This window comes from Homo sapiens, chromosome 2 (genome assembly GCF_000001405.40).
Source record: "Homo sapiens chromosome 2, GRCh38.p14 Primary Assembly".
Classification (NCBI taxonomy): Eukaryota; Metazoa; Chordata; class Mammalia; order Primates; family Hominidae; genus Homo; species Homo sapiens.
In genome coordinates, this window is record NC_000002.12 from 187,969,983 (window position 1) to 189,031,386 (window position 1,061,404).

General features: G+C 35.5%; 2 protein-coding genes, 6 long non-coding RNA genes, 4 other non-coding genes and 2 pseudogenes across 80 annotated transcripts, besides 16 other annotated features; 7 read left to right on the forward strand and 7 right to left on the reverse strand.

Annotated features, from left to right (window-relative positions):
- Nucleotides 63,144-64,121: an enhancer, noted in NCBI's record as "OCT4-NANOG-H3K27ac-H3K4me1 hESC enhancer chr2:188897853-188898830 (GRCh37/hg19 assembly coordinates)". NCBI's record gives its function as "activates a minimal SCP1, AML or CMV promoter by ChIP-STARR-seq in naive and primed H9 embryonic stem cells {active_cell/tissue: H9 hESC(naive and primed)}" and the evidence as "EXISTENCE:reporter gene assay evidence [ECO:0000049][PMID:30033119]".
- LINC01090 (long intergenic non-protein coding RNA 1090) lies at nt 65,614-317,709 on the reverse strand. The gene is made up of 3 exons (NR_126396.1): nt 317,485-317,709; nt 195,772-195,926; nt 65,614-65,729 (listed from the first exon to the last, which is right to left on the reverse strand). It is a non-coding gene; the product is annotated as a long intergenic non-protein coding RNA 1090 (long non-coding RNA).
- Nucleotides 153,767-154,356: an enhancer, noted in NCBI's record as "OCT4-NANOG-H3K27ac-H3K4me1 hESC enhancer chr2:188988476-188989065 (GRCh37/hg19 assembly coordinates)". NCBI's record gives its function as "activates a minimal SCP1, AML or CMV promoter by ChIP-STARR-seq in naive and primed H9 embryonic stem cells {active_cell/tissue: H9 hESC(naive and primed)}" and the evidence as "EXISTENCE:reporter gene assay evidence [ECO:0000049][PMID:30033119]".
- Nucleotides 204,236-204,892: an enhancer, noted in NCBI's record as "OCT4-NANOG hESC enhancer chr2:189038945-189039601 (GRCh37/hg19 assembly coordinates)". NCBI's record gives its function as "activates a minimal SCP1, AML or CMV promoter by ChIP-STARR-seq in naive H9 embryonic stem cells {active_cell/tissue: H9 hESC(naive)}" and the evidence as "EXISTENCE:reporter gene assay evidence [ECO:0000049][PMID:30033119]".
- LOC124907927 (uncharacterized) lies at nt 216,920-219,146 on the reverse strand. Its single transcript, XR_007087580.1, has 2 exons — nt 219,088-219,146; nt 216,920-217,071 (listed from the first exon to the last, which is right to left on the reverse strand). It is a non-coding gene; the product is annotated as an uncharacterized LOC124907927 (long non-coding RNA).
- LOC729141 (arkadia (RNF111) N-terminal like PKA signaling regulator 2N pseudogene) lies at nt 257,135-258,580 on the forward strand (annotated as a pseudogene).
- Nucleotides 263,967-264,167: a silencer, noted in NCBI's record as "peak3993 fragment used in MPRA reporter construct". NCBI's record gives its function as "represses an SCP1 promoter by STARR-seq MPRAs in K562 erythroleukemia cells {active_cell/tissue: K562}" and the evidence as "EXISTENCE:reporter gene assay evidence [ECO:0000049][PMID:32103011]".
- Nucleotides 265,303-265,392: an enhancer, noted in NCBI's record as "active region_16845". NCBI's record gives its function as "activates an Ori minimal core promoter by ATAC-STARR-seq in GM12878 lymphoblastoid cells {active_cell/tissue: GM12878}" and the evidence as "EXISTENCE:reporter gene assay evidence [ECO:0000049][PMID:35858748]".
- Nucleotides 273,427-273,627: a silencer, noted in NCBI's record as "peak3994 fragment used in MPRA reporter construct". NCBI's record gives its function as "represses an SCP1 promoter by STARR-seq MPRAs in K562 erythroleukemia cells {active_cell/tissue: K562}" and the evidence as "EXISTENCE:reporter gene assay evidence [ECO:0000049][PMID:32103011]".
- Nucleotides 306,360-306,654: a silencer, noted in NCBI's record as "tiled region #8723; HepG2 Repressive non-DNase unmatched - State 21:Repr, and K562 Repressive non-DNase unmatched - State 15:Elon". NCBI's record gives its function as "represses a minimal TATA promoter and a strong SV40 promoter by Sharpr-MPRA in HepG2 and K562 cells {active_cell/tissue: HepG2 | K562}" and the evidence as "EXISTENCE:reporter gene assay evidence [ECO:0000049][PMID:27701403]".
- Nucleotides 306,750-306,862, reverse strand: RNA5SP114 (RNA, 5S ribosomal pseudogene 114; annotated as a pseudogene).
- Nucleotides 308,942-309,636: an enhancer, noted in NCBI's record as "OCT4-NANOG-H3K27ac hESC enhancer chr2:189143651-189144345 (GRCh37/hg19 assembly coordinates)". NCBI's record gives its function as "activates a minimal SCP1, AML or CMV promoter by ChIP-STARR-seq in primed H9 embryonic stem cells {active_cell/tissue: H9 hESC(primed)}" and the evidence as "EXISTENCE:reporter gene assay evidence [ECO:0000049][PMID:30033119]".
- A 4,182-nt stretch (nt 317,710-321,891) lies between the features above and the next one.
- On the forward strand, nt 321,892-625,944 carry GULP1 (GULP PTB domain containing engulfment adaptor 1). Of its 69 annotated transcripts, none has more exons than NM_001375941.1 (16): nt 321,892-322,237; nt 413,781-413,907; nt 496,493-496,586; nt 507,677-507,748; nt 513,449-513,510; nt 552,774-552,845; nt 559,115-559,213; nt 571,199-571,336; nt 599,257-599,373; nt 599,638-599,661; nt 600,046-600,138; nt 612,359-612,583; nt 614,283-614,421; nt 617,873-617,967; nt 619,758-619,768; nt 623,958-625,944. In NM_001375941.1, exons 4-16 carry the CDS (start codon nt 507,721-507,723, stop codon nt 623,977-623,979), a joined length of 1,125 nt encoding a protein of 374 aa, NP_001362870.1. In that variant the 5' UTR covers nt 321,892-322,237; nt 413,781-413,907; nt 496,493-496,586; nt 507,677-507,720; the 3' UTR covers nt 623,980-625,944. The 69 variants fall into 69 exon arrangements, 67 of the variants coding, with proteins under 67 accessions (NP_001362870.1, NP_001362880.1, NP_001362863.1 ...); NM_001375951.1 differs by lacking the exon at nt 496,493-496,586 and adding an exon at nt 529,577-529,687 and having other exon boundaries at nt 321,892-322,184; NM_001375942.1 differs by lacking the exon at nt 321,892-322,237 and adding an exon at nt 322,846-323,130.
- Nucleotides 323,744-324,627: an enhancer, noted in NCBI's record as "H3K27ac hESC enhancer chr2:189158453-189159336 (GRCh37/hg19 assembly coordinates)". NCBI's record gives its function as "activates a minimal SCP1, AML or CMV promoter by ChIP-STARR-seq in primed H9 embryonic stem cells {active_cell/tissue: H9 hESC(primed)}" and the evidence as "EXISTENCE:reporter gene assay evidence [ECO:0000049][PMID:30033119]".
- MIR561 (microRNA 561) lies at nt 327,510-327,606 on the forward strand. The gene has a single exon (NR_030287.1). It is a non-coding gene; the product is annotated as a microRNA 561 (primary transcript).
- Nucleotides 328,630-329,829: an enhancer, noted in NCBI's record as "P300/CBP strongly-dependent group 1 enhancer chr2:189163339-189164538 (GRCh37/hg19 assembly coordinates)". NCBI's record gives its function as "activates an origin of replication core promoter dependent on BRD2, BRD4, P300/CBP, MED14 and CDK7 cofactors, with strong dependence on P300/CBP, by STARR-seq in HCT116 cells {active_cell/tissue: HCT116}" and the evidence as "EXISTENCE:reporter gene assay evidence [ECO:0000049][PMID:35650434]".
- Nucleotides 328,960-329,254: an enhancer, noted in NCBI's record as "tiled region #8257; HepG2 Activating non-DNase unmatched - State 24:Quies, and K562 Activating non-DNase unmatched - State 9:DNaseU". NCBI's record gives its function as "activates a minimal TATA promoter and a strong SV40 promoter by Sharpr-MPRA in HepG2 cells, with weaker activation in K562 cells {active_cell/tissue: HepG2 | K562}" and the evidence as "EXISTENCE:reporter gene assay evidence [ECO:0000049][PMID:27701403]".
- Nucleotides 333,228-334,145: an enhancer, noted in NCBI's record as "OCT4-NANOG-H3K27ac hESC enhancer chr2:189167937-189168854 (GRCh37/hg19 assembly coordinates)". NCBI's record gives its function as "activates a minimal SCP1, AML or CMV promoter by ChIP-STARR-seq in naive H9 embryonic stem cells {active_cell/tissue: H9 hESC(naive)}" and the evidence as "EXISTENCE:reporter gene assay evidence [ECO:0000049][PMID:30033119]".
- Nucleotides 334,146-335,063: an enhancer, noted in NCBI's record as "OCT4-NANOG-H3K27ac-H3K4me1 hESC enhancer chr2:189168855-189169772 (GRCh37/hg19 assembly coordinates)". NCBI's record gives its function as "activates a minimal SCP1, AML or CMV promoter by ChIP-STARR-seq in naive H9 embryonic stem cells {active_cell/tissue: H9 hESC(naive)}" and the evidence as "EXISTENCE:reporter gene assay evidence [ECO:0000049][PMID:30033119]".
- Nucleotides 425,476-425,975: an enhancer, noted in NCBI's record as "H3K27ac hESC enhancer chr2:189260185-189260684 (GRCh37/hg19 assembly coordinates)". NCBI's record gives its function as "activates a minimal SCP1, AML or CMV promoter by ChIP-STARR-seq in naive H9 embryonic stem cells {active_cell/tissue: H9 hESC(naive)}" and the evidence as "EXISTENCE:reporter gene assay evidence [ECO:0000049][PMID:30033119]".
- Nucleotides 625,945-627,714: 1,770 nt separating the features above from the next.
- Nucleotides 627,715-636,056, reverse strand: LOC124906107 (uncharacterized). Its single transcript, XR_007087590.1, has 2 exons — nt 629,318-636,056; nt 627,715-628,875 (listed from the first exon to the last, which is right to left on the reverse strand). It is a non-coding gene; the product is annotated as an uncharacterized LOC124906107 (long non-coding RNA).
- A 49,149-nt stretch (nt 636,057-685,205) lies between these two features.
- On the forward strand, nt 685,206-789,915 carry LOC105373790 (uncharacterized). The gene is made up of 4 exons (XR_923685.3): nt 685,206-685,253; nt 696,732-696,794; nt 768,610-768,691; nt 780,550-789,915. It is a non-coding gene; the product is annotated as an uncharacterized LOC105373790 (long non-coding RNA).
- Nucleotides 704,129-704,629: an enhancer, noted in NCBI's record as "H3K27ac hESC enhancer chr2:189538838-189539338 (GRCh37/hg19 assembly coordinates)". NCBI's record gives its function as "activates a minimal SCP1, AML or CMV promoter by ChIP-STARR-seq in primed H9 embryonic stem cells {active_cell/tissue: H9 hESC(primed)}" and the evidence as "EXISTENCE:reporter gene assay evidence [ECO:0000049][PMID:30033119]".
- DIRC1 (disrupted in renal carcinoma 1) lies at nt 763,756-820,141 on the reverse strand. Its single transcript, NR_161166.1, has 2 exons — nt 819,881-820,141; nt 763,756-764,967 (listed from the first exon to the last, which is right to left on the reverse strand). It is a non-coding gene; the product is annotated as a disrupted in renal carcinoma 1 (long non-coding RNA).
- LOC105373791 (uncharacterized) lies at nt 996,476-1,014,837 on the reverse strand. The gene is made up of 3 exons (XR_007087614.1): nt 1,014,729-1,014,837; nt 1,000,365-1,000,497; nt 996,476-996,684 (listed from the first exon to the last, which is right to left on the reverse strand). It is a non-coding gene; the product is annotated as an uncharacterized LOC105373791 (long non-coding RNA).
- COL3A1 (collagen type III alpha 1 chain) lies at nt 1,004,391-1,042,764 on the forward strand. Its single transcript, NM_000090.4, has 51 exons — nt 1,004,391-1,004,586; nt 1,014,778-1,014,980; nt 1,015,215-1,015,265; nt 1,015,683-1,015,796; nt 1,017,077-1,017,157; nt 1,018,099-1,018,152; nt 1,018,608-1,018,661; nt 1,019,414-1,019,467; nt 1,020,114-1,020,167; nt 1,020,325-1,020,378; nt 1,021,022-1,021,075; nt 1,021,505-1,021,549; nt 1,021,687-1,021,740; nt 1,022,202-1,022,246; nt 1,022,905-1,022,958; nt 1,023,379-1,023,477; nt 1,024,056-1,024,100; nt 1,024,252-1,024,350; nt 1,024,559-1,024,612; nt 1,024,742-1,024,849; nt 1,025,064-1,025,117; nt 1,025,710-1,025,808; nt 1,026,143-1,026,196; nt 1,026,416-1,026,514; nt 1,027,183-1,027,236; nt 1,027,354-1,027,407; nt 1,027,718-1,027,771; nt 1,028,284-1,028,337; nt 1,028,692-1,028,736; nt 1,029,303-1,029,401; nt 1,029,488-1,029,595; nt 1,029,860-1,029,913; nt 1,031,415-1,031,468; nt 1,031,554-1,031,607; nt 1,032,316-1,032,369; nt 1,032,973-1,033,080; nt 1,033,429-1,033,482; nt 1,033,752-1,033,805; nt 1,034,000-1,034,161; nt 1,034,275-1,034,382; nt 1,035,368-1,035,475; nt 1,036,224-1,036,277; nt 1,036,363-1,036,470; nt 1,036,955-1,037,008; nt 1,037,518-1,037,625; nt 1,037,903-1,037,956; nt 1,038,053-1,038,160; nt 1,038,942-1,039,239; nt 1,040,196-1,040,383; nt 1,040,666-1,040,908; nt 1,041,646-1,042,764. Exons 1-51 carry the CDS (start codon nt 1,004,508-1,004,510, stop codon nt 1,041,790-1,041,792), a joined length of 4,401 nt encoding a protein of 1,466 aa, NP_000081.2. The 5' UTR covers nt 1,004,391-1,004,507; the 3' UTR covers nt 1,041,793-1,042,764.
- Nucleotides 1,008,110-1,008,179, forward strand: MIR1245A (microRNA 1245a). The gene has a single exon (NR_031647.1). It is a non-coding gene; the product is annotated as a microRNA 1245a (primary transcript).
- MIR1245B (microRNA 1245b) lies at nt 1,008,111-1,008,179 on the reverse strand. Its single transcript, NR_039947.1, has one exon. It is a non-coding gene; the product is annotated as a microRNA 1245b (primary transcript).
- MIR3606 (microRNA 3606) lies at nt 1,025,648-1,025,710 on the forward strand. Its single transcript, NR_037401.1, has one exon. It is a non-coding gene; the product is annotated as a microRNA 3606 (primary transcript).
- Nucleotides 1,031,502-1,032,701: an enhancer, noted in NCBI's record as "P300/CBP strongly-dependent group 1 enhancer chr2:189866210-189867409 (GRCh37/hg19 assembly coordinates)". NCBI's record gives its function as "activates an origin of replication core promoter dependent on BRD2, BRD4, P300/CBP, MED14 and CDK7 cofactors, with strong dependence on P300/CBP, by STARR-seq in HCT116 cells {active_cell/tissue: HCT116}" and the evidence as "EXISTENCE:reporter gene assay evidence [ECO:0000049][PMID:35650434]".

The window sequence follows — 1,061,404 nt, forward strand, 5'->3', positions numbered from 1 at the left end:
TTTTATACTAATTTGAGAACTTAGATGAAATGAATATTTTTAACAGCTATAACGTTAAATTTGATACAATATTAAAGAACATAGTCTTATATTTAATTTGATTTATCAAAAACATTTACATGAAGAAATCTCCAGACCTAGGTTATTTTATTGTTGAATGCCATAAGATATTTAATAAATAAATATTAATTTCACACAAACTCTTCCACAAAAGAAACAAAAGCAAGCACTTTCCACAACATCTTATAAGGCCAGTAAAGCTCATAAGAAAACCTGACAATACCATTTCAAAAAATAAAATTATAGGCCAAAATCCCTCTTGAACGTAGATGCAAAAATGATAATATGTTTACCAGGCAAGATCAGGCAATATATTACAAAGGTAATACATCACGAATGTGTTAGTCTGTTTTTGCATTGCTATGAAGGAATACCTGAGACTGGGTAACTAATAAAGAAGAAAGGTTTAATTGGCTCTCTGCAAATTGTACAGGAATTGTGGTGTTGGCATCTGCTTCTTGTGAGGGCCTCAGGAAGCTTACAATCGTGGCAGAAGGTGAAGGGGGAGGAGAGGGGAAGCAAGAAAGAGAGAGGAGGAGTAAGACAGAGAGAGGGAGAGTTGTTATGCTCTTTTATTTATTCATTTCTTTATTTTTTTATTTCTTAACTTTTATTTTAGATTTATTATGATCAGGAGAGATGGCTCATGCCTGTAATCCCAGCGTTTTGGGAGGCTGAGGCAGGTGGATCCCTTGAGGTCAGGAGTTCAAGATCAGCCTGGCCAACATGGTAAAACCCTGTCTACTAAAAATACAAAAATTAGCAGGGCATGCTGGCGGGTGCCTGTAATCCCAGCAACTTGGGAGGCTAAGGCACAAGAATCGCTTGAACCCAGAGAGCAGAGCTTGCAGTGAGCAGAGATGGCACCACTGCACTCCAGCCTGGGTGACACAGTGAGACTGAGTCTCAAAAAAAAAAAAAAAAAAGTTTATTACATAGTTCAACTCGTGTCATGCAGGTTTGTTGTACAGATTATTTCATCACTCAGATATAAAATCCAGTACCAAATAGTTATCTTTTCTGCTCCTCTCCCTTCTCCCACCCTTCACCATCAAGTAGGCCCCACTGTCTGTTGTTCGTCTCTTTGTGTCCATGAGTTCTCATCATTTAGCTCCCATTTGTAGGTGAGAACATGTGGTATTTGGTTTTCTCTGTTCGTCTGTTATTTTACTAAGGATATTGGCCTCCAGCTCCATCCATGCTCCTGCAAAAGACCTGATCTCGTTCTTTTTTATGACAGTAGAGTATTTTCCATGTTATATATGTACCACATTTTCTTTATCCAATCTGTCATCTATAGATATTTTGGTTGATTTTGGTTGATTCCGTGTCTTTGCTATCGTGAATAGTGCTCAATGAACACTCACATGTATGTGTCTTTATGGTAGAATAATTTCTATTTCTCTGGCTATATTCCCAATTATGGAATTGCTGGGTCAAATGGTAGTCCTGCTTGCTCTTAGCTCTTTCAGGAATTGCCATACTACTTTCCATAATGGTTGAACTAATTTATACTCCCACCAACAGTGTATAAGTGTTCCCTTTTCTCTACAACCTTGCCAGCATCTTATTTTTTTACTTTTACATAATAGCCTTTCTGATTGGTAAAGATTTCATGACAAGTATACCAAAAGTAATAGCAACAAAAGCAAAAATTGAAAAGTGGGATCTAATTAAACTTAAGAGCTTCTGCTCAGCAAAATAAATTATTAACAGAGTAAACAAATAACCTACAGAATGGGAGAAAATGTTTGCAAACTATGCATCTGACAAAGGTCTAATATCCAGCATCTGTAAGAAACTTCAACAAACTTACAAGACAAAAACAAACAACCCCATTAAAAAACAGGCAAAGGATATGAACAGATACTTTTCAAAAGAAGACAAGCATGTGGCCAACAAGCATATGAAAAAAAGCTAAATATCACTGGTCAGTACAGAAATACAAATCAAAACCAAATGAGATACCATCTCACAACTCTTTTAAACAGATTTTAAACCAGATCTCATGTGAACTCAGAGTGAGAACTAACTCATTACCACAAGGGGTCACCAATCCATTCTTAAGGGACCCACCTCCATGACCCAAACACCTCCCACCGGGTCCTACCTCCAATATTGGTGATTACATTTCAACATGAGATTAAGAGGGGACAAATATCCAAACTATATCAATGAACAAATAGAGTTCATCTCAGTAATACAAGGTTGGTTTCACCATTGAAAGTCAACCATGAGAATTCATCAATTTTAGAGTATAATAGAGAAAAGCCAGGTGACTATTTCAATAGATAAGAAAAAAATCACAAAATCAATTTTTCATAATATTCTCACAGTACAGTAGTGGGAAGAAACTTTCTCATTCTGATAAAGAACTTCTACCAAAACAAAACCAAGCCTACAGCTAATATCGTATTTGACGTCAAAATACTGAATACTTTCCCAAAGATTGGGACCAAGTTAAAAGTGCACAAAAGAGCCAATGGGGATGAAATGGGCTAGCTATTGACCTCAAGACCTTTTATAAAGACACTCATGCCATTCATGGGGGAACCCACATGTCCTGTTCACCTCCACCCTCATAGTCTCTAGGTGCTATCGCCCTATATGCAGTTATGATTGAATAGAGGCCCAGTTAAGGCAATAAACGCCTCAAGAATGAACAAGAATTACTTTTACACATGCACTGTTGGGTATAAAATGACATATATTTGATGCTAAGTAAGATTAGTCATTAAACATTTAAAAAACACAATTTAAAGTAAGAAAGGAGTAAATTTGGAAAATCAATCAACATAAACCTAGCTGGCAGTACTAAAATGCATCTAATATTTAATATTAACTTTATAAATAATCATATTTTACTACACATTTCAGGTGCAAATGCAATGTTTGTACTGTATTTATGATTGAACACTTTTCTGTTTCTCCCTCAGTTGAGTAAAATATTCTGGTCTCAATATAAATACATCATGTAAAATGTAGCATAGTGTCAAAACATGATATTCATATATAATTGTAAAAGCTAACACACAAATTACTCTTTTGACTTAAATATAATGAACCATAAGAAATTATATGTGGCTTACTTTTATTTAAATCAAAATCAAGGAATATATCATAATTTCTCTCTTAATGCTTCAGCTTTCTCTGCTATTTCCCAAAGACACCAACTTTACTAAGCTGCCTTTTGTGTTATTAATGTTAATAATGAAATATATTGGTCTCTTTTATAGGAAATTGAATAACCATGATGCTTTAGTTTTTCGTAAGGTAAACTGATGTTACAACAGAATTACTTTACCACTAATTGTAATGTTCTCAATGAGTCTGAATGTTATTCCTTTATATGTTTTAACTGAGTAATTTTTGAAAAGCAAATTTAAGGTTAAATTAGGGTGAACACGGCCAGGCGCGGTGGCTCACGCCTGTAATCCCAGCACTTTGGGAGGCTGAAGCGGGTGGATCAGGAGGTCAGGAGATCCAGACCATCCTGACCAACACGGTGAAACCCCCGTCTGTACTAAAAATACAAAAAATCAGCCAGGCGTGGTGGCAGGCGCCTGTAGTCCCAGCTACTCGGGAGGCTGAGGCAGGAGAATGGCGTGAACCTGGGAGGCAGAGCTTGCAGTGCGCCGAGATCGCACCACTGCACTCCAGCCTGGGTGAGAGAGCGAGACTCCGCCTCAAAAAAAAAAAAAAAAGGAAAAAAGAAAAAAGAAAAAATTACGGTGAACACTTGTGCTAGTTTAGTCCTGGTGTGTGCCCATTTTCCCAGTGTCCTGTCTGTTTAGTGCCTCCGCTCACTGTAAATGTGTTCTCGTTTGGATAATAAATTATCTTCACCCCAGGTAAAATACTAAGGAAATTAAATCCTTCTAAGAGGTACCAAGAGACGTGTATGGACTTATGAATAAGTAAATGGGAGTCTTTTCTAAGAATGACCTGCATCTTTCCTCTTGTTCCTGCCTCAAATATGTATGTTACCAAGTCACTTCACGGTCACAATCACAATAGGCTAGCTCTCTGGCAAAAGAAGAGGCAGGAAACTTCCAGGGAAACTGACATAAGGAGAGAAATGAAAGCTCTGAATGAGAACCCAAGGAAGAGACAAAGATAGCAGAAGAGAAACAGAAGCAAAAACCGCTATGTGCATTAAAAAAAGGTACAAAATAAATGCTACCAAGCAGTGAGGTCATGAATAAACACACCAGGCAATATGTTCTTTCTTCATCTAGAAGAGGGTGGGAATCCTTTTATCCTCTTGCAATCAGAGACCAGTTTCTTGTTAAGAAAGTATTTTGGTTATTGTACTATTTGAAACAATAAAGTTGTCTACATAATAACCATTTGCCTTCCATGCAAATGCGGGTGGTCCCTGTCTTATGACGGTTGAACTTAAACTTTTTTGACTTTATGATATGCATTCAGTAGAAATTCCACTTCAAATTTTGTATTTTTATCTTTTCCAGCAATATGCCTCTGACACTCTCTCAAGATTCTGGGTAGTGATGGTGATCCCAGCTCCCAGTCAACCACAGGGTCATGAGGTTAAACGACCAATACTTTACAATGAACTGTGATGTCCAATGAATTTGCCCACTGTAGGCTAATGTAAGTAAGTGTTCTGAGCACATTTAAGGTAGGCTAAACTGAGCTATGACGTTTACTACGCTATATGTATTAAATGCATTTCCCACTATGATATTTTCAACTTACAATGGGTATATCGGTGCATAACCCCATAGTAAATTGAGGAGGATGTGTAGTATTTTTACCCTAACATTACAAATAAGAGCTCACTCCTAAAATATAATTGTACTACACATAATAGAATTATACTTAACATGCAAATGTTTTTAGAATATATCATATACATAATTACTGAATACAGACAAACTGAAGCCAGGTGTAAAAATGAGATTTATATTTACCCACCATGTTTAACTGAGTAGATTTTCTAACCATTCTAGAGAAAAAGAAATTATATTTGAAAAGGTATTTGAGTTACTAACATCTGTAATTAATATCTTTCAACACGTATATGTTACAATGAATCTAACAGGCTCCTAAATATTTAATTACCATTATTCTAAATATTATCTAATTATATATATATGACAAAGATGCATTATATATATATAATACATTCTATAACAGGTCTAGTTACAAAAGTATCTCTACTTTCAAAATGAGTGAAATATACTTTATAAATGATATTCTGACGAGTATGTGTATCTTTTCTGAGGTGTCGCCCATCTATGTCAGCTGTGAGCCAACAACATGCAGGGTATATATTTCTGCCTTGCTCCACTATTAAGCTTAATTTTGGTAATTATTTTTGTTCTTTTTCCTTCAAACTTGTCTCTTTATACATTTTGAAAGAACATTAGCATAATCAGAGCATTCTGTAAGAAATTTATGAATATTAATCATCCCCCACTCCTAGCTCAGATAGATTAGTATTCAGACCAAGAAATCCATTTTCAAAATGACCAGTCAAAAAATTACTAATTCATATTGTGATTTGTTCATTTCTCACCTTTCCTCTAAAAGTCTATGGGGTTATGCTACATTAAATTCTCCTTACAGTTTATGATTTTATTATTTTTAGAAAGTAAAAAATATAAATATAGGACTGAAGATTTTGTTTGCATGTGTTTTTCTTCATAGTAATTTTCACACTAATATCAAGGTCAGGTGTTGTGCTTACATCATCTCATTTAGTTCTCACCACAGTACTGATTAGCATTCTCTCCATGCTTTCAAATAAAAAATTGAGCTTTCAAAGGATAATAACTCACCAAAAATCACATGTCTAGGGAACGCCAGAACTGGAATTCAAACTAGTTCTTACTTTTACATCAGTATTTTCCTGGTGGTATTTTCTGGGGGAGTGAAGTGGTGGTGGGGAAACTGGAAACAATTTAAATGCCTATAGGACATTTGCTAAGCAAATTACTGTCTGATATTAATAATGGGCTATCCAGTTAATAAAATGAAAGATTGACAAAAAATATTGACAAAATAAATATAACCCCTGAAGCTGATAACATTATTTCTTGGAAGGGGATTGGGTCAACCTGGAAATGGCAAGAAAAGAGGATCTTCTATTCTTTACTGTGTGTATATTTTTATGTGATGTGTTTTTTAAATGATATATGTGTATATTTATTATTTATTATAATACGTATTATTTATTTATATGTCATCTTTATGTTTTAGTATTAAAAAGGGAAAGAAAAATCCTATATATTCGAATCTGCTGGCTCCACAACCTTTCCTCTTTCTGTTAAAATATGATGCAGCTAAATGCTGTTCTCCTTCTTGATATGCTATAAACAGTTCATACAAGGAAAGAAAAATGACTTTACTAATTTAGTCTGACAACTGGCTCTAAGTATGACAGCAGTCAGGCTGGCTGGTGGACTTTGCTGACAACACATTAGCAAGGGGAAATTGGTTCTTTTGCAGTACAGGTGACTCATTCCTTCATCTTAGCCATAATGTCACTTGTGATTGAACTACCCTAATAAAAGGAACATACGTTTTCTTCTCTCTTGATGTTAGAAACTCCACATAATTAAAAATGGTGAAGTTAAAAATTGGTCATTATGATTTCTATGATATTCTTGTCTATCTGTTAGTTGATGTGGTTATAATAAACAGCCCCTTATCTCCAATGAGAAAGATTTAAACTTCATAGGATATTTGCATCACTTTTGACTCTACAGTTAAATTACTGAAAGCAGACTCTATTGTATCCTGTTTCCAATTCCAAGTAAATGCTTAGTGCTGTGACATGGTAATTGTCTCAGCATTCCACTTGCTTTGGAGTTAATCTGGTATTTGGTTCAGAGAAGGTCAATTCAGGCACAAACTGAAGAAATCTTTCTAGTCACAGAAGAAACAAACCAAATTACATCAGAAAGAAAGTTAAATCTAAAAAAAAATTAGACCTCTTAGGTAATCGCATAGTATTGCTGGTAATTTTCCAAAGTGGCCTTGTTCTAATTATAGAAAGTCATACATACAGGTATAATTTAGATCTCGGACATTAGTATTCAAGATACCTTCTTACAAATTGCATTGTGCTAGTTGTGATCCGACCAGGAATTAGGCTTCCTGCTGGTCTCCTACCTATATTACATCCACTTACAGCCAATCTGCCTAAAATCTCTGAGGAGAGGGCAGAAAAAATATCCCAGAAATGTTCTTTTCCTAGGGCTTCTGCTCTGAATCACATATCTGTTCTCCTACCTGAGTGGGTGTTGGATTACATTAGAACATAAAGAACACCTTTTCTCACTAATCCTTTTTAGCATGGCAGCTCCAAGAAAGTTTGCAGTTTCTTTCCCCCTGCCTCAGTGCAGAAGTACAAGTGCATATCACACCACTGCAAGCACTAGAGGAAAAAGAGTACAAGACAGATAAAGAGAATTTTAAAATTTTATTATTTCTCTAATAACTTTAGTTAATAATCCCAATTCATTTAAGAGAAACATGAATATTTTATTTGAACAGTGATTGTTACCGAAGGTGCTCTATTGAACCACTTTTCTCTGGGCCGTGGCAGGTGGTGGGGAGTAGCGTCCTCTGGTTCTTTTAATAATCCTAACCAATTCTAAAACTTTACAGTCGCATGCTGTAGAAAAATAGCCTCTATTCAATTAACTATTAGTCCTATTCCTTTTAAAGTGCAGTCTCATACAATTAAAGAGTCTTCTACTACGCAAAGAAAACTAGACTATTGACTATGGTCTATGAGGTAGAGGTAAGGAGAGCTGCGGTCTGTTCTCCTGCTTTTAACTTCCCTGTACTTGTCCCCTGGTGTTGCAGGAGGAGGAAGGGAAAGGAAAATACATTTTAGTTTTCATCATGGCCTATGGCAAAGCTTCAGTCTCTTTTCTTTCAGTTACCACTACTGCTAATGTTGCTTGTCCGTAGGCTCAGGGTAGGCAGACATGCACATCAACAGGCAGTAAAGACAGACTGTCCTTCTTAACTAGCCATGGTGAACTCTGGTGGTACTCAGTTACCTGATGACTCCTAGCTTTGAATCCCAGCCTATTTCCTTGGATATTTAGACTTCCCTTCTAAAACTATGAACATCTTCAGCTGGCTTACATTCCTCAATGAGATCTGTTATTGTGGTTCCCAGATCTAGTCACTATAGATGCAGAAAAAAGCCTATTCTTCGAGATAGTCCTTGCACAGTGGATCTTGTGATTCCAAACACACTACCCTCTCTAAGGCTCTTTGGCCTTCTGATAGAATGGGAGCAAATTAGTCCGGTCAACAAGTCTTTGGTTAAGCTGTTATTATTCTGGTATTGTGAGGTCTTTGATGGCAGGGTCAATGCATATCATTGTATTCCCACAGATATGCACAATTCCTGGCACAAAACAGGCATGCAGTAATTGTTTACATTTTGCAATGTAAACTCAGATATAATTAATGGTGATAGGTGTCTCAATGTCAGCAATAAAAAGCAGTCTTTCCCTTCTTATCAACACATCCAACCTTCTTGAGTAATTCTCTTGGCATCACCTTCTCCTGTCTTTAGGAGGAAAAACTAGTGGAGATAACATCTTTTTCATAAACAATGCATGCTCTAAGAAAGTCAACCACCTTCTCGTCTCAATTCTTTCCAATCACTGTAAGGCCGTCAAAGGAGTCCTGCGTATTTTTCTTTTACAACTTTAGGCAAAACCGTTAAACACTTTCTATTTCTGTGTGTTTTATTTTAAAATTAAAAAGTCATTATAATTTAATATTGAGGAGTATGTAAATAGAAATATAAGGCTTTTTGAGTATGGAATTTTGTCTCATTGAAAACCAGAGAAATAACTTTCTGATAGTTAAGAGTTTTCTGCACTGTAAAGTTGGAGACTAAATGATTTGTATTCTCTCTCAATGAGCCTGTGAGATGATGGATTCCCTAAATACTGAGAGATCCAGATGACCACTCTTTGTTCCTTTAGCATTCAATAGGTACAAGTTTACCCTGAGCATAAGCTATATTTGAAAGATAAACAATCATCTTTAGACATTGATTTGCTTCAGGTACTAATTTGAGAACCAATACAGTCAAATTTGCTCAGTTCTGTGAAAGGTGAAAAATAGAAATTGCTGTTAATATTTAAGTCATGGTTATACAAACTAACTTTAATTGTAAGTCATGTAAGTGGATTAAACTCTCTTAATAAATCACTTTTTCATTTTACTTGATGCCTCCATTCCTCATTGCATAATGGAGTAAACGTTTAGATGGTCCCTTTGTTGTAAATTGCTATGGCAGTGTGAGGTCTTTGATAGCAGAGGCAATGTCTATCATTTCATTCCCACAGATGAGCACAATTTTTGGTACAAAACAGTCATGTAGTAAGTGATTTTTAAGTTTAAAATTTTGAGTGTAAACTCAAATAAATTTATGGTAATCGAGTTTCAAAGCATGACTAAATACATGACACAAGAAAATATTTAGTCTTGGTATTAGATTTAAATATTTTTATGATTGTTAAATTGCAATTAATTATAACTTTAGGATAATAGCATCAACATTAACAACCTTATTGATAACAAAATTAATCTAAGCACCCTTTTAACACTAACTCTACATCAGTGAGTAAACTGAGCATTACCTAATTATTTATTCCTCAACAAAATACATAAAATAGGAAATATTTATTAGTTTTTTACAACTAAAGTGTTTAAATTACTATGACAAGATTGCAAAGCTAAGGCTGAGTGCTACAGTTGGAAATAAATTCAGGCATCTCTCTCTACAAACCCCCACTTTTAACCACAAGACTCCATGGTCTGGATAAAGCTTAAACTATGATTAAGCAGTCTAAAAGAATCTTACAAGATGAAATATATAATTTTGGAATGGAATTATAATCGAAAATTACACTCGGTATTATGATCAATATTTGAAGATTTAAGAAATAGGAATAATTTCTATCTCAATTTCATGGAGATGATAAAGAATAGGAAATGAAAAAATTAGGAACATGTCGTATTTCACTAGTTTTGGATCACTTTTTTTTTTTTGAGATGGAGTTTTGTTTTTGTTGCCCAGGCTAAAGCACAATGGCGTGATCTCGGCTCACTGCAACCTCTACCTCCCGGGTTCAAGCGATTCTCCTCAGCCTCCTGAGTAGCTGGGATTACAGGCATGTACCATCACGCCTGGCTAATTTTGTATTTTTAGTAGAGACAGGGTTTCTCCATTTTGGTCAGTCTGGTCTCAAACTCATGACCTCAGGTGATCTGCTCCCTCAGCCTCCCAAAGTGCTGGGATTATAGGCGTGAGCCACTGCGCCCGGCCTTGGATCACGTTGTTAAAAAATAAGCATTTTAGTGACCTGATTTGAAACAAGTAAATATTTTCTTTTCATCTCAAGCATACTATTAAGAACCTATTCCACAGTGATTTTTAAACTTAACTTTAGAGATCAAAGTTGTCTATAACTATCATCCAATTTACATTTTCAAGTGAAAATAATTTGGAAAATTCTGACTTGGAGTTAGAGATCAATAGTCCCCACTCCTTACAAAATGTTTATCATAAGTAAATCTTCCAAAGAATCAAGATAGAAGGTAATTTCAAATCTTTTTACTCAACATTAATATATAATCTTCATGCTATGAGTCATAAATTAAGACAGCTTATTATAGATGAATTTATGTAAATGTGTAGTGAAAGAGGGTCATGTTAATAATATTCCCAAACTATTATTATACGCCAAGCATAGCTTGTTATGGATTCATTCTATCATTTACTTCTGAGTGACAGTAGTTTATAGATTTCTTTAAAGAAAAATCAGTTGTAAATCCTTGAAAAAAAGTTAAAATTCAGAAAGTGCTATTCCTCATTGAGAAACTTCATATATGATGTTGCATTGAAGTGTCTTTAATATTATGTTTACTTAAAAGTTCTTTTTATAGGCTTCTAATCTCTAAAATAACAAAAATGACCAATATTATGACTTTCAGGGATTGAAATGCTAAATTTGAAGTCTTTGAATACACTGGAAATTTTAAAATTCTAAAACTCACAACAATATAAGAATTATGGTTTTATACTTGATATTGTTTTGGTTTAATATGACAATCCCTTGTTTTTGTGATTTAAGAATAGGTTTCTCATAACAAAGAAAGAAAGCTGAAAGTTGTTAACATTATTATAATATATTGTATTGAATTATGTTAGGTTAGGTTATGCTACAAATTCACATATTTGGCTCAAATTAGCTAAGACACCAAAAATTATCTAATAGAATACAAATATTCATTTTAAAATCAAGTTTACTAAGATGAAACTATTTATTTCATATGGCTAATTATTATTATTGTTCAATATTATCCTTAATGATTCTCACAAGTATTAATGGAGAGTTTCTTGCTAAATACTTTAATCTTTTATGTTAGTGTCAGGAACCTTTCTAAACTCCCTCTTGTGTGTTTTTGTTTTTTCTAAGCTTTATCGGGCATGATTCACAAAAAAACTTGCATATCTTTAAGGTATACAATGTGATGTTTTGATATACATATACATAGTAAAATGATTACTACAATCAAGCTAATTAACATATCCAACTTAAAACATAAATATGCATTGTTCATTTTTTAGTTTTTTCTTTTTCAGTACTTACAATTACTTTTCAAAAGGATTTTACATCATTATTAGATAAAAGAATAAGTTATAAATGAACATGTAAAGGAACACGGTTAGTTGTCAATAAGAAATTGTTACATCCTTATCACTTCTATAAATGAGTTATGTTGTTTCCAAAGCTGAACAATAACTTCAATAAATAAAAATATTTTTCGACAGCTAAACAGATTAATATTTTATAGCATTTTAGGAAGAGGTACCCTAGTTAGGAACACTATTTAATTGGTACTAATGAATATGTATCATTTGTGCTCCTATTGTTTTGACTTCTTGGCTGGGAAAAGCAAGCTATTATTTTGAGCAAGGTGAGATACGTATTTCTGTTAAGCCATTGCTTCATAGATTAACATTAGCAAGAAATCCTTGCAAAAGAAAGGCAATTGGAACACAGTTATTGAGACTTATTGCTCACTTTTCATTTACCCTTCTAAGGATCAACTTAACTAATCAATTTATCAACTAGCGACATATATTTAAACCTTTACTTAGAACTTTATTGTTCTTTCTGTTTTTGGTACACTTCAGAAATATAAAGAGAATGTTCATTGATAATTTCGTCTATTTTTAAAACCACATATAACACATATTTCAAAAGAACTTTACCTAAGGCAAAATTCTATTGTATGTTATTGAATATGAATGGTGAAAATATAAAATTTTCTAATGAAAACTGACTGGATTCAATGTTTCAGAGTGAAAATTTATCTTTCTTTTTTTAAATATATTATTAATATCAGAAATATCTTCCCTATGAGTGAACTCCATGCAAACAAAATATCTTCTGCGTTAGGTTTTGGAAGATAGCAGACTGAATACAGTTTTTGCCTAGCAAATGTTCTATGAATACTCTTTTTAATAGTTTGTCTATTGACATCAAAGAAATAAATCTTTTTTTAAAGTCTATTTAAAATTAACAATTATACAGCCAATCCTCATTCACAGATTTTATATTTTTGAATTTGCCTACTTACTAAAATGTATTTATAATCTTTAATCAATACTTGCAGGGCTTTGGCAGTCATTCAGGGACATGTGCAGAGGCCAGGATACACATGTCCCCAGCTAAGGTCACACAAGGCAAAGTTCTGCTTTCTTTTTTTAGCTCTCATACTATAAATAAGTGTCCCTTTTGCAATCTCTTTAGCATCACTGTTTTACATTTTTGTGGGTTTTGTGGGTGATTTTGGTATTTAAAATGTCTCTTGAGTGTAGTGCTGAAGTACTGTCTGGTGTTTCTAAGCACAAAACGGCTATGATGTGCCTTACAGAGGAAGTGTGTGTGTTGGATAAGCTTTGTTCAGGACTGAATTGTTGCACCTGAGTTCAATGTTAATGATAATATATATTAAATAAGATGTCTTCAAACAGAAACACATATAAAACAAGGTTATTAATTGATCGGTTGAGAAAAAATATCATGATCAGAAGCTCACAGAAATCTAGCCCTGTATTTTCTGTAAGCACCATGGTTCAGCATTGACAAATTCCATGTTCACAGCAATTTTATACAATGTAACTACTGCAAATAATGAGAATTAGCTGTATAACTAAGTAAATCAAATCCTGCTGAATAAATTAAACATCTGTTAATTTTTATATCTTTTTTTGTCGGTAAGGTATCTTCAACTTGATTATTATTCTTTATGCAAAAGGGTTAAAGTATGCTCTGAGCAATTGTAAAGAAATCTATTGGTATATGGTGATATGCTGTTTCAGAAATGCAAGTCAAATCATGTTTTCTCTCAGCTAAAAGGTGTTCTATGACCTTCCAAGGCTTAAAAGATGAAGCGCAGTTTCCTCATCATGGCATAAAAAGTTCAATCACAAGCCTAATACTTTCCTACCTCTCAAGCACTTGTCCTGATCATTCTCCCTTTTGCAGCTTCTGCACTGAAGTTCACATGCTATCCCCACTCCCTGTAAATGTTCTACTTGATCCTTGCCTAATTGTTGAACTTCTAAAACTCATCAAAATTCTCACTCCCAATGTTACTTTCTCTGTGACCATTTCTCTAAATTGCCAATGCAGAGATCATAACTTCCTTTTTTGTAATCCCATAGCATTTTGTAGTTTTCTTTTTTGTGCCTGTCTTTCTCATTGCATTGAGAGTTGCTGCACTTTGGTAGTTGCATGTTGGATGTATGGAATTACTCAGAGCACAATGTAATTGTTACATTTAAACCAATTTTCAAATTTAATCCTCATAAAACACCAGCAACAAAATCTATGCATTTCTATCAAGATTACAGCACCTTAGCATTCAACAGAATGGAGTAATCTTTTGAGGAGACATTAAGCAGGTGTTGGCCACTCCGTATGTAACCTACACTTTCTAAGAGTTCTATGGTGTCCTCATGGGGGATTATTCTCCCACCACTGTGCATGGGGCTTGGCAGGAGGGGCATTACCACTATGCCGCCTTTTACCACTGACATGCGTTTGAAATATAATTTGAAATTAATCTTATGCATCAAGGAAATTAGGACAAAATTTGGTAATTGCAGAAGCAACAGTGTCCATGTTAAGGCAGCGTTAGCAGGAGCAGTAGGAGCAGCCTCTGTTGTGCTAGCTAGAGGGATGGATAATGATGTTAGGCTCAGATGGCCAAGATAAATTCTGCAGTATTCAATATGCATGTAAACAATAACTGAGAAATTGGTACTTATAATGTGACTGTAGTCATTAGCATAATTTGATGGTTAAAAACCCTTGCGACCTAGGTAGTTTTGGCCATTTATTAATAATAAAAGCTAAGACTTTTTAAAAAATTGAAAGAGATAGATAAGAGACATATGGTCCTATCCATTCTTTGAAAATATAGGATTCTGAATAAGGCAGTGATACAGTTTGCCCAAAGTCACATAGTCATTGGCAAAGCTAGGCTAAAAGCCAGGCTTTTGAGGTTTAATTTGGTACTATATTTTATGATGCCATCATGCTTGCCAGATTACTTCTTACTCATTTTTATTTTTAGCATAATTTGAGAGTCTTTACTTTTTAACTTCTCTACTTAAAAAGAAGCCCTTATCATGTGTCATCACTTTTTAGAATAGATATTGAGTTTTGTAGATGTCATATATGAATATCATCATTAAAGATAATAAAATTCTTGTTTTAATATGTAAATAAGAATTGTAGAATGTAGAATCATATACAATGATATTGAAATTAGACTACAGTTCCAGCTATGATTTGAAAATTTCAATAATATTACCCTGCATACTGCCTTTATATGTTAACTCATTTTATGGATTTTTTACAAATATTTCTATTTTATGTACATTGGGAATTTTTAAAAGAAACATTTGGTTAGGTTATAACAGTCATATCAGATCAACTTGATGGGCAACAACTCTAAATAAAACCTAATTCATGATATTTATTTGAGGCCAAAATTTTTAAATAAGTTATGCAAGTTCAAAATTCATGAGGCAGTGAAATTTGCAGCCTTTTAAAAAAAATCCAGTCCAGATTTGGTGGCAACCATGTCTTCATCTCTATATATTTTCCAGTACTTTGGATCCATTAAAAGGATTCAGACAGGGCTTTGGTTTTTTTACTGCCATAACCACCATCAGAAAGGGAAATTAAAATTTCCCACAGTGGTGTCAATCTCTGCTTCTCAGTCCATTCTATTCCAGTCAGTCCATGCTCAAGTCCGTTCCAGACTTGGACTTAGAACAGCAGCACAGTTCGAGCAAGAAGCCACTACACAGCTTACCAAATTGCCTTCCTATGAAATATTTGTTTCCAGAGTTTGAGTATGCAATTTGCTTTATTAAACTCTCTGTTTTTTCCTATTTACAATAAAGTTTGAAGTATTTTACAACATAAAAATTTACAAGAGTGAAACATTCAGTTATAGAGAAATAGGCCAAAATGTTTAATTCTTTTCATTGGTCTAATGATTATCTAAAAGACAAAGGACAGTTTGATTTCAGAGGAGGTTATAAATACATGAATATGTAGTTCTTTAACCAAACTGTTACTTAAAATTACAGATGCCACTGCATAAATCTTTGCTGAGTGCAAAGAAATGTTTAAACTGTGTTTGATAATAAATTTCTGTAGGAAAAATTAAAGTCAACTCAGTAATTATGAAATTAGTAAATGTGAAACTAAATGCCATGGACTATTATCAAAATAGAAGTCTACAAAAGAGAAACATGTAGAGATAAAATATTTAAAATTATCAGAGCTAGATTTAAGTATATTCTTCCACAAAACCTACACATAATAAGCAATGATACCATGGACCCAAATAATTTACAGTATCATGCATTTTACATATTGTAGGATCGTTTCAAAAGCACATCTACTTGTCTCTGAAAACAAACCAAAGGTTTTTGTCCTAGATAAAAGAGTACCAAAGAAAATATTTGGCAAAGCGTGAGTCAGCAGTTTCCTAGATATAGCCTTTTCTCTTGGTTAGCATTTTGCCCTGTTTACTATCTTTTTTGTTCCTAAATAGCTGCAGATAAAGGAGGCGTTTACCTTTTGTATAAGCTAGGATGCTTTTAGCTACAGAAATGGAAACTCTAAAAAGAGCAGTTTAAACAGTACATAAATCGCTTGTCTTTTTTAACAACAACAAAACCAGAAGAAGTGGCTTCAGAGATGGTTAGCAGGTTAATGCTGTCATCAAATAATCATGTGTCTGTTTTTCTAGGGTCAGTGCGACATTCTAGCAAGCCTGGAATTGGTCTGGGTTATTACTGAAATGAGAATTGCACCTTCAGACACTGTAATCAATGTATGAAACACACTGTTGAATACTGTAACCTTGTAACCATGAAGTTGGAGTTTCATGCAGCATGTACCGGCTTGTTTGCATTGCTCAGAGATAGCAGTGAGATTGATGCTATCTATGCACCTGGTCTCAGGATTGATGATGTGCCCAGAGACTCCCAGAGGACACTCCAATTGGGCTGGTTATGTAGCAACGATACGTTTAGGCCATCAGCAGAGAAGAAATCCCAGCTGAGACTCTATTTTGGGCACCCTAGTTTTGAGGGGCTTTACTACACGTCAGGTGGTTTCTGATCCAAGATAGCATGTCAGGAAGACCTTTACAGAGGAAGAATTGGATTTTGAACCTGGTGTCTGGTGACTCCTTGCTGTGAGAGAAAGCCTTCAGCAGTGATTCATATCCTTACTTTAACACTGTTATGCTATTGTAGCTTGTTCCTGAAATAAAGGGTAGATTTGTAAGCACTGTCATTTGAGTCTTGTGGGTCAGGGCCTGGACTAGGGTGATGCAAGTACAGAGTAAGTATCTCCTAAAATTTTCTGGTCTCAGCTTTGTTGTGGGTCTTCAGTGTCAATCAAACTCGTTGTCACCATTAATCAAGTCGACTTCATCCTCAAGCTAGTTTACTACTGTCACAACATACCTACCAGTGGCAGTGGAAGATCCATACTTTCTCCTTCATACACAGCAAGAGACAAAACTTTGACTCCAGCAATGAACTATCAATTTTTCTTTTAATTCCCTTAATCTGGGATATTTCACCTCAATCACTAGGAGAATGCCAGGTCTTTGTTAGTTTACTAATCAGGATGGCTCTATAGAGCTGGTGTTAGTGTGAGTAGCTGGAAAGAAAAAATATTAACACAGAATTCTGTTAAGGAGGAGAAAAGAGGGAGGTCTGTGTTCACTTGTGCAGGCAACAGTGTCCACTTTGCCTTCTTACTGGCAGAAACATTAACTTAAAAGGGAATACACGCAGCTTATGAGTAAAATGCCAAATACTTCTAATTAAAATTAATGTTCTCCCACTTTTTATTTTCATGAGTTAACTTATGGGCTTAACTAAAAGTTTTCCTAAGAAAACCTTTCTATATTAATGCCTAATATACACCATTCACATAATAAAAGATCAATATCAAAATGTAGTAGCAAATAACATAGCTAAGGCAGAGAATTTAAATTAATGGCACTGGTGCTCACTCAGGTGTCAGGTGTTACCGTTTTTCTTTTATTGATTTCCATAAAACAGAGTAAATCAGATATTTGAATATTACTAATTTCTTGCCATAGGCATGGTATTTTACATGATTTAAAAATATATTTTAAAAGTGCATCTAAGGTCTTATTAATGCAATTATTCTGCATTAAAATCTTATTCATTTGATTTGAAACTATTTAAAATTCAAATAATGCATGGTAATAATACTATTAAATGTTTTATAAGATTTTGCAGCATGAAATCCTTCACCAGCAACTACTCATTTCAATGATTATAATACAGGAGTTATTAAGAAATAATTTTTAGGTAGCTAGAAAGGGTGAAAGTTCATGGTGAAATTCTCCTTTAATGAAAAGCAACCACCTAGGCCAGGCACGGTGGCTCACCCTGTAATCCCTGCACTTTGGGAGGCCGAAGCAGGTGGATCACCCGAGGTCAAGAGTTCGAGACCAACCTGGCCAACATGATGAAACCCTGTCTCTACTAAAAATACAAGAAATTAGCTAGGTGTGGTGGCAGGCACCTGTAATCCCAGCTACTCAGGAGGCTGAGGCAGGAGAATTGCTTGAACCTGGGAGGCGGAGGTTGTAGTGAGCCAAGATTGTGCCACTGCACTCCAGCCTGGGCAACAAGAGTAAAACTGCGTCTCAAAAAAAAAAAAAAAAAAAAAGGAAAAAGCAACCCCCAAACCATTTCCTTTCTAACCGAAAGAAGTTTGAAAAACCGGAGCAGCAAGCATTGATATGCAAATGCCAGTGGCTAGAAACCAGGTCCACCCAATATGTCCGTTCCCATCCTCTTCTCCTTGTACCACCTGTGCCAGGTGTCATGGCCACCTCCAGATAACACCACGTGTGCAGGACATCATGGCAACCCACATTTGCATATTAAAAGACTAGGGTGGGAGGGCCAGTTTTTTCCACTGGCTACGTGAATGACACACCTGGTCAAACCAAAACCCTGGGCTCTATGCAAATCAGGCACTGCCTCCTCCAGCCTCCCAATATAACCTACTGCTTTCTACTACACGTGGGGCTTCTCTGTTCAGAGCCCCCCTACCTCTGTATGGGGCAGCTATTTTCTTCTTGCCTATTAAACTTTCTACTCCTTAAAACCACTCCACCTGCGTCCATGTTGCTAATTTTATTGATATGAGACAAAGGACCCTGATGTTTCTCTAGTCATCAGAGCCATATCAATTATTCATTTTATATTGCATTGTATACTTCAAGGATTATAAAAATGCCACTTGTAGTTTGTAAAATCATATATAAGTAAATAAGAATATGTTACAAATTAACTATGTTACAAATAAATAAAACTATGGTTCATACAATATGGTAAGGAAATGAAAACACATACAAATAAACTTGAGAGAGAATGAGTACCAAAATCAAAAAGTCTAGGAAAGAAGCCATCTATATAACTTGGAAATCCTTGTTAAAAATCTTCAAATTAATGTTTTGAATGTTTTATTATCAGAGTGAATTCATGTACATAATGACCAATCAAATAGCATAGAAGAGCTTAGGCTAAAGAACAGATAACCCTGTCTTTCATCAACCCTGTTTTCGCTTTCAAAAGACTTTTTCTTGTAGCCATTTGTCAATATTTTTGGTAGTTCTATCTAAAACTATAAGTAACATACATATCATTCTATTTTGTCTCTACATTGTCAGTCATTTTACATGCATTATCTATTTCATAGATTCTCTCACTTTTCCCAGGGGTCTGCTGCTCTTGTCTGGACAGGTCACTGCCCAAGCCCTCTGCACAGCTATCAGCCTAGGCTGCCCTTTACTGCCAGCCCTCTTTGAGCTACTGTTTCCTGGAGCCCAATGGATACTCAAGATAGTCACAGAAAGAGCATGTGGAAGATTTATGTGCTAAATCACTACATGCCTCAAATTATTTTTATTCTGCCTTTATGCTTCATTGAGATTGATTGGAAAAAATTTCTAAGTTCTAATTTGATTTTCCTCAGAAATATAAATTTATTGCTCTATTGTCCACCATCCAGTCTTAAAGAAATGCCTACAGCCATTTTCATTTTTGTTCTATTGAAATTAATATTTTATTTTTTCCTCTTTGGAAGCTTATACGTTCTTATGTTTGTCCTTGGAATTCTGAAGTTTCAAGATAATGTCCTCAAATGGAGGTAATTTTTTTATTCATTGATCTGGATATTCAAGAGGTCCTTTCAGTGCAAAGACTTACAATTTCTTCACATATGAGAAATTATTTTATATTTTCTCATGATCATTTCCTACCCTCTATTACCTTAGTCCTCTTTTTCTATGACTGGCCATTGTCTTTTGTGCTACTGGTCTGCACTATACCCAGGTATTCTTGATGGTATGTTTTAAATTACGGAAGGAAGCAGTGGGTGGGTTTCTTCTGCTGTTGTGTTGTGGTTTTTTTTTTTTTTTCCACATCAAATCTCTCTCTGAGGAGGAGGTTTTACCACTATATCTCTGCAGTGAGGAATAGAAAAGGCAAGGGGGTGATTATAGGCACTCTAGCAAAGAGCCCATTTGATTCAACTCCTTTTTAGAAGAGTCCCCAGTTACTGCTTCCATCCCAAGTGCTAATTATCAGAGTGCTGGTGCTCTGAGTTAACAATGGGTAGGTGTACTAACTAACAAAATAGAGCTTTACACAGACCTCCAGGTAATCCTCCTATTTATAGCCACATGTGCCACTCCCTCTTACTCACTAGCTCTGAGATCAGAGCCCCTGGGAACTGCAGAGGAGATGTGAATGACAGCCGCTCTCCACTGCAGGTTCTTCATGAAGTATTTTGAGCTGCAGCTTCTAGGCCCAAACATTTAGTCTTTCAATGTGTCCCACCAACATTCTCTCTTCCATAATTTTTCTGCAATCTCTCATTGTTTGCTGATCATCTGCTTTGATCTTTTTGCTAAGTGTGTTATGTTTTGTCCTTTTCCTCTTTTATTCCAAGATAGAAGGCAAAAAAAAAAAAAAAAAATGGCAGGCATTTTGACTTTCAATGCCTACATTATGTTATTAAATACCTGTTTTCCTTTAAATTATTTTTTAAACTTTTAAGTTCAGGGGTATCAAATTATTTCTGAAAGTAATTTATTATATGGAACAAATTTATACTGAAACCAGCCTAGAGAGATTTACTAAAGGAGATTAATTTATTTTAAATTATGATTTTATAATGTGCTTATTCTATTCCTGTTGTGGGGAAAATCACTTTCTCCTTTTCAGGATGGTAAAATCAGTCCCTATCTCAAAATAAGCAGAAAATCTATCCTGTCCCTACATCTGCCAAAGATATAAAATAAATGTCTCTAATTATTTCACCAAAATGGAAAGGATATAATAGACAAAGTTATAAAGTTCAGAAAACCGAGCAGCGGTTGCTAGAAAGACTTTAAAAAGCAAGAAGAGATGTTTTTCTGAAATTACCGGAGAACATGTTATGATGTTCTCTGATTAAAAAAAGAGAAAAATATCATACACTATGTCTATGTAGGAAGCTGCAAGATTGGTCTACAAAGCCATGAGAATAAAAATTGCAGTTTAATGAAATCTTGGAGAGTTGGAACCAAATTAAACTGATACAAAGCCCTGAAGCTTGAGAAAAATAGAGCCATTTCCTTATTTAGATATACCAAATCCATATAGTCGATAAACATGATATAATTTCAACAGTTACCATTTTGTTAGTTACTTTCCATGAGACACAGCTTTAAGCACTGTGCTGATAGCACAACTCTTTGAAGTAGGTATTATTATTACAATTTAGCAGATGAGATAGTTAAAACAATACACATTAACTAATGTGTGCAGGTGACATAAGTAGTAAGTAGCATATTAAAAACCCTGCATATGTGAATCATCAACAATCTGGAAGCCATTATCCTAAATGAATTATTGCAGGAGCAGAAAACCAAATACCACATGTTCTGACTTATAAGACGGAGCCAAACATTGAATACACATGGACACACAGATGGAAACAACAGACACTGAGACTACTAAGGGGCAGACAAGGAAGGGGGCAAGTGTTGAAAAACTACATATTGGGTACTATGTTCACTACCTGGGTGATAGGATCACTTGTACCCCAAACCTCAGTGTCATGCAATGTACCCATATAACAAACATGCTCATGTATCCCTGGAATCCAAAATAAAAGCTGAAAATAAAAATACTCATAATCATCTAATTGTTCTCTACCCAGGCTGCACTTTAGAATTCTGCCTGAGAAGCTTTAAAAGAAAGAACAGAGATGGGAGGCATAGAGGGAGGGAGGGAGGGAGGAAGAAGAGAGGGAGGGAGAGAGGGAGGGAGGGAGGGAGGGAGGGAGAGAGGGAGAGAGGGAGGGAGGGAGGCAGGAAGGGAGGAAGGGAGGAAGGAAGGAGAGAAGGAAGGAGGGAAGGCGGGAAGGCAGGCAGGCAGGCAGGCAGGCAGGCAGGCATAGGGCCTATCATTTTCTAAGATTATGCTTTAGATGGTTTGGAAAATGTCCAGGCTTTGGTGTTAATTTTAGAGAGATATTTAGGGCATTCTAATATACAGCCAGTGATGAGAACCACTGTCCTAAATCAATAATTCTCAAGCTTAATGTGCATATGAATCCCAGGGGAAAGTTATTAAGATGCAGGTTCTAAGTCAGGAAATGTTGTTGAAGCTGACTGAAAACTAAAATTCCCTGGGCCATAAGCAAAGTCACCTGTAAGTTACCTTGTATAACAAGCTTCTTTGAGGAATGTCATTGAAAGAAGGTCTTTTGTTACTAAGAAAAAGACTTAGGATAAATAGCAAAAAGGTTTTCATTCAATTACAGAGAAAGTATGTATCATTTAAAAGTATCCCTCAAGTAACACTTCAAGTAGAGAACCACGAAATTTATGTGCAGACAGGAAAGAGCTGGGAGAGGAAAAATTGAGAGTCTTCAAGTAAGAAATGGGTCAGGAGAAGTGATACTGTGAGCACAAAAGGAAGTGTTAACATCGAACAGAAAGAAAGTCACTGTTCCCCTGAAATTGGAAGAATAACAGGTGCCAGTCAAAACACGTTGCTTCAGGGTAGGCAGAATACTGATGGAGTTTTCCTCTGTTCATCCTTGTTGGTTCTGTGAAATAAGAGTAATGTTTTACTGAGAAGAATATTTGTAGAATTGGGATCTTGAGGAAAAGATAGAAGATTAGGATAATTGCCAAGAGATTAAGAGAATGATCTGACTAGAAACAACTTCAAGGATTGCCAGGTAGAAATGTGGACAGAGCTCTGGCTGGGCTGGAAATCATGAATTTGTGAAGGCACCACACAATTTTAATGTCTCCTTTAAACAGCACTTCACAGCACTAAGCTGATGGATGGATTCAATCAAAGATGGGGCTTTGTATTAGAAAATAAGTGTTAGAATATAATTGTTGTTATTGCATATTAAATATTTAAATTATATTTCCCAAAGATCTCTTTGGAAAGGTAAAAGAAACAAGCCATATAAAAACCCTGTAGTTAATAGTATTGATAGGCCTTAGTATTTATTGGAATCTCAGAAAATTTTAAATAAATCAATAGCAAATAATTAGGAAAACCCCATAAGATTAATTTAAAAAGATAAGTCTCGGTAGTTAAAATCTGACGTACTGTCTGTTAAAAATTAAAACATGTATTAAAGTCTCTACAGAAGGAAGCCAGTATTTACTTCCAAAGGCACAATGAGAGAGTTTGCAGGCTGCTTTAGAAACAATGGTCATATGCAGTGACTTCATGAGTGACAGTCCCAGAACTGACAAATGTATCCACACAAATAATTTTTAATATGCACTTTTCAAAAAAGAAAAATCTAATTAGTGTGAAATACTTATAAATGTCTTCCTGCCACCCACCCCGACCCACACACACACACCGCCCCTGCTGTCCCAAAGACAGCAGATCCGAAGCATTGTTAGCATTCCTCTCCCACTTGCAGAAACAAAATAGTGTGTAGAGATTCATGCTGTGAACTTTTTCCCATGAAGCAGTATGGGAACTTAACAGGAAAACTGTACAAAACCGCAGACCCTTTAAAAGAAACAGCAGGCTGCAGCCTACATTGTGAGCCAGGCAGAAAACTGTGAGTCCCCAGAGTATGAGCAGGGAGAGACTGTGTCTGGGATACACACCCCCACTGGGGAACCTGGCAATCCAAGCCACAGGGGAAAGCCTTAACCCTACCCAGCACTGGAACTAATTTACTGAAAAGTGGGAGTGTATGAGAAGGAGTGGCATTGGGATGTACTTTGCATGCACTCCCAGCCTCTCCAGGAACAGTGAGAAGCCATTCCTGATCCTGCCTCACACGGTACCTCCCAGAAGTCGGCTAGCTCACTGAGGCAAGACTTGGTGAGAAGCCAAGTGCAGTGGCTCACACCTGTAATCCCAGCACTTTGGGAGGCCCAGGTGGGCTGATGCTTGAATTCAGGAGTTCAGCCTTGGCAATGCGGCAAAACCCTGTCTCTACCAAAAAAAAAAAAAAAAAATACAAAAATTATCTGGGTGTTCTAGTAAGTGCCTGTAGTCCCAACTACTTGGGAGGCTGAGGTGGGAGGATCACTTGAACTTGGAGGCAGAGGTTGCAGTGAACTCTGTCTCAAAAAAAAAAAAGTTAGTGAGAGAAGCTCCCAACTGAGATTCATGATATAATCTTGAATGGGGGCTAACCCCCTTAGCCAAAACCAAGGAGCAAGTGTGAAGTGTGCAATATATAGCCACAGTGAGGGATCTGGGCACCGTGCTTCAGGGGCATAAGGGAAGTGGTGTGGCCCAAGAGCCATGATTTCTGTTTCAATGAGGAAGCCTCGTGGCCTGGGGCAGCTTGGGGTTCTAAGCACAGGCTGCCTGGACCCCAGCTAGCTGCTGCTAGTGGATCACTGTGGGTTCCATTAGCACTATGCACTCACCAAGTGCATAGGAGCTGGGTGGAGCTTACTGCTGCCTGCTACCCTCCATTCCACATGAGGATTCTTTTGTGCAGCAGAGGCAGCGGCGCTCCTCCTTGGAACATTATCTCAGTAGCCAGAGAACTGCCCTCTGATGCCACTGGGGCCTCTGCTTGCTCCTGCATGTGTGAAGCCAGAATATGAACTTGCCTAACCCAACCCCCACCTGGCTTTGCCCCTCCACTCATCACAGTAGCTTAACACAAAGGACAGGGACTTTTTGAAGCTCTATGGCCCCACCCATTGCCTGAGACACCAGAGTACCTCCCGTGTGTAACATAGGGCAAGCACAAATCCTAATGCTACTACCACAGCTGGTGCTCTTTTGCAAGTGCCATCTCCTGGCTGGAAGCCAACCAGCACAGTTCATTATAGCATCTGCAGGCAGAATGACACAGTACCAAGAAGGGAGGAAGCTTTTGCATGACCTCAGCTATCAACACTGCCTGCATCACCCTGGCTAATCAGGAAGTCTTGAGTCTGTCCATACAACCAGCTCATTACTACTACAACTAGCATTTGAGAAAGCCAATATACTAAGGCTATTTATAACCAAGGAAATTTCACAGAGTCTGTGTCACTCACCTGCCACCCTCATCAGAGCTGGCGCTGGTACTCAGTGCTGGGAGATTAGAGAACAAGTCACATCACTGGATTCCTTGCAGAAATTCCCAGCCTAAAGTGTGGCAGCTTCACTGGGTAGCAAGACCCAGAGGAGCAGCAAGATTCACAGTAGTCTGTCCCTTAGTGTGACAGGAGTTATTAAGAAATTATTTTAGGCAGATAGAGAGGAAAAGGGGTCCTTGGAAAGTTTTTGTCTCTTTTAAAGCAGCTCCAGAAATGTTTCTTGTTTAGCAGGAAAGCCCCAGATCTTAGAGCCTGGCAGCAAGCTTTGATATGCAAATGCTGGGCATTAGAAACTCGGTCCACCAAAACATGGCAATTCCCATGCTCTTCTCCCTGCCCTTGCCCCCACAAGTGCCTGGCAACATGGCCACCCTGACATATCTCTATACGTGTAGAACATCATGGTGCCCCACATTTGCATACTAGAAGGCTAGGGTGTGAGAGCGAGGTTTTTCGCGCACTACATGAGTGACATGCCTGGTCAAACCAATCCCCAGAGCCCTATGCAAATCAGATACCACCTCCTCCAGCCTACTCATATAAGCAGCCACTTTTCCGTGGCACAGGGAGTCTCCTCTCAGCCTTGGAGCCCTCCTCCTTATGTCTCTGTACAGGGGAGCTTCTTCCTTCTTTCTTCTCCCTCCCTTCTTGCCTATTAAACTCTCTACTCCTTAAAACCACTCCACGTGTGTCCGTGTGGCCTTATCTAATTCGGCATGAGACAAGAGCCCTGGTGTTCCTCCACTCATCAGAGCCGTATCATCAGATCCCCTACTCCTAAGGGAAGGGGGGGTGCACCTCATCAAAGGAGTACCTTGTGAGACAAAATAATTCAGACTGCAGACCTTGAGTTTCCTAACTTTACGCTTGTGGAAAATTTCTTTCAGCAGAGACACAGGTGTGCTGGTGGGCCTAGTGGGGAAAGTCTATGACTGTATCTCCAGTGGTCAGGCAGCCCTGGTACTCATGAAGGGTTTTGAAGAAGGGAATTTATTCTCCTCCTCACTCACCACTGCAGACACACAGAGTTTTGACATAGGTGCACCCATAGACAGACTCTCTGGAACACTTCAGGGTGACTACATCCCCACAGGAGGAGTGTACTCTAGGTTCAGGCTTGCATGAGGAGTAGAGTCACAATCTCTCTCTACACCAAACATCAGCATTCCTGCAGCTGAAAAGAGGTGCCTGTCTCATCTGAATAACCAGAACACTGGGTCAGAAGTGTGACTGTGAGGTGGAAAGCTTTCCTTCTGGTGTGGTAGGGGAGCTGAGATGGCTCCCTCTCTTCTCCCTGTAAAGACCTCAGTGTGTTTAACTGAGAACTCTCCTGGCTGTTTCTGTCAAGGCTGGGACCTCTGCCCACAATTGGGGTATTGTGTTTATCCACTTGCTTCAGCTGCAAGCAGTTTTTACCTACAGACACTTCTTACTGGGCCGAAACTTGAACTGTTCAACCCAGTGAGTAGAATACTGGAAGAATGAATGAATGAATGAATGTATGAATGAGTGAATGAATGAATGAATTTCACACCACTGGGAAATAAGATAAGCTTCATGAGACCTCTGTTATTCTGGTCCCATGGAAGACAGTGAACCTGTTTCACACACCAAGTATACTGCTACTACAACCATCACTGGAGAAAGCCATTATACATAGACTGTCTGTAACCAAAGATTTCATATGCAGTCTTCATTATTGAAAGCACTCAGAGGCAAATTATGTTACAATAAACCATAATCATTAAAGTTATATTCTCAAAGGGAAAAAAATTAAAAAATACAATTATCAAATATAAATTCAAAAATATTTGGAAGAAGTAAGAAGAAACCAGAAAAAGAATTCTGGCAATATGACAAGGCAGGGTTCTATGACATCCCCAAAAGATCACAGTAGCTCTCCAGCAATGGATCCAAACCAAGATGAGCTCTTTGCAATACTAGATAAAGAAATCAAAAGGTTGATCATTAAGTTACTCAAGGAGATACAGGAGAAAGGTAGACACCAACATAAACAAATTTTTAAAAATGATTCAGAATATGAATGAAAAAGTTTCTAAAGAGATAGATATTTTAAAGAAAAACCAACCAGAACTTCTGGCAATCAAAGAAACACTTAGGGAATCCCAGAATGCAGCGGAAAGTTTCAACAATAGACTAGATCAAGTAGAAGAAAGAATTTCAGAGCTCAAAGACAAGGCTTTCAAATTAACCCAAGCAGACCAAAATTAGGAAAAAAGAATTAAGAAAAATATTAACAAAGCCTTCAAGAAATATGAGATTATGTAAAATGGCCAAACCTAAGAATCACTGGTGCTCTTGAGGGAGAAGGAAAAGCAAAACATTTGGAGAACTTATTTGAGAAAATAATTGAGGGAAACTTTCATGGCTCAAATAAATGAAACTCAAAGAACTCCTGGCAGTTCATTGCAAAAAAGACATCACCGAGGCATACAGTTATCAGATTATTTAAAGTCAATGTGAAAGAAAGAATTCTAAGCGACATGAGACAGAAGCATCAGGTAACCAATAAAATAAAACCTATCAGACTCAGAGCAGACTTTTCAGCAGAAACCTTATAAGCTAATAGGGATTGAGGTCCTATCTTTAGTCTCCTTAAACAGAAAAATAGCCAAGAATTTTGTATCCTCCAAAATTAAGTTACATAAATGAAGGAGAAATAAACACTTTTTCAGATAAGCAAATGCTGAGGGAGTTTGTCACTACCAGATCAGCCCTACAAGCAATGCTAAAAGGAGTTCTAAATCTTGAAACAAAATATTGATATGCACCAGAATAGAAACTCTTAAAAGCATAATATTCACAGGGCTTATAAAACAATAACACAATGAAGGAAACAAAGTAACTAGGTAACAATCAACATGTTGACTGTCACAGTAACTTACTTCTCAATATTAACATTGAATGTAAATAGCCTAAATGCTCCCCTTAAAAAATACAGATTGGCAGAATGGATAAAAAAAAAAATCACAAACCAAATATCTACTGTCTTCAAAACACACATCTGACTGGTAAGAAATTTTATAGACTCAAGGTAAAGGGATGGAAAAAGAGATTCCATACAAATGGAAACCAAAGCAGGAGTAGCTATGATTACATCAGATAAAACGGACTTTAAAGCAACAACAGTAAAAAAAAAAAAAAAAAGACAAAGAAGGTAATTATCTAATGATACAAAAAGATCAATTCAACAAGAAGGTATAACAATCCTAAATATATATGCATCTAATTACGGAGCTCCCAAATTTATAAAACAATTACTACTAGACCTAAGAAAAGAGACAAAAAAGAACACAGTAACAGTGCGGGACTTCAACACTCCACTGACAGCAATAGACAGATCATTGAGGGAAAAAGTAAACAGAGACACTGGATTTAAACTATATTCTAGAGCAAATAGACCTAACAGATATTTACAAAATATTCTATCCAAGAACTGCAGAATATACCTTCTTTTCATCAGCACATAAAGCATTCTCCAAGATAGACTATATCACAGGCTACAAAAAAAGACTTAATAAATTTTTAAAATCAAAATTATGTCAAGTATCTTCTCAGACAACAACAGAATAAAACTAGAAATTAATTCCAAAAGAACCCATCAAAACTATACAAATACATAGAAATTAAGCAATATGCTCCTGAATGATTTTTGGGTTAACATGAAATCAGGATGGACATTTTAAAATTCTTTGAAATATGTGATAACAAACAGTGATACAAATTATCAAAACTTCTGGATTACAGCAAAAGCAGTGAAAAGAGGAAAGTGGTTAGTGCTAATGCCTACATCAAAAAGCCTGAAAGACAACAAATTAACAACCTAACCTCACGCCTCAAGGAACTAGAAGAACAGAACAAACTAAACCCAAATCTAGCAGAAGAAAATAATAACAAAGATCAGAGCAAAACTAAATAAAATTGAAAACAAAAAAAAATACAAAAGACCAATGAAATGAAAAGTTGGTTTTTTGAAAAGATAAACAAAATCAATAGACCACTGGATACATTAACCAAAAAAAGATTCAAATAAGCTCAATAGAAATGAAAATGGAGACATTACAACTGACACTGCAGAAATGCAAAAGCTCATTTGAGACTACTGCGAACACCTCTATGCCCAAAACTAGAAAATCTAGAGGAAATGGATAAATTCCTGGAAACATACACTCCTCCTAGCTTGAATCAGGAAGAAATAGGAATCCTGAACAGACCAGTAAAAAGCAATGATATTGAATCAATAATAAAAAACTTGCCAACAAAAACAGACTGATTCACAGCCAAATTAAACCAGACATTCAAAGAAAAATTGGTACCAATTCTACTAAAACTATTACAAAAGACTGAGAAAGGAGAGAATCCTCCCTAATTTTGTATGAAGCCAGTATCACCATGATACTAAAGCCAGAAAAGGGCATAACAAAAAAAGAAAACTACACACTAATATCCTTGACGAACATAGATACAAAAATCCTCAACAAAATACTAGCAAACTGAATCCAACAGCATATTGCAAAGATAATTCACCAAGATCAAGTCGGTGTCATCCCAGGGATGTGGGGATGGTTCAACATATGCAAGTCAATAAATGTGATTCATCACATAAGCAGAATTACAAACAAAAACCATGTGATCATCTCAATAAATGCAGAAAAAACATTCAGTAATTTCTACCATTGCTTTATGAAAAACGCACAAAAAACTAGTCATAGAAGGAATATACCTAAAATAATGAAAGCAACATATGACAGATTCACAGCCAACATCGCAATGAATGAGGAAAAGTTGAAAGTGTTACCCCTAAGAACTGGAACAACACAGGATGCCCACTTCCACCTCTTCTATTCACCACTGTACTGGAAGTCTCAGCCAGAGCAATTGGGCGAGAGAAAGAAATAAAGGGCATCCAAATTGGAAAAAAGAAAGTCAAACTATTTCTGGTTACTAATGGTAAGATTTTATAGCTACAAAACCCAAAGATTCCTTCAAAAGACTCCTGAATTTGATAAATGAATTCAGTAAAGTCTCAGGTTACAAAATCAATGTACATAAATCAGTAGCACTGACAGCTGAGAATCAAGCCAGGAACCCAATCCGTTTTACAATAACTTAAAAAAGAAGAAGAAGAAGAAGAAGAAAACTAGGAATATTACTGAACCAAAGAGGTGAAAGATTGCTATAAGCAGAACTACAAAACACTATTGAAATAAATCATAAGTGACACAAACAAATGGAAATACATCTTGTTCTTATGGATTGGAAGAGTCAATGTCATGAAAATGACCATACTGCCCAAAGCAATCTACACATTCAATGTAATTCCTATCAAAATATCAGCACTTTTTTTCACAGAACTAGAAAAAAAATCTCAAATTCATGTGGAATGAAAAAAGAGCCTGAATGGCCAAAGCAGTCTTAAGCGAAAAGAACAAATCTGGAGACACCACATTACCCGACTTTGCATGATACTACAAGCCTATCGTAACCAAAGCAGCATAGTTCTGGTATAAAAGTAGATACATAGACAAATGGAACAGAATAGAGAACCCAGAAATAAAGCCAGATACTTACAACCAACTTGTCTTTGAAGGAAGCATAGAAAAAATAAATAAACTGGGGGAAAGGCACCCTATTCAATAAATGGTGCTGGAAAAACTGGATAAACACATGTAGAAAAATGAAACTGGATCTCTATCTCTCATCATATACAAAAATCAACACCAGATGTATTAAAGACTTAAATCTAAGACCCTAAATTATAAAAATTCTAGAAAAAAATCTGAAAAACTTCTGAATATTGTCCTATTCAAAGAATGTATGACTAAGACCCCAAAACCAAATTCAATGAGAACAAAAATGAATCATGGGACCTAATTAAACTAAAAAGCTTCTGCGCAGAAAAAGAAATAATCATCAGAGTAAACAGACAACCCACAGAATCGGGGGAAATATTTGCAAACTATGTACCCTACAAAGGACTAATATCCAGAATCTACAAGAAATTCAAATAAATCAGCAAGAAAAAAAACTCACTAAAAGGTGAGCAAATGACATGAATGCATTTCTCAAAAAGAGATATACAAATGGCTAACAAACATGAAAAAAAGCTCAACATCACTAATCATCAGGAAAATGCAAATTAAAATGAGATACCAACTTACTACAGCCAGAATGACCATTATTTAAAAAACAATAAAAACAATAGATGTTGATGTGGATGTGGTGGAAAGGGAATGCTTATATACTGCTGGTGGGAATGTAAATTAGTACAACCTCTATGGAAAACAGTATGGTAATTTCTCAAAGAACTAAAAGTAGATCTACCATTCAATCCAGCAATCCCACTACCAGTTATGTATCCAAAGGAAAAGAAGTCATTATATCAAAAAGACACCTGCATGCATACGTTTATTGCAGTAGAATTCAAAACTCTAAAGATAACAATCTAAGTGCCCCTCAAGCAATGAGTGGATAAAGAAGATGTGATATATACATACATACATACATACATACATATATATATATATATATATACACACACACCATGGAGTACTGTGCAGCCATAAGAAAAGAATAAAATAATTTCTTTAGCTATAAATTGTGATGGAACTGGAGGCCATGATTTTAAGTGAAGTAACTCGGGAATAGAAAACCAAATACCAAATGTTCTAACTTATAAGCAGGAGTTAAGCTGTGTGTATGCAAAGGCATACAGAGTCATTAATGGACATTGGAGACTCAGAAGCGGGGAGATTTGGGGGAATGGGGTAAGGGATAAAATGCTACACATTGGGTACAATGTACACTATTCGGGTGATGGGTATACTAAAATTTCAGGCTTTACTGCTATAAAATTCATCCTTGTGACAAAAAGCCACTTGTCCCCTTGAAGCTATTGAAATAAAATAATAATGATAATATAAATGTCAATAAACTGATAAAAAATTGTTGTGAATCAGAATCTTGAAATAATTTGATAAAAGTCTCATTTCTAAATAAGACAAGTAGCAATTAACAAATGATAGATTAAAGGAACTATTAGTTTTCAATTGTTTTGATCTTTTAAAATATGAAAAGTATTGGCCAGGTGCAGTGGCTTACAACTGTAATCCCAGCACTTTGAGAGGCTGAGGCAGGCGGATCACCTGAGGTTGGGAGTTCGAGACCAGCCTGACCAACATAGAGAAACCCTGTCTCTACTAAAAATACAAAATTAGCTGGGCGTGGTGGCGCATGCCTGCAATCCCAGCTACTCGGGAGGCTGTGGCAGGAGAATTGCTTGAACCTGGGAGGCAGAGGTTGCAGTGAGCCCAGATTGTGCCATTGCATTCCCGCCTGAGCAACAAGAGTGAAACTCTGTCTCAAAAAATAAATAAATAAATAAATAAATAAATAAATAAATAAATAAAATATAAAAAGTATTGATAGAAATAGAAAACACAATTGTTATCAACAATATCAATAGTGTTGATTAAAACCAAAACTGTAAGTCCAAAAATCTTACATAATGAGGACTTTGTTAAGCTAATTTAAAGATTACATATGTCTTAAAGGAGAAATGAAAATTTTGCTTTCTTTAATCATAATTAAAGGTGCATCTCTGGGAATTAGGCACAAATTTTAGACACTACTGAAGTGTCAAAGGAAGTCAGGATGAAATAGACACAGTCTAAAACTGAAGCTTGAGGCATTTATATATTTCTTAGTAGAGCTCTTTGTTGGATTAATTTCCAGTATCTTTATACAACACCTGGCTTAAACAATTACCATTATTCATTCACTATCATAACTACTAAATTCGTTCCTGAAGAAGAAAGCCCATTTGTGGGACTGAGGTGAACTTCAGAATAAATAAATAAAAATTGTAAAGTAATACATGAAATTCCTGTAGGTAATATAAAATCTGTAATTACTTGGAATTTTTAACAGCCTCATTAACATATATATTTAGCTCTAATAAGATATTTTCAAATATTGGGAAGAGAATAAAATAATACTTTAGCAGGAGTAATTATCAAATAGTTTGAATAAACTGTAGATCTTGTGTCCATAAAAACAGAACTATGCACAGTAAACATCCTGATGTAATTGAGATAATTGGGCAGTTATACTTCTCTCCACAAATGTAAAAATGTCTCTACTGCGTTAGCATTACTTACTATCCATAGTTAACAACTGTCTACAGGGTGACATCACTTAACTCAGTCAAATTTTTTTCCTTAATATACATATTTTTGACAGTATGATCAGTTAATTTTGACTTTTTTCTACTCTGGGCCAAATTTGTAAATACTGTTCTTCCTGAAATTTCCCAATACAGTTGTGTGACACTATTTCTGAATTTTAAAGTTATTTTCCCATAGCTACCAAGAGATAAGAAGCAATATTTTTGTTTCCATTGTCTGTACAAGCACTCAGGCTAAGAAGAGTAAAGTTCAAATATGACATTTAAACCTGCCATTTAAACACCTTGTAAGTTGTTTGCTCCATTGCTTAAAACTTTACATTTTTATTATAGAGGCCATCAAAAAACCATGTAGTTTTTCTGATTTCCTGTTTCTTTCTCCAAAGATTATTTATCATCAGTTGAGAGGTATGTTTATCTAAACAAGCTTTCTATATACTCCACTGGACTGATAACTTCCTAGGTTTATTTTCCATGTTTGCTCATGTGTCCACTCCAGAGTTACCTGGCTCTGTTGTTCAAGGTATCAAAGTCCTCACGATGATGCCGAAGTGAAAATACACTCTAATACTAACCACAGGTTTCTAAAAATTATACTCAGGTTTGCATCTTGCCACACCTTTACTTTATGCTCTCATTCAGTGTGTTGGTCCCAGAAAATCTGGATTGTATCTATGTAAGATTCCATAACACTGGTAACCTCTGTCTCACATTTAATCCATAAATAAAGAGGAACTTGAGGCAGCACAGTTAGCTTTTTGTAACACAGCAAGGGCTACACACAATACACAACATCTCCTTTCTAAACAACCCCAAATACTTGGTGACAAAATAGTAAAGATTTCATACGACAGAAATCTGCTGTAGGTACATAAGAGAAATAAGTAGCTTCATCCACAGAGGTGATTACATCAAGAAAAGCATAAAACAATGTAAATAAAAGAATGAACACACACATACACAAAAGGTTAATATACTAATTTAGAAGACTTATTTTCCAACACAATAAAACTGATACTTGATTAGCAGGAATCCATTAGAGCATGACAAGAGCTGAACATCTTCAGATGTAGGCATTAGTCAATATGCCCCACTGGGAACTGGGATATGGATAAGTAGATATCAATTAATATTCTTTGCTATTAAAAATAATGCTGATATGGACATTCCTATACATTTTTTTCCTATTTAAATATGTCCATTTGTCTAATAGAAAATCTTTTCTGTTCTTCCTTTTCAAGAGTGTTGGCTACTCTTAAAATTTTGCTATTTTATATATATTTTAGAAACTACTTCTTAGAATAAATGAGAAACCCTGTAAATTTTTGATGATTGCATTGAATCTATATATTAATTTAAGAAGAATTCACATAATTTGTATTTTTTCACTACTAACAAATATTTTCCATTTATTTAGAACTTCCTAAATATATTTTTATCAAAATTTTTGACAGATTGTATACCTTTTGCTCGGTTTCTTCTTAAGATTAACACTTTTTGTTAATATGTTCAAAGCTATCTTTTAAAAAATTGTATAATATATTATTATTGGTATGAATATTAAATTGACTTGCTTACTTCCCCCGGGTTTCTATTTCTTTCTTTCTTTTTTTCTTTTCTTTCATTCTTTATTTTTTTGGACAGAGTCTCACTCTGTCACCCAGCCTGGTGTGCAGTGGCTCCGTCTCAAATGGCACCATCTTGCTGCCACCTCCGCCTCCCAGGTTCAAGTGATTCTCCCACCTCAGCCTCCCAAGTAGCTGGGACTGTGGGCATGTGCCACCACTGTGGGCATGCGCCACCACTGCAAGCTAATTTTTGTATTTTTAGTAGAGATGGAGTTTCAGCATGTTGGCAAGGCTGGTTTCAAACTCCTGACCTCAAGGGATCTGCCCCCCTCGACCTCCCAAAGTGCTGGGATTACAAGCATGAGCCACCATGCCTGACCTACATGCGTAATTTTTGTTTGACCTCTGTGAACTGTTTATCTTCCTGCCATTTCAATCATGTATCATATATATATATATACACACACACATATATATGTATATATAATATGAAATAAATATAAAAATAAAACTATATATTCCTTTTTATTTATGTCCAATCTTTCAGTTTTATCTTTATTATGAGGTTTGTTTAGTGTGCTTAGTCCACTGTACTACCAGAAACAGAAGGCTGTCATTAATTTGTATTTGAGCTCTTATATCCCTCCCTCAGCAAGAGTTTTAAAAGATCTTAAATATAGGCTAGACATGGTAGCTCATGCCTGTAATCCCTGCACTTTGGGAGGCTGAGACAGCAGGATAGCTTGAGCCCAGGAGTTGAAGACAAGTCTAGGCAACATACTCTCTATAAAAATTTAAAAATTAGCCAGGCGCGGTGATGTACACTGGCAGTCCAAGCTACTCAGGAGGCTGAGGTGGGAGGATTGCTTAAGCCTGGGAGTTCAAGTCTTCAATGAACCAAGACTGCACTGCTGCCCTCCATCCTGGGCAACAGGGCAAGCCTATGTCTCCAAAAAAAAATGACCTTAAAAATCTGGAATCCATAATAATATCATAATAACACTTATGAATTTTTCATTTTACGTAGCATCCTTAATTCCTTATAATTGCTTGTTACTCCTTACATCTTGATAAACAAACATATGGGCTATGGATTAATTTACCCAATAATTTGTGTGCCTTATATGCTCAAATCTACAAAAATAATTAGAAAACTCATGGAACATTTAATTTGATGTAGATGATTAGAGTTTATATATATATCATGTCACCTTTATTAGTTTTTAAACCCTAAGAACTGAATAACTATAAAATGAACATGTCAATTATAACACATTTAATGGAAAAAATGACCTTTGCAAAAACTTTTTTATTTTTTCTAAACATTCCTATCATTTTAAAAGCACATATTAATGCAGGGATCATCAATGCAAAGTCGTTGAGAATGTACCATACCCTCAGGTTTGTAACAATCTGAATCTAGTCTTTGTATTTAATCTGTCAGGATTACCACTAATTAGAGAAGCATGTTCACATGTAGATCAAATAAGGTATAAAGCAACATGTATTGTATGATATAGGCAAGTTCAATTCTCACAAAAGCCACTTCCTCTCTGAATTTGAGAAGTTACCAACCTATAACTCATATGGAAATTATAATGAACTTTTACCTCCTAAAATTTTGAGTGCTTGAAAATGAAAGACAAGCTCAATTAGAAGGCAGCACAATTTTCAGAAGATTGTAAGTCACCAATATATAAAAATCTTTATTTTTATTATCATTATTATAATCACTAGTACTACCGACCAGCAAAATAAAAATCGCCCTTAATGATTTCAAGTCTACTATCATTATCCTTATGTAACAATTGGTTATTTAAGATAAATTATTTCTTTTCTTATCCCTTTCTTTATCATAAACAGACTCATTTTCTTTCATAAAGTTTCCTCTATTACAGAACGTGACCACATTTTCCACATTTGTTAGGCTTTGTCAGGTGGCAAAGGTTACTGTGGATGATACAGATTATTTTAAAAGATGCAAGAGAAAGTAAGGGAATTAGAAACAATGGTGTTAGGGCTCAAAGAGAAGACACATAGTGTTCAAGTAGCCTGAAGGATGCATTATTGACTTTACAGGAAGTCCAGTAAGTGGATACCTCAATAAAGGCAGCCTCCCTGGCTGTCTCGATTGTACTATTCCTGCACTCCCAAATATTAGAATTTCTCTATAATTCCCTCTCTACCTTGTGACTTTTCCTTTCCTATGCCTTTTGCTTAGTCATAGCCTCTACCATTTGGCTTCTTTCTATATGTCTTCTTCCTATTAATCTTATGTCCCATTACCAAATTGAGTCCATCTTTATACCCTTCTGTCAAATGTCTTTTGTTTTCTGCATTTTTTTTTTCATTTTGTTCCTACTGTTGCTGTTTGACAGGGCTGTGACACCAGAATATCTAAAGGCTACTGGCCTGGCTATAAATTGCTTTTGCCTCTATTATACACCCACACTTGATCCAACCAGCAACTTAAAGGGGACAGACTTCTATGATACTACACACACACACACACACACACACACACACACGCTCAGAGCAGGGGTGTAGAAAGGTTGGCAGTCTGAGGACTGAGCAGTGAAATCAGTCATTTTGTTCAGTCCTAATCAGAGTGATCACTTATTTGGAAGAATCTTTTCCCTCAAATCCAGTACCTCAAAGGTATTGTGATCATTTTGTCATTGATAAATGTTCATGTCTTTTCTCTCTCTACTTCCAAGCCACATAATTCCTATATTCTGTTCTCAGATCATTTCTTTATCCCATTCCTTCTGATCTAAGAATAACTGACCCATTCTAATGTATATTTTTACACTTCTTTGATACATTGCCTTGAATAGCTATAGAATACTACCTTCTTCCATGCACATTTCTCAATCATTTCAAGCTTTTCTAAGTTATTGACCTGCTGATAGATATTACTTTGCTATATTCTTGCCTGCATCATTTGATGTGCTGAGACTGCCATCTTACCCTGACACATTTCATTAATGTACTTTCTTTAACAGTATAAAACAATAGATCAAGAGAGTTCCCTGTAGTAACTTTTCATCTTAGACAAAAAAAATGCTTTTATTCCAGAATCACTGCTTCTGTTGTTTGATAGCCCATTAATATTCTGGCATTTGTTTATTGTTACATTCGTTTACAGATTGCTCCATTGCATTTTTTAAATGTCTGCAATATCAAGAGGTGAGAGAGGAGAAACTCAAGAAAGAAACTAGCTCAATTTATTCAAATAAACACCCTTAATTCCTATCAAAATAATAATATTTAAAGTCTCTGGATGACAGTCATTGTATTCTATTTTGTTTGAGCCAAAACAACTCACTTCTTTAGGTTATTTTTCTGAGACAAGTAACAAAATCCACTCTATTATTTTGGTTTCTGACTTCAGTTTCAACTATTTTATTAATGTGTCATAGCACATATTGTGGAGAAATAATTTCAAAGAAGGGTTACCCTTTGTTATGCTGATCAGACTTTCAAAATCTATTTTTTCCTGCTACAACCAAAAATTTACACAAAAATTAATATCTGTTGCTAAAACTTAGAAAAATAAGATTTATGTACTTAGCATTAAGACTCCAAAGATTCAAAACAAGCCAGGAAATACATCTGTTATATATTCTTTTTGCTTTACTTCATTTTAAGATGAAATGCTATACAGGTACTTAAGGTAGAATGATAAACAAAAAGAAGCAGACAGAAACAACAGATATCTACCAGAATCATCATGAAAAAACTAAGTATAGAGATATTAATATGTCCATAATATGTTTTATTTTATCTTTTATGTTGTCAAGATTCCTACTTAGTCCAATTTAGTACTTTATTTGTATAATAATAACTGTATTTTAATATAAACTGTTAAGAACTGATAGACTAAGTATTGGCACATATTGGAACAAAACATAACCACCATTAAAAGTTACAAAAATCACACACAACACATGCACACACACATAAACACACACAAAGAAGTTTGTATTCCAGTGACTGACATACCGCAGGGGACTCAAAAAATATCTGTTGCAATTAATTGGTAAACAAATGATGATTCTAACTGAAAGACCTCCTCCTCTTTTGGTAACACTTTAGGGTGTTGTTTTCATAATATTCTTTTCAAAGAATCCAGTGTTTTAAGTATTTGAGGACTGTATGACACAACAATGTTACTGAGGTGTACTGTAGACTCCAGGCAGAAGCTGCTCCTGAAAGACACTCAGACCTCAAATAGACTGCATACTTGTAGTCACAAAACTATATTGTATTAGTCTGTTTTCATGCTGCTGATAAAGACATAGCTGAGACTGGGCCATTAACAAAGGAAAAAGGTTTAACAGAGAACTCACAGTTCCACGTGAGTGGAAGGGAGGCTGGCCAAGAGAGACTGTGTAGGGGAACTCCTATTTTTAAAACCGTCAGATCTCGTGAGACCCATTCACTATCACGAGAACAGCACGGGAAAGACCCACGTCATGATTCCATCATCTCCAACCAGGTCCCTCCCACAACAAGTAGGAATTATGGGAGCTACAAGATGAGATTTTGGTGGAGACACAAAGCCAAACCATATCATCTATAAAAAGGTCAGCAATAACAGTGGTGAAGTATGACATTTCAGGGTCTATTTTAGCTACAGGAAATGGGCATGGTTTTAATTTTCACTGATTTGGTTATGGTAATATGTCATAATATTCTTAAACAAGGACAATTGTACCTGGTAGTTGTCAGAGGGTTACATAAGCATAGTCTAAATCTTTCAAAGGTTTTCATGTAAAACAGTTTGGTTTCTGTTTAAATGCTGAGAATGAAATAAAACTGTTTTTCAACTTCAGCTCAGCTCTCTTGTTTCAGATGTCCATAAGCAAAATTTAGCAGTTGCTTATAAAAGTTTCAGTTGGAGATATATTGGACCATCTGTTTCATTTGCTCTCCAATACTTGAAGATAAGTAACCCCTGGCATCAGAAGCAAATACAACAGCTGTGATTTTGCTTGTAGTATGCTAGTTGTGCTATCAAGATTCCAAATCCTAGGGTATCATAATGTCTTCCAAGGCCAAATGATTTAAACCAAGGTCAGTAGATTGTTCTCTGAGGACAGGGAAAAATGATAGTTTAGGATTTGATCACTCAGGTATGGTGACAATTAGCATTAATTTGTGACTTTTAGATACTGAAATTGATTTTACCACTAAAGTAGAAAATTTCAAACTGAATAAGGTATGCGCACATCAATCTAATAAATGTGGATGATCAAAGCAAACCAGATGCTTTACAAACATCTCCTCTCATTTATGTGAGGGGTGTATAGCATTTCTTAAACTCCTTATATTATCTCTAAATCACAACATTTAGTCCATGCCACGCTCATTTGACTACTAGTAAATTCAGTTAAGATCATATTTTACGGAGTCTTCTCTTCTACTGAGTTTTAGGTAAGCTGGAATATTTGGTCTTGAGTTCATATTGAACACTGCTTGCCCAAGCCAACATGGCTTTTCTGAAGTGTTTCTTTTGTTCCTATGCCTATTCTTTTGTTCTTATACAGGAATGCTTTGCTGTGGCTCTCAATGCTTTTAGTATTCTGGTCTGCTTTCTCCCCTCTATTTGTCCACCCAATGCCCAATTCTCCTGCCATCAATTCAGAGGGCCTGTCATCTAAGACTTCATGGTGCATGTACTGCTGCTACAGGTAGACAGTTTCATCAGTGCTCACCCCTGATCCTCCATACTTCTTTCAAATCAATCAATGTGAATGGCCTTTCCTCTTGTCTTCTCACAACCTGGATGTATTTTCTAAAACAAATGTCTCGTAGAAGTTCTCTTCTGGAAGTAGTGCAAATATTTTGTTTTGCTTCCAAACTTCCTAAGTCAAAATAACTATCTTTTGGGGATGAGAAAGAGTTTGCCACTTTTTTCATTCACTTGCAGCAACATAAATCTGAAATAAACTACCTTCTCACTTGTAGGTGTACTCACGATGCAGGGGAAAAGTACAAAATATTTTACAAAACCTTCTACTTCAAAATATTTATCTTCTATTAAAATGCATTTTATGTATTAAATTCTCTTGAATAGGTTATTTATAAGTAAGGTTTAGATGATAGGTTATATGCTCATCATATTTATGAGTAACTTAAGTTCTTTTCTGTGTTACTAATTATTTGTGAAGCTATTACATTCAGAAGCAAAAGTATTTTTCATTCAACTAAGAAATAAAGCTTTGATACTATCAACCTACATTAATAGCTCAGGTGACAATGATGAATAGAGTCTTCCAAATTTTCAGATTTCAGTGGACTGATAAAGTTCAACGAATTTCACTAAACATGGCTTACCATCTTGTAGAAATGTCTTAATGGGTAAAAAGCATGATTCACATATAACTATTTTGCCCTAAATACAAGAAAATAACATATATTTTTAGAATTAATTTCTAGCCAGGGATTAGGACAGGCTTTAAAATATTATATTACCATGTAAGGTTTTAGGAAAAGTTCTTAATACTGCTGACATTTTAAAACTTGCCTGAAAAATTGGCTGTTGGCATATTCTAATCCTACTAGGAGGACTGAGTAGCAAAGCTTATCTCTCATTATTTTTTCCTCTGGGAGAAAGGACAAAGAGGTTTGATAAATAACTAGTGAATATTAAATGGCAGTGATCAGTATTAATTTAGGGTAATTGTTTTAATGTATGGCCAATTGACATAACATTATACGGACTCAAATATTTATCAATGATACAAGTTCATTTTGAGGGTGTACCATTTATTTAAAATGAATCTTCCTGTGGACAAAGTGCCAAGCATTCTGAAAATTCACAGGTCCCAGTTTCCTGGTTTATTTTGTTCACTCCTGACTTATTAACCCATTTAATTAAAAATGACATATTACTTCCTATATTTGTATTCTTTACATATAAATCTGCCAGAACAGAGAAACAAATTCATCTTCATTCTCATGACAGAGATAGAGAAAATTGCCACTTGTACAAAAAATATTCATTACATTTGTGGTCTTATAAACAGCATCCTGGAATTTCTCTCCGGTGTCACTTGGATTTATTTTAGTGTATACTATTCGAAGATAATGGCTGAAATCAAACGATGAATCCTTTAGTGAATTGAGAAGATGGTGTGGCTTCCAAAAATATGACAGCTTTTGTTTCTTCTTAAAAAGTCCATCCTCCATTGCAGGGATTTTTGGCATACCTAAATTTATGTCCATTTGTTCATTTGTCACACAAATAGAAATGCATCCTTTAAGCAACAGGCACAATATGGGATGCTGCAGGTGAGATAACAGCATGGCACATGGTTTCTGTTTAAACGTTCCTTACAAGCTAATTATGGAGATCAGACATTGCACAAATATCTAATTCAAGGTGGTGTGTGTGTGTGTGTGTGTGTGTGTGTGTGCGCGCATGTGTGCATTCCATGCAAAAGATACAAATTTGGTACTGTAGAAGCATACACAGGAGGAATCACATCATTCTGCCTAGATAAATCAGAGAAAGTAATTTAAGAGGAAAATAATATTGGCTAAATCTTGAGGCTTTGAACCTTGATTTCGAAAAATTGGTCATCAGGAGTAAGGAGCACACCTAGTCAGAAGAAACACCATGAACTCACCCAGGGCAAACACTACTGTTTTTGACTTCTGGCAATCTTTACAAATTGGCTGAAATTAAGGTAATTAAGGTCAAATCTTAATTTGATCAACACTGAGAAATTTCCTGGAATGTGGGATTTTCAGTGTTAAAACAAGGACACACATGAACAAACTGAGATGATTGCTCACCCTAGATTAAATACAAGTTTTTTCCTACCTTTATCTTCTTTCCAATGTTATTCTTATTTCTATGTCATACCTTTCCAACTTTAATCTACAAGTATTTTTACATATGAATCTAATAATCCATTAAACCCAGCAAATCAATTGAAGACTTTCCCCCTTTTGTGTGATCTGCAAGGGTTTAACCTTCATTGTCTTCAGAAAGTGGGGTGGAGAGATGATACTACATTCAGACTCCTTAGCATGGCAAAAACAACACAGAAAGGTAATGATGATAAGAATAATAATAGCTAACACAAATTGAGTTATTACTAGGGGTTGTTCTAAGCATTTCATGTATATTTATGCATTTAATACCTATAACAACCATAAGAGATGGGAATATCTGTGAAATTGTTACAGTGAGAAAACTCAGGCATTGAAATATTAAGTAACTTGTCCAAGTGCTGAAACTGGAAGTAAAAACCAAAGCAATATGACTTCAGCTTCAATCCTCTTCATTACACTACTGGATTTCCATGTAAAATCTAAACTTTATATTCTGCAGTATTTAGAATAAGATGCAAGGTCAAAAAAGGTTGGGTTTAAAAATTTTTTTTCATTCCTTTCTTTTTTTTAAGATGGGAAAGATTTAAGGGGATTTAAAGACTGAAGACAGGAAGACAGTAGAAGTCCAGAAAAGAAACGGAATGCTACTGGAAGTTATAAGAGGAAATCATCAAAGGGGAGCATTGGCCTTGAAAATTCTTCTTTCAGTGGAGGGAGGTTAATGCTGTTATTCACCAGACTTTATAGGATAAAGAAATAGATGAAATATAGAATCTAGGAAATATATAAATGAAAATGATCTCAAATTAAGTGAAATGACATTATTTTTCCATAACTATTTTTCGAAGAATTTCCTTTTTTTGCATTGAGAAAGAGGAGATTGAAAAGGGATAGATCAAGTTGATGTGTAAGGCTTACTAGGGTAAACTTCTGTCAGTCAAGCTCATTGCTCTCTCTGGAACATTTTTCACATATCCTTCTGAATAAAACTCTTCCCTTAACATCTAGTACAGTCTGTTTCTATCTCTCTAAACACATGTTCCTAATCTCATTGCTGGATCTTACTCTCCTTTTATCAAATCTGTGTGTGCCCTAAAGGTTTATTCATGTAATTTTAACATTCATTCATCCACAACTGTTTTCCTCTATCATTGTGGTAATGTCAACTCACATATTTGTTTCTCATTACATATGTTTAGTTAAATTAATAATCATAGAACAAATCTTGGATTTGTCAAAAATTTGATAAGATAAATTTTACAGTGGATTCTATTGCCACAGTTTTTACACAGAAAAATAGTAACTTCTGAAAAGTTTTCTTCTTGTTGGCAGGAATAAACAGTTCACTGTTAATTTTTTCTGTAGCTATATCTACATGATAGTTAAATATTTCAACATCTAAAATATTCTGCCATCTTAAATCTACAGTTTTATTAATAGTTTTTTTTTGCTTTTATTTTAAAATTTCAATGTTGTCATTTATACTTCTAGTAGAAAAAAAAAGCCAAAATACTTTCTACTAGACTTAACCTTGCAGCATTATCCACTTTAAAATGGAGTTGGATTGCCTGGACACAGTCTAAAAACAAAATTATGTTGCATCATCTAAGGAGAAATAAACTCATTTTCAAGGAATGAAAACTCTAGAGTTTCTAGAGTTCTCTAGCCTCTAGAGGCTAGAGAGACACTCTCTGATTATTTGTAAAAAGAAAAAAAAAAAGTCTAGACCCTGAACAGATCACTTCAAGGCAACTTAGATTTTTTTCTAACATGTACCTCGAAAACTCTTCCAGCCTCTACCCATTACCCAGTTCCAAAGCCACTTCCACATTTTTAGGTATTTGTTACAGAAGCACCCCACACTTGGTACCAAAATCTGTATTAGTTTGCTAAGTATGCCACAATGAGTACTACAGACTGGGTGGTTCAAACAACAGAAATCTATTTTCTCAAACTTCAACATCGAGTTGTCAGTAGGGTTGGTTTTATTTTGCGGCCCCTCTCCTTACCTTGTAGATGGTTGTCTTATCCCTCTGTTTTCACACAGTCATTTCTCTGTATATGCACGTGTGTGGTCTCTCTTTCTGTGTGTCCAAATTTCCTCTTCTTAAAGGACACCAGCCATATTGGGATAAAGATCACACTAAAGCCCTCATTTTAAATTAATAACTTATTTAAAGACCCAAATACAATTACATTCTGAGGTACTAGGGGTTAGGACTTCAAAATATGAATTTATTGGGAACAGAATTAACATGCACTACTTTCAAAAAGTGCTGTATAATTAACAACATTTAACATGTAGACATCTCTGTTATTTCAAAGAAACAACTGAGATCAAGCAGTTAAGAGACTCGCTTAGAGTTACATAGCTAATTAGAAGGATAACCAGGACTGGGTTTTCATATTTTTTTCCCTATTCTTCTAACTATCTTTCAGAATGCCTCTTGCATATTTCCTTTCTGATGCTATTCTCTTAATCTTTTTTTTTTCTTTTTTGAGACGGAGTCTTGCTCTGTTGCCCAGCCTGGAGTGCAGTGGTGTGATCTTGGCTCACTGCAACCTCTGCCTCCCAGGTTCCAGCATTTCTCCTGCCTCAGCCTCCAGAGTAGTTGGGATTACAGGCACCAGCCACCATGCCCGGCTAATTTTTGTATTTTTAGCAGAGACGGGGTTTCACCATGTTGGCCAGGCTAGTCTTGAACTCCTGACCTCAAGTGATCTGCCTGCCTCGGCCTCCCAAAGTATTAGGATTACAGGCATGAGCCACTGCACCCGGCCTATTCTCTTAATTTTTAAACTCTACCTTATCTTTCTTTTTCTCAAATTCTTAGGTATGGTGACAATTAGCATTAATTTGTGACTTTTAGATATCTGAAGATATTCTTTTCACTGCCATGGCTTTTAATACTATAACTATACTTCCACTCTGGATTTGAATTTCCAGCTTCATCCCAACTCTGTCACTAAGCTTTAAACCCACGTGTCTACTGACCACTGGACACCTCTACTCAGGTGTCCCCAGACTCCTCAAATCCAATCCCACTCACCCCCAAAATATCTTCCTTTTTATATTTTATGTCCTTAAACTCCTTCTCCTTTGAAATAAATCTCTGAATCAGTCAACACTTACCTTGTCTAAAGCTAGAAATCCTAATACCATTTTAAATGTTTTCCTTTACCACACCCCTCATATACAATTAATCACTATGTCTCATTTCTTCCACCTAAAAAATCTTAAATGGGCCCAATCCTTTTTTATCAGCTCTTCTTCAGTTCCCAGAATTCATTTTCTTGCCTCCTGACTTTTGTATATGTTATTCTCCTGATAGGGAAATATATAACCAACTTTACATGTCACTAATTTAATATCATTGTGCTCTGCTGTAAACTTAGAAATAACTGTTTCTAGGAAAACTTTGCTGTTCACACTGGATTCGTTCCCTCTCCCTGTGCTCTATTCCTGCTGCACTGCAGCTACCATGACACTTAGTGCTCTGGATTCTTGGGGCCTGAACAATTGTCTGAGTGCTACCCACTCCCTCAGTAGGCTGGCAATTCCTGTAGGACAGAAGCTATGAGTTCTTACCATATCTCTGTAATGCTTCTTTTTGAGAGGAGGTAATAATCACATAAACACTACTTGTGGTGAATGAATTCTGGTCTACACAATTTTAATGAAATATTTATTCTATTTTATTAGGTTGCTACATCTTTGGGTAACATTATTGAAGACTCAGGTAGACAATTTATATAAAAACAGATTTAGTTTTTGGCAGTTCATCTAGCCAAGATAACATGTAGAAAATAAGATTCAGCACATAGAGATATATCTTTATTAGTCTTGTGTCTTGGGTTTTTTTTTCTTTTTTCCTGAAAATCAGATTGAGGGATGTAACTTAGTAAAAGTGTCTCAGTTCATTTTGTCTGCCCTGGCACTTTAAAATTCATTTAAAGTTTTGAAAAATGGATGCTTAAGGAACATGAAGACGTTTAACAACATTAGTGTGCAGTGATAAAAAAAATATGAGAACGAAAGCAATAGTACCTCAAATTAAAATATAAGGACTATATAACATTTTTAAAATGTGTATACTAAATTATGATGAAATGAAAGTGACATAAATAGACAGAAAAGTGGTTACCTACTATATTTAAACTTATTAGCAATTCTGGCAGGCCGAACACAGGCAGGGAGTTTTGGACGAAGGTGTCTATTACAGAGTGATCTGCAATCTGTTCACTGAGGCAGAGCTGCAGGAAAACCTCAGAGAAAACTCAGGTCAAATCTCATTCAAGTTGTCTTAGCCATGACACCATTCAACTCAAAGAAGTAAATGCATAGGATTTAAAGTATTTCCTATATGCATATTTTCATAATGCTATATCTTAATATTTTACATTAAGGATTTTATATTTTGATCATAAATGAAAGGAATACTTCTAATAGCTGAGGCATCTGCAAAAAGCTGGGTGCAACTACAGGGAAAATGTCTGAATGTGTAATAGGGTAGAAAATTAGGTAAAAATAAGCATTACTATTTGGCCTTGTTCTTTATTTTATATTTTTTCCCAGCTGTCTTCAGTAAGGCAGCAATAAGAAAGAGGTGATAGAGACAGTGTAGAGATAGGAATTTTGACATTGATTTCCTTACCAAGGAGAAGATATGTTGTTAGTATTAAAAAATATATATCTTAAATGTTTGAATGGGTTGGAAAGAGAGGGACCTTTTTAGAGGTTGAAAAGAACTTTAACAATGTATATGTATGATAGATTCTTTACCCATATTTCCAATTTGCCTTTTAGATATATCATTTTTACATTGGTTTAGATCCCTACCAGAAATTGACTGGATGGTCCATTGGATGGTTCTCATTACCAAGATGCTGTCTAGAATGTATTAAAGGAGGTATTATTGCAAGAAAATGTACATATGCCTAAGTATTTAACCTCTCAGTGATCATCCTCCAATGCCACTTTCGGCTTCAAGTTGATTAGGATAGCCCAGGAGACCATCAAATAATCTTCATTTTTAAACAGGTTTGGCAATTCTAACTTTATCTGCCATTCTGCTATTCTATTGAAGGAGTCATTTTGGAGGCTCTTACCATGGATCCCAGCTGACCCCATGCTGGTAGCCTTAAAGTCCAACTTCTGATTCAGTGAGGTTTCTGGGCAATACTATAGAGGCAACTGTTCTTACTGTAATAATTCCTTAATCTTGTATACTAAGGCTAAATACCCTATGTGATGGGGTAATGAAATATAAATAACAATTTGTGTTTTTGGCAGTGGTGGAGTATAGAGGAAGGAGAGGCTCCTTATGACTTCTGAAAAGGTCATTAATCATAATCACTGTTGTAACAAGCTAAAGTTACATTTTCTTCACTTCAGCAATTGAAAAGTCCATTATAAGTTGATAGACCTGGGACAATGTTATATATAGTATATGTAATTCATTTATAAATATTTATAAATACTCTGTTAGCCTCTCACTTTTCTAGAAGACTAATCTCTAGAAAGACAATCTTGAATAATTTTTTAAATTGCCATTCCTGTCAGTATATGTGATATGGTTTGGCTGTATCCCCACCCAAATCTCATCTTGAATTGTGTTTCCCATAATCCCCATGTGTTGTGAGAGGGACCCGATGGGAAGTGATTGGATCATGGGGGCAGTTCCCCTCTGCTGTTCTGGTGATAGAGAGTGAGTTGTCATGAGATCTAGTGGTTTTATAAACATCTGTAACTTCCCCTGTTTGCACTTATTCTCTCCTGCCACCCTGTTAAGAGGTACCTTCTGCCATGATTGTAAGTTTCCTGAGGTCTCCCCAGTCATATGGAAACGTGAGTCAATTAAACTTCCTTTCTTTATAAATTACTCAGTCTCAGGTATTTCTTCATAGCAGTGTGAGAATGGATTAATACAATAAATTAGTATGGAGAAGTGGTGTACTGCTTTAAGCATACCCAAAAATGTGGAAGTAACTTTGGAGCTGGGTAACAGGCAGAGGTTCGAATAGTTTGGAGGGCTCAGAAGAAGGCAGGAAAATGTGGGAAAGTTTGGAACTTCCTAGAGACTTGGAGGGCTCAGAAGACAGGAAGATGTGGGAATGTTTGAAACTTCCTAGAGACTTATTGAATGACTTTGACCAAAATGCTGAGAGTGATATGTACAATGAAGTCCAGGCTGAGGTGGTCTCAGAAGGAGATGAAAAATTTGTTGGGAATTGGAGTAAAGGCCACTCTTGCTATGCTTTAGCAAAGAGACATGTGGCTTTTTGCCCCTGCCCTGGAGATTTGTGAAACTTTGAACTTGAGAGAGATGATTTAGGGTATTTGGCAGAAGAAATTTCGTTTTATTTTTTGTTTTTTGTTTTTTTTTGAGACAGAGTCTTACTCTGTCACCCAAGCTGGAGTGCAGTGGCATGATCTCAGCTCACTGCAAGCTCCACCCCCTGGGTTCATGCCATTCTCCTGCCTCAGCCTCCCGAGTAGCTGGGAATACAGGCACCCACCACTACTGCCAGCTAATTTTTTGTATATTTAGTAGAGACGGGGTTTCACCATATTAGCCAGGATGGTCTCAATCTCCTGACCTCGTGATCCACCTGCTTTGGCCTCCCAAAGTTCTGGGATTACAGGCATGAGCCACCGCGCTCAGCCTGGCAGAAGAAATTTCTAAGCTGCAAAGCATTCAAAAGGTGACAGAGCATAAGAGTTTGGAAAATTTGCAGCTTAATAATGCAGTGGAAAAGAAAAACCCATTTTCTGAGGAGAAACTCAAGCCAGCTGCAGAAATTTGCATAAGTAATGAGAAGCCAAATTGTAATCACCAAGACAATGTCTCCAGGGAATGTCAGAGACCTTTATGGCAGCCTCTTCTGTTACAGGCCTGGAGACCTAGGAGGGAGAAATGGTTTCCTGAGCTGGGTCCAGGCCCCCATGCTGTGTTCAGCCTCAGAACTTGGTGCCCTGCATCCCAGCCACTCCAGCCTTGGCTAAAAGTGGCCAAGGTACAGCTCAGGTCATTGCTTCAGAGGGTACAAGCCCCAAGCCTTGACAACCTCCATGTAGTGTTGGGCCTGCAGGTGTGCAAAAGACAAGAATTGAGGTTTGGGAACCTCCGCCTAAATTTTAAAGGATGTATGGAAACACCTGGGTATCCAGACAGAAGTCTGCAGCAGGGGTGGAGCCCTCATGAGGAACCTCTGCCAGGGCAGTGCAGAAGGGAAGTGTGGGGTTGGAGCCCACATATGGATTTCCAACTGAGGCACTGCCTAGTGGAACTGTGAGAAGAGGGCCGCTGTCCTTCAAACCCCAGAATGGTAGACTCATTGACAGCTTGCACTGCATGCCTGGAAAAGCCACAGACACTCAATGCCAGCCATGAACATAGCTGGGAGAGGGGCTGCACCCTGCGAAGTCAGAGGGGCAATGCTGCCCAAGGCCATGGGAGTCTACCTCTTGCATCAGCATAACCTGGATGTAAGACATGGAGTCAGAGGAGATCATTTTGGAACCTTAAGGTTTAATGACTGCCCTATTGGAATTCAGACTTGCATGGGGCCTGTAACCCCTTTGTTTTAGCCAATCTCTCCCATAGGAAATGTCTGTATTTATCCAATGCCTGTACCCCCATTGTATCTAGAAAGTAACTAACTTGCTTTTGATTTTACAGACTCATAGGCAGAAGGGACTTGTCTTGTCTCAGATGAGACTTAATAGTTGAGCTTTTGGGTTAATGCTTGAATGAGCTAAGAATTTGGGGAACTGCTGGAAAGGCATTATTGTGTTTTGAAATGTGAGGACATGAGATTTGGGAGGGGCCAGGTACAGAATAATGTAGTTTGGCTCTGTGTCCCCACCAAAATCTCATCTTGAATTGTAGTCACCTTAATCCCCACGTGTCATGGAAGTGACCTGGTGTGAAGTGATTGGATCATGGAGACAGTCTCCCCCATGCTGTTCTGGTGATAGTTATGAGTTCTCATGAGATCTGATGGTTTTATAAACGTCTGGAATTTTCCCTGCTTGCACTCATTCTCTCTTCTGCCACCCTGTGAAGTAGTGACTTCTGCCATGATTATAAGTTTCCTGAGACCTCTCTAGCCATGTGGAACTGTGAGTCAATTAAACCTCTTTTCTTGATAAATTACCCAGTCTCAGGTATTTCTTCATAGCAGCATGAGAACTGATTAATACAATGTGTATGTATGTGTGTGTATAAATATATATGATCTATAGTAATAGATCATAAAATGTGGCCATATGAATAATTTAAAATATGACAAAAATACATAAAGGCATTAATTAGGTCTTCTCTGGACCTCAGGGTGTTCACATTCACTGCCATCAAGTGAATTGGTAACTTTTTAGAAATTTCCAGAACCAGTATAGAAACTGGCTTGAGTAGCTAAAAGACAACCCAAACCCCAAGAAATACTCTGAGCAGAGTAAAATAATCCACATCATTAATTTTATTAATCAAGAATAGGCTAAGAAAACAAGAAATCTAAATTCTGAACAAAGGTGAACAAAAAGAATTATAGAAGCAGCATCTAAGACTACAACACTAGATTTACAAGCAGTCTGTATAATAAGCTCCTCACCATTCCTTCCAGATCCCCTTAACCCCTGGTTCCCAACAGAGTCACTACAAACACACAGGCACAGGCATAGATACATCACCTTTGCCCACTCTCTCTGCTTACTCTCTCTGAGACACTAAGGATGACCTGGGTAAATGAAGAAATTTATATCTTTAGCTTATTAGGGGAAAATAGCATACCTCTCACATAAAGGACTAAGTGTATTCAGGTTGCTTTTTGAGAGATAAATTATAAATCAACACAATAGCTCTTAGATGCCCAAGGTAGCAAGATTGAGAGTTTCAATATAACTAAGGAAAGAAAAGATCAATCATTACATGGTCACAATGGAAGTCATGAAAAAGCAACATTACCAAGGCCTTGCAAACTCCATCCACATCAATTAAACATTCTGTCTTAGGGAAGATTTATCCCCATTATGGGTATAGATGTGTTAGAATATTTGGGCATAAAGCTATTAAACATTAAAATCCTGTAATTCACTACTGTTGCTCTCATTTCAGGCTTTCCAAGCATCTGTCTGATGACTGAGGTAGCTTCCTATAGAGAGAGGTCAGGCTAGTCAGGCCTTCATGAACACTGAGCCTGGTGACAGGACATTTCTTATTTTAATGTAATACCCTAGAATCTTGATTTATACAGTTCACTATCTTAAGGTTGAATCTCCTTGAATCACTCAATTTCAGTGTACTGGCAAAATAGCATTTCTGGATCTGCTCAGCTCAGCTGAGGTTAGGTAAAGGATCAGGTAAATATCAGCATTTCTGGATCTGCCCAGCTGAGGTTAGGTAAAGGATCAGGTAAATATCACTTCACTCCATTTTATAAAATCTAGACCTTTCTGGCAAACCTCTGGCTTCACTGTCCGCCTATCTTTAAAATTTCAAAAATGCCTACTTTTTTGGTTTATGATGGGTATTAAACAGGATTATATATAAAATGACCCTGGCCTGGTGCATTTTATTTAAGGCTCATATAACATTGCTTCTCTTTCTGAACTTGAGAGCTCATAAAACAACTTTAACATTGTGGCACTCTGGTGCTCGTTCTGCCTCAACAGGAAAAACTTAATGCCCCAAACTAAAGCTGGGCAGTATGCCAGTCTATAGTGGTTTTTAAATAATATGCTTTTTCTTGATTATAAAAGCAAAAGATATATTTAATTCAGACACATAGAGAGCTATAAAAAGTGAAATAAAATCATTCATAACCAGTGGCATACTAGTAAATATTTAACAGCTGGCTCTTTGGGAAAAATGTATATGTTGATATACTTACATAAGTTTTTACAAGTTTTGGTGATATACAAATGATAATAAAATACATAATATTCTTTATTGTAAATTATATCTAACCTACGAATTTGTATACAATGCTTTCATGGATTTTTTTGCCAAATTCTGTTATCTGTAGACAAACTCTGGTTGTAATCCAAACATGATTCAACAAATGGAGTTTTATCCTACTCATCTATTACTTTTTGCAATACAGTTATTGTCATTAAATCTGAATTGTGATCTCCTCTTAAACTATTTATCACCCTTATACAAATTATACTCATTACAATGAGACCTATTTCATCTTCAGCACTAGACATGCACACATTAATCTATGCTATTAACTCTTTCTCTATTACTTTCCTAACTCTAGGCAAACAACAAAATATTGAATCAAGTCCTGATTTGAAGCATTGGCTGATTTCAAGCTACCCAAATGGCATCGCTGAATGTGGAGATAAGAAGTGATGTGCAGCAGCACACCATTATACAGTATTTCCAACATGTAGATAAAGAAAACATAAATAACCTGAAAAGTACAGATAATAACTGTATGCCTTGAATGCATTTTATTTTCTCTGAAGTACATTCTTAAGTGATTTTTTCCTATATTTTGTGGGTGACAAATTGTCTGAGTCTTGGCATATTAAAAGTTTCATTAATTTGCCTTTATATCTGGATAAGAATATAGCTGGGTATAGGAATCTAGTTTCAGATTATGTCTACCCATAAATTTAAGATTATTGCTCCACTGAGCTCTGCATTTGTACTCTTGTCACTAAGAAGTACAGTATTAGGAGTTTTTTCTCTATTGTTGGTAGCTGGGTTTTAGTCATTAAAAAAAAACTAAAGATTTTTGAAACTTTTGATTTATTAAAATTTTTGTTATAAGAACTTGCAGTCTGCATCATTTCTATTTTAATGTGTGTAGAGTCTGTTTATTATTTTCTCTTGAAACTCAGGGGTTTTTTTTGTTTGTTTTTTTGAGACGGAGTCTCGCTCTGTTGCCCAGGCTGAAGTGCAGTGGCGAGATCTCAGCTCACTGCAAGCTCTGCCTCCCGGGTTTATGCCATTCTTCTGCCTCGGCCTCCCGAGTAGCTGGAACTACAGGCGCCCGCCACCATGCCCAGCTAATTTTTTCTATTTTTTAGTAGAGACGGGGTTTCACTGTGTTAGCCAGGATGGTCTTGATCTCCTGACCTCGTGATCCGCCCACCTCGGCCTCCCAAAGTGCTGGGATTACAGGCTTGAGCCACCGTGCCCAGCCTGTTTTTTGTTTTTAGAGACAGTCTCACTGTGTTACTCAGATGGGTCTCGAACTCGTGGCCTCAAGTGATCCTCCCATCTCAGTCTCCAAATTCCTGGATTACAGGTGTGAACCACTGTGCCCAGCAGGGCTACTTTTAAATTTGGGGGAAATTATTTTTAATCATATTTTTAAAATATTTTCATTTCTTTATCTTCTCCTGATATTCCTCTGAAACAAATTCCAGAGCTATTACATCTGTCCTCTCAGATAAGTTATTAGTCAAACTAACCTTCTTTTTATATTTTTGCTCCATTTTCTGAGCTATATCCTTCATTTTATTTTTACTTTTAAGGGAGTTTAGGGGTAATCTGTATAGGAACCAATAAAAGGGGATGGCAAAGGAGCCTGGCTTCTGATGTTATCAAAGATTTCACTATAAGAATAGGTGTTATTTATATGCCTAAATTATCTTAGTTTACTCTGGATTTATTTTTATCTTACCAATGCTGTTTTTTTCCATATACTCAATTAATATTTTTAGATTGTTCACTTATTGCAATTACAACATTATTGCTCATAATATTGAACATAGGATCCTATTATTTCTCAGTGCAATATTCTCTGAATTGTTTATCTCTGAATAAAACAAATAACTTTTAAAGTAATATTTATGAAAACAAAAACCGTTTACTTCTGGGTCAGTCATTTAGTTTTCCATCTTTATCACTCATAATTTTGTGTTTCCTTGGTTTGGTAGTACTAATGTATCTATTCATGTTTATAAATGATGAGCTAGAATAATTAACAGATTATGGAGTTTTTTGAAATTGTGTATATTTATTTATCCAATTAGCTTTGATCATGAAAGGGAGGGTCCTCTGCTGGCTCTGTGAATATGATGGGGCATGCTCTTTAGTCAGCACAGTCTCATTTAGACCACACAAGAAGAAAGGAGGCAGCTGCCAAAAATATGGAGCACTGTACTCTGAAACTTGAGCTTTTTAGTTTATTTCACTACAAAGTGAAACTAATGTTCTTTTTTATTCTCCCTCTCATCGTTTGTTGTGGGGATCTGGACTTACAGGTTATGCTTTAAAGATGTTTATGTTTTTATGCAGTAAAATTTTCCAGTCTTGTGTCCATTTTTTGTCTTTCTTCTTTCTTCTTATTTCAATAGGTTTTTGGGGAATAAGTGTTGTTTGGTTACAGGAATACATTCTTTAGTGGTGATTTTTGAGATTTTGGTGTACCCAGCACTCTAGCAGTGTACACTGTACCCAATGTATAGTCTTTTATCCCTCACCCACCTCCCACCCTTACCCCCAAGGCCCCAAAGTCCATTGTAGTATTATTATTATTTTGAGACGGAGTCTTGCTCTGTTGCCCAGGCTGGAGTGCAGTGGTGCGATCTCGGCTCACTGCAAGCTCCGCCTCCTGGGTTCAGCTATTCTCCTTCCTCAGCCTCCTGAGTAGCTGGGACTACAGGTGCCCGCCATCACCCTCAGCTAATTTTTTGCATTTTTAGTAGAGATGGGGTTTCACCGTGTTAGCCAGGATTGTCTTGATCTCCTGACCTCATGATCCACCTGCCTTAGCCTCCCAAAGTGCTGGAATTACAGGCATGAGCCACTGCGCCTGGCCTCCATTGTATTATTCTTATGTCTTTGCATCCTCATAGCTCAGTTCCCACTTATGGGTGAGTACATAATGATGTTTAGTTTTCCATTCCTGAGTTACTTCACTTAGAATAATGGTCTCCAATTCCATCCAGGTTGCTGCAAATGCCGTTATTCCATTCCTTTTTATGGCTGAGGAACATTCCATGTTATATACATATATATATGTACTACATTTTATTTAACCACTCATTGAATGATGGACATTTGGACAGGTTCAATATTTTTGCAATTGCGAATTGTGCTGCCATAAATATATGTGTGCAAGTATCTTTTTTCATATAATGGCTTCGTTTCCTACAAGTAGTGAGAATGCTGGATCAAATGATAGATCTACATTTAGTTCTTGTAGGAATCACCACACTGTTTTCCATAGTGGTTGTACTAGTTTACATTCCCACGAACAGTGTAAAAAATGTTCCCTTTTCAACACATTCTCACCAACATCTATTATTTTTTGATTTTCTGATTATGGCCATTCTTGCAGGGGTGAAGTGGTATCACATTGTGGTCTTGATTTGCATTTCCCTGGTAATTAGTGGTGTTGAGCATTTTTTCATATATTTCTTGGCCATTTGTATGTCTTCTTTTGAGAATTGACTATTCATGTCCTTAGCCCACTTTTGATAAGATTGTTTGTTTTATTGTGGCTGATTTGCCTGAGTTCCTTGTAGATTCTGGATAATAGTCCTTCAGTTGGATGTATAGATTGTGAAGATTTTTTTTCCCACTCTTTGTTCCATGGCTGATGAGTAGAATGCATATTCTGTAGTTGTTGGGTAGAATGTTTTGTAAATATCTGTTAAGTCTGTTTGTTCTAGGGTGAAGCTTAAGTCCATTGTTTCTTTGTTAATTTTCTGTCTTGATGACCTGTCTAGTGCTGTCAGTGGAGGATTGAAGTCCCCAGTATTGTGTTGCTGTCTATCTCATTTCTTAGGTCTAGTGGTAATAGTTTTATAAATTTGAGAACTCCAGTGTTAGGTGCATATATATTTAGGATAGTGATATTTTTCTGTTGGACTAGTCCTTTTATCATAATATAATGTCCCTCTTTGTCTTTAACTGCAATTGCTTTAAAATTTGTTTTGTCTGATATAAGAATAGCTACTCCTGCTCACTTTTGGTGTCCATTTGCATGGAATATTCTTTTCCACCCCTTTATCTTAAGTTTATTTGAGTCCTTATGTGTCAGGTGAGTCTCTTGAAGATGGCAGATACTTGGTTGGTGAATTCTTATTCATTCTGCCATTCTGTATCTTTTAAGTGGAGCATTTAGATCATTTACATTCAATGTTAGTATTGAGATGTGAGGTACCATTCTATTCATCATGCTATTTGTTGCCTGAATATCTTGCTTTTTTTGCATTGTGTTATTGTTTTATAGGTCCTGTGAGATACATGCTTTATGGAAATCCTATTTTGGTATATTTTGGGGATTTGTTTCAAGATTTAGAGATCCTTTTAGCAGTTCTTATATCGCTGGTTTGGTAGTGGTGAATTCTCTCAGGATTTGTTTGTTCAAAAAAGACTATTCTTCATTTATGAATCTTAGTTTCACTGGATATAAAATTATTTGCTGATAATTGTATTGTTTAAGGAGGCTAAAGATAGGACCCCAATCCCTTCTAGCTTGTAGGGTTTTTGCTGAGAAATCCGCTGTTAATCTGATAGGTTTTCCTTTATAGGTTACCTGATACTTTTGCCCAACAACTCTTAAGATTCTCTCCTTTGTCTTGACTTTAGATAACCTGATTACTATGTGCCTAGGCAATGATCTTTTTGTGATGAATTTCCCAGGTGTTCTTTGAGCTTCTTGCATTTGAATGTCTAGATCTCTAGCAAGGCCAGGGAAGTTTTTCTTGATTATTTCCTCAAATATTCCAAACTTCTAGATTTCTCTTCTTTTTTGGGAACACTAATTACTGTTAGATTTGGCCTTTTAACATAATCCCAAATTTCTTGGAGGCTTTGTTCATTTTTTTATATATTTTTTGTCTTTGTCAGATTAGGTTAATTCAAATGCCTTGTCTTTGAGCTCTGAAGTTCTTTCTTCTACCTCTTCTACCTATTTGATTCTATTGCTGAGACTTTCCAGTGCATTTTCTGTTTCTCTAAGTGTGTCCTTGATTACCAGAATTCGTCATTATTTTTTATTTTTGCTATTTCACTGAAGATTTTTTCCTTTCATATCCTGTATCATTTTTTTTTATTTATTTATTTAAGTTGGACTTCATCTGTCTCTTGTGCCTCCTTGATTAGCTTAATAATCCACCTTCTGATTTGTTTTTTCTGGCAATTCAGAGATTTCATCTTGGTTTGGATCTATTGCTGGTGAGCTAGTGTGATCTTTTGGGAGTGTTTAAGATGTTTTGTCATATTACCAGAATTTGTTGTTGTTGCTGTTTTTCCTTCTCATTTGGGTAGACTATGTCAAAGAGAAGATCTGGGACTCAAGGGCTGCTGTTCAGATTCTTTTGTCCCACAGCATGCTCCCTTGATGTGGTGCTTTCCCCCTTCCCCTAGGGATAAAGCTTCCTGAGAGCCAAATCTGGTTCTAGCTACCCAGCAGAGCTACCAGGCTCTGGGCTGGTACTGGGGAGTGTCTGCAAAGAGTCCTGTGATGTGATCTGTCTTCAGGTCTCTCAGCTGTGGATACTAGCACCTGCTCTGGTGGAGGTAGCAGGGGAATGAGATGGACTATATAAGGGTCCTTGGTTGTTTTTGTTAAGTGTGCTAATCTTGTGTTGGTTGGTCTCCAGCCAGGAGATGGCACTTTCAAGAGCCTGTTAGCTGCAGTTGTATAGGGAGGATCAGACTTTAGGTGGGGTCATATATTTCCCAAGAGATTATGTCCTTTGTCTTTGGCTACCAGAGTGGGTAAGGACCATCAGGTGGGGGCAGGGTTAGGGTGTCTGAGCTCACACTCTGCTTGGGCAGGGCTTGCTATGGCTGCTGCAGGGGATAGGGGTGTAGTTCCCAGGCCAGTGGAGTTATGTTCCCAGGAGAATTATGGCTGTATCTCCTGCTTTACCTAGGTCACTAGGGAAGGGGAAGGAAGCCGGCTGTCACAGTCCTCACTCCACTCCCATGCAGCCCACAGCCTGAATGGCCAGTCTCATTCCCACCTTGTCCCCACAACAGCACTGTGTTTATTTCCAGGCAGCCAGTGAGCAGGGTTGAGAATTTGCCCCAGGCTTCAAGCCTCTCAGCTGAGAAGGCAAGCAGACTCACAGTTCCTCTGCTGTAGCATAAAGCCTGCAGCGGCAATCCACCTCCTTCAAAGGGTCTGCGGATTCTCTCGACTTTCCTGGTATGTTCCCCCAGTAGTTCTTGGAACAAAATTTCATGATATAGGTCTCCACATGCAGCTCTGTCCATCCAAGTGGGAGCTGCAAGTTAGTTCTACATCCTATCTGCCATTTTCCAGACACAAATTCAGTCTTGTGTCTATTAATTTTGGAAATTTATACAGCTTCTTGACAGGCATTCCCTACCTCAGCAATTTAGTTATTTTATAGATACATTTTTACCTTCCCACATATCCTTATATTCATTTTATTTTGGAGTAAGAAGCAAAGCATAGCTACATTATGATTTGGAGTAAGAAGCAAACAATAGCCAATTACTTGATACCATCTATGAAATTGATCCTGTTTCCCTACTGATTTGAAATGCCATTTATATTATACGCTAAATTTCAATGTGTTTGAATATATTTCTAGAGTTTATTTTTTCTATTTGTCTCTTTTTATTGTGTGATTGCTATATCTTTTAAATTACTATAACTTGAAAATTATTTTAATAGTTGAACCCATCTTTAACATATTTCTGAATTATATTTGGTATTCACCCATATGTATGCTTCTAGGCATTGAAAATACACACCACTTTAATGGCAGGGGACTTTGAGAATATTTTGAGGGGAGTGAACAGAGTTGTATGAGAACTTTCCATGTTATTTTAAATGCTTTATGTCTTTGAAGTTTTATAGTGACTGTGTCATTTTTGTAAATTTTAATATGATGAAACATAACAATTATTAATAACTTTAACTTAAAAACTTTAAACAAAGTTACATATGGGAAAATGGTGCATAAAATAAACACGTAATTCAAAAATTAAAAAAATAAAAATAGCCAATGATCAGACAAAAAATAGTTAACCACAATTATAAATAAAATAAAGTAAATGAATTTTTTGCGAAACATTGGCAAAAAGTAATAAAACTCAAAATGTCAAAGAAACCAACACGAGGATTTTTTTTATCCAGTATTGTTTATAATAACACACATTTGGAACTCCCTAGATATTAATAACTGAGATTTCACTTGACTAAGTTAAGCTACACTCAAGCAATGAATATTAAAAGTTTGAAAAGCAAGATAAATATTAACATTGATTGATGGGGAAGAGTCTTTAATTGTTAAATGAGAAAAATATGTTATAGCTTTGAATGCTGTTCATATCAAAGCATGTGCATGAATGTGAGTACCTGGCCATGTATGCAGTTTTTACATAGAAATTCTTAAAATGATGTTCCAAAGACTTTCCATAAGACAAAATGGAATTTTAAAAATGCTCAAGTAATCCACAGGAAGTCAGAAAAAAGAAAATAGAAAAATGCAAATCAGAGAGAACAAATAGAAAACAAGACTAAATTTTAAAAATGGTAAATTTAAGTTCTACCAAATTAATACCTACATTAAATAAAAATGGTTTAAATATAATAACTGAAAGACAGGAATTTGTAGATAGATTTAAAAAAACAATTACACAATTGTGTGCTGTCTATAGGAAATTCATTTTAAACATAACATGATAGGCAGCTAATAAAAAATAAAAAGAGTAAAATGTATACTGTGGAAGTACATCAGAAAAACACTAATGAAAGAAAGCATTAATGAGTATATTAATATCAGATAAAGTAGGCTTCATAACCAAAAAAAAATGGGAGAAACAGATATTGTTACCAAAACACCAGGGGTTTGGTCTAGGTCTTGCTGCTCACCATACAGAGAGCCAATCACTGAAACAATGATTATTGCCAAGGAAGAAGGCTTTAATCAGATGTTGCAGCTAAGGAGATGGGAGGTCAGTCTCAAATCCATCTCCCTGACCAACTAAAATTAGGGGTTTATATAGCAAGGAAGAAATGTAATGATGTATAATAAAACAGGAACTAGGGAGGGGAAAGGAAGCAATCATGATGAATGTAGGATCTGGCATCTCATTGTCTGGATGCAGTGATTTGGTGAGTTTCAGTTCTTTGATACTTTTCAAGAGGATTGAAGGTCTTTTTCCTAAGGAAGAAACTCAGAATAAAGCAAATGCAAGTTACAAGCTTTAAGACCAGAAGGGACAATTTTTTTTTTTTTCTTGAGACACAGTCTCACTCTTATTGCCCAGGCTGGAGTGCAGTGGCGCCATCTCCGCTCACTGCAACCTCCGCCTCTGGGGTTCAAGCAATTCTCCTGCCTCAGCCTCCTGAGTAGCTGGGATTATAGGCATGCACCACCATGCCCAGTTAATTTTTTGTATTTTTAGTAGAGACGGGGTTTGATGTTGGTCAGGCTGGTTTTGAATTCCTGATCTCGTGATCCGCCCGCCTCAGCCTCCCAGAGTTCTGGGATTACAGGCATGATCCACCTTGCCCAGCCCGACAATTTTTATATTTATTTTAAAAACTGTCTATGGAACACTGGGTCAGTATTATGTACCAATAAAAGGGTCAATACAAGTAGAAGACATAGCAACCATAAATATGTATGCACTAATCAGAGCTGCAAAATATGTTAATCAAACTGATATAAATGAAGAAAAATAGACAAATCCACAATTATGGTTGAAAACTTCAATATAGCTCTCTCAAAATTGATAAAACAACTAGTCAGAAAATCAGCAAAGATACAAAAGAAGACAACAGTATTATCAATCAATAAGTGATAATCAACACTAATAAACACCAACAGCAGAATATATATATTTTTAAGTGCCCATGAAACACCATGATAGACCACCTTCAGCCACAAAACAAATAGCAAAACATTTAAAGAATTGAAATCACACAGAATATATTCTTTATTACGATGGAATTAACTTAGATATTCATAGCAAAAATATAAAGGGGAAAATCTCCAACCACATGAAAACTAAACAAAATGCTTGTAAATAATTCATGGGTCAAAGAGGAATTCTCCAAGGAAATAAAAAATACTTTGAGCAGAATAAAATGAAAATTAAAATATAACATATTCGGTTATGTGGGAAACAGTTAAGCTCATGCTGAGAAGAAAATTGAAGCACTAAATGTGTACCTTAACAAAGAGAAAAATGTTTTCCAGAAAACTGAAGAGAACACTTACCAATCTACATTATAAAGCAAGTATTAACTTGACACCAAAACTAGATATAGTACAAAAAATGAAACTATGAACAAATATCCCTATGAATATGGATGCAAAACTACAAAATAATTCAGCTCTCTCTCTCCATACACACACAGACACACACACACACACACACACACACACGCTATAAGGATACCCGAAAACGTGGAAGCAACTTTGGAACTAAGTAACAGGTATGTTAGGGACAAACCACCCCAAAAAACTTCTTGGTACTGCCAACACTTCCCCCAAACCTCTCCGTGCTGCCTACTCCTCCCCCTTATGCTCTGCAACTCTGCCCACCCTTCCCCCCCAGCCCTTTACATTTCTAAGCACTTATCTAGGCACCGCTGTGAGGCCAGCAGACTTTACCTACCAGGCCTTGCTGCAATAAACAAACCCCAATTACAAGCCATCTAGACTGCACAGGGGAAGGTCCTGGGAAGCATAAACAAACTTTACCTATACCCTCCTATAAGTTCCTTCATCTGGCTGCTACCACAAACGTCACAAGGTGATATATGGCAAAGTTAACCAACAAATGACCCCAGGGTCTGTCTCCCCCATATAAACCCCTCAGGTTTATAAACAGCTCAGGACTGCCTGCTGTCTGTGGTGGAGCAGCCAGCAGGTTCAATAAACTTACTCATCTGACTTCGGGTCTATTCTTCCTTTCTCTCAACTGACCTTACAAGGTAGAGTTTGGGACAGGTTAGAGGGCTCATTTAGGGGAAATGTGGGAAAGTTTGGAACTTCCTAGAGACTTGGAAGGCCGAGAAGATAGGAAGATGCAGGAAAGTTTGGAACTTCCTAGAGACTTGTGGAATTGCTCTGACCAAAATGCTGAGAGTGACATAGACAATGAAGTCCAGGCTGAGGTGGTCTAAGATGGAGCTGAGGAACTTCTTGGGAACTGGAGCAAAGGTGACTCTTGCCATGCTTTAGCAAACAGACTGGCAGCATTTCCCCCCTGCCCTAGAGATCTGTGGAATTTTGAACGTGAGAGATGATTTAGGGTATCTGGTGGAAGAAATTTCTAAGCAACAAAGCATTCAAGAGGCGACAGATCATCAAAGTTTGAAAAATTTGCACTCAGATAATGATGCAGTAGAAAAGAAAAACCCATTTTCTGGGGAGAAATTCAAGCCAGCTGCAGAAATTTGCATAAGTAATGAGGAGCCAAATGCTAATCACCAAGACAATGGGGAAAATGTCTCCAGGGAATGTCAGGCACCTTCTCCACAGCCCCTCCCATCACATGCCAGGAAGCCTAGGAGGAGAAACTGGTTTCATGGGCTGGGTTCAGGGACACCCCTACTGTTTGCAACCTTGAGACTTTGTGCCTCACATCCCAGCTGCTCCAACTGTGGTTTAAAGGGGTCATGGTTGTCCAGCCTCTGAGCCCAAGCTAAACCATCATATCCCCTGTGACCTGCACATACACATCCAGATGGGCGATTCCTGCCTTAACTGATGACATTCCACCACAAAAGAAGTGAAAATGGCCTGTTCCTGCCTTAACTGATGACATTACCTTGTGAAATTCCTTCTCTTGGCTCATCCTGGCTTAAAGCTCCCCCGCTGAGCACCTTGTGACCCCCCCCCCAACCCCTGCCCGCCACAGAACAAACCCCCTTTGACTGTAATTTTCCTTTATCTACCCAAATCTTATAAAATGGCCCCACCCCTATCTCCCTTCGCTGGCTCTCTTTTCGGACTCAGCCCACCTGCCCCCAGGTGAAATAAACAGCCTTGTTGCTCGCACAAAGCCTGTTTCGTGGTCTCTTCACATGGATGCGAGTGAAATTTTGGTGCCGTGACTCGGATCGGGGGACCTCCCTTGGGAGATCAATCCCCCGTCCTGCTCTTTGCTCCGTGAGAAAGATCCACCTACGACCTCTGGTCCTCAGACCGACCAGGCCAGGGAACATCTCACCAATTTTAAATCAGGTAAGCGACCTCTTTTTACTCTCTTCTCCAACCTCTCACTATCCATCAACCTCTTTCTCCTTTCAATCTTGGCACCATCTTTCAATCTCTCCCTTCTCTTAATTTCAGTTCCTTCCCTTTTCTGGTAGAGACAACTCAGGAGATGCATTTTATCCATGAACCCAAAACTCCGGCGCCAGTCACAGACTCGGGAAGGCAGCCTTCCCTTGGTGTTTAATCACGTGGGGATACCTGCCTGATTATTCACACACATTTCAGGTGTGTCTGACCACGCGGGGACGCCTGCCTTGGTCCTTCACCCTTAGCGGCAAATGCCGCTTTTCTGGGGGACAAGAACCCCCTGACCCCTTCTCTCCGTGTCTCTACTCTCTCTTTTCTCTGGACTTGCCTCCTTCACTATGGGCAACCTTCCACCCTCCATTCCTCCCTCTACTCCCTTAGCCTGTGTTCTCAAGAACTTAAAACCTCTTCAACTCACACCTGACCTAAAACCTAAATGCCTTATTTTCTTCTACAATGCAATCTGACCACAATACAAACTCGACAGTGGTTCCAAATAGCCAGAAAAAGGCGCTTTCGATTTTTCCATCCTACAAGATCTAAATAATTCTTGTCATAAAATGGGCAAACGGTCTGAGGTGCCTGACATCCAGGCATTCTTTTACACATCAGTGCCTCCCTAGTCTCTGTTCCCAATGCGACTAGTCCCAAATCCTCCTTCTTTCCCTCCCGCCTGTCCTCTCAGTCCCAACCCTAAGGGTCGCTGAGTATTTGTAATCTTCCTTTTCTACAGACCCATCTGACTTCTCCCCTCCTCCCCAGGCTGCTCCTCGCCAGGCCAAGCCAGGTCCCAATTCTTCCTCAGCCTCTGCTCCCCCACCCTGTAACCCTTTTATCACCTCCCCTCCTCACACCCGGTCCAGCTTACAGTTTCGTTCAGCAACTAGCCCTCCCCGACCTGTCCAGCAATTTCCTCTTAAAAAAGGTGGCTGGAGCTAAAGGCATAGTCGAGGTTAATGCTCCTTTTTCTTTATCCGACCTCTCCCAAAATCAGTTAGCATTTAGGCTCTTTTTCATCAAATATGAAAAACCCAGCCCAGTTCATGGCTCATTCGGCAGCAACCCTGAGATGCTTTATAGCCCTAGACCCTAAAAGGTCAAAAGGCCATCTTATTCTCAATATACATTTTATTACCAAATCCGCTCCTGACATTAAATAAAACTCCAAAAATTAAATTCCGGCCCTCAAACCCCACAAACAAGACATAATTAACCTCGCCTTCAAGGTGTACAATAATAGAGTAGAGGAAGCCAAGTAGCAATATATTTCTGAGTTGCAATTCCTTGCCTCCACTGTGAAAGAAACCCCAGCCACATCTCCACACACAAGAACTTCCAAACGCCTGAACTGCAGCTGCCAAGGTTTACTCCGGAAATCTGGCCACTGGGCCAAGGAATGCCCACAGCCCGAGATTCCCCCTAAGCCGTGTCCTGTCTGTGCGGGACCCCACTGAAAATCGGACTCTTCAACTCACCTGGCAGCCGCTTCCAGATCCCCTGGAACTCTGGCCCAAGGCTCTCTGAGTGACTCCTTCCCAGATCTTCTCGGCTTAGCAGCTGAAGACTGACACTGCCCAATCGCCTTGGAAGCCTACAGGACAATCACAGATGCTCTGGGTAACTCTCACAGTGGAGGGTAAGTCCATCCCCTTCTTAATCAATACGGAGGCTACCCACTCCACATTACTTCTTTTCAAGGGCCTGTTTCCCTTGCCTCCATAACTGTTGTGGGTATTGACGGCCAGGCTTCTAAACCTCTTAAAACTCCCCAACTCTGGTGCCCACTTAGACAACATTCTTTTATACACTCTTTTTTAAGTTATCCCCACCTGCCCAGTTCCCTTATTAGGCCAAGACATTTTAACTAAATTATCTGTTTCCCTGACTATTCCTGGACTACAGCAACACCTCATTGCCACCCTTTTCCCCATTTCAAAGCCTCCTTCACATCCTCCTCTCGTATCCCCCCACCTTAACCCACAAGTATAGGACACCTCTACTCCCTCCTTGGTGACTGGTCATGCACCCCTTACCATCCCATTAAAACCTAATCACCCTTACCCCCCTCAATGCCAATATCCCATCCCACAGCATGCTTTAAAAGGATTAAAGCCTGTTATCACTTGCCTGTTACAGCATGGCCTTTTAAAGCCTATAAACTCTCCTTACAATTCCCCCATTTTACCTGTCCTAAAACCAGACAAGGCTTACAGGTTAGTTCAGGATCTGCGCCTTATCAACCAAATTGTTTTGCCTATCCACCCTGTGGTGCCAAACCCATATACTCTCCTAGCCTCAATGCCCCCCTCCACAACCCATTATTCTGTCTGGATTTCAAACATGCTTTCTTTACTATTCCTTTGCACCCTTCATCCCAGCCTCTCTTCGCTTTCACTTGGACTGACCCTGACACCCATCAGGCTCAGCAAATTACCTGGGCTGTGCTGCCGCAAGGCTTCACAGACGGCCCCCATTACTTCAATCAAGCCCAAATTTCTTTCAATCAAGCCCAAATTTCTTCCTCATCTGTTACTTATCTCGGCGTAATTCTCATAAAAACACACATGCTCTCCCTGCCGATTGTGTCCAACTGATCTCTCAAACCCCAACACCTTCTACAAAACAATAACTCCTTTCCTTCCTAGGCATGGTTAGATACTTTCGACTTTAGACACCTGGTTTTGCCATCCTAACAAAACCATTATATAAACTCACAAAAAGAAACCTATCTGACCCCATAGATCCTAAATCCTTTCCCCACTCCTCTTTCCGTTCCTTGAAGACAGCTTTAGAGACTTCCCCCACCCTAACTCTCCCTGACTCATCAGAACCCTTTTCATTACCCACAGCTGAAGTGCAGGACTGTGCAGTCAGAATTCTTACACAAGAACTGGGACCACACCCTGTAGCCTTTTTATCCCAACAACTTGACCTTACTGTTTTGCCTAGCCCTCAAGTCTGCGTGCGGCAGCTGCCGCTGCCCTAATACTTTTAGAGGCCCTTAAAATCACGAACTATGATCAACAGTTCTCATAACTTCCAAAATCTATTTTCTTCCTCACACCTGACACATATACTGTCTGCTCCCTGGCTTCTTCAGCTGTACTCACTCTTTGTTGAGTCTCCCACAATCACCACTGTTCCTGGCCCGGACTTCAATCCAGCCTCCCACATTATTCCAGATACCACACCTGACCCCCACGACTGTATCTCTCTGATCCACCTGACATTCACCCCATTTCCCCATATTTCCTTCTTTCTTGTTCCTCACCCTGATCACACTTAGTTTATTGATGGCAGTTCCCACCAGGCCTAATCGCCACACACCAGCAAAGGCAGGCTATGCTATAGTACAAGCCACTACCCCGCCTCTTAGAACCTCTCATTTCATTTCCATCGTGGAAATCTATCCTCAAGGAAATAACTTCTCAGTGTTCCATCTGCTATTCTACTACTCCTCAGGGATTATTCTGGCCCCCTCCCTTCCCTACACATGAAGCTCGGAGATTTGCCCCCACCCAGGACTGGCAAATTAGCTTTACTCAACATGCCCCAAGTCAGGAAACTAAAATACCTCTTGGCCTGGGTAGACATTTTCACTGGATAGGTAGAGGACTTTCCCACAGGGTCTAAGAAGGCCACCATGGTCATTTCTTCCCTTCTGTCAGACATAATTCCTCAGTTTGGGCTTCCCACCTCTTCACAGTCTGATAACAGACCAGCGTTTATTAGTCAAATCAGCCAAGCATTTTTTCAGACTCTTGGTATTCAGTGAAACCTTTACATCCCTTACCATCCTCAATCTTCAGGAAAGGTAGAATGGACTAATGGTCCTTTAGAAACACACCTCACCAATCTCAGCCACCAACTTAAAAAGGACTGTACAATACTTTTACCACTTGCCCTTCTCAGAATTCAGGCCTGTCCTCGGAATGCTACAGGTTATAGCCCATTTAAGCTCCTGTATGGATGCTCCTTTTTATTAGGCCCCAGTCTCATTCCAGATACCAGACCAACTTGGACTGTGCCCCAAAAAACTTGTCATCCCTACTATCTTCTCTCTAGTCATACTCCTATTCACTGTTCTCAACTACTCCTGCATGCCCTGCTCTTGTTTACACTGCCGGTTTACACTGTTTCTCCAAGCCATCACAGCTGATATCTCCTGGTGCTATCCCCAAACTGCCACTCTTAACTCTTAACGTAAATAAATAATCTTTGCTGGCAAGGCTATGCTGAACCTCCTTAGGCACTCTCTAATTAGATGTCCTGGGTCCTCCCAATTCTTAGTCCTTTAATACCTGTTTTTCTCCTTCTCTTATTCCATTTAGTTTTCAATTCATACAAAACCATATCCAGGCCATCACCAATAATTCTACACAACAAATGTTTCTTCTAACAACCCCACAATATCACCCCTTACCACAAAATCTTCCTTCAGCTTAATCTCTCCCACTCCAGGTTCCCATGCCGCCCCAATCCCGCTCGAAGCAGTCCTGAGAAACATCACCCATTATCTCTCCATACCACCCCCAAAAATTTTCGCCGCCCCAACACTTTACAACTATTTCGGTTTTTTTTTTTTCTTATTAATATAAGAAGACAGGAATGTCAGGCCTCTGAGCCCAAGCTAAGCCATCATATCCCCTGTGACCTGCACATACACATCCAGATGGCCAGTTCCTGCCTTAACTGATGAGATTCCACCACAAGAGAAGTGAAAATGGCCTGTTCCTGCCTTAACTGATGACATTACCTTGTGAAATTCCTTCTCCTGGCTCACCTGGCTCAAAAGCTCCCCCGCCAAGCACCTTGTGACCCCCACCCCTGACCACCAGAGAACAACCCCCCTTTGACTGTAATTTTCCTTTACCTACCCAAATCTTATAAAATGGCCCCACCCCTATCTCCCTTCGCTGACTCTCTTTTTTGGACTCAGCCCACCTGCACCTGGCTGAAATAAACAGCCTTGTTGCTCACACAAAGCCTGTTTGGTGTTCTCTTCACAGGGACGTGAGTAAAAATGGTACAGCTCAGGCCATGGATTCAGAGGGTGCAAGCCCCAAGCCTTGGCAGCTTCCATGTGGTGTTGAGCTTGCAGGTACACAGAAGTCAGGAATTGAGGTTGGGAACCTCCACCTAGATTTCAGAGGATGTATGGAAATGCCTGGACGTTCAGGCGGAAGTTTGCTGCAAAGGTGGTCCCTCATGGAGAACCTCTGCTAGGGCAGTGCAGAAGGTAAATGTGGGGTTGGAGTCCACACACAGAGTCCCAAATGGGGAACTCTCTACTGGAGCTGTGAGAGAAGGCCCACTGTCCTTCAGACCCCAAAATGGTAGGTCCACTGATCCACCTGTAAAGGCCACAGACACTCAGTGCCAGCCAGCTAAGCAGCCAGGAATGGGGCTGTACCCTTTGAAGCCACAGGGGCTGAGCTTCCCAAGGCTGTTGGAGTCCACCTCTTACATCAGTGTGACCTGGATGTGACACATGGAGCCAAAAGAGATCATTTTGCAACTGTAAGATTTGGTGATGCCCTGTTGAAGTTTGGACTTTCATGGGGCCTATAGCCCCTTTGTTTTGGCCAACTTCTCCCATTTGGAATGGGCATATTTACCCAATGCCTGTACCCCCATTTTATCTAAAAAGTAACTGACTTGCTTTCAGATTTACAGGCTCATAGGCAGAAGGGACTTGCCTTGTTTCAGATGAGACTTTTGACTTGAACTTTGGGATTAATGCTGGAATGAGCTAAGACTTTGGGGGACTGTTGAAAAGGCATGATTGTGTTTGTAAGGACATGACATTTAGGAGGGACCAGGGTTGGAATGATATGGTTTTGCTCTGTGTCCCCACTGAAATCTCATCTTGATTTGTAATTCCCATAATCCCCACATATCATGGGAGGGACCTAGTGGGAGGTAATTGAATCCTGGGAGCAGTTCCCTCATGCTGTTCATGTGATAGTGAGTGAGTTCGCACAAGAACTGATGGTTTTATAAGGGGCCTTTCCCCACTTCACTTGGCACTTCTCTTCCCTGCCACTATGGGAGGAGACCACCCCTCATATTGTCTTATGCCCAATTTCTGCCTCCAAAGAAAGAAGAAGTAAAAACTAAAAGGCAGAAATGAAATCCATAGGCAGGCAGCCCGACGCCACATCCTGGGCCTGGTAGTTAAAGATCGACCCCTGACCTAATCAGTTATGTTATCTATAGAGTACAGACATTGTATAGAAAAGCACTGTGAAAAATCCCTGTCCTTTTCTGTTCTGTTCTAATTACCAGTGCATGCAGCCCCCAGTCACGTACCCCCTGCTTGCTCAATCGATCACGACCCTCTCACGTGGACCCCCTCACGTGGACCACCTTAGAGTTGTAAGCCCTTAAAAGGGACAGGAATTGCTCACTCGGGGAGCTCAGTTTTTGGAGATGTGAGTCTGCCGATGCTCCCAGCTGAATAAAGCCCTTCTTTCTACAACTCAGTGTCTGAGGGATTTTGTCTGCGTCTTGTCCTGCTACACCACCAGGTGAAGAAGGAAGTGTTTGCTTCTTCTTCCACCATGATTGTAAGTGTGCTGAGGCCTCCCAAGGCATGTGGAATGGTGAGTCAATTAAACCTCTTTCCTTTATAAATTACTCAGTCTTGTTTATGTTCTTATAGCAGCATGAAAATGAACTAATACAGTAAATAAATAAATATATACATGCACACACACAAACACCATGACCAAATGATCAAGTCAAGTCTATTTCAGGGATAAGCGCAAGGTAATTTCAATATTCACAAATGTAAATCAATATTCACCACAACAGGTTAAAGAAGAAAAATCACATAATTATGCCAATTGATGCAGAAAAAGCATTTGAAAAAGTCAGCACCCATCCATGATAAATAGTTCTCAGAAAAACAGGAATAGAGAGAAACTTCCTCAACATGATAAAGGCATTAAAAAATCTATATCTAATTTAGCACTTTGTTGTGAACAGATGAGAAAGGAAAAAATAAAACTGTTCTTACTTGGAGATGGCATAATTATCTACATAAAAACAAAACAAAAAATCTGCAAGAAGATACCTTCTAGAGTCAATATGTAAGTTCACATAAATATATGAAAATAAATTGCATTTATGTACTAGCAACACACATGTCAAAATATCCAGTCAATAGTCTAGTCATGATATTAATATATAGTTTTACAAGATGTTACTATTGGGGAAAACTGGGTAAAGGAACAAGGGATATTTCCCTGTAATTTCTAAGAACTGCATATAAATCTACAATTACCTCAAAAGTTTAAATTAAAAAGGTGTTTAGTTTAACTGTTTACAATGGCCTGCTTCGATTTGGAGAAAATTTTACTCTTATTATTTCTTCTATTGCTTTAATTTTCTGCCTAATTATGTATTCACATTATAATCAGTAAAAAATATTTTACTTCAGAAAAAAAGCAGACAAAGTATGCAAAAACATAAAGAAAAACATCATAAAAATGCTTTATGAATAAATTATAAATTTCAGGTAGTGCTAGAAAGGGTAGTTCTTATACAGATATTTAAAGAACATGTAGATGTAACATGAATAGAATCAAAAAGGATTATCTCCATGGAGCTAAAGTAACATTTTAAGAAGAGCATACTTAAAATACATTTTAAAAAATAATTTTCTTTTAAAAAAAGAAACTTGGGAGCATTTTTAAATTTTCTTTGTACGTTAAACTGTGTGATTAATTAGAAATTTAGAAGATCTAACAGGGCAAATATCTGATTATCATATGAATATGGAAAGTGGGCAAGAAGTTACACTGAATATTCTGTTAGCTCTCAAGAGCAAGGGGAAAAACAATTCTAGAGATTCAGTCTTTGCAGTAGAAAAAACTAAACATACATTGCATCATTGTGTAGCAGAGTCTAATGTTAGAGAAGGCAAATGGAGAATCCCAACAACACCCACGTTATAGTTATAAATGAGTCTGTGCAATGGAGATTTTTGATTTTGATGTAAAATTTGGTACAGATGAATCGCTGAGGTGCAGTTTAAAGAAGGTATATAAAGTATGAATACTACAGTATCCTTTGACATTCCCTTTTTGAACATGCAGCTTCAAGCAGATATTTTCCATTCCAAATGAAGGAAACTAAATTCAAAATAGTTTAATCTAAACATGGGATGGATTGGAAGGATATAAGATAGCTGCAAAAATTAAAGGAAGAACTGCAGGAACCGGGCATCTCAGAGGCATTAGAGTATGAATCTGAGGATTTGTTCCTGTAAGACTCCTTCTGCTTCTTGTATACTTCTTGGGCTTTGTCACATGAAAAAGACTTGCTCCCTGAAGGGTTTTTTAGACTACATTTAATACTTGATATCCAAAAGAGAAGAGAGAATTCTTCCTGCTAGTTCTACTTAGAAAAACCCCACAGAACTCTGCTTTTCCTAACTTGAATCATGTGACTACTCCCATACTGGCAATTTGGCCAGATTAATGAATGCTAGCCATGACTCACCTCACTTATGTCACATATCCAACCTACAAGAAGGAGAGAGAAATGTTCTGGGCAGACTAAAATAATGTGTTCTACAGAGACAACATTATAAGCAGGATCAGAGGAAAGTGACATAAGGATAAACTGACTTGAGAAAGAAAGTGAGAAAATAGCCAGAGGGTTCTTTCCCTTGTTTTATTTTTGCCATATTTTTTCCACTGGGGCACTCAAATATTCTCTTCTTTTTTTGTTCATAAAAGACTAGCATTGAGAATTTCATTTAATTAGCCCAAATGTGTTAAATGAGAACGATTTCAAAAAATGGACTCTTTCCTTATTCTTAATTATTATAGTAAACATAAAAGCAAATCACACTTTTTCAGTATTGAAAATAAATAGTAGACACTAGATAACAGAGTACTTGGTAATAATTTGTGGGGAAATAATTACTATGGCTACGGTTTGAATGTATTTGTCCCTCCCAAAACTCATGTTGAAATTTAATCCCCAGTGCAACAATGTTGAGTGGTGAGACCTAACAGGAGATTTTTAGGTAGTGAGGTTCAATCCTCTTGAATGGATTAATGCCACAATAAAAAGGACTTGTTAAGTGGGTTCTTTCTCTTTTGCTTTTCTGCCACATGAGGATATAACATTTGTATCCATAGCAAGAAGGCCCTCACTAGACACCAGATGCCAGCACTTTAATATTTAACCTCTCAGTGGTTAAAAGGACAGTGAGAAATAAGTCTTTGTTCTTTACAAATTACCCAGTTTGTCATATATACCCAAAGGAATATAAATCATTCTATTGTAAAGACACATGCACATGTATGCTTATTGAGGCACTATTTCCAATAGCAAAAACACAGAATCAACACAAATGCCCATTAATGATAGACTGGATAAAGAAAACGTGGTACCTATACACCATGGAATACTATGCTGCCATGAAAAAAGAGAGTTCACGTCCTTTCCAGGGACACGGATGAAGCTGGAAGCCATCATCCTCAGCAAACTAACACAGGAACAGAAAACCAAACACTGCATGTTCTCACTCATAAGTGGGAGTTGACATTAAGAACACACGGACACAGAGAGGGAAACAATACACACCAGGGCCTGTTGGGGGTGAGGGGTGAGGGGAGGGAACTTAGTGGATAGGTCAATATGTGCAGCAAACCACCATGGCACTCGTATACCTATGTAACAAACCTAAACATTCTGTACATATATCCTGTTATTCTTTTTTAGAAGAAATAAAGAAAAAACATAAATTACCCAGTTTGTCATATTGTGTTATAGCAACATAAAACTAAGACAGAAGTGGGTACCAGGAGTTGGGAGTTGCTATGACAACTAAAAATGTGGAAGTGGCTTTGGAACTGGGTAATAAATAGAGGCTGAAATAATTTGAAGGAACAATATAGAAAAAACCTATATTGCCATGAACAGAGCATTAAAGGTGATTCTGGTGAGGGCTCAGAAGAGGATAGCTGTAGAGGGAGCCTAATTCTTAGAAGTTTTTCTAGGTGATTATGAACAGAATGTTCATAGAAATATGTACAGTAAAGGCCATTCTGATAAGGTCTCAGACAGAGATGAGGAACAAGACATTGGGAACTGGAGGAAAAGCCATCTGTGATGGTTAATATTGAGTGTCAACTTCATTGGACTGACGGATGCAAAGTATTGTTCCTGGGTGTGTCTGTGAGGGTGTTGCCAAAGAGATTAATATTTGAGTCAGTGGACTGGGGGAGCAGACCCACCCTCTGTCTGGGTGGGCACCATCTAATTAGCTGCCTGTGTGAGCAGGATAAAGCAGGCAGAAGAAATTGGAAAGAGCAGACTTGCTGAGCCTTCTGGCCTTCATCTTTTTCTGTGCTGGATGCTTCCTGCCCTCAAACATCAGACTCCAATTTCTTCAGCTTTTGGAGTCTTGGACTTTGTATTAGTCTGTTCTCATGCTGCTAATAAAGACATACCCAAGACTAGGAAAAAGAGGTTTAATGAACTCACAGTTCTACATGGCTGGGGGAGCCTCACAGTCATGGCAGAAGGCAAAAGAGGAAAAAGGCATGTCTTACATGGCAGCAGGCAAGAGAATGAGTGCCAGCAGAGGAAATGCCAGACACTTACAAAACCATCAGATCTCGAAAGAACTCACTATCATAAGAACAGTATGGGGAAAGCTGCCACCTGGTCCCCGCCCTTGACATCTTGGGGATTATTACAATTCAAAGTGAGATTTGGGTGGGGACACAGAACCAAACCATATCAGACTTACACCAGTGAATTGCAAGGGGCTCTTGGGCCTTCAGCTACAGACTGAAGGCTGTACTCTTGGCTTCCCTACTTTTGAGGTTTTGGGACTTGGACTGGCTTCCTTGCTCCTCAGCTTGCAGATGGCCTATTGTGGGACTTCATCTCATGATCATGTAAGTCAATACTACTGAATAAACTCCCTTTCATATATACATCTATTCTATTAGTTTTGGCCCTCTAGAGAAGCCTAACTAATACACAACTTTCATTGTAAAGTGGCAAAAACAAATAAATAAATAAATCTGGGCTGAATTTTGTCCAAGCCCAAGGGCTTTGTAGAAGGCAGAATTTAAGAGTAATGAACTGGGATATTTGGCAGAAGAAATATCTAAACAGCAAAATATTGAAGATGGTGCATGACTTCTTTTAGCTGCTTATAGTAAAATTCAAGAACTGGGAACAAAGAGGGAATTTGTAATTAAACTGGAAACAGAACACAAAAATTTTGAAAAATTTTCATCCCAGTCATGTAAAAAAAATTAAAAAGCAACTTTAGAAAAAAAAAAAAAGGCCGGGCACAGTGGCTCATGCCTCTAATCCAAGCACTTTGGGAGGCCGAGGCTGGCGGATCACCTGAAGTCAGGAGTTCGAGACCAGCCTGGCCAACATGGTGAAACCCTGTCTCTACTAAAAATACAAAAAATTAGCCAAGCGTGGTGGCGGGAGCCTGTAATCCCAGCTACTAGGGAGGCTAAGGCAGGTGAATGGCTTGAGCCCAGAGACAGAGGTGGCAGTGAGCCGAGATCGCGCCACTGCACTCCAGCTTGGGCTACAAGAGTGAGACTGTCTCAAACAAACAAACAAACAAACAAAACTAAGGGTGTGGCCAGAGATCATTTGATAAGGATATTAATATAAGTAGAAGGAATCCAGGTGCTATTCATCAAAACAATGGAGGAATGACTTTGAAGACATTTTGGAGTCTTTTGAGGCTCCAATGCCCATCACATGCCCAGAGTTACAGGGCCTTGAGGGCAGAAAGTTTTCAAGAGAAGATCCTAGGGCACATGTGTGACCTTGAGTCTCACTACCCAGAAACCACTTTAGATTGCTGCTGTCTGCATTCCAATGCAGTGCTTTTTGGCTTTTTCAGCTGTAGCTCAGGCATACCCAAGTGTGGCTCAAGCCATAGCTTCAGAGATTGGAAGTGGTAAGCCTTGGTGGTGTCTACATGCTGCTAATTCTGTAGGCACACAAAATTATAGAGAAATAGCTTCCTCTACCCAGATTTCAAAGGCCATCTCAAACAGCTTCAGGGCTGCCACAGACAGCCCTCAATAGGGTGATGTCCAGTGGAGTCGTGGGAGCAGGGTGCCCCAGAGATCCCATAATTGTGGAGCCAAATGTGTGCAACATCAGCCTGGAAGGGCCATAGTCACCTTACTTCAGCCTATGAGAGTGATACGAGCTGCACCCAGCAAAGTCACAGAAGCAGGTCTGACAGAGGCCTTGGGGCCCTAAACTTTATTTCAGTGTGTCCAGGACATAGAATCAAAGGTAATTATTCTGGATCTTTAAGATCTAACGTAGTTTGCCCTCTTGTGTTTTAGACTTACTTGGGACGTGTTGTTCCTTTCTTCTTTCCTATTTCTCCCTTTGGAATGGTAATATCCATCCTATGCTGTCTCATCATTGTATTTTGGAAGCATATAAATTCTGTTATTTCAGAAGCTCACAGCTGGAGGAAAATATGCCTCAGGATGAATCATGCCTGGAATCTCACTCATATCTGATTTAGATAAAACTCTGGATTTGGGAATTTTAAAGTCATGCTGTAACAAATTAAGACTTAGGCTACTGGAATGGAATGGATGTATTTTGTGTATAAGGATGAAATGAATTTGGGGGTGCCAAGGGCAGAATTCAATAGTTTGAATTTTTTTATTCCTTCCAAAACGAATGTTGAAACTTAATCCCCAAAGTAACAATGTTGGGAGATGGGAAGTCTTTAGGTTATGAGGGCTCAACCTTCATGAATGGATTAATTGCACTGTAGAAAGGGCTTGTGGGAGTGAGCTCTTTTTCTTTCACTCTTCTGCAATGTGAGATCACAGTGTTCATCCCTGCTTGCGCTTCTGCCTTCCACCACATAAGGAGGCAGCAAGAAGGCCCTCACCAGACACCACATGCCAGTGCCTTGACTGGGGACCTCTCAGCCTTCAGAACTGTGAGAAATAAATTTCTGTTCTTTATAAATTATCCAGTGTGCAGTATTTTGTTATAGCAGCACAAAATGGACTAAGAAAACCACCAAAGAAGTAAATTATTTTTGGAAATTCCAGGTTAAATGATGAATATGTGTTTAACTTTTTCTATCACTAATCACTTAATACAATATGAAAATTATTAACTAACAAATAGCTACAATACCACATTCACACAGAGATTTAATGTTAACCTACCAGGCTTGCAATACACCCCCACAATGCCTTACAAATTGTGGAACACAATTAATACCAAAGAGAGAAGCCAATGTTATAAGACTAATCTGAGTAATGGAAGTTGGGGATGTCTTTTGGAAACTCACGAATTTACCAGAAGTATTTTATCTGGAAAACTTTGTAACTATAAAAAGTATCATACATGTTTACTTTTTTCCCTAAGAAACACTATGTAATTTATTCACTATATTTCACTGGATTTAGAGATTTTACGTTTGGTAATTTGAAATATTTTGTTACTGGCAATAAAATTTAGAAAGGAACCTTTCTATCCCTTGCAGAGGGCTATTGGGATTTCAGTATTAGTATCTGGAAATCTATTTTCACTCCTTTTAAAAGGTGTTAAAAATAAATTTTCTAGTCAGAAAAATAGCCTCATGATTAAATGAATTAAAATATTCTCTGCATCTAGCAGATGCCATAAGTAATCCATTGTAAGTTTTTGCAACTTCGTTTCCACATACCTTATATCATCTAACACACAGCCGATTTATTACCTCACCATAGGAACTATAAGACATGAAAGACTTCAAGGTCTGTGTTAATGCCAATTCCATAATAGACTCAGCATGTTGTTAAGTGCTGGTCTATATTAACTAAGAGCTAGCAGTTTTTCTTATTTATTTTCAACATGTTAATGTGTTTTTTTTGAGATGGGAATGACTCATCTCAAATTCAGTCTATAGTGCAAAATGTAAGAAAAATTCCATAGGTAAAACTGTTATTTAACATAACAACAGAAGGAGAAAAAAAACAAAGCAAAAACCCAAAACTTGTATCAAAATTAAAAACCTATCAGATCTTTTCTTCATAATTACATAAGAATAATAAAATGTAAGAAAACTAAAATGCAAGTAATTATTGTTTTAAAAGTCATTCTGAGGGCATTATGAGTATTTATTTTAAGAGCAACAAGCAGTACAATAACTTTGTGAAAAGCAAGTGAAGATAGGTTTGGGAAAGTCCAAACTAAACCTCATCTAAGAAACATGTAGGGAGACTTATAAACAGAAATGTTTTTAGAGTTTCAAATAGCTGGGCTCTTTTACTACCCTCTTAATAGAAAAGTTATATATTATTTTGTTTGTGCTCTTTGAACATCCCTGACTCTTATATAGACACCTGAGGTAATTAGAATAGGTGATTATCACACCCAACTTAAATGTGAGAAAACTAACAAGTCTGTCACCGAAAGAATAGACTAGAACCAAATCTTTTAATTCTAAACATAATATGCTTCACAGCTCAATTTGCTCTCAAAAGTTTAGACGTAGAGACAGCTGTGTGAGACAATATTAATAACATTGAAGGAGATTAAATTTCTTCACCATGTATTAAATATTTCCCACAAAAATCTGTTTTATCCTATTCTTAATCAGTCCAAAAAGCCTCTCTCCTTTATGAATTAATTACTTGAAAATGAGTAGTACAAAAATTTGTAAAACATAAGATGTCACTAGAATGCTTTTAAATGATAGTTACTCCTTGTTTATCTCATGATTTTTTAAACATCAAGTGTCATAATTCCTATAGGTCACTATCCCATTTCTTACATTCTAATTAAATTATACAGAATTAAATTAACATAAATGTTCAAAGCAGAGGACACACCCAGATTTAGAGATTATATGAGTTCATCAGATTTCAGAATTTCTTTAAAAGATTAATTTCTTACCAACATATGAAACTCTTGTTATCTAGTGAAATGCTAATTGTTTTGATTTTTATAAAGTTCATATTCTAGTGACTCCAAGATAGGACATTTGGTTACATTAACACATATCAACCCAGATATGTGCTAAAACAAGGGTATTTCATAAAGGGTGTAATACTAGACACCTGACAGTGGTATTTGCTCAGTTCTACAAAGTTTTATAAACAGTGAAAAGATTCATTGTCAGTGTTTGCTTTATCTACAAGAGTGATTACTTTAAAAACTGATTTAACAATAACCAGTTGAAATTTTTTGTTTGTTTTTATATTTCCCCAGGTATCAAAATACTGTATGTAATTGAGGGATGGAAATAGTTGCATTTGTTGCTTACCTATTAAGTGCCAACAACTTTATTAACTTTACACATTTTTATCACATTTAAACATTCCACTGATACCAATCTTTACTCCTTAAAAGATTTCTGGACATATCACAGATCAAGTTACCACAAAGAATCAGGAATCTACGTTGGAAAATCATTTCATTCTTTAGGTAGTTACAATAATGTTATCCCACTAAAGCCCTTTGGCTGCCTCAAATCTTGAACAAAATTGCAACAATACAGAGAACGTATACAACCTTTAAAGAAATAACTAGGTAACACACACAGAGAGAAATGACCGTTAGCATATGGACAATGAACACTGATGTTTCTCATTCATTTTAATTATTCTGCCATCTAAATGCCAATTTCCACAGGTGGAGGGCTTGGTGGGTATGCAGGATTGATTATGAAGTGGTAGCTGGCTGCTCCTAACTGTTTTGTGCCAGTTAACAGTTTTCCTGGAATTGACTGCAACTAATACCCACTGCATTTATCTTCTCAAGAAAATATGGCATCCTATTCTAGATAAAATGAAAAAAACAAACAGCTACTACCCAAAATATTTCTCAAATTGAAAATACTGTGTAAAGGATAATTTTTAAAACCCAAGAAATAATACTGTAGTGATGTGACATACTAAAAAGACTTTCTGTTAGTCACAAGCAGTCATTCTTTCATTCTGAATAATCTGTATTAAACAAAAATTAAACAAATAGTGCCTGACGGGTAGGAAACATCAAATATCTTGTTATGGATTGAATGTTTGTGTACCCCCTCATGCTCATATATTGAAGACCCCCAGTGCAATTATGTTTAGAGATGAGTTCTCTAAGAAAGTAATTAAGGTAAAAGGAGGTCATGAATGGATCCTTGATCCAATAAGATTAGTGTCCTTATAAGAAGAGACACTAGAGAGCTCATGTGAGCACACAGCAAGGTGACAGCCATTTGTAAGCCAAGAAGACCCTCACTAGAAATGGAATTTGCTGTCACCTTGATATTGGATTCCTCAGCATCCAGAACTGTGAGAAAATAAATTTCTATTGTTTCAGCAATGCAGTGTGTGGTATTTTGTTATAGCAGCCTGAGAAGATTCATTATATGTCTTCTTCCCATATACTCTTTTTTTTTTTAAATAGGAGGCCAAGATTTTTAGTGTTCTCTTGAGGAACAATCAGATAAGCATATCTTGAAAGAGGAAGCTGACAGTGTTACAATTTGAATATAGACTAGAGTGAGGTAACAAAAATAACAAACAAATAAACAAAAAAGCCCCCATGTTTATTTCTCATTCAGTTAACCAATGTTTATTTAATACTGCTATGTATTGGACCTGATCTATATATAAAAATAAGCTAGATCGAAATAATATGTCAAAACTCTAACCCACAAGAATGTTGCAGTAAATGAACAAACAGCTGTAAGGCAATATGAACAGATAAAGAATGTGCCAAGGAGGCAGAAAGGAATGAGCAATTAATTCTGTTGGTGTGGGTTTTGTTAATGTTTTGCAGAAGAGGTGGTATAAGAGCTGAGTCCTTTAGGGCATTGCCAGAATAAACAAGGAGGAAAGACAATTATAGGCAATGGCCTTGGGGTTTGTAGCAACATCTTGATGAGAGGGCAGAAATGAAGAGAATTCTTAGAATAAACTGTCGCTAGAATTATCCATATAATTCACTGAGACTGATTATATTAAGGATCATCTTTCTTTCTGCAGAAGAAGGAATGCTTAAGTAGGTTCACCAGGTTTATACCACAGGAATGAAGAGGATAGTCTCTGGCTGAGATTTTCAAAAATAAACTGGCCGCCCATTTTGAGGTCCCAAATAATACATTTGAGAAGCCTGTCCACTCAGTTAACATCAGTCATCATCATCTATTTACTGATTCCCTGTGTTAATTTGTTTCACATTAACTCACAGATTGCCCTTGACAAATGATTCCTCTTTTGTATGCCAGACACATACTTACATACATACATCCACACATAGAGAATGAAGAGAAAGGAGACCCACATTCAGAGCACTGCTTTTCTTACTAATGTCATCAGATCTAAGATGGTTTGGTGTAAAATCTTCCTTTGCTTTAAGTTACCTAAATGGGGTTTTCATATGCTAAGCACCCAGAAGCATTCAAATTGAGAGGGCCGTTTTCCTCAAAGTTTAGACTATTCAACTTTATAGAGTAGGCTCCTTCTTCTCATTGATATACCTAATCACCCAAGATATCAGGTTTTATTAACATATTGAATAATCAGTTTTGCCTATTTGTTTCATTAGGGTTTACCTAAAGAATTCTAACTATATCCCTTCATGCGTGAAAAAGAAATTTGTAGTCAAATATGTTTAGGAAACACTAAACTAAGCACAGTTAAACAGGTTTTCTTACCCAACATTTCCAGAGTCCCTACTATGCCATATACTAGTATGAATTATGGATCTTTATGGGTGGATGACATATAGTGTATGGTATTTTCCACTTTTGGCAGAAAAATTGGGTGAGCTAACTTTCTGTAAGAACAGATAGTGGGGATGACTTCACTGTGGTCCTCTTAGCTTTTCTCTAGTGGCCCCAGAAAAATTATCACTAAAGCAGTCTGGTTAATCTTCACATGGCTCTTATTTGTCCTTAATTATAAATGGTAACAGTATATAAACTAGAAAACATTTGAGAAATTCTTTTCAAGTACTCTGAATAAAGGATAGAATAAACTCATTTTCTTAGATTTTATAATAAATGGGTCCTTCCTAGTAAATGATCTCTGTCCTCACACTGTTAAAGTCGCATTAGTTCAGCTGAATGAAGGTCCCTGAGGCAAAAACAATAAATGGTTACTTTCTCATTCAACTACAGCAAGTTGACCTTCAATAAAATATGATACTTAAGATTGATAGTTATTGCTGATAGAGCTAAAAAGTAGTGGCAATTTTTTTTCCTTAGGGTGCATACATGCAAAATATATTGAATATATTTATTTAAAAATATAATCAAGTAGAATAAAATGTTAATCTATGTAACTGCTGGGAAACTGAGGAAAAATCATCAAATATTCACTTTATTAATTCATAATATTCTTGATGTAATAAAATTGTATTTAATTCAGGAGAATTAAATTCTCATGAAATTTAATTACTCAATTATGCCATAAATCGAGACAACCTGAAGTATGGCTGACATTTGGAAAAAGAGAACAGCATTGAGTGAGGTCTTTTTTCTACATCTCCTTAACTGAGGATAAGCACTGGTCACTGCCATGTGGGGTGGCTAAAATTCAGATACAGCGTATGCAGTATTGCATAGGAAGTATTGGCTTGAAAAAAATAGAGGGCAAAGTTTAGGGTCCCCATAGTAATGGGAAAGGAAAGTGTTACTGAAACCCCAGGGGTTCAGTCTAGGCCCTGCTACTTGCTGCACAGAAATCCAATCACTAAAACAGTGAGTATTGCCAGGAAAGAAGGCTTTAATCTGGTGCTGCAGCCAACAAGATGGGAGATTAGTCTCAAATTCATCTCTCTGACTAACATTAATTAATAAAATGTTGTGTAACAATATGAAGAGCTCTCTTGTACATGTAATTGGAGTCCTAGATGGAGAAAATGAAGAATATAGAACGAGTATTTATTTGAAGAAATAGTAGTCAAAATTTTCCCAAAGTTGTTGAAAAATATTTACAAATTGAAGAAGCATATAAAATAAATAAAGATATATCCAAAAAGCCCACTATTGAACTACATAGTCAAACTGCCAAGGATAAAGGCAACTGAAGAAAAATGAGGTACTACGTACAGTGGAACAATTATATGAATGTACACTGATTTCACATCTAAATTATGAAAACTAAAAGACATGAGAAAACTTAAAAATGATGAGAGGGGAAAACAACCAACCATAACAACTGCATAAACAAACAAGCAAAAACCCTCAACTCATAATTTTAAATCCAGAGAAAATATATTTTAAGAATAAAAGTATAGATATTTTTAGACAAACAACACTAAGACATTTCACCGCCAGCAGATTTTCGGTACAAATGAAACTAAAGGAAACTAGGCGGGCTAAAGGAAAATTATACCAGATGGAAACTAACTCAGGACAAGATGAAGATAACCAGAAACACCTAATATGTGGATACTGTTGGCTGTAGCGTAGATTTAAAAAAACAAACACACAAAAGGAATACAAAAAAAGAGTTAATATTTTAAGACATCTATACACGGAGATAGCAGAGTTTGGGGTCCTTGGGTGGTTCTGATTTATTTTTTATGTTGATTGAATTCATCAGAAAATAATTTGACTTGGTAGTTCATGTTTATATTACCTTATATTAATTAATATTTTTGTCCCTTTCATTTTTCTCATTGTTCTACCCCATCCCCTTAAAAATTACAATAAATTTTTAAGAAGTCCACACATTGAAAAATCTGTAAGTTATATTAGACAGGAAGTTATGTAGTAATGAAGCTAAGTGAAGCTCTTTGCTCAAATTTAAATGTAACCAGATGACCTAAGTAAATATATTAATTGAATTAAAATTTAATTTGTTGTAGAGCTATCCTTTGTTTAATTCTGTATTTATAGGTTAACTAGTGCTGTAAATCTGTAAAACAAACCAAAACAGTACATAATGCCATACCTCAATCTTTACTTAACACAAACATCAACTCCAAATTAAATAAATGTTGTACTAAAACCCATTAAGTGTAGCAACGTGAGATCTATCAGGAGAAATATAAAATAAACAGTGATAAATCATTTTAGTAATAAGATGTCATTTTATATCTTACTACCGAAACACAATTCCTCTAAACTGACAAATGAATCTATTATCTTAAAAATGAAGGCAAATGTAAATTCTAATCAACTTTGAAATCTCTTTCATTTTTCCCATTATTTAAGTATTCTTGTGTTTCCAGTTAAGTCATATTTTAGAAAATAAATAAATAAGCATTTTTAGATTGAGAAATATGAATTCTACTTTATGATGGCACAGATTAGCAGAAACATGAAGAGGAAGAAAAAAGTACAGTTGATGTAACAATATGGCTCAAAGATTTTTTAAAAACCCTCTGTTTTCTCAAGTGACCACTGATTACTTGAATATATCTACCTCACAAGCTTTGAACATTAAATTTTCTCATTCAAGAAACTGGTGTTAAACGTATTTGTACTATTCACTCCACATGAGCTTTCTGAATATCGTATGAACTAATGGATAACTAAATAAAGATTAAAAAGCAAAACCTTGGTGATCTTTTAAAATGTATTCCTGTATTGTCAATTTTATGTGCACACAAATACACACATTTTTATTAATGTAAATGTTTATTGTGAATAGTTTTTATACACTATGGGTTTGATTTATTTTAGCTAATAATTCTTTGATCTGTCCTTTAGATTTCCTTTATGAGATAAAATATGAATGACTAGGTGCAAAAAGATACCTGGGCCAGGTGTGGTGGCTCACGCCTGTAATCCCAGCACTTTGAGAGGCCGAGGCAGGCGGATCACGAGGTCAAGAGATCGAGACCATCCTGGCCAACATGGTGAAACCCCATCTCTACTAAAAATACAAAAATTAGCTGGGTGTGGTGGCGTGTGCCTGTAGTCCCAGCTACTTGGGAGGCTGAAGCAGGAGAATTGCTTAAACCCAGAAGGTGGAGATTGCAGTGAGCTGAGATCACACCACTGCACTCCAGCCTGGTGACAGCAAGATTCTGTCTCAAAAAAAAAAAAAAAAAAATCTGTGCATAGATCCTAGTGTCTGGAGGGCAGAGCAGAAACCCAACTCTTGTAAAACAGATGTTCTTATCATGAAGGTCCAGAGATAGATAAAGGGGACCCAAGGACACATGGACCCAGTACATTACATACAGAAATATTTGTCTGCACCTATGTTCATTTTCTGTGATATATCACAGAAATAACAAAATTCCCAATGACATTTTAGGGACAATTTGATTAAGAACCTAAGAGAATAGATTATTATTCAATTGGTGGACACTGTTGGTTAAAAAAATGACTTTGAAAACTGTAAAGCATTATACAAAAAAACTATCAATGGCAGTGTCTTGCATTGTCTTACATAAGTAGATACTCATACATATCTATCAGGTGAATTAATATTATTTAGGAAGCAAGTATGACATATTACATACTTTCCCCATGATCTATAGTATGTAATACATAAGTAGTAGAACAAGAGACAGAGCTTTAACACATTAAGCACCAGCTTTTATCTATGTATTACAACTTGTCTTTCTATTCACAGCTAAGCTCCTGTTAACTAAAGTTAGACATTAGTTAACTGGATTATTAATGTCTTCACATCACATTTAAGACGACAGTTACCTTCTCCACTTAATAAGGTACTTGAACTGTATAAACAAGCTGTTTGCGTATTGTACCCCAGGAAGAACTAGAGTCAACCCTCTAAGCTTGCAATTATCTCATTATGTCTGTAAATATGGAAATGAATAAATTCAAGGAATAACTAGGTATACTGTAAACTTGTACTTTGCCATTCCTTTCCAGGGTGTTATACAACATGTTATTTGATGAGCAAGAGAGGAAAATTAATTGTATTTTCAGCTTCTTCTGTGTAAGGTTCTTATTCTTGGGTTTCATTCATTTGTTTGATATTGAGTAGAATACTTCACATAACTCACTGCTTCACCTCACTCATGGGTCTCAATTCCGCAGTCTCCTGAGTGAGGCAAGAACCAGAAATGGAAGTTGCAAGGCCTTGAATTACTCGCTTTATTTGCTCACCTTAATATTCTACCCTCCCTACCAGTCTGCACAATGAAATCCAATTCCACTCCTGTGCCTATCTTGGTCCGTGACCCTACTTATAATTATTTAGCTGGCCAGGCTTGAAGACACAGCCCTAACTTTCTCTTTAGCCTGCTTATTTTCAAATGTCCATGTTCAATCACTCTTCTGTCAGCATAAGTGAGAATTGGTGTCAGGAAACAGGAAAAGAAATAGTAATAAGGATCTTAGTCAAATGGTTAGAAATTTTTGGAAAATTATATAATGCTTTCAGTTAATTATCTCTAAGCACTTGGATTAGGGCTCACCTTTCTTTTACAATGATCATTTTTATTTCTAATTTGTAATGAATATTTATTTATTTTATAGGAATAATAAAAGAAAGAAAATCATTGTTCTTAATTTTTTTTTTAGACAGAATCATGTCTGTAGGGCCAGAGGTAAAACTGAGAAGCATTATTAGAGTTTTCAGATTAATCTTGGAAAAAACTTCTAAATCATCCTACTTCAAACAATTAATGCCTGGCCTACCATGGCCCAAGTAATTAGAAGTATATTTCCAATAATTAGGTTTAATTCTACTCAGGCTTTAGATGATCTATTTGGAGGCATGGATAATTGGGACTTGATTACATATAATATGTAATATATATGAAATTAAATATGATATTTAGTAAATTTATGCTAATAAATTATATATTGTTTGCATATACTATAAATTAGTATCTGTTTGTATATATACCAAAATTTTCAGCAAATATTGGCATTTAAATCTCCTTATAAAAATAATACTGTTGGTCAAAAAATAGAGTATTTTCTTATTTATAACTTCAAACAATCCTCCCAGTCCTATATAGAAGAAAGCAAGCCTTCTTAGTTCATTCATTTCTCTCAGAGTAAAGCAACCATTGTTTTTTCCTGATTTAGAGGAGTAAGGTAACTCATGAGACGTTCCATGTAATCAGCTAGTAAATAGCATTTATTCTGAATTTGTAAACAGTACTTATTTTGAATTATATCCTAGAGATTAAGTATTGGCCAGTCAATTACATTTTACTGTACTATACCCAAATTACCAGGATTGATTTGTTCGAATTTAGTCGCTAAGTAAATATTAACACTTCCCCTCAACAGATCTGCATTGCCACCAACTCCCTACTAGGTACTCTGCAAAATCATAGCCAATCCTTAATGACAACAGAAAATAGCCCTCAGCAGTGGGCCCCCAAGATTTCCACACTGTCCACAAGACAGAATTGATTGCTATTTCTTGCCTCAGCTATTCAATGAGTAAATGAAAGCAAGAGAAACAAGCTAAGAAAGAAATACTATTTCCCCATTAATACTTTTAATATATACTCTTGAACTAAATGTTAGTAGAAATACGAATGTTAAGGGTGCTTTGGGGAAAGGCTCAGAAGGAAATAAGAAAAATGTCACTGGAGAAAGAAGAAAGATGATCTTTCTTATATAGTCAGAGAAAACATGGCTTAATTGTGTCCTACAGCTAGGTAGAAAGCAGAACTTGTAAGCTGATAAGCTTAGATATTTAGCTGAGAATTCCAAACAAAGTGTTGAAGGTGTGGCCATGTTTCTTCTGTTGCTTACAGTAAAATGTAGGAAGAACAAGACAAATTGAGAGAGAAAATTTTAACCAAAAAGAAACCAGCATTTTATAACGGGAAATTTTTCAGCCTAGCCAGATTGCAAAGAACACTAAATTTAACCTCACTGTTAGGAAAGTGTGCTCTGGAGAAAAAGCAAAATGGACGGCTAGACAAGCATTTATAGGATTTATAAGATTTATAAATCCACTCAAACACCTCAGCAGAAGCCAGGAAAAGAGATGGGATAATCCAAGAAATATCTGTGGAGGACCCTCTTGGCTCATTGTGTGACTCCCCATGACATACACAGAAGACCTACAAAATTTTTGAAAATATTGTATCAGCAGAAACACTATCAGTTGGACTGACAGGGACAGAGAGAGGACAAAATGAAGAAAGTTGTCAGATTTCCAAAACTCTACAGGATGGAAACAGGTTGATATTACTATTTGGCTGCAAATATTTTCTGTTCTTCGAGAAATACCCAGATGAGTGTGCCACAGGTGCAGAGACCCACAGAGACATGGGTGCAAAGGCCTATGGAGCTACAGCACTAAGGCAGAGGCTGGAAGCATATTCATAGGTGCAGAAGTCAAAAGCAAAAACACAAAGGCAGAGACCTACTGAGCCACTAAAGGTACAGAGACAAAGGCTTACAGAAGTGCTGCTGGGGTCAGAAGCTATAGAGCTGTCTCAAATAGAGGCTTATGGAGCTGCCATGCTCCATATTTCACCTAACTAGAGAAATCATGAGCCCAGAAGGCAGAACCCCTAGCCACAGAGGATTATACCCAGGCCTTGAAATCTAACTGAAGTTGGCCTGTTGGTTTTGAACATGCCTGGAACTGGTGATCCTTTTATTCCTTAATTTTTCTCCCTTTTGAAGTGGAAATATTTAAAACTGTTATCCTATCCCTATCCTGCCATTGTATTTTTAAAAATAACTTGTTTTCTACTTTCAGAGGTCCACAGATGAAGAGAAACTTTGCCCCAGGATGAGTAATACTCAATGTCTCACCCATACCTGATTTAGATGGTGACATCTGGGACTTTTAAGCTAATGATATTTAGGTGAGATTGTGGACATAGAGTTACTGCTTTAATACGTTGAAGCTTTGTAGGATGTTGGAATGGGATAAATGTGTTTTGTGCATGAGGCAGATGTAAATTTTTAGGGCTCAGAGGGTAGACTATAGTGAACTCAATGGTGGTTCTCAAAAGATATGTCAATGTCCTTATCCCCAGAACCTGCGAATGGTACCTTACTTAGAAAAAGGATCTTTGCAGATGTAACTAAGACAAGGATCTTGAAATGAGAAGACTATGCTGCATTATCTGGCTGGGCCATAAATCCAATGGCAAGTGTCCTTATAAATGATGCACAGAGGACAGCCACAGAGGAAGAAGCAATATGGGTACAGAGACAGATATTGGAAACATATGGCCATAAGCCAAAAAATAACTGAAGCCACCAGAAGTTGGAAAAGGCAAGGAATAGATTTATCCTTGGAGCTTTTAGAGGAAGTGCAGCTTTGCCCATCCCTCAGTTTTGAACTCTGGCATCCAGAACTGTATTTATAGTGATAAATTTATATTTTTTTGAAGCCACTAAGTTTGTGGTATTTGTTACAGTCACCCTAGGAAAGTAATACAGTGCTATAGCCCTTGCTTGGGACCTTGGGGAGAGCATGCCCCATCTTCTTGGCCATGGGCTCCTACAGTAAAGCTTCTATTATGCTGAGCTGGGGAAGGAAAAGAACAGATTATGACACAGGTACTACATGCTCTTATTGTCTTACGAGATTTTGCGGATTTTCTTGAGTAAATGTTTCTTTATTTGCTGTATGCCTTTAGGACAATTTCCAGATACTTTATGTTTTTTACCCATTATTTTCACCAGTTATGGTTGTTTTATTGAGAAGCTGGTTCACCAAAGCCCTGCACACAGGCATTCCAAAAATGAATCTCCCAAAGTTTGGTTTTTATTCCTGTCTAACTCAGATGAAAACAACACAAATACGTGAAATAGAGAAGTTTAGTTAAAATAGTCGTGTCTTTGTCAGCATATGGTGACAAAGATATTAGATATTTTTGAAAAAACTAAATGCCATGCTAGTCTATTTAGAGGAAAATATATAATTTTCCTTTACAAACTCATCCAGTAAGGACATAAAAATGCAATGTGCTTAAAATGAAGCAACCTTCAGTAGCCTTATCAGATTTTTTCTCCCTAATGTTATATTCCAATAGAGGATTCTTCTTGCCCTCACACTATTCCAAGCAACATCCCTCATATTATTTCAACATACTCAAAATCGCTTTTTCAGAAAGAAAAAAAAGCTTAGCTTTGCTTTTTAATAGTATTTATAAGCATAAAAGTTGGATAATACTTCATCAGTGCTAAAATATGTCAGGCTCTTAAATTTTTGTAACTCCAACCCAAAAGCTTAACAATCTACATTTCCAGATGCTTGATTTTATCTAAATAATGCACATATCTTTTCAATCATCCACCCAGTATTCTTTCACTTTAGGTACACTCAGGAATGTTAATATTTCATTGTTTTTTTCCAAGTCCTGCAAAGAGTACTATAGAAATGATTGATATTCCAGAGAACTACATTAACAGATATGTTAGCTATTCATTCATCCAGTTTCTCAAATCAGAATTCTGCTCTCAAATCAATTCAGATCAGAAAAAGCTACAAATGTGAAATACATTTTACTCTTTCCAACACCAGGTGAATTTAAGAACTATTAATGCATAAATGCTAATAAAGTGTATGTTATTCTAATAAAAATTACACTTCTCCCATTAAAATAATTTGTTATAAATTAAACTAAATTAGAGTAACTCATAGGTATTTATTTGTTCAATACAAGACTCAAAGTACAAAGTTTGGGCATGCTTACATTTTGGGGGGTTACACAAGGGAATAGTTTATACAAAATAATAAATAAATAGTTATGAAATTATCTTTTCTAAAAAAAAAAAGCAGCAGCATAAAACCTAAAGCATTCTGACTGTAGGTAATAGTATTAACTTCAAGACAAATCTATACCAGTTTGGGAGTTCTAGAGGTAAGATATTTTAACTGTTTATCCTAGAGGTAACTTTCTGGTGTTACACTGGCAAGTTGCTGAGAAACCTCACCTCCTAAATAATTGTCCTGAATTTGATATGAAAATTTTACCTCTTACTTCCTTGGTTTCTGACATTATTAAGTTGTCAAAATTTCTGAAAGAAGGAAAAATTTAAGCCTTATTGCTTATTTGCATTACCCTGATAATGCAAATTTAGCTGATATACAAGGTTAACCTGAGCTGGGTAGAAGCCTGGGCCACTGCTGCTTTTTAAGGATCCCAATATGCAAAAAAAGAAAAATCAGATTTATACAATGTTACAATTAGTTTGCATAGACTTAAGAGTATGCAAACTAATTGAAATATTAATCTGATATACTTTATGAATATCTTCTTACTGAAGAGCAAAAACATGTCTATGAGAACCAGGAGGGAAAAAAGAAGGGCAAAGAACATACAGGATATAATCCAAACAGAATAATTAATTACTGACTTCAGTTTTTGGATATGAAAATTTTCTGTCTTCAAGGTTTTATTTTGGAAAGTCTTCCCCATCAAGTACATTTATTTAGAGCTTTTAATCAATAATAATTCATTGATAATAAGTATACATACATGCATACCTGTATGTATACATGTTTGTGTATCTGTATGGACATATATAAATAAGCTATAAAATTAGAAAATAACTTTCAGTTAATTTGTATATATAATTCATGCTTTCAAATTATGTTTATATAATAATTATTCATGAACAATTTGTATCATTGTATATGTACATGCAGACTTTATTTAGGAGAATCAAGTTCCCATGCCTGTTAGATATTCAAAAAAATTTTTTAATTAAATAAGATTATATTTTAGGAAATTTAGTCTCTGTTTTTGTGCTTAATTGGAGATTTTTCAGAGTTAATAGGCTTTCTCTGTTCAATAAATTCTATTACACTATGTTACAAACACAGGAAGACATAATTAAATGAGGAGTTATGCCCTGTTTTTATTTTGATATATTTCTCTTTTATAAAATTTGGTTTATTCTGTTAATCAAAAGCAACAAAACAAGAAATAAATTAACATTGAATCAAAAATTTGAGACACAATTCATTTTGGCCTCTTAGAATCTAATTCTGAAACTAATTCTCCAGCTAAATAATAAAAAGCTTTGGGTTCATGACTAATGACAAAGAATGAGACAGAAATGCCAATATAGGAAATAATTGAAGTGTATGCATCAGTGTATTATACATTATCAATGTTTTGTTTTCATAAATGTGTATATATATTTTCTATATATATTATTAAATAAAGCTCAAGATTATTTTTTCCTTTACTAACTAAATATTCTCAAACACTTGCTTTTTAACATCCTGTATGATAACCAACCACTGATAAACAAATACTGACAAAATGTATCTAGATATCAATAAGAATTTGGTCAAAACCTGAGTCAGTCATAATTATTAATGCAAAAGAGAAGACTTCATTTATGGAAAAAAAGCAGTTATCTGGCATATAATATGTTACATTAGATGTAAATAATTAGAAAAGACTACTGTACTATATCCATATTTACAGAGATGTCATTTTATTAAACTCACCTCAAGGCCTAGCTAATTGTTTACTTAGAGACTATACCTTTAGATTGGTTTTGAATTAATTCCAATGTGCTTTCTGAGCAATATAAATGGATCTGAAATAAAATTTTAATAATGTTTTGTAAGAGTTGGTATTACCATTGTCTCAGGAACTGAATGGATATTAAATAAAAGTTTCTTGATATAAATATCACTTATGCGTTCATTACGTACTTCTAGTAAAATGCACTCTAAAACAATAAAATTTAGTGAGAGAAGAGACATATAACTGAAAGGAAAATCACATAAGTAAGACTTTTATTTTTAATATAGAAATGGTCATCAATTGTATCTTTCTGAACACAAACAATTATCAAGCATAGAAATATGATCAAGAGTAAGATGATAATTCATTCAATTTATCAATCATTCTTTAGAGTCCACTTTCATGTGCAACAGTGTTCCAGGGATGAGGATACAAAATATAAGAGATACATTGGCAGAAGGAAGACCCACATTATCTAATAGGAATGGTAGCTATGTGGAAGATGATAAAAGGTGTTACAGATTTCCCCTGCTTCTCACTCATAGTCATATCTGTGGATCAATAGGTCAAATATATGAAAGAGAGACATCCACTAGTTATTTGAAAGAAAAAAATACAGGATCATTTTACTGTCAAGGCACTCCATTCATCTGTCCATATATTGCCTTGTGACCTATTGTTTTCCTGTTGTCCTGCACTACACAATGAGCTCCTGGAAGTTAGAGATGTTTTCAGTATATAGTGCAGTGGTCCATGTGCACATAGTAATTTCTCAGTAAATATCCACTAGAAAAAAAAATCCACTGAAAGAAAACATGCTTCCCCACTTTCTTCATTGGTTACAGGGCAGTAGACTTCTTGATTACATTTTTACACTACAAAGTGACCCACCCTAAGAAATGCCAGTGACAGCATCTGTGTTTACTGATCATCACAACCAATGTCTTGCAGTAAAATTTAAATTTGTTTGTTTTCTACAGCGATAGCAATGATTTTATTACACGGTATCTGCAAGTTATATTTTTTATTTAAATAACATTCAATGAGGGAAAATTCATGTCTTTTTAATAAATTTGTAATTATTGTGAGTTATATTAAAACTCACTGATTTTTACTCATCTTTCGTTTTTATAATATTTACCTATTACTTAATAAACTAAGATATAATATTAAGAATATCTTCATATTATTGACATGAAAATTCTTATGAGGACATACTTTGGTTATCTAATTTAAATATGTATTTTAAGTTTTTATAGGCAAAAAATTTATACACTATCTCAGAAGAAGTGGTTCTCTTTCAATTCACTACAATGGTGTTGTAACTTATTTGGGAGTGAAATTCTAAAGAAAGAAAACAATCCAATAGTGATGTATTGAAAAAATTCGTGTTTATTTGGCTATGCATAACATAATGTTTTTCAAACTTAACTTTGTGTGGACAATTGTGCATAGTAATGTTTATGCACATGAAAATTTGAGAACCATGGAAACTACGAGAGTAAAGGGGAAAGAGTTAGAGTCTCTAGGTGGGTGGGAGGGTTTTCAAACCATCCTAGCTTTAAGATAACTATTAAATTCATAGTGATTAATGGAAGTGGACTATGTACATGTGATTAAATAAGGTTTCTAGTGATTTGAATTTAACATCCAAATTTATATAGCATGCATGTGCCAAAGCTTAAAAAAAAGCTCTCACATTTCAGAGTAAATGGGAAATGGGTCCAGAATTCTAAGAGCTTAAACTTTATTAAAATATTTACTCTATGATTATGTCTTTATAATTATTCCTCTGTCATTTTCTTGAATGTTAATACATTTGTTGGAGCCACTCACTGTTTGTTGTTCCTTGAACACACTAGGTATTCTTCACCGTGTGAACTTCTGTTTCCTCCTTCTCCTATATTACCCTTCAACCATTAAGGCACATGGTTCATTTCTTATCTTCAGCTTAAATATTATTATTGGGGCACCTCACAATATATATAATACCTTTTCTTGAACATTCCTTATTTTCCCATAGCACTTATCACTATTTGACGTTTACTTCTTTATTTATAGTTTTAAATTCCATACTAGAACGTAAACTTCATGAGTTCATGAATTGGCTGCTGTTTGCTGCTCATTCCTAGACACTAGAAGAGTGCCAGGGCCACAGTAGGTTTTCCTTCAATAATTACAGAATGAATGCATATATGAATTAATTAAACATTTAATACAGAGTAAACAAGGCAGAGTAGTCAATAGTTGTATATGTGTTAGCAACTCTACTTTCATTGAGTCTCGTGTGTGTTTGTGTGCACATACATGACCCTTATTCACAGAATGAAATATTTGAATCCCTTAAGTTCTAGGGTATTTAGTCATTTTAGAGTTGAAGAACCACCATATACCACTATATTAACAGGAACACAATAGAGAAAAATCAATGAATCTAAACATTTATTTGAAAAGATTAACAAAACTGATAAACTTCTAGCCAGGCTAATGAAGGAAAAATGAGAGAGAAGACAAAAATTATCAATATCAGTACACTGGGAGGCTGAGGCAAGTGGATCACTTGAGGTAAGGAGTTCAAGACCAGACTGGCCAACATGGCGAAACCTTGTTTCTAGTAAAAATACAAAAATCAGCTGGTGTGGTGACAGGCGCCTGTAATCCCAGCTACTCGGGAGGCCGAGGCAAGAGAGTTGTTTTAACCTAGGAGGTGGAGGTTGCAGTGAGTCGAAATCACACCTCTGCACTCCAGCCTGGGTGACAGAGTGAAACCCTGCCTCAAAAAAAAAAAAAAAAAGAAAAAAACAACAATATCAGAAATGAAAGAGAGGTTATGACTACCAAATTCATGGACATTAAAAATACAATAAAAAGTCTGGGCGTGGTGGCTTACGACTGTAATCCCAGCACTTTGGGAGGCCAAGGTGGGTGGATCACGAAGCTAAGAGATAGAGACCATCCTGGCCAACATGGTGAAACCCTGTCTCTACTAAAAATAGAAAAATTAGCCAGGTGTGGTGGCACATGCCTGTATTTCCACTTACTCGGGAGGATGAGGCAGGAGAATCACTTGAGCATGGGAGGTGGAAGTTGCAGCCAGCAGAGGTCGTGCCATTGCACTCAAGCCTGGTGCAGAGCGAGACTCCGTCTCAAAAATAATAATAATAATAAAGAAATATTACAAATGACTATAACCACAAATTTGATAACTTAGATGAAAGGGACCAAAACCCTTGGAAGATATAAACTACCAAACTATATTTTGTATTGTTCTGTTTTGATCTTAAGTCCTGGTCACCTAGTCTGAGATCTGAATAAAGGAGGGACCCAAAAATATTTATTGAAGAAATAATAAAAGAAATAATAAATACCTTGGAAGGGCATGAGCTTTAAAACAAGAAGATATGGAGATTTGTTACTTCAGGAGAAAAATAGAGAACACAATTATGTCTGTTATCAGAGACTGCTGACAACTAATAAGAATAATTTATACCAGTATTTATACAAAGGCATACAGCTTCATGAACAGTACAGCCATAACTCGGACTTTAACACTGATTAGAGGCCGGGCGCTGTGGTTTACGCCTGTAATCCCAGCACTTTGGGAGGCCGAGGCGGGCGGATCTCGAGGTCAGGAGATCTAGACCATCCTAGCTAACACGGTGAAAACCCGTCTCCACTAAAAATCCAAAAAATTAGCCAGGCGTGGCAGCGGGCGCCTTGTAGTCCCAGCTACTCGGGAGGCTGAGACAGGAGAATGGCGTGAACCCGGGAGGCGAGCTCGCTGTGAGCTGAGATTGCGCCACTGCACTCCAGCCTGGGCGCTAGAGCGAGACTCCGTTTCAAAAAAAAAAAAAAAAAAAAAAAATACTGATTAGAATCCTGGAAAACTGCACAGAAATAAAAATAGATCAGAAAAGACAGTAGTTTCCAGGAAATAGAGCCATGAAAGCTTTAAGGAAGGGCAAAATAGTTCAGGGGACATTTGAAGAACTATGACAGAGTCTTCATTCTTTATTGAGGCAAAGGCAGGATCCAAGTATTTTTGACCTATCTATAAGGCAGTAATTCATTCAGATCAAGGCCAAAAGAATGAATGAGGTGGTAAAAAGGGTCAGGGTATTAAAGGTTGGGAAAGAAAAATGGAATGTTTATATATGTACATATGTATTTATTTAGTTTTAATTGACAAGTTATAATCGTGCATCAGTGAATGAATAGTTAAAGAAAATGTGGTAAATATACACAATGGAATACTATGTACCCTTACAAAAGAAGGAAATTCTGCCATTTGTGACAACATGGATGGAATTGGAGGACACTGTATTAGGAATAATATCTTGATAGATGTCTTAGACGCACATTCTGGATACTAAGTATCTGTAAGTCTTGGCATTACTTTCATAAAGAACCTGTTTTGGACTGAAGAATGATAAATCATACTCACCAGTGAAACTGATTATGAACATCACATTGGGCTGAACTGACTGACAACACAAAAAGAATTAGAACATTTCAAAAACCATACATGAAGAGTGTAGAAAAAACATTGGCTAATTCACTATAGTGTGGAGAAGTCCACAAACAGCAATTGTTAGAATTATTTTCTAATGTCTAATAATATTTTACATGTATTTCAGAGGAAGAAAAAAATAAGATATTTTATAAAATGTGCACCTTTCTGTGGAACAGCCAACAGGAACAAAACAAACATGCAAATCGAATATTTAAGTCATGCTGGAGGAAAGAAGGAATGAATAAAGTGCAAACCTGGGACTGAGAATCAGTTCTAGGGACTGAAAAAACAGAAGTATATCACAAATCTTGATGAATAAATGAGAAAATTAAAAATGAGGATCCTCTAAATGTCATCCAGTTGCCGGAATTCATACTAGGCATTTTCGCAAGTATAATCTTAATTACTCCTTTCACAAAGGGTATGGATTAAGAATTATTATCTCCATTCTGTAAATAAGATCACTCAAGCTCAAAGAATGAGTCACTAAAATCATCTAATCAGAAAGGCACAGGTTTGTGTCTGAAAGCCAGGTTCTCTGATTGCAAGTGTCATTCTGTTTTCTTCATTCGTTTCTGCCTCTGTTCTTTTATTGTGATCTACTTAAAGTCATATGTGTCCTAGGGGTACATGAGAGCTCTGAGACAGCTGATAAAAAAATGACAAAGAATTATTTCACCTGTATGTTGATTTAGCTGAGAGCAAAATCACAATTAAAAATTTCATCTGAACTCTTCTTGGAATTATTTGGTTTCTGTATATTCTAGAATTAATTTGGTGTTAGTTTCTTATTAAAACAACATTCAATTGTCACATGACAAAGGTGTCAACATTTGATAAAGATTTGAATTTATAATTTCTTTTCAGTTGTTATGAATACAGTTCCCAAAGACACTCAATATACGCTTAAGACAGAAACAATAAACTGTATAACATTGAAATAAAACTTATTTATAATTTGTTAATTTGGAGGATCTCTGAAAACTTATTACATACTCACAATATCAAAAATATCATTTTGTACTGAGGACAAGAAAAATATGAGGGGGCATTCAGCATTGCTCTTTCATAGCTGTTTTCTTCGGCACTTAGAAATGGGCCTAGATGTAAATATATCAGGGATACCCATTCATAAAATAGAATATTTAAATAATTTAATTCAGAATCACACAGGGATTGCTAAATGTTAGCCTTAAAACATTGACTGCCGTATTAGTCTGTTTTCACACTGCTATAAAGATGCTACCCGAGACTGAGTAATTTATAAACAAAAGAGGTTTAGTTGACTCATGTTTCCACATGGCTGAGGAGACCTCAGGAAACACATTCATGGCAAAAGGCAAAGGGGAAGCAGCACCTTCTTCACAAGGTGGCAGGCGAGAAAGATCACAGGGTAAACTGCTGATTTTAAACCATCGGATCTGGTGAAAACTCCCTCACTATCATGAGAACAGCATGGGGAAAACCATCTTCATGATCCAATCACTCCTACCAGGTAACCCCTCAAGAAGTGGGGATTACAATTTGATATGACATTTGGATGGGGACACACAGCCAAACTATATCAACAACAAAGAAAAATATTTAGGATCTTAAGACAAAACGTTGAAATAAGATGCTCTCTGAAGTAAAAGAAATAGTCAACATCTTTTGTATGAAAGGATATTGTATGAAAGTAAAAAGAAAAACCAGAAAGTTCAATGTTAAACCATAATGGAAAGGCAAAATAATGTTTAAAATTTGTTCTAAGGAAAAACAAATATATATATGCATACAGTATAGAAGTTTATATTATTTTAGTGAGGCTATATTTACTCTGATCTTTGTATTTATAAATAGATTTATCAAAACCATGTATTCAAAAACAGAAATTTGAGTATCTTTAAATACAGTCAGCTCAGTTTTCAAGTTATATTGTCAAGAATTTTCACATAGATTTCCACAAATTTTCAGTTACAGAAGAATTATTTATTTATGAATCAAAACATACCAGTATGTTTTACTTATTACTTACCTTTCTGCTACATAAATGCCATAATTTCAGTAAAATGGCAATAGAGCTAGTTAATAGTGGCAATTAGAATTAAAGAAATTAATTAGGCAATCAAGTCTACTTAGACAAGTAAGAACATATATGTGAAAAACTATAACAATATGTTTACAATTTACAATTTTCTTTCTGTCTTCTTATTTAGCGATTCATTTTAACTCTTTTAAAACTTGCATTGGATATATAAATTGTATAGTTACATTTTTACACATTCTTTTTAATTTTTAGAAACAAATATGTTTTGTGATGGTTCTACTTGTTTTTAGTAATCTTCATTGCACTCTTATTAGACAAATTTCTACATTAAAATTATATACAATTGCCAAAATGTATATCACCTTGGACAAATTTTGTTTTCCTTAACTAATTAATTCTCTTTTTCAAACTCTATTTTAGGTTCAAGGGGTACATGTGCAAGTTTGTTACGTGGGTAAATTGCGTGTCACTGGGGTTTGTTATACAAATGATTTCATCATCCAGGTAGTGAGCACAGTACCTGATAGGTAGTTTTGTGACCTTTATGCTCCACCTACCCTCCACCTTCAAATAGGCCCCAGTGTCTATAGTTCCCCTCTTTGTGTCCACACGTACTCAGTGTTTAGCTCCCACTTATAAGCGAAAACATGTGGTATTTGGATTTCTGTTCTCATGTTAATTCACTTAGGATAATGGCCTCCAGCTTATTCAATTTGCTGCAAAGAACATGGTCTCATTTAATTTTTATGGCTGCATAGTATTCTATGGTGCATACATACCATATTTTCTTTATTCAGTCCACCACTGTTGAGTGTTAAGGTTGATTTCATGTCTTTGCTATTGTGCATAGTGCTGTAATGAATTTATGAGTGCATATGTCTTTCAGTAGAAATATGCTAAATTCCTTTGGATGTATATTCATAGTGGGATTGCTGAATCAAATGGTAGTTTTGTTTTAAGTTCTATGAGAAATCAAACTGCTTTCCACAGTGACTAAGACTAATTTATATCCCCACCAGCAGTGTATAGGCATCCCTTTTCTCTGCAACCTTATGAGAATTTGTTATTTTTTGACATTTTAATGATAGTCAGTCTGATTGGCGTAAAATGGTATCTCATTGTGGTTTTCATTTACACATCTCTCTTGATTAGTGATGTGAAGTATTTTTTTCATATGCTTGTTCACCACATGTATGTTTTATTTTGAGAAATACCTGTTCATGTCCTTTGCCCATTTTTTAATGGTTTGATTTTTGCTCATAAATTTGTTTAAGTTTCTTACAGATCCTGAATATTAGACCTTTGTCAGATGCACAGTTTGCAAGTAGTTCCTCCCATTCACTAGGTTATTTGTTTATTCTGTTGATAGTTTCTTTTGCTGTGCAGAAGCTCTTTAGTTTAATTAGATCCAGCATTTTTGTTTTAGTTTCAATTGCTTTAGGAGAATCTGTCCGGCACTCTTTGCCAAGGCCTATATCCAGAATGTGTCCAAGGTTTTCCTCTACAGTTTTTATAGTTTTACGTTTTACATTCAAATCTTTATTCTATCTTGAGTTGATCACTGTATATAATATAAGGAAGGGATTCAGTTTCAATCTGCATATGGCTAACTAGTTATCCTAGCACCATTTATTGAATAGGGAGTCCTTTTCCCATTGCTTGTTTTTGTTGACTTTATTGAAGATCAGATGGTTGTAGATGTGCAGCTTTATTTCTGGGTTCTCTAACCTATTCCATTTGTCTATGTGTCTATTTTTTTTTTTTACCAGTACCATGCTATTTTGATTACTTGTAATATAGTTTCAAGTTGGATAGTGTGATGCTTCCAGCCTTTTTTTTCTTAGGATTGCTTTGGCTATTCAGATCTTTTGTTCTATGTGAATTTTAGAATAGTTTTCTCTAGTTCTGTGAAAAATAATGTTGGTAATTTGATAGGGCTAGCAATGAATCTATAAATTGTTTTAAACAGTCTGGCCATTTTAACAATATTGATTCTTCCTATTGTGAACCCCAAATTACTGAGAAAGGTCTCAGTCAATTTAGAAAGTTTATTTTTGCCGAGGTTAAGGATGCACACCCATGACACAGCCTCAGGAGGTCCTGACATGTGTGCAAGGTGGTCAGGGCAGAGCTTGGTTTCATGCATTTTAGGGAGACATGAGACATCAATCAATAGATGTAAGATGTACATTGGTTCGCTCCAGAAAAGCAGGACAACTCAAAGTGGGGAGGGGACTTCCAGGTCATTTGTAGATAAACACCTACAGTTATATTGCTTAACTTTCTCCCTAGCCTTTCCAAAGGAAGCAATCAGATATGCATTTATCTCAGTGAAAAGAGGAATAACTTTGAGCTCTGCCTGTGCTTTGTCTGCAAGGAATTTCCTTGTGGATAAATTGTGAGGGAGGTATGTAACTTTTTTATGTTAGCAACTATCTTGTTCAGGAATAGAACGAGAGGCAGGCTTAGTGATTTTGGATCCTGAGATTCATTTTCCTTTCACACTTTCAGTGAGCATGAAATCGTTTTCCATTTGTTTGTGTTGCCTCTGATTTCTCTCAACAGTGTCTTGTAACTCTCATTTTAGAGATTTTTCACCTACCTCGTTAGCTCTATTCCTAGTTATCTTATTATTTGTGTGGCTATTGTGAATGGGGTGGTATTATTGGTTTGGCTCTCAGCTTGGTACTTGTTGGTGTATAGAAATGCTACTAACTTTTGTACATTGATTTTGTACCCTTACATTTTACTAAAGTTGTTTATCAACTCTAATAACCTTAGGACAGAGACTATGGGGTTTTCTAGATACAGAATTACATCATCTGTAAAGAGAGATAATTTCATCTTCTCTCTTCCCATTTGGATGCCTTTTATTTCTTTCTCTTCCCTGGTTGCTCTGGCTAGGACTTCCGGTACTGTGTTAAATAGCAGTCGTAGAGTGGGCATCCTTGTCTTGTTCCAGTTCTCAGTTCCAGTTCTCATGCCTCCTGGTTTTGCCTGTTTAGTATGATGTTGACTGTGCATTTATCACAGATGGCTTTTATTATTTTGAGGTATGTTCCTTCAATACTTAGTTTGTTGAGGGCTTTTTTGAACATGAAGCGATGTTCAATTTCATTGAAAGCCTTTTCTGCATCTATTGAGATTGATATGGACAGGAGACAGGGAAATACCGGGTAGAAGAGGGCAGTTCCCCGGCAAAGACCCCACCCTCAAGACTGGAAGCCCATGGCCCTAAATGGGAACAGGCATTCTTGCTTTCGTGCTCAAATGTTGCCTTTTGGCCCACCACGTTTCCCTATCCTGTACCCATATAAACCCCAAACCCCAAGCTTTACGAGCAGACGAGCAAATGAGTGGATGAACAGAAGAGCAGAGGAGCAGAAGAGCAGTGCTGCAGAGGAGAGAAAAGAAGGAGCATTTGAACGTTGAGAGGAGTTCAGCTGGAGACGGTCTGAGAGGAGATCCGTTGCAGGATGGCCAAACTCCAGGGGAATACCATCTTCCCACTCCAACCTCTTTCTGGCTCCCCATCCATCCCACTGAGAGCCACCTTCACCACTCAATAAAACCTCTTCATTCACCATCCTTCAAGTCCGTGTGTGACCTGCTTCTTCCTGGATGCTGGAAAAGGACCCGCATACCAAGAGGGCACTGAGCTGGTTAACACTTAAGCCGTTGTGGACAGCAAACCTAAAGGAGCACTGTAACACACCCTATGGCTTCAGGAGTCACAGGAACCCACCCCGTAGATACCACCATTGGGGCCAGAGCCCAAAAATGCTTGACCCAGCTACTGCACCTGACTGCATGCTCCCCGCTCCTGTAAGGTGTTTGAGCACGCATGCAGTTGCTGAACAGGTGAGCCACACCCCTGTCACACATCCTGCGAAGGGGGTCAGGGAACTCTCCTATTTCAAGATGATCATGTGGTTTATGTTTTTACTTCTATTTGTGTGATGTATCACATTTATTGATTTGTGTATGTGGTATCAACCTTGCTTCCCAGGGATAAAGCCTACTTCATCATGGTGGATTAGCTTTTTGATGTGCTGCTGGATTTGATTTGCTGGTATTTTGTTGAGGAATTTTGCATCTATATTCATTGGGGATATTGGCCTGAAATTTTCTTTTTTCATTTTGTCTGTCAGATTTTGGTATCAGAATGATGCTGGCCTCATAGTTAGGAATCCCTCCTCCTTGATTTTTGGAGAAGTTTAAGTAGAATTGGTACCAGCTCTTCTTTATATGTCTGGTAGAATGTGGCTGTGAATCTCTGTGGTCCAGGGCTTTTTCCAGTTGGTAGAGTTTTTATTACTGATTCAATTTTGGAACTTGTTATTGTTCTGTTCAGGATTTCAGTTTCTTCCTGGTTCAATCTTGGGAGGTTGCACGTTTCCAGGAATTTACCCATTTCTTCTATGTTCGCTTATATTTAATATACTTAAGAGTGGTGGCAGGCATAGTTTCATTTCTATGTTTAGCACTCCTTTAAGGACCTCTTGTAAGGCAGGTCCAGTGGTAACAAATTCCCTTAGCATTTGCTTTCCTGAAAAGGACTTTATTTCTCTCTCAATTATGAAAATTTAATATTTAGTTTGGCTAAATATGAAATTATCAGTTGCTATTTCTATTTTTTAAGGATACTGAATATAGGCCCAGTCTCTTCTGGCTTGCAAAGTTTCTGCTAAAAGGCCACTATTAGCCTGGTGGGATAGCCTTTGTACACGACTTGCCCCTTATCTCTAGCTGGCTTTAAGTTTTTTCCTTCTCATTGACTGTAGAATCTGATGACTATGTGTCTTGGGGATGATGATCCCCAAGATGATGATCTTGTATAGATCTTGCAGGGATTCTCTGAATTTCCTGAATTTGCATGACAAACTCTCTAGCAAGGTTGGGGAAATTTTCATGGACAATAACCTCAAATATGTTTTCCAGGTTGCTTGCTCTCTCTCTCAATCTCTTTCAGGAATGCCAGTGAGTTGTAGGTTTTGTGCATTTACATAATCCCATATTTCTCAGAAGTTTTATTCATCTTTTAAAATTTATTTGTCTTAATTTTTGTCTGACTGTGTCAATTAAAATGAACAGTCTTTGAGCTCTGAGATACTTTCCTCAGCTTGCTGTATTGTTATTAATGCTTCCAGTTGTATTCTGAAATTCCTGTAGTGAAATTTTTATTTTCAGAAGTTAAATTTGGTTCTTTCTTTCTTGAAATGTCTATGTTGTCTTTCAACAGTTGGATGGTTTTATTGTTTTCCTTTGATTGAGTTCCAACCTTCTTCTGTATCTTGATGAGCTTCCTTATCTTCCAGATAACCAGACTTTGGTCCAGTTAAGAAACATTGCTGGGAGCCAGTACAGTCACCTGGATGCAAGAAGACACTCTGACTTTTAGAGTTGCCAGGGCTCTTACACTGGTTCTTTCTCATCTGTGTAGGCTGATGTTACTTTAATCTTTGAAGTTGTTGTCTTTCGGATGTGGCCTTTTTTTTTTCTTGTATATTCTTTAATGCCTTTGAGGGTTTGACTGTAGTATAAGCTGGGTTTGGTCCATTGGTTTTGTTTCTGGATACATTCAGGGGACCAGAATCTCAGCTTAGCACTCCTAGGCTATATGCTCTAACCCTGGGGGCTGGAACCAGGTCCATGGCTTTGATCTCTGGCTTGTCAAAGTTAACCTAGCAACACTCCAACAGGGGCTACTGACGAAAGCTCCTCAGCAGGGCAGTGGTGAGTCGCCATTTCCCTACTCATGTGTGCACCAGCAAGGTGGTAGTGGTCCTCACACACATGCATGTCAACAATGAGTCCCCATGTACATGTGTGCTGGAGGAGCAGTGCGACTCTCCATTCATGTATGCATGTGTGTGCCAGCAGGGCAGCAAGGGGTCTATGCACATATGCATGCTAATAAGGTGGCAGGATGAGGCTGTGGATGAGTGTGTACCAGTGGGGAAAGGCTGTAAGTGGGTGCATACTGGTTGGGGTCTCCAAAAATATGTGCAAAAGTGCTCGAATCGGTAGGTAGGTTCTCCTGGCAAAGAAGCTATAGTGGTGGCCACTGGAAAGCACTTTGGCTGGGATGCTGGGGTAGTGCTGTAAGTGGATGAGGCCAGGCAGGGACACTGGGAGAGACCAGCAGACAGAGGGTTGCTCAGATCAGACTGGCCCTATATTAGTCTGTTCTTATGCTGCTAATAAAGACATATCCAAGACTGAGTAATTTATAAAAGGAAAGTTTAATGGACTCAGAGATCTGCATGGCTAGGGAGGACTCACAATCATGGCAGAAGGTGAAGGAGGAGCAAAGGCACATTTTACGTGGTGGCAGGCAAGAGAGCATGTGCAGAGGAACTCTGCTTTATAAAACCATCAGATTTCATGACACTTATTCACTATCACAAGAACAGCATGGGAAAGACCCATCTACATAATTCAATTGTGTTCCACTGGATCCCTTTTAGAACATGTGGGGATTATGGGAACTATAATTCAAGACAAGATTTGGGTGGCAACACAGCCAAGTAATATCAGACCCCATCCCACAGGAAGCATAGCCTTGCTCTGTCCAATGCCAGCAGCTAATAAAGTCTAAAGCTGCCTAATGGAGTATGGAGAACTTTGTGGGATGGGCACCCATGGCCATGCTCCACTGCAGCTGTTCCTGTGTCAAATATTCTGGGCTTGATTAATGCAGGAGTTTTGTCTCTACCAACTCTCCAGGCAGTTTTCTCTGCCAGCTCAGATGTCCTTGGGGGTCCTGGGGTCTCCTTCAGCTAGAATCCCAGAGATCAATGGTGAGAGTGGACCACTCCAGGCCTATTTCACTCAGCCCTTCCCTAGGAGCAGCTGGGGGCCAGGAACAAGTCCTGATGCTTGGCAACCTCTTGTAGGGTTCCCAGCTCTCTTCTCTTTCAGCCTTGAGTCTGTATCCACCCTCTGTCCACTCTCAATGTCTTTTTACTGAAGATATATTTGGAGTATCCTCCTCTACTTGATGATCTGGTCTCTCTCAATGGGAAAAGCTCTTTATGGCTGTGTCTACTCAGCCATCTTAGCTCTGACTGATTATGTACTCTTAAGAGCCTTTAATTAGGACATTTTAAAAGAAGAAAATGCAGATTAAATAAACAGACATTACCTATTTTTAATAAAAATAACATTGACATGTTTTTTTCTGTCCTGTGAGCCAGTAGAATATTTTTGTGTTCCTTTTCCAGTGCCATTTATCTCAGCTGCCTGCAGCATAGATGACTAGCTCTGTTCTTTCATGTAGTAGTAAAACTGAATACAACCAAACAGAAAGTTCTCTTTGACTAGCACTATGTTCTTATCAAGCTCAATTACACTGACTCCTTGTGTCAGACAAATGTGATGACATCAACAAAGTAACCTCGCAAGAAAAGTGTTTGAACATGGATTATTTAAGATTTTACTTAATAGCAAAAGCAGAATTCACATGCATAGGGATTTGTTTCCAGCTGTCCTAAAATGTCCTCCTCCTTTATACCTACAGGCTTGTTCATGTAATCCAGCTATGAATCAATCAGGTCCTTTGCATGTATTTATTTGTCATATAGTCTCCTGTTTCAAATGTCGATAATTTAAACATTTCAAAGCACATTGAATGTTTTCATAAGGTAACCTGTTTCTCAGGGAATCATTTTAAGGCACAGAGGTAATTTGAATTTGTTAAATCAAAATTGGGTTCTAAATAAGTTGCAGTTTTAGTAATGAAATTTGAAAAGCTATGTTTAACTCATTGCCTTTTTCTGGTAACATCTTTTTGCATTCTGAAGGAGTCTTATTTCTAAAAATGAGTCATATTCTCTATATGAGTTTTTGTTGCAACCTACATGTAACCTTACAAAACTCAGGTGTAGTCAGTTCATCTTTTTCTAGTTGCCTTATGGTCTTGTCAAAGATTATCAAATATTTTTAGGAAACAGCATATACATTTCTGCTTTACTGTAATCCTTTTATCTATTTTTACTCTCATATGTCTCCAAATTAGAGAAGGATTTTTTTCTTGTTCCACAGTTGGAAATTATAATTTTATGGAAGGCCACCATTTTAATATCTTTTCCATGTCAAGCAACAATGATAGCCATCTTTTAGGCACATGCCTAATGAAGCTATTTCCTTCTATACCTATACAATCAAAAATATAATTATGTGCTTCTTCATATTTGAGGACACTAAAAATGACCAAAAACTTTCATTATGAAAGCCCTAATATGGCACGCAAGCAGATCACACACCTTTTAATCTACATGTTGTAGAAGGTAACGAGGACATTTAGCTGGCAAGATCTTTTTACTTTCTTTGATAAGGAGTTTACTGACTGAATGGAATTTGCCAACATTTTTATTTTCATCGTCTACTGAATATGTGGATATAGGAGCAAGTCTTTTCCAAAGTTTCATTAAAATATTCATACAAATTAAGAACACTATTTGAAACTTAATTTTTCAAATTAAAGTGTCTATGTACTAAAAGAAACATTTTGTTACTACTGTGATTCCATGCACCTCCCTTGACCCACTGTAGAAAACATAATCTTTGCTAAGATCTGACAGAATCAGATCTACCCCATAAGAGGCCAATGCATCTGTTATCAAAATCCCCTATTTTTTCCCCAACAGGACATTTTAGATGCAACTTCTGAATCAGGCCAAGTAATTAACACAGTTTCATACAACCATCAAGGGAATAATATGATAATGCATGTTCATTACTGGGATATGCCTAAGGTAATTCAGTGGCCACTGTTTTCAACTGACCATTGGTATTTTGGGGGAAATAAAAATAAAAACTTTTGAATGATTTAGCAGTACTTACCTGTCTTATGCTAACCTTATGTTTCCCCATCCCCTACTCCACCATTCCCAATCCCAAATTATTTTTTGCATAATCTGCAAAATAATTTGTTTTGGTTATTTATTTCCTTAATGCAGCTGTATGTGTTTTTCCATTTGCCATTAATGTAACAAAGTTATTAAGCCTTCTTTTAGGGGGATATATGGGTAATACTGGTGTTGGTATTGTAATTGCTTTTATTTTCATTATCTAGGTTCTTGGAAAATATGGTCATAAAATTTACAATGTTAAAATTAAACTGTCTTGAGGGACAATGTACAAATAGAAAAGGGTCAGACCATATAAGACAATAGAATTTTAATCCAAAAGCTCCGCAGGAATCAGCCCAGAATTGTCAAGACTTAGTCATTCACTGCCAACTTTCCTAATTTTTGCCCTGACTTCCACCTCAGCACCAATCAGAGAGAGCCAAATATACTTCCCAAACCAATTATATACTATGCCCAACTGCTAGTTAATTTACTTCCAGCTTCTTTGTGCCAATAACCTCTTATCAAGGTATAACTGAAGTCTCCCCTTTTATCCACTACAAAGCTCCCTTGTCTGCCTTTGAGTCTACCAAATGCAAGTGATGGTGGCTGACTCCCTTGCTTTATCAAGCTCTGATTAAATGGCCTCTGTTTGTTCTTATTTGGATTGTCTTTGTTTTTTTTCACAAGCAGTATCTCAATACAAAGCACAAAAGTTAATCCACGGGCAAAGCCAAAGACAGATTGTTAATGTTCGTGATTACAGTGCACTAAGGTTTCACACAAATTGTGTCACTTGGAGTGATCCAACCAAGCATGAACCATTTTGGAGAACTGCCAATCATAGCTGCAAACATTAGTGATCAGAGGTAAAAACGGCAACAACTATGAAAGACAGATAATCTATACTGGTATTCATTTGACACTAAAAACGGCTTTCTTTCAGTTACTATTTTTGGGGCTGCCTTTTCAGTATGGCACTTCCCTGCAACCTTCCTTACCTAAAAACTGAGATTTTTGCTTCCTGAAGAGGTGTTTCCCCAGAATGTGAGATTTTTAATACTAAAAATAGGACAATCAAGCCTGAAAAGTGGTCATTCTATTTTTTGTTGTTGTTGTTTACCATATTATCATTCAACATGGAATACAAGCTAGAAAAATCTGCCAGACTTCCTAGATTCCTGTTTCTCTCATCCTTCATTCATATCCAACCAGTCCCCAGAAGTGGGCTCTATTTCCTAGAGACATGTTCACCATAAGCTAACATAGTATAAACCGGAAGCCCCTTCTGTGCATGGATCTCCTTCCCAAGCTCTGAGAGAGTCCCTGCCAATGTGTTCACATGTATATATGTTTTTCTAAAACTTTCAAAAGTTAGAATCACCATCAGTTAAGATGACTGTCTCCACAGTGATTGCTGCTCCATCACACTTCCCTTCGTGTTGGGTAATGTAAGGGTGACCACAAAGCATGTTTGGAATCCAACTAAGGGGCAACTGAGTTGGAAATACTTCATTTTTGGTTTATTGGAATATGTTGTGGTTTTCAGACACTTCTAGGAATGGTTTCATAATTGCTAGCATCCCTGCTGTAGGAATGGCTTCCAGAAGTACTCCTACCACTCATTGTGCTGACCCACCCAGCAACACAGGAGGAAGGAGAATGGCCAAAAATTTACTGCTGTATGAAGGTGTCCTCTCCCATCTGTCACTGGAACTATGAGAATAAAGGAGAAATATTGTTTAAAATGTGCAGAACCAGTAGCTAATATGTGGAAAAATCTTCCAATCATTAAATATATATATACACATTATAAAAAGAATATTTGGTTTTCATAAGTGCCTAATCAAAATGAAAGTATTTCTGGTTAGAAATATGATTTATAATGCAGGATGCATAATTATAAACCTGCCATGCTCTTTTTCTTCCTTCTTTTGATGAAAAGTGCTTAAAGTTAAATTTATCAGAAATTCTGTGTTGGCAGGGAGCAACCAGTAGCAGTACTATAAGTAACAGATACAACTTGGTGTAAAACCATATTTTTTGCATCCAAACTATCAGTAAATTTTTTAACCAATCGTAGCAGAAAAAGTCTTGATTTCTTTCTGACCTCTCTATGGAAAATAGTATTATAAAATCATTTTCATATGAAGATATTAAAAAGTATATGTCCAAAACATTTTTATATGGATAATATATGGAGATTTGTCAAGAAGGTAATTCAATTACCTATTAACTATTATTGTATTATTATAGTTATTAATCTATAGCTATTCTGTTATTTTTCTGGATTATCTGAAGTTTGTAGTATTTTTTAGCCCCCCCCCTTTTTTTTTTTTTTTTTTTTGAGACGGAGTTTTGCTCTTGTTGCCCAGGCTGGAGTGCACTGGTGCGATATCGGCTCACTGTAATCTCTGCCTCCTGGGTTCAAGCAATTTTCCTGTCTCAGCCTCCCGAGTAGCTGGGATTACAGGCACCCACCACCACACCCCACTAATTTTTGTATTTTTAGTAGAGATGGGGGTTTCACCATGTTGGCCAGGCTAGTCTCGAACTCCTGACCTCATGATCTGCCTGTCTCAGCCTCACAAAGTGTTGGGATTACAGGCATGAGCCACCGCACCTGGCCCTGTTAGCCTTCTAAAGTTGGTAATGTTTTATTATTTACTTCCTCATTATAAACAAATACTTGCTTTCATACTTAATTTTGTATTTGTAATTTTGAGCACTTTTTCTTAGAGAGAGTCTCACAGAAGTGGATTAGCTCCTGCTATTCCCTAGTCATCTCTAGAATCTGTTCCTCACTTTCACCTTCTTGGGCTGGTTCAGGAATTCATTCTCTGGCTCACAGCTCTTCTTACTCCAATCAATTCCCCCTGCTGCCACGAGAGTCAATGTTCTAAAAAACAAATTCAGTTGTCATCAGGGGACACAAAACAATGTTTTTCTCTAGGTGCCAATCATATTCCATAGTCCTGTGTTTCATCCTAAGCTCCCCAACCTAGGCTGCTTGAAGCACCACTTCACATGGAACTTCCTATATTCTCTCACACATCACTTCTGAGTGTGAGGCTTCCTCTCTCTATGACGGAAGATCTGATTAGTCCTTCATGGTCAACCTCAAGTATCACCTGTTCACTGAAGATTTGTTCAACTTATCCACCATTTATATGCCTCAGAACATCTTGTTTATTTTTCACTTCAGTACTTTTCACTCTATATGACATTTTCTTATTGATATTCACGTATCTCCTGCTAACAAGCAAGTTTCTCGAAAGCAGGGTCTTTATCTTACCACTGTATCATCAGTGTAGTATGATGCTTGCTTGATGTAGGACTCATTTGCTCATTTATTAATCTTACATATCTGCTTATATTACCTATAATACGTATCAGACATTCTGCTAGGTACTAGAGATAAAGCTTGTAGTAGATTCATGACAGATATTATTGAAATGAATGAATATATTACCTTCTGATCCTATCATAAAGATAATCACATTGCACCTTTACTCCAAGTCCTATCATCTTATCATTGTCATGGAGCAGGCAGAGAATATTTCTTCTATGTTCAAATAAGCAATTGTGGTATTAAGAAAAGGCTGAACTAGAATCAGAAGTCTTGGATTTGAGTTTCTTGGCTACAATTAATGGCTAAGGATATTAAGCAAGTCATGTAAATATCTCTGGTAATGATTTTCTTTTCTTTAAAATGAAGGAAATATTTCATACCCCATTAACACACTCTAAGAATTAAATGATATAGGTGGAATTGGTTTGTTAACAATTGTTTTACACAAATGTTAAGGTGCTATTGCTTTCAGATAAAACGTGTTACTATTCCTCTGCATCTGGTAACATCTTTCATTTGCACTTTCAACAGTAATACACTGTATTTATTATTTACTGTCCACCTGGAATGAAAATCATCAAATACTACTTGTTCAATCAAACTGCAGTAACACTCATTCTCAGAGATAATGAGATTGAACTGGAACTAAATGAAAATACATTTTGCTAAATCATAGTCACAGCCTAAAAATGAAGGTCAAAATGGAACTATAACTCTGGGTAGAGTGTGCTGGAAAATGCAGAAAATTCTAACAGGCCCATTCAAACCCAATATTATCAGATAAAAGGCCATATTGTACCTCACAATTTTAGTAAGTGTAAAATATGTTTTATCGTTTCTCTCTTCTTTTTAGAGCAATCAGGGTCTGGACCCATGGCTATTATCTCCACTACAGAACAGGACCTAAGAGGTTGCAGACCCATATTGCTTGATGTTTCTATTCATCTGACGTAAGATGTATTTCCATCATCTTTTTTTCCTTGTCATCTTTAAACACAGTCCTACTCTCTATAGTTAAAAAACATAGAATCTGATTTGATAGAGGAGACTGCCCTGTGAAATTTGAAACAATTTATGAAATACTTAATTGACTTATTGTTAATTGAGAGCTAAACCAAAATTTTAGAAATAGTTTCAAGCCATTTTACCAACCACAAAAATTGTGTATCATTTTTATAAATACAGACAAAGAAAATAAATTGAACCTCATATGGTAGAATAATGTGCATCATTTTTCAAATCCTGTTAATGTTTTTCTCTGATTCTGCTGAGAAATACCCCAGGATTTTTTTTTTTTTTTAGGGAAATTATTGTGGCAGCATTCATACTCATTTCACGGTAGAATTAACCATACAACTCATGTTTTCTGACATGGGCATGTGACCCAGACAATGTTAAAAGTGTCTTTCTCTATGATATTTCAAACAAGAATTGTTTAAAAATAGAGTACTTCCTTTGTAGTGATGCACAGAAAAGATGTGAGCCTGGGAGCCACTAGTGGCCATAATTGCAGCTTAATCGAGAAAGCCACACAGAGAGATTAAAAGCAACAACCACATAGAGAAAAACAGAACAAAATACTACAAAAGCTGGGAAGTGATGAGGTAAGATACTAGAGATCAAATTCTCCTAGACAGACAGAAAGTAAATTTCAGAAAAAGCCAAAATCAGACTCTAAAAACAAGAATTGAGGATAAATCTGAAGAATAAATAAGCAAAAATAGGAGGCTCAGGGTGAAGAGATTAGATTAAGTTTTTGGACCAGAAGATAGGCTCAGAAAAATAAAGTATATTCCAGAAGAGGTATGGAGATTTTGTGTATTCTTGTTATGCAAACCACATTGAATATTCAAGGGCACTGAGGTCAACTATACTGTTCTTAGGATGAATTCACTCTATATCAACCACTTGACGATATCAAATCCCCATCTCCTGGGGCATATTCTGTGCTTTGTTCTATTCAAAAGAAAGCAATGAATAGTTTCTTCTCCCTTACTTTTATCTTCCACAGTGGTGGGAGTGCTAGCACTCTAACAATCCTTGACTTCATTACCACATGTCCCACTTATGGCCAGGAAGATCTAAGTGGACATCCCTGGGGAGATTCTGGGAAAGCTTTTTAAGATGAATAGCCTTAGCGTTATGTCCCTTTAGTTGCTTGCACTTCTTCCATTCATCCTTCTCCCATTTTCTGCCTGGACAAAGGAAACAATGATAAAATTCATGACAACCATTTTTGGACTATGAAGATGGCAGTAACATGCTAAGCATGGTGGAGTTTCAACATGAATTTTAGAGCAGACACACGTTCAAAGCATTGTAGGTCCCTCTCGTTTCATCGATAGCCATCTTCAGCATTAGCAGATGTTCCCACAAAATGCCAAGAAAAGCTATGTCCCTTCCAGGAATCATTGTCTTTCTCCTAACATTTTTAGGTGCCAGGTAGAGTTAAGAATGTTGCGTCTGGCTGTGACAAGTTTTCTCTTGTTTAGAGTGGCAAATTTGGCCTTTCTAAAATTGTGAATGTTCATGTCATCAGGTACTCAAATATTAAGGAATCAATATATGTTTTAAACAAACTGAAAATAATTCTTAAAAGTTGATTTTGGCCTTCGTTCATTATAATTGAACTAATTTCCAATATGGATAGGGTCCAAATAACATTACTTTTTTAGAAATAAATTATACTTTCTTTATAAGAAATAGTTTCTAAGTCCCTTAAGAGTTAATTATTGTTTTCATTTGTTTTTAATTTTTAAAAACTATATTCCTTAAAGAATATTTGTAATCATTTTTCCTCTATCAGATCTTATAAAAAGAAATAGCCATGTCACCTCAGAGTCATTTTGTCAGAGTGACTCTGATGTTATCTTTGAGTTACTACCTTGTCTTTCTTTAACTTTTGTTTCTCTTTTCTTTTCAATCTGTCATATTCACTAGTGAGCATGGTATTATATAGATATTACACTGATATTTAATTTTACTATCTCCATATTTCCCTCTCATGTAAACTGAAAATTGTTTTAATGGGATTCTCATCCATTTTTAAAATAAGGTACTTGACCATCTCCATAGTAAGAAAATCATATGACATTTCTCCACATGTGTGTAATGCCCTGAATTCATATAGTTCACCTTTCTCTATGACTGATCTTATCACCTGAAATACTGCTCAATAAAACCAAATCACAACATGTTTTCCCTCATTTTTCTTATTTCTTATTTTCTTCTTCTTTATATCAATTTAATTGCTTAGTTAACAAGTATATTTCTATATGGGCTTTACTGGTTATGTGAATTTGTAGATTTATTGTGTGAAAATTTGTATTTTTCCACTTTGTCCCACTTCCCAATTAGTCAATCAAATTTCTACCTAACTGTGAAACTACTCAGTTTTCACAGGGTTGTTATGCCTTCTCTTAATTGTACATATATAAAAAGATAAATTCTCATTGTTTCAATAATTTTTAAAAAAAATTTTTCATAATGAGTTTGTGTGTTTGAATTTCTGTTCCCCAATTAGACCACGATAATTCACCCCCAGTTTAGAACAGTGTCTGGTACACATAAGGTTTTCAGTAGATATATTTTATCCGAACTCGATCATAATAGACGGAGGGGCTAGAACTAAGTCTACTTCTCCTTTCTAACTGCCCGCAAGAGCTAATAGAGTACTCAGAACATATTTAGCTAATGCTGAAAAACAGAAAATGAGACTAGAACTAAAAGTCTGGCCTTAAAAATTGACTGAACATAGGATGTTTTCCTCCCCCAAAAAAGTTAGTCCCTTATTCCTTCTATGAATTACAACAAAAAATCTCAGAAAAAATAAGTAAATATCAGAGTACCTTAAAAGTCCAGAAAAGAAAGCAAACTAGCTAGAGATTTTATGACTTGAGGAATAAGGGGGAAGTGAATTGTCTGTGTTTTGTTTGTTTTTTCCTCCTATGTATCTCTGCCTGGGTACTGGAGAAACCCACAAAACATAAATGATAATGGGAGCAGATAAAACAACAACAACAAAACCGCCACAAGGATGGTACATATATATGTATGCGCATATATATGTATGCATATATATATACACCATCCTTGTGGGGGTATATATACCATCCTTGTGGGGGTTTTGTTGTTGTTGTTTTATCTGCTCCCATTATCATATATATACACACAGAAAAGGATGGCTAATGAGACATAACCCTCTTGACTATGTACTCCCTCCAAGAAAACGCTGCACCTCTCTGTTTCCCTACTGCATCCTCCAGCCCCAGACTTTGAACAATAGCTTGTCTTTCATCCCTATTTTGCACAAAGGAGGCAGTATCCCTATCTCTCCCCACTGTGCACTCTGCCAACTGTGTGTTAGAGTCCTACCAATCATCTCCACATTGCAATAGCATGAGCAGATGTGCTTTCCCTCCCATCCACAGTGAGCATTGTGACTAGGAAGACTGTGGAGTAAAAAAGCGATGTGATCATTCCAACGCTGAACTAAGCATCAGAAAAGAAGCAGCACTCTTTTTCCTTCCTGTCATGTGCTGTGGAGCTCATGAAGTAGAGCGCTGCTACTATCCTAATCTTGCACTAGCTGAGTGACAGCAAAGATGAAGCAACCAACTCCCACCTAATTAGAAAATAGAGGCTATGTATAGGAAGAAGAGGGAGCTTCAGAAAGAGATCCTGTATATGAAGTTCTGGGCAAACTCCAGAGCGGCCATGCATGAAACCAACCAGAATCACAGGGCAAAATGTATGAGAACTGAACGATGGTGCAGAATATTGCCAAGATTTCAAGTTGGTCATTAATGAAAAGCACATAAACAGAAGAGACCAGAAGAGCACTGTAAATGTTTTGAAATCTCAATTAACATTTAAACTACGGCCCACAAAAGTTGGCCAGGACATGCACTCTGAACTTTAACAGGCATATCACCTGCTTTAGCAGATATAAATAGGAAATATTATCATATACAACTTAAAATTTCCAGAATATATTAAACATCATTTACCATGTCGACCATGAAAATATCAATTTGAGCAAGAAAATCAACAGACACCAAAGCAAGATGTATCTAATTACAACATGATGTTGCAATTATCTGATGATGATTTTAAAATCTGTATCATAAAAATACTCTGATAAAAAATTAGAAATTATTTGAATCAAATGAAAATATAGAAAATCTTGACAAAGAAATATCAGATATAAAGAAAAACGAAGGTGAAAATTTAGAACTGAAAAATACAGTAAGAAAAATTGAAAACTCACAAGATTGGTTCAATAGCAAAATGAACATGACAGAGGAAAGAATTAGCCAGTTGGAAGACAAATCAATAGAAATTATCCAATTGGAATAAAAAAAAATGCACCATTCCTCAAAAAATATGAACAATCAAAATATATCAAAGATAAAAATAGATAACATGAATAATCTTTATTAACAAAATTGAGTATCTAGTTAAAAAGCTTTTAAAAAAACACTCAGCCTAAATAGATTCAATAGTAAATTCTATCAAACACATAATTAAGAAATGACCTCAATTTGACACAATTTTATCCAGTAAATAGATAACACTTGTCAATTCTTTTAGTGAGCCCAGCATTGCCTTAATACCATAGCTAGATAACATCAATACAAAAAAACAAAATTACAAACCAATAATCCCTGTGAACATACATATAAAAATCCTCAACAAAATACTAGCAAATAGAATCCAGATTATAGATAAATTAATTACATACAATGATAAAGGCAGTTTATTTCAGGAATACAAAGCTGGTTTAGTATTTGAAAACTTACCACATTAAGAGTATAAAGAAAAAAAGACAAAAAGTTATATCAGTTGATGCAGAAAAAACATTTGCCAAAATGCAATACTCACTGATATAAAATTCTCAGCAAACTGAGAACAGAATGGAACTTCTTCAATCTGATAAAGAGTATCTATCAAGAATACACAGTTACCATCAAACTTACAGATGAAAGACTAAGTACTTTCCACCCTAAATTGGGAGAAAAGCAAAGATGTTGACTATCATCATTCCTATTTAAGTAGTATTAGAAGTTCTAGCTACTGCAATAAGGCAAGAAAAAGAAATTAAAGGCATACAGATTGAGAAATTTATTGGAAAAGAAAGAAATGTTAACTGTTCCTATTTTAACAGATGGCATGATTTGTCTATATGGAAAGTCCCAAAGAATCTATTGAAAAAAAAATATCCTAGAACTAGTAAGTGAACTTAGCAAGGTCACAGAATATAAGACCATGACATAAAAATTAAGTATATTTCTATAGAGTAGTAATGAGCTATTGTTATTAACATTTTAAAGTTACTAAATAACTCTCCAAAATGGAAAACTTCAGTATAAGTCTAACAAAACTTGTACAGTACATGTATACCTTAAACTATAAAGCACTGATGAAATAATTCAACAATGACCTAAATTGATGTAGGGATACACCATGATCATTGATTGGAAGATGCAACATGATCAATAATACAATTCTCTCAAAACTAACCTATAGTATTCTATCAATTTGTATCAAAAACTTAGGATATTTTTGTAGATATATACAAAGTAATTCTGAAATTTATATAAAAAGCAAAGGAACTATAGAAGAGTTAAAACAATTTGAAAATGAATAATAAGGTTTGAGAAATCACATTACTGGATTTTAAGACTTTCTACATACTTTACAGTAAGTGTAAAAGAAGCATGAGTAGGGGGACTGACACAAATACCAGTGGAGCAAAATAGGAAGTTCAGTAATAGGCAAACCAAAGTACTCACAACTGATTTTTGACAATGATTCAAAAGCAATTCAATGTAAAAAGGATAGTTTTCTAACAAATGAAATAATTGGACATCCCTAGGCAGAAAATAAGCCTCAGTCTAAACTTACAAATTGTATAAAATATTAACTCAAAATAAATTAGAGATATAAATAACCTAACACTAAAATTTTTAGACAAAAACACAGGAGAAAATCTTTGTTACTTTGGGCTAGGTGACACATTCTTAGACATGATGCCAAATGTACAATTTACAAAAGAAAATATTTATTAATTAAACTTCACTAAAATTGAAACACTTTGTTCTGTAAAATATCCTGTTAATAGGTTGAAAAGACTAGCCACAGACTGGCAGAAAATATATTGCAAATTGCTTATGTTACAAAGGGCTTGTTTCTGGAATATGTAAGGAATATGTAAGGAACTCATATTCAATCAGAAAATGGGCAGAAGTCTTAAACAGACATTTAATCATAGAAGATACATAAAAGGCAAAAAAAATCGCATGAAAAGAAAAATACTAGCCATTAAGGAAATGCAGATTAAAGCTATGATGAAATAACACCATAAATGTATTAGAATGGCTAAATTAATAAATTCTGACACTACCAAATCCTGGTGTTAGGATACAGACCAACTGGATCTTTCACATACTCCTAATGGGAATAAGAATGGTGTGACCTCTCTGGAAAACAGTCTGAAAGTTTCTCATAAGTTTAAATATACACATATCATATAATCCTGGGTATTTATAATAGAGAAATAAAAACTCACGGTCATATTAAAAACCCATCCATGAATTTCCATAGCAGCTTTGTTTTTAATAGTGAAAAACTAGAAGCAATTTAAATGTCCTTTACCAAGTAAGTGAGGTATAAAAGAGGTGGTACATCTGTGCAAAGTAATCCTACTCAGGAATAAGAAGGAATAAACTATTGATATAAGCAAATACTTTAATGAATCTCAAGGGCCCTATGTTAAGTGAAAGAAACTGAACCAAAAATGAGTACATACTATATGATTACATTTATGCTAAGTTCTAGAAAAGTTTAAATGATAAAAGTCTAAAACAGACCCATGATTGCCAGGGGTTAGGTTTAGTGGGGAGAGTGTGAAAAGGCTGATTTGAGATTATGAAACATTTTTCTATTTTGATTGTGGTGGTAATTATATTAATCCATATCTATGATGAAATTTCATAGAATTAAACTTTTTAAAAATATGTGTAAAAATATGAAATCCAATTAAGTTTTGTAGTTTACTTGATAATACTGGTCCAATGTCAATATTTTGACTTTGATAATATACGATGGTTATGTAAAATGTCATCATTGAGGAAACTGTGTAATGCAAATTATCTGTATTTATTTTGCAAAGTTTTATGAGTCTTAAATTTTTCAAAACAATTTTTTTATAAAAAGTCATTCTCAATGGTTGCATAATTTATGATTTCATTTATTTAGCCTATTAAAATAAAAAAAATTTGTGATAGAGAAAAAAAATCAGTGGTTTCCAGGGATCAGGATTAGGAAGAGGGAGTAACTACATACAGGTAGCATGAGGGAGTTTCTCTGGAGCACCAGAACAGTTTTCTATCCTGATTTTGGTGGGGGTTATACAAATCTATACATGTGATAATATTTCATAGCATTTTGTAACAACCACCATGAAAAACCCAAAGGAAAAAGAAATAAGTAAGTACAAAAACTGGTGAAATCTGAAAAAAAAAATCAGATAGTTTGGTTTATAATATTCAATTTTCTGTTTTTAAATTACACTATATAACATTTATAAAATGTTATCATTAGGGGAACCTGAGTGAAAGGTACACAGAAACTCTCTGTACTGTTCTTACAATATTTAAATCTAAAATTGTTTCCAGACAGCAGTTTAAAAATTGACTCAATATAGAAAATAGAGTGATTTTTGGTGTGAATTCTTAACTCAGAAGTCTTTTTCCTGCTCCTACCTGATGTCATCTGTTGCCTAACAACCTTATTCCTCATTGAGAGGCATTACAAATGGGAAAACGCCACTGAATTACTTCTCACTGACTGTAAAGCAATCACATTATTACTTGGCAACCAGCCCAGGGTTATGGGCAAGAAGTTACTCAGAAAAAAAGCTCAAATTCAGTTTTTATTTGAAATTTCCCCTAAAATAGAAGGATGTTCATCAACACAGAATGGGAGCATGCACAGCTTGATCGAACATAAGACTGTATGTAATTTTACTGAACTATTATAGAAGATTTCTTGTCAAGCTTTCAAAAAGTAGTAAAACAATAATATTCTGAAACATTTGATTCATATTTAATGAACAACATATAAACAGTTCAAATTTAAGTAAACACTGTAAAATCATTTCCTAAGCAAGCTACTATTTTGTTTCAACCAGGGAACTAATAATATTCGGTAGGAGTGTGCTCTAATAATGATTAGTAAAACTCTACAGTTTATCATGGAAAATAAATCAAATAAAAGACAATAAAATACTAACTATACTAAAATAATGTTTCTTTCTACCATAAACATAAAGCAAACAGCTTGATATTCCTGCAAATACCAGATAAAACGAGATATGTTTCTGGAAAATTAACCCCTTCGAACATTTCTTTATAGCCCCAAATCTCCAAAATTTAAATTTTGACTCAGTTTTGTGAAACAAGCAGCATCTGGGAAGAAGTGATGAAAATGTATTACTGTGATGACATATATTTATGTCAGGAATGTGGAATTCACATGTAAAATATGACAATATTTAACTTTACTCAATCCCTATTTTCCCAATACACACTGATAATTAGGAAATCTGCCCCTAAATTTTTGTCTTCTAAAATTTCCCCAGCCAGGGTGGGCACAGTGCCTCACGTCTATAGTCCCAGGCACTTATGAAGCTGAGCCAGGAGGATCACTTGAGCCTGGAGAGGTGGAGGCTGCAGAGAGCCATAATTGCACCACTGCACCCCAGCCTAGGCGAAGTTTTTGAGACAAGGTCTCAAAAAAAAAACAAAAACAAAAAACAAAAAACACAACAAAACAACAACAACAACAACAACAACAAATCCAGGCTTTTGCATTCAGGAAACATCTTTCCATAAAGAACCACATTTCCCCATAAAATTCAAATAAGACTCATAGTACACTCTTTTACTGACTCCTATAAGATTTGCATATGACTTCCTTTAATATCTGGTTAGAAAAGACCAAAGAGAGACCCTCTAAATTCTTATTCTGTGTCTCAAGAGTGATTAGCTAAGATTTGAACTATTTGTCCCCTTGAAACTAGCCAGACACACAGATAAACATTTCCTGTTGAGCTAAATGACTGAGACTTCCCTTGATTGTAAAGCAGTCACAACTCTAAATCACACCACCTGAAAATTGTCTACTCCTCCCTATGAATGTCTAAGGCAAAAATCACCCTGCCAGGACACTAATCTTCAGATCTGCAGTGCTTTCCCTATGGCAATAGGCTGTACAAAATCTCTCCTTAATTATCTGGTGCACACTAATCTTTGACAAAATAAAATGCAGTAAGGGGTTTTGATTTTGCTTAATGATATACTGTTTTGTATAACAAATGATTCCAATGTAAGATTTAAATTTTAATAAATTTCTAAATTAGTAGCAATTTTTTAATGAATATACTTTAGAAAGATTGCAAGGTTGAACCTTAGCTGTATAAAAGTACCTACCACTTTCTAAAACATTTTAAAATTTATTTTTAATTGAAAAATAATAACTGTATATATTATACATTAAGGGTTAAATATGATATTTTTATACATGTTTACATTATTTAATGATTTACAAGCACTAATTAAATAAATTCTAAAACCAGCTTAAATCTCAAGAAGTCTTTCTCAGCCAATCAGAATATGTCATCAGTGAATGGGTTCATAAGTCAGTACATAAGGAGATTTCCTGCCAACTCAAAACTACACCTTTAATAAATTAGATGTAACTTCCTAATATTGAATTTGTAACTCTACAATAATTATTCCAAGTATGTTTGGGTTAAACTAGGTCCATCATATCAAGAAAAAAGAATTGAGAAGGGACCAAAAAGCTATTTCAATCTCCCTCTTCTACATGCAGTGAAGATATGAAATATTTTAATATTGCAATCTCTTTTTTGGTTTTCTGAAAAACAACATGTAAATAAAAACAAAGGGGTAGGCATTAGGATACTGAAAAGAACCAAATGTCACACTGTGCAGAAAAAAAGTAAAATATCTCATTCATCTCTGACAGGGAAAGGTAGAAGTGATAAGTTATTTGATGGAAAGACTGAGGATAGAAAAGGAACTCTGTTAAAAATGGGAAAAAAGAAAGTTTTCACTATAGTGTTTTTTTCATCTATTAAGGATGAATAGATCACATTTGATTCAAAGCTGGTGTTAATTTTGTAGACCATGATTCTTTATTCTTGTCACCAATACTTGTAGTTTCCAGTACCTCAGTTGACAATGTCCTATTAATTTAATGAAAGGTCTTAATCTCAATCAAGAAGATTTGAGTATCAAGACACTAAGAGTCTGTCCATTTCCATTGTAACTACCATCGTCCAATCCACCATTATTTCTTACTTAGACCACTGCCACACCTCCAAATTTGTCATCCCAAATCCACTACAGACTCTACTCCCAACCAAATCCCCTTTCTCCAGTTATGGCTGGAATTTTTTTTTTAATTTCAAATATGATTTTTTTCACTGTTACAACTAAATACTTTAAAAGTTATACATTGTTCCTATATTTTAAGTCTAACTTTCTGAACATGTTGTTTCTGATGTTAAAATTCTTCCCACTTCTTTCAAGGTCATTTCTAACCACTCCCATCACTGAATACAAATTAGTCATTCTGTGCTGTCTATTTCTATAACTGCCCTTCATTGTTTCTCCTCAAGGCATGTGCATTTTCCTTGCCTAAAATATTTCTTTTCCCACGTTGGCTTATTCTTATTTGACCTCAGCCCTCATTTTAATTTTATTTCTCCAGAGAAGCTTTTCCTGGCCATTCCTCACCTCCTAAATTAGATTTAGTTTACTCTCACACAGCAATCTTTACCGTCATAGGGCCATCAAATCATAAAGAAATCACTAAGTTTTCATTAGACCATGATATCAAAGCAGACTGGCAGGATAATTGCTTGAATGACAATTTTTAAGAATCCTCCTATTAGTGAAAAAGACTTGAGTATCAGGATATTAACATTAAGACCTTTCATTATATTCTTAGGAGGTTGTCAAAAGACAAGTGCTTCATGTACAGATACTAAGATTGAAGGAAATTTCCCAGTGACCATTCAAAAGTGCTCAGACCCATCCAAGGGAAATTGTTCCACATTATTAAGTAGATAAAGGAGGGTTATAGAAAACCCAAAAGGACAAATTACCCTTTGTGGAACAAAATGAAGTAGTTGTAAATATTGGCTGAGTGAGACACTCTCCTTGGCAGCATTAGAAACTAGATCAGCATTTCAGAAAAAATTCGCAATTCAGAAAGGCAATAAATTGTAGGACAAAATCAGAAACAGTAGTCAGAATGATTTTACAACCCTTCCTAAGAGCTATTCTTGACTATTCCTGAGTGTTTTAAGAGGTTTGGAAACTGTTTTGTGGTGAAAAAGTTCTTTTTTCTGTTTATTTTTTAAATTTAATTCACTTTTTGTTAGAATTTCATAAAGTACAATACTAATCAATACAAAATATTGCTAGGCAAAATAATTTTTCAGATAAAGAAAATTGATTTTTACTACTATTACGGCATGCATTCTTAGGGTTTTATCAATGTGGAAAAGTGGATAGAACTTGGATAAAATAATAAATTTTGTTGTACTTCTGAGTTGGGGAGATGGAAGTAGAGAAAACTTCCAAGAGGCAAAAAAATAGTTGAAATCTGAGCTTGGAGTAGGAAGCACAGTAGAAGTGTAGGTAAAATTCTAATATCAAGATTGCTTAAGGGAAGAGGAGGGAGTGACCAGTCTGCTAGCTTGAGCCAAGGAATCTAAAGGAGATGTCTTTAGATTTAAATTTAGGGTCTCAGATTGATGATACTGCCTGTCTCACAAAGAAGCAAAAGCAAGTTTTACTGGATGAAATAATCTTCAATTTAGGCCTCAGTTTTTACAAATGTTAAGAACAACCAATATGAGCTTTTATCAAAGATAGTCAAATTTATCAGAAAATCATTTTTTGAGAAACAGCCAGCCCAAAAAATTGCCATTAATTGTATATGTATAAAAATGTTAAAGAGATAAACAATACAATCATATATATATGAAATTTTTAAAGAAACAAGAAATGCATTGGCAAGAAACATGAAAAATAAAAAAGATAATCCAAAATTACAAGATAGATTTCAAAACAAACGAATAAGATCATTTAGAAATAAAAATTTTGAAAATATATATGTATAATTGTTGAAATAAAAAACTCAAAGATGACAAACTGATTAGACTTACCTAAAGGGAACTAGAAAATATACCTAAATTTATCAAAACTAAGTAACTAGAAGTTAGACTTGAGTCTCATTCCCAAGGTACCTCATTATGAATATGCATATATTCTAAAATCTGAAAAAAAAAGTGAAATCCAGAACACTTCTGGTCCCATGTATTTTGGATAAGAGATATTCAGCTTGTACTGAAAATAAATAATTGACAACCTAGAACTCAACATCAAGTAAAAGTAACTGATATGGTTTGACTGTGTCGCCACCCAAATCTCATCTTGAATTGTAGCTCCCATAATCCCCACATGTCATAGGAGGGACCTGGAGGGAGTTAATTGAATCATGGGGGTGGGATTTTCCCATGCTATTCTTGTGATAGTGAATAAGTTTCATGAGATCTATGGTTTTATAAAGGGCAGTCCCCTGCATACACTCTCTTGCCTGCCACCATGTAAGACATGCCTTTGCTCCTCCTCCTTCTGCCATGATTGTGAGGTCTCCCCAGACATGTGGAACTCTGAGTCTTTTAAATCTCTTTATAAATTACCCAGTCTCAGGTATTTCTTTATAGAAGTATGAAAATGGACTAATACAGTATCTTTCAAGAACAATAATAAAATAAATATTTTCAAACAAAGAAAAATTGGAAGAACTCACCAACAGATGAATGCTAAATTTACTTCTGAAGGGCATAGTTCAGAAAGATAGAAGTACATCCATCTTAAAGTGAGAAGTGCATGGTTAGTGGCTGATAAGCTGCTCAATAAGCTGTGGCAGTGGTTCTTGGGAGAGGTCTTGGCAGACTTGATAGACAACACTTGGCACTTTAGAGTTGGCTTCTCCTTTCAGTTTTACATAAGACATTCCAACTCTACATATAAGACAAGGCTCACAATGGGATGGAGCCTCACAGATTTCCTGCTGAGGGACGGTAGAGGGCAAATCTGGAAATGTAAAGATTGTAGGGATGAGAGTTCCTCCAAATTCTTCAGTACGTCACAGATATCCTATATCAGTGAGCAGAATTCTATTTCTTGCTTTGTTTCTTTGATTTAAAATAGGTTAACAGTTTCTCAGAAAAAAAAAAAGGACATTAAGCACTTTTTTCAAAATTCATCTGAAATAACTGATCTCTGAGTAAAGAATTAAGCACCTTGGGGGGAAATTTCAGCAGCTGAGTTAACTTCACAGCTAGTAGTTTTAAAAGAGTACCAAAACAGATTAATATATTGTTGCATTACAGGCATAAAATGTCTTTGGAATATTTTTAATTTGGACTACTACACTATAACATAAGCCAAAAATTCATATTTCATGTAAGTGCCATAAAACTAGAGGTGTACTTGTTAAACCTCACTGGTGCCCAATGTTCTGCTGGAAGGGAGAAAAAGATTACTTCTAGCAATATGACTTGCAAGAAGAAGTAATTTTCTCATAAATCGTTATTAGACATTTCATTGTCTCCAAAACATAATTTAAGTATCTTAGAAGGAAATGAATAAAAGGAGGAAAAAGTCTCAAAAACATCATCAGCAAAATCTTGAAAAATGTTATTAAAAATTGTTCTTATTCAAAAATTCAATTCTACTCATAAGTCAGATTGCTTCAAAGTAGCTTGATATCCTACAATATAACAATTGAAGTCAAAATATTCTACATGCACTATTTTAGGAGATTTGTTATTTGAGAATAAACATATGCTTAACTATGTAAAAAGCAGTGGAAGTTTGCAAACTAGAATGATTAAGTAAAATTATTAGGACTTGTAGCCAAAAAATGCTTTTGCAGACCACTTTCATGGGACAAGAAAGTGCAGAATTTTATTCACTAAACATGTAATGACTGTCTCTTATACTTGAAATGGTGGTACAGAAGATAAAAAGATGAACAGTGTGGATTCTCAACTTCAGGAATAAAAAATACATGTTGACAGCATTCAAAAAAATAATAATAATATAGCAAGTTCCACAAGTGAATCTGGATGGATGTGAGGGGTATTGTATTAGGAAAGGCCTTTATCAAATAATTAGCTTTTTAATATAAAACTAAATGGTGATAGCACATTACAAAAACTCAAAAAGAAAGTTAAACTGAACATAAAGAGAAAATGTATGAAGCTAGAAAAGCATACATGATGTTCTACTGTCATGCAATATTTTAATTTGGCAGAAGTTCATGTGATGAGAAGTTGTAATTAATTAGAAATATAGGCTAGAACTAGATCATTGAGTAATAAAAGAACAGATAAAGACAACACAATAAAAAATTTTTTTAATGAACCAACATATAAAGTTAGGTACTATCAAGTGTAGCAAATTATAAATAAGGCTGGATCAGAGAATTTTGTGTAAGAGATTTTTAGCATAAAGCACAGGAAGCAAAGGCCCAGGAGTTGAACATGAATCAGAGAGAGACAGGCAGAGGCCAGACAGTGTATGACACAGGAGAGACTTTGGGCGAACTGCAAAAGAAAACCATCTGAAGGTTTAGAGCAGATGATAATTTGATCTTATTGTTGTATTTAAAGGTTCTCTGGCTATCACTGTGCCACAGTAGATTACATGGTGCTGGGGATCATCAAAACTGGAAGCAAGAGTAGTACAAGGGGAAAGCTACTACAGTAATCCATGCAGCCACGGTGAGAGTGGTCAGCATGGTGAGAGGTGACTGGTTCTACGAGATATTTTGAAGATGTAGCTCATAAAACTTGTCATATAGGATATGGATATGAAGAGAAAGACAATTCAAGAATCCTTTTCAGGGGTTTTGACTTTAGTACACAGGCAGATAGTGGTGCTATTCACTGAAATACAGGAACATTGTGGTGGGAACAAGTTTGGTATGTAGAGTGTGTGGGAATTGATAATTCAGTTTAGGATGCACTAAATTTGAGATGTCTGCTAGACATCCATGTTGAGAAGTTAATAGCCATTTGGATATATGTCTAGATTTCTGGAGAACATTTATGGGTACAGATAAAATCGAGAGTTGTCAGAACTTAGCGGCAATTAGATGCCATGGAATTGAAAGTTTCATGTAGCGCATGAGAGCAGAGAAAGAAAAGAAAAGGACATCTGGGTCTAAGCTCTGGGGTACTCCGATATAAAGAGATTAAAAAAGATAATAAGGATACAGAAAATGACACAGATAAATTGTAGCCAGTGAAGAATGCAGAATATGAGGCACAGAGTTAAAACAATACAATAAATAAGCAAATCTAGTGAGAAGGGCTAGTTTCAATGAATAGCCTCAAAATAAAAATAGTTTGTTTATCATGACAATGATCTTTGCTTACTTTCATAGACAGCAATTTAATTAATACATTCTGATAGAGACTGATACTTCCACAAAACTGGAATTAAAGAATGTTCCAGATAATTTTATGAAGGAAAAATATATATGAAAATATAATGAAAAGGCCGGACAGTATTGATATTCTTATGCACACAGAGGGATAAATTAATAAGTAATCATTTCTGTGAAAACAATTTTAAAACCAACTCAAATCCAAAAATCTTAGAGACTCCCATTTTGGTTAACCAAACATTGCAAACATTCACCAATTTAATTGCATTTCTGGAAAAGTGTTCAAAGTCAGAATGAGTAATAAAACTTAAACAATTTTTTTCTTTTAGAAATTAACATCAGGGTTGGACCTATAATGGGAAAAGTAATAAGGTAAAGAATTTATATATTATAAGTTCCAAGTAAAATATTAAGTGACTAGGAGAATGAATGCAAGGAAAGCCTTTGATTAAATAAAATGAAGTGTTTGCTTCCCTTGTTGACATAAATCAGTAACAGCTTTCTAAAGAAATCAAGGAGATAATCAGTAGTGCCTGAAACTAAGTGCTCTTTATTTCTTGCTGCTTTTAGTGTCTTTTCATAGAAGAATAAAGGTGTAATTCAGAAAATGTCCATTTTTCCCCATTCACTTTCTTTTAACTCCAGAAGATTTGCACAACTACTTTCACATATTTATATTTACCAACCAGACACTGATAAACAACTCAGGCAAAAGGGGAAAGGAACCTCTTCAGCACTTCCTGACAATACTCTTTTACTCCAACCCAAATCAGGAAGTCTCGGAGCTTCCCAGTGCAAAAGATTCCCACTCTTCCATGTTGTACAGGATACTGCACATGCCCATGTGTCTTAATGAGAAATCATGGTTACCTAACAAGGGCTAGGTGCTGGCCTGACTTTTCAGAACCACACTACCTGGGATACACCCTGTGAAGTATGCAGTTTGACAGAAGGAGAGTACCAAATAGTGAAAACTTGCAGGCTCTGAGAAGTTTGAATTGTCACAACTCGTCCCACACAGAAACCAATACATAAATGGCTCATCATTCAAGTCACTTAGAATTGCATTAAAACTAGAATTGGCATATTTAGCAAATAACACAGGAATCCCAGCTAAATTTGAATCTGCGAAAAACAATGAGCAATTGTTTTGTATAAATATATCCCACGCAATATTTGGAACATATTTATACTCACAAAAATATTCATCATTTATCTGAAATTCAAATTGCACTGGAAACTCTGCATTTTATCTGGCAACACTAACTGTAATCTCAAAATTCCCAAAGAAGACATGGTCTCATGTGTATTGGCCTAATTCCATACTTTTTTCCAAAAAAATAAAATGCAGAAAATAATGCATTCATTATTTTCCTATAAATGGAAATAAATGCATCTTGAAGAGAGATTATGTACACCTAAAGTTTCACTACTTCTCTATAAAACTCTTTATAAAAATATTTCATTCTATCATACTGTATTAATATAATTATATAGCATAGTTGAACTAGAGAGATTTTGTTAGCTCTCTTAAAATAGAGCCAATAACCAATTTTATGCAACTGAAATAACTTAGAATATTATTTACGTACTAGTAAATTAAGAACCCAGCCCTATATCTAGTCAAAAATTCTCACCTTTAAAATTTAAAAATTATTTCTTGTACATTTAAGTTTCGTTGTTGTTGTTGTTGTTTGTCTCACCCTGTCTCCCACGCTGGAGTGCAGTGGCACAATCTCTGCTCACTACAAGCTCCGTCTCCCAGGTTCAAGCAATTCTCCTGCCTCAGCCTCCTGAGTAGCTGGGATTACAGGTGCCCACCACCACGCCCCACTAATTTTTATATTTTTAGTAGAGATGGGTTTCACCATGTTGGCCAGGCTGGTCTAGAACTCCTGACCTCAGGTGATCCGCCCACCTCGGCCTCCCAAAGTGTTGGGATTACAGGCGTGAGCCACGGTGCTCGGCCAGTATTTCGTATTTTTAAAAGAACACCCACGTGTTTTCATGCTCTCCATAGGCATTGCTTCAGATAACATGTGTACTTAAGGTACCAGGTGCAGTCATATTACCCCATTCCTGCGGTTGAAGTTGTGTGAATGAAAATGTTTCAGCTCTGACTGATACTTTACTTTTGTAAATTATATTGAGATGGAAAGGGCCAAGCCTGATTGTTTAAGGGGAGAACTACACTGAGATAAACTTGACAGTGGTGCTGGCAATAAGAAATTCCAAAAGGACAATTTGAGAACAGAGGAGTTGCATCATTCACCATCTCTGTACAAGAAGATTACACTTTTAGTGTCAGCCTATGAGGCCTTAGGTTTTAATTTATTAAGAAAAGCTGAAAATTTCCAAACGTGACCATTGATACGTAGCTTTCACTGAGTACATGTTGTCTCTGGGCTTACAGATATGGAAGATATACGGACCAACTGTCACATTGATCAGTTAAGAGTTATGGACAGTATTATACTTATTTTGTCTTATATTCTTTGAACATTTTCTAATCCTTGGAACACAATGATTTTTTTTCTGGTTTCTCTTAGCCTTCTTAGGTATTATTTCCCAATCAAATCTATGGTCATTTTCTTTTTCCCACTCAAAAGTATTTTTTTCTGCAAACAGTACTGAAATAAAATAGCTATGGAAAAATTATGCTGTAATTCAAACCACTGTTACCTCAGAAGAAAAGCCAATTTCAAGACAAGACTTTAAAAAATTGTTTTCTGACCCACTACTGTCATGGATGATAACATAAGCAACACGCAGGTTGTTTATAAAGACAAAAAAAAAAATCAAATTTACCAATTATACAAGGAAATAAGTTTCCTTTGTCTTATTATTTAAAAAAGAAAAGGAGTACTATTGGAAACACGACTATAAGAACAAACCACTGTCGGTATGTCCTAGTTTGATGTTAGAAATGAGACTGTACAATATGTTTAGCATTTCTGAAACTTTGAATTATTAAATAATTAATGTCAATCCATATTTTAATATAGACAGAGTCCAGAGACTTAATTTTTACCCTGGAACAAATATAGAGATTTAATTCTCAGTCAAGCAAACAAAGTTTCAAGAACTTGATATTTTCTCATCGTAGTTTATTTGTGCCTTAGCAAAATAACTTCAGGGCAAATTTTTCATCATAATACCTACAGTATTTTATTTCAGAATTGGTTGTCATTCTCCAAGTTTTTCACTTTATTTTCTTACTATTTCAATAGTACGGTCTTGTTTTAATACAAATTCCTGTATATTCATCTAAAAATGAGTTAGGTAAAAAAGTAATAAGAGGAAATATAGTGACTTTTTATTGCAATAAAGCCAGCTGAAATAAAATTTTAATTCAATCACTGTTTTAATCACTTTTCTAGAAATGACTATGCAGAATATAAACGCCAGTGCAGTCCATGTTATATCAGCAAGTTGCCAACTTTATTCTAATAACACGATCAAATTTTTTTTTATAAAGAAAGCTACACTTACATGATGACTAACTGAGAAAAAGGAAAGTTTTTATGAGTTATCAGCACTTGGGCTTTTCATGCCTGTTACGTAGTAGTGCCCTTTCTCTCTCTTGCCCAGTGATTCTGTGTATCATACAAGTATATATTTTAAGGCATTGATGACTTGAATTCAGTAATGGAAAAAATATTGATCAAACACAATTACTTTTGTGCTCTTAGTCATACAATTGTTATGACAAGTAGTTATGACTAATTTAAAGAAAAGTTTTCCAGGGATTAATCCTGTGATAAATTTTGCTTCATATTTAAAAATAATTTTAAACTTAAAAGAATCGGTACTCAATATAACAGTTAAATTTGAGAGGTGTGAAGAAAGAAGGATGATTACTATATTTAAATCATGATTTTAGTAGATTTTCACTATCAGGAAAAAAGTTATCAAATGTTTAAAAAGAGAATAAAGCTAAAATACAAATGCACAGAAACATGTCTATGGAGTGTCTCTTACATGCTAGAGCTTCGGGGATGCAGTCTCAGTTATATCTAATTTAGTGCTTTTAACTTTTCTAGGGGAATATGTCTATACCTTTATTTTGGTGCTAGGAAAGTTAGCCTACATAGAGTAATAAGTAGATGACCCAAGATTCTAAATTACCTCTTTTCACTCAAGTCTGTGCTTATTTTACTAAACCAAGTGAGGAGGCAAACAACACAAAATTAAAAGTCAATATCAAACAATATGACTAGAAGCCAGACCAAAAAAAGCACTCAATAATTTTGATATTTAGTATTTTGCATAAATATTGAATATCTGGTATGAATTCCTAAAAGTTATGATATTTCCTCATAGAAAATAAGCCCAAAAAATTAAATCAAAGTCCTATGACTTCACATTAAAAAATTAGAAAACTAGACATATAAAACCCCTCTGATTAGACGCGTAGAAGTCTATATAAATCATATATAAACTGATAATCCTTACAAAAATCTACTATGTTCATGAATCAAAATACTCAATATTAAGAAATTAATTCTTCCAAAATTGATTGATACATTCAGTGTAATCACAATAAAAATCTCAGTAGATTTTTAAAAATAAATTAAGATTCTGCTTCTAAAATTCAAATGGGAGAGAACGGGGTAAGATGGCTGACTAGGTGCAGTTGGGAGTAACATCTGCCACCAAGGGACCAGGACATTGGGCAGACTGGTGCACTCCTAGCAGATCTTCAGAGGAAAGGCATTGAGAGTGGATGAAGGGAAGACACAAATGCTGGGCTGAAGGGGGAGGATGCTGGGAACCTTGCATGGGGCTACTACACTCTGGGACTCCTTCCTAGCCCCCAAGGACTCCTGGAGAAGGGGTGAGTAGGCAAAGAGCCACCTGCTCTGGCCACAGGCCTCTGGAATTCTGGCAGCAGGAGACCCTACAACCCCCCTGGATGCTTGAGCTGGCAGGAAGAGCTGCCTTGAGAAGTTTCAGAGTCAAAACTCCAGCCTGTACAGAGCCCAGAGGATTTGGTGCCAGAGGGTCTGTAGTGGAGCACAGCCAGAGAAGCATATCTTCCAAGGCCTACTTTCGTTCTCTAATAGACTATAGCCATAGTCAAACTGTATGACCTGAACAGTGCAAGGCAGTCCTGCTGATGAGACAGGTGCAGTCCAACATGAGCACCCTTTAGTCTGCTCATCTCTCCCAGGGCCCTTGTCCTGCAGTGCAGCCTCGAATGCCCAGATGGGGTGCTTCCTGGGGGCCCACATCATAGCTCCTGCACTGGCAGTCCTTACTTGACCACTAGAGAGCTCCAGCCGAGCAGCCACCAGACATGCACACCAGCCAGTGCCCTCCCACACCAGAATCTCCACCATGCTCTTTGCCTACATGTACTCGCCGGCAGCCACCCCCTACATTGCTTTGCCGGCACATGTGTGCATGGGTGAACCTTTCTTCCCCTTACCTGCCAGCTCATGTGTGCATGTGCACCTCGCCATGCCACTGTTGCTGGCATGAGGGCACCCTACTCTCCCAGCTCCCCACTAAGCCACCATTCCCATCAGAGTGTTTGCAGGCATAGAGACTGCCAGTCCCATGCCTGCCAGCACTTTGCCCAGTGCCAACACTGCTGCCAGTACAAAACTACATGGGGGAGCACTGGACCCACTCCCACCCTGAGTGGCATCTGCCAATCACATAAACACATTCACAGATGGCACACACAGTCCCATGTCCATCAATGCCTTGCCTCCATGCTAACACCACTGCAACTGTGAACATGCACACAGATACTGCTGGGGCCCCCTGAACCCCTGCACCATGCTGACACCTGTGGCTGCTGTGAGCACCTGCACAGAGGTCAGCACTCTTGCACCTACCAGCACCCCACTGCACTGCCACTGAGCACTACCACTACTGTTGGCAGGTGAAAATGAGAATGGATCCTGTTGCCAACCTCACCGTAAAGTGCTTTGGTTAGCACTACCCATTGGAATGTTGTGACCAGTGGTCAGGGAACCTTGGCCCCTTCAGCACAGCAGGTTTCTAGGCTCTGGGGTGATAGAACCAAGCTAGGACCCAATACCCACCACCCAGAGTTAGAGCATGCAGTCCAGGAGTCCTGAACTGATCCTTTCCCCACTAAATTCCTCCAGAAATAAAGCGAGTCAACTGAACTCACCTTACACCACAATCAAACCTTCAAGGACATCAAATAGGATTTACAAAAAAAAAGCCATCCAAAGCTCAACAACCTCAAAGATTGAAGGAACATCAGCTCACGAAGATGAGAAAGAGCTAGGGCAAGAACTCTGGCATCTTGAAAAGCTAGAGTGTCGGCTTACCTCCAAATGACCATACTAGTTCCCCAGAAATAGTTCTTAACCAAGCTGAGATGGTTGGAATGACAGAAATAGAATTCAGAATATGGATAAGAAGAAAGATTATCAACATACAGGAGTAAGTCAAAATCCAATCCCAGGAATCTAAGACATAAAATAAAATGATACAGGAGCTGACAGACAAACTGGCTATTGTAAGAAAGAACCCAATCAATCTGAGAGAGCTAAAAAGCACTATATAAATTTAATAATGCAATCACAAGTATTAGCATTAGAACTAATGCTAATCAAGCTGAGGAAAGATTTGCAGATCTTGAAGACTGGCTCTCTGAAATAACTCAGTAAGAGAAAAATAAGAAAAAACAATAAAGAGGAATAAACAAAACCTCTGAGAAATATGAGATTATCTAGAGAGACCTATGTACAACTCACTGGCATGCCTGAGAGAGAGGGAAGGAAACCAAGCAACTTGGAAAACATATTTCAAGATATCATCCATGAAAATTTTCCCAACCTTGCTGGAAAGTCCAACATTCAAATTCAAGAAATGCAGAGAATCCCTGCAAAATACTACACAAGAAGACCATCCCTGAGACACAGTCATTATATTCTTCAAGGCTGTAGTGAAACCCATCAGTATGCTCTTTTTAAGAGACCCATCTTACATGCAGTGACAACCATTGGCTCAAAGTAATGGGATGGAGAAAAATCTACCAAGCAAATAGACAACAGGGAAAAGCAAGGATTGCTATTCTAATTTCAGAAAAAACAGACCTCAACAAAGATCAGAAAAGACAAAAAGGGGCATTATATAATGGTTGTATTAGACCGTTCTCATGCTGCTATGAAGAAATACCTGGAACTGGGTAATTTATAAAGAAAAGAGGTTTAATTGACTCACAGTTCTGCATGGCTGGGGAGGCCTCAGGAAACTTACAATCATGACAGAAGGCACCTCTTCACAGGGCAGCAAGAGAGAGAATGAGAGCTGAGCAGAGGGAAAAGCCCTTTATAAAACCATCACCCCCATGATCTCATTACCTCCCACCAGGTCCCGCCCATGACACATGAGGATTATGGGAACTACAATTCAAGATGCAATTTGGGCGGAGACACAGCACGGACAAACCACATCAATGGGAAAGGACTAAATTCAACAAGAAGACCTAACTATCCTAAATATAAATGCATTCAACACTGGAGCACCCAGATTTATCAAGCAAGTTCTTAGAGATGTGTGAAGAGATTTAGATAACCACACGATGATAGTGGGAGACTTTAACACCCCATTGACAGTATTAGACAGCTCATCAAGGCAGAAAACTAACAAAGATATTCGGGACCTTAACCCAACACTTGATGAAAAGGACCTAATAGACATCTACAGAACTCTCCACTTAAAAACAACAGAATTTACGTTCTTGTCATCTGCATATGGCACATACTCTAAAATCGACCACACAATTGAGCATTAAATAACTCTCAGCAAATTCAAAAAAACCTGAAATCATACCAACCACATTCTCAGACAACAGTGCAATAAAAATAGGAATCAATGTTAAGGAAATTGCTCAAAACCATACAATTAAATAAAAATTAAACAACCTTGATCCTGAATGACTTCTGAGTAAATAGTGAAATTAAGGCAGAAACCAAAAAATTCTCTGAAACTAATAAGAAAAAAGATACAACATACCAGAATCTCTAGAACATGCCAAAGCAGTGTTAAGTGCAGCATCTCTGGGACACAGCCAAAACAGTGTTAAACTCCCACATCAAAAAGTTAGAAAGATCTCAAATTAACAACTTAACATCATAACCGGAAGAACTAGAGAATTAAGAGCAAACTAATCCCAAAGCTAGCAGAAGACAAGAAATAACCAAAATCAGAGCTGAACTGAAGGAAATGAAGATGCAAAAAAACGTACAAAAGATCAACAAATCCAAGAGCTAGTTCCTTGAAAGAATTAATAAGCAACACATGTCACTAGCTAGACTAATAAATAAAGAGAAGATCCAAATAAACACAATCAGGAATAACAAAGGCGACATTACCATTCACCCCACAGAAATGCAAAAAACCCTCGAAGACTATTACAAACATCTCTATGCACAAAATCTAGAAAACCAAGAAGAAATGGATAAATTTCTGGAAACATATTAATGCAGTCTTCAGAAATTAAACCAGGAAGAGACTGAATTCCTAAACACACCAATAATAAATTTTGAAATTGAATCAGTAATAAAAAGCCTACCAATCAGAAAAAGCTCAGTACCATGTGGATTTACGGCCAAATTCTAATTTCTTATAAGGAAGAGCTGGTATCATTCCTCCTGAAACAACTCCAAAAATGGAGTAAGAGAGACTGCTTCATAACTCATACTATGAAGCCAGCATCATCCTGATTCCAAAACCTGACAGAGACACACACAAAAAAATAAGCTTCAGGCCAATATCCTTAATGAACATAGATGCAAAAATACTCAACAAAACACTAGCAAACTGAATCTAGCAGCATATCAAAAAGCTAATCAACCATGATCAAGTAGGCTTTATCCTGAGATGCAAGGTTGTTTCAACATATGGAAATCAATAAATATTATTCACCACATAAACAGAACTAAAAATAAAAACCACATGATCTTCTTAATAGGTGCAGAAAAGGTTTTCACGTTAAAAACCCTCAACAAACTAGGCACTGAAGAAACATGCTCCATAATAATAAGAGCCATCTATGAAAAATCCACAGCCAACATCATACTGAATGGGCAAAAGCTGGAAACATTCCCCTTGAAAATCAGCATAAGACAAGGATCCTCACTCTCATCACTCCTATTCAACATAGTACTGGAAGTACTAGCTAGAGCAACCAGGCAAGAGAAAGATATAAAAGGCATCCAAATAGAAAGAGAGAAAATCACTCTCTCTCTCTTCAGAGATGATATAATTTATACCTAGGAAACCCCACCATCTCTATCCAAAAGCTCTTTCATCTAATACACAACTTAAGCAAAGTTTCAGGATACAAAATCAATGTTCAAAAATTGGTAGCATTCCTATACACCAGCAACATTCAAGCTGAGAGTCAAATCAAGAACATAATCCCATTCACAATAGCCATAATTAGAATAAAATACCTAGCAATACAGCAAACCAAGGAGGTGAAAGATCTCTACAATGAGAATTATAAAACACTGCTCAAAGGAATCAGCGACATCAAGAAATAGAAAAACATTCCATGCTCATGGATAGGAAGAATCAATATTGTCAAAATGGCCACACTGCCCAAAGCAATCTACGGATTACATGCTATTTCTGTCAAACTACCAATGACATTCTTCACAGAATTAGAAAAAAATAACTATTTTAAAATTTAAATTTAATTTAAAATTCATATGAAACCAAACAAGAGCCCAAATAGCCAAGGCAATCCTAAACAGAAAGAACAAAGCTGGAGGCATTACCCTACTTCGAACTATACTACAAGACTGCAGTAACCAACACATGATGGCACTGATGTGAAAACAGACACATAAACCAATGAAAAAGAATAGAGAACACTAAAATAGTGCCACATATCTACAACCATCTGATCTTCAACAAAATTGACAAAGCAAGCAATGGGGAAAGAACTCCCTATTCAATAAATGGTGCTGGGATAATTTGCTAGCCATAGGCAGAAAACTGATGAGGACTCCTTCCTTGTGCCATGTGCAAAAATTAACTCAAGTGCACTAAAGACTTAAATATAAAACCAAAAACTTTTTTATAGGGTTTTTATCCCTGGAAGACAACCTAGGAAATACCATTCTGGACATAGGACCTGACAAAGACTGCATGACAAAGATGCCAAAAGCAATTGCAACAAAAACAAAAAATAACTACTGGGACCTAATTAAACGATAGAGCTTCTGCACAGCAAAAGAAACTATCATCAGAGTAAACAGACAACCTACAGAATGGGAGAAAATATGTTTAAGCTATGCATCTGACAAAGGTCTAATATCCAAAATCTGTAAAGAACTTAAACAAATTTAAAAGCAAACAACAAATAACCCCATTAAAAAGTGGGCAATGGACATGAACAGACACTTTTCAAAAGAAGCCATTCATGTGGCCAATGAGCATGTGAAAAAATGCTCGACATCACTCATAAATAGAGAAATGCAAATCAAAACCACAGTGAGATACTACCTCACACTAGTCAGAATAGCTATTATTAAAAAGTCAAAAAATAAAAGATGCTAGTGAGACTGTGGAGAAAAAGGAATGTTTATGCACTGCTGGTGGGAGTGTAAATTAGTTCAGCCATTGTGGAAGGCAGTTTGATGATTTCTCAAAGAATTTAAAAAAGAATTACCAATTGACCCAGCAATCCCATTATTGAGTGTATACCCGAGGGAATATAAATTTTTCTGTCTTAAAGATATACACACATATGTGCTCATTGCAGCACTAGTCACAATAGCAAAGACATGGAATCAACCTAAAAGCCTATCAATGGTGGACTGGATAAAGAGAACATGGTACATATACACCATGGAATACTGTGCAGCCATAAAAGAGCGTAAGATCATGTCCTTTGAAGCAACATGAATGGAGCTGGAGGCTATTATCCTAAGTGAAATAACACAAGAAGAGAAAACCAAATACTGTATGTTCTTACTTATAAATGGAAGCTAAATATTGAGTACATATGGACACAAAAAAGGGAACAGTCACCAGGGCCTACTTGAGGTTGGAGAGTAGGAGGAGGGTGAGGATCAAAAAACTACCATTGGCTACTATGGTTATTACTTGGGTGATGAAATCTGTACACCAAATCCCATAACATGCAACTTACCTATATAACAAACCTATTCATGTATCCCTGAACTTAAAATAAAAGTTAAAAAAATTCAAATGAAAATTCAAAACACAAAAAAAACCTTAGAAGGACCAAGATAACTTTGGGAAAAAAATGGAGAACTTAAATGGCTGATGTAGAGATATATTTTCAAGGTAGAGTAATGAAGGCATGGTGGTTTTGGTGTCAAGATAGAAAAGTGGAATAGAATTGAAAGTCCATAAAATGGACTGATAGAACAAAATGTAATCTTGGTTTTAGCAAAAATGTCTTTGTCACAACACCAAAAACATAATGCATAAAAGAAGAAAACATTGGTAAATTCAACAAAATTAAGAGCTTCTGTTTTTCCAAAAATGTTATTAATGGATTGGAAATATAAGCCACAGATTTAGAGAAAATATTTGCAAATCCAGATCTAATAAAGGCCTTATATCTACAAATATATAAGGAACTTCCAAAACTCAACGATAAGGAAATAACTTTTAATGAAGAGAGAAGCTCTAAACATACATTTCACAAAAGAAATATAAATGGTAAACAAGCACATGAAATAATCCTAAAATATCACTAGACATCAAAGAAAAAATAAAAGCTCAATGAGCCACTCACCTAATACAGTATCTCAATTTCAAAAGACTGATCATTCCTAGTATTGGCAAGGATGTGGTGCCACTGGACCTCTCATAACAGATTGGTGGGAATGTAAAATGATACCTACAACTACTTTTTCTTTTTTTCCCCCTCACATTTTATGCTTTCTCTAGTTTTAATTGAACATTCTATATGATTCAATTTTATCTTCCTTCTTGCTGTATCATTTATAATCCTTTAAAAATATTTTTAGTAGTTTCCCTAAGCTTTACAGCACACTTTAAAATAATTTGAACTCACCTTCAAAGAATACTATACCATGTCTTGTGTAGTGTGGGAATCTCATAACAGTATTCTCAGTCCTCTCTCTCGACCTGGTGACATTGCTGTCTGTCTTATCCATACTTATGTCATGTTTATCCATACACTGTAATTAGCTATATGTTGCTACTATTACAGCTTCAAACAGCTATCTTTTAGAGCAATAAAAAATAAGAAAAATACACAATTTTATTTTACCTTTATTTCTTTTGTGATACTCTCTCTTTCTATATGTAGTTCCAAGTTTCTGACCAGTATCATTTTCCTTCTGCCTGAAGAACTTTTAGCGTTTCTTTCAGGCAGCATCTGCAAGTGATGCATTTCCACAGGTTTTGCTTGTATAAGAAAGTATTTCTTCTTTGGTTTTGGAGGATACTTTCACTGGATATAATTTTCTTTTCAAGACTTTGTCTTTTACAGTGTAAATATGATTTTTTTTTTTTTTTGCTAGGTGTGATGGGTCACACTCACAATCCCAGCAGTTTGGGAGACCAAGGCAGGCAGATTGCTTGAGCCCAGGAGATTAAGACTTGGGAAACATGGAAAAAACCCATCTCTACCAAAAAACAAACAAACAAACAAACAAAAAACAAAAAACAAAACAAAACAAAATTAGCCAGGTCTGGTGGTGCACAGCTGCTCAGGAGGCTGATGTGGGAGGATCACCTGAGACCCAGGAGGTCTAGGCTGCAGTGAGCCGTGATCATGCCACCGCACTCCATCTTGGTTGACAGAGCAAGACTCTAAAAAAAAAAAAAAATCCTTAGTTGAATTTTTGTTGTTTTTTAGTTTGTTGGTTTGAAGTATTTATTCTCCTTGGGTTTTCTGAGCTTGCTAAATCTGGTTTGGTATGTGCCATTAATTGTGAAAATTTCTCACTCACTATTATTTCAAATACTATAGTCCTTTCCTCATTCAGAATTCACTTGTGCCATTTTGGGAACAGTGTTGAAAGGAAGGAGAGTCAACTAATATGTGAGGATCTGTCTATAAAAATGCGTAGTTATGTGGCTGGCTCAGGGTGACCCCTCTGCCTGCTGAAAGTACAGGTGTCCTGATTGATCCTGTCACTGGCCATTTCAAAGTGTTGCCTCTATCATGCAGTATATTCAAAATTCTTCAGGCAGGCTGCTGAGCATCCTTTATACCATCTCAGATGTTAGAAAGTCTGATGTTGGAGGTCTCTTGGATTCCCTTACTGGGCTGTTATAAACCTCCCAGAGTCTTCTCAAAATTACGGGAAACATGCCAGTGGTCCACCACTTATTACTTATCTGGCTGTGGTCAAGTGTCTTGTCCTCTCTTGCGCCTCAGTTATGGCAATAGGCATAATTTAGAACTAAAGAATGTTTCTTTATTGCTTTCAACTGTGACCTATTTCTAGAATAATCTAACATTTCCTGCTAACCCGTAGCAGAGGGCACATCAGAAAAGACGTGTATTATGAGTCCTTCACACACCACTGTTAAGGACAGAGAATATTAAAAATTGCTTTGCAGAGTTAGCTCAGCATAACATTTGGATTTTTAGTACTTCTGAGAAAGAAAAAGCATGTCAACCTCATCTACACTAGCATACGATTGAGGAGATCATTCTAGTCTGCACTAGCAGAATTTAGAGGTGAAGATCACCTGGAATTAAATCCTGTTCCACTACTTACTGTTTGTCCCTATCAAACAAGTTAAATTCTCCATGTTTCTTTTTCCCCATGTACATAGTTAGTAAAGGTAAATTAATCATAAAGTTTTAGAGATTATTTTAAAAGTAATTCATGTAAAATGATTAGAAAAATATCTGACACACAGAAAATACTAAATAATAGCTTTTTCAACATTGAAAAAATCTAAGGATATTAAATATCTTCACTAATTACAGAGAACATCTCAACAATGACCTGGTGGGCAAATTAAATACATAATTTATGAGAATCGTGGAACAACTTAAGAGTAGGCAGTGACATCTGCATGGCATTGAATTTTATACTAAAAAAGGGGCTTATTTATTTAGAATAAATAACTACTTTTTCTGGTTAAGCATTGAAAAGAACAGCTAATATTGTGAGTTACAGTACATTATGAGTTATAAATAGCTAAACAAATTACTAATTGCAGAGTTGATTATTATATATTACTAATTTGAAATTTATTCTAAGTAGTTGTTCCTGAGATTACACATCAAATACATGTGAAAATCAAGATCTAAATACACATTTGAACTTTAGAAGAACTTAACTTACATATTGTAAGATGAAAGGTTTAGTTTCTAATTAAAGCAAATTTGGTTTTGTAAGAGTAGTATGTAAAACACTGCCCTGGCCCGGTGCGGTGGCTCACGCCTGTAATTGCAACACTTTAGGAGGCCAAGGTGGGCAGATCCCTTGGGGTCAGGAGTTCGAGACAAGCCTGGCCAACATGGTGAAATTCTTTCCGTATTAAAAATACAGGCCAGGCGCGGTGGCTCACGCCTGTAATCCCAGCACTTTGGGAGGCCAAGGCGGGCGGATCACCTGAGGTCCAGAGTTCGACACCAGCCTGACCAACATGGAGAAACCCGTCTCTACTAAAAATACAAAATTAGCCGGGCATGGTGGTGCATGCCTGTAATCCCAGCTACTCCGGAGGCTGAGGCAGGAGAATGGCTTGAACCTGGGAGGCGGAGGTTGCTGTGAGCTGAGATCGCGCCATTGCACTCCAGTCTGGGCAACAAGAGTGAAACTCCGTCTCAAAAAAAAAAAAAAAAAAAAAATACAAAAATTAGCCGGACGTGGTGGTGGGCACCTGTAATCCCAGCTACTCAGGAAGCTGAGGCAGGAGAATCGCTTGAACCCGGGAGGTGGAGGTCGCAGTGAGCTGAGATGGCGCCACTGCACTCCGGCCTGGGCGATGGAGCGAGACTCCGTCTCAAAACAAAAACAAAAACAAACAAAACAAACACTGCCCTACATTAACTATGAGAATTACAGAGAAACTTAATTTTCTACAAATATTTAAAAGAAAGGAAAGGAAGAAAGGAAGGAGAAAAAAAGGAAAGAATACTGAGTAGAACATTTTTACTTAAACTCTGTCTTGATAATCTCTAAGCCAGCAGTAGAACTTATTGGCTTCAATGTATTATTACATTCACTTATTTTTACCCGTTAAATATTTATTAATCATGTCTGTGGAGTTAACATTTGGTTACCAATCCATTAGATTTAGCCCATGCTGCTCTTCATGATCCTTCACTGTTGCACATTTAAAGAAACAGCAGGCAAGATAATCTCGTCAGAGTCTATCCACAAGACAAAATCGATCAAATGCAGGCCAACTCCCCACAGTTTGTTTTCTTTTCTATTTTTTTTTTAATCCTGAAAGAGATTAATTGTGTCTAAATTTCTTTCTGGTCTCCTGATGCTGAGAAATAAGAGAAAAATAGTGGTATTTTTGTTTCATTTCGTTTTGTTTTGGCGTGAAAATATTTGAAGATATGTGAAACTCCCCATTTTCCTTTTATAACATTCAAATTTTGGATTATAAAAGCATAGCTTACCCAATATCTTCACATTAAACACATATTTGGTCAACCAATCAAGAGTATGAAATGTACCAAACTGGTTAAATATTATCTCAAATCTAAAATTGTTGACATCCTAAAAATGTTTTCTGACTAATTAAATTATGTTTAACAATGGAGCTTAAAAAAACAAGGTTCCATTTTGATTATTAGTGTTAATGAACACAATATAAATTAAAATACAAATTCAATTAAATCTAAAGAAAACTTCATCTTTAATCTCCATATAGCAATGAATTCAAGATATTTTTCTTCATGGAACATATATTATTTTCAATATATTTTACAAGTTCAAATACTTTCTAAAACAAAGACATCAGACTCCATCACACAGAATTAACCTTGTAATCCTGGCTAGGGACAACTAAGTCAATTACAGAACTGAATCAAGTAACCTAAATGAAAGAAGAAACCCTTTGTTTTAGAGAAGAAAGGTGATTTCTCCCTTTGAGTGAAGCAGCAGCTTCTCAGCTCTAAATAATTGTTGTGTGAGGCTGTAAGAATGTCAGAATATGGAATGTAGATAAATCTTCACGTTTTCATAAGAAACTGGAAACAGAGAACTTTCCTGCTTTTTAATGTTGGCAATAATTCTAAAGAATTTTAATTATGATTGAGAACAAACAAAATATCCCTGAAGGCCAAATTAAACCAGCTGGTGACCAGTTGGTGAGTCCACACCGACATTCAACATATCTTCCTGCCTCTGAAGGTGCTCATAACCTCCTCTCAGTTGAGAATACACTTTCCACTCAGATTGCCACATATGAATCTGCCCAGATAAACATCTACTGTCTGCAAGAGCTCTTTCTCATGTGTTAAAAATGGAAACAATGCCTGCTTCCTCAGAGTTTGTCCTCACTTCCCCTGTGCTTGCTACCACTCTTATCACATATCTTGAAAATAATTGTGTCTTATATCTATGCTGATTTGAAAGCCAGAAAGGTAGGAATGATTCTTATAAAATTTAATATCTACACTCATTTAGTACAATATCTTGCACATTTAAAAATAAAGGTTAAGGCATAAAGAAGGAATGAATTCTAGCATTTGTCTTTTTGAAATGAGCTAATACAGAGTGGTGAATGTCAAATAGAAACATAATAATTTCTAACTTTTTAAAGCATAATTGCATAATATAAAGGACATATTTTTAACATCACCTGAATTGGGGGGATAAGATATTGAGGTAATGGGGCATAGGTAAGCAGAGACAAATAGAAATCTAGGCTTGGTCCATTTTTAACAACTGCCAGTAACAGTTCTAAGAATAATCCAGTAACAGTTCTAAGAATAATCCTTTAAATTAATACTTTATAAATTATAATGCCTAAAATGATTTTAAAAAGCAAATTTTTCAAACTAAAATTTGAAATGATGGAAATATATTGTAATACAAATTATATGGCTTTATATAACTAGATTGTATTCAAATAGCAGTCTAAAATGGCTCATTACCTTTCTGTGAATTATTTGGTATTGAACTTCAGTTAGACAATGACACTGGTTCATTTCTTAAGCTCTGAATTATGGAAAAACCTTTATTGAAGAAGAGTCCTACCTCTAACCTTTCCCATTGTGCTATATTTTAAACCTAACACAAAGAACGAAAGTAACAAGATGCAAGAATAGGCACTAAAATCCCTTCTAAAGAGGAAATATACAGTGTGGTTTTTATTTTTTATTTATTTATTTTTATTTTCATTTTTTTGAGACGGAGTCTTGCTCTGTTGCTCAGGCTGGAGTGCAGTGGCACGATCTCGGCCAGCTGCTAGCCCCGCCTCCTGGGTTCGCGCCATTCTCCTGCCTCAGCTTCCCGAGTAGCTGGGACCACGGGCACCCGCCACCATGCCCGGCTAATTTTTTGTATTTTTAGTACAGATAGGGCTTCACCGTGTTAGCCAGGATGGTCTTGATGCTGACCTCGTGATCCGCCCGCCTCGGCCTCCCAAAGTGCTGGGATTACAAGCGTGAGCCACCGCGCCCGGCCAGTGTGGTTTTTATTAATAATTATAAATTTATTTAAAAAACTAACAGTAGCACAATACATTTAGTAACTACATGTGGAGTTCATTTATGGAAGTGAATGTCTCCAACAACTCATAGGAAATAAAACCTTGACAAGCTATATTATTAGTGCAGCAAGCTCTTAAAAAATACATTTCAAGGTAATCTTTAGACTAGACAATGGCAAAATTCTAATGTTTAGTTAGAACAACAATATTTCTTAATTTTAGATAGAATGATATAGTTTACAAAGTATTTCTCATGTATTACCTCACTTGATAAATACTATTTGGTAAGGAGAAAAGGCAAAAGCTGATATTCATTTTAGAATGGAATGAAAAAATAGATGACTTGGTGAATTTTGACTATTAGCAAGTACTGGAGACAGGGCTAGACCCCAGGTCTCCTGATAGTATCTTTCAGATTTCCATTAAACCCTTTAGCTTGTCACAGGTTTAGAGTTCAATCATAGAGTACATTAATATACCTTTGCAGCAAGAGTAGGGGTTTATCTAATTCTCTTTTTTAAATTACATACAATTTTACTAAAACTACTGAACAAAAATTAAAATTCATTTCTGCATAATAGGACCTGGTTGGAGCATTTGTTAGTATTTTGTTGGCATTGACTCTAACTCTTTCCTAAGGGTTCTAGGTTTCTTTCTATTGGAGAAGGGAAACTGAATCTTCTCAGCTCCATTTTTGGAGCAAGTTACTTGGGTTAATCCAATCAAGACTTCTTTTTCCTGTTTCCTTCTACCCTGAGTATAACTAGACAAAACTGTAGCCCTAGAAGCATTGGTCTCCACCTAAAATGAAGCCAGTATCTTTTAAGGTAAATCACAGAGATAGAAATGAGGCTTTTAGTGACATCATTGAGCCACTAGATCAGGCTTTGCATGATCTGCTTCTGTTACAAGAGCCAGTAAATTGGGCAAGTTCAAGCTGGCTTTTTAGTTATTGCCAACTGTAAACATTCTAATTGTTGATGAATTTATCAGTTCTAAGCTGAAAGTACTTCCAGTCTCTTCAGTGTTTAAAAGAAATCACTGTCAGAGATATGACCCAAATCCTCCATACTGCTGTCAGTGAACTTACTTTGCTCACTGAACTTTTTTTATGTACAGATCCCTGTTCAAGGTCTGATTTCTTGTTGAATCCTCAGTGAAGTCAACGACTGGCTATCATCTCTGTTGAAGGAATCTTTGCTTACTTTTTAATTCATACTATAGTATCAGTTCTTCCAACTCAATAATCTCAATCTTTTAGCTTTTCTCATAGGACTTATTTTTAAGACTTTTAACTTACCTCTATGGGTGACTTTGATTTCTCCTTAATGAATCCACATCATTATTAAGCGACCCCTAGAAACTGACAAAATACAAATCTTGAAATCTGTGAAATATTTTGCACAACATAAATCGGAAAAATCTATACATTTTTGAGAATATACCCTCCTTGTTATGAAACTTGTTTTTCTGATATTACACTATCTGAAAGAAAGTTTCTCTGTATTTATTTTATAGAACACTTCTCACTAGTAGCTTTTGTTTAAAATAATAATGATTGGCTCTTAAATTGCAAGAAATAATGTCTTTGAGCATTGTTTCTTATTTATTCATTTTTTAAAATCTTCCTTCCACATTTTTCATAATGTATTTCTTAATAGATACTCAATAAATACTTTTTAAATGAATCACCAAATTTTCTTAATGGTGATCACTTTCATCATTACAGAGTAAGCAAAACAATATTTTTGGTAAATAATACAGGACTGGTAAACATTTTTAATATTAATTCATGATGTGTCAATGAATACCTATCCTTTAGTGGAGCTATTAACAGCAATAATAAATATTAATGATAGCCACCACTTATTGGAAACTTATGATGAGCCAGGCACTATTCCAAATTATTTACCTGATTAATTATTCACTTAACACCTATAATTACTCTATGAGGGACACATTATCATTTTACCCATTTCACAGAGAAGGAAACAAAGTACCTTAAGTTTCTATATAAAACTATTTAAGACTCTTGAATAGGGGTTATACAACTAATAATTTGCCATGCCAAGATTCAAATCCTGGCAGTCTAGCAAAATGAGATATCCCATAGAATCTGGGAGCATACACAATTGGCATCCTATAGGAAGTACAGAAGACTGCAGAAAAAATAAAAAGAATATAAAATGCAGGCAAATAACTACCTGCAAAATTTATTCTATGCTGTACTGTTCTGCCTCCTTTTCATATCTCCAACAATTTCCTGACTCTAACAACATGTAGTTTTCTGCTACCACTCTCTGAGAAGTTGTCGATATCATCTGTGGTTTTACATGTTCCTGGCTTATAAACTATCTTTTCTATCCCCTAATGTGTGGATTTTTTTCCTCTTTATGGCTCAACTTATCTGGTAATCTGGCAGACTTGAACGTCCTGGTAGCCTGACATTCCCATCTTCCTGATTCATGACTGGCTGCTTGAGAGGGAGTTTTATAAAAGTAACACCATCAGTTATCTTAGTGGCCTCCAGAGTCCAAACTACAGGACTTTGGGTTAGCTCCAGTTTTCAGGATTCTTGATGTATGGCATTTGAAATTTACCATGTAGTTATTAATTGTCCAGAAAAGTTGCCAAGAGTGGTAATTTAAGATGGCTCTTCCTTCTCTTTCCAGAGCTAAATTGAAGTAAAGAAATAAGTCCTCAGAATAAGGAAAAGTGGAAATGAATATAGAACCAATAGTTATCAAGTGATTATTATTCGATAGAAACTAGGTATTTTTCTCGTTGAAGAGCAGAATATTCTGACCATCTTGGGGTAACCTGGTTATCAGAAGTAAGTATGGATCAGAGTTCATCGCTTTGCCCAGTTTTTCACAGGACTTCCCAGAGTTACTCCAATACTTTTAAATGAGGCTTGGAGAGGAGGGAGTTTACAACCAGGGCATAACTCAAGTCCAGGCTTAACTGGCAAACAGGTCCTAACTATAAACCAGAACTTCAAGTTGCCTCTCCTATTTGTTATCACATCAATTTGAAAGAGAATAGAAAACTTTAAGTTTATATTCTACCTATCCTAAAATTCAGTATAATTATGCTTTGTTACAACTTACCACAAATAGATTTTCACCTAATTATCTTAAGAATGTTATTACTGACTATAATTGTATGGCTCTGTTGCAATGTTATTCAGATACTTGGCTCCAAATTCTGGAATGAATGAACAGGAAAACAAATGACCTAACCGAGAACATAATTTAGTTTATTTGGCTGTTGATAAGGGGCTTATATTTTTATAGCTGTTGGAATTTCATTGTCAGTACATTTATCCAATAGCTGTGCTTTTAATATCTAGGTGGTATATGATCACAAGTGTGTCTTCAAAAGAACACTCTATTAAGAATACCACTAATGCAACTATCAACTTTTTAAATGATTGATGCTTAGCCGACCTTTCAATGCTTTATCTCAGAACTTCTAAGAATATAAAATGACTAGATTCTTAATACAAGGCTACAATCACACAGCTATTGCCATGTGGAATAACAGAGTCAATCAAATAGTGATCTATGATTGTGCTAACAATAACATGGATACTAAGATATACCCACGTAGCCAACTGGCAGGCTAGAAAGCAAAAGGAAAAAATATTAAAACAAAGTTTGGGGTTTAAAACATCAGAGAAAAAAATTCTGTTTGCTCAAATGTTTCCCTTGCATATAAATCGCCATTATTAACACAATTTTTTCTTTAAAGTCAAGAAATTTTTTCTTCCTACGTAATTTTACCCACACCTCTTTGATTATATGCTCTAAGATAAAGAGCATAGTTGCCAGTAGAGGCTTAGGGATTTTATAAACATCAATCAATGTCACAGCTAGAAGTAGATAAATCAAGATATAGCAATAAAACCTAAAGTGTCTTCATTCTGACACTAGTCAGTTATTTCATTAAGAAACATTTTAGATTAAAAGTAAAATGCACTTATCAGAGTAGTAAATCTTTGTCAGAGCAGAAAGGTTTATGTTAACTATCTGGGGTAAAATAAGAGAAAAAAGAGAAAAGATGACATTCCTTTAATATCTCATATAAAAAGGGATTTTAGTCATAACCCTAATTCCTGCTTTTTCTCCTTCAGTCTAAACGAGCACAGCTCTTGGGCTCCGGAAATTCTGGTGAGCTGAGAGAGACAACCTATAAGGAGTTAGGAGTCTCACGTGCCTGTTGATTGGAAGCAGGTGCAGCAGTGTGCTCTCTATTAACCTACTCTTAGGCCCCAGCTTCATTCCATGTGTTCTAATGCAAGGGGTGAGGTGAGGGATAGGGAGTTCTGGGTTCTTTTCTTCTGAGAGAAGGATTATTAATGCAGGAACCACAGGATATGGAAGAGTAGCTGTATTAGTTCATTCTCACACAGCTATGAATAACTACCTGAGACTGGGTAATTCATAAAGAAAATATGTTTAATTGACTCAAAGTCTGCATGGCTGGGGAGGCCTCAGGAAACTTACAATTATGGCAGAAGGTGAAGGGGAAGTGAGCACATCTTCACATGTGGGAGCAGGAGAGAGTGCAAGCGAGTGAAGGGGGAAGTGCCACACTTTTAAACCACCAAATCTCGTGAGAACTCACTATCACGAGAACAACATGGGGGAAATCTGCCCCCAGGATCCAATCACCTCCCACCAGGCCCCTCCACTGACACGTGAGGATTACAATTCAACATGAGATTTGGGTGGGGACGCAGAACCAAACAATATTAGTAGCCATATAAATTGGGGGACGCTGAAAAAAAGAGGCTCTAAAGAGGATACCCCATGAGAACAATAGTGCTTTTTAGTTATTTGTCTCCCCTACTCCAAGTTCAAAACCCCAGAACCTGGCTCAGTTGTATTTTTTTTTTTTTTTTTTTTTTTTTGAGACAGAGTCTCGCTGTCGCCCAGGCTGGAGTGCAGTGGCGTGATCTCGGCTCACTGCAGGCTCCGCCCCCTGGGGTTCACGCCATTCCCTTGCCTCAGCCTCCCGAATAGCTAGGACTACAGGCGCCCGCCACCTCGCCCGGCTAATTTTTTGTATTTTTAGTAGAGACGGGGTTTCACCGTGTTAGCCAGTATGGTCTCGATCTCCTGACCTCGTGATCCGCCGCCTCGGCCTCCCAAAGTGCTGGGATTACAGGTGTGACCCACCGTGCCCAGCCTCAGTTGTATTCTTGACTCATATCAGAAACTGAATAAGTGGAAGGATTCTGGAGCTCTCCAAAGTAGTTTAATATATTATTAAAGTTTCCTACACCTACCTCTGAGGTCCTGAGCCCAGACAGCATGTGTTTGTGGTTGAAAATCACAAACACACTGCAGTTTCTAGCAACAAAATAATACTCTCCATGGAGTTTCTAGATTCCTTAAGGGTCCCTCCATCAGTTCCTCTGCCTCTTGGAATCTATATAGCTCAGGGTTACTCCTACCATTGCCTCAAGAAGGTAAGATCCACGAAGAAAACTGAGATGTTATCTCTTAGAATGCTTTCTTAAAATTGTTTTAGTTTTAAAATTGCAATATTGATGCAAGAAAGCAAGCCAGGGTCATACTACAGGGCATTACAGGCCTACCTTGTTTTATTGTGCTTCTTGTGGGAAGACTTTGTTGAGCACATCTACCCCTACCATTTTTCCAACAGCATATGCTCATTTCGTGTCTCTAAGTGTTCACCTTGAATGGATGAAGAGTTGCTTCTTATGAATGAGCAAAGAAAGTGGTTTCTTTGGATAGCTCTACTCCCAGTGAAGATGCTGTGAACATTGTTAAAATAACAACAAGGAATTTAGTATGTTCTATAAATTTGTTTGATAAAGCAGTAGCAGGGTTTGAGAGGACTGACTCTAATTTTAAAAGAAGTTCTACTGTGGGTAAAATGCTGTCAAACAGCATCATGTACCAGAAAGAAATCTTTCATGAAAATAAGAACCTAATTGACCTGGCAAATTTCAATGTGCTATTTTAAGTTTCCACAGCCACACCAACCTTCAGCAACCAGCACCCTGATCAGTCAGCAACCATCAACATAAAAGCAAAACCCTCTGCCAGCAAAAAGAGTATGATACTGAAAGCTCAGATGATTGATAGCATTTTATAACAATAAAATATTTTTAATTAAGATATGTACTTTTGTGTTCTAGATATAATGGTATTGCATACTTTAAAAACTATAGTATAGGGTAAGCATAACTTTTTTTTTTTTTTTTTTTTTTTTTTGAGATGGAGTCTCGCTCTGTTGCCCAGGCTGGAGTGCAGTGGTGCGATCTTGGCTCACTGCAAGCTCCACCTCCCGGGTTCACGCCATTCTCCTGCCTCAGCCTCCCGAGTAGCTGGGACTACAGGCGCCCGCCACCACGCCCAGCTAATTTTTTTGTATTTTTAGTAGAGACGGGGTTTCACCGTGTTAGCCAGGATGGTCTTGATCTCCTGGCCTCGTGATCTGCCCGCCTTGGCCTCCCGAAGTGCTGGGATTACAGGCATGAGCCACCGCGCCCGGCCGGGTAAGCATAACTTTTATATGCACTGGAAAACCAAAAAATTTGTGTGGATTTCTTTATTGCAATGTTCACTTTATTGCAGTGGTCTAGAACTGAATCTGCAATATTTCTGAGGTCTGTTTGTAGCCCAGATCACTGTCTATGAACTCTTCGCTCAGTGTGAGCTTTCTGATTCCTCAGGACATTATGTGAAATATTTTAAATATAATCTTTGCCTAAAACAGAAGTTACTATGGAGACTCCACCATTTTCTTAGCTGAAATATGCTAACACCTTTATAAAACTAACAAATTCTCACATATCCTCTCTCCCCAAAAGGTGAAAAAAATTTGTTAATCCTCCAAAAGTAGCTAACTCAGAGGTATATCTGGATAATGTAGCATATTTCTGTTGCCTGGACATTGGTTTTTCATTTACCTTAGAGGAGTACACATCCTTTGGCAAATGAACTGAAGATCCCAAATTTACCTAAGTTAATGCTGAATTAGATAATTCCTTATGTCATACTTAATTCCAAATGTATCCATGTTTTCATAAGCTCCTTAAACTATCATAAAGCTTAAATATCAAGAAGAAAACATTATGAAACTGAATAAAATGATTTTAAAGTAATTTTTAAGCAATTCAAAATAATTAAAACAAATTCTAACATAATAGATTTGAAAGGGAATCTTTGGATTCTGTCTCCAGAGCAAATGTTCCATTTGGAAATTCTAACAATGAAAACTGCTGTATTAGTGAAGTATTCCCCTCAAATTTATGGTTTTTGGAAGATCTCCCTGAATTTCTTATATTTTTAGATTCCAACAACTTTATCTACTGTAAAATGCATAATCTCCTTAATCTGAAATGGCCAAATGAAGGAACTCTTACCATTATAATTTTTTCTATCTTCCTCTGAAAGACGAATTCCAGTCATCCTTAAAGTAGTCTAGCAGTTTTAAGATAGTCTCAAAATATAGTCTAATTTATTTTCATGAAAATAAACACTCATCTCCGTAGATTATACTTTTATGAGTTATCTCACCTTCATATTTATATTTAAGCTTCTTTCTTTACAGCTTATTAGAATAAATCACTCAATTTAAAATCTTTCATGAGAAGCAAGTAGATTTTAGACACAATTATGCCACCACTGTGTCTAACCTCTCTCTCATCTTATCAAGAAAATGACTAATAATAGAATAAGCTCTTTGCTGAGCTCATTGATCCTGCCTTGATTCCACAAATAGATTCTGACTGTGTTCCAGCATATACAATCTTGCTACAGATCATATGCTATTATTGTATCAACAAAGCCTGTACTATAATATTCCTCTAAGCCACAGACAAAGAAGTTTCTGGCAGATAAAATGTTTTTATTATATGGTATAGTGAATAAATTAGCTCTACCATTGGTTTTAACATATCTAAAAAATCCACAATCTATTTTAGACTAATATCCTATAATAAGTAGACAACACAAGTATTACATATTGCTGGTTTTATTTATTATCAAAAAGCAAGAATAAATATAAAAACAAATAAAACTATTGGCTAATTATTGTCAGAAAGGACAACTTCATATGAAAACTTAATATGAAAATTAAAGATGAGCGACGCAGAAGACGGGTGATTTCTGCATTACCATCTGAGGTACCGGGTTCATCTCACTAGGGAGTGCCAGACAGTGGGTGCAGGTCAGTGGGTGCGCGCACCGTGCGCGAGCCGAAGCAGGGCGAGGCATTGCCTCACTTGGGAAGCGCGAGGGGTCAGGGAGTTCCCTTTCCGAGTCAAAGAAAGGGGTGACGGACGCACCTGGAAAATCGGGTCACTCCCACCCGAATATTGCGCTTTTCAGACCGGCTTAAAAAACGGCGAACCACGAGATTATATCTCACACCTGGCTCGGAGGGTCCTACGCCCATGGAATCTCGCTGATTGCTAGCACAGCAGTCTGAGATCAAACTGCAAGGCGGCAGCGAGGCTGGGGGAGGGGCGCCCGCCATTGCCCAGGCTTGCTTAGGTAAACAAAGCAGCCAGGAAGCCCGAACTGGGTGGAGCCCACCACAGCTCAAGGAGGCCTGCCTGCCTCTGTAGGCTCCACCTCTGGGGGCAGGGCACAGACAAACAAAAAGACAGCAGTAACCTCTGCAGACTTAAGTGTCCCTGTCTGACAGCTTTGAAGAGAGCAGTGGTTCTCCCAGCACGCAGCTGGAGATCTGAGACCCGGCAGACTGCCTCCTCAAGTGGGTCCCTGACCCCTGACCCCCGAGCAGCCTAACTGGGAGGCACCCCCCAGCAGGGGCACACTGACACCTCACACGGCAGGGTATTCCAACAGACCTGCAGCTGAGGGTCCTGTCTCTTAGAAGGAAAACTAACAAACAGAAAGGACATCCACACCGAAAACCCATCTGTACATCACCATCATCAAAGACCAAAAGTAGATAAAACCACAAAGATGGGGAAAAAACAGAACAGAAAAACTGGAAACTCTAAAACGCAGAGCGCCTCTCCTCCTCCAAAGGAACGCAGTTCCTCACCAGCAACGGAACAAAGCTGGATGGAGAATGACTTTGAGGAGCTGAGAGAAGAAGGCTTCAGACGATCAAATTACTCTGAGCTATGGGAGGACATTCAAACCAAAGGCAAAGAAGCTGAAAACTTTGAAAAAAATTTAGAAGAATGTATAACTAGAATAACCAATACAGAGAAGTGCTTAAAGGAGCTGATGGAGCTGAAAACCAAGGCTCGAGAACTACGTGAAGAATGCAGAAGCCTCAGGAGCCGACGCGATCAACTGGAAGAAAGGGTATCAGCAATGGAAGATGAAATGAATGAAATGAAGCGAGAAGGGAAGGTTAGAGAAAAAAGAATAAAAAGAAATGAGCAAAGCCTCCAAGAAATATGGGACTATGTGAAAAGACCAAATCTACGTCTGATTGGTGTACCTGAAAGTGATGGGGAGAATGGAACCAAGTTGGAAAACACTCTGCAGGATATTATCCAGGAGAACTTCCCCAATCTAGCAAGGCAGGCCAACGTTCAGATTCAGGAAATACAGAGAACGCCACAAAGATACTCCTCGAGAAGAGCAACTCCAAGACACATAATTGTCAGATTCACCAAAGTTGAAATGAAGGAAAAAATGTTAAGGGCAGCCAGAGAGAAAGGTCGGGTTACACTCAAAGGGAAGCCCATCAGACTTCCAGTGGATCTCTCGGCAGAAACCCTACAAGCCAGAAGAGAGTGGGGGCCAATCTTCAACATTCTTAAAGAAAAGAATTTTCAACCCAGAATTTCATATCCAGCCAAACTAAGCTTCATAAGTGAAGGAGAAATAAAATACCTTACAGACAAGCAGATGCTGAGAGATTTTGTCACCACCAGGCCTGCCTTACAAGAGCTCCTGAAGGAAGCACTAAACATGGAAAGGAACAACCGGTACCAGCCGCTGCAAAATCATGCCAAAATGTAAAGACCATCCAGACTAGGAAGAAACTGCATCAACTAACAAGCAAAATAACCAGCTAACATCATAATGACAGGATCAAATTCATACATAACAATATTAACTTTAAATGTAAATGGACTAAATGCTCCAATTAAAAGACACAGACTGGCAAATTGGATAAAGAGTCAAGACCCATCAGTGTGCTGTATTCGGGAAACCCATCTCACGTGCAGAGACACACATAGGCTCAAAATAAAAGGATGGAGGAAGATCTACCAAGCAAATGGAAAACAAAAAAAGCAGGGGTTGCAATCCTAGTCTCTGATAAAACAGACTTTAAACCAACAAAGATCAAAAGAGACAAAGAAGGCCATTACATAATGGTAAAGGGATCAATTCAACAAGAAGAGCTAACTATCCTAAATATATATGCACCCAATACAGGAGCACCCAGATTCATAAAGCAAGTCCTGAGTGACCTACAAAGAGACTTAGACTCCCACACATTAATAATGGGAGACTTTAACACCCCACTGTCAACATTAGACAGATCAACGAGACAGAAAGTCAACAAGGATACCCAGGAATTGAACTCAGCTCTGCACCAAGTGGACCTAATAGACATCTACAGAACTCTCCACCCCAAATCAACAGAATATAAATTTTTTTCAGCACCACACCACACCTATTCCAAAATTGACCACATAGTTGGAAGTAAAGCTCTCCTCAGCAAATGTAAAAGAACAGAAATTATAACAAACTATCTCTCAGACCACAGTGCAATCAAACTAGAACTCAGGATTAAGAATCTCACTCAAAGCCGCTCAACTACATGGAAACTGAACAACCTGCTCCTGAATGACTACTGGGTACATAATGAAATGAAGGCAGAAATAAAGATGTTCTTTGAAACCAACGAGAACAAAGACACAACATACCAGAATCTCTGGGACGCATTCAAAGCAGTGTGTAGAGGGAAATTTATAGCACTAAATGCCCACAAGAGAAAGCAGGAAAGATCCAAAATTGACACCCTAACATCACAATTAAAAGAACTAGAAAAGCAAGAGCAAACACATTCAAAAGCTAGCAGAAGGCAAGAATTAACTAAAATCAGAGCAGAACTAAAGGAAATAGAGACACAAAAAACCCTTCAAAAAATTAATGAATCCAGGAGCTGGTTTTTTGAAAGGATCAACAAAATTGATAGACCGCTAGCAAGACTTATAAAGAAAAAAAGAGAGAAGAATCAAATAGACACAATAAAAAATGATAAAGGGGATATCACCACCGATCCCACAGAAATACAAACTACCATCAGAGAATACTACAAACACCTCTACGCAAATAAACTAGAAAATCTAGAAGAAATGGATAAATTCCTCGACACATACACCCTCCCAAGACTAAACCAGGAAGAAGTTGAATCTCTGAATAGACCAATAACAGGAGCTGAAATTGTGGCAATAATCAATAGCTTACCAACCAAAAAGAGTCCAGGACGGAATGGATTCACAGCTGAATTCTACCAGAGGTACAAGGAGGAACTGGTACCATTCCTTCTGAAACTATTCCAATCAATAGAAAAAGAGGGAATCCTCCCTAACTCATTTTATGAGGCCAGCATCATTCTGATACCAAAGCCGGGCAGAGACACAACCAAAAAAGACAATTTTAGACCAATATCCTTGATGAACATTGATGCAAAAATCCTCAATAAAATACTGGCAAAACGAATCCAGCAGCACATCAAAAAGCTTATCCACCATGATCAAGTGGGCTTCATCCCTGGGATGCAAGGCTGGTTCAATATACGCAAATCAATAAATGTAATCCAGCATATAAACAGAGCCAAAGACAAAAACCATATGATTATCTCAATAGATGCAGAAAAGGCCTTTGACAAAATTCAACAACCCTTCATGCTAAAAACTCTCAATAAATCAGGTATTGATGGGACATATTTCAAAATAATAAGAGCTATCTATGACAAACCCACAGCCAATATCATACTGAATGGGCAAAAACTGGAAGCATTCCCTTTGAAAACTGGCACAAGACAGGGATGCCCTCTCTCACTACTCCTATTCAACATAGTGTTGGAAGTTCTGGCCAGGGCAATCAGGCAGGAGAAGGAAATAAAGGGTATTCAATTAGGAAAAGAGGAAGTCAAATTGTCCCTGTTTGCATATGACATGATTGTATATCTAGAAAACCCCATTGTCTCAGCCCAAAATCTCCTTAAGCTGATAAGCAACTTCAGCAAAGTCTCAGGATACAAAATCAATGTACAAAAATCACAAGCATTCTTATACACCAACAACAGACAAACAGAGAGCCAAATCATGAGTGAACTCCCATTCACAATTGCTTCAAAGAGAATAAAATACCTAGGAATCCAACTTACAAGGGATGTGAAGGACCTCTTCAAGGAGAACTACAAACCACTGCTCAACGAAATAAAAGAGGATACAAACAAATGGAAGAACATTCCATGCTCATGGGTAGGAAGAATCAATATCGTGAAAATGGCCATACTGCCCAAGGTAATTTACAGATTCAATGCCATCCCCATCAAGCTACCAATGACTTTCTTCACAGAATTGGAAAAAACTACTTTAAAGTTCATAGGGAACCAACAAAGAGCCCACATCGCCAAGTCAATCCTAAGCCAAAAGAACAAAGCTGGAGGCATCACACTACCTGACTTCAAACTATACTACAAGGCTACAGTAACCAAAACAGCATGGTACTGGTACCAAAACAGAGATATAGATCAATGGAACAGAATAGAGCCCTCAGAAATAACGCCACATATCTACAACTATCTGATCTTTGACAAACCTGACAAAAACAAGCAATGGGGAAAGGATTCCCTGTTTAATAAATGGTGCTGGGAAAACTGGCTAGTCATATGTAGAAAGCTGAAACTGGATCCCTTCCTTACACCTTATACAAAAATCAATTCAAGATGGATTAAAGACTTAAATGTTAGACCTAAAACCATAAAAACCCTAGAAGAAAACCTAGGCATTACCATTCAGGACATAGGCATGGGCAAGGACTTCATGTCTAAAACACCAAAAGCAATGGCAACAAAAGCCAAAATTGACAAATGGGATCTAATTAAACTAAAGAGCTTCTGCACAGCAAAAGAAACTACCATCAGAGTGAACAGGCAACCTACAAAATTGGAGAAAATTTTTGCAACCTACTTATCTGACAAAGGGCTAATATCCAGAATCTACAATGAACTCAAACAAATTTACAAGAAAAAAACAAACAACCCCATCAAAAAGTGGGCAAAGGACATGAACAGACACTTCTCAAAAGAAGACATTTATGCAGCCAAAAGACACATGAAAAAATGCTCACCATCACTGGCCATCAGAGAACTGCAAATCAAAACCACAATGAGATACCATCTCACACCAGTTAGAATGGCAATCATTAAAAAGTCAGGAAACAACAGGTGCTGGAGAGGATGTGGAGAAATAGGAACACTTTTACACTGTTGGTGGGACTGTAAACTAGTTCAACCATTGTGGAAGTCAGTGTGGCGATTCCTCAGGGATCTAGAACTGGAAATACCATTTGACCCAGCTATCCCATTACTGGGTATATACCCAAAGGACTATAAATCATGCTGCTATAAAGACACATGCACACGTATGTTTATTGCGGCATTATTCACAATAGCAAAGACTTGGAACCAACCCAAATGTCCAACAATGATAGACTGGATTAAGAAAATGTGGCACATATACACCATGGAATACTATGCAGCCATAAAAAATGATGAGTTCATGTCCTTTGTAGGGACATGGATGAAATTGGAAATCATCATTCTCAGTAAACTGTCGCAAGGACAAAAAACCAAACACCACATATTCTCACTCATAGGTTGGAATTGAACAATGAGAACACATGGACACAGGAAGGGGAACATCACACTATGGGGACTGTTGTGGGGTGGGGGGAGGGGGGAGGGATGGCATTGGGAGATATACCTAATGCTAGATGATGAGTTAGTGGGTGCAGCACACCAGCATGGCACATGTATACATATGTAACTAACCTGCACATTGTGCACATGTACCCTAAAACTTAAAGTATAATAATAATAAATAAATAAATAAAAGAAAAGTTAAGAAAATAGTTTATTGGTGTTCCACGTCATCTACCTCCCCCATCTCAACAAATTTTCACATAGATTCCTAGAAAGAAATTCTTGATAAACTTTTCTCCTGCTGTTTTTCTCATTATAAGCACTATCCTCGAAGTCAACGAATTTCAGAATGTTAGACAACTTATCCTCCAGCTTCTAATTCAGTATCATCTCCTTTTAAAAGTTTTCCACATTTTGTTAGTTTGGGAATGTTGCCCCTTCTATGAATAATCTGTTCCTGTTTGTTAATAGTCTATACATCTTCACTAGACAGTGTATGTACTCACTGAAGATAAGAACTTAGATGTTTATCTTAGTGTTCCCAGAAACTGGCATAGTAGTAAATGTATGTTGACAAAAAAATTTGAAATTTGTTGACTTTAAGGATAGTGCTTATAACGAGAAAGACAAGAGGAGAATAGTTTGTCAAGAACTTATTTCTAGGAATCTATGAGCAAATGAGTGAATGAATAAGTTGGCATGAGAACGAAGTCAGATAAGTCTTCATAATCATTTTCTGATCCATTTTTAATGAAATTACTCTTTTATCTCAACTATAGCCATAACCTTCTATAGTGAACATCTTGCTCTTAGTTTTTCCCTTTCCAATCTGCATCCTCTGCTGTCTTTTTATACTGTATCATCTGCCAGATCACTTTATCCTTCTGTTTGAAAACTCCCAGTTGCTCCCAACGATATAACTAATGATAAGAGTTACACAGAAACATATATACTCTCAAATTCTCTCTTGTATTAATTATAAAGACACATGCTGCCTGGAATGGGATGAGCTGCTCTGTCTACTTCTCTCTCATGGTGTCTCTGGCTCCCCATTGCTCTACTGTGTTCTCTCAATTCTTTCTCTGCCAGCCAGATTCCTGAGCCTATTTTTATTTTCTGCCCATGGCCACCAGGGCCTCTTCAGATTCTTCTCTATACCATGACAATTGAGCTGCAATCTCTGCTGCTCACTGGCCTACTCTCTGTGCATTCTTTAATTCCCACTCATAAGAGGGAATCTCACTGGCTCAGCTTGAATATTTGCACAAAGCTCCAAATTACTATTCTTTGTTCACCTCCTTACCTCCCTCTCAAGGCATGAAACAGAAGCAGAGTTTAATAATTCAGAAACATTACCTGTAAAGTCCACCCCTTTAGCAGAGCTGCGGGTAGAGCAATTGATCTGAGAATGGGCTGTAGAATGAAAGGTACTGGTGCTGAAGCCAGTCTATATGACTAGCTGTTGGAGCTGTATGTTCTTGTGTAAGTTTCTTAATGTCTTGTTACCTTAATTTCTTCATTTGTATATTAAGAATACTAATAGGACCAAACTCATAGAATTGTTGTGAGCATTAAGTGACTGGACATATATATATATATATATATATACACACACACACATATATGGATGTGTATATATATATACACATATATACACATGTATGTATACACACATACATACACATGTATGTGTGTGTATCTATCTATCTATCTATCTATCTATCTATCTATCTATCTATCATCTAGCTATATCATAGAATAATACCTAGCCCATTGTAACCACTGCAAAGTGTTAAAGTGTTAATTACTATTACCTATTTCCATCAGGGTCCGGGTCAAATGAAATCTCCAATCCAAAGTCACCTACAGACCCCACTAACCACTGTCCCCTGAGCAATTAAAACATAGCTATTATTTCTTTCCCTCTGGGATTGTCCTCCTTCTATTTTACTGCAGAATCCAGGCTTTTCTCTCATCCATGTTCTTATTTGCTCCTTCTACCTGGGGATAATATCCTTAACTCTATTTAATGAACATTCCCAGCTTTGAATTATACATTTTTAGCAAATATGGTCTTTTCTCTCAATGTTCTCAGGAGATGTGTTTAATACCAAAGAATATGGTTAGATTGTGCAATATTTTTTTCCTACCTTAGAAACTGCTCATTTGAAAATGGAAATTCGACATTTCATCCAGTCATCAAGCTCTCTCTGTTAAGAGAATAAGTCCACTCCCTTACTTATTAGACAAAAAGAGAGTTAATGTCTACAACTAATAATGGCACATTCTGATATTCCAGCTCATCAGGTTCCTATTACAAATAATTATTTTATTAAAGACTTGCAGCTGTTTAAACTAAACAAATAATTGGAACAAAATGCCTAATTTACTAGTTAAAAGGATTGATTATTTGAATCTGAACATAAACAGGAGTATTATCTTGAATATAGTTGACGATTTGCAAATGCTCACTAAACTTTTATGTAATAGTAGTAAAGTCTCTTTTGTCTCAGGAAACATTTGTTTATCACAAATGGTTAGTTTTCAATGTCATTAATATTTAGAACAGTGGACATGAAATAGTTATATGATGAGGATATTATAAAGTTTTTAAAAGTTGAGCTGTACTAAAGAACAGAAAGACTTTAATACAGAACTAACTCCTTTTATGCCTAGTTGTCAATCAAAATGTTGATTCTAACTATTCTCTTTTTTAGAGAAGAACATATGTTTTTGGTACAGCTTGGAAAATAATATTGCCCCTTCCTTTGGATAACCATATATGGCAAAGGTGTTTCATTGTCCAGAGACTCACTATGCTTTTATATCTCACAGATATAGAATCCCAATGAATCTCCATATTCAGTTCAAGATCCCATTGTTTAATTTAAAATTAATTTTTATATGACAGAAAGGAGAATGAATAGGAATCTTGAGAGGCAGAATAGTAGTGGCCAATATAAGAGAAAACTCTCATCTGGCATGGGATGTTAGTTGCCCTAAATGTGAAAATATAGCAATTAATCAAATCAATGTTTTTTGATATTAAATGAAAAAAGTAAACCAAATTCTGACCTTAGTTAACCTATGCATAAATGTAGGAATGTCATAGGGAAACGAGAGAACCAGTAGGAAGGCTGGAATACAAAGCGGTGTCCAGAGCCAAACACAGATTGCATAGCACTTGGCCATTGTCCAGATGGACGCTCACAGCTATCACCACTGGGGCTGCGAATATTTGAACTTTGCCAACACAGCTGGATACTCATTGCCTGCCACCAGACTCTCCTCTCTTGCCACCACCATAAAATAAAATCCCCACTGGCCCTGCTCCAAATTATCCTCAGTTGAAACATGTTCACTACAGATTTCTACATTTCGAAGCTTGAGTTTCACCTGTTGAAGGTTAAATAAAATTTTAATACACCAAATGAATTATAAATCATTCCTATGGACTATTGTGAATTTTTAAATAAATATCACAGTTACAAATACTGTTCAGTGTGAATGTGTGTGTGTTTGCTTTTTTGGTTCTTTAAGGAATTTCCCAACTCTAGCCTGAAGACGATCTGGTAGAAAAGCGATATGTACTTGGAGTGTATGTTTCAGTAGAGAACCCAACCAAGATAATACAGTAAAGAAAGCAGTCAATAATTATGTAAGTAAAAACTTAAAAATCTTAATAATGGTCAGTGGAACTGGGAAGAAGATGGCTCTTTAAATGTGTGAATTGTCTTTAAATGTGTAAGTACATATATAATTACACGTAAATATAAAAGTAGATCACATATAAAGAGCAGTTGATATACAGAAAGACTTAAAAAGGAAACAAGTATTATTTTAGAGCAGTAATTTTGGAGTAATAAGTTATTCATATCAATAAAACATGTATTCTGTGTTATTTTTTTCAGTAATGATGAACAGTTTGGGCTAATATTTTTCTGTGTTTGTCAGTAATGTGAATGACTACTTTGCTTAATTGGGCAATAGTTTTGAATACTGGAAAAATATCCCTTCCATTTTAAATATTCTATTTACATTGTAAAATCTACAGAACTTACACATTTTTAAGTTTAGACTGCATTATTAACATTTTAACCCCATATATATATATATAAATATCTTGATGAACTTACAAACAATATATATGTAAACTATAAATGTACAGTTTACACATGCATTTTTACCTCATCTTCCACCAAATAAATTTTAAGAAAATAAATAAATATGGTGATAGTATACAGATATTATTTTATACATTTGTATACAAATGCAAAATATTGTTTTTTAATAACTAGGTGACTTACCACTTTATTAAAATTATTAAGTAGTAAAAAAGGAAAATAAGTGACTAAAATAAATATATTATTGTGAATTTTTTCTGATCAGACCCTCTTTGAGAATCTAATGAATATATAAATGTATATGCATTTTTAATTAAATATCTGGGGAATTCAATAATTTTAAAAATACACATACATGCACATATGCAGTCAATTTCTATATGATGCAAACATTCATATATTTTGCTTAAAGGCAAAGACATGCTAAGTTTCTTTTTAATATCCATAATAAATTTACCCTTCACATAAATGAAAAACACAATGTAAATAACTAATTCAATTTAAAACTTTCTATCTTTTCCCAGAAAATTAAACCAAAGTATCTAATCAGTCCAATGTGTTTAAATGTAGGAAACCTGATTTAATTACTTGCTTTCTTTCTGTTTCAAAGTGTGGACTGGTGCAAGATGTGGCTCATTAAAAGTTGTGATATACCCTGCCAATAAAATCCAGCAGATTGTACATTAGAAACATGTAATTAAGCTAATATATGATACGTAAATTTACGAGTCCTATTTTGACCTTCTAATCAATAAGACACCAAAGATAAGACAAAGATTTGAAACCAAATGACATTTTCATAGTATACACATCTTATTTTAAAATGTTTAAGAAGCTTAAATCGTTGTATTCATATCACCATTAAATGATAACTCACAATGGAAAATTTCCTCTTACACTGTGAATAGATGCATTCACAATGAAGCAATGATAACCTTAATAGCATGTCCAAAAATGCAAAATCATGCCTAAACTTGGCAAGTTATCATACAAGAGTAATAAAAATATGTTTCCTATTTCCTAGGCCACAATTTAAAACAATGACAAAAAGGTAGAAAGCTACTGTAATGTACAAATGTGTGGATTTTTAAACACCAATATTTGAACATCCTTCCAATTCAGGAGGACCCCTCCATCCATCAATCTAGAAAGATTTTGTAATCAATCTAGAAAGGTTTTCTGAAATAGGTGAAATGTTAGACACTATTTCAGGAAGGAGAAAGAGACTGAGAGAGGGAAAAAGAGACTGAGAGAGAGAGAAAGATAAAGATTCAGGGACTCTGGTTGTGTTTACAGGAACATAACCCCAGGCATATGACATTGTTTTGGTATGGGAAAAATTCAAAATGAGAGTAGAGAAAAAGTGACAATAGGTTTCCTGGAAATAGGTTCAGAAAATTGTTTGGAAATAGAAAGTAAAGGGGAAGAAATACATATCATTTGGTAGCAGGACTTTGATCTTAAAATAAGAAGCTGGAACTGAATGTATAGTGAAATGGGAAGCTAGAGATAAACTTCCAGGTGTTAGGGTGGTTGTAATATGTTAAAAATAACTCATGCTAGAATACTTTTGACAGTAGAAACGAGGGTATATTGAAGGGGCATGTTTAAAAAGAACAGTATTGAAAAACTATCTTGTGAAGTGATAGTAACAGAAATAGTTCTAGAGTAAATGACATCTAAGACAGTGCTGAGGGTGACATGGGAAGAGAATCTAGGGGGAACCATAAAAAAAGCAACAAGATTTTACCACCAAATGTGTATGCCAATCAAAGTGAGATGCATTGAAAATCACTTTCTGTCCTTCCTTGAGTTGTCAGCAAAACAACACTTTTTCATCTAATTAGTGGGATGTTCTACAAGTAGGAAAAAGATTGGAAAAATCATGAGAGGAATCTATCTTCATCATATGCGGCTGAAGTTAACATCAGACTACCCCATCACATTTGAAGGAGAGATGCTATACAAAACTGGACACAAAATGTGACTATGAAATGGAAGGGGTGAGATAAACTTTGTCCCTACATCAGCAGTCTTGAATTTTATGGATGTGATTTTATCACTCAGATTCAGGATATATCCCTCCTCTTGCTGCTGCATTAAATGTAGTCTTTCTTCTCATAAAAAAGTAAGGGAAAAATCTCAAAGTTAAAATCAGAAGAATAAGATTCATAAGTATTACTAAAACCTATTAGCTTGATCTAAAAGCCAAAGAAAGTGATTTCTTCCTTTTATTTGTAGTGATGTAATTCTGTCAAGTGCTAATGTTTTATTTTTAAACCATTAAACTTAGTACATAAAATCTCTGAAAAAAGTTCACTGGACCTCTTGACTGAATATTTTATCTTGACTTTTTTGTATACAAACGTAGCCTTGGATAGTATTCCCAGAAGCATTTACTGGTCTTGGTGATCAAAATTTCAAAAAGATTTAACAAATAGAGAAATAATTGGATTTTGTAACACTGAGAAGCCCTCACTCTGAGTTAAAATAGATAAACAGATAGTAAGGTTGGGCAACAACTTCAAAGTTTAAAGTGAATATTTAAAAGAAAATGTATAGCTTTTCATTTGTATTTTTGTGTATAATTGGAATGGAAATTTTCATTTAGCAGTGTATAGAAGAAAAAAAATCTAGAAAAATGCCAGGAATATATGGAAGGACCTAAAAAAGAAGTATTTTATAGTGATGTGTCAAGGAAACCCTTTTCTAAAATACTGAAATAAGTGTGACCTGAAGAATGAATAGGATCTTGCTAAGTAAACAGTGAGTGGGAAAAAACCACTCTGGATAAACAGAACTATATGGGTAACAAATTAAAGAAAAGAAAAAAACCTGCAGGCTACCTGAGAAGTTAGAATCTTAATGTATGCAAATTTTAGAAAATATTTAGGAGGTCAAAGTATTGTAGGATGGAATGTAGGCTGTGATAAAACAATCTGACTGTATTACAAATATATGAAAGAACCCCACTGAAAGGGGTGGAGAAAAAAGTGCTGAACTGAAAAACTTTGCATATAACTGGAATCTGTATGGCTAAAGGCAAAATAAATTGTATATATGGATAATATGTGAGCTGACAGATTTAATCTTCACGGGGGTATGTGTTAAACAATGACAGAACTATACATATATACTAAAATTGAACAATTAGTAAATAAATGGTAGATGATAGAAGCCAGGTGTTTCACTTTTAGAGCAGAAGATTACAAGTAAGCAAAGAGAAGAGGGTAGAACGATTTATGTGGTAATGGACTGGAATTGAAGACATTACTACAGACTTATTAATATGTTTAGCTTAATACACAGATGGTTTATATATATATTTATAGCTACATGTATATACACATGTATTCCTTTGTTCTGTCAGCTGAGAAAGGCTGGAGGCAACAACACTCTAGTAGCCATGAGAACCCCTCATGCCTAGAGTTTGGTTTCTAACACCATTCTCCAATAAAAGCAAAAGCAACCAGGCTCTTTGGAGAAATGGCTGGTTCTACAACAGGGGCAGAAAACTTAAAAATGAGATTATGGTACCTTATATTGCCATAAAGTAAAGAAGTGCTCAAAAATTTACAAAGAAAAAATTTAAACACGATGATGGGATTATGCCAAAGGAACACAAGAGCCAACTGAAAGAGCTGTCAATGGCTAAAGCAATTTGAGCAAGAAAATAAATGAAGTAGTATTGGATTATAACCCATAGTAGTAAATAAACACCTGAGTCCCTACTGATACAAATAAATGATTGAATAATTTTTTATTTTGGATGAATAGAAATCTCCCATACAGAAGAATTCCCAATAATTTATCTAGACATTCTGCCCTCAAGAAAATAAAGTGTAATTTTCACTTAAGTATGGGCTGTGTATAGTGACTTCTTTCCAAAAGGAACAGAATGGAAAGAGAGAAACAAAGAAAAGCTTAACAATGGACAAACTTGACAAACACTACCTCAACCAGGTGTTCAAAGTAAGTCACAATGATAGTATATACCTTTGCTACGCTATGACAAAAATGGTATTTTACCTGTGTGGTCTTCATCCCCCAAATCCACAAGCCCCAATCTAATCATAAGGAAAACATCAGCGAAATCCAAATTGAAAGACATTCTACAAAATACCTCACTTATACTCTTCAAAACTGTTAAAGCCATCAACAACAAGGAAAGTATAAGAAATTGTCACCATCGGCCAGGTGCAGTGGCTCACACCTGTAATCCCAGCACTTTGGGAGGCCAAGGCGGCAGATCACCTGAGGTCAGGAGTTTGAGACCAACATGGTGAAACCCCATCTCTGCTAAAAATATTTTTAAAATTAGCTGGGCATGGTGGTTGGTGCCTGTAACCCCAGCTACTTGGGAGGCTGAGGCAGGAGAATTGCTTGAACCTGGGAGGCAGAGGTTGCAGTGAGCTGAAATTGTGCCACTGCACTCCACTCCAGCCTGGGCAACAGAGCAAGACTCCATCTCGACAAACAAACAAAAAGAAAAAGAAAAGAAACTGTCACAGTCAAGCAGCACCTAAGGAGACAAGGAGACATGACAACTAAATGTATTGTGGTATCCCGGATATGATTCTGGAAAAAGAAAAAGGACATTAGGTTTGAAACTAAGGGAATCTGAATAAAGAGTATGGACTTTAGTCAATAAAAATGTATCAATGTCATTTCATCAATTGCAACAAAATTAAGATGCTAATATAAAATTTTAACAAGTGGGGAAACAGTGTGGGTATATGAGAATCCTACACTGTGGACTAATAGCACAACTTTTCTGTATATCAACATTTTTTCTAAAATATAAAGTTTATTTGAAAAAATACATAAAAGAGAAAATTATACTCAAAGTATAAAATTGTATTCTCAAAAATTGGGAAAAAAATATGTACTTTGGACAAGATATTGCAATTGTACACATGGCATTGAGACTGTTTGTGAGATTTAAATACAGCCTAAAGCTAATTCCTTTAGCTGCAAATTCTTTCATCCTCCAAATATATGAGATATGATCCTCTTGAAGAGATGTGTCAGCAATTTCTCCTTCTTAAATAGGTTAGTCTCAAGCACAATGAATTTCTTTAGTTTTCCTCTGCTGCTAGTTCCCCTTGCCTTTCTAATGAAGATTTTGTTATTGCTTTCACCTGTGCAATTATTTTTCAAAACAATATGTTTCTCTATTACAGATTCCAAATAATTAATCAGAAAAATACTCCCATTTCACTAAGAAAATACCACTCACAATTTATTTGCTTTGTTTCATTACTAGCATGAAGTATTTTCACTTAAAACCAAAATAATTTATTTCTTGCTTAAAAAATAATGCTACAGGCCTCACCTGTCTTAACAGATACATATGAATGATAGATTATCTTATTGATGAACAGATAGAAAAACAAATTTGTTTTGAGCTCTTAGTTTTAAAAGTATGCCCATCATGAAGGCCAAAAGATGGGGCAAATAATAAAAAGCTGTCCTTATGACTAAATCCTGTTATGTATTTTTATATACATAATTAAAAACCAAATATAATTTTTGGCAATGAGTACTTTGATAAAGGTAAGAATTCCTGAGTAATTGCTGATTATTTGAATTGCACTGATCTTCTTTTTCTCTCTTTTTCACAATGTGAAGTTCTATACTAAAGAAAATAAGATGGTGAGTAAGTGAAACTTGGTGAAAACCAACCCTCTAACATTTTGCTAAGAAAATGCAGATCAAAACATTTGGTAAACTTTGAAGTGGTATGCAAAAAGTAATGTATGATTGCATTTTTGTCCATCTGAAAATATGAGTTAGGAAGGTGGAAAACCAACAGAAGGGTAAAACTGCTAGGGACAGCAGATTTTATAACACCAGAAATGAAACGGTCAGCTTTCATAACACCAGAAATGAAATTAAATGAAAGTCCTCAAAAAAAGGATCAGAACACTTTTCCATCTTGTAGTTTCCACTTCTGGACTTTAAAGAAAAGCTCATCTTTTTCTTTTACAGTGACCTAGAAAGAATCAGCAGAGCCTTTGTAAATAACTCCTGCCTTAAACTTTTCATTCTACTACCTGAATCCTGCAGCACCTACCTCTATTTTTGACTTCCACCTCCATTGATAAGATATAATCAAATTAGATTAGATTATCATACTTACCATTTTTCATTGTTGGATGCTCTCGTGGAGGCTGTGGTTGGGGAAAGGTTTCACAGTGAAGTATTATTTGTCCAATAAAGCATTATAGGCAGCTCCAGTTTTCTTTAAAAATAGACATAACTGCATAAAATACAGAAGTAGAAGAGAAACAGACAAAGTAAAATGACACTTAACATTATTTAAGGATGACTGAATATTTCATTTTAAATAAATGTCATTAAGAATTTTTATATTATTTTCAATTTTCTTGTCCTCTCCCCAATCTTTTTTCAAAGACTAGTAATGACATTAGCAGTAAGAACAAAAATAACAGTAATACCTTACATATATGTTATTTTATAATAACTGCTTAAAATTGTATAATGCTATTAGAATTATATGATTCTAATCATATAAAAAGTCCAAACTTCTTATCCTTCCAAATCTTTCATTTTTTTAGGATTCTGTTGTATTCTGTACTTGACCTATCCCCAATTGCTTACAATTCTAGGAATATGGAAAGACTTTTTGCCTCTAATCCTTTGTGTATAGTCTTTCTCTAGTTCCCCTTTTTGTTAACTTTTATTTATCCTGCAAATCTTGGCTTTAAAACTCAACCCTTGGTGATCCCCAAGTTTGAATTTGATGATCTTCTTTTGTGCTGGCCTCAGAAAACCCATTATCAGTGTACATACAGTGTTGTGAAATTGCCTCTTATCTGTATTTATTATTATATAGAAGAACTTTGAGTGTAAGACATACACACACACACAAACACACAAATATATATAGTCTCCAATGCATACCTATTGCCTCATCCCATGCCTGGCCTGCGTCACACATGGGAAGTGATCAACATGTACATGTGAATCAATGGATGGATTGATGGAGGGATAAAATAAGCATGGTATGCTATTTTTTTCAGAGGACTCAGTTGAGCTGCTTAGGCTTCATTGTTCAATTACACAAGTGTTCTTGAATATCTATTATGTGGCAGGAATAGTTCTGAGTGCTAGCCATATATCCATGAACATAGTGCTTGTTCCCTGAGTTTACACCAAAATTTATCAGTGTTGTCACTACTGATATTTTGGGTGGGATAATTATTTGTAATGGGGAGGCTCTGTCCTGTGCATTAAAGAACACTTAGCAGCATCCCTGGTTTCTACTCATTAGATGACAATAGAATCTCAGTTTTGACTACAAAACATGTCTCCAGGCTTTACCAAATGTCCCCCAGGGTTCAAAAACATCCTTGGTTGAGAAGCATTGTGTTACAATGTATTGTGTGAAAGAGATGTTAAAGTTGTATTTATATTAAGTGTTGTGATGGAAGACGTAGAAGATGATGAAGGTATATAGAGGAATGCATACGTGAATCATTGCAAGGACATAAGAAAAGCAACTCATTAAAGTGACAGGGAACACATAAGACATTTCTTCCGTCCACAAAAAGCACACAATCTAGCAGATATAGGAAGTGGACAAATAGACCATTACAATATAGTATAATGAAAATACCCTTAGAAGTATGCAAGAATGAGACAAACACAGAAGTATCCCTAAGGAAGATTTTAGGACTCCAGAAAAAGTTACATGAATAAGTACGATGCATTACAAAAGGGCATGGATTATATTTATTAGCATTAAGTATTTATGGAGTTTGGAAGTTCAAAGAAGATGTGGAGGACATAACTTAAAAATATACAACTTGATTTCTGCTGTCAAAAAGTATAAAACAAAGTATGAAGGGCCCAATATTTATAAAACTATTAGAAAACAATAAAGTTCTAATTCTTGTGATGTAATACACAAAATTAGTACCTCCAAAAAGGAAGCAGTCAGTGTGGGCTGCAATAATAGCAGCTTCATAGAGAAGATAGGAATTGAGAGGGGTTTTAGAAAGAGAAAGGCAAATGAGGATGATAGGCCCATCAAGGCAACAGGGAAGGAAGCATAAAAGGAAATCCTCCATGATAAGAATGAGCAGGAAGGTTGGAGCTGAGTCTGTGACACTGGGGCAATAGTGACAGTATAAAATATATAAGGACAGGTTTTGAAAGCAGAGAAGCAGTTGCAGTACACAAATTTAAACCATGCTGTTTTTTTTTTTTTTTACCAGTACACTGGCAGGTAAAAGTCTACTTGAATATAACTGCATAGTTAATATATAATATTAATGAGAGAAATAAAGAAACTGGAAGAAAGTTTCAGTAATCCAGGGTGAGATGGCAAGTCTAGTGACAATAGGTTGAACAACAAAAAAAGGTGAAATCCAAATGTGTACAGTAAATATTTGCATTTTTTGTATATTAGTTATACTTTAATAAAGCTTTTGAAAAAGAATTGTAAATAATAGCACTCAGCATCCAACGAATTGTTCTCTCTCCTTTGTTTCTTTGTCCAAAACTTCTGTAAGGTTTAGCTTTAAAGGAAATAATGACTACAGGAAATAAAACAATTGGAAAAGTGAGGTGATGAAGGTAGAGGAAGATTGAATTAAAATAAAGAATCCTTGTCTGAACCAGGGATTCTCAAATCTAACTGCATTTTTGGAAGTATGGGGAGAGTCTTAAAGTTAGTGATTCTCTTGGTCAAACCCAGAGAAGCTTATATATTGACCATCCCCACTGCTGGTATGTTATAAAACTTCCTGATGACTCTAATATGCATCCAGGGCTGAGAATTACTTGTCTGGACTCACCTGAGACTGTCTTCACCTGGAGTCCCTTGACACTCAAGCTTTTGTTAGGCACACAGCTTTTCAGTAGATACTCATAAGGGGTGAGCACTGGCCCTACAACCTTTCCTCTTTTGAATTATGCACTAATTAATGATCTTCAAACCTCCTTTTTTTCATACATAAAATTAATATAACCATAAACTTCACAGTGAATTAATTCATTAGACTGGCAAAATCTACCAAGTATTTCTTGCTTCTGGTGATAGTTTTCACAATTTTAGATGATATGAAATGTTTTGGAATAAAATTACAGTTTCTTCTAAGGAACCATGTTTGTCCTTTCCTTTCTGAATAAGAAAAACAAGAGTATAAGGAGAAAGAGAAAGAGGAAGAACTATTCTTTTTTCATCTCACCCTGTTGATACATATTCAATATTAAACAAGGGTTTCTTGAAAGAAAAATTAATGATTGCATCAGGATATGTTCATGTCTATCCTTGTCCCTCTGCCTCTTCAAATAGTGCAACATATTTTCCTGATGAGTAAAACTTTCAGTGATGTTATCATATGACTGGAAAACAATACGAGAACAAGATCTCAACCAAAGCTCTGAAATTCATTATGGGAAATGTGCAAAAAACATCCTACTCAGAAATGCAGTACCAAACATAGATGGCATTGTACTTAAATTAGAAATTCTCTCATGATACTTGGAATATACTTGTAATTATGCAAATTTACAAGGACATGTTTATTCACATTTTTCTGGAATGTTAAAAGTTGAAATTCATTTTGAACCAACCAATGGTAGGAGTGATTAATACTCACTAACCAATACTCTCCTTTGTCTTAAAGTGACTGGGTTGTGTTCGATCAAATGTTTTTGGTCAAATTCTCTTTTTATCTACTCGGAAAAAAAAAAAACACACCACATTTTCAAAGACAAGGAAATGGTGTTTTTATAAAAATGCAAATATGATTAGGTCATTGCCCTGTGTAAAACCATTCTGTGGCTTTCTATTGCTCTTGCTTTAAATTAGATTTATCTTAAACTAGCCTATAAGGCCCTTCTGACCTCTCTTACTTCATCTTATGCCACTTTCCCCTTTGCTTTCTGTATTTTAGCTATGCTGCTCTTTTTTCACTTTCTCAGATGTCAAAGTCTGCTCCAGCCTCAGAACTTGAGACTGCCAGTCCCTCTCCTGGATTTCCCTGCACCCTCAGTTAACTTATCCTGTTTAGGGAAGACTTAGCTGAACTGACAGATTAGGGTAGGTACCTATATTGTCTACTGTCTGAGATCGTTCCTTAATGGTACATAAGTATGTACAATTGTATATTTTGTGTCATATTTGATTTGAGACTCTCACCCACATTTGTGTTTAAGCGTCCTGATAACAGGGATCTCATGTGCTGATTATTATAGTCCTAATATTTAGCCCAGGGTCTGATACATGGCAAGCACAGAAATAATAACTTGAGGGTTGGACAGGGTTGTAACAGTTGGGTGGGAGGTTTTTGTCTCTTAGACTCCAAATCCATAGCATAAAAGCAACATTGATTACATTTAGCATTTGTGATAGTTTGGGTATTACAAGCCTGAGGTTTCTACACATCAAGGGGGCCATGAAAGTAGTGGGGACTCTCAGGCTCCATTATTTGGAAAAGCCCAAGGGAAGGTATACTTGTCCTAAAAAACACTGCACACACACAATGATTACAATATCAAATCTTTTGGATTGTAACCAATGATAACATATCAGCACCCTTGAAGTCATGCTCATCAGAAGCCTTGATTGGCTCTGGTTTATGTCTGATTAATACCAAATGGGAAAAATGTAATCTAAGAAAAGCAGTTTAGAAGACAAAGTCCATTATAACAAGATCAACTAAGGAGAAAAACAATAGAAGTCATCTGTGGAAATAACCAGGAGGTCCTGGCAATAAGAGAGTGGTAAGGACAGTAGCTCTTAAATCTCAGCTCTACCACTCCCAGCTATATAAATTTGGACACATTTTTAAAACTAAATAAGCTCCAGTTTCTGATCTGTAAAATGGGGACTAATAATATTCACTTTATATATGTAAAGTGCCTGACACAGTGTCATGTCAGAGAGAAGGCACTATAATGTCTGGCTAATGTGGGTAACAATAGTAGAATTAATAACTATTGGATATATGCAGCCAAGAGTCTTTTTACTAAGATATCTTCAGGGATAGCTGTAAACTGCACTTTGTGTATGCATTAGTATCTCTTCTCATATGTTTAAACAGATAGCAAATATCGTTCAGTGAGGGAATTGTGACTCTTTTAATTGACTTTAGTAAGAATTAAATAATAACTGTGGATAAATTAATTTTTACCATTTTTCTTACATTCAAATTACTGTTGTCCTATGAATTTTTGTCTGTAAGGAAGCAAATCTAAGCAAATTTACATATTTCACAGACTTTTCTATTGAGCTTTTAAAATTTGATAAAGTTGTAGGTGCCATTGGTCTGTCTGTTGTCTGATATGTAGCAAAAATTTTAATTACTGCTGGAAGTTACAAAATATTTTTCAATTTTATTTCATAATTAGACAATAATGACATTTTCAAGTGAGTATATTTTCTATAACATTTTATGCATTTCAATTTATTTAGTAAGTGAAAAAAGTACAGAGATAAGTGTTAATTTATAAAAAGAAAGCTTTATTAAACTACCATCAGGAAAAGAAAAACTATTAAAATGGTTTTAGCATTCATATAAGGCAAAAATGATTCTCTTATTTCCTTGGTCAATGCACACATACATTTCTTTATGTTTGTGAAAAGAGGGCTTTCCATGTCTCACAGATCTATTAATATTCATTTAACCCTGTGTTCAATTATCAGTTGTAATAAGGATTTTATTTTCAAGTTCTCAAAAGTGATGCCACGCATTTACAATGTTCACTATGGTAGGAATTATATGTTTCTAATAGATACACCAGTATGGATCTTAAGAATGGGCTTCAGCGTGTCCATGAATTATCTGAAAACTATATTCCAATGGTTGTGCATGTTTGTATTTTTATAAAGAGAATATTAGCATTTTAAAGAGTCTCTTCCTCTGGTATTTTAAAGTAATTCTCATTTGAGACACTTGTAGCTGAGAAGACGACAAATTATTATGCACTTATGAATCTAACACCCCAGAAGAGACTGACAAAAACTATAAGTAAATGAGTATATAAGTATGGCTTGTCTCATGAAAAAGCAGCTACATCTACTTTACACTCATTTATTCATTAAACATAGTTTAAGAATACAACATAGTAGACTCATGTCTACATGCTGGAGGTAAAGTTGTGAAGAAAAAAAGGGATGAAAATGCTACTCTCATGGAGCTACCTTCTAGAAGTGGAGACAGGCAGTAAACAAAATTAATAAAGTAAATACATCATATATTAGGAATAGAGATTAGTGCTAAAGAGACAAATAAAACAGAATATCAGCCTAGAAACTGTTTGGGGTGGAAGTGAAGGGGTTACAACTTTAGACACAATGGCTAGGGAGGGTCTCACTGAGGCAAGGCTACCTGAAAAATGAATTGAAGAAAGTGCTTTAAAGCAAATTATTAGATATCTGAAGAATAAATCAGACAGAGGTAAAGAAGTCAAAGGTGGTTACATGAATATATTCAATTTCTATTGCTGCCATGACAAATTACCAGAAATTTATCAGGTTTAAAAGCGACAGATGTGTTATCTTACAGTTCTGCATTTCAGAAGTCTATCAGCAGTCTCACTTGGCTACAATGAAGGTGTCAGCAGGGCCACATTCTTTCCTGAAGGCCCTAGGGGAAAATCCATTTCTTTGCATCTTTCCCCTGATTCTCAGAGGCAGTATACATTACTTGGCTCATGGTCCTCTTCCTCCATCTTCAAATTCAGCAGTGAGTTTGCATATCTTCATGTCTTTCTTCTACTGTCACATTTCTTTGACCAGAGCCCAGAAAGGTTCTCTACTTTTAGAGACTCATGATTATGTTGCATAATCTAGGATATTCTCTTCATTTTAAGGTACTTACCTTAATCACATCTACAAAGGCCCTTTTGCCATAGCTTTCTATGAAGTAGGAGCAGAGTTCTGATTCTGACAATTTTGCCAGTATTTTTGTTTCTTTTTGAAATGGATTTATGGAGGGCTTCACTCTTCCACTCAAGGAGTCTCACCCTTGCTGCTGTCTGGAGTATGGAGTAGAAGGAGTCATTGATGGAGGGAGCCTACAATCAGGTGGCAAATGCAGTGCTCCAGTGGAGAACAGTGATGCCTTGGATCAGGTAGTTGCTAAGTTGTAAAAGGGAGAATTGCAGGGACTTGTGCTACCCTTCTCATAGACTTACTCTATACATCTTATAACACTTATTTTCTATCTCATTCAATCAAAGATATAAGAGAAAGCCATAAAATGTTTATGCTTTCACTTTACCAATATGACTAATTCGAGGGATAACAAGGTCTAAATCTTATGAATGTATCCAAATGTTAATAGCTACTTTTAACTCTCAGTTGATAAACGATAGAAACTTACTTATATTAGCAGCATGTCTGCATGTAAACCGATCCAGATGTTTATTTGGATTTCTCTTTACCTGGACATGGGTTTTCAGTTATTGTATAATACCCAGGCACTTGTTATATTCACACCTTTCTCTCCTCAGTGCAGGTGCACACACAGTGTAGACAATTATCAGCCTCTCTGTAATCCTTAGGCTTTCTGGACTAGGGAAACCCTGCTTTATGTAATCAGCTATATTTATTTTGTTCTTCATGTCCTCTAAAAATGAAACGAATTTTGACTCAGCTTGAGTCAAAGCATTACTGACAAAAACATTGTCAAATATATTTCTAAATATAGAGTGACCAACTGAGGGATTTTCCACTCTAGAAACACATTTTGGTACACATTCCTTTGGAAACATATTCTCAAACACTAATATATTATTTTTTTTAAACCAATGCCTATTCAAGTATCATGTCATCTGTTCCATTCTGTATATTGTAAACCTCAAACACTGATGACCTCACTCAATATTAGAGACTAACACAATCTAGAGAGCAGAAATAATATTAGAATTATTGTATATTTCACTACTTTTCTTCTAATTAGGGATAAAGTTGACCAATACAAGTTTTAGTGGAATTGTACATTTTTTGAATGTATGGAGAAGTCTGTTCTAAGTCAAATCTATAAATGTTCTGTATACAAATTACTGTAATAAAACCCATAAGATAATTTGAACAAAAGCTGAGTAAACAATTGTTTTCTCTTGTATGACTTTACATTTATCTCTGATCATGACTAGATTTCTTTGCATTAAACAAAATGATTTTGACCTTACAATTGAAGACTTTTCTTCAGACAATAGATGTCTTAAATGAGTTATTTGTTGTAGTATAATTTTTAAAACATGTTATAAATTTAATAACCTAACGCCAGTGTTTAGTAGTATATTCATTCCATTTTGTACTTTGGATAAAATATTTATCCAAATGTAACAGTATATTGCTATTCTGGAATGTTCACTGAGTAAGCAGTAGAAAGGTAAAAGCAGAGAGAACAGCTGACACATAGGGCCTAAAGTTCAACCAGAGCTGTGGTGGTAGAAGCCCTACCCAAGAAACTACCCCAAAGAGCCAAAACACCAAGAAGTTTTTCTTCATTTTTATACCTTGTATGTATCTATGCTCGGCCTGACCTTTGCGTCTTCCCGTCACTCATATCTCTGGTTAAGTTGGGAGTCCCATAGCTGTTGTCTCTCCAGGAAATCCATGAATGCTTCTACCTAATACTTCTAGAACTCAACAGAATCCAAGAGTAAAAAAAAAAAAAAGTCTTCCTAGTTCTCTCTACTATAAATTATGTCTAAATCTATCACTTACGATATCCAGTCACTTAAAATGAAAGGCAATTTATTTGTAAAGCAGTGGCATATAGTGTGCTTGTCCATTCACTTCTTTTCGCCTCAGAACAAAGGAAGAGTATTTCATAAATTTTTACCATAGTTTTGTGGATTATCCAATGGAGAAATCATTATTAGTATGTTGGCAGGTAACCTTTTGGGGATAAATTTGTGTGACTAAACATTACCAGGCCCTTAATCATCTTCTCAGAGAAGGCATGAAGAGCAGTAGTATGTTCTAAGCTGCTGTATCCCACATGAGCAGAAGAAAATTTTCCAATCATTTCTCATTTGCTGAATATTATGTACTAATCATCACTGGCCTGTTCTTCATTTATTCTTTGTTAGAAGATCATTACTTATGGACAGCTTGTCTCTCTTACTCTCTCAGTCTCTCTCTCTCTCTCTGTGTGTGTGTGTGTGTGTGTGTGTGTGTGTGAGCTTTCTGAAAATTTCCTTGTCCTTCCTGTTTATCTCAGTGGAGCTCTGGTACTTATTTACTCTAACACTCATAAAGTGGTTAACAGGGGGATTTTTAATTGGCTTTGTTCTTCCTTATGCATTTCCCCTGCCCCCTTGAATTTTTATAATCTTTATATAGAATAAATATTTCAAATATTTCTCCCACCACAGGACATTTTTATACATTATTACTGCTCTAAATGACCTCTGAGATACTAGAAGGTAGCTATCCAGAGGTAGCTTGGAGACAAGTTAGGCTCTTTTACAGACAAAAATACTTAAACGTGGACAATTGCAGGAACTTGCCCAAGTTTTGACAGTGTGTTAAGGGCAGAAGCAGGCATTGCCCTTACATCTACTATAAGCAATTCAGAGTTTATTAGATGCCATGTCACTCAAATAACACTTACTCCAATGCCTACTCTTTAGTTAATGTACCAATTTAAATTGTGCCAACGAACAGCAGGAAAGCATGCAAAATGTCCTCCAACTAAAGCTAGTTCCACTATGGTATGCATATGCACACTGCATGCATAAAGTGTAAATGAAATGAGAGCAGTGTCAATATAAAAGACATGATTGTCATAAAACCTATTTAACAAAGTAAGGTATTCCTAGAACTTTGACAAACTGAAAAATGAAATCAAGAATAATTGCTACCAAATGTAATAAGCCACTTACGGAAATGATTCACCCTAAAAGAACAGAGAGAAAATAGGTAAAGAGAAAACTTCCATCAGAGTAACTAAAGCAGTCTCAGTTATCACCAGCTTTAGCCTAATCATAACAAAAGAACAATGCTGTAGCTTAATCAATTCTAGAAATGGATAATGTTTATAATCAGTAGCAGTTATATTGCAACCTGTCTGAAGAAAAAAATATGTTACGATAAGAAGGTTCATCAGAACAGTACTATTATTTGTTTGTACGAAACTTTCTCATTAAAATTCATTACTTTGGCCTCATTCTTTTCCATATAGACTCTTTATGAACATATCTGCTATGTTCTTCAAGAGCACAAGATACTGGGAAGAAGGATCCAGTATTAATTAGAAAAAAGAAGCCAGAGATTGTATGATCTATTATTTTAACCTGTGTCCATAAGAAATGTAAATCTGTATATCATGAACAGAAATTTATTCTTCTAACAAAGAATAAATGAAGAACATTAAAGAAGAATCTTCTATTCTGAGGCATAAACAATATATAAAGTTTAGTTGTTGCCTGGATAAAATATACCTAATGACTGCTCACCTCTCCCTGATATTTCCATATTCACTGTATCTGTTCACCTCATTGCCAAGTTGGCCTTTCAGATGCTCTATTTTTAGGAGCACAGTGATTTGAGGGGTAGGAGGGAGCATCTAGTATTCTGGTGGCTACAAAAAAAAAGGTCCTATTGTAAGTTAATAGGTATTTTGCTTAATATATTTTGAATTTTTCTAGCATTAATAACTTTACATTAGTTTTCTTGCAACTCTGAGGTATAGCCCATGAAATATATTTATTCCACTCTGTGTATCCCCACATGTGAAATCCTACACTGTACCCTTTCAGCTCCTCATAAATGCTTCCATAAAACTGCTGTAGAGTTTTCTCAAGTCAAGAAGTTGTGAAACGGATGTGAGAATTTTTTTTTAAGTGTGGGGGAAAAAAAACAGCATAAAAAAGAAAACTGACTCTATTTATTTGTGTCTCTTAAATGCTGTCAAAACTCTTAAACTCTTTCCTTTGGCTTCCTTCTCCCTCATACAGACTTTATTAACATGATTGCCACCTTATTTGAGATGGTAAGCTCCTGAGAGATAAGAATTCAGTATTAATCTTCCTTGTTTTTCTATCATCTGAGATAATGCCTGACATATAATAGCTACAAAATAAATACTTAATGATGAGAAAATAAATGAATGAATTTAAGTTCCTGAGAGAATAAAACAATCCACTCTTACTTACAGAGTTCATTATGCTTACAGGATCTCTGAGTAATTGTTATCAATAACAAAGAACATTATTGCGTATTAAATATAATCCTGTTTATATAATGAGCAGTTATACTCTCTCTGAACTAAAACTGTCTTTTTTATTAGCAAATGTTGAAAATTGAAATAACATTTGTGGTAATTTATTAATGAAGACACTAAAGGAGGAAGATAATTATAATTATGCATAAATTTAAAAGATATGGGGAGAAGGGAGAAAATCCAGATAGTTTTCTTCTTGCATTGAATTGCTCCAGAGTTCTGATTCAAAATGCAGGAGTAATAAATTGGAAGTTTGCCTTATGTGGTTGATCAGAAATGTCTTGAAATTTTAAACAGCTTGCTTCATAATTAAGGAGTATCGACTGTCTTTACTTCTATTACTCTTGGACATTAGACACAGTATAGTCCAATGTTGATCATTTATTGCAACATCTGCATAACTGCATAAGAGGAAACAGTCATTGTTGGACATAATAGTACTACATTATGGTACATTAAAATTGCAGACTATTGAAATTTAGCAGGTGTTTTCCCAGTAGATGTTTGTGATAAGAAAAAGATAATTTCTCTCACATTCAAGTAGGCTAATGCAATAATTAAGAAGATAGTAGTTTAAAAATTTATAAAGCTCCCATTCAGTCAAACTGAGTCCTTGACTATGACTCCATAATCATGTCTTAATGGGTTCTGTTGAATGGCTGGGTATCAGCTATCTGTGGTTTTCGTAATTTATATTGTCTGACCATTAAGGACTTCCCAGTATTTTCATACTTCCTATCAGCCTGCTTCTTGTCTTTTTTCTTGTAAAGTGACTTGACTATTCTGAGTATCATGTGTCCATCCTCCCTTTACATTCTACAGAAGGTATAAATGTTCTTTAAAAGTAAACATTCAGGAAAAGTCCTGGAGGAACTGATTGCTGGATCATTTCACTTACATTGAAAAAGTTTTACTACCTCTAACAAAATAGCCATTTGGAGCTACCACATCAGTTCTCCTAGCTGCCTTTATGATGTACTTTTAAAGAATTTCACCTCCAGATTTTAGATCATTGAGGGAAAATAACACAAGTTACAATTATTATTTTCTACTCCTTCTAGTCCAGGATCAGTATTTTTACCATGACATTCTTGTATCCACCTCCCAGGTATTTTTGAAAATGTAATACAATATTTTAGTGACTTCTGACTTTAGTAATAATGATGATGATGATGATGATGATGATGATGATAATAACATAATGTCTCCAAAGCAGACATCCAAGAAAGCTCATGTTGGTATGACTGAAACTGGTTTGATTTTTAAAGCAAGTTTCCATCTGGCCTAAATCTCTACAGTATCAGATAGCTGGCAATCGTTTCCCCTACCTGTTTGGCTCAGCTTAAAAGTCCAACATTAAAGCCTCAGCTGGAACAGCAGGCGGGAAAGTACACTCTGGCATGTGTAGGTTTAGCCAGCTCCAAATGCCAATGTGAACCCAAGGCCACAGTGCTCTGTTCAGAGACATGTCACCTACCAAACTTTAAAATTCACAACACATTTTAAATTTAGTAAACCACTATACTGAGAAAGAAAATGTTAGCCCTTATTCCGACGCAAACTGAAATAGCTCAATTTAACTATTTCTGGTGGCTCTATTCAATTTCTCAAACACTTACTCTACATATACTTTGTGCAATATAATATGATAGTTATAAGAGCGGTGGAGGTGAGAGAACACAAAGCAGGAAAACAAAACAAAGCAAAGCACAAAACCTGACTTCAAGGTGCTTACAATACAGTGGTTTCCTTGATAGATACAGTAATAAAATACTTTATACAAAGTATAATTTGTATAATTTTCTTATTATTTGACTTTGTTGTTTGTTAGTTGAAGGCAAAATATACTAAACTATAATGAACATTCACGAAAACAATAAGCAATCATAAATGGTAGCTAGCTGATGGTAAGCTTTACGAATGAGGCGGAATTTTAAGAAAAGGTGGAAATCAAGAAATCGAAAGAAGGTAAAAATAACACAGAGTAAGAAGTATAAAGCAGGACCATGCAAAATATGTGAAGGGAACATCAAGGTGTCCAGATTGGCAGAAGTGCAGCATCCATGGAAAAGAATAACGAGAAATGAATCTGGAGAAGCAGGTGGAGGAATCCAGATCATTGAGTGCCTTAAATTCAGCCTGACAAGTTTGAACTGTAGTCAGTGAAGAGTTATTAGCTGTTTTCATTTTGTTTGTTTTTAGCAGGTGGGTTAAATTATCAGGGTTCTATTTTAGAAAGAATAACTTCACAGTCTTGCACAGGGTGGAATAAATGGGAACGGAAGGAAAACAGGAGGCCATTACTCTATCCTGTGCAGAAACAAGCCCTGAATTGAAATGATGGTAGTAAAAACAGGAAGGGAACTAATGTGAATAAAATTATTTCCTTTTTTCAGACCTTGAAAGAAAATCTTTTCACATTTACATGTGCAACTATTACCTTGTCATATTTTAACAACGAAACTGAGTCACTAACATTTACTGCAGTAATTTATCTTGCAATGTACTGAAAAAGTTTGCTTGCAATGTGAAATTTTACTTTCTATGTAGTCTTTTGATATGTAAAAATGTTCTGAATTTTAAAATATTGGAACTTAAGAATGTATTTGGTGGCCAAACATATTCTCAAGGTTTTATGTTTGTTATCTTTCAAATGTATTTTTAAGGATCACCTTTTTATCCCAAACTAGTAGCTGAAAGGCTACAATAACAGAAGCCATATACAAGTGGGGTAGAAAACCACTAGTAAAGAAGAAACTAAATACTAGAGGCAAAGCTAACTTAAATGATGGACTGGAGAGCTGGTGTAAATGTGTTAGGAAATTGAGGCCTAAAGATAAGGGCTAGCCATCTGAAAGTATAGAACTCAATGAGGTAGACAGGAGTGCTTCATTCATTCATTTATTCATTTATTCACTATCATCTCATGACTTTGCCATGGCCTGTGCAAGATATTTGGCACAAAGAAAAGTGACTTTAATATATTTATAATCAGATGTATTAATTCTCTAACATAAAGATTTTGAAATGTTTTAATATTAGAGTATTTGGGGGGTTTTGTTTGTTTGTTTTCTGTTTTTGGAGATGGAGTCTCACTCTGTTGCCCAGGCTGGAGTGCAGTGGTGGAATCTTGGTTCACTGCAACCTCCATCTCCCAGGTTCAAGCGATTCTCCTACCTCAGCCTTCCATGTAGCTGGGATTATAAGCATGCGCCACCACGCCCAGCTAATTTTTGTATTTTTAATAGAGACGGGGTTTCACCATGTTGGTCAGGCTGGTCTCAAACTCCTGACCTCAAATGACCCACCCCCTCAGCCTCCCAAATTGCTGGGATTAGAGGCGTGAGCCACCATGCCCAGCCTAATATTAGAGTATTTATAAAGCATAAGAAAATGCATCAATTCAAAACAATCTTCCAAATAAATATTTTCACTTATAAATCTGTATAATGAATACATAAACAATGGTATGCCTTAGAATATTCTTTAAAGTAGCAAACACTTGGGCACCATGTAAATTTCTAATTATTTTAGTTAGATACATGCTATTTTCATATTAATTACACCCCTAAAAATCATTTTATACTGATCTATTTATCAAAATCATAAAATATTTAATAATATACTATTGTTTATAACATATTGTTTATGTTATAAACAATAGTATATTATTAATTATTTAAGGCAGGGCTAAATTTTCAAGTATAATGTCTGTACACTTTGTCTCTACTGTATATATATATTTATATTTTTAAAATCTCATACATAGATATATGTATATATATAAAGTGTATATATAAAACACACATATAAAACACATATATACATGTGTATATATAAAACACATATGCATAAGACACATACATGGTGCATAAAACACATGGCATAAAACATACACTTAACATACACTATGTAAGTATTGTAAAATATATTAAGGTAATCTTTAGAATGTTTTTTTGTGTTTTTTTTTTGTGCTCTGGAATTTCTCTTTCTGTTTTTTTTTTTGTTTTTTTTTAAATTAATTATACTTTAAGTTTTAGGGTACATGTGCACATTGTGCAGGTTAGTTACATATGTATACATGTGCCATGCTGGTGAACAGCAGTTTTTTTCTGAATGAGTGGCTTAAGAGTGATTTTTCTTTACTATTTTCTAAATATAATTTTGCAACTGGAAAAATAAATACCTATTTTAACCTTGTAAGCTTAAATAACTTTCTATTTTAAGGGATATTTGAACATGTAAAATTTTTCAAATTAAATAATGTGGGCATTCCTTTAGACCAATTTAAATTTCACCAAAGAGTAAAAAGAAAGTACACAATACCTATTCTTACTCCGTTGTTTTACAGTGGGGGAAATCTGTATCACATGTATAGAACAAATACTAATGAAATGAGAACATAACCATAATACATATATGACTGTCATGAAATCCATTTCTATCAAAGTACCTGGGGGCAAGTGAGGTACCTAAAACTTTAACAGGATAAAGAATGAAATCTATTATAATAACAATCAAACATAATAAACTACCTGTGGAGATCACCCACTTTAAGGAGCAATGGATAAAATACTTAGGTTTGGTCAGATTTATCAGAAAGGCTACAGCATACTCATGAAAACATAGTTAAGTGATCGCCAGAGATAATCTAATCTTAATAATAAATGAGGATATCGCATAGTTCATTCTAGAAATAGATGGAGTTTAACATTGCTATAATAGAATTTGCCCTATTAAAAATCCTTTTCCAATATCATCTGCTCTTAGAGGACTTTTTTTTTTTTTTGAGACGGAGTCTCGCTCTTTTGTCCAGGCTGTAGTGCAGTGGCGCCATCTCGGCTCACTGCAAGCTCCGCCTCCCAGGTTCACGCCATTCTCCTGCCTCAGCCTCCCAAGTAGCTGGGACTACAGGTGAGTGCCACCACGCCTGGCTAATTTTTTGTATTTTTAGTAGAGAATGGGTTTCACTGTGTTAGCCAGGATGGTCTCGATCTCCTGACCTCGTGATCTGCCTGCCTCTGCCTCCCAAAGTGCTGGGATTACAGGTGTGAGCCACCGCGCCCGGCCCAGGACCTTTTAACTAAAATATTAAAGGCAAAAAATAGCATCCATGCTGGACCTCATATTTTACAAAATACATTTCATTAACAATGTTTTCTTACTTTTTCTTACTTTTTTTTTTTTTTTTTTTGAGACGGAGTCTTGCTCTGTCGCCCAGGCTGGAGCGCAATGGTGCGATCTCAGCCCACTACAACCTCCGCCTCCCGGGTTCAAGGGATTCTCCTGCCTCAGCCTCCTGAGTAGCTGGGATTACAGGTGTGCGCCACCACGCCTGGCTAATTCTTGTATTTTTAGTAGAGACGGGGTTTCACCATGTTGGTCAGCTGTTCTCAAACTCCTGACCTCATGATCCACCCGCCCCGGCCTCCCAAAGTGCTGAAATTACAGGTGTGAGCCACTGCACCTGGTCTCTTTTTAAAAACTTTTTCTTTTCAGAGAATTGTAGGTTTATATGTAGTTATAAGAAATAATACAGAGCATGAGCATACTCCATAGCCTTCATGCAGTGTTCCCCAGTGGCAACATCTTGCATAACTATATTATCGTATCACAAGCAGGAAATTAACATTACTAAAACCCACTGAATAGATTCCACTTGTTTTATATTCAATCATTTCTGGGCACATATATATTTAGTTCTATGTAATTGTTTGCATGTGTATATTTGTGTCCAACACCATCACATGCAACACCATCAGAGAGCTCCCTCAGGTTACACTGTTATAGCCACAGCCACCTTCTTCCTCTCCTGATCCTGACCTCTGTCAAGCACTGGTCTATTTTCCATTTCTATAATATTGGCATTTCAGGAATACTATGTAAATGTAATTTTACAGCATGTTACTTTTGAGACTGGCTCTTTTCACTCCGCATAATTCCTTTGAGATCCATCAAAGGTGTCATGGTGATCAATAGTTTGTTCTTTTGCTGAGTAATATTCAATTGTAGCAGATACAATGATTCCTCCCACTTTATTAACCTTTTTCAAAACTGTTTTTAACTACTCTAGTTTCTTTGCTTTTCCATATAAATTTTATAATGCTTTTGTCTATGTCTATGTCTAAATAAAACTCACTAGGATTTTAATAAGGACTGCATTAAGCCTACAGACCAATTTTCGGTGAAGTGACACATTTAATATGTTCCAATCCATGAATATAGGATGTCTCTTATTATGTCGTTTATTTAGATTTTTTAAATTTTCTATCATTATCATTTTAAAATTTTAGCATGAGGATTCTTTACATATTTTATTAGATTTGTAACTAAGTTTTCATTTTCAGTGGAGCAATCGTAAATGTTTCACACATACTCATAACCAGTATATAGGAGTGGATTGACTTTGTATGTTGATCTGGTAACATGCACCCTTGCTTAACTCACTTATTAGTTCAAGGAGGTTGGTATTTGTTTGTGTTTTCTTTTTGTAGATTTATTAGGATTATTTGCATAGACAATTATTCATCTATACATAAAGATGGCTGTATTTCTCTCTTTTCAATGTGTATGCCTTTTTTGTGCTCGGTTTTATTATTTTTTGATGTTTGATATTGTGGATAGGTAAGTAACGATACCAATATTTCTAACAATAATATCTGCACAATTTAATTTCTTGTTAGAAAGGACAATTATCAATTTGAATAAGATGAATTATGTAAAGGAAATAATAGTGTAAACATTCTCTAAACTGTTTTATTTTATAATCACCTAAAATCAGTACCCAAAATAACATTAGTAACATTGGTAATGGAGTTCATTTAGCGGGTTCTGCTCAACTGTGGCAAGTATGTAAAAAACAAAACAACAACAACAACAACAAAAAAACCTTTGTTCTCTCAGTGACATTTAATTCCTTAGAAACAAATCCAAATAAACATATCTAGTACTTGAATCTATTAAGGTTTGTAATCTTAATAAAGAAGCTTTTATTTTAATCACTTCAAATAGAAGTGAATCTTATTGCTGAAAATTAATTATAATCAAGAATTTGGATCTATTACAAAATTAAAACTCTATAAATTCTTATTTCTAAATGACTAAATGAGAAAAATAAATATTACAAAAGTTTCATTCTGTCTTATAACAATAACTTCAAAAACGAAATTTAATATAATCCCAGCTTTGCCTTTATATTAGGGAACTCATATATTGCCACACTTGGAATCAGGGCTTCATACAGTGGATTTATTATTAATACATACAGGAGAGCAAGTTCCAAAATGTGGTAGATAAAATATTGGTCAACAGAAATGTTCTAAAGGAAAGATTTTCATTAATTAATTTAGTTTGTAATAAATACATAAAGCATTTTTCTTAAGATTATTTCTACTTTATTAAATTATCTACACAAACCTGCACTACTGAAAACTGTTTAACTTTCTTATAAACTTCCAAGCTACAAGAGGCCTTTACAGTGAATTAATGTCATAATTTTATGTTATCGAGAACTGTTTATTTTGTTTCCATAAAGCTGTATACCCAACGTATTATTCTAAAGTAAACTGCCATAATGAAGGGATTATTTTGAACTACTTTATCAGTTGTCCCTTCATTCTAATCATTACTCTGCTATTTAATTAATATTCCAGAAATAAAATTCCTCTTACCAGAACATTTGCTGCATTTTGTTTTTCTCTTTATACTAATGAAAAGTTAGTTAATGTGTCTCTATTCCAAACAGTATCACACCAATCTTCATGGGAAACTGTCCATGTTATTGTCTTAGCAATAACTAGTTGAGTCATCTTTCAATAAAATCATGTCGAAAAGGTTGACTCAGTTGAATGCAACCCCTGGCTTATATCTCTTTTGGAATGTCTTTGTATTTGCATAGTCATTCCCAGATCTGCTAACTCCAGAACACACTTTTTCTGACTTTTTTTTTTGAGATGGAGTCTCGTCCTGTTGCCCAGACTGGAGTGCAATGGCGAGATCTCGGCTCACTAACCTCCGCCTCCTGGGTTCAAATGATTCTCCTGCCTCAGCCTCCCAAGTAGCTGGGATCACAGGCACCTGCCAGTATGCCCAGCTAATTCTGTATGCTTTTAGTAGAGACGGGGTTTTGCCATGTTGGCCAGGCTGCTATCAAACTCCTGACCTTGTGATCTGCCCCCCTCAGCCTCCCTAAGGGCTGGGATTACAGGCGTGAGCCACGTGCCAAGCTTTCTGGCTTTTAATGACTAACCGAATCAGCATTTGGCATTCTAAAATATAACAAATGTTAAAAGCAAAATAAATTTTCCTTTTATACATATGTTTGAGCTTTGGAATTTTTCTTCTAGGGTTTACAAAATTTCACTTTCTGCTTACATACCTCTCAACAAAGAATTAATAGTTTAAAGCATTGATAAGACATACTAATGAGATAACAAGGTATAAAATATTACTAACATTGTTATGAGGCAAAGTGCACTTTACTTAAACTTATTTTCTTCGGTTACTTAAAGAAAACTCCTTTAATCATTCTAATACGTTTTGAATTTTATTTACAGATCACATAAGATGCCTTCCCAATAAGCCGAGGAAGTAGCTGTGTTTGCATCTGAGAAATATCTAGACTTCTTAGTACATACAGACCTAGAGCAGATCATTCCATTAAATACTCAAGAACAAGCCTGGTAAGATTTTCGAAAATGCAGGTATTGAGACCAACTAAATAGAATGGGGATTTTGCATGAATTTGCTCAAGGAATTAAGGGTTAGGAATTAAATGATGATTAGAGCTATAAGGAAATGTGTAGATAATTCTCTCGTTCTGTCATTCTAAGGAAAAAGCTATGATTTTTGCTTGGTTATTTACAAATAAAATTAGCTTAACAAAGTTCATAGAAAAATTATCTAAACATACTAGCCTAGCATGCAGCTACCTCACTTGGGACCAGATATTCAGCCACTCATAACATGCTCTGGAATTCTTGGAATCTTCAAGTTGGAAATCTGATTGGGCAGTTGAGACTACAGGTTGGAGAGCCTCTGGATTTCATAACTCCTTGAAAAATATGAAGATGTATTATTGCCACCATGTGTAAATGCCTCAAATTTAATGCTGAGGGTAGTTTGACTCTTTTATTTGCAAATAACAAAAAAACTTGTCAACGTATCTCAAATAATTTAGAAGTTGTAAGAATCAACATTGTGGTGCATACATACTAAATTCTCTTTCCAGTCCATCTACTCCAAAAACTACCCTCTTTTAACATGGGTGTCACTCCCCACATCTTTGTTCTTCCCAAGGAATCATCAATGGTACACCTAAAAAAGGTAGACTAATCAAATATTTTTTCCTATGAATAAATAATTTTAAACTAAATGATAGACTGGTTTTGCAGGACCTGTGTTATATTAATGTTAGCATATTAAGGAAAGTTTTATAAAATTTTGCTTTTCCCCTGTCTGGTGGCCCAACTCTTTGATGGAATGGAATATATAATAGGCCTAAGTGTACCACGATAAATTCATATTTTTACATAAGTCATTTGTAACCAAAAGAATCTTAAATTACACGTATGGACATGCAAATTTATAAAATACTGAACAATCAAAGCTGAACAACATGAACTGAGAGAAATATGAAACCTGAATAAAACTGGAATCTATGGAAATACTGACTCTAAAATTTTCACTCCATGCTCCACCATTGATGAGGCTCAGCTAAATTTGTAGTCCTTCTTTGGGTAAATTTATGATAGGATATCTCAACCTCTACTATTAATTTTTCCACTGAAGCAGAATTTCAGCTTTTTAGAAATTATGATTTGTTGTAATCCCTTATAGTCCTGACTTTCTACCTATGACTTCTTCTTAGCTTACATTCTCATTGCTAACTTGTTTTCATTTTCATCAAACTAGTTAAATGTCTAAGAAGGAAAATTGCTATTTCTTGTCTCGGTTGCCATGGATAGGTGGCCAACCAGTGGACTGACTGCCCTTAAGTTAACTGATGGTCCCTTGTAGATTCAACTGTGAGAACTCAGTGTTTGTAGAGTTCACCCATTTCACCATAGTCTAGGATATAACTGGCCTTTTTGAGGCCTGTCTAGTAAAATGGCAGAGTTATTAACCACAGAAGCCTTAGAATTAGAAAGGGTTGAGCTTAAAGGAAAATTATTCCAAAGCTAAAATTAATTTTGTTTTAATATAGAATGGCAGCATAGTACCTTCCTTGATATTAGGGTTATAATAATTTTTGCACTTACCAGATGTTAAGGTTTTGACTTAGCCACTAAATATTGAATATCATCATAGAGATCCAAGATTACATAATTTCACAGATAAATTATTCTTGCTGTTGGTTTACAGTTGACTAGCCACAATTTTTAGCCTGTTGTCATCAAAACATTTAGGTCACCAGACAACTGCTGCTCCTCTAGATATATTTATATTGTTGGCCAAAACTAGGAAGGAAAGTACAAGAGACCTTATCCTTGTGGAACTTTGTCTTTTTATTTGAGAATAAAAGCCTCTTTTAGAATTTGTATCTACACAGCATTGGCCAAAACTATGTCATATGGCCATCTGTAGCTATGATGGACACTGAGAGGTCAAATAATTTGCCTTCTCAGTCAGAAGTATAAAGGAAGATAAGAGAAAGGAGTTATAAATGGCTTTGGGAAACCTAACCACAGTATCTGCCTCAACAATATTAAGTTCCTCAGAAAATGGAAGATTCTAGTAGGAAGGGTAATGTCAGTAGATAAATGGAGTGGAATATGAGGAATGTGGTCTAGATATGTCCAATATTTCTCATGTAAAAAAATACCTGATTTCAGAAAAAATTATTTGGTTGCTTTTCAGCTGCATTTTAAATCTTGTAAGCTGAAGATGCATGTATCCAGGTGTCTTAAAATCACAATAAATGTATTTTGTAATGCATATGAAAAGATAAAGCCTCTCATGAATCTTAAATTTATTGTTAGATGTTTGTTTTGTCTTGCTTGAAAAACACATTTATTTATTAAAATGGGTAAATATCAGAGTCCCATAGAACAATGAAACAATAAGCTATAATCCAAATGTGGATTAATCAAACTAAATGTGGATGGTTTGTATACATTACTTAGTCCAATGTTGCATAAAGTGGAACTCTACATCTAAACACTTCTTACAATAAATATATCATTGACTAAAATATAGTACTGTTTTTAAAAATTGTTTTATAGCACAAATGAACAACTCAACGGCATGTTCCCTATCTTAAACATTAGTAAACTGTGTAATTTATTGATAACTTTGTGTGAAATAGAATATTCCAACAGCCCAAAGCAGGCTCCAAATCCTTTTAAAAATTTTTTTCTCCAAATTTCTTTGTAGCCATGCTGCCACCAAGGATTCTAACTTCCTTCAAATTGCTCATGTAGCATGTGGCCTGGCCTTGCTTTCTCCAGTCTCCTTTTTATGTTGCATTTTGTTGGAGGGACTTTGAATTTCTCTCTACTTATTACAAAGAGTTGTTCCCCAGCTCCTATCTAGTACTTACATCCCCACACCAATCATATTGCTCTGGAAACTCTCTCCAATTAACAGTATCTACTCTTCTTAGAAAGCAAGGAGAAGTTATAAATAGGATTTCATTTGTTAAACTAGAAAATCAATCTTATCATTTCCCTTTAATAATTTTCTCTTCCACTAACTCACTACCTCATCTGCATGTATCTTGATCATTTTTCACTGGAGAAGTAACCAATGAAATAAAAAATAGGAAATAAATAGATGAAACAGAAAGCCAACTCTTTGAAAAGGCCAACAAAATTGATAAATCTCCCAGCAAAATAACAAACAAAAAAGAGAAATAATATAAATTATGAATATTAGAAATGAGAGTATCATAATTAATCCCATGGACATTAAAATAATAAAGGAATATTATAAACAATAGTATTCCCACATAGATAAAATGGACCAATTCCTTAAAGACACAATCTATAAAACTTATACAAGAAGAAATAGACTATTTGAATATCTATTAAAGAAATTGTATCAATAATTAACCATCTTCCAAAATGGAAAGCACCAGTCTCAGATGACTTAATTGTTAAATTCTATCAGACATTTAAAGAAGAAATGACATTGAGCACCTTTTCATGTACCTGTTGGCCATGTAAATGTTTTCTTTGGAAAAATGTCTATTCTGGTCTTTTGATCATGTTTTTAATTGGGTTATTTGGTTTTTGCTATTGAGTCATAAGTACTCCTTTTATATTTTGGTTATTAACCGCTTAGCAGATACATCGTTTGTAAATAGTTTCTCTCATTCCATAGGTGGCTTTTTCAATTTTACTGTTTTCTTTGCTGTGCAAAAGTTTTTTAGTTTGAGTTGTTCCACTTCCTTATTTTTGCTTTTCTTGCCTGTGCTTTTGGTCTCATGTCCAAAAAAATAATTGCTGAAACAGTAAGATATCATCTCACACCTGTGTAGGATGGTTATTATTAGAAAGACAAGAGGTAAGAAAAGATGTGGAGAAAAGAAAACCCTTATACAATGTTGGTAAAAATGTAAACTGGTATAGCCATTGTAAAAAGCAGTGTAGCAGCTCCTCAAAAAGATTAAAAAATTACCATGTAATCCCAATTCTGGTTATATAGGCAAAAATAAATAAACCAGTGTCTCATATATCTGCACATATTTCCACTCCTGTGGTCATTGGCAGCATTTTTCACAATCGCCGAGATATGGAAACAACCTAAGCGTCCATCGATGGCAGAAAGGATAAATAAAATGAGGACATATAATGCACATTATTCATCCACAAAAAGAAAAAAATCCTTCATTTATGGCAATATGTATGATCCAGGAAAGCAATACGCTAAATGACATGAACCAGACACAGACAGACAAATACTGTTTGATCTCATATATATGTAGAATCTAAAAAATTTGAAATCATAGGAATAGAAAGAACAGCGTTTGTCAGGGGCTAAGGGATGGGGAAAATAGAGAGGTGTTTCCCAAAAGGTACAAACTTTCAGATATAAGACGAATAAATTCTGGGGAAGCTAATGTACAGCATAAGTTGATGTGTTAACTAATGTGGTTGTGGCAATCATTTCACAACGTCTATGTATATCAAATCTTCACATTATATGCCTTGAATATATACAATTTCTATTTTTCAATAAAAGATTTCAAAATAAAAATATGAATTATGCCAATTCTCTATGATTCACTTTTATGTAGGTTTAACGTAGAATATTGTTTCAAAAAATTAAAAGAAAATTGAAATTTTGTTAGTAATTTCTCCTTAATTTTATTAATTTCTTAAGGCTTTTTGGAAATATGTATAGTCTCCCTATTAAAGAAACCTATACCAATAAAAATTTGGATATATAAAAGAGAGAAAATGAATTATATATGAATATATTAGAAAAGACATATTTCTTCAGAATACCTCTCTTTTCAAGGTTTTGAGAGACTAATACATATAATGCCTGAAAACAGAGTAAGGAGAGAAATTATTCCTGAAGCAAACATTTCTGACTTTAAAAATAAGCTTTAAAAGAGTTAGATGTTACAAAGAAAACTAAATACACTAATGTTTTGGTAAGTCATATAGAGGCTGAAAAATGTCTCGATGGGCATTTTTTTTTAGTTCTGTTACAGTAAAGTGTTATCATTTTGTGTTTCTGCTTTTCTCAAAGTTGATTATAGTGTGAATAAATCAATATACAACATTTCTTAACAATGACAATTGATGGAATTGCATATATTATTGCATACCATGAAAGTTCTATAATATTCAAAGTTATTAATGATTACTTAAATTATTTAAATAGTATGGATAATATTTCTAGAAAAATATTGTAAAAATATTGCACCTCTCAAACTATTTTTTCTCTGCTGTGTGACACACAAACTCTCAGGTTCAAGGCCCTCTCATACAAATTTCAGTTTTGCTAAACAAAATACTTTCTTTACTCTCAAAGAATATCTGAATGTCATTGAAGATGACATTATTGAAGAAATAACTCGAATAAAGAAAAAGGAGCATTAACCTTGACTATGCCTTTAGCTCCAGCCACATTTTTAAGAGGAAATTGTTGGGCAGGTGGGGGAGGGCTAATCGCGGAACGAAACTGTAAGCCAGACCGGGTGTGATGAGGGGAGGCGATAGAAGGATTATAGGGTGGGGAAGTGGAGGCTGAGGAAGAATTGGGACCTGGCTCAGCCTGGCGAGGAGTAGCCTGGGGAGGAGGGGAGAACTCAGATGGGTCCGTAGAAAAGGAGGATTCAAAAGACTCAGAGCTTGGGGTGGAGACTGAAGGAACAGACAGGAGAGAAAGAAGAAAGATTTGGGACTAGTCACATTGGGAGCAGAGAATAGGGAGGGACCAATGTGTAAAAGAATGCCTGGACGTCAGGCAACTCAGACCATTTGCCCATTTTACAACAAGAATTATCAGATCTTATAGGATGGAGAAATTGAAAGTGCCGTTTTCTGGCTTTTTGGAACCATTGTCGAGTTTGTACTGGGGTCAAGCGGCATTGCAGAAGAAAATAAGGTGTTTAGGTTTTAGGTCAGGTGTGAGTTGAAGAGGTTTTAAGTTCTTGAGAACACAGGCTAAGGGAGAAGAAGGAGGAATGGAGGGTGGAAGTTTGCCCATAGTGAAGGAGGCAAGCCCAGAGAAAAGAGAGGGTAGAGACACAGAGAAGGGGAGTGGTGAGCAGCCCTGGGCTGCAATGTGGGTGAGCAGCCAAAGCAGGCATCCCCACAATTGAATTGCCACCAAGGGAATGTGGGTGAATGACCAAGGCAGGTGTCCCCACAGTGATCAGACACCAGTGGAGTGTGGGTGAATAATCAGGCAGGCATCCCTGCAGTGATTAAACACCAAGGGAAGACTGTCTTCCTGAGTCCATGACTGGCGCCGGAGTTTTGGGTCCACGGATACAAAGTGTCTCCTTTGTCTCTACTAGAGAGGAAAAAGAACTGGAATTGGAAGGACAGGGAGATTGAAGGGTAGCAAGAGAGGCTGGAGAAGAAAGTGAAAAGACTGCTTACCCGATATGAAATTGGTGAGATGTTCCTTGGGCTGGTGGGTCTGAGGACCCAAGGTCATAGGTGGATTGCCTCACGGAGTGATGACGAGGACAGGGTACCAGTCTCCTGAAGGAGTCTTCCTGTCCAGGTTTTGGCACCAAATGTCATGTGTGTCCCTGTGAGGAGACAACCAAACAGGCTTTGTGTGAGCAATAAAATTTTTTTTTTTTTGGAGACGGAGTCTCACTCTGTCGCCCAGGCTGGAGTGCAGTAGTGAGATCTTGGCTCACTATCAATGAAAATTTTCAATCACCTGGGTGCAGGAGGCTGAGTCTGAAAAGAGTCAGCAAAGGGAGATAGAGGTGGGGCCATTTCATAGGATTTGCGTAGGTTGTGGGAAATTACAGTCAAAGGGGGTTTTTCTCTGGCAGGCAGGGGTGGGGGGAGGGGGGTCACAAGGTGCTCATTGGGGGAGCTTCTGAGCCAGGAGAAGGAATTTCACAAGGTAATGTCATCAGTTAAGGCAGGAACTGGTCATTTTCACTTCTTTTGTGATTCTTCAGTTGCTTCAGGCCATCTAGATGTATACGTACAGGCTTGGGCTCAGAGGCCTGACATCAATAGGCATTTTTTTTTTTTTTTAGTTCTTTTACAATAAAGTGTTATCACTTTACATTTCTGCTTTTCTCAAAGTTAATTATAGTGTGAATAAATCAATATACAACATTTCTTAACAATGACAATTGATGGAATTGCATATATTACTACATACCATGAAAGTTCTACAATATTCAAAGTTATTTAACATTTACATAAAATATTATTTAAATAGTAGAGATAATATTTTTAGAAAAATATTGTAAAAATATTGCATCTCTCAAACTATTTTTTCTCTGCTGTGTGATACACAGACTCTCAGGTTCAAGGCCCTCCCATATGAATTTCAGTTTTGCTAAATATAACAAAACACTTTCTTTACTCACAAAGAATATCTGAGTATCACTGAAGATGACATTATTGAAGAAATAACTTGAATCCACTTAAATATGTTTAAAATACAAATTATTCACTATATTATTTATTTTTTGAGAAAGAAGAAAATCGCTTTCAACACAATTCACAACTGATTGAGCAAAAACGTGTAATACTTAATACAAAGATTAATTGTAATGACACTGTCTAAAGTATTCCATTTTTAAAGAAAAGTGAGTTCTAATAAGACATACCTATTTTTAAAACACATATTAATTATACATATAGAATATATGAAAAACTACATTGATACCAACTCATATTCCTTTCATCACTTTTAATTTTAATTTCAATGACTCAAGTTCTTATATTTTATTATTTCATAGCCTCTCTAGAATTATTTCTATTATTCTCCTTATAAATTTGAAATCCTTACCAACTATGAGAAGTTGATATTTGATTATTACATTCCTGGAGACAAGATAATGAAAACATTCTTCAGCCACATATAAAGGAAATGAAAAGAACTGTAGTTAATTTTACATGAAATTCAAGGGAGAAAGGTAGAAAAACAAATGTTAGTGACTAAAGATATTCAGATACTGAAACATGTGCTATCGTCTATGAAAAAATTGCTTTTGTTTGTTTGTTTTTTTATCATTGAATATTGCATTAGTTTGCTCAGGTTGCCATAATAAAGTACTACAAACTGAGTGGCTGAAAACAAATGTATTGTCTCATAGTTCTGGAGGATAGGAGCCCAAAATCAAGGTACAAGCAGGGCCATGTGCCCTCCAAAGTCTCTAGAGAAGGATCTTTCCTCATCTCCTTCTGCCTCTTGTAACCCCAGGGATTCCTTACATTGTGGCAGCACAATTCCCATATCTGCTCCCATCTTCATATGGCTGCCCTCCCTCTGTGTCTGTGTCTCTGCATCTTCCCATGGGAGTCTCTCTGTTTTCTCTTCCCTTAAGGACACCAGTCATATTAGATTAGGGCTCACCCTAATCAACTGTGACCTTATATTAATTTGAATATATCTACAAAGACCTTATTTTCAAAGAAAGCCACATTCACAGGTACCAGTGGTTAGGATTTTACCATATCCTTTTGGCAGGGGCGCAATTCAATCCATAAAATATATTATTTACTGTTTTGTTCTGTAAGATATGGATTACATTAAAATAAAACTATGTAATGATAAATCATATATATTGTTATAAAAAAACAACTAGTATGACTTTGTCAGCATTATTTTTCAAAGCTTCTAAGGTCAAACAACAAAAGCATTAACAATGGAATTTTTGAGCTTTTTAAATTTAACTCAGATGGGCATGTGCACAAAAAAGAATTAAGCTATTAAAACATGGTAAGAAGTCAACATATTTTAGAGGCCTAAGTCATGTCTTGGTCTTTCTCTGACAGATTCACTCTTTTTCTGTAATGCTAACTGTACTCATTTATGTATACCATAGGAGAGAAAGTAAAGAAAACTGGACTATCTAAGTTAGTGGTTCTCAAACTTTAGAAAATACGTAAATCACATGAAGAGCTTGTTAAAACACAGATACAAGGTTTCTATCTACATATTTTCTGATTCCATAGTCTAGGGTAGAATCTAGGAATTTGTACCAGTCTAGATTTAGTGTAGGACATAGAAACGACTCTAGCCATTTTAAACAGAGAGGCATTTTAATAAAATTATATTTCCAAAATACTTAGAATTAATTAAGGAGTGATAATCAGGGGACTGCCACTGGACATGTGATTTCAAGAATATATTATTGCAGTGGCTGACAATCCAGTGGTTCAAATGCTGCCACTCCACACCACAGGTACCATCATTGAAAGGGGTAATGAACTAGCAGAATGCAGGGCCCAACCACTACCAAAATGTTTGATCTTCACAGCATGTGTGTCAATTGGCATCAACACAAGCCAACAGAAATATTACTTGTCCCTCTGTTATATAGGTACACTTTTTCACTCGCGTCCGTGTGAAGAGACCACCAAACAGCCTTTGTGTGAGCAACAAGGCTGTTTATTTCACCTGGGTGCAGGCGGGCTGAGTCCGAAAAGAGAGTCAGCCAAGGGAGATAAGGGTAGGGCCGTTTTATAAGATTTGGGTAGGTAAAGGAAAATTACAGTCAAAGGGGGGTTGTTCTCTGGCGGGCAGGAGTGGGGGTCACAAGGTGCTCAGTAGGGGAGCTTTTGAGCCAGGATGAGCCAGGAGAAGGAATTTCACAAGACAATGTCATCAGTTAAGGTAAGAACAGGCCCTTTTCACTTGTTTTGTGGTGGAATGTCATCAGTTAAGGCAGGAACCGGCCATCTGGATGTGTACGTGCAGGTCACAGGGGATATGATGGCTTAGGTTGGGCTCAGAGGCCTGACATTCCTGTCTTCTTATATTAATAAGAAAAATAAAATGAAAAAGTGGTAAAGTGTTGGGACGGTGAAAATGTTTGGGGGTGGTATGGAGAGATAATGGGCGATGTTTCTCAGGGCTGCTTTGAGCAGGATTAGGGGTGGCATGGGAACCTAGAGTGGGAGAGATTAAGCTGAAGGAAGATTTTGTGGTAAGGGGTGATATTGTGGGGTTGTTAGAAGAAACATCTGTCATTTAGAATTATTGATGATGGCCTGGATACAGTTTTGTATGAATTGAAAAACTAAACAGAATAAGAGAAGGAGAAAAACAGGTATTAAATGTGTAAGAATTGGGAGGACCCAGGACATCTAATTAGAGAGTGCCTAAGGAGATTCAGCATAGTCCTGCCAGCAAAGATTATTTATTTACTTTAAGAGTTAAGAGTGGCAGTTTGGGGATAGCACCAGGAGATATCAGCTGTGCTGGCTTGGAGAAACAGTGTAAACTGGCAGTGTAAACAAGAGCAGGGCATGTATGAGTAGTTGAGAACGGTGAATAGGAGTATGACTAGACAGAAGATAGTAGGGATGACAAGTTTTTTGGGGCACAGTCCAAGTTAGTCTGGTGTCTGGAATGAGACTGGGGCCTAATAAAAAGGAGTGTCCATACAGGAGCTCAAATGGGCTGTACCCTGTAGCATTCCGAGGACAGGCCTGAATTCTGAGAAGGGCAAGTGGTAAAAGTATTGTACAGTCCTTTTTAAGTTGGTGGCTGAGCTTGGTGAGGTGTGTTTTTAAAAGACCAGTAGTCCATTCTACCTTTCCTGAAGACTGAGGACCGTAAGGGATATAAAGGTTTCACTGAATACCAAGAGCCTGAAAAAATGCTTGGCTGATTTGACTAATAAAGTCCAGTCTGCTATCGGACTGTATAGAGGTGGGAAGTCCAAACTAAGGAATTATGTCTGACAGAAGGGAAGAAATGACCGCGGTGGCCTTCTCAGACCCTGTGGGGAAGGCCTCTACCCATCCAGTGAAAGTGTCTACCCAGACTAAGAAGTATTTTAGTTTTCTGACTCGGGGCATGTGAGTAAAGTCAATTTGCCAGTCCTGGGCAGGGGCAAATCCCTGAGCTTGATGTGTAGGAAAGGGAGGAGGCCCGAACAATCCCTGAGGGGTAGTAGAATAGCAGATGGAACACTAAGAAGTGGTTTCCTTAAGGATAGATTTCCATAATGGAAAGGAAATGAGAGGTTCTAAGAGAGGGGCTAGTGGCTTGTAACCTACATGGAAGAGGTTATGATATGACAACAGAATACAATGGGCCTCTAAGGCTAGGAGATACTTTCCTTGGTCTAAGAACCATTTGCCTTGTGTGGGAAGAGATTGATAGGTGGAAGTTTCAGCGGGGGAGTAGGTGGGAGTGACTGATATGAAGGAGAAAAACTGGCGGTGAGGGACAGAAGTTGGAATGCTAGCTTCTTGTCTAGCCACCTTATCAGCGTAAGTGTTGCCTAGAGCAATGGAATCTGATGCCTTTCGATGGCCCTTGTGGTGAATGACTCCAGCTTCCTCTGGAAGTAAAGCAGCTTTGAGAAGTATTTTCATTAAAGAGGGATTAATGATAGAGGACCCTTGTGTAGTGAGGAAACCTCTTGCATGGTGGTGCAGGATATGAAAGGCATATTTAGAGTCAGTATAAATATTGACGCATAGTCCTTTTGCAAGAGTGAGGGCTTGAGTTAAGGCAACTAGTTCGGCTTGCTGAGAGGTAGTGGAGGGGGGCAGAGCAGTAGCCTCAATGATAGATGTGGAAGATACTATAGCATAGCCTGCCTTTGCTGGTGAGTGGCGGTTAGGCCTGGTGGAACTGCCATCAATAAACCAAATGTGATAAGGGTGAGGAACACGAAAGAAGGAAATATGGGGAAATGGGGTGAATGTCAGGTGGATCAGAGAGATACAGTCATGAGGGTCAGGTGTGGTATCTAGAATAACGTGGGAGGCCGGATTGAAGTCCGTGCCAGGAAAAAATGGTAATTGTGGGAGACTCAACAAAGAGTGAGTATAGCTGAAGCAGCTGGGGATCAGAAAGTATATGCGTCAGGTATGAGGAAAATAGATTTTCAAAGTTATGAGAACTGTAGAGAGTGAGTGGAGCATACTTTGTGATTTTTAGGGCCTTTAAAAGTATTAAAGCAGCGGCAGCTGCTGCATGCAGACATAAGGGCTAGGCTAAAACAGTAAGGTCCAGTTGTTTGGACAGAAAGGCTACAGGGCATGGTCCCAGCTCTTGTGTAAGAATTCTGACCTTACTAACCATGCCTAGGAAGGAAAGGAGTTGTTGTTTTGTAGAAGGGATTGGGGTTTGGGAGATTAGCTGGACACGATCAGCAGGGAGAGCACATGTGTTTTTATGAGAATTATGCCGAGATAGGTAACAGATGACGAAGAAATTTGGGCTTGATTGAAGTAATGGGGGCCGTCTGTAAAGCCTTGGGCAGTACAGCCCAGGTAATTTGCTGAGCCTGATGGGTGTCAGGGTCAGTCCAAGTGAAAGCGAAGAGAGGCTGGGATGAAGGGTGCAAGGGAATAGTAAAGAAAGCATGTTTGAGATCTAGAACAGAATAATGGGTTGTGGAAGGAGGTATTGAGGATAGGAGAGTATATGGGTTTGGCACCATGGGGTGGATAGGCAAAACAATTTGGTTGATAAGGCGCAGATCCTGAACTAACCTGTAAGCCTCGTCTGGTTTTAGGACAGGTAAAATGGGGGAATTGTAAGGGGAGTTGACAGGCTTTAAAAGGCCATGCTGTAGCAGGTGAGTGATAATAGGCTTTAATCCTTTTAAAGCATGCCGTGGGATGGGATATTGGCATTGAGCGGGGTAAGAGTGATTAGGTTTTAATGGGATGGTAAGGGGTGCATGATCGGTTGCTAAGGAGGGAGTAGAGGTGTCTTATACTTGTGGGTTAAGGTGGGGAGATACAAAGGGAGGATGTGAAGGAGGCTTTGAACTGGGGGAAAAGGCGGCAATGAGGTGTTGCTGTAGCCCAGGAATAGTCAGGGAAACAGATAATTTAGTTAAAGTGTCTCGGTCTAATAAGGGAACTGGGCAGCTGGGGATAACTAAAAAAGAGTGCTTAAAAGAGTATTGTCTAAGTTGGCTCCAGAGTTGGGGAGTTTTAAGAGGTTTAGAAGCCTGGCCGTCAATACCCACAACAGTTATGAAGGTAAGGGAAACAGGCCCTTGAAAAGAAGGTAATGTGGAGTGGGTAGCCTCTGTATTGATTAAGAAGGGGACAGACTTACCTTCCACTGTAAGAGTTACCCGAAGCTCGGCATCCGTGATGGTCTAAGGGGCTTCCGAGGCGATCGGGCAGTGTCAGTCTTCAGCTGCTAAGCCGAGAAGATCTGGGAAGGAGTCAGAGAGCCTTGGGCCAGAGTTCCAGAGGCTCTGGGAATGACTGCCAGGTGAGTTGAACAGTCTGATTTTCAGTGGGGTCCCGCACAGATGGGACGTGGCTTAAGAGGAATTCTGGGCTGTGGGCATTCCTTGGCCTGGTAGCCAGATTTCTGGCACTTGTAGCAAGCTCCTGGGGGAGGCGGGCCTGGAGGAACACTTGGCCACTGAGGTTTAGGCGTTTGGAAGTTCTTGTGTGTGGAGATGTGGCTGGGGTTTGTCTCACAGTGGAGGCAAAGAATTGCAACTCAGAAATATGTTGCTACTTGGCTGCCTCTACTCTATTATTGCACACCTTGAAGGCAAGGTTAATTAAGTCCTGTTGTGGGGTTTGAGGGCCAGAATTTAATTTTTGGAGTTTTATTTAATGTCGGGAGCAGATTTGGTAATAAAATGTATATTGAGAATAAGACGGCCTTTTGACCTTTTAGGGTCTAGGGCTATAAAGCATCTCAGGGTTGCTGCCAAACGAGCCATGAACTGGGCTGGGTTTTTATATTTGATGAAAAAGAGCCAAAACACTATCTGATTTGGGATAAAGAAAAAGGAGCATTAATCTTGACTATGCCTTTAGGTCCAGCCACCTTTTTAAGAGGAAATTGCTGGGCAGGTCGGGGAGGGCTAGTCACAGAATGAAACTGTAAGCCGGACCAGCTGTGAGGAGGGGAGGTGATAAAAGGATTATAGGGTGGAGGAGCAGAGGCTGAGGAAGAATTGGGACCTAGCTCGCCCTGGGGAGGAGGGGAGAGGTCAGATGGGTCTGTAGAAAATGAAGATTAGAAAGACTCAGTGACGCTTGGGGTTGGGACTGAGGGGACCGGTGGGAGGGAAAGAAGGAAGATTTGGCATGAGTTGCACTGGGCACAGAGACTAGGGTGGGACCGATGTGTAAAAGAATGCCTGGATGTCAGGCACCTCAGACCATTTGCCCATTTTACAACAAGAATTATTTAGATCTTGTAAGATGGAAAAATTGAAAGTGCCATTTTCTGGCTATTTGGAACAACTCTCGAGTTTGTATTGGGGTCAAGCGGCATTGCAGAAGAAAATAAGGCATTTAGGTTTTAGGTCAGGTGTGAGCTGAAGAGGTTTTGGGTTTTTAAGAACACAGGCTAAGGGGGAATGGAGGGCGGAAGCTTGCCCATAGTGAAGGAGGCAAGCCCAGAGAAAAGAGAGAGTAGAGACACGGAGATAAGGGGTGGGGGCTTCTTGCCCCCCAGAAAAGCAGAGAAGGGGTAGAGACACAGAGAGAAGGGTTGGGGGGTTCATGCCCCTCAGAAAAGCGGTACTTGCCGCTAAGGGTGAAGGACCAAGGCAGGCATCCCCACATGGTCAGACACCTCTGAAACGTGGGTGAATAATCAGGCAGGCGTCCCTGCGTGATTAAACACCAAGGGAAGACTGTCTTCCCAAGTCCGTGACCAGCGCCGGAGTTTTGGGTCCACAGATAAAACACGTCTCCTTCATCTCTACCAGAAAAGGAAAGGAACTGAAATTAAGAGAAGGGAGAGATTGAAGTGTGGCGCCAAAATTGAAAGGAGAAAGAGGTTGAGGGATCGTGAGAGAGGTTGGAGAAGAGAGTAAAAAGAGGCCGCTTACTGGATTTAAAATTGGTGAGATGTTCCTTGGGCTGGTTGGTCTAAGGACCAGAGATCGTAGGTGGATCTTTCTCACGGAACAAAGAGCAGGAGGACAGGGGATTGATCTCCCAAGGGAGGTCCCCCGATCCGAGTCACGGCACCAAATTTCACTCGCGTCCGTGTGAAGAGACCACCAAACAGGCTTTGTGTGAGCAACAAGGCTGTTTATTTCACCTGGGTGCAGGCGGGATGACTCCGAAAAGAGAATCAGCCAAGGGAGATAAGGGTAGGGCTGTTTTATAAAATTTGGGTAGATAAAGGAAAATTACAGTCAAAGGGGGGTTGTTCTCTGGTGGGCAGGAGTGGGGGTCACAAGGTGCTCAGTAGGGGAGCTTTTGAGCCAGGATGAACCAGGAAAAGGAATTTCACAAGACAATGCCATCAGTTAAGGCAGGCCATTTTCACTTCTTTTGTGGTGGAATGTCATCAGTTAAGGAAGGAACCGGCCATCTGGATGTGTATGTGCAGGTCACAGGGGATATGATGGCTTAGCTTGGGCTCAGAGGACTGACACACTTTATTAGCAGAACCCAAATCATATTCAGGCCTTAGACCTTAGCTACAAGGGAGAGAGGGAGATGGAGTTAGACTTAGAGCCATAAGATGTCACAGAAAAGGAGAGGGATCACCTAGGTTCTGCACAGCACTTTAAGTGGTTCTAAAATAGCTGACCCTGAAGACCACACTTTGAAAAGATCTCAATGTTCACTCATTTAAAATAAAGCTAAACCAAAGTTTGAGTTTACTAGTAACAAATGTTTCTTTTTTATGTTAGAATTAATAAAGTAACATCTATGGCTGGGTGCAGTGGTTCACGCATATAATCTCAGCACTTTGGGAGGCTGACACAGGTGGATCACTTGAGGTCAGCAGTTCGAAACCAGCCTGGTCAGCATGGTGAAACCCTGTCTCTACTAAAAATACAAAAATTAGCCAGGCATGGTGGGGCGCACCTGTAATCCCAGCTACTTGGGAGGCTGAGGCAAGAGATTCGCTTGAACCTGTGAGGTGGAGGTTGCAGTGAGCCGATATCACACCAGTGCACTCCAGCCTGGGTGACAGAGTGAGACTCTGTCTCAAAAAAAAAGAAAGTAACATCTAAGCTGAGTCTAAATTTCAAAAAATTTAAATGAAAAAAGAGACGTTGTAACCAGAAGCACTATCATGAATAAATAGTTTGGGCCCACTATAAGAATATATGCTATTGTTATTCAATAGAAGTAGTTCTAAATGATACTTGGTGCCCATATTGTAAAGAACTTTGCATTTCCAGGCTAAAGAATTTAAATTTCATACCTTTATCTATTGGGGTTGTGCTAGCTGGTAAAACAAATAGAATCGAAATATACAACAGCTTGAACAAAATAGAAGTTTATTTCTCATTCTCATAACCATCTAAGATGGAAGTCGCTGGTTGGCAGGCAGCTCTCCTCCACATAGTGACTCAGAGACCGTCGCCTCTTATTTTGTAGTGCAATTGTCCTCTAGGGCCCCACCCTTATCCATATACTACCAACCGAGGGGAAAAACACTGTGGAGATTGCACCATTCTTAAAAATCATGGCTCAGAAATGGCACATATAACTCCTTCACATTCTATTGGCTAGAACTCAGTCACATGACTTTATATAAATACAAGGGATGATGGGAAATATAGTTTAGCTGTGCACTCTGGAAAAAATATTGTCGTTAAAAATCTGCTACAATTCTGTAGGCATACATCCTCTCATGGGTTCTCCAAGAAACATTAGTATTACGAGTTACTCTACAATAATTAAAACAAAACAAAACAACAACCAGTACCCAGTGAATAAAAGGCTCTGAGAAATTTTCTAGTAAAGAAACCTTGTAATTGTATTTATACAAAGATTTTATACTTGTTTAACTATTGAAACCCATTTTGAAAGAATGCTTCAGAAAATAATATTGTAAGAGCAATTAGTGATAATTTCTCAATAGGAGAGTATTGCTGTATGATCAGAGCTATTCCTTTGAATTATTAAGCTGGATAGTATTTCCGGGGCACATAGAAGAGAATTAGTTTGAGGAAAGCATACCATGAGAGATGACATTTAATCATAAGTGATTACATAATAAAAGTAAAACATTTTATAGCCTGATTTAGGCCGATGACAGAATGGAAATAAGAGAATTTATAAAAAACATTGATACTGAAATAAACAGACCTGACAACTAATTAGATGTAAGGCTACAGAAAAGAGTCACATATGTGTCTACTTTAATGTGAACTAAGGATGAGGGAGAAATTATAGACGTCTCCAAGGTTTTATTTTCAAGGAACTAGAAACATGGTGATCAAAAAGAGTTGTTGTGGCAATTATTAACAGAAATAAATCAGAGAAATATAGGTAAGAGTTGGTTTTGTTATGAGGCGTTAAAACCCCTTAAATTAGTGTAAATCTTGGAAATTTGAAGTTGCCAAAGATAAAGTATGCAACAAGAAATAAAGAGGGTTAAAGCCTAGTTATTGAGGGTTACTGCATTTAGATGGGAAGAAAAAAAAGACAAAAAAAAAATAAGGGAGACAATATCTAATACTATGTATCAAAACCAAGGGAGAAAGAATTTGCAACAAGTTAGTGGTCATCTACCACAAATAGCATAGAGAGAGCCAGTATTACTACATCACCAAGGGTGTGATACAAATAAGGTCACATTCCATTTAACACTCAAATTAAATGCTCCAGGCAAAATTAGCAGGACAAGCAATTTTCTTTAGAACTCTTTTTTCCCTTCAAAGACTAAAAGAACCCTGGGTCAATACTCAAACAAAAATTACAGGCCAGCTTTTTAAAATACCAGGTGAAATGAAAATTAGAAATCCATCTCAGTAGCCTGGGCACTCCAGTTTTAGGTAACCTTTCTTTTTTTGCTGAAATAGAATACTGCCACTGAAAACAAACTTTAACCAATATTGCAATGATCACTTTGCTGGTTCAGGTCTCCACGTAGGCCACGGTTTTTCTTTGAGCTAGAAAATGATTTCTTCACACTCTAATGCCAAATTATATTTTTGAAAATACATCGTAATATATCAGCTAAAATTCACACAGAAGCAGACTAAGGAAAAGACTAAAACCTCACACCCTAAAACATGAAAATTAGTAACTCAGAAAAGAAAGGGAAGAATCTGATATAATATTTCTGGGCTGTTAATGCTGAAACTATCATTTTGGAATTAGCGTTCAGACAAGGAGTTGATGTGATAAAATGCTAAGACTTCTCAATAACATCCTTAAATTGGAGAGTGGTGGACTGAAGAATGCATTAATAGTCCATAGCACATAAAGGAAAACAAAACAAAAACACTGAACTTTTGAATCTGAAAGTCCTACTTAGCCAGGACACGATCTCACCAGAAATAGGTCAGTCAGGGATGGCTTGCTCTTTTCCAAGGTTTTATGTGATCTGACGGAATAGGCAAACTTAAGATTCCACATAATTGATTTCACCTTGGTACAGGACTTTTAGTAGGATCTCAGAGCACAGAACAGCTCCTGGATTTTCCAGAAGAGACTCAGTGCTCTTAACTAGAAAAAGTATATAGACATTAACACCTAACCTACTATCTGTATCTCTGAAGGGAAGGTAAAATCCTAAATGAGGCAGATAAACATAAAACAGAATTTAAGCAAGGGTATGGCCTTGAAAGTATCCAAACATGCTAAAGAAAAGGCAGAAAAATACCGCCTGAATTATTGAGGTGTTGAAAGTGTAAAGAAGGAAATGTAATCAGCATGAAACTAGGTTATATGAAGATCCATATAAATGTATATTAATGTTAGTAATGTGGTTAGTAGATTTCTCAACTTTTAGAATTTACCTAAATGCAATTATTGAACAGTTCATTATCTTACAGAACACAGTATAGATGTTACCAATGTGGTATATTGCCCATATTAGCAAGAAGAAAAATGGGAAGAGATGTGGAGGAAGCAGAAGGTCTCTAAAACCTCAAAAACAAGAAATACAAAAACAAAACCAAGATGTAAAGTCAAAAGTTGATGGGAAAAGAAATAGAAGCATGAACATATTATTTAAATTTTCAAATGTAACAAATTGTTAAAAAACTGATATATCTATCAAATTTGAGAGGAAGGAGAGGAGGTAAAGATGTTGTAACTGGATCAAACTTGACATACTTTAGTAGGGAATTACTGTATTGTATATTGTTAATAAATTATGGGAAAGAGGCATAAGAATTCTATTGAGAGCTCTAGCAGGAACTAGGAAAAGAACTGAAATAAAAATTGTTTTAAAGTGATGCCTCTGAAATACAGTGCTGATGTGGGGAAAAAATAAAATGCAAGCCAATTGATTTCTATTTTAACCATTTAATCAGATTTCATCATTTACACATTTTATCATGATAATTTTGAAAGCCAATATATCCACTTGTTGTCCTGGTATTAATTGTCTGCCAAGGAATTTAATGAAGGCAAAAAATTTCAGCAAACTTTTCCCTGAGCAATAGGCACAGTAATAATGCTAATACTAATACTAATATTAAAACAGGAACTCCTTAAGTTCCTCTTTGAATAACAAACAATCTGATAAAAAGGGAGTTTCTGCTCCACTTTTATAGGAAGAGATCTAGGAGACTTGTATAGCTGGGGGTTTTTTTGTTGTTTGTTTTTGGGTTTTTTTGTTTTTGTGTGTGTGTTTTTTTTCTTTTTTTTTGAGACGGAGTCTCGCTCTATTGCCCAGGCTGGAGTACAATGGCGCTATCTTGGTTCACTGCCACCTCTGCCTGCCGGGTTCAAGCAATTCTTCTGTCTCAGCCTCCAGAGTAGCTGGGACTACAGGTGTGCGCCACCATGCCTGGCTAATTTTTTGTATTTATAGTAGAGATGGGATTTCACCATGTTGGCCAGGCTGGTCTCAAACTCTGACCTCATGATCCGCCTGCCTCAGCCTCCCAAAGTGCTGGGGTTACAGGTGTTAGCCACCACGCCCAGCCAGCTGTTTCTTTTAATCAAGTTTTACACACCAGGCACTCTGCTACACAGATCACATTAAAGGAATAAGCATGGGAGAAAATACTAGTGAATTTCACTATTTTGTGGGCACAGATAACTTTTGTGTTTAAATAGAGTGTTGGCACTAGAAGGCAGACTGAAAGAATTTATGGAATAAGTGAAACATAAAAAATTGTTACAATATAGAGTTTGTTTACAAGAATAAGGAAGGAATAAATGTATAATGGAACATGCTTATTCAGCTACTCAGGCATGTCATTGTACCCTCAATCCTACTCTGCTCTTTATTCCTCGAATCTTCCTTTCACACAACCCTTACTCCCAACTTCGTTTGCTTTCATTTACTCATCCTGCATGATTCATTTTAAATGTCACTTCCATTCAGTTTTCTTGAACTAATGAATATGATCTCATTGCATGTGCATATGTGTACTATATGCTTCCTCTCTTAGAGGAATAATCAAACTTGAGATTAATTATTTACTTAATTGTCCGTCTCCTCTAGTTTATTCAAAAATCTTTTAAGGAAGAGCCCATGTCTCCGCTGCTCTCCACTGCATTTCCAGTGCACAGAGAATGTCTGACACAGTCAATACTTATTAGAGAATAATTTTTTTTAATAAATAAATGAGTAAATGAATGTATGACTATATTATTGAGAACTGTGTTTGTTCATCATTGTTTGTTTATCTGTTTGAGGGGAGGGAAGGAAGGCATTGAGGATGGTATTTCAGGGTAATAATTTTTATTTATTATTTTTTAGTGAAACAGAGTCAGCCAAGGGAGAGACTAGAGATGCAACTAATAACTATTTAGTAGAGTAATGCCTTCAAGAAATGCTTCTCAAACCTTAAGTGCATACAAATGGCTTGAATAACCTGTTAAAAACACAGATTGGATTTGGGAGTTCTACATGGTGCATGCGACTCTACATTTTTTAAAAGCTCCCAAGTGATACTGATGCTATGAACCAAATTCTAGGTAACATTGTGTTTGAAACAGTAGGGAAAGGTGAGTCTAATTCCAAACAACAATAAGTGTGTTTGCTCTGGCAAGGAAGAGAATTCCAATTTCCATAGACGGGTATATAGACAGATGAAGACAGAGAAACCTAAAGGCAAAAAAGAAGACAAACAAAAGTACTCTCATTGAAAATCCTCTCTTCCCCCAATAACTAGATGGCATATTACTTAAGTATTAAAAGTTTGAGAGTGGGGCTGGGCGCGGTGGCTCACACCTGTAATCCCAGCACTTTGGGAGGCCAAGGCAAGTGGATCACTTGAGGTCAGGAGTTCGAGACTAGCTTGGCCAACATGGCGAAACCCCATCTCTACCAAAAGTACAAAACATTAGCCAGGTGTTGTGGGCGCCTGTAATCCCAGCTACTTGGGAGGCTGAGGCAGGAGAATCGCTTGAACCTGGGAGGCGGAGGTTGCAGTGAGCCGAGATTGTGCCACCGCAGTCAGCGACAGAGAAAGACTTCGTTTCAAAAGAAAAAAAAAATGAAAGAATGACCTGGGCTTGTACAAATAGGAAAATGTTTTCAATCAGATGATGTGGGAAAGGTCATAGGAGAGCAGTTCTTAACTTTTACCACTGAAATTACCAGGGGAGTTTTTAAAAGTTCAATGCTCAGACACACCAGGCCAATTAACCAGAATTCCTTCGGGTCTTTCAGCATCAATATATTTTAGAGCTTCTTAGGTGAATCCACTGGACATCCAAGGATGAGAACTGTACCCATATCAGTTTGACAGCAGCTAACAATTTGAAGCCAGTGGGAGCTGTAGTTCTCCTTTCCTAGAACCTCACTACTGGGAGGTATGCTACCATCACAGTAAGACTCAGGCTGAATTATTGCATGTTTAGAAGGTTCAAAAATAGTTAAAGTCATGTTAATGTAAACTAGATGAAGTCTTAGCTGTTTAGCCTTTTAGGCAGTCCAACTGTTCTTGGTAGGCCAACTCAAGTTCTTGACTTTACCACACAGAAGAATTTGAGAGCAAGCCCAAAGTAAGAGTAGGCAAGGTTTATTGCAAAGTGAAAGTACACTCTGAGAGGCAGAGTGGGCTGCTCAGAGGGAGAGACAGCAGCTAGTTCCTTAAAAGGAATTCCTTTTATGGCCATTGTTTTATGGGAGTTGTTTATACATATTCATTCATAAAATACTAGTGAAGTCAATTTATGCAAAGGTGGACCTGTGGTTGGTGGAGGGGCTTAGCATCTGCATATCCCAACACACATCTCGTGCATCATTAGCTTATAAAATCTCACCTAGGGGTGTGTTTTCTACTATCAAAATGAGGAAAAGTTCACTGTAAGCTAAACCTTGAGCCTAGCTGCACGTGTGGATAAAGTCCTAGCTTCAGGCAGGAACCTGTGGTTTCTTGGGCTTTGGGTGTTGATTGGCTGGAGAATGGGGAAGCTACATCAGGAATAAGAGGCTTTTGTTCTCTTTCCGTGGCTGTACTAGGTATCAGGAACTTGTAACCATCTGGCGGTCCCGTAGGATTGCTTATCTTGCAGAAAAGTTGCTGAAGCAGGTGGATACAAGAGAAAGGAGCCTGCTGTGAAAGGGGCTTCACAAGGGGACAAGTTAGGATGATCTAACTTTATAGTTGGATCAAGAGACAAAATCTTCTAGCAAGTGAAAGGGACAAGTCTTAATGGGTCACTGGAACTAGTGTGCTTGCTGAGCTCCTCAGATTTTTAGATCTCATTAATGATAACTGTACTTTTTGTTTTTAACCAATCATGTATCTTGTACAACTCTCATTTAGATAATGAAAATTTATTTTTACCATTCCTTATGTTAATTAACAAATTCTCTAGTGTAGATTAAGATAACACTAATTGAATGGCTTGCTATACTTGTGGCTGAAGTGTGGGCCTTTGATTAAAGTCTTTCAAATGCTAATTAAACACCCTTGAATTGTAAACAACTCATTCTGTTACTTAAAATTTAAACACTTCCTAAAGTGTTGATTGAAGTCAGTCGCAGCAAATATCATTGTTGAGTGCTCAATGATTGAGGGCCAGAGTTGCATGACTTAGGACAGTATCTTACAAAGCAGAATCAGATTGAATCCCACACAATTCCAAATGATCTACCTGATAGACAATTCTAGTAAGCGATTATCTTATTTATACATATCTGAACCCAGGCTTCATCCCTGCCTTATATAAAAATATAAAGTGTTTCTGCATTGTGTTTGGGAACTGTTAATTTTTCAATATTGCAAGTGACATGTGAGTCAAGGGACAATACTTTGTATTGTTCAAGTATTTATCAAGAATTGCGTGTAATTTCAGAAAACAATGTCACCAATAGCAATGTTATTTGTACTAATTGAATCATTAATACAGCATCCCTGTATCAGTCTGCATTTGAGACTGTTGCCATCATGGTAATATTAAACATCGGTGAAACATTTAGCTATTTCATTATGCTTTCTAGCACAAGTGGTACATGACCTTTTTTCAAAAACAATGCAATTAGCTGTATTATAACTTTTCTTTTATCTCTTTTTTATGTCACAGCTATGTTTCATGCTATATTGCAGTAATTCAATTTAAAAAATTATTTGTATAAGTAGGTCATTTATGAATTCTATTTCATAATAGTAAAGGGAGAGTTAAAAATATTGTGCTGTTGGTCCATACTGAGCTATTTTAAGGTAAATATAGATAATATAAAAGTTTTAAACAAAGCCACTGAATAGAGGTGTGCACACTGTGAAAACTCAATAAAAAAAAATAGCATCCTTTCAAAGTGGAACTAATTACATTGTTTTGTGATGTTTTTCATCAATGCTCATTACTTGCTCCATAAGCATATGACAGAAAAATAAAAGATGAGAATCATTTTGAATAAGTTCCCAAACTCATCTAACTAAAGTTTAAGTAGTATGTTAGAAATAATAGATGTGTAGGTAAGTATGGAGAGAATGAATTTAAAAATTTGTCCTCTGAGAAAGCAACACCAAAGTTAAACAGGCAAGAAAGATTTCATTGAATGCTATTGCAATAAAATAGAGAGAGACCAGAATACAGTACAGAAGACTTCTCCCCACCTTATCCACAGAGGATAGGTTCCAAGACCCACAGTGGATGCTGAAACCTCAGACAGGATCAAGCCCTTTAGGTAAATACAGTCATGTATTGCTTAATGAGGAGGATATACTCTGAGAAATGTGTCAATAGGCAATTTTGTTGTAGGAACATCATAGAGAGTACTTACACAAACCTAGATGGAATAGCCAACTACCATTCAGGCTATATGGTATAGTCTATTGCTTCTAGGCTACAAATCTATATAACATGTTAATACTGTAGGCAACTATAACACAATGGTATCTGTGTACCTAAACATAGTAAAGGTAATGTGTTGCACTACAACATTAGGCAATAGAAATTTTTCAGCTCCATAATAATTTTTTTTTTAAGAGACAGGTCTTACTCTGTCACTCAGGCTAAAGTGCAGTGGGGTGATCATAGCTCACTGTGACCTGGAACTCCTAGGCTCAAACTATCCTCCCACCTTACCATCCCAAATAGCTGGGGCCACAGGCATGCGCTACCATGCCCAGCTAATTTTTAATTTTTTTTTTTTTTGGTAGAAACAGGGTCTCACTATGTTTCCCAGGCTGGTCTTAAACTGCTGGCCTCAAGCGACCTTCCCACCTTGGTCTCCAAAGTGTTGGGATTACAGGTGTGAGCTACCTCACCAGGCCCCCATTATAATCTTATGGGACCACCATTGTGCATGTGCATTGTGCATTTTCATTAACTAAAACTTCATTATGTGGTACATGACTACTGTTTTCCCCTATACATACATACCAATGATAAAGTTTAATTTATAAATTGGGCACTGTAAGAGATCAACATCAATAACTAATAATTATACAACAATTATAACAATATGCCAGCATCACTACTCTTGTGCTTTGGGGCCATTATTAAGTAAAATAGGGTTATTTCAACACAAGCACTGGGGTACCTTGACAGTTGATCAGATAACTGAGATGGTTTCTAGGGGACTAATGGGTGAGTAGCACATACAAGGTGCATATACTGGACAAAGGAGTGATTCACATGGTGGGTGGGATGAAGCTGGGTGACACTGTTACAGGTGGGTCTTTGTTCTTAGAGCTCCCAAGATGGTGGTGGGCTGCTCCCAAGATGGCCGTGGCTGCTCCCAAGATGGCAGCAAGCCTTTTCTTCTCTAACCTTGGGTTCTTGGCCTCATAGATTCCAAGGAATGGAACCTTGGGCCATGTGGTGGGTGTTATAGTTCTGTTAGAAGCTGTGGGTCAGGGAAGAGAACCCAGGAACCCAGCGACTAGTGTTCAGCTTGATTAGGATGAACTCAGGCACTTAGCCATGCAGGAACAATGGCGAGCCTCTAGCCCAAACCGGAGCGGCAATGGGCACCTCGCTGCATCAGAAATGCAGCGGACCCCCTGCCAGATCCGGAGGCATGGAAGTTAATGGTGGTCTGGGACGACGGCAATCAGCAGTGGTGGACAGCAAGCGAAAGCTCAGCTTGAGACGGAACAAACACGGACCAGAAGAGCGTGCAGTTGCAAGATTTAATAGAGTGAAAACAGAGCTCCCATACAATGGGAGGGGACCCAAAGGGGGTTGCCCCCTCTGGGCTGGAATGCCTGGGGTTTATATCCCAATCATGGTTCCTCCCCCTGTGCTCTCAGATGATAGATGATTTGACTATTTCTTTAGCTCCTGTTTTTAACTTAATTGGTGTTTTAGTGAGCCCTCTTTATTACCTGCCACAAGCCCTGTGTTGTGTTTAAAGGTGGGTGTGGTCACCTTCCCCAGCTAGGCTTAGGAATTCTTAGTCGGCCTGGGAAACCCAGCTAGTCTTGTCTCTCAACACAAGTTTTATCATACTACCCAGAACACTATGTAATTTAAAACTTACAAATTCTTTATTTCTGGAATTTTCATTTAATATTTTGAACTGCAGTTGACTGTGCGTGGGTAACTGAAACTATGGAAAGTCAAACTAGGGATAAAGGGTACCTATCGTATGAACTCAACTGCATTGAAACTGAGGCCAGGAGAGTTTTTGAAAAGCCAGGGATGAAGATCATAGGCAATTTGTGTTGCCAACTGATCTTACCCAAAAGAAAAGTAAACTTTCTCATATTTTCGTAAAAAGAAGTAATTTTATAACTTTGAGCAAAGCAGTCACCCACCCAAGTTGGGCCACTACCCTCCCATAGAAAGTAGGAGATGGGGTGCTATCTCTCTTAATGTTTATATTTTAAAGACATGGCAAACAGATCCTTCAGAAATTCGTGAGTTGTAAAACTGATGAGAGGCTTTTAAAAGGATTTACTTCTCAAAAGGGTGGAGAAATAATTTACAATTACAGATTTTCTAAATAAAATGCTCTAAGGAAAGGGAGGTAGGACCTAGAGTCAGAAGGAAGGCTGCCTAAAGTTTAGTCAGGCAGAGGGAAACTACAAGGTTACCTGTAAATTAACCACCCTGGAAACCATAAACTTATTCCAATCATCTGCAATATCTTATTCTCAGCCCAAAGGTATTGAGAATTCTTTTTTGGATGAGGACAAAACTGTGTTTTGAATAATTGATCCATTTTTTGTTCTTAATCTTGTATTTATTAAAATTTAGAAAAAATAAAATAAAATAAAACTTAGAAGGTAAGACAAAGAGTTTCCTATATAAGTTTTGTCGACTGTGAAGAAAATACAATGACTAATGAAAATGCACGCATGGATAAGTTTGGATATGTCTGTTAAAAATTGTTATTGTACTATATGTATATGTTAACATACAAGATAAATGTCACATTTTATTGATATGTAAGTATTGTCCTAAATGCTAAAATTTTATAATAATTTGCCATTATCATAAACAATATAAATAATCATTTAAATGACTGAGCAATAAAATTAATTTTCCATTATAAAATTTATATTCAACAGGCAGCATGAACATTTTATATACTCCCTTGAGCTAATATATTTCTGCTAGGCTTTCATTTAAAGTAGATTTTCATTTATACAATACTCTATTGCTAAAGCACTGAGGGCTTACTTCAGAAATATGCATTTCGTTTTTTAAGTACATAAAAGTATATTAAAAAGCTCCCATTATTATCTCTACTTGAGAATATCTGTTTATACAAGACTTGAAGTTGAACAAAATGATTTTTTATGAAACCATTAAGCAAAGATTCATTTATCCCTAAGGATAGAAATAATTGTATCTGTGTAGATCTGGCTTTATAATAGATTTAATATTTCTAAATTTGCAAATAAGTTCTATTAGAGTTTTCCCCAAGCATGTCGCCAGACACTAATAATAAATATTTGAAAAAGATACTGCTATTTTTTTCTCTGTGTCTTTCTTATTACTTATGTGCATCATCTACCCTTCATATTTTCCCATAAGTGATTGGTTTAAACACCATTCTTATACTATAGCATTTGTGACACAGAGTGCATTTTATGAATAAAGGAACAAAAATGTGTGTTTTCCCTTTCAAATTTTTTTGCTAATCTTTCTTATTTAGTCTTTTGAGTCAACATCATTCTATAGGTTGCAATAATCTTTAACGAATCACAATGTATAAATTTAAAAATTGTAATGCATATAAATAAGTTGATATTATTTATGTCATATAAGAATCTGTTAAGTTATGAAAAGCAAGATCACCTTGTGCATTTGATCATTCTTAAAAATTCAATTTATTCATTCTGAAACTTTCAGAAATAATAAAACAAAAAAAATTGTTTGAAGTGAAGCAAATCACCTGTTCTTGAAGTGGAGGTCTGAGCAAACATGAGAGAATAAGAGTGACCTCAGCAACTCTGAGGCAACCTGTGGAGTGGCAAAAGCAATAGATTTAGAGGCAGGAAGACATGGATAGAAATTTCAGCTATATCATTTTTTGGCACATATTGGAAACAAAGAATAACCTATTCTCTTTCTTGCCTATATTAAAATATCTAAATATGATTATTAAATTGCTCTTTGTATTTCTCTTAGTATTAATTATATCAGAAATTTTCATTGTGTAACCTTATTTATTCTTTTGCAGTCATTTTATTATGTACATCTGTCAAATTTTCATTTCTTAATGTTCCCTTTCAACTTTGTAGTTCACATCAGAAAGAGAGCAATGTGCAAAAAACTTTTAAATCAGAAATGAATGATCTCACAGATCACCTTTAAAAATATGGTATAGTAGCAACTACATGGTTCTGATGTTTCCCTAGATCCAAATCTATTTTCTCCATTAAATGTCCAAAGATTCTAACTATGTAATAGCAGACAGCTTTTTGTGGCTTTACTTCTATTTCTTTTTATTTTCCAAATTTTCTATATGTAATTATATCAAGTCAGTAGCTTCACTGTGTTTAATCAGATGACACCAACCTGGGCATAATAATAGAATCATGATAACATTTTTAAACAAACAAAGATGATTTCTCTTGCTTTGATTCTCTCATTTCTGCAGGAATGCCAGCTCCCCCAAATTCCACCCTCATAGTATTTTTTTTTTAATCTTTAGGACAGTGTCTCCTACCTACTCACCAAGTATTTATCAGAGTTATCACCTTCTGTGTCTGTGGTTTTTCACATTCCTGCTCTATTTCTATGTGGTACCTACTGCCAAATCATCAAGACCTGCACCAAAGGCAGCACCACTCATGCTAAAAGTGCCAAGATCCAGTGCCTGTTTTCTATTCTAAAAGTAAACTGGTCTGAATAGACACTATGTGCTGCACCTGTACTACAAAAATTGCTCTCATTTATAAAAGCCACAAGTAGTGCTTTCATTGTTTCATGTAAAATTTAAAGTAACTGCCACTGAAGCTTTTCTTTTGCTTTCATTGCAGCTTTCTCTTTCTGGAGTTTAAACATAAGTTCAGAGATGTGGGGCACAGGATAATCTAATGAGAGCCAACAGCTTTACAGAAGAAGCAATATGTCTTTTTCCAATACAGATGCCGTGTTTTTAAATCAATTGTACTTCTTTACTCTTTTATTTTAGGTTACTTTTCCCCCAAGGAATGTATTTATCCTTGAGTATACAGATATCCAAGGAGATTAATTTTTCCTATGTGACTTCGCCTCTCACAGCCCCTTCCATAAGAGGTTAGACAAAGAGACAGGTCCAAGTTCTATTCGGAGCTGCTTTAGGACATGTAAAGCACCCTTCAATAAAAGGACAAAGTAAACCCCATATAGCAGTTTATTGTCGGTTGGTTGGTTTTGTTTTTCCCCCAGGTAGATATAGCAGCAGTCAGCAGGGAAAGAAAATTATATCTACTTTTTGATTCCTAGGGATTCTCCATCTGTGATGGACTAGAGGCAAGATCAGATCACCTCTGGTGCACTACAAATAGAAAGGATTAAAGAGCTCCACTCTCAAGGAAGTAAGGGACATCTCTCCTGAGGTGATAGTAAATTAAACCTAGTAAATTAAACAAATTAACATCAAAATTGCAAAGACAAACTGAGTTTATACCGGTGTATTTTATTTCATATTCTAATTATTACTGTAGCTATGATAAATTCTATACTTATGTAATTACCATTTTCATGATTTTCATATTTAAAGATATGAACATGAAGTCTAAAATTACCCCAAAATAATGAAAAATCAATTGGATTAGTGGGTTACTAAAGTTATTTTAATAATATGCAAAAACCTTTGCTTCATGGGTAAAGACACCGTGGATCCAATCAAACTACTTATCTAGAATTAATATGTAACTTTATTGTCTAGTAGATGAGGGCTATAATGTGGCCATACATTATCAAAACTACCCTACCAATGCTAAAGGAATAAATTAACCTAATGGATGATTTTGTGGAAGGATGACTTACTTTGGGGTGAGTATATTCTACTTTCGCTCTCTCATTTCACCTTTTTAAAGCAATTATTCCTGAAAGGAAATAAAATATAACTTTTAATTTGTATACATACTTACATATACCTAAAATATCCCACTAGAAACCATCTCTGATGGTTTTACCTTTCCTGTCTTTGATCAATATCCTGGAGAGAACCTACAGCAGCTATCTAGTCACCTGTGGGTATTGCAACTGTAGTTTGTCAGGTATTAAAAACTCTAGTCCAGTTTACTATTAGTTAACATCATATCTGGCTTTTTCTCTTGCAGTACACTTTCTTAGGATCTTTGAAGCATCTCCTTGTGTCAATTAGTTATTGTTGTATTATAGGACAGCCTAAAACTCGATTGTTTAAAACAACAACCAATTATGATCTCTTAGAAGTCTGTGGTTTGACTGGTATAGTTGACTAATCTAGATTGTTTTACCTAGGAGTGGCTCAGCTCCACCTCTCTTTCATCCTCATCCTGTCTCTGGGATGAGTGGGCTTTCTGAGTCACATTCTTCTCTTGATAACGGCAAAGGCATAAGGGAGGACGGGTTAAAGTGAGTGTACAAGCATATTTAAAATCTATGTTGTAGCACATCTACTGTCATTTCAAAGGTCAAAGCAAATCACAAGGGTAAGCTCAACATCAATGGAGAACATATGCCTTCCTTGAACTTGAGGACAAGAGAGAGTGAATATTTCTGGATAATAATTTAATCTACCACACTCTCTTTAATGCCTATATCCTGTCCTAACACCCCCAACCACCACCCCTCCATAACTCTATTCCCTGAATTAGTGATGAAAACTCTGGATCGTACTACTTTTTCCTCCGTTTTTTTGTGAAGAAGTGTCATGCTCTCAAGGCAGTCCTTTCAGAATGATTCAAACCTGTTACCTTCTATAGGGTCCTCATGACCCACAGGGAAACTCAGCATCTTTGGGCCACCAAATTTTAAGGGTCGTGGTCATTTCTACAATAACCCTGTTTCTTTGCCTCACGCTAAAAGGCACTTCTAGGGAGTATTGTGTCATTAGGATTTCCAGGTAACATGTGGTCATCAATTTCTGTGTCTTTTCCAAACCCCAGGGCACATGGATCAAGATTCATTAACATAGTGTCACCATGTTGGCAGCAGGGAACCCCGGGCTCTTTTATGTAGCTTGATCACTGAGGTAGAGAATAAAAAGCCCAAGTATCACAACTTATCCTAAAGGTTTAAATATCCTTAGTTTCTACTGTCCCGATGGTCACCAAGCAGCAACGTACCCTCTTCAGAGCTCCATTGCCCTTATGTGCTGTATTGTGAGTTTTCAATTTAGGGTCTCGAGCTGTGGTTGAATAAATAAAAATGGGAAAGTTTCCATGTTCATGATTATGCTAGTATTTTCTCCTTTGACCCATCATCCAGTACTGGTTATATAGGTAGAAGCCTACTTGTTATAACTTAAACAGTTCATAGAATACCTCAGTGCCTAAGCATATTTTTCCTATCTGGATGCCATAATAAATAAAACTACACTATTAAACAGGATTTCTTCAGGTCAGCATCTCATCTGTAGGAAGCCCACACTTTGGACTTTCATACTTTTGGAAGACTACTGGACATTGGTTAGGAGTATAGATAAAGTAGGAGTAGATATGTTGTGAAAGGAAATCAGGGATCAGAAAAAGACTTCCCTTTTTTATTTAAAGCTACTCCCAATTAATAGAATTGTTCATATTGTCAGTACTGCTATATTGGTGCATAGAGATTCTTAAAATTAGACACTTTTAAACATGAACATATTTGCAAAAAACGAGATGAAAATCCTTTGTGTTTAGCCTTTCCCCTAAGAAACTATGATACTCGGAGCAAAGTTTAGTACCCTCATTGTTTTATTTATGCTTGTTTTACATCTATAGGGTATTATAAGCCAGAAATTACAGAGGGCATGCAAAATCACTTTTAAACTACAAAGTACTATGTGATGAATGGATTATATCACTGTAATTATTTCTGATGTATATATTTAATCAAAATGTATATTTCTAACTTCAAAGGTTAAAGAATTATAAGGCATTTCAGAATGTAGTATTTTGAACTTATTACTAATGAAGTACTATTAAATGGATAATATATTGTAACTTCCATTATTTTATACCTATTTTGAACATTAATTTCATATAAGGAAACTTTTAGTACATGCTTTAGGTGTTATGAGAATAATGTAATAATTTCCAAATCACTCTGAGAATCTTGGAAACATGATGACAAAATTATTCTATTTTTTATTGAAAAATATTATACTTGGAGGTTTTGGGGGTATAATTCCTTGTTAAAGATCCCCAAACATTACATATAAAATCTCCAAACATTACATATTTATAATATCCAAAGTATTATTACATATATTTTAGTCAATATATTTACAGTTAACCCTTTTATGAGGATCACATGTTAAAAGAATAATTATAATGCTGAGTTTGACAAGAAGAGTAAGTTTCTTTTTACTTCCTTCAGTAACAGCTCAGAGAATATCAGAACAAAACTGTTGGCCTTTACGTTTATTTCAAATTATTCTGATATCATTTTAAAGATAATATGTACATGTATTGAAGACCTAAATATAGTATATTTATAAATTTGTAGTATATGCATTAATATAATAAATTTTATAATGTACTATTTTAGTTTCATAGGGCTGACAAAGTCTCATACATTGGGTGGTTTAAAACAATAGAACTTCATTATCTCACAGTCCTGGAGACTAAAAGTCAAAAATCAAGGGGTAGACAAAGCCATTCCCACTCTGAAACCTGTAGAGAATCTTTCCTTGCCTCCTTGTTGCTGCTGGGGGTTTGCTGGTAATTTTTTGTGCTTCTTGGCTTGTAGATGCATTCCCTCAATCTTATCGTCACATCATGTTCTTCCTGCCTTCAAAGAGTCTTCCCTGTGTGTATCTGTCTCTGTATCCAGATTTCTCCTTTCTATAAAGACATTAGTCATATTGAATTAGGGCTTATTCTAATGACTTCATTTTAACTTGATTAGCTCTGCAGAGTCTTTGTAAAGACTCTGCTTCCAAATATTATGAACTACTTGGGATAGGACTTCATTATATATATATATTTTTTTTTGCAGGGAGAGCATAATTCAACGAATAACATGCACATTAGTCTTCTTAAAATTATACATGACAAAAAATGGTAACAAAGGGGTAAATCTGTCTCTAGATTTGCAATACAAAATTAAATGCTAATTGATATGATTTGGCTGGGTCCCCACCCAAATCTCATCTTAAATTGTAGCTCCCATAATTCCCATGTGTCATGGAATTGACCCGGTAGTAGATAATTGAATCACAGGAGTGGGTCTTTCTTGTGCTGTTCTAATGATAGTGAATAAGTCTCATGAGATCTGATGATTTTATAAAGGGGAGTTCCCCTGCACAAGCTCTCTCTTACCTGCCATGATGTAAGACATGGCTTTGCTCCTTCTTTGCCTTCTGCCATGATTGTGAGGCCTCCCCAGCCACGTGAAACTGTGAGTCCATTAAACCTCCTTTTCTTTATAAATTACCCAGTCTCTGGTATGTCTTTTTCACAGAGTGAGAACAGACTAATACACTAATGATAATTCATGATTTCTCATAAGGAATTTGTTATATTAACACAGTCATGATTTATTTGAAAACTATGACTCGTCTTGAAGAAAATAACCACAGATGTACAAGACAATTCATACAATGAGTAAATTTGAATTGGTAGATAATATACAAAGCTTACACACCAAAGTAAAAATGATAGTCTTGCACATTTACCTTTCATATATAGTTATTCATTTGGAATTTTCTAGGACTTAGTTTCAATTTCTCATTTCTTTATATACCAAAGTGGTTTCCCCAACACCATCTATAAATAATCCATCTTTCTACTGCTTGTTTGTGATGTCATGTATATCATACACCAAGTTCCTAAATATGCATGCTTCTGTTCTGAGTTCTTTATTATATTCCATCATGATATATTGTTATATTATAGTCTCAGGACTATTGTTAATGTTACATGACTTTTATTGGTGGTATTATTATTATGGTTTGGTAGACTGTTTTAACATCTTCCCACTCTATTCCCCTTTCTCTTATTTTTAAAAGGTGTCTTTGGTGGTTATATCATGTTTCAACTTGGTTAGGCTGAACTGTTTCCCAAAATTTGCTTCCCTGTATTTTTCCACTAAGGTTGGGCCACAAGAGAAATTCTTGTTTAAGATTTGGTGGGTGGAACTGAAAGGGCTTCCACTGTACAGTTTATGCTTAATATAGCTTACCTGCTGACTCACCTCATTGTTGTGGGGCAGCCGTGCAACTGATTCACCTTCCCCTCTATCCTCCTGCTTCTGCATGTATTAGGAATGATGTGTGTTTTTAGCTCCATGACAAAAGGCATGACCTTCCCCTGCAGATTATCCATACAACCCAAGTCAAGGGCAAGAAGAGCTGACACAGGCTTCAGACCATCTTCATGGATCCAGCTTATGTTGTGGGTTGCAGTTTATCCTTGCTCTCCCTTACTTTATTCATCGTCCCATCCTGACAGCATATCTTGTGGAATTCAAGACCTACCACTTAGAAAAGCTACCTAAATAGGGCCTACAGTTGCTTAAGGTCAGCTCACTCTAACAAATATATTCACCCTAGGCCCTGGCAGCAATCTAAGTCCTGTCTCTATGAATTTGCCTATTCTATATATTTCATGTAGATGGAGTCATATAATATGTGGCATTTTGTTATTGATTCTTTGACTCTATATTTTGTTTTCAAGGTTCATTCATGCTATATATTGGTACTTCATTCTTTTTTATTGCTGAATAGCATTCCATTGTATGGCTATGATACATATTGCTCAGCCATCCATTCATCAATTTATTGATTTCCAACACCATTTACTGAAAAGGCTATTTTCTCTCATTGAATGAAAATGAAATAATCACAAATGTGAGGGTTGCTTTCTTGATTTAAAATTTTATTGCACTGATCTATATGCTTATTTTTATGCCATTACTACATTGTCTTAATTACTGTCACTTTGTAGGAAGATTTGAAATTAGGTGTGGGAATCCTCTAATTTTGTTCTCCTTTCTCAAAGTTGCTTTGTCTATTAAGAGTTTCTTGCAGCCGGATACTGTGGGTCACTCCTGAAATCCCAGCACTTTAGGAGGCCGAGGCAAGCAGATCACCTGAGGTCAGGAGTTCAAGTCCAGCCTGGCCAACATGGTGATACCCTGTCTCTACTAAAAAATGCAAAAATTAGCTAGATGTGGTGGTGGGTGCCTGTAATCCCAGCTGCTCGGGAGGCTGAGGCAGGAGAATTGCCTGAACCTAGGAGACGGAGGTTGCAGTGAGCTGAGATTGCACCACTGCACTCCAGCCTGGGTGATAGAGTGAGACTCCAACTCAAAAAAAAAAGAAAAGAGTCTCTTGCATATTTTTATTTGAATTTTAAGGTCAGTTTGTCAATATCTGGAAAAAAACAGCTTGGATATAGATACAGATTAAATATGGATAGCACTGAACTATATATCAGTTTAGAGAGTATTGATGTCTTAAACAATATTGTCTTCCATTCATTTATTTGTTTTTAATTTTTAAGTTATATTTTATAGTTTTCAGTATAAAAGTCTTGTACTTCTTATTTATTTATTTATTTATTTATTTATTTATTTATTTATTTATTTATTGGGACAGGATCTCACCCTTTCACCCAGGCTGGAGTGCAGTGGCATGATCATGGCTCACTATGGTCTCCATTTCCTGGGCTCAACTAATTCTTCTGTCTTAGCTTCTCAAGTTGCTGGGACTACAGGTGCTCTCCATAATGCTGGGCTAATTTAAAAAAATTTTTTTTATAGAGACGGGGTCTCATCATGCTACCCAGGCTGGTCTCAAATTCCTGGGCTCAAGTGATCCTTCCATGTTGGACTCCCAAAGTGCTGGGATTACCTGCATGAGCCACTGTGCCTGGTCTATTGAACTTTTTTTAAAAAGATATATTCATAAATATTTTATTTCTTGATGATGCTATAAATGGAATTATTTATGTAAGTTTTTTTTAGATTGTTCATTGCTAGTGTATAGAAATACAATTGATTTCTGTGTATGGATCTTGTATCCTACAATGTTCTTAAACTTCTACAATTCTTGAGTTTAGTAATTTGAGTTTTTTGTTTGTTTCTTGGTATCTAGATAAAGGTCTGTCAATTGTGTTATATTTTCAAATAACCAACTTTTGATTTTATTTCCTTTTATTGTTTTTCTATACTCTATGTCATTTATTTCTGCTCTAATCTTTATTATTTTCTTCTGCTTCCTTTAGGTTTAATTTGCTCCTTTTCTCGGTGTTTTAAAGTGGAAGTTTGAGTTACTGATTTGAGTTTTTTCTTCTTTTTAAATATAGATGTTTACAGCTATAAGTTTTCTTCTAAGCACTGCTTTAGTTAAATCTTATAAATTTTGATTTTTTTTTTTTTGAGACAGAATCTCACTCTGTTGCAGGCTGGAGTGCAGTGGCACAATCTAACCTCACTGCAACCTCCACCTCCTGGGTTCAAGCAATTCTCCTGCCTCAGCCTCCTGAGTAGCTGGGATTACAGGTGCACACCACCACGCCTGGCTTATTTTTTTTGTGTGTGTATTTTTAGTAGAGACGGGGTCTCACCATGTTGACCAGGCTGGTCTCAATCTCCTGACCTTGTGATCCACCCGCCTCGGCCTCCCAAAGTGCTGGGATTACAGGCGTGAGCTACCGCCCCCAACCTTGGATCACATTGTTAAAAAATAAGCCACCTGATCCAAAACTTACATATATATAAAGTATATAAGATATATATCTTTCTCTTTCTCTCTTTCCACATATGCACATGCACACATACATGCATACATGTATTTTTAAGACATTACAGAGGTATTATGGTTAGGCTTGGAATTAGAGAGGGAATAAGAATTAAAAAACATAATAAAATAAAATAAAATAATGGCTTTTCATGATCTTTTATGTTAGCATGTCAGAAAGTGAAAAATGTGATTAATTGAAACTTATGCACTAACATCAAATAATTTAGTTGCTAGATCTTTTTTTTTATGATTTTGACAACTTTTAGATGCTAATGCATTTTCGTTATAACCAATCTGGTAACAAATACAGAGAAAGAATTAGTTTCCTCTGACTAATTTGACATGTTAACCCCTTTAAAGGATCAAATGATACAAACAATAGCAGCTTTAAAACTAAAAAGAAAATATTGCTTATTGAAGGAGCAGTAGGAGAAGCATAGAAAAAATATATTTTCCTACTTTGGTTCTGCAATGCTCAGTAGCAAGATTTCTTAGTTTTAACTGACATTCAGACACTTATGTTACACTTTCATAGCAGTCTAGTAAGAAGAGTTTAGGTCAGGAACCACGCTTCCAGAAAGAAAGCACATCCATTCCCATGGGAGTTTTTTTCACAACAGTCTCTGCAGCAATTCATTCATAAGCTATTTCTTTTTCTTTCGAGGTGATATAGTTCAGGTAAAAAGGAATGAGATTCACATAAAGTAGGTGTGGGAGTTGTTCTGGCTTCAACACCTCAGGAGAACATACCTTTTGTAATATCTTCCATTGCATAGCTTCCAGATTCTTTACAAATGATATATCCACTTCCAGAAATCACTGTTACTGGAGCAATGTCAAATGACACAATCCCTTAGATTACCAAGGGAACAAAGACAGAATAAATTTGGTAACTGTTCAACAGGCAGAACAGAGTACAAAATAAGCAACAAATGATGCAATGTTGCATTCAAACTGAAGACAATATTTTTTATTCCCTGTGTTCTGCTTCTTGCCTTCTTATTAGCTTTTTTCTTACCAAGGCTTCACCTTTTGTTCCTAGGCTATAGTTACCCAAATCAGACCAAAGTGCTCATGCATGCTTCACCCAGTTTAGAAGCAATTACATTTATGCTAACTATGAAAACTGATACAGCTAAGTCTCACTACAAAAAAAAAATCAAATAATTCATTAAAGACATAAAAAGATTGACCACTAAACATTTATTTGAATAACTCTTAATTCTTAAAAAAAATTATTTTAAGTTTAACTTAGCATTGCTTTGTTCTTCCTTGAATTAGAGCATTGCTGTAATATTCTCTTATTCCCTAAGTAGCTTTTTCCTCAATTTTCAATTTATTGTCACCTACACCTTCTAAGCCACTTATATCTGGCATCATTGCTAATTTCCCTCTTCCCTGGATCTTTCATTTTTAATCAATCAACAAATATTGCCAATTTGTATCTCATATTTTCATCCACTATATTAGTTTGTTTTCACACTGCTATGAAGAACTGCCCAAGACTGGGTAATTTATAAAGGAAATAGGTTTAACTGACTCATAGTTCAGCATGGCTGGGGAGACCTCAGGAAACTTAAAATCATTTTGGAAGGTGAAGAGGAAACAAGGCACCTTCTTCACAAGGCGGCAAGAAGGAGAAGAGCTGAGCAAAGGGGGAAGAGCCCCTTATAAAACCATCACATCTCATGAGAACTCATTCACTATCAGGAGAACAGCATGGGGGAAACCACCCCCATGATTCAATTACTCCTACCTGGTCTCTCCCTTGACACGTGGGGATTATGGGGATTACAATTCAAGATGAAATTTGAGTAGGGACACAAAGGCTAATCATATCATCCACATATTCTCTTTATTTTCCATTCACTTATTTCTTATTAGCAAAAGCTAATGTATATATTAATTTTTTAGTTTCAAGAAGCTGTATTATGTAAAGAAGGGTTTCTAGATAGTGATGTGAACCCAGAAAATCTGAGACAGGTCTCAGTTAATTTAGAAAGTTTATTTTGTCGAGGTTGAGGACTTGCCTGTGACACAGCCTTAGGAAGTCCTAACAAAATTTGCCCGAGGTGGTTGGGGTACAGATTGGTTTTATGCATTTTAGGAAGACATGAGACATCAATCAATATATGTAAGCAGTACATTGGTTTGGTCCGGAAAGGCAGGACAACTTGAAGCAAAGGCAGGAAGACTTGAAGATTCCAAGGAGGGAGCTTCTAGGTCACTTAGATAGGTGAGATATAATGATTGCATTCTTTTGAGTTTCTGATTAGCCTTTCCAATGGAGGCAATCAAATATGATCTGTCTCAGTGAGCAGAGGGATAACTTTGAATAGAATGGGAAGCAGGTTTGCCCTAAGCAGTTTCCAGCTTGAGTCTTCCTTAGTGATTTTTGGGGGCCCAAGATATTTTCCTTTCACAGTGGTATAGAAATTTTTAAAGGGGAAGGAAAGAATAACTCTAGTATGATCTGGTGGAAAAACCAACCTACCAACACTGACTCTTCAATGAGGTGTTGAAGTGATAGTCAGTATGTTCACTCTTCACCCTTCTAGATGCTTCCTCAATGCTGTCCTTCACCCTCAGGGTCAGCAAGAGGTATGCTCTGGGATTCTTTTGCTATCAAGATGGTGAGTTTCAATAAGTAATTGATATTGTATTTTCTGCCTTACATTGTGGCCCCTTTAAAAGGATGTCATTGTAGCTTAGGTATTTAACTCATTGGTTGAATCTCAGGCACTGGAACCTATGACCACAATGGCATCAATAAGGCCTTGAGAATAATCCAGTTTTCATAGGTCAAAAAGGATAACTAAGTAAAATTAGAGCAGTATCTTCTATCTTATGAGTCATCTACATAATATAATATTTTTACTTCAGGACTTAGATTATTCAGTGATAAATTATGCATAAAATTGTAGTTGAAAATAAGAAAGAAAAAAGTCCTTCTTGAACTTAACATTGAAAACCCAGACCAAGCTATACATTAACTCATATGTGAACATGGTTTCTAAATTTCTGAAATGTAGTCAAGAGTGGCAACACACTCCTGTAGGCCAGCTACTTGGGAGGCAGAGGTGGGAGGATCACTTGAGCACAGGAGTTCAGGCTGCAGTGAGCTATGATTGTGCCTATGAAGAGCCACTGCACTCAAGCCTGGGCAACATAGCAAGATCCTATCTAAAAAAATAAAATATTCTGAAATGTAGATCATAAACTATATTAATATGTTAAAATGGAGAAATTAAGTAACTATTTATTTGTTTTCTATTTAAAAAGTTAAGCTTTTGCCCGCAGAAATTATGTGCATATGCCCTTTACAGAGGATGATGAACCGTTGTGTGCAAAGATCTCAGAGAATGCCTCCAGATTCACTGTTCTGTCTTCTACCTTGTTGAGCTCAGAAGTCAAGCTGGAAAACTAGCCAGAGGAATAGGCCTTCTCTCAGAAACAAAGAAATGAACAGAAAAAACTGTTATTTTATAGGATTCCCCAAAAGTTTAAAAAATAAGAATAAACCTGGCTTTCTGGGCCCTCTAAAAATAGTAAGTATTTGTAGCACTAGGTTGGACTCACCACTTAGCCTTGAATTGAATATTTAAAGCTTACATAACATATAGAAAACATCTCTTCATTTCAAAGGAGAAACAAAAAGGAAACCCAGAGATTTAAAATTTATTAGCCCTAGATAGCTAGTTAGGGGCAGAGCAGAAACAAGAAACAAACTTCTCGACTCCAAATTCAAGTCCTTTCTGCCCATTTTACTTTCTAAAAATAGGAAAATCAGATTAAACATTCCCTAGACTGAATTCCTGTCCTTGGAAAGGGTGAATTCCTGGTCTGCTACCTAAACTTGCATGTGGATCTTCGGTATGTTGACCACGAGTTAATGACTCATTCCCTATTAACCATAGTTATTCTCTCTCCCTACTCTTTGAACAGCCCACAGTCATTTCTGTTATTACAAGATTTGACTCTCTGCTCTCTCTGTAAATCTCATTTTTAAAATTCTCTTTTCCTTGATCACTGTACCCTGGAATACCTCCTTGTTGTCTCTTGTACCTCAGGGGCATTGTACTTCTCAGTTGTGATGTTCTTCCTCCAGATACTCTCACAGCTCACTCCCTTGCCATGGTCAAGTTTCTGTGCAAACGTCACCCTGTAAGTGAGGACTTTCTTAACTATTCTATGTAAAGTAGGTCTACTCTAAAAATCCCCCTCTCTTTTCTGTGAGATATAAAAATATTTTTAAAATCTTTTATATATTTGTATAGCCCTCATCATTTGGCATACTATGCTTTTTGCATATTTATTTATTTCTTAAGTATCCTATTCACTAGGAATACAACTTCCATTAGGGTAGATTTTGGTTTGCTTCGTGTACTGCTGCATGTGCAAAACCTACAACAGTGCTTGGCATAGTTTGTGTTCAATACATTTGTTGGACTAAATTAATCAACACTTAATGCTTCTTCCCCAGGTGCCCATTTCTCCAACTTCCTTCACTCCTCAACATATATCACCACTGTCTTTCATCTAGGACTGCTAGGCCTTCCAACTATAAAGAAATATAAAAAATGAAAACTTTAGTTAAATTTCTCAGGGGAAATTACACCAGTAAAACGACAACAAGGCAATGGGTCTCTTTTGGATGTGCACACATTGAGGAAATGAACCATTTATGTCAAATGTAGTAATAAGCCTTCCTCTTTCTCTACCTTGTTCTCAATGGTATAAAATCAGATCTTTTCTCAAAACTCCCATAACAAGTTAAAAAAACATTTATCTCAACATTTAATACACTTTCCTATGTTTGTAAATATTGCTCTCTCTAATCTGATTATGAATTTCTTAAGATCGGAGACAGTTCTCCATCTTTCTTTTCCTCAGGATGATTAAAACATAGGAAATGCTAGTAAATTTTTACTTAATTGACTTGAATTAAATATTACAGTGAAATTAAGACAAGAAGATCTCCATGAAGCCAGTGACTGCCTTGTATCTCTAGAATTCCAATGCTTGGAGCAAAGCTAACAGATAGCAGGAAGTCTGTAAAGGTGAAATTAATGAATAAAATAATGAGGCAGAGTTGGAAAAAAGCAAAAGTTCAGAGTAACAGGAAGACTGATTAAGCGATTCATGCCAAAAAGCAAAGTAAAAGTATTTTTAAGTCTGAGACAAAGAGACAGAAAGAGACTACCTGAAAGTCATCCAGAAGGAGACTACTTCACCAAAAAAAGGTGTGACTCACTATATTACTCTATTTGCTTTATTGTGATACTTTCGAACCAAACTCACAATATCTCTGAGATATGTCTCTACTTACATATCTATGATAAAGTTTAATTCATAAGTTAGGCACGGTAAGAGATTAAAACAATCACTAACAATAAAATAGAACAATTATAATAATATACGGTAATAAAAGTTGTATAAATATGATGTCTCAAATTACTGTAATATTTTTGGACTGTGGAAAGATAAACCATGGATAAGGGGAGACTACTGTATTCCAAATCTTATTTCACTTATTTTATTTTCCTAAACACTCTCACTGAAACTTTACTTCACAAATAGATTCAATGGGCCTAACTTCCCTACGTGATTATTAATATTTTAAGAACTCATATTTATATACTATTGCTTTAAATAATATTCACCTAAAGGAAGCTCTCCATAAGTTTTTAAACACTTATAATTTATTAAGCATGTTATACTAATGAATTACTATCAATTTACCTATATAACATTTTTTTTTTGTTAAGAAATCCAAATATTTTTATAGGGTGACCCCTGGAAATCTGTCATTCTATTAGGGGCCTGTTAACCACTGTGAAAGAAGATAAATGTGCATAGGCACTGAAATAGCTACTTATCCTGAGAAGCCAAATCCCATTAACCCAGCTAAATTGACTCTACTCACACTGATTTGATCAGAGAATCACTTAGCAGAAATCAGAGGCATTTGCCACTGTGGGCGAAAATAGTATCCTAAACTGCTTTCAAGTTTGAATCAAGGACAGCAATATGATATAAACGAAAGTATCAACAATGAATAATTCTGGGTCATTCCTACCCACTGCTTCTGAAGAAATGTAGGCTGACTTTATTTGAGCTATTGTATGTATAATTGTTAAATAGCATTGCTCAGTAAAAAATCAATGGCAAACCCCAAATAATTTAATGAGTGCACATGCAATTTGAGTGTTACCAATTTTTAGAGTTGCATTATTATATGCATATATATCATAAAAATTACATATTAACAATTCCCCAAAGTTTAGATGATTATTATATAATTTTAAAAGTTTAAGTTTGTTTCATTATATTGTTTTCATTATCACTAGTAACATTTGTTAGTCTTTCTTGGTGAGAGTCACTATGGTAAATGCTTTACACAGATCATCACATTCAATCCTTATAAGAATCTTTAGAGGCAAATTTCCAAATTATCATTATTTCCCTATAAAATTAAATAAAGAAGCACAACATGACTAAGGAAAGGTTTCTGTCCACAACACATTTACAGTTTTAAAAAATGTTAATAGGTTGGTAGGTTTAAGTTATACAAATATTAAGCAGGTGCTGGGCACAGTGGCTCATGCCTATACTCCCAACACTTTGGGAGGCCAGAGCAGCCAGATTGCCTGAGCCCAGGACATTGAGACCAGCCTGGGCAACATGGCGAAGCTGCGTCTCTACAAAAATACAAAAAATTAGCCAGGCATGGTGGCATGCTCCTTTAGTCCCAGCTACTCAGGAGGCTGAGGTGGGAGGATCGCTTGAACCAGGGAGGTTGAGGCTGCAATAGGCCATGATTTTGCCACTGCACTCAGCCTAGCAACAGAGAGAGACCCTGTCTAAAAATAAATAATAAAAATATTAAGCAAAGCAAGGCGTAATTTAGTACAACTTGATTGATGCAGAACCTCTAGGAGATGTGAAGCCACTAAGAACAGAAATGATTTCAGATAATCCCATAGAGAAAATAAAATTAAGCTGTGAGAAATTGGTATATATTTCATAGATTCACAGGGAAAGGCAAGATATTTGAGCCAATGATAACAACATAATTATAATTAAAAACAGAAGCTGGAATATAATGAAATAAAAGCTTTCCAGAAATACCTTTATTATAGAAAGTTTTTTCTTTATTCTGTCACTTATCTGGTTTATTTAGAAAATAATTCTGTAAAATGTAGGTGAAGTATTTAGTATCCCCAAGTCTTGTATCATTATCCAAAATATTTGTTTATGTAATTCCCTTTATAAAATGTGCTTCTTTGGATTGTAGCAGTTTGTATTCTTCCTTAGTTGTATTAATGAAATGCATTCTTTTCACTCAATAAGCTAATTTTGAATCATGACTTTTTTTATATGACCTTGTAGTTTCATAATCTTTGTAAAGAAAAACAAGCAAGTTTTTAAAGCAGTTTTAAAGTGCACATTTTTTAACAGAGAAAAAGAATATTTATTTACAATGTCTACTCTTAGTTCATACACTAAGAGCCTCTGTCTACTGAACAAATAGGTAACATAACCAAGAAAGGAAAACAAGTTTTGTCTAAGGATTGCTAATTATTTGAAAAGCTTATTTTCCTTCTTTGGTTATCTTACCTGTCTTAAAAGAACATAGTCTGCCCATAAAAACAATATTGTATGCTCCGTTTAGAGAACAAAGCCACAAATCTTTCTGTGTGGCTGAAGACTCTCTCTGGGATCTATAACAATAAGTTATTTTTTTGGAGCATAACCATTTTGAGTTCACTCAACTATGCTCCTACACTTTTTTTTTTCCACTAGGAGAGGATTCTAGAAACTAATCCCATCCACAGCACAGCTGACCAAGGATGAACAAGAATTTCTTCAGATTTTTCATAACAATCTCCTCATATATTTCTGTATAGAAGAAAAAAAACAAAACTGTTTGCTAATATCTTTATGCCCCTGAGCACAACAAAACCCTCAGCTTACACTGAAATGACAATGTTACGTAATATTCCAAAGTCAGCTATTCTCTTCATGCCTCATATCCCTTTAATGTCTGCTAGTGTTCCCCACTGACTATCTGTTCTTCATTAAATATATGGACATTTAGAATACATAGAGGAAGAGAGAGCGAGAGATTTGGATGGGGTTTTCCCCTCTTTTTCTCTTTTTCTTTGACTTATCTAAGCCCTATCTTTCCTGAAAACATTTTTCACTCTGCTCTCTGGAAATCAAATTTCATGTTTCCTAAGCTTCCCTATGAACTCAAACTTCTCACAAAAATTCTCTGTCTCCAATTTTTTTGTCTCAACTTAAATAAATCTTTAACAGGAATAATCATTTTACTTAAACTTTTTCCAAAACAAGTTATTTTTGTTTTGTGTCTCATAAGCCATTTGGCAATATCAATCACTCACTCCTTGCCCAGCTCTGCCAGTAACCTACATCCTTATCAGGCTCCCAAGGTCACTTGAAAATTTTCAACTAGGCAACAAAATTTCTCTATACCTAAAATGCCAGCATTGTCTTGACACGTTGACCACCTTAATTCCATTAAACTGGGCTTCCACCTCCTTAAGCCATTTATATTTGCAATCATAGCCTTTCTTTTTAGTGCCCAGAACCATTTAACTCCTGCTTTACTTTTTTACAACTCGATGGTAGCATCCTTGCTGTTCCCTAAATATGACAAGCTTATTCTCAACACTGTGCCTTTGTACAAACTCTCTTTTCTCTGGAATATATGTGTCAGTTAGGATGATTTTAGTTGCAAGTAATGGAAAAAATGCAAATTGTCTTAAACAATAGGACACATAATATAATGTAAATGAAATTTCAGGGAGATCAGGCTTTATGGTTTATTGACCCAGAGCTCAACAATGTAATAAAGTTCTTCAGTTCTTTCCATTGTTAGTTCAATCATCCTTTATGCTGGCTGCATTCTAAATTCAGTCTTCATTTTCTGAGAACGTCTGCCAGTTGGAATTATGATGAGATGCTTTCTTGTTGACATCTAGAGTTGGATTCTTTCACCCTCCAGAAGAGTGATTGACTTCCCTTCCAAGAAACCTTCATAAAGCTGCCTTTTTATCTTATTCTCCAAGTGGTGGCAGGGGGAGACATATCACCATCCCTAAATCAGTAACTGTGGAAAGGCAGAAGGGATTACTTTACTTAGTCAACAGTAATTAGAATCTAACTTTAAATCTAGGGAAGGGGGTTGGTAAGACATTTATGTGTATGGCTAAATGAGTGTTCCCTATTCATCTAACATGATACAGGGACTGAGTTCAAAGAATCTACAGAAAAGAATATTTCCTAAGATCCTTATAGCAGTGATTTGTAAACCTCATTTTTGTTTGAGAAACATGTTCTCCAAATAAATGCTATGCAGGAGAAAGTAGTCGAAAGATATTAAAACAGGGCTCTCTTTCTTGCAAAAGATAGGAGTTAGTGATGTTTCCACACCCACCTAGAAAGCTTCTAAATGTAAACTTGCATCTCTGGAGAAATCCTGGACTTCTCCAGGGGCATAATTTGAAAACTGCTATCTTAGATTGCTTCTTGAGTGATGCTCAATTATCTCAGCCAGGTTAGTAAATGTAGCTAATTGCTAATATGAAAATTATGGGCCAGATATGGTGGCTCATGCCTATAATCCCAGCACACTGGGAGGCTGAAGTAGAAGGATTGCTTGTGGCCAGGAGTTCAAGAACAGCCTGAACAACAAAGCAAGACATTGTCTCTACAGAAATTGTATTAAAAATCAGTCAGGCATGGTGGTGTGCACCTGTAGTCCTAGCTACTCTGGAGGCTAAGGAGGGAAGATCGCTTGAGCCCAAGAGTCCAAGGCTATAATGAGTTACTACTGCACCATTGCACTCCAGTCTGGGCGGCGAAGTGAGATTTTGTCTCTAAAAAAAAAAAAAAAAAAAAAAAAGAAAAGAAAATTATATCTAAAGTTCCTTGTTTCCTTGTTATTGACTGAATAAAATCTATTATTCTAAATATCAGGAATGCTTCATCATCGCTGATATTTAATTATGAAAATGAAGAAGCTAATTGTGATTCTACTTAACACAGCACTTTTTAACTCTACAAAAAGACCAATATCAGGACTGCATATAAAGTCCACATATTTTTCATGAAGATGTATTCATCTACATAAAAATCAAATCTAGAGTTCGTTTGCTTATGCTAGGAAATGGCTTAACACAAAAAAAGTCTTCATTAGACTATTTCATTTAGAACCATTTTCTAGACCTGTTGGAGTACGTTTATTACTACTAGAGTTTTTTTTTTTTTTTCCCATAACCAAATCCATTACTATATTGAGCCTGAAAGACTCATTTACATGTTGAGTTATTTACATTTTGGATTCTTGACATTTTGATTAAAAGTTTAAAGACCAAATCTGCGAGCACCTACATTTATCTGAACCATGCATTTCCACTGTTCCCTTATTGATTGAGTTATGGGAAAGAGGGATAATAAATGTCAGTATTTTTAGTAATCAGGTCATACTCCCTACAAGGACATTGCTTTTCTAGAAGAATAGTCAGAGATCAGCCACATGGAGGATTTCATAAAGTGCATTAAACTCAGATATCTGAATTGACTTTTTGTGAGCTAGCAAGTCTTGGTACTGCCTGCTAACCTTTTATCAGGGACAACCACTGTGATGTAAGAATAAAGTAAGCAGTAGAATTATTACACTTTTGAAAACAACTGGTTTCCATTTCTTGGACTTCAAAAGCTGTGCAGAACTTCTGCCCTACTCAAGTTACTGCAGAGTCCCTGGATAGAAGTAAAACCAGGATTATATTTCAGAGGACCAAACTCTCAATTTGGTTGTTAGTGGTGCACATTTTTATTGTTGTTTATCATAAACTAAGTCAATAAGAATTCTGGGCATGTGTGCCACATTTCTCATCTTTTTGTTCATAGCACCCATCATTAATCAGAGCTGGCCCCTTTTGTTGCATCTATTTTCCTGATTTAATACATTAAACATAAATTTAAAAGTGAGATGATTTTGAAAGATATAATGCATAAGACAGACAAAACAATAACTGTATAAACCAAATAGCATAAAAGAGGATGGATTGCCATTAAAATAAATGAGCATTTAAAAACTGAAGAAAGATACATAAGGAAAGCATGAGAGAACAAAAGTTCATAAGATTAAGATATTGCTTCCCTTAAGAAACTAAGGTTTAGTTTGGGTGTAACCGCTCATGCCTGTAATCCCTTCACTTTAGGAGGCTGAGGTGGGAGGATTGCTTGAGGCCAGGAGTTAGAGACCAGCCTAGGCATCATAGCTAAACTCCCATCTCTCCATAAAAAATGGAACTAAGGTTTAAATGAATGTATAATACAAAAATAAATAAAAGTGAAGAAAAATGGGAAAGAAACTTAAGACTGGCTAAGGAAAAAGTAGAATCTTCTTGAACAAGTTTATCAAATGACATAGAATAAGCAAAATAAACAGCTGAAAATAAATTAGATAACTGATGAAATGATAAAGTTTTAGAAGTCAAATGTGGTTCAGAGAGTGGAGAGTAGGAATGCAATTTAATTACTAATGAATGATAGACTAGCTGATATATCACAAATTCAGGCTGACAACTACAAATGGCCCTTAGGTTTCACAGTAACGTAAGTCTCTCTCTAGTCAGTTTTCCACTAGTACACTCTGCAAATGTCAATGCCTCCACTGAACCTTGTGATTATTTAGCCTAGAATGCTAGGGAGCACTGTTCTCATGAAAACTTGCTTGAATGGCAACCCCTAGAGGTCAGCGGGCACAGCCTGCTCATCTGTGCGTGGCTGCCCTGCCTTCCATGATGTTTTCAAATCCCCTCCGCTCTCCTCTGCAGTCTGAGCACTGGTGCCATCTCTTCAGTCATTTTCAGCAGCAGATAACTTTACCTTCCTCTTTTTTTTTTTTTTTTTTTTTTGAGACGAAGTCTTCCTTTGTCGGCTGGAGTGCAGTGGCGCTATCTCGGTTCACTCCGCCTCCCGTGTTCAAGTGACTCTCCTTCCTCAGCCTCCAGAGTAGCTGGAACTGCAGGTGCACGCCACCACTCCCAGCTAATTTTTTTGTATTTTGGTAGAAAAGGGGTTTCACCATCTTGGCCAGGCTGATCTCAAACTCCTGACCTCAAGTGATTCACCTGCCTTGGCCTCCCAAAGTGCTCGGATTACAGGCATGAGCCACCACACCCGGCCTTACCTTCTTTTTATGACAGATAGAAAACAGCAAATGGAACTACATCAAAATTCTGCCACCAAGTCCACAAATATTTTTGCACCTGTCTCCATCCTTTCCTATCATTCTGCAGGATGAAAATATTCTCTGAATATTCTCTGAATTCTTGTCTAGACAGAGTTACTCCACCATCAAGTATCCCCTTTTTCTCAATGTCTTCATAATGTATCCATTTATCATTTATATTATAAGAACTTAATTACATCAAAATCCTCTCTCTTCATCTTTATCATCCTCCAGCTTCTGTCCCACTCTCCACATCTTCATGACAATTTTTCTCAAAAAGGCTTGCCATTTCTGCTCACAGTAAATGCCCTTCAATCTGCTGTAACTTAGGTTGCTAGGGAATTCTATGTTACTAAACACAGGGAGTACTTTTCTTGCCTAAGCTAAGTGAGCGTAAGTGACATGTCTAGGTTCCAACATCCTTAAAAGGAAAGAAGCAACCTCTTCATTTCCCTTTCATTTAGGCTGAAATCCATTCATGATGGCACAGGCTGGAGTAGCCACTGTAATAAAACTTTGCCCAGAGATAAAACCTTGAGTTGAAATTAACAGACTTGCCTGGCCAGCCCTGTACCACCTTCTTCTGTATTGCCAAAGAAGATAGAAATGTTTTCTGTCTTGTTTAAACCATTGTGTTTGGAATTTTTTTCATTGTATCAGCTTAAACTAAACCTTGACTAATATACTATATTGTTGATGAGGACTCTCAAATCTATTTCTCCATTTTAATCTACAAATTCTTATATTTAATGACTTAATTGATGTGTCTCAGAGACACAAAAATAAATAAATCCAAACTTTTTAACTTTTGATCTCCATCTGCAAACTTGATTTTTCTCTGGTTTCCTGGTCTCTGATACTGACGCCATCAACTACTGCTCTTGGAATCGTTTGGACCCCTCCCAATTCCTCATATACTTGCTGTCATCCACATCCAATCCCTTTCTGTTGATCCGCCTTACAAATGTATCAGTTGTCTATTTCTCTTTATTTTCACCACCATCAGCATAGTCAATCCTCTCTCACCTGACTCTTCCAAAGTCCTTACTATAATCTACAAGGGCCTACATAATGCAATGCTTCATGTTACTGAGTCTTTTCAGAGGACACTCTATGTTCTTTCCATGCCAGCTCTCCTGAGCTTTTCTCATTTACTCACTACTATTGGACTGTTTGTCCTCTCAAAGCCTTTGCACACACTTCTGCCCAGAACACTCTTTTCTCCTTGTGTAAGTAAGTGCTACTCCTAGGTAGGTGCTACACTTCATGACTCAACATCACTTTCTAAGGGGAAAACACTTCCTGAACTCCCAGGCCAGGGGCTAGGATGGGTTTTCCTGTTCTATACTCCTGTGGTCTACTGAAAATCTAGGTGTTTGTTTGTTTGTTTGAGATGGAGTCTCGCTCTGTCGCCCAGGCTGGAGTGCAGTGGCGTGATCTTGGCTCACTGCAACCTCCACCTCCCGGGTTCAAGCGATTCTCCTGCCTCAGCCTCCTGAGTAGCTGGGATTACAGGCGCATGCCACCACGTCTGGCTAATTTTTTTGTATTTTCACTAGAGATGGGGTTTCACTATGTTGGTCAGGCTGGTCTCGAGCTCCTGACCTAGTGATCTGCCCGCCTTGGCCTCCCAAAGTGCTGGGTTTACAGGCATGTGCCACTGCACCTGGCCTGAAAAATCTAGTTTTAAACATTAAACTTGTCATAATTTAATTATTTATTTACTTGAAGTAATTGCATATCCCATTTTCCTACCTAGAGTGACAGAACCATGTCTCTAAGCCCGCACTTGAGATCAGACACAGTTCCTTGTACATACTTTAGGTACTCAATGACAAGTTTTGACTTCTGATTTTAAAAATAATAAAGGATGGAAAGTTCTAAAGTATTTTAAATTTTAGGGTTTATTTCAAGTATATTTCACTGGGGCTTAAGAGACCTTATTAATTATTATGTACTGATACGATGAATTGCACTCACTCCCCCACTTGTTTAGTGAAAGGAAATATCCTGGTTTATACATTTGAGACTATGGAACAACAAACTATTTTTAGAATTTCTCTTCTAAGAATAAAAATGCTGATGCAAACTTTGTCATCAAAAACACAACAAATGAGTTTTGAGTAAGAATGAAAAATACCAGATGAGAGAAAATGCAGTAGGGACAAATCTATGTAAGACTAGCATTTGCTCTTTCAGTGTGACCTGATAGTTTTCCTCCAATCACTTAATTTGGCAAGGCAAGTAAGCATAGTGTGATTTTTTAAAAAATCCTATCTATTTCTCCAGTTTGGCTTTTCAAATAAGGGTACCAGTTGCTATTTTGTTGTTGTTTTTGTAGTTGTTTATGTCATCTACTTTATACAACTGGATGTCTGGGCTCAATGCTAAACTCTGGAATCTAAAATGGCTGTTGTGTGACTCTTTTATATTCAAAATTCTCTACCCTACAATTTTTAATATATTTGTGTCAGCCTGGCCATCTAATAAATTAAAAAATCCCATCATACTCTTGGTGAGCCCCTATCTTTTGATCTAATTACTTTGTGTTGAATAGTTAAGACATATTCTCATTTGAGAATAACCCTTTTCAATTTTTTTTTTATTAAAGAAGTATCTGTCTTTTTTTTTTTTTTTTTTTTGTGGAGATAGAGTCTCACTCTGTCAACCAAACTGGAGTGCAGTGGCGTGATCTCGGCTCACCACAACCCTGCCTCTCAGGCTCAAGCGATTCTCCTGCCTCAGCCTCCCAAGTAGCTGAGATTACAGGCGCGTGCCACTACCATCCGGATAACTTTTTGTATTTTTAGTAGAGATGGGGTTTCACCATGTTGGCCAGGCTGGTCTTGAACTCCTGACCTCAAATGATCCACCCGCCTCAGCCTTCCAAAGTGCTGGAATTACAGGCATGAGCCACCGCACCCGGTCTGTGTAAATATTTTATAACAATCCTCCGAAAAGAGCTCTACCACCATGGTTCCCACAATTAAGTTGATGTGTATGTATATAGAATATACTTAATTCTATTTATTCATTTAACTTAAAGAAGCAACGACTTCAAAGGTCACTAAAAATTACATGAAAATCTAAAATGTCATAGGAAAATTTCCTTTTAAAAGAAGAGTGCTGACTCTGAAAGAATAGTGAAAGTGGTTTAAATTATTTATCTTCCAAGAAGAGGACCTTTGGATATCCCAAGATAAAAGTTATATTAATAGTTCTTTCATTCGATCAATATCTCAACGTCATTGGCAGTTTGTTCCGTAATGGGAAAAAAAAGCCTATTTCTTAAAGGACGGCAGCACAAAACAACTAAATAGAAGAAATCTGTGGCAACTCAACACTTTAGGATTCAGACAAGTGATTGAGAGAACATAAATAAGAAGGCTTGTAAACCATACACATACACACGTGCACACATACAGAGTTTCATCCATAAAAAGACAGCATCATCCACATTTATCTGACCATGCCATTACACAGATTGAAAACTGAGGTGAGGGTAGTACAACAGATAATTCTTTAAAAATGTAAATGTTAATTGAGTTTGAAGAATAAATGGTCTTTTATGATACTTCTGCTTCATGGTTCTAACTGTTTCAAGTTTCATCCTGAGAGATACAGGGAAAATGAAACAGAAAATCCAATCATTGACATTCAAAGCAAGGTCTTCACTTTAGGGACTTACTCCTCCATACAGTAGCTTTTTTCACTTCAAACTATTTAAGTTCATTTGAGTTTTCTATATAGTAAATGGTGGATTAAACAAATGCACAGAAAGCAAAGCTTTCTAGAATGTCTGTCAACAAAATACAAGCCATAGTTGAGTATCAAAGTAATTGTAGGAAAGATAACAGGTGAAAGTCAATCAAATCTGCATTGCTCTTCTCTGAGGTTTAGTCAGGAGCATTCTAGACCTTAGAAGATGGTACTCTTCAGCCAACCCAACTCCACTAATATAAAAAGAAAAAAATCATATGTATATCTAATGATCCAGGGTAATGCAAGATGGTGGGGGCCACTTAAAAATATGAAACTCAAGCTCATTTTTAAAAATAACTTCATTTTTCCTCTCATCCATACATCTTCTTAACTGAGATGTCAACAAATATAAATTGACTTACATAAGTTCATATCCTACAGCTTTCTCTAAGCACTCTGGATAGACTGATGTTAAGAAAATTTTTGAGATTAATTAAACTTTTGTCTGACCTCAACCAAAGGTAAAAATAGCAAAAAGAAAATTAATTTACTCCAAGCCAAAAGAAGAAATTGTGGGTTTCTGCTCTATGTCTATGAAATAGAAATGCTAAAAACTATCTCCTGTTCCCTGTGCCTCAGAATGTAGCTTGATAAATCAGAAGAAAAAAATGGATGCAAAAATCTTCACAACCATAAAGAACAAAATAAATTCTAAGTGTTAGTATTGCTCCTCTTTTCAGAGACTTCATCCAACTTTAAGCATTATGATAAATGAAGGACAAAAAATGTGACGTTATTGTTATTTTTATGAACCTTTCACCAGCACAACTTGATTAATCAAAACTTCTTCAAGGAAATGTATTATTTTAATCATTTAATTAGATTTTTAAAATAGATTTTATGTTTTAGAGCAGTTTTAGGTCCACAACAAAATCAAGCAAAGGGTACAGAGATTTTTCATATACAGGCTGGTCCAACACATGAATAGCCCACCTCACCTCCTATTATCAACATCTCTCACCAAAGTGGTGCAATTGTTACAGTTAATCAAACTACATTGGCATTTCACTATCATCCAAAGTTCATAGTTTACATCAAGGTTTGCCCTTGGTGTTGTATGGGTTTGGACAAATTTATGACATGTATACACTGTTATAGTATCATACAGAGGAATTTAACTTCCCTAAAAATCCTCTGTGTTTCACTTTTTTATTCTTCTCTTCCCCTTAATCCCTAGCAATGATTGATCTTTTTACAGTTTGCATAGCTTTGCCTTTTCCAGAATGTCATATAGTTGGAATCACACATTAAGTAGCCTTTACAGACTGGCTTCTTTCATTTAGTAATATGTATTTAAGTTTCCTCTATTTCTTTTCATGGCTTAATAGTTAATTTCTTTTCTGTTTTCTTTTTCTTTTTCTTTCTTTTTTTTTTTTGAGACGGAGTCTAGCTCTGTCGCCAGGTTGGAGTGCAATGGCACCATCTCGGCTCACTGCAACCTCTGCCTCCCGGGTTCAAGCGATTCTCCTGCTTCAGCCTCCTGAGTAGCTGGGATTACAGGCTCACAGCACCATGCCCAGCTAATTTTTGTATTTTTAGTAGAGATGGGGTTTCACTGTGTTGGCCAGGCTGGTCTTGAACTCCTGACTTCATGATCTACCCACCTCGGCCTCCCAAAGTGCTGGGATTACAAGCATGAGCCACCATGCCCGGCGATAGCTAATTTCTTTTATAGCATTGAATAATATTCCATTATAAACTGGATATATCACAGTTTATCTACTCACCTACTGAAGGACATTTTGGTTGTTTTAAAGTTTTAGTAATTGCAAATATAGCTGCTATAAAGATCCATATGCAAGTTTTTGTGTGGACATACATTTTCAGCTTTTGTGGGTAAATACCAAGGAATGTGATTGCTGAATCATATGGTAAGAGTATTTTTTTAAATAATAAATTGCCTAGCTGTCAAATCAAAATGTCTATAGAATTCTGCGTTTGCACCAGCAGTGAATGAGAGTTCCTGTTGCTACACATCTTTGCCAGCATTTGTTATTGTCATATTTTGGCCATTTTAACGTGTATGTAGTAATATCTCAGTGTTGTTTTAATGTACATTTCCTGATGATATATCATAATGTGGAGCATCTTTTCAAATGTATATACATCTATAAGTCTGTTAAAAACTCTGACCTATATTTTAATTGGGTTGTTTTCTTTTTGTTGAGTTTTAAGAGTTCTTTACATATTTTGGATAATAGTCCTTTATCAGAAATGTCTTTTGCAAATATTTTTCTCCCAGTCCCAGGCTTATCTTTTGATTTTCTTGACAGTGCAGGGTTTTTAATTTTAATGAAATCCAGCTTATCCATTTTTTAAAAATGGATAGTGCCATTGGTATTATACCTTAAAAGTCATCAGCAACGCCAAGGTTGAAGAACAGTTGATTATATTTTGGGGAGTCTTTCTGAGTTTTCATTCTGTTCCATTGATCTGTTTGTCTGTTACTTAGCTGGTTCTAGACTGTGTTTATTACTGTAACCTTAAAGTAAGGCATAAGGTATTTTGGGTAGCATCTGTCCTCCAACTTTGTTTTCCAATATTGTGTTGGCCATTCTTGATCTTTTTCCTCTCCATATAAATTTCAGAATTAGTTGTCAATTTCCACAAAATAACCTGCTAGAATTTTGGTTGGGATGGCATTAAACCTATAGATTGAGTTGGGAAGAGCTAATATCTTGACAATATTGAGTCTGTAGCCATAAACATGGAATATCTCTCCATTTACTTAGTTCTTTGATTTCTTTCACCAAGTTTTATAATTTCCATGTATAGATTATATACATATTTTGTTAGATTTATACCTAAGTACAGTTGGCTCCCTGTATCTGCAATTCTGCATCCACAGATTCAAACAACTAAGGAAACTAGTCAGAAAAAATAAATACATAAAAGAGTAATTAAACACTAAAAATGTAAATAATATAACAACCATTTAAGTAGCATTTACATCATACTATGTCTTATAAATAATCTAGAGATGTTTTAAAGTATATGGTAAAATATATGTAGATTATATAAGGGACTTGAGCATCCATGAATTTTGGTACCCACAGAGGGACCTGAAACCATTCTCCCATGGACAGATACCAAGAGATGACTGTATTTCTTTTTGGGGGTAAGAGGTGCTAATATAATTGATATTGTGTTTTTAATTTCAAATTTTACTTGTTCATTAGTCATGTATAGGAAAGCAATGGACTTTTGTATATTAACTTTGTATTCTGCAATTTTGCTATAATCACTTATTAGTTCCAGAAATTTCTTGGTTGATTCTTTTGGATTTTCTACATACTCATGACATCTGTGAACAAAGGCAGTTTTTTTTTTCTTTACAATCTGTATATCTTTTATTTATTTTTATCTTATTGCATAAGTTAGAGCTGCCATAATGAAACTAAAAAGCAATTGTGAGAGGGGACATCCTTGACTTGTTCCTGATCTTAGTGGGAAAGTATTGACTTTCTCACCATGAATTAGGATGATAACCATTAAGTATAATGTTTTTGGTAAATATTCTTTATTGAATTAAGAAAGTTCAACTCTATTACTAGTTTACAGAGAGCTTTTATATGAATTAGTTTGATTTTGTCAAGTCCTTTTTCCGCATCTATTGATATGATCACGTAATTTTTCTCCATTAGCCTATTAATGTATTAATGGATTACATTAATTGCTTTTCAAATGTTGAACCAATCTTGAACATCTGAGATAAATCCCACCTGGTTGTGGTTTATTATGCTTTTTACGCATGGTTGGATTTGATTTGCTAATACTGTGTTAAGGATTATTACATCTATGTTCATGTGAGATATTTATCTGTTTTTTTCTTTTCTTGTAATGTGTGTCTGGTTTTACGCATTAGGGTATGCTGGCCTCATAGGCTGAGTTAGGAAGTTTTCCTCTGCTTCAATTGTCAGAACAGGACTATACACAATCGGTATAATTTCTATTTGAATAAGATTTTAATTTAATAGCTACAGTATTCATAATGTTATCAGGCATAATTAATAATCAATATTTCCTTGTAACTAATTTGGTACAAATATTCTGATTCGGATTTCTCCTAAAAAAGTAAATTGTAGAGATGGATTATTTAAATTGAAATATTCCTCCATCCATGGCAGTCATCAATTTCTTTAAAACTTATTTTAAGCATAATTTAAAACTTTGTATAGCTCATTTTAAAACTTATTGTTTGTAGTGGGCACTAGTCAATTTTTGGCTACCCAGCATTTGAATTATTTTTGCTGCAGTTTGAAAATGCCCTATCATATGAGTCTTGCTAGAGAGCAGAGCCTACCCCAAACTATCGGACCTGAAATAATACACAGTTGCTTTTCCGGCCTCTAACGTCTCAGCCAATAAGATGCATATTACACAGAAGCTAGAGACTCAAACATAATTTGAAGAGATTTCATTCAAGTGGAATGTGACCAACACGTAATTCCTATAGGTGTTTGTGGCAACAATAGCAAATATGATGTTACTATTCTGTGCCAGCAACATCAGAAGTAAAAGCTGTACAAGTCTTCAAAAGTGTTATCATCAAAGTCCTTCTTGCCCATTTCTGCCATACATGATTTTAACTGTGACTGTGTTTCTGTGATTCCCATATCACTCTTCCTTTTTTAATAGTCACTCATTTTGTTAGCAATACAATATCATTTTAACAAATTTCAGGCAGTCAAAGTTGATTGGTATTGCTAATACACAGTTAATACATAAACAAAGTAAAAAGAAATACACATTTTTTATTTCAGAAAAATAAGATGCTAACTCTAAAGTAGGATACATGAAAAGGAAAAATAGAAAACTGAAAGAAAATGTACAATGGCATAAAAAATCTGCTGTAACTAGTTGGCTACAGAATAACATAGAAACAATAATCATTTTTATTTATGAAGAACTATGTTCCAGATGCTGTGCCAAGTACGGTACTAACATCTCATCTAATTGTAAAAGCAAGCTATGAAGTAGTATTACGGGAGTTATTAAGAAATTATTTGACCAGGCGCAGTGGCTCACGCCTGTAATCCCAGTACTTTGGGAGACCAAGATGGTCAGATCACCTGAGGTCAGGAGTTCGACCCCAGCCTGGCCAACGTGGCGAAACCCCGTCTCTACTAAAAAAATGCAAAAATTAGCTGGGGATGGTGGCATGCACCTGTAATCCCAGCTACTCAGGAGGCTGAGGCAGGAGAATTGCTTGAACCCAGGAGGTGGAGGTTGCAGTGAGCCGAGATCCACTGCACTGCAGCTTAGGTGACAGAGCAAGACCCTGCCTCAAAAAAAAAAAAAAAAAATATTATTTCAGGCAGCTAGAAAGGGTAAAAGAGTCAAAGAGTCCTCAGTAAGGCTTTTTCTTTTAATAAAAACATTTCTAACAGAAAGCGGCTGGAAAAAAAACAGACTTGCAAGCATTGATTTGCAAGCCACAGGCTTGCATACGTAAATGCAGGCTGTCAAGAGTCAGGTCCACCCAATGTGGTGATTCCTGCTCCCTTCCCTTCCCTTCCCTTCCCTCCCCTCCCCTCCCCTCCCCTCCCCCCTCCCCTCCCCTTCCCTCTCCTCCTTTCTTTCTTCTTCTTTTTTTTTTTTCTTTCAGAGTTTCGCTCTTGTCGCCCAGGCTGGAATGCAGTGGTGCAATCTTGGCTTACTGCAACCTCCACCTCCTGGGTTCAAGCGATTCTCCTGCCTCAGCCTCCTGAGTAGCTGGAATTGTAGGTGCACACCACCACGCCCGGCTAATTTTTGTATTTTTAGTTGAGATGGGATTTTGCCATGTTGGCCAGGCTGGTCTCGAACTCCTGACCTCAGGTGATCCGCCCACCTCGGCCTACCAAAGTGCTGGGATTACAGGCATGAGCTACTGCGCCCAGCCTCCTGCTCCCTTTTCTTTGTCCCCACATGTGCAGGTGTCATGGCACAGCCAGGTAGAAGCCTCATTTGTATAATAAAAGGTTAGGCTTGGAGGGCCAGTCTTTTTGCTATGTGAATGACACACCTGGTCAAATCAATCCCGTTTGCCCTGTTTGGGCTCTATGCAATCAGACACCACCTCCTCAAGCCTCTCAATATAACCAACTGCTCCCCCCTGCCCCTTACTGCCCCCCCAACCCCCTACCTGTCCTCCTGCGCAAGGTGTGTTATTCTGTTTGGAGCCCTCCTCCCTCTGTGCCAGGGAGCTGTTCTCTTCCTTCTTGCATATTAAACTTTCTGCTCCTTAATCCACTCCATGTGTGTGTCAGTGTCACTAATTTTCTTGGTGCGAGACAAAGGACCCTGGGTGTTTCCCCAGACAATGGAGCCATTTCAGTAGGTTTTAATGTTGCAGATATAGGTGAGAAAACGAAGGCTTATGAAGGTCACATAATTGTGTTTTGTCATACGGTGAGTATAAAGAACATATGTGAACATGAGTCTACTTGATTCTAAAATCCAAGCTCTTAACCTTTATAATAATACCACTGTGCACTTATAGTTAAATTGTTTTTTTGGTTTCTGTTTTTTTTCTTTTTTTTTTTTTTTTTTTTGAGACGCAGTCTCATTCTGTCGCCCAGGCTGGAGCGCAGTGGTGTGATCTCGGCTCACTGCAAGCTCCGCCTTCCAGGTTCACACCATTCTCCTGCCTCAGCCTCCTGAGTAGCTGGGATTACAGTTGCCCGGCTAATTTTTTTGTTACACCACACCCGGCTAATTTTTTTGTATTTTTAGTAGAGATGGGGTTTCACCATGTTAGCCAGGATGGTCTTGATCTCCTGACCTCGTGATCCACCCGCCTCAGCCTCCCAAAGTGCTGGGATTACACGCGTGAGCCATGCGCCCGGCCTTTATAGTTAAATTGTTAATCACTATGATTGTATATAGGCAGGTTATTGTTACACTTATCAACAATAGTTATAACAACAAATCAAATACTAGAAATAAGAAACTTAATTCAAGTTTTGCTTGAGGGTCTAGAATTTAAGTTATATTCTCACAAAAGAATTCCTTTCAATTCTCCAAACAGCCATTTTTGTATGTTCATTGGTAATTCTTGATAAAATAATACAGTATAATGTATTAAAAAACAGTAAGGGGATAAACACTCTGTGGTTCCCCTGTGTATGTGTTAATAAAATCTATATGCCTTTTCTCCAAAGAACTGAAAACAAAACAGTACATTGTAAGTTTTCATCGAATAGATTTATGATGCAATAAAAAAGCAATTGAGTAAATTATTTCTGTTCTCCAGCTTAATACATATGTTGGTTTTACAGAAATACATAAATTCTCAATCAATCAAAAGTTAGAAAATTTAAACATCACTCATTTTTCTTGGTCCATATGAAATGTCTTTCATCTTTTTTTTTTTTTTTTTGAGACAGGATCTCACTCTGTTGCCCAGGCTGAAGTACAGTGGTGCAATCATAGATCACTGCAGCCTCAACCTCCTGAGCTCAAATGATCCTGCCTCTCCAGCCTCCCCAGTAGCTGGGACTACAGGCATGTGCTACTATGCCCAGCTAATTTTTTTATTTTTTTTTTTTGTGGAGACAGGGTCTGACTACGTAGCCCTGGCTAGCCTCAAACTCCTGGCCTCAAGTGATGCTCCCATCTTAGCCTTCTAAAAAGCTGGGATTATAGACATGAGCCACTGTCTGGCCCTCTTGCATCTTGGTGTTATCTCCACACCCAGGCTCAGCATAGTGAAACACACAGAGTTGTTTTGCCTGTGTTCTGCCATCACTCAGCTTGATCCTGGAAAGTAGTCAGAAATGTCAAATTTAAGACAAAACTAAAGTTAGAACTGTAGGTTTTGCCTCTGTTCTCCAGACTGCATAACTCTCTTGTCAACTGTTTCCTATATTTAAAATCAGCCAACCAAAATAGGTGGAATCATTCTTGGTAATACTGTTAGCAATCATGACTAGGGAACAAAGCCCTGCTACCTTAGAAAATCCAGCCCTTGCTGTGTGATGAAGACCCTTCCCTTACAAGAGAGCACAAGTGCAAATATTCAAGGAATCTATTCCAATTAATCTCTATTACTATAATGATTTTAGACTCATTATGTTGGAAAGAAGCCATGAAGAATGGAGTGGGGCATGGTCCTCACAGGGCCACAACAATAACTGAGGGTGAAGGCTCAGGCTCCCTGGAGAGATCGACTGGAGGGGATCAAAGCCAACTGACCCTCAGTGACAAATGGACAGTAACCATTGACCCTTGTAATTTATATTTAGCATTCCTAGTACATACAAATGTGATAATCAGGTACAGAAGCTAAAAACACATTTTCCCTTTTTCTAAAAGAAAAAGATGAATGCTATCATATACAAATTACGGTAGGTTTCCCAAATATCAATTTTTTAAACATCTTTTTCTAAGGAAAATTTATCACAATTTCCAAAACATTATTTTTCTTTGTTCATATGCTTTGAATGTAATCTATATTTGGATGTGCAAAATGTATTACCTTAATGCTGCCTCCTGAGTGATAAATCTTCAGAATCAGCCACATGAATATGAGAAATAAATGAGTTTGGGATTTTTGGTTTTCGCGTTTTTGCTCTATAATAAAATCTTGTTTAATTTTGGTACTTAACCATTAACCTTATTCAACAGACATGAATCTTATTGACACAGTTGTTTAAAAAGTCAAATTCATCTTTAAAGGGCAAAGTTTGGTTGCCACGAACACTATCCAATAAAAAGAATCCTAGATGTGAAGAGAAATCCACAGGTGGCACCAGGAAAACAATTGTTGCATATACAGTTTTTGTTCAGCTACATTTGAAGACTATTTCCTAAACTGGAATGGTTGGGGTTGAAAACACATGTACCTAGAAATTATGCTACATGTATTCATAAGGACTGTATCATGAACATGAAAATCAACAGAATGGTCATTAACATCTCTGATTCCAAAAGATAACCAGTGTCATCTATCATATTGTAATGATGTTTATTTCACCTGAGAGTTTTTCCAATAAGCCTTGGAATAAGAAAAGTCCTTTAGGAGAGGACTTTCTTCTCTGTGTTCTTAGAAATCTGTCCTTTCCAACTGGTAAACTTCACATTCATTGTTTAGTTGTTACAAATTAATTTTGCTACTTGTCATTTCAGAGTTTTCTTTTCTTACAGGCGTTTCAAGCATCTAGTGTTTAATTTTCTTATCAAACAGTCACACATATAAACCTATTTATTCTGTCTCAAATCTTTGTTTTCTATATTTAATATATGAATGAGTATGAGTGTGTATGCATGTGTGTTTGGGCAGGTGAGTAGGTGGTTGTGTGTGTGAAGGTACTTTTATGTGATAAATATAAGCTTCTAAAGGGAAATGTTCTGACTCATAAAATTTATACAGGGATTTCAAATTCTATTTCTTATTATGCGTGTCTGAATCTATAAATTGTTAAAATCTATTTAATATTTTTGCAAGGGAATACATTTTCTGCTACTTTTCTTTGTTGCAGAAATAACTTACCACTTCAAGCACAGTTTTCCTGTGTTTCTGTTTGTTTAGGTTTAGGGCTTGGGTGGGAGTTCCTTGTATTGTGTGGTTTTCTAAAAGCAGAATATAATGTTTTTGTATAGTTCTATTAAACTGAAATCAAGAACTCTATGGTATGAGTAAAATTTGAAGGTGATTCTAATTCAATTCTTTATGTAGTCAAATCCCAATGTCACCACATTTGAGTAATCCAACTTACTGTTTTTTTCATAGTGAGTTGAATTAATATTGAATTGATGATACCTAATTTTGATTTCTTTTTAGCTGTGAAAAAGGACTTTCAATTTTTCTGCCATTCTTCATGTGCAATGACCAAGTCTTTTCTTCACTCTGATCAATTTCTCCAGCCACATTTTAGCATAGGCCCTTCTTAAGAGATAGTTTCCATACATCAACCTGCTTCTCTGAGTGAGAGAATAGAAGTCCTTAACTGGAAGAATTAAAACAAAACAAAACACCTGAAATCAGTTCTCTTTTTCATAAATTAGAAGGAATGGGTAGGAGTGGCTGGTTTAAAGACTACTGCTGTCTCATCACGACTTCCATTGAGTTGGTCAATAATGACAAATTAATTTTAACAAAGAAACACTTTTCTCACTCATTTTCTCATTTGTATCCCCACTATGGCATTGATATAGCTCAGGCCTCTAACATCTCTCATCTTGGCTGATGCAAAAACTGCCTCATTGGTATCTATTCTTCCAGCCATGCTCCAGCCACCCACACTTCGGCAGTGGCCCACTCCATTTCCATCATCAACACAGCTGTCAGAAGAATCTCCCTAATGTAAATCTAAAAGTGCTACTACTGACTAGCATGTATCAAATACTTGCTATGAGCTTTATCCACATTTCCCAAATTCTCCAAATAGCCCCTCAAAGTAGTAATTGTTATCTTATTCTACGGACAATAATACCAAATTTAGAGAGGGTGGTTAAATTTTCTGAGATCGTACATCTAGTAAATAGAGAAGCTGGCATTTGAACACAGGTCTGTTACATCCAAAAGCCACACTCATTACACTACACTAGGGTCCATCTATTACTTTCCAGCCTCATCAGCTGCCGTTTTCCTCCCCATACAGTGACTTTTAGCAATTTATGTTTTTTTAATTTATTATTCTCTCTCATATTTCTTTTGTTTTTGACCACAGTGCCCTTTCCTTATTTTTGTCTGAAGATAAGTATATGGAAAACAATAATGAAATGGTATGTTTTTCCTAGGGCTTCTGTAACAAACTGGGTGACATAAAACAAAAGAAATTTTATCTCTCAGTTCTGGAGGTTAAAAGTCCAAAATCAAGGTGTTGGCAGAGGCATGCCATCTCTCTGCCTGCTTCTGGACTTTGCCAGCAATCCTGGGGATTCTTTGATTTGCATTTGTATAATTGTTGCCTCTGTGATCACAGTGCCATCTTCCTTCTGTGTGTCTTTGTGTTTCCATGCATTTCTTCTTCTTTTTTATTTTTTTAAGTTCTGGGATACGTATACAGGATATACAGGTTTGTTACATAGGTAAACGTGTGCCATGGTGGTTTGCTGCACCTATCAACCTATCACCTAGGTATTAAGCCCAGCATATATTAGCTGTTTTTCCTGATGCTCTCCCTCCCCTACTGCCACCCCAACAGGCCCCAGTGTGTGTTATTCCCATCCCTGTGTCCATGTGTTCACATTGTTCAGCTCCCATTTATAAGTGATAATGTGCAGTGTTTGGTTTTCTTCTCCTGCGTTAGTTTGCTGAGGATGATGGCTTCCAGCTCCATTCGTGTCCAGGCAAAGGACATGATTTTGTTCCTTTTTATGGCTGCATAGTATTCCATGGTGTATATGTGCCACATTTTCTTTATCCAGTCTATCATTGATGGGTATTTGGGTTGATTCCATGTCTTTGCTATTGTGAATAGTATTGCAATGAACATATCCATGCATATATCTTCATAATTGTCTCTCCTCTTCTTATAAAACCATCAGTCATATTGGATTAAGGGCCCACCCTGTTTCAGCATAAGCTTATCTTAAATTACATTTTAGGTACATCTGCAAAGACCTTATTTCCAAATAGGGTCATCTTCATAGGTACCAGGAATTGGGACTTCAACATGTTTCTGGGGACACAACTCAACCTACCATAAATGGTAACTGACACCAATAATTTTAAAACAACAAATTATAGTTGACATGTGACTAACAAATTCACACTAACTGTCAGCTGTTAAAACTTAGTTGAAGTATTACTTCCCCTTAAGCAACTTCCCTCATACCTCCTCTCCATCTCACATTTTAGGCAGAGATAGATGTCGCCTCCTTAATGCTCTAGGTCCTTATAATATTTCTACCATAATATTAAGACAAGTTATAATTATTTATGTGCCAATATCTCCCCCTCCAGAGTATGAAATCAGAGAATCTGTCTTATTCAGCTTTTTAGCCTTAGCACCTCACATCATGACTAGCATGTAGCAGACATGCACTGTATAGTTGCTTTATTAAATTTATTATCTGACGCATTGTCAAATTGATAGATATCATAATGCCAACAGGTTTCCATTTATTGTGTACTTTTTATATAGCCAGGCATTATCTAAGTATCAAGAATTATGAAAAGTCTGAGAGTATTATTTTTTAACCAGTTAGCCTACCATTGTTTTATAGATGCTGGCAGAAAAGAATAGACTTCAGGGTCACAGATGAAGGACTTTATTATTTATAGCAGAGCAGGAAGCATGAGCCCCAAGTCTGCATCTATTCTTTACCTACCGGGATCTCCAGGGACATTATACTCACATAAGTGCTGCTCATAGAGTCGGTTTGTATCACAACTAAGGAACACCAAGTTTAGAAAACTCCAATGTTTTAAAGAGGGTTGCTAGCAAACTTGCCTAACCTTTGTCCTAGAGGGCGATATCATCTTAATAAAGACAATATTCCTGACCTCTGCCCTGATGGGAGACATTATCTCTGTCTTCCAAGGCTGTTTCCTATACAAACATCATTAAAAAGATAGTCCAGAACAAAAGTTAATACAAGACATGCAGAAAGGCCCTGAATTGTCTCCCAACAATAAGTGTTTTATATCCATCAACTCACTTTCTCTTTACTTATCATATTTCATGCCCCTTTCTAGATAAGCAAACTAATGCAGTTATCTCATGACATAGATATTAAGTTGCGTGACACTTAGTAATTTCATGGGTTTCCTTTGATTTTTTGTTCAGGACATCAGAAAATCGTTACATCTCACTGTTTTGATTTCATGAATGTGTAGTGCTGGGAACTGTTTCATGTTATTTTATCCTCTTCAAAACAACTCTAAAATACAAGTATGCTAGGAATAAAATCTGTGCCTACCTCATTAAGGTGGTGTCAATATTAAATGAGTTAACAAAAGGAAAGCACTTTCTGTAGTGCCTTGCATTTGTTAAGTGCTCAATAAATCATAGATACTATTTTATAGATTGTTAAATGGGGCATAGAATGATTAGATGCTTATACAAAGTGACAAATGTGTAAGTATCAAAGGTGAGATTTGAGTACAACATGTCTAACATCAGGGTTGACTCTCCTAAACACAACAATATGATAGTGTTACTCCTTATACTTGTTATCCTCCTCTTCATGCTGTCTAACACCAGCTCTTCTGTACAATGCTTCATTTCCCTGATAACCTTTCTATCTTGGTTCTAGTTCCCTTTCATTTTTGACCCTTCGCACTGCTTTGTGGATCTCAGTGTAATGATGCCTCTCTGGAAGTCAGATTCTTAGCCTCCACTGACTGTCTCATATACATTGGGCATCTCCAGGGAGGCAGATATGGCACACCATATGCTGGACACTTATACACCTTTCCAAGTCTTCATACCCTTTGTTAGAAAAGGCTTTCAAATGCAGTGATTCTCAAGCTCCTGGGTGCAGCCTCGGTGTGGTATGAAATACATAGAATGTATCAGAAACAGTAATGAAATAGACTGCAGTGAGACAAAACTGAATAAAATGGAGAATGTTAGAGTGCATCATACATGAGAAAGGTAAATAGTGTCCTTGTGTGTGTCTGTGTGTGTACATGCGTTACCTGGTCCCAATAGAAATTGTCAAAGGTTTGAAAGCCACTTCTTCAGTAAAATTACATATGCAGAAATCTGCCTACTGGTAAAACCTCTTCACTCTAGAATCTAAATATCTGATCTAAATATTTTGTTATTATTATTTATTATTATTATATTTCCTTTTCAAACTCTTTTTAGGCTACGGTAGACAACTTGCCATCAAATTACTATCAACTACATTACTCTAACCTACTTTTCCCCCAGTATTGTTGCCCACTGGGAATTTTTCCAGTAGGCAGTCTACCTGATAGCATTTTAGAGTCATGCACATATCTCCAACATCCTACATGATCAAGGAATATCGATTGAGGTTCTAACACAATTAATTTGGCTCAACCATTATATTGTCTTATTTAGTCTGAGAAATATCTTAGTATTAATAAGAATAAGTCCATTTTCTTTTTTTCCTAGATATAAACACATACAATGTTCATGCTAATAAAAAACTCTTCTCCAAGGATGACCATATCTCTATGTTGTTCACACTCAGTCGGCTTCTTATTGAATTTTCTTGTAATGTACTCATATATTGGGATCTATCTTTCAAACACATTTCCTTAACTTTAATTAATAATCAATTAGAAATTATTAATTAGTCTGTCATTTATCTGATTTTTTCAATGCAAATGTCTCCTTTGATGGAAGACCCATATCTTCCAAACCGGTATCTACCCCCCAAAAATGGGAGACTCAAAATAATGCAAGGCATGGTGCCTACTCAAGAACTCACAAAGCATCCTAGAAATGGAAACTTTATTAAAATGAAAAAAAAAAGAGAGTTCACAAAGCATAATACATGAGACTCCATAATGGATAAAACTATACACTTTGGTGGTGTTAGGAGCTGGATTATGTCTTCCCTCAGAATTCATGTGTTGAAATCTAACCCACAGTGCCTCAGTATGTGACTATATTTGGAGATAGTCTTTAAAGATGTTTCTAAGGTAAAATGGAGGTGATTCATGTAGGCCCTAATCCAATATGGCTGGTGTATTTATAAGAAGTGATTAGGACACAGACACACACAGCAAAAAGACAACGTGAAGACACAGAATGAAAATGGCCATCTATAAACTAAGGAGAGAGACTTCAGAAGAAACCAACCCTGATGCCGCCTTGATCTCAGACTTACAGCCTCCAGAATTGTGATAAATAGATAGATAGATAATCATAATCAATATGTAGATACACAGATTCTTTTTAACAATTCACTACTGAATGTCATTAGGAGATATGGCAAATTGCAGACTGAAGCAATAAATTATGATGTATTCTCTTACAGAAGCCAAAAACTGAAATAAGGAGAATACTAATTTAAAATTCAAATTAAGTTTGGGGGATGGTGTGTGCCCTGATGGGGTGCGCTGAGCGAGCCAGGAGGCACGGAGTCACTGCAGAGCGCAGGGTTTCTTGACCACGTGGACAATGTAAATTTGAATTCTAGATCCAAGTAAGAATAAGGAAGTGGCACCCAATCCTCTGAGTTCTGATCTCCCAGGCTTGGCCTACAAGTTTTTTTGTTTGCTTTCCTGTTGCATCTTTGATACCATTTCCTAGAGGCTGCTCCATGATTTAACTTGAAATTCTGAAACAAAGATAGAGGAGGCAGTGGGAAAACTCGAATAACTCATTGAGTCTGAAGTCCCACCAAAAACATCTGAACAAGAGACAGCGAAGGAGGAAGATGAATCTGTAGAACTGGAATCTCAAGTTCAGAAAGACGGTGTAGCAGATTCTGCAGTTCTTTCTTCAATGCCCTGCTTGTTGATGGAGCTGAGAAGAGACTCTTCTGAGTCTCAGCATCCACAGAGAGTGACAAGCCTACAACTGGCCAAGTTTATGAGAGTGACTCCTCTAATCACTGCATGCTTTGCCCTTCTTCTAGTGATCACCTGGCTGATTCAGACACGTTGTCTTCCGCAGAAGAGAATGAACCCTCTCAGGCAGAAACAGCGGTAGAAGGAGACCCTTCAGGAGTGTCTGGTGCCACAGTTGGGCGCAAGTCTAGGAGGTCCCGATCTAAAAGTGAAACATCCACTATGGCTGCCAAGAAAAACTGGCAATCCAGTGATAAACAGAATGGGTTAAAGGTCATTGGAGCCAAAAGCACAAGGAGAGGATCAGGCTACTGAGGCACGAACGGGAGGTTGCTGCAAGCAGTACAACCTGCTGCAGGACAGTAAGTAGTACCAGTGACAGTGACCTGACTTGTGACAAGCACGAGCTCATCAGATGATGATGAAGAGGTTTCAGGGAGCAGCAAGACAATCACTGCAGAGATACCAGATGGACCTCCAGTTGTAGCTCATTATGATATGTCTGACACCAGCTCTGACCCGGAAGTGGTAACTGTGTACAATTTATCGGCGGCTGCAGTAGTTCAAGAGCACAATAATTCTATAGGCGGCCAGGACACAGGAGCTACCTGGAGGACCAGCTGGCTTCTAGAGGAGCTGAATGCAGAGGCAGGTCATTTGCATCCAGGATTCCTAGCAAGTGACAAAATATCTGCCGGCAATGCACCGCTCAATGAAGAAATTAATATTGCCTCTTCAGATAGTGAAGTAGAGATTGTGGGAGTTCAGGAACATGCAAGGTGTGTTCATCCTCGAGGTGGTGTGATTTGGAGTGCTTCTTCGTGGAAGCATGGCTCGGGCACACAGTATCTTAGCACCAGGCAGACACAGTCATGGAACTGCTGTGAGCCCCCAGCAGACTTGGGCTTCACCAGCAGAAGTTATTGACCTTATCTCGGATGAGGATAGCAGGCATAAATACCTACTGTGACACAATGTCACTGTGTTTCTCCTGCACTGTTCCCTTCCAATTCCTCATCTTCTTTGTGTCATGGAAGTTCATTGTCATGGCTTCAGCTTCAGAAGCTGTTTGTGGCATTTGTAGGATTCAAACTCATGGAAAATTCCCTCCTTTCCTCCTCTTCTTAATTAAAAGAAGTCAGGAAAAAAAAGTAAATTAAATTTAAATAACCTGAAAAAAAATGATGGGAGAAACTCCTAAATTTTTACATTCTGGCATTCAGTATAACACTTTTATCCATTTTAGCATCATATAGGCATTTAAAGGGAATTAAATATCTCTGGAACACAAGCAACAAAATTGAAAAAGTTAAACAATTTAATCAATAATGTGTGAAATATACAAAGTTCAAAAAAATTATTGAGGCCAGGCACTGTGGCTACTGCCTGTAATCCCAGCAGTTTGTGAGGCTAAGGCAGGAGGATCGCTGGAGGCCAGGAGTTTGAGACCAGCCTGGGCAACCTAGTGAGACCTTGTATCTACAAAATATAAAAATACATAAAAAATAAAATAGCCCTTGCAAAAAAAACAAAGTATGGAAAAAAGAAAAAAAAACACAGTTTACATAATCTTCTAATTGTAAACTCATTTATTAAAGAAACAAAGGCTTTTTTTCTCTTTTCAAAAAGTTTGCTCCTGTTCATAGCTCGTACCCACTAAGCACTCAGAACACAGAAGAACCCTATAAGCATGCTCTGTGGAGCACAAGAGAACTTTTCTGGATGGAAGAATTGCTATATTAGTTTCCACTGTCTCTATATTAGATGTAAGGAAAAGAAAGCCACCCCAGTCCTTGCACAGCGAGCCACGCAGAATATGCACTAGATGCCTGCAAGTCATAAACTGGAATATGAGACCCTCCATCATCAAGTGTAGCCAGTGTTTCCGGGTTTACTTCTCTCTATTCCTCACCTTCTCTCTAGCTGTGCATCACTGTTTCATTTTCTAGTTCCTTGCTTTTTTCAGTGTTGGCTTTCTGTCCTCTTCCTACTTATACCTTTTTCTTCATCCAACACCCTATCATCAAAGTCACCACTCTCCACTCCGCCAAGATTTTGCTTTCAAACCCCTCTGTGAAAACTTTTTGATTTTCTCAAGCCATATATAAATCATTGCAAGTTCATTGCACTAGGCGTACACATTTTTTATTTAATCTTTTCTACGTCTTAATGGAGCAGGCAGTAAATATTAAATGAAATATCACATGTAAAAATGCATGGCAATGGCTGAAGCTTAGTGGGCATTCAGTAAACATCATTAATATGATGATGATGTCTTAATCCATCTCTTATTCTCTGCTTAGCATAGTGTTCTGTACATGGCTGATCCTCAATAGATATTTATAGGCTATGTTATAGAAACACATATCTTGTCCAGAGACTCAAAGGTGAAAAAGTAATGTTTTTAAAATTTTATTATTTCAAAGTTTCTTTTCCCCCCAAGTGGTTGATATGTACTTTCAGTCAAATTGACTTTTTCTATCCTTTTCTGAAGCAATGAAAGCAGAATACTTAGCTGTTGAGAGAAAGGTAGGGTAACTGGTAAAATATATTAGTTAACACATTATTATCCTACTACAAGTGATTATAACTCATTGATTTATTTTCTGAACACTCCATTTAACATTGAATTGATGAAATTTTAACAATTATAGGAGGCCTTCCCTGGGGAAAGGAAGAAAATTTTTCCTATTTATAAATTCTCCTCATAAAAAATTTTTCTTGTGTATACCTTTAGAGATACCTTAAGAATTTCACAACCAGATATAAAATATGGTTTACTCTTTTTGGAGAGTTATTAGGAAAAGATAGTTATGGCCTGGGAAAAGAAAAAGTAGTAAAATAATGCATAATAAGTACTGATTTTGCCACAAAGGCTTGATACAGATTAATAAAAGTGAAACAAAGCAAACCTTGGCCTCAAAATTATATTATTGTAGTATCTATAAGGACCAAAACCAGCTCGGTCGGTGTCTCACGTGTCCATGTGAAGAGACCACCAGACAGGTTTTGTGTGAGCAACAAGGCTATTTATTTCACCTGGGTGCAGGTGGGCTGAGTCCGAAAAAGGAGTCAGCAAAGGGTGGTGGGATTATCATTAGTTCTTATAGGTTTTGGGATAGGCAGTGGAGTTAGGAACAATGTTTTGTGGGCAGGGGGTGGATCTCACAAAGTACATGCTCAAGGGTGGGGAGAATTACAAAGAACCTTCTTAAGAGTTGGGGAGATTACAAAGAACCTTCTTAAGGGTGGGGGAGATTACAAAGTACATTGATCAGTTAGGGTGGGGCAGAAACAAATCACAATGGTGGAATGTCATCAGTTAAGGCTATTTTCACTTCTTTTGTGTATCTTCAGTTGCTTCAGGCCATCTGGATGTATATGTGCAGGTCACAGGGGATATGATGGCTTAGCTTGGGCTCAGAGGCCTGACAGTCAGGGAGACCCTAACCCAGCAGTACTAGAGGAATTAAAGATACACACACAGAAATATAGAGGTGTGGAGTGGGAAATTAGGGGTCTCACAGCCTTCAGAGCTGAGAGCCTCGAACAGAGATTTACCCACGTATTTACTGACAGCAAGCCAGTGATAAGCACTGTTTCTATAGATTATAGGTTAACTAAAAGCATTTCTTACGGGAAATAAAGGGATGGGCCGAAATAAAGTGATGGGTTTGGCTAGTTATCTGCAGCAGGAGCATGTCCTTAAGGCATAGATCACTCATGCTATTGTTTGTGGTTTAAGAACACCTTTAAGCTGTTTTCCGCCCTGGGTGGGCCAGGTGTTCCTTGCCCTCATTCCGGTAAACGCACAACCTTCCAGTGTGGGCATCATGGCCATCATGAACATGTCACAGTGCTGCAGAGATTTTGTTTATGGCCAGTTTTGGGGGGCCTATTCCCAACAAACAAGGATGGAGGTAAGATGCCTTTTAGAGGAACCAAAACAAATAAGATGAGACTAAGGAAAGCAAGACTCAGCTAGTATAAAAGGAAGAAATTAATCAAAACCTATTTGGATATGGAGGCAGAATTCAGCATTTTCTAAGGCAACACTAGAAAACCATGAAACATTTGGATGGAGGAAAATGAAACAAAATGTACTTTTATTGTTTTCACAAAATACATTTTAGTATGCATATCTGTAGCAAAGTCAAACACTATTACAAACATCTCATTCAAATTAAAGAGTACTGAGAATCTAAAAATTATTTTTAAGAAAGTAAGGGATAGTAGTAAATAAATATTCAGATTACTATTTTTGCTATATAAGATATGTAAAATATTGTTGCTATTGTCTGTATTTTATGTGCCAACTATATTGTTTTATTTTAATGGAGGTAAAAATACACAGAATATGTACATACAGGTCACTCCAGATTTTTGTCTCTAGCACATTTTTCAAAAGAGTATGAAGATCCTTAACCAAAATTCTTCTAACCAGAAGGTATTTATTTATTTTTTATTTTTATTTTTTGAGACGGAGTCTCACTCTGTCTCCCAGGCTGGAGTGCAGTGGTGTTATCTCAGCTTACTGCAACCTCTGCCTCCAGGGTTCAAGCTATTCTCCTGCCTCAGCCTCCCAAGTACGTCGGGTTACAGGCGTGAGCCACCACACCCAGCTAATTTTTGTTTTGTTTTGTTTTTTAGTAGAGGCAGTTTCACCATGTCAGCCAGTCCGGTCTCAAACTCCGACCTCAGGTGATCCATCTGCCTCGGCCTCCCAAAGTGCTGAGAATACAGGCATGAGCCACTGCACCCAGCTCACCAGAGGGCATTTTAAAGACCCTATCCTCAAGTATAGGGAGGAACTATCACCTAGGATTGAACAGAATTGAAAACAAAATTTTTTTCTGAGAAAATGCAATTTAATTTTTACAGTTAGTATTTAAATAAAATAGAAAATGATGCCATTATTGTTGTGACAACTCAAGAAGTCTACAAATTGTCACATGTATCTACTTACTATTTTATGTTTTACCTTCTTTTTTTTTCTATTTCTGAGTCTAAAAACAACAGTATCTTTAAGATCATACAATGCCTTCCTCTTAACATTTATGACATCATTTGAAATAATATTATGCAAACTCAACAGCTTTCTCCTAAATGCTATTAGCTTTATCCTAAGTCATTTCTTTGCTATCATATAAATGTAATTCTTCACCTGCTAAAATAATAATTTGTCATCTTATTTAGAAGGTTAAAAAATGAAGAATGAGCAGACAAAATTGTAGGAGGGATTATACCTTAGTAAGTATAGCTAAGTGGCTGGATTTACCTATGTAACTATAGGTACAAAGATATCCCTAGCATTCATAATTCAAATTTTCTACTCACGGTTTTAGAGTTTGCTAATTTACTTTGAGTGCCTTTATTAGTTAATAACATCTAAAGTTTAGTGAACTCTTGCTGTATGTCAAACATTTTGTCTGCATTATCTCATTTAATCCTCATAATTCCCCAAGAATTACTCTATTTAAAAAATAATAAAACTATGATAAAAAGAAGGGTTACTTTGCCAATGTCATATAGACAGGAAGCTGGGGAACTAGATTCTGAGCCCAGGTCTGTCTGATGACAGAATTACGGAATTCAGAATCCATATTCCTCTATACTCTCTAGAATTTCTCTAGAGTCTTTCATTCCCAAGTGACAATAATCTAAACCAGCTTTTAAAAAGGAAGAATGGGAAGAGTGTTACTGGCTCAGGGAACCAAATCAAAGAGATGGTAAAATTTATCTCAAAGGCAAGTAGATTTTGTGCCTGAAGCAATGCCAGAACTTTCTGTCCCTTATCTATGACTCTATCAGATATTCCATTCTTTCCTATAGATGAAATTTTTCCCTTCAGGGGATTACCAGTGGACACACTGGTAGGCAATGGTTGTGGTCTAAGTATCACCAAAGAAATGAACACTTTCTCAGGAAAGTAGAAAATTGGATTAGAGGAGAAACCAGTATTAGGTGGAACCAGTCATTTTGAACATCAAAAGAGGCCCAGAGGGTAGTGGTAGAGGCAACCTAGGTGACAAAAGTCACCTAGTTAATACCTGAGTTAATACACGGGTATTGGAACCTCCTAACTGTGTGATGTTAGCAAATGACTTGGCTTCACTTAAGTATCAATTATTTTGTTATCTGAAAGAGGTACTGTAAGAACTAAAATAATTAATGCATAAAATATAATCTTAGTAACAATCTATGGAGTTCGGATGAACACGAGGATACTGAAGAAAGGCTAATAATTTGATGCATATTTAAACAGATAATCTTCAAATATTTATTTAGCCTTTACTGAATTGTTGAATTGGGATAGGGTAAGCATTGTGGGCCACTTCAAGTTCAAATTCAAAAATTTGGATTTACTGCATGCATTAAAATAACACATTACTAGCTTATTGAAATTGTCTTTCAATTTTGTTCACTTCTAGACTAGAACATTAATATAGAATGTGATCTGAGAGACCAAAGTAGACATCTCTTTGCCAACTAAGACAGACCCTAAAGTTAAGGAAATAGGGTTCAGGGCTCCGCTGGCGTGGCAACTTGCTAAATTTCTATGGCCACAAGAAAGACCACACTCTTGCTAAACACCTTAACAACAGGAGCTATCAGCCAATTGTCAGACCCTTCCTAACTAATTTAGAACCCAGGCCACTACAACTCTGACTGGGCAGAGGACCTTACAAACATTCTCTCCTGATAAGCAACTGCAGACCTCAAGACAGTTTTGACCAGCTTATAAAATTGCGCACAAACTGTCTTTGTGTCCTATAGTTCACCTTCTGATGTAAATAATCAAATTCTACCTCATTTTAATGCTAAAATCCCACCCCAAAGTAAACACAGGATGTATGTTACCTATACATTTATCCATTTGTGCATGTGCTCAACTCTCCTCATATCATGTATAGCTTTTCCACTAAACCTGATTAATATATATGACTATTTTGTAATATATACAAAATATATATGTATATATAAATGTATATATGTACAGACCCTGTGAGGCATAAAAGCCAACCTGCCCTTTCCCTTTTCGAAGAGAGAGCACCTTCAGTTCACATCAGAGACTGTCTCTCCCTAGTTTGCAAATTGATATCACCAATAAAACCCCCCTTTCTACTATTTAGCCATCTGGTAGTCTTTTGGATGACAGGAGTTAAATTTTTTTATCCCTAAGGAAAAAGACTACAAAATGCATTGTTTGTTTTCAGAATGTCAGCTGCCTGCAATTGCTAAGTTTCTGTCACTGTCAGCTGGCTGTTTTCAGAATTAGTGGCAGAAAGTAGAGCTGTAATATGTAATTTTTGTATCACTTAAATATTCAATTAATAAAGTTCAGCATTGTGAGATGTGTTTTTGTTATTATTTCCAATTAAGCAACTTGTCTACAATTTAGAAGGAGCAGGTCGGCGTTACATTTTGCTAGCTACATGAGGATGTGTGTGTCAGAGGCGTGTGAACCAGAGCAACTCCATCTTGAATAGGAGCTGGGTAAAATGAGGCTGAGACCTATTGGGCTGCATTCCCAGATGGTTAAGGCATTCTAACTTACAGGATGAGATAGGAGGCCAGCAAAAGACATAGGTCATAAAGACCTTGCTGATAAGCAGGTTGCAGTAAAGAAGCCGGCATTACACCACCAAAACTAAGATGGCCACAAGAGTGACCTCTGGTCGTCCTCACTGCTACACTCTCACTAGCACCATGACAGTTTACAAATGCCATAGCAATGTCAGAAAGTTACCCCATATGGTCTAGAAAGGGGAAGCATGAATAATCCACCCCTTGTTTAGCATATCATCAGGAAATAACCATAAAAATGAGCAAACAGCAGCCCTTGGGGCTGCTCTGTCTATGGAGGAGCCATTCTTTTATTCCTTTACTTTCTTAATAAACTTGCTTTCACTCTATGGACTTGCCCCTAATTCTTTCTTGTGTGAGTTCCAAGTGAGGGTTCTTGGAACTCAGGATCAGTTCCAAGAGAGGATCAGGACCCCTTTCCTGTAACATCTTTCTGGTGACCACAGAAGGGACTACAGTGTGGAAATCCCCAGTAAGTGGTGGAGTACTATAACATCTCTCTGGCGACCACAGAAGCAACCACAGTGTGGAAACTCCTGACTCAAAGTCTAACTTTGGGTAAATGGTGGGGTATGGTAACATCTTTCTGGTGAATCACAGAAGGGACGATACTGAAGAGACCCCTGGCCCAAAGGAAAATCATTTGCACGCACCAATTGGCTGACTTTGGGTAAGCGAGGTGCATATACTAGGGTAAAGGATGGGCTTGTGTTAGAGGCCCAACGTAGGGGAGTTAGAGTCTCTCTTAAGACAGAGTGGGTTAAAGGCCCCTCTTAAAAAAGACAAGGAAACTTGACCAACCTTGGGTTAGAGACCCAACTTAGGAGGGTTAGAGGCCCCTCTCAGTAAAGTCCCTCTGTGCTAAGAATGGGTTTGGCACTCTGGGACGTTAACTGCTATTCTCTTTGGATCAATCTGCCTTGCAATCTTTGCTGATGGCTATAGGTGACAGGATTAGGCATGTACAGGATCATGGGATATTCTGCTCCCCCAAAAGGAGAAACTTGTGAGTGATGGGACTGCTGAAAAAAATCCCTTCACAACAGCAGCCACCTGAAGTTTTCAGTGTTGTTGCAATGGGTGGGTCTTTGGACTCCTGGAGCGCCTCACCTTTTGGACTCCCCACTTTGGACTCCCTGAGCACTTAGCCTTTTGGACTCCCTGAGTGCCTCACCTTCCCCACCCTGCCTCAGGCAACGCTTTCGCCCACCCCCCTACTCTCTCTCTCTTTTTCTCTGTGCAAACTGGTTGAACAGTAAAATTAACGGTTTATCTCCTACAAAGTTTTAATTAATTGGAAAAAAGAACTTATGAGGCTAGTCCTAAGCTGTAGCAATTTTGATGTGCCTTGTGTGTCTTTCTGTGTGTGTTCTATAATGGAGAAGGAAATCTTAGGATAGAACACAGGCTTAGGACACCTGTAAGCCCACTTTTCAAGACAGCCCAGCAAACCCGACAGTTACAAACTCTGCTGCAAGTCACTGAAAAATACTGGATGAGGTTTCCCTCTTTTTTGTATGTCCTTGGGAGCTTGACCTTGTAATCAAGTGGCAGTACTTTCTCTTGGTCTCTGCCATCACAAAGGCATCCCAGGTTCAGGGTTCAATTTCCCGCTTAGAGGATGAGTCCTTTTTCTTCTGTCTGTCTGTGTATTTATACGTGCTGTGTGTGTTATATAAAAGAGCTTTAATTGGTTTAAAAATAATAAGAGCTTAAATAAAATATTTTGCCAGAAAAGTAAAAAGTATAATGCCTTTTATTTAGTTCATGTGACTTTAGTAATCTTTAGGAAATAAAAACAGCTTTAAAGATTATTGGTAAAATGTAAACATTTGTTCTAAATTATGCAGGTCAGATAGTAAGTTTCCTAATGCTTTAAGTTCATAAACTGCTTCTTTGACTTTTGAAAATTGTTCAATTTACCTTCTTTAGAGACATTAGATTCTAGATAAGGCCTGGGGACATGTGGAGTTAGCCACACTCCCTAGCTATGCTGGAGTCAGCCCTTACCTGCACTTCTGCCTGGTGTGTCCTAGGCTAGGCCCCACACCTACTGCATAATTAGAATCCTGAACTTACCAAGGTTTTCACCAATAGTTAAGTCACCAAGGGTTAACAGTATACCATGTATTTGAGACTACTGAAGAAACAGTTCTACATGCAAGTTGTGTAAGGAAAGTAGAATGTACTTTTGGCAAAAGATTATAAGAAGGCATGGGAATGTGAATTTTTCTTGCCTACATTAAAGGGTTAAAGGATTATTTTAATTTAGTATAAAGCTGAAGGCTTAAGCAAATGGTGGAAGGTTTGTGAAAAATTAATTGTAAAAGAGATTCTGTGTGTAAACATATTGACTAAAGTTAAAGGGGTATTATACAGTTTTTCTGTAAATTATACATTGAAATAAAAGCACAACCGGTTTTTCTTAGAGTAAAAACTTGCTTATAATGCACTCTTTAACAAAAATTTGTAAAGGAAAGGGTTATAAAAAGTTTATCAAAATCTTACCTTATGGTCAAACTAATTAAGATTAAATACATTTGTCTCTAAGGTTTTATTAAAAATTTGGTTTGACATCAATAATGCACTAATGCAACAGTGGCATTTGGCTTACTTGGTATAAAAGTTATACAGGAATCATTGTCAAATATGAAATGGTGTTTGGCTTTTTTTGAGCTGTATTTGTATAAATGCATTATTGGTATATGTTTCAAAATTATGGGAAACTCCTATAATTTTGATATGACTTAGTGTATGTATTAAAAATTGTTACATAAAATCATTGTATGATACAGAGATAACCAAATTTTCTTGTCAATTGTGTCTTTGACTGTTGCTGCCCTAAAACATTTTGTCAGCCACAGACAATTGTTGTCTTGTTTTGGTCCTCTTTAGAAGGCAGTTTTTAGTCAACTATAGAGTTCTATCAGGTGTTCTTAAATGCAGGTTTCTGGTAACTTTGGAGATTATGACATCCGAATAAATGAAAAAAAATTAAGGATTCTCAGGGAGAGCTAAAATATTCATGAATATCAAACAGAACAGTAGTTAACTGCATGGCATAAACTAAATAAGTCTGAAGTAATCTTTGTGATTTTGCTTTAAACATTTCTGATCCTGGCCGGGTGCGGTGGCTCACGCCTGTAATCCTAGCAGTTTAGGAGGCCAAGACGGGCGGATCATGAGGTCAGGAGATCGAGACCATCCTGGCTAACACGGTGAAACCCTGTCTCTACTAAAAATACAAAAAAAAATTAGCCAGGCATGGTGGCAGGCACCTGTAGTCCCAGCTACTCGGGAAGCTGAGGCAGGGGAATGGCATGAACCCAGGAGGCAGAGCTTGCAGTGAGCCGAGATCATGCCACTGCACTCCAGTCTGGGTGACAGAGCAAGACTCGGTCTCAAAAACAAACAAAACAAATCCATTTCTGATCCTTTGTTTTGTTTTTCAGAGTCATGGAAACTTCTATTTTAAGCTATTTACAGCTTTTAACAACTGAGTAATGTATACTTCTGTGAATAAAATTTGAAGCATATTTGTTTCTCTCTACCTGATTTCTCCAAAATTTGGAAACTATTTGTGAGTGTTCTTAATTTATGACAATATAGTTATTTGCATAAGTGCAGTAAGCATCTGTTTGCTGTGATAACAGGACACAATTGAAAAAAACTGGATATTTTACCAAGGCTTTGACTGGAATGGTGTGGTTTCCTTTAAGGAATCAGACTTCACTTGTAAAACCAATAAAAGCCCTTTGGAGAACTGGCCTCATACCTTGCCTACACAATCCCTGTACAGGGTTTCTGACCTGTGATAAGTAAAGAATGTCACTTTCTAACAGGTCTAGGAGCCCTGGGTTATCTTGGTACCCCAAGAGGAGAGGAATTTTCCCAACTCATAGTTATTTGAGGGTACAACCCCATGGCAGGGCTCAGCGCTAAAAAAAAGTCTCATCTAAGATTCCTTCTAAGGAACAGAGTTCCATCAAAGCCAATTTCAAAAAAGCTTATGTAAGAAATAATTATTCTTCCTGCACTTTTACAAATAATTAGGCCAAGTATAATAAAATAAATCTGTCCTATCATGATTTGTCTTTAGTAAAAATGGGAAACTGGAGAGAGGAATTATGTTTCAAAAACTATGACACACTTGTTATTAAATTCTAGTCTCATGAGTTGTTTTTAAGTTTGTTTTTGCAATTTAGGTTAACCCTGCTTATTCCTGTGAACCAACCAGTGATTTCTGGATGCTATTCAGAAGAAACAAGAGGGATAAGTGATGTAAAAATCTGGATCAATATTCTAATCTTGGGCATATTGGAATCAGCTAGCAACCTCATATCAGCTTAGTTCCAACAGTTGCTCAGTTCATGGAAAGCCTTCTAATCTAGTTTACTTGGAATAATTTTACTCATTTTGTTTACTCTTGTGGAATATACTGCTGTTGTACTCTTTGTGTAGGAATGCAGGACAAGCTTACTGAATGTTTTCTTAAATTGAACACTTATTAATCTTCCAGATATTATCTTTTGTCTGAACTGGGAGTTATGAATGGCCCTCACCATACCAATGCTTTCTGACTGAGCTCCCCTCTACCCTGAAAATAAGAGACCCTAATAGTTAGGCAGGAATATGATTGCCCCTATTCAGCCTGAAGTAGTTACAGAAGATGGAGCTTTGTCCCTCTGCAACCCTTAGGATTAACAGTTGTCTTATAAAAGTGGCGAGGGTAGGGGGAGTGGGGGATGGGGGCATGGTGGCTCATGCCTGTAATCCAAGGAGTTTGGGAGGCTGAGGGGGTAGGATCACCTGAGGTCAGGAGTTCAAAACCAGCCTGACCAACATGATGAAACTCCATCTCTACTAAAAATACAAAAATTATCTGGGTGCGGTGGCAGGTGCTTGTAATCCCAGCTACTTGGGAGGCTGAGGCCTTGAACCTTGAACCTGGGAGGTGGAGGTTGCAGTGGGCTGAGAACTTGCTATTATACTCCAGCCTGGGCAACAAGAGCTAAACTCCATCTCAAAAATAAATAAATAAATAAATAAAAGAAAGGGATGGGGAAAATCTCAGAGGCATGTGAACCAGAGCAACTCCATCTTAAATAGGAGCTGGGTAAAATAAAGCTGAGACCTACTGGGCTGCATTCCCAGATGGTTAAGGCATTCTAACTTACAGGATGAGATAGGAAGCCAGCACAAGACATAGGTCATAAAGACCTTACTGATAAACAGGTTGCAGTAAAGAAGCCAGCATTATACCACCAAAACTAAGATGGCCACAAGAGTGACCTCTGGTCGTCCTCACTGCTACACTGTCATCAGCGCCATGACAGTTTACAAATGCCATAGCAATGTCAGGAAGCTACCCTATGTGGTCTAGAAAGGAGAGGCATACCCTACAACTAACGGGGAGTTACCCTATATGGTCTAGAAAGGGGATGATATGTTTAGCATATCATCAGGAAATAACCATAAAAATGAGCAACCAGCAACCCTTGGGGCTGCTCTGTCCATGAAGAAGCCATTCTTTCATTGCTTTACTTTCTTAATAAACTTATTTTCACTTTACTCTATGGACTCACCCTGAATTCTTTCTTGTGTGAGTTCCAAGACCCCTCTCTTGGGGTCTGGATCAGGACCCCTTTCCTCTAACATGTGGAGAAAGAGTATGGACATTTGAGTTAACTGAAACCATAATCCCATTTTTTTCCAATCATTGTGAGTGCCCTTCTTAAGATTGATAATCTACACATACCTGGCTGATTCACCTCTAAATCTAGTTCTGTCTACTTTATGGGTGGAAGTAGGTGAAATAATTCATGTAAAGATTTTAACACTGTAACTGTAACAGGTCTGTTGCCCGATGCACAAGGCAAGTAAATACGCAATACAACAGAGAAACAGGTTTAATCATAGGGCCACCAAATGAGGAGACAGGAGGAAACCTTAAATCCATCTTCCTGAGGAGTTTGGGGCTGGGGGGTTTTCAGGGTTTTAGAGGGCAAATGTATAGAGATTGTTGATTGATCCAAGAGTGCAGGGTGAAGTGATGGGACAGGGAGATGAAGAAACTGTAGTATGCTGATTCTGTTTCTTGGTGGGGGTCTTTAAACCAGTTGGCACCAGCTATTTCACTGGAATTTGGAATCTGAAAAGCATCTTAAACAATTCTTAAACAAAAGACATATGATTCTAATGTCAGAAGTCCTACCTATATTAAAGAAAAACCTTATGATTCTAAAGTCAGAAATCCCATCTATAGAAACAAAGGGAATGCAAATGTCAGTATCTAGTGCTACATGACTTTTGGTTACAGGAAGTGGGTCAAAGTGAAGCCTGATAAATGCTTAATTATATTTCTTTCCAGAATTCTCATTAACCCTGCAAGGTGATTTCAACACAGTGTTTGCTCCATAAATAGTAATCATTTTTACCTGTATTTATCCATATTTACCCATAAATATTAACTATGTATAATACGGATGTTTGAGGAGTGAGGAAGAGGCAAGTAAGGAAGAATTCAGGAAGAGGCTTCTGAGAGGAATAAGAACAAATTAGACTTCTTTGAAGTTTTGCCTGTTTTGTGGTGGCAGTCAACATGATCCACAAAACAAGTTGCATCAGACTTCCACTACTTCAAGTTTTCTATAAGAGCCATCATTCTAAAATGCATATAAGATCATGATCATCCTGAACTGGTTACCTTTAGCCAACAGAATAAAATCCGAATGGCTTAGAAAGGCTTCTATTGAACCTGAATTAATCTACAAATTTAATGCACTCCTAATTAAAATCTCGGCAGAGCTTTTCTGGGAGCTTGATGGGTTGATTTAAAACATATATTGCAGAACAAAACGGCCAAAAAAAGTGAAAAAAAATCAAGAAGAATAGAAAAATAGGAATATTAACCTGCTGTGGCCAAAATGTTGTGTTCCCCCAAATTCATTTGTGGAAATTCTAACCCCAAAGGTGATAGTGTTAAGAAGTGGGGCCTTTGGGAGGTGATTGGATTAGTGCCTTCAGAAAAGAAGTGTGAGGGAGCTTGTTTACCCCTTTCACTGTGTGAGGATACTGCCAAGAAAGCACTATTCTATAAATGAGGAAATGAGCTCTCATCAGAAATGAAATCTGCTGGTGCCTGTGATCTTGAACTTCCCGGTCTCCAAAATGAGAAATAAATTTCTGTTGCTTGTAAGCCACTCAGTTTATGATGTTTTGTTATAACATCCTGATAAACCAAGACATTGCCAAATCACACAAAAAAATTATTTTAAAGCTCTAGTATTTAAAATGGTTATCATTATAACCATACCATTTTAAATACTACATTGCAGGGATAGACAAGTGATTAATGAAACAGAATACAGGTATTTGATCATTGGCATTTTAACAAAAGTAAAATGATGAACTATTTTATAAATAGTGCTAGAAAAATCAGTAATTCATATGAAACAAAATGATCTCATTTTTCTATGTTATTTTATGTACAAAAATAAATTCCAAGTGAGTAAATATCTTAATATAAAAATCAACTTTTATCCCTTCTGGAAGTAAGGGTAGTGGCCTGTATTTAGGACTCCAGGTCAAATGAATTTATTAAACAAACATAAAATGTGTAATCTCCAATAAAAAAGATGGGTAACTTTGACTACATTAGAATTTAAAACTTTACTACTAAAAGTGACCTTATAAAATGTGAAAAGGAAAGTCTAACCATTACTAATATTTGGAAAATATGAAGGTTACCTACAAATCAATAAGAAAGAGAAAATCTAATTAAAGCAAAAACAACCATCAAAAAGGCTAGGAACAGGCAAACTGCAAAAGGAGAAACTCAAGTACCTAATAAGCAGATGAAAAGCTGCTCAATCTCTAGTAATTAGAGAAATAAAAAATAAAACCACAATAAAATGTGATTTCATATTCATCAAACTGGTAAACATTTTTTAAAAATGTTTCATACTGGAAAGAAAGTGAAGAAATAATTATCCTCATTCATTGCTGAAGGAAATACACATTTCCTCTGGAAAGAAATTTTGCAATATCTCATAAGTTGGAGGTGTACGTGATCTAAGAGTCAAACTTTCACTCCTAGGAATGTATCCTAGAGAAATTCTCACATTTTTTGTATAAGACATATGTATGAGAATGATTTTTTAAATCACTGTATGATATGTACGATATTATTATGTAGCACCCATTCTACAGTGTTTTACCTATAGTAACTCTTTTCAGCTTCACAATAACCCTCTGAAGTAGATCCTAATTTTATCCTCATTTACAGATGAAGAAATTGAGATACAAAAGAGGAAGAAATTTGCCATGTTCATAGAGCTGATAAGTGGTGAAACAGATTTAAAGCAGATAGTCTGGTCCCAGAGTCCATCCTCCTCACCCATATGTTATAACAGCTCATACGCCTAAAGGGAAAAATTTAGAAACATGTTAAATGTCCATCAACAAAGAACTAAATAAGTATAGTCATATAACAGAAAATTTTACAGTTTCACCTATCAACAAGGGCAAACTGGGTGTGGTGACTCATGTCTGTAATCCCAGTATTTTGGGTGGATGAAGTGAGAGGATTGCCTGAGGCCAGAAGTTCCAGACCAGCCTGGGGAATATACTCAGACCTTCCTCTTACTGTAGAAAAAAATAAAAAATAGAAAAAAAAGAAAAATAGCTGGGAGGGATGGCATGCCCCTGTAGTCTCAGCTATTCAGGAGACTAAAGCAGGAGGACTGATTGGGTTCAGGAGTTCAAGACTGCAGTTATCTGTAATATTGCCACTGCACTCCAGCCTGAGTAACAGAGCGAGACTCCAGACTCCATCTCAAAAACAACAATGACAACAAACAAACAAAAACACCAGAAAAATCTTGAAAAAAAAAGTTACAGATCAGTATGTCAATTTGATATCATTTATACATTTTTATACATTTTACACCATTTAAAAATAAATAAAATACATTATTTTTAGATATATATAATAAAGTGAATATGTTATATATAAGAATAATAAATATCAAATTCTCGTTAACAGAAGATATAATTTGAAGATACCAATTATACATCAATAAAGCTGGAGGAAAAAAATAAAGCAAAGAAATTAGTTTAACACCAGAAAGAAAAAAAAAAAAAAGAACAATTAATGAAGGAAATGGGGCCAGGGAGGAGTATAAGAAGAAATTTCAAATATATCTTAAGGTTAAAAAGAAAGAATTTGAAGAAAGCCTGGCATAACATTAATGTTTGTCAAAATTATGAGATACTCAAATGTTTCTTAAATTATTTTGCATAATTTCCTGTATGTATATTTTATAATGATACTACTACTTGTAAAAATCATAAAAGAAACTCAGCTTAGCACTCACTGTGCAACTTTCTCCTATTTCCTTGTTGCTCTAGATTTGTGAAGCAGGTTGATGTGGTCTTTCCAGGGAGGAAATCTCATCTACTCCTAAATCCGACTATCTTATTCCTAACAGTGTTTTCCATGTGGGCTCCTAAGGTTGTGACTCATCACATTGTGAGCTCTACTCTCCTTGCAATGGCTGCTAGATCCAAAGTGGCATGTAATCTTCGTCACATGTGGTGCCATCCCAGCTCTCCCTACCCCTGTCATTCTTGACTCTGATTCCTACCCCTGTGATCATGATGAGTTTCCTTGGGGAGTGTCTAGTGTCCTTTGTCCTTTTAAGGAAGGTCCAGCTCAAACCATAAGAGTGATTATAATAAAACTCAACCATAAAAGACAATTATTTCTATACCCGTTTTCCTTCAAGTCTCCTCAGGTATTATGCTAATTTTTCTCTATTCTTTTCAGAAGACTGAACATTTCCTGACAAGAAGATTAAAGAGACAGCTTTTATAAGGAAAAAATAGCAACTACAAAATCATCATCCTAAATTCATATCACTAAGAAAAAGACATGTAAGTGCTTCTTCTCCAAAAAAGTATGGTGTGCTTTAAGATGACCCACTGTCCATTCCAAAACTGAGAAGGTATTGACAGCTTTTTAAAATATATATATTATATATATATATACATACATATACACACACACACACACACACACACATATATATATATATATATATTTTTTTTTTTTTTTTTTTGAGACAGGGTCTCACTTATTGCCCAGGCTAAAGTGCAGCAGCACAATCACAGCTCACTGCAGCCTCAACCTCTGGTGTTCCAGTGATCCTCCCACCTCAGCCTTCCTAGTAGCTCAGACCACAGGTGTGCACCGCTACACCTAGCTAATTTTTGTCTTTTGTACAGACAGGGTCTCCCCATGTTGCCCAGGCTGTTCTCAACCTCTTGGGCTCAAGCGATCCTCCAGCAGTGGCCTCCCAAAGTGCTGGGATTACGGGCATGAGCCACGGCACCTGGCCTGACAGCTTTTAAGTAGTAGTACTGATTTCTTAGTTTCTGACTAATCAGGTTCCCACCAGTATGATTCATCCATATTTTAGAAAACCTGAGTGTGGGTATGATGATATTCTGTCTCTACCTTTCGAGTCATCTGCAATTTTAAAGAGATAATTTTTATTATTTTATAGAGTCATTTTTACACAAATTTACACTTTAAGGGAAAGGAATTATGTTCCCACAGCTCAATTTCAGGCATCATTGAGCAGGTGGGAGATCTGCCCCCTTTTTCTGTTTTTGTTTAATTAAGGCTTTGACTTTACTTATGTCTCCATGTAAGACACTCTTTTACTCATGCATTTTATTTCACATAACTAATTCAAATTCTTTCATTTCAACATATATCACTTCTACCTAATTAATATTTATATCCATATAGGAAATAAGTATTTAATATTTGTCTGTTGTAATTTTTTTTAAAAAATCGATTCATCTCTTTATACAATACTATCTGAAATGCAAAACAGTATTGGTTTAATAAGCTCTCACACCATTTCATAGAAAATTACCTTTATCATTCCTGTCTTTCTGTATTGGGATAGAATTTCAAAAGGTAAAATAATATTGTTTTTATGATGATAATGTTATCATAAAATAACCTAACATTTTAAAAGCATTTATTATTTCAGATGTTTTTCCCTCTTACATGATACAGATTTATTCTATATAATTAAGTCTACAGTAATTAATCATACAAGAAGATAAACTGTGCACATTTATTTTTGAGAAGGCAAAAGGGAGCCTCATCTGTGGTGTCCTACACAGTTTAGTGTCTTTTCAGAAATATTTCAAATTCCTTTGGGCCTGTGACACACTTTATTTTACTAACAAAAAAGGCAAGGCAAACAAACTCCCTCCAACCATTTTTTAAAATAAAATTGTAAGACTCGTGCACAGAATGTTTTTGGCAGAAGTCAAAACTTTATTATTCTCCCAACAAACTTCTTGAGAGCTTCTTTAATGATTGTGATATAGGCTCTGCCACATACCTGGCGATAATATGTGTTTGGCAGATAATATCAGGATATCATCTGAGTGCATGGCTATTTATGTTAGAAGTGCTTGTACCTAAGAATCATACGGTTTTATTATAGAAACATCAATGTTCAGCAAGCTCTAGATATAGCTATGATTTAATAATGTTTATCTTTAATTGATTCAGTAAACAGTTGTCAAATGCCTGCTATATGTCAGGGAATAAGAGCTAAGGAAACAAAACTAATAAAATTACTTTCTTGATTGAAGGAATCTCAGTTTCATGAAGAAATAAATATGAATAAACAAGAACAAAAAAGAATAATATTACACATAATGAGGTGGATAAAATTTTATTTGCCACAATGCCTCTATGGTAGAGTGTATTATTATGCATAAATACTCACTGTCCTTTCTGTTTGAAGAAGAGAAATCATAGCTTCCTTAACGTATTGATGCCATATGTGCCTGCATGACTTGATTAACTAATGAGACATGAGGTTAAGTGATGCATATCACATAGGCCAACATGGAGTTTATCATTCTACTTTCCTTTTTCCAAGGAAAAAGGAAAAAAAGAAATTGACTATTAGCATTTCTGCTAGAAGCAGCAATATCTTCCTGAATCTTCAAGTAAAAAATACTTAGAATCATAGCTGACCTGGATTGAACATGTAAGGTGAGTGAGGACTAAACTTTTGTTACTAAGCCTCTGAGACTTAGGGATTATTTGTTACTTGTTATGGTTTGGCTGTGTCCCCACCCAACTCTCATCTTGAATTCCCGCATGTTGTGGGAGGGACCCAGTGGGAGGTAATTGAATCTTGGGGGCAGGTCTTTCCCATGCTTTCTGTTCTCGTGATAGTGAATACGTCTCACGAGATCTGATGGTTTTAAAAAGGGGAGGTTCCATGCACAAGCTCTCTTTTCTTGTCTGCTGCCATATGAGACCTGCCTTTCACCTTCTGCCGTGATTGTGAGGCCTCCCTGGCCATGTGGAACTGTAAGTCCAATAAAATTCTTTCTTTTGTAAATTGCCCATTCTCAGGTATGTCTTTATCAGCAGCATGAAAACAGACTAATACGTTGCTGCAGCATAACCTATGCTATCTGGACTGATACAATCCCTTGGAGTTGCATAGCACGTGTTTTAACAAAATGCTCCAATAAGCCCCTGTGAAGTAAGATTGGAGCCTCTGAAGTCACAGATGGAACTTCACTAAGAGGACTACGCCACTCCAGTTGAGATTCAAGGAATTCATTTGCTGTTAGTAAGATGGACCAATACTATTAGAATTAGGGGTAGAAAGGAGAGGTAGCAGAAGATAAGAAAAAAAGCCACATAAACACAAAACTACAGAAAGCAAAAAACTGCCTAAATATGAGACTGCTGTGGGAGCAGGTGGAGAATATCAGGGCTAGTGATTTGCGTTTTTACAGGCCTCGACATTAACTTAGGTACCACTATATAGTACTAAATTGTTAAGCACTAGGCTACTAGCATTAAATTACTCTATGACATATTTCTCTCCCAGAGTGGGACACAAAATAGATGTGGAAAACAAACAGAAAAAAATCCAGAGCAAGGTACAAGCTTCCCATGTCTGACTAGCTCTACTTGCCCACATAATTATCACATCCCTGCTCATTGACTGATTCCTGTGATTTGTGTTGGCAAGCTGGCTTGCTTGAAGTTTATGGATTGGTTTGCATCCATTTAGAGATCAAGGAACATAAAGCATAATCAAATATATGACACCATATAAATATATACATTTTGGTAGAACTACTTTGGCATAAGGCCTAGACATGTTTTTAGGTTCCAACAATTGCACAGTTGGAGTTTCCAAACAATCGTAAAATATAGCCAGAATTTTATTTTATTTTTTTTTGAGATGGAGTCTTGCTCTGTCACCCAGGCTGGAGTGCAGTGGTGCGATCTCTGCTCACTGCAACCTCCGCCTCCCAGGTTCAATTAGTTCTCTTGCCTCAGCCTCCTGAGTAATTGGGACTGCAGTTGCACGCCGCCACACCCGGCTAATGTTTTGTATTTTAGTAGAGATGGGTTTCACCATGTTGCCCAGGCTGATCTCGAAATCCTGAGCTCAGGCAATCCACCTGCCTTGGCCTCCCAAAATAAGTATAGCCAGAATTTAATGCTATTGCAATAGAGGGATAGAGAACTACCTCCAATATATGTATTTCAGTGTAGCTCTTTAGAGATAGTGCTATATGTTTATTTATTTTCTATCTTTTTAGTAACTTTAGTAGTTGAAAGTTTGGGATGAAAAATGGAAGGTCAGCAATAATAACAGATGGTGCTGTCTGCAAATAGTGCAGGACAGTAACTAGTCAAATATCACGGACAACATTTCTTCAGTCATTCCACGGAATATGTGAATTGTAATCTGTTCCTGGCACTGAGCTGAGCTTAATTTTTGGTCCCTGTGAACCATGTTAGAGCTCCCAGTCTTGTGGAACAGCAAAATATTTAAATTCACAATGCAGAGAAGGCCTTTTTCTTCTCATTGAGAACAAACCAGTCTAGAACTGATGACTCTAATACTTATACCAAACTACCATGCCTTTATAGATTTCATCACTTAGTATGTGGATCATATAGAAACTCAATAAGATATTTTTTATATTTATGCTTTCTGTCAGTAAGATAATAATGTGGATAATTTGATATTTGAATTTATCTGATCAAAGTTCATCACAAAATTATTTCAGCATTTTATATTATCTCTCAAGCACACCATTTATTTGCTCTTTGATTTTATTTCAGAAGTGTTGATTTTGATCATATCTGAAACATGTATAATTCCAATCCAAGTAAATTCTAATTTATGTGGTTCATTTCACAATCTTTAGGAACTTAACTACAAATAGTAAAATAGTTCAACGTCTGTAACTTTTTTGATTATATTAATTAACTTTAAGTTCTACAGATTTTTAAATGAAAGATTTTTAAGGAAAAAAATCTGTAGAAACAGGAGGAAGAAGAACATGAAAGCACAAATAAAATCACAAAATATTCTTAGATACAGACAACTCTTGATTGCTCAGAAAATTAACTAGTTTCAGATATTCTGAAAGAGCTGGCTAGGGAGTGGGAGGGTGTTAAGGAATCAAGCAGGTGATATTTCTCAGTTTGCAGTCAGTAATTTGGAGTTTAAGCTTTAATGTCCCCTTTACTACCTCCTATAAGGGTTGCTAATCAAGGATAATTACCCAGATTATAAAGCTTTTTCCTGGGGAGATAAATGAACAGAAGAAGGACACAGCTGCAAAACCAGGATGAGCAATGCTTCTCAGACTTTACTGTGCCCACTAATCACACGGAGATTTTGTTAGAATGCAAATTCCGAGTAAGCAGATCTGGAGCTGGGCCTAAGATTCTGCGTTTCTAACAAGCTCCCACCTAATACCTACGCAACTGATTCTTGCATCACACTTTTTTGAGTGGCAAGACTGGACTTAGTTCTAATGATGTTTTATCTATGACTTCCTCATTATTGCAGTTAATTGAGTATCCACTCTATTTTTTCTTGCATTAGCAGAATTGTTTATTTATAGGTGATAAAATGATAAAAATAATACAAATCTCTTTACTTATGTTTCTAATCTATTATTTTGTTTAAATGGAGTAGAAGTCGGAAGAATGAAATTGAGACAAAGGTATTTTTTCAAATAACCATTTTAGAAAAATTAGGTAGCAGAAAGAAAGAAACATCTCTTTATCCAAATGATAGCTTGTTTTTAATTTGGCCATATAACATTTTTATTTAAAATATCAAAAATAATTTGTGTAATAGTCAGTTTAGTCCTATCTAGCTAGTTTGCTTAGAGCAATTTAAATTTTATGTCTCCACCTGTAAAATAAATAAATTGAATAAAATTAGTTGGATTACCTTAAAATTCTGAAATTGTATAAGGACGTTTTTATACTTTTACTTAGCGCTAACATAAGTTAACACTGATCAGTGAATCTAGTAAAAGTTTGACCTCAAGTCCTAAAAAATCAAGTGTGAAACAATATAGAAATCTGATATCTTACTGAGAAACAAAAATAGGATAACAGGCTTGAATGCCAGCTCTGCTCCTTCTTGACTGAGGAACTCTGTTTTGCTTCAGTTTCTCATTCAATAAAAAGGTGAAGGAAAACTGAAAATGTGTTGATTAAATTCTTTAAATTGCTGATGAACTTACAAGGCTGAAAATGAGAAGCAATACAGCATGGAAGATTTTTCCTTTTTTTTCCTTTTTGTACACCTCTGATAGAAGCCTCAGATAAAAGTAAAACTCCCAAAATTCAATGTCATTTGTAAATTAATCCTGACAACTACAGAGGGTGAATAAGAACTGTCAGGTTTTATACTACTATGGTAGTCAAAGCCAACTACAATGCTCTTCTAAAAGAAAGGAGGTATTCTTAATAGAAACATCAATTTTGAACTTTATTATTAAGGCAATATTTAGGGTTAAAAAGTAGTTTACTAGTATTGTTTGGAATTTACCTTTGGAATTTAAAGTATTTGAGAAAAATCACGTGTAGTAAACCCACTTCTGCTTCTGGCTAAAATGAAGTAATATGGACAAGATGTAACTTCATGACTGAAAAGAAAATTTTAAGAATCATACAAAAATTATGGGTTTTTAAGACATTGGAGATCCCCTAATTAAAGACAGTGATCTTTGAGAGACATGAAACAAATGAGATGAGGCTGATAATTGCCCTATCTTACTACCTGGAAAGACTCATTGGGCCTCGATGCCAGGACAGGAAACACAGGAAGGACTTAATGATCTCCCTGATATGAGCAAACTGAGTTGGGAGTCCAGGGAGGTAAAGGTGGCTAGAGTTTTCAGGGCTGGGTATGTGACAGGAATGAGCTTCATAGAAAGAAGCTTTAGAGCCTTGGCCTACTTAAGTTCTCTGCTGAGTACTGATTAGTACATCCATGTGAAGAAACTACCCAAGGCCAAGAAAAGAGCCACCCAAAAGGATTAGAGGGAATAAACCCAGGAGTTAACACATAGCCAGGAATAGTTACTTTTACCAAAATCCAGAGTAGAAATTTTACTAATTAATGGTGAATTAGCTAGACTGCTAAAAAAGGTTTTAAATCACTGGTAGAGCAAAATTAACCCTAGAATAAATGTTGCTTTGATAAAGGCTAAAAAGCCTTAAAAGCAAGAGACGAATGACCAAATGGTTTCTAAATGATGTAACCGTTTCCCAGAAAAAGAGTTCAAGAATATTTATAGGAATAGGTAGATATCCAACATCTAATAAGGTAAAATACATAATGTCTGGCATCCAATCTGTTCTGCAAGGAGGCATGAAAATATAACTCATAATGAGGAAAACAAATAAATCAATATAAACCAACCCAGAAATGACTCAGATAATGGAATTAGCAGACAAGAACTTGAAAACTGAATTATAAGTGTATTCCATGTGTACAAGAAACTAGAGAGAAGATTGAACACATTAAATAGAGATAAAAACGATATTAAAAATACAAAAGACAGAATCCTAGATCTTAAAACTTTAATATCTAAGATTTAAAATACCGATTTAGAATTACCAGTAGATTAGACATAGCAGACAAAGAGACTTTTGTGCCTGAATACACAATACGAACTATCCAAAATGAAACACTCAGAGAAAAGTCTTAAAAAAAAAAAAAAGAGCACAACTTCAGTGAGTTGTAGTACATTTCAAGTGGTCTAATATACATGTAATCAGAGCCTTCAAAGGAAAGGAGTAAAACAAAAATTATTTGAAGACATAATGACTAAATCTTTTCTAAATTTGATGAAAATTGTAAGCCCACAAATCCAAGATTCTCAACAAATTTTCAAGCATAAGAAACATGAAGCAAACTACATCAAACTACATCATAATCAAATTGTTTAAAACCAGTGATAAAGAGGAAATCTCAAAAACAGTAAAAAAGACACATTACATTAAGAGGAACAAAAATAAAGATGACAGCAAAATTCTCACTGGAAACAATGCAAGCCAAAAGACATTAGATCAACATCTTTTTACGGATGTTGTTCAACGAAAAAAAACTGTCAATCTACAACTCTATGCTCAGAGAAAATATGTTTCAAAAATGAAGGCAAAGACACAAAGACGTTTTTAGACATATAACTGACAACAACTTTATTACCATCAGTCAAAAAATATGTTGAAGCAAGTCCTTCAGACAGAGAAAATGATACCATATGGAAATTGGATCTGTGCAACTGAATGATGAGAACTGAAATGTAAGTATGTGAGTAAATAAAAGGACTTAAAAATAGTTTAAAATGTTTAAAAGGTATTTGACTGTTTAAAGCAAAAATGATAATGTATAGTTGGGGTTATAACATATGTAGAATTAAAAAGTATAAAAAGATCAAAAAGTTTAAAGGGGAAATGGAGGCATCCTGTTGTAAGTTTCTTATACTACACAGAAATTGATATCTTATTTGGGGTAGACTACAATAGATTAAATGTGCATACTATTAAACAGTAAAGCAACAGTCAAGAAAACAAGAGTAATAAACTAATGAAAAAAATAGAAAATCAAATTGTAAAAAAAGCACTCAACCCAACAGAAGATGGGAAATGAGAAAAGGGCATAAAAAGAACAGCACAAACAGAAAACAAATAATAAGATGGCAGATTAAAATACAATCATATCAATAATCATATTAAATATTAATGATCAAAAAACTCAAAAAGGCAGAGATTATTGAGTAAATTTAAAAAAGCAAGAACACACTGTATATGGTCTACAAAAAAACCCTTAAGTATAAATAAACAAATATATTAAAAACAAAAAGATGGAAAAGGGCATGGCATCTTAACACTAATCCAAGGAAAGATATAATGTCTATATTAATATCAGACACAGGAGAATTCAGAGGAAAAATATTACCAGGGATAAAAAGTACCACTTCATTATAATAACAGGGTCAATTCATTGAGAGGTTTTAACAATCCTAAATGCTTATGCACTTATCAATAGAGCTTCGAAACACCTGGAGCAAAAATTAATAGAACTTTAAGCAGAAATATACAAATCCACAAATGTAGTTGGAGATTTTAATACCACTCTCTCCATGACTGATAGAAAGTAGATAAAAAATTAAGTAAGGATGTAGAAGTTTCTAAAAGGTGAACAACCAACTGATCTTATTTAAATTTTTAGAATACTCAACAATAGAGTGAGGAGAGTACAAAAATACATTATTTGATGACAGTTAAATTATTAATAGAAAAATCAATAGTGAGAAAATATGTGGAAAATATTCGAATATCTGAAAATACCCACATAACCACATATTTATTTGTAAATATGAATATCACATTTATAAAAACTCATATGTGAAAGAGGAAATCGTAAAGGGAATTTTAGAATGTATTTTCAATTGAATGAAAATGAAATGCCAAATATCAAGTGTAAAATAAAAAGCTATAAAACTTCTAGAAGAAAAAACACAAATCCTTGTGATTAGAGTTTTCAACCTTGGCACTATTGACATTTGGGACTAGACAATTCTTTTGCATGGGGTGGGACGGGGCGGAGAGGGAGCGTGTGCACACGCATGTATGTAGGGGGTGACATTTTCTGTGTGTTGCAGGATGTTTAACATTTTCTCTTGCCTCTACCCTACATGCCAGTAGCAACCCCCCACTGACACTAATTGTGATGACCAAAAATGTTTCCAGACTTTGCCAAATGTGAACTGGGGGAATTGAGAAAATTGCCCCCAGTTGAGAAGCACTAAAGATAGATATTTTACATAGAATATCAAAACACAGACCACGAAAAGAAAAACATAATAAATTTGATTAATCAAAATTAAGAATTTTTGCTTTCTAAAGAGATTGTATAAAGTATGAAAAGACAAGCTACAGAACGGCAGGACGCATCTGCAAATAACATGTCTGGTAGATGACTTGTATCCAGAATATATAAAGGACTTCCAAAATTCAATAATAAGAAAGCAAACCACGAAATAAAATTATTAGGCAAAACATTTGAAACAATCACTTCACCAAAATGATATATGGATGGCAATTAAGCCCATGAAAAGGTGCTCAGTATTGTTAGTTATTAGAAAAGTTCAAATTAAAGCCACAATGATATACAACTGCCAAAGAATTAGAAGCTAAAACTAAAACAGACTGGGCATACCAAGTGTTGGCAAGAAGGTGGAACAACAGAAACCCTCATACACTACTAACAGGAATGTAAAATATTACCACAACATTGGAAAACAGTTTGGCAGATTCTTTAAAATTTAAATATTTACCTACCATGTAATACAACCATTGTATTCCTAGGTATTTACCTAAAAAAAAAAAGCATATATTCAAACAAAGAATAGTTCATAGATGCTTTATTATGCTCATAGCCGCTTTATTTGTAATAGCCAAAAACTGAAAAATAAAAATTCTACCAATAATTGAATGGATAGACAAATTGTAGTACATCTAAAGAATGAAATACTAGTTGGCAATTAAAAAGAATTACCCATCTTTATATGCAATAACATAAATGGCTCTCAAATATGCTGAGTAAAAAAAGCCAAAAGAAAAAGACAACATAGGATATAATTTCATTTATGTTAAATTATAGAAAGTGCAAACTAATCTATAGTGACAACAAATAACTCAGCGATTGAAGATGAGGGGAGACAGGAAGAAACTAAAAGACTGAAAAGGGGTAAATGCAGACTTTTGTGATAGGTATAGTCATTATCTTGCTTATGTTGATGGTTTTACAGCTATTCACATATGTCATAAACCTACCAATTTACACACTTTAAATGTGTACAGTTTATAGTGTGTCAATTATGCCTTAATAAAATCATTTTTCTAAAAAAAAAAGTACCTAAACAAAATCACATGTAATTCCTTTGATAGCTATAATATAAACATGTGATTTATGGTGAAAAAAAGGATAATTTGGGGAAGAATTGAAAGCAAAATTTTTTAAATGAAGGACAAACTTGTCATAGGCAATAAATATTGACACATTTTTTAGTTGGTAATTTTGCTGCACTGTTTTATGAGAGAAATTTAGCACTGTTAATTGTTAATTCACACTGTTAATTGTAAATTTTGCAACAGCACCATGATTCTGTTCCATACTGATTTCTAGTGACTATGTGATGAGAATGATAGAGAATGACTCTAGAAGGGCAAAGAACTTAGAATGTTTCCTCCAATGTCTCTTCAGTACACACAATTTTAAAGGACAGGATAATAAATGTTTCCCAGGTGAGGAGAAGGGACAGGAATTGAGGAGTTTAAATATTATAGATGAAAGGAAAGTCCCTGTCTTTCTCACCCCAATTGAGGAATTAATCTCCTTCATGAGGAGAGGCTGTCCACTATACACAGGAGAAACAGTCATTCTTAGAACCATCTTTTCTACATTCATTAGTTCTCAATCATTACCATTTAGAAAGAGCTTTGGATCATGGGGAAGAAAACAAAAACAAACAAACAAAAATACATAAGGTTGGAAGCCAGACAGATTTGAATTTGAATCTTGGATATTTCACTCATTAGCTGAGCCTTGGTTTTTAATCAGTGGAATGGATAAATTAATGTCAGTATTGCAGGATTATTGTGAAGATTAGAGAAAATTTCCATAAAGGATCAAAGGTGATAGGAAGAGAGAAGGCTGAAATTGTCTAAGCTTCTTCATATTCATTCATTCATACATTTATTTATTCATGTGGCCACTTTTTATTTTAGCCTGTACTATGTATCAGAGGTCAGACACTCCTCTAGATGCATGAGTCAATCATTGAAAAAGATGTAACCTTGTTAAATTACAGCAGAGAGGCCCACAGTTAAAATAAATATGGTAAATAAATAAATTACATCATTTGTTAGAAGGTGAAAAATTAAAGCAAGTTAAGGGAATTCAGTAGCATAAAAATGGGGCTAGTTTTAATTTTAAATTGGAGGAGGGGGTGTTCAGGGTAAGCCTCACTGAGATAGTGACATTTGACAAAAGAGATAAGGGAATTCCCATTGTGAATATTTGATGGAATGACATTCCAGGCAGAGAGAAAGCTAGTGCAAAGTCTTAAAAGCTAAAGAACACCAATGAAAAACCATGAAAGACTAAGGAGAAGAAAGTAGATGAAGTTAGAGATATATGTGGGTGGTGGAGGGGGCAGAGAGAGGTGACTAGTAGAGATTGTACTGAGTCTTGTGCTATTTTAAGGACTGACTTGCTACAAGTGAAATAGAAAAAAATTTTGACTAGAGGAGTGACATAATCTGACTTATATTTTAAAAAGATCACTCTGGCTACAATATTAAGACTAAAATGGGTAAGTATGAAAGCAGGAAGAATAGTTGAGAGGGTATTACTGGGCTCTAGGAGAGAAACAATAATGGCTTGGCCCTAGTTAGAGGAGGTGAGGTAGATATATTGTAAAGACAGAACCAATCCTTCTGTCTTTTTTGAGGACAACAGGCAAACCCTGAATGAAGCCAACAGTTTGAAGCCCTCTTTCCTTCCTAGCCAGGCAGTAGACTGGGTTCAAAGAACTGTATCTAGGATCCATGGTTGTGCATAAGCATGACTTTCCATAATTTGGAAATCCCTATAAGTTAATGCGACTATGCCTCATGTTTCTGTTCAAAATTTTCTGAGAAATTGGAAAGGAAGCCAAGCCTTCTTTAGCTTTTAAGCTGAGAGAATCCAAGGAGCCAAAGTGGATTTTTCCTGGTAGCAGTGATAGGGTCTAATAATCTGCTGCTGCTGCTGCTATTGGCTTATAACAGGAGAGACACTGGTTCTCTCCATCACGTTCACTGCTGCCTGAAATTATAGTGATGTTCGTTCACTGTCCAGATTGCCCTCAGGAATGATGAACATATTCGCCAGCTTTCAAAAGTACTACCAAAGGTGGCTTTCAACTGTCCATAGGTGTTAGTCCAAAAACCACTCCCTATTAAAGACAGTGCACACAAATCTCCATTCCAATTCCATTTTCTCAACCCAGGACAGTACTATGGCAACTGCACCTGAGATATAGTGAGAAGAACAAACACGTAATCATTCACCTGAGGGTCCAACAGTCTGTTCAAAGAAGAGCAACAAAACATTTAGCATAGTTCTTTATTTAAATAGAACCTCTGAGGAAGAACTTTTAAGGAAGAACATTTATAGGAAATATTTCTGAAAATAAAACACATCTTCACAATAAAAGACACTCTGCAGATATATTAGGGTATGGACACTTGAAATCTCAAATAGAGGATCCAGAGGAAGAAATACCACAAAAAGCAACACAAAAGCACTAACACATGGAAAATGTGAGTGAAGATGAGAGATGTAAAGGATAGTACAGGCAACTAATGTAACATTTGAAGAATATTAGTTCTAGCAGAAGGAAAAAAGACTACATGGAAAAGATGAAATGATCAAATAGTAAAAGAAATTTTCTCCAAGCTAAATAAATATTTAAGCTTGCAGATTAAAATGCCTCATCAAATTCCAAGTAATGTTGATGAAATAGATTTATGTGAAGGCACAATCTGAATTTTTGAACTGCAAAATTATAAGGAAGCGTTACAAGCTTCCAGGTAGAAAGAACAAGTCACTTGCAAAGAATAAGAATCATTTGTGTCCAACTTCTTATCTGCTAGAAAGCAAAGGATTAATACTCAGACTACTGAGAAAATAGGATGATAAACTAATCATTCTTTAGACAGACAAGATACCAGTCTCCTGGAAGAGAGAAAGATATTTGTTAATAGTCAAATATTCAGAGAGTTTATCACCCACATTCATCATTTGAGGATAATAGTTTTAAAAAATTATAGTTAAAGCACAGATTTACTAGAGCTGAGAATTTGAGATAAGGAAAATAAAAAGAAAGAAAAGATTAGTAATAACCCTAGCAGTACAAATGCAGCTAAATCTGAAGGGATAATGATACACTATCTGTCAGGAATATGGAATATAACTTTCTAAGAGATTATACAACTTGTGAAGAAATAAAATATTAAACTGCCTTAGTAAAATCTAGGAGTATAATTAGGAGCTGGAAAGAAAAAGGCAGAGTAGTTCTGAATGTTTCAGTAGACTAGGGAGATGTGGATGAAAGGAACAGGGGTCCGAAACACTAAATTGTCAGACTGAGGAGTATGGAGGGGAAATGGGTTGTCACAGAAAAAATACTTTGTATGATTTGGGGGAATGATGTAACTGTTTAGGCCTTGTTTGTTCCATTTATTCAGCAAATATTCAATGAATATAAACAGGATGTCATTTATATGTCACACACTTTTCTATGAGTTGAAGGCACACCATTTGAACAAAACACACAATTTCTATCCTGTTGTGTCTCCAATTTTAATTAAAAAAAGAGAATAAACTGAGAGATACACTGTTTAGAGAAACAGAGTATCATAACGGAGAGTTATATGGATATAGACATAAAAATAATCAGGCATAAAAGAGACCAGACTAGGTACTTCCTTGAAATTCTTGCTTGTCATACAATGTATGATTAGTGTAAAAGTTTGCCAGAATACAAATAACATAGTTTTGATATGACCACATTTACCAATACTTAACATAATAATCACCAAATTTCATAAGAAAAAATGTAGAAATGACTCCAGAACCTACTGGGAAAATCCAAGGGACCTCCAAAATAAAATGGCTGCAAACTCAGCTGCAAACTGTTTCCTTCAACTATAAAACTTTGTATTACTTTCCACTTAAATAAAAATAAGTCTTCACCTTGATTCTTACCTCGTATTGGTAAATTTTACTAAATAATTAAGAAAATAAAACTCTTAAATGACTGTATGAGTGAATAAATAACATGCATATAACCACTCCCAACTCTAAATACCACAGAATAGAAACAACAGCTTTTTATTTAATAAGATCCAATTCACTCTTAGGATCTTCACTTTCAGGTACTTTTTCAGAATTTCTTGTGTCTTTTTCTTTACCAGTGTTCTCCACATAAAATGAGTTCAAGTTTCTTTGCAGTCATTAATCAACCAGCAAAAAAGAAAATGTGTAATATATGCAAATCGAAGTATTTCATCCAAGATTTTTTATTGTGTCTTGTCTATGAATAGAAAGATGTATGTATGTTTACATGCAATATCACCTATTTAGCTTGTTTCAGTAGTCTTACTTAATGTTCTGGGGTTTTTTTTCTCTTCCTGTAGTTAAAATAATGTGTAAGAAAAATGAGTTATATTTTTCTATTAAAATTTTTTAGCCAAAACTACAACACAGACTGAAGGAAAATATTTTCAACATAATCAACTGAAAAACAGAACCTAGAATATATAAACTTCATCAAATTTATACAAAAGATAAATAATAGTATACTGTCCAACAGCATACTATGCACAACTAAAATGAAAGAATGAACAAGTTCTAGACATATCAACATTGGTAAATATATAATCATGTTGAGTTAGAATGGCCAGTTCTAAAAGTTTATTACCATTTGGTATAATGTATGTAAACTTAAAATCTGAACTAACAATCCTATAAATGTCGATAGACTATATGCCTTTAAAAAGGGAGGTACAAGGATTGACTGCAGAAATGGACATTCAACTGTATCTATAATTTTCTCTTTTAAATGACAAATGTGACAAAATGTAAACATCTTTAAAATCTAGGAAAAAAGTATTTTGGGCTAATTAAAATATTATACAATTGTTAAATATTAAGTCATCTTGCTTTTAAACTGTGTCATAAAATATTGTCTATGTTGCTTTGAGTTATTCTAAGCAGCAAGCAAAAAATATATTATTATTCCTGAAAAAATGTGGTAGTTGACACCATTTTTTTGGTTTCTCAAATACTAAATCTGTAATTTTATCTTCAATAAAAAAGTGCTTCTATGCTTCATGAAGCTAGAAATCAATTGGAAGAATTTAGAAAAATTCCCAAATACATGGAAATTAAACAACAAGTTCCTGAACACTAAATAGGGCAAAAAGAAAATTTAAAAATTATCTTGACACAAACAACAATGGAAATACAGCATATCAAACTGTATATGATGCAGTGAAAGCAGTTCTAAGAAGGAATCTGATAGCAATAAATGCCTACATCAAAAAAAAAAAAAGATCTCAAGTAAACAACCTAACATTATCTACATAAAAACGAGAAAAGGAAGACCGTAAGCTCAAAGTGAGTAGAAAGAAGAATGTAATAAAGATCAGAGCATAAATTAATGAAATAGAGACTAGAAGAACAATAGAATTTTTTTTTTTTTTTGAGACAGAGTCTCACTCTGTCGCCCAGGCTGGAGTGCAGTGGCACAATCTCGGCTCACTGCAGGCCCTGCCTCCCGGGTTCACGCCATTCTCCTGCCTCAGCCTCCCGAGTAGCTGGGACTACAGGCGCCCGCCGCCACGCCCGGCTAATTTTTTATATTTTTAGTAGAGACGGGGTTTCACCGTGTTAACTAGGATGGTCTCAATCTCCTGACCTGGTGATCTGCCTACCTCGGCCTCCGAAAGTGCTGGGATTACAGGCGTGAGCCACTGCTCCCGGCCGAAAAAAAATTAACAAAAGTAAGAGCTGTTTTTTTTGAAAAGGTAGACAAAATAAATCATTAGCTAGACTAAGAAAGGGAGAAAAGTCAAATAGATAAAATTAGAAATTAAAAAGACAACTAATATCATAAAAAGAACAGTAACAGAGTACTATGAACAATTATGTATCAACAATTTAGGAAGATTAGAAGAAATGAATAAATTCCTAGACACATACAACCTACCAAGACTGAATTATGAAGAAATAGAAAATATGAATAGACCAATAATGAGTGATGAGATTGAATTAGTAATAAAACTATCTCATCAAAGAAAAGCCCAGGACTTGATGGCTTTATTGCTGAATTCTACCAAACATTTAAAAACCTAACACCAAATCTTCTCAAACTATTTCAAAAAATTGAAGAACAAAAAATTTTTCCAAATACACTTTATGAGGCCAGCATTACCCTAATAACAAAGCCAAATAAGGATATGACAAGAAAAAGAAATTACAAGTCACTATCCTTGATTAACACAGAAATAAAAATTCTCAACAAAATACTAGCAAATCAAATTCAAAAGGATATTATGAGGATCATTTATCACGATCAAGTGGGATTTATCCCAGGGATGCAAGGATGATTTAACACATGCAAATCTATGAATGTGAAATACCACAAGTGATATGATTTTATATATATATATAATATTATATATTTTATATATAATATATTATACATTTTATATATAACATATTATATTTTATATATTATATATATTATATATATTATATATTATATATATTTTATATAATATATATATTATATATTTTATATAATATATATATTATATATTTTATATAATATATATATTATATATTATATATTTTATATAATATATATATTATATTATATATTTTATATAATATATATTATATATAACATATATAATATATATATAGGTTTTTTTTCACCTTCCTGGCTCATAATTCCCATAGCCCTTATTACAGTCTTTTGTTATAATGTTAGGTATGTTAAACCTCAGGAGCAGGCATCTGGAAACAATCTCTCTGACCTTTTCCTGCTCTCTAGAGTCCCAAGGTAGGACTATAATTTGATTGTAGGTCTTAAGACTCTCCCTAGAGAGGATTTCACCCTATACCCTTAGGGAAGGAAGGCTGACATATGAAGCTTCCATGAAAACCCAAGAGGACTGGATTAGGCAAGCTTCTAGATAACCATGGAGGTTCCTGGCGGCTGGCATACCCAGGCACATGTGCTCCTTACCCCCACCTAGCCCTACACATCTCTTTATTGTAGTTATTGTAATATCCTTTATATTACACTGGTCGACGTGTTTCACTGAGTTATGTTACTCACTCCAGCAAATTAATCAAGCTCAAGGAGGCGGTCTATCTCCAGGTAGATAGTGTCAGAATTGAATTGGAGAATACTCAGCTGGTGTTTAATACTTGTTAATGGGGAAAATAAACCACACATTTGATCACAGAAGTCTTCTGTATTGATTGTTGTGGTGTGAGGGCAGAGGAAAAACATGATTTTAGTATTTTTCCCAAACATCACATTAACAGCATATAGGTCAAAAACCATATAATCATATCAATAAATGCAAAAAAATTGACAAATTTAACTTTCTTTCATGATGAAAATAACTATTAATAAATTAGATACAGAGGGAATATACTTCAACACAATAAAGGTCATATGTGACAAGCCCAGAGCTAACATCATACTCAGTGCTGAAAATTTGAAAGTGTTTCCTCCATGATCAGAACAAGACAAGGATGTCCCTTCTCACTACTTCTTTTCAACATAACACTGGAATCCTAGCCAGAACAATTAAGCAAGAGAAAGAAATAAAAGTCATCCACTTCAGAATAGAAAAAGTTAAATTGTGATTTTTTTTGAGACAGAGTTTTGCTCTTGTCGCCCAGGCTGAAGTGCAATGGTGCAATCTCTGCTCACTGCAACCTCTGTCTCCTGGGTTCAAGCGATTCTCCTGCCTCAGCCTCCTGAGTAGCTGGGATTACAGGTGCCCACCACCATGCCCAGCTAATTTTTGTATTTTTTTTTAGTAAAGACAGGGTTTCACCATGTTGGCCAGGCTGGTCTCAAACTCCTGACCTCAGGTGATCCACCTGCCTCGACCACCAAAAGTGCTGAGATTACAGGCGTGAGCCACTGTGCTTGGCCAAATTGTCATGGTCTTATATATAGAAAACACTAGACTCCACCAAAATCTGCTAGAACTAATAAACAAATTCAGTAAAGTTACAAGGTACAAAATCAACATATAAAAATCAGTGATGTTTCTATACAATAAACACAATCTATTCAAAAAGAGAAATCAAGAAAACAATTCTATTTACAATAGCTACAGAAAAAATAAAATAGGAATAAATTTAACCAGGAAAGTGAAAGAACTGTACGCTGAAAACTGTAAAACATTGATGAGAGAAATTAAAGAAGACACAAATAATTGAAAAGATATTTCATGTTCATAAATTAGAAGAAATAATATTGTTAAAATGTCCATACTACTCAAGGCAATCTACAGATTCAATATAACCCTTATTAAAATTCCAATGACATTTTTTACAGAAATAGAAAAAAATCTTAAAATTCATATAGAACCGTAAGAGATCCCAAATAGTCAAATCAATATTAAGTAAGACGAGCCGGGTGCAGTGGCTCTCACCTGTAGTCCCAGCACTTTGGGAGGCCGAGGCGGGCAGATCACGAGGTCAGGAGTTCGAGACCAGCCTGGCCAACATGGTGAAACCCTGTCTCTACTAAAAATACAAAAAATTAGCCAGGTGTGGTGGTGGGAGCCTGTAATCCCAGTTACTCGGGAGGCTGAGGCAGGAGACGCGCTTGAATCCGGGAGGTGGAGGTTGCAATGAGGCGAGATTGTACCATTGCACTGCAGCCTGGGCAACAAGAGTGAATCTCCGTCTCAAAAAAAAAAAAAAAAAAATGAGTAAAAAGAACAAAGCTAGAGGCATCACACTACCAGACTTTAAAATGTACTGCAAATCTATAGTAATCAAAACAGCATGTTACTATTATAGCATATGGACACATACAGAAATGAAACTTAATAGAGAGCTCATAAATAAATCCATGCATTTGAAATCAACTGATTTTTGACAAAGGCACCAATAACACACAATAGGGAAAAGACTTTCTTCAGTAAATAACGTTGGGACAACTGGATATCCATATGTAGAAGAATGAAACTAGACCTTTTTTTCCACACCAAATACAAAAATCAACTCAAAATTGATTAAAGACTTAAATGTAAGATCTGAAACTGTAAAACTACTAGAAAGGAACATGGGGAACAGCTCCATGACATTGGTATGGGAAATACATTTTTGGATATGAACGCAAAAGCACAGGGAACAAAAACAAAAATAGGCAAATGGGATTATATCAAACTAAAAAACTTCTGCACACTCAAGGAAAATATCAACAGAGTGAAGAGGCAACATACAGATTGAGAGAAACTATTTGCAAACCATACCTCTGATAAGAGATTAATATCCAAAATATATAAGAAACTCAATATTACTTTTAGAAAACCAAATAATTAATTTTTAAAATGGGCAAAGGTCTTGAGTAGACATTTCTCAAAAGAAGACATACAAATGGGCAGCAGGTATACGAAAAATATGCTAAACACCACTAATCATCAGAAAAATGTAAATTAAAACCACAAGACAGATGACGGGTTGACAGGTGCAGCAAACCACCATGGCACATGTATACATATGTAACAAACCTGCATGTTCTGCACATGTATCCCAGAACTTAAAATAAAATAAAAAATTTTAAAAAGCAAGATATCATCTCATACTTGTTAAGATGGCTATTATCAAAATACAAAAGACAATAAATGTTGACAAGGTTGTGGTGAGAAGGAAACCACTGTACAGTGATGCGGATAATGTAAATTAGTGTAGCCACTATAGAAAACAGTATGAAGCTTCCTCCAAAAATTGAAAATAAAACTACCGTATGATCCAGTAATCTCACTATTGGGTATGTATTTAAAGAAAATGAAATCAGTATGTGAAAGATACCTGAACTCTCATTTTCATTGCAGCATTATTTATGACAGCCAAAATATGTATCAACGTATGACTAGATAAAGGAAATGTGAGATATATACGTATAACAGACATACAATGGAATACCATTGTACATATAATAGACATATATTGTATATTGGATACATATAAAGGAATATCATCCAGCTTTAAAAAGAAGGAATTCCTGACATTTGAGAAAACATGGATGAACTTGGAGAACATTACATTAAGTGAAATAAGCCAAGCACAGAAAGACAAATACAGCATGATCTCACTTATATATGGAATCTAAAAAAGTTAAATTCATAGAAGTAGAGAGTAGAATGGTGGTTACCAGAGGCTGGGGTGAGGGGTGAGGGGTGAGGGTGGGGAGATGTTGGTTAAAGGATACAAAATTTCAGTTATATAGAAGGAGTAAGTTCAAGAGTGCTATTGTGCAACATGATGACTGTAGTTAATAACAATATATTATATTCTCAAAAAATGCTAAGAGAGTAGATGTTGTGTTGTCACCACAAATGTGATAAGTGTGTGAGGCAATGCATATGTTCATTAGCTCAGTGTAGCCATTCTGCAATGTATACGTATTTCAAAACGGCATATTGTACATGATCAATACATAAAATTTTTATCTGTCAATTAAATAACAATCATAATAGCTATAGAAAATACAAATACAATAAACATTCTTGCCAAGAAGCTTATAAAACCACCCACAAAGTTAACAAATATAGTTTACGAAGGGAAAATAAAAACAAAATAGTATATCTATGCTCCAGAAAGTTCATTCTTATATTTTGTTTTATGAGGATATTTTAAAAATGCAATCAGAAAAATATAATATCTAATTCTGTGTTAAAGTTGAATGTGCCCATATAAAGAATTAAAAGTGAACATTTTTCTACTTAAAATCATAGTGCATTCCACTTTACCTATCTGCTCTCAGTTTCATTCTCCAACTTTTCCTCCTTTTTATCTATATCAGAGGAAACTAAATTTTCCAGAACCCCTTGCCCACTGGCTTTCAACTAGTGCCAACCAATGGGACACACTCAATAGAAATAGGAAGGCAGGATAAAATGAGAAGTCAAGGTTTTTCACTCCACAGTTTTTCCCTGTAGCTCTCTACCTCTACTGTTATGTCCAGCGATGGCCAGTTTTTCTCAGTGGCTCCATTACCCACCAAACAACCCTTTACTGCATGAATGGAGGTCTGTTGTGTAGTGTACTTCCAGCTTCTCCCAGGTAGTCCTGGCTTCTAAGATCCAGTAAGGTGGTCTTCTGGGTTTCTTCTTTCAGCATAATCATGGTAACAACTTCCTGCCATTACAGATTTCTGGATCGTCTTATCCTTTGTTTGGCTTTTTTAGCTCTAATTTCAACTGTGTCAACATTCTCTTTGTTAAATTCTGTTTGAAATCCAAAAGTGGCTTCTGTTTCTCTGACTTGATTCCAATGGATACATCAGCATTGCCAAAAACAAAAAAAACAATAACTGAACCTGCATTGCAATTATAGAACCTGTACAAATGACAAGCATAAAATATGTGGTCAATAAAATATAAAACTCTTTCTTTGGGAGCTCTTATTCAATTCAAGGGAGGGGCCAACTTTCCCAGACCCTTTCATTATCTGCACCTACACTCATTGTGAATGTCATTAATTTATTTCTTCACTCATTGTATTAGGGTTCTCTAGAGGAATAGAATTAATGGGATATATATATGTGTATATATATATGTACATATATACATGTATATACATATATACATATATATGTGTGTGTACATATATATATATATGTACACACACACACACACACATATATATATGTAAAGGGGAGTTTATTAAGTATTAACTCACACGATCACAAGGTCCCACAATAGGACGTCTGCAGGCTGAGGAGCAAGGAGAGCCAGTCCAAGTTCCAAAACTGAAGAACTTGGAGTCCAATGTTCAAGGGCAGGAAGCATCAAACATTGGAGTCTCTCTTTCATGGGAGAAAGGTGTAGGCTGGGAGGCTAGGCCAGTCTCTCTTTTCACATTTTTCTGCCTGCTTATATTCTAGCTGCATTGGCAACTGATTAGATTGTGCCCACCCATATTAAGGGTGGGTCTGCCTTTCCCAGCCCACTGACTCAAATGTTAATCTCCTTTGGCAACACCCACACAGACACACCCAGCATTAATACTTTGTATCCTTCAATCCAATCAAGTTTACACTCAGTATTAACCATCATACTCATCTATTCATTCATTCCATAAAATATTTAATGAGAAACCACCTTGTCCTTGAATAATTTCCTGAGGATATAGAAATGAACAAAACAAAGTTGCTGCTCTTACCATCTTTGGAAGTAGAACTTTCTAAAGTGTTATCAAAAAATGAAGTAATGTAATGCTTATTTGTCTTTAAAATTAATGAAATCAAATTAACAATAGCTATTTTATTAGTGAAGGTTAGCAAAAAAAGTATAATTATTCTATAATTGGGATTTCAAATTTAGCATGACCATTCCTAGTTGGAGTAGACAGTTAGAATTTTTCATTTCCAGCAAGAAGTTCTTCTTTACTATGGTGTATTTCAGTACATGACCAAAAACTTGTTTCACTAAAAGTACAAAGTTAAATTTCCACACTTGTTGTCACAGGAGTTTCAGTTTACTAAAAAGAACTGCTGCCTTTTGATATCATAACCTGTGCATGAAGCATTCTCATTCTTTTAATAGAATGACCCCTCATCTATTAGTATAGTAGGTAACATTAGAACTCAGAGATACTCATCGCAGATATTCATGTCAGTTTAAAGCTGCTGGAAAAAATATAATTACACATATTTATAATAAAGATGATTTTTATTCATTGTTTTTATTTGCCACCTTGCATTTTTTTCTATAAAGTGGCTTATTAATACCACTAGTCATACAAACTACTTCACTCAGTTGAATTTTAAACAACATTATGATTTTTAGCTTTGAATATAGTCTATTTGATTATTTGTTTATGACACCGTTATTATGTGTTTTACTCCAATGTGCTTTCACTTTATTTTTTGGACACCATGTGTAAATTTCAAGAGAGAAACAGTGTGATAGCTCAAAAGTGATATTTGACAAGTTTTGCATTCTAGCACCCTACAATATTTAGTAGCCTTGTGATATTAAAAAAATGTTTGATGTGGGAACGCTTTAAAGTGCCTTTAAGATTTCAGACTTCATTATACCCTGTTTTATGAGAAAAACACCAAAATAATAAAAAAGTAGTTCCTCAAGACATAGCTATCTAGCTGAGAAAATATTTTTGGAGTACTTATGCATAAGACATTGCTGTGTTCAGTTTATTTTTCTTTATGGTATTTTTATGCATTCAATATATACTTTGCTTCCACTTTAGTTTCACCATATTAGTTGCTATTGGATACAAAAGTGAATCAGATAAAATTACTATCCTCAAGAATTACCTACTCAGGGGGAGGACCAGACATTAACATAAAGTGTTACTTTTGTAAAAATGGTATGTAAAAGGCAAAGTGTTGGCACAAAAAAGAACGAGGAAGTTTGCATGGGGAAAGTGAGGAGATAGAGATATGTATCATCATTAAAACCTCCATAGAAACTTAACTGTGATCTTTGTGGTAGGCTTTGACATGCAATTTTACTCAAAAGGGCATAAATATATGAAGTAACCAAACAGCATGATATGTCTGGGTCATATAAGCGGCTTTTTATTAATAGACCAAAATGGAAGCAAAAACGGCGGCGAAGTTCAGGGTGAAATATCATGGAATTCTTATAGCATCCTTCCTGTCTTTTTTAGTTAGGAATCTTTTGGCTTCAAAAACCAGAATCTCTAAACTCCATAAGCTGTATATTGAAAATGACTTCATTTCATCATGTAACTGAAATACCCAGGGCTAATATCAGAAGAAGAATCTGAGACTAGATCCAGATGACCTCATTTATTAAAGGCAGTATTTTAGCAATCATATAAAATTGCTGGAGATTCAGGTGATGTACAAAAGGATTTAAGGGAATTAATCAGCTTACCCTAGGCTTCTTACGACTATGTGGGACTGAGAGACAATGTGGACACCATTGCCTCAGCAAGAGCACAGTCACTGGTGAGGAAACCAGGGAGATCTGATTAGCCATGCTCTCTGAACAGCCACTAAGCTGATTTCTTTCATTATCCTTTGCTGCCTTTATATGCTTTGAGGTTATAAATGTAAAATCTAACTTCTAAAAGAGTTGAAGTGTTCATTAAAGTGTTCATTTTCACAATGTGTCAAAGCTAGTGCTCTCTATGAGATTAATTCGCTTCTCAAGAAAATTTAAAATGCCATTACCTTTTCTATCACTCAAGGGACAGATGAAGAAGCATGAACAAATTTAGTAACATTTTTATTAAGACCAACTAACTAGCATCTTCATTTGTTACAATATTTTCTCTACATCCCATATACAAATTGTGTATATTATATATTTTATGACTGACATTTGGAGTCCATAAATTTGCTACACAAATTAATGTGCAAAAGCTCTTATCTTAATTTTGTGCAAAAGTCATCTTAATTATGTTATAACCACTTTAGAAGATAGGCTATATTGTTATAATTTCCTAACCGTAGCCTCTACTACAAAGGTATTTATTTTTTCATCAATTACATAGAGAGTATATACTGAGTCAGACAATGTTCCAATTGTTAGAAAGAGAAAGATGATTCGAACACTATTTCTTATCACAAATTTCAGATTAAATGTTTAGCACTACTGCTTACCACAAGTTAATATTAAAGCAAGAGTCATATTATAACGAGTTTACTGAAGTGCAGTCAAAGAAAGACTATGGTTAGCGTATGAAAAAGTAGATCACACAGAAAGAAAGAAATGTTATTCTATGGTAGAGGAGGAAATTCTCAGGACAATGTCACAGATTAGCTTCTTTAGACCAAATAACGTAATATAAATTAGAGTTTAGAGAGGAAGGAAAATAACACTTCAGTATCTCTTTCTCTCTCTCTCCCTCTCTCTCTCATATATCTATTTAGTGTGGATCTGCGGATTACATTTTCTTTCAGATTCTTTTTATCCAGAAAAAAATGATTTCCCTTTTTCTTTTTGAAGATAATTTTACTAGTATAGGATTCTATGTTGAAATCATTTTATTTCAGCACTATTAAGATGTCATTCCATTATACCCTGATTTCCATAATTTTTGCTAAAAAATCATGTGTACTTTTTTGTTGCTCTTTTAAAGATAATGTGCCTTCTACCCCCTTAATACTTTTAAAAGTCAACTTTGGAATTTTGTTTCCATTTGTTTTCATATAATTGTCCAAATGAGGTTTTTTTTAAAAAAAAAAATTCTAAATGAGTTTAGCAAACTTCTCAAATCAGTTTTGGAAAATGTCAACTAGTATTGTTTCAAATACTGCATTTCCTCTGCTCTCCTAAAATCACAATGCTAGTAAGTTCATAGAGTTAGGATTTGATTACAACTAAGATAATATGAGTTTATTCGCTATATATTTTTTTATTTTTATTTTTATTTTATTTTTTGGAGACAGAGTCTTGCTCTGTTGCCCAGGCTGGAGTGCAGTGGTTCGATCTCGGCTCACTGAATCCTCTGCCTCCCGGGTTCAAGTGATTGTTCTGCCTCAGCCTCCCAAGTAACTGGGACTACAGGCACACGCCACCACACCTGGCTAATTTTTGTATTTTTAGTAGAGACAGGGTTTCACCATATTGGCCAGGCTGGTCTTGAACTCCTGACCTCATGATCTGACTGCCTCGGCCTCCCGAAGTGCTGGGATTACAGGTGTGAGCAACTGTGCCTGGCCTTTGTTATATTTTTAACTTCTATGCTAAAAATATACAATGACCTTCTCTATGTCTGCATTTGTTCAAAAGATTCAGTTTTGTTTAAAATTTTCTCAAATATTTTCTTTAAATTGTATTTTAAGGTATCTTCAAACAAAGCAACGAGTTCAAAAACAATCTTTATTTTATTTAAATCGATATTTTTTCCAAAAAACTCAAGATATGTGCTAAATATGTGGGCTGTGTGTGTGCGTGTGCGTGTGTGTGTGTGTGTGTGTTCAATTTATTAACTGCTGCAGATATGTTAGAATGGGATTTTCCTATTTAAGTAGCATTTCCTGACTTTGACATTAGTATCTTTTTATCTACATATAAGAATTTTACAAATTGTATTTGAAGTCCTTCCTACATTACTCCTGATGACTTTTATTTTAAACAGGTTCTCATTTTCTAAGAGGGTGTTTTTAATATACCGTCTCATTATATGACCCAGAAGTTTATAACAGACTTAGTGTTTCTATCATATACTATTTAAGAAAATGATTTTAAATATAGAAAACGGGAAAGATTTCTATTTGTATCATTACATAGAAAAATCACAATATAATATTAATAGAGAATTATTATTTGTTCCAAGATGTATTAAGACAAAGAAGAAAATGAATAATTATTTTTAGACTAGTATTTGAATTAACAAAGTATTATGCTAATAGATTCTATGTATTATACACTAATATATCTGGAAAAAATAAAATAATATCCAAAATATTTTCAAATATTTAGATTTCTGCTGAGTGATAATGCCATTTCTTTTAAGCATTTTATACAGTTTTTGGTGTATTTAGTGTCCAATTTCTCAATGAGGGATTAATTATTCGAACATGAAAATATTTTGTCAAATTTTAAGATTGTGTTTAGTTGAAACCAGAGGGTGCCATGCAATAAGAAGAATGAAAAAATAAGCTTAAATATTTTGACAATTGCAAATGTGAGAATGTTTTCTTACCAAAAACAAAGTGGCAAAATTTCAATGTTTAATTTTATTTGGAAAAGAGTAAATTATCTTACTGAATTATCGTAATTATATAAATTCCTACATGCAGTCTCTAATTTGATGTTTACTTATCAGTTTTATCATAAATAATTAGTTTCTGTACCAAAATCCTTCATATTTAAAATATAGATGCCAATTAAAGTTGTAGAATTTTTTTGACTATTATTTATGGAAAGAATTTGTAGACCTTATCTATTAAATTACACTTTTAAGTGGTATTTTTCTAAAGAATATATTTTGTGCTGATTCTAATCATTGTATCATATGATTGAAATAACTTACCTATTTCAGTTGAGAATCTAATGAATCAAGTCTGTATGACTCATTTAATTTTGAAAACATTGAGTTGTGTCATAATCTTGGGACCTTGGCTCCAACGTATCCTATAACCTCATTAGAACAGAGGCTTAACCAAGGCTGGGAGCAGAATGGCTAAATGGAATGTTTTGCTGGCCATTATGGGTGCAGTCAGCAATTCAAATAATTATATTTAAAAGATAACTAAAGAATTAACAAGTACATCAATACTTTTAATTATTGACGTATTAATTCCAACTACTGGAAACAAGGGCAGAAACCAAATACAGGATGGAAAATGTGAGCTGTTACCCAGAATAACCAGAGAAATATTGGGCCTGAATGTAGTCCCCAACCACTAGATACAAAGTGCATCTTCCTATAAGAGGAAAGAAGTGTTTTAGTTCAGAGCAATCTGGCTAGATAGAATTGAGATCTCAATGAAAGGAATATTTAATTCCACTAGGCGAAAATATAAACTGTTAACAGAAGAAAAAGAAAACATAATGGCAGAACAAGAATCATGAACAACAAAGAGTAGATTTGAAAAAAAAAATAGAAATTCTGAAAATAAAAAATATAGATACTGCAATTTAATACTACATTGATAGTTAAAACAGAAAACATGATGTGACAAGAACGAATTATTTAATTAAAAGATAGAGAATGCTGCAAATATAAGACAGTATTTAAATGGAGAAGGTTAATATATGATTAAAAAAAAAAGAGTTCCAGAAAAAGAACAGAGATATACAGGACAAAATGATAAATAAAATTGTTTTCCATGTAATTGATAAGCTGATCCCAAATGTAAATGGAAAAGCAGAGTCTAATCTAGACAAGACAAACTTGTAGAAAAGTAGAATAAATAAGAGGAGGAGAAGATGAGCTTAAAAAGGAATAAAAAACCTGTAATCCCAGCACTTTGGGAGGCCGAGGCAGACAGATCACGAGGTCATGAGATGGAGACCATCCTAGCTAACACAGTGAACCGCGTCTTTACTAAAAATACACAAAATTAGCCGGGCATGGTGGCGGGCATCTGTAGTCCCAGCTACTCTGGGGCTGAGGCAGGAGAATGGTGTGAACCTGGGAGGAGGAGTTTGCAGTGAGCCGAGATCCTGTCACTGAGCTCCAGCCTGGGCGACAAAGCGAGACACTGTCTCAAAAAAAAAGGAAAAAAAGGGAATAAAAAAGAAAAAGTAGAATTTTAAAAGAGAAGAAAAGGAGGAAGAGAAAGAAAACAGGCAATTTCTATTTAAAGATAAGTTTATGGTAATTAAAACAGTGTAGTATTGATAAATGAAAAAATAAGCAAACAATAGAACAGAATAAAGCACATAGAATCAGATCCACAAATATGACACTGTAGTATGTAAGTTACAGGGAATTACATACTACTGGAGAAGAAGTGACTCCGCTTAATGGCACTAGAATAACTGGGTATCCAAATGAATAAAAAGAAAATTTAGAATCTTATTTCAGATCAGACATAAAAATTCATCCCAGGTAGGCTAACACACAGAACTTTAAGGCATTTAAAACTGTTTGGATATTTTAATTTTTTTAAGTTGCTAAAAGATACAGCATCAAAAATCTATTTTATAAGCATCACTTTATTCCATCCCATGTGACTTCAAATCATTCTCTAACAAAACTTTTTTATATGCATGCATGCATGCTTTTCTTGTTTTTTAAATTGTAAACTAGTTATTAAAATATACATTCTAAAATTCTCCACTTTTAAATTAATTGAGTAACTTTTTCATTATTCAACATTTAAAATATCAAATAAGGGTAGCTTACATGTGTTGGTTACAGCTACAAGTCTTTAAACTTTTTCAAATGATACATTGGATAATATATTTATGTTTTAAAAAACTTGATTTCTTTCACCATCTATCATTTTCATGTGGGAGATCAGATGCAACACTGGAGGCAGAACTCAGACACCAGACCAAATTGAGGACTAGCTAAAACATGGCCAGGGAAGAAGTAGCTCTCCATAAGACATATATGCCAGTGTGCCATGCCAGTTCATTGCCATTGCAACACCTGGAAGTTACTGCCCCTTTCCATGGCAATGACCTGGCGATCTGGATGTTACCAGCCCTTTCCTAGAAATTTCTGTATAATCCACCTCTTAGTCTGCATGTAATTAAAAGTGGATATAAATATGACTGCAGAATTGCCATTCAGCTGCTACTCTGAGCACACTGCCTGCAGGGTAGCTCTGCTGTACAAGGAGCAGTATCTCTGCTGCTGCTGTACATTGCCACTTCAATAAAAGTTCCTGTTTAACACCACCAGCTTGCCCCTGAATTCTTTCCTGTGTGAAGCCAGGACCCTCCCTAGCTAAGCCTCAATTTTGGGACTTGCCTGCCCTGCATCAATTCTAAAGCGTTACATTTTTGGATATATTCTTTAAGAACACCCTTAAATCTTCATATAAATACTTGCATCTTCCTCTCATCCCTGTCTTCACAAAGAAATCTCTTTTTATGGTCTCCTTGTGAGCTTCTTTGCTATTTTCAAATGCCATGTATTTTGGTTATCTGTTGCTGTAAACAATCTCCCCCAAAACTGAGTGGATTAAAACAATAATTATTTAATTATCACTTAAAATACTCTTGGTAAGACATCTGAACAAGGCATAGTGGGTTTGGATGGTCTCAGCTTTATATAATGTCTGCTGGGCAGAATTAATACATGATTTACCAGGCCAGTGCAAAAAGAAGAAGTTGGACTTGTTCATAAATTATTAAGTATTTCAATTTAGTGATAGCAGAGCATTAAGCCAAGCACAGAAACCTTAAAGCATAGGAGCCTTCCGTGTAACTGCTCAGGTCACACATCTATAAAGCCTGCCCTGCTGCTGGTCATAAAACATTCACAATGGCTTTTACATCACATGCCTGATACCCCAGCTAGGATGGTTCAAAAAACTGGAGGCTGGTTAGCATGGCTTAACTTGGATCATACGTCTGGGATTTTGTCCTTACTGTCAGCTGGGTTTCTTGGTTCTGCTATATAGTTGTAGGACATTTTCCTCTTCACACAGCATCCCCACCTGGCCTGTCACCCTGGTTGAGGCTTCTCATATTCTGGATGCTGGGTTCTAAGAGGAAGAAGGTGAAAGCCACCTGTACTTTTTAAACCTGCACTTAGAAGTTCTCTGCATTTTATGCAGTAAAGCACTTCACATAGACAGCCAAGATTCAAAGAGAGGGTAAATAAACTATGTATTGATGTGCAAAGCAGAAAAGTGATGTGAAAGAGAAGGAATTTGGGGGACTATCATGTTACTTGCATAATATGAAATATGAGAAGTACTATTTAAAAAATAGTCACAGAACTCAGCATTTGAATGCAGATCTGTTTCATTTCAAAGTCCACATTCTTTCCACGACTACAAACTTTCTCTCAAGAATTAGGGGCTAGATTTTATTTTAAGATTCATATCAGGCCAGAAGGGGTGGCTCACACCTGTAATCCCAGCACTTTGGGAGGCCAAGGCAGGTGGATCACGAGGTCAAGAGTTTGAGACCAGGCTGGCCAATATGGTGAAACACCATCTCTACTGAAAACACAAAAATTAGCCGGGCATGGTCGTGCTCCCCTGTAGTCCCAACTACTCAGGAGGCTGAGGCAGGAGAATTGCTTGAACCTGGGAGACGGAGGTTACAGTGAGCTGAGATCCACCACTGCACTCCAGCCTGGGTGACAGAGAGAGACTCGTCTTAAAAAAAAGGAATCAAATCAGAATATAAAGGCACATTGTTATGGATTTTTTTTCAGAATCACAGTATACAAAACATACACTCACCAAATTTAATTAATGTGCAATAACCTGATGTTTTCGATTGGAACGATAAGAATTTTTTATTTTTTTTTAAGGCAGAGTTTCACTCTTGTTGCCCAGGGTGGAGTGCAATGGCCTGATCTCAGCCCACCGCAACCTCCGCCTCCCAGGTTCAAGTGATTCTCCTGCCTCAGCCTCCCGAGTAGCTGAGATCACAGGCATGCGCCACCACACCCGCCTAATTTTGCATTTTAGTAGAAACGGAGTTTCTCCATGTTGCTCAGGTTGGTCTTGAACTCCCGACCTCAGGTGATCTGCCTGCCTCGGCCTCCCAAAGTGCTGGGATTTACAGGCATGAGCCACCGCGCCTGGCGGAACTATAGGAATTTATCCATAACTTGACTAAGAAGGAAATGGTGAAATCTTCCCTTTCACCTTCTGACGCTTCACTGACAATCAGTGAACAAAAGGCAGATTTAGAGGAGAAAGGACATACAAATTTATTAATGTGCAAATAAGGCAAACAAAGGAATGTTAGATAACAACTTCATCCTGTACTTTGGGAAAGACAAAGGATTGAGGACAAAAGTGGGGGTGATTCTCAGAGAGATCTTGAGGCCTCTTCCTCAGTTCAGCATGTCAAAGCACCATATTTTGCGGTATCAGTTTCTGAGCCCCAACAACCCCTAATTTCTGAACTCCCATCCAAGTACTAACCAGGCACCACCCTGCTTGGCTTCCACGATCAGACGAGATCGGGCGTGTTCAGGGTGGTATGGCTGTAGACTAATTTCTGAACTAAAAGTGGGAAACATTGCTTTCATAATAGTAAGTGATTTCTGTAAAATTAGAATGACACTGTAATATTTCTATAATTTTTCTCACTTAAATAATATAACCTAGAAATTAGAAAACTACACTAAATTAAAAAGAAGAAAAATTGTATAAAATTTAGGAAGTGCAGACAATTATCAAATATTTAAATAATTTTTATTTCTACCACCCAGACTATCCACTAATAACATTCTATGCATACTTTGCATTACTTTTTTTTGTCATCACCATTGTATACATAGTATAAAAATAAAGGTTAGAAACATCTCTATTATATTAATCATTATCACCTTCCCCCTTATATAAATTACACTCTTTATCTATATCATTATGTTTATTTGCAATTCCTTTCTCATTTATCTATGATTTCCATGTCTTGGCCAAATGTTACCTGTTTTAATATAGGCATTAAAACACCTCATCTCCTGTTTTAGAGTAAATTATGGTTCTAGAGTCAAATTATTTGGTGGTTAATGGAATATAGAATATGAAACAGTAAAGGAAGCAGCATTATCTGAAATAGAAGAAAACTGAGGGAAACGTACTATCCCAAACCTCTAAAACAATCCTACTAGATTTTAAGTTGTTTCTTCCCAAATACTAACAACATCGTAACTTTCTTGAAAGTTAAAAAAAAAGAGAGAGATGTATCCATAATTTACCTGTGGGTCTAAAATAATTAACGGTTCATTGAAATTTTTGAAATTAATAGTTAAAATTACAATTATAACTTATGTTTATAGTTGAGACATCACTTTCTTGCCTTCAATAATATTTTTCTTTTTTGTTTTCCTGAGACTTTGGAATTTGAGATTCAAGTAGAATTCTGATTAATTTTCAAATCAAAATTGGAATATTTTAAAACATAAAGCTCCTAATACAGTGTGATAGGCCGCCTCTAATTTAATGTCTCTTGACTATTTTCCACTGCTACTCATATAAACTGTTTCAATGAGGCTCTGTGAAAACGATGTCTAACAGAACAACCGTATTTATAGAACAGAGTTTTCAGATTTTTTTGTGTGTCAATACATGCTGTGTGTCCTTAAACATACCCTGTATAAGTTCCAAGTGGAGTCATGCTCTGTCATAACAACCAGTCCAATTTTCCATTATATAAAAAAGTTAATTATGTATCTGTATTCTGAAGCAAACGTAAACGAGATGTGTAGCTGTATGAGAATTATTTCTCACTTATGACATCTACGTCTTATATTCCACATGGCAGATTTCATGAGCTTTTTATATTGTATAAATTTTGTACACAGATGAATCCCTGTGACAGAAAATTGTCAAATGTGTTTTCTCCTTTGAAACTCACTTCATCATTGTTAAAATCTCAATAAACAAAACTATAATGCTTTTTATTTCTCAACCCATCACTGAAACCTTAGAAAAACCATTGTTATTATTACTGTATAATCTAAAAATATAATTATTTCTAGATAATCTTTAAGAATTTGCATAACGGAATTTTTAATGAGATTTTTCTGGCTGTCTTGTTGTGCTGAAAACCCAAAACGAGAAATAAAGAGGAGCTATACTGGTATTTTCTAAAGAGAGCCACCCGCAAAAATAAAAGAACTAGTTCCTACCCCTTCTTCAGATAGGAAGAGGATTGGGAATGGGGAAAGCAGCACTGTAGTCCTCAGCCTTTGGGAGGTGCAATGTAAGTTTTTGATTTTGTTTGTTAGGACGGGGTCTCTTTCTGTCGCCCGGGCTGGAGTGCAGTGAGGCTATCTCTGGTCACTGCAACCTCCGCCTTCAGGGCTCAAGCAATTCTTCTGCCTCCACCTCCCGATTTTTGTGTTTTTTGTAGAGACAGAGTCTCGCAGTGTGGCCCAGGGGGGGTCTCCAACTCCTGGGCTCAAGCGATCTGCCCACTCGACCTCCAAAAGTGAGGGGATTACAGGCTGAGCCAACACTCCCAGCAGGGAGGTGTAATATTTATAGAGAGATTTTGTTTCCATTCCACTGGGAGGACGGAGCATTCCTTCTTCTGTGAGTGGGGTGCTCTCTCAGCTACTGTTACTCCTAACTCTCCAGTAAGGTGAAAGGTATAGAGCTTCCTGACTATCCACAGAGCCAAGGCAGCTACTTCTGCTGTTCCTAGAATCCCACAGCTAGACCCTTTTTTATTTGTTTATTTGGGGTAAGAAAATTGTTTTAGATTATCACTCTTCTCTATTCTGATTCTTGGCATTAGTTCTGCCAGCCTTGCTTTCAGTATGCCAAACTCAGTTTTAGAAATTCCAAACGAAACGTTTTTTCTCTCAATAAAGCCTATCATTTGGAAATCAAAAGCACTGTAACTTTCAAGCTATTGTTTGCAGTTTGGGCTTCTGAAAGCCTAATTAGGAGCTCAAAAGCCAGAATGCCTGCACCTGTATGTGAAGGAAATGTTGTTACCAGAACAATGGGTACAAGGAAGCATGTAAAACAATATCTTATTTAATACCATAAAATGTTATCCTGGGCTACTACAACTGACTCACAGAGCTCTGGTGGGGCATAACCAAAACCCAGACCCCATTGTTCTGCCTTCAGCCCAGGCATTTTTTTTTGTTTGTTCGGTGATTGTTGTGTTCTATGTCACTACATTACTTCTCTCAAACATGATCTCTAACTCTTTGTTTTAGACTTGACAAGACCACTTATGTAAGAGGCTTAGTACTCATCTTTATGACAGAAACTATTATATCAATTTAAAATGTAATCATTTTTGTAAACAGAATAATATTTTCATATTGCTGAAAACCAATATTGAAATTGAAAGCTATAGAAAACATCTCAATATAATTGTAGCCTGAAGACTTTCAGTAAACAAACTAAATAAATAAATAGGTTAAAACTCTCCTCTGCCTTTTGTTAGTGGTGTATAGTCTGCAAAAATTACCTCCTTTCTATAAAAATGAAACTAATAATGCTTACCAGAAAAAAAAATCATATTTCTAAGGTACTTTTGACAAGGGTCTGGCTAACCGAAACTAATTTTTTAAACTGATACAAATAGAATATTCTGAAAAAGAATCTCAAATTTGTAAAAAGTCATTTACTTTGACTTTTGTATTTAAGTGTGTATTTAAATATTGTCTCAGTTTAAAGATTTACTATAAAAAGAAATTTTTTTCATAGTAGTAAAAATAATAAGTGGTAATACTCAACTTATTAATATTGTAATCTCTACTACTCTTAAACATTATTTGAAGTAGATGATGACAATACTGTTCAATTATCCATGTGAAAATTCAAGCATTGTACTAACAGACACACACAAAAACCGGATTCCTACATCATATACTTCACTTGAAGAAGACATTTGAATGTTAGTATCATAAAAACATATTATGCTTTGCCTAAAGGCATCTAAGAAGTTTTTGATGTCTGAGCATTATGTAAATGATTTTTCTAAATATCTATTGTGGGTTTTCCTATTTGTTTTAATGTCAAATTGGATTTCACGATGCCCAGTAGGAAACTGAAGTTTTTAAGCCTGTAAACTATAATCATTTTTTATTTCATATCATTCTTCCATTACATAAAATGACATATACAACTACTTTCAAGTATGTGTGTGATTTCTGTATCTTTGTATATTCTTTCTGTTTCCAATAACTGTAAAATTTATTTAAAAGTGATAAAACATATTCAAAATGTTAATAAGTCCTGGGCTTCCTTAAATGTAGTAAATTCCAAACATTTATATTGATTAAAACCCCTCTATCATTAGAGATGTATATTAAAAAAATGCAATCTAAATAAAGATAAGTCTGGAGCCTTACAAAATATTAGTTAAAATGCACTGAATATCTTTAGATATACTTTCCATCTTTCTTTATCCTGCTCTGTTCTATAAAAGACTGACCCATAGAAACTGCATCCAACTGTTTCATTGCCTTCAGATTTTCTATTGGTTTTGGCCAATGGGTAGCCCCAGATGGAAATGGGAATGTAAGAAGTGAATGATGTCAGCACGTTTTCCCTGTTCTCTTACTATCTGATTGTCATTTGATTGTGCTCCTTTACTGAAGGTCATACTATTGCATTATTTAGACTCCAAATTGTTCACTTATAACTGGAATGTTCTTCTATTATTTATCTTTCCACTTTTCTGGAATTTCTTCAACAACTGACCTCACTCCCATGACGTTAAAGTTTCCTAACAGCTAGGATTAAATATTGACTTAGAGTAATTAAAAGGGTGGTACTTCCTGAATAAATATAACTTTAGGATTATAGATAAGATAGGTCCCTTGAGATACCTAGACTTCTTTAATTTCCAGCAAACTAGTAAAGATTATGAAAATGTACATTGTAAGACTGTGAAGATAGCTAGACAAAAGCAGTCTCCAACAAATCTAGATTTTTCTATAATCATGACACTAACTGTTCTAAGTAGTCAGCAGTACTGAAAATCCTAATAATACGGAATTTAAGGTACTCAAACATGTTAATGGGTTATGACCAGAGCTGAAAATTCATTTTGAAAAATCAAAGCTGTAAGACCCTCTCCCTGGTATGTTCTCTTAATACAATATAAAAATCACATCACTCTAAAGTTTGTCATTTCTACACCCTCTTGTATTTAGCAGATCAGACACCTGATAATAAGTTTGATAATAAGAGACTCTAACTCTCTTCATTGGCGTTTCTTACCTCCAATCTCACATAACTTCAATATCTTCTCTTAAATGGTCACCAGAGTGCTTTTTCTAAAACAAAATTGTCCATAAGACTTGCAGTAGCTCCCAGTCCCTATAAAGTTTGAGACCCTGATCCAATGCTCCCCAACACACTAAGCTATTTCAACTTCTTCATATTCTCTTGCTATTTCAGGTTTCTCAGGCTTTGATAATGTCATTTCCTCTGCCATAAATGTTTCTCCCTTTCTTGTCTACCTGCTATACACACAATCACTTTTCAAAATTCAGCTCTCATTTTGACAACATGACTGCTTTTTAAATTGTTACTATATCTTGCCCACAATGAAGAAATATATATCTGTTTTAGTGCCTAACCACATTTATTTATAATTTTATTTATTACATTGTGTTTCCCTCTACTGGACTGTGAGCTCCTTAAGGGTAGAGGCTGTACTTACTCATCATCATCTCTCCTACACTAGCTCAGTGACTGACATTAGAAACACAATACTGAATACTGAATGAATGGTGATGGAACTTCTGGGGCAGGTCTGATCTCCATCATTCTTGCTCCCTAGATGTACATTTAGTCTAGTTCATTGAGCAGACATTATTTTAAGATTTGAACTAAGCTAAAAGATGACTGTAAAAAGAGAAGGAAAAGAAATCCTTCTTCCTTACAAAATAATTCTAAATTATGTATAAATAATTTTATATATAATGTTACCATGTACCAACTACATGTACTAGTGTACATGTTACAACTAGTGTTACCATGTGCCAATATTACATGTTACATGCTACCAATACATGTTACAACTAGTGGGTAAAAGTTTAAGAGAAACAGCATACTTGTATTGTCTCAAAGTATCTCTCCCCAAATATTGATTAATTACCAAGGGAAAATAGTAACTTTACAGTGAAGAAACCTGGCAGACACCATCTATACTGACTTACCATTATTCGTGTGAACTCATGTCAATGTCACGTACCCCAATATGATGCAATGAGGATACTTTACTTTTGTGAAAATTTCCCCCAAAACTCATAACCCCAGTTTAACCATGAGAAAACAGCAGACAACCTTGATTTGTGGGACTTTCTACAAGATACTAAACCATCACCTTTCAAAAGTGTCAAAGTCATGAAAGACAAGAAAAGATCAAGGAACTGTCACAGATTAGAAGAGACTAAGAGACATAAATGCTATGTGGAATTCTGGAATAGAAAAAGGGCATTGATAGAAAAACTGGAGATATCTTTGAGAAGAAAATCTAGGAAACACTATTTTGGACATTGGCCTTGAGAAAATTTATGAGTAAGTCCTCAAAAGCAATTGTAACAAAAACAAAAATTGACAAGTGGGACCTAATTAACTAAAGAGTTTCTGCACAGGAAAAGAAACTATCAGCAGGGGAAACAGACAACCTAAAGGATGGGAGAAAATATGCTCAAACTATGAATCCAACAAACATCTAATGTCCAGAATCTGTAAAGAACTTAAACAATTAAGCAACAACCAAAAAATTTCACTAAAAATGAGCAAAAGACATGAACAGACACTTCTCAAAAGAAGACATACAAACAGCCAACAAACATGAAGAGCTGCTTCACATCACTAATCATCAGAGAAATCCAAATCAAAAGAACAATGAGATACCATCTCATACCAGTCAGAATGGCTAGATTAAAAGGTAAAAAAAGACAGAGGTTGGCAAGGCTAGAAAGAAAAAGTAATGTTTATACATTGTTGAGGGGAATGTAAATTAGTCCAGCTACTGTGGAAAGCAGTTTGAAGCTTTCTTAAAGGACTTAGAACTACCACTTGATCCAGCACTCCCTTTACTTGGTATATATCCAAAAGAAAACAATTAATTTTACCAAAAAGACACACAAACTCGTATGTTTATTGTAGCACTATTCGCAATAGCAAAGACATGGAATCAACTTAATTGCACATTAGTAGTGGATTTGATAAAATGTGGTACATATACACCACTAAATACTATACAGACAAAAAAGAATGAAATTATGTCCTTTGCAGCAACATGGGTGCAGCTGAAAGCCATTATCCTAAGCAAATTAACGCAGGAACAGAAAATTGAATACAGCATGTTCTCACTTATAAGTGGAAGGTAAACATTGGGTACTCATGGACATAAAGATGGCAGCAATAGACACTGAGGACTACTAGGAAGGTGAGGGAGACAAGGGCTGAAGGACTAACTGTTGTGTACTATGTTCAGTACCTGGGTGATGAGATCATTTGTACCCCAAACCTCATCATCACACAATACACCCAGGTAATACACTCAACATACCAAAACCTGTACATGTACCCCCAAATCTAAAATAAAGGTTGAAAAATAAAAAGAAAATCTGGGGATATCTGAATGAATTCTGTAGATTGGTTAAAAAATAAAAATAATCATAGAAATAATCATTATTCTTTCTAGACAAAAATAACACCAAAAATATTTTTATTTTTTCCAAGAAAAATGTACATCTATAGATTAATTTCAGCCAAAGCTATTGTTTTCCTTTTATTTTGACCCATATTGATTCAGTTTCATGAAAAACTTTCACTAACATATCAAAAGTTTTGATAGTTTTACCTGTTTCCATGAAAAGCCATTATTTATTTTATACTTACTTGCCAGATTATGCTAAGTGCTTTACATTTATTAACTCAATTAATCTTGACAACTGTTTCAAAAATAAGAAAACTAATATTAAAGTAGAGTGATACGGTTTGGCTCTGTGTTCCCACCCAAATCTCATGTTGAATTGTAATTCCCAATGTTGGGGAAGGGACCCAGTGGGAGGTGATTGGATCATGGGGGCAGATTTTCCCCTTGCTATTCATGTGATAGTGAGTGAGTTATCATGAAATCTGGTTGTTTAAAAGTGAATAACACTTCCCCTTTTGCTCTCTGTATATTGCTCTGCCATGGGAAGACATGCTCGCTTCCCCTTCTCCCTCCACCATGATTGTAAGTTTCCCGAGGTCTCCCAGCCATGCCTCCTGTACAGTCTGTGGAACTCTGAGTCAATTAAACCTCTTTTCTTCATAAATTACCCAGTGTCAGGTAGTTCTTTATAGCAATGTGAGAATGAACTAATACAGAGAAGAAAGTGACTTGTCCAAGATTTCACAGTCAGTAAGTAGTAGAGAATACATTTTAACCGTGACTTTGGACTCCAAAGCACATGCTTTAAAGCTTTATCCTATGCTTCACCCTTCAAAACTCAACAGCCTGAAGTTCACTTTTATAAGAAATATCTGAAGCTTAATTCGGTAAATAAAATTTAAGCCATGACAGCTTTCTTGACACTTTAAGAACTGTCTTATAAATCTATAAAATTGTTGATGTACATTTCACTAGTTCTCCCCCAAACTCATGGCACTCTACAAAAATATTTCAATGAAAAAAATTTAATTTTTTTCAAGATTTATTATGCTCTTCACTTGTATAATGTACAGATTTCCAAACAGAACACTGCATTTTAGGTAGGGGTGTTCATTTAAAAGTCCTTAACAATTTATTTTTATGTGGAAAATGGATGATCTTCACCTGCACTCTCAGTATACGTGAAAGATTTGTATAACTTTGAAATTGCTTCTGGAGGGTTTCATTTTTGAAATTGAACAATAGTCTTCTGCAGTCACACCCTCTGAAAACCTGCCAATTTCCATTGAACTGATAGCACTTTATCCGTGTGTATTCTCAGATTGCTGAGCTAGAGAGACTGTTGATGCAGAACCAGCATGGCAAGTCTCTGTTCCAACAATTCTTGCCACAGACTGCCTTTTACAGAAAAGCCACTCTCAGAATTATTTTAGCCCTGTTATGGAAAAGATACTCAATGAGAGAACGTCTTTTGTTGTTCGGTTGTGATAGGCGCTTTGCATTTTAAAGCATGATGACATTTTCTCAAATCACATTATGTCAGGCCCAAGCGTATAGGTGCCTTGCTTAGCTTTGCTTTTTTGTTAAGCCCTATCAGCAAGCCTGAGTAAATTCTGATACAGGATTTTGAAGAGAGTTAATAAATTAGCATTCTAGTGAAAGACTGCAAATCATAATTTTCAAATAAAAAGTTTCCTTTGTCAAAAATCATTTTAGACAATTTATTTTTTACTCTATTAAGAAAATAAGACTGTAATTCTATTTGCAATGCAATGTCTTTGTTCTATTTTTGTATTTTAAGTATGTGAGACTTCAAATGAAAAAAATATCTTCTTATCGCAGCAGTTTTTCAAGCAAGTAAAACTGCTTCAAGCAAATTTTCTAGGCCTGAAAGCTCTGTGGCAGAAGACCATACCTCAGGAGTCTATTCCTGGACATTAGATTGGGCCTTTCCATGAAGCTGAGTGTTAGCTCCTGTCTTTTGGTCATGGCTGGACTCCATATAAGGTATTCATTCACTATCATCTAGAGTGCACATGAACTGGAACAAGAAGCAGAAATGTGACCCTTGATTAAGATCTGTGCTTTCTCTCATTACTCGTGTTAAGTAGGGCTCTTCTATTCCAAGTATTATTTATGTCCTGCAATTGTTGTAGAAAAATGGCCCTTTCACTCTTAGCAACAACATGGAACTTAACAAGTGGTAATTTAATAGATTGGAGAGTAAAAATATAATTTGAATGGGTGCAGAGTCAGGTCTTTTCAAGTTGAAAAAGCATCCTTTTTCAGGATCAGAAGAAAAAATTGAATAATGAAGTGAATTCAAGTAAATTGATACATGAGTTGAACACACTTCTAACAGAAGACTTTTGTGGGCAAAGGTAGGAAATAGGAAGTTGTGACAAGGAAACTTAACAGAATGGATCCAAAGTTCATTTGGAAAAATAACTTTGAGAGAATAGTGATGAAACCTTTGAAAGGGGGAGAAAATAATAAAGGAGAATTTGCCCCAGTAGATATTTTAAACAATGATAGTTTGAGATAATTAATAATGTTCTATTGCAGAAATACACTGACTATTAAATGGGAAAGGACTACCGCTAGCCCACATGATGCCCAATTCTTTCCAAGGAAGCTCTGCAGGTGCTTGGCTAGGAGCCGAAGATGCCTTTGTAGTTAGAAAAGATATCCCTTTCTTCTTGCTCGCAAGCTCCATTGGCTTGGCTGGCAAAAGAGCTTGGCTGGATTTTATTCTGCACTGGACCTTTTTTAGGTGTCTTACTGCATTTTGCATGCTGTTTGACCACACCTGGAAGTTCTGATTGAACAGACCCTGTTTTATATCTAAGTTAACATATGATAAAAATTACTGCTAAAATCACTGGACAAAGAATGGATCTATTCAATATGTGGTGTTGGACACCTAGGTCATTATTCTGGGGGAAACAAAAGCCCTATCTTTAGATTTCACATCAGAATAAATTGAAAAACGAAAACTACAAAATACTAGAAGAAAATATTGCTAATTAGTTTGGGTGAAATGTCATTATATTTTTTAAAAACTCAAGAAATCATAAACCGATTACATTTAAAGAAATTCTACATAGTTTTAAAATAGAACAAAATAATTTAATTATTTTAATTAAGTTAATAAGACAAATACCCGTTTTTTGGCTAGAGGTTAATATATTTACCTCATACAGAACCTTTAAAAATCAATAAGAAAAAGAAAAAATATATGAAACAATAGAGAAAAGAGAAAAATGTACAGAATATATAAATAGCCACCTCACAAAAGAAAATATAAACGGTTATTAACTTTATGAAAACTTATTCAGTTTTATTAACAGTGAAAGTAATAAAAATTAAAGCGATTGAGCTGCTAATTTTTCACTAAGATTATTTGAAAATTTAAGTGTTTGGAGAAAAAAAATTAAGGGCCAAGATGGAATAGTTTACATGATGTCATTTAGGTAAACGAAAAATGCATATGAAAATAAATATTTTGAAAGAATACTTACAAAAAAGTAGTAGTATGGGCCGGGCGCAGTGTCTCACGCCTGTAAGCCCAGCACTTTGGGAGGCCGAGGCGGGCGGATGACGAGGTCAGGAGATCAAGACCATTCTGGCTACGGTGAAACCCCGTCTCTACTAAAAATAAAAAATAAAATAAAATAAAAAAATTAGCCGGGAGTGGTGGCGCGGCGCCTGTAGTTCCAGCTACTCAGGAGGCTGAGGCAGGAAAATGGCGTGAACCCGGGAGGCGGAGCTTGCCGTGAGCCGAGATCGCGCCACTGCACTCCAGCCTGGGCGACAGAGGGAGACTCCGTCTCAAAAAAAAAAAAAAAAAAAAAAAAAAAAGGAGTAGTATGTACGTTATACTTCCACATGAAAAAAATGGAAAGAAAATTGTTAAGTGTCTGTGGGTGCTGGGTAATGCCTTTCCTCTACTCCTGGTTTCCATGCAAAAATATTTTACTGGGTCTTTACTTACTTGCCCTTGGAGAGATGTTATGACATTTGGTAGATAAACTTAGGAATAAACTTGGGAAGAATTGCTGGGCATGCCAGGCTCAACTACCTTTCTCTCTCTTTCATTCTTTGGAATAGAACTCAAAAAACAATTTAAATCCTTTTTCAAAGGCACTGTCTCCTTTCAGGTTAGAAGGAGGCCAGGAACTACGTTGACTGAGGCTGCTGTTTCAGTTCTTTGCTTTTGGATCTACCAATTCAAATCCGTTATCTGTCAATCATAGAGTAATATTTTGCTCTCATTTTTTTGGTCAATTTATTCCCCACCCAGGCATAAAGAAGGGATACTATTTATCCGGGTCTCTCAGAGGCCTCAACAAACCTTGGAGCATATAGAGAAAATGTGAGCAATAGGTACTTTTGGTGATGGGAATACAGGTGATATTTATTTCCCTTTTGCAGTTGCCCTCCTATTTTTTTTTCTTTTTTTGCAATGGTCATGTTTCATGTTCTTAATCAAGAAGATCAAAATAAAGCGATTCTTTCAGAATGACAGATAAAATGATAGAGGTTTGAAGGTAAATGTAACACAGTAACTTTGGAACCCAGAGCCCCTAGGAACTCATAGGATATTTGGCCACTGTTACACATGACAAACAGAAACATGACCCCCTTTCAAATCACATGACTGAAATTTGAATTTCAGTCTTGGTTTTCATTACAGTTTTTAAAAAGTTGTCAAATACTTTAAATGTTGGTTTTGCAGAAATATAGGGCTAAACAACCAGCATATTTTTTGTGTGCTTTTGCAATAATCAGAAATAAAATTGGTTTTCTTAAGGTAAGTAACAGGTCGTTTTTTTGTCTTAGCCAAAGTTCCCTTAGTTAGGGTAAGAGAAACTTAATTCTGGTTTGAGCAAGAAAATTAATTTAAAAATACTGGAGGCCAGGCGTGGTGGCTCACACCTGTAATCCCAGCACTTTGGCAGGCCGAGGCGGGTGGATCACGAGGTCAGGAGATTGAGACCATCCTGGCTAGCAGAGTGAAATCTTGTCTCTACTAAAAATACAAAAAAAAAAAAAAAAAAAAAAAAAAATAGCCGGGCATGGTGGCGGCCGCCTGTAGTCCCAGCTACTCGGGCGGCTGAGGAAGGAGAACGGTGTGAACACGGAGGCGGAGCTTGCAGTGAGCCAAGATCGCACCACTGCACTCCAGCCTGGGCGACAAAGCAAGACTCCGCCTCAAAAAAAAAAAATAAATAAATAAATAAAAATAAAAATTACTGGAAAGCTGCTGAGTTTCTATCAGGGTCTATATGAACCTATGATGAATGTGAAGAACTTTCAAATGGAAATCTGAGGTATTTGCAGTAGGTAAAATTAGGCGTATTTGTCATCGTAGTGCCCTGCTAGGCTTCTGCAACCCTTTTCTTTGGCATCTCCCTTCTTCACTTCCTGGGGCATGCTATAAATTTGTTTTAAAATCTTGTTCCATTTGGTTCTATTGTTTTTAAAAACTTGGTTCTGACACTCTTGAGATTTTTATACCTCTAAGCCATTTCACAAAGAAGATCATATCAAAAGTCAGGTTATAAAAATTACAAAGCAATAGCAAGTTTAAAGACTTTAAACAGTGGGAGAAAATATAAAAGTGAGTAATCTTTAGCACTGTATGTAACGATTGGAAAAAGACAGTTATGAGGACTCATCTATCTTCATTTATCCATTCATGATGGATGTGCTTTGTAGCCATATTTTTTTTTCCCTCTTTAGGATCTTCCAAGTCTTATGGATAGGAAAGACAGATCTCTAAAGAGGCTATGATATGCCTTTAGGAAACTGAGGATGAGGCCGGAGTAGTAAATAACTCTTACTTAGAAGGAGTATATAGGGTCTCATCCCTGAGAACATGGGAGTTAGTTATGTAAATGTTCAGATGATTTTCAACATTGTATATGGTAAGGAAGAATTTTTTAAAAAGACCTTCTTACAGGTACTAGAGGCAAATGAATGAGAAATAAGTACATGCTATGGGATTTTCCATTATTTCACAGGATGGAAAGTTTGATCTCTGTAGCCTGATTTTGTTCTTTGGCCTTGAACTTGTTCAAGTTGAATTGTGTGTCCTGAACACTGATCTAGTTGTTCACAAACTAGGGTCAGCCAACTGTAGTGGTATGTTGATGTATTCTTGGGAATCGAGAGTTATTATAATCTTTTAATATTATGGCTAAAAAACCCAAAATATCTATGTGTAAATATATAATGTAAGCATGGATTCGTTCATCTCATCAACCTCCTTATTCCTAAATACTGGACTACCATTTGTTTTATTTTTATAATCACATTGATACCAAGTGATCATCTAAATGACATTATTTAATTTTTAATGATTGTTCATAAATTAATTGCTTAAGAGTTATTTACAGAAAAAAACTAGCATTTGTCCTGAGATTAATATTTTTAATATAATTATTTTTATGTGTGCTTGACTATTGTGATAAAGAGAAAAACAGTTAAAAGAGGACCCCAGCCAAGTTATTATGAGGACTGATTTCTGATATTAGCTTTAGTACCTCCAAACCATGAGATTTGGGGAAAGTCACTTAAGAGCCCTAGACTTCAGTTACCTTGTATTTAAAATAAGGGAGTTCAGCTGGAACTAGTTAATCTGTAAACATAGTTTCCATTTCAAAAATTGTGAAATGATGCCTTTTTAAATGGAAAAAGCATTAAGGAGAAGAAAACTGATTCAGTTACAGGGTCTTTGGGGGAAAATTTCTAGCACCACCCTCTCTCCTAATTACAGTAAAACATGGTGGGATATAAGAACCAAATATTTATTGAGTATTTTCTCTGCGCCTATCACAACTCTATTTTAACTCCTGTAAATGTGACTGTGACTCCGTGAGCTAGATTATAGAATTCCTGTTGACAGTTATAATTGGTAGGCACAGAAAGCGTAAAGATGGAGTTTGGAATGGAATCTGGCCTGTCTGACTCTAAGCCCTGGATCCACTGTAATACATTATAACTGCTAGCTTTGCAAAATGCCTTTTTCCTTTTCTCATCTATTTTCACACTCAAACTAAAATTTAGTAAACTAAATTCTGAGCAGCAGAAAAAATTTTAGTAAAGGTCCTCTCATCCTTGAAGAACTTCTTATATAAGGATACTCCTTCTTGCTCCCTTTCCCACGCAGAACTTTACCAAAGGTCAGTAAGAATGGGCTGTTGTGTTTTCTCTCAAATCCTATACAGAAGTCCTTAATTCCGAGGTAAACATCTGAATGGAACAAATGAGTATGATCTGGGGGTTAAGGCAATTTTCAAGTGTGTGTATGTGTGTGTCTGTTTTAAGGCATAACAAAGTCCAGAGATTAAGGCCGAGTTAAAAAACAAATGAGGACAAACCAATGAGGACAAACCAGTCCGCTGAGGTGCGGCCAGAGCAGCAGCAACTGTGGCTGCTTTCTTGATAAAGGCTGTGAAGACGGCACGTTTTACTCTTATTCGTGTATTTCTTTTGACACTTTACCCCTCTATGAAGCCTCAGAGGTGTTTTAAAATTGTGTTAGGAAACACACAGAGATAAGAAAAGGCAAATGGTCCTGATCTAGTGTCTCAGGGAAGAGGCTGGAAAGGAAACGCGGCGCGAGTGGGGTGGGAGAGGGGGCCTGTGGTTTTGCTTCTGTCCGGGCTGAAGACTGAGTAAGGTAGGGCCCCTCCTTCTGCGGATGGGTTTCTCTCTCATTCCACCCTCCACCCACCTCCGGTTCCGCGTGCACGCGCGAGATAGTCCAGTGGGCCCACAGATAACGACCATCAGAGATTAAAGAAGGAAAGTCAGCGAGCTTGAACACAGGCGTCCCGTGTGGAAATGTCCAAGGAGACCGCCAGAAGTGCGCAAGCCGGAGTCGGCTAGAGTTTCCTTCTCACCGAGAGGGGGAGCCCGGCGTTCCCGGCCGGGAGCGACCCGGAGTCCCCAGCCCCGCGTCCCAGCTGCCGCCAGCGCCAGTTTTGGATTCGGCGGATTAGGAAGAGGAGGGAGGGGGGAGAGAGCGCGAAGAGGGAGGGGACCGAAGCTGGAGGGTCCCGAGTCCAGCGCCGTGTTGGCGTAGAGAAACTTTCCCTCTCGGCCTCGGAGACGGCGCCCCGGCCGTGCCGGAGTGGAGATCGCCAGGCTCGGAGGAACCGGCAGCTCTCCACGCCCCTGCCCGAAGCCTGACCCGACTGCCTCTCTCAGTGAGGTACGGAGATTTATCTAGGCTCTTCCCTGGCTGCGAACCCAGGCTCCCTCCAGGTAGCGTGGAATCGCTTAGAAGCTGATATCCCGAGGGGCGGTGGGGGTGGACAGCTCCGGCCACCAGTGCCCGGGAAGGAGGGCGCGGGGCTGCGCGTAGCCGCTGGCCAGCAGGTTGTAAAAAATTAGGACAGCTAAATGCTCAGGGAGTCGTCCAGCACTAAAGGAGGCTAAGACCTGTTGACGCCTGCTATGGCAGCGCTTGAGAAATGACTGGGGGAGTCCAGCGAGGTCGGGGACGCAGCGGTCTCCGGGCTCCAGAAACCTCCTTAGCCTTTTGTGGTAACTTTGGTCCGGCGGCGGGGGGCCGGTGAGCAGGAACTGGAGGGAGGCGGTGGGGAAACCGTGGATCCGTCCGGCTGAGGGTGCGTGGATCAGACTGGGCTGAGCAGGCAAGTCATCGTCGGGTCACAGCGAGGCGACCCAGGAGCGAACTTCCAGGGCAGCCTCCCTTTTGTTGGCGCTGGGAGAGAATGTGGGCATGGGGGTGGGGAGGCGCGAAGCTCCGAGGCCGGGCCGCGGATACTTTAAAGCTCAGAGCTGGGAGGGCCCAAAGGAAGGGGCGGCGTCCACATGGTTACCCTTCTGCTGCGCGGGTCAAGTAGCTTCTTCTGGAGGGCGCAAGGCGCGGCGGGGGTGATGAGCCCTTGGGTTCTCGCTCCGACTGCTAAATTCGCTTGGCCGGGTCCACCTTCTCGTGGCCTCACTCGCCACACGGATCAGAATCCGGAGCAGGCAGTTCTCTCTATTCTGAGGCTCCTGCGGCTGCCGCGCTGACTTCCCTGTGTGCGGGAGGGAACTCTGGGCAGGCTGGTTTTCTTGGAATGTGTTTACGATGTTGAATGGGACTTGAACAGGAAGCTGGACGCTGCAGCTGGAACTAGCGTGCCAAGGTAGAGTAAGGAAGACTTAGCTGGTGTTGGGCTTGGCGGGTCCACTTGGTACGCTGGGCAAACTCCAAGTAAGTGAGGGCTGGCAGTCAAGGTACCCCTCCCTAGGTCCTAGTAGTGTTTCCCAACTGAGCTCGCCTTACTCATTTGCAATCAGACATTTTACATGCACTATTTCAATCTGCAAGTTTGACAAAGTGTAATGCAGTCAATTAGGAAGGATTTAATAAATTTATTTTGTGCCTGCTTTTAAAATACGTTACACCAACATTTGAGAATAAAAAGTTACGGAGAATGTTCAAGTCATGACTGATTTCTAGGACTAGCAGGAGACAATACTGATGATTTTGTGTCTGTATTACAAAATGGGTGATTAGGTGCTAAAGTAAGGGAGATTATTAGACAGAGTGAATGTGAGGAAGTGGAAAACTTTCAGAGGAATTGGAAATTCTTCAAATTTGCAAATTGCTCCCTTTCTCTGCCAGTCTTTCCCTTTTCCCCCCATATGAACAAGTAGCCTTGGCTGGAAAACCCACAAATTGGGAGAGTGCAGTCGCTGGTGACTACAGGCTTTGCTGGAAACAGCAGACAGGCTAAGGTACTGCCCCACTGCATAATTAAAGGTCTCCTTGAGCTGTCCAGGAGTGTTTTCCAAGTTTTTACGACTGACAAGGAAAAAAAGAGAGGAACCTGGCCGGCAGCCAAACTAGACTGAGCTCAGTAGCCAGGCATGAAAGAGACTGGGCAAGTTGCAGGGGCTAATTGGAAAGGGGCTGTCGGTTGCACTTGGGGTTTAAACAAGAGGTTTCTTTTGCAATGAGAATTTTTAGGTGGCTAAGATCAGTCTTCTTGGCAAAAAAATAAACTAAGCATAGAGTGCAGTTGGATATGACCGAGGAAATTACAAAAAGGGCTCCAGGAGCAAAGTCTGAACTTTCCTTATCAGTGTTGCAGTGGAATAGCTGGGGGCCTGATGCTGTTTGTGCTGATCATACTTTGCAAATGCCCACACTTTGTTGCTGTTTGTCTCCTTGGACGAGGTTTGCTGCAACTTCAATTCCTTGACTTCGGCCTTACTTTGTTTTCATAGCAGCAAGAATTGAAGACTTAAGGGTTTGAGCAGATGGTTTTCTACCTAAATTGAATAATTCAATTACGTATTCTCAGCTAGCATGGATTTGGGTCATGGAATTAAAGTAGAAACGTATCCGGCATGACTTCTTTGTGCTTATCAAAAGTGATCCTGATAAACAGATCTTGCTCTTTCATGTAAAGAAGTAAAAGGTGAGATGATCTCAGTATTTCACACATTTGCCCTTTACTGCTTCCTAATTCCAAACCAGCTAGGAACTCAAAGCCTTAACTGCAATTCAGACTCTTCTTTGTGTATTAAAGTTGTGTATGTTTCATCTCTCTTTTTTTTTTCTTCAGAGAGGTGGGTTGTAGGTTTACTATTGTGGGCTTAGGGGTTAAATGGTTAAAACAAACAAACAAACAAACAAACTAATGTGGTTTATATTTCCTCTGTATTTAAGAGTTTGAGATTGTGAATATTAGCCTGCTTTCTGAGACTCACTTTGTGAATCACCCTCAGCCAAATGTTTTCCCTGACTATGATTTCAGTTTTTCCACTTGCAAAGTAAAGAAACTTTCCTTTACATAATTACAAGATTATTGTGAGAATTAAAGAGATGAAATAATGTTAATAGGCTTTTCGACATAAAGGTCATAGGATTTCTGACTCAGCTGACTCAGTTGAGTTTATGGGGATAAAATAGGAATACTTCTATGTTGAATACCCATGTAATAATGACATATCTGGATCTAATTTATAAAAATTACCACTTTTACATTTTAATCATAGCTTTAATTTAATCATACATTTTAATTTTTGAGGATATAAGGGAGATTTTGTTATGGTTAAGGCTGAGTCATTTTCTCAAACAGAAAAGAACAATTAGCACATTCATTTATTTTTATTTCAGTTTATATTTATACACAAGACCAGTTATTTTTAAAGTCCAGCTTAATTTTACCTTTATGAGAAGTTACCAAGTATATTCACAGAACTTGGCTCTCTTCTCAGAAATAATGCTTGAGAAGCTGAAATATATTTATGACATACAAACAGACTTTCTTTTCTTAATGGCCACAACAATTTCCTTAAGAATTTGGAGGATAGATTTTGGAGCCATTCATTAATAAATCCAGCCAATGTTTGTTGCATGCATATCATGCATCATCGGGCCTGTATTCCAATCAGCACCGAACTTCTCAGCTCTGTGATTTCTGTGCATGTTATTTTACTTCTTAAACATTTTTCCAACATATCATTTATTGCCTATGTTTCTGTCTATAATTTATGAGCCTGTTCATTGTTGATTCATTATGATCATTGTGAAATATTTACTTTTTAGTGTGACATGTCAATTAGTAAAATATACTACATATTTTTATGGTTCATTGTACTGTGCTACAGTCATGGATGTTTAACTTAACTCTTTTTCGGGTGAACAGATCAACTTATTAGAGAAAACAGAATAAGTATAGATAAATTGTTTAAAGGATAAAGTCTTTTGCTAAAATACCTAGTCATAGCTTTTATTTTTAGACTTTATATTATAATTAATAGTGAATCTGTAAAAAGCACGTGTATATGGGATATAGTAGTTGGGTTGAAACTTACACTATGGGTATCCTTGAACAAGTGGCTGTTTGAGGATATATTAGGGTAATTTTAATATAAAATGTCAAATTTTACCTTTCATTTTAAATTAGAAATCCTTAAAATTCTTATTTCCATTGATGAATGGTAGGTGATTTTAATTTAAATTTTACTTAGCAGAGTGATGTATTTGTGATTCAATTCGCGATATTGCAATTTGTTTTCTAAAACCTCTAAAGAATAAAAAAAGTTATTTTATTTCAGTATAATAATGAATTCAAAGATAGTTACAGAAGCTAACTGCATAACTGCCATGAGCCCTGGTCCCTAAACGTATTAGAGGCTGGTGGATCTAATATTGTTTGCCTTAATGCATTTAGAGATCAGGAAACTTAAGCTTTTTCCCATAAGAGCATAAAATATACTCAGATTGGAAGAGGAAAAAATGGTATAACTTTGAATGGAGAAATCGCTTCACTTTCAAATACTGGGGATATGAAATTGAAATCAGGCCTTTATTTTTAAAGAGAATGGCTAAAAGTCATTGTTCCAGAGTAAGACTTAGAAAACAATGCTTATACTGTTTTCAGGCCCTTGTTATTTGCGAGTTTTTTGTTTGTTTTATGCCTAAGAAATGTTTTCAGCCACTCTAATGATGCTTACCATGCATGATTGTCATCAGAGGACAGTTAATTGACTCAAATATTGTGTGGGATAGTAAGTGTCAATTTTCTGTTTACATTGAAATGGTATAGTTATGGCGAATTTGAAATTAGTTTTGTCTTTCAGTGTAGTATACTTAAAAATAGTTTTGAAAAGGCTGCCCTAATTTGCACACATAATATGAATAAGTAAGTTAACTTATATAGAAATTAAGATTTTCAGTATATTTTGTGCTAAATTGCAAAGATTAATATGGCTTTTTAAAGGAAGTTTTGAATAGCCTTGTATGTATTTTCTAGGATGCAACTAAGAGAGTGCATCTAGATATCAATACCTGCCTTTATTTCATGTTTGTTTTTTGCTATTAACATTATATAAATGTACCTATACATCAGCTGTATCATATACCTCCTGATGAAGAAGTTCAGAATAGACCTTAGAAACTTCCATATTTTGGGGGACTACTTTCTCTCTGTCTCTCTGTCTCTGTCGTTCTCTCTCTCTTTGTCTGTCTCTCTCTCTGTCTCCATTTCTTTCTCCCTTTCTGTGTGTGCATACTTATGATACATATATATTCTTTGATGTTTCTCTATTTGTGCTATAGTTTTTCTGTAGGGAAAAATAGCTTCAGTTAATTGATATTTTTGAGCCCAATTTTAACAACTAATTAAAAATGTTTCCCAGATAAGTATTGCTAGAAATCCTAGAAATCCTTTTTTTTTTCTTTTTTCCAAATTCTAAAAGTGTTTTTAGACTTCTATTTATACCTCCGAAAGAAGAGAAAAATAGTTGGCAAGATCTTCTACCTACATTCTTTGTTGTAGGCTCTAATGATGGCATACTCATGGAAGCCCTTTCTACTCTTCTTAAGTAGAACACAAGCACATGTACAGTTAACTACTGTAAGAAGGTAAATTCACTACTTAGAAGTTAGATACTACTGATAAGTTTATCAGGTATTGTGAAGTGAGAATTTTATACAAATGTAGTGTTTTCCTGGTATGGTACAGCTTTTTCTTAATATTAGGTGTTACAGTTGATCCATTTCTTGAAACTTCATCCACCAGTCCTCCAGGAACATCAAGGATCTTAAACTTTGCCAGAGCTACAAAGGCAAAGTTTAAGATCCTTGAAGTTCCTGGGGGAACCATGGATGGCTATCCTTATTTCTATAAGAGAGGAGACTGAATACTGTGGGCTCAGTCTTCAGTCTACCCTCTTATAGAAATAAAGACAATCATTTCAGAGCATACATAATCTACTGACTGAATCATTAATGATTTGCCTGTTTATAGCTGTATAATATTTCATGAGGTGATAACTATTGTTCTCATTTGGTTTGTATTTAAATTAGATAATATCAATTTTAAATATAATTTTAGCCAAAAAAAATCAAACAGAACATTTGTAGTATGGTAGCAAACGTGCAAATTTGGGATAAAAAATTGAAATAAGAGAATAAATGTGATTTTAGCTTCTCAATTTTTTTCATAGCCATTTATAACCATCAAGAGATACCATGTTTTAAGTAAAATTTTAATAGCAAATAGGTTCATTTACCCAGATTTCAACCTAGGTGAATTAAAACATAGGGTTATAAGTACTAATGAGAGTTTTAAGAAACAGTATTTTGTAAAGTATCTTTGAAGGTCAAACTACATGTTATGCTCTGTAATTTATTTTATTTTTGTCTGCTTTGAGGAACTGTGTAGTAATAAAGGACTTTGGTTGATGATCAAACTCTCCTTTTACTTCCTTGATGATGTGTGTTATTATAGTCATAAAGATGTCCAATAACATAAACACTGAACTTTACTAGTAGTGCAAATAAATACAGAGAAAGTTTGGCTGATTAGAAAGAACAATTGCATAACTGAATTAATTTCAAAGCAATTTATCTCTATGCTGAATATGTTAATTAAATATAATTAGAGGGTGTTTATGGATTGTAGTATCTCAGAATATAGTTTGAGAGAATTTTTAAGGAGTCACATTTGAGTAAACAAATTTTATTTGAAATTACGTAAATGCAATATGAAATGGCAAAAGTCTATTGGTATTTTAGATTTATAAAATAGCATTGTTTTAGAGTAACAATGGCTATTGCTTTAAATTTTTATGAATTATTTTTTCTGTTTTAATGCATCACCATGACTGGATATGTAGGAGAAAAACCTTTAAGCTTCTTAGCAGTAAATCAGTAAGAGGTCTCATATTGCTAATGTCTTTAGTCATTTTAAAGGAAGAACTACTAAATTTGTAAAATCTGAGTTATCATAGGTTTAGCTGATTACATTAAGCAGACTAGGAAATTCATGATCAATTTGGAAAAATAAAATTTTCTAGAGTAGTACAGATGAGGTTTTAGAGAACAACATTTTAGACTTGATGTTGTTGGAAGTAAATGCTCGGTGCTGCCAAGTGAATATAGCACTCAGGCAAAAGTTTGCTCAGCAAGGCAATTTACTTCTATAAAAGGGTGCCTCTCACGGATGGAGCAATGGCAAGAGCACACCAGACAAGGGAGGAGAAGGGGATCTTACTATTAATGCAGCTAGTCCCTACTGCTTGTTTTTCCCCTATTGGGTAGGGTTGGACCGCACAGTCTAAGATAATTCCAACTGGCTATTTTAAAGACAGCAGGGGTATGAGCTGGAGTGGCGGGGTGAGAAGCTTTGGTGGGAAGGACGGTTACAGAGCAGGTGACCAAGGATGACTAAGGACAGAGCAGGTGACTAAGGAGGGAGCAGGTGACTAAGGATGACTAAGGACAGAGCAGGTGACTAAGGAGGGAGCAGGTGACTAAGGATGACTAAGGACAGAGCAGGTGATAGAGGCTAGGAGGGGGTTGTTTACTAAAGCTAGGGACAAGGAGATGTAAAGAACGAGGAAGTTAAACTTTCAAATGGAAAACAAAGAACAGGGAAGCTCAATATACTAACATATTGGTTCTTTGAAGAGGAATTTACTGTATCCTACAATGTAATGAATCTTTCTTTGGGACTTTCTTATTCAATGAGATTTTGTCTTTATTCAGTGATTTTCCATTCACTTAATATACATTTGAAGTCTTTCCCCCCTTCTCATTCTGGGAAATATAACTGTGTTTAAACTGTGCATCTGCAAATAAAGAGATTCTGATATGATACAGTTGAATTTAATAAATACTTATCAAATAACACTTGTTCTTTTTGTAGTTGTGTGATTAGTAGGTGACAGAGACCTCCTCTTATTAACTTAAATAGAAGTTGGTATTTCTATATAATTCTGAGGTACAGTGCAGAGGATGTTGAGGAAGGAGGAGTGGGGAAAGCGGGTATTCACCAGTGTGAAGGGAAGCAGTGTATGGAAAGAATGTGTGCAGGTGATTCTTAGACCAAGTCACAGAGGATGAGGATGAGTTGGGCAGGCATTGAAAAGGGACAGTGTCAGTCAGAGCAGGTGGGATAGGCAAGAAGGCATGAAGCCATGAATGTGGTTTAGGAGAACAACTTGTGGATTTTACAGTTATAGAGATGTTCCTCCTTTATGTTTCCATGTTCATGAACTAACCATTAGTAATTACATAAAGGAGTTTTAGCTGGATTAATAGTTTTAGCTGAATAATTTTAGCTGGATTATCTTGCAAAACAACCATCTTGTTTTTCTTTCTTTTTTTCCATTTCTCCAGACCTGATCAGCATGTAATTGGAATCACAAGGAGTAGGTTGTGCTCTCGATTTCATATTTATATTTAATTTCAGAACATGCAAATTAAAAAAATTTTTAATCACAGCATTAACTATATTGGGAGGAGTTATGATTTGGCTCTGCATCTTGTCTTATATTTGTTTATTTTTCATATATAAAGAACAGATGTGTTAAATAGTTATCTACTTGGTAGTAAGTAACTGTGCCAGTATTAACAATTTTTATGAATAATATTGAAAAAATAATTTTTTTCTGAACATATGGAAACTTGATAATTTTTCTATGCATCATTGACTTATTTAAGATTATATATTTGGTTATATGGTGTGGATTACTTACTGATCATTGTTGATAAAAAATTTAAATGTGTGCTAAGAAGTTTGGAAAACGAATTTAGAATATGTACAAGTACAACAAATTACTATCTTATGAAGGGGACCTATAATTAAAACATATATAACATAATTTAGTTCGCTATATTCCCTTCTTTTTGCTTGGCTTGACCATTCTGTGAGATACATCTATTTTAAAATTAGTTTATTATTGATGTTTGATTTATTTGAAACTAATGATTCAACTTTATTTTTGAAGTATGTGACAAGAGCAGTCTCTTTAAACTTGTTAATTTGAAATAGTTAATATATAGAGCTTCACATTTATAAATCAGTTTAGTAGGTCTGGACCACCTTGAAGTTCCAGGGATGGGTCTAAGGTAATAGTTTTGTACTTGAAAATTGACAATACTGTCAAGATCACAATAAGAAATAACTGTCTTTCAGTCTCTTTCTGGCTTTTGGCTTCACTTTGTGTTTTCTGTAATGGTAAGCATCAAGCACCACTGACACTTATTTGCTTCCTTCTCCTGTTGAATGTCCAGGTTCCTGTTTATTTATTTATTTATTTTAGAGACAGGGTCTCACTCTGTCACCCAACCCGGAGTGCACTGGTGCAATCATAGCTCACTGCAGCCTCAAACTCCTGGACTCAAGTAATCCTCCCACTTCAGCCTCCCAAGTAGCTGAAACTATAGGTGCATGCCACCATGCATGGCTAATTTTTAAATTTTTACAATTCCTTCTAGAGACAGGTTCTCACTGTGTTGCCCAGGCTTGTCTAGAACTCCTGGGCTTAAACAATTCTCTGGCTTTGACCTGCCAATGTGCTGGTATTACAGGTGTGAGCACTGTACTTGGCTCCAAGTTCCCTTTTAATGACAATGACATTGGGTTAAACCAGGTGTGATTTTGTACCTGAAGTTAACTCTTCTTTCCGTTTCTTGCATTTCCATTTGTAAGAAGCATGTTTTCACTTTTGAGAGCTATATCACCTTCCTTGTACTGTGGCATAAATTATTGATAGTCCACTAAAATCTATTCCTTATTCTTCTTTTCCCTGGTATTATTCAAATGTCCACTCTTTCCCACATAACTCAGGGGAAGTCAATCCTACTCCTAATTCAAGGGAATTTTAGATTAGGTTCAGCTAAAAATCTTGGTGTTTCTATGCCCCTTGGCAGTGATTGTTCCTTGTCCCAGTTTTAGTCATATGTCACATGTCAGGTGAAATGAGAGGACTAAGGGGAATGGGTAGAAAAGATTTAGTTCCACTTAGCAAGGGAACATTGGATGAGAAAGCACATGTTGGCTTTTGATATTTGTCCTATCTGGAATACATGCTTCTTCAAATTGCTACAGGGATCATCTTTTGTCACGAGGAGATTCAGCTTGAGGGCAAAACAAATGCCTTAAAATGGCAGAAAAAATATAAAACCTTGGGTACTTGATGGAATCATTGGGTTCTTGACTCCCTACTATATTTCTGGATTTACTGCTGTGTGAGATAATGAATTTCTTTCTTTTTCAAACCAACTTGAATAAAATATTTGGCTACTTAAAATAGTATCCTAATTATAGCCATTATTAAATGATATCTTAATTTTGTAAATAAAAGTTTTAGAAGTAGTAATTTAGATTATTGAAGAAACTTTACAGACTACTTGGGTTTTGTAAATTTTAGATATGGTTAGTGCTATTAGTCTATAAAAACTTATTATTCAAATCACCATGCATTAAGTTTTTAATACAGTAGATAAGTCAATCATCTTATTAACTAGATTTATTTTAAAATGAATAAATTATGCAGGAGGTAGAGGCTAGCAAAACTAGGAATAATCTAACAAGCTCAGACAATAGAGAACTAAATTTAAAATTTTTTGAAATATAAATTCATAATCTAATCAGTTCACAAAATTATACCACTATTTATTGGCTGTGTGGTATCTTTAGTGTATTGAAAACATTAAATATACATAAAGAAATATTGAAGCAATTTCAGTGCCTGGTCTGAGTAATTTAAAACTTACAGTGTGATGTTAAGACTAATTAGTAACTATTTAAATATAGAAGATAAAGCTGATAAAAGTAAAATTTTAAAAAATGGTAAACTATAGTTCCACTCACAGAGGTATAAAAAAATACAGACATACAGTAAACTTTTAAGTAAGAGCTAGTGACAAAGATTTTCTCCTTGACCAAATCCTGGTCAGGCTCTTGTGCGTCCTCTTCTCAACCAGGCCTTGACTTTTGGGCTTCTGTGTTCTGATCTGCATTGCCAAATTTAGCAAGAATCCTGCTAAGTGTCTTTGGCCATCCTCAATATTTGACCACTCTATATCTAATGAGGGTCCTCACCTTCCACCATTTCCCAGATGATATCTCATCACCCTAACCTTCATTCAGCAAGAATCCTGACTAGTAATTTTTCTTCCACTGTCTTACATCCTGCTATTTGGCTACAAATTCCTACTTTTTCTTGTAGTATTTGAAGTTGAGCCTAATTTTTCTTACTCACTGCAAAAACCCCATTGCAATGGTCCCAACGCCTGTTATGATGGTCCTGAATAAAGTTTGCCTTCCTGTTCTTTAATAATGTCATGAATCATTTTTTTCAACACTAATTTTATAAAACTCTAGTTCACTGGAACCATTAGCAATTTAATCTTTTTCTGCCACCAAGTTCTTGACCTGACCCAGCCTTTACAATGACTTAGCAGTATGCATATTGGTTTTTGTAATGTGCTCTAATCAAAGTAGGGAGATATATATCTCTTTGTCTTTTTGCCCTGAAGGTGGTAGGAATAACCCAAATCTGAGAATTGACAAGAGCAGGGATGAAATATATTTTGGAGTATTATTGCTCGCTTTAGCTGAAATAGTTAACCAAGTAGTTTAAGCAGGAGGTGGAGGCAAGCAGAACTAGGACTAACCTAACCTGCTGAAAGAATAGGCAAAGTGTCATAATGGGCAGGTTTGCTGGGAATGAGGGATGTGAGAAATAAAAAGCCAGAGGTTGTGTGGGCAGTGCACTTGAAGAGAGTTGGTGAAACTGTAGGTAGGAATGTTACAGATGCTGAAAGTCTGCAGTAAAGCTGTGTGGCAACCAGGTCATTGGTCAAGACTGAGAAAGGCTAATGTATTAGAACTGGTATCAGTATGGGTGTTAAAAGCATGGAGATTGGGTTGGAGGGAAACATAGCCAATAACTGGAATACCTAAGGAAAGTGAAAGAGACATTAGAGAAGCAGTTATTGATGGCGACATTTGAAGTAACAAGACCTCCTACATTACTGTGATTGACTTGTGCATATTAGTTTTTTTGCATAAGAATGCAATAAACATGCTTGAGATGCTTGCTTTATGAGATCATGACCTTCATTCATGGCAACTAAGGAAGTCACCACACTGGGGAAGCTAGGCAAGGGAGACCAGAGAATACAAAGTGCTGCAATTCTCAGAGGATTACTGTTCTTTTGGAAATGATTGTTTAGAGATTGTCCTGGGGCCCCCCTCTGCCCTTACAGAATAGGAGTACCCTCTGGCGACCTTTGCTTGTTTTAAAAGGGAGCCACATTCTTGTGGGTTTTTGAATGAGAATAAATGCTGCTTGGTATGGAAATTACCATAAAGGAACTCTGCTTATGGAAGAGTTTGGAAATTATAGTAGAAAATATAACTTGGCTCACAGCAGATATAAAATGAGGGAAAGGATGTATATCTAGATAATTCAATTTCCAACTCCCACTTGTGCTGAAATAATCAGATAAAGTAAAAATAGCACCCTTCCTTAATTTGTCTCTTTCTGTCTATTAAGATCTTCATAAGATTCATAAGATTCATATTAACATCTTCATAAGATTTCTCTAATCTATTTTCTTATACCTATGAGTTGACACCAAAATGGATTTTTCGAACCAGAGAGTAAAGATACAAAGAATAGTATTTAGAGTGCTATGTCCTAAGCATCATGTTAAATGTTTTTTACAATTTACAAATGGTAAAGAAACTTGTCTAAGTATCCACAGCCAGCAAACAGTGGAACCAGGGCAATTGGTAGGATGGGAAGTAATGCGTCTCAACCACCATACTAGCTGAAAAAGTGTGCTGTTGAATGCCAACTGGACAGTTAGGCCACCTTTGTAGCTGTCTTTACAAGTGAGAATGTAACACCTTTGAATTACCTGACTTCCTAGATTCCTGGCAGATGCTCGATTCCTTCTTTTTTGTCCCTCTGATGGCACAATGAGCTACTTATTTCCTGCTCTTAGGCATAGCTACTTGTACCTCCTGTGTGATAAGACATTTGTTCATTTTATCCTCTTCAGTCAGATAAAGCATAAAAATTAATGCATTGTTTAAGGAAAAACTCTCAAACTATGTTTTTCCTCTGCTCTCATACAACAACAACCAGCACAGATGACTTCTGTGACCAAATATATGGGTTTTTTTCCCCATCAATAAGCAGTGGACAGCAAATGAGTGTCTTCTAATTCAATTCTGACATTATCTCTCTGGAGATAATGTCAGATCTCACAGGTTGAGGGCTCATTCCCCAAGACTGCCCCTCATGCCCCTCCAACACTTGTTGGAAGTCCGGGCCTCTGTAACTTCTGACCCACTGACTTCAAGCTGGAGTTCCCACGATCCCCTCTTTGGATGTGATTAATTCGCTGAAGCAGCTTACAGAACTCAAGGAAACACTTACTTATGTTTACCAGTTTATTATAAAGGATAATAGAAAGGATGCAGATGAAGAGATGCATAGGGCGACGTATAGGGACTTACATGCCTTCCCTGGGTGGGCCACCCTCCAAGAACCTCTACATGTTCAGCTATCCAGAAGGATGCTCTCTGAACCCTTTTTGGGTTTTGAGGAAGGCTTCATTATATAGGCATGATTGACAACCAACAGTGTAGAAATGTGATTGGACAAAGCACATGATCTAAACCCAGAAAGGCCTGTCTGTTCAGACTTTTCTTGGCCCCTCTGTGTAGCATTCCTTCCTTTAGGGTATGGGGGAGGACTCTCTGTAATGAGTGTTTTGATTCACAATCAGATTAGAGTCCTGCTTGGGCAGGTAAAGGAAGGACAGGAGGTCAGAGAGGTTTCCTGAGGCCTAAAGTGCTCCAGCATTATAACAAGGACTATGAAAGTTGGGAGCCAGGAAATGTGGATGAAAAACAATATATAATTATCGTGATACCACATCCATTGACAATGTTTTGTCTGCATATTCCTTTGACTTTTGCCTGATTTGATTTGTCAGGATAGTTAAAATGTTAGGTGAGATAGTCTAATTTCTTCTTTTTAAAAAGATTTTCAAAATTTATTTTCAAGACAGTCTTGTTCTGTCGCCCAGGCTGGAGTGGAGTGGCGCAATCTTGGCTCACTGCTGCCTCTGCCTCCCAGGTTCATGTGAGTCTCCTGCTTCCGTCTCCTGAGTAACTGGGATTGCAGGCATGTGCCACTGCGCCTGGCTAATTTTTGTATTTTTAGTAGAGACGGGGTTTCACCATGTTGGCCAGGCTGGTCTCGAATTCCTGACCTCAAGTGATCCGCCCTCCTCAGCCTCCCAAAGTGCTGGGATTATAGGTGTGAGCCACCGTGCCTGGCCTGATTTCTTCTTAATCCCATTTTTCCTCCTTGGTTTTGTCAAATGATAAGATTTGGGTAAATATAACCTAAGATATAAAATTACTAATATCAATAGTTTCTAATTGTTCAACATGTACTTTTCACTTAAGTATTTGATAACATTTTTCTTCACTGAGAAGATGGACTAGATAACCTCAGAGAACATTTCAGCCCTTAGGGTAGTCTAAAATTTAACTTTAAATAGTTTATTTTCCTTTTTTTAAAAACAAACCTAAAACCAATTTCTTAATCAAAATACCATATTCAAAGTTGTCCTAATTTTGGCAGTTAATTTCATCATTTTGTCTTTCTTTGGTAAGTTAAACTGTTAGACATTTGATCTCTGTGGTATTTGTTGCTGGGGTATTATAAAAACGTTCTCTTGGCAGGGGATTTGACATTCTAGTTGTGAGGGAAGATTTCTTGGTAGAAAGCAATGAGAGTGTGCAGAGAGTGGTTCAAATGTGTAAGCAGGAGGAGAGAATGTATGGTTTAGCTACAGAATAGGAGACTGAAAATAGAGCTAGAGAATAGGGTAGAAAGAGAAGAGGGACTAAAATTGCTGGAGATGAAGCCAGTGAGGCAGGGAGTCATCTGGTCAGACTTTACAATCCAAAGTTTGTACTTCATTCTAAGAGCAATTCAAAACCATTTAACAAAGGTTATAATGGAGTTGGTGACAAAATGTCATCATCTACGTTTTAGAAAGAGCTGAGTTGATGTCTGCCAATATGTCTAGGCAAGAGGGAGTGGAAGCCTAGTTTAGAGGGATGACCATGGGAAATGACTTCATTCCAAGATATTAAAGAAGAAATAATGTTTTGTACTTTTTGTGTATTTGATGACTATCAATAATTGTGGGAGGTAAACAGTAGGATGTAGGCAGGAGAATGGCGTAAATCTGGATTCTAAGTTTTCTGGTTTTGGTAACTTGGGTGTTTGTACCATTTATCAACAGAATAAATACAATAGAAGCAGAATTATTGAAGGAAAATAATGATTTTGTAGGTGGTCAATAAATGATAGCTAGTATTATTATGTCATGAAACTATGATTCTTGGATTTTTATGTTTAAATTTTACAGTATAATTATATGCTGTTTTCATTTTGATTAACAAATATGATATTTTATGAAAATAAATTTATACACAATGATAAATACAGGTAGAACAACTTCAACGTATCATGTAATTTGTGACTTACAAAAGATAAAAATTAGGATACAAAATTAATTTCTGTTTTGACATATCTGCATTAAAAAGTTATATGTTTTCAGAAGAAAATACATACCAGTTTAAAAATATTGTGTAATTTGAAGTGAGATACATCTCCTTTTTCGAGATTTTTTTTTTTACAAATAAAATATGGTAGTAGGAAGTTTACAATGTAAAATATTCATATGAAACAAAATAAGAAAGCCTCAATCCTAAAATTATGTATGAGAAAGCTACTAAGTTTTTTAGTTCACATGGGTCAATAGTTTTCAATTATATAATTAATTTATGCTGTTGAAACACATTTAAGAATACTGGAGTTTAGTATAAAGGAAAAAAGGCTAGTTTCCCTGGCTGTTTTGATTTGCATTCTTCTTTATTGTTTAATTATAATTGAGATCATGTGCCACACACTGGTTTGTAGACTGAGTTCTTTTCACATAATATGCTGTGGTGTATAGCCATTGATTTAGGTGTATTTACTGATATGGGAGCAGGAAGAACTTCAGAAGGAGAATCCTGTGGATCTAATTTCATGATTTCATATTTGTAGTACTATTAAAGATAAATAGGAAATGGTGTGGATTGATAACATCTAAACAGAAAATTAGTAATAAGAGAAACATTAATCATTTGGCAGTGGTTTTTGTTGGAATCACTACGCCAGCAATTTTTCACCAGTAGACAAGGATGAGTACATTATAAACTGGGTGTCATTGTGCCAGTCCTGCCCCTGGGCTTTATCTCTCACTCAGCTCTTGATCATGATTACTAAGGCCTACAGTCTGAATCTTTTAGGTCATTTTTTTTTTTCCCCCGGTGGCCTGCATTAGCATCCACATGTGTTCAGACTCAACTAATTTGATTATGAGGAGAGACTGTCTGTGACTGTCTTCCTGACATCAGCACAGTCATTAAAGTAACTTAACATCATGGACAGAATCTGTTTTTTAGGTTTGGTATTTTAAATGCATCATTTCCATCAAGGGCTAATGGCAAGCTGCATTCTGTTTTGTAAATGTACATGGGAAAGTAATTATCACAGAAAAATGTTTTAGAAAATAATTTTCCTCAGTATTAAAATGAAAACATTACAAAAAAAGCTTTTGACCATCTTTTCCCCAACATTTAAAAAAGGTTAAAATTTGAAAAACAAATATATGAGTGTGTGTTTGTGTGAGAGAACAAACCCACAGAACATAAATGCACTAGAGCTTTGTTTTATGTCCCCCATTTACATCTTATGTACTGAACTTCTCCAAGTTCTGAACTTCTGCAAGTTCAGTAAAAAAGATGAAGTGTATAGTCCGTAAGATGTTATAGAATGCCAAGATGAGTTATTAAAGACTTACTGAGGTGCAGATAGACCTGGCTCCTTACCAGACATTCCCATGGTGTGTAGTCTTGCTCCTGGCTCCATCACTTGCTAGTAAAGGGTCTTGAGAACTCTTATTTAGCTCTGAGATTATTCAGAGATTATTTGGCTTTTCTAGAAGTTTTTCTTGAATGTAAAATGAAGATAATGGCCCGAACCTTGTATGCATCACTGAGAGGTATAAAAGAGAGTATCTGCCGTGGTACTTGTACATTTTCATGGAGCTTTTTCTTGTGTGTTCCCTCCCTTAGCCCCCAGATTATTAGAGTTCGTGTGTCTCTGTTTAGCTTGGGGAGCAGGCAGCATCAGATTTTCTTGTTCTTCATCTGTCAGATCACCATGAAGCTCCTAAACATCCATAGTTAACATTTATATTGTTACTTTGTTGTTTTTGAAATTGTTCCTTTTCACAGTTTGAATCCAATGGCATTTTTCTTTTCGATCCTGTCTTTTGGGAGATGTAACATCACGAATGATCTCTGTCTTAAGAAGGAATTGGCTAGGCTTGGTGGCTCACACCTGTAATCCCAGCACTTTGGGAGGTTGAGGTGGGCAGGTTGCTTGAGCCCAGCAGTTCAAGACCAGCCTGGGCAACATGGTGAAACCCCATTTCTACAAAAAATACGAAAAATAGCCTGGCATGGGGATGTGCACCTGTGGTCCCAGCTACTCAGGAGGCTGAGGTGGGAGGACTGCTTGAGCCTGGGAGGTTGAGGCTGCAGTGAGCCGAGATCACACCACTGCACTTCAGTCTGGGCAATAGAGCGAGACCCTCTCTCAAAATAAATAAATAAACAAGAAGAAATTAAGGTATATTATCTTGAGATTCCAACTCAATATAAGAAAGAAGCTTCTGATAATGGATCAAGATTGATTATGCAATAGTGATGCTCTGTTACTGAACCTTTTTGGAGAAAGGCTGAGTAACTACGGATCAGGGCTATTGTTGAAGAGTATCCCATAGCTTGTCTGTAGCTTAAGACATTGAGAGAAAAAAAATTTTAAGTCCAACTGTGATAATTGAAATTTAAATTGAGTGATCAATCTTGTGGAATAATATTTGTAAATACGGGAGAGCCAATAATTGTGTGCTAAGTGGATGAAGGCTGCTGGGGTTCCTGCTTTTACTATGCAGACTTTCATTCATTCAACATACTTTTTAAAGCTTATTTTTTGCTATGTGCCAACTACTGTGCTAGATTCCTCCAAGGTATTCTTAATGTCAGAGAAGAGTGGACTTATAAGCTTAATCTGCCTTCTGCAAGTGTACTTCCTTTGAAGTCTTAAATTCATTAGAATCTGGCCTTCTGCTTCATAAAGTTTGTTTTAAAGTAAACCTTCTATATTTCAGTTACAATGAGGCAATTTCAATCCTCTAGGAATATGGGTTATTAATTTCTGTGACTTCATTTACTCCCCAACTCTGCTACATTTCCTAAGTGTTTATGTGCCTCTGTTAGAGTTCTGTAGCTGTGGACTCTGAGGAACCATTCAAGGTTTTTAAACAAAATAAAAGGAAGGGAAAAAGAGGAAAGGAACATGATACACTTTGCACTTATAAAACCTCACAGCTTTGAGCAAGACAGAATGAAGAGGTATGAGAATAAAGTAATATAAGTAAATTGGAAAATGTTAAAATAGTCTCGATTAGAGAAGATGAAGGCCTGAATTTAAGAAATATCAAGGAGATTGAAGAAGAATGAATCAGGGTGATGTTTAATTTATAGAAATTGTTGGTTGATTGGATGTGAGCATATCAAGAAAAAGAAATAGAATCATGTGTAAATTGCAAGCTTGCTTGGTTGACTGGATTGCAGTAAAATTCACCAAGACAAGGAAATATGAGACAAAGAATGTGATTGGAAGAAAAAAGTAAGAATTCTTCTTTGTATTTTTGAGTTTGAGGTGTTTTGGGGACATTCAGGGAGAGGTGCTCTATAGTGAGTTGGATATACCATTTGGAAGTAGGGGGAAATCCTGAGATGGAGATGGATTTGAGAGTCCTCAGCCTGGAGATGACTGTCAATGGCATGAAGTCATACCCCTGAGAGCACTGATATTTGAGGAGAATCAGAAAATGAGAAGCCAGTAACAGACACAGAGAAGAAAATCTGAACCCATAATTTCAATACCAGAGGGACTTCTTAAACCTCATAGGAGGAAGCTAATAGAGATCTAAACTAGATCATTTTAGAAGAGATAGAAAAGAAAGGACTAACTTGAAAAATATTTTAATAGGACTTAACTGTGTTAAAGATGAAATTGTATCTAATATTTGTCAGATATTTCTAGAAATGGTCAGCTTAGCTGGCCAGGGCTTTGTGTTCATTTTTGGGTTGCAGCTTTCCGTGTCCACACAGTTCCTTACCTGAAATTGAATAGAGATTTCAGAAGCCTGGCAAAATGAGTTTCAATCCTTGGTCAAAGGATAAAGAATTATGGGCCTCCAACTCAAGGAATTATGCCCAATTCCCCAAATAATATTTCTGCAGTTGGTTATTGGTTTCCACAAATACTTTTTTTTTTTTGAGTCGGAGTCTCGCTCTGTTGCACAGGCTGCAGTGCAGTGACATGATCTTGGCTCACTGCAAGCTCCACATCCCGGGTTCAAGCGATTCTCCTGCCTCAGCCTCCCGAGTAGCTGGGACTACAGGCATGCGCCACCGTGCCCAGCTAATTTTTGTATTTTTAGTAGAGACGGGGTTTCACCATGTTGGTCAGGATGGTCTGTATGTCTTGACCTTGTGATCCTGCCTGCCTTGGCCTCCCAAAGTGCTGGGATTATAGGCGTGAGCCACCATGCATTGTGGAGTTAACTTTTCCTTTTTGTGACTTCATCTTGAGCTTTGCTGATTCTGACACCATTTTGAATTTGACCAGTCATTTAAAAGAAGTAGAGATACCTAGAAATAAATATGAGTAGATGTATCCAATTTTAACAAAATTGATTTTCTCAGTTACTGAAATTTACTATGAAGTTATATTAATATTTAGAAAGCATTTTATGATAAGCATTATAAAAATGTTTATTTATATTTATATATTTATAAATCTAATATTTATATGTATATAATAAAATATAAATATTTAAATACAATAAATTTAATATTTGTATGCATATACTTATACGTATAAGTATATACATATGTACTATAATACTTAGAAGCATTATATATTATAAATATATACACATTACATATTTATTATATATTATATTAATACACATATACCTTGAATACAATTACTACTAAACATTTCTTAACTCAAACTGGCTTTTTAACAAAATAATTCTGACGGAAAAATAAAGAATTTAGAGAAATACAGCATTAATATAGACTTCTAACTACACTTGTAGTGAGGTCTTTATAGACAGCTCCTTCAATATAATTCAAAAACACCATACCTAGATTTGCTATTGTCTTTCTGTTATGTCATATCTCTTTATGTTTTTTTCTTTAAAATACCTAAGTACTTTAGAAAATATCTAAGACTATTTTTTTTAATTTCTCCTAAAAAAAAACCCAGATATATGTTCAGAATGTGCAGGTTTGTTACACAGATATATGTTTTCCATGGTGGTTTGCTGCACCTATTGACCTATCCTCTAAGTTCCCTCCCCTCATCCCCCATCCACCAACAGAACCTGGTGTGTGTTGTTCCCTTCTCTGTGTCCATTGTTCAACTCCCACTTATAAATGAGAACATGTGGTATTTGGTTTTCTGTTTCTGTGTTAGTTTGCTGAGGATGATGGCTTCCAGCTTCATCCATGTCCCTGCAAAGGACATGATCTCATTCATTTTTATGGCAGCATAGTATTCCATGGTGTATATGTACCACGTTTTCTTTATCCAGTCTATCATTGATGGGCATTTGGTTGGTTCCATGTCTTTGCTGTTGTAAATAGTGCTGCAATAAACATATGTGTGCATGTGTCTTTATAATAGAATGATTTATAATCCTTTGAGTAAATACCCGGTAATGGGATTGCTGGGTCAAATGCTATTTCTAGTTCTAGATCCTTGAGGAATCGCCATACTGTCTTCCACAATGGTTGAACTAATTTACATTCCCCCCAACACTGTAAAAGCGTTCCTAATTCTCCACAGCCTTGCCAGCATCTATTGTTTCCTGACTTTTTAATAATCGCCATTTTATTGGCATGTGCATTTCTCTGATGGTCGGTGATGTTGAGCTTTTTTTCACATGCTTGTTGGCCGCATGAATGTCTTCTTTTGAGAAGTGTCTGTTCATATCCTTTGCCCACTTTTTGATGGGGTTGTTTGTTTTTTTCCTGTAAATTTGTTTAAGTTCCTTGTAAACTCTGGATATTAGACCTTTGTCAGATAGGTGGATGGCAAAAATTTTCTCCCATTCTGTAGGTTGCCTGTTCACGCTGATGATAGTTTCTTTTGCTGTGCAGAAGCTCTTTAGTTTAATTAGATCCCATTTGTCAATTTTGGCTTTTGTTGCAATTGCTTTTGACGTTTTTGTTATGAAGTCTTTGTCCATGCCTGCGTCCTGAATGGTATTTCCCAGGTTTTCTCCTAGGGTTTTTATGGTTTTGGGTTTTACATTTAAGTCTTGAATCCATCTTGAGTTAATTTTTGCATCAGGTGTAAGGAAGGGGTCCAGTTTCAATTTTCTGCATATGGCTAGCCAGTTGCACCATTTACTGAATAGGAGATCCCTTACCCATTGGTTGTTTTTGTCAGGTTTGTTGAAGATCAGATGGTTGTAGATTTGTGGGGTTATTTCTGAAGTCTCTGTTCTGCTCCATTGGTCTATATGTCTGTTTTGATACTAGTACCATGCTGTTTTGGTTACTGTAGCCTTGTAGGATAGTTTGAAGTCAGGTAGCATGATGCCTTCAGCTGTGCTCCTTTTGCTTAGGATTGTCTTGGCTATATGGGGTGTTCTTTGATTGACCATGAAATTTAAAGTAGTTTTTTCTAATTCTGTGAAGAATGTCAATGGTAGTTTGATGGGAATGTCATTGAGTCTATGAATTACTTTGGGCAGTATGGCCATTTTCACAATATTGATTTTTCCTATCCATGAGGATGGAATGTTTTGCCTTTTGTTTGCATCCTCTTTTATTTCTCTTTTATTTATTTTATTGAGAATTGGTATTTTATTTTATTGAGAATTGGTATTTTATTGAGAATTGAGTATTTTATTTATTTTATTGAGAATTGGTATATAGTTCTCCTTGAAGAGGTCCTTCACATACCTTGTTAGATGTATTCCTAGGGAAAATGCCTAACTAAGGCTTTTAAATTTTTTTCTTCTTTTAAAGTTTCATAAAAAGGAAAATTAAAAAAAAAACAAAATACATATAAAATAAAGTAACATAATAAGACTCCATTCTTGGATCTAGTGCTGGCATGAAGTCTTAACACTGTCTGTAGAGTCGTTTTTAGTCATTTTTAGTTGTGGATTCTTTTGAATTTTCTATATTTTCTATATAGTTCTTGGTACCAACTGGATAGCCTTCAAGTTACTTAATCTGTCTATATAAAATGGAGGTCACTTTGGTGAGAAAAATCTCTTCACAAAAGTTTCCTAACAAAATACTAGTAGTACAGTAGGGGAATTGTCTCTGTCCTTAAGAATCATTTTTTATTACTTGAAATGTCAAAGTCAAACTTTCTCCTGTGCAAATTTTTTCTTTTAATTGTTATCCTGTAAAGTGAAAAATAGAACCCATGTCCTAGTGTCCTAGATCTTTATCCTCCCCCTCTCCATTTTTCATGATTTAGTTTCTTGCATACTCAACAACCTCTCTCCTCCCACTTGCCCAAGGTCACACAGCTAGGATGTAGGCCTCAGCCAAATTTGTAGTCAGCCAGTATGTCTCCATAACTTGTGCTTTTACCGACTACAATTTTTTAATAAAACTAACTTTGTAAAACCTCCTTTGGCTCCACAGGCTAAGTAGATTATACTGTGCTCTGTTGCCAGCCCCACTACACTTTCTTTATGTACCTTTTAAATACATTACAGTAGTCTCCCCTTAACAATGGTTTTGTTTTCTGCAGTTCCAGTTACCTCCGGTCAATTGTGGTTGGAAAATATTAAATGGAAAATTCCAGAAATAAACGATTCTTGTTTTAAATTGCACACTGTTCTGAGTAGCGTGATAAAACCCCACACTATCCCCTACTTTTGAATCATCCCTTTGTCTAGCCATCCGTGCTGTCTGTGCTCCCCACCCATTAGTCACTTAGTAGCCATCCCGTTATCAGATCTGCTGTCTTGGTATAGCAGTGCTTGTGATCAGGTAACCCTTATTTTACTTAATAATGGCACCAAAGCACAGAGTAGTGATGCTGAGAATTTTAATATGCCAAGAATAAGCCTTGAAATGCTTACTTTAAGTGAAAAGCTGAATGTTTTCAACTTAATAAGGAAAGAAAAAAAATCATATGCTGAGATTGCTGAGATCCATGGTGAAAACTAATCTTCAATCCATGAAATTGTAACGAAGGAAAAGAAACTCAGGCTAGTTTTGCCATCTCACTTCAAACTGTAAAAGTTATGGCTGCAGTGCATGATAACTTTTATTACAGTATGTTGTTGTAATTGTTCTTTTATATTAGTTATTGTTAATCTCTTACTGTGCCTAATTTATAAATTAAGCTTTATCATATGTATCTATAGGAGAAAACATAGTAAATATAAGATTTGGTGTTATCCTTGGTTTCAGGCATCCACTGGGGGTCTTCAGATGTATCCCCTGCAGATGAGGGAGGACTGCTGTATAGTGATATTTTTCTGTCTGTATTGTGGCCTATCAGAGTCTGTTTCCCAATGTCTTTGTTTCAGACCTTTGAATTTTTTGTATTTAATCATTGTCTTTATAGCACTTAGCATACTACTTGATGTTAAGAAAGTACAAAATAAAGGTTTCTTGGATTAATGAATACAGTAGGCCCCCTTCATCCTCAGGAGACACGTTCCAAGATCCTCAGTGGATGCCTGAAACCACAGATAGTATGTAACCCTGTATATACCTGTACTATGTTTTTTCCTGTACATACCAATCTATGATAAGGTTTAATTTATAAATTAGGCACAGTAAAGGATTAACAATAATAACTAAAAGTAAAATAGAACAATTATGGTAATGTACGGTAATAAAAGTTATATGAATGCTCCCTCTCTCGGTCTCTCAAAATATCTTAATATTTTCAGACTGTGACTGATTGAGGGTAATTGAGCCACAGAAAGCAAAACTGCAGATTAAGGGAGGCTATTGTTAAGTGAATGAATGTAAGAAACACCAAGAAGAAGCAGGATATGAGTAAATTGCTGCTATGAAAGATAAAAAGAAATAGTTGTAATGATGGCGATTACCATTTAGGGTAAAACGTGGAAGAAAAAGCCATGATATTTGATCTACAGTTAGAATGAAATTTTATTTATTGCTCTGAATAGAATGTATAGCTCTCTTTTTGCTTGTATGCCTGATACAACAGAGAAAGGTAGAAAGACTCCCTTTTACAACTCATTTTCTGTTTTTGTAAAGGCAGATAAAACTGACAAGTTTCATCCTGTGACAAGAAACTTCTAATATATTTGAAGAATTACAGTCTCTTTGGCTAGCAACTACCCTCTTTATGGCCTTTCACACTTTTTTGACTTTTTGTCTACTAGGTTGTTTGCTTTCTGGTAGATTTTTTCATTACAGTTGCACACTCACTTCTGTACATTTTCTCCATTTGAGTGTCCCAGGTCCTGCATTATGTCACTTCTCTACTCAAAACCTTCCACTGGCTTCCATTTCATATAAAGGAAGAGTAATTACTTGGGAAGTCCCACATGGTATGGCCTCTTGATGCCTTTGTGGCCTCATTGCTCACTGTTCACACAGCGCCCTGACTGCTCCTCCCCAGCTGTCCCTTATGCTTCACTTTTCAACTCCTGCTTTTTCCTCAGAAGTCATCTTCCTGGGAAGCCTACCCTTACCTCCATATTTAAAATCACAACTCCTTGGTATTTCCCATTAATCCTATTTTAATATTTTCAGTAGTACTTATCACCTAATATACTATATCATGTAATAATCTGGTATTCTTAATATTTCTTATCTACAAGAGTAGAATCCCCATAAAAGTAGAGATTGCTGTGCATTTGTTTATATTCCTAGGAACCCAAAACCTATAACAGTGCCAGGCATGATAGGCTTTCAAATATTTGATGAGTGAATGAAGAAACAATAAATTCAAGATCTCATTTCCTTTAAAGAAAACATGCCTCCTTGAAAATGCTTATATTAAAATATGCCTTGGGAAGAACTGTGAGAAAGATGCAAATGTTAGATAATGAATTGGGAGAGGGCCACACCTGCACTTAACCCTTCCTCTGTTACCTGAGTGCCACTACCTAGCAAAATCGGTTTTTATCTCATAGACATTAGCAGAAAACAAGCCAAACTCTCCCCCATGATGTATGTAGCCCTGCACAATCTGGCCTCAGCCACTTGACTACCTCATTTCATCCCATAGGAAGGAATTACGTAATTTTTCATGGCTCGTTTGGTTTCCTAAGATTATATGTATGCACAGATGTAGGTGAGGACTTTAATCCTAAGAACATGGTTCTTTTCAGATTGAATTGCAATTTTCTCCTGAATGAAATAGGAAACATATTTTTACAAGATATACTGGAAGTAAAGTGATAGTCGACACAATCTAGTCAACTGGGATTTTGATTGATGATCTGGGGAGTCTAAGAAGCAGTGACAACCAGAGAGAAATATATTTAGTATAATTTAATAATAACCTGATTTGCATGTTTTTGTCTGTTGGAGTAATTACATAGATTTATCTCTTATATCTTTACATTGTTTTATTTTTCCAGATTATGGTGCAGTCTGTCAAATGTTTATGTATTGAAAAGGCCACTTACTGATAGAGTATGAGAAATTCAGAGTATACGTGTTTTTGTTGTATTTATATGTGCCATGTTAATGGATAGCTTTCCTTGGAAAGTTGGGGAGGACATAGATTTTATTTATAATGTATAATAATATACTTAATCATGACTATATAACTTAAAATATTATAAACATGTATTTTAAAATATGCTATTAAGTGAATTAGTGAGGTTTTTTTTTTATATTGTGGCATATGTATAGTGGATCGAAGATGATATTAGATGGAATGAGAAAAGTTTTTCTGAGAGTAAAACTATAGTTCCATAAGTAGATTGATTTTATGATCACAGCTTTTTCTTTTCCAGTTTTTCATTGTTCATTTTTGATACCTTGGCAAACTAATCTTTAGTGTCAGCCAAAATTTCACTTGGCTATTTATTGTAAATTGCCCTAATTGATGAGTGAAAAAACTTTTGATACCTGCCTAATCTTAGTTGGATGAAATAACTGATTTCCTTCTAATTAATTTTTGCTCCATAAAATGATATGTTAATAAATGAGGAAAATCAGTCATGATCTAGAAAGTGCAGTTATTCTTGTTCAGAATTAAATAAAGCAGAATGGAGAAAATGCAAAGCATTTTTTTGACTGTTGACTGACTATCGCTATATATGTTATTTTAGTGAATCAGAGTAAGTCTCATAAAAGTTGTAAAACATTTAGTCAGAGGGTATATAAATTTTTTATAGCTAGTAGGAAAATTTCTAAGTCCTTTTAACATGCCCAAATGTGCTGTTGTTATCAGTTGTTTTATTTTCAGACAGATAACAAAAATGTCAATAAAATTCCCAGAGTAACAATGGTGTGCTGATGGTATTCAATTGTTCTTTTCTTTCAATAAACTCCATATATGGAAATGTAGCTCAATATGAGGCAGAAGGTGGGACTCAACAACGGAGACAGGGCTGGAACACCGGATCAAATTGAGGACTAGCTAAAGCAAGGAAGGGGCAGAGGCAGCTTTCCATAAGACATGCCCAGCAGTGCACCATATTAGTTTATCATTGGCATGGTGAGTTACTATAAGTTAACTCCCAAGTTACCACTGCTTTCCGTGGGAATAATCCAACAACCCAGGAGTTATTACCCTTTTCCTAGAAATTTCTGCATAATCTGCCCCTTAATTTGCATGTAATTAAAAGCAGGTATAAATATGACTGCAGAACTGCCTTTTAGCTGCTATTCTAGGCGCGCTTCCTATGGGGTAGCTGTGCTCTGCAAGGAGCAGTGCTTCTGCTTCTGCTGTACACTACCACCTCAATAGAGGCTCCTACCATTGTCATGCCTTTGATTTCTTTCCTGGACAGAGTCAAGAACTGTCCCAAGCTAAGCCCCAGTTTGGGGGCTTGCCTGCCCTGCATCGAATACATTATTTAATTTATGGGTGATATTTGTTTTCTAAACATTTTTAAATCTGTGGAATAAACTCTGTAGAATTTAGCTAGCAAATTCCTTTATTGGGAACATGATTAAAGCTGTTATTGTAACTGTTGAACAATTTCTATATTATACAAAGCAAGATATTTGCATTAAATGTTAATAAGCTATAGCAGAATTTTTGCATCTTGCTTTTGGGAAAGCTTATTCTTTGTAAAAATAAAAGTTTTTACACATGAATGCATTCTTATTATAAAAGATTCAAACACAAGACAGAGAGAGCAAAATAGGAATGTTTACCTTCATGGCCCCCTTACACCCACGTCCCTCAGAGGTAAAAACAATAGTTTAGTATGCATTATTCCAGTACAAAATTTTGACCATTTTCAGACTTGTACATCTTGATGTTAATACATTGAAAGATGGAATCATAGTGTATATTCTTTTAACTTGGGTTGGAGGAGGTCAACATACTTTGGAAATAAAGAGATTTGATTTTACAACTGAAGGTCACCCTTTATTATTTGGACAAATCTACCCAACTAGCTACCACTGCTAGCATCTCATAGGAATGGGAAACATGACTATGAGCATATAAAATAATTGTGTTAAGTCAGGTCATTCATCAACAAGCCAGAAATGTAGCTTAAATAGCAACCCTTTTTCTTTTATGGTTGTTTGCCAAGTTTGCCTACAGTCCTTGTATATGTGTGTGATCATTACTACAGCATGACCCCATATTGCATTTCTCATATTAGCCATAAATACTTATTACAAAACTTTAGATTTTTATTTTGTTGATTCAGAGCTCTTTTTTTGTCCTATTCTTTCTTTCATTTGATCTTTTTTGCCCTTTTTACTTTCTTCTATCATTGAGCTTAATATCTTGGAGTATGTTTGATGGTGATAAGTTTAGTATGGGGTTTCCCAGTCTTGGCAATATTGACATTTTGGGAAAGACAACTCTTTGTTGTCAAGGGAGTGGCCCTGTGCATTGTAGCATGTTAAGCAACATCCCTGGCCTCTACCCACTAGACACCAGCACAGTGCCCCTAGTTGTGATAAGGCAAAATGTCTCTAGATGTTGTCAAATGTCCCTGGGAGGCAAAAGCATTCCTAGTTGGTGCCAAATGTCCGCTGGGAGGAAGACCATCACCAGCTGATGCCAAATGTCCCCTAGGGAGCAACACCATGGTGGTAGAGAACCAAAGTTTATTAGCATCTCTAAACTCATATAGTATTTTTTGGACATATTTTTAAAGGAAAGGTGGCTATCCCTGAAACATAATGTGTTTTGAAGTATAATTAAAATTATCATAAATAGAACAGTATTGAACCTTCACTCCTTATGTGTACAATTGACTTTAACGTCCTTGGCAGTAGGTATGTATTTGCTGCATCATTACATGGAAAGAATATTCACTGATGAAAAAGTCCTCTCCAACTTGAAAGAAATGTTTTCACATATCTCTGTGAGTATCAGTAACCTGGTATAAGACCTTCTTTCCTATGTCCTGACAAAAGTTTATACAGCACTTTGACTCTTGGTATTTTACAAAAATGTATGCATTTGGGCTATAGCAATGCAATGCAACATATAAACATATTTTCTGAGAAGCATGTTTTGTTAAAAAAAATAAAACAAACAGGCTTTCAAAATAGATGCTGCATCATAAAGTTTAAGTATGTATGGATTTTCTATACATAATCCTTCAACATTCATCTTCTATGTGAATATGGGCAATCTTCAATTTAAATGGAAATAACATAAACTAAAATTTTAAGATTTTACCTAAAATTTGCAAAACTCAGTAATGTTTTAATAACAAAAACCTTATCTATGTACTATCTAGGATATGTTTTCAGACATGTTAATCTTTGAAATTAAAAATTTTTGTACTCTCCTCCTCCAGAAAAAAAAAAACACCTACAAAAGGAAAAGAAACCAACTGTCCTTCAGAGTGAAATGTAGACTACTTCAAAAAAACAGTTTCCTATATTTCTAGACTTAATGGTCTTATTTCCGCCCTTGGTATATATTCATGTTTAATGAATTTCCTGTTGACTTTAAAAGGAATTTCTACTATAGGCTATTTTAAAAGAATTACCTATTTCAAGCTTTTCCTGGCATGTGGTTAAATCACTTCCTTTGAAGAAACAATACTCAACCTTTTTTTGAAGTTAAAATTTGAATGCGAAATTCAAGCATTGTATTGATTTTAATGGATCAATTTATTTTTCTGTCTTCAACACACCAATCTTTATATCTGTAATTTCTGATTCTGCTTTTATAATTTCTAACTATGTAAACCAATTTCAAAAGATTTGAAAATGGCATATCCAATAGATGAAATGTTTTCTTTGTAAATTAATATAAACCAAATTCTAGATATTGTTGTTATATTTGATACTAATACTGAGTCTAATACAATAGACCTGATTTTTCCATAAACTGGGATTGAGTAGAAAACTACTAAAAGATAACGTTCTGATGAAATTATCTGTGGCAGTAAGTTTAGTGTGCTAACATGCTAAAAATGTTTTTCACATATAAGATTTTATTGTATTACTGGCACTGTTTATCACTTGTATAGATGTATTTTTATTGAAATAAACTTTTTAAAAACTTAAATATATTTAAAGGGGAAATGTAGTCTTCTATATCTTTTTTTTTTCAGTACACATTAAATAGTAAAGTAAAAAGGATCACAGAGTTAAAAGATTACTCAGGTAGCCAAGCATGGTGGCTCACACCTGTAATCCCAGCACTTTGGGAGTCAGAGGCGGGCAGATCACCTAAGGTCAGGAGTTTGAGACCAGCCTGACCAACATGGTGAAACACCAACTCTACTAAAAATACAAATTAGCCGGGTGTGGTGGCAGATGCCTGTAATCCCAGCTACTTGGGAGGCTGAGGCATGAGAATCTCTTGAACCTAGGAGGCGGAGGTTGCAGTGAGCCAAGATCGAGCAAGATTGTGCCATTGCACTCCAGCCTGGACAACAGGAGTGAAACTCTGTCTCAAAAATAAATAAATAAATAAATGAATAAAATAAAATTACCCAGGAATCACTTAAAATTATCTAAAGTATCACCACTGAGTTGATGGGAAAAAATTTGTGCATTACAAAACTTGCCCTTTAATTTGCAGGGGTTTCAGGTTTTAAGTAGGAATCATCAACAACATGATCAAAAATTCTTCTGCTTCATTATTTTCAAATTGTATACACAGTGTTCTCTATACAGTGTATTAATCATTATAGAGTATAATTCAGTATGCTGCATTTATATTTTAGAGCTTTTTTTTTTAGGGGTAGAGGAAGAGGTTGGCATTGGCTGCTAGGTGAGGTTGTAAATGAAGAAACAATATAACCTCGTTAGTTTGTCCTATTCTCATGGCATGAACTTTGTAATACCTTAGAGAAAAAGAGAAAGTTAAAGCTGATTTCAGCTTAATTCTAGATCTCCTCCAAATGGCATTAAAATAGTTTATAACGTGGCTGGATATAATAGTATTCATGGTGGTTTGTTATCCAAATTTGTAGCTATTCTTTTACCAGGTATTTCTGTCGCTATTTCTCAGTTTCTCACAACACTGCAATTCTTCTCTACCTTTGTTATTTCAGCTGTTTTATAAAGGTTTATTTTGGAAATGTATATTGACTACAGTTTCTTGTGCCACTCTCACTTAGCTCTTTGTGGTAAAGGTCACATTTATTTGAAGTTGTAGACTTTATGGCTGAGTAGTACGTCAAAGCCAGCCAGTGTGCATTCCCACTACTTCCCTGACCCTGACTTTGGCCTTCAATACCTCTTGCCTGTGGTTTGAAATTCTTTTCTCCCAGTCTTAGGTATTTTCTCACTCTTGTTCATGGCAGCCCTGATCATGTTTTATTCTGGCCAAAAGCCTTCAAAGTTCTGCCTTTTGTCAAGACCTCTTTATCTTTACCCTCTATTTGCTCTACCATCTGCACTGTGCTTATGTTCTCATTCCTCCCCCTACTTGATACAAACTGGACAATCACTGCATCCTTAGGAGATTTTACCTTTGCGTTTGCTGTCCTTTCTTCTCTTCGTTGAGTTTTCCTAAAAACCAATATAAATTTATTTGTCTGTAAATATCGACACTCTTCCAGATCCAGCTCACATTTTGCCTCTCACCTTAAGCTGCTTGGGTTCTCTTTTAATCCTTTGCAGACAGAGTGAATATCTCCTCTTCTCCCTGAATTGCCATTGTACTTCCTGCGATTTTATTTTATTTCATTGTATTTTACTGTGTTGTAGCTAGATTGCAATCTCAGCACAGAAGAAAGGCATGGGTTTTAGAGTCAGGTATATCTAGTTTTAGATCTGTTCCCTTTGTAACTGCCCTGAACATAGGCTGTGCTGTGGTACATATTCTTTTATATTCTAGGGACTCCACTCTTTGCATGCACAGTTGCAGTTGGCAATAAATGTTTAAAGGATGAATAACCACTTATTCATGAAGGACTGTTATTTTAATATTTATTTAAACAATATCCTGAAGAATCCTCAATTTTTTTGCTGCCCACAGAGAAATCACTTCCTTCTCCAAAAAGTGTGCAGTTAAGGAGTTTGTGAGTGCAAATTGAATGAAAATGTGCCATTAAGGAGATATCTGAAGATATGTGTGTGTGTGTGTGTGTGTGTGTGTGTGTGTGTGTGTATGTGTGTACAAAGTTAGGGAAAGGGAAGTTTGCTTTTACTATCACTGTTTTCCTATTTTTTTTTTCAGTTTTGTATGTGCTCATTAAATGTAGTCATTTAGAACTATTATAGCTGTGGTCACTTATGAATCCTAAGGCCAATTTCAAATTTTTAAGTGGAGGGGATTGCTGGCGTATCCTCTCAATTTTGCTCTCTCCTCTATGATTTACCTTCTGGGCAGCAAGATACTAGACAAGAAAAATGTCACAAGTTTGCAAATAGGCTATGTGAAAAGTTTTATTAATTTAAATAATTGTGTCATATAGTTAGGCTCCTGAATATACTAATTTGCTTTTATGCCTTCTTATATTTTCAAAACCATGTGCTTAGCATAGCAAAATTTAGTGCTAGATATATTTGTCTTAAACTTAGTCCAAGGGCCTAATGAGAGGAATAAGAAAATAAGGATTTAATTATAAGACATCCTAATGTCTAAAGAAGGCCCTCAGTCAGAACCCTCATGCTACTCATGCACAGAGATGTCTGTGATTACTCTGACCACTCTTCTTGTGTTTACTTAGGACTAAATGAGTAAATGACTGAATGTCAGCACTATTAATTAAATTTGTTGTAGAGTCTCTGATGCCCCTGAATCATTTTCCAGGGAACATGCTGTTACTAAGCCTCTAAAAATAATTGCTTAGTGAACATATAAAATGCCCATAAACTTTTCAATGCTCTATCTTCAAGAAGAATAATATTCAGAAGAGCCTTCTTTTAAATGACAAATGAAGATTTTTCCCTCCCTTATTAGATGCCTGTACATTTTAAGTTGAACTTTAAAGACATTGAATATAGTGACTTAAGAACCTTTAAGTTTTTACTTCAGCTTAAGTATTTAAACAATTTAAATTGGTATTTAAGAAATATTTAAAAAGTTAAATCAAATATTAAATAAATTAAATATCAATTTTATTATAATACCCTCCCTTATTAGATGCATGTATTATTTCAAGGGTTGAAATATCAATTTTATTTAGAAGTGTAGGCTCATTATGTTTCAAATTTGAGGAAAGACATGAGTTTTCAGATTGACATTACACTCTGAGTAAAATAAAGATAAATCTAAATATAGACACATCATGATAAAACTACAGAACCTAAGGAATTAGGAGATGATCTCAAAGGAGAGAAAGACATTATCTACAAAGGAAGAAGTATCAAAACACAGAAGTCAGAAGACATTGGTATAATGTATTCAAGCACTATTAGAAAACAACTGTCAACCTGGAATTGTATACACAAGTAGTCTCATTATAGAATGAGTGCAAAATAAAGATATTTTCAGACACATACACACACACCCACACCCACACAAAAGAAGTGTAGGCTTATTTCTAATTTACTGAAGTCAATCACAAGTGTATTGGTGCTAAATGAAGCTACTGCATACCGAAACATTTATTGATATATAGTTTCCAAAACTCAGTGAAGATATTTGAATATTTGTAAAAGAGATTATACCAAATCATGTTGATAGTCTAATTTGGGAGAATCTGGACCATCCAAGCTTGCCAGAAATGTATGAGGTCATAACAGTACTTGATGAACTCCTTAGAGAATGCAATGCAATTTCTGATTATATTTCAGACTAGTGGCTTTGAATATACCAGAGTTATTAAAAGGAGGACAAATAAAATTTTGCTGTTGTTACTTCATGCCTTGTTCAATCTCGTGTTAAGTCTAGCCAACTAGAATTACTTAAAGTTTGATTTGTTGTTTCTGTCAGAAAAAAGATACGATATTCGTGATTTAAGCAAAATATTTTTTTCTGATTTGGGTGGTGATAATAAAACAAAACATTCTGGTGAATTTACTTTTTCATTATTAGTAATTATTATCCTAGCTATAATTTTTTATGTTTAATTTATAGGACCACTATGGAAATTTGTAGACCGGTAGAGCCAGTATATTCTAAAGCTTCTCTTGGCTTTTTATCCTATCTCCCTTTGAGGTAGTTTGACTAATAGGGCAGGGAATAAAGAGAGAATGGCAGTAACTCTCATGGGGCTTGACTAGGATAGAATCACTAGCCAACCTTCTTACTTGGCACATTGACACCACTTTTATGTAAAGGTGAATTTTAGTCTGAAAATTATGTAATGAGCATAAATGTTTATCAGCACTTAACTCTTCATAGATCCTTGATTTCTGAGCCTCTGAACCAATGCTTTTGTTGCCACTCATTTAGTTATTATTCTTGTACGCATTGTTGCAAGTGATAGAACAATGTAGCAGTAATATATTTTCCGTATCCTTAAAATATAGTTGCAGAAGAATTGTGTTTATTACTTTCTTTGCAGTATTCTACTATACCAGAGTGGGTTTTTAGTACTTCCTGACTGCTTTAAATGATGATTAACCCTACTCATCTTCTCTGCTTCATTTTTGTTAGCTTATTCTTTAAATCTGTTGGATCAGAACCTAGCTCACCTGGTGGGATACTTGAGGTTTTCTATATTTTACATTATGCATATTAAGTCCAGATCTAATATTTCATTATACATACTATCTGTGTAAGCTTTAAGAGTTTAATGATAAATTAATAACAGATATTTTATTATTTTGTACATCTACTATTGAATATTTGATACTTTACTATCTTTAATTATTAGCAAAATCCTGCAAAAATAAGTGAAATGTTTTACAGATTTAAAAATGAGGCTAAGAGGATTAAAATAGTTTGCCTTTTAGATAGTAATACCTTCCTTATTGGGTTAATGTGAGGATTAAGATACATATCTGAAGCAGCTCACCCAAAGCCTGGCACCGAGTAGCCCCCCAACAAATGAAAATTGTTGTTGCTGTTGTGACTCTTATCAGTGCCAATGTCTGAGCTAGTGGTATAGCTGTGGTTCTGTCTGATCTGAATCTAAAATCTATGTTGACTATATTTGATACCTTTTGAATTTAAATTCATTGAACACTTGATATAGTTTTATTTATTCTTCTTATGTAGCAGTGTTCTCAATTATTTCAAAGAAGTCGTGTTAATGACCTTCTGGAATACGTTTCCATTATTGGCTTTAGCTTCCAAAGCAGTCCAGTAATGATTAGGGCTGACATCATGTTTCATACTGATGACACTCTTCCTAGAAGCTCTGCAACAGATGGTGGCCTTTGTGTAGACTCAGCACAGTTCTCCTGGACTATGCTCCTGACTCAGCAGAATTCAGCAGACAGTCTGTACAAGGCATCGGTCTGTGGTGGAGAGACTTATCTGGAAAACTAGCAGGGAAAAAGATGCTAACTAAAATGGGTCGAGGGCTCTAGCTGAACTCTATTCTCTGTGTGGCATTTTGTGTCAGACTTAAAAACCATATGGCCAGAAAGCTCTTTCACTGTAGGGCCAGTTAGCAAATAGCCTGGTGTCAGATTCTAGATAAAGCACAAGTTTACATTTTGCATTGAGAACATTTTTATCTGAGGCCTCTGTGTTTTACAAATGCACATGTGAAGGCAAGATGCCTACTGTACAGAACATGCAATTGATGAATGCCCTAGGGAATAAGATAAGGAGATGAGATTCCTGTACCAACATAGGGCTCTTTGTTTCACAAGTTTTCATCATTTTGGACAGGATTATTTGAATCTGGCAATAGATGGACAAGGCTCTGCTCTGCTTGTGCCTGTAAATTGGGAATTATTTCTTTGTGACATATGGGAACATTTCTTTGGGGGAAAAGAGAAGTGTGTTTACTTTTCTAATGCTCCTTACAAGTTTCCTTGGGACTGGTCAGATGACAAAACTGTCAGTGACAGGACTGAGACTGTAGAGGCTATTTACTATGAAGTTAATGGACCACAGGCTTCAGGGCTCCTTATTTTTTCAGGCTGTGTCCAAGACCCTGCATCTTATTCACATGACCATATGTAACATTTGCAATTAAGATGATTTAAACATAATCAGGTTAAACTGTGCACTTCTACTCCTATTTGTCATATTTCTTTTAGTGTAAAAAATGGTGTTAGAGTGGACATGGACAATTTTGAATTCTGGCTAATGGGATGCTGAGTTAGGGATACATTTATTTTGCACTTAGTAGAATATTTTGGTGTGAGCCATATGAAAGTGGCATTTTTTGAGGTTGAAAATGATGGAGCACTGACAATTTCACATGGCCAACCTAATATTTATGGTGGTTCAAAATTAGTTCAGTGTATAATGAAGTTATTTCTGCTGTTCTGGTAAAGAAATATCTCCCAGGAAACTTCCTACTTCTCCCACTGCTTCCAAATGATCCTACATGCCCAGAGTGATGAGTAAAAGTACATACCAAGAGGTCATTTTGTAATATGTATGTGTCTGAGAGCATCTGGTACCAAAAGCATTTGGAGAGAGAGGAAACACCACCATCACCACCACTTTGATCTAGAATTGGAGAGCAATCATAATAACATATCTGATTACCTTTCACAGGAAAAGGAGTGTAATAGGATGAAAATACATTGTAAGATGGCTATGAGGTTATATTTCTAGGGTTAAGATTAGAGCACATTTCAGAAACCTTATAGCAACTTAATCTCTCTATTTCCATTTCTCTCTATCTTCTCTCAACCTTGTTTATTCCCATCTTCCCTTTCAGGAAAATGAAGACAGTCAGGGATCATCAATAAATGAGATTCGTCTCTTAATGAAACTGGGAGTGGATGGGGAAGACCTTTTCTAGGGATATCTTCTAGCGTTTTTCTACTTCTGTTTCTCTTAATGCCATATTATCCTGGTTGCTATTTTGCCTCGCCAACTGAGGTGGCCTAGGAGGTGCTACTAGAATCAGCAAAAATATATTGCTTGCTAATTAATTATCCTTCAACATAAATTCCTCAGTTTTCACAAGTAAAACAGATGTTTGCTCTTCTGCCCTATGGTTTTATCTTTTCCTTTAGTTGCATCAGCTTTGGGGAGTCTGAGAAGCTGTAACAGAATAAGTAATGTTTTTCTGATTACTGCATACAATGAGTTCTAAATGTCACAAATAATTTACAAAATCAAGGAATTGCAGATTCACCTAATGTCTGTTTCTTAAAGAGCTTTTCTTTAATAAACTCTTGCCAGGGGGATGGAGTGTCCTATGAGAGGCCTTACTTGGTTTATTCATGATGAATATGAGTATACACGATGAATACTTAAACATTTAATACTATCTTGCCTTTTGGAATATAACACATAAACATACCTTCTTTTCCACTTTTTAGAAGTCAGAAGCATCTATGATACGGATCAAACATCATGAATCAACTCATAAATCACTTGCAATGCAAAAGGGTCTCGGGACACTCACTGCATTTATTCTCTGTATTTATTCTCACTGTATTTATTCTCTCAGCTTCTTTTTCACAGGTGGTCTCAGGCTGTCTGCTTCCCTCCTTCAATCATCAGTATTTTTCTCAAGGCAGCCCTCTCTATTGGACTCTTTTTTTTTTTGAGTTTCTGTTATCTTCTCTTCCTCTTCTTCCTTCAGGCTGGAGGAGGCAATAGCACTATTATTACCATGCCAATGGTTCTATATTTTACGTTCTGGTTTTATTACATCCCTCTTGTACCCTTGTAAACAGTTCTTTATTCAACTGCACTGTTTGTCTGAATTTAATGCAGCACCCAATTCCTGGGATCCTGACTGATAAGGATGCTAGTCTAGGAATAGGTAGTCTAGGAATAGGTTTGACATTATCAGTGACATGTGAAGTAGGTGAAGAAAAAAGCCATGGAGGTGTGTGGGGGAAAGAACCATCTGCATAGAAAAACAGTAGCTTTATTCTTGGAATGTTGGATTGACAATGAAGTGGACTGGGTGGCTGAAATGAAGTGGGAGAGAAGTAGGAAATTAAGTCAGAGAGGTAGTAGAATGAGGTGGGAAGATCACAGAGTGCCTTTATAGGGCATATACTCAGAATGAGATTAGAAATTAGCGGAGGTGATGATAAGCTTATAATGTGTCACTTTTGCTACTATTTGGAGAATAATCTCTATGGGGACAAAGATGGAAGCAGGGAGGCCAGTTAGGAGTCTGTTGAGAAAGGCAATGGTGATTGTAGAAGCAAAGATAGTGAGAAGCGATGGGGTTCGTGATGTATTTTGGCAAGATGGGGACAGGATTTGCTGATGGATATAGGATATTAAGAGAGGAATCTAGAATTATGCCAAGTTTAGCAACTGGGTGGATGGATCTGTCTTTTCTGATAGGAGAATAGTCATTGGAGGAAGAGTTTAGGGAGAAAGATCAGGAATTTGATTTTGTACCTGTTAACTTTGAGATGCGCCAAAGTAGTTGTATTTAGGCAGTTCATGGGAAATGTGTAGGCTAGAGATACAAATTGAGGAGTCGTCATCATATAGGTAGTATTTAAAGTTATGAAACATACTCAAATTACCTAGGCTGTTGATTCTCAAATTATTTAGTTGGATATTTGTAAATATAGTTTTCACTGTAAATATATGGTGGTTAGGTCATTTCAGTCAGCATTTAAAATAATTCTTAAGATTAGGTAAGTATTTTATAAAAATAAACTTATCTATTTTATAATTAGCAAGTATACTACCTAAGTACCTATAAATAGGTATATCCATAAAATACTGACATGTCTATGTAAACTCAGGTAGACATATAAAGTATGTATAACACAAGAACTATGTTTGAAAATATTATTTGTCTTTTTGGTGGGCACTTTTAAATGTCAGAAAGTGAGAGTAATCACTGATTTTCCTGCCAAACAGAATTAAATTACAACTCTGAGAGGAGAACATAAGGAGTGTTATTGCAGCTATCCTTGAAATGTCAGACTGCTTTTAAAATGTGATTATTTTAAGCCCTTTGTTTACACTGTGGCATCTTTATATGTAAAAAAATTTAAACACTTGGGCATTCTGTGATTTATGTCTAACTTTTAGTATTTTGAATAAAAGGCAATTTGCAATAGTAAAGAAATCTTTATTACCAAAAACAGTAGACTAGGAGTCAGAAGTGTGGATTTCTAGAATATTTTGTCACCAACAAGCCATGTAAATTTATAATACTGAACTTCTCTGGGCTTCGTATTCTTTGTTTGAAAATGAAAAGGTTCATCTGGATTACTGGTGTTTCCACAGTTCCATAGATGTCTCTCTCTCAGCTCCCCCGACAATGGGTCAGGTATGCCAAAGATGCCTGGGTCCTTCACTCTGTTTCAACCAGAGCCTTGAGCTTTTACTTGTTCTTTGTTAGTGCTACTAAGAAGATGTTTTGAACCACAAGATCACCAGTTAAATGGTCTTAATCTTGTGTAGGAAAAAAAAGTTTCAATTAGTTATGTACCAAGTTTTTGTTAGATTTGAGAGCTGCCTTATGACTAAAGCACTCCCTACAAAACATATCCCGCTAATTTCACAACCATCTTCCCAGGTAACTATTCTTTTTGTTTTCTTTTTCTTTTTGTCTCTGAAGTATAATTGAGCCTTAGCATTCTTTAATTATAGAGTCTTAGGATCTTACAGTTGAGACAGGCCTTAGAAATAATCTCTTTCAGCCTCTTTCCTGATACAGAATGAACACCACATCCCTGAGACTAGTTATCCAAAATCTATTTGCAGGGTGCCAGGGGCTCATCAACTGGGATGGTAATCCATTCCATTTTGTAATAGCTTTTATGTTTTCTTTTGTGCAGCCAAAATAAATATCTTTCAAACCCCTACTTTTTGGCCATTTTACTGTAGTGATTTGAAAACACTATCTGTGGTTAGTGGCTCTAAATTTACTATACATAAGAATCACTTAGAGCATTAAGTTGAATATTCCAGAACTCCATATCCAAAGATTATTTCAATAGATCAGGGATGGAGTTCAGCAAATTTACATTTTTTGCAAACATTTGATTTGATTATAAATTTAGATTGTTATTATAACAACACATAATCTTGTGGATTGGAAAATTCTGTTATAGTTTGTATAATGTGATTCCATTTTGGTATGTAATGACATTTATGTATTTAAAAAATCCATTTAGGAGGATATCCTCAAAATGTTATCAATGCTTGATTATTTCTGATTGTTGGGAAAATGGACAAATTATACTTTTACTTATTTTTACATTCCTAATGTAAAGATAATGATTTCTACAATTATTACATATAACTTTTATCATTAAAATATTTAATGGGCAACTTATATTTTTACTTGTCTTCATATCTTGTTTCTGTAATGACTATATTGTTATTAAAATGAAAAAAATTTAATGAGTAATTTATCTCCCCACTACTTATCATAAAGATGATTTTGTAGAAGGTAGAGATTTGCAAGGATGACAGAGATGTAGCTCATACGGCAACATTCCTATTGATACTGAGTGTTTTCAGGGTACATTAGAGTAAGGGTCCTTGGGTACAAAATTCTGACTCTTCCAATATTCTCTAAGGGAGGATGATGATAGCATTAATAGTCATCTCATTATTCAGTACAAGGCCATTCCATCGGTCATTTCTTTATTCTTTTTTTTTTTTTTTTTTGAGACAGTTTTGCTCTGTCATCCAGGCTGGAGTGCAGCGGCACAATCTCGGCTCACTGCAACCTCCACCTCCCAGGTGCAAGCCATTCTCCTGCCTCAGCCTCCCGAGTAGCTGGGACTACAGGCATGTGCCACCACACCTGGCTAATTTTTGTATTTTTAGTAGAGACGAGGTTTCGCCATGTTGGCCAGGCTGGTCTTGAACTCCTGACCTTAAGTGACACCTGCCTTGGGCTCTGAAAGTGCTGGGATTACAGGCATGAGCCATCGTGCCAAATCTCATTTATTCTTTTAACAAACACTTGTGTTCCAGGATCTGTGCCAGTCATGAGAGCCAGAAAGAAAAACCTGTGTACCTAATTCCTACTATAGCAGGGGAAGAAAAAGTGGCATAAATAACAGATGTGCTGTCTATGCCTGGGAAGCTCTGGGGTGGTTTCACTGCAGAGTGGCTGAATGAGGGGAATCTTGAAAGTGAGGATCAGTCTTATCCAAGCAGATGTGGGATGGGAGAGACTTTTTCTTTGAAAGGCCCTATGCAAAGCTACAGAAATGTGACCTAGTGTGTTATAAATTCAGAACTGTGAGTAATTTGATATGGTTAGAGCACTGCATACCCATAGGGAATTTCATGAGGTAACTTTGGGTGGAAAAGCAGGATCTCAATTTTGCGGTAACTTATATGCCATTTTAAAGAGCTTGGATAAGTAGCTTCGTCAGCTTTTGTATTGTGGCAGCAGTATGGCAGGTATACACTGAGTGTGGTGGCTCATGCCTGTAATCCCAGCAGTTTTGGGAGGACATGGCTGGCGGATTGCCTGAACCCAGGAGCTCCAGACCAGCCTAGGCAATATAGTGAGACCTCGTCTCTACAAAAAATAAAAACATTAGCGGGGCATGGTGGTGTGTGCCTGCAGCCCCAGCTATTAGGGAGGCTGAGGTGGGAGCATTGCTTGAACCCAGGAGACTGAGGCTTACAGTGAGCCAAGATCATGCCACTGCACTCCAGCATGGGTGACAGGGAGAGACCTTGTCTAAAAAAAAAAAAAAATTTGGCAGGTATACTGAAGGGAATGGCTACAGATAGAAAGACAGATTAGAAGACTATTCTAATACTAAGAAGCATTTTGAGGCAAGCGTTATTAAGGGGTTGAAAATAGTATTCCAGATATTCAAGCAGGTGACAATATTTTGGGCAAATATCTCTTACTAAGTAAGAGGCAATTGGTTTAGGCAAGCCAGGATTAATTCTCTTTGTGTTTTTTGTTTCTAACTCAAAGTAGGTAGTAATTATGTACAGCATCTCTTAATCTGTAAACTCTTATCTTCTCTTTTCTAATCACCCCAAGAAACTATTAATCTTAGCTTAAGGAAAATAAAGGATAACTTTAACTTCCAGTGTCTGTTAAAAGGAGAGTTCATTTTGTACTCCTTAGGGTTGAAGAAGTTGTATGTTAAGAAAAGCCAATTTAGAAGACATGTAATTTTACAATTACTAGTGTTCTCTTACTTGAATTTTAATGACAATACTACCACTCTGAATTTTGTTATGTGCTTTGCCCTCAAGCCTGTGAACAGCAGTTTGAAACCATATGATTCTCTGAGATCTCTCCTTAAGACCAGCTGCAGTTCGGATGTGATCACTCATTGTTCTATAATAAGCAGCTTAGACCCAACTAGCCACCCTTTGGACTGAGACCATACAAAGCTGTTTCTGTCCCACATAGGCAGGGACTCCGTGCACTCCAGGCTCAGCTGCAGGGCCTGCTGAATTAATCAAAGGGTTCTTAGACCACATTCCCTAAAGACTAGGGAATTTCTGTAGTGACTCCACCCCAACGCTGAACTCCTTGCCCTTTTTAAATGTTCTTCTGACAGCTGGGGACCTGAGAGCAGTCTAACTCCCAGAAGATAACTTTGGAAGAGTGTTCCCAAAAGTTTATTGAGGAGAAATGTAGAATTACATGCTCTTTTGCCTGTCAGAATTTATGAAAAAAGTTAATTTGCAATTAATAACGTTGGTAAGCATTCTAGAATATAATAGGCACTGCATTTAGTGCCTTACTTTCACTATGTCACTTAGTTCCGGTAACACCTTATCAGATACTTATAATTATTTCTGTTTTACAAAGGAGGAAATGGAGAGCCTACTGGGATATGGATGTCTGACAACTTAGGACAAGTGGTTCTCAACTCTGGCTACACATTGAAACCACCTGAAAAGCTTTTTTAAAATTCAGACTTCTGGGTCTATAGCAGATAAATTTGATTAAAATCTCTGGGGGTGTGGTCCATGTATAAGAGTTTTAAAACAAAGGAAGCCTTCTCAGGTTGATTCCCATTTGCAGCTAGGATTGACAAGTCTAGTCCTGATGTGTCTGAGACTCATACCTTATCAAATCATGGTCCCTCGCTCAGCAGCATTTGTATCAGGTAGAAATCCAGAGTATTAGGACTGTCCATGACCGACTATATCAAAATCCAAATTGTAAACAGATCTCTAGGCAACTATTTGTATTGCCTTTGCAACTTTTCTGTAATTCCAAAGCTATTATAAAATTAAAATTGTTTATTAGGGGAATAAAAGATCATATTTGGGATAGAAAGGTCAATACCTTTCCTCCAGAAACTCTGTCTAGCAAGAGAGAAACTTATTAAAAGGAATCTGCTACAAGTTGTGATGGAAATAATGCAAAATGTGCTGTCATGGTATAGGAGGAAATGAAAAACGCTGCTTGGAGGAATTAGAGAAAATTGCCAAAGGAAGGTGACTTGAAGGCACTTCAGGCACAGAGAAAGATATACGGAACAATTTTTAAAAGAGAAGTTGCTGATATAAAAGGAATTTAAAAAGGAACATAAGCCTTTGCTTTGATTAAAATGTAATGTTTAATACACATGTGTATATTTTTGATATATCATAAACTGTAACTGAAAATTGAGAATTAGTGCCAGACTAGAAAGGTAATATAATAATTAATGGAAGAGTTTATTTCTCTTTTCTGGGGAAAGCAGAGTAAATTAATTATTTATAACATTAACACTTTTGGCAGGGGGGAAGAGACTTTTTTGATTAATTCTCTCTTCTTGTGGCTGTTGTGACCCTTTTCTCTCTTGATTCATCAGTTTGTTGTATATGCCATGCTTAAATTCTCTACTGGGCCCTTTCAGATGTTTTCTTTGCATTTACAAAGAACTTCTGAGCATATCCAACCCTTTTAATCCTGGTTACCTCATCTTCACCCTACAGCTAGGTTTCTGCTCAGAATCGCTTCTAAAAAGCCCTTGCTAATTATTTGCAGTGTGGATTGGGTACCATTCTTTTGGGTCCCCGTAGCATCCTGTATACATCACATTGCTGCAAATTTTCGTTTTCTCTGTTTCTGTCATTAACTAATAAGTACCTTGAAGGCAAGGGCTATTTTCAGTGACTTCCGTGTCTATAGTACTTTGCATAGGATTTGACGCAAAAAAATGCTTTGAAATAATCCCTTCAAGTGACAACAAAAGCCTATTTTTGCCCTTAGTTTATAGTAACAAGATAATCTTTGGAGATGGCAATTAAAGATTGAAATGCAGTTAGCATTAGGAGCTAGCAAGAAACTTAGAGACTTCAACTTGTATGTAACACATGCCTGGCATAAAGCAGAATTTTGGTTGTGTGAAAGTGGGAACACTCTCATTTTATACATGAGGGCTTTCTGATTTAGATTATGTTACAGATATGTCTCCCTTAGCATATTATTAAGAGAATATAAACTCAGATATGGATATCATTGTTCATAAATTAATAATAATTGTATACCTTCCAATTATGAAATACCTATGCATGTTGTGTTATAAAGTGCTCTTTACATATATGATTATATTTAATTCTCTGAAAAATCCTAAGCAGGTTATATTAGATTGGGGGGCACAGACTTGGACTTAGAAATGTATAATTATAAAACGCATGTTTTTTCCCTAGTCAATGTCCTTTCTGCTCTGCCCTGCTGCCTTTCTTTAAGAAGCAGCTGAAACTTCTGATATTTTTCTCTTCCAGGAGATTGCGTGGTTGGGAATCAAGAACTTGCCCTTTGATCACTAATTTACTGTGTGATTATATACAAATCACTGAGCCTCTCTTTCTCAGTCTACATGTTTGTGAAATGGGCCTATTGAACTATATCATGAATTTATTCTTATGCAACATATATTTGAAAGCCTGCTATGAGCCAGATACTGTTCTAGGTGCTGAAGATACAGCATCAAAAAGGACAGACAAGATCCCTAATCTCACAGAGCTTTCATTATGGCATATCAGGCTGAAAATAAACATATTAAATAAAATCATGTAGTGATTAACATCATGAAGCAGATAAATGGAAAAACAAGGAAGAATGTGGCTGGAGTGTCCTGGAATGTGGTGGGAGACATCCATGGATGAGGTGGTCTGGAAAGTCTTCACTGAAGAAATAACATTTGGTATCTGAGAACAAAGCAATAGTTAGCATGAATATATGTGGGCATGTAGATTTGAAGGCTGAAGGAGGCTCAAGGCTAGAAATTCTAAGGCTATAAAAGTTTTGCTTATAGGAGGACCACTAAAAGACTAGTGTAGCTGGTGGGAAAAGTGGCAGGAGACAAGGTGAGAAGTTGGCAGGTCTAGATCATGGACTTATAGTCAATGGTTTCAGGCTGTTTCTCAAACACCAGTGTGCAGATACTCTAGGGCAATCCATGATAATTTTTTCATATCTTTGATGCCTTTGTTACCTTTGACACCTTTGATAATTCCTTCCAACTCTGTGATACCTTTCATGGTTTTAGAAAATCTTTCCTTGTGAGTAGTTTCCCAGAATAGAAACCAGAAACTTGCTTCTCCTATAAATATATCTGTATCTATATCTATATCTATATCTATATCTATATCTATATCTATATCTATATCTATCTATATATTTTTTTCTTTCCAAAGTCTTGTTCTGTCATCCAGGCTGGAGTGCAATGGTAAGATCTTGGCTCACTGCAACCTCTGCCTCCCGGATTCAAGTGATTCTTCTTTCTCAGCCTCCTGAGTAGCTGGGATTACAGGCATGCGCCACCACGCCCAGCTAGTTTTTGTATTTTTAGTAGAGATGGGGGTTTCATCATGTTGACCAGGCTGGTCACGAAATCCTGACCTCAAGTGATCCACCCACCTTGGCCTCCCAAAATGCTGGGATTACAGATGTGAGCCACCGCGCCCGGCCCTCCAACTTCTTTTGCATCTAGAATGCAGGCATATGACCCAGGCTCTGTCAGTGAGCTACAAATAGGTACCTAACACTTTGAACTGGAAATTAGTGACAAAAAACAAGGCCCATGCAATAAATCCGGTGATGATAGTGGAAGCTACACTTTGTTACCAGGGAAAGCCATGGTAGAGCTTATAAAATAGTGTGTTGTACCCAGATCTTGGTTAGCAAAGTAGACTTTGGTGAGTGTGCCTGGTGATGGTAGTCGTGCTGAGCTCACAGAACCAGCTTTATATTGTTATTTCAGTCTATTCCTGACTGCACAGCCTGGTTCTCTGGCCACCTTGGAATTTCTATAAGTCTGTAATATCCTTCCATAAATTTCTTTTTTACTTAAATTAACTAGGGTCCATTTACATTGTTTGTGAGTAAGAACTCTGTGCCAAAGCCTTGAACTTGAAAGGAAGGGACAGGGAGATTTCCTGTCTGTGTCCGAGAAGCACTAGATCCATGAGATTAATTCCAACTCTAAATTCTTGGGCTAATTTCTGGACAAAAATGAACTGGAGATGTAAATTCTGCTTATTTCAAAGTCCTGTTTTCCGTATTTGTATTTTCAAAATTAGTATTTGTAATTCCTTTAATTATAAATTAAATTCCTTTAATTTAAAGAGCAGGTTCTTGTACAAAGATACTACCTTCCCTCTAGATTTAAGATCTTACTAGGCTCCTCAATATATCATTGATATATCATTGATGAACAATTCCTCTCTGAGATCACCCCTCATTGGTACAACTGAAGTATTTAATTATTAACCACAATCTTAAGAATATATTTGTTTTTGGGGAAAACAATTTTTTTTTTTTTTTTTGAGTCAGAGTCTCACTCTGTCTCCCAGGCTGGAGTGCTGTGGTGAGACCAGAGCTCACTGCAGTCTCCATCTCCCAGGGCTCACTGCAGTCTCCATCTCCCAGGCTCAAGTGATCCTCCCACTTCAGCCTCCCAAGTAGCCGGAACTACAAGTGCATCCCACCACACCCAGCTAATTTCTAAGTTTTTTGTAGTGACGGGGTCTTGCTCTGTTGCCAGGGCTGGTCTTGAACTCCTAGGCTCAAGCAACCCTCCCACCTCGGCCCTTCCAAAGTGCTGGGATTACAAGTGTGAGCCACCATGCCTACACTTGGAGAAATTTTTGATGTCTGTTTAGTAATAATACTTTCAATAAAATATGTCATCAGCATTTTATGAAGTCAGCTATATTGCATCTGAGAAACGGCTTCTAAAATTTATGTGTTTCTTAGTAGCTGTACAAGAGTAAGGTGAAAATGTGTTTATAATTTTCACCACTCCCATCTGTCCAGTACTAGTGCCAGGCTAATCTCAGAAGAATTGTTAAAAAGGTAGCTACTTCTCTAAAATGACTTTCCATTTTCACCTCTTTGGCTACCCTTCCACTCTGTGTGGAAGTTCTGAATCTTCACCAACTACTGACAGTTTTATTTCCTAGAAGTTATTCTTATAATTGTAGTTAAGTTTTTCTTTTTTATTGACATGTTGGGTACAATGCTCTTTATGATGACTACTAGCAAAGAAAATCCATCTTCCAGTGCCTCTGTAGGTAAAAATGGTGATTGACTCCTAGAAATAGTTAGCTTATTGTTTACCTTGATGAAAATTGCTTAATTTTTACAAATAGAAGACATGAGGTACTCTTATTTTTCTTGTTTAAAGGCCAGTTTTCTATGATACCAGTATACACATTTAAAAGCAGCTCACTTTGAATATCAGTTTAAAAGCAGATATTTGACTTGAAATGTCTTTGTGTGAGATGTTATCATTAGACTTATGCAGATTTAGGCTTGGCTTTGCTTGTGAATTATCAGAGACTTTCTGTTTAGATGATGCTTTGTCAGTATGTTTTTGGTGTTTCAAGTTTATAGTCACTTGAGCATTATCACCTAGGGATATTCTCTTTGTCATTAGATGGGTTTTAGAGATGCTTTGGATGGAAAATTCTCACCCTAGAACATCTTTTTGGCTGTCTTGGTTTCCCCCTTTTGTTTTAAGACATGGTATACATTTTTAATTATACATTACTTAAAAACTAAGGTTGGAAATGCACATTTGTTGTCTCATTGGGGAAGTTTTGAGAAATTGAAGTTAAATCCTCAGCATTTGCAAAAGAATACCATATTTCCTGCATAGCCTGTAGAACCATTAGCCAATTAAACCTGTTAAACTAAGGTTTCAAAATAACCATCATTCTAGGTTATGGGTACATGAAGGTTTACTATGTTTTCCTGTCTGCTTTGTCTTTTGATATATTTGATTTTCTACATAATAAAAGCTTAAAAAGAAAACATTATATGTTAGTTTAATGTAACCCTGTGACCTAGGCAATTCACTGGGCTTCTTTGAGCTTCAGCATCCTTATTTGTAAAATAGGAATCACTGCCTCATTTATAGGATTAGGATTTTATCAGAAAATGAATGCTCTAGTGTTCCAATGTGGACTTTAAAGTACTGTTCACTTGTTGAGTATTAATTAAAAAGGACTTTGTGCAAGTGTCACTCAATATGGATGAACCTAAAAAGAACGAGAGAGATTTGTATAATTGTTTTTTGTATTAAAATAATGTAGGATCATAGAATCTAAGAGAGGGGATGGACTACCTTTAGGAGGTGGTCACTTACGAAATGATGAAATGAAAGTAAGCATAACTTGGGGCAAGGAACCCTTCAGTTTCTGTGTTAGAGAAGGGAATAGTGAACTTAGTTAAATATAGATGATGTTAGGTCATTTTCATATTGCTATAAAGAAATACCTGAGACTGGGTAATTTATCAATAAAACAGGTTTAATTGGCTAATGGTTCTGCAGACTATGCAGGAAATATGGTACTGGTGAGACAGGAAATTTTTCTTGACCCCTTCACAGGCCTTGCAACAGGGGTGCCTTGCTTACTCAGCCCATAGCTCTCTACCCCTCGCGGGAGGGGGAGATGCAGATGAGTGGGTGCAGGAGTTGGGGCAAGTGCTTCTGGGCACCAGCAGGAGCAAAACTCTGTGTGGGTCTGCAGGGCAGCATCTGTTGGGGAGTACTCATGACCCCTGAAGCCTCAGAGGGCTTGTGTTGCCATGTGCTCTTTTAGCTTTGCTGTCGTGGATGACTTAAGTGTTAAATAGCTCAGTAGGCCCTCTGTCTTTTTGTGTGAGGTGATTGCTTTCTGCTAGTGAGGGCAGAGGGTAAGTATGACAGCCTTTAGCATCAGCACCCGTCACACCCGAGCTCTTTTTCGGCATCCGGGAAAAATCAGATCGCACAAACGAATTGAAGGGTGGTGAATGCAGAGGACTTTATTGCCCATGGAGGTGGCACTCAGTGGGAAGGGGAGTTGGAAAGGGGAGGGAGCGGGAAAGTATTCTTCCCGTGAAGAACAGTCATTTCTGGCTGGACTGAACTCTGAAGTCACGCCATCAAGCCGTCTCTCTGAAATCAATCTGCTTCTCTCCGACATTCAGCTGTTTCTTCTTTTCTCCTCTTCTCTGCTCTCTGCCAGTGGAGCCTGGGGTTTTTATGGGTACAGGATAGGGGATGGGACAGGTCAGGGGTGGTTTTGGAAAAGGCAGCTTTTGAATGGGAAAACAGGAATGCATGTTCTCACTTTGGGCTGTGGTTCCGGGCTTGAGAGGTGGGGCTTCACCAGGGACCCTGACCTTTTCTGCCTAGAATTTCTTTGCCTCCTGTTCCTATCACTGGCATCTACTTGGCTTCCGGGGAGACCTCAGGGAGCTTTTACTCATGGTAGAAGGTGAAGCAGGAGCAGGCACATCGCATGGTGAAAGCAGGAGCAAAAGACAGAGAGGATGGGAAGGTGCCGCACACTTCTAAACAGCCAGATCTCATGAGAACTCACTGTCACAGCACAGTGCCAAGGGGATGATGCTAAACCATTCATGAGAAATCCACTCCTGTCATCCAATCACCTCCCACAAGGCTCCACCTCCAATATTGGGGATTATAATTCAACATGAGATTGAGATGGGACAGTTATCATCATAAAGGATAACTGTTTCTTTGTTGGGGGACATCCTTGATACTGTCTTATTTAATACCAGTTTTGCTGCCTGCTGGAGAAAAAAGACTAGACTGGCTTCTCCGAGAGTCTCAGGGGAATTTATATCTGCTATAAAGGATCGATTTTCAGACAATACATTATGAAAACTTAATTCTAACTAATAGCAGATAACATTTATTCAGAGCTTACTGTGTGCCAAGAAATGTACAGTTTTTAATATAAATTATCACATTTCTTTCTCAAAAGTACATAATTAAAGATTGCTTTTTTTTCATTACATGGATGAGATAGGAAATTATGGCTCAGAGAGGTTAATACTTTGCCTAAAGTCATAAAACTAAAAAAGTGATAGAACTAAGAATAGAAATTGCTAGTCTAACTCTACAACTTGTGGTTTGTATTATACCATATTGGGCTCTTTACAGCAATTAATTCAGTCTAGGCACTTAACTTTTTTTGTTTTCTTACCTCTTTCTATACACTCCTTTAGTGTGCTATATGAGCAGATATATTTGAGATTTTATTATAACAGTCCTAAAAGTCCATTTTTAGAAGTAGAAAGAACATAAACAAAAATATATCAATACATGTAAGTGATTAAATATTGGGTTAGTAATGGCTAGAAGTGCTATAACAAATACCATACACTTGGTGGCTGAAAGCAGCAGACATTTATTCTCTCACAGTTCTGGAGGCCGGAAGTTCAAAATCAGTGGTTGGGTTGGTTTGGCAGGGTTGGTTTCTTCTGGAGGCTCTGAGGGAAAATCTGTTTCACGAGTCTCTCCTAGCCCTTGGTGGTGGCTGGTAGTCCTTGGCACATGGCTGCATGACTCTAATCTTTGTCTATACCTTCACATGGTTTTCCTCCATGTCTCTTTGTGTCTCAGATCTCTCCTTTTATAAGGACACTGATCATCACTGGATTTAGGGCCTACCCTAAATCCAGGATGATTTTATCTGAATTTTTTTAACCTTATGAAGTACATCTACAAAGAGACTATTTCCAGATAAGGTCACATTCACAGATACCGGGGGTTAGGACTTGGACATATCTTTTGGGGACCACTATTTTTAAACCATACTATTTTGAGCATTTGTATTAAAGAAACAGATGAGAGAATACAATACAAACTTGGGTTTCATATCATCTCAATTCACAGATTACTTAGTTTTAAGTGTGTTTTATAGAAGAATGTTATTGTATGTACATTATCTTAATGCCACAGCTATCCTCCAAAGATTTTAGACTTAAATCTCATTTTCGTTTTGCTACTTCTCTAGTAAAAATGTGTGCTGCTCTATATCTTTCTGTTATTCCCAGGATATATACTATTACAGATGTACTTTTAGTTCCTCATCACTTGAAAATTTGATATTTGAAATTTCTTCTAAGGGACTCTAAATGGTAAAAATATAACACATATTTCAGTCCTAAAACAGTTACGTAGACTGCTTCATGATATAAAATGCTACTACTAAATTTAGTGAAGAGATAATGAATTCAAAAGATTGTCATGGCAAAGAAAATGTAATAATATTTGGTGATTGACTAAAATTGGAAGCACCTTAGAGAGAAAAGACAAAGACACACTAAAGTTGACATCAGACAAATCTGGATGTTATTCTCAGCATTTTGCAAGTTCTGTTCCTCTACAGAGTGGAATAGGAAAAAAAAAACATAGAATAAAATGCATGGAAGGGTGACCACAGCCTGTTGATTCTTAATAGCCTTGGAGAGGATAATTCATGAAGAAATGTGGACAGCAAATTTTGAAAGTGCTTTTAGATATAAAAATAAGAAAACCAAGAAGGATAGGTGATCTATACATACTTAAAGCAATCAATACTTTTTTTTTACACAAAATTAAAATGTTTGATTTTAGACAGTGTAGTGGCACATTAGGGAGGCGATGTTAACTGAACAATAAAAGCTTGTAGTGTACAGTTAGAGTAGACGTCCTCTTATCTGATAGCATCGTGACTATATAGTTTATAAGGTAATAGTAAAAGATCCTTAAAGCGAATTACAAAAAGACGCATATCTACTTAAACTATTTTATTTTAACTGAAAGCTTATACAGATGTATTTACCTGTGAAACTTTTCTTCTAAATTAAGGCTTTTCTTTGAGCATGATTCTGCTGATTGCAGTTCTACAAAGACTTTCTTATGTGACAAATACCCATTACAGATAATCTCATTATTTCCTCAAAGGGTAGGAGAACTTAGGGACACCTATACTGTGATCTAAGTTCAAATTTCTTCTATGTTTTAATAATTTCCTCTCAACTTTTTATTTTTATTTTTTATTTTTGAGACAGAGTCTCGTTCTGTCACCCAGACGGGAGGGAGTGTAGTGGCGTGATCTCGGCTCACTACAACCTTCACCTCCCAGGTTCAAGCAATTCTCCTGCCTCAGCCTCTCAAATAGCAAATAGCTGGGACTGTGGGCATGTGCCACCATGCCGGCTAATTTCTGTGTTTTTAGTAGAGATTGGGTTTCACCATGTTGGCCAGGCTGGCCTCGAACTCCCGACCTCAAGTGAGCCCCCGCCTCAGCCTCCCAAAGTGCTAGGATTACAGGCATGAGCCACCACGCCTGGCCCTCTCAACCTTTTATAGCTGTTTTGCACATATATAACGTGGCAGTAGGGAGTAAATACCTGACTAAATTGTGATTTGATTAGAAAGAAGGAATGAGGATATATGCTTGTTTGGCAGCCAACTGTTTTTAGTACAGTAAGCATATGAAAGAATTAGTTGAAGACAACTGCTTGAATATAAATTGGGCAAAGTCTAGTACCTATGAGTGTGCAGATAGCTATGGGCACCAGTAGGTGTGGTTGACACTTCGATGGAGAGAATCAGTCTGGTGAGTGGTGAGCTGGTTAAGTGGAACTCTGTTTTGAGAACATCTATTCTAATTGTGCTTTAAAAGTGTTGCAAAAAGCTCACATAAAATTCGAGGGGAAAGGATTTGCAGAGCCGGTTAGATTTCAGCAAACTTTTAAGGACAAGATAGTAGAGAGATTTATGATAAGAAGGCGAGTATTTGCTTTATGGGCTTGAGAAATTATTAATTCCTGGCATTTGTATCATAGACTGAGAGATGACGGGAGAGACATTTCCAGAATTGATTTCAGAACATGAGAGAGCATTTCTGTGACCACTGGGTCATCCAGTTGTGTGGCTATTCTTGGGTGGTCTTTTCCTTGGTGACCATTCTCATCTCACTTGAGCACAGGCCAGAGACTGATTGTAGATGTGACACTCTTGGATTTTTTAAAACTGTACTCATTGCAAATACACACATGCACATACCTATGTACACACAGAAACATATACACACATATATGTACATATACACACATTTAGTTAAAGATCAAATTATTTGAACAGTTATATCTTTCAAAATAAATAGATATGTCTTGCAATGTACTTTTTTAAAAAAAGTATAGCTTTGTTATTTTAAAACAATTAGGATCTTATTTTCATGAGTAGTAAATTTTATGCCAGAACTCTGGGCAATTCTTATAAATATCTGCCTTCTTTAAAACCTCAGAGTATGTACTTCAGGCTCTGACAAAGGTACACTTTTTGCTAACTAAGTGTGGTTTTGAAAAATTATCTTCTTTTTTGTTTTCATGACCAGTTTGTAGAGCTAGCTGTGAAGCAGATGGACCCCCTCCTCTCCATGCAGTTACGCAAGACCGTTTCCCTAAATCATTAGCAACACACCACTCTCCTAAGCGTTTTGCACTATCTGCCAGTTGCTCCTGCTGTCACAACAGAACACTTCAAATGGTTCTCAAGATCATTTTTACTTTACTGATTTTCTCAAATCCTCTAACAAGCTTCACTACACCTTAGGTACCCTGTTGCATTTCACAGGAGACTATGAGAGGCAGCTGTCTCAGAGGACAAGAAACAGGATAGAATGTACCCAGGAAGACAGGGGAACAATTTTTTAAAAAAGAAATAATAACCATGGTCAAGTGCTGAAAGGTTAAGTAAAGGAGTGATTAAATATGATCATTGGATTGAGAGTTTGAGGGTTATTGTTGCCTGTTGAAAATAGTTTTAGCTGGGTGGTGAATATAAAGTAAGTTGCTGTGGTTTCACCAGTATGTATGAAATGAGGAAATGTGAATATTGTGTGTGGGCCACTCTTTCAAGAAGGCTAGCTGTGAATGGAAAGAGGCAGGATGAAGATAAGATTTCATTTAAGATTAAAAAGATGCAAGTGCATTTATAAAGAAGTCCATAAAGAGGGGTAGAAGTTTAGAAGAGAGGAGAAAATGATGTATTTTGGTCTTATTCCCTCTTCCTTAAAGTGTTCGTATTCATTCATTCAAATACTTATTAAACAATAACCCCTAATATTTCTTGCATATACTGAATGTGTCACTCTGTCTGATGTTATGGGAAGAGGACTATAAGGTCTTATTCATGCTCTTTGGAATTTATAGTTTAATGCCATAACACAAAATGTGAATAGGGATCATTCCTGCTTTGAGCATATTCTTTAGCAGTGTTTAATATGGCCTATTTTTATGGAGAGTCATGATTTAATAGACCTATCTGGATAAATCACAGAGTGGATATTCCTTTTAACCTCGACACCAAAACCAGAAGTAATTCCTGCCTTACAGGCTGTAGTCCTAAGCAGTGTTTTGTCAGGCTTCTATTAAGATGATATGGCTTAACCCAGGGTAGGGTTAAATCCATGTAATGATCAGTTGTATTATAATAGGATGTTGGCTTGAGCCCAAAAAGAACTCTCCAAGGCATAGCAGAAATCTCCGGGTTAATGAGATCCCCTGATGAGTCAAGTAATGCCTCCAAATGCTTATTACAGTAGTTGTTTAGTGGCTTCTAGACTTAAGTGTAAACAAATTTTTAATGAAGGCTAATAACAGAGTCTTTAAGAAAACAAACAAGAAAAGGTTTTTAGATTTTTTACAACAATAATCTCTTTTTTTTTCTTTCTTTTCTTCTTTTTCTTTTTGAGACGGAGTCTTGCTCTGTTGCCCAGGCTGGAGTGCAGTGGTGCGATCTCGGGTCACTACAAGCTCCGCCTCCTGGGTTCACGCCATTCTCCTGCCTCAGCCTCCCGAGTAACTGGGACTACAGGCGCCGGCCACCACGCCCGGCTAATTTTTTGTATTTATCCATGGTGAGTATTTGATAAATCATAGTATAAAAATTGTTTTACTTCCCAGCACTTTGGGAGGCTGAGGCGGGCGAATCATGAGGTCAAGAGATTGAGAACATCCTGGCCAACTTGGTGAAACCCCGTCTCAACTAAAAATACAAAAATTAGCTGGGCGTGGTGGCAGGCGCCTGTAATCCCAACTACTCAGGAGGCTGAGACAGGAGAATAGCTGGAACCCGGGAGGCAGAGCTTGCAGTGAGCCGAGATCGTGCCACTGTACTCCAGCCTGGTGACAGAGAAAGACTCCGTCTCAAAAAAAAAAAAAAATTGTTTTGCTTTTAGAGAGTGCATTGTTCTTTACAGCTGATAAAGCACTGCAATAAGCATTATTGCTCTCGATTCACAACATCACTGATCCATAGGCAGAGGAGGTATTGCTATTATTTTATCACAAATAAGGAAATTGGGACTCAGAAAAATTAGTAGCAATAGCTGCAGGTTGAGGGCTTTTGCACCAGGCATAGTGTTAAGAAATTTACTCTATGCTGTAGAATTTATTATTAACTGGATTTTGTGGTTGAGAAAATTGAAAAGAAGTTAAGTAACTTATTCAAGTGTATGTGACAGGTAAGTGACAGCCATAGCACAAACCCGGGAAGATGGACCCAACAGCACTCTGAGCTCCTAATCGTAATGCTTTGCTGCCTTTTTAGGGTTTCCACACATGAGTTGTTGTTGCTGTTTTTCCTTCTTCTCTGGGTCTTCTAATAAAACTTCTAATAAAAATAAACTGTCAGAAACAATGCATTTATTATGTAATATAGTTATCTAAATGTTCTTCAAAAAGTCCAAAAAAGTCAGTGACTTAACTATATATTAAGTCAGCTTAATATATAGTCATGCTTTTAATTAGCACACGTGTAGTTTCAGCTTCTAGTCAGTGACTATCTCAAAGCATTTTTTTTTTTTTTTTTGAGACAGGGTCTTGCTCTGTCACCCAGGCTGGAGTGCTGTAGTGTGATCATGGCTCACTGCAACCTTAACTTCCCAGGCTCAAGTGATCCTCCCACCTCATACTCTTGAATAATTGGGACTACAGGCACATGCCACCACGCCCAACTAATTTCTTTTTCTATTTTTTGTAGAGATGGCATTTTGCCATGTTGCCCAGACTATTCTAGAATTCCTGATCTCAAGCAGTCTGCCCACCTGGGACTTTAAAAGCCCTGGGATTCCAGGCATGAGCCACCATGCCTGGCCTCAAAGCATTTTTGTTTGTTTTAATTGAAGAATTAACAGTCATTATCTGCTGAAATGAATTATGGAACTTATTATCAACTGAAGCCAGCTTGTGTTTATTTTCCTATGAAAATATTCTAGATGTAGTAGATGTCAAAGAAATAAAATTCAGTGCGGAAGTAACTTATTGTGAAACTTTTGAGAAACTCATGAATTTATAAAGCAATTGAAAAACGTGTTATTCAAAATATTTATTATAATGAGACTTAATTGATATAATAGGAGATATATTAATGTTACATGGCAATTTCTCTGATACTATTTTAAAATATATTTAAGAAAAATTCTAAACACATTGTTGAATAATAATCTGCTTTTAATAGATTCAGTGTCAGACCCGGAATATCAGGAAGTTATCTGGTCAAACCTGTAACTATTAACTGAAGCACTGGCCTTTTTACTGCCTTTATCAACTAACAGTGGTAACACTGAAATATGTCATCCATCCAGTAATTGCTGGAGTATCATATGAATCTTGCCTCATGATTTGAATGTAGTATGTTGCTGATATTACTCAGTGTTCCTGTAGATTAAACATATATTTATGAAAACACCAATTCCTCTCCCATGAAGATGGGTATAAGGAGGAAGTGTTAGATAAAAGCATAGTCTTGAATTTGTTTTCTAGTTGCATATCTGAAACAAACAAGCAGAATATCACGATACTGAAAGGTGAAAATGAAGAGTTACAGTGTTTTATTTTGAAATAATTATCATTTCATAAGAGTTTCAAAAATACAAGAGAAGTCCCATACACTCATCACCCAGCTTCTCCAGTGGTAACATCTTACCTGACTGTAGTACTGTTGAGGGACTTGAGCATCTGTGGATTTTGGTATCTGTAGGGGGGCCCTGGAACCAGTCCCCCTCCGATATCGAAGGATGACCGTACTTTATCTTCTATCAGTAAATGATCTAAAGCAATAGTTGCCTAAGTATGAACCGATTTTGCAAACATTGAAAAGTAATACCTTTTTCTCAATAGTAGATGGAAATTATTGAAACCTTCTGACATATCAAAAAATTGAATATTAAAATCTATTTCAAAAAGAAAACTCATTCACATTTCATCTTAAAACACAGATTAACCCGGAATGCATTCAAAGTTTTGTTATTTTTTTAAACTTCCACAATCCAAGCAATGTCTCTACAAATGCATCATTTTAATGTATCATGTTCTGTTTATGCATTCATTGGTTGACAGGCATTTGGGTTGTTTCCACAGTTTGTCTATTTTGAAATATGCTGCTCTGAACATTTGTATACAAGTTTTTTATGGACACAGTTTCTCTTGGGTATGAACCTTGGAGTGGAATTACTGGGTCATATGGTAACTCTATGTTTAATATTTTGAGGGCCTGTCAAACTGTTTCCCAAAGTGGCTGCAGTATTTTACAATCCTATCAACAATATATGAGGGTTCCAATTTCTTTTCATGCTTGCCAATACTTGTTAATGTGTTGTAATTTTAGCCATCCTAGTGGGTGTGTAGTGGCATCTCTTTGTGGCTTTGATTTGCATTTCTCTGATGGCTAATGATATTGGATATCTTTTCATGTGCTTATTAATCATCTGTATATCTTCTTTAGAGAAATGTGTACTCAGATATTTTGCTCAGTTTTTAATTGAGTTGTCTTTTTATTGTTGAGTTGTTCTCTATCAGATGTATGATTTGCAAATATTTTCTGCAATTCTGTGGATTGTCTTCACTTTCTTGATGTGGTCCTGTGAAACAAAACTTTTATATTTTGATGAAAATATTTGATGATGTATATATTTTATTTTATTGTTTTTCTGTTTGATTTCATATGTGGGAAACTATTGCCTAAATCAAGATCATGAAAATTATGGCTATGTCTTCTTCTAAGAGTTTTACAGTTGTAGCTGTTTCAGTAAGCTCTATAAACTATTGTCAGTGAAATTTTGTGTATAATATGACATAGGGGGTCCAACTTCATTATTTTACATCTGGATCCCCAGTTGTGCCAGCACCATTTGTTTAAAAGACTATTATTTCCCCAATGATTTGTCTTGGCACCTTTGCAAAAAATCAATTGGCTATACATATAAGGGTTTATTTCTGGATTTTCAATTCTACTCCATTGATGTATAGGCCTAGATTTATGCCAGGACCACACTGTCTTAATTACTTTAGCTTTGTAGTACATTTTAAAATTGGGAAGCATATCTTCCAACTTTTTTTAGTATTATTTTGTCCATTCTGGGTTCCTTGTATTTCTATATGAATTTTGGGATCAGATTATCAATTTCTTCAAGAAAGGCAGCTGAAATTTTGATAAGGATTGCATTAGATCTGTAGGTTAAGTTGGAAAATATTGCCATTTTAACAATATTAAGTCTACAGTGTATAAGCCTAGGGTATATTTGCCAGTTCTTCTCTAATTTCTTTCAACAATGTGTTTTTAGTTTTCAGTGAACACATTTCGCACTTTTTTGTTACATTTATTTTATGTAGTTTCTTCTTCATGTTATTATAAATGGAATGGTTTCCTTAATTTTATTTTCAAATTGTTAACTGCCTGTGTGTAGAAATATAACTGATTTTTATATATACATTTTACTGAACTCGTTTATTAGTTGTCATAGGTTTCTTTATTGTTTTTACTGGAATTTCTATATATGGGATCTTGTCATCTGTGAATAGAGATAGTTATAGTTCCTCCTTTTCAATGTGGATGGCTTTTTTTTTCTTAACTAAATTTGTAGGTTCAAATTTTACAATATAACAAGTTTAATTGTAACAAATTTTTGAAAAACATGATTATATTAATTTTGGTATCTGTTCCAATACACATTTTCTGTACACCAGTAGATGAACCTGGAGAGCAAATCATTCTCATTTTGTAACGTAGATGTCAGCAAATATTTATTGAATGCAACATTATTTCCAGGAATGTGCTAGGCATTGTAGAGTTTAGAAAGAAAATGAGCTTTGTTTATAAACTTAATTTCATAGAGAAGCCAAGTCTCAACATGCTTGAAATAGCTCCAAGGAAAATATAGTACTGAATACAAATTTGGTGGATATTGGGGAAACTAATATGATGTTTCAGACCAATGTAAGTATTAGGACTATGGAAAAGGCAGAAAATGGCCTTATTCTTTTAAAAAATGGTTGGAATTTGACAATTAGCTCTTAGAAAAATAATTCAGAGGATGGAATATAGTTTGAGTAGGACTTAAAAAAAGAAGACTAATTAGAAGTATTTTTTTTATTAGGCAGATATAAAGTGGAAAGTTTAATTTTAATGAAAATAGAAAAAAGATGAGGAGAGAACTTTTGAGGGACAAAAAATAAGACTTGATGAAAGAGGATTATGACAGAATTAAGGGAAGGGAAAGAGAGGTCCTATGACTTGTTCAATGTCCCAAAGCTATGAGTGACAGAAATAGGACTTAAAATAACGCTTCTGACTTCAAACCCTGTGTTTATACCATGCTGCATTTCAGGAGTAACTATGAGGGGTAGTAGGCTTTAATACGTCCCCCCAAATTTCAAGTCGCCTACCATTGATCCAACTCATGTTCCTAAGTAGGAAAAATGTTAAATTTTTCACTGAAGTGCACCTTATAGCACAGTAATGTAAACTCTTGATCCATGCATTCTAGAGGTTATAGCCAAGGATGTTCATGATAAGTAGGAAAAAAGAGCTATATTTATATTAAAAATTTACATGAATGTATTCCAATCTATAATATGAAACTTATACATTCATTAGCTTTATGAGACCATGTTACATCAATTTGAACATCCAAATGTAATCATACTGCAGGAGCAATTACAACTTAGTAGTCATATCATGCTCTTCCTCAATCATTTAATGTGAGAATTCCTGTACATACTTCTCGTATTAAATTTCTTCATTTATTCAGTAAATATTTGCTTCATATTTACTCCATTCCAAGCCCCACGAGAAGAAATTATGGCTTTGTTAAATAAAGAAGGCAGCTTGCTTCTTATACTAGCTAAGTTTCTCTTAACTATCCCATTTTTTTTTGTCTGGCATGTATCCCTGTTTGCCAGAGAAAATCTGAGTTTGCACTAGTTGTTCTGGAACCCTGTCAAGTTAGCTCACTTTTCACTTTCAGATGTGAACCAATTTGAATGATAAATTGCATCGTCACCTGTAATGGCTAATTTTATGTGTCAGCTTGACTAGGTCACGGTGTGCCTAGACATTTGGTCAAATGTTATTCTGGATGTTTCTGTGAGGGTGTGAGGATGAGACATTTGAATTGAATAAAGCTGATTGCCCTCTCTAATGTGGGTGGGCCTCGTTCAATCAACTGGAGATTTGAATATAACAAAAAGGTTGAGTGAGATGGAATTTCTTCTGCCTAGCTGCATGAGCTGGAACACTGGTCTTTTCTGGCCTTCAGACTTGGACTGATGTCTTACTGGCTATTCTTGGATCTTGAGCCTATAGGATTTTCAACTAGAACTTACTCCATTGGCTTTCCTGATTCTCAGGCCTTTGTACTCAGACTGAAACTACGCCAGGTTGTTGACTGTAGATCTTGGCATTTCTTAGCTTCCGTCATTGCATGAGCCCATTTGCCCATTCCTTAAAATTTTTCTCTCTCTCTTTTTCTCTTTTGCTCATTCACTTGTTCTTGCTCTCTTTCTCTCTCTCTCTCTCTCACACACACACACACACACACACACACACACGGTTCTGTTTCTTGGAGAACCCTGACTAAATAACAGTCATACAGCTTATAATACATTTAAACTTATGTGTATGTTTCAGTAAGATTTCAATTTGAATACATATCTTCAGTCTTCAGCCTCACTATTGAGGAACTGAAATAGGAAAATGTTAAGTATATAAATGCCAAAATTCTAGATTCATTATACATTGAACTTCCAAGAAAATGATGCAAAGTAGAGGTAAAGAAGTTTGCTAATTCATAAAACAAGATGACATTGATGAAGCACTTAAACATATTTATATATTTATAATATATTTCTACTTTAAACCATTAAATAAAGTCATTTTCCCTATTGAAGTTGATCGGTAAGGTTTTGGCAGAAACATGAGCTAAGTTTGTATGCAAAAACTTATGATAAACTATAAACCTGGAAAATTCATGGGATAATAAATAAGTAGGTATACAATGGCAAAGTAACACATTCTTTGAGTATTTACCATCTGGCAAATGCTTTATGAGGTTCTTTATATGAATTATTTTAGGAAAAGACTTGGTAGGGATAAGGAAAACAAATCTGTAGTAGAAAATACTAAATAAAAAATGAAAGCTGACATTTACCAAGTGCTCACTACATGCCAGGCACTGTTCTAAATTCTTTATGTGTACTAACTCGTTTATCCTCACAACAGGTTATGATGATCTTATTTTAACCTTACGACTGAACAAAATGAGACACAGAGTTGTTAGTTAACTTGCAAGGCCGCTCTCTGAAAAGAATGTCTTGGTGGAGCCACTCTACTCCATTTTCCCTGAGAAATCATTGCTGTGTGCTGCCCATAGGGGCCTGAGCTGAAGCTACACATTGCCTCTGAGGAAACAGTGCTTTGGCAGAGCTACTCCATCTACCCATTGTAGTCACTGTGCCAGAGCTCAGGTAGCACCGTACATCCCAGAAAAATGATGCCTTGGCTGCCTAGAGCAGTCACCGCTGCCTGTGCATGAGCTGAAGCAGTATCCTGGCCCCTGGGAAAACAGTATCTTGAATGCCCAGAGTAGGTATGCTTCCCTCCTCCCCATGACAGGAAATGGTGTCTTGGCCTCCTAGAGTGGTAATGTACCCTAGTACCCAAGCTGAAGAGGTGCCCTGTATCCCAGAGAAACAGTGCTTTGGTCACCCAGAGCAGATACCAAACCCCTCCTACCCCTACAGAGGGCCTGACCAATGAAGTTAGTTACATAATGCCTCCCAGGGAACTGGTGCCTTGGCCAAGCAGAGCAGCTGTACATCCCAGGGCAGAGCTGACATGGTACCCTGAGTCCCAAAGAAACAGTGCAGTGGATGAACTGAGACACCCTATCCTACAGGACAAGCAGTTCTAGTACCCTGCTTCCCTGGAGCTGGACTAGCCACCTAGAGCATGAGATACTGGAAATTCTCCTTCCCAGGGAGTAGAGTCATAGCTGTGTTGCTCTTTGCTCCCCAGGGCCCAAGCAATAGCTACACTACACCATTCTAGGGTCATTGCTGCCACTACACGTGGCTTCATAGAGCCTGGGATACTGCCAATTTTTACCATCTCAGAGTCCAGAGTCACCACTGCATGGTGCCTTATCCCCCCAGGATCTAAGTTGTCTCTGAGCCCTGTTGGGTCTGGTTCCCAAACTGATGCCTACCCTACTCCCTAGGTCCAAACTTTCAGAGCATTTCTAGGGCAGAAGTGCTCTGAAGGTTTGCACCTGGGGAGCAGGGTAGACTAGAACAGAGTCTCAGCTACAACCAAATTCCCTTGGTCTGAACTGCGAGGGTGCCTCAGAGTCATGGGTGCTGCTTCTGTGGGCAATCTATATCCAACACTGTCACAGAGAGTGGATCTGCACCTCAGGACCCATATGCCACAGTAGGTTCATGAGGACCTGAGCCTAGGACCTCAGCTTCACAGCTGCTCTGAATAACTGCACCCTGGAACCCAGCACTAGTGTGGCTACTTGCAGGTCATGTCAGACCTGACACAAAGAAGGATCTCCATGGCTAAGTCTCCCCATTGTGGGGAAAATGAAAATAGGAAGATCTAATACACATTTTCCGACCATTTTATTTAACATATGCAGAATACACATTTTTTTTAATCAGCACATGAAACATTCTCCTGGATAGATCATATGTTAGATGAAAAAATAAGTTCCACTAAATTCAAAACATCAAACTGATATCAAGTATCTTTTCTCTTCATAACACAGTAAATTTAGAAATCAATAACAAGAACTTTCAAAACTGTACAAATACATGGAATTTGACAACATGCTACTGAATGACCAATAGATTAATGAGGAAATTAAGAAGGGCATTAAAATGTTTCTGGAAACAAATGAAAATGAACCACAACATACCAAAACCTATGGGATATAGTAAAAGGAGTATTAAGAGGCATGTTTATAGCAATAAGCTCTACATCCAAAAAGTAGAAAGATTTCAAAGAAACAACCTAATGATGCAACTCAAGAAACTAGAAAAGCAAGAACAAACCAAACCCAAAATTAGAAAGAAGGAGTAAAGATAAACAGAAATTAACAGGATTGAGACTAAAAAATAAAAAAGATCAATGAAATGGAAAGTGGATTTTCTTAAAAGATAAGTAAAATCAACAAACCATTGGCTAGACTAAGGAAAAAAAGGAGAAAAGACCAAAATAAATAAAATCAGAAATGAAAAAGGACACATTACAACTGATATCACAGAAATACAAAGAATCATTAGAGACTATTATGAACAACAGTATGCAAACAACTTGGAAAACCTAGAGGAAATGGGTAAATCCCTGAGAATATAGAATCTATCAAGACTGAATTAAAAAGAAATAGAAAACTTCAGCAGACCAATAATGATGTGATTAAAATCATAATAAAAAGTCTCCCACCAAAGAAAATTCTAGGACCAGATGGCTTTACTGCTGAATTCTACCAAACTTGTAAAGAAGAAATAATGCCAGTTCTTCTCAAACTATTAAAAAAATTGAAGAGGAGAAAATTCTTCCTGTTTCCGTGAGGCCAGTATTATCCTGATATCAAAACCTAACAAAGATCCAACAAAAAAGAAAACTATAGGCCAATATCCCTGATATTGAACATAGATGCAAAAATGGCTTATAAAATACTAGCAAACCAGTATTTTGAACTGAATTCAACAGCAAATAAAAAAGATTGTATATGATTATCAAGTGGGAATTAACCTGGAATGCAAGAATGGTTCAATATAATCAAATCAATATCCATGATACATATCAACAGAATGAAAGACAAAAACCATTTGATTATCTCAATGGACACAGAAAAAGCATTTGATAAAATTCAACACATCTGTTCATAATAAAAACTCTCAACAAATTATGTATAGGAGGAACATGCCTCAACATAATAAAAGCCATGTATGACAAACTCACAATCATATATGCCATACTGAATGTAGAAAAGCTAAATTATTTTACCCTAAGTACTGGAAGAAGACAAAGATGTCCGTTTTCATCACTTTTATTCAACATGGTACTGAAAGTCCTAGCTAAAGCAATTAGGCAAGAGAAAGAGAAAAAGGGCATCCAAATTGGAAAGAAGGAAATGAAATTGTTTCTGTTTGCTGATAACGTATTCTTATATGGAGAAAAATCTAAAGCCTCCACCAAAAAATTCTTAGAATTGATCAACAAATTCAGCAAAGTTACAGCATATGAAATCAGCACTCAAAAAATCAGTAGTGTTTCTATACACCAACAAAGAACTAGCTGAAGAAGAAATCTAGGAAAGCAATCCCATTTACAACAGCTACAAATTAATACCTAGGCATAAATTTAACCAAGGAGGTGAAATATTTCTACAAGAAAAACTACAAAACATTGATGAGAGAAATTGAGAAGGACACACACACACAAATGGAAAGATATCCATGTTTATGGATTAACACAATTAATATTGTTAAAATGACCATGCTATTCACAATGATCTGCAGATTGAATGCAGTTATTTTCAAAATACCAATGACATTCATCACAGAAATAGAAAAAACAATTCTAAAATTCTTACAAAACTACCAAAGACCCCAAAAAGCTAAAACAATCCTAAGCAAAAAGAACAAAGCCAGAGGCGTCAAACTTCAAAATATACTACTAAGGACTAATGACTTCAAAATATACTATGAAGTGCTGGTAAGCCAAACAGCATGGTACTGGCATTAAAACAGACACATAGACTAATGGAATAGAATAGAGAACCCATAAGTAAATTCATATATTTACAGCCAGCAGATTTTAAACAGAGGCACCAAGAACATTTATTGTAGAAGTGACAGTCTCTTCAATAAATCATGCTGGGAAAACAGGATATCCACATGCAGAAAAATAAAACTGGACCCCTATGTTTCACCATGTACAAAGATCAACTCAAAATTGACTAAAGATAAATGTAAAATCTGAAAGTATAAAACTACTAGAAGGAAACATAGGGGAAACACTTTAGGATATTGGTCTGGGCAAAGATTTTACGAATATGACCTCAAAAGCACAGGCAACCGAAACAAAAATAGACAAATGGGATTATATCAAAGTAAAAGGCTTATGTACAGCAAAGGAAACCATCAACAAAGTTAAAAGACAACTTACAGAATGGAGAAAATATTTGCAAACTATTCATCCAATAAGGGTTTAATATCTAGAATATATGATAAACTCAACAGCTTCCAAACAAATAATCCCTTTTTAAAATGGGCAAATGATCTGACTAGACATTTCTCAAAAGAAGACATACAAATTATCAGTAAGTATATGAGAAAACGCTTGACATCGCTAGTCATCAGGGTAGTGCATATCAAAACTATGATGAGATGATAATTCACCACAGTTAGAATTACTATTATTAAAAAGACAAAAATAACAAATACTAGTGAGGATGTGAAGGAATGAGTACTTTTATAATCTTTTGGTGGGAGGATAAATTAGCACAGCTATTACAGGAAACAGTATAGAGGTTCCTCAAAAAAACTGAAAATAGAATTGCCGTATGATCAGCAGTCTCACTACTGGGTATATCTAAAGGAAAGAAGATCAGTATATTAAAGAGATATTTGCACTCTCATGTTTATTGTAGTGCTAATCAAGATATGTCCATTAACAATAGCCGAGATATGGAATCAACCTTAGTGTACATAAACAGATGAGTGGATAAAGAAAATTTGGTATATGTGTACAATACAATATGCAGCCATTAAAAAATAATGAAATCCTGGCTGAGACAGTGGCTCACACCTGTAATTCCAGCACTTTGGGAGGCTGAAGCAGGTGGATCACTTGAGGCCAGGAGTTCAAGACCAGCCAGGCCAACATGGCGAAACCCTGTCTCTACTAAAAAAAATAAAAAATTAGTGGGGTGTGGTGGCACACGCCTGTAGTCCCAGGTACTCAGGAAGCTGAGACACAAGAATTGGTTGAACCCAGGAGGCAGAAGTTTCAGTGAGCCAAGATTGCTCCACTGCACTCCAGCCTGGGTGACAGAGCGAGACTCCATCTCAAACAACAACAACAACAACAACAACAACAATTCTTGTCAGTGAAATAAGCCAGGCCCAGAAAGATAAATACTGCATGTTTTCACTTATACTCGGAAGCTCAAAAAGTTGTTTTTATAGAAGTAGAGAGTAGATTAGTGGTTACTAGGGACTGGAAAGGGTAGATGGGATAGGATAGGGAGTGGTTGGTTCATGAATACAAAATTAACAGTTAGATAGAAGGAAAAAGTTCTGTTGCTTTTTAGCACTGTAGGGTGAATATAGCTAACAACAATTTATTGTGTATTTTCAAATAGGTAGAAGAGAGGATACTGAACGTTACCAACATTAAGAGTTGGTAAACATTTGAGGTGATGGATATGCTAATTACCCTGATTTGATCATTACACATAGTATACATGTATCATGTATTGAAATAGCACATTGCACCCCATAAATATGTACAATTATTATGCAACAATTAAAAACTCTGATAAGTATAAAGGACTAATTTTTCAGGAGACATAATTAGTGAGGTTGGAATAAGATTTACACAGTATAAAATTTAAGACTGCCTAATTCTTGCACAGTATTTTATATGAAGAAAATTAAATAAAAATAAGCTTGCTTCACATACAATTCAGTTTGAAAACACCTGTTGTAATAGTCATTAGTTTAATTAACGTTATTAACATTGGACATCCATTTCTAATGAGTAAATATTAAGTAATTGACACATTAAAAAATAAGTAATCAGTCTAGCATCTTAAATATGTAGTTGAAATGGACTCAACTATATTCTTTTGGTTTATAGATTCTTTTTATTTTGGGAAAAGAACCAAAAATTTCTTTTGATTTTCAAAAAATGCTAACATAATTATAATAAGGCAATTATAATGAAGTATTGGAGGTCTTATCAATTATTTTTTTCACAGATAAATTTAGTGTTTTAAGTTGGATTTGGATAGTAAACATACAACATCTTTAGATACGTGTTTCAAAGTATCTGTAAGCTGATATGCCTCCATTCTGTTCTCATTTCATTATTTTTTAACATTAATTTATTCTTTCAAAAGATATTTATTGAGTTATACTTATATGCCATGCATTGTACCAACTTTTGGAGATGTAGTGATGAGCAAAGAAGATGTAGTCACTGATAATTATTTAGGCTCCAGAGTGATATATGCTATAAGGGCTAAATAAACGGGGCTGTGATTGTATTTTACAGTTCTTAAAATGACAGTAAAATAACTGACTTAAGATAACTACCAACAAACTCAAATATCTATCTAACTAAGCCAAACTTTTGGAAAGCTTTTCTCTGCTAGCATGGTATTGAATGTATTTCCTGTTATCATATGCTTCATGCTCCTATAACATACAAAATGAAAGCATTTCATTAGATTGTGATCAAGTTAGTCTCATGGGAAAATTTGCCTCAGTTTATTGTTTTGAATGTAAGGTGGCTTTATAGTTAGTTGTAAATATAAGAGCAAGATGAACTGTATTAAAAATTATATTGATGTACTATTAGTTATTGCTTTTCTGAGGAGAAGGGAGGTGATAGGCCCCAAATAACTGATTGCTCGTTTTTCCTTAGCATGGTTTTGGAAGGAAAAGACTTTGCTTTTTCATGTGACATTAGTAATATTGTAGGACTTAGAAAACTGAACTCAAGATGAGATGCTGCTTATGCACTGGTTAACTTTAGGAATTGTGCAAAAAGATATATTAGAGCTATTACACAGAGAGGAAAGAATCAGTGAGTAAATGAACCAGGAAAGAGACTGGGGACTAGCTAAATGTAGAGGTTTTCAGTGTTTGTTTTGTGATTGTTCTGTATTTATCAAGCCTTGCTGATTTTTTGTAATGTCAGTTGAACTTCTCCATGCTGCAGAATTTTGTTTTCCCATTGGCAAGATGCTCTGCTGCCTCTTGATCTCCAATTCTCTTTGGTTGACATCCTGTAGTTTCCTGCTGGTTTACTTTGATGATTCTACCTACTTCATTCTTAGATTCTCTGGTTATGATCTTATAAACAGTGCCACTCATGACTAAAACGAATGCATTCTGGACAAAATAGGCTTTACTTTCTTTCTGAACTGCTAATAATTTTCAAGCCTAAAAATCTTCAATCACAACCCAAAAAGTCTATAGCTACCTACTGTAGCTTTCAAAAAATCTCTATTATGCACCATAGGCAACTCAATATTTTCTTCTAACACTAAATTTCAAGCAATTAAATTTCCTCCAATGGCTGAAAACTACTAGAAGTATTTCAAGTTTTTTTTTTTTAATCACTTTTTCTGGCATCAAATCTTGGATGCATCAAATCATAGAAAGCCCTTTGGCAGTAAGAGCTGCTTCCACCTGTGAAATCTTTATTCTGATTTCTTAAGAGGAAGATTGATTTAATTGTCAATGTTGACTAAGTAAGTGGTGAAGCTTTTGTTTTTGGTTTGGTCATGGTGTGCACAATGTCTGATCCCTGTGTCCTTGAAAGTGCTCTTGTCAGTCAAGACAGCACTGGAGAAGGAGATTAAATGGAAACCATTTGGCTGCTGTTTTTGGAAAGATAGCAAGGCATGACATGCTTATGTGAATACAGAGCAATAAAACACAAACTGCCTTTTAGAAATTTTATTGTGAAGTTTGTATTTCATTTTATTATCTGATTTTAAGAATTGAAAAGTAAATAGCCCAAATAACAGTCTTGATTTTAATATATAATAAATAGTTTAGTTACCATACAATTGAAGGGTATTATTCAACGTAATCATGAAATATAGTTTCTCTTTTATGGTGGCGTGAACCTGAAAACTTAATTATTTTCCCCAATAAATTAGCAATTTAAAGCTCTTTGCCTTTCTAAAATGTCACTGCATTGCGTAATATTGCGCAGATGACAAAGATAGCTTGACCATGACGTATTAAATGCTAAATGTTACGTGCAGCATGTAAAATACGTTCTGCTTTGTAAAATTATTTGATAGAGAGTCGCTGTCATTGTTTTTGTCAATCATTTATTCATCTGTTCTGTCCCAGGCTTCTTTTTATCTAGTCATTTTCAAGAAACGCTGATGCCTGCTTCTGATCTCTAGTGATTTAAATTAGAGTCTCTGAGCATGAAAAGGTGCTAGGCCAAGGTCTAGGAAAAGAAATCCTAAGGCAGGAATGACTCTGGCTTGTTTGAGGCACAGCAAGAAGATTTATAGAAGATTTTTGTGAATGGAATGGGTGGGGCAGGGGAGGCAGGAGAGAAGAGAGAGAGAGAGAGAAACAAGGGCCAGCTTATGTAAGATCTATAGGTCTGTAAGTGTTGGCGGAAACTATGAAATGATTTTTATGCGTGGAAATGATGTGATATTATTTGCATAAAAAGATCATTGTGACTTTAACATCATTACAGAAAAAATATGGAGGACACCCTTGGAAATTGCACATTTGATGTTTGTTGTGATTTGTTAGGTGTTCACACCTAAACCAAATTGAGGTAATTCTGTTTGGCAGATTAATTGTATGAGAAGAAAACTTTGTTGGCGGAAAATTGACACTTATCTATTCAGCTTTTAATGACCTGGTTTAGAAAGCAGCTTAATGCTTACCATGCCTATGATGTATATGGTGACAACTATCCTGTTCTAATGGAGAGGAAGAAGCACATTTCTTTTAATAAATGTATGTCATTTATATTCAATACATTTTTTCTTAATTCAAAGAGATTTTGAACAAAATCTTGTTTCCATCATGATTGCCTGCTTTTCCAAATTTAATTCTATTTCCTGCTTATTGACAAAATGTTTTTTGTAAATACTGAGATTTATTGTTCCTCAATTTTAAAAAGTAAAAATTATTTCATGACATCTTTATGAACCTGATTTAATGTGCTAATGACTACTTGCATGTCATATACTTCTGCCTTTCAGTCAAGAGCTTAGTTGTAGCAGTTGACCCATTTTCTGAAAATAAAATTGTTAATGGTGAAACTGTGTCTATCTCATCATTTTTCTGAGCACATTACAAACAAAACTCTGGAAATATTCCATGTAAAAGTGTTTCCTTGTGAGATAAAATAAGGAATTATTTGGAGCTTCAAAATAAACATTAATGTATTAAAAATATGAGGAATACCATTATAACATTGTTTAAATATGTTTAGTCCTATGGAACCATTTTGAGTGTGTGTGTAAAACACCTCATATGTTTCATAGAACTAGTGTTTTTCAGAACTCATTTTTGGAAATGTTTTTCTACATATATTACTGACTTTTATTTCTGCACGTGATATTATTGATGATGCCTTACTCACCTGCACATGTTTATAAACAAAACAAAACAGTGGAAGACTTGTGATTCTTTTTGACACTGAACAGATGTGAAATTTATTCCCTTATTAGTGCCTGCAGGACGTACAGGTAAACGTGTTAAAGGTCTGTTGCTTGTTCTTCTAAAGTCTTAAATTTAAATTTACAAGTAACCCCAGGTTTTTTCACAAAGGAGTAACTACAGTCCTCTTAGCCATATGCCAAGATATTAGATGTTTGTGTTTCTTTAACAAGCTTCTGGACATTATGGGTGTAGATCCTTTCCATTTTTTCACTTGTAATCTGACTTAGAAGGCTGATGGATCATACTGGCCAAGAGAGTAAAACATTGTTTGATCCTTTCAATGCACACAGTGGCTTTTCCCACCAAATGTGTAACAACCGAAACATTTGGAGATCTAGCACATCTTACTTCCAACCAGTGAAGGAGAACAGAATATGGAAAGGGAAAAAGACGCTTAATAGGAGGTGGGTTCTAATTTTTTAAAAAAGAAAAAAATATGAATCGTAAAGAAAGGTAGATGAAGTAGCTAAGTGACTGGAAAGACTTCCTACAGTTAATTTCCTAGGAGTTATGGAAATATTAAAGTTTGAAAAATGACTACTTAATCTTTATTATCTTTTAAATTAACATCATTGCCTACTTTTTCTTATAGAAAACACTTGTATTTTTCAAGTGTATTTGTAAGAATTTAAAGTCATAACATCTAACTGCCTTTGGTAACTTTGAGGGTTCATTTTTACACCTTTGAATAATTACAGTATATCTCTGTGTGTAATGTTTTTAGTCTATAGATGGTTACTTGGTGTGTGGATCTGTAGATGTTATGCAATAATTTGTAGCCCTTAGAGTCCAATGGATTGGAACTAGCAAAAGCAATGGCTGTGCATCAAGAATTAATTGACTAGAGTTTAGTTTAGATGTTTGCAGGGACCTAATTATGGAGGAGTGTAAAATTTATCTTGAAAATTCCAAGGAAACATTGAAGGATGGTAGATAGGTGGGTGGCAGAATCAAGATTTGCAGTTATAAGCTATCAATGCCAGAGAGCAGAGCAAGGACTGGGGAAAACAGTGTAGGAATGAATGAAGTGTTAGTCCAATTTTCAAGGCAAAGGGTTATTAATCTCTGACACTAATGGAATGAAGACGAAGGTATACATTTTAACACTCTTTTGAAAGCAAAATATTAGGTCGGAGCAATAGTAATTGTGGTTTTTGCCATTGTACATAAGATTTGATGACAATGTAGAGAGTTGAGTGAAAGGAAGAAATACTGTATAACTTGAAGAACTGACATTTGCAAGTTAAGAAATTTGAGAGAGGAGCAGCTTTAGCACTCATGAAAATAAGGGCTTATTTCTATGTGTCTAATTTGTGGCAGCTTTAAGAGCTAACCAGTGGCAGTAGTCCCTGCTGATCATACTTTATGCGCTTGTGTTACATCAGATTTTATATATTATGTTCTATTAAACTTATCAGATCTAACATTGCAGCTTTTTAAAAGGTAAATTAAAATCTTCAGTTTACATTCAGTGCACTTAATGTGTGTTATTGCTACTTTGTCTAGCATCTAGCTTATTTAGAACTTGCTGACCTCCCTCTGTGCTTCTCAGGAGAATCATTTGCTGTAGGTAAATAATTAAATAAATCCTTGTGGATTCCTATCTGATCATCTTGCTCAAGCAATAGGCAATCCTTTTGCAAATAAGTGCCTGCAAATCCCTGGGAAATCCCGTTTGGCTTTCCATGTGGGTGTTTGCATTTCTGTTATGTGGAGGATCACTGAAACCACTTGTTGATCCTCAGGGTTATTGGGTTACTTAATAGGTGAAAGGAGGTCTGTGGAGAGAATTCACAGTGGAAAGTGAAGATTTTTAATTCCAAACAGCATGTTCAGAATACTACCACGCTCATGGTAGTAGGCTGTCAGCCTTCGCATCTGTGTAGTAATAAAGCCCAACTAATTTGGAACATTCTGTCTCCAGGGAAGGATGAAGAGGGAGCTATAAGACAGACTGTAACCTTGAAGGAGAGCAGCTATGGAGCATTATCATTTTCTCTGTTCCTCTTCTTTCTTTCTCTGGGAGGGAGATGCTAGTCATGTAACCTATGGTTTGCGGTTTTTTATCAAAGAGGGGAGATGAGAATCTCATTCTGAATATCATCCATAATTTTTGTTGATATGCTGCAGTGTAGATCATGGGATATGTATGTGTGTGTGTGTGTGTATGTATATATCATATACATATCTATATATATGATACATATACATATATACATATATACATGATATATATACATATACATATCATATATACATAAATACACATATATACATATATGATCCAAGTATATATGTATCCACAAACACACACACACACATATACACACACACACACACGTATATACACAAATACACACACACACACATATATATGTGTATATATATATATACACACACACACTTGGGTCAATTCATTTTCATTTTGACATCCACCACTGGAGTGGTTGGATAATACTTGAAGGACTTTAATCAGTGATCTAAGTTCTGGAGGCAGCTGGGGCAAGATTTCAAATTGCTGTTTACATCTGTACCAGTGGGTTAATTAGCACAAAAAGTATTAGAAATAGTGTTTCCCTGATGAAACAAGTGGTGTTCATCATATGCAGCTGGCTAGAAATATGGTTTGGAAATCTCTGCCTTGCCAGCTGTGTGCTGGTATGGCAGTACACATGGTCCTATACTCCTGCCCTGCCATATCTTAATGGAAGATCTGTCCTAGGATCTTTTCCTGGATTGACTGGGAAGGTTAATCTTGTAAGGGATGCAATTTTATTTATCTTGGAGATCACCATTCATGTAAGGGGCTTTTGTAGTGATAGACTAGGGACTTCACAGAGCTTACTGGAACAGTATGTATGACTGTTTTTGTGCCTACTGGCTAATATTTGCTTATGAGGCAGAATTTTGTTTGTGCTTTGTTTTGCTGTGAAATATACCTGGTTGTCAGGTTGGTTATGAGGAAGCATAAAATTCTTGAGTGCTACCAATATTTATTAGAAGGAAGCTGATAATTGTTGATTGAACATTGGTTTGGATCTTGTTGCAAGTCTACTGGGAAGGAATGTCTGCAACATTGTCTGAGGACTTTAGAAAGAATGAATTAAGAGAGGGTAGGATGTCAAGAAAGGCACGGTAAAGATAGTCCAGGCCTGAGAAGTAAGCGGACTCTAGTTGGCCCTGCAGGAATCTGCTTCCTATGTTATGGAACATACAGAGATTGCCTGAAGGGGTGAGACAAGGGAAACAACACTGCTCTTGGAATCTCTAATGTCAGAAACCTTGAAGTGGGCGATATGGTATATGCACATTTGAAAGCCATGAATGTGCTGCAGAAAAGAGCTAAAGGGATGCCATCTGGGCAGACCTAGAGAGAACAAGTGGCCAGAACATTAGTAGGTTAGTGTCATACCAATGCCAGGGCCAGATAAAATGATGATGGGAACAACAATGTCCAGCAGGGAAGGAAATGATCAAGACCACCTGTCCAACTTTTCTGCTCAACTGAGGGGCATCCCTCAGGTTATCCAACTTTCTGTGACACCTCCAGCAGCCAGAGCAGGCCAACCAAGAAAAGACAGCATAGGAGAAGGGGGTATGGGGCAAAAGAAGGGCCTGTAAAGGAGGAAAGGAAACTCTAAATTAGAAATTTTATGCTGAATAGTGACTGAGATTTGAAAAACAAAACAAAGCAAAGCCCCCAAACACCCCATAAAAACAAAAACCAAGAAACGGTTTACATGACAAAGCCACTGGACTAAGAATACCAGAAAGGCAGAATTATTTTCCCTAGACAGATTGATGTTTATGAAGTTCATGATGTTATGTGCAATTCAAGAGAAAAAAATAAGCTCCATGTCACATATCTGACTATTAAGTGCACATATTTCTGTGTTAACTGCCCAGTATAGCATCTATTGCATCTGAACTAGCTCTCTTTTCTTCTTCCGTCACCTTTTGATTCATTTGCATGTCTGTCTATCTACAATTACATGGGCTTTTTGTATTTTACTTTGTAGGGCGACTTCCAGTTACTTTCTTTTTTTTTTTTTTTTTTTTTTGAGATGGAGTCTCGCTCTGTTGCCCAGGCTGGAGTGCAGTGGCGCGATCTCGGCTCACTTGCAAGCTCCGCCTCCCAGGTTCATGCCATTCTCCTGCCTCAGCCTCCTGAGTAGCTGGGACTACAGGCGCCCGCCACCATGCCCAGCTAATTTTTTGTATTTTTAGTAGAGATGGGGTTTCACCGTGTTAGCCAGGATGGTCTGGATCTTCTGACCTCATGATCCTCCCGACTCGGCCTCCCGAAGTGCTGGGATTACAGGCGTGAGCCACCTTGCCTGGCCCCAATTTGTTAAATCCTTGCATCTTCCACTCAAGAAAATGTGGCATATGCTCCTTAACTTGTATTTTGACATAACATTTCAGATACTTTCCTCTATATTAGACAATAGATAGAAGTGCACATATTTTTATTTGTTGTAGTAACAAATGGATGTTTTTACCTTTATATGTAGTTAAATTTTTGTTTATATGTGCAGATAAATAGAGCACAAATTCCTTGAGGGCAGAAAATCTGTCTTGTTCATGTTGTTTCACTACCATAGAGACATTATCCCTGATATTCAATAAATATTGGTTAAATGAATACATTTCAGTTACTGGAATGATGTCCCACTGTTTATAGTTTTTCTCATATCTTAGTATTTGTCTGTGTCTGTGTGAACTGGTCACGATGGTTAGGGGAGCAGGCCAGGTGCTGGGGATGTTGTCTCAGCTGCAGGGCAGACAGTTGCGTTCTAGTGAGTAAATAGAAGCAGCTTGATGTCCAAGGTTTCCCAAGACTACCTCCAGGTGCTTTGGAGGAAACAGATTAGCTCCAGGAGTCCCCGATGGAGCAATAGGGAGCTTTAGCTTGTGGGCATGGCACAGCAATGGAGAATCAGGTGGTATTTAATATGTAGACACCTGGGGCTTTAACCAGTGTTCTTTTTGAAGTCTAGGTCTGCCATGCCAGTGAATGGGATTTATTTGTCAAGTTTCAGTTTCTGGAGGGAGGGTGTGACAAAAGTACATTAAGATTCTAGGAACTCAGAAACAGGTATCAAGATAGAAACGGTTACATACTGAAGCCCAAGGAGGGATGCACAATTAGGAACGTGGTTGTCTGTGGCCTCTTAACAGAATGGGTAGCTTCTGAGAGGGAGGAGGCTGCGACTCTGGACCCAGCCATCATCACTGTCCTGCAACCTGTCAGAAGAGTGATCAGTATCATTAAATGAGGAATAAAAAAGCCCAGTTGATCTCTTGCCTGAAGTGTTTTGACTGTAGGATGGGTGGGTGGGGGTTCTGATTGTGAAGCTTGGAAAATAAGGACATGGTGATGCTCTGTGAGCACACTTATATCTATTAGTCCACCTCATTTTTTTCACCCTTTTCATCTCTTTCTTTTGTGTCTCCTTTATAGCAGAAACCTTTCTGCTTTCTATCCCTTCCTCTTCTTTCAATCTTCTCTTTCTCTTTTTCTTCTTTTGCCTTTCTCCCAGCTGCAGGGTATGATTTTGTAAGTATGGTAAAAATTCTATACCTAATATCTTATGATTTAGGTAAATAAAATCTAATGCATATGTAAGAATAATCTAGAAAAAAGGTCTGGGGATTTTTTGGTGTTGAGGGATCTATAAAACTGAGAAAGAATGTGTTTTTTCTGCGACATTGATGGAACCTATGAATACATTTAATTTAGACTTTATGGCCGAGTGTGGTGGCTCATGCCTTTAATCCTGGCACTTTGGGGGCATAGGCGGGTGGATCACTTGAGGTCGGGAGTTCGAGACCAGCCTGATCAATATGGTGAAACCTCATCTCTACTAAAAATGGAAAAATTATCTGTATGTGGTGGCATGCGCCTGTAGTCCCAGCTACTTGGGAGGCTGAGACAGGAGAATTGTTTGAACCCAGGAGGCAGAGGTTGCAGTGAACCGAGATAACACCACTGCACTCCAGCCTGGGTAACAGAGCGAGACTCCATCTAAAATAAATAAATAAATAAGTAAATAGATAAATAAAATAGACTTTAGTTAAAAAAATGTTTTCAGTATAACAAAGAAAATACAGAAGCCAAAGTTAAGTTATGTTTGCCCTACTGTTCTTGTGAAGAAAGAAAAGATAACCACAGCATAGGTTTATTTGTTGTTATTGCTTTGAATTAGCTATAGAACAGTTATGTATAAATGAAAAACATATTTCCTTTTTTGAAAACTACACTTTTTTCAGTGACTTAAGACACATAACAAATTTATGTGGCCTTTTTTTTCTTTTCATTGGGTTAGTATAATTCTTTGAGAGTGTATTAATAGATAGAATATATATATATGTATATATATATGTGTGTATATATATATATATATATATATATATATATATATATATTTGAGACAGAGTCTCACTCTGTCGCCCAGGCTGGAGTGCAGTGGTGTGATCTTGTCTCACTGCAACCTGCCTCCTAGATTCAAGCAATTCTCCTTTCTCAGCCTCCTGAGTAGCTGGAACTACAGGTGCATGCCACCACACTCAGCTAATTTTTGTATTTTTAGTAGAGATGGGGTTTCACCATATTGGTGATGCTAGTCTCAAACCCCTGACCTCAGGTGATCCGCCTGCCTCGGCCTCCCAAAGTGGTGGGATTACAGGTGTGAGCCACCATGCCTGGCTGTAAAAAAAATATTTTTACAGTGTTGTATACAATCAAAGTTTTGTTCATTCATCATTTTAAGACAAGTTCCTTGAATGGATGTTAAGGAGACCAGACAGAAAAGATTATGATAGATTCTTTTGATTGCAAGAAAAAAAAAAACTCACTCACCTCAGAAAGGCTAAGTTTAGAGATGAACAAGACAGGAACCCCAGCCAACATGTCCAGTCTTTAAGAGAACCCGGGGAAGATGGACTGAGATTCAGAATTGGGACGTAACTAGTGTGGCTCTTCTGAGTAGATTCCCTCTCTGCCCCCTAGTGACAGAGTTGATCCTCTGCCATTGGGATGACAGCTCCCTCTGTCATATTTTTCTTGCTGCCACCAGTACTCTCTTTATTGTAGATGTTTCTCTACCATTTTCTGTCTCGGTTTCTTATCACTTATACTTATTATTCATGAACTCTACTGCTTTATAACATCTGTAAAGTATCTTATTCCTCTGTGTCTTTGGTTTTCTGCTCCAGCTACAAACAGACTAATTCTCTTCCCATCCCGCTCAGAGTCTAGAGCCTATTCTTGGTTCAGGTAATTCACTGTTACTGTTGCATTTTTTTTAAGAGACGGAAGTCTCCCTCTGTCACCCACGCTGGAGTGTGATGGTGCCATCATGGCTCACGTCAGTCTTGACTCCCCAGACTCAAGCAGTCCTCCTTCTTAGCGTCTCAAGTAGCTGGGACTACAGGTGTGTGCCAACACACCTGGTTAATTTGTTTTGTATTTTTTGTAGAGACAGGGTCTTGCTTTGTTGCCCAAGCTGCTGTTGCTTTGCTTAGGTGGAGGTTTTGTGCCAGATCCCCACGTAAGCCTTAGATGATCTAGTCTTAGCTCAGGTGCCTACTCTCGTATCTTCAGAGGGGGAAAGGCTTATGTTGATTGTCTTAAGGTAGGGTTATTCTTCCAGCAGGAGAATGGGGGATGACATTCACAGATGAGATTTATAGGCATGGCAGGCATTTTGAGAGCACACAGATGGCCAGTTTGAGCATAGTGAGAAATTCCTTGTCACAAGTGCACTGGTTGGACAATCTATGGTACCTAGCACAGAAACTTGCTCTTGGTTGACCTTATATTTTTGTTTACCTTATTTCTGTTTTGAGCAAAACAATCAATGAATGAGACATAACTATTCCTCACTGAGTTTTTGAGACTTTCTTTGGATCTCATTGCATATTTTATTTATGCCCTCCTCATTTAGTTCACAATTTTCCTTACAAATTAATTGTCATTTACTAACTACTTTATGGGTTATTTCAATCCATAGATGAGACTTAAAAACACATAAACCACTTATACTGGGAATTAAACTTACTTGATAATGTTGACGTCTGTAAGTATTTGAGGCTATTTCAGTTTTAAAACATAATAAAGATTGCATCTCACAGTGTAGTCTCTGTCTTGAATAAATTGCTTCTCTGCAAAGTAAGTCCTTGAGCTAACACTCAAGAAATTACACATGTAACATTGGCCAAAAGCACAGTTAGCATTTTTTAAATTTGAGGGGGGATTGTCTTTAAGAGAATATACTTTCAAATGTATGTGTTACTTCCCTTTAAGCATGTGTGTATGTGTGTGTGTGTGATGATTGTTGGTTTGATTTTTGGCAGGGTGGAGATTGGTGACCTATTGATAAGATTTTTCTCCTCTCTTTAACACTTTTCATTCTTTACCCAAACTCTTCCTAAACATCTATTGAGCATTTACTATTTCCCAGGCACAAAGAAAATGATGTAATTTTTATCTAATTCAGACATACAGTAAGTCCGTGGTTGCTGTATTTACAAATCAGCTGGCAAGATGTAAGTAGTTTGAATACTATGGTTTCCTTGATTAGGCTGCAGTTTTTAATCATTTGTACAAATGGTTATATTCTTTCAAATTTCATACTGTTTATGATTTTTTTCTGAAGCAGGGTTTCTTGGCAGGTATTAATAGAAAACAATAAACATCATTATTTCATTTGGCAATAAACAATTAATAGCTTAGAATGGTTTTCTAATAAAAACACATTCTACAATGAATGAGAGTTTTTCTTTTCCAGCACTATCAATAAAAACTTACAGTTCCCTAAAATGGTGAAATCAAATGATAAATAGTACAAAGGATTTTAACATGCAAACTAGATGTGTTATCCTCCATTTGTAAGAAGGAAATAAGAGAGTCGAGATTTCTGAGTCCTGACCTTGGCTGTGGTGCTACTAACTCATCTTTCAACGTTGATTTTCTCTTTGGTAAAAGAAGGAAAGCACAACACTGTGTATGGGACAGAGTAGTTTTGAAAATAAAATGTCATTATATCAGTGAAAGCATTTAAATTAAAAGAAACTTACAAATTCATCATGATCAGAAGCTTACCTAATTAGTATAGATTACTATTTAGAAATTAATAATTAAGTTAAGCAAGCATTTAATAGGCTGACATCTATTATAACATTATGATAACAAGTTATTATAATTTATTTACTTGTCTGTCTACTCTACTATTAGATTAGAAACTCAATTTCTTCATCTGTTTTCCTAGTCCACAATACAATGCACAACATTGAGCAGGTGTTTGGTAAATGTGTGTTGGGTGACTACAGCAAGAGAAGAGATAAAGATGAATCTTTACAATATCATAGTCTGATTATTATATACTACTGAACGAGCTTTCAGTCAGGCTTCAGAGAAAGTTAGATCCATTTAAGAGGTAGCTACATCATTGATTTTTCCAATGCCTCAAACTATGAGATTGGAAGACTTTTGTTTCTTTAATTTCACTTGTTGTCGTTGCTGTGAATGGTTACAGCAAACACAGAGAGGATGTGCCTCTGGCAGTATTATCTTCATTAACTGTATCAAGTTGTCTTCACTGAGATAATGTATTGTGCTGACTTGAATATAAGTGTTTTCATGAATGGCAAATTGATGAAGACTGGTTTGCCCAGCTGCATCTAGTTCTCCAGAGGAGTTACCTCCTATGGCTAGTACTAGTACTTTCTACTTACTAATAGATTCAGAGCATTGGGAAGATTCCTAGTTGGTCATTTACTTCTTTTAACTACATACAGCTTGGAAATTAAATATCGTTAGTATTACATAACCTGTTTCTTATGGTGAAATGTCTGCGAAAGTTTACATGCAAGTGCACTCTGACATCACTTGTTGGAAAAAGGAAATTTGGTTGTAAATTTTGCCTTTTCAGCATGTCATAACTTCTCCTGGAATGTGTAATATGACCTCATATTTGTATTGTACTTACAGTTTTGAAAGTGTTTTCATACATGAACTCCTTTAAAAATACTCCAGGAGAGAGGGAGGTTAGGTATTATTAACATCATTTTGCAAGTGCTCTGTAGATTATTTTGACCTAACATCCATGTGACATATCTAATTGTTAAATGAAATTAGACTGGACCTTTTTATGTTGATATTTCTGCCCCTTTTATTCTTCTGGAGATCTGTGAACAAAGAAGATACTTGCTATCTACACTAAGCCATATCATTGGGTCTTGGAAGACTGAGCTCAAATGAGATAATTGCAATCTTCTCTCCTCACAGATAGGAAACTATCTTCAGGTATCACAGAGTAAATGTTAGATAACTAAAAAGGTCAGAGATATTTTTAAAGTTTTGTTAGGAGAGAAAAAATTCCCTTCTGCGTTTTATCCTTCTATCCAAGAATAGGCTGAAGAGAAAGATGTCCTTAGCTTGGGTAAATAGAAAATAATCCTTGTTTATTATAAGCATTTTATATATTCATTTATATCACAGTGTGTTTTATGGAGCTGGGGAAGGGAATGATTATATATATATATATTTATAATGCATGGCCTCTTTCTTAAGTAGTCATAGTTTACTGAATTCTGTTTGAAGTGGGAACTAAGCTCTAACAGAGGAAACATGGAGAAGAACATTCTAGAGAGGAATCAAGTACCTTCAGTACTAATCAGATTTAAATAGTATAATACAGTTGAACTAATTTAAGAGAAAAGTAGCCTAATACTTTCTGAGGGAGCAATGAAGAAAAATGAGCTTAATAAGATAAACTTTTATTTATTTAATAGTTGATATTTAGAGATACATTTTTGGTTCTTTATATTTTGGTTCTTTATGATATTTTGTGATGCTGTCCTGTATACCAGCATCCAGTTTTCAATACTGAAATTGTAGACCCAGGCATCTGATATATCTTAAGTTTCTTATAAAATAAGGTTGGATTTACTTTTCCAGTTCCATAAACATTGATAGTTCAAGTGTCTATAGTTTTTTTATTTTTTTTGACAGGCCACTGAGATATCACATAGTAGATGTCGAATCCTTAGGCAGTGAAAAGGTATCAAAGCAGATAATTACTCTAGAAACTTATTTGACCAGTTATTAAGACACAAATGATTTACTTAGCTATTGTCTTTGGGAAGAGCTTCAAAGACATAAGAAAATACCTTATTAGAGTAGAATTGAATTGGAATAATACTATTAAGCTTCCAGTGATTTCTTCATTTGCTTGCGGTGTAAAATATGTTATTAATTCATTTGGAATGAAGAGAGATCATTTGGTCTTTGTGTAATTATTAAATTAGGAAGTGCTCAATATCACCTGTAACATATCACATTTATGAAATTGTTCATATCTCTTCTAAATCTGTTTATTTACAGTTTTAAAAATTGGTCTCCTCTACTATCTTCAAAAGAAGTGAAGATGTAATTAATAGAATATCACAACCTAAATTTGATGAAAAACTATGTGACATCATTTCTTAAGCAAACATAAAAATTTTAAAGTATATAAACATACTTGAAGTATATATAATTCTTAAAATCTACTGAAGGCTCATCTGAAATTCCATGTCCCTTTTTTGCTTCTAACAATAACAAATGTCTTTAAAACACCAAAAGAGTATCTGTATCATTTTATAGAAAACTTTTATTTCCTTCAAAGAATCAATCATTTTGGTTCATTATTATTTGCTAATATTAGCTCAATTTGGGAGAAGCCATAGAAAAATTCAGTAAAATGCATAGTATACATTAGTAAATAATACATACATTCAAGAGTAATTATTTTGTTGTACTTGGCAGACAACCAATTAAAACTCAGTTAAGCCAAAGAATATGCATTGGTTACTATAGTAGAAAGTTCTAGAGTGGTCCTTCAGGCCTGACTGAATCCAGGCAGTTAGATATTTATTTCTCTCTCATAGCTTTGTTATCCACTGAATTATATTTTAAGGCAAGAAACATGAGGTCAAAATAGCCACCAGGTTTTCAGTCCTCCAGTTCGTTAATTCAAGTTGAAAGGGATTGTTTCTTTGTAGTTTTTTAAAAAGGGTGCTGATTGTATTTTCTTTATTTTAACTTATTCCACATTCCCACTCATAAGTGAATAATTACTATTAGGATCATGGTACTGCCATTGACCAGTCCTGGAACTACAGCTAGGGTCACCCTTAGCCAAACATAACTACCAGGAAAGAGGAAAAAAAAAAAAAGTCTGCAAAGGAAATTCAGGGTGCTATTACCAGAATATTTTGGTGGAGGGGAGGGTGTTGGGTGGTGACAGGAAAGCATAGTGTATGTATAAACAAGTTAAATGCAGGGTGCAGGGTGAAATGCACACTGTTATGTGAAAATGCTACTGAGCAAAAGAGCAACAGTTTAAATGGTAAAATAACATTTGGTATTAGAATAACATAAAGAACAATCACAAAACATTGATATTGAAAATGTTCGATTGCTGAAGAAGGGCCTTCAGGCATAACCAATCATCATATAAAATATTGGTGATGTCTGCATCTCTGAGACTGTTTCCTCATCTGTGAAACAATTATTATTATATGGCTAACAGCAGACAAATTTGTATATGTTTTTGTGCTTGATTATATTGGTACAGAAGGTATTCCAGATTTTACCGAGCAGTGTATGTATAATTTGAGTGAAATTATATCCAATTATGGTGATACTACAATTAATGTAGAATACAGACAAGTATTAGTAAAGCTCCCGACCGCTGCATCCTGCAACTGTGGGAAATTGGAAGACTGAATAATAGCTCACTGAAATTTGCCTTTAAATATATTGCACACTCTATGGATATTAACATGAACAAAATTAAACTCCACAGGACTGGAAAAATTAAACTAATGACTTTTTATGTAATCCAAGTTAATGAATGCTTTCTGGCCCAACTTTTCGTTAGGAAATCAACCACAGTTTCCTGATTTCCTTCATTCCAGCAGCTTCCATTGTGTGACTGTTTACAAAAGTGCTTAATAAGAACTCTTAATGAAGACTTGCTCTCTTTTCATTAATACTGAAATGTATTTACATAGTTTTACAGCTTTTAGGAGTAACAGGTAGTCTTAAAAATTAATAGTGGCTTTTAGAATAGATGTTGTATAAATATTTTCTTTAATCATCTGAATATTTCTAATGTATTAAAATACTATAGTAAAGAATAGAGAATCACAATTTCATCTTCTAAATGAAAGAAGGAAGGCAGGGGCTTAAAATATGGGGAATATTTGGAAAAAATTCTGTTTCTATTGATCTTGGTGCTGAAATCCATATTCGCAGGGTTTTACAGATATGTTCACTCCCCTGTATCCTCAGGGGATTGATTCCAGGGCCACCAGCAGATACCAAAATCTGTGCATACTCAAGTAAGGCTGCAGTAGCCATGCGGAACCCGTATATATGAAAAGCCAGCCCTCCATATCCACGTTTTACATTCTGTGAATACCAGTACTTTCCATTTGAGTTTGATTTCAGATGCAAACCCTGTGGGTATGGAGGGCCAAGTGTATTTATTAAAAAAAAAATCTACCTGGAGGTGGACCGACCCATGCAGTCCAACCTGTGTTGTTTAAGGGTTAACTGTATTCCTAGTGTTAAATGATAAACTAAATGCAAAGATGATTAATCCCCAAAATTAAATGTAATTAAATCTATAAAACACACTAGACAAATACAATTTTAATCATTAATTAAATACACTTTTAAAAACACCTGTGATAATGACTTACTTGCTTTAATGCCTTTGTATCAATTCATAGCTAAGGTCTTAACGTAAGATTTAGCAATTTAAATTACGTTATTTTATGGACAAAATATATAATAATGACATTAAGGGAAAATAAACTGTAAGGCAACCTTTCCTAATCTAATGATGGAATTGAGTGAACAGTTGGTTACCTGTAAGAAGAGCAACCAAGTTAAAAGAATAAAACGTTCAAAGGCCATAAGCCATAAGGTTTTTATGAAAACCTCAGAAAACCTCATTGAAATGCCATGAAATTAAAAAGCACACCAAAAGGAAAATAAAAGTTATAAAATAAGCATTCAATAAACATATAAACTTATACTTCACTTGCAGTTAAAGAAGTACACATTTTAGAAAAAGGGATAAAATTTGCCAAATTGTCAAAGATTAAAAAGATAATTGCTGGGAAGTGTGGTTTAAATTCAGCATTGTCATATGCTATTGGTGGAAGTCTATGTTGACATATCTTTCCAGAAAATAACCTGATGATGTGCATTAAAATACTAAAAAGATCAAATACTTTTTGACAGGAATTTCACTTTTATGAAGCCACAAGAAATAAATAATTTGGGCCGGGCGCAGTGGCTCATGCCTGTAATCCCAGCACTTTTGGAAGTTGAGGCTGACAGATCATGAGGTCAGGATTTCGAGACCAGCCTGCCCAACATAGTGAAAGCCCATCTCTACTAAAAATACAAAAATTAGCTGGGCGTGGTGGCACATGCCTGTAGTCCCAGCTACTTGGGAGGCTGAGGCAGGAGAATTGCTTGAACCTGGGAGGCGGAGGTTGTGGTGAGCCGAGATTGCACCACTGCACTCCATCCTGGGCAACAGAGCGAGACTCCATCTCAAAAAAAAAAAAAGAAAGAATTTGAGATGAGCACAACAAATATTTATGTACAAAGATATGTACTATGGTTTTATTTACAGTGTGAAAGATATGGAACTTTTAAACACACCAACGGAAATAATAATTACTGTATATTGCTGAGTTTTTATGTGTCGGGCTATATGATTAGTGCTGTGTATAGATTATCTCATTTATGTCTAAGTTCACATTAATATGCAGTTAGCATTTATTTCTAAATTTACCTACCACTATGTTTATAATAGACAAGATTTTTCTCAGTGGAACTCACCTTTCATCACGTGTGGAAGCTGTATGACTTAGGAGAATTGGCCATATTTGTATCTCCAGGAATACTGCCTGATTGTCTTAAGCCAGTCAGTGATTCTGCACCCCTACCAATTGGTTAGCAATGTGCTTATCACTTCATTGGCTCAGATAAGAATGAATACCCAAACTTTCGATTAGGGATTGAGCTAGAAATTATCTTCTCCCCTTAGTTCTTAGTTATGTAAATGGCACAATAAAAATCGAGAATAGGAAATTTATCAATAAGAAAAAATTGTGCAGAAAGCTAACTGGGCAAAAGCTAATGCTACGTAAAAGAAATGCAAATCAAAAACAATATATACGCCAATTTTCCTATTGTAATTCAATTTTCCTATTGAATTAAAATAAATTTTTAAAACCCTGATATATATGAACAGTATAGGAAGATTGGGGTGAGGTTTGCATACTTTTTCACTTCTCTGGGAGTGTAATTTGCCCTATTTTCCAGACAAAGTATTGTAATTATATACAGACTTTGATCCGGTAATTTCCATTCTCCCTTGTCTCAATAGTCAGATGTTTAAGCAGTGATTTATATAACAGATAAAATATATACATAGAATATATCATTCAATACTTTAAGTGTTTCACAAACTTTGTAATCGTTTATTTCTCAAAGCAACAGTGTGTTAGATTATATGGATGAGGAGACTAAGGCATATCCTGTCAAGGCAACATAGTTTTGGAATCAGGCTTATAACACTTTCCAGGCCAGCTACAGTCATTTTAGTCACTACGCTACTTTGCTTCAATTCTACTCATCACAGTGTCTCTATATAGAAAAAAAAAAAAAAAAGAAAAAATCTTAAATGTGGAACATTACAATGGGCAAAAAAAATTATAAGGTGGCATGTTACGCCAATAGTATTTATTTGAAGACTTATTTAATGATATAAGAATATGATTGCACTGTAGGTGACAAAAGGTAGGAAATGAAATTGTACGTTGTCTTTGTATTGCTATAAAGGAATACCTGAGGCTAGGTAATTTATAAAGAAAAGACGTTTATTTGGCTCATGGTTCTGCAAGCTATATACGACACATGGTGCCACCATCTGCTTCTGGTGAGGACTTTAGGCTGTTTAAACTCGTGGCAGAAATTGAAGTGGAGCCTGCATGAGCAGAGATGGTATGGCAAGAGAAGAGGCAAAAGAGAGAGGGGAGGGAGGTGCCAGGCTCTTTTTAACAAACAGCTCTTACAAGGGACTAACAGAGCAAGAACTCACTCATTACCACCAGGATGGCACCAAGCCATTCATGAGGGATCTGCCCCCATGACCCAAATACCTCTCACTAAGTCCCACGTTTAACATTGGGGATCACATTTCAACATGAGGTTTGGAGGGTGAAATAGCTGAATTATTGCATATGTATAGTACAATTTCAGTTTTAGAAAAAGACTGGGTAGAAGGTGTCTAAATATTATCTTTTAGTTTATCTTAATATAGATGATTTTTATTTTCCTTTATAATTTTCTAATTTTCTAAGTGTTTTGTTCATACACACACTCACACTATATATACTGAAAAATATAATAACCAAACGTTTCAAGGAAAGTGACTTGTGTTTTCCACTAATTTCAGCAAAAAGAGTGAATGACTTGATAATTTTTCTCCTACTTTTTCTAATCAGAAAAATTTCCTGCCCTTGAGAGCTTCAAAGCACTGCAGAAAGTTTAACAGCACATGCAATGGAAAGCATGGATTGAATTTGATTTTAAATTGATAAATTTAAAATTCTTATGTGTTCTGAAGAGTTTGTCATGTCTCATCCGCTATCGCTTTTTTCATTACCATACTGAAAGCTGAGGGTATGGAACTCAGAATGCATTTGGAAGAATAAAAGGTGATATGAATTCTTGGTCTTATCTGATTTCCTGGAATAGAAAAACCCAGGATTAAAGCTATCTTTGTCTGGTTCTATTCCTATATAAATTAAATTATAAAGATCTTTTCAGTTTTACATCTTATAAATATGAATGCTTTGAGTCTATTTTGCATTAGCATCTAACAAATATACACACATTTCCAAGAAGTAATTTGCTTGTCTCATCCCCTCCCTTTCATGTCTCTTCAGAGCCGCCTTGGCAATATGATCTTCCTAAATACATATCTAAAACACGTATCTTACTGTACTGCTTCCCTGTTTAATCATACTTCCATCACCTTTAGGGTAAAATACAAATGTTATAACATGGCAGTCAGGAGCCTTCCTGATGTAGCCTCATCTTATTACTAAAGTTTTATACAAAAGAGTTTCCTATAAATATTCTATTTTAAAATAAAATATTCTAACTAATAGCCTATCCTTGAAGATGGCGTGTTCGTTCTTATTCCTGTGCCCTTGCTTATGGTGTTTCCTTTGCCATCCGTGGCTTTCCCCACCATCCTCACTGGACAGCTTCTGTGAACTGAAGGTTAATGAGTCTTATCTCTTTGAGGAAGACTTTTCTGCAGCACCTAGCCTTGCCTTGAACATAGTCCTTATCACACTGATGCATGCAAAGGAGTATACAGACTTATTTTCCTCTCACTAGTAACTAAACAATTGGGCATTCAATAGCTGTCCAGTGAATATTGGTTTAATGAAGAAAATTACTTTTCTAATTTTATTTTCCTTAGAGTGTAGGGGTATAGGTATGACTATTTGCATGTCATTTCCTTAGTGAGATGACTAGAATACATAGGAAGTGATTGCTCCAAGCTACTTAGGACAATCATCCTAATATCACCTTCTTTGTACCTTTTGCTTGGAACATGGGGTGAAAACATTTGAGAAGGTGTCTTAAAGGCATACTAAGGCATGTGTACTTTGTGCATTGGTGATGTGGCCAAATTACTTGTTAGAGAAATTACGACTGGCTAGGGATGGATAGGTGGGGAGTGTAAACTGGGAGGGAAAACAAACTGGAGATTGTTGTATTAAGCAGAATTGAATTTATTTAACTGCATGTAGGTGGTAAGGGAAAAAAGAGTGATTAATCATGCCAGATTTCAGGTGTGAGCAATCAGTGGGGATTGAACGTTTACTTACTTAAAGTCACAGGACAAACAAGAAAAAAATAGAAAAGAAAATCAGGGCCAAGATCTTATTTTATATATTTTGAATTTAGGAGCTTATAGAGGATAAGAAAGAAATATCCAGGAAAACTCCTAAAACATTTTGCAAATTAGATTAAATACTGTTAAATTATTGGACTTAGGTAAAAAAGAGAATAATGATTTTGAAAATATTTTAAGATCATGATAATGGTGGTCTGTATTTCATATGATGACAAGTAGAAATACAAGTTGGCCTGACTTCTCTGTTTTGCTTGGTTTATTGCATATAGAATATTTAAGATTTACCTGTTACATTAACAAATTGAAGCATTTTGTCATATTGCAGCATTAATAATGTTTTTCTTAAATGGTACTGTTGGGGATAAAGGAAGTTTTAGTAAAGAAATAGTTGGTTTCATTTAATTTCATATACGTCTTCAAATTGTGTGAAAATATATAATAAATGGTGGCAAAACAGTATCAAATTGAGCATATTATGTTCATACTAAAATTTTAAGAAGCATTTGAATTGGAAATCAGGATTTTATATTTTAAAATAAAAATATGTTCAAAAGAGCAGCCCCTAAGCCAGTCTGAGTTTTGCAAGAATATTCAAAGTGCTCTTTCTATGAAAAATCTAATCATATCAGACATAGAATAATAGATCCCATTTGGAAAATATGTCATTTCCTGCAAGAAGAAAGGCAGAAGTAGGCATAAGTTAGTTCTTATTTTTTGATATGTGTATTTTTGTGCTCTTCTTTATTCTGTCACATTGCATAAAATATTCTAGTTTGAAAAGTATTTCCTGCAGTATGACTGGGTTTCAGTCAACGTAAGATAAAAATAAAGGCTACGGGGATGTTAAATTGAATTGACCATTTCAAGGATAATATTTTCTTTTATTAAATTTTGGAATTAGATCAATTGAAGAGTTTTATTAACAATTATTTATCTTGATTAAATTGAATTGACCATTTTAAGGAAAATATTTTCTTTTATAAAATTTGGAATGAAATGTATTGAATAGTTTTGATAACAATTATTTATCTCGAATTATTTCTCTCTAATTTCTGTTCATAAGATCAATAGTTGTCAAAAGAAAAATGGAAAAACTATATCATCCTAAAAAAGAACTAATTTTGTTCTTCCTTTTCTCTCCTCTCATTTAAGACCAACAAACAAGAAAAACATGATCTGATAAAAGACTGTGGAAATTATGACATGGTTTTATAGTTTACCTTTTAACTATGTGTCATGCTTGAAATTTCCTGTCCAGGATAAACACATCTATTTTTAGAGCTGGAAGTATGTGATGATACAACCCTTACATTTTACAGCAAGGTGAAATGAATTGTGTCATTCATACATGCTAAGATCCAGTGAATGCTAAGAAAATAACATACGATTTAATAAATAATAGTGTTACTGAGTAAGCAAACATTATTTTTCACTAAAATTATAAAATATAAATATATGGCCTTAAAATATACTGTGCTAATATTTTAATTCAAAATTTAAAATTGTTGCTTTTTGTAGTAGATGCTGTTGATGATCAGCCTATAACCTCTCTTTTAGTGCTGTAGTTCAGACTGGCAAAATTTCTAATGCTTATCCTGCATTTCTCTACCTAAGGGATTCTTTGGCCACAAGAGACCACTTTGCCAACCAAATAGGCTGAAAGTTCCAGGGAATTAATGCCCCTGGGAGCAACCCTCAGCTAATGACTAATGAGGATTGGTGTATAAATATGCTAGCTCTCATTCTTACAGTGAGATATATCTGAGGGGTGTATTTCACAGTGGATGTCTGATTTTCCCCAGCCAGATTAAGCTGCAGTTGCCAGTAGTGTTACAGGCCTGATAATGATCTCTGTGTTGGTAGGAGGTCTTCCACTCCGGGTCTCACTTCTTTCTTTTCATCCCTGCTAATATTTCCTGGGATCATCTCCCAAATAAACTTCTCGCATTGAAGTTATTATTACCTCAGTGTTTGCCTCTGGGGCAACCTAAACTGAGATTCTTTCTTTCTCTCTAAAGTCATGTTAGAATATGAAAAAGAAGCTGGGCGCGGTAGCTCACACCTGTAATCCACCCAGCACTTTGGGAGGCCAAAGCGGGCAGATCACCTGAGGTCAGGGGTTCGAGACCAGTCTGGCCAACATGGCGAAACCCCCTCTCTACTAAAAATACAAAAATTAGCCGGGCATGATGCCACACAGTTGTATTCCCAGCTACTCGGGAGGCTGAGACAGAAGAAAACAAATACATTGAACAAATAGGTCAATAGGCTTCTGAAGAATATTGTGGCTAAGCTGGAAAACGATGGCTTTCAAAGTATTCAGATGGCTTAGATTGAAACACAGAGGAAGAGATAAAATAATATTTGAGATCTATCTAAGAAAGTCAAAAATATAGATATGGCATCATCAATGTCTGTATCAAGGGGTTTGTATCAAAGTTATGACGGGAAGCAGGGCACAAGACTTAGATATGTTTCTCCATTCTTCCCCCTCCCTCAAAAAGATCAGGTCTTTTTAGTGTTTTGGCAAAAGATACTATGCTGTGAATTCTGGTACTATTTGAACTTATGTCAGCGGTACATTCGAAATAATATAATTAAAGGAAGACATAATTTGTGCTGTTGTGTCTACCCAGAAAGAATTTTTGTTTTGTTTGTTGGAATAAAAATAGAAAAGTCTTAACCAATTAACATATCTCTTCTAGTTATAGCATGATTATGAATAGAAGGATAAGCTATCTAAATGCCTTGCCGTAAGAGTCAAAGTAGAATGAAAATGAAAGTAAATCAGTGCCTTCTAAAATTCAGTTTCACCTTCTTAATCATCATGAACAGGGTATGTGCTTGGTTAGTCCAAATAAATCATATGTGAAAGAGATAGTTGGGGCTACTTCTTGTTCAAGGGGGAAAGGCATATATTGTTAAAGAACTATCACCAGGCTTTAATAGTAACATATCTGTGAGTTAAAACATTTAACACATCATCTACAAATCTTGCTATTTTCCATTACCTAGGTATCAGTAATAATGTTTTCCAAATATTTACATATTTTATCATTATTTCCCTATTATTTGGTAACTTTCTTGAACATTTGCAAGAAGCATAATTGGAATTTTAAAAGATATGCTGGACTTCTAAATTAAAATAAACAGAAATGTAATTATTGATTAATTCTAAGTCCAATTATATTTTTCTTTTTAGTTATTTATGATTCCATCTGATATACATAGGAGAGAAACTGATAGAAGAATTCTGATGGCAACTGTATGATAGAAGCTATATAAAGTCAAGTGTCCATTTTCTTTCAACTATATTTGAGCATACCCAGGTAAGAATAAATGATTGTTTATACATTTTCCATTATTTCCAAAAAGGACTTGAAATTATAAAAATGCTTTTATTATGTGTTGAATGTTTAAAAATATAGTCTTTTGTTGTAAAAAATAGTAAAATTCATAAAAGTAAAATAAAATTAAAAGCACTGATGAGCCTTTTTTCTGAAAATAACTTCTGTCATCATTTTGTTCTATATAATTTTATTTTTGTTTTGTTGGATTTTTCCTTTAAGCAAAGTTACAATGATAGTATTATATTTAGTTGATTTTCATGCAACTGATAAAGACATACTCATGACTGGGAAATTTACAAGAGAAAGACGTTTAATGGACTTACAGTTCTACATGGCTGGGGAGGTCTCATAATCATGGAGGAAGGTGAAAGGCACGTCTCACACAGCAGCAGGCAAGAGAAGAGAGCTTGTGCAGGGAAACGCCTGTTTTTAAAACCATCAGATTTTGTGAGACCCACTCACTATCATGAGAACAGCACAGGAAAGACTCGCCCCCATGATTCAATCACCTCCCACCAGGTTCCTGCCACAACATGTGGGAATTGTGGGAGGTACAAATCAAGATAAGATTTGGTTGGGGACACAGCCAAACCTTATCATTCCATCCCTGGCCCCTCTCAAATCTCATGTCCTCACATTTCAAAACCAAACATGCCTTCCCAACAATCCCCCAAAGTCTTAACTCATTTCAGCGTCAACTCAAAAGTCCACAATCCAGAGTCTCATTAGAGACAAGGCAGGTCCTTTCTGCCTATGAGCTTGTAAAATCAAAAGCAAGTTAGTTACTTCCTAGATAAAATAGGGTACAGGAATTGGGTAGATACAGCCATTCCAAATGGGAGAAATTGGCCAATGCAAAGGGGCTACAGGCCCCACGCTGTTCCAAAATCCAGTGGGGCAGTCAAATCTTAAAGCTCCAAAATGATCTCCTTTGATGCTATGTCTCACATCCAGATCACGCTGATGTAAGAGGTGAGTTCCCATGGTCTTGGGCAGCTGCGCCTCTGTGGCTTTGCAGGGTATAGCTGCCCTCCTGGCTGCTTTCATGGGCTGACATTGAGTGTCTGAGTCTTTTCCAGGTGCAGGGTGCAAGTTGTTGGTGGATCTACCATTCTAGGGTCTGGAGGATGGTGGCCCTCTTCTCACAGCTCCACTAAGTGGTGCCCCAGTAGGGACTCTGTGTGGGGGCTCTGACCCCACATTTGCCTTCCACACTGCCCTAGGAGAGGTTCTCCATGAGGACCCTACTCCTGCAGCAAACTTCTGCCTGGACATCCAGGCATTTCCATACATCTTCTGAAATCTAGGCAGAGGTTCCCAAACCTCAATTCTTGACTTCTGGGCATCCACAGGCTCAATACCATGTGGAAGCTGCCAAGACTTGGGGCTTGCACCCTCTAAAGCAACAGCCAAGCCATGCCTTGGCCACTTTTAGTCATGGCTGGAGCAGCTGGGATGCAGGCCCATCAAGTCCCTAGACTTCGTAAAGCAGAGGGACCCTGGGCCAGGAAATCATTTTTTCCTCCTAAACCTCCGGGGTTGCCATGAAGACCTCTGGCATGCCCTGGAGACATTTTTCCCCATTATCTTGATGATTAACATTTGGCTCCTTGTTACTTATGCAAATTTATGCAGCTAGCTTGAATTTCTCCTCAGAAAACGGGATTTTCTTTTCTATTGCATTGTCAGACTGCAAATTTTCTGAACTTGTATGCTCTGCTTCCCTTATAAAACTGAATGTCTTTAACAGCACCCAAGTCACATCTTGAATGCTTTGCTGCTTAGACATTCCTTCCTCCAGATACCCGAAATCACCTCTCTCAAGTTCAAAGTTCCACAAATCTCTAGGGCAGGAGCAAAATGCCGCCAGTCTCTTTCCTAAAACATAACAAGAGTCACCTTGGCTCCAGTTCCCAACAAGTTCCTCATCTCTGTCTGAGACCACCTCAGCCTGGATGTCATTGTCCATATCATTATCAGCATTTTGGTCAAAGCCATTCAACAAGTCTTTAGGGAGTTCCAAACTTTCCCACATTCTCCTGTGTTCTTCTGAGCCCTCCAAACTGTTTCAGCCTCTGCCTGTTAACCAGTTCCTAAGTTGCTTCTACATCTTTAGGTATCTTTTCAGCAGCATCCAACTCCTGGTACCAATTTACTGTATGAGTCTGTTTTCACACTGCTGATGACGACATACCCAAGACTGGGCAATCTACAAAAGAAAGCAGTTTAATGGACTTACAGTTCCATGTGGCTGGGGAGACCTCACAACCATGGAAGAAGGTGAAAGGCACATCTCACACAGCAGCAGACAAGAGAAGAGGGCTTGTGTAGGAAAACTCCCATTTTTAAAACCATCAGATCTTGTGATGGTTTTAAACCCACTCACTATCATGAGAACAGCGTAGGAAAGACCCACCTCCATGGTTCAATCACCTTCCACAAGGTTTCTCCCATGATGTGTGGGAATTGTGGGAATTACAATTCAAGGTGAAATTTGGGTGGGGATACAGCCAAACCATATCAATTATATATATACTTTGTTGATTTTCTTTATTATTGTGTAACAAATTTGTTTTCTTCTGTTCTTTGAGAATATGAATTAGTGTTTTGTATTTTCTATTATATCTGTTAATATATAATATGTTTTAAAATATTTTTATTTTGTATTTATTATTCAGTCAATATTCTTATAGATAAATTGATATGTACATCACTTGGTTTGCATTAGTAGCATTACTAGAATTGGTATCACTGGCTCAATGACTGTGATCTTTTAAAGGCTTTTTATTGTTATTGCTGAGTTTACCGGTAGAAGGTAGTAACAAGTTAAAGTTTTCATTAGCCAGTTTTGAAAATATTGAATCACTGATTAGTGTTTTCTCATTCAAATAATTTTCCTAATGAAACCCAGTTTAAGTTGAAAAAAATGAAAATTAAATTAAAATTTTAAATTTTGGTTGCAGGCAGTAGCAATTTCTTTCTCACATCTATTCAGCAATATATTCCCTTACATAACTAAGCCTAGAGGAAAAGTGAATGTTATATGGCCGAGTGTGGTGGCTCATGCCTGTAATCCTGCACTTTGGGAGGCCAAGTCGGTGGATTAACTGAGGTCAGGAGGTCAAGACCAGCCTGGCCAACATGATGAAACCCCGTCTCTACTAAAAATACAAAAATTATCTGGGTGTGGTGGCAAGTGCCTGTAATCCCAGTTACTTGAGAGGCTGAGGCAGGAGATCCCCTTGAACCCAGGAAGCAGAGTTTGCAGTGAGCCGAGGTTGCACCACTGCACTCCAGCCTGGGCAATAAGAGTGAGACTCCATCTAAAAAAAAAAATAAAGAAAAGTGTATATTATATATGTATAATCTTCCACATTGTTTAAAAATACACCATTTAGAAATAATATCAAGTATACATTTATCTAATTAATATTTATTGAAAACTTATACTTATCAAGCACTGTGATTAGCAATGGCAGTGAGGATGGTAAACATTAGAGAAGGGAAGGCACATAAATAGTTCCTTGTCACCTCTAACTTTCAATAAAATATGGCAAGATAAGAAATACGTTTTGGTTTCTTATGTTTAAGTAGGCTGTATTAAGTGACAAGAAAGAAGTAAAATAATAGGGCAGTTTGTAATGGTAACACTTTCAGCTTGGGAATTGAGGAACACTTTCACAAACAAAAGACCACTTGAGTTGTGCTTTTTAAGGTAGAGAGGAACACTGACAGGCAAACATTTAAATGGAGAGTCAACTTGGAGCAAAGGTACTGGGCTGGCAAACCATAGGGATGGGATGTTCAGGAAATTGGAAAGAGAGATTAGATATAGCAGAGTAGTTGGAAGTGTGTTCTGTGATTTGGATTCTTATAACTAGGCATTTGTGTCTCATTATTATATGGAGAGGAACAATTGCAGGGGAGCCAGATGAACCATGCTATCCTTTAAGAAGTTTTTTTTTTAAATTTTTTTGTTATTATTATACTTTAAGTTTTAGGGTACATGTGCACAATGTGCAGGTTAGTTACATATGTATACATGTGCCATGCTGGTGTGCTGCACCCGTTAACTCGTCATTTAGCATTAGGTATATCTCCTAATGCTATCCCTCCCGCCTCCCCCCACCCCACAACAGTCCCCAGAGTGTGATGTTCCCCTTCCTGTGTCCCTGTGTTCTCATTGTTCAATTCCCATCTATGAGTGAGAACATGCGGTGTTTGGTTTTTTTGTCCTTGCGATAGTTTACTGAGAATGATGATTTCCAATTTCATCCATGTCCCTACAAAGCCACATTTTCTTAATCCAGTCTATCCCTTTAAGAAGTTTAATCTAGGCCAACTGCATTGGCTCATGCCTGTAATTCCAGCACTTTGGGAGACTGAGGCAGGTGGATCGCTTGAGGACAGGAGTTCAAGACCATCCTGGAAAACATAGTGAGAGCCCATCTCTACCAAAAAAAAAAAAAAAAAGTAGAAAAACTTAGCCAGACAGGATGGTGTATACTTGTAGTCCCAGCTCCTTGAGAGGCTGAAGTGGGAGGATCACTTGAGTCCAGGAGGTGAAGGTCACAGTGAGACGTGATCACACCACTGCCCTCCAGCCTGGGTGACAGACCAAAACTCTGTCTCAAAAAATCAAAAAAAACAAAAAACAAAAAGAAGTTTAATTTAAAAGTGATATGTGTGTTAGACTAATGAAGAGAGAGCAGCTCAAAGGAAGGCAGATTAGTTTGCAGGCTTTTCCTTACATTTTGATCACTATTTGCTGAACCCTTGCCGCTCGCCAGGCACTAAGCTAGGAACTGTAGGAAAATAAAACGATGAAGACATAATCTCTACCCTTGAGGAGTTTATAATGTAGCAGATGTACCTGTATGACAAACAAATGAATAGAATACACCATGAAAGCACAAGAGAATCATGTTTAAGTAAAGACTAGTGAGTAATAATTATGTTGGCATGCAGATACTGAGTTACCAGTAGCCTAGGTTTCCCCAAAAACATTAAGTCTGATCAAGGTTGCCCAAGAGGCAATGTTTCTAAATTTTTAAATAATTCAGGAAGAAACAATAGAAGCTTTGTCTAGGGCGAAAAAAATGTAAATAAAAAAGAAAGTGTGGTAGATGAGACTTGGTAGTAGTAGAAGCAGTTAAGCGGGGATTAAAGAAACAGGCCTTTTGTTTAGGCAAGAGGGGCATGTTGATGACAGGCACAGAAATGGGGAAAACAGAGTAAAAGCGGGTTTTGTTATTGTTGGTAAAATTTGTTTGGCTTTGAACACTGAAGAATTTTCTCTCCTGCTTCACTTTCCTGTGTTCAAACCTTTGCTAGAGCACTCATAACATTTTAAAATTTCATTGCAATTCCTTATTGAGAATTGAGGAATATTATTGAGGATTAATTAAGGATTCATTTATTTATTACTAAAAATTATTTCCATCCTTTAAAAATAAAAGTATAATAGAGTAATTTACACCAAACAAAACAAAAATATAAATAAAAGACCTGATTTCATTCATTACCACAATGTATATAATTTAGCCTTACACTTTCCAGCAGTCACAAAAATGGATATATGTTCTTTCTCTAAAAGCTGAGATAAATGTATTATGAGTCTTAGTGTAATGGATAGGAAAAGTGTCCTTACCTCCTAGAGGTACCTTATATATTAAATTGTTAAAAAATAAAGGGAATTAATTCTTTAAAAAAATTTCAGTAGGTCTTGGGGTATCAGCGGTTTTTAGTTACATGGATAAATTGTACAGTGGTGAAGTCTGAGATTTTTGCACACTTGTCACCTGAGTAGTGTGCATTGTACCCAATATGTAGTTTTTTATTCCTCACCCAGTTCCCACCCTCCCCATTCTGGATGTAGCTATCCAGAGTCTCCAAAGTCTCTTATACCACTCTGTATGCCTTTGCATACCCATAGCTTAGCCAAGCGAGAACATGTGGGATTTGTTTCTTTTATTCCTGAGTTATTTCACTTGGAATAATGGCCTTGAGCTCCATCCAAGTTGCTGCAAAAGACATTATTTCATCCTTTTTTTTTTTTAAATGGCTGAGTAGCATTTCATGGTGTACATATAGCACGTTTTCTTTACTCATTGGTCCATGGGCACTTAAGTTGCTTCCATATCTTTGCCTTTGTGAATTGTGCTGCAAAAAACATACGCATGCAGGTGTCTTTTTGTTATGACTTCTTCTACTTTGGGTAGATACCCAGTAGTGGAATGGCTGGATCAAATGTTAGATCTACTTTTAGTTCCTTAAGAAATGTTCATGCTGTATTCCATAGATATTGTACTGATTTACATTCCCATCAGCAGTGTATGTGCTCTGTTTTTGCCACTTCCACGCCAAATCTATTATTGTCTTTTGACTTTTTAATAATAGCTATTCTTGCAGGGCATCTCATTGTGGTTTTAATTGGCATCGTCCTGATGATTAGTGATGTTGAGCATTTTTTCAAATGTTTGTTGGGTATTTGTTTATCTGCTTTTGAGAAATATCTATTTATGTCATTTGTCCACTTTTAGATGGGATTATTTGTTTTTTTCTTGCTGATTTATTTAAGTACCTTGTGGATTTTGGATATTTGTCCATTGTCGGATGCATAGTTTGCAAATATTTTCTCCCATTCTATGTGTTGTCTGTTTATTCTGTTGATTATTTCTTTTGCTGTATGGAAGATTCTTAGTTTAATTAGGTCCCATTTATTTATATTTGTTTTTGTTGCATTTGCTTTTGTGGTCTTAGTCATAAATTCTTTGCCTAGGCTGAAGTTCAGAAGAGTTTTTCCTGGGTTATCTTCTAGGTTTTTTATGGTTTCAGGTCTTAGATTTAAGGATTTGACCCATCTTGAGTTGTTTTTTTAAAATAAGATGAGAGATAGGGATCCAGTTTCACTCTTCTACATGTAGCTATCCAGTTTTCCCAGAACCATTTATTAAGTAGGGTGTCCTTTCCCCAAGTTATGTTTATATATGCTTTGTCAAAGATCAGTTGGTTATAAGTATTTGACTCTATTTCTGTCTTCTCTATTATGGTCCATTGGTCTATGTGTTTACTTTTATGCCAGTACCATGCTGTTTTGGTAACTGTAAACATATAATATAATTGAAAATGTAATGCCTCTAGATTTGTTCTTTTGCTTAGGATTGCTTTGGCTGTTTGAGCACTTTTTTTCATTTCATATGAATTTCAGGATTTTTTTTCTAATTCTGTGAAAATGATGTTGCTATTTTGATGGAATTGCATTGAATCTGTAAATTGCCTTGGACAGTATGGTCATTTTCACATTATTTATTCTTCCAATCCATGAGCATGGAATGTGTTTCCATTTGTTGGGGTCATGTATGATTTCTTTCAGCAGTGTTTTTTAGTTCTCTTTGTAGAGATCTTTCACATCCTTGGTTAAGTATATTCCTAGGTATTTTATTTTAATTTTTGCAGCTATTGTAAAAGAGACTGAGTTCTTGATTTGATTCTCAATGTGGTTGTTGTTGGCATATAGCAGTGCTACTGATTTGTGTAAACTGATTTTGTAACCTGAGACTTTACTGAATTTGTTTATCAAATCTAGGAGTCTTTTGGAGAAGTCTTCATGGTTTTCTATGTATACAATTACATCATCAGTGAATAGTGATGGTTTGACTTCCTGTTTTCCAATTTGGATGCCCATTATTTGTTTATCTTGCCTTATTGCTCTGGTTAGGACTTCCAGTACTATATTGAATAGAAGTGCTGAAAATGGGCATCCTTTTCTCATTGAGGTTCTCAGGGGAAATGCTTTAAACTCTTCCCCATTCAGTATGATTTGGCTGTGAGTTTGTGTTATATGGCTTTTATTATTTTGAGGTATGTACCTTCTATGCCTAGTTTTTTGAGGGTTTTTACCATAAAGGAAAACTGGACTTTACTGAATGCTTTTTCTGTATCTATTGAGATGTTCATATGGTTTTTGTTTTTAATTCTCTTTAGGTGATGTGTGTTGCATTATTGACTTGTGTATGTTAAACCATTCCTGCTTCACTGGGAGAAAACCCACTAGATCATGCTGTATTATTTTTTTGATGTGCTGTTGCATTTGGTTAGCTAATATTCTATTGAGGATTTTTGCATCTATGTTCATCAGGGATACTGGTCTATTGTTTTCTTGTTTTATTATGTCCTTTCCTCACTTTGGTATCAGGGTGATACTGGCTTCATATAATGAATTAGGGAGGATTACCTCTTTCTCAATCTTTTCACTAAGATTGGTATCAATTGTTTTTTGAATGTCTGATAGAACTCAGCTGTGAATGCACCTGGCCCTGGGCTTTTATTGTTGGCAGTTTTTGTTTGTTATGAATTCAATTTCACTGCTTTTTATTGGTTTGTTCAGGGTTTTTATTTCTTCTTGATTTAATCTAGAAGAGTTGTATGTTTTCAGGAATTTGTCCATTTTCTCTAGACTTCCTAGTTTGTGTGCATAGAGGTGTTCATAGTAGTCTCAAATGATCTTTTGTATTTCAGTGTTGTTGGTTATAATGTCCCATTTTCATTTTTAATTTAGCTTATTTGAAATGTTTCTCTTCTTTGTTAATCTAGCTAATGGTCTATCTAGTTTGTTTATCTTTTCAGAGAACCAGCTTTTTGTTTCATTTATCATTTGTATTGTTTTCTTAAATTTCATTTAGTTCTGCTCTGATCCTCATTATTCCTTATCTTCTGCTAGTTTTGAGTTTGGTTTGTTCTTGTTTCTCTATTTCCTTGAGATGTGACATTAGGTTGTCAATTTGTGATCTTTCAGATTTTTGATGTAGGCATTTAGCAATATAAATTTTGCTTTTAGCATTGCTTTTGCTTCAGAGATTTTGTAACTTATGTCGCTATTATGCTTCATTTCAAAGATTTTTGAAATTTCCATCTTGATCTTGTTATTAACTCAAAAATCATTCAGGAGCAGATTGTTTAATTTCCATGTATTTGTATAATTTTGAGAGTTCCTTTTAAAGGTGATTTCTAGCTTTATTCTCCTGTGATCTGAGAAGTTGATATGATTGTGATTATTTTAAATTTATTAAGAATTGTTCTGTGGCCTACCATATGGTTTATCTTGGAGAATGTTTCATGAGCTGATGAGAAGACTATATTCTGTGTTTTTTGGATAGAATGTTCTGTAAATATCTGTTAGGTCAGTTTGTTCTAGAGTATAGCTTAAGTCCATTTTTTTTTTGTCTTTCTGTCTTGATGATTTATCTAGTGCTGTCAGTGCCACGTTGAAGTCCCCCCGCGATTACTATGTTGCTACCCATCTCATTTCTTAGGTTTAGTAGTAAGTATTTTTAAAATCTGGGATCTCTAGAGTTAGATGCATATAAATTTAAGATTGTAATATCTTTTTGCTAGACTGATTTTTTTATTATTATGTAATGACCTTCTTTTTTTATTCTTTCTGCTTTAAAGTATGTTTATCTGATGTAAGAATAACTACTCCTGCTTGATTTTGGTTCCCATTTGCATAAAATGTCTTTATCCATCCTTTTATCCTGAGTTTATATGAGTCTTTATGTGTTAGGTGAGTCTCTTGAAAACAGCAGATATTTGGTTTGTGATTTTTTATTCATTCTACCAGCTTGTGTCTTTTAAGTGGAACATTAAGGCCATTTATGTTCAATGTTAATATTGAGATGTGAAGTACCGTTCCAGTTATTATGTTGATCATTACCTAGATACTTTGTTTTCTTCTTTGTTATTGTTTTTTAAGCACCTTGAGTTTTATGCTTTCAAGAGATTCTGTTTTGATGCATATTCACCTTCTCTTTTAAGATTTAGAAACCCTTTTAGCATTTCTTGTAGGGCAGCTCTGGTTCATAATTTATGAAATTTAGTTTTACTGGATACAAAATTATTGGCTGACAGTTATTCTGTTTAAGGAGGTATAGATAGGAACCAGTCCCTCCTGCCTGGTAAGGTTTTTGCTGAGAAGTCTGCTGTCAGTTTGACAGGCTTTCCTTTATAAGTTACCTGATGCTTTTGTCTCACTGCTCTTAGAATTCTTTTTTTAAACATTGGCTTTAGATAGCCTGATATGTGTATGCCTTGGTCATGTCCTTTTTGCAATAAATCTCCCAGGAGTTCTTTGATCTTCTTATATTTAGATATCTAAATCTCTGGCAAGGCCAGGAAAGTTTTTTTCAATTATTCACTCAAAATAAGTTTTCCAAGCTTTTTGCTTTCTCTTCTCCCTTAGGAACACCAGTTATTCTTAGGTTTGATCATTTTATGTAATCCCATATTTCTTACAGACATTATTCATTTCTTCTGTTTATTTTTTCTTTATTTTTGTCTGATTGGGTTAATTCAAAAGCTTTGTCTTTGAGCTCTGAAATTCTGTCTTCTAGTTGGTTTAGTCTATTATTAAAACTTTCCTCTGCATTTTGTACTTCCCTAAATGTGTCTTTCATTTCCAGACTTTCAGGTTGGGTTTTCTTTAAAATATCTTTCTCTTTAGAAAAATTTTCATTCATATCCTGAATTTAAAAAAAAATTAAGTTAGTTTTCACCTTTCTCTTGTATCTCCTTGAGTAGCTTAATTATCAACATTTTGAATTTTTTATTTGGTATTTCAAAAATTTCATCTTGGTTTGGACCCATTTCTGGAGAGCTACTGTGATTTTTATAGTTGGGGGTATTATAGAACCCTGTTTTGTCATATTGCCAGAATTATTTTTCTGGTTTGTTCTCATTTGGGCAGATTATTTCTTCTGTTATTCTTTAATTTGTTTTTGATTTGACTTTTTAAAAAAAATTCCTTTTGTCTCCATTAAGGATGTGACTTTAATGTTTATACTTTATGGTAACCTAATGCAGCTCTTGGTGCTTCCAGGGGTGAAGTCTCTGTATGAGTTCCTTGGTTATAGAGGGTGTTTGTATGATGGCTTTCTCAAATGCTGGTTGTTGCAGTGTGCTTGATGTGTGAAGAAGTTCACTCTCTCCTCTGGGGTTGGAATGGCAAAGGCCTCTTGAAGCTTATCTCATTCCCCTGTGCTGTGAACATTTTTATGTATTTATTTTTTCCACAGTATTTTATTTACTGTGTTGAATAGTTCCAGCTTCAGGCCGGTAGAGAAGGTTTCCCTGGGTAGAAACTGGGTGTGGCTAAAGCAGGTGGATAAATGCAATATCCAGTAGTGGACAGAGGTCCCAGCCTTGACAGAGGCAGGTGGAGAAACTCTCAGTGCAACACACTGAGGTCTTATCAGGGGGAACAGTCGGAGGCACCTGAACTCCCCTGTCAGGCCAGCAGGAAAGCAGTCCACCTCCTAGTTACACTACTGACTCAGTATTTTGGCTATTCAGATCAGACCAGCACAAGTTTTCATCTGCACAAATGTGCATATTCCAAGTAGAGTGGAATTCTAACACTTGTGCAAGCACGAACCTGGCGTGCACTCCACCTGTGGGGATATAATCCCCTTGAATTGTTCCAGAAAGGCTGTCCTTTGGTGTACTCATACTGACCTCCCATGGAAGAAGCCCCAGCTGGGTCTGCAGTGCTGGACAAGGGGCAAAACAAGTCCTCTTCTCCAAGACCCTTCATGAGCACCAGGGCTGCCTGACTGTTGGCATGGAGCTTCAGATTTTCCCCACTGAGCCTGGCAGTGCATTTGTGCCTTTGCTGAAAGGAGCTTCCCATCAGCAGAAAGTTCTGGGATTCAAGTTCTGCCATCCAGATTTTTTTGTCCCATGAGGTGTTCCCTTGATATAGTGCACTTCTCATTCTGCTAGAAGTAGTATCTCTAAAGACAAGACTATAGTGAATGCTGCTGCTCCTCTGAGTCTAGCCACCCAATGGGGCTGCCACACTCTAGGTTGGTGGTGGGGATATTTTCAAGGGATCCAGTGTTGTGACCTATTCTGAGGTCTTCCAGAAGCAGGTACTAGTGCCAGCTCTGGTGGGGGTAGCAGGGGGGTAACATAGCCTCTGTGAGATTTATTGATTATAAATAGCCTTAGTGTGTTGGCTTTCTCAAATGCCAGTTGTAGTAGTAATGAACTGGTCACATGGACAGACTCAGGACCTCATGATTAGCCAGGGTGTTGCAGGCAACAGTGACAGCTGAGGTCAGACACAAGTTTTTCCATCCTTGGTGCTGTGTTATTCTGCCTGCAGATGCTATAATGGACTGTGTCAGTTGGCCTCCAGCCAGGAGGTGGCGCTTGCAGAAGAGTGCTGGATGCTGTAGAAGTGGTGGGATTTGTGCTCTTTTTATGCTACCCAGGGGAAGTACTCTGGTTTCTTAGGCAATTGGTGGGGTCATAGAACTGCCAAAATTTCTGTCTTTCATGTTAAGCTACCAGAACAGCCGGAGGGGCAAAGCCAGGTGGGGGCTGGGTGGGAAAGATCCGAGCTGTGGTTCCCCACATGTGGGACAAACAAGGGCTCCTGTGAGGGCCCAGGGGCGGTTCTTTGGCTACTGGAGTAATGTTTCAGAGAGGAGCACAGCTGCCTCAGCTGTACAGAAGAGTCCATATGCGGAGCGGGGAGTAACAGGTGGCAGTATGTTCCACTCAGCTCCCCACACTGGCTAAAGCAGGTCTCACATCTGCAGTGTTCCACTAGCAGCAGCAAGCTAAGTTCCAGGTAGTTTGCATTCAGAACTTAAAACTGCCCGAGGCCATAAGCCTGCCTGGTGGAGACAGCAACCATGGCTTTCAGGCCACAGCCGTCCCAGTCTGCCGGCAAAGCTGGGACGTCCAGCTCCTGTATTCATGGCTGCAGCACACTTCCCACTTGCCTCCCATTTCTGGCCAAAGGAATTTGTCCCCGCTCGAGATTATATTGTAAATTTCAGTTGGGAACTTCTCTCAACCTGCCACAGTCACCTGAGTTAGCTGGCAGGCTTCCACGAAATTTCCTGTGAAGTAGGATGAGGAATGGTTTCCCTCCATCCGTGCTGGAGACTGGGAATGCACACGTCTCTTCCTGCTGCTGCTCCCACTTTTATATTGCCCACGGCTCCCTAAATTAGTCTCAGCACTGGTTAGGGTAAGGCCTTCCCCTGTAGCCTGGATTGCCAGGTTCTGCAGTAGGAGTGTATACCCTGAAGGCAGTTTATCCCACTCCCACATTCGTAGGACTTGGTTTTCTGCCTGGCTTAGAAGATGCAGGCTGTAGCCTACCACCTCTTTCAAAGCATCTGTGATTTCTTTCAGTTTTCTTGTTAAGTTTCTACCTTGCTTCTTGTAAGAAAATTCACGGTGTGATTATCTACGTACTCTTTTGTCTTTCCAAGTGAGTGAGGCATGATAACAGTGCCTCCAGTCTGCCATCTTGTAGAAAAATGAATTTCTTAATACATAACTATGAGTAGGTACGTTTTTTACAAGTTCAGAATCTACCTTCTCTAAAATATCATTCCTAACTTTTGGAATCTGGACCAGATCCTTCTATGTGCTGTGTACCTTAACACCATGTACATTTCTTTATCATATAACACATAGTGTGGGCTTGTCTACTATACCCTGAGACGATAAGATTCTTGAGGACTGGGTCATTATTTATAATTACAGATATAAATTTAAATCTAAATAAAACTCACTGCAATTTTTTTCATAGAAGATACTTCATAAATGTTGCTGATATGAAAAATTGAATCTATGCCCATTGTTTAATTATCTTCATTGTCACTGACTAACTTAGTCTTACCAGCTTAATACAGTGTTTATGAATTATCTCACAGTTCCTGTGGACCAGGAATGTGGGCACAGCTTAGCTGGTACCTCTGGCTCTAGATCTCTCATGATGTTGCAGTCAAGCTGTCGGCTACAACTGCAGTCATTCACAGCCCAACTGGGGCTGAAGAGGCCACTTCCAGATTCAGCCTCCACAGAGCTGCCTTATGATATGGAAGCTGTCTTCCTCATGAACAATCAATCCAAAGAAGAAAAAGTGATCACCCATGATGGAAGCTACGTTCTTTTATAACCAAATCTAGGAAATGTCATCCCATCTGTAGTGAGTTGAATGTTGGCTTCCAAAAAGATATGTTCAAATCTTAACCTCCAATACTTGTGAATGTGGCATTACTTGGAAAAAGAGTCTATGCAGGTATAATTTAGGATCTTTAGATGCCATCATCCAGGATTAACTGGATGAACTGTAAGTCCAAAGACATGTGTATTTAAAAGATACACACAGAGGAGAAGACCATGTAGAGACAGAGTCAGGGACTGATGTGATACAGACACAAGCCAAGGAGGAGTCACCAGAAGCCAAAAGAAGCAAGGAACAAAATTTCTACTACAGCCCGGGGAGAAAGTGCTACGTTTCCAACACCTTGATTTCAGAGTTCTGGCTTCCCGAACTATGAGAGAATAAATTTCTGTTCTTTTAAGCCATCCACTGGTAACAGTGGTAATTTGTCATGGCAGACACCAAAAACACAAAATAAAGTTATTGAAGAAATTGAAGAAAGTGATTTTACTTTCACTGACTTTTTAGAGTGTCTGTTTAGTACATCTATATATGTAATACATCTGTGTTAATAATGATATTCAAATTAATCTTCACCTATAAATGTTAACATTGTTTTTTATTTAATGAAGAGGTTTAAAGAGAAAGAGTTATGTATATTTATGTAGTATGTAATTATAATTAATAATCCCTTTATAAATTAATTACTATTTGAATAAAATGATGAAACCTAGAAAAGTGGTTTTTCATCAATATGTTGTTCTCTGTGTTGCAAAGTGATAAACTGTAGGCCTTTTTTAGTCTAAACTAGTTATTCATACTATGATGTATCACTTATTACACTGAAGCTTTGACTTTCTTAGAGGTCACATTCTTTATAAAATGGCTTAATTTGCTTTTACAGCATGATTTATATTGAGAAAATTTAGTTTGGTGAAAAATAAAAAATATTTTCATGAGAATAATTTTTGTGTGTAAAGATTGAGCTAAAGGAGGGAGAAGAGTAGGATTTGCATTAATATCTACAATGCATGAAAAAATGGAAGTGGCTATCTTAGAGAAGGAAATTGGCAAATCATGAATTTTAAATTGCATAGTTTATCAGTTAGGTAGCCTGACAATCTAAACTAGAAACTTTTTGATCAGGCAACCATCTGTGAAACAACACCTATTTATACAAGCAATCTGTGCTATGTACTAATCACATCTACATTTGAAGAGTCTCTTATTCTTAGATCACAAGTAACAGAAACTAGTTCTGTCTGTTTAAACAAAAAATGCATTTTGCTGAAAGGATATAACTTAGCACATAAAATTTGAGGGTAATCAGATGAAACAGTTCTCAGAAAAGACAGGAGCCAGACTGTTCTAGGCATCTAGAGATCAGGAAGTGGAGAGAAACAGCAGTGGGTACTTCTGTGGAGCTAAATATGGACCAATAGTATTTTTTAATGTTCTTCCTCTCACACTCACAAAGGGAGTCAGAATGGCTGAGTTTGAGTCATTTGCCCCCTGCCAGGAACCACGGCAACTGATTAACAGTTCTCAAAAGACTGCCTGTACTAGGAGAGAGTAGGTCCCAAAGGCAACTTTAAAGTTCTGGAACCAAGACGGAGGGCGAATATGGGGGCAAATAAAAACAATAGATACCTCCTAAAACTCTTTTTCATAAGTGTTATTTAAAGCCATCAAACTGTCCAGGTGCAGTGGCTTATATCTGTAATCCCAGCACTTTTGGAGTCTGAGATGGGAGGATTGCTTGAGGCCAGAACTTTGAGACCAGCCTGGGCAACATAGACCCCTGTCCCTACAAGAAAAAAAAAAAAAAAAAAAAAAAACATCAAACTGTAATAACAATAAAATGTCATATAATAAAGATTTTGCCAGTAAAGTGAGTATAGGTGAAATAATAATGTTGCTTAGTTCTCAATAGGTATCTACTATCTTGAAAAATTCATTTGTTCTTTCTTGTGTACATACTTGTATTTACTAATTGCCTATCATATGTCAATTGCTATCCTTGACAATGAGCATAACATTATAAACAATGGAGTTATTCCTTGCTTTTATGGAGTTTATAGTCTAGTGAAATAGAAATAAAACCACTAATATATTGCAATAAGTCTAAGATAGGAGGCATAGAACTATAAACAGAGTGGCTTAAAACAACAAAAATTCATTGTATAACAGTTATGGAGGATAGAAGCTCAAAACCTAGGTACCAGGGGTCACTGTCCCTCCAAAGGCTCTAGGGGAGGATCCTTCTTTTTTTTCCAGCTTCTAGTGGCTCCTTGTATTGCTTGATTTTAGGCAACATAACTCCAATCTCTGCTTCCATCTTGACATGACCTTCTTCCCTGTGTTTCTCTATATTCTTTCCTCTTCTTATAAACATATCAGTCATTGTATTTAGGGCCCATCCTAAATCCAGAATAATTTTATCTTAAGATTCTGAACTGATTGCATCTACAAAGACCATATTTCCAAACAAGGTCACACTCAGAGGTTCTGGGTGAACATGAACTTTTGTGGGGCACTATTGAACTACCATAGTGGGGTACATTGTTCTGTTGGTGTTCCTAGCAGGGTCTGGGTAAGAGGTGGAGAGGAGAGATGATGGTGACGAGGCTAGTGTAACAGATGGTAAGGAAACATGTAAGGGATTTGACATTATCCTAAATGTAGTGGAGTGCCACTGGAGGGAATTAAGCAGGTGGATGACCTAATCAGATTTGTGTTTTACAAAGATCATATTGGATACAATGTGGAGACAAGGAGTAACTAAGCAATGCTGGAAGAAAAAAGCTAGCTAGGATATTCTATAGTAATTTAGGTTTGAAATGATGATGACTTGGAGAAGGACATGCTGTTGGGAATGAAGAACAATAAATTCAATTCTGGTATGTTTACAAAAGTGGAATGGGCTTTGTGTGAATTAGAGACAAAGGATGCTAGAGGAATCACATGTAATATGGCCCAGGCTGCTGGGTTCTGAGACTATGTGGATGAAAGTTCTAGGCTCTGAAATTGGAAGAGAGTGGTGTGTTTGTGTGTGTGTGTGTGTGTGTGTGTGTGTGTGTGTGTGTGTGTAAGAGAGGGAGAGAGAGGGTAAATAATGAATCAGTTTTGGATATTTCTTTTAGTTTTGGTTGCTGTGAGACTTCCAAGTGAGCATGTTCAATAGCCAGTTGTCTAGTGGCCTGTATGAGACTAGTGATGTTGAATAAACAAATCTTAGTATGTTAGTATATAAATGGTACCTGAAATTGTTAGAGAATTGAAAAAAGTATATATGATTACTATAGCCAATAAAGGAGTATTATGCGGAATTAAATAATGACATATAGAAATAATTTTTAATAGCATATGAAATAACTATTATAAAAAGCTGAGTGAAAAGAAGAAAACTAGGACACAGCTGTATCTATAGTAAGATCTCGATACTATATATTTGGCTACTTTTAATAATAAACACTATAAGTGAATGCACTTAAATGTAGTGGCTATTTCTGGGTGCTTTTATTTATGTATTTATTTTTACTTATTTTTAAAGTACAGTGTGTTCAATGAGCATATAGTACTTTTGTAGCCAGAAAAAATCCAATTTTTATAAGTTGTTAGCACATATAATGTACCTGAAATTGGATATTCATAGCATGGTATTTTTAAACATGAGTGATTAATTTCAAAGATTGAGCATCTTTTGATTTATGAGAAAAAAAAGTTGTGGGAGAAAAAGGATTATACCATCTGAGCCAAGTATTTATATAACACCTCAAAATATATATGGGGATAGTATTGTATGTCCTTAGGTTAAGTAGCTATTTGAGAAATCAGGATAAAAATGCTACTTTTGGACATAAAGTAGAAAATAACTTTAGCTTGAAGCATTTTTACTTGATTTTGCAAACCATATCTGTGAATAAGCAATTTAATAAGACACAGAAATAGATCATTTTATGTAAGTTGTCATTAGTAATAATGCCAGGTTGCCTTATGTAAGGTGATTAGACATAACATTCCTGTGCAGATTTTACTAATTTCTGTAAGACTTTAATGGTATTTAGATTTCTGGAATGCAAAGCTAAAGCTTTAATATTAAATCTACTTTACATATCCACGGGTTGTGCCATGAGAACAGAACGTATTTGCACATTCTTCTTTTCTCTCCCTTCCCCTCCCCTTCCAAGTTTCAGAATATTAATTATTCCATTAACACGTAATGGATGATATGATGATGCGTTTAAAACACTCACATCATCTTTAGGCTATTTTGATGGTAACAGAGGATAATTAATGCCTTGTAATAACTTTAATAAAAGGCTGAAAGCCGGCTAGTACCTACAGTAAGGAAAATCATTTGATACTTATGTAGGAGGTTTTGTTTTGTTCTTCACGTTTTTGATCATTGCTTAGGTATTATTATTTGCTTTGACTCCTCAATAAAATTATTTACTAACCTTGACCTGGGATGAAGCATAAAAATTTTATCATTTAAGTAAGCTACAAAACTCGAACATTCTTTTACTTGCTGATGGCTATGAAATAAGCAGACCCTCTTTCTTTAAAAATAATTTTGAAAAGACTCTAGTAATAGATATACTAGAATTAAATTTTTTGGTTAGTTTTTTATAAAAATATAGGTAATAATAATTTTGATAGAAAAGAAACAAGCTTAGATTTCAATAGAGATTTGGAGTCTTTTAAAGCGAGTTTACATTACTTATATCCTTTAATTAGACTATGCTGGGAATGTTTAAATGACTTTCTCTATACAAAATTTTGGCTTAGTTAGGAGTACAAACTTGGCCTTCCTCTAGACTATCTATCTGCTTAATAGGCCTTTTCTTTCCCCCTTCTAGAGTGGAATTTTCTAAATTCCTGAGTGAGTTTTGAAATCTGCCCTAGGATTTTTAACAGTAATAATAATAATAATAATGGCCAACACTTACATATTACATTGTATATGTCAGGCACTGTCCTAAGCTGTCTGCACAAATTAACACATTTAATCTTCATAGGGAAATTTTGTTTACAGATGAGAAAGCTTATGTACAAAAAGGGAAAGTAAATTTACCTAAGGTCCAATGGCAAAGATGGGATTAGAACCCAGTTGTAGTCCTTGTTTTATTCATTACATGCTACTGCTTGTAGAAGGCATACATTAACATGAGAGAAAGTATATCAATCCAAAAATGTCAAACACCTAGTCAGTATTCCCTTGTCATCTTATTATGAGACTATCTGACATTCAGCTCTATGCTAGACATATTACATATTTAATCTTCTCCTACACTTTTGTACCCTAAGTCTCTCATATTTCATTCATTTCAGATTCCTTAACTCCTCTCTCCTAATACTCGTTTTATAGTTTTATTTACATGATTTCTAGTATATATCATTACGAAGAGATTCCAAGGTAAATCTCTTGTTTTTTTAATTAAAAAATGAAAATATCATTTTGAGATAGTAACACATAAATATATTGTTACGTGCCCTAAATTAACATGAAGGAAAACAACAGTAGTAAATGCAGGATAATGAAGTGATTCAAAGAACTTTTGGTATCCCCTTTTATAATTTAAACTTACATTTGATAAATCTATGATAAACGAAGCACACACAGGACTCTTCCACTTATACTTCAAATTCTTAGATAGAAGAAAAAATAAATATGGTATATATAACTCACTTCAGAACTATGCAGGAAAATAAATCAGAGAACTCTCAGTAGACCAAAAAGTATGAGATATCCAGAAAGGAGACTGTATTAGATTTGAGAAGGAAGCCACAGCTAAATCTATGCACAGGGGAGGACTGTCAACCAAAAGGTGGCTGTGGCACTAAGTCTGTACCATACTGAGAAATGGTAGGCTCCTGATTTTTGGAATAGCAGTGAGCCCAGGGAGAAGTAACTCATTGCTAAGTTGGGACACAGCAGAGGAGCAATCAAGTATTCAAACCTGAAAATCTCCTGTTTATCTTCTGTGGTCTAGACAGCAAGGATATGAGTTTGGACTGGAGAAAACCAGTGAAGTATTCAGATGATTAGCAATGGTGAGGATGATCTGGGAACTCATTTCCAGGACACTCACTACTGAAATTGCTCTTTTTCAGTGTGTCTCACCATTCCCCCACTCTCACTAAAGACAGACTTATAGCACTGAGATAGCAAGAGTTAATAAAGTAAGTAGAGTGCAATATATATGTAACAGCAGAGGAATCTAAGAATCTAATCTAAGATTCCTAATCTAAAAGGGAGTCAAGCAGAAAAAAGTGAACAAAAAATTTGATCACTAATGTTTTTAAAAGAAACCCTCAATAAATTCATAATTATAAAGACTGGTTGTCAGCAAGATGGGCTTTCTAGTGCTTGCTCCCCCACTGAAATAACAATTTGAACAACTATCCATGCATGCAAATACCTTCAGAAGAGCTAAGGAAACTGAGTGTAGCATAGAAATAAGATGCATAGAAGACAGTTAAAAGGACAGACACTCTTTACATTACCCGCATCACTCATTCCCCAACCCCAGCCCTCTTGGTGTGGAGACAGATACTCTCTACTTGGGGCAAGGAGAGAGAAGTGAGCCCTGGGTTTTGCCTCGGATCTGAACACTGGGTCCACCCCAGGAAAACCCAGTGTTGGGCAGGTTTCCAAAGCCTCAGACTCCAGGTTGGAATCTGCAGAGTGAGTCACAAGGCCTGCCCTGGTACCAGGACAGATCCCTCAGCCTCAGGCTTCAAGCTTGCCAAGGGGACTTTATCTCTGGGCCCACCCCGTTGTTAGGCTGACCCCTGTGGCCCTAGGCCATGGACTGGTCCAGCATTAGACTGGTCCCAGCAGCCCTGGGCTTTGGGACTACCATAGACCAGGCCAGCCCCCGAGTCTCCATCTCTAGGCTGCCACCTGTGGACCCAGGCTGCAGGCCCACCCTAGGTTCCAGACCAGCTCCAAGCCAGGTTGGCCCATGCAACCCAGGCTTCAGGGCCACCCTGGCATCAGATCAGCACCCTTGACCTCAGGTGCTAGGCTTTCGACTGTAGACACAGGCTCTAAGCCTGCCTGGTGCCAGGCTGGCCCCTGTGGCTCCATCCTCCAGGCTAGCCCTTGTGGTTGCATATCCCAGCAGACTCAGCCAGGGTCTGGGACTGTTCCAGCTGATCCAGGGTCCAGGTCCACCTCAGTAGATTCCAGAAACTGGGCTTAGCCCCATGGACCTAGGCTCCAGAACTGCTCCCATGCGAGGTTTCAGACTGGTCTCTGTGGCCCCAGAATTAAGGCCAGTGCTTGCAGACCTATCCTCTAGGATAGAACCCAAACACCCATGCCCAGCCTGGCCCCATGGATTCAGGCTCCAAGTTGGTCCCCAAAGCCCCAGGCTCCAGGCCTGCACCCATGATCTCAGCCCCCTGATTGGCTCTCACAGACTCAGACATCATGTCTTTCCCAGCACAGGTCAGCTATAGGCTCTAGGCTAGTTCCCATGGCATCAGGCTTTAATAGATTCAGGGTCCACACCTGCTCCAGCACACCCAAGCTCTAGGCCCAGCCCTATGGACTGAGGCTCCAGGCCCACTCCAGCCTCAGGTCAGCCCTCACAGACTTAGGCTCCAGGCCTGTCCTAGTGCCTGGCTGGCCCCTGTCAGTTCAGGCACAAGACCCACTGCAGTGCCAGGTTAGCTCTGTTGGACCCAGGCTTCAGGCCAGCCCTCAGTGATGTAGGTTCCAGACCCAATTCCACAGAACCTTTAACAGCTCCATGCCAGTGGATCCAGGCCCCAAGCTTACATTCAGGGACTCAGGCACCAGGTCTGCCCATTGCATTGATGCAGTTACCAGGCCAGCTTACATAAGGACCCCAGCAGCAAGCCTGCCTGTGGACCATACCAAATGATCTACTCAGAATTTCTGGATGGGCTGATTGGTGAAGGCTTACCCAAACAAAACTAGTCTGCAAAGACTGGAAAAGTCCTGGTTTCTTCAAATGTGCAGACATCAACTCATGCCACAAGGTTAAGAACAGTCATAGAAACATGACATCACATGATAAAATGAAGTTCCATTAACTGACACTAAAGAAATGCAGATGTATGAACCAACTGAAAGAGAATTAAAAATACGGTCATGTCACTTAAGGATGTAGATACTTTCTGAAAAATGTTCACTGTTAAGCAATTTCATCCTTGTATGAACATCATAGGGTGTACTTATGCAAATCTAGAAGATATAGCCTACTATGCCCCTATAGTGTAGCTGATTGCTACATATACCTATATGGTATATATCAAATAGTATTTTGTGCCATATACCTATATGGTATAGCCTATTGCTCCTAGGCTACAAACCTGTACAGCATGTACATACTGACTATATGCAGAATACTATAGGCAGTTGTAACACAATGGTAAGTATTTGTGTATCTAAATACAGAAGAGGTACAGTGAAAATACTATATTATAATCTTATGGGACAGGACCACCATCATGTATTTGGTACACCATTAACCAAAATTTTGATATGCAACACATGACTGTAATTGTTTTAGGAAAGCTCAGTGAAGTTGAAGAAAAAACAAAAATACAATCCAACAAAATTACAAAAATAATGGATTACTAAAATAAATTTAAAAGAGAAGTCAAACTAATTTTTAAAAAACATAGAAATTATGGAGCTGAAAAATACAATTAATGAAATAAAAAATGCAATAGAGAGTGTCAGCAGCAGAGTTGTTCAAACAGAAAAAAAATCTGTAAACTTGAAGATAGGTTATTCGAAAATATACAGTTAGAGAACAAAACAAAACAAAAAATAAAAAGGAATGAAGAAATATTACAAGACTTATGGGACAGCATCAGAAGAACAAATGTTCAAGTTATCAGAGTTCATGAGGAAGAAAAATACAAAGGGGAAGAAAATTTAAAGAATAAGAGAACATTTAAAGAAACTTATTTAAAGGAGAAGAAAAAGACAAAGGGGAAGAAAACTTTCTAAGCCTGGTGAGAAATAAATATCCAGGTACAGAAAAATGAAAAATCTCTAATTAGATAAATCCAAATAAAAGTATACCAATATATATTATAATTAAGCTGTGAAAATCAAAGACAGAGAATCCTGAAAGCAACAAGAGAGAAGAAACATATCACACATAAGGGAGTTTCAAAGAGGCCAGCAGCAAACTTCTCAGCAGGGGCATTCCAGGCCAGGAGAGAGTGGTGTGGTAGCTTCAAAATGCTGAGGGAAAAAAACTGCCAACCAAGAATATTTTACCTGGAAGAGCTCTTCTTTAGAAATGAAAGAGAGATAAATACTTTTCAGGACAAACAAAAGCTGAGGGAGTTCAGTACCACCAGACCTATCTTACAAGAATTGCTAAATGAAATTCTCAAAGCTTAAAGAAAAGGATGCTAATTACTACCATGAAAACAGGAAAATATAAAATTCACTGGTAAAAGTAAATACACAGTCTAATTCAGAATATTCTAATCCTGTAATGGTGACATGTAAATCACCTGTATTTTCAGTATGAAAGCTAAAAGACAAAGCTATTAAAAAGTAGTAATAACTACAATAATTATTTAAGGATTACACAGTGTAAAAGGATGTAAATTATGACATCAAAAACATAAAATGTGAGTGATATGGTAAAAGTGTAGCATTTCTGTATGTAGTCAAAATTAATTTTATCAGTTTAAAATAGCCTCTTTTAACTGTAAGGTGTCTTGTGTAAGCCTGCTGGCAACCACAAAGCAAAACCTCTAGTAAATGCACAAATAAGAAAAAGTAGGGAATCAGAACATACTACCAGAGAAAATAATCTCAAAGGAAGACAGCAACAAAGGAAGAAAGGAACAAAGGATGTACAAAACAACTAGAAAAATATTAACAAAATGGCAGTAATAAATCGTTTCCTATCAATAATTACCTTGAATGTTAATGGATTAAATTCTCCCATCAAAAGACATAGAGTGGATGAATGGATTAAAAAAAACAAGTCCCAACTATATGCTTTCTACAAGAAACTTATTTAATTTTTAAGTACACACACAGATTAAAAGTAAAAGGATGCAAAAAGAAATTCCATGTAAATGGAAACCAAAAGAGAGCAGAGGTAGTGCTGTGATTTGAAAATGTCCCCCAAATTTCATGTTGATAGCTCAGTCCCCAAATTCATATGTTTACTGGAGGTAGGGCCTTTGGGAGGTAATTAAGATTAGATGAGGTTATCAGGGTGAGGCCAATGAGATGGGACTGGTGTCTTTACAAGCAGCAGAAGAGAGACCGGAGCTAACACATTTGCTCTGTCTTGCCATGTGATGCCTCCCACCATTGTCATGATGTAGCAGGAAGGCCCTCACCAGATGCCAGCACCATACTCTTGGACATCTCAGCCTCTAGAACTGCGAGTTAAATAAACTTCTATTGTTTATTATTTACTTAGTGCATGGTATTCTGTTATAGTAACAGAAAATGGACTAGGACAGGTAACTATACTTTTATCAGATAAAAGAGACATTAAGTCAAAAACTGTAAAATAAGAAAAATAAGGTCATTATATAATGACAAAGGGACCAATTCATCAATAAGATGTAAAATTTTTAAGTATATATGTACCAAACAGTGGAGCACTTAAATATATGAAGCAAATATTAATAGACCTGAAGAGAGAGATAGACTGTAGTACAATAATATTAGGGGACTTTGATACCCCACTTTCAACAATGGACAGATTATCTAGACAGAAAACAATAAGGAAACATTGGACTTGAACTTCTGTTTAGACCAAGCGGACCAGACAGACATATAAAGAAGATTCTATCAAACAGCATCAGCATACACATTTTTCTCAAGTGCACGTGGAACATTCTCCATGATAGATCATATCTTAGATGATGATACAAGTGATAACAAATTTAAGAAGAATGAAGTCATTTCAAGTATCTTTTCCATTCACAGTGGTGTAAAACTGGAAATCAATCACAGGAGGAATTTTGGGAAATAAATATGTGGTAATTAAACCAACGGGTCAAAAAAGAAATTGAAAATTAAAAAATATCTTTAGACAAGTGAAAATGGAAGCACAATATACCAAAACTTATGGATTGTAGCAAAACAGTTCTAAGAAGAAAGTTTAGGGCAGTAAACAACTGTATCAAAAAAGAAAGAAAAAGAAGCAACCTAAAATTACACCTTGATGACTTAGTAAAAGAAGAAAATTCTAAGCCCAACTCAGTAGAAGGAAAAAAATAATAAAAATCAGTGCAAATAAATGAAATGGAGAATAGGACAACAATAACAAAGAGCAACAAACTAAGAGTTGTTTGTAGAAAAGCAAAATGAATCAACAAGCCTTTAAACTAAAAAACTCAAATAAAATCAGAAATGAAAGAGGAGAAACTACAACTGATACCATGGATATACAAAGGATCATGAAAGACTGCTATGAACAACAATATAACAATAACTTGGATAAGGTAGAAGTAATGGACACATTTCTAGATATATTCAACCTACTTATGCTAAATCAGGAATCAACAGAAAATCTGAACAGACCAATAATGAATAATGAGATTGAATCAGTAATAAAATTTCTCCCATGAAGGAAAAGCCCAGGACTTAATGCCTTCATTAATGGATTCTACCAAACATTTAGATAAGAATTAATACCAATTCTTTTCAATTTTTTTTTCCAAAAATTGAAGAAGAAAGAATACTTCCAAACTCATTTTATGAGGCCAGCATTACCTCAATACCAAAGCCAGACAAAGTCACTGCAAGAAATGAAAATTACAGGCCAATATCCCTGATGTACATGGATGTAAAAATTCTCAACAAAATACTAGCATACTGAATTCAACAGCATGTTAAAAGAATCATTCACCATGATCAAGTGGGAATTTGTTTGGTATTCAAGGATGATTATTCAACATATACGCATGTAATAATGTAATATAATACAACATAGTAACAGAATGAAATCCCTATGAAAACAGCAAAAGACCTTGAATAGCCAAAGCAATCTAGAGCAAAATGAACAAAGCTGGAAGCATCACACTACCTGATTTCAAAATATACTACAAAGTTACAAAACAGGATGGTTCTGGCATAAAAGAACAGACACATAAGCCAATGAAGCAGGATAAAGTGCCCAGAAATAAATTCCCACATTTACAGTTAATTGATTTTCAACAAAGATTCCAAGAACACACAGTGGAGAAAGGACAGTATCTTCAATAAACAGTGCTGGAAAAACTGGACAGTTGCATGGAGAAGAATGAAATTAGACTGTCATTTCATGTCACATACAAAAATAAAAAAAAACTCAAAATGATTTAAAGACTCAAACATAAGACCTCAGACTATAAAACTACTAGAAGAAAACAAAGGGGAAAAGCCCTGTGACATTGGTTTGGGTAAAGATTTATTAGATATATTCACAGAAGCAAAGGCAAGAGTAGGCAAATGGTATTACATCAAAAATAAAAGGCTTCTGGATAGCCAAGGAAACAATCAACAAAGTGAAGAGACAACCTATGGAACGGGAGAATGTATTTGCAAACCATAAATCTGATAAGGGGTTAATAGCCAAATATATAAGAAATTCAAAAAACTCAATGGCAAAGAAACAAATAACCCAATTAAAGAATGAGCAAATGACCTGAATAGACATTTCTCAGAAGAAAACATACAGATGACCAACAGGTATATGAAAAGATGCTTTCCTCATGACTAATCATGAGGAAAATGCAAATTAAAACCACAATGAGCTATCATCTCATTAGACGTAGGAAGAGCCCAAAGTGGCTATGTGGCAATCTTAACTTCCAGTTTAATGGAATCATTGTTGTGTCCTCTGGAACTAAGACCTCTAGGTTAGCAGATGGAAGAGGTCTGTGGGAGTTCACTCAGGCTGGTGGGAAACATTTTAAAGATAGTTATAAGAAATAGGCACAGACCTTCATGGAAGGCTGGGAGGTTTGCATAAGCTCCAGTAATAGATCTGGCTGAAGGCAGCCTAATCCTTACCTTGAGTAAATAACTTAAAGTAGATACAGAGGAATGTAAGGGAGTTTAGCTAAATAGCTTGTTTACTCATGTGGTCATAAGACCTACTTTTGATTACCCTTGGGTGCATAATTGCTCTCTACTTGGGAGGTCGGCAATGTCAATTACCCTCTAGTGGTGTTTACTCAAGACCTTTGTCATTTAATCTATAGTGAATAAATGTGAGCTTCACTGGCTGATCGGGGCATGGCTGTGACTCTTTACAGCACCCTTCTTGGTGTCTGTGAGTGCCCGGGACCCTCAGCCAGACTGACAAGCAAAATATCTGTGTCAGCGTATGTTATTCATCCATCGTTGGGTCAGGGTCTGTGGGACAGACCCCCGCAGGGGTCCAGTAAAAACCTGTCACCAAGTAGCTGGCTGATCAGCCTGGATATGGTGCCATATCGAAGGCTTAGTGTTGGTCTCTGCTGCTGACAAATTGGGCACTCAGTGGTGGCCATAGCCAGGTCAGACTTGATGAGTGGAAGTCCATGTTGCTGAGCCCATGCCTAACCTCCATCCCTGCCATCATGGCCACTTTGTTCACGAGTCCACTGGGTGATGAAAGGGGTGGCTGGGGAAATAGGCTGAGTGGTGTCCACAGAAAGGGTCATCCTACCCAGTTGATTATTAAAATCCTCCTCTTCTGAGGTCACCCTTTGTTGAGCATTCACGTAAGATAACAAATATCTTCACTTTGTTTTTAACCACTAAGAGAATTTCATCCACATACCTCTTCCCCAAATGTCCTTGTTTCCAATTTTTCAATCATGTTTCTTGCAAGTTCCTGACCATCCAGCCAAACCATTGGCTACAGCCCATGAATCAGTATATAATCACACATCTGGCCATTTCTTCTTCTGTGCAAAGTGCACAACAAGGTGCACTGCTCGAAATTCTGCCCACTGGGAAGATTTCCCTTCTTCTGTCCTTCAGGTATGTCCTAGAAAGGGGCTCTAGTGCTGCAGCTGTCCATTTTGGGGTGGCATCTGTGTATTGTGCAGAACCATCTGTAAACCAGGCCCTAGTCTTCTCTTCCTCTGTGAACTGATCATAGGGAACTCCCCGTGAGGCCATCAGTGCAGGCTCAGGGAGAGAAGGCAGGGTGGCAGGAGTGGATACCATGAGCCTTTGAACCACTTCCTTATGTAACTTACTTGTGCCTTCAGACCTGCTTAAGTTCACAATTCCGCTGAGCTGGGGAGGCCTCAGGAAACTTATAGTCATGGTGGAAGGGGAAGCAAACACATCCTTCTCATGGCAGTAGGAAGGGGAAGTGCCCAGCAAAAGGGGGAGAAGCCCTTATAAAACCATCAGATCTCGTGAGAACTCACTCACTTTCATGAGAATAGCAAAAGGTTAACCGCCCCCATGATTAAATTACCTCCCACGGGTAATTTAATGCACGCCTACCCTTCCTTACCTTCATTGTGAAGTAATAGTGTGATTTCATCTTCACATCCGCTTCAGTGACCCCAGCTAACACTGTAACTCTCTTCTTAGCCTGTTGACTCAGAGGTAGGAAGAGCCCAAAGTAGCTGGTGGCAATCTTAACTTCCAGTTTAATGGAATCATTGTTGTGTCCTCTGGAACTCCCACGGTTTCCCTCCCATAACACCTGGTGATTATGGGAGCCACAATTGAAGATGAGATTTGGGTGGGGACACAGCCAAACCATATCACAAACCCTTTACGATACTGTTGAAGTGGTATTGGGCATCTTTTATCCACTTCCCTTGAGAGCACTCCGTATACTGCCAAGGAGACTTGAAGCCTTTTGAATTCCATTGTTCTTTCCAACTTTGCAAAATTATTTGAGTTCACCAATGAATTAAGCTATTTTAGTAACAAGTAGGTATGATTTCATGTGACACAGGAATAAAGTCAATCACATATATTATTTAATGTATGACTTAAAACCCCACTCTTTAGTGCCTGCTTTGTTTCTGGTACTGATATAATTTGTACTTTCATATGCTGTATCCAGAAACTCAACTCTTAAAAATAACTTACCAAATTTTTTTTAAAATCTTAAAAAATAACTTACCAAATCTATTCACAGTGCAGAGGAGAAAACTAAAGTCTAGAGGATTAAGTGATTTGTCCAAATACATTCAGCAATGTAACACTGGAGACAGTTAAACTCAGGCTCTTCCGATTGAAAATTGATCATTTTTTCATAATACTTTTAATATATGTTATGATTTATGCATATTGCTGAAATTTTCAGAAATAATATGAGATGCATAAGAGTGCAGTCTAAGATGTGGCTTCTTCACATCACTCGTTGGGATCACTGGGTCAAATGGTGTTTCTAGTTCTAGATCCTTGAGGAATCGCCACACTGTCTTCCACAATGGTTGAACTAGTTTACACTCCCAACAGTGTAAAAGCATTCCTATTTCTCCACATCCTCTCCAGCATCTGTTGTTTCCTGACTTTAATGATCGCCATTCTAACTGGTGTGAGATGGTATCTCATTGTGGTTTTGATTTGCATTTCTCTGCTGACCAGTGATGATGAGCATTTTTTCATGTGTCTTTTGGCTGCATAAATGTCCTTTTTTGAAAAGTGTCTGTTCATATCCTTTGCCCACTTTTTGATGGGGTTGTTTGATTTTTTGTTGTAAATTTGTTTAAGGTCTTTGTATATATCTTAAGTATTTTTTAAAATTCTCATTATGTGTGCAATTATTTTTCCTCCGAATATCAGTCTTTCCTAACAGCATGTAAGCTCCATTGGGGTATAGTTTATTTCTGCCTTGTTCTTTCCTATCATAATGTCAGCCACAATATAAATTCCTAGTAAATAATGCTTACATAAGGAATTGAAAGATAGATGTGTTACTAATTGTAAAGGTTGGTTATTTATTGAGAGAGCTAAGGCTTACCCTTTTCATATAGGTGGGTTATTTTGTGTTTGTTAAGAGATGTTCCTATTTCAATTTTCTTGTTCAAAATGAATTTTTTAATGCATTAAAATAAAGTTAGTGTTGCCTTGTAAAAATGGGTTTAGTTGGAATGATTCATTGATTCTGTAATCCCAGCAAGTTGGGAGGCCGAGGCTGGCGGATCACAAGGTCAGGAGTTTGAGACCAGCCGGACCAACATGGTGAAACCCCATCTCTACTAAAAATACAAAAATTAGTCAGGCATGGTGGTGCGTGCCTGTAATCCCAGCTACTCAGGAAGCTGTGGCAGGAGAATTGCTTGAACCTGGGAGGCAGAGGTAGCAGTGCGCTAAGATCACGCCACTGCACTCCAGCCTGAGTGACAGAGCGAGACTCCATCTCAAAAAAAAAAAAAAAAAAAAGAAAAAGAAGAGAAATGGTTCATTGATTGATTTGTATATATTTCTAGTTGATGGCCAGTTTTTAGTTTTTGTTATATGTCTTCTTTACTGAAATTTGGGTCATATTCTTTGCGAAGAAGCTACATGAATACTTTTAAAAATAGGAATATTAACCACAGTTGTGTTTCCATTTGACAAATAATTTTTATGATTTATTAGTATGAATCTAGCCAGCAGGCACTTGTTCTAAATCATAACACTTCAGTAATCTTCATTGGAAAAAAACATAAGTTGTGTATTTTTTAGAACTCAGTTTAGCAAGAATTGAGTAAAGGATTTGAAATATAAGATGCTTGCCCTCCCAGAGTGCTCAAAAGAATGCCGAAGCTGGAAAGGCTAACGTGTCAGTAGCTTGGCAATTCCCCTGAGAACTCCATACTATTAATCATTAAAGGAGTTTTTGTAATATGTCAGGGGCTTACAATTTTGCTGTATTATGAAAACATTTTGTGACAGGAAGATAATTTCAATTTCTGTGTTAATGAATCTGTGTAAAAATTTTAATCACACAATTACAGAAAGAGTTCTGGTCTTTGGAAAACAAACTTTAGGTAATTAGAGTAATTTATAATTTCTTAAGTATAATTAATCTGCCTGGCTATTTTATAATTATAAGATGGGATTTTAACAGTGAATAGGTGGTGTCTGAGGGCCCCTTTCAATGCCTTTGTATGAAATGATAATTTATGGCCTTATGGAATAATGTTATATCAAGAGTAAATATGTTTCCATGTAGAATGTCTTAAGATGTTAGAATGCATTGTTTAAAGATGATTTATAGCAGTATTTAAGAACTTAAGCAGCACTGGTTTCATTTCACAATCCCAGAATTAGTTTACAAATACCTAAAATTCTTTACTATAGATTAATATGATACTGCTAATTTTCTTCAAAAGTCCTTTGGATCTTTTGCTAGAGAAAGGGGTGCATTTAAGGAAACTACACATTTCACAGATAAAGAGCACAATTTGGGGACTTAGAAAAAAAGATTATAGAATGAAGGCTACTTTGGTTCCTATATCTCAGGGCTAAGTAGAATGATATCTGATGAAATCTATTCCATCTCAGAAATAAAGCAACTTTATCTCAGAAGATTGCAGGGCTGTACATATCTGTCTGTGAAATGTAGCTGGAGATACTGAAAAGTTTAATGGTAATTCCTGGGGGTTAGTTTTTTGAAGACCCCCATATAATTTGGAGAGTGTGCCACTTACTCTGCGCCTTAGAAAATTAAAAAAAAAAAAGTAAGTTTGGGGAAAATGTTAACATCTGTTTAAATCTTTTGTCACTGTAGAGCAAAGCTGAAAAAAGGTATTGCAATAGGAGGCACAAATAGAAGAACCTTGAGTGTGATCTTAGAAAAGAAGACATGGATGAATATAGGTGAATTAGAATTGAAGCTGATGCCAATTTTCTGATTGTAAGTCCATCTTTTTCCATTATAGGATTAAAAGCACAAGATTGTTAAGACCTGAAAACACATACTAATTGAGTCCTGAAACTGAGTGTTAGAGTAATAATGAAAGGAAAATACTTTCATTATTTCAAAATACCCCAAGGTACCTTGGATTGAGTCCGATCATTCCCAGTTAAACATTAATTCCATTGTTTGCAGAGTGATACAAGTAACCAAGATGCCCCAGTGCTCTGTTAGAAGATTGTTGATTGACAAAGCTCCTTTCTGCAAATGTTTTGCCCATTCTGTGACTAATTCATAAAAGTTTGTTTGTTTTATTTTTAACCAATGAAAAGAGAAGGAAACTATCATCTAGAATAAAGTGGGAATATACTTTAGAATTTTTATTAAATTTATCTTTCTAGCATTTCTTATTAAGCAGTGTTTCCACTCTTCAAAATGAAATTCTTCTTAGGTGATTTTTCTTTCTTCCCCTCTCTCTTTTTCCTCCCTTGCTTCCTCCATCTTTTTTTCTCCCTTCCCCTGTCCCACACTACTTTCTTCTTTTTTCTCTTCCTTCTTTTGTTTTTCCTTTGGGGTGGGGTATTGTAGCCCTTTCAAAGTGATGAAAATATTCTATGATTAGATTATGGTGATAGTTACACGACTTTGTAAGTATTCTAAAAATCATTGAATTGTACATTTTCAATGACTGAAATCACTGAATTGTACATTTTCAATGACTGAAAGGCCAACTAGAGGTTAACTAAGGTGACTGGAGTGGGTAAAATACAGAACAGCCAGCAGCCTATTCTCATCTCTCATCTCAGATTGATTACAGCAAATCACAAGGCTAGACACTCAGTTTCAGGACTCAATTGCTATGTTCTTTCAGTTCTTACCAATTTTGTGCTTTTTAGTCTTGTGATGGAAGAGATAGGCTGACAATCAGAACCTTGGCATGGATCACAGCTTTAATTCACCTACATCAATTTGTGGTCTTTGTGTCCTCCATCCTGAGAAAGGAGACTGTCTGTGATAATTTAGAGACAGATTTGATCTTTATGAAGATAAGCAACAGGATAGTGAGCTCTTGAACATATAGTAGTTAGTAGAAAAGTGAACAAAAAGCACACAAAACACTTACTGAGTTTAATCAGATATAGTTAGGAAAACAGTTTGAGTATTTATTTTTGAAGTCTAGTAGACTGTATTCATTCTGAAGTAAATGCCATGTCACAATGGTGAATGAAAATTTAGTTTTTGAAAAAGTATTGTATGTTCGGTTTTTGAAAAAATTTTAGATACCTGGAAAATACTCTTTGTCTACATCAGGAAGTTTTTCAAAATACCTGAAAGTTAAATTCCATTATAAAACTAGGACAGTAGGAATCCATGCATCAAAATATATTTAACCTTATACAAATACAAGATTGTTTTGTTTTTATTGTGCTGTCAAAGTAGTGTCAGTTTGGTTGCTTTTGGTGCCTTGTCTCATTTATTATGACAGGAAGTTCCTTTTCCCATTCTCTCTTAGGACATGATGTGGCTGCATCTTGATTGACTATGGATGTTTCTGCAGAGCTTTTAAAGCATGGCTCATTGGATTATAAAGAATTGTTTTGTTATATGGTTGCTCAAGCTAGTGCTTTTGCTTGCATTACCCCAAAGTTTCTTTGTCACTTACTTCCTGTGCAGAAGTTGTCTACCTATTCTAGATTATGGAAATAACTCAGATGAGCTTCGTCAGCAAGAAGGAAGATGCATTTAACATTTTTTCCCAAGGCTAAACTATGTACTATAAGTTATTCGAATTAGATAAAAACAGGAAAAAAATATATCACTATAGAATGTCTAGAAAAGTGGTTTATGTTTGTTCAACTGTTCTTTCATTTAAAAATATTTCACTTAATTAAAAACTATTCTCTTGTAAAAGATAAGTATATTTAATTTTAATGAAAATTTGGCTCAATGGAATTTTGACTGCATGGAAACAACTGTTTAAAATGAGAATTCAAAGGATCCTTATTGATGATCTAGTCTTACCTCCTCATTGACAAAGAGTAGATTTTTACTTTTAGGGAAGAGCTTATATTTCCCTCATTTGTATTTTTTTATTTGTATTTTATTTTATTTTTTGAAACAGAGTCTCACTGTCACCTAGGCTAAAGTGCAGTGGCATGATCATAGCTCACTGCAGCCTCAAACTCCTGGGCTCAAGTGATTCTTCTACCTCAGCCTCTCAAGTAGCTGGGACTTACAGACACATCATCTCACACAGCTGATTTTTTTTTGTTTTTTTGTTTTGTTTTGTTTTGTTTTTTTAGAGACAGAGTTTTGCTATGTTATCTGGCCACGTCTCAAACTCCAGGCCTCTAGTAATCCTCCTGCCTTGCCCTCCTATAGTTTTAAGACTATAGGTGTGAGCCACCACATACAGTCTGTTTTTATTTAAAAAAAATTAAATTGAGGACTTGAAGTTTTTATTTAGGATTAAAGGATAGTTTTTAAAATTTAGTAGAGAAACACATTATTTCACTGGAAGGTAGTTTGCCAAAATATTTACAATGCTTACCTCTGATTGGTTAGATTACGGTTTAATTTTTTTTCATTTTCTTTTGTGCTTCACGTGTTTCATGATGAATATATTACTTTTGCAGAGATGAAATGACATTTTAGGCCTGGCACAGTGGCTCATGCCTGTAATCCCAGCACTTTGGGAGGCCAAGGTGGCCGGATCCCCTGAGGTCAGGAGTTCGAGACCAGCCTGGGCAACATGACAAAACCCTGTCTCTACTAAAAATACAAAAAATTAGCCGGGCATGGTGGTGGGCGCCTGTTATCCCAGCTACGCAGGAGGCTGAGGCACAAGAATCAGTTGAACCTGGGAGGTGGAGGTTGCAGTGAGCTGAAATCACACCACTGCACTCCAGCCTGGGGAATAGAGCCAGACAATGTCTCCAAAAAAATAAAAAAGAAATGACATTTTATAAAGTACATTTTGGCTTTAATAATTAATGTTTCACAATTTTAGATGACATTTTAAAAATTGTAGTAAAAACACAATGTGAGATCTACCTTTTTAGTAAACTTTTAAATGTGTAATACATTATTGTTGACTATAGCTACAATGTTGTACAGCAGATATCTAAAGTTTATTCATTTTGCTTGACTGAAACTTTATTCCCGTTGATTATTAACTCCCCATTTCTCCTCCTGCAGGGCCTGGCAACCATAGTTACTCTCTTTGATTCTGTAAATTTGAGTATTTTGTTAATACATACCTAAGTGGAATTATGTAGGATTTGTGTATCTGTGACTGGCTTATTTCACTTAGTACAGTGTCCTCAAGGTTCATCTATGCTTTGCAGATTGCAGAATTTTCTTTTTTTTAGAGTTATTTTTAAACGTATATGCCACATTTTCTTTATTCATTGCTCACTGGACATTTAGGTCCACCTCTTGGCTAATGTGAAGTGTTGCACTGTACATAGGCATGCTGGTCTCTCTTTGAGATCCTGATTTCAATTATTTTGGATAAATATCCAGTATTAATTTCTAGAACATATAATAGTTTTTTTTTAAGTTGTTTGAGAAACCTCTGTACTTTCATCCGTAATGGCTGCACCATTTTGTATTCCCATCAACAGCTGTGTAAGAGTCCCAATTTCTCCATACCCTGGTCAATACCTGTTGCCTTTTGTCTTTTTGATAATAGCCATCCCTAACAGGTGTGAGGTGATATCTCGTGGTTTTGATTTGCATTTTCCTGTTGGATTAGTGATGCTGAGAACCTTTTCATGTTCCTGTTGGCCATTTGCATATCTTTTTTGGAAAAAATGTCTATTCAGATTCTTTGCCCATTTTTTAATTGGGCCATTTGTGTTTTTTTTTTTAATATTGAGTTATAGGAGTTCTTTTATATTTTGGAGATTATCCTCATAATATATGTGTCTTGCAGTATTTCCTCCCATTCTATAGTGCTTGTTTTTCACGCATTGTTGATTGTTTTCTTTGCTGTGCAAGAGCTTTTTAGTTTGATGTAGTCCCACATGTTTATTTTGTTGCTTGTCCTTTTGGTGTCATCTGTAACATCATTGCCAAGACCAATGTAATGAAGCTTTTCTCTTAGGTTTTCTTTTAGGAGTTTAACAATTTTGAGTCGTATGTTTAAGTCCTTAATCTATTTTGAGTTGAGTTTAGTGTACGTTGTAAGATAAGGGTACAATGTCACTTTTTTTGCATGTGGCTATCCAGTTTTCTCAACACCATTTGTTGAAGAGAGTATCCTTTCTTCATTGTATGTTCTTAGCACCCAGATCAATTGACTATATTTGTATGGGCTTATTTCTGGGTTCTGTGTTCTGTTCCACTGGTCTATATATCTGTCTTTGCTCTGGCTCCATACTGTTTTGGTGTTTTGTAATTAATACATTTTGGTATCAAGAAATGTGATGCCTCCAGCTTTGTTTTTTCTGGATTGTTTTGGCTATTTGGGGTTTTTGTGGTTTCATATGAATTTTAGATATTTGTTCTAATTTTGCAAAAACTACTATTGGGATTTTAATCAGAATTGCGTTGAATGTGTAGATTACTTTGAGTAGTATGAATATTTTAACAATATTGTCTTTCAATAAATACAGGATGTTTTTCCATTTATTCATATCATAATTTCTTTTATCAGTAATTTGTAGTTTTCAGTATACAAATCTCTCCTTAGTTAAGTTTATTTCTAAGTATTTTATTATTTTGGAAATGTTGTGGCCTTTTCACTCCTGTAGTTTGGTGGGCAGGAGTGTTACAGTTCTGCTGCCCTCAGCTCAGCGAGCAGGAGCATTACAGCTCTTTCACTCCGACAGTTCAGCAAGTTCTGAGTTCTTGTCCCGTGACCAGGAGGAATAAGACACGTGGACACCAGAGAGGGTGTAAGTCAGAATAGAATTTATTGAATGAAAGTAAAGCTCTTGACAGCAAGAGGGGACCCAAAAGTGGGTAGCTGTCTGTGAGGCTGAGTCCAGGGTTTTTATGGACTTAGAATGTGGGAGTGCATGCTGATTGGTTTATGGGTGGGCTGGGAAAAGGCACCATTCATTTGGTAAAAGGGCATAATTCAGAAAGAAACAATTGGCAGAGAGTGGATGAGATGAGGAAGGAAGTTCTTACTCCAGTCTGTGGATTGTATCTAGAGTGGTAGCTCGGTTTTTAGGCTTTAGATTGTCCTTGGCTTGAAGGTTAAGTTTCACTGGGGACCTGTCCCTATCTGTCTGGGAATTTGTCTGTCTCCTGTCGCTATCAGTACTATTATAAATAAGATCATTTTCCTCATTTCCTCTCCAGATAGTTCATTTCCATTTCTATTCAACATAATATTGGAAGTCCTAGTCAGAGCACTTAGGCAAGAAAAAGAAATAAAGGCATCCAAATTGGAAAAGAGGTAAAATTCTCCCTATTTATTGATGACATGATCCTATATGTAGAAAACTTAAACACTCCATTAAAAAACTGTTAAAACTAATAAACAAATTCAGTAAAGATGCATGTTACAAAATCAAATTACAAAAATCAATTGTGTTTGTATATCCCCATTTTTAAATTTCAAATTCGTCAACAATAAATTTAAATTAGACCTATGCCTGTATAAATTATAAACTTTTATATATATGAATTGAAATTAATGGTGTTTATATTTTAACTTGAAATATTTGTGCATTCATGTATGTATTCATAAATATATATGTATAAAACAAAGGTAAAATATATAGGAGATTTTTCTTTTAAAGCGGTTTTTACTAAAATTTCAGAAATAAAAAAATGAGAGGTTATCATTCCCAGCCCTTTATTGTTAGTACTTTTATCAACCTACTTTACATTTATCAATCACTTAAATGTTTTTTGAGTGCCCAATATGTGTCAGGCTAAGGCTTAAAACCACACACAAAGGATAGCTTTTGCAAATCTTTTGATCTGGTAGAGTGCTAACATGCATATATGAAGAATTTCAGATAATATGATAGATTATATAGATAGATTTATAGAGAGTGGAGTGACCATTCTTGCTGGGGAGTGGGCCACTCCAATGCCTGCTTAATTTGGAAAGGAGCTTTAGAGGCAGAGGGACAAGTAATGCTGAAGAATAGATGTATGAAGGACTCAAAGCAGAAGAATGGAAAATCCGATCTGTAATTTTAGAAATATCATTTGAACTTTATCCAACTTCCAGGAGTGAAAACACCTTAACCAGTGTTAAATAGCTGTTTCTTAATTTGTTTTTATTCAAAGAAAAAGTATCGGACCAAAACCTCTGTTTTTATATTTTATTGTACTTATTTATATTTCATGTGTGTTAAAAATCCAAAATTAAAAAGAAATATTCGCAACTTAAATAATCATTGACTAACTGCTGGACACACTTTTTTTTTTTTTTTTGACCTGGTCTTTCTTGACATAATCTACCTTTTCATTTCTTTTTAAATGTAGTTTTTAATCAATCATGTTGTATATCTTTTAAATATTTTATTTCTTCAGCTCAAAATTCTCCTAATTTTTTTCAGCCTGAGATTCATAATTTTTTAAAAGTGCTAATTAGTGATTAATATACCCAGGAATTATTATATCACTGGTCCTTTGAAACTTTATAAATTTTGATGTATTGATTGGTTAATTTCTAAGAACTAGTTCAATTGCAATTGTACTTGCACAGGTACATATGTATATGTATACACACACACATATACATATATATATATATATTCATAATTAAATTTATCTCTGAAACTAAATATAGACCTTCCCCTTAACCCCCTCCTTTACTTAAATAGCCCTGGGAAATTTGATATTTGATTTACTATTTAGCGAACATGTAATTTAATAATGAAAACTTAAGATTTGCTTTTCATTTTAAATTATGAAACTCTGATATGTTTTATTTATTATGTGCACATTTATTTAAAATAAATAGAGCAAACATTCAAATTTAATTGATAATTTTGATACAATTTTTAAAATCCATGTTTAAATTCAAGTGGGAATTTTTATTTTTGAAAATCTCTGAGGCACATTATAAATAAATTTTTTAAACTACTATGAAAGTACCTTTTCCTTTATTAAGCTTTTTCCAGTATTCTCAGGTTATAGATATAATAAAACTCTTTTTGCTTACTTTGTGACCATACATGAGAACAGTGGAGGATCTCTGTGCCTGTGCTAATTAGAGGCACCCTCCTTGTACAGCACTATTTAATTCTCTGCTCTTTCGGTTTCCAGATGCCTGTACTCTTCAAACATCTCTTTGACCTGTAGACTGAGAAGCACTACCCAGAACTTGAGATTTCCACTAATCTCTAGTGCTATATAATCTGCTTTTCAAGAGTCAACTAAATTTGGTTTCTTTTCCTTGCCTACCTATTTCCAGTTTATTCACTATTCTACAGGATGAAAGGAAAATCAGGTTCCACCAGCTAAGGGTGAACTTTGGAGAAACTCTATGTTAGCTAAATAATCACATCTTTCTTTTCTGTTGCACCACACTCAAAATAGCTTAGTAAATTAGTAGCTTAGTAAATTATTATTATAATCATCTTATTTTAAAAGATGAAGAAATAGCTTTATTTGTTGAAAACAGTTGAATGTGTAGGAACAATTATTTCCACTTTATGGTACTAATGGAAAAATTAAATTAGACAGTATATGATTTTTCCTAGGCAATATAGGTAATGATAGTGAGAATTAATACCTATTTTTCCAAGTAATATTCTTTTTGCTACACAGTGCTGTTTATTATTATATATGCCTTCATTATTTTGAAATAAAACAATTGTTCCATTCAGAGATTACATGATTATGATTCAATTGCATTTTAAGAGTATTATATTCTTTTAAAACGTACTCTTAGATATCTTGAGAGGGAAAGCATTGTTTAGATTTTAAAAATGTGATATAAAAACAAAGTTTCTCTGCTAATCAGTATTTTCTAGCTCTTTCTAATTTTAGTAACTTATGAATATAAAGGGTTTATTGTGAAAAATTTTAACATGTTAAAATAGTTTTCAGATGAGGTAACAGAAATATAAATGTTCATGATTAGTTAGCTTTTCAAATTAGATAGAATTGAATTGAAAATAGCATTTTAATTTTAAATTTTATTTCTCTCATCTGCTTCTAGAAAATGGCATTTTAAAAATATATAATATTTTTAAAATTATTTCACACTTCTATAATGTTTCTATTTTCTACAATACACACACACATACATACTAGACATGAATTTTAGTCCTAAAATATACCTTCAAAATCAAATGTAGCTCTGCCTCATTTCAGGAGGAAGCTGTGGTATTTCATTTAATATAGGCTTTAAAAAATAATTTTATAGGCTTAAATGTGCTCTTATTGCAGGAATCATTCTCTGGGCTTGTGGTATAAGTCATTCAGTGAAATTAGAATGTCAAGTGCAAAACTGAATACCAAAGGTTGTTATTTGGATTGATGAAAAAGATCTAGTAACTAGTAACAAATGGAAAATGCCTATTTAAAAATTGCAAATATTTTATTGTTTTAAATTTTTATGTGTGTCAATTTTATAATACAAAAATCTCATCAAAATTACTAATATGAATTGAATGGAGTTTATTATAATCATTGCTTTTAATTTGTATTATAAAAAGTTTCAAGCAGGAACAAAAGTACACAGAGTAGTGTAACGAGGCCTCATGTATCTACTGTCCACCTTCATTGATTTCAATGCATGATCATTCTGTTCATGTATATGCTCATTTTGCAACCTTACTCCCAATATTATTTTGATGCAAATTTCAACAATATATTATTTCACTTATAAATATTTCTGTGTGAATTTCTAAAAAAGAAAACTATTTACATGCAAGTACTATGCCATTATCACATTAAAATAATTAGTAATAATTCTTTAATGTCATCAATAGCTACCCAGGTTTCAAATTCCCAATTGTCTCATCAAAATTATAATATTTTGAATTTACTTGTTTGTAAATATAACCTCTACTCTCTAACATGTCTATAATTTTCACATTTTTATATGTCTTTATTTTAGTCTCTTTAATCAATAAGTTTTTCCATAATTTTTTTCTCTCTGTTTTTGTTTCCCATGTAACAAATAAATGTCATTTGTGCAGTAGAGTTTCCCACAGTCTGGATTTTAATGATGGCATCCCTGTAGTTTAACAGGTTCATCAGTTTATGGAATTTCTTGTAAAATGTTAGCTAGATATAAAGGTTTGATCAGAATCATGTCTGATTTTCTTTTGGCAAGTCTATTTCATAGTGGTAATGTGTTCTTTCATTGGGAGTTATATTTGGCTTGTTTCTTTTTTTCGATATTAGTACCAACTGATGCTCAATGACTTTACTGATTTTTCAGGGATTGAAAATGGTTGTTCCAATCTTATCATTACTAACATACTAATTAACAGAATACTTCTAAAAAACATCACCACTGCCCATCACCTACTACTGGATTATCTAGTGAAATAATTTATACAGGAAAGTCAAGATAATTAGATGATTCTTTCCCTTCATTTGCTGACTCTCAAAATAATGAATTTATTTTCTAGCATTGTTTAATGATGAGTGATGATCTGTTGTTATGAGCTTATGGATTTAGACATACTTGACATATTTCAACCTGTTGCAGTTTATTATTCTAATCCATGGTTTGTTACTCTTCTCATTTTAATTAGTGGAGTCTCCTCAACTTTGAACTAAGACTTTGTACCACTCTTGCCCTAGACTGTGAATCAGCCATTTGTCCAAGGAACTTTGGTTTTGGGGGTTGTAGTTTCCAGTCTTTCAATAGTCAGAGTTCTTTTTTCTTTAAGATAAACTATGTCTTGTATTTACACAGCTTGTTCTAATTCAGAATCAGGACTGCAGCAGTTTTACATAACCGTTTATCTTACATTTATATCTCTTTTCACGTATATTTTCCAGTTCTCAATAGCACTGAAGGTAATAGAATTAGAGTATCACTTTCATCCCATGTTGCACACAACAGAGACATAGAATAACAATTCAAATACTACCTCATCTATATGAGTACTGAGTTTAAAATTTGTTTGCATTTCTTTTTGTCTTCATGATGTATCTTCTTAGGGGTATTACAGTCAAATTATTATGTTTTAACATCACATGAAATAGCTCCTGTCTCAATGCTTATACTACCAATTGGATATGTATCTAGGATCGTATTTTCATTTTATTTTCTATTGTCAGAAATTGCCCTTTTTAATTTAATTTTTTACATTTAAAGTGGTTTATTCTGAGCCAAATATGAGTGACCCTGGATTGTTACACAGTCTCAGGAAGCCCTAAGAACATATGCCTCTAAGTAGGTGTTTGGGATATAGCTTGGTTTTATATATTTGAAGGAGGCAAGTTACAGGCAAATACATAAATCAATACATGTAAGGTATACACTGGTTCAGTCCAGAAAGGCTGGACATATCACAGTGATGGCAGGGAGGGTGGGCTCACAGGTTGTAAGTGGATTCAAAGATTTTCTGACAGGCAATTGGTAGAAAAAGATAACCTCTGCCTAAAGAGTTGAACTTAGCAGAAAGAGATGCTTGAGTTAAGATAAGGTAGATAAGATCGCTAGAGTTAAGACTCTAGTTGTGAAAATTTAGGTTTTTATTATGTAGATGAAGCTTCCATAGAGCAGGCTTCAGAGAGAATAGATGGTAAGCCTTTCTTATCGGGACCTTAAAAGGTGTGAGACACTTACTTCTTTCCTGGATCAGGAAAAGACCTGGAAAGGGAAGGAGATTCTGTACAGAATACAGATTCCCCCATAAGAGACAGCTTTGCAGGATCATTTCAGAATGTGTCAAATAAATATATTTTGGGGTAAAATACCTTTATTTCCCTCAGGGCCTTCTACCTGTTATGTGATGCTATACCAGAGTCAGGCTGGAATTTGGTTATCTTATACAACAGTCTCTTTTGTTAGTTCTGTGATCTCTGTTTTAATATTAAAGCTTGTCAGTTGTTCTTAACCTCAAAAATGTAGGAGTTTCTTTATAGCAATGTGAGAACAGACTAATACAGAAAGTTGGTACTGAAGAGTGGAGCATTGTTATAAAGATACCTGAAAATGTGAAAGTAACTTTGGAACTGGGTCATGGGCAGAGGTTAGAAGAGCATGCAGGGCTCAGAAGAAGACAGAAAGATGAGGGAAAATTTGGAACTTTTGAGAGACTTATTAAATTGTTGTGACCAAAATGCTGACAGTGATATGAACAGTGAAGTCCAGGCTGAGGAGGTCTAGATGGAAATGAAGAATTTATTGGGAACTGGAGCAAAGGTCACTTTTGTTATAGGTTAGGAAAGAGCTTGGTTGCATTTTGCCTCTGCCCTAGGGAACTGTGGAACTTTGAACTTACGAGTGATGATTTAGGGTATCTGGAGGATGAAATTTCTAAGGAGCAAAGTGTTCAAAATGTAACCTGGCTACCTCTACTAGCCTGTGCTCATATGAATGAGCAAATAAATGATGTAAAACTGGAACTTATATTTAAAAGGGAAGCAGAGCTTAATGTCTTAGAAGATTGGCAGCCTGGTCATCTGCTGTCTAAGCTTGGAGGCTTGGAAAATTTGCAGCCTAGCCCATTTTCTGGGAAGGAATTCAAACTGGCTGCAGAAATTTCCATAACTAAAATGAAGGCAAATGCTATTAGCCAAGACAATGGGAAAAAAGCTTTGAAGGCATTTCGGAGACATTTGTGCAGCTCCTCCCATTACAGGCATGGGGACCTAGGAGAACTCAATCGTTTCATGGGCCAGGCCCAGGGCCTTGCTGCCCTGCACAGACTTGGGACACTGCTCCCTACATCTCAGCTGCTTCAGCTCTAGCCATGGCTCCAAGGGGCCCAAGTACAGCATGGGCCACTGCTTCAGAGGGTGCAAGCCATAAGCCTTGGTGGTTTCTACATGATGTTAAACCAGCAGGTATATACAGTCTTAAGAGTTGAGGCTTGAGAGCCTCTGCCTAGATTTCAGAGGATATATAGAAAAGACTGGATGTACAGGCAGAAGCCTCCTGCACTGGTGGAACCCTCATGGAGAACCTCTACTAGGGAAGGGGAAATGTGTGGTTGAAGCCCCCACACAGAATCCCCATTGGGGCACTGCCTAGTGGAGCTGTCAGAAGAGGGCCTCTGTCCTCTAGACCCTGGAATGGTAGATACAATGGCAGCTTGCATCCTGCATCTGGAAAAGCTGCAAGCACTCAGTGCCAGCCCTTGAGAGTAGCCATGGGGGCTGAGCCCTGCAAAGCCACAGGGACAGAGCTCCCCAAGGCCTTGGGAGCCTACCCATTGCATCAGTATGCCCTAGATGTGAGATATTGAGTCAAAGGAGTTTATTTCAAAGCCTTAATATTTAATGACTGCCCTGCTGGGTTTCAGACTTGTGTGAGGCCTGTGTACCCTTTCTTTTGATCAATTTCTCCCTTTCGGAATGGGGGTATTTACCCAATGCCTGTATCCCCATTATATCTTGGAAGGAACTAACTTGCTTTTGATTTTACAGGCTCCTAGGCAGAAGGGATTTATCTTGTCTTAGATGAGATTTTGACCTTGGATTTTTGACTTAATACTGGAATGAGTTAAGACTCTAAAGAACTGTTGGGAAGGCGTGATTGCATTTTGCAATGTGAGAAGAAGATGAGATTTGGTAGGGGCCAGGGGCTGAATGATATGGTTGAGATCTATGTCCCTGCTCAAATCTCATAATGAATTATAATCCCCAATATTGTAGGACGGGCTTGGTGGGAGGTGATTTGATTATGGGGTGGTGTCTCATGGTTTAACGTAATTTTCCTAGTGCTGTTATCATGATAGATTTTTCACAAGAGCTGGTTGTTTAAAAGTGTATGGCACCTCGTTCTTCTCTCTTTTCCTCCTGCTTTGGACATGTAAAGTGCAGGCTCCCTGTTGGCTTTCTTCCATGATTATATGTTTTCTGAGGCCTCCCCTGAAGCCAAGCAGATGCTGCCATGCTTTCTATAAAGCCTGGGGAACCATGAGCCAATTTAACCTCTTTTCTTTATAATTTAACCAGATTCAGGTGTTTCTTTGTAGCAATGTCTAATGACTACATTCAGAGAATGACTAATTCAGAGAGAAAAGTAATCTTTGTTGTTTTACCCACTCTTGTTAGCTCTAAGGACTTTAAAAAAAAGTGTGTTTTTTTTTTAATTTACTCTGGAAAACAAAACAAAGAATGAATAAAGTTTTAAACAAAAGATAAGCACTGCCTAGCTCTGATGATGACAGGAAAAGGATACTCACAGGCAGCTAAATATTTAAATTATTTGGGACTAAGTCAAAGAACATATTATATTGTTAGATAGAGGAAACATGACTAAATGAGTATTTATGGTTTTGTATACAGGCCTGGTACTATATCACATGAAGGCAGTTTATTTTGACTGTCATCCGCTCTCAGGTCTGAAGATGAGTCTTTAACTTGAATTTGGTGTCAGATACCAGTGTTGATGTTTAAGATTCAGTAGGAGTTGGGCTGGGTGTGCTGGCTGTCACCTGTAATCCCAGCCCTTTGAGAGACCAAGGCAGGTGGATCACTTGAGACCAGGAGTTTAAGACCACCCTGGCCAACATGGCAAAACCCTGTCTCTACTAAAATACAAATAAATAGCCAGGTGTGGTGCATGCCTGTAGTCCCAGCTCCTTGGGAGGCTGAGTTATGAGAATCTCTTGAACCCAGGAGGCAGAGGTTGCTGTGAGCCAAGATCTTGTTGGTGCACTTCAGTCTGGTCAACAGAGCAAGACTCTGTCTCAAAAAAAAAAGATTCAGTAGGAGTCAGTACTCCTTTTCAGATGAGTTAGGAGTTAGGTGTGTACCTACGGGTCAAAGCCTTGCAACTTAACAGCACAAAGTAGTTTGGTTAACAATATTTGATAAAGACCCTGGAGCTGGAGAGAATTTTTTAAATGATGTTTAGTCTTTCGGCTAGAGCAGGTAGGACTGGAGGTTTTTGGTTATTTTTGTTGTTTTTTTTTTTAAGAGACGGAGTCTCGCTCTGTTGCCCAGGCTGGAGTGCAGTGGCGCGATCTCTGCTCATTGCAAGCTCCGCCTCCTGGGTTCACCCGCCGTTCTCCTGCCTCAGCCTCCCGAGTAGCTGGGACTACGGGCACCTGCCACCATGCCCGGCTAATTTTTGTATTTTTAGTAGAGACGGGGTTTCACCGTGTTAGCCAAGATGGTCTCGATCTCCTGACCTCATGATCCACCTGCCTCGGCCTCCCAAAGTGCTGGGATTTCAGTGGAGTTTTTTCCTTAAGTGGAAGCTGTAAAAAAATTTTACAACCTTACAGTGGTTAATTTTTATAATTTTAATAAGCCCCTAGCAATAGCTCTAAGTCAGACACTTAATTTAGTGTTCGATTTTGAAGATGTTTGTCAAAGATGTTAAAAGCCTCAAAACATTTGATTAAAACAGAGTCATAGGTCATTGTAAAATAACAGTTATTCATTTATCCAGTGTGATAATAAAAAGAGCTCAAAAGTGATGTAAAAAGTTACATGGATGTAAAAACTTATCTCTCAAAATTTAGTTTTCTTAAGGCAATTTTAAAAACCGAATAAAAACAACAGGAATTGTTGCAAAATCTTTGTTTCTTAAGCTAGTTATCAAAAAGGTAAGGAAGAGCCTGCAGTGTGATAGTTTTTGCTTATGGGAAGCTCCTTCGGATAACCAGAAAGTTAAACTTGATGAAAAGAGAATGTGAGTTAATCAGACATAGGAAGACCAGTACTATGTCATAGAGCCCTTAAGCAAGAGAATATGTGACTCTTAGCGACAACATGGGAAGTTGCCTGGTTATAATGAACACTTTAAACATATGTTTGGGCTCAGAAAACAATACCCCACAATGGAAGCCTCAGAAACAACTTCAAAAATAAAAGTTTTTGGCCTTCTGCCCTTCTGTCACTCAGCTCCATTTTCCCTTGAGGCTGCCCATAGAAACTAGAACCTCTTTTCCTCCATGTGGATCCTAGAAACCAAAACTCCTTTTCCTCAAAGCCAGCAATACAAACTAAAAATATTACCCTAATTTTTCCTTCACCTTTCTGTGTGAGAACCAGCCATAAAGAAATGCTCTGATCTTCCTTGTTGGACTGTAGATTATAAGACTCCCATACCCAGAAAGAAGGAAGTGCTTACTCAAGGAGATTAAGAATCTATACAGACAGACAGGCCTTGCTGGCTTTTCCCACACAGTCTACTAGCATTAAAGTATACCCTTTTTAATATCATATTTTCACGTCTTTCCATACTTTATTGACAGTATAAAATTGACAATTTACCCTGTATCTTTGGTCTTTCTTCTGTAAACTCCCCCATATATACACCAAACAAATCTGCATACCTTCCCTTCAACCAGTCTGTCTTTTTTGAGCTTTTTCGTTGATTTTTCAGCAAACCTTCAGAGGGCCTCTGGCTGCTAAACATATTAAGAAAAGCCAGGAGTACAGAATTAAGTTATACTGGAGGAAAACCGTGTCTTTTTAAAACCTTCAAAATAAAACATTTTAGCATCAGGCTATAACAACAGATGTAGAACTGGAGGAAAAAAAAAGTGTTACAGGAGCCAACAAAAGTTGAAGCTTCAATGAATGGGTGTGTGAAAGAAAAAAAAATGTTGAAGAAGAGAGTTAGCATCTCAGGTCTTCTCAAAGGGTGGACAGTTGAAAGCAGCAGGGTATAGAAACTGAACTTTTAAAATATCAATCTGAGAAACTTAAAAGAAACAGATTATATAGAATTAAAAATTTAAAACTTACAATTTCACGAAGAGTAATTGTAAAAGTAAAGAAATCTTGTTATACTAACCAATTATTTAGTTATGTATTAGCATATTTTAATGTAAAAGCTTAATCTCTAGGAAGACTAAGTCTCTTAATTATAGCAAACTTAACCACGTAGAAAATATCTTTTATTAATTCTGTTTTTATGAATCTTATCACGACTTACAAAAACCATTTACAACATGCTCATACTTTCTATTTTGTTGTAGATATCCATCTGCCTTAACTAACCAGTCATTTATGTTAGGACAGAAATTTATTATACAAAATTATTCTGTTTTTAAGCTTTCTTGTCAGAAATACCTCTTAATATCTGTAGTTTCTTCACAACTTTCTCTCTTACTTACTGGTTTCTTTTTCATTTGTTTCATAAATAATATTGAAATGAACTTTGAATTAGATAAAAATTATTTTCCTTTTAAAAAGAACACATTTTCATGTCTGTCATAATTTTTTTAATCCAAACCACATCTTATTTTGGCATACTTGATATACAGAATTATATAGGAACTAGAATTTTTATACTTAGTAACCTTACATTTTTGTGAAAACCTAGGAAGTAGAAATCTTGAATTGTCTGTCACTTCAGCATTTTATAGATAAGAACCATTTTATAAATTTTTTAAGAAAAAATATCTTCGTATGTATTTTTTAAAATTGGAAATTATACAGGCATTTAATGAGTATATATCATTTAATTTACTACAATTTAAGATTTTAAATTACATGACAAGCTCATTTATAAGCATTTATCCTGAAACATTTACCTAATTAATTTATTTTTAATAGTTTACCTAGATTACTTATGAAAAACTGAGATATTAGAAAAAGCTAGAAATTATTTAAAGTTATTTTTCTGTTAATCATTTTTTTTTTAGTCTGTGACTATCGGGTATTTATCTAAGTAAGAACCTTAAGGTTAAATATATGGTTTTTAAATTGTTTTGCCAATAACTCAGGATTTTACTGTTTTCATTAAACCGACAACACTGAATATCTTTTTTATCAAAAATTACACAAATATAATTCTGTTTTGCATTAGGTTTATAGTTTTATAACCTTCATGTCAAAACTGGACACCTCATAATATCTAGCAGAGATAAATATAAAACTGCTTAATCAATAAATTCAGAAAAAAATGTATATTGATGATTCTGAAGACATTTTAAAATTTATTTTAATAGTAATTTAAAACTCAGCTTATTTATTTAATATTTACTTAAATCACATAAACTTGAAAAATATTTTGGCTTATTTATGTAATTTTTGAGTACTCTATTTTCAAGCCAATTTGGTACCTCGTGGCCAAAACACGTTACAAAATACATGTCCCTACACATAAACATATCTAAACACACATACACACAAACACAAAGATCATATTGCTTTTACTTCAGAACTCTGGCTATGAGATAGTAATATGAACTTACCAGCTTACAAAAGAAAAAAATGTAAAAGATTGGGTCCAAAGAATGGGTTTTATCTTGACACCAGTAGAAAAGTAATGGCAGATTTAAAGCAGGCAGAAAAAGAAAACAGAGAAACAGATAACTTAGCTTTGAAGACTCTATATTTTAAAATGTGTACACTAGAAGACCATAACCAGATGAAGTACTAAAAACCCCAGCATGCCCTTGAACTTTCCCATTTACGCAAATACTTGGAAGCAGAGGTGCCATAAAACTGACTGGGTTGCTCCAAAGGGGGTCATTCTCTTTGTCTTTCTTCATTTGTAAATGATTTGTTTATATATATATTTTTCTTTAAGGGAGGAACTGAACTGTAGTCTAGATTTCAGTGTAGTGGAACTGAGAAGCTCAGTCTGTCATTTGTTTATGCAACGGACAGTCCGGTTTCTCGAGCAAATGCAAAGATGAGCTAATTGAAATTGATTATGAGAGAAAAAGGCAATGGAGAAGATCCTTTAGAATGAACATCTGAATCAAAATTAGGATCCTGAAAACTTCCCAGGAAAAGAACAAGCTCAGACTAAACCAAAGGACTGTCAACCAAGTGGGAGATCCAGGGCTCAGGACGACTAACAGTTCTATCAGAGAAGAATCTCTCAGTCGAGGGGCTTTCAATGGGCACATCTTGGTATCTTAGTTCTGAGTTCAGGTAATTCCTTTAGCAGGTCCTGAGTTTTCTCTGAGGCTGCCTATGGGTGCCAATTAATGCTGATGAAAGAAACCAAACTCTGTCAAATATTCAAAGAGGTTTTTTCTGAGCCCAATATGCATGACCATGGCTTGTAACACAGCCTCAGGAAGTCCTGAGAACATGTTCTCCTTGATTTAATTTTGCTTTATAATTTAGCAAAAATTTACATTTTTCCACAGTTCAATTTACAAAACAATTTAAAGAAGAGTGGCCTCAATCCTTGTCCTCTCTACCTTATACCTTTTTTTTTTCATTATAGGTAAACAATGGGGTCTGAGAGTTAGGGCATAATATTCCCCCCACTTTTTTTTAACTGGAAATTTCTAGTGAAGATACTAGCCTTATGTCATTGTTTTTTTCAGGTAGTTTGGATTCCTGAAGGTGATAGTATAAGAAGAGCTGACTGAATAATATTTCCTTAGTGTCGCATGCAGAAAACAGTTGATCTGCACCTTCATATTTCAGAGTTACTTGTGTGCTCCAAAATCACCTTTTATTTTTATTCCTTCAGTTGTCTTCTACCATAAATCATTTGCTGTCAATGATGTCAAAACTTTGATTACAGTCTATTTTTCTTTCTCCTTTATAAAAAATGCCTTGGAGTTCTTTCCCTACATTCCCAAAGTTTCTTTTTCTTTTTTTTTTAATTTTAAAATTTTGCTAGAATTTGAGTAGAATATGTCTCCTTCTTGGTTATTATGGTGACTTTGCCCAAGTTTACAACATACTCTTGATATGTACATGTTTTTGAATTTAAAGTATTTTTTTAATTTTTAATTTTAGTATCCATTCTGCCTCTTGTTTTGGTTTACTTCTTTGAGGAGTCTTATATGTTGGATTTTTTTTTCTGCCTTCCATATTTGTGACATCCTTTTGAATCATTTTTCTTCTTTTTTTATTTGAACATTTTCTTATGTTTATATTTTTGTTTTTTTTATAGTGCTACCCATTTTGTTGCATTCTTTCTGGTTCATTTTTCCTTTTAGACATTACTTACTTTCCTTATTTTTAAATTTCCTGAGTTCTATCACCCAATTTCTGAGTTTTTCTAATTTTTATTCATATTGTTTTTTCATATCTTCTATTTTCTTAATTGCTTTTAGCTCATTTTGAAAAATTAGGCTAGAGTTTTAATCTGATTTGTTGACAATTTTTGTATGCTTTCATTGCTTGTAGGGATGTTATTTTCTCCTCCTTTTCTTTTATAATCTTATCACAACTTTACATAAGATGTGAGCACAATGTTTTGTTCATTTTTAATTTTTGTCATGAGATTAGACTTTCTAAGATTTTAAACAAAGGTAGTGGCTTACAATATCTTTTCTATATTTATAATTTTGTAACTCTCAATTCTGGTGGTTTTAATAGATAGAAGTATAGCTTCATACTTTCAGATTTATCCTGGCCTTGTCTTCTCCCCAGTGTTTTTCTGGACTTTTTCTTTAATCACTCTTATTCCAGTTTGTCTCAGTTGGTTTTTATTTCCAAAATTTACCTTTAATATAAGACTTAGTCCTGAAAGGTAGCTTTTGGGAATTCATATGACTCAGATTGTTCCAACTCTTTTTGATCTGAACACAAACACAAACCTTTGCCCTTGCCAGTGAGTTGGCTTAGAAAATGCCCTTTCAATTACTGCTGATCTCATTGACAACCTGTTGCCTATTTTGGTATGTTAAACGGGCTTTTGGTATCCTTTATTTTCTCCAACACTGATGCCGCTACCATGAGTGTCTTCTGACTATTAATGGCTTACTCTCACTCAATTCCATTATAAGAATCTTTGAGATAGCTTGTGCATTAATTTCCTATGTCTTATAACAAATTCTATGCCACATGATACACTTGGCTGCTTAAAATTACAGCCATTTATTACTTCACATTTTTTGTGTGTCAGAAGTCCCATAGACTTACCATACCTGTGTCCTTGGCGTAGGGTATCACCAGGCTGAAATAAAGGAGTTTTCTGGGCTGTATTCTCATCTGTGGACTCTACTAGAGAAGAATCTGCTTCAGAGATCCCTCAGGTTGTCGGAATTCATTTCCTTGCATGCAGCTGCACAATTTATGGCAGGATGCTTCTTCAAAGCTGTTAAAGGAGAGACAAAGGCTGTACTTTTTGTAGTCTCTAATGTTAGGCAAAGACTGGGATCTCTCCATAGGCAGTTCTTAACATGGCTCTTTCCTTCTACAAGGCCAGAAGAATCTCTTTTCTTTAAAAAGGCCCAGTCCCTCTTTTAATGAATCTCACTTGATTAAGCCAGGTCTACGCATGTTAATTTCTCTTTTAATTAACTCAAAATCAACTGTTTTGAGACCTTAATTATATCTACAAAACCTCTCCATCTTTACCATGTAACTTAAGGTAATCCTGGCTTTGATATTCCATTATATGCATAGGTCCTTCCCACCCTCAAGGGGAGAGATTGTACAGGGTGTGTACACCAGGTGGGCAAGGATCTTGGGGTCCATTTTAAAATCCAACCATCACAGCTTGCCACCTATTTTTGTTGTAGATTTTGTTCCTGTTTTTGTTTGTTTGTTTGTTTTGCTATTCTGGTTGTATTATCTTTTATTATGGAGGAATTCACAAACTAGCCATCATGATTACCTTTCCCTAAAATCCTTTAATTAAAGTTTTGTATATTAACACAATTTAATAGGAAGTAATACAATAGTAACAAAAGACACTACAGCATCATAGGTATGATATTCCGATATCAAAGTATAGGTCCTCAGTCTCTCATCATTTTGATTTAAAATTACTTTCCTCACTGATTTAGCTGATCCTCCCAAGTTCTCATTATAGAAACATGTTCATGTCTCCATTATAGCAATTAGTACATTTTATTATCTATATTCTTTGACCCTTGATTTCTAAACTGGCAAACATGGATCCCTACAGGAAATTCAAGGAAAAAAGAGACATTAAAATTTGTATTAAAAGTTATTTTTTATTTTTTAACTTTTGACTTATATTTTCAGCTATATTTCATAATATGTGCACTAATTTAACAGGTAGTTTATACATATAGTTTTAAATTGAGTATAATATGTGTTCTGTAAGAATATATTAATTTGTACATATTTTGGGGCACATGCTCAAACATTTTTCACATACAGTGTTCATGAAGAAAACATTTTGGAAACCACTTTTTAGATAGTGAACTATTTTAATAGGTGCTGTATATCTCTATTTCTATCCATAGATCTTTTGCACTTGGCACATACATAAAAACAATAAAATGCAGCTGTTCTGCAATAAACTAACATAATGTTATCACTTACCTGGACCACAGCATTATCCACTATAGTTCTATCTTCTTTTATTAGCTTTACCATATCAGTTCTGGTAGGACAACTTTTCTAATATGTCCTTGTTTTTAGTATGTGAAAACTATCAAATTATGTTTTTCATATTATATGCTAATATCTGTTTACTGATAGGATGAATATCTTGCAGAAATGTCCCTGAATCTTTCATAGAAATGTTAACACTTATGCTTTCCAGGTTACATTTTGTGTCCAAGGAATGAAGAGTATTAAAATCTAAATTTTTTCATTGTGTTTGCAAATGCTCTTTCAGGCTCTTTAAAATTCAGAGCCCAAACGATCTAATTGGCAGTTGTACATATCAAGCTGAAGTTAGAATTGATTATACATTGCGATCATCTGTTTGTTCTATTTAGAGGTGAAAAAGCATTTCTTTTCCCACTTTGGCTTCAGTATTTGTTTGGCAATCAAAGTACTTGGACTTGTAAGTTACATCAGTGTAAAATACTTTTTTAAAAATGAGATTTTTAAAAAATGTATTCTTTAAAATAATGTTTAGTAGTTCTGAGTTCAAAGAAAAGACATTCAACCCAGCAACCCCATTACTGAGTATACATCCAAAGTAATAGAAATCATTCTACCATAAAGACACGTACATGTGAATGTTCATTGCAGTGCTATTCACAATAGCAAAGACATGGACTCACCCTAAATGCCCATCAGTGACAGATTGTATAAGGAAAATGTGGTACATATACAGCATGGAATACTATACAGCCATAAAAAGGAAGATCATGTCTTTTGGGGGAATATGGATGGAGCTGGAGGCTGTTACCCTTAGCAAGCTAACTTAGGAACAGAAAACCAAATACCGCATATTCTCACTTATAAGTAGAAGCAGAATGATGAGAACTCATGACACGAAGAGGGGAACAACAGACACCAGGGTTACTTGAGGGTAGAGAGTGGGAAGAGGGAGAGGATCAGAAAAAATACCTGTTAGGTACCTGGCTTAGTGCCTCGGTGATGAAATAATCTGTAAAACAGAGCTCTGTGACATGAGTTTACCAGTATAACAAACCCACACGTGCACCCTGAACCTAAATTAAAAGTTTAAAAACATTAAAAAATAAATACATAAAAAATACAAACGCAGTGATGGGAGTTCTAATATATACTTCTATTGTGGTTTGAGAAACCAAGACTAAGGTTAATATAAAATCTTATCCAGGACAAACAGAATTAAAAAGCAGCTGTGCAAATGCATTTCAGCCCCCAACTTGCACTTGCATTTCATCTTCCAACATCTTATTGGCCAATGCAGTCGCATGCCCAATTTCAAAGCTTGCCCTCATGAAGTCACATCAAGAGTGTGATATATACATATATAGATATAGATATATCACATGTATAGCATATATTATGTATGATACATTATATAATTATTTTAATAATTATGTCAAATACATAATATATGACTACCAAATTATTAATAGTTATATAATCAGTATATTAACATAACAATTATTAATATAATTATTCTATTAATAGTCTAATAATTACAGTAAAAATCTATAATAATTTTGTTTTTTTCTGTCATTTCTTACTTCCTATTACATTGTTACTGGTTAATTGCATTATTCCCAATTCTTTGTTCTCCTGCTATATATGTTATATATGTCTGCCACATAGAATATATATATCACAAAAAAAATGTAAAGAAGGCACAAAATAAACTTGCATGAAAAAATCCAAACACATCAGTAGTCAAAAGGAAATAAAGTAGTTAAAACACATGTTTTCAGACTGAAATAAATATAAATCTATATGCTGCTTAGAGAACTATATTAGTTTACACAATGCTTAATATTATTGATTTGTATGTTTTCATGTCTGTAACAATAAACTGTGTTGCATAATATAAAAGAGAAATGCCTTCACTTATATACTATATATGTTCCAGAAATGTATAAATATCTAGTTGCATTTAAAAGTTTTGGAACCAATCCTTTCTTAAAAAAGAACTCTCTATGAATTGTTTGTTAAATTAGGAATATTATTAATTTATCATTTTAAATTGTACTCTTCTCCGGAAACCATATTTAATTCTTTTTCTTATTTCCAGGAGAGCATATTTCTACCAACTATTGTTATTCAATAAATGTTTAGAAGTCTTGGTTAGCTGATAATCTCAACATTCCAGAGAAAAGTAAATTCAGAGAAAGTAAGAGCTGTTGGAGTTGGAAAGGGATGGATTTCATAAAGATTAAAATTTAAAACATCAATTTTACAAATGAAGAAACCTTAAAGAACATTTTTCATTTTGTATGGCATTTTAATCATCATAATTTTCTAAATTCCTGTCTGGTTGCAAATTAGAACCATTAAATTAAAGTTAGAAGAAAAAAAATTCTACCAAAATACATAAGCAGACAAAGACGTATATATGTATAAGAATGTCATTTACAGCATTCTTTCTGTATCTCCAATACCTGAATATCTATTGTTTGGTTAAATAAATTATAATGTATCCACACAATGGAATGGTAATTGGCCTTTAAAAATGTGAGATGTGAGAAAAAGACTATGCATGTGTGTACACATATACACACATGCTACTGGTGTGTGTGTGTATGCGTATTTGTTTGTGTGTTCTGTAATGTTATACACCAAATTGCTATCAGTGGTAAGGACATGACTCTGGTGGTAGGAGGTAACTGGGAGATGTGGTGAGGGGAATACTAATTAGACTGTGGGGAGGACGCCTTAATTTTATCTTTCTATATCTCTCTTTTTCTCAAAATTTGCAATATGCTTTTCATCATGAAAAAAATCAAAATGGGAAGTAAAATATCAGAGACAGCCTACACTGATCATTTTTTATGAGTAAGGTGATGCAGGAAAAGCATTAATTAAATGAAACTGCCTTACATCAAGTAGTACCAGACAATAGAAAAGGGAAATCATTTAAACCTTATTCGTTTATGCATATCCTATATTTTTCCAAAATAGAGTACCACCAAAACATCTAAATAATTCAAAAGTGAGGAAATAACAGAGAGGAGATACATTTTTTGAAAAGTAAAACTAAAAAGAGCTGGTTTATTACAAAATGCATATACTGGAGATCTATCACATTTGCTAAAATTGGGCCACAAATGTGGTTCTAATATTTCTAACAGCCAGACCAGATAAAGAAACATGATTCACAGTGTTCATTAGATAAAAACAAATCTATTGTTGGGAAGCTGTAGCAGTCATTTTGCATCAGCCTGAGGGCAGAGAGGATAACTGTTAAAGCTTCTTTCACATGTCATTCAAATGCTAAACTTAACTGTAGAAAGGTCCCAATATAAAATTACAATAAAAGCCAGGTTGTCTAAAACATACCTATTTTAAAAGTTACCAATGGGGAATACCTCAATCTTCAAGGTTACACGGGGCATTAATTAATTTCGGAAAGGGTCACACTCATGCAAAAGTTTGTTTTGATATTGTAGTATTTCAACTTTGAAATAACTCCTGTCTTCAATATACTGCTTACATTGTTTATGTGTTATGGCTACAAATTTTTATTAACTGTAGTTTTCACTAGCCATTTCATGTTATTATTTTTTGAGACAGAGTCTTGCTTTGTCACCCAGGCTGGAGTGCAGTGGCACTATCTCGGCTCACTGCAACCTTCGCCTCCTGGGTTCAAGCATTTCTCTCGCCTCAGCCTCCTGAGCAGTCATACTATTTTTGCAATAAATAGAGGGTACCTAAAACATCCAAACCAAGTTGTTTGTTATCAACTTGAAAGTGGAACCATAATATACTTAATTCCTCAATACTTTACTATGTGGAATATTTTTGGTAGAAAAAAAGATAAGATTCCACTTGTATATTGGGAAATTTTATTTCTGTCAATATCAAGATGATGGAATAAATCTTATTAGTCAGTCTTCAGATGTATGTTGGGCCTTTATTCTCAGCTCAGAATGCTGCTAGGAATTGTAGGAGGAGAAGAGGGGCAAAGGAGATGTAAGAAGTGGTCCCTATCCTAGTTTGGTTTGCATATTAGAGGGCAAAGGCTTTGGGATAGCATTCTAAGCTCTGCCGGGCCAGGTAGATAGCACTGTCCAATTTGTGGTGGATAAACATCACAAGTCAGTGTTTGGAGATGAATATAATATACCTAACATCTATATAGTGCTTTAATATTTACAAAATACTCGCCCTTATGTTTGATCCTCTCCGAATCCATCTGCTTAGAGGAAACCACAAGTTTCCTCTTATTTTCAAATCTCCCAGCACATATAAGTGGAAACTATATATCTGGCTTTCTATACACCCTTTACATGCTGTTCAGTGAATCATGTTGACAAAATAAATGTTTATTATGATCTGTAGAGTTTAGGAAGCTGAGGCTGAGGAGGGTTGATATTTAACCTAAACCACTCACTGCATTTTGGAGCTGAGATTTAAACTGAGCTTTGCCCTCCTCTAAATCCAGCAGTGTTCCTGCTTGTATTCCACAGTGCTAGGACTCTTATCAACCTTGCTGCTGCTCAGACTTGAGCCTTCTTACTTGGCTTCTGGGAACCTTTGTAAGGGGTGTTTGCATTCAGGCTCAAATGCCTAGCCACAGTGAATCTTCCAGAGAGATATGTAAAAGAGGGAGCCTGAACATCTTCCTATCTTCATAAAATTAAGATTGAGCAATAAGATGGAGAAAAGAGAGGCCTGATGCTTTTCAGTCTACCTTGAGCCCAGGCCCAGGGAGGTCCACCACTGAGCCTCCCACCTGCTGTGGTTTGGTTAAATGAGCCAGTATAAACTCCTTTTCTTGCATGTGCTAGAATTGATTTTCCTTTATTTGGATCTGATAGAGCCCTGACTGATAGAGCTTTATGAGTTAAATAATGCAACAGATCTAAAATGGCTTCTGTTTACTGTACAAGCAAACATTTTGAGTTAGACTTTGCGTTGATGTGTTGACAGTTTAAGACCTTTGGTTTTCAAAAACATAAAAAATAGCCTTTAAAAAATGGCTGAAAAATATCAAATGTCAGTGAATAGAAATGTACTTTTGTTTTTAGAGTACCAGTAAAATTATTCTTCTAACAATAATTACAGAGGTTAAATTATTTGTGTGAAAAGTAAAATAATGGACACATTTGAAATTAAAACAATTGTTGGTGACATTTTAAATTTATAATAAAGGTCAAAATAAATTTTCTTCCATTTGATGTTTTTGAATAATATATGGAGACTTAGTGTGCAAATACAATTTTCTGCCCGTAAGGTAATGTGGTTGTTATTTTTGTTGTTATTTTGGTCTGATGACTTTTAGTCACGCCAGTAAATGTAGTTAGGGCACATGAATCTTCAGGTCGTATACAAAGTCATTAACATTAATAGCCACATTCTGAGCAGTTTACAAAATGAAGAGAGGGAATTTAATAAAGTCATTATAATGGATAACCAATTTGCTCTGTGAATAAAAAGGCATTTAGATGTTATATTTATAAAAATAAAACAAAAACACTTTCTAAGCCACTTTTGAAAAATATGTAAATTACCTAGAAGTACTTTTTTTGTTTGTTTTAATTTTGGCTCCTAGGTAAGTACTGAGATGCTTTTGGGAAAATAGGATACACTAGAGAGTCTGGGTCCAAATCTCACACTTTCTACTTAAATGATTGTAGACAAATTTATCCAACTCTGTTTCCTCATCTGTAAAATTGGGTTATAAAATTCATGGAATGGTGCTTGGCTTATAGTAAAAACTAATAGCTGTTAATATCTTATGATATGACACAGCTGAATCAAGTAGTTTTTATGTGCTTTGCTAATTAAATAATGGCGCTATAAAATTCATGACTTTGAATTTTATCCAAAAGATCAGATTCTGTCCCTTCTCTCAGCTTCCCCATCATAGCTTTCCCTGTCTGAAAAACAGCCTGTCTATCAGCTTTGTACCAGAGAGGAGTTATCAAGGAAACAAAATATACAGGTGCATAAACAGTCTTAGGAGACTGAAAATTCAGGTGCCTTATGAAGAAGAAAACAGCGGCAACAACAAAAATCCCTTAACTGTTCATAGTTTTAAATATTAAAACTATTCATGTTTGAACCCCTGTTGGATTTGTATAATGGTCTTGGGGAGAAGATGCACCAGAGAAATGTAAGAATTAGCAAGTATCCAGAGAGATATGGTACACTTAGCTAAAGCGGGCTGTGGGGGTGGGGGTTGGCGGGGGGTTCACCCTTTCCTGACTTAACTTGCTAGAACAGTGGTTAGCCAAATGCCTTAAAATTGGACATGTGCTTCTAGTTTCACATAAGCCTTGCTGCCCCTATTATGTTGTAGCTGGCACGATTTACATGTTTATTTTACCTCCTGATTCGTGAAGCCCTCTGAATGTTCAAAGTCTGATCTAAAGCCACATCTATCACATTGTAGACATTAAATAGGACTCCCTATGGTATTTAAATCAACATTCAACACAATGGCTACCATTTCACCATAAGAAAAAAAAGAGTTTAATGATTGACCCTCGAGCCTAAGCAGTCAAGCAAATATAAAGTTAAAATGGAGTTTCACTCATCTAGAACAGTATTTTATCAGTTTATATTATGAGAAATTTAGATTACAAACCTGTATACAGTTCTATAAAATGCATGTTTTGCTAAAAACTGATTTTATAAATAGCTTAAACTGAAAAAATGAATTTCTTTTCTTTTTTTTTTTTTTGAGACAGAGTCTTGCTCTGTCGCCCAGGCTGGAGTGCAATGGCACGATCTCGGCTCACTGCCACCTCCGCCTCCCGGGTTCAAGCAATTCTCCTGCCTCAACCTCCTGAGTAGCTGGGATTACAGGTGCCTGCAAAAAAAATGAATTTCTAATTCTAATTATAATTTAGGGTGGAATTTAAATATTTCAATTAAGAGTAGTAATTCTCATCATATTTGTTTTTCTTCAGAAAGGGAAAGTCAATTGCCTTTTTTTTTCCATTCCAAAAATAAACTATTGGAAAGATTTTTGAAAATCCACTGTGGCATCCTATTTTCTTTCCTAGTACTCATGGCCAGTTCCTAGCGTCTTCTTCTCTACAGTTTTACTTGTATTACCTGCATCCCAGACTATTACATACACCCTTAGCTGATCTTCCTGCCTTGTAAACTTTCCTTATTCAAATTTGCTGTTCTCCAAGGATACAAAATTTTCTTTAAATAGGAGGAATAAGTTCAAGAGATTTGTTGCATAATATGATGACTGTAGTTAATAACATATTGTATTCTTGAAAAATGTGGATGTAAAGTGTTCTCACCACAAAAATGATAACCATGTGAGATAATTCATATGTTAAGTAGCTGGATTTAGTGATCTCATAATATAAATGTTGAAAACATCATGGTGCACATGATAAATATGTACAATTTCATCTGTCAATTTAACTATTAAAAAAACAAATTATACGACACTGGTCTTTGCTTCCAGGTTAATATTGAGAAAACACATTTTCCTTGATCAATATCTAATATTATCTCTCAAAGTATTTTTTCTACCTGCAATTTAATTGGAAAATATGACTCCTTCATAAGCCAGAGTGATTTCTGCTTTCCTGAACTTTGGGTCACTCCTTTCTCTCACAGCCACTTGGCAGTTATCCATGCCCACATTGTATCATAGTAATTTCCGATATTCTGTGTGCATTCCGGTCCTCAGCATATAACTGGGCTGGTGTGATGGAAAATGCCAAGTTCAGTACTTTGTAGATTATAAGCAGTCAGTACATTTTATATTGAAATTCTGATATTGTGCATTTCAGGTCAGCAAATTCTCTCCATGTTGTCTGTGAAGCTTTAGACAGAGTTTACTAAAAATATCCTATACTTTCACCTAAACACTGGCAGTGACATGGTTTTACCAAATGTATCTTTTTAGAATCTTGTGTAATAAATAGTAGATTTTGAATGATAATATGAGAATATGAAGAAATTTTAAAGCAGACTCAACTGATTGTCACCTATTATTTAATGTTAATATCCTAATTTTCTGCCAAATTTATAATAAAATGTAACATTCTAATTTCAAAGAGGAACGAAAAGGTTCCTAGTTTATGCAGAGACTGAATTTTCAGTATCTCCATATTCTTAGTTAATGCATCCCAGACTCTCCGATGTTTCTTGCTGTGATGGGTGCATAAACCTTGACGTTTGATGCCATTCAGCCTTATCTCAATTCTAGGTTTCTTCCTCAGCTTGCTAACTCTGTCTTGCAATCTATCTAGGTCCCTAGATAAATGAAAATTATAGTAGAAACAAATGAGGAATTGTTTAAAGGAAAAAAAAACAAAAACACTGAAAGCAGGAAAGATACAGAGCATGCATTTGATTGGAAGAGAGATTCAGAGACAGCAATGGCAGGAGACCCAAATGGCTTATGAGTGACTAAAGCAAGGACTGTCTATCTACTCTATTCCAAAAATGAGCATATACTAAGTGCTCTAGCAATCAATAGCTTTGATAAAAATAAATATTTTTGAAATACATAGGGTTAACAATGGAAAAGGCATGTTTGAGACCTCATCATGTCTCTTATATCTATTTTTATTTCCTACCACTCCCCACAGACTCTTCTCCAGGTCTGTCATGATACCAGATGAGCACAGTACTTCATAGATTATAAGCAGTCAATAAATTATGAGTAGTGTCCACAACTAGTTTTTAGTGGAAGTCAGAGATTTTTGGGACATTTAGAACAGTGTTGTTGGGCAGTGAAAAGGATCTTTTAAAATCTTATTCATGTTCTATTATTCTGCTATTTTCTTTCCATTCCAGATCATTATTAATCCTAGGAGTTGAAGCAGGTTTTCTAATCTCTGGATGCATTTTATAGATGGTTGGGGAAAGGTAGTAAACCAAACATGAACATGTCAGGTAATTTTAGGATTTAACTTCAGCCTCTGTTGCAGGGACTGATCATTTAAGGTCTGTAAACTCGTTTATGATCACAGATTTACATATGGTAGACACTATTAGCTGCCCATTCTTCAGCCATTCCTCTAGCCTTTCTTGTCAATGAGTCCACCATCTCCTAGAAAGGCTAAAATGACCCATATTCATTTCCCTACTTTTTGAGGGAGATATCATCTCATCAGGAGACCAATTTTTGCTTGGGAGCATCTAGAAAGTCTTTTTTCATGCAATAAAATGAGATATTCTTCTACCTGCATTTATATATGATTACCTAAATAGAGACAGCCAACTTGTGACTGTGAAACAACAACCTAAACACAAGAGTAATCATGTGGAGGATGGGACAACTGAATTGAAAACACTAGTGTCCTGGATAATAGCTATTTTCTGGGATATTTACCAACCCTGGAACCATTGACTTTCTGATTTCTTATAAAATGAGATAATAAGACCCTATTATGCAAACCGCTTTTGGTCAGCCTGTTACTTGCATCTCCAAAGTATCCTTACAAAGACAAATGGAATCCAAGTTTGGCTACTCTTAGGTGGCGGCATAAAATTGTTCATAGGGCACAATTCTAACTTCTTAGACTCTGAGTTCAACTTTGCTTTTTGGGTTTTTGTATTTGGATTCTGCTATTCTGACTGGATTTAGGTTACTGGATTATCTGTCTCTGCCACAAATGACTTGTCTGGTTTAAATTTCTTCAGTGCCAGTGCTTGTTACATACACTAGGATCCTTTCACTTTTTGACATGTTTATCAAGCAGGACTTTAAAACAGTAAATATTAATTTATATACAAAGAAAATCAGTGTTTGAACTTATATGGATGAAGTATGCTTTGACTTAATGATGTAGTGGTATTTCTTGCTAGACATTTGACATATTTTGGAATAAAAGTTGCTCTGGTCACTTTCATTGAGTGATATTTTGGAAGTGTCAACAAAAAGAGTCAAACTCTGTAAAATATTTGAAGAGATTTATTCTGAGCCAAATATGAGTGACCATGGCCCATGACACAGCCCTCAGGAGACCCTGAGAACATCTGTTCAAGGTGGTCAGGGCATAGCCTCGTTTTATGCATTTAGGGAGACACGAGACATCAATCAAATACATTGGTTGTCCCACCAGAAAGGTGAGACAACTTGCTTCCAGGTTATAGGTAGAATTAAAAATTTTCATATTGGCAATTGGTTGAAAGAGTTATTATCAATAGAAAGGAAAAGGAATGTCTGGGTTACTATAAAGAGTTGTGGAGACCAGAGTTTTATGATGCAGATGAAGCCTCCATGTAACAGGCTTCAGAAAACATAAATTGTAAATGTTTCTTATTAGACTTAAAGAGTCATTTCTATCAGCAGTTCTGAAAGGGAGGAGGGTATAATGAGGCATGTCCATCTTCCAGCCCCCATGATGGCATGAACCAGTTTTTCTGGTTAAATTTGGATTGCCCTGGCCGAGAGGAAGAATCTGTTCAGATGGTTGGGGGGCCTTATAAGTTTTTTTATTTTGTTTTGTTTTTGTTTACAGAAGGCATTGCTTCATGATAATGAATCTGAGATGGGAGTCAGCCTGGTATAGTGGAATGTTCAAACTCTAATATCCATTAGAGTCACACCAGCTTACAGTAACATTCTGATCCCACTACTTGATTGACACATAAATTTGGCCAAATCATCTTGCTGCATTAATCCAGATGCAATCATGTTGAATTGCTACCATTCTGAAAATATTATTTTGAGAAATAAATGAGATGCTACATAGAAAGTACTGGTGCATTGCTAGACACATGCTAGGTGCCAAATAGATAGTATATCAACTCTTCAGCACTCTCTGCAAATGAGATTGAAATGAGGAATTTCAGCTACTCTGTGAACCTGCTGGTTTTATTTTATTCCATACTCACAACCTGCATGATGCTGTAAATGTGTCTTGTTTTCTTATTGATCACTGTACGTTTTTTGAGAGAAAGAATTCAAACTCATTCTTTTCAGGACAAAGCATAAATAAAGTATCAGTAATTGATACTTCTGTGGGAATATAGAGATCATTCTGGTCAAAGCAAAAATCAGACACATAGACTGAAGACATAATTTGAAACATCAGAACCCATAGTCTGTGCCAGGTCCAAACAAAGGTGGTAAAATCAGAGATATAGTTTGGATTCTGAAATAGTGGAATGTATGGAAGTTTGATCACTTGTGGTGGTAAAATCGCAAATTAGAAGCATTTCAGAATGTTTGACAAAGTTTACATAGATAATAGACAACAAGTGTAAAAGCAGAGTTGTTAATAATATCTAGTTTTAGGAAATATTTGTGTAATTCTTTGTCCTACACTGTTATAATCAATCAGGATCTGTATTATTTCTTTTTTTGCTATTCCAACTTTTGTTCTCCCATATTATCCCAGAAATAATTTTCCCATGTCACTGAAAAGAATAAATCAATTTAAAAACAGTAAAAATAGTAAAATAAATATTTTACTTAACAAAATTATCTTCCTTTGGAAAACACGTGATGAGAATTGAATTTTTATGGCATTTTTAATATAGCACTAAAATTTCCTGAACTTGCCATTAGAAGAGCTGGAGTCAGATATTTAGTGTCTTACCAATTGTATGATCTTGGAAATATTTAGAACTTACATTGGACCTATGTATCATCATCTATAAAATAAAGGTTGTTTTACCTGCTTCAGAGAATGACTGTATTAAATAGAACATATGTGATATGGTTTGAGTATTTGTTCTGCCCAGATCTCATGTTGAAAGGTAATCCCCAATTTTGGAGGTGAGGCCTGAGTTCTCATGAGATATGGGAGGTGTTTGGGTCATGTGGGTAGATTCTTCAAGGTTTGTGGCTGTCCTAATGATAGTAAATGAGTTCTCATGAGATGTGGTTGTTTAAAGTAGGTGGCAACACCCCTCCCCTTTTTCCTCCTTCTCTGGCCATGCAACATGCCTGCTCCTGTTTTGCCTTCTGCCATGAATAAAAGCTCCCTGAGGTCTCCCTGGAAGCTGAGCAGATGCCAGTGCCATGCTTGGACAGCCTGCAGAACCATCAGCCAATAAAACCTATTTTCTTTATTAAGTACCCAGTTTCAGATGTTCCTTTATAGCAACACAAAAACAGCCAAACACAGAAAATATGTGAAAGTGCCTAGATGTTCAGATCTTGGCACAGAATAGGCACATAATAGATATTCGCTGAACCTAAATGTGTTATTCTTAAATTTGGTATTTGTCTTTTCCAACCCCATTTTTCCCACCCTTGCAGAAAATCAGAATGTTTATCTTTCAAAAATATGTTAGTCCTATAGTAATTCTATTTTCATTTATCTTATCAAGTACTAAAGCTAACCTCAGGCGTAGGTAATGTGTTTCAGTGGGTTCTGTTTTACTATTTTTTCTTGTTTCGTCTTCCACACAACTTTTCTTTGTATTCCCCTCCTCCCCCAATTGAGTCTCTATGATTTGCAGCTTTGGCCTGCAACCCCAATACATCTATTTATTTTGCTCACTAAGGATATTGTGTAGAATGAATACTAATTAGGTAGTGAATATACTTCTGGGGATAGCATTATGGAACTCGGTTTATAACAGTATCAGGATACAGATGGCATGAGCATTGTGAGATATCATTACTTCCATGGGTAGTATAGAGTATGGAGTACAATGATGAAGCTAAAAATTAAAATAGGCATTTCTACTGTACGCTTTTCAAATGAGAATACATTTCTGCTAATGGGAAAGATTGTAAAGAATTCCCATTGCTACTCTGGGATTCAGCATCTTGGAATCATGCCTGGAAATAATGCATTGAAAAGATTGTATGAGATTATGGCCAAAGTGAATTGTTGCCACATTATTGGCAAATTCAGTGAGAAATTGGTTTTCCTTGAAGTTTAAAGGAGGTAGGTTTTAGCAATAGTTCAAATGGCTTTATAGAGTTTATTCATTTTTTACTTCATTTGGATATTTAGAAAACTGTTCTTGGCTCTGATTTTCTTTCTTCCTCTTTTCTTCTCTTTCAGTAGTACACATTTAGATTTCAGCTTATTTATTCTAAATCTAACCAAATGCTTCATACCTATGGTTTACATATCAATACATGCAAATTGATGGTTATCTAAGATAATATTAATAATGTACATGATATGAAGAAATTGCCAAAAATGTTTGTTATGTGATCATCACCAACACCATTAAGAAAGATACTTTAGTGATCTTGTGCTATATTTCTGGCACTGTGCCAGGTCATTTAGGCTTTACAGAACATGATGAAAATAATTATTTTACTGATGAGAAAGTAGGGACTTTCAAGTTTACATTTGTTTGTTGTCTAATTACTATTTTTATCATAATATTTATGTATGTAATCACTCTAGGTTTATAATAAATAACAGTTAAGTGTGTATAATACAGTTAAATTATATTAGAATATTGTAAGCATTCTTTTTAAACCATTTCTTGCCAATATATGAAATAGGGGAATAATAGTTACCTGGAGTAATTAGATGTAGGAAACTAGCTTAGTGTGCACATTTTTAAGTGACTTCTTCAGTATTAAAAAAGTAGTGTTTTTCTAATCACTATATAGATATATACATTATTTATATTCATCTGGGTATATACAATTATATATTTTTCCCTGAATGCTAAAGTGGGTGCACTCAGTGGGCCACGATGAATTATTATCACTTTCTTTGACTCTCTTTCATTTAGAATGTTTTATACAATATTAAAAAAAGAATATTAGGACATGACATTTCTTTTTGAGACAAAGATGTTTCCCGTTTATTAAGTGCATTTGTACTTAATAAACTTTCCAAAAGAATTGCTCTTCTATAGTTCAGTTTGGGACCCACAGAAGCAAGAGTAGGATTACTCCATGTTTCAGGAGCCTCAACTTTACTATTCAACAAGGATTGCAATTCGAGCACCATCTGCTTCACAGCTGAGAATCATTAAGCTTCAGCAACATTTCCCCATCTCAGCACCTGACTTCTGCCAAGCAAGTAGGAAGTTTTGCCTTCACCTTCACCTTTCAGCAAATTACTCAATTAGTAAATGGGTATATGCTACCATTTAAACTCCAAAATGTAGTGACTCTTTTTAGCTGAAAACAAACCACCATTGGTATCTAAATTAACATTGTATTTTGCTGATGATTTCTAAACTTGAATTGTTTTTAAATGCTACTTTTCTACTTAATTTTTCCTAACAATTTATGATGTAAAACACATGGTACATTCGGGAGGAAAGCATGTTGTTTCACTTTACCTGACCAATGTTGGCATGATCAAAGACATTCACAAATGTTCACTTTTGTTGGATTGCTGAGTGAGCATATTTGTGTGATGTTAAAGGAATGAGCTTGGGCTGTATGTTGCCACATATGGTTTGCATTATGATAAATGAATGTTAATAGGAAAAAAAAAGTAAAGCATTGGAAACATGAGAAAACTCCAGATTTATTTCTCTTTAAAAGAAAGTTTTTATTTTACATCTACCAAGACAGGACATCTTTGTAACAGGGCATATACTACATTTTTATCATTAAGTAATTATTATCTGCTGCTTATTCTATTAAATGAGTTAAGTGAATATTTTCCAGCACTCAAAATGTGTTTACATTTTATGGATAGTCTCATAATTTTAAAACTGATTATTTTAATTTAGGCTTTTTGGTTTTCTCAATATTAATGTCAAAATTGAAAATACAATGTTTTTAAAGTGTGCTTTGCCTGCACTTTGTAAACTATGTAACTGGAAATTCTCTTATCTCTCTTTATAGTTTATTCTTCTCTTTGATATCCCTGCCAGATTATACTAGGAAAATAAAAAAGAATACATTTTAAATTGCACTAATGTAATTCATATACATTGAAGCAGTTGGTTTTTATGTATGTGAGAAATATATCTGTCATTAATATATAGTAAGTTAAAGTTTTATTTTAAAGGCAAATATGGACCTCAATTAGTGATAGTAAATATGTTTTAAATAGGACATTTCTCCAGTGGAAGAAGTAAGCTTTGAAACATAAAGATGTGCAGAATTAGGATGAATTGTTTTATAACTGAGATTTTTATAATTTTGGATCACTAGAAAAGTAAGTATATGCACTACAGCATTTAATATTTTCTAATATGCAGACTTAGCTTTCTAAATTGAAAAAGGCAGGAACCAACCAGTCTTGTTATTCCCGGACTTGTGCCTTTTCTGTCTAGTTGTCACTAAATCTGAAGATTAGGCTTTGTGACTCCTCTTTTAATGTGTTAAGAATAATGAAAGGAAAGAAAGCACCAGATCCAAAGGCCAGTGTTTATTTCCATAGATGAATCAGAGAACTAGAAAAACCTGGAGGTTTTTCACCTCCAGGTCACCAGCCTGAAAGCAGAGCAGGCCTACTGGGATTCTGCCTGACAACAATTTTAGGATATAAAAATGCAAAATAAAGAGATAGATCACATAGTTCAAGTCTCCTTTTTAGATGCCAAGAATTACAAAGAGACTGTGTTTTTCCCCACATATTTATGAACTTTTCAAACCCATCTTATTTAAGAATATTTTTTCATTTTATCTTCTGCAATTCTCACTTCTCAAGAATTTATAGAACTTTATTCCTGTATTTTCTATTATAAGCATAATAAATACACTGTTAATATGTGTTTCAAAACAACAAATGGTAGGTCCCTTGCCCTGCCTCAACTGCTGATACTGTGACATGTGCTCCTACCTACTTGGGAAGCACTAGTCCAAAGCAATCCACAGTGTCATTTTGGGGTACTACATGACAAGGATCGAGTTTCCCACCTTGTCTGTTTCTCCCACAGTCTCTAACAGAATTCTTGTTTCTAGAGGTAGAATTTGAATATTTTATTAATACAATAATAGGGTATATTTCAAAAGTAGTAAATCATATTAAAACTATTAGCACTTACAACATTAAGTAGTAAATAACACAGCAGAAATATCAAATACACTTTTTTGGAGGATTGTATGTAAAACAGTCAACTTAAATTCCTATTTCTAACAAAAGGTATATTTGCCCTTTTTTTTTTTAAGGTGGGGTCTCACTATGTTGCCCAGGCTGGTCTCCAACTCCTGGGCTCAAGTGATCCTTGCATCTCAGCCTCCCAAAGTGCTAGGATTACAGGTGTGAGCCACTATGCCCTTCTTTTTAATATGGAATTACTCACTTTTGTCTTTTATGTATTTATCTACCACAAATATCTGTTTATGTGTTAAAATAAGCCAATTTACAAAATGTTAATTTACAATTCTTCTAATTTTATGTGTTAATATAGATATACAAAACACCATTAAAATGGAGAGGAATTTCAGAGTATTGATCTATTTAGAAATGTAAATGTTTAAAATGTAATGTTATTAGTGTTCTGTAAAAGTGTTTTATCCTAAAGTATTTATTATTCTAGATCTTTTGCCCCCTTTAGGCCTTCATGGAAACGTTTACATGATTGTCTTCATAGTAACTCATTATATGTGCCCTCTTGTAGGACCTGGGCTTGATATAGATTGGTGGGTGTGACTCAGCACCCCTATCAAGATTTTGGAAACTAAGCCAGAGTTAAGCAACAGCATAAACATTTATCACAAATATCGGAGTACATGGGGACTCTGAGTTTTCCCTTGGCTTTTCATTGAGTAAAGGCTAAATAATAACAGTTATTGACATATTCCAAGATACAGAGAGCAATGGCCAATATGTAGTTCGAATTATTATCTTTTTCTCTGCATAACTTGCTCAAAAGAAAGGATTGCCCTTACTCAACCTCACTGCACTTCATTTTGTGTGTAGTACAAGGGTAAGGGTGGGGAATAATTCCACTAAGTAAAACAAAGACCAGAAATACGAAAAGGGACAAGTCAAGGTTTCCAGCAGGAAAAGATATTCTAGGTTACATGTGTGAATTTTGCTAGTTCTGTAGATGCTAATGCTTCAGGTGCTTTTGGCCTTTCTTTCTTTCCACTGCACTCTTGGCTCCCCAGCCTGGACCTGGTCACTCCATCTGGTAATGATGCAGGGTTTTTCTCAGCCACTTTGCCACCTGGGGACCCGTATGGCTGGCAAGGCCCCCCTGCTGCCTGAGCCTTGCTCAGGCCCAGGCCTGCCGCTGGAGGTACCCTGCCCACTCAGCCTGCCTGTGTTATAGCTTGTACCCCTGTTTGGCTGCTCCCAAGCTCTTGTCCTATGTCCAAGAAGACTAAGGATATGCTGACAATTTCAACGGTGAGGATGGCAGAGAATAATTTTATTGAGTGATGGGACTGCTCTCAGCAGAGAGGGGATGTGGGAGTGTTCCCCCAATCCTGCAGTCTGGTGGTTTCTCCCCCAGTATGGCTTAGTCTGGGGTTTTTATAGGCACAGAATGGGGAGGGCATGATGATTAGTTTGTGAGTATGCAAAAAGGTTAAAACAAAGGCACCACTCAAAGGTGGGCATGACACAGTAAAAAACTAATTAGGGAAGGATAGGTATATGTAAAATAGGTGAACAGTGGGGATCAATCAGAGGAAAGCATGCCAGACAGGAAGACAGGTTCTCAATCTGGTCCAAGGATTTACCCAGGACAGCCTTTGACTTGAAGGTGGGGTTTCACCAGGGAACCACCTCTATCTGCCTAGGCATTTGTCTGCCTCCTGCCTCTGTCAGTAGATCAGGATCAAAAGGGTCTAATTCAAATTGGATAAGAGGACTTACTGGTGAAAAGGATGAGGAAATCCAAAACTGAAGACTGCTGGTACAAATGAATAAAGAGGATCAGTAATTTTAGTCACTGACCTTAGTTGTGACGAAATCCACATTAGGCATAGGGACACTAAAGTGTATCTTTCTCTTCTACCTCTTATCTATGTCAGAAGAAACTTTAAGAAAACCTTCGGCTGGGCATGGAGTTTCATGCCTATAATTGCAGCGCTTTGGGAGGCGGACATGGGAGGGATTACTTAAAGCTGAGTTCCAATCCGGCCTGGGAAACATAGTGAGACCCCCATCTGTACAAAAATAAAAATAAAAACAAAATTAACCAGGTATGAGGGTATGCTCCTGTAGTCCCAGCTACTCAGGAGGGTAAGCCAGTTGGATCACTTAAGCCTAGGAGTTTGAGGTTGCAGTGAGTTATGATCATGCCACTGTACTCCAGCCTTGGAGACAGAGTGAGATCCTGTCTTCAAAAATAAAATAAAATAAAATAAAATGTTCTTAGATATAAATATATTCACATGACAGACAAAATGTATTAGTATACCTAGGTGCATATTTCCCCTTTGGTCATTAATTTGTGAACAAGTTTCAACCCTATGATAATTTAAAAATATTCCCAAAACAGTAAATTGTAAGTGAATATTCATGTTGAGTACATGATGTGGTGTGGCTGTGTCCCCACCCAAATCTCATCTTGAGTTGTAACTCCCACAATTCCCATGTGTCATGGGAATTATGGGGGCAGGACTTTCCTGAGCTGTTCTCATGATAGTGAATGAAACTGGAGATCTGATGGGTTTAAAAATGGGAGTTTCCCTGAACAAGCTCTGTTTGCCTGCTGCCATCCACACAGGATGTGACTTGTTCCTCCTTGCCTTCTGCCATGATTTTGAGGCCTCCCCAGCCATGTGGAACTGTGAGTCCAGTTAAACCTCTTTCTTTTGTAAATTGCCCAATTTCAGGTTATCAGCAGTGAGAAAAAGGACTAATACAGTAAATTGGTACCAGTAGAGTGGGGCACTGCTGAAAAGATAACTGAAACTGAAAAGATAACTGAAAATGTGGAAGCGAATTTGGAACTGGGTAACAGGCAGAGGTTGGAACAGTTTGGAGGGCTCAGAAGAAGACAGGAAAATGTGGGAAAGTTTGGAACTTCCTAGACACTTGTTGAATGGCTTTGACCAAAATGCTGATAGCCATATGGACAATAAAGTCCAGGCTGAGTTGGTCTCAGGTGAAGAGGAGGAACTTGTTAGGAACTGGAACAAAGGTGACTCTTATTATGTTTTAGCAAAGAGACTGGTGGCATTTTGCTCCTGCCCTAGAGATTTGTGGAACTTTGAACTTGAGAGAGATGATTTAGGGTATCTGGTGGAAGAAATTTCTAAACAGCAAAGCATTCAAGAGGTAACTTGGGTGCTGTTAAAGGCATTCAGTTTCAAATGGGAAATAGAGCTTAAACGTTTGGAAAATTTGCAGCCTGACAAGGCAATAGAAAAGAAAATCCCATTTTCTGAGGAGAAATTCAAGCTAGCTGCAGTAATTTGCATAAGTAATTTGCATAAGAATGTTAATCACCAAGACAATGGGGAAAATGTCTCCAGGGCATGTCAGAGACCTTTGCAACAGCCTCTCCCATCACGTGCCGGAAGGCCTAGGAAGAAAAATCGGTTTTCTGGGCTGGGCCTGAGGTCCCCGTGCTGTGTGCAGCCTAGGAACTTGGTGCCTTCCATCCCAGCCGCTCCGCCATCGCTGAAATGGACGAATGTAGAGCTTGGACTGTGGCTTCAGAGGGTGCAAACTTAAGGCCTTGGCAGCTTCCACATGGTGTTGAGCCTGTGGGTGCACAGAAGTCAAGAATTCAAGTTTGGGAATCTCTGCCTAGATTTTTAGAAGATGTATAGGAATGCCTGGATGCCCAGGCAAAAGTTTGCTGCAGGGGTGGGGTCATCATGGATAACCTTTGCTAGGACAGCGAGGAAGGGAAATGTGGGGTGAGAGTTCCCACACAGAGTCCCTACTGGGGCACCACCTAGTGGAGCTGTGAGAAGAGTGCCACTGTCCTCCAGACCCCAGAATGATATATCTGCTGAGAGCTTGTACCGTGCACCTGGAAAAGCCACAGACACTCATTGCCAACTCATGAAAGCAGATGGGAGGGAGGCTGTACCCTGCAGAGCCACAGGGTACAGACGTGGAGCTGCCCAAGACTATGGGAACTGATTTGCTGGATCAGTATGACTTGGATGTGAGACATGGAGTCAAAACAGATCATTTTGGAGGTTTAAGATTTGAATCCCCCACTGGATTTTGGACTTGCATGGGGCCTGTAGTCCCTTGGTTTTGGTCAGTTTCTCCCATTTGGAATGGCTGCATGTACCCAATACCTGTACCTTCATTGTATCTAGGAAGTAACTAGCTTGCTTTTGATTTTACAGGCTTATAGGCAGAAGGGACTTGCCTTATCTCAGATGCGACTTTGGACTGTGGACTTTTGAGTTAATGCTGAAATTAGTTAAGACTTTGAGGGACTGTTAGTAAGGCATGATTGGTTTTGAAATGTGAGGACATGAAATTTGGGAGTGGCCAGGTGCCAAATGATATGGTTTGGCTGTTTCCCCACCCAAATATCAGCTTGAATTGTAACTCCCACAATTCCCACATGTTGTGGGAAGAACCTGTTGGGAGGTGATTGAATTATGGGGGTGGCTCTTTTCTGTGCTGTTCTCATGATAGTGAATGAGTCTCACAAGATCTGATGGTTTTAAAAATGGTAAGTTCTCTTTGCCTGTTGCCATCCACGTAGGATGTGACTTGCTCCTGTTGCCATGATTGTGAGGCCTCCCCAGCCACGTGGAACTGTGAATCCAGTTAAACCTCTTTCTCTTGTAAATTGCCCAGTCTTGGGTATTTCTTTATAAGCAGCATGAAATGGACTAATACAGTACAATAAAGGGATATGATAAGAAGAGGAACATAACTGATGTAGTTTTTAAGGCTGGATCAGTTTCAAAGGTAAATTTTGTTTCAATATATGGATATAATTTATCAAGACGTCTTTGCCCTTTTTTCTTTCTTACTTGTGTGGAAAAATCCCAACCCCTGTTAATGACTATGCATTCTTCTACTTAAGCAAACAATATGGCTGGAACAAACCCCCCACACATGCATTCCCTCATACAACCATGTTTATTAGTTATACTTATCTTACATTTGGATTGCAGTCATCATAAGGTCATTATAATTGTACAGAAATTTAACCTCCTTATATCTTCCATTCACTCTTCTATTTGAGATGGCTCTTTTCTGCCTAAACAACCCTCTTTTTCTGTTCTTGAATCCTTATACCCCCATCATCATACTCAGAACTAATACCTACTCCTTATTCAACTGAGAAAATACATGCAATTAGAAGAGAAATTCTACACTTTCCCATCACCAAATCTACCAAACTATTAAGTATTTTAGTATGTTTCCATGAGTCAGCCTTCCCTTCTCTTATGCTGAATGAATTGCTTCTGTTCATTTAAGGACAGGGCCTTCTCTTTGACCATATTCCCTCATACTTTCTCAAAGAACTTCTTCTTGCATTTATGCTCTCTCTTTTCTGTATCACCAGTTTTCTCCTGTTAACATAATTTTCCAATCAGCATAAATACATATTCAATAGCTCCCCCAAAAATGTCTAGTCTTAGTCTATCTCACCCTCCATTTCCTACCTTATTTCTCTGTTTCCATTTAAAGCAAAATTCCTTGAGTTTCTCTACTTCCTTTCTTCATTTCTTTCAACCAGTCAGGCTCTTCTAGCCCCCTATCCTCTGAAAATACAATGCAAAAGTCTACCCACACCAGTCAGGCTATTTTATTTTTATTTTTATTTTTTGTGGGTACATAGTAAGTGTATATATTTATGGGGTACATGAAGTGTTTTAATACAGACATGCAATGCATAATAATTACATTATGGAAAATAGGCTATCCATCCCTTCAAGCATTTATTCTTAGTGTTAGAAACAATCTTATTATACTCTTAGCTATTTAACAAAATTAACTTAAATTACTTTTGACTATAGACATCTTTTTGTGCTATCAAATGGTAGGTCTTATTCATTCATTCTAATTTTTTTTTGTACCTGTTAACTCTCTCCATCTCCCTCACAGCACTCCACCCCCATCCCTACACTCTGCTTCCCATATCTGATACCCATGATTCTACTCTCTACCTCCATAGGTTAAATTGTTTTGATTTTTAGATCTCACAAATAAGTAAGATCATGGGGTGTCTGTCTTTCTGTGCCTGGCCTATTTCACTGAACATAATGACTTCCATTTCCATCCATTTGTTGCAAATGACTGTATCTCATTCTTTTTACAGCTGAATAGTACTCCGTTGTGTATAACTGCCACATTTCTTTTTGTCCATTCACCTGTTGATACACACTTAGGTTGCTTCCAGTTCTTGCCTATTGTGAACAGAGCTGCAACAAACATGAAAGTGCAGTTATCGCTTTGACATACTGATTTCCTTTCTTTTCAGTATATACATAGCAGTGGGATTGCTGGAACATATGGTAGCTCTATTTTTAGTATTTTGAGGAACTTCCAAACTGTTCTCCATAGTGGTTGTATTAATTTACACTTCCACCAACAGTGTATGAGGATTTCCTTTTCTCCACATTCTCGCTAGCATTTTTTATTGCCTGTCTTTTGGATATAAGCCATTTTAATGGGAGGGAAAGAATGTACTTTCTGAGGCTACAGAAAATACATCCTTTTCATATGCCTATTTATCATTTTGTGTCTCCTTTTGAGAAATAGCTATTCAAATTTTTGCCCATATTTTAATCAGATTATTAGATTTTTTCCTGCAGAGTTGTTTGACCTCCTTATATATTCTGGTTATTAATCCCTTGTCAAGTGAGTAGTTTGCAAATTTTTTATCCCATTGATTGTTTCCTTTGCTGTGTAAATGCTTTTCAACTTAATGAGATACCATTTGTCCATTTTGCTTGGGTTGCCTGTACTTGTGGGTTATTACTAAAGAAATTTTTGCCCAGATCAATGTCCTGGATGTTTTCCCTAATGTTTTCTTATAGTAGTTTCATAATTTGAAGTCTTAGATTTAAGTCTTTGCCTATATTGATTTGATGTTTGTATATGGCAAGAGATGGGGTCTAGTTTCATTCTTTTGCATATGGATGTTCAGTTTTCCCAGCATCATTTATTGAAGAAACTGTCTTTTTCCCAGTGTATGTTTTTGGCGCCTTTATAGAAAGTGTGTTTACTGTAGGTGCGTGGATTTATTTCTGAATTCTCTATTGTGTTTCATTGGTCTATGTGTCTGTTTTTATGACAGTACTATGCTGTTTTGTTTGCTATAGCATTGTAGTACAATTTGAAGTCAGGTAATATGATTCCTCCATTTTTGTTCTTTTTGCTTAGGATAGCTTTGGCTACTGTGGGTCTTTTATGGTTTCATACAAATTTTAGGATAGTTGTTTTCTATTTCTTTGAAGAATGTCGTTGGTATTTTGATAGGGATTTCATTGAATCTGTAGATTGCTTTAGGGTAGTATGTACATTTTAACAATATTGATTCTTCCAACCCACGAACATGGAATATCTTTGCATTTTCTGGTCTTCTCTTTAGCTTTTCTCATTCGCATTTTATAGTTTTAATTATAGGGATCTTTCACTTCTTTGGTTAAGTTAATTCCTAGGTATTTAATTTTATTTGTGGCTATTGTAAATGGGAATTCTTTTTTTTTTTTTAGATTGTTTACTGTTGGCATCTAAAAATCCTGTAGAATTTTGTAGGTTGATTTTTATGTTCTACAATTTTACTGAATTTGTTTATGAGTTCTAATAGTTATTTTTGTGTTTTGGTGGAGTGTTTAGGTTTTTCCAAATATAATATCCTTTCATCTGCAAATAAAAATAGTTTGGCTTCTTCCTTTCCAATTTGGCTGCCCTTTATTTCTTTCTCTTGTCTGATTTCTCCAGCTAGGACTTCCAGTACTGTGTAGAATAACAGTGGTGAAAGTGTGCATCCTTGTTGTGTTCAGATTTCAGGGGTAAGGCTTTCAGTTTGTCTCCGTTCAGTATGACACTAGCTGTGGGTCTGTCATATATGGTTTTAATTATGTTGAGGTATGTTCTTTCTATACCCAGTTTTTGAGGGTCTTTATCGTGAGGGGATGTTGAATTTTCAGCATCAATTGCAATGATTGTATGGTTTTTATCCTTCAGTCTGTTTTTATGATGTAACACATTGATTTATTTGCATATGTTAAACCATTATTGCATCCTAAGGGTAAATCCCACTTGGTCATGATGAATAATCTTTTAAATGTATTGTTGAATTTGGTTTGCTACCACTTTGTAGAGGATTTTTGCATCAATATTCTTCAGTGATATTGGCCTATAGTTTTTTATTTTCTATTTATGTATTTATTTATTTATGATGTGTCTTTGTCTGGTTTTGTTATCAGGATAATCCTGGCCTCATAAAATGAATTTGGAAGTATTCCCTCCACCTCTGTTTTTCGAATAGTTTAAATAGTTTGAGTAGGATTGGTATTAGCTCTTCTTTAAATGTTTGGTAGAATTCAACAGTGAAGCCATTGGGTCCTGGGCTTCATTTTACTGGTAAGCTTTTTTTTTTTTTTTTTTTGAGGCAGAGTTTTGCTCTTGTTGCCCAGGCTGGAGTGCAATGGCATGATCTCAGCTCACTGCAACCTCCGCCTCCTAAACTCAAGCAATTCTCCTACCTCAGCCTCCCGAGTAGCTGAGATTACAGGCATGCACCACCATTCCCAGCTAGTTTTGTATTTTTAGTAGAGATGGGTCAGGCTGGACTCAAACTCCCGACCTCAGGTGATCCACCCACCTTAGCCTCCCAAAGTGCTGGGATTATAGGCTGAACCACCGTGACTGGCCCTGGGAACCTTTTAATTATGGCTTTAATCTTGTTACTTATTATTGCTCTATTCAGGTTTTGAATTTCTTCCTGGTTCAATCTTGGTAGGTTGTATGTGTCTAGGAATTTGTCCATTTCTTCTAGACATAGTAGCTCATAGTAGCCACTAATGATTCTTTGAATTTCTGGGATAGCAGTTGTAAAATTTTCTTTTTCATCTCTGCTTTTATTTGCAATGTCTCTGTTTTTTCTTAGTCTGGGTGAAGGTTTGTCAATTTTATTTAACTTTTCAAAAAAATAGTCTTTCATTGCTTTTTTATAGTGTTTTCTTCATTTTAATTTTATTTATTTCTGCTTGATCTTTATTATTTCTCCTCTGTTGGTTTGGGTTTTGGTTTGTTCTTGTTTTTCTAGTTCTTTAAGATGCATGATTACATTATTTATTTGAAGTTTTTCTTCTTTTTTGTTGGAGTCACTTACAGCTATAAACTTCCCTCTTCGTACTGCTTTTGCTGTATCCAGTGTGCTTCAGTATGTTATGTTTTCATTATCATTTGTTTCAATAAATTTTTCAACTTTCTGCTTAGTTTCCTCATTGACTCATTGGTCATTCAGGAGCATATTGTGTAATTTTTATGTCTTTATATAGTTTCCAAATTTTCTCTTATTGATTTCTACTTTTATTCCACTGTGGTCTGAAGAGATGCTTGATATTATTTCAATTTTTTGAATGTTTTAAAACTTGTTTTGTGACCTAACATATGGTCTATCCTTAAGAATGTTTCATGTGCTGCAGAACAGAATGTGTATTCTGCAGCAATTTGATGAAATGCTCTGTAAATACCTATTAGCTCCATTTGGCCGAGAGTGCAGATTAAATTTGAATTTTCTTTGTTTTCCATCTGGAAGATATTTCCAGTGCTTATAGTGGGGCGTTGAAGTCTCCCGCTATTATTGGATTGGAGTCTATCTCTTTAGGTCTAATAATATTTGCTTCATATATCTGGGTGCTCCAGTGTTGGGTGCATATATATTTAAAATTGTTATATCCTTTTGCTGAATTAACCTCTTCATTATTATATAGTGAACTTCTTTGTCTTTTCTTACAGTTTCTTCCTGTTTTCCTTTTATTGAAGATGATTTTGTCTGGTGATATGATTTAGTTTCTTGTTTTTTATTTTTTGTATATTCATTATATATTTTTTTGCTTTGAGGTTACCATGAAGCTTGCAAATACCATCTTATAACCCATCATTTTAAGCTGATAACAACTTAACATCATTTTCATAAACAAACAAACAAGGAATTAAAACTTATAAAGACTTGATGCCATAACTTCATACCCGTTTTCTTTTAACTTTTTTGTTACTACTTATATCTTATTGTTCCATTTTTCTTGAAAAGTTGTTTTAGTTATTATTTTTGATTGGATCATTGTTTAGTTTTTGTACTTAAGAGTAGTTCATAAACTGTGATTACAGTGTTGTAATATTCTCTGTTTTTCTGTATTCTCACTATTCAGTGAGTTTTGTATCTTCATTAACATTTCTTATTGCTCATTAACATACTTTTCTTTCTGATTTAAGTATTCCCTTTAGCATTTCTTGTGGGAAAGGTCTGGTGTTGCTGAAATCCCTCAGCTTTTGTTTGTCTGGTAAAAGGTTTATTTCTCCTTCAAATTTGAAAGATATTTTTGCCATATACATTCTAGGAAAAAATATTTTTGCCTTCAGCACTTTAATTATGTCATGCCATGCTCTCCTGGCCTGTAAAGTTCCCACTGAAAAGTCTACTGTCAGATGTATTGGAACTCAATTTTCTGTTATTTGTTTCTTTTCTCTTGCTGCTTTTAGCACCCTTTCTTTATCCTTGACCTTTGGGAGTTTGATTAAATGCCTTAGGAGTCTTCTTTGGATTAGATCTCCTTGGTGTTCTATAACCTTCTTTTACTTGGGTATTGATATATTTCTCTAGGTTTAGGAAGTTCGCTGTTATTATCCCTTTCTACTCCTATCTTTTTCTCTACCTTCTCTTTAAGGCTAATAACTCTTAGATTTGCCCTGTTGCGGCTTTCTAGATGCTGTCCATGCACTTCATTGTTTTTATTTTTTTTTCTTCGTTTTTCTCCTCTGACTGTGTGCTTCCAAATAGCCTGTCTTCAAGCCCACTAATTCTTTCCTCTGCTTTATCAATTCTTCTTTTAAAAGACTCTGATGCATTCTTTGGTATGACATTTGCATTTTTCAGCTCCAGAATTTCTGCTTGATTCTTTTTAATTATTTCAATGTCTTTTTTAAATTTATCTGATAGAATTTTGAATTCCTTCTCTGTGTTATCTTGAATGTCTTTAAGTTTTTTTCATTCAGATATTGTGAATTCTCTGTCTGAATTCAAAGGTCACATATCTCTGTTTCTCCAGGATTGTTCCCTGATGTCTTATTTAGTTCATTTGGTGAGGTCATCTTTTCCTGGATCATCTTGATACTTGTAGATGTTAATGTGTCTGGCCATTGAAGAGTTAGGTATTTATTGTAGTCTCCACAATCTGAGCTTGTTTGTATGCATCCTTCTTGGGCAGGCTTTCCAGATATTCAAAATGACTTAGTTGTTGTGATTTAAGCTGTATCTTCCTTATGGGGGACCTCAAGTTCCCTAATGCTGTGGTTCTTATAGACTCATAGAGGTACTATATTGATGGTCTAGGTCAAGATCCCAAAGAATTCTCTGGATTACCAGGCAGAGATTATTGTTCTCTTCCCTTACTTTCTCTCAAACAAAGTCCCTCTGTCTGTTCTGAGCCACCTGGAGCAGAGGGTAGAGTGGCACATCACCCCTGTAGGCACCACCCATAGCTTGCACTGGGTCAGACCTGAAGCCAGCACAGCACTGGTTCTCACCTAAGGCCTGCTGTAAACCATTCCCTGGCTCCTGCCTATTTTTGCTCAAAACTCTGAGGCTCTACAATCAGCAGGTAGCAATGCCAGCCAGGCCTGTGTTCTTTCCTTTAGGGCAGTGAGTTGCCCCAGGACCTAGATCGGTTCAGAGGTGCCACCTGGGAGCCAGGGACTAGAGTCAGAAACCTTAGAAGTCCACTTGTTGTTCTATTGTACTGTGGTTAAGCTGGCAACTCAAATAAGGAGATGCAGTCCTCCCATTTTTGCCTCCCCTTTCCAAAGGCAGAAGAGCCTCACCATGTGGCCACTGCCACTTCAGGCCTATGGGGAGTACTGCCAGGCTACTGCCATTGTTCCCTAAGGCCTAATGGCTATTTAATCAGCTTCTAGTGAATGTTGTCAAGCCTGAGACTCAACCGTCATGGCAGTGGGCTTCCTCTCTTCCCCAGAGAAGGTCCAGAAATGCCATCCAAGAGTCAAGTCCTAGAATCAGAGACCTCAGAGCCCACTTCATGCTCTACCACCCTGTGGCTGAGCTGGTACCTAAGGTGCAAGACAATGTCCCCTTTACTTTTTCCTCCACTTCTCTCAAGCAGAAGGAGTCTCACCCTGTAGCCACCACAGCTGGAAATGTGCTGAGTCTCACCTGAAGCCAGTAAGTCTCAGAGTCTCACTCAATGTTCTTAATGTAGTACCTGGGTATTGCTTCTGGTTATTATTCTGGTTATTCTTTTGTTAAGGGCATGTTACAAATCTTGCCATGACTGAGTTCTTCCCTTCAAGGCAGTAGGTTCCTTTCTGGTACATGGTGTTTCTAGAAATGTCATCAGGAAGCTAAGGTCTGAACAGGGGCTGTAAGACTGACTGGTGCCCTATCCTGCCCTGGCTGAGCTGGTATCCAAGAGGCAAGACAGAGTCCTCCCCACTCTTCCCTCTCTGATCCTCAAGCAGAAGGAAGGGGTCTCCTTTGCAGCCACAAACTATGCAGCCTGAGGTTAGTGGAAAGGTGATGCCAGCAGTCCCCTAGCAGTCCTGGCTGGTGTCTCAGTAGGTCATGACCCCCTCTCTCCCTCAGCCCACACTGACTCTGGGCCCAGAGCACTTTAGCTCATGATGGCAAGGCTTGGGGGAACTGAAGTTCCAAACACTGGGATTGGCAATTCTCCTTTGTGTGGGGCTTGTTTAAATTCTCCCTCCTTGGGCGAGCGTCACCTGAGTTTGGCCTGGTTTTGCTTTCTGCTATTAACAAGGGCAGCACTGAGTTCAATGCCTCAGAATTGCTAGCTCTTACTCTCCCCAGTGCACAGCAATGCTCTCAGAAACACCAGGCTGCCTCTCTGAGCAGGGTTGCCTCTACTGAGGGATGGCGGAGGGGTGGGGTCTGAGATTCAAGACTGTTTTTCCAGTGCCTCTTTCCGTGGTATGAAGGTAAAACCAGGTAGTGTGAGTGCTTACCTGATTTTTGGCTCTTATGAAGGTGTGTGTGTGTGTATATGTGTGTGTGTGTGTGTGTGTAGATAGTTGTTAACTTGGTGTCCTCACTGGGGGGACAATTGAGAGAGCCTTCTATTTTGCCATTTTGTTCTACCCTTCTCCCCAGTCAGGCTATTTTAGTCCCTGTCTTCTGAAAGTGCAATGCAAAGGTCACCAGTTATCTCCATGTTCTGCAACTCATGGCCATTTTTCAGGCTTTCTTTTTGTAGAGCTCTCAATATCATTTAATCATGTTTTCTCTTAATAAAAACATACTTCATTTGGATACCAGAAGGGCACACTTTGTGGTTTTTATTTGACCTCAGTGGCTGGTTTTTTTTTCCCCCCCCGGAGTCTTGCTCTGTCACCCAGGCTGGAGTGCAGTGGTGCAATCTCAGCTCACTGCAAGCTCCGCCTCCCAGTTTCACACCACTCTCCTGCCTCAGTCTCCCGAGTAGCTGGGACTACAGGCACCTGCCACCATGCCCAGCTAATTTTTTTTTTTTTTTTTTTTGTATTTTCAGTAGAGACGGGGTTTCACCATGTTAACCAGGATGGTCTCGATCTCCTGACCTCGTGATCCGCCTGCCTCGGCCTCCCAAAGTGCTGAGATTACAGGTGATGGCTGTTTTTTATCTATCTCTAGCTTGCTCTTCTTATTCTGCCTCATTCATAAATTTGGCATGCTTTTAGGCTCAATTATCATTTATCTATTTACATATACTTCTTAACTAATCTCATAATGTGTGAGCTGGTTACTTTATAAGTCATGTCTCTATTCCTACCCTACCTACCAGATCATGACTCATGTATCCAACTACTAGCTCAGCATCTCATCTTTGCTGTCTGGTAGGTATCTCAGAACTAACATATCCAAAACAGAAGTCTTGACAGGTAGGGATACTCACCGCTATACTAATAAGGAAAGGCTTCAAAACAAAAGTCTTGAATTCTGCCTTTCAAACTTTGCTTTCCCCAAGTGTCTCTTTCATAATAAATGGCACTATGATTCACTCAGTTAAGAAGAAAAAAAAAAGTAGCAGCTGTCCTTGAATTTTCTTTCTGTTACCCTCAATATTCATCCATCAATTAGACTGGTCAGGTTTCCCTTAGAAGTATGAATCAAGCAAGACTGACAAGGGTCTGGGGACATGACACAGTTGAAAAAAAAAAAGCTTGTGGCAAAAGTTAAAAGAGAAGTCTCATTATTTTCAAGAATTGGAGTTAGGAGGATAATAATGCTAAATCTCAGGGGTTGGAAAGACCTGGAATTAAACTGGAACAAAGAGTAGAGAGTTCTTGTTGCTATTGAGGCAACCTTCTCTTTCTGCCTGGAAGTGTTGCATATTTTCTCTCTGCCTGTAATATTCTTAATTTTATGATAACATGCCTAGGTCTGAAACTTACAGTTTGAGATTTTTCATAATCTTTTTTAATTCTCTGAACTTTCTCTCCATAATTTTATCAGTTATACCCTCCTCTTTATGTTTTTCTCTATGGTAATCTCAGTATCAAGATTTTGGCAGTTTTATTTAATATATCTTGGTATTTATTTAGTATATTTATTTACTTTTTTGTAGTCATCTAGGAGAATTTCTCCACTTTATCTTTGAACTCAGTAATACATCCGTAAGCTGTACACACAGTTCTCCAATATAGGCCATTTATCATTGCTTTAAAAAAATCTCAGCTATTATATTTCCTACTAATATTTTCCATGTGGTTCACTTATCGATAACTCATTTTTTTCCTCATTTACAAATATCTTTCCCTTTGTTTTTAGGCATATTGACATATGAGATACTAAATAAACATTTTAAAAGATATGAAAAAATAAATGATTAAGTCAATCAAATGAAGATTCTGTCACAGATGGTCTAGTGCTCGCTTTATGAATTTCTCAGAGGCTGCCTGTCATAGATGATATAAAAGACATGTCTGATTAAGTGATGAATTGAATTAGATGCTAACATAATTTCATTCTGTTCTTAGGATTTGTTTCCATAAAAAGCTTAAATAAAGAAAATGTCTCTATTTCCTTACTAGAGTCCATTTATCTTTCATATTTGGTATCAGAACAATCAACAGCGTTTGCTTGACTTCAATGAAACTTTTGTCTGAAAATATGTATGACTGAATCAAATTGTTCACTAATTTTTATTGCTTTAAGGATATATATTATTTTAACAGATTTCTTTTGTTTAGTAGAACTGTCTGTCAGAGAATGATCTTTGATGTCATTATTAGCTTGTTTACAGTGTTTTCTTTGATGAAATTATTCATTGTTTTTATTTGTATAGTTTGTTCATAATATTGTGTGATATGTGTAATAAAGGAAAAGTATAGTTTTGTTACTCAGATGACTGGATAACCTTAGAGAATTTCCTTACTCTAAAAATATCTTCAAAATTATTAAAGATTATTTTTAAAATTGACATACACTTTAAATAAAGTTGGGAGCTAATATATGTGTCTGTAAATCAATAAAGTGTATATGATTTCATAACTTGATTTGCTCATTTGATTTGTAATTCAACATATATTAACTATAGATATGTACTTGATACTAGAGAAGCAAAGATAACACCATTATTTTGAAAAAACTAGATTTATTCACGTTTCTAGGACATCTTTTGCAATTCATTTGAGGGAACAGTTTTTATAGTGAAATGAAAGCACTCATTAGTGTGAGAGAATGAGAAGGCTAGCTCCTTTTCAGTGGATATTTTGAAAGGAAAATTTGAAAATTAGTTCAGTGAAATAGATTGGGGTTAGTTGCCAGAAATCTTTCCAAATATGATTGAGTAGACTGTCAAATAAAAAAACAAATCTGGACTTAGGTACGAGAGACTTTATTGGAAAGGATGTTTGCAACGAGGGGAGGGGGGCAATTGCAATAAGGAAAATATGCCAACTATAAGATCAGCAAGTGTCTCAAAGGGTAAGCAGTGAAGTGTTTTGTTTTGTTTTAGGGAATAGTAAGCAAGACTAGAAAGAATTGGGTGTAGGAAAGTAGGACAAATGAGGGTGGTGCGATTAGGGATAGGAGCTCAGAGAATGAGGTACCCTTTAAAACATAGTCAGCCTGTTATTAGGAGAGGATGTAAATGAAGGGTTGAGGCTGCTGAGGCTGAATATGGATTAGAGTTTAGGGGCCTACGGGAAGGCGTAAAGCTTAACTAAAGTTTGATTAAGTCGATGTAGCAAATATTTTGTCCAGTTTGGTCAGTGGCCCAAACAGTTCAGCTAATCATTTATGAAGGAAATAATGGCATTTTGGAGGTCTAGGCCTGGCCTTGTCATAGGGACACAAGGGAAGTGTCCTGCATCTCATCTAAGTTATATGGGGAAGGGTTCCTTGCAATAAGCTGTTTCTGGAACACAAAGGTGTGGGATAATTTCTTTTAACTTTTGCTTGTTTTCCGGGATCACAAGTGCATTAGTCCATTCTCACATTGATATAAAAAGATACCTGAAACTGGGTAAATTATAAAGAAATGAGGTTTAACTGGCTCACGGTTCTGCAGGCTGTACAGGAAGCATAGTGGTTTCTGCTTCTGGGGAGGCTTCAGGAACCTCTAGTCATGGCAGTAGGCAAAGGGGGAGTGAGGCATCTCACATGGTGTGAGCAGGAGCAAGAGAGAGTGAATAGCAGTGGTGAAAGTGTGCATCCTTGTGTTCCAGATTTCAAAGGAAAGGCTTTCAGTCTTTCTTCATTTAGTATGATAGTAGCTGTGGGTCTGTCATATATGGTTTTTATTATGTAGAAGTATGTTTCTTCTATACTCATTTTTTATGGTTTTTATCATGAAAGATGTTGAATTTTATCAAATGCTTTTTTAGCATCTATTGAAATGATCGTATGGTTTTTAATCCTTTGATCTGTTTGTATGATGCAGCACACTGATTGATTTGCCTATGTTGAATCATTCTTTCATCCCAGAGATAAAATCCCACTTGGGATTCATGATGAATGATATTTTTAATGTATTGTTGAATGCAGTTCGCTAGTACTGTGTTGAGGATTTTTGCATCAGTATTCATTAGTGATATTGGCTTATAGTTTTCTTTTTTTCAGATGTGCCTTTATCTGGTTTTAGAGTCAAGGTAATACTGGCCTCATAGAATGAGTTTGGAAGTATTCTCTCCTCCTCTATTTTTTGGAATACTTTGGGTAGTATTGGTATTAATTCTCTAAATGTTTGGTAGAATTGAGCAGTGAAGCCATCAGGTCCCAGGGTTTTCTTTACTGTGAGGCTTTATTACAGCTTTGATCTTGTCACTTGTTATTGATTTGTTCATGTTTTGAATATCTTCCTGGTTCAATCGTGATACATTTTATGTCTCTAGGAATTTGTCCATTTATTCTAGATTTTTCTAATTTATTGGCTTGCAGTTGCTCATAGTAGCCACTAATGATCCTTTGAATGTCTGCTGTATCAGTTGTACAGTCTCCTTTTATGTGTCCGATTTGATTTATTTGGATATTTTCTCTTTACTAATTTTGAGTTTGGGTTGCTCTTGTTTTCCTAATTTTTAAGATGTATCATTAGGTTGTTTATTTGAAGCTTTTCTTCTTTTTTGATGGAGTCACTTATGGCTATAAACTTCCCTCTTAGTACTGCTTTGGCTGTATTCCATAGGTTTTCATATACTGAGTTTCCATTGTCATTTGTTTCAGGAAAATTTCCAATTTCCTTCTCAATTTCTTCACTAACCCACTCATCATTCTGGAGCATATTGTTTAATTTTCATATATTTGTATAGTTTTCAGAATTCTTCTTGTTATTGATTTCTAGTTTTATTCAGTTTTGGTCAGAGAAGATGCTAGATATTATTTCAGTTTTTTGAATATTTTAAACTGTTTTGTGATCTAACATATGATCTATCCTTGAGAATGATCCATGCTCTGAGGAAAATAATGTGTATTCTGCAATCACTGGAGTAAATGTTCTGTAAATATCTGTTACCTCCATTTTGTCTAGAGTGTAGATTAAGTTTGAAGTTGCTTTGTTAATTTTTTGTCTGGAACATCGGTTTAGTGCTAAAAGTGGGATGTTGAAATCTCCAGCTATTATTGTATTGGAGTCTAACTCTATATTTTAAAAATTGTTATATCCTCTTGCTGAATTGACCACTTCATTATTATATAGTGACCTTCTTTTTCTCCTTTGGTACTATTTGCCTTGAAATCTATTTTATCTGAAATAAATATAGCTACTCCTACTCTTTTTTGGTTTCTCTTGGCATGGAATACCTTTATACCTTTATTATCAGTCTATGAGTGCCTTTATAGGTGAAGTGTGTTTCTTATAGGCAACAGATCAGTGACTCTTCCCACCACCGCCCACCCGCCCCACCTTGTTTAGTTAGTCTATGTCTTTTGATTGGAGAGTTTCGTCCATTTATGTTCAGTGGTATTATTGATGACTAAGGACTTACTCCTGCCGTTTTATTATTTGTTTTCTGGTTGTTTTGTGATCTTCTCTTCCTTTTTTCTTTCCCTCCTGTCTTCCTTTTATTGAAGGAGATTTTGTCTGGTGATATGATTTAGTTTTTTGCCTTTCATTTTTTGTGTATCCCTTGTATGTTTTTTGGTTTGAGGTTACAATGAGGCTTGCAAGTATTACTTTATAACACATTATCTTAAGCTGATAACAACTTAACACTGTTTGCATAAACCAACTAACAAGCAAAAATAAATGAAATAAAAACTCTACATCTTAACTATGTCCCTGCTTTAACTTTTTATTATTTCCATTTATATCTTATTGTACTATGTCCAGAAAAGTTGTTGTAGTTATTATTTTTGATTGTTTCATGGTTTAGTCTTTCTGCTTCAGAGTAGTTTACACACCACAGTTACAGTGTCACAGTATTCTGTTTTTCTGTGTTCTTACCATTACCTGTGAGTTTTGTATCTTTGGTGTTGCTTATTCCTCATTAATGTTCTTTTCTTTCTGACTAAAGTACTTGCTTTAGCATCTATTCTAGGACAGGTCTCGTGTTGATGAAATAACTCAGCTATTGTTTGTCTGGGAAAGTCTTTATGTCTCCTTTATGTTTAAAGGATATTTTCACTGTATATACTATTCTAGGATAAAAGATTTTTTTCCTTTAGCAGTTTAAATATGTCATGACATTCTCTCTTGGCCTGTAAGGTTTCCACTGGAAATTCTGCTGCCAGATGTATTGGAACTCCATTGTGTGTTATTATTTATTTCCTTTCTTTTGTTGATTTTAGCATCTTTTCTTTATCCTTGATCTTTGGGAGTTTGATTATTAATGGCCTTGAGATTGTCTTCTTTGTGTTAAATCTGCTTGGTGTTGTATAACCTTCTCGTACTTGGATATTGCTCTCTTACTCTAGGTTTGTGAAGTTTTCTGATATTATCCTTTTGAATAAACTTTCTACTCCTATCTCTTTCTCTGTTCCCTCTTTAAGGCCAATTAACACTTAGATTTGCTCTTTTGAGGCTATTTTCTAGATTCGGCAGGCACGCTTCATTCTTTTTAATTCTTTTTTTCTTTTGTCTCCTCTGACCATGTATTTTTCAATAGCTTGGCTTCAGGCTCATTAATTGTTTCTTCTGTTTGGTCAATTCTGCTATTAAAAGACTCTGATATGTTCTTTACCATGTCCATTGCATTTTTCAGGTCCAGAATTTCATTTCTGCTTGATTCCTTTTAATTATTTCAATCTCTTTCTTTAATTTATCTAATAGAATTCTGAATGCCTTCTCTATCTTGAATTTCTTTGAGTTTCTTCAACAAAGCTATTTTGAATTCTCTGTCTGAAAGGTGACACATCTTTGTTTTTCCAGGATTGTTTTCTCATGCCTGATTTAGTTTATTTGGTGAGGTCATGTTTACCTGGATTGTCCTAGTACTTGTAGATGATTGTCTGTGTCTGGGCATTGAAGAGTTAGGTATTTATTGTAGTCTTTGCAGTCTGCTCTTGTTTGTACCTGTCCTTCTTGGGAAAGCTTTTCAGGTATTCAAAAAGACTTGGATGTTGTGATCTAAGTTGTATCTGCTTTGGGGGGGACCCCAAGCCCAGTAATGCTGTGGTTCTTAGAGACTCATAGAGATACTGCCCTGATGGTCTTGGACAAGATCTGAAAGAATTCTCCAGATCACCATGCAGAGAGTTGACCTCTTCTCTTCTTCTTTTCTTTTTCTTTCAAACAAATGGGGTCTCTCTTTCTCTCTCTCTCTCTCTCTCTCTGTTCTGAACCACCAGAAGTAGGGTGGAGTGACATACTGTGTTGGGTCAGACCTGAAGCCAGAACAGCACTGGTTCTTGCCCAAGACCTGCTGTAACCCCTGGCTATTGCCTGTTTTCTCTCAAGACCATGGGGCTTTACAGTCAGCAGGTGGCAAAGCCAGCTAGGCCTCTGTCCTTCCATTCAGGGCACTGTGTTATCCCAGGCCCCAGGCAGGTCCAGAGTTGCCTATTGGAAGCCGTGAACTAGAGTCAAAACCACTTAGAAGTCTTTCTGGTGTTCTATTGTACTGTGGCTGAGCTGAAACCACAAGACACAGTCCTTCTCAATCTTTCATCCCCTTTCCAAAGGAAGGTATGCCTCACCCCATGGCAACTGTCACTACAGGCCTGCAGTGAGTACTGCCAGCCTACTGCTGATGTTACCTTAAGGTCCGTGGGCTCTTTAGTCAGCTTGTGCTGAATCTTGCCAGTCCTGAGACTCACCCTTCTGGGCAGTGGACTCGCCTCTGGCCAAGGACAGGTCCAGAAATGTTGTGCAAGAGCCCAGTTTTGGAATCAGCAACCCCAAGAGACGAGTTGGTTCTCTACCCCACTGTGGCTGAGCTGGTATCTAGGTGCAAGACAAAGTCCCCTTTACTTTTCCCTCCACTTTTCTCAAGCTGAAGGAGTCTTGCCCCATAGCCACCACAGTTGGGAATGTGCTGAGTCTCACTTGAAGCCAGCAAGCCTCAGAGTCTCACCCAAGTTTCTTGATGTACCACCTGAGTATTACTGCTGGTTATTCAATGCCCAAGGGCTCTTCAGTTAGTAGGTAATGAAGGCTACTAGTACTGAGTTTTTCCTTTCAAGGCAAAGAGAAAGGATTATCTTCTGGTGCAAGATGTCTAGAAATGTTGTATTGGAGCTAGAGCCTGGAACAGGTACCTGATAACTCTGACAGATGCCCTACCCTGCTGTCACTGAGCTGCTATCCAAGATGCAAGACAGAGTCCTTTCCACTCTTCCCTCTTCTCTCCTTGAATGGAAAGAAGGGGTCTCTTTTGGAGCTTAATTGCCTCAGCTTGTGTCTCAGTAGGTCACGTGCCCCAGCATTCTACTAGCTCTGGACCCAGTTCATCACTAGGACTCACCTAAAACTTGCATTGCTTATGGCCTAGACTGCCTTTCCAGTTTATTTGGAGCCCCAGAACACTTTAGCCCACAGTGGCAAGGCTTGTGGTAACTAAAGTTTCGACAGCTGGGATCAGACATATCCCTCTGGCTAAGGCAGTTTTAAAAGCTCCCTCCATGGCCAGGGGTCAGTTGAGTTTGGTGTGGTTTTCCTTTTTGTTATAACAGGATAACACTGAGTTGAACGCCTTACAATTGCTGTGGTCTCCCTTCCCCAGCACTCAGAAATGCTCCTGCTGAGGGTAGGAGAGGAGTGATGCTGGTGATTCAGAACTGTTCCTTCTACCTTTTCAGTGCCTCTTTCAGTGATACTGAGTTAAAACCAGGCACTGTGAGTGCTCATCTGATGTTTGATTCTTGTGAAGGTTCTTTTGTTTGTTTGTTTGGATAGTTGTTAAATTGATGTCTTTGTTGGGGAGACGATTGGTGGAGCCTTCTATTCTGCCATCTTGTTCTGCCTCCCAAAAGTAACAATTTTTTAATAATAGGGAAATGATTCATGCATGTGTTTGTAGTCACTAAAACAATATTTGTGAAAAGTTTCTCTATAAAGAAGGATTTATGTTACACCATAAATTGAGATAAAGTCAATTTACATAGAATTGTATTTCTTAACTTATTCACATTAAAATTTTAACTATATATTTTATTTCAATTATAAAAGTACATTAAAACATGCATTATTAATACATAAAATAAATAGTACATTGAATGCCAACCTAGTGTCACGTATTGTATTATACACGTTGGGGTACTGAACAAAGTAGCTAGTATCTACATACTTTCTGGTGGAGTTGTAAGACGTGTTTTACAAAAAAAGTGTAGAGTGCACATTGCATCAAATAAAATGCTAAGAAGTGGGGTTTGGATAGTTAAATTATAGTTTATTTCAAAAGAATGACTTATCTGATATATATCGACATTTATATCTATGCATTTTGTGAGCAAGCAAAAGTGCTTCTGGTGTTTTAGAGTCATTGTATTATCATGTCATTATATATCCTCCATGTTTGCTCCAATGAACTTTATATAATTATGTGAAGAGTTTTTTTTTGTTGTTATTCTTGTTCCATTTATATGCCCCCAAGTTGTTTATATTTTATTTTTTTAATTTAAAAGCCACGCTATTGTTTAATTTTAAGAATTTTTAAATCATATAGTATTAAACTCCTTTTTTTATATTTCACAATCTTCTTTTGTTGAAAATGTCCACCTCATAGTGATGAAATTTGAGTAGTGGACAGGTATATTAAATTTTGTCTGCTGATTAATAAACTTCATAGTATTTTGTTACTTTATTTTTCCAGAGAAGACAGATTTTACATTTGCATATATTACGTTCTTTTTCTACTAGTTTATTTTTATTTTTTCCTTATTTCTTCAGGATATGCTCAATAAATAACCAGGTCTGTTAAGATATAGGTGAAAAGTGACTTTTGAAATGATACCAAATATATTATATTCTCTGTTGTGTTGTATTCCATTATGTATATACAGTCTGATGGCAAAATCCTCAAAAGAAATTAAGGGTTTTGAAAAAAAAGAGAAGTACAGTAATTGAAAATGCATAATTTCTTGGTCTATTGGTATAATATGTGTGGGAGATAAACAGCCAGCCTCTTGAAAGGACTGCAGTAGAACTAGTTTGCTCAGGCAACAACTAGGTTTCAAGAAGAGCGGCAGAGTGGATAAAATCTTTAGAAAAAATGCGAGTGCATTTTGATAATGATTTACTGTGAATGCCAGATGACACAGTGAAATGTTTCCAGATGATGGGAGAAGTGAAAGATGTGGTTACAGAATGTAATGCATTAGAATTAGATTCTCTGAGTGATGAGAGTAACCTGAGCTGCTTATGTTGACTCACATACTTCGGAATAAAGAATGTGATAAAATTATGAAGGTCTCCTAGCAGGAAGTGGTGGTGAGACTTTGAGACTTAGAGTGGAATGGGGGAAGCTATTTCCAGAATCATGCAGAGCTTTTGGTCTCTCGTGAATTTATCTCTAACAGCTGAGACCTCTAGGCAATAGTGGGCAGAGAGTGGGGAAAGTTTTACCCAGAATTCAGTTACTGTCTTGTCATCTGAAGATGGAACACACCAAACTGGGCTCTTACACCAAGCACATGAGTTTCCTTTGATTTCTGTTGAAGCAGGTCTCTAGGTTATCAAGGAAGAACATTATTAAACAGTTTTATTTAATGTGGTTGAATTCTAAAAATGAAAAAAATGCAAATTTTTAAAAAATAGCAAAATATTTTAATTCTAAAAAGTATTTGTGTTACCCTGTAATATACCTGTAACACTAGTCCTCACAGAAGATAAAGTAGAAGTGAAAGGCTATCTTAATGTCAATTCATGAATATTCTGTTGCTAGAGCAGCAAAGTTATTTCTGAGTGTTGTATCAGTAAGATTAACTATTTTGTGGACCCCAAATATAGATTACAATGCAGTACCAATAAATATTTAATCATAACTTTCTTCTTAGACCTTAATGTGAATTGTCTCTGAGTCTCTGAGGGAATTACTCCAGAAATCTTTTTGTTGTTGTTGTTTTTTACACGAAGTCATTAAATATATAAAATGGAAATATCTCAATTGGACAACAGTACATAAAGTCCTTTACCTAAGCTGCTGAATTTGATGTGTAACCCTCATAGTGAATACACTACAGAACAGGTATTAAGAGGACCTCTTGGATGGATAAATAATGCATATAAAAAGAGCACTAAATTTAGATCCCATGCTATATCTAAGACAAAGATTGTAGCTAATATCTTCTGAGCTCAATATGTACCAAATACTGTGCCAAGTACTTTCATACCTTTCCTAATGTGTAAAACAATCTTAAGTGGTAGGTAATTTTATCCTATGTTTTAACCACTGCTCCTAGTATATCACCTGTCTTTGTGACTTTGTAATAAACACGAAACTCTTCTGGGCCTCAGGTAAATAAAAAGTAAAGTGTTTATATACACACCTCTTGTCAACAAGCTGAGGAAAAAGTATTGATCTTTCTTCTCCTTAAGTTTGCAAATAAATATAGTTAATGATGGATATATAATAGAAAAAAGACAAAATTGAAGAACTTGGGAGGAATTTCTGTGAGACATTCCTATCTGCTTGTGCCACTCACGTTATTAAGTACTTGTGTTTTTTCTTACCCAATGTCCTTTGAGGCATTTTAGAATATTGTTTGTAAATATTTTTAAAAATTTAAAAAGCCTTTATAATTAAAACCACATTAGCAAAAGAGAGGTCAGTCAACAGTCCTTTGTTTATGTTTTAATATTTTGTCACTTTTACAGGATTTAAGTCGTGGAACTGAACATTTATTTGGCTGATCCTCATCATGAACCGTGCTTTTAGCAGGAAGAAAGGTAAGTGTGGTCATTTTTTAAAACTTGGGAGTCAAGCCAATGTTGCTATGAACATAAGCAGCGATGTTAAGAAATCAGTTTTTCTTGTTGTCAAACCACCTGGCCCAGAAATGAAGTTAGATTAGAGCAACACAAATCTGCAAACGTTGCTAATTAGCTTTCCTTAGTTATCACCCTAGTGAAAGATCAAAGTTGTTTATTACACTGAGTTCACAATACATATGTGATAATATGTCGCCTGGCAACTTGAAGCTTGTTGTGAAATTGCAAAGAATAAAATGATCTGAAACTTTGTCCTAACTTTAGCTTATGTAGCCATATAATACTAAATTCCCTGGGCTTACATAAGATTATGGTAACATAAATTCATTCATAATTGTGTGTGTGTGTGTGCACAGGCTTCATGTATCATTGAACAATATGTGAGGATTGGTAGTAGATAGATTGAAAGCAATGAGGCCACAATAAGTTTGTTATTAATTTTTAGGTAGGAATTTAAATAACTACGAATGTAGTATATTATAGTGATCACTATAGGACTGAAAGAAACAGCTAGTTAGATGTTGTTTTTTAATGGGCAGAAAAACATGGCATTTGACAAACTATTTTATGATGCACTTATAAAGAAAGATAGAAAAATAAATATAACTTTGCGTAGGTCAGTGAAGTTTAAATAATGTATCCTTTCCATTCTCAAAGGAGTTCTCTAGTGGAGAGCATGGGGCTCTCTCCTGTTTTACATTATTGATGAATTGGGGAAGAATGCTTAAATAATGATAATCAAATTCATAGGTGATTGAAAGCAAGAAGGTGATGATACATGAATGCTGTAGTAGGATTACAGATGTGTGAGGAAAAAATGACAAGTTAGGCCTTATTCCACACTATAAACTTACTAAGATACTGCAAATTGTCAAACAAGGGCCCAGAAAATCTAATACTTTTATCATGATTCAAATATTGCTGTTATTTGGAAGATGCATCTTGAATGCTGTCAGAGTAAAAATGGCTGAAGAATAAAGTCAACAGTGTGAGTATCAAAGGCTCTGTGTCATTTTCTAATGTATGGATGGATAATGAATAGTCCAGAACTATGACTAGTGTTCTGTTCAGTATCAGGCAGTTGGGCACTGGGTGTTCTCCCTTTAAAAGGTTACAGTGTTAACTGACACATAGTAACGTGCCCAGATGAGAAAGACTGAGATGACTTCAGGACTTTCAGCCATGTAACAGGAAGCATGACTGAGAACCATTCATGTGTTAATGAGAGCTGTCTTTCAATATTTGAAGGACTGCCATTTAGCCATGGGGTTGAGTTTAGTAAAGGACAAATAGGTGTAAATGATAATGTCACTGATTTAATATAGGGAAAATGAATTCCAAGAAAGTCAGGTAAATGTTTAATTAAATTACTCAAATTACTAGCTTTTTTTGGTCTCTGAAGTGAGAGGTGTTCAAACATTTGGATGTGGCAGAGAAGATTAATGTATTCAGTGAGAATTTAGATAATGTGACCTTTAAGGCACTCTTCAACTCTGGGAAGCTAGAAATTTATTATTTTACTTAATTTTCCTGAATAAGGGGAAAGCAAAATGACATTGATTATAGTCTGTAGCTGCTTCTGATTTACAACAGGTACCAAAAGTAAAATAGTGTTTCTTTCATTTTTACTAGTAACAAAATCTATAAATAATTACATGATATATTGAAGTTTTTGTTTTGTTTTATATAGAGATAGGATCTTGCTACGTTGCCAGGGCTGGTCTCAAACTCCAAGCATCAAGTGATCCTCCTGCCTTGGCCTCCCAAAGTGTTGGGATTATAGGCGGGAGCCACTGTGCTCAATCTGAAGTATGTTTAATAAAGTAATAGAAATCTTACATCACAACTTAACACTTTAATCACTCTAACTTATTTTTAATAAATACTTCTAGACCTTCTTTTTATATATATATGCTTATAATCCTCCTTTCCTATCACTTTAAAGTTGAAACTCCACATCTGTAATTTACTGTTTATTTGAAGGGGGTTTAGAATGGTTTTTCATTGAGAAATCCCAAGAGTTGGATAGTAATGTGAGTAACCAGTAATTGTATATTTGTCTTATTTGAACACAGTGGGAGTACAACCATAGGAATAGTGGAGTGATTTGGAGAATCAAGAAGCAGAAGCACTTGTTATTTCCTGATTTGCTTCATTCTCTTTGAATTTCTTTTGACTTCTCTTATTTTTCAGGTCTAATGATTTAGTATCATGAAATTATTCACTAATATTTTACTCCAACCTGAAGTTAAAACTTGAACTGAAAATTTTCCCTTAAGTTCACCAGTCAATCCTGACTCTATCATTTGGTGAAGTTGTTAAAGAAAAAATTTTAAGAGCCCCCGCTCCTGGTTTCAATCAATAACATTATTTCATTAAATTTTAATTTCAGATGAAAAACTTAAATTGTTTGAGAGAATTTGTATATCTGGATAAGCTGGAGCCATAAGCTATAATTATATCACTAGAGAATATTTTATTTAAGTCACGTTTCCAAAACTACCATCAACATACCCTGTGTACAGTATCCTAAACAAAGCAAGGTGGTCTTCTATCAGTAAAAGCTTATCTCTTTATTTCATAGATACCCAATATACTTGGCCATCACATGTAATCTTACTAAATGATCCAGGACCTCAGAAGCCTAAGGAAAAAAGACCATCTTAAACCTAAACATAATTGTGTTTTTTTTTTAAATTAAATCTCCAAATTAGTAAGTTTGTATTTCTTGATTGAATTCACTGATTTTCTTTGCAGATGCTCTAATGGTGTTAGAGTTACTCAGAGATTCTGAAGAGTGCTGAATATATTACAGTCATATCATTTTGAGCTCTTTTGAAAAGATCTTTAAAAATTAGTCTAATATAATCATAGACGAAATTTTAGTGATTGTCTTTGTTTTAGATTTTTTCCCAATGTTAATTTTCTTTTAATTAAAAAAATTTTATATTCTATTTATTACATCAAATATAAATCATTAAGTAAAAAAGTATAAAAATAACATGTGAATAAATGATTAAGTAATTCAACTAGTTACATTTTTTTAAACTTAGTTGACATACTATTGAGTAGATATCAAATGCACAGCACTTAAAATTTAATATTTAAATGTTACTTTCTTTTTTAACAAACATTTTATTCAAATGTATCTATTCATTAACCAGCATTTAGTTTTAAATTTAATGTACTCAAAAGTAGGTGTTTCACCATTGTAAGCTCTGATGATACAAAAATAATGAATTTACTCTATATTTCCTGATGAGTTCTTAATCTAGATGCATTTTGAAAACCTAAATTTATTGACCCAGCAATCAGAGTACATTGATATTTGTCAAATATGTTGAAATGTTGGCATTTTCCTTCATGTAAGTCTTCAATTTTGAGTTAGTGATTTTACTTTAATTCAAGGAAGAGGAACTCTTTCTAGAATGTCTATATTCCCATTTCTGCACATTTTCATATATCTAATACCTTCTATGAACACATATAGTGACCAAGGACCAGCATGTGTATTTCCTACTCAAGATTTAGTCCTATCTATAAGTTAATATAAAAAGTTTTATTTTGTCATTTTTTTGCCAAAGTATAAATTAGGATGACAGTAAGAACTCATTTTGGAAATCCTTCAGGTTTTATAAATGTACTGCTCATACCTGAGGATATGTAATAAACAAACACTAAATTATCAGTGCTTGATAATATGGATGCAGATTTTTGTCATTGTAGGAGCTACAGCTTATCCACTGGAATTTAATATTGTGATTATTTTAGTCTGTCAGCAGAAGCAGCTTGGTATACTCTTTTTAGGTCGCTGCAATATGAGTCTGTAACAGAGGCATTTTCATCAGTTTTCAAGTAATAGTGGTTTATAGGAGAAAGAAATTATTAATACCTCTCTGCCTCAGGATTGGTGTGACCCATCATAGTGAGAGTTTAGTCAGCGTTTACATACTCCTGAGATGTGTTGTATGTTTTGGAAAGGAGACATGAAAAGAATTAAGTGAAGGAGTTAAAAGGAGAAATTGGACATCTTAGTTTTCCTAAAGGTGTTTTTCTTGTTTTGTGTTTTATTGCCTTGGAAGAAGTATTGTGATTTACTTCTTTTAATGTATAAAAGCAAGACTATATTCCAAATCTAAGTGCAAATTATTCTTGAATTAATCATATTACTATCCATTAGCAATCACAAAAAGTATAGCTAAGATGACAATCCTTATAGAAAATACAAATTTCACACATTAAATGTCAACGTCAATATTTTTTGAAGCTTAGAATGTATTGCTGTTCAAAATATTTCACCCAAGTATGGCTATCATATATTCACTCTAGTAGTCAGAAATAGACCCAATTCTCTTGGCCCTTCATCTTTTGTATTGGAAATACTTGAGAATATTGCATTGTACCCCATAAACAAATTTAATATGAATACAGTGCATTATTATTCAAATAGTATAAAATAATTTACATTCCAAAAATATGTGTCATTTTCTCTATGTCTTCACATTAACCCAGTTTAAGAAGAACATATTAAGGGTATCAAATTAGTTTCTGTTAACAGCATTTAAAAAAATCCAAATTTAATGTTGAAACTACTTTGTTAGTAATACAATATTTCCTTCCAGTTTGTATTTGTATGTTTCATGGTAAAATAAATCTTTGATTTTGTTCTATTTATAATACTGATTCCAAATTTTAAACTCCCGTGAAAAATAAGATACGTACAAAACTACACTAATGGAGGCAAAATATCATTGAAGATTGAGAAGTCTTACTCCACATAAGTGCAGATTCAAAAAAAGCCAATCTGTTTCATGTAAATGTTAACATTTTTTTCTCCCCATTATGCATTCCTCAAAATATTGGGGAAAATATGTGGGCTATATTAATAAAGTTCAAAAATTAAATTGAAAATATTAGTAATACAAATATAAATAACAAGATATAAATAATATATAATACAATTACTTTTAATATATTCTATCCTTTTATTTCTAATATTTTTAACACTTATCTAAGAAACATTTTGATTTACTGCATTTGAGACTATTTATATCCAAAACTCCTGAGAGAAGACCTTCAATCAGTGTTTCCTCAAATTTAGAATAAAGATTTATCATAATATTATATTGATTTCCAAATGAACACAGTAAGTTGGTTAATTTCAGCTTCATACAAATGCAGTTGTTAGTATAATATGATAATTTCCCTTTAGAATAACTAAATCTTGATGCTACAATATAATATTTGCAAAGAGTTAAAGAGCAGATTATATTTTATTGTTCTAGGAATTAAGAAAAATAACCTATAATTCATGAGAGCATAAAGTGAAAGAAGAAAGATACTTGTTTTAAATCACAAATGAATGCAATTACTCATAGCCCACTGATGTGGTTTTTATATGTTCTTTTAAAATTTGGTATCATTTTTATTATTTGAAAACTTTAAAAAGAAAAGCTAGGGATTTTTATACCAAAGAAAGAATCCTATAATCACGCCCCAACTAAATTGTTCTTCTATCTGAGTGGTTATTCTTTGTCATTTTGGCAAAGAATCTCAGAATTAGAAATACTCTGTGTCCTAAATTACCATACAAATGGTAATGCGTGAATATGACACCATGGAAACCTAAAATTTAACTCTGTGTATTTTTTATTGCAGACAAAACATGGATGCATACACCTGAAGCTTTATCAAAACATTTCATTCCCTATAATGCAAAGGTAAAAATAGTTCATTTATTATTTAATTTTATTTTGTTATAGTATCATTACTAATTCATGGCTAATCTCAGATTGCTTATGTATTGACATTTCCTGGTTATTGATTCCTGAAAAAAGTTTACATAAATAAAATAATTGTGGCATGGGAAGTTATTTTTCTCTGTAGAATAGTTTCTCTTTTTAAAAGTGTATTATTTAAAATTACTGTTTTAGTCAAACGTGTTTTCTTCAAGTGATTTTTGTTATTGTTAAAAACATTTGCAATATCATGGCTTGTAGAAACTCAAACCACTAACAAATTAGCTTTCTTTAAAAACATTAATGTTACATTATACAACCTAAATATAAAAACCTGCAAATGAGAGAAATGAGCTGCAATTTTCATAAATGTAATTATCATTCAAGAAAAAAGGAACAAAGTTTAAATTTTTATTTTATTTTATTTTATTGAGATGAAGATGTGCTCTGTAGGCCAGGCTGGAGTGCACTGGGGAGATCTTGGCTCTCTGCAACCTCCATCTCCTGGGTTCAAGTGATTCTCCCACTTCAGCCTCTGGAGTAGCTGGAATTACAGGCATGTGCCACCATGCTTTTTAGAAGAGACGGGGTTTCACCGTGTTGCCCATGCTGGTCTCGAACTCCTGACCTCAAGTGGTCCACCTGCCTCAGCCCCCCAAAGTGCTGGGATTACAGGTAGAAGCCACTCTGCCCAGCCTAAATTATTTTTAAAAAGCACACAAAAAGGTGCCTTTTAAAAATTCTTTTGTTCAAGTTGCTGCATTTTAATAGAGAAATGGAAACATTAATCTACGCTCTGTGTCTTTAAAGATTTCATTTGTTGTTGAAAAAAATGAGTGAATTCAGTTTAAAACAGAGACTTTAAAGAAAGGTGCTATTTTGTAGTTAATTATCACCAAACTTGTAATAGTTTTCAGAGAGATCTGAGTCAAAATTTCGAAGAGTCAGAAATGAGTTAAAGAGGGGATTGGAAATATTAGCGTCAAATTTAAAAGCAACTGAACTTTGGAGACAGAATAGGGGAAAACAAAACTATAATATCTTTATAAGAGAACTTAAACGTTTATGGATTAGTGAAGTATACACTGGGATACAGTGAGATTAGGCATAGCAATTATTTCAGGAAAAATTAAAGAATGTTTATTGAGGAGAAAATTAACGGTGTTTGGTAGGAAACATCTAGAGTTCTTACCTAAGTCTGAATCAGAAGGAAGAAACATTTAAAAGCCTATGTAGAAGAAGTTCTTCCAGAGCTGTTGTTCAGCAGCGAAATTTGGAGAGTGCACCATCTCTTATTTTTTTCTTGCTGACTTACCAGCAAAGAAATCTGAAATATTTTCTGTGTAAACATATTATACTTGAAATCACTGCAGTGCTTATGAATTTTTCTATAAACTTAACATAAAGGCTGATTGCCCTAATTTAGCATGAAAAGTTTAGTTAACTGAATGAGAAAAATTGTTTATGTTATCCATCATTTCCACAGATATTGTTTGTATTAGCTATTGGTATACTATATGAAATCTATACTGAAAAAATTTTAATCTGGAAAGCTGCTATGATTTTAAAATGCATGCTCAATTTTTTATATTATCAATCATAGTGGAATTATATGCTCCAGTTGAAACCATTAATATTTTTATGTGACTGATATGCCTCATTTTGAAAAACAGCTTTATAAAAGATTAAAAGGTTATATTATAATTAGATCTACCTTTAACTCCGCCAATCATTCTGCTTGTCTACATGGAAAAGTTGCCAGTGCCAATTCACAGGTGCATAACAATTTTAAGACATTCTACAGGAAGTAGAGGGTGCAAAAACATCTTCCCAGACTGGGAACAGTAAAATATGGAAGGGCAGGATGATTTTGTCTACTATAATATGGCCTCATGAGTGATAATATATATTGTATGTGTACCAAGTAGCATTAAATTCATTTGAAGAATGTTAGTTTTTTTCTGAAGTCCTTTGTTTGTGGCACTTATTAGGATGACCTCATAGTAGAGTTACTTTTTAAGATATCCTGTATCTCTTGTTATAGAATATGCCACTTGAAAACCAAATCCTTGACCACAGAAAGTAGCTTGGCACAATAGAAAAAAAAATACAGACTCTAGAGCTAGATTCCTTGGTTTATATCATGACTCCAACACTTATTTACTGTATGCCTTTGGGAAAATTGCTTAACCTTTCTATGTCTGTGATTACTCATCAGTAAATAGGGATAGTAACAATAGTAATTTCTCACTTGAGTTGTTATAGACATAAGGAAGTTAGTGCTACAACAGTGTCTGAAAGAGTGGAATTTTTTTCTCAGGCAACCATCAGTTCTGTCCCTCAGTTCTGTTCTTAGAGCCATTCAATTCACTGGATCTGGCTCATCCAGATTATCCAGGATAATCTTTACATAAAGTGAACTGATTAGAGATGTTAATCGTATCTATGAAATAACTTTACAGCAACACCTAGATTAGAATTTGATTGAATAACTGGGCACTATAACTTAGCCAAGTTGACACATAAAACTGATCTCATACAAGTATTAATGATGGACAAGGTTAAAAAGGCAAATTGGGAAGGCTTTGAATGGCAAAAGCAACAGTTTGGATTGTAAATGAATCCAACAGGATTTTAGGAAGATAAATCGGTAGTGATAAAAAAGTCAGTTTGAATCAAGAGTGTTAGAATGACATTAAACCTCTTAGGAAGTTATTTTAATGGTCCAAGTATGTGGTAATAAGTTTACCATAGGGTAGTAGATAAATTTGCAGTGGAAAATAAAGATGTGCTTAATATTCCAGAGGAAGAATTGATATAAAATAGGAATGGTATATAAGTAGAGAATAAGAAAAAATATCTATTTTCATCCTGGCTAAAAGAGAGACTCATCATACCATTAAAAGATTCCTACTACTTCACTCACTTTTGGCATCCACTGGTTACAAATTAATCTGATAAATTTAACAGAACTACTTAAGAATTATTATTCTCCCTGGAGAAATATGTAATAACATTTATGTTTAAATGTCTTCAGTTTTAAAGCATTAGTGTTCTGTTTTATTTTATAATTCTTTTTTAGAACACATTTTATTTCTACATTCTTTCAATTTATGGAACATTGATTTCAAAAATTCACATTTAATATTCATAGTGTAATGATTTGAGATCATTTGTCGATATAAAATAATAAATGGTTTAAAATAAGCATTGTTCTATGTAGGGTTCATTAGTTTTGGAGTTTTCTTTAATGTGCAGTGACAGCATTAATATTAGTTCATTGGGAATCTTTTATATTATCCTGTGTACTCTGTAGTGATGTTTCCAAGCTAAAGGTTATTACCTATGAAAAAATGTGGTCATGAAATCAGGTAGTAGGTCATAGGGACATATATTTAGAGATGGGTAGCAAGGGCAAAAAAGGTGATTGCAGTTCAAGCTGAGTAGGAGCTAGAGGAGAAGAGTACTGAGAATTTGGATGTATTTTGAAAGTAAAGTTGACAGAATCAATAGATTAGGTATTAGATTCTATTGCTACTATAATTAGAATGTTAATGCAGAAATTTAAAAAATTCTGTTCCCTTCAATTTTTTATGAGAATGCTAAACTCTCTTTTCTATAAAGATAAAATGCTGGCAGACTTGTATTTTAATCAATTTATTTTTCTGTTAGAGTGAGACAGTCATTTCCTAGATGAAGAATTGTGACAAATGTTTCATTGAAACTTTTTTTATTGAATGTTTTATTCTAAAATGTATAATTATCCCCCAAAAAGTTTAATGTATTTATCCTTTTATGAAAAATCTATCTTTAAGATATACAAAAATGCAAGGATGTTTAAGAATGAAGTTATAAAGAGATTACTACCTTACTTTGCATGAGGCAGCAGTAAAGAGAGTGAGTATTCCTTGATTATCTGTCTACTGTGTTCCAAGCTCTAAAAGTGAGCAAATGTAAAACAAATAGTAACACGGACCTTCACCTTAAAAACTTATGACGTCCCTGTGGAGAGGAAACAGTCATATGAAACATAGAAAGAATTTTGGAAGAAAAGTACATAATGATAACCAACATCATGTCGTTATCTTCTAAACTATGGAACATCTTAAAATCAAATATAGAAATATAACGCATTCCTTGCAAACCCTTTCAAAACCATGTCAGGGAGTTTTACAAGTGAGAAAACTACATAGCTAATCAACAACAAAATAAAATACAAATGTCAAGGAGAGGTTTACAAAGAAAGATTACCTTACATTTCAAAGTTTTCTAGAGGTGTCAGAGTTTTACATATGACACGTGCACTGTTTGCCACTTCGTTTGTTTAATCAGAGAGAAGGCTTGCTGGCCCAGTGAGTTGTGTGGTTTCTAGTGTGGCTTTCTCATCTTTACAACCTAAATTTGCCAACAAAAAAATTACCTATGAGCCTTTATTTGGGTTCAAAATACAAACAAAATGACAAAGAACAAAAACACTGCCTTCATCCCCTCCACACACAAAATATGTAATATCAGATGTGACAGTAAGATATTAGAACTTGAGGATTCTAACCCTTAGTTGGTTGAAAACCACGTTGGACACTTATGTTTCAAACTTTTAACTAAACCTGCCCAATAGTAATCCTAGAAAAATCAGAACCTACGTATCTGACATGCTCAGATGCACCCCTCAAGAGTAAGCTCTATACCAACAACTCCACTGATTCTACCAGAATTTTATAGCCATATAGTTGCTGCATCCTATTACAGTAATTAGAGCAGCCATTTCTGGGTCAAACTATTTGGGTTCAAACTTCTCCTCTCTCAACTGTTATCAGAATTATGTAACTTTTCTGTCCTTGAGTTTTTTTACTTGTAAATGAGATTAATAACTACAAATATCAAACTGGTTTGTTAGGAGATTTAAGTGAGTTAATATATTTTTTTAAAACTTAGATCAGTGTTTGGTATGACAAAAGTTTATTGTTATTAATATAGTTGTTATAGAAAGTGTTCTGTCAACTCTGGAGTTGACACTAGTCATTACTATCTCTTGAGAATAATGTAGCATTGAAAAACAGAGAATGAACTACTTAGAATGTGTATCAGGTATTTTATTTTTTCTGTTTGCATCAACTGAAGTACTTGCAGTGACCACTCTGAAAGGTTCTATGGGGAAGGAATGCTTTTTCCTGAAGCACAACAGGAGACTCAATACGGCCACCTTGGTGGAATTATATGCAAGAGAATGCTTTGATCATTAAAGAATAATACTGTTGTGATTATACTTTCCTATTACCTTGAAGTAATAGGAGATACTTTGAGGTAACAGCATTCTGGAACAAAATATTAATGCAAAGATTGTCCTGGTCTTAAAATCAAATATAGAAAGATAAGGTAGTCCTTGTAAACCTTTTGAAACCATTAGGGAGTTTTACAAGTAATCAGTTAATGAAGAGAGAAAGTTACAACATTATTTGGCTTAATGAGTCATAGTAAAGACGGGTCTTAATATAAAAAAAAATAATTTTACTAATGCTCTTTAAATTGTTTTTTGAGAACATATGATAAATTACCCTTCAATGAAATATTAAGATTGGTATATGACCTAATTGAAAAAAATTCAGGTTTTAGAAATAAATGACATCTATTAGTGTGTCAAAAAAAGGAAATGAAAGAAAAATCTTCAGATTCAACTCTTTGGAATCGTTGAAAGTTGGGCAAAAGGTACACCTCTGTAATCGATGAGATGCCTTGTTGAAACATCCCAAATGGTTTTGAATTGCAATTTCATGAGATTCTTTAGAGCAGTTTTATACAAGCAGCAAACATAAGCACTTGCCAGTTTTGCTGGTTGTAGAAACCAGGGGAAATATAAGAAACGTAAAGAGCTCAATTGCATTTCCAGATAATCCATATCATTTATCCGAAAATGAGTCTTTAATTTCAAAGCATAGGAACCACTTTAAAATTTGGTGTTACATGACCTTTAAAAAACATTTTATTAGATTTTAGAACTGGTCTTTAATAATGCTAATATATATCATTTATATTCATTCCAAACATTTTAAAATTAAAGAATGAGCATATAAATTGAAGCTTAACCATCATTTTTCTAATTAAACAAATAATATATACTATAATATGTATTGATAATTTGGGATCTGTTATCACTTGGAATTTTTGCTTTATGTGCCAAAGTAATACTGACACGTGTTTAAAAGGAAATTAGAAATCTGTAAAATGTTACCTTTCCCTTGTCCTCTCTACAGTGGGAAACTATATGGTGTTTTTTATGCCAAAAAATATGAAAGCAAATAAAAGTGTAGTAATAACTGGAATTTTATTCAATTGTGATTTGTATTAATAGCTAGTATGTGCTTACAAAATACAAGAACAAATGGAGAAAAGGAAATGGCAATAAATACCTAACATTGCATGGCTTCTGGATTCTTGAGATAAACTTTCAGTTAATTCTGAAGGTTGTCATCATTACAAACTATAATTCTACATCTGAGAGTACTCTAACAAGTGTTATATAGCTGCTAGAAATTATTGAATAGGAACTAAAAACTTTTATTAGTACTCATTACATTTCAGTATTTACTATAGTATCATTTTATTTTTTTAAAAAAGGCAGTATATGTGTTATGGATTCAAAGACAGTTTTGAAAAGGACTTTAGTATTCATTATTCAAACTCGGTTATTTTCTTGATAAGGTCATTCAAGACCCAGAGAAGTTGTGATTTGTTTAAGCTTACACAGGAAGATAGTAGCAAAATTAGGTGTTGAATGAAGTATCCGATCCTGTTCAACATCCGTTTGTCTATTTATTGCGATATACTGTTCCTAATTTTGGAGAGTACTTAACCAGCAGATGAAAGACCTAAAGACAAGTAAAATATGTATATGTGTCTGCCACTTGTATATGTTGTATGTGAAATTGCTTCATCTGTGGAACCCTGCCCCTGTCTGTTAAATGATTCTCTGGACATCATTTTAAAGTAGGCAGGGGTTTGGCAGAGATGTGAGTGAGCTAAGTAGACTAAGTAAAGTCTATGTATTAGCCTCCCTAACACAGGGGCCACATGTCTAAGCTTCCATGAAGTATTGCATCTTTCTTTCTTCTGCTTTGCTTAATGATATTTTTATTAACATAATTCCTGGATAAAAATGCTTTGGTGTTATCTATGTCCTTAAATGCTTCTTCACCTTCAGAGCATCTAGTGATACATAGGACATTTTCTGAAAGTTGAACATATTTATCATTTATTTCATATTTCTGCATCGATGTGTTTGGCCCTAGATGAAATAATTTTTATTTTATTTTTCAGAGAGGGTCTTACTGTGTCACCCAGGCTGAAATGCAGTGGCACAATTTTAGTTCACTGCAACCTCTGCCTCCTGGGCTCAGGTGATCCTCATACTTCAGCCTCCTGAGTAGCTGGGACTACAGGCCTGCACCACCATGCCTGGCTAATTTGTTTGTAGAGATGGGGTTTCGCCACGTTGCTTATTGCTGGTCTTGAACTCCTGAGCTCAAGCGATCCACCCAACTTGACCTCCCAAAGTGCTGGGATTACAGGGATGAGCCACCATGCCTAGCCGAAATAATTTTAAAAAGCTTGTTCATAGCTAGAGAATGTAAAGAAAGAAAAGAAAGGACTGATTTGGTCTCAAAAGGGTCAAGCAATAGCATTCTGAAGACTGGACTGTGAGACTTAAGGATCTGAGCAGAAAGGAAAAGTAGAGATTACAGTTTTGGAGGAAAAAAAAACATGTTTCCAAAAAGTAAAAAACATTTAATGTTTTTATCAATACCATTTCAGTAATGGTGTTTTGATGAGCCACTAAAATCAGCATATAAGTGACTAAAATCAGCATAAAAGAAAATTAGCAAACAGGTGAGCATGTTTTTTTTGTTTTGTTTTTGTTTTCTTAACAGAGAACGTAGGAGAAATGAGAATGAAGAGGAAAGGATTGTTAAGAGAAGTAAAATGTGGCAGAAAACACCAAGATTTTGGAAATAATTTAGATGTGAACACAGAAATTGATGTTATCAATGGATTATGTGGTTGCTTTTCAAATATTGATTAGGAAAATGGTAGGTGAAAGCAATTTGCCTCCAGATTCACTCTTTGTCATTTCATTCAAAAGGTCTAAGATGAGGCAGGTGGCCAGCACACTCTAGAGACACTAAATCTCTTCAGAAGACAAACTAAGATTTCTATTCATGACATTCTTTCATTTTAAGAGACATTTTAAAGGAAATAATGTCTCAGCCCTTAGGCAACATATACATAAATTCACATATTTTACATCAAAATAAAGTCATGTTTGTCTTTCTTGTAGTATTTTGAACTACAGGAAACTTCATTTCCAGAGCTGTTATGCATATTTTTACATTTAAGAATAGTCTCCTGTTGTGCACTTATTTCTTCAGTTTCCAGAAAAGTGTGTATCATCTATTTTTTTTCCTTTTTGCTAGAACTAAGTGGTTTATTTTTCTAAACCTTTAAATCATTTTCATAAACGTAAACATAGACTCCAGATAGTATATCAGATAGTATTAAAACACCTCCTCTTTCAATATCTTGCACAGATGTGATCGCAAAGCAGTACAAAGAGGTTGCTGGGATATGGTGTAATTCATACAAGCAAAATCTGAGGAAAAATGTATCTCCAAGTATGGAAAACACAGGATAACACAATGAAAAATCAACTGTTTACATTATTAGGTCTTCAAAGTGTTATATATTTAAGAACAATAACTTTTATTTTGAAAACACAATATGTGCTAATTATTAAAATTTAAGCAGTACAGTTAAGCACAGAATTAAACACATTGCTCAAACTCTATCAGGCAGAAATAACCCAGTATAGACTTTTGGTTAACAGTATTCCAGGCATTTCTTTGCATAAATACAAGTGCAAGAATGGAAATACTGATTTAAAAAAATAGCATTTAACATATAAACAAGACTCCACCAATAATTTTCTAAGCATTTCACATCTGTCATCTCATTTAATCCTTAGAAAAGCCCAGTGAGATTGGACTATTTATACGTCCCATTTAACAGCTAAACAATAACATGAAACTGTAAGTAAGGAAAGTGATGCTGGGGATGAATGGATAGATTCATAGGAAGAATTAACTTTAAAAAAAAAGAAATTATAGCATGGATACTATTTTAAAATAACGTTGAACTTTAACAGAAGAAAAAAAAGTGAAGTGAATTGAAGGTGTTACCAAATTTTTTATATATCTATCTCTTTGCCAAAAGCGATATTAGTTCCTAAAAGGTTGTTTTAAGGTTCAAGAAGATGATTATGAAAGTCATTAAGTGTTTGGCATCATCGTGTTTTTCCTTAATAGCACATTTCAAATTTTGACAGTAATGCATATCATACATGAATGATGAAGTGAATAGCTGACTTAAATTTCTGCCTGGTAGCATAGTCCACCCCAGTTTTTGTTTCTTATTTTAGTCTTACTTGCCAGGATTTGCAACGTTTACATTTTGTTCTGAAATTATGATTTCCATAGCAGTTTAATCTAAATTACATATTGAAATGCATTCAGATAACCAAACACTTTATTTACTATTTCTTCTTCTCTATTTACGAGACCTATGTTTATAAATTTCAGTTTTCCTCCTCAAGATGTTTTTCTAAAAATGACCCAACGACTTGGAAGTTTTGTAGGGTATTTCAAACTTGAGAATATCTAGGACATCTTTATGTTTGGATCTTTCTTTGCCTCAGAACATTAGTCATTGTTGCACAGTCTTCCTTTATTCTCCTGTAGAAAAAAATCTGAATCCATCCCAATTTCCCTCCTTGAAGGGGTCTTACTTTTTCTTCGATGCCTGAGACTTCATTTTTTATCCTTACATTTTAGTTATATAATTGATATGTTTTAATGCTGATTGTCCTGTTCCATTGTTCCTCTGGGTTCTATCGTTAGAACATTTTCTTCTTTTTTCTACTCCCCTTGGGAAGTCTCTTTTACACCCACAACTTAAATCACCATCCATCTCTTGATGACTTTCCTGCCTAAATGTCACCCCTAAACTCCAGACCCAAACATTTGTCTAGCAGACACATAACTTTTAAAAGACTTTAATATAACATAAGGACAAATCCCCAATCAGGCTTATGAGAGTCTTCAATAACCTTATCCTCCTCTATCTGAGCCAGAAACACCACTAAGAACTGTTGGTTTCCGGTGACACTAACTCAATCTGGCTTCAGCAAGAAAGGGAATACATTGGTTTACATAAAAGAACACCTCACAGGGAGGGCTGTCTCTAGGCCAACTTGATTCAGGGCTCATTTGATAAACTCTCCTTCAGTTTTCATTGGGTTGCGTCAGTTCTCAGACTCTTCCTACTGGCCCCTGGTAGAGTCAGATTTACATGACAACTCTCAGATCTACTTCTCTAATAACTCAAACTCACCTTCCTGAATAGAATCTTGCTGACCCTTGTAGGTTTGATATGGATCATGTGCCCTTCTTAGCCAGTCTCTGGATAATGTGTTCATGCCAGCCAGTGAATGATGAACTCATTGACTTAACCCATGTGACATAATGCATTCCCAGACAACAAGGACTGATTGTGGAGAAAGAGTAGGTCCCTAAAGGAAAGCCAAGCCAGTTACTGGAAGAAAGGAGAAAGGATGTTATAGATACAAATACCATTAAAAAAACACTCTTCCACAGGTATCAGCTGTGACCAGTGTTCCCCTCCCTTACCATCTACATCTCATTAAACATTCAGACTTCTTGTTTGTTTCAAAACCTCTTGAATATGTGTATTTCTCCACATAGCTACTACTGTCCACCTGGTGTCAGTCAGTGCTTCTCCTAATGTCTATGATGAAACAGCGGATTTTTTCCCTAATCTATCACAGACTCATATTTTTCAAAAATCTTATAGTAATATATATATTCAAAAGGATGCCTCCTTTGTCAAAATGCTATAACAATTGGTAAATGCTGACTCTCAATGTCTATATTTATCTGGCATGCAACACTTGGTGTCAACTGCTATAGGCCACCGTCATCTGTCTCACACACAGACCCGTACAGTAGTGTCCACCCATCAGGTGGACCTCCTCTTCTTCCAGTTCCGATGCTGCTCCAAAAGAGGAGCGAGCATTTTTAAATGAAAATCTAGTCATTTTATCTTCCAACCTGAATATCTTTAAGTAGCATCACATTTTTCTCATAATCTATTCCTCTCTCCTTAGCGTGACTTTTGGTTTGTCTTCTCAAGCTTCATCTCTCTTATATGTTCTTTTTTTTCTATGTGCTCCTTTGTTTTTTCTCACAATCTCTTTCCACTCTTGCTCTCCTCAGGGGCTCTGTCTTTACCTTGAACATACACAGACTCCACTATACTTCCTTGCTAAATGTCAATGCTCTGCTTAGCTTGTTCCTCCTGGAAGACTTACCTGATACCACAGTCCTCTCAACTAAATCACTGACTCAAGGGTTTTTGTGGTATCCTGTGCTTAACCACCCTGTCCTAATTCTTCTAATCCTATTTTGTAAATTGCTTATTTAGTTGTCAGTATGTATGCTTTCACTAGATCAAAGGATCTTGGGAGGTAAGGCCAGATCTTGTTCATCATTATATCTCTGCCCCTAACACTATGACTAATACCTTACTTTCACCAGTTACTGTGGAGATTTGGTCAATTAATGGGTCCATCTGAGGAAATGTAAAGAGGGAACTCAAGCCAGACCAGACTGTTCATGCAACACAATTCTATACCCAATACCTAGACTATACCTACATATATGCCCTCTTCTGGGCCTTCCCAGGCCCCAACCCCATCACCCTACTTTACCAGTTCCACTCTAATTTAAGTCTTAGCAAACACCTGTAATGCCTTGAAGCCAGAAAGTGAAGTCCTCCACTGCGTTGTCAAGGCCACCAGGAGAAGTGGATAGAAAATTAGTCCCATGTTCTTCAAAATATAACAACAAACTCACTTATCCAAACAAATAATAGTGATTAAGGGGTATTATGCTATTACTGCAAAAGGACCAACAGTTTAGAACTGGGAAGGCTGTGTACTATAAGCAAAAAAACATGGACTTTGGAGCCTCATCGAAATGAATTAAAAGTGGACACTACAACTTAATGGCAAGCCTAGTATTTAACTCAGTTTTCACACATCTAAAATGCAAATAATACCTTCTTTATAGAGCTTTTGGGACATTAAATAAAAAAAATCTGTACAGTGCCTAGCACATGGTTGGTGCTCATTAAATGTTAGTTATTCTCTTTTTTCTTTTTCAAGTATACCAAGATTTAACAAAGATTTGATATACCTTTATTACACGGAAAAAAAAGCTTCCGTGATTTCAAACAACTATCTTACAGATGGGATTTTTTAGAATATAGCACATTTATTAGGAGGTTAGTCCCTGATTCCTTGCATATTTTAATAACATGACCATTTCAAAATTCAACATTATGAAATTGTAGAACCAAATTGAATAGATTTGCACAATCCCCCTCTCTTCCTGCCCTGTCTCCCAAGCAGATTTTATCTGTGACAGAATTACCCACTAATGATGATAAGCATGGCAGCAATGGCTAATTGCTTCCTAGGAGATTTAGATTCAGAGAAGCATGAGTCACCTCACCCCAGATTCTGCAGGTTCAGATAAGCGATAGTATCTTGAGCATCAAAGTAAGCAATGAAAGGGCTTGACCAGCTTTTAGTTGATCCCTAGCTATAATCCTAAATAATTAAAACTAGCTTTCTAGTTCCCCCAGAGTTTGCATTTATTTCCAAGAAATGCCACACCACTTTCTTGGTTACATGTCTGTTTTTATTGCTCATTAGAATGGTATTGCTCTAGGCTTGCTCACACAAACATTTGGCGAGGAGATGATGGAATAAAAACAAAGCAGCAAGCTTTACCAGGAAATAACCTATTTTTATTTGCAGATATTCAAACTAAAAAATATTCTTCAGAAACTTCTGGGGAAAAAATGAGCAAGATTAAATATGCTCAAGCGTTGCCAGAAGAAACATGTCAATAAAAATAATTATTTTTAGAGTGTAGAGTGAGAAAAAAACCTTTAAAATTTAAGCAATGAACTTAGAATTTTACAGATGGTTTTATATGCTTGTGTGTGAGTGTGGACATAGCAAGTTAAAGGAGTAAAACAGACATTATAATTGATATGGTTTGGATTTGTGTCCCTACCCCAATCTCATGTCCAATTGTAATCCCCAGTGTTGGAGGTGAAGCCTGATGGGAGGTTATTAGATCATGGGGGGTGGTTTCTCATGGTTTAACACCATCCGCCTTGATGTTGTCCTGGCGAGAGTGAGTTATGGCAAGATCTGGTTGTTTAAAAGTGTGTAGCACCTCCCACTCCTTTATCTTCCCCCTGCTCTGGCCATGTAAGATGTTCCTGCTTCCCTTTCGCCTTTCACCATATTGGAAAGTTTCCTGAGGTCTCTCCAGCCATGCTTCCTGTACAGCCTGCAGAACTGTGAGCCAATTAAACCTCTATTATTTATCAGTTACCCATTCTCAGGTATTTCTTTATAGCAGTGCGAGAACAGACTAACAGTAATCAATGAGTTATCTGCCCGTTTTTGAAAAAGTAATTAAGATGAAGAAAAAACGTATAGCAGAATTCTGATACAAAATGCAGTCCTGCTAGCATTGTGTCAGCATTACTTGCACATCTTTAGCTTGAACTTTTGTAATAAATTAACAAATGAATATTATGTTATTTATTTAGTAAATTTCATAAGTAATGTTCTTCTGTATGTTTTCCAGCATACTAAAAATTGCAAAGAATGCAGACATGCATAACATTATAGTAAATGGTCCAAACAACAGGACATTAATTGACTAAGTGGGTGCAGTGTGTTTCTATGACCACCAATATAAAATGGAAATATTTTTAGATAAAGATAATGGACTATTATAACTTAAAATGACTTTGTTGTCTGTTTCACCATGAAATACCTTATAATGAGATGACGTGTTTATCTATAGTGAGTATGTTTGCTTTTTTTAAGGGTATAAATTAACAATCTTTTAAACAAGTTCTAAGAGGCAAGTTTGCAATCTCAGAATAACTGATCAGCAAAAGAGATGAATATTTTACTATTTTTCTTCAGCATATACTAGGTGCAGACTCCAGGTGTAGAAAATGTGTGTCCCACAGTCTCATGGAAGAAACCCACTACAGAGATTACACAAAGCTGATAGTCGAAAGAACAGACAGACCCTTTGGATCTCATGCAAGGCTTTAATAAAGGCAAAGAAAATGTTATGGTATACAAAAGAATACACAAAAACATGAGGAATCTGAGATGCTTCAAGGCACAGCTCTCTAGGGTCCTTTGTTAGTCACACAGAAGCCATCTCTAGATTATGAACCAACAGCATATGGGGGAGGAATTGTGGTTTCAGAAGACTTTGTTCTTACCCTGGCCAAGGATTAATGCTAGATTTCCACACATTCCAGAGATATCCATATAGCTGGCTTACTATCTCACACACATTGGCACCTTGACTTATACTAAGGAGCATCCTTGGGAAGGATGAAGAAAGATTTCCTAAAGAGCCAGTAGAAATTATCTTAGTGTTTCAGGTGAGGTGGCCATTATAATCAGAGGTAACAGTATACTCAGCATCCCAGAGACATACCAGAACTTGACACTAAATTAGAAAGTTTACCGGTTCAGTGTAGCTGGAGTGTATGTAAGTAAAATAGATAAAGAATTAACACAACACTACTTCAGTTGCATTTCTGGGTGACAGACTTGAACCTGAGATAGGGGATAATGAGGTACTGGGTCAGAGATACCTCTTAGTTCTAGATGTTGAATTTTAGATTCTATAGAACATCTGGGTTAGAAATATCCAAGAAATAATTAAAAAGCCCAAAATATAGAGCATAGTCTTTTTGTGATCATTCAATAAACACTAAACAATTAAAAGATGAATTTTAAGAGCTCTAACAATTCCTGTCAGAATCAGTTATAAATAGGAAAATAAACCAAAAAATGTTTTAAAATGTTTCATGCTGTGCACTTATGTTAGAACAAATTATTGTTTTCAAGTTTCACTATCCTCAAAGGAAAAGATGTTCTCTCAATTAAGAAAGGCATCAAATGTTCTATAGCACTGTAGGATGACTATAAATAAAAATAATATATTATGTAGTTTCAAATAGCTAGAAGGAGGATATTGAATGTTCCCAACACAAAGAAATGAAAAGTGTTTGACATGATGGATATGCAAATTACCCTGATCTGATCACTATATTCAAAGCATCACTATGTACTCCATGAATATGTACAATTATTATTTGTAAATTAAATAATATTTTTCTAAAGAAATAAACTTACACAAGATCAGGTGAAATCTGGCTTTACGTGGAGAAGGAGTTTGCAGTGGGAATTTCATTATGACTTGTTTATACCATGTGGAGTCAAATTAGACATTCTCTTCCTTTTTTTCCAGTTTCTCTTTTATCCAAGGATTTTAATCAATGTCTGAAGTTAGAATTTATTGAAATTAAATTCATAAATGTATGTGCTGTGTGTGTATACATATTATATATATACATATACAAATGCACATATATGTGTGTGTATATATATATATATATATATATATATATATATATGAACTCTGCATTTACTGTATCTTACAGACTGGGGAGTAAATGGTAACAACTTTTAAATCTAGCTGTCTTCATGTTGACAAAGCATCTTTCACATAAGCAATTCTCTTGAAACCTGAGAAAAGAAAAGCCTGGATTTTTTTTTCTGAATACTAAGCAAATTCCTTTCAAATACTTAATAGCAAAGATCATCATTATTATATTGTGCATCCACCTCATCCTGCCTCATGGTAAAATGTCTAAAAAGTCATCACAAACATGAAAAACTCATCTCCTGAAAACTACAGAAATTACATATGTCATTTAGAGTAGTGGCCTCTATACCTTTGCAAAGTGTCATGTCTCTGCTAAATATTACTACCTTACATATATTTATGCTTTTACATTCCAGGGAAGTAGTCAGAACTTATTACATGTTATAATTGGAATACAACCTCCAAGTGCATAAATTACTTGTATAAGGTCACACCATGTAAAAAGTAAAACCTGGTCTTCTATGCAGGTAATGTTCTTTTCAAATCTTAAATTATTTGAAATGTAATGTTTTTCTTTTTTACTCTGTCTTCTCTAGTTTCAGAAATATAAGAGTAGAGGAATATATAGTCTACCTATTTACATATGTTAAAACATATACAGGTAGTATTTTTATTATTATGATACAACTCTTTTTTTGGATTTTACATTAAATCAACCTTCTGCATTGAAGTATATATGAAAGAGAAAGCTGTTTTCGGGAATGATTGGCTCTTAATCCACAGAATGCTGCTACCTGATACCCTATTACCACGTGCTTTTAAAAAAATATATATTTAGTTCTTTTCTGCACTATCCTAATACAGACAATCATTTTAGCAACTAAGACATATGTGTCCTTGGCCAGATTAAGAGCTACTTCAATACTTTGTGTCATATGTCACAGAGCAACATTCTCATTGAATATGCAGAATTAATCTTATTTGAGTTTATTTAGGATGAATCAGTGTGTCTTATACTGGTGTGCTTGTTAAAAATACAGATTTTCTGTCCACTCATTTAGATTTGGTAGGTCTAGAATGAGCCTGAAAACCTGCATTTTGACACAATGTACGTGAGAAACACTGGGAAATATAAGGTTACTTTCTTTCTGTTGGAAGATGCAAATAGCAAAATAAGGGACACAGATAAAGCCTGTATTGATCAATAATGTCTACCTTGTTCCCTACCAATCTTTATAGGAAGCTAATGATAAGCCACAAATTGAGTGGCTTTAGTTTCAATTTTCTCTGCTCCTGCACACCAGCTGTGGCAGTGTTAATAAGCATCAAAATTGCTCAAAGGTGATGATTTAGGAGAGTAAAAAGAAAATTGTAGGATGTTAATAATCTTTTGTACTGGTGACACCTAGATAAATAAATCTTTTGGGAACAAGGGTCTTATAATACAGTTGACTATGCTAAAATAAGTACCAGTTTTCCAATGAAATAGAAATGCCTCTCTTAAGCTGTTCTTGAACATGTTTGCGTAGTACAGACATCACCATCAAGATTTTTTGAATGTCCATCTATGATTAACAAAACTTGGAGTCAAAATTATATAGTTTGTCCTAATAGTCCTCTGCCTTTCTTCACTGGCTCTTGATACTCCCTCAATGGGGCCCCTGGTCTTTTCCAAATTCTCTTCCCTTAATTCGTATCTTCTAACCAGCCATGTTCTATCAAATTGGGTAAAGGTTAGAGATTGATCATTAGTCTGTGCTGACTTATCAACTCTATTAGTACTTTAGCAGCAAGTACAATCCTGCTAGCACTGTTAACTGCTTAAAATTTGTCAGGCATGTATTCTGTCTTTATGTTCATGACAGTTCTATGAGATAGATACTGTAGTTATAATGACCCTATATGTACTTACCTATGTTGGTTACTATTATGGCTCCCATTTTATGGATAGTAACATTGAAGTTTATAAAAATTACAAACTTATATGTTTTGGCTCTGTATCCTCACCCAAATCTCTTGTGAAATTATAGTCCCCACGTATCAAGGGAGGGACCCGGTGGGAGGTGATTGGATCATGGGGGCAGTTTCCCCCATGCTGTTCTCATGATAGTGAGTTCTCATGAGATCTGATGGCTTAAAAGTGTGACACTTTCCTCTCTCTCTCGTTCTTTCTCCTGCCTCCATGTAAGACTTGCCTGGCCCCACCTTTTGCCTTCTGCCATGATTGTAAGTATCCTGAGGCCTTCCCATCACGTGGAACTGTGAGTGGGTTAAACCTCTTTTCTTTATAAATTACTCAGTCTCAGATAGTTCTTTATAGCAGTGGAAAAAATGGACTAATACACATACTTTGCCAGAAGTTACAGTTTGTTATTAGCGTAGTGTTCAAGTACAGATGGCATGATTTTAGAGTATGAGCTTCTAATCACTATAGCATGCCACCAGGTATGAGACCTCTAAGACCTTTGTTTCAATGTAAGTAGAAATGCCTCTTGTTAAAGATGTTTCCGCGTCTTAGAGTAGGTTGAAAAATTGTCAAGAAGAGTAAAGGGATTGATGACTCTTGGTCCTGCTGAGATATAAGCCATATAGAACTACACAGCGTCTTAGAAAAAGGATGCCCCTGTGTCTCACCCCTTGGTATGCTCCTGCTGTTCTGATGAGTAGTTTCTAGCAATTTATTCCTGAAAGTTGCCAAAACAGAAAAGAATAAGTGTCCTGTTGTCACTGCCTTCTTCCAAAACATATCAGCCAGGCAGGCTGTCTCCCCTCCTCTCCCAGTCTGATTTTCCCAAACTTGAACACTTTTTGTGTTTTTACCTCTGTCGCACCAGGATTTTCAGAGCCATATTTTTAATTTTTTTAATGCCTTAACTGATAAACTATTTTTTCAAAAATATATTTGTTAATGATTTGTACTGACTTCATAGACATCACATAGTCATGCTTTATTAGAATTATAGTAGATAGGTATATCCCTAGCGGTGTAAGAGGCAATTGAGGAGGAAGGATAATAGTAGGATGGAATAGATGTTTATAAAACTGGTAAGAAGAGGGACAGAAAGGGAGAGAGCTGCATCTGATATCCATGGAAGGTGGTTTTCCCATAGGCAGTAAGTTGTCCTGATTTACTCTATGGCTGGTGAAGCAATTCTTAAGGAAATATTATCTACATTTTAGAACACTTATTGTCTAACTTATCAGGATTCATTCTTGAGCCTGGATTTAGTTTTAATAAAGATACTATTTCATGTTTATTATTAGTGCTATAAGAATATTATAGAGTAAATTATTCATTTTCCCTCTAAAGTAATGTCTATAATTTATGTAGTAATACCCACTTCTGGATATTAACTATATTACTAAAAGGTTAAAATTGTCTTCTTTTAGTCTATAAACCTATGGATTGATATTTCCTGAGACCTCCTATTTCTGTTTTTCTTAAATGAGATATATTTGAAAACAGGTCCCACAATGTGTGACACAGAGTAGGTGACTAATATATGTTAGAAATCATCTCCTTCTTTATATTTTCTACACTATAAAATTGTGCAGTAATTTAATTTAATCTCTGGGTGTTTCAATTACTTAAGAAGTTTTCCTAGAAAGTCTCTTAGTCAGTTAGTGCTGCTATAACAAAAACCTGAGATTGGGTAAGTTATAAAGAACAAAAATTTATTTCTCACAACTCTGGAGGCTAGGAGGTTGAAGATCAAGGGATTGGCAGGCTTAATGTCTGATAAGGATCCTGTCTTTGCTTCCAAGATGGCATCTTGAACTCTGTGTGCTCCAGGAGGGAAGAGTGCTGTGTCCTCACATGGCAGAAAGGACAGATGGGCAATAAAAGGTCTAGCTAGTTCCTCAAGACTTCGTATGGAGTCATAAATCCATGACCTAATCATTTCCTAAAGGTCTCACGTTTTAATACTGTTGCTCTGGAGATTACACTTCAAAAATCTTTGAGGGAGTACAGTATTTAAACCAAGCCTGTTAACCTGCAGCCTATGGGCCACATGTGGCCCAACACAAATTCTTGAACTTTCTTAAAACATTATGAGGTTTTTCGGCATTTTTTTTTAGCTCATCCACTATCATTTGTGTTAGTGTATTAGTCCATTTTCACACTGCTATAAAGAACTGCTTGAGACTGGGTAATTTATAAAGAAAGAGGTTTAATTGACTCACAGTTCTGTATGGATGGGGAGACCTCAGGAAACTTATAATCACAGCAGAAAGCGAAGGGGAAGCAAGCACCTTCTTCAGAAGGTGGCAGGAGAGAGAGAGAGCAAGGGGGAAACTGCCAAACCATCAGATCTCACAAGAACTCACTCACTATCATGAAAACAACATGGAGGAAACTGCCCCCCGTGATCCATCACCTCCCACCAGATCCCTCCCTCGACACATGAAGATTACAATTCGAGATAAGATTTGTGTCAGGACACAGAACCAAACCATATTAGTTAGCGTATTTTATGTGTTGCCCAAGTCAATTCTTCCAATGTGGCCCAGGGAGGCCAAAAGATTGGACACCCCTGATTTAAACCATAGCAGTCTCCTTTTCTTGTAACCATAACTAGACATGGACATGACTTCCATGGACTTTGCATGTAATAACACACACCAAATCTTATAAACGATGGAGAGTACTATTACCTTGTTAATACCATATGAATCCCTGAACTAGTAACGCTACCATCTTTTTTATCTTGATAATACTGTGTACTGAAAAACTTTAGTAACACATATACATTAAAATTAATTCTTAGAATACCTACCTGTATCCTAACTCTTTGGATTTAATTTTAGGTTAAGATATACTTAGTAAAATAAAGCCTTGACAATCCTTTTTAAAATGCTGATCTTCATCTGCCCAATACTTTTTTTCCCTGATAATTACCATTCCTTAATTCAGTACTACAGAGTATCTCAAAAGTAATGCTAAAAATGATGCTTTGGAGAGCTAAGGAGCAGAAATAATTCAGCTGTCACTCTTCTGTACAGTAGAAGGAAATGTCATGACTTCTAACTTCCAACATTAATAACATAGAGCTAGGAAAGCTCTAAAAAGAATGTATTGTCTGAAAAATAAAACTGACACGATGTCATGATTCACATATTTTCAATTTGGAAAACATGACTGTAGAAATTCATTGGGACTTTTAAAAGCTTGGAAGTTTACTGGAAGTAGGAACTATACTAAGGAGAACCATTTTTAAAGCAGGGCTTGAGTTGCCTATGTGGTGTATATACCCCTACAATGCATTTCAAGCCTAATAATTATTTCATGGTTTTATAAATTAAATGTTGTTATAACAATTATAAAGAAAGTTATTTTGACAGGCAACTATGTAGATCAGAATATAAAGGCAAAGGTAGTTATTTCTTTATCCCATTTTGACAGAGAGTAATAGGTATTTCTCCAAAGTACTTAACAATAGCAGAGAAAATGATGGTTAACAATAATTGTGAAACTGTTTTTCATATTCATAGCTATTGTAAAAATAAAACAAATATCCAGTGGGCTATTTGAAATTTAGTGAACTATCAAACACTTTTGTTGGTGAAATCACATATTAATCCAATTGCAAATCAAAGTTCCATCATATACATGAAGCTGCTTTATTTTTATTTCAGCTAATCAACAGTGAATCATAAGTTAACTGGTTTTTTTGTTTGTTTGTTATTTTACTTTATGCTGCTGTTGAATAAAGTCATAGCCTACTTTCTGAATGATCTCTAGCAAATTTACAAGATTATATGGCTTTTGACTGCAAACCTGTTTCTACTCTTCCATTTTGCTTTGTTGTTTTTTTTTTGCTTCATTTTGCTAATTTGTTTTATCTTTCTGTATTTTATGAGTAGTTATAAGCTACCTTAAATAAATTTTTGGAAGTAGTGGAAAATTTTTTAATCAGTGAAATTATTTTTTAAAATATTTTTATTTGAGGAAGGAACCCCTGGGAATTCAAGATCAATCATCAGCAAAATACCCTTTGTCTTAAACCTCTCTTCTGAACCTTATTGCTGCTTCTTACTCTGAATAAAAACCAATTCTTTCATAAGGACACTAAATCCCCAGTAGCCTCTGAAGTGGTATGTGTTTTCCTTCCACAACTATCCTGTAGCACCTGCTATAACAGGTGAATTAAATGTTCTCCTTTTCTCTTCCCTAAAATTTTCCAGCTTTGAATTTCACATTATCAAACTATGCCACCTTTCCTCTCTGTATTGAAATCATCTACAATCCCGAGTCATTCCTTCACTGTTTTAATTTTGTAACGCTTGGTTCATAGTTTGCCCCCAAATAACTCCATACTATGAAGCATATTATAATATACAGAATAGAATGTACATATTATAATATACAACAGCATATTCTAATGTATAGTATTCTATATAAATATAGAATCACACACTCTTCTGAGGTACTGATTTCCTTGTACAAAAATATTCTCAACCAAATAGACACAGCATTCCAAGTCCTTGGTCCATTCAGTGAAGATGTGCCATTCTGGGCTAGTAATAGAATTATCAGTGCACAGTCCTATTCATATGGAAGATCACAACCAAGAAGTTAAATGATTTGCTGTAAACTCTTTCTGTCTGTTGAACTGGAGATAAGTAAATTAAAGGCATTGAAATAATTTATGATATATTTATTGAATGCTGTGCCTTGACCTTCATAAACTGCATCATTTAACAAGACAAGTTTCAGACTTTAACCAATTTATAGTCACTGAACAAACATGCCTCAGACTTACCTCTTTTTTACCTCATAGTTGACCAACTGCATGACCTTATTAATGAGATCACCACACATCTACATAGTACAGTTACACTACTTAACAGATATATAATTATAGTACTGTATCAAAATTTACTTTATTAAATTTAGGAAAGAAGTTTCTAGAAGAATATATACAATATAATTAGCACCTAATAAAGTTTTAGTGTGATATTTCCTGCAAATTTTAATCTATAACATTTGATAAGTAGTGCCCTATTTATACACTCCTTTTGTCTTTTAATTTTAACTACAGTGTCATAAGCATACTTGCTAATGTAAGTATTCATTTTATGATCCCTATTAAATTTAAGATTTTCACTAATTAAATTCCTGGAGTTATAATGGGACATTAAAATTATTGGGAGAACTAGCAATGATAAATATATTTTCCTACTCGTTTGCATTTATATAATTTCAAATCAGTACATAAAAGCCAGAAACTAATTGATTATAGTTGTTTTCTATAATCTACCTGGATTATGTAGTATGGAGCAATTTAATTTTAGAGATACTCTTTGGCTTTTATCTATAAAATACTTTTAGTTCTCCCACTTGAATAAATGAGACAAGTCTATTAAATACTAACTTATTAAATCCTTAGCACTGTGCTAAACTCCATTGTCTCATTAACTCAAGAAATCCTCAGAAATATCACTACTGTTATTTTAAAGAGCAACAAGCTTGGGATACAAAGTAGATATAACAAAACAATTAGAAACAGCAGAGCCAAGATTCAAATCTTAATCTCCATAATTCCACAGATTCCCCTTAAATTCTACATCACTATGTAGAGTAAAGTTTGACCTTGTTATTCAGTAAGTAGTCAGTCCTTGAGGACAATAACAATTTACAAAAGTAAGCGCCTTAATGTCAGTGTTTACATGGGAATTTGTGTTTTACTCATGGCTTATATGATAAATTGGCAAATTTGCTATCCTGATAACAAATTGAACATTCAGTCAATGTGGGGAAGAACCAACCACAACCTGAACTTCTCCCAGAAAGTGTGTTTACAGCAGCAAGCCAAAAGCACTTTCTGTGGAGTGGCTAAGACTGTTGAGAGAAGAGAAAGTTACTTTTTCTCTCCCTGCATTTGCCCTAGGCTTTTGCCAGACCATCCACCCACTTTGCATTCTTTCCTGAAGGCTCCTGGCAGGATTTCTATAGGCGTAGATTGACAGATGGGGTTCTAGTAACTGAGGCCCCTCCAGCTCCAATGGGATGTCATCAAGGACTTTAAAAAGGCCTTTCCCCAAACTACCTGCTTTATAAAATGCTATCTATCTTCAAATAAAGAGTTAATCATGATTAAGTGGCAGTAACTCTGAGAGTCTCTAGGAAAATCCCATTCTAGAATTTATTGGGCTTTATGGAGTGATGCTTCCTGGGTTTGTGCAGATGTTTCCACCTGAATATTCACTAAACGAGTGTGTTTCTGGAGCAAAGAGAATACCATTTGTTTTCTTTTTTTTTTTTTTTTTTTGCTTGTGGCAAGCAGTATCCATAATTTCTATGGACAAACATAATTTTGAAATTTGTACTAGGTTAGCCCTGAAATGAGATGGAATAAGTATCATGACTCTAACGCTATTATAATGCTATGTTCTTGCCCATACTTCACTTATTTGTGTATTTTAATAGCATGCATCACTTTGAATGAAAACAATCAAATTAATCTCAGAATTGAGTCAGTATTTGTATTTTATATTTTGCATTATTATCAAGGAACTGAAGTGGCATGTCACAAAATGCTTCAACTGAAATTACGTTAAGTGGTTTACTCTAATCTTCAGACATATTAATAAATGAAACTACATAGTTCATTAATTACCATTCCTATGTAACAATTAGATGCACAGTTCATATTTCAATTAATAAATGGAAGTGCACAGAGTCAAGGCTCATTTCAAATACCAGTTCTGTAGTCTGAAAATACCAAGCTTAAATATTTGATATATTAATCAAATATATCATGAAAAATAGGTATAGTTCTTTTTGAGAAAGTGATATGCTGCAATATAGTTCTGTATATATAAAGGGAAGTTTTTTATATAATTTGGGATTATAGTTACTAATCAGGCTATTAAATTTTTATAACAGTTCCAATAAAATCATAAAGGTCTATGATAATACCAGGATTAGAAATTTAAAAGGGCAGCTGAAAAATACTCGTAGAAGTTGCCCAGGAATGTGCTACCACTGATTTTTTTAAAAGGCCAAGGAAAATCAAATAGAATCAGCATACAGTAGGGTTCGAACAAAACCCATTAAACATTACAGTGAAGCATTACATAACTTTACTAAATAGCACTATTTAGTGATAATTGACTTCAAGTGTTGAGAAAACTAAGTCAAATTATCTTTAAAAAACAGGGATTTAAAAAGTAAACAAAATTACCAAACTGAATTTAGAAGTCTATAATAAGATTGGCCTAATTGTAACAAAAGCATGATTTGCAATAGTGGAAGCAGAATACTTCCTCACTTTTACAAAAGGGGAAGAGAGAATTAGGCTGTTTATTAGCTGCTAAGATAAAACAGGTGATCACCTCATAGCTGTATCTGATTGCAGACTGATTAAAGTGAGATGGACCCAGTTGATTATACAAAGAGTACTACACTCCTTTCCCGTACTCCACAATTGTCAGGACCCCACCATATTTGGATGCTTGATGTTCCTGTCTTCCCGTCTGTCATTTAGTGAGCCAAAGTCACCAGCTTCCCAGCAGATTCCTTTCAGCCTACTAACAGAATTATATTGACTCTATAAAATAATAAGAAAAAAAATGGCCCTTGTGGAAAAGAATAAAAGCCACAAACCCATTATTCTAGCATTACTTTGGGATCTGGAACCAAATAATACACACCTGGACACATCATTCGACACCATTTGCTTTTGGAAGCAAATATTTATTGAGTGCCTGCTATGTGTCAATAGGCACTTTACCCACACAATTTTTTTTCCCACAGCCCACTTGTAAGTACAGGGGACATCTATCTACATTTTATAAACTAATAAGCTGCAGTTCAGTGGCATTAAAATTCATAGACCTAGCAAGCAGCAGAGCCAGAATTCAAAGCTTAAGTCCACGTGACTGTCACTCTGAAACTTATTTGCATAGTTCCACCAAGCCACGTCCACAGGGATCTTTAACTTTTCTGTTCATCACTTTCTTTTCAAGTATCTGGAACAGTGCCTGGTACACAGTAGGTCTTCAGTAAACAGCTGTGGAATAAAAGAAGCTCTACTCTGGTGCAGAGCCTGCTCTCCCTAGTGGCTCTGTAGGAGGCCACCGACATTAAGCTTGTCTCAATATGTTCCAGCTCAGAGTGTTTTTTGTTATTGTTGTATGTTTATTTTCTTTACGGTTCCTTGTGTTGAATCTTTAAACCTGGAAGGTAAAACAGGATCCAGCCTTCTTTGCTTTGACCTTCATAGCACACTAATGACAGTTCTGCATACAGCAATGCTTTGCAGAAATAGACCGTATTAATCATTGACAGAAAGTTTGTTAAAAGAAATCAATAAATCTGCATTTCAGGAGTATCATTAGCCCACACTCATTTTTCACTCAAAAGAACTATGCACCACCTATCAAGACCTGAAGAGTAGATTTTTCTCCTTTTCTACAAAAAATGAGGACAGGAGTTTGAGTAACAGACTCCCTTAATATGATCACTCATTTTCTATGATATTCAAATATGAAAAATAAGTTCTGCTTGTAGCATGGGAGGAGGTTTTCTTAAAAATGGCTTAAGAGTTCAAAGCAAACAATAATCACTTACAGCTAGAAAACTACGCTGTGGCAATAATTGTATATTTGAAAACTTTTTGTTGCAGTTGATTTGGTTTGTTCTCAAATAATGAGGCTTTGGGTAGAATGGAGTGAAAGAACCTGTAAGAAAAATAAGGCACTCTGGTCATTGAAGATGTGTGTGTAGCCTGTGGCAGCAGGTCAGAGGTTTGGGTCTATTTTGTTCACTGATGTATCCTCATATCTGAAACAGGACCTGATACATAGAGTATGCACAATAAATATTTTTGAGATGGATTAGGACATAGAAATCATAACGATAATCCAGTGTCTCAGAGAAATCCTGTGAATGGTAAGCCCTGAAAGATGAGGGGTGCTAGAGCATTTAAAGAATCTTCTCTCCAAAAGGGAAAATAAGAGATAAATTTATCTCAAGAGAGCTCAGAGGGCACTTGAAATATCAGGGGTTTCTGCAAATAAATATATTTAGTGTTCAGGCACATAAGTACATTTGGGAAGATTATTTTGTGTAAGTTTAAACATGAAGTAGAACAATGATCAGTATGTTGTATAGTCAAAAGCTTAAGTAAGTTCCATGAAAATTAAGAATGAAATATAGATGCTTATTATTACCGTTGCACAACATTGCTTTTTAACTAATTTTGTGATCAAGGAAAATTAAATAATTAGTAACCATATTGGCGAGGAAAAAGATATATTTCCTTTTATTGATAATTAGATTCCAGCGCACTTAAATTTAAAAAATAATACTACTAGATTTAAGAGAATTTGGTAAGCTGACCACATACTGGGTAAACATTCCTTATATAGCAATATATTGTTATAAGTAGAATTGAAAAATAATCTAACTTACCAAAACTTATAAAGCAACTAAGAATATATTTAGCATGAAATATACTCAGCCTCACTAAGAAACAGAATAAACACTTACTTAAAAGACCCTCACAAAGAGATATATTATATGTGTAGATATCCTAAAAATCCCACTTGTCTCATGTTATATAAAAATCTGATTAAATTGCAATGAGAATTGCAAATAAATTAAATTACAGTGGGAGTTCAGAAGAATAAATGTTTGAAAGTAACCAATACCAGTTTGAGGAAAAAAAAAAACAACAACAAAAACTTGCGTATGTGTTGGTAAGGATTGTAGCTGCTTCAAGAACCAAAACCCAAATCCTAGTGGCTTAAAATAGGGTTTTTATTCTTGCTTACTTTGCAGTTCATTGTGGGTGGGTTGGTTCTTTTTATTTGCTTGATGTGGCTGTTATTATTTCATTTTTATTTCTAAGCATAAATTCATTGAATGTTCATTCTGTGCTAGTCGCTGGTTGTATTTTCTCATTTAATTCTCACAAGAACACTGAGATTTTCCCTATTTTATGAATGAGGAAAGCGAGGCTATGAAAGGCAGAGTGAAACAGTGGAATCAGTATTCGGAAACTCATTTTATCTGACTGTAATGTACATGGAATATTCTTTTGACTGCCTTTGTTTTTAAACCGCTCTCACAATAGAAACATTATATAACATAAATCTGAACTAGCTAAATGGATGTGGCATAGATAAGTAATACTATCCTCAGTTTTCACATCTGTAAAATAATGCAAGTTACATGAGAATATTTCCACAGCCCATGTGTTTTATAATCATGTGATTCTCTAGTGAGAAATGAATTGTGAAGCTTGCCTGGCTCCAAACCCCATGCTTTTGGTTTTCTATTCAAGTTGATGCTTATTTATTTTTATAACACTTCTGTTGATAGCAATACAGATAAATGCCCTATTTACTCCACCTGTCTCACTCTTCAGATGTGAAGGATGTTTGAGTGTGGGAGGGACTCCACAGGCAGGACAAAAACTCGCTGCTTCTTAGTGTGACCATGTGGTACAAACTCGGTGGGAGAGCCTCCTGAGCAATGAACACAGTTTCTTGTTTATAGCAAGTAGACTTGTTTGGACTTAAACATGGAAATTGTATTTTAAAACAAGAGACTATAAAAATAATATACCCTATATCCATGTAAAACATGAACAAATACAATGTAATAAATAATTGTTATAATAAAATGAGGAACAAATATTAAATATAAAATGTGGACTTTTTAATACTCAGTCCATATTTTAAAAATTTTCTATCAAAACTTCCTTGTCCTTTAAAGGGATAACCTTTTTAGAGTATTTAATTTAAAATTTAAAGTATAACCTTTTGTTGGTGTATCTATTTTAGTTTTTTTCAGGATTATAGTTTTGATTAATAAGTTTAAATCCAGTTGATTCTGACCCTGCTTTAGCAAATGACTATTATGATGTGCTTTTTAAAAATGGCTTTTTCTGTATTGCTTGGCAATGGGACCATAGGAAGTCAGCCAAATAAAGGCTATAAAATTAAATTAGCTTACTCCTATATAGCTTATCTACTAGGTACAGTTGAGTAGCTAACAGGCTTAAATACTTTTCCTTTTTTTTGCACATATGGAGTCAAATTGCCTCAAAGAAAATTAGTCCCATCATATTTGAGGCTCTGCAACATTGGTTACAAAGATATATACGCATTTTTAAAAAATAATGAGAATATTCATTGTTATGCCACCAATATTTATTAATCTTGAAGCAATATAAAACTTTTATATTATAAAAAGTAGGAATTATTCTCCCTTAATATTTTACAGTAATTCTGTAGAGAACATATTATCTACATAAAATTGGCATATTTTGAATTTACTATACATAAAATGTGTATTCCAGACATTTTTGTTATAAATGATGTCCTTTGTATGTTAAATACTGTCAAATTTCATAGCAGTTAGACTTCGTAACTCTTTAGCTATTTAATTGTTATTTTTCTGATATTTAAAAACAGTCCTACATTATTCATAGTGATTCTGAAACATTTGAGGAAGGAAAGCAGATATTCTAAATGAGTCCATATGATGTCCAACACTGCTCTCTACTGGCAAAGAAGCAAGTTATAAAACAACTATTCAGCCTTTCAAGTGAAAAAATCTTCCATTTTGAATAATATTTGATAACGAGGGTAGAATCCTCAAACTTCCACACATTTTGTTAAATAGAATACAGTGAAAGAATGGAAGAAATGAATATAGACATCACTTGTGGAAATTAGCTTAAAAGAGAAGTCTTTGTTTTCATTTTAACTATTTGAAAAATAATTATAGGAATTTTGGAAAATATTAACCAAATACGACATATCTTACTAGCATTTTAAGAGTCACCAAGGTAAATATTTTGTTTACAATAGCAAGTTTGATAACATTTCTATAGATTTAATTTCAGCAGACTGCAGCCTGTAAAATGCTGTCTTTTGTACATCTGCCTAAACAATAAGTATTCAAATACATTGAGTGGAGAGATACATGGGGTGGAGTATTTATGTTGAATATAAAATTATATCTATAGTATCAGAAACTTGTTCTGTATTTATCAGAGTCTTTATAGAAGATTTAAAAAAGACATTTACTAGTTTGTAAAATCTGACGAACTATATGCCATGCTGTTATAACTTTCATTATATAGACTAATAATACACAAAACATTTTTAGATCAATGACTACATCTTACCTTTTATAATCTAATATTCTAAATTTCCCATCTGTGTTTTATATCATTCTTATCTGTCCATTTTGCTTGGGAGTCATATTCAATGTTTTAATCTCAAAGTTCAATATATGTAGATACAATCACTTATACCTGCATATTTACACAATAATGCCAAATTATATAGTAATTGATGAGGTTTTGTTAGGTTTGCTTAATATTGTCATTGGCCGATCACTTTTATTTTAATGTAAATTGAAAAGATAATGTGCAATATTTTTAAGAAAGCCACTTCTTGGCTGTGAGGTAAAAGTTGATGCTTATTTTCATTGATACATTTTCTGGAGTGTTCTCATTTTTCTTAGTGAACATATATTAATATTAAAATTAACGTATTTATTCATAAATAAACAGAAAAACCTTGTTGCATTTTCCAGGCACAAGCACACAATTGTGCAAGACACACACTTGTACTCATGTAAACTCTATGGCCTGATATTTCTTAAAAAAAAATTCACCGTAATAAATTTTGTCTATTTGGATTTACAGCAGGGCCTTGAATAACACTCTTTGATTCAATGTTGTTTTATTCCATGTTATTGGTTATAAGGTTGATGAGAAAAAAAATATCAGTTCCCAGACAGGGCTACTGTCTGTGTGGGGTTTTCAGGTTCTCCCCATATCTGCGTGGGTTTTCTCTGAGTACTCCTGTTTCCTCCCATATTCCAAAATGCGCAGGTTTGGTAACTGATCTGTCTAAATGGTCCCCTTCTGAGTGTGTGTGTGTGTGTGTGTGTGTGTGTGTGTGTGTGTGTGTGCGCCCTGCCACTGGGTGGCGTCCTGTCTAGGGCTGTTTCCAGCTTTGCCCCGAGCTATCGGGCAAGGCTCCTGCCACCTGGGACCCTGAGCTAAAACAATTGAGTAAACAATTATCTTACTTGTTTCTATTGATCTTTCTTAAATGTATGTATAGCTCACATTTATTTTGGTGTTTAACATTGGAAGTATTTCGGTCTTTATTTAGAAGTTTGCTGATATTTTTGTGACCAGAAATATGGTGTAGGAACTTAACTGTTGTTTATATCGGTTAGCCTATGGTAAAATTGGTTGTGTTATATGTCCTTCAGCTTAAAGTTGCAGTTTCAAAGAACCTATTGATGCTGTTAAGTGAGGACTTATTGTACAGAAAAAATAAATAAATAAATAAAACCCTGAACACTTTAAGTAAGAAAAAAATGCAGGAACAAATATCACTTGCCAGACAACACATAACTTTTTTCTTTTGCTCTTTGCCAAAGTGAAAAATAACACTGAATCTAATTGTATGAAGCAAAATAGTCTGAAACATTATACTCCTTTTTTCATCATTGCTAATTTTTTTTGTTTTCTCACATGGAGGAATTAAGACATAAAGTTGCAAAACATAAAAATGAGTATTTTTACACAATTTTAAATAATGTTGAATATACCAGTGTCCCATTTTTAAGAGACTGTCAATGAAATATTCCTGTATGCCTCTTTCAGGTAAATAGCAATAAAAAATAAACCTTTTGGGATTAGCTTTTAATATTTGTCAAAATTCCCTTTCGATCCATCTAACTTGTCTTGTTTATCAATAATTCATTCATTTTTATACCTTAGTAGTATTCCATGGTATAGATGTACCATTGTTTAAGAATCCACTCATTGCAGGACAATTAGATTGTTTCTGATTTTGAGCTATTACAAAGAGAGCTACAATGAACATCCGTGCAGGACATTTACTTGAACATTAGTATTCATTTCTCTGAGGTAAATACTCAAGAGTGCAGTTGCTGCATCTTATGGTAAGTCCACATTTAGTTTGAAATGAAACTGCCAAACCATTTTTTTTTTCAGATTGGCTGTACCATTTTACATTCCTACCAGCAGTGACATCTTGTAATTTTATTTGCTATATCTGGCAACCGCATTCAGGAGTATTAATGTCTCACTTGCATGATTCCCCCTGCCATTTCCTTGAACACTCATCTTATTCCCCTTTGCAGCATTATTCTCTTCCATCTCCCTCTGAAATATGGCAGCTACCTGAGGACCCAGGATGCTGGCGCTCTTTTCAATCTCTCAGCCTTTCATTGAGACCTTTGTGCCAGGATCTCCCGAATCCACATGTTCTCTTCAGAATTCTTCTTCCTCAGACTCCAGCACTGTATACCCAATTGTTGAGTCTGGTATCTCTAGTGAGCACGTCAGAGTCATGTTAACCTTAATATGCTTGAGTGTATGTTTCATTTCTTCCTTACATCTTATTAATATGCCACCTTTTTAGAGAGAACTGATGACTCTTTCTTAAATATTACCCACACTCTGCCCAGTCCATCTGTGTGATCAAAATATAATATGTGTGTCTGTGATCTAGACATAAAATAGACATAGATACACATACACACTTACACACACAGACACACACACACACACACACACACACACTCATGAGGATAAAATCCATGAATACAGGGACATTTTTACCTGATCGCTACCCAGCACTTAGTAAATGCTAGACTGATAGTAAATACTCAAAAATATTTTAAGGAATAAATGAGCATATGTTAAATTAACAGGTTATCTTCTGGGGGCTTAATTTCATTTTTATTTTATCAAATAATCTATGTCCATTTAAAATAGTCAAATATTTCTCCAAAATTTATAATGAAAAAATTAAAAAACAAAACCTTCTCTAGCCCTTCTCCTAAGCCTCACTCACTGAAGCAACTGCATTTTGCTTTCCTGTCTTTTGTTATTTTATTCTATTCTGGATAAAGTGTTGTACTGCTGTGCTTTTATTCGTCATATCTGTAGTGGCCATCAACACCCTCCTGACATATCTGCCCTGTTTCCTGGGCTCATTACTCCCTCTGTTTTATTTTAGTTCCTTCTTTTCTTACTGAGAACTGGGACATGGCAGGCAATTTTTTGAGCCTCTGCACATCTCAGTATGAATTTTTCTTTCCTCATAGCCTGGAAACTTGGTTCAAAATTATCATTTCCCTCAGAATTTGAAGTTACTTTCTTCCATTATTGCTGATGTGAAGAAGTCTGATGTCATTCATATTTCTGGGTTTTGTTTTTGTTTTATTTTTTGTTGTTTGTTTCTCTCTGGAATCTTTTGTGATTTTTTTTCAATCTCTAGTGCTTTGATGGTAAGCCTCTTTGTGCTTGTATATTTGTTTTCACTCATTAATATAACATTGAGTCCCTTAATCTGAAAATTTATACCTTTGGTTCTGGGAAAGTGATTGATAGTGTTCTATCCTTTAGTTTTTCCTCTTCTCTATTTCTAGGACTCTATTTGGTTTAATGTTGGCTCTCCTAAAACAGGTTCTCACCTTTAGGCATGCATCAGAATCACCTGTAGAAGATATTAAATCTGATTGCTGGGCCTCACTCCCAGTTTCTGATTGAGTAGAATTTGTATTTATGACAATTTCCTAGTTATGGTAGTTGATGCTACAAGTCCTTGGACCAAATTTCGAAAAACACTATTCTAGACCAATTCTTCAATTGTTCTAGTTCGTATCTTATTTTAAATATCTGGCTTTTGCACTCTCTGTTTCCTTTCCTTGGCCTGCATTTCCCCAAATATCTACCTTTCTGATTGTTTTACATTTCACCTTATCTGTGACATCTCCTCTGAACATCCTATTTAAAATGGTATGACACAGAAAGCAGACACAGTCACATACTCTGACTTCCACCAGTTCTAAGTAGCATATAATTCACTTATTCTTATTAATATTGTTTGGCTCACCCACTAGGATGTAAGTTCCATAAGGGCAGGGAAATTTGTTTTTTCAGTGCATTTAATAAAACATTATTTTTTTTTAATTAACAGATAATATTGTATGTTTTTATTCTGTATGTTTTGAAGTATATATGCATTGTGGAATGGTTAAATCTAGCTAATTAACAAATGTATTACCTCTCTGCTGTATTCTTAACTCCTAAAATACAACCTGAAAAATTGTAAGCATTTAATAATTACTTCTTATAATTTTTTCTAACTTTATTTTTTAATATTATCATTTTTTAATTACCTGAGTCATATTTTTAAATTTCTGTCAATTCTCTTTTGTTCTTTATGTGCTACTTTTTCTAGCATCCTGGTTTTATTATGAATGCAATATATCTATATTGACTGTAGAGTATTAGCCATCATTTTTTTTATTGCGCTCCCTCTACTTTTCTAACCATTCCTTTTGTTGCTGTTTTTTTTCCCCCAGTCTTTTCATGTGAGAGGCTTTTCTCGAATATATTCACATACTTGCTGTGTTTTGATATTTAAGATCGACTCACTCAAAAGCCAACTGGCGGTTCTGTGGACTTGAGCAGGGCTTGTCATCTGCTGACTGATCAGGTGACCCATCTATTTCACATGGAAACGTTAACTGTCAGCATAGGTTGTCTTGTTTTCCTCGGTCTGTTTTCCTCAGGGAAAAATTCTTCTGCTTGGAGGCTTATAAGATTAGCAGCTAGTATCCTGGGAGCCAGGCTGAGAAAAGAGTCTAGGGGAACTTTCAATCCTGCATGTGGACTTCTGCTTAGTATCTTTGTCAGTTAGGTGCCTCACTTCTGCTCCCAGCCATGCTTACTAGCATTTTGCAGCCCAGAGGTCCCCGGCCTAATTCTTCAGATAGTTAACAACTCTTCTGTTGGGATAGGGTGAATTAATTCCCTGGTCACGGCATGATTCCTTTTTTTTGTTTCACCCTCCAGGAACCAGGCAGAGTGGAAAAGATAAAAATCAAAGTTTGTATACTTTGTACAAGCCTTTTGATGGCACTTAGGACAGTTATTTATGGGTTTATATACTAGACTGTATGTCCCTGGAATGTAAGCATTTAAGCCTTTAACCAGTGTCTTAGGCCAGTTTCTCCCAGAAATAAATCCCAAGGCAAAAGATTTAAGTGCATATGATTTATTAAGGGGGTGCTCCCAGAAGAAATCAGTAAATGAGTAGAAAAAGCAGAGCCGACAAGAAGAAAAAATGAAGGAAGAGTAGACATCAGCTGGAGCCACAGCATTAGCCTAATTCCATGGTAAGCTCTGCATCATAACATTATACCTTAGCGTTTACCTCACCTCCAAACAAATAAGCTGGGCTTTTGTACCTCCACAAAACTTGTGGAGTTACAAAACTTGACTTGGCTGACTTTCCTTAGCCAAGTCAGTCGTTGGCTAAGGAATGTGATGATGGGGTGGTGTGGGTATGGGAGGGATGAAAAGAAACTCCCATATGCTTCTAGCTCTCAATACTGGCAAGGTGACTTTGACTTCATTGCCCAAAAGGAATACTCTGGAGGTCTTGAGTGTGAGTCATTACCAGCAAAGCATGTGGAAACTGGAAGATGGGTCTCTGAGTTGATAAAGTGGATCCCAGGAGAACTGAGCAGGCACCAGTTGTGTCCACTAAACCCTAGTATCTTCCCCTAACAATCATTTGATAAGGGAATGGCAATCCCTCATAAACAACTTGTAGTTTAAAGAGGTTTTCTTTTTTTCATCTCTTACTGCAATTTCTCTTTAGAATGATTTTTCAGGAGAGAAGAACAGCATTTATTATCTCTATCTTTCAAAAGAGTCAGACAAGGCAGAAATTAGGGGACTTTCCTAACATTCTCAGATTCTAAATCTCGAGCTTGTTCTAACATGCTACCTCATATCTAAGAGTTTTATAAGTATTTTAGATAGGTGTAAGAAATGCACATAAATATGAATTATTTAATCTATATATCATGATTTTTTGTAATTAAAAAAATACAGGAAGTATAAGGCATAAACTTTTTTTAGTTTTAGCATGATTGTCCTATAGGTTTTCTAACATTACATAAGAAAAAGTTGGGTTAAGTAGAGTGCTCCATATTAAGATATATTTTAATTTAATACCCACCATCACTCAAGGCTTCTCCCAGTGTTGCATTACACAAAGGATTTAATTAAAGCTAATGTGAAATAAACATGTTAAAAGGTTTCCTGGAGCACAGCTAGAGGTTGATTCATTTCAAATATACTTGGAGTTCTTCCATATTTTTCCCCTATGGCCTTATTTGCATATAATACTTTTGACTCATGACATTCCTGCTGAAGTTTGAATATTCCTCCAGAAATACTGCCAGTAAAACTTATAGTCTATTACTGATAGACCAGACCCTTCCTTCTTCTAGTTCAATAATTACTTCCCCATAAAGGATCCATCTTTGCTTCTCTGCTCCTGCTAATCCTAGACCATCCACTAATCGCAGTGATATGATAAATTCAGAGAAGTTGAGAACTGTTTACCCCAGGGATGTATTCAGAACTAAATAGTTTCTATTATGTTAAATCCTCTTCAGTTACTTGAACTCTTCTTCCTTTCTGGATGATCTGAAACAGTGCTTTTCAAACCTGGTGGCACATTAATATCGCTTAGGGAGCTTTAAAATATATAGATGGCCTGACTCTGACCCAGGCTAGTCAAATCAGACTTGCAGGCAATAGTAATAAGATTATAGCTTCCAATATGATTCTTTCTCTTTTTTTTTAAATTGAGACAGGGCCTCACTGTGTTGCTCAGGCTGCCCTCAAACTCCTGAGCTCAGGCAGATCTCTTGCCTCAAACTCCTGAGTAGCTGAAACTACAGGTTGCATATTAAAGCACCATATCGTAACCACTGCACCTGGCTAAAACGCCCCTATGATTCTGTCATTCAATCAAGTTTGAAAACACTCATCCCAAACTGGAGAAATGTGACAGCTCCATTGGTGTCAGGAATAGATTTGGCTGTCTTCCAATCTTGATAGCAGGATTTCATTTCTTTTTCTGCTTAAAATTTCTCATTCACTTTGGTCTTTTATGTATGCCTGGTCAACCAACAACTGGAGGTCACAGTGAGGCAAACTGAAAGCCTGTTCATATCTTATCTAGGGCCTCTTAACAATTTGGTATATTTCAAGCATATTAAAAAAGGAACTATTGGCCGGGCGTGGTGGCCCACACCTGTAATCCCAGCACTTTGCGGGGCTGAGGTGGGTGGATCACGAGGTCAGGAGATCAAGACCACCGTGGCCAACATGGTGAAACTCTGTCTTTACTAAAAATACAAAAATTACATGGGCGTGGTGGCGCGTTCCTGTAATCCCAGCTGAGGCTGAGGCAGAAGAATCGCTTGAACCAAGGGGTTGAAAGTTGCAGTGAGCCGAGGTTGCACCACTGCACTCCAGCCTGGAAACACAGCGAGACTCCATCTAAAAAAAAAAAAAAAAAAAAAGTAACTGTTGTCCCTTACAGAATCTGAAAAGTGAAACTTCTCTTTGCCTCAGTGCAACTGAGCTTTACTCTCTAGCCTCCATTTGTTCATCAGAAAGGGAACACCAGTTGTTGCCTGTATTTTCAACTCATCTTTGTACCTACCTTCCACTATCCTCATGGCCTGTTAACTGTTTCTAACTCTGTTCTTTAGACTTTGGTACAAGGAGTCACTTGCAATGCTTCCAGAAATATAATTCGCTTGCCCTACCTCTAAAGATTCTGATTTATTTGACCAAGGAACATGTATTTTTACATTTTAACCAACGCTCTAGGTAATTTTCATGCCAGTTGTGCAGCGAACCCATTTTGAAAATCAAAACTCTAATTTCCTTAGTGATTATTTTTTTCAAGAATGAAGGAAGGAATAAGAGATAGCATGACTTTACTGTATTTTCCCTTCTATTCTGTAAGTTAATACATGAAAAAGATTCCACTTATGGAATTTTTGATGTAGTTTACAAACACGTATTCTCCTATGTCTATACATAGGAGAAGTGATTAATTCGTGAATCTCTTTGGTCTTATAATTGGTGGTATGTCACAAGAGCAAAAAAAAATCTTTGGAAAATTACATATATTTCATGAATTTAATGTTTGTTTGCCCTATATATAGAATTTTTTCTAGAATAAAACCTGTATATTTCAATTCTAATTGGTATTGAACATTTAGTGATACTAGACTTCTGTTTAGGAGGTATTATATCTTTCCAAGGTAGAGATTTTATTGCAGTGTGATAATTATTATGAAACTTTTTTCACTTTTTGGATTGGTCAGGTTTTACTTAAACACACTTACTGTATTAGTCTGTTCTCATACTGCTAATAAAGACATACCCAAGACTGGGTAATTTATAAAGGAAAGAGGTTTAATTGACTCACAGTTCCACGGGGCTGGGGAGACCTCAGCAAACTTAAAATCATGGCAGAAGATGAAGGAAGAGCAAAGTCATGTCTTACATGGCAGCAGGCAAGAGAGCTTGTGTAAGGGAATACCCCTTCATAAAACCATCAGATCTCATGAGACTTACTATCATGAGACCGGCATGGGAAAGACCCACTCTTGTGACTCAATTACCTCCCACCAGTTTCCTCCCATAACACATGGGAATTACAGGAGCTACAATTCAAGATGAGATTTGGGTGAGGACACAGTCAAACCATATCACTTACTGACTACCTTCAGGTTTATTTAAAACAGTAAAATTGGCCGGGTGTGGTGGCTCATGCCTGTAATCCCAGTACTTTGGGAGGTGGAAGCAGGCGGATCACGAGGTCAGGAGATCGAGACCATCCTGGCTAACACGGTGAAACCCCATCTCTACTAAAAATACAAAAAATGAGCCAGGCACAGTGGCGGGTGCCTGTAGTCCCAGCTACTCGGGAGGCTGAGGCAGGAGAATGGCGTGAACCCGGGAGGCAGAGCTTGCAGTGAGCCGAGATAGCGCCACTGCACTCTGGCCTGGGCGAAAGAGTGAGACTCCGTCTCAAAAACAAAACCAAACTAAAACAAAACCAAAAAACAGTACAATTGTAGATCATGTATGTTTTATTTCTTTAACTATAGCTTTACTTAGTTGTATATCTTGGCTATTAAAAGAAGCTTGTATTTTAAATTCTACATGTTAGATGAGTCTCATAAGTGGAAAACAAAGAAAAATGTTTACTTGAAAAAAAAAGCTAATGGCGAAATCTTTGGCATCAGCAGGCAGAGGCAAGTGGGGAGAGACGTGAGAAAAAAAAGAAATTGTAAACTTTGAAATTTACTATTGATGTTAAATATAGTAACAAAATACAATTACATGCTTTGAATGAAAAATAATTTTTAATTACTAATAAGTTTACTAAATTTTAACTGTTGAGATCAACATTATTCCCTTGGGCCTAATAAAATAACTTTAGTTTTCTTTCCAGTAAAAATCTACAAGTAAAATATTTAGAAAACAAGTATGTTTTTAAAAATAATCTTTGATTAACAGGAAGTATAAATGATAAAGTTTAGTTACATTTTCATATAATATAAAAATAATATAAAATAATAATTCTATTTAATTAACATATGAGTTTGCATTACTATTAAACCATTCTATTATGCAATCTTATATTTCAACATGATGCAATGATATATGATATGGTAAAAGCCTGTGTCTCACAAATGACCATTTTCAGTTTCTTGGCAGTACAGAAGTGGAACAGCCAAAAGGAACAGAAGTTGTGAGAGATGCTGTAAGGAAACTAAAGGTAGGGAAAGGCCTTCAAATAAATTACAAGTGTATTGACTCTGTCATGTTTTCAGCAGATTGATGGAGATCAAAGCATGAACAGCTTTGCTGCAGGTATAGCTTCACCCTATTAAAAATGAACTATTGAACAAATGTAATCATATCAAGGAAACATTTTTAATAACAAACATGTACACAAAATTGTGTTTAAAATATGGCATACTGTTCACATTTTTCTAAGGTATAATGTGTCATATTAAAAATAATATTTTATGGCAGTGTGTCTTGAATATTTGTTTTGTAGCTTGCCTTTACTTTGCTTGGATAATGTGAACCTATGTCCCAAATCAAAAGCTAGTAATGGCATAACAACTGTCTTTAAAAGCTAAGATATAATATCCACCAGTTAAAAATGTGGAGTCAGAGTTGATTCCAGCCAGAATTTTGCAGTGACACTGTATGTTAAAGATTTCCTAATCTACAGGTCCAACAGGATCTGGCAATGTCCGTAAGTAGCCATGGGGAAACTGGTGAGACTAAGAGAGGAGAGAAGGACATTTAATAAGCAACCCCACATATCCTAGTCAACAAGTTTCCTGAGAAAATCTTACATAAGATGCTACACACCATGTTTTTCTAATTGTTCCGCATCTCGAAGGACATTGTTGTCACTGAGCTTTTGAAATTTACAAAACTCCTTCAACAGAATTCTCAGCTTTATCATATAAGAAAATACACATTATCACTACTTTTTTTTTTTACACAGTTAAATGTTATTCTCTATAGTTGCTCTCGTATTTTTGGAGAAACAACCCTTCTCTAACTTTATTTGGTTTAGGGACCATCCGGTTATTCTAAAGGAGGGTTAGACCTCTGAGTGTGCCAGGCAAAGTCAGAGACATTAAATGGTATTACTTTGCTTTGAGAATATCATATCTGGTGGAATCCACTCTGTGTTTAAATTGAGAAATAATTGAATTGGCATGACTTCTATTCTGGGTAAAGAAATAAAGGTCAATAATATTTTATCCATCTTATTTTATATGAGAATATTTTACTAATCGTTTTAAGTAAATATGCTAAAATCTCCGAAGATAATATCACTCCCATTTGGGAAAAAAGTGGATTAGCCAACTATTTATTTCCACCATTCATTAGGTAATAATTCAGATTTGCCTTTTATTGGCCACTAGTTTTAATCATTCCAAAAGAGGATTTAAAAGGGCTCACAGTTTATGGACACATTAGAATAGGATTCTATTTAAATGCTTTTAAAATGTTGAGGATTCTGGGCATGAATCCAACTTCACTACAATCAGAATGTTTTATGAAAGAACAATGTTATTTACACATAGTATTTCTTTATGCCTAGGAGGTTGTTTATTCAGTCAACCCAAATCAAAAACCAAAAAAAATTCAATTGAATAATGAATAGATCAAATGTAAAGATATATTTGAAATCAAATGCTTTCTAAACAATGACGAGTTTACATATATTTTGCAGGATTTTGTATGTATTTCTATGGAGTTTCATGTTTAGAAATGTACTCTGTTAATAAAAGAATGTGACCTACAATAAGGTAAAAAATTAGGTAGTATAGTTTAAAAATGCACACTTATTTTATAGTAGCTGTTTTTTCTCAAATGTCTTCCAAAAGGGAGTGTATTTAATAAGCAATTTTACTGTGCTGATTGCAAACATTTTGTATATCAGGAAAGTATATCTAAGGGTAATGATTCATACACTAATGATAATGAATAAAACAATGCTTTTTATCTATTTTTATATATATATATTTTTTTTTTGCTTTTTTTGTGTGTCAAGGGTCAGAAGCTACAATTCAAAGTATACTAAGAATATTTTTTAAATGTCAAGCCTGGCGCTACTGGCTCGCAATGGCCAGTAGGTGGTGGTGTGGCTCTACTAAAAAAAAAGAGAAAAAAGAACCTTGCTCTTTGATCATACTTACACATCTCCATTTTAATTTCCTGCTTATTTTTCTTTAACATATGAATTCTGACTACTTTTAAAAAAATCTATATAATTCAGTATGTGAATTTATTTGCCATGTAAGGTAACATTTTATTTATATTTACTCCTTTTTCAGCAATATTAATGTAATGGCTTCTGATATTAAAAAAGAATTTAAAATTTAAGAATAAAAGCTGATGGAAAAATTAAAGAATTCTCAACAATGAATTTTTCATGCTTCTGTGTTTAATGATGCCTGCTTAGTTTTCAAAAAAATTTAAAACTGACTTTTTTACACTCTTTCTATCATTTTTTAGAGAATTTACAGTTTATAAATTTTTCCTTTATAAATATAATTATTTTTATAAGTATTAACCTTTTAAGGTTCAGATACTATATTTATCAAAACATGTTCTTTATTTCCTAATCATGTTCAGCAGTTTCTATTTCTTAATCATGTTTTAGCTGGGCTTGGTGGCACACACCTGTAATCCCAGCTACTTGGGAGGCTGAGGCAGGAGAATCACTTGAACCTGGGAAGCAGGGGTTGCAGTGAGCCGCGATCGCGCCATTGCACTCCAGCCTGGGCAACAAGAGGGAAACTTCATCTCAAAAAACAAAAAAACAAAAACAACAACAAATAAAACAAATTTTCTAAAATGTAGTAATTTTAAACCCTTTCAACTTCTATGTATTGAATAGCATTGTTATTGGAACGAATTTTATTTTTAATAGTGATTTATATATATTTTATTAATACAACTAGTACAGATGTTGGGGGCTGAATGTATTTCATACACAATTTGTGATGTTTACATGTAAGTAAGTATTGATATATAGATTAAAAGCTTATCAATTTCCCTGGGAGATACCCAGTGGGCAGCATTCCTGGAACCCAGTTTTAGACTGAAGATCCCCTCACTGCAGTACAACTAAATTAAAGTTACACGAAATTACTGCAAGAAAATGTAGCCGTTGGGAATTGCTGTCAAGTCTTGTGAAGTCTCAGCCTAGTAGATTTTCCATTTGAACTCACTCTTTCTGTGTTGTATAACACTATTTTGTCTTCACAATCAGTTACCTAATTAATAAAACATTTAGAGCTTAATTTAATTATATATAAACATCGCTCATTTCCCGCAGGATTATTAGAAATACTTTAAATTAAAAATATAAACATGAGAACCCCAGAGAAGAATAGCTTCAAATAATAGGCCCGAAGTAGTAAATTAATTTTATTGCCTAACACTCTATATTCCATTAGTAGTTTACTTAATTTCACTTTTTAAAAAGTCCTCTGAGAAATGGATAGAAATTATATAATAAGATTGAAACTCAGTTGTGCTCCCTTTAAATTTTCTTTAACAGTTCTATTTATCAGTAGTATATATTTAACCAAATACTTTATTTCAAGTACTACTCCATCCTTCCCCATCATTTTATGATGACAAAGGCTTGGTTATATTTGTTTGTTGCATCCAGTCATTCTCCAAAATGCTTATGCATCACTTCCTTTGAATACTTTTTATTGGATTATTATATTCAGGGTTTAATGGCAGATCACTGTATCCATCTAGATCTACCAAGAAATAAATCCACTGAAGCAAAAATTGAAAGAAATTTACAAAAAAAGACTCTTCAAGCATTAACATTAAAGTAGTAAATAGGGAGAAAATAGAATATAATGTTATGTAGATTGATCAACATATCTTCCTAAGATTAATTAGAAATATTAGGAAGGCAAGAGGTCTGTAAGTAGGAAAAGGGACTTAGAGGGGAGCATGCAAACTATAGAATACAGTTAGCTTAAGTTTTAGGAAAAAAAAGAAAGGCAGGAAGGAGAATATTAAACTGAATAAAATATAGATTGAATGAATATAACCTTAGGCATGAGAGTTGTGTAACATATGTTCAAAAATCAAGGCCAATAACCAGTGTAAACCTTGATATGCATGAAGGTAGAACTGGGAATTTTCTTTTCTAAATGCAGAAAATATATTGTATAAAAGAAAAAATTATTTGGTGAATATCTGCAAAACTAATTACTAGGCCTAATTCCTAAAAACCCACTTTATGACCATGGTACATAGCTTATCTGGGACTTACTGTTCTTATCTTTGAAATAAGAAGCTTAGATTGCATGAACCTGAAGCTGTTTTGAGCACAATTAATTCATCCTGTTATGAAGAAGAGAGAAAAGTTTCAGAAAACCTAGATTAGAGATGTTGTGCTTATTTTTATTTTTCTTTATCTCATTCTGTCCTTCTTCCCTCTCTTCCTTTCTTCCTCCCCACTCCCTTCTTACCTCTCCACTTTGTTTTTCTACCTCAGCCCCTACTTCCTTCCTTTCTTTAATTCTTCCATTCTTTCTTCCCTTCTCAATAGATAAGTTTAATAATAGTGGTTGTTTTGTTGTAGATGTTTCAGGGGGAAAAAATTTAAAAGGTTGCACAGTTCTTGTCAGAGGTCACAGGAATGCTTGAGTCTGGATGTGGAAGGGGCTTCAGAAGTCATGCTCAGTCTGTTCCTGGAAAACAGCAGCACCTAGGAAACCAGCTGAGAATGCTTCTGCAGCTGATAATGAGAGTTGCTTTATCCAGACGCATTCACATAGGGGGAGAGCAGCTGACTTATTTTGTAAGCCTTCCTATATGAAAACCTTCAAATTGCTTAATTATGCTGATATAAGGAGATTATGAAGGGAAAATAAACAAAATTAATTCATATTATTTGGGAGAGAGCTGGGATAATTTTTAAAGATCTACACTCAAGCAAAATAAATTTATTAAAGGCAAAAAAGAAAATTATCTGGCACGAATTAGTTGTATCGTGCAGCAGTAAGACTGCTGGATACAAAAAATAGCAACCTAAGTTCGTAGAGCAAGACAGACAGCAAGCTGAAAAATTATACCACCCAAAATGGAATAAAACAAATGGTACCCCCTGGGATAGGAAGGCAGACACTTAAAGGCATTCATATATGCATTAATTATATTATTATGTGTGGCAGTGCAAAGCCATGAAAAGAGAGAAAGACTTTTAATCACTCTGTGCTCCAGGACGGAGCTATACCATGTGTATTCACATCTGCCCTAAATTACAGTGAAATACACAGTGCAAGTAACTGTGACATACAAGAGGACTAGAACGCTGTCTTGCATTACATGTCATCAATTTTGAGTCAGGTTGGGATGATCTATATCCCTAGAGAGAAAAAGTTACTCTAGAAAATAACTTTTTGAAGCCCTAGAAGAGGGGCAAGAAATTCTTTCTTCTAATAGTTTTCTTTCCATTTCTTAAAAAGAAAAAGTTGGATGCTGGGGTGATTGCAGAGGAGAGAAGGAATGTAGGGAGAGAGTAAAATTGCCAATTAAAATCAAGATGCCCAGTAAACTTTGACAAATATTTTTTAGTACAAATATGTTCCAAATATTGCATGGGCTAACGTGTATACTAAATACTATATATATGTTGTGTTTGTGCCTATATTTTAAAATTAAAGTTTTAAAAAGAATATTAATTGTTTAATACTCAAGTTTAGCTGGGCTCCTGAAATTTTCCCCCACTAAATTAAGCAATGCTAGGAGAGAGGCAGAGACTCCATCTGCTAAGCACATGAGTATTCTGGTTTTCTTTTTGATTTTATAACAGAATCGAACAAGCATTTACATACACCTACTAACTCAATGAGAAAGTATAATAAATACTACTATGAAAGTATTGAAAAAAAAAACTGTGCTTTCAAGATACTCACTATATTTGTAGTTCTAGACTGAGTCTAGTTCTATACCTGAGTCTTTCAGCTGGGATAATTACTTCAATTCTTAGCTTCAGTTTGGAAATGGTAATCTGCTTCTTTTTATTTATTGATGTGGTTGGATAGAATAGTGTTCCAAACTAGGTAAGTATCTAAAAATGGCAAAGAGGGCATATTCAACAGCTGATGAACTGCAAATTCTCTGAAGATAATAACAACAAAAGATTCACAGAAAAACAAACTGATCTCTACATATCTTCCCACAAAGTATTTTGAGTTTTCTCAACTGTCTGGTATGAATACGTTTTTGTAAATACCATGAAAGAAGTGCATTAAAAATCTTAATTTAAAAAACTTGCTGAAAATCAATGTGAATTATAATGGCTGATTGCTATGATTTTTAAATATATTGAGACTATCTTTATAAAATGCTTTATACTTGGCAAAAATTCACTTAATTAAAGTCTGAAATTGAATATGAACTCCAAATGTATATTTATTTTTGTTCATTCTTTATAGAAATAGAAGTGTAGCTTTGTGAATAATTTTTCATTCGTAGTTTGCAAGACATATCAAGAAATCTGAAGGCCAGAAAATTCCTAAAGTGGAGTTGCAAATATCAATTTATGGAGTAAAAATTCTAGAACCCAAAACAAAGGTAAGGCTTTTTTTTTAATGTTAGAGGCAATCTTTAATTAATTGCAATTATATTCCTACTTTAACAAATATTTAAAATTTTTTGCCACCCTGAACTGTTTAGTTCTGAGTTAATGACAGTTCGAAACTCTAGGAGTTTTAGAAGTGAAAACAACTTTTGGAATTGCATTATAAGTGATCTTTTCTTCAGCTTGTTTGGGATATAATATTAATAACTTATGTTAAGTGCATTCAACAGTGTTTGGACGTGTATTTGGGAATGTTTTTTTCATGAGATGTGAAAGAGATGCATACAGTGTGGTTCACTGAGTATGAAAGAAGATAAAAGCTGTGTGTTATTAAAATATTCTGCATTGACTTTTATTTCCTGTAGATGTAATCAGTGTGTATTAGTTTTTTACGGAGGCTGAAACAAAACACCACAAACTGGGTGGCTTAAACAGCAGAAAATATTTTCTCACAGTTGTGGAGGCTGGAGTTCCAAGATCAAGATGCCAGCAGGGTTAGTTTCCTCTGTAGCCTTTCTCCTTGGCTTACAGAGGGCTGCCCTCTTGCTGCCTTTTCACACTTGTCTGGTGTCTCTTCTTATAAGGACACTCATCAAATTGGATTAGGAACCATACTCATGGCCTTATTTTAACTTAGTTACCTTTTTAAAGGCCTTATCTCCTGTTTGAAGAAAAACTAGACAAATTAAATTTAGCAGAGTTTATTTGAACAGATAATGATTCATGAATCAGGCAGCACTTGAAACCAGATGTTCAGAAAGGTTTGCCCAGCAGCGTGAACATGGAGCTTTTTATAGGCTGAACACAGACTCAAAGGTGACAACTCACCTGATTGGCTATAGCAAGGCATATACCTTATATGGATATGTAGTGATGAGCTGGCTGCCTGTAATTGGCTGAAACTTAGCTATGTGTTATACTTCCAAATTAGTGTTCAGTTTATTTACATACTAGTTAGGTTGCAGTTTGTTGTATAGGAACTCAAAATACACAGACAACCCTAGGTGAATGGCCTCATGCTTATTTAATTTAGCACTCCAACCACAGTCTCATTCTGAGGTGCTGGGGATTAGAGCTTCAACATGTGAATTTTGGGGAACACAATTCAGCCCATAATACAGTGTAAACTTAAGTTTCTTGTATTTAGGACCCTTCAAAGCAAATAAAATATTTAAAAATAAAATCTGTTCTGGATTCAAATTCATTAACATATACTTGTTTTGGACTAAAGTGTTTCCTTCCAAAATTCCTGTGTTCATGCCCTAACCCCTAATATGACTATATTTGAAGATAAGGCCTTCAAAGAGGTAACTTAGGTTAAATGAGATTTTAAGGGTGGGGCCTCATCCAATATGTCTAGTATTCTTACAAAAAGAGGAAGAGACACCAGGGATACGTACACTCAGAGTAAGGACCACGTGAAGGCAGCAATCTGCAAGCCAAAGAGAGAGGCCCCAGAGAAACCAAACCTACCGACACCTTGATCTTAGACTTCTAACCTGCAGAACTGTGAGAAAATAAATTCCTGTTGGATAAGCCACCCAGTCAGTGGTATTTTGTTATGGCAGGCTTAGTAAACAAACACAGTACTTTATTCACAATGCCTCAGAGTTATCATTTAGTAATTTTGATAAGACCATATTAGTCAATTTGGAAAAATTAATATTTAACTCCAATTATTTTATAAATACGTATCGTCAAAGTGTTCTTCTAACACCATAGGATACATATTGACAAATTAATTCAGTATAAAAGCCAAAAGAGGAACTTCTGGCCTGTTAACAGATTATGAAAAATGTTTCCCACAGGTCTGCAACTTTTCTCTAGTCCAGCAAGTGTCTTTGATACCTTCATCTATGTAAATTCCAGTTCCCAGCAACAACTTGCTATTTAAAGTGTGGCCTGCAGACCACCAGCAACTGCATCTATTGGATGCTTGTTAGAAATGTTGAATTTAATGCCCCACTACAGACCTACAGAATCTGTATTTGCAATTAAAGAAGAAACCTAGTGTTTCGCATGCACATTAAAGTTTGAGGGGATCTGCTGTTGTGCATGGTTTAGTGGCTTAATGCGGTAGGCCTCATTTTCAAATTGTAGCTTATGGAATAGCGACATAAAAATTAACTGAGGCATTTGCAAAAGTAATTTCTAAGGCCCCAAATTTGCCCCCAGAATCAGAACCTCTAACTGTGGAAATCTGTAGTAAAGATCAATGGCATACCTTCAACTTCCCATATTAAAGAGCAATGGCATTCCTTTAAACTTTTCAAGACGTGAATTTAAGTCCTCTCAACAATTATCCTGTCTAATCTTCTCTATTATTCACCCTCAATATTCAATTACAAACAAAGATGTGAAGATTTACTTTAGTTACGGCGATTCTAAAATAACTACTGCTAAGGTGGCTGAAAACAGAAAAATGAAATGGTGAAAAGATAGTAGAGGGTTGATTCAAGCATATAATGGGATATATGTAGTTTGCTGGGAAACAAGGCAATTGAAAGCAAGGTATGAATGAGATAAATTCATTAGGCAATTAGCAGTTACATAAAGAACAATAGACCAAGGAAGCAATAAATTACAGAAGGACAATGCAATCAAAAGTGTAGCAACAAAGTGTAGTCTTATGTGTCATGAAAATAAGAATAATCCTATTCCTACATCTTCTTTTCAAAATTAAAAGGATATAGAGTGGTAAATGTCCAGCCGGAATAGGGTATTTGTAGGCCATGCTTATGTTGAAAGTTTTTTTCTACACCATATGAATTAGGTAGCTGTTTTGGAGTGTGTGTACATGTTTGTGTGTGTATGTGTAATTAATATTATTTTCAATTTCTTATCTGAAGGTTTGGGGCTTGTCCCAGCACACATTAAAATATATAAAGCTGATAATATACTTTATGTATCATTTTCGTATGTTCTTGTTATTTTTTATTTGAAACGACCTATGGTATATTCTAAACTCTAATAATTTCACTACGTTCATATACCATAATTTACCAAATTATTCTTCTATTATTGAACATATGGAATGTTTCAAATTTTTTGTTAGTTGATAATCACGTTTAAATATTTACAAAATACAAACACAATTAAATGCAGTATGTAGAGAAAACTTTTTTGGGTTTTAGAATTCACAGGTTAATAATGGCATGTCCTTAGAAATGCATAAAATGCTAATTGCTTAAAGCGCTACAAGATGGCTACCACTAACTACCGCTACAAGATGGCTACCACCTACGTTTATAGGGTATGTGTGTGTGTAAAGAGAGACGAAAATGGATCATGTAATGCAAATGTGGCATGATGTTACCAGTTGGCTAGGTGAAGAGTATATGGGTATGCATTGCAACCTTTTCTATTATTTTCTGCATGATTTCATCTGACCTTTTAAATGAGACTATTTGTTCCAATGAAAGATATGTGAACTGGCTGGGTGCAGTGGCTCATGCCTGTAATCCCAGCACTTTGGGAGGCCGAGATGGGGGAATCATGAGGTCAGCAGTTTGAGACCAGCCTGGCCAACATGATGAAACCCTGTCTCTACTAAAAAAAAAAAAAAAAAAGTAGCTGGGTGTGGTGGTGGGTGCCTGTAATCCCAGCCACTCAGGAGGCTGAGGCAGGAGAATCGCTTGAACCCGGTAGGTGGAGGTTGCAGTGAGCCAAGATCGCGCCACTGCACTCCAGCACAGGTGACAGTGTGAGACTGTCTCACATAAAAAAGAAAAGAAAGAAAGATATGTGAAAAGCTCTTTTAAAGACTTAATCAACAAGTTAGGCTATCATATCTGTTTGGTTTTTCTTCCTTGGCTTCCTGACCACTTGAAGAAGAAACCTACCTTTATGAAACCCAATTGACCAATAACTTATGATTTATTAGGTTATTCCTTATACCTGCTCTCCTGATTGTTGGTTATTTACCTGGAATAAGGATAATTTTTTTTCATTAACTTTAAATATTTGTAAATACAAAGACAGAAATACCAAACTTTTTTTAAAAAATAGCGTATGATACTGTAGAGTGAGGAAAAACCAAAGTGAATAGGGTCAAAAATTAAGCTGGGCTTAGAAAAAGTCTGTGGTACAGCAACAGTAGAGAATAGAGAACCCAAAATTAAAGCTGCACACCTACAGCCATCTGATTTTTTGACAAAGTCAACAAAAATAACAGATGGGGAAATGATTATTCAATAATTGGTGCTGGGATACCTGGCTAGCCATATGGAAGAGATTGAAACTGGACCCTTACCTTTCACCATATACAAGAATTTACTCAAGATGGATCAAATATTTAAATGTAAGACCTTAAAGTATAAGAATCCTGGAAGAAAACCTAGGAAACACCATTCCGGACATTGCCCTTGGGAAAGAATTGATGACTAAGTCCTCAAAAGCAATTGCAACAAAAACAAAAGTTGACAAGTGGGACCTAATTAAATTAAAGAGCCTCTGCACAGCAAAAGAAACTATGAACAGGGTAAACAGACACCTACAGAATGGGATAAAGTATTTGCAAACTATGCATTTAACAAACATCTAATATCCGGAATCTATAAGGAACTTAAACAATTGAACAAGCAAAAAATAATAATAACCCGATTAAAAAGTGGGAAAAAGAAACAGGAACAGGCCCTTCTCAAAAGAAAACAAACAAGTGGCTATCAAACATGAAAAAAATGCTCCGCATCACTAATCAAAGAAATTAAAATCAAAACCACAATGAGATACAATCACCACCATGCAGAATAACTGTTATTAAAAAGTTCAAAAATAACAGATGCTGGTGAGATTGTGAAGAAAAGAGAATGCTTATACACTGTTGGTGGGAATGTAAATTCGTTCAGCTGCTGTGGAGAGCAGTTGGAGATTTCTCAAATAACTTCAAACAGTTACCATTTTCCAGCAACCCTAATGCTGGTTGTATATACTTGGTATATATCCAAAAGAAAAATAAATCTTTATACCAGAAAGACATACACTCTCATTTTCATCGCAGCACTTTTCACAATAGCAAAAACATGGAATCAACCTAGATGCCTCTCAATGGTGGATTGGATAAAGAAAATGTGGTACACATACATCATTGGAACACTATGCAACCATAGTAAAGAATGAAATTGTGTCCTTTTGCAGCAACATGGATGCATCTGGAGGTCATTATCCTAAATGATTTAATGCAGAAACAGAAAACCATATACCATATATTCTTACTTATAAGTGGGTACTTATACTGGGTACTCATGGACATAATGATGCAACAGTAGTTTCTGGGGGCTACCAGAGGGAGAAGGAAGGAGGGGATAAGGGTTTAAAAACAAACTCTTGCATACTATGCTTAGTACCTCAGTGATGGGACTATTTTTACCCAAAACCTCAGCATCATGCAGTATACCCTGGTAACAAACCTGAACATGCACCCCCTGAATCTAAAATAAAAGTTTAAAAAAGTCTGTTTGGTGATAAAACAAAACAAAACAAAACAAACAGGGAAAGGTAGTAAGAAAGTAGATGATTCCCACCTACTATTTTTATTGCGGAAAATCATATTTTCAGGTTTCTATCAATAAGTTTATCACATGACAACCTATTATATAATTCTGTTTCTTAAGCTTTTAATATCAAATCTGCATGCTTCTCCCAACCTAAACCTCCTTTACAAAATATCAGTGAAGTGGGGTTCAACTCAACATGATTAGCCAGTTGACTTCATTATCCTATATTGCCTTACCAAAATCAATAATGCCAGTGCTTTTCTTTCCTGTCCACAAGTCTCGATTTCCTATTATTAAGACTTTAATATTTAATAATAAATTGTTATTAATAATTAATATTCAATTAGTGTTTAATATTAAATTGGTAATATTTAATTATTTAATATTAAAGTAATTATTTAATGTTTAAATTAATAGTAAATTACTAGTTAATATTAAAAATTAATTTCTATTTTTTCTGTTATTTATTTCTACTCGTTCTGTTTTTAATAATTTCAACTTTCATTTTAGATTCAAGAGTTACATGTGCAGATTTGTTACCTGGGTATATTGCATCATGCTGAGGTTTGGCATATGAATGATTCCATCACCCAGATAGTGAGCACAGTACCCAATAGTTAGTTTTTCAATCCTTAACACCCCCTTTTCCCATCCACTTTAAAAGTTACCCAGTGTCTATTATTGCCATCATTATGTCCACGAGTACCCAATGTTTTTCACTTATAAGTGAGAATATGCAGTATTTGTTTTTCTGTTTCTGCATTAATTCGTTTAGGATAATGGCCTCCAGCAGTATCCATTTTCTGGAAAGGACATGATTTTGTTCTTTTTGTGGCTGCATGGTATTCTGTGGTACATATGTACCACATTTTCTTTATCCAATCTACCGTTAATGGGCACCTCGGTTAATTACATGTCATTGCCATTATGAATAGTGCTGCAATGAACATATGAGTGCATGTGTCTTTTTGGTAGAAAGATTTGTCTTTTTATGGATATATGTCAAGTATGTATACCCAGTAACAGGGTTGCTGGAAAACAGCAACTGTTTTAAGTTCCTTGGGAAATCTCCAAACTTCTCTCCATAGTGGCTGAACTAAATTACATTCCCACCAATAGTGTATAAGCATTCCCTTTTTTTCATATCCTCACCAGCATCTGTTGTTTTTGACTTTTTAATAAGAGTGATTCTGATTGGTGTGAGATCATATCTCTTTGTGGTTTTTATTTGAATTTCTTTGATGATAAGTGATGTGGAGCATTTTTTTCATGTTTATTTGCAGCTTGTTTGTCTTCTTTAGAGAAGTGTCTGTTCATGTCTTTTGCCCACTTTTTAATATGGTTATTTGTTTTTTGTTGGTTTAATTGTTTAAGTTTCTTATAGAACCTGGGTATTAGACGTTTGTTGGATGCATAGTTTGCAAATATTTTCTCCCATTCTGTAAGGTGTCTGTTTACTCTGTTTGATAGTTTCTTTTGCTGTGCAGATGCTCTTTAATTAGGTTCCACTTGTCTACTTTTGTTTTTGTTGCAATTGCTTTTTGGAACTTAGACAAAAATTCTTTACCAAAGCTGATGTCAAGAAGGGCATTTACATTATTTTCTTCTAGGATTTTTATAGTTTGAGGTACTACATTATTTAATCCATCTTGAGTTAATTTCTGTATATGGTAAAAGGTAGGGGTCCAGTTTCATTCTTCTGCATCTGGCTAGCTAGGTATCCCAGCAACATTTATTGAATAGGGAGTCCTTTCCCCATTGTTTATTTTTGTTGACTTTGTCAAAGATCAGATGGCTGTAGACTTGTGGCTTTATTTCTGAATTCTCTATTCTTTGCCATTGGTCTATGTACCTGTTTTTGTACCAGTACCATGCTTTTTTGGTTACTATAGCCTTATAGTACAGTCATCGGGTAATGTGATGCCTCCAGATTTATTCTTTTGGTTAAAATTGCTCTGGCTATTCAGGCCCTTTTTTGGTTTCATATGCAGTTTAGAATTTTAAAAATTCTAATTCCCTGAAAAATGGCATTGGCCATTTGATAGGAGTAACATTGAATCTGTATTGTTTGGGCAATATGGTCATTTTAACAGTATTAATTCTTCCAATTCATGAGCACGGAATATTTTTCCATTTGTTTCTGTCATCTTTGATTTTTTTCCACAGTGTTTTGTAGTTCTTCTTGCAGAAATCTTTCACCTCCTTGGTTAGATGTATTACTAGGTATTTTATTTTTTTTGTTGACTATTGGAAATAGGATTGCATTATTGATTTGTCTCTCAGCTTTAATGTTATTGGTATACAGAAATGCTACTGATTTCTGTACATTGATTTTATATCTCGAAACTTTACTGAAGTTGTTTACTATCAGTTGCAGGAGCCTCTTGGTGGAATCTTTAGGATCTTCTAGGTAGATAATCATATTGTCAGTTAAGAGGGATAGTTTGACTTATTATTTTTTTATTTTGAAGCCTTCTCTTTTTTTCTACTGTCTGATTCCTCTGGCAAGGACTTTGAGTACTCTGTGGAATAGGAGTGATGAGAGTGGGCATCCTTGTCTTGTTCCAGTTCTCAAGGGGAATGTTCCAGCTTTTGCCGGTTCAGTATTATGTTGGCTCTGGGTTGGTCATAGATGGCTGTACTATTCTGAAGTATGTTCCTTCAATGCCTAGTTTGTACAGGGATTTTATCATGAAGGAATGCTGGATTTTTTCGAAGGCTTTTTCGACTTCTGTTGATATGATCATATGGTTTTTGTTCTTAATTCTGTTTTTATGTTGAATTGTATTTATTGATTCGCATACGTTGAACAAACCTTGCATCCCAGGAATGAAGCCTTCTTGGTTGTTTTGAATTAATTTTTTAATGTACTGTGGAATTCAGTTTGCAAGTATTCTGTTGAGAATTTTTGCATCTATGTACATCTGGAATATTGGCCTATAGTTTTCTTTTTTCACTGTATCTTTGCAATGTTTTGGTATCTGAATTATGCTGGTTTTGTCGAATGAGTTAGAGAGAGGTTCCTTCTCCTCAGTTTTTTGGGAATGGTTACAGTGGAATTGGTACCAACTCTTCTTTGTAGGTATAGTAGAACTTGGCTGTGAATCCATCTGCTCTGGGGCTTTGTTTGGTTGGTAGATTTTTTATTACTGATTCAATTTCAGAACTTGATATTGTTCTGTTCAGGATTTCAGTTTCTTGCTGATTCAATGTTGGGAGGTTCTGCGTTTCTATAAATTTATCAATTTCCTCTAGATTTTCTAGTTTGTGAGCTTCAAGGTGTTCGTAATAGTCTCTGAGGATCTTTTGTATTTCCGTGGGATCAGTTGTAATACCACCTTTGTTGTTTCTCATTGTACTTTTTGGCTCTTCTCTCCTTTAGTCTTTGTTTATGTAGCTAGTGGTCTAGTGATCTTGTTGATCCTTCCAAAGAACTAACTTTTGGGTTTGTTCATTGTTTTTATGGATTTTTTTCTCTCAATTTCATTCAATTCCACTCAGATTTTAGTTATATCTTCTGCTAGCTTTGGGGTTAGTTGATATTTGTTCTTCTAGTTCCTCTAGGTGTGATATTAGATTGCTAACTAGTGATCTTTCTAAATTTCTGAGGTATGCATTTAGCACTAATAGCTAATTTTTAAGAGCCCTACTTGAATTCTATTCCCAGAAGTGAGTTTTTAAAACTCTTAATGAAAAAGAAGCATCTCTATTTTAATCCCTACCAAACCTGGGGAGCAATCTTGGAGTTTAAAAATCCTTGAGATATTTTATACATTCAATTATATTGCATATTAATATAGAACAACTATTTACCCTATGTTACATACGAATATAGAGTATATGACTATTTACCCATATATATAAAGTACCATTTCTTGAATGCATTAAAAATGTAGGAAATCTAAAAAAGGGATTAAAAAGCTCTGCTGAGCACCAGTGTCCCCAAAACATTCCTAAGAATGCTGATTGCGGTATGTGTGTGTGAGTGTGTGTGTGAGTGTGTGTGTGTGTGTGTGTGTGTGTAGTGAGAGAGAGAGACAGTTCTCAGTTCTTGGATACAACCTATTCATAGACATTTACAGACATGCATTTAGAAACTACTATTCAAGGACATATACATAAGTGACACACAAAAAAATCAATCATTTCATTCTAGATGTATGTTGATATTTAGAAAAAAACAAATGTGATACTTCTAAAATAAATTTATTTATAGTTAAACATACATATATGAGACAGGATTTTTAAATATATTATTAATCTAACATGGACTGTCTTTATACAGAATAGAATCTTTATTTTTTTTTCACTTGGATGAATGAAAATGGAAAGTGAAAATTAAGTGAAAGCAATCTCAATAACAATTGGCTCCTCTGTCTTTCTGTGTCCTTTCCCTTTCTGCTTTTCTCACGTGTCCTCCAAATGAAGATTATAGAGTGCTAGAAATGAGAGTAAATGAGAGACTATGTAGATTTCAGCACCAGCTAAGTGAATGTTGTGTTTTGCATGTTACTCATAATTTCTCCCATCTATGGAGAAATGAATTTTTTTCCTATAGTGTTTAGCAGTAATATTTTCTCTTTATTTATCATTAACATGCTTTTACAATTAATAAGCTGTTATAGACCTCCTGTCAGTATTTGGGAGCTATCGTGTAACAGAGAGCTGTTATTTAATTGACTATATTGTCATTAAAACAAAAAAAAATCAATAAGAAAGGAAACTGTTCTAATAGGCAAAATACAGAAAGAAGATAGTCTCAAACAAATATGATCATTGTCCATCGATGCTTTCTGTATAAGAAAGGAAAGATGCTGCCATCAAAAGCTAAGTAAGTCAAGCACCTCTTCTTAGACTTGGTTCCCCCTGCTTTTAAACAGATGAATTAGGCTATCTAATAATGCCAGTAAGCATTACAATCCTACAATATACTTCCTTATTTTAATTTTCATACTTACCAAGCAACTCTTCGATGGCTTACCGTTTGGTTTACCATTGTATGCAGGGAAAGAATGCTTTGCTATGGACAGTTCTCTTAGCATTTATTTGTATATCTCATTTTATATATTCATTTTCAGTCTGACGAGCAGTTATTTGAATCAGAGTAATAGAGCAAATCTCAGCAAGCTGACACATCAAACTCTGAACTGAGAAGTTTAAATGTTTTCATATCAATGATTCTTATCTTGAACAAAATCTCTGAGATTTTGATTCAACTGAGGTAAAAACAGTGTAAATTTTTATAGCAAGCACCCCAGGTATTTGTGCTACACGTTGTCTGAAGCCACCTTTAGAGAAACTCTTCTAGTTATAACCTAAAATAAAGCTTTTTTGGGGGATATTCAGCCAGCCTTCCTTAGATGAAACTGTAGTTGCTTCCATCTCCAATCTTATAAAACACCCACTCAATAATCTTGGTGAACTGACTTTCTGATTGATATTTCTAGTGTTACAGTGTATCTTAGGAAAATATATTTATGACTACAACAGAAAAAGGAATAGTTGATTTTTCTACTTGTCATAATCAAAAACATTGAATTTCTTTTCTACCTCCAACATGTTTCAGAAGACTGTGAAGAATGAATAATTAACACGGATGATCTATATGAATATAAAAAGTGTCAAATGCTCCATCTTTTGACTAAATAATAGTAATTATAGAAACACATTTATTTTATATAAATATTTTTATTTTAATGATGTATATACCTTCTATTTTATAAGTTTTATAATTTAATATGTGTGTGTGTGTGTGTGCGTGTGTAAATATATGCTGCAACTATATCGATCTGGTTGCAGTATTTGTCTTCTACTGATGAATAGATTTGACTGCGTGATTTGGAGTCTGGATATGTATACCATTCATTTATTGCTTCATGAAAAATGCTACAGAAGTTCCAAAGATGAGCTTCCTAGACAGAACAGGTTCAAGAGTGTATGAGTTACCATGAAATTATATAAAATAAAATTTAATAAGATTACTAAGGATGAAATGATAGTGTGTTTCACATGAAATCGTATCCAGATAAAGCTGTGTTCTAAACTATAATGCTAGTAAACAGCAGTGAGATAAAATGAGAATTGCTCTGGTTTAAAAGAGTTCTGGTAATTCTGTAAAACTGTGGGGGTGTCTTATTCTTTCTGGGTCTCATTGTTCTCCTCTGTAAACATGCAAAGTTTAAAGTATATGATTTCTCAAGAGCCATTGTAGCTCAGATAGGCCATAAATCTTTGATCATTTTGTACTATGCTTATGTTTTGCTCAGCACTACTGAAATGCATATCTTAGTTTCATCCTGAATCAGGAGGTCTATCTGTATCCATTATGCCTTTGTTTTAGGTTGGGGTGTACATAATTATAAAATCAAAGATTGACAGATGATTGTTCTACTTTTAAAGTCACATGTTATTAACACAAACGAGTATTTCAGAAAATGAAAAAAGAATCCCATCAACTATGTTTATTTCCATCTGTGTTCACAGGAAGTTCAACACAATTGCCAGCTTCATAGAATATCTTTTTGTGCAGATGATAAAACTGACAAGAGGATATTCACTTTCATATGCAAAGATTCTGAGTCAAATAAACATTTGTGCTATGTATTTGACAGCGAAAAGTGTGTAAGTATCCCAGATGTTGTAGGGTGGTTTGTTCTGTTTTATAAGCCAGGAATTGTCTTGCTTCTGGCATTGGCAAAGTATTTGAAAATGAATAATTTTCTGTAAATTATTCTGTAAAAAGTCTGTAAATACTTAGCTGTACTAATAGATTTATTTTGTCATGAGAATATGCTTCAGGATTTCATCTGTAACTAAATTCTCATGGTCATGAGCATAAACTTACATGTAAATTTCTTTTATTAGAATGCCATGCCTGCTTATGTTATGCATGTATTTTATAATAATTTAATCTATTTTACAATTTTAAACTCAAATATGATTTAGTATTATGCACATAATACAAACAGTAGTGGTGAGCAAACGTGTGTTTCCCCCACATGTGCAGAATATGATGGATTTTATGAAAATAAATATTCTTAACTCCAGGAAATATGATCTATATGGTTCCTTAAAAGATTTTCCAATACACTGAAAATTTAGTTCCTTATGTTCATTGTATAAAAATCTTAGGCCAGGCGCGGTGGCTCACGCCTGTAATCCCAGCACTTCGGGAGGCCGAGGCGGGCAGATCATGAGGTGAAGAGATCGAGACCATCCTGACCAAAATGGTGAAACTCTGTCTCTACTAAAAATACAAAAATTAGCTGGGTGTGGTGGTGTGTGCCAGTGGTCCCAGCTACTAGGGAGGCTGAGGCAGGAAATCACTTGAACCTGGGAGGCAGAGGTTGCAGTGAGCCAAGATCGCGCCACTGAATTCCAGCCTGGCGGCAGAGTGAGACTCCATCTCAAGAGAAAAAAAAAAAACAACTTAAAATAATGAAAGTTAATGGAATTGTATGTATGAAATTCTATGTTAAATCCTGTAGCAGTTCTTTAATCATCTGGAATCTTAAGGAAAACCCACTGGTGGCTGCAATAAAGGAAAAACATGTAACCTCAACAATTTTATTGGTTTAGATAGGAAATAAAACAATTCATCTGTTTGCTAATTTTTGCTGCTGTCAAAAATAACAGATAGCTAATATTATTATCACTGTTATGTCATTTGTTTATCTAGTTTCAGTATTGAGCTTCTTGAGAACAAATACCTTTTTATTTGTTCATGTGACTCCTACATCAAGTGGACAATAGGTGCTCAATGAAACATTCCTTAAGAAAAAGATCACATTGAAAAGTTACAAAAAATAGAGCAAGTTTTTATTTTTATTTTTTAAACTGTAGTTCTCTAGAAAGGAAAGCTAATGTGCTAAGCTACTAGATATCATAATACCTTTTGTGAATTTTGTGCACATTATGGAACATTTCATCAGAAAAAAGATGCTTAGCAATATAAGACAATATTTTGTGCACAATAAGACATTTTATATAGCTCAAATTGATTTTGAATTTTATTTTATATGAACTTCTGATGAATGAATAAATAAAATTTACATATTTCAAGTGTTTTTTAACCATGATTGCTTGCAGATTCTTTTCTCTATGACTGAGAAGATTAAAGTTGATATTTGTTGAATATCTTCTACACATAATTTATAATAACCTTTTACCACCTACATAAAGCAGTAAACTCAGTTATTCTTCTTTCCTGCCTTACCCATAGAAATAAATTTCCTTAAGGTCCTTTGAAATGTTTCAGAGTCAGAGTTCATTCTAAATATTGGCCTTCTTATAGATTTGTGCCATTTGTTTTATATTCTTTGATCCCTATCCAAATTTGTTAAATTAATATTTAAAATATAAGTTTGCCACCTTAAAAGCATAGACCCCATTTCTTTTTGATCATAACTGTCTGTAATTGATTGTTCTCCTTGGATATAGCGTATCAACTATTTTCTCTTGTTGTGCGCATGTACCCTAAAACTTAAAGTATAATTAAAAAAATAAATAAAAAAAGATTGAAAATAATTTCTTGAAGCCTAAGCAGTGGTTCACAATCATTAATGTACATAAAAATCATACAGGATGCCTTTTAAAAGCTATTATCAATTGGGGCTGGAGCTCAGGAAATCTATATTTATCAAGTATACCAAGTGATTCTGCTGCAGGTAGAGGAAGTCTTGGCTTTGAGAAGTTCCCAGATACCTCCCAACTATAAGTTGGCATCACCTTCCTGTGCTGAAAAAGGACGTTTCCTCAAAATTTTGTTATACCTGCACTATCTTAACTATGAGGTTTTATCAGTGCTAATTATAATGATGACTATATTTATAACACTGATATTATATGTATGCAGAATTTTTGATATGCCATCTTATGTAATTCTCATTTTAAATAGTTTAGCATAGAGTGTTAAAATGGGAAATAAGTTATGGCCTATCTCATACAACTCTCCTCCTATTTTAAAAAACCAAGACCAGAGATGTTGAAGTAAGTTTCCCAAAGTTACAAAGCTAAGTAGTCAGTAGAATCAGGACTAAAATCTAAGACTCATAATTCTTATTGCTACATTTATCTCATCATGCTATATTACTCCCATAACTGTGGCCTCCTCTAGAGTTCATCTGCTCTTATTGGGGACTTTATCTGTTCATTGTATTTTATCTTTTTAGTACTTCTTTGAAATTGAGATTTTGAAAGATGAAACCTTTTTTAGTAAGGCACAAGACTGGAATTCACTACTTTATTAACAGTATCATGTTGTATTAATAGTCCTCCTTCTTCCATGGTGACAGTGAGGACCATTCAACCCTGCCAAATTAGAATGCTGAATGACAACATTTAACCCTGCCAAATTAGAATGCTGAGCTTCTATACTTACCAGGCAATAAGGGGGCAGTGCATTTCCACCCTCACTCTCCTACTGGAATTGCATCTGATGAAGCCACCTAAAGCAGAAAATTTAAATAATTTCCAGTATTTCATAAAATGAAAATCACTCTTCATACCAAGAGACAGGTTTCTTAAACTAAAAAGGAAATGACAGTCAGTAGTTACCAACACATAGATGTCAGAGATATTATAATTATAGGACAAAGGTTTTAGAACAGCCATCATATAACACAATAAAATGAGCAGTTACAAACACACATGAAACAGATGAGAATGTAGAAAATCTTATCAAACAGAAAATCTAAGCAAAGAAACAGAAGATATAGCATTAGGAGATATACCTAATGCTAAATGACGAGTTAATGGGTGCAGCACAACAATATGGCACATGTATACATATGTAACAAACGTGCATGTTGTGCATAAGTACCCTAAAACTTAAAGTATTATTATAATAATAATAATAATACTAAAAGAATACTGAAAAATAAAGTAATGACATGAAAGACTTAGTGTATGGACTCAACAGCAGAATAGAGAGGTCAAAGGAAAAGAATCAATGACCTGGAAGACTGACAAATAGAAAATACCCAATCTGAACAAGACAAAGATTATAGACTCAATAAACCAACAAAACAGAACCTCATGGACTGTGGGACCGTAACAAAATATCTAACATTTGTGTGTCATCTGAGTCCTGGAAAAAGAGAATAAGCACCCTTAAAAAACACTCCAAGAATATTAGTTGAAAACTTTCCCGATTTGACAAAGGACATCAACCTATAGATCTAAAATACTGAGTGATCTCCAAACAGGATTAATCCAAGTAACTCCATACCAAGACACATCATATTCAAGCTTCTGAAAACTAAAGACAAAAGAAAAATCTTGAAAGCAGCATGAGATAAGCAAGTACTTACCTATAGCAGAGAATGTGAATGGCAGTGTATTTCTCACCAGAAACCATGAAGGCAAGAAGGAAGTTGCATAATACTTTTTGAGTAATGGAAAAAACAAAAGCCTGTCAAATGATCCTATATCCAGAAACATATTCTTCAGAAATTGGAAAGAAATTTTAAAAAATTATTAGATGAATGAAAATTAAGATTGTTTGCCACTACTAGATATCCTAAATGAATGGCTAAAGGAAGTTCTCTAAATGGAAAGGAAACAATACAAAATGGGAACTTGGAGTATAAGGAAGGAAAAAAAAAACAAGATGAGCAAACATATGAGTAAATCTTTAGTTTTCTAAATTGTGTTTGATAGTAGAAGAAAAAATACTTTCTGATGTGATTTTAAATCTGATGTGATTTCATATATGGACATGAAATATGTAAGCCAATTATATTAAACTAGGAAAGTTAAGAGGATGTAAAAAGGGAGGTGAGGTTTCTACACCTCACATGAACTGGAAAAATAATAGCGCTGGGTAACTATGATAAGTTATATAGATAAAATGTGAATCCAATAACAACCATTAACACGTTGTATAATGAGATACACTTAAAAGCACTATAGAGAAATTAAAATGTTATCGTTTTAAAAGCCCATAGAGATGCAATGAAAAGAAAACAGAGAAAGAAAAAAGATAGGTAACAGAAAAGAAAAAGATTAAATAATGTACTTAAGCCCTAACATATCAAAAATCACATTAAATGTAAATGGTCTAACTACACCAGTTAAAATATGTTGTTAAGGTGGATTACAAAACATAATCCAGATACATATCATCTACAAGATGTTCATTGCAAACATAATGGTATAGGTGATATAGGCAGGCTAAAAATGAAAGAATGAAAAGAGAGTTTTCATGCAACCATTATTCAGAGAAAGCAGTAGTAACTATATTTACATCAGATAAAGTAGACCTCAAGGCAAAGAAAATTACCAGAGACAGAGGAGGGGCATATAGTGATAAAAGGGACCAGTTCCCAAGAAGATATGGTAATCCTAACTGTGTATTACCAAAAAATAGAGCTGCAAAATGAGAAACAAAAACAGATAGAACTAAAAGAGTAAATAGACAAATACGCAATTATAGTCGAAATTTTACTGGCACTTTCCCTCAAATTTATAGAATAATTAGAAAATCATCAAGGATATAGAATTACTCAACATCATCAACCAGTGGGATCTAATGAGCAGTTACAGAGAACCTCACCCAACAACAACAGAATGTACATTATTTTCAAGTGTTTGAGGAAGATGTACCAAATTAAGTCACATCCTGGACCATAAAATAAATCTTGAAAATTTAAAAGAATTAAAATTATTTAACGTTTCTCTGACTATAAGGAAATCAATCTAAAGATCAGTAACAGAAAGCCAGAAAATCTTTAAAAGCTAGGAAATGAAACATCATATTCATAAATATTCCATACATTAAATAGCGATTCACAAATGAATTTTTAATTTTGCGAATTGAATAAAAATGAAGTAGAGCGTATCAACATTTGTGTGATATAACTAAAGCAGTGCTAAGAAAGAAATCTGTAACTAATTTAATACATTAGGAAAGAGGAAAGTCTCAAATGAATAATCTATGTTCCCATCTCAAATACACAGAACAACAAAAATATCAAAATAAACCTCAAAGTAAGCAGACGGAAGATAAGATTAATAAGAGAAGAAATTGGTGAAGTGGAAAATACAGAAAATCAATGAAGCAAAGACCTGATTCTTTAAAAGATTATAAAAGTCACAAATTGTATTAATTTGGCAAAGAACAAAAGAGGGAGAAGACACAAGTTACCAATATTTAGAATGAAAACCAACAGATTTCACTACAGACTCTCTGAATATCAAAAGAATAAGAGGATCCTATAAAGAACTTTACACACACAAATTCAAAAATACAAATAAATTGGATCAATTATTTAGGAACAATATTACCACAAATCACTCATTATTAAATAGATTATTTTAATAGCCTGATAACTATAAAGGAAATTAAATTTATAAATTAAAAGTTATTAAAAGATAAATCTCCAGGTGTAGATGGTTTCACTGGAGAATTCTATAAAATGTTTAAACAGGAATTAATGCTATTCTATACAATCCATTCCAGTGAAAAATAAGAGGGACAGAAACACTTTCTACTTCATTTTGTGAAACTAGTATTTCTCTGATACCAAAACCAGACTTAGACAATGAAAAAAAAAAAAACACTAGAGATCTGAATTCCTCAGGAACATAAATGTAAAAATTCCTAAGGAAATATAACCCAGTAATGCATTATATTAGTCAGGGTTCTCTAGATGGATAGAGCTAATATATATATTGGAAGTTTATTAAGGAGTATTAAACTCACACAATCACAAGGTCCCACAATAGGCCCATCTGCAAGCTGAGGAGCAAGGAAGCCAGTCATAGTCCCAAAGCTGAAAAACTTGAAGTCCAATCTTCAAGGGCAGGAAGCATCCAGCACAGGAGAAAGATGTAGGCTGGGAGGTTAAGCCAGTCTAGCCTTTTCATGTTTTTCTGCCTGCTTTATATTCTGGCTGCACCAGCAGCTGATTAAATGGTGCCCATCCAGATTAAAGGTGGGTCTGCCTTTTCCAGCCCACTGACTCAAATGTTAATCTCCTTTGGCAACACCCTCACAGACACACACAGGATCAATACTTTGCATCCTTCAATCCAATAAAGTTGACGCTCAGTAATAACCATCACATGCATTAAAAGAATTATATGCAAAGGTTAAGAGTAGTTTGTCCCAAGGATGCACATTTTGCTCAACATTCAAAAATCCAATGATATAATCAACCACATGGAAAATCTAAAGAAGAAACGTGATAATACCAGTCAGTGCTTTAAAAATAACTTTAAAAGAGAATGAACACACACTCATTGTTTAAAACTCTCAGAAAAATAGGAATGGAAAGAACTTCCTCAATTTGATAAAGAGCATCTAAGCAAAATACAGATATTTTACTTTATGGTAAAAAAAAGTATGCTTTCCTCCTAAGACATGGAACTAAGCAAAACTTTTCACTCTCTTGGCTCATATGAAACACAGCCATAGAAGCTCTAGCCATTGCAGCAAGACAAAAAAGCATATAATAAATTTGCAGATTGTAAATAAAGAAATAAAACTGTGCTTATATGCAGATGGCATGATTGTCTAAGTAGAAAATTTTGAGTCTAAAACAATTTCTGGATTTAATAAATGAGTTTAGCCAGGTGGCAGAATACATAATTAACATACATGGATCAATTGTATTGCTGTATACTAGTAGTGAACATATGGATACAGAAATTTACAATTGCTAAAAGAAGTGGAATACATAGGTATAAGTCTAAACTAAGAAGTGAAATTTGTATGCTGAAAATTCATGTGCAACAAATTGCTGACAAAAGAAATGATAGAATCTACAAATAAATGGAGAGATACTATTTTCAGTTCTTCATACTGATGTATAGATTTAACACAATTCCTGTCAAAATTATAGCAAGGTTGTTTGTAGATATAGACAAGACAAGATTATTCTAAACTTTATATGGAAAAGCAGAGGAACTGGAATCACTAAAACAATTTCAAAAAAAGAGCAGTGAAGTGAAAGTAATTCATCTACCCTGTTTCAAGACTTATTAGATACCTTTACTAATGAAGACTTTAGTTTTGGTGGAGGGAAAGACAATAGGTCAATGGAAGAGTGAACATATAAATTAACACACAGAAATATGCCCAGCTAATGTTTGTCAATGCTGCAAAAGCAGTGCAATAGGGGAAAGAAGGTTTTGTTTTGTTTTGTTTTGTTTTGTTTTGTTTTATTTTGTTTTCAGACAGTGCTGGTGCAATTGGACTTTCATAGGCAAATAAAATGCACCTTGACCTAAACCTCACACTCTATCTAAAAATTAACTGAAAATTCATCATGGACTTAGATATAAAAATACAACTATAAAACATTTAGAAAAAAAACACATGGGAAATCTTCAGGATGTAGGGCTAGGAAAAGAGTTCTTAGAATTGACATCCATAGCAGGATTTAAAATGGGGGAAAATGATATACTGAACTTTTGAAAACATTTTTCTATGTATAAGTGCTTTGTTCCATGTCTTAGGAAAGCATTCTTTTTTTATCATAAAGTAAAATATCTGTATTTTGTTTAGATGCTCCTTATCAAATTAGGGATGAAAAGACGGGGAGAAAGTATTAGCAAACCACATATCAGACAAATAACTAGTAAAAAATCATTCAACACTCAACAATATGAAAACAATGAAATTAGAACATGAACAAAAGACAACAAGATGCATTTCATTGAAGAGGATATACAGATGGAAAGTAAGCACGTGAAAAGATGTCAAACATTGGTGTCCATTAGGGAAATGCAAATTAAAATCAAAATAAGATATTACTACAGAATTATCAGACAGGCTACAATAAAATCACCAAATGCTGGTAAGAATGGGGAAAAAGTACATCATTCACACATAGCTGATGGAGATATAAAATGGTATGGCCATTCAGGAAAAACAGTTTGGCAGTTTTATAAGAAACTGAACATGCAGCTGTCCTATGAAATACTTGGACATTTATCCCAGAGAAATCAAAACTTAAAATGTTCACACAAAAACCTATACACAAATATTTATAGAAGCTTATTCATAATAGCCGAAAACTACAATCCATCCAGAAAATGTGTGAAGGGACATTACTTAGCAATAAAAAGGCATGAACTATTAGACACACAACAATGTGGATGACTCTCCAGAGATTAAGGAATGCAAAAAGTCTATCTCAAAAGCCTGTGTACTCTATGATTCCATTTCTATAACATTCTTAAAATAGCAAAATTAAGGAAATGGAGAACAATTAGTGATTGCCAGAGGTTAAGGAGATGGTGAGGGCAGGCTAGAAGAGGATGTGCTTATAAAACAGCAAGATGAAGGACTCTTGTCGTAATCAAATTATTCTGTATTCTGACTATATTATGAATATCCTGATTGCAATTGGTACTATAGTTTTGCAATATATTATCATTAGAATAACCTGGACAAAGGATACACAAGATCTCTCTGTATTATTTCTCACAGCTGAGTGTAAATCTAAATTATCTGAAAATAAAGTTTACTTTAAATATCTGAAAAATAAAGTATGGCCTATTTGGACCAAACCTTTTGTCTTATTTTAAGTAAATGCAGGCCAAAAAGAATTAGTTTCTTTCCTAGAGTGACAAGCTAGATAGAAACAGAATTTGAACTTAGAGGAAGGCTTACCTTAGCATACTACAAAACTAGAACAGAGAATTTATTGTGATATGGTTGATTTTTATTATAAATTAAATATAATTGCTGTCAACTGTTTAACCATTATTTTGATTTTCTTTATTTTTCACAATTTCATTTCCAAATGTTAATAAATATACCTTATTTGCTGAATGCTGCTTTTAATATAATTTAAAGAGTAGCCCCAATAAACAAATGAAATTATCACACACACATTTTTTAATGATGTGAAAGGAACTGTAAAATAAGGCAAAGTTTAAAACTTCATTTTTACATCTTAATTAATTCTCCGTAAAAAGGGTTCATTGTCAAAAGAATCATACATTATTAGTACTAGAAGGAATCACTGCATCCAGTCGTTTTACAAGGTCTGTCTGTGAGAAGGTGTTTACTGCATATTCTTATTATAGCCATATTTCACGTTTGCTTTGTGTTAATAATTTTTGAATCACATTTATCAAAATAAAAAATTAATGTTTTTTTTATTTCATTACATGATTGAGGGAGAGCTAATTTCTTAGATTAGCCATCCAACTTAATGTAATTAGTTTAAAATTAGAATCTGGAAGCTTATTGTTGCTGAGTATTTCCTGCCAATACCAATTTTCATGTCTCCATTTCATGAAATACTATAATTTACATATCAAGTCCCTGAGTTTAAAAACTCTGAAGAATTGGCTTATTATGACAACAAGCAGGAGTGACCAGCTGTAAACTAGAAAACTAATTTTTTAGTTAATTTGTCTGAGGTTCTTTTGTATGTGATTTTTTAAGACAAACTTTCTTTTATTTGAACAAATTTATGGAGTAGATGTGAAACATTGTTACATGGATATAATATGTAGTGATCAAGTCAAGGCATTTAGGGAGGGCATCACCTGAGTACAATACATTTATATTAACTATAGTCACCTTACTCTACTATCAAACATTGAATTTATTCCTTCTCTCTAACTGTATGTTTGTACCCATTAACCCACTTCTCTTCATCCTCCTTTCCCCATTTATTCTTCTCAGGCTCTGTTATCCATCTTTCTACTCTCTACCTCCATGTGATGAAATACTTTGCTTTCACATGTAAATAAGAGCATGCAATATTTGTCTTTTTGTGCCTTATTTATTTCACTTAAGATAATGACCTCCAGTTCCATCCATGTTGCTGCAAATGATATGATATCATTACTTTTATGGCCAAATAATATTTCATTATGCATATATACACCACATTTTCTTCATCCATTTATCCATTGGCGGACATTTAGGTTGATTCCATATGTTTGCTATTGTGAATAGTGCTGAAATAAACATCTCAGTGCAGGAATCCCTTTGATATATTGATTTCTTTTCATTTGGATGGATACCCAGTAGTGGAGCTGCTAGATCAAATGATAAGTATATTTGCAGGTTTTTTTTTGAAATCTTCATACTGTTTTCCGTAGTAGCTTTAGTAGTTTACATTTCCACCAATAGTGCATAAAAGTTCCTTTTTCTCCACATCCTCGCCAACCTCTGTTATCTTTTGTCTTTTTGACAATAGCCATTCTGACTGGGTTAAGATGATAACATTGTGGTTTTGGTTTGCATTCTGTGATGATTATAATATTGAGCATGTTTTAATATACTTGCTGGCTGAATGTGTGTCTTCCTCCGGGAAATGTCTATTCATGTTCTTTCCCATTTTTTTTTAAATGGGAACATTTTTTTTTTCTAAGTTGTTTGAGTTCCTTGTATATTCTGGAAGTTAGTCCTCTGTCAGATGAATAATCCGAAAATATTTTCTCCAATTCAAAAGTTGTTTCTTCATTCTGTTGATTATTTATTTTTCTGTGTAGATGCTTTTTAGTGTAATTAAGTACCATTTGTCCATTTTTGTTTGTGTTGCCAGTACTTTTGAGATCTTAGTCATAAATTCTCTGCCTAGCCCAATGTTCAGTAGTTTTCCTTAGATTTTCTTTTAATATTTTTACAGTTCCAGATATTACATTTAAGTTTTTAGGCCACTTTGAGTTGATTTTTATATATGGTGATAGGGGTCCAGTTTCATTCTATTCAATTCAATTTTCCCAGCACCATTAATTGAAGAGGATGTTCTTTCTCCAGTGTAACTTCTTTTTGGCTTTGTCAAACCTCAGTTGACTGTAAATAAGTGGTTTTATTTCTGAGTTCTTTATTCTATTCCATTATTCTGTGTGTCTGTTTTTATACCAATACCATACTGCTTTGGTTACTGTTACCTTGTATATTTTGAAGTCGGGTAATGTGATGCCTCCAGCTTGGCTCTTTTTGCTCAGAATTGCTTTAAGTTTGCCGTTTCTTATTCTGTGATGAATGATGTCAGTATTTTGATAGGCATTGCATTGAATCTACAGGTTGCTTTGGATGGTAGTCATTTAAATGATATTATTTCTTATGATCCATGAATATAGGATATTTTTCTATTTGTTTGTGTCATTGACTATTTCTTTTATCAGTCAATAAATAGTTCTCTCCTTATAGAGAACTTTTACCTCCTTGGTTAAATTTATTCATATATATATATATTTATTCCTATATATGTATATACATATATGTGTTTATCTCTCTCTATATATATACGTATATATATGCATGTGTATACTTATTGCGCTATTGTAAATGAGATTGCCTTCTTGCTTTCCTTCTCAGCTACATCATTGGTATACAGAAATGCTCCTGATTTTTGTACATTAATTTTGAATCCTCCATCTTACTAAATTCATTTATCAAATCTAAGAGTTTTTTTATGGAGCAATTAGGTTTTTCTAGATATAAGATCATATCAGCAAAGAGGGATAATTTGACTTCCTGTTTTCCAATTTGGATGCTTTTATTTCTTTCTTGTTTGATTGCCCTGGGTGGACTTCCAGTACCGTGTTGAATAGGAGTGATGAAGGTGGGCATTCTTGTCTTGTTCCAGTTCGTAGAGGAAAGGCTTTCAACATTTCTTCCTTCAGTGTGACATTAAGTGTGGATTTGTTATTTTATGGTATGTTTCTTCTGTGCCTGGTTTGTTGAGAGATTGTTATCATGAAGGAATGTTGAACTTTATCAAATTCTTTTTCTGTGTCTATTGAGATGATTATTTTTTGTCCTTCATTCCATTAATTTGAGTTACCACCTTTACTGATTTGTATATGTTGAACCATCCACGCATCTCTGGTATAAATCCCACTCAATCATGGTGTATTATATTTTTGTGTGCTGTTGAGTTAACTAGCATTTTGTGGAGCATTTTGTGTCTATGTTCATCAGGAATATTGACCAGTAGTTTTGTTTTTGTTGTTGTTGTATCCTTATCTGGTTTTGTTATCAAGGTGATCTTGGCCTTATAGAATGAGTTAAGAAGAACCCTGTTCTTCAATGTTTTGGAATAGTTTCAGGATTGGTATTAGTTATTTGCATATTTGGTAGAATTTTATTGTGAATCCATCTAGTCCCGAGCTTTTCTTTGTTGAGACAGTTTTTATTACTGATTCAATATTGCTACTCATATTGGCCTGCCAGGTTTTCTATTTCTTCCTGATTCACTTTTGTTAGGTTGCATGTTTCCAGAAACTTACCCATTTACTCTAGATTGTTCAGATTGTTCAGTTTGTCAGCATATAGTTTTTATAATAGTCTTTGGGGATCTTTGTATTTCTGTGATCAGTTGTTACATTTCCTTTTTCATTCTGATTTAGTTTATTTAGATATTCTCTCTTCTTGGTTAGTCTACTTAATGATTTCTCAATTTTACTTATTTCAAAGAACCAATTTTTTGTTTGTTTGATCTTGTGTATTTTTTTAGTCTCTATTTCATTTAGTTCTGCTCTGATCTTTTTTATTTATTTTATAATGTTAATTTTGGGTTGGTTTGTTCTTACTTTCCTAGTTCCTTAAGGTATATTGTTAAGTTGTTAACATGTTATCTTTCTACAGGAATTTTTTGATACAGGAATTTATTGCTATAAACGTTCCTCTTAGCACTGCTTTTACTGTGTCTCACAGGTTTTAGTTTATGTTTCCATTTGTTTCAAGAATTTTTTTTTATTTCCATCTTAATTTCTTTGTCAACCCAAAGGTCATTCAGGAGCATGTTGTTTAATTTTCATGTATTTGTATATTTTCCAAAGTTCTTATTAGTATTGATTTATTTTTATTCCATTGTGGTCTGAGGGGATAGTAGAAATTATTATCTTTTTTTTTTTTCTAATTTGTTGAGACTTGTTTTGTGGCCTAATATATGGGCTATACTGGGGAATGTTCTATGTGCTAATGAAAAGAATGTATCTTCTGCAGTTTTTGGATAGAATATTCTATAAATGTGTATTAGGTCAATTTGGTCTGTAGTACAGTTTAAATTTGGAGGTTTTTGTTATCTGTCTAGATGATCTATCTAGTACTGACAATGGGGTTTTGGGCTCCCCCACTATTATTGTATTGCAGTCTATCTCTTTAGATCTAGAAATATTTACTTTATGGATCTTTGTGCTCCAATATTGGGTGCATATATACTTAGATTTTTTAAAATTGTTATATCGTCTCACTGGATATATTCCTTTATCATTATATAATGACCTTTTCCATCTTTTTAGAACTGTTTTTGGCTTAAAGCCTATTTTATCTAAGTACAGCTATTTCTGCTTGCTTTTGGTTTTCATCTGTGTAGAATATCTTTTTCTGTCTCTTTACTTTTAGTCTATATGTGCCTATACTGGTAAGGTGAGTTTCTAGAAGGGAGCATATATTTGGATCATTTAAAAAATCAATTCATTCATACTATATATTTATGTAGAAAACTTAATCCATTTACAGTCAGTGTTATTATTGCTAGGTAAGGCTTTGTTCCTGTCATATTGTTAATTGTTTTCTGGTTGTTTTATATATGACTTTCTTCTGTTATTGTTCATCTTTGTTGTTTTGGTAGATGTCTGTAGTGGTACACTTTGAGTCTTTTATCTTTTTCCCTTGTGTTATTTCTTTACCAATGAGTTTTATACTTTCTTGTGTTTTCCTGATAGTAAATCTTGTCCATTTGTTTCCAGGTTTAAGACTTCCTTGAACAATTCATATAAGACCAGTCTAGTGGTAACAAATTCCCTCAGTATTTACTTGTCTGAGAAAGACTTTATTTCTTCTTCATTTAGAAAGGAGAATATTACTGGATATCATGTTCTTCTTTTTTTCTTTTAGCACTTTGAATATTTTAGCCCATTCTCTTCTAGTCTGTAAATGCTTTTGCTGAGAAATTCATTGTTAGGCTGATACAATTTCCTTTACAGGTGACTAGACGCTTTCCTCTTGCTGTTTTTATAATTCTTTATCTTTGACTTTAGATAGTCTGAGTATAATGTGCGATGGTGACTGCCTTTTCGTTTTGTATCTGCTTAGGGATCATTGATCTTTCAGTAAGTGGATATTTATATCTCCTGCTAGACTTAGAGAGTTTTCATCTAGGCTGGGTGTGGTGGCTTATACCTGTAATCTCAGCACTTTGGAAGGCCAGGAAAGGTGGATAATGAGGTCAGGAGTTTGAGACCAGCCTGGCCAATATGATGAAACCCCATCTCTACTGAAAATCAAAAATTAGCCAGGCATGGTGGCACACACCTGTAATCCCAGCTACTTGGGAGGCTGAGGCAGAAGAATTGCTTGAACCCGGGAGACAGAGGTTGCAGTGAGCTAAGATTGCACCACTGCAGCCCATCCTGGGTGACAGAGTGAGACTCTGTCTCAAAAAAAAAAAAGAAAAAGAAAAAGAAAAAAAAAGAAGGTTTTCATTGACTATTTCATGAAATGGGTTTTCTAATCCTTTTATGCTTTCTTCACCCTTGGGAACACTGATAATTTGAATTTTCAGTAATTTTAAGGTGTCATAAATGTCGTGAAGGCTTTCCTCATTCTTTTCTACTATTTTTATCTTTATATTTGTCCGACTGAATTATTTCAAAAGATCTGTCTTTAAAGATTTGAGATATTTTTTTCTTCCACTTGATCTAGTCTATTATCGAAGATATCATTATGTTACTCCTCAATGAGTCCTTAAGTTCTAGAATTTCTCTTTCGTTCTTCTAAAACATATCTATCTCTTCAGTATTTTTCTCATTCATATACTGATTTGTTTTTCTGATTTCTTTTTATTGTTTTTCAGATTTCTTTTGTATTTCACTGAGCTTCTTTCAAATCAGTATCTTCAATTCTTTATCTGGGATTTTGGGAATTTCTTTTTTATTAAGATCTACTGGAGATCTTAATTTACTGGAGAATTATTATGTTTCTTTCAAGGTGTCATATTTGTTTGATTTTTTTGTTTCCTGTGTCCTTATGTTGATATCTGCACATTTGTATAAAAGTCACTTCTTCCTGTTTTTGAATTTACTTTTTGTGGGGAGGATGTTGCTAAACCACTCATTAGAAATCTACTACCACGTTGCTGGGCACGGTGGCTCACGCCTGTAATCCCAGCACTTTGGGAGGCCGAGGCGGGTGGATCACGAGGTCAGGAGATCGAGACCACGGTGAAACCCCGTCTCTACTAAAAAAGACAAAAAATTAGCCATGTGTGGTGGCGGGTGCCTGTAGTCCCAGCTACTCAGGAGGCTGAGGCAGGAGAATGGTGTGAACCTGGGAGGCGGAGCTTGCAGTGAGCCTAGATCGTGCCACTGCACTCCAGCCTGGGTGACAGAGCAAGACTCTGTCTCAAAAAAAAAAAAAGAAAAGAAATCTACCACCATGTTCCAATCACCTACCACCAGGCTCCATCTCCAACATTGGAGATTACAGTTTGACATGCGATTTGATAGGAACACAGATCCAAAACATATCTTTCTGCCTCTGGTCCCCCAAATCTCATATCCTTTTCACATTGCAAAATACAATCATACCTTTCCAGCAGTCCCCAAAGTCTTAACTTGTTTTGGCATTAACCCCAAAGTCCAAAGTCCAAAATCTCATCTGAGACAAGGGAAGTCCCTTTCACTTATGAGACTGCAAAATCCAAAGCAAGTTAATTAATTCCAACATACAATGGGAGTACAAGTACTGGGTAAACATTCCCATTCCAAAAGGGAGAAATTGGCCAAAAGAAAGGAGATACAGGCCTCACACAATCCCAAAATCCAGCAGGGCAGTCATTACATTTTAAAGCTCCAAAAGAATCTTCTTTGACTCCATGTCCCATATCCAGGGCACACTGGTTTGAGAGGTGGGCTCCCAAGGTCTTGGGCAACTCTGCCCCTGTGGCTTTGCCATTAAGGTTCAGCCCTAATGGCTACTCTCACGTGCTGGCGTTAAGTGCTTGTGGCTTTTCAGGCACAGGGTGCAAACTCTCAGTGGATCCACCATTCTGGGGTCTGGAAAATGGTGGCCCTTTTCTCACAGCTTCACTAGGCAGTCCCCCAATGGGGAGTCTGTGTGGGGTGTCTAATGAGGGCTCCAATCTTGCAGCAAGGCTCGCTTCTTACATTCTGTGTATCTGCAGGCTTAACACCATGTGGAAACTGCCAAAGCTTATGACTTGCACCCTCTGAAGCAGTGACCTGTGCTGTACCTGGGCCTCTTTGAGCCATAGTTGGAAATGGTGTGGCTGGGAAGCAGGGAGTAGTGTTGTGAAGCTGTTCAGGGCAGTGGGGCCATGGGCCTGGCCCATGAAACCATTCTTCCCTCCTAGGAAGCCTGCAATGGGAGGGTATGCTGCAAAGGTCTCTGAAATTACTTCAGGGCCTTTCCCCCATTGTCTTGGCTGTTAGTGCTTGGCTCCTTTTCACTTGTGAAAATTTCTGCAGCCTGCTTGAATTCCTCCCCTGAAAATGGGCTCCTCTTTTCTACCACATGGCCAGTGATACGGTTTGGCTCTGTGTCCCCACCTAAATCTCATCTTGAATTGTACTCCCATAATACCCATATGTTGTGGACGGAACCCAGTGGGAGATCATTTGAATCATGGGGGCAGTTTCCCCCATACTATTCTCATGGTAGTGAATAAGTCTCATGAGATCTGATGGTTTTATCAGGGGTTTCCGCTTTTGCATCTTTCTCATTTTCTCTTGCCACTGCCACGTAAGAAGTGCTTTTCGCCTCCTGCCATGATTCTGAGGCCTCCACAGCCATGGGGAACTGTAAGTCCAATTAAACCTCTTTTTCTTCCCAGTCTCAGGTATGTCTTTATCAGCAGCATGAAAACAGACTAATAGTGTAAATTGGTACCAGTAGAGTGCGGTGTTGCTGAAAACATACCCAAAAATGTGGAAGTGGCTTTGGAACTGGGTAACAGGCAGAGGGTGGAACAGTTTGGAGGGCTCAGAAGAAGACAGGGAAATGTGGGAAAGTTTAGGACTTCCTGGAGACTTGTTGAATGGCTTTGACCAAAAGCCTGAATGTGATATGGACAATAAGGTCCAGGTTGAGGTGGTCTCAGATGGAGATGAGGAACTTATTGGGAACTGAAGCAGAGGTAACTCTTGTTATGTTTTAACAAAGAGACTGGCAGCATTTTGCTCCTGCACTAGAGATTTGTGGAAGTTTGAACTTGAGAGAGATAATTTAGGGTATCTGGCAGAAGAAATTTCTAAGCACCAAAGCATTCAAGAAGTGACTTGGGTGCTGTTAAAGGCATTCAGTTTTATAAGGGAAGCAGAGCATAAAAGTTCAGAAAATGTGCAGCCTGACAATGTGATAGAAAAGAAAAACCCATTTTTTGAGGAGAAATTCAAGAGCAGCTACAGAAATTTGCATAGGTAATGAGGAGCCGAATGTTAATCCCCAAGACAATGGGGAAAATGTCTCCAGGGCATGTCAGAGGTCTTCACAGCAGTCCCTCCCATCACAGGCCCCGAGGCCTAGGAGAAAATGGTTTTCTGGGCCTGGCCCAGGGTCCCTGTGCTGTGTGTACCCTAGGGAGTTGGTGCCCTGCATCCCAGTTACTCCAGCCATGGCTAAAATGGGCCAGGGTAGAGCTCAGGCTATGGTTTCAGAGAGTGCAAGCCCCAAGCCTTGGCAGCATCCACGTCGTTTTGGACCTCCACAGAAGTCAATAATTGGGGTTTGAGAACCTCTACCTAGATTTCAGAAGATGTATGGAAACTCCTGGATGCCCAGGCAGAACTATGCCGCAGGGGTGGGGCACTCATGGAGAACCTCTGCTAGGGCAGTGCGGAAGGGAAATGTGGGGTCAGAGCCCCCATACAGAGTCCCCACTGGGGCACTGCCTAGGGGAGCTGTGAGAAGAGGCCCACTTGCTTTTGATTTTACAGGCTCATAGGCAGAAGAGACTAGCCTTGTCTCAGATGAGACTTTGAACTGTGGACTTTTGGGTTAATGCTTAACTGAGTTAAGGCTTTGGGGGACTGTTGGAAAGGCATGATTGGCTTTGAAATGTGAGGACATGAGATTTGGAGAGGCCAGGGGTGGAATGATATGGTTTGGCTCTGTGTCCCCACCCAAATCTCATCTTGAATTGCAGCTCCCATAATTGCCACATTTTGTGGAAGGGACCTGGTGGAGATAATTTAAATCATCAGGGCGGTTTCCCACATGCTGTTCTCATGGTAGTGAATAAGTCTCATGAGATCTGATAGTTTTATCAGGGGTTTTCACTTTTGCATCTTCCTCATTTTGTCTGGTCACTGCCACGTAAGAAGTGCCTTTTGCTTCCTGCCGTGATTCTGAGGCCTCCCCAGCCATGTTGAACTGTAAGTCGTATTAAACCTCTTTTTCTTCCCAGTCTTGGGTATGTCTTTATCAGCAGCGTGAAAGTGGACTAATACAGTGAGGCTGCAAATTTTCTAAACTTTTATGCTGTACTTTCCCTTTAAATGTAAGTTCCAACCTTAGGTAATTTCTTTGCTTATGCATATGAGTATAGCTTGTTAGAAGCAGCCAGATGAAACCTTGAATGCTTTGTTGCTTAGAAATTTCTTCCTCCAGATACCCTAAATCATCATTCTCAAGTTCAAAGTTCCACCTAGGGCAGGGGCACAATGCAGCTAAGTTATTTGCTAAGGCATAATAAAAGTGACCTTCCTCCAGTTCCCAATAAGTTCATCATTTATATCTCAGACCTCCTCACATTGGACTTCACTGTCTACATCACTATTGGCATTTTGGTCATAACCATTTAACCAGTCTCTAGCAAATTCCAAACTTTCCCTCATTTTCCCATCTTCTGAGCCCTTTAAAGTCTTCCAACCTCTGCCTGTTACCCAGTTCCAAAGTCACTTCCACATTTTCAGATAGTTTTATAGCAATGCCCCAGTCCTCAGTACCAGTTTTCTGTATTAGTATGTTCTCACATTGCTATAAAGATATACCTAAGACTGGGTAATTTATAAAGAGAGAAGTTTAATTGGTTCACAATTCTACAGGCTGTACAGGAAGCATGATGCTGGCCTCTACACTGCTTCTGCTGATACCTCAAGAAACACAATCATGACAGAAGGCAAAGCAGGTGCAGCCATGGCTTACATGGCAGGAGCAGGATGGAGGGTAATGAGGAGGTGCTCCATACTTTTAAGTGACCAGATCTCATGAGAACCTACTCACTAATTTGAGAACCTACTCACTATTATGAGAACAGCACCAAACAGATGGTGCTAAACCATTTATGAGAAATTCACCCCCATGATCCAATCACCTCCCACCAGGTCCCACCTCTAATACTGGAGATTACAATTTAATATGAGATTTTATGGGGACACAGGTCCAAACCATATCAGCTATAAACAGCATTAGTGAGATCTGCCATTTCCTTGGAGGGTTAGTTTGCAGATATTAGGGGAGGTTGTGGTGGATTTGTGCTGGGGACTGGGACGTTAAGCATGTCACTGTTTAAGCCCCAGTCGTGGCAACAGTGGGCTGATCATGCCTATCTTTATTCCCTAGGCTGATATATGCTGGCAGTGGTATTGGTGGTTACCAGTGGACCAATTCTTGGGCTTCTAGTTGGCTTGCTTGGATGCCAGTCATGGGCACAGTGGACTGAGCAGGTGGACAAGTTCTTGGTCCCCTAAGCAGGCACTGTGGTATGGGTTATGGTAGTATCAGTGACAGGAAAATTATCTGCATCCCAGGTACTGTATGTTGATGTGGGCAGTGGCTATGATGGGCTGGGTGAGCCAGTCTTCAGGCCCTCAGGTGCCAGTTAAGGTAATAGCAGCCAGGAGTTTAGAGTTTAGGGCCAACCTCATGCCTCTGGGAGGTGCACTCAAGTGCCCAATGTGGTGGATTGGGTTGGGTAATCCACATGATCCTGGGCTAAGTCCTGGGGTCTGTGCTGGGCAGGCTTGTGCTCAGATCTCCCAGTGGTGACAGTAGTCACTAGCTGTAGTGGGCAGGGGCAGGGCAATTCTCAGGTCCCTGGCAGAATGCATGAGTGAGGGGCAGTAGTAGCCACGCTGAGGCCCCAGCATTGCAGAGGTTGGCGTTGGCCTTGGTAGCCACATCTTGGGCTGGGGAGTGGGGAATGCACATCATTCTCATGGCCCAGTCCTGTTGCACTTGCCTTCAGCCCTGGCAGTGGTAGTCCTTGCCTAGGTTGTACCTCAGCCCCCGCTACAGGAGCCCCTACTCAGCTTGTGACTAAGTTTCAGTGGCAACTTGCACCCAGTCACATCCCATTCTCAGTCTCAGTGGCACTTGTATTCTACCCGGCAGCTACAGCCAATGCCTTGCTTGTTTCTCAGCCCCACCCGTGGGAGCTTATTCCCAGGTCATGTCCTAGTCCCAGCAGCAACAGCCCAAGTTTCCCTAATGCCTCAGCCTCAGCACTTCTGGGCCCCAGGACAGTGTGCAATCTGCTCAAGGCTAGGATTCAAACTGGCATCTTGCTGTAGCTGCTTGGGTCTCAGAAATGATGTGGGACCTAGTGCAAGCTCCCTCCTGGGAGCAGTTCTATCACATGGTCTACGAACAGCTCCATATTTTAGTTTCAGGAGTTGGGAGCATTGAGGGGCTGTCCCTTGACCAGGGTTGCATGATTCCATGATGCAGATGAGGGCTGCTGGAAGTCTCTCACTCACCCTTTTCCCATGTATGGAAAGTCACTCCTGGCTCCCAGCTGATCTCAACCAAACAGGCTGCCTGTCTTCTTCCTTCCTTGCTTTTGGTGTTTCCTGTCACTTTTCTGTTGAATTCTGGTCTTTGCTCTTGGATTATATATTCAAAATGTGATTAAAGTGCCAAGATGTATTTATGAAATGACATTAATTTATTAAAAAATGAAACAAAATCTAACAGTTTTATTTGGCAAAAAGGCAAATCTACAATTATAGTTGTACATTTTAATAGTTTTCTCAGCAATTGACAGAACAAGTAGAAAAAAAGTCAATAAAAGTACCAAAAAAAACCCCCAAAACCCAATATCATCCACCACTTTAATAGACGTGAATAGAATGCTATCCCAAGCAACAGAGTATACTTTCCTTTTGAATGCACATGGAATGTTTACAGAGGTATACTATATGCTGGGCCATAATGGGAGACTCAATAAGTTTCAAAACTGAAAATATCACAGCATATATTGTCTAACTACAAATATATGGAACTAAATATTTGGCCCACATATTTAGAGTTAAATATTTTGTACAAATATTTAGAATTAAAACACCCTTTATATAACTATAGCTAAAAGAAAAGTTACAGGGGAATTAAATTATTCTTTAACTGAAGAACAGTAAAATACAATGTATCAAAATTTGTAAAGCTGCTGAGAGGCAAATTCATAGCTTTCAATCTTTATGTAAGAAAAGATAGAAAAGTTAAAATTAATCATTTTAGTCCTGACATAAAGTTAAATGAAAACAAGAAAAACAAATCAAAATTAAAGTGGAAGGTTAAGAAACACTACAGTAGAATCAATGACATTGAAATTGGACAAACAATAAAGAAAATTAACAAGGCCAAATATTGGTGCTTCATTAAGAATGAAATTAGCAATCTCTAAAAACTTCATCAAGGACAAAAGTGACAGAAAACACAAATTGCCAATACTAGAAATAGTGGATGTAGCTGCAGATCCTATATTCTTTAAAAGGATACAAAGATAAATATTATATAACTATTATACCAGTAAATTTGGTAAATAATATAAATTGATAAATATCTTGAAACTCAATTTACCAAATTGACAGAAAAGAAGTAGAAAATCTGAATATATAAAATTACATACAAATATTTAATATAAATTAATTTATAAATGTAATTTATATTTATATTTTTAAAAAATTATATTTTTTTTATCTTTTTTTTATATTTTTAAAAAAGATTCGGAACTAAATATTTGGCCCACATATTTGGAATTAAATATTTGGCCCAAATATTTGACAAAACTTTTTGACAAGTGAAATACCAAGCTCAGATAGTTTCACTATTAAAATCTGTAAAACATTTCTTTTTAAAATACCAATTATACATAAACCTTTTCAGAATTAAGAGAATAAAGTTACAGTTCCAAATCATTTTATGAAGACTGTGTTACCCTGATTGAAAACATGACAAAGACCTTACAAAAAATGAAAATTATGTTCCAGTGTTTCTTATGACATAGACTTAACACTCTTTTGCAAAATAATTCCAAATCGAGTCCAGCAATATATAAAATAGATAGTACATTATTACCAGGTGAGGTTTATCCCAGGAATTCAAGTTTGGTTTAACATAAGAAAAATCAATCAACGTAATACAACATCTTAACAGAATAATAACACAGTAGTTTCAGCAAGTACAGAAAAGCCACTAGACAAAATTTAACCCATTGCTGATAAAATTTATAGCATGCTAGGAATAGAAGAGACATTGTTTTTCTGATAAAAACTTTAAAAGTTCTACAGGTAACATCATAATTAATGGTAAATTATTGAATGCTTTCCTTCTAAGACTGGGAACAATGCAAGGATGTCCATTCTTACTACCTATTTAACGTGGTATTAGGTGCCTTAGCTAGTGAATAGATGGAGAGGAAGGGCACAAGGATTGGAAAGAAATAGGAAAAAATTGTCTTTTTTCACATATATAATATCAACTTTTTTACATAAAAATTGCTGAGATCTACAACCACTAGATTTATGAAACAAATTTAGCAAAAACAAAGCTTACAAATCAATGTACAAAATTAAATTGTGTCTGTCTACTAGCAAAAAGAAAGAAAGAAAAATGTATTTACCGTAGCATCAGGAAACATGAAATAATGAGAATTTTAAAAATATGCAAGCCCTCTATACTGAAATCTTCAAAGTATTGATGTAAGTAAAAAAGACCTAAAATAATGGGAGAAAGATACCATGTTTATAGATTGGAAGGCTCAGTTTAATTGTGGTTAATTCTACCAAATTGATCGATCCATGGATTCAATACAATTCTGATTAAAATCACAATGGGATTGTTAGTAAAAACTGAAAAGTTATTTCTAATAAGGTAATGTAAATTACCTAGAACAAAAACAAATTAATTTTGAGAGAGAAGACCAAAATCTGGGCAAGCATACCTGATGTCAGAACTTACCTTAAACTCTTATCAAGTCAGGGTGATATTAATGTAATAATAATAAATGAACTGTATTGTAGAGTTTAGAAATATCCATACATACATGGTTAATTTTTTTTCCCACAAATGTGACAAAAAATTCAATGGAAAAAAGAAAGTCTTTTTGACAAATGGTTTTGAAATAACTAGCTAAATATATGGGAAAAAATTATGAAAATTATCTCCTACTTACGCTACATAAAACTATTTGAGGTGGATCATAGACATAAAAGTAGAAGCTTTTGTAATCTTATACGTAACTTTCATTAAAAAACATAGAATGTCATTATGAACTTTGGATGGATAGTGATTTCCTGGAAATGACCCCAAAAGCACTACACATGAACAAAAAAAGGATACAATGGACTTTATCAAAAATAAAACATTTTCTGTTAATCTATAAACACTATCAGCAAACTGAAAAAGCAAGTGGCTATATTCCCAATACGTGTATCTGAAAAAGGATCTGTATCCAGACTATATAAAAAACTCCTAAAAATCACAAATAAAAAGACAAAACACCTAATAAAAGTGGGCAGTAGACTTCTACAGGGAGTTAGTTTATTAAAGAGAACATAAAAGAGGCAATGAACACACGAAACTGAGCAATATTATTATTCAACAGGGAAATATAAATTTAAAACACATTACTATAGCATCACTCATCCAATATATTGTCTCAAATGAAAAAGACTGTCAATATCTTGTTTCTGAGAATGTGACATAATGAGAACTCTCTTAACTGCTGGTGGAAATGCAAAATTATATTATTACTTTGGAAAACAGTTGCACAGTTTCTTATAATGTTAAACCTCCCATGATTTAACAGTTACATTCTAGATATTTACCAAGAGACAAGAAAACATATGTCTACAAAAAGATCTTAGAAGAATGTTTGTGGTAGTTTCATGTCTAATAACTAAGAACTGACAAAACCATGAATGTCCATCCATAGTACAATGGATAAATCACTTGTGGTATATTTGTAACATGAAATGCTAATCAGCAACAAAACCAATGTGTTATTGATAAGTACAACACGTATGAAACTCAGAAACTTTAATTTAGTAGAAGAATACAGACACAAAATAATACATATTAGTCTATTTTTATAGATATCAAGGACAGGCAAAACTGATTTATAATGATAAAAATTGAAGAATCGTCACCCATAATAGATGAGATTTGACTGAAAGTAGGCATAAGAGACATTCTGGTGGGCTAGAAATATTCTTTATTTTTAATAAGTTGGAGATTATATATCTTATATGATTCATAAATTTATCATGATCTGTGCATTTCATTGTATATAAATTTTACCCCCCACCTCCAAAAATGTGATGGTTGGAGAGTCAGAAATCTGGATTTAAATTCAGTTTCTCCATTCACTAGCTTTAGGCAAGTTATACAACTTTACAAAATTGCAGTTTCATCATATGTATTGTGGGGTAATAATAATCCTTACTTCAGAGCCATGATGAGAATCAAGTAAGATAATATATGCAGAATATTTACTAGACAGCTAAGTGCCTAGTAAAGATGTTATTATAAAATGAGAACATGGTTTTTTAAAGTTATTAATATAAATAAATAATATGAGGCCAAATGTCATTAATGAATAATTAATAATGTTACCATTTAAATGATTCTTTATAATGTACAAATTGAGTATTTAAAGATAACATAATGTCTCGTTAAAAGGATACATCGACACTTTGGGAGGCCAAGGCGGGTGGATCACCTGTGGTCAGGAGTTCAAGACCAGCCTGGCTAACGTGGTGAAACCCAGTCTCTATAAAAATAAAAAAAATTAGCTGGGTGTGGTGGTGCGTGCCTGTAGTCCCAGCTACTCAGGAAGCTGAGACAGGAGAATCTCTTGAACTCGGGAGTGGAGGTTGCAGTGAGCTGAGATTGCGCCACTGCACTCCAGCCTGGGTAGCTGAGTGAGACTCCATCTCAAAAAAAAAAAAAAAAAAAAAAAAAAGGGGAAGGATACATCGAAATCATAATTTAGAAGGGAAGCAACCTATAATTAAAAATCCAACCATCTGACAAAGGTCTAATATCCAGAATTTGCAAGGAACTTAAACTTATTTATAAGAAAAAAACAACCCCATCACAAAGCGGGCAAAGGATATGAAGAGACACTTCTCAAAAGAAGACATTTATGCAGCCAAGAAGCATATGAAAAAAAAACTCAACATCACTGATCATCAGAGAAATGCAAATCAAAACCACAATGAGGTACCATCTCACACCAGTCAGAAGGGTGATTATTAAAAAGTCAGGAAAAAATAGATGCTGGCAAGGCTGTGGAGAAATATAAATGTTTTTACACTGTTGGTGGGGATGTAAATTAGTTCAGTTATTGTGGAAGACAGTGTGGCGATTCCTCAAGGATCTAGAACTAGAACTACCATTTGACCCAGAGATCTCATTACTGGGTATATACCCAAAGGAATACAAATCATGCTACTATAAAGACAAATGCACGCGTATGTTTATTGCAGCACTATTTCCAATAGCAAAGACTTGGAACCAACCCAAATGCCCATCAATGATAGATTGGATAAAGAAAAGGTGGTACATATATCCCATATCCCATGGAATACTCTGCAGCCATAAAAAGGAATGAGATAATGTCCTTTGCAGGGACATGGATGAAGCTGGAAGCTATCATCCTTAGCAAACTAACACAGGAACAGAAAACCAAACACCACATGTTCTCACCCAGAAGTGGGAGTTGAACAATGAGAACACATGGACACAGAGAGGGGAACAACACACACCAGGACCCATTAGGGGGTGGGAGGCGAGGGGAGGGAACTTAGAGGATGGGTCAATAGGTGCAGCAAACCACCATGGCACACGTATACTGTATAACTAACCTGCACATTCTGCACATGTATCCCATTTTGTTTTGGAAGAAATTTTTAAAAAGAAGAAGAAAAACGTCTTTTTATTGTAAAATAAACAGAAACCTATTACCCAAAGTTTTGAAATGAGAAACAGAAAACAAATTATTCATAATCCCACAATCTATCAAAACCACTTCTTTAATATTACAAATAATCTTAATATCTAACACAACCAATTAGTTTAAGTCAATGAACATGCATACATTGGTATCTGTCATTTTCATTTATTTGGTAGTTTTTATTATAGCTCGTTGTTTACTTTCTTGTCTTTTTTCTTTTCTTTTGTAAAACAGTCTTCCTTTAAAATATTATGTACATATTTTGCATTTTTTAGTTAACTAGGTTAAATACTATATTTTTGTCTAAAACCCTCCTTAAATAATGAACTATAAAAATTCTATTAAATGATATAAGATGATTAACAAAGCATGTTTTCATTTTATGTTGATCACAGTAGATAATAAATTATTAGAATTTGTAGTAGAGTTAAAGCATAGCATTTTCAATATATATTACTACTAGTCTTCTTGTTATCTGGAGGTCTTACTAAATATGACATAATTGTGACAACATTAAATCTTATTGATGCCTTTACCAAAATTCTTTATAATGTTGATTAAGTAAATAAATCTTTAGTCTTTACTATGTGCAAGACATTATGAATTCAGTGGAGATATGAATGGAGAAGAAATGAGCTTGTGGATGTAAGATATATTTGTGGCAGTTTCAAATCAATAGATCTGAGATTGTAAGTTGTTTACAAGCCCAAATTCAGATGACATATATATTTTGATCACTGGCACTGTGTTTTACCAAAATACAAACTGTTTACCATCGCTTAAAATTGGGAGCTCTCATATAAAATTTCAGACTTCTGGCCTCATCTTTCATACATAAGATCTGACAGTTTCAGATTGGAATTGCTCACTTCCACCAGGCAACAATTAACTGGGACAGAGTAGCAGGTGTTCCATTTAGAGGGCATACCTCAAGTTTTCCAGAGACACCACCTGGCCAGCCTCATTCAAGTTACCTGCTTAGGGTTTAACAAACCCTCCTCACAAGGAAAAGGAAATAAATAGCAAAGCAAGGAGAGAAACTACATTTGGCACTCTGCTTTCATTTCATAGGCACTAAATATTTGAGAAAGGGAGAAAAACAAGTAGGAAAAAACAATACAATAAAAGAGATGAGAAGTTTGACATAAAGAACTCTTGCTTCCAACTTTCCCACTTCAACAGCTATTCAGTAATACCCACCCCCAAGTCCGCTTGTTTTTTCAATGTTGTGCCTGGGTAGGTGTTGAGTTATTACATTAGCCTACTACCTTGCTCATTTAATACATCTCTACTCCCAACTGTTGCCCTTTTGAAGTACCTCTTGTGAATGTCTTGGAGTAAGTGCTTATATGAATGTTGTTTTCTCGATTCAAAAACAGTTTGACATATTATTAAAATGCAAATCTTTGTTTGATTTTTACACAGGCTGAAGAGATCACTTTAACAATTGGCCAAGCATTTGACCTGGCATACAGGAAATTTCTAGAATCAGGAGGAAAAGATGTTGAAACAAGAAAACAGATCGCAGGGTTACAAAAAAGAGTGAGTAAACTAAGCTTGTTGTTTTACATTTGTGTGATGTAAGTACAGGGAAACTTGCATATCGTCAAACAAATTTAGAAGCCCTGCCATTAAATTTCACCCACACTGACTGATTGGAACTGCTTTCACCGTGTTCCCATAATTTTTCGTTCCTGATCCCCTGCACAGTTTTTTTTTTTTAACTATTTTATATTGAATTCCCACAAGAACTTAGTGTTCTCATGTGACTTTGCTTCACTTCCTGATGCTTCTCATGGGGATCAGAGCAGCAGAAGCAGCAGATGCTGGGTAAGTGGTTTTCCATGCAGATCAGATTCCTTGGTAATTAAATTATGCCTTTCTCCACTCTTCAAAATCATCATAAGCAAGTTTCACTGTCTTGTGGTTATATTCCAAGATTATGGGTATAGATTGCACAGTCCAACAAGAAAACACAATGTTGAGATATTAGGAACATAAAATTTGCACACACATAAAAATATATTATAAATTTAAGTCTTTCAATGATCTAGAATCCTCCAGCATTTCCCAAGCTTTATCAAACAATTTTCTCCCCACGCACAACAAAGTACATTAAAGTTTTACGTAATATAAATTCCTACTCATAACTGTAGCCAATATTTTCCAAGAAAAAAAAAACAGAAAGTTATTCAATAATGATTTTCTTTTTAGATCCAAGACTTAGAAACAGAAAATATGGAACTTAAAAATAAAGTACAAGATTTGGAAAACCAACTGAGAATAACTCAAGTATCAGCACCTCCAGTGAGTATATTGAATATCCTTAGAAACAAGATTTTATGGTGATAAAACATCTGTGTATCACTAGTTCTGCAATATTTCATATAATACTTGGGGATCAGTAATTTCAAAGTAAACATGGATAGAGATGAAGGCTGCTAAGCAGTTTAATTTAAAACTTAAAATTACCTAGTCAGTTCAAATCAGAGTTGTTTTCTATGTTGCTGTTTTCCTCTGGGTTTTCTAACATAATTCAACCCTCAGGTTAGTCTTAAGTTTTATTACATAATATAATTTTTCTCTTTGTGGCATATTCTTCTTTTGTTTCTATTAATTACTATTTGCTGGGTTAGATTTAATGACCTATGCCAGTCTCCCCTTGAAGTGCTCAACTTCATTGTAGGAATTCAACTGTGAGCAAGACTGAACCTGGTTTCTTATATTACATGGTAAGGGTTCCCGCTGGGAGTGAGGCAATTGTATTTCAAACATTAAAATGAGTGGTATTCTCTGCAGACAAAACTCAAGTCTTTGTAGTTAAAATATTTATGTCTGACTTGTCACAGTTTTGAAATCCTTTTCCCAATACCATGTATGATATCATTATTACATGATTTTGGCAAAGGGAATTTATTGGAGGGAGGTGGAATTTAAAACAATATTTTTTCTAGGCAAAATATATTCAGGAAAAGATATTTTTCTGTTTGAATCATCTGTACTACTGATATTCTTTATTAAAGTGTATTTATTATTCTTCATTTAAAAATATTTAATATCTATGCCAAGCACAGTGGCTTATATCTGTAATCCCAACATTTTGGGAGGCCAAGGCAGGCAGATCATTTGAGCCCAGGGGTTCAAGACCAGTCTGGCAACATGGTGAAACCTTGTCTCTACAAAAAATACAAAAAATTATCCAGGCATATTGGCACACACCTGTAGTCTCAGCCACTGAGGAGGCTGAGGTAAGAGGATGGCATGAGCCCAGAGGTCATGGCTGCAGTGATCCATGATAGCACCACTCCACTGCAGCCTGGGTGACAGAGAAAGACTCTGTTTCAAAAAAAATTAATATCTAACTTATAACATAAACATGAACTGAAAAAAGAAATTTGTTGCAAAATTTTTTATGGAAGCTTATTGTGCTTCAATACGTAGGATAAACTCAATGAAAATGTTCATTTCTTAATATCTAATACTAGAATCATTCACAAGCTCATCACTATGAAAAAGGATGTTTCTATAGAAGTTTCATTTAGGGTTTCAAACTTGGCACACTCTGGAAATGGGTCAAAAAATGATTTTTCCTGTAAACTCACATTTTTCCACCTCCCATTTGAAAGAGTGAGTATTTCCATTGCTTGGCAGATGGTTTGTGCCAGTAGGGCTCCTATGGCCTTGATGAGAGAGGTTGGGACTGAGGTACCAATGTATCTATGCTGGAGCATCCTCTTCAGGTTCTGGTTTTATTCTGATATTCCTTCTTATTTTTTCTTGTCACTGTCTGCTGCTCACCAGGATTATGATTTTTTTCTTGCCTCTCTCGCTGCTAGGGACAGAACATCAGTTCAAACTCATTATTCAACCTTCCATCCCAAGATGGAACACACATCCTCTTGGGTTTTGTTGAAATTCATATTGTAAGCCATGTTGCGAAATATGCTAGGAGAATAAGAATAAATGTACTTCATTTATGTGAAGGGAAGTAACTTTTTCAAGGAGTTTTGATAACGTAGTTGTTTCTGGAATTCATCACATATGAAGAGTAGCTTTGCTTTCATTTTTGTGTTGACAAAGGAGTAAAATAAGCTCCATCACCTTCTTGGATGCAAATCCAAACCTGGTCATTGTGTAACCTCTTTATCTGAGGAAGAACATTTGAGAGGAGCAAAGAGGTTTCAAACATATTAATAAAACTGCAGCCTACCTTTTTTATCTTCCCAAAGCAGACACTGCTCTGAGAAGAAGGTGGGTCAGGATTATTAATGTGCATTGGTGATCTCATAGGGTTACTGAGTCAGCTTCAGAAATGACAAAGGACAGGAGGAATGACAAGATGACCCTTGCTTCAGTGTCTTTGACCATTTGGCTGAAATAGCCATTTCAAGTGGAAAGCATGCAAGTTGGTATATAAATGAAACATAGCCTATTCATAAGTATAATTCATTTATTTAGCAATTCTCATTAGTAGAGCCAGTTATATATAAAGAGTAAAAATAATGAAATAGCTATGTTTTAAAATGAATTAGCACTCCTGAGGTTACATCATTTAACAATTATTTTAGGCATTGTGTTCATCTCAGCCTGGATTTATCTAAATAAAATGCTTCAAAAACTACAACTAAGAGGTTGAATTTAAAAACAAATCACTTTCTTTAAATCACGGTCTTACACTGAGTTCATATATATGTAGAAAATTTATTGTATCCTTGATCATTATGGAAATAACAAATTATAACTTTGCAATCTACTTATAGTCTTTTGTCATGTAATGTTGTTGTCTACACTTTTTCTTTAACTTTAAAAATTATTTGTCACATGGCTTTTTAGCTCTTAAAATCTTATCATATGATTTTTTAAATTGTTGATATGCTGGAAGATATACATCTTCATTAAGATAGAATCTGGAGGACATTATACTAAGTGAAATAAGCCATGCACAGAAAGACAAATATCACGTGATGTCACTCATATGTGGAATCCAAGAAAGTCAAACTCATAGAAGCAGAGAGTAGACTAGTGGTTGCTGGGGGCTGGGGCAGAGTTGTGGAGAAAGGGTCTAGAAGATGATCAAAGGATGCAACATTTTAATTAGGAGAAATAAGTTCAAGAGATCTCTTGTACAACATGGTGATTATAGTTAATAACAAGGTATTATATACTTGAAAATTGCCAAGAGTAGTTTTAATTGTTCTCACAACAAATATGTGAAAATAGAATTTATTTGATTTTTAGAAGAAAGTGAACTCAAGAGCATTTTAAAATTGCTAAAATTTAAATGTAAAATTAAATGCTAAAATGTAAAATGTAAATTAATGAGATATCTAACCAATTCAAATGGTTTAAAAAACATTGTTACAGCATTTGCTAATGTGTTTCCTATTAAAAAACATTTTTGCCTTTCATTTCAAATTTTAGTAATGTAGCTATGAAATAAACTCGTAGAACACTTAAGTACAGCTTATTTATCTCATATCTATTCAAATGAGCTCCCAAATTCCTGATATTAAAATAAAACAAAAATAGTTACCTGCAATTATTTTTGAAGATTTATTAATGATTCAGATTATTGAATTTGAAAAACAGACAATGCAAATTGCAAATAATAAAATGTGAATTTAAAATATTTAATAGCTTACCATGTGTCTGCAATAAAGCAAATTTCTGTTAAGTTAGAAATGTTTTACATCTGTTCTTTCTTATGAAATTTGAACATCAGTTTTACAGGACACACAGCAGGAACACAAAGTACCTCACAGAGTGCCCCCATGGCTAGCAAAGTAAATGTTTAATGAGTTTATAACCCTGGAAATAGGACTCTGTGGGTTTTATGTGTTTGTTTTGAGCTCAGAGGACTGAGGATTAGAGTGCTCCAAAATGAGTAAGTTCTCATCAGTTTATTCAAAGGATTAGAGGCAGTGATCTACACATTCATTAAAGAAGCATTGAAGTAAATTATGAATCCCGTGATGCATATTGAATTACAACATAGGTGGGTATGGTGTATGCAATTAATTTAGCATCTGATGAGTTTTTAGTGGTGAGAGGAGCCCCTAACACAGAAAACTCTTCACAACTGACCAGCCCAAGACAGGTCTTGATCCCATTGGAAGCCAAATTTTTCAAGTCACAGAAAGGTGACACTTTTGTCAAAAATCTCTAATTGAGGTGTAGTTCTTTATAAATGATTTAATGCTATAATTTGGTTCACAAATATATACTTATAAGCACAATAATGTTCTAAAATATCTGGATATGCTGGTCTAACACAATATAGTTCACACTAAGCAATTGCTAGTCAAATAAAAGACATATTTAATCTTAGCTTTAGTATAGTCTCTTTGGGGAAAGGGAAAGAAAAAAAGTAGGAATGGAATTTTGGGAGTTGTGGAATTAAAAGTAAAGTGAAAATAAAAATAATGTAAATCACTATTATAGATATTATTTTATTTTCAGTTTATGATGAAGTAGAAGATGAAGCCAGATGTGGCAAGCAACAGAAACATTCTTGATAAAATTTGATTAGGCTGGGCATGGTGGCTCATGCCTATAGTCATAGCACTTTGGGAGGCAGAGGTAGGCTGATAGCTTGAGTCCAGGAGTTGGAGACCAGCCTAGGCAACATGGCAAAGCCCCATTTCTACCAAAAATACAAAAATTAGCTGGGCATGATGGTGCATGCCTGTAGTCTCAGCTACTTGGGAGGTTGAGGTGGAAAGATTGCTTGAGCCGGGGAGGTGGAGGCTATGGTAAGCCTGGGAGGTCAAGGTTGCAATGAGCCGTGATCATGCCACTATATTCCAGCCTGGGTCACAGAGTAAGACCCTGTCTCAAAAACAAACAAACAAACAACAACAACAACAAAACTTGGCTAGATAACTAAAAAATGACAAGCCATCTTCTCTAACAAGAGGTCCAAAGTTAAAGTTGAATTTCCGTAATACAAGACAATGATTCAAATCTACCAAATCGTCTAATAATATATTACAGTCTTATTGATGTTGATATCCTTATTCTATGTTAAATCATAAATTTAAAATGTGAGGCCCAATGCAGTAGAATGATCTACATGGACACCTTTGTATTTTAAAGAGTCTCTGTTTAGGTGAGAACATACGTGCATGTTTCTACTTTCCTCAGAGACACTCTAAGGGAAGGTTGCTATTTCTTAGAAAGTTTGTCAGTCACTTATATGTTATATACATGAACATGAATTGGTCATACTGATGGATTTTGAATTGCAAACTAAATAATTTTAGGTTGAAGCCTTGAATAAAAATATTCAAGACTTCTAAAAAGTTCCCTCAAGGTTTTATGGTGTACATTTTAGTTTTGGTTTTGGTCTTCCTAGTCCCACTGCTTCATCACTGGGATTTTGAAATTGTTCTTAGTAGTAGACCGTATGTTACAATGCATATCACTTTAATTTTCATTTTGTCTCACTTGTCTATTGTATACATTTGATATAGTTGTGATCTGCTATGGAATATTATAAAATGTGTACTGAAGATCTAATATTTCCATACGTCTAGGCTCTTTGGTTTTTACAGTTTATGTATTTCAGATGTTAAAGGGTTTACATCCATGGGGGAAAGAAAGAGAGGTTGGTAATAAACACGTAAATATTTCAATAAATACATGTAAAAATGTAGATCTTATATATGCTATGAATAAAACAAAATAGAGCAGAATAGAAGAGAATGATTGAGAATTTTGTTTAGAGAAAGTGACCAGGGAAGCAAGCTCCTTCTAAGGAGGTAGCACTTGAATTGCAATCTGAATGATAAAATGTTAGCAAATGCAACAGGCTGAAAACAATAACAAGAACTTTGCAGCTGCAGTGTAGTGACTGAAAGCCAAAATAATTGGAAAAGACATTGAAGAGAAACTCAGAGTCTAGATTTGATAAGCCTTCACAGGCAATGGCAAAGGATTGGTATTTTTTTTTAATGCAATGATATGTCACTTGAAGGTTTTAAATGGGATTTGTGGATCATCTGGCTGCTATATGCAGCATGGACTCTAAAGAGGCCAAAGTGATATCCCAGAAGGAGACATTTCAGTAGTCTAGGAGAAGGGTAAATTGGCCTATAATTCTACCTGTGGAGGTTATGAGCAGAGCTTGATTTTTGACACATTTTGAAAGTAGAGCTTGCAAAATTTACTAATGGATTGGTTGGGGGCAGTACACACACACACACACAAAAGGAGCAGGAATGTCCCTTCAGGTTTTCTCCTTAACATGTGGGAAGTGATGCCATTTTCTGAAATAGACATGACTTAGGAGTAGTGAGTGGTAAAGAATCAATATTTCACTTTTGCCTACGTTATTTCTGCCAACTAGACAGCCAATTGGAGATGCTTATTCGATGGCTGAATATACAAATCTGGAATTCATAGAGAAGGTCTGGTCTCATGATGTGTGCTTGAGTGAAAAAAAAAAGCTTGTCCTTTTTTATTGTCATTGTTTATTGTTTAGTTAATATGCCCAATATAACTTTGGTCACTGTGAGCTTATGTAATTGAGTTCTAGCTAAAGAAAATAATATGAGACTACTTTTTTGTTCAGTATTAAAATTAAGACATCCCTAACAATAAAAAGTATACCTTTAATATTTGCTTCCGACCCTTTTCACTTAAAACCAATTCACCAATTCTTCATATGCATGATAAATGGAGACCACTCCTATTTCTCACTTTCTCATATAAAAATTGATATGAATATATAACACTTCATGTATATAAAATATTTTCTTACTTGTTTTTAAACAGAATACTTACATATCTTCTAAATACCACACAGTTGGGTCAATCATGGGTTCCTTTTCTATCAAGTGAAATAGCCTTCAATTGTACCTATATTACATACCTCTGCATCACACTGAAATTGTGGAAATCTTTTCAATGGTTTTAGAAATTGGATCCTTATTTTATACAGTCACTTAGATACACTGAGAAATTTCCGTTACTTGACTGTGCTGTTTGCTTTTTGCTGTGTTTCAGTGGTTTGGCAATAGATTAGAGGTTGGGTTTTCCACCATTTGGTACTAATTTTCTGGGAACAATCTGATTTCCATTTATTACATTCATATGGCAATGCTGCCTGTATTTATATTAGAAAAAGAGTTTATTCTGCCCTCATAGCCTCATAGCCTCATGAATGCCTGCAGAAGATTGTTTCATTATAAGATGTGGGCATAACAAGTTAAATCAAAATGTTCCTCTTGATTCTTGTATCTGGGTACTTTCATTTTACTCTTCTGACTATAGAAGGTTTTAACCAAACCAGACTATTGCCAGGAAGTTAAGTGAGTAAAATTGTAGTCCTAGGGAATACTGGATTCTATTGCTGAGTAAAACAAATGTCTTCCTTTCAATTAAACCCAGTGTTAGATAAAATTATTTCTTTACATAATCAACTGTGTGGCCACTGATTAGACTTGATAGGACAATTATAACCTAAAACGTATATTTCATTGTGGATAAACAATGTATCTATTTATTTTCCTCTAGTGTTTTTTCTGCTACTATTGAAGTGAGAATGGGCAAGAGCAGATTGTGAAAGGTCTTAATTACACAACAAGCTGAATGTGAATCTTTAAACAAAGGCATAAATTTTAAACATGAATTGGTTCAAGAATATTTGATGCCCACAAAAAATGATTACCATTCTGCAACTTCACTTTCATAATTGTTAGTTGCACAAGATAATTCTAAAAGCATAAACCCTGTCTAACGGGAAGAAAAATATGTTCCCATTCCAGTTCTGATCATAAGTACCTGGTCAAGTCATTTAGCCTCTCCTTCTTTCAGTTTTCCACTTTGTGGTACAATTATATCCATTTAACTTGAAAGATTCTTGTGAAAACTGTAAGATAGTAGGTCTTACAACTAAGAGATCAGTATAAACCAACTGCAGACCTAGAAATCTGAAAAAACACAGATCTTCTGCTGTAAGTTCTAAATTAGAGAAGTCATTACCTTTAAACTTTATTTAAAAAGTGATATTGAAGATACATTATAACAATGAACTTTAAAAGTATGAATCAGCATGGTAATCTAGAAAGATCTGCTAGAACATTTTATGCTACCATTTTCTTTCTCCATCTTTAATGTTATTTATAATTTTTCGGGTTTTTTAACTAGAAAAAATTGATTTAATATATAAATGTAAGGGAATTTATTTCTTAATTATTTCTTAATTTAATTATAAATAGAATTTTGAACCCTGCCATTTTAGTAATTGTGATAAATTATATTTTAATCTTGACATTTTTGTTTTATGTTTAAAAAGTCTTTGGATATTTTTATTGCCAGTGCAATTAACAGCAAAACATAAAATTTCATTATAATGCTAATATTTCTGTAGATATTATGACAGAATTGCTTAATCTTAAAAGCAGTGTTTCTGTTATTATTGTTTAAATGTATTTAATATTTGTGGATAGAATTCAAACACTTTTATATTTCTTTTTGTTGTCACATTTATATAAAACTCAAGGTTGAAATATTCACCATTGCCTAAATGCACCAAGACACTACTTACTGAAAAAAAAGAGCTACAAAGGGGAGGGAGAGCATTAGGACAAATACCTGATGCATATAGGGCTTAAAACCTAGATGACAGGTTGATAGGTGCAGCAAACTACCATGACACATATATACCTAGGTAACAGACCTTCATGTTCTGCTCATGTATCGCAGAACTTAAAGTAAAATAAAAAAAAAAAAGAATAAAAAGAGCTACAAAAATGTAGCAACAACAAATCTCAAACATGGACACTCATTATTAATATATCTGAATAACCTAACAACTTCTGTATAATTACCATATAATTTTTGAGCACAGAATTCCCCTAAGTATAATAATTCAGATACTGTGCATGTTCCTAAAGACCAAAACACCTGGAACTACGAACATAAAGCAGTTGCTTGAACAGTGGTGCCATGTACTTCTGTAGGACAATCCAAAAAATTTGGTTCCTAGCCATCTGTCAGAACACTGACAGAAAGACCAAAATAAAATTCCTCAAACTGATTTTCTTCTCAACAATGTATTTAATTACTTTAACACATAAACATCCTCAACCAGTTAAAAATAGCAGCCAAAAAAAAGACTGGTTCCAGAACCTTGAAACCTAAGTGCGAAATTGTCACTGTTTGCCATTTAGGTGCTACATCCGCACGTTCATATCCTTATTGAATAGGCCTAACCATTTAGTACAGAATCAAGCACCAAATTTATCCATATATTTAAATGTGCTGGACTTAGATTTCATTTTTATAGGGAATTACATATAACATCTGATTCCTTGACTTGAATTGCTTCTAGGTTAGGAATCAAAAACTCAAACTTTAATATAGCCCAGATTATGACATTCAAGTGTGAAATGGGCATATGGTAGGAGTGATAAATTTGAAAGCACAGGCTACCTTCAAAGACACAGCAGATATTCAATACCACTCAACTATTTTCATGCAAGTATGTGGGCCCACTTTCTAGATTTCCTAACTTCTGGAGAAAAGTTCTGGATTTTAATATGTAATCTATTTTTATATATTAATTTATTTTTAATTTAAAAATTTCTATTGATACATATTAGTTGTACATGTTTGTGGGTAGAGATGATATTTTGATACCTGCACACAGTGTGTAATGATCGAGTCAGGGTAATTGCAATATCCATCACCTCAAACATTTATCTTTTCTTTGTGTTGGGAACAGCTAGTTCTATACTTTAAAAGACCCATGTGATCTAAACAAAAACTGCCAAATTGCTGATGATCCAAAGAAGACCTGTGAGGACTAGTTCTGGAGTATTAAACTCTAGTACCAAAACAGTTGACATTATTAAATATCCCTGATTTACCATTCTGAAATTGAAAAAACCTCTTAATTGTAGTATATAAATACTTGATTATTTTTATATTATATACATTCTCCATTTCTGTAAGTTTACCTCCCCAGAGGAAGTAGTACTATGAGAATACTGCAGACACCATGATAAAAATAACAGAGCACTTTCAAGTAAGGTTATTTTGACCTTCAGTTGGTTTTCAGGTACCTAGTAAAGAATTTTGGCCAACATATATCCTAAAAAATATAGAGTATTACCATGTATATTTTAAACTAGATAATATCAAGGACAACTTCCACTTAATATCTTATCTTTACTCAGTACAGACAGCCTTATCAATTAACAGTTTAAGTAAAAAGATGCTCTGGTATAAATTAGACAATAAATATCATTTACACTAATGTGTTACATAGAGTATTTGGGAACGAAAAACAAAAATTTTCTCACAAAGAGCTTACAATTGTAATCTGTAATTAAAAGGTGGCTACCAAGGACAGAATTTTACAGTAAGTTATATCGAACAAAAACAGATTTTAAAAATTGTGTACATACACATCTCTACATAAATAGATGGAGGTGTATTACAATGGAGATCAAGGCCGGGCGCGGTGGCTCACGCCTGTAATCCCAGCACTTTGGGAGGCCGAGGCGGGCGGATCACGAGGTCAGGAGATCGAGACCATCCCGGCTAAAACGGTGAAACCCCGTCTCTACTAAAAATACAAAAAATTAGCCGGGCGTAGTGGCGGGCGCCTGTAGTCCCAGCTACTTGGGAGGCTGAGGCAGGAGAATGGCGTGAACCCGGGAGGCGGAGCTTGCAGTGAGCCGAGATCCCGCCACTGCACTCCAGCCTGGGCGACAGAGCGAGACTCCGTCTCAAAAAAAAAAAAAAAATGGAGATCAACAGAGAAATAAAAAATTATGTATTTATATATGCATATTAATAGAGTGATTAATTATATAACTCAGACTAGCAGAGGTTCTGCTTCCACACTGAACCCTTCCCTCAATTTAATCTCTCACTTTACATGGCTTCCTTTTTCTCTCTGCTTCCAGAAATATGTGAAGGGGGGCCTCCTAGCTTAAGGACATACCTCAGACTTGTTGGTCCTTAAAATTCTAATTTTAGTTACTACCTTTTACAATAAAGTTTATCAAAAATCAGATTATTTTTGGCTGCCTGAATTTTTGTTAGTGGTGAAAGATCTCTGACATGTGATTTGCGGCTGAGGAATGTGGCTCCCGGCCAGAATCTTATGTGCGATCTTTCTGGCCCGAGCGTAGGCAGTTACAAAGGCTTTGCCTGGCACACCTCATCACATTGTATTTGGTGGGAGAAAGGTGCCCTCATCACATTGTATTTGGTGCACAGTTTGGAGGAATTGAATCTAGTACTCAGGTGCCCTGGCCAGCCATGCTCTTGTGCATATCTGCATTTATAGCCCAGGCAACTCCACTCAGGGGCCTCCTTTTAGGGGGCCTTAGGTGCCTCTCCTGAGACCACCTTATTCGAGGGTCTTGGAGACCACTTTTCTCCAGTATGACTCAGTATTCAGTACTTTTCTACTGCTAGCCCTTCCCTTCTCCCTCCTACCGTCTCTTGTCCGAAAAAAACCCTCAGGAACCTTTTGTTCAGGAGTCCCTAAGTAATGAGACAAAGCCTCACTTCTGCAGTGATACATCTGACCCTTGCTCAAGTGCCATTCCTTGGGGAAAATGGAGCATTGATGGAGCAGGCACCTTCTCTCTGGCCTCTTGCTTATACTATAGCAGTAAATGAATAAAGACTTAATTATTACTTCCATTTTGGCTGCTGTTTAATTGGCCACTGTGACATCTGGCAGCTCAGCTCTCTCCAGCTCAGCTCTTAACAGTAGCTTTCCATGTTGTAATGGAAATAGCCCCTAAAAGTCATGCACATACTGATGTTCAGACCTAGTACACTGCTTGCTTGTTATTCATTATCTCTCTGATTTATTTGAGATCCTTGTCAATCACCTCTTCCCATCACCCAAAAAGTCTTACAATTTGGAGCTCCTCATGACTATAGAAAGGGCATGATGACTAGAGTCAGACTGTTTTGAATTTTGAATCTGCTTTCTACCTCATACAAGTCACAAAGAATCTGTGGACCTTAATTCCCATGTATTTATTGTAATAAGGACATAATATCACTACTACTGATACTTCAAATAATGTTTTGAGGATTAAATATAAAATGTATGTTGTAATCCCTTTTGAAAATTCTACACAACCATAACTTTATGTACAAGAGTTTACTCCTAGTTCTGTAACTGTTCTCTCATTACTATCCTTCCTTTTTCCATTTCATTACAGAAGCCCTCTCCAAAATAAATCTTCAGGCTTTCTTCATGTTTCTCTCCATTACCTTCCTCTTAGGTCCCGATGAATGCAATATTCTATTTAAAATACCAAAAAATGTAATATTTCAGTAAAAAAAAGATCAAATTAAGCAATCCAGAATCTAAGGACTATCACATAGGAAAATCAACTCTAACTCTATGTTTTAATTTTAGAAAAGTTACTGTGAAATGATCTTATCATCTTAACAAAACACCATTTTACAAATAAATTTCAAGTATACTTTCTCCTTTCCTCCATGCCTGCCCTCTTAGGATATTTCTTTTTCTGTCATTCCTTTACAGCTGCTGCACAATATGTCTGATCATGAACAACATGTGTTTCAGAGATGCTCATCCTCTTTCTGGCGTAGTAATGGTGATTCATCTCCCTGTCTCAATATTTCTTCCATCTCTGTCACTCCTATCAACTCGCCTGATTCCAGACTATCACTGGGACTGTTAATACCACCACCTTCTAAATGTGGCTTTCCCAAGCCAGTCAGTGAGAGCAGCATCCCAAGACCTCATGTAATTTGCTAAGCAGATAATTCTTTTTTATTATCCCACTTATTTTGCTTAAATTCTGCCAAAATGTGCTATTTGTAAAGTTATCAAAAATTTAGATGTATCTTGAGTCAATGTGATGTGATCTGGAGCCTTTGTGTGCCATTGTTGTTTTCTTTGATTACCTGATACCAGAAAGTTTCAAGTAGAGGGTGGTGACAGTGTAGAAATTTACATACAGATACTTCAAAGGATCTATCAGATGTTGCAGTTGGGAAATTAGATCATTGGTAAGAGCAATTTCAGCAGAGTTCAGTGCAAAAAGAACAAATCTAGATTGATAAGAGTTAAAGATAGAATGAAGTAAATCTTAGGACAGAAAGTGTAGTATCTCTTTCAAGGAGCTTAGCCTTGAAGGAAAAAGAAAAACAGAATAGAGGCTGGAAGATTAAAGAGGGACAGAGTAAATAAATTTTTGATTGATTTGTTTTGCTTTTAATGACAGCCAAGATTTTAGAATTTTTGTATCGTGAAAAAGAGTAGAGATATAGAAGTGAGAGGGGATACAGGAATGGGATAATTAGGGGAATGGTATTGCTGAGTAACAGTAAAGGGGTGAGGGGATACAATAAACAAATTGTTAAAGAAAGGGGGATGACAGCAATTTTCCTGCATGAAAAATAATGTACTAGCAATTATTTTAGCTGAATAGCAAACCCATCATTCTCTACACACAATAAGCCTGATTTTTTCATCACCTGCACTACCTGTGAATCAGAAAATTAAACGTATTCTGAGAATTCTAATTTTAATATGAACTACTGGAAGCAATCTCTGTCCAAGTTCTCACAGGAAAAGCAAATTTTTCGCCACTATTCCCCCAAAATGGAAATTCTCTTTTATCCCTGATCAAATCAGATGGTTTTCAAAGGAGATTATACATATATACATATTGTTCCCTGTTTTACAAAGTGATAAATGTCTAATTTTGATATTACTTCTTGGCTACATTTTCATGAGATTTTCATTTATCTTTCCCTATATGTGTTCAGTCCTGGCCCAGACTGTATCAGAAAACTCAATGATTTGGGCAGTACACTGGCGATTATTAATTTAGTTTATAAGATTGCTATTTATTACAGAAAACTTGATGAAATCTTTCAGGAGTAAAATGTACTGCAATGAATATCAGTTGGTTCCCATTGTTGATATAAATACAAACTAAAATATACTCTACTTTTGAGAATGCAAAAAAAATCAATTGCATTTGAATGTTTATATTTAAGAAGGCAGGTCACTTATGTCTAATTATTCCAGTTTAAAATGTAATCTTATGCAGCGTATCTTACTGAAATCATATTTTTACATGAATAGTTTCTAATATATCTAATTCTCTGTTACAAGTAGCAGTCATTTCTATATATCCCAAAAATTCACTGTATCTTTTATATTCATCTGGAATAATATTGTCACCGTTTTTGCCATCATCTTTGAGAGCATTTTTACAGAAATTTTCTATTGCTTTCTTCTAAATGAGCATTTATCATAATTAGTGGAACCATATGAAATTGCGAATACTTAACTATTTTTGGTCTACAAAATGGCAAATTCTTATGATGCAACTGAAATTGTTGTTTACATATATTTTATATGCATATGAAATATTTAGCATTACAATGTGTCTATATGAAATATTACCCTAATTCATTTATTTTCATTGCAGGCAGGCAGTATGACACCTAAGTCGCCCTCCACTGACATCTTTGATATGATTCCATTTTCTCCAATATCACACCAGTCTTCGATGCCTACTCGCAATGGCACACAGCCACCTCCAGTACCTAGTAGATCTACTGAGATTAGTAAGCTTTCTCAACAAATCAAAGTTTCTTGTTATAGTTGCATACATTTTAAATATATAATTAAGACTTTGTGGGAAATTACATATCTTAACAACCTTACTTACAATTTTAATTATTAAAGTATTATTTTTATATTTGTATAAATTTCCATTAATTCTATTTTACTTTATAATTCAGACTACACTACTAATGACATCTCTGCTTGCAACTTTTACCTATTGTGTGAACAATTATGTTTTGGTGTATTACTTCATATTTAATTATATATCACTGTTTTGGGTTATATTTTTAATATTTTACTTTAACTTTTAAAAATAACTGGTGGTAATTAAATTGATCATTTTTTACATGTTTAATAGAGCTGGTTAAAATATTTTTGTTATCATAGGGTTTATGGACTTTTTTGTTAAAAAATATATAAATTATATCATGATTTCTTAACCTTTTGTAAGGGTTCTTTCCTATCTAAAATGCTATAAATTCATTGCTTTTCTGTTTTATCTTTTATATATCTGGAAGGAATATTAAAGTCTCTTTTTGATGAATTAGAAAACACCTATAAGCCTGTAAAATAAAAAGCAAGTTAGTTACTTGTAAAATACAATGAGCATACAGGCATTGGGTGAACGTTTCCATTCCAAATTGGAGAAATTGGCAAAGCGAAGGAGCCACAGGCCCCTTGCAAGTTTGAAACCCGGTGGGGCAGTCATTAAATCTTAAAGCTCCAAAATTATCTCATTTTACTCCATGTGTCACATCCAGGGCATGCTAATGCAAGGGATGGACCCCAAGGCCTTGGGCAGCTCCACCTCTGTGGCTCTGCAGGGTACAGCCCCCATAGCTGTTTTCACAGGCTGGCATTGAGTGACAGGCACACAGTGCAAGCTGTTGGTGGATCTACCATTCGGGGGTCTGAAAGACAGTGGCCCTCTTCTCACAGCTCCACTAGGCAGTGCCCCAGTGGGGACTCTGTGTGGGGGCTTTAACCCTACATTTCTCCTCTGCATTGCCCTAGTAGAGGTTCTCCATGAGGGCTCTGCTCCTGCCACAGACTTCTGCCTGAACATTCAGGCGTTTCCATACATCCTCCGAAATCTAGGCAGAGGCTCCCAAAGCTCAACTCTTGTCTTCTGTGCACCTGCAGGCCCAACACCACAGGGAAGCCACCAAGGCTTAGGGCTTTTACCCCATGAAGCAATGGCTTGAGCTGTATCTTGGCCCCTTTTAGCCATGGCTAGAGCTGGAGTGGCTGGGATGCAGGACATCAAGTCCTGAGGTTGCACAGAGCAGCAGGGCCCTGGGCTTGGCCCACGAAACCATTTTTTCCTCTTAGGCCTCTGGACCTTTGATGGGAGGGGCTGCCGCAGATGTCTGACATGTGCTGGTGACATCTTCCCCATTGTCTTGGCTATTAACATTCAGCTCCTTTTTACTTATGCAAATTTCTGCAAGAGGCTTGAATTTCTCCTCAGAAAATGGGTTTTCTTTTTCTACCACATAGTCGGGCTGCATATTTTCCAAACTTTTTGCTCTGCTTCCTTTTTAAACGTAAGTTCTAATTTCAAATTATTTCTTTGTGAATGCATATGACTGTATGCTTTTAGAAAAAGCCAGGTCACATCTTGAATGCTTTGCTGCTTAGAAATTTCTTCTGCCAGATACCCTAAATCATCTCTCTCAAGTTCAAAGTTCCACAGATCTCTAGGGCAGGGGTAAAACACTGCTAGTCTCTTTGCTGAAGTGTAACAAGAGTGCTCCAGTAACACCTTGATAGATTTTTCAGTGTCTAAATATTCCTGAGTATCAAAGTTTGATAAATATAGACAGAGAAATAGAGATTATATAGACATAATCTATATAAGTGAGTCACTCCAAGTCACTTCTTGTCATTTCGTTTACTAAATTTTTACTTCCTTTTACAACGGGACATGTTTGAAGCAGAACCTTTTCACCAAATCTTCCCTTTCATTAATTCATTTTTTAACAAACACCTACTAGGTGAAAAACATTATTCAGTATGCTTATGGTGTAGTGGAAACCAGGACATTTCTCCAGAGAAAAGATCCTCTGAAATCTAAATTTTGATTGATTGCCTGAGCAACACTAAACTGAGGAAAATAAATAACAGCAATAGTAATATTCATCAGTTATATATAAGGTAACAATAAATTCCCATTTGATTAGGATAGCCCTGGCTTATAGATTTTTACCCAGTGTAACTATTGGAAATGCTCCTTTTAGTTTTAAAAGCATCTGTATTTGGATGATAAATTATATGTTCTCCTTATTTATACAATACCTGCAAGTACAAGGAGCTTGTAAGAATTTCACATTTATTAACTTATTTAATACAAGAATCTGGGAAAAAACATGAAAACTGGAAAAGTAAGACTCCTTCACAATGAGAATCACAGAGTGATTTTAGAGGATATGGCAGAAATCAAGTAGCATAAATATTATTTCTTTTTTAATTTTTTAATTTTTTAATTTTTTTATTATACTTTAAGTTTTAGGGTACATGTGCACATTGTGCAGGTTAGTTACCTATGTATTTCTTACATAGAATTGAATTTAGAGAATGTAAAGTTCTCTGCAAAATGAAGGTATGAATATGTTATAAATACTAATTTTCATATATAGTGTAATGTTTTTCCAATTAAGGATACATTTGAATTGATTCAGAGGAAAGAAATTTCTTAAGAATTTTTTATTTTAAAAATCCCATAATAGGCCGTAATCTATCAATTACAAACATCAATTTTAACTTTGATACTTCTTTAGTGATAAAAAAGTAGTGCATACTTTAGAACATATGTACAGAAAGCTTTTTTGACATTGCATTCCTGCTGCTTTTAAAAAAGAAATGTATTTCTGGGATAGGAGGCATTTTTAAAGAAACTATCTCATTGTGACTATCTAGAAAGGTGACATTTCATACTACATGAGACAATGTGCTTTAAAATTTTCTCTGAATAAAAGGAGAGATAAGAGTACATGAACTTTGAGTAGAGCTACTTACAAGTCTACTTAGTCCTACATATTGCTTTACTATTGTGTTGCAAGGCATCAATCAATGGAATTAGGGTAGTCTCAATGAGTAGTGCATTAATTTTAGCAAATTTAAATTGCTTCAATAAAATATAGGTGTTGTAACATACAATTATCAGCTCTTTGGTGAATTTGACATTAAGAAATCTTCACTAAAACACAGAAACCTCTCTAGATAATAATTCTTTATAATAAAACTTTTTAATATCATAAAATGGATCTTTTCTTCCTTGTTAATGTTTAACTGGTCTAAGGTCAGGAAAGCCCAACATACAGTGTAAGTGTGGGTTAGTGGCTTATTTGATCATGTAAATATTCATTTATATAATCCTGCCTTTGAAATCTAACTAACTCCAGCTCACTTCTTGTTATTTCATTTACTAAATTATTTCCTTCCTTGCAGAACGGGACCTGTTTGGAGCAGAACCTTTTGACCCATTTAACTGTGGAGCAGCAGATTTCCCTCCAGATATTCAATCAAAATTAGATGAGATGCAGGTGACTATTTTGATAGACTGGCCCATAAATGATTTATTTCATTTTGATATGGGACAAAGAGAATGTTATGTACCAAAACTATGGTTTCCTTCAATTATTTTCGCTATAAAAACTCGCTTAAAATAATTACTTTAAAATAATAATGTACAGTTAGTCCTAAAAATACTCCTACATATGCTAAGGATAAGGTTGTTGGTTTTTTAAATGGTTCAATTTATAATGTCAATAAGATGGTTCATTTTTTAAATACAAAATGGCATGGATTCTAATGGTTCATTGTTCTGAAATCTAGAGTTAAACAGTCACTGCATTAGATTTATAAGATTTGATCTCAGTCTTAACAATTATGAATTTGAAAATTGTAAATGGGTAGATGAAGGAAAATCTTTGTAAGAGTGAAATTATTCTCTCTGAAAAGAAGCATTGTAGCTGTAGTTCATAACTTTTGGGCTTTTATTTAAAAAGCAAACAACCAGTGACAACTTATTTAGGAATGTAGTTCAGTTGGGTTTTCATTTCTCTCTCTTCCTTTTACTTTTTTGTTCTAAATTGGTCTGAAGTTTACAGAAATTGGTTTTAAATGCTTTGCACTATGGGCCATGATTTAAAAATAGTCTTATAAACCCTAGAATAAAGTCTTCTCTTTATATTTGCCCTTTACATTTTGGTGAAGTTATTATATCCTATTTTTCATCAAAAAGTTTATATATGGTAGAATCCAGACAGACACCAATTATATGAAGCTGATTGAGAAGAGACAATGAAGACACTAAAGTAAGGAGAAGGAGGTATTTTTGTTTATTAGTCTTGGGTTAATACATTAATTCTCTATGCCTCACTTCCTAGAAAAAACAATTATGGGTGAACACTGATCTATCACTGATAATTGCAATCCTTCTTAGAAAGTTAATTTAAATGCCCTTTTACTCATTTTTGACTGCAGCTGTGTAGCTATCTTATTTTCTAGGTAGTACATGAATTCATTATTGTTCTAGATGTAATAACATGCCTGAATTTAAAAGTTGAATTACTTAACATATGTCTTGAGGTTTTCAAAGAATCTATTAAAACAGTGTTTCTCAAGTTGAATGATTCTTAATCCCCTTTTACATAAAAATTGTTTTAGATCCTTAGTATTAACTTACAATTTTTAAATATTGACAAAAATGTTATAAACAACTTGTCCTTATGGTTTTTATAAAATTATGAATTCAATAAATTATAAATTAAATGAAAGCCAAATTGCAACACCAATACAGGACGGATGATCTTATTTGGTTAAAGCTAAAACCACCTTATCAAATTTCTATTGATTTCAACATGTATTCTATCTGATGGCACAGATTTCCTAGTTCTTTTCTATATTTCAAACGCTATGAAACTTTCAAATGGCGCATGATAATTTAGCAAGAATGCTGTATTTCATATGAAATCAATTCCTTTTCTTTTACATTAGTTTTACCCATTGGACATGTACTATCTGGTACTAATGCTTTTGTAGTAACAAAGAAATATTTATGTGGTAGTATTTATTCTCAAGGGTTGCACAGGTCATACAGAGTACTTCTCTAAAAATTTTTTAGATTTTCCCAAAATTGGAAAAAAAATTATGGAGTTTTAAGGATAAGCCTCTATTTCCAGATTTTGTTGAAACCAAGTGTGAGACACAATGTATTGGGATGATTGAGTGATGGTGACACTCAATGTTAAACCGTGGTGTTTTTGCTTTTGCTGTTTCTAATATTTTCTTAATGTCTTTTTAAATTCTTTACTGCTTTCATGGTGGGTAGCGCCAGAGATGGTTGGTATATTATTTTTATAATAATTTTAAACAACTTACAAATTTTTAAAGCTGAAACCTTAAAATTTGCATGCCTTATTTAATAAAAATTCAAACAACAGCTTCATATGGGTATATCTGATAATTAGTTATGTTTAGAGAGGTTTTATAAACCACATTTTAAGATTATTTTTCAGTGACTTAGTCACTATTGCATTGTTCACTTCATTGTTTCCTTTCTTTTCTTTTTTTTTTTGAGGCAGAGTCTCACTCTATCGCCCTACCCAAGCTGGAGTGCAGTGGCATGATCTTGGCTCACTGCAACCTCCACCGCCCGGGCTCAAGCAATCTTCCCTCCTCAGCTTCCTGAGTAGCTGAGACTACAAGTGTGCACTACCACGCGTGGCTAATTTTTGTATTTTTTGTTAAAAACAGGGTTTCATCATGTTGTCCAGACTGGGCTTGAACTGCTGGGCTCAAGCGATCTACCCACTTAGACCTCCCAAAGTGCTTGGACCACAGGCATGAGCCACCATACTTGGCCATGATTGTTTCTTTTAGTCCAATATTTACTTGCAAGGTCACTTTAACAAAAGTAAAATAATATTTTCTTCATCTAAAGTCTATGATGGCTTTTATTATTAATCGTGCTAGCCTAATGAATCTAATGCAGACATTTAGCTATCTTTGCATATCATATAAAAACTTAATATAGTACAATGGGTTGTGAACACCATATTGAGTTAATAAGCCTAGTGAGACATTTAGTTTTCATCTTTCATTTACAGAGTATTGTGACTAAGCTATTTTTAAGAGAATCGAATTATTAAGTTTGAAATCACAGAAACATCTCATGCATGTAAGCATTTATGCAGAAATGTTAGACCATATTTCAGTATAAGCAGTTAGAAAATTAAACATCTATTTGAAATCAATAATGTAGCTATTTGATTTGACATAATTTAAACTGTCCAGTACATGTCACCAACAGGAAAATAAGTGGAATAGTATTGATAGCCCACACTGTAACATGTGAGCTATAATAATTTAATACATTAAAAAACAAGCATGGCAAGTTCATGAATGATGAAAGAATCATGTATGAGTGGTGTTAAGTCAGCTAGCTAGTACTCTGGGAGAAGATCAATGTACTGCTGAAACTTACAGCAAATGCCGAGATAAATTTCAGAAGTAATCAACATTTTAAAATATTTAAAATATTATTGAATATTCATCAGACTTTTGAATTGAAAAGAAAATTTTATAAGGAAAAGAAAAATACGGACATATAGTATCCAATTTTTTAAAATTTACTGTCTAAAAATATATAAATACATTACATATACATAATTAAAGCAATTAGACAAATGGCTAGGAAACTAAAGAATCAACAGATAAATAAAAAAGCACTAGTTCACAAAAGAAGACCACAAGTGGCTTACACATATGTAGACATGTTCTGTCTAATCAAAGTAAACATATAAATCAAATAAAGAACTGTAATGCTATTTTAATCTAGCAGATTATTTTTTAAACTAATAATCAATCAATACAACTGAAAGTGTGATAAAACAAGCACTGTAAATTGTTGGCAGTCCAGAGTTAGTTCAGAGGTAACTATGGCCTAGCAGTCTCTTTAAAGGGTAGCTTGTTATTAATACTTTTATTTCTGTTTGATATCAAAACTTTAAAGCAATCTATTCTGATGAAAAAATAAGTATGAATGTGTTCAATCTCTGCGAATAAAAATACCTAGTCAACATTATTCATAATTTTAAAATGCTGAACGATTTTTTTTCAAATCAACGTAAAATGCATTTTTACGATGGAAACAATCATAAAAATTAATAGCATTTTATATAGTCATAATAAATTAGTTTTGTGGGAATTTAAAATAATCAGGGTCTGCAAAGATGAAAAGAGGAAGATAGAAAACTATATGTAATATATTACTTACATAAGAAAATTATATGGCATAAATATATATTCATATTATCATTAAAATCATTTTTAAAAATGTATAGATAGAAAAAAAGACATACCTCAAAATGTAGTGATTTTTCTTTCCTTGATATGCTTTTCTATTTCAAAATAAGAAAATTCATCAAAATCTTTCGTATAAAAAGCATATGGTGAATAATACTTTAATTATTTAATCATTCTTTTGTGTGACGTTAGCTTATGATAATTCCCATCACTACATAAGTAAATAAAGTCTCATTTTTATTAAGAAGTTTGAAGCTCAACAGGTGTGGGAAATTTTATCTGAGGAAGAAAGAAAATCAAGAAACCTTATAATATGTAAGGATCCTTAAAAAGTCAATATGGAGATAGATATTATTGTAAGTCATATACTAACACTTTATTATTAAAATAGTGATTGACCTCTGTTTTACTTTGGCTGCTATTCTGCTTTTCCAATATTGATAACACATTGACAAATAGTATTTTCAGGGTAATTGAAGTGATACTGGTTTACTAGCAGAATGAACTGATAAAATTTAAAAGTACCGTATGGTATCAAACATTTCCACATGTAACTCTCTTTCTATCTGTCATTATCTATCAATGTATCATCTATTTACCATTTGTAATATACCAGAAGATGACATAATATACAGATCTTCAGATATCCAAATAAAATAATTTTAAAGAAAAGTTTACTTACAGTATTTTAGTTTAAAGTATTTATTTTTCTAAGTATTTGCTGGCTGTTTGAAAAATATAAATAAATATGGCAAAATGTATTTTGTGATAAGAATAGATTTTTAAAAAATAATGATAAGTAGTCTCATATTTACTCAACTAAATAAAGATTGTATTCCAAGTACTGGAAAGACATTTTGAAAAACTTTCACAATGATTACATCACTGTAATTGCTATATAGTAGTAGTCTCTGTGCTGTAAACATAAAGAATATTCTTTGAACATTAATAACAAATAAAGTATGGCTTACAGCTTTGTAACTACCTTCCTCCTCTATATGATGATGTTTACATTGGATTTATAGAAAGATAAGAACATTTACATAATTATTCTAAATAAAAGTAATTTGGAGAGATGCAAAAAGATACCCAATTAGCTAACATACAAGTAGATATAGTCAGTCCAATTAAATAAAACACCCAAAGCAGAGGTGAAAACCAATGGTTACCTTTAGGAGACATTTTGTTTTCTTTAGGAATACACTGCTATCTGCATATTATTTGCCAATAATGTGTTGCATGGCCACTCCAAATTACAAATTACCTTTCTGAAACATTTCAGTTCTGTTAGTAAGAAAAAAAAGGTAGAGTATGTAGAGAGCACTACCACATTTGCTTCTACAAGGAGACCTACAATGTAACCTCCACTTTCATTGATCAGTGCAAGTCTGTGCTTTTCATCTTTTTGTAGGCCAATGTGTATAGATTTACAGGAAAGGGTAGGAATGGGGAGAGGTGGCAAGACTGGAGATGGCCCACAGTTCAATTATCTTATGCAATAAAAAAAAAAGAGATTGGAGTGAAGGAGGACAGACTCCTATGCCATTATTTTAATTCAAAATCTTGGTGGAAAAACACTTTCTTAGCAATTGTGTTCTTATACTCAATAAATCATAGACAACTTAACTTCTAAAATATGCAAGGAAGAGTAGGAGTCAAAGAAGCCAGTCCGCTACAAGCAACAGCAAGGCTAGTAGGGGAAGTTTTCTCCATGGCAAAGTAATCTGCAGTTGTGTGTTCCACAGAGGATACGGCATTGCATTTAAAAGAAGTATTTTACCCGGGCTCTGGTCAGTGCTAACCAGGAATAAGGTGAAAATCATCAGGCTATCTTGAACCTCTCATCAATTTGAAGCCTAACTATCTTAATAATATTTAAATTAATAATAATTTTTAAAGCTAACAGATTTCATTTACAATAGAATGATGTAGTAACTAGCCTTTTCTGAAAAAGAAACCTTTATCTTAATTTTATGTTTTCTCTTCTGTCTCTCATGCATGCTAACCTCACATAGATTTAAAACATTAAAGTGTTAATGGGTCTGAAAGAACTACCAGTGCTATACACCTATATAAAAATTCAGCAAGTCAACATTTGACATATAGTTATTTATTAGTTGATCAAAGCATGAATATTTCAACTTTAGTGCATAGTCTTTTTTATTCACTGATTTTATTTTGCTGTAAGCATTTCAGATATTAATTATTTTATTCTGTTTTACAGGAGGGGTTCAAAATGGGACTAACTCTTGAAGGCACAGTATTTTGTCTCGACCCGTTAGACAGTAGGTGCTGACATCAAGAACAAGAAATCCTGATTCATGTTAAATGTGTTTGTATACACATGTCATTTATTATTATTACTTTAAGATAGGTATTATTCATGTGTCAATGTTTTTGAATATTTTAATATTTTGAAAATTTTCTCAGTTAAATTTCCTCACCTTCACTATTGATCTGTAATTTTTATTTTAAAAACAGCTTACTGTAAAGTAGATCATACTTTTATGTTCCTTTCTGTTTCTACTGTAGATGAATTTGTAATTGAAAGACATATTATACAAATACCTGCCTTGTGTCTGAGTTCTATTTAGTTAGCATCTTGAAATTTGTATTCATTTTCCAGATGGCTAGTTTATTAATGATTTCCCAAAAGCCATACCTTAAAGATAACTTTTTAAATTCTGAAGAGACATGCCAATGTCAAACTAAACATGTTCTGTTTTTAAACCAACAAACATGTTACTATTCATTGGACAGATATCATTTTATGTATAAATACTGTTCACATCACTGGGAAAATGTAAACTTTAAACATAATGCCACAAGGTCACTAATTTCTAGCAGGTAAAATTATAAGGATATAAATTCCAATAATAAACCAAATGTATTTAGAGTATTTATTAGTAAATGCAAGGTGATGTTAGTTATGATCAGTTATACTCTAAATATTTAATTTGTTTTATAAAGGTAGTGAAAAAATGAAAATTTGCTATTTATTAAAAAACATTAAATTTCATTCCAAATGAGATAAGTGATATTACTATAACATCTAAGCATCATCTGATTTGATATTCCCTAAAAAACATTTGGAATATATGCTATCTATAGATTCAGTATCTACTACCCATATTTACTTTACCAAATATATTTCTCCTCACTGCATAAGGACTACTCTTCTCATATTTTCTTCTTTGATGAAGATATTTTTCACCAAAGTTTATTTTGTGATGCCCTCTTGGTTTTGATACTTTAAAATCTGTGGCACCCGTTCTACATGAATTATCAATATTTGGTAAATTCAATCTGTATTTGTTTTGTTAAAGTCAAAAATCTCATTTTCCAAAAAAAAAAAAAAAACCCAGTTACTGCTCAGTTTAGTCTTGAACATGAGCAATAAAATTCTCTTGCATTTCATTATTGATGTGCTGATGAACCTGGACTTTTAAAAATATTTGTTTCCTATACCTTTACCCTTTACCTAACAGACTAATTTGTACTCAGTAAAACAAAAATTTATGGTCAAAATTTCTAACTTGGTTCATCACATTATAAGATAAATAAATTAAATTAATGAAAATGTGACTTAGAGTAGGGGTAGCCCTCAAAAATAGATTTATCATTTACTCATTGGAATTTTCTTCAAGTGTTAAAGGTACATTTTCACTAGGAAAAGAAATCAAATATGCTTATGCAATATATATTTGTGTGTTTTTCCTTAATGTTATATGGTATATATGAGCCTTCTTGTTTAGTTTCTTTTATCTGCTAAGTTGTACCTTAATTAGAGGGCAATATATGTTTCATAAAGAAGAGTCTTTATAATTTTGTTTGTCAGATAGTATTTTGGAATTTGTATAATAAGGATGTTTAGAAGCCATATAAGTGGCTTTTTTTAACAGATAGAATTTGTATTTTTATTGTACTTTAAAAAGATTTATGTAATAGGTATATATTTAGTGGCCATTTATTATCAATGGTAACACAATGGAGTACTAAGATGGTATTTGCACATTTAAGATATGTTACTTTACCAATTTTTAATGGTAATCAACTCTGCTACTGGCATGATGAAATAGTACATAACTGGTCATTAATTATGAACATTTATTTCTCCAGTGCGTTTTTATGAAGATCTGGTTGAAAATTGTATTTCTATGTAAACTCAACGATATGTTTGGTTTTCCTGAAAATAAATGATTTTAAATAAATTAAATTGCATAATTCATTTGTTAAATAATCTCTAATTAATACAGACACATTCTGAAGCTAATTATGTAACAGATTTTCTTGATCATAAATGGAGATAAAAGAAAGGGAGGAAGAGGGAAAGGCAAAGAAGAAATAAAGGGCTTTACCTTTAACTTCATTTCTTGCAGCCCACACACATTTTAGCTTTATGAGCAAATATCATTCAGTTGTGAAAACAGTGGACTGATCCTGCTGGTGAGAGAGGTCATGATTTGCTTCCTTTTACCAGAAGCATCTGGTGCAAAAACTGTATTATGTAAATATCAATTTCATAACTGGAGGCTTTTTTTAACTTAGCAGTAATGAAAAGGGTGTCTTGGCTGATAGTTTTATAAAGGTGGAACTTGATAATAGGATGTGGATTATGACTAAGAGTGCAATCATGAAGAAGTTTTGAATCAATTTAAAACATGATGTTAAGTATTTTATGGACACGGGACTCACATGCACAGCCTTTGAACACCAAGGAACAATTCATCAATTCATTCAATAAAATTCATTTATTACTCACTTTATATGAATAACATGTACTTTATGGGGTAAGAAAACATCTAGCAAGTTTGCTAACAGATGTGTTAGCAGGTGGCATTAAATTGACAGGATCTCTGATTTCAGTCAGTTTATTGTCATAAAGTAAAAGTATGGGAAGCATATCAGTGAATAAATAAAAGCGAATATGTATCACAACACTGTGTGAACCAAAAACTTCCTCAGGAACACTTGTATTTAAGTATGTTTAAGTCTGGGTACCTCGTACTAGCTGATGTCAGGTATCAGTCATCCAGTGTGAAGTTTATCAGAGCAGGCCAATGGCAAAAATTTTCTTCGTCTCTTTTTGTTCTTTTATTTTGGATTTGGATTTTTCTAAAAAAATTTAATAATATTATGGGAATGTATTTTCAGTAGGATTTCTGATAGATAATATGTTGCATTTCTAAATACTGATTTTTTTATTCGTTTTTATGTTACTTAGCATAACCCTGAAAAAACTGGCTGTTAATGTTTTTCTATTCCAGTGTTTCCACATATACTTCCAGATTCAATATTTACTCATGATTTTGGGCTTCATCCTCTGTTAAATTACTTGAAGAATCTTGGAGTCAATTTTGACAACTGAATTTCAGACTCCACCTAAACTACACCCTGTATAGGGAACTTACAAATGTGATGGTCACAGTTGGAATTGCCCTTGGACCCCTGTGTCTCATGCAGAAAATGTCTTCTTCCTATATAACTTCAGACAAATATTTAAAATCTCACCCTTCTAAGTGCATCTCACAAATTTGACACAAACCTTAATTCTTGTACATTTATTTCATGTTTTGATCTTTTGTTGTTAAGGTCTGTGATAATCCACTAATGAAACTCCCTCCCTAAAAGCATAATTTCTCTAGAATTCTAAGTGGGATTTTCTTAATCTAGCAAGAACGCCACCTCCTAAAATCATTTATGGTCTATTTTCTTGCTTTCGAAATACAGTTTAAGAAATATGAACATTACATAAGTAGCAGACAGCATTGTCTTTCTCTGGATTCATTTTTTTCTGCTCTACTTCTTAGCTTCTAATCAATACTATGCCAATTCCAATGGCATACTTAAGAAGTAGTTGAGTTGAAAGGCTCATTTCTCATTTTTCTGACATTACATGATAAATTGAAATAACCAAATTTCTTATTTCTATATCATTAACATTGTGTTTTTTGTCAGTTAATAGTACCACGAAGACTATGTAACACAAATTTTGTAAAAATTTATTTCCTTTACCTTAGCTACATTTTTGGCATTCATTCAGATCTACATGCCAAATTCATTGAACCAAATCTTCTAGTTTCCAAGCAATTCTATAGACACCTTGGAATATTCATTAAGACTTTTAAAGGTTTGTATTTTCATTAAAGAAGGCCTGATTAGAAGCTATAGAAGTTGTCTTCTGAAAAGTATTTTCCAGTACCCACTGGAATAACAAAGTTCTCTGTGAAAGAGCACTCTGAAATCTCATAGTATTTTCTCAGTACCTTGGACATAATCAACTTATGATAGTTAATATATTTTCTAAAAATCAATAACACATTGTCTAAGAAACAGCTTTCTTTTTGTATTTTTAATAAAGCATTTTTAAAAAAGCTTTGCTCTCCATTTTTCAAACATTTTGAAGGAAGGATTGCCTTGACATCCTTCCTCTTTGTTACCAAGCACAACACTTTGTCCATAAGCATTCATTAAAAGATTGCATATTTATTTAGATGCTTCTTGCCAATGATGTGAACTTAAATTTTGTATGTTCTCTTAGAAAAGAACAACATGCCTTCAAATAAATGTTGGGAGAAGATAACCACTATCTCATTTTCAATAAAATATTTACTATTATTTTAACTTCTATTGTAGCAATAATTTGCTAAATAAATCTCTTAGTAATTATTGAAGTTTGTCTAACAATCACCATAGAATCATAGACTAAGGAAGTCTGGCCCAATTGATAGAGGAAAAACAAAATAATGGTTACTTAGTGTCAAAGAGGCTATGAAGATTCAAACATGAATGTTATGTAATTAAGGGACAGGGCCTGTGCTCACGGGGTTGGAGAAGTATTTAAGCGTGTATATTAAAGAATGACAGCTAAAAACACAAACTGTAACTTTTCTTGAATCCCATATTGTGGTCACACAGTTTTTACTGGTTTGATGTATTTTTAAGTTCATATTTCTGTCCTTTTTATTGTCCTCTTATTTCAAATGAGCTTTCAGAAGAACATGTTGGGGTCCTTCCCAACTGCCTACTCCCTCCCCTCTGTCTGGCCAGGCTGTTATGTTCTAGTCAGTTCCAAAGGTCACTTGTTCCAGTTGAAATAGCTGTCTGGATGGCTTGGAACTAGTCCAGACACTGGTTCTTTCCTGCAAAGAAAGCAAAGATAGATGTTTGTTTCTTGGCTACATTTTGAAAGGAAAAAATAAAATAATTTTATGGCTGGACCATGCTTGAAAAAGATCATATAATTCTAGAACCCATTTAAAATTGTTATTATTTTCCAATATTTTGTGTCTATTTTTATTTTTTATATACTTTTCAAAATCAGTTGTTTAGTATCAGTATCATTAGATAAATAGGCAATTGTGTGTCAGAAGTATATACAGATAGATTTTGTTACATTTTAATTAAATACTAATTTCTCTCTCACACACGCACTCCATTTAACTATTCAGTTCTTTATTTATCTTATTCTTAGTAGCTGCTTTAACTAAAGAAAAATAAACTTGAGTCAGGCTAGACAGTACAGGGAATGGAGGAGACAGGTAGTGAGGGGATACTCATAAATCTTCATAGATATCAACTTACCCACACTTGGCAAAGTGGCTGTGTGCACATATTTGACCTCTTCACTTTTCAGACAAGTTGAACCATTTTCGGGCCAGGGAGTACAAAGAATGATGCAGTTATCTGAAAAGTTGTTTCTACAGTGATTTCTCTTTAATCTCCCCTACTTCCCTCATAATGCCTGCAGTTTTTGTGTTTTCTACATAAAAGGAATTAAACAGAAAAATTGCTAAAAATAAGCTGGTTACTGTTTCATGACTTCCAGCCACCAATGGCAATTAGAAAAACAAATATTCCTTCCTTGGAATCACTTGAGTTCGTAAATTTGTAAACCATACAGCTCTTGAATTTTTAAGTAACTTTTAAAAAGATTCCTTACAATGAACAAAGCCTGATCTGTAGGGAACTAACTAAAATCGTTAACACTCTATGCTTTGATGTTACAGCTTTGCTTACAGCATTAATTCAGCATTCTTTGACTTTGGGAAATTCATGTAATGGGGTTTTATGTCTGACATTCACAGGCATTAGCCATTCTTGGCATAAGGAAAGGAAGAAATTCCCCCAAATAAACCTAAGATTTAAAAAACAATTATCAGAAGAATATGTATTTTACATTCTTTAACTTGCCTACTAGTTATAAATAAATATTAATCAATGACTTCTAAGTAAATAGTGTACCTGGCTCAGAATTAGAGATAATAGTAGTCTTGAAAAAAAGTACAGGAGCGATGACAAAACTGTTCTAGCCTTTGAATCTCCTTATTGTAGAAATATTTTATGTAAAATATTTCCCTTCATAACAATCAAAGTTGAATGCAGGGCAAAAATATCATTCTCTCCTTTCTCAACCTTTCCTACTCCTAGGTACACATTTAAAGACAGACCTCAGCATATATTTACAGTGGAAAAATGGAGCCTGTGTTTCTCTACAAAAGTATTAATGGCCTGCCACATCTTCAGGATGACTTCAAGATGAATAAGGTACGTCTCAAAAGAATTCCAAGGGTCCCCCTTTCCAAGTGAATATTAAACCTTGAAAATGCTGGAAAAAAAATTCTGAAACATACAAGATAATACTACATCGAAACACCAAAACACAGGTATTCTTACATGTACTCACATGGATAGAAATATTTAGATTCACAGAGAATTTGTCCTATACCTGGGTTTTTCAGGAACCTGCCTGTATGTGCTTAGGTTTTGTAATGTGTGTGAATATGAATATTAGAATACTTTCTTGAAATAGATTCAAATAAAACTTGCCTTTGACATGTTGAGTAATACTCTTTGAATGGCCTTTTTGGTAAAGTTTTTCTTGTTTGTTGTACCTGTAAAGGAAGGGAAATGCAGAGAATATAAAAATCCTCAGCATGCCGTTAAATCTTCCAAAGGCAGCAATTGCCCTGTGGGTTTCTCATCATTTTGCATCCCTTAATCCTTAATCATAGAGCTGGAGCTGGAGAAAACAGCTGGCCCTGAAAACCACAAATGGGCTCAAGTATTTATTATGTTATGCAAATTGATCAAAACTCTACAACTCTTTAGAAAATAATTTACAAAAAGAAAGAAACCTAAAACAGTACTTTCTTCTTAACAAACAGTTCAACTTTGTTTTGTTAAAGAAGCAATAAAGAATATTGATCTGATCAAATAAGATTTATTAAATAGTTTCTAGACAGAAAATAAAGTCAATGAGACCATGGAAAGCACATGAGTCATATGACCTAGTTGAGTTTATTTAGAACACACACACACTCACAAAAATTTGGGATTCCATCAAAACCAGATTGTTTCCCGCACTGTTCCCCGACTAAAAATTCGAAAGTCAAAGGAAAATTGGACAAAAATGTTCAAAAACGCTATGCACCAAAATTTCTAATAACAAACAAAACAAATGGGATAAAGAAAAAACTGTGTTATACCATTTTGATTTTTATTTGTCTGTTCAATAGTATTTTTATTTCATATAAATAACTTGCATCAAATACCAGTGATCTTTTCCTTTAAGAATTAGCAGGAAAATTATAATAATGAATTCATTTTGAGTAGTAAAATGAAACAATGTAACTAGGATTTAAAGAACGAGAGAGTTATTTTGGAATGTGCTTGCTCTTAAGAAAGGCCAACCAAGATTAAAATAAATGCATTAATTCATCATTGTTCTTCATGAGAATGAGCAATTTAAAGCAGAGAGAAACTTCAGCTCTGTTTCAAAAGGTCAGCTGTGATGGTATTCAAGGGGGAAACTGAAGTCACATTTTTAATACTTAAGACAGACGCTTAATGTTAAAAGACTTCTCTGATGAGATCCTTTTGTGCCAACTGCAGTCTATGCTCCTCAGTGGGTATACAGTGGAAGAAAAAAACAAGTAATTGTCCTTTACTAATCCTTTTAAGTGCTTCAACTGCACATACTCTGACGGGGCAATTGAAATGTCTGCACCCTGCTTACTTCTCCACTAGGACTATCCTCCCTTTCCAGTAAGAAGTCTCTCTCTCTCCATAAGTATATGTACAGAACTGAAGTTTTTAGAAATGTGATTTTGAATTTGCTCAAAGCCAAATATTAAAACAGCTTGGAGTATCCATTCTGAAAACAATTTAGACACATATTCTTTAAAAATTTCAATTCCTAAAGGAAAAATCATCAAAGGAAAATTGTATAAATAATGAATATATATTGGCAAGAATAGTGTTTATCCATGACTGCCAAAATTTAAGATTACTGATAGAGATTGTGGTATGTCTATGTGGCTAGAAAGATTATTGTCAGATGAACAATCTTTTCCATCCAGCACTCATCATAGAATATTCTTTGGTATATGTGAAACCACAAGTACATCAGTGGGAACTTAGTGCAGTAAGCTGGAAATACTGGAGTCAAACCACTAATCATGGCAGTCAGACTTCCCAGAATAAATTCATTGCAATAGAAGTTATGCCAACTACTTGAGTTAAAAATGTGGCTTTAAAAGTTACAGATCAGCATAATATAGAAGGGTTATTAGCAAACTACAGTAATGTGGTTTTAAAGTAGACAGTTTAAACAGCATTTCATAATTACATTTTTCTTAGATACAGGGTCTCAAATGAAAGACAGTTGGAAGCACCATCAGTTATATATTTAATCAAGCTGGGGTTTGCAGATGAATGTATCTATGCTGCCTAAGTGAATTTTGCTCATAAAATATGAAAACCTTTCATTGTGTAGAATATATGTCAGCATACATAGTTCACAAAACAGAAACATTTTTCTCATTGTAAACTACATAATTGTCCAGGCATTTTCATAAGTTAGTCTTAACTTTTTTGATACTTCATAATTGTGAATTAATATGACCTAGAGCTAAGGCAATTAGGAATATACAAAAGTGTGATTTTTTTAAGGTTTCTATTTAATATTTATAGCAATACTATAGACAAATTCAGGATGAAAGTCAGATAGGGTAACTATCTTTTAAACGTTTGTATGAACTTCAAATTTCAGACACAAACAAAAACTAAAGTAAGGTACATTTTAGGTTGACATACAATCTCTGGTTGAGAATTACTATTATTTTAATGCTACTTCTTAACCATACTAATTGTTATAAATCCAGTACCAGTGTGTTTAACAAAGTATTTTCCTGAAGAGCAAGAAGTATGTATATTTTCACTAATTTGTAATGAGGTCTTTACATGTAACTTTTTTTAGTTTCCATGTACTTTTTCTCTTTCTGTGTGTGTGTGTGTGTGTGTGTGTGTGTGTGTGTGTGTGTGTGTGTGTTTTCATTAAACATTTTGTGTTATTTTTATAAAGAAAAATTTGCAAAATGATTTTCTCTTTATATATATATTTCTTAATGCTACACAAGGCTAATTTTCTATACATGATACTTTTAAAAAATTATTTTACTTATGTAAGGATGCTCTTTTTGATCACCTACTAATTTGGCTCTATATATGGATTATTAATGCCAGGAAACTTTATGCATTATCTTTCACTGAGTTAATTTTGTGGAGCAGAAATAATCTGTTTGTCCTATGATGAAGGGATTTACTATCCTGCTCCCCCTCGAGGGTTTTTCACAATGTACATAAAATGATGTAAGTTATTTAACAGAAACTTCTGATTACCCATATCATGATTTTCATGCCCATAGATGCAATACTGCAGCATAAACATTTTTTCAGGTGAATAACCTGAAATCCACAATGCGTAGATATTTTCCTATTGAAATAAACAGTTCTGTTTCTCTAATATTCCACATTACTTTATAGACAAACACTTTTGACAGATGAAAATAAGAAAATAAAATTGTTTTTAAAATTCTTATGCTAAGAAATAGAAGGTAACATTTGTTTAAGTAGGTAATTAGCCAGTCTTGGTGGTACATGCCTGTAATCCCAGCTACCCGGGAGGCTGAGGCAGGAGAATCGTTTGAACCCAGGAGATGGAGGTTCCCGTGAGCCAAGATCACATCATTCCACTCCAGCCTGGGAAACAAGAATGAAACTCCATCTCAAAAAATATACATAGGAAAAATATTTATTTAATAATTTTAAAAAATTATTAAAATCAAAGTTATTGTCAATATTAACCAATGAATACAAATGTTCTGTAAATTATAAATAATTGTAAAATACATGGTACTATTATTATTAAATTTAATGGACAATAGATTTCTCTACTGAGATATAAAGTTTAGCCAAATATGAATTTTATTGTGTGACAGACTGTGGATTATGTTCTGTGTTAAATGTTTAAAAAACCTATAGATACTGTATGCTAACCCATATTCCTTTACTAGTTGTAACTTTGGTTCTCACTTCTTTTTATAGTAAAAATTACATTCAACTACAGTGATAATAATGTGTTGAGTTTATCATAGTAATGAATGTTAAAATGTTCTGAAATTGACTTTGAGGCAACTTACTTGGATTAACAAATCTCAGAAGAAAAAATATAAAATATTAGGACAGTGGCTATTCTTAATGATATTAGTCCCTTCTTAATTAAAACTTCCGTGTTGTATAATAATATTTTGATAAAATTCAAAACGCTGAAAATTGCTGGTGAGGATGTGGAGCAACAGGTACTCTCACACGTGGGGATCAGAAAAAAAGAAACAAATCTGCTCTTTGGAAAATAGGCTGTTTGTAAGTTTTGGGAAGGAAATACATGAGATGAGTTTGGAGCATCATGTAGCGTCTGAAAATAAGAGATTGTTTTTAAAAAAAAGAAACAGAAGAAATGATAGGATGATGAGGATATGTCAAAGAAACACAGGAGTCAACTGAGAGACCTTCCATTGTCTAAAGATGGAACAATCTGGACAACAAAACAGTAGTATTGGTTTATAACCCAAGTTTTAAAATAATAATCCATGAGTTCACATTGATAAAGAAGTGGTTGAATAAATAGAGGAGAAAAGGTACAACTCCATACAGAAGAATTACAAATAATTTATGTGATACTTTTTGCTATCAACGAGGTGAAGCATGACTCATCACTCCTTAAGCATGGGCTATGTATAGACAATTCCAATACAATGTGAAAAGAGTACAATGCTAAGGGAAGAAAAAATTAACTTTGCAGTGGAGAAGCCTGATAAACTATCAATCCCAGTGATAGTATATGCTCATGATATGATGAAATGACACTTTACTTCTGAGGACTTCCTCTCCAATACCCATAAATCCAGGCTAATAATGATGAGAAAAAAAAAATGATCAGACACATCCCAACAGAAGAACATCCTGCAAAAAAGCTGACTAGTACTACTGAAAATTGTCAAAGCCATTAAAATCTAAGTTAGTCTGAGAAACTGTCACAGCAAAAAGGATCCTAAGAAGACATGATTACTAAATGTAATATGACATACTGATGGAATCCTGGAACAGGATAAGGAAATTAGGCAACATTAAGGAAATCTCAATAAATTATAGACTTTTGTCAATGATGCATTAATATTAGTTCATTAATTGTGGCAAGTGCACTAAAAAAAAGATACTAATAATAGGGGAAGATGTGTGTGGTATATAGGGGAAGATGTGTGTGGTATATGGGATCTCTGTACTATCTTTGTGATTTTTCTGTAAATCTAAAACTGTTCTGAAATTCCTGTTTATTTTATAAATATTACCAGCTACTTGAGAGATAAATGCTTACCGATTACAGGTTTTTTTTTATTAACACAGAACTCAACATTTTTAAAAATATAGCTACAAGAATAAGAAAATTAACTGGAGAAACGCCCATTTTTCTTTAGGCCCACCACTAGAAGAAAAAGCATGTTTAGTCTAAAACCTGGAAGAGAACTGTAGATTCAGAAATATACAAGTGGTAATGTGTCCGGAATTGGTGGGTTCTTGGTCTCACTGACTTCAAGAATGAAGCCGCATACCCTCGCGGTGAGTGTTACAGCTCTTACAGTGGCGCATCTGGAGTTTGTTCCTTCTGATGTTCGGATGTGTTTGGAGTTTCTTCCTTCTGGTGGGTTCGCATCTCGCTGGCTCAGAAGTGAAACTGCAGACTTTCGCGGTGTTACAGCTCTTAAGGCGTTACAGCTCTTAAGGTGGCGCATCTGGAGTTGTTCGTTCCTCCTGGTGAGCTCGTGGTCTCACTGGCTTCAGGAGTGAAGCTGCAGACCTTTGCGGTGAGTGTTACAGCTCATAAAAGCAGTGTGGACCCAAACAGTGAGCAGTAGCAAGAGTTACAGCACAGAGCAAAAGAACAAAGCTGCCACACTATGGAAGACGACCCCAGCAGGTTGCCACTGCTTCCTCCGGCAGCCTGCTTTTATTCTTATCTGGCCCCACCCACATCCTGCTGATTGGTAGAGCCCAGTGGTCTGTTTTGACAGGGCGCTGATTGGTGCGTTTACAATCCCCCAGCTAGACACAAAGGTTCTCCAAAGCCCCACCAGAGTAGCTAGATACAGAGTGTCCATTGGTGCATTCACAAACCCTGAGCTAGACACAGGGTGCTGATTGGTGTATTTACAATCCCTGAGCTAGACATAAAGGTTCTCCACCTCCCCACCAGACTCAGAAGCCCAGCTGGCTTCACCTAGTGGATCCCGCACCAGGGCTGCAGGTGGAGCTGCCTGCCAGTCCGGCACCGTGCCCCCGCACTCCTCAGCCCTTGGGTGGTCGATGGGACTGGGCGCAGTGGAGCAGGGGGTGGCGCTCGTCGGGGAGGTTCGGGCGGCACAGGAGCCCATGGAGGGGGTGGGAGGCTCAGGCATGGCGGGCTGCAGGTCCCGAGCCCTGCCCCGCGGGAAGGCAGCTAAGGCCCGGTGAGAAATCGAGCGCAGCGCCGGTGGGCTGGCACTGCTGGGGGACCCAGTACACCCTCCGCAGCCGCTGGCCCCGGGTGCTAAGCCCCTCATTGCCGGGGCAGCAGGGCCCGCCGGCTCCTCTGAGTGCGGGGCCCGCCAAGCCCACGCCCACCCGGAACTCCAGCTGGCCCGCAAGCGCGGCGCGCAGCCTCGGTTCCGGCTCGCGCCTCTTCCTCCACACCTCCCTGCAAGCTGAGGGAGCCGGCTCCGGCCTTGGGCAGTCCAGAAAGGAGCTCCCACAGTGCAGCGGTGGGCTGAAAGGCGCCTCAAGTGCCGCCAAAGTGGGAGCCCAGGCAGAGGAAGCGCCGAGACCGAGCGAGGGCTGTGAGGACTGCCAGCACGCTGTCACCTCCCGGTAATAATCAAATCATAGTTGAGTACACATTAATTTTATAGGAAGTCCATAGAAATACTAGATTGTTTAAAGTTGCAAAACATTACAAAATGATATTTTACAATACTATTCCACAGATTCTATTTCAATTCAAGAGTAGTTTACTGTCTTCCAAGCACCTTGGGAAGTTAAATAAATAGATATGGTACTTAATATGCTTAAAGTCATGTACAGCAAAAGGCATTTATATACCATTGTGGGGTCATAGATTAAAAATGAAAAAAGTAAAGCTGCTAAAAGTAAATGAATGAAATTTTATTCATTCACAGCAGATGCCACATAAATATTTTGAGTAGATCAATTTTATTTGTGCAGGGAAATATGAAACTATAAACTTAACACATTATATTTACCCTCAAGAAGATTTTAATTAAGTTGGGGATATCAGATTTTAGTACTTGAACAACTCAGGAGGAATCAATATAAGGGTCATGGAAAGGCCTTTTAATTTAGGTCACAGTGAATTCTACCTGTTGATTCTGTTGAGGAAACTACTTGAGGCAAGGCCAGGCAAGGATACCCTGTGTCAACAAATGACCCCCATGTACCAGAGGCTAACAATGAAGTTTATTTCTCACTCACCCTACAAATTCATTCCGAGTTATTGCTATTCTCCTCCAAGGAAGCTCTACACCAAGTAAAAGAAGCTGTCTCTAACTGGGGCATTACTGATCTTGTGGTAAAGAGAAGCATGGCAAGCCACATGCTGACTCAGCAGTTCTGCTTGGCAGAGTCACATATCACTTCTGCTCAGCAGTGAAGACATATTATTTTGTTGTCCAAAGTAAGTCACATGCATACTCCTGAGTTCAGCAGAAAAGGTATATAAAGTGGAACAGTACAAGGAGGGAAAGAAAAAGTTGGCCATCAGTAACATAATCCGTGATACATATTAAATGCCACCAATACTTACTAACTTTGTGACCTTAGAAAAGTTGCATAATATTTTTATGCCTCCAACTCCTTACCAAGAAAATATGAGCAATATTTAGTCATAAAATTAAAGACAAAATGAAAATAAATATGTAAAGCATTTAAAATTAGATGGGTACTGAATAAATGATAGCTATTATTATAAATACCAAATGAATGTAAAGCTACTGTTACAGCAATGAGAGTCTTAATGGCTCAACTAAGTTTTAGACAATAATAAAGCATTAAAGATATTAATATAAAAGGTCTTATAACCTTGTATTTATTTTACCATTTTTAAAATATCATCAAATGATATAATTAAATATTATTTTGATGTATTTTTCAGAATAATTTTATTTGTCTGTTCCATAAAATATTCTGCAATTTTTAGCTGCCTGTTTGCTCTATATGATATCTTTCATGAAAGTGAGAGTCAATCTTTCCAGGATTGGATGCCTTGAACTAAATAAATCATAGCAAGACCTACATAATTGAAAACAGAAATATTGGTCTAGAGAAGGGTTTCCCCTGCCATGACAGCCATTAGCATGGTTTTTGAAATGGAGCTGTGTCTGCCAAAGGCCTTTGGGCTGAGCGTGGCTAGAGAACCAAGAGTCCCACAAAGTATAATCCAGGTTGTCTTACTGGTAAGCCAAAATCGCTGTGCTTTTTCTATGGTTTGAAATTTATCTCAAGGAAGATTTCAAACCAAAACCAAACTTGGCTAAAATTCTTAGAAAATATGAGTACTTGGGCAGCTCAGTTATGCTGAAATGCAAATGGCTGCTGACAGAGTGTCTGTCCAATTTTGGTTCCTTGAGCATGGTAGAGAGATGGAGCAGGAAGTAATTGTATTTGGCTTAAGGAGCAGGAAGCAATTGTATTTGGCTTAAATGTACTGTCCTTATCTTTTTCCCTTTTGAAAATATGAGTATTTGATTTCCATGACTCTAGTACTCTCTTCTTTACAAGTACAAAGTCTTTCTCTTTCGCTGGTAAATCTCTTTTCACATTCATATAGTTTTATCTACTTCTACTTGGATTTTATTGAATTCTTACATTTATTGCTGTTTTATGTTCTATCTTCTGCCTTTCCATCTAGTTACTAAGCTATTTACTAAACTGCTACAAAGTATATGTTCTGCATCACTTTCATTGTCTAGCACAGTACTACTATAAATAGAAGGTTATTAGTAAGCATGTGGTTTTTTATGAACTCTCTTGCCTGGTTTACAGTTCTATTTTCACCTATCTTTTCATCATTCTTTGATTATTTTGCTGTCGTATGTTAAAAATTATATATTTACTTAAAAGTAATTATGATCTGAGAAAAATATTTGATTAATTTTAACTGAGGTAACAGAGGCATTTTTAAATATTTTAGTCAGTCAATGTGGGACCTGGCTAATAAAGGAACAATGAAAATTTGAATGGATTTTACACAGCTTTCTAAAAACCTATGTTTGAGGCATTCTCAGAGGGTGGAAGGTAAAGGGGAAGCAGGTACATTTTACATGACTGGAGCAAAAGGAAGACAGAGGGGAGAGGTGCTAGACACTAGAAACCAGATCTCATGACAACTTTATTATGAGAACAACACTGAATAAATAGTGCTAAACCATTCATGAAGGATCCATTCCCAAGATTCAATCATCTCTGACCAGGCCCCACCTCCAACATTGTGGATTACCGTTAAATATGAGATTTGGGTGGAGACACAGATCCAAACCATATAACCTTCCTACCCACTGCTCTCTCAGAATTCAATATTCATAGTTTTTTATTTACTCTCTTGTATAGTTTAATGAATTCAACTTTATTTACTTCAGTGCAATATCTCCAACCCCATATGCCAAGGAACTACCTTGGGGTTTTTCTTAGTAACACATTATAAATTTGTCTACCAGGGAAATGACCCAAAACTCAACTGACTCATTGGAACTTGAACTTTGGCCAGGAATTCATTTATGGCAAGGCCCCAAATACCTTCACTCTAACAGAGGGTCCATGATGATTTCTTGTGTCCAGCTTTCCTCAAAATACTTGGTTATTTTTTTTCTTCAGTGTACCATTACTAAAGCAATTGGCCATAGATCCTGTCTTAATCTGTTTTCTGTTGCTATAACTAAATACCTAAACTTGGGTAATTTATAAAGAAAAAAAAAATCTACTTCTTACAGTTCTAGAGGCTGAGAAGCCCAAGGCTGAGGAGCTACATTTGGTGAGGGCCTTGTCACTGATGGAGACTCTCTGCAGAGACCTGAAGTGGCACAGGACATCACATGGCAACAGAGCTCATGACAGACAGCCAGATTGGCATTTTGTAACAGACCCACTCTCATGAGAACTAACCTACTCCCTTGATGACTCATTGATCCACTAACACATTAATTCATAAATAGATTAATCCATTCATGAGGTCAGTGCCCTCATGATCCAATCACCTCCAAAAGGTCCTCCTCTGGACACACTAGTGCAGGGTTAGGCACCCAAAGTCTCAGGCGGCCTGACTCCTATAGCTTTTCTGAACGTGGCCCACATTTCAGCTCTCTGGCTGGGGTCATAAACTTGTGGCTCTGCAGTTCTGGAGTCGTGGTGGTGGGCCCGCTTTCATGACTACATTAGGCATTACCCTAGCAAGGACACTCTGATGCAGCTCTAACCCACATTTAATGCTCATTGCTCAAGTGGAGGTTCTTTGTGGTGGCTCTGCCCCTATAGCAAGTTTCTCTCTGGGCCTCTAAGCAGTCCAATACATCCTTTGAAATCTCAGTGGAAGCTGCCATGCTTCCACAGTTCTTGCATTTTGTACACCTCTAGAATTAGCAACATGTTTACAGTACCAATGCTTAATTCTAGAGCCACTGCTCAAGCTGCATCTGAGCCCACTTGAGCCCAAACCTGGCACTGCAAAGGTTTACAGCATTGGCAGCCAAGGAGCACTATGCTGGGATGCTGTGAGCAGAGTCCCAAAACAGCTTTAGGCAGCAAGCCTGTGAAGGATGCCTGAGCATGATCCACAAATCCATTCTGCCTTCCTAGTTCTCTGCGTCTGTGATGGATGGGGAAGCTTTGAAGATCTCTAAAATGCTTTTGAAATCTCCCACTGTTCTGATGAATAACCTCTGACTCCCTTCTATCAGTGCTAATCTGTTTCGCAAGTGGTTGCTTAGCCACATCCTAACAGGATTTTTTTAATATGGCCAGTCTGTAAATTTTACAAATGTTTACATTCTACTTCCCTTTTAATTACAAATTCTGTCTTTTAATCATCTGTTTGTTCCCAAAGCTCACTATGAGCAGCCAAATGAACCACACAGCCTCTTTACTGCATAAAATTTTTTTCTGGCAGATATTCTAGCTTATCATTCTCAAGTTTGACCTTCCACCAAACCCTAGGGTATGAATACAATGCGGCCAAGTTATTTGCTACTTTATAACAAGGATGACCTTTATTCCAGACTCCAGTATGTTGTTCTTCTTTTCCATTTGAGGCCTCATCAGAATGTTTTTACTGTCCACCTTTCTATCAGCATTCTGGTCGTGATTATTTAAGTAATCTCTGAGAAGTTCCAGACTTTCCCTACTTTTCTTGTCTTCTAAGCCATCACCAGAATCAGCCTTAATGTGCCATTTACAGCTTTCTAGGCCTTTTCTAGCTTTCTCCTTCAAATTCTTCTAGCCTCTGCCCATTATCCAATCCCAAAGATGTGTTCACATTTTCAGGTATTCTTTATTAGCTATACCCCCACTCCTATACCCCCACTCCTGGTACCAATTTCCTGTCATATGCTGTTTTCTATTAGTATAACCAAATACCAGAAATGGATAATTTATAAAGAAAAGAAATATATTTCTTACAATTCTGGAGACTGAAAAGTTTAGGGCCAAAGGACCACATCTGGTGTTAGCCTACTTGCTGGTGAAGACACTTAGTAGAGTTAGTTCCAAGCTGGAACAGGGCATCTAATGGCAAGGAGGCTGACTAAAAGCAAAATTGGCTTTTATGACAGACCCACTCTTGTGATAACTAACCTAATCCCATAATACCCATCAATCCATTAATCTAATAATCCATGAATAGATTAATCCATTCATGTGGGCAGGGACCTTATGACCCAATCAACACTTAAAGGCCACACATATTAATACCATTACATTAGAGATTAAGTCTCAATATGAGTTTAAGAGGGGACAGATTTTCAAACCATAGCAAATACTTTTGGAAAAAGTCAAGTAATATCACTATATATATATAACGTGTGGTGTCACAGAGTCTTTATTCCTGAGGAATTGACCCTTCCTTCAGTCAATCGGCTCTGGTTCTAAAAACTTGCTCAATTCTTGATGCTGGTTAAGAGGTTATAAATTTTTATTGGAGAAGCTGATTATCTATCCTCGATTTCTCTTGATTGAGTAAAACTATATTGATAGCTATAGATTCGGCAGTACTTTTTCTGGCTGACCATAGACCATATTTGTAGACTGAGCAAGACTCTTTTTGGTTAACCATTTACATTGACCATAGGGATGCCATGTTTTGTTGATCATTTCCATAGCTTTTACCTGTCAAGAACATCTGCCTAAGAGGCCAACTTTGTTGCTCTTTATGATAATGCAGTGCTTTACATTTGATGGCTAACTGCCTCTACTTGACCTCTGTTTGGAGGTCCTATTATTTTCATTGTTATCTGTAATACCATATTTTCTATCACTTTAGTAAATGGGGTATCCTCTCGGTGATTCTAAGGAACATAGCTGTTGAATTTTGGGGGCTTACATGCTTTATCTGCTTTAGTAGCACTTCTCTGATCCTTGTATCTTCTTTCACTGTCTATTACAAATGTTCTTTGATTGTATATTTTCCTGGAAAAGGCCATCACTTTCTTGAAGCTTCTAAAAACTATCTCATTGGCATGGTGAAATTGTCTAAGTAACAAAATATATGGACCACAGAAGAGCAATCCCATATCAATAAATTCTTCCTTCTAAAACCTACAATTTCTTTCTTTTTTATAATTTTTAATTGATACATAATAATTGTACTTATGCAGTAGAGGATATTTCGATAAATGTATACAATGGGTAATAATCAAATCAGGTAATTAGCATATGTGTCATCTAAAAAAATTTGTCATTTCTTTGTGTTGGGAACATTCAAAATTCCTCTAGCTTTTGAAAATATATGATATATTATTAATTATAGTTATACTACAGTGTCATAGAACACTAGAACTTACTCCTGTCTAGCTGTAATTTTGTATTCATTAACTACTACCAGTCCCAGTCTCTAGTAACCACTACTCTGTTCTCTAATTCTATGAGATCAATTTTTTAAACATCCACATATAAGTGAAAACATGTGGTATTTATCTTTCTGTGCCTGTCTGAATTCATTTAATATAATGTCCTCCTGGCTTATCCATGTTGCCCAAATGACAAGATTTCATTCTTTTTTGTGGATTAATTTTATTCCATTGTGTATATATACTGTACTTTATTCATTCATCTTCTGATAGACACTTAGTTTGATTTCATATCTTGGCTATTGTGAATAATGCTGCAATGAACATGGGAGTGCAGATATCTATTTGATTTCTATTCCTTTGGATACATACCTAGCAGTAAGATTGCTGGATCATATGGTAGTTGTGTTTTTAGTTTTTTTTGAGCAACCTCCATACAGTTTTCCATAGTGACTGTACTAATTGACATTTGCACTAGCAGTGTATAACAGTTCCCTTTTCTCTGCATTTGTTGTGTTTTGTCCTTTTGATAATTACCATTCTAACTGGAGTGAGATGATATCTCATTGTGTTGGTTTTGATTTGTATTTCCGTGATGTTAAGCATTTTAAAATATACTATTTGGCCATTTGTATGATTCTTTTGAGGAATGTCTATGCAGATCAATTGGCCAATTGTTATTTGGATTGTTGATTCATTCTGTTGATTGTTTCCTTTGCTGTGTGGAAGCTTTTTACTTAGATATAATCCCATGTATCCATTTTCACTTTTGTTGCCTGTGCTTTCAGTAACTTATTTATAAAAATATTTGCCCAGACCAATGTTATTGAGTTTTTCTTCTAAGTTTTCTGCTAATACTTTCACAGTTTCTCATCTTATATTTAATTTTCTTTAACCTATTTTGTGTTTACGGTTATTTGTGGTGAGAGATAATGGTCTAATTTCATTCTTCCAAATATAGACATTCAGCTTTCCCGGCACCATTTATTGAAGAAACTGTCATTTCCCCAATAAAATGTTCTTGATAGCTTTGTTAAAATCACTTAGCTGAATATATGTAGATTTATATATGGTTTTCTATCTGAACTCAGAGTGGAACAGAATTAATATTCTGTTCTATTGACCAATGTGTCTGCTTTTATACCAGTACCATGCTATTTTGATTACTATAGATTTGGTATATTTTGAAGTCAGGCAGTTGATTTCTCTTTGTTCTTTTTGCTCAGCATCACTTTGACTATTTGAGATCTTCTGGAGTTCTACACAAATTTAATTTTTTCTCTATTTTTGTGAATAATGGCATTGGTGTTTTGATAGGAATTGCATTGAATCTGTAGATTGCTTTAAGTTTTATAGCCATTTTAGCAATATTACTTCTTCCATTCCATGGACATAAGATGTGTTTCCGTTTTTTTAGCGTCCTCTTCAATTATTTTAATCAGTATTTTTTAGTTTTTATTGTACAGGTGTTTTGAACTCCTTGATTAAATTTATGCCTTGATATTTTAATTTTTCTAGCTTTTATAAATGGTGATGGCTTTCTTAATTTTTTCTTCAGATAGTTCATTATTGGTATATTGAAAAAACTACTAATTTTTGCATATTGATTTTGTATCCTGCAATTTTAGTGAATTTATCCATCAGTTTTAAGATTTTTTTTGTGTGTGAAGTCTTTAGGTTTTTTCCTGTATAAGATCACATTATCTCAAACAGAAACATTTTTGCTTCCTATTTTCCAATTTAGGAAAATTTCTAAATTGGAATTTCACTGGCTAGTACTTTCTGTATTATATTCAATAAGAGTGATGAAAGTGGACATCTATGTCTTGTTCCAGTTTTTACAGGCAAAGATTTCAATTTTTCCCCATCCATATGATATTAGTTATAGGTTTTCTGCATATGGCCTTTACTATTTTTAGGTATGTTCCTTTTATGCCTAATTTGTGAGAGTTTTTACCATGAAGGGATATTGAATTTTATCAAATACTTTTTCTGTGTTTATTGAGATGGTGATATAACTTTTGTCCTTCATTCTGTTGATGCAATGTATCATATTTATTGATTTGTGTATATTTGACCACCCTTGCATTCCGGCATGAATCCTACTTGATCATGGTGTCTAATCATTTTCATGTGCTGATTAGATTTGTTTTTCTAATATTTTTGTTGTTTTTTTCTAGTATGTTTTTTTAAATTATTTTTTTCCTGGAATCCTTTCTTGAAGTTTCCTAGTATTTTGTTGAGGATTTTTGTATCTATATTCATCAGGGATATTGCCCTGTAGTTTTTTATTCTTTTGTGTCCTTGTCTAATATCAACATTAAAGTAATACTGGCCTTATAAAAATAAGTTTGGACAAATTTCCTCCCCTTCAATTTTTTGTAATATTTTGAAAGGAATTAGTGTTAGTTCTTCTCTAAATGTCTGGTGGCATTTGTTCAGAAATTTATCTATTTTATCTAGGTTTCCCAATTTGTTGGCATACAGTTGTTTATGATAGTGTCTACCTATCTTTTGTATATCTGCACTATCAATTATAATTTCTCTTTTTTCATCTCTGATTTTATTTATTTGGATCTTCCTTTGTTCTTGGTCTAGCTAATGATTTGCTGATTTAAAAAAATCTTTTTAGTGAATTAATTTTTCATTTTGTTGATCCTGTGTGTGTATGTGTGTGTGTGTGTGTGTGTGTGTGTGTGTTTTAAGTCACTATTTTGTTTATTTCTGTTTTGATCTTTTATTATTATTATTATTTCTACTACTTTGAGGTTTGGTTTGCTCTTGCTTTTCTGGTTCCTTGAGGTATAACATTAGGTTGTTTATTTGAAATCTTTTTACTTTTTTGATGTAGGCATTGTCTGCTTTAAACTTCCCCCTTAGTACTTCATTTGCCATATCTTATGGGTTTTGATATGTTGAGGTTTCTATTTTCATTTGTTTTAAGACATTTTGAAATTTCTTTCCTAATTTTTTACTGATGCATTGAGTCACTCAGGAACATGTTGTTTAATTTCGATGTATTGTACTTTTTCCAAAGTCCTTATTTTATTCAATTGTGATCACAAAAAATACTTGTTATGATTTCAGTTTTTAAAAATGTGTTGAGAATTGTTTGCTCACCTAACATATTATCTATCCTGGAGAATGTTTCATGTGCGAATGAGAAGAGTGCATATTATGCAGCTATTGATTAAAATGTTCTGCAAATGTCTTTTAGGTCCATATGGTCTATATTAGAGTATAAATCCAATTTTATTTTGTTAATTTTCTGTCTAGATATTCTGTCCAATGCTAAGAGTGGGGTGTTAAAGTGTTAAAAACCTCACCTCTTATTGTATTGGGGCCTACCTCTCCTTTTAGATCTAATAATAATTTTTCTTTCCTTTTTTTTTTTTTTTTGTTGTTGTTGTTGAGACGGAGTCTCGCTCTGTCGCCCAGGCTGGAGTGCAGTGGCGCCATCTCGGCTCACTGCAAGCTCCGCCTCCTGGGTTCATGCCATTCTTCTGCCTCAGCATCCCGAGTAGCTGGGACTACAGGCGCCCGCCACCACGCCCGGCTAATTTTTTTGTATTTTTAGTAGAGACAAGGTTTCACCGTGTTAGCCAGGATGGTCTCTATCCCCTGACCTTGTGAGCTGCCTGCCTTGGCCTCCCTCTTTTTTCTTTTTTCTTAGAGACAGGGCATCACTCTATCAAACTGGCTGGGGTGCAGTGGCATGATCATAGCTTACAGTAACCTCAAACTCCTAGGCTCAAGTGATCCTCCTGCCTCAGCCTCCCAAGTAACTAGGACTATAGGCATGTACCACCACACCCAGCTATTTTTTTATTTTTACTTTTTTATAGAGGCAAGGCTCACTATGTTGTCCAGGCTGGTATTAAACGCCTATGCTCAAGTAATCCTGCCTCAACCTCCAGAAATGCTGAGATTACAGGTATGAGCCAAGATCTTGCCTGGCCAAGATCTAATAATATTGTCTTTATATATTTGGGTGCTCCAGTGTTGGGTGCATATATATTTACAATGATTATATCCTCTTGCTGAATTGATTCATTTTTCATTACATAATGACCTTATTTGTCTCTTTGTGTAGTTTTGACTTGAAGTCTATTTTATTTGATATTAAGTATGGCTACTTCTGCTTGCTTTTGGTTTCTGTTTGCTTGGACTGTCCTTTTTCAACCCATCACTTTCAATCTATGTGTGTCTCTGAAGGTGAAAGGAGTTTCTTGTAGGCAACCTATAGTTGGGTCTTATTTCTTTTTTAAAAAACTCATTCACCCAGTCTATATCTTTTAATTGAGAAGTTTAATCTATTTATAGTCAAAGTTATTAATGATAGGTGAGGGCTCACTCCTATCATTTTGTTAATTGTTTTTTGGTTGTTTTGTACATCCTTTTATTTTTTTCTTACTCTATTGTTTATTTTCACAATTTGTTTTTTGTTGTTCTGGTAAAGTTTGCTTCCTTTCCCTTTCTCATTTGTGTATCTGTTCTATCAATGAATTTCATACTTTCATGTATTTGCATAATGGTAGTTATTGTCCTTTTGCTTCCAAATGTAGGACTTCTTGAAGCATGTCTTGTAAGATTGGTCTAGTGGTGATAAACTCTTTCAGTTTTTGCTTGCCTGGGACTTAATTTCTCCTTCATTTCTGAAGCTTTGGTGGGCATAATAATCTTGGCTATTTGTGTTTTCTTTCAGCACTTTGAATATATAATGTCATTCTTTTCTAGTCTAGTAAGGTTTCTGCTGAGAAATCTGTCAGTCTAATGGAGATTACTTAGTATGGGACTTGACTCTTTTCTATTACTACTTTTTTATTTCTCCTTTTATCTTTGACGTTTCACAGTTTGACTATAATATGCCTGTGAGATGAGTTGTTCAGGTTGAATCTATTTGGAAACCCTACTAAACTGGATGTTCATATTTCTACTAAGACTTAGGAAGTTTTCAGTTATTCTTTTATTAAATAGGCTTTCTATGCCCTTTCCTACATATTCATCTTCTGGAATTCCGTAATGTAAATATATTTTTGCTTAATGATGTCCCATATGTCCCATAGGCTTTATTCATTTTTTTTTCACGTTCTTTGTTTGTCTTACTAGGTTATTTCAAAAGACCTGTCTTCATGTTCAGAAATTCTTTCTTATATTTGATTTTGTCCATTGTTGAAACTCTATTGTATTTTATATTGCATTTCTTGAATTGTTTATTTAAGATTTCTTTTAGGCTCTTTTTTATTATATCTTTCTTGTTAACTTTCTTATTCAGATCAGAATGGCTTTCCTAATTTTGGGAATTGTATATCTGTAGTCTTTTGTACCTCACTGAGTTTCTTTAAGATCATTATTTCAAATTTCTTTTCAGCTATTTCACAGATTTTTTTTCTTTTTCTTTTTCTTTCTTTCTTCTTCTTTTTTTTTTTTTTTTTTTTTTTTTTTTTTGAGACAGGGTGTCACTTTGTTACCCAGGGTGGAGTGCAGTGGTGCAGTCTCGGCTCACTGCAGCCTTGACCTCCTGGGCAAAAGTGACTGGCCTACCTTAGCCCCCCAAGTAGCTGTGACTACAGGCACATATTACCATGATTGGCTATTTTTTTTTAAATTTATTTTTAGTAGAGACATGGTTTTGCCATGTTGGCCAGGCTGGTCCTGAACTCCTCTCCAACAGGAGTTTGGGACCTCCTCAAGGAGGAGTTCACTCCTCAAGTGAACCTCCTGCTTCAGCCTCCCAAAGTGTTAGGATTACAGGCATGAGCCACCATGCCTGGCCAGATTTCTTTTCTTTAGTATCTATTACTGGATAGTTATTGTGTTCTTTTGTAGGTGTCATGTTTTTGTGTTTTTTTTTAATGTTTCTTGTGTCTTTATATTGATATCTGCACATGTGATTGAACAGTCACTTCTAATTTTATGGAGTAGCTTTCATAGGGAAATACTGTTTCTGTAGATGTGTCCTATAGTGTTTGTTGGGAGGGTACGTTGGCTTTGGTCCTGGGTGGATGCAATGGTGTAGTGTTTGTGTTATATCTTTGGTTATTATCAATGTTAGCAGTGTCTGTGAGTGTTTCAGTGGTTTAGATTATTTTCAGTGTTTCTGTAAGCAGTTGTGTGGCTTTGCAGGGGGCAGGATTGTCTGTGGCAGTGAACACCATATGGGCTGTTCCTTGAGCCCTGGGAAGCACATGCATGGCACGTGACATCTCTGCCTGTGGAGGGGACATCATCAGTGGCAGTAGTAGCTGCTATGTGGCTGACTCCCAGGCCTGCGGAGTGTTCTCATTGGCTCGCTTAGTCCTGATGTGGCCCGCTAATCTGCTGAACTGCCTGTTTTTAAGGAAATAGGAAATGCCATGGACCTGGGTAAGGTCTATGGCTGTACCACTAGGTGCTTGTAGAGTCACTCTGTTGCAGCTTTAGTGTGGGCATAGCAGAGTGGCAGTAGAGCCCCAGGAATGTGGTGACACAAGAATTATTGGGTCTCAGGGCATGCTGTATTCCAGCAATGACTCAATTCTCAAAATGGTACCATGCCGCAGCAGTTTGAATACTGAGAAATTGGGAGGACCCAACATGAATTCCCTTTCTAGAGCAGTGTGGGAACATGGATTGCAGAAAACTCCCTATACAAGGCTCAGAGCCTATGAGAACATGGGAAGTCCCTCCTGACTCCAGGCTAATCCCAGCTGGGTACTTCACTTCCCTCTCTATGTTGCCTGAGTATTCATTCTTCAGAGAGTTTTTCTTTTTTTTTGTTGTTGAATTCTGGTGTTTTTCTTTAGACACTACGCAAAGTGCAGTTATGTATTTGTTGTTATAATCTTTCCTTATGGAGGAAAGGAGTGTTGGGTACCTTTATTCAGCTGTCTTGACATTTTTTTCTCTTGATACTCAAATGTACCATTTATTTCTCTTGACCCTCAAATGTTCTTCTAGTTCCTGTAAATCTATAGCTTCTGCAGCACTTTGGGTATATAAGGCGGACCATTAGCATGCTCAGTACTTACTTTTCCAGGTTATATTGTGACTTTACTCTAGTTATTGGTTTATTGGCCCAGAAAATAGGTGGGTGCAGATCCCAAAGGGGATGCATATTTAAGACTCATTAATCCTCTAAAAGCAGGTGAGAATTGCAAACCATTAAGCCTCTTATGTGGGCTTAGAGGATTCAAAATGATCTGTGTATTCAGTTGTTTGACTAAATTGATCCACATGCCCCATTCTATGTCTCAGATTCTCATTTCTTCTTAATAAAAGCCTAGAATTTTGTATAATAGACTTTCAGTTTGTAAATCCAATCTGTTCAGGAACAAGCCTCCTCTCTAAGTTCTGACCCTTATCTTCACCTTTTTTTTCTGTCTGTCAAGGCACTCTGTGTTTCATAGTTTGCATTAAGTTGATGAACAATTACTCTTAGCAGACAATTTTTTTTCCAATTAATATATCCACATGCCCAAGCAACAGCTATTCAGTTGCATAGTTCTTATATCTAATTTCTCCAAACTCTTAAATATCTAGGTACATTAGCCAATTTTCATACTGCTATGAACAAATATCTGAGACTGGGTAATTTATAAGGAAAAAAGAAGCTTAATGAACTCACAGTTCCACATGGCTAGGTAGGCCTCACAATCATGGTGGAAGGTGAAGGAGGAGCAAAAGCATGTCTTACATGGTGGCAGACAAGAGAGCATGTGAAGGGGAAATGCCCTTTATAAAACCATCAGATCTCATGAGATTTATTCACTATCAAGAGAATAGCATGAGAAAACCCACCCCCACGATGCAATTACCTCCCACTGGGTCCCTCCCATAACACATGGGTATTATGAGAACTACAATTCAAGATGATATTTTGGTGGGGACACAGCCAAACCGTATCACCAGGTTATTTCATTTGCCAGCTGTTTTAGTCTGTTTGTGTGGCTATACAGGAAATACCTGAGGCTAGGTAATTTATCAAGAAAAGATGTTTAATTGGCTCATGGTTCTGCAGACTGAACAAGAAGCATGGTACCAGCATTTGCTTCTGGCAAGGGCATCAGGAAGCTTTCACTCGTGACAGAAAGGGAAGGGGAACAGGCATCACATGGTAAGAGAAGAGGAAATCAAGAGGAGGGAGGTGTCAGGCTCTTTTTAACAATCATATCTCATGAGAAATAATACAGTAAGAAGTCATTCATTACTGCAAGGATGGCACCAAGCCCTTTGCTAGTGATTACCCCCATGACTCAAACTCTTCCCACCAGACCCCACCTCCAACATTGGAGATCACATTTCAACATGAGATTTGGGGGGAACAAAAATTCAAACTGTATCTCCAGTGTATTCCTTTCCACAGGTATCCAATTACATTTCACTACTTTTATCAATTGCACTGCTACTGCATTAGCAACCAGTTCTACTGCATTAGAATGCAGTTCTACTGGGTTATTAGTCCTATTAGTTATTAGTTAGTTATAGACTATTGTTCTATTAGTTTAGTTATAGACTAACCAATAGCCTATTGGTTATTAGTTTTATTAATTCTGCTGCACTGGGTTCTACTGCATTAGAACCCAGACAGGTTCTATCAGTATTCTACACATCTGCAGTGATTAATCCTGATTGTCAACCTGTCAAAAGTGATCTTGCTCAAAAATCTCATTTTAGAGTTTGCCGTGTAGGACCACTCTCTGTTTTAATTTCCATAGGTCAAATCCCTGTGGAAATAGACTTTGTATTGGAAATTTGCAGCAACAAAAACTGTTAAGTAATAGGAAAGCAGGATTAGGCACTGGGTTTTTATTGCAACCGAGACCTCAAATGATTCTATAGGGAACTCTATAGCTGGAATATACTTACAGAAATGTTTATAATTAGGGGAATTTATGCTTCCTATTTAGACTAGTCATTGCATGTAGCCTGCCCTGAAGATGAAGTGTATTCTTAGGTGAGGCAGCTCCTTTTGGCAGAAGGAAATTCCTAGAGGGGAATTCAGCTATGTTCCATCAGGGGAAAATACTACAAGTGTTTGGTAGAAGGAATGCTTCAAGCTTATGGAGTATCTGAGAGGCAGAAACATAACATCCAGCATCAACCTCAAACACTGTATGGTAGTATGCCTCTCTATGTTTTATATGTATAATAAAATTATCTCACACGCAATACATTTAAATTATATCCTATTATAGTTAATGTTTCTTCTGTGCAATTATGATAGACAATATTTTCAGATGGCCCCCAAGATTCTTATCCCCTGGTGTATATACCCTATATAATCCCTTTTTCTTGATGTGAGCCAGACCAGTGAATATAATGTGATATCACTTCCATAGTTAGGTTACTAATCAATTGAGTTCATAAAAAGGAAGATTATCTTGGGTGGACCTGGCATAACCAAGTGAAACCAATAAAAGAAAGTGGACTGACAGAGAGACACTCTCCCACTGACCTCTAAGAAACAGTAAATTCCCGTGTTTTTAGAGGGTCTGTAAATGGAAGTCCTCTAGATGCTAAGAGAGACCTCTGGCTGACAGCAAGAAAATGGGGATGCCAGTCATACAATCACAAGGTAATAAATTCTGCCAATGACCTGAATGAACTTGAAAAAGGACGCTGAGTCTCAGATAAGATAGTAGTTCCAGCCAAAAGCTCAATTTCAGCCTCTATGATGCTAAGCAGTGAATCCAGCTAAGCCATGCATAGACTTCTAACCTACAGAAACTGTGACATAATAAATGGATGTTATTTTAAGCCACTAAATTTATGGTACTTTGTTATGCAGCAATTGATCACTAATCACCAACATTTAAGACACTCTACAACTGAACCTCAACTTAGCCATCTTGTAATATTTCTCAAGATTAGGAAAAACGAAAACATTATTTCAGTATTTTCCAGCTTCTCTCAGTTCCCTCCAAACACATGGTTCTCATTCCTGCCTCTGTATTTGTTCCCAGAATGTGGCCTTTATGTGGAATCCTCTCTTTATCCACTCCATTTATCTAAATCTTACAAATTCTTCAAGATCCAAGAGCCACATCTTCTAAACTGCATTTTATTTATATTTTCTCTTATCTCTTATGGCACATAAAGACTCATTAATTACATGGCAGATTTATCCAAGTAGAACCCAGTCTGCCTTTCAGGCCGACATCATGAAATGTTACAAAATGCTCTTTTTCTGACCAACTTCACAAAATGTGACAAATACTTAGAAAGAGGGGTATTCAATGCCCTGCTTTTTCCTGCTTCCTTGTCAACCCAAGCTTAAGTTGTGTGCATTAAGGACAGGGTGGCAAATGAAATAGATGGATATGTCCTATAGAATGGGATCCTAATGAACAAGTGGATTTAGGGGGCAGGAGGGACTTTATAGATCATTTATTCCAACCACTCCATTATGCAGACAATAAAAATGAAGCTCAAATAGTTTAGGGGCCCAATGTTTTACAGTTAAGTTAGAATAAAAAATGAATATCTCCTAATTCCCAATCTAATAAGTTTATAATCAGAAAAAAAAAATTAAGAGCTTAAAAAAGAAAAAAAAATATGTTTGACTAACTTATAAATAACTATTAACTTGATTTAATGAGTGATCAAATAACATAGTAGTTAAGCAGTGGGTTCTAGGTCCCTACATCTTGGGTGTTGATTCTACATCTGCCACCGGTGAGGTATTGTTCTTTTTCATTTTAATTATGAAGGAATCAAGAAGATCCAAATGTGATGTTTCATTTAAAAAATGTGGACCTGATCTTCAATGAACACTAATATGTTTGTTTAAAGTGAAAATATGTATGAAAATTTTAAAATGCACAATATAATTGTTGTTTATTGGAAGCGCAAGCAGAACTAATGTTTTTGCCTTTTTTGTTGAGAGAGGCAAAATGTGCTTATTATCAAAGTAGTCCTTTAGGTTTTACATAGTTATCTGGAAAAACTGGAGATTACATTGCTTTCTTTCCAGAAGACTTCACACTTTTAATCACTACCAATACACGCTGGCCTGATGTGAAACCTGAGACTCTCATATCAAAAGCTGAGCCTTAGGAAGAAAAGGAAAACAAAACCCTCTCAAATAACTCGTTGCATATAATGCATTCAATTACTGGATATTCTTCTTCTGGTAATATCTCATTAACCTTATAGATCACAATTTGATGATAATTTTTTACAAAGAAAAATATAGTTTTGTGGGAGAACAATTTACTTTTCCTCCTCCTTTTCTTGCGTGACCTGACCAAAGACTGAACCCATCACTGAAACTGTGCTGTTTCCACTTTAGTTTATTCCCTGATGTGAAATGATATCATGTTTCCGTTGTTTCTGGATAAACTCAAGCAGGAACTAAACCTCAACATGTCTTGTGGCTTTGATCTAAGCCTCTGTGTATGGTTCATAAGCCTCAGACAGTGCTCTTGTAAAATATCTACAAACTGTATTTCTTATAAAACTTTTAGGCTTTATTGAAGTGAATATGGTGAATTTCATGCCTTGATCAGTCTCTGCTTTTCCAAATGCTTGACATGAAAGGAATATAACCTGCCTATCATATAAATAAATTTTTTTAAGAAATATATTTTTTCCCTTACAAACTCGAATTTAGCATTTTTTTCATGAATGTAACCCTGTTAACCCATAGTTTTTATAATTTTTGTTATTGTCTTTCTATATCTCAACATCACTGACACTTGTCCAAACAGCTCAATAGTCTGATTTTAAATAAAATCAATAAAATGTTAAATAACAAAAAAAAACCTCTCTTGGTTCAAATGTCATCAAGTAACTTTTTCATATTGTTCTTGTCTGACATTAAAGTTAAAAAGCAGATTTAATCAATAACGTATAGTGAATGTTCAGCTCTCTGAGGTCAGATTTGGGAGGCAAAGAGTCACCGTGAGTGGCTGCTCAATTCTCCTTCCTTTGTGTTCCTAGTCAGTTCTAGATGTCATTATAGACATCATATCAAATCCTTGGAGACACAATAAATCTTACCTGTCATCTCATCTAGAAGGCTTCTTTACCAGTGTACTACCTCCTCACCTTCATACCAGAGACATTCATTATGTAACTCAGATTAGCACTTGATAAATAGTTCACATATCACCCATATAGAAATATGTTTACATTTACCCTTTCTTGTCTTCTCCCAGCCTAATATACACACAAACATATATAGAACCATGTACTATTTGGTATATGCCCTATATTTTATCCTTGTATTTTAATGATGAATTAAGGGACGCATAAAGGGATTTTTGTTGAAAGAAGATGTAGCAGTCCTTGAACTCCTAATAAAAGTTAAAATTGAATAAAATTTATAATCAATTAAAATGTTTAGAAGTAATATGAGATATATTTCATGTGGCCTACCCAGTATTTATTTTCCCTTTCTTCCTTACCAAGAGAACTCCAATTTTGCTCAATATGGTAACGTGCCCACCTAAAATTACCTACCCCCCATACTCCTTTGTAACTATGAAAGCACCTTTATGGCTAAGTCTATAATATTTCTTGATATGAAAGGTAAGAGTTCATTGGAAATTCATTGCTTTTCTGCCTTTTCCTTCTTTGAACTCAGGCATGGTGCCTAGATGTTCACCAGCCAGTCTGTCCTCTAAGAATGAAAGCCAGACATTAAAGATGGCAGATAACATACATCAAACCCTCTTTAATGGCATGATGGGAGGCCCCCATGCCAATCCTGAGTTATCTACCTCTGATTTCTTCCTATGAAAGAAAAAAAATGGCCAAACCACTAGATTCAAGTTTCTATTGCATGCAACCAAACACACTCCAAAATAACTAAAATGTATATTTAAAAGGAGGAAAAAGGAATGTTTACGCGCTGTTGGTGGGAGTGTAAATTAGTTCAGCCACTGTAGAAAGCACTTTGGAGTTTTCTCAAAGAACATAGAACTACCATTTGATCCAGCAATCTCATTACTGGGAATATACCCAAAGGAAATTAAATCATTCTACCAAAAAGACACATACACTTATGTTCATCACAGCATTATTTATGATAGCAAAGACATGGGATCAACCAAGATGCTCAGCAACAGAGGAATGGAAAAAGAAAATGTGGTACCATAGATACTACACAGCCATAAAAAAGAATGAAATCATTCCCTCTGCAGCAACATAGATGCAGATGGAGACCATTATCCTAAGCAAATTAATGCAGAAACAGAAAACCAAATACTGCATATTCTCACTTACAAATGGGAGCTAAATATTGAGTACACACAGACACAAAGATGAGAACAATAGATACTGAGGATTACTAGGGGCTAGCAAGGGTTGAAATGCCACCTATCAGGTACTATGCTCACTAGCTGGATGACAGGATCATTCATACCCCAAACCCCAGTACATGCAACTTAGCCATGTTAACAAGCCTGAACGTGTACCCCCAGACCTAAAAAAAAAAGTCGATAAAAAAATTAACCAGTAAAGTCTTACAGTGACAGTCCTATAACTCAAATTTCTGTCTCCTCAAATTTTATTTGAATTTTCCTGGCTGGAAGCAAAATAGTGAAACCTTTTTTTCAGTTAGCAGGTTTCCTGGTAGGCAAGTTTAGGAACAAAAATGGTAAGTTGAACTTCTTCCTATTTTATAAAAAATGAACACAAATTTCATAGGTTAATATAGATAATAATTGATCTATCCATATTAAAAATTTAATGCAGATTTTATAATTTTATACATTCTGTCTCTTATTATTAACAAGGATTTACCGTCTTTTAGACAAAATAAGATTTGAAAGGATTTGAATGTTCATATAGTCATGAATGTCTTTATCTTCCAGGTATTTCTTCTCTATGGAGAAGTGAAACACACTTTGTCTATAACTATACATACGTTTTCCAGTATAGCCCAATTTCAATAATGCTTGCATGCCATGTGCCCTGATTTAAAAAAATCATTATATGCTTCATTATTTTATAAAACTCTCCCTGTGAACTATATCATATTTGAAATGAATTATAGGGTCCTTTGGGTTTTGTTTCTTTTTCTTTCACTCAGTAAAACAAATTATTTTAAAGTTTTATTCCTTTACACACTTTAGGAATTCTATTTTTCTTTTTGCATGTGGATCCTTTGCCCTCTTTTTTTTAACCTAAGTTATCCCCTTGCTCAAAGCTTTTAATACCCCTTCCTCCAGTCTCTGTCTGATACTCAATGCCTTCTACAGCATAATCCTATAATGATACAAAGGGGAAAGAGTCAGTTGGAAAAGTCTTATACTTCTCCCTTTTCTTTCTTGGAACATAGGCATTATGCCTTGATGTGCAATAGTCAGTTTGTGCTACAAGCAGCTTCTCAATTATGTCTCCTCCTACGTTCCTGTGCAAGAGGAGGCTGGATCTAGGCATTCTAAAATGGTAGAATGCAAATTGCATTTATTTCTAAAGGTTCATTTTCGAGGCAGCTCTGAGTCCATAATGTTTATGAAACCCCTTCGTAGTGGAGCTCTAAAGACCTATTAAAGATACAAAACTTTTTGAGGTCCTTGGAGACCTGTGTGTTTGGAACAGAGATCTGTTTTATTGCCAGATTATGGAGCTAAGATACAGGGAGAGTGAAAGGCATGTCTCTAAATTATATGCATGTCAGTGGAGATGTTACAAATCACCTCCCAGCTGATTGGTCTCCAGCTTGATAGTTCCATTCTCCAAACCTAATCTTAAATGCACTATTACACAGTTACAGTCTTGATGCATATGGATGTTTTAGGGCTTTCTGGGGATTATCTATGTTGGGTCTGAGCAAAATTTTGTGATACAGATAAATGTTACTCCTACTAGGCCATTGATGGGGAGTTAGAGATTTGTTAGTGTGGATGAGATGATCAATTGTGATAGACCCTGGATGGATGTGATTGTGTGTTCTTACTGGAATGAAGGCTGGACAGTCAGTAAGAGAAGACTCAAGCTCAAGTAAGACTGAGCATCACAACAATGTCCCTTGAAGGAGTCTTTTATTTTGTCCCATATTTGACATTTTTTCTTGGCTGCGATTTCAATGCCTTTTAAGGGAAAGCACAGAAAATATAATTTCTTTTCTTTCTCTTTTTAGGATCTTCATTGAGACATTTTCTTTAAAACAAAAGTCAGATTAACCAAAGAAAAGCAAACAGAAGTTTATTAATGCATGTTGTACTCATTACATGGCAGAGGCCTCAGTTCAGAAGTATTTCTCTCTCAAGGCAATGACTTAGGGGCCTTGCTTAAACAGTATTTTAACAAACAGCCATAAATACTATATAGTGACAAGCCTAAGAAGAGAGTAACTTTAGGCTTCCAAAAGGTAGGAAAATGTGGGAAGGTAAATTTTTGGGAAGAGAAGAGCCTGCTCCTGGGTCCTCTCGTGCTGCTTTCTGTGAGTTCTGTTTCTGATCTGATACAGGCAGAGGAGGGACAGAGTGTGCCCATGTGTTTAATTTTTTTTAGGTCCACAATTCCCAGTATTTTAGAGAGGATGATTTTGTTTTTCCTTAACTTTCTTAGGTATCATGGCAGAGGTTGAGTACACAGGCTTCCCTGTCCTGCCTTACAAGTTCTTGCTGGCCTGTGCTTCCCCAACTTCTTCAACCCACCAATACCATCCTTTCCTACCTCAAATAAGAAAAAAACTACCTTGTCTTGTTTCACAAGGAAACTTACGTCCTAGTACCAGTTACTCAGAATCACTTGCAGAAAACAAAAAAACATTATCTAGTTCCTAGATAACATGGGGAGGCTTAATCATTCAGTTTCCTCATGAGATATATATGTATGTTCTCCATTTAAAATAGGTGATTATTTCTATTTTGCCTCATTTAAGCTATGTGGTCTATATTGCCCCTTAAGGGCCAAGGCAGAAAAGAAATGGGGGGATGGAGCCATTTATCTCAAGGGACATCCATTTGTTTTGAATCCTTAAAGTCCCAGTGCTAAGGATTCTGAAAATGTTCTTGATATGGGAAACCTCCAGGCTCTAGCCTTCTCTTGCAGAATCAGCCAGAAGCCTGGGAAAATCTGAGAGGGAAGGATGAAAATAAAGGAAGGATGACTACTGCAGAGGCATGCAATGTTTTTTGGGTTTTTTTTTTTTTTTTTTTTTTTTGTGGTTGACATAATAAAACATCAGGAACAAGAAACACGGCACACAACCCATGATGGAGACACCAAAAAGCCCCAAATTGGGGCATTCCCCATTCCTGACTATGGAATTTAGTATTTAAGAGTCTCACAATCCCCAAGGTTCCACAGTGTAATCCTTATTATTGGATCCAGGAGTTGGCAGTTGTTTCCCTTTTGTTTACAGATCAGTTATTCCATCCATGGCCTCAGGGATGTGAGTAATCCTGTAACAAAGAATTCTGGGAGTGGTTAAAAGTCATGGCTGGCCAACATTTCAATAAGCTTGAGGTGCCTTCAGCGAAGGGCAGGGCATAGACCAGTGGGCTTCTAAAAGGCCAGGCAGAAGAATCCAAGGGATCTGAGTCTTCATTCTCTGGAGCGACTGCTGATTACAAGCACATGGCACAGAATTGTGACGGGACCCCTGGGGACAGGTCTTGAATGAATCCCTTTTATACTTCTCTCCACAGTTTATGACATCTAGGTTTAGGAAAGCAGAGTGTAGATGGGAAATGTTAGAAAAAGCACAGGATGCTCTTTTTTTTTGGAGTGTTTTAGATACTTTACTTGAGAATGCTGCACTGTAAAAGCCAAGCCAGGCCAGTGAACTAGAAGATAAAATTTCCTCTTTCTTTGTTCATTGCATCTCATGCAGAAGTGCTGCTGTCTTGAAGTCTGGCATAGGCTCTGCTCTATATGGCCTTGCTCTGCTCAGAGGGCATTGGCTATAAATGGAAAGGGGTGTGGGAAGTTTAGAAAAAGCTCACTGGGTTGATATTTCTTTCACAATCCTTTGTTTAAGTCCTAGCCAAGAAAACCCCTGGAGGAAGGGCAGGGGACCTAAAGGTAATGGGCTCTGCAAAGAACCAAATGTGCAGTTATTCTTTTTGACTTGCTGTGGGCATTAGGGCTGTCAGCCAAACTCCTGGAGGCCTTGGAAGAGAAAGTAGTTCTAAAGCTCTGTTTCTCCTTAATCTGTCTCAACAAAAAAAAAAAGAAAGAAAAGAAAAAGCCTGACATTCAAATTGTAAAAACTTTTTCTCAGCTTCAACTGGGGGAGAGTAAAGAAGGTTAAAAGTCAGCATTCATTCCATTCTTGAATGTTAAGAACATCTTTACAATCCTGCTGAGAGCAAGCACAAATGGATCTTAAAGGTCACATATGTTAGCAGTCTGATGTTGACATAAAGGCAGCCAATTTTGATAGCTTTACAGATGGCTCCTGGTTGACATTCCTACCCAGATTCTCCATGAACTGTTCTAGACCTGAAAAGCCTATGACAGAATGGGAAGGGGACCGTGGAATGAGAAAGGAGGCATAAAGCTTTGTGCCTGCTCTAGGCTTCCAGGCCCCAGTTCTCCCATAGAACTTTCAGCAAAACCAGGGCAAGACCTTCCATAACAGTGCATTATACTACATTTAATTTCCATTATAGTGTTTCAATGTATACAATGCTATGTGTGTAAGTTTTAATCTATACACTAGGACAAGTACCCCAATCAAGAATATATAATTCAGGGTTAGATAGTTAGCATTTTAAATACCTGAATTAAGAATTCACACACCAGAGAAAGTTAACAGAGAGGAGCTTTAAATAATTCTACTTTAATCTGCCTTAGAGAGTTGATTATTTTTCATAAGGAATGGTAGAAGTCCTTGATGGCCTAGACAAAATAGGCAGCTCAGCTCTTGTATTAATGGAAGAAAGGACCTGGCTGGATAATATCCTAGGCTTGGAATTTGTACTGGTCTTGTGCAAGGCCACCTATAGATAATTCTGCCCTGACTCTGATTAGATTAACAGAATCCTGACACTAAGGTAGTATCGAATATGCCTCAGACGAGCTTTTCATGTAGGTCCTTCCTGGAATGCCTAAACCTCAGAACTCACCAGTTCATAGTGTTAGAGTGGGTAGCTAAGCAGACATGAGCAGGGCAGGAGATGGTACCCCCTCCCCAGGAATGTCAGGTGACCATCACGTGATGGTCAGCGGGTTGTTAAACTGTCTGTCTAAAACAATAATTGGTCGAAGCTGGCACTAGGGAAAGGCAAACTCTCAGTAGGTGGAAAACACCTGATGCTGGTTATCAGCGGCTTCCTAATAAGATCTCAGGAGTTGGGTGAGCAGCCTCAGCATGTACACTAAGAGGCAAAATGGCAGAGTTTAACTGGTATATGAACTTCCTTTAGGAACACTGGACTGGTAAGGGAAAAAATACCTCAAATGAGCATGTGCACAACTTCAGTAAACACATACACATTTCACACGTAGCGCCTCCTAAGTGCTGGCAGGCCACTGTGCGTGCATCCTGCCTGCCCCAAGGAAAACTCAAGGGAGGAGACACACAAACCCTGGAACCATTCCAATGTGTAAAAACTCCATGTCAAGGGTCTGACTGGGTACTTGGATCTCTCAAGTCATCTGCTTGACTCTCTTCCAAGTTTACTTTACTTCCTTTTGTTCCTACTCAAAAACTTGAAAAAAAATGTTCACTCCTGCTCTAAAACTTGCCTTGGTCTTTCCTTCTGTCTTGTGCCTCTCAGCTGAAATTTTTCCTCCAAGGAGGCAAGAATCATGTTTGCTACAGACCTGTTGGATTCACCACTGCTAATGATAGAACAGATTATATGACACTTTTGTGCCTGCTTACTACTAAATGTTATGTAAATATGCCAGAATTCGTTCTAAGTTTCATTTATTATATCTTATCATTTAATATGTATAAACCCAGGTTAGGGGTACAAATGGAGGCCCACATACCATAGCTTTAAAGGTTTAAAATTATAAATCAAGTTGGCAAACTTTAAATTATGTTTTTCCTTCTACCTTGACAACACTGAAACACTATTTATTAATGTCATCTGAGAAGAAGAATGTAATAAATTGACTAAGTTGCCTTTTCTCTTAGTGAAGTGTTTTTACTACTCAAATCCTCTTCACACTCATAAGTACTTTTAATCATGGATTGACAGCAGCAGAGCCCACAGATCTTCACAGGATTAAGATAGTACTGCTTTTTGATGTGAGAATTTTGGGTAAGAAAGAGGAGAAAGCATTTCTGTGAGACCTAAATGGCATCCTTGATATGTGAGTCTCTCTAAGGAGCAAGTTTCAGGAATGGTGCTTCTCTTGCATAGGTCTAGGAAGGTACTGCTTTGAAGTCACAGATATCTAACAAAAATAAAAATAAAAAAACCTTCAAGTTGTGAAGAGCTGAATTAGCTGAAATCAATTATAAACATTTATTGTGGCAGATACTGGAGATGCCCCAGTTATATCCCGTTGGTGTCCCCTCTTCCATGCATTCAGCTCTTAAAGCTCTTACTGTCTTACTGTCAGTGTCTACACTTTGAGGACATCTGGCACTTGCCCTTGCCTAGGGCAGACAAAAATTCTGGAATCGATGCCTTTGTAAGTGTTCTGAACTAGTGAATGAGAGTTGATGGATAAATATTTTAGCTTCCTTGTTCTTTGGGTGTGACGACTGTGAGCTTAGTCTATAATATATTTCAAAGAAGAATACATATATAAACAATAAAAACTGCAAGGTAAAATCAGAAAACTATCAATAAAAAATAGACAATTACCACCAAACTGCCCATACAACATAAGAAGTAAGTGGAACAAGAAATATGTTGAATTTCTATGAAGTTAATAATGTCTTTTAAAAAACTCAAACAAGGTAGAATGACGAGTTGAGATTAACAGTATTGAAAAGATGCCAGTTTCCTTCAATCAAATTCCTAATAGTTGTTTTTAATAGACTTGAAATTTTTTATTTTTAAATGTATCCGAAAGAAAATCCATAAACAGTTAAAAACTAGTGGAAAACACAGTTTGCCAGTGGGTAATGAAAGTAGCTTTTCCTTAGTGCATACTATAAAATGAATTTATAACTAAAATCATGTGGATTGGCATAGTCATAAACAAGTAGAATAGCCATAAGCATATATATTTATTTATAATAAAAATTACATTTAAAATCTATTGAGAAAGAAGTTTTTACGGAAGGCTCTAAGTCCAAGATTCCTACACAGATTTCCCAGGCACCATTATAGATGTGGAATCAATGATAAAATGGGCATTTTACTGCTGTTTGGGCAATTTTAAAGCTATGTATTTTAAAGTAAAGAAAATTTACCTCAGAAATACAAAGAATATATTCTAGATAGAGGAATAAACTAAGAATTAAAATTTTAAAAAACATATCCATTTCAGAAGAAAATACAGAAGAGTGTACTTTAATACTGGTTGAGCTTTGCATCCAAGCTATCTGGGTTAAAATCCTGGCTTTTCCAAGTCCGATCATGTGACCCTGGGAAGTGATCTCTTTTTGCCTAATCCTCTTCTCTGAATTGGTGATCATATTAGTATCTACTCATAAAATTGTCATATAGATTATATGATTTATGAGAAATGTAATGCAAGGACAGTTCTTAGTTAATACTAAGTTCTATTTGATTTTGAAAATAAAATAGAAAGATATCTTACTAGTAATGACAGTAATTAAAATACAATAACAATGATGTTATATAAATGATTGGTAATATCTAATTTGATATAGATGCAAGTAATTAAGCAGTCATATATTGGTTAAATATAAGTAAAATGGAACTAGTATTTTGATGGGAAATTTTAAAAAATTTGCAGCAATATACCCTTTGACCCAAACATTTCATTGTTAGGAGTCTGTTCTGGGGAATCACATGCAGATGTTCATTGTCACTTTTCATAAGAGCAAAATGGCAAACAATTTAAAAGTTACTCAATTATGGAAGATTAAATTAATTATGGTAAATCATATGCTATTCAGACACTAAAAATATTTGAGTAGATACATATATACTGAAGTTGGAAATACCAAGATATAGTCAAGTTAAAGCTCAGGTCAAATTACAATATGTAGTGTATAATCTCATTAATGCCACAGAGCAAACAACATGTAAGTATGGACTTGTACAGAAAAGTAATGAACTGATAAACACCAGTTAACAGCAGCCAGTTGTCTGAGGTTAGAAAATCAGAGTGAATAAGGACAGTGACAAAACATTCACATACTACTTGATCATTGACTGTGTAACACTTCCATACTATTAAATTTTTAAATAAGCATTACAGTAAACGTTATGAAAATAAATGAGAGGAAGACTTTATGAAAGATATGTTACTTCATTTGTGTCTTACAACATAGTTATGTTGTGTTTTGAAGAGACAAGGTAGAAATGAGATTCTGGGCAGGAATAAACATGGCAAGTGGGTCTGCAAAAGCATGAGATACTAGGCTGAGGACAACCCTCTACCTATGAGACATGGCTATAGAAGTAAAACCTAGAAAGCTGTACAGGAAAACAATTCTGTCTTCTAAAATCCAGTCTTTGAAAAGGTCTATATAATTCTGAAAATTAAATATTAGAGGGAAATCAATTTTAAGTGTATATTGTTGAGAAATTATTTTGTCTGTGGTCTCCTCAATATCCTTAACAGCCTTATTTCTTGCCAGCAGAGTCTGTTTTTTATTAGTTTGTTTGCTTTTATGCATTTATGGAAGGTGAACCCTTTTAACTAGCCCCAGAGGGCAAATGTTGATAAGTTTAAGTAAATCCTGGAAATTCTGTATGTTGTCAATCACTGATTTAAGCAAAGATATGGGACACAACTCTGGACTAAGAAAATCTGCCAGGGAGTTTCTGTGAAATATTTCCTACCCTGAAAAGTTTATATTTCCTTTGGAACATGGGTTGTCGGGTAATGGTTGGAATTTCTGCTGCTATCTTGCAATTATGAAGAAAGTTGGGAGAACTGTGGAGAAGAGCCAGAACCCTGGCATCTTTGAGCTATTATATTAACTAAATCTAGAAATCCCTAGCCTCTAGAATTTTCCTTATATGGGAAATTAAATTTTTCTCATTGTATAAGTTTTTTTATTTGGTATTCTATTACTCATGGCTAGTAACTAATTCATATATAAATGGAAAAAAAAATGAGCTCACTCTACGAGATTCAATTTATTTATTCGTTTATTTTTGAGACAGGATCTCACTCTGTCACCCAGGCTGGAGTGCAGTAGTGCAATCTTGACTCACTGCAACCTCCACGCCCTGGGCTCAAGTGATCCTCCCACTTCAGACTCCTGAGTAGCTGGAACACAGGCATGCACCACCACACCTAGCAATTTTTTTTTTTTTTTTGGTAGAGATGGGGTCTCACCATGTTGCCCAGTCTGGTCCCAAACTCCAGAGCTCAGGTGATCCCATGAGCCACCATGCTCAGTCACATGATTCAATTTAGACGCTGGAATTTGTATATTTGGTGCTAACCACCACTTCTTACACTTGGCTTACATTAGCCAGGTATAATAAGCTTTTAGAAAATGAGATAATACCTATTATTTTGAAAGATAATTTTCAACAAAATTGTATATATTAGAACATGTATTCAGAAAATAAATGGACAATGTAGGCAAATAAGTAATAGTGATTTTCTAATGTCTAATGACAAGTAATTGAATCTATATTTGTATCTTATATGTACATAGCTCCAAGTTTGTTTTACATTTAATTAAAGTTCCCAGGCTTTTAAAACGTTCCTTTATTATTAGTGTCATCTGTTTCCTTCACAATTATTTAAATTTGCTATTTGTGTTCTTAATTAACTTTACTTAAAACATGCTTAGAATGACTTACATACTGATACAAATATCCTTTGTAATATTGCCTGTTCTGAATCAAGCATCATGCTTTATCATTGTCTTCTCTGAAATAATCATGTCCATTGAATTTATTTAGTATAATGCAAGCTTTTTCATTCCAGGAGATTACCATGTAAACCATGTAAGTGGTAAATACATATCTAAAAGCAGACAAGATAATATGTTCTAATAAATTTTAGGAGTCTAATCTTCATTCTTCATTTTTTACTACAAATGTTGATATTACTTACTTTGTACCTAATTATGTTCAGGATCTTGTGTTGGGTGTTTGGAGGGATAAAAAGTTTAATAAAACACAACTCTTGTCCTCAAAGTTGTACATATTTCAAAAGGTAAGTTAAAATTTGTATGTTACTTTATATTATGTTATAGACCTATCTATATATCAGATACACCTAAAACAGAAAAGCTTTTTTTATGCTCATTTTTGGAAAGTACTATTTAGAATTCAATGTAGGTAACGTAAAAAATAAGGTAATATTTAATTATGGTACTAATACCATTTAAATTAATAACTACTACTTATTTAATGAAATTTCACTTTTTGGACTTCATGAACTCAGTTCACTGATTGTGTAGTTATAGCTCATAAATATTCTAGGGAATTGACAGTTTTAATTCCTTTCTAAAGAATCTTCTCTAAACATTTTCATTACAAGGGCAAGCCAAGTTTTCTTAATTTTCATTTTATTTAATAGAATTTAACTCCCCTTTGCCTTTCCTTTCTTGATAGTTTTAGCCATGAATTAAAATCTTTATCCTGCTGCTTGTGCAACAGTTTGTATTATAAGCAATATTGTCTTGCATAGCTTTTCAAATCTTTATTTCATTTATTGGTCCCTCTTTTAAATCAGTTTCTACAAATGTACTGAATTTTAAAATTCAGCTAATCCTTTTGAGCTGTGCAATAGTGGGTTCTAGATATACAGATATCTAGATATACAGGTCTGTAGCCACAATAGAATAAAGCTAGAATATAATTGCTTGCTTTCTAAAGTAGGCTCTTGAAAGAATGCACATATAGGCAAAAATACATGGTTTGTAAGGAGTTGAATCTACAACTTATTTTAGGCAAATCATATTAGATTTGATAAAACATCGTTAGAGAAAATAAGGTTAAATAGTGTGACACAATTATTTATTCATTAACTTTTAGTAGTAGTTGATACTCATTAATAACATTTAATTTATTTGCTTGCTATTTATTTATTAAAACCTGACAGGGTATCAGGGTGTATGCTTGGCCCAGGAGTTACAAAGATCAGAAGACATAGTTGTCACATAGGGAATTTTGGCCAGATTTATAGCTATGTAGAAATGTATACTATTCACCAATAATGACTACTTTGCATAATGTAGTGACTTTAAAATAGAAACACAGTCATAGGCTTATATCATTTACTATTTCTTATATTGCAACCAGTACACATTTTGATGTAGTCATAATTGTGGACAAGGGCAAATGTTAAAGATCCCTTCATTCTTACTGTGACAGGCCTTTGAGAGCTACACTTCCCTGAATGTATTTGCTGTTCCTTAGGCTTTACTCAGCCTCTCTTAGTTTTCTTTTTTTCTATTCCCCCAATACACTTTGGCTAAATTGTCACTTAGTAAATTTACCACTTCATTTCTCCAAGTACCAATTTTTTAAATTAAAGCCATTAACTTGGACTTCTTTTCTATACTTTAGTTACTCAGAAGTAGAAACTTTGTTTAAAAACAATATTGTCATAAATTTGTATCATTATCAAATTTGTTCACGTATGTTACATTATTGGATCTCTTGAATAGAAGTGATTGGATAAATGATGCACTTTTCTGTGTTGGTTTCTGAATGTTGGAAGTTCTCCTATATACAATTTAGCTCTCTCTTTAAAGTATAGCACACTTAAAATCTCTGGGACTATTCTTCTCATACTTCCTTAGTATAAGAGAATAAAATGCAGCAGGATTGATTCATGGGCTTGAATTTCTTTTTGGGACAGCCTTTTGGCTGTCCATGTATCAAGACCTTGGAAATGAAACAGACAGGGAAGATAAGACTATGCTCATATGAAGATGGAATCTTGAAGAAGAGGGGTGGGAAATAAACAATAAACAAACAAATGAGATGATTTCAGATAGTGATAAACATTATAACATAATTAATTCGTGCCAATCAGAGCATAACAGTGGTGTGGTGGCTGTGGAACAGATAGCAGACCTCTTAGGATGAAACACAGCAAAAAATGGGTCATATAAAATGAAGCTGGAAAGATAGGCAGGGGCCTGATGGGGAGCACTTAATATTTAAACATAGGCCTAAGTCTAAAGTAAATGTGAAGACAAAGAGGAAAGCATGTCATATAAATGTTATATAGTCGGGTGAAATAGAAATAATGCAAATAAAAATTGTAAGAAAAGGAGAGTGAAAGAAGCAACAGAATAAGCTCATTGATAGATTACATAGGCAATAATGGAAGTTAAAGACACCATCAAAAATTAGCAAATAAGTTAGTAAAAAAGAAAAGCAGTAGACTAAGGGCATTTAAATAAGGAATATATACAAAGATAACAACTAGAACAACAATGAAAACATTCTTATATGCTAAAAGAAATATAAAAAAGTGTAAGAGTAAAGAGAACAGAAGATGTAGAGACACACGGCAAATATGCCTTAATGCTCATAAAAAGTATAACATAAAGTAACATGATGGAGTTGAGCTAAAATATAAGGTCACATCAATGTAGGTGATTGGAATTAACTCATATTTTAAACTAAAAAATGTTTTCAATTTGAATCTAAAAGCAAAACTAACTAAAGGCTAAGACACACCTCAGGCTAATAATAAAAAGAAGGGCAAATGTAAAATATATTAGACAGATATAAAAAACAAGGTTTTTTATATACATATATATTACATAGGTTGTAATCGTAATATCCAATATAGAATTCAGTGTGAAAAAGGACAGTCTTAATACAGATTATTGCAATTTTAACAATCATATAATAGTTATATATGTTCATACACAAAATAACATAGTAACTATCTTGATAAGTTAAAAACCACAGTAGATTCAAGAAGATACATATATAACCACACCAATAATAGAATAATGCTGTTCACCATAAGAGATATCAAGTTAACAAAAGTAAGTTTTAAAAGACCAAACTAATGAAATTAATGATATATCTTTTAGAATATATTTATATATATATATGAAATTTGCCCTCTGACAATAATGAATACGCTTTTTCTTCAAGTGTATATGGAATATTCACAAAACTTGATAATATGTTAGGTCACAAAGAATGTGTCCGTAAATTTCATGAGGTACAAATATTTTAAACAAGTATTTGATCCTAGTGCAAGAAAAAATTAAAAAGTTTAGGCTGGGCACGGTGGCTCATGCCTATAATTCCAACACTTTGGGAGGCCGAGGTGGGTGGATCACTTAAGGTCAGGAGTTCAAGACCAGCCTGACCAACATGGTGAAACCCTGTCTCTACTGAAAATACAAAAGTTAGCCAGGTATGGTGGCAGGCACCTGTAATTCCAGCTTCTTGGGAGGCTAACACGGGAGAATTTCTTGAACCCAGGAGGTGGAAGTTGCAGTGAGCCAAGATCACGCCACTGCACTTCAGCCTGGGCAACAGAGTGAGACTCCATCTCAGAAAAAAAAAGTTTATAAGAGCTCCTCCATTTGGACATTAAATAAAATTTTCTATTAAACTAACTTGGTAGAAAGGGAAAATAACTTCTGAATATGTAATTTATAAAAGGTAACATAAACACTACACATAAGAATCTATATGTTAAAGCAGTAATAAAAGGAAGACTTCTATAATTAATCATATTTATCAATAAGGACTAAGAAATGCAAATAAGTGAATAAAAAATATATTCTCATTAAATACTAGAAAAGGAACAAGAATAAATGAAAATAAAACAAAAGAAGTAAATGATAAAGATATAAACAAAAATCAAGAAGGTAGGGTATTAAAAAACAGTAGATATATATAATAAAAATATGCATGTTTTGAAAAAAATTAGACAATAACTAAGAAAAAACAAGTATAGAAATATACAAAATGAGAAATAACAATGAACACAACTATTGAAACAAATAGAACAAAATGAAACTATGCAAATAAATCTGAAAACCTAAATAAAATGGACAACTTCCTAGGAAAACATTCTACCAGGTGAACCCCATTAGACATGAAAAGCTTAAGCAGACTGTATCAGTCTAGGTCCATTCAGCATCATATCAGCAATGTCAGAAACCAGCATGATGCTGTACAATGAAAAGTTAATCAGATTCCTTAAAGATTATAATACAGGGCTGAGACTTCATTCATATATCTTTGTATTGTTTTAATCAAGGTATATTGCTAGCCTTTCTAGCTGAAACCAAAACACTTCTGATGGTAGAGAAAAAAAGACTCCATTTTTGAAAGCAAACATGTTTTATCCTGCATATATCTGGATTACCACAAATGAATTTTCCATCCTTTAATGTTCTTTTTGTTAAAGTTAGGGGATTGATTGGGAAGGAGCAGGATCCTGAACATTAGAATAAAGACACTTGTGGGCCATGTGCCAGTAATTTAAGTATCTGATCTAATTATTTTTTCTCCAACTTATCTAGAACACTTAGAAACAACCAACCAGTCTTATTTTACATCTTGTTTTCAGTAAGCTGTTCTATAGCAGCAAATGCTTAGTCACCCAAAGCCTTTCCTTATATTGGTACTAAATTACAGATGTCTATGGATGATATTTATATACTTGTTTGCTGTGGCGTGCAATGTACTGCACTTACTACTAGGAAGAGTCATTAGTAACTAAATCTAAACAGTACAGAGAATCAATTCTATATAGGTAAATATCAGTTCTGGAGACGCAGTCTTAAATTTCTGTTTATTTGGAACCACTCTTGGTTTAATTATATACATAAGAATTTGTTATAGGGATTGGTATATATACATAAATACATTCACATGTATATTTAAATGACAGTGAATGTCTCCTTGGAAACCATGGAGTCCAGAAAGAAGTGGCCCACTATTTTCTAAGTTTGGAAGGGAAAGAACTGTCAGGAATTCTACATATGGAAAAAATATCTTTGAGGAATTAAGGGGAAATCAACACATTTTCAAAGGAGTAAAAACAGGCACATGTTAAAATAATGGTGAATGGTATTCTAAACAGAAAATGAAAGATAGAAGAAATCTTAATATTAGGAAGGATTAAAGAACACAGCAAAAAATGGTTAATACAGTAGTCTTTCTACTCTTGAGTTTCTGAATTATGTTTAATGATTGGAGGAGAAAAATTATAAAATGATGTAATATAATTCTAAATATATGTAAGAGAAATATTTAAGGTAATTATATTATAAATGAGGGAGGCTTAAGAGATATAAAGGAGGAAAAGTTCCTACATTTCACTTAAATTGGTAAAATAAGAGCACCAACAGATTGTGAAAAGTCATGTATATAAAATAAAATATTTAAAGGAATCAATAAAATATTATACAAAGAGATTGAAAAATATAAATACATCAAAATAGAATTCTAAAATGTCATTATATATAGAAAGGTCAGAAAAAGAAAACAGAAGAAGGAAAAATAGATCAGAATACATAGAAATAAAATGGTAAACAGAGACCCTAACCAAATTAACTGTAAACAGTCTTAATACACTAAGTAAAATAAATTATCAGAGTAAATTAATGATGTGACTCAACTACATGTTGTTTACAAAAATTCGTTTCAAATATAATGTAAATGCGGGTTAAAATAAGCAATGGAAAAAACATTTCATACAAATACTAATCAAAAACCAGCACTGGCTGCATTAATATCATATGAATTAGACCTCAAAGTAAAGAAACCTACAGGGACATAGAAAGGCATTATGTAGTAATAAAAGGGTCAATCCAACAAGAAGATATCATAATCCTATATGTATATGCACCAAACAAGATAACTACAAAATATGCGTAGCAAACCTGATGGAACAGAGAGAAAAATCCACAGTTACAGTTAGAGACTTCAACACACCTGTCTTAACAGAACAACTGGAATAATCAACAACAATACAGAACTCAAGAACACCGTCATCCAACAGAATCTAATCAAATTTTATAGAATATTTCTGACAACAGCAGAATACACATTATTTTTCAGTGCCCACAGAAGGTATTCCAAGGTATACCACACTAATGGCCATAAAACAATACTTAACGAATTAAAAAAAATTGAAATCACACAAAGTGTTCACCAACTATGGGAACTGAACAACATACTCCTAAATACTCTTTTGGTTAAAGTGAGTCTCAAGAAAATTAACAAAGTACATTGACTGAGTGGAAGTGAAAATACAACCCATTAAAACTTTTGAGATACACTAAAATAGTACTAATAGGGAAATTTAAAGCACAGACTATATACATTAGGAAAGAGAAGAAGTCTCAAACTAATAATCTAGTCTTCACCTCAAGAGCCTAGACAAATATCAAAATAAATCCAAAGCAAGCGAACAGAAGAAAATTATAAAGATAACAGCAGAAATCAATGAAAATGAAAACAGCAAAACACTAGAAAAAAATCAATGAAACAATAAAATCATGGGAAAACAAAATCAATGAAACCAAGTGATATTTCTTTTTTTTTTTTTAACTTTTATTTTAAGTTCATGGATACAAGTGCAGGTCTGTTACATAGGTAAACTTGTGTCATGGAAGTTTATTGTACAGATTATTTTGTCACCCAGGTATTAAGCCTAGTATTCATTCATTGTTTTCCCTAATATTCTCCCTCCTGCCACCCTCTACCCTCCGAAAGGCCCCAGGGTGTGTTGTTCCCCTCTGTGTGTCCATACGTTCTCATCATTTAGCTCCCACTTATAAGTGAGCGCATGTAGTATTTGGCTTTCTGTTCCTATGTTATTTTGTTAAGGCTAATGGCCTCCAGCTCCAGCCATGTCCTTGCAAAGGACATCATCTCATTCTTTTTTTGTGGCTGCATAGTATTCCATGGTGTATATGTACCACATTTTCTTTGTCAAGTCCATCATATATGGGCATTTAGGTTGATTTCATGTCTTTGTTATTGTGAATAGTGCTGCAATTGAACATTCACGTGCATGTGTCTTTAAAATAGAATGTTTTATATTCCTTTGGGTATATACCCAGTAATGGGATTGCTAGATCAAATGGTATTTCTGTCTTTAGGTCTTTGAGTAATTGCCACATTGTCTTCTGCAATGGCAGAACTAATTTACAGTCCAACAGGATATAAGTGTTCCTTTTTCTCCACAACCTCGCCAGCATCTGTTATTTTTTTGACTTTTTAATAATAGCCATTCTGATTGATGTGAGGTGGTATCTCATTGTGATTTGGATTTGTATTTTTCTAATGATCAGTGATGTTGAACTTTTTTTCATTTGCTTGTTGGCTGCATGTATGTCTTCTCTTGAAAAGTTTCTTCTGTTCATGTTCTTTGCCCACATTTTTATGGAGCTGAAGCAAAGTGATACTTCAAAAAATTCAATATAATTAAAAAATCTCCAGAAAGATTTACAAATACAATAGGAGAGTAGACATAAATTATAAAAATCGGGGACAAAACAGGGAATATCATGACAGTTGCTGTGGGCATTAAAATAATAATAAAGGAACAACATTAATAACTGTACACACATAAATTTGACAACTTAGAAGAAGTGGACCAAACAACACAAACTATCAGGATTCATCCAATATGTAATAGATAATTTATAGTTTTAAAACTTCCAAAAGTTAAATCTTCAGGCCCTTATTATTTCACTTGAGAGTGCTACCAAAAGCTTAAAATAGAATTAACACTAATTCTACACATATCTTTCAGAAAATAGAAGAAAATGCTTTTTATGAAGCTAATGTTATATTGATACCTAAACCAGACAAAGGCATTACAGTAAAAGGAAATTAGGGGCAGTATACCTCATGAATATAGGCAGAAAAGTTATTAACAAAACATTATCCAATAAAACTAAATCATATATAAAAATAGTTATACACTATAAGCAAATATGTTTTATTCCAGGGATCCAAGTAAGTTTCAATTTTTGTAAATCAATGTAATCAACACTATTAACAAGCTAAGAAAGATTACATGATTACATGTAATCTTTACATGATTACATGATTACATCAATCAATCCAGAAAAAGTATTTGACAAAAAGTCAACATTCATTCATGATAAAAGTTCTCAGAAAAATAGAACTAGGGAAGAACACCTATTGAAAAAAAAAAAAACCCTACAGCTTATATTTTACTTAATGCTGAAAGATTGAATGCTCTTCTTCTAAATATTGAGAACAAGGCAAGGATATTTGCTTTTATCACTGTTATTTACACAGTGCTGGACATTCTAGCCACTGTAATAAGGCAAGAAAATAAAATAAAAACATATGTATCAGAAAGCAATAAATAAGACTATTCCTATTTACATATGATATTATTTTCTACATAGGATATTCAAAGGAATCTACAAAAATACATCTAGAACTTATAAGTAAGAACTTATAAGTTCCACATATTCACAAAATATAGATAAACATGCAAAAAATAAGCATATTTATATACTATCAATGAAGTGAACACAGAAAATTACAGTACCATTTACAATGGCTCAATAAGTGAAATATTTAGGTATAAATCTAACAAAACTTGTACAAGATTTTTATGCTGAAAACTACATGATTCTGATGAAGGAAATCAAAGAAAATCTAAGTCTGAATAGAGATACCTTATTTATGGATTGGGAGACTCAACATAGTAAAGATAACATTTCTCCCCATATACAGGTTTATGCAATCCCAATCAAAATTCCAGAAAGACTTTTTCTGTAGGTATAGACAAGAATATTCTAAAGTGTACAGAGAAATGCAAAAGAAAAGAATTCCTAAAACAATTTTGAAAAGGAAGCATAAAGTAGTAGGAATACTATATAGTCTTGCCTTGTTTATGGTTGAAACTCTGTGATATTGGTGGAGGGAACAGATATATAGGTCAACAGAACAGAACGGAGAACAGAGAAATAGACCTACATAAATATGCCCAACTAATTTTTGACAAATGTGCAAAGCAACTCAGTGGAAAAAAGATAGCCTTTTCAACAAACGATACTGGAGTAATTAGAAATCCATAGGTAAAGGGAGAGGGATGAGAGAGAGAGAGAAACTTGACCTCAGTTTTCTTCATTTTACAAAAATGAAGTTCTTTTGGTGATGGATATGTTTAGTATCTTGGTTGTGATGATACCATCATGGCTGTAAGCATGTGTCCAAACTCATCTAGATGTACATATTAAATGTTTGCAATTTTTCACCTATCAATTATACCTCAATAAAGTTAAAGAAACCAAAATTAACCCTTTCCATTCTTTGTTCTCCTTTTCTTTCCTTACTTGCTGCTTTCCCCTCTCCCTACATTTTTGCTTCATGTTCATTTTCCCTTCCCTTCTGCTCTCCTTCCTCTTCCTTTTCTTCTACATCTCTACTCCCTCTTTGTTACATTGTTTAATTTTCATTTTATTCCTTTTTTTATTTGTACAAAACTATTTGGAGACACTTATAAGATCAAACATAATGCAAAATAAGAGTATTAGTGATACAAAAATTAGACATTAAGTGAAACAATACAATTAAATTATATTTGTCACTCCTTATGAATTGAAGTGTTTGATATCATTTAAAAATGTCTCTATATGGGACATATGAAGCGAGTTATTCTTTTTCTGTATCTTTTTTTCTTTTGTAAACATTTTTTTGTTTTGTTGTAAAAATGGCTTTATAAAAGGACTTTTATAAGCCCCCCAAAAAATGTCTCTAAAGTTTCTGGGTAACTATAAAAAGAAAACAGTTTTCATTATGTAAGAAATTAAAACAGGTCTTAGTATGTAAAAAAACTTTTTCCCTGAAACTAACTTGGCAGAATAATTTTGTGTTGGTTAGGGTTTGAGAAACACTATACAGTGAAATAGACTCTGCTTTAAAAAAAAAAAAAACTTTCGGATGAAGCTTTTCTCTAGGCAATAGAGAAAACTTTATCATCATTAGCATTAGGTTTAACATTTGTCACTAACATATTTTAGGATCTTCCCTGGATTATTCATTCCTTTAGCCTCAACTGTGTGGAATGCACTGTACTGAGTATACTTACACGTTTACTGCAGCTGCCTTGGCATTAACTCTGCAATTCCCAGTATCAAGGAACTTTCCAAGTATCTTGTATTCACAGTGCTGTGAGAATCCTGTTGAAAATGACCTTCTGTGTTCTTTACTGCTAGGGTGCTACCATAGTCTTACTACTCAAACAGCAGTCTGAGAATCAGAAGCAGGCATCACAGAGCTTACTTAACATGAAGAGTCTCAGACTCCACACTAGACCTACTACTTCATACTGTGCAGTTTAACAAAATCTCCAGGTAATTCAAATGTACATTAAAGTTTTTGTGCATGTGTGGAGACTCATTATAAGGGGCAGACTCACATGTTGCCAGGTTAGTAATTAGTGACCCCCTCTTGGCTAGACTATTGTGAGGACAGAACAAAACACTGTTTTATAAAAGCCTGCATCCAGGTATAAAGAAAGAAGTTTAAAGTAAAAACATTGTAAGTAACTTTATAGTGAGAAAAATTATTTTTGGAGATAATAGACGCTTGAAATTGTATTTGTGTCATAGTCAGTCATATAAATCTACCTGTGAATTTTTTGCATTTAGAATGAAAATAGAGTTCAAGGATATTATACACTCATAATAAAGCCACATTCTACTGTTTAAAGAATTAAAGAATGGGTGAAGTTTTCATCCAGGCAAGGTAGGTGTTTTATCACTAATATTAGTACTAACATGTATCACTAATATGCATTTTTAAGATTTTTCCTGAACTAGTCCTTTCGTTAGTGCTAAGTGTAGAAATACATGGCAGTTTGGCTTTCATTGGCCATGTTACAGAGCAAATTTAGGTCTGTATTATATGTATCACTTTAAAGTATGGAATAACATAAAAGCCCTACCTTTTTAACTGATACTTGAAGGCACTATTTCTAAAATACCATTTTCCAATGCTTTGAAATTTATTTTCTTCTTCAGTAAGAAGAAAATTTCTGTTTTCCTGAATGATTACTGGTGAAAAGGGCAGAAAAAGAGCTAGAGTCAGAGTAACAAGGCCCTACTTACTTTACTTGACTTCACTTATTTGCTGGGTAGTACAAGAGTTACATAATTTTGATTTTGATTCTTTGTTTCTTCACCTGCAAAATGAGATAATTATTAAGAATAAAAGAAGAGCTAATTTTGTATGAATAATAAATATACCAATACACAGTATTATTTCCGCCATCATTTTGTTTGGAAACCCAGCATTACATGGTATATTTTTAATTTTTTACGATTGTATATAAGTGGAGGGGATCAATAATTATAAAAATGGTTTTGACTACTTCATTTAAAAGTCACGTATAAAAAGTAGAAAATATATATATTATATTTCCTGCTGTGCAATCTTAGGGAATTGTGGTATAATCTGTAAGGTTTTGATTTTGCAGCTGTGTTCATTAAGATAACTTTGGACTAAGTCTCGGAAAAAAATTATTGTTGCCAGGAAATCCATCACTAAAGTTTTTAAGTTTCACTAAATTTTCCAGTATTGGATTTCTCAAACAGTCAGATCAAATCTTTTCATTATAGCACATACTTAAAAAGAAAAAAAAAAAAAAACCCTTGACAAAGTATGAAGCTTATTACTTCACACTTGAGGCGTCTCATCCATCTTCAAACTGCTTGCCATGATCCATCAGCTATAATCACCAATTAGATTAATCTTGTTTAAGCTTTGGTTCATTATGTTTTTGTTCACCATTTCTTGCCCTGAAACACTGGATGACCCTGCACCTTCTACTAAATTAAGGTCAAATTCCTTAATCTGGTGATCACAGTCTTCTAAACTATGAATAACCACTCTGTAGCTTTATTATGTATTTCCATGGAATTGGGAGTCTCTATCCCAGCTGTCCTAAGCTTCTTACACTTTCCCTAAACACACATTAGGCTTTTCTTCTTTTAATGACTCTACAGCTTGTGATTAACACACTTCTCTACCATCTTAGTCTATCAGACGTATTTATTTCAAGGCTCATCTTACATGTCTAGAGTAAACATAAATTTAGATTTTCAAGAGAGTCTATTCTATATATGTTTTAATGGGAGTCATAATTAATAAGATTCCTTTAACCCTCAAGAGTATTTCATCAAGTGGTCGTGAATTCAGTCATCCTGATGATCTCAAATACTTTAGTAGCAAGAAAATCTATTGTGGTATAAAGCCTTACCCATAATGGAAAGACAACAATTGTTTGAAAACAAGTAAAGCAGGGGAGGATAGTGTAGAGGAAGTAATAATACAAGAGGGGTGCCAACAAATATGAGATTAACCTTGGTAAAGAAAGACTATACCGGAAATGACTCTTTGTTTATGGCAGAAAAGAAAAATAAGTTAGCAAATTAAAAAATAGTATATGCAAAGCTGCTTATTAAAAGCTTGTATAGTTCAAAATGATTGCTTACATTGTTATTTTTTTAATATATATTTTAATTTTTAGGGTACATGTGCACAACGTGCAGGTTTGTTACATATACATACATGTGCCATGTTGGTGTGCTGCACCCATTAACTCGTCATTTAACATTAGGTATATCTGCTAATGCTATCCCTCCCCCCTCCCCCCACCCCACAACAGGCCCCGGTGTGTGATGTTCCCCTTCCTGTGTCCATGTGTTCTCATTGTTCAGTTCCCACCTATGAGTGAGAACATGCGGGGTTTGATTTTTTGTCCTTGCGATAGTTTGCTGAGAATGATGGTTTCCAGCTTCATCCATGTCTCTACAAAGGACACGAACTCATCATTTCTTATGGCTGCATAGTATTACATGGTGTGTATGTGCCACATTTTCTTAATCCAGTCTATCATTGTTGGACATCTGGGTTGGTTCCAAGTCTTTGCTATTGTGAATAGTGAATAGTGCCGCAATAAACATACGTGTGCATGTGTCTTACAGCAGCATGATTTATAATCCTTTGGGTATATACCCAGTAATGAGATGGCTGGGTCAAATGGTATTTCTAGTTCTAGATCCCTGAGGAATTGCCACACTGACTTCCACAATGGTTGAACTAGTTTACAGTCCCACCAACAGTGTAAAAGTGTTCCTATTTCTCCACATTCTCTCCAGCACCTGTTGTTTCCTGACTTTTTAATGATCGCCATTCTAACTGGTGTGAGATGGTATCTCATTGTGGTTTTGATTTGCATTTCTCTGATGGCCAGGGATGATGAGCCTTTACAGTAACCAAAACAGCATGGTACTGGTACCAAAACAGATATATAGACCAATGGAACAGAACAGAGCCCTCAGAAATAATGCCACATATCTACAACTATCTGATCTTTGACAAACCTGACAAAAACAGGAAATGGGGAAAGGATTCCCTATTTAATAAATGGTACTGGGAAAACTGGCTAGCCATATGTGGAAAGCTGAAACTGGATCCCTTCCTTACACCTTATACTAAAATTAATTCAAGATGGATTAAAGATTTAAATGTTAGACCTAAAACCATAAAAACCCTAGAAGAAAACCTAGGCAATACCATTCAGGACATAGGCATGGGCAAGGACTTCATGTCTAAAACACCAAAAGCAATGGCAACAAAAGCCACAATTGACAAATGGGATCTAATTAAACTAAAGAGCTTCTGCACAGCAAAAGAAACTACCATCAGATTGAACAGGCAACCTACAGAATGGGAGAAAATTTTTGCAGTCTACTCATCTGACAAAGGGCTAATATCCAGAATCTACAATGAACTCCAACAAATTTACAAGAAAAAAACAACCCCATCAACAAGTGGGTGAAGGACATGAACAGACACTTCTCAAAAGAAGACATTTATGGAGCCAAAAGATACATTTTTATTTAATGATACCATGCTTTTAATGTTCACTTAATGTAGTTATAAATGACAAATTGACAATGTTATTTTTTTAAAAATGTGAAATACGAAAAGAAAATGATGGTAGAAATGGATAATACAGAGTAGTAATTTGGAGAATAGACTCTGAAAGCAGACTGTCTAGGTCAGAGTCCTGCCTTTTCTTCTTAATAGCTATATCATTTTGCCAAGTTTTCTAACCTCAGTTTCTTCATTGTCTTGGTTTCCTCATTGTGAAATGGAGGTGACATATCGGTGCCTACCTAATAGAATAATTATGAGATCTCACTTAGTATAATGCTTGGGAATCAGTGAGCCATGTATTAGTAATTGTCAATAAAATAATTATATTTAAGTTGAAGAACAGATTTGAATGGAAAAGGTACTAAACACATTCTATTACTTCTTGCTAATCTGACTGATAAAAAGATATTGTGCCAGCTATGCTTTTTCCATATGATGAGATTCATATACATAAAGCACTGTTTATGTAGGTAGCTTGTTTAGGTATTTAGGTAGCTATTTAAGTACCTTAATTTAAGTTGGTCATAGCACTTATGAGGAAAAAAAATAGCAAGGAGAAATTTGTGATTACTGCCATTGGTTGAACAACTAATTTTTTTAGACAAAACATATCTTCAATCCGCCATCATTCTTAAATTGTAACTATACATAAAGGTTATGTTCTGTATGTGCTTCTTTCCACATTTTATTTATTTATTTTTTGAGACGGAGTCTCTCTCTTTCGCCCAGGCTGGAGTGCAGTGGCGCATCTCGGCTCACTGCAAGCTCTGCCTCCCGGGTTCACGCCATTCTCCTGCCTCAGCCTCCCAAGTAGGTGGGACTACAGTCGCCCGCCACTACGCCTGGGTAATTTTTTGTATTTTTTTTTTTTTAGTAGAGATGGGGTTTCACCATGTTAGCCAGGATGGTCTCGATCTCCTAACCTCATGATCCACCCACCTCGGCTTCCCAAAGTGCTGGGATTACAGGCATGAGCCGCCGTGCCCTGCCTCTACATTATATTTAAGTCATTGGAAGAATATTAAATGTGGAGTGCATATTTGATTTGCTTTGACAAAAAAGTAGGCTTTGTGCACCTCCGTTTTATATATTTATGTAGATTATCAAGGCAAATAAATTTAAGATTCTTGATCTATTGAATTTAAGATGGGACTGGTGTTTGGAAGCATACATTTACATGTCAAGTGCTTCCTCAAAATGTTTGGAAATATTTTAAAAATTGTTTGCTGTGGATTCAAATGCAAAATTATGGCAGAAAAGTGTCATTCCACAGATGAACAGATCATAGTTTAATGTCAACAAAGAGTTTAAAACAATGAGACTTTTTAAGGAATCATAATTCAGATATTAAAAACTAACACCAGGATTAACAGCACGGAATTTCAAAGTTATGCTATAAAAAGAGATCAGTGTCTATCTTGTGGTATATTTATCATACAGGTTCAAATTCAGTTCTGTACCGCCTACTTAAATGATGCCTATGTTTCAGTTATCTCATCCATAACAGTACCCTTTCACAGTAGATTTTTTTGGTGTGTAGATTAAAATGTTAATGTATTAAGGAAGTTAATGTATGTAATCTTTCTTTCACATCTGGAAAATTTCCTGTTCACCCACAGTATATCATCTTAAAATGTTTCTAAAAGAATTTTTTTGTGTATTTTAAATAATTTAATTTTTCTGGCTTTGCTACATGGGCAATCCTGTGTCTCAGCATTTTCTTAAGTGTAATATACTTTGTAAATCTCTTAAACCTCTTCAGGAGGGGAAGTTATCATATTTAGTACAACACCGTCCCCGGTTTCTGGTTTCCTCATATCACTAATATAAGACTATGTCTCTTTTCCAAATACAATATGTTGTGCTACCTTTAAAAAATAGAAACCAAAGAAAATGGGATAGGATCCTTTATTTTCCTCTGCAATGAGTGAGGAATCTTCCCATCATCACTAAAAACCTGGAAATAGGCTGATAGACAGGAACTCTAGTGTGAGGAGTATTCATTAAGGTTTCTTTTATAGTTTGTTAACATTTCCTGTCCAGAAATCAATTTAATATGCTTTGAACCAGGAGGTTCGCAGTTCAGGTCTTTTTCCTGAGGATAATAGCTAGCTATAGAATAATAGGCAAATGCTACTGTGTTGTCAGTTTCACGTTGGCATGCTTTGAGATACAAGACATTGCCTCTGGCATAGTTTTATTCTTTATTGGCATTCACTGGGATCTTTATCAAATTCTTGTTTCTATATCGAGTCTGCATCTCCTTCATGGTACCTCCTTATCCAGTCCTCCACACTTCCCTTTTTTCAGAAGGTCTTTACTTCCTTCTGTAGGGAAAGGGTGGAGAAGGAGAAATTGTAAATGCTCTTTTGTGCTCTTGTGAGGACAGATTGGTCTTCTTACACCTTGTAAGGACAGATGGGTCCTCCTATGCCTTGTGAGGACAGGTTGGTCCTCTTATGCCTGGAAATAGTATGCTGTCGTTTCTCCCCTCTAAGCTCTCATACAGTGTTCTTGCAGGGAAATACTCCAACTCAGTGGCATACAACAATACACTTGCATGACTCTGGGTGGTGGCTGTTCAGCTTATGGTTTCCATTGGGAGTGACTCTGAGTTTTGGATTGGATCTATGTCTGCTCCACCTTGAACTAGTGGCTACCCAAAGCATGTGCTTACAGAGAAAAATGGAGCTGAAAGAGGAGAAAAACATCCATGCAAACACATTTTAAACCTTGTTCACATCACGTCACTAATATCTCATTTGTCAAAGTAAGTCACAAGACCACACCCAAATTCCAGAGAATAGAACTATACTGTGCCCACCATGAGAGAATTACCAAGAGATAGATTTATAGTACTACTACAGAGAAGGGAAAAATTAGGTCTAATAATTCAAACTATCAGAGAGAGATAAAGATAAAACTTCACTCAGCAATGTATCCCTAATTATATTAAAATATCATATTTTCTTTCATATTGTGTCTTTTTTTTCTGGAACAGCAGAAACCAAAGTCTAGTCAAAACAAGGAGAAAAATGATGGAATAAATAAAGGCATTTCAGGGAAAATATAGTTTAGCCAAAGTACAAGATCAAAAATATAGATTCCGCCATGCATTTTAGGTTTTTTACTTTATTTTATTTTTCTTCTTTAACTTTTATTTTAGGTTCAGGGGTACATGTGCATGTTTGTTACATGAGTAAATTGCATATCACTGGCATTTGGAGTACAAATTACTTTGTACTACCTGTACATAACTACTACCTGTACACGGGTAGTGAGCATAATACCTGACAGGTAGTTTTTCCATCCCCACTTCTTCCCACCCCCAACCCTTAAGTAGGCCCTGGTGTCTACTCTTCCCCTCTTGTGTCCATGTATACTCATGTTTAGCTCTCCCTTACAAGTGAGAACATGAGGTATTTGGTTTTCTGTTCCTGCATTAATTTGCTTAGGATAATGAACTCCAGCTGCATCTGTGTTGCTGCAGATTGAAGAACATGGTTTTGTTCTTATTTATGGCTACATAATAGTCCACGGTGTATATGTACCACATTTTCTTCATTCAGTCCACCATCGATGGGTATCTAGATTGATTCTATGTCTTTGCTATTATGAATAGTGCTGTGATGAACTTATATGTGTCTTTTCTGGTAGAATGATTTATATTCTTTTGTGTATATACCCAGGAACAGGATTGCTAGGTCTAATGGTAGTTTTGTTTTAAGGTCTTTGAGAAATCTCCAAAACTGATTTCCACAGTGTCTGAACTAATTTACATTCCCACTAGCAGTGTATAAGCGTTCCCTTTTCTCTGCAACCTCTCCAATATCTATTATTTTTTGACATTTAATAATAGTCATTCTGATTAGTGCAAGATGGTATCTCTTTAGGGTTTTGATTTTCATTTCTATGATGATTAGTGATGTTGAACATTATTTTCATGTGCTTTTTGGCCACCTGTATGTCTTCTTTGGAGAAGTGTTTATGTCCTTTACCTATTTTCTAATGAGGTTGTTTTCTTTTTGCTTGTTGAATTAAGTTCCTCATAGATTCTGGATATTAGAACTTTGTCAGATGCATAGTTTGCAAATATTTCTTCCCATTCTGCTTTTCATAGAATTAGAAAAAAAAACTATTTTAAAGTTCGTAGGGAACCAAAAGAGAGTCCAAATAGCCCAAGCAATCCTAAGCAAAAAGAAGAAAACTGGAGGCATCACACTTCCTGACTTCAAACTACACTACAAGGCTACAGTAACAAGGACAGCTTGGTACTGGTACAAAGACTGACACATAGAGCAATGGACTAGGTTAAGAATCCAGAAATAAAGCTTCACACAAACAACCATCTGATCTTTGACAAAGTTGACAATAACAAGCAATGGGAAAAAGACTCCCAATTCAATAAATAATGTTGGGATAACTGGTTGGCCAGTTCAATATGTGGAAGATTGAAACTGGACCCCTTCATTTCACCATATACAAAAATCAACTCAAGATATAGTAATGACTTAAATATAAGCCCTAAAACTCAAAAAACTCTAGAAGAAAATACCATTCTGGACATAGGTCTTGGCAAGATTTCATGATGAAGTCTCCAATAGCAATCGCTACGAAAACAAAACCAGACAACTGAGGCTTAATTAAACTAAAGAGCTTCTGCATAGCAAAAGAAACTATGAACAGAGTAAACGTTTGAGTTGTCTTGGCTCTTATGGAGCTTCCTTCTCTTTCCTTTCTGTATTAGTAATATTTGGAAATGGATGTCGTCTAATCTTTTCCTCTCTCCAAAACAAGGTAAGCCCTGAGGCTCTAACTTATCCTGAAGAACAGGAAGTGGGCTGCTTTCAAGGAGCCATTCAAGGAAAAAATTACTTTATGGCTAAGGGTCTTGGAAGCAAGAGTTGCTCTAAGCATTAGGTCTGAGGGTGCAGATGTAGAGTAATAACTAGATTTGAAGTTTGGGGTTCATAATGAGAAACAGGTAAGAGTGAGCCAGCATTTCAATGGGTAAAGCTGCAAGATATTTTTTATAGATGCAAAAGAGGTAGAGATTATTTTACTGAATGCCTACAGCTGAATCTGTGCGTTGAGGAGGTTGATCTTTACAATTCCAAGTCTGCTTGATACATTTGCCTCTTTTATTGCAGGTTCCTTTGTTTCTAAAGCATTAACAGGAACTGGGGACTGAAAGTGGTAAGCTTCCTAGTTAGCACTGTTAAACTTTCTGTTTCATGGAGAAGAGGTACCTGTGAGGACTTTATTCTGATTTTTAATTCAAAGCCAAGGTTTCAGTGCAAGGATGATAGCCAAGATTAAAGAATATTCTTGTGGTTGAAGTTGCCATTATGTTATATATCTCAGAAATTGTAGCAGAGCAGTTACTGAGGGGCACACATTGGCTTGGTTGTATAAAATCTTTAGATCCAGTTGGTACTTACAATTCACTTTTGCATTCTAAGATTGTAGAGATATGAAGATTCAAAACAACACTAATGAGACATAAACTCTAACAATATGACCACTTCTGTAATATCTTTCAGTGTCTATGAAAGCATTCTCAGTTGATGTGCTGTTTCTCTCCCTTCAGTATTCTAATTTACATAAGCTTGCTGCTCTCTCCAATTCTTCTATTTGTATGAGGCAATATTCTCTTATGTTATCTTAAAATGTGATCTTTCTTTTGCACTTCCTTCGCTGTATATTATCCTGTTTACTGCCTTTTTAAACTAAAAGATATCATGACACTTATTAACAAAAAATAAGCTTTACACATTTGTTAGAAATTGAAGGGATACATATGAAGAATATCAGTGCAACAGTATGCCAAATTATATTGCTTGAAAATCACTGTGAATCACTAAAAGATAAGACTACAGATACTTATTTAAGAAAACAATTTATTTCTAACATCTTGCAATAGATCATATTTACCCAGGAAGTACTGATCAAAAAACAATCAACCCTTTCTTCCATGAGAATCTAAACAATTATGGTCCCTTAGAAAGTACAAAAGCCTGAGTTTGGGAATGTAGGCGGCTATAGGTTTTCTAGAAATATTTAAATAGAATCTAAGGCATACTATGGGCCTAGAAACCCAATGCATTCTTTGGCTTTGGTGAGTAAAACTTGATATGGGTAACTTTGCTAAAGAGTTCACAGTCCTAGTTCATTTTGGACTAAGATGGCATATAAGTCATTAAATCAATGAGACTATTTAAAGTGCTTTAAAAATAAAATACCCTAAATATAGCTTAGGCATTACCTTGCCTCAAAGGAAGTTCCTCCATATCATTAATAGAAAAAAGGTTCATACTTAGGCCGTGAGGCAATTTCACACTCACCGCAAACTTCCAGTCAGGATGATAAACTACATTTTGGTCTATAGCAGCATAGACAAATGGCCAGAGTCCTTCCTTAGATCTTCAAAGTGAACAACACGAACACTGACAAGCTCAGGGACAGTATGAAGGTACTCTCTGTTCCTGGTCTTGTTGGCGAAAAGAGGAGTCAAGGCCTTTGATAATGTAAAAAATAATATGGTATAAGAAACTGTGATATCAGCACAGAAAGTCCTGATGATCAGAAGGTTCTACTTGTTCCTTCCTTTCCTGTGATGTAAAAGCCATGACAAATCAATTGTGTCAATATTTGAAAAGTTGCCACATTTGGATAGCAGTCTCATTCAATTAACATCTTAGATTAGTCTTCTGTGATTTGGTAGTATTTTCAGGTGTTATTAGTGAACAGATCACTAATTTTTATGCCAGAGAAATCATAGTTATTTTGGATACGGGATTTTTCATGGCTTTAGACTTATAAACTTCACACCTTTTAATAGGACAAAGAGATATATGTGGCAGATTTCACTCTGAGAATTGTTTAACTGACAATCTTAATAATTTGAGGTATAAGCTCTTGTAAGTATATTATTGAAAACACCTTATTAAAACAACAATAACAACAACAGCAAATTGTTAGGCAGGAGGACAGATGCAGATGTAGAAATCTTTAAGTGGTATTAATCTTACCAATTTTGAAATTATATGAATTGCATAAATATTTCAAATAAAAATCAGTCCATCACAACACCAGCATGTTAGATCAACTACTTCCTTAAATGGAAATCAAAAGCAAACATCAGGAAGAGTTTTTCAATACTGCTTTAAATTTGGCCATCATAACTTTACCACTTTTAAAACTTTTATAATTGTTATTCCTATTTTGTGGAAAGAAAATATGTGGTTAAGAAGGGTTACAGTGTTTAAATAACAAGGTCACTATGTGACAAAGCTGGGAGGTGAATGTAGATCTGTGTGATTCCAGAGTCTGGATGTTTCCTTATCCACCATTTCATACAGCATCCTCTGTGAAGTAATATATTTTCTCCTATATAGAAGAAAATTATGCACCTTTTACAATTGACTGAACTCATTATTCAGATTTCATAAAATTCATTTGTTTTATTAGCAGGAGCAGATAATAACTGAATAGTTGCATGCCAGACTTAAATGCATATTGCTTTTAGAAAATCATTTCATATGGCTTTTTGAAACGTTAATGAAAAAAGTACAATTTGTATATTTCTGAGATAATTGAACAAACTCTGTAAACCTGCTGTGTAGTTTTAGTTTTTATATTTCTAATTAAAAAGTAATCTCATTTTATATTTTCTCTGTTTAATGTTACTAAAAGTTTATGAAGTTGATCTTAAATGCACATGTTGGTATACAAAAATAAAATGTTTTGCGTATATTTATAATTAATGTATTTGGAAATCATTTGAGTTGTTTTAATCTAGTTTATGAAAATCATAATGATTTGAAGATGTTTTGAAAGGCAGATGCTAGGGATATGAAGTTATATTTTTATAGCAGAAGAATATTACAATAAGAAGATAATACATAATTTATGAAAATGTTTTCAGCTGTCATCAACACATAAAGATTAGAAAAAGTAGAATCTAAAGTTAATTACATTTTCTGTTTAGTTTGGATGGAAAGTAAATTGTCAATATGAAATTTAACTGTTTATCAAACTAACTGGGTAGGTATTTATCAATTAAAATATTGCCATTGTTGATTTTGTGATATGCCAAATTTTTCTAATATTTTAGGAGAAATTTAAAACTTCCAAACAATATTAATTTTGTTTTAAAATATATGATATACTTTAACCAAAATGACTTTATTCTAAAGATATTCTCCTCTAACAACATGGACCAGGACCTAAAAACTTGACCGATTAAGGTGTCAGCTGAAGGGATTTCAGAATCAAGATAATTATAGTGATAACAATGAAAATAATAGAAGATAGGAAAATATATATTCTAGGATTCATGGACTTTTTCAGTTCCTAAGGAAACCATGAATTTTTTTCTCGTTCCTAGGAAAACATAGATATACCATTGCTAAGAATTTATTTGTGCATGCTTTGAAGATCACAGGATTCTGTTAACAAACCAACCTAAAAAACTGTCCCCTTTGTTAGGAAAAGCATTTCCAGAATAATTTAATTTGTCTTTATGCTTGGAAAATGGAAAATAAGGGGAGGCATCAGTCATTGTACCCAAAATATTTTTCTTTTACTTTATAAAATTTATTTAGTTTCATTGTGCTTTTATTTCTTCAGGAATCTTCTTCCACTTCATTCATTCAGTGGTTGTGCTCCAAAAGTGTTTACAGATTTTTGTTTATCTTGTTATGTATTGCTTAAAATAAGGGCACATTGGAATTCTTAAAGTTGTAAGTAACAGAAATGGGCTTTATTTAGTCAGCTAAAAGTGAGTTTATACTAAGGATACAATAAAGAGCAAAGACGAACAGGAAATGATTACACTGTACAATCACTGATACTGATACAGTTCTTAACAAACTTAGCAGGAGAAAAGGAGAGAAAACACAAATAACCTCATAAACAATGAAAAAGGGAATACCATTACTGACCCTGCAGACACTGGAAAAGATACTACCACAAACAACTCCATGCACATAAATTTGACAATTTAGATGAAATAGACCAATCCCTTGAAGATACAAATTACCAATAGATAATCTGAACATTTATCAATCTCATACATGAAAATTATATATAAAAATTGTCTCCCTAAAAAAACACATTAGGTCCAGATGGCTTCGTGGGCTATTTATATCAAACAATTATGGATAAAAAAATATCAATTCTACAGAAATTATTTGAGAAAAGAGAGGAGGTTGGAATAATTCCCAACTCACTTTAGGATATATGCATTAGCCTGAAACCAAAACAAAACAGACATTACAAGAAATGAAAACTGCAGACAAATGCATCTTAAGAGGAGGATTTTTGTTTTCTAAAATGAGAGTAAAGTTACATAAAAACACTTAAACCTAAATAAAGTACTGGTAATCTAAATGTGTATATTTCACCTAAATTTAAATATCTTTATAGATATTTTTGTTAAAATGAAGGGCAGCAATTAATAATCTAAAACAGAAAATTATGAAGTTTTTTGAGAGTTTCTATTTCATTTTGCTCATTTTGGCACATGACACTAGATTTTTTCACTCATAGGAGACTAACCAATTAAAGTTGGATGCAGTATTTTAAGATTAATTTTGAAATTGAAATCCAAAATATTAATTCCTTAAAAAGTTTTAATACTTGAATGGTGTGGAGTGCAAGGTATGAGCATATGATAAGAAACTGAGATTAGGTAACTAGCTAAAGGAGAATGACAGTGAGATTAAGATGGAAGAGAACAGAAATTTTTTATAGTCTGAGTCATTGTATGCTTCATTGTAGTGTCCCCTGAAACTACTGTCCCATAGGATTTGCCCAGGGAGATGACTGGGTTAGAAGGAATTTCTGAGGGAGAAGGTTGAGTTAGAAGAAATTTTAATCTATTCAAGGGTCTGACTACAGTTGGGTCCAGTCTCCGTACATCAAGATTACCACATAGTCTTGCACTACATCTTGAATAGCCTCTTCTTGAGCCTGTCAAATATCAAACTTCTTAATACATTATTTCCCATTCTTTGTTCCTCATCTCACTGTACACCCCCATACCCAAATACCAGTGTATTACTAAAAAAGTAACTGAATTTTTTTAATTGCAGAAAATGATAATGCATATTGAAGATAGAATAAGGACTGCTCTTTGAAGAATTCAAACACATGCATATTTTAAATAACAAAATTGTTTACATTCCAGAATCCCTAGGCTTCCTTTCCTAATATACTTTGCTTGATGTTGCAAGTGCTTTAATGTTTGCAAGGAAAGGGGCCTTCATTTAAAGTTGACATGGATTCTTTCTTCTGGTTTTTTTTTATTATTATTATACTTTAAGTTTTAGTGTACATGTGCACAATGTGCAGGTTAGTTACATATGTATACATGTGCCATGCTGGTGTGCTGCACCCATTAACTCGTCATTTACGTTAGGTATATCTCCTAATGCTATCCCTCCCGCCTCCCCCCACCCCACAACAGGCCCCAGAGTGTGATGTTCCCCTTCCTGTGTCCATGTGTTCTCATTGTTCAATTCCCACCTATGAGTGAGAACATGTGGTGTTTAGTTTTTTGTCCTTGCGATAGTTTACTGAGAATGATGATTTCCAGTTTCATCCATGTCCCTACAAAGGACATGAACTCATCATTTTTTATGGCTGCATAGTATTCCATGGTGTATATGTGCCACATTTTCTTAATCCAGTCTATCATTGTTGGACATTTGGGTTGGTTCCAAGTCTTTGCTATTGTGAATAGTGCCGCAATAAACATACATGTGCATATGTCTTTATAGCAGCATGATTTACAGTCCTTTGGGTATATACCCAGTCATGGGATGGCTGGGTCAAATGGTAGTTCTAGTTCTAAATCCCTGAGGAATCGCCACACTGACTTCCACGGTGGTTGAACTAGTTTACAGTCCCACCAACAGTGTAAAAGTGTTCCTATTTCTCCACATCCTCTCCAGCACCTGTTGTTTCCTGACTTTTTAATGATTGCCATTCTAACTGGTGTGAGATGGTATCTCATTGTGGTTTTGATTTGCATTTCTCTGATGGCCAGTGATGGTGAGCATTTTTTCATGTGTTTTTTGGCTGCATAAATGTCTTCTTTTGAGAAGTGTCTGTTCATGTCCTTCACCCACTTTTTGATGGGTTGGTTTGTTTTTTTCTTGTAAATTTTTTTTGTTTCTAAAGCAGATTCTTTATTACGATAACTTGCACAGAGTGTGACAGTATAAGAATCTTATTAAGATAATGAAGATTTTTGATGTATAAATAAAATATGTTTCAAAATTTGCAGAAGCAGTGCTTAGAAGTTAAATTCTCTCACTATTGGTATCTTGGTAGAAATTGTGCATAATCTTAATATTTCCACATATACTGATCTCCATTTTAGAGATTGGCTTTAATAGTTAATAATAATTGATAAATCCAGCTTCTGGAACCTCATCTGGACAAAGATCACTGTTATACTTTGGGAAAATGAAGGAATGACTCACAATTTAACTTTAGGAGTAAGAAGTTTTGGGAATAGGCTCCATTTTCCTGCTCCCATCTACAAATTTTATAAACAAAGTAAGGAGAATGAATTCTAGGAACGATGAACATTCTCTGCCACATCATTAATCGTTCTTCATCCTACTTTCCTAAATATTATTGACAAATATTACTTGCTGATGTTAGTTCACAATTAATTATCTTTGACATTATAGGCTTATATCCATTTACAAATTCATGTACTGTCATTAATCTTATGATTTCATGAGAGAACAGATATTCATGCTTTAAAGCTTTCATTAGAAAATCTCTATGAAATTCAATAAACATAAATTCTTAAATAAACAGTAGACCATATGGTCAGTCGTTGTCAACAATGTAGTTAGAAAATTTTTGGTGTAATACCTATAAAATAAAATTTACTATTTTAACCATTTTAAAATGTACAATTGCGTGGCATTTAGGACATTAACAGCATTATGCAACACTATCTAGTTCCAGAGCATTTTTCATCACCCCAAAAGAAAATTCAATACCTATTTAGCAGTCATCCCACATTCTGTCTAATCCCTAGCCCTCGACAGCCATTATTCTGTTTTCTGTCTCTAGCACTTGTCTATTTTGGGTATTGCATATAAATGGAATCATTCTATACATGTCGTTTTGTGTCCGCCTTCTTTCACTTAGCATGTTTTCAAGGTTTATCTATGTTGCAACGTGGATCAGTACTTCATTCCTTTTTATGGTTAAATGATATTCCATGTAACCATTCCAAAATGGATATACCACATTTCGTTTATGCATTGATGGACAATTGAGTTGTTCTTATCTTTTGACTATTATAAATAGTGCTGCTGTGAACATTCTTATATAAGTTTTTGTTGAACACTTCTTTTAAATTCATTTGGATATATACTTAGGAGGGAAATTGCTGTCACATGGTAATTCTATGTTTAACTTATTGAAGAACTAATAAGCTGTTTTTCACAGTGGCTTCACCATTTTACATTCTCATCAGCAGATATGAGGGTTCTGGTTTCTCCACATTTTTACATTTTCCAGTTTTTCAATTCTAGCCATCCTAGTGATTGTGAATGTGGTATCTTGTTGTGATTTTGATTTGAAAAATACATTTTAAACAATATATTGATATATATGGAGAGAAAAAAGTTATAAAATGTATCTTATCAAGCTCAAATTTCTTTTATTGCACATAAAATTTGACTACAGGTAAATTAGACATGAGTCTATGGAGGAAATAGTTTTGTTTAAAAATATGGCAAATTTAGAAAAGAATGTGGTGATTGGAACCAAATTCAATCCTATGCATAAACTATATATGCATTTTTCTCTGGTGGTTACCTACTGTTGCAATCCTATTCATAAACTGTGTATACATTATTCTCTGGTGATTACCTACTATTGAAGTAAAATTCTCTTGTGAATTCCTAATGAGAAATCTAATTTATAAAGATAAAAATATGTGAGAAAACATTTGAATTCCCAAAATTTGATGCCAAGTACTTTTCCTTCTTTTCAGCATACTAATGAAGTGATCAGATAGAATTTTTAAAGTACATTTCTGCTTTTTCCTGTTGTGTTTTACCAATAAATTCTAATATTCGAAAAACTCAAATAGTTGACATTCTTTTCCTGAGTGATCTAAGACTTATCTTACTTAAATGGGGGTCATTTAAGTAAGATAAGCTTCAATCTCAGGTCATATCTACATTGAAAAGGTGAAACTATCAAATATGCAAACTTCCCTTCATTTGACTATATAGCTTAAACTTCACACTGTGGCACTAGTAGGTCCCAAGGAGCTTTTCTTGAAATGTCTGTATTGATGCATTTAGAGAGATTCTGTGGGTCTTTACTGTCAGTATATTTCCTGTCTGCGACATCTTGCTAGTAAACAGCATGAGTAAAATGAGCAGCTGTACAGATGGCTTCAACAGTTTCAGAAAGAATATATATTAATGTGAGGTCAAGTTTTGCTCTGCTTGATAAATGTGGAAACAAGTAAATGATACATCAAATAGTTCTAGAGATGCTTTTTATTTGACAACACATCTGGAGCCCATAAATATAATTTCGTATTTTTGTTCTGCTGGGAAGAAGATACCATTAAAGATGCTCTGAGACCTAGTTATTCAACATGAGATGGGTGTAATCACACCATTTTCTAATATACTTTTGCCTAAGTAGTACATTCCTTGTGTGAAATGATGGGAAATATAAAAGAAATAAATGTTGACTTATCTTTGGTTTTATAACTGAGTACTTAAAAAAATAAAAATAAGCAGAGATAAGTAATACATTTCACAAAGAATAAGCAACTAAAAGTAAAAGGAAAATAGCTGATGAGGCTTTATTAAAATGAAAAAGATGAAAAATATGAGTATATAAAAATTATGTCACAGGCACAAATATAAATTACTTATTATATTATATGTATTTATGTGTTTATATATTTTGATGCTTATTTAATTTAATTATGTGAAAAACATAACTGAGAAATCATGTGTCCCTTTGTCATTGAACTTCACATAAATGATTCAGTGAATATTTTTTCGGTGTCTTTTTCATGTAACAGGGTATTTGCTTTAAATTGCTTTCTAAATAAATGATAATATAAAACTAAAACCTTTTGGGAGACAATGACCTTAAGCAGGACATACTACGTGAAGATTTCACCTAATATTAGAGAATGAACAATTTAACAGGTGGGCCTGCTGTTTACCTGTTACCCGTCAGTGACTCACAGGATGAAGTCTGGGACACTCTCCCATTATGCATGTGCCTGTATTTACCGTCCATGGCATCCCTTCTATTGACCTCTTCGTTTATGCCAATATAATGCGCAGTCATTTTACTTTTGGTCTCTTTCAAACACATGGAACTTGAATATTTTTAAAAAATGATTTTATTATTTAATTAGGTGTCAACTTGATATGTGTGCATGTCTACAACACAGTAACTAAATGCAGCTGCCTCTTTGGGAATTATGACATCTTGTTGTTGTTAGGAGCCAAGGGGAGTGGCTGCAAAGTAACTGGGTGGCTTAAGGGGAAGAACATAGAGCATTTCTTCTGAAAACAGGAGAAAGATACGCCAAAATCCTTGGTCAGTTCTCACTGTGTGAGCCAATTTGCCACATCACGTATCCCCACTTCACAGGGGCCATGTAAAAATGAGTAATAATGATAAAGGAAATTGATTCCCTGAAGAAGTTGAATGAGTCTCCATATTTTTCTATATTGTTTATCAAAATGGCAAAGCTGAAACATTTATTTTCAAGGACAATATCAACTATAAAGGAAACATTCTTTACTATAAACTTGTGACTGTAATTAGGTATGAAATGTAAGCTAGATAGTCTCTTCTTGTTTTTATTACTGTCTCTGGGGGAGATGATATCCCACATGGATAGATTTTCCAAGTAACCAAAACATGCTCTATTAAACACAAAAGGTTTTCATCTATTTTAAATGTCTTGCATCTTGGATATCTTTCTGAAATGCATTGTTCCAAGTTGACTTAAACAGATAATATAGGCGGTAATAAAATATGTTTTTCTAAATTGTTTTTAACCATATTCAGCAGTATAGTAGCAATCATAAAAGTTATCCTTGACTAAGGTTTAGTTTATGCCAGGGATTCTGCTAAACATTTTATGTGGATTATATTTCTTAAATCTTAAAATTAGTCTAAAGGGTAGAGAAGAGCTTGCTTGCCTAAGGTAATATTATTGGGAGAGGAAGTGGAATGTGAACCAGGTCAATTTAAATGTGCCTGACTCCAGAGACTGTTTTGTTGACCATGAAAGGTTGCATTTTTTTAAAAAAATGTAGTTTTACTTTTTTTTCTTTCCCTGGTTGTGAGTCAGTCTCTCTCTCTCCTGCAGCTATTGTGTCTGGAGCTCTGTCATCCTCATCGTCTTCTTGTAGTTTTGCTTTTTCAAATCTGTAGCAAGGACAAATATGCAAGTGTCTTAAAGGGGTTGTTATGGATATCATTTGGAGTCCGAAATTATAAATCTTTAGCTTTCTCTATCACATAGAGAAATGTATTTATCTTAATATTTGTTTCACAACAGTGCTTAGAAGTCTAAAACTGGTTGGATATTATTGTACAGAAACTATTTTTTCATTTCTGTTATTAAGTTTAATAATCCAATAATTTTATGAGGAAGCTTTTCTCCTTTGGAAAACTAGAATTCAACAAGACATAACACTTATTCACTATATATTTTTCATTTCTATTATAAGCTAAGTTGCTGAGTAGGAAAGAAAAAAGACATCTTTTCCTACACAGAGCTTAAAGTCTAGAGGGTAGAAGGATAATCATGATTTTGTATTTATGTCAAGTTTACTTATAAATAAATAGAGGATACATTTCTGTCTACCCATTATATCAAATAGTTTCTTCCCTCCCTTCCTTTCCTTCCTTCCCTTCCTTCCCTTTCCTTCCTTCCCTTCCTTCCCTTTCCTTCCTTCCTTCCTTCTTTCCTCCCTTCCCTCATTCCCCCTTCCCTCCTTCCCTCCCTCCCTCCTTCCTTCCCTCCCTCCCTTCCTTCCTTCCTTCTTTCCTCCCTTCCCTCATTCCTCCCTTCCTTCATTCCTCCCTTCCCTCCTTCCCTCCCTTCCCTCCTTCCCTCCCTCCCTCCCTCTCTCTCTCCTTCCTTCCTTCCTTCCTCCCTCCCTCCCTCCCTTCCTCCCTTCAATATGGAAAAGTTATTAACAGAGATTTGTTTAACAAATTCTAGATAGTAAATAAAAACCCAGTCACACATTACAAGTTTGAGATAATTTATTAATTTTATACATAACTATATATATATAGTCACTATATATGTAGTGATGCCTTCTCTGCGGATCCCTCTAGTTTTGTAATGCTCCCTCAAATTTATATATATATATATTTAAATATATATATGTAAATTCTACATAGCAGAGGTGTTAAGTTCTGTTCTAGCAAGCAGTTAACTTCCTAGATGATGATCTTGATCCAATGCTGGCTTGGTTTTAGACTTTGTTGGGCTGGTCTGTTCCAGGTTTGCCCTTACCTATTGGGCATGGCATTTACTCCTTGGGCATTGTTCTGGGAGTAAGGATGTGCTCTTTAGTGCCTCAACTGAATGCCTAGGATATTCACCTAAATTCTTCTCTCTTCTTGCTCCAGTCTCCCAGGTGTCTCCTCAGCATTGAACAATCTCTGAAGTCACTGCCTCCCAGCACTGCTCAGGTTGGTCCTCAGAATTACACCTTGTGAATTTGCAATTTAGGAGGTGACTAAGAAGCAGAAGTAAATTTTTATGCAGATTTTGTGACTCCTTCTCTGTGGGTTCCTCTACTTTTGTAATGCTCCCCCAAGTTTCAGCTGCCTTGGCAGCCTCAGATATTGATCTCTATTTATCCCTCCTAGGAAAATGCTGCTCTTTGCTTGGCTCTCTTTCTCTGGCTTGTAATTTTCAAAATTACAAGGGCATCCTATAACACTGGAATCCATAAACTTCGGTTAAAAATTTTTATTTTAAAATCAAGATTGTCTATTGGTGTAAAACTAAAACAACTAAAACCAGAAAGTTGAGAATATGCAACAATGCATGTGACATAAACAGTTAGGTTTTAAGTATGACATTTCATTAATATTTTTTCATGTTCCACCACAATTAGAAAATATGACAGGCTGGATTTGCCCATTGTAAGTATGAGCATACACCATGTTATTTGTGGTGAACTAAAGTAAAAAATTAAGATATTAAATTTTTATAAAACATAAAAAATGGGAAAACAGTTGAAATATTTCAACTCATGAATAATTTATCAGTTCTCTGTTGAGAGTATTTTCTTAAATATATTCAAAATTATTGACACACTGAGAGGATGGTTTGTATAATTTGATTCCAGCCTGCTTCTTTCTATCATGTCCCTTTCACTGATAATCTGAGTCAAAGTGTTGGTTTCCTGACATTTAGAGTGTTTTGGGGGGTATGAGTAAATATTAGAATGATTTAGATGATAAATTAGAGCACCACTCCATGTAGGGAATAATTTTAAAATAATTTTAACTTACTAGATTGGATAACTTATGTTCACAATATCCTACATAAATATAAACAAACATGCTAATTGATATTTGATATTTTTCACTATATAATTTATATAACACAGATAAATATTATCCTTCATGTTCTAATACCAATGTTCATGGAACCAATTTCAGTCAGATTGAACATAAGTTTTTGACAATGGAGACACTGCTTTGCCTTTCTCCTTTTGGTTTTATTCATCTCAGAAACAGCAGGGATTTTATAGCTCAGTAAGTGTGCAGCAGATCTTAGTTCTGGTTAGAAAAGTGTTGGAGACTGTAGTTGTGAGTTGAGAAACATTATTTTCAATGTGTTCTACTAAATACATTTAATAATACAGTTTTTAGACAGGTTACAAGGTAAAGACATTGGATTCTCTGAATTTTTAGTTTAAAAGAGCATGTAGATAAAGTGAATTAAAGGGCTATATTATGCACACAGTCTTATTAAGTCACCGAATTTTTAAGTACATTTAAAGGAACCAACAGCAAACACTTGCAAGATGCAAAATATTGCAGCTAAGACTCAGAATGGAAAGTATTACAGCATACAGAGCAGAACTAGATTTCAAAGGACTGGAGGCATGCCAAAGCTCCTTTGAAAATGCTCAAGTACCACATACCTAGGGCTCCCACTTGCAACAGACTCATAAGAAAAAAAAATAAATAACATAAAAACGAAGGCTGTGTGCATACCACATGTAGTGAAAAGCTGCCCCACCAAAGCAAAACTGGAGAAAAGAGCATCACAGCATTATTCTTCATTTTGGAAGCAACCAGTAAAAGAAGAGGAAGCACAATTGTACCTGTTTCCTAAAAAATCTGCAATGCCATAAGACTCTGACTCATCTTGGTTAGAGCCTAGTTTAGCAAGTTTTTTGGAAGTTTCTATGATTGTTCATTTTTGTCATTGCCAAAGGTTAATCTTTGACTATCCTCCAGATTATTCCAGAAGCCTGTTTTGAAGTTAATATAAAAATCAACCCTTACTGGCAAAACTTTTCCAACATGACAAATGTAAACTTTTTTTGAAGGCAGACGCCACGATCTTCCTGGTTCCCAGTGCATTCCTCAACCATAACCCCTACAGATAGTGAGCACTCAGTAAACGTTGCTACTAATATTAATTCTGTTGCATATGTAAATTTTACCATCATATAAGAAAGACAAGTCATCTGTTTAATGCTGTGATCATAGTACTTCATCTAACTAAAATGTCAGTTAATTTTTGCTGCATAGGAAAAATCCCAAAACATAGGAGATTAAAACAACACTTACTTACTAATGGTTCTGTAAGTTATCAATTTCAGCCAGGCTGCCCAGTGTGCTGACCTGGGCAAGGCCTAGCCCATTTTGACTAAGATTTCTCATAGGTCTGTAGTCAGTTGACAAGTTAGCTAAGGGCTGGCTGATCAAAAATGAGTAGATATTACAGAGTATGGTTTGGGAGGGCAATAATTTGTGGCACTTATTTTGCTGCTGATCACAAATATATTTTTTAAAATCATAGATTTAACTAATAGTTTTCATTGTGCTATTTCAGTAAACACAATAGCCCGTTTTGGGACTTGTGGGTGATACCTACACATGTTCAACTTGGCTAATTCTCTGATTCAGGGAGTGGCATCTACAGCCCACACTCCAAATTGAGCCTACTCTGTTTTGTTTTTGTTTTTGTTTTGTAAATAAGGTTTTAATGAAAATAAACACATTTGTAGCATAGTTTGAAGTCAGGTAGCATGATGCCTCCAGCTTTGTTCTTTTGGCTTAGGATTGACTTGGCAATGCAGGCTCTTTTTCGGTTCCATATGAACTTTAAAGTAGTTTTTTCCAATTCTGTGAAGAAAGTCATTGGTAGCTTGATGGGGATGGCATTGAATCTATAAATTACTTTGGGCAGTATGGCCATTTTCATGATATTGATTATTCCTATCCATGAGCATGGAATGTTCTTCCATTTGTTTGTATTCTCTTTTATTTCGTTGAGCAGTGGTTTGTAGTTCTCCTTAAAGAGGTCCTTCACATCCCTTGTAAGTTGGATTCCTAGGTATTTTATTCTCTTTGAAGCAACTGTGAATGGGAGTTAACTCATGATTTGGCTCTCTGTTTGTCTGTTATTGGTGTATAAGAATCCTTGTGATTTTTGCGCATTGATTTTGTATCCTGAGACTTTGCTGAAGTTGCTTATCAGCTTAAGGAGATTTTGGGCTGAGACCATGGAGTTTTCTAGATATACAATCATGTCATCTGTAAACAGGGACAATTTGACTTCCTCTTTTCCTAACTGAATACCCTTTATTTCTTTCTCCTGCCTGATTGCCCTGGCCAGACTCAGTAACCAAAACAGCATGGTACTGGTACCAAAACAGAGATATAGACCGATGGAACAGAACAGAGCCTTCAGAAATAATACTACACATCTACAACCATCTGATCTTTGATAAACCTGACAAAAACAAGAAATGGGGAAAGGACTCCCTATTTAACAAATGGTGCTGGGAAAACTGGCTAGGCATATGTAGAAAGCTGAAACTGGATCCCTTCCTTATACCTTATACAAAAATCAATTCAAGATGGATTAAAGACTTAAATGTAAGACCTAAAACCATAAAAACCCTAGAAGAAAACCTAGGCGTTACCATTCAGGACATAGGCATGGGCAAGGACTTCAGGTCTAAAACACCAAAAGCAATGGCAACAAAAGCCAAAATTGACAAATGGGATCTAATTAAACTAAAGAGCTTCTGCATAGCAAAAGAAACTACCATCAAAGTGAAAAGGTAACCTACAGAATGGGAGAAAATTTTTGCAATCTATTCATCTGACAAAGGGCTAATATCCAGAATCTACAAAGAACTCAAACAAATTTACAAGAAAAAAACAACCCCATCAACAAGTGGGTGAAGGATATGAACAGACACTTCTCAAAAGAAGACATTTATGCAGCCAACAGACACATGAAAAAATGCTCATCATCACTGCCCATCAGAGAAATGCAAATCAAAACCACAATGAGATACCATCTCACATCAGTTAGAATGGCAATCATTAAAAAGTCAGGAAACAACAGGTGCTGGAGAGAATGTGGAGAAATAGGAACACTTTTACACTGTTGGTGGGACTGTAAACTAGTTCAACCATTGTGGAAGACAGTGTGGCGATTCCTCAAGGATCTAGAACTAGAAATACCATTTGACCCAGCAATCCCATTACTGGGTATATACCCAAAGGATTATAAATCATGCTGCTATAAAGACACATGCACACGTATGTTTATTGCGGCACTATTCACAATAGCAAAGACTTGGAACCAACCCAAATGTCCAACAATGATAGACCAGATTAAGAAAATGTGGCACATATATACCATGGAATACTATTCAGCCATAAAAAATGATGAGTTCATGCCCTTTGTAGAGACATGGATGAAGCTGGAAACCATCATTCTCAGCAAACTATCGCAAGGACAAAAAACCAAACACCTCATGTTCTCAATCATAGGTGGGAATGGAACAATGAGAACACCTGGACACAGGGCAGGGAACATCACACACCAGGGCCTGTTGTGGGGTGGGGGGAGTGGGGAGGGATAGCATTAGGAGATATACCTAATGTAAATGACAAGTTAATGGGTGCAGCACACCAACATGGCACATGTATACATATGTAACAAACCTGCACGTTGTGCACATGTACCCTAGAACTTAAAGTATAATAAAAATATATATATAAAGAAAATAAACACATTTATTTATTTATTTATTGTTTCTTACTATTTTCATGCTCCAATGGCAGAATTCCATAGTTATGATAGAGAACATGTTTCACAAAGGCCAAATATCTACTATGTGGTCCCTATCTACTCTGATTTTTTCCTGAATAAAGATCAATATGGGCATATATTTTCAGAGCTTTCAATATTTTATTATTATAAATAACAATATAATAATGATAGAGTACTTCCTTTGTGCTGGGTACTATTCTAATATCATTTATTTCAACTAATTTAATCTTCATGAATGCCTTATGATGTACAGTTATCATCACTTTATAAATGAAGAAACTGAGGCACAGAAAAGTTAAACGTCTTCTCTTATTGAACTCAGAATAGGATTAAATTCATTTTCCATGGCTTGTAAGTCATAGTTTATCTTCCCCATGAGTTTCTATTTCATGTAAGAACAACCATTTTTAACAGTCTCAGCCATACTAACTTTCCTTCAATTTCTTAAAAATGCTGAGCTCTTAACTTCTTTATGATCTTTACATATGAAATTTACTTTTTATGGAGTAATTTCCATACCATTATATCTGGCTTCTTATTGCTTAAATCACAGCTCAAATGTCAGTTTCTTAAAGTAGTCTTGCCAAACAATACTTCCAAAGAAAACTTTTCACCCATCTTGTTATTCTCTCAAAACATATTATTATTTTCTATCACAGCACTTATCAAACTTGCAATTTAACATTTGTTTGTACAACTGTTTATCATCTGTCTTTCTCAATATAACTTTATGAGGGCAGAAATCATGCCCACTTTATCCACCACTTCTTACAAAATCCCTGGCACATCGCAGGTGTTTAATAAATGTTCACTGAATAATGAAGAAATATGCATTATGGGAATTGAAAAATTATCATTTACATGTTAAAAAATTATAAGTTTAAAAAATTTTTTAAGTTCAAGGTGCATGTACAGGATGTGCAGGTTTGTTGCATAGGAAACTTGTGTTATGGGAGTTTGTTGTACAGATTATTTCACCACCCAGGTATTAAGCTTAGTAGCCATTGGTTATTTTTCCTGATCCTCTCCCTCCTCCTACCTTCCACCCTCCAATAGGCCCATTGTGTGTTGTTCCCCTCTATGTGTCCATGTGTTCTCATCATTTAGCTCCCACTTATAAGTGAGAACATGCTGTATTTTCCTGAGTTAGTTTGCTAAGGATAATAGCCTCCAGCTCCATCCATGTCCCTGCAAAGAACATAATCTCATTCTTTCTTATGGCTGCATAGTATTCCAAGGTGAATATGTACCACATTTTCAGTACTTTTTTATTATGTTTAGATGTCTCACATTTATGAAAGGCTACTTTTAAACATATGTGTGTGTGTGTATATATATATATACATATATATATATTTGTATTTAGTTGTTCCTTAAATAGTCTTTTCTGAGCATAAAGTCACCTCCCTCTCCCATATTATCTTCAACTACCCATCCTTCCAGTTATTTATAGAGATACATATTGGATTTGTTGATATGGAGAAACAGACAGTATGTCTCCTTAAGCAACTCTACTAGAGTTATGCCATTTTTAAGTGCTTTACTGTGTCATTTTTTTACATGTATTAGACTTTAACATTCCATCTTGATGGTTACTATCTTTTCCTTTTACAAATATCAATGCCCTTAATTTCTATGTAATACATTTACATTTACAAGAATTTCCTTACAATTTATACCCAGAAATACTATCTATCAAAAGAGTATATACAATTTAAAATGGTAGATATTGTCAAATACCCTTCTAAAAGATGACACAAATTTTTACTTTCTTCAAAAGTGAATGTGAATATTTTTTCCCTACAGTTTGAGACTGCCAGACATTGTAAAGTTATTTTATATGTGATTTCAATGTATTTATCTTGTTATTAAATGTTCACATTGAACACATTTTTATACCTTTATTGATTTTTGTGATTTTTTTTTCCTTTGGTGAATTGCCTGTTCTTTTCTGAGCGCATTCCTATGTTTAATTATATTTTTTGGTCTCCATTTGTGAGAAAAATTGATTTATATATGAATAAATAAATAAAATTTTTGTCTTTTTCACATGGTGGACATATTCCTGCCAGTCTGCAATTTTTTTTCACTTAGTTTATGAAGTATATTACCAATAAGAAATATATACGTGGTCAAAGCTGTCAATCATTTTCTTCTGGTTTCAGTTAAATTAGAATATGTGTGTTTGTGTGTATGTACATATGTACATTTACATATTTTAGAATTTTTAAACATTTAATTATTTAATATCCCAACCCTGCATGAAGCAAAGATTCTTAACTTTGCATGCAATCTAGCCAATTCACATGAGTTCATCTCATGTCTTGTGAAACTTTTTAAATGTAGCCAACGGTACCACAGCAGGTATACAACACTCAATTTCCCTATATGCCAGAGACACAAACTGAGTCAATAATTTATCTGCTTCCAAAATTATAGCTGATGCAGTTTTTAAAAATGTTTGGCCACAGCATCCCGTCACTGTCCTTCTAACTTCTAGTAGCAGTTTTTCACCATCTAGTACATGGACATGAGGCTAGTGCTGCCTGCTTAAGGTTTTCTGATATAGTAGTACTCATCTTGTCTATCAGTCAGGACACATAAAATTATATAATCTCTCTAAAGATTGTGGTGTAAAGATGTTTATTTTCTCACACTGCATATGTCCATTAGGAGTAAGTCCATGCAAGAATAATGATAAATCTGTTATTAGATCCTAGAACATTATACAGTAGCAAAATATTTTGTAAAACAGTAATAGCCTGTAGTTTTCACTCCAGGAATTAGGGTGAAAAAATAGCCTCTCTCTGGAACATAGCAAGCCTCATGACACAGGGACAAAAGAAAAATGAACTTGAAGCTTCTGTTCAGGAGTGGCACACATCGCTTCCACAAACAATTAATTGGCTAAAGCAAATCACCTGAAGCTCTTGTGTTTAAAGGGCAGATGCTCTGCCAGGGGGGAGAAGAAATACTCATGAAAGTAATAAAAGATTACTTTTGCCTTTCTCCTTCATTGACTCTATTTTTCAGACAGACATGAGCAGGGCAGGAGATGGTGAACCTGCAAGCAGGAATGTCAGGCGACCATCAGGTGATGTTCAGGCGGTTGTTAACTGTCTCTCTAAAATAATAGTTGGTTGCAGCCAGCACGAGGGAAAGGCAGTCTCCCCGTAGATAGAAAATACCTAAAAAAATTGGTGATCAACAGCTTGCCTGTAAGATCTCAGGAGTTGCATGAGTGAGCTCGAGCATGCACACTAAGAGGCAAAACGGTGAAGTTTAACTGGTATATGACCTCCTAGGGACATTTGGCTGGTAAGGGAAGAATACCTCAAGTGAACATGCCTGCAACTCCAGTAAACGCACCTTGCACTCTCCTCCCAAGTGCTATCAGGCCACTGCACATGCAGATAGCCCACTACAAGCAAAGAATCAGGGGAGAAAAGAGGCAGACCTTGGAAGTATGCCAACGTATGAAACCCCAAGTCAAAAGGTCAAATGCACACTTGGCTTTCTCAAGTAGCCCACCTGTCCCTCTTCCAACTATAATTTCCTTCCTTTTATTTCTGCTCTAAAGCTTTTTAATAAACTTTCACTCCTGCTCTAAAATTTGCTTTAATTTCTGCCTTATGCACTTCAGTCAAATTCTTTCTTCTGAGGAGGTAAGAATTGAGGTACTGTAGACCCATATAGATTCGCCGCCGGTAACGTTTTGGTGCGGTGTGACTGGGATAATTTCCACTCCTAATATATTCTGTCTGTGGAATTCTTGGTTTTAACTTTCTGAGTGTTTTGGCTGTATGTCCTAGGATATTGCTCTGAATTTATCTTCCATATGATTAATTTAGTCTTCAACAGTGTTTATTCTGTTATTTTATTTTTAATCAAGCTTAAATATTATAATTAATTCTGAAGTGGGTACTTAGTTTTTTTTATTTTTTAGTTTGTATTTTAGCTTGTTGTTTTTTAGTTTGTCTCTGATTCACACCAGTCTGCTAAATTTGAAGGTAAAATCTGTGCAGATGCATAGAGCATATTGATAAGAAAGATTCAATAGAAATACAAGGTGAAGGATGCAGACAATGCATTTGACTTTCTCAACTGTTAAAACAGGAGAAACTTGCTCTGGAAAGAGACTACTTTCATGATTTTTTTTTCCTTCCTGGCATCTTCAGATAAGACATTCTCCAAATTTTTGTGGATTCCCCCAAACTCTAATTAACAAAAGAATGGAAAAAAGAAAAAGAACCTTCTTAAGAAATAAGTAAGTATGAAGCATGAAGTTCTCTGTATTTTAGCTTGGAAAACTCAACCCAACAATATTTGGATGAGAATATTAAAGCTCCCTCTCTCCTTTACTTATACTATACAATTAAATGACTAGGCAAAGACCCTTAGTCATTCTCCCAGAGCAACATAATAATTTATGGGGCCAGATGAAAAATCTGAGTCACTCTCATTGTTGGGATAGATAATTCTACCAGCAACTGAGCCCAGTAATTTAGATGTATAGTGGTAAATAAATGATGGCTTTTTAACTCTTGTTGACTAAGAATCATTTATGTATTTATTTCTCTCTCTTAATGCTTAGTACTTAAACATTATGTTACTGTACTTTCAGCAATGGCCTTGTGAGTAAACAATTATCAGTGGGGGGTGAAATTGTGGAAAGGGGAAGTAAAAAATGTTAAGGATGCAATTTCTTAGTGAAAAATGAATGTGCAGATATGTAAAAATATCTTGGTGTGTGACCATGGTTTTGTCTCACATGGGTTACTTCTGTAGCTCTGACTCAGACTCATGTGCTTCTCAAAATCCATTTTCAAAGGAGATTATCCCATGTTTTACTGTTATATATCAGATTACTTTCTCTAACAGTGGTCTGTTCCAGCATTCACTGGCTCCACCCTCCTGGGAAGTTATGTTTCTATTTTTTCAAACAATTCTGCTCTTCTATAATGTTACGATACTTTTGTCTGTTTCTTTAGTACTGTATACCCATATCCCTAGATCATAGCAGGCATTTAATATATTTCATTGAATAAATTAAAAATGCATAAATTGGGCACCTAATTGTACATCTGGTGATAAATATCTCCCTAAATGTGCACTGTTCAGAGGAGTCAAATCATAATTAAAACCACTTTAGGATGAGCGGCCAATCTGTTTGATGGCGAAGCCATTCTGTCATGCCATTTTAATTATAATGATTCTCGTCAAAATGTTCTAGAAATTTGATTCCAAGATTTTGGTAGATTAATGTCTTGTTGACATTTTAGGAATTGGCGTTCACTTTTCCTGAATTCATTTTTACCTTGAACTTGATGTGGTATTTGTCATATTTTATGTTTCAGGTATTTGCTACCATTGCTTATAATCATCAAGTAACCAAACCTTAACTAGCATTGTAATGTTATGAGGTTTGTGCCGTGAATGGTCATTAAATTAATATTTTTCATCATAGAAATTGTCATTTATAGAGGATTTGACAATCGTCCAAATTAGTCTTAAACTCTTTCCACCTATCTAACTTGCAAGGATTCCATTTACTAAATAAAAAATAGAGCAGCTAAACCAAAGGCACATTTTTATTTTCATTTATTTTTTCAATTTCCACTTAAATGGTTCATGACTTTTTTAGTTAGAAAAACATAAAACATTCAAAATTATCTTGATTATTTGCTTTATTAGCCCACAAAGAGAGAAGAAAATAAATAAATGCAAGCAGGTGTTATACACAGATGTGCATTGCTAAAGCTAATAATATGCCATTCTTTCTTAATAGAATTCTCCCAGTACATTTTTTTGCCTGAATCATACACCATTGAAGTTCAAACCCAAGAATTAAAAAAGAAAACTCAGTCATAATTCAATATATAATGAAATATTTTCTCTATTCACTTTTTTCATGTGTTCAAACATAAAATAGATGTAGTGGACCTATCAGGAATGCATTGGCCCTTAGTCATAAGGTTTTATGGGAAGAGTCAGAATAATATATGATTAGTGAGTATTAAAGAAAGAAGGGAAGAACACACTTGATTTGAATTTTATAATCTAGCAACACAAAGATGCAGAATACACAATGGCAAAGATTATTGTCCCTGAAGTCAGACCCATCTGGCTTCAAACCCCGGCTCAACCATTTAGTAAGAGTGAGATTGGGCAAGTCACTTAAGCTCTCTGTGCTCTAGTTAACTACTCTGTGAAATGAAGATAATAATATCACTTAAGTCATGGGTGATTGTGAGAATTAAATGAGTTAATACGTGTTGCTCAGAAGAGTGATTAGAACAGAGGAAGAAGTGTTAAAATTACTTTTGTCATTACCACCTGAGAGAATGTAGTATGGTATTAGTGAAAAGGTAGTGATAGGCAAGTTCTGTTAAATGTTTCAAAAGTGAACCCTAGGAATTATGTGTACTTTTTCATGGCAAAGATACCCATTAGTTGGACTGTGTTAAATGCATAATTCAAAATTCTTCTAATGTTTAGTGGAAAGCATGGCTAAAAACATAATTAAGCAAACACTCTAGTGACATTGTTGATTGCCTATCTATTTATCCCTTTACAATTGAAAAACAATTTTCTTTCAGATATTCAACGCTCACCTAGGTTGGTATCCATTTTGTTTGAAAGGGAGCATATTGTTGAAGGGGGTTTTATTTGGTCTGAAGGAGAAGGTAGAACATGAAGGAGGAGAGAGTGAAGAGAATAAGTGACATAGAGCCAGAGTCCTTAGTGAATGACAGAAGATCATTGCCTTAGCTGTAGACTCTCTCAGTTATGTGATGTAAGATAATCCTTTTGTCATTAAAACCTGTTATCTATTTCATGATTGCTGCAACTAAAAGTTTCATAACAATGTACACACACATTTACACCTTCTGTACATTTATGCTTCCAAAGAAAATCTATGGTAGTTTTCATTTGGCGGCAAGTAACAGAAAACCCAAGCTAAAAGTAGCTTATTACAATCTAACAATTAATTGATTCTATACGGATGGTCCCTGACTTACAAAGTTTCAATTTAATTATCATACAACTATACTGTTTTTCACTTTCAGTACAGTATTCAATAAATTATTTGAGATATTCAACACTTTGTTATAAAATAGGCTTTGAGTTAGATGGTTTTGCCCAGCTCTAGGCTACTACAAGTGTTCTGAGAACATTTAAACATTTAAAGTGGGCTAGGTTAAGCTATGATGTTCTAAATTACCTGCAATGTAGAAGTTAATAAAAGTGAATATTAATTGAGTAGATATGGTAATATGTTCCAAATGGTATCATAGGATTTTATATTTATGATGTTATATATTCATCACAGGCAACTCATGATTTAAGTACTGTTTATCAGAAGTAACCTCATCGTAAGTAGAAGAGCATCTGTACTTGGAAGATGAAGGGTACAGTGTGCTTTAGAGCTGGCTTAATTCAGTCTATCCAGCTCAATTTTTTTCTGATCCTCCAAGGTCTGCTTTTTTTTTATTTGTTTGTTTAATTTTCTTTTGGTGTGTTTTGGCTTCATCTTCAGGCTGATACTAAGATGACTGTCAGACTTAAACAACTTACATTCACATGTCTCCATTTAAGTATTGTTAGAAAAATAAGACACTAGGAAGGTCGAATAATTTGACTACATCACAATTTGGAAGTGTTATGACACATTCTCTTATTCTTGCCCAACTCTAGAGGCCAGGCTCTTAAGCAGTATGCAACACTATATTACTCATAGTAATTGAAGGAAGATAAGATACAGAACATAACAAATGAGAGATAATTCTTGGACCTTGTTGATTATTATAAATCCCTTTCAGTGGGGAGTTCTTGCAAGAGTTCTTTGAAAGGAGGGGGCGACCTGTATCATTTGAAGAGTAGAGTTTGTAAGATTTGACTGTTGCCTAAGGTGAAAGGTATTCACTACTGAGAATATTCTGGAATTTTTCTCTGAAGGAGATGTCTATAGTTTGAGAATTTTGTTTCTAATTTATGAAGTATTAGGAGGAGAATTATTTTAGAAATAAATGTGAAATATAATAATATAAAAATGAAATATTTATATGTATAAAATGTAGTAGCACAAAAAGCTACAGAAAAACCATGTAATGATATTAACAAACAAAATGCCTCTATGAGAAAGCTTTTGTTTGATCGGAAAACTCATTTAATTACAGTGCTCTTTATATAATAAAAACGTGACATAAGCATCATGAGAAGAAAGTAGAATATTTAAAAGATAAATTATTTCTGTGCCTACAAAAATGTGATCAAAATTTGTGTGAAAACTCACCTTCCACAGGCAAATGCACAATAGACATATGTACAATAAATATACTGTTGGAGCTATGTTCTCTTTCCTAACGACACTGTGTGTGTGTGTGTGTGTGTGTGTGTGTGTGTGTGTGTGTGCTTATTTAGAGGTGGACCTCGAAATAATACTAAATTGGGCCCTACATCAATTTTTAATAATTCATTTTCCATGTTTTTATTTTATTTGTTCTTATAACTTCAACTTTTTTTTTTAACAGTCAGTCAGTGGATTCCCTTATTCACAATCATAACTCAACTTTCAGGAAAAGAGGACAACCTTCATTTTAAGAAGTTTTCCATAAACAGTGATGATCCTAACTTCCAAAATCTAAGAACTCAGCATTTGAGCATGGAGCCTCACAAATTCCCCATATATTATTCACTTAGGGTAATTTAAGATCTTTCTTTCTGGAGCCACATTCTAGAGATCCTAGTACCACCACATGCTTTTAAAAGGTATTGACCACTTCTCTCATGGATTATGGCTTTAAGTGAAGACAGCTTATTTCTTGTCTTTATGCTGAGCACTAAGTAGGACTGTTTAAAAACCAGGAGCATTTATATAGTGACACTAAAGTAACACAGGTCTTGCCTTTGTAATTTTGTCACAAAATCCACTCACATTGGAAACTAGATTTTCCCAAAGTCCAAGTAAAATGGTGTGCCTTAGTTGTACAGGCCAGGAGAAGATTTTACCATCAGGCAGGGGCCAGCTGCTATGTTCTTTTTTCTATGTGGATAACCATCCATTTAATTAAAGTCAGTGAATTTTAAAACAGAAAAATAAGAGGATAAGCTGTATGATTTAACAAGTGTCTTAAATGTCAAGTGACTATAGCCTAAAACATCTCCAAATTTAAATTTGTTTTTTTTAATACTTTAAGTTCTAGGGTACATGTGCACAACGTGCAGGTTTGTTACATATGTATACATGTGCCATGTTGGTGTGCTGCACCCATTAACTCATCATTTACATTAGGTATATCTCCTAATGCTCTCCCTCCCCCTCCCCCCACCCCACGGCAGGCCCCACTGTGTGATGTTCCCCTTCCTATGTCCAGGTGTTCTCATTGTTCAATTCCCACCTATGAGTGAGAACATGTGGTGTTTGGTTTTTTGTCCTTGGGATGGTTTGCTGAGAATGATGGTTTCCAGCTTCATCCATGTCCCTACAAAGGACATGAACTCATCCTTTTTTATGGCTGCATAGTATTCTATGGTGTATATGTGCCACATTTTCTTAATCAGCTTCAAAGAGAATAAAATACCTAGGAATCCAAATTACAAGGGATGTGAAGGACCTCTTCAAGGAGAACTACAAACCACTGCTCAATGAAATAAAAGAGGACACAAACAAATGGAAGAACATTCCATGCTCTTGGATAGGAAGAATCAATATCATGAAAATGGCCATACTGCCCAAGGTAATTTATAGATTCAGTGCCATCCCTGTCAAGCTACCAATGTCTTTCTTCACAGAATTGGAAAAAACTACTTTAAAGTTCATATGGAACCAAAAAAGAGCCCACATTGCCAAGTCAATCCTAAGCCAAAAGAACAAAGCTGGAGGCATCACGCTACCTGACTTCAAACTATACTACAAGGCTATAGTAACCAAAACAGCATGGTGCTAGTACCAAAACAGAGATATAGACCAATGGAACAGAACAGAGCCCTCAGAAATAATACCACACATCTACAACCATATGCTGTTTGATAAACCTGACAAAAACAAGAAATGGGGAAGGATTCCCTATTTAATCTATGGTGCTGGGAAAACTGGCTAGCCATATGTAGAAAGCCAAAACTGGATCCCTTCCTTACACCTTATACAAAAATTAATTCAAGATGGATTAAAGACTTAAATGTTAGACCTGAAACCATAAAAACCCTAGAAGAAAACCTAGGCAATACCATTCAGGACATAGGCATGGGCAAGGACTTCATGTCTAAAACACCAAAAGCAATGGCAACAAAAGCCAAAATTGACAAATGGGATCTAATTAAACTAAAGAGCTTCTGCACAGCAAAAGAAACTACCATCAAAGTGAAAAGGTAACCTACAGAACGGGAGAAAATTTTTGCAATCTACTCATCTGACAAAGGGCTAATATCCAGAATCTACAAAGAACTCAAACAAATTTACAAGAAAAAAACAACCCCATCAACAAGTGGGTGAAGGATATGAACAGACACTTCTCAAAAGAAGACATTTATGCAGCCAGCAGACACATGAAAAAATGCTCATCATCACTGGCCATCAGAGAAATGCAAATCAAAACCACAATGGGATACCATCTCACATCAGTTAGAATGGTGATCATTAAAAAGTCAGGAAACAGCAGGTGCTGGAGAGGATGTGGAGAAATAGGAACACTTTTGCACTGTTGGTGGGACTTTAAACTAGTTCAACCATTGTGGAAGTCAGTGTGGCGATTCCTCAGGGATCTAGAACTAGAAGTACCATTTGACCCAGCCATCCCATTACTGGGTATATACTCAAAGGATTATAAATCATGCTTCTATAAAGACACATGCACATGTATGTTTATTGCGGCACTATTCACAATAGCAAAGACTTGGAACCAACTCAAACGTCCATCAATGATAGACTGGATTAACTTCAACTTTTATTTTAGATTCAGTGGGTCTGTGTGTAGGTTTGTTACGTGGGTATATTTCATGATGCTGAGATTTGGGGTATGACTGATCTCATCACCCAGGTACTGCACATAGTACCCGATAGTTTTTTGACCTGTCCGCTCTACTTTCCTCCCTGCTCTAATAGGCCCTACTGTCTATTGATGCCATGTTTATGTCCATGAGTATCCAATGTTTAACTCCTACTTAGAATTGAGAACATGCTGTATTTGGTTTTCTGTTCCTGTGTTAATTTGCTTAGAATGATGGCCTCCAGCTGCATCCATGTTGAGCAAAGGACATGTTTTCTTTTCTTTTTTTTTTTTACAGCTACATATTATTCCATGTTGTATACGTACCACATTTTCTTTATCAAATCCACCATTGATAAGCACCTAGGTTGATTCTATGTTTTTGCTACTATGATAGCCCTGTGATGAACATGTGAGTACGTGGGTCTTTTTGGTTGAATGATTTATTTTCTTTTGGATATATACCCAGTAATGGGGTTGCTAGGTAAAATGGTAGTTCTGTTTTAAGTTCTTTGAGAAATCTTGAAACTGCTTTCCACAGTGGCTGAACTAATTTACACTCCCAACAGCAGTGTATAAGCATTCCCTTTTCTCTGCAACTTCAACAACATCTGTTACTTGCCTTTTTAAAAACAGCCATTCTGAATAGTGTGAGATTGTATCTCATCATGGTTTTGATTTGCAAATTCTCTGATCATTAGTGACAATAAGCATTTTTTTCATATGTTTATTGGCCACTTTTATGTCCTCTTTTGAGAAGCATCCGTTTAGATCCTTTGCTCATTTTTTAAATAGGGTTTTTTGTTTTTGCTTGTTGATTTGTTTAAGTTTGTAATAGATTCTGGATATTAGACCTTTGTCAGATGCATAGTTTGCAAATATTTTCTCCCGTTCTCTACATCATCTGTTTTCTCTGTTGATAGTTTATTTTGCTATTCAGAAGTTCTTTAGTTTAATTAAGCCCCATTTGTCAACTTCTGTTTTGTTGCAATTGCTTCTGAGGACTTAGTCATAAATTCTGTCCTAAGACCAATGTCAAGAATGGTTTTTCCTAGATTTTCTTCCAGGATTCTTATAATTTGACATCTTACATTTAAATGTTTAATGCATGTTGAGTTAATTTTTGTATATGGTGAAAGGTGGGGATTCAGTTTCATTCTTCTGTGTGTGGCCAGCCAGCTATCCCACAACAATTTATAAAAAAGGGAAGACTTTTCCCCACTGCTTAATTTTTATTTGACTTTATCGACATCAGATGGCTGTAGGTGTGCAGTTGTATATCTGGGTTCTCCTACCTGTCCTACACATTACTCTATATGTCTGTCTTTGTACCAGTACCATGTTGTTTTATTTACTGTAACCTTATAGTATAGTTTCAAGTCAGATAATGCAATGCCTCTGGCTTTGTTCTTTTTGCTCAGGACTGCTTTGGCTATTCAGGATCCATATGAATTTTAGAATATTTTTTTCTAATTCTGTGAAAAATGACACTGGTAGTTTGATAGGAATAACATTGAATCTGAAAACTGCTTTGGGCAGTGTGGCCATTTTAATGATATTGATTGTTCCAATCCAGGAGCATGGAAGGTTTTTCTATTTGTTGGTGTCTTTTATGATTTCTTTCAGCAATGTTTTGTAGTTCTACTTGTAAAGCCTTTTCACCTTCTTGGTTAGACGTATTTCTAGGTATTTTATTTTATTTTGTGGCTACTGTAAGTGGAACTGCATTTTTTATTTGGCTGTCAGCTTGAACGTTATTGGCGTGCAGACATGCTACTGATTTTTGCACACTGATTTTGTAACCTGAAACTTTACTGTAATTGCTTACCAATTCCAGGAGCCTTTTGGCAGAATCTTTAGGGTTATCAAGATATAGAATCACATTGTCAGTGAAGAGAGATGGTTTGACTTCCTCTCTTCCTATTTTGATGCTTTTTATTTCTTTCTCTTACCTTAGTGCTCTGGCTAGAACTTCCAGTACTCTGTGGAATAGGAGTGGTGAGAGTGGGCATCCTCATCTCATTCCAGTTCTCAAGGGAAATGCTTCCAGCTTTTGCCCATTCAGTATAATATTGGCTCTGAGTTTGTCTTAGATGGCTCTTATTTTGAGGTATGTTACTTAAATACTTAGTATTGAGAGAGTTTTTAACATGAAGGGATGTTGAAATTTATTGAAACCTTTTTCTGCATCTGTTGAGATGATCATGTTTCTGTTTTTATTTCTGGTTGTGTGGTGAATCATATTTATTGATTGGTATATGTTGAACCAATCTTGCATCACAGGAATGAAGCCTACTTGATTATAGTGAATTAATATTTGATGTGCTGTGGGATTTGGTTTGCTAGCATTTTGTTAAGGATTTTGTATCTATGTTCATCCTGGATATTGGCCCATAGTTTTATTTTATGTGTCTGTGCGTGTGTCTGTCAGGTTTCGATATCAGGATGATGCTAGCTTTGTAGAATGAGTTACAGAAGTTTCTCTCCTCAATTTTTTAGAATAGTTTCACTAGAATTGGTACGAGCTCTTTGTTTTACATCTGATAGAATTTGACTGTGGCTCCATCTGGTCCTGGGCTTTGTTTGGCAGGTTTTTTATTACTGACTCAATTTCAGAACTTGATATTGGTCTGTTTAGAGTTTCAGTTTCTTCCTAATTGAATCTTGGGAGGTTGTGTGTTACCAGGAAAATTTGTCAATTTCCTCTAGATTTTCTGTTCATAGAGATGTTCATAATATTCTCTGAAGATCTTTGATATTTCTGTGGGATCAGTCATAATGTTATTTTTTGCCATTAGTAATTGTGCTTATGTGGGTCCTTATCTTTTTCCTTGTTAATCTAGCTAGCAATGTATCAATCTTGTTTATCCTTTTAAATAAACAATTTTTTGTTTCATTGATTTTCTGTGTGGATTTTAAGGTCCATAGAGATTTTATTTATTTCTTGTCTTCTGCTAGCTTTGGAAGTAGTTCACACTTCTTTTTCTAGTTCCTCTAGGTGTGATGTTAGATCATTAATTTGAGATCTTTCTAACTTTTTGATGAAGGCGTTTAGTGCTATAAACTTTCCCCTTAACACTGCCTTTGCTGCATCCCAGAGATTCTGCTATGCTGCTATGTTGTGTCTGTTTTCATTTATTTCAAAAAAGCTTTTTATTTATGCCTTAATTTCATTGTTTACAGAAAAGATACTTAGAAGCAAGTTGTTTAATTTCCCTGTAACTGTGTAGTTTTGAGAAATCTTCTTGGTAACACCCCACTGACAGCATTAGACAGATAATTGAGGTAGAAAACTAACAAAGAATTTCCGAACTTAAGTTCAACACTTTACCAATTAGATCTGATAGATGTCTACAGAATAGTCCACCCATCAACCACAGTATATACCTCCTTCTCATCTACACATGGAACATACTCCAAGATCAACCACAACTTGGCCATAAAACATCTTAATAAATTTTTTAAAATTGAAATATTACCATCCATATGACATTTTTGTTTTAAATTGCTATTACTTTAAAACAAAAATTGGCTGACATTTGTTGGTGTACTCTAAACATAAAATTGCAACTTCCTCCATTCTGTGCCTATTAGTTGGTTTCTCACATGGCAGCTAAAGTGGTGTAAACTAGGTGGAAACTTGGATCAAGTTTTTTAAATGTAATAATAGGACTTAATATATAACATCAAAATGGTGTCCAATAGTGATGATTATTGATCTTCTTTGTTTCATAATTTTTCTATTCATTGCCTAAAAAACAAGACATATTATAGAGGGTCTCTTCTGCTCCTTGCTTTTCCTTGGCTTGTCAGTGGTATCTGTGGCAGTCATAAAGTTGTGCCACATAGACCTCCCTTCAAGATTGAACTTGTCATCAGGTGTAACGTTGATAATATTTAGCTGTAGGTACTTTCATTATCTACTTGAGCTCTCAAGGTGAAGCCTTGCTTTTCCTAAAAACCACACAGACCGTGAAACACAGAGAATGAAAGAGCATGATGAGAGCCCTATTTCTGCACAGCCTTTGCCCTAGACCTCCACATTTGGCTACGACTTTCCCAGAGTGGCACTGTAGTCTGAGGCCCTTCCTGCTCTCTCCTCCTTCCTTATCTCTCTCATTTCACAGGTTTCAGACCTATATCATGGCCAGAAGTCTTTCCCTGCCTATTCCTGATCTCTCTTTCTTTATCTTTCCCAATCATTTTCCCGAATGAAAGCTCTTGCACTTTTAAATCTGTCTTGGTATCTCCTTCCTGGAGAATATAACTGACACAGTATCAAATGTGAGATTTTCATACTGCTTTCTATAGTCTTTGTGATGGTATTCTCACAAGAAGCCAGGGAATCCTCATGAGTAGATTTAATAGCAAAACACAGTTATTTTTTGAATGAAGACATTATTCACTAATTCAAATGTATTTGAGAGTTACTATACTCCACACTGTTCTATATCTTGAAATATATCAAATAACATACATGATACAATGAGTCATTAAGGGAGAAATGATTTATGGCTCTGGCAAAGTGTCAAAAATTTGGCATTTATCAAAAATAGACTAAATCATCAGTTCACACCACACTTCAAATAAGTACTCAATTTCTTGACTATTCAATGTAAAATAAAAATGACCAACAAAAATGTAAAACAAAATAATAAAAGGTCTAGAATAAGAGAGTTGCAAATATGCATCTGTTCTCGATGTAAGAGCAGTATTTTTCTAAGTATAAAAACAACTGAATGCATCACAAAAATATCCCATCGTTACAATGATTAACTATAAAAGTTTCTGTGCTTCAAAAACAGCAATGATTTAAAATGATTTTAATAATTCACTGGTGTGTGTCATGCTAACATTATCTAATCTGGAACCACCATATTATTTTCTTTTGTAAAAAACTTTTATTTTAAGTTCAGGTATACATGTGCAGGTTTGTTACATAGGTAAACTCGTGTCATGGGGGTTTTTGGTACAGATTATTTCATCACCCAGGTATTAAGCCTAGTACCAGTTGGTTATTTTTCTTGATCGTCTCCCTTGTCCCACCCTCCACCCTCAAGTAGGCCCCAGTGTCTGTTCTTTCCCTCTATGTGTCCATGTGTTCTCATAATTTAGCTCCCACTTATAAGTGAAAAATATGCAGTTTTTGGTTTTCTGTTCTTGCTTTAGTTTGCTAAGGATAATGGCCTCCAACTCTATCCATGTCCCTGCAAAGGACATGATCTCATTCTTTTTTATGGCTGCATAGTATTACATGGCATATATGTACCACATTTTCTTTATCCAGTCTAGCATTAATGGACATTTAGATTGATTCCCTGTCTTTGTTTTTGTGAATAGTGCTGCTATGAACATCAGTGTGTATGTGTCTTTATAATAAAATGATTTATATTCCTTTGGGCATATACCCAGTAATGGGATTGCTGGGTCAAATGGTAGTTCTCCTTTTAGTCCTTTGAGGAATTACCACACTGCTTTCCACAAGGGTTGAAGTAATTTACACTTCCACTAATAGTGTATAAGCATTCCTTTTTCTCCTCGTCTTCACCAGCATCTGTTATTTTTTGACTTTTTATTAATAGCCATTCTGAATGGTGTGGGATGGCATTTCATTGTGGTTTTCATTTGCATTTCTCTATCAGTGTGGTTGCACTATTTTCATATGCTTGTTGGCTGCGTGTATGTCTTCTTTTGAAGTGTTCATGTCATTTGCCCACTTTTTAATGAGGTTTTTTTTCTTGTAAATTTAAGTTCCTTATAGATGCTGAATATTAGGACTTTGTCAAATGCATAGTTTGCAAATATTTTCTCTCATTCTGTAGGTTGTCTGTTTACTCTGATGATAGATAGTTTCTTTTCCTGTGCAGAAGCTCTTTGGTTTAATTAAGTCCGATTTGTCAATTTTTCTTTTTGTTGTAATTGCTTTTGGCATCTTCATCTTGAAATCTTTGCCCATTCCTATGTCCAGAATGTTATTTCCTACTATCGTAGTTTCTTTTGCTGTGCAGAAGATCTTTAGTTTAATTAGACCCCATTTGTCAATTTTTGCTTTTTTTTTTTTCACTGCTTTTGGCATCTTCATCATGAAATCTTTGCCTATTTCTATGTCCAGAATGGTATTGCGTAGGTTGTCTTCCAGGGTTTTTATAGTTATGGGTTTTCCAATTTAAGTCTTTAATTCATTTTGAGGTGTTTTTTGTTCTTGTTTTTGTTTTGTATATGGTGTAAGGAAGGGGCCCAGTTATCCCAGCACCATTTACTGAAGAGGGAATCTTTTCCCATTGTTTGTTTTTGTCAGTTTTGTCACAGATGAGGTGGTTGTAGGTGTGCAGGCTTATTTTTGGCTCTCTATTCTGTTTCATTGGTCTATATGTCTGTTTCCGTACTGGTACCATGCTGTTTTGATTACTGTAGCCCTGTTAGTATAGTTTGAAGTCAGGTAGCGTGATGCCTCCAGATTTGTTCTTTTGCTTAGGATTGGCTTGGCTATTCAGGCTCTTTCTTGGCTCCATATGAATTTTAAAATAGTGGGTTTTTTTTTTCTAGTTTTGTAGAGAAGTCATGTGTAGTTTGATAGAAATGACATTAAATCCATAAATTCCTCTGGGCAGTATGGTCATTTTAATTATAGTGATTCTTTTTATCCATGAGCATGGAATGTTTTTTCATTTGTTTGTATCTGCTCTGATTTCTTTGAGCAGTGTTTTGTAGTTCTTATTGTGGAGACCTTTTACCTCCTTGTATTCCTAGGTATTTTATTCTTTTTGTGGTAATTGTGATTAGGATTGCATTTCTGATTTGGCTCTCATCTTGACTGTTGTTGGTGTATCAGAATGCTAGTGATTTTTGTACATTGATTTTGTATCCTGAGACTTTGCCGAAGTTGTTTATAAACTTAAGGAGCTTTTGGGCCAAGATTATGAAATTTTCTAGCTATAGAATCATGTCATCTGAAAGCAGGGATAGCTTGACTTTCTCTCTTCCTATTTGGATTCCCTTTATTTCTTTCTCTTGTCTAATTGCCCTGGCTAGGACTTTCAATACTATATTGAATAGGAATGGTGACAGAGGCCATCCTTGTCTTCTGCTGGTTTTCAAGGGGAATGCCTCCAGCTTTTGCCCATTCAGTACAATATTAGCTGTGGGTTTGTCGTGGATGGCTCTTATTATTTTGAGGTATTATCCTTCAATACCTACTTTATTGAGAGTTTTTAACATAAAGGGGCATTGACTTTTTTAAAAAGCCTTGTCTGATTCTGTTGAGAAAGTCATGTTTTTGTGGGTTTTTTTTTTTTTTTTTTTGATGGAATCTTGCTCTGTCACCCAGGCTGGAGTGCAATGGTCTGATCTCTGCTTGCTGCAACCTCCTCCTCCAGGGTTCCAGCGATTCTCCTGCCTCAGCCTCCTGAGTAGCTGGGATTACAAGTGTGCGCCACCATGCCTGGCTAATTTTTGCATTTTTAGTAGAGACAGGGTTTCATCAGGCTGGTCTCAAACTCCTGACTTCGTGATCCATCCCCCCTTGGCCTCCCAAAGTGCAGGAATTACAGGCGCGAGCCACCATGCCCGGCCAGTTTTTAGCTTTAATTCTTTTTAAGTGATGAGTCACATTTATTGATTTGTGTATGTTGAACTAACCTTATATGCCAGGATTAAAGCCTACTTAATTGTGATTGATAAACTTTTTGATGTGCTCCTGGATTCAGTTTGCCAACTTTTTTTATTTTGAGATGGAGTCTCATTCTATTCCCCAGGCTGGAGTGCAGAGGCATGATCTCGGCTCACTGCAAGGTCTGCCTCCCGGGTTCAAGCAAGTCTCGTGCTTCAGCCTCCCAAATAGCTGGGATTACAGATTTGCACCACCACACTTGGCTGATTTTTGTATTTTTAGTACAGATGTGGTTTCACCCTGTTGACCAGGCTGATCTCAAACTCCTGACCTCAGGTGATCTGCAAGCCTTGGCCTCCCAAAGTGCTGGGATTATAGGTGTGAGCACCCAGCTGGTTTGACAGTATTTTGTTGAGGATTAGGATATTGGCCTGAATGTTTTGTTATTGTTGTGTCTCTGCCAGGTTTTTGTATCAGGATGATGCTGCTGGCCTCATGGAATGAGTTAAAGATAAGTCTCTCTTCCTCAATTTTTTGGAATAGTTTCACTAGGAATGGTACTAGCTCTTCTTTTTATATCTGGTAGAATTCAGCTGTGAATCATCTGGTTCTGGGCTCTCTTTGCTAGGTAGGCTATTTATTACTCATTCAATTTTGGAGCTTGATATTGATCTGCTCAGGGGTTCAATTTCTTTCTGGCTCAGTACTTGGAGGGTGTCTGTGTCCAGGAATTTATGCATTTTTTTCTAGATTTTCTACTTTGTGTGCACATAGAGGTTCATAATATTCTCTGATGTTTATTTGTATTTCTGCGGGGTCAGCGGTAATATCCCCTTTGTTATTTCTGATTGTGTTTATTTGCATCTTTTTTTTTCTTTTCTTCTTTATTGGCCTAGCTAGTGCTCTATTTCATTAATTTTTTAAAAAGCATAACTCCTGGATTAATTGATCTTTTGAATGTTTTTTTATATCTCAATCTCTTTATATTTTACCTCTGATTTTGGTTATTTCTCATCTTCTGCTAGATTTGGGGTTAGTTTGCTCTTGGTTCCCTAGTTCTTTTAGATGTTAAATGGTGAAATTGAGATCTTCCTAACTTTTTGATGTGGACATTTAGTTCTATAAATTTCCCTCTTAATACTGCTTTGTCTGTGTCCCAATATTCTTGTATGTTGTATCTTTGTTCTCAATAATTTCAAAGAACTAATTAACTACTGCATTAATTTCATTATTTACCGCAAAAACATTCAGAAGCAGGTTATTTCATTTTCATGTAACTGTATGGTTTTGAGTGATTTTCTTAGTCTTGATTTTTAATTTTGTTACACTATGGCTGAGAGAATGGTTGGTATGATTTTAGTCCCTTCACATTTGCTAAGGATTGTTTTTTGTCCAATTATGTGGTTGATTTTAGAGTATGTGCCATGTGCTGATGAGAATAATGTATATTCTGTCGTTTTTGTGTGAAGAATTCTGTAGATGTTTATCAGATCCATTTGATCCAATGTTTAGTTCATGTCCTGAATATCTTTGTTAATTTTCTGTCTTAATGATCTGTCTAATACAGTCAGTTGGGTGGTTGAAGTCCCCCACTATTATTGTGTGGGAGTCTAAGTCTCTTTGCAGGTTTCTAAGGACTTGCTTTGTGAATCAGTTAGGTCTTCTTGTTGAATTGAACCACTTACCACTATATAATGCATTTCTTTGTCTTTTTTTTTCTTTGTTGGCATAAAGTCTGTTTTGTGTGAAATTAGGAATGCAAACTCTGCTTATTTTTCTATTGGCTTGGTAGGTTTTTCTCCATCCCTGTATTTTGGGCCTATGAGTATCATTGCATGTGAGATGGGTTTCTTATGGTAACAAATTTCCTAAGCATTTGCTTGTCTGAAAATATTCTTATTTCTGCTTCGCTAATAAAGCTTAGTTTGGCCAGATATAAAATTGGCTAGAATTTCTTTTCTTTAAGAATGATGTATATTGACCCCCAATTTCTTCTGGTTTGTAGGGGTTCTGCTGAGAGGCCCGCTATTAGTCTGATGTGCTTTTCTTTGTAGGTAACCTGACCTTTTTCTCTAGCTGCTTTTCACATTTTTTCCTTCATTTCAACCTTAGAGAATCTGATGATTATGTATCCTGGTGATGATCTTCTTGTGAAGTATCTGACTGGGGTTTTCTGCATTTCCTGAATGTGAATGTTGGCCTCTCTAGCTAGGTTGGGGAGGTTATCATGAATGATATCCTGAAATAAATTTTACAAGTTGCTCCCATTGTTTTCTTCTCTTTCAGGGACACCAATGAGTTACAGAATTGGTCTCTTTACATAATCCCTTATTTCTTAGAAGTTTTGTTCATTCCTTTTCATTCTTTTTCTTCTGTTCTTGTCCGACTGTCTTATTTCAGAAAGCCAGTCTTCAAGCTCTAAGATTCTTTCATCTGCTTGCTCTATTCTGCTGTTAATATTTGTGATTGCATTATAAAATTCTTGTAGTGTGTTTTTTAGCTCTATCAGGTTGGTTACATTATTTTCTAGGCTGGCTATTTTGTCTGTCAGCTCCTGTTTCATTTATTGTCATTCTTAGCTTCCTTGGATCGGGTTTCAACGTACTCCTGCATCTTGATTATCTTCATTTCTACCCATATTCTGAATTATATTTCTGTCATTTCAGCTTCTCAGCCCAGTTCAGAACCCTTGCTGTAGACTTAGTGTGGTTATTTGGAAAAATAAGGCACTCTGGCTTTTTGAGTTGTCAGAGTCCTTGCGCTGGTCCTTTCTCATTTTTGTTGACTGATACTCCTTCAGTCTTTGAAGTTGCTGTTGTTTTGATGTTTTTTTCTTTTTTTCTTTTATCCTATTTGATCACTTTGAGGGTTTGATTGTGTTATAAGGTAGATTCAATCAACTGATTTTGTTTCTGAAAGATTTATGGGGCCAAGGCTCAGTTCCCAACTCCTCTACTGCATGCTCAAACTCTGTGGGACTGGTATCAAGCCCAGATTTGTTCCTTGCACAGAGGTAGGGTGCTGGTGGGGGTGGGGCTGGTAGGCTTTGTGCCCAGCAAGGCTCTGAGTGCAATGACAGTATGACAGAAAGTGGGGGTAGAATGCACTCACACTGCCGGCAGTGGCAGGGCAAGGTACATACATACATATGCAATGGTGGGTCAGGGAAGGCAAGATTCATCTCCCACACACATGTACCAGCAAGGAGAGGTAGGGTTGGCCATGGGCCTGAGGGAAGCTGCAGTGTAGACAGGGAGCAGGTGGGTTGGTGCATCTTTGCTGGGGCTGCTCTGCTGGAGCTCTACTTGTCAGACAGGTCCAACAGTGCAGGAGGTATGAGTCAGGCCTCCGGGGCACCCGTGGCTACACTGCAAGTAGGTGCAGTCAGGCTGGGGCCCCAGGACATAGCAGAACAAGGTGTATTAATGTGTTCTCACATTGGTATAAAGAACTACCTGAGACTGGGTAATTTATAAAGAAGAAAGGTTTTCTTGTGTCGTGGTTCCACAACCTGTGTAGGAAGCATGCTGGGGAGGCCTTAGGAAACTTAAACCAAGGCAGAAGTCGAAGGGAAAGCAGGTATGTTCTGTATCACTGGAGCAGAAGGAGGAGAGCTCAAGGAGGTACTACAGACTTTTAAACAACCAGATCTCATGAGAACTCACTCATTATCATGAGAATAGTGAGGAGGAAATCTGCTTCCATTATCCAATCACCTCACACCAGGCCCCTCCTCCAACAATAGGGATTACAATTTGACATGAGTCTTGGGCAAGGACACAGATTCAAACTATATCACAAGGGGATGCTCAGGTTGGACCAGCTCTGTCTAATGGCCAAGACCACCCTGCAGAGTTCAGGTCCAACAGTTCCCCTAGGGCTAAGTTCCCTCTGGGAACCAGTCAAGCCTAGGGGAATGGGTTTCCCTGGCTGTGCTCCACTACACACGATTTTCCATCAAACCCTGTGAGCTCCACACTGACTGGAGTGCTACTGCTACCACTTTTCTAAGCAGCTCTCCCTGCCGACTCAAGTATCCAGGGTTGTCAGTGGGTCTCTTCCTGTCAGGATTCCAGAGGTCTGAGAACCACCATATTCTTTTCTATTTCACTGGAGGCATGGGGGAAGAATGTAACTTATAAAAACAAAGAATTGTAATGGACAATTGAGGGACTAAGAAAAAAACACTCGTGGTCTACCCAATATCACATACTGCTACATATACTAGCTAAACAAAATTACTAAGCTGATTCCCAGCTTTTCTGAAAAAAATCTATAGCTGAGCTCTTCATAACCATCCCTCTCTCTGCTTCTTGAATCAATTACTTTGAAGCAGGCAGAGTTCCTCCTCCTTTTTCTTCCATGGGTCTTTGACTGTTTACCTTCACTATCTCTATGTCAGAAGTTATTTACCTTTTTGGGGTACGGCCATCTAAAGAAGCCTATATATGTCTCAAGGTAATAATTTTTAAATTTTTAAAATAAAATATCATATTGAGGACTTCAGAGGAAACCAATTGCATTTAAATGTTTTTATTAAAATGTTAAGGAAAATTTTGTCATATGTAATGATGTACTTTGTTAAAAATACAATAAATAAAATTATTGGCAGCAAGTCTATTGCCTACTATATTGTGTTCACGGTAAGTTTTGTTTTGAAATATCTGCAATATTTGTAATGTTAAGGAATACATCTGTTTTCTATTGATGACAATGTCACAGTTATGCTACTACTGTTCTGTATTTAAAACTTACATTTATAATTGAAGGAAATGCTAAATTTTTGTTGGAGTTTAGTTAGAATATACATGTAGTTTATTTTCATACAAATGTTTAGGCCCTGAGAATTCCTTCTGGAAATACAGTTCAAATCTAGAAAAATTGTGAAGGGAAGTAGAAGTGAACTGTTAACAGTATCATGTTTTCTGGGAAGCACAGTTTGCATGAGTAAAACAGAACAAAATGGAATTAGGGCAACGTTTGATGGCATGTTATGTTTGTAAATTATACTTTCCCTGTACTCTCTCAACTTCAAGTATCAAAAGCTGAGTTATAGGAACCAGAGGGAAAATACCATCACAATGTAGAAGAGGTAACCCCTGCAAAACTATGATAGCAAAACTAAACTGGCCTACAAACAATATACATTCAACATGTTTGAAATCCAAAGGCAACGAGAATGTTCTTTAAGCATCAAAACACAACAATTCATACACACAAATACAAACTGGTTGGCTACTTATAAGGGACTAAAAGGAAGCCAGCCTCAGACTCTCTGCCACATGAATAAAGAGAACAGAATGGAATACTATTTAGCATTGTTTCGGCAAATTGTCACTGAAGACATAAATACTTTGACATATTTTCTTTCATAAGGAAAGCAACAGAAAGGCATAAAATTACTTAAATATGTAATTCAAAAAAATAAAGATCATGGTAAAATTAATAGCATAACAAAGGAAAAATATTAACATTAAATGAATGAAGGACAGAACTAAATCTAGTTAGACAAGAGATAATTGCAAATATTTCAAGCATCAATACAAATGTCAAAAACTTTATATATACTTACATAAGTATACATTTACAATTATTCACTTATTTACTACTTTTTAAAGTACAAATTATACTCTAGCTCTAAAATGCCAAATTAACTAAACTCAATTAAATTAACTAAACTACAATTTTCATAGAGAATTGGGAAAGGAAAGAAGAGAGAACGTTAATGGCTGCTTAATTCCTGATACCAAGGAGGAGGTATTTAAAATGCTGTTGGATAGAAATCTAGAATTGATCAAATCAAAACCAAAGTGAAACAAAAGGCATTAAAAAAGATGAATGCCTCATAAAAACAGGATATCTAACATTAACATGTCAGTAGAGAAACCAAAGCAAATTTCATTAAGTAGGAATCACAGGATATTTATTAAGGGCTTGTATATGATGAAAATGTAATTGTTTATTTGTACATGACAGTAGACAAAGCAAAACATACAGGAAAAAACACACTAAAAATGAGAGAAAAAAGAAAAACTTACTTCACTTTCCTCCTTCATAACTCATTGAAAACATCAAAAAGAAAGAACAGTAGGGGAAAATATTTCATCAGTGATACAACAAGACAGCCATAACCTCAAACCACAAACCATCACGTATACTTGCCAAAACTGTAAAGCCTGGACTCAGATGGGAACGTGATGAGAGTTGACATTTGTTGCGTTTAAACTTTACCCAACTACATATTTCCCAAAGTAAACATCACCTTCACAAAAGGCAACACAACTATAGTTTGATTAGAAAGCTTAGATCTAGCTCAGTATTGGACACAGGTTTTCTGTGGAATGTCTAGAAAGAAACACAGTTTAGAATAATGAGGTAGAGAAGTAAAGAGAAAAATAAAGCTGATAAGTAATTTCTTTTATTTAGGATTTGGTTTCCCAGGTCAAGAAGACTGTGAGAGTGAAGTAGAGTAGAAAGATAAAAAGAGCAGCCATACCACAAAACAAAGGGTGTTAAAACTGAACAGGAATTACTGTGAGCCCCCATGGGTCCCTCAAAGATAAAACTAGAAAGGAGTTGTGTCCTTAGCAGGAAGAACTGAGTAAGAGTACAAAGAAAATAGAAGGATGCATGTTCTAGAAAATAAAGTCACTCTGTTCCTTATTTCTAACTGCCTCTCTTTACAATATATTTTGGTGCAACCAGTGCTCATTCAAAAATGAGTTTTGTCAGAAATAAACAAATTAAGTTATTGTACGTCAAAACTGCCACCATAAAAGGAATAGACATATAATCAAAAGGTAACTCATAGACCTCAAGAAAAATCACTCTGCCAAAATACAGGAAATAGTAGAAAATTATCTTTTATAATCCCTAAAAAATGAGAGGTAACTACATCCTTTTTAAAGAAGCACAGAAATGAGAGAGAATAGTTTTATGAAATCATAAGATGATAAGGGTGCAAATGTAAAGCTTGATAACAGAGCATGGGGAAGTAAATTAAAATAAGCAAGGTGCTATAAAAACTAAAAAGAATAAAATGACTGAAAATAATATCAGAAACATGTGGCTAGGTTTATAACAAAAGGAAAATACCAAGTAATTAAAAAGCACTACAAAAAATTTAAAGTATGGAAATAAAGAACATTTGGGCCACACATGATTGGTGGTTTTGAAAAAAGCAGAACTCATAGAATACAAAATCTATTCAACTTTATAACAGGAAGAAACTTTAACTGAAATAGGAGACTGGACTCCAGAGATTTATGATACAAACAGTTTACCAGAAGAAATGAGAGAGAACAATAGACATCAGATATGTTTCAGGTATTCAACATCAGTTACGATTAGTGCCCAGACAGAAGGCAGTAGGCGTTTACACCAGAAGATAATGCATTCTATCCATTAAATGATTTCTACAAAATATCTACAAATGATGTTCTTCTTTTGACAGAAAGGAAGTACCCCATATTTTTGCCTAGGTACATTTTTGTCCAGTGTAACAACAGCAGACAGATGATCATAAGTGCCTATGAACTATTATTAACATAAATTATGAAAGGAGTAAGAAAAATGAGAGACATATAAATGTACATTATATCGTCTCTACTAATAGAGAGTAAATAGAAAGTTTGCTAATTGAAGTGTAATTTCAAAAACTCCAGACATGTCTATAAATCTAATAATTTATGTCAAAGATATGTGGGGATTTTATTTTGCTATTTTTGCATATTAACTGTAATGTCAAATTTTTCAAAATAAGATTAAAAACTCCAAACACTTCAATTTTTTGTCTTTTTAATCTTAATGTTAGAAGGATATTTTCAGAAATAATACAATTTTTGATAAAGAAAAAATTGCCTGAAATGTAGCAATTCTACAGGTTTTACAGCAATTTGGAAGTTACATCCAATTAAAATTAAATATAATCATTTAATTAAGACTAGAATACATCTTGAATATTAAGTTAATATATACATTTTTTTTGCTCTAGGAGAGTTGTCTACAATTATGTTGATCAAATGTTATTGATGTTTCCAGTAATTAGGATTTGGGAGATTAACCAAAACCACCCTTCCCACATTTATGGAAAGCATAGCTTTTTAAAATTAAATAATGAGCAAGTAAAAGAATATATATTATTTTGTTCATATACTTTGCCCACTTTTTCATGGGGTTGTTTTTTTCTTGTAAATTTAAGTTTCTTGTAGAATCTGGATATTAGCTCTTTGTCAGATGGGTAGATTGCAAAAATTTTCTCCCATTCTGTAGGCTGCCTGTTTACTCTGACGATAGTTTCTTTTGCTATGTAGAAGCTCCTTAGTTTAATTAGATCCCATTTGCCAATTGTGGTTTTTGTTGCAATTGCTTTTGGTGTTTTAGTCATAAAGCCTTTGCCCATGTGTATGTCCTGAATGGTATTGCCTAGGTTTTCTTTCAGGGTTTTTATGGTTTTAGGTCTTATGTTTAAGTCTTTAATCCATCTTAAGTTAATTTTTGTGTAAGGTGTAAGGAAGGTGTCCAGTTTCAGTTTTCTGCATATGGCTAGCCAGTTTTCCTACATCATTTATTAAATAGGGAATCCTTTCCCCATTGCTTGTTTTAAGAAGACATTTATGTGGCCAACAAACATGAAAAAAAGCTCATCATCACTGGTCATTAGAGAAATGTAAATGAAAACCACAATGAGATACCATCTCACACCAGTTAGAATGGTGATCATTAAAAAGTCAGAAACAACAGATGCTGGAGAGGATGTGGAGAAGTAGGAATGCTTTTACACTGTTGGTGGGAGCGTAAATTAGTTCAACTATTGTGGAAGACAGTGTGGCGATTCTGCAAGGATCTAGAACTAGAAATACAATTTGACCCAGCAATCCCATTACCGAGTATATACCCAAAGGATTATAAATCATTCTACTCTGAAGACACATGCACGCATATGCACACTATTCACAATAGCAAAGACTTGGAACTAACCCAAATGCCCATCAATGATAGATTGGATAAAGAAAATGTAGCACATATAACCATGGAATACTATGCAGCCATAAAAAAGGATGAGTTCATGTCCTTTGCAGGGACATGGATGAAGCTGGAAACCATCATTCTCAACAAACTAACACAGGAACGGAAAACCAAGCACCACATGTTCCCTTTCATAAGTGAGAGTTGAACAATGAGAACACATGGACACAGGGAGGGAAACATTACACACTGGGGCCTGTTGAGGGGTGGAGGGCAAGGGGAGGGAGAGCATTTGGATAAATACCTAATACATGTGGGGCTTAAAACCTAGATGACTGGTTCATGGGCTCAGCAAACCACCATGGCTCATGTATACCTATGAAACCTGCACGTTCTGCACATGTATCCCAGAACTTAAAGTGTATTACAAAAAAAAAAAAAAAAAAAAAGAACATGGAGCACCTAGAACTTACACATTGCAGCAGGAAAGCAGTTTGGCAGATTCTTATAAAGTTAAACTCAACAAGACCCAACAGCGCCACTCTGCAAGAGGGCCTGTTGGGAGGTCAGGGGCTAGGGGAGGGATAGCATTAGGAGAAATACCTAATGTAGATGATGGGTTGATGGCTGCAGCAAACCACCATGGCACGTGTATACCTATGTAACTTACCTGCACGTTCTGCACATGTATCCCAGAACTTAAAGTATAATAATAAAAAAGAATATTTTAATATATCTTCTTTATGTGTGTGTATATATGTATGTATGTATATACATATAAACACATATGGAGAAATTGCCAGAAACATAATAGTAGTAAAAAGGTACTTGTTTTAGGCTTGAAAATCATATATATAATTTGGAAAAAATATTTTTATTAAGTTTGTTACATGTTCCACTACTATAGAATATACCTTCCTTTCAACTAGCTAAAAAATCACTTGCAAATAATATTGTTTGTTACAAAGTAACATTACAAGAAAAATTCAATGAACGCTATCATGAACATGACTGAACATGGGTTTCCATAGCACATAAAAATGTCACCATATTGAAAAGTAAATATACATTTGCTAATAAAGAACCTGAGCATGAACAGAAGATGTGAGAAGTAGTTAAAAAATTATTAAATACTTTATAAACACCATTGTACTTAAGAAATTGAAAATAATGGCACAAAAACTTCTATTTTGAAGTTTGGGCTATTTTAAAACTGAAAATTAATGTTTTAAGAGTGAGATTAGAAAGACAATCCTCATAGAATTCTTTTGAGTTAGAAAATTGGAACAATGTAAAGGAAAATTTTCTTCCAGTGTAGTCAATTGTTTAAAAACTATTTCTTGCAATGTGTTCCCAAATTTTGACTTCTAGGAATTTGTCTTAAGGAAAAAGGTATTTTGACAATGATTCTGAAGCTATTGTTGGTGTGGTATGACATGGTGGTTAAGAGAGATTCCAGAGAAGATTTGCATGAATTAAAATCTTATTATCTGTCACTTTCTATCTGACGTTAATCTCACTTGCCTCAGTTGCTCATCTGTAAAATTAGGATAACTATAGCTAAGGAGTTGTTATGAGAATTTAATGAGTCTATATAGAAATTTGATTGGAATAATGCAGAGATAGCTAGTGTTAACTATTTTGTTCTATCCAAATATCCCATAATAGTGGTATTTATAACAACAAACACTATAACCAACCTAAATATCTAAAACTATTAGGATAATTAAAAAAATTATAATCTACATATAGAATTATGAAATCACTATAAAAGATATTTATTGACATGAGAACTATCATCTATAGATTACACTGAAGCTTTAATTGAGGCGGATTATGAAAGTTATCTAAAGAAAGTCTTCAAATAATCCTAAATCTAGATAAATATTCCAAAATGTTTATATAATCTAGTGATATATGCCCTATGATTTTCTTTATATTTATTGCATTTTACAAATTTATACATGTATCAAATTTTTATATTGAATGCATGTTACTTTAATAATCAGACATTAATGCTTTAAAAAATAAACTGATTCAAATAAATACACAGTAACTGCTTAAAAATCTAAAATGTATTTTTCTTGAATTTTGTGGCTCATGAACAACTAATGTTTGGCTACATTTTAATTTTATACATTAATTAGATAGTAAATGTATTGTGGAATGTTTAGATTGGCTAATAAATAATAAATTTGTTTCATCTTTTAAGTAAAAATTTAAAATTTATAAGCAGGATGTTTTTGAAAGGTTAAATGGATTATAAGCCAATATTATCCTTCTTTAGATTTACTATACCATTATTGTTATTTCCATAAGGTTGCTACTTTCTTTACTATGTGCTCCTAGTATACGTTAAATAGAAAAAAGAAAAACTGTACTGAATGAGAAGACTTTCTAATTATATTCCTTAGAGAAAAGAGTCAGTATATGAGAGGGAATAAAAACACTCTAATTTGTGGCTGTAAGTATAAAAAATTAACAAAGGAAAATTCTATTTTCTTGGTTTGTTATCATGTGAAAAACAAGCCATCAATTTTAATTAAAAAATAAAAACTTTACATACTTTTCTGTTGAGAACATATCTAATAGAAAATTTTAAAACAAAATTAACAGAGAAAAAAGAAAAACATTGGAGAAATAAGAAGCATCTTATTTCAAATAAAAACAATTCTCACACAAGGAAAATGTTAGACAAGTCACTGTTTTTAAAATGCTGTATCCCATTATATTTAAGTTTCTATTGTGTCTGTAATAACCTAGAATGAAGAGTATTCCAATTTGCTTTGAACAGACTTAGAATAAAAATTCTACATTACTTTTTAGTCATGCTCCAGGGCAAGAGATTTATTATAAGAATTTCCTTATTGTTTACAATTTTGATAATTTGTTATAAAAGCTGATAACTATACACATTTTTATAAAAGTTACAAAGCAGTACTTCTATTTGAAATCTCATCTAGTGACTATCCTCCTGAAAAAGGCTCACTTCAACTTTGCGTTGATATGTAATAGTCTGAGTCATCCAAATAGTGACTTGTGGACAAGATAATCTCATACTATGGAGGAAATACCATTTTAAGTATAAAGGAAGTTGTTTGGAATGGTTTTATTAATAAGTGTCTGACTGGGGCTTTACGTTATGACAAACCACAGCTTTAAAAAACATGAAAGAGCCTAAACAAAAGAGAGAAGACACACATATGATTTTTTTCTTTTTGACTCAAACCTAGGCATTGTATTGATGAAAAAACTTGGTTACTTCTTCACCACAATGAGTGAATTCCTCTTATCAATGGCAATCATTTAATAATATTTCCTCACATGTAGCAGAATGATGATAATACTCTGTATGCTGGAAGTTGTAATCCCTGAAAGCACAGTGCCACATCCCAGGCATTGGAAAGAAAATTGCTAATAAACTGAATGTTGGTAATTGTAGTTTTTAATCTTCTCTATATAGTCAATCCATCAGAGTACCAAATATCAGGAGGGAGAGATTAGAAATTCAAAAGTGGTATAATAAATAAATGCTTGTTAAACATTAGAAATTTAGCTGAAAGTTCTTTAACATTCTCTTCAACTTATCCTGAGAAAGAAATTTGATCATTACACAAATGAAGTAACAAAGTCAATAATTATAGTGATACCCTGTCTGTGGGCACAGAGTTTAGCTCCCTGAATGAGATGAGAAATGAGATTGATAAGGAAGAATTATACAAGACCTTGGAAATTAATTTAAAAAATACTGGGGTTAGCATATAAATTAGACATATTAAGTAGCAAAATTAATAGTTAATAAAATCAATTCAGTGATATGGAAAAATATCTTCAAGGAATTGAGTTAGAAGCAGAAAAATATTTAGATATAAAATATGAAAGATGAAAAATATAGAGAAGTTTGAGATGCAATATGAAAAGTGATTTACTAAAATAAAATGCATGTACTAATGGAATAAAAACAGGGATATTAAAAAGAAGGATTGTTAAATTTCAGATAAACTACAAGATAGCCATTAACACCCAGACACAACGTAACAGAATTTTTAATTACAAAGAAAACAAGGTGATGGATCTTCCCTGATCTAAGGAAGCTGAATCCTAAGTAGGAAGAGAGGAAAGCTAATAGGCAATCAGATTTAAAACTCAGATTCCACTCACAAAACATCACTAATCAGTAATAATGGAGGTGTTGGAAAAAATGATCACTTCTTCCCACATTTGGGAAACCAGTTGACTGCTTCTATTCCACCTGGTACATTGAAGATTTACTTTTCTAGAAATCGTAAAACCCAGAATATCTGGACTGGAGGCCATAAGACATGTTTATGAGCAGAGGTATATATGCTGTGCTGAAATAGAGAAATACATTGAATGTTTATCTAGATTAATGAGTTTTCCCCCACCCTATTCTTATAATTCATCTACCAGTACACTCTCAGGTAGGTCCAGAATATATCCAGAAGATACTTTTATAGAACCTAAGAGGACATAACTTAAGATATGGTTTTGTGGGCTAATCCATTGAAACTACAAACCAAAAAGAACTGTACTGTGTCATAATCTTAAATATGAACAAATCATCATACATTTTACATAAAAGGCAGAAATCCAAATCAACAATAAAAAAACTGAAAAAACAGAGTCTAAGAAAGGAGAAGATAACTTTAAATCAATAATCTTTCTATATTTTTACGTCTGAAAAATATCTGAATTTTAACTTTGTGCTTTTAGATAAAAATGATATATCTATGAAAGAAAAATAAAATGCTTTAAAACAATAATCTGAAGAATAGAAAAGTTCATGGACATTACTAATAAAAGAAAAATAACTGTCAGAGAGTTGGAAGAGAAAATTGGGAACATCTCTTTTAAAGCAGAGGAAAATTACAAAATGATGAAAAATAAGATATAAAATGTGAGGATATCAGTGGCCCAGTTTACAAAGTTCAACATAGGAGTGAAAGTAGGAGTTTACATATAAGAGAACAGAGGGCAGAACACCTTACAATTTCAACATCTCCCAGTCACAAAGACATAAATTTGAAGAGGCTGGAGGAATTCTGAACATAATGAATTAAAAGCAAGCTCGAACTATTAAAAACAAGCTCAAAGTAAGTTACATTATTGTGAAATTTCAGAAGACCAGTGACAAAAAGGAGACCCTAAAAACTTCCAGGAGAGGGGAAAATGGTTACAGACGAGTCCAGAGATTGAATGACAACAGGATTCCTAACAGCACCCTGATAGCTAAAAGAGCTGTATCTTATACATCGTTGTGGAGGTTGTGTGGGAAGTTTTTCAACCTACAATCTAAAATTAGCTGAATGATCAGCCATGTTAGAAAGTAAAGTACATATAAATGCAACATACAAGGTCTCTAAATATTTGTCTTTTTTATATCCATTCTCAGGAAGCCTTTGGAGAATATTCTCCACAAACTGAAATGAGTAAATCAAATAGAATTACATAGGATACAGGAAAAACAGCATATTCAGCAAAAGGGAGAGGTAAAGAGAACCTCCCAAATTAGGAGCAATGGAGTTGTCAGTATGACAGCTTATACTGAGCATAGAGGGAAAACAACCTAGAATAGAATACATCAAAAGGCTATAGGAGGAATTTATTTCAGAAGATTGAATAGAATGCTTGATTTATTTTGATGTATTGAGACAGATTTTTAAATATTGATAAGAAATTTAGGACTGAAATCATAGAAAATATAGATAAAATTAAACTGAAAACTATAATATATATAATTATGTAATCATAGTACATGCTTAATGATAATGTACTGAACTATCTATTGAGCTAATCGTAAGTACAATTTAACAACACTGGGAAAAAGAGTACTTAGGAAAGATGGGGAAGCAGAAGAAAGTGAAAGAGAACCAAATTTCTGTCTTTCATAGTGATAAATAAATGATATTTACAATTGAAAGTCAAAAACAAAAACAATGTTATTTATAGTTATGGAAGCTATATAACATTTTGCATTATGGATATTGTTTCTGAAGAAGTATAAATAGATGAGAAATGGTTTTCATTTCTACTCTTTGTTAAAAACCTTGAAAAATATTTTCACTTTCAAAACATGTAAGCTACATTTAAATTTAATAATAATAATTGAAGAAAATAGCCTTAAAATTCCTTGTAATAATAAGTGCCATTAGAATGGTACATACGGGAAATTTAAGAAAAATTTGTGAATCTAAACATTATTATACCCAGAATCTTATCTGGGTTTTAAATTTTCTTTTCATCTGTAAGGATAACAGACTTTCTCAGATTTAGAAAGGATAAAAAAATATATTCATTGGTACATAATAAGACTAAACAAGCATTCATATGGTTCTCATTTACCACTCTCAGTTGCCCCAGGACACCCAGGCCTAAGGACTTTCCTGAATTTATTCTTGAAAAAAATAGAACAAAGGTCAATTACGTAGAGATTTCTGGGGCCTTTGCTAACAGGGCTTTAGATTATTTATGGGTTATATCTTGTAGGCCCAAAAACAGAAATGAGCACAGTATGCTTAAAGAACAGAAAGAAGGCATGCATAATTTGCAGTGAACTGTTAGGAGAACTATATCAAGTTCACACGGAAGGAAGAGGCCAGATCATTTAAGCTGGGTATGGAGTTTGAATTATATTACACGTGAGATGAGGAGACGTTGAAGGCTTTTAAGCAGAAAAATAAGAAATCCGATTTAAAATGCTCACACACTGTAGTGTGGGTAATTCGTTTGTTGAGGAAGGAGGAAGTCCGGGAGGATAATTAGCAGTCAAGAGCAAAAGCACGGAGACAAGTTAGGTGACTATAGTATAGTTCAGTCGAAGATGATGATAACTTGGAGGAGGATGTGGACATGGAGAGAAGTGAACTGATACCTCTTTTCAGTGTTCACTGTTCATGTAGAGCAGGGTTCCCCACCACCTATCAGTCTGTGGTCTGTTAGGAACTGGGCTGCTCAGCAGTAGGAGAGTGGCAGGAGAACAGGCAAAGCTTCACCTGTATTTAGTCACACTCCATCACTCGCATTAATTCCTGAGCTCCGTCTCTTTTCAGATCAGCCACAGCATTAGGTGTTTTTCTTTTTTCTTTTCTTTTTTTTTTTTTTTTAACAGAGTCTCACTCTGTCTCCAGCCTAGAGTGCAGTGGCACCATCTTGGCTCATTGCAACCTCCACCTACCAGGTTCAAGCAGTTCTCCTGACTCAACCTCCCAAGTAACTGGGACTACAGGCATGTGCCACCACACCCAGCTAATTTTTGTATTTTTAGTACAGACGAGGTTTCACCATGTTGGCCAGGATGGTCTCGATCTCTTGACCTCGGGATCCGTCCACTTCAGCCTCCCAAAGTGCTGGAATTACAAGCGTGAGCCACCACACCTGGCCAGCATTAGGTTCTTAAGCAGCACAAACCCTATTGTGAACTGCACACATAAGGGATCTAGGTCGTACACTCCTTATGAGAATCTAATGCCTGATGATCTGTCACTGTCTCTCCTTACACCAGATGGAACCATCTAGTTGCAGGAAAACAAGCTCAGGGCTCCCACTGATTCTACATTACTGTGAGTTGTATAATTATTTCATTATCTTACAATGTAATAATAATAGCAATAAAGTGCACAATAAATGAAATGTGCTTGTATCATCCTGAAATCATCCCACCCACCCCAGTCTCTGAAAAAATTGTCTTCCACAAAACCAGTCCCTGGTGCCACAAAGGTTGGGGACCATTGATATAGAGGATTTTGTGATGGATGCTATCTGGGAAATAAGAGGAGTCAAGGATAACTCCCCATAATAGGAGAAACATTAGAGAATGTGGAATCACACAAATAAAAAAAAAAGTTTTGAAGAAGTAGAAATGATCAATTTTCAATTGCTGCTGAGAGATCAAACACAGTAAGGACTAAAAGCTGACCACTGAATTTGAAAATATAGAGCAGATTGGCAGCCAAGGTAAGACAAGTTTTGGAGGAGTGGTGGAAATGGAAGCATAATTGAATTGAGCTAATGAGAGCTGGAAAGGCATAGAAGTGGATAGGGTGATTATAAGCAACTCAGTTTAGTTGAGAAGAGATATAGGCAGCAAATGCATTTTCTAGATTTTCATGAATTTTTTTGACTGTCCATACAGTATTATTTTCATCTGATATAGTTTGACTGTGTACCAAATCTCATCTTGAATTATAGCTCCCATAATTCCCTTGGGAGGTCGTGGGAGGAACCTGGTGAGAGGTAATTGAATCAGGGGGCAGGTCTTTCCCATGCTTTTCTCATGATAGTGAATAAGTCTCATGAGATCTTATGGCTTTATAAAGGGGAGTTCCCCTACAGAAGCTCTCGCACCTGGTGCCATGTAAGATGTTCCTTTGCTCTTCCTTCATCTTCTACCCTGATTGTGAGGCCTCCCCAGTGATGTGGAACTGTGAGTCCATTAAACCTCTTTCCTTTAAAAATTACCCAGTCTTGGGTATGTCTTTATTAGCAGCATGAGAACGGACTAATACATTGCCCATGAAAAGTTTTATTTTTTACACATGTTAAGTATGTACTTTCTATTCTGTACTCTCGATCTGTCTATCCCTGTGCCAATATAGATTTAATTATGGTAAGTGTATATGTTTTATCTAATAGAGCTTGTTGAAAATATCCCTGCTTATACTTGACATGTTTAGTTACATATAAAATTTTTAAGTCAACCAAAGATCACCCACCAAAAAATTGTATTTTAATTTCAACATAATGATATAGAATTCTATATCATTTATATAGATTAATTTGATATCTTTAAACTTTTAAGTGCATGTATGAAGGAACGAGTGCATACCTTCTAACTTGCTTCCTTTTGATGCCCTTTGTTACCTTATTCTTATCAACAATGATGGGTAGGGACTCACATCCTTGCTTTCTGTTGAAGACCTCTATTTAAGAAGGCTTCAATGCCAAAGTGCAATGTTTGAGACCATTTTTGAGGAGTTTTTTCTGAAAACTTTATCCAATGGAGGACACACATTGGTGCTAAATCTGAGACTAAAAGTAGATGGATAGACAAATGTATTTTATATTTATTGCGTATGGCAATTTTCATACAGGTAGCACATGTACTATTTTACTTAGCATAACCTTGAGCTATCTCTTTCTAACCAAAATGTAAGTATCCTTGGTTAAGCATAATTTTTTAGAAGAGTATAAGCATCTTAGGTCTTACTTTACTGCCCTCAGACAGCATGGATGGGTGGGGAAGAAGGAAGTCTTTGTGATTCAATATTATCTTACTATCTTTTGTGAACTGTCAGAACTTTTACTGGGTCACTTTATTTAATTCAGACACTTGTAAAAGTTGCTTTTTGTTTTCTTAATTAGCCACTTTTACACAAAATCATGTGGTCTGTCATGTATTTTTTTAATTCCAACTTTTATTTTAGATACAGGGGATACATGTGCAGGTTTGTTGCATGGGTAAATTATGTGATGCTGAGGTTTGGAGGATGGATCCTGTCACCCAGGTAGTGAATATAATACCCAATAGGTAATTTTTTAACCCATGCTCCCCTCCTCCTCGCTCTGGTAGTCCACAGTACCTACTGCTGCCATGTTTGTGTCCATATGTCCTCAATATTTAGCACCCTCGTATAAGTGAGATCATGTGGCATTTGGTTTTCTGTTCCTGCATTAATTTGCTTAAGATTATGTTCTCCAGCTGTATCCATGTGGCCACACACACACACACCATGATTTTCTTCTTTTTTATGACTGTGTCATATTCCATAGTATATATGTACCACATTTTCTTAATCCAATCTACTATTGATGAGCATCTAGGTATATTCCATGTCTTTGCTACTGTGAATAACACAGTGAAGAATATACAAGTGCATGTGTTTTTTGGTAGAATGATTTATATTCCTTTGGATATATGCCCAGTAATGGGATTACTTGGTAGAATGGTAGCTCTGTTTTAAGTTCCTTGAGAAACCTCCAAACTGCTTTCCACAATGGCTGACCTAATTTACATTCCCACCAACAGTGTATAAGCATTCCCTTTTCTATGCAGCCTCCCCAGAATCTGTTGTTTTTCGACTTTTTAATAATAGCCATTCTGACTGGTGTGAGATAGTATCTCACTGTAGTTTTGACTTGCATTTCTCTTATAATTAGTGATGATGAACTTTTTTAATATATTTTTTGGCCACTTCTATATCTTCTTTTGAGAAGTTTCTGTTCATGTTTTTTTTGCCCATTTTTAATGGGGTTATTTGTTTTTTTGTTTGTTGGTTTAAGTTCCTTATAGATTCTGTATATTGGACCTTTGTCAGATGCATAGTTTGCCAATATTTTCTACCACTCTGTAGGTTGTCTGTTTTCTTTGTTGATACTTTCTTTTGCTGTGCAGAAGCTCTTTACTTTAATGAGACCCCATTTGTCATCTTTAGTTTTTGTTACAATTACCTTTGAGGACTTAGCCAAAAACTCTTTACCAAGGTTGATATTGAGAACGGTATTTTTGACATTTCATTTTAGGATTTTTATGGTTTATGGTGTCACATATATGGTGAAAGATAAGGGTCCGTGTGAACAATGTGTAAAATAAATTTAAAAAATAATCCCATTTACAGTAGTCACCCAGAAAATTAAATACCTAGGAATTAACCAAAGAAGTGAAAGATCTCTATAATGAAAACTATATAAAAGAAATTGAAGAGGACAACAAAAAATGGAAAAATATTTCATGTTTATGTATCAGAATAATTAATATTGTTAAAATGTCCATCCTACCCAAAACAATTTACAGATTCAATGCAATCCCTATAAAAATACCAATGACACTCTTCACAGAAATGGAAAAAAACAATCCTAAGATTTATATGGAACCACAAAAGACCAAGAATAGCCTATCCAAAGGCATTCTAAGCAAAAAGAACCAAACTGGAGGAATCACATTACCTCACTTCAAAATGTACTACAGAGCTATAGTAACCAAAACAGCATGGTACTGGCATAAAAACAAACATGTAGACCAATGGAACAGAATAGAGAACCCAAAAACAAATCTGCACACCTGCAGTGATCTCATTTTCAACAAAAGTGCCAAGACCATACACTGGAGGAAAGATAATATCTTCAATAAATGGTGGTGGGGAAACTGAATATTCATATGCAGAAGTATGAAACTAGACCCCTATCTCTCACCATATACAGAAATCATATCAAAATGGGTTAAAGATTTAAATCTAAGACCACAAACTATGAAACTACTACAAGAAAACATTGGGGAAAATCTCCAGAACACTTGCCTGGGCAAAAATTTATTAAGCAATACCCTACAAGCACAGGCCACCAAAGAAAAATGGACAAATGGGATTACATCAAGTTAAAAAACATCTGCACAATAAAGGAAACAAACAACAAAGCAAAAAGACAACCCACAGAATGGAAGAAAATATTTGCAAACTCTCATCTGACAAAGGATTAATAACCTGAATATATAAGGAGCTCATACATGTTTATTAGGAAAAAAAATCTAATAATTGATTAAAATTATGGGCAAAAGATTTGAATGGACATTTCTCGAAAGAAGATATACAAATGGCAAACAGGCATATGAAAAGGAGCTCAACATCATTAATCATCAGATAAATACAAATCAAAACTACAATGTGACATCATCTCACCCCAGTTAAAATGGTTTATATTTAAAAGACAGGCAATAACAAATGCTGGCAAGGATGTGGAGAAAAGGAAACCCTTGTACACTGTTGGTTGGAATGTAGATTAATACAACCACTATGAAGAACAGTTTAGAGGTTCCTCAAAAAACTAAAAATTGAGCTACCATATGATCTAGCAATCACACTGCTGGATATTTACCCAAAAGTAAGGAAATCAGTATATCAAAGAGATAGCTACACTCCTATGTTTGTTGCAGCACTGTTTATAGTAGCTAAGATTTGGAAGCAACCTAAGTGTCCATCAATGGATAAATGAATAAAGAAAATGTGGTACATATATATAATTCAGCCATTAGTACTACTGAGCCATAAAAAATAATGAATACTATTCAGCTGTTACGGGACGTCAGGGACCCCAAATGGACGGACCGGCTGAAGCCTTGGCAGAAGAACATAAATTGTGAAGATTTCATGGACATTTATTAGTTCCCCAAATTAATACTTTTATAATTTCTTATGCCTGTCTTTACTGCAATCTCTGAACATAAATTGTGAAGATTTCATGGACATTTATCACTTCCCCAATCAATATTCTTGTGATTTCCTATGCCTGTCTTTACCTTATCTCTTAATCCCATCATCTTCGTAAGCTGAGGATGTATGTCACCTCAGGACCCTGTGATGATTGCATTAAATGCACAAATTGTTTAAACAATATGAAATCTGGGCACCTTGAAAAAAGAACAGGATAACAGCGATGTTCAGGGAACAAGGGAGATAACCATTAGGTCTGGCTGCCTGAGAGCCAGGCGGAACAGAGCCATATTTCTCTTCTTTCAAAAGCAAATAGGAGAAATATCACTTAATTCTTTTTCTCAGCAAGAAACAGCCCTGAGAAAGAGAATGTGTTCCTAGCGGTAGGTCTCTGAAATGGCCGCTCTGGGAAAGTCTGTCTTTTACGGTTGTAGATAAGGGATGAAATAAGCCCTGGTCTCCCGTAGCGCTCCCAGGCTTATTAGGACGAGGAAATTCCTGCCTAATAAATTTTGGTCAGACCAGTTGTCTGCTCTCAAACCCTGTCTCCTGATAAAATGTTATTAATGATAATGTGTGCCCGAAATTTCATTAGCAATTTTAATTTCTCCCTGGTCCTGTGATTTCACCCTGCCTCCATTTGCCTTGTGATATCTTATTACCTTGTGAAGCATGTGATCTCTGTGACCCACACCCTATTTTTACACTCCCTCCCCTTTGAAAATCACTAATAAAAACTTGCTGTTTTTGCGGCTTGGGGGGCATCACAGAACCTGCCGGCACATGATGTCTTCCCTGGACACCCAGCTTTAAAATTTCTCTCTTTTGTACTCTTTCCCTTTATTTCTGAGACCGGCCGACACTTAGGGAAATAGAAAAGAACCTATGTGAAATGATGTTGAATTATCAGGGGCGGGGGTCCTGAAAAAACTAAAAATTGAGTCCATCAATGGATAAATGAATAAAGAAAATGTGGTATATATATTTAATTCAGCCATTAGTACTATTGAGCCATAAAAAATAATGAGTACTATTCAGCCATGAAAAAATAATGAGATCCATATTTGTAACAACATGGATGGAACTAGAAGTCATTACATTAAGTGAAATAAGCCAGGCAAAAAAGAGAAACATTGCATGTTCTCACTTATTTATGGGCTCTAAAAATCAAAACAATTGAACTCATGGACATAGAGAGTAGAAAGATGGTTTGCAGAGGCTGGGAAGCGTAGTGGGGAGCTGATGGGGAGGGAGGAGCCAGAGATGGTTAATGGGTACAAAAAAATAGAAAGAATGAATAAGACCTACTATTTGATAGCACAACAGTGTGACTGTAATCAATAATAACTTAATTATAATTGAACAATGAGATCACATGGACACATGAAGGGGAATATCACACTCTGGGGACTGTGGTGGGGTGGGGGGAGGGGGGAGGGATAGCATTGGGAGATATACCTAAGGCTAGATGACGAGTTAGTGGGTGCAGCACACCAGCATGGCACATGTATACATATGTAACTAACCTGCACAATGTGCACATGTACCCTAAAACTTAAAGTATAATAAAAAAAATAAAAATTAAAATTAAAATAAAAATAACTTAGAGTGTAATTGGATTGTTTGTATCTCAAAGGATGAATGCTTGAGGGGATAAATACCCCATTCTCCATAATGTGCTTATTTCATATCCCAGGCTTGTATCAAAACTTCTCATGTGCCCCATATATATATATATATGTGTGTGTGTGTGTGTGTATGTGTGTGTGTGCGTACTGTGTACCCACAAAACTTAAAATATAAACCATAAATAAATAAAAAGAAAAGGAAGGTAAGGGTTCAGCTTCATTCTTCTGCATAAGGCTAGCCAGTTATCCCAGCCCCATTTATTGAATAGAAGGTCCCTTCCCCAGTGCTTGTTTTTGTTGGCCTTGTAGAAAATCTGATGGTTGTAAGTGTATGGCTTTATTTCTGAATTTTGTATTCTGTTCCATTGGTTTATGTGTCTGTTTTTGTACCAATATCATGTTGTTTTCATTACTATAGTATTGTAGTATTGTTTGAAGTTGGGTAGTGTGATGCCACTGGCTTTGTTCCTTTTTCCATTTTTTTTCAAATGCTGCTTGTGCTTCTGCTTAGTTTTACATTGTCTTCACAAAAAACTTATGCCTTTATTATTATTCCTCTAGTTATTGATTGATGCTGTCATGGCTCCAATAAATGGAACACTGCACTCCCCTTTATTTTCTGATAAGTAGTGTTTGAAAGTAGAAAAAAACAACCACTGATGGTTAACTAGTGGTTTTACAGAATAGTCTGGCCATTTCTAATTGTTTTTCAATAGTATTTGGGGAGATTGTAGATGTAAAATAACATAATCTAGAGATGATACATTTGACATTATTATTTGACATTTTCTCCATGATACATTTGACATTATTATTTGACATTTTCTCCTTCCATCCTACCTTCTGCCTCAAATCAATTATCTTCTGTCTTGGGTATATACTTAAAATGTAATATAGTTATGACTTGCTGATCCTCCTATATTTTGTGTCTGAATATTTTCCCCATAGATTAAAAAAATTAGAATAATAATACATTCACAGAAGAAATTTAAAAGTTAGTAAAAATAATTCCCATACACCCCACATGCAGTTTTTTTATTATTAACATCATACATTTGTCTAGAGCATTTGTCACACTACTATTAACCACGGTCTACACATTATTTAGATTTTCTTATTTTACCCAATGTCCTTTTCCTGTTCCAGGATCCCATCCAGGAGCCTACACTATATTGAATAATCAGATCTTCTTTGGGCTTTGGCTGTAAAAGTTTCTCAAGCTGTCCTTATTTTTATAACTATGAGAGTTTTGAGGAGAACTGGTTAGGTATTTTATAGAATGTTCTTCTGCTGAGATGCTTTGAATTTTTTGTATCCCTATTAAATTACAGTTGTAAGTTTTGAGGAAGAAGATCTCACAGATAAAATGCCACTGTCATCACATCATATCAAGAACACATAAAATCAACTTATCAAGTTTTGGATTTTAGTCATTCTAACATGTGTGCAGTGGTGTCTCATTATTGTTTTCGTTTGTAATTCCCTGATGAAAAAAGATATTGGTCATCTTTCCAATATGCTTATTTGATATATGTATAACTTGTTTGGTGAGATCCCTTTATAAATCTTTTGTCTATTTAAAATTGGGTTGTTTTATTATTATTGAATTTTAAGAGTTCTTTGTATATTTTAGATATAAGTATTTTATCAGATACGTTTTTCAAATAACTTCTCTCATTTTGTTGTTTGTATTTTCATTTTCTTAAAAGTAGATTTTGTTTAACAGAATTTTTTAATTTTAATAAAGTCCATCCTATTTTTTATTGTTGTTCATGGTCATGTTTTTGGTATGACATGCAAACATTTATTATCACATCCAAACTAACAAAGATTTTCTCCTTGTTTTCTGCTAGAATTTTTATAGCATTGTATTTACACTTAATTTTGTCATCCATTTTGAATTAATTTTTGTGAAAAGTATAAGTCCTGTGCCTAGACTCAATTTTTGAAATGGATATCCAATTTTTTCAGCACAATTTATTGAAAACATTAACCTCTCTTTGTTGAATTGTTTTTGTGTTTTTGTCAAAGATCAGTTAATTGCATTTATGCAGGTCTGATCCATTGATTAATGTGTCTACTTTTTACCAAGATCACACTATTTTGATTACTGTAGCTTTACAGAAAGCCTTGAAATTAGGTAATGAGGCTGGGCGCAGTGGCTAACGTCTGTAATCCCAGCACTTTGGGAGGCTGAGGTGGGCAGATAACAAGGTCAGGAGATCGAGACCATCCTAGCTAACACGATGAAACCCTGTCTCTACTAAAAATACAAAAAAAAATTAGCCAGGAGTGGTGGCGGGTGCCTGTAGTCCCAGCTACTCGGGAGGCTGAGGCAGGAGAATGGCGTGAACCTGGGAGGCGGAGCTTGCAGTGAGCCGAGATTGAGCCACTGCACTCCATCCTGGAAGGCAGAACAAGACTCCGTCTCAAAACAAACAAACAAAAAACAAATTAGGTAATGAGTTCCCCACCTTTTTCTTTTTTAGAATTGTGCTATTTGAGGTTTTTTGCCTTTATAAATACACCTTGGAATGTTGGTTGATAGCTACAATATAGTTTGCTAAAATTTTGATTGTATTGATGAAGATGAATGTATATGTAGATCAAGTTGGGAGAAATTAACATCTTAACAAATTGGGTTTTCCAATTCATGAACATGGAATATCTTTCTACAGGCTGAATATTCATTATTTAAAATGCTTAGGACCAGAAATCTTTCAAATTTTGGATATTTCAGAATTTTGGAATATTTGCATATTCATAGATATCTTAGGAATGATATCCAAGTCTAAACATAAAATCCATTTATCTTTCATATATACCCCATACTCATAGCCTAAAGGTAATTTTATACAATATTTTAAATAATTTCTCTTTTTTTATTATACTTTAAGTTTTAGGGTACATGTGCACATTGTGCAGGTTAGTTACATATGTATACATGTGCCATGCTGGTGTGCTGCACCCACTAACTCGTCATCTATCATTAGGTGTATCTCCCGATGCTATCCCTCCCTCCTCCCCCCACCCCACAACAGTCCCCAGAGTGTGATATTCCCCTTCCTGTGTCCATGTGATCTCATTGTTCAGTTCCCACCTATGAGTGAGAATATGTGGTGTTTGGTTTTTTGTTCTTGCGATAGTTTACTGAGAATGATGATTACCAATTTCATCCATGTCCCTACAAAGGACATGAACTCATCATTTTTTATGGCTGCATAGTATTCCATGGTGTATATGTGCCACATTTTCTTAATCCAGTCTATCATTGTTGGACATTTGGGTTAGTTCCAAGTCTTTGCTATTGTGAATAATGCTGCAATAAACATACGTGTGCATGTGTCTTTATAGCAGCATGATTTATAATCCTTTGGGTATATACCCAGTAATGGGATGGCTGGGTCAAATGGTATTTCCAGTTCTAGATCCCTGAGGAATCGCCACACTGACTTCCACAATGGTTGAACTAGTTTACAGTCCCACCAACAGTGTAAAAGTGTTCCTATTTCTCCACATCCTCTCCAGCACCTGTTGTTTCCTGACTTTTTAATGATTGCCATTCTAACTGGTGTGAGATGGTATCTCATTGTGGTTTTGATTTGCATTTCTCTGATGGCCAGTGATGATGAGCATTTTTTCATGTGTTTTTTGGCTGCATAAATGTCTTCTTTTGAGAAGTGTCTGCTTCTCATAAAACAGTTTGTGTTAAGTACTTACGTATGGAATTTTTCACTTGTAGTGCCATGTCAGTGCTCAAAATTTTCAGATTTTGAAGCATTTCAAATTTTGAATTTTTGGATTAGAGATGCTTAATCTGTAATTATTTGGCTCTTCTTTGATATTTTAATTAATTTTTCTTTAGTGTTCTACACGCATATCCTCTACAAATTTGGTTGTATTTATGTCTAAGTATTTTTTTGGTGCTATTGTAAATGTTATATATGTTTTAAATTTCAAACATGTTCATGGCCGGTATAAAGGAAAGCAATTATCTTTTGAACATTAAATCTGTGGCCTGTGAAGTTGCTGTATTTACTTATTAGTCCTGTTAATTCTTTTGTAGATTTTTTGAGGTTTTCTGCATAGACAGTCCAGCCATCCATAAATAAAGACAAATTTATTTCTTCCTTTCCCATCAGCATATGCTTGTTTCTTTTTCTTCTCTTATGGTGATCTGCTAGAACTTCCAGTGTTAGTTGAATAGTACTGACAAGAGAGGACATCTTTGTCTTGTTCCCAGTCTTAGTAGGAAAGCTCCAGTTGCTCAATCTTCAGTATGATTCTACCTGTTGGCTCTTTGTATATATTCCTTAATGTTAGGAAGTCACACTTATTCCTAGTTTGCTGATAGATTTTTATAATGAATAGGTATTGATTTGTGTTAAATGTTTTTCTTTGTTAAATTGATATGATCATATGATTTTTCTTCAGTAGCCTGTTGATGTGTTAGATTATATTTGCTGCTTTTTCAAATGTTGAACTAGTCTTGCACACCAAATAAATCCCATTCAGTTATGGTTATAATTCTTTTTATATGTCATTGGACTGGATTTGATACTATGTGGTGAGTTATTTTGGTTTTATTTCTTTACTTGTGATGTTTGTATCTGATTTGCGGGTCTTTACCTATTTTAGGGTAATGCTGGCCTCATCAAATGACTTAGGAAGTGTTCCTTCTGCTTCTATTTTCTGGAAGAAATCATGGATAATTGAATTAATATCATTTCCTTCTTTAATGTTTGGTACAATACATCAGTCAATTTACCTGGGGTAACTTCTTTTTCTTAGAAAATTATCAATTCTAATAATTTATAACTAACCATTTATAACTCTAAATATAAATATAAATATATTTAAATATACTTTTTATTTTCAATATATATTTAAATAAATATAAATATATAAAATAAATAATAATTTATAACTCTAAAAATAATTTTCTGCCTTTATTCTTTCTGTGATGCTTTTCCTTTCTTCATATGGATCCAGATTTCTGACCTTTATCATTGTATTTGTGCCTAAGGAATTTTTTTTAATGTTCCTTGCAAAACAGGTCTGCTGGCAAGGAGTTTTCTATTTTTATCTGAGAATGTCTTCATTTGTCCCTTACTGTTGAATGATAATTCCACAGAATACCAAATTACCAAATTCCAGGTGATTGGGCTTTTTTTTTTTTCTTTTTCAGTGCATTAAATATTTCACTCAATTCTTTTCTTGACTGAGTGGTTTCTGATGAGAAGTCAGCTGTCATTTAAGTTAGTGATTCAGTTGAAGAGATTTTTTTTTATATTAGCCACCTTTAATTGTTTTTGACTCGGGAGAATTTTTCAATATAGCTAATCTATTATAATGATAGAAATAAAAATCTGCATTGAGAGTTATAAATGAGATTGACTTATGTTTTTTCTTTTTCTTTCAGCTTTTTCTGTCAGTGCTAAACTGTCTTTGCAAAGACTTTGGAAGTTATTTGTTGTTCTATAAATTCTGTAATAATAAAAATGGCACTGGCATTATTTGTACCATATAGCACAAACAAGTCCCCTGTAAAACTTTCTGCACCTTTTGCATTTGGAGGGATAAATATCAGAAGTGTTTTAAAAATGTTTCTAAATTCATGTGGAATTTTTGTTTCCTGGGATTAAATTGGACTTTGTGTTTATGTTGAAAAAATTTAATAATTTTTAATTTTTTTTTTTTTTTGATGGAGTCTCTCTCTGTCGCCAGGCTGGAGTGCAGTGGCGGGATCTCAGCTCACTTCAAGCTCCACCTCCCGGGTTCATGCCATTCTTCTGCCTCAGCCTCCCGAGTAGCTAGGAATACAGGTGCATGCCACCATGCCCAGCAAATTTTTGTATTGTTAGTAGAGGCAGAGTTTCACCGTGTTGGCCAGGATGGTCTTGATCTCTTGACCTCCTGCTCTGCCCACCTTAGCCTCCCAAATTGCTGGGAATACTGGCATGAGCCACTGCACCTGGCCAATAATCTTTTTTTTGTGTGTGTGAAAAAACTAATGTTTTGTCCCCACTCACCCCAAAGCCCTGTCTTTGGAATAAAATATGTGATTTGCATAATTTCTACTTTGAGTATTTGTTGAGTTTTATTTGTGGTTTACTAAATGGCCAACTTTAGTAAATGTGCATCTAACAATGAAAGTGAAGTTGCAATCTTTGTTTCAATGAATATATTTGCTTAACACATGTGGATGTTAACATAGATAATATAAGCACATTATATATTTAACTATATATGTTTACATTTTTCCATTTTATGAAATTCCTATACATTTTGTATCATATCATCCTGGGAAAGTATTCAATTTGAAGTTACTTTTTTGGTTGTTTGATTTCATTGTCCTCAGTCATTCATTGAAGGCTTTTAAAACATCTTAACCTTGTCTTCATAACCATGGTAATAAACTGTAGGCTGCTATCATGTCCATGCATAGAGAAAAGTGTTCATAGCATAAACAGCAGGAGCCCTAGGAATCCTGACCAGGGGCCAGCAAGAGGTGACCCCAGGGCAAAGTGCATTGGAGGCCAGATGCCAACTGTGGACTCAGTGACATCCAGCATGGATTTGTAAAGCAAATAAGAATTCCAAGAATTATTAGAGAATGGGATTCTCTTAAAAGAAAAGTTTATATGATTCTTAAGCCATTGTGATTTTTTTCATTAAAAGACTTGTAAATTCATAGTCTATTGAGGCTCAGAAGAAAACATTATGGTGATACAGTTGCCATTTACTTAATTTTCAAAATATGCTAAGTTGTTTGATATTTCTAAAATTTCTTCCGCACAATGTCTGTACCTTTTACAAAACTGTGAAATTAGGATATGTTTCACAAAATGTAACCAGAACAAAAAGTACATTAATTAGTTTGTATTTATGAATTTCCCACTCAAAGTGAATGTTGTCATTGCCAGCATGTATTTCTCCTTCTCTTCCTCCTAAAATTTTTAGGGTTCCATCTTAGTGAAAGCTGACTATGTTAACTTTTATAATAAAAGATCAGAGAGATAGAAAACTGGAGATAAGGTTTTTAAAAATCTGTTGAGAATGGAGGAAGAGTGATGACTTGAGATGATAAAACAGATGGGAAGTGGGAAGATGCTGTTATTAATGTTGTTGAGAATACTTTGATTCACTTCAGAAACTGAAAAATACGTCAATGATTTTTAGTTGGGGAAATGGTTTGGTTTCTGAAATGCTTTTGTTTGACTTCTAAATGATACAAACAGAACCACAGGTGTGAGTAAAATGGTTAATCCTATTTCACTATAGCAACATATTAATAAGCATTTCTGTAATATACCTAGAAAAAAAACTGAGGAGCAACTATCAGATGGCTTCTGAGAATTTGCTTAGCTCTTTGGCAACTGTTTTTTTGACTCTGGGTAGGAAAATACACAGTATTTAAAAAACAAGCGGTATTACAAATATTTAAAACTCGGAGTTATTGTATAAATTATGATGTATGTAATATTTTTTAAGCCATATTGAGATTACGGAGTTCATTTCTATCAGAGAATGATGATTCAGAAAGGATGTGTTTATTTTTAAACATGCAAAAGAGAACTGCTTGTATTGTAGGATACTGCATCTTCCATGATAGCTTAAACTTTTTTTGTCTGAAATTAACAGCCAGTGGGCCATGGTTATCATATTTCAATATTAACATTCTTTTTAAGTCAGTATAGACATACAACTCAATTTTACCATAATTTTGTGCAGTCAGTTATAGCCATCATCGTTATTTCTATTAAAAATTATAATCCAAAATATTTTGCCTTTCAAGTGGGAGACTCAGAAACAATTTTATAATATAAATGCTACATTAATATTGGCCTATAATTACAGTTTACTTTTATTTCAAATAATACTATTTCCACTAATCAGAAGCCAATTATTTGATTTATCTAATACCTAACTGTATAAATCTATAAATCATTTCTGTTTAGCAATCTTTGGAATAACATCTAATATATTTATGTTTTAATTCTCTTGATGTTGAAATTGAACTTGCTTTACAGGACTCTGTTTACTTTATTTCTAAGCCATTTTGCACATTCTATAAACTGCCTAATTACTAAAGAAAGTTTTTTATTTACAAAATTTTGAGCCCAGCTGTTTCCCATTTTTATGTTTTATGCACGAACTTGTTTACAAGGCACAAAAATAGAATTATGTGATTCATAAGAAAATGTTTTCTTATATTCTAAAGATTGCCCAAAAATAATCATTGAACAAGGCCAACATAGTTTCTCAGAGAAGGAAGACAAATTTATAAAGGAATATGGCCTATGTAGGTTTTTAGTGAAGCACGATTTTCTGGAATCAAGATTTTAAAACATGTGTGACTTCAATAACCTTCAGAACCAACTTCTTTTCTTGAGACAATCTGTGTGAATCTGGAAATTAGCTGCCTGTCCCTTTCTCCACCACATCCAATAAATTTTGCACTGCTATTTAGCTCCATCATTTATATGTGAATATAAGTTAGTGTAGCAGTGCCTTCAAGAAAAACCTGGCCATCCAGTTGCAAAAAGAACAGCTGGCTGATAGTCTTCAGCTGTTAGTATCTTCCAGATCTGCCTCAGCTTTTGAGCCAAGGCCAAGGACTTATGAGCAGTCCCAGGCAATGATTGGGCATGGTTTGGATAGTAGGATCTGGCAGTTTTTGCAAAGTGTGAGACTTATCTGACTAGCAGTCTTTGCTCCAGAGAAAAGATTGGGCTAATTCTTTGTTACAAATGCATTATAGTCTGAGACTCTCCCTGCCCAATCCTGCTTCCTCTATTCAGGGTATTACCTTTCAATAAATCTCTGGAACTTCTAACTTCATTTCATCATCTGACCATATATTATAAACTCTATATATCCACTGTCAAAAATACATTTCTAGACCTTATTTGATGAAGTAAGAGGAAAAAACAAACTCTAGACTTGGAGCCAGAGGATATGGGTTTAAGTCTTGTTTCCTAATATTTTCTAATTTTATGACTGGTAAAATTGCTTGGCCTCTCTAATGACTAGTGTGCTTATCAATAAAACAAGTGTCATAATATCTACATGCCCAGAGAATAGCTTGAGGCTAAAATGAGAGCATGCATGTAATGGATTTTTGAGGAATGTTCTAATGCATGGGCTTATTAAATTAACTAAATGGCCATCAATTTATTTCTGTGTTCTTAAATCTCACTCTTATCCTATCCTGTTGACAGTAATGCACTTAAAGTATAGAGATAGGGCCAAGTGGCCGATTTCTAGATTCGTAGGAACTTTTAACATGAAAGACAGAGTCAACCTTCATTTATCTGTAAAGGTGATATTATCGTATTTCTGCAGTCTTTTAAGGTATAATGGATATATCCCATGCAGATCTATCCAAGCAAAAAAGGCCAAGCAGAAGACTAAATGCTGAGAAATCAAACATGAAAACATGAGCTTTCTGCACTTAGATTTCTCAAAGACTAACGAGGCAATTTGCAGTGTAAACAAATGATCACAGCACAAGTTCCAGAAAGAGGTGTAACTACGCATTAGCAACCATAACAGTATAGGAATAAGTTGATAATTAACTCTTGCAGGATTGAGGGGGTGATTTTATATAGGAGGTTGTATTTAATCTTAATGTGAAAAGGTAAATTAGATATTCTTCAGTCCAATAAATATAGAGTGAGGAAAATGGATTCCAAGCAGACAAACTAGCATTTCCAAAGGCCTGAAGATACAAAATAACAATTTTCTTTTGAGAACACAATTTGTTGGTACAAATGGTGTTTGTGTCCCACAGGGGAACATGAGTACCTTAAGAGAGATGAGAGTGAAAAAAGCAAATGAGTTATGAGAGGTCCGGTGTACTAAAATAAAGTCTTTGACCTTGGTAGAGTGTGTGAGAGAGGACACCATTTTTAGGAAGAAGAGACAAAATTAGCTGCTTTTCAATTAAGAAGTTTTACTCTGACAGTAGTGTACAAATAGGATAGAAGTGGAGGATGAAGAGGCAAAGACTATAATAATGATTCAGGTGTGAAATCAAAGTGTGGTAGTGGTAATAGCTCTATGCAAAAAAAGACAAATGTAGGCACAGAAATGACAAGTATTGTCTGCTGATAGGATGCAGAGAGGAATTGCCATAGCACAGGGAGAAGGGAGAATCCCGAGTTGAACTTTCTTATTTATAGGTTAGGTGATTGGTTGTGAAAATGCGGGACATGGAAGATAATTTTTCTTTAAGTTTTTTTTTTCAATTTTGGAAAGAGGGAAAGGAGTATGGGTTAGAGTTCAGTTCTGGATGTAATGAGTCTGCGTTTTCCCTAAGATATTCTAACATGTGAATTAGGATTTATTTCTCTAACACTTAGGAGCTTTGCTGAGCTTCACCGTGCACTGAGTCCTTTAAGAGACTTCAGAATCAGCACCATGAAAGTGCTACTTAAAGCCATGTGTCTTTCGATTTGTCTGTGGGGAGAGAGTGAGGATAAAAAGAGAACTGGGATACCACTATAAAAGGGAACTATATATATAAAGGAAAAAGATCTACTTGTAACATAAAAGTTCCACTTTTTCCACACAGCAAAACTAATTTGAGAGTTTATAGCTGCCTGTTTGCTCAATGCAAAAATTCAATTACATGTGTAGAATAATGAATCTTTGCTTAATAGTACATTTTACTGAACTCATTATTTTTTCTACTATGAATTTTGATATAAACATAAGTTTAAAAATTCTATTTTATTTAATTTAAAGCTTAAAGGTAAACTGATAATGACAGCCTGTAGCTGGAGCTCCAGCTGTGGAGGAAATTCTTGGCAGCTACCAACAGTGGCCTTCAATCTTCAGGATTAGACCCATAAGTAACTCCATCTTTGTCACTGACACTTGCTTATGGTGGACTAATCTGGTACCCAAAGGAAGCAGAAATGCCTGTGTCACCCGCCCCAGCAGACAGATGCCTCCCCTTGCTCTTTATTTTGTGATGATAACATACGTAGAAAATATAATATGATTTTTCTATTTCAAGAGCAAACATCTATATGGAAGAAAGCAAATCTTTTTAGAAATAAAACAATTAAAATACAATTATCTGTACCTACAAGACTTTCTTTGTGTTTGCAAGTTAATTGCCTTCATATCATATAAGCTTATGTTGCTTTAACTATCTTTACATTGAACTCCGTTATTAGAAATTTACCTGTATCATGTCGTACAACTGGTTTCTATAACAAAGACATGCAAATGGTGACCAGGTGTATGATTGGATGGTCAATATCACTAAATATCAGGGAAATGCAAATCAAATTCATAAATATCACCTCACACTTGTTAGGATGGGAAGAAGAAGAAGGAAAAGGAGAAGGAGAAGGAGAAAGAGAAGAAGGATATAACTTCTCTAGATACTGCCCTCTGACAATGCCTGCTTATCTAATTATGCTGTTAAAAAACTGCACACCAGGTGTAGCAGCTCACACCTGTAATCCCAGCACTTTGGGAGGCCAAAGAATAAGAAGAGGCAGCAGCATCAGAAGAAGAAGAAAAAGAAGAAGGAGAAATAACATGTGTTGGCAATTCTGTGGAGAAATGGAACCTCTTCTACACTGTTGTTAGGACTGTAAATGTGCAGCCACTATGGAAAACAGTAAGGAGGTTCCTCAAAAAATTAAAAATGGAACTACTATATGATCCAGCAATCTTACTCTTGAATATATAGCCCAAAGAATTGAAATCATAAGCTTGCAGAGACATCATCACTCCCATGTTTATTGCAACACTATTCACAGCAGCCAAATTATGGACACAACCCAAATATCCATCAGCAGATGAATGGACAGAGAGAATATGGTATATACATACAGTGGAATATTACTCAACTCTAAAAAGAAAAAAATCCTTCCATTTGCAACAATGTGGATGAATTTAAAGGACATTATGGTAAGTGAAAAAGGCCAGGCCCATAAGGACAAATACTGCGTGATTCCACCTATATGAGGCACCTAGAATAGTCAAACTGAAGAACAATAGTTACTATGGGGTGGGGGAAGGAAAAATGGAAATTGAGGAGTTGTTCGATTCATATAAAGTTTCAGTTGTGCAAGATAAATTAGTTCCAGAGTTCTGCTGTACTGCATAATGCTTATAGGCAACAATGCTGTATGGTACACTTAAAAATATGTTGAGAGTAGATCTCATGTTAAGTGTTCTTATTACAAACAAACAGAAATCAATGGAACACAAAACCTTTTTGTGGTGATGAATATGTCTATTATCTTGATCCTGGTGATGATTTCATGGGTGTATACATATGCCCAAACTCATCAAATTGTACACATTAAATAAGTGTAATTTTGTATATAAATTATACTTCAATAAAGCTACTAAAAATAAAGATAGTAAATCACTCCCACTTTGAGTTAGTCTCTCAAACCATTGAAATTGGAATCATTAGCATACATTTAAAGTTACAGTTTAGATAGACTCAAAACGAAGGTGTCATTGCAGTGATCTCTTTTAATATGTGCTAGATATATACCTCCATTTAACCAAAAAAAGCACTGGATTTCTCTATTTACTAGGTGCTTTTGACACATAAAATGATCCTTTTTGTGTCTTTTGCTTCTGCTAAATTGCTCATTATTTTCAAATACATTTGCCATATCACCTACTTTCTTTGTGCTTAACATACACGCAAATTAGAAACTTATATTCTGGGTTGCTGGCAGGTCTATCTATAGTCCTGAAGTCTTCCACTGGAGGAGAAAATTGGAAGAAATAAGGTAAAATTGCACAACCTGGATACCAAAAAAGTGTAATCTGTATTCAACTTTTCTTTGCATTAACTTCTCAACAACCATGAACAATGAACAGATCTTAACATACTAGTGTAAAAAGATGCGATTTTTAATGACATCCTTATTAGTGTTGTCTATGTAACATTTCTGAAAATGTTTCCATGTGTTTTGAAATTCCTTTAAAATAAATATTCTGGAATAATATGAAGAGAAATAAAGATACTTTTGGGAGTGGGAGGGATGCTTTGGAAATCATCACATTCCAAATTCCCACTATCTTTTAAAGTATGACCTACATCATCTGGGGATAAAATAATATAAAGAAGCGAAAGTCTGTGAGATCACTTAAGTCTTCCTTCAAGTATCTGGAGAAGGCATCATGATCTTGCCTTACACAGCATACTCACAGTGAATAAATAAATAAGGGTGCATACCCAATATCTTATATTTTAACATTTTTTTTTCTTGGTTTCAACCTATTTAAAATACATACATTAAAATGACAAATTAACCACTTAAAAAGTTTTTGTAACTTATCTTTCAGTAGGATGCCCAAAATGTATGACTCATGAGAAAGGAATCTATCGCATGAAAACATTCAGGGAGTAGACATACTTACTAGAGTTTTGCTTAAGTATCAAGTCAGTTGTAATCACTTCGTAATCTAAAAATTATTTAGGGAATGCTCAACAGGTGAAATTTTAGTTTTGAGAAGACTTTGTGACAATTTTCTTGTAATTATAATTTTAAAAAATACTATCTGAACATTTAATATCTGTTAATTATCAAAATATATTTTAAAGTATATTTTAAAAGATCTCACTGGACTATTAGAAATGAGTTAAAATATAGACAAATTTAAAAATAAAGCAAAGTGAGGCATTTAAATGATCATTTCCTATTTTTAATTTTCTGAGAAGTTAGGTAAACCTACTTTCTGTCTCACCCCCTCCCCACAATAAAATAAATTATGTCATATTAAATAGCGAGAAGAACTAAAACATCAAATGTCAATGCAAGAGAATACATTTCTGGGCTGACAGAAACAGAATCAAGAAGAATGGTGGCCACATAGCATGGAATCAATTTATATCTGGCAATAACACTAAAAGAATAGAATTTCTTTTGTGAGATATTTTTTACATTGGGTCCAGCAATTTATGCATCATTAGTAACATCTGTGACCACAAAAAGATCAGTTAAAGCAAGGAAGGACAAAGAGAGAGAGAGAGAGAGAGGTAAGAGAGAATAGAGAAAAAAGTTTTGATTAATTCAGTTTCTTAACTGCACCTCTAGTTTTTTTGTGTTGTTTTCTAGTAACACGAAGTCATAAAGGAATCTAGAGTAGGCTAGATATGTGCAAATGTTTCCACTACATATCCACATGAGTGTACTAAATACAATCATATTTACGCCCCCTTCAGTGAGGTAGAGAAAGATAGCACTTCTTTGGATGATTTGTTCGGTTACAGGACAAGCTTGAACATGATCACTTAGTGCCTCACTCCTGTTTGTCAGGCTTTATATAAGAGCTACTTATGCTAAGGAACTATATCATGTTCATCAGATATAAATTATGTTTGTATTGCAACATTTCTATTAAAATAGATAATATTTTCAATGTTTATGTTGTTTATATTAGGCAAATCATTGTAGTTCTTCATAAGCAATAAATGGAATGGATTATCCTGCAAGTTAAAGAGTTTTGTCTTTTCTCTTGGGCCAACTTAAATGTTAATTGGCTGTCCACACCATGAGCTTTGGTTTTGGTAGTGTCATGTTGTGGACAAAGAATTTCAGTCTGAGTCCCACCTGACTGACAAAAGCATTTTGGCTCATTCTGAATGCCTGGATGTTTTCTTTCAAAATATTATTTCAACTGTAACCTTTCAAGGTACCAGCACTAATGCTTAAAGGAAGCATAACATTCTCCAAGGATTTCACAGAAAGAGTAACACAAAGTGTGTTCAATTAAATTTATTTACCATGATTTTAATTCCTAGTATGTGCCTACTATGTACATGAAAGTGTTTAATGCAGATTTTTTTTAAAAGTAAAATTATAATTTAAAAAAGCCCAAATACAAGATAAATTTCAAACTTTGGTAAAATAAATGTCTTCACATTTCACAGCCTTCATGTCATCATATAAAATCTGCCCCTAAAATTGATATCTGAATATTGAGGTGGTTAGTCCTTTGCTCTGAGGTATGTGAAGCAGTTCAGAAACAGAGTAGCTAACATAGTTTATTGCAGGGTAAAGATTCAGTATCTTCAGCAGCCAAAAATATTTCTAAGATTACTTCAGGATAAACCCACTGTGTATGGATTATTCTACATCGTGGCCATTTGCTGGCAATAAGAACTCTTCTCAGTTGGTGACTTAGTAATATGAGGTACTGACAGTGGCAATCAGATAGAAATGATGAAATTAGAGTTAACACTGGCACCAGCCCTCTGAATGTCAGTAGAAGAAACTTATCCTTTCTTCTCACTGCAGAAACATGACAATATTCACAAAACACACAGAGACAGACATAACATCTGCTCAGAATTATTGACATAATTCTCAATTATGTGCAAGCTACCAGAGAAGTCAGAAGGAAGTTAAATGAAAAACTTTTAGTTGTAGAAGCTTCTTAGGCTCCAAAGTAAGAATCACTACTCTATTGAAAAGTTATTTTACTAAGGGTAGAAAATTATTAGCTCTATTAATGAGGAATCTATCAACAGCATTAAAGCAGTTTATTTTAAGATTATATAGCAATTCTGCAGTGAAAATAAAGGACTGTTCTAGAAGACGAAGGTATGAATTACCGTTCTTTCTGCTTACACACACACACAAACATATATGTGTGTGTAAATATACATGGAGAAACACATCCCAAAAGGTTGAGTCTCCATAAATTTGTATTTATGTGTGTGTGTATAAATATTCATGCATATATCCATATATTATATTCTACATGTCTATATTATACATATGATATATATACAATGTATATAACCCATGTTTAAAAAATTTACACACACACACACACACACACACTCCTCTAGAGACTCAAACTTTCTGGTTCATTTTCTTCATCTATAAAATCAGAAAGCTGAACAATTGCTAGGGATTTTATGGCTATAAACATATTATTTAATAAATTGTATCGCTTTCCCTCTGGTAAAAATGACCACTGTAGACTGGTATGAGGCTAGAAAGAAAAAGTTGTCATTTAAGAATTCTATATTTGCAGGAATCATTTTTCTACCTACCTAGTGGAAACTTTTGAAAGTATTTGATAAGAACTAAAAAATTCATAAGAATATTAATTTATTAAATGTCAAGATATAGATGTAAGAGGAGGCAGTTAATATGTCTAGAGGAAATACAATCTTGAATAACTGTCAGGGCTGCTATAGCTGAATTTGAATAATCTGGAACAAAGCATGTATGTACTTGCCAAAAATACTAAAACTTAATAAATCTGTTAACACTGGTCTAGATGAAAGATATTTTGAGGCCTTCCACTTATGAGAACAGCCTTACATCCCACTATGTAGACAATATTTTCCTTTGATCTGCATTCTTAGTTAAGTGCATTCCTCTAGTATTTAAAATATATAAGCATGATAACCTGCTGGATAGAATGAAAAACCACAGGTAAATGCAGCCAGTCTAAATAAAATATATCTAAAATATATTCTCATTTTCTATCATATAGCCCTAAAACATTGACTATTCTTTTCTTCTATTAACAACATTAAGCAATACTTTTCCCATTTTCCTTTTAGACAGACTAATAGTAATTGATTGATCCATTCTAAGAAATGAAAAGGAAATCTCAGCTCCTCAGAGACTAACATCTGAAGTAATAATCAGAATAAATCTTATAAAAGATTTCTATTTTAATTAGAATTATTTCATTTTAAATATGTATGTATCATTTATTTTCCCCCAGTTTTATCCAAACCCACAGTTATACTTTGAAATATACATATTGAGTATATATTTATTTTTAATATGCCAGTATGATTTTAGAGTAAAATTTTTCAAGGCTTACTATGTTTATAACTTGAACTTAACTTTTAAAATCTTATTGTAATAGGTAATTTGTTCTGAGTTTCTTAATGACAAGGATACTAAAAGTCTTCCGAATATTAGCTCTGGATTTTGAAGTATTGTTACTGTAGATCAGTTGAATAAAACACACAGAGGACAGACTTCCCGTTTCTTTATTATAGAGAATATGGACTTTCTGAACATGCATGAGAATTTATGCCATATATTTTCCAAAACTGATAAGCCATGGTGACAGATAATAGAAAATGCTTGAGTATTTGTATTTTGGTATTGGGTGACAAATGTTTGGAAAAGGACTAGAGAAAATAGTGGCTTTTTTGTAGTCTCAGGCAGGCAATAAAGACATACCTGCCCTGTTATATTTTGTTTGTTTATTCTCTCTCTCTCTCTCTCTTTCCTTCCTTCCCTCCTTCCCTCCTCCCTCCCTTCCTTCCTCCCTTCTTTCCTTCTTTCCTTCCTTCCTGCCTTCCTTCTTGTTCTTTCTTTCTCTATTTCTCTCTCTCAAGATTAATGAACAAGGGAAATGAAGACTTAGCTGTTACAGGCTATCCTTTGAACCGGGTGGGAGCAACAGGGCACATACTCCAGAATCACTGGCTGGTCTAGAATCTGCATTAGCACCAGTTCTGGTAGGTCAGACCAACTCACTCAGTCTCTCACTCTGTACTTAGGCACAATTTATACCATTCCTTTTTATATTCATTCTACCACTATTTATTGAACAAATATTATGTGTAGTATATGAGTTACTGGAGATGTTAAAGTAAAAAAAAACACATGTACTTAACTTAGTTGGTTTATATTTGAAAGAGGAGAGTTTGTAAATAAGCAATTACAAGTATAGAGCCCATGTGGAAAGCTGGTATTGAACATAAAACTACTTAGAGACTGGACTCAACATGTCATCATGTCCCAACCCTTTCATCATCATCACCAAAGCAATTGCAACTCTGGAAGCATTCTGGTATGGAATGCATTTTCTTTTTCTATATCTGTAATCACTTCTTTAACAGCTGAGAGTTCTGTTTTATTTTCTAGGCCCATTATCTCTCTACTTTGTCTACTTATCCCACTTTCTCCCTTCCTCCTCTCTAACATCCTTTATAGGCTCAGGTGATTTTGTGCTGGCCCTCAACTTGCATCTGCCACTCAACAACAGTAAAAAAGTGGCCAGGCCTAAGGAATCTTCCTTTAGGAATATTTCTTCAACTTAGGATCATCTCAGGTCATAACTCTAGCAACTTCTAAGTAAACGTTCTGTCTTTTAAGGGCAGGGGCTGAATTCTCTTGCTAAGAAAATTAGACTTTCTTTGTCCTGGTAACATAAAACAGCAAGATACTTGCTTTTATAAAGGTGGGTGGAAAATGAAATAGAAGATTTAGTCATTCCTGGAACAATCAGGGAGGACTTCATCGAGGAGGTAGCCATTGAATTGAGATTTCGTGGTTGAATAACAGTAAAAACTATCTAGGCCATTGTCTCCAGCCTTCTTCCTTCCTCTGAACCACTTTCCACCCCCAATACAGCCCTGCTTCTCCTTTCATCTCTCAACTAGCTGACCATGTTTGTCCCCTCTCAAGCAAACTCATACACTTATGGCCCAGATTTTATTTTTTCCTGGCTTTTTTTTTTCTTTTGAGAGGAAGTCTCGCTCTGTCGCCTAGGCTGGAGTGCAGTGCCGCGACGCGGCTCACTGCAACCTCCGCCTCCCGGGTTCAAGCGATTGTCCTGCCTCAGCCTCCCGAGTAGCTGGGACTACAGGAGCGTGCCACCATGCCCAGTTAATTTTTTTGTATTTTTAGTAGAGATGGAGTTTCACCATGTGAGCCAGGATGGTCTCGATCTCCTGACCTCGTGATCTGCCCCCCTCGGCCTCCCAAAGTGTTGGGATTACAGGCGTGAGCCACCACATCTGGCCTCGCCGGCTTAAAGTGAAAAACGGAACAAAACTCAGAGTTTCTTCAAATGACCATGGTGTCATGGGTGTGGAATGCTATGTATGTGTTTGGAGATGTAGCAGGAGATGGTAGAAAGGGCAAAATAGAAGACCACAGGGAGGGACATGTTGAAGTGTCAGAGGCAAAGGCACAGAGGACTTGTGGAGTTAAGTAAAATATTTGCCTTTCACATGTGTCAGTGACTTATGCATAAAGATTTGGCCATGGAATAGGGAACATTGCCAACAAATCCGAATAACCAAAAAATATATTAAAAATAATGGTAATTTGTCTGGGCATGGTGGCACACGCCTGTAATTCCAGCACTTTGGGAGACTGAGGCGGTCAGATCACGAGGTTAGGAGTTCAAGACCAGCCTGACCAACATGGTGAAACCCCGTCTCTACAAAAAAATAAATTAGCCGGGAGTGGTGGCGCGCACCTGTAATCCCAGCTACTCAGAAGGCTGAGGCAGGAGAATCGTTTGAATCCAGGAGGCAAAGGTTGCAGTGAGCCGAGACCACGCCACTGCACTCCAGCCTGGGTGACACAGCAGGACCCTGCCTCAAAATAATAATAATAATAATAATAGTAATTTATACTTTATGTAGACTGTTCCATTTTTTCTAGTTACTCTGATGAATATAATGCATATACAAAGCACTAAATGCCATAGTAATTTTTTAACAAGTTTTGTTTAATCTTAAAAGTAATTTTTAAAAAATTCTCAATACCTTCAGTAGTACCATTCAACATCAAACTAGTCATTATATGTGCCTATCTTAATTTTACTATCTCATATTTAGGAATCTGGATTTTCAGAAAAGAAATACCAGAGAACAATTATTCATCTTATTAAGGATTCATTCAAGAATTCCATTAAATCGTAAGCTCCTCTAGGAATTTACAAAATTTGCATTTATTTGAAACTTTTTAAGGGAGAAATTTGTTATAAAAACCGGAAACACGTGATGCTATGTTTTCCTACAATTTCCAGACAATATTTAAGTATTAGTCTTATGTAATGTGCACAAGAAATGCCAACTCCTCAATGAGATATTTTTCAACCCATCAGAGTTGGAATTAGTCTTTCTCCTTCCTGTGCTTTCACTAAACTTTTATTTTTTGACCTCTTTTAATGTTTACCTCCTTTTATCCTTCTATCCATGTTTGTTTTACACATGCTGCCTCCCCAGGTAGATTTTTGAGACCCAAGCTATGTTGTACCCATTTTTCTTCCTCTATGATTCATAGCAAAATGCATGAAACATAGCAGATACATAATAAATGCTTGCTAACATGCATGTAGGAGTAATGAAAGTACATATTGGAATTTAAACATAGAAATTGAAGGATATTGGATAAAAAAATATTTGATAACAAATGCTGCATTAGGAGTTATTTTAGGAATGACTTAAACTAGGTCTCTGTTCTTCGGAGTTAATTCCTCAGACAATAAGCATATGTATTCCAAATGTTTCTGTTTTGCTTCAGTAACAAGAAAATCACAAGTGTAACTATCAACATATTATCCAGAATAACATTTTTATGTCATCTAAATGGAGGATGGAAAATGTTTTTGCAAAGGAATTCAATCCAGAAATTATTTATTAAAACCCAACTGTGTGTGTATATGTATGTGTGTAAAACAACACCAGGTAGGGATAATAATGGAAAATAAATTTAAGATCTAGAATCTCCAATCAAGCAATGAACACCCTAGATAATTAATGTTCTTAACAAACTTTTTAAAATCAAATTTTCTTACTAAAAATCAAATTTTCTTACTAAAAATCTGGCCAATTTATGTTTTTAGTTCAATAATTTGAACATTGCTTTCAAATTGTTTTCTGACACCTTTACTAGCAATTGATATTATCCATCTTTTTCTTCAAATTTCATTAATATAGGGAATGAAAAATTGTTTCTGTTTTAATGTGCATTTTCCTAATTATTAGTGAGGGTGTGTGTCTTCTAAATGATTACTGGCCACTCCTATGTATTGGCTGTTAACTATCTATTTATATATTGGCTTCTTTACATTGAGTTTTTTACGTTTAGGAGTGAAATTTTAGATCTTTTAAAATGTATTTTATGTGTAAACCCTTTAGTATATGTGCATTAGTCTGTTTTCACACTCTATAAAGATCTACCTGAGACTGGATAATTTATGAATAAAAAAGGCTTAATTGACTCACAATTCCACAGGCTTAATAAGAAGCATGACTGGGAGGCCTCAGGAAACTTACAATCATGGCAGAAGGGGAAGCAAGGAACTTCACATGGTGACTGGAGAGAAAGTGCAAGAGGGGAGGTGCACACACTTTTAATCCATCAGATATTGTGAGAACTCACTCACTATCATGAGAACAGCAAGGGGGAAATCCGCTCCTATGATCCAATCACCTCCCACCAGGCCCCTCCTCCAATTTGCCATAAGATTTGGGCAGGGACACAAATCCAAACCGTATCAATATGTATTGCAAATATTTACCCAACCTTTTCACTTGTTTTTTAATTTGCTCTACAGCATATATTGTCACACAGATATTTTTATTTTAATGCAGGCTAACGTAACTACCTTGTTTCTTGAATTTACATTTTGAGGGTTACTTGATATTGTCTTCAGTTCTACAAATCAAAATTATGATTACATTCCTCAGTTATACATATAACATGATATAGGTTTTTAAAAGTAAATGTTTTGGTCTTACTGAAATTTCTTTTTATTTTGTTTATATTTTAGTGTAGAGATTTAACTTTATATTTTTTCCTAGATGAAAGTCAGTCAAATATTTCAACATGATTTAATGTCTTTTCCAGTTTTTCTCTGAAAGAAATTCAGAACAGTTAAGGAGTACATTATGGAATGGACTTATCTAAGAATCAAGGAAAATCGTTATTGAATGAAGGGAAAAAAACACAACCTCTTTTGAGTATGAGTACAAACGAATAAAGGGAGATGAGCAGCAGCAGGGCATTGTAATTAGGTAAGGCTTAGTTGGTTTAATATTTTCCACCCCCTCAATGAGTTAAGACACTTTAGCCTCACAGTATTCAATTCAGACCTAGAAGAAAGTTGATCCTTTGTTATTGGTTTATAAAAGCATGTGTCTGAGATGATGGAAGGCTCCAATGTTGCAGCAGCAGAAGAACAATTTTGAGCATTCTGGACCTCTATACACATGGGGTGGGCATTGCTGAGTGGTGGCAAGTAACAGGAAACAGGCTTCTTGCTTCCGTGGTCTGTGGTGGGCAGTGATGTTTGCAGTTTTGCAGGCTGCATGTGGGCCTCAGGCATTTGTCAGGGTGGGTGGTCGGGCTGTTTCTCTGCATGAGTCAGAAGAAGGAAGAGACCCAGCTGAGTATACGAAATAAATTCATTCCATTTGATTTCTCTGTTACAAGAATACTATAACTATTAGCTAATGTTAAAATTGATGTCTACCAGGGATTATGCTAAAATTTACAAGTATATATTTGGCTAAGGTCTCTGAAAGAGGGATGAGTAGATTGAGATCAAAGAATAAGCAAAATAAGATATATTCTGTAAATGAAACTGTAATAACTTTTATTCACTATATGAATGCTATTTACCTCCCCGACAACATATAGAATATCTTCTTCAGAGAATAAATTGCTTCTAAGCCATCGTAGAAATTTTCCGTTTTTTTTCAAAACTTCAGATTACAAAATATTTCTATTTACATAATATGGTTTTTGATGAATTGCTGAAATTTCTCACTTCAACTTTTTGGGTTGTTTAATATTAAGTGTAAGAAACTACTTAGGAAATTTAAACATTATTTACTACATGATAAGAAAAAGATATAGTTCGATGTATTTCAAAATTTTTATTTCATAGATAATGTATCATCATAGATGTATCATATCACCACCCTTAAGCTTTGCACCTGGGTTGGCTGAAATCTGAAATCCCAAGTCTAATTTAATATAAGTTTTTATTTTAGTCTTCTCAGGCACAGTCTTGAATCATTAAGTTGTCTTCATTTGCATTAGCAATAGTTATGAATCCAATTTCGCACCATGAGTGACTTTTAACTTCATCCTTACTGATATAAATATCACAGTGTACTAGGGATGGAAGAGAAGCCTGCAGTAGAATCAAATACAGGAGAAAACAACCTATAATGCCCCTGGGTATTTGCAAACTTGGAGTATTTGAGAAGAAATAAATTGTTTTAGTGCATCTTCTCCAGCTTTCTTGATAAAAAAAAAACTGGCAAATTGAGGCACACAAAGGATAAGTGAGTTGGCTGATAAGGCAAAGCTAATTTGTTCAGAGCTGGGACAAGCCCCTAGTCCCCTGAATTCCAGTGTTTCAGGATTCTTTTCTGATGTTTAACTACCTGCCTAGATGTAACATATTCCAATATTTGAATTTAAATAACGTCGTATTATTGACACTCTTAATTCTAGACAATATTTTAGGGTGAAGTGTGTAAGTTCTGGAGAAATATGATATATTTCAAATCCTGACTATTGTTTCCTAATTGTATGACTCTGGCAAGTTACTTAACCTCTCTAGATGTCTATTTCTTCCATTGGCAAAAATAGGACTCCTAATTATTAATGTTATATCTACCACAAAATCCATCATAGGGCTCAAATAGGGTAATCCCTCTAAAGCACTTATATTAGCACTCAACACGTATTGCTCAAGACGAACGTTGCTGATTATTATTTTCATCACAGTCTCAAACTTTGCTATTAAGTGTTACTGTTCCTTATCACATATTATTTTGAACTATATTTACTTTATCTCATATATAATGCTTTCTGATGGATAATCCGACCCATTCTGGAAATTAGCATATACCCCAGTCAGATGGATGCTTAAGGGTTGAGGTGTCTTCCTTTGAAAATTATAATTTAATATAAGTTGTTTCATATACATTATTAAGAGAGACATTTAGCCTACTTTAATTATTCTGCAAATACTTATTAGCTTGCCTTTCAGTGAAAGAGACTATCATTTGCATATGTAACAATCTGAAATAAAATTATAGGATATATGTGCACCACACCTGCATTTGGAAGCATGGTATATATGTGTAAGGAATTGTATATCTTTGGAAGCCTGTCACTTAGCTTAATTTAGTTTTTCCAATTTTTAAATATTTTTCATTAATTAGTTGTGATTTCTCTATACATTATACCTCTTTTGTAACTGTGGGAATGTCTAAGTATATTTCTGAAATTTATATTTTAACAATTTGGCTCATAATTACACTTGTCTTTGCCAAGTACTGTGGTAGATGCTAGAGATAAAATTAAGGAGAAATGATTCCTCAAAATGCTTATACACCTCCTAGTTTATTTATATTGTGTTAGAGAACAAATGCTTATATTTTGAAATGTTAAAAAGGCACAGCATAAGGAAAGAGATAATCAAAATTGATAATCTGAATGGTTTGGGATTTTGTGTTTTCTATCTGGTAAAGTTGACCTCATTTACATGCGAATTCCTATATTTTGCACATGAAACTGAAGGTAGAGAGTCAGAATAAAGAGGTAACATGGTTATCCATCTGGTTTCTGCAGTCAGACTTATCTGGGTTCATTCAATCCTTATTCATCATGCATTTGGACAAACTAGGCAAATTAGCTAACTCATTCAAATCTTACTGCTGACATAATAAGAGTACGCAACGAATTGTTATATGGATTAAATAAAAAGTGATAATTCATTAAAAGGTTTTAGTCCAGTATCTGGCATATGGTAGGTACCCAATAAACATTAATTATAATTTCATGGGTATGAAATTTTGGCATAGATATCCATCACCAATTAAAGATACAGTGTTTCTTTCATACCTTAATTTTTGTTCCTTTGTGTACTCCTCTAATCCCTAGTAAAAAAAGACTAGACGGTCTTATAAAAATAAGAATCTTTTAAGTGGCCTCCCACAAAACTTATTACATTCTTGACAAATACTTCCTTTTCAGGATTGACATAAATTCATGAAAATTACCCTAAACAACTGGATAGTACACAATAAAACAGTGACCTTTTGAACTTACATTCTTAATTCCTAATTACAAAAATTCTCTTGTTTCTAAGAATAAAGTCAATGCAGTTATTGTTTTTTATAATATGGTTGTTAATTTTATAAAATATTTTCCAAATTCTCTTACGGTATATAATAAAAGGAACTGTGTCTATTTTTGTAAGTTCGAAGTCAGATAGGACTTTTTGCCAGTGACACAAAATAGAATGCCATTATGTTTAACAACACGCAGCCCATTATTCAAGGAAGAGCATAAAGGATCAAAAACCCTACTGGATTAGAAATGCTGAATATCATCCTCTAAATGTTGACTGCTCAAAATCTGATTTAAAACCATACTATCTAAGCCTGACAATGGTGAGCTGGCTCAAGAATTAACTAAATAATGTGCCATGGGAAGGAAGTAATGTTCTGTCTGTCCAAAAATTCCTTCTCTAACGTTAACAAAGCAATATAAAGCTCATGCCATGAGAGAAAACAATTTTGATTATTATTTATTAATTTGATATGCGTTCAGTTGTCCAACATGGTAAACTCATTTTCACTCTTGCCCTTTGAAATATGAGGGTTTAATGAAAGCATCCACATAATTCTAAATTACATGATGATAAAAACATTTTTCTTCTTAGCCAACAGTGTGTTCTTTGATTTAGAAACAGTGGACCGTTAAGACTGGAGTAGATAAAGTGGATTAGGTCAAGGAAGGGGATGGAAAGGAAACATGAATTGAACAACAAAGTAATGTAATGTATCCTTTTAAAATTATCTTGAAAAAATAAATGTAATTTTGAATATTTATCACAGGTATGGATTTTATTTTTATTATATTTCAAAGAGATACTTAGTAGTAATAACTGGATATCCAAAGCCTTCTTTTATATCTACTTTTTTTTTTTTTTTGGTTTTGTAAATGTATCCTGCAGACTTTTTCTTTTTACAGGTTTGCCACATGGGTATATTACCTAAGGCTGCAGTTTAGGCTTCTAATATACCCGTCACCCAAGTTGTGAACATAGTACCCGGTAAGTACTTTATCAATTCTTCCTCCCTCCCACCTTTTGGAATACCCAGTGTTTATTGTTCTCATCTTTTTGTCTGTGTGTACACAATGTTCAGTTTCCATTTCTAAGTAAGAAGGTGTGGTATTTGATTTTCTGCTTCTGCATTAATTTGCTTACGTAGAATAGTTGAATTATTCAATGATATAAAAATATTAATATTAAAATTATACATAGAGAGGAAAGGTCTAAAATTAAGAATCAAAATCTCCACATTAATAAGATAGAAATGGAAGAAAAAATATATTTAAATTAGGCATAAAAAGGAAATAATAAAGATAAGAGAACTAGAAAAAATGGCAAATAAAGAAAAATAATAAAGCTAAAAGTCAAGTTGTGAAAAAGTTTAATAAAATTAATTATCTCTTCCCTAGACTGATCAAGAAAAGGGAGAAGTACATGCAAATATCCAATGTAATATATGAAAGATAAGAGTACTTCCCAACTCTTGAGACTAATTTTCATAGACAACCTGATAAAAGTGTTATGAGAGAAGGAAAGGGTAAAATGATACTTTTCAGAAACACAGATATGCAAATTCTGAATCCAATAATAGCAGATTAAATCAATAAATATTTTAAAAATATGATACTTTATGATCATAAGGATTTATCCCAGGGATTCAAAGGTAAACATTTGAAAATTAATACATAAAATACATGATGTTAACAGAAAATTGACAAAAAGTGTATGATCATCTAAAAACATGCAGAAAAAGATTTTGACAAAATCCAAAAGCCATTCAAGATTTAAAACTTTCAGCAAATCACAGACAGAAAAGCAGTTCTACAATGAAACCAAAACTCAAGGAAAACTTATAGCTAATGTGATAGCTATAGCGTAGCTATATAATAGCATTAATTGTAGTACTGAATGCATTCTTTCACAATCAGAAGAAAGGCAAATGTATCCATCACACCATTTTCATTCAAATAATATTAATTTCTCAATCTGTCTTTGAACTGTGTTACCTGGAAACAACATTTGGGAGAGGCTCAGGGACTCTAGGTGGAGAAAGATGTGAAGAGGCTGAGTGTGTGAGCTCCAGGAAACACTTCCAAAATTTGATCAGAGAGATCTTGCCTCTATCTGTTTTATATATTGGATGCTATTTAATAATTAGTTTTAAACAGAAAAGTTTTAATTAAAAAATGTTGGAATTTTGTTGCTAGGAATACTCTCTTAAATATCTCAAATTCTGAGATTTTGTGTTAGAGATAATGATCACTAAGTAGAACCTGTAGGAAGTGACAAGTTTCTGACAATAATCTATATGGAAATTTTATTTTGTATTTTCTAAAAATATTTAGTTATTACCTCTGTAACAAGAAAAATTACTTATTTAAAAATGTAGTATTTCTGAAATTTGGAGGCATTTTGCCTGCCACAAGTGAGGTCACTTGTGATACACTTGTTTTTATGTAAACTAGGCAAACATAGTGACAGATAAAATACATATTCATCTGACAGTCACCACACTTATTTACATGGATAGCACCGCATGAGATTAAATCTGATTTCAATTTGGATACCAAATTTGTAGTTCAGATGCCTGCAAATATTATAGCAGTGAGGTAAAAAATGTCTGTATACTATACCTATTTATTTTCACATGACAGAAAATGAAAATACAACTAAATTTCTTGAAATAGTTCATAAGATGTTCTTAGCTATGTAGTCTACAATGGATAACTCAATCATTCCAAAGTCAAGAACAGATCAAGTCCTTTTTCTGTCAAAAGTTACCTGTTGACCTTTAAGAGAAGCCATTATACTTCTGGAAACATACAATTTAATAAAAGGGGAAAAAGTTTGTTAATTCAACCAAATTCAAAATTCTGATAAAACATTGACATTCTTCAATATAACTCAAAATTACAAAGATAATTCTAAATATGATAAAAAGATCAAGATTACAAAAACAAAAAATACAAAATAGGCCACTGTGATATTCAAAAGTAATTCAGAACACACTTTAGCTTTTGAAAGTTCAGAAGGCTCAGTTACAGACTTCTACCTGAGTCTGCAAAAGTAGGAGATATAACTGTGGCAACCATGAAGACACTCCTCTCCTATCTCAGATCTCCACTGCAGGAAGCATAACTGACCAATGACCCGTGGTCCCACATGCTACAGTTTGAGATCCATCATTGAATGTGCACAGAGGCCACAGTTCCCAGGTACCCTCTCAACCAATGATGGTGTAAGGCAGAGACCAAATCCAGGCACTTTTCTCCCAGGCCACTTTGACTTGAAGACCCCTCATTGGTTTTGCTGAAACTTTCTTTATTAGTAGTAGCAGTAGTATACTTTAAGTTCTGGGATGCATGTACACAATATGCAGGTTTGTTACATAGGTATACATGTGCCATGGTGGTTTGCTGCATCCATCAACTCATCTGCATTAGGTATTTCTCCTAATGCTATCCCTTCCCTAGACCCCACCCCTCAACAGGCCCCAGTGTATGATGTTCCCCTCCCTGTGTCCATGTTTTCTCATTATTCAACTCCCACTTATGAGTGAGAACATGCGGTGTTTGGTTTCCTGTTCCTGTGTTAGTTTGCTGAGAATGATGGTTTCCAGCTTCATCCATGTCCCTGCAAAGGACATGAACTCATCTTTCTTTTTTTGGCTGCATAGTATTCCATGGTGTATCTGTGCCACATTTTCATTTTCTTTATCTGGTCTATTATTGATGGGCATTTGGGTTGGTTCCAAGTCTTTGCTATCGTGAACAGTGCTGCAATAAACATATGTGTGCACCTGTCTTTATAGCAGAATGATTTATAATCTCTTGGGTATATATTCAGTAATGAGATTGCTGGGTCAAATGGTATTTCTGGTTGTAGATCCTTGAGGAATCGCTACACTGTCTTCCACGATGGCTGAACTAATTTACACTCCCACTAACATTGTAAAAGTATTCCTATTTCTCCACGTCCTCTCCAGCATCTATCGTTTCCTGACTTTTTAATGATCACCATTCTAACTGATGTGAGATGGTATCTCATTGTGGTTTTGATTTGCATTTCTCTAATGACCAGTGATGATGAGCTTTTTATCATGTTTGTTGGCCACATAAATGTCTTCCTTTGAGAAGTGTCTGTTCATATCCTTTGCCCACTTTTTGATGGGTTTGTTTGTTTCTTGTAAATTTTTTTATGTTCCTTGTAGATTCTGGATATTAGCCCTTTGTCAGATGGATAGATTGCAAAAAATTTCTCCCATTCTGTAGGTTGCCTGTTCACTCTGATGATAGTTTCTTTTGCTGGGCAGAAGCTCTTTAGTTTAACTAGATCCCATTTGTCAATTTTGGCTTTTGTTGCCATTGCTTTTGGTGTTTTAACCATGAAACCTTTGCCCATGCCTATGTCCTGAATGGTATTGCCTAGATTTTCTTCCAGGGTTTTTATGGTTTTAGGTCTTACGTTTAAGTTCTTAATCCATCTTGAGTTAATTTTTTGTATAAGGTGTAGTTTCAGTTTTCTGTAGGTCCAGTTTCAGTTTTCTGCATATGGCTAGCCAGTTTTCCCAACACCATTTATTAAATAGGGAATACTTTCCTTTCCTCCTAAACTTTCTTTTCTTCTCTCCTCCACGAGGATTGAACCTACTTTGTGTTCTGAAAACTCTCCTCTCCTTTTCTGTCCCCAATAACATTTTTCTTCACAATTGTTTTCCCAGTAAATCTCTTATGTGTTTAATCCCTACAGCAGATCTGCTTCTCAAATAATCCAAATTAAGATAGTAACCTAAAATTCTGTTGGCAAAAGTTTCCTTTTGCTTGTAAGTCAGTTAAAAATGCAATATATAAATAATTTCCAGAAAAACCTGTAACTACATTAGTATATATCTTATAACTTATAGCATCTTAGAACTGAGAAGTTACAGTAATGGTTGTAGTTTGTTGAAAATTTGTTGAATGTTATTTTGTCCTTTGAAATTTTTGTGATGTGAGCATAAGCCCTGTAACCCATTTTGTGTGAAGTCAAATGTGTTGCTCATGATTTCTCCAAAGTGCCTTGGGCTTACATTTGAATGACCATTGCTAGCTCTCAATTACCGCTTCCTCTGCATTCTTGATTTCATTTTTATCTCTTCTTGCATGAAAGAATTTTCTCATGTCTTCTTTTGAAATATAGGACTCAGCTACTTTGACTTACTTTGAAAATGCTCATGGACACACACACACACTCCCACACACAGACCCATAAAGCACTTATATATGTATAATAGAGTTTACAAAAGGTTCAAGAAATCAGAGAGAGAGATTATAAAGAATTAGAATTTACCTGAATATTAGATAAATCTATTTTAAAAGTCTTTGGTCAACCAGAAACCAGGTTTTTACTAATCTACTTTGTCTTTAGGTTCTATCCTTCTGCTATGATGCCCACATTTGTTTGTTTGTGTATCTCTTTCTCCATCTTCCTCCTCTCCTTTCCCTAGTTTCCTCCTACCCTCAAATTTGTATTTATTTCTTAGATACTTAAGCCATTTCTTTACTGACTCTTGCCAATTCATACATTCAGATCTCTCTCTTCTAGAATAGTCAGCAATTCATACAGTAATGCTATCTAATAACCTCAAATTTGTAATAAATCATAACAACAAGATATATATTTCTCATTCATAGGTCTCTGGGTTATAGTTCAGTTCATCTTATATGGGTTTGCCTGGGCTTACTTATACTACAGATTGTGATTCTTAGCAGCAGCTATAAAGGGCAGGTTCTTTCCTTAGTGGATAGTGGAGAATCAAGAGGTTAATAAATACCATTTTACCCAGCAATCCCATTACTGGGTATATACCCAAAGGATTATAAATCATTCTACTATAAAGATACATGCACTCTTATGTTTATCGCAGCACTGTTCACAAGAGCAAAGACTTGGAACCAACCCAAATGCCCATCAATGATAGACTGGATAAAGAAAATATGGCACATATACACCATGGAATACTATGCAGCCATAAAAAATGAGTTCATATCCTTTGCAGGGATGTGGATAAAGCTGGAAACCATCATTCTCAGCAAACTAACACAGGAACAGAAAAACCAAACACCACATATTCTCACTCGTAAGTGGGAGTTGAACAATGAGAACACATGGACACAGGGAGGGGAACATCACAACAGGGCCTGTTGAGGGGTGTGGGGATAGGGGAGGGATAGCATTAGGAGAAATACCTAATGTAGATAACAAGTTGATGGATGCAGCAAACCACCATGGCACGTGTATACCTATGTAACAAACCTGCACTTTCTGCACATGTTTCCCAGAACTTAAGGTATGATATAATAAAAAAAGTAAGTGAATATAAAGCCTTGCTTTGTGTCATATTTGCTAATATTCATTTGGCTGAAGCAGCTTATAAGACCAAGCCAAACCAAAATCAACAATGTAGGTAAATATTTTTTACCTATAATGGGAGGTACTGTAGTCACATGGCAAAGTATACTTATGTATAATTCCTTAGAAGGGAGGAACAATGAGTATACAAAGTATACTTGTGTATATTTCCTTAGAAAGGAGGAACAATGACAAAAAATTGTGAAAAATTCTTCCAAGTAAGTATTATTACATGAGTCAATATTCCAAAATACATAAAGAAAACTAATGTTAAAATGGATAGAAAATGAAATCAACAGTTGCTAGATAAGTTCACTCCAAATAAAATAAAAATGATTAAATAATCTGAAAAAAATTGATTGTATAATAAATATATTTATAACTCTTAAAAAGATAAGTAAAAGCCATATGCAGAGAATAAAAGTTTCAAGAACAAGTAGAATTAACACCTGTAGAAGCAAGTAGGAGCCCTGGAAATGGAAACTAGAATCATTGAAAGTAACAACGACACTAATTAATCAACTCAGAGATAGTATTGAGGAATTCTCCCAGGACACAGCATAGAGAGATGCAAGGGTAAAATACATCATAAAACAGTCTGAGAAATGGAGCATAGGTTTGGAAGTGTCAGTATAAGTCTATGAGGAGTTCCAGAAGAAAATAGCAAAGAGCAGAACAATTTTTGGAGAATGGGTGGGATATTTTACAGAATTAAAGACATGTAACCTCAGTTTGAAAGTGATAATTGAAAGTACAAAGCAAGATATAAATGATAAAGAAGTAAATACCCATAGCTAAATGCTTCGTGAATGAAAACATTAGAGATGATGAGAGAAAACAATTACCAACAAAAGAACTGTCGATCCAGACTCTGACATCCAATTAATCTACCATCCAAACATGAAGATAATATAAATAGATACACAAAGATAAAGTTGGGAACAATAGACACCGAGGACTATTACTGGAGAGAGAGAGACAGGCAGCATGGTTTGAAAAACTACCTATTGGATACAATCAATGCTCACTACCTGGGTGACAGAATCCATACCCCAAACCTCAGAATCACATAAAATACCCATGTAATGAACCTGCACATGGATTCTCTGAACCTAAAATAAAAGTTGAAGAAAAAAAAGATGAAGAGAATTTTATGATCCATAGCCCACACTGTAAGAACTTTTATAGAAATAAGCAATTTCATATCATTTGTCAAATTAAAAGTGATTTGCCATTTGCTATTTTATTCAAATTCTCAACAATCAGAACCAGTGTTATTTATATAATCTTCAACAAAGTAAAATTGAAGTTGCAGGAATGACAGGTAACATGCTCAAATTCATACAATAGTACCAGACTCTAACGCAGAGTTTCTTAAATTAATCCTCACTCTATTTCTAATACATAAATAATTACCCACTTACAGAACATTTGGTCCCCCAGATAAAAGGAGTGATTCTAGAATTATAATACAAACCAGGGATTTTGATGCTAAGCATAAGTTCTGCAAATATAAGTTACTGTACATCACATACAATCAGATAAAAATCAGCATCTAACCTTTTTCCTGGTATGTTTATGTAGAGAACACTAAAAGAATCTTCTGATTTTATGAGAATTATTTTCTGAGGATTTGGCATGGCTGTGTGTAGAGTCTGTGTGCAACTATTATTGTATTTACTTATTGTCATTTATTTTGTTTACTTCATTAATGGAGTCAACTATCAATGGACAGCTGCAATGATTATTGGAAAGTCTCTTGTTTTCCTTGCTGGCACAGTAGAGGCATCTTTCAATTCACATCTTACCCTTGACTAACTGATAAAAAAGGATTTACCTATCATTTAAAACAAATAAATAGAAACCAGAGAATTTGTTTTCTTAGGACCATAATACTGTAGATGTCTCAGTCTTTTCAGAAGACAGAATGGAAACTCATTTTCTGAGTTTTGCATAAGGTCATACTACATTTATCTTTCAGGTATTTATTTTCCGGGCAATAATAGAGTTACATAATTGGCCCCATGCTTTAAAATAATCAATTACTCTGACCTCATGCGAAGCATATGGAATATGGTTAGTGGATGCCAGTCATTGCTATCATAAAATATAATAACTCTATTCCCCAAAGCACAAGAGAATTAACCACTGGTTGTTTTGGGGTGTGGCATAAACTATTCACTAATATTTTTGGCCTTGACTACACCTCTGAGACAGGTGCACTAAAATCTAAACCATTCCCATAGCTGGTACGTGTTACTCAGACTACATGTAGTAACTGAGAACTGTGTCATCATGGGGAGGAAAACTAATTATTTCCAGTACCCTCACCCAAGTTTAAGAGTGTGCAAAAACATACCTGCTAGATTTTAATAGGGCTGGTGTTTTCAAAGCTCTCTGTGGTTATGTGATCATGTCTATAAAAGAATATAAAATTTATTGAAGTTGGTAAAGTTACAAACCTACAAAATGAAAGGAATGAGATTCAATGACTTAACATTGACATATTTCAGAAGCAGTTTCCAACCAATGAAAATGGAATTTGTGATTTTAAAACTTTAATACACATTTGGGAAGAAGACTGAATATAATTTATATCCTTCCACTGCTGGTTATTATGGAACCTACAGGGCAGGACTGTGGAAGTGGGTATGTCTAGAATAAGAAGAAAAATACTGATAGAATCCAGGTGTGAGTATAGATTTAGAGCCAGATAACTCTTAAATTCCTAATTAGTGGCCAAGGAGTCAGACAGCCAGGAAGATTGTGGCAAAGTAAAGAATATTGAAATCAACTCTAGAAATAGTAACTAAGCAGTCTTGTTCATGGAAGAGGTCTTATGTGTTCTACAGAGTATGACTCATGGGCAGGCCACAAGGTGAAATAATCAAAACAATAAAAGCAATAGCTAACAGATAATGACTTTTCCTATGTACTAGATACATATCTCATTTACTGTTCTAAACTGATGATTAGGAGGCTATATTTAAATCCCTTTTAACTCATGCCCTTTCAACCTCACCATGCCTCACTCCACCTACTGAGTCTGGTCTCATCTCCCCTACATGCCCATTCTCCTCTGTTTCTATGAAGATCTGCTTTTTGTATACTATAATTTGTGTTTTTTGTTTGTGTGTGTGTTTGTTTGAGACAGGGTCTCACTCTGTCACCCAGGATTGAGTGCAGTGGTGGGATCTCTATCTCGGCTCACTGCAGCCTCTGCCTCAGGGGCTCGATTTGTTATTTTGCTATCCATCTCTATAACATCTAATGCATGTTTCTTTATTCTATCAAACAACACACTTCCCTCTAAGTTTGAACAACAAGTCAAATACATGAAACTTTACTGACTTGCTCCATCTAGCTTTAAATTAGGGGGCAAGATGTCCTTTTAAGTGTTGATCATCAAGTAATTTATTCTGAATATATAAACCCACAAATTTCAGGGCCTTTATTTTAAATAATATCCTCTTCGTAGATATGCATTATTTATTTACTCTGCTATCAGTCACTAAGTGTACTCTACGTTCTTTGTTGAGTTTAGTAAATATCAGTAATTTTAACATTATTTCTTAAAATAGTGTTACTTTCCAAATTAAGTGTTAAAGCTGGAACTTCTTAGAAAGATGCACACCACCCTTTCATGGCCTTTCTCTGCAACTTCATCTCCCAGTAACCTTGCCTTACAAACTATGTTTTAGCCAAATAATTCCCCAATGACAATTGGCTGTTCCATGACACTATGTGTTGCTCATATGTTGTCGTCTTGCTTTTTCACTTTACTAATGACTGATTCTTTCAGACACGCTCAGAGTTGTGTTGATTATCTCTCTTCTGCGGACTCCTTAAGCATAGTATTTGCATATACACACACAATATCTTAGTAAAATTACCTATTTTTGTGTCAGTTTCCTCCAGAGTCATTCTAGCTCTCCAAAGTGAGACACAGATTCTTATGCAACCCTCTATTTCTAGTGCTTGTTCAGTGTCCATGACATGGCACACTCTAAACTAAATAGAGCTCATGTCTCCTATCTCCCTATTACCTCACATTTACTCGTATGATGCAATGAAGATGCACACTGATAGTTTTTTATTTTTAATTTTAGACTATTTCAATCTGTTTCAATTATGTTGTTTTCACGTGCAAGTAACAGAAAGTTCAATTAAATCTTTAAAGAAAGGTCTGTGCCAGTTCATATGAAACTACAAATGCAGAAATAGGTTTTGAAGAATTACTTAATCAGAGTTCCAGCTCAATTTCTAAGTGATTCTGTTCTTTGGCCATAAGTTACTATTCACAAGGTGGGTAAGATGACTACAGCAATTCTAGATATCACCCATACATATTACACTGCTCAGGAAAACAGAGAGAAATGGCATGTCTTCTCCATCCTAGGGACGGGTGGATTTATGCTCCTGTGGTTCACAGCTGAAGCTAATGGTAGACACAGCGTCAGGAATTAATTAAAACCAGGAATCTTAAGTTTAGCACTGTCTAATATGTGATTATCTGTTTAGAATAATATTTTTTACTTTTTGAGATAATTAAATTAAAAACCAAGTTTTATTCTATATCGCACCATTCTTAGAATTCCTCTTAGGTCAGGAAAAGAAATAAAAGAGTTATTGTTAAAAAATATGTTTACACAAAGTTGTTTGTGTTAACACTTAAAATGTTCCAAAAATATTTCATTTTTAAAACTCAAGTAAATCTCCAGGGGATTCCTCAAACTTCAGAATGAAACAAAACAGACAAACAAACAAACATACTATAACTCTTGGGCATATACATATTAAGAGTACAAAAGAAATATTCTTGAAAAATAAAAAAGGCATTATATATTATAATGAACTAGATATTTCAGTACAAGGCTTCTCACTAAAAACATGACTAAAAACAATAGGTAAAATTACCAGTTTTTTACAACATTCTATGAAACAGTCTAAATAAAATTACAGTAATAAGATTAAATATTGAAGAATTTAACCAAGATGAAAAAAGTAATCATTTTATAGGAATCTATGCTCACAATAATTTATATATTTCAAATAAAATTTAATTTTCATATATGACTCTTTCTTTTTTTAAGAGGGACATTTCACAGCACATTTTATAACCACTTTATCTTCATGTTGGGAGTGTGCTATACATATTAAATCTTTTGGAAGTGAAGTAACTATGATCTTCTGGCCAAGGAGAGACCAGATTTCTTTTGAACTTTACAAGCAAGAGTCCTTTTTTTAGTATTCGAACACTTCAAGCTCTGCACTGTTCATTAGTGCATTTATAAAATTTTTTATAATTTATAAAATGCTCACAGACTCTTCTAACACTTCTTAAACTGTCCCTGTGGCTCAAATATCTACAGCGTAAAATCCATACTACTTATGGGTCCATATTACTGATGGATCTTACCTACATCTACTTTAGCAATTGAATCTCACCTCATGCTTTCCCTGCTTACTCTTTTGAAGTTTTTTTTTTTAACTATTTTCTGCAATATCATCTTTATAAAATACTTCTAGGGGTTTGTGCCAACCGTTCTTCCAGTATTTATTACCTCTCTCCTCTTCACTGTTTGGTAAACAGTTTTCCTTTAAGAAATCAGGTCAAACGTAACCTATCTGAAATATCCCTAAACAATTTCCTATTAAAATTTCCTCTATGGTATCATAGAATTAGCTTTATATGTCCAGCAATTCAAAGGGCATGAACAATAGAATGTATTTAACCAATGATTATTGAATTAACAAATCTATTAATCTTGTAAATTTATTTCAAAAATGTAGAAACAAATGTCAGCTTTATGCCTCTATGTTGTTTTTGTGATTTTAAAAAATTATCTGTGAAGATGGAAAATAGTAGACTAACATTTATGATTACAAAGAAAAAATATTGTTGTAATATTAAATTATATTTTAATCTTAAGTTCCTATCCTATAAACTTAACATGGATTTTAAAACATTTTCTGAAACTTATCTCTGGTAAAACATTAAAGACCTGTAAAACTCAAATATCTCTTATGAATTTCTGAGAGTCCTTGAAAATTGCCTACTGCTATAGTCTAAATGTGTCCCTCTAAAATTCACGTTGAAACCTTATCCCCATGGCAGGGTATTAAGAAGTGGAGCATTTTGAGAAGTGATTCATGTATCATGAGCAGAGCCCTCAGGAATGGAATCAGTACCTTTATAAAAGTGGGTGAAGGGCGCTGCCTGCTCCTCCTGCCATGTGAGGCACAGTGTTTGCCCATTTTGCCATGTGAGGACACAGCTAGAGGTGCTGTCTATGAGGAATAGAGACTTTGCCAGGTGGAGAATCTGCTGGGGCCTTGATCTTGGGCTTCACAGCCTTCAGAACTGTTAAAAACAAATTTCTGTTGTTCATAAATTATTCAGTTTAGGGTTTTTTGTTACAGCAGCTCAAACACACTAAGACACCTACCCAATTTCTTTTCTACAGATTCTGCTTGATGTGGAAAAGTGTCCAGGTAAAGATAGCAAATTTCTTATTTCTCTCTTGTTTCTGAGGATTGTCTTATTTCTGATACCAAAGGAAAAACAACGAGGATTTCTGGGTAAATTTTTGCTTTTCTGTTATAGATACTCTATATTGTTTGCTTCTTTTTACTGCTGAAATCTGGTCATGAGTTGGAGGTGAAGAGGTACCATTAAGATTCTAATAATGAAAGTTGCATGTAAAAAAATGGTTGGTTATAAGTTTCTGATCTTCAATGACAACCTAAGATAGCTACAGCAGTCCTGGCCTGACTAGTGTTAGGACTGGTCAGAAATTCCTTTTGAAATTTTTAAATACTTTTATTGTGCTATAATTCATGTATCAATTCTCCCATTTAAAGTATGAAGTTCAATGGTTTTTAGTGTGTTCACAGATAACATGCAACCATAACCAAAGTCAGTTTTAGAATTTTTTCATGAGCTCAAAAGGAAAACCTGTGCCCTTTGCCTATTACTCTCTATACCCTGCTATCCCTAAGACACCACTAATGTATTTTTGTCTCTGTAGATTTTCCTACTCTGGACTTTTATGAATGAAACCATTTGATACATGGTGTTTTGTGATAGACTTCTTTGATTTAGCAAAATGTTTCCAGGTTGATCGATGTGGTATCATGTACCAGTACTTCATTTTCTTATGGCTGAAAAAATATCCCATTGTATTGATATGCCATAGTTTGTTTATCCGTTTATCAGTTGATGGGCATTTGCACTGTTTCCACCTTTTGGCTATTGTAAGTAATGCTGCTATAAATATTTATGTACAATTTTTGTGTGGATTTGTGTTTTCATTTTCCTTGGGTAAATACCTAGAAGTGGAATTGCTGAGTTATGTAGTAATTATATGTTTAATTTATTGGGAAATTTCCAGATTATGTCTTGGAATTAGCTAAACTTCTACAAAAGAAAGTTTCATAAGTTTATGACACTTTAAGATAATGGCTTGTTGTGTCTTCCCTTTATGTTTTGAAAATTCTACCCAATCTTTGCTCGCTGTAATATATGTAATGAACTGTTACATCGATTTGCAACACAAATCATCATGAAAGTATGAATAATTTATATTATATGTTTCATTATACTACTTTCAAAAGGAATCCATTGTATAACAACTTAAAAATTTAGAAAGAAAGCAATCAGGCATTATAAATACAACTCTAAAATATTTACTCCCTGGTCTCCTTAAACTGTGTACCTTTCTATATTGATATACATTAATAACAAAGCTTGATTATTAAACATCGTTTCAGAAAATGTTAGTTGAATAAGAGAAATCATATATATTTAAATTTACTTCTCATTGGCTGGTAAAACGAGATATTGAAATGTGGGGCAGTGAGAAGTAACAAAATGAAAGCAGTTTTGTGTGAGTAATCTTTGAACAATTGAGTCACATTTGGCATAGACCCACTGAAGGGACTGTTTTAGAAATGTACTCTGTCTGTGATTTTATGGCCAGTCCTTAAGGTATAGAATATATTCCATATTACTTATTGTCATAGTGTGCCAAGCTAATAAATTAAAAATTATTAATGTTGAAACTTAAAAAAATGAAAAGATCTTTGCCAAGTTGAGAGAAGTGGATTTGGACTTGCCCAAGCACTAAGAAGCAGAAACATTTATTATGTGCTTCCATCACTTTGTGTGAGGGATACGTGGTGGTATGGATATAGGCTGTAACTTATAACAGATGCCAAAGTAGAAATAGATTTGGAATTTATAAAAATCTTACATTTAAAGGAAATATTTTGCTGGTTGTATTGTATCAGCAATTTAAATATATTTCCTAATACCGTTGTAAGGAGGAATATTTTGAAAGTGCTTAATTCATGAAAAAAAATATGTTAACAAAATGGATATAAATTCTATTTATGGCCAGGAGTCTGCTTTGGGGAACCCCACCCTCACTCACAGCCCAGACTGAGATCCATTAAGGAACCTGACCTGCAGGGGCTTGTGTTTCTGCTACTTCCCCATGGACTAAAGGATAGTGCTGTTCACTGTAGTAAGACAAATATATTTCCTGTTAATTTTTTTTACTGTAAATAAGATGGCTTTTCTTAAATGTAAATAGGGATGTTTCATTTATTTAAATAAAATTTTAGAAATTGGCATTGGATAAAAAAGAAAGGTTTTGCAAATGTGAGAGATAAGGAATTTCACAAAATCGAATCACTAGGTCCAGCAGTTTCTAAGCCAGAAATATGCAACATCTTCTATGTAACTTTTCTAACTACCCATACCCAAATGACACAAATTGATTTTATTTCTTAATTGTATATTGAGTTTACCATCCAATCTAAGGCAGACACTATTTGTCACCTATGTTACTGTTGTATGTGTAACATATATTGATAAGGAAGAGAGATTATATGAGTTACAATTAGGTTTTTCTCAGTATTATTTCTCCATGTCCCCAGCTTTCCTCCACAACAAATATTCACAAAATTTTCTTTTGTATCTTTCAAAAATACCCCACGGAAATACAAATCAAGTTATGCACATGAAAGCATATTGATACGTGTTTACGTTGTTTATACAGGTTGTAGCGTATTTTCTACAATGTTCTCCAATTTGTATATTTCACTTAAAAATATATATTAGAGATAATTTCATGACAGTTCTTATAGAACCAATATTTGGTTTAATGGTAGCGTAGTATTCTTCTGTATAAACCTAATGGCCAGGCGTGGTGGCTTATGCCTGTAATCCCAGCACTTTGGGAGGCCCAGGCGGGCGGATCACGAGGTAAGGAGATCGAGACCATCCTGGCCAACATGGCGAAATACCGCCTCTACTAAAAATACAAAAATTAGCCAGGTGTGGTCGTGGGCACCTGTAATCCCAACTACTTGGGAGGCTGAGGCAGGAGAATTACTTGAACCCAGGAGGCGGAGGTTGCAGTGAGCTGAGATCGCGCCACTTCACTCCAGCCTGGACGACAGGGTGAGACTCCGTCTAAAAAAAAATAAAACAAACAAACAAAAACAAAACAAAACCTAACACATTTGGTACATTATACAATAGGAAGTTCTTGCTACATTTTACATATACATTATACAATGAATATCCCTTATTAATGAATATATATTTCCAATTTTTTGGTTATTATAAATAAACATGTTCCAACGTATATTCATATTCATACAATTTTGGACACTCGGAGAGTAAAATAAATTCTTGGAAATGGTTGTATATCTTTTACTCTTTGATTTATATTGGCAAAATGCTCTCCACAGAGGCTCTGTCAATTTGCCCTCCCACCAAAAATGTCCGAAGTTGTCTGTTTTTCTTCCTCCTTGTGAATAGAATATGTAACCAATTTGTAAATCTCTATCGATGTGATTGGTGAAAAACAACTTAGTCTAATTTTCCATTTCCCTTATTGTAGGTTAGATTATGTATATTTTCACAAGTTTAAAAGCCCTTTGTTTTTCTTTTTATGTGTACTATTTATGTCGTTTTGCCCATTTATAATTGGGTCTTGTTGATTTTTAGGAACATTTAAATATAAATTAAAATCTGGTCTTTTTTGGATATAGATGCTTGTTTGGACTTTTTTTTTTTAAAGGCTCTATTCCAATCATTTTATAATTTGTATGGAGTCATATTTATACCTTTTGATCTGTTAGAACTGTGTAACTTTCCTTCTCCTTAGTCTCTGCCGGCACCCAGCCCAATGCTCAGCCATAGAAGACACTACATGAATTTTAAAAATTGAAAAAAATTGTTTAATTAAACTGTGAAGATTTTTTGAAATACAAAAATCTAATTTATTTGTACTTAGTATCTATTAGATTATAAACTTTTTGAAGGAAGAATTTATTCTTTAGTCTTATTTCCTATTTTTCAAATAAAAGTATAGATTGAAGTTTGGATGAAAGCATGAACAAGTTTGTGGAAGGCAGACATTTTTAAATGTTGAAATTTAAATTCGATTTTTAATAACGATGTTGTCCATGTTTCATAAATAGAAGTTATTTAAATAATTTTAGTTTCATTCAAAAAATAGTTGAAATGACTTCTACCATCTCACAAAAGAACTAAGTTACCACTTACGGTGAAAATTCATGAATTGAACAGATCAGATTAGATTTACTATTGACGGTTGAATTAAAACAGTTTAGTTGATATTAAATAATTATTTCAAATAATTAGCATATGTTGAAGACCACTTAATACCCTATCATGTTTTCCAAAATTTTAGGATTTAGAAAGCCATTTATGCTGCACTTAAACATCAAAACAAATTTTGCCATTAAAAAAAACAAAGCATCTCATCATCCATAAGCTGAGTTAAGGATACCAACAGTGAATCCCACATATGAAAGAGATTCAAATATTTGCTAAATTACTCATATTTTTATTAATTATTTTCCTTTTTAAAATTTATCAACCCACTTATCAACAATAGCCATTCTGACTGGTGTGAAATGGTATCTCATTGTGGTTTTGATTTGCATTTCTCTAATAATTAGTGATGTTGAGTATTTATTCATATGCTTTTGGCAGTATGTCTACTTTTGAAATGTTTTTATTCATGTTCTTTGACCATTTTTTTAAATGAGGTTGTTTGTTTTTTGCTTGTTGATTTGTTTATGTTCCTTATAAATTCTGTATATTAGGGCTTTGTCAGAGGCATGTTTTGCAAATGTTTTCTCCCATTCTGTACATTGTCAGTTTACTCTGTTGATAGTTTTGCTTGCTTGCTTTGTTTGTTTTGCTTTATAGAAGCTCTTTAGTTTAAATAGGTCCCACTTGTCTATTTTTGGTTTTGTTGTAATAGCTTTTGGAAACTTCATCATGAAATCTTTGCCAAGGCCTAGGTCTGGATTGGTATTTCCTAGATTTTCTTCTAGAGTTTTTATCGTTTTAGATATTATATTTAAGTTGTTAATCCCTCTTGAGTTGATTTTTGTGTGTGCTGAAAGGAAGGGGTCTAGTTTCAATCCTCTGCATATGGCTAGCCAGCTATACCAGAGCCATTTATTGAGCAAGGAGTTCTTTCCCCATTGGTTGTTATTGTTGACTTTGTCAAAAATCAGATGGTTGTAGGTGTTTAGCTTTATTTCTGGGTTCTCTAACCTGTTCCATTGGTCTGTATGTCTGTTTTTGCACCAGTACACTGCAATTTTTGTTACTGTAGCTTCGTAGTATAGTTTAAAGTCAGGTGGTATGATGCCTCTGGCTTTGTTTTTTTTTTTCTTCAGATTACATTGGCTACCTGGACTCTTCTGTGGTTCCATATGGATTTTATAATAGTTTCTTCTAATTCTATGAAAAATGATATTGGTAGTTTGATAAGAACAGCATTGAATCTGTAAACTGCTTTGGGCAGTGTGACCATTTTAAAAATATTGATTCCTCCTATCCATGGGCATGACATGTTTTTTCATTTGTCTGTGTCATGTCTGATTTCTTTCAGCAGTGTTTTGTAATTCTCACTGTAGAAATTTTTCACTACCCTGGTTAGCTGTATTCCTAGGTATTTTATCTTATTTTTGGCTATTGTGAATGGGATTGAGTTATTGATTTGGCTTGATTTGATTCTCAGTTTGGACAGTATTGTAGTATAGAAATGCTACTGATTTCTATACATTACTTTTGTATCCTGAAACTTTACAGAACGTGTTTATCAGGTCTAGGAGCCTTTGGTCAGAGACTGTGGGGTTTTCTAAGTATAGAATCATATTATCAATTATGGAGATAGTTTGACTTCCTCTCTTTCTATTTGAATGGCTTTTATTGGTTTGTCTTGCCTGATTGCTCTGGCCAGGATTTCCAGTACTATGTTGAATAGGAGTGGTGGGAGTGGGCATTTTTGTCTTGTTGCAGTTCACAAGTGGCATACTTCCAGCTTTTGCCCATTCAGTATGCTGTTGGCTGTGGGCTTGTCATAAATGGCTCTTATTATTTTTAGGTATGTTCCTTCAATGCCTAGTTTGCTGAGGGTGTTTAATATGAAGGATGTTGAATTTTATTGAAAGCCCTTTCTGCATCCATTGAGATGATCATGTATGTTTTGTTTTTTGTTCTGTTTATATGAGTTACATTTATTAATATTAATTTGCATATATTGAACCAACCTTGCATTCCAGGAATAAAGTCTATTTAATCATGGTGTTAGATTTTTGATGTGCTTTTAATCATGATTAATAAAGTCTATTTAATCATGAGTTTAACTTTTCAATTTGCTAGTATTTTGTTAAGGAGTTTTGTGTCTATAATGTTTGTTTATGCCTAAAGTTTTCTTTTTTCATTGTGTCTCTGCTAGGTTTTGGTATCAGGATGATACCGGCATCATACAACGTGTTAGGGAGGAGACCCTGCTCCTCGATTTTTTGGGATGATTTCAGCAAGATTTGTACTAGTTGTGAATCCATTTGGTACAGAGTTTTTTCTAGTTTATAGGGTTTTTTTTTTAATTACTGATTCCATTTAGAACTCATTATGGTCTATTTAGGTATTCAGTTTCTCCCTGGTTCAATCTTGGGAGGTTAAAGGTTTCCAGGAATTTATCCATTTCTTCTAGTGCTTCTAGTTTCTGTGCACATAAATGTTTGTAATAGACTCTGAGGGTTTTTTTTTTTTTTTTGTATTTTTGTGGGCTTGGTGGTAATGTCATCTTTGTCATTTCAGATTGTGTATATTGGGATACTATCTTTTTATTACTCTGGCTACTATCTATCAATCTTATTTATTCTTTCAAAAAACCATTTTTCCATGAATTTTCACATCTCAATTTTGTTCCATTCAGCTCCGATTTTGGTTATTTCTTTTCTTCTGCTAGCTTTGGGACTGGTTCACTCTTGTTTTCCTAATTCCTCTAGATGTGATGTTAGTTGTTAATTTGAGATCTTTCTAACTTTTTGATCTAAGCATTTAGGACCATAAATGTTTGTCTTAACACTGCTTTAATTGAGTCTGCAAGATACTGGTATGCTGTATTTTTATTTTTAGTAGTTTCAAATAATTTCTTGATTTCTCAAATGTCTATGGGGATCATGGGGTCTCCTGCAGCTGGGATTCTGGAAATCCATTGGTGAGAGTGAGTCACTCCACACCTATTTCACTTACTCCTTCCTTGGGAGCCACTTGGGCCAAGAAATGAGTCCTGGTGCTTGGAAACCCCATGTGTTTTTTCCAGCTTTCTACTCTTCCAGCCCTGGGTCTGCATCCTTCCTCTTTCCACACTCAATGCCATCTTTCTGAAAATCTGTTTGGAGTGTGCCAGTCTACTGATGATCTGGTCTTTCTAGGTGAGAAAAGCTCTTCTTGGCTGTGCCTATTCAGCCATCTTGGCTCTTCCTAAATTTGGATAATCTACAAATCACAGATTTTTTGAACTAATCTAAGATTCTGAGGCTACTGGACAATCAGTCTTAAGTCTAAGGAAACATGGGTGCTTTCCAAGAGAGATAGGACATGAGCACTGGTTCATCTGCACAAAAGTATAAAGGAAAGACACATAGGGTACAAGCAAATTGGTAAAAAAAAAAAAAAAAAAAAAAGCTAAATATTTTAACACATTTCTAAATGTTAATTGTTGTTTAGTATGAAAGTACAGAATTGTAGCCACAGACACAAAGAAAGATTGCACCTAATCTTTTGTCCATGTACCTCTCCAGGTGCTTACAAGAAAGGTTTAGGATACCAGAGACAGCTCCTGCTTAATGCAAGCATTGGGGAGAAATTTACCAACCACTGTGAGAAAGGCACAATGAACTTGTGTATCATTATTGCCTTTTTGGCACAAAGTCCCAACTAGATCATTCTTGTCTGTCTACACATTGAAAAAAAAAAGCCTTGCACCACTGAAAGAGGGACACAATATATTATATCTTTCAGGAAATACATGGAAATCCATTGTAGTGTGGGAAAATAAAGAGAAAAAAAGCACTTGATGTTGGGACAAAGTAGGACATTAGAAGTCCTCTACCACAGTGGAGGCAGGATCACTGAAAAAGACCTAAGACCTGGGAATATAGGGTTTGCCTAAGACTGATGCTAAAGCAGAACAAGAGAAAAGCCTCTCCATTCCCCAGCACCATACTACCAAGTAATGTGTGTTAAGTAATATCAGTCTACTGCTGAAAGAGAGGCAACAACACAGAGAGAGGTCTTCTCTGATTAGTAAGGCTATAAAAAAATATAGAACTAAAGACAGAACAGAATCGTTGAGGAAATCTCCCTGAAACTAAGGTCCTGTCATAAGCTCAAAGAAAAGCTAGAAAACATTTAAACCAATGGTGTCCCCAAATCATTGCAACAGCAAAACCTAAATCTTGCTCAAACCCTGACTAGATTAACTCAATCTGCCAGGCTAAAAGTCTAGCATAAAGAGACATGTTCATTTCACACATAAGCAATATTTATTTTCATCTATATTGTCTCAGACACAATGTCCAGTATCTATCAAAAAATTACAGAACAATGAAGTGAGAAAAACAATATGCTGGCAAGATATATTGGAATCAATAAAACCAGGTCCATATATGATCCAAATATGGAACTATGGAACTATGAAACAGAAAATTTAAAATAACTAAAATTACTGTATTTAAAAACTTTTTTTAAAAAAAGTGGATAGCATGCACATACTAGAGTTGAGAAAAAAATTATAAAAACAGATTTTATTTATTTATTTATTTATTTTGAGATGGAGTTTCGCTCTTGTTGCTGAGGCTGGAGTACAATGGCACGATCTCGGGTCACCACAACCTCTACCTCCCAGGTTCAAACGATTCTCCTGCCTCAGTCTCCCAAGTAGCTGAGATTACAGGCATGCGCCACCAAGCCTGGCTAATTTTGTATTTTTAGTAGAGATGGGGTTTCTCCATGTTGGTCAGGCTGGTCTCAAACTCACAACCTCAAGTGATCTGCTCACCTCAGCCTCCCAAAGTGCTGGGATTACAGGCGTGAGCCACTGTGCCTGGCCAAAAACAGATTTTAAATTTCATCAGAATGATGAAAACTGTAAGGAAGAAAGAGAAATGATGGATATATGAAACATAGTAGTTGAAATAAGAAAAATGCCTTTGACAAAGAAAGAAGAATTGGTAAATATGAAGATAGTTCAATAGAAAGAAACTAGGCTAAATCACAAAGAGCAAAAAGAAAAGACTAATGCATGCAAGACCTTAGGGACGACATTAATCAGTCTAACATAGGTGTAATAGGAGTCACAAAAGAAGAAGAGAAGCAAAACATGGAAGGGAAATACTGTAAGTTAGTGGCTGAGAATTTTTCAAAAAATAATGAAAGATGTGAAACCACAGATCAAAGAAATTCATAGAGAACCAAGCAGAATAAACTGACTAGCTATTTAACTAAATAAATAAATCACCTAAAATAGCATATGAAAAATGCTAAAAACTAAAGGTAAAAAGGAAATCTTGAAGGAATCCAGAAAAAAATAACATATTTAAATACAGAATAATATATATTTTACGTATCTGTATATATATATGTATATATATATATATATATATATATATATATGTCTATGAATGATAGCAGACTTCTCAAGACTGCATTCAAAATTACAGAAACCAGAGGAAGTGACATGTTTAAAATGCCAAACAGACCAGAAAAGGTCAACCCAGAATACTTTACCAAGTATAAATAACTTTCAAAAATAAAAGAGAAGGCTTGTTTCAAACAAACAGACAGGAGATAATTTATAACAATAAACACCTACAACAAAAATATTAAAAGAAGTTCTTCAGGCAAAATTAATATCATAGCAGATAAAAACTTGTATCCACACAACTGACTGAGGAGCAATGGGAGTTTTATGTATAAATAAAAGTACATATAATACAAAGAAAATTAATTTTCTTTCTTATTTTAATTGTTCTATTGACTAATGAATAATGAAGCTTAATGAGAGCTTCAACATATTCAGCTCACAGTTGGACTCTGTTTCAAACCTGAAATGTAGTTATTCTGTGTGGTGGGTTGTTATCCAAAGCTGAATGTTAAAAATCAAATATTTATTATTTGCTTTAATGTAGATTGGCGTCTAAAAATATTTAATCAACAAGTGAACTAAATGACAATTCTTATCCCCTGTTACTCATCATCAATACTGAATAAGCCAATTTAAAATTATTAAAGTTATTTCCTTCTTACAGCTTGTGAAAACAATTATAAGGAAAATGTTGGAGAAGAGGAAATGGAGATATAAAGAAAATAATGATTGTCTACTTGAAACAGAAAAATTACTGTCTTCAACCAGATAGATTTAATCAAATTTCAGTGATAATAAAAAAGTCTTATATGAAGTCTTATATGAAGGATATAATTTTGATAACATGAAAGCCAACAATTAGCAACTAAAGGCCTTAACACTCATAGTTCATAATTCAAAAACAAATAGTGCTTTTCCAACAGTATCTGTCATTGAAATCCAGGTACATGTTTGTTAGTAAAACAGAGTTTAATAGCAAGGTGAACATTTCTATTCAGTACTCTTTCTAGAATTTTGCTAATAAAGATATAAAGGAAAGAAGGTTGAATGCCAATAAATCTATGTTGGCAAAATGTTCATAGAGATTTAATGTCAAATATAAATCTTTTACTTCCAATTTTATTAAAGAGCCCCATAACTATGCATCATTTAGAGATCAGTGCATAATTCCAACATCCAAGGTTATTGTAACCTGAGGAAAAACCATTCTTAGTGATTAAAACTTCTAACTTATCAAATATTCGGTTGGTTTATTTTTCAGGGAAATTATACTAGCAAGTATCTCTGTGTGATGCAATATTTATATGTTCTTCTTGACAATTTTGGACAGGAAGCTGTCAACTGAGGAACAAAATCTAAAACATATCACAAAAGAGTGTATTTTGCAAAAACATGAGCCTTTCAATCAGAGGCTATTCAAGGGAGCATATGAGATCTCTTTGAGAAAACACAGTATCTGCAATACAGGGAGAAAAATTAAACTAATGATGTAAAAGCGCTAGTCTTCAAAGAAAATGATTCAGATTTAAGCTGCAATTGACAGAAATAATTGCCTGGTCTTATCGCTTTATCAACATATAGCTTTCACTTTCTTGGTGGTTGGTTTTGAAAAATTGATATTAATTAGATAATTAATTATGTATTATTAAAATTCCTGTGTAAAAAGAAGCCTTCTGTAGGTTCTTAATACACAATGACTTTCTTTACAATAATTGGCAAGTAAAGTAAAATGAAGTACAATGTATGGGAATTTTGTGAATTTATTTTACTCCTCAAACATTAATGTCATATGTATCATTTAACTTATTAAGTTTAAAATGTACAGATACCATTTTAATTTTAGATGTAACACTAAATTGTGAAATTTCAGGGGCACCAATTTACTTACTGAAATATAAATGGATATGCTATTTTAGCAGGAGTTGTTCTGGTAGTCTGTATGAGCAAGCTCATCATCCTTTTCTGCATATAATATAATATATGCTTTAATAGGCCAGAGATCACCAGGGAAATAACACAGAAAAAATGGAGTTTCAAAAGTAAACATACGCTTCTTTATACACAATAAAGAAAAGAAATCAGTACTTAAATACCATTAGGATTAAGAGCTTCTTCATCAAAAATAGAGACAACAGACGTGTTGAGGGAAAATTAATATAGAAACAAAATAGCAAATATAACATTGAATAGAAAAAATTAGCTAATTACAGTCTTTCATCTCTGCTTACTAGAGAAGCAAAGCCCAATTTTAAAGAAATGGAAATTGTTAGTGAATGCCAAGTGGATTTTTCCATGTGTTAAAGCTCTTTGGCGTAGAACCTATATGTATTTATCCAGATGTTAAATGTGGGAATTATGATGTTTAATGGTAACTGGAAGTGCATTTGAAGTACAGAATAGTAATAAAATATAGGTAACTATTTTTGCAAAAAACAATTCTATTTCATTCCTAAAGGAATCTAGGATCATACTCTGTTATAAATGTTAAAAAAATGGAGGTACAAACAAACACAAAATTGCATTACTTCTAAAGTTCACACTTTAGTTCACAAAATAGATTGAAATTTTCTAAAAAAGGTTGGATGTGAAATATTCAATAGTCTCTAAAAGATACATTTTAATATTATATGTTTAGGAATAACATTTTCTGAGTGTGCTCTGGTAATTCTTTCCATAGGAGGCTATAGGAGTGAGGCAGTACTGTACGGTGGGTAAGAACACGCACTCTGGGTCACCCAGATCTGGGTTGTAACCCAGTCCTACCATGTATAAACTGTGTGAACTTGAGAAGATCACTAACCTCTCAGAGCCTCAGTGTCCTTATCTGTAAAAAATGATGAGTACCCACCCCAAAGAACTCCTGTGAGTATTAAAGTCAATCAATTCAAATGATTATGATTATTATAATCAACAAGAAATTCTGTTCACAGTGTACTAGGTTGATTATGATTATTATGACCATCAAAAATGACCAAGTGTATAACAGAATAATTACACTCTTCTTGTTTCATGAAAGATATTACCACCAATGGTGCCCCAAGGTTTGGCTGATACCACTGAGAGATCTGTTGTCACATAAGAGGTGCCCCCCAACCCCAAATCATTCAGTTTTCAGTGAGCTTCAAGATCATTTTACCTCCATGCCTTGTGACTCTGAAAGTCCTTTTATCTCATTAGTTTCCTTAGTCTTCAGGAGCATAGTGAGTATGTGAAGAATCTAACATAAGATTGAGAAAAGTAGGCAGGTGCTAGGTTCGTATAGATTCTTGAAGATCATGCTAAGGAATTTTGTTTGTGTGCAATGATAAATGCATGAAAATATCACCATGGTTGCTGGGAGAAGGAAAAAAAGTGGCACTAATATTTGGTAAACACATATGGTACAATGATAATCAGCCGTGTAAATTCAGATTGAAATCTAAAACGGGGGAGAATCTCATAAGAATTTATATAAAAAGTAAATATGTTCTAAAGATATATAAAATACAAATTATCTAATTCATTTTTCAATATTTAACTTTTGCTCCAAAAATGTTTGAGAAATGGTTCTCAAAATGACTAAGCTAATAAAAAAATTAATATTTGGTTAACTTCCACTTTGTAACTCATGTTCTAGAAACTACATTTTATTTCTGTTACTTATTCCTCTCTTTGCTTTAACCATTATTAGTTTTCTTAAAAAGTCAGTTAAAATTATGTCAAGAACACATTAATCCTTGATATTCTACTAATCTTTACATCATTCTGAAACCTATTATTCAGACTAAATGAGCAAGTTCTCATGGAGTACTAATAAGAATAAGGTCAATGTTTTCATCTCCATAGTACATTAAGTAGCTTTGCTCAAAGCAAAACTCATGGTCTCAGACTCACCATTAATTCATCTAAGTTCATTTAAAAATTTTGCATTAGTCAAGGGTTGGGTTCCAGAACTTGATTATAATTGCTAGAAGTCAATCACAGAGGGGTAATTAAAAATGAATTGCTCCTTACTTAACTGAGAAAGCAGAAACTCAAAAAGGAACATTGGCTCCCACTGAAGAGAATGAGATTGAATGTCAATGACCCCGCTTCCAAGCCCAGTACTGTCATTATCTAATTTCCGAGAATGACTGGTTAAAACATTTTAGCTTAAAAAATAAAGTAAATAGTAATAATAATAAAGAGAAGAAGTAAAAATGTATTCCCCTCAATTTATTAAATAAGTGAAGTACATGGAATATAAGTCTAACTTTTGCAGAGAGGAAGGTCATTAGGATCTTTAGCATTTCCAAGAAACTTATCTTCTAGTTCTTACAAATATCCTTAGTGGGGTCTATAGTGGATTTACTTATTTTGCATAATATGATTCCCAAGTTCAAAAGGAGAAAACTTGCTGAGAAGAAGGTCTCTGGTGGTTAAGCAAGCAATTCCTTAGTATTCAGCAATAACAAATGCAACGAAGAAAAAATAGAATACCAATTATATCCAATGCAAAAGATTGGAAAGACAGACCCTATTTGGTCAATAACATCTTATAATGATAGAAATTCAGGGAAAGTCCACAAGCAGAAAAGTATGACAAAGCAAATGAGAAATAAAGTAATGAAAACTATAAGAGAAAATAACATTATCACAAGGCAGCAAGGGTCATTATTTAGTCCAATGCTCCACATTCACAACTGAATCTCTAGCTTTTTCTATGCAGCACAGTAAAATGATTTGAGAAAAAGGCACAACATTCTATATTTGGGGGGAATAGTTCTACCAAGAAAGGTTTACATTTTAAAAAGGAGGGGAAACAAAGTTTTATAGAACATTAACTTGCCCGACGTCACTTATTTCTCGGGGTTGTTGCATAATTGAGTTTTTAACTTTTCCTTTCAATGACATAACATGAAGTGTTGCATTTATTATTGTTTAAATTATATTGTTATGTAAATATTTGGTCTCTTCTTGTTTAAAAAAATTATTTCTTACAGAGGTATTATGTAAAAGTACAATAGCTTGTATTTAGTAAGTCTTCAATAATTACATATTGATTGATTATATTGTACATTGATTACTGATAAAATTATGTTTATTCCTACTTTCTTAGTTAAACTTTAACTCATTCATTCACATTCTAATTAAACTGGATATTGAATTTTTAAATTAGGAATTATAAACCTAAAACACATTGCTAACATTTATCAAAAATGAATAGTTAAAACATGAATAGATCCATACTAATGCTGTAACATTACACATAAAAAACTCTCACTTCTAAGTATTTTCACTAATTTAATTATTAGGATTTACTGATAGATTTCCAACTTAAGTAAATTAATATTGAAATATATTGTCAGTGTTAAATTTTAGAAGTGTATTGAAATATCATTCAAAAAAAGTCCTTTCCTTCCTTCCTGTGTCTTCCTTCTTTTCCATTCTTGCTGTCAGCCCCATATTTCAGTCTCTTTTTACTCTCTTTAGTATTATGTAGTGGCCTAAAATTATGAAGTCACCTTCATGCCTACATCTTTTACCAACTTCAGCTATTGAATATTGCTGAAAAATTAATTCTTCTAAAGCATGTGTATGTTGTTGTGTCACTAGCCTGTTAGTATCTCCATTGGCTTTCCTGATGAATGAGGTCCACGCTTCTCATCTTAGCCTTCAAAGTTCCCCACAAGGGGGCCACAATCTAACATTAGTGCTGGCTGTGTACCAAACACACTGAACAATTAACTACTCTATAAATTACTCATGACATGTGAATACTTGACTCCATTCTCTCTATCTGAATGCCTTGCCTTCTGTATTTCTGTATGCCAAAATATTATTCGGCCTCAAAGATGAGCTAGTTATTTTCCGGTGAATACCAATGGATTTTATTTGAGTCTGTCATATTGTTTTATCATCCTATCATAGTTTTGTGATTATGTTCAATGTCTCAATTTATTTGGAAAACTACCCAGTAGGGGTTGTTTTGTTTTCCTTGCAATCTCCTCTCTGCTCAGCATTGTACTTTTTTCACAGTAGATTCATTAAATATTAGTTAAATAGTTGAACTGAAATGTAAATGTGCCTTACTTTCCAAGTTGCCTTACTCAGAACTGAATATTAAATGTTTTGAAGTTGATGTAATTTGTATCCCTATGTTACTAAACCAAAATAGAAATTGTCCCATTTTGCATTTGTTCCCATTGTTTTCCATGGAATTGTCAAATGCTAAAATCTGATTTCAATTAGAAGAAATAGATAATGCATATAATTAGTGGTCTTGGAAGGATAAAAGAAAAATAAGCCACATTCCTATCTCATTAGAAATAAGAAAATTTGCTTTCTGAGGTGCTGGCTAACCATGAACCAAATCTCTGGGAGAATTTTTACCAATGAGTAAAGTCTCTCATTCAGTGGTTGTATTTATTGCCTAAAAAAGTGATTCTTAATTTTTTGGAGGTTATTTTTGTTTCATGATACTCATTCATCCTAAATATCCTTTCTTTAGAGTATTTGTGATTTCAAAAAAGATTAAATGAATTAAGATCTACTTTGTTCTGAAATCTTTAAGGGATAGTGGGGCTTGAGATTTCTATGATGCTGTTGAAAATAATTTTGGACATTCCGGGTTATTGCACAAGCAGATTGAGAAGCTCTGGCTTATGTCATTCAATGGTGCCACTTTCTTAACAAGAACACATATTGTGCATTTTATAAACATCTAGCCAGAATTAAATACGTAATCAGATTTTCAGCACTTTGAATCAAAATTTAATGATATGGTGAATCTAAGAAAATTTTTGGTTTGACTTGCGTAATTCATTAAGTCTCTCTATATAACCTTTTTACATTTATTAATAGCCACTAAAACATTTGACATTTCTTATTTGTTAAGTTTAAGTAATTCAAACAATACATTTTCCATCCAATGATAATTCCTTTTGTCTAAATATCATTTTATTAGAACCAGAATTTTTCCTGCATGTTGCTGCTTTACTCAGTGAACATTTGCATAATGTCAAACATTTGTTGTCCATGTTTTTTTTTTCACACCCTTTAAATTCTTTCAGCCCTTTTCTCTCTTACTCATCAGTTGGCTTAGATGAGAAGAATTACTTTTACCTGTTTGAATATGTCAATTCCATATATTTACAGAATACCTCTCTTCTTCATATTCCCATCAACTTTCTGAGACAAATATACCCAGAATGTTAATGTGGTTTTAAAAGAAACATACATAAACAAGTTATTGTTAAATTAATTATCCAAGAATAAAAATGGCTTTTAACACGTGTTCCATTATCCATCCACACAATGAAGACAAGCTGTTCTCTACTACTTTACAGAATTTGGCAGAGGAAGACTTTGAACTGTGAACTGAAGAAGAGAGAGAAAAGAACTCTATATAGATAGTTTACATATGTGTCCATGAGATTTTTCCTAGTGTGCACTAAAGTCTGTAGAAAATAACTTACAATGTCCTTGGTATTTCATGTGCTGTTTTATTGTCAATGTGGTAAAATTTCCATTGGCATAATTAATTTTACATTAAATCTCACCTTCCACTTTTGTGAAATTTTTTAAACAGTTGAGAGAAAACACTGCGTAAACAGAATTTTTTGGCAGCCTTGTACGACCTATGTGCTCTGAGAATCAGAGTTGGTGTGGTGGCCACCTCTCACTTACTTTTCCCCCATGTAAATTCTGCATTTTGGCAAACAAAAAAATGCTGAATGCCAAAGTTATGATAGAAAGTTCATGATGGTAATTTGTGAAATTTAAAATATAAAACAATTGTGGAAAATAGTCACCATACCTTATGTGAAAAATATCCTTGATATGAGCATATTCAATGTTGTTTAACAATATTTTAAAATGAGTTAAAACAGCAAAATGTGGATTTAATTCTCAAGAAAGGCCTTTCCAGATTAAAACACATAAGTAGACACAAACACATAGATGACACAATTTGATATGAAGTTAAATCTACCCACTGGAGCATACATCTCTTCACAGCTCTGCAAGACTGCTGGTTTGGTCTCCCGTTTTTAAGAACGGGAAAATCACTTCTCATAATTATACAACAAAGAGAGATCTTTTTCTTTTTTTAAATTTTTTTTAAATTATACCTTAAGTTCTAGGGTACATGTGCACAATGTGAGGGTTTCTTACATATGTATACATGTGCCATGTTGCTGTGCTGCACCCATTAACTCGTCGTTTACATTAGATATATCTCCTAATGCTATCCCTCCCCCTTCCCCACCCCATGACAGGCCCCGGTGTGTGATGTTCCCCTTCCCGTGTCCAAGTGTTCTCATTCTTCAATTCCCACCTGTGAGTGAGAGCATGCAGTGTTTGATTTTTTGTCCTTGTGATAGTTTGCTCAGAATGATGGTTTCCAGCTTCATCCATGTCCCTACAAAAGACATGAACTCATCATTTCTTACAGCTGCATAGTATTCCATGGTGTATATGTGCCACATTTTCTTAATCCAGTCTGTCATTGATGGACATTTGGGTTGGTTCCAAGTCTTTGCTATTGTGAATAGTGCTGCAATAAACATACATGTGCATGTGCCTTTATAGCAGCATGATTTATAATCCTCTGGGTATATACCCAGTAATGGGATGGCTGGGTCAAATGGTATTTCTAGTTCTAGATCCTTGAGGAATCGCCACACTGACTTCCACAATAGTTGAACTAGTTTACAGTCCCACCAACAGTGTAAAACTGTTCCTACTTCTCCACATCCTCTCCAGCACCTGTTTCCTGACTTTTTAATGATCACCGTTCTAACTGGTGTGAGATGGTATCTCATTGTGGTTTTGATTTGCATTTCTCTGATGGCCAGTGATAATGAGCATTTTTTCATGTGTCTGTTGGCTGCATAAATGTCTTCTTTTGGGAAGTGTCTGTTCATATCCTTCGCCCACTTTTTGATGGGGTTGTTTGTTTTTTTCTTGTAAATTTGTTTGAGTTCTTTGTAGATTCTGGATATTAACCCTTTGTCTGATAAGTGGATTGCAAAAATTTTCTCCCATTCTGTAGGTTGCCTGTTCACTCTGATGGTAGTTTCTTTCTTTCTTTCTTTCTTTTTTTTTTTTTTTTTACAAGGTCTAGGGCCCTTTATTTTATTTTAGTTCTGGATTACATGTGCAGGTTTGTTACATAGGTAAACATGTGCCATGGTGGTTTGCTGCACTTATCAACCCATCACCTAGGTATTAAGCCCAGCATGCATTAGCTATTTATCCTGATATTCTGCCTTCCCCAGCCCCTCCCCAGAAAGGCACCAGTGTCTGTTGTTCCCCTTCCTGTGTCCATGTATGTTCAGCTCCCCCTAATACATGAAAACATGTGATGTTTGGTTTTCTGTTCCTGTGTTAGTTTGTTGATGGTAGTTTCTTTTGCTGTGCAGAAGCTCTTTAGTTTAATTAGATCCCATTTGTCAATTTTGGCTTTTGTTTGCATTGCTTTTGGTGTTGTAGACATGAAGTCCTTGCCCACGCCTATGTCCTGAATGGTATTGCCTAGGTTTTCTTCTAGGGTTTTTATGGTTTTAGGTCTAACATTTAAGTCTTTAATCCATCTTGAATTAATTTTAGTACAAGGTGTAAGGAAGAGATCCAGTTTCAGCTTTCTACATATGGCTAGCCAGTTTTCGCAGCACCATTTATTAAATAAACCATTGCTTGTTTTTATCATGTTTGTCAAAGATCAGATGGTTGTAGATGTGTGGTGTTATTTCTGAGGTCTCTGTTTTGTTCCATTGGTCTGCGTTCAAAATAAGTTTCCTGACACTTTAAATAGAGGATCATATTATTTATAAGTAGTATTCATTTCCCCACCCTCACTTATAAATAGTCCCTTACTTAAAAGCAATTTCCTAGACTTGCTAATTATTCAGATGCATTTGATATGCTGCACAATATCCACCAAAATGCTACAATCTAGCCTAAATCCTAGTTAAAAAAAAAATGAAAGGAGGAAAACAAAGATAAAGGAAAACATGGGAGATGTGTCGGAAAATCAGACTGACAAAACAATTCATGTTCTCACCCATGCTGAATTTAACTCATTTCTCAGTTCTTGATATTAACTTAGACAGTGACCAGGCAACACTCTCACTGCTAATGGCATCACATTTATACAGAAGTACATAATTACTATACTTTTATAATATAGGATTATGACTTTTATAATAAACATCCAACTCAGCCTATTCCACTTGTATTTCGGTTACCTAAAGCATAGTGTCAGGGGGAAAGGAGTTTGTTATATGTTATTTTTTAAAAAATTTTTACTTCTCATCATTTGAATTTAAAGAATCTGTTTTTAACTTAACAAGAACAGTTTTGAGATTTCTTGTAACTCTTAGGTCCAAAGCTGGGTAGAATGTGTTCTTCTAAATGAAACGTGGGTGAAAGTGTTGTAGTGGACATGCATGGCTGGAACAAAGCTGGCTGGTCAGCCTGCCACAGCCACGTTGAGAAAGGGGAATAAGAAAGAGCTAACGTGATTTTTAAAGAGGTGCCTATGCTCAGTGATGGTTTCTGCCAGATTTAGTCATGTGCAAATTTTTATGTTTTCAGAATTAGGCCATTTATTATTCTGCTCCGTGAAAATTAATTAGACGCTAATTAAATCCCAGGCATGGTAAACAAATCATGGTTTCATGGAGTTTATAATCTAGTGAGAAAGACAAACATTAATCAAACTAGCATCATACAAATATATGCTTTTTTATATATAGCAATAAATATATTCTTGGATACTATGGAGAATTAGGTGTGTGAGACTGTGAGAATGTAACGTAAGAGTGTTTGACCTGACCTATAAGGCCCAGAAAGTCTTCCCTAAGAAGGTGAACTATGAAATACAACTGGGAGTTAACTAAGGAAAGAAAACTGTGGGTAACAGCAGATATGCTACATGCAGAGGAAACGTCATGTGCAAAGTCCCTGTGATGAGAATCAGTTTGCCTGTTTTCTTATCCAGCAGCCGTTGGTTAAATGAGATGTCACATCCCTCTGATGCTTGAACCAATACTACAAATACACTCCGCAGAGGGGCTTGCAGCCATTTTCCAGAATGATTGTTACCTGAAGACAAATAACTCCCAGATTTTTGAGAACTGTTGTATCTGATTCTAAGCTGTAACTGACACCAGAGAATCCCGAACCCCATCTTTCCCTTGGGTTGAATTACAGATTTGTGAATACCGGGTGATGTAAGGAGAGTTCAATGTGTCTCTGAACCACATTGTAGTGATTTTCCCCATCCCAGAATGTTTACATGAGATGGATTTAAATGATGTCTTGTAGAACACTCAATTGGTTCTTTGGTGGCTGGAGTAAGAGCCATTAAGCCAGGAAAGGCCAAATGGGAGCCCTTGTACCACACAATGACCACCACTGTGACCAGTGTGAACCCAACAGTCCCTGACCTGACAAAGATGTTGAATTAGAACAATACTAATACTACTGAAGACTTAAAAAAGCAGGATAGAGTCTCCATGATAGGTCCACTCAATTGATCTATTTAGCCCTAACCCAAACCAGGTAGACTGTGGAAGCTCTAAAGTTAACTGCATTGTAGCTCTAATAGAAGTAGCTGAGCAAGAAGTACTATTGTGGCATATCAGCCCAGCCTTTCACACTTGTTCTTTTCAAATTTATCAATAAAGGGAATTGAAAGTAGTTTGCTAATTTATGGGAAAGAAAGTAGTGCACATTCACTATCTTGATCACTAAAGTAACACCCCTGTGGTCTGTCACAATATAGTCTGTTGGGTCATTGATTGTTTTAATGTTCTGTGGGATATCATCCTTGTCTGCTGCATGAATGATATCATGCTAACTGAACATGATAAGCAGTATGTGGTAAGTATTTTGTATGCCCTAGTCAGATACTTATGAACATGGAAATGGTAGGATATAAACTCCATGAGGATTCAGTCATTTGCTAAATTAGTCAACATTTTGGGTGTCAGAAGTATGCTAGAATGCTCCTTTGTGAAGTTAAATACAAGTTATTGCCTCTTTCACCCCTTATTACTAAGAAAGGGGCATGCCACTTGAAAGTTTATGAGGATGTTGAAGGCAGTATATGGTACATTTGGGGACACTTCTCTTCCATATTTATCAAGTGAATCCTAAAGTTGTCAATAGAAGAAACTAGCAAGTCAAGGATGCCATACATGTTGTTCAACCACTCAGGTTGTAGATATGGCACATCCAGTGGTGCTAGATATGTGTGTGGTAGATAAGGATGCTCAATGGAGTCTTGGTAAAAATAATAGCAGTGTAGCACAAACTCCTAGGATTATGGAGCTACTCTATCTTTAAAGAGCAAAATGTGGCTAAATACAATAGATTTTCTTTCTCTTGAGTTTTCTAAATTATGTTTGACAATAAACACCACGATAATAACACTGTCTGATTTGGTTCTAAATATCTGTGGAGAAAAATATTTAAGACAGTTATATTATAAATGAGAAAGGGTCAAGGAACATAAAGGAATATAAGGTTTCTTCATATTGCTCTAGTTGGTAAAATGACAACAGTAGCATATGAGGTGTGTGTGTGTGTGAGTGTGTGAATACATATATAGTAATAACTGGAGTAGTCAGTGAAAAGCTATACAAAAGGACACACTCAAAAACAGTATAAATCAAAATAGGTTTCTCCAAAATGTTCAAGTAGCACACAGAAAGGTAAGAAAAAGACAACAGAGATGAAAATCAGAAAGAACAGAAGAAAAAAATAAAATGGCAGACACAGTGCTAAATATTGTTATAATAAATGTAAAGTCTTAATGAACCAGTTAAAAAACAAAGATTGACAGGATAGATTTAAAAATATGATCCAAATATATGCTACCTACAAAAAACTAACTTCAAATAAAATGGTAAAGTGAGGTTGAAGAAATTAGGAAAAATTAAATATCTTGCAGACATTAATTGAAAGAAAGCAGAAGCGGCTAAACTAATGTAGTAACATGCCATGAAATGATATTTTAGTCAATGACAGACTGCATATACCATGGTAGTCTCATAAGATTACAAAATTATATTCTTACTGTACCTTTTCTATGTTTAGATACACAAATACTTACCATTGTGTCCTAATTGCCTACATTATTTAGCACATAGCATGCTGTTCAGGTTTGTAGCCTAAAAGCCACAGGATGTATAATATAGGCTAGGTGTTTAGTCAGCTGTACTATTTAGGTTTGTACAAATACACTCTACAATGTTTGCACAATAATGATATTGCTTAATCACTCATTTCTCAGAAAGTATGTAATAAGAGATGCATGCCTGTATTACATAGAGTAGAATTCAAAGTAAATTACCAGAGATAGAAGGACATTATACAATTACCCCTCCATATCAGTGGGTTCTGCATCCATGGAGTCAACCAACCATAGATAGAAAATATTTATTTTAAGAAAGGATGATTGCATTTCTATTGAACATGTAAGACTTTTTTGTCTCTTGTCATTATTCCCTAAACAATACAATATAACAACTATTTACATAGCATTAGTATTATAGTAGGTATTATAAATAGTCTAGGGATGATTTAAAGTATAGAAGAGACTATGCCTAGATTATATGCAAGTACTATGCCATTGTATATAAGGGACTTGTATTTTGGTACCCATGGGGGTTCCGGAACCAATCCTTGATGAATATAAAGGGATGAATGTATGGTGATAAAATAGTCAATCTACAAAAAAGACATAGTGAACCTAAATGTTTATGTACCATACAACAGAATTGCAAAATGTATGAAGCAAAAATGATTCACATGAAAGATAAATAAATAAATAAATAAATAAATCTTTAATTATTGTAGTTGTAGATTTTAACACTCCTCTGTTAACAATTGATAGAACATTTAGACAGAAAAACAGCAAGGATATAGAACCTAACAACACCACTTCTAAACAGAATCTAATTGACATTTATTGAACACTTTCCTCAACAACAGCAAAGTACATCTTCTTTTCAAGTACTCATGGAACATATACCAAGGCAGGTCATATCATTAGCCATGAAACAAATGTCAACAAATTTTTAAAAACTGAGATAATATGGAATGTTCTTTCCAAATACAATACAATCAAGCAAGAAGTCATCAATAGAAAGATAACAGGAAAATCTTTTAACATTTGAAAACTAAGCCACATACTATGAAATAACTCATGGCTCAAAAAGGAAATCTCAAGGGAAATCAAGAAATGCAGTGAACTGAATGAAAATGAAAATACATCAAAATTTTTAAGACACAGCAAAAGCAGTGCTGGAAGGAAAATTTGTAAGATTAAAAAGAGTATAGTAGGAAATAAGAAAAGTTGCAAATCAATAGTCTAAGCTCAATAATCAAGAAAAAGAAAAGTAAAATAAACCCCAAACAACTAGAAGGAAAGAAATAATAAAGATAAAAGCAGATATCAGTGAAACTGAAAAAAAAGAAAGAGAAAAAGCAATGAAACAAAAAGCCTGTTCTTTAAAACTATTAATAAAATATTCAAACCCCCAGCAAAACAAAGAAATAAGAAGACAAAAAATACTAATATCAGGAATGAAACAGGGCCTATTACTACAGACCAGATACAATAAATATTAATAGGACAAAAAATGAATAATATGAGTAAATCTCCACTGTATCCTCACCACATTATTTCCAGTATCTTGGCCATGTCTCGTACTACAGTTCTGTATTGCTTCTGTGTGCATGGGATCACTCTGTATTATTTCTTACAACTGCATGTAAATTTAAAATTATCTCAATGTTTGAAGTTTATTTATTTATGTATGTTTATTTTTATTTTTGAGATGGAGTTTCAATCTTTTTGACCAGGCCAGGGTACAATGGCGCTATCTCAGCTCACTGCAACCTCCGCCTCCCGGGTTCAAGCGATTCTCCTGCGTCAGCCTCCCGAGCAGCTGGGATTACAGGCGCCTGCCACCACGCCTGGCTAATTTTTTGTATTTTTACTAGAGACGAGGTTTCACCATATTGGCCAGGATGGTCTCGATCTCTTGACCCCCTGATCTGCCCGCCTTGGCCTCCCAAAGTGCTGGGATTACAGGCGTGAGCCACCGTGCCCGTCCTTGAGGTTTATTTTTAACAACAAACAGGTACTGATGCTACTGTTTTTGTAGTGAAGACGTTATCTGTAGTTTACTGAGTGACTATGAAACTATAATTGCTCATCATTCCTTCTTTGCGGGGGTACAGGATATTTCTTTCACCCCAGGTGGAGTTCAGTGACACAATTATACCTCGCTGCATTCTTGACCTCCTAGACTCAAGTAATCCTTCCATCTCAGCCTCCTGAGTGACTGGGACTACAGGTGTGTGACACCACGTATGGCTAATTTTTAAATTTTTTGTACAGACAGTGTCTCAGTATGTTGACCAGGCTTGTCAGAAACTCCTGGGCTCAAGTGACCTCCCAATATGCTGGGGATTACACGTGTGAGCCACTCTACCCGGACTCATTATTCATCACTCCTTTTTAAACTATGGAAGATAAGACATGTGTTTATATGTAATTCTACATTTATACACAATTTTATTATATGCATATAATCAATAAAATTATATTTTATTGATATGTACACAATACAATTCCATCACTTAAAATGGACAATTTGATAGTTTCTAGTAAATTCACAGATTTGTATAACCATCACTACAATCAATTTAAGAACATTTTCATTACCCCCAAAAGAAACTTACCAGTTAGCTGTCTCTCCTCCAATATCCTTCCTCCCCACAGCCTAGGCAAGCATTAACATACTTTCTGCTTCTACAGAATTGTCTATTCTGGATACATTAAATAAATGGAAATATGCAATATGTGTCCCTCTGTGACCAGCTTCTATTAGCATGTTTTCAAGGTTCATCTCATGGGAAGTCATTATTTTGTTCCTAAAGATATCCATGCCCTAATCTCTTTGTGCATGTGTTAGGTTACCTAGAAAAGAGAATTAAAGTTGCAGACAGAATTAAGACTGTTCATCAGTTCCCTGAAAATAAGATTGTCCTGGATTATCAGGAAAATCCAATGTCATCACAAGAGTGCTTAAAACTGCAAGAGAAAGAAGAGGAGGTCTGAATGATGTGTGAGGACTGGATCCACCATTGCTGGTTTTGCAGGTGAAGAAAGAAAGTCATGAACCATGGAATGTGGTAGTCTCTAGTTCCTGGAAAAGGTTTAAAAAAAAAATATTCCCTGTAGAATCTCCAGAAAAGAACACAGCCCTGCTGACACTATCTATGATTTTAACTCAGTGAGACTTCCAATCAATAGAACTGTAATAGAATAAATTCGCATTAATTTAAGACACTAAATTTGTGGTAATTTGAACTAATATATTTTTAATGTAAGTCTTTAGAGTTATGCATTTCTTTCCAAGCACTGCTTTAACTCCATTCCATAATGTTAGCATGTTGTGTCTTTATTTCCATTCATCTCAAGATAGTTTCTAATGTCCTCTGTGATTTCTTTTTTGACTTACTAATTATTTAGGATTGTGTTATGTTTCACATATTCATAAATTTCCCTAATTTCTTTGTTATTGATTTGTAATTTTATTTCATTTATGCTAGAGAGCACATTTCCTTAATTTAAATAATCCTTTAAAAGGATTATTTCAATCCTTTTATATTTTCTTTATGTATTAAGGCTGGCTTTGTGGCTATCATATGGCATATCCTGAAAAAATATTCTATGTGCACTTGAAAAGAATGTCAAGTGTGTAATGCTCTTGGAATTGGATGTGCGTAATGCTCTTGGAATTCAGAAAGTAATCAGAGAAAACATTGTTAGGCAAAGAGATAGAAACTTGTAGAATACACATAAATATCAGATAATACATATGCTTGACTCTAATTTTTAGGACTAATGTGATTGAGAATATGTTATGGACAAACCATGGGAAAATCTTGAACACCAGGAGAAAGAACATGGGGATTTTTTTCTAAGCTTTATAAAAGCAGTGGTTGGGCCGGGTGCGGTGGCTCACACCTGTAATCCCAGCACTTTGGGAGGCGGAGGCAGGTGGATCATGAGGTCAGGAGATCGAGACCATCTTGGCTAACACGGTGAAACCCCGTCCCTACTAAAAATACAAAAAATTAGCTGGGCGTGGTGGCGGGTGCCTGTAGTCCCAGCTACTCTGGAGGCTGAGGCAGGAGAATGGCATGAACCCGGGAGGCGGAGATTGCAGTGAGCCGAGGTGGCGCCACTGCACTGCAGCCTGGGCGACAGAACGAGACTCCGTCTCAAAAAAAAAAGCAGTGGTTGATTTTGAAGTTGGAGAACAAATGTTCAGTGCCTTACTTCAGGATGAAAAATACTTGGCACTAATGTGGAAAAAAAATAATTCAAAACTCTGCTATTGATCTACAAATTAAGTGTCCCTGAATGAAAATGTGTTCCTTATATACGTACTTTAGAATTGACTGCAGGGATTACAATCTCGTTCATCATTGCTAGCAAATATCCACAACTAGTTTCCATCTCCACCTTCTGCCTGTTGAGTACTCATTCTGTGACCTCAAGAAATGCACCTGATTTCTTTAAGCAAACCTTCTAGAAATCACTTTGATTGCATGTAAGTACAGAGAATTTACTTAAGTATACCAAAGTCGTAAGTAGCAGTAGGACTCAAACAGCTTTAGATTCTGAGGTTTACATATGTATTTACCAACCTAGACTATTAAATATTTTATATAGTTTTTATAAACTGGATTTATAGTTTTAAAGCTAAATTTTGAGATAACATTGTTACTCAAAAAAGTTATTCTTCCCTGCAATCTTAATTCAAATGATTCATTCATATGGGAGCATTTCTAAATAAATTATATGATATCGTATGACTATTTTTAAAAAAAAAACAGCATAAAAATGGAAATACATTTTTTAAAAGAATTTTCTGAAACTCTTGTTGGATCTATTTGAGATTTGGAAAATAACCTTAAAGGTGTTTTAAAGTTGAAATTAAATTTATAATGTTACTTCTTGAGCATTATAACACATGAACTGGGAATGTAGGGTTAAATTATAAAAATAACAACAGGCACACTACTCCTTCACTGCAGTTCCACCCTGAGTACAGATAGTTAAATTCTGTAGAATAATCCTGCAATCAGTCCCTTAAACGTTGTTATTATTTGAGGTTCTGTTCTAGTCATCTCTTGGATATTTCCCTGAACCTTTAGTAAATCACATTGTTCTATGAAAGTGGTTGCATAAGAAACCATTATTTTGACATCTATTTATGAATTTTCTAGGCTGAGTACAGATTTACTTGTAAGATGCTATTATTTGCAAAGACAATATGATTTTATTCCCAAATTCTGATTTTATTCTAATAATCAACACCACAAGAACATAGAACCAGCTGCAGAAAATGATTTCTGTGGTATGTTCCTCCTGGAGTCAATAATATGCATCTTAGGAGTTTGGTTTCACTAATACAGAGGTACTTAGATGGTGAATGCTGCTATTTCTAAGGAGAAGCTTATCTTCCCGTTAAACTCAATCTACCTACAAAAGTGAACAGAAGTTTAAGTCAAGGGTGAAAAAGTGCCTCTATTAAGTTACAATTAGGCCAATCAATATCTGACAGAGATTAAAAGCAGTGACAAGTTTAAAACACATTTTATTCATGGACAACCATAAAATTATAAATTGTAAAGAATATTAAGTTTTGCCTATGAGTTTCATTTTTACCAGAATTTGAAAATAATTCAAGAATTAATATTACCATTGTTATTTAAAATGACAATCACATCTAGTCATTTTTTAATAACTTGAATAGCATTATAAGAAAATGAAACAGAGCCAGAAAGAGGTTTCGAAGCCCTAAGCACTGAAAAGATTATCGTTTTCCCTGCTTTGGTTTAAAATAAAAAAAGATGAAGTAACTTGTAAAGAATGCAAAATTTTCTAATTTTTTTCATGAAAACGACTTCAATTTATTTTTTATTTTTTGTTTTTTTGAGACTGAGTCTCGTTCTGTCACCTAGGTTGGAATGTAGTGGTGTGATCTTGGCTCACTGCAACCTCCACCTCCTGGGTTCAAGCGATTCTCCTGTCTCAGCCTCCTGAGTAGGTGGGCTTACAGAAGCAAGTGGACACCACCACCACACCTGGCTAATTTTTATATTTTTAGTAGAGACGGGGTTTCACCATGTTGGCCAGGCTGGTCTCAAACTCCTGACCGCAGGTGATCTGCCTGCCTTAGCCTCCCAAAGTGCTGGAATTCAACGCACCCAGCCAAAAACTACTTCAAGTTTTTTGAAGTACCAAAAATAAAACTATTTCAAAAACATATTTAGTGCCTTGAATTTCTGCTGCATGCACTTGGCCTCCCTGGGAATTAGATTAATTGTCATGCTAGGAGATATTCTCCTATTCAGTCTGAAGGCCTAGGAAGTCACACAGGATAGTCTTTGTTTTGTTGGGAGGATGGGCACTCTGTGGTTAATGAGAATGGTTACAAATGGGGCAAACAAGAGAAAAATAACAATCTTATAAACTTCCCTTTGCTACTGCTATTATAGTCTTAATGAAAAGCCGCTAGATGCTACTGGCCCAAGTGAGAAGTAGTCATTGTATCAATTTAGTCCCATAATAAGTTGGCACAGTCCATTTTTTAATTATTTATTTTATTATTTATTTATTTATTTATTTTTTGAGATGGAGTCTCGCTCTGTTGCCCAGGCTAGAGTGCAGTGGCGCCATCTCCGCTCACTGCAAGCTCCGCCTCCCGGGTTCAGGCCATTCTCCTGCCTTAGCCTCCTGAGTAGCTGGGACTACAGGCGCCTGCCACCATGCCCAGCTAATTTTTTGTATTTTTAGTAGGGACGGGATTTCACCGTGTTAGCCAGGATGGTCTCGATCTCCTGATCTTGTGATCCGCCCGCCTTGGCCTCACAAAGTGCTGGGATTACAGGCATGAGCCACCGCGCCCTGCCGGCACAGTCCATTTTTTAATAGTTCTTAACAAAGTTAGAAGTCTATAAAAGGTGTTACTTCTAAGATATAATTTGCGAATCTTTTGCCATTGGGTATTCAAATCCAAGTTCATTTGTTCTCTCTATATATCAGGTCTGGAACACATATTTTATCAAGAACGGATAATGTAATAGGCCGCTTCTTGGACTGAATGTGGTCAGTATTACATGTCTAATGCTTTTTCCTTCCTAGCTTTTTAGCTTAGATTTTCTTTTATGCCTGACAAATTAGACTATTCAAATTTTACTAATGAACTTAATATTTCTCCACTGAGAAAAAAGATTAGTTTATTTTACTTAAAAATGAAGACAGTTTTCCTTAGGGAAATGCATGATATGTTAATTCTTCATAGTCTACATTTATGTGTTTTCAAAACTCCTTTCCTTTTGGCTGACAGTATGAAAATTAGGTATTCTTGTCAAATAATGCATCTGTGTGGGAATACTCACTGACTAAAAGCTGTCACGTAGTTGAAGGCATGCAGAGACTGGGTCAGTCTGGTTTTCTGGTTTTCTTCTGCCACATTTAGTTGCATGAATTTGGGTAATAACAGCTCCCCTCACTCAGTTTATATTTTTGTAGAAGGTTAATAAGTGCTAAGTTAACAGTAAAATAATAATATTTAAAGTGATAGATTAAATCATTGAAAAATTTGAATAATTTCAAATTTAGGGACAATTAAGAAAAACATTTCTTGATGGTAGGAAAAATAGACTTAAGTTAGAAGATAATGCTGTATGTAAATCTAGATATTTAGATTGCTAAATAATTCCATTTGGACAGAATCGTGAGTTTTAAATTTGCTAATCATATGAAAAAATAGCTAGAGTGTGAGTTGATTTTTGCTTTCCTATTAGTGAACAGTGTGATTTTATTGCTTAAAAATTAATGAAAGTTTATGTTGCATTTGTAGTCATGTTGAGAACAGAGGTCATTATTTCAAGAAACGAGATGTCGCCAGAATCACTGCAGCAACTTTCAAAGTCATAAAATGATTCCCTGTCTTATTAGTGTCCCCTCTAATTCATTTTCCACAACCATGGAATGACATTTTGAAATTTGCATATGAAGTTCTCCAATTTAAAATCAGCCTATGGTTTCCTAATACTGTAGGCAAAAGTGTCCATGTTATCAGCATGACATACACATCCCCTTCCGGTAAGACTCCTGTTAAATCTCCTGGCCTTATCTATGTCCATTCCCCCTGCTCCCTCTCACCCTGGACACCAGTCATGACATACTATCTTGTCACACCTGGCTGTCTCAGTTCTTCATGTCTTTACCATAGTGCATCCTCTTCCAGGATTTGCCTCATCATTCTGTTCCAGTCCTCATTCTTGACTTAGTATGCTTAAAGTAATCCTTATTATCTTTGGAGACGCAACTTAATCACTACCTGCTCTAAGAGCTACTTTGTGATAGTTAACCACTCTTTCCTTTCAATATGCCCTTTCTTAGTATCTGCAACATATTATTTTCTGACTACTGGTTTATAAGCGTCTTTTAGATATCATGTCTGTCTCACTTTTTGTATCCCCAGCATCCAGCTTATTCTCAAGGACATACTTAGCACTAAGTAAGTGGTGAGTGGATGGATATGTGTTTTAAGATAAATGAATGCATAAATCAATTCTATGTAATATCAGTGGGTAGTACCAAAGAGTGTAAGTTGGGCAGAGCAAATTTTGCCGTAAATTGTTAACTATAAAAGTATTTTATAAAAAGAAAGGATATTTATCTGGCAGTTACATTGTAGAAAAGATTGCTTCACTGGGTGAGGGATTGGATTGGATAGTATCTAAATAATAATCATCATAACATACTATTAGCAATGGCTTTATTCCTTTATCACCTCCCACAACAATTAATGAATGCTTATTACGGGCCAGGGACTGTGCTAAGTATTTTAAAAAATGATCTCATTTACCAGAAAAAAAAGGAGTGGGTCCTCAGATATATATATTGACTTGTTTTTGGTGTAGCATGACTGAGTAAAAAGAAATTTAATTCCATCTATTTCTAAACTTTTGTGTTTCCAACTATTTTGCCACATCCCTGCATTCCTATAACAGCTTAGATCCAGAGCCCTGACACCACAGAATCTCTCACCTGATGACTGTGTAGCACAAAACACTGAGTAAACTAGGGCTAAGACTTAGGCCAAGGTCAAGGGAAAAGGAAAAATGAGAGGGCATCATGAAACTAATATGGATTCTTGAAATTCAGAGATTTGGAGGAAGAGGAACAGGAGCTGAGAGATTCAGGTTAGTGAGAGAGAGCAAAAGGTCTACACCTTTTGATGGAGCTAGCTGAGCAACCTTTAACCGCTTAAAAAAAATAAAGAGCAGTTTTTCTTCCAGATTTCAGCAACAAATAGGTCTCCTTGATCCCTCTCATCCATTTGGTACCACTCCCAATCCCACTCATTTTACCTACACCCTCTTGTCTAAAATTCTTTTAACTAGAGAGAAAGCTTTTCAGTTTACAATAAAACATAAAAGTTAGGGAATTATGCCTTGGTCCCACAATAATCCTTAAAGTTATTACATTATAAATATCCAAATGTTGTGTTTTATTTTTTTCCAGAAAGTAAAATGATTGCCAGACTGTACAACATAATGTCCTGGATACATTTATAGTATATTTGTCTTCTTTCCTCTTGTGTTAGCCTAGAGCATAAATAGAAGAAATTTGAGTTTGAGACCAAGCTTTGGAAGTAGTAAGAAAGGAGTACATTAGACCATGAGATATAATGAAAGTGAATCTTCCAAATGCCCTTATTGCCACTCCAACTGAGGCAAGAAATAATATGCCTTGGAGAAAGATTTCAGAGAAAGGCATATAATTCATTAGGACTCAGTCACAGTTCTTGTTACTCAACCCCACTAGAAATTCCATCCTTCCTTTCCCAATCATGATACTCTTTGCTGCTCCCATCTCTCCTTTAAATGACACCCATACTTAGCTCCATAATAAACTTTCTTTACCAGGGCATGGTTATATTAGAACCTTCTTTTTAGTAATACTTATCATTGTTTAAAAATTTTATTTTTTATACTTCAAATTATATTGGCTTTAATTTAAACTAGATCCCAACTCATTCCGAGGTGAATGAGAAAAGGAAAATATGACTGTTGTTTTCTACTTCCCAATAGTTTGTAAATCTCACCATGCGGTAATATCTGATTTTTTTAAAAGAGTTTTTTTTGCTAACAAAGTATAAACTACCAAATATCAAAGTGATTCTAGATATTTGTAACAGATTACTTAGAAAATTCTGTTGTATTTTTTCCTGTCAGAATATCCTGGAGTCATAAGCTTTATTTAATTACAATTTTGACAGTGTGTAACATTTTATATACTCTTTGCTGTTCCCATCTCTCCTTTAAATGACACTCATACTAATCTGGGTGTCATTTTATTTGTTTATTTATTTATTTATTTATTTATTTATAGATTGAGTTTCGCTCTTGTTGCCCAGGCTGGAGTGCAATGGTGAGATTTCGGCTCACTGCAACCTCCACCTGCTGGGTTCAAGCGATTCTCCTGCCTCAGCCTCCCGAGTAGCTGGGATTACAGGCATGCACCACCACACCTGGCTAATTTTGTATTTTTAGTTGGGACAGGGTTTCTCCATGTTGGTCAGGCTGGTCTTGAACTCCCGATCTCAGGTGATACCCCCGCCGCCTCGGCCTCCCAAAGTGCTGAGATTACAGGCATGAGCCACCGCACCCGGCCTTGCTGGGTGTCATTTATATGACAATATCAGTAGATAGAAAAGTTCATGTTGACCAGTAAATTTATCTGTGGATGTTAAATATCATTTTTGGAAATATGAGGTATAATGCATAGAGTACTGTTTTTAAATATAGTCATGTTTCAGCATGACTATGGACAAAATTCAACATCTCATATAAAGGAATTCAGTTTGGTCTGACTAATATAGTTATCTTTGTGCCACATAACACAACTCTCAATCCAAAAGTCAACATCTCACATGCTTATTCTAGTTCTCATGACCCTCAGTTCTAGCTAAGATCAAAAGGATTATGTGTGGATGCAAATAGACTTAAGTAGTGAAATTATTTTTTAAAGGAAATCTCTAACAGAAATCAAAAGATAATTTTTTTGTAATGATGTAATGTCTGACTCAGCTGAACCTGCAGTATTCTACCTGCAAAGTAACTACAATAAAAGAAGACAGAGAGGCCCCATTTCCCCATGAGATATCTTGGTGTACAACTACTTTATTAACTGGCTTTAATGTGCACATTGGTTCCCCGAAAATAAACATCTATTTCAGGTTTGGAGATGTGATGTGCTCCCCTTCAGGTTCTGACTGACAAAGCCAACTGGAAAATGGGGCCTCACTGACTCAGGCTCTAATTCTGGAGAGTTTCACTGTTGTTGGAATAAAAATCATCAGAGAATAAAAGTCAAATGCAAAAATATTCTTTGACACTCTAGAGCAATCCTAGAGGTTACTGGAGGTAGTAATGTTGTATATGCTTCTTAGGACCCATAATGAAAATATGTGCCTAAGAGTTTATGTATTTTACATTAATTGATCAAAGTGTCATAATCCAAATATATCTTTCTAAGTTTTCATAATATTTTTAAGATTTCAAGTAATTCAAATGTTAAGATTTCTCTTTGAATTTCTTAACTTAATAAACTTATTCAATAGCCTATTAAACAGAAGACACTCTAGGGTTCCAAGAGGATAAATATATAGCCAGCTTCTAGAAACTTATAGCCTATTCAAATCAACTACATAAAATCATACTAACATAATTACTCGCTTAAACTAGATATATAAAGATAATATAGTATTTGATTCTTTGTTCATAACAAATAGAGCTCTATAAAGTTTGATTGCCAGCTATTCTTTTTTTCTTAAAGATCAAAGATTCACATTTCTAATATTTCTCAGTTATTCAATATCCATGAACGGTTAAAAGACATGAAAATGAATTTTTTTATTTTTTGAATTTTTTATTTACAATTTTAAGTTCAGGAGTGCATGTGCAGGATGTGCAGGTTTGTTACATAGAGGGGCCTGTTGGAGGGTTGGGGGTGGGAGGAGGGAAAGAGTCAGGAAGAATAGCTAATGGATGCTGGGCTTAATACTTGGGAAATAAGTCTAAAATATGTGTAGTCCTTTAATGATACTCTTGAGGACAGTACCGAGCCATCACTTTTAGATGACTAAACACATGTCTGAAGTTCAGAGACTGACATAAACCAGCCCTTAATTTTTTCCCCAGCAACATAATCATCCATACCATGATCACATCAGATGGGCAACAGAGACCACCTTATCTCTTTGGTCACCTTCTTTCTTCTTCCATCTTCTCGGTCTTCTCAGATTACAATTATTTGCTTTTTAAACTACTCGAAGTATATTACCTTAGAAACACAATTTGTAAATATTTAGGGGTTCTAATTTTAATTTCCAAGCATCCTTCAATGATTGGATAATATATTTTCCTATGTAACCCAAATGTTCCAAATCCTCTTGCTTTCATCTAATGTAATTGTATCAAGTCCAGAAGCCTTGGCCGTAATTCCAGGGATTACGGAGATACATATTTTTTCTCTTGTTCACTCCTCTCTCTTCTGAACTTCTGGCTTTTCTTTAATCACCACTGCCTCATTGCTCATTTGCTCATGCCGGGTGTTGTCCTCTCTCTTTACCACTTGGTCCCAAGTTGGAACGTAAACCGTCCCTAAGGCTCTATTAACACACAGCTATCGTGTGTGTCTGATGGCACTGAAGCCTTTGGAGATGATGGAGGAGAATCACAACATAGGACATGAAATAATCTAAAGCTGGGTATAGGTATCATGTTTCTTAAGTTTTCTGGTCATGCCCATAAAAGAGAGCTCTTTTGTGCCTGTCCTTCTCCTTAGGTATAAGCTTCCTCTGGTGGCTCTGGGGCCTGGTCACTCAGAACTGAACAACGCCCACTACTCGCCATCCCTACTCCCCACCCCACTAAACAGTAATTTGTGGAATAAATCAAACAAAACCAAAACATTCTCTCTCCAAGGTTAATACCTTTTACTTCACTATCCAGGGAATTAGTGTATTTTCTTAACTTTTCCCTGTAGATGCTTCACTTTCTGTAACTGAAAAGCCTACTAACTCCCCTAAATACAAGAACAACATTCACCAGAAGTAAATTTTGTCACGACATAAGATGGAAAGAATATACAGACAATGCTTTGTGATTTTTTAATTTACATTTTTCCCTCCTCTTTTGACATGAATTTGCATTTCTGTGTTTGCATAATCTCTATTTCTCTACTCAGAATTTCTAAGAAATGATAATCTTCTCTGGGAAAGAATGGTAGCCAGGAAATCATCTGAAATAAAAGTGAGTCACTTGGAAGTGAAGGACTGGCCCGACTGGGAGGAGTTAATTACACATGACACAAGGGAAACGCAAACCCAAACTTCATATTGGTCTGAGTGAGAGGAGTTAGTTAATTATAGTTGAAACAGGGGAAACTCAAACCCAAACTTTATACTGAGAGCTTTGAGCGCCCTTGTCATTAATAACTAGGCTAACAAATATATGAACATATCTACAGGCTCCTAGCTTTTTGTCTTTGAGCCCAGAGTTGAAAATAAATCCTTGGCAGTGATCCATTTGCTTCCATCTCTGTGTACCAACTTCATTTGTCAGAGTTCCCAAGCCAAAGTGATCTCCAAATCAAAAGGCAATACCCCAGGTCAAAAAGCTGCAATCACAAAAAGCTACTTTTAGCTCCAGAATTTTCTCCTCTTTCCCCGTTTCCCCAGATCCCTCCAGTTTTTCTTTTTGTCTCTGTCCATTTCTCTTTTTTTTTTTCCCATTTCTCCACTCTCTGTTTCCTAACACATGGTTTTAAATTGAGATTAAAGAGAACAAAAAGGAAGGCTGCAATGTTCATTGTCCTTTTCTTCCGTAGGATAGACATTTATACCACACTTTACAACATTTTCCCAGCTCCAGTAGGTTTTCTTTTTTCATGACAACTTTGTAAAACTGCATTCCTAAGGAAGTTCATCACTGTTTTTTATTGCATGCTCTTGAAATTTTCCAGAACCCTTACCAGAAGAGGCTTCAGTAAATGGAGTTAGCATTTGAGCTCTACAGAGTCAGAGTCAAAAATAACAGTAGTCACGTGGTCAACAATATTTATACGATACTTAATCGTCTGAGCTCACAAGATAAAGAGCAGGCATTTCACTGTTCATAACATGTTCAGAAAAAGTGGGTTTGTAACAAGGTTTTTAATACCTGTCACTTGCAGGAATGCTAGGTTCTTCTCAAAGGAGAATTCTACATTGATTTAAACTCATTGACATACAAAGTATGCATCATGGATATATGTGATTTTACATAACTACATAGACGTCATAACGGACCTATGTCCCCTTTCTTCACACAGAAGTAGCTCTGCCTCTAGGCAGCATTGCTCACATTATGAGAAGCAAAATTACTATCTTTTTTTCAAAAATGTTCATAAAGTAATTAAAGTAAGTAGAAAAATTCAACTTATAGTTTGGAGACTCTTGCAGAGATAGGTAAATTTTTTGAACTTTTAGAATAGGATTTATGTCTGTGTTGCTTTTCTGAGATCTGAAATGAATGTGTGTGTGTGTGTGTGTGTGTGTGTTTCCAAAGAGCTAACGTGGCATATCTTCATCCTCAGATTCACTTTTGCCCTTGGACTCTTTCTCACCCTTCTCCTCCTTAGGGAGACAGGGGAAACAAAAGTACTGTTTCAGCCAACTGACTTTATTAAAGCTTTCTCATCTACGAGGCATGAGAATATGTTTGTGAATCTGTTTCTCTTTTGTTTGGCAGTGAGAAGTGCAATTGCTCTTTAATTAGAACCTTCTGTGTACCATAAATATGGTTTAACCCAGGTGTTTAATCTACCTCCAATGCAAGTGCAAATTGGTGACATGAGTCAAATGACAATTTTATTTAATTATCAGACAAGTTAGGAATAGCTAAACGCCAGCCACCATCAATTCACTGAGTTAAGGATCTTTGCTAATAATTACAGCAAAAGAGAGGGGAGTAATAAAGGGAGTGTACTGGAAATCACAGTAGACAAGATCATGAGACTAAATGCTAGACTTGATGATTCTGACAATATTTATCTGTATGGGAATGGCCAAATCTTTTAAGATTATTGGAACTTGGTATTCTTATCTGTAAAAATTAGGACTATTATTTCTAAAATATTTCACCATATAACTTATAAGATTATACCCAGCTCTCAGATCCTGTAATTCTAATCAACACATAGAAAGACATGAAAAAACAGAAAGAAGTAGACGAATATTTATTAGGTCGGCTATTGTAAGAATTTATGGATTTAAGAAACCCATATTCAGTCTTCACTTTATCACTGATGTTTTGTTTTCATGTCATTTTAGTAAAAATGTTTGCTGATATTGTCAAGGGATTTCCTAGCTAAAATATAATTAAAAGATCTCTCAGTGTCATTTCTCTTCTAATTGCAGTTCCATCACATTAATCTCCTACAACTAACTGAAAATAGCAATGTCATTCACAAATACAAAGAAATATGTCTAATCAAACTTCATTGAAATAACACAATTACCTCCTTTCCCTAATGTTTGGCTGTAAGCAAAATCCAAGAGCTGTATCTTTTATTTTTCTTTGTGTTAGTTCCTGTTCATGTGTGGGAGAACATTGGTCAGTGACTCACATTACTGACACACAGCCAGCACAGCTGGATAGGCACAGAATGCATTTCATAATAAAAGGGACAAAGAAAGAAAGATAGAGAAAAAAGTTTATGTGTTTGGTTTATTTTAAAAATCTATACAGCTTAATGCTAAAAAGCAAGAACCAAATTTTTCTAAACAAACAGCTTCAAGGAAAAATAATTTTGGAGGGACTAATTAAAATTACTTTAAGAACTCTTAATATGTAAAATACTTCTTTAAGGCAGCTATTCCCTGTGGAAATCTTACCCTCTCCCATGAAAAAGAACCAGCAATTTATGACTGTCATGAGAGTAAAACTCTAGTGAGAATTTAGAAGTACACACAATAAAATAAAAATACTCCACAATAGTTTTGAACTCTTGAAGAAAATGACAGGAATAGTATTATGTGTAACCAAATATATATATATACACACACATATATATACGTATATATACATATATACGTATATATATACACATATATACGTATATATACATATATACGTATATATATACACATATATACGTATATATACACATATATACGTATATATACACATATATACGTATATATACACATATATACGTATATATACACATATATACGTATATATACATATATATACGTATATATACACACATATATATACACATATATATATATATACTCAGAAATATCTGCACTCCAGCTTTGAAAATGTGAGTTAGCTGACACATAACAATGTCAAAGAAGACACATTTTTACAGAAGAACTTTCCTTAAATAAAATAACATTTCCCAATCCATTAAATGTAAATGACATAGTCACTTATCATATATTTTGTCTATGCTGTATAGAAGTTAAATTAAGTTGTTCGCTGTATACTTAAAACTAAAGGTTTTAGGATATGAGGTACTTTACAGCATGTCTATTATCACTAGTAAGAAAAGACTCTATAAATGTAAAAGGAAAGATCACTTCTTCAGACTATGTTAATAGAGTAGACTGTCCTGGCCTAAAATCTTATGATTGAGAAATGAGTGCCATAGCCAACCCACCATTTTGACAGAGCTCACCTGAATTTTTCCTTCTGGTGATGAGAAGCAATGCCAGAATTTCTACTCCAGCCATCTTCACACTTGTGGAGAGAAATTCAATAGTGATACATTTGTAGTGAGGAGAAAGATGTGTTAGCTTAACAACTGATGCAGGGTCTATCTTTTAAGGAAGATATTGTGTTTGTGGAGGAAAACATCTTGGAAGGTATTTAGAAGTGGAAAGTAAGACTTTAAGGGCAAGAGAAACTCTGCCCATGTCAAGAGACACAACTAAACTGCTTTGTATTTGGAAATCAATAGGAATTTGGAGAGAGAAACTAAAAACATGAGTAATCAACAAAAGATGATTTAACCTACATGATCGGAATCTGAAGCCCAAGATTTGGAAGGAGAGAGGGAACTTTAGGAACATCAATATCTAACATAGAATATTACATCTTGAGCCTTTTGGCAGTGTAAATCTCTACATCCCCTATAACTCAGTAGTCCTTTACACATATAAGAGTTTCTATAAGTAGTTTGGCATAACTAAGAAAAAGTATAGTGATCCACATCTAAAACAATATAATGCAAAACATAATAATACATATTGGACATTTAGATTATCCCTAAACTGATTCACACTAAGCAGGACTTAAGAGCTGAAAGTGATCATAAATTCTGATGAAATTTGAAAATTCTTGAGATACAGGTTGAACTCAGTGGAAAATACATTGAATCAATCTTACTGATCTCAAAAGGCAGGGAAATGCTGTTGAAATTTAGTTTACATAATTATTTTCTCTTTTTCTGGCTGTCCTTAAAGCTAACACTTGGCATGATACTAAAAACATTGTTTTAAGAGAAAATCTATTGTGGACAAATACAAGCTTTAGGAATAAATTAAAATGTTTAGAGGAATTAACACATCTGTGTAAAATTTTACATGTGTGCCAAACTGGTCCCCAAGCTAAAACTAGTGACATATTAAAACCCAACATATTAGCTCACACATTTACAATGAAATACAACACTTTTCGTAATACTATAGTTTGTGACAGTTCAAGAAGTGATGAATTGGAAAACATGCTATGATAGGCATGGGCAATTTAGAGCTCAGTCTGGACAATCGGTGATGATTAATCTTAAGAGGATTTCTGAAGTTCAGGCAACAAATGATTAAAAATCAACTTCAACAATAGTCAATGATGGCTGAATGTAAGATATTTAAACATGCATTGGAAAATACAATGGAACTAATTGTAGTCATGGACATTGAGAGAAGACTTCTGGATTCAGACAAATTTTTGCTCACTCAAATCCCTGTAACATTGTTTACCTTATATTACATGTCATAAATTGACTACGTTATGAAATAGGAAGGGTAATATCTATTTTTAAATGTAATAATTATAAACAATGTATAAAATATGTGACACAAAGAAGACTGGCAGTTTATAGTGACTATTGTATTATTATTTTGATTTTAGTAGTTGAACAGGAAAAAGAGAGAACAGCACAGACTGAAGTATTTATATCTCAATAATTAAACTTACTTAATATTTTCTATTATACATTTACCTAAAAAGTACAGGGCTGATACTTCCATATTTATATGGAATAACAGTTCTTAAAATATATAAAGCAAAATATTATTGAAATAAAGAGATGATCGATAAACTTGTAAAATTATCATCAGAGATGTAAATACCACCTCTACAATAGGTAGACCAAAATTAGTAAAGATACAAAATAATTTAACAACACAATAAACTTGAACTAATTAAAATACAAGGTCTCTATCCCAAAGAACTACAAAATAAATATCCTTTTTAAGTAGAAAAAAAATTCACTAAAAATATATATTTCAAGCCATAAGACAAGTCTGAATAAATTTCAACAACAGAAATCATTCATAGTACAAACCCTGACTACAAAGGAAGAAAGTTAGAAATCTCCCAATTATTTGTAAACAATGCACTCCTAATCAACCCAAGAGTCAAAGAAGAAATCAGAATTTGCACAAAACAGCTGAAAGAATTCTATCACTTATCTATTGATGTGTAGTGATCCACCCCAAAATTTAGTTGTTTAAAATAAAAACCATATTCTTTGCTCATAATTCTATGGCTCCACAGTTGGAGTTGAGGAAAAGGGAGTGTTGTCTGAGCAATTCACCTGTTGGTCTCACATGTAGGAAGTTTATACAGAATGTGGATGACTGATTTCTTCTCCACATGGTCTTATTTACTAGTTAGCTAGTTCAGGTGTCTTTACTTAGCAGTTGTGCATGCCATTTAAAGTGGAATTATTTTAGTTTAATATGACCAATTATTTGGTGCTTGTATATGCAAATAAAATTCAATTTAATACCATTGTATCCTGAAAACTTGTCAAATTCACTTATTAGGTAGGTTTTTTTCTTGGTAGATATCTCAGGAAACAGGTCAATTATCAGTAAATAAAATTTGGCTCCATGATTTTCAATATTTACACATTTTATTTTTTTTGTCTTGCTTCATTACACTGTGTAGGACCTCTATTACAAAGTTAAATAGTAGTGGCATGTGCCAGGTTATTGATTTATTGCCTCTCAGCTCCAAATCCACACTTCTTTGTCCTATTCTGTGATACTGTAGCTGGACCATAAAAACCTTTCTCCTTTGGCAGCTGGCAGAATGGTTTACAACCCACTTCTGAAGTTTTAAATATTCAGAGAGATCCCTTGGCTGGGAGCAGTGGCTCACGCCTGTAATCCCAGCACTTTGAGAGGCCGAGGCAGGTGGATCACCTGAGGTCGGGAGTTTGAGACCAGCCTGACCAACATGGAGAAACCCCGTCTCTACTAAAACTACAAAATTAGCCAGGTATGGTGGCACATGCCTGCAATCCCAGCTACTCAGGAGGCTGAGGTAGGAGAATCGCTTGAACCCAGGAGGCGGAGGTTGCAGTGAGCTGAGATCATGCCATTGCACTCCAGCCTGAGCAACAAGAGCGAAACTCCGTCTCAAAAAAAAAAAAAAATCCGAGAGATGTTACCTATACACTAAACACTGCGAAAGTTTGCTGAGAGAAAATAAAGAAGACATAAACAGATTGAGAGGCCCACCACGGTCATGGATTTTAAAAGTTCTATATTTTTAACATGTAAAATCTCCCCAAATTGAAATATAGATTCAGTTTATGCTACCCAGAATTTCAGCAAGGCTTTTCTACTGGAAGTTGAAAGGGTGATTATATTTATATGTGAAATCAAAGGAAGTGTACTAATTAAACAATCTTAAAACACAAGAATAAAGGTGTTGGTCTTACATTCTGGACTGGGGAAAAAATCCATTCAATAAATGGTGCCATACCTATTGTCTATCCATATGCAACCTCAATGAATGTCAAACCTTACCTTATAAAAATTATTCTGAATATATAGTGGAATTAAACACTGAACTGAAAACCAAAGAAGAAAACATTATAAAATCATTTTGTTTTCTTGGATAGGTAAAGATGTATTACAAAGGATACAATAAGAATTAGCAATAAAAAAGATTGATTAGACTTCATAAAAATTAAATGCATGTGTTAATCAAAGATACACTTAAGAAAAGGGACACGAAGGACAGACAACAATAGAAAATAATATCTATGCATATATTGGACAATTCAAATCCAGAATGTATAAATAATTTATACAGCTCAATAATAAAATACAGACAATTAAAAAATTATAAAGCAGTTGAACTGGCATGTTATAAGAGATGATATAAGAATAGCCAGTATGTTCTTTCTGTATCCCAGCAGAAGGTTTTGAACCACCTTAGACATGTATGCCACATTCATTCAGGGATTAGTACAATTCAATTTTTCTTAATCTTATCATTTGGAAAGATACATCTGATTTTATCAGAGTAATTGTTGGGATATACATATAATTTCTATGTGTTTGTTTATTTTATGTGGAAGTTGTATTTTTATATTTTGAAAGATCCTAAATAATTATTGAAGTGGAGTATGGATAGATAGATAATAGATAGATGGATGTAGATGGAGCTAGTTCAATGACCACAAGAATTATCTTGGTTTTATAAAAGGACTAAAAACAAGTTTAATATTTCCTACCTCCTTTTAATTAAATTTATTATGTAATATAATTCAATAATATATTTTTGCATAAATTTTTCTTCTAGTTAATGTTATTGAAAGGGAATATCAGTAAATGAAAAGATATCCCTAAAAATTGAGAAGAAAAATTAATATGCCTTATCTTCCTTAGCATTCATTACAATGATTTTTATTTTTAAAATCATTTCTCAAGAAGTAAGTTGTTATATACATGTTTAGTGATAATGATCTAGGATATACCATTTAACAAATGCTTGGGCCGGGCGCAGTGGCTTACGCCTGTAATCCCAGCACTTTGGGATGCCAAGGCAGGTGGATCACGAGTCAGGAGTTCGAGACAAGACTGGCCAACATAGTGAAACCCTATCTCTACTAAAAATACAAAAAAAATAGGCTGGCGTGGTGGCCCGTGCCAGTAGTCCCAGCTACTCGGGAGGCTGAGGCTGGAGAATCGCTTGAACCCGGGAGGCGGAGGTTGCAGTGAGCTGAGTTTGCACCACTGTATTCCAGCTTGGCTGACAGAGTGAGACTCCATCTGAAAAAAACAAAACAAAACAAAACAAAACAAAAAACAAAGAAACAAATGCTTGCAGCCTTGGTTCTTTGTTTTTAGGGTATTAGTAATATTTAAGTTTAGATTGCCTAGGCTTATGACAAAAGCAAAACAAAACAAAACAAAAATCTAGCATACTCATTTAATATACCTGCCATTATTTATTTATTTATTTATTTATTTATTTATTTATTTATTTATTTATTTATTTTTTTGAGACAGAGTTTCACTCTCGTCACCCAGGCTGGAGTGCAATGGCGCGATCTCTGCTCACTGCAATCTCCATCTCCCGGGTTCAAGCTATTCTCCTGCCTCAGCTTCCAGAGTAGCTGGGATTGCAGGTGTGTGCCACCACACCCAGCTAATTTTTCGTATTTTTAGTTGAGATAGGGTTTCACCATGTTGGCCAGGCTGGTCTCAAACTCCTGACCTCAGATGATCCACCCGCCTCAGCCTCCCAAAGTACTGGGATTACAGTCGTGACCTGCCATATTTTAAGACAAAATATTTGCACTTCCTAACCATGTTCTCTTCAGCTTTAACATTCTCATTCGTTTGTGCTCATTGAGAGTTCATTGATATTCATAACTAACTGTTATCAAAAGGTGGGCAGAAAATTGGTACTGCAAAGTCAAATAGTATCCATTAGCCTACCTCTTGTTTCAATTTCCTCTACATCATTCACAGGTCAGTAAGGAAATGAAACATTATTTTTGGCTTTCTGACCTTTCTCCCCTCCTTCTATTTGTAGTTCTTGTCTGGTCCATCCGCTTTGTTCATGAGTGCAGTACTTTTCATGAGGTGGTGCTTCTGAACATTTTTGAAGAAATATATTTCGCCAGGTAGTTATTGTGGTTTCAAATTCACCAAATTATGCCAATTAATACTCCACCATTAAGAAATTTAACATACTCATATTGGTGTTTTAATAAAAATTTAATATATTTTTCTGTTGATTAAAAATTAAGACTCTCATTCCATCTATTTTATAAAAAATGATATTAAAAAGTCACCTTGAACATGATAATTAAAAATATATATGTTTTGGGCTTGTAAGTCATTATTGTATGCCATTCCGTAATTCATCCATTCAACAAAAGTTTATTTAATACAAAGAAAGCAATTCATGATATGGCAGGTGCACGCTGGAAGATTTTCATTACTAGGCTGGCTAGAGAGACATTCTATTCACATAGATTATACTCCCACAATGACTACCCAAAGATAATATCATACATCTCATTATTATAAGAACATGCTAGATTGGAAATTAGTTTGTCACAAATGAAAAGTTGTACTTACACCTATTTATTTTCATCATAGGAGTGTAAAATCTTCAACATGTAAAAATCTGCTACAGGAAAAGATGAAACCAAGCATTAAACTGTCCATATGGTTAATACATATGGATAACTGAACTCACTGTGCTCTTCTATGACATGTGTTTCTGTAAGATGAATGAAAATGTGTGCAGTTGGGGAATTGGGAGTGATGTCAGTAAAATACAGAATTCATGTAGGTCCATATGGATTTTTTTCTAATGTATCAATCTGTGTGTCATAAAGAAATAGCAGTTGAAAGCAAAGTAGAAGAATTAAATGCATTAGGCCACAGAAGAATACAGTACTGTCCATAAGCCCCTTCACACCTGATTTTTTATCTTGGCTCAGTTTGATCATGTGTTCATGTTTTGAAGTGCTTATTGTACAGTTTTCTCTGGTTATTTACATTGTACCTTTATCTTACCTCAGAAGGCTCAAGCCTTTTTCACACCATCTTTTATCTATCCATGACCATCTTTTTAAAAGGCAAAACTTTATATTTGCAATAACTTCTCTTTACTTATTAGAATGTAGTCTTTAAAGCTGTACTAATATTTTAAATAAGATAGCTATATTTTTGTTGGTGCTCTGGATTCAAACAAATTTTGTTTGCACAACTCTGTTTTTTCCATAAGCCCACTTATATATACTATTCAATATTGCATATTTCAAAATTTTTAAAATTGCATACACTGTGTTAGATTTGAAATATCTCTACTATATAACATTGAAAAAAAAGACCATTAAGTAAGTAAAATCCAAACATTTCTGAGAACAATTGGCAGTGACAGAAACATTAGTTAAGTAATGCTGTCAGTTTGGATGCCAGGCAACTTGTGAATAAAGCAAAATTCCAATGAAAAAGTAGAGGGATTTTAAAAGACATTTACATCAAAGTGAGAGAAAAATTAATGGGAAACTTTATTTCAAATGCTTCCAAATAAGTGAAAAAAATGGCTGCTAACAATACACAATCAGGAATCAAGCTGCAAGCTTTTAAAAAATAAAATACTGCATTCACAATAGCTAGACTTGAGCACATATGGAGACTTTAATTAGGTATCAATGTGACATATGAAAAATTATTTGAATGCAAAGGTCATGTTTAGGCAAAAGTAACATTGTGAAATACATTGGATTTGTGCCAGAGAAGACAGAGAAAATAAAGAAGAGCCTTTTGATTTATTTTCTTGTTCATCTATTTATCAACTTATCTACCTATCTACTTACCTTCTCACATGTGCTCATATGCATGGCCCATAAATGTTGCCAAGCATGTTTTGATCTTATTTTATTATTTTTTTCTCAGGCTTAAGTACCTATATTATTGCCTGGTGCAGGTAGAGGCTCAATAAATATTTGTTGAATAATTTAAAAACCAGTACATATATCAGTTGATTTCCTCTTTTGGAAAGATCTACTAGATTACAAGTCTTATGAGGACATGAGCAATGTCTGTCTTATTCACCATCCCAGCCCCAGGTGCCTAACATACAGAAGATACTCAGTGAATATACAGTGAGTTAATAAATTCAGGCATTGCCTACCACATAAATCCTGAAAAAGATAGATTTTAACTTTTAAAACCAGTTTCTGTGTTGCCTTATGAGATTCCTAGACATTAGCTGAGTTCCTTGACTAATAGGACCTACATCTCTTCAGTTATATTCTGGTTCTCTATAGTAAGTTTGTCTAACAAACACTCATGAAATAGATTGTGTCTTTTGATATCTTAAGAACTCCGCTGCCATATTCCAATAATTCGTCGTGGGTGTCCTTGAAGATAGCTGTAGCATAATGAATACACGTTGTGGAATTTGAATGTCTGAATTTGAATCCTATCTCTGTTCCTTGCTAGTTGTGCAAAATGCTCAAATTCTCTGCAACTCACTTTGCTTACCTATAAAATATGAATAAAGTCATACCCATCCCAGAGGATTTCATGAGAAAAATATGAGTTAATTAACACACAAGAACTTCTCAGTAGTAAATCTAACACATATTAAGTGATGAATAAATATGCCCTATGACTGCTACTTTTTGTGATAACATTTCCCTTTTTATTGTTATCCAAGGTAACTCCCTAGATATCTCTCCCACATCCACTTCTCAATCTCAGATACCTTAATCCCTTAAATCCTGCAAACTATTACTGGAAATAAACATATTAACTAATATAATATGTGACTAATCTTATGTTTAATTTAAAACTTAACTTTAGAAGATGTAATCCTCCAGATATTCCCATATATACTCACATTTAAAGAATAAATAAAAGAAGATAGTGGAAAGCAATCCCTGAAAAGTTGCTAATTTCCTTCAAATATTAAACTGTAGAGCACCACCAATTTTATTCATATTCAGAAATGTTTCCTCTTCTCCCACACATTTTATTTAAATGATGTATCTCTCTTTAATTTTATTATTTTTCATGCACGTGGTGACCCACATTTGTTACTGGCAATAAATTATTAATAAACAATGAGTCAGGATATAGCAGCTTTTTAGTAGTTGTTTCATCCATGTGTTTGCAATATGCTAGGTCACGCCATTTGCAGGATGTTTGTGTATTCACTAGGGAGCCATGAACAATGGAACTGTTGGAAATATCTGGCTTCGTGGTGTACTATAGAAAATGAAAAATTCTAGAGACAGCTGTGTAACATAAGCAACGGTTGGAGAAACTGCATCTAGAAAAATGCAAGCCTTGAGCTTCTGTGTTATAAATGAACTAGAATAAATATCATGCTCTTTCCTTGTTGACTATCTAAAGTTTATTTTTATAAGATTTGGAGTAAATGTTGCAGTACTGCAATATTTGTAAAATAATTTAGCAATGCATTCTATTTCTTAAATTATATATACATGAACACATATGTATGTATAGATACACATGCACACACATATATATGTATGTATAGATACACACACAACACGTCTCTACTTACTTTTATTATTTTTACATACCCACTATATTTACAGAAAAAAATATAAAGGCTAATATTACAACATGCAAAAAGAAACTAACTTTATATTGTGTTCTTTAAATACAGTTTTCTACGAAAACAAACCAGGATTCTTTGGAAAAAGTCAGATTACAAATCTGCGGTAAAAAAATGCACAAGTTTAGCCTAATATGTCTTGTTAATGGATGGAAATAAAATATCAAAAATCTATATGCTCATACATGGACATTTCTAGAGGTTGCTATGGTTGGAACTCATTGTTAGAAAGGAAAAAGCTCAAATATCTAGTCTATCCTTCCTTTGTGGATTATATTTCAGACAAATCAAATAGTGTGAGAAAGTTTTTTTTTTTCCCCACATAGAAGAGCCTCAGTTAATGGAGTTGGAAGAAATGATAGCATTAGAAGATTATCATTTTAAAATACCAAAATAAATGATGGGCTGTACTCCTAATGACTGCTAAACCACTGGGAGACAAATTCATGGCAAACTCTTCAAAAAGTCAGGCTGACTACACCTGAACCCAGATAAATCTTAGAATCACTAAAAGCGAATATTCAAACATTAAACACTTCCTAATGTGAAGCAATAAGAAAAAAACAGTATCCATGTAAAGTTATTTTTGCTAAAATTGTGTACCTAAATATAAACAAGTTTTTAATAGCACTTTACAGGAAATACAAGGGAAAGGGGATCTAAATGACTTCATGATGATACAATCAATGAAATTACAAATCAGAGGCACTGTTGGAAACATATCTCAGTTTCAACTCAAACGGCACAAAAAATGGAAGAAAGGATGTTACAAATTTAAAACAAGAGACATGTCAATCAAAGCACATATGTATGTCCTGTTGAGATATGCAACTAGGGAAAATATGGTGAGTTTTAGATAAATCAATAAATTATTTGTAATTCTATTGGATGTGATAATGACATTGTGGCTATATTTTATAAATATCCAGATATATTGCAAACATATACTCAAGTATTTGCAGTTGAAATTCTATGATATCTGCAATTTGTTTTTAAATACTCTGGAAAAATATGAGGGATAGAAGAACTAAATGTGTGGAATAATGATAATTGTTGGACTGATGGGTTATTGATTTAATTATATAATGCTCTATTCTTTCTAAATGTTTGAAAAACATTATAAGATAGAGCTAAAATATACAGGAAAACAAGTAAACAGGACGCTTTTGGCTGAGTATTATAGAGTGCCTACAAATAAATATGAGTATATTTGAAAATTTTAGTGAATATTAAATATGGTAGTTGAGATATGGGTAAAGGATGCTTGTTTAGTATTAGGAACGGCATAAGGATTTTAGCACCAAAAGAAAATATTGAAGTCATTATATAAGAGGATGCACAATGTCAACACAGAAAATAATGACAGCTTTAATAATCACTTTTAAGAATTTGAGGGTTGCCGGGCGCGGTGGCTCATGCCTGTAATCCCAGCACTTTGGGAGGCCAAGGCGGGCGGATCACAAGGTCAGGAGATCGAGACCATCCTGGCTAACACGGTGAGACCCTGTCTCTACTAAAAATACAAAAAATTAGCCGGGCATGGTGGCGGGCGCCTGTAGTCCCAGCTGCTCGGGAGGCTGAGGCAGGAGAATGGCGTGAACCCGGGAGGCGGAGCTTCCAGTGAGCCGAGATTGCGCCACTGCACTCCAGCCTGGGAGATAGTGCGAGACTCCGTCTCAAAAAAAAAAAAAAAAAAAAAAAAAAAAAAAAGAATTTGAGGGTACGGTTGACTGATCAGTCTTGTAGCCACATTCTGGCATCGGTTAGGTTCCAATCAGCTGTGACATTTCACCACTTCCCTGAGGGATCTGTTAGATTTCAATGGTTGAAGTGCTTGGTGCAACCAAAGAGAAAGGCATGGACTATCTAACTTTTATTCCCCTGTCAAACCATGGAGCAATAGTAAGCCTGGAGAGTTAAAACAATTCCTTTTCAGTGTTTGTAGAAGAATCTGAATCCCTGGGAGAGATCAAGAGTGCAGTTTAGGGTGGAAAGCCAGATTGGTAGAATTCTCTCCTGGCTAGATACCTAGACAAGTGTGGGGAAAGGAGCAAAAACTTGTAATAGCAAACGACTGGACACAATCTAATTCTCTACAAATAAAAAGGGGGTGTTTGAAGATACATAGATGGATGGATGGATGGGTGGATGGGTGGATGGGTGGATGGATGGATGGATAAATGGATGGATAGATGGATGGATGGAGAGAGAGCGATAGATAGATAGATGATAGATAGATTCACACACATATGCTTATATAGCTAAAAAAAGATGGATAAATGGATCAGCCAAACTAATGAAAATATTACACATGAGAGTTTGAATAAAAAAGAGATCAGAAATAAACACTACTATTCTCTGCACCTTGTTTTAAAATTTTGACTTTGGAATCATGTGTAATGTACTATATGACTATAAAACAAAATCAAATAAAAACCAAAAGTTATCTAAAACTGTTAAAACAAAAATACCCATAAATACAGAAAGAGAAAAATTATTTTAGTCACTTTAAAGCACAGGAATTAGACTCTGGAATACATTCAAAGGTTTGAAAACCTGAACTGTATCTAGCAAATATGTTTACAGAAAAAGTATATAAAAAATATAACATATATTTAATATATAATATATTATATATTTATATAAAATTTACTTATATTTATTTATTTATATTTACATATTTTATAAAGTATGTATTATATTATATATAATATATAAAATATATTTCATATATTTTATATAAATATACATAATATATAAATATATTGCATTACACTTGCAATGTAAGTGTTATGGTTAATATTGAGTGTCAACTTGATTGGACTGAGGGATACAAAGTATTAATCCTGGGTGTGTCAGTGTGGGTGTTGCCAAAAGAGATGAACATTTGAGTCAGTATACTGGGGAAGGCAGATCCACCCTTAATCTGGTGGGCACGATCTAATTAGCTTCTAGCCAATATGAAACAGGCAGAAAAACGTAGAAAACCAAGAAGCGCCTAGCCTCCCAGCCTCCATCTTTCTCCCATGCTGGATGCTTCATGCCCTCGAACATCCAAATTCTTCATTTTGGGGACTTAGACTGGCTCTGCACACAGCTTGCACACAGCCTATTGTGGAACCTTGTGATAGTGTAAGTTAATATTTAATAATCATATATCCTATTAGTTCTGTCCCTCTAAGAGAACCCTGACTAATACAGATTTTGGTACCAGGATTGGTTCTAGAGAAACAGAATATGAAGGATGGAGTTCTTCCACTGGTCCTGGGGTTTCTGGAGTTGGCTGCCTAATATGATTAGACTCAAAAATGCTAAGGACTCTACTTCCAATAGTATGGAGAACACTGATAGTCCTTGGCATGAACTGTTTAGAAAGTTATACAAAATAAATGCATTTGACACTCCTGATTCATCACTCATGAGAGGCAAGGAGTTTAGTGACTCTATACATAATACCTTTGACCATATGTGGAGAACCAAGGAACATAATGAAGCTCGTTGCTTGCTCTTAAGTTCAGTGGACAAAAATGATGAAAGAAAATGATGAACTCAGGGATTCTGTCTCCTGGCTTCAGAAGCAGATACTGAGCCTCAAATCTGTTAAGATTGCCCTCTGTGAGAATCTTATCTCCTATAGAGAAAGAGCTGAAATTGTGGAAAAACAGACACAAGCTCTTATCATGAGAATAGCTGATTTGCAACAAAAGATGCATGCACAGCCTCACCAGGTGTTTACCGTTAAAGTGAGGGTATTGATTGGAAAAGAATGGGACACTGCAACTTGGAATAGGGACATGTGGGAGGACCCTGATGAAGCTGGGACACAGAGTTTGTAAACTCTGATGAACATTTTTTTGCCAGAAGGAACAGCTTTCCCATCCCCAGTAGGGGCAGCATCCTCTCCCACACCCATGCTACCATCAGCCTTTCCACCTTTGTCTGAGGAGATAAACCCTGTGGTGCCTGAGGCAATAGTGATGGCCTTTCCTGAGGCAGTTGGCAGGCAAGGTAATGTTGATTCTCCTCAGGAGCCACCCCCAACACTTCTGTTTGCTTCTAGACCTATAACTAGACTAAAGTCCCAGTGGGCCCCTAGAGGTGAGGTTGAGAGTGTGACCCATGAGGTAGTGTGCTACCCTTAAAAACAACTGTTTGAATTATCTAATTTAGATAAACAGAAATCTGGAGGACAGGCATGGGAATAGATATTAAGAGTATGGGATAATGGTGGAAGGAATGTAGAGTTGGATCAGGCTAAATTTAATGATTTGGGCCTGCTAAGTAGAGACTCTGCTTTTAATGTTGCAGCTTGGGGAGTTAAAAACTCTTCTAATAGTTTGTTGGCTTGGTTAGCCGAAACATGGATTAAAAGATGGCCCACTGTGAGTGAACTGGAAATGCCTGATCTCCCTTGGATTAATGTAGAGGAAGGGATCCAAAGGCTTAAGGAGACTGGGATGGTGGAGTGGATTAGTCACTTGAGACCTACTCATCCCAGCTGGGAGGGTCCAGAAGATATACCCTTGACCAATGCCTGTGAAATAGATTTGTGAAGGCAGCATCTGCGTCTTTGAAGAGCGCCTATAATTGCTCTTCTCTGTATGTCAGATTGAAGAATGGGAACCGCAGTCACTCAACTACAAATTTTAAATATGTTGGGAATAATTGCATCCCGAGGTGGCAGGGGCCAAGTGATAGCACTCAATTGTCAAAGGCAAGGTGGGTATAGCTGCTGTAATTAACAGCAGAGGCAAAACAACAATCAGAATTGTCTGACTCATGTACAACTCTGGCATTGACTAATAAATTATGGTGTTCCTAGAAGTTAAATTGATAGGAAGCCTATGCCACTTGAACATTTTGGATTTGGGGCTCCTCCTACATTTAAGTCAACAGGCTAAGAAGGGACTTACAGTGTTGGCTGGGGTGATTGACCCAGACTATCTAGATGAAATCAGTCTACTACTCCACAATGGACGTAAGCATCAAATATAGGACATCCATTAGGGCATCTCTCAGTATTAGCATGCCTTGTAATTAAGGTCAATGGAAAACTACAATAGCCCAATCCAGGCAGGACTACAAATGGCCCAGACCCTTCAGGAATGAAGGTTTGGGTCACTTCACCAGGAAAAAACCATGACCTGCTGAGGTGCTTACTGAAGGCAAAGGGAATACAGAATAAGTAGAAGAAAGTAGTCATCAATACCTGCTATGACTATATGACCAGCTGCAGATATGAGGACTGTAATTGTCATTAGTATTTCCTCCTTCTTTTGTTAAAAACATATTTGTACATGTATACCCTTGTACTAAGAAAATATCTTCATTTTATTTCCTTTTTCTTTATTATGTGGCATAAAATTTATTGACTTCATATCAACGTTTAAGTATTGTTAACTTTATGTAATAGTATTTGGGTTGGGGATTGGTGCATTTCCAGTTGTAGGAAGGATAGTTGTATTATGTTAGCTATAATTATGACCTTATTACTGTCTTTATTTGAAGATTATGTATGATCTCAGGAGATGTGTATGGGTTCAAGTTGACAAGAGGTGGAGTTGTGATGGTTAATACTGTCAACTTGATTGAATTGAGGGATACAAGTATTGATCCTGGATGTGTCTGTGAGGATGCTGCCAAAAGAGATTAACATTTGAGTCAGTGGGCTGGGGAAGGCAGATCCACCCTTAATCTAGGGGGCACAATCTAATCATCTTCCATCAAATATAAAGCAGGCAGAAAAACATGAAAAAGTGAGATGGGTCTAGCCTCCCAGCCTCCATCTTTCTCCTTTGCTGGATGCTTCCTGCCCTCAAACATTGGATTCCATGTTCTTCAGTTTGGGGACTCGGACTGGCAGTCCTTGCTCTTCAGCTTGCAGAAAGCCTCCTGTGGGACCTAGTGATCATGTGGGTTAATGTTTAATAAACTCATATATATATATCCTATTAGTTCTGTCCCTGTAAGAGAACCCTAATACAGTATTATATTAAACAGAATATTTTAAACTTCATATGCATGTATGTTTGTATACATATGTACACACATGTACCTATATGTATATAATAGAAAATTAGTAAATTATAATAAAATATTTAGGAATTAAGATTTTCAAAGTAAGAATAAAAAGATCACAATATGAAACTTAAAAAGTTAAGTAAATATAGTAAATAAACTTATGATGTATTTTTCCCTTTTAAAGAAATGTACTTTTTAGCTCATGCCACTGAAAAGGCCTAAAAGCAATGTCTAAATCAGAAAGCAGTGATTACCACAAGTCCCCAGGTATGAATCCTCGTGATGGATAAAACCTAAAGTGACCCCCAATGAATCATGCCCTTATATAATCCCCTCCCCCTTGAGTGTGTGCAGAACTTGCCTCTAGCTAACAGAATGAACAAAGATGATGAGGTGCCACTTTCATGATTAACTACAAACTCTCTATGAGCAGGTTTTAGTGAGAAAGATTCTCCTGCTGGCCTTGAAGATGCAGACTGCTGTGACGTGAACTACCTAGGAGAGAGGGTCGTGTGGCAGGAAATTGTATGTGGCATCCAAGACTAGACAGTGGCCTCCAGCTGACAGTTGATAATAAGCTGTGCCTTTAGTCTCACAGCCACAAGAGAATGAATTCTGACACCCAACTAAATGAATTTGGAAGCAGATTCTTCTCTAGTCAAGCGTGCAGATAAAAATTCAGTACAGCTAACTGCTTGAGTTCAGCCTTGTGATACCCTGAGAAAAAGACTGAGATAAGTCATGCCTAAATTTCTGACCCACAGAAATTATGGACGTGTGTGTGTGTGTGTGTGTGTGTGTGTTTTAAGAGACTACTTTGTGGAAATTTGTCACACAAAAATAGGAAACTATTATAGACTCGAAATACTTTTTATCACTAAGAGGAACCAAGAACCCTTGAATAATTGACTGGTTTCAGATCTGCCTATAGAAATATACTAGAAATATACTAGATAATGCTAAACATGTTTTCATACCAGAAAGCAAATAATCTTAAAAACTATGGTGGTTTTGTTAAAACAGCACATAGGAATCAACTTGAAGACCGTCTATAGGTTAGATATGAGAAAATTTGATATCAAGAAAAATAGTGAACAGCAAAACACTGAAATGTATTAGATAGGTTACATTCTAGGTATTCCAGTGAAACCCCCTTGGTTAATTTTGAAACTTGGTGTGGCATCATATTATTTCACTGGCACCATCTCATTATCTCAAACTATTATAGAAAAGGAAAGATGGCATCTATGTTATCTTTAATAAATGAACACTATAAGTTAATGTAAATAGTGGATATATAAAAATTATTTGTAGGAGAATCCTAACTTAGAAATGCAGAAAGTGATAAAATTAGAATATAACTGTTCTCCAATCCCTAATAAACTGATGCACCTAGGCAATTATCAATAGCTACTTTAAACTATTAGGTAAAAAAGCTGATGGCATCTTTACAAGAGGATAAGCCTAACCACCTAACCCTACCTATCAACCTTAACTTCACTTTAAAAGAGAGACAACCAGACATAATGGTTTTTCCTGATGTGATGCAGTAGGAAGCTCAATGAACTTCCTATGAAATGACCTTGCCAAATTGTTGAACATGAATCTCATAAAGTACCAGATCTGTCATGTTTTTAAACTTTTATTTTGACATAACAGGCTTTCAGAAAAGTTGCAAGAATAGTACAAATAATTTCCATACACTTTTCATCCAGCTTACCCAAATATTAACATTTTGCCATATTTATCTTTCTTCTTCCTGTTCTTCCTCCTCTTCTTCATTCTTTCTCTTTCTCTCTTTAAGTATGAATACATGCAGTAATGCATAGCTTAATGACAAGGCTATGTTCTGAGAAATGTGTCTTCAAGTAATTTCATCATTGTGTGAACATCATAGAGTGTATTTACACAAACCTAGATAGTACCACCTACTACATACTTTGGCTATATGGTAAAGCTTATTGCTCCTAGGCTACATACCCGTACCATGTGTTATTGTTTTGAACACTGTAAACAATTGTACCACAACAGTAAGTATTTTTGTGTCTAAACATATCTAAACAAAGAAAGGTAATATATTGCTCTATGATGTTATGAAGGCTATGATGTCAATAAGCAATGGGAATTTTTCAGCCCCATTAGAATCTCATGGGACTACCGTTGCATATCATCATTCACTAAAACATTATTACGTGGTATGTGACTGTGTGTCTATATAAACATATAAGTATATATTTATATATGTTCACACATATATGCATTTTTTATAAACCACTTAATAAGTTATAGATACGACATTTTCCCCCTAAACATTTCAGTGTGTTTTTCTAAAAATAAGGACATTCTGTTACTAAGCCACGGTACAATGATAAAAACCAAGAGGAGATAGTCATATAATAGAATGAACTGTTTACAGACTTTATCAAATTTTGTCATTTGTCTCAATAATGTCTGTTATAGGAAAATGAAATCTCTCATTATGCATTGCTTTTAGTTTTCATGTCTCTTTAGCATCTTTTAATCTGTAACAGTTCCTCAGTCTTCTTTTGTCTTTTTAATGACAGCAACATTTTTTTAAAAGTGCAGTAGAGTTGTGTTTTTTTCTTCTATTGAATATCGTTGTATTTGAGTACCTTCCATTATATGGGAAATACAGGAGAATGAGGAATATGTTAAAAAACACTGTAGGCAGCCAGCCATGATGGTTTATGCCTGTGATCTCAGCATTTTGGAGGGCCAAAGCAGAATTATTGCTTGAGGTCAGGAGTTTGAGACCAGCCTGAGCAACATAGTGAGAAAAAAATAAAAATAATAAAAAAATAGCCAGCCATGGGGGGTGCTCCCCTGTAGCCCCAGCTACTTTGGAGGCTGAGAGTGGAGGCTACAATAAGCCTTAATCATGACACAGCACTCCCGCCTGGGCAAGAATGTGACCCTGTCTCAAACAAATAGAAAACACTGCACGGGCAAACAGACAAATCCAGAATATGAGAACTTCCACAGGACAAAAGTCTTGGTTTCTTCAACAAATTAAAGACTATAGAAAAGAAAGTGATTATTATGGATTGAAAATCACAGGGAATATATTCAAATGTACTATGCAGAACTGATTAAGATTCTGATTTTAATGAGCCAACTTTAAAATGTACATGTTTAGCAGTAAGATAAATTTGAAATTTGCTAGATATAAAGAATTATTGTGAATTATTAGATACAATAATGCTATCATTATATAATTTTCAAAAATATTTCTTGTCTTCTAGAGATATATGCTGAATTGCTTATGGTTAAACTGATAACATCTAGTTGGTGGTGAAGCGGATAGGCATAGATAAACAAGAATGCTTATATATTAATTAATGAATATCTTGGGACATAGGTACATGAGGAGTTGTTATATCATTCTCTTCCTTTTGTATATAATAGAAAGTGTCATAATTAAACATTCTAAACAAAGATCTGTGGAGGGGTGAATAGGCAGAGCACACAAGATTTTTAAGGCAGTGAGAAGACTATATGCTATTTTAATGGTGGATACATGCCTTTATACATCTGTCCAAACCCATGCAATGTACAATACTGAGTGAACTTTAAGGTAAACGATGAACTGTGGATGATTATAAGTGAGAGCTGAACAATGAGAACACATGGACACAGGGAGGAGAATAACACTTACAGAGGCCTGTTGGGGGAGGGTTGGGGGTAAGAGCATTAGGGAAAAGAGCTAATGCGTGCTGGGCTTAATACTTGGGTGATGGGTTTATAGGTGCAGCAAACCACCATGGCACGTTTACCTATGTGACAAACCTGGACATCCTGCACATGTACCCTGGAACTTAAAAAAAAATTAAAAAATAAAGTCTTTGTTTAGGCAGTCAAAAAAATAAACAATGTAGGTTTATTAATTGTAACAAATGTGTCACTCTGGTGGAGGACGTTGATAATGGATGAGGCTGTGCATAAGGCAGTATACATATGGGAAATGTCTGTACTGTAACTTCCACTCAATTTTGCTGTGAACCTAAAACTGCTCTAACAAAATAAAGTCTATTTTAAAAATCAAACTAACTGAAGGACTGAATGCCTAACCATGAGACTATTAGATGGTCAAACTCCCTTTGCTCATGAAGTATGGGTTATCTGATGCATCTACCCACAAGGCCTGGTATGAACATTAATGGAAGTCTAATAGATGAAATTTGCTCCAAGACAGTTCTGGAAGCATATATAATTTGCATGAGCTGGTGACTCACATTCCCAGTGGGCCAATTCTTATTCCAGTTCTACCATTCTCTCAACTTATTATCACAAATGACCTCCTAGGGAATTTCTTACCATCAGTTGACTAAAGAGAAAAAATTTTAATCTGTTTTAGGGCTCCATGCCATATGCATATAGCAGCTGGAAGTTTAATTCTGTAGTAAAAAACTGTACTTAGATGGGTTCTAAAGGATAATGGAACTAGAAAACATTTGCTTTGGCAAAATTTTGAGTGGCATATCTCAATCTTAGGATCAAACACCTTGCAAAATACTTTTACATTTTGCCTGAGATGGGTTGAGGTTAAGATTTCTATTCATTGACAATTTAGGAATTGTCAATTTATGAATTGTAGCCTTTCAAAGTAGGTTCAGAATATGCAAATGTCCATTGTGAAGGATGTTCTTAATATCTAAATGGAAATGAAGAACTGTTATAAGCATGCTGACCAGCCCTCTTTCCCTCACTTCAGTCCTAAATCTATGTGCTCATGGTAGTAAGAGATTTCATTCATGGTTTCAACCATACTGATCTTCCATAGCAAGGCTGACTTGGCTAGCAGCTTTCTATAAGAAATGAACCATTCTTAGCCTCTGTGTTGGTACCACCACCTGAAGGTCTATCAGCCTCTTGGTAGATTATATAGAATTTCATTATCATGGAGGAGGTTGTGATTTGTTATCACTACAATAGATTCTTATACTATATATGGCTGCTTTTTATTTTTCTTTCCCTATCTGCAGATTTCTTCTAGTACCTCCATCAATGTGCTTACTGGTTGTGTTATTCAACTTGGTGGTATTCCACAGAACATATCTGGCTAATAACCAAGTATTTTACTTACCATGCACACTATTACCAAGAAACAGCTAGTCTCGAGGGACAAGGAAATAACAAAAAAAGACTCAATTACTGTGCCACCTGGGAGATAAAACTTGAGGAGATAGAGGTAGAATTTTATGTGGTGTGATATAAATCCTGAACTAAAAGTAAATATTGTTGTTGCTCCACTAATCAAAATTCTGGGATGGTTCTGGGTTGAATATGAGGATATCTCTAACTATTACAGCTGCTCTCATAATATTTTACTTCCTACTCTCATCACTGTATGTTCTAACAGTTTGGAGATATTAAGAACAAGGATATTGTAATTCCATTGGAAACTTCAATTTCAGCCTACGTCTGCCTCCGACTGACACTGGTTAAAAGAAAAAGATGGGGAGGCCGAGGCGGGCAGATCACGAGGTCAAGAGATCAAGACCATCCTGGCCAACATGGTGAAATCCTGTCTCTACTAAAACTACAAAATTAGTTGGGTGTGGTGCTGCACGCCTGTGGTCCCAGCTACTCGGGGGGCTGAGGCAGGAGAATCACTTGAACCCAGGAGGCGGCGGTTGCAGTGAGCTGAGATCACGCCACTGCACTCCAGCCTGGAGACAGAGCGAGACACTGTCTCAAAGAAAAGAAAAGAAAAAAAAAGAAAGAAAGAAAAGAAAAAGAGGATGTAATTTTGCAAGGTGTTAGATCTTAAGATTATTGAACAGATTTCTGTTAATACAATAGGAACAGGAAGAAGAATGACTAAAACTTAGGGTGTTCCCTGGAATACATCCTAGAACTGCCATATGTCATGATAAAAACTGTAGAAAGATTAGAGTAATGCTATACAGATAAGACTGCCAAGTATTTTGTCACCCGCTTAGTAAAATCTCCCAACAAGCTATGATGCTGGTTGATGACAAAAGAATCATGAAATGGGGTGGAAGAGGAAAGTCATAAATACCAACTACGACCTCATAACTTTTTGATGAAACAAGGTCTCTAAAGTCTTTCTTCCTGTGACATGTAAACACTTATGTATTCTAATTAGTACTCTCCTTTTCTCTCTTTTTTTCTCTGCCATTACATGACCATATGGTAGTAGCAGCTAATTTTACAGTTTATGTATCAGTTAAGACATATCTGAATCATTACCAAACTAGATTATAAATTTTATTTTTGCTTAGCAATCTTGGACCTGTATTTGAAAGCACTAACTCTGAAGTCTTTGTCTTGTCTGTCATATATGATATAGGCAAAAAATACTTTATGTTGTACCTGAGAAAGGATACATTTTGATGTTTATTAGCCAAATATATGAACTTTAATAGACATTTGCCATTATTTGAAAAAAATATTGCTATATGTCCTAACTCTCCTTCATGTTTTGGGGGAACTCCTCATTTTATGAGTACTGTTGGCAAGTAGAGTGCTCCTTTTTTCTTTATGAAACCTAAAGATGCCTGCTTGCTTTCCCAGTCTCACTTGGAGCTAAGGTGCAAACCCATGATCTAGGTCCACTAATAAAATGTACACACCTCAGACTTTGAATCAAGAGCTAGTGGTGCTAAGACTGGAACATACATATAATTCTGCAAGAGGCCATGGTGATAACACCAAAATGATGCTCTTCAGTCAGCAGTGGTATTAAGTCTGAAAGAAGCATCCAGACAGCAACATATTCAGAGTGGGTTGGTATGAAAATTAAATGAGATTTTATGAGTCATGGTGTTACACAATGTTCTGATGGTTGTGTTCTTAACAGCTAATTCCAGCCACTGAGATATGGAGGCCACGTTTATAATTGTGGCTCCTTTTCAGGCCACTCAAATCCTGTTCTACTTCATTTGTCTCATACTCAGTTTCTCCAGTTCTGCCTTTTTCTGATTGCTGAGTTGGTTGGAAAAAATGTCTGGACTTGATTTTGCCCCTGAATCACCTTTAATTCCATTCTTTTCACATAAGTAAATGTCTTTCTTGTTCCCTTATTTAGTCAAGCTCTGTAAAAATATTAATTCAGCCCAGGTACACAGTCTGGATTCCCATATATCTACAAAAGGGAAGCTAATATTAAAAGCAAGGTACTATGAAAACCATGCGATAAACTCATTTTCTCCATTAACTTTCTTGTAATTACGTTTCATCTTTTCCCATGTTTTTAAAAGCAAAATCTCAAAGACAGTTAAAGTTTGTCTTAGGTAACTTTCTGTTATAGTGCAAATTCAATAATTTTAAAAGGTATGTTCTAATTATAGAAAAAGTATTAAATAATGTTCTACCAAAGGAGGAAAATAACAGCAGATACAAAGATAAGTTTTAGAATAACAGAAGGTGAAAATTATTATTTAGGGAATATTTGAAGACCAGAAAATAGCAACTGGGTCAATGATTAATGTGATAAAGAAAATAAATCACCCTCCCTCTCTCCCTATTTTAATTTTTCCCTATTCATATTGATGTACAATAAACCAGCAAATCAATAATTATTTCAAACAACTGGTCAGAGATCTACTGCTAATTAGATTGGGGCTGCAGGCTAGAAAACAGGCAAAGAGCAAACACTTTGATGGGAAAGAAGGGCCATTACCGAGGATGAAAACAGTATACTAAGAAAAGACAAATGATGCCATCATGAACTGAAGACCATCTTTATAACTGCTTATCTTCCATGATATTTACCCTTACCTTGTCACAAAGGGCAGCACACAAAGACTAGTCAGTATTGTGTGGCCTTGTACTTCAGCAGGTTGGCAGAATGTTATTGAGCTGTGTAAGGTAGGTCACGATGTACTACGGGTTTATAAACTTGGTAACTTCATTCAATAAAATAAAGCAAAACAAAAGTGAGTAAAGGCTTTATATCCACAGAATTTAATTGAAATATTACCGCATTCTTTGCTTTCCAAGTTACTAAAATCCACATATGTTGAAAAAGTTAGTAACATAGTTCTTTTTTAATGGCCACGATATCCCCCATGATGCTTAAGGAATTCCTCGGCAGCCTTTACACTGAGGCTATACGAACCAGCCACATGAGAGAAGCAGTGCTAAACCAAGGTAAGGTTGAACTTTTCAGATACACCATACTCTAATGGAAGCATCATGAAGACCTGCTGGATAGAGAGTATTTAGTGGTCCAATAGCGCTGCTGTTGAGGACCTTTCACTGTGGAAAAAGGGGGCCTCTGTTACCTTGTTTATAAATGAAATGTACTGCAATTATCTCAATATTTATTTCTTGCTGAGCATGGGAGTTATTGGGAGCAAGTGCTGATGAAATGCAATGTTATTTATCTCTTTTTGCTTTACAATAGAAAATTAAATTAAAATGATGTTAAATTGCTGCTTAATAAAAAATGATTGGTATGGTTTTTTTTTTAAGGCATTTTTCTTAAGAGTGCAGAATTCTCACTTGTGCTTTGATGGATTTCTCTGGTACTAGATGATATAGCTCTATGAATGAAGTAAGTTTTTAAAATAGTCTCATGTCGGGTTTAATGAAAAAAATTGAAAACCATATGTATAAAAAATATAGCTGTTACTAGACAATTTTAAACCACATTGATATGTCATAGGCAGAAAAATATTTTGATGACTAACTGTGGTTATCTTAACTAAGGTCTTCTTGTGTATTCATTTTCTAACTCATTTCTTCAAAGACATTAAGTTGACTTTGGGATCCTTCTTACCATGGTAAGTAAGTAACCAGCGTGTGCTTTTCCAAAACTCTGTGGGGAATCGTAATTTTCTGTGAAGGATTTTCCTAAATGTTGAAATGTCCTTCCTGATTCCCAATGACTAAATTCCTATTTGGCTTGAATTTTTATAACAAGACTTTGGAAACCATTTTTTCCCAGAGAAACATTTCACATTTAACTAATGTTTCTGCAAAACTAGGTAAAACCTAGATTGTCTGAAACTGAATGCCCCCTGCATTTAGACCATGTGTCTATGTGGTTCAGGCCCAGGTGACAGAGCACTTATTTCTCACTCTCAGCAGTAAATTTTAGATTGGTTGAACAACCCAGACACCTTCAGCATTTCTAAGTCACAGAATCAGTCTAGGAATGTGTCGGTGAGATGAGGCTTAGTACTGGCCAAAGTCTGGAAATAGTCAGTGTAATACTGTGAGCTTCTGGGGCTGGGCCCAACGTTGACTTAAGACAGGAAATGTGTGCTCCGTGGCTCTCTGTCAGACCTACTTGGGCCTAGGTAAGACGTGCAGAAATCACAAAACGTACTTGGGGTTTTATAGCTCCAACTGGTAAATTCAACATTAAGCCTCCTTTTCCTGCTTTCTGACCTAATAGGAATTCTCTTCTTAGTTGTGTTTAAATACTACCTAGTGTATTTTGGCTTTTGGTAAGTAGAAAAGCAGAAGTCTACAACATGTGCTATGTCTCTCAATTTCAGACTGCAGTGATATCATAAGTAAAAGGAGCACCATTCATCACATGGGGCAGGCTAGAAAAATTAGGGAAAAAAGAGTTATTTTTCTATAATAAAATCCAGACTGAAATTGAAATGGTGAAGAAAAAATGCAGAAAAAAAAGGAGATGACCCTGACTCGTATATTTTAAGACTTGAAAATTATTAAACTGAGCTATTTTAAATTTATTTATATAATATAAATAATATATATAATTGATACATTGTTTTATTATAATTTAGTACTTAGTATATAGATTAAAACAAAAATATAAACAAATCATTAAGTGTAGGGAAATATATTTTGCTTTAACTTTAAGCAATGCTTATTTTAACAATCCATTTGCCATCAGAGGTACCATTTATAACGTAGGCAACCCTCCCCACTTTAGTTCTTGCTGAGCTTCAGGTTGAAACAGAGACCATATCAAGTAAATTATACAGAAGCCATAATATTGATAAAATTTGGAAGGAAAACTGCTTTGATGGTAAACTTTTCTTTCTTTGAAAGAAAACCTAATGTAAATCATGAAGGTTTATTCTTCCCGTAATCTAAGAGAATGACTTAAGAAGGAAGTAATAAAGTAGAAAAGTTTACTCATGTTTATGAACATATGTTTAACTAAAAATTAAACACTATGTTTTGTGAATGAGATTAGTAAGCCAGACGCACATTTTATTTTATTTTATTTTATTTTATTTATTCATTTCTAAATTTAGAGACAGGCTCTCACTCTGTCACCCAGGCTGGAGTGCAGTGGTTCAATCAAGGCTCACTTTAGCCTCTACCTCTCCCGGGCTCAAGTGATTCTCCAACAGCTTTCTCAGTAGCTGAGAAATAGGCCCATGCCACCATTTCAAGATAATTTTTTAAAATTGTTTCATAGAGCTGGGGTTTTGCTATGTTGCTCAGGCTCGTCTCAAACTCCTGGCCACAAGCAATCGTCCCAACTTGTCCTCTCTAAGTGTTGGGATTACAGGTGTCAGCCACCATGCCTGTACAACATATTATAAGAAGTAAACTGTAATTATATAATTATTAAAACCTTTCGATGTTAACAAGGTCTATAACTTTAAGTCAGAAGCGTGAATCGGGCTGAAAATGTAAAGCTAAGAGATTACCATTTAGTTCTTCCACTTAAAAGGAGTAATGCATTACAATATGAAGTATTTGTTGTGTTTTCCATACTACTTTGTTTTCAGAAAGATAATATCTCAGGCTTTCCTTAATGTTCATATCCTAGAATGGTTTAAGCATTATTACTTTTATGAGCATTTAAAATTTCTTACAGAGACCATCATTATTCCGTGGTTATTAATTAGACCTCACACTGATAAAATTGATACAGTATTTTCAATTGTCTCCACAAATTCAGTGAAGTCAACTCCAGAATATAGTAAAAACAGTGTCTGACATGCTATATTTCAATTTTTCTATTACATAAGTTCATTAAAAAAGAGGGGTACATGCTTTTTATATCTCATTTAGATGAAGCTTAGCTAGTATTGTTGCAAATGGCCATAAAATACAGTGCCTTTTATTACATTTAAAATGCATTTATCCATATATTCATTTATTTGGCAAAGCATTGTACTAGGAGTTTGTGAGTAATCTGGCTAAAATAAACAAGACTATGTCTCATAAAATCAGAGATGTTGTGTCTTGATAGGCTAAAATAAATTTGAAAGCTATCTTGACAAATGAAATAAATTATTAATATTTTGCCTTTATTCATTTCTTTAGATAAAATAACATGTGTCATGGGGATAGAGATGGGATGGTAGAAGGTAAAATGGTGAAGTAGGTGGGATGAAGGGAATCAAAACAGAGGGACTCAGAGATAGAAGGCAACATCACTGCATTTGTCCACTTATGACTTGTCCAGCGTGACAAACCTTTGCTTTAGTATTTCTTTAAATATCTTGTTTTTCATTTTAGATCTGTAAAAACTCATTTAAAAGTTTGTATTTCATTTACCATAAAGGTAGTTATTCTATAAATATCCCCCCAGATTGAAAACTGGTACTCAAATACATGTGCACACATATTCATAGTAACAATATTTCCAATAGCCAAGAGATGAAAACAGTCTAATGTCCACCAACGGATACATGGACAAACAAACGGTGGTACCTTGATACTATGGAATATTGTCTATCCATAAAATGTAATAAAGTACTGTCACATGCTACAATTTGGATAAACCTCAAAAATACTATGCTAAGTGAAAAAAAAACAGACATAAAAGTATGATTTCATTTATTTGAAATATCCAAAATAGGTAAATTCATAGAGAGAGAATGCAGATTGGTAGTTGCCAGGGACTGGGAGGATGTGGAAATTGTGAACAACTGCTAAATGGTATGGATTTTTCCTTTGGAGGTGGTAAAAATGTTTTGGAACTAGCTAGAGGTGGTGGTCGAACAGCATTGTGAAGGCACTGAATGTCATTAGATTGTTTATTTTAAAATGGTTAGTTTTACATTATTTAAATTGTACCACAATTTTAAAAAGTTAATATTTTAATGAGTCCTTCTATTCAGTCAGATGCAAAGTAAATTGGCTATTCAAAATGAAAAGAAACATTATCACTCAAAGAAAATAATTCTAATAAAATATAAAAAATGTATAGAGCACTTTATCCATGTGTTCATCTGAGCATACTGATTTTCTTACCTCCAGAATTTATATCTTCAAGTAAGTTATGGATTTTTAATAGATTCTGGGAATTTAGAGCCACTAATCCATATTTCATATTTTTAATAATTAAACACCATTCTAATATAAGCATATTGTAATGTAACTTTTTCATATTTATACCTATAACTTTGTCAAATTATTTAATCTCTCTAATAGTCAATGTATCTGACTCTAAAAGGAAGAAATTGCCTTGTCAATGGTGTGAACCAGGAGCATACAACAGGAATACACATGTATATTTCTATCTCAAACCTTATGAATCAAACATGAAGGGACAGTGTCCTAGTGGGCATGTTTTGAAAAATCTTCATCTTCTCATATTCTAATTAATAACTATGAGATCAAATGATCTCTACTTTCCCTTACTTTTCATAAATTATATGAGAGTAACATAATTATGGCCAAATTATGAACCAAACCATTAGTGGACTTTCATACATTAAATATATAATCACAAATATTCACTGAATAATATTTCAGATTATTTCGTTTTGCATAGTTAACAATGGAAACTATTTCCAAATTTTAATTCTGCATGTGTATACAAATTCTAGTTTTTAACTTTTGGATTTTCATTTACTATTTTAGAACATAAAGATATATATATATATATATATATATGGAAGTAAAGTACATATTAATTTTTTATATATAAATATAACTTTTACATGTAATATATAAATAATAAATTTTTCAGACATTTGGAAAGTTTTTGAAGAATATTGCTTGCAAGTTATTGTGAAATTTGTATTTTCCCATAGATTATTTACTGAAATATGTGATGACTATTCATAAAATGACACGATGCCATATTTTTGTGGGTAGCCACAAAAGTAGGCAATCAGACAGCCATTTATTGCAACAAACAATTCTTAATGACTTGCACCCTGAAAACTATAGAAACCAACTACAGGAACTCAAAAATTATTCCAAACACTAATATTCAACCCTTATGACATATAACATCTCTCCAATTTAACTGTGTGTGTCTATTTGTCTGGCTGAGTTATCTCTCTGGATGTAAACTGTCAGTTGATTCTGATTTTAGTAGCCATATGATTCTCGATTTATTCACTTTCTAATTGTAGTAATTTCTAGATCACAAGATAGGAAAAAACCGTTGTCAAAACTCTAGAGGAGTAGCATTTAATGGTTTTTACATGTCAAATTTTGCTAACAAGTTCACTTCAGAAAACTTAAGACAGTGCCAAGAATATAATACGATACATGGTCATTTGCTTTCCAGTCCTTATAGGACACAGGTGTTATGATTTTGATTTTAGTAGCAGAAGCTTTTAATTTGTGCTACAAGTGGGTAATTTGGTGTAGATAGAGCAGCTTAATTTTCTTTTCGGCTGCAATTAACTTTAGATGAAATCGTCAGATTAACTCAAGATATAGGTATCATAAAATTATTTCATTCAAGAAATGTTTATCAAATATCAGGTGCATGATAGGCTGTCTTTTTGACACTGAAATTAAAATGAGACCCCGTCCCAGACTTAAATATATGTACCATTTACTTTCAGAATCTAGAAAAGTAATAATGACCGTAGTAGAATAACATCTATTTATTAAGCCTTAGATGTATTTCCAGCCCAGGGCTAAGCACCAGGGTTGGATATTAAGAACAATAGCCTTTGTTCCAGAAATTTATTATCTACTTGGAGTGAAAGCCACCAGGTTTGTAACATAATAATGAAGAGAAGCACAGGGTGCTTTGGGAGCTCAGGAGGGACAGCTGACATAACTTGGACTGGGGGTAGAAGGAGGCCAGGAAAGAACATTGAGAAAGATCTCAGGAGGAAGTCATCTCAGGAGGAAGTCATGCTTTCAAAATTAAATCTTAGAGGGTTTGGAACTAGTCAGACAAAAATTATGTTAAGAAATATATGGTGATAATATATGCACAAAGTGCTACAAAATTACCAATTATAGCTTTAAATTATAGTTCATGGGAGATTCAGGAAATATTTATGGGAAAAATGTTATTAAGCCTTGATTTTGAAGAATGAATGGTATCAACCAGGTTGAGATGAGAAGAAAGAGAATTTCAACAAAAGTTAAAAAACACGTGCAAAGAATCCAAGTATGAAAGTAGGTATTTGTTTGATCTTACTATGAGCATTCTGTTAGATGCACACACCCTTCCTGAGGGGCCTCCCAGGGATGTGCTTTGTTGTGAAAGTGTTATGTCTTCATCTTACAGAATAGCAGACAATAGATAATGTCTAATCTTCAAAATTATCTTCTGGAGTAGACAGATAACAGATAATATCTAAAACTTAAAAATCAAAGGACAAGTAGCAAATTTTGCTCCTCCTCCCACTACCCCCCCCCAAAGAAAAGCAAATAATCAACAAGGAGAGAAAACAACTCACATAATTCAAACATGAAAATATTGGGTATTTCTGAGCCAAGGAATTTTCTCATATTCCTAAAAGCTTGTTCAGGAGCTATTTAATTCATTATGGGATATGGTGGTTCAGTTTTCTCCTGCTTCCTGTTGTCTTATGAGGGGAAGACTTTTCCTAACTCATGTCTACCTAATTAGAAGAAACTGAGGCAAAAATAAAACAAATAAAGAGCTTATTTAGGCCAAGCTTGAGGATAGCAACCCGGGAGCATAGATTTAAGTTGCTCTGAATATACACTCTGATTAGCAGCAATTACAAGTGGATTTTTAAAGGCAAAAAAAGGGGGAAAGGGAGTGAGCTGATAACAAAGTTTTTTTGTCAGGAATTCTCATTGGCTTACAGAAATAACATTGATTGGTGGTTAGCTATACACTGTTAAGTTATCCAGCGTGGTTTATCGTGTCCAGTGTGGCATTATTAGGTTAATTTATGGCTACTTGTGGCAACAGAATGTAGTTTTAAGAGATGAGTACACAGCTCAAAGCAGGCAGGAAGGAGGGGTGTCTCTCTGGGCTTGATAATTAAAAGAACTTGCATTCCTCAGATAAAAGTTATTTTCTCTTCTCACTTGAAAAAAGCCTTATCTGTTCTGTCATCTTTTACGCAGTTTCTGGGAAAGATAGTGTTGCAGGCAGAAAGGTTGCATGCTTTGTTTCTCAGTTGTTCTTGCTGGATTATCATTTTTTCTTTTTTCTTTCTCTGTATAGAAACATCACAAAGGCATATCTCCACTTGTCCTTGTAATATGAATCTTTTCCAGCAATAATTCCTAAAAACTGTAACCTATAAGTCTCCACTTACTTTTAAGCCCCTTCCACACACTATCAAGTCCCAACCTGTGCCCAGTATGTTAAAATTTAGTGTTGGACTTTTCCTTTCTGAGAATTATTTTGTTTGTCTTTCATCTAAGTCCTCTGCACCCTTGGACTCTTTTTAATGAGTTTCATAAGCCTTGACTTCTCTTATTTCCACATTCATAGGTTTGAGCAGTAGGTGCTGGAAATTATGGTGGAATTTGACTTAACACTTAGAGGCAATAAGTTTGTGGAATGAGCTTTGTGTGTTGTTATAAAAGGCACATGGGTAATTCAAATTAGGGGGGAAAAAACTCAGGAAGGAGTGGATCCTTGGATCCAGTACTGAAGGCAGTTGGTTGAGTAGACCCCAGATCATTATGCCTACTCTGTATCTAAGAATAATTTCTACCTCCAACCCCCAACACACGCACAGTTCAAGGCAATGCCTGAATATCACTGTGTTAATATCATGGCAACAATATTCCTAACTTTCTTCTAAATAAGGAAGGATATGAAATCAGACACTTCCGGCCCAGCACTCATTCAGACTAAGTTAAGTGGAAACATTGAAGCATACATAATTTGACAGATGCTCAATTATAACCCAATGAGAATATAAATAACTTTTATTTCATACTTCAAGGACAAATGATAAAAATTTTATTTTACTTTTTCTGTATTGCCTAAAATATTTAATATTGACCTTAAGTTTCATTCATCTGCCACGAAATAACTTGGTAAATACTTAGGGATTTCCAACATTTCTAGTTCACCATGCTCTTGAGAAAATATTCGCTTAAAATATATTAATGAGTGAAAAGGTTTTCATCATTACTATTATAAAGGACACTTTATAACATATTCGCCATCTTTTCAATAAATTGCTAGACCTTTTTTTCCAACATGGTAATACTACTTAAAAAACTGTATTTTTTTAAGATTTCAGGGTTACTTTATATTTAATTTTAGTCCTTCTGGTGAGTGTATATCTTATTGTGGTTTTCTTTTGCGTTTTCCTGATGACCTGCAAAGTATTGGTTCAAATAGTTTACTCATTTTTACCATTTTTTCTTTGAATTATTGAATTCTAGGTGTCCTTTATTTATACAAAAAGCCAATTCTTTTAAAATATATGCGTGAATGTGTGCGTGTGCATGTATATATAAAATACTCACAATATATTCTATATACACTACTTGTATATGTATCTCCATAATACATATACATAAAACTCAAATTATATCTATATATAATGAAAAGGAGAGGGAGAAAGAATATTTTCTCCCAGTCTGTAACTTGCTTATTCATTTTCTTAATGGTATTTTTTGATGAGCAGAAATTTTAATTTTGATGTAGTTAAATTTATCAATTTTACTTCTGTTTACTGCTTTGTAGTTTAATGCTTTTAGAGGCTATAAAAATATAAACTTTTTTTTTTTTTGAGGTGGAGTCTCTCTCCGTCGCCCAGCTTGGAGTGCGGTGGCGCCAACTCGGCCAACTGCAAGCTCCGCCTTCCGGCTTCACGCCATTCTCCTGCCTCAGCCTTCCGAGTAGCTGGGACTACAGGCGCCCGCCACCACGCCTGGCTAATTTTTTTTGTATTTTTAGTAGAGACGGGGTTTCACCATGTTAGCCAGGATGGTCTCGATCTCCTGACCTCGTGATCCACCCGTCTCGGCCTTCCAAAGAAATATAAAGTATTTTTATATTTTCTTCTATGAGCCTTAGAGTTTTAGTTTTTGTATTTAGGTCTCTGATTCATCTTACTTGGAATTTTTTGAGGTAGTGATAGAATTTATTTATTTTTAAGGTATTTACTTGCCCTAGTACCACTGTTTGAAACTCCTTTAGTTTTTGCACATATTAAAGTATATAGATACATGTATTTTAAAATATTGCTGTTGTGTTTTTCAAAAAATTAGATAATTATATAAGACATATAAGTCACATAAATGACTGGACATTATATTCTGGAATCTGGGCTCTGTATTCTCTTTCCTCGATCTATTTATTTATTTTTTGTCTTTATGCTTGTTCCACACTATAATTATTGAAGCCAATTAAATTCCTCCAACTTTTTTCTTTTTTCAGATTACTTGAGTATTCTAGGTTCTTTGTATTTCTACATAAATTTTAGAGTCAGTTTACCAATTTTTATTTAAAATACCATTAGTGTTATTATGATCATATTCAATCAATAGATCATTTTAAAGATAACTAACATATTAACAAAATTCAGTCTTCCAACCCATGAACCCTGCCACTCTGCTAAATTTATTTATTGTTCTAATAGTTGTTTTATAAATTCCTTAGTATTTTCCATGTAAATGATTACACCACCTTCTAATAGAGATACTTTTAAAAATATATGCATTTTACTTCTACTTTCTTGCCTTCTTGCATTGGCAAGTGCCTCTAATGTAACACTAAATAAAAATGATATAAATCTCCTTGCCTTATTGCTGATCTTAGAAGAAAAGAGTTCAGTCTTTCATAATTAAATGTTGTGTTAGCTCTAGGTTTTCCATAAGTGTTCTTTTTCTTAAATTGAGTAAATGCCCACCTATTTCTACTTTACTGACATTTTTAAAATAATAAATTAGTGTTGATATTTGTCAAATCATTTTGCTGTCTCTATTGAAATCAGTATATCTTTTTTCTTTATTCTGTTATTAAGATAAATGTGAATTATTTTCAGTGTACTCACCAATTCAGTGAGGTACATAGGGTATTATTCCCATTTCCAATATGAGAAAATTGTAAAGTTTTCATTTTATGAATGAGAGGAGGTTGAGAGATATGGAGCAGAAAGTTCAATGGAATAACAGATTGATGAGCCAGGGTAATTGGAATGAGAGGGAATACCAGATAGGATATTTGAAATGGAAATGAGATTTTTATATAAGATTTGAGTTGATTTTAAAATTTCAAAGCAAAGTGGTTCCAAGGAATGAGAAAATCCAATATAGGGGTATGGAAACAGGTCATTCAAGTGGAGAAGAGCGTTTATGTTGGAAAGGTACCCAAACTAAAATATTAGATGCGTAGATGTTGAAGTCCCACAAGATGATGGAGATACTTGAAGAGAAAAAGGAGAATAAGTTCATTGCCAAAATCATCAGTAATGGTTGGGAGTGCCCAGGTGGTCATACAATGGCACATACAAGGAAAGCAAATGTGTGGTATTTCTAGATTTACTGGATCTCCAAACAAAGATTTTTTCACAAGAGTAGATTAATAATGATCTAGGAGCAGAATTGGTATCACAGTGTATAGTGGGATTTCTGTGTAAGATTTTCTTCCATATTGAATCATTTACCAAAAGAGTTGCCTATAATAACTCATTACAATTTTGGAATAAAGAAGTAGACATATACCCTTTTTTCCAATTCCAATTAAGAATATTGGCCATATATTTACATTAACAAAATGTGTGAATGGACACAAGTCAGTCTTAGTTTATATAACAAACTCCAATAAAATAAAAGTTTATCATGTTCCTGTATCTGGGTGCCTGAATTTATTTTTCTCTTCCCATTACATAATTTGACATCATTAGACACAATTCAGCTTGAGAAAGTACACAAAATGTGGCATAGCTGTTAAAATTAATGAATGTTCAGGTCTATTATAAATCATATATATATACATATTATATCTATATATATACACATATTCTCTCTCTATGTATATATAATACTGTTTCTCTAAAAACTCTTTCACAATATAAACCATTAACAAGATGAACCTGGCTTCATTTGTTATTTTTTCTCTAAAGATCAATTGGCAGAACGAGCTTTGTGATAAAAGCTACAAAGAAAGTAAGAAAGAGACAACTCACCTGCTGATTCCTTGAACAAAGTGTTTATAGGTCTCACATTTATATTAGCAAGACAATTAAAACATATTTTTATGCCTAGAAGCATTTCTGCTTTCTCCAGCTGCTTGATTTAAGTCATTATCTCCAGGACAATACATCTGTTGGCTACGGAGAGATTGGCTGTTTGGTATGTGTTTTGTAGGAAAGCCAACATATATTTTCCTTCTCAAAGTAGCAGTCAGGGTATCAATTTCTGCTATATTTTTACCAGAGAACATATTTTCAGTATGTCTAGCCTTAGTAGACCAAATCGGCCTCTAGGATATTATTTGCTTTCCTGAGAAATCAATAAAGTCAGGTAGTGATATAAATCCCATCTGTACAAATCTTTCAGCAGAAGTAACAAAATAACATTAAAAGTAAAGAGTGACCTAATTTCAGCTCTGAATGTTTTAAAGTAACAGGTATTTGGGTATAACAAATGAAGATCTGGGATAACTAAACTTTTGGATAATCATGGTTAGAGCTTATTCAATCATTGAGTGGTAATATCTGGAAACTTATTTTATAAAACTGTAGATAATTGGAATTGAGCATAAGAAAATCTGTGATAATTCAAATTTTAGATTCTCTTAGGATAAAAAAAAGACCCCTCTAGAAAACACAAATCCGAACCTCATCAATAATTTAGAAAGGGGAAAAACATATTTTTAATGAACTGACTAGTGTTTATGGAATTATTAATGACAGTCATGTAATACAATCTTATTCAGAGAATACCTTGATTTTAATCAGAATATAAGCAGGAATGTATTATTATGAAGCATTTCATAGCATTTAACAGCACAAATATATGTAATATATGTGTTATATCAACCACAAAATAGGTTTTAGAAGTATAATCATTCTTTTTTTTTTAAACAATTTAATCTTTTATTTTTATTTACATTTTATGTAGAATGCTTATAACTAGAAAGAAAGGTTTCTTTTTTTTTTATACTTTAAGTTTTAGGGTACATGTGCACATTGTGCAGGTTAGTTACATATGTATACATGTGCCATGCTGGTGCGCTGCACCCACTAACTTGTCATCTAGCATTAGGTATCTCTCCCGATGCTATCCCTCCCCCCTCCCCCCACCCCACAACAGTCCCCAGAGTGTGATATTCCCCTTCCTGTGTCCATGTGATCTCATTGTTCAATTCCCACCTATGAATGAGAATATGCGGTGTTTGGTTTTTTGTTCTTGTGATAGTTTACTGAGAATGATGATTTCCAATTTCATCCATGTCCCTACAAAGGACATGAACTCATCATTTTTTATGGCTGCATAGTATTCCATGGTGTATATGTGCCACATTTTCTTAATCCAGTCTATCATTGTTGGACATTTGGGTTGGTTCCAAGTCTTTGCTATTGTGAATAATGCCGCAATAAACATACATGTGCATGTGTCTTTATAGCAGCATGATTTATAGTCCTTTGGGTATATACCCAGTAATGGGATGGCTGGGTCAAATGGTATTTCCAGTTCTAGATCCCTGAGGAATCGCCACACTGACTTCCACAATGGTTGAACTAGTTTACAGTCCCACCAACAGTGTAAAAGTGTTCCTATTTCTCCACATCCTCTCCAGCAGCTGTTGTTTCCTGACTTTTTAATGATTGCCATTCTAACTGGTGTGAGATGGTATCTCATTGTGGTTTTGATTTGCATTTCTCTGATGGCCAGTGATGATGAGCATTTTTTCATGTGTTTTTTGGCTGCATAAATGTCTTCTTTTGAGAAGTGTCTGTTCATGTCCTTCGCCCACTTTTTGATGGGGTTGTTTGTTTTTTTCTTGTAAATTTGTTTGAGTTCATTGTAGATTCTGGATATTAGCCCTTTGTCAGATGAGTAGGTTGCTCAAAGGGAAGCCCATCAGACTAACAGCGGATCTCTCGGCAGAAACCCTACAAGCCAGAAGAGAGTGGGGGCCAATATTCAACATTCTTAAAGAAAAGAATTTTCAACCCAGAATTTCGTATCCAGCCAAACTAAGGTTCATAAGTGAAGGAGAAATAAAATACTTTACAGACAAGCAAATGCTGAGAGATTTTGTCACCACCAGGCCTGCCTTACAAGAGCTCCTGAAGGAAGCACTAAACATGGAAAGGAACAACCAGTACCAGCCACTGCAAAATCATGCCAAAATGTAAAGACCATCGAGACTAGGAAGAAACTGCATCAACTAACAAGCAAAATAACCAGCTAACATCATAATGACAGGATCAAATTCACACATAACAATATTAACTTTAAATGTAAATGGACTAAATGCTCCAATTAAAAGACACAGACTGGCAAATTGGATAAAGAGTCAAGACCCATCAGTGTGCTGTATTCAGGAAACCCATCTCACGTGCAGAGACACACATAGGCTCAAAATAAAAGGATGGAGGAAGATCTACCAAGCCAATGGAAAACAAAAAAAGGCAGGGGTTGCAATCCTAGTCTCTGATAAAACAGACTTTAAACCAACAAAGATCAAAAGAGACAAAGAAGGCCATTACATAATGGTAAAGGGATCAATTCAACAAGAAGAGCTAACTATCCTAAATATATATGCACCCATACAGGAGCACCAAGTTTCATAAAGCAAGTCCTGAGTGACCTACAAAGAGACTTAGACTCCCACACATTAATAATGGGAGACTTTAACACCCCACTGTCAACATTAGACAGATCAATGAGACAGAAAGTCAACAAGGATACCCAGGGATTGAACTCAGCTCTGCACCAAGCGGACCTAATAGACATCTACAGAACTCTCCACCCCAAATCAACACAATATACATTTTTTTCAGCACCACACCACACCTATTCCAAAACTGACCACATACTGGGAAGTAAAGCTCTCCTCAGCAAATGTAAAAGAACACAAATTATAACAAACTATCTCTCAGACCACAGTGCAATCAAACTAGAACTCAGGATTAAGAATCTCACTCAAAACCGCTCAACTACATGGAAACTGAACAACCTGCTCCTGAATGACTACTGGGTACATAACGAAATGAAGGCAGAAATAAAGATGTCCTTTGAAACCAACGAGAACAAAGACACAACATACCAGAATCTCTGGGATGCATTCAAAGCAGTGTGTAGAGGGAAATTTATAGCACTAAATGCCCACAAGAGAAAGCAGGAAAGATCCAAAATTGACACCCTAACATCACAATTAAAAGAACTAGAAAAGCAAGAGCAAACACATTCAAAAGCTAGCAGAAGGCAAGAAATAACTAAAATCAGAGCAGAACTGAAGGAAATAGAGACACAAAAGACCCTTCAAAAAATTAATGAATCCAGGAGCTGGTTTTTTGAAAGGATCAACAAAATTGATAGACCGCTAGCAAGACTAATAAAGAAAAAAAGAGAGAAGAATCAAATAGACACAATAAAAAATGATAAAGGGGATATCACCACCGATCCCACAGAAATACAAACTATCATCAGAGAATACTACAAACACCTCTATGCAAATAAACTAGAAAATCTAGAAGAAATGGATAAATTCCTGGACAACATACACTCTCCCAAGACTAAACCAGGAAGAAGTTGAATCTCTGAATAGACCAATAACAGGAGCTGAAATTGTGGCAATATTCAATAGCTTACCAACCAAAAAGAGTCCAGGACCAGATGGATTCACAGCCGAATTCTACCAGAGGTACAAGGAGGAACTGGTACCATTCCTTCTGAAACTATTCCAATCAATAGAAAAAGAGGGAATCCTCCCTAACTCATTTTATGAGGCCAGCATCATTCTGATACCAAAGCCTGGCAGAGACACAACCAAAAAAGAGAATTTTAGACCAATATCCTTGATGAACATTGATGCAAAAATCCTCAATAAAATACTGGCAAACTGAATCCAGCAGCACATCAAAAAGCTTATCCACCATGATCAAGTGGGAATCATTCTTAAAAAATTAAAAATGCTCAACGTTTCCCTTCAGCCACAATTATTAGCTGTTTTAGCTATTATAAGTCTAAAATTATCATTTCACTTACAAGATTGTGTCTGAAATTCCCATCAATAGACTTACTTTTTGAGTTAAGATGTAGTCTAAAAGTGGTAAGTCTGAAAACACAAGATTTCAGGAAAGAAGAGGGGTAATGCTCTGGTTCATTTCCTATTTGTTTCTGACATACTAATGTGAATCAGTATGTCAATGTTCATGAAAATGTTGGTTTATATACAAATTATAACAATATTTAATAGATTTGACTTAATAAAAATATACAAATCTGTATCCAAAAATTGCAAAATAAACATTCTCTTTTAAATACATATAAAACATCTGTCAAAATGACTTTTATCTTTTCTAGAAAGCAAGCCTCAACAAATTTTAAAGGCCTCATATCACATAAGAGTATGTCCTCTGACCATTGTTGGATTAATCTAGAAATCAATATTAGAAAAAATCTAGAAGATACACAAATAGTTAAATTAAACAATACAATTCTAAATAACAAACCAAATCACAACCAAAATTGGAAATATTTAGAACTAAATGCTTATGAAAAAATACAGTATGTTATAGCTTGTGGAATATGGCTGTTTTTAGAGGAAAAAGGGTAGCTTCAAATCCATATATTAGAAAATAACAAACACTGAAAAATAATGATCTAATTGCTGATCCTCAAGAAGTTAGGAAGCAAACACTAATGAAACCCAAGAGAAATAGAGAGATCAATAATTATAAAGATAAGTTAATAGGATTAAGGAAAACAAACATACATGAGAGAAAAAAAAGCTGAGAGTTGATTCTTAGAATATACAACAACCCTGACACAAATGATAATGAGTAAATTAGTAATATCAGTAGTATATAAGATATATCATCATAGATGCCATTGACTTTTTAGAAGAGGATATCTCACTTATCTATTTTAAAGTCAGTGATATCTATAATGACGTATCTTGCATTCCGCAGAAATTTCCTAACAAGGTTCAGCAATAGAAATTTGAAAATACAAAAGAAAAATTGTTCTCCAAAGTAGTTTTCAATTAAACTGATTCATATCACCAAAAAAGATGAAGGTATTATTTCTTAAATGTCATTGAATTTGAACAGTTAAATCAGTAGTAACCAATGGAAACTTCCACAGTGAAGAAATATAATTTACACCATTCAATATGGTAGCCACTCCCCACCTGTAGCTAGCTAATGAGCACTTGAAATGTGACTAACATGACTAAAAAACACAATTTCTAAATTATTAAATAATTTATATTTAAATAGCTAATACTTTCATATTGGACAGTGAAGATTTTCATGAAATGTATACATTTCCAGAATGAAAAAAAAATAGCACACACGATGGAATAAAAAATTTGAATAGCCTTGTAAGTATTTAAATTGGTACCATTAAAATGGCACTGCTGAAAAGATACCCAAAAATGTGGAAGCAACTTTGGAACTGGGTAACAGGCAGAGGTTGGAATGGTTTGGAGAGCTCAGAAGACAACAGGAAAATGTGGGAAAGTTTGGAACTTCCTAGAGACTTGCTGAATGGCTTTGACCAAAATGCTTACAATGATATGGACAATGAAATCCAATCTGAGGTGGTCTCAGATAGAGATGAGGAACTTGTTGGGAGCTGGAGCAAAGGTGACTCTTGTTATGTTTTAGCAAAGAGATTGGCAGCACTTTTTTCCCCTGCCCTAGAGATTTGTGGAACTTTGAACTTGAGAGAGATTATTTAGAGTATCTGGCAGAAGAAATTTCTAAGAAGCAAAGCATTCAGGAGGTGACTTGGGTGCTGTTAAAGCATTCAGTTTTGAAAGGGAAACACCACATAAAAGTTTGGAAAATTTGCAGCCTGACCATGCAATAGAAAAGAAAATCTCATTTTCTGAGGGGAAATACAAGCAGCCTCCAGAAATTTGCATAAGTAACAAGGAGCTGAATGTTAATCACCAAGACAATGAGGAAAATATCTCCAGGGCATGTCAGAGGTTTTCACAGCAGTTTCTCCCATTACAGGCCTGGAGGCCTAGGAGGAAAAAGTGGTTTTGCAGGCCAGGCCCAGAGTCCCTAGGCTGCATGTAGGTGGGGAGTGGCTACCATATTGAATGGTGCAGCCTAGGGACTTGGTGCCCTGCATCCTCACCACTCCTGCTGTGGCTGAAAGGAACCAACAGAGAACTCGGGCCACGGCCTTAAAGGATGCAAACCTCAAGCCTTGGCATCTTCCACATGGTGTTGAGCCTGCGAGTGCACAGAAGTCAAGAACTGGGATTTGTCAAGAACTCTGCCTAGATTTCAAAGGATGTACGGAAACACCTGGATGTCCAGGTAGATGTTTGCTACAGGGGCAGGGCCCTCATGGAGAACCTCTGCTATAGCAGTGCAGAAGGGAAATGTAGTCTCAGAGCCCCGACATAGAGTCCCTACTGGGGCACCACCTAGTGGAGCTGTGAGAAGAGGGCTACCATCCTCCAGACCCCAGAATGGTAGATCAACTAACAGCTTGCACCTGGAAAAGCCACAGACACTGAACACCAGACCGTGAAAGCAGCCAGGAGGGGGGTTATACCCTGCAAAGCCACAGGTATGAGCTTCCGCAGGCTGTGGGAGCCTACCTCTTGCATCAGTGTGATCTGGATGTGACACAAGGAGTCAAAGGAGATCATTTTGGAGCTTTAACATTTGACTGCTCTGCTAAATTTTGGACTTGCATGGGGCCTGTAGCCCCTTTGTTTTGGTCAATTTCTCCCATTTGGAATGGCTATATTTATCCAATGCCTGTACCACCCCCCACCCCCCCATTGTATCCAGGAAGTAACTAACTTGCTTTTAATTTTACAGGCTCATAGGCAGAAGGGACTTGCCTTGTCTCAGATGAGACTTTGGACTGTGTGCACTTTTGAGTTAATGTTGAAATGAGTTGGGGACTCATGTTGGGGACTGCTGAGAAGGCATGATTGATTTTGAAATGTGAGGGCATGAGATTTTGGAGGAGCCAGGGGCAGAATGATATGGTTTGACTGTGTCCCCACCCAAATCTCATCTTGAATTGTAACTCTGACAATTCCCATGTTTCATGGGAGGAACCCAGTGGGAGGTAATTGAATCATGGGGGTGCTGTTCTGTTCTCATGATAGTGAATAAGTCTCATGAAATGTGATGGTTTTTAAAATGGGGGTTTCCCTGCACAAGCTCTTTGCCTGCTGCCATCCATGTAAGATAAGACTTGCTCCTCCTTGCTTTCTGCCATGATTGTGAGGTGTCCTCAGTCATGTGGAACTGTAAGTCCATTAAGCCCTTTTTCCTGTATAAATTGCCCAGTCTTGGGTGTGTCTTTATCAGTAGCATGAAAATATACTAATATGATATTAAGGAAATTAATTCTATAATTAAAAAATCTTCCTCAAAGAAATTTCCAAACACCATTGGTAACCCATTTCTTAAATCAGTCATTATAGTCTGATATATTAAGAGAAAAATTATAGTAATCTCAACAGATATAGAAAATTATTTGTACCTATTCAAATCTGTAGCAAAAAATCCAATAAAAGATATGCAAAATATCTAGACAGAAAAACCATAAAATAGTATATGGCAAATTTAAATTTAAAAATATGTAAATAAATGGAGATATTCCATACTCATGGATTGGAATATTCAACCCTCTCCTTCATATTTTTTAAATGGCTTCATTACAATCCCATTTAAAATAGCAAGAGATTTGAAAAAGGTCTAGGCCAGGGTTATGCAGACCACAGTCTGTGGGCCAAATTTGGACCTGCTGTTTATTTTGTAAATTTGTCACACCCATCTTTTGCATATTGTCTATGGCTGCTTTTGAGCTACAATGGCAGAGTTGAATAACTATGACAGCATAACTATACTGTGTGCCCCACAATATCACCTTTATTTATTATTTGTCCCTTTACAGAAAAGCTTCGGCAACTCTGGACCTAGACAATCTTAAAGGAGAACAAAATTAGGGGACACATATACTACTGAATATCAAGACACTATAAAGTAGCTAAGCAGTTAACTATCTTTATTATAAGAGTAGTTAAAATAACATGCTAGACAAACACAAATAGTCAAATCAATATCACAGATTATAGAGTTCAGAAAGACACTCTCACTTATATGGACAATTAAGTTAAGACCAGACCAGCGGGGACAGCACTGTGCTTTCAATGAAGGTGCCAAGACAACTACATAACCTATGGAAAAATTAATAGTCTTGACCCTATCTCATGCCATATACTAATATCAATTTTGGGGGCATTGTAAATTTAAATATGAAATGCTAAACCATAAAGCTTGTAGATGAGATCATAGAATATCTTCATAATATTTAGCCATATTAGAAAGGGCACAAACTGGGTGCAGTGGCTCACGTCTGTAATCCTAGAACTTTGAGAGGCCAAGGCAGGTGGATCACCTGAGGTCAGGAGTTCGAGACCAGCCTAACCAACATGGAGAAACCCCATCTCTACTAAAAACACAAAATTAGCCTGGTATGGTGGTGCATGTCTGTAATCTCAGCTACTTGGAAGGCTGAGTTAGGAGAATCCCTTGAACCTGGGAGGCAGAGTTTGTGGTGAGCCGAGATTGCGCCATTGTACTCCAGCCTGGGCAACAAGAGCAAAACTCCGTTTCAAAAAAAAAAAAAAAAAGAAAGACAGAAAATGCACAAAATACTAATAAAGGAAAGACTAATTGTATGATATTAAAATTAGAAAGTTCACTTTATTCCAAGTACATTAAAAAATAAAATGTTTAGCTATAATTAAAGAATATATCTATACATATCTAATCAACAAATGATATATATCTAATCTATATAAAAAATATACGTTAGACTTCTACTTTCAGCTCTGACATGTAAAGAGCTTATAAATTGTAACTTCCATCCTTATAAGCAAAAGCTGGACAAACTGACAATCAGTGGCTTTTCTTTGTCTCCTCAGAGATTTGGGGTTGCAAGAAAAACCACTATGCCACAATCCGAAAACACAGGCAAAGCCAGAACATCAGGACCAAGGTCTGATTACTTGGAGTAGAAGCCACAGGAGCCATAAGCTGGTTGGAACATTTCAATGGCAAATTTGGTAAATTGTTGGAGGCTGAGTGAGGAATAGCGTTAGAGTGAGAAATTTCTGCCAGTCTCCACTATTTTGTGGGCTTTACCTCCAGGAAGCCCACTTTTGTGAACATTGTGAACACCAGAGAAAGATCCTCTCTGGGCTCTGGAAGGAGAAGAAGAAGAGTAATAATTATGAAATGCACTGAGCCTTCTCTACAACAAAGGCCTATTTTATAGGGAAAAGTACTTTGCCAGAGTCTTATGCTAACTGAGGGAAGAAAATTCCTTCTGCACTATCTCCCTCTAGCATTTTTGCCTCTCTGGGCAGGTGGGGGGAGGGTTGGGGTGGTGGTGATGGTGACACAAACATAGTCACAGTCACAGGTGTTAGTGGTTTGAGTAAAGAGGTCAAGAATGCTGCAGCTAAGGGAGGGAGTTAAAAAAGAAGATAAAATAGAAAGGAAAAGGTATGTCATTGTAGAAACAATTTATGAAAGTCATGTGCCTATCTTGATTGAAATTTAATTGGAAGATTATAGAATGTTTTCTTCACCCTTACCTTACCACTGTGCCAACAGGGCTCTGGCATAATCACAGTGATTAGTATTGTAAAAGCTGCAAAACACAGACTTTCTGAGGGGAAGTACTTAAGGAAGCCTAAAGTCAAGAAATAAGGCAAAAACTAAGATACTACTGTAACTGAAGCAAACATTAAACACTGTCAAATTACCAGCCAGATTAATATAAATTGTCACTATAAAGATCTATTTATTCAGTTTCTGTTACCTGATAAACATGTGAGAGGTTCAACAAAATTTGCAAGTCATTCCTAAAGGCAAGAAGAAAACACACTCTGAAGAGACAAAGCAATTATCCAAACAGACTCCAACATGACACAGCTGTTAGAATTATGAGACAGGAAATTTTAAAGAATTATAATTAGGATGTGATATAGTTTGGATATTTGCCCCCCCAACTTCATGTTGAATTGTCATCTCCAATGTTGGAGGTGAGGCCCAGTGGAAGGTGATATGATAATGGGGATGGAATTCATATGAATGGCTTGGCAGCATTCCCTTGGTGCTGTCCTCATGATAGTTTGTTCTCATGAGATCTGGTTGTTTAAAAGTATGTAATACCTTCCCCCTTGCTCTCTCTTGCTTCTGGTTTCACCATGTGTTGTGCCTGTTCCTGCTTCACCTTCTGCCAAGAGAAAAGATCTCTGAGGCCTCACCAGAAACCAAGCAGATACCCGTGCCATGCTTGTACAGCCTGCAGGACTGTCAACCAATTAAATCTCTTTTCTTTGTGGGTTACTAATCCTAGGGTATTTCTTTATAGCAATGCAAGAATGGCCCGACACAGGATGTTAAAAGTTCTAATGTCCTTTGGATTGGAAAAAGTAGACAATATGCCAGAATAGATGGATAATGTAGGCAGAGAGTTGGAATAGCTAAGAAAAAAAAAAAAGAAAACACCAGAAATCAAAACCATAAATGAATAATGACTTTGATGCACTCCTCAATAGATTTGACAAAGCTAAGTAAACAAATCAGTGATCTTGAAGATAAGGTCAATAAAAACGTGTATACATCTAAAAACAGACCCAAATATATGAGGCAAAACATGATAGAGCTGAAAAGAGAAATAGACAAATGTACTATTATAGATGGAGACTTCTGCGTTCCTCTATCAGTAATTGATAGACCAGCAGGCAGAAAATTAGTAAGATGTAGGTGACCTGAATAGCACCATTAATCAACTTGATGTACTTGACATTCACAGAATGCTTTATTCAACAATAGCAGGATACATATTCTTCATCAAGCTCACATAGAACTTCCTTGCACATAGGCAATAAAACACATCTGAACAAAAAAAGAATTGAAATCATACAAATTATTTTCTCTGACCACAATGGAATTAAACTAGAAATCAGTAACAGAAAAGTAACTGGAAAAATCCTAAATGCTTGGAAGTCAAACAACATACTTGTAAATAACCCATGGGTCAAAGAAATCTCCATAGAAATTTAAAAAGGCCCATAGGAGTGACAATAGCCAGATGGCTGACTAGAACTTTTTAGTACTCTTTCTCCCCATGAAAAAACCCAAATAACAAATAAGCTGCATTTTACCAAAAGAACTAAAGGAGAACACCAGAGAATAGCAAAGAAGCAGCAGAAATCCTGTAGAGCACAGAAACCCACAGTAGTTCCGCAGAGAAGAAATGAAACACCTTGCCTACACCACCTCATTCTCCCAGTTGGAATTAGTTCAGAACAAGGAGGGACTTTCTGGTAAGCAAGAAGACCCCACCAGCCCCAATCACCACCATGGACACTTACAGTCTTTGCTACTGGAGACACCTGCAGTCCTCACAGGTTCTGAGGCCCACTTGAGGGAGATCTCCAGAGTCTACATTCTGAGTTAGCCCCAGAGAAGGAGATGATACTGTGACTTGCCTCACTACCCCCACCCTCACACCCTGCTGTGGCCCGTGTTGCTACTGTTCTGCACCATTTTGGAACTGGAGCCACTGTTAGAATGCGTCCTGCTCCAGGTCAAGTAGGCTTGCACCACTCCATCCCTGAGGCTCAGCGCCACTGCACCACATGCACCTGGTAGCCTGCTATCCCTAAGCGTAGCTGCTACTATCACCTACATCCTAGGGCCAAGATACTGCAGAGCCAGTCCATCCTTCCAGGCACTGGTACATCCTCCCCCTAGGTTAAAACAGATGCAGTGCCCCACTCCTGAAAGACCTCAGGCCTCTGGCACACCAGAGTAGTCACACCTTCCCACACCATAGGTGAGGCAGCATCTCCCCGTCAGGAGCTCTGAGCCTCTGGCACACTGGAGCACTTGCACCTCCCAGCACCACAGCTGCCCCACTTCCAGGGATCCAGAAGCTCTGCTGACTCATGTAGATGTGCTTTCTGGTGACTGAGAAGACATTGTGCTTTATGCCTCAGAGAATCAGAGCCTAGGCTGAGCTATGACACTCAGCTCAGGCTGAATAGCCACAGTGCCCCGGCTACCTAAAACTAGACTAGTACCTCACAGGCTAAGCTGCTGAAGCACTGTGCCTTTTTAGGGAGTGGAGCCATTGCTGTGCTGCTCCCCACACTCCCAGAGCATAAGCCACAGTAGCATTTTGTCATTCCTGGATCCTTGCTACTCCTGAACCTGGTCCCACCAGTAGCATGTCTACTGTCATGTCCCACCATCTCAGGATCCAAAGTCACCACTCATCCCCCAGAGCCTGAGCTGCCACTATGTTCTGATGGCTCTGGGTCCCAAATTGCAGTTGTACCCTGCTCCCAGGGACCTAGCCTCCAGTGTACTCCTTCTTCCCCAGAACTGTGCAGTGCTGTGCCTCCCACTGCAGGTCAGAACCAAAGCTACATTCCAGCCCCCCTGGGCCTGAGCTGCTGAATTGGGCCTCAGAACAATAGACCCCTAGCTTAGTGGAAGAACTGCATCCCCTCATACCTTAAAGAGTACATATGTGCCTCAAGTCACAGGTGCTATAGTAATTTTCAAGACACTGAGCCTAGGAACCCACTCCACAGCTGCTTTGAGCACCTGTGCCTGGGATCCCAGTGCCATTATGGCTGCCTATAGGCTGTGTCAGATCCAATACCAAGAAAGACCCCCTCAGCTAAGACTCCACACTGTTAGGACGATAAGAACAGAAGTATCCCTAAAGCCCCTGACCTTATAACCTATCCAGCCACTGCCACTGCCACAAACTCCTGAAGCCTAGGTCACTGAAGCACTTGTGTGCATTGTTAACATTGATCCTAATGGAAGAAACTACACAGAGACATACTACTGTGTCCACATGGAACCAGAGCAACCATACCTTGCCCAACTGGCACCTTCAGGGCCAACTACAGGTGAAAGTCTTCTCCAATGAAAGCCACTCTGTAAAGGAGGTGGTGACTGCACCATCAGGTGTGCAAACATCAACAAAAGGATGTAAGAAATATAAAAAGGAAAGAAACCTGACACCACCAAAGAAACACATACCTCTTTAGTAATATACTTCCCAAAAATAGAAATTTATGAATTGCCTGAAAAAAAGTTCAAATTAATAATCATAAGGAAACTCAGTGAGATATAAAAGGATACAAATAGATAATGCATTAAAATCAGGAAAATAACTCATCATCTGAATAAGAAACTCAACAAAGAGGTACATACATAAAAAAATTAGAAATCTTGGAGCTAAATAATTTAATTAATAAAACAAATATACTGTTGAGAGCTTCAAGAGCAGACTAGATCAAGCAAGGAAAAGTTGTGAACTTGAAGGTAGGTCTTTTGAAATGACTTGTTCAGAGGGATAAAAAGAAAAAAGAATGATAAAGAGTGAAGAAATCCTAGAGGACTTATGAGACACCATTGAGCAAACAGATATTCATTCACATTATGAAAATTATGGAAGGAGAAGAGACAGATAAATGTTCAGAAAGCTTATTTAACATAAAAAAGATGAAAACTTTCCAAGTCTTGAAAGATAAATGAATATTTAGGTCCATGAAGCTCAAAAGTTTCTAAATAGATTCATCCTAAAGATGCAATTTCCAAGGCCCATTTTTTTCAAATTTTCAAAAGTCAAAGACAAAGACAGAGCTTTAAACATAGCAAGGGAAAATAATTAAGTAATAATGCTTTTCCTTTCCACATATAAGGAAATTTCAATTGGACTATCAACAGATTTCTCAACAAAAACCTTACAGGTCAAGAGAGAATGAGATAAATATTCAAAGTGCTGTTAGAAAAAATTATCAGACAAGAATACCATGCCCAGCAAAATTATCTATCCAAAATGAAGGAGAAATAAAGCTTTTCACAGACAAGCAAAAACTGAGGAAATTCATTACCACTAGACTTACCTTACAAGAAGTGCTTAAGGGGGTTCTTCAAGTAGAAATAAAAGGATAATAATCACAAATACATATAAATACATGTGAATTATACATAATTAAATCTTAAATACATGTATGAGTTTATCACAAAGTATGAAACTAACTAATACCAGTAAACATGTGATCAAATCCAGAATATTTAAATATTGTAATGTTGGTGAATAGATCATATATATCTCTAGTATGAAGATATGTTTTGACTCTTAGTAGAGTCGAAATGGCCAAAAATAACTAAAGCTACAATTACTTGTTAAGGAATACATAATATAAAAAGATGTAAATTGTGACATCAAATCATACATTGTGGAAGGGTAGGGTAAAAGCCTAGAGATTTTGTATGTGACAGATGTTAAGTTGCTATCAGCTTAAAATAGTAGATTATAATCATGAGGCATTATAGAAGTTTCATGCTAATCACAAAACAACAACAAAAACCTACAAAAGCTAGTAATAAAGAGGAGGGAATAAGAGGTTAGCACTACAGAAAATTATCACATCACAAACATAACATACACAACAAGTGAGAAAGAAAGGAAAAAGGATCTACAAAACAACTGGAAAACCAATAATAAAATGGCAGTAGTAAGTCCTCACCTATCAAAGGTAACCTTGAGTTGAAATGAATTAAATTCCCCAATCAAAAGACAGAATGGTTGAGTGAATTAAAAAAAAAAAAAATCTAACGATATGCTGTCTACAAGAGACCAACTTAAGCTTTAAAGGTACACATGAGCTGAATGGAAAAGGATGAAAGAAGATATTCCATGTAAATGGTAACTGAAAGAGAACAGGGGTGACTATACTTATATCTGATAAAAAGACTTCAAGTCAAAAATTGCAAGAGACAAATGGTCATTATTTAATGATAAAGGGGTCAATTTGTCAATAGGAAATAACCATTATAAATATCTATGCACCCAGCAGAGAAGCACCTAAATACATAAAACAAATATTAATGGAAGGGAGAAATAGAAATAAAATATTAGTATTGGGTTTCAGTACCCCACTTTTAAAAATAAATAAATCAACAAGACAAAAAAAATAAGAAAATTCTAATTTTGAATTGCCCGTTTGACCAAATGGACCTAACAGAATGTCCTAGTCCATTTTTTTGCTCCTATAACTGAATACCTGAGACTGGGTAACTTAGAAAGAACAGAGATCTATTTCTTACAGTTCTAGAGGCTGGAAAGTACAAGGCTGATGGGCGTGCATCTGATGAGAGGCTTCTTGCTACATCATTCCATGGCAGAAGGCAGAAGGCAAGAGAACATGTGCATACATTAGAGAGGAAAGGGGCTGAACTCATTCTTTCATCAGGAGCCCAATCCCACAATAAGACTCTGACTCCTCTGATTACAACTTAACCCATTCATGAGGGGAAAGCCTTTGTGACTTAATCATCACTTAAAGGTCCCACCTCTCAACACTGTTACATTGGGAATTAGATTTCCAACACAAAATCTTAAAAACTTTGGCAGAACATATTTAATCCATAGCACAGACATACACATAACTTTTCACCCAACAGCAGCAGAATGCACATTTTTCTCTAGCACATGTGAAATATTCTCCAGTATAGACCATATGTTAGACCATGAATATTTAAGAAGATTAAAATAATGTCTAGTATCATTTCAGAACACAATAGTATAAAACTGGAAATCAATATCAGTAGGAATCTTAGAAAATTACAAATATTTGAAAATTAAACAACATGCTCCTAAACAACCAATGGCTCAAAGAGGAAATTGAGCCAAATGTCATGAGACAAATGGCAATGGAAACACAACATTCCAAAACCCATCATGTGCTTCAAAAACAGACCTAAAAAGAAAGTTTATAACAACAGGCTGAGCGCAGTGGCTCATGCCTATAATCCCAGCACTTTGGGAGGCTGAGGAGAGTGGATAATCTAAGATCAGAAGTTCAAGATCAGCCTGATCAACATGGGGAAATGCCATCTGTACTAAAAATACAAAAAATTAGCCGGGCATCATGGTGGGTGCCAGTAATCCCAGCTACTTAGGAGGCTAAGGCACAAGAATTGCTTGAACCTTGGAGGCAGAGTTTGAAGTGAGCTGAGATCTCGCCACTGCACTCCAGCTTGGGCAACAGAGTGAGACTCCATCTCAAAAAAAAAAAAAAAAAAAGAAAAGAAAGAAAGTTTATAACAACAAATGCCTACATTAAAAATGTAGAGGAAGGTGGTAGGCAAAATGGCCAAATAGGAACAGCTCTGGTCTGCAGCTCCCAGCGAGATTAAGGCAGAAGGGGGTAATTTCTGCATTTCCAACTGAGGTACCTGGCTCATCTCACTGGGAATGGTTAGACAGTTGGGTGTAGCCCACAGAGGGTGAGCTGAAGTAGGATGGGGTGTCACCTCACCTGGGAAGCGCAAGAGGTCGGGGAACTCCATCATCTAGCCAAGGGAAGCCTTGAGGGACTGTGCCATGTGAAATGGTGCATTCCAGCCCAGATACTATACTTTTCCCATGGTCTTTGCTACCCACAGGCCTGGAGATTGCCTCAGGTGCTTACACCACCAGGGCCCTGGATTTCAAGCACAAAAGTTGGCAGCCATTTGGGCAGACACCGAGCTAGCAGCAGGAGTTTTTTTTCATACCACAATGATGCCTGGAACATTAGTGAGACAGAACCGTTCACTCCCCTAGAAAGGGAGCTGAAGCCAGGGAGCCAAGTGGCCTAGCTCAGCAGATCCCACTCCCATGGAGCCCAGCAAGCTAAGATCCACTGGTTTGAAATTCTCACTGCCAGTACAGCAGTCTGAAGTCAACCTGGGACACTCAAGCTTGGTGGTGGGAGGGGCATTTACCATTACTGAGGCTTAAGTAAGCTGTTTTCCCCTCACAGTGTAAACAAACCCACCAGGAAGTTTGAATTGGGCGGAGCCCACTGCAGCTCAGCAAAGCTGCTATAGCCAGACTGCCTCTCTAAATTCCTCCTCTCTGGGCAGGGCATCTCTGAAAGAAAAGCAGCAGACCCAGTCAGGGGCTTATAGATAAAATTCCCATCTTCCTGAGACAGAGCACCTGGGGGAAGGGATGGGATGGCTGTGGGCACAGCTTCAGCAGACTTAAACGTTCCTGCCTGCCAGCTCTGAAGAGAGCAGCAGATCTCCCAAAGCAGTGCTCAAGCTCTGCAAAGGGACAGACTCCCTCCTCAAGTGGGTCCCTTAACCCTGGGCCACCTGACTGGGAGACATCTCCCAGCAGGGGTCGACAGACACCTCATACAGGAGAGCTCCGGCTGGCATCTTGTGGGTGCCCCACTGGGATGAAGCTTCCAGAGGAAGGAACAGGTAAAATTCTTTCCTGTTCTGCAGCCTCCACTGGTGATACCCAGGCAAACACCGTCTGGAGTGGACTCGCAGCAAACTCCAGCAGAACTGCAGCAGAGGGGCCTGACTGTTAGAAGGGAAACTAACAAACAGAAAGGAATCACATCAACATCAACAAAAAGGACGTCCACTCAAAAACCTCATCTGAAGGTCACCAACATCAAAGACCAAAGGTAGATAAATCCATCAAGATGAGGAAAAAACAGCATAAAAAGGCTGAAAATTCTAAAAATGGAAATGCCTCTTCTCCAAAGGATCACGACTCCTTGCCAGCAAGGGAACAAAACTGGATGGAGAATGAGCTTGACAAATTGACAGAAGTAGGATTATAAATTATTCTATTATAAAGACATGTGCACATGTATATTTATTGCAGCACTATTCAAAATAGCAAAGAGTTAGAACTAATCCAAATGCCCATCAATGATAGACTGGATAAAGAAAATGTGGCACATATACACCATGGAATACTGTGCAGCCATAAAAAAGGATGCATTCATGTCCTTTGCAGGGACATGGATGAAGCTGGAAACCATCATTCGCAGCACACTAACACAGGAATAGAAAACTAAACACCACATTATCACTTGTAAGTAGGAGTTGAACAGTGAGAACACATGGACACAAGGAAGGGAACATCACATACTGGGGCCTGTTGGGGGGTAGAGGTCTAGGGGAGGGATAGCATTAGGAGAAATGCCTAATGCAGATGATGGTTTAATGGGTGCAGCAAACCATTATGGCACATGTATACCTATGTAACACCTGCATGTTCTGCACATGTATCCCAGAACTTAAAGTATAATTTAAAAAAGAAAAAAAAACAGAAGTGAATATTGACAAATATCCATTTTTGTCATAGAAAAAAGTTATATAATAACTTCAACATGTGTTTCTCCACTAATAATTAGGGTGTGTCTTCACATTTACAAGAGTCATTTGTAGTTCCTTATCTGTGACCTATCTATTCATATTCTTTGCTCATTTTTCTAAATAGCTGTTGTTCTTTTTCTCATTGATTTGGAAAAGCTCTATATGTATTAAGAAAATTATCAGCCAGGCACAGTGGCTCACATCTGTAATTCCAGCACTTTGGAGGCCGAGTTGGGGGGATCACTTGAGGTCAGGAGTTTGAGACCAGCCTGGCCAACATGAAGAAACCCTGTCTCTACTAAAAATACAAAAATTAGCTGGTCGTGGTGGTACGTGTCTGTAATCCCAGCTACTCAGGAGGCTGGGTCAGAGGAATCACTTGAACCAGGAGGCAAAGACTGCAGTGAGCCGAGATTGTGCCACTATACTCTAGCCTGGGTGACAGAGCAAGACTCTGTCTCAAAAAAAAAAAAAAAAAGGAAAAAAGAAAATTATCCCTTTGCTTATGATTTGAGTTGAAACTATGTTTTCTCTATTTAGCAGACCAATTTAGAGTGGTAAATAGCTAAAAACCAAACTATACCAAGAAAACCACCCATAAGTGAAAAGATACATTTGTAATCTGTAACTTGAAGCAGTGAAAACAACAACAACAACAACAAAAAAAAAATGAAGAGAGATCCCAGTTAAATAGTCTAACATTAAACCTCTAGGAACTACAATAAGAAGAATAAACTAAACCCAAAATCAGATAAAGAAAATAAATGATAAAAATAAGGAGATAATTATGTCAAATAAAGAACAGAAAAACCATAGAAAGAATCAATAAAACTAATAGTTTTTAAAAAATTGACAAACTCTTAACTAGCCTAAGAAACAAGACATAGACTTAAGTAAATAAAATAAATGAAAGTAAAGACATTGCAATAGATGTCTCAGAAATAAAAAGAATCATTAGAAACTATTATGAACAATTGTATGCCAACAAATTGAAAAATGTAGAGGAAAGAGAGAAATTCCTAGAAAAATACAACCTACCAAGATCAAGTTAAGAATAAATAGAAAGTCTAAATAGACCAATAACAAATATTAATAAATAGACTGAACAACTAGTCAAAAACCTCCTAAGAAAAGACCAAAACCGATAGCTTTATAGCTTTACAGCTGAATTCCACCAAGCATTCAGAAAAATTAATATCAATGCATCTAAAACTATTTCAAGAAATAGAGATAGAAGGAATACTTCCAAACACATTTTATAAGTCTAATATTGCTTTGATACCTAAGCCAAAAACGTCATAAGAAACAAACAAAATATAGGCCAATTTTTCTGATGAAAATTTATGTAGAAATCCCCAATAAAATATCAGCAAATCAAATCCAACAACACGTCAGAAAAGATTATACATCACGGTCATGTGTGATTTATTTTTGGCATTAAAGACTGGTTTAACCATCCAAATCAATCAATGTGATTCATCACATTAACAGAATGAAAGGTAAAAATCACATGATCATCTTAATTGACACAGAAAAAACATGTGACAAAGTTCAGCATTGTTTCTTGTTACAAACCGTCAGTAGTCAGGTATGGAAGAAAATTTCCTCAAAGTAATAAAGACCACTTGTGAAAAGTTCACAGGTATCATTTCCCATTAAAATCAATGGGAAAAAACTGAAAGCTTTTCCACTAAGATTCAGTACAAGGCAAGGATGCCCACTCTCACCACTTCTATTTAACATAGTACTGGAAGTACTAGCAAGAACACTCAGACAAGAAATGAAAGGCATCCAAATCAGAAAGGAAGAAGCATATGTCTATTTGCATATAGCATTGTGCCATATTTAAAACACACACACACACACACACACACACACACACACAAATTCCACAAAAACTCTTAGAATTAATAAATGAATTCAGTAAAGTTGCAGAATACAAAATCAACATACAAAAATAAGTAGTGTTTCTATATACAAACAATAATCTAGCTGAAAATGAAATCAAGAAAGCAATCCCCTTTATGATAGCTATAAAAAATGCCTAGGAATAAATTTAACTAAGCAGGTGAAAGACCTCTACAAGAAAATCCACAAAACACTGATGAAAGAAACTGAAGAGGATACAAACAATTAGAAAGATATCCCATACTTTGAATGAGAAGACTTAATATTGTTAAAATGTCCATAATACCCAAAGCAATATACAGATCCAACACAATCCCCATAAAAATCCCAGTAGCATTCTTCACATAAGCAGAAAAATAATCCTAAAATATATATAGAACCATAAAAGACCCCAAACAGCCAAACCAATTCTGAGAAAGAACAAACTTAGAGACATCACACTTTCTGTTTTAAAATTATTTTACAAAGCTATAGTAATGAAAACAGTATGATACTGACATAAATACAGATATACAGACCAGTGGAACAGAATAGACAGCCCAGAAATAAATGCAAGCATTTACAGTTAACTAATTTTTGAGAAGGGAGTCAAGAGGACTCAAGGGGAAAGAACAGCATCTTCACTAAATGGTTCCAGGAAAATTGGATTTCCACATGCAAAGGAATGAAATTGGGCCCTTAGCTTACATTAAAAAATCAAATAAAAATGGTTAAAAGACCTAAATATAAGACCAAAAACTAAAAAATCTCCTAGAAAGCAACATATTAAAAGCTCCTAGACGTTGGCCTTGGCAATGATTTTTTTGAATATCACATCAGAAGTTCAGGCCACAAAAGAAAAAATGAATAAGCAGGACTATATCGAACCAAAAACATTTTTCACAGCAAAGGAAACAATCAACAAAATGAAATGGTAGCTTACATAATATGATAAAAACATAGTCACAAATCACATAACTGATAAAGGGTTAATATTCAGTATTCGTAAAGAACTCTTACCACTCAATAGTGGAAAAACAAGTAACCTCATTAAAAAAAAAATGGTCAGAAGGCCTCAATACACATTTCTCCCAAGAAGAGACAGAAAAAACAAATGCTGGCAAGAATGTGGAGAAAGGAGAACTCTTATACACTGTTGGTAGACATGTAAATTAGTATAGCTATTATGGAAAACAGTATACAATGTGTATAGCCAAAGGAAATGAAATCACTATGTCAAAAAGATATCTACACCCCCCATGTTTTTTATAGAATTATTCAGAATAGCCAAGACATGAAATCCACCCATGTGTCCATCAATGGAAGAACAAATAAAGAAATTATGGGGCATATACACAATGAAATATTATTCAGCCATAAAAAGAAGAAAATTCTGTCATTGTCAACAACATGGATAAACCTGTAGGATATTATGTGAAGTGAAATAAACTAGGCACATAAAGACAAATACTAAATTATCTCACTCATATGTGGAATCTAAAATCTTTATTTCATAAAAGTAGAGTAGAATGGTGGTTACCATGGATTGGGAGCAGGAGGAGGTTGGGGAGGTGTGGGCTAAAGAATACAAAACTTTAGATAGAGAGGAGAAATAAGTTTAAGAGAGACATTGTGCAACATAGTGACTATAGTTAATAATATGTTGTGTTCTTGAAACATGCTAAAAGAGTAAACATTACCACTGTCACCACAAAAATGACAACCATGTGAGTTAATGCATATATTTATTAGGTAGATTTAGTTATTCAACAATGTATATATACTTTAAGCAACATTTTGTGCACAGTAAATACACACAATTTTATGTCAATTTAAATAAATAAATAATAAAAAAGAGAGATAACTCTGAAAAAAAGAAATACCAGTTTATGGATTGTGAAAAAAATATCTGCAAGCCATTTATATGATAAGAGGTTAATACCCAAAATTTATAAAGAACTCAGACTACTCAATAGTGGAAAAACAAATAACCTGATTCAAAAATAGCCAAAAGACTTGGATAGAAATTTTTCCAAAGAAGATATAAAAATGGCCATCTGGTATATGAAAAGGTGTTGAACATCCTTAATCATCAGAGAAAGGAAAATCAATACCATTATGAAAGACCATCCTTACCACAACACACCTGTTGTAATGACTATTACCAAAAAGTCAAAAGATAACAAGTGTTGGTGAGGGTATGAAGAAAAGGGAACTCTTATACACTGTAGGTGGGAATGTAGATTGGTATAGCCATTTTGAAAATAGTATGGCCGTTTCTAAAAAATCAAAAATAGAACTACCATATAACCCAGCAGTCCCTCTTCTAGGAATATACACAAAGGAAATAAAATCACCATCTTGTAAAGATACCTGCACTCCTATTTCTTTGCAGCATTATTCACAATAGCCAAGATATGAAAACAACCTAAATGTTTGTTGTTGGATAAATGGATAAATTGTGATACATATATACAATAGAATATTACTCAGCTGTGAAAAAGAATGAGATCTTGCCATTTGCCACAATGTGGAAAAGCCAGGAGAACATATGCTAAATGAGATAAATCAGATGCTGAAATGAAGATATTGCATGATATCAGTTATTTCATATATACAGATGGAGAGCAAAACAGTGGTTACCAGGAGTGGGGGTGGGGAGGAAGTGGGAGGTACAGTTCACAGCATTCAAAGCAGCAGATATGTAGGAATAACAAGTTTAGGATCTGATGTACAACATGAGGACTACAGGTAATATAATTGTACTGTATATAAGATTTACGCTAAATGATTAGATTTTAGCTGCTCTTGCCTTCAAAACAAAAATATCTATAACTATATGTGATGACAATTGTGTTAATTTTCTTCATTATTGTAACTTTTTGCTGTCTGTATGTATCCCATAATATGCTGTATATCTTGAATACACACAATACAATTTATTTATTTATTTATTTATTTATTTTATTTTATTTTTTGAGACGGAGTCTCACTCTGTCACCCAGGCTGGAGTGCAGTGGTGCCATCTCGGCTCACTGCAAGCTCCGTCCCGGATTCACACCATTCTTCTGCCTCAGCCTCCCAAGTAGCTGGGACTACAGGCACCCGCCACCACGCCCGGCTAATTTTTTGTATTTTTAGTAGAGACGGGGTTTCACCGTGTTAGCCAGGATGGTCTCGATCTCCTGACCTTGTGATCCGCCCGCCTCGGCCTCCCAAAGTGCTGGGATGACAGGCGTGAGCCACTGCGTCCGGCCAATACAATTTATTTAAAATTAAATAAGAATTATTTCTTAAAAAAAAAGAACCCCTATAAATAAATAAAATGAAAGACAAATTTAATGAAGCGGGGGAAAAGTACAGAGAGTTTATGAGAAAAGATTTCCACATAGCTTGTAAATATGTAAAAAACTGCTTAACATAATTAGACGTCAGGGAAATGTAAATTAAAAAGCATGAAATTTTAAAAGTGGCAATTCTAGGTGGCGAAAAGGATGTGGGCAATTAAATTAAATAAGAGTGTAAACCGGTAAAATAACTTTGGAAAACTGATAGCGTCTGAACATATGCATTGTCTATGACCCAAGACATTCTCTCCTAGGAATATAACGAGCCACCAAAAAAAGGTACAAGAATGTTCACAGCATTGTTCATAATGTATAAACCAAGACATAATCTAAACACTCACCGATAGTAGAAAGCATAACTGAATTGTGGCATAATAATACAATGGACACAATTAGCGTAGAAAATGAACCGACATATTACTTGCAACAACATGACTGAATCTCACAATCAGAAACCTGCATGAAAGACCTGATCCCCAATTAATCTAAACTGTATTGTATGATTATGAGTCCGTTTCTGAAAAATTCAGAAAGAAGCAAATATAAGTATTGCTTTTAGAAGTCAGAATACTGGTTGTCTGTGGGGTGGAAGAGTGGATAGTGACAGGAGTGGGTGCAAAAAGGAATTTCTGAGATGCTGGTGATGTTTTATTTCTTGACTCTCATGGTGGTTATATGATTATGTTTTTTTGGTGACAATTCACCAACCTGTACACTGTGGTTTTATGTTCTTTTCCATAAGCAGGCTTCATTTCAATAAAAATGTTTATTTATAAAATTGAAGATAAAACACCAAATTCCATGCCATGGAATATAGTCCTTCTTGTTCCAGGGTTTATGACTTCATACCACCCATGTGCTCTTAATCTCTGCATGTAAGACATTAATACGGTCTTAAAATATTTAAACAGCTTCCAGGCACAGAGAAACAAATACTGTATGATTTTATTTATATGTGGAATCTAAAAAAGTTGCTCATACAAGTAGAGAGTAGAATGGTGGTTACCAGAGACTGAGGTCTTAGGGGAGGTGGACTGGGAAAGGGGAGACATTGGTTAGTGGGCACAAAGTTACAGTTAGATAGGAGAAATAAGTTCTGGTATTCTATTGCACAGCAAGGTGAGTATAGTTAATAATAACGTATTGTATATTTCAAAATAACTAAAAGAGAGGATTTTAAATGTTCTCACCGCAAAGAAAGGATAAATATTTAAGGTGATGGATATGCTAATTACCTTGATTTGATTATTTCACAATGTTTACATGCATCAAAACATTACACTCTACCCCATAAACATGTGCAATTAATTGTCAATTAAAAAGAAAACAAAAGTTGAAAAATATTTAAAGGGCTGTTTTAACAGACTCTTACTTTTTAGTAGGAAAAAATAAAGTTGTTCATTTTGAAATTTTGGCTTGCATTCCAAGGAATTATATAATTTCCTGTCTGATAGAGGAAGGTTCCTTGTTTCAATAATAAATGACCTCTCTATGTCCTCTACAGTATTAGAAAAACATCCTTCTGTAAAATTCTTTTTAGGTTTTCAGTTTCTTTTCAGGGTTATTGATGTTCCCTCCAAAGTCAGGAAAAGGAGCAATTTCTGTCCTTGGATTCATATTTGATTGTAAGCTCAAGATCATAGCCCTCAGAGTTGCTAGCTTAGCCTTTCAGTTTATGTTTCTGCCTACTGGTGTACTTCATTCTCCTTAATCCATTAATACAGCTTGACTATTTTTTAACCTTAAGATAAGGGTGTTCTTTTTTTTCCTGTCTACAAAGCAAATAAGAAAGTATAGAATTTTAAGTAAAGTTGCAATTTGATAGATGTGACTGATTTTTCGTGGTAAAGCAACTAAAGAGGCGAGTTTACTAATTTATTATAATTAAAACATTTTATTTAGGTAGCCACACAACAAATTGCATTCCTGCATTAATGTGTTGTCACTTGAATCTAAGTTCAGATTTTGAATTCTAACAAGAATATTTTAAATTATTTTTGAAACAAACTGATCCATTTTTTTTAAAAAATGACCTTAATAAAAACTAAATGATCTGAAAATCACCAGTCTTATCTCGTATTTTGAAACTCAAATGAGAAGTGGAAGCTGTGTTTATGATTAGGGGATATGGAAAGATGACTATGAGAAATGTCTCATAGATTTGGAGCATCAGAATATATATGGCTATTTTCAGCAAAAAAAAAAAGAAAAAAGTGAATTATGGAAGTCTCTTGGGTGTAAACTGTATAAAGGTATCTTTTATTCAGCATTCCCAGGGATTAGATAGTACACAAATTGATAAGCCAAGCACTACTCATTATATAATGGTTTGCACTAGTTTTGCTTTTTTGAAAAATTTCTTTACAGCCATAAAGTCATTTCTCAAATATCTATCTTCTCCTCCTTTCAAATTAAAAATAAGTCTGGATGATTCCTGTAAAATGAAAAAAAGAGGCAGTGTTGAGTAATGGCAAAAAGAATAACCTTGGAATCTGGTTCTTGGCTTCTAGACCTGGCATTACCCCCTCAGCATTTCTTTGGGCACATCAGTCTTTCTGAGTCTCAGTTTCCTCATTTGTAAAATGTGGATAACAACTCTTGTTCCACTTACCTCACTGGTTGTTTTGAACAAGTGTGGTAAATCAGAAAGCTCTGTAAAAACCTATTACATAAATGTCAGGTGTTACTAATACTACTACTATTTTAAAAAGAATTATTGGGACTAAATTTCTAAGATGGTACATCTCTGTTTGACTCAGTTGCTTGACTTACACTGAATTCATTTTCTATTGAACTTGGAAATGTCTAGAAGCTATCCAATTTTGTAACCTGCAGGGAATATTTAAAGCTTTAGAAACTAAAGAAAGCATCTGCCTTATGTTGTGTAAATGATGTGCAAATGCTACCAAATTATTTGTTTTAGATAGGCATAAAATTTAAGAGAAACAAACAAACAAGAAGGCAGAGGAAGCATTTCCTACAGTTGAAATTGCTTATAATCTCTATGTATTTAAATGTACTAGATTAGAGCAGAGGGGCTAGCCCTGGCAAATGTGCTACCAAGAGGCCACTCAAGGCCATTTGCGGAAAGACATTGGCTTTAGTACAGTTACCCTTAAGTAACTTCTAGTTCTTTTTCCCTATGACCGTACAATTTGGCTCCCATTGCTAGTGGGCACCACTCTTCCAGGCTCTCCCTGTTCCAGACTGTAGTGGTGTTCCCCACCCCTCTTCATTTGCCTATAACTGCCAAAGCTTTGAGGTTTCCAAAAGGCAAACACAGCCTGATCCTTCCCCCAGTGGCTGCTTCTGAATGTGTCAAACCATTTTTTCCATCTATTGGACTTGGAGACACAAGGAAAAAGAAAAGTTATGGGAAGGCTCCTGAATGTTTAAAGTGGGCTGACTCATCTGACCCAGGTCACACTGACCATTTGGACTCCTCAGAGCGTTTTCTGTGTACCTTGAGAGCTCCCTGACCAGTTGCCAGCATCATTATCAAAGAAGCTGCCGTCCATAGTTCCCTACAAGTTGGTCTAGTCCACAATCACAGGTCAGAAATAATCTGCCATCTGAATGATGGTAGAACCATCCTGAATCACATGCGGCTTCATGTGGCAGGACAATTGTTTGGCTCAGTTGTTCTACTTGAGGGTTTCCTATACCAGTCAGAAGGATTATATTGCAAAATGGAACACACTGGCCTCTTTAAAAAATTATTTACATATCATGCATTTGTTATTATGGTAGATTTCACATAATTCTAAATTATATGTCCAGTGCTAATATCAGGTGATTCCTGTATTCAGAGAATTGTGGTGAAAATTGCCTGTGGAGTATTGGCAATAAAGACAAAGGAGGTATGCAGAATGATTGCCCAGAATATCACTAGTAACATATTGGGCATGATTTTCCCTTGCCTTATCAGGAGGGTGTGATAATATACTGAGCCAACAGAGAAATAGCTTAACAGTACAACAGCCAGGGATCTCTGAGGGATGCTTCCAGTTCCCCACATTGGTCTTAGCAGCAGCCTTTCTACATTAAAATCGATTTCCATTAGTTCACTGGTGGAAAAACACAAAAATCTGTCAGGTTGCTCATTTTAATCAGCACATAGTCTTATTTGACTACTGGATATTTTGTGTGATATCCATATTTTAATTTTAGAATGCCTCAAAATATTTTCAATATTTTTCTTGTTCCAATTTTAACATTTTTCTGGTTATTTCATACTATATTCCTTTGTATACATTTGTGCTACTACATGTGGGTTTCCAAATTGTACTTTTTCTAAATAGCATTTTGGCCTTCAACATTTTTATTTAAATGAGATGATCGAAGAAAAACAACTTCCCCTACTACCAAAGTCAGTGCCTGAGCCAAACACATTCCAGCTTCCCGCTCTCATTCTCCTTGTCTTACTGATTTTTATTCATCTTTCAGACCTTAAGTGAAATAAATGTTCCTTCCTTAGGGGAATCTCCGCTAAATCCTAGAACTAGTTTAGATCCTCCAGTAATACATTCACATAGTTCCTAGCACCTTAGGTTCACATCACTTTATACCATTCTTATTACATACCAATTTGTATAACTGTTTTTTAGGTCTAATGGCTTCCCTTCTGGACTATAAGCTCCAGGAGAGCAGACACTGTGCTTGTCTTGAACTCTCCTGAATTTTCTTTTTCTAATAGATTAGCTGGCACCTTAGTAGTAGCTCAAAAATATTTTGTGTAAGTGAAGAATGAATAAATCAACATCTCTCTGGCACACAATTCCTCGTAAACCTAACACCTGTAATAGTGATGAAACCTGGAGCAAATTCAGGAAATCTGTGTCCACTAGTTGACCAGGTGTAAAAGATAAACTCTCTGATTCTTGCTTCAGTTGACAAAGTTTTCACGGTGCATTAATTCTCCCAATCTTCAAGCTATTACAGAATCAGAGGCTTTGCAGACGGGGGTCTGTATTTTGTCCCTTTGATGGACCACCTGCCAGGTGTAACTCAAATAGCTTTAGAATCTAGCCCTAAGACATGGGTGGTATTCTCTGTGCTCATTCAGTTCAACCATTATAAGGTGAGGTAACTTCACTATTTTCTTCCAACAGATGCAAAGACAGAGATCGAGAAATACCGTGCCCATTGCTCTTACAGGCTGGCAATAAATGGCTGCAAATATAAAGAATGAAACATTTTTTTAAATTCTCATTTTACCGTTTCTAGAGAGATTACCAACACCTGTGCTTCTTTTAGGTCCCACTGTGCCTATTAAGAATTTTACATTATTTCTGATTACTCAACTCTACTAAGGCAATCAACTGAGTCCACTTGCTTGCCAAACAGGAAATGACTGAAAAAAAGGCAAATACAAGGACAGCAAATCCTTTGAGCCATCTTATTAGGCACTGAAGAGCCATTTTGATGGCAATCTTCCTTTCCTTTACTGGAAGCAGACTAAACCAAACTCTCACTTGATTTCCCAATTTAGAAGCTACTGCTTATTGTACACCTACAAAGTAGTATTCGTACACACACTTTCTGAAAAGACATGAAAGAAGAGGCTTAAAGACCCCAGTGGTTATCATGCAATCTTTCAATTCTAGATAAAGTTAAAACCTTGACCTTTAGTTTTTCCCAACAAATTAGACAGTGTGAGGTAGGTTTTTGTATTCCAACTGTCATTTGTTTTAAATATATATTTTGGAACATGAACATTGAACACAATAGGGACACAGTATTTATACCTGATTTTTAAAAGTGGGGCTTGGATGTTGATTTGAAATGTTTGGTAAGCTTTTGTTTCCCTTCACCATAGTGCTTGTGCTATCAAAGCGAACATGTGGCAGAACTTTAAGGACTGATGCCAAACATATGGTATCCACAACCAGTCAGCATAACCTTTGGAATGCTAATTGCAGAGAAGAGCCAAATGAAAATGCTTAATAGCACACATATGGCCGGTTGAGGATTTCCTCACAGAATGACTGACTACTCTAAGGCATGTAAATATCTCTGTCAAGTAGAACAGACAACTTTTAATGTTGCAAGAAATATCAGGATTAAACATAGTCTTTTACAAGTTTTATGTATTTTTAAAATATGCAATTAGAATATAATTTTCATATCTTTATTAAACCTATAAAATGCCTTTCCCCAAACTATATGCCTTCTAAAAGGGCCTGCCATTTTCCTATTAATTTTTAGCCTGAAACTATCAGAATTATAGATGCAATAATTTTTGCTGAACTAAATATATAAAAATTCCATGAAAACAACTGCCACAGCAATGTAAATTTAATATCTAGATAAAGCATTTATTTTAAGCCCTAATTGTGGATCAAAACTTTTCAGCTCAAAGGATGGGCAGTGATCACTTAATTTAAATGCACCACTTGATATAGAGGAAATTATGATTCATAGAAGTTACATGACTTGTCCAATGCACACGGTGTGGCAGTAGCTAAGCCCAATTTGAACCTGTGATTTCATTAATATATCCCAATATTATTTTCATTAACTTACTCCATCATATAAAATATATTATCCTCTAATAAGAATGTTAAGGGACCATTAAAACTCTGTTGAAATTGTTATTTGCTGAGGAACAAAATGAATATAACTTTTGCCTTTTTTGAGGGTTTTTAGGGGGACCTATTTCTAGTTCCTTCTCTCTTTAGACCCCATCTTGCCCCTTTTTATCTGAAGTTGTTCTTCCATGTAACATGCTACCTCAACATAGAAAGGAAATCGATTGAATCAGCACTAACCTCAGACTTTCCTCTCCCACCAACTCTCTCAGATCATTGTTTCTAATCTCATCACAAAGCTACAGCCTAAGTGGACTAAGATTGGCTGTACAGACTTATGACCAAATTTAAAAATTAAAATTTGTTACTCTGCCAACTATCTCATTTATGTGGTACATCCATAAAAGCTCATTGAAAAAGAATGTATTTACAAATTTCTAATTGTCTCATTTAGATGCATATTTCTAAAATACTGATCAACATAGAACATAGTAATATTTTATTTTGATTTTGTTTTATTTGTTTTTGCTAAGAATACTGAGTTCATAAACTTCTGGTAACAGTTCCCTATTGCTGCATAACACACCACTCTGAACTCTTTATACTAAAACAATGATCATTCATCTGCTTATGATAATGGGAACAGGTCAAGTTTCATTGGGTATGGTTTTTCTGTGGTCCATGTCGTGTTACTCTTGGCAGTTGGTGTTGGGGTGGGAGAGGTGGGATCTATTTGGGGCTAAACATTCTAAGATGGCTTTACTCATGTGCCTGGCACCTCAGCGGAAGTGGTAGAATCACTGAGGCCTCATTGAGATGGCTGGGCCTTCCTATTCTAGTGATGGGTTCTGAGTATGGGCTCACCTATATATCTGTGTGGGATCTTGATTTTCCTCCAGGTGGCCCCACTGTTTCCATGTGAATAGTCTAGACTTCTTTTCATGGTAGTTAACTTCCAGGTGAGTGAAAGCAGGCACTGCTAGGTATACTAAGTTCTAGGCTTGGGACTGACAAGGGTTATTTCCTCTGTATTGATCAAAGCAAGTCATAAGACCATCCAGATTTGAAAATGGCATACAGACTTTACATTTTGAAGGAAGATGGGCAATATACATTTAGGTGTGGGAATAATTGTTGGTGACTAATTTGTAGACAATCACTTGTGTGAATTTATATTTAGGTTAGACAAATAAAAGTATGGTTCTATCTTGAACTACCAATCATCTTTCTCTACACCATTGATGAAACCCTCAATCAAGAACAATAAAGACTTGATTGTATTGTTCTAAGTCTTTCTTTTTTAGTCATATATTATGTGTTACCTTCTGCTCTACTTCTGCAGTTCATGTTGGTTCGGACAGCTACTTATGAAATCCTTAGATTAAGGCTAACATATTAACTATCTCCATAGGCAAAATTGCTCAAAACTTAGGCTTTAATACACAAAATATATTTTCTTTCTAACCACAGTTCAAACACTTACAATTTATTGCTCTAATATTTCTCTGCCTAACATCTCCCACACAAGACCATTAAATACAATAAATCTAGAAGACATTGCCTTCTTTCAGTGCAAACCAGGTCTATCACTTCTGTGAAAAGATGATAAATCTTGACTGCAAAATGTCTTTAAAGTTATGGCTCCCTCCTGCCAAATGACTGTAAAGTATAAGGTTTCATATACCTGTCTGACTTTAATTTGAGGGAAAAATACAAAGAGATAGATGTTAATTTTAATCTCAAAAGCCACATCTTATTTTCAAATTTTATTTACTCTATCTTTCCTGATCTCTCATATCAGCCTTCCTCTACTTTCTCTTTATACCGTTCACACACTTCCCAAGTTGTAAGTATCTTTCCTTGCTGAAAGTTTACTTACCTGAGTGAATCTCTTTATATAACAAGTAAGTTTAATAATATAGCAATAAATATAATTTGTACACCAAGTAAAGCCTTAACTATTCTTACTAACTGAAGGATCAATATGTTTTTCCTGAAGAAACAGAAGGAGAAGGACATTTCAGGTTTAGGGAACAATGTGAACAAAATATGAGGCAGGAAAATGTAGGAAATGTCCAGGAAATGGTGAGTGATCCTTTATGACTAAAGCAGGTTTATGTACAACTTAAAGATCAGTTCTAATTTACAATATGTTTGCTAAGACTGAGTAGTGTTTTAAAATATTTGAAATCTTTGTTAATATTTAATATCTGGGAAATTTCACATCACCTTTCAGATTCTTGATTTGTCTTGAAAAACTAAGATGGAAACCATGAGCTCTTTTTTTCTGCGTAGCAATATAAATTAATTGGACTAGGCTAAATTCTATAATAAGCAGCTTCAAATTTTCAGTGGCTTGACACTATATATATATGAATACAGATATATATATAAATCTGTATTAGTCAGGGTCCTCTAGAGAGACAGAACTAATAGGGAGTTTATTAAGTATTAACTTACGCAATCACAGGGTCTCACAATAGACTATCTGCAAGCTGAGGAGTAAGGAGAGACAGCCCAAGTCCCAAAACTGAAGAATTTGGATGTTCGAGGACAGGAAGCATCCAGCACGAGAGAAAGATGGAGGCTGGGAGGCTAGGCTCTTCTCACTTTTTCATGTTTTTTCTGCCTGCTTTATATTCACTGGCAGCTGATTAGATTGTGTGCCCACCAGATTAGAGTGGATCTACCTTCCACAGACCACTGACTTAAATGTTCATGTCTCTTTTGGCAACACCCACACAGGCACACCCAGGATCAATACTTTGTACCCTTCCGTCCAATTAAGTTGACACTCAGTATTAACTATATATATTTATATAGCGAATACAAGTATTTAAATATATATATTTAATTTTCCAAAGCAATGGTTCTGTATTAGTTCATTCTCATGCTGCTAACAAAGACATATCCAAGACTGAGTAATTTATAAAGGAAAATGGTTTAATGGACTCATGGTTCCACATGGCTGGGGAGGCCTCACAATCATGGTGGAAGATGAAGGAAGAGCAAAGGGACGTCTTACATGGTGACAGATAAGAAAGCTTGTGCAGGGGAACTCCCATTTGTGAAACCATTAGACCTCATGACTCTTATTCACTACCATGAGAACAGTATGGGGGAAACCACCCCCATAATTCATTTTTTTTTCCCTTGGCCCTGCCCTTGACACTTGGGGATTATCACAATTCAAGGGGAGATTTGGGTGGGGACACAGCCAGACCATATCACGTTCAACCAAGGTGTTCTTCATCTGGTGCCTTTTCCATATGGGCTCTCTACCAAATGATGTATGACAAGCACAAGCGCATTTTATCTTATCATTGCATCTTCCTCTGGGACTTTGGATATCTCCATTCAGCAGGGTAAAGAAGAAAGAGAACAGAGAATTATGCATGGGCAAGTTTTATGGTTCAGGCCTAGATAGGGTGTTTGTCAGTTCTATGAACCAGAAATCAATCATATGCCTCACTCAATGGCAATGAAGGCTGGGAAATATGTTGTAGCTGTTACTCGGGAAGAAAAGAACTGGCTTGTGAACAATTAGCCAATGCCTGCCACAAGACAGCAGCCTGGAGGTGAGTAGCCCCTACTCTTTTAATCAGTGTGTGTGGTGCCTCTTTCACCACAGTATGCACCCAGCCTGCTGAACTCATCTCAGTGGTCGGCCTGGGTGCTGTAGGCATTTAAGTGTGCAACCCTCAGGATAGGAAATGAAAAAAAGCGTGTCTAGAAGAAGTAAAGAAGGTTCTTTCTGTAAAGGGAAAATATTTAGTAAACCTTGCATTTAACAGAAAAGAATTTTGTTCTTTTTGTTCTTTTTGTTTGTTTTTTGGAGAGCACAATTCTCTCTTTTGGTCAATGGACCATACCGAGATGTAAGAGGACAAGCAATTATCTAGTTTTTAAGTCAATCTATGAATATTTAAATATTTTATAACTTCTAGCATTGCTTTTGCTGTACTTCTAAATAAAATTAAGTATTTCTGGTATTTTTATGGTACCAATATTTTTCTCATTGTAAGAGAACTCTGATTTATGGAATGTGATTTTGAATGATAAAGAGAGATTTAATACACAGTCTAGTTGTTTGACATTTTTCTCTGTAAACTTGTCAATTCCTTGATTGTTCAGACCAAGTTTACCAATGTCAGGATATAGTTAGTATTTTTTGAAAAGCCTTGTTTTTGCAGGCATAATTCTTTTAAATGTTGTATATCTCGAGCCTGGGAACTTCTTAGAAATTTCAGATGATCTTCCTTTGTGCATTTGTTAAAGTGAAATGGATATATAATAAATATTCAGATAAGTCTTAGTAATGCAAAGGAACTTGAGACCATTAAATTTAATCTCACTTTACAATGAAGTCACTGAGGCTGCAGGAGGTAAACTCCTTTGTCCAAGTACTTAGATCTATTTAAATTTCAGGGAATTTCTAGATTGCTTTGCAGCATAGTACCTTTATTTATGTCAAACCATCATTAAATTTTACTACAAACACTGAATTGATGATTTGGGAGATTTCATGGTGTTGTTATCAAAGAGAGGGGAGGCTTAAGGTAAGACACAGACAGACGTATTAGGAAATGTAGCACGGAACTAAATTAAGAGTGGATATTATAGCACAACCTTTTCCAAAATATACTAGAGGTAGATGACATTTGAAGAGGTTTTTAAGTTGTCAGAGCTTCTAAATACATGTAAAACATATCATAGTGCCTTCTCCTATTGTTCCTTAATCTATCCAGCACTGAATTATCCTATTCAGCCATTTTTCTCCCCACTGTTTCATCTAAGCTCACCCACTCTTTTCTACCACCTGGACCCAGGGCAGAGTGAATACAAATAGGGCTACTTTCAGTGCTTTTCAGAAACGAGTTCCCCTTTTGATACTTTTGATATCTTCCTATGAAAGAAAATGTCTTTCCTGAATCCCAATTTCTTTTTTGTCAGTCTAAGACCCTCACTCTTTGTAGCCTGCATCGTTTTTGTTTTCCCACTTTCCTTCACTGAGATAGCAACTCTGTCCTCCTATACCTGTTCATTCTCCCTATTATATAGCCCACTGCCCAGCCCTGGTTACTCTTTGTCTTACCGGTTCTAACCATCCTGATTTCTTAATGATTGACTTCCTTTCCCATAGGCATGATCTTATTTGCTCATTATATGTCTTCAGACTGCATTAAGCAGTCTAAGCCTGCACCATAGATCTAAGATGAAAATTATTTGGCCACTAAATATGTGACTTACAGTGATCTTACATGTAAGGTTACCTGATTCTAGGAAAATGTATTGCTAATTACTATTTCACATTTTCATTTTGTTTGTATAGCAGGAATGTATGATGACTTTGATTTTTGGACAGCTAACTCTTTTATAACTCAGTTATATGAGTTCCTCCATAAAACTTCTAAAGCTTTTACCATAAGTCAAGTATATTACAAACAGCAATTTGTACTGGCCTATATAATGGGTAGGGCAACATAGCAGTATATGAGATGTCTACTATTAGCCAAATTACCTCAGAGTTCCATTTAACTTCCAAAAATTCTTCAAAGTTTAATTCTCAGGATTTAGTTGCACCTGTGCTTAAAATTTTAACAAATTTATTATGACAAAAACAGAAATATATACCATCAGGGAGTTAGATAAGGTTATGAAGTTGTAGACATCTAAAATTTCATTTAAAAATGTCAGATAATCTAAGATAAGCTTTGGACAAACAAATGTGCTTAGAAAATATACAAAGTCATTCTCAAAAAAATTAAAAAATAAAGTTTCACTAAGGAGACCCTTCATGATTCATACTCTGAGTTTTAGCATACCATAAAAGTTATCTTCTAACCCCTAAATTTGGTTTCACTTATAAGTTCATTGTTATCTTAAAGTATCTGACTGATATTCCAATATCTGGGCAGTCTCTGTCATCTTTCTTAACTATTTTCTTGCTTGATTCTTTTTTACCATAGATCATATTTTCTTCCACATTCACATCTCTACTGATTTTTTGTAGTGGACCAGATATTTTTATATAAAAATAAAATGTAAAATAAGAGAGTAGGTAACACTTCCAAACTCAATTTATGAGGCTAGTATTACTCTGACATCAAAACAAGACAAAAACATCATAGAAAAAGAAAACTAAAAACCAGTATCTATAATTAATAGTGATGAAGAAAAGTCCTTTACAAAATACTCTCAAACTGAATCCAGCAACATATGAAAAGAATTATACACCATAATTAAGTGGAATCTATCCCAGGAATTCAAGGTTGGTTTAATATCCAAAAATCAATTAATATAATCCTATCTATGAAATAAAAAACAAAAATCACATGATCATCTCAACAGATGGAGAAAAAACGTTTGACAAAATGCAATACCCTTTTATGATATAAACACTCAACAACATGGAATAGAGAGAAACTTCCTCAATCTGATAAAGGGCGTCTATCAAAAACCCACAACTAACATCACCCTGATGATAAAAGACTGAATGCTTTCACTATAAGATCAGAAACAAGGATTTCTGTTCATATCACTTCTATTTAACATTGTACTGCAGATTCTAGAGCAATTAGGCAAGATAAAGAAACAAAAGGCATCCAGATTGCAAAAGAAGAAGCAGAACTATTTCTATTCACAGATGACATTATCTTGTATATAAAATATCCTTAGGAACCAACCAAAAAGCCATTATAACTAATAAGCACAAGTTTATGGGATATTAGACAAATATTTTTAAAATTAATTTTATTTCTAAAAATTTGTAATGAACAATTCAAAAATGAAATTAAGAAAATAATTCCATTATAATAGCTTCAAAAATAATAAAATTTTTAGGACTAAATTTTTACAAAGAAGTACCAAACTTATACTCTGAAAACTGAAACACATTATTGAAAGAAATTAAATATCTAAATTAATAGAATAAATCCCAGGTTTCTGTACTGAAGTTATTAGATTGTTAGGATGTCCAGTATTTTCCCAAACTGATATACAGATTCAATGCTATCCCTATGAGAATCCCAGCTAAATTATCTGTAGGAACTGAGAAGCTGATTTTTAAATCCATGTAGAATTGCCAGAAGCTCAGAATACTCAAAACCAACTTGATAAAGAGCAAAGAAAGAAAACTCACACTTCCTGAATTCAAAACCGAATACAAAGAAACACTCTTCAGGACTGTGTGGTACTAGCTTAAGTATAAAGTTAATGGAACAGAACTGACAGCTCAGAAATTAATCCATATATCTATGGTCAACTAATTTATGACATGGATGCTGAGACAAACCAATGGGAAAATAATCAACAAAAAATTGTGCTTAGACAACTATGCAGGTAAATTCAAAAGAATGAAGTTTGAACCTTATCTCATACCACATAAAAATTAACTCATAATTGATCAAAGACCTAACTATAAAAGTTAAACTATAAAACTCATAAGATAAAATTATAGATAAATCTTCATGATCTTGGATTTAGCAAAGATTTTTTTACTATGACACCAAAGCATGAGGAACAAAGAAAAAACTGATAATTTGGACTTCAGCAAAATTAAAAACTTCTGTGCTTCAAAGGACACTATCCAGAAAGTTAAAAGACAAACCCCAAAATATGATAAAATATTTGTAAATCATACATCTGATAAGAGACTTGTGTCTGAAATAGATTAAGAAATATTTCAACTTAATAAAAAAAGACAACCCAATTTAAAGGGCAAAGGACCTCAAAATATATTTCTACAAAGAAGATATACAAATAGCCATCAAGCACATGTGAAAAAAATGCTCAATAATTAGTCATCAGGAAAATGCATATCAAAACCACAGTAGATATCGCTTCATAACTACTAGAATTGGTAGAATAAGAAAGTCAGATAAGGGTGGGGCCAAGATGGTTGACTAGAAGCAGCAGTGATCAGAGGTCCCCATAGAAAAGAACCATAATAGTATGTAAATACTGCACCATCAACCAAGGTATCCAGGTTCTCTCATCAGAACTGACTAGGTGGGTGGTGTGACCCATGGAGAAGAAGGAATACCAGTGTGGTGCAGCCACCTGAGAGCCACACAGGGCAGGGAAGCCCCCACCCCCCAACCCAGGGAGATGGTGAGTGGGAGTGCTACCTAGCCAGGGAAATAGTGCTTTTACCATGGAACTGTGCAACCCAGGGATCAGAAGATTCCACTCATGAACCTACGCCACTGGGGCCTAGGGTCCCAACCCGAGATGCACAGATTCCAAACAGCCTCTCAACTAGAATCTGCTTAAGACTGCTGAGTTTCTGGGTGGGAGGAGTGACCAGCACCATAGATGTGACTGCCTGCTGTCTAAGTCCTTTGAGCTCCTTGAGGGAGGAGCAGCAGGCAGTTCTGGAACAGAGAGCTGCCTAAGACCCTAAGCGACCTGGTCCAGGAAAGGGTGGCAGCCATCTCTACAGCTCCAGGCGGTGCTTTTCCCCTGTTGAATTCAGGGAGGCTGCATGGCTTGGTCCCAAAAGGTGTCCCCCACAGCCCCACATGCTGGCTGTGGCAGACTGCAGCCAGATTGTCTCTTCAGGCCTGACCCTAACCCATTCCTCTTCACTGAGTGGGGCCTCCTTGCATGAACTCCAGCAACTGCAGCCAGTAGCTCAAGGACAGAACCCTGATCTCCCTGGGCCTGAGCCCTTAGGGGGAGGGGTGGCTACAGTCTCTCTGGGCCAGCTGACTTAGACTTTCCTGCTGGTAGTTCTGAGGAATCCAGGCAATCCAGATGAGTGAGTTCCCCCCAGTGAAGTACACCCCCTCCACCCAGGGACAGTCAAAGTGCTTTGTTAAATGGATCCTCTTCTCTGTGCCACCCAGCTGAGTGAGACCAACGGGGTTGTCAGACACCCTATACAGGAGCGATCCTACTGGCATCAGGTTGGTGCCCCTCAAGGCCAGAGATCCCAAAAGAAGGAGCAAGCACCCATCTTTGCTGTTCTCCAGCCCCCTTGAGTGACATCTCCAGGTGTAGGTGTGAACCAGATGAACAGGGCCTGAAGTGAACCCCCAGCAAACTGCAGCAGCTCTATGGTAAAGGGACCTGACCACTGAAAGAAAAACAAACAGACAACAACAACAGCATTAACAACAACAAAAAGTCCCCACGAAAACCCGATCCGAGCATCAACAGCCTTAAAGATCAAAACTAAACAAACTCATGAAGATGAAAAAGAATCAACAAAAAATGCTGAAAACCCCAAATGGCAGAGTGCCTCTTCTCCTCCAAATGATTGCACTGCCTGGATGGAGGATGAGATGGACAAATTGACAGAAGCAGGCTTCAGAAGATGAGTAATAAAAAAACTCTGCTTAGCTAAAGGAGCATGTACTAACCCAATGCAAAGAAGCTAAGAAACTTGAAAAAAGGTTAGAGGAGCTGCTAACTAGAATAACCAGTTTAGAGAGGAATATAAATGACCTGATGGAGCTGAAAAACACAGCATGAGAACTTTGTGAAGCATACATAAGTATCAGTAGCTGAATTGATCAAGCAGTAGAAAGGATATCAAAGTTTGAAGACCACCTTGCTGAAATAAGGCATGCAGACAAGATTAGAGACAAAAGAATGAAAGGGAACAAACAAAATCTTCAAGAAATGTGGGACTACGTAAAAAGACCAAAGGTACTATTGATTGGAGTATCTGAAGGAGACAGGGAGAATGGAAACAAGCTGGAAAACACACTTCAGGATATTATCCAAGAGAATTGCCCCTACCTAGCAAGACCAGCCAACATGCAGATTCAGGTAATACAGAGAACACCACTAAGATACTGCATGAGAAGATGAACCCCAAGACACACAATCATCAGATTCTCCAAGGTTGAAATGAAGGAAAAAATGTTAAGGGCAGCCAGAGAGAAAGGCCAGGTCTTCTGCAAAGGGAAGCCCATCAGACTAACAGCAGGCTTTCAGCAGAAACCCTACAAGCCCCAAGAGATTGGGGGCCAATATTCAACATTCTTAAAGAAAGAATTTTCAACCCAGAATTTCATATTCAGCCAAACTAAGCTTCAAAAGTGAAGGAGAAATAAAATCCTTCCCAGACAAGCAAATGCTGGTGTATTTCATTATCATCAGAACTGCCTTGCAAGAGCTCCTGAAGGAAGCACTAAATATGCAAAGGAAAAACCAGTACCAGTCACTGAAAAAACACACCAAAATATAGAGACCAATGACACTATGAAGAAACTGCATCAACTAGTGTGCAAAATAACCAGACAGCATCATGAGGACAGGATCTCTTTCACACATAACAATAGTAACCATAAATATAAATGGGCTAAATGCCCCCATTAAAAGACACAGACTGGCAAATTGGATAAAGAGCTGAGACCCATTGGTATGCTGTATTCAGGAGACCCATCTCATGTGCAAAGACACAAATAGGCTCAAAATAAATGGATAGAGGGAAAATTTACAAAGCAAATGGAAAGTTAAAAAAGCAGGGGTTGCAATTCTAGTCTCTGACAAAACAGACTTTAAACCAACAAAGATCAAAAAAGACAAAGAAGGCCATTACATAGTGGCAAAGGGATCAATTTAACAAGAAGAGCTAACTGATGTAAATATATATGCACCCCATACAGGAGCACCCAGATTCATTAAACAAGTTCTTAGAGACCTACAAGGAGACTTAGACTCCCACACAATAATAGTGGGAGACTTTAACACCCCACAGTTAATATTAGACAGATCAATGAGACAGAAAATTAACAAGGATATTCAGGACTTGATCACAGCTCTGGATCAAGTGGACCTAATAGACATCTACAGAACTCTCTACCCCAAATCAACAGAGTATACGTTCTTCTCAGTGCCACATGGCACTTATTCTAAAATTGACCATATAATCGGAAGTAAAACACTCCTCAGAAAATGCAAAAGAATTGAAATTATAACAGTCTCTCAGAACACAGCACAATCAAATTAGAACTCAGAATTAAGAAACTCATTCAAAAACACACAATTGCATGGAAATTGAAAAACCTGCTCTTGAATGACTCCTAGGTAAATAATGAAATTAAGGCAGAAATCAAGAAGTTATTTAAAACCAATGAGAACAAAGAGGCAATGTACCAAAATCTCTGGGACACAGCTAAAGCAGTGTTAAGAGGGAAATTTACGGCACTAAATGCCCACATGAGAAAGCTAGAAAGATCTGAAATTGACTCCCTAAAATGACAATTAAAAGAGCTAGAGAAGTGAGAGCAAACAAATCCAAAAGCTAGCAGAAGACAAGAAATAACTAAGATCAGAACAGAATTAACAGAGACAGAGACATGAAAAACCCTCCAAAAAATCAATGAATCCAGGAGCTGTTTTTTTGAAAAAAAGTTAACAAAATAGATAGACCGCTAGCCAGAGTAATAAAGAAGAAAAGAGAGAAGAATTAAATAGACACAATAAAAAATGATAAAGGGGATATCATCACTGACTCTGCAGAAATACAAACTACTGTCAAAGAATGCTATAAATGCCTCTACTCAAATAAACTAGAAAATCTAAAAGAAATTGATATATTCCTGGTCATATACATCCTCCCAAGACTAAACCAGGAAGAAGTCAAAACACTGAATATACTAATAATGAGTTCTGAAATTGAGGCAATAATTAAATGCCCAAAAACCAAAAAAAAAAAAAAAAAAAAAAAAGCCCAGGACCAGAGGGATTCACAGCTGAATTCTACCAGAGGTATAAAGAGGAGATGGCAACATTCCTTCTGAAACTATTCCAAACAGCTGAAAAGGAGAGACTCCTCCCTAACTCATTTTATGAAGTCAGCATCATCCTGATACCAAAACTTGGCAGTGACACAACAACAGCAAAAAACTTCAGGCCAATATCCCTGATGAACATAGATGTGAAAATCATCAATAAAATACCAGCAAATCGAATCCAGCAGCACATCAAAACACTTATCTACCGCAATCAAGTTGGCTTCACCCCTGGGATGAAAGGCTGGTTCAACATATGCAAACCAATAAATGTAATCCATCACATAAACAGAACCAAAGACAAAAACCACATGATTATCTCAATAGATGCAGAAAAGGCTTTTGATAAAGTTCAACATCCCTTCATGTTAAAAACACTCAATAAATTAGGCATTGATGGAACATATTTCAAAATAATAAGAGTTATTGATGACAAACCCACAGCCAATAACATCGAATGGGCAAAAGCTGGAAGCATTCCCTTTGAAAACTGGTACAAGACAAGGATACCCTCTCTCACCACTCCTATTCAACATAGTATTGGAAGTTCTGGCCAGGGCAATCAGGCAAGAAAAAGAAATAAAGTGTATTCAAATAGGAAGAGAGGAAGTCAAATTGTCTCTGTTTGCAGACAACATGATTCTATATATAGAAAACCCCATTGCCTCAGTCCAAAAATTCCTTAAGCTGATAAGGACCTTCAGAAGAGTCTCAGGATACAAAATCAATATCCAAAAATCACAAGCATTGCTTTACACTAACAATAGATAGGCAGAGAGTCAAATCATGAATAAATTCCCATTCACAATTGCTAAAAAGAGAATAAAATACCTGGGAATACAGCTAACAAGGGATGTGAAGGACCTCTTCAAGTAGAACTACAAACCACTGCTCAAGGAAATAAAGAGAGGACACAAACAAATTGAAAAATTCCAACCTCATAAGTAGGAAGAATCAGTATCATGAAAATTGCCATACTGCCCAAAGTAATTTATAGATTCAATGTTACTCCCATCAAACTACCATTGATATTCTTCACAGATTTAGAAAAAAACTTCTTTAAATTTCATACAGATCCAAAGAAGATCCCAAGCCAAGACAATCCTAAGCAAAAAGAACAAAAGCTGGAGGCATCATGCAACCTGACCTCAAACTATACTACAAGACTACAGTAATCAAAACAGCATGGCACTGGTACCAAAACAGACGTATAGAGCAAGAGAACAGAACAGAGACCTCAGAATTAATGTTACACATCTACAACCATCTGATCTTTGACAAACCTGACAAAAACAAGCAATGGGGAAAGAATCCCCTATTCAATAAATGGTGCTGGGAAAACTGGCTAGCCGTATGCAGAAAACTGAAACTGGACACCCTCCTTACACCTTATACAAAAATTAACTCAAGAGGGATTAAAGACTTAAATGTAAAACTCAAAACCATAAAAAACTGTAGAAGAAAAGCTAGGCAATACCATTCAGGACATAGGCATGGGCAAAGACTTCATAGAGCAAACACCAAAAGCAATTGCAACAAAAGCCAAAATTGACAAATGGGATCTAAATAAACTAAAGAACTTCTGCACAGCAAAAGAAACTATCATCAGAGTAAATAGGCATCCTACAGAATGGGAGAAAATGTTTGCAATCTATGCATCTGACAAAGGGCTAATATTCAGAATCTAAAAGGAACTTAAACAACTTTACAAGAAAAAAAAAAAACCCCATCAAAAAGTGGGCAAAGGATATGAACAGGCACTTCTCAAAAGAAGATATTTATGCAGCTAAGAAACATATGATAAAAAGTTCAACATCACTTATCATTAGAGAAATGCAAATCAAAACTGCAATGAGATACCATCTCACACCAGTCAGACTGGCAATTATTAAGAAGAATAGATACTGGAGAGGCTGTGGAGAGATAGGAATGCTTTTATACTGTTAGTGGGAATGTAAATTAGTTCAACCATGGTGGAAGACAGTATGGCGATTTGTCAAGGATTTAGAACCAGAAATACAGTTTGACCCAGCAATCCCATTACTAGATATATATCAAAGGAATATAAATCATTATACTATAAAGACACTTGCACACATATGTTTATTGCAGCACTATTTACAATAGCAAAGACATGGAACCAACCTAAATGTCCATCAATGATAGATTGGATAACGAAAATGTGGTACATATATACCATGGAATGCTATGCAGCTGTAAAAAGGAATGAGATAATGTCCTTTGCAGGGACATAGATGAAGCTGGAGCCACCGTCCTCAGCAAACTAACAAAGGAGCAGAAAACCAAACACCACATGTTCTCACTCAGAAGTGGGAGTTGAACAATGAGAACACATGGACACAGGGAGGGGAGTAACACACACAACAGGGCCCATTGAGGGGTTGGGGGTGAGGGGAGGGTACTTAGAGAATAGGTCAATTGGTGCAGGAAACCACCATGGCACGTGTATACCTATGCAAAGAACCTGCATGTTCTGCACATGTATCCCAGAACTTAAAGTAAAATTTTTTAGAAAAGGAAAAAAAAATAAGAAAAAAAAGAAAAGATAATAACAAATGTTGGAGAGGATGTTGAGAAATTATATATCTATACACCGTTGGAGGGATTGTAAAATGGTGTAATCATTTTGGAAAATAGTTTGACAATTCCTCAAATGAATAAATAGAGAGTTACCGTATGACATAGCAATTTTTCTCCTAGGTAAATACCCAAAGAAATGAAAATATATGTCCAAACCAAAACCTGTACATAGATACTTATAGAGGTATTATTCTTAATAAACAAACAACTCAAATTTACCTCAATGGATAAATGGATAAATAAATGAGGGATACCCACACAAATGGGGTATGTTCACCAGTATTATGAAAAGTAAGGAGGTACTGCTGCATACTACAATAGGAATGAACCTTGAAAACATTATTCTAAGTGAAAGAAGCCAGTCACAAAAGACATATTATGATTTCAGTCATATTAAATATCTATAGTAGGAAAATCAATAGAGACAGAAAGTATATTAGTGTTTGCTTAAGTAATGTGGGGTGGGGGAAGAGGATGATAAAAAAAGTAGTATTGAGTTTCTTTTTAATGTGATAAAAATCTTCTAAAACTGATTGTGATGATGGTTGTATAGTTCTGTTAATAAGTTAAAAGCCATTGAACTATAACAATTTAAATGGGTAATTTGTATGGTATATAAATTAAATCTCAATAAAGCTGTTAGAAAATACAATAGAAAATGAAGTAAATTCACATTCGTCTCCACAAAGGAGCCTGCCCCTCTTGTCAGGCCTCTAGAGTGAAAGACGAGTCAGTATGCTTTCAGTTGAGCTGGGTGCGGGTTTAGCTGCAGCTTTAGTTTTTGTAAGTTCACTATGGATTCAAATGTTTGAGGGCGGTACTGGGACTTGGTCTTCACTAGGGTCTTCAATCATTGATGAGATTCCAAAGTTCTGCTTGCTCCTCATAGCTAAATAGCCAGCTTTCTAAACCGTGAGAGATTTCTCCTTGCTTTACTCCCACAGCAGAACTTTTGTGTTATTAAAGAATTCTCTTTGCTCTCCAGTGCTGTCTCTCATCTTAGGAAATCTCTCTTTTCTCTTCTGCCTTGCCCTTGTCCTTTAGAAGTCAGCCAAAGATTCTCTCCACTCTGAAGGCAGAGATTGTCTTGGAGGGGTTTCACTCAGTTCTTCCACCTCATCTTGACTTCTGAGTTAAGCATGGAGTGCCAGGGGAAGAGTGTGGCTCTCTCAGCTCTCTTACCCCTCCTCCAATGTTCTGTAACTTCTGGAAGTTTCTCTCAATTTTTCCCCATCTCTATTTTCAGCACTCAGTAAAGATCAGAGGGAAAGAATTGGCAGTAGCACAGTTTTGTTCTGTGTCTGGGGCTCCAGTGGAATTTGACGTGTCATGCCAGCCCACACGCAGTCATTAGAAATGTCAGGTTGGGCTGGTTTCCCCTGCTCCCACCTATGGAGGATTGCTCCTTCTCCTTTCATGTCAGTTATAAGAGGTCTCCTTGGCCCTTCTTTCTTAGGAAGAGCTTGTCACTTGCTGGATTTTAGTTTATTTAGGTTGCTTTGCATTCTTTGCTCCCTGATATATATTTTTTTTAATCTATGATTATGTAGCTTTTCCAATGTTTGGGTTGAAAGGGTGAAATGATGATATTTTGCAGCTTCCAACATCTGAACTGGAAGTAAGACAACTACTGGAATTTGAGAGGTGAAAAGTAGGTTACAGAAAGGTTTTTGAGTATATATTGAGCATTTTCCAAGCTTTAAGTCCTATAAATAGTCTCTGAATGCCCAAGAAAACAAGCAAGCAAGAAAGTATCTAGACCTTGAATTTTCTCATCTCTGGTACTTCTATCTCTCCAAAAGATTTTCATAATTCAAGCATAATACTCACCTTCATATTTCAGGGCAAGTTATACAGAGAGATATGGCCACAGCCAAAGGAGGCTGTCAAAATTGTAGGAGTCAACTCATTCAGTCCTCTACAGTCATGTTGCATCTGTTCAGGCCATACACAAATGAGTTACCTCTGCCAGGAAGTGCTCAGTAAAGGGGGGATTGAGTCACATCTCTTGGTTATTGTGGTAGAAAATGTCCAGGCCCAATGATGAAATAAGAAATACATCATGAAAGTATGTAACTTTCGTTGAGCAGGAAATTCCCTGTATGCTACAAGGAGAAATTGCCACATGGCCCTTTCTACATCACTCATAAAATACACAGTCCAATAGACTAGAGTCCTCTCATGTGGAAGATTTCTCACATCTCATGGTTTAAAATTTAAAATCAATACACATTAGGTGTTCTTCTATGAACCACAAAAGATAAAACAAGGAGCTGAGGTACCCACTTGTATCGTTGATATGGTGTATGTCTCAAGTGTAGGTTGTTCAGCTTATTTCTTGGATCATTAGTAAACCAAAGTGAAAACAATCATAAACAGTGTCCAAGGAGTCAATGTTCATATAAATCAGAGACTAATTAATAACAATAATAATAATAAATGCTTGTCGTATTTAGTATATTCCAGGTACTGTTTAATTCTTTAAGCTTTATTAAAAAAAAACACACAAAAAAAAACAAAAAAAATCCCCTTTGAGCTATGTACTATTGTTATCTCCATTTTATAGATGAGCAGATGGAGGCAAAGTGGTCAAGGAACTTGCTGAAGCCACAAGTAATGATTTGTTACATCTACAGCTCACAGGAAGAAAATGGAATCATGTTACTATTCAATTGCAACTTAGTCACTAATTAAACTTATTATTATTATTATTTGACGTTGTTTATTATGATAATGCTAATGAAAATGGGGTGGATATTCTGACAATGTACTAAATAGAACCATTTTTTAAACTGTTCATTTATATTATGAAAAATTCACTCCTTTCTTTCTCTTCCACATCAACTTTACCTGTATTCTTAAGTGAAAGGAAGATGTCCATGAAATATAGACAACCAAAGTAACATGGGAAAAAAGCCAAATACTGTAAATCTTTAAGTTTCTTATCCTCACTCTCTGAAAACACATGTAGATTATTCAATACTGCTTTTTTCTTTTTACAAATGTGTCTTTCAAATATTAGAACGGTGCTGTGAACTAAGCAAATCTCTCCAACAGTATGTTATATCCATAAAGCACATGTCGAGACCCACTTCAGGGATAACTAATACTGTATCAATTTGGGCTACGCTTATCAGTAAGAAACACTTCCCCAAATCAGGATTTAGCCAAAGATAGATTCTAATTGCCAGAATGCTCCTGCCCCCAATCATTTTTGAGTTGAAAAATCTGAACTTCTTTTGGTTGGAACTAACATGGGTGCAATACAAGTGAAGCAGAGAAAAAAAAAAGAAAAACTTTGGAGCAAAAAGCATGAGACAACTGATAACTCTGAGTGATGGTTCAAAAAGAATAAACTAATTTATATTTCGTTTGATGTGTGTTTGAAATCAAAGGGCTGTGATAAGACAAAACATGATAAAAGGAAGAAAAAAGCAATGACCATATGTGTACGTTCCCTTTAAAACAAAGTATGTACCAATCAACAATAAAGTAATTAGCAATTAGAGTAAAAGGGTGGTTAAAAAAAGACTAAATTCTACCTGAGGTACCATAACAGTAAAAATTTGCTAAAAGCTAGCAATTTAAAATTCTTCATAATTTCTCAATGAATGTCTGTTTTCTGATACGCGTATTGCCATTCTGTCTTATCTAATCAAGTTTATACCTGGCTACTAGAATAACCTAACTTTAAGAACATAAATACACAGTAACATGCTTTATGTCTTATCAAAATCACTCCAACTTAGGTATTATATTTTCCAACTAATTCCCTCATTTTCTTATATTCTGCTGCCTTGTTTGTCTGTTTGTTTGTTCAACTCATCTCAATTTTGGCATTTTCATGTTACGTTGAAATAGCATAGAAATAGTCTTGTCCAGCCTCCACTTAATTTGCTGCATGAATGAGCCTGGCCTTCAGGCCCTCTGTAAAAGTGAACAGCTTGAGGCTAATAGGTCAATTTTCACTACAGCCAGATGCCTTTGCTTTCAAAGCTCACTTGTAGGCTGAACATAAATTGGATATATTTGTTCCAAAACAATATATGACAGTTGTACCTGGTATTGTACTTATTCACTTTAGCAAATATTGCAAAAACTGGTAAAATATGATTGTAAAAATTATTTCTCTAAAAATTATGTTCACTATTTTATGATGGATACAAAAATACATCTGTGTTATAAAGTGTGATGAAACAAATGTAAACTCTGAGAAAATAATCATAAAAATTTAGAGGAATTCTACACTTAGATTTCTTTATATTAGTTTTTATATTCTTACTCAATTTAAAAAAATTCAAACTAGAAATCATAAATATTGTATTATGGATGTGATCTATATAAGACAGATGAGGCAGAGTTCAAAATCAGGTATCTATAATAAAAGAAAATGTCTTGCCCCTAGGTGAAAAGACTAAATAATTACTGTGGGTTCACATGCTTTACATGAACATACATTGTTTAATGTACACTAACAGTATTATTAGTGATTTTTCTGCCTTAACCCACTTGCTTCAATTGAGCAACTAACTACAAGTTATGATCACATTAGATAAGAACATTTTACCATATGTTTTACTTCTATATTCCCCCACAGTAGATGGAAATTTTTGATGGCAAGACCCCTTCCTTATACATTTTGGAGCCTGGGAATAAGACTGCATGTATCATCTGAGAGATACTGTGTAATACTTGACATCTTATCGTTTTAGGATGCAGCATAACTATGCCTTCTCAAACCAGCCTGCTCTCATTGTTATGTTTAGGTGGATGTGTTGCCCACACCCCATTTATTCTCTATTAGTGAACCCTATTTATTTTCCTTTATTAATAATGTATAAAAATGTGTAATTCTGTAAGTAGTAGCTATGGCCACTGCCTATTAAGCTTCATGAAACCACTGTTCACATTTTTCCAATTCACTTACAGAACTTAGTGACCACCATATCATAGGTGTTCAATAAATAGTCACAGAATTAAATTAACTCATTTCTTTTCTGCTCTGCACAAGCCACAGGCTATCTATCTCCCAAAGAGGCCATGATTCCTATTCAGGGTCTCATTGTGTGTGGTTACTTATATTTAAGTTAAGGAGCTCCATCTGAAAGTTAGCTATCATTGATTGCTAATTATATTTCTTCCTTCAAAAATCTCTTATCTCACTTTTCTGCTAATTCATGCTCGTCATCTCTTTCGGGACAAGTTTTAAAACCCACTACTACAGGAAACTTCTTAGCTCTGCTACCCTCTTCAATTCACAGTATGCTTTTACTCTACTTCCCCTCAGCACATGTAAAGTTCCTTCTACTTTGAAATTAAATAAATATTTATAAATAGTTATGAAATATTTATTTAGAGTTTGAGTTTAGATTTGTGTTATGTATATATATTTCAAATAATGAGTATAAATATATATATTACAAATTTTAGAATATCTTCTCCCCCACTTCATCTATGTATACATTGTACCTACATATGTATATATGTATACATGCATATATATATCCATTCTCTAATTACTATGGATGCATACTGGGCAAAATAATTATCCAAAATATATTTTTTAATTTTTTTATTTTACAAATTTGTTTTACCCCTAAAATAAATTCACAATTAATCATTTAAATTACAGTATTTCCAGTTGTGAATTTGACAAATCTTTCATGAAGCATTCAGCTATATAAAAGAAACACCATATAGTAAAAAATATAATCAATGGCTTATTCATTCCATCAACTAGCACAAATTCATAAAGCATAACCACATGTGGAGTGCTCTGCAACCAGTCTTTTCACTGGGTTCTTAATTGAACGAGACTCACTTTTCCCCACTTGTTTTTTATGCCATTTAGAAAACTATATAATAATGGCCAGGCATGGTGGCTCACGCCTATAACCCCAGCACTTTGGGAGGCCAAGGTGGGAGTATTATTTGAGGTCAGGAGTTCGAGACCAGCCTGGCCAACATGGTGAAACCTCACCTCTATCAAAAACATAAAAAATTAGCCAGGTGTGATGGTGCGCACCTGTAATCCCAGCTACTCAGGAGCCTGGCTGACAGAGTGAGACTCTGTCTCAAAAAAATAAATAAATAAAAATAATAAAAAAAATATAATAAGTACATATAATTTTTATTCATCTGTTTCAATGATTTAAAAATTATATTATCAGAGCAGCTGGCCTCAAGGTGAGTATCATTAAATGTAGATATATTCTATTCAGAAGTATAAAGAATAGAGATCATCTTGGAAATGGAACTGACCCTAAATGCAAGCAGCTGTTTTCCAGAATTCTATGTTCCTAGAAATGAGTAATGACTGTATGGATTTCAAGTATAGATAAACTGACAAATTTCCACATGTAAATTTTCCAGTGCAAGGGAGGATATTTTTAAAAATATTAATGTTCTTCTCTTTTATATATTGATTGTACCTAACCTTATCCCTTGAAACAGATAAGATTCTTAGAGCAAGAATGCTCTAAGATAGTGTTTTTTGTTTCTTACATTAAAAGAATTTTGCAGTAAAGCATTGTTGGCAGAGAAAGGATTTTCTAAATTCCTCCTTCATCTATGCCTCCCCGACCTTATACCTCTCAAGAGTAAGACTTGTTTGATTATCTCACAGAATTATATATAAGGAAGGTTCAGAAAGTAAGAGAAATGAGGGAAATATATTTTCTACCAGCCCTAAGGAATCCTGGGGAAAGAATGAGAACAAGAAGAAAGACAGTAGATGTGAAGTTCTTATTTTGTTTCTCCTTCTTTCTTGGTGACCCTAGGGTTGACGGTGGGTGAAATGTTTACAAATATCAAGGTAAGGGAAAACGAAAGGTAGAAGGCTTTTGCTGGGCTCCCGCTTCACAGTAAAATGGCTTCCCGCACAGCTGCAGCCAGGCCAAAAATTAAACTTAGTAGTGATTTGTGTGGTCAGACAGAAAAGTCTCTGATATTTAGCCTTCCTGAATGGAATGAATGGGAGCAAGAAGCAGATGATAGTCCGGAAGGGCAGATCGCAAGAGGAGACCTTCAGCAGAGTGAGGGACAGAAGTCAAGAAGGGAATCATCTGAATCAAAGTCAAATGGGAGTCACAGCCAGGTTTAACAAGTTCTGCAGGCTGGAAAAGCTGAAGTAAAGCTCACTCAGCTCGGGAGGACTATGTGTCCCGGGCTAAGACAAGAGAGATCAAAACACAATTCACAGCAGACATTGACTTGTTCAAGCAAATGTCAGGCAAGCCAGAGCCATTTAGAATCCAGAAGATCCAGAGGACATAATGAAGATCTGAGGATCCCCCCTCCGTCAATGCCAAAAGTTTACATAAGTCTCTTGCTCCCATATCAAAATTTTGTCTTAAGGAAGAGCAGAGTTGGGGATGGGAGTATGAAGGAAACCATTTAAAATAATCAGACTGAGTTTGCCAATAGAACTAAAAATTAGATAGTTTTGTTTACCTCTTCTTTACCAACACGTGAGGAAGACAATATCTATTTTTGGCCAAAGGAAAATGCTAAAGATGTTCTGTGTATCTGAGTGGTATTGTGCATAAATTATGTCCTCAATATATTAATTTAGGGAGATGTACGATGTGATGATATGACTTTAAATAAATTTGGATCTACTGCTACACAACAGTTAGTTCTTTATCCATATGTGAAATAAAATAATAATTACTAATAATAACACATGGCTAACATCACTTTTTTAAGATGGTCCCAAATTAATTACATGTTATTTTCATTTATTCTTCGCAATAATCTGGTTAGGGTACTCTTATTATTCCCATCTTTACAGATAAAAAAATAAAAAATAAAAATGCAGAGAATGGTTATATCATTTGTGAAAGTTGTAGAGCCAGGATTTCCACCCAGGCATTCTGACTCCAAAGCTTGCTTTTTAAATCACTGGCTATGAGACTCAATGATTTTATTACAGTGTTCACTTTTATCTAAATTTGTGGGCAATGTGTTGCTTGGCACCAAGTAGAGAAATGTGTGGATAAATAAAACAATTTTTTACTGAGTTGCTCATGTCCACATTCTAACATGGCAAATAGATTTTGGGTTGTTTCTACATGACATTAAAGAAATATTGAACTTACTTAAACTAAATGAGTTAGAAATTCCTCTGTTGGAATTCCAGTGCCTTTATTGCCCTGTTTACCATTCCATGTTTTAACTGAGGACATCCATTTAAGTTATGAAGTGGAGACTCTTAATATAACAATTAATTTCAGGTAGCCTGTTTTTTTGTTATTCCTCTTACCACGGCATTTTCTTTCTTATTTTCTCCATTCTTTCAACTCATTCATTTGATCTCTATTCTCTCCATGTTTATCTTATCCTTGTCAGACTATTTAATCAGTTTCTTTTGGGGAGGGCTATTTTTCTTCACTAATCCTCTGCCCTCTTCTGTCAATGTTATACACACAACTATGACATAAAGAATATTAAAATAAGAGCTGGAGACTCCAAAAAGTAATTTGATGTTGGCTAACTCATTTCATTTTTCTAGGACTCAGTTTCCTTACCCAGAAAATAAAGAGATTAAACTAGAAAGTTTCTAAAATTTACTCCATATCAAGAATTCTTGATTAAGCTTGTTGAGCTTGCTATTTACATTTTACATAGAAGATAATTACTTTAGGCTGTGTCTACGTGATGCCAAATATTAAATTGATTTAATAATAAAAAACATTTAGCCCATCATCCAGATGTTTTGTGTTCAAAACACCAAACATCTGGAAGAACCGGCTCTTGAACTGATTTGACCTGACATTTTAAACACCACTGTGTAGGACCAGCCAATGAATACATTAGTTGAACTGATCATATCTAGTTTCCAATAAACATTTCAATATGTAAGTCAGGTACTTATGTCCAGTATCTGTTTTGGATTTGCAACTATGTTCTAACTTCTCAAGAGTCGATTGAAATTTGAATAAAATATTAGAAGCTTGGTGAACTTTGTTTACAGAAAGGTCCGTCTCGTTGAATGATCCTATGAATAGCCTATCTTGAACTTGAAGATGAGACAACCCTCCCTACAGGAGCTTTGATATGGATTTTGGAATCCTTAGAAGAATTAATACCAATGCTACTGTAATTCTATTTGTTATTCCATTAACTTATAGTGTCTATCTTCTATATACATTCATATCCACCTTTATTCCTTAGAGACACGGTTTGTTCATTCCTCTTGATCATTCCTTAGAGGTGATGAAGCACATTTGGTCACCATCCTCCTTATAAAAATAACTGAAGTACTTGAAGATGCTCCCCTTCAGGATATCATCTTCCAGATGAACTGTGTAGAGAACCTGTTTAGTTTTCAACTCAGAACTTATTTTGCCATTGTCAAAATGTAGAGTATGTTTGCTGGAATAAACAGAATGAAATGAATAATTATGATTGTATGATCATATGGCCTTAAGGTTATCGAAGGAACTTGGATAAAAATAATCATGAATGGAGACTCTTTTGAAGTGGAAAGAAAGTTCAGTTATGGTAAGTCACAGTAACAAAAGCTGCTATTTATTAATTACCTACTTGTACTATTGACATTAAAAAACAAAATAGCATCTTCATTACTTAAGACACAAAGTTTCAGAAGAAATTGTCCAGCCATACAAGAAGCTATCTGAACCAGAATTCAAACCCTGGTCTGTCTCTTTCCAAAACCTATGTGTTTTCCAATATACAATATTGTTGCTGTATCAAAAAGGGCCATTATCTCACACAAACCCCAAAGACTTATTTGAACTGTTTTGCAAAGTTATAAAAGATTATTTTATCATTGGGATATTTTACATAAAATCCAGATTTCCAACTTCTCTAGAAAAAGTTGCAATACCTAGCAACACTGAACTGACAATCAGTGAGTTAACAGTAAGTTGCAGCTGCCTCTGGCAAAATAGGCATATACTATCCCATTTGCATGAATCTTCACCATTCCCTATTACATTACTATTAATGTGTATGAATGTCTATTATTGTATCCAAATACTGAATAGTATGCCATTAAATCACTAGAGTATACCAGTGATTTAATACCCAGTCTAATTAGCTTATTTAAGTTACATGCATAGCGTCATTTATATGCATGTGAAAACACCTAAATATTAAAACAAATGTGGGAGAAGAACCCAGAGTTGAAAAACTAAACAAATTTAAATGATGTTTTCACTTATTTACTGTTACGTTAATGGATGTGGTGAGAATCTCTCTTTAGTCGTGAAGAGAGATATATCTATGATTTTCAGTCTGTTGGATAAATAACTGTGCCCAAATTAACATTCATGTAAATGGTGAGGCAAATGTATCAAGGACATGACATGATTTATACACCAAAAAATGTGACACATAGGCAGTGTTTTTGCCACAACATCCAGATGGAATACATGACATGATCTAAAAGATGGAAATCTTTCCATTCAAAAAAATGTGATCACAGAGCCAACATGCTCTTTCTCCTCTATAAGGTTATGACATATATACATCTGTCACCCAGCTGTGTAATTCAGATTTGCTAAAAATAAGAGATGATATTTTCAAATAAACAAAGCTTACCATTAATTTTTTGGACAAAAGTTTTGAGTCTGACAAATTCCATATCAGATGCCAAGTCTTATCCTTTCAGTCTGTCATGGTTTTACCATGAATCCAGAAGGGTTAAATGCCATCATATATTAAGAAATGTTGTTTTCCAGTATTTCTCTAATAGTCCTTGTAAAAACATAGTCTCATAAATACTTGGCAGAAAAGTCCAGTTATAGGAAATAGTAGCATCGCATACTTGAGCTTGCATAGTTTTTAAGAGGCAAAATTGTTGATTGGAACACTCAGAAAAAGACAAAAGGAATAATGCATGGTATTTTGCTGATATTTTATGTATTTATTTGTTTAATGAATATTTACTGTGTACTTACTCTGTGCTAGACACTGGGCCAGGCATGGTACATACCATATTTTAAAAAACACAAAACAGCTAGACATTATCCTTGCTCTCAGGCAGCTTGCTCTTGAGTGGAAGGGAAAGCCTCTACAGAATCATATGTAAAAATATTCTCTGGCAAATGCTATGGAGATTTGACCTGGACGGGAGTGGACTCCTTGAGAAAATGAGGTTTTGAAATCTGAAAGGAAGAATAGGTGTTAAAAGGTGAAGAAACGAGAGGTGAACATGTTAAGCAGAGCAAACAGCATTTACAAAAGGCCTATAGTGGGGTGCAGCATAGTGAGTACGAAGGGACCAAAGAATTTCATTATGGCTGGACAGAGAGCAGAGCTGAGTGTGAGATGAGGCCTGGGACGTGGAGAGAAGCCAGGCTATGCAGGACTTTGTTTGTCATGTTAGACAGCTGGTCTTCAATAAATGGGAAGCTACTGAAGAGTTTAGGTGGAAAATAGACTGATTTGTGTTATGAAAAGATCACTCTGACTGCCATATGAAGAAGTGATTTGATGGAGGCCAGAATAAATGTAGGTAGACAAGCTAGTATACTTCTGTAGTAAGTACGTGTATTAGTTATTTATGTCTGCATACCAAATGACCCCAAAACTTAATGGCTTAAAACAATAAACACTTATTATGTCACAGATTTTGTGGGTCATGACTCTGGGCAGGGCTTAATTGGGTTCTCTGGCTGTAACTCTCTCACAAGTTTACAATCAAGGTGTCGTCCAGAGCTGCTGTTATCTCAAGGCTTGACTGCAGGAGTATCTACTTCCTTGCTCACTCAAGTGGTAGTTGGCAGCATTCAGTTCCTCGTGGGTTCTTGGATGAAAGCCTCAGTTTCCTTGTGGGCCATGGCCAGAGGTCTCCCTCAGCTCCTTGCCACTTGGGCCTCTCCAAAGGCTCACAATGTGACAGCCGAGTTTCATCAGAATAAGCAAGGAGAGAGCAAGGGAATGAGAGCATGGCAGCGACCCTAATCTCAAAAACGCCATTCCATCACTTTGACCATATTCTCTTTATTAGTATTTAGGTCCAGCTGGCACTAGAAAGTAGGAGATTATACAAGTATTTGAATACTAGAAGTCAGAGACTCTTTGAAGATCTTAAAAGATAATGATACCCTGGATTATGAAGAGATACAGAAAAATATGTGGATTCAAGACATATATATTTAGAAAAAAATCAAATGAATTTGTTGATAGATGATTGTGGGATAAATTGTATCTCCCCCAAAATTCATGTTAAAGTCTTAACCCCCAGTACCTCAGAATGTGACTGTATTTGGTGATAAGACTTTTAAAAGGATGATTAAATTATTTACAGCTGTTAGGGTGGGATCTAATCTACTCTGATTGATGTCCTTATAAAAAGAGGAAATTCAGACACACAAAGAGACACCAGAACTGTGTGTATAGACAGGAAAGATCTTGTGAGGACACAGTGAGATGCTGACCATCTGCAAACCAAGGAGAGAGGGCTCAGGAAAAACCAAACTGAGACACATTGAGACTTGACTTCTAGCCTCCATAACTGTGACAAAACAAATTCCTGATGTTTAAGCTGCCCATTCTGTGGTATTTTGTTATAGGAGTCCTAGCCAACTAATACAACTGTTAACTCTGAGGGATGAGGGAAATAGAAATATCAACAATTTTTGTCAGGCTGTTTAGTTTAACTGGATCAATAGTGATGCCTTGCTCTAACAGGAAATACTAAAAGAGGATCAAGGTTAGGCAGATCATTTTTTCTTTAATTAAAAATATTCATTGTTCACCCACTGTTACTAGACACTTCTAGACACCAGGATAGAAAAGAGACAAAGCAAGCAGTCACTGACTTCATGGAGCTTATATCCCATGTAATGTGTGGGTCTGTTGTTCCAAACAGAGATCTGAGGTAGAGATAGATGCATTAGTAAGTGTTCTCCAGAGAAGCAGAACTAACAGGAGATAGATTAGATGGATGATTGATAAATAGATAGATAGATAGATAGATAGATAGATAGATAGATAGATAGATATACAATTGTTTCACAAAAGCCAAGGGAAGACAGGGTTTCAGAGACGAGGCAGTAGTCAACAGAATGGAACACTGGTGGGAGCACAAGTGAAATGAGGGGTGAAAAATTTGTGTTGGAATTGGTGTCATGGAGGTCAGTTGTAAGCTAGGTAAAAGCTGGATGGGTAGAGGGTCAAGACTGAAGAATGTGCTGAGTAGATAGTAAAAAGTGATGACATGTAAAAAGGGAGAACAGTCATCTTTTCCAAAAAATGTATGTGTGGATGGGCAGAGAGAAGGAGATGGTTGACTGAATGAGAAGAGGGTAAATCTACACACAAAAGAAGAAGTTTAATAAATCATGTGGGGCTGCTGAGAATAAAAACATAAAACTCTAGTCACAGGTGATGGGAAGGATTGGCCCCAGGTAAGAGGGGGAGCCTCATTATGAGACGTAGGCAGCTTGGACATGTGGTTTCAGGAGAAGGCAATATGTATAGTGGTCAAAGGCATAGACTCAAATTAGAATCCTGAGTGAAAACCTGACTGTCGCTTGCTAGCTGTGTGACTGTGGGCAAAGTATTTAAATTATCTGTGCCTCTATAAACAGGTGATAGAAATAGCGCCATTTTCCTAGGGTAGTTGATATATGTAAATTTTAAAAACTAGTGCCAGGCATATGGTAAGCATTATGTATATATTTATCATTGCTATTATTACTATCTCTCTGAACTAGAAGTCAGATAATCAACTCATAGTGAGAGTGAATGGGGGTGGGGGTTAGGGTTTGATGTAGGTAGAGAGGGTTAGAGAAGGAAATGCTGAGAGTAGGAAAGTAGTACAGAGATGCTGTAGTTGAATTGTCTAGTAATGTTGAATGTCCTTTCAAGGTTGGGATTATGAATTTGTCATAGACCCAGGTTGTTCTGTCATGTGAATATTCCAGCAGTGCTTAGCCATTTGGAAACAGAAGCAGAGAAAGTAGATATCTGAATACAATTAGATTGAGTTTTGCCAGATAGACTTTTAACACCAAGAGAGAGTAGGGCAAGGGAGTTTGAAAATGTTGGCAGAAAACTGTGTTTCATGGACTGGATAAGTCCTGGATAAGGCTGGATAAAGAAGGACATGAAGGAAAGAGCTGGAGGTTGAATTTGGACACAGTAGAGGAGGCTCATAAGACAAGTATTATGACCATACATCATAATACCACATCTGGCTTGTCAAGATGACTATCTATTAACTATAATTTAAACCCAACATGTATCAGTTAAAATAGGATTTGGTGTGATCTAAATAAGCAGTAGTAGTGCAAGGTAGAATAATTTAGTGTGTCTTAGTCTGCTAAGAAATAGTAAGTAAAAGTACACCAGTCGATTACATGAAAGCCCATTAGGTGATATCTTTAGGACAGAATCCCTTTATCAAGATATTATATGAGAGAAGAAAAAGAAAATGATAAGTTAGCATTACTTCCCACAGGCAGTGTAACTTGCTGGATGAAAAGAGTGTAGTAATTGAGGAAGATTTTTGAAAAGGCAGGGGGTAGAAGAGAATTCACTCAATTTGCATTGTTTCTTAGTGAAACATAGGGTTTTAAAATGGCTCTCAATGTTACTACTCAAAAGAAAAAAGTCATACCTTGGCTTGATATGCTGAGATCCTTTGAATGAGTGATGTAGTCGAGCTAATATGACTGTAATTTTCTCTCTAACTTCTGAGACCCTTGAGAAATTCCCTATGTGATCTCAAATCAATTATTTCATTGCATGCTAAAGATTAAAATAATAAAGAAGAACAATTATTTTCCTCTTGGAAGAACAAAGATTTACATACATAATTTGGAGTGCTCTAGATAGGATGCTAAAATCTGAGCCAGACTTTGGATTCTTTTAGGAAAACCAAACTTTAAAGTGTTACAGCTTTAAATTTCATAAAGCCTGAAAATTCTCAACGCCATTACCTGTTAAGGATTTTCCATAATAATATTGAATATATAATAAAAACTCACAATTATTATTCAGAGACATTATGTAGAAATAACTGAAATATATATTTGTGTCCAGAGGATTCATTCACGTATTGTTAAGGACTAAGAAGGTTTTGTGAAGCCTAGAAGAACAATATTGCATCTAACAAAACAGGTCAGTGTGAAGTTGCTTTATTGCCAGGACAAGGCAACATCCCAGTAGCCATTTTAGATCAGAGGATGAAGAAATAAATGGGCTCAAGACACAAAAGGCTTGCGAGAATACCATTTCCTCAGGGAGGGAAAAAGGGTTAGAGAAAGATATAAAGGGTCAAAAATATTTTTAAATTTATGCTAATGTTAAATAATTAAATTTAATTCTAACATTACTTAGCACATTCAGCAGATGATATGAAACGAGAAAAGATGCAATTGCACAAATCAGCAAATGGATCCCTTGCTTAGTTAAATGTTTTAGCAATCGGTTCAGTTGGAATACAGTGGTTAATTAGAGTAGATTCTGGCTAGAAACCCAGTCACCAAGTCTCATCTTGGTTTTTATAATAACCATGGGCAAGAGTTCAGCCTCTCTAAGCCAGTTTCCCCACCTATAAGAAGCACTTAAATTTAATTGATTTCTGTTACTCTTTTCAGCTCTAAGTTCTGTGACTGTTTCTGGGGCTCCAGTTTTCTTGATCAGCTGCAGCAACACTCCCAGCTTAATAACTTAGAGGTATTCACAAGCGCAAGATTATCTGTTACTTGTTGGAGATAGAATCCAAGAAAGGCTTAATTTCATGATTTTAAAGAGACCCAAGGAAGTGTATTTCCTCCATGTGGTTTTGGTTTAGGAAAATGTAAAGTACAACTCTGACTCAACTTGTGGGTGGTCAAATGGGGGGAAAGTAAACACAGGCTAGTTCTGTAATATGTTAGGGCATTGCAACTTTGTGTTTGTAGAAGCAGCCTGAGAAAAGATAAACAAACAAATGCTCAAATCAAGTGAAAAAAGAAAGCTTTTTGTTAGATCCAGCTATAAACACTTGGAATACACTGCTTCATAAAATGGAGAAAGCTAAGATGTCAGTCTGATTATTTTACCATTCTCCTCCACTCCCATCACCCAAACAAATATACACACAAAGAATCCACCTAAAAATTATCTTTGCAGCATTAATAATCTGCAATTTAATGTCAAGTAAACCAAAATCCCATTTTACAAAGTTCTTGGTCACGGTTTTTAATATGTATTTTATCCTAACATTTTTAAACTATATGTTATTTTTATATGATAGAATGTAACAGAGAGTGGCAGAGGCCCACATAGAACCTACATGTTTATTCAAAAGGAGTCACATTATTACGACATTGAAGCTTGTCTGGAGAAAATGTAATGGAAAATTTGAGGGATATATTGCGAAAGTTTTCCCACTGACTTTTTTTTATAGAATATTGACTGTATACCTCTAAAAGATAAGATTTTGTTTCACATAGATTATATTATTTAAAATCTTACAAAATGTATTAGTTATCTAAACATAAAAAACATTAAAAATCAATTTAATGCCATCTTGCTAACTAATAAAGAAAAATCAATCTGTAAGGGAGTAAATCGCTAAGAAAATGCCCTCTTTGACATGATTTGTGATTGAGGAAGTGTATAGAGGATATGTGGTATTTCTCGTTTATAATGATTTCAATTAATTCAAATAACTTTTGAAAGGAAATTATTAGTGTAATTTTGGGATTATACATCAAATTCCATACTTGGAAGTGTTGGAAGTATTATTTTTATTACAAAGTTAGTTTTTATATTTTTTAAAAAACACCTCCTTTCATTATCAAATGTATCTGAAGAAAAAAATAGGATGCTGAAATCTTAAAATTAGAAAAAGCATTTTATTTGAGTCAGTTTACTTATTTTTCTTGCCGTTTTCTCTATGTATGTATAATATAACCATACTCATAGGTGTGTATAGATGAGGCTAATGCTAAGACAGGAGCTAAAATAACAAGACTCAAACCGCAGTTATTGGCCCATAGGTAGCTCATTTCTGTGCTGAGATTACTTAAAATGTCTAATTTCTATTTAAAAGTTCAGAAAATTAGCAATCTATTTTATTTTTAAAAGACGAATACTGGCCCAATGTAATCCCAGCACTTTGGGAGGCTGAGGCAGGTAGATCACCTGAGCTCAGCAGTTTGAGACCAGCCTGGCCAACATGGCGAAACCCCATCTCTACTAAAAATACAAAAATTAGCTGGGCGTGGCGGTGCACGCCAGCTATTCGGGGGCTGAGGCAGGAGAATTGCTCGAACCTGGGAGGTGGAGGTTGCAGTGAGCCGAGATTGTGCCACTGCACTCCAGCCTGGGCGACAGAGTAAGACTCTGTCTCAAAAAAAAAAAAAAAAAAAAATATTGGAGGTGGGGTGTTTGGGGGGGGACGTCCATCAACTTTCAACCCTTTAATTAATTAGCTAATAATGTTTTATTGTTTTACCATGCAAAAGGACATTGTGATTTGTAGTTAATTTCAAAGACATTTCTTTGAATTTAAGAAAGTTTGACTTTAAGCTTTTAAAATAATTTAGTCAGTCGATTCATTCCTTTGTCAACAAGAAGGAGGTAGGAGGGTCTTACACACTTTACTGTAAAAGAATCTGTGACATACAGGTAGATTATAAATTACTTTTGAAACATCCATTGCAATTTGCTTCTCTCTCTCTCTCTTTCTCTCTCCCTCCCTCTGTTTTTAGTATTGTATTGGTGCCACACGTGGTTGTGGTGTATTATTTTACTCTTTCAAAGTGATGTCTTTCATAGTTCTCAGATTTAAAGAGCTCTTAAAATGAAAAATCAATTATTTTAAATATTTAGTTGCTTGAACTTTTTTTCTCCTCCAGGTAAGCAGATAAAATGTGGAATGAATGGATTAATTTTTTTTGTATGACTTAGAACCACATGTGGTCTATGTGTATAGCTAGGAATCATGCATTTTTATAAATGTAAAAAAAAGTCAAATTCAAATTTCTAAAATGAGAAGTTTAATTTTTCACCTAAAAGCCCTGTTATTAGATGGAAATTCTCTATATTGGCCAAAAAAAGCTTCCCATAACCACTGAATATATGTGTGGGTTGCATTTTGTTTGCGTTTTATTTCTACCTATACTTGAGGCAAACACAATAGTCTCAGAGATTTCTCAGCTATGGGGGAACATGCACTTATTCTACTTACAATTATTCATTGAGTGCCCATTATCTGCTAGTAACTGTATTAGCAAAATAGGAATAGAAAAATGAAACATATCTCTTGTAACTGATGACTTTTGTGGAAGAACTCTTAGCAAGCGAGATGCAATTAGTAGCTATCAGCAATTTAGCATATGTTAATTATTTGGTATTTGGTTTAGTTCAATATCAAATTTGGAAGGCACAGTGTATAGGAAAGTTTTGTCAGAGGTAGAAGAAGGGAGATCTGATGCATGGAATAGTGGATATAGGTGGAACATTGAGATAAGAACATCCAGTTGAAGCACAGGAGATTCAAATGGGGAGAAACTTCAAAACATAGAATATACTTAAATTTGGCCAGGCGTGGTGGCTCACACCTGTAATCCCAGCAGTTTGGGAGGTCCAGGCAGGCAGATAACTTGAGGTCAGCAGTTTGAGACCAGCCTGGCCAACATGAAAAAACCCTGTCTCTACTACAAATGCAAAAATTAGCTGGGCATGGTGGTGCATGCCTGTAGTCCCAGCTACTTGGGAGGCTGAGGCAGGAGAACAGGAGAATCACTTAAACCCAGGATATGGAGGTTGCAGTGACCCGAGATCACACCACTGCCCTCAAGCCTGGGTGACAGAGCAAGATTCTGTTAAAAAAAAAAAAAAAAGAAAAGAAAAGAAAAGAAAAGAAAAGAAACCTAAATTAAGTTCAGGGGAAGAGAAGAATAATACCAATAACATTTACTTTTATTTTAAACACACAGATTTTAATCACATATGATGTTCCATTGGACTCTCACACCAACCTCAGGATGTGTTATTATCTCTGTTTTACTGAGTACTGAGTCAAAACCCCAGATTCCAAGTGGTAAAGTGCCTTTTCCAAAATCACATCACATTAAGTGGAAGAATCAGGCCTGGAATACAAGTCTTCTTCCTACATGTCCATTTCTCTTCCCGCTACAATTACAGTAGCAACTTTTCAAGCATTATAATTTGACACACACCCAGGTCTATGTTTTTGATCTATCCAGAACAAGTAAACACAAAATCTTCTTTAAAAAAAAATGGCCACCAACTTCTGAGATTGTAAACATTTCAGCTCTTGCAATCCAATCTAATCTCTCTAGCTCTGTTTGTTTGTAATATTTGTACTTGCTAATATATGCTTAAAATCTAGGATTAGTAACTTTGAAATGTTTTTAGTAAAAAAAAGATTTCAGTTTGTCTAAAAGTAAGGAAAAAGATGACAAGTAAGGAAGTAAGGGAAAAGGAAAAGGGAAGACAGAAAGTTGTCTGCATTTTAGACTTGTCAAAATGAACAAAGCAAATGAAATATAGTAACAATATCAATTAATAATGACTCAAAGAACATTCAGTTGTATTTGGACGGATAAAAATACAAGATACATTGCAGTATTCTATCAGTAGTAGCTATTATTCAGTAGAGATGCATGAGATGCATTTTTTTCTGGTTGTAAGAAATGATATTTTTGCCTTCATAGTTCAAGAAAAAGAGGACTTTTATTACTGTTCAATGGGCATTTAGTAGTAAATGTCTTTGGAGAAAATACCCAATAATTATTAAATGAAGAGAACATCTCCAAGGAAGAAGAAAACACACAATTAAGAAACAAGATTAGACATGAAAGCTATTCTCACATGGCTAAAATAGAAGACATCTAAATTAAGGATGGGAGAAAAGAGGGATCATACCAATGACATTTATTTTTATTTAAAATGCACAAAAATTCTAACCACATATGATGTTCCATTGTACTTTCACACCAACCTCTAGATGTGCTCATCACCATTTACGAAAATCTGTCTTACAAAGAGAGATGTCAAACTGCATAGCTTTCTTTTACCTACAGTTTTTTATCATATACATTTTTTCATCTTCCAAATTTCAATATTTCTGTATCTTTTATTATGGATGTTTCTCTTGTAAGTAGTTCATAGTTAGATTTTGTTTTTTACCTAGTCTGACAATCATTGTGTTTTAATGTGAACATTTTTAGTCCACTCACGGTAAAAATATTTACTCTTGTTGCTGTTGCATGAAAAGTCAGCTGACTGTCTGGTTGTCACTAGTTGGAAAGGAATACGTCTTTTTGGCCACACTTAAACTTTGTCTTTGCCTTTGGTTTCTATTGTTTACATATTTGTTTTTTGGGATTTATTGCATTTCTTGAAATTGTGGATAGGTATCTGAGTCATGTTTTATTATATTCTTCCTTCCCTACTTCACCATAGCTTAGCTGACAATGGACAGAGTATATGTCTCCACCTCACTGATAATGAGCTACATAATGTGCTTTGGTCAGTGGAATGTAGAAGTGAGAATATGTCAGTACCTAGCCAAGACCCTATGGAATACCTGATGTTTTTATTTTTCCCTCTTGTGCTAATACCAAAGACCACGGGAAGAGCATGTTTAAATCAGCTGCTAGTCCCAAAATGAGAGTCATTTAGAATAGTGACTGAACTTGATCCTCAACCAGTCTGATGAATTGTGAGCACAAAAATACTGGAAGTGAGTTTCTCTCTCCCTATACTCGACCTGATATTTCAGTTTCAGGGAAGTGTATAGAGGAGATATCAACTCAGGGAATCAGAGAAAGCCATGGGAGCACAGCCTTGTTTTATTGTAAGCTACTGAAATATGAGGGTTGTTTGTTATGTAGTATTATTGATGCAAGTTTCTGAGTAATGCAGTATCTTTTGTCAGTTCTGGAAAATTCAGAATCACTATGTCTTTGTTTTCCTTTTGTCTCGTTCTCTCTTGCACTTATACATATGTTAAACCTTTTCACAATTTACTCTCTTTTAGTCATAAATAGCATTTTTTCATCTTTTGATTATTATATGCTGTAATTTAGATAATTTCTTCTAACCTATATTCCATATCATGAACTCTATCTTTAACTTTTTAAATTTTCTTTTTAAAATATCTATTGGGCGGTGAAACCCTGTCTCTACTAAAAATACAAAAAATTAGCCGAGCACAGTGGCGGGCTCCTGTAGCCCCAGCTACTCGGGAGGCTGAGGCAGGAGAATGGTGTGAACCCAGGAGGCAGAGCTTGCAGTGAGCTGAGATAGGCCACTGCAGTCCAGCCTCGGCAAAAAAGCGAGACTCTGTCTCAAAAAAAAAAAAAAATTTCTATTGTGGCTTCTACATAATTTCAATTTGGTTCCTTTTCAAATATGGTTATATCACTTTAATAGATTTCTTACTCCCTATATATATCTTCAATCTTGTGTTTTTCCCCTTAACTGTAGTAAGGATATTATATTTTTCATCTGCATCTAATTACTTCATAATTTGAAGTCTTTGCAGTTGGTTTTTTATTCTCTTGTTTCTTCTGGTTTACATTTCTTTCCTCTGTGACAGGTTAGTTTATTACTGGTTATATTTTAGAAATGTTAAACTATGGAAAGGGTTCCTTTTTTGGGTGACAAGATTTGTGTTCTCTTATGAGATAACTGGCAGCACTACCCATCTGTCTGCACCTTAAACTATGCCAAAAGTTTAAACTCTTTGGACCACTGAAGGAGTAGAAACCTGTGTTGTAATTTCATGTAAGAACTAGTTCTCTTCTGGTTTATGTTCACCCAGAAAGTGTAGCCCTTAGAGTTCCAGATAATGTGAGAGTCTCCTGTTACACTCCCTGTCTATGTGTGCTCCCCACCTTTGAGTCCTATCCTCTTTATCATAAGGAAGTTTCTTTTATTTTCTAAATCAACAAATACCTACAGGACAAAGATAGCATATATGCTTGCTTGCTTCTTTGGTTTCAACTATTCCCCTGTTTTACCATTGGTAATTGGTTAAAATATTTTCATTTTCTTACTGTTTTAAAGAAGAAATTTTATTTTGCAAATATTTTACCCAGGTTTTAAATTGCTTTGAGGAGGATGATTGCTCTGAATAATCTATTCCATCATTATCAGAAACAGAGAGTCTCTTAGAGTTTTTCTAGGCCTTTCATTGCACTGCTCTGTTTTCCTGTTTAATTTCCCTTTCTTCTATCTGTTCTTTCCACCATCTTACATGTTTGTCCTAGAATCAATTCTGACCCAAATTTAAAGTATATTTTTAAAAATCTAGAACAGCATAAAGTTAGTGTTGCTATTAGTCTGACTTTAGTTGAGTCATCTTTTTTCCTTCCTATGTGAGAGATCATGTCTAGAAAGCCAGAAAAATTATCTAGCATGGTAGTGCAGCCTGCCATGCCCCGAGCCCTGCCTCAGTGGGCTCCCGCCCATCCCAAGCCTCCCCAACGGGCGCCGCACCCTGCTCCGCTGCACCCTGCTCCGTGGCACCCAGTCCCATCAACCCCTCAAGGCCTGAGGAGTGCAGGCACGTGGCACGGGACTGGCGGGCAGCTCCGCCCATGGCCCTGGCACGGGATCCACTAGGCAAAGGCAGCTGGGCTCCTGAGTCAGGTGGGGACTTGGAGAACTTTTATGTCTAGCTAGAGGATTGTATATGCACTAATCAGCACTCTGTGTCTAGTTTGGGGTTCGTGGATGCACTAATCAGCACTCTGTATCTAGCTAATCTGGTGGGGACTTGGAGAACCTTTATGTCTAGCTAAAGGATAGTAAATACACCAATCAGCACTCCGTGTCTAGCTCAAGGTTTGTAAACATACCAATCAGCACCCTGTGTCTAGCTCAAGGTTTGTAAATGCACCAATCAGTGCTCTGTGTCTAGCTAATCTAGTGGGGACTTGGAGAACTTTTATGTCTAGCTAAAGGATTGTAAATGCACCAATCAGCACTCTGTGTCTAGCTCAGGGATTGTAAACACACCAATCAGCACCCTGTCAAAATGGACCAATCAGCTCTCTGTAAAATGGACCAATCAGCAGAATGTAGGTGGGGCCAGTTAAGGAAATAAAGCAGGCTGCCCGAACCAGCAGCAGCAATCCCTCAGGTCCCCTTCTACACTATGGAAGCTTTGTTCTTTTGCTCTTTGCAATAAATCTTGCTGCTGCTCACTCTTTGGGTCCACACTGCCTTTATGAGCTGTAACACTCACCAGAAAGGTCTGCAGCTTCACTCCTGAGGCCAGCGAGACCATGAACACACCGGGAGGAATGAACAACTCTGGACAGGAGGAACAAACAACTCCAGATGCACTGCCTTAAGAGCTGTAACACTCACTGCGAAGGTCTGCAGCTTCACTCCTGAAGCCAGCGAGACCACGAACCCACCAGAAGGAAGAAACTCCAAACACGTCCGAACATCAGAAGGAACAAACTCCAGATACACCATCTTTAAGAACTGTAACACTCACTGCGAGGGTCCGCGGCTTCATTCTTGAAGTCAGTGAGACTAAGAACCCACCAATTTCGAACACAGTAGCACTGTCTTTCTTTTCCAGCTCCCTTTTTGTGTTACTGAAGTCCTTTCTCTGTTCCTCAAACCCCATGACCAATGTTATGTTTGCTTTTTGTTGTTGTTTCTTTTAAAAAAAACCTCTTATCTCTATATGTAAAATAACATATAAAAATACTACAGAAACCCTAGTTACAATGTTTTATTTGCCTCATGGAAATCTCAGTGCCACTTTTCAACCTCTTTGATACTGATTTCTAATCAAATCACCACCTTTCATCCCACTTTCTGGATGCCACCTTCTCCTCCTAACTTACTTTCTTCCATCTCCTGCAGTTAGCTATATGGCATATCCACAGCTTCCACCTCTTTTATGGACTGGGTGTATTTCCACATCCAGATCTCTCTTTGATGATGCTATTAGCTTCATGAACTTTTAAAAATAAACCTCCACGTCACAAGACATAACTACTCACCATTTACTATTGAAAGGCAGAGTAAAGGAAAAAAGATAAAAATTAATTGATTTGTTTGTATACACATTTTATTGAAGGAATGATGTTCAATGGTAAATAAACCAATAGAATTGGCAACAATTTTTAAAAATACATATCCTGTGTTCCATATCTGTTCCAAAAGTTCTGGTTCACCTCTTAACAACAGTTACACCCTGCTTTTAGCCTTTGAATGTTGATTGCATTGACAGGTTCTCTCTCTTTCTCTCTCTCAGTGAAATTTATTAAAGGCACTTCTCTCCATATTTTTGCTTACTTTTGCAACTTAACTCATGGAGGAAAGGTATCAGACATAAAATCTGAAATACAGCTGTGTTGTTTCAAAATGAATAATGTCTACTGGGTGAGACACTGAATCAAGGGCTTAGTTTGCAGCATAAGGAAAATATTTGTGAGTGTTGCTGGAAAAGCTGACAGCGTAGCATATGCAGCCTCCCTTTCAGATACAGAAACATGGGAAAGAGAGCAAAATGCTAATTTGGCTAGGAAAGCAAATGCAACTTTTGTAACCAAGTTAAAGGTAGCCATGAGAATCTCTATTTGATTACAAGTAACTTTCTTCTGTTCTTCCTTGTTTTAGAAAATAAAGCTATGAACTTCTAAAAAATTAAAACAAATCTCTGATATTCAGGGGGAATAGAATTCCTGGAAAAAGACAGTGAAAACATTCCTATTGCTCCACACAGAACATTATCTACAAAGTATGATAGACCTAAAGTTAATGAATTCACTAGCCATTGCTTCCACAAACATAAATCAGTAATATGATTTTTGCCTTGACTGAGGCAAAATGCCAATTAATTGAAGGTATATTTTCTAAAATGGTAATTTAAATAAAGTTTCTTTATTAAAAATGTGGGATTTTCATTCAGTTCAGCTCTCCCATGAAGCACCTTTATTAGAGAATTAATACTAAAAGCCAGAGACAGTAGTAATGACCTTTAGGGAAAAATGGATTTTAAAATATTAGGCAGTCTGCATTTTTAATTTGAATTTTAAAAACATGATCTAAATTAAAGCTACTGGAAAGAAATAGGTAGGTGTTAAGCTGGGTAGAAAGCTCAGTGTATTTGGTCAAGGGGTTTTCATTTGCTCTCAATGTTGAGCCAAATTTGTGCTAACATGTGAGCATGTATGAATATATAACTTGGATGTTTATGTGCCTTGATGTAATTGAAATAATACTTGAGTAGCAATCAGAACAGTCTATTTTTAAAAGCATCATAAACTGGCTGTGTAACTGGGAATAAAGAGAAAAACCCCTCTTTGCATGTTGAAGCTCTTTGAAAGCACTAAAAATATAATAACATAATGAATAGGTCATTGAAAGGGAAGACTAAACTTCTCCATAAATCCAAGTATTTTCCAGAGTTAATCAAGTATATATTGAGCTTTAGGCTTACATGACATGATCTTGCCGCAAGGAGATCTTCATCTTCATCTCCTTGTGGAAACAATACTGACACAAAAGCAGAAATCTAGAATAGACCATCTGTAAGGTTATTTTCAGCCTTTACATTCTAGGAAAATTCAAGATTAAAACGGTTTTCTACCTGCATGTGAACTAGGATTTCAGAATCAGAAAAGTTAGGAAAGGAGTACAGTGCACACAGAGTTAATGGAAGGAAAATGAGCTAATGAACTCTAGGGAGGCAACCATATTGCAGTATAAAACATTTTCTTGGCTTCTAAAGTAAGTATTGATTTAATAATGCAATAAATGAAGTAATAGGAAAAAAGAGAGCCAATATCAGTCAGTCGAAGTCTGCTAGCAAGCTGACAAATATGACCTCTTAACAATCCATTTGCATGAGCAAATAAGCACCATTATTAACAAAGTATAATACAGAGACATTTAAATGTAACAAATAAATTTTAGGAATGAATTGCAGTCATTACTAAAGATGATTAGGGTGTTAGATAGCTTTAAAAATTTATGAAGGGTCTGTTTATATGAAAAGCTTTAGTAGTCCATTTTGATTATTTCAGACAACTAGATTCATTGAAATATCATTTGTTAACAGTGCCTAAGATCGTGTTCAAAAATCAGTCATGTCTTATAGATGTGTTCTGAGGAAGTTTTTAAATCAATGTATTTGGCACAATATAAGAGACCTGAGCAAAAAAGGGGAGCAAGGAAAGAAAATGCAGTTTCTGATAGTTTCTGATGATTCAACTGGAACTAGTTAAATCCTTAGAGATTACCAATAAAAAGTCCTTTAGTCTTGCTTAAGATGGTTGCTTTTTAAATTTGTCAGACATATGTGAATTAAATTAAAACAATGATGAAATCAGGTAATACTGCCAGTAAATTTGCCCCCTGCCTCCCCTACCTCTAACTCCACTAAGAAAAAATGAGATAATGTTTTACAGAATAAAGAATTATGAACTAAAAAATTAGAAATACATATAAATACGATTTTCCTCTTTTCCTTCACCTAGGCAAATCAGAAAATAGTTTTATAATGTAAGATGTCAACAAATTAATATAGTTGCTTTGCAACCTTGTAAATTCAAAATACCAAATTCAATTAGACTCCTTTACCACTGTATAATCAGCTTGTTAGCCATTATTATCATAATAGATTCTTGACCAATTTTAAGTCATTAATATTACAATTTAAAACAGAATGTGGTACAGAATAAAATTTCTGAGATATTTCACAATTTATTAAAGTAGTTGTTACATGTGTAGACTAATGCTGACATGACTGATTTTCTTCTACACTAAATTATTTCAGAATTAGGTTGTCCAAGAAAGCAAAACCTCACATGTGTATAAAGAAAAAGACTAGTGGTGCTAGTATCTAAAACAGACTTGAAACCATTATTTAATTCATCTGTGCATGAAATTTTCAAGTAATGTTTTATTAGGAAAACTATTATTTTTCAATGTCTTCAAGTTAAGAAAAAGAAAATATGGGTTCTTTACAAAGTAACAAGTCATTTAACTCGTAAAAATAAAGAAGGAAGGAAAATTTTTTACAAGTAAATGTTCTCTATACTTTCTCCACAAAATAATACATGGGCTATACAGTTTGTTGCTATAAGAAAAATATTTGAGAACTAGTCAGTATTTACTAAAATATGTTGTATATAACATATTGTATAGAGTGATTTGAGTTTTCTTTACTTAAAAAAGCCTAACTAAACAATTTTTACCTCCTTTATAAGACATAAGGAATTTTAGAAAAAGAAGAAATAAATAAACAAGGAAGAGAAAGGAAAGAAAGAAGAAAAGGAGAAAAGAAATTCAAATATATACTTTTTCAATAGAGATGTTATCTTTTCATCTACCTACTCAATGTGTTTCCATCTTTAAATGATCTTTTTTCTGAGAACTATTTGTAGGATATAAGATCTTATAGAAAATAATCCAATTTTCTTAATACAGTAATTTTTAAATGCTATTGGACTAATGAATTAACTAAATAGTTGTCATTTCATAAGCATGGAAGCCCCTCAACTACAATAGTGGTATCATCTATAAAGCGATGTCTTTTACTTCTCATGGATGCAGAATCAAATTGATAAGACATTAATTCAACTAATAAATAGTATAGTTTTTTTTGTATGTGGGTTACAGTCGGATATTGCCAGTCTTGCTGTGATCCTATTTTGATATACTCTTGGGGTTTCTTTTTCCCCTAATGTGAGCATCTGATTTGTAGCACATCAGTAAAATTAACATATGCAGTTAAATTATACAGTAAGTACTAAGTCCATATTCCTCCTGCCTCAGGCCAGTGATCAATCAGATACTCTTCTTCAAGAACTTCAACCAAGAGCCCTGGAGAGAACAGGCTCAGAGTCACATTAACGATGGCACACCAGAGGGACAGTCCTTCAAACACCACTGCTCACTCACCTGGCTGAAATTATCACTGCTAGTGCAACCAGACATCCCTGGCATTCTTCTTGGTTATTCTATTTTTGTTCAAACTTTGTAAAACACCTAAGTACCGTTCCATAAACAATATATATTACTAAAAACCAGTTTTCTTGGTTTGAAAGAGAAGAATTACACAAGTATGAAGGAAACTGGAAACTATATACTTTAAAACCTAGGTTAGACTCTTAGAAACTTTCATATATGGATCTTCATGTTTTCTATTATAATATGGGCCTAGATATGTCTGTAGAAGAAAACCTATTGTCATTCATTGCATAAATTTTGTGTAAAGAGTATATTTTTTCTGTAAGAATTTTTTAATTTTTAGTCTATATAAATATAGCCAAAAATCTCATTAATTCTAAGACAAGAAAGTACTCATTGTCAACTAGAACCACAACATTCACAGCATCTTTTATTCTGTTTGTTATTTTGGAGAGTCAAATACCTAACATGACTTAAAAAGTTTTTTATTTTTGTTTAAAGCACATGTATCCTTCTCTTTCAACCAATATGCTTATCAAGAATCCAAATCAAGAGCTAAATCAAGCTGAATCAAGAAGCTAAATATTTGTGTTTGGTTTTGACTAATAATTAAAATAAATATAAATTTTAAAGTTAATGATATAGTGGAATTCTTACTAACTCCAGAAAATAAAACAAAAGTTATTGATACAGTGGAATTCTTACTAACTCCAGAAAATAAAACAAAACATGAAAACACACAGAAAAACAAAAAACTTGGATTGTTACATGACAGAATCATTCTCTGTGAGATCAATAGTTCCCACAGCTTCTACCAGGCAGGGTAAATGGTTTTAAAGGAGGATCGTGCTTAAATAAATATATTCTCAGCCACCCAATGGTTTGCTGATTTCTGAAGGGCCAGAAACACAGGCGAATGTTTGGCATCTCTGGTTTCTGACCTGGATTGAACTGGACATGCTGAAATAATGTGAGAAAAGACTGTTTTCTGGCTAGAACTGGAAGTATATCTGCCAGCATTCCTGTGAACATGCTTTTCTTCTGTCCAGCTTTGACTGTTTAAGAAGTCAAGTTATGTTAGACCTAGATTGTATTCCGAACTAGAGCTAGACTATAAAACTTTTTTGAGAATGATAGAAATGTTTAACCCAAATTTGTGAGGGCAGAGCATTTGGGAGTGATGAAATTTCCAAAAGTCAAAAACTTCTGATGAGTGAGAGAAATGAATTGTTAAAACATGTGTCAGTGGAAATGTCATCTTATCCAGGGAAGATGGCTTGAAAATACCTTTGCACCTAGTGTATAACCAAAGATCACTCCAGACAAAAAGCCCCCAGCAGAAGATTTTGAGATGTTAGGGATCGTCTATCACACCATGTTCAGTGGGAAGAAGAGGACACATTAATAGTTAAATCTCCATTTAAGCCAAAGCATGCTAAATTCGTATTACACTAATAGGTTATTTGAGATGGCCTAATTTTGTAATTTATAAATAACTTTAAACTTTATTATTCTTCAAATTGATCTCCGCCCACCAAACATTCCTTTTCATTTTTAGAGTTATGAATTTTCTAGTGGAGAACAAAGAGTGACTAATGACTAATCCGAGTTTGTATGCTGTTGTTAACATACTGAAAGTTTTTTTCTCCTACTTATTATTTTATCTTGTTCAAACATAACTTGATTCTCTTTTGGAATCATGAAATAGAGTTGGAAGGCTTCTTTAAGGGTCAAACATCCCAGAATATCCTTTGAGGAAAGGAGTGGCACATCATTCCCATGTTACACAAACAGTAGACTTTGCCTAGGCCTATGTCCTCAAGATCATCACAATTTGGGTCCATTTTTGCCTTTTCAGTCACCGGTAAAGAAGGAGAACAGCTAGCTTCTCTCCTTTGTATATTCATCTTTTATATACTTAGAGATCAGGCCCATCTCTCAGTGTTTAACGAAGACTAAACATGAAAAGGTTCTTTGGAACTTACTCATCACTTTTATTCCCAGTTAATTAATTATCATGTCGATGACCCCTGAAACTTTTCCAAATTTTTTTCCTCTTCAGTTGTAGGATTATAAGCGGGCACAAAAGTCTTGAAAGAACTCAGCCGTTACTGAAGAACATATGTTGAAAGTATTTTGTTACATTTCTTAAAGTTTATTGCACATTACCCTTTTTCTAAAATGAGGATAACACAGTTGACTCATATGCTCAAATTGGGTTTGTTATTTCACCCATTACCAGCCATGTTCTGTGAGTAGGCTGATAGTATATATTTTCCTCCCCATGTCCTCTATTTTCAGTCCTAGCCCCAGTTAAGAAGTTAAATATTTATGTTGGATTTTGACTAATAATCAATCTGATGTCCACAACCACCTCCTGTCTACATGTCTGTCTACATATGAAAGGTATTAAAATATTACCACTACCTATTGCAAAGATCCCAAAATTATCTAAATTTACTTCAATATTATCTAAACTATATTAAAGAGATAATTTTTAGTGGGAAACCACATTTGAGAATCAAATATGCAAGAATTAATTACCCTGTGACTATTGCTTCAAATCAAATTGGAATTAAACTTTCAAATGGGCTCTACTGCTAGATAAATAATTGTAATAAGTATGCAGAACTAACCTTCTTCAAGACTTGTTGTTTATCATATAACCTCTATCTTTAAAGCTAAATTAAAAATATCAGGGAATCTAAATGTACCCTTAATGAGGAAATCATTACTATTTACCTTGTTTTTTGTGGGGGGATATTTAATATTTCAATAATCCTATCAAATACTATTTTCTAAATAGCTGTGTTTGTTAAGAAAGATTTGGCAGCAATTAACACACTACCTCAATGACAGTGGCTTAAACCATAAAAATATGTATTGTTTTCTTAGTTTAAAACCCTCACAATCTCGGCCAGGGAGCTCAGTGATGTCAGCAAGAATCCAGGCTTATTCTTCCTGCTTTACCATGTTTTCATTTTTTTTGCATCTTCCAAGTTACAGGTGTCTGTCATAGCTCAAGGCAGGTTATAGTCATCTTCAGAGCAGGAAGAAGGGGAAATCTAACATTAGTCTCAAGACTATCTCTTTCACTGGGAAATAAATTTACTTTTTAGAACCACCTCCACTGAGCAGAATGTCTCTGTGATCACTTGGTTACTCCCACCTGCAAGAAGTCCAGAAAAATAATTTTCTATCAGATGAGAGTTAAAGTTACCATGATTGGCATAAACAAATCACAGCTCATTTAATGGGTTTGGCAGATTGCCTTATTTTCTAGAGATCAAGGGCTCTTAGACCACCACTTAAACAAAATGGGCTCCATTAGCAGGAAAAAAACATTTGGGGAGTGGCTTTCGGTAGGCAGCCAAAAGTGTCTAGCGTAGTAGCCATTCCCCTTGAGTATTATCGTGTGCTTAGACAGGCACCACAGATCACCAAACATCTTGGGAGAAATATGTTTCAGGAAATAACAAAAGATAGTTTTACCTAAAAGTATGGAGCCATGTAGAAGAGACAAAACTGTTCTTAGCTGAAGAAAGGCTGAAATGTAGAGATCAAAAGGGCTCACTCTGTCTTCAGGCCCCACGTCAATGTCTTACCTGAGGTGAGGGTTAATGGAGGACTGGGCTTATGCTGAGAAAGCCCTGGACCTACCGATCTCCCTCTGGCTCCTCTTTCCCCACAACGACCACACTGTTCCCACAGTTATGCCTGCCCTTACTCGCGCTAACACCTCTCGTCAATCCAACAAGATTGAAACGCGAGCAAGACTCATCCCAACCCAGCCTCAAAGAGACTCAAACAGCAGGTAGAGATGCCGAGAACACAAAGGACCGTGTTGTCAGCTGTAACAAAGGCATGAATGAATATATGAAATGGAGATAATAATAGTAAACTCCTCACAGAGCTGTTGCAAGGATTAAATAAAATAGTTACACATGATAAGAGCTAAATAAATATTGTAGTACTATAAAAAGGGTGGACTCATATATATGGAATAAAATTAATGGTGAATGGTCACTGCTTAGATACCACTGGTGAAATATTTGAGGTTCAAAGATAAACAATATCAAAGACTTCCATTAAAAAACAAAATAAATGTTACCTACACAAAAAGAAAAATAAGAATCATTTCTTATTACTCTTCTACCACATTAAATGCTAAAAGATACTGTAATATCTACTGCATTTTCAGGGAAAAGGTTTAAGAGCCAACCCAATTCTACTCACACAATAAAAACAATAGAAAGACAGTATCAAATACTCAAGGACTCAGATTAAAACCCACATAGTCTTCATGAAAAAAAAATTGTTCAAAACATACTTTAACTAAGAATAGCAGTCAGTGTCATCCTTTTAAAAACTAGGTCAAATCATGTAATTCTTTCTGCTCAGAACTGTCCAATCATCCCCATTCACCTAACAGGGGTCAACACAACAAGGACCAAAAAAATCTGGCTCCTATGACTTCTCTTACCTCATATCCAACTCCCCTCACCCTTGGCCATTCAGCTGCAGTCACAGTGACTTGAAAAGCTGGAGACATTCTCACCTCTGGGCTCTGAAGAAACAGTCCTTTCTTTCCCTCCTGTTATCTGAAAGACACTCTCTCATCTTCTTGCTCAAACATCTGTTCTTTCTGTGGACTCCTTGACCAATTGTTTATTTGAATATCCTCATCCCCAGTTCTATTTTCTCTCTTCTGGGCATTTCCAGTATGTGCTAGGATGTGAGTTCTCTGGGTTTTCCCTATCTAATAACTTGTTTCATCTTTTTTCCCTTTGCTGTGTGGTCTGGTCATTTTGCTCAATTTTATTTCCAATGTGCTAATTCTTTTTTTAATAGCTCTGGATTATTTTTAAATTATTTGCTGTGTATTTTTTATTTTAAAGAACTCTTCTTGGTCTATAATTACTCCTATTCTCCAATAACTTGTTCTTGACTTATGGATGATATATGTTCTCAAATATCTCGAAGGACACATTCAAATTTTAAAATTCTCTACTTTTTTTTATATCATTTCTATGTCTAAGATCTGCTAATCTGTTTGTCCACCTTGGTCTTTCTCTTACAGACTATTAGTATTCTTCAAATGCCTAGTTATTCTTGGTTATACATTCATATTTATTAACATAATTTTATATTACTCAGCATAAATTGCTATCATACTTTTTTTAGTAGTGTAAGTCTGTGTACCTGAATAGGAAGAGCTCATTGAGAGTTCCATGAAAGTTGATGGATTCTGTTGAAAATCAAGCTTTCCTTTATAGTGTATAAACTTGGAGTAGGGAAGATAGCTCAATAACTTCAAAAATGTCAAAATAAAATATGTTACTTGGCAGTAGAATAATTCTCCAAAATATTGTTCTGTTAGGTACCAGTTCTTCCCAGAACATTGTGGAAATATGGTTTCCTTTTAGGTTCTTCTTTACTTCATTCAACTCACTATACACTTTATGATTAACTCCTCTCCATGTCTATTAGTCACTCATTATAGAAGGTAATCATTGGGTTTCCATCTGTGAACTACTATTGTAGAATTCTGCTCAAACATATGTGGGAGAACGAGGAGCCACCTTAGACCACATATATTTCTGTGACTCTACTCAAGTCTACTCTTTTTTGGCCTTCCAGCTCCAAATTTATAATTTCTCTGAGGCTCAGCCAGGAAGAGCTTCTTCCTAATGTGTAGCTTCTTACTCCTATACCATTTCCAAACTATAACTTTTTTTTCACACATCTACTTTATCTATCAGTATATCCCTTCCCACTTTCGGAGTTCTACAAGTTTGTCCCATCTCTGGTTTGCTGGAGGAATCCTCTCTTGTTTACAGAATTCCCAAGGACTCACTCTGTTTTATATCTTTACTGCCATTCAACGGCAGTGGACAAACAGATTAGCAGATCTCAGACATAGAAATGATATCTGGACTAAAGTTTCATGACAAAGATGCCTATAAACCACCAAAGAAAAGGATGATCCTGATTCCAAACCAATTATTTAAACATGACATAAATTTTATGGAAAATAATCTATAAAATTTCATGGCCGAGACTTCTCTCAGTCTTATTTCAATACATGTCCTTATTCTGACTTTTCTGCCTTTGCTGATTTTCTTGATTTTACCCTTTGATTTGTTCTTTATTCTTTCCATTCCACCTCTCCTGCAAAGTCCTGTAAGAAAATAATTCAAGATGATACAGAAAGGAACATCTTCATTTCATTATGCTTTTCCTCCCTTAATAATCATCATGACTAGAGAATGACAGATGCAATTGGCCCAGGAGTCTGATACTAAAGCTGAGTTTTTGAGAACAAAAGTTAAAACATCAAAGCCAGTAGGACAAATGAGGAAGGCATAAATACGTGCATTTTCTAATTTAAAATGAATAAATAAAAATATTTTTCATTTTAAATTGATGAATCAAATAAAATTAGAATAAGAGAAAGTAGAATGTAATAGGATTATCCAGTTTGATGCAAATGTTAATTCATTAAATATCATTGTCTTTGTACTTGCCTTAGTAACTACTGAAACGTACTTATATTGATGATGGCTGTCACTTAAGGTCTCGTTTTATTAGATGGTGAAAAACCTCCTTTAGGAGGCTTTATAATTAGCATAGACGATCATCATCTGTTTTGGATGATTTTGGAGACAGAATTTTTAGGCCCCTTCCAGCTCTGATCCTGTGTCTGGGTCTAAACAAAATGAATCATTTCCAAACAATGTTCTCAAATGCACACATCAGCACTTCCTGGTGCTGCCTTGTCTGAGAGGCTCAACTACAAGCACAGACTTGTAAACAACCCTTTACTTCCCCTTATCCTACCACTTATCCCAAAACACATTTCTTGTTGTTTTCACAGTGTGCCCTGTTTCCACCTTCTCACACCTGCTTCTCTGCTCTGTCCTCACCCCGTCCACACACTGTACTCAAATACATATACCTACTGATTCTTTCCAGCTCATCAACTAATCCCTCATTTCCCTCCAAGTCAGACTGCCCAGCTGCAAGAGCATCATTAAATTATAGTTTATATGCTCTCCTTCTTGCTGTAATATGAAGTAAATAATTGTTCCAAAAAGTGTTTTTCTCTGGAAAAGTTTTCTCCTTTCAGAGACCCAAGTTTTTATAAAAATTTAAGGTAATTAAAAGTTTTGGACTTGGTAGAGAGAGACACTTGCTCACATTTGCACACAATGACCCACCATTAAGTAAAATTATTAAGTACAACACAATCCATCTTTAGTTATAAATTATACGGTTACTCAATCTCAGATATATATATACATATATATGCACATGCACATATAATTGCAAATATTTCTCAATAAAATTAATATGTCTAATAAAATACTTTAGAGTTAATATAGGTTTCTGAATCCTATCTTTCCATTGATTTTTATTATAAAATTACCAGGAAAAATGGAAATAATAATAGCAATATTTAATGTTTTTTGAACTCTTACCATGTTCCAGGCACTATTATCAACACTTCAAATGGAATAATCTATTTAATCCTCATAACATCCCTATGGTCTGGGTGTTACTTCTTCCCATATTTTATGGATAATGAAATGAGATGCAGAGATTTTACATATTCTACCCAAGATCACTGCTACTAAATGACATAGTGAGGATTCAAATCTGTAGTCTAGTTTTAAAATTCATGGTCTTAACCAACACAATTTAATGCATCATGATATAATGAAATAGTGCTAAATACAAATAAGGCCTAAAAACTATCAAATGGAAAATTCAATAGAGTACCAATGATGTCATTGAACGTTTTAATAGTAACGTAGTTATATGCTGCACGATTTCATCAAAATAAGTTAAAATACATCTTTGCTTGCAAGAAAAAAATGTCTTCTTATGTTAAAATTATGCATATGCTATGAAGTGAGTCTTTGTATACCCCCAAAATTTATATGTTGAAATCCTAATCCCCAAGGTAATGGCATTAGGAGGTGGGGCTGCTGGGAGGTGACTGGTTCATGAGGGTGGACCCCTCATCAATGAGATAAGAGCCTGTATTAGTCAGGCTTCTCCAGAGGGACAGAACTAATGGAATATATATATATATGTATATATATATGATTATGTATATATACATAATTATATATGTGTGTGTATATACATGTCAATATATAGATGAGTTTGTTAAGTATTAACTCACACGATCACAAGGTCCCACAGTAGGCCATCTACAGGCCGAGGAGCAAGGAGAACCAATCCAAGTTCCAAAACTGAAGAACTTGGAGTCTGACGTTCGAGGGCAGGAAGCACCCAACATGGGAGAAAGATGTAGGCTGAAAGGCTAGGACAGGCTTCTTTTCACATTTTGCTGCCTGCTTATATTCTAGCTGCGCTAGCAGATGATTAGATTGTGCCCACCCAGATTAAGGGTGAGTTTGTCTGTGCCATCCCACTAACTCAAATATTAATCTCCTTTGGCAGCACCCTCACAGACACACCAAGGATCAATACTTTGTATCCTTCAAGTGGACACACAGTATTAACCATCACAAGTCCACCCCTTGTCAACTTGATCCTATATACGTCTCCTGAGATCATACATAATCTTCAAAAAAAGACAATGATAAGGTCATAATCACATCTAACATGATACAACTTTCCTTTGTACAACCAGAAATGCACCAATCCCCAACCCCAATACTATTACAAAAAGTTAACAATACTTAAATGCTGATGTGAAGTCAATAAATCTTATGTCACATGATAAAGAAGAGAGGAAATAAAATGAAGATATTTTCTTAGTACAAGTGTATACATGCACAAACATGTTTTTAACAAAAGAAGAAAGAAATACTCAGGACCCAATTACAGTCCTCATTTCTGTGGCTGGTCACGTGGTCGTAGCTGTTATTTATGACTACCTTATTCTACTCCCCATTCTGTATTCCCTTTGCCTTCAGCAAGCACCTCAGCAGGTAGTGGGGTTTTTTCCTGGTGGAGTGACCCAAAACTTCATTCCAGAAGTCATCTGTAGTCAGTCCAGAAGTCATTCCAGAAGGGAGGTCATTTGTAGTCCTCCCTGGATTGGGCTGTTGTAGTTTCCCATTGATCTTAATCACAGGACATGGTAATACTAAGAGACATCCTAATGGATCTGCTGTATTCCATGCATTCTCTTCCTTACCTTTGTTGTGGAGTAGTAGACTGATTTCATCTTAATAGTCTGGGTCAATCACCCCAGCCAACACTGTAACTCTCTTCTTAGCCTGTTGACTTAAAGGTAGGAGAAGGCCAAAGTATCCAGGTGGCAATCTCAACTTTCAGTTTGATAGAATCCTTGTTGTATCTCCTGGTGGCAGCATTCCTCCCTATGGAACTAAGACCTCTAGGTCAGCAGAATGTAATGTCATGGGAACAGGAAGCAAAAATTTTGCTGGTGGATCACTAGGGGTGATGGTGAGTGGTGCCACTTCCACTTCCACCCCTTGCTTCCTGGACCTATGAATCCTGGCTATGGGAGAAACAGTACCATATATTAGATGCTGATTCAGAACAAACACAGCCTTCTGGAGAACTTTGCTCCAGCCCTGCAAAGTACTGTCACCTAGTTGGTGGTGTAATTTTGATTTCAAAATGGCATTCCACCATTCTATCATTCCAGTTGCTTCAGGATGATGGGGAACATGGTAAGACCAGTGAATTCCATGAGTTTGAGCCCACTGCCCTCCTTCTTTAGCCACAGAGTGAATGTCTTGGTCGGAGGCAATGCTGTGTGGAATACCATGACGGTGGATAAGGAATTCCATGGTTCATGGACGGCAGTCTTGGCAGATGCATTGTGTGCAGGATAGGCAAACCCATATCCAGAGTAAGTGTGTATTCCAGTGAGGACAAACCTCTGCCCTTTCCATGATGGAAGAGGTCCAATATAATAAACCTGCCACCAGGTAGCTGGCTGATCACCCCGAGGAATGGTGCCATATTGAGGGCTCAGTCTTGGTCTTTGCTGCTGGCAAATTGGGCACTCAGCAGTGGCTGTAGCCTGGTCAGCCTTGGTGAGTGGAAGTCCATGTTGCTGAGCCCATGCATAACCTCCATCCCTGCTACCATGGACACTTTGTTCATGGGCCCATTGGGCAATGATGGTGGTGGCTGGGGAAAGAGGCTGAGTGGTGTCCACAGAAAGGGTCATCCTATCCACTTGATTATTAAAATCTTCCTCTTCTGAGGTCACCCTTTGGTGAGCACTCACATGGGATACAAATATCTTTACAGTTTTTAACCACTCAGAGAGGTCCATCCACATACCTCTTCCCCAAATTTCTTTGTCCATGCTTCTTCCATGTCCCTGACTATACACCCAAACCATTGGCTACAGCCCATTAATCAGTATATAATAACATATCTGGCCACTTCTCCTTCTATGCAAAGTGCACAACCAGGTTCACTCCTTGAAGTTCTGCCCACTGGGAAGATTTTCCTTCACCGCTGTCCTTCAGAGATGTCCTAGAAAGGGGCTGTAATGCTGCAGCTGTCCACTTTTGGGTTAAGCCTGCATATCATAGAGAACCCTCTGTGAACCATACTCTAGCCTTCTCTTCCGCTGTCAACTGATCATAGGGAACTTGCCATGAGGCCACCAGTGCAGGCAGTGGGAGAGAAGGCAGGGTGACAGGAGTGGAGACCATGGGCATTTGAGCCACCTCCTCATGTAACTTACTTGTTCCTTCAGGACCTGCTCGAGCCCAGTCACATACGCACCACTTCCATTTGATGATGGACTGCCTCTGTGCATGACCCACTTTATGGCTAGATGGGTAGGAAAGCATCCAGTTCGTGATAGGCAGTTCAGGTCACATGGTGACTTGATGACCCAATCAAACATTCAGTTTCCACCAAAGCCCAGTAACAGGCCAAGAGATGTCTCTCAAAAGGAAGCTAGTTATCTGCAGAAGATGGCAGGGCCTTGCTCCAAAATCCTGGCAGCCTCTGCTGTGATTTACTTATGGGGGCCTGCCAGGGGCTGCAAACAGCATCTCCGTCTGCCGCTGACACCTCAAGCACCATTGGATCTGCTAAGTTATAACGCCCAAGTGGCAGAGCAGATTGCACAGCAGCCTGGACCTGTTGCAGAGCCTTTTCCTCTTCTGGACACCACTCAAAGCTAGCAACCTTTCAGGTCACCTGATAAATTGGCCAGAGTAACACACTGAAATGAGGAATGTGTTGCCTCCAAAATCCAAATAGGCCTACAAAGTGTTGTGTCTCTTTCTTAGTTTTAGGAGGGGCCAAATGCAGCAACATACCCTTTACCTTACAGGATATATCTCAATGGGCCCCACACCATTGGACCTCCATAAATTTTACTGAGATAGAAGGTCCCTGAATTTTAGTCAAATTTATTTCCCATCCTCTGGTATGCAAAAGTGTCACCAATAAGTCCAGTATGTTTGCTACTTCTTGCTCACTGGATCCAATCAGCATAATGTCATCAATATAATGGACCAGTGTGATATCTTGCAGAAGCGAAAAGCAATCAAATTATCTCCAAATAAGATTATGACACAAAGCTGGAAAGTTGATATACCCCTGAGGTTGGACAGTAAAGGTATATTGCCGGCCTTGCCAGCTGAAGGCAAATTGCTTCTGGTGGGCCTTATGGACAGAAATGGAGAAAAATGCATTTGCCAAGTCAATGGCTGCCTACCAGGTACAAGGAAATGTGTTAATTTGCTCAAGCAATGAAACCACATCTGATACAGCATCACTTGGTTAAGCTTACGATAATCCACTGTCAGTCTCCAAGATACATCTGTCTTCCGCACAGGCCAAATGGGAGAGTTAAACTGAGATGTGGTGGGAATCACCACCTATGTGTCTTTCGAGTCCTTGATGGTGGCACTAATCCCCACAATCCCTTCAGGAATGCAATATTGTTTTGGATTTACTCATTTTTTTAGGTAGAGGCAGCTCTAATGGCTTCCATTTGGCCTTTCCCACCACAATAGCCCTCACCCTACCAGTCATGGAGCCAATGTGGGGATTCTGCCAGCTGCTAAGTATGTCTATGCCAATTATGCATTCTGGCACTGGGGAAATGACCACAGGATGAGTCCGGGGACCCAATGGGCCCACTGTAAGTGAGACCTGAGCTAAAACTCCATTAATTACCTGACCTCCATAACCCCCTACTTTAACTGGAGGACCACAATGACGTTTTGGGTCCCCTGGAATCTAAGTCAGCTCAGAGCCAGTATCCAGTAGTCTCTGAAATGTCTGATCATTTCCCTTTCCCCACTGCACAGTTACCCTGGTAAAAGGCAGGACGTCTCCATGGGGAAGGATGGGAGAAAGATTAACAGTATACATTGCTGGTAATGTAGTGGGGTCCTTTCTCAAGGGTACCCGGCCTCCCCTTCATTCAAGGGGTTCTTGGTCTGTAAGCTGGCTCAAGTCTGGAAATTGATTGAAGGGCCATGATTCTCTGTTTTTATAATTCAAATTAGTCTTTTGTCCATTCAACCTAGAAGTGTTCTGCTTTTATAAATTAAGTAGGAATGCAGCAGCCTTCCTATCAATTTCACTTCTAGGAACACCATGGTCAATTAGCCAATGCCAGAGCTCTACATAGTCAGACTGTTCTGATTGCCGCTTTGTCTCTGCTGTTCATTACTGTAATTACACCCACCTTGCCTTTGACTGTTGAGTGCTGCCACTTGGCCTCTGCCTCCTTGGAATCTAGTTATTCCCACCGTATTTAAATTTTGTAATTGAGTGACTGCAGTTCCCTCCATTAGATCTGACCTACAGAGAAGAGCAATCACAGGGCTCTTCAAAGATGCAGGTGCTGTCCTCACAAATCTATTTCGCAAGGCATTGGTCAAGAGTATATCTTCTGGACCCTTCCAGCTGTGATGAGTAGGTCTAAAGTGACTAATCCACTACAACATACCAATCTCCCTAAGCCTTTTGATCTCTTCCTCTACATTAAACCAAGGGATATCAGGCATTTCCAGCTTACTCACAGTGCGCCATCTTTTAATCCATATTTCAGCTAACCAAGAAAATAAACTATTAGAACCTTTTTTAATTCCTTGAGCTAAAACATTAAATGCAGAGTCCTTACTTAGTGGACCCAAATCAATAAATTCAACCTGATCCAACTGGATGTTCCTTCCACCATTATCCCATACCCATAATATCCATTCCAATGCCTGTTCTCCAGATTTCTCTTCATACAAATTAGAAAACTCAAGCAGTTCTTTCACAGTGTAGCCCACCACCTCATGGATCACATTCTCAACCTCACCTCTAGGGGCCTGCTGGGACTTTTAATCTAGTTATAGGTCTAGAAGCAAACAGGGATGTTGGGGGTGGCTTCTGAAGAGAATCAACAAAATCTTGCCTGGCAACTCCCTCAGGGGAGGCCATCACTGTTGCCTCAGGCAGCACAGGGTTTATCTCCTCAGACAAAGGTGGAAAGGCTGATGGCAACATCAGTTGGGGAGAGGATGTTGCCACTGCTGGGGATGGTGAAGCTGTCTTGTCTGGCAAAAAGGTTCATCAGAGTTTACAAACTCAATGTCCCCAGATTCATCAGGGTCCCCCCACACATCCCCATTCCAAGTTTCAGGGTTCCCTTCTTTTCCAATCAATACCCTCACTTTAACAGTCGACATCTGGCAAGGCTGTGCATGCATTTTTAGTTGCAGGTAAGCCACTCGCAAGATAAGAGCTCATATCTGTTTCTCCACAATTTCAGCTCTTTCTCTACTGGAGATAAGACTCTCACTCAGGGCAATCTTAACAGACTTAAGGCTCAGTATGTGCTTCTGAACCCTGAGTTCATCATTTTCTTTCATCACTTTGTCCACTGAACTTAGGAACAGCCATCTTTCTTCATTATGTTTCTTGGTTCTCCACATATGGCCAAAGGTATTATGTATACAGTTACTAAACTCCTTGCCTCTCACGACTGATCAATCAGGATTTTTAAATGCATTTATTTTGCATAAATCTCTAAATAGTTCATTCCAAGGACTATCAGTGTTCTCCATACTATTAGAAGCAGAATCCTTAGCATTTTGGGTCTGATCAGATTTTAGCAGCCAACTCCAGAAACCCCCAAAACCAATGAAAGAACTCCATTCTTAATATATATATAAAAGGGAGTTTATTAAGTATTAACTCACGTGATCCCAAGGTCCCACAATAGACTGTCTGCAGAAGGAGGAGCAAGGAGAGCCAGTCTGAGTTCCAAAACTGAAGAACTTGGAGCTCGATGTTCTATGGCAGGAAGCATACAGCAGGGGGGAAAGATGCAGGCTGGGAGGCTAGGCCAGTCTGTCTTTTCACATTTTTCTGCCTGCTTATATTCTAGCTGGGCTGGCAACTGATTAGATTGTGCCCACCCAGATTAAGGGTGGGTCTACATTTCACAGCCCACTAACTCAAATATTAATCTCCTTTGGCAACACCCTGACAGATGCACACAGGATTAATGTTTTGTATCCTTCAATCCAATCAAGTTGACACTCATTATTAACCATCACAGAGCCCTTATAAAAGATGTTTATGAGAGACCCCTCTCTTCTTCAATATGTTAGGACACAGCAAGAAGGCACCATCTGTGAACCAGAACGTGGTTTCTCACCAGATACCAAATCTGCCAGCAACTTGATATTGAACTTCCCAGCCTCTAGAACTGTGAGAAATAAATTTCTGTTGTTTATAAGCTACCAAGTTTATGGTCTTTTGTTATAACAGTCCCAATAGACTAAGATAGCATATGCTACATCCACATACTCCCCTAGAGCTACTGTGAAAGGACAGATAAGTATACAAAATAGGACATGAAAGAATTGTAGTTATGCCTTTGTATGTTACATGATTATGTGTTTCCTAGTGCCTAGCAGCATCCTTTGCACACAAGTGGCATCCAATAAATGTTTATTGATTTGGATAGACATTTATTGGTAGCCCTGCAAGGGAATTATAAGGCATAAAGCATCCAAATGCCTTCTTCAAACATAGTTAAATTTAATTCTATGCGGCAGTATAAATTATGAAATAATCTTTTTTTCAAAAGTCTTCAGCAATATATGGGCAGGTAAATGCTTTGGTCATAGGCTGTAAGAATGTTGAAGCACAGACATCAGAAATCTTCTAGCCCAAACCTCTCATTTACAAAAGAGGGAAATGTTCCAAGGGTTCATTGACTTGCCCACACAGCTGGTTCATTGCAAAAGTGTGACTAGTCTCTGGATGCCTAGGTTGACTTGAGAGGTGCAGGTATGTACACAAACGCACACAAATTCTATCTGCCATAAACAGTCTTTCTCATTAGTATACTACAGTTCTGAAATCCTAGCATTAAAAGATATTGCTTTTAATTATGTAAATAATTAAGTCATCTGGTACCCAAGATTTGGGGGAAAAAAAAAGGAAAAACAATGGCCTGACCCTTCACATTTTTCATGAGTTGGTGCTGTGCTGAGTGTTTTGGCTGTCAGGTAACTGCTAATTGAATGCTTTCTGCAGCTCCACTGGTAGCAAAAAGTTACTATGTACCTGAGGAATGCTCTTAGTGGACATCTGGAACTTGTTCTCCAGTAGTATTTTTATTTCTCATTTTAACCTTCTCTATTCTAAAGTGAGGTATCCACCGACCCAAACCTAAGAGAGTGCTAATGCTGACAATGTGTATAAAGGGAAGCATAATCTGTCTATCTCTCTTGGCTTTCTTGCCTACTTTGCACCTCTTAGATGTAAAAACAAAATAAGACAGTTGAATATCGAGCATGTCACATAAACAGAAATCACCTGTTAACTCCTTAAAACTATATTTATTTATTCATACATTTACTAGCATCGATTAGTTAAAAATGTAGTTGATATAGTGATTATTGTTGACTCCTCAACATCCAGTTTATCACCCCAACAAATAGCATCAGTACAATTTTGTGACCAAGGCTGGATTCTGATTTATTATTATTGAAGATACTTAAAATAATCCAATTCCCTTTGGCAGTGATTGGGATGAGTCCTTTGGCCAACTTGGTCTTATGAGACATGAGAAAATATTTAGAGGGCTTCTAAGAAGTTTCCTCACTCTCACAAACAAACTACAGAAGAATGACAGCCCTCTGTCCCTTTCCTACTGGATGTGAATAAAATGTATAGCCCTTATTGCTACTACAACGATTATTTAATGACATATCAGGGTTACCTGGGCCAGATAATTCTTTACTGTAGGGATATTATAGGATGTTTAACAACATCTCTGGCCTATAAAACTAGATGCTAGTAGCACCCTTCCAGTCATGGCAATAAAAATCATTTCCAATATTGTCAAATGTGTCCCCTCGGGGGCAAAATCTTCCCCAGTTGAGAAACATCGACTTAGATAAAGCTAGAAGAGTAGACAGCAGCAGGGAGAGATTAAAGGAAACTAAATGCATGGCTATGTCATTAAGACTCTAGGTCAACTCATTCTGAAAACTTCTTTACATCTGGCCTATCACATGAGCCAATAAATTCCATGCCTTTACTCTCTTAACTAGTGTGAGTTGATTTGTCGCCTGCAGTGAACGGCAGCATAGTGGTTACTGAGCAAAACCTGGAGTGAATTGGATAGTGGTAAGAAGAGATAAAAAGATACAATCTCAAGGAAAAAGCAGATGGCTTATGGCAGAAGATGAGAAATATCGAGTTGGGGGCACACGATGGTGATTAACTTGGAGAAGTAAGTGCCAAAACAGGTTGTTAGAAATAAAAAGGGAAAGGGCAAAAGTACAAGAAAGACTTACTCTTATAGAGAGAATTTTAAACTAATGCTAGCCGCATTTTACTATTTTTCCCCAATTATTTGTTTCAACAGCAAACGTAATACATTTGCATAGTACATTCACCTCCCTCTTCCCTAAATGACTACTTCACATGACCAAGCTCTTCAAACCTCAAACACTTTCTCAACATCTTCACATGGAGAGGGATGTGGAGGTTCCTCTCCACCCCCCACAGTCAAAGTTAAGTTGTCATCAACTTAAAATAACCTGCTATAACTATAATATGCTCTGTAAGCCTCATGGTTACCACAAAGCAAAAGCCTATATTAGATGCACAAAAAATAAAAACTAGGAATGAAAACATAGCACTAGAGAAAAACGTTTAGATGCAAAGGAAGACAGCAAGAGAGAAAGAAAGGAAGTATCAAAAAAAAAACTAAAAAAATTAACAAAATGAATCTTTACCTATCAATAATTATATTGAATGTATATGGATTAAATTCTTCAATCAGAAGACATAGAGTGGCTGAATAGATTAAAAAAAAAACAGGACCTAGCTATATACTACCTACAACAAACTAACTTCACCTGTAAGGACACACATAAACTGACAGTGAAGGGATGGAAAAAGATCTTTCATGCAAATGGAAACCAAAAGAGGGCAGGAGTAGCTGTAATTATATCAGATAAAGTAGACTTTAAGTCAAAAATTATAAAAATAGAGAAGGAAGGTCATTATATAATGATAAAGAGGTCAATTCTGCAAGAGGATATAACAGTTGTACATATATATACATATATATAGGCATCTGACAGAGCAAGTAAATATATCAAGCAAATATTAATAAATTTGAAAGAAAAAATAGACTGCAACATGATGATTGTGGGGACTTCAAGACCCTGCTTTCGGGAGTAGATCCTCCAGACAAAAAAATAATTCAGGTAATGTCAGACTTAAAATAGAGTTTAGATTAAATGGACCAAACAGACATATACAGAACATTCTACCCAACAGCTGCAGAATATACATTCTTCTTAAGTGGATATAGAACATTCTCCAGGACAGATTATATATTATGCCACAAAACCAGTCCTAACAAATTTAAGAAGATTGAAATCATGTCAAATATCTTTAATGACCACAATGAAAAAAAGAGCTAGAAATCAATAAGAGAAAGAATTTTGGAAAATTCACACCTACATGGAAATTAAATGTGGTCCTGAAGAACTAAGAGGTCAATGAATAAATTAAAAGGTAAATTAAAAATTGTCTTGAGACAAACTAAAATGAAAACACAACACACTAAAACCCATGAGAAATAGCAAAGGCAGTTCTAAGAGGAAAGTTGATAGAAATAAAAAGTCTACATCAAAATAGAATGATCTCAAATAAACAATGTAATGTTGCACCTCAAGGAACTAGAAAAACAAGAACAAACTAAGCTCAAAGTTAGTGGAAGGAAGGAAATGATAAATACTAGAGTAGAAATAAATGAAATAGAGACCAGAAAAAACATAGATAAGATCAATTAAACCGAGATGGTATTTTTAAAAGATAAAATTGACAAACCTTTAGCTAAACTAAATAAGAAAAAAAAGAGAAAACGCAAATATATAAAAACAGAAATAAAAATAAAGACATTAGAACGGATACCACAGAAATCCAAAGAATCATAAAAGACTATCATGAACAATTATATGCCTACAAATTGCATAACTTAGAAGAAATGGATAAATTCCTTGACACATACCATTTATCAATATTGAATTATGAAGAAATAGAAGATCTGAAAAAATGAATAATGAGTAAGGATATTGAATCAGTAATAAAAAGTTTCCCACCAAAGAAAGCCAGGACTTGATGACTTCACTAACGAATTCTACCACTGAATTCACACATGCATGTATATACACATAGAGATATAATGCCATGATTTTCATATAAATCATGTGTATTCTTCACATTCATATATAAACCTATATTCCTCACAAACATAAATTATGTACATATTAGTCTTATTATTATGTCATGTATGTCATGAACATCTTTTTCAACTAAGTACACACTTTCTATCATTTTTGCTAGCTGTGTATTACATCAGTAAAATTTACTATAATGAGTTAATCATTCCATTATTTAAATTTTTATTGTATTTAGAGTAACATTCTACAAAGAATATCTTTCTTAATTGTATGTATTGGTATTTTTGATTTTGCTCCTGTAGATGAGATCTTTTAAATTTTGTTTAAAAATAATGATTTTTAGCATAAAGAAAAACTATTGAGCTTTGTCTTGTACCTAGTCACTTAATAGCATTTATTTTATTAGATTTAACAAATTTTAATAAAATTTTCTAGGAGTACATTAATATCATCTGAGAATAATTATGATATTGACCCTCCTTTTGTGATATTTAGTGTGATTAATTGTGCTTAACATATTGTATTTGGTAGAAATTCCAAAAATTATTTGAACAATAGTGGTAACAGAAATTATCCTAACTTCTTTCCAAACTAACACTTGTGGAATACAGTCATTTATGTATATGTGAACAATTAACTGTTACTAATTTTTAATTACATTTAAGAAGTTCCCTTTTATTATTTCTTGGCTTTTATCAAGAATAAATGCTGGGCCGGGCGCGGTGGCTCACGCTTGTAATCCCAGCACTTTGGGAGGCCGAGGCGGGTGGATCACGAGGTCAGGAGATCGAGACCATCCTGGCTAACACGGTGAAACCCCGTCTCTACTAAAAATACAAAAAAAAATTAGCCGGGCGTGATGGCGGGCGCCTGTAGTCCCAGCTACTCGGGAGGCTGAGGCAGGAGAATGGCGTGAACCCGGGAGGCGGAGCTTGCAGTGAGCCAAGATTGCGCCACTGCACTCCCGCCTGGGCCACAGAGCGAGACTCCGTCTCACAAAAAAAAAAAAAAAAAGAATAAATGCTGTTGATGTTTATCAAATGCTTTTTGGAGGGAGCATTTCAGGATGTAATTGCTTACTTTTTCTTCTTTAATTTGTTAATGAAATTAATTAACACAGTGAATTTCCTAATAATGAATCACCCTTTCATTCCTGAAATTAATCTGCATGGACACTGGGGATTATATGCTGATTTATTCACTTTGTTATACACCTGGATTTTCTTTAAGGCCTGGAATAGGTATTGTTCTGTATCTATTTGGTCAATGTGGCATAAAGGGATAGTCATGAAATTTTGACTTTCAGTGAATTGGAATCAAATTCTAACTTCATGTTTTAGTAGCTGTGTGACATGGGCAAATTAAAATCTCTGAGTCTAAATGTTTTCATCTTTATGCAGAACTGCTATAAGTTTCTGAATATGAATTTGTTAAAGAATAAAATGTGAGAAGATATATAAAACCCTGGCATGGCCCCAACTCTCAGTAAATGTTAATTTACCTGTTCTGTGAACTAATAAGTAAGGATGCCAGGACAACACATAGCTATGCTTTCAAGTGGATTAGGATGAATTTCCTCCCGAGTTACTGTGGAAATGTCCAATTGTGTATGCATAAATAGCAAAGGTGATATCAATATCATACTAAAGGTCTTTTTTTTTCTGTTACTGCTTTAATAATAGCAGCTGCCAGTGAGTGAATCTCCTGGCTGAAGTACCTTTACAGCAATCTGTCTTTTTCATAACAGAACTGTTTGATCCAAACATGTGTTCTTGTCAAACCTTTCCCAGGACTCCTTATTTATAACTACAGTAAATGCAGCCAGTGGCCAGTGTAGTTCTCCTTACATATAATCACTAAAACATATTTGCAATTGAATAGTTACTGCTGTTTCCTTCTCTGAATTTCTTTCTAGGACACATGGAAAGGCAGAAGGCCACTGTTTGCATAGCCAAACATCTCTGTGTCTGGAAATTTCCTTGGGCAGTCTATGCAGTAGGTTTCTAAGTATGATCAGCATGCATCTTACACTGGAAATTGTGAAAGCAGCTACCAGTACTATGTCTGGCACAGACAAGATTTTAAATAAATATATGAATAAATAAAAGGATAAGAATTTAATTAAAAGATAAGTTGTTTGGGAAACATCTTAATAACTTGGAGTACTGAAACAAATGGTTTTAATAGAAAATGTAACTTATCCATCCATTCACACATTCATTCAAATAAATATTGACTGAGGGCTTGCTATTTTTCAGACACTAAGTCACTGCAAACATTCTGTTCACTATGACATCCTGGCCTACATGGAGATTACAGTGCGGTGAATAGATGGTTATTGAACACACACATAATTCCAAAATTACTGAAGATTTTAGAGAAATCTAATTATGAAGCTTGTAATAGGGAATAAAAATATAGAAAGTTCATGTTTTATCTATAGAAATTGAGATTTGGTGCATTGAATCCTCCTTAATCTACATTTGTACTGGTAATGTATAAGAATAGCAATTGATCATATTATGATCACCTTCTGAATACTGGATGATCTAAAATCTGATTGAAGATCTAGTGTTTAAATGAGCTTTACTATAAACTTATCATCTACAAAATCAAGAGATCACATGCACAGAGAACAACATTGAGTCAGCCATTTAGAGGTTGGCTATTTTCTTTCAAAAGCTAAACATCCTTTTATTGCCCATTAGCAACACAGCACTGAGAAATAATACTATTCAAAAATAGACAGCTAAATCTTTAAATGCTAACATAGTATAATCTGTAAAATGCTGACTGGATGAAAGTAACACAGAAAGAGAGTAGAATATGCTCAACAAATGGAAACATAATCAAAACCATAAAATATGTTATAATTCAATGTAGAAAAAACACATAAGGAAAAATTACAGATGAATTTTACATAAGATTGAAGGCCCTACACGGATATTTAAGAAACAACTACTCTTTGACTAGTCTGGGCCTACAAGCTGAACATGGGTAACTTTCACTTTTGGTGAGAAAAAGCCAATCAACTAGCATGCAATGCACTCATCCCTGGCAATAATTATCAAGCTCCTTTACTGTCTTCTCATAATCTTCTGGCAAGAGTCTATAGAACCTTGAAGATCATCAGCTTCTACTCACAGAAATTCCACTATGACTACATGAGGAACTCTTGGTTAGATACCCAAAAGCAACACATATGCATTTTGTGAACTTTCCCTTACTCTGCCCTATTAGGTAGACCCCTCCCATCACTTCCTACCCTTATGAAATTATCCTCTCAAGGAACTCAGACTTCATGAAAAACAAGATTCTGAAAGGCACAGTCAACCATCCTTTGAAGAAATTGCCAAGACCTGGCTCTCTTCTCAGAAAAGGAAACAGAAAAGTAGAGTGAACACAAAATACATATCAATATCTCAATATTCTCAGCAGAATCTTCCATTCACTTGGATCCCCTTCATCGGAATTTTAAATCCTTAAGTATTTCCCATCAGCCTAAAAACAAAAATAAAACCAAAAATAAATTCTTTACCACCAATGACAACTACACTGTCAAATTTCATGTCGGACTATTTTTTTTCAGCCCTCTGAGTTATTGACCTGATTTTGAATAGGAATATACTCCAATAAAAAACACACTGCCGATCTATCCTCTCAGCTGGTTTTCAATATTTTTGATTAGCTCTTCCTTCTTCAAACCTTCCCCAGTTTTTCCTCTATAACAAACACCTCTTGCTTATACCAACCTTTTGATCAGCTCTCAGCCTCCTCAACCCAACTGTTAGATGTTAGAGTTTTTTATGGCTAGACTGTAAGCCTTCTTCTCATTCTGTTCTCTCATCCAAGTCTACAGTTTCAATTCCAACTAGACACCAACATCTTGCAAATTTACATTTTAACCCCAGATAATTTTACTGGGTTTCTGTGTTAGTTCGTTCTCATACTGCTTGAATAAATACCTGAGACTGAGTAATTTATAAACAAAAAAGATTTAATTGACTCACAGTTCTGCATTGCTGGGGATGCCTCAGGAAACTTAAATCATGGCAAAGGGGAAGCAAGGCACTTTTTCACAGGGTGGCAGGACAGAGTGAGTGCAAGCCAGTGAAATGTCACATGCTTATATAACCATCAGATCTCATGATACTCATTCACTATCACAAGAACAGCATGGGGAAAACCGCCACCATGATCCAGTTACCTCCACCTGGTCCTGCCCTTGACACATGAGGATTATGGGTAATGGGGATTACCATTCAAGATGAGATTTTGTGTGGGGGCACAGCTAAGCCGTATCAGTTCCAAACATGTATGTAGAATTATTTACTGAACAGTTTCACTTAGATATCTCAATGCGCCTCAAACTCAACAGGGCCAAAAACAAATTCCTGATTTCTCCCTGCCAAAACAAATTAACACAATGAATGAATGAACAAAGCAAATCAATTTCTACAAAATTAACTACCTGGTTGTCTTCTGGTGTTTCTTATTTCTTATCTCAACATCCACATACGACTGGATAAATTAGAAACCTAATGCTTAGCCTTACTCCCATATTCAACCAATTTTTTAGACTTCAATTCCTAAACCTCTCTTAAATGCACTCACTCTTTTTTAGCCTGTCTCTCGTAACCCTAGTATAGGCATTCATTTTCCCCAGGCTTGATTTCTGAATTGCCTGACTGGTTTCTTCGTATCCACTCACACTGTCTTCCAATCCTATCCTCATACCACCATTAAAGTAATGTTTTGAAAGCTAAAATTTCATCATGCTTTTCTCCCTTACTTAGAAACCCTTCAATAGCATGTTGGCCTATTTAGAAGAAAGTCTTGTACCGTCCTATAGTATGCAACGCCTTATGCTATTTCATTGCTGCCTACATTTCTTGCTTTGTCTTACACAGTCCACCCTTGCTGTCTGCTCCAGCTTCACTGACATTTTCTCAGTTCCTCAGAATAAATCATCCTCTCTCCCACCACAAGTCTTTTGCTAAAACTGTGCCCTATACTCTAGTGCCTTCTCAACTTTGAAGAAAGTTCTCATTCATGCCAACTTTCATTTCCTGAGAGAACTCTCATAAGCCATAAATCAGGTCAAGAACTTGTGTTACATACTCTGGTAGCACAACACACCAGTTCTTTATAACAGCATTGTTATATATCAAATAGTATTTGTAATAAATTGATTATTGTTCCTCTTTCCCAGTTCCTCTCCATAATGGCAAAAATCTTGAGTGCTTTTGTCACAGTTATATACCTAGGGTCTGGCACAGAACTTGTCACATAATTAATGTTTAATAAATTTTATGGTATGAAAACCCAAAGGAACTAATTCTATAGAGATAGATATTAGTTAATTTGATAAAGTGGGACTGGGTGCAGTAGCTCATGCATGTAATCCCAGCACTTTGGGAGACTGAGGCAGGTTGATCGTTTGAGCCCAGGAGTTCGAGACCAGTCTGGACAACATGGTGAAACCCTGTCTCTACAAAAAAATTAAAAAAAAATTATCCAGGCATGGTGGAATGCATCTGTAATCATCGCTACTCAGGAGGCTGAGGTGGGAGGATCACCAGAGCCCAGGGAGATGCAGTGAGCCATGATTATTCCACTGGACTACAGCCTGGCTGGCAGAGTGAGATGCTGTCTGAAAGAAAAAAAACTGATATAGAGGAACAAATAACTGCCTGTTTTTCAATCATTTATCTTTGATCAAGAAGTACATAAATACTTTTTGATCAGTGTATATTGACATTAATAAAAATGCCTATTTTCTTACCTGTGTATACCTTAATAATATTTTTGAATGACTGATCAGTGGAAGAGCAGGAAAGAGTAAGGTGGAACTTTGCATTTATTTCACTTCTCCATTTTCATAATGCAAAATGTTGGCTCTTATTATTTATATATAACTTGAAACATATTGCTGGTTTATATCTATAAATATAGATATAAATATTATATATGTCATAATTATAACAATAAAGTATTTAAGGGAGCTGGACCCTTCCTATCTTCAATAGTTAAATTAGTCTTTTTTAAATTTAGGAAGAGATATTTTTTACAACTTCTTGACACCAGTAGTCACAAAGTGATAATGAGAATTTATAAAAATTTATCAAAAAATGAAAATGTCAGGCAATGCTTGACTGTATTGAGAGACCTATGGATTTTAATTGCAGTTGGTAAAACTTGAATATAACTAGCTGATTTTCCACTCGCCATGGTGGAGGCAAAAAAAAGCAAACAAACAAAAGGAGGCATCCTTTTAAGTAATTGATACAATTTATGGTGCTTATTACCAACTTCGAGCCATTTACAAGCTCTGAAAAAAATTAGAGCCACTGATCAAGAATATATATCCCAAGGCTATATAGCTAATATACTAGCATAATCAATTCTTTTAAAATTGCTGTTTAATTTCAATGCATATATGCTATTCACTAAAATACAAATGTAATTTTTAACTATCACACAAGATATCAAAATTGATTTTACATTTTTATTTTAAAGTTTTCATTAGGTGTTCATTGACTGTAAGACTGAGTGTCTATTAGTCATAAAATTCTCAGCTGAATGTATCCTAAAATATAATAAATTATTATGTGCCACTTTACTGCTAATATTTTCAAATCCAAGTTTGTATAACACACTCTCCAACTTCTTTTTAAAAGCTACAAAAACTATGTCACAGGCAGAAACACTAAAACCAGATTCTAAGTATTTTCAAAGGAGACAAATGGCAAATGCACATTTAGCTCACAAGCAGAAGACCTCTCTTAATTTATTCAACAATTAAATTTGTTAGATACTACACTGGTAGCTAAGAATGTTCCCGACCTCACAGGGCTTAATCTAGTTCTCTCCAAAAATTTTAATCACAACTTTGGTAAATCCTGTGACATATAGATTTATTTTTTACCCTCAACCATTGTTTGTATTATGATTCTCATTATATTAAAATAGCATTTGAAGTTGACATTTAATTGTTCATATTATACATACCAAATAGACAAAATAAATATTTTGATTTGTCAATATTTGATTTTGTCACTTTTTAAAAATATTTTTTAAAATTAACCTCATATGTACATCAAATGAAAAACAAAATAGATATTATCTTTAGAAGGGAAAATGGTTTTTCAATTCACTTTATGACCGAAGACTTCATATTTTAAATTATTCTAGGTCATTTTAAAAACAAATGTTCTCATCTGTTCCCCTTTACTATTTATACACCTTCTAGATCCCACCCCACAGGTTGGCAGGAATTTGCATGGCTGTGTTGTTGGAGGGAAGTATTCATGCTGCTAGAGTGGAGCATGAATGAAAGGGTGTGTCCAGGGATCTGTAAAAATGTTTTTCTTGAACAGTATTGACTATTCTTTAATGCCAGTTGAGTCATGCAAGATCATGCACTTCCAGCACAATGAAGGGAATAGTCTCTGTTCTCCATCTATGTTAATTTGAGTGGATTTTGAAAACCAGCCACCTGTTTTTCTCTACCTGTTCATCACAAAATTATATTTTGCAATCAGATTAACCATAATACCGAGATGTAGATAGAAATGATTTGTATACAACTATTACTACTGCTTATGTCAGTGGGCAAAATGGGTTATGCAAAATGGGCAAAATGCAAAAATGCATTTTAACACCCCTCCCTTTGTCTTATAATTGTCAATGAATGCCTCCTGATCTGATCCTACCATCACAAGGAAGTTCCTTAAGGACAGGAAATACATGTTACTTGTATATTGTAATATTCCTAATATTTAGCAAATATTTCTACATTTAATAAGCACTAAAATTTGCAACAGTAGAAACAAAATGTGCCAATTCTCCATTTAATGTTCTGATAAATTATTCAGCAACTCACAGTGTACAGAAGAAAGACACTGGAATTATATCACTGATAGGTTAGATTACTGTTACCAACTCTGCAACTTGTTGACCTTGAATGAACATGTTTAATAAGTTCCTTTTATCCAGAAGTAGGATTACTTGATCATATGGTAGTATTATTTTTAGTTTTTTGAGAAACCTCCATACCATTTTCCATAATGGCTGTACAAATTCATATTCCCACCAAAAATGTACAAGAGTTCTCTTTTCTCCACATCTTAGATAATACTTGTTATTGTTCTTGTTTTTGATAAAAGATATTCCAAGAGGTGTAAGGTAATATCTCATTGCAGTTTTAATTTGTATTTCCCTAATATTTAGCAATGCTAAGTATTTTATCATTGTATTAGTCTGTTCTCACACTGCTAATAAAGACATACCTGAGACTTGGTAATTTATAAAGAAAAGAGGTTTAGTGGACTCACAGTTCCACATGGCTGAGGAGGCCTCAAAATCATGGTGCAAGGTGAAGGAAGAGCAAAGACGTGTCTTACATAGTGGCAGGCAAGAGAGCACGTGCAGGGGAACTGCCCTTTATTCAACCATCATATCTCATGCAACTTATTCACTATCACTAGAACACCACGGGAGAAACCCATCTCCATGATTCAATTACCTCCCACTGGGTTCCTCCCACGACGTGGAAATTATGGGAGCTACAGTTCAAGATGAAATTTGGGTGGGGACACAGCAAAACCATATCAATCATTTATATATGGGTTATTTGTAGGTCTTCCTTTTGAAAAATGTCTGTTCAGATCCTTTGCCCATTGTTTAATCAGGTCATTTGTTTTCTTTCTATTGAGTTACTTGAGTTCCTTATATATTTTGGATATTAACCCTTTATCAGATGTATAGTTCGCAGTTATTTTCTCCCATTCTGTGGATCATCTCTTCACTTTGTTAAATTGCTTCCATTGCTGTGTGAAAACTTTTTAGTTTAATGCTATGCCATTGGTCTATTTTTGCTATATTTTCATTTATTTGTGTTTTCTTTAATTTATTTTATCACCATTATATAGTTTTCAGTATACAAGTGAGTTACCTTCTTGGTTAACTTAACATCTAAGTATTTAATTATTTTGTTCCAATTGCAAATGGGATTGTTTTCTTAATTTCCTTTTCAGATAGTTTGTTATCAGTATATAATAATACTCCCTGTTTTTGTATGTTGATTTTATATCCTGAAACTTTAGTGAATCATTTTATCAGTTCTAAACAGTTTTTCAGTAGAGTCTTTAGGGTTTTCCATTTAAAACATTGCATTATTATCAAATAGGAACAATTTAACTTCTTACTTTTCTATTAAAATGTTATTTATTTCTTTCTCTTGGCTAATTTCCCTGGCTAGGGCTTCCAGTACTATATTGAAAATGAGGGCTGGGTGAGGTGGCTCATGCCTATAATCCCAGCACTTTGGAGGCCATGGTGGGTGGATTACTTGAGCTCAGGAGTTGGAGACCAGCCTGGGCAACATGGCAAAACCCTATTTCTACCAAAAATACAAAAAATAGCCAGGCATTGTGATGGGCACTTGCAGTCCCAGCTGCTCAGGAGGCTGAAGTGGGAGGATTGCTGGAGCCCAGGAGGTGGAGGTTGCAGGGAGCTGAGATTGCACCACTCCACTCCACCCTTGGCAACAGAGTGAGACTCTGTCAAAAGAGAGAGAGAGAGAAAGAGAGAAAGAGGGAGAGAGAGAGAGAGAGAGAAAGAAAGAAAGAAAGAAAAGAAAGAAAGAAAGAAAGAAAAAGAGGAAAGAAAGAAAAAAGAAAGAAAGGAAGAAAGAGAAGGAAAGAGAAAAGAAAGAAAAGAAGTGGTGAGAGTATCTTTGTCTTCTGATCTTAGAGAAAAAGCTTTCAGCTTTTCACCATTGAGAATGATGTTAGCTACAGATTTGTCATGTATGGCCTATAATGTCGAGGAACATTTCTTCTATACCTAATCTGTGAGAGTTTTTATCATGAAAGAATGATGACATGCTCTTTCTACATCTATTGAGATGATCATATGATTTTCATGCGTCATTTTGTTCATGTGGTGTATAACATTTATTTATTTGCATATGTTAAACCATCCTTGCATCTCAGGGTTAAATCCATTGATTGTTGATGTTGTTTGAATCTGTGTCCCTACCTGAATCTCATGTCGAGTTGGAGAAGCAGCCTGGTGGGAGGTGATTGGATCATGGACGCAGACTTCCCCTTGCTGTTCTCCTGATAGTGGTTAGTTTTCGCGAGACCTGGTGGTTTCAAAGTGTGTGGCACCTACTCTTCACTCTCTGTCTCTCCTGCTCTGCCATGGTAAGATGTGCTTGCTTCCCCTTTTCCTTCTGCCATAAAGTTTCCTGAGGCCTCCCAGCCATGACTCTGTACAGCCTGCAGAACTGTGAGTCAATTTTCTTCAGAAATTACCCAGTCTCAGGTACTTTTTTATAGCAGTGTAAGAATGGCCTGACACAGTCATGGTAAATTATTCCTTTAATGTGTTATTAAATTCGTTTTGTTCAGAATTTTTGCATCTATGTTCATCAGGGATATTTGTCTGTAGTGATTTTTTACTTGTAGTGTCCTTGTCTGGCTTTGGTATTAGGCTAATTCTGGTCTGACAACATTAATTTGAAAGTGTTCGATCATTAAAAAGTCAGGAAACAACAGGTGCTGGAGAGGATGTGGAGAAATAGGAACACTTTTACACTGTTGGTGGGACTGTAAACTAGTTCAACCATTGTGGAAGTCAGTGTGACGATTCCTCAGGGATCTAGAACTAGAAATACCATTTGACCCAGCAATCCCATTACTGGGTATATACCCAAAGGATTATAAATCATGCTGCTATAAAGACACATGAACACGTATGTTTATTGCAGCACTATTAACAATAGCAAAGACTTGGAACCAACCCAAATGTCCAATAATGATAGACTGGATTAAGAAAATGTGGCACATATACACCATGGAATACTATGCAGCCATAAAAAATGATGAGTTCATGTCCTTTGTAGGGACATGGATGAAGCTGGAAACCATCACTCTCAGCAAACTATCGCAAGGACAAAAAACCAAACACCGCATATTCTCACTCATAGGTGGGAACTGAACAATGAGAACACATGGACACAGGAAGGGGAACATCACACACTGGGGCCTGTTATGGGGTGGGGGGAGGGGGGATGGATAGCATTAGGAGATGTACCTAACGTTAAGTGACAAGTTAATGGGTGCAGCACACCAACATGGCACATGTATACATACGTAACAAACCTGCACATTGTGCACATGTACCCTAAAACTTAAAGTATAATAAAGAAAAAAAAAAGTTTTCGTTCCATTTTGATTTTTTGGAAGAGTTGGAGAAGAATTGGTATTTGTTTTTTAAAAAATGTTTGTTAGAATTCATCAATAAAACTGCTTGATCCTGGGCTTTTTCTTTTTTATGGGAAGCTTTTTACTACTGATTCAATCTCACTACTAATTGTTAGTCTTTTCAGATTTTCCATTTTTATTATTTAATCTTTCTAGGTGTTATGTATCTGGAATTTATCCTTTTTTCTACAGTACCCAATTTGTCAACATATAATTGTTTATAGTAGTACCTTATTATCCTTTGTATTTCTTTAATATCAGTGGTAATCTCTCCTCTTTCATTTCTGAGGTTATTTTTTCGAGTCTTCTCTCTTCTTTTTTTCCTAGCTAACCTGGATAAGGGTTTGTCTATTTTGTTAATCTTTTCAAAAAAAACTATTCTTAATTTTGTTGATCTTTTCTATTGTTTTTCTAGTGTCTATTTCATTTATTTCTGCTCTATTTGTCATTTCTTTCCTTTAACTTTGGCCTAATTTGTTTTTCTCTTCATAGTCTCTTGAGGTTTAACATTAGATTGTTTGTCTGAGATCCTTCTTTTTTGATATGGGCATTTATTGCTCTATATTTACCCAATAGGATGGCTTTTGATGCATCCCACAAGTTTTAGTACATTGGTTTTCATTTTCATTTTACTGAAGGCATTTTGTGACTTCCTGTTTTATTTATTCTGTGACTCATTGGTTTTTCAGGGAGGCATTGTTTAATTTCCACATATTTTTGTATTCTCTAAGATTACTCCTGTTATTGATATTTTATGCCATTGTGATCCCAAAAGATACTTGATATAATTTCAATTAACTTGAATTTGTAAAATTTATTTTGTGGCCTAATATATTTTCTATTCTGGAGAATGTTTTGTGTGCAAACATGTATTAAAGGAAGCACCAATACAGCTTTCAGCAGAAAGTATAATTTAAATCCAATGTTTATTTATTGATTTTCTGTCTATATTATCTTTTCATTGTTGAAAGTACTGAGCTCCTCTACTACAATAATATTGCAGTCTAGCTCTTCCTTCAGCTCATTTAATAATTGCTTGACATATTCAGGTGCTCTGATGTGTAGTGTGTATTTATTCACAATTGTTATGTCCTCTTGGTGAATTCATCCCTTCATCATTATGTAATCACCTTGTCTGTTTTATAATGTTTTACTTCAATACTATTTTATCTAAGTATAAATTACCCTACCTTCTTCAGATTTTTATTTATATGGAATTATTTCCCTTCCTTCACCTTCAGTCTGTGCGTCCATGTTAGTAAAGTGAGTCTCTTGTATAAAGTATATGGTTGGATCTTTTTTTTTAATGCATTCAGCAACTCTGTGTCTCTTTATTGGAGATTTTAATCCATGCACACTTAACATAATTATTGATAGGTAAATACTTGCTACTGCCACTTGGTAATTTGTTTTCTTATTGTTCTGATTGGTCTTTTGGTATTTCTTTTTTTTCCTCTCTATCTTCCTTTGTGACTGTATGGTTTTTGGTAGTGGTATGCTTTGAATCCTTACTTTTTATATATTGTGCAACCGCTGTAGGTTTTTGCTTTGTGGTTATCATAGGCTTATTACATAAAGCATCTTATCCTTATAGCAGGTTACTTCAAGCTGCTAACAACTTTAATTTCATTCAGAAACTCTACACTTTCACTTCTTCCTCTCCCAAACACTTTTTCTGATTTTAATATCAAATTTTTACATTTTCCTTTCTTTTATAATTTGTTTCTCAAAAGCAATTTATTGTGACCTTAGTTGTTTAAAATGATTTTTTTTTCTTTTAATCTTCATGGTGTGGATACAATTGTTTACATACCACTCTTGCAGGATTAGAGAATTCTGAGCATGACTACGTATTATTTATACCATTGAATTTTCCACTTTTGTATGTTTTTGTTATTAACTGGTAGCCTTAAAGAACTTCCTTTCACAATTCTTTTAAAGCAGGCATAGTGATGATGACCTGCCTTAGCTTTTGTTTGTCAGGGTAAGATTTTATTTCTCCCTCAGTTTGTAAGTACAACTTTACTGGGTAAATTATTATTGGTTGAAAATTTTGATTGTTTGTTTGTTTGCTTTCTTAAGCACTTGAATACATCATTCCACTCTCTTCTGGCCTGCAGGATTCCTGCTGAGAAATCTGCTGAAAGCTGTATTGGTGCTTCCTTCAATACGTTTCTTACCTCTTGCTGTTTTCTTTGTCTTTGATTTTTGGTAACTTGATTGAGATATGTCTTGGTGAACTCCTCTTTGAACTGAATTTTATTGGCCACCTGAGGGCTTCCTGTGCTTGGATTTTCATCATCTTTCCATAGATCTGGTGAATTTTCAGCCAATATTTGTTAAATATGTTTTCTAGGCCTTTCTTTTCTTTTGTTTTCTGGAACTCCTGCTATGTGAATATCACTTCACTTTACGGTGTCCCGTAATTCCTATGGTTCTTTATTCTTTTTCATTTTTTCTCAAAAAGAGATTGAATAATTTCAAATGTCCTATCTTTGAGCTTGATGATTCTTTCTTCTGCTTAATCAAGTCTGCTGTTGAAGCTTTCTATTGAATTTTTCAGTTTAGTTATTGTATTCTTTACCTCTAGGATTTCTATTTTTAATTGTTACTATGTCTTTTTCAAAAAATTCTCATTTTGTTCACACATTGTATTTCAAATTGTATTTACATTTCTATATTTTTTTTATTTCCCTGAGCTGCTTTGTAAGGATTATTTAAAATTCTTTGTCAGTCATTTCATAGATCTTCATTTCTTCTAGGTACATTATTGGACCTTTATGGTTTCTTTTGTGGTGCCACATTTTCCTGATTTTTTAATAATTCTTGTGTCCTTATGTTGATGCCTGTATATTTGATGAGACAAATCCTTCTTTCAGCCTTTGTGGACACTCTTTGGTGGTAATAGTTCTTTACTATTTAGTCTAGGCTGAAAATTCTAGATGAGTTGGCTGGTAGCACCACAAGGCAGAAAGATGTTGGTGTCAGATTTTCTGGTTGAGCTGGGTCACTTCCTGTTCTCTGAGGTCTAATGATACGGTTGTCTATGCTCCATGCTCTGGTGAGACCTCTGGCTAAATTCTGCTGTCAGGCAGAGTTGCTAGCTAGGCTCTGTGGTATTCTGTGACCAAGAAGGGCTGCAGGTTGTCCTCCCTGGTTAGGAGACACTGTTATTTGGAATCTATAGTTGGGCAGAGTCATGTGCTGGGATCTGAGGCTAGGTAAGGTATCTCAGGTTGCTACTTAGCCACACAAAGTGGGCAGGGTGAGAGGCAATGCTCTGTATATATGATGAACTTGGGCTTGCTTTTCTGCCTCGGATAGGCTTAAATAGAGCACAAAGGCTTGGTGGAGTTGCTGCTCAACAGCTGGGGTTGGATGTGTACAGATGTGCCCTCTTCACTTTATCACTGACTTGAAATTGTCTCCAGATGTGAGAAAGACTTAGCTAAACCACAAAGGCTCTGTGAGGAAGCTGGCTAGGGACTCAAACCTGGTAAACCTGTGAACTATGATTCCTGCAATGTGATATCATTGGCTGGTCCTCTAATATGGCACCTTTGTTGACCAGAATGCAGAGCGATGAATTCTAAAATTATTCTCCAAATGTCCTATTCTAATATCTGAGAATGTGAATAAAATAGATAGTATTCCCATGATTAGATTATGCTATGGCACAGTTGACTCTAAAACAGAGATTATTTAAGTGGTCCTGACCTAATTGTAAGAGTCCTCAAAAGCCAAGAGTTTCTTATGGCTGATTATAGAAGAGAACAACAAGAATTTGAAATTCAGGAAGGATTTTACATGCCATTGTTGATTTGAAGATGGCAGACTTTACTTGCCAAAGAACAAGAGTGACCTTTAGGAGCTGAGAGCAGTTCTCAATTGATAGTGAACAAGAGAATGAGAACCTCAACCCTACAACTGCAGGAAATAAGCATAAGCTTAGAAGTAATATTTTCACTGAGGCCAGGCACAGTGGCTCACACCTATAATCCCTACTCTTTGGGAGGCTGAGACAAGAGGATTCTTGAAGCCATGAGTTCGAGACCAGCCTGACCAACATGGTGAAACCCCATCTCTACTGAAAACGCAAAACTTATCCAGGCAGGGTGGCACATGCTTGTAATCCCAGCTACTCAGGAGGCTGAGGCATGAGAATCACTTGAACCCAGGAAGTGGAGGTTGCGGTAAGCTGAGATAGTGCCAATGTACTCCAGCCTGGGCGACAAAGTGATATCCTGTCTCAAAAAAAAAAAAAAAAAGAAAAGAAAAAAAGTAGTATTTCCACTGAATCTCCAGATGAGAACTAAACCATTCAACATGTAGATTTTAGCCTTGTGATACTCTGAGCAGAAAACCCAGCACACTATACCCACTATACCAAACTTCTAAATGATCAAATTTTAAACTAATTAGTGGATGTTGTTTCAAGCCACTAAGTTTGCAATAATTTGTTGCACGAAAATCAAAAAGCTAATGCTAACCAAGCTGGCCTCATTTTTAAATGTAAGTTTAATAGTTGTAAATGCATACTACACAGAAAACTATCATTTAAAAGATAAATAAAGTATATTTTTCGTGGAAGAGCTTTGATATGGCATTTCAAACTTTCTTTGGGCAAACATAAATCTAATTTATCCCTCCAAGTATAAATGATTCCATTTCTAAGCCATTCCAGAAAACCCTTTCCCAATGTATTTCTGTGTTAAATAATTCTCACAACTATGAAATTTCCTTCTAAATCTTCATTTCCTCAGGTTAGTGGCCGCTAGTGTAATATATGGATACTATCTGCTGCTCCTACCTAGGCATCTTACACCTTATATAAAAAATGTATACATACTGTTGTGAAAAAGTAAAAATACATAAATAATCTCCTTAAAGCTGTTAGACCTGGGAGGCAGAAGTTGCAGTGAGCCGAGATATCGTGCCACTGCACTCCAGTCTGGAAACAGTCTTGTCTCAAAAAAAAAAAAAAAAAAAAAAAAAAGAAACTGTTAGAGATGGAAGGGAAGGGGAAAGAACTGCAAATGGGACCTAGAATGGCAGCAAGAACCCAGGGAATTTTAGCAACCATTTTGTTTCTCTTTCATAAACTGCAGGATTTTTCTCTTCATGCATTTCTTAACAACAATTTTCTCTGACTTCTAAAAATTTTAGCTTCATTTTGTCATAATATGATTCACATGTATGGCAGTTTTTTGAGTTCTGATCTTTTTCTCAATTGGCAAATCATTTCCATACTTCTGACTCAGTGTTGTAAGAGAGAGAACCTGGCTGGATAAGCTCACTTTATTCCACCAGTCCACATTTAAGGCCAGTAGCCAGTCTAAGGAAGGCTACCACTGGATCCCTGAGGCAAAAGAAGGGTGAGATCACAAGCTCTAAAATTGATTACCTGTGCAAACAATAGAGATAGCTGCTTCCAAGAACAGACTTTGCCCAGTGGTCATCAGCTCTAATAAAGACTTCATATTGGCCGGGCGCGGTGGTTCACGCCTGTAATCCCAGCACTTTGGGAGGCTGAGTCTCGCAGATCACGAGGTCAGGAGATAGAGACCATCCTGGCTAACACGGTGAAACCCCGTCTCTACTAAAAATACAAAAAAATTAACCAGACGTGGTGGCGGGTGCCTGTAGTCCCAGCTACACCGGAGGCTGAGGCAGGAGAATGGCATGAACCCGGGAGGCGGAGCTTGCAGTGAGCTTAGATCATGCCACTGCGCTCCAGCCTGGGCGACAGAGTGAGACTCCGTCTCAAATAAATAAATAAATAAATAAATAAAACACTCATATTTATTTTCTCCATCTCTCTGATTTACAAACTAAAATTTGCCTTATCTCTTCCTACTGAAATAACAGAAAAATCACACTTACTAATAGGTGGGAGACGTAGGTACAAAAACAAATCTCTGCAATTGAACAATTACAATGTAACTAAGCTTTCCACAGAAGATTTTACTCAAAAATAATTTTCTGGAATGTTACTATAGTTGTGTTATAACTATACGTCTATAAAGGTAAGTGGAAAATTAAACTGAGCCAAAGTTAATTTTGAAACTATCAGATAATCAGAACTGAGCTGGGAATAAAGTTATTAAATCATGTCCCTCAATCCTTCAAAAAATATCAGCCAATAAATAAGAACTTTGGTTTGACATTGCTTATATTAAAGTGAACATTCTGGTCCTAATTAGCTAACAGTAAACAATGCTCCAATCAAACAGTTCTTTAATTTCAAGAATGTAATAAATGTTATACAAGTTCCAAGGAGATGATATCACCTTTTTCTTATATAACTAAAAATAACCTGTAAACTTAATCTTGCCTTTGGATAATTAATGATTCCCAGACACATACAGAACAGGAGAGAAAGGCACAGCTGAAGGGGATAATAGTATGAGTAAGAGTAAAGCAAAGGTGAAAACGGATAATGCCAGTTGAGATACTGCGAAGACATGGAACAAACCATTAATAAAGTGTTTTAAAAGTTGGTTTGTAGTAGATTAAGCCCTTGATATACAGGATGTATGGATAGAAATGTGTAAAATACACTGCTCATAACAATCTAATGAGTATAAGATAATACATTTGATGGCCGGGCATGGTGGCTCACACCTATAATCCTAGCACTTTGGGAGGCCAAGGCGGGCGGATCACCAGAGGTCTCGAGTTCAAGACCAGCCTGACCAACATGGAGAAACCCTGTCTCTACTAAAAATACAAAATTAGCTGGGCATGGTGGCTCATGCCTGTAATCCCAGCTACTCGGGAGGCTGAGGCAGGAGAATTGCTCGAACCCAGACGGTGAAGGTTGTGGTGAGCCGAGATCGCGTCATTGCACTCCAGCCTGGAAACAAGAGCAAAACTCCATCTCAAAAAAAAAGAAAGATAATACATTTGATAACAATAACTGAGGTTTGTCCGGCCTTTAGTTAACTTTATGTCAGGACCTGTTCATATATATATATATATATTATATATATAAAATATATATATATACACACAAACACATATATATACATATATATACATATATACATGTATATATATATACATGTATATATGTATATATATGTGTGTATATATATATGAACTTAGTTTTCACAATAATCTTTTGATATAGATGTTATTGCTATTCTCCATTTTACAAATGAGGAATTTGAGGCAAAGTGATTAAATGACTTGCCCAAGCTCAAATAGCTAAAAGAGAAAGTTAAAACCAAAAATATCTTATATGCTAATATCTACTTTTTGTCACTAAACCTACTTTTTCTACCCTGTGTACTTTTCTCTTTTGTGTGTTTTAAGAAAATTAGCTACAGTCTGTAAAGAAATCAATTATATACATGTGAGTATGTGGAGCTATAGATGAGTATGTTTCTATGTTAACTATTTCAAGAGCTAATGGCAACATGAAATCCAAGTTTGGCTTGGATTAGAACAAGCACAAACTTGTTGAACCTAAAATGTATATTCATTATATTCATTTTTTAAATGCATTTGGAAAACTAATAAACAACAATTATTTTATGGGTAAATTTCCTAGTAAGCCATTTTAAACTCTGAAATGTTTTGACTATCCAAGGCAACATTCAATATGCCATTTATTTCAAAGAGCATATAGTTTATAACTCCGAGTTGTTATTTATCCCCAGCTCCCACAGTTTATCCATTTGGAGACTACAAATTTGAATTCCTTTTTCAGAATTTAACTATGTTTTCCTTCATCTAGTTTATAAAATTGAGATCTATGGAAGTGTATTAGTTCTTGCATTTGTATAAAGAAATGCCTGAGACTGGGTAATTTATAAAGAAAAAATGTTTAATTGGCTCATGTTTCTGCAGGTTGCACAGAAAATATGGTGCTGGCATCTGCTCAGCTTCTGGGCAGGACTGAGGAAACTTACAATAATGGGGAAGGTAAGGGAGAGTGAGCATTTCACATGGCTGGAGTAGGAAGAAGAGAGATGGGAGAAGATGCCACACACTTAAACAACCAGATTTCATGAGAACTCTATCAGGAGAAAAGCACCAAATGGATGATGCTAAACCATTCATTAAGGACTCACTTCCATGATTCAATCACCTCCCACCAGGCTCCATCTTCAACACCGGGGATTACCATTGAACATGAGATTAGGGTGGGGACGCAGATCAAAACCATACCAGGAAGCTTCTTGTCAATTTATTCTTCGGAGGCCAACAATTTGTGATAAATACTAGTCTTAAAAATAAAATTAAAAAGCTGATTTTCATAAGAAAAAAAATCCTAGCATTTTTTGTGGTGTCTGTTTATGATTGTTGAAAGGACTGATATAGAAAAGAAAACATCAAATGAATTATCAATTAGTGATTTTTTTCTCTAAATTTGCACTTAGCTACTAATATTTATTGATCTTGCCCTTTTGTCAGTCAAGTTCAGGGAGGTGGAGAAGCATACTTCCCGACCACTCCATTTAGCATCTTCAGGCACTAGAGCCCTATGTATTATTGATGTATTTTATTCCAATGATAGGCTAACACTCTTGGTTGAAAAAGTTTTCATTAATCAACTACTCATATACTGAATTTAACTGAAGCCTGGAGGCATCAAGATCCTAAAGAAACAGGATCACCATAAGCTTGCATAAAAATGTAGAGGTACTGACCTGTTCAAATGACAGTGGTTAGTAAATTAGTAGTTAATAGTAAATTAGTTTCATTTTAAATAAAATTACATTAGTAGTACATTAATGTTATTTTTAAACAATCTTTGAAATCTTTGAGTAATTGGTTTGGATTTTCCAAATGAAAGTTCTTTGCACATAAAAACTTCTACAACTTACTGAAATGTGATGGTTTTCCTTTGATTCAGGAAACTCTTCATGTGGTCTTTTCATGTTTTCATTGTCTCTAAGTTAACTCTAGTGGTCTAACTGACCCAAAAATTTCAGCAACTTTGAAAGAAACCACTGAAGTTTATATAGTTACATTAGACATTTCTCTAAAGCCATTTCATTTCAAGCTATTTTAGCTGTATACAGTCACTTTCAAATGGCATATTTGTTTTCTTTTATCTTTCTTTGTCCTGTCAAAGGTCTTAATTACTTTCTAAGTGGATATCTAGTAATTAAATTATAATCTAATATTTATATGAAAGTTGAAGACTTTATTGCTTTAGACTTTCAATCTCCTGCAAAGATAAAAATCAGGTAATTTCTTTACCAAGTAACATCTGATTTGTATATGCAGTGTTTAATGAATATCATCTAAATGGTCTCTCAGGTGTTCATGCATACGTAAATCACCTAACAAGGAAAGCTTACTAGTGCTCAGCTACATTTGCAGTTTATTCCAGAATTTTTTTCCTGGAATTTTTCTTCTAAGAGCAGACTTTGGGTCATATTTTCTTTATCCCATGAAATGTCATCAGAGGTGGCATGCCAATTACCAGTAGGAACAATTAAGAGTGGTCCAGGCTGGGCGCAGTTGCTCCCACCTCTAATCCCAGTACTTTGGGAGGCCGAGGTGGGTTGATCACGAGGTCAGGAGTTCAAGACTAGCCTGGCCAAGAGGGTGAAACACCATCTCAACTAAAAATACAAAAATTAGCTGGGCGTGGTGGCAGGTGCCCGTAATCCCAGCTACTTGGGAGGCTGAGGCAGAGAATTGCTTGAACCCAGGAGGCGGAGGTTGCAGTGAGCTGAGATCACGCCACTGCACTCCAGCCTAGGTGACAGAGCAAGGCTCCAACAACAACAATAGCAAAAAAAAAAAAGTGGTCCAATTCTCTGTATCATCTTCACCTAACCTAGAGAACCCTAAAGTTAATATGACAGCAGAGCCTATTGAGTGACCCATAGTGATCTGTAGTGATATGTAGCATAAAGACAAAATAAATCTCTGTTATTTTAAGAGTTCTTGGTATACTATAAATACAAGTCTTTTATCAGATATGTGTAATTTCTCCCAGTCTGTGGCCTGTCTCTTCACTGTTATCAGTGTCATTTACAGAGAAAAACTTTTTAATTTTAATAAGGTGCAAATTTTTTTTTCAATGCATTGTGCTTTTGGTATTATATTTAAAACTAATACCTGAACACCAAGTCATGAAGATTTTCTCTTATTTTTCTTCTAGAAGTTCTATGGATTTGCATTTTACATTTATATCTTTGATCCATTTTCACTTAATTTTGTGTGAGGTATGAGATTTATGTGTAGGCTTGGATATCCAATTATTTCAATGGCATTTCTTGAAAAGACTGTCCTGTTTCCATTGAATAACCTTCGCACCTTGTCAAAATCAGATGGCTATACCTATATGTGTTTACCTTTGGGCTCTCCATTTTGTTCCATGAATTAATGTATCTAATTTTTTTGTGAATACAAGACTGTTTTGATTATAGTAATTTTATAATAAATTTTGAAATCCAGTAATGAGATTACTCCAATTGTTTGTTTTCAGAATTGCCTTTGTTTTTCCAGTCTCTCTGCCTTTCCATATAAATTTTAGAATATTTTTTATATTTACAAAAAAAGGTTGCTGGGATTGTGATTGGTATTATATTTAATCTATAGATCAGACTGAGAAGAACTGACATCTTAACACTATGGAGTCTCCTAATCCAGAGGCATATCTTTTTTCCTATTTAGATATTGTTTGATTTATTTCCATAGTAATTTGCAGCTTTCTACATACATATTTTGTACACATTTTGCTACATTTACAACTATTTATTTCATTTTTATTTTTGGTGCTACTACTTTTTTTTAACTTCAAATTCCAGTTTGTCATTGCTGGTACACAGGAAAACAATTGGCTTGTGCATCTTGCTTTAAACTCTTGAAATTTTTGTTTCTTTAACAATTGACTATCTCTTAGTGATTATAAAAATAGAACCTAAAGCATAATTATTCCCTTTAAAAAAATCCTAAAATATGTCATGCTCTCTTAGGGACACAATAGCTGGTGTTGGGAAAACTGAATCTGGAAACTGAAGATAGTGATGTTTGCCCTACAGCATGGAGATAAAACATTTGCTGAAGCCTATAATAACATGCAAGACAGCTCATGTTCCCAATGCACTTGTAGCTCTAGGGGAGCATATTGGAAAGCAAATGTTGGTTGTGTGTATTGGTTACCACTGGATAGTTTTGCAATACATTGCAAAAAAAACAGAAGAACTCAGGAAAGAATTAGTCAGTTTCCAAAGACCAGGAGAAAGGAAATAGAATAAGTCCAGAAAGTACTTTTTTCATCCCAAACAACCAAAGATTGAGAAATACTTTGTGAGTCCAACATTCACTAAAATCTTTTAATTGATTAAATTACCTCTGGGCATGGAGCAGATTAGGGTATACAACTCTGTAATTTTGTTTTTAGTTTTTTCAAAAAGGATTCATTATTACATGCTCAAGTCTCAAAGGACCTAACACAAAGGACAGAGTGAGAGTGAGAAAGAGCATGAGAGAGAAAACAAAGAAATGTTAGCAGTTCTGGCAACTGTATCTCAGAAAATAGTGTCAGTCTAGTTACAGACCCATGAATAAAATCAGATAGATAATAAGTTTGGTGAGTCTCTGAGAGAGCAGTACTTCCAAAAGAACCAGGAGTCTGTTTCTCCAGACTTTAAATGATCTTTGAGCACCCAACCATATATAGGCAGGAAATGAGTTAAGAAAGCAGCACAGAGTATTCCCTATGGCCTACTTTAGATGTGGCCAAGAAATATATTGGAAAAAGCAAACTCTTTCAGAGGGTGTAGCTAGCGACTTGCAAAACAATGAACAAAGGAGCTCTTCCCAAGGAATAGAATCAGAGCATAACCAAGGAACATTCCACACCTCCAAGATAGTGAAGCTCATAATATCTTCCCAGTGAAATTTTAGAATTGATGTGAATCAGGGCCTGTAGAAAGTAAGTCCCCTATTCTTCCCGTTTCTGAAGGACAGTGTTTATTATCTTCCTTTTCCATCATTGCATATTGTGGGTCTGGGGCAGCACAGGGTGGGTGAGTGATTGAGTAGGTGGTGCAATTTAGCTTGATTTAGGTCACTCTTCCCTAGATCAAAGCAAGCCAAATTCAGACCTAATGAACAGACCAGTGCACATCGTTAGAGACGGCTTGAATTTTAAGTTCTATACCGTGACTGGAATGACTATTGAGTTGTCTCTCTCTAAGCGGTATTGAGTATGCACCGCCTGTGGGAAGGAGAGTAATCAGAATACTTAGTGATCAAAAAAGCAAACTGTAATAGATGTTATTATAATATTCCAAGAATTCTAGGTCTCCTCTCCTTCCATAATCATTCACTTTTTATGTCTAAGTATAGTCCTAAGACTTACTTTGGTTAATGAAATGTGAGTGAAAGTGATGTGTCACTCTGCACAGAAGCATTTAAAAAACTCAATTCTCCATGTGTTTGTTGGTTTGTTATTTTATCCTACCATGGCTAAGTCTGAAGCCTCACTTCAAATGACAAAAGAACCTGAATCAAGGTAGTCTTTTTAGCAACCCCCTTCTCTGCCAACCCAGATTGTAAATGTATTATGAGAAAGAAGGAAAAAAAAATGATATTGTAAACCACGGACATATGGGAGTTTTTGTTTTACAGCATAAGGTTATCCTGATTATTGCACCAGGCACTTTGGAAGATTAAAACTCAACAACTTTGTAGCCAAATTAAGATGTTCAGATTATGCATGAAATTATCAAGGAAAAAATCGAGATTTTACATCCTTCCAAAATGCAGTAGTCATAATAAACATGTAAGAAGAATAATACATGCAGATCTGAAGCTAGGAAACCTTGTGAAGTTTGTTTTTTAAATCCTTCTACTTCCCTTTTCTGTGGATATTCTGTCTCCAGAGAGCCCTCATCTCTATCCACCAACCCTAACCTCTAAATATGTAATTATACACAATTTAGAACATGATGGTTTTGGAGAATATGCAAAAGCAGTGCCATTTGGAGTTAGCAAAAATTATCTCTATTATTTGGTTTGGAAATTGGAGAAACTCATATAGGATATAAAAAATAATGAACCGGTTTATACACATTTATCCCTAGGTGCAGTAGTCAATCATACTTTCCCTTCTCTTCTTTCTCTTACCTTCTCTTTTTTACTGTTATATTTTTCCTATAAATAAAAGAAACATCTTTTCCCCACTTTGTATTATTAGTATATGCTTTTAAAAAGGTAGTTTTAAGATAAAAAGCAACAATTTGGTATGATTTATCAGGATAATATATGCAATGGTATGTCCACTTAAGGTAATTTTTCTCAGAAATCTGTTTTAAGATGTCTTATCTACATATTATACAAAGTCAGAATGTGTTTCATTTTAGAACTTGAAAATTGAAACTCAGAGAAGTTCATTTATCTGGAATTTAATGATAACAGGGAAATTTAGGTGTTCTTGCTGGTGGAAGCAATTTTGACTAAATGGTAATGTAGGATCTCAAATTTCATAAGCATGAGGTATGCTATTCATTATATTGAGAAGTTTTACTAAATGTTCAAAGATATATTATAATTTTATTATAAAATGAAGGGAGATGCCTTATGGAATACATCCTAGTTCTCCTATCCCCCAAGATATTTTAACTATTATCCAGCAAACCATTTTCTTATACATTTCTTAACACCTAGATATGGCCTAAAGTTTCCAGTGTCTTACAGCTATAAGAAATTAAACATATAATATACTAAGCTCCAGGGACAAGAAATCAACAAATACCTATTTGCAAACAGCATTTTTCCAATATTATTTCAACATTAAATGGAAAACATGTTGGTTTTGATAAAATATTATTTAAAAAGTGTGAATTTATAAAGCTATAAAGTGTCAACACAAAATATACACGACAAATTAAGTCTGTTAGTATGGAAGACATTTTGATTCTCTCAGGAATATGTTCTCGGGATCAGACCATTTACTGAATGCTGTTTTCCATGACTGTGATGAGATTCAGCTGGGCCACTAACAATCTTCTCCAGGGAGCTGGCAAGTCGAAAGGGAATTGCTACAATTAGCGTCCCTGCTCCCCACTCCCACTTCACTGCCCTCAGTGAAATTGACTGTCTGGGAAGACAAAAGCATACAGACAGAGAATTCAACATCAAGTCTAAAGCAGTGCCAAAACCCACTTTATTTAATGTAGACAGTGAGTTTCCACCCACAGCTTCCATGTCCTGTAAGTGTTCCAGTCCTGTCGGCTCATGAATAATCTTTTCCTGTGGACAACTGCCAGTTACTTGATTATTATATTTTTCTTTCTAACTTTGAACTTGAATTATCTTTCGCCACTTGAAAGTCTTTCAAAAATATCCCCCAATAAAAGTTAACTCTTTCTTTTAATTTTTCTTTTTATTTATAGAAAATTTAAGAACATGAGCCTCACTAGCAGCACTAAAGAAGAATTAGTCAAAAAAAAATAGAATCTACACATTTTATTGGCAAAAAAGAAGAAACTGGTTGATAAAGGGAAAGTAGTTGATCTTTGATATTGTATATTATTTCTTTCAATGAAGGTCTCAACCTCTTCTTCTGTATCTTTTTTTTTAACTTTTTGGAAACTTGCATTGAATTTTTTCTCATATTCATTAGTATGGCCGTACTGGCTGGGTTTCTCCAATCTAATATTTTTCCTCTTAGCATTCTTCATTATAGCTCCTCCTACTTGAGAATAAGGCACTATATGTGACTTTATATATAATCCATTATGGCTATATTAGGCAAAAGAGAATTAAAAACTTAACCAAGCTCATTATACTCTTAGTACACTGACATTTTTACCAATAAATATGATAACAAGCAATATAGAAATGGTAATAATTGCCTCAAACACTGGACATAACTATCAAATCAAGAGACAACACATAGATATTCTTGAATTCTCATCTTCTATGTAAAAGTATAATAAATATTAAGCACTAGGTCTGGTTTACCTAGACCAACTAAAGTTTTCTATAAATTACAAAATTTTAAACTATATTTCATTAGGAAAATAATGTGTGAGGCTTAAATCTCATGAGGGATTGGTAAGGCTTGGTTTTTTTATTTGTATACATACATTGGTCCATATATGAATATGAAATACCTAATATGAAAAGGAATATAAACATGTCCTACCTTCTACAGAAAAATAACAAACTTAAGAGACTTTAAAAAATGCTATTTTCCTCAAAAACACTCTTTCTTTGTTACATCCTCAGGACACACAACATTTCCAGTTCCCGGGTAAATGCTTCCATTTCATTTGAGGACAGGTGCCATATGAGGTCAAGAGTACAGTGGTAGAACACGTAGTACACGTTGGCAGTAGGAGACATGACTTTTGGATAGAAAAATGAGAAACTAATACGTTTCCATCCAGAGTGTCAGTTAAAAACTCAGTATTTGGTAGTGATGACGGGTGGGTGGGGAGGGCTTTGTATGACTTTCTTTCTCTTGATGTTTTTTATGATGTTTCAAAAATATGTACACTGTTCCAAAATAAACCACCTAGTTTTAAATAATAACGTAATTGGAGAATTGTACAAATTTGATTGGTGCTAATTGGTTTGATATAAAAAATCTGCAAAGAATAAAATGGCTTTCCATAAGTAATTGTAGTATTCGATAGTAATAATAATAACACAATTAGCAAAGAAAATTATCTATGGAAGTTCTAAACAATTGCCATATGAATAAATTCCTATCCAGTTGGGAGGTGACAGAAAGATTTATGTTTTTATTAAAATCCAAGATTTCCTTCCATCTTCACTACAACACCTGTTGTCAAAATCCTTCAAAACTTTTAAGCAAGGGCACTAGCTATAAATCTTCTTGATATTTAGTAAATTAGTTTTTGAAATAATATGATTACTTATCATTTGCATCTCCTCTATTTTCCTACCTCATAACTTTTAATTTGAAGTAACTAGTTTAATCTTTACAGGTGCTACATAGAAAGTATTTAGTTTATTACAAGATTTGAGGAAACCTCTCTTTCCATACATTTGTTCACGTAAGAGTCCAGGATAGTAATTTCCATTGGCTTGTAACTTCCTGTCAGGGACAACCATAGTCTTTTATATTGATTGGAAGCACTGAGTTTACATCAGTTTCCTTTCGTTGTTGTAAAAATTACCATAACATTGTGGCTTAAAAAAAAACACATATTTATTATCTGATAATTCTAGAGGTCAGGAGTCCAAAATGAGTTTCACAGGCTAAAATCAAGATGTCATCAGGGCTGCCTTCCTTTCAAGAGGCTTAGAGGAGAGTCTGTGTTCCCGCCTTTTCCTGCTTTTAGAGGCTGTCCACATTACTCCACTTTACTTAGTTTGTTGTGTCCTCCCATCTTCAAAGTCAGCAGTAGCTGGTTGAGTCTTTCTCACATCATATCACTCTGACACTGACGCTTCTGCCTCTCTCTTCCACATTTATGGACCCTTCTGATTACCTTGACCCCACTCAGATAACACAGGATAATCACCCCATTTTAAAGTCTATTGATAAGCAACCTCAATCCCATCTGCAGCTTTAATTCCTTTTGCCATTGAACCTAATATATTCACAGCTTCCAGGAATTAGAATATGTGCACCTTTGGCAGGCTATTTTGCTGTTTGCCACGGGGTGTTCTTTACACATGTGTGAAATTGAGCATCCTAAGGAGGTGATTTTCAATATGAAATATTTGGTTACTAATGTATTTTCATGAACTTTCCCAAAAGCTAAAAACATCATCTGCTTCTTTTCTTAAGGTCATATTTTCATTATATTTAGCACTTTATTTCTCCAGAAAAAAAAAAGTTCAGAAATCCGTATTTCTTAAATGAGTCAGTTGCTGAGATTATATTCAGGCATGTAAATTAACTAAAACCTTAGTAGAATATTATGTAATTTCTAGATTTTAATAACTACATGTGGCTCAGCAATAGTTTCAATAGAGTAAATGAGTCTTTAATAATGACTAATTTGTAAGAAACTTTCCAAGCTTACACCTGTCTTCAAGATTGTCTTATGTACTAAAATATTTTATACATTAAGAGGACTTTACTTATATGCATACCTTACTTTTTAAATATTGCATAAAGCAAATTTAAGATAAAAGCACTGCTTTATTTATTGTTCCATATTCTCTAAAAGTGTTGTACATACTTTATTTTAACAAATCAAGACACAACCAGGCAAACAGGCGTGTTAGTGTGTCTGGAATGGGTGGGTTTTTGGTCTCACTGACTTCAAGAATCAAGCCGTGGAAACTCGTGCTGAGTGTTACAGTTCTCAAAGATGGTGTGTCCCGAGTTTGTTCCTTCTGATGTTTGGACGTGTTCAGAGTTTCTTCCTTCTGGTAGGTTCGCAGACTCGCTGGCTTCAAGAGTGAAGCTGCAGACCTTCCCAGTGAGTGTTATAACTCTTAAGGCGGCGCGTTTGGAGTTGTTCATTCCTCCCGGTGGGTTCGTGGTCTGGCTTGCCTCAGGAGTGACGCTGCAGACCTTTGCGGTGAGTGCTACCGCCCATAAAGGCAACGCTGTGGACTCACAGAGTGAGCAGCAGTAAGACTTACTGCAAAGAGACAAAACCGACACAACGTGGAAGGGAACCCAATCAGGTTGCTGTGGCTGGCTTAGGCAGCCTTCTTTAATTCCCTTATCTGACCCCACCCACATCCTGCTGATTGGTCCATTATACAGAGAGCTGATTGGCCCATTTTACAGAGAGCTGATTTGTCTATTTTACACAGAGCTGATTGGTCCATTTTACAAGGACCTGATTGGTCTGTTTTGACAGGGTGCTGATTGGTGTGTTTACAATCCCCCAGCTAGACACAGAGTGCTGATTGGTGCATTTACAATACTCTAGCTAGACATAAAAGTTCTCCAAGTCCCCACTAGATTAGCTAGACACAGAGCACTGATTTGTGCCTTTACAAACCTTTAGCTAGACACAGAGTGCTGATTGTTGTGTTTATAATCCCTGAGATAGACACAGAGTGCTGATTGGTGCATTTATAATCCTCTAGCTAGACATAAAAGTTCTCCAAGTCCCCACCTGACTCAGGAGCCCAGCTGGCTTCGCCTAGTGGATCCTGCGCCAGGGCCACGGGCGGAGCTGCCCACCAGTCCCATGCCCTGCGCCTGCACTCCTCAGCCCTTGGGCAGGTGATGGGACCAGGCACCGCAGAGCAGAGGGCAGCGCCCACTGGTGAGGCTCGGGCCATGCGGGAGCCCACAGTGGGTGGGGCGAGGCTCGGGCATGGTGGGCTGCAGGTCCCGAGCCCGGCTCCGTGGGGAGGCAGCTGAGGCCCCGCGAGAATTCTGGCAGGCTGGCACTGCTGGGGGACCCAGCACACCCTCCACAGCTGCTGACCCTGGGTGCTAAGCCCCTCACTGCCCGAGGCTGGCGGGCCAGCCGGCCACTCCGAGTGCGGGGCATGCTGAGCCCACACCCACCTGGAACTGGTACTGGCCTGTGGTGCCAACGCCGGTTCCCACCCACGCCTCTCCCTCCACACGCACCCCCCCACACCTCTCTGCAAGCCGAGGGAGCCAGCTCCAGCCTTGAGCAGCCCAGAGAGGGGCTCCCACAGTGCAGCGGCGGGCTGAAGGGCTCCTCAAGTGTGTCCAGAGCGGACACCGAGGCTGAGGTGGCACTGGGAGCAAGCGAGGGCTGCTAACACGTTGTCACCTCTCATTACTATTCTCCTTTTGTAGATGAGAAAACAAGGGGCTCAGGTAAACTAACTGCTTTATCTAACATCACTCTTCTAGAAAATGGTACAGACCAACCCTCAACTCAGGGGTTCTGGTGACTTATAGTAAAGGGTACTTTCTACCACGGCATTTGTTATAGAGGATAATATAGTAGGAAACACTCATATAGAAACACAAACAAGATTAGCATCCATACTCAAACAAATAACCAAAATTTAGAGAAAGAAAATAACCCAATTTAAAAATGGGCAAAAGATCTGAATAGACATTTCTCAAAAGAAGACATGCAAATGGACAAAAGCTACATGAAAAAATACTTAACATCACTAATCATCAGGGAAATGTGAATTATAACCACAATGAGATATCACCTCATATCTGTTAGAACAGCCATTACTAAAAAGACTCAAAATAGGTATTGGTGAGGGTAAGGGAGAAAAGACAACCCTAGTACACTGTTATTAGAATGTAAATTAGGCCATTATATGATGGTGACTTAAAAAATAAAATTTAGAACTACCATATGATTCAACAATTCCACATCTGAGTATATATCCAAAGGAAATGAAATCAGCATGTCAAAGAGATATTTGAATTCCAGTGTTCATTGCAGCATTATTCACAGTAGCCAAGATATGGAATCAACCTAAGTGTCCATCATCAGATGAAGGATAAAGAAAATGTGATATATATACACAATGGAATACTATTCAGCCTTAAAAGAGACAGTTCTGTCATCTGCAACAAGTATGGATCTGGAGAAAATTATGTTACGTGAAATAACCCAGGCACAGAAAGAGAAATACCACATGATCTCATTAATAGGTGGAATCTAAAAAGAGTCAAAACTCTCAAAAGTGGAGTAGAATGGTGGTTACGAGAGGATGGAGAGACAATGGAGAGATGATGAAATATCACAAAATTTCAATTAGGTATAAATTCTAGGATCTATTGTACAACATGGTAAGTGTAGTTAATAATAATGTATTGTATACTTGAAAATTCCTAGGAGAGTAGATTTTAAATGTTTTCATAATAATAAGTATGTGAAGTAACAAATATGTTAATTAGCTTAATCATTCCACATTATGTATATATATCAAAACATCGCTTTGTACCACATAAATATATATACAATTTTGTCAGTTAAAAATAAATAAATTTAAATTACAGTAGCATTCACAATAATAAATTTATGAACACTCAGTGGAAACAAATTTATGAAAGTAAGTTTCAGCTTCACAAGGAGAAATTGTGATTTTGTCTTAGACTATGTTGCCACTCACCACTAGGATTTTACTTTTTCACTCATCATTGTCATTTCCCTCTTTAAGAATGTACGTCACCAAAATGAAATATTTGACCAATAATTATGGTCACCAAGCTTCCTCGTCTTTGTTTATTTGCTAGAAAGTGTACAAGTTGAAACTAGAACATTGAGTGACAAACAGAAGCTGAAAGAAGGAACTAGGAAAAACCTAGGATGAGATTCCAATAACTGTTTTCAAAGACATGAGAGGTTCACTGTAAATTACTGACTTCATGCCTCAGGAGAAACCAATTAATCTCTAGGTGCCTCAATTTCCTCACTTATGAAACTGGGATAAAATATTTCCCACAAAATTCACAAGAATAAAAATACAATGTGTAATTATAATTAATTTTTGGCTAATGCAAGGGTATAATAAACTCAAGATTTTTATTTGAGAAATTTCACATTGTTTTGTTTTGTTTTCTGATACTGTAAGTCCTCCATAAGCATATTTCAAAGCACTTTTCTCTGTAATTATCAAAGTCAAAAATTAAAAAAAACTAATCATGGAAAATGAGTTTTACTTTCCTTTACTTCTTTACCAGACATCTTACATTTTTCTTGACATAATCTTATTTGTTAGGTACAGATTGCCAATACTTATTAGGTTTGGTTTTAATTTTGAAAATGCTGTGACTGAACCCCAAATCCATCTATTTTGTAACCATAGGTAAGTCTTTCATGCTGTATCTATAAACTGGCTAAAAACAGATATTACGATGAGATAAAAATTAAACTTTGAAGAGCCCCATGTGTGATAGAAATGTACCCATGTATTTCTTCTTCTGAAGGTAAAATTTCATGTGCATTTAACTATCAATGTGGTAAAAGTAATTTTTTCTTTTTTTCTTTTTTTTTTTTTTGAAACGGAGTCGTCTCCCTCTATCACCCAGGCTGGAGTGCAGTGACAGGATCTCGGCTCACTGAAACCTCTGCCCCCTGGGTTCAAGCAATTCTTCTGCCTCAGCCTTCCTAGTAGCTGGGATTACAGGTGCGCACTACCATGCCCTGCTATTTTTTTCTTTTTTTAATTTTTAGTAGAGACGGGGTTTAACCATGTTGGCCAGGGTGGTCTCAAACTCCTGACCTCAAGAGATCCACCCGCCTCCACCTCCCAAAATGCTGGGATTACAGGTGTGAGCCACCGCGCCCAGCCGATTTTTTCTTTTTGTGCTCCATTAGTTGCTGTAAATCACGCTACTTTTCGATTTGATTCATGACTTTTCGTATATTTCTTGGAGTGTCTAAAATGTCTTTATATTTTTGTTGTTGACCAAAAAAAAAGATGTTCTCTCAATCCTTAAATTTATCAATTTTTCAACAAAACTGTCTGATTTTCCTGTGGATATATGTCCTGGAGCCCTCAAGCTTGTGCAGCACTTGTACACACACGTGCAAAGATCTTGAATTGATCTGCCTCATATGAGCCTCATGTGTCACTCTCCTCTTTATATTTGCAAGCACTGACACTGAAATGCTCCCTCAATACCCCTTGGACAATTAGACTGTCATCATCATCAGCATGCCCAATTCTACTATTTTTGGAGTCCTGACCAAGACAATAAACAGAGGCTACATGAATATGGCTAAATATTTAAAGGCTGTAAGTTAACAAGCTGCTAATAAAGTTTGCTTTATCTTTGCTTCTTAACAAATGTATTCATTAATAAATTCAAAAGTCTTAATAAATTCAAAATTCTTAATAAATTCAATTTCTTAACATTCAGAAAAACATAATTTAAAAATAGATGTGTAAAGCCATAGTTTGTATATTACTGAAAGTCAAAATAATATCAAGGATGACTGAATTGAATCATTATTGTACATCTAGGCATTCTATCAGTGACCCGACATTTTTTAGGGAACAGGACTAAAATCAAGATATAGATAACTCACAAATTATCATTCACTTAGTCTATAAAATTTGCTTTTACTTATTCCCATTTCAGTATAATACGTGTTGTGTAATATAGAAACACAAAATAAAAATTAATTGTATTAAAATACACATAATTTACTATTTGTATTAAAAATATAAATGTAAAAATCAAAATGATTGTTATATTTGCACAGTTTTCCAAAAAAGATTTTTAATTTCACAATCATCTATTAGAATTTTGAGAAAAAGGAATTATAATCAACAAATATTTAATATTTAAATCAAAATTATTTAAGTAAAACTAAATTTTTAAATATCAAACTTACAGAAATTAAATTGTATTTTATTATATCAATATCTATCTAGTTGCCAATTTAAAAAAAATCAATAACACACTTCAAATATGTTTGGTCTAGCGTCCCAGAGAAACAAAGTAAAAGTAATATGAATTATTTAAAATTCCAAAATACTCTTCAACTGCCATGGGCAATACTTGTGAATATAATGCTAATTTGTTAATGTCTCCAAATCCACAAATGGAAACAAAATGAAACACAATAAATGGATCTTAGTACTGCTGGGAAAGACCGTTAGGTTAGGCAAGAATCTCTTATGATACTGTACTGGAAGAAGATGATACATTAATTATTTTGAATTTTGTCTTGTCTAAGCTCTGCTACCATTCTAATCCTCTGGACACTTCTAAGCACCGTATGTAGGTCCCCAACTTTGGCATCACACAAACCAAAATTTTCAAGGTATTAAAACTGGATTGATTTTTGCTTCTAGAACATAGAGCAGGAGAAACAGTTTCCTTGGGGTCTGAATGGTGTTAATGATACCGGAAGAGGGCAAGGAAATACTAGGTAGAAAAGAGCGAGGTCCCTGGTGAGGGCTCCACCCTCAAGTTTGTACCTGCAAACCTAAATGAGAACAAGGACTCTTGTTATCGCACGGGAATGTTGCGTTTTCCAAGACCACTCTGTCCTGCCACGCCCCCTATCCTGTGCCATATACACCGGAAGCCTTAGCTGGCTCAGACATAGTGACTGGATGTCGAGAGGAATAGAGGAGCACAGTGGCAGAGAAGAGAAGGGCAGAGAGCTGCAGACCAGCCGACCGGCACGACAGAGAAGGAGAGAAGAGAAGAGGTGTCTGAATTCCAGGGGAAGATTTTCTCTGCCCCCACCCTCCACCCCACCTTCCCACTTCCAGCTCCTCATCCCGTTGAAAGCCACCTCTACTGCTCAATAAAGTCTTCACATTCTTCATCTTTCAAATAGTTTCTGTGACCTGATTTGTCCAGGACAGCCAGACGAGAACTTGAGGGTTAACACTCAGCCGTCCCCGACGGCCGAGCAAGGGAGCGTTGTAACACACCCCTAGACTCTGCTGTGGGGCGGGAACTCAAAGGTGCTCGCCCCTGGCTCCTGCACTGGCTCACCTGCATGCTCCCCCTTCCGAAAGGGTTCTGAGCTGTGGGCTGAGTGAAACGAACCACTCCAGTTCCCTCCTGCCCGCCAAGGGGGTCACGGGAATGCTCCCCGCTCATCAGTTCAAATTACAGATGTTTAGAGTAATGATGCGTTGCTCTGTTTTGGTGCTAAGTGCTAGATCCTGAGTGAAGGATATACCAAATGTTGTACATATAGAAACATCACATAGTACAAGAACTCATAGGTTCCTTAGTGTACAGTGAATAATTAACTTTACTCAAAGAGGGGTCTGGCCTTTGTCCTTAACTACTAGGAGGTGATCTCTAGGTTCCTTCAATGTCTTAAGAGTGTTTTTGTTTACCGGGGGCGGGGCGGGGGGCTTTGGCCACTAGGCGGCCTAACAATGTAATTTATGGTGGAGGCTGTGGAACATACCACATACTGTTCCAACCTCTGGAGAAAATGGAGACTAACCAAACTTCTGGATAATGGAGACCAAAAGTCAGCTATGTGGGCAAAATGTAATTGAAACCCAATACAAACTCTGAACACCAATGACTAGGGGGAGCTTCCCTGGTTGGCAATACAGTAGTTGGCCCACCATTTCCATGAATTCCACCAACTGTGGATCAAACTTATTAAGAAAAAAATAGCAATACAATAATAAAAATAATACAAACTAAAAACCAATAAAATATAACAACTATTTGCATAGCATTTACGTTGTATTAGGTATTTATAAGCAGTCTAGACATGTTTTAAAGTATATGGGTGGATATGCATAGGTTATATGTAAATTCTATGCCATTTTATATAAGGGACTTGAGTATCTATGCATTTTGGTATCTGCAGAAGGTCCTTGAACTGTTTCCCCACAGATACCAATGGACAACTGTATTCTTTGAGTATTGTCACACTTCAATACCAAGAAGGTAATGTGTCCCTGATAATGACAGAAACTTCATTTTCAGAACCCGCCCAGATTTGCCCTATGTTCTGTTCTTTCAGCTGTTTCTAATTTGTATACTTTCATTATAATAAAACTGTAAACATAAGTATACAATTTTCTTGAGTTCTGTGAGCTATTCTAGCAAATGACTGAATCTGAGGGTGGTCGTGGGAACTCCCAAATTTGTAGCCAGTTGGTCTGAAGTAAGGGTGGTCTTGGGATACCCAACTTTGTGGCTAGCATCTGAAGCAAGGGAAATATTGTAGGAACTATTCTCTCACTGTTTGCCTAAATGCCATTGCATTTAACACTTTGCATTTTGTGTGGTTGGGATATGTGAGCCCTCTATAGCAGACTGCCAAGTTTCTCTGTACCAAACAAAGTGTGATCCTTTTTCTCAGAGCACCTCTGTATTTATTTTGTTTAATCCATGAGTACTATTTATCCACATTTCCTCTTGCAAGAAGTCTCCTGTCTACTGATCATCCCCCCATTTTCTTCACTTGTGTATATTGTTTTTGTTTACTTTTTTAAACAGCTTAATTTATATACAGTAAACATAAAATAAGCTGCACATGATTAAACTAATAAGATTTGACATATGTATACACCCATGAAAACATCACCACGATCAACATAATAAACATATTATCTACAGAAGTTTCCTCAAGTCTCTGCAATCCTCTCCCTGCCCCTCCCAATCCCCTCCACCACAGAAAATCATTTATTTGCTTCTATCTATAAGCAAACTGTCTATAGATAAGTTTGAATTTTATAGAATTTTACATAAATAGAGTCATATAGCAGTACTCCTTTTAGTCTGGTTTCTTTCATTCAGCGTAATTATTCTATGAGCCTCAAGACTGATGAGTGATTCAATAGTTATTGCTTTCTATTGCTGAGTGATATTCCATTGTATACAAAATTCCACAATATGTTTCCCATTGACCTATTGTTGGAGATGTGGATTATTTTCAGCTTTGGTTGTTATAAATAGAGCTGCTATGAACATTTATGAATAAGTATGGACATATACTTTCCTTGCTGTTGAGTAAATACTAAACATAGAATGACGGGGTCATGTGGTATATGTTTAACTTCTTAAGAAACTGAAAAGCTGTTTTTCAAAGCAGTTGTATCATTTTACACATTTTACATTTGTACTAATAGCATATAAGAGTTTCAGTTGCAATGCATCCTCATCAACACTTTACACTTTAATTTTAGACTTTCTAATAAGTGTGTAGTGTTATGAAATTGCTGTTCTAATTTGCATTTCTCCAGTGATTAATGATGTTGAAGATCATTTCAATATACTTATTACCATCAATTTATATTCTTTAATAAAAGTGTTCAAATATTTTGCTTTTTTTTAATTGGGCTCTTTGTTGTCTTACTGAGTTTTGAGAGTTCTATATATACTCTGGATACAAGGGTTTTTTTTATTAGATATACAATTTGCAAATATTTTCTTTCGATGTGTGACTTCTCTTTTCAATTCCTTAACAATGTTGTTCAAGAGCCAGTTTTTTACTTAGATAACCTTCCATTTTACAACACTTTCTTTTATGTATTATGATTCTGGTGTTGTCTATTTAGTCAACCCAAGGTTAAAACAATGTGTTCTCATATTTTCCTCTAGTGAGTTTATGGTCTGGGGTGTTACATTTAGGTCTATGACTTATTTTGAGTCTATTTTTTTGTATCTGGAGGTAGGTATGAAGAAAGGTTCTGTTTTTTAAATGAATATCCAATCCAGAACAATTAAACAATTATATTCTTTTTCATGGAATTAACTTCACACTTTTGTTGAATATCAATTGAATATGTAACTGTTCGATTAATCTACTTGTTTATACATAAACCATTATCAATTTGTGTTGAATACCTTAACTTTAAAATAAGTCCTGAAGCCAGATAGTTTGTCTTCCAACTTGAATCTTTTTTTCAAGTTCTTTTGTCTATTCTAAGTGCTTTGTGTTTTTATATGAACCTTAGAATGAGCTCGCCAATTTCTGAAAACAAATCATGCTAAGATTTTGATTGAGACGGCATTAAATCTATAGTTCAACTTGAGGAGAACAGATATCTTAATATTATTATGTGTTTCAATTTATAAAGAAGATATGCCTTTTCATTTATTTAGATCTTTTATTATTACATTTTACAATTTTTAGTGCACAGGCAAGCCTTGCACGTGTTTGCTTTTCAGACTTGTTCTTAAGTATTTTATATTTTAATGTTACTATAGATGGTATTTATTTAAATTTCATTTTCCAACTTTAAGTTGCTGACATATATAAATACAATTAATTTTAGTATATTTGTCTTTTACCCTGCAGTGTGCTAAACTCACTTAGTAGTTCCAATTTCTTATTTTCTAGTCTAAATGACTTTATTTTCTTAGCTTATTGCACTGTCAAAGACATCCTGCATGATATTGAATGGAAGTGGTGAGAGTGAACAGCCTTGCCTTCTTGCTGATCTTAGAGAAAAAGTATTCAGTCTTTCATCATAATGTATATTTAACTGTAGATTTTTCATGATGACTCTATCAGGTTGAGAAAGTTTCCTTATATGCTTAGAAAGTTGAAAGTTTATGGATGGTTGATGTCATCAAATGCTATTTCTGCACCTATTGGGATTATTATGTATTTTTATTTTTTAGTCTGCTGATACAATGAACTACATTGATTTTCAAACTTTAAACAAATTTTGTATTCTTCAGACAAAACTCACTTGGTCAGTGATTTTTATGTTTTATGAAGTATTCTTGGATTCAATTTGCTATCATTTTGTTAAGAATTTTTGCACCTATGTTCACAAGGCATGTGGGCTTGCTATGTTCTATTTGTGTAATATCTTAATCTGATTTTAGGATCACAGAACACAAGTCTCATAAGTTTTATTTTTATTGATGAGTTGATATAGTATGGATATTATGTCTTCTTTATTTAATTGAATTCATCAGTTACCTAGAATTAAACTTCTTTCTGGGAAGATTTCTTTTTATCTGCAATAACATTGTTTTTAATAGACCTATGGCTGTTCAGGTTGTCTGTTTCTTCTTGAGTAAAGATTATAGTTTGTGGTTTTTAAGGAATTTGCCTATTTCATGTAAATTGTCAAATTTACTGACATAAAGTTTTTATAATATCTGTTACCATCATTTTAATAACTGTAATATCTGTCCTAATGTCACCCTTCTCATTGCTGATATTGGTAATTGGTTTCTTCTCTCTTTTTTCCCCCTGATCAGCCAGACTAGAGTGTTATCAATTTTATTGGTCACCTCACAAACCAGCTTTTGGTTTCATTGTTTTCCCTGTGGTTTTCCTGGTTGATATTGCATTTGTTGTTGCCTTTATATTTATTATTTCTATCTTGTGAATTTCATATATGCAGCATCTAGTTGAGCTCACTTATTTGTCCAGTTTGATAACCTTTACCTTTTAAAAGGGTGTTTAGTCCATTTATATTTAAAGTTATTATTATTAAAATTAGCCTTAAATCTATTTCTGTAAGTTTTTATCTATCTATTAATATATATTTTTTCTGTACCATTTGATAACAAATTACATACTCCATAAAACTTTGCCCTTAGAAACTTTGATGTGTATTTTCTAAAAATAAAGATGTATTCTTACGTAATCCCGGTATAATTATCAATTTTGTAAGTTTATATTGATACATTTCTTATAACTATTTTACTGTCTATACCTTAATTTTATCAGTTGATCAATTAATGTCTTTTATATCATTTTCTGCTCTCAGACAGGATCCAGTATAGAGTAAAATAGTGTGCTATCTGCCATGTATCTTTATTTTCCTTCAATCTGGTACATTTTCACAGTTTTTTAAAAAATCTTTCATGACATTGACACTTTGAAGAATAAAAATCACCTTTTAGACTCAAATTTTTCTTTATTTTTGTATTTGATGTTTCCTCATGATTGGATTATGGTTATGTATTCTCACCTAGAACACTACATACTTGATTTTATGTCTTTCTAAATTATCACATCTGAAGGTACATGTTGTCCATCTCTTCCTCACTGATGCTGTTAAATTTTTGATCACCTGGTCACAATAGAGTGCTCAAATCTCCATTGAATAATTACTGATTTTTTTCTCCATTGAAATTAATATGCAGCCTTTGGGTGACACTTTAAGACAATGCATATATTCTCCTAATGAAAAGTTCTTTCTAAGGTTAGCACAGTCATGAGCCTGCCTAAATCCATATATTACATATTTACCAAACGATTATTTTCCAAGTCTAACATTTCCTCCATATTTGTCAGTTAGTCCTCAATATTTACTTTAAGGAAGATGTCTCTTTTCTCCATTTATTTATTTCTCTATTTATAAATTACCATTTGTTCAGAAGATTATAATTAATTAAGGTATGTAATTATTTTGGTGCTCAAATTCTCCTAGATTTGGCCAATCAGAGCCCCTTCAGCCTGGTACCTGTATCCTTATGATACACGTCCATTTTTTTTTTATACTTCCTTACTTTCAAGCCTAACAAGAAGGGCCACAATCATCTTGAACCTACCATACCTCAGCCCTGCTATTAGGTGTCTGTCTTCAAGGTGTCCTGGTTCATTTTAATGAAGAGAAGTAACAGAGAACAAAACAAGGGCATCAAGTGAGTTCGTTGCTATTGCTATCTCTTCTTGAATGAGGATATATATTTAAATACCATATTCATGAGTTACTTTGATTAGTTTGTCATTTAATTTATTTCCCTTCCTCGTGGTTATGATATTCAACTGAAATGCAATTAGATCCATTTGTTTCAGTGTTCTTTCAGTTTTTTAGTTATATTTCCCCTTTCACACTTCTATTAATTTATTTCTAAAATAAATGTAGACTTACACAGTTTCAAATGCCACAATTATACAAAGGGTATACTGAAGAAAATGTCATTCTCTCCCCTTATGACTCCCACCTTATTCTCACCTCAAGTTGTTCTACCACTAGTCTTTTTGAACTACAGTGAAATTTCATATAGCAAGCCATGACAGCATTTGAATTTTGTTACTGTTTGTCACTACTTGGTGATAAAAGACTGGTATGTATTTCTGAAGTATAAATATATGTATGCATGGTTGTGCATCATCAAAATAAAGACACAAAAATATAAAAGTGTCATAGAGAACTCATTGACTTCTGATAATTTATCTGTGGATTAAAGTTCAAGAAACATGTGCTTTTCTTATTTTCTCTCAGTAATCATATCGCATAACACAGAAAGAAAGAGAGAGATAAGGAAAGAGAGAAAGAGAGAGCAAGAGAGAGAGACAGCAAGAGAGAGAGAAAGAAAAAAACAGAAAGGAAAGAAAGAGAAAGAAAGGGAAAGGAAGGAAGGGGAGGGGAAGGAGAAAGAAAGAAGAAAGAGAAAGAAAAAGGGAAAGAAAGGAAGAAGAAAGAGAGAAAAAGAAAGAAAAGAGTGCGCTGCCATCTTTTTTGTTTATAAACCATTGCTTCTGCTCTGCAACAGTATATATCTTTCATGGGATATATAAATAAAAGGTTATGTGTTGAGAAAAACAAGTAGTTTATGTAGGTTACAGTAAATACAATGCATGCCTATTCTTCCTAATGGTATGAATGTGGTCAAATATAAGAAAAAAACCTGTACTTAGCTAATAGGTTTTTTCGTTCATATTCCTCACTTGAGTTTTGCTAGAGAGTGTACTTATTATACTAGATTATTTATTACCTGAAGAATTCATAGAAATTCAATAATAATATTCAAATTACGGGTATAAAATAAAATAGGAGCACCTAATACATGTTTCCCAAATCTCTTCTTCCTTTCCTCTATTGCACTCCTAACCCAGTCAGCACTTCTGGCTCATACATCACAAACTTGTTCAATACTTTTTCTATATGAAAATTCAATTCTGACTCAATTCCTCCTCCAAGTTATGTTATATGTTAATTACACATTCTTTCCCCTTACTTCTAATATCTCACTTTCATATATCAAGTTTTGTTAGTCGCATCTTAATTCTAGAAATTACATTGCAATAAATTGAAAGTTTTGAGGTGAATCCAACATACTATCAAATCATTTTGGTAATTGAGGATAAAGCAGAAAAACAATAAGTAACCATATCAGACACTTGGATTTAAATAATAAAATTTGATTAAATTTCATTTTCTTAGCATTTCATAACTTAATTCTCCTTCCCACATATTACCCTTTCATTTAGTTAGAAAATAGTTGTCTTAGTCATAAATATCTAAGCAGAACTATAAGAAAAGTATTACATTAAAATGTGATTAAGATATTTTGACTGTGGGAAATAAAAAAATTCCAGGCACAATAAAAATAAAAAAACAAAAAGTTCCTGTGTAAGCTCTATTTTTAAATTGTTGTTGTTGTTTTGCTTTTTCAGTGCGTATATAATTTTGTTAATGTGGTATGAAAGAGAAAGTTCTATTTACTAACATATGAGAGATTCTCATCAGTGATTTGTCTTAAGCATGAAGATCAAGTTCAGTTCTCTAATAATACCAGATGGTCTGTTATCCTTCTGTATTAACTCATAGTCTGAGGAGAATTGTAACACGTGGCAGACTCAGTAAAGAGTTGAATTCCAAATTCTTAGCAGAGTTCTGAAAGATGGCAATAACGTTTTGACAAGGAAAAATAATACACAGGTCTTGGCGGCAGTTTCTCAGGCTCAAACTGGTTCCTCCCTCTTTCTTCACCCACGTTTCCAACTTTTTTTTTCAAATTGGTGTTTTGGTTTTGAGAAAAGTGCACAAACAAAAAGCTTCTTATTGGTCTATACATCCTTGAGAGTCTACCCCACTCTATCTGTATCACTCTAATGGGTGATTTTTGTTCCATTTAAAATAGCGTATTCTTACCAGCCCTTTACCTTCTCTTTCCTGCTTTATTTTTCTTCTCACCAGTTACGACCCTTTGATATACTATCTATTTTACCTATTTAATGTTACTGTCTTTATAAATGGAGATGTCAGGTCCACACAGGGCTTCCAGGTCCATGCAGACTGTTTGGAAATATTTGCCTCTGTTTCCTTGAAAGGCAAAAGCAGATAAGAAATTTGAGCAAAGTTAAGGAAAACAAGAAGAGACGCTAAGCCTTTGGTGGTTTGGAGTTGTTTGGGAAGTCCAAAAATATTTGAAGTTTTGGGCACCTCAGAAAGCTTTGAATAGGTAGTTTTAGAACAACTGAGAACACTTATTTAACACAGTGACTAATAACTTGATTGCCCAATAGTTGATGCTGCCTGAAGATGTAAGCAATTTAATAGTAATTCTGATAATAAGATAATTAAGATAAAAATAGTTTAGAATTACTTGATTAAAATAGCAAGAGACATATTGCAGTTGCAAGAGACAAACACATATTGAGACAGCCTTTGAGAATCAATACATCCATTTCTACCTGTGATGTCACTGTCAGTCTCTTGGTGAATACAAGGCTGGCTGGACCATGTCCTGACCTGGAGGACATTTTGAATGCTCTTGCTAAAATACAGTAAATGTATTGAACAAACAATCTACGCATACTCACAAAGTTTACCTCTAGCTATCTGTCTTGTGTGTTAATTTTCAGATATTTATTTAGCACCTGTTATGGGCTATGGAGAATATTGGGTTATTTAAACAAGAGAATGACTTAAACATAACTGTTGAAATACTCTTTGCTGCATTTTAGACATGATTTTATTATCCAATGAAAAACTTTAAGAAAGTTTATTTCCATGGGTAATCTAAGCTGATCTTCTTTTAAAACAATAAAATCTAATTCCACATCCTCCCTTCCATTCATTCTTACTCTTTCTCGCTTTTACTTTCAACAAATATCAAGCACATACTAGAAGCTAGGGGCTATGCTGACCTTTAGGGATCTAGGTGTGAGTGAAACAAACAAGATGACTATCTGCTTGATTCTTAGACTCTATTAAAATTAACAGAGAAATCATCAATTTAAATAGCATGATGACTGTTTTGAGAAAGTGTAGGTGCATATGAGAAACAACTGACTTTTCTACACTTCAGAGAAAACTTCCCACACTATGGCTATCTGACAATGAAAAATGGATAGGAGATAGTCTGATAAAGTGGGTTGTGGGAAGAGTGTCAAGTAGAATATATTTGATTATCTGGAGGTTAAGAAAGAAGGTGATCAGTTTTGAGGAACTTAAACTCGTTCAGCATGGTCAGAATGAAGACTAGCATGTTGAAATCTGAGACAACAAAGTGAGATGAGGAAGAATTAGGTAATCCTTAAGGTGTAAATTTTTATCCTATGGGTGGTGAAATGCCATTGACAATTTATGAATTGGAGAGTAGAAGGATGAGACTTGGATTTTAGAACAATTTCTCAAGAAAGTAAAGAGAATAAATATTTTTTAAAAACTGGAAACAGGGCTAGAAACTTGGAAGATGTTTCATAAATCTAGACAGAAGGTAGACTATAGTGACGATCTCTGGGGTAGTGATGTGCGTAGATTTGAAACAACGAATACGTTTATAACATGGAATTTAAGTTGCCCATGAGACATTCAAGTGGATGTATTTAGTAAACAGTTGGATATATGGCTTAACAATTGGAAAAGAAATCAGAAGTGAAGTCAATGTTTGAGTTTATTTTGTGATTCATTTATTTTAAAAATATTTGTTTATGACCTACCATGTCCCATATTGGGGACTGAAACTAGCTACTGGTGCTGCAAAAGAGAACAAAGCAAACAATGTTTATAAGTTCTTTTAAGCCAGTTGGAGAGAGAATAACATAAAAAGAGGTTAAATAGATAGTATATCAAAGAATCATAAGTAGTGAGAAGAAAAATAAAGCAGGATAGAGAAGGAAGAGTGCTGATAAGAATATGCCATTTTAAATGAAAGAAAAGAGTACTCCCTAGGGTTATATTTAAGCAAAGACCTGAAGAAGATGAGCAAGCAAACCATGAAGCCATTGGGAAGGAGTGATCCAGGTGGCAGAATCAGCAAGTGCAAAAGCCCTAGGCAACGATTTGCCCAATAAATAAGTAAGGATACGCCCAATATATAAGTAAGGATACGTTGGTAATTAAAATAATAGAATATGGTTTCAGGTCTTAGATTTAAGTCTTTGATCCATCTTGAGCTCATTTTTGTATAAGATTAGAGATGAGAATCCAGTTTCATTCTTCTACATGTGGCTTTCCAATTATCCCAGCACCATGTGTTGAATAGGGTGCCCTTTCCCTACTTCAGGGTTTTGTTTGCTTTGTTGAAGATCATTGACTGAAAATATTTGGCTTCATTTCTGGGTTCTCTATTCTGTTCCATTGGTCTATGTCCCAATTTTTATGAGTACCACGCTGTTTTGGTGACTATGGCCTTATAGTATAGTTTGAAGTCAGGTAATGTGATGCCTTCAGATTTGTTCTTTTTGCTTAGTCTTGCTTTGACTATATGGGCTGTTTTTTGGTTCAACATGAATTTTAGGATTGTTTTTTCTAGTTCTCTATAATGATGGTGGTATTTTGATGGGAATTGCATTGAACTTGTAGATTGCTTTGGTGGTATGGTCATTTTCACAATATTGATTTTACCCATCCATGAGCATGGGTTGTGTTTTCATTTGTTTGTGTCATCTATGATTTCTTTCATCAGTGTTTTGTAGTTTTCCTTGTAGAGCTCTTTCACCTCCTTGGTTAGGTATATTCCTAAGTATTTTATTTTATTTTATTTTATTTTTTGCAGCTATTGTAAAAGGGATTGAGTTCTTTATTTGATTTTTAGCTTGGTTGCTGTTGGTGTATAACAGAGCTACTGATTTGCATTCATTAATTTTGTATCCTGAGATTTTGCTGAATTCATTTACCAGTTCTAGGAGCTTTTTGGATCAGTTTTAGGGTTTTCTAGGTTTAGAATCATATCATCAGCAAACAGTGATAATTTGACTTCCTCTTTACCAATTTGGATGCCCTTGGTTTCTTTGTCTTGTCTGATTGCTCTGGCTAGAACTTCCAGTACTATGTTGAATAGAAATGGTGAAGGTTGGCATCCTTGTCTTGTTCCAGCTCCCAGGGGGAATGCTTTCAACTTTTCCCCCATTCAGTATAATGTTGGCTGTGGGTTTGTCATAGATGGCTTTTATTACCTTAACTTATGTCGCTTCTCTGTCAATTTTGCTGAGGGTTTTAATCATCAAGTGATGCTGGATTTTGTCAAATACTTTTTCTGCATCTACTGAGATGATCAGCTGATTTTTGTTTTTTATTTCTGTTTATGTGGTGTACCACATTTATTGACTTGCAAATGTTAAACCATCCCTGCATCCCTGGTATGAAAACCACTTGATCATGGTGGATTATCTTTTTGATATGCTGTTGGATTTGGTTAGCTAGTAATTTGTTGAGGATTTTTGCATCTATGTACATCAGGGATATTAGTCTGAAGTTTTCTTTTTTTGTTATGTTCTTCTCTGGTTTTGGTATTAGGGTTATACCGGCTTCATAGAATGATTTAGGGGGGGTTCCTTCTTTTCTTTTCCTGTGAAATAGTGTCTTAGGCAAAGACTTCATGACAAAGAACCCAAAAGCAAATGCAACAAAAACAAAAATTAAAAATGGGACTTAATTAAGCTAAAAAGATTATGCAAAGGAAAAGAAATAATCAGCAGAGTTAACAGACAACCCACAGAATGGGAGAAAATCTTCATAATCTGTACATCTGACCAAGGACTAATATCCAGAATCTACAAATAACTCAAATAAATCAGCAAGAAAAAAAACAAGCAATCCCATCAAAAAGTGGGCTAAGGACATGAATAGACAATTCTCAAAAGAAGATATACAAATGGCCAACAAGCATATGGAAAAATGCTCAACAACATTAATTATCAGGAAAATGCAAATCAAAACCACAATGCAATACCACCTCACTCCTACAAGAATGGCCATAATCAAAAAACCAAAAAATAACAGACATAGGCATGGATGCGTTGAAAAGGGAACACTTTTACATTGTTGGTGGGAATGTAAACTAGTACAACCACTATGGGAACCAGTGTGGAGATTCCTTAAAAAGCTAAAAGTAGATCTACCATTTGATCCAGCATTCCCACTATGTAGTATCTATCCAGAGGAAAAGAAGTCATTATACCAAAAAGATACTTGCACACACGTTTATGGCAGCACAATTTGCAATTACAAAAATATAGAACAAGCCCAAATGCCCATCAATCAATGAGTGGATAAAGAAAGTGTATTATGTATATACCGTGGAATACTACTCAGCCATAAAAAGGAATGGAATAATGGCATTTGTAGCAACCTAGGTGGAATTGGAGACTATTTTTTAAATGAAGTAACTCGGGAATGGAAAACCAAACATCGTGTGTTCTCACTCATAATTGGGAGCTAAGCTATGAGGACGCAAAGGCATAAGAATGATACAATGGACTTTGGGGACTAGGGGGAAATGGTGGGAGTGGGATGAGGGATAAAAGACTACAACATTGAGTACAGTTTGCACTGCTTGGGTGATGGGTGCACTAAAATCTCAGAAATCACCACTAAACAACTTATTCATGTAATCAAACACCACCTGTTCCCCCAAAACCTATTGAAATATAAAATAAATTTTAAAAAAGAAAAAATATCATAGGATAATAAAGAAGGAATAGAAGAAGGACAAGGAGAAGGAGGAATGGAAGGCAGGCAGGCAAATAGGCAAGCAGGCAGGCAAGAAGGAAGGAGGGAAGGAAGGAAGGGAGGGAGGGAGGAAAGGGAGAGGAGAGGAGGGGAAGGGAGGCAAGGAAAGGGAAGGCAAGGGAAGAGAAAAGGAAAGGTATCCTTTACCTTAAAATAAAGGTTACCTGTATTACTGCCAAAATATCCATTTAGATAAAGCCTTCCTCACATGCATTACAAAATTGCCTGTCTTCCTTGTGTAGTATATAACATTCCACTTTTACTGGTAAACGTTATCGACAGAACTGTGGGATAGGGTATATTCAGGCTTTTGTAGATGTGCTTGCTCTAACTTTGAATATTTTAAGGGTACTAGGATTATGATCTGTACATAAAAAAGAAAAACTAGTCTACCTTTTACAGTGCCTTTATCTATCCTATTTCTTACTTTATCTCATAGAAAAACTGATCTGAAACCCATCTAATTTTTTTATATCAACTAATACTGTGCAGCCATATTTCTCTTCACCATATTCTTGTGCAATCAACTTTTCTACCAACGATTTTGCATTTATCTCTTGTACAACTTTATTAGTCTAATAGAACAACAAAAAGTTTTTTTCTTTTAATCTTAAGGCTATCATGCAACGTGTCACCTTGTCTTACCTACAAACTTGATTTGAATTTTTGCTATGTCTACTAATCATAATTCTACAGAAATATTAGTAAAATAATTTTATACATCTTTCTTCAATATCATTTCACCAAGAGGTCTTAACTTACCTGGCAAGGGATAATATGAGCTTTGCCCAAATTCACTAACATGAACCCTGCAGTATCAGGAAGTACCTTGAGCATCTCTGCTTAGTCTCAAACATGCAGAATTGTCCAAGCATATGGTAGTAACTTTGCAATTTATGCCCTATCATTTTAAGTACATTCACTCTTCTTTACACAAATAAGTGTTACATCATGTTTAAATTTACCACTTTATAAGTGAGAGAATTTATACCGAGTAGCCAAATAATCTGTTTAATATTAACTAGATTATAATGGATTTAAGGCTAGGGCTTATGCATTGCTTTTCTGTTTCTATCCTGACAAACTCAGTATGGTGCTTTGCATACAGTATGTATTTGAATAGCATACTTAACTAATTGAAGGAAAATTGTTTGAGCTGTAAATTATACCACTGTCTGCATGGAGGCACTTACTTAAATGGTTGGAAAGTAATTTGGAGGCAGTATGTACAAAGTGGATAATACCCTTGAAAACCCAAATCTATAAAGTGAGAGTAAATGACACATCTATCAAATCATTAATGACTAAAACTTAAATACTATAAAAATTGGAATTTGATTAGCTGTCTTTATTTATTTAACTGTTGATAATGTACAATGTTCCTCAGTTTAACTGTCTTTCACGTTCTTCAACTCCTTTTTGGCACTGCATAAATTATATATACATATATACGTACATACACATAACTATATGTATATATAACAATTAAAATGTTATTTGGAGCAAAAAATTTTCTTTGAAGAAACTGGGGAATTTATCAAGCTTGAAAAAGTGATAAAGAGATGTCTAAGTTGAGAAATGTTGGAAAGTCTGGGACAGTGTTGTAAAGAAAAACCTATGATCCTTTTGGAAATACTTGCCTAAGTATGTCATTTCAGGACAGCTCCCTGCCACATAAGTAAGTTTTGTTGGAAACTGTGTTCATTTGTGCACTGTCAGGGTGGGATCATTTTTACAGTTTACAACGTGGACGGGCTCTGAGGGGAGGGAAAGCCTGATTTGTCACTTTCTGGCTTTACTCGACTAATCTAAGCTTAATACTGACTACAGTAAAACTTGGATTATCCTAACAGATTTTAAGAAAAATAAAAATAGGATGAAAAAATCTAGTTTAGTAGAAGAACGTGAGTCTACTCATTCAGATCTTTTGTATTCCATCGTACGGTCACACCATCTCAATTCAAAACGATAAATTTAAAGGAGCTTTCCATTGACTTTTAAATGTCATAGAGTACTGAGTTTTTCTCTTTTCTATTATTTACTTTTATTTTTGTAATCACAACAGAAAGAATGTATGTTTGACTGGATCCTCACATATTTTTCAAAAACACTTTTGGAACTACTCTATGGAATTTCCTTTAGGATCATTTTATGAGACATTCAAAAAATCAGAATCATTACTATGTATTCATATTTTTTGATGCAATGTCAAACCACAACTTGCAACAAATTGTTTTTGGCATTTAAAAACAATTAAGCCTACCCTCAATGATTCCACCTATAGGAACACGACAATAATATGTTTTGAACAAATAAGTAATTGAGAAAAAATTGAACAAAATGTAGTTACTCAAAATTATTCCATCAAAGAGGAAACCACTTATTTGAATATATAGTTTTGACATATTTAAAAGCATAGGGGTATTAAATTCACACAATATATTGGGATTAAAAGAATGGATTCCAGAACCAGACTTCCTGGATTAGCATCTTGGCTCTGGCATTTACCAAGTGTGTAATCTTAGACAAATCAGTTTACTCATTTAAAAAAAACATATGAAAGTAGTACACATTCATAAGAATGTGATGAGGGTACTTTCTGTGTGTGTATGTGAGTGTGTTTGTGTGTGAGTGTATAGTACCTAGTATGCACGAGCCCTATTCTAAGTTTATATATGTGTACATGTGTGTGTATAGCTATGATTATTCAGAAATGCTTTATTGTTTTAATTATAAAAAAACTACAATTATTTTTTCATAACAACTTTTTTATACTAAGAAAATCAACATATGTAGCCCATTTCATAATTCACCATTAGATACACATTTGCTGAGCAACTAACATGCCAGGAACTGCATCAGACATTAGATATTTAATATTTCTCAGATTTTATTTTGAGATGATTGAAGCTCTCTGCATGACACTTTTTAGGGCTAACTACTTAAATCGCACAGTCAAAAACCATTTCTGAGACTACTTTAATTGTGAAAGACTCTCTTCCTCTTCTTCACTCAACCCCATTTTTTGCCTTTATCTATGCAAACTAACATTTGCAAGCCAAGCTTTTTCTTATAAGCTTTTGGGAAAAAAAATTATCTCTTGGATAGGGATCCAAAATAAACAGTTCAAATAAGATAGGCTTTGGGAAAATGTTAATAAACTTGACTCTGGCAAATTATTTGAGTTTCCTTGTGTTTCTTTCACTTGGCAGGGATTTTAATTTGGAAGTTAAAAAAAAATGAAGAAAAATGTCCTAAGATTTCACACATGGATACTTTTATTATAAAATGATAATTTTCTTATAAAACCACAACTCAAGGTTGAAAATTGGGGGGGGGGGTTAATTTAAACTTAAATTATATAAAATAGATTGGACAAATAATGATATTGCCAGAAAACTTTGAATCATCCATATTTGACTAGAATCTCAGCATCTCATCAGTCAACAGGTCCTTACCAAATGTCTGCCCTTTTGGACTGCTTGCTAGGTGCTAAAGAAACAGTGACCACCAAAACAGACGCAACTCTTTCCCCGAGGAGCTTCCAGTCTTGCAGAAAACATAAAGTAATAATTATGAGCAAATTATTATAACTATCAGAACATAAATGAAGCACTTTTGGAATGCAGCCATTCAATATGATCCATATTTAGGTATTCTTCTTTAATATTGTAAAATATCTTTACCCAAAATTTTGGTGCCCATTGTCCCTAAATTCTAAACTTTTGAGAAGAAGAAATGAGAAGCATTATCCTTATTTCTAGTGAAGCAGAAGAAAAGTTAACTACAGCAATGTAGTGGTGGGAATAACAGTGAAGAAAGCTGACACACACCGTGATGGGTACATATAGGCACTGGAGATGTTGACTGGCTATCACTGCTGCTGTTGTTTCCTCTGGTTGCCTTGTCATACTTTCTTCTTAATAACAGCTAGGAAGGATTTTGCTAACTAGTGGGCTGCAATCATTAAGGACTTGGTGAAATTCCAAAATCCACAACCCCTAGGAATTTTCCTGGATCCCCTACTTGGAGAAACATTGTAAGCAACTTACAGCACACTAAATCAGAAAGGTTGGCCTGTAAAACCATTTATGTAATTCCTCTGCTTTTGTTTTGGGGAATCTTCCAAAAGACGTGTCTAGAGAATCAGATATAATTTGAGCAGAGTATGCTAACGTGGCTTCAACAATGATTTTACTTTTCTCGTAATTTTGTACTCAACAATCATTTTTTCCAGTGATGTGTCATGCTGTCCCAGTTGACTGTCTGGCCATATTTTGCCCTGGTGTTTGCTATAGCAAAAAGTGCAGCTATAAAATTATCTTCTTCAGCTTGATGTTAATTTCGATGAAATCTTCCAAGATGTATCTTTTTTCACCTCTAAATCTATGTGATAACAAAAGATCAAACAGTTCTCGATCATATTTTGAATGGGAAATATTGGTATCATAAAATAATTCAAGAGCCTTATTTTAGCTACTTATTTCTTTCTAGTTAGTCATCATAACAAATAACCAGCGAATGTACTTTTTTTCTCCCCTTCCTCTCCATAAAAAGTATGTCACTTGCACAACTTCAAGTTAGGAAATGGGAAGGGTCAGGGAAATCTCACACAATCCTACCCAGTTTGATCACACATTACCTCCAACAGCTAGCCTTCAGCTGTTGATCTAACACCGCCAGCCACACCCTAACTAAAATTTTAGAAGTGACTGTTTTAGCTGGGCACCAGGATACAATCCATGGCGACACACCCCTGATGCTGAATCTAGGTCAATGTGGTTGTCCACTTTGCAGCTAACCTTGCCCTGAACAACCAAAAAATAGATTACAATTTCTACACATAAAGGGACCACTCTAGAATACTATTACCTGCCTTGTATGTCTCCTTAGCATGCTCAACTAAACAGATTGAAGTTCCCACAATTCTCATGGGAATTGAAGCTAATAAATCAAGCAATAAAATATAAAGCTTTAGACATTTGTCTTACATTACATGTGGGGTGTCTGTATTTGTGGGAAGGTAAGGAATTTTCAGTATTTTGATTTGTATTTTTTCTTTTTTTATTTGACATTTTGCACAGTTTTTTCCTTTTAAAAATTTCACTGTAAGGAAATTGAGTCAAGAAAAATGAAAACAATTTAAACAAAAAGTGTGATAATTCCTCTTTGAAGCATTTTAATTTCATGATGCTTATTTATATGTCATTTTTTTTCTTTTTACCCTAAAATAAAAATAAATTAAAATTATGATGCATTTCTAGTTCAATTATTTCAATTCATTTTGAAATTAACTTTTGGCTTTTCTGTCATTCTCTTTCATGATCCTTGGTAAATTACCTGTATTTCTTTCTATTTTATAAATTTTTCTAATGGTCTCTGACTTGTAATACTTGTGGTGAACACAGAGTTTGACTGCTTTCAATTTATTTCCTAACTAGTTCTATTGTTTATTTTTTCTATTTTATAAATAAATTCATAACATCTGGAAGTTTTTTAAATCGATTATAAATCCAAAGACTTCCTATGCTGGAAAGAGTGACCTTCTTTTTTAAGAGTGATGGAAATACTGGAAATAATTAACTTATTGAAAATTACCATGAGTTCTAAAGGATACAAAGGAAATAGATTACTTCAAATGTGTTTTTCTGGATTAAGTGTTTCATATTTTAAATCATTCGCCATTTGATTCTTATTAATTTCCTACTATGCACAAGGCCATGTAATAGCTACGATGGAGTATAAAATGAAAGATAAACCTTAGTTTTTCCCTGGAGTAGCTTTCAGCCTAGTAAACGACATAAAAAGATGTAAATTAAAATAAACTAAGAGGCATAGGAAAGGTAAGGTAAATTAGAAGAAGAGCAAAATGATTTTAACAGGGAGGATCAGAAAGATTTTGTAGATTAGTTGATCTTTGGGTAGAATCTTCAAAATAGGATTTGAACATACAGAATGAGGAACAATCATTTTAGACAGAAAGACAGTATATGCAAAGGTATAGAAACCCAGAAATGTAGAGTAGGTATTGGAAAAAAAAAAAAAAAAGAGCCATTTGATTTACTAAGAAGATAGTTCTTGGATCAAGATGAATTGCATATCAAGAATTATCTAAAATAGTGTTTTGTATCCTGCTGGGTTTGGGTTGAGAAATAGAGAGAGTGGCTGGACATGAAATAATAGAAATCAAATTATATTAATCTATTTAGTATTATTATCCAAAGGTTAGCACTTTGAATAATCAATATGGCATAATTTTTATGTGAAGACTTTCTACTTGGACTAGTTTATTTTCATGAGTCATATGTTTCACCTTAATCACTTTATGAAATATATCTGATATCTATAAAATAAAGAGGTGAAGAGCAGAAACTGATCCATGGTCTGGGTCCTATATTGATTTTTTTAAGAAATGCTTATATTATTAAACACGTAATATTTTAAATACTATTTAATGCCATCCTAATTCAGTCAGTCTTCGTTACATTGATCAGTATTCATTATGTACAAGGGACTGTGTTTACTACTGTTCATGATTTTTAAAAGTGGGTGAGGGTAGGAAACAAAAAAGGTTACAAAGAGGAGTAAAATAAGTACATAAAGAAATACAAAACAATGCTTCTAAAACGGACATTGCCACAAGAAAGCCAAGACTCCAGAGGGCAACACTTGAATCCTTGGGAACGAAAGGAGACTATTTGCTGTGGCCTCCTTCCTCCAAGAACATATACCAAGAACATACCTAAATGTAGAGTTCTTTAAACATGATTTAATGTACAGACAAAAATGAAGGCTTTAGACAATTTAGTAGACAATTTAATAGTCATGGCAAGTTAAACACAGAAAGGTCTGTTTATGTCTGTTTATTTTAGGCAAGGGAGCCTGATGAGGAGGCTTTCAATTTTTGTGTACTTAAGAATTATTTGGAATCAAAGATCCTAAATCTGAGCCCCCATTGTGTATCTGAATAGAAAAGATATTGATAGGAATTAAAAATCAGTCTCCATTTGAAGCATGTAGATTCCCTGTTTGGCTTTGACCTATTTCATGTATCTATCAGAAGATCGTGATTTGGGCCTTCCTTTTATCTTTACACAGAATTGGCTACATCTGAAGAGCTGTTACAGCTGTGTTGGATATTGCTGAAAATTCCTAAGGATGACTCAGATGACAAATTATATTTGATAGAGAGTCTAGTGGGATTTGCAGAGTGGAGCTTCAACCCTGAGAATGATTAAGTTAACTGAAGACTCAACAGGGAACGCCTGAGCTGCTTCACGATGTGGCATCCCAGTTTCTGTGTCACCCCTGTGGTAAATTTATAAAGTAATCACACTATTCAGGAATGAGATTAGGTAAGGAGATGAATTTCAATTTCCTATGAATTTTCAAATATAATTACAATAATAATTATGATAGTAAATAAAGCTATAATTAAAATATAAGTATATCAGAACTTCGTTCAAGAGAACATGCTTACAATACTTCAGAAAGTTTCACAATTCAAGTAGAGGCTTACCAGTAGTTTCCCTTTCAATGATTAATAGTCTGTTATGTTAAATAAGATTTCAGGTGACATGTTTATGTCTACATAAGCAAAAACTCATAGCTACTTATCTACTTATGTGAAGCAACATTGATATAACAAATACAAGTTATCTTACATGTATATTAAGGAAGTTTCCTAGAAATTTTTACTTGCTTGAATTTTTGTCAGCTTTTAAAAGTATATACATACGTATTTAATTATACATATATATGTGGGGGGTATATAAACATATACACACGCAAACACACAAAAACACATATGTGAACTCTTTTGCATGCCCTAAGATTGTACTTCATTAAGTGTAAAGTAGTGGACTTTTACTTAAATACAATACTGAAAATTACTCAAAGATTAATGACAAGACAAAAATCAGAATGGTAATTTTTGTAAATTGGCCATTAACTCCATAACATTATCATTTTTTTCATCCTTTCACAATGCCTCATTAGAAAACATACAAAATTAAGTGTCAGATTTGTATTTACCACACTTCTAAATTGCGTAAAAATATCTTTACCACAATCAGTGATTAGTGGAAAGCATGGTGAAAATATTTGTAAAGTGTGCTAGTCAGTTCCAGTTGCAATGAATTATTTTGAGGGTCATGGAACCTCTTTGAACTTTCTGTTCAATCTTGGGATACTTCCCAGCTGCAAAACACAAAGACAAAAATTCAGAGCCTTAGCTTTAATAGCAAAGAATAGGTAGGAATCAAGATACTCAGTTTTTTCTAACTAAATTTTACTGGAACTTTACTTTACTAAATGTCAAGAAAATATGGATTTTGTACAAAAGTGAAAATTTTTAGTTATTTACAATTCCAATGAGTAATTTTGAGAGTCATGTAACCTCTTTAAACTTTCTGTTCATTCTTGGGATACTTTTCAGTTGCAAAATACAAAGATAAAAATTTAGAGCCTTAAGTTTAATAACAAAGAATAGATAGGAATTGAGATACTTCGTGTTTCCTAACTAAATTTTACTAAAACTTTATTTTACTAAATGTCAAGAAAATATAAATCTTGTACAAAAGTGAAATTTCCAGGCTAAAAAGAAATGGTTATTAAAATGGTTCTATAAGAAAAAAACAAGGGGTCAATGAACTCTACCTTGGGGACTAAGGGGAAATTAAAGAAAAGGGTCTTGAAGACTTGGTCATATAATCACTCAAAAACTGGACTATCATGTCCCACTGCCAGTGTAATTTGCCTCAATCCTGGACATATCTATGGTTAAATATGTTTAAGTCCTGCAAGTACAACATGACTTTTTCAACCATATTTTTGGCTCTACTATGCACATACTAGTATTTGTTCAAATTCTTTTAAAGGAAACACAACTCTTCAAATGTGGTTTTACCTTTATCAACTGAGTGAACTGATCAACCTCTCTGGGAATAATAAAGAAGACCTGCATTGTATTTTACAGTTGTATTGGTAGTTCTATTATCACAAGTAGTTTTTAAATGGCTTTACAGTGATTTGAAATCTAGAAAATGTCCCTAAAAATAAAGCATCTTGCTGGCTTCAAAAAGAAAATCACACATAAAGCCGCACAACAAAGGGGAGGGGAGAGGAAAGAGAGAAACATTGAAACATTTCTGTTCCATGTGTTTTCCATGGTGGAGATAATTGATTTTCTTAGTGCTGTTGTAGAAAGCGCTGCTGGCATTCACTGGCCTACTGAGTTCATCACAGCTGTGCTTGTGCATCTCTCTCAAGCTCCACTTTCCACTGAATTGGAAAAGATTTGAATTTTTGGTTGATAATCTGCCACACCCTTGCTTTGCCTCATCTTTCCAGGCACTCTCTTTGTTAAAGGAGATCCAGATTAATCAGTGCTTTAGTTGGTGCAGGTATTTAGATTTGTGTTAAAGCTCCAAATGCAATCCAAAAAGCAAAATGACATGTTTATGTGTCCTGGTTAACATCAGTGAAGTCAGGGAAGTATGGGAAGAAATGTGTGGCTAGATAACAATGAGGACAGCAGTTCCTGGATGGCATAATAGGATTCAGAAGTGTATGCATTTCACCTAGTTCAGACCCTGTATTAAGAAATGCTTTGACCCCGTATTAGGAAATGCTTTGACAGGAGGTAGAAAAATAGGATCTGGGACACAGAATGCAAAGGATCCTAGTGCAAAACCTCCATATTCGAGGTAGTGAAGAATCGTAAATCAGAATATCTGGAGAATGAATTCTCTAGGTCTCTCCTGAAGACCTTAAAATACAACAATCCTTCCATATGCAAAACATCAGCTAATGTTTCTTAAGTGAGTGCATCAATCATGAATTTTTCTCATGAGTATAAGGCTTTTATTTGAATAGCTAAGCAAATTAAGAATTTTAGAACAATAGTAATTTTATTTATAATGCCTAAAATAAAGCATAACAAGCATTATTTTAAAAATAACATTTCTAATTTTTCACAGTGGAAAATAAATCTAATGAAGAAATTCAATAAATTTCAGCTTTTATAGACCACCTAAAACAATGAGAGAAATCTAATATAGATATATGAATTCTACGTAGATACAAAGACATCATGAGAAAAACTATGTTTCTGAATTGGTTTGAACACAGGAAATATTTTTTGTGTACAGGACAAAGATGTCTGAAAGACAGAAAGATGCATATAACAGCCTTTCCCCAGCATCTCTACTGTGATCCAGTAGAAAAGCTTATATTCATGACCATTCTCAACAGTTACTTTTCTCCCACGCCCCCAAGCAGTGACTCTCCAATCTAAAATAAAGATACACAAGAGGTTGGTCTCGTTCTAGTTTTCCTTTCCTGTCATCAAATGATGTCATCTACATTGAGATGTCTTGGTTTGTGTCCTTGTGACTGAAGATATAAGAAAGCTTGGGAGGCCGAGGCGGGCGGATCACGAGGTCAGGACATCAAGACCATCCTGACTAACACGGTGAAACCCCGTCTCTACTAAAAATACAAAAAATTAACCAGGCGTAGTGGCGGGCGCCTGTAGTCCCAGCTACTCGGGAGGCTGAGGCAGGAGAATGGCGTGAACCCGGGAGGCGGAGCTTGCCGTGAGCCGAGATTGCGCCACTGCAGTCTAGCCTGGGCGAGAGAGGGCGACCCCGTCGCAAAAAAAAAAAAAAAAAAGATGCAAGAAACAAGAAAGCAAGTTTGCCACTGTCCATGCTTACAGGATTCATGTACACCTGGGAATATACATATGACATGAGTTGAGTGAAAATTTAGTAACACAAATTAGAAGAAAGAGAAAGATGAAAATTAGTTTAAAGGAGGTAATTTACTTAAGGAGGAAAGTTTTGCATTGAGGCATAAGGAAGTGACTTCCATTAATTGGTGTGAAATGGGGAGAATTTTATGTGCACAGGCATAGAGACGGACATGTTTAGGTGAAGGTGAAGAAAATTAGTTCAAGTGACCTTGATTAGAATTGAAATGTCCACCGTAGATTATAGAGATAGATGAACTAACTATGAACTGATGATTAGGGTGTAAAGAGATATCTCCATTGCCAGATATAGCCTTATACTGTGGACAAGCATATTTTTCCTGCAGAGATTTATCAAAGACCTATAAATGGTATTTGCCCCTCTTTCAAATATGACACAAAAATTACTGCTTAGATAGATCCAGAAATACATTGGAAAGTTTTGTGGATGAGGATCTGGAAAGTATACACATAAAAGTCTAAATTAGAAATATTTATACTAATCTTTAGAGTAATGCAGAAAAAATGACCACTTTCTCTGGTACTCTTTTGCTATTCTATGTGATAAACTCTTTCTCTTCCAGTTTCCTAAAAAGTTATGTCATGAAAAGGCTGAATTTTTCTCTAGAAAAATCTGCTCTGTCTTTCCCAGGCAGCATAAAAATTGGAAATCTCACAAGAAAGCACTCTGGCTTGCTAAAGAAATTTGTGAGAAATGGAAACAGCTATAGATAAGTATCTAACTTTTAGGAAGCCATTCAAACATTGCTGAAATACTTTGTCTTTTGATATTTGCCTGAAACTTAACTTCTAGGACCCAGGGTGGGTGGATGAGTCGAAGGGGCATACGGTGGCATTTCTTTCCGTGAGTCTCTTACAGTCTCCTATTTAAATTGAGTTAGGATTACTTCTGGCAAAATCCCAACATAAAAATCTTCTAGGAAGATCAGTTCTGTAAATTAGACATACTAGATAAATGGGCATCAAGCAGTTTTTCAAAATTATGCAGTTGTTAACTTCATAAGGGGAAATAAAAATGTATGCATTTACATTGTATGTATTAAAACAAGGCAGAGCATTTCTATACGTTCCTAAGTTATACAAACATATATGTAAGAGTGAAATATGTAAAAAAACTTTTACATAAGCAGATGCATACAAACTCCAGATGTGCTCTTTTTCTTACTGTGGGTTGTGTCTTCTATAAGGGAAAAAGAAATATTTATCATTTCTTTTACTGCTGAGGGGATGGGTGCGGCTCTCATATTTCAGAAAGGGGCTGGAAAGTGAGGGAAGCCAAACTTTTTCCTATTTAAGGCCAAAGCAAAGGAATCTCAGTGGCTGAGTTTTATGACGGGCCCGGTGCTGAAGGGCAGGGAACAACTTGATGGTGCTACTTTGAACTGCTTTTCTTTTCTCCTTTTTGCACAAAGAGTCTCATGTCTGATATTTAGACATGATGAGCTTTGTGCAAAAGGGGAGCTGGCTACTTCTCGCTCTGCTTCATCCCACTATTATTTTGGCACAACAGGAAGGTGAGTAGGTACTGATTTCAAGAAACTTTATGGGATTTTTGTCTTTCTTCTCCTCACAAAGAGGGGTGTAAAGGGGAAAATCAGTTGCCTGATTCAAGATAATTTCCTCTATAAGCTCCAGATTGTGAAACGTTGAACTGACCATGGCTGTGCTTTTTACATTACTTGAAAAATAATCGCGTTATGTGTGTTTTTAAGAGTTCTGTGGTTAAGATAAGATGTTCTTGTACTAACTTGTTTTCATGTTAAAGGCACTGGAAACTTTTAAAAATGGCTTTAAAATTTTTCCCTCCTGGATTGTTAACATCTTGGAATACTTCCCCAGGCAGTCTGGAAGTTATTGGTCTCTTGCAATAATTTTATGTTCCTCTTTGTCTGCTGGATTCTTTGTAAGGTTAGAATATTGAGCATTGTTTTCTGAATAAGAATGCCTTTCAAATATCATGGATTAAGAACAGTCTAAAGGAAGATTCTACGCATTATCAGAATCATTGAATATATTTCTGTAAAATGGCTACAAGATACCTATAAACATTCTTCAAAGGGATCAAACTGCTAAAATATTTTATTATTCCTGTTTTTATTTTGTTTCAAGAATGATTGATTAATTCATCTTTTCTAGTAGCTTGATATTAAGGGACTAATATTTTCCACATATTCTACGTTTTAACCACATTCGCATTAATGAAGAAAATATTTTTTAAAATGTTTCAACAGGAGGTTTGACTTTGCTGCAAACAAGGTAAAGATACTAGTACTGTTTGACTTCAGAAAGCTGTTTTGCTATATTTTCTAATAATTGCATGTAATGTTTTTCATATTCTAATTTCCCCTAAAAACACATTTGTCTCATTATTTATGTGAAAATATTCTTTTATTTACCATAGTCATGAAAATGCTGAACAAATTGGAATACAAACTTCCATAGAAATAAATATTTAAGTGCTAAATGTAAAGATAGCTAGGAGAAATTATTAGACAATTTTTATTGCACATAACTAAACATGGTTACATTTAAACATATAGATTTTGCAAAGGACACTGCATGAAAATTTGGTTTTTGTTTGTAATATCAAATGTATTTGTTGTCCTCATAGCTAATACATGTAAATGTGTGTATGAGGGGAGGGGTAGATATACAATGAAATGTCTTCAGTTATATTCAGCCCATGGACACAAAAGAAAAGAAACACCCATTTTCCTTGTTCCCTTAATTTCCTCTCCTCCTTACCCCTCCTCTCCTTCGCTTTGCCCTCCTCCTTATCTCTCTCCACCCCTTTTGGCTCCTTTAGACTTCTCTTCACTCATCACCCCACCCCTTCCTAGGCAAGCCCATATCTACTCCTCTCTCCTCCTCTGTCTTCCCTGCCTGTTACTCCCTCCCTACTCCCCATGTGGCCTCCTTATGCCTCCATTTCTTTTTTTTAGTTCTCTCTCTCCTTGCCTCCTCACCCTTTCTTTCCCCTGAACTCTCAATCCTTCTTCCTTTCTCATTCCTCTCCCCTTTTCCTCCCTATCCTGCTCTTCCCAGGAGATGCTACAACTCACAGTCCTTTTTTAGGATACCAAATGACTACTATCCCCCACCAACCATTTATTGAAAAGACTACAAACTTAGGGGTTTTAGCTCAAAAAATTGCAACATATTTGTAGTTGCCTCGTGGTTGCAAGCTTTTTATAAGCACTGTGGCTATTTTTCTTCCCAATCCAACTTTAGTGGGGGGGTGTTTGCCACTTACAGTACCTTGACATCACATTAAGTTCTGTTTATTTCCCTCTTTCTCTTTAGATGCAAAAAATAATCAATAAGTATAAAATTTTGCTGATATGTGTTTGTGTGTTCTTAAGCTCAAAAAGAGTTGAAAGAGAACTGTTCAGCCTATTTTTTTTGTCATGAGTAAAAGTAAAGTTGAAGTGACTTAAGACAGTACATCTTATGTTCCCTGTGGGTTTTACAAGGAAATTCTGCTATTAGATAAGCTTTGGAAAAGTTACAGGAGGTATCTGAATATACAGCACACTGAGAGCTGTCATAAAGTTCTGGGGTGGGGTTTCTTATATATGCCCTCATAACTTCAGAGACGGCACAGCTCTAATGAACACTCACTTCTAGTTCACTCACAGGCATTTTCTGGATACAAACAAGTCCTCAAAAAGAATTTTGGTCGTCTTACAAATTTGTGAACATTGTATTTAATTCATGTGTTTTAATCCACCAATGGAGAAACATAGTCTGTTTTATATTTCCTGTAGATTATAAACATGCCAAGTTTTAAGTACAAAGATGCGTCACCTAGTGGCTGACAAGCCAGGTTACCATTTACATAACGAATGCCAATATTAATGTTATGTAGCTGGCTTTGGTAGTTTATAATGAGCTTTAAAAAATTCATATGCGTGAATTTTAAATGTTAACACTGCTCTCCTAAGGAAATTAGTATGTTACGGATAAATATTGCAAACACATATACTGACACGAAAACACAATGGTAACAATATTCAGAGTCTTTTTGGAAATTAGCTTAAATGTTACGGCCACTTAAAAATTCTACATATGACTATTGTTTAAATACATTTTTCATGTCTCTGATGTAGTCCTTATTTGACATAAGTATTTTATTCACTGCTTAATTGTTAGATAGATTATAGACAGCTGTTACTAAGTAATACTGCTCCATTAGGGCAGAAACAGAAACTTTATTTTAATTAAATGTGTACTAATGTTTGAGTTTCTATATTTTGCTACAGTGATAATTCCAGTAAAATAAACTGTAGGCCTCTAGTTGTTTTAGAATTTTAAAACTGTAAATGGACTCAGAGAATCAGTTTCTTATTAGACGTCATGAGAGTATATTTTTTTCATTATGCTTTAAGAGGGAATTTGTAACTTGCTCAGGTAACATTCAAGTTTTCTGGTTTGTGTTTGTCCCTACAATTAAACACACTGAACTAACAGGAAAAGGTTACATACATTTAGGAACAATTGCACTTTTAAAGGGAGAGAATGCATAGTTGCTCACATATCTCAGTGTCAGTCACCTAACATGGATCAGTGCTTTATTTGAGATTACAAAACTAGAAAATGACGGAGTCAAGGCTAGGACCAATATTCTGTTCAGTCTTAGATAATTATAGAATACACATTAAAATCAGATATTTGAATTTTCTTAATTTTGTAACTATTTGTCATTGAAAGGAGATACTAAAAAAATTATATATCGTCCTAGAAAGTACATGAACTAATAATGCATTTCTAAAGGTGAAAAAAGAATAGGTATTTTTCTGTTTAATATTCAATTTTATAGAGAGTAGTACGTTAATTTTTTTAAACCCCAGAAGCTCAGGATCTTATCATTTTAAAAGAAATTATCACCAGTTCTGTGTGAGTAAATAAAGTATTATAACACTTTGTGTTTTTCATCCATGATACCTTGTATTTACTTACCTGAGCTTTTTTTCTAGGGAAAGAAAAATGCTCAGGTAATAACAGAGCCTTGAAAAATTTGGATTTTCAAAACTACCTATTTATGTATAGGCCTTTAGATCATCTGATGTTGAATACTCTTTAAGTGATCTAAAGGCCTACATATAAAAAGGTATTTTTATTAAATTCTGGAATTAAACATTTCAGCATTACAAGAAAAGAAAGCAAATCCACTGGAACAATTCTGGGAAAGAAGGAAAGACTGTGATTAAATGCCTCTTAACTACTTCAGATTCCTGGATTGATGTCTTATCTACAGGCTTCTTTTTAAAAATCAAGAATGATTGGCTGTGAGTTTACCAGGATTATAGTTGAGGCTAAAGGACAGCTCCTCAGGAAAGCCCCTGTTCTACATCTACGGTCACATGCTGGACCTTGAGTTGTCACTCAGAGAAAAGAGTGCCATCTACCGAAACTCCACAGTTTCCATTGTGAATGGCTTCTTTGGTGCAGAGTTCCAAAAATTATGTAGCCCAGCTCTTTAATTTTGTAACATCTAATGATATCACCGCCTTGAAGTGATTAAAGTAGATTGCTTAAAGAATTAAAGCTTTAAAGATGAAAGATGTTATTGCTTTTGCTGGACATGAGGAACAGTTGTAAAGTTTCCAGGTCTACAATAACTTTCTGGAACCCTCTCAGTGAACTGTTTCTTGTAAAAGTTTTCCCTAAGATAAAAGCTCAATCCCATTGTTTCCACACTCAAAAAAAAAAAAAAAAAAAAGATCATATAGTGTAAAAAAAAACTCTCCAGACTTTTCAAAGGGGAAACTTTGCCTGTTTCATGTCAAGATGACAACGGAAAAAATGAGATAGCTATTCTTACATAAATCATTTGTGAACTGCAGTTGGGGGAGTTACATTAACCACCAGAGTTTCAGTCTGTGTCTAATGAAAACACAGCAGAAGTGGATTCCTTTCAGATTAACTAATAAAACCCTTGTTTTTTTCCATGACTGAGGTCAAGCACTGCTGTTTAAAATGTAGTCTTAATGAACAAAATGAAACGTTGAAAGAGGACGAGTCAAAATGCCCAAAAGATGTAAACATCAAAGAGAAAAGATCCAGAAATTATTAAAAGTTAAACTTCCCTTGAATTCTAGTATTAAGAAAGTACTGCTTCAGTAAAATGGCATATATTTTTCTGAAACTGTTTTTCTATAGTATTTTGTGTGGAGGATGACAGAGACTGCATTTCTCAAGTAAATTAAAATCACAGAAATACTCTTTGGAGTTGCATAGCATGTTCACAACGTTCCAGTTTCATTCAGTGAAAACTTCTGATGAACTTAGATGTATATTAACATGAATCATTTAGTAACTATATTTTCTGAAAAACAGTGTGTTAATGAGACATCTTAAACATATTTTTGCATTGGATGCAGAAGTCTTTTCTGTCTGGTACTATTGTTGTTAGAACCCTACTTTTTTGTATATAGCAAAATGTATGCAGGGTTTCTGAGTCACACATTTATTCTGTTGGTGGTCTGGATGTCATCAGGGTAGCTTTAGAGATATAACCCTTCTTCATAAGGTCAAGAGAAAATAAACAGGAGAATTTAACTCCAGATGGCATCTTCCTGTTTTGAGGCCAGATAGAAAAATATTTTGCAAAGAACTGTTGTCCTTCAAAATATACCTATCTAGATTCAGATTTTAACCTTGCAGGGATAAAAAATCATATGGGACAGAGCTTTGGAGTTGGCTTCTTTAATCGTACTCAGTTTTGAAATAGCAGAAAGAAAATAGAATGCAGTAATTAAGAGTATCAAATTTAGAGAAAGCCTTCTTACACTCAGATCTTCTTTTTCACCCTGACTGTGTAACCTTGGGAAAATTACTTAATGTTTCTGCAGTTAAGATTCCTCATCTGTAAAATTAGGATTATGACAGCTGTAAGCTCATAAGGCCTTTGGGAGTATGAAGCAAAATAGATATTCAAACTACTCAGAGCAGTCCCTACAAGATAGGAGGTACTATAGCACTAGTTTTACTAACGCTGGCAAATAAAATTACTCTAAGGAAGAAATTAAAGTACTTAGTAACTTAGTGATAAGGATGGTGAAATGTAAAATTTTATTTATAAGACTATACAATTTAAAGTTGTTTGCCAAATGTAATAAGACAAGTAGAATATATTCTCTTCAATGTTTTTATAATTTGACACTAAGAAGATTTTATTATATATGCAATTGCTGGTGGTTAGATATATGATACTTAAAATTTTCTAATTATCTAATTATTTTTATTTTTAACAGGATAAAATATTAATCAACTTAAAGGACATTTCTAAGGAGATTGAATTCTAAAAGATTAATCTTTTAGACAATTCTAAAAGATTAATCTTTTAGACAATTCTAAAAGATTAATCTTTTAGACAATTCTAAAAGATTAATCTTTTAGACAATTCTAAAAGATTAATTGAATTCTAAAAGATTAATCAACTTAAAGGACATTTCTAAGGAGATTGAAAAAGCATATATCTATAAAATATGAAACAAGAAAATATCTACAAATGATAATTTATCAACTTTTTTTCCTGGAGGTAGCAAGAATAAATAAAATCTTATTTTCTATGCAAAACAGTGCTTTTAAATTAAAATTATTCACCTAGAATGTCTACAGATACTTTCTTCAGAGTCCTTTTTGTTAAGTAATCTAACATATTTTAAGATACTCTGATAAATACATAAGCAGCAGAAAAAATATTTTATTAAAATTTATGTTTTCCAAACAATATCATTTAAAAGGCAAACCAAACATTATTTCAATTGGAAACTATATGAATGCCAAATACCCACATGTACAAAATATTCAGCTTTCTAAAGTAATGAAAATAATTATGATAATTTATATATCATATCTGTGATTCTTAGATTTTCAGATTATACAACATCTTTTCCCAGATAAGGATTTAGTAAGAAGAGAAAAGGAAAAAACATTCACTTTTCATTCAAGCCAAATTAATTAATTTAATTAGGTGCTTTAGGGAATAATATTATTGCTCCAAAAATAGTATTAAGACAAACATAACATTCATTTTTTGTCCAAACAATATGATTTCTTCAAGTCAGCATGATTTAACATGAAGAATGGAAACAAAAAAATCACAAAATAGTAAGCTTTATGCACATCTAAAAATATAAAATTATGTTATTTGGCTTTATTTTTCTCTAAAATTCCAAAATAGAAAACTAGGAAAGAAGCAGCTAAGAGTGGTTTAAGACATGTGTTAGCTTCAATATGTTTTATATTATAGATCCCAGCAAGGAGATGATTGAGTTTAATACATTGCTTGTGTGATCACAAGTAAATTTCTTTCAGAATTGTACTTCGTAGTAAGGAACAGAAACACCAAATGACATGGGAGATGGAATTTAAAATTAATTATAAATTGGAACAGAGAGATTTAGTTTAAACAACTAAAATAATGGAAATAATTGGAAAGTCCATTACTTTTCAATAGTAGAATGAAATTATTTGCCTTTTATTTAATATTTTTGGAAAAAATTAACTTATTTTTTTAACCGAAGCTACTCTGAATGCAGATATCTAAGAAATGAAGAGAATAATATGAGATGACTTACTTCTAAATCCCATTTTCTATTCTATTTCTAAATGTTGCAAATGGCTAACTAGAGCATTTTTATTCCTCTAGAAACAAAACATTCTTTTCCTTGACTTTGCCATGATTTTCGCACATATTACTAGGTATTAAATGAAGGTCCATGAAACATCAATCTAAGAGCTTTAACTTTCAGTAGAATATATTGCTAACTATATTTTGTCATGCATGGAATAATAAAGGAAGCTATACAAAACTATTTTTTTCAGCAAAGGTAACTAAGGTAGAAAAACAGAGAAAGGGCTAATTTTCAGCCACAAGTTTTTACAGGAACTGACTTCTCAGGAGAGCCAAATTTATTTCAAGTGGATGTGAAATAAGTTATGGCAATAAATAAAGTTGCATTAATTCTTATTTTTTAAACATTCCAACTCTCTTTTTTTTACTTAAAACAATATGACTTTCTAAAGTAAAACAAAACATACATGCACCATGTTGACTGTCATGTGCAGGTGAGAAGAGAAAAATATTTTAAGAATATGATAATTTTTAAAATTGCACTAAAATAATCTTTATATTGAGGCCTCCGTGTTTTAAAAAGTACTATAATATGTTTCTAATAAAATTTAGAAACAATAAGCTAAATAACAACGTTAATACTTATAACATTGCATTTGACCCAATTTTAACAAACTCATTTACAATTTTAATAAGTCAATATTGTGCTCATTTATTTAATAATTAGCAGAACAAATGGAAAGTACTGTATTTCTAATGATGTGAGGACACCCTTAATGAGACATAAACATAGGAGGATGAATACACAGGAGGGAAAAGTATTTATGTTAATTTCTAGGCAGATCAAGAACATATAGAAGATACTTAAAATAGGAAATGTTTGAGCCTAGCTTTAACTATTATCTTCATTTGTCTTTAATATGCCTTTAGTATTCAATGGCTGTTTTTCATAATCCACGTGCTGTATTAAGTGTGAAAAGATATGCCTGATCCAGAGGCAATGAGCTAAAAGAATCATCTGTACAATCTAACAATGCTTTTGAGGATGGATCTGGAGGGCTTAAAATACACATTATTAATGGGAAAATCTTGGGCTGAAACTAATCTGTAGGAATATTTCATATAAAGTTGATTTGGAGAAAATTTTTAAGTGGTTCATTTTGAGAAAAGGAACCAATGTAATTACAGTGTTCCATGTAATTTTACTGCACAATCTTCCAAACCCAAATTTTCGGACCTTTTCTGCAGACTGGTGAACTTAGTACTTAAATATGAAACGCCAGTTCTGTCTAGAGAACAAAATGAGTTTAATGCATAGACTCACCTGTTATTACTCTTCACACCAATGTGTAAATGACTGTTTGCTCTTCTATTAAATATATTTTCCGTAACACCATTCAAATAGGCCTACTTCATTTCCACTGAGATAAGCATTTTGGTATTCAGCTTTTATATTCACTAAGAATTAAGAAATGCTGTTTTAAAAGCTTAGGAAATGTATATAGAAAATATATCCCATGTTCTCATATATGTGTTTCAGACATAGGGGAGGAATTAGAATAAATTTTCTAAATAAACAAATTATTTGCCTACTTAAAATTGCAATTAAAAAATGAAGCTTTCCTTCGTTAGCTGTAAACTACATTGAGAAATTGTAACATAAAAAAGAATGGATTTTTAAAACTTCTTGAGTAGATCAAGTGTCTTGTACAATATCATTAAATTTGTATCAGAACACATAAATGGAAATGAGGTGGGGAAGCAATTGCAGTACTTTCTAGAGTCTAGGTTTTGAAATTCTTTTTGGTGAACATTTACTAAATCAGCTAAACATTTCAACTCATTTAAACACAAACCTAAATTATTATTACCCTAGACAGAGAGATGATATAGCAACGGGACCTCGAAAAGGTGATCTTTTGTGGCTGCATGTAGTGCCCAGATGGAAAAATCTTAGGACCACTAAAAGGCCTCTTGACCACTAGGCGGCAAAAACTAATTTTGAACTACTTGCCTACTCGGTAGCAGGCCTCTTTCAATAGACATTTTAAATATCTTGGCTTTGAGAAAATAAAAATTTCACCATCTCACAAAAATATAAATTACTGAACAGTACATCATTTGTTGTTTGCAAAAATTTTTGCAGATGCTTAGAAACTTATTATTTATTTACTCAATTACTGGCAAACTATCATACTAATTGTCAAGAACTAAAGTTGTATTTAACCACAATACACAGCTAATGCCTTAAGAATTGAGACCAGGTTTTGTTTTGGCAATTCCTAAGCTGATTCATAGTTAATAGCTGCTGAAATTTCAGTACCTTGTATATAATTATGAAGCAAGTCTAAAATTTTGGTTGAAGCAATTTTTTTTACCATTTTAAGCCACAAATACAGATGGTTATGATTCATATTTTCCCTATTATTTTTACTTATTCCTTGCCAATGTTTATTTTAAAAACATCTTTTTCTTTTCTTTTTGGTGATTTGGAAATGTCTTTACATCCATATGGGATATACAATATATTATGTCATATCATGTTGAGCTACTAATGCCAAATAGAGCTAACAGTGACATTCAATACACATAATAAGTTCTGTTAAAACTTTCCCAGGAAAATCTGGTAGAGTTTTATGCTGCCAAGATTAGCTCAGTTTTCCCCTGAATTTCTCAACTAGGTTGATAAAATCCAGAAAGTCTTCAGAGTTAGTGACAAAATCATCTCTTTAGTTTAATGCTCCCATCTGCTGTTAAGGCAAAGAATAGCAATTGGGTAGAAGAGCTTATTTTCAATGTTCCTTTAATAAATAAATGTTTAAATGCTTGTGTGATATACATTGATGTTAATTCTTACTATAAATGAAATTAAAATATCTGCTGGTCTTAAGGAAAATTGACTATGGTGTGCCAATTTTATGTTAACAAGCAGATATGATATTTTAATTAATTTCTTGCTACTTAGCAAATTACATAGGGCAAGTATAATTTTCTAATGAAAGGAAGAAATTATTTGTTTCAAACCTTTTCAACTTTGGCTATTGTTAATAGTCCTAACAGAGTAACAAAAATCACCTTTCAGCAAAACCTAAGGAAACTTCACGTCATCTAACTTGTTTTTCAGCTGTTGAAGGAGGATGTTCCCATCTTGGTCAGTCCTATGCGGATAGAGATGTCTGGAAGCCAGAACCATGCCAAATATGTGTCTGTGACTCAGGATCCGTTCTCTGCGATGACATAATATGTGACGATCAAGAATTAGACTGCCCCAACCCAGAAATTCCATTTGGAGAATGTTGTGCAGTTTGCCCACAGCCTCCAACTGCTGTGAGTTTAAAGATAAACTGTACATCTTCAATATTCATATTTAGACACATGAATAGCTCCTATATCATAGGAGCCTAAAAGGGAATGAAAGTCATGTTCATCAAATAGCCATGTTTGTATTACGAGTAAAAAGTGACCGTTTCAATTTAAAGATAAGGATTGGTTAGAATCTGGGTTACTAAATAATATGCAAATTCTGTGTCTTGTTTAACTTGTTTCTTTTCCATTTATTAGCCTACTCGCCCTCCTAATGGTCAAGGACCTCAAGGCCCCAAGGGAGATCCAGTAAGTAAACATTCTTCAGTAGAATAAAATTAATACTAATGATAATTCTAGTAAGAGTTTGCTTTTTCTAGATTTGAGCTTTCATCATACATTCTCTTCATTACCACATATTTGAATAATGGCACCAAACAACAGACTGAGAATCCATAATTGTACGTGTAAAGATTTCAATTTCCCAAACTTCATATTATGTCTTCACCCCCATGATCAGTTTAAAGAAAATGTGTAGGTCAATATACAAAGGAATACATTATACTTAAATTATTCACAAGATTTTGATTAAAAAGTATGTGTTATAAAGAAAATATATTACTTATATTGTTTCCTAATATTATAAAGTAGAGAAACAACAATCTGATAATGATTGTGAATCACCAGGATTTTTCACTATTTAATTTATTTTTATCTCTTTTTTAGGGCCCTCCTGGTATTCCTGGGAGAAATGGTGACCCTGGTATTCCAGGACAACCAGGGTCCCCTGGTTCTCCTGGCCCCCCTGGAATCTGTGAATCATGCCCTACTGGTCCTCAGGTATAACAATTACGGTACTTAAAAAATTCCCTCATAAAACTATCTAGTTCATCTTCTTTCTTTACTCGATATTACGTCTCACTATTATGAGTTCTTTGTATCTGTTCTCTGATTCAGTGTATTTAATAAATCCTTATTTAGTGCTTCTATGTATTAGGCACTATTCTAAGTACTTTATAAGTATTCATTTTTCCTCATAATGCTAATGTCATTGCTACTATATCCTTGGAAAATTTGCTAATTTCTCAGCAGATATATAGCATACACATTATGTTTAAGAAGTGAACTATGAACTTAACAAAAAAAATTAACCTAAATAATTTAGTTAGTACTGTATCCATACTTTATTCTCCTACTAATACCAATGTCAAAGCCTCTAAAAGTTTAGACAAAAAGAAGTTGAAGAACTGTTAGTATTCCTATTGAACAGGATTATTTCTGCCTATGAAACTGCTCTTGCTAATACTTCAGAGCACACCTTGCTTCTCCTGAAGCATGGCAGCCAAATAAATCTGCAGGTAAAACAACCAAACAAATAAATATGACAAAATTTCTGTTGCATGGAATTAGGTGAAACGAGAAAATATATTACACAAATTTTTGTGAGGTTAAAAAGTGCATTTCAAAAAGCAATTCAACAAGAACCAAAGTATATTGTCTAAGTTATTCTTATTCTAGTAACCAAACAGAACCTAACTCTAGACCTGGAACTTAGAATTTAAAAAAAGCTTCAAAGAAATCTAATAAGCATATGAGCCTTTCTACTATTTTTTGGTTTATTTTCTATGGAGATGTTTATTTTTGAGTGAATCTTTTAGTCATATTAACCAGAATCCAGGGGATATGAATTTTACTTGTATCATTAAGTGTTTGAAAAATAATTTGACTTCATTTTTTTGCTCAAAATGAGAAGGTGTATTATATGATCTCGAGACTCTTTTGGCCTCAAACAGCCTATGATCCTATGTTTGTAATGATGTAGCTACTGCTTAGAAATAATAGCTTAAGTAAGCGCATAATAGGAAAAATTGGGGGGAACTAACATTGAACACAGTGGAAAGATTTGTGCATCCCACAAGAAAATGCTTCTGTAGGATATCTAACGTCTAAATCTACAGAAAGACACGATAAACAAGATAATTAGTGAATACATACCACATCTTTTGGCACACAAAAACCTATCAGTAGACAGTAGATGTTGCATGCACTTCTAAATGCTTTTTAAAAGAATTATGAACTGTCTGTTAAAATGATCATATCTATTTGTCTCCTTGCCACAGAACTATTCTCCCCAGTATGATTCATATGATGTCAAGTCTGGAGTAGCAGTAGGAGGACTCGCAGGCTATCCTGGACCAGCTGTACGTACAAATGTTTCTCAGCATTTTGGAGCTTTATTATCTTTCTGGTTTGTAAAATCTTGAATGGTTGCTCTTCTAGGAATTCAGTATTTTTATGGAATTGTACAAAATAGCTTACCCCTACTAAGGTTGGAAAAGAAAATGGTAGCATTATCATGTTCTTTCTATCTTATTCATATTATTAAACCTATTTTTAATCACATATAAATTTTTACTAAAAAAAAAAACCAAAGTCAACACTTATTAACATCTCAGAAAAGTGTTTATAAGAGAAAATGGAAATATACAAACTATTGTTTTATAAATTTACTATCAGTATTTAGAAACAGCATGTTACAAAACTGAAGCATACTGTTTTCAGCTTGCTGAAGGTTTTCTAGTTTAATCTGTATTTCTGAACAATGATAAATCAATTGTCCTATGTATGATGATTCTTGCATGATCATATAAATCTCTATGTCAATTAACTCTGTGATAGATATATCAACATAATTATGGGACTTTTGGGTTGATTTACATTATTATTTTAGATACTTGATTATAGGATTTCTAGTGTGCCAATAAATGTTTTTCTGCACTGAGTTTGGCTGCCAAGCGAGAAATTGCTTCTTCACCAGTGCAATATAACCCTAACATTGCAGGGATTTTCATAGCATTATGTACTAGTTTTTCCAGATTTTTAATTCCCTTCCTTAAGAGTTCAGGACAACATTTTATAACATTTATTAATAATTTATATAGAATCTGTGAGAATTTCATTACAGTAATGTTTGCTTGCTAAGATCTTCATTATAGATCTCATGAATAGTTATCAAAAAGTTATCAAAAGATGAGATATAGTTGTTCATAGTTTTAACAATGCGAGTGTCATTGCTTTGAAGCATGGATAAAGTGTATTTTGCATTCATTTATTTTGTTTTTCATTCAAATTCACATTCCAGGGCCCCCCAGGCCCTCCCGGTCCCCCTGGTACATCTGGTCATCCTGGTTCCCCTGTAAGTATAGCCATTGGTGGTGTTTTCTTCCTCATTTTTAGAAAAATCAAATTAATATATATTCTGCTATAATTCAGCCATTCCAGCATGCATAATCCCAGTTAACTAGAGAAATCATAACCAAGAAACTGATTAAGGCTTCAAAGATGGAATTCCATATTTAATTCCTTTCCACCAACAGTTATTAGCAATTGAAATCTTGGTAAAATTAAACCACATTAATTTGCATGTAATATGACTTTTAGTTCAAAACCATTCAGTTTTGATGGATTGCAATGAATGGAATGAAATACATTAACTTCATTCTGATCTAAAAATAATTTGGTCTCAATATTTATAAACTGGAGTAAAATTTGCTGATTACATTCACAATCCTGATTTCTTACTGTCAAGATGTAAATGAATTATATGAAGATTTTGTTACTTTAAAATTATTTACATATTCTACTCACTAGGGATCTCCAGGATACCAAGGACCCCCTGGTGAACCTGGGCAAGCTGGTCCTTCAGTAAGTAACAATTAAATTTATATTTAGTAAGTCGATAATTCCATATGGAACCTACCTTTGTTTTCTAAAACAAGTATAGGTCTTTACAGAATGAAGATTAAATTTACCCTTAAGTTTGTAAATAACGAATAGCATTTTATTGAGTCTTTTGGACTCTTTCAATTGTTAGCTATCTTAGAGACACTAGTTAATAAAGGAATTCCCTCATCATTAGCCATCAAAATAGTCCACTTCCCAGAGCTGATAAAAATTCTGTATATATTAAATATAGATTTCATTTTTCTGTAAACACTCAGTTCACTCATATCTAATCTACTGATAAATATAGTTATATATTTACATATGTAAATATACATATACATATATCTTAGACAGTAGAAATAAACATAATCTTAGAGAGTCCTTTAGAAGGATATGCTCTGTAAATAAGCAAGTAAAATAGTTTAAATACAACATTTCATGACATTTAGAAATACCTTTATATTTAGATATATTTAATATTCCTAAACGTGTAGAAATGCATTTGGATTTATAAATACACATACGTAATATATGATGCTTTTAATTTTTATTAACAGTAAGTTGATATAATAGAGGTATAATATTAACTCAGTAAGTATCATTTTCATTATCAGAAACATTAAAAGTATTTTCTAAAAGGAGGTTCCTTCCAGGAATACATACACTGTGTAATAATAAATTGTAACAGAAAAATTTACAAATCTATTCATTTTTTATTTCCTTATTTTCAGGGCCCTCCAGGACCTCCTGGTGCTATAGGTCCATCTGGTCCTGCTGGAAAAGATGTAAGTTTTTAAAACTTAAATAAGAATACAGCAAAATTTAACTTGGTGTATTCTAAACAGTATATGCTTTATGTCAGAATCCCAGAAGAAAAAAAAATGTTATTCAAAATATTGTTGTCTTAACAACATTTTAGTTAATACTAATTTTTGAGTAGCTATACAGTATTTGCGTTTCTATATATATCATTTGTTGAATTCCAAAATAAAATCCTTAAAGTGCTTTTTGACTGCGGAGAAGACTCATCCATTGAATATATTATTTAACTGGAGGAGAAATAGGTGTCTCTGCCTGCCTCTTTTAATGATGAAATTGATACCACTATTTAATGAACTTGAGAAGTTATAGATACCTTCAATTCAATGGCATTCCTTCTTTCCCTCTTAATCTCCAATGGCAAATTCTTTTCACTGGCTTATGTTATTTCAGTGATTAGAAGCACCTGCATTATCTCTTTATAAGCTTATATCAAAGTGGGAAAGGTCTTCCTCATGCCTTCTACCAAGAAAGCTGATCTCAACTATACATTTTGTGGAACCATTTTAATGAGTCCTTTGTGAGAAAAATGCAAAGTAACCATTTTGCTTATTGGCTACAATGTATTTTCTCATACATGAGCACCTACGTATTCTTTATTTCTCTACCTAGGGAGAATCAGGTAGACCCGGACGACCTGGAGAGCGAGGATTGCCTGGACCTCCAGTGAGTCTTCAGCATCTAATAAATTAATTGGAATAATCTTAGCTTGAAAACTATTATGTAATTCAATGGAATTAAACTTAAAAACAGAAAGTGTTTTACTACTAGATTGTGATTCTATTTGAAGGTTCATTAATATTTTTTCATTCATTATTTTTAGGGTATCAAAGGTCCAGCTGGGATACCTGGATTCCCTGGTATGAAAGGACACAGAGTAAGTAGAGTTTCTAAGTTGTTTACAAGGTATTCCACTGGGCTATGTTTACTTGCCTAACCAATTTTACTGGACAATTATGTGCCAAAAAATATGATTCTGACAATTAATTAATTTGATATTTTTAAGTCTACTAAGTTTGTTTGTTGACCAAACTAGTCATTTTTTGCAAAATAAAGGAGTTGATTTCTAGTGTATAAAGTACTCTTGAAAAATATCGTTTTCTTACTACCACTATCAGAAAAATAAAAACATTTTGTGAATTATGTTTTTTATTGACTTAATATGATTTATAGATTGAGTTGAACAACTTTATTCTATGCAAAATATTTCGTACATTCAACCAACTGTGCCTACAACCTATCAACTGAATTATAATAAAATCTATGAAACTCATGTTTGCTACTCTATAGTTAAGGCAACTTTCTTATCAGACTAAATTGCACTTTCTAGTTTTCATGTTTTCCTGTTGTAAAATCAGTATGAAATATCTTCAACCCCTTTAAACAAGTTTTAAATTATTTAAGCTAATTTTGCAAGTAGTGTTATGAAGACCAATTAGAAAAATACCATGTAAACTTTATCAATCATTCTAGATTATTAACAGATTTTAATAATTTTGCTGGTTTTATACATTTCCTAGGGCTTCGATGGACGAAATGGAGAAAAGGGTGAAACAGGTGCTCCTGGATTAAAGGTAAATCACAACAAAAATCATATTTTCATAAGTAAATTCATTAAATATTAAAGCTACATATAAGATTCATATTGTGAGCCTTAACTTGTTTTCTGAAATTTACCTGAATTTTACCTATTAGGTGTGAATAATGGTAACCAATTCAGATATTCTATTAACGCTTCCATGAAAAATGACAACTTGAAGAGTCTAGATTAGAAATAGTTGAGCATCTTAGTATAACTTATCAATTACTTCACTTTAGTCTTTAAGTTTTTAAATACAGAAATTGAGATTTCTGGTAAATAAAATACTAACAGAAAATTAATATTGTTAAAATGTATATCTTTTTCTAGGCTCTATAAACTTTTCCATAATATTCTGTATTTAAAAATATATAATATTTTCTTCCTCTTTTGTAAAATAGTAACATATTTTATATGTATCTAGGGTGAAAATGGTCTTCCAGGCGAAAATGGAGCTCCTGGACCCATGGTAATTATGTTTCTTATGTATAATTTTCAGTTTTATTATTAACCTCATTGTTACCTAAAACTGGCTTTGCTCCCACCCCAACTGTTCTTACACATGTCAAGATTAGAGTAAAACCATATTTCAATTTTACTCTGTAGGGTCCAAGAGGGGCTCCTGGTGAGCGAGGACGGCCAGGACTTCCTGGGGCTGCAGTGAGTATAGCTGCTAACATCACACAATTACAACCCAAAGTGACAGATTTTTACAGCCTCAGTAAAGTTTCAGGCTGTAAAAATATGTTAGGAAAAAGACCTTCCTACAAAATTATACTCAATGATACTGTGATAAAGTTTTGGCTATAGTTAAAAGGAAATGAATAATTGTTTTACAATTATTATCTCTATTGAGAATTTTTGTGTTAACTTTTCATATGTCATTTGAGCCATTATATCTGCATTCAGTCCTGAAAACACAGACTCCAATCCTTCTACATTTGATTGTTGCTGTATATATCAGAATTGTAATAATTGACTTTAAAATACATAATTATTAAGCAGATTTTAATGTACTTGAAGAAAACTCAACTCACTTGAGTCAGAATTTTGGTCAAAATATTACTCATGACCAGCCATTCAGAATTAAAAGGATATTTGATGTAAACTTCTCTTTTTAGGGTGCTCGGGGTAATGACGGTGCTCGAGGCAGTGATGGTCAACCAGTAAGTAACTTTCTATCTCTTATGTGTTGTAGGGTAATGAGAAGTTATGGATTGTGGATTATTTAATATTTTATATATGTATATACTCTTAGGTATATATATATGCATATGTATATCTCTAATATACACATTAGCATCTCTGTTGACCATTTTTACAATTTAAAAAGTGAAAAAATATTGTAGCCCCAATACTTAATATTGTATATACACTCCTGTGATTAAAACTGACACTGAGCCCATAAACAAAATCTAGGTTCTGACACTCATTCTGCTTGATCAACTGCTAACATTTGAATGGTGCTCCCAATGTTAGTTAATATCCTATGTAAGACATGGCACTTTAAAGAGTCCTACAAAATGGATAAAATAGATGTTACCTCCATTTTGTAGACTGGAGTACAAAAGCCCAGGGAAAAGTAGCCTGCACTAAGTCACAGAATTCATGGCAAAGTAGGGAGAAACCAAGAATTTCTAACTTTAGATTTCACTCTTTTCTTATTTTACCACATTGTTTCTCTACATAATATCCATAAAATATGAATATCATTTTTATCTGCATAAATATCTTCTTTACTTTATATGTGCTCACTTATTTACTAGTATGTCAGCTTTCATTTAGTTGAAAAAGAGCTCTTGAAATTGTATTTAATTTTTTCAGGGCCCTCCTGGTCCTCCTGGAACTGCCGGATTCCCTGGATCCCCTGGTGCTAAGGTAAACATGTGTTTCTATAGAAGGGTATAAAAATATCTTGGAGGCAAGAGAAAAGCATTAGATTGCTTCTTGCAACTGATTTTTTTAATCAGTCAAATGGATAGCTTTTATCTATACATGTCTTTAAAGCCCTATTCTTGATTCTAAAAGAGGTGTTGTCCCTAGTATTCAACTATCTTGATATTTCTTCTGCTACCTTCTTTTTTTCCCCAGACTCTTTCTAGGAAACTGATAATGCAATCACACACACATAGTTACATTTTTCTCTGCCTTTACGATTAATGATTCCTTGCTTTACCTGCAGTATAGAGTCCCACTACTCCAACTTTTGGGAGATGTGTTTAAACAGGACTGAAGGGTGAAGTGGCTAAGTGAGTAGAAGTGGTAAGAGAAACTGACTACACAAGGTTTTACCATTAGGGTGAAGTTGGACCTGCAGGGTCTCCTGGTTCAAATGGTGCCCCTGGACAAAGAGGAGAACCTGGACCTCAGGGACACGCTGGTGCTCAAGGTCCTCCTGTAAGTATCATAGTTGAGAGGGAGTAAGCATAGTTTCATGCTTACTCCATGAAAGCATAGTTTCATGCTTACTCCATGAAAGCATGTGCTTCAATATGGCTATCAGTGAAAATTACTTTGAAAAAATTGTTGCTTAGTGCTCTAAAATGATCCTCCTGTGACACATACTGATTTGATTAGTAGTAAAAATGATAGTTTTTGACTGTTGCACTATTCCAGAATTCATGATTTTTTATGTTTATATAAAAGAATAGAGGATAGACTAGTTTTCTGATGCTTTCAAGAATGTGCCCCAAGCTAATCACCAATCATAAAAATTCAGAGAAGAACCAAATTCAAAATCTCTTCTATTTATGTATCATTTAATAATTTATACGAAGTACATATTATCTCTAATTTATTTAGATAATGATGATTCTTTTGACCACATTTCATATGTTGTGTTATAGTTGGAGGATTCACTTAATCTCTACAAAGCATAACACTCATCGATACATTTATTTTCACACAAACAACTTCAAATATATACGAACTATTTGCATTACTATTAATACATTATCTGTTTTTTGTATACTTAGGGCCCTCCTGGGATTAATGGTAGTCCTGGTGGTAAAGGCGAAATGGTAAGCTGTCCCCACTCCTCAGCCTTATCTCATCCACACATTACTGGCTTCTTTTGCATTTTGCATGACAATAGATTTGTGATATTTAAGTGAGATATTCATAAAAGAACATTCAAGTTCGGCTAATATAGTGTCTTTGGTTTGTTCTTAGGGTCCCGCTGGCATTCCTGGAGCTCCTGGACTGATGGGAGCCCGGGGTCCTCCAGGACCAGCCGGTGCTAATGGTGCTCCTGGACTGCGAGGTGGTGCAGTAAGTTGCCTTGTTTTTTCTCTGTTGACTGAAAGGTATAGTTTAATTCCATCAACAAAAAATTAATAGCAAAATTTTGCTCCTGTTCAGTTGAATTTATATTGACTTCACTCTTGTCTTATAACTTATAACTGAATTATGTGTTACTGGTGATGATTTGTTAGTCGAATCCTCCCTGTGTTTCAACCAAGACTTTGTTATACTTTAGGGTGAGCCTGGTAAGAATGGTGCCAAAGGAGAGCCCGGACCACGTGGTGAACGCGTAAGTTTTACTGCAACAGATCTGGTTATTTCTTGAAAAAATGCAACATAATTAGAAAGTAAACAGGTAAAAACTTTGAACTAAATTCAGTCATAATTTCTTTATTTTACCATCTTTTTTTTTTTTCAGGGTGAGGCTGGTATTCCAGGTGTTCCAGGAGCTAAAGGCGAAGATGGCAAGGATGGATCACCTGGAGAACCTGGTGCAAATGGGCTTCCAGGAGCTGCAGGAGAAAGGGTACGTTTTCCATGGGGCATCTAAAAGAAAAGCAGCATCACTGTCATCTAAATAAAACTACCTTCAGGGTGAGACAGCCAATTTTTCTTAAGTTGAGTGTTCAGTGAAAATATTGTTTAAAGCATTCTATGACATAAAAATATTTGCCACTCAAGAATTATGAAAAAGAATTGAAATCCTTTGGACTGAAATACTTGTCTTTCATTATTTTCAGGGTGCCCCTGGGTTCCGAGGACCTGCTGGACCAAATGGCATCCCAGGAGAAAAGGTAGATAACTTTAGTTTCTATGTTCCTAAATGCTAGCACCACAAATGGGCAGTTCTTGTATACAATTTCTCATTCATGAAAACCTAAATATCTGAAGAATATATATTAGAGTTAAGAAAAATTCCTAATATAATGCATCCTCTGTTCAACAACTTTCCTGGCTTTGTAACTAAAGCCACTTACTTACCCTCTATGAGAATCCTTTACTTATCTGTTAATTGGAAAGCATTTATCTGAGCATCGTTGCAAGAGTACAGTAAACTAAAATGCCTGAAAAGTCTTTGAAAACTCTAAGGTTACATCAAATATGATTTCATAGCATTAAGATATTTGATTTTAGCTGCACATAATTATATTTTTAAGCACAGTGAATACTGTTTTATTAAGCATGTGATGTTCACAAAGTTGCTTTAAAATTTTTTCAATATGGCAATCCAAGCTAAGATAACTGATTTTATGTATAAATGTTTCAGCAACACACGAACCCTTTTTAAAAGTTCAAATGACGTCCTCTCTTTGTAACCAAAATATTGTTGCTATCTAGGTTAGTGAAGGCTATTTTAATTTTTTTAAAATTTCTTTCACTACTTAGGGTCCTGCTGGAGAGCGTGGTGCTCCAGGCCCTGCAGGGCCCAGAGGAGCTGCTGGAGAACCTGGCAGAGATGGCGTCCCTGGAGGTCCAGGAATGAGGGTACAGAGAAACATTTGTTTGAATGACACTTTAATTTAGACAGAAGAAAGGCAAGACAAATGAAGACAGATCAAAAGCAACTTAAATCAATCAGATTACATATTTTGTAAGGCACCAAACAAAACAAAATTCTTTTAAGTAAACTTAAGCCGAGATAGTTCAAGGAGAAGAGAAGATAGAACACTTGCCTTAGATACTTTATAGACAGGAAAAAAGATGTGCAAATCTGAGGCTTCACATGTAAGTGAAAATATCAAAATCATACAAATAGTGTATGTAGTAATTTTTTATTATTTCATTTTAAATCACCTAACAACTGACTTCTTTACTTCAGGGCATGCCCGGAAGTCCAGGAGGACCAGGAAGTGATGGGAAACCAGGGCCTCCCGTATGTACATTTTTAAAATCTCATTTTAAAAGGCCAGTTAAAATGGAATGTATATGTTGGCCTATCCTTGAGTGTGTGTGTGTGTGTGTGTGTATATATATATATGTATATGTATATCTATATATATACACACACACACACACACACACATACTATATATATAGCATGCTTTAATCTTCTCTTTATCAAACCTTTATTAATGTAATTTTTTCTTATTAGGGAAGTCAAGGAGAAAGTGGTCGACCAGGTCCTCCTGGGCCATCTGGTCCCCGAGGTCAGCCTGGTGTCATGGGCTTCCCCGGTCCTAAAGGAAATGATGTGAGTTCCTTCATTAATTTCTTCAATAAATATTTGACTGGAAGGCTTTTATTTTCCATATGGAGTAAAGAAATGGTCAAAACTCAGTCTCCTCTTCAAAGCATGGAGGAGTATATGAAAATCAAATTGCATGTAGGAAGGGAGCTAAATATATAATTGGTTATGGTTGTATGTGTGTGTATGGAGCAGGCAGATAAAAAATATGAAACAGGCTGGGTGCGCTGGCTCACGCCTGTAATCCCAGCACTCTGGGAGGCCAAGGCAGGCAGATCACCTGAGGTCAGGAGTTCTAGGCCAGCCTTGCCAACATGGTGAAACCCTGTCTCCACTAAAAATACAAAAATTAGCCAGGCATGGTGGCATGTGCCTGTAATCCTAGCTACCCAGGAGGCTGAGGCAAGAGAATCACTAGAACCCGGGGGGCAGAGGCTACAGTGAGCCAAGATTGCGCCACTGCACTCCAGCCTGGGCGACAGAGCAAGACTCAGTCTCAAAAATATGTATGTGTGTGTGTGTATATATATATATGAGACATATATATATGAGACATATATATATGAGACATATATATATGAGACATATATATATGAGACATATATATATGAGACAATAATATGATTAGTTATTGCCCTTTGAGGATTAGTAAATACCGACCACTTCTTCTTTAGGGTGCTCCTGGTAAGAATGGAGAACGAGGTGGCCCTGGAGGACCTGGCCCTCAGGTACGTAGCTTTCCTCAATTTATTTCTAGCCTTCTAATAGATGCGTTCATCTCCAACCTTCTGACTTCTCTCTGTAATCTGTATTATTTCTACTTCCCTAACTGTTCTTGTTTTTAGGGTCCTCCTGGAAAGAATGGTGAAACTGGACCTCAGGGACCCCCAGGGCCTACTGTAAGTTCACTCATATAAAATTGGAGATGAAAATAGGGTGGAGGTGGGGCAGGAAGAATGCTTCAAAAATTACATAATCTCTGACACCATGTTGTTACAGTTTACCAAAGCAATGATGAAACTTGCTGACCTAGTTATCTAGCTAAATGCTAGCATTGAGTTTAGAGTGTACATGTGTGCTTTGGGTCCAGGTCCTCCCTTTTCTTCACATCACTACTTTTATAATTAAGCAACAGGCCTGTTGAAATGGATACTGTAGACTAAATATAAAAGGATGTTTACAACAGAGTGTATCATTATACTTTTCTAGGGGCCTGGTGGTGACAAAGGAGACACAGGACCCCCTGGTCCACAAGGATTACAAGTAAGAACTTGTTATTTAAATGTCACGGCATATCTGACTGTCAAATTTTTTTGTGTCCCTAATAGATTATAATTTATCTGAAGCTTAACTTGTGATTCTGTCTTTCATCTGGAAATAAAATTTTAGGCAATGTTAATAGGTAGGCATATCTTCCATGTCCGTTCCAGAGCACATTAATAAGTTATTTAAAAGAATTAATGAAACTCAAATAATTCTATTTGGTTACACTTATTTTTATTATAACATAAATCCATATAGCCAAGTCTATCCTGCCATGCTGGTCAATACATTTTTACGTGTAGCAATTGAAAGAACAGAGAGAGATGAAAATGGGTTTGTAAAATATGATTATCACGTATGTGTCACTGGATTTTGAGTGGCACAACGTTTCTACCCCTACAAGACCACTGGAACTTTTTTTTAATATCTTGCAGAAACATGTGTACATATGAGAAGCTTTTCTATAAGCCATGTTTGAGGTAATTACCTAATACAAATATGATTCTTTCTAGGGCTTGCCTGGTACAGGTGGTCCTCCAGGAGAAAATGGAAAACCTGGGGAACCAGTAAGTTACGTTTCATTATTCAAAACTCAGAAACAAAAAGAATACACACTGTTTGTTTGTCAACTATTAACTTCTTAATTTTCTTATGCCATGATATTTGAGATTTAACATTTAGTTTTGAAATATTATCAAAACAAAGACAAATTATTTAAAAGATAACTATTATATAGAGTTTGAATTTTACCATAAAATAGAGAGTTCATAGTTTCAAGATTTGAAAAATTATACAGTATGCCAACATGACAAATGTGTATTTTGCTTATATTTACATATTTGCTTATATTTACATATTTGCTTATATTTACATAAAATGCACTCTGATATGGGCCTAATCATATAATGCCAATCTCCCAGGGTCCAAAGGGTGATGCCGGTGCACCTGGAGCTCCAGGAGGCAAGGTAGTATTTCAATTTATTCTCTACCTTCTTCAGCAGGTTATAGAGCAATTGATTAGTAGTATATTTTTAGTATATCAAGCCAAAATACTCTTTCTTTAAAAGAGCATCATTGCAAATGTTTGGTAAGTACACTTAGAGAAACTCAAGACACTTTCAATACATTAAATTTGCTTTAATCTGGAAGGTCCAATTCTCTGACATTCATAATCACTACAGAATCAAATACGGGCTTAAAATTTCAAACGGAAAAATATTGCCAATATGTTGATTCTATGTAGGAAAACTGTTTTGGTAAAAAGAACTTTAAAATGTTGCTCTTGTGAATAAAATAATAAGTATTTCAATGACAGCTCACACTTAACCAGACTAAGTATCCAAGTTTTATTTTAGACACTCTTTTAAGCTTCTAGTTCCCACCCAGCTGTTCAACTATTTTTAAGTATACAAATTTCTAGATTGTTCACAATATAATAACCTAGTGGCCTGATTCAAAATGATGCAAGTTAAGGTGCTTTGTTTTTAGCTTTGGGTTGTCTAATATGGTTATTTACATATTTTTGTCACAGGGTGATGCTGGTGCCCCTGGTGAACGTGGACCTCCTGGATTGGCAGGGGCCCCAGGACTTAGAGGTGGAGCTGGTCCCCCTGGTCCCGAAGGAGGAAAGGTAACTCCACAGCATTCCATTCACCTAGGTTTAAAAAATGCATTTGATTTCCTTCTGATCATTTATTATTTCTCACTTATTTTCAGGGTGCTGCTGGTCCTCCTGGGCCACCTGGTGCTGCTGGTACTCCTGGTCTGCAAGGAATGCCTGGAGAAAGAGGAGGTCTTGGAAGTCCTGGTCCAAAGGGTGACAAGGTGTTGACTTGTTTTCTCTTAATTGTTCAATAAATCAGTCATTGTAGGTTTTAAAAAAAGCAACACTCCTGGAAAGTAATCGACTGTATTTTCAAAATTAATGTTATCATTTTATAGTAAGTGAAATTTAAGATGGATTCCTAAAGCAACAATGAATTAGAACACCCAATATATATCCCTACAAATCCTGAGAGTTACTCCTCTTCTTGGCTGATTTTCACTGAAGATACTTTGAATCTGATGACATTGGCTTTTATTTGACAGGGTGAACCAGGCGGTCCAGGTGCTGATGGTGTCCCAGGGAAAGATGGCCCAAGGGTGAGTATTCCCAGTGAGGAGAAGCAGGCCTTATCTATATGTCATATGGGACAGTCCTGCACTTCAACTTTAATTTTTTCCAAAAACTACTCAAGAGAAATTAGATATTTTACCACCTAAAGACCCGAATGACTTGATTTATAATGAAATTTGTGGTCTATATCTATGGCTACTTGATAGATCTACAGTGACTAAAGAATGAAAAAGCCTCAAGAGTACGATAAAGGTCACAAACTAGCATTTGTGAGTCACTAAAATCTGAGATAATCACTGAAATTTAGGATAATCAATGCTGCTCATTAAGAAACTAAAAGTCATCAAAATTCAATATAGTAAGTACTCCTCATTAATAGACTTAATATTTAAAAATTGTATAGTATTTAGCAACAAAAAGGAATGAACAATTGATGCTGTACACACAGCAAATTATACAAACCTCAAGGACAACATACTCAGTGAAGAAAATTCAGTCACCAAGGGATACATACTGCATGATTCCATTCCTACAATATTTGCAAAATAACTTCCTTGTAGAGATGTAGAACAGATTAGTGGTTGCTAGCAGTTAAGAATGAGAAAGAGAGAGATGGATGTGGCTATGGAGACATGACACAAGGGAGTCTTATGGTGATTGCACATTTGAGTATCTTGATTGAGGTGGTAGTCAGGCACATCTACACATGGGATAAAATTCTATAGAGCTACATATACACACACATAAATGAGTGTGTGTATCACTGGTGAAATCTGAACATGCTCTATGGATGGTATCAATGTCAATTTCCTAGTTTTGATATTATATTATAGTTGTGTAAGATGTTAACATTAGGGGACGCTGGGAGAAAAGTGCACAGAATTTCCCTGTATATTCCTTTGCAGCATCCTATGAATCTATAATTCAAACTAAAAGTCAAAAACAAAACAAAAAACATCTCCTAAATATGATTATAATTAAGTCTTTTAATAAATTTATATAATAGTTGCCTTAAAGAAATTCATAAATGCTTCGCTTTTGACAGACTAAGTAGATAAGCCGTCATTCAGGTAAAAAGAGTGCTCAATACTTCAGTTTTGTAATATAAGTAAAACTACTATTTGAAAATTTCAAGTTGAAAAATTTAATATGTACAATGAGACTTTGAGAAAACATTTAAATTATCAAGCAATTGAATAAAGAAATGTACTTTAATTTAAAAAGACATTACTGTAAGATCTTACATGACATCCTATTTATCTTCTACAATGGAGATAAAGATAAATGAATCAATAAACTATTGCTGAATCCTATTTTCTCCCAGAGTTATCCCCAAAGAGGCTTGTGTTTACTGAGCTCTGCAGTATTTACACATTGAGAGAAAAGCATAGCATTCAAGCCATAAAAATTTTTAAAAAGTATGTTATCTAGTTTATTAGGTATCTATGTCTATATACTTTCTGTTTGATTAATGCAAAAAACGATATTTGTATCTTCAAAATTAAAAAATATTTTTATTTCCTCTAGGGTCCTACTGGTCCTATTGGTCCTCCTGGCCCAGCTGGCCAGCCTGGAGATAAGGTAACCCTTAATACTACCTGGATATAAAAAGAAAATGTCTCTCTCTTTTGGATGCAAGACAGTGACATGGCTTCTCTTTTTCCAGGGTGAAGGTGGTGCCCCCGGACTTCCAGGTATAGCTGGACCTCGTGGTAGCCCTGTAAGTGTTAAAGACATTCTCAACATACTTTTTAACCCCATACAGACAGTAGCTACTTATGCTTCCCTTTTTGGCAGTTTTGCCCTCAGTTCCCTGAGCCTCAATTTGGAGATATTATCTTCAAAAACCATATAAGGAACCATATAGCATGCAAGGGAATGTTAAATTTCTTAAATCTAACATTCACAGGAGACCATTTTAAATCAGGATTTCTTTCCTAAATAACTTTGGAAAAAATACATGAATTGCACAAGTAGTACATGTTTGTAATTAGGTATTTCTTAAGCCTATAGAATCTTTGCCTGAGACTCCTTCTAGATTTAAAAGTCTTGACCTTCAGGATTTAAGACTCTGGAAAGATATTTAGTAAATGGTTTTTAAAAATAAATCAGTTAATTTTTCAGTTAAGCTTCTACCATATATTGAAATACATAAATATCTATATATATAAATGTGTTAAATACTTTAAAATTCTCAAACTATTTTTCTTGCAAATAATATCACAGTAGGAGGCAGAAGGAATCAATGGTTCTGGTATTTTCCACTCCTAATTTTATTGAGAAGTGGCAAAGTCTTCAGAAGTTTATTGGCTACTCTGCACATTTCCTGCTTAAAGGAAAGAAAAGATAAGATGATAAGATGACATTTCCTGCCTAAAGGAGATGACGCACACTTCACTGTGACTAAGGAGGATATTTTTCTCTTCAGGGTGAGAGAGGTGAAACTGGCCCTCCAGGACCTGCTGGTTTCCCTGGTGCTCCTGTAAGTGTGAATATTTATACATACATGTCCCATAGCCCAGGATCTCTATCTTGCTGAAAAATTACAAAAGTATAGTCAAGTTTGGTTTCTAGTCTCATTTTAGCTGCTCATTCCCTATAGGATTATTGTACCCCTATTTTGTTTTACTTTACCCCTATTGTCGCTCTTTGAAAGATGGAAATAAAAACACCTGTCCTGCTTTTATGACTGGGTAATGAACTAAAGCAGTATCATGGATTTAAAAGCACTCTGAATTTTTGTAAATTCTTCCATTATAAGATGGTACTAATTAAAATTTTCTCTTAAATCCGGTCTTTCTCAAAAAAATTTACTGGTGCTGATTTTCAAATGTTTAATCCTTAGAGACACTTCCTCCCTCCCTAATGGCAAATAATGCACAGTTTATGCTTTCTTGGTCATGTTCTTTGATCATGAAAATATTTTGATTGGCTTCATTTTGTCATGTCTTCAGAAAGCCTTGTTTTTAAATTTTATTTCAACTCCTTCCATCTGAAGAATTCTATATTCTGAAGAGAAATAATAATAAGCCAATTGTATCATAAAGAGTGTCAGCTGAGAGATTGCTGTTGTTGTTGCATGTAGGGACAGAATGGTGAACCTGGTGGTAAAGGAGAAAGAGGGGCTCCGGGTGAGAAAGGTGAAGGAGGCCCTCCTGGAGTTGCAGGACCCCCTGGAGGTTCTGGACCTGCTGTAAGTTCCTTCCTCTTTCTCTGTCTATCTATCTATCATCTATCTATCTATTGATTATCTGTCTATCTCTCCCTCTCTCTCTCCCTCTCCCCCCTCTGTAAGTCCTAAGTGTTCTAATGGAAAAACATGGAGGTTTATCAGTAATTTAATATTTTATACTGAGATAGCATGTCATAGTGTCAAGAATATAATCTTTATATGAATATAGTCCAAGTATGAATCTCAGCACCAGCAATCTAAAAGTTATTTTAACCTCTTCATAGAGTTCCTGGTTTTCAAAGGCTTAATGCTTTTCCCAAATTTTGATTTTGGTGCTATTCTTACATAATTTCCTTCCATTTCATATAGGGTCCTCCTGGTCCCCAAGGTGTCAAAGGTGAACGTGGCAGTCCTGGTGGACCTGTAAGTATTGATCCTCTTAACTATTATTGAAAAGCATTAATTGATATCAACCTGTATAAAAGCTGCATTTGAGACACTAGTTCCATAAAGAGAATGTAAAAATTGTAATCGCTCATTCATACATGAGTTATATGTAAATTCCAAGGGGAAACACAAACCATAAATGACTTTCAGGTACAATGCAGATCATGCCACACATTATACTTTTTGTTTGTTGTACAGTTATTTGTTCTACTTTTGAAATTCAAAAATATATTACCATTTCACAGGGTGCTGCTGGCTTCCCTGGTGCTCGTGGTCTTCCTGGTCCTCCTGGTAGTAATGTAAGTAATTGTTAAAGTCTTTTCTCATCATACACTTCAGAAAGAGCATTCATGTATGTATAGGATGAGAAACTTACACATTGCTACTTATTTCTCTAGTAAGTCTCAAATAAAATTATTTGAAGTAAGTAAAAAAAGAAAGAAAAAATGCACTTTTTATTATAAATATTCAAATTTCAAACAATTATTTGTAGGGTAACCCAGGACCCCCAGGTCCCAGCGGTTCTCCAGGCAAGGATGGGCCCCCAGGTCCTGCGGGTAACACTGGTGCTCCTGGCAGCCCTGGAGTGTCTGGACCAAAAGGTGATGCTGGCCAACCAGGAGAGAAGGGATCGCCTGGTGCCCAGGGCCCACCAGTAAGTAACTTCATTTTTTTAAATTGATTCTACTATTTTGATTTTTATCACAAATCGATTAGAGAAAAACACTGTCACATAAAGATGAGCTAAGTCTTCATTATCTGTATTAGGGAGCTCCAGGCCCACTTGGGATTGCTGGGATCACTGGAGCACGGGGTCTTGCAGGACCACCAGGCATGCCAGGTCCTAGGGGAAGCCCTGGCCCTCAGGGTGTCAAGGTGAGTATAGTCATTTTCCACTACACTCTTCCTTCCTTTGGTAGCCTTCAGAGATCACTTAACCATATCAAGGATGAAAAGTTTTTCTGTCACTGGAGTAAATTAGCCAGGAGATAATTTTTTTTTATTTTTAGATTTTTAAAAGCATAAATTTTAATAAATGGCTCCAGAACACAAAACAGGGCATATCATAGACAAACCTTGAATATAAACACAAATAAATTAATATGATGAAAACAATATTGCCATCTCAAACACCTCTTTTAGGAAACTTGTGAATATTCTTCAATTTGTTGACTGTCAGTTTTGAAGGGGGAAATAGTGTTAGCTTATAGATCTTGGAAAGTCTTTCATTAATGCTAGTTATCCATCCATTCAAGTCATCTTGCACTCCTGACTCTCTTTCACTAGTATTATATTCCTATAACATTCTAGTGCTTAGCATCTAAAACATTCGTTTGGTAAACAGGATAATAAAATTGCATTTTTATTAGGGCTCGTATTATGGCACTTTAAGTACTTCTTTCAACAAAATGTTATGTAATATTGTCATAAAATTAATATTTCATATTTAAGTGTGTTCAATTGATATGATATTTCTGGTAAGTGTATATTCTTCAGATAGAGACAAATAACCTAATTTTAAGGATCACCATACACCTCTAGTTTCATGATGGCTCATTATTGTTTTTCCCTATACTAATCATGTTTATGTATTCATCTCAGATTACAATGTACAGTATTCTGAATTAGATAATCAATGTAACTATTCAGCCCTTTGCCATCCAGAGTCACTGAGCAAGTTAGAAAATGCAAGAAGCTTGCTCCCCCATATTTTTTCCCATAGCAGGCATAGTTTTAATTTTAAAATTCAATGAAGATTAAATAAAATAAGTTTTTTACCTGAAAATAAAGATATCTGATAACACCATTTTAATTGATTTCTTAAGTTGAAACAAAATGTTTTTCATTCCTTTGTATACAGGGTGAAAGTGGGAAACCAGGAGCTAACGGTCTCAGTGGAGAACGTGGTCCCCCTGGACCCCAGGGTCTTCCTGGTCTGGCTGGTACAGCTGGTGAACCTGGAAGAGATGTGAGTAGCAGTTTTTATTCAACCAGCCAGGTAGAATTTGATAATTTATTTCAGCAAAGGTGAAATTGAGCTTTAATGTCTAAGAGTGTAAATATGGCCACATAGCAAAGTTCTTCTATCTCTAATAACAGAAATTCTTTCATTACAATTTAGGATAGACTTAAAAGCTCTTGTTCATTAGTATTTACCCAATGAATAATCATTTGTGGAGAAAATATTATCTCTAACTAAATTAGGAAAAAAGTTAGTGGGGAGAACCACAATTGACATGTTTTCTGAGTGAAAATATTCTACGGTTATCTATGGTTAGTCTTTTATTATTTTTAAAGAATTTAAAATTAATATTATTTATAATTAACAAATCATAATTGTATACATTTATAAGGTACAATGTGATGTTTTAATATATGTATACAATGTGGAATGATTAAAGCAAACTAATTAAACTGTAGATTTCCACTAACAGTTTAGATCACTATTTCTTAAACTTTTATTTATTAGAGGTCTGTAAAGACTCTTTTTGGATATCATTTTTCTAATCACCTCTCCTCCATGAATACACTAACTATCTGTCTGGACATTGTGACCCTTTGAAGGGCCACACTGCTTTGTAATATCTAAGATTTCTTACCCCCAAGAACCAATTTTAACCCCCTTGAGAATTATATTGCCCTGCTGAGAATGCATGGATGAAATGGCATTTGGAAGGTTTCAAGAAATTTTATTTCCTTTCTCATTTTTTAATCAGGGAAACCCTGGATCAGATGGTCTTCCAGGCCGAGATGGATCTCCTGGTGGCAAGGTATAATAAACACATGTGCAATTGATTTGTGTTATCAAAATAAGTGATCATCATGTTTATTTTGTACCTATGAATTTGTTCACAGGGTGATCGTGGTGAAAATGGCTCTCCTGGTGCCCCTGGCGCTCCTGGTCATCCAGGCCCACCTGGTCCTGTCGGTCCAGCTGGAAAGAGTGGTGACAGAGGAGAAAGTGTGAGTTCCCAAAAGCAGCATCTGTCTTGTTTGTCTATTTCCTTCAATAAAGACATTTGTAGGTAGAAGGTAGAATGTCAGATCTGCCAACCAAAATATCCACTGTCATTTGTTTTACAGTTTTAATGCTAGTTGTTCCTTAGACAAATGTGTGAATAAGTCAATACCAGAAGTACTTGGCAGTAGTCAATAAAGAATTCATTACTGAAACCCGAAATCATATTAATCAGACCAACTATCTATATGCTGGGTAAATGCAAGGCCAAGTTAACAGGGCTCTTGCCCAACTTTTCTGTCTAGATCCCCTGAGAAAGCTATAAACAGGGCTTTAGCACTTTGAAGGCAAAAACAATATTAACTTCCAATAATTGCATGCATACTATAATTCTATTATAATGAAATTATTTACTTTTGAAAACGAAATTGTGTCAACACATAAAACTAGTTCCGTGTATGTCTTCTCAATTGAATGTTTTCATCTTAGGGCCCTGCTGGCCCTGCTGGTGCTCCCGGTCCTGCTGGTTCCCGAGGTGCTCCTGTAAGTTTTGTCATTTTTTGGTTTTATTTTGTTTTGTTCTTTTTTTAACTCATTCTACAGTGTAGGAAATATTTTATTTTCCAGCGTGTTCAGGAAAAAAGAATGAATATATATATATATATATATATATATATATATATATATATATATTTGTTCTATCTATAGATAGATGATAGATAGATAGATAGATAGATAGATAGATAGATAGATAGATAGATAGAACAAATATAAACTTTCCTTTAATGACAATGATATGGAAAGCAGTTCAGGATCTAAAAGTTCTTTGGAGCCAAGGATAGAAACATCAGTTGTTAGGGATCCATGCAATGATCAGTCCAAAATGAAAACAACCACAGAAACAAATCTCATTTCCTATCTGAAGTGTCTGTTGATGGGGGATTTTTTAGCTGATAGAAAGCCATAAAATAGATTTAATTATTATAAATTCTATTTTATTTTTCCAATATGTATGTGTGTATATGACTTCAATTCAAAATATGTTTCTAAAGGGTCCTCAAGGCCCACGTGGTGACAAAGGTGAAACAGGTGAACGTGGAGCTGCTGGCATCAAAGGACATCGAGGATTCCCTGGTAATCCAGGTGCCCCAGGTTCTCCAGTAAGTGCATTCATTTTGTTGGAAAATCCCTTCAATGTATACAAATTTTAGAGATTAAGAGAAGAAAGCTTTCCATCTCTAAAAATATGTACTAGAAGAGATGAGAAATGGATTTGAAGGCTAATTTGAAACAACAATCAGCATGACACAATGGGAAGATTAAAGAAAGAAAAAAAATTTCATCATGATCCCCATGTTTCTTGATCTGATCTTGAATGTACAGTTTCCCAGTGCTTTTTAAGGCCTTCACTCCTATGTACACTTCCTTTCTTTCCAGGGCCCTGCTGGTCAGCAGGGTGCAATCGGCAGTCCAGGACCTGCAGGCCCCAGAGTAAGTAGCACAGAAAGATATTACAGGTCCACATGTTTCAGATGTCTGCATTTCAGAAAGATATTCTGGCATTGTGATGTCATGATACTTTCTTAGGGACCTGTTGGACCCAGTGGACCTCCTGGCAAAGATGGAACCAGTGGACATCCAGGTCCCATTGGACCACCAGGGCCTCGAGGTAACAGAGGTGAAAGAGGATCTGAGGTAAGACATCACTTATACGTATGTGTATTTAATTTGCTACAATCTTCCAATTTTCAGAAACACAGCGCATTATGTTTAAATTGAAATAGAGAGACGCAATGCATCCACTCAATTTAGAAACTGAACAATGACTTTAAGACATTCTCCATCACATTAAAAATGTTTCTACCACACTATAACAGGAGAAAAATACCTTTTTAAAAATTTGATCAGGTATCCATCGTATCAGAATAATGACATCTGCCCAATTAACCAAATAAACCCTGTCCACATTGCTATCCCACTAGAGATCTCAGAATTACAACATTCATAATTATCTGCGTTTATGTAGTGCATTTTACTTCTCAAACAGCTTCCATGGTTACTATTTTGTTAATGATACTATCATTCCTAATACTTTCTATTCCATGCCTTTGGGTAAATGAAATAAAAACAATTATCCCAACAAATTACACTCCCCTCTGTCATGTCAATATTGGAATTGTAGCTCACAGGTGTTTGCTTACATCAGTCATCCAGAAGGAAGAATGATAGAGAAAACTTGTGCTCTGACACTACTGATTCTTACATAGTGGAACAATATCTTTCTTGATAATGAATTGTAGTTATTATAAATCGGTGATCACGTGACCCTAAAGGCACCCAAATAAATCTTTAGTAAAATAATTCTGATGACACAATGAATGAATTATTTTTAAGGCATTTTCTTGGACTAGCAATGTATTCTTAGAGTGGCGACTGAATGTGCATACCTCAATGATCCATGTTTTACTCATTCTAGGGCTCCCCAGGCCACCCAGGGCAACCAGGCCCTCCTGGACCTCCTGGTGCCCCTGGTCCTTGCTGTGGTGGTGTTGGAGCCGCTGCCATTGCTGGGATTGGAGGTGAAAAAGCTGGCGGTTTTGCCCCGTATTATGGAGATGAACCAATGGATTTCAAAATCAACACCGATGAGATTATGACTTCACTCAAGTCTGTTAATGGACAAATAGAAAGCCTCATTAGTCCTGATGGTTCTCGTAAAAACCCCGCTAGAAACTGCAGAGACCTGAAATTCTGCCATCCTGAACTCAAGAGTGGTATGTTTGGTAGTCTTTCATCTTCATGGCAATAGGATTACAGAGAAAGCTGCTTAGATTAGAATGGGAACGAAAAAACATCTACTTTCAATGGAAAGCTGAAATAGTACTTTAAGAAAGTTAACTGAATTGAAACTGCTTGATATAAAAGAGTAAACTTTGCAGATGTAAAATATAACATAACTTCAGATCATGCCAAATACAGAAAAATATAAAGACATTTTTGTAGAAGTTGTAGTATAAATTGTAAGTTATTTGAGTATAAAGTAACATATCTTTTTTTCTCAGGATTAAATATACATAATTTGATGCAGACAATTATAATCTGATTATTGTAATATTTACTTATTGCAATGAATCTAATTATTAAAATTTTCAAATTAAACAAGTGAAAAATTTCAGAATACTGTATAAAATTAAATAGAATATTGTAATAGTTTAAGGTTTTGCATATATTGGGTTAAATATTTCTGAAAAGCAAAATTATTTCAAGTTTTCAAATATCTTGACATGGAACACTGCCTTTGCTAGGAGTCATTTCTAGAAATTACTTAAAATAGGAGACAAGCATCAATCATAGGGATTTCAGCTTTAGAACTATTGGAACAAATCTAGGTTAGACAACCAGCTTATATTATTAAGCAAGATTACATATAATAATCATCTTTTTTTAAAGGAGAGACTTTTGCAAATATTATACAGCAATCAAAAGGTCTTAGCTTAGTGTATCATCCTTATTAGAAACCAAGATGTTGCATTTTATTTCAGTGCTTTCTGTAGTCATAGCTAACTCTTTTACCTCAGCAATTTCAATCAAAAAGCTTCTCTATCATTCTATACATAAAATGCAGACACATTAGCAGTCAACATTATGAATGCCTTTACAGGTAAACAAACAAAATCACTTTATTACTGGATTTTATAACCAATTCCCATTCTTTTTTGTGACTATTCAGGAGAATACTGGGTTGACCCTAACCAAGGATGCAAATTGGATGCTATCAAGGTATTCTGTAATATGGAAACTGGGGAAACATGCATAAGTGCCAATCCTTTGAATGTTCCACGGAAACACTGGTGGACAGATTCTAGTGCTGAGAAGAAACACGTTTGGTTTGGAGAGTCCATGGATGGTGGTTTTCAGGTAGGAAAGGATATACCTTTTTTTAAATAAGTCACCTCTATATCCTTTGTATTCTTCCTATATGTTCATCACAAAGCAAAGTTACTAGGTTGGTACAAACATAATTGCAGTTTTTGCTACTGAAAGTGATGGCATGCAATAAAAATATTTTCACACATAAAATACTCGTACATAAAATATATAAACAGCCCATATTACAATATGCATACACATACTACATGAATCCCTCGCGTGCAGTTACAACTGAAATGTTTGATCTGTTTTATTTGTTCCCTATTACAGTTTAGCTACGGCAATCCTGAACTTCCTGAAGATGTCCTTGATGTGCATCTGGCATTCCTTCGACTTCTCTCCAGCCGAGCTTCCCAGAACATCACATATCACTGCAAAAATAGCATTGCATACATGGATCAGGCCAGTGGAAATGTAAAGAAGGCCCTGAAGCTGATGGGGTCAAATGAAGGTGAATTCAAGGCTGAAGGAAATAGCAAATTCACCTACACAGTTCTGGAGGATGGTTGCACGGTAGGAAACATTTTTCTCAATATAGGTCATAAAGCAGTCAGCATTTTAGTTTAATCATGCAAATTATTTTGAATAGAATAAATAAAATTAATAGGATGAAATAAAGATAGCATTTGGTATGAATTACATACATTGCATCTACTGATTCATTGCAGGGAATGTTAAATGCAACAAAATGGATCTTAGCCTCCAGATGAAAACCAGTTGAAATAAAAGCATTTAAAATTTAAATCCATAATGCAAACTTTATCAGATAATTGGGATAGTTACTATATGTTTTGAATAATACCTGTCACATTAACTCAGTTTGAAATATCTGTTTTTTAAAATTTTAAAGGTTAACTTCAAATCTCTCATTTGTTATTGTTATTTGTGAACAAAGGGAAAACTCACTTCTAATATTAGCGAATTTCATTGTGAGAGACCTATCCTCTTTTTAATAAACCATTTATAAACCTGTTAGCAATGGCCGGAACCAGGCCTCCTGAGGATGCACTGGTCTATAGCAATTGCCCTGCTGCATTTACTAAGAATCCTTACAAGGCATTTGTTTAAGAATATTGTTTATCAACTAAGAAGATTACAGCTTTGAAGTAGAGCAGGTCTCATATACATGAATAATAACATGGCACGATGAATGCTTCTTTAGAGTAAAAAGGTTTTCTTTAACTTGTTAAGTCAGAGTTGTCTAAGTAATTGTAATGTCATGATCATGTACATTTTGTCCTTTTTTACAGAAACACACTGGGGAATGGAGCAAAACAGTCTTTGAATATCGAACACGCAAGGCTGTGAGACTACCTATTGTAGATATTGCACCCTATGACATTGGTGGTCCTGATCAAGAATTTGGTGTGGACGTTGGCCCTGTTTGCTTTTTATAAACCAAACTCTATCTGAAATCCCAACAAAAAAAATTTAACTCCATATGTGTTCCTCTTGTTCTAATCTTGTCAACCAGTGCAAGTGACCGACAAAATTCCAGTTATTTATTTCCAAAATGTTTGGAAACAGTATAATTTGACAAAGAAAAATGATACTTCTCTTTTTTTGCTGTTCCACCAAATACAATTCAAATGCTTTTTGTTTTATTTTTTTACCAATTCCAATTTCAAAATGTCTCAATGGTGCTATAATAAATAAACTTCAACACTCTTTATGATAACAACACTGTGTTATATTCTTTGAATCCTAGCCCATCTGCAGAGCAATGACTGTGCTCACCAGTAAAAGATAACCTTTCTTTCTGAAATAGTCAAATACGAAATTAGAAAAGCCCTCCCTATTTTAACTACCTCAACTGGTCAGAAACACAGATTGTATTCTATGAGTCCCAGAAGATGAAAAAAATTTTATACGTTGATAAAACTTATAAATTTCATTGATTAATCTCCTGGAAGATTGGTTTAAAAAGAAAAGTGTAATGCAAGAATTTAAAGAAATATTTTTAAAGCCACAATTATTTTAATATTGGATATCAACTGCTTGTAAAGGTGCTCCTCTTTTTTCTTGTCATTGCTGGTCAAGATTACTAATATTTGGGAAGGCTTTAAAGACGCATGTTATGGTGCTAATGTACTTTCACTTTTAAACTCTAGATCAGAATTGTTGACTTGCATTCAGAACATAAATGCACAAAATCTGTACATGTCTCCCATCAGAAAGATTCATTGGCATGCCACAGGGGATTCTCCTCCTTCATCCTGTAAAGGTCAACAATAAAAACCAAATTATGGGGCTGCTTTTGTCACACTAGCATAGAGAATGTGTTGAAATTTAACTTTGTAAGCTTGTATGTGGTTGTTGATCTTTTTTTTCCTTACAGACACCCATAATAAAATATCATATTAAAATTCTCCTGTTTTTTGTCACTTTTCAAAGATTTAAAAAATGCACGTCTACATTAAGGAACTCCAGTAATCTTGAAAAAGTATATTGAATTCTAACTCTATAGATTAATAATGCAATAATTTTTAAGAATATAAAATAATATAACATATATTCAGAGTAGAGATAATGCTCAATGAGGAATCCTGCAGATTTTTAGATCATATTTGCAGGAACCCCTGTGGGACATACTGGACACTGAGGGCATTCTGTTTGAAAGGGTCAATCCTTGGAAATGGTAACACAGTAAATCAAGGTATTCCCAAACTGGGAATAATAAGGGAGGAAGATGTTGATAGTTTATCAGAAAGTAATTGTAATACGGGTCTATTGAAATATATTAATATTAAGAAAAATTGACAAGTACCACATGATCTCACTTCTATGTGGAATCTAAAAGAGTTGAATTCATTGATGAAGAATAGAATGGTGGTTTCCAAGGGCAGAAGGTGGGGTGGGGTTGGGAGATTTTAGTCTATGGATACAAAATTGCAGTAAGATAGAAGTTATAAGCTCAAGAGATCTATTGTGAAACGTGGTGACCACAGTCAATAACAATGTATTATATTTTTGAAAATTGCGAAGAGAGTAAGTATTCTCACCACAAGAAATGATGAGAACCTGAGATACTGCATATATATGCATATGTATCTCTGTCTTCCTACATATACATATATATACACATACATATATGTATACACACACACACAAATATATATATATATATATATATATATATATATATATGTATAGAGAGAGAGAGACAGAACTCAAATCAATAGTATGAATTAATAAATTAGATACTTGGAGTTTTATTTTAGACCAAGAAAGATATCTGGAACACAATGTTCTGCCTCCTGTATTTGTAACTTAATGTATCACAGAGAGTAGTTCATTTCATTATATATAGCTCTAACTTATTGTGTGTTATTGATCCCAATACTCAGTTTAATGAACACACGAGTTAAAATTACTTGTTTGCCTATTTGTTTATTTATTTGCTACCAAGTATCTAAAGCCCTATCTCATTGCAGGGAAGTTACAGTTAGATGAGTCTTGGTTGAGGTTAGAGGCCATAGACAGTTGCTTTCCTAACCTGTCTTGAGTTAGGGTGTAGGCAAGTGGCCATGTGACCTGAGCTTGGCAAATCAGAGACACACACCTGAAGGTCTCAATCTGGGGATAATTGTATTCACTTCATATTACTGCTGTAGCAAGTTACCATAAATTTAGTGACTTAAAACCACACAGATTTCTTGTCTTACACTTCTGAACATCAAAAGTCTAAACTGAGTCTTACTGGACTCAAATGCAAGTGTCAAACAAGGTTGTCTTCCTTTCTAGAGACACTAGGGAGAAACTGTGTGTTCCCTTTTCCAGCTTCTAGAGGCTGCCCAGCTTCCTTGGTTCATGAGCCAGTTCCAACATCAAAGCCAGAAATATTTGGTCAAGTCTTTCTCACGTTGTCTCATTCTGACATTGGCTCTTCTGTCTTCCTATTTCACTTTTAAGGAACCAAATGATTGCACTGGGCCCAAATGGATACTCCAAGCTACTCTCCCCATTTCAAGGTCAGTTGGTAAGCAACCTTAATGCCTGCTGCAACCTTAATTGCTCCTTGCCTTGCCAAAAAATGTAATATATTTACTGGCTCTGGGGATTAGGGTATGAACATATTTGAGGGAGCATTATTCCACCTACCAACAATAGTGATGCAAAGAAGTAAAAAGAATTAAAAATCCAGTTTGGTGGTGATCACAGCTATAGTTGGGGCAGCAACCGCCAGATATCAAAAGAAGCATGGCCAACAGTGCCAGAAATGGCATCCAGTGTCTTGTGTTTATGATGGCTTTGCCAGGTTGCTTTTAGGGTATGATTTTGAAGATGGCTCTGAATGTCAGCATTCACTTCATTTTTTGTTGATTTTATGCACCTGGATTCTATAGCTTTCTCTGAATTCCTCTGAATTTCAGATAAAAATCCATAAATTACATTTTTACTTCAGTGAGCTAAAGTTGGTTTAGATTGTTTACAACTAAGCCTGACTAGGCCAGCAATTGGTAACAGCAGGGCTGGCAGGAAGCAGAAATGCAAGCAAATGGAAAGACTCTGAGATCAAATGTTTGTACTAGTTAGGGGTAAAAATAGAAAATCCAGCTTGTATCCGGGAATGAGAATTTGGAAGTCCATGGAAATAGGATTAATCATTTATGATTACATTGAGTGATTTGCACTTTAAAGACAAGGCTTAAGGAGATAAGTGGCCTCTACTACACAACAGTATGTTTGAATTTCATGAGAAATTGCAGGACTGCATGTGAATGTGGCTGCTGTGAATGGTGATGAACAGAAAGAGAATGACAAGTTCAAATCCCTAACTTCTTGATTTAAGACACAGAAGAAAATCTATGCCCTTTCCCTGACTATGCTAAAATAAAAGCATACTATCTTTCTGGAAAAAAAGAAAAAAAATTCATATTTTTGCCAAAGGTTTGAGATACTAAAAACCAAATACAAATCTTAATTCTGCAGATCACCAGACTTCAACATAAATCTAAATGGATTTTCCAATTCTCTATTTGATTCTCTATAATTGGGAAACAGCAAGACCCTGGAAATTTAAATGGGGTTTATGGAAGAATTCTCTTTAAACATTCCAGTTTCACATTAAGTTTCTTTAGACATCTGAAATGGGATCTGCATTCCTTGCCTGGTAATTGTTCCCCCATTCTGAAAATGCAAGCTGACTACAAGAAAAAGCCAATTCTCTTCAGACCTCATTCTCACCACTGCTTATTGTCTCCAGATTTGTAACTGAAGTCAGATCCCAGAATGCCTCAGGGGGTAGCAATTTAAAGGTCAATCTCAGGAGGAGGTTTACACATAAAAAGAATGGAAGGATTTAACTAATTTATATTGTTTAAAATCTGAGAAACGTGTGTAGGAGTGGATTTTGAGATACTAGACAAAAAAGAACAGTGAAATTTGGATAAAATGTATCAATATATGAATGTAACAAAGAGTTATAGGAACATTATAATTATTAACATGGTTGAACTGAACTCAGGCCTCAGAGGTTGCCCAAACTGAATGAATTTGAGACATTACAAACTTTCTGACAGGTGGAGAATGTAATTCAGAAACTTAAGAAGATAGAAATATTGGAATGAATTTATCATATGTGATACAACCATTCACCTTCTGAGTATATTCTCAAGGTGGACCAGTACGGTTTTGAGAAACACGTGGTGGCCTGCATGCCGGCACCTTTGAATAATCTCCTTGTGTGTCTGTAGTCTGAAGAAGGAAGTAGAAAAAAATCTAGCTGAAATAGGCTTCTTGATTCAATGGAGATGACAGGATCCGAGCTTGCAGAGGACAAAGGGCAACTCTAGACTGCCGGAAACAAAGTGAGAATGATATTGTACAAGATAGCAGGACTGTCATGGTAGAAAAAATAAAATGGCATAATTCAGAAGTAATGTTGTCGGTGGCTGATTGATAATGAGAATGATGAGATGTCTGGGACAGTCACATTTATGTCTTTTATAAACAATAATGACAAATATATTTAGTTCAGGTAAAAGAGACCTCAGATCAGCAACCACACAGGCCTCAAGACTTTCTTCAATTCCCAGACTATAAGATGGTTAATAAACCTAGTCTCCTTAAAGGAAGCATAAGTTCAGTGCTTTGGAGGAAATCTCCTGCAATAGAATCACAACTGATAAGCACTTACCATGGGCCAAGCATTGTTCTAGTCACTTTAAACTTATTAATTTGTGTATTACTCACTTGTGGCATCTCATCTATTTCCATAATGCTAGTCATCAATTAAATTAAAGATAATTCACAAATTGACTTCTGGCTTTGTGGAACTAAAGACCCATATATTCTATGGACTAATTGAAATTCCCATCAAAGTTTTGAATATCTGTAATGTAGCAAGTAATATAAAGCTTTTAAAGAGATCATTCCAGGAAGAGAGAAGAGCAATAGCATGAGGAGAGGAATGTTCTGGATGTGTCCAAGGAAAAACAAAGTGAATATGGTTGTGACAAAATCAGTATCTGGGGGAGGAGTACAAGAGAAAGCCATAGGAAAAGAGGAGACAAATCATGTGGAGACCTATAAGAAGGGTGACCATAGGTGCAGCTTTGCCTTGGAAAGTAATAGTTTATGCCTATGTTCCCAATGTCTAATAAGATTTAGTATTGTAGAACTCAGAAATATCCTGATCGGATGACATTATATGGTCACCCTAATTTTATCTGGCCACTGAGGATATTGGCTGTTGCCTCAGTTAGATGAGAAGCCACTGTGATAATGGATGACACAATCTGGCTTGCAGTTTTAGAGTATTTCTGTGACTGCTGTTTAGAGACGACTGACTGTGTGTTAAGAGCAGAAACCATGAGAACAGTCATGAGTCCATTGCAATAGTCTAAGCCAAGGATGACAGTCGTCTCCACCAGGGTGGTAATAGTAGAAGAGATGAAAAGTAGTCATGTTCTGGATACATTTTGAATACAGAGCCAACAGGAACTGCTGACAATTTGGATGTATGGTTTAAGAGAAAGAGAGATATCAAGCATGAATCCAAGGCTTTTGGTCCAAGTAGCTGGAAGAATAGAGTTGCAGCTAAGATGGGGAAGACTAAGGTAAAAAATTTGAGGAACTCAGTACTTTGAAGCTGGGCATGTTACATTTTGGATGCTTATCGCTCTTTTAAGCAGACTTGCTGGAAATCAGAGGAGAGGTCCAGGCTAGAGAAATAAATTTAAGAGTTTCAGCGTATGGCTTTTACATCCTCAGAAATAGAAGAGATCAGGCCAGGCATGGTGGCTTATGCCTGTAATTCCAGCACTTTGGGAGGCCAAGGTGAGAGGATCACCTGAGGCCAGGAGTTCGAGACCAGCCTGACCAACATGGTGAAACCTCGTTTCTACTAAAAATACAAAAAATTAGCCACAGTGGCACGCGCCTGTAATCTCAGCCACTTGGGAGGCTGAGGCAAGAGAATCACTTGAACCCAAGAGGTGGAGTTTGCAGTGAGCCGGGATCATGCCATTGCATCCAGCTTGGGCAACAAGAGCAAAATTACGCCTCAAAAAAAAAAAAAAAGGAAGAAAAGTAGAGAAGATCATGAAATAATAGAGTGTAGAAAGAAGAAAATATGAATGCCTGGGATACTTTAATATTCACAAATTGGAGAACTGAAGAGGAAGCAACAAAGGAGAGAGAGAAAGAATGAAAGGAAACCATGAAAGTGTAGTGACTTAGGTGCCAGGTGAAAAAGTTTAAATTTCAGAATTGTGGCATTAAGGGAAGAAATGAATTTAGAGTCAATGTATTCCAAGACCACTAATTATAGATTTTTAAAAGCAAGGTCAATTGCGGTTATATGAGTTTTTCTGTCTATAAATGGCAGATAGTGATGCAATGCAATCCTTTATATCATAGTTACGTTATCTCGTTATTATCTCTTTCATGATGGAGGATTAAATACAACTTTCTTCACCCTCAAACTGACATTTTAACAAAGATTATTTTACTTCCTTGACTAAAATAAAATGTATTTTATAAAGATTGAGGATGAAGTTAATGCAGCCATTATAACATAATTAGAACATGCAGGAAACTAAGAAGAAAAATAGAGTATACGTGTTCCAGATCAGTGGCTATTTCCTTCAAGTCTTCTAAGCATATTCTAACATAATTGGGATAATACTATTTATGCAATATTGTATGCTGCTTATTTTACTTAACATAATATTACTTTATCCATAAAAATGTATTTTTAAATTTTTGGTCAAATTAGGAGAAATATAGAGGAAACTGTTCTTACAGGATGATGGCTCCAAAGTTAGAAATCACATCAAAGGGAACTTTCTTTTATCTAGTGTATACTAAAATCCTATTTTTCTGGGTTCTGTCTTAGAGGAATATGCCTATTTTTAAAAGTGAGTCTGAAACTATGAAAAAATATTTTCTTTTCATACATAATTCTTCACTGAGTCATAACTCACTAAGCTAGCTTGATACAGTATTGGTGAAAACATTCTGTACAACACAGCATACTTGAAAGATCTCCCCAAATCTCCATATTCTCTAGTCTGCCCCATTGAAGGTTTTCAGAAATCTTGCAAATAATCACTTGTTGAGTCAATGCCATAAACAAAAAGACTATCATCTATGGCTAACATTTTTTATTAAACAAGTTTTTATCTGATATTTTGCTCATCCTTTTTCTTTTCATTGCTTTAATCTTCCTGAAAAACATCTTTACCTTTAAAACTCCTGAATGTTTTCACTAAAATGCATTGAATTACTTTGCATTTTTGGACAATATCTGCTATGATATTTATTAACAGAAATCAGGTTGCCCTTTGAGGTCCATAAAATTTAGAAATAGGAGTTATGATATTTCACGCCAGTTTAGTGATTTTGTGGGATATACTTTCCATTATCTTTAAAATGAGATACCCCATAATGGAGTAGGAAAAGAAGCAAAAGTTAAGCTCTGTCTTTGGTTGAGTTCCCTGAAAACAGACTGTAAGGCAGCTAATGATGAGCAGAAGATTTACTGGGGAGTCATCTTGGGAGATACATCTGTAAGGAAATGAGAAACGTAGGTTTAGACAGAGGGGGAAGCTGACCCCATGCAATTGATGGAGGTTTCAGGGGACTCTGCAGGAAACTCTGGAACTGAGGTGGCCCTTCAGAGTTGCTATAATTCACAGTAAGAGGGATGGGTCTTTTTATTCCTGAATCAGACAGTCATTGACTGTGGGCTGAAATTTGGAAGGGGTGGAGGTTACATTTGTAAAGCAGTCTTCGTGACTGAGGGCAATTCTATGTGAGAGACACTGCTGTGAACTCTCAGTAACAACTATTTTCAGTGGCTGCTATCAGCTGCTATCAATGTTTTGGCTTTGAAAAGGGCATACATGTGGATTACCAAATTATAAGCTCCTCCTATATGTTCAGTACTCTTCTAAACACTATAGGGAAATATATCACATGATTGTCCGTCTTTAGGTGTGTGTTGTCTAGGGTAGATAGGTTGAACCCAAATGAAGTTGCACAAAAGCATTCAAGACAAGCAATTAAGTGCTAAATTGTGCTGAGCTAACTATAAGAGATAAAGATAGTAGATGAGAAAAATAATTGGTCAATGATGATTATATTTTCAGGACTGTCTTCTTTAAAAAGATAAAATGTATTGTACAATAAAAAAGAGTGTTATTTGAGTAAACATTGGAGAAAAGGAAAACCACTTTGGACTAATAAACAAAAGAAGAGAACAAATAGAAGAATGATTATCCTATGTCCATAGCACAGTGAAGAACCCAGGCTACCTAAATCCATTCATTTTAATTCAGCCACAGTATTGAGCAATTACTAAATGCAAGGCTCAGAACCAAGTGCCCAAGATTATTCAAGGAGAAAAAGAGATCATGAAATTTAGTAAAAGTACGATGACACAAGCATGTCACAAGACTTAACATAATAATTTGAATTAGAGAAATACAAGGTACTAGTGATGGCAGCAGCTGTAGCCATCATGCAGGCTGCAGCAAGGAGGCACAGGGAGGCACAGCTGGGGCTGCACACTCCATGGAGCTGGTGGGAACCCTGACCCTTCTGAGTTGGTGCAGGAGCTCCCCAGGTGCCACTGCAGCTGCCCAAACTGCAGCTGCAGACCCAGGTCTCCCACTCTGTGGAGCAGGCAGGAGCCCTGCCCTCCTGGGTGGGAGTATAGTCACCAAAGCTGTGGCTGTGGATCTGAGCCTCCCTGTGCTCTTCGAGGGGGCATGAGCTTCTCAGGTGCAGCTGCAGCTGCCCTCCCAGGCCCAGGACCTGGACATCTCTGTAGCCTGCATACTTGAGGTCCCGGGAAGTTCCCCATCGCTCATCCCCGTAGGCTTGAGGGTATCTGCTCTGGCTGCTTGGCCTCTGTCCTCTGCTGCCGCAGCTCTGATCTCACCCCGGGTTGCAGCTGAGCCCTGGGGTCATGAATAACAGTGGGACACAGAGTCCTGGGCAGAAGTTGGTGGGTCCCTGGTAAGGCCCCACCTTCAGGCTAGAGAGGGCCTAAAGGTTACGGGCCAGGCTGCCTGTCCCATGGACCAGAGTGGGGACTTGTGGTGCCTCTCCCAGGCCACCCATGGCCATCCATGACCAATCGGCAGGCACTTCCTCCCCTGTGAGGTCCATAAAAGCCCTGGGCTCAGCCAGAGCAGGGCACAGGATGGAGAGGACAGAGAGAAAACAGGACAACCAACTGCAGAGAGGAACTACCCCCCTCTGCTGAGAACTTCAGAGACCTGCAGAGACGTCTGAATGATCTGCAGAGAGAAGCTACCCTCTCCAGGGCTTCTTCTCTGCAGAGAACTGAACACTCCACAGATGACTTGCCTGCGGAGAGAAGTTACCCACCGTGGGTCTCATCTGAGCTGCTGTAATGCTCAATAAAGCTCATCTTCGTCTTGTTCACACTTCACTTGTCTGTGTACCTCGTTCTTCCTGGATGCACAACAAGAACTCAGGCCGAGGCACCATGGCCACAGGGGTTTCCAGCCAGAAAATTGACACCCCGAAGATCCCGTAACATGAGAATGGCACAAGGAATGAACAGTCATGTCCACTTGGAGGCTCTCAAGACAGGCTACATGAAGCAGATGACATGTGGGACCAACTTTAAATAATATAATGTTTTTCAGGTAGCAAGAGAAAGGAAGACCACAGAAAATACTGTAAGGAAAGAGGTGCAGAGTTGGGAGGCATACTTGGCAATTTAAATTATCCCAGTTTCAGAGGGAGCATGGGTGTCAAGCAGTGGTGTTGTGAGAGACGAGGCTGGAAATACAGTCTAGACATGAGGCCTTAGAATAGCAAGGTGATGACTTTTTATTTTGTCTGCTTCTCAATCTAGAGTCATAAAAAGGTATTAAATATTGAAAGGCTGTTGCTTGAGGAGAGCACAAAATCAAGGGAAACATGGGGAGCCATGGCCAGATTTACAGGCAATGAAGAGATACCCATTGTGGGAAGAAGGAGGCAGATTGGATCTCCATTTTAGGAAAGATGAGGATGAGACAAAACAATTTTAGCAGGGAATCAGAACACCTTTTCTTCAAAGACTAGACTGAAGAAAGAGTCACAGAGTGTAGACATACTTGCTGGGAAAATTAGGTTAAGGAGGGAAATGGGGTCAGGCTGAAGGAGAATATCAATAGTCAGGCAAGAGACGTTTCCATTTAATAAGGACTGAGTGGAAATTTACACAACCTCAGGCTTACTCGCAGCTTTCTACGTGGCAGTTAAACGTGGCAGTGATTCATTTGGAAGGGTGGTTGAACATGATAAAATGTGTGACTGATTGGAGAATACTAGGTCAGAGGCAGCTAAGTCTATTTGGAAATTATCCTTCTGCAGATGGTGGATGAAATCATCTGGCTCCAAGATGAAATCATCAGGGAGCAAAACTTCCAAAGGAAAGGGGAAAAGAACAGCATGGTGTGTACGTGGTGAGAAGGAGGATGTGGAGGAAACGTCACCAAGGGTCTGATTCGGGATACTGTAGCTTTTAATCGTTTTTGAAAAGGAGGATTCAATTTTGAGGGCTCAGGTTGTGATTAATTCAGGGCTATGAGGAGAGAGAGGAAACTGAACAGAAGGAGGGCTTCATTAGTGCTATTGATAAAAATGCTTTGGGACTGATTTTCAAATTTTGTCTTGAATTTAAACCACCTGGAGACTGTCCTCAGCAGAGTCAGCAAAAGCACAGCTTTGAAAGAGGCGATCACTTTCTGTAAGAACCCAACAAAGCACAGCATTATGCAAGGAAACGTCAAATGTCTCTGGGAGGGGCTTGTACTTTAGCTTCCTTTGAGTCTTTAGGGCTACAATTCTGACTACAGATGTTTTCAATTTATGTTGTTTTTTTTTTTTTCTCATTAAATTGGCTAACAATTGTGATCATTCTGTATCTCCAGCCGCCTTTCATTATAGGATCTCTCATAACAGTTTCAACTGCTGGGAAAATTGTTCACATTACCAGTACAGTTCTACCTTTCTCTATTTATTACCACTTGAATCTGCATTTGTACTTCACATATATGCAGACAAATTTTCTGCCATATCAATGGCATTTAACCATAACTGCTTATATGCATATGCTTTTGGTATGCACTCTTTAAAATGAGGTGAATCATATTCTTTGATTAAAATTAAATGCATCTGTGAGGTGAAGGCAGGAAGATCACTTGAGGCCAGGAGTTTGAGATCAGCCTGGCCAACATGGTGAAACCCTGTCTCTACTAAAAATACAAAAATTAGCTGGGCATGGTGGTGCACACCTGTAATCCCAGCTACTCAGGAGGCTGACACAGGAGACTTACTTGAACCCAGGACCCAGAGGTGGCAGTGAGGCAAGATCACACCACTGCTGTTTAACCTGGGCAACAGAGCAAGACTCTGTCTCAAAAGAAGATATACAAATGACCGAGAAACATAGGAAAAAATGCTCACCATCACTAATGATTAAAGAAATGCAAATCAAAACCACAATGCAATACCATCTAACTCATGCAAGAAATGGCCATAATCAAAAAATCAAAAAATAATAGATGTTGGCGTGGACATGATCAGGAACACTTCTACACTGCTGGAGGGAATGTAAACTAGTACAACCACTGGTGGAATACAGTGTGGAGATTCCTTAAAGGACTAAAAGTAGAATTACCATTTGATTCACCAATCCCACTACTTGGTATCTACCTAGAGGAAAAGAAGTCATTACACCAAATAGATACTTACATGCGCATGTTTATAGTGGCACAATTTGCAATTACAAAAATGTGGAAACAACCCAAATGCCCATCAATCAACACAGTTTCTTTATTCACTCGTTGATATATATATATATATATATATATATATATATATATATATATATGAGATATATATATGATGGAATACTACTCAGCTATAAAAAGGAATGAATTAATGGCATTCACAGCAATGTGGATGAGTTGGAGACTATTATTCTAAGAGAAGTAACTCATGAATGGAAAACCACACATTGTATGTTCTTACTCATAAGTGAGAGCTAAGCTATGAGGATGCAAAGGCATAGCAATGACACAGTGGACGTTGGGGAATCGGGGGAAAGAGTGGAAAGGGAGTGAGCTATAAAAGACTACAAATTGGGTGCAGTGTATACTGCTCGGGTGCTGGGTGCACCAAAATCTCAGCAATCACCACTAAAGAAGTTACTCATGTAACTAAACACCATCTGTTCCCCAATAACCTATGGAAATACAAAATTTAAAAAAAAAAGAAAAAGAAAATCAAAATAAATGCAATCTTCAGGGCATTTTTTATCCTGTAAGATAGTCACATATGAACGAAATATCATTTGAGGTTTTTGTTGATAGCATCAAAATAAAATCCAGCAGAGAATTATGAGCAAATTTTTATAGGATTTTGCTAAATTTTTACAGTTTTATCTCTAGAGCTCCTTATTATGTCTCACTAATGCTTTTGTCTAGTTCAATTTTCAAATAGAATTTTCATTTTCTTTCATATTTCATTCTGTTGGTTTTATTGAGTTTAGTCATTAAAGTATAAAAATGAGAATAAGAGATGCATTATAGCATTAGACATGGCTTCAAGCTCTCTTTTCTGACTTCACAGTTACCTCTAACATCCGAGGTTTAGAATTCTATGACTAAAAAGTAATATTCCTATAATATATATTCCTCCTTCACTCTTTTCCTCTTGAACATCAGCATTCTCCAGTCGTCTGTTCCGGGCTCACTAGTCTCCACTTTTGTGAATGATTGCACTCACACTGAAATCTCAAACAATTACTGGATGTGATGGCTCATCTATCCTTATGTATAACCCTGTCTATCTCAAGCTAGATGCCCCATGGACATAGAACACATGTCCTCAAGGCTGCCCCCTTTGCTAGTCCCCATCTCAGTACATGCCAGCACCTTCCTTCCAGCTACCTAAGCCAGAAATTTGGAAATAATCTTAAAATCTTGGTTCCTCATCCTCACTCTTTCATCAGATTGCGTTGATGCTTTTTCTTAAATATCTCTCAAATCATCTCTCTCCATGTGCAGTGACATGAACTGCTCTTTCCTGCTTTTTTTATACATTGTTCGACTAATCTTTCTCTTTTCAGTCTTACTCACATTAAAAATTCTTCCTTCAGTATTGCTGCCAAGGTGATCTTTCTAACATGCAAATCACAACGTGTCTTACTTGCCAAAACACTTCAATATTTTGCAGTGAAACTTCTATTGGTATTTTGGGTGGTTCAGATTTTGTTCTAAGGGATTGGCCTACATACAAGAATTTCAACATCCTGGGCTCATCTACAAAATGCCTAAAATATTCCCCAATCTTTATTACAACCACTAACACCCCCCTCACACATTTCCAAGGGTACTCTAGAGGGTATGGTTACACACCCAGCTAAGAACCACAGATACTTTCCTTAAAACACCTTCAAAATAATTTTCAATCTCTTTATTTCTACACACAAGTCCCTTTATGAAACCTCAACCTGCTTCTCTAACTTCATCTCCCACTAACCCCTTGTGTGCAATCTATTACAGAAACTGCCCACTAGGGGCTCCCCAGGCAAGACCATGACTTTTAGGAACTCCATGCCTTGATCTATGTTGTTCTTTGTGTCTTACCTTCCCTCACTGCTCAAGACGCTGTCTTTAACCCTCAAGACACTGTCTTTCTTTAACCCTCAAGACTCATTAAGAAAGAGTGTATTCCAGCTACTCTTCCTTGCTTCCTCTCCTCTCCAAATTCCAGCCTAGCTTGAATTTGGCTAGGTCCCATGCTTCCCATGTACAAACCTAATTAACATTAGTTATCACCATGTATTTATTCAGCTTAGTTGGTATGTTGGTCTGTTTTACCCACTAAATAGTATAAACAGCATATAAAGCATGGAGTGATTTCCTGTACCATGTGCTGGGTAATAATTTTACATTCCAAAGCAAAAATACCAGTATCTGACATGAAATCCACATGAAAAGCATGTACCCACAATAGATTCTTAGTCTGTAGTGTAAATAATCTGGCACCATTGTGAAATTGTTTTTGTCATGTTAATTTTTAAGTTCTATTCTCTTATATTTATTATATTTACATTTCTGGAGCTGTTTTGTCTTTTGTTGTTTTTTGTTTTACAAATAATGTTTTAAGTTACTTGTCATCAGGTAAAATCAACAGCCCAGAGGACATCCTAGTGTGTACTACTCTATCCTCAACCTCTGGCTCACTTTTGGGCCTACTACCTTCTCACATTTATGGGAACTGTGAATAAACCAATTAGAGAAAATGACTTTAACTATTCTTTCCACTTTCCAGGGGAAAAAACAGGGGGAAAAAGTGTATGTGACTGTTTTTCTGCATCTTCTTTGACACTTAATAGTATCAGGTATTTTAATGTTTGTCCAATTCTGATAGAATTCAATATCTTATTGTTTCTGTTGCATTTTTATTTCTAATGATATTAAATATCTTCCACATTTATCAGTTTTTATATTGTGGCTTTTGTAAATTACCTGTATAGGACTATGCATATTTTGGAGGTTTTTACAGAAACTGTATTAAACCATTTCTGTAATATATATTACATAAATTTTCCCAATTTGAACATGCTTTGAAGCATACTACTGACAGTTTTATAATATAGTTTTCTTTTTTTTTATGGTAGGATCTCACTGTCTTGCCAGGGCTAGCCTTGAACTCCTGGACTCAAGTGATCCTCCCACCTCAGACTACTGAACAGCTGGGACAACAAGTGATTAGCATTGTGCCTGGTTATAATACAGATTTAAGATGTATTATAGAATCTGATCTTTCATCATTTTATTATTTATATATTTTTTTCATTTCCATTCCAGGATTATTCAACTACTCAATAATTTTTATGCAAACATATTTAGAGGTTTTAAAAACTGAACAACCTGCTCCTGAATGACTACTGGGTGCATAACGAAATGAAGGCAGAAATAAAGATGTTCTTTGAAACCAACGAGAACAAAGACACAACATACCAGAATCTCTGGGACGCATTCAAAGCAGTGTGTAGAGGGAAATTTATACCACTAAATGCCCACAAGAGAAAGCAGGAAAGATCCAAAATTGACACCCTAACATCACAATTAAAAGAACTAGAAAAGCAAGAGCAAACACGTTCAAAAGCTAGCAGAAGGCAAGAAATAACTAAAATCAGAGCAGAACTCAAGGAAATAGAGACACAAAAAACCCTTCAAAAAATTAATGAGTCCAGGAGCTGGTTTTTTGAAAGGATCAACAAAATTGATAGACCGCTAGCAAGACTAATAAAGAAAAAAAGAGAGAAGAATCAAATAGACACAATAAAAAATGATAAAGGGGATATCACCACCGATCCCACAGAAATACAAACTACCATCAGAGAATACTACAAACACCTCTATGCAAATAAACTAGAAAATCTAGAAGAAATGGATAAATTCCTCGACACATACACTCTCCCAAGACTAAACCAGGAAGAAGTTGAATCTCTTAATAGACCAATAACAGGAGCTGAAATTGTGGCAATAATCAATAGCTTACCAACCAAAAAGAGTCCAGGACCAGATGGATTCACAGCCGAATTCTACCAGAGGTACAAGGAGGAACTGGTACCATTCCTTCTGAAACTATTCCAATCAATAGAAAAAGAGGGAATCCTCCCTAACTCATTTTATGAGGCCAGCATCATTCTGATACCAAAGCCGGGCAGAGACACAACAAAAAAAGAGAATTTTAGACCAATATCCTTGATGAACATTGATGCAAAAATCCTCAATAAAATACTGGCAAAACGAATCCAGCAGCACATCAAAAAGCTTATCCACCATGATCAAGTGGGCTTCATCCCTGGGATGCAAGGCTGGTTCAATATACACAAATCAATAAATGTAGTCCAGCATATAAACAGAGCCAAAGACAAAAACCACATGATTATCTCAATAGATGCAGAAAAAACCTTTGACAAAACTCAACAACCCTTCATGCTAAAAACTCTCCATAAATTAGGTATTGATGGGACGTATTTCAAAATAATAAGAGCTATCTATGACAAACCCACAGCCAATATCATACTGAATGGGCAAAAACTGGAAGCATTCCCTTTGAAAACTGGCACAAGACAGGGATGCCCTCTCTCACCACACCTATTCAACATAGTGTTGGAAGTTCTGGCCAGGGCAATTAGGCAGGAGAAGGAAATAAGGGGTATTCAATTAGGAAAAGAGGAAGTCAAATTGTCCCTGTTTGCAGATGACATGATTGTATATCTAGAAAACCCCATTGTCTCAGCCCAAAATCTCCTTAAGCTGATAAGCAACTTCAGCAAAGTCTCAGGATACAAAATCAATGTACAAAAATCACAAGCATTCTTATACACCATCAACAGACAAACAGAGAGCCAAATCATGAGTGAACTCCCATTCACAATTGCTTCAAAGAGAATAAAATACCTAGGAATCCAACTTACAAGGGATGTGAAGGACCTCTTCAAGGAGAACTACAAACCACTGCTCAAGGAAATAAAAGAGGATACAAACAAATGGAAGAACATTCCATGCTCATGGGTAGGAAGAATCAATATCGTGAAAATGGCCATACTGCCCAAGGTAATTTACAGATTCAATGCCATCCCCATCAAGCTACCAATGACTTTCTTCACAGAATTGGAAAAAACTACTTTAAAGTTCATATGGAACCAAAAAAGAGCCCGCATCGCCAAGTCAATCCTAAGCCAAAAGAACAAAGCTGGAGGCATCACACTACCTGACTTCAAACTATACTACAAGGCTACAGTAACCAAAACAGCATGGTACTGGTACCAAAACAGAGATATAGATCAATGGAACAGAACAGAGCCCTCAGAAATAACGCCGCATACCTACAACTGTCTGATCTTTGACAAACCTGAGAAAAGCAAGCAATGGGGAAAGGATTCCCTATTTAATAAATGGTGCTGGGAAAACTGGCTAGCCATATGTAGAAAGCTGAAACTGGATCCCTTCCTTACACCTTATACAAAAATCAATTCAAGATGGATTAAAGATTTAAACGTTAGACCTAAAACCATAAAAACCCTAGAAGAAAACCTAGGCATTACCATTCAGGACATAGGCATGGGCAAGGACTTCATGTCCAAAACACCAAAAGCAATGGCAACAAAAGACAAAATTGACAAATGGGATCTAATTAAACTAAAGAGCTTCTGCACAGCAAAAGAAACTACCATCAGAGTGAACAGGCAACCTACAAAATGGGAGAAAATTTTCGCAACCTACTCATCTGACAAAGGGCTAATATCCAGAATCTACAATGAACTCCAACAAATTTACAAGAAAAAAACAAACAACCCCATCAAAAAGTGGGCGAAGGACATGAACAGACACTTCTCAAAAGAAGACATTTATGCAGCCAAAAAACACATGAAAAAATGCTCATCATCACTGCCATCAGAGAAATGCAAATCAAAACCACTATGAGATACCATCTCACACCAGTTAGAATGGCAATCATTAAAAAGTCAGGAAACAACAGGTGCTGGAGAGGATGTGGAGAAATAGGAACACTTTAACACTGTTGGTGGGACTATAAACTAGTTCAACCATTGTGGAAGTCAGTGTGGCGATTCCTCAGGGATCTAGAACTAGAAATACCATTTGACCCAGCCATCCCATTACTGGGTATATACCCAAATGACTATAAATCATGCTGCTATAAAGACACATGCACACGTATGTTTATTGCAGCATTATTCACAATAGCAAAGACTTGGAACCAACCCAAATGTCCAACAATGATAGACTGGATTAAGAAAATGTGGCACATATACACCATGGAATACTATGCAGCCATAAAAAATGATGAGTTCATGTCCTTTGTAGGGACATGGATGAAATTGGAAATCATCATTCTCAGTAAACTATCGCAAGAACAAAAAACCAAACACCACATATTCTCACTCATAGGTGGGAATTGAACAATGAGATCACATGGACACAGGAAGGGGAATATCACACTCTGGGGACTGTGGTGGGGTGGGGGGAGGGGGGAGGGATAGCATTGGGAGATATACCTAATGCTAGATGACGAGTTAGTGGGTGCAGTGCACCAGCATGGCACATGTATACATATGTAACTAACCTGCACAATGTGCACATGTACCCTAAAACTTAAAGTATAATAAAAAAAAAATAAAAAAAAAAATAAAAATAAAAATTAAATTAGTTCATTTGGGAACTGTTTTGGTATAAGAATTAAAGAAAGAAACATGCTTTCAAATGATAAATAGTTATAAATTTACTTTAATAGCATTTACTGGAAAAATGGGAATTTTTTTCTATATTAATTATAATACAGGTACATAGATTCATTTCTAAATATTTTTTGTTCCCTATGACTGGTAGCTTTTTATTATTTTTAAATATTTACTTGGGCCAGGGCCCACCTTTATTCACCACTTCTGTTTTGGAGGGGATTTTCTAATCACTTTTCTAGCAAATTTTTTATTCCAATGAGCTTTAGAATAGTTTTGTCAAGTTTTCTGTTTTTATGATCTTATAGGGATTTTCAGTGGGAGTATTTATTAATTTAGGAAAAAAATTACATTTTTCAAATATTGAGCTTCCCTATGTTAAGGTAGGTTTAGCCCTAATTTTAATTTACATGTCTCAGTCAAGTGTTATGGATTTTTTCAATCACGTTCTGTAAATTTCTTGTCACGTTTAGGTATACGTTGTATGTTGCTATTGTTACTGGATAATAATCCCTTCTTCAATTGTGTTTCTGTCCAGTAGTACTAATAGAAACAGTAACATAATATAATGGTAATAATGATGTATGCTTCACACTAGTACAGAAATCAAGTATGATTACTCTCTGAATGTATTTTTCCAGTTACACATAGTATACAATTTTTCATCATTCAATGAATGTATGTTGAGCATGCACAAATACTAAGAAAATTTTTAGATCCTGTGTAAACAATCCATGCCTTTGTAACAAATACAATTAATAGAAAAGACTGACACCTACCAAATAATCACACCCTTTATAAAACATTCTAATTTGTGCTATAAATATAAATATTTATAAGAAGAAATACAGCGTGCCAAGAAAATTTAACAGGGACTATCTTACCTGAGTTGTGGTGAGGAGTGAGGAGCCTAGTAAAGATTTTGTGAGGATGAGGCATTGAGAAGAGTTCTGAAAGGTAAATACAAGTAAACTGGGCAAAGAGAATACACATACAAATGGTTTTCAGCAGGACAGGGAATCTAGAAGCTTTTAGAAAATGGACAAAATCCCATGTGAGTGGAGCACAGAGTAACGGAGATAGTGGTGTAAGGAAGCCTGGGAAGAAGGCAGGAGTCAGGTCATGCCAGTACCTCATAGTTTGAAGATTTTTGTCTTTATCCTAGAAGTTACCACTGAAGCTTTTTATAATAAGATGAGTGCGTGTGTGTTGTGTTAGCTAGGGTGGCGGGGGGGAGTGGGAGGTGACATATTCAG

Excerpts from the sequence above, each read along its gene's own strand:
- COL3A1 (NM_000090.4), top strand. The coding sequence starts at position 1,004,508 with ATGATGAGCTTTGTGCAAAAGGGGAGCTGGCTACTTCTCGCTCTGCTT. Across the intron at positions 1,032,370-1,032,972 it reads CTGGTTTCCCTGGTGCTCCT|GGACAGAATGGTGAACCTGG; the intron begins GTAAGTGTGAAT and ends TGTTGCATGTAG. Across the intron at positions 1,036,471-1,036,954 it reads GTGGTGACAGAGGAGAAAGT|GGCCCTGCTGGCCCTGCTGG; the intron begins GTGAGTTCCCAA and ends TTTTCATCTTAG.
- GULP1 (XM_006712582.2), top strand. The coding sequence starts at position 507,721 with ATGAACCGTGCTTTTAGCAGGAAGAAAG. Across the intron at positions 507,749-513,448 it reads TGCTTTTAGCAGGAAGAAAG|ACAAAACATGGATGCATACA; the intron begins GTAAGTGTGGTC and ends TTTTTATTGCAG. Across the intron at positions 617,968-623,957 it reads CAAAATTAGATGAGATGCAG|GAGGGGTTCAAAATGGGACT; the intron begins GTGACTATTTTG and ends TCTGTTTTACAG.